Below are 972,738 nucleotides of genomic sequence, written 5' to 3'. Positions count from 1 at the left end.
AAGTCAGGAGTTAAACACTTTGTGCTAGTAGGAGTAGAAATTGTATCTGGGATGGTCCAGGCCAATGCTTTTAAAAGACCTACAGGTGATAATACTGTTAAAGCATTGCAGGGATGGTTTGGAATTTTCCCAAAACCACAGGAAATTCAATCTGATTATGGGTCCCACTTCACTGCTAGAATTGTACAGGATTAGGCAAAAAATGAAGGAATTAAATGGACTTTTCACACCCCTTACTACCCTCAGGCTAACGGGATCGTGGAAAGGACCAATGGTCTTTTGGAATGACTTTTGAAACCAGAGGAGGGAAATTGGGATGTTCAGTTATGGGAAGCTGTGAAAAGTGTGAATGACAGATGGGGGGGTAAATGGGTGTCCCAAAATCACTGCCTTTTGCCCCATAGCCCCAAGCATAATTGCCTCTCTAGGGAGACCAGATGATTTCAAGATTCCAGCATATTACCCTGGACAACCTGTTCTGATGGACCTCCCTACTGTAGGAGAAGTACCACTAATGCTAAAAACCCCTCTGAATAAACATGCATGGGTAGCCTCTGATGCTCTAGGGAGAGAGCATCGGATAAATACACACTGGATAATTCCATCATTCTAACTTTTTCTGTCCCTTAGTGGCAGGATTCTGTTGTGTTTACTTTTACAGAAGAACCCTGAGGGACATGAGGATCATCTGAACCATGATAACACTGGTGATACTTTTCTGCATCCTACCACAATTCCGTGGACAGAATCCTGCTGAGTGGTCGTGGTCTGAAGCTACCATCCATCACACTAATGTTCTAGGATCATATCCCAAGGGTCACCACCTGAACCTAGAGCCTATAGTGCTGCATGACTCTGAGATATATCGCCCAAGTGAGTGGGGATGGGATCAGAAGGACTGGACTAGAACCCTAACTGGAACAATTGGTGAGTCGATTGTGGTAGCGTGCAGAAAAGTGGAAGGATCTCTCTATGAGAAAGCCACCTCCATTGCAGGTGCTGGAAATTTTTTAGAACCAGATGGAAAAAACTATTTGCACATCCCTACAACAGAACTGTGTCCTACGACAAAGTGGGAGTGTACCAAACAAATTCCCCTCACTCTGTGCTGCTGGCAGGAGTATGTTGGTAACTACACTTTAGGCCCCAGAACCAACAATACAATCACAAAGGATTGTAGAAATTAATCAACTGATTGCTGGCATAATTTTACTTTAGCCAAACCAACTTATGTGACATGCCGTTGGCAAAATAACTTGACAAATCGGTTATGTTTAAAAGGCCTGGTTTACAAACTTAAGATAAATGCTATAACAAAGCCCACACTGAGTACAGTAGTCACACCCCAGTGGGTAGAAAGGACTGAGAGCACCCTTAGTCAACTTGATACTGAATGCCCTTGGTCCCAGGCTTTTGTTCATTTTTCCAGATCCATGGGAAACGTGAGGGATTTAAACCTATCACTGTCATTATGCATGAAAATCAGATATACACTAGGCAGGAATGGGAAAACCAAAAAACCTGGCAGCTTCAAGGGATAGTGGGGAAAAAAGTTAGTATAGGATCCGAATGATTAATGGAACTACCCATAGTAACGCAACCTCAATCGGTGTTTTGACAGATCAAACAAATAAGCATGAAAAGGTTTGTACGCACCCAAGCTTACAGGATTGTTGGCACAATTTTACATTGGCACAAACCATAGAAGTGGTTTGTCTTTGGTCCAAAAAATGTAGGCCTGTAGGGCCTACATTTTAAGTTTATAGTAAATGCTATAGCCCAACTGGTTACAATTTACACCACCACCACTCCAGCCCAACCACCGCTTATGCTTAGCCCAAGAATTTTTGAAAATGGACCAGATATAATTAGGAAAACAGGACAACAACAAATACTGTTCAATCCAGCATGGTTCTCTTAAACAAGTCAAATTGCTGATGCAAAGTAATGTCTCAGAAATTCAGCCGGCCTGTTCACCTTTTTTGCAAACTCCCTTTGAGGGTTGGATGACCTGGTTGCAAAAGCGGAACTCTTTTAAAAGACGGACGCTAAGAGACATAACCGGTGTTGTGGGAACAGGATTGGGAATTCTAAAGAGTATTGATTCAGAAGTATTAATGAATAAAATTGGCTGCAACAACTAGAGATTTGACCAAGTTACAACAACTACTGAAGTCGTCCTTATTGGCTTTAGGAACACACCAGTGGCTGCTATCAAACATTTTGACAAATTGGGAAAAGGTAAATGTAAATGACCACAAATTGGTAAATGATGCACTCGGTGCTACACAAAACAACATTTCTTTGGCTCTCAGCTGTATCCAGGCACAATTGTGGATGCAGTCAGTTGCTGCCTCAATGATAAGAGAAGGTGAAGAAAGCACTTTTCCTACTGAAATTTAGAAAATAATTTGGGACAGTGCCACTGATTTTGAAAGAGAATTCCAATCCTGGTGGAACCTGGTGAATTTAACTTACAATCCCATTACAAACATAGCCATGGCTTTTGTGTTAACCATACGTAATGCCTCAGTGCATTTGATATTTCCTATGATTGCATTAGGGCTGAATCATGATGGAGCTGTTCTCTATCCTTATGAGCATCAGGAATGGGCCTGTCAAATGGGTGAGAAATGGCAAAATGTTAATTTAGAATCTTGTATTGTCCGAGAACAACAAGGGTTCATCTGTGAAAGCAATGCAATCATAGCTCAAGACATTTGTTTAGACACAGAGCAAAATATCTGTCATTTTGAAATTCATCCTAATGAGACTTCTGAAACACTCCTTATATATATAGGCAATAGATGTGCATGCTTCAGACCTGCTTGTGATTTTGTATTTGTAGAGAATGTTGTAGTAGATACTAAAAATTATTCAAATGTTTGTGCTTGTAACTTTACCAAGATTACAGGATGGGATTTCTTTTATGAAGCTCCAGTTCACCTCTCACTACCTATTGCAATCCAACTACACACTGATTCACAAACTGATGCCTACTCCTATTGGGATGAATCTCACTTTGGTAAGACAACTGCTGCTCCATCGAGACTTAGTTGAAATCCTTGAGAAGATTGAGAAAAACGCACAGAAAGCCCTGGTGACTGTTCATCACAATGTGAGACAGATACCCCGTGTCATGGAAAGGGTGGAGAAAGATGCCCAGCACAGGGGATGGGATACTCTTTTAGGTGGTCTCCTACTGCCACGGGTGTCCTGAGCAGTCTGTGTCATCCCATTGTTATCCTTCTGATACCGAATCTGTTTGGTTTTATTTTATCAGCGGTCCCATTCGTTATGAATTGGAGCATGAAACAGCTGACAAGATTGATGTCTATAGTTAATGCAAACAACTTGGCTGATGTCCCATGCACTGTGAACATCCCCAAGACTTTGACACAAGGCAATTATGAATGAAGCATATGTGTTTTGGAATAATCCTAATTTCCATTTATGATTTTGTGGGAATTACTTTTGATTTTTAGTGAATTGGTTTAGAAAATCATTTTAAAGTTAGTGCTTATATTATGATTTGTTTATTGCTTTTGCTTTTGATATTTGTGATTTGTTTTGACCATTTGAGAATGGTTATAAAAATAATACTATTTTAATTAATTAACCATTTGAAAATAGTTATAAAATTGATACTGTTGTGATCAATATTAATTATGTTTGTTTATTGTCTCCCTTTTTTTTCCCCTCTTCTTCCTATCCTTTCTTTTCCTCCTTTCTCTCTCTCTCTCTCTGTCATGCTGTCCCTATTTTTCCCGGTTCTACTACCAACGTACAGCGAGTCATGAAGACCTATCAGCGACACTCCAGAGCCCTGCTGATGACGATCCCTTCAAGACAATTGTGAGTCACGGGGTCGTGCGAGAGTCTGTCTGAAATATCCCTCATCTGCCTCACGATCGTCACTGGGGACCACTGAAAATCTCGGGCTTTGTAGGAGAAAGTTACACAAGCCAAAGGCTTCGAGACCTGAGAGCACAATGTTAGGTTATTGTTTTCACAGGTGTTGTTTGCTGTATGCTACACTGAGCCCAATGAGAAGAAGAAGGAAGCACCGTGCCCTTTTTGCAACAACAGCCTTGGGAGCTGTCCCACCTCTCGGCCTGGCTGGATTCTCCTGAGTTCTGGGTGGTCCCCCCACAGAAGACCCTCACCTGTTTTACAACCACCGTGACAGACAGACTGAGATGTAAGGAGCCTCTCCATCAAGGAGTGAGACATGAAACCCCCATGTGAAAAGGCCCCTCTGCTCCTTCCAAGGACTGGCACTGAAAGCCCCAGCCCGGGGCAGGTGTGTGGGGAGGCAAGCTGACCAAAGCGAGATGTTTGCCTGCAGCTTGTGACCGCTGGACCAAGAAGACAATGGCTCTCGTTTACTGCTGAGAACATGGACTACCTGTTACATCTATTCCTTATTGTATCTGTTTCCCCCTCTCCGGCAATTTCCAATAGAGTTATCATTAAAAAAACCTCTGAGTTAGCGAGAGATTTCAAGATCTCCCCGACGTAACAGGCGGATCCTCGACTGGACTGGACCAAAGGACTTCGTCTCTACGTTTGGTAGCTCTATCCCCTCTCTCTTTCTCTCTCTCTCTCTTTTGTCTCTCTCTTCCTCTATCTTTTTCTCTCCCTTAATCCCTCTATCGTATTTTGCTGTGGTCATTCAATAAAGGTGCATTTGTTTTGATTATCATTGCAAACCCCCTTGTACCGTGTCGGTTCTTTTTGCACCCTGAGATCAAATCCATGAACCATCACGAAACCTGTCTGTTAGGACCGATCGTGACACCCCCCGAAGAACCCTCCCCAAATTCCCCCCCAAAGCCCCCTCAGCACCCCCAGACCCTGCTAAAACCCCCTCAAGTTCCCCCCAGACCCTCCCCAAATCCCCCCAAACGTCCTCAAGACCCCTCCCCAAATTCCCCTTACGACCCCTCCAGGACCCCTCACCTGTTCCTGCACCTCCTCAGCAGCTCCCGGAGCCCCCCGTCCTCTCCCACCGCCTCCCCTGCTCTCTCCAGCGCCTCCCGCAGGACCCGCCCCAGCCCGGGGTGGCTCCCGGGGGTCCCCGAGGGGGTCCCGGGGGGCGGAGGAGGTGGAAGGGGGGTGCCCGCTCCATGCCCGGCCCCGGGGTCAGGGGGCGCCGCTTCAGGCTCGGCTCTGATTGGCTGGAGCGGCGCGGGGAGGGCAGGAGTTTCAATGGAAAGACGCCCGGTGATTGGTTGTTTTCGTCGAGGGCGCGGTGATTGACAGGAGAGGGGCAGGAGAGGCGGGCTTTGCTGAGGGGAGGTGCGCGGTGATTGGTTAGTTCAGCTCGAGAGAGGCGGGCATTGCTGAGGGGATACCTGCGGTGATTGGTTGGTTCGGCACATCAGAGGCGGGCGTATCTGACGGGAGGTGTGCGGTGATTGGTTGGATTGGCGCACGGGGAGGCCGGTGTTCCTGAGGGGAGGTGATTGGATGGTTTGGGGCGGGGCGTCCGCTATTGGCTGGGAAAAGTCCGGGATTTTTAAGAGAACATTCCCGGTTTTCTGGGGAAAACCTCTCAGATTATTAAGGAAAAATTCCCGTTTTTGGAAGGAGAAACATTCCCTGATTTTTTGAAGCCACATGACCCCCAATAACCCAAATAACCCCGAAACACTCAAAATAAACCCCAAATAACCCTAAAAAAACCCAAACAATACCTAAGTCTGCCAAATAACCCTAAACAAATACAAATAACCCCAAAAAACAAAAAAGCCCCTCAAATTAAACATAAAAACTCCCAAATGATTTCAAGTACACCTAAAAAAAAAACATATACACCAACATAAACCCCAAGAACCCCAAATAATTCCAAATAAACCCAAATTAACCCAAGTAAGCCCAAATGATTCCAAAGAACCCCAAATAAATAGAAATAAACCAAGTAAAACCCAAGATAAGTCCCAAATAGTCCATAAATAACCATAAATAAACCCCAAACAAACCCTAAATAAACCCGAAGAAACCCCAAGTAAGCCCAGTTCCTCCCGTCCCCACGCCATAACAGATCCCGACCAATCAGAACGCGCAGCACTGATGACGATCCAGTTGCTGGGCAGAAACCCAGAGCACCGGCCGCGCTCAGCGATTTTCAGCCAATCCGCGCCCGGCCCGACTCTGACTCATCAGTTGCCAGGCACAGTCAAGGCCTCGCACTGCGTTCAATAATCAGAGACTGCGCGGGGTAATTTCCAGCCAATCAGAGCGTGTCTCGCTGATGACTCATCAGTTGCGAGGAGCAGAATTTGGGGAGCGGGGGAAGGTGACCCTGAGGATGGGCTGGGGGCCCCAAATTAATCCAAAACGGGGTCGGGACCCCAAAACGGAGCAGGAGGGGCCTGGAGCCCCCAAAACCAAACACAGGGGAGGGGACTGGGGGAACGATTGGAAAGGGGAAGGAGAGAGGGGAAAAGAGGGGGGTGGGACCCCCAAATTGAGCTGAGAGGGGGATGGGACACCCCAAATTGAGCTGGAAGGGGGGTAGGACCCCCAAACAGGATGAAGCCAATTTTGCTCCTGGAATATGTAAAGTAGTTTATGGATATGCAAAAAGTCTATGAATATGCAACAGGCTGATGTCATGGGAGACAAGGACCATCCAGCAAAGGTTGTTATGGCCACTGAGACCTCCGAGTTATTTCCGGGGATACCCCTTAATTAATCTGGTTTTAATTCCATCAGTCTGTTGCATATTCATAGACCCTCATGCATATCGACAAACTCATTTACATATTTCAGGAACTATTTTACATGTCCCGTCTTTGGGAGTGTCTCCCCATTTCAGGAGCCTCCACTGAAATGGAAAATGTAAACCTCCTCCCTTAGAAGACGAAGAAGAAGAAGTAGAAAAGAAGAAGAAGAAGGAGAAGAAGGAGAAGGAGAAGGAGAAGGAGAAGGAGAAGGAGAAGGAGAAGGAGAAGGAGAAGGAGAAGAAAAGCTGAAATTTTGGGAATCCAGTGGGAAAATGGCTGATCCTCTGGGAATCCATTTCTTACCCCCCAAAGACAGGGCAAAGGCAGGGCAGTGGGGTTTTTATAGGGTATCCCAAGGGTGGAGTTGGGGTTTGGGTCAGGGGAGGAGTTCTTAGCAACACAAGAAGGATGAGATCAAATTCCTGCCTCTTAGCAACAGCAGCATTCCACACAGAACGTGTCCCCAAATCCTAAATTTCCTCTAAAACAACTGAGAAATTATGGAATTGCAGATATATTTGATCAATTTCCTTCATTTAACCCAGTTTGGGGTGTTTTTAAAGGATGAAGGTGAAGCAGAGGAAAATTAAGGCCAAACCAAAAGGAGAAGCAGCCAGGTGTGTTCCCAACATGGATCAGAGGGAATGTGCGTGACCAGGGCTGTGCCCAAAGTGCCTCCTCCAGTGGGGGATGGAGCTGGAGCAGCGCACGAAGCTCTGCCCGCACTCGGGGCACTCGCAGGGCTTCCCTTACCGGTGCCTCCATTGGTGTTGGGTCAAGTTAGAGCTGCTGGAGAAGCTCTTCCCACACTGGGGACATTCTTAGGGCCTCTCCCCTGTGTGGATGCGCTGGTGGGTGATGAGGGTGGAGTTGTGCTTGAATCCCTTCCCACAGTCGGGGCACTGGAAGGGCCTCTCCTCTGTGTGAATCTGATAGTGCAGGAGGAGATGGGAGCTGGTCTGAATCTCTTCCCACTCTCCCCACACTCGTAGGGCTTCTCCCCAGTGTGGATCCTCTGGTGCACAATCAGGTCGCAGTTCCACCTGAAGCTCTTCCCACACTCCACGCACGTGTGAGGCTTCTCCCCATCATGGAGCTGCTCATGGAGCACCAGCTCCGAGCTCTGGCTCCATCTCCGGCCGCCTTCCCGGCCCAGGCTGGCTCTTTCCCCCTCACATCCCCGCCATCTGCGTTTGCAGCCCCTCCTCGTGCCGCATCTCCAGGGCTTTTCCTCCCCGTTGGCTTCCTGCGCCGTGGAGCCGCTCAAAACGGCCTCTGCCACCAGGTTCTGCCGCGGGCATTTGTCCTCCCTGCTCTCCATGCTCAGCTCCTGCTCTGGGGGAGGAAGGACAAGGACAGCATGGGATTTGCCTCCGTGCCACAGGCAAGGGCAAGGAGATCCCCCCAGGGCTGAGCTGCAGCCGGGGGCCCTGCTGGGCTGGGAGATGGAGCAGCACAGAGGGGAAAGGGGCACTGACTTCCTCCTCACCTACCTCAGTGTCCCGGGGCATCTCCCTCTTCCTCGCAGCTTCCCTGGGGTTGCAATAGGAAATCCTGGTTTGGGGAAAACAAGGGATGAGCGCGTTTGTAGGAGCGTCGGGGGGTAGGACGGTCGGGATGGACGGAGACGAGAGATCTCTGCAGCCAGGCCCTGGAACTTGCGGTTTATTGCAAAGGGCCCGGGTGCAGGGCCCTGCTTGGAGCTGCCAGGCACAGCTCGGAGCAGGCCCGAGAGAAGAGAGGGGTAGAGAGGATGAGAGGGTAAGAGAGTAAGAGGGGAAGAGCATAAGAGATTAAGGTTCCTGTTACAATACAATAAATCTTCTTCTGTGTTGAATATTCTATTTCTCACTAACCAATCTAGTACAAGATACAAATCCTAGAGCATTTACATACAGCCTGTAAGAATCACTACATCACCAGACTGTGTTACATTTTAAATGCTAAAAACTCCTCTTTGGACCCCTTCTGCTGAGCTAGTAGGGTCTGCTCTGACCCTTGGATCTGTCTGCAAGCAGAGGGAATTGTTCCATCAAAAGGGGATTACCTTCAGCCAGCCACACCATTGTTTTCCAGTTGTTCACTAACTGAGGTATCTCAAAGCTTGCTTTGATTTCAGTCTTGCTTATAGTTTCTATATTGTCAAAATCTTTTGCCAGACAATCATATTTATAAGGCTTTCCTTTTTCATCTTCCCCAACACAGGTTGAGTTTGAAGGTCCCTCTGCCCGACTCCATCTCTACAAGTCAGCGGCCATCTGGGCTCCAGAAACACCTCCCAAACACCAAGACTCAGCCCTGAAAAAGCCTCCCAGGAGTTCCCTGTCCCTGGTCCCTCCCCTCTGGTGTTCGGAGGTTCCCCCTTGTCCCAGCTGCTGGGGTCACGCTTGGATTGGGGGTCCCCCTTCTCCTCGGTGCCCGCCCTGCCCAGGCTGCTGGCAGTCCCAGCAATGCCAAAAGCTGCCCCCGCTTCGCTCTCCCCATTTCGGGATGCTGGGGCTGTTTGGGCTCCCAGGCTCCCTCCTCCCCTCATTCTCTCCTCTGGGCTGCAGCGGCTCCAAGGAGTCCCCCCTGCCCCTCTCCAGGCTCTTGAGGCTCCTGCCAATGGCGGCGCTCCCCCCTCTCTGGGCTCCCCACTTTGGGCTCCTGGGGCACACAGGGCTCTGCTCCTCCAGGCTGCCTCTGCCGGGAGCCGCCACCACCACCCCCCAATGTCCCCCCAAGGGGCCTTTTCCGCTCAGCCTTGGACTTCTTCATTCTCCAAACATCCCCCCAAAAACCCAACCCAGGGACCCCCCAGGATATCCAGACCGAGCTCCCCCTCCCCGTTCACCAGCGTGATGGGGGCGGTGATGATCCCACAGGAGGAGGAGGAGGAGGAGGGACAAAGGCGGATCAAGTCTCAGCTGAGGGAGCCAGGCAGGGATCGACGGCCTGGCTCCCTCAGCTCAGCCTTGATCCGCCTTTGTCCCTCCTCCTCCTCCTCCTCCTCCTCCTCCTCCTCCTCCCTAACCCCACCTCCTTTTCCTCCTTCCATTGCTGCTCTCTGTCCACCTTCATCCCTCCTCTTCCATCCCTCCCCGTCCTCCTCCCCCCTAGCCCCACCTCCTTTTCCCCCTTCATCCCTGCCCTTCCCTGCCTCCTCCTGCTCCCCCAGCAGCAGCCACACCCTCAGTGCCCCGTTCCCACAGCCCTCGCAGCCCGCGGCAGGAGCGGGGATGGAGCCGGGACAGGTCGGGATGGGCAGCGCGGGGCTCTCGGCTGCTCCCAGCCGCTGCGGGCGGGGGGAACCCGGCCCGGGCCAAAGGAGAGGCAAACTGGGCAAACTGGGGGCTGCACATCCAAACTGGGCCTTGCTGGGGACCCTGCCTGGCCACTGCCAGCCCTTGGGGCTCCTCCCGGCACATCCGCCAGGGGGAACGCACACAGGGCTGGGGGATCCCAGCAGTGGCAGCACTGCCAGGGACTGGGCTGCACTGGGACCGTACTGGGAGTGACTGGGGCTGTACTGGGCTTGTACTGACATCATACTGGGTTCATACTGGGAGTGACTGGGACTGTACTGGGCTTGTACTGACATCATACTGGGATCGTACTGGGATCATGATGGGTCTGTACTGGGTTTGTATTGACATTATTCTGGGATCATATTGCTATGCCAGGGCAGACTGTGATCATACTGATGGACCCTGGGATCATACTGGGATCATACTGGGATCATACTGGGAGTGATTTGGACTTTACTGGCTTTGTATTGACATCCTATTGGCATCATACTGGGATTGTACTGAGTTTGTACTGACTCCATCCTGCGATCATACTGGGATTATGCTGAGATCACACTGGGATCATGCTGAGATCACACTGGGAATGAGTAGGAGCCTGTGGGGGGCAATTGAGACCATGTCAGGGGTAAATGGGATATACTGGGATGAACTGGGATTTTGCTGAGGATGGCTAGGATCATACTGGCAGTGAATGCCACTACACTGAGGCTGACTGCGAGTGCTTGTGAGCAAATGGGATCATACTGGAAGGAACTGGAAAGATGCTGGAGGGAAGTGGCGTACCCTGGGAGATTTTGGAAGTGACTGGAAGGAAAGTGAGGGTGAAAGAGACCAACTGGAACCATGTGGAGCAAAACTGGTTTATTCTGTCAGTGACTGGGAGCACACTGGGGCCATATTTGGGTCATACTGGGAGTGACTGGACTAATACTGGGACTAACTGAGAGTGACTGGGAACGTACCCTGCACATCATCCCCCATACTGGGCAAGACTGGGAGCAACTGGGAGCACGCTGCGAGAAAATGGGCTCATACTGGGACTGACTGGGCTGATCTAGGAAGCAACTGGGGCCACACTGGAGGCAGCTGGGACCATACTGGGAGAGATTTGGAGCAACTGGGATTATACTGGGACCACGCTGGGCGGGCTGGCATGTGACTGGGATCAAACTGGAGCTTACTGGGATCATATTTGGAGTCAAAAGGAAGTGACTGGGATCACACTTTGGGCTACTGGGAGCAACTGAGGGAAACTGGAATCATGCTGCAAGCAAATTGGAGGAACTGGGAAGGACTGGATGTGTGCTGGAGGCAACTGGGATATACTGGGCATGACTGGGGGATGATACTGGCATAACTAACACCTTACTGGGGCTACTGGCAGTGTCTACATGACACTGCCAGAAATGACTACAGACATGCTGGGGGCAACTGGGATATACTGGGAGTGTCTGGAACCACACTGGGGGGACTGGAATCACACTGGGAACAACCGGGACCATGCTGGGGAGAACTGGGACCATGCTGGGGGCAACCGGGAGTGAGTGGGATCATACTGGGAGGGACTGGGATCATATGGGGAGTGATTGAGACTATAGCAGGGGCAACTGGGTTCAACTGGGACCATCCTGGGAGTGTCTGTAACCACAGTGGAGTGATGGAAGCACACTGGGAACAGCTGGGCCCATGCTGGGAGCAACTGGGATCACTCTGAGGGTGACTGGAATCATGCTGGGATTGACTGGGAGTAACTGGGATGGTGCTGAAATAAACTGAGAAGAGGTGGGAGTGACTGGGAACAAACTGGAAGCAACTGGGATAAACTGGGAGAGACGGGGAATCACTGGGATTATACTGGAGGGTACTGGGGTCATGCTGGCATTGACAGGGAGCAACTGGGATCACACTGGAGGCACTGGAGTTGTACTGGGAGTGTCTGGGAGCAACTGGGATTAGACTGCAAGTGACTGGGATCATACTGGGAGTGGCTACAATCATACTGGGATTAGAGTGGGTGTGATTGGACCCTGACTGGGGGTTACTGGGAGCTACCAGGCCCATGCTGGGAACCAACTGGGGACTTAATTAGAGGAACTGGGAGCAACTGAGAGACAACTGGCGGCACATGAACAACACTGAGGTGACTGGGAGTGCCTGGCAACAACTGCCAGAATGTTCAGTGCAACTGGGATATACTGGGAGGGTCTGAGACCACAAGGCTGTGGGACTGGGACCAGACTGGGAGCGACTGGAAATGTGCTGGGGGAACTGGGAACACGCTGGGGGCAAATGGGAGTGACTGGGGCCCTGCTGGGAGAGACTGGGATCATTCTGGGAGTGCCTAGGTGTATGCTAGGGACAACTGGGAGAACTGGTTCAGCCGTCCTGGTCCGGATGGTCCCAGTCCATATTTGATCCCACTCCCTATTTGATCCCAGTCCATATTTAATCCAAGTCCATATTTGATCCCAGTCTATATAATCTCTGTCCAGTTTATCTCAGTCTGTGGGATCCCAGTCCATATTTGATCAAAGTCCATATTTGATCCCAGTCCATTTGATCAAAGTCCATATTTGATCCCAATCCATATTTAATCCCTGTCTATATTTGATCTCAATTCATATTTCATCCCATTCCAAATTTAATCCCAGTCCATATTTGATCCTACTTCCATATTTGATCCCAGTCCAAATTATACCATCCATATTTATCCCAGTCCATATTTGATCCCAGTCCAGTTTATCCCAGTCTGTATGGTCCCAATCCATAGGATCCCAATCCATAGGATCCCAGTCCATATTTGATCCCAGTCTAAATAATCTCAGTCCAGTTTATCCCAGTCTGTACAATCCCAGTCAATATTTGATCCCAGTCCATGTTTGATCTGAGTTCCTATCTGATCCCAGTCCATATTTGATCAAGTCCCTATTTGATCCCAGTTCCTATTTGATCTCAGTCAATAGTTGACTCCGGTCTGTATTTGATCCCAGTCCATATTGGATTCCAGTCAGTATGATCCCAGTCCATATAATCTCAGTCCAGTTTATCCCAGTCAGGATGATCCCAGTCCCTATTGGATCCCTGTCCATATTTGGTACCAGTTCATATTTTATCCCAATCCATATTTGATCCCAGCCCATATTTGAACCCAGTCTATATAATCTCAGTCTATTTTATCCCAGTCTGTAGGAACCCAATCCATATTTGATCCCAGTCCATATTTGGTCCTAGTCCCTATTTGACCCCAGTCAATATTTGATCCCAGTCCGTATTTGATCCCAGTCCGTATTTGATCTGTCCCTATTTTATCCCACTCTGTAGGATCCCAGACCCTATTTGATCCCAGTCCGTATTTGATCCTAGTCCATATTTGATCCCAACCCCTATTTGATCCCAGTCCATATTTGGTCCCAGTTCATATTTTATCCCAATCCATATTTTATCCCAATCCATATTTAATCTCAGCCCACATTTGATCCCTGTTACCTCTGCTGAGGTGTGATGACCTGGTTCAGGAACGGCATGGCAGCAAACCTCCAGCTGCTTGGGCCATGTGCTCACAGACACCAATATGGTGGATGGCAAAATGGCATTTATTAACTGGTTACATGGGGTTATATAACCTCGGTTCTGCTTGTGTCATAAATGGGGCTTAGGTAACTTTAACAGCTGAGGGGAGGGGTTCTGTCTGCCCGTACAACGCGATATCTTCCGATCGCCTGTCCCTAACTTCCCACATTTCCCCCTTCCCTCATGATTAATTAAAGACACACGAAGTGTAAAGGTTATAAAAATGCAAAGGCTGTTAAACTGATTTATGGTAAAACCGACAAATGGTAAAAGGCAATGCAACATATCCGCAACAAGCGTGCCTCAAAGCAATTGTTGGCGGTCAACAAATAAAATGTTAACTTTTTATAAACAGTTTTTAACAAACAACACTAATTTGTTCAATATGCAAGGCCCAAAAATCAATGTCAAGAGTATCATAGTAAGAGGGCCTATTAAAGTGGAAACAAGGGTAGTCAGCCATGGGAACTGGTTGAACCATGACTCGAACCATCCTTGTTGAGCTTCTCTTTTGCTCTTTCTCTGGGCTAGCCTTTCCCTTAGTTCAGCCATCGAGTCTCGTATGACCCTGGTATGGTCTGCATAAAAACAACATTGTTCCTTCTAGGCGACACACAGGCCTCCTTGTTGCATGAACAAGAGGTCTAATCCTTGTTTGTTCTGCAGGACAACCTCTGAAAGCGAGGAGAGGGATTTCTCTAGAAAGGAGATGGATTTTTCAATTCTCTGTAAGTCCTCATCGATGGTCATCTGCAGTTGAGAAAGTTCTTGGTGTGGAGGTACATGGCCAAGACACCTGTGGCTGTGCCAGTAGCTCCTAGACCAAAGAGCATTGCAATGGTTATGCCCTTTATTACTTCCCTTCTGTGGAGCCGGTTGGATTCCTCTAAAAGTTGATATACTTCTTCTTCTCGGTGGTACAGGACTCTAGGAACAATTAGAACTTGGACACAAAAATCAACAGAGTTATTGAATTTATCAAGGAGCACACAGGGGTTTACTCCTGATTGCTGACAGACCCACATTCCTAAAGTAGTCGGAATCGCCCACTTATAGATCCTTCCATTAGGTTCGATAAATTCAGTGCAGATGTTGCCCATCTGCCTTGCTAAAATTGCATTGCCGAAGCACTTGCCTTGGCCTGTGACCTGACTCAGGGTAATTCCCCTCCGGGGGGTGTCCCACCTGCACTGATGTGGATTCTCTGCTATCAAATAGTTAAAGGGGACATTAAGGGAAACACCCTCATAAAAAGGGGGCTTTGCATCATAGCATAACCAGCATGATTTCGTAAGGTTTGGGTTAGATTGGCTCAGTGATAAAAAGGTGGCATTTAATACATCAAGAAACTAATTGTAAGGAGCTGGTTTATCTAAAAGGCTGTATGGGGACGAGGTAGGATTTAATGCTTGTACATTAAGGGTAAAATTGGCGCTAGTTGTGATCCCCCTCTTGGGCCCGTAAGAATTAGATTGGGTCCGATTGATTGGGATACTGACGGTAGGAGCCTGATAATTTGTATGTTCACCCAAATGTCGTGAAAGGTGCGGACAAACACTGACCACACCTTACCAGTGGTCCAACTCTCATGGGTCGGCTGCAAAATTGTCATTGTGTCATTGTGTAGCTCATACAATTGTGTTTTCTCCCGTCTTGGGGCGTGTATATTTGATTGTGTCTTCTAAATTTTGGTTCCAGACAACCATGGGGAGCATACCTGACTTGCAGGAACTTATCAGGTTGCTGTGGTTGCTACCTATTGCTTGTCATGATAGTTTCACACCCCCAATATCTGCAATATCCATACCCTGGCTAGTTACAGAAACTTTTGCCTGGGTTGGAAGCAGGGCACCAATAGGTCTGGTATAGTGATAAATCTCTAAAATTGGGGAATCCTAGCCGTGGGGGAAAAATGTCCCTTAGCTGAAACTCAAAAGATGGGCTGTCAGGTGTGATGGTTTCTTTGATAGCATAATCGCTTGAGACATGGCGTAAAACCCACCTGAATGGCTGGTGAGGGTAATGCCCTGCATCGGCCTGCCCTCTGCCAATTAACCCTAAAAGCAAGATCACACAGAGATACCATTGCCGCTTGGATCTCACTGGTGTGGGATTCTTGGGAGCTGTAAGGCTGCTTGGTGATTTGTCGCTTTCTTCAGGTACTGGGGTATATGGGTTGTGGGGATGTCCAAGGATCCAGTCCTGCAAATAAAACTTCACAATTCTCATTAGTTCGACTCTGAAGGTCTGGTTTGATAGACTTAAGTGGGCACCATTTGACTATACCGGCTTTTTTAACAGCTGCGTACCCTCGCCCCGTGAGCACTAGTCTCCAACCTCGCTCCCATTCCCCTAGTTCATTTCTAATTATAACCTGTGGGCCTTCCTCTAGCGCTCAGGTGGCCCATTGTCTCTGGGCGGGGCTGCTTGTTTCATCCCCCCTAGGGAATTGATTTAATGCTAACAGAGAGGTTGCCAGTATGCGCGCTTGGTCTCTCGGGGGAATAGAGTTAGTAAAACCCTCTGTTTTAGCCAATACCTCCTTGGCTCAGAGGTTTTAGCCAATACCTCAATTTGGCTTTCAGAGTTTGATTTGCTCGCTCAACGATGGCCTGCCCAGTGCTATTGTATGAGATGCCATGTACTGAAGTGATACCCCATTTTGAAACGAATGCTTGGATCAATTTTGAAACAAAATTCGGGCCATTGTCTGTCTTGATCTGTTTTGGAACACCAAGCCATGCCATGGCCATTAACCAATGTTGGATGGTTGCTTTGGAGTCAGTTTTTTGATGTTGTGTGGCCACGATCACCCCGCTATATGTATCCACAGTCACCGCGAGCCACGCTCGGGGTCTTAGCAGCTGACATAATGTAAAGTCTGTCTGCCATATTTCTGCAGCTTTGAGGCCTCTGGGGTTGATGCCGCTAGACCACAGTGGTGATTTTTGGCAGTGGGGACACGTGGCGACAATGTGCTTCGAATCAGCAGCCGAAATCCCGCATTTTTTCGCAAGTGCTTTAGCTCCGATATGAAGGGACTCATGTAGTTGACCGGCATCTCTCAGCGTTCACAGTCCTCTTGCAGCGGCGTCTGCCTTGTCGTTGCCGATTTGAAAGAATCCTTTAACCGGATTCTGGCTGTTAACGTGGATGATAGATATAGTGCCTTTTTGCGAAAAAAGTGCCTCTTCAAGCATAATCACCACTGTGGACACTGATATGCCAGGTCCAGACATGGCTAGGCAGAGTTTACTCACAAATATAGAGTCCGTTACAACATTGAGGTGCTCTTCTGGGAACAGTCCACATGCTAGTACTACTGTGGCTGCTTTGAGTTGCTGGACTGAAAGCGTAGGGTCAGTGGTTTTGATGCATTGCCACTGTACTCCTGACTGCCATCCCGCTGCTGCGGTGGAGGTTAGCGAAGATGCGTCCGTGAAGACCCTGGGTCCTGCTTGCGGCTGATCCATTATTTTTGATGGGACATCAATGTCGACGATCGCAAGCAGCTGAGTCCAAGCGGGTTTTGCTGCGTAGCGAATCTCTCCTCCAAATCCAGCAAGGGCTATGGCTAGATGCTCTGATATTGACGCTGACTGCGTGGAAAGCTATTTGCGGATGGGCAGATATATCTTGGCGGGTTCAATGCCCAAATGCCTTAGGGCGAGTTTCCTGCCTTTCATGATAAGGCTGCTAAAGCACTCAACTCCTGGGGAAAAAGTGCGTGATGGTTTTCCTAAGACTACCCATTGTATTGGTTGGGCTTTGTCAGGAGCCCTTGGGCTAGCGCTCCTACTCCCCCTTTCTTTGTAAAGTGGACATACAAGTCAATTGGTGCGCCTGGGTCCCATCTGGAGAGCGTGCTTACCGACATTTGATGTTCAATAAAATTGAGCGAGCTCATCGCTTCTAGTGTCAGAGTTTTCTGCTCCCATGGCTTTTTCCCTCTCAGGAGGTCGTTTAGGGGGTCCATGACCTCGGGAGGGATCAGGATGATATTGCGGAGCCATTGTAGGGATCCTACCAGCTGCTGCATGCCATGGAGTGCCTTGATGTCTCGTTGAATTTTTATTTGGGGAGGGGTTATATAGGAGTTCGAAATTCCCACCCCTAAAAAGGTTATGCACGATCCCTTTTTTATTTTTGCACTCACGATTTTGAACCCATTTATTTTCAAGGTCTCCAAGACTGTCGACACTAGCTGGTCTACTTGGCTCGCTGATGGCACAGCGATCAGAATGTTGTCGAACGATGGTCACAGTCGGATCGCTCTGCCAGACTGGCGCTAGTGCTCAGTCTACTGTGATTTGACAAATGGTTGGGGAGTTGACCGTTCCTTGGGGCAATACTCTCCACTGGAATCGCAGGTGGGCCGCTGGCTGTTCAGGAAGATGACAGAAAAGGCAAACCACTCTTTGTCTTCATCGTGCAGGGGAATGGAAAAGAAACAGTCTTTAATGTCAAGCACCGCACAGGGCTGTCCTCTTGGTATCATCAAATTCATCGGCAACAAAGTTTGTACAGGACCCATTGGTTGAATTCTTTTGTTCACCTCTCGCAGGTGAACAAGGAGGCGGAAGCCCTCATCAGATCATTTGGGTATCACAAAGATTGGGATGTTCCACGGGCTTGCGGAGGGTTCTATGTGGTTCCGCTGTAGCTCACGGCTAATTAGCTCAAGAAGGGCAATCATTCGAGGCTTTGACAAGGGTCACTGCTCGACCCACACTGGGTCCACTGATTTCCATGTTAGTTTGATAGGTAGCAGCGGGTATGCAGCAGTGGTCCTTAGACTAAATTTATCATCCTGACATCCAACAGGGCTAGGGCATCCCTCCCCAGCAAGGGTGGGCATTCTGACATGACATATGGGGAAAGGGTGATAGTTCTCCCCAGTCCTCTTTTGGTGCAGAGTGTTATCGCTACCGGTTGGGTGCTTTTTCAGGCTGAGGGTCAGCCCTCCAGCCCTGCCCACCATGGGGGCTTCTTCCAGTTTCCACTGTGAAGGCCAGTGTATGTTCGGGATGATGGTAACATCTGATCGCGTATCAACCCAAAAGGGGAGGCAGATAGCAGAATCATCAGGGTTGTTATAGAGACAGCAAACTGCCCTCACTATCAGCGGGTGCCTGCCCACCTTCACGGCAAAGGACACCCAGGGGTCCCGCTCCCATGCTTTCATGGCCAGGGCCACCCAGGGGCCTCGCCCCCAGGGAGCCGTTCTTGGCATTCCTGGGGTGTTGATGGGTTTGGCTGAGCCGTTGGTTGAATTGCGAAATTGGTCATTGGAGGGGGCAGTGGGTGCGGGAGCTGCGCGCCCCATTGAAAATTGGTGTAACTGGGCCGCTTCATGTCCCAGGTGGGAGGGAGCTGTGTGCGGCCCGGGTGCCCCCTCCCCCTCCCGCTTCCCTGATGTTTAGATCTGCACTCTTTGGCAAAATGCCACTTTTTCCCACATGCCCAGCATGGCCCCCTAGGTCATGGCATGGGGGAACAGCTGTTAGTGGATGCCCTGACTGGGGGCAATTCATTGCAACGTGACCTGCCTGGCCACACTTAAAGCATGCTATCACACTGGTTATTGCAGTGCAGACGGCTGCCTGGATTGCAGCTAGATGTTCTTCTTTTGTGACATGCCTAATCATGTCCGCGATGCTAGACCGGGGCCGTAATGACTGTAAAACGTCCTTAGTAGCTGAATTGCATTGTTGGCGCAAACACTCCGCTAACACAGGGCCCTTCTCTTCCGAGGGTAAAGCCGAGGAATTGAGTGCTGCCTGGAGGTGGTCCACAAACTGTGTAAAACTTTCACTATCGCTTTGCTTTATAGCAGACCATGGCAATGGTCTAGCAATGACCTTAGAAGCAGAGTGGATAGCCTCTCTAGAGGCGTGGGTAGTTGTCATAACCTCATGGGCCTGAAGGCCCTCGGCCTGTGCCTGGGGGGTGATCATGGTTGGGTCTGTGCCCATGAGTCGCTGTATACTGGAACTGTGCAGCGGGTGGTCTGCCCCAGTCACTAAGGCCAGCTGCTTTGCGCAATTGTCCTCCCATTCCTGTTTGAAGACGATCATCCCCACCCCGTCAAAAATTAATCTGCAGGTTTGTTTAATGTCAAATGGGAGCATGTTATCTCCTCCAAAAACACTATCGATAAGAGTGGAAACCACAGCTGAATTAATCCCTCTGTCTGCAATTGCTTTAACAATGGCTTGCACATCCTTGGGGTTTACCAGTGAGTAGGTCCTCTGGTTTCTGCCTTGCCCCCCCACTTGGACCGGGAACACTAGCGTGACTGATGGGGCTTAATTGGCGCATGCTATTTTTATTTTCCTCCAGTCTGTAAGCGGGGTTCATTTCTTTCCTAACTTCCCCTTGACCAAAGCAGGAGCATTGTGATTACTAATCTTGTATACTCTCACTCCTCTTTATCAGAGTTGGGAGTTGGCTACGGACCACTTGTCAAACCATTCGTCCCAGCTCGTCTGACTTGGGTCCGGAAGTCGACTGACTGGATACTTCCAGACTCCAGGACCTTTTTGTCAGGCTTCGACCCTGCCCCTTTTAACTAGCATTGGGCCGCTCCTTCCCTCTAGGATTGCCCCGCCTCCTGCTGGGTGAGGCTCGTGTCTTATAAGAATATGTTTTCAGACAAACACTCTGAGTGGGCCTAATTCCCCCTCCGCATCTCCCCTCTTTCCTGCTCGCACGTGTCTGCGTTATTTGGCAGACCTTCTCTGTCCCTGCCAACCGCATCCGCATCCCTGCCATCTCTCTGGGGTTCGGCACCACCCTGCGGCGCGTAAGGTGGAGGTCCCTCCCAGGCCCCCTCAGACTCAATGGCAGCGCTCCACGCCTCCTTTGCCAGCCCATCCCAAAAAGACCGTGCCTGCTCTTTTCCCTCAGCCGGTGGGCTTGGGCTCCAGAGCCGCGAAGAGCGTCCCCGTAGCTGCAAATCCCTGCGCTCAGCAGGACCGCAATCGCCCATAGTCTGCGTAGCCGCCTCCATCCCCAGCCAGGGCACGGCCAGAAAACAGTCCCGTGCGGCTTTCCAAGTTTCCTGCTCTTGCCGAGCCTTTTGGAGAGCCTGTATGACTCTTCCCCATGATTTAAGATTCTTCCCCGAACCTGAGGATATTGTTTCCTCGGCCAGAGCCTTAGTATACTTGTCCCATATTTCTGGGTGGATATGTCCACCGGCTAGTCAATGACCCCAATTTGCAACAGCCTCGACACAGCGAGGGTTAAGACTTTCGGTTTCCAATCAATACCCCATTGCCTATGAATCTGAAATACGACCTTTGCGAGAGCTTCCATCCTCCTTGCTGGTCCGGGAGTGTCCTCCCCGCTGAGCTGGCACAGCCGCTTCGGCCGCCGTTCACCTGTCCAGGCGATTCCTGTTTCCCAGGTAATTTCCTGGGTTTTGGCACCACTTTATTGCCTCTGCTGAGGTGTGATGCAGCAAACCTCCAGCTGCTCGGGCCATGTGCTCACAGACACCAATATGGTGGATGGCAAAATGGCGTTTATTAACTGGTTACATGGGGTTATATAACCTCGGTTCTGCTTGTGTCATAAATGGGGCTTAGGTAACTTTAACAGCTGAGGGGAGGGGTTCTGTCTGCCCGTACAACGCGATATCTTCCGATCGCCTGTCCCTAACTTCCCACAGATCCCAGTCTATATAATCTCAGTCTATTTTATCCCAGTCTGTAGGAACCCAGTCCATTTGAACCCAATCCATATTTGATCCCAGTCCATAGTTTATCCTAGTCCATATTTGATCCCAGTCCATATTTGATCCCAATCCATTTGATCCCAGTCCATATTCGATCCCAGTCCATATTTGGTCCTAGTCCCTATTTGACTCCAGTCAATATTTGATCCCAGTCCCTGTTTGATCCCAACCCCTATTTGATCCCAGCCCATATTTGATCCCAGTCTATATAATCTCAGTTTATTTTATCCCAGTCTGTAGGAACCCCGTCTATTGGAATATTATCCCAATGTTAGAGGATGGAACGTGTCTGGGCTCATCTGGCCTTGCTGCTTGACCAGAGGCAGCAACTGTGGTGTTTTTACCTCAGAGACACCCCTGGCTAGCTGCTTGTTGCAACTGGGCACTTGGAACAAGTCCAGGCAAGCAGGAACTCAGTTTTACCTCTGGTGGAAAGGCCTTAGGTGATGGCAAAGAGGAAAGGAGACGGATTCTGCCAGAGGGTTTAATCCAGAGTTTTATTCCAGGGTCACAGATCTCTGAATCTTGGTAACAGCTCCAACAGAATGTCGACCGCATGGTCTCAGTGTCCTTTTAAGCTCGAGGGGAGGGGGAGGGAAGGGGCAGGTATGGCACCAAGCAGGTGGGAGGGGGGGAGTCTCAGGGGACAAGTGACACTTGGCTAGGCCAATGACCCCAGGGCTGAGAAGCATCTTTTGAACTTTTGCCAATCACACAACGACGGCCTTGCTGGAATGTTAAGCTTGACAGACACCACTTAGCAGGAGGCAAGGGGAGGGGAAGGGAGAAGGTATTGCCACACCTGGGAAAGGACTGGGATAGCTAAAACAGGATATTGCTTCATACTGCAACACCAGTCCATTTGATCCCAGTCCATATTTGATCCCAGTCCATATGTGATCCCAGTCCACATTTGATCCCAGTCCACATTTGATCCCACTCTGTAGGATCCCAGTCCACATTTGATCCCAGTCCATATGTGATCCCAGTCCCTGTTTGATCCTAGTCCATATTTGACCCCAACTCCTATTTGATCCCAGTCCATATTTGGTCCCAGTTCATATTTGATCCCAATCCGTATTTGGTCCCAGTCCATGTTTGATTCCAGTCCATATTTGATCCCAGTCTATATAATCTCAGTCTATTTTATCCTAGTCTGTAGGAACCCAGTCCATTTGATCCCAATCCATATTTGATCCCAGTCCATTTGATCCCAGTCCATATCCGATCCCAGTCCATATTTGATCCCAGTCCCTATTTCATCCCATCCCCTATTTCATCCCACTCTGTAGGATCCCAGTCCCTGTTTGTTCCCAGTCCATATTTGCTCCCAGCCCCTGTTTGATCCTACTCCATATTTGATCCCAACCCCTATTTGATCCCCATCCCTATCTGATCTCAGTCCATATTTGATCCCAGTCCGTATTGCCCTGCACACATTCCAAAAGTCTGGAATTCCAGTTCCCAGCCAGGAAAAGATGTTCCTGCCCATGAAGGCAAATGGAGCAAAATCCTACAGAGACATTTCCCTGCCAGCCTTCAGGACTTCAGTTCCTGGGACTGCGAATTAAAATAATAATTGGGAAATAAAATAATAAATAATCAGGGGAGGGACTGTGGGGACAGAGGGGTCAATTAAATCAATGCAGGGTCAAGTAAATCAGGGAAGGGGGCAGTTAAATCAGGGGAGGGTCTTTGGTGGTCACTGGGGTAAAAAATCAAAGGAGGGTATTTGGTGGTCCCTGAGGCAATTAAATATAGGGAGGGTCTCTGGTGGTGCCTGGGTCAATTCAATCAGGGGAGGGTTTCTGGTGGTCCGTGGGTCAAGGGAGACACTGAGAGAGAAACAGAGCAGGCAAAGAGAGGCAGGAGAGAAAAGGGGACACAAAGACAATGAGCTGAGAAGGTGGCACTCTGCAAACAGAACTGCAATGGACTGAACATGAATGGGAAAGAAATCAGTAAGTCTGAGAGTTTTATTTGCTATCAAATACATCCCACACACCCAGCCCCACACAATCCCCATCCCACCAATCTAATTGAGTTCCCACAACTCTAATCACCTCCCAACCCCATCTCAGCCTGGTGGCTGTGGAATCGAGTGAGTTTGGTGTGGGGTTGAGTTTTTTGAGGTGGGTTTGAGCCCTTTTGGGGTAAGATTGAGCTGTTTTCACTGGGATTTGAGTGGTTTTGAGGTGACAGATCCATCCCCCTTGGCTTTTGGAGTGCAAAGAGATGGAGAATAGAAAAAAATTAAGGTGAAATTAGAAGTAGAAGCAGCCAGGTGTGTTCCCAACATGGATCACAGGGAATGTGGTTCACCTGGGCTGTGCCCAAAGTGCCTCCTCCAGTGGGGGATGGAGCTGGAGCAGCACACGAAGCTCTGCCCACACTCGGGGCACTCGCAGGGCTTCCCTTACCGGTGCCTCCGTTGGTGTTGGGTCAAGTTAGAGCTGCTGGAGAAGCTCTTCCCACACTGGGGACACTTGTAGGGCCTCTCCCCTGTGTGGATGCGCCGGTGGGTGACGAGGTTGGAGTTGTGCTTGAATCCCTTCCCACAGTCGGGGCATTGGAAGGGCCTCTCCTCTGTGTGAATCCGATAGTGCTGGAGGAGGTAGGAGCTGGTCAGAAACCTCTTCCTGCATTTATCACACTCGTAGGGCTTCTCCCCAGTGTGGATGCGCCGGTGGGTGATGAGGGTGGAGTTCTGCCTGAATCCCTTCCCACACTTAGGGCATTGGAAGGGCCTCTCCTCCATGTGAATCCGATAGTGCAGGAGGAGATGGGAGCTGATCCTAAACCCCTTCCCACACTTGGAACACTCATAGGGCCTCTCCCCAGTGTGGGTCCTCTGGTGCGTGATCAGGCTGGAGCTCTGGCTGAAGTGCATCCCACACTCAGAACACTTGTATGGCCTTTCTCCAGTGTGGGTCCTCTGGTGCTTGATCAGGCTGGAGCTCTGGCTGAAGCTCTTCCCACACTCCCCACACTCGTAGGGCTTCTCTCCAGTGTGGGTCCTCTGGTGCAGGATCAGGGCGGAGCTCTGGCTGAAACTCTTCCCACACTCCCCACATTCGTAGGGCTGTTCCCCAGTGTGGATCCTCTGGTGCTGGATCAGGTGAGAGCTCCGGCTGAAGCTCTTCCCACACTCCCCACACCCATAGGGCTTCTCTCCAGTGTGGGTCCTCTGGTGCCTGATCAGGTGGGAGCTACGGCTGAAGGTCTTCCCACAGTCCCCACACTCATGGGGCCTCTCCCCAGTGTGGATCCTCTGGTGCCTGATCAGGTGGGAGCTCAGGCTGAAGCTCTTCCCACACTCCCCACACTCGTAGGGCCTCTCCCCAGTGTGGATCCCCTGGTGCACAATCAGGTCGCAGTTCCACCTGAAGCTCTTCCCAATCTCCACGCACGTGTGGGGCTTCTCCCCATCATGAAGCTGCTCATGGAGCACCAGCTCCGAGCTCTGGCTCCATCTCCGGCCGCCTTCCCGGCCCAGGCTGGCTCTTTCCCCCTCACATCCCCGCCATCTGCGTTTGCAGCCCCTCCTCGTGCGGCAGCTCCGGGCCTTTTCCTCCCCGTTGGCTTCCTGCGCCGTGGAGCCGCTCAAAACGGCCTCTGCCACCAGGTTCTGCCGTGGGCATTTGTCCTCCCTGCTCTCCATGCTCAGCTCCTGCTCTGGGGGAGGAAGGACAAGGACAGCATGGGATTTGCCTCCGTGCCACAGGCAAGGGCAAGGAGATCCCCCCAGGGCTGAGCTGCAGCCAGGGGCCCTGCTGGGCTGGGAGATGGAGCAGCACAGAGGGGAAAGGGGCACTCATTGCAAGGTCGGGGCTGTGCACAAATCACAAACAGGACGGGACTGCTAGGAACGTGTCCTGAGCTGTTTTATTTCCCAGCATCTGTCTCATTACTTGGTTATGACAATGGTAAGTTGCCAGTAGCTCACATCACAGGTAGCAGACAAAGAACTTCATGTTAAAACTTACTTTAAAAGGTTTTTGACCAATCACGCAAAGCAAAGGCATACTGACAGTAGTTCTATCCAAGCACTATAAGCACATTGACGGTTAAAACAATGCTCCCTTATTTCAAATACAAAACCTGCTTGTAAGCCTTAAAACACAATGCACAGAGCTCCACTATTAAGCTTGGAACTTCCTAATATCTATCTAGATACACTTTTCCGCAGGTTAGGGAGTTATTCTAGATAAGTGTTAATGCACAGACCATTGTTCTATTTCTCCCTACTTTCTACTTCTTATATAACTTTTCTGCTGACCAATCTTATGGTTACTGCAAAGCTCTAATCAGTTCTACTGTCTCTGAGGCTTGTCTTTTGCAGCTTTCTCAAAACCCTCTGATTTTAAGCATTCGAGAGACACTGACTTCCTCCTCACCTCCCTCAGTGTCCCAGGGCATCTTCCTCTTCCTCACAGCCTCCCAAGTGTTGGCAATGGGAAATCCTGGTTTGGGGAAAACAAGGGATGAGCACGTTGAGTTTGAAGGTTCCTCTGCCCGACTCCATCTCTACAAGTCAGCAGCCATCTGGGCTCCAGAAAAACCTCCCAAACACCAAGATTCAGCCCTGAAAAAGCCACCCAGGAGTTCCCTGTCCCTGGTCCCTCCCCTCTGGTGTTCGGGGGTTCCCCCCTGTTCCAGCTGCTGGGGTCACGCTTGGATTGGGGGTCCCCCTTCTCCTCGGTGCCCGCCCTGCCCAGGCTGCTGGCAGTCCCAGCAATCCCAAAAGCTGCCCCCGCTTCGCTCTCCCCATTTCGGGATGCCGGGGCTGTTTGGGCTCCCGGGCTCCCTTCTCCCCTCATTCTCTGCTCTGGGCTGCAGCGGCTCCAAGGAGTCCCCCCTGCCCCTCTCCAGGCTCTTGAGGCTCCCGCCAATGGCGGCGCTCCCCCCTCTCTGGGCTCCCCACTTTGGGCTCCTGGGGCACACAGGGCTCTGCTCCTCCAGGCTGCCTCTGCTGGCAGCCGCCACCGCCACCCCCCGATGTCCCCCCAAGGGGCCTTTTCCGCTCAGCCTTGCACTGCTTCATTCTCCAAACATCCCCCCAAAAACCCCAACCCAGGGACCCTCTGGATATCTGGGCCGAGCTCCCCCTCCCCGCTCACCGGAGCCATGGGGGGGGCAATGATCCCACAGGTGGGGGCTGCGAATTCAGGCAGGGATCGAAGGCGTGGCTCCCTCAGTTCAGCCTTGATCCGCTTTTGTCCCTCCTCTTCCATCCCTCCTCCCCCTGCTCCTCCCCCCTAGCCCCACCTCCTTTTCCCCCTTCATCCCTGCCCTTCCCTGCCTCCTCCTCCTCCCCCAGCAGCAGCCACACCCTCGGTGCCCGTTCCCGCAGCCCTCGCAGCCCGCGGCAGGAGCGGGGATGGAGCTGGGACGGGTCGGGATGGGCAGCGCGGGGCTCTCGGCTGCTCCCAGCCGCTGCGGGCGGGGGGAACCCGGCCCGGGCCAAAGGAGAGGCAAACTGGGCAAACTGGGGGCTGCACATCCAAACTGGGCCTTGCTGGGGACCCTGCCTGGCCACTGCCAGCCCTTGGGGCTCCTCCCGGCACATCCGCCAGGGGGGAATGCACACAGGGCTGGGGGATCCCAGCAGTGGCAGCACTGCCAGGGACTGGGCTGCACTGGGACCGTACTGGGAGTGACTGGGGCTGTACTGGGCTTGTACTGACATCACACTGGGATCATACTGGGAGTGACTGGGACTGTACTGGGCTTGTACTGACATCATACTGGGATCATACTGCCATGCCAGGGCACACTGTGATTGCACTAATGGAGAGTGGGATCATACTGGGATCATACTGGGATTGTACTGGGAGTGAGCAGGAGCCTGCAGGGGGCAACTGAGACCATGTTAGGGGCAAATGGGATATACTGGGAGTGACTGGGAGTCACCGTGAGCAACTGGGAACATACTAGGACCAACTGAAAGGAACTGGGTGCATACTGGGGGTGATTGAAAACTGCTGGGCTTACACGGGGATGAACTGGGATCATGGCTGGAGGTGACTGGGATCATACTGGCAGTGAGTGCCACTACACTGAGGCTGACTGCGAGTGCTTGTGAGCAAATGGGATCATACTGGAAGGAACTGGAAAGATGCTGGAGATAACTGGGGTACACTGGGATATACTGGGAGCGACTGGAAGGAAAGTGAGGGTGAAAGAAAGCAACTGGAACCATGTAGAGCAAAACTGGTTTATTCTGGCAGAGACTGGGAGCACACTGGGCTCATATCTGGATCATACTGGGAGTGACTGGACTAATACTGGGAGTGACTGAGTGTCACAGTGAGCACACCCTGCACAGCATCCCCCATACTGGGCCTGACTGGGAGCAACTGGGAGCAAATGGCATCATACTGGGACTCACTGAGTTGATTGAGGAAGCAACTGGAACCATGCTGGCGGCAGCTGGGACCATGCTGGGAGAGACTGGAAGTAAGTGGGATTATAATTGTGAAAAGTGCATATTTTGTGATTGGGTTTTCGCAAATATGAAAATGAATATTATACATCTTGTGTTAGAAACTAATGCTGTATTAATTCTCTTAAGAAGTGGGTTAAATACAGTTTTAGGTTATAACATAATGTTAAAATAGAAACTATGCTTGGTAAGAGACTTTCTTTAAAGAAAGGACTTGCAGCGAGATAGCAGCCCCAGGACACCTAAATCATTCAGAGAAAAAGAATTTATTGCCCTCTTATCAGAAGAAATGAACTTCTTCCCGCCTCGAAGGCGCTGTTGGGATTCAGAGGAAGAAGGTGGCACTGACCAGAATCCCATGTTTGAATGGAATTTATGCATCATGTATGAAGTGTATGAATATGGAACAGGCTATTGTTTTTAAGGGTTAATCCTTTGTTAACAGGTGTCCTTTTTAGGGCTTGTGCTGCCCAGAAAAAGGTACCCGGACTCCATAACACTTTGTATTTGTTGTCTCATATTGTCCTAATTCAAATTGTCCAAATTTTTATTAGTCTAATAGTATTACTATTATGATAATTATTTTATTACTATTAAACTTTTAAAATTTTAAAAACAAGTGATTGGCGTTTTTCACAATTTGGTAGCAGAGGATGGTTACCAACACCTCACTGCCGGTGCTTTAGGAGAGTCAGAGTGGGGAAGGTGCCCCCTGCCCTCTTCGGCAGCCTCGCTCTGTTTGCCCTGGGGTGACCGACAGACGCAGGTTATGGTGGACAAAAGGAGACAATAAAACAAAGACAAGGGAAAAAGGCTCCCTACAACCATTGGCCGCCTAAGAGTAGTAATGTACACGAAGAACTCGGGAAGGAAAAGGGATTGGTAAGTATTTCTCAGGGGGGATGAATGTGAGTGAATGAGAGGCGGGCTGGTTGTGCCAGACCTGCCAAGTGAGTGCTGGAGTCTCCCATGCTGCGTTTCTGACTTTCCGCGCTAAGTGGCCAGTAAAGAGACAAAGTGAATGTTAAAAGGAGTGAGAGAATCCCCCGGGGTAACTGGGACTGGGTCTCAGAGAGGGGCTGGACCCCTCGGAGGAAGGGAGCAGAGGAGTTTCCTAGCCCAATCCACTAGGAAATGGGACAAGAGGGGCTCCTAAAAACCTGCTGGGTTGAGGGATAAGAGTGCCCAAGAGCATCCAGAATTAAAAACTGCTGGGTTGAGGGATTAATATTCCAAGAGCATTCAGGGTTAAGCAAAATTCTGCCGGATTGAGAATATGCTCAAGAGCATCTGGGATTGGACAACACAGGTGGATTGAGAAATAAAAAAATGCCCAAGTGTTGGGGAAGATGAAACAGGAAAGCCTTATAAATATGATTGTCTGGCAAAAGATTTTGACAATATAGAAACTATAAGCAAGATTGAAATCAAAGCAAGCTTTGAGATACCTCAGTTAGTGAACAACTGGAAAACAATGGTGTGGCCCAACTGAAGGTAATCCCCTTTTGATGAAACAATTCCCTCTGCTTGCAGACAGATCCAAGGGTCAGAGCAGATCCTGCCAGCTTGGCAGAAGGGGTCCAAAGAGGAGTTTTAGCATTTAAAATGTAACACAGTCTGGTGATGTAGTGATTCTTACAGGATGTATGTAAATGCTCTAGGATTTGTATCTTGTACTAGATTGGTTAGTGAGAAATAGAATATTCAACAAAGAAGAAGATTTATTGTATTGTAACAGGAACCTTAATCTCTTATGCTCTTACCCTCTTACTCTCTTACCCTCTCATCCTCTCTACCCCTCTCTTCTCTCGGGCCTGCTCCAGCTGTGCCTGGCAGCTCCAAGCAGGGCCCTGCACCCGGGCCCTTTGCAATAAACCGCAAGTTCCAGGGCCTGGCTGCAGAGATCTCTCGTCTCCGTCCGTCCCGACCGTCCTACCCCCCGACGCTCCTACACCCAAGAGCATCTGGGGTTGGCCAACACAGCTGGGTTGAGGAAAATCCAATAGCACCAGGACTGGCCAGAAATACCTAAAATTGTAATAGGTGATTTGAATGTAAAAGGTACCTTATTGTTGTTATGTGTGTGAGAGAGAGTCACACACAAAATCAGCCTCAGCTTCCCGGGCAGGTGGGAAGGGGGGGCTGTGGAAAGAGGTGTGTGTGACCCACAAATAAGCCATTGTCCCTTGGGTGGGTGGGGGCTGTGGCAGAGCATGTGTGTGACTGCAAACGGGCCATTGTCCCCCCGGGCCTGTGAGGGGGCCGTAGCTGAAGAGTGTGAGTGACACAAATCAGCCTCACAGGTGAACGGGCACCGGAGGCAGCAGAGTCAGGGCCCTCCCAGGAGGCCGGGAGATACTGAGACCCAGAGGCCAACGCCAAGGGGAGGGGGCCACAGGGAGCCGCGATTCTCTGTCAACAGGGATCCACTTTGTGTCCTCAGCGTGTGAAAGAATGTGTGGAAGTGAATGAGAAATAGAAGCGAGTGAATGTAGACAAATGAAAGTATATGTAATGTAGATTGTGTATTTTAAGCTTCACTATATCTCCTTGGAGGGAGGTGTATTGCACTGAAAGTAGTGTGAGAAAAAGGTTTTTTATTTTTAAGTGTGTAGTTGAAAGAAAAGTGGTATTTAGGTTGTTAGTGAAAGTGAAAAACAGTGGCAGATGATGAATAGATAAGATCTTGAAAAATGAGACAGAATACCAGTAAGTTGGATACAGGGAAAAAAAAAAAAGAAAAAAAAATGGCACTTTGGGAGTTATGTTAGGTAACAGAGATACAACTCCTTGCAAAAGGAGAAAGTACAGGGTATGTAGTAGTTGATGGGAACAACATGCAAACTATGGAAAAAGGGAAATTAACCTTAAACTAGTAAGCTCAAACTTGTGAATTATATACTTTAAAAAGAGCACTAGAATATTTAACACAAAATAAAGGAACCATATCTACTGATTGAAGGTATGCCTTTAGCGTAGTACATACCTTTAAAAATTTGGAAAGGAAAAAGATTAATTAATTCAAGAGGAAAAGGTTTAGTACATGAGGAACTTATTTCAGAGGTTTTAGAGGCATTAAAATTACCTAAAAGAGATAGCTATAGTACATATTGAGGAACCCCAAAAGGGAAAGACCCCAGAAATAAGAGGAAATAATTTGGCAGATCACAAAGCTAAGGATGCAGGAGAAAATGGAGCTGAAAGAGTTATGTTAATATTAACTCCAAACGAAGAAAAACTGGAAATTCCAAAGTTTAGGGAAGCCGAGAAAAAAGAATTAAACAAGACAGGAAGTGAACAAGATAAATCAGAGAAATGGAAACTTCTTGATGGAAGACAATTACTTAATAAAATGTGCTTACTAGGAAAATATTAGAAGACATGCATCAGAAAACCCACTGGGGTACTCAAGCTTTGTGTGATCATTTTTTAAGGAACTATGGGTGCACTGGGATTTTTGGAGTAGCAAAGCAAGTTACTGAAAGATGCTTAATTTGCCAAAGGATAAATAAAAAGGTGATGAGAAAAACAACATTAGGAGGTCATGACTTAGCTTGTCGACCATTTCAAAGTATCTAAGCAGAAGTTTAGATTTGTTAGGCTCTGGATTTATTTGTAAAAAAACCCATTTAATCTAGAAGAAAGAGAATATGCCATAGGTTAGACAGTAGATTTTAGGAGAATAAAAATCTTTAAAGTATCGGAAAGCCCCTAGACAAAACAAGAAACGAAAAAGAGGAAATGAAAGGGAGGGGAACAAGAGGAAAAGTCAGAAAGAGAGTGGGATCCTCTGCAGCTCTTGCCCCCTCCGTTCGCGGCCGAGGCGCCTGTCCCGGGTCCCGGCTCGCTGCCCGCCTCAGCTCCGCCTGCCCCGGTTTCCATCCCAGGTGCGGGCTCACTGCCCAGGGCAGCTCCACCTGCCCCGGCGCTGGCGGTGAATTTGTGTGCCCTGCTCCCACTGCCCGGCCCGCGGCCGCTCTGCCGGCCATGCTGGGGAAGATGGGGGTTGCTCTGTCCTGCCGCGTGGGCCGAGGTCACCGCGCCGACCGCACCGAGGCCGGGTCCCAGCCATCCCATCCCCGGCTGCCCTGCCCGTGCCAGCTGCGCTGGGCACCGCCGCTGCTGCTGCCGGGGTCTCCCACCTGCCTTTTCTCTGCCGGGAGCTGCCGGATCAGCCGCCATAAGCCATGTGGGGGCTGCCCACGCTCCGGCTCGGTCTCCACGGGAAGATCCCCCTCTGGCGATTCCGGCAGCAGACCCTGCCCACACTCCGACCGAGCCTCGGCGGGATATCCTCCCCTGACCCCGGCCTGCTCCGAGTTACATCCCCTTGGGTAACCACAGCTCCAGCTGTTCAGGAAAACTCTCTCTCTACAGGAAGCACCTTATCTAAACACTAGGAGCTCAGTTAAAAGGCAGCCCTCTCCAAATTCCTTCTCAAAACACAGGAGAAAGGCTATAGAAGGTAAAAAAGTGAAAGAGTTAGATGAAGGGATTGCTCTATTTCCGTTAAGAGAGGTTCCCATGGCAGGGATGCGCTGCCCTGCCCCGCGGGAGCCACCAGCGCCCCTGCCGGCCGTGCCCGGAACTGCACCCAACGGGAAAGCGCCGCAGCCGAAAGGCCGGGACTGGCTCCGGGCTCTGTTTGTTGGCACTGCCGGAGCTGTGGTTGTTTGTTTGCTTTATTTACACACTAGTAAAGAACTGGTATTCCTATTCCCATAGCTTTGCCTGAGAGACTCTATTTCACTAGCCTAAAAATTAAGAGGGAGGGGGTTTGCATTCTCCATTCCTAGAGAGGCTTTTTCTGCCTTCCCAAGCAGACACCTGTCTTGTAAAGCAAGACAAACACCCACAGGCACTGAGGGGGGCTGCAGGAGGGGCAGAAGAAGGCCCTGCAGCACTTGGGCACAAAGGCCCAGCAGATGAATGCAAGAAGGGAGCAGAAAAAGGCCAAGCTGAAGGCAAAGGCCAGGGCAGAGTTCCTACAGCCCCTGAGGGATCAACCCCAGGGCCCAAGGGGGCCCCAGCACCCAGGGCACGGGCTCGGCCACAAGCACCCGGCAGAGGCATTGCCCTCCTCGGCAGGGGACAGCCCACCCAAACAGCCCCTGGCAAGGAATCAGGGCTCCAGCTGCAGGGCACAAGGACACTGCAAGCACAGACAGCAGCACCCTCAGGACCAGCAAGTCCACCCCTCGATGGACATGGATTGGCAGGGCTGTCACAGCTCCCATCACACCAGGGACCCTCCACACTGGAGCCCTTGAGAACATTCAGGTGGGTCTGCATTGAGAGGAGGCATTTTCAGATGGACACAGGGGCCTCTCAATCCACTCTGAATCTTAGACCTAAGGGAGGGAGAAAGGCCAAAAATGTCTTTGATTATTCATGGCATAAGTGGGAAAGATGTATGGTTTTATTCAACCACTATTAGTAGATCTGGGAGATGGACTTGAAATGCATGAAGTTTGCTCCTAATTGCTATCATGATTTACTGGGAAGGGATTTGATCGCTAACCTCGGAACGCAAATTAATATTATAAAAGGTGATACAGAGGCCAGTTCTGTTGTACCTCTGTGTCAAATGTCTGGCCAGGCCTATGCTGAAGTGAACCCTGAAGTGTGGGCAGCCCCAGGGAAATAGTGAAGATCAGATCTGGAGCCTCTCCAAAGTACTCTGAAGCAACCAGGACAAGTGGTGTCTAAAAGCAACAGCCTGTTCCAGGGGAGGGAAGGAAGGGGAATCAGACAAAGCGCAGGTCACCGCCCCACGCTCAGCTCAACCCAAGGAGCTCTGGGTGCTTGTAAGAGCCTGGCACTGAAATGCCCTGGGCAGGAAGGCTTCAATATCTTCTGCTGACACCATGGCACCTAACAGGGGGGCAAAAGCAATTCTGACTGCTTCAGCAAGCACTGGATCAGAGATCAAGGTAGATTCTCCCCCAGGAAGCTGGGCTGGCACAGAGCCTGCCCTGGCACTTTGCTGTTGCCAACACCCAGCCAGGACATCGGCTCCTGCCTAAGGAGTGCAAAGCAGCACCACTGGTGGCCAAGGGGCCCATGCCAAGTGTCCCTGAGGCCAGAAACAGCCGCCAGCACAGCTGAACACGGGGGGACCCCTCAGCCTGGCCTCAGGGGCTCTGAAGCCCCGGAGATTTGCACTTCCCGCCTGCAGCAGGACCATGGGAGCCCCCACTGAGCCTGCCCTGAAGGCAACGCAGCAGCAGCCAGGGCTCCACAGCGGGCCAAGCCCCTGGGCCTGCCCACAGATCCTCTGCTCAAACCCTCGGAAATCCTGGCCACCCTCCTCTGGCACCTCCAGCCACTGCGGCCAAGCCTTGCTGCCACTGCTGCAGCTTCAGCGCTGGCTGGGCCTGCACTGCCACAGCTGCTGGGGAGCACCACGGCACAATTCCAATCTGGGCTGCCTGGGATTGCATTGCTGCAAAATGTACCCATTTTGTTTCTTTTAAATCTTCTTTCTCTGCTCAGAATGGTTTCTCTACTCAAGGGTCTGCCTTTGGGAAAGAAATTTTAAAGGCTTTATTTAATGGATGTTACACCACTCAATGGAGATGAGTTTAACATCTCCACAGACTGGGAATAGCCCAAAAGACACCCACAGAGATAACGACCAGCAACAAATCATCAACGCCCAGCAGCAAACAGCAACCAACAGCTACCCCAGACACTGCCCCCGGCACAGCTGGAGACACCTGGTCTGGAAAAGGCTGAGCAGGAAATCCAGGAGTGTGGACCGAATTCACAGCAGAGGGGAAGAAATCCGGATCCAATAGGAAACCAAATACTAAAAACTTACACAACTTGGAAGCAATGAACATTAAAGCACTGGATTTAGATTGGTTCAGACTACATAAAGTTTAGGAAAAATAGAGTAAAACTCACGTGTCATGGAATGATTTTCTCTGCACAGCCGGGCTATTTGTGAAAGAAATTATTTCTGTTGCACATCCTGGCCAGAAGCAAGCAATGCCTTGACTCTAACACTAAAGGATTCTTGGAGAGTTTTTGTTTTCCCTGCAGTTTCAGTGACAAAATTACAACATGGGAAAATTTTTTCGTAATTTTTTATACTGTCAGGTAGGTTTGGGACAGAAGTGTGAGAATCAATTTTTGCTCTGGGTTTTTCCATGTCCGCCTTTATGTTGCATTTTGCAAAATTGAACAGCTTTAACTGTAACACTTTTAACTCGTAAATAGTGAATACTTTTTTTAAAAAAAGCAGATTCTGGGGGGGCCACATGTGACTCACCAGATGGCTGCCCTGGAAGAGAAGCTTCATTCCAGGCAGCCTGCAGAGGAGCTTTAGAAATGCAAATGAACACTGCTGGGCAAAGCCTGGACAATGTACCTGGATCTCTTGCCTGGGGCAGGAATTGGGCTGATTCCCTCTGCCCCTCACCCCAAGCTCTGCCTGCTTGCACTGATGGAATTTGCACAGCTCAAGGCAGAGCCCAGGGTGAGGATATCTGACCCTGCAACAGAAACGGGTGAAGCTGCAAAGGGAAACAGCAAATGAAGAATGTTGGGAAAACTTCACTATAAATAAATGGGGGGGAATCATCCCTCTGCTCACTCCAACATGTGCTGTCACTGTCTGTGTTATATAGGGTGTATTAGAGCACTGAAATGTTCTTGCTACCACAAGTTCAGGGAAATCAGTTGGGAATCCAAGTATTTGATGATTTAATTAGAGAAAAGCATCAATTGATGCAGTCCTGGCTGGACAGAGCAGCCAAAAATGGGGAAAAGATGAACGGTGAGCAGAACAAATCCTACAACACCATGGACCAGCCCCTGGGAACCCAAACCAATTCATGTCAGGAGCCACAGAACCTATTTCTCATTTCAATGGCATCATTAGATTACAAGCTGCCCTGGGAATAACCAACCAGACAGCTCCAGCTCCTGACCTTCCTGCTGACCAATCCACTGAAATGAGGAACACAACACTTAACCATGGGATGGCATCAGATCATCTGTTAGCAAAAAAAGGAGGAGTTTGTAGAAAATAAAATGACTCAAACTGGTCTTGGCAAATAGATGACAAAGGAAAAGTGCTGAAAAAGATAACAAAAGAAACAAGAAAGCAGCTCATGTTCTGGCCCAAAAGTGCAAAGAATGGGAATGGGACATTTTTGTGGCTCCCTGGCAGACCATGGGTTAACGATGGTGATGTGATGTGCAGGATCCTCTGATGTGCTACAGCAACTCCGATCTTTTTACCGTGCTCCACACCTTGAGATTGCAGCTCATTCAGCAGCTGAGCGAGGGGATGCAGGTGGCAGCCAGGCCTCCTGATCCAGAAACGGCTACAGAAGGGCAGGGAATGAGGGCACTGAGAATAATCCCAAAACCAAAGAAGACTCAGTAAGAAAAAACCGAGTCAATGAGTGAGTCTGCCGGAGATAGGGCCAGGGACTCCTAGATAAGGAAGTAATGGGAGAAACCATCAGTTTTAGAAAATGTTAGAAATTGACACGGAAAGCTCCTCAAAGTCCCGCTAAATTCCTGAACTTCCAGAAGAACAAAGACTTAACAGAGCCGTGAATATCGGCTGTTGTACAAAAGTGGGGGTGCACATTAACGAGGACATGCAGTTGGCGGATGGGGAAGTCTGAACCTTCCAAGTACCTCAGCCAGTGGGCAAAGGGAAAGGGAGATGGGGCCGGGAAAATGAGGATAAAAAGGAGGCTGCGAACTACAACAATGGCAGCGAGCGCACGGCAAATGCCCCACGGCCTCTCCCTCTGCTCAGCAATAAAGTCACTTGTACAGGACTCCTCTGTCTCCTCTGGGCACAGAAACCTCCGGCCACGTCAATTTCCCCGCACAGCCCCGGGCACGGGGCAGCCGCCTCTGTCCCAGCCACAGGAACCGGGCCGAGCCAGCGCTGCTCCGGCAGCGGCTCCTGCCGAGGCAGCGGCCGCAAGGAGACCGCGGGCAGCCGCTCCCGCAGCGCCCTCACGCCAGCGGCAACACGCGCCGGACACGGCACAACGAACCCGCCTGAGCCCCCTGCCGCCCCCAAGGCCCGCAGCGAGCCCCGAGCCCCCGCACAACCCAGCGCGGCTCCCACCTGCGCTCCGGCCGCCTCCCAGCTCCGCCGCCGCCTCACCGCGCTCCGGCCGCTGCCGCCGCTCCCGGGCCCGCACAGACGCTCCGCCAATGGCGACGCTGCCGAGCCACGGCCGCCCTCAGGCCGCCACCGGGGCCCTGCTCCACCCCGATCCCACCAATCAGCGCGCCAGAACCACGACTGACGGCACCGTCGCCCAATCGCAGCCGGGGGCGGGCTCTGCACACGGCACAGCCTCGCCCCGCGCTCTCAGGGCCCCCGGGGGTGCGTGAGGGCAGAGCCGGAGATGAGGAACAGCCGTGGAACGGGCCCGGGCCCGAGGGGATTGAGCTGAAAACACAAACAAACTTCTCCGCACCTCCCGCCGCGGCTTTCCCGGCACTGCGGCTTCTGTGGCTCCGTCTCCGCGGAAAGCCCTGGAGCCACACTTCTCCTACCCCTAATTAGGAGCATCAGTGCATCGCTTTGATTTCTCCCAAAAAGGGAAAACTACCCCAAACCCCTGTGGATGAGTGGGGGAGGGGAGAGATTTCTGACAGAAAACTAAAAACTCAGAGGAGGAAAATGAGATGTAAGTGAAGAGCCTTAAATCCAGCCTTCCCCCACGCCTCCCTCCTTCCAGCTGCACCTCCTACCCCGGCAGTGCCGGAGACAGGGAATGGGGCCGTGCTCACTTCATGCCCCGGGGCTTCTCCCTCTGCTCAGGGACAGGAGTCGTTCCCCTGCTACACCCTGGGCTCTCTCCCACCGGAGACTTCTCCAGGAACTTCTCCAAGCTGAGTCCATCCCACGGGGCACAGCCCCCCTCCAAGTGCTGCAGCGTGGGTCACTGTGCCCCGGGGTCAGTCCTGCCAGGACAGGCTGCTCCAGCGGGGCCCCTCTGGCCACGGGGGCACAGCCTCCTCTCAGGCATCCCCGTGCTCCAGCGTGGCTGCTCCGGGGGCTGCAGGGGGATCTCTGCATCCCCATGGATCTGCAGGGGGATCTCTGCATCCCCATGGATCTCTGCATCTGGCACCGCCGTTTTTGGAGGCACCAGGAATAGGCTGAGCTCTGCCTGAAGCTCTTCTCACAATCCCCACACCCTTCCCAGCACAGGGAGGGTTTTACCTCCTCACAGCTCCCCAGGCTGGGTTTGCAGCCCCTCCTCGTGTGGGATCTCTGGGGCTTTTCCTCCCTATTGGATTCCTGCGCCGTGGAGCTGTTCCAAATGGCCTCTTCCACGAGGTTCTGTGGCAGGGATTTGTTCTCCCTGGTCTCTGTCCGCAGCTCAGTGCCTGGGGGAGGAAGGACAAGGAGAGGAAGAGACAGGGAGAAGGGAAAAGGAAAAGGCAGGAAGAGAGGAAGGAACGAGAAGGAACAAGGGAGGAAGGAGATGGGAAAGGAACGTGGATGGATGAAGGACAGAATGAGGAGAAGAAGGAGGGTGGACAAGGAGAAGATGGGATTTGCCTCCATGCCAGAGGGAAGGGGAAGGAGATCCCCCCAGTCCATCCCTGGCAGGATGGCGTTGGCAGTGAGGCTGTCCTGCAGCGATGCTGGGCTGGGAGATGGAGCAGCAGGGAGGGGAAAGGGGCGGTGATTCCTCCTGCCCTGCCTGGCTGTCCCAGTCTGGAGCGTCCTGGCGCTGCCGAGGCCCTTGGAGCGTCCGGCACTCAGGAGCCCGGAGCTCACGGCTGCTTTATAAAGCTGACAAAGTCGGCAGGATGGGTCTGGGTATGATCTCAGCAAACTGGGTTTATTGGTACAGGAACAGGGGACAGAGCTGAACAGGGTCCAGGCACAAAGACAGGGTGCAAGCTGAGGGCACAGGGGGGTTTTATATGGGGTAGTGAAGGTGGAGCTGAGGGTCAGGGTCCAATGGACATGGGGGAAAATGGAGCAAAGGAGGGGTTAAGGGTCGGGACAGCTAATAGGGAAACAGGGGCAGAGGAATGCAGTAAACTGGGGCCAATGGAGGGACAGAGAGGGAGAACATTCTAGGGACTAAGCAAAGATGGGTAACAGGGGTTGAACTAGGGTAATTAGGCCAACGGGCCAATGGGGTAACATAACTTTCCAAAAATCAGCATGTACCAGCAAAGATCTATAGGAGAAGCAAGCTTGTCACCATAACCTTGAAATCTATTCTTCTTATTAGGGACCAGTCCTACACGGGTGGGAGATTGAGACTCCCATGGGCCTCCACACCAGTGCATCTTCCTTTTCCTCGCAGCCTCCTTCTCCTCCATCCAGACAAAGTTTAGGGTTGACCAATCCTGGCTTTGGGGGAAGAACAAGGGGTGAGCACCTTGGGTTTTGCGAGAAATGAGCCTCACTCTTTAGAATTTTTGAAAGTTTAATAAGGAATAATAAGGGACAAATCAGTAACAGCGCTGGGTGTTGGCAATGGCCAGAGGCAAACCGGTTAACCACAGCAACTCTTCTTGTCTAGTTTCTCCATTGTATTGTTCAAATACATATTCATAATGATTATACATATTCAAACATTTCCTTGAACTCATTTACATGTTCCAGCAATTCTTTAGGTTGGTTTGACCCCCAACTCACCTTTTTAGAGCACGTGCAGGAATCGTGGATTGCTGTTTTGAGGGTTGTGTGTCACTGCCTCACAAGGGCCCCTGTTCTGTGGTTTCAGCAGGTGACAGTTATTGACAGTGGAAGGGTCAGTGGCAGGGGCCTCATCACATCCCTTCCTTAAATGTTATCTGACCATGCAGAGGCTTTTAGCTATTTCCACAAGTACTTTAAATGAACATTAGCTCTTTCACAAATATCTCTGAATTGTTATTGTCAGTTAGTTACAAAAAAAAAGCATTAGTTATTATTTCACAACTACAGCTACTTCTACAAAAGTTAACATTATAATGCACAACACATGGCATCTACTTTAATATTTTGCAAAAGCCAAAACTATAATGTATGTTTTTCACACTGTCCTCAAACTGAAATGTCATCCATAAATGATGTTCTGAGGATATGAGCTACACACGGGCCAGGGCATTGGCCACAAAAAGCTGACAAATTATACTATAGCAAAAGCAGTGAAAAGTGATTACAAACAGTACTCTATCAAAATTGTTGTGATTAAGAATATTTTGCAGAAGTCAATACATAATAGCAAAAGGCAACACTACCTAGTTATTTATAACAAACCCAGGGCAGGTTTTTCCCTTGCATGGAGCACCTGGGCCTTCCCCGGGCCCCTTCTGCCCTCCTGCAGAGCCGGTGGCATTTTCCAGCACACACAGTTTGTAGCCAAGAGCCGGGTGCAGCCGAGAAGGCTCCAAGCGCCTCCTTCCAGGCTGACTCTGCAGGTGCCGAGGCTGCTCTGGGCTCTGCCAGGGCTCTGCTGGGGCTCAGCTCTGGGCCAGGCTGGGCCCGCCCTCCCCTCACATTGCTCCGGGCAGCTGAGTCACAGCGGGAGAGGGAAGGGACACGTCGAGGGAGTTGAGGTTTAAGAGCGTTTTTATTCATAAAACTTTCATAACAATCAGGCTGCTCTAACTACCACAACTAACTAGCAATGCTAACTACCCTAACTAACTGCCAGTGCTAACTACCATGACTAACTAGTTGTCCTAACTACTGTAACAAGAAGCTGTTCTCAAGTGCTTCATCTGCTCTGCTGCTCCCTCAGGTTCTTTGCTGCAGTGATCAGAGGGGTCAGGCTGGAGAGAGGCTTGGCTGATGATAAAAATGGGTGCTGTCCAAAGGATAAAAAATAAAGAAATGAACTGTTACTTTCCAGAGTCAAGTTCCTCACAGGCTCTGTTGCAACAGGACAAAGGGAAATGGTTTGAAAATCGAGGGAAGCAGGCTCAGATTAGATCTAAGGAAGAATTTTTTAACCAGGAGAGTGGGGAAACACTGACAGGAGGTGCCCAGAGATGTGGGAGGTGCCTCCTGCCTGGAAACATCCAAGCTCAGGTGAGGCAGGGCTCTGAGGCCCCTGAGCTGCCTGAAGATGTCCCTGCTCGCTGTGGGGCACCAGGTCCAGATGAGCTCGAAAGGAGCCTGCCAGGCCACAGCAGGCGAGGATTCTGCTCGCTCTGCGCGTGGAACGCAGCGAGACTGGAGACTATCGGAGGGGGCCCCACAAGAAAACCCCTCCCTGGCGCTGCTGCTTCCCCTGCAGCCCTTGGCTCTCACCTGCAGCAGCTCCTGGGCAGCCCAGCGCCGCTCCTCGTCCGGCTCCAGGCTGCACTCGAGGAAGTCCCGCAGCAGAGCCGACAGGCGCCGGGGCTCCTGCAGCTGCGGGGTCCCGTTCTGCCGGATCAGAGCGCGAGCCTGCAGGGAAAGCAAACTCAGCGCTCTGCCAGCTCCCTTCACACCCACACGGGCTCACATCCAACCCCGGGGCCTCAGCCCCAGCTCCAGGGCCACTTTCCTCCCTGCCAGAGATGCTGCTCAGAGCTCATTTTGCTATGCCAAGCAAAAAACCCAAACCCTGGGGCTGCCACAGCCACTGCAACATCCAAATGATCTCGCCTTGAGAGCCAGTTTCATTGGCTGGCTTTGTTAGTAGGAACCTCCATCAGAAATAGCCCATTTTGCTTCTCCAAATATGGACACCAGCTTTACAGGCCATTTTCCACAGTCACTGTGGTCTGCCTGTGTTATTTCAGAGGATTCTTCCATCAAGTGCATCTCTGCAGTGCCACTGACACTCAAGTAAATGCATTCCTGATGCCCCATCCCAGAAACTGCCAGGCAAGAAACAGGAGGTTTGTGATGCTGAAAGCTCAGGCTTGGTGACACAGAAAAAGTAGCTTGGACTAGGAAAGAATTACATTAGACTATGGGGATATTAAACCATCATCTTCAGGTTTTCGACAAGTTTCCCATTGAGAAGAATCAGGGGAGATCATCTTGCAAAACCTCTTTTAGAAACTCCTGCAGAAAACTTGTTGGGTTTGGGGCTGGGATTTGGGGATGGTGTGGGGTTTTCTTGCAAGATAACATTAGAGCTGATGCACTTGCTTCATATTTCCAGGTCATCCTCTCAGCTAGAAGAGCTGCAACAACGAAAAGCCCAAAGCAAATTGTTGCTGGAGACTGCAGAACATTCGTCTGTGTGGAGGCACAAGTCCTCTGGGAATTCCCTTCCCATGTGCAGAAACCTCCAGCTGCTGCTCCCAGTGCAGGGTCCCCCTGTGCTCGCAGCCTCTGCAGCCACTGGAGAATTTGCCTCTTACCATGGCCGCCGTTTCCCTGAAGTAAGGAGGTTCTCCTTCCACCATCTCGATGGTCACAATGCCAAAGGACCAGATGTCCACCTTGGGGCCATAAGGAGATCTGGTCACAACTTCTGGGGCCATCCAGTGAGCAGTGCCCACCATGGAGCTGCGCTGGTCCTGCTCAGGGCTGAGCTGAGCGCAGAGGCCAAAATCAGCTGAGGACAGAAACAAACCCTGTCAAAGGCAGCTGCAATGAGGAAACCAAGCACAGAGATTCCCCACGATCAGTCTGAGAGTGTAGTAGTGAAGTCAGCTGGAAAAGCCCTCAGGGCTGTAGCCAAGGAAAGATGGAACTGGGCCCTTCAAGAAACCCTCAGCTTTCCTGCAGTGGCTTTTACTGATTCCCTTGGAGCTTTAGATTCCCACTGCTGCCCCTCTGGAAGGGCCATGGCCAGAGCAAAGGCACTGCTGGCCCCCTGCTCCTCTCCTGAGCTCTCTGCAGGGGCAGCCGCTCTCAGCTGGCAGCAGGGGCCGGGCAGTGCCCCCAGCAGCCCTTGTGGGGCTCTGGCCCTCCCTGGGAAGCAGCCCCAGCCCCGCAGCCCGGGAGCGCCGTGCCTGGCCAGGAACACCCACCCAGCCTGACAGAGCCGTCCATGCCCAGGAGGATGTTGGAGCTCTTCAGATCCCTGTGGATCACCCGGTTGGAATGGAGGAAATCCAGGCCCTGCAGACACTGAGAGAGAACAAGAAACACGAGGGCAAAAACCAATGGCTGGAATATATCACACCAGAAAGGACAGCTCAGAATTCTGCCAGCAGCAGCTTTGCTGTGACAGGCCAGGAGTGTAGTGCACACAAGCTCCAGACAAAGGGCTCAAGGCAAAGCTGAGAACAGCAAATCAAATCCAAAGCAGACAGAGAGTACCACAACAGCAGGAGAGAGAACAAGAACAGAGTAGAAGTGCAGTGATGCTGGCAGGCCGTTCACTGCAGAGGCTCTTTCTTCTCCAGCTCATGAAAACAACTCAGAAACAAAGCCCTGAGCATGGAGCCACTCCTGTTCTCACGCTCTGTTTGGAAGGACCATCGTGTCCCAGCCATGGGAGTGACAAGCAGGATCCCTCACCTCCCGACTGACAGCTGCCATCTCTCCTTCAGCCATGCGCGTCTGTCTGACAACGTCCTGCAAAGTTCCTCCATCCATGTATTCCATCACCAGCCAGAGATCTCCATCCACAAGGAAGCTGGAAGAGGAAAGCAATGGCATGGAGATGAAAGTGCAGAGCTCAATTCCCCCATGGAAAAGCCTGGAGGGGAGTTTTGTTTCCAGGTCACTTGTCAGTGAGGACAGAATCAGATGGAGAGACATTCCTGCCAGGCTGCACAGCCCTTGGAATCTGCACAGTCTAAAGGGGAAGGAGACACCTGTGAGAAAGGAGAGGCCTTAGATGGCAAGCAGGTGAAAAATGCAGTTTAGCAACAGCCCAGATCAATGTGGAACCACAACCCTTGGCCCCAGCTGGTTCAGCTTCTGAACTCATCAGTTCCACCATTCCCTCCAGAACAAGGCAACACAACTGCCAGGGTTATCCAGGGGAGGAGGCCGTGCAGCACTTGGGACAAAAGCAGTCAGAAAACCTTTCAGAAAGTCCCTTCAGAAACATGCAAGGCCAGTGAAAAATGGGCAAATGAGGCATTTCTGGAAACAAGAACCCGATCTTCCTGGCATCTGTAGCAATGGAAAAGGGCTGGGAAGAAGAAGCCAAGGTAAATAATTTCTGCTGTGGTTTATCAGCACTTGCTGGGAGACACAGCAAACGGGGTCAACTTGAAGGAAAAACCAAAGCAAAGCAACAAAAGCACGTGGAGGGAGTGAACTGCCAGGCTGTTGGTTTGGGAAGATGTGGCTGGGTCAGGCATTTTCAAAACAGGCTACAGACTCCTGATGCCAGGAAAGGTTAACGCAGGGCCCGGGCTCGGGATCAGAGCTGAAGCACTCACCTGTCCAAAGAGTTGACAATGTTGGGGTTCTTCTTGTCCTTCAGGAGCAGGATCTCATTCACAGCTCGTTCCCTGTTCTGCCCTCTGAGACTCATTTTCTTGATGGCCACCTGAAGGGACATTGCAGCCTTGAACTGGAGGAGTCTGTGGCAGGAGGCCACAGCAAACACGGAGCGAGTCTTTGTGGAGCGACGGAGCCGGGCTGTGCCAAACTGCCTTGGGATGGGACACCAGAGCTCAGCAAGGGCCATTCCCACAGCCCATTGCTCTGCCAGCTGGGGGCTGCTTACAGGACACATGGCCAGAGACATTTGGCCTTGCAAGCTCTGCAGAAATGGTCCCTCAGCTGTCAGCCTCAAAGCTCTAACAACATTCTCTGCACCTACAGTCTTCTCAAATGGCCTCAACACTCCTACTATTATTATTCAAACCCATTTTGCAAGCAGGAGGTAATTCTGGTTCTGTGAAAACAAAGCAGAACAGCCAGGAACCCCTTAGCAATTCTATGGGATTCGGTCATGATTTCAGATGCAACTGCTCTGTTTGGGATTGCACAACAAAGCAGACACGCACACCCATTGCTCAGGTGATCCCTGTCACAGGCTGTCACTGACACCAGACCCAAACACAACTGCAGGCTTTAGGAGAGAGCTTTGCTCTGGACATCCATCTCCTCATTTCTCTCCCTCTCTCTCTGTGAACAGCTGAAGTAGGACTAAAACCCTAAATTGAGCCCAAGCAGGATCTCTCCCTAATTAGGCCTTGAGGTATCCTTTGAAAATGAAAGGCAGGATGGACATAATAGTGTTATAGTTTAGCTAAGAATAGCTAAATAATGTTCCTGTCTAAGGTTGGGATGAAGATAAATTTGGCCTCAGTCTCCAGCAGCTGATGCATTCACACTTTTAGATATGAAGGCCAAGCCAGCGTGTCCTGCTCTGACAGACACCGCTGCCCTCCTTGCATTCCTTTGGCGCTTCAGAAGGACCAAGTCTGTCCCAGCTGTGCTCTGCAGGCTGACACTGCTCTGCCTTCAGAGGAGCAGCCTGGGCAGGAAAGCTCTGCTGGCCCCCAAAGCTGCAGCCACAGCTCCCAGCAGAGGGGAAAGCCCTGGAGAGCTGCCAGACGTGCTGGGCGTGTTGGCACTGACCTCTCCTCCAGTGGCCCTGTCGAGTCCTTTATAAACGGTTCCAAAAGCCCTGGAGACAAAACAGCAGAGAAGAAAGAAGCAGCGCTTTAGGCCCTGGCAGGGAAAGCCAGCCCAGACAGGAGATCTCTGCTGCCTGCAGCGTTCACAAACACCTGGGTGCATCGACCCTTCCAACAACAGCACAGCAGCCACCAGCCCTCTGCCATGCAAGGTGTGCAGGAGAAAACTGAGACCCAACATGAAGGAATTGGGCTGGAGCAAATCCCAAATGTCCACCCTGAATTGCTTTAGTTCAAAACCTGAGGTGAGAAATGGGTGTCTAAAGAACTGGAAAAGAATGCATTTCATCCTTTTCCATTTCCTGCCTAAGACCTGCAGGTTCCACAAGGGCCCTGCCATCAGGCAGGTGATGCATTTTCCCCCAGAGTGCATCAGCCCTGTGTCTGTTACTGAATGGATGGGGTGTGCTACCTGTGCTAGAATAGAGCACTTATTAGTTCATCTCTGGTTTCTGTTTCTAAACCATTAGGTTGATAATCCTGACCAGTGGATATTTTTTGAAGGAAAATATTTGAAAGAAATCTTCTTGAGAACTGTTTTCTGACAGTCACCACATGGTGAGTTGCTCTTTTAGGCAATCCAGTTCCAGGGACAGAAGATCTTCCAGGTCCTGCTCCTTGCTGCAGGCAGGACACTGCCAGCCTCAGGGGCCTTTGACGGCGCCTTCTGACCACAGTTATCAATTCTGATCAGGACTGAGAGACAGCAGGATGGTAGCCCAGTGTCTGAAGGTGCTTGGAGCTCTCCTGACTTCTCACTTGATCCTGCACCAGCACAACACCCGGCCCTGCTTGTGCAGCAGCAGCTGCCGTGCACTTACCCTTGGCCAATCTGCTCCACTTCCAGGTATTTCTCGGCAGGCTCCTCCTCGCTCACGGTGTTCCCTGAAAGAAACCACGTGGAAGACGCTCCCTCCCAGAGTGAGACCCCGCCTTGCAGCAGAGCCAGAAGCAGCCCCACTCCCTGGGGCCGTGAGCCCCTTGGTGTCAGCTGGGGAAGGACAATAAATGGCTCGGTGACATTCAGCTGCAGAGCAACACTGGGTGCAGCTGATGCCCAGACACACACACAGCACCTGCTCGAGCACCCAGGAACAGAGCAGACGTACTCAGCTGCATCAGGCACCACTCCCCTCTCCCCTCTGGCTGCCCAGCTGTGCTGCTGTCAGAATGTTCAGCCCAGGATCCCACAGCGGAGGGAGGTTCATTGTCCTCTTCCCAAGCAGAGGGAGCTTCTCCATCCTCTTCCCAAAATTCTGCAGCTTCTCCATCCTCTTCCCAAAATGCTGCAGCTTCTCCATCCTCTTCCCAAAATGCTGGAGGTTCGCCATCCTCTTTCCAAGCCAGGGGATGTTCGCTGTCCACTTCCCATGCTGGGAGATGTTCACTCTCCTCTTCCCAAGCCACAGGATGTCCTCCATCCTCATCCCACACTGGGAGATGTCCATTGTCCTCATCCCACTCCGTGGGAGCTTGGCCACTCTGGTCCCACACCAGGGGACATCCACCGTCCTCGTCCCAGGCCGGGAGATGTCCCCTGTCCTTGTCCCACCCCGCGGGAGCCTCGCCGTTGCATTCCCACCCCGCGGGATGTTCGCCCTCGTCTCCCAGAGCAGCGGGAAGTTCACTGTCATCTCCCGGCACTGAGGGAAGTTCACCATCGTCCCCCAGAGCAGCGGGAAGCTCACTGCTGTCTTCTTCCTCTTGGGCCTCCTCTTTGGAAGCAGAGGGAGTCCCAGGAGGTGCTGGTGCTGCTTCTGTGCCCTGTGGACAGACGGCAGTGTGAGGGACAGGAAGTTCTATCTCAGTTATCACCTTATTTATCCTCAGCTGCACATCCAGCTGCACTACGCAGAAATGGGGTTTGGAGCTGTTCCAACTAACAATGGGCTACAGTCAACATTGCCACTTATTGTTGGGAATTCCATATTCCACCATGGCTAAAGCCAGCAAGCAATCCTCTGCCTGCAAAACCAGACCTGCAGCTCTTCAAAAGCTCTTCAGCAGAAAAGGAGAAAACTGATGGGAATTCCTTTGCTGCTGCTGCTGCTGCTGCAAAGACACTGACAGGAACTTTCCTTCAGCCTCCCAGGCTGGCCCTCGACTGCCACATGCCAAGCTCACAACTTGCTGCACAATTCCAAACACCAAAGGTTCCTTTCCCACTCACCGAAGGAGGAGCTGCTCGGAATCCAGACATGAGGTGCCCTGCAGTGGGAGAGGGAACATGAACCAGATGCTGTTAGGAGAAAAACTGCCAGTGCTGGGAAATGCCACGGAGCAAGGCAACCCCAAGAGAGCATTTTGCTTTCACAGCATCCCTCCAGGAGCCACAGTCCCTTCCCACAGCAAGCAAGAGAACAGCACAAAATACTGGGCTGGGTCAGTTCTTGGCTGGAGCAGCAAACGGAGGCAGTTTTCCAGGCTCAGATGGAACTGGCACAGACTCCCTGCTTGAGGGAACAGAACCCCCCAGGGCTCATTGCAGGTGCTGTGCACGCCCCGCTGGCTGCAGACACCCCCTTTTTCAGCTGCAGCTGCTGGCAGGAGCTCTCCCAAAGCAATGGTGTCTTCATGGCCATTTGGTTCCAAAGCCAACTCAGCTCCAGAGGAAGAACAGAAAGCACACAGCAAGCCCAAAGCCACAGATGCTGCACCGAGGGAAAACCTCAACTTACGTGCCAAGTGGGTTAAAAAATACCCCGAATAAGCCACAGAGTACAGAGTGCAAACTGCAGCAGCCACATGCTGGATCATTTTGGCTGTGCTGCACACGCCTGCAGCCTGTAGCCCTGCAAGCACAGAAGGACAGGGCTGGGCTGGCTGCTGAGAATGCCTCGGGCAGGAGGATCCTCCGGCAGCGAGTCCAGAGCCACTCTGGGCACTGAGGCCTCCGTGTCCCACAGCAACGGGAACACCACGGGGACGTGGCGCTGTTCCTGTGACATCCCAGCAGCAGCTCACGCAGAAACCGCCTGGAAGGTTCTCCTGTGTCACAAAGGAGCACAAAGAACCCTCCCAGGGCACAGCCCATGGGCCAAAGGATGCAAGAGGAACTCGGAAAATGCAGCAAACAAGGACACCCCATAGCCCAGCCTGAACACTGAGGAGAACAAGGACAGGACCAAAGCAAAGGAAACGTGACCTTTAGTCACTGATAGTTCTGACTAAAAGCAGCAAGCCTTGTTCCATCTGGGATCTTTGTTCTAGTCCTAAAAACAAGCAAGGTTCTCCACTCTAAATACACCGAAGGCAGGAACTGGGGAGGAGGTGGGATTAGGAAGGAGGAGGAGGAGGAGGGAGAGAGGAAAAGGGGGAGCAGGAAGAGGAGGAGCAGGAGCAGGAACAGGAGGAACAGGAGGTTCCAGTGCCCCCTGTGGCCGCAGCACCGAAGGCAGGAACTGGGGAGGAGGTGGGATTAGGAAGGAGGAGGAGGAGGAGGGAGAGAGGAAAAGGGGGAGCAGGAAGAGGAGGAGCAGGAGCAGGAACAGGAGGAACAGGAGGTTCCAGTGCCCCCTGTGGCCGCAGCCACGGGACCATCGCCCCCACCTCGTCTTGCAGCTCAGTGGGGAGGGGGAGCTCGTCCCGAATCTATCCAGGAGTCCCTGAGAGGGTTTTTAATGGGGGTATTTGGAACTTGTAGATTGTGGAATTGACCCCAAATATCATCTGGTGTCTCTGGGAGTTTTTTTTTTTTCCTCTGTGTATATAAGTTTGGATCTTGCAGGAGCCCAAAGCTGAGCCCCTTGGGGGATCTTTGGGGGCCCACTTGGCCATTGCCCAGTATGGGCAGGGGAGGACATTGGTCCTGGGGACCCCCGGGAGAGCAGAGGAGGGGAACCCCTGGGACCCCCAGAGTGGGGAGAGCAGAGAGGGGCAATCCCAGAGCTGGGGGACCCCGGCAGACCGGAAAGGGGGGGAGCCTGGAGAGGAGGGACCCCTGGGATCCCTGGATCTCAGAGTAGAGCATCAGGGGAGAAGGGCCCCCATAGACCCCCAAAAGTCCCTGGATCATCCCTGAGCAGGACGGCGGAGAATGGAGAACCCCTGGAACCATTGGACCCCCATGATCCCAAGGAAAGGAAACGTCCGGAACCCCAAATGTGGAGAGATCAGCAATAGGGAACTGCTGGGAGAGTTTTTTTGGGGCTGAATCTTGACATTGTGGGGATTTTCATGGACACAAGACTCCTGCTGACTTCTAGAGATGGACCTGGCCAGGAGGAGCCTCTACTCCAAGGAACGCCCACCTTGGTTTCCCCCAAACCAGGGTCTGTCATTCCCAAGCTGTGGCCAGATGGAGGAGGGGGAAAAGCCCCGGACATTCCGCACGAGGAGGGGCTGCAAACCCAGCCCAGGGAGCTGCAGGGAGGAAAGAGCCCCCCTGAGCCAGGAAGGCAGCCTGAGATCCAGCCAGAGCTCAGAGCTGGTGGAGAAGCCTCATGGCAAGGAGAAGCCCCACAAATGCTTGGAATGTGGGAAGGGTTTCAGCTACAGCTCCACCCTGATGGAACACCTGAACATCCACACTGGGGAGAGGCCCTGGGAGTGTGGGGAATGTGGGAAGAGCTTCAGTGGGACCTCCGACCTGAGCAAGCACCACAAGATCCACACTGGGGAATGGCCTTAGGAGTGCTTGGAATGTCAGAGGAGCTTCAGGTGGGATTCAGAGATCGTCACTCACCAGCACTTGCACACCAGGGAGAGCCCTGCGAGTGTCCCGAGTGTGGGAAGAGCTTCGTGCGCTGCTCCAGCTCCATCCCCCATGGGAGGATCTGTGCTGGATGATCCCCAGTGACCCCCGTTGGGCAGAGCCCTGGTGACCCCTGTTCTGGGTGATCCCCGTTGGGTAGGGGGAAGGTGCTGGAGAGATTTCTTTCCCTTCTCCTTGTGCTGCTGTGATTTGGTTGGTAATAAATTCCCTCCCTGTGCCCAGGCCGGGTCTGTTGTACCCGTGCAGGATTTGCTGAGGGATCTCTCCCGGTCCTTGTCCCCAGCCAGGAACCCTCGGTTCCATTTTCATGTCCCTGTGCGGCTGCGGGGGCAGGGACAGAGCGGCTCTGGGGGTGCCTGGCATCGGGCCAGCGTCACCGCTCGCCACGGGCACCGCTGAGATCCCGCGCCCCTGGGCACGCATTGCTGGGCTCACCTGAGCTCCCACCTGCCCAGCGCCCCAAGGTTCCCCCTCCCCAAAAAACCCCCAGCCCGGGGCTGCAGCGGCCCGGAAAGGCCTCAGCCAATGGCAACGCAGGCAGGAGGCGTTGCAGCCAATGAGAGCTCGGGACGTTGGATTGCGTCATCGGTTGCTGGGCACAACGCGCGACCGATCGCTGCCCAAAAGTGGCGGCAGCCAATGAGAGCGCGCGGCGCTGCCGAGCCCGCCCTGCTCCGGACTGGTGCTGCCAGCGCAGCGCGGCTGCTTTGGGGCTGCTGCTCCCTGCCCGGCCCTGGCCATGGGGCGAGGGGCGGCAGCTGGGGCCCTACTGGTGGCACTGGTGGTGCTGGGAGCCCCCCCGGCTGCGGGCGCGGAGCTCTCGGGTGAGCGGGGGGCGGGAGGCGCCGGGACAGGGGGGGAGAAGGGGAAAAAGGGAGCGAAGGGGGGAGCCCGGAATGGAGGGGGAGGAGGAGGGGACCCCCCCAAAGGGAGAGCGGGAGGGGCTGAGGGGTGGGGGGAGGGGAGGGACGGGTGGGAGAGGGTGGGGAAGGGGGGAAAAGGGGAGGAGGAACCCCAAAACTGAGCCCGAGGGGTTGTGGATTGGGCGATTTGTGGGAAAATGCGGAAATGGGACCCCAAAAGTGATTTGGGAGCGGCCGGAGGTGGGAGGGGAGAGGACGTGAAAGGGGAAATGGAGGAAGGGCGGCAAAGAGGAAGCGGCAGCGCGGGCAGGAGGGTCCCATGGCGGCCGTGGGGCACAGGGGGTGCGGAGTGGGGATCCGGGGTGGCCCCCGGAGCTCTGGGGTGCTGCTGGGGGGAATGGGGAGGCAAGCCCTTAGCTGTGCCCTGAACTCACAGGGGTGTTCCAGCACATGCATAAGTACGAATGTCAGTTCATTAACGGCACCGAAAAGGTGAGGTTCGTTGCGAGATACATCTACAACCGGGATCAGTTCCTGATATTCGACAGCGACGTCGGGGTGTACGTGGGGTTCACCCACTATGGGGAGAGGTGGGCCAGGGACAGAAACAGCGACCCGGAATGGATGCAGAAAACACGGACTGCGGTGGACTGGCTCTGTCGGCACAACTACGATATTTATACCAAGTTCACCACCGTGGAGCAGCGAGGTGATCGCGGGGCAGCGCGTCCCCTGGCGCCCTGCCCTGCCAATGACCCTGGAGCCTCAGAAACCTCCCTGGGAATCGCCCCTGGATCCCTCAGCCCTCCTTGGGCCCATCCCATGTCCTCCTGTCCCGCCCAGTCCATCCCAGTCCCTTCCAGTGTCCCCACGCGCGTCCATTTCAGCGACGCGTAACGGTGACGCTTTTCAGCCAATCAGGTCGCGTCTCTCTGGTGACTCATGGGTTGCCAGGCAGACCCGCAGCGCCGAGTGCCCTGCGCTGACTCGGCCTCCCAGTGCCGCGCACTTCATTACCAGTTCCTCCCAGTGCCACCAAAATCCCTCCCATTACCTCTCAGCCTCTCCCGGTCTTTCACAGTCCCATCCAGCCCCTCCAAGTCAATTGCCAGTCCATTCCAAGTTCAGTCCCAGTTCACTCCCAGACCTCCATTCTCTCTCCCAGTGCCCGTCCATCCCCTCCCACCTATCTCAGTGCCACCCCTGTCCCTCCCAGTCCATCTCAGTCCATTCTCAGGCCGTTCCCAGTCCCTCCCAGTCCACCTCCAGTCCCTCCCAATCCATTCCCAGCCTATTCCCAGTCACTCCCAGTCCCTCTCCAGCCCACCCCAGCCCTCCCCTCTCTCTCTCCCAGTGCCCCCCAGCTGATCCCAGTGTCCCCTCTCTCTCTCTCTCTCTCTCTCTCTCTCTCGCTGCTCCGTGATGGATTTCTCCCCTGCTGCCATCCAGGTGAGGTGGTTCCAGGGCCAGCAGGAGCTCTCGGAGCACGTGGTGGCCACCGACGTGGTCCCCAACGGGGACTGGACCTACCAGCTGCTGGTGCTGCTGGAAACGCCGCCCCGGCGCGGGCTCACCTACAGCTGCCAGGTGGAGCACGTCAGCCTGGAGCAGCCCCTGAGCCGGCACTGGGGTACGGGGGAGCCCCTGGGGGCGCTGGCAGAGCCACTGGGCTGTGCTGGGAGCCACTGGGAGGGAGCTGGAGAGAGCCGGGCTAGAACTGGGAGAGGGACTAGGGGCTAGGCAAGGGCTGGGAAGGGGTTTGGGGGATGCTGGGGAGGGTGGGATGGGGTTGGGGGGTCCTGGTGGGCACTGGGAGGGAGTTTGGGAGTGCTGGGTGTGACTGGGAGGGAGTTTGGGGGCGCTGGGTGTGACTGGGAGGGAGTTTGGGGACGCTGGGTGTGACTGGGAGGGATCGCAGTGAGCCCGGAGGCGCTGGAAGGAGATCGGCCATGGCAAAGCGGGGCTCGCCATGAGCTCGGTTGTGCTGGGCACAGACTGGGAGGGCTCTGGCTGAGTCCTGCTGGGGCTGCCAAGGGACTGCGAGAGGCTTTGGGGCTCCTGGGGCGGTGAGGGCAACTGGGAGGGGGCTGTGGGATCCTCAGAGGGACGGGAGGGGCTTTGGTGGCTCCTGGCCAGGACAAAAAGGGATCGGGGGGAGGTTTCAGGGGGTCCTGGCTGGGCTGGGGGCCACAGGGAGGGCGCTGGGAGGGGCTGGGGGTGTCCCTGAGGGGTTTTGGGGGTGCTGAGCCCTGCGGACCCCCCAGAGATGCCGCCGGACGCCGCCCGCAGCAAGATGCTGACGGGCATCGGGGGCTTCGTCTTGGGCTTCGTCTTCCTGGCGCTGGGGCTCGGCTTCTACGTGCGCAAGAAGGTCAGGGCGGGTGCCGGGGGTGGCGTCCCGGCCGTGGCGGAGCGTGTGCGCTCCCGCCGGGGCCCCCAGCCCGGTGTCACCCCCTTTTCTCTGCCCACAGAGCTCCTGAGCCGGCGGCGGCCGCAGCCCCTCCCCGTGGGCTCGGGCCCGGCCGGGACCCCCCGCTCCGTCCCCGCTCCGCTGATTTTTGGGGGGGTCCCGTGTCCCCCCCAGCCCCGCTGGCGCTCTGCCCCCGCCCAGTGCCTGCTCCCAGTGCTCCCAATAAAGCTTCCCAGTTGGCCCCGGGGCCGTTTATTGGGGGGCGATGGGGAGGGATTTGGGGGTCGGCGATGGGACGGATTTGGGCAAAGGGAGGGGGACAAAGGGTGGGGGCTGGGCCCGGAGGGAGGAGGAGGAGGAGGAGGAGGAGGAGGAGGAGGAGGAGGAGGAGGAGGAGGAGGAGGAGGAGGAGGAGGAAGAGCAGCAGCACCAGAACCCCGTGGTTTCCCCGCCCCCCTGGAGCTGCAGCCCCCCCCCCGGCTCCGTCATCATCGCCCCCTCCCCACATCCCGCAGTGAGCGTCAAGGGGGAGCTCAGCCCTTGTTAAGAATCTCTAAATAATATTAAAAAACAATTCAGTATTATTTTAAAATTTATACAACTTATTAAAATATAATGCAATGTTTTTTAAATTTAAATTTATGTATTTTTAAAATTTTAATAGTAGTTAATAATTGTCTTGACCCCTTGTTAATAAAGTTGTGTTTCTGAAGGGGAGCGGGTGTCATGGTTTGATGCTGGCACAATGCCTGTGCCCCCATGAAAATACATTGTCCCCAGTGTCTGCTGTGAGATGTGACCAGAAATACAGCAAAGCAGGCTCCAGCTTAGGAATAAAAGAAAAAAAAATTATTAACCTACAATATATAAAAGATACACATAGAACGCAGAATGAAAACCTTCCAAAACATTTCTCCTCCCTGTCGTGGTTTGAGAGGAAGTGAGTTTTTTTGGGATGCAGTGGTCAAACCAATAGGTGCTCAGATTTGAATATTGGCACCTGGTATGGCCACTGAGGACATGGATATGCCTCTGAGAACACGGGGGTTAAAAGCAGAGAATGCCCAGGGGAAGCTCTCTTGGTTCCCGTTGGTGAAAGGTTCAGAGCTGCCCTGCCCTGCTGCGGACTCGGTGCGGGAGGGGAAGCCATGCGGCCGGGTGAGGTGAGCCAGGCCTTGGACAGAGAGGGGAGGTGAAGGCCCCTGCAGGATGGCAGGGTGGAGGAGCACCGAGAGGGATCGGGCAGCAGCCCCAGAGAGAGAGGGAGAGAGAGAGAGAGACGGTGTCTGTGCCTGTGCCTGTGTTTGTGCCACCTTGAAATTGGATAGCACGGCCGGCGAGAAGGAGAAGGAGGGGGTGTGGCGAGAAGGTGCCGGGCAGGGCCAGCGTGGGAGGTCTGGACAGGCAGAGCCTGAGATTTTTAACCGTTTTCTTGGATGATGGAAACCTTGCAAATGCTGATCCTCCTGGAGTTAAATGAGGAGAGATACAGATGAAATGGGAGGAAAGGGGCCACGAGAGAAGTTGAGAAGAATATTGGGTGGGCGGAGGTGATGGAGTGGCCTTTGGCTGGACTTTTCTTGTATTGCCATGGACAGAACCATTTTTCCTGTGACACAGAGACTGCATTTAGGGGGAGCAATGGCTCAGAGCCAAGAGAGTGCAGTGATGTTATGTGAAGGAGCAGCGTGAACAGAGGCAGGTGAGGAGGGTGGTGGTGCCCTCGATCTTCAGTGAAGAAGAAGATCTCTGTTCTCGAGACCCCTTGGCCCCAGGGGGTGAATTTGGAGGGGACAGGTGTCCCAAAAGTGAGAGACTGTGCTTTTTTGGAACTGGGCAAAGCATCCTTAAAAGGGGAACCCCAGAAGCAGCTTTGGTCCATGTACAGTGGTGAGAGCACTGGACATGGAAGGAAGATGTCATGATGGCAAATGTTCTCTGGGCGGTGCCACGTATGACATGGAAACACACGAGGTTTCAACTGTGTTTTCTGGGGAAGCCTATGGTACAAGACGGACTCCTCTCCTCTTGATAAACTGAGAATTGATTATCTGAGGGGTGGTGATGGACTGAGAGTTGGTGATCTGAGGGGTGGTTACTGAATTGAGAGTCCAAGGTTTTGCCTTACTGTGATGTATTGGGAACTTGGTTGGGGGGAGGAGGAATGTTTGGAAGGTTTTCATCCTGAGTTCTGTGTGTTTCTTTTTATATATTCTAAGTTTATAAAAATTTTTTTCCTTCTATTCCTAAGCTGGAGCCTGCTTTGCTCTATTCCTGGTCACATCTCACAGTAGACACCAGGGAGAAGGTATTTTCATGGGGGCACTGGGATTGTGCCAGCATCAAACCGTGACAAAAATCCATCCCCCTTCCCCCATCAAAAAAGAGTATAATTGGGGTCCAGATGAACTGTGACTCTGAGATCTCCCCGACGTAACAGGCGGATCCTCAACTGTACTGGACCAAAGGAATTCGTCTCTACGTTTGGTAGCTCTATCCCCCTCTTTCTCTCTCTTTCTCCATCTTTTTCTCTCTCTTAATCCCTCTATTGCATTTTGCTGTGGTCATTCAATAAAGGTATATTTGTTTTGATTATTACTGCAAATCCCCAGTGCTGTGTCAGTTTTTTGCACCCTGAGATCAAACCCATGAACCATCATGACACCCGTTTGTAAGGACGGATCATGACATCCGGGTGCTGCCTGTCTGGCTGTGGCCAGCAGCTCGTGTCCAAACACAAGCAGGTGCCTTCTGGGCAAGGGAATGGACTGGCACGAGCAGCCATTTTCCCTGGTGAACCTGGGAGGAACCTGGGCAAGTGCAGAAGATTGGGATGACCCTGGCATGAGAGAACCTGTGGTGTGTCTCTGATGATGCTGCCAGCACTGCGAAGGAAGAGCCAAGACAAGTGCTGGAAGCAGACACATCCTGCCGATTTCTGCTCTTCCATGGACACGGAACACACTTGCTCCCCCAGCTCCAGAAGACTTGATGCAGGAACAAAAGCATTCCTGCAGGAACAACCAAAGGCCAAGGGGCGTTTCGCCACTTTCCCTTCCACACCGCACGCTTGGGCAAATTGCACAGACCAAGCAGTCTTTTCCCCCTCTTCCCCATTGGCCTGAAGACACTCTGCACCAAGAGAAAGCTCCTGGACAGCCGGCTATCCAACAACAGCAATTTAATGTTCCTCTGGGGGTGAAGGGAAAGGAAGTGCTGGCAGAGGAGAGGTGTTCCCCGCAGGCTCAGGTGGCCCCAGCAGACGCAGCCTCCCGGAGCAGTTCTGCACAGCGCCGCAGCAGGACACTCAGCCGCGGCCACACAGCAAAGGCCGCGAGTGCCAGAGGCGGCGCAGTTGGTCTCGCATCTTCTGGAGTCGGGAGGAGGGAACGCTCTGTAGAGCTAAAAGGATGTACAGAGCTTGAAGCGCCAGGCATGAGATGGCAGGGCTGGTGTCATCCGTCATGTCCTGAAGGGCTGCAGAGAGAGAAACAGAGACCCAGTCAGAGGCTGGATCTGCGGGGAGCTGGCGAGAGCCTCCAGGCTCGTGCATAGCACGCAGCTCCTGGCACGGCCTGGAGGAAGCAGGAGGCAAGAAGGACGAGCTGGCAGCTGCTGGCCAGGAATGTCCCCCAGGCGCCTGCAAGGTGTCTGTGCTGTGGGCACCTTGGGGCGCGCAGGGAGCGGAGCCGTGGGCGGGCGGGCCAGGGAACGCAGGTGCCAGCGGCAGCCCCCGGCGAGAGCCCGCGGGCCGCACTCACCCCTGCAGATGATGCGGAAGTGCGGCTGCTGCCCTGTCAAGAAGCGCCCGGCCATCCCTGGGGAACACAGAACATGTCCTGCCTTCAGAGCCACAGCTGCCGCCCACGGGCGCTGCCAGCCCCGAGGCCACACGCCCTGCTGGCCCGGCAGGGCTCAGCCCGGGCCCCTGGCGCACGCTGCCGCCCCAGGCCACGGCTGCCAGAGGGCGGCAGCAGCAATGCCGAGCCCAGCCGGGGCTGCACATGCCCGCGCCCGGATCCTGCTGCCGGGGCAGCAGGCGGGGCTGGGGCCGAGCTGCGGCGGGCCGGGCCGGGGAGGGAGCCGGGCTTGGCGCTCACCCATGAACCTGACGGCCGCCTCTCGCAGGGGCTCCTGTGCGCTCCGCACGTAGGGCAGGGCCAGGCGCAGCTGCTCGGCCGCTCGGCTCCTGTCCTCTGCCAGCTGCAGAGAGCGGCGGGGCACGGAGGGAAAGGGTTGATGCGGGCCCTGCCCCTGGGCCGGGCGCTGCCTACGGCCGCCACTGCTCCCCCTGCCCACAGAGCCCTGAGGCCCGGCCAGCAGCCGCAGGCGCCGGGCTCGGCACGGGGCGGAGGGCCCGGCGAGCCGCGGTGCCGCCCCGCAGCAGAGCCCGGCTGGCTCGGGCCTCCATCGGCACCGGCCTTGGGGCCACAGGAGCCTGGAGAAGAGCCCGCACGGCCCAGGCAAGGGAGCGGCGTGTGGGGCGCAGGCTGGTGCCCCTGCCTGCGGCACTGGGCAGGGGCCACAGCTGCCAGCCCCACAGACCGGGCGCCGCGGGCAGGCGGCTTCTGCAGGGATTGGGCTGGGCATTCCAGGCTGTCCTTACCAAACACTCGGCAAATCTCCACATCTGATCCGTCTGCAGCAGCTGCTTGAGATCCTTCCTCTTCAGGAAGCTTACTGCAGAAAGCAGCGTTTCCCGAGAGGCCTGCAGAGCAGCAGAGACCCAGAGATGGCACTGCAGCCCAGGGCACCGGACCCGCATCTCTGTGCCAGGGCCGGGAGGAGGCTGGAGCCCGTCAGGTGCCAGGGGCTGGGGAGACAGCTGAGCTCCCTCCATGGGGACACCCAGGAGGCCTCACCTGTGCCACACGCCCGTTCTCATCGTGGCAGTGGAAGAAGAGTGGGAGCAGGCTCTGGCTCACGTGCTTCTTCAGGGCCTTTTCTCCCTTTGCCACTACCAAGGTGATCACGTCTTGGAAGAGGCGAATGGAGAGCAGCTGCACAAGGCTGTTGTCCTGTTGAAAAGGAAGCCAAAGCCCTCCACATCAGCTGCTCCAGGCCTCCCTGTGCCCAGGCCCAAGGCAGCACCCAAGTGCCCGTGGCTGGGGGCACAGAGCCTCACATTGTCAAAGAGGTGCCAGAGCGCCTCAGCCAGCTGCAGGGCAATGGGGCTGGCTATTGCCAGGTCTTTCTGCAGCAGCAGGAGGCTGAGCACAATGAGGGTCTTCTCCACGATGTCTTCATCCCTATCCCACAGTAGCTTCCCAAGGCTTTCAGTCAGGCTGTACATGCTTGGATCCTGTGTGCAAAACAAGGCTGGGCAACCCCACGCTACTGCTGCTCCTGCTGCTGCTGCAGGGCTCAGAGGCCCAAGGCCTGTCCCAAAGCACTCAGGCAGCTGAACAGCGACCCTGGAGAGCTGGGAGCAGCTGCCACAGCTGCCAAAGCCCAGCTAAGCCCAAGGGGCTGCTTGCCCCAGCCCCACGCTGCCAGCACAGCTTCAGCTGCTGCCTCCTTCTCACCATCGAGGTGAGCACCACGAGGCCTCGCAGCGCCACGCCACGCATCTGCCTGGACTCGCTCTGCAGGTGCCTTGTCAAGATCTCCAGGACTTTTTTACCGCATTCGCTCAAGTCCAGGCAATCCAGGACCTGAAAGGCACAGAGCAGGCACAGAGCAGGCACAGAGGTGCCCAGCTGGCAGGAGCTCAGAAGTGCACAGGGCTGAGCCAAGGCAGCAGCACAGGGCACGGGCAGCATCCCAGGCAGCTGCGGCTACGAGAGGGCAGAGGCCTGGGAGGCAGCTCAGCCAGGCAGCGCTGGCCATGGGGCTCACCTCCACCAGGAAGGCCAGGGCGGGCAGCTCCCAGTCTGAAATGCCTTGGCTGAGCAGGTCAAAGAGGCAGGATGCCATGCCGCAACACCAGATGATGGAGACACGGCGCATCTCCCTGGCAGGGAGAAAAAGGCACCATTGCTCCTGGGCTGGGCGGGCAAACCTCTCCCAGGGCTGACTGGCAGAGCTCTGGTCTGCTCCCGAGCATCCCGAGGGCGCTTTGGGAGGCGGCTGTTCCCGGGCAGCCTCCTGTGCCGGCCTTTTCCAGTCTGCTCATGCCTCCCTTGGTGACAAGGCCCGGCTGCCCATGAGCACGGGGACTGTGTGGGGCGTTGCAGGCACAAAGGAGAGGAGCGGTGGGGAGAACGAGGTCTCACCTGGCCAGCAGACGCACTGCACAGTGGTGGGTGTCGGCACAGAGCAGCGTGTCCCAGGCACGCTTGCGTTCCATGGACAGCACCACGTGCTCATAGCGCATTTGGCAGAGCAGGGCCTTCAGGGTCTGCAGCGCAAAGCTGTGTGCAGAGCAAAGCCCAGGTCACGCTGGGAGCCCTGGCTCCTACCCTGGGGGCGTGGGAGGGATGGGGAGACTGGGAGGACTGGCATGGAGCACCTGTTGGGGTTGGCGGCGAGGCCGTGTTGCTCCTGGCATCCCTGCCAGAAGGTCTCAACCTCTTCTGGCATATCCTGCATGCAGATGTAAGCTTGGAAGAGCAGACGCAGAAAGAGATTGGAGAAATACTCCAGCACGACAGGCGAGCGCCAGGCCAGATTAAAGATTCTCCACAGGGCCACGGTTGCCTGCAAGAAATAAAACAGCCAGAGACAAGGCTCAGTGCCAAGACATCCACATGGCAGGGCCTGAGCATGTGGGGGAGAGGCTGGGGGAGACACGGGGGGACCAGCGGGCCTGGTGCCCCTGAACCCCTCCCCTAAGCAGGATTCAGCCCAGTGCCTGAGGCAGGGGGATGCAGCTGGGGGGAGGACAGAGAGCTGGCTGCTGGAGAGGCGGCCTGGGGGCTGGCAAAGGCCGGCACCAGAAACTCACAGCCAGGGCAAAGACTCCTGCGTTGTCCCCATCGGAGGTGTACACGCTGTGCACTGGCCAGGCGCTCAGCACATCGAGGAGTAGCCACAGCGCCGGCTCCGCAGTCCTGCTCGAGGACATGATGGTTCCCCACATGGTGGCGGCAGCTCTGTGGGGTCAGAGCTCTGTGTCAGGGCGGGCTCGGCCACAGCACCGTGGCCTGGGCAGCTGCAGGGCCCCGCGCTGGCCCTCAGCCCTGCCTCTGCCCACTGCCCCTGGCCGGCAGCGGCCAGCCAGCCCACGTGGGTACAGGCCCCGAGGGGCAGGGAGGGAGCGTGGCACCAGGCTCAGGAGCTGACATGGCAGCCCTGGAAAACCGAGGAGCCAGAGGATCCTGGAACTGCCCGCCTGTCTGGCAGTCAGCAGGGACAGGCTCTACAGGGTGATGGGCCGGTGAACCCGAAGCCCTCAAGGCACGTGGGGCTGCCCCACCTGTCACACGATGGGGCCCAGCGCAAGAGGGTGATCAGCACGTCAGAGGGGTATTCCTCGGTCAGCTCCAGAAGGGCCTTGTCCAGCCTGTGCCCAGCAGACTCATTGGCCGTGAGCCACTGGTGGATGGACCTCACCATGGCGGGCACCTGCAGAGGGCACAGGGAGACTTGGAGAGCTGCCAGAGCAGCAACTCCCCCTGAGAAGTGCTTCCCTTCCAACCGCATTGGGCCGGGCCTCAAAGGCCCAGGGAGCCCAGCAGAGCCGGCTCGAGGCGCCGCACCACTGCTGGGGCCATTGAGCCCTTGCCCCAGGCTGCTTACTTGCACTGGATTGGAGACACCCTTCTCCACAAGCAAATCCAGCATGGCAGCATCGATCTCGGCATCGAGGAACGGAAGGTTGGCCAAGACGCCCATGCCCGCACCGGCGGTCTCTTCCTGCCAAAGGCACGTGATGAATTCACAGAGGGTCCGCAGGAGAAGGACAGCAAGAGAGGGAGAATCCATGGAGCGCTCCAAGCCTGGTCCTTGGCTGAGCAGTGCCAGCAGGCCCAGCCCAGGTGGGGATGGCCGCAGGTACCTGTGCTGTTCTGCCCAAGCGGCCACGGGCGGCTTCCTGTTCTTGTGTCCGGTCCTGGGCTGCATCTGGCAAAGAGCGAGCGCAGCCAGAGCTGAGGGGCTGCGGGAGAGGCCGGAGAACACAGCCCAGCCCTGCGCTGCCCAGGCAGGGAGAGCCTTGGGATGCCCCGGGGGATGGAGCGCGGCTGCCAGGTACTCCAGCCCAGCTTCTGTCCTATCCATGGATATGTCCACAGGGATGGGATGGGATGGGATGGGATGGGATGGGATGGGATGGGATGGGATGGGATGGGATGGGATGGGATGGGGCCAGGCTGGCTACAGGCACCAGCCCTGTGGCCCAGCTCTGACACTCACGCTCCTGCAGCAGCTGGAACAGTTCCTCAGGCTGCTGTGCTGAGGCAGCTCCAGCCTCTTCCTCCTCCACCCAGGCCAGCTTGGGCACGCTGGGGGGTCTCTGCTCCATGTCACTCTTTGCAGTTATGAGTGCTTGCTGAAGCAGAGAGGCCTCGGAAGAGCTGAAGATGAGCAAGTGCTGCAGCTGTGCCTTGAAGGCACCTGCAACAGAAGAGCCTCGGGAAGGCAACAGGACAGGAACTCCTGCAGTCTGTCCTCAAGGGCAGCAGCAAGAGAGAAGTCTCAAAAGGGAAATAGGAGTGCAAGTCCCGCAGTCTGTCCTCGAGGGCACCGGCCGCAGGGATGGCAGACGCTTGGGAAATGCTCCACGTCACCGAGTCCCGCAGCCTGGCCTCGAGGTCACCTGCACAGGGAACGCCTGGGAAAAGCTCCGGGTCAGCAAGGAACGAGTTGGCTGTGTGGGGGCTCCTCACAGCACTGCTCTGTCCTGTCCTGTCCCGTCGCGTGCACCCAGCACTGTGGCGTGGCCGTGGCACCACCAGCACCTTTGTCACGACGTGTCACAAAGGGTCACACTCTCACATTCTGTCCCTTTCCATCCCACGGTGACCACGGTGCACTGTGTCACAGAGAGCCCCAGGACACACCTCCACGTGCCCTGGGGACACCCCCACGCCACCCAAACTGCCCCAGCTTGCAGGCAAGACCTTGCCCCAAGTGTTGAAGACACAGCCCAGCAGGAACTTTAGCCACAGCCCAAACAAGAAGCAGCTGCTCCTCTGCTCTGCCTGCTCAGGGCAGCAGAATGAGCCCCCATGGCTGCCACTGCAGCTGAGCAGGAAGGGCACCGGGGCCTTCCACAGGCCCTGCCACGGCCTCTTTGGGACCAGTCCCGGTGCTGGGTGGCCGGCACAGTCGCAGGGGCGTGACACAGACACGGGACGTGTGGCTGTCTTGGTTTGGAAAGACAGGAGTCTGCTAAGGAAGGCAGGAGCCTCCCCTGAAATGGAGAATGTAAACCCTCCCCACCCTTCCTGACTGCTATAAACTTTAAATTTAGGGGCTCTCAGGCAAAAATATGGGAGCAGGAAATAACAGTTCTTTAATAGGGAAGGAAAAAAATAAAAGGATTAAATAAAGAATGCAGTACACTAGAACAACACGGACAGAGTCAGAACCCAACCTGACACCCTGTGGGTAAAGGTGTGGTAGCAGTGCAATTGGAAATGTGGCTGCAGCCCTCCTGCAGTGTCAGGGGTGATTCTGTTGGAGCAGGGGGGGTCCTGTAGAGAAGGATGTGTTCTTCCTCCGAGGATCCAGTGGAAGATGAGGCAGCTGCTGTTCCTCTGGGGAATCCAGTGGAGAAAGCCGCGCTGGTGTCTCAAAAACCTCTGGATTATATCTGGGTAGCAATGCTTGGCTCCTCCCTCTGGGCGGAGCATCTCCCAATGGGATGTTATAGTTCTTATCAGTCATGCAGTGACATTCAATAGTCTGTTATCAACAGATGTCCCCTCCCCAGGGAGGTGTGAATGTGGCACTCAAAGAGAGAGATAAGGCAAACTGCCCGCTTGACAAAGATAATCTGCCATACAGATGGTCATGGAAAACATCTTGCATTGCAATCTGGAACAGCATCTATAACAAACTCCCCTCTTATTCTTTATAAAACATTTAGCTTGAGCAATGTTTCTTATGCTTTGGACTACACTGATAATTAGCTGAATAAAACAAGGAATCAAACAAGGAAGAAATATCCAAACAGCTGTAACACATAAAAGGAAGAAGCCTAATTTCTTCCACCATTCTATACATGATCTCACCAGCTAGTTTTTTTAACATTGGTTCCCAATTTTGGATCAGTGTGTGGGTTTTTTTTCATTGTGGTCATCTATTTTAATATATCTACACCTGATATATTAAATTTTTCACAAACACTCCCTTCTTTGGCCAATAGATAGTCTAAAGCCAATCTATTCTGATATATTATGGGTTTTGTTTGGCTTTGTTGACTTGATATTAATTCTAATCCCCATCTGGTTATGTTTGTTATTATCTCTACAACTGTTTGGAGTCTTATAATATGATTCAGCTTATTAATTGGGGCTGATACAGAGTCAGATTGCTGTGCTGGTTTTACCTTTTTGTTTACTGATTCTTCTTTTACCAAATCTTGGAATCTACCCTTAAAGGCAAATGTGAAACAAATCCATCTCTCCCCTTTTGGACATTCACTTCCCAATATCTTCTCACGTTTTCCTAAGTTTCTAGCAATGCAATATTTTCCTGTTTTGCCTACAGGTACTTAATTTGGATGGGTCATAGCAGTGACTGCTGACATGGGTGTGTGTAATAAAAGAGGAACTTTGATTTCTTTCCCTGTAATGCTTTTGATAGCATTTGTGACACAATTTTGCTGGTATCCCTAAAGGGAAAAGACAGAAAATGAGTGACAGAAAAAGGAATAACAGAGGTCTGGTATGGCTTATACCCCCACCTGCCATGCCTATGGGGTTGCTGCCCATAGCAGGTGTATTTGATCTTCTCAGTGGCGAGTACAGCGGCCAATCCAGTCTTGCCCTCTTCTCTTTGTCACTCCCTTTTTGCTAATTTCCAGGCAAATCATTTTTGACACTCTGTAATTGTAGTTTCCCACTGTTCCTCAGGTATCTCCTGCTCAACAGGCACTAATAACTCCCATCCACAAAACAAAGTTATTATTTCAGTTGTTTTGAGTTCTATCTGGATAGGGGACAGATTTGGTGCTCGACACTTCCTGCAACATGAGCATCGATTGTGGAAACTGCAATACCAATTTTTCCCACAATTTAAACATTTACATTTAACCCAGCATTATAACCCAGCATATCTGATATTAGGATGAAGCAAACAGGGTATATGGTATGGCCCTGATGGAAGTTGTAATTCCTCCTCCTCTTTGTAGAAGTCACAGGCTAAGGCCAGAACATGAGAATTCTCTGACCGAAATAGTCCTGATGCTCCTGTTTGGAGTGGAAGTATTCCTCCCCAAATTGGATATCTGACATGTCTCGGAACTTGTCCAGATGGCACTTGAAACTACTGATATAAACCTGGCCTTGTTTCTCAATTAGCTGTGATTCTTTGTACATTCCTTGCATCATTTGGGTCGTTGCAGTTCATTACCACCCAGTCCCAATTTAGGAGCCAATTTGGTATCACCCGGTTTAAATGTGCTAGTCCACTCCTCAGGATCCTTCACAGCTCCTTTGATTCTGCTGGCCTGGATCCACTCTCTTTTCCCTTGGCTTGGATTGCTGCCTCATTTGTCAGCAGTACCTGAAAAGGACTTCTCAATAGCACAGGACAGTGACTGGAGGAAAGGCAACTCTACATCAGGATTTGCCATTAGCATTCTTCAAAACTTCCTGGGTTTAGCAACAAGTTGGTTTTTTTGGCCACAGCTGCTTGTTCTTCTTGTACCCAGCTGAGTCTTGAGCTGCGCTAGGTTGTTCAGCTCTTGGGATCACGTAAAGGACAGTTCTCCTAGAGAAAAAGGGACTTGCCATGCTTAGGATGCTTCCCTTTCTTTCTAAGGCAGGAAGCCTTAACAGCACTGAAGGGAAAACTCAGAGGCAAATTCCTCTTCTTGTGAGCCACAATTAGGTAAACAAAAAAACCACTCAAAACCAAAGAAAACCAAACCAAACCAAACAACCAAAAACATAAAAAAAAGAGAGCCAGGCCAGTCTTAACATCTATTGCCTTTTATCGTCTGAGCATTATTTGGCTGTTCAGCCTTCACAGATCCATTCTTCTAACACCTTCTCAGAACAAACCCCTCCGCCCCATCCTATCAGCAAAAAAAGAAGAAAGAATAAAAGAATCTTGCTTTAAGAGAACAAAAATAACTTGGTGAGCTTTTGAGAATTAGCGAGAGATCAAGGCTATCTCTGCTTTGGTCTTATCGCTTATTCTCATGCCACCCCCTCTTCTCTCTCTCTTCACTCACAGCAGGGCCCCTGTGGGGACCTTGGGGATGTGCCTCGCCCCCCTTTCGCCCCTTTTCTCTCTCTCTCTTCACCCACCTACTGGGGCTGAGGCTGCCGCCCTGCACTGGGACCCCAGCAGGCTGGGAGCCACCCCCGGGCAGCTCCGTCCCTGCGGCAGCCGCGCTCCTCAGCAGCAAACTGTGCAAGCCGTGCCCAGCGCCGCTGCCGGGCTGCTGAGCGTGTGCAGCAACCCCGCGCCCTCCGAGACCCCGGCACCACCAAGCAGCTGCCGAGCCCCAGCGGCGCCCACACAAACCCGCGCCCCGCGCCGCCTCCACCGGGGGGCAAACGCTGGAAGTTGTCACGCGGGGCCGCCCCCATGGATCAGCCCCTGCCGCAGCCCCGAGACTCTGCCGCCCGCACAAGAGCGGTCAAACACCCACAGCCTCAACAACCCTCACCCTGGCTGCCCAGGGATTCTTTTTCTCTAATAAGCATTTGGATGAACCATCAACATATATCTTTTCCCCCTCTAGGAGGGCTTGTTCTGCTACATCCTCCTGAACTTCAGTTTGGTATTGCACAATTTCTGAACAATCATGTGTTAAGGTACCTTTTTGTTTGCCAAAAAAATTGAGGTGGATTCAAACTTTTTTTTACTTCTAGTGTTAAATTATCATTATTTCACATTTTTACATCTTAGAGTCTACTAACCATTTTTCCCCCAGCTTTTTATTTTCCTTTTTGATTTTAACACATTTTGGACTGCATCAGGTGTACACACCACTACTTTATTTCTAAGACTTTGTCCACAGCCTTTTCTTCTTCTGGCATAACCTCTATTCCCAGCTGGATTTGTAAGTCTTTTCCCAAGAAGTTGACACCTGCTCCAGGAACTAAGAAGACATCTCCTATCCCCATTCTGGCTTCCCCTTTAATTACGACATTTTTAATGACAGAGATTTTAAACCTTTCTCATCTTCCCCCAGCCATTTCCACCGTGACACCATCTACATCACATCCTCCTGGAACATCTACTACATAAGTTCTCTCTGCATCAGTATGAACTATAAATTCTAATACTTCCTCTTGGGGGCCTACTTTTAAAGTTATCAAAGGCTCCTGACAGCACCCATCCCTCAGAAAACAGGGTCACATTCATATTTTCTGAAAAATCCCTTTACCCAGGATTTTTCTCCTAAGAAGCTGAGAAGCCTCAGAGAAAAAAAAAAAAGAAAACAATATTATCTCATTTGCTTCTCCTGTGTTTTGCTGCTTTGGAATGTGTTCGGAGATTGTTTATTCAAGAGGTGATTGTTTCATTAGTTTCTACTGTAAATTATTTTGTCTTATTAGCCAATCAGAGTCAAGCTGTGTTGGGGCTCTGCAAAAGTCACAAGTTTTTCATTATTATCTTGTTAATCTTCTGTAAGTATCCTTTCTGTATTCTTTAATATAATATAGTTCAGTATTCTTTAATATAATATAATACCTTAAAATAATAAATTAACCTTCTGAAAACATAAGGTCAAATACATCATTCCTTTCTTCCTTTGTCAGGCATCCCGCAAATACAATAAAACAGAGCCCAATGTTCCTCCCACTCCCTCACCGGGCACACCCCCTGAGCCATCCCCAGGCCTCCTCCTGAGTGAGGGTGGCCTCCCCCCTGCAGCAGAAACAGCACCCCCAGTCCTCTCCCGGACCCTGACCACGCCGGGCTCTGTCTCCTTCCTGAACCTCCCCCATGGATACAGAGGGAGCTGAAATCACCGAGGGAACAGAGACCAGGCTGAAAGTTGGCTGTAGAGCCAGATCCAAAAGGGGACAGAGGGAGGAGCAGAATTCAACAGTGTGGCTGGAATCAAGGAAGAAACAGGGGTAGGTGCAGGAGCAGTCAGCTGGGGAGGAGCCACAGCAGGGACGGGAGTGATCATGGCCGGTGTGGGTGAGGAGGGCTGGAGCTCTTGGCTCAGACAGAGAAGCTGGTATGGGTAGGGAGACTGGAGCTTCTGGCATGAGCAGAGAAACTGGAGACAGGGAGAGACAGTATTTCCAGAGGGTCCCTGCTCTCTTCTCTGGTTCCTTATCTCATTTCCCCAGGACCCCACCCACTCGTCCCTGCTGCAATCCATTCCCCTGACAGCTTGAACATTCCTCACAGCATGAAAAAACCCTTCCTTTCCAATACTGTCCCACACAATCCACCTTCCTGCAGAAAATAAAGGTAAGCAATCTATATTACATGTACTTTGATTCATCCATACTCACTCACTGTATTTATTTAAAACTTCTCACTCATTCCCACTCACAACAGGACAACACAAAAATACAAGGTACCTTTGTTCTCAAGTCCCTTGTTAATATCCACCCACGGGTTTTATAAAATCTCAAAATGTTCCTGGCCAACCCCGGATTTTCTTGGGTATCCCTCAATCCAGCTGTGTTGTTGAACCCTGGGTGCTCTTGGGCATCTTTATCCCTCAATCCAGCAAAATTTTAGGGGACCCCTCCACTTTTTATCCCACTTTCCCAGTGGATTGCACCAGGAAAACCCTCACCTTCCTCTCTCCAAGGGGTCCCACCCCTTCCCTGAGACCCAGTTCCAGTTACCCCCGGGGGATTCTCTCACTCCTTTTGTCTTTCGCTTTGTCTCTTTAGTGGCCGTTTTTCTTATGAAAGAATGGAATTGCAGCATGGGAGACTCATCACTCACTTTGCAGGTCTGGGATAACCAGCCCACCTCTCATTCATACACACATTCATCCCGCTGTACCTGCCCACCCCACACCCCCCAAAGAGTACTTACAATCCTCTTTTTCTTCTTTGAGTCTTCATGCACAACAATTTTGGGGCTACCATGGTTTTAGGGAAGAGCCTTTTCTCTTTGCTTTTTGTGTCTCCTTTTGTCCATGGGGTTTCAACCTGCAACCGCTGATCTCACCAGAAGAAGCAAGAGGGTCTGCATGTGTTTCCACAGATACTGGAGTACGATGGGTACCTGCGAGGTGTGTCCACCCTGATTTGTGACACCAAAACCAGCATGTGGCCAACAGGCAGCCTCCAAATGATGATCAAGATGACAACCATCGATCATACGGTCCCTCCATGAGTGGGGAATGAACATTCCATCTCTCTTTGCTTCTGGAAAAGGACTGTTGACAGGCTAAGACTGTCAGTTCTTTGAACAAATTAATGATAAGTTGTTATTATATTAGACTTAGTATTGAGAATGTATTAGAATAAGTAAATGATTTTAGGATTGATAGTGCATTTCTTGTAAGAGGGAATCACAAGATCTGATCTCTCTGACCATTTTAAATTGGCATCTGATTGAGGTTCTGACTGATTACTAGCAACTGCTAGAGGAACCTGTGGAGCTGTGTTTGTTCTCCTTCCTGCAAGGGGCCCCGCAGAGGATTGCAAACACCACCTCCTCCTTTAAACAAAAAGGGGGACCTGTGAATATGACAGCCTGGTCAGAGAGTGAGAAAACCAGGTAAGTTTTCTCAGGGCTGACTTGTGAGACTTTTAGGGAGTTGTAGAGAAACAATGACAGCTTGTTATTATAAAAAACCTGCAGGTCGTGTTTTCCTACTTACTGTTTTCCTGTTTTTCTCAAAGATTGTTTATAAGAGAGTTGTTTTTGTTAATTAGGTGAAATGTATTTGAACAGTCTATAAAAAGTGAGAATTTGTGTATTAAAGCTGCACTGTGCAAACCAGCCTTCCTGTGAATCTGTGCCATTTCTTACTCAAGAGCGACACAATTCATTCTATAAACAGCTAGAGAATGTTTCTGGATCATCAGCCCTTGTTCTTGTTGGCGATTTCAAGCTGCTGGACATTTTCTGGGAACTCAATACAGCTGAAAAAAGGCAGTCCAGGAAATCTTTAGTTTCTGGAGGACAACTTTTTGTCTCATTCCACCAGGGGAGGGACTATGTTAGCTCTGTTATTTGCAAATAGAGATGGGCTGGTGGGAGATGTGGTGGTTGGAGGCTGCTTGGGGCAGAGTGATCATGAAATTATGAAATTTTCAATATTTGGTGAAGTCAAGTGGAACATTAATAAGACTTTTACACTGGACATTCAGAGGGCAGACTTTGGCCTATTCAGGAGAGTTATTCAGAGGGTTCCTTCAAAAGTAGTCCTTAAAAACAAAGGAGTTCAGGAAGGGTGGGAGTGCTTGAAAATGGAGGTCTTGAGGGCACAGGAACAGACACAGACACAGTCCCTGTGTGCCGAAAGATGAGTCAATAGGCAAATGTCCAGCCTGGATGGGCAAGGAGGTTTTGGAGGAATTCAGGTTAAAAAAAAGGATGTATTCTCTTTGGAAGGAGGGTCAGGTCTCTCAGGAAGTGTTTAAGAGGGCTGCTAAATAAATTAGGGAGGCTAAAGCTCAGTTTGAACTTAAAATAGCGACTTTTGTAAAGGAAACGTCTTTATATATATATTAATGGTAAAAGGAAGAGTAAGACTAACCTTTGTTCTTTATTGGATGCCGAAGGGAACTTTGTAACAGCAGAGGAGGAGAAGGCAGAGGTGCCTAACGCCTTCTTTGTCTTGGTTTTTAGTGGGAAGACTTGCCTTCAGGATAACTGTGCTCTTGGGTTGCTGAGTGGTGTCAGGGAGCAGAATCTTTCCCCCATTTTCCAAGAGGAGGCAGTCAGAGAACTGCCGAGCCACTTGGATATTCATAAATCCATGGGACCAGATGGGATCCATCCTGGGGTGATGAGGGAGTTGGCAGATGAGCTTGTGAAGCCGCTCTCCATCATTTACCAGCAGTCCTGGCTCACTGGTGAGGTTCCAGATGACTGGAAGCTGGCCAATGTGATGCCCAATCATAAAAAGGGTGGGATGGAGGATCCTGGTAATTATAGGCCAGTCTGCCTGACCTCAGTAGCAGGTAAGGCTATGGAACAGTTCAAATGAATTTGGGCAAGTGATAAGATAAAAACTGTGAGATGAGATCAAAGAGGAATAAGAGCAAAGCATGTATTGGGTTAAGGTAGATTGATGGTAAAAATCCGGGGGTAGAGGTTTACTGTAAGTTATTGTTTTAAGTAGAAGAGTGTTCAGTGTAATTTTGATAATAATTTTGGAAATGTGTGTTCTCAGAGGTGAAGGGTGGAGTGCCCTGGGTTGATAAGGAAGTGAGTTTTTCAGGAATTTGTGCTCAAACCAAGCAGTGGTCAGATTTGAATATTGGCACCTGGTGTGGCCACTGAAGACATGGATACGCCTCTGAGAACACAGAGGGTTTGTAGGGGAATAGAATATAAGTAAATAAAGGTAGTATAGAAAGTAATCTTAACCCCTAAAGTCTTGCAGCTGGGTTAATTATTAAGGATTAGGAGCAGGCCTGATGTTAACAGGCCACAGCTGTAGCCAATAAGAAGAGTGTTATAGAAGAGTGGATTGGTTGGTTGAGGGGAACTGGAGTCAGTTGGCTGCTGCGAGGACAAGGAAGAGTCAGTGCCTAGAGGAGCTGCCTACAAGAAACATCAAGGAGGAATGAAACTCCAGCAATATGGAACCCTTGCAGTGTAATGACAATAGAACTTCAGCAATTTAATGACAACAGCCTGGGACCAACTGGGCCGATGCGAGAGCTGTGGCCAGTGCCTGATGAGAGTTGGTGGAGGTGTTCATGTGTGGGAACTCAGCACATCACTCTGGATGTCCAGAGGTACCGAGAGAACCCTTGGGGGGCTCAGAAATCCTGGAATGTTGCCAGGAGCGTCTGGTGGCTTGATTTTGATCCTTCTAGGGATGTGCCATCTGATTGAGGACATGAGAGTCACTTGGGAGTGAATGGTGCAAGAAAGATATCTTTACAGGGTGAAATACAGATTTTAGGGTTCTTGGTACAGGGGGGTTATGGAGACAAGATGGAGGGATCAGGGCGTGTCTCGTCCTTCTTCTTTCTTCTTCTTGTCTTCCATCTCCTGTGGTGATGTTGGCACTTGGGGATTGGTTCATGGTCAAGTTGTACTTGCTAATATGGGTGAAAGGTATTGGGGAATAAAGGTAAATATGATATACGTAGATTTTAGTATAAAAAGACATGACCGCCCCGTGGGTGGTCAGAGTGCCCTTGGCTGCCTTGCAGGTCAGACCTCTGCTGGACAGAAAGAAAATTTTGTAGATAAGAAATAATAAACAATCTGAAGACCGAAAACCTGAAGAGTCCAGACTCATCCTTTGAAGCGCGGGCCGCCCCAGAACCACCCTGTGTGTGTCTGGGCAGAGACAGACAGCCGACCGGACATTTGAACTTTCTGGGGGCGAGGGGGTTGCAGGTTTCAAAATCAAAGTTGCAGTTCACAGAGCCCGAAGTCAGGTACTTGGGACATTGGCTAACCAAGGGCAAAAAGAAACTGGACCCAGAAAGGGTAGCAGGGATTATTGCCTTACCATCCCCACAGACAAAAAGAGAGGTCTGGCAGCTGTTGAGGTTGTTGGGATACTGCCGACAGTGGATTGAAAGTTACAGCAAAAAGGTGAAATTTCTCTCTGAGAAACTCACCACAGATCGGATCAAATGGACACTAAAGGATGATGAAGAATTCAGAGAAATTAAGGGAGCTCTCACAGCAGCACCCGTGCTGAGCCTCCCTGATGTGAGAAAACCTTTTCAGTTGTTTGTAGATGCTAGCAATCACACAGCACACAGGGTGTTAACACAGGATTGGGCGAGGGTCAGGAAACCTGTGGGTTACTTGTCCTGGCTTTTGGACCTGGTCAGCAGGGGTTGGCCCACGTGCTTGCAAGCAGTTGTGGCTGTGGCTTTGCTGGTGGAGGAAGCGGAAAAGGTGACCTTCGGGGCACCTCTGGTAGTGTTTGCACCATACAATGTGCGGGGCATACTACAGCAGAAAGTGGACAAATGGCTCACTGATGCAAGGTTGCTGAAGTATGAGGCCATTTTGATTCACTCACAGGACTTGGAGTTGCGGACAACGACTGCACAGAATCCTGCGCAGTTCCTGTTTGAGGAGGCTGCAGAAAGGCTGGTTCATGACTGCATGGAGGTGGTCGAATTACAGACCAAAATTAGGGAGGATTTGGAGGAAGAGGAACTGGACAAGGGGGAGAAGTGGTTTGTGGATGGTCCAAGCAGAGTGATAGAAGGGAAAAGAAAATCAGGATACACAGTCGTGGATGGGAAAATGGGAAAGGTGATAGAAGCAGGTCCCCTGAATGCGAGCTGGTCTGCACAGGCATGCGAACTTTACACAGTTTTGAGGGCATTGAAGGGACTGAAAGGGAAAAAGGGAACGATTTTCACAGATTCAAGGTATGCCTTTGGAGTGGTTCACACGTTTGGGAAAATTTGGGAAGAAAGGGGGCTGATGAACACAAGAGGAAAGGGACTGACACATGGGGAATTAATCTGGCAAATCTTAGAAGCTCTAAGGGAGCCAGAGGGAATTTCAGTGGTTCATGTAAAGGGACATGGGATTCAGTTCCAAACCAGGGGAAACAACTTGGCAGATCAGGAGGCCAAAACCACGGCATTGATGGTGGTAAGTACCCCTGAAATTGAAGGGGTAGAGATCCCTTGTTGTAGTGCGTTCTTATATTTTGTAATACTTTGAAGTAGTTTGTTTTGTATTCCCATATTTTTCCCAAATGGTTTATCCCAGACTGTACCCCCCCCCCCCCCCCCCCCTTTTCCTTCTACTTGTGTTATCCCTTTTCTGGGATGAGATCTCCAAAACCCCCACCCTGGCTCTCTGTCAGTCACTTATCATTCCAGCCCCCTATCCAGAAGTTTCGGTCCAAGTTGTCGAGTGATTAGCCAGAGGCTAGGGGTCAGCCCCCCAAGTCCTGCCCCATACGCTGTTTTGTATGTCTATTCCCCCAGCACCCATCCCCCAGAGATACCTATTGGTCAGTAGGATTTTATCTATGTTGGTTTCCTCCCCCCTTTAAATGTGAACTCCGGACATCCCCCGGGGCTCTCGGCAGGAGGCCCCCTGAGGTACAGGAGCTCCCTCGGGACTCCTTAATAAAAACCTTGGAATATCCCCTGCTGGGAGACGGCCCCCTTTCTCTTCCACCGATGTCTCTGTCGTCTCTGCTGCAGCAAAGGCAACCAGCCTGAGTGCCCTCAGCACCCTCGGGGCACAGAGAGTGTCTCCCCGCAGTCGGCTGTGTTGGGGCTGCTCCCCCCAGTCTCTGCCGACCCGGGTAAGGCCCAGGGACATTGAGAGGACTTGCAGAGAGACTGAGACAGCTTGGCGCCCAGCCGTGGGGCTCTGAGACCACTCCCGGAGCCCACGGAAAGGGGCTCGGACTTTCTTCCAGTCTGTTCGATAAGCCTTTGGCCGACAAGCTACCTCAGAAGAACACACTCTGTTTTAGTGAGTTGCTCTCCTGTGGACGAAGCTGGGAGCTTCTGAAGTACCCTCAGAAGTCAGTTTCAGGTGGAACGCACCATCCCAGGATTTTCCGTTCCCCTCTCCTGCAGCTGGATTGGTAAGTTTTACCCTTCTCTTTTTTCTCCCCTCTTTGGGAGGGGGTGTTTCCCTGCCTTTTGTTCTCAGGCCCGCCGCGGAGGGCCGAAGTTTTTTTTTCTCTCTATTTTTGGCAGGCTGCCAGCCGCAGGCTTTTTTTCCTCCCCCCCCCCCCCCCCCCACCTGGGTTGGTGAAATTTGAGATACAAAATTTAAAATCATAGCCAAAAATGGGTGCTAGGCTTTCTGTATCTCACAAGGGTGTCTATTATTATCTTTTAAACATTCTTAAGAGTGAAAAAATCCGATTTTCAAAAACAGATGTTAAACAATTTGTTAGATGGCTTTTTCTTCATTTTCCCGATGTATCAACTGAAAATATTAGTGATTTGGCTTTTTGGGACAAAATTGGTAGTGAGTTATTGAAGGCAGGGAAATCAGGAGACACCTCTCCGACAAAATTTGCTTTTTTAGCCCTGCAGATAAGAAATGTTGTAAAATTTAATTTCAAGATGCATGAAAAGCCATCCGGCAACAGTTTCAACACCTCTGTTTCCCAAAAACCCGATCTACCCCCCTCCAAGTTCTGTTCTCCCTCTCTGAACCCCTTTTCCCCACCCCCAGCTCCGGCACAGGACATTCTGAAGAAAGCTACTCTCCCTAGCCCCCCCCAGAAGCTCCCTGTCTCCAACCTGGACACTTCTGGCCTGATTCCCCGGGACCCTACCCCTTCCCCTGCTTCCCCAAGTTGTAATACCGTGTCCCACAACCTTAGTGCCCGCCTTTGTACCCCCGAGCCAGTGCCCGCCTTTGTACCCCCGAGCCGCGTCAGGTAATTCCCTTTGACCATAATGGTGGACACCACGTGGCCATGTCGGTTCTTTCTCCTTCCCATAACCCTTTTCGCTCTCCCAACAACCCATTCTGCTCGGAGCACCCCGCCCCCGAAACCCGCCCTCCCTGCGCCCTTCCCCCGGCCCCTCCTCCGGTCCCTCCCGCCCCGGCCCCGGCCGCCCCTCCTGCTCCGGCCCTGGCCCCCCCCGCCCCCTCAGAGCTCTGCCCGCCCGCCGCAGGCTCCCTCCGCCCCTCCCACGGCCCGCCCTCCGGCGCTCAGAGATGTGTAACAAGAGACGCTGTCGCCGGGAGACAGAAGCCGGAAACAGTTCCTTTCTGCTGCCCCTGTGTCATATATCCCTGATTTAAATGGGGCGTTCCAGCCAAATTATAGCCCCCTTTCTGTTGATTCTGTTAAAGAACTGGCCAAAGCCCAAAAAGATTTTGGGAGATCAAGTGAATATTTTAGAGGACTCCTTAAAGCTACATTATTCGCTCATATTTTAACCCCTGCTGACATCAAACACCTTTTTTCCTGCCTGTTATCCTCTTCTGAATATCTCTTGTGGGATGCAGCATGGAAAAAAGGATTGAGAGCAATTTTACCAGCTCTGTGGGCTGATGAAGCTACTGCTTGTGATGTTTATGGTAACATGCTATCTCTCGACCATCTCTGTGGACAGACAGGTTGGGAGGATGGAGCGAGTCAGGCAGAGGGCATTCCCACAAGGGCTTTCAGAGAATGTGCTAGAGCAGCTGAGAAAGCTTTCTTTGGGCTCCGTCCTGGTATTCCAATTGAGAATTATTTGAAAATAACACAATCTCCATCTGAGTCCTTTTTGAGTTTTGTGGAAAGGTTGAGAAAAGCTGTTGAATTGCAAGTTCAGAATGAAGGAGCCAGGATGGAAATCCTCACCGAGATTGCTAAAGAAAATGCCAATGAGAAGTGCAAAGCTGCTATTCTCAGCCTGCCTCTTGACCCAACGCCTACGCTCCAGGCAATGCTTGAAGTGTGTGAGAAGAAAGTTACCATCACCCTCGCTGACCACGACGAGAGACCAAAACCACAGAGAAGGATTGCTGCAGTGGAAGCCCCTGAGCCACCATTTACCAGCCAGCTCCAGCACGCCACGATGCCACAAGAGAGAATCTCCAACTCTAATAGACCTTGCCACCTTTGTGGGAAGTTAGGGCATTGGATGCCTGACTGCCCTCTGAAAAAGCAGTTTTTAGATTTTAAATACAATAAGCTTAAAAACCAGAATTCCCCAAAGGACCACCTCTCAAAAAACTGAGTAAAGAGCGCTCCTTTCCCCAGCGCTATGACAAAAATAGGGTGGGCTCAATTCAAGTACAGGGGAGGGAAAAGAAATCTAGTGTAAAAGATGTATTTGTGCCAAGCGAGGCACTGGCTTTGAACAAAACAGAACATTCATTTCATTGGAACAATCCCAGACCAATTCTAACTACCGACTCTCCCCATAACCCTTACAGGTTGGCGTTGACAGAGGCTCTCCATCTCAAAGACACTAACTGGCATTTCATATCTGTTAACCCTGAACAGCCAGGTACTTGGACACAGCTTTGCCAGAAACGTCACAGTAAGTATGTCGTCCTTGGGGACACAAAACACACACCCCAAGAAATTAATATTCCTCCGGGTCTCATATCATCAGACCCGAAACAATTTGTCATATGGCTCCATTGTACTCACCCACCCGTGTACTTGCCCAAAGGCCAAATCATAGCCCAAGCCATCCCAGTGCCTGAGCCTCCATGGGACCAGGAGCAAGCAGACACCCTCAGAGATAAACTCCATCCCAATGTCTGCTGGACTCAGGTATTGGGAAAAGAAAAACCCAAGCTATCATGTGGGTTGCACCGTGGTGGTGAGTACAAATCTATACAAGGACTTTTAGATACCGGAGCAGATGTCACGATCATTCCATCTAAAGAGTGGCCATCACACTGGGAATTGCAAAACGTAGCACGACACGTGCAAGGTGTAGGGGGAATTCAATTGGCAAGACAGTCAAAAAACGTTGTTCAAATTGAAGGACCCAATGGCAAAATAGCTTCCATTCGCCCGTTTGTTTTAGATTACACAGAGCCCCTCTGGGGCAGAGATTTAATGGTTCAATGGGGAACCACAATTGACATCCCAGAAAACCCGCAGGTTTTTCGGGGAGCGGTCGCTGAAGTGCGCCATGCCCAAAAATTGATTTGGAAAACTGATACTCCAATAAGGGTAGTTCAGTGGCCGCTCAATAAAACCAAATTAAAGGCGCTTGAAGAGCTTGTACAAGAGCAGTTAGAAAAAGGTCACATTGTGGAGACCATGTCGCCGTGGAATTCCCCTGTCTTTGTCATTAAAAAACCCAACAAAGACAAGTGGCGGCTTCTCCATGATCTCCGTCAAATTAACAACGTTATTGAGGACATGGGCTCCCTACAACCAGGGATGCCCTCACCAAGCATGCTTCCACAAAATTGGTCTTTAGCTGTAATTGACATCAAAGATTGTTTTTTTCACATTCCCCTACATCCTGACGATGCTCCGCGTTTTGCCTTTTCGGTTCCCACCATTAACCTGGAGGCCCCAATGAAGAGATACCATTGGACAGTCCTCCCTCAGGGACTAAAAGTCAGCCCTGTGATTTGCCAGAGGTATGTTTCTTCCCTGTTGTCTCCAGTCCGTGAAGCTGCAGGAGATTCCATCATCCTGCACTACATGGATGACATCCTGGTGTGTGCCCCAAGTGATGACATGCTTACTCACACACTTGACCTGACAATCAATGCATTGGTTGCTGCAGGGTTCGAGCTCCAAGAAGAAAAGATTCAAAAGATGCCACCTTGGAAGTACCTGGGCCTTGAGATTGGAAGGCGGACCATTGTGCCGCAAAAATTGACTATCAAACATGATATCAAAACCTTAGCGGATCTCCATCAACTTTGTGGATCCTTAAATTGGGTGAGACCTTGGCTAGGCATTTCCACCGAAGACCTAGCCCCCCTTTTCAATTTGTTAAAAGGGGGAGATGACCTTAGTGCTCCTAGGACCCTCACCCAGGAAGCGAGAACCGCACTGGAGAAAGTTCAGGAAATCATGTCTACTAGACAGGCCCACAGGTGCCAGCAGGGTCTCCCCTTCAAATTTATCCTCTTAGGCAAGTTGCCACACCTCCATGGGATGATTTTTCAGTGGGAAACTGTCCAGGCAAGGAAAGGTGACCAGGTCAAGAAAGATCCCCTCTTAATTATAGAGTGGGTCTTTCTCAGTCACAACAGGTCAAAAAGGATGACAATGCCACAAGAGCTGATGGCAGAATTGATCCGGAAAGCAAGAATACGGATCAGAGAATTGGCAGGGTGTGACTTTGACTGCATTTACATTTCCTTAAACCTGAAATCAGGCCATCTGTCTCAAGCAATGCTAGAGCAATTTTATCAAGAGAATGAAGCCTTGCAATTAGCGCTAGATAGCTACACAGGCCAAATTTCGATTCACAGACCGGCCCACAAAATTTTCAATTCAGATGTTCAGTTTTCATTATCACTGACAAGTATTCAGAGCAGGACACCTCTAAAAGCACTGACAGTTTTTACTGACGCGTCTGGTGCATCTCACAAGTCAGTGGTAACTTGGAAAGATCCCCAAACTCAACAGTGGGAAGCAGATATTGCCAAGGTGGAAGGATCACCCCAAATTGCTGAGTTGGCCGCTGTAGTCAGAGCTTTTGAGAAGTTTCCCGAGCCTTTAAATGTAGTTACTGATTCAGCTTATGTTGCAGGTGTAGTGTCTAGGGCAGAGAATGCTGTGTTGCAAGAAGTTTCCAACATTCCTTTATATGAATTACTTTCTAAGTTAGTAAGAATTATTTCTGGCCGAGAACACCCATTTTATGTGATGCATGTTAGGTCACACACAGACCTGCCGGGGTTCATTGCAGAAGGAAACCGGAAAGCTGATGCCCTTGCGGCTACAGCCAAGATGGCCCCGCTCCCAGAGGTATTCCAACAAGCAAAGATCAGTCATCAATTTTTTCATCAGAATGCACCTGCCTTAGTTCGGCAATTCCACCTGAAGCACAAACAAGCCCAAGCCATCGTAGCCACATGCCCTTCTTGTCAAAATCAGTCACTACCTACCTTAAGTGCAGGAGCAAACCCTAGGGGCTTGCAGAGCTGCGAAGTGTGGCAGACAGATGTAACCCACATCCCATCATTTGGCAGATTTAAATATGTCCACGTCTCCGTGGATACCTTTTCTGGTGCCATCTATGCTTCTGCCCACACAAGGGAGAAAGCCAGTGAGGTAAAGAAGCATTTCATGCAAGCCTTTTCCACATTAGGAATCCCTAAGGTCATCAAAACAGACAATGGCCCAGCGTACAAATCCAAAGACCTTCGGAGCTTCCTGCAGCAATGGGGAATAGAACACAAAACAGGCATCCCCTATTCCCCGACAGGCCAAGCTGTGGTGGAGAGAGCCCATCAGAACCTAAAAAAGGTTCTACACCGACAACGTGAAGTGATGAAAACGGAGACCCCTCAAATCCAGCTGTCCAAAGCACTGTTGACACTGAATTTTTTGAACTGTACCTATGAAAACCTTAACCCACCTATTATAGGACATTTTAACGAGAACAGTCACCACAAACTAAAAGTCCGTCCACCAGTCCTCATAAAGGACCCTGAAACTTGGAAAATAGAGGGGCCCCATGAGCTCGTAGTCTGGGGTAGGGGATATGCGTGCGTATCCACTCCCTCAGGCTTGAGATGGATCCCCTCCAGGTGGGTGAGACCGTACATTCCTAAGGTGTCAAAGGACAAAGCTACAACACAGGTAGCCAGTGCCTGCTGGAGGAGGAAGCGCCGTCAGACTCTTTAAAGTTAGATTGTTGTTACCTGGACCTTATCCCTAACATTTTTTATTTTCAGTTTTAGTGTTTTCCTTTGATCTGAACTCAGCCCTGGTGTCATCAGAATGAGCCCCATCCTTCCGTTGCTTCTGTTGATAGCCGTCCATCCAGGTCAGATGTGGATCGTTCCACAGCCTCAGGCAAATGTGTGGACCACCCTCGCCAGAGTCCTCAACCAAGACCACGTTTGTTTGTCAGCCTCTTCTGTGTCTGACCCGATGTCCACTTGCCTTGTGGGGATCCCATCTAAATATGATGAATTTCCGCCAACATTAGCTGCTCCCCTTCCCCCAGTATATAATCCATTATCCCCTTGGTCAAAATTAATTGATAGACAAGCAGTAGCAGAAAAAGAACCCCAAGAATTTGAACTCCTTGGTTCTGCCAAGGCATTCTATTGTGTTCAGTTTACGTTTACACCAAAAGATCAAGTAGATTTGTACCATGAAGTCAAACAGTTTAAAGTGAATTATACAGCAAAAATTTGGTGTAAGAAAATTTCCCAAGTAGGAATACCTTCTACCCCTGATAATAAGCCCCGTGCCCTTCCTAAGGGGTTTTTCCTCATTTGTGGGGACAGGGCATGGGCAGGCATCCCCTCTTGTCTAATCGGAGGTCCATGCACCATTGGAAAGCTGAGCCTGTTTACACCCAACAAAACCCAAATCATGGATTGGCGAACCAAAACCAGCACCCGCAATTCGGCCCGCAAAAAGAGAGATTTAAGGAATCTGGACCCAAATTGCAATTCTGAAATTGTACATTGGTCCAAACCAAAAGGAGTTGCGATCACCGTGTTTTTGCCATGGGTGTCTGCAGCTAAAGCTCTAGGTGAATTATCACATCTAGAGTGTTGGGTTGCTAAACAGGCCAATATTACATCAGCTGCACTTTCAGACCTCCTGGCAGACGATGAAACAACAAGGCAAGCCACCCTACAAAATCGGGCTGCAATTGATTTTCTTCTCTTGCTACATAATCATCGTTGTGAGGAGTTTGAAGGTCTCTGTTGCCTGAATCTGTCATCCAAAGCTGAAAATGTCCACAAAATCATCGGAAAGATGCAACAAATGGTCCAAGACATCAAGCAAGAAACAGCGGACTGGATGGATTGTGGTAGGCCAGGGACAGGCGTTCGGAAGATTTCGGGCTGTAACGGAAAATTACAGGAATCCTTCTACCCCCCTCCCCATAGATAAGGATCACCCTTGGAATGTAGCCAGACGTGTAGCCCCCCTAACCTATGCATGCCAGTAACTTTCCACTCCACACTAACCCTAGAAAGTATAGCCAAACCCCTGTCTGACGTAGAGAGACCCCTTAGTCCATAAATACCCTTAAGACCCCTCAATAAAGGCCTTTAACCGTCCACCACATTGGTGTCAGCGTCCGTTATTGGCCACAAGGGATCCCACGAAGGAGATCGAAGTGCTGGACTCTGAAACCAGGTCATCGCGGCCTTCACAAGAAGGCAACATAGTGGTGCCGAAACCCGGGAAGCGACGAGTCCGGGCGACGGGAGTACTCCTGGCCAGGGGACAGCACTCAACGCTGGAACGGCCATAGCAAAGAAGGGGGACGCCCCAGGACCCGCGATTCGTATGGAAGCGATAGCGAAGGTCGTAAGTTTGGTACATATGCAATGGGGAATCAAATGTGAACTCAGGAATTTTAATCTCGCATTGACGAGACTCCTAGAGATTGGGGTCATTTCTCGACCCATAGATATATTACACTCTGAGGTGTGGCAGAAATGCACTGTCGCGCTAGCAGAGGACACAAAAGCCACAGGCAGCAGCAAAAGCCTGAAAGCGTGGGGGAAGGCAGAAGCTGCCCTACGCAAAGCATTAGAAGAACAGGAGACGTGGAATGCTGCACGCTCCTGTTTGTTAATCACGCCACAGCTGGGGGAGGGGGCGATTACGCGAAACCCCCCTGGTGGCGATTCGATTGAAAGCGGGGAGACGGGGGGGCCGGGCGCGTCCCATCCCTCCTCCAGCCCAAAGCCCCCGGAGCCCTCGGAGCCCCCGGGGGACCCCCTGACCCCTTCGGGGGACCCGCCGGGGCCCAGACCACCTCCGGAGCCCCCCGGGGTGCCCGCGGACCCCTCGCCCAACCCTTCCCCGCCGATAGCCGACTTAGCGCCAGAAGCGGAGGGACTCGCGCGGTCCTTTTGGGAGGGACTGGCGGCAGAAGCCCGAAATATCGAGAGGGCTGGCGCGCGGGCGAGCGGCGGAGGGGATCCGCCGCCCTACCCGTTTGAATATGGCGCGGGTGGCCGGGAAGAGGGGTGGAGCCCGCCGGCTCGCGGCGGGAAGAACCCAGAACCGCGGCCAGCTGCGAACACGCATGCGCGGGAAACCAGCGCTGAGCCCATGCCCGGCAGAGAGCCGCGGATCCCAGCAGACGCGCATGCGTGGGGGTGCGACAGAGGGCGGGCACTCACTCGGGAACCGCGCCCACTGATGCCACCATATATGGGAGAGATCCCTCCCTGCGGGAGGCAGGGCGAGCCCAGGGGGCGGCACCGGCAGCGGCATCAGCACCGCCCCCGAGGGGAGGAGCGGGACCGTAGCCGGACAAAACGGCAGCAGAGACCGGAAGTATATTGGCAGTCGACTTCCGACTCTGAAGGGAGCCACAGCTCCCCAGATCGCTCTGCGGAGCCCACCGAGTCCAGCAGCGACTCGGAAGCAGAGAAAACAGAATCAATGCGGTTTCGGACGAAACCAAATAAAACTTTTAACACAACCGGGAACCAGCCCCAATACGAACTCACCGACTGGGGTAAAATCAAAATCGAATGCGCGGAATGGGCACCCGCAGCATCGGTGCATGCCTTCCCGGTGAGAATTACGGGACCCCAGGGGAACCAGCAAAGAACGTATACTCCCGTTAATTCCAAAGACGTTCAGACAATAGTAAAAGCTATCTCAGAAAAAGGAATTAACTCAGGGGTGGTTTCCACTCTCGTGGATGGTCTTTTTAGCAATGATGATTTACTCCCTTTCGATATAGTGCAAATAAGCCGTATGCTTTTTGATGGGGCGGGTTTGATAATATTTAAACAGGAATGGACGGACCAATGTGCAACCATGCTCGCTCAGACGGCGGGGGAAGGGCAGCCACTCCACGGGTCGAGTTTATCTAGGTTGTTGGGGAAGCACGACGAAGTGGCCACACCCCAGCAACAAGCTGCGCAGCTTTGGATTGAGGAAGTCAGGGCGACTTCCCGGGCGGCCAGAGAAGCTATACGCGCCGCATCCAGGGTGGTGGCCAGACCGACACCATGGTCGACCATCAAACAGGGGGAGAGTGAAGGCTTTACACAATTTGTCGACCGCCTTCAGGCTGCGGTGGACTCTTCTAATTTACCCGCTGTTGCAAAAGGCCCGGTGGTAGCCGACTGCCTTCGGCAGCAATGTAACACCGTAACCAAAGATATATTGCGTTCCCTACCAGCCGGGGCCAGCCTGGCTGACATGATTAAGCATGTTGTGAGGGAAGAGCAGTTGGCCCCACTTCAGGCAACCGTACACACCCTAACCAGTGTGATGGCCTGCTTCAAATGTGGTCAGTCAGGTCATGTCGCGGCTAACTGCCCCCAGCCGGCACAGCGTCCCCAGGCAACACCCTCGCCCCAGCAGCGTCCCAGAGGGGCCTGCTGGAACTGTGGGAAGAGAGGTCACCTCGCTAGGGACTGTAGATCCCGGCCCCGGGGAAACGGGAGAGGGAGGGGGCGTGCGGGCCATATTCAGCCCCCTCCCGCTCTGGATGCGAGACGGTCCATCTATGCCAACCCACAGTGGGGCAGGGGATCCTCATACCCTATGCTCCCACAGGAGGCGGTCAGTATCGCACCCCCGCCAGTGATACAATGGCAGAGCTATGCAGCACCACCAACCGTACCCTCGCACCCCCCATCATCACAAGCCACGCAAGCGCTACAGGACCAGCAGGGGACGCCCCAGACCGGGACCCCTGGGTGGCCCTGGCCATGAAAATAGGGAAGGAACCCCTGAGGGTGAGGGGGACATGCCGCCTCTATGGCAGTCAGGACCCCCACATTGTAGGACTTCAGTTTTGGGTAGACACGGGATCAGACTGCACGATTCTCCCTCAGCTGCATTGGCCCAGACATTGGCGGTTTAAGGAAGTCCCCCCAGTGAACGGGGTGGGGGGACAAACCCGGGCGTGGAAAAGCACCCAGCTGGTGGCTATAACACTTCACACAAACAAGGGACCAGAACAGACAGTAGCAATTTACCCCTACATTTTGCAAAACTCTCCACCACTAATAGGAAGGGACATCCTCGCTATGCTAGGAGTCAAGATTACAAATTTATCATAGGGGCCACTGCTGTACACCCTCAGCTGCCGATCAAATTGACTTGGAAATCATCAGATCCTGTTTGGAGGGAGCAGTGGCCTTTGTCAGAGCCTCGAGTGGCAGCTTTGCTGGAACTGGTCAACCGTGAACTGCAAAAGGGTCACATAGAACCCTCCACCAGTCCATGGAACACCCCTGTGTTTGTAATCCCCATAAGGTCCGGAGAGGGTTATCGTCTCGTCCACGACCTGAGAGAAGTGAACAAGATGATTCGACCCATGGGTCCAGTCCAGACACTGCTACCCATGAATTCAGCTATCCCTGAAGGACAGCCATGTGCAGTGCTGGACATCAAAGACTGTTTCTTCTCGATACCCCTGCATCCAGACGACAGAGAACGCTTCGCCTTTTCCGTCGCGTTTCCAAACGGTAATCGGCCTAACCTCCGTTTCCAATGGAGGGTACTTCCACAGGGCCTAGTGGACAGTCCTGTTATCTGCCAGATCACCGTGGACAGAGCACTGATGCCAGTCCGACATTCCTACCCTGCCGCAACCATCATCCAATACATGGACGACATCCTGGTCGCTGCACCATCGACGAGCCAGGTGGACCACCTGGTGTCTGCGATCACAGAAACCCTCCGGGCCAACGGCTTCGAGATCGCAAGCGCAAAGGTCAAGAGAGGACCCTGCGTGACCTTCCTGGGAGTGGGAATCACAAGCTCCTACGTGACTCCTCCCAAGGTAAGGATCAACCAGGACATCAGGACACTTCACGATGTGCAATGCCTGGTGGGATCGCTGCAGTGGGTCCGCAATGTCGTCCTGATCCCCCCCGAGGTCATGGACCCCTTATATGACCTCCTGAAGGGACAACACCCCTGGGAACCCAAGGAACTGTCACCACAAGCGGCGAGCTCCCTCGATTTCATCGATCAGCAAATGTCCACTGGCACGCTAGCCCGGTGGAACCCGGCCATGCCCCTGGACTTATACATACACTTCACGCCAAAGGGCGGAGTGGGGGCACTGGCACAAGGGCCTTCTGAAAAGGCCCAGCCGATCCAATGGGTGGTCCTCGGGAGACCTGCTCGTGCATTCTCCCCAGGAGTCGAATGCGTCGCTAACCTCATCAGGAAAGGCAGGAAACTCGCCCTGAGACACCTAGGAACTGAGCCGACAAGAATACACCTTCCCTTTCGCAAGCAACCGTCTGCAGAGTCACCCGCAATTTCAGAGCACCTAGCCCTTGCTCTCACCGGCTTCGGAGGAGAAATCTCCTACTCAGCAAAACCGCCCTGGACTCGGCTGCTGACCATCGTCGACATAGACATACCGCCAAAGGTCAAGGACCGACCGCAACCAGGACCAACGGTCTTCACGGATGCTTCATCCATGACTTCTACGGCAACGGCAGTGTGGCAGGCAGGAGAGCAATGGCATTGCATCAAAGCATGTGACCCCACACTGTCAGTGCAGCAACTGGAAGCAGCAGCAGTGGTCTTGGCGTGCGGACTTTTCAAAGAAGAACACCTCAATATAGTAACAGACTCTATATTCGTGGCAAGGCTTTGCCTAGCCATGGCAGGACCGGGTGTGTCAACATCTACAGCAGCCCTAATGCTGGAAGAAGCGCTCTCTTCACGACAGGGCACCGTATCCATCATTCACGCCAACAGCCACGACCCAATCAAAGGTTACTTCCAGACAGGCAACGACAAGGCGGACGCCGCAGCAAAACGCGTATGGACATTGCAGGAAGCTTGTCAGCTGCATGAATCACTCCATATCGGGGCCAAGGCCCTGGCGAAGAGATGCGGGATTTCAACAGCGGACGCAAGACATGTGGTGGCTACTTGTCCTCACTGCCAGAAGTCACCCCTGTGGACCAGTGGGATCAACCCGAGAGGTCTCAAGCCTTCACAAATCTGGCAGTCGGACTTCACCTTGTGTCAACTGCTGAAGCCCCGAGCGTGGCTTGCCGTGACGGTGGACACTTTCAGGGGAATGATCGTGGCCACACAACACCCCAAAACTAACTCTAAAGCCACAATTCAGCACTGGCTGACAGTCATGGCGTGGCTTGGCATCCCCAAGCAGATAAAAACTGACAACGGTTCCAATTTCACCTCCAAACCAGTGCAAGAATTCGCCTCAAAATGGGGCATCACACTAGTACAGGGTATCCCGTATAACAGTACCGGGCAGGCCATAGTAGAGCGGGCGAATCAGACCCTGAAAACCAGGCTGGAGGTGTTGGCAAAAGCAGAGGGTTTTGCCAATTCTATTCCCCTGGGAGAACAGGCACGCATGCTAGCAACCGCTTTGCTAGCACTGAATCAGTTTCCCAGGGGGGATGAAACAAACAGCGCCGTCCAGAAACACTGGGACACCAGAGCCCTAGAGGAAGGCCCACAGGTTGCAATTAAAAATGAGCTAGGTGAATGGGAACAGGGCTGGAGGTTGATGCTCACAGGACGAGGGTACGCAGCTGTCAAAAAGGACGGCGAAATTAGGTGGTGTCCACTTAGGTCAATCAAACCCGACCTTCACAGAGGGCGGGACAAGACTGATGAGAACTGTGAGTTTCTATTTACAGGACATGCTTATTGGCCGTCCCCGGGATGCGTACGTTCCCCTCCCAGAGGAAAGTGACAGTCCACCGAGCCGCCGGACAGCACCTGAGAGACCCACACGGGCGAGACCCAAGCAAACACGGTGTTTCTGCGTGATTGTGCTATTGGGGCTTGTCGCCGGAGGACAAGCCAGCCCAGACTACTACCCTCATCAGCCCTTCAGTTCTGATCATCCCTAGGATCCTGTACCACTCAGACGAAGAGGCGTATCACCTTTCCGAAAATAACAACCGGCTCCACAAGAGAGAAATATTAACAGGTATAACTATCGCAATGTTGCTCGGCCTAGGAGCGGCTGGAACGGCAACAGGTGTCTCAGCCCTAGCAACTCAACACCAAGGACTGTCCCAGCTGCAGATGACCATCGATGAGGACCTGCAGAGGATCGAGAAATCCATTTCCTTTCTAGAAAAGTCAGTTTCTTCGCTCTCAGAAGTGGTCCTGCAGAACAGGAGAGGACTGGATCTCCTGTTCATGCAGCAAGGGGGCCTGTGTGCTGCCTTGAAAGAGGAATGCTGTTTCTACGCTGACCATACAGGAGTCGTTAGAGACTCCATGGCAGAACTCCAAAACAGACTGGCTCAGAGACAGAAAGACAGGGAAGCCCAACAGGGCTGGTTCGAATCCTGGTTCAATCAATCACCATGGCTAACTACCCTAATTTCTACCCTAATAGGTCCATTGGCAATGCTGCTTTTAGCCATTACCTTCGGGCCATGCCTGCTGAACAAGCTAGTCTCATTCGTTCAGGCCCGCCTAGAACGGGCTAGCATCCTGTTCGTGGGACAGCAACAATTCCTGTGAATTCAACAGGGAACGCTGCCAGTCACGAGAGACTTGCCTGGCAGAAATTTACTCAGGTTTCCCAAGACCCTTTTCCCTAGTCAGATCTCAACTTCCTACCTCATTTTGGTGCCTATGTATAAGACTACCTCGTTCATTTGTGAAAGAGGGGGGGGAAGTGTGGTAGGCCAGGGACAGGCGTTCGGAAGATTTCGGGCTGTAACGGAAAATTACAGGAATCCTTCTACCCCCCTCCCCATAGATAAGGATCACCCTTGGAATGTAGCCAGACGTGTAGCCCCCCTAACCTATGCATGCCAGTAACTTTCCACTCCACACTAACCCTAGAAAGTATAGCCAAACCCCTGTCTGACGTAGAGAGACCCCTTAGTCCATAAATACCCTTAAGACCCCTCAATAAAGGCCTTTTTAACCGTCCACCACATTGGTGTCAGCGTCCGTTATTGGCCACAAGGGATCCCACGAAGGAGATCGAAGTGCTGGACTCTGAAACCAGGTCATCGCGGCCTTCACAAGAAGGCAACAATGGGTGGACTTTTTCAAGGATGGGGGCTCTTGGGCTGGGTCAAATCCATTTTGAAATCTGTATTTTTAGTTTTGCTTGTTCTTCTTGTTATTTTGATCAGTTTTGGGATCATCAAGAGCATTGTGACCAAACTGATATCGAAAGCTATTTCCCCTTTAGAGGTCAATCAGGTGACTGTTCCCACCTCTTCTGAGGAAGAGACAGAAACCTCTGCAGAATTTACAAAACAGCCTTGGTTTGCTGATGCTTGATATCACTCCAAGCTGAAATTTAATGCTTAGGTGCCTCTTCCTTTTTTATTTAAACGAAAAGAGGGAGATGTTGTAGTGCGTTCTTATATTTTGCAATACTTTGAAGTAGTTTGTTTTGTATTCCCATATTTTTCCCAAATGGTTTATCCCAGACTGTACCCCCCCCCCCTTTTCCTTCTACTTGTGTTATCCCTTTCCTGAGATGAGATCTCCAAAACCCCCACCCTGGCTCTCTGTCAGTCACTTGGCATCCCAGCCCCCTATCCAGAAGTTTCGGTCCAAGTTGTCGAGTGATTAGCCAGAGGCTAGGGGTCAGCCCCCCAAGTCCTGCCCCATACGCTGTTTTGTATGTCTATTCCCCCAGCACCCATCCCCCAGAGATACCTATTGGTCAGTAGGATTTTATCTATGTTGGTTTCCTCCCCCCTTTAAATGTGAACTCCGGACATCCCCCGGGGCTCTCGGCAGGAGGCCCCCTGAGGTACAGGAGCTCCCTCGGGACTCCTTAATAAAAACTTTGGAATATCCCCTGCTGGGAGCCGGCCCCCTTTCTCTTCCACCGATGTCTCTGTCGTCTCTGCTGCAGCAAAGGCAACCAGCCTGAGTGCCCTCAGCACCCTCGGGGCATAGAGAGTGTCTCCCCGCAGTCGGCCGTGTTGGGGCTGCTCCCCCCAGTCTCTGCCGACCCGGGTAAGGCCCAGGGACATTGAGAGGCCTGCAGAGAGACTGAGACAATCCCTGATGATCCCCCTCAGCTTTCCCAAAAGGAGATCGAATGTTATGAAAAGATCGGAGCAAATTTCAAGGAAGGTAAGTGGAAATTACCTGATGGGAAGGAATTGGTTTTCAGAGGTTCTACCAGAAGGATTTTGCGGAAATTGCACCAGAAAACACACTAGGGGGTACAAGCCCTGGCAGAACAGCTTTTGAAATTTTTTGGGTGCAAGGGAATTTATGAATTGGTAAGACAAGAGGTACAAGGGTGTTTGATTTGTAAAAAGGTAAACAAATCGAGGGCCAGAAAGGCGGCTCTGGGGAGTCGCCCCATGTAGAGAGCTTTTTGGATAATTGGTTAGCTGAGAAAGGACATTCCGATGTGATACCGATGGATAAGGGTAAGAGAAACAAGCTGGGAACTGAGCAACCGGTGCCCAATTACTGACGAAGGTCACAGTGACCTTCTCTAAAACGGGAAGACGGGGGAGAAAATTGCTTGCCAGAAAATGTAGCTATCCCAAGGTAGAGAAATTAGAAGAATGTACACATAGAAGCAAAATAATTGTTAAGAGATAGAAGTAGGTGTGTTTGATCTAAGTGTGCTTTAACCAATAATGAGCTCGGCTTTTGCAATATGTATAAGCTTCATTAACACTAATATAAATATGTGTGGAGTTTCAATAAACTTCGGGATTTGCTATTCATCGCATATGGTGTGTCGCATCTCTCCCGCCGCTACGACAGCCCCATTGAGTACTAACAATTTGAAAGAATTCAGGTTGATTTCACAGAGTTGCCAAAAGTGGGAAGATTCAAATTTGTATTGGTAATTGTAGACAAATTGACCCATTGGGTAGAAGCCTTCCCCAGCTCATGGGCAACGGCCCAGACTGTGGCCAGGAAATTGTTAGAGGAAATTGTACCCCGATATGGGGTAATGAATTGCATCGATTCAGATCAAGGAACGCATTTCACATCAAAGGTTATTAAGCAAATGGCTGATGCACTGGGCATCCGATGGGAGTACCACACCCCGTGGCACCCCCAGAGCTCAGGACAAGTTGAAAGAATGAATCAAACTTTAAAGGCACAGTTATCTAAACTAATTTTAGAAACAAAAATGTCCTGGCTGAAGTGTCTGCCCTTGGCACTGCTTAATATCCGAACCATGCCTCACTTGGAGATGGGGCTCTCACCGTTCAAAATGTTATATGGAATGCCATATAAACATGGAATGCCGGTGGGACACCCCAGGTTTGAGGATGGTCAAATTCAACCATACTTGGTTGCAATCAACAGGAATTTACAGGAACTCTGAAAACAGGAAATAGTGACACAGAGCGTTCCTCTGGGGTTCGCTATTCACAAAATCCAACCAAGGGACAAGGTGTTTGTCAAAGTGTGGAGAGAGGTGCCACTCTCTCCTCACTGGGAAGGTCCTTTTCTTGTGCTCCTGACAACAGACACGGCCATTCGGATGGCGGAGAAGGGCTGGACGCATGCGTCTAGAGTGAAAAAAGTCAAATGGCACGAGGAAGAACCTGAGTGGAAGATCACTTCTTCCCCTGGTGACCTGAAGATCAAACTCCAGAGTCCTCATAAATGACCAACAGCAAGCGGTTAAGTTGTATACTGTCAGATTGTGTATGCTATCTGTTTGTACACTTTAAGTGTGAATATTGTCAAGGGGTGTTTGTCATTCATTGTAGATGGGGACAGAGGCCAAAAGGACTGTGTACTCAGTGTTTAGAGGAGGAGCTTGAATTGATTGACCATATCCTGACATTAGCCACCAATTTGGGAATCATTGAATTAGACTCTGAGGAGTGGTTTTGGATTTTTCAAAACGGGGTGTGTGGGAAGCTTAGATCTCAGGCAGAAATCTTGGATGTGGAGTGCCGGAAATCCATCAGGGTCCTGCGCAGTTCTGATGCAATCAGAGTGTCACGGTGGGGCGCCTTTAAGAGGAGGTATGCGGCTAGGTCCAAGGGTGTCTTTCCCGGAGAATTCTCCTGCTGCCGTGAAGATGGTCTTCCTTGCCGCTGGTGGCACCCCAGGGGGCAGAGGCAAAGGCAGAGGAGTACGCCTGGTGGGAATCCTGATTGGCCTGAGCCTAGTCGTGTGTGGGACGCACAGTCTGCACATTGAGGTCCCGAGGAGAGGCGGAAGCAACGGCTCCATGGACGAGTGCGAAAAATGCACTCAGGTAGTCCTGGTTGCAAGGGACAAGGGACAGTCAGCATACCAGGCCCCAAATGAATGCCTCAAGAGAACTGGCAGGTACTGTTGGAGAAATGGCACTCGGGTTAAATTGTGTGAATTGGAAATTGGGACGTGGTATATCGATCCCAAGGCAGGAATGGGGCACGGGCAGTCAAGTGATCTCAAGCACCAAATAAGAAAGCAAAATGTGGAACCAATGTCAACCCCATCTGTAATAAGTGTAATCGAACCATGTGGATTGGGGGAAAGACAGAATCTATCTTTATTGCATACCACCAGGTGAATCCATTGTGCTATGACAAAGTAAGGCTGGGAATATGCACGATGAATGGGAAAATGTACTGGATGGCAAGGAATGCGAAATTTGATAGCAAACTAACCCTCAATAAGGATCTACTCATATTGGACCTGCACCGGCTAATGATGACAGGGTGTGCCTCCAATATGATAGGGTTGTTTGCTTTGCAAAAAATAAAAACAATGAGGATCCTGAGGGAAGAATGAAGGAAATAACTCAGGAACTGAAACGGAGGGAGTCAGAATTGAGGAAACAGAGAGTCGAACGTGAACGATTGAAAACATTGGGTGAGCAGTATGAAATACTGGAGAGACAATACTCTGATGGGGAATTACCTTCCCCAGATAGGAACTTGTTCATTGATTTAATGCAAGAAATCGCAACGGAATTGGGTTTGTTGAATTGTTAGATTTGTGGAGGGCTGAAATCTGCAGAAAAATGGCCTTGGAAAGGGGAAGGCTTGGCTCCAGAACAGCTCCTAAAATGGGATAATCCGAGGGTCTCAAAACTGGCACAGAGACCTGAGGGATGGATTTTGGATCAAAGGGTAATCGGCACAATCTGTGCCAGTCGGGAGGGAAGAGAATACACTGAAATGGTGGGGTACACTCCGTGTGCAACCACCCTGACGCTGAATTCAGACGCAAAGAGCAGAGTCTGGCACCCAGCCCTTCCCTTGGGCTACTGGAGCCAGAAGAACGAAATAAACTGTGAATGGGACAAAAGAATAGGATTGTGCTGGGTCAAGAATCCAGGAGCTAACCCTTTCCAATCCTTGGAAGGTATGAGGGAATACTGGGGAGACCCAGGGAGAATAAATCTCAAATGGAAAGCCCCTGATGGAATCTACTGGATATGTGGGAAAAAGGCATACAGTGAGTTACCCTCCAGGTGGAAGGGATCATGCACTTTAGGTATGATCTGACCAGTTTTCTTTACTCTCCCAAGGACAAAAAGTAATCTGCTGGGGGGTCCATTATACGAGACCCTGAGGAGGGAGAGGAGGAGTCTGAAAAAGATCATACCAGTGATAAGCGGTAAACAAACCTGGGGGGAGGAAGAGTGGCCAGCGGCACGAATAATTGATTATTATGGGCTGGCCACGTGGGCTCAGGATGGAAGCTACGGATATAGGACTCCGATTTACCTACTGAACAGATTGATTAGGCTGCAAGCAGTGATGGAAATTGTTTCAAATCACACCTCTGAAGCGCTGGATTTACTAAGTCAGCAGCACACCCAGGCACGGGCCTTTGTGTACCAGAATCAAACAGCTCTAGATTATCTGCTGGCCGAGGAGGGGGGGGGTGTGTGGAAAATTCAATGAGTCAGAATGTTGTATCGACATCGATGATTATGGGGAAACCATAAGAGCTTTGGCGGCTGAGATCAAAAAGGTGACCTATATCCCAGTTCAAAAATGGAATTCAATTTTACAATTGTCATGGTGGGACAAATTATTTGATGGGGCATGGTGGAACAAAGTAATGTTTCTTGTGCTCTTGTTCAGTAGCTGAAATCCTACTTCTCCCTTGTCTGATCCCATACTTTATCAGACTGATCCATTCCATGGTCCAGGGAATACAAATTGGTATAGTCCCTGTGAATTCAGAAGGAGCTTCCAGAGTCAACGCATCTAAAATCATGCAATTAGGAGAAAGAAAGTATGCCAGCAGTGCTGCTGAGGCATTGGCAAAATTCGAGAATGTGATGTATCAGGGCATTCCACCAGCAGGGTACCGAATAGTGTAGAAAGTACTCTGTGGGAGTCCCTTAATGGTGATGGGTAGAAGTACGAAATTAGAATTTTGGTAGCATGAATTAAATTGGTGAAATAAATGGGGAGGGATTGTAGTATATGTGTGGGAACTCAGCACATCGCTCCCAATGTCCAGAGATGCCAGGAGAACCCTTGGGGGTCTCGGAAATCCTGGAATGTTGCCAAGAGTGCTTGGTGGCTTGATTTTGATCCATCCACAGAAGTGACAGCAGTTTGAGGACATGAGAATCACTTTAGAGTGAAGGGTGTAAAAGGGACACATTTATAGGGTGAAATATAAACTTTAAGGTTTTTGGTACAGGGGGGTTATGGAGACAAGATGGAGGGATCAGGGCGTGTCTCGTCCTTCTTCTTTCTTCTTCTTGTCTTCCATCTCCTGTGGTGATGTTGGCACTTGGGGATTGGTTTATGGTGAAAGTGTACTTGCCAACATGGGTGAAAAGTATTGGAAAATAAAAGTAAATATCATGTACGTAGATTTTAGTATAAAAAGACATGACCGCCCCGTGGGTGGTCAGAGTGCCCTTGGCTGCCTTGCAGGTCAGACCTCTGTTGGGCAGACAGAAAATTTTGTAGATAAGAAACAATAAACAATCTGAAGATCGAAAAGCTGAAGAGTCCAGATTCGTCCTTTGAAGCGCGGGCCACCCAAGAACCACCCTACCTGTGTCCGGGCAGAGACAGACAGCTGGACCCGACATTTGGCGTCCCTGGGTGGGCACCCGGTGGGTGATCCGGGGGGCTACCCGGCGGCGACCGGCGACCCAGCAGCATCCGGCGGGCACTCGCTGAGCCACGGTGAGCTCTGGTGTGCACCTCTCGCACAGGGGCAGCCTTGAAGTGCCGAGTGGGCAGCTCCCGAGCTGGACTCATTCCCAGGAGAGCACTGATAACTCCTCGGGAAAGCAGCCAGAAAGCAGCCAGGAGAGTCTGAAGACGCAGCAGCCACTGAGAACATTGCACTCCACTTCAGCCGAAGAAAGTTCGTAGCAGAACAGCCCGGATTGGAATCGGAAAGGCGCCTCCGAATCCATCTCCCTGTAATCTGCGGGCAGTGACCAGGAGCCTTCGGACTGCTCTGACGACAGGAATTCGGTGAGAAGGTCAAGAATTAAGAACATGGGGATACACTTTCCCAAGAACAAATAGAGATTCTGTCCGACCTACAGGGCGTGGCAGACACACACACTAAGGGGATCCCAAAGAAAAAACTTAGAGAGTTATTATTGTGGGTGCAGTGTAATTACCTGTACTCAGAGACACGTTTGTTATTTGAAGTAGGTTTTTGGCAAGAAGTTAATAGACACCTATATTTTTTAGCCACCAATGATGATAAGATCCCTTGAAATTGCGGTCTTCAGCAAGAATTATGTTAGAGGCGACCTCGACTCAATTTAGGGGGTCAGCCAGGAAACAACTTGTTGCGAGTCCCACAGGGGCAGAGGGAGGAGAGCAAGGTTTGAAACGGAGATTGGCTCTGATCCCGATTGGCCCGGGGGAAAAAGTGCCCGAGAAAGGGGGACAAGGAAAAATGTCATTGCCTTCAGTCCCACCATCCCGAAGACCCAAGGGAACCCCAAAGCGTCCTGAGACCCCAGAGAGTGCAGGGGCTTCAAGCTCCGACTGAGGCACAGATGATACCATTCCACTCCCTGATGAAATGAGGTTTTCTCCCAGCGATATCAAGGAGACATGTCGCTCTTTAGGAGCACACCGCCCCGATTTGCAGGAGTCAGAGGGAGAGGAGGTGGCAAAAGTGGCGGAGTCGGGGAGGGGGGTTCAAAGGGAACAAGAGGGAAGGGGGGATGCGCTCTCTCGCGGCAGGTGTGGCGGCGCGGCAGCGGCGGCTGGCGGGAGGGGCACGGAAGCGATGGGGGACACGGGTTCTGGTGTGGCTTTTGCGAGCGCAGCGTCGAGGGCGGCGGCAGTCTCGACTGGCGCGGTGCCAAAAGTGCGTGCGACGAGCAAGGCTCGCGGGAGAGCTGGGGAGGGCTATTAAACCGACGCGGCAGCGTCAGACACGGTAAAAAGGGCGGGGCGGCTGCAGGGCTCCAGCAGGCTACTGTGGGGGGATGCAGGGGACGTGTGGTGGTGACGTCAGACCCGGAAATCTGGACGCGGAGATCGGCTCGAAACGCGGCGCGAAAGGGGATACCGGCAGGGGGAGGGCCGCGCGCTTCGGCGGGGGGTGTGGCTACAGTGTCAGAGGAGGAGGAGAGAGGGACAGGAACAGACAATAGGGAGGAGACTTCGGAGGTGGAGCAGGACGGAGACAGTGACGTCAGTACAGGGGAGGCAGGGAGCGCTCCCGAAGGCGCGCGTGCGTGGGAGGTGCGTGCGGAGCGAGGACGAGGACGGGGGCAGGTCCGATCCCCTGTGACGTCTCGGGCAAAGAGGAGGGGCCACGCTCGGGGTTCGACATCCCGGGGCTCCACCCCCTCTCCGGTCCCAATGCCTTTAGCTTCAATCCCTATGGTTCAAACCTCTTCCATTCAAAAGAAACATTCAAGTATTCAACCCTCAATGCCAGCTCAGTCAACAGCCATGCAAACTCGGTCTCAAACATGATTGCAAGCGTTGCAGTCTGACAAGCAGGAACTGATCAAGTTCGTGTCGTCATCATGGTCGTCCAGGCAGGCGACAGCGCCACCTCGTGGAGGGATGACCACACTGCAGGACATGTCGGACCTGCTCGACAGCGCCACCACATCACCTGCTGGCCAAACTGCGACAATGCAACAATTTTTTCCAACGATATATAAAAGGAAAACCACATTAAAGAAAACAAAAACAACAACAGCAACACAACAAAAGGATAATTTTCCATCAACTTCAGGATCATATGAAGTTGAAGACAGCTCAGATGAAGCACAGCCTCAAGGAGAAGAAATGATACACATTACAGCAAGAGAGGGAATTCCAGCATGGATGCTTTCAGCAGCGGAAGCAGCAAGAAATCTTCTGCAGTCTTTTGATGCAGCAAAAAGAACGCGTTCAAGAGAACCTCAAGTTTCTTTTTCAGATTTAGGAGCAAGACCGAAAACCTCAAGTCAAAGAACATGGAGCGAAGGATCACCAAGAGCCTCCATGATTCCATTGTGCAGGCAATGACCAATGGAGTTTCCAGAGGAGGAAGAAGAACGACCGATAGAAGCAATAGACTGGAAGGAAATTAGAAATGAATTATCAAAAGAAAAGGGTCTGATCAGAGGATCAGGAGACATAATAATGCCAGTGACATATGATGCACAAGGTCAAAATCCAAGGTGGGAAAGGTTGGGTCATGAAGTGATCAAAGACTTATCAAAGGCCATTCAGAACAACGGTCTGAATTCACAATTCTTCAAACAGCTCCTGAAGGGGACATTCAATAGGTATGATTTTACACCATATGACATTCGATGTCTTGTGTCAATGATTCTTAAAGGGTCCTTTCAAACTAATCACTTGGGGCAAGGGTTTCGCTTGTGTTTCCACAGGGCGAGGTCTGAAGTGGGTGTCAGCGCGACACGTGAAGCCATTTCGGACAAGAGAGAAAGAGAGCACTGATCCCAGAAGCAGAGAAACGAGCACGCAGACGGAGGAAGAAACTCAAGTTGTGAGCAACGACTCAGAAGAGGGACAAAAAGAATAAAAACTTTGGGGGTTTTTCCTTTGTGGCTTTGAGTGAGAGCATAACAATGATTTTTCATAGGGATGAAGTCATGATGTTCATGATGCTCATGCTTTCATCTGTTGCTTTAAGCAATGGAGCAAATCTACCCATCAATCAACCAAAACAAAATGTTTGGGAAACTTTAGCCCAGGCAGCGAACTTAGAAAGTATCTGCCTGACACATTCGAAACCAGGGAAACCATTCACAGCATGCATGGTTGGGTTGCCAGTGGCCAAATGGCCAATTCCAGGACACTCTCCAATGGAGATTTCACAGGTCATCAAAGATCCTGTGAATGAATGGTGTGCTTGGACACATCTTTTACCTGTGGCTTCTACCAAACCGCAGGAATTGGAAATTTTTGGGTCCACAACAATGGAACAATGCATGAAATTCGAAATTTCGAATGTGTCAAGGACAAACAAAAGCGTTGATGTCACTCCAAATCGCAAGTTTTATAGAAACGTGTCAGCTTGGTGCAATCACACTGAGACGACAGCCAAAGGATCAATCCAGGTCCCAGTGCAATTGCCACGTGGGTTGTTTTTAATTTGTGGGGACAGAATTTGGCACGGCATTCCTTCAAATGCCAAGGGAGGTCCATGCAGCATTGGGAGGATTTCAATGTTATCACCAGATTTGAAAGTATTGAGAGAGCAAAAACATAAAGAGAAAAGGTCCTTGAAACATTACAGTGCAAACTGTGATGATGAAGTATACACCTAGGACAAAGCAAGGAGAATCGCGGCAGCAATTTTCTCACCTCAGACAGCGTCGGGGGTGGCCTTGACTCAACTGGACCACATGGGTTGTTGGTTGAGCAAGCATGCTCAATCAGTCTCTCTCGCTTTGAGTGATATGTTAAAAGACATAAGTAGTGTGAGAGAGGCAACTCTTCAAAATAGAGCAGCAATCGATTATCTATTGCTTGCTCATAGATATGGATGTGAAGAGTTTGAGGGAATGTGCTGCATGAATCTCTCGGATCATTCAAGATCAATTCATGAAAGTATTCAAAAAATGAAAGAGAGTATAAAGAAACTCAGCAAAATCACTGGGTCATGGATTGATGATGTGGCGGGATTTTTTGATCTTTCTCCCTTATGGAGAGGGTTTTTAAAAATGGGATTTTATATTCTAATAATACTCTTAGTCCTCATGCTCATCGTCGCATGCATCTTTTTATGTGTGCGACGTGTCATGAGTCAAGTTGCCAAAGAAGTCTTCTTGGTGCAAAGAGAAGGGGGAGATGTGGGAACTCAGCACATCGCTCCCGATGTCCAGAGATGCCAAGAGAACCCTTGGGGGTCTCGGAAATCCTGGAATGTTGCCAAGAGTGCTTGGTGGCTTGATTTTGATCCATCCACAGAAGTGACAGCAGTTTGAGGACATGAGAATCACTTTCGAGTGAAGGGTGTAAAAGGGACACATTTATAGGGTGAAATATAAACTTTAAGGTTTTTGGTACAGGGGGGTTATGGAGACAAGATGGAGGGATCAGGGCGTGTCTCGTCCTTCTTCTTTCTTCTTCTTGTCTTCCATCTCCTGTGGTGATGTTGGCACTTGGGGATTGGTTTATGGTGAAAGTGTACTTGCCAACATGGGTGAAAAGTATTGGAAAATAAAGGTAAATATCATGTACGTAGATTTTAGTATAAAAAGACATGACCGCCCCGTGGGTGGTCACGAGTGCCCTTGGCTGCCTTGCAGATCAGACCTCTGTTGGGCAGACAGAAAATTTTGTAGATAAGAAACAATAAACAATCTGAAGATCGAAAAGCTGAAGAGTCCAGACTCGTCCTTTGAAGTGCATGCCACCCAAGAACCGCCCTACCCGTGTCCGGGCAGAGACAGACAGCCAGACCTGTGGTAGGCCAGGGACAGGCGCTCGGAAGATTTCGGGCTGTAACGGAAAGTTACAGGAATCCTTCTACCCCCCTCCCCATAGATAAGGATCACCCTCGGAATGTAGCCAGACGTGTAGCCCCCCTAACCTATGCATGCCAGTAACTTTCCACTCCATACTAACCCTAGAAAGTATAGCCAAACCCCTGTCTGACGTAGAGAGACCCCTTAGTCCATAAATACCCTTAAGATCTCTCAATAAACGCCTTTAACCGTCCACCACATTGGTGTCAGCGTCCGTTATTGGCCACAAGGGATCCCACAAAGGAGATCGAAGTGCTGGGCCCCTGAAACCAGGTCATCGCGGCCTTCACAAGAAGGCAACATAGTGGTGCCGAAACCCGGGATCAGGACGGAGGGACGAGTCCGGGCGACGGGAGTACTCCTGGCCAGGGGACAGCACTCAACGCCGGAACGGCCATAACGAAGAAGGGGGACGCCCCAGAGACCCGCAATTCGTATGGAAGCGATAGCGAAGGTCGTAAGTTTGATACATATGCAATGGGGAATCAAATGTGAACTCAGGAATTTTAATCTCGCTTTGACGAGACTCCTAGAAGTTGGGGTCATTTCTCGACCCATAGATATATTACACCCTGGGGTGTGGCAGAAATGTACTGTCGCGCTAGCAGAGGACACAAAAGCCACAGGCAGCAGCAAAAGCCTGAAAGCGTGGGGGAAGGCAGAAGCCGCCCTACGCAAAGCATTAGAAGAACAGGAGACGTGGAACGTTGCGCGCTCCTGTTTGTTAATCGCGCCACAGCAGGGGGAGGGGGCGGGAACGCGAAACCCCCCTGGTGGCGACCCGATTGAGAGCGGGGAGACGGGGGGGCCGGGCGCGACCCATCCCTCCTCCAGCCCAAAGCCCCCGGAGCTCTCAGAGCCCCCGGGGGACCCCCTGACCCCTTCGGGGGACCCGCCGGGGCCCAGACCACCTCCGGAGCCCCCCGGGGTGCCCGCGGACCCCTCGCCCAACCCTTCCCCGCCGCTAGCCGACTTAGCGCAAGAAGCGGAGGGACTCGCACGGTCCTTTTGGGAGGGGTTGGCGACAGAAGCCCGAAATATCGAGAGGGCTGGCGCACGGGCGAGCGGCGGAGGGGAACCGCCGCCCTACCCGTTTGAATATGGCGCGGGTGGCCGGGGAGAGGGGTGGAGCCCGCCGCCTCACGGCGGGAAGAACCCAGAACCGCGGCCAGCCGCGAACACGCATGCGCGGGAAACCAGCGCTGAGCCCATGCCCGGCCGAGAGCCGTGGGTCCCAGCAGACGCGCATGCGTGGGGGTGCAACAGAGGGCAGGCACTCGCTCGGGAGCCGCGCCCACTGATGCCACCATATATGGGAGAGATCCCTCCCTGCGGGAGGCAGGGCGAGCCCAGGGGGCGGCACCGCCAGCAACATCAGCACCGCCGCCGAGGGGAGGAGCGGGGCCGTAGCCGGACAAAACGGCAGCAGAGACCGGAAGTATATTGGCAGTTGACTTCCGACTCTGAAGGGAGCCACAGCTCCCCGGATCGCTCTGCGGAGCCCACCGAGTCCAGCAGCGACTCGGAAGCAGAGAAAACAGAATCAATGCGGTTTCGGACGAAACCAATTAAAACTTTTAACACAACCGGGAACCAGCCCCAATACGAACTCACCGACTGGGGTAAAATCAAAATCGAATGCGCGGAATGGGCATCCGCAGCATCGGTGCATGCCTTTCCGGTGAGAATTACGGGACCCCAGGGGAACCAGCAAAGAACGTATACTCCCGTTAATTCCAAAGACGTTCAAACAATAGTAAAAGCCATTTCAGAAAAAGGAATTAACTCAGGGGTGGTTTCCACTCTCGTGGATGGTCTTTTCAGCAATGATGATTTACTCCCTTTCGATATAGTGCAAATAAGCCGTATGCTTTTTGATGGGGCGGGTTTGATAATATTTAAGCAGGAATGGACGGACCAATGTGCAACCATGCTCGCTCAGACGGCGGGGGAAGGGCAGCCACTCCACGGGTCGAGTTTATCTAGGTTGCTGGGGAAGCACGACGAAGTGGCCACACCCCAGCAACAAGCTGCCCAGCTCCGGATCGAGGAAGTCAGGGCGACTTCCCGGGCGGCCCGAGAAGCTATACGCGCCGCATCCAGGGTGGTGGCCAGACCGACACCATGGTCGACCATCAAACAGGGGGAGAGTGAAAGCTTTACACAATTTGTTGACCGCCTTCAGGCTGCCGTGGACTCTTCTAATTTACCCGCTGTCGCAAAAGGCCCGGTGGTAACTGACTGCCTTCGGCAACAATGTAACACCATAACCAAAGATATATTGCGTTCCCTACCAGCCGGGGCCAGCCTGGCTGACATGATTAAGCATGTTGTGAGGGAAGAGCAGCTGACCCCACTTCAGGCAACCGTGCACACCCTAACCAGTGTGATGGCCTGCTTCAAATGTGGTCAGTCAGGTCATGTTGCGGCTAACTGCCCCCAGCCGGCACAGCGTCCCCAGGCAACACCCTCGCCCCAACAGCGCCCCAGAGGGATCTGCTGGAGCTGTGGGAAGAGAGGTCACCTCGCTAGGGACTGTAGATCCCGGCCCCGGGGAAACGGGAGAGGGGGGGGGCGTGCGGGCCATATTCAGCCCCCTCCCGCTCTGGATGCGAGACGGCCCATCTATGTCAACCCACAATGGGGCAGGGGATCCTCATACCCTATGCTCCCACAGGAGACGGTCAGTATTGCACCCTCGCCAGCGATACAATGGCAGAGCTATGCAACCGCACCCTCGCACCCCCCATCATCACAAGCCACGCAAGCGCTACAGGGCCAGCAGGGGACGCCCCAAACCGGGACCCCTGGGTGGCCCTGGCCATGAGAATAGGGAAGGAACCCCCGAGGGTGTGGGGGACATGCCGCCTCTATGGCAGTCAGGACCCCCACACTGTAGGGCTTCAGTTTTGGGTAGACACGGGATCAGACTGCACGATTCTCCCTCAGCTGCATTGGCCCAGACATTGGCGGTTTAAGGAAGTCCCCCCAGTGAACGGGGTGGGGGGACAAACCCGGGTGTGGAAAAGCACCCAGCTGGTGGCTATCACACTCCACACAAACAAGGGACCAGAACAGACAGTAGCAATTTACCCCTACATATTGCAAAACTCTCCGCCACTAATAGGAAGGGATGTCCTTGCTATGCTAGGAGTCAAGATTACAAATTTATCATAGGGGCCACTGCTGTACACCCTCAGCTGCCGATCAAATTGACTTGGAAATCATCAGATCCTGTTTGGAGGGAGCAGTGGCCTTTGTCAGAGCCTCGAGTGGCAGCTTTGCTGGAACTGGTCAACCGTGAACTGCAAAAGGGTCACATAGAACCCTCCACCAGTCCATGGAACACCCCTGTGTTTGTAATCCCCAAAAGGTCCGGAGAGGGTTATCGTCTCGTCCACGACCTGAGAGAAGTGAACAAGACGATTCGACCCATGGGTCCGGTCCAGACACTGCTACCCATGAATTCAGCTATCCCTGAAGGACAGCCGTGCGCAGTGCTGGACATCAAAGACTGTTTCTTCTCGATACCCCTGCATCCAGATGACAGAGAACGTTTTGCCTTTTCCGTTGCGTTTCCAAACGGTAATCGGCCTAACCTCCGTTTCCAATGGAGGGTACTTCCCCAGGGCCTAGTGGACAGTCCGGTTATCTGCCAGATCACCGTGGACAGAGCACTGATGCCAGTCCGACATTCCTACCCTGCCGCAACCATCATCCAATACATGGACGACATCCTGGTCGCTGCACCATCGACGAGCCAGGTGGACCACCTGGTGTCTGCGATCACAGAAACCCTCCGGGCCAACGGCTTCGAGATCGCCAGCGCAAAGGTCAAGAGAGGACCCTGTGTGACCTTCCTGGGAGTGGGGATCACAAGCTCCTACGTGACTCCTCCCAAGGTAAGGATCAACCGGGACATCAGGACACTTCACGATGTGCAATGCCTGGTGGGATCGCTGCAGTGGGTCCGCAACGTCGTCCTGATCCCCCCCGAGGTCATGGACCCCTTATATGACCTCCTGAAGGGACAACACCCCTGGGAACCCAAGGAGCTGACACCACAAGCGGCGAGCTCCCTCGATTTCATTGATCAGCAGATGTCCACTGGCACACTAGCCAGGTGGAACCCGGCCATGCCCCTGGACTTATACATACACTTCACGCCAAAGGGCGGAGTGGGGGCACTGGCACAAGGGCCTTCGGAAAAGGCCCGGCCGATCCAATGGGTGGTCCTCGGGAGACCTGCCCGTGCATTCTCCCCAGGAGTCGAATGCGTCGCCAACCTCATCAGGAAAGGCAGGAAACTCGCCCTGAGACACCTAGGAACTGAGCCGACAAGAATACACCTTCCCTTTCGCAAGCAACCGTCTGCAGAGTCACCCGCAATTTCAGAGCACCTAGCCCTTGCTCTCACCGGCTTCGGAGGAGAAGTCTCCTACTCAGCAAAACCGCCCTGGACTCGGCTGCTGACCATCGTCGACATAGACATACCGCCAAAGGTCAAGGACCGACCGCAGCCAGGACCGACAGTCTTCACAGACGCTTCATCCATGACTTCTACGGCAACGGCAGTGTGGCAGGCAGGAGAGCAATGGCATTGCATCAAAGCATGTGACCCCACACTGTCAGTGCAGCAACTGGAAGCAACAGCAGTAGTCTTGGCGTGCGGACTTTTCAAAGATGAGCACCTCAATATAGTAACAGACTCTATATTCGTGGCAAGGCTTTGCCTAGCCATGGCAGGACCAGGTGTGTCAACATCTACAGCAGCCCTACTGCTGGAAGAAGCACTCTCTTCGCGACAGGGCACCGTATCCATCATTCACGCCAACAGCCACGACCCAATCAAAGGTTACTTCCAAACAGGCAACGACAAGGCGGACGCCGCAGCAAAAGGCGTATGGACGTTGCAGGAAGCTCGTCAGCTGCATGAATCACTCCATATCGGGGCCAAGGCCCTGGCGAAGAGATGCGGGATTTCAACAGCAGACGCAAGGCATGTGGTGGCTACCTGTCCTCACTGTCAGAAGTCACCCCTGTGGACCAGTGGGATCAACCCGAGAGGTCTCAAGCCTTCACAAATCTGGCAGTCGGACTTCACCTTGTGTCAACTGCTGAAGCCCCGGGCGTGGCTTGCCGTGACAGTGGACACTTTCAGCGGAATGATCGTGGCCACACAACACCCCAAAACTAACTCTAAAGCCACAATTCAGCACTGGCTGACAGTCATGGCGTGGCTTGGCATCCCCAAGCAGATAAAAACTGACAACGGTTCCAATTTCACCTCCAAACCAGTGCAAGAATTCGCCTCGAAATGGGGCATCACACTAGTACAGGGTATCCCCTATAACAGTACTGGGCAGGCCATAGTAGAGCGGGCGAATCAGACCCTGAAAACCAGGCTGGAGGTGTTGGCAAAAGCAGAGGGTTTTGCCAATTCTATTCCCCCGGGAGAACAGGCACGCATACTAGCAACCGCTTTGCTAGCACTGAATCAGTTTCCCAGGGGGGATGAAACAAACAGCCCCGTCCAAAAACACTGGGCCACCAGAGCGCTAGAGGAAGGCCCACAGGTTGCAATTAGAAATGAGCTAGGTGAATGGGAACAGGGCTGGAGGTTGATGCTCACGGGACGAGGGTACGCAGCTGTCAAAAAGGACGGCGAAATTAGGTGGTGTCCACTTAGGTCAATCAAGCCTGACCTTCACAGTGGGCGGGACAAGACTGATGAGAACTGTGAGTTTCTATTTACAGGACATGCTTACCGGCCGTCCCCGGGATGCGTACGTTCCCCTCCCAGAAGAAAGTGACAGCCCACCGAGCCACCGGACAGCACCTGAGAGACCCACACGGGCGAGACCCAAGCAAACGCGGTGTTTCTGCGTGATCATGCTATTGGGGCTTGTCACCGGAGGACAAGCCAGCCCAGACTACTACCCTCATCAGCCCTTCAGGTGGGTCATGCAACACGTCGCTGGTGACAAGGTGCTCAGAGTCATCACCACGCCGAACGCCCCGTCCTTCATGCTTCACATCACCGACCTGTTTCCGGGACAACCAAAGGTAGACCCCCATTCTTCACACGCCACGCACATGTACCTATCTTACTGGTGCCCAGCCTCAAACCCAGGAAAAAGTTATTGCAATCGCCCAGGGTGGGGATACTGTGGGCACTGGGGCTGCGAAACAATAGTTACAGACGCCAGGCCGTCAGGACCTGGGTGGGACCCACAAGAGCCCGACAAATTCCTACAGTTCACCTGGGCGCCCGCAGGTTGCAAAACACCCGTCTTCCTCCAGGGAAGTTTCTATCGAAACCAACATAAAGTCCCCAAATTCCGGAAATGCACTCACTATAACATGACAGTTCAGCAGCCGAATCACCCTAGCTGGGCCGTGGGCAAAGCATGGACAGTAGTCCTTCAAGGGTCAGAAAAGTGGGTGAATGTGCGAATTACCAGATTCCCACCGTCAGCACCCAGAGCAGTTGGGCCCAACAAAGTGATCAAAAGCACACAGAAAGGGAAAAATATGACCTACCCCAAACCCTTACCCACAAGGATCACCGACGTCCTGACTGGCGATGAGGAAGCCTTCCAGATAGGCCAATCAGCCAGCTCAGGCTCGAACCCAATTCTTCGCATGTTAGAAGCTACCTTTTTATCCCTAAACGAATCTAACCCGAACCTAACTGAGTCCTGCTGGCTTTGTTACGATGTTAAACCCCCCTTTTACGAAGGAGTCGCTTTAGATACCCCTTTCAGCTATTCCACAGCCGATGCCCCTCGCCAGTGCAGATGGGACACACCCCGCAAAGGAATTACCCTGAGTCAAGTCACAGGTCAGGGCAGATGCTTCGGCAATGCAACCCTAGCTAGGCGGAAAGGCGACATCTGCACCGAAGTAGTTGAGCCCGACAGGAAGAATAATAAGTGGGTAGTCCCATCCACATCTGGGATGTGGGTTTGCCAGAGATCTGGAGTAAGTCCCTGTGTGTCTCTTGCCAAATTCGATAACTCTAACGACTTTTGTGTTCAAGTTCTGATCATCCCTAGGATCCTGTACCACTCAGACGAAGAGGTGTATCACCTTTCCGAAAATAACAACCGGCTCCACAAGAGAGAAATATTAACAGGTATAACTATCGCAATGCTGCTCGGCCTAGGAGCAGCTGGAACGGCAACAGGTGTCTCAGCCCTAGCAACTCAACACCAAGGACTGTCCCAGCTGCAGATGACCATCGATGAGGACCTGCAGAGGATCGAGAAATCCATTTCCTTTCTAGAAAAGTCAGTTTCTTCGCTCTCAGAAATGGTCCTGCAGAACAGGCGAGGACTGGATCTCCTGTTCATGCAGCAAGGGGGCCTGTGTGCTGCCTTGAAAGAGGAATGCTGTTTCTATGCTGACCATACAGGAGTCGTTAGAGACTCCATGGCAGAACTCCGAAACAGACTGGCTCAGAGACAGAAAGACAGGGAAGCCCAACAGAACTGGTTCGAATCCTGGTTCAACCAATCACCATGGCTAACCACCCTGATTTCTACCCTAATAGGTCCATTGGCAATACTGCTTTTAGCTGTTACCTTCGGGCCATGTCTGCTGAACAAGCTAGTCTCATTCGTTCAGGCCCGCATAGAACGGGCTAACATCCTGTTCCTGGGACAGCCACAATTCCTGTGAATTCAACAGGAGACACTGCCAGTCACGAGAGACTTGCCTGGCAGAAATTTACTCAGGTTTCCCAAGACCCTTTTCCCTAATCAGATCTCAACTTCCTACCTCATTTCAGTGCCTATGTATAAGACTACCTCGTTCATTTGTGAAAGAGGGGGGGGAAGTGTGGTAGGCCAGGGACAGGCGCTCGGAAGATTTCGGGCTGTAACAGAAAGTTACAGGAATCCTTCTACCCCCCTCCCCATAGATAAGGATCACCCTCGGAATGTAGCCAGACGTGTAGCCCCCCTAACCTATGCATGCCAGTAACTTTCCACTCCATACTAACCCTAGAAAGTATAGCCAAACCCCTGTCTGACGTAGAGAGACCCCTTAGTCCATAAATACCCTTAAGATCTCTCAATAAACGCCTTTAACCGTCCACCACATTGGTGTCAGCGTCCGTTATTGGCCACAAGGGATCCCACAAAGGAGATCGAAGTGCTGGGCCCCTGAAACCAGGTCATCGCGGCCTTCACAAGAAGGCAACACGGACCCAACATATATGGTAGATATAATTCATGCTGTATATGTATATATGTGTATAAAATATTGTGAAGGTCCAAAGTTATGTCTTTGACCACTCTGGCTGGGAACAGAGTTCTATTTTCATTCAACCAGTTCCTGGACAGTGTTAATATCAGGTCTGTTACCGTATGAATGGGACAGTCCCGAGCCATCATCGATGATTTCCCTGGCATCTGCACCTGGGACATAGCATCTAGACCTTCCTGCACCATGATTAATGGAATGTCTCAGATACTCACAAGACCTGCGCCTGGAATGATTACATCTGCTGTGTTCAGGAACTGGTATCATCCTACTGCATACGAATGCAGCTTCTGCCTGGATGCTCAGACATTTGTCTGGATCTCCAGATTCGTCTTTGTCTGTTCCTGCACATGTATGGAGCCAGCTCTACATGTGAAGAGACACAAAGAAACGTGCGGTCATCCCTGCCTCAGGCAGAATAAACTGTATATAAGCTGGCTGCTGGAAGCACTCGGGGTGAACCACTGGGGAAACACTGTCACTCTGTCAGTCGGAACTTGGTTCACCCAGCGCCTGCACCTGGGGCTGACGCTGTCTTGGCTGTGGTGTTTGTTTTTTTTTTTTTTCCGCAATTCTATTTTTGTTATCGATCTAATAAATCTTTGTTAAATTTTTCTATAAATTTGGCTACCGATCATTTATAATAATATTAAAGATAAAAGAAAAAGAATTTTGATTACAATACACCATGCCACAGAGACTATACAGAAAGTATTTAAGGATTGGAAAAATCCCATCCCATCATTAGTGGGATTTGCTTTTTGAGTAGTCTCCAATGGCAACTGACTTGCTCAATACCTGAGTTCATCCAATTATTGTTTTACTTCTCTTAGTATAAGTTTGATTTTGTCTATCATAGTACTTATTTAGAATTAGAGACTGTTGCAGCAAGTAGCAGCTTTAACTTCAATATTGAGAACATATGGTACGGTTTTAAGAAACATCTACTACATAAATTGGCCAGATAAAGAAGAATCTCTATGTTAGTAAAAGAATTTACCAACCTTGAAAAAGGAGTAGGGATTGAATCATGATTTTAAAAATTTAAGATTTTAGCAGAGGGTTAGAACCAATTCATATTGAAGTCAGATACACCAACAATTGGTTAATCATTATTAGATGCTTAAGCTAAAGTTAATTGTTATATTATGAGCTCATTTGTAGAAAGAAGTGGAGCAAGTGAACCATTATAGGAACATATTGAACCCAGTAGAACAATGCCCAGCACCTGGACTCCATGTTAATCCATCCCAAAGCCTTGGATCGTGCCAGAGGGTCACAGAGACCTGACGAAGACCTTCCTGACTTCATCCCTGGGACCACTGACCCAATTCGAGACACCGACTGTCATGGTTTCGAATGGGAGGAAATTCAGGGGAGTGATGCAAAGCTTTTTGTGTAACTGACAGTCTGTTGAACGACTGAGAAGCTGGAGATGCCTCTGGGAAACACACATGTTAAAGACAAAAAACCCAGGAACTCTCTCCTTTCTAGTCGGTGGGAGGGAGGAAGAGATGCCTTGTTTTTGGAGCTGAAATCCTCTTGGAAGCTATGGAGAAAGGACTCTTTTTCCTTATAACACATGAAACTATGGGGAGATGAAAGTGTTCAAATTGATATTGAGCAAAAGCCTCCATGCTAGGATAAGCAGATGTTGAAATAGCCGCGATCCCATGAGAAGTTTGAACAGGGGAAGAGAGAAGAGCAGTCCTGTGCTTCCAGGAGAAGAAGAAGATCTCTGTTCCCAGGGATGAAGATGATTTTAGAAATAGATAATGAGAACTTTTGCCTTTGAACTTCTCATCATTAAAACAATACCCCACAAGTTGCCATGGCCCATCGAGGAGCAGTGGGAAGGCTTGTGGCAATGGGAAGGATTTCACAATAGCAGGGTTCCCCGGGCAGCTGCTACTCGTGATGAAATTGAGAACCACGAGAGAACTGTTCTTTTCCTCTTGTGGAGAAGCCTCCATAACCTTAACAAGAGGGACTTCTGTCCCTCAGTGAACTGAAGAAAGACTATTTTGGAAGTGGTGAACTGACTGGAAATCTTAGGCTTGGTTTCTTTACACTGTCAGTGGAAAAGAAAAGGTTGTGCGGGGAGGAGAAGTGCTCTAAACGGTTTGGTTTGATTCTTACTACCTTTTTTTCTTTTTAGTTACTTTTAATATAATTTTCCTTATACACTTTTAAAGTTTTGAGCCTGCTTTGCCTTTCTCCTAATCCCATCTCACAGCAGGAAGTGAGTGTATTGCTGATTGGCCAGCACTGAACCTGCCACATTCTTTGGTGTGTTGGCCGGGAAAATCTCAAAATTGGGAAACCTGAAATTGGCAAACCAAAACCACTACACCCACCCAATTCAAGAGAAGAATTGTGCACGCGTGAAGGACTAATAGCCTCATTTTAATACAAAGTGGGGACAGGAGGTAGTGGGGTTGTGCATATGTATTATTTTGGGAAACAAATAGAAGGCAAAAATCCTTGTGTGGTGCAGTCACACATTTCAGGGACAACTTCCCCCTGTGCTGCCCACTGGCGTAATAAACATACAACTTTCTAACTTTAACTAGTTAGAGAGTCTTTGTCCCTGATTTTCAGTTTTAATGATTCAGTAACAATGCCTATAGACCCAAAATTGACTACATTTGGGACTGCACAAAAGATTATGGTATTAAAGAAACAAAATATTAAGAAATACCCCTTGGAAGAAGCAAAAATGATTTATGAAATAAAAGGAAGCAAATAATGGAGGATAGAAAAAAAATACTGCTCAATCTAAATGATTTGTAAAAAGGGAAGAGGAGGGATTGTTATAAATGTATATTATACTGTTTGTTTTTTACAAATATTAAGATGAATGTTGTATGTACAATGTTAAAATAACTTTGCTTTTATTTCTGCTATTAACAAAACCTTAGACCTAGCAGTAGTGGTAGCTGATCTAGTTAGGAGTGAACTGTCTGTTTGGTCGGGATAACATCCAGTGAACATGTCATGGGCACCCTGCTATTGATATGCCAACTATCAGCATCTGCCGCCTGAAGAAAGTGTGGACCAAGGCCCAGAGTGGAAGTGATCAAGAGAGGGAACCAGAACCACAGCCCAGAAACACACATGCTCTAAAAAGGCAGACCCGAGGAGGAGCCATGCTAAACAGTTCCTGGAATATGTAAACTGGATGATGGATATGCATAAGGGTGTATGAATATGCAACAGGATGATGCAGTAGAAATGGTATAAAAAGGGCATTTCCCAAACTAGCAGGGTGCTCTTGGATTAGTGCCAAGATGCACCCAGCCCATAATCTTTGCTTTACTGTCTCTGTCTCCTATTGTCCTTTATTAAACTTTTAGATTTTAACAGGAAAGTGAACCATGTTTTTCACAAGGGAATATGGAACCTTTACATATATCGGCCCCTGGTTGCCAACTGCTGGTCGTAGTGGGGCTTGTAAAACCGTTTATTTTCTCTTTTTTTATCTAGTACATTTCACTATGGGGCTACACTCTTTGATGGCTTTTCTCACGATCTTACCCCTCCTTCGCTTGCTCAAGGCTGCAATGAGTTCATCAATTTCATCTCCCTCGGAGCTGCTTGAGCAGGAGCTCTCCGATTCGGCTGACCCTGTTGTCCCATATAATCTATTTTGCCTACCCCCGATCCCAGGAAGCCCCACGCAGGATTTGCTGCGTCTTTTAACCCGGGCTGCGCGTCCGCCTGCATCGGTGACGTCATCCCCCGAAGCCACGCCCCGGCGTTCAGGGTTGCCATGGAAACTGACAGGGCTGGGAGCGGAGAGACCCCTCCCCCATGGGCGGGTCCCTCTCCGCCCTCCCGGTACGAGGCTCCGCCCCCGGCTCCTCCTCCTCCTCTCGGGGCGGTGCCGTGGGCTGTGCCCGCCATCCATCCCCTCCCCTCTCCCGGTACGAGGCTCCGCCCCCGGCTCCTCCTCCTGGCCGGGGCCGGCGCCATCCCTGCCTGCCCGGGCTCGCCTTTCTCCTCCTTCCCTGCCCGGGGCCCCGGCTGAGCTGCGCCTCCCCCGCCCCCCGATCGTGCCGGCGGTGGCGGCGGGGGGGGGCGCGCCTTGGCCCGGACCCGACCGACCCCACCCTCGGGGCGGGAGCGACTCGATCTAAGCCTTCTTCCGCCTTCGTTTTACTTTTGTTTGCCAATATTGGCTCTTTTTCCCTTTTCTCCCCTTTTCCCTTTCAGGCTAAGGGATGCTCTTCCTTTTGCTTTGCTGCGGGGCTCCGCTGACACGCTGACACCAGAAAGAGCCTCGCATACTCCAGCTCACCTGAGCACCCCGAGTATTTATCCTCGCGTCTACGGGAAATCAAACTTGATATTAATCTCTTATCCCAACTACCAAACTCGGGCCTCGTCTGATTGTCCTCTAGCTCATACCGCGGCCAGATCTTTTCTGAGAGTCCAATAAGCTTGCATTTGAAAAAAACTCCCCCCCGCGAAGGTCTCCTCCATTTCTCAATCCCAGGGGACTGTTTCTCGGGATATTATCACTACAACACTCGCAGCAGAATATACACACGGAATTTTAACAGTTCTGAGTAGAAATTAAAAGACCCAACGAGCGAGAGAAAGAGCGAGATTCCAATCGCGGCGCTCCGGAGCGGCGCTGCGGGAACGATCCCCTGCGCCAGCACTGCCGGCCCCAGGCCAAGCCCAGCCCCGCAATCCAACCCCGCTGCTCACAGCGCCCGCCCTCCCTGAGCCCGGGGCGCAGCGAGCACCGCACCCGCTGCGCTCCCGAGCACAAAACGCCCCTTCCCACCGCCCCCACCCGATAAACGCAGCGCCCCTGCAGCCGCTCACGCCTCTCTCGCTCCTGCCGAGCTTCTCGGCCTCCCGCACCCTCGGCACCGCACCTGGGCCCCGCCAGTGCCGCGGGCTGGGGGCAGCAGCTGCACCTTCCTCTGCCTCTGCTCCAGCCTTGCCCGGGTGCCTCGGCTCCCTTCGTGCTCGCCACAAACTGATGCCTGCACAAGGCTGGCCTAGAACAGAGGCCAGACGCGGTTACACAGTAAAGCAGGCATTTGTTAAAAGGCCTCCATGGACACACCTTGGGCAGAACGAGAGCCCAGCCAGGGCTACGCCCAAGATGAACCAAAAAGGCCCCAAAATGGACGACCGGTCACGAGGTCTGGCACTTTTATAAGTTCTGCTCTATTTGCATATTGGGGTTAATTGTCCAATTACAGCTTTAGCTGATGAAGTCCCATCCTTCTTGTTTTTCTCTCTTCAGTCCACGATGTTTATGCTCTTGGGCCTGAGGTTTGGATTATTTGTCCTTGGGTTCCCAGCTAGAGCAGGGATTGTTTTGTCTCCCTGCTCTGTGAACAGAGCTCAGCATCCCTTAATATGAAGCCCAGACCCACAGAGTAAAGCAGCACAGAATCTGAAAAAGAGAAAAGCCAAAACCTGAGGCATCAATTCCATGGGACCACCCCCTCACTCACCACACCTCCTCCTCAGCACCCCTCAGGCCCCCCCCATTGATTGGAGACCCCCAGAATGCCGCCAGGCCCTCCCCCCTCAGTGCCCCCAAGCCCCTGGTCCACGTTCTCACCTGGAAGACCCCAAATCTTTGGGAATTATCAACTGGGATTACCCAATTCCCTGGAAATCTCACCTGGGACCCCCAAAACATCCCCTGGGACCTCCAAACCCCACCTGGGACCCCCCCCAAAACCCTTCCAGGATCCCCAACAATCTCCCTCAGGAGCCCCCAAACTCCACCTGGGATTCCCCAAAACCCCCAAAACACTGGTGACAGTGGGACAGAACTGGTGGCACTGGGTTGGTGACACAGGAATGGAACCAGGGACACCGGGTTGGTGGCACTGGAATGATGACACAGGGGTGGTGGCACTGGGACAGCCCTGGGGACACTGGGGTTGTGACAGTGGGATAGAACTGGTGGCACTGGTGGGGAATTGGTGACACTGGGGTGGTGACACTGGGGCATCTCCGGTGGCTCTGGGCTGATGGCACTGGGACAGGAACACTGGGCTGGAACTGGGGCAGTGGGAGGGAACTGATGGCACAGGGACAGGGACACTGGGACAGGGTGGGGGCACTGGGATGAGACTGGAGACACTGGGCTGAAACTGGTGGCACTGGGCTGGTGACATTGATATGGGGACAATGGGGTGGAGGCACTGGGAACACTGGGCTGCTGGCACTGGGTTTGAACTGGGGACACTGGGCTGGAACTGGGTTGGTGACACTGAGCGGTGGCACTTGGGTGGTGATAGTGGGACAGAACTGGTGGCACTGGAATTGAACTGGGTACACTGGGGTGGTGACTGTGGGGCAGCCCTGGGGACACTGGGCTGGTGGCACTGGGATGGAACTGGGGACACCTGGACAGGGCTGGTGGCAGTGGCACAGGGACACTGGCATTGAACTGGTGCCACTGGACAGGTGGCAGTGCCATGTCCCTGGTGGCACCTGTGCGGTGTCCCCATGACCCTGCAGTGTCCCTGGACTTGGCCTGCGCTGCCCTGGGGGTGGCTGAGGATGGTGTCAGTCTCTGTCCAAAGCTTCTCTCATCTGCCTCACCATCGTCGTGAAAAGGACAGAAACTGGGACCACCGAAAAAAGACCCTGGCTGGAATCCTGGTCTTGCTCTGGAGAGTTGTTCACCAGGATCCTGAGGCTGAGCAAAGCCCTTGGCTTGCCAAGCTGTTGTTTGCAGGTGTGTTTGTTTCCATGGAAGACTGAACCTAGTGAAAAGGAGAAGGGGGACACCTTGCCCTTTTCTTCCCTTGCACCCGCTTCACAACAATGGCCCTGGAATTTCCCCACCTCTCGGCCTGGCTGGACTTTTCTGGGGTTTCTTTGGTGGTCCCCACAGAAGACCCCACATCTGCTTTACAACCACCGTGACAGACAGACTGAGATGGGAGAAGCCTCTCCCTCAAGGACTGAGACATGAGACCCCCATGTGGAGAAGCTCCCCCTCCTCCCAAGGGCTGGGACTGAAACCCCCAGCCCGGGCAGGTGTGTGGGAGAGGCGAGCTGACCAAAGCCAGATGTTTGCCTGCAGGAGTGGCCATTGGACCAAGGAGACAATGGCTCTCACCCACTGCTGGGAACATGGACTGTTTGTACCCTTCTTCAATACCTTTTTTTGTCCCCCCAGAAATTACAATAGACTATTCTTTACTACTTTTGATTTGATTTCAAGACTCATCCCCTTTCCCCATCTAAAAAGACTATAATGGGAATTTGAATTGACCAGAATCTCTGAGATCTCCCCTGATGTGAGCAGGCAAACTCCATCGACTGAAGACTTTGAAGGATTTCATCTCTCTACGTTTGGTACCTCTATACCTTCCTTTCTCTTCCTCCCTCTTTTTTCTTATTCTTCCCCCTTTCTCCAATGCATTTTGCTGTGGTCATTCAATAAAGGTGCATTTGTTTTTTGATTATTACTGCAAAATCCCCTGTGCCGTGTTGGGATTTTTTGCACTCTGGGATCAATTCACGAACCATCCCAAACCCCGTTCGTAAGGACGGATCGTGACATTAAATTGGTGTCATGGACAGGATTGTGACAGACAGAGGGGTTTGCAGGGTTGTGTGCAGTCTCCCAGGTGAAAAGCAATCCCCGTACTCTGTTGAGGGCTCTGTCTCCAAAATTTCACCAAAGATCTGTCAGTGCAAAAGGGGGAACTGTTTCTGTTGTGTTTGTGTGCATCTGCACTGTCTGGGAAGGAAGGGGCAACTTGAAGACCTTAACCAAGGGTTTCCCAGGCATATCTGTCCCTTCACCTACCCAGGGAAGGGAGGGGAAACACAACAAGAGCTGTGTGGTTGTGTAACTTAAATCAGCATTTCCCTGTCGTAGTTTTTGGCCCCTTCACAAAAAAACTGGTTTTTTTTGAGTGTGTGTATGTATCGGGACTGTCTGGGAAGGAAGAGACAACTTGAAGAATCTAAGCAGGGCCTCCCAGGCAGATTTAGTCTCTTCCCCCAGCCAGGGAAGTGAAGGGGACACAGGAAAGGCTGTGAGCTTGTGTAACTTAAGTTTGCATCTCCCTGTCATGGTTTTGGTCCCTTCACAAAATGACTCAAAAACTCAGTGCAAAGATAAAGCTGAATTTTATGCTCTGCTTGCTAAATACAATGCCACACCTTCTCCAGGAGGAGAGGAATGGGTAAACTGCAATTGGTTTAACTTAGAAAATGTTATTTTTAGAATATGTTCTTTGCAACATGAAACAAAAGTCAAACTGGGCAAAAATAAAACCCTTCTCTGCTCAGTTTTGGGAGCCTGCCTCAGAGCAGCCATAGAAACTCGCTTTAAGCAAAGAAGTGAGGAAAATGCTACAATAGATTCCCTTCAAAACCCAGTTGAAGTTTTGCAAAAACAATTAGATGAAGAAAGAAATGAAAATAATTTATTACGGGCTGTCTTGAGAGAGGAGCATGTTAAAAATTCACAGAACGCTGATTCCTCAAAAGAGACAGAGGAGAAGGAAACTCCTCACATTAATCAAAATTACCCTCAAAGAGAATTAGCTCTGTAGTATATGATAGAGATAATTCATGCTATAGAAGTAGATATATATGTATATAAAATATTGAAAAGATCCAAAGTCATGTTTCTGACCACTCTGGCTGGGAACAGAGTTCTATTTTTATTTAACCAGTTCCTGGACAGCAGTAAGATAATATCAGGTCTGTTACGGTATGAATGGGTGTGGTGGTTTGACAGGAAATGTTTTTTTGGGATGCTGTGTTTTTGGCCAATGGATATTCAGGCTTTAATGGGATAGTCCCTGGCTGTTATGGGGAATTTCCTCTGGCTCCACATTTGGGAGATAGCATCTGGATTTTCCCGAATGGAATGTCTGGAAGGAGCTCACAAGACATACACCTGGACATTACTTCATTGCGGTATTCAGAAACTAGTACATGTGAATGTATCTTCTGCCTGGACACTCAGACATTTGTCTGCATCCCTGAGTTTGCCTTTGTCTGTTTCTACATCTGTATGGATTCAACTATACATAAGAAGGAACACAAAGGAATATGTGGTCATCCCTGCCCCAGGCAGAATAAACCGTATATAAGCTGGTCACTGGAAACTCTCCGTGTGTGCCTCGGGGGAAACGCTGTGTCTCTGTCAGCAGGAGCCCTAGGTCACCCAGCGCTGTTCCGGGAATGACACTGTCTTGGCTGTGGTAATTTTTCCTTTTTTGAATTTTCCATTTTTGTTATTGATCTAATAAATATTTGTTAAATTTTTCATAAATTTGGCTACCGATTTGATCATTTATAACAGCTCTGATGAAAAATTGTGGGGAACACTGTTGTTACAATAGCACGAAATCTCTAATGAAAACAGAATGCAGCTATATCAATAATGGGGATCTTGACCTGCACATAACCACTAAAGAAATCCCGTACACTGCTACTGAATTAACAAAACTTGCAAAGCAGTACGGGCTTCTCCCCCACAAATCTGAAACAGAACACATCTGCCAAGTGTCTCTCACCAGGGAGATCAGATTCTTTTGTCAGAACAAGAAGCCAGTGGGTGCTGGGGACATGGGGTGTTCTTAACAAGGGGAGACAGACGCACCCCATGGTCCCTGGCTCAGGGTGCAGCTCATTGGGCAGGGGGGCTTCACCCCTTGGAAAGGGGAGACCTTTTAACCAGAGCTGGTACCCCCGGCAGCCCCTGGAAAACATTGACAGAGCTGCTTGCTTGCAAATGATGCAGGAAAGAAAATCAACTACAAGCTATGAGTTACCAATGCAATCACCTGTAAAGCCTGAAACTGTGACCCCTTTAATTCAAGGGCTTTCAGAAACACTTAAACCTACAGCAATTATCCTTTAATAAACCATAGTAGCTGCTTCTCCTCTAGAAACACCTAATAGATTTCTTAGTAACCAGAATGACCCATTTGTTCCCCTTTATGACTTGCTGAGCAAAGGGGTGAAATGGGATTGGACTCCTTCTCAGGAGGAAGCATTGAAATTGCTGATTTTTGAAGCAACAGCTCACCAAGCACTGCACCCTGTCCATCCCACAGATCCCTTTCAGCTGGAATGGGGATTTGCCTCCTCAGGGCTGTCAGTACACATTTGGCAGCAGGGTCCTGAGGGTCCAACAAGGCCTGTTGGTTTCTATTCTCGTGATTTCAAAGATGCTGAGAAAAGATACACTACCTGGGAAAAAGGATTGTTTGTGGTTAGCTTATGTTATAAGTAAAACATCTGCCAAATTTTTTAAAAAAAAGGTTGCAGAGTGAACCAGTTAAACCAGTTGCTGCCAGGGTGGAGTTCTACCTGTTTGTTATTGTAATCATTGGTCGTTTTCGCTATTTGCTCCTTTTGTATCCTAAGGCCCTGCCTGGGGCTAAGTTGATGCCCCTTCTCCCCAGACAGTGAGAGGAGGGGACATGGTGGGGGGCATCAGAGGGCATGAAAAATAACCTCAGGACCAGCATGGCAATGGAAGGAACCCCACCAAACTTACCGAAAGGACCCCGAAAACAATGGGCAAACACAGAATTAAGAGATCAGAGTGATGTCTGGACGTGAGGAACAAAGTACCGAGCCTGCAGAGATGCTGAGAACCTTTGTTGCCCCTCGCCCTGAGCAAAGACCTCAGCTGGAACCAAGACACCAAGCCTGGAAAACTGGATAATTGAAACACTAGGTACAAACCCACTGCTCTCCAAAGGATGGGACCCCCAGCTCTGCTCTTTAGTGGACAAAGCTGCACTTTCCTCCTCCTCTGAGTCATCCCGAGGACGATGACGGAGAGGCAGTGGATCTGTCGAGCCTCCAGGACTTAAGCTGATCACTTTAATAAAGGCATTAAAGGAGAAAAAGTGTCCTGTCCTGTTTATTTCAAAATCATGTCCAATCAAACAACTCTGACCATCGATCTCTTAAACCAGCAGCAACAACAAACACAATCAGTCATTTACCAGATCTGATTTGCAGTGGACTACCTGCTCCCAGAGGAAGGAGGCATCTGTGGGAAATTTAATACTTCAGAATGCTTCCAAGAGATCAATGACCATAGTCATGTAATTAAAAACATTCCTCAAAATATAGAAAACTAACCTCTGTTGGAGCACAAAAATGGACCCCCTTGTTTGGAGACTCCGACTGGTGAGACAACTTGTTCACCTGGAATGGTAAATGGTGGAAGAAATTGGCCTTTGCAGTGTGTGCACCAGCAAGTGCAATATCACTGCCACGTGCAATTCCATGTCTAGGCCGGACAGTGACCAGCACTGTCCACAGCAGCATCATGCTGCAAGGGAACGTGGAAGGGAAAAACGGTGAAAAAGTCATGTTAATGAAAGAACAGAGTGATCAGAATGCCAGAGATGTGCCTGAACAGCATGAGAAACTGAGAAAAGTAGAAGTTGTACTTTAAAAGGTTGATGCAGGCTGGAAGCCTGATCAAATAGAGGGGAGAATTGTTAAAAAAATAGGTTAGAAAGTGTTGTAAAAGAGTTGATAGATCATTAAGCATGTACTGTTAGTTTGGTTATTATATTGTAAAAGGGGTTAAAAGAGTAGTTATAAGAAATACGGTGCTCAATGTACCACAACACACCTCAGTAAAGTTCACCGCCCCCCGAGCGAAACCAGCCAGCCTGGACAGAACTGTAACGGGCCAATCAAGCGCCTTAAACCTTCATGCAAATGAAGGATCCAAAAAGAATCCAAAGGGACAAAAAAACAGGATAGAAAGGGTCTTCCATCCCACTGAATCTGTGCTGCTCCGTCTGGAACATTCGGGACATCGCTGCTGAGCAGCCCCAGCGCCGGCGCTGCTCCATCCTCGACGGGAACGCTCCTGCTCGGCCCGGGGCCCCCTTGCTTTGGGCCTTGCTTTTATTATAATAAATGCTGAAATCACTTTAGCACCGGGAGCCTGCTCGAGTTTTTAACAACACAAAATTCAGGATTCCGGGGGCACAGGAAATTCAGGATCCCCGGGGCACAGGGAATTCAGGATTCCCAGAGCACACAAAATTCAGGATTCCCGGGGCACAGGGAATTCTGGATTCCCAGAGCACGGGAGCGGACCCTGATCGGTCCCTCAGGGCTGAGCTCCAGCCGTGCCAGGGAATTCTCTCTGCAGGCACAGCCCGGCCGCCCTCCTCCCATGCCCAAAGCCACAGAGAGACGCTGCCCCCAACCCCATCGTTTTCACCCGCCCCCATTCTCCCGGTACCTCTATCGTCCCCTCCCGGAGAAACTCCCAAAAACCAGAGGAGTTCCCCCTCCCCGCCTTCTCGAGCACTCGGCCATCAGAGCCTCTCAGCAACGCAATGGGAAAAACAATCCACAAGTAACAAGGAGAGAACAGAAAATCCCAATCCCCAAGAGGGCGGGGGTGGCTGCGGTTTTTGGGGGTTCCAGCGACACCCGGGGCGGGCTCAGTGCTCAGCAGCAGCGGGGGGGCCCCCAAACCACAGCCGGGTGTGAGAAACAAAGTTCACTCCTTGGAAATTGCAAAAGTTTAATAAGGGCTATAAAAGGATTTTAGCAGTTGGCCAAAGAACCCACCCTTAACCCATTGTTCTCTAGATCCGGTTCCACTGCAGGGCTGCAAACACATTCCCGAGTTTAGACATTATTCAAACATTCCCGGGAGGTTTGGATGTTCCAGGAACTCTTGTTTGGTTTGAACCTCTGGCTTGTCTGCAGGACATTCTGTAGATTAGGTCAATATATTTGATTTCTTCTCCTGGTTCCATCCTGTTGTTTCACAATCCCTGATAAATTCATAAATTCTTCTCACATTTGTGTCACTGTTATCACCTGGAGAGGCTGATCCACAGGTGTGAGAAACAATGGAATTGTTTTACTCCTGAGTCAGTTATGCAAAAGCATTTTAACATTGCATAGTCTCTATTTTAACACTTGTTATTTATCTATTTAATATTTGTCTATTTTGAATATTTTAAGGCCTATGCTATAATATCGAATAGCATTAAATAGGTTATACAGTGCACACATAAACTGATAGATTATGTTGCTCCAAAAATCAGCTACAAGGAATTATTAATAATCAATATCAATATCAAGTACCATAGCAAAATACTTGTGTTCAATAACATCATCCAGAAGACAATGCAGAATTGCAGAAGCCAATTATTAAATTGTCATTTATGACCCGGCTCTGCTGAAGGCACAGTGGAAAGCTGGAAGCTGCTGAGGGGACTCATTCACCCCTGTCCCCTATCCCTGAGTGTTCCCACAGTGTCCCAGAGTGTCCCCAAGTGACCCTGAGTGTCCCCAGAGGGTCCCTGAGTGTCCCCAGTGATATCACCCCAGGAATTCCCATCAGGATTTGGACAATTTCAATGAAAATTCCCAGAAAATTCCCCAAATTTTTCTCAAATCCCGTGTGGGGAGTGGAGAAGAGACAAGTGACAGTAGCAATGACCCCAATGATGTCATCACCCTGATGAGGTCACAGCAGTGACATCACTGTCTCTGCAGCAGCCTTGAGATGTCCTTGATGGTTTGTGGCACTGCTTGGCCACCACGGGGCTGCCGGGGCCACCGTGGCCACCATAGGGATTCAAGAGGATGTTGTCAATGACCTCAAGTATGGCCAGCAGGTGATCCTTACCCAGGCAGGCACTGGCATCCCACAGCTGCTCAAACTCGGCCACTTTGGCCACCAAGGCCACAGGGACATTGGGGGACGCCTGCTCTGTCCCCTCTGGATAAGGCTTGATGGCCCTGAGCTGCCGCTGCAGCTCCTGGAGGAACAAACTGACGCTGCAACACGATTCTATCAAGAGCTCCAGCTGCCCCAGGGCCACCTCTGCCCAATGTCCCCTCCTGATGGCCGCCCTTACCAAGCTGGCGGGCACCACGGCCTCTCCCATGGCCTCGTTGGTGGCTGCAACCCCCTGGGCCTCATGCACAGCCCCTGCCAAGGGCCCCTCATCCATGCCCAGGGCCACTGGCAGCAACCGGACTGTGGCCTCCAGGTCTTCCAAACCCGTGTCCCAGTCCTGGCAGGTGGCCTCGTACCGCGGGTCCATGGCCTGGGCGATGGGCATGGTGAAGACCGTGTGCATGCAGCTCATGGAGCTCAGTGGTCTCCTCAGCCAGCCAGCCTCAGCTCTCCCTGAGCGCGGCCACCAACTCCCGCCAGGCCTTGGCCGTGGCTCTCACATCGGCCCAGGTGGTCCCAGGGGTGGCCCCGAGGGCGGCCAGGGCCTGGGCCAGGGCCTGGCCCAGGGAGGGGACACCGCGGTGGCCCAGGGAGGTGACATCACCGTGGTCCAGGGTCTCACGGAGGCTCTGGGTGAATCTCCTCAGGGCGGCGTGCAGGAACTTTGGGGACACGCGCCGCCGCACATCCCTGTGTGACCCGGTCACTGCAGCCGCCACCTTGCCCAGGGTGGCCACCACGGCTACCAGCGCCTTCAGCAGCTGGGGAGGGGACAGGGGAGGTGTCAGGGACCTGGTGGCACTTGTGGCCTCCTGCGGTGGCCCCTGTGCCCTCCCGGGGTCCCCTTTGTCCCCTCCCTGGAGGGCTCTGCTGTTCCCTCTGTCTCTTTGTTGCCCCCTTGTCCCCTCTGCCACCCCCTGCCACCCCCCGCTGTCGCCTCTGCCAGCCCTCTGTCACCCTCAGTCCCCTCCACCCCTCTGTCACCTCCCCCCTTCCTGCCACGCCCTCCTGTCCCCTCTGTCACCCCTGTGTGCCCCCTGTCCCTTCCCCCCCCCCCCCCACTGGGATTGTCACACCTCTTGGGTCTCCATGGCCGCTGGGGATACTCTGGGGACACTCTGGGGACACTGCGGGGGGCAAACACACCAGGGTGACAGTTGGGGACACACGGGAATGTGGCACGACCGGATGGAGGAAGGAGGAAGAGGTGACAATGACGTCACTGTCCCCCCTGCCCTCCCTCCACCTGTGGGGCCAAGGCAGGGTCCCCAATGTCCCCAACGGGACCCCAAAGTCCCCTGAGTGTCCTCACATGGTGCCGGTGTTGCCCCGATGTCCCCCACAAGGCCCAAGTATCCCACAATGTCCAGCTAGGGACACCAGGGACACACTGGGGTCCTGTTGGGGACCTTGGGGACATCCCCATGTCCTTCCCTTGGGGACACCGGGGCCACCCTGATGTCCGCTGTTCCATTTTGGGTCACCACAATGTCCCCACAGTGTCCCAAACAGGACCCTGGTGTGTCCCCAGTGTCCCCAACAGGACATCATGGGGGGACTTGGGCCTTGTTGGGGACATCGGGCCATGTGGGGACCCTGAGGGGACATGGAGGTTCCACTGGGGACATTGAGGGGACATTGAGGGACCTTGCCCTGGGCCCATGGGTGGGGGGGATGGTGCTGTCACCTCTTCCTGCTTCCTCCATCCGTCTGCACCATGTTCCTGCGTGTCACCTGAGTGTGACCCGAGTGTCACTTGAGTGTCACCTGGGTGTGTTCACCTCCAGGGAGGTCCCCGCAGTGTCCCCAGAGTGTCCCCAGCAACCATGGAGCCCCGCAAGGTGTGACAGTGCCGGTGCTGTGGGTGGGAGGGGACAGGGGTGACAGAGGGGATGGGCGGTACAGGCAGGGTGGAGGGGACATGGAGGGTGGCAGGAGGGAACCGAGGGTGGCAGAGGGGACAGCAGGGGGTGGCAGGTGGTGGCAGAGGGGACAAGGGGGTGGCAAAGGAACAGAGGGGACAGTAGAGCCCTCCAGGGAGGGGACAAAGGAGACCCCAGGAGAGCACAGAGGCCACCGCAGGAGGCCACAAGTGCCACCAGGTCCCTGACACTTCCCCTGTCCCCTCCCCAGCTGCTGGAGGCTCTGGTGTCCATGGTGGCCACCCTGGTTGAGGTGACAGCCACTGTGACCGGGCCACACTGGGGCGTGCAGCGCTGTGTGCCCCCAAAGCTGCTGCACGCGGCCCTGAGGATCTTCACCCGGAGCCTCCGTAAGGCCCTGGACCACCCTGGTGTCAGCTCCCTGGGCCAGGCCCCGGTGTCCCCTCCCTGGGCCAGGCCCTGGCCACCCTCAGGGCCACCCCGGGGGCCACCTGGGCCGGTGTGAGAGCCGCGGGCAGCGCCTGGCGGGAGCTGGTGGCCGCGCTCAGGGAGAGATGGAAGCAGCTGCTCGAGGAGGTCACCAAGCTCCGCGATGCCTGCGAGGACGCGGCCCTCGCCTGGGCCAGGCACCAGCAGGACGAGGCCACCCAAAGGGGGACAGCCGGGGACAACCTGGCGGCCCCTGCCCAGCAGCTGATGGTGGCCCTGGACAGGGATGAGGAGGCCTCAGCAGGGGCTGCGCACGGTGCCCGGGTGGCGGCGGCCACCAACGAGGCCGTGGGAGAGGCTGTGGTGGCCACCAGGCCGGTGAGGGCGGCCATCAGGAGGGGACATTGGGCAGAGGTGGCCCTGGAGCCGCTGGAACACTTGGTGGCCACGTGTGACAAAGCCTCCATACTTATCAGTTACATGGAGTCCCAGCTCGAGGAGATCAAGTGAATCCTGGAGGAGACAAATGACTCATCCCCCGATGTCCCCAAGGCCTTAGTGGCCAAAGTAGCCAAGTTTGAGTGGCAGTGGGAGGCCAGTGCCTGCCTGGCCATGCATCACCTGCTGGGGACACTTGGGGACATTCACGACCTCCTCTTGAGTTCCTACGGTGGCCCAGGTGGCCCCAGCAGCTGCATGGTGGCCAAGCAGTGCCAAAAAGCCATTGAGGAGATCCCAAATCTGCTGCAGGGACAACAAGGTCACTGCTGTGACATCACCGGGGCAGTGACATCATTGGGGAAATCGTTGCTGTCACCTTTTCCCTCTCCCCTCCCCACACGGTATTTGAGACAAGTCTGGGGAATTTTCTGGGAATTTTCATTGAAATTGTCCCAAATCCTGATGGGAATTCCTGGGCTGATGTCACCAGAAACACTCAGGGACACACAGGGAAGACACTCAAGGACACTCAGGGACAGGGGTGACTGAGTCCCCTCAGCAGCTTCCAGCTCTCCACTGTGCCTCCACCACAGCCGGGTCATAAATGACAATTTAATAACTGGCTGCTGAAATTCTGCATTGGCTGCTGTAAGTCTGCATTGGCTTTTGAAAAAAAAAACCTTTCACAAGTATTCTGCTCTGGTACTTGATTATTGATTATTGGTAATCCATTGTGGCTGCTCGTTGGTACAATATAATCGATCAGTTTATCTGTGCAGCCAATTTAATGGCAGTGTGATGGTCCCTGGGGCTCGGTCCTGTCTCCCACTCCATTATCAGCCAGGATCCCCCCGTTATCACCAGGGCCCCTCCCCCCAATTTACCAGAGCACCCCCCCGCACTGGAATCCCCCCATTCACTGCCTCCCCCCCCCCCCTTTACCGACCCCCAAAGCGCTGGGACCCCCCCGGTCCATGACCCCCCCCCCAGTGTGCCAGGACCCCTCACTCACCGCCCCTACCCCACCCAGGGGACCCCCCTACCCCCGACTCCCCAATCCATGGGTTCCCCCACACTCACCAGGACCCCCCCCCCCGCAACCCCTGGGCCCGCCCCATTGATTGAACCCTCCCGAAACGCCCCCAATCCCTCCCCCCGCCCCGGGTCCCCCGAGCCCCCGGCCCGGGTTGGCTCCACCCCCCGGGGCCGCCGTTGAGCGGAGCCTGTCAATCAACGCCAATCGGTCTTGTAGTCACGCCCACAGTGGGGCGGGGCCGTGTGGTTCGGCCAATGGGGAGCGGCAGAGCAGGGGGAGGCGGGGATTGGGGAGGGTTAGGAAAGGGAGCGTGGGAAAAGGGGCGGAGCAACAGCCAATGAAGAGCGGAGGGGGCGTGGCCTAAGGGGCGGGAAGGGGCGGGCGATGAATGGGGAGTGGAGGGGCGGGGCCTGTAAGGAAACGAATCTGGGCGGGGCCTGTGCGGGCATGAATGGGGCGTGGGAAAGGGGCGGGGCCATCAATGGGAGGGTGCAAAGGGCAGTAAAAGGGACCCCTTGGGGACGTCGGAGGCGGGGGTTTGGGGCCCCAGGATTCTCAAATGATCCCAAATCCTGCTGGATCCCAAGGAATGATCCCAAATGATCTCAAATCCCAAATCCTGGATCCAAAAAAATCCCAGATCCTGAATGCTGCTGGATACACAAAACCAATCCCAAGCAATCACAAACCCTAGATACCAAATCCGGCTGGATCCCAAGGAATAAACCCCAATTATCTCAAATTCTGGATCCCAAGCAATTCCAAAATTACACCAAATCCAGGATCCCAAGCAGTGGTAAATTCCAGGTCCTAAATCCTGCTGGATCCCAAGGAATAGTCCCAAATGATCTCAAATCCTTGATCCCAAACAATCCCAAATCCCAGATCTCAAATCCTACTGCACACTCAAGACTAATTCTAAATGTTCTCAAATCCCAAACCCTGGATCCTAGAAAATCCCAGATCCCAAATGCCAGATACCCCAAATCCAATCCTAAAAGATCTCCAATCCTGGATCCCAAACAACCCCAAAGCACTCAAAGATCTCAAATCCTACTGGACACTCAAAACTAATTCTAAATGCTCTCAAATCCCAAATCCTGTATCCCAAAAAATCCCAGATCCCAAATGCCAGATATCCCAAATCCAAACCTAAAAGATCTCCAGTGCTGGGTCCCCAAAACAATCCCAATTCCAAGACCCCAAATCCTGCTGGATTTTCACAAACAATCCCCAAAACCAATTCCAAATCAGGGTCCTGGCAGGGGAAATCAGAGCCCTGGGTGGGGTAAATGGGCCCTGAGGGGGTCAATGGGGTCCTAGAAGGATAAATGGGGTCCTGAGGGAGAAATGGGTCCTGAAGGGATAAATGAAGGCCCTGAGGGGTAAGTGGGGTCCTGAATGGGTGAATGGGGGTAAAATAGGGTCCTGTCCAGGGAAATCAGGGCCCTGAGGGGTCAATGGGGTCCTGGCAGGGAAATGGAGCCCTGATGGATGGATCCAGGCCCCGAGGGGTTAAAGCCAGCCCCAAAAGGTTCCCTGAGGTCCTGGCAGGGCCAGTTCTGCCCCTCGGGGGAGGATCAAGGCGTGGGGCCCTCCCTCCTCTGAGCCTCGATGCCCTCTGCCCTCAGAACTTCGGCCGCAGCCTCCGGATGGGGACGGGGATGGAGCCCAAGGTGGGAACGCCAAAACCCCAGGGTCACCCCCAGTGGGCACCCGAGGATATTTGGGGGGATTTGGGGGGGGATTTGGGGGGATTTGGTGAAGTTTGGGGATCCCCAGGGCCATGGGTGCGGCTGGGAGGGAAAAGGGAAGTGGAAAGTTCCGGAGTCTGGGGAGTTCAGAGGGGCCGGGGACGGGGAAAAGGGGGGTGGGAGTCCCCAGATTTCTGTGGGGATTCAAGTGGAACCCCCCAAAATCTCAGCTGGGTACCTGTGAACCCCAAAACCTCCCTGAAGCTTTACCTGGGACACCTGGGAAACCCCAAATCCTTGGGAATTCTCACCTGGGACTCCCCAAACATCATCTGGGAGTCCCTTGGGAACTCACCTGGACACCTGGGACCCCCCCCAAATCCTCACCCGGGCAGCTGGGAAACCCCAAATCTTTGGGAATTCTCAACTGGGAAGCCCCAAATCCCTGGGGAACCTCACCTGGGAGCCCCCAAACCCCACTGGCGACCTCCCAAACTCCCCCCCAGAATCCCCCAAACCCCTCCCCTACCCCCCTAACCCCCCTTTCCTGTCCCCAGGTGTCCCCCCCTGCCCTCCCTCCCGAGGTGGCCCCAGCAGTGGCCGCACGGCACCGGGCCCTGGCGGCCCTGGTGGCCCTGGCCGAGGCCCTGGGGACACCGGACAGCGTCCCCACGGCACTGGCTGAGGCCGAGGCCGCGCTGAGCCAGGCCCAGGTGGCCCTGAGGGGGCTGGAGGGGGCCCGGGAGGCCATGGTGGCCCCAGCAGTGGCCCTGGGGACCCTGGGGGATGAGGACGAGCAGCGGCTGCGGCAGCTCGGGGCCGTGGCCGAGGCGGCGGCGGCGACACTGGAGGGCGAGGAGCGACGGGCACGGCGGTGCCAGCACTGGCTGCGGGCTGGGCACGGGCTGACCATGGGGCTGATGGTGCTGTGCGGGGCTGTGCGTGAGTAAAAAACCAGCATGGACCAGTATGGACCAGATTAAACCAGTATAGACCAGTATAAAGCAGTATGGACCAGTACAGACCAGTTTGGATGAATTGAGCTGCAGGCTGGGCATAGGCTGACCATGGGGCTGATGGTGCTGTGTGGGGCTGTGTGTGAGTAAAAACCAGCATGGACCAGTACAGACCAGTGTAGAGTAGTATGGACCAGTATGGAATGGTATGGACCAGTATGGGGCAGTATGGACCAGTACAGACCAGTACAGACCAGTTCAGACCAGTATAAACCAGTTCAGACCAGTATACATCTTGGTGGTAGGACTGTATGCTGTGTGTCTGTGCTGCCTCAGTGGGAGGCACTACAGACCAGTTCAGACCAGTATGAATATCTACAGACCAGTAGAGAATTCCCCCTGCCCTGACCAGTATAAACCAGTATAATCAGTATAAACCAGCATAGACCAGTATAAACCAGTATAGACCAGTACAGGCCAGTATAGACCAGTATAAGGCACTATGGAGCAGTAAGGATCAGTATGAACCAGTATAGAGCAATGGGGACCAGTTCAGACCAGTTTCGACCAGTATGAACTTCTACAGACCAGGAGGGACTTTCCCCTCCCCTGACCAGTATGGACCAGTACAGACCAGTACAGACCAGTACAGACCAGTACGAACCAGTACAAAGCAGAGGGGACCAGTTCAGACCAGTATGAATATCTACAGACCAACAGAGACTTTCCCCTGCCCTGACCAGTATAGACCAGTCCGGACCAGTATAAATCAGTATGGACCAGTATAGAGCAGCACGGGGCAGCAGGGGATGCAGGGAACCAGTACAGACCAGTTCAGACCAGTACAGACCAGTATGGAGCCCTACAAACCAGTAGAGACCTTTCCCTGCCCCGGGATGGGAGACTGGGATTGAACTGGTGACACTGGGGTGACTCACTGGGGTGGTGACACTGGCACAGTGACAATGGGGTGGGGACACTGGTATGGGGACAATGGAGTGGTGGCACTAGGACAGGACTGGGGACCCTGGGCTGGAACTGGGTTGGTGACACCAGGGTGGTGGCACACTCAGGTGGTGACAGTGGGACAGAACTGGTGGCACAGGGCTGGAGCTGGGGACAGTGGGAGGGGACTGGTGACACTGGGACGGAAATAGTGGGGCAGGACGGGGGGCAATGGGAGGGGACACTGGAATGGGGACATCAGGGAGGGACTGGGGACACTGGGACAGGGTGGGTAACACTGGGATTGAACTGGTGACACTGGACTGGTGCCATACGTGGTGCTGATGACACTGGCACGGTGACATAGGTTGAGGACAATGGGGCAGTGGCACTGGGCTGGCACTGGGAGCAGTGGGCTGGTGGCACTGGGACAGGACTGGGGACGCTTGGCTGGAACTGTGTTGGTGACATTGGGCTGGTGGCACTGCCGTGTCCCTGATGCCACCTGTGTGGTGTCCCTGCAGTGTCCCTGGACTCGGCCCGCGCCGCCCTGGGGGTGGCTGAGGACAGTCACCTGCTGCTGGCCCTGGCCGTGGTGGCCGTGTCCTGCGAGGTGGCCTGGCGGAACTTGGAGGCATCGCGGCGTCACCTGGTCACCGCTGTGCGCCACCAGCAGGACATGGCCCTGCGCCTGCGGGACCGCGCCCGGCGGGTGGCAGCCACCAGGGCCAGCGCCGAGGCCACCGCGGCCACCAACGAGGCCACCGCGGATGTGCTGGGGCGGCTGGAGGAGGTGACGCAGGCGCTGGGGACGTTGGTGGCCGCTGTCACCCGGGACAGGGAGGTGACGCCGTGGGGGACACGGGGACAGGGCTTCCCCAGCGCTGCCCGGGCGCTCGGGGACATCGTGGTGGCCTTGGGGACATCGGGGGAGGGGCACGAGGAGGTGACGCGGAGGCTGGAGGTGGCCCAGGGGGCGCTGGCGGGGCAGGGGTAGGGTGGGGACACGAGGGTGGCACTGTCACCACCGGGGCACGGGGACACCCCGAGGGACGCTGGGGACCTTGGTGCCACCCCTGTGTCCTTCCCTTGGGGACACCGGGGCCACCCTGACGTGCCCTGTCCCGTTTGGGGTCACCACGATGTCCCCAACAGGACCCGGTGTGTCCCCCAGTGTCCCCAATGGGACATCAAGGGACTATTGGGCTCCTGTTGGGGACATTGGGACCCCATTGGGACATGGGGGGGACATTGGGGACCCGCCCTGGCCCCGCGGGCGGGGGGGGGGGCGGAGGGGGTGGTGACGTCACCTCGCCCTGCCCCCATCCGGCCGTGCCCCGTTCCGCGTGTGCTCCGAGTGTCCCCCCCTCCCCGCCAGCGTCTCCTGAAGTGTCCCCGGAGTGTCCCCAAAGCGTCCCTGGAGTGTCCCCAGCGGTCATGGAGCCCCGCGAGGTGCGACAATCCCGGCGCGGGGCGGGGGAGGGGACGGTGGGGGAACGGAGGGGACACAGGGAGTGGCAGGAGGGGACAGGGGCGTGGCAGGAAGGGGGGAGGTGACAGAGGGCTGGAGGGGACCGAGGGTGGCAGAGGGGACGAGAGGGTGACACAGGGACAGAGGGGACAGCAGAGCCCTCCAGGGAGGGGACAGACAGGACCCTGGGAGAGCACAGGGGCCACCGCAGGAGGCCACAAGTGCCACCAGGTCCCTGCCACCTCCCCTGTCCCTTCCACAGCTGCTGGAGGCGCTGGTGGCCGTGGTGGCCACCCTGGGCGAGGTGGCGGCCGCTGTGGCCGGGCCGTATGGGGACGTGATGCTGGCCATGTCCCCAGAGTCCCTGCAGGCGGCCCTGGGGACCTTCATCGGTCACCTCCGGGACACCTTGGGCCACCAAGGTGTCACCTCCCTGGGCCAGGCCCTGGCTGCCTTTAGGGCCAACCTGGGGGCCACCTGGGCCCATGTGACGGCTGCAGCCAGCGCCTGGAGGGACTCGGTGGCCACGCTCGAGGACAGCTGGGCCCGGCTGGCCCGGGAGGCCACCAAGATCAAAGATGCCTGCAGGGACACGGCCACCAGGGAGGCCACCACTGCGGACACCGCCAACACCCGGGCCAGGGACCTGCAGGACAAGGCCACCCGCTGGGAGCCATCTCTGCACAACCTGGTGGCCGAGGCCTGGCACCTGACACTGGCCACGGACAAGGAGAAGATGGCCTCGGAGGAGGCTGCACATGAGGCGCGGGTGGAGACAGCCAAAAATGAGTTGGTGGCGGCCACCGAGGCCAGGATGGAGGCTGAGGTGGCCACCAGCGAGGGGGGGGCAGCCACCAGGAGGGGACAGCGGGCAGAGGCGGCCCTGGGGCCGCTGGAGCGCTTGGTGGCCGCGTGTGACGAAGCCACCGCGTTCCCCCGGGAGCTGCAGCGCTGGCTCGGGGACATCGAGGCCGCCCTGAAGGGGACAAATGAGGCGTCCCCCGATGTCCCCGAGGCCTTGGTGGCCAAGGTGGCCGTGGCCGAGCGGCTGTGGGAGGCCAGTGCCCGCCTGGCCACGCGTCACCTGCTGAGGACACTTGGGGACATCCGCAGGCTCCCTGGTGGCCCCGGTGCCCGTGCGGTGGCTGAGCAGTGCCAAAGAGCCATCGAGGACATCCCGAGGCTGCTGCAGGGACAGTGATGTCACCGCTGTGATGTCATCGGGGTGGTGACACCATCGGGGACATCGCTGGTGTCACCTGTCCCCTCCCACCGTCCCAGCACAGGATTTGAGATAAATCTGGGGAATTTTCGGGGAATTTTCATTAAAATTGTCCCAAATACTGATAGGAATTCCTGGGGTGATGTCACTGGGGATATTTGGGGACAGGACCAACCCAGCAAGTTCCGGTCACTCACAGGTGCTGTTTCCATAGTGATGGGGACAAATGGGTCCTGGAAGGAGAAACAGGGTTTTGAGGGGTGAATTGGGTCCTGGCAGGGGAATGAGGGTCCTGAGGGGGTAAATGGGGGTCCTGGCAGGTTAAATGAGGGTCCTGAATTCCGTCTGTAGGACCCCAATGAACGCTTCAGAACCCTCATTTCCCCTTCCAGGACCCCAATCACCTTCTGGGACCTCATTCCCCCGCCCCCGACCCCCCGTCATGGGCTGTTTCCCCTAGGCTCCACCCCAAGCTCTGATTGGTCCGATTGGAGAAAGGGGCGTGGCCAAGCCGGTGGCTAGGTCTGAGAATCGAAACTGAAATGGATGTGGAGTGGGGGGGGGGGGGGGAAGAGGGGAGGTATACTCCAAAAATGGGATGGACACCCCCCACCAAAATCCTGGGAATTCTATGGGAACCCCCAAAAAATGGGACCAGGACCCCAAAATCCTGGGAAATCCCTGGAAACCCCTAAAATACTGTGAATTCCATGGAAATCCCCCAAAACGGGACCCAAGACCCCCCCAGATATCCCAAACTGGGATAAAACGTTGATTTTCCAAGGAATTCTCAGATTTAATGCCCCAAATTGGCATTAAAAGCTTATTTTCCTGGAAATTCCTGTATTTTAATGCTTCAGATTCGGATAAAACATTGATTTTCCAGGAAGTTCCCAGTTTTCCAGCAAAAACCCAGGAACTTTCTGGAAAGTCAACTTTTAATTGCAATTTGAGTCATTACAGAAACGGCCTCAGAGAGGGCACATTAGGGGTCCTTAGGAGGATTTGAGGGGTTCTGGGGAGGATTTGAGGGGTCCCAAGAGGGTTTGGGGGTTCTGGCAATTCCTGGGGAGGATCTGGGAGGTCCTGGAGGGCCTTGAGGGGTCCTGGGTGGGGTTTGGGGGGTCTCGAGGGGTCCTGGAGGGTTCTAGGAGGGGTTTTGGAAAATCCCGGGGACGATTTGGGGGGTCCTGGAGGGTTCTCGCTGGGGTTTTCTGGTGGCCAGAGTGCTGCAGATGGGGCACCTGGTGGAGCCATGCTGAAAGATCCTGCAGGAGCTGGAGGGGATGGGGCCAGCCGGGTTCATGGTGGGGCATCGTCATCAACATTGTCACAGAATATTCATGGTCATGATGGGTCATCAGCATCGTCATCATCATCATCATCATCATCATCATCATCACAGAATGTTCATGGTCACAATGTGTCATTGGCATTGTCAAGGAACGTCCGTGGTCATGAAGAGTCATCATCATTGTGGAACATCTGTGACAGTCATGAGTCCATCCGTGGCCTTGATGGGTGTTCACTGTCATTGTCATCACAAAGGCTATCCATGACCATGACGGGTCCATCCCTGATCTTCAAGAGCCATCCATGGTCATGATGGGTCTTTGCCTTTGTCATCGTCATGGACCGTCTGTGGTTGTGAAGAGTCTTCATCATCATCATTAAGGACTATTCGTCTTCCTGAAGGGTCATTATCGTTGTGGAATATCCATGATGGAGATGAGTCCATCTGTAGTCTTGATGGGTCTTTGCCTTTATTGTCATCATCATCACGAGCCAATCATGGCCATGAAGGATCTCCATTGTCATCAAGGGCAGTCCATGGTAGTGAAGAGTCTCCACTGTCATTGTCACACACCACCCATGGTCCCAGTGGGTCATCGTGTGCCAACCATGGTGGAGAAAGATCTTCATCCTCCTCCTCCTCCTCCTCATGGACCCTCTAGAGGCCCTGTGACTCAACCACAGTGGAGAAAGACCCTTGTCATTGTCATTGTCACTATGGGGTTCCCACGGCAGTGAGGGGACAATCCATGGTGACATCAGGACCATCCAAGGTGACATTAGGACCATCTGTGGTGACATCAACACCATCCATGATGACATCAGGACCATCCATGGTGACATTAGGACCATCCATGGTGGGGACAGGACAATCCATGGTGACAATCCACAGTGACATTGTGACAATCCATGGTAACAATGACTGTTCTTTCTCTTCCTCCTTCTCCTCCTCCTCCTCCTGGGCCACCCGCATCACCACCGAGGAGCTCCTCCAGCTCCGCATGGCCACCACGACATCCCCATCTCTGCCATCCCAGGAGATCCTCAAGATCCACATGGAGGACAGTGACAATGACAACGATGATGATGACAGTGATGACAGTTATGACAATGACAACAACAAAGGCCCCACATGGATCGTGCCAGATGACACCAATATTCCTCCGGCCATGCCGCTAGACCTGCCCGCCATCTTCTACATCAAACCCATGCCAGCCACCATTGAGTGACCACACTGGACATCCCACTGCTGACCAACCCGCTGCTGCCCAGCTGGGCACTGGTGGACCCACATGGCCACGAGCTCCTGTGCCGCAGTGGCCACACGGCCCAGGCACCGGTGAGGCCGGGCACCACCGGGACCACAGGAGGCGCTCGGTGGCAACGGCCCAAGGGCGAGCGACGCATCCGGCTGAGCCCGGGCTGCGGCCATTCCCCTGCGGCCATTCCCACTGACCCTCAGTCTGCGGCCGTTCCCCTGTGGCCATTCTGGCTGACCATGGGCTGTGGCCATTCCCCTGTGGCCATTCCTGCTGACCCTTGGGCTGTGGTCATTCCCCTGTGGCTCAGACACCACTGGGAGAGCACAGGAGACCCACAGGGGGGCTGGAGTATGGCCAGTGACTGGGATGGACCAGTATGAACCAGTATAAACCAGTACAGACCAGGAGAAATGGGGACCAGTATGAACCAGTACAAACCAGAAGCAGTGCTGGGTCTGTGAGTGACCCCTGTGGCTCCCAGATCAGTCTGGGGTTCTGGTCTCCGTTCAGGCACTGGTCCCAGCTCATCCCAGTTCCCAGTTTAGCCCCTGTACTGGTTTGGGATCACTCCTAGTTCAGTCTGTACTGGTTCGGACCCAGTTCCCAGTTGATCCCAGTTCCCAGTTCAGTCTTTACTGGTTTGGGTCCAGTTCTGCATTTAGCCCCGCCCCCTCCAAACCCAGCCAATCAGCGCTCTCCGTCCCGAGCACAGCAGCCAATGGCAGCACAGGATGGGCGGGACTTCTGTTACCATGGGAACTTCTATTACCACGTCCACCTTTGGGGACACTTTGGGGGCTCTTGGGGACACTGGGAGGGGTTGGGGACATTCCTGGGACATGTGGGGACGCCTGGAGGGCATTGGGGGGGGTTGGGGACACCAAAGAACCTCCTTGGGACATCAGGGACTCTTTGGGGACCCTCTGGGATGGTCGTGGCGGCTTTGGGGACATTGGGGGCGGGCGGGGACAAAGTGACACCGAGCCAGGGCTGGGGCAGAGCCATGATGTCATCACCATCATAGTGACATCATCAACATCACCATAGCGACGTCACCACCTCCACAGTGATGTTATCTCTGTCCCTGCATTGCCACCGCTCCCTGATGATGTCACCTGTGTCCCCGATGATGTCACCGGTGTCCCCACGGGGGCGCTGGCACTGCGGGGTCTGTGATGTCCCCAAGGATGGCGGCACCAAGGGCCTGGAGCTGCATCACCAGCGGGGCAAGGGACACTGCAGGGACACGTTGGGGACACTGGAGTGACATTGGGGACACATCTGGGGACACACTGTGGGAACACTGAAGACATTGGGGATGTTGAAGGACATTTGGGGACACTCAGGGACACTTGGGGGACACTGAGGGACATTTGAGAACACTGACAGGACAGTGGGGACAGCTTGGGGACACTTGGGACACATTTGGGAACATTGAGAGGACACTGGGAAGGACATTTGGGGACATTCAGGGACTTTTTAGGGACATCTGGGGACATTGGGGATGCATTGAAGGGACATCAGGGGACATTTAGGGACACTGGGGACACACTTGGGGACACACAGATGGACATTTGGGGACACTCAGGGACACATTTGGGAACACACTGGGAGACATTTGGGGACGTTTGGTGACACTGAGGGGACACTGGGGACACCAGGGACACATTTGAGGACATTTGGGGACACATTGGGACACACCCACCTGTGCCCGGGCGTGGCTGGGTCCTGTCCCCACCCTTGGTGGTCTGGGGGGCGCGACACAGGGGTGACACCCTGGGGACAGAGCCACCCCTAGTGTCCCCTTGGTGCCACCCAATCACCTTCTCCGATGTCACCTCCGGGGCCACCGTGCTGAGGGGACAGAGAAGGGACAAAGCCACTGTGTCACCACTGGGCTCAGCGCTGTCCCAACGGCCACCCCCTGATGTCACCTGTGCCACCCCAGTGTTCCCAGGGCCACCCCAGTGTCACTCACCACTGTCCCCACTGTCCCCAGGGCCACCTCTGATGGCCCCGGTGTCACCACTGTCCCCAGTGCCAGCCCCTCAGTGTTCCCAGGGTCACCCCCCAATGTTCCCAGGGTCATCTCAATGTCCCCACTGTCCCCGGTGCCCCCCTGGTGTCCCTCACCTGCTGTGCCTACTGTCCCCAGGGCCACCCACAATGTCCCCAGGGTCACTCACCCACTGTCCCCAATGTCCCCATTGTCCCCAAGGTAACCTCTCAATGTCCCCAGTGTCACCCTGCTGTCCCCAGGGCCACCCCTAATGTCCCCAGGGCCATCTCAATGTCCCAAACATCCCCAGTGTCACCTTGATGTCCCAAATGTCCCTAGTGCCACCCCCAGTGTCCCCGGTGTCACTCACCTGCTGTCCCCTGCTGTCCCCTCTGGCTCCCGCTGCCACCGGAGCCTCCCCGAGGCCACCAGCACTGGGGACAGAGGGGACACTGGGACAGGGACAGTGGGCACAGCCACCACAGGGTCCCCACCATGTCCCCAGAGTGTCCCCAATGTCCCCACAGTGTCGCGAGTGTCCCCAAGGTGTCACCAATCCCTCCTAAGGTGTCCCAAATGTCCCCAAAGTGTCCCCAAGGTGTTCCAGGAGCATCCCTACCCCCCCAAAGTGTTCCCAATCCCTCAAACCATTCCCAATGGCCCAAGGTGTCCCCAACAGGCCCAAAGTGTCCCCAGTGTCCCCGCAATGTCCCCAAAATGTCTCAAACCCCCCTCAGGTGTTCCCAGGCGTCCCCAGTCATCCCCCAACACCTCCAAATTGTCCCCAAAGTGTCCTCACCGTCCCCAAAATCCCCCAAAGTGTCCCCAGTCCTCCCCCAATGCCTCCAAAGTGTCCCCAAGGTGTCCCCAACCCCCACGACTGTCCCCAAACTGTGCCTAGAGTGTCCCCAATCCTGAAAAAGTGTCCCCAGTCCTCCCACAAAGCCTCCAAAGTGTCCCTGCAGTGTCCCTGCAGTGTCCCCAGATATCCCTGCAGTGTCCCCAGGTGTTCCTGCAGTGTCCCCAGATGTCCCCAGTGTCACTGACCCTGCAGTCGGTGCTGGGCCCGTCCCAGGCGCTCACTGAGGGTCCCCAGGGCCACGATGGCTGTGGTGACATCGGCCAGGGCCACACCCAGTGTGCCCAACAGCCTGGGGACAGCAACGGGGACAGCCCAGTATAAACCAGTACAAACCAGTAACCCCCAGTGTCCCCAACAGCCTGGGGACAGTGATTGCGACAGCCCAGTCCCTCCCAGTTCCCCCAGTACCGGCTCAGGGCCTGGCCCAGTTTCCCCAGTTCCTCCTCAGCCGCCTCCGCCCGGAGCCGCTCCTGGGACAGGGCCTGGACACAGAACAGCCCCAGATTGTCCCCAAATTGTCCCCAGATGGCCCCAAGGTGTCCCCAGATTGCCCCAAGGTGTCCCCAACCCCCCGGCTGTCCCCAAGGTGTCCCCTCACCTGTCCCAGGTGTGTCCCCAGGTGTCCCTCACCTGTCCCAGGTGTGTCCCCAGGTGTGTCCCCAGGTGTCCCTCACCTGTCTCTCCTGCTGCCCCTGGCGCAGCTGCAGCTCCAACAGCGACACCTGGCGGGTCCCGGCAGCCACTGCAGCACCCAGGGAGCGCACCTGGGACAGGGGGGACACGGGGACACAAGTGACATCCCTGAGGGACACAGGTGACCTGCCCAGGTGGCCGCCAGACCCTCCCCAAGGGACACAGGTGTGCCCAGGTGTGTCCATGTGACCCTAAAGGGACAAAGGTGACCCCAGAGGGTCCCCCAGGTGTGGGGTCGGCCCCACCTGTGGGGTCTCACCTGCTCCAGGTGTGTCCCCTCACCTGTCACAGGCATGCAAGGCTCCCACCTGTCCCTGTGTCCCCCATGTCCCCTCACCTGTCCCCTGTCCCCCTACCTGTCCCAGGTGTGCTCTCCCCTGTCCCCTCACCTGTCCCTGCAGCCGCAGCTCCTGGCCCCGTTGCAGCCTCACCTGCAGCAGCAGCTGGAAAACCTTCTGGCGCCAGCGGCCCAGCAGCACCTGGGGAGAGAGAGCTCACCTGAGACCCCAAAAACTCACCTGAGACCCCAAATACACCTGAGAGACCCCAAACACACCTGGGGAACCCCAAAACTCACCTGTGGAACCCCAAATAAACCTGAGACATCCCAAACACTCACCTGGGACCCCCCAAAACTCACCTGAGACACCTCAAACTCACCTGGGGAACCCCGAAAATCCCACCTGAAACACCCCCAATGTACTTGAGACACTCCAAACACACCTGGGCCACCTCAGGGTGTGTCCCCAACATCCCCAAGTATGTCCCCAGTGTCCCCTAGGTGTGTCCCCAACATCCCCTAGGTGTGCTCAGATGTGCCAGATGCACCCAGGAGCCTCCAGGTGTCCCCAGTGTCCCCAGGTGTGCCCCCAATGTCCCCAGGCGCTTCCAGGTGTGTCCCAAGTCCCCTCAGGTGTGTTCAGGTGTGTCCCCAAGTGCCCCCAAATGTCACCAGGTGTGTCCCCAGTGTCCTCCCAGGTGTCCCCGATCCCTCCCAGGGTGGCTCTGGCACCGGGACAAATCCAGAACACCTGGGACAGGTGAGACTGGCAGCACTGGGAGTCACTGGGGGTTAGTGGGGGTTACTGGGAAGCACTGGGAGCACTGGGAGTTACTGGGAGCACCGAGGCCTCACCTGCTCTGGGCTTGGCCCCGCCCCCTCTGGGCCAAGGCCCCGCCCCCTCAGGGTCTCCAGCTCCATCTCCAGGATTTGGCTCCGCCCCTTTTCCGCATCCAGCTCCGCCTCCAATCGCTGGCCACGCCCCTTCAGGGCATCGAGTTCCACCCCCAGTGCTTGGCTCCGCCCCCTTTCTGACTTAAGTTCTGCCTCCAGGCATTGGCTCCGCCCCTTTTCTGCTTCAAGCTCTGCCTCCAGCTGCTGGCTCCGCCTCCTTTCTGCCTCAAGCTCCGCCCCCAGGTGCTGGCTCTGCCCCTTCAGTGCTTTCAGCTCCACCTCCAAGTCATGGACACGCCCCCTTTCTGCCTCAAGCTCCGCTTCCAGGGACCTGTGAGGGGGGACTGGGATTACTGGGAGCACTGGGAGGGGGAACTGGGATTACTGGGAGGTTACTCAGAGCACTGGGAGGTTCACTGGGGGTTTACTGGGAGTTGGTTACTGAGAGCACTGGGAGCCTCACCTGGGGCGCAGCACAAAGTGGGAGGGGGGGATGAGCCTCTCCAGACTGGGAGGGGGGAACTGGGAGTACTGGGAGCCACTGGGAGCACTAGGAGGGCCCGGGCGGGTCTCGGCCATCGGCGACCTGTGGGGGGACAGTTCCCAGTATGGACCAGTATGGACCAGTATAGCCTGTCCCCAATCCCAGTAACCTCCCAGTCCCTCCCAGTTCCCCCTCCCCACGCTCCCAGTCCCTCCCAGCCCCTCCCAGTCTCTCCCAGTTCCCCCCAGTACCTTCCAGTTCCCCTCCCAGTCTCTCCCAGTTCCCCCGCGCGGTGCACGCCGGGAAGGCGCCCCCGCTGCCGCTTTCCCGCGCTCCCCCCCTCAGCCAATCAGAGGCGGCGGCTTCCGGATCCCGCCTCCCCCTCCGACCAATAGGAGGGCGCGTCTGGGGATGTAGGCGGGGCTAGGGGATCGGGTCCTAGGAGGGGTAAATGGGGTCCTGAAAGGCTAAGTGCAGGCTTAGGGCGGGGTTAAAGCGGTCCGGGGGTCTCATGGAAGGGTAAGTGAGGGTCTGAAAGGGTAAATTTGGGTCCTGAGAAGGGACGGCGTCCTGGCAGAGTAAATCAATGTCCTGAGGAAGGAATGGAGTCCTGGCAGGGTAAATCAGGATCCTGAGGAGGCAATGGGGTCCTGGCAGGGTCAGTCAGGGTTGTCGAAGACCCCACGCCCATCCCGGAGGGGTCCCAGTGTCCCCAAGGGGTCCCGCTGTCCCCAGGGCCCCCCAGTCTCTCCCACCCCACACCAATCCCGGGTTTTATTCCCTTTTTTTACCTTTTCTCGCTTTTCCCGCCCCAGACCTGGCCGCCCCGTTGCCATGGCAACGCTGCTCCCGCCCCTACTGCATCGCTATTGGCTGTTTCACTCCGCCAGCGCTGATTGGCTGAGAGCGGCAGAGAGCGGGGCAAGAACCCGGAAGCGTCCTCGCTCGTTACCGTGGTGACCCGGCTCGGGTTTTCCATGGCGGCGAAAATCCCGCCCGTCCTGCGCTGCCATTGGCTGCAGTGCCATGGCACGAGAGCGCTGATTGGCTGAGGATTGAGGGGGCGGGGCTAAATGCAAAACGGTCCCCAAAAGGGTCCCCATTGTCCCCAACGGGACCTTTGATCCCCCGAACCCCCGCATGACCAACCCAGGGGGGTCCCCGATGTCCCCAGAGGGTCCCCAAAAGGGTCCTTGGTGTCCCCAAGGGGTCCCCCGATGTCCCCAAAATATTCCCAAGGGGGTCCCTGATGTCACCAAGGGGACTCTGATGCCCCCAGTGTGTCCCCACGGAAGTCCCTGATGTCCCCAAGGCCACCACGACCATCCTGGGGTGTCCCCAAAAGGGTCCTTGGTGTCCCCAAAGTGTCCCCGAGACAGTCCCCGGTGTCCCCAAGGGCTCTCTGATGTTCCCCAACGTCCTACATGTCCCCAACCCCTCCATGGCCACCCCAGGGCTGTCCCCAGGATGTCCCCAAACCCTCCCGGCTCCTCCCCCCCAAATTTGGGATTTTTGACCCCAAAAAGCCCAAATTCTGCTGCCCAAATTCACTTTATTGGGGCTCCCCGGCGGCTCCGGGTCCGGGGGGGGCTCGGGGGGGGCTCAGGGACCCCAGAATTGGAGGGGGAACCCTCTGGGGGACCCCGGGTTCGTTTTGGGGTGGAATTTGGGGCTTTTTGGGGCCGGTTTGGGGGTTTTGGGGGGTTCCCTGCATTTGGGGGGGGTCTGCGCCCGCTCCGGGTCCGGGGGGGCTCCATGGGGGGGTCCAGGGGAGGATCTGGGACCCCAGAATTGGAGTTGGGATCCCCAGGGGGACCCCGGGGCTGTTTTGGGTTTTTTTGGGGCGGGTTTGGGGATTTTGGGGTTGGATTTGAGGGTTTTTTGGATGTCCCTGAATTTGGGGGGTCCCGAGGGGGATTTAGGGGGGGTCCCTGGCGGCTCCGGGTCCTGGGGGGCTCCTGTGGGGGGTCTGAGACCCCAAAATCGGGGTCGGGACCCTCTGAGTGACCCCGGGGCCGTTTGGGGGTTTTTTGGGACGGATTTGGGGTTTTTTTGGGTGGATTTGGAGTTTTTTGGGGGGTCCCTGAACTTGGGGTTTTCGGGGGGGGATTTTGGGGGGGTCTCCGCCCACTACGAGTCCTGGGGGGGCTTGGGGGAGGAGTGGAGCCCCCAAAATGGGGCTGGGACTGGGTTTGGGGTGGGGGATTTTGGGTGGGATTTGGGCGTTTCTGGGGGGGATTTGGGGTTTTTGGGGGGCAATTTTTTTGTTTTTGGGGGGGATTTGGGGTTTTTTGGGGTGGGTTTGGAGCACTTTGGGTGGGACTTGGGTGTGTCTGGGTAGAATTCTTTTGGTTTTGAGGGCGATTTGGGGTTTTTGGGGTGGGATCTGGGGTTTTTTGGGGGAGGGTTGGGGTTTTTCGGGGGGGAATTTTCCGTTTCTGGGTGGGATTTGGGGCTTTTTGGGTGGGATTTGTTTGGTTTCGGGTGGGATTTGGGGTATTTTGGGTGGGATTTGGGGTATTTTGGGGGGGCTCGGGGGTGTTTTCGGGGGGCTGCCAGGGGCTCAGCAGGAACGGGGCCAGCTCCAGGCGCTGCCGCAGGACCCCCGAGAGCAGCAGCTCGGCCGAGAGCAGCGGGAGCCGCGCGGCCACGGCCGGGGGCCAGAGCCAGCGGTCCTGGGGACAGGAAATGACCAGGACACGGGGCTGGGGACCCAAAAACACAGTCAGGAACCCCAAAAACACAGAGAGAAACCCCAAATAACCCATCAGAAACCTGAAAAAACCTGTCAGGAACCCCAAATACACCATCAGGAACCCCACATAACCCATCAGAAACCTGAAAAAAACTGTCAGGAACTCCAAAAACACCGTCAGGAACCCCACATAACCCATCAGAAACCCCAAAAACCCAGTCAGAAACCACAAATACCCCACAAGGCCCAGTCCTGGGGGCACAAGATCAGTAGGACACGGGGCTGGGGAAAAACCCCAAAAATACACTGAGAAACCCCAAATAACGCAGAGAGAAACCCCAAATATCCCATCAGGAGCCCCAAATAACCCAGTCAGAAACCCCAAATAACCCACCCAGCCTCGTCCTGGGAACATGAGATCACCAGGACACTGGGCTGGGGGGAAAACCCCATCAGAAACCCCAAATAACCCAGAGAGAAACCCCAAATATCCCATCAGGAACCCCAAATAACCCAGTCAGAAACACCAAACGGCCCAGAGAGAAACCCCAAATAACCCACCCAGCCCTATCCTGGGGACACAAGATCACCAGAACAACTGGCTGAAGGGGAAACCCCAAAAACTCCATCAGAAACCCCAAAAACCCAGTGATAAACCCCAAAAACCCAGAGAGAAGCCCCAAATACCCCACCCAAGCCCAGTCCTGGGGACACGAGATCAGCAGGACAGGGGGCTGGGGAAAAACCCCAAAAACTCCATCAGAAACCCCAAAAACCCAGTCAGAAACCTGGAATACCCACAGGAACCCCAAATAATCCACCCAGTCGGTCCTGGGAACACGAGATCACCAGGACACCAGGCTAAGAGGGAAACCCCAAAAAGCCCATAAGTAACCCCAAATAACCCATCAAAAACCCCAAAAAACCTGTCAGGAACCCCAAATAACCCATCAAAAGCCTCAAAACCCCACTCAGAAACCCCAAATAACCCACCCAGCCCAGTCCTGGGGACATGAGATCACCAGGACATTGGGCTGAGGGGGAAACCCCAAAAACCCTGTCAGGAACCCCAAATAACCCACCCAGCCCGGTCCTGGGGACACGAGATCACCAGGACATGGGGCTGAGGAAACCCCAGAAACACAGGGAGGAACCCAAATAACCCAGAGTGAAACCCCAAATACCCTGTCAGGAACCCCAAAAACCCCATCAGAAACCCCAAATACCCCCAAAACCTCAGTGAGAAACCCCCAAAACCCTGCTAAAAACACCAAATTCCCCAAACAACCCAAGACTCCAGTCAGAAACGCCAAATACCCTAAAAGAACCCCAAATACCCCAAAAAGACCCCCAAAACCCCCAGTGAGAAATCCCCAAAAACCCAATAGGAACCCTCTAACCCCAATGAGATCCCCTAAAACCCCCAATGGGGTCTCCCCACAGAGCCCAATCTGGGATCCCCAAAAACCCCCAAATACCCCAAAACCCAGTGAGGAGCCCCCAAAAAACCTCAAAGACCCCCCAAAAAACCCCAACCCCCCAAAACCCAGTGAGAAATCCCCCAAATCCCAGTGAGAAGCCCCTAAAAACCCCAAAAACCCAGTGAGAAACCCCAAAACCTCCAAAAACTGAATGAGAAACCCCAAGTACCCCCAAAAAACCCTGAAATACCCCAGAAGAAACCCCAAAATCCCCCAATCCCTGAAATGTCCCCAGTCCCCCCAATGTCCCCAGTCATCCCCCATGTCCCCAATACCCCAAACCCCCCACTGTCCCCAGTGTCCCCGATGTCCCAATGTCCCCAATCCCCCGCTGTCCCCAATGTCTCTAACTCCCCAATACCCCCAATGTCCCCAGTGTCCCCAATACCCTTGATGTCCTTGAGTGTCCCCAGTGTCCCCAATCCCCCCACTCCCCCAATGTCCCAATGTCCCAAATCCCTCCAATGTCCCGCTGTCCCCAATGTCCCCAATCCCCCTCCATGTCCCCAAAGTCCCCTGTCCCCACTGTCCCCTCACCGCGTATTCCCGGGGCAGCTGTGGCAGGAAGGTGCCACCACAGCAGGTGACAATGTCCCGCATGTCCTCGGGGCACGGCTGGACACTGGGGGTGACGTGCACCTGGTAGCCCTGGGGACAGAGAGGACATCAGGGGGACATTGGGGACATTCAGGGGTTGGGGACATTGAGGGGTTCAGGAGATTGGGGGACATTGGGGGTTTGGGGTACTGGGGACATGGGGGATGACTGGTGGGACATTGGGGACACTAAGCAGGTTGGGGACATTAAGGGGTTCAGGAGATTGGGGGATTGGGGACATTGGAGAAGTTGGGGACATTTGGGAACATTAATGTCATCATCACCTGCAGGAGGGGGTGCCACCATGCCCAGGGCTGGCTCAGGGATAGGTTTAGGTGACATTTGGGGACAGTGTCACCTGCAGCAGGGACCATTCCTGGGCCCGGGGACATTTGGGACATTGAGGACACTGCTGTCACTGTCACCTGCAGCAGGGGCCATTGCTATGCCTGGGGCTGGGTCAGGGATGGGTTAGGTGACATCTGGGGACATTTGGGGACAGTGTCACCTGCAGCAGGACCTGTGCCCTGGCTCAGGGTTGGGTTTAGGTGACATTTGGGGACATCTGGGGACATTTGGGGACAGTGTCACCTGCAGCAGGACCTGTGCCCTGGCTCAGGGATGGGTTTAGGTCACATTTGGGGACATCTGGGCACATTTGGGGACAGTGTCACCTCCAGCAGGGGCCATTGCTATGCCTGGGGCTGGGTCAGGGATGGGTTTAGGTGACATTTGAGACATCTGGGGACATTTGGGGACAGTGTCACCTGCAGCAGGACCTGTGCCCTGGCTCAGGGATGGGTTTAGGTGACATCTGGGACATCTGGGGACATTTGGGGACAGTGTCACCTGCAGCAGGGGCCATTGCTATGCCTGGGGCTGGCTCAGGGATGGGTTTAGGTGACATCTGGGACATCTGGGCACATTTGGGGACAGTGTCACCTGCAGCAGGGGCCGCTCCCGGGCCCGGGCCAGCGCCGGGCGCAGGCGGAAGCCGAAGCGCCGCTCACAGGGGGGGTCCTGTGGCAGGAAGGGACCTGGGGACAGCGGGCGGCCACTGTGGGAACTCTGGGGACAATGGGGACACAGGGGTCACACACGGCCACCAGAGCCACCCCAGTGTCCCCAAGGCCACCCCCTTGTCCCCTTCGATCGTCCCCAAGTCCTTCCCCTTGACCCCAAGGTCACCCTCCCTTGTCACCCAAAGCCCCTCTGTCCCCAAGGTCACCCCTGGTCCCCAAGGTGCCCAAGGCCACCACTACTGTCACCAAGAGCCCTCCCCTTGTCCCCAAATCCCCTCCCATTGTCCCTGAGTTCCCCCTGTCACCCCGCTGTCCCCAAGGTCACCCCACCCATCCCTAGAGTCCCCAAGGCCAATCCCCCTCGTCACCATGTCCCCCGTGTCCCCATGTCCCCAAGGCCACTCCAGCTGTCCCCAATGTTCCCAAAATCCACACTGTCCCCAAGGCCACCCAATGTCCCCAAATCCCCCCTGAATACCCCAGTGCAAGCCCCTGTCCCCAATGTCCCCAAACCCTTCTCCTTGTCCCCAAACTCCCCTCATTGTCACCAAGTCCCCCAATTGTCCCCAATCCCCCGCTGTCCCTGATGTCACCTGCAGCATTGTCACCCCATTGGGGGTGACAATGGGGACACCCCTGGCAATGGCCCAGAGGAACTTCAGTGTCCCTGGTGTCCTCAATGTCCCAATGTCCCCCTGATGTCTCCACTGTCCCCAGTGTCACCAATCCCCCTGATTGTCCCCAATGTCCCCAACCCCCAATGTCCCCAGTGTCCCCAATCCCCCAATTTCCCCCCATTGTCTCCAATCCCCCCAACCCCCCTGATTGTCCCCAATGTCCCCGATGTCACCTCTAGCAGCCACTGGGGGGTGACAATGGGGACGCCCCTGCCCAGGGCACACAGGAACTTCAGTGTGCGGCGGATGCCATCGGTCACCAGGTGGCTGCAGTCGTGCACAGATGTGGCCTCGGTGCCACCCAGCGTCCCCAGGGCCACCCGCAGTGCTGGAGAGGCCACCAGGCCTGTGAACAGCACCTGGGGACAGTGGGGACATCAGTGGGGACATCAGTGGGGACATCAGTGGGGACATCCCTGGGTCCCTGGGGAGTGAGGACAGGTTGTGGACAGCCCTCGGTGGGTGGGGACATCTAGGGGACACTGGGACAGGTTGGGGACACATTCAGGACACACTGGTGACATCCCTGAGAGAGTCAGGGACACACTGGGGACATCCCTGAGGAGATGGGGACACTTTGGGGACATCCCCAGGGGGCTCAGGGGCCACTGGGGACACTTTGGTGACATGCCCAGGTGCCACCAGCCCCAGAACAGCAGCTGGGAGGGGCATGGGGGGGCACCGGTCTGTACTGGTCCCTAAACCTCCCATTGGTACTGGTCCATACTGGTCTGTACTGGTCCATACTGGGAGGTCACTGGGATGCCCCTGGGGGAGTCACTGCTCTATACTGGTCACTATAGTTCCACACTGGTCTGTACTGGTCCATACTGGGAGCACTGGGTGGGGTCACTGGTCTGTACTGGGATCACTTAGGAGTCACCAGGGGTACTGGTCAGTACAAGTCTGTACTGGTTCCTATTGGTTTGTACTGGTCTAGATTGGTCCATACTGGCCCATACCAGTCTGCACTGGTCTGTACTGGTTCCTACTGGTCTGTACTGGTCTAGATTGGTCCATACTGGCCCATACCGGTCTGCACTAGTCTGTACTGGTTCCTACTGGTCTGTGCTGGTCTGTACTGGTCCATACTGGTCCTTACCCGGATCTGGGTGGAGCCTGGCGCTGCCCGGGGGCGGAGCCTGCGCTTGGCACCCTCTGTTGGCTCCTCCTCCTCTGGGGGCAGGGCTGCCACTGAGCCCCGCCCATTTCCTTCTATGGGCACGGAGGGTGTGGCCTCTTCAAGCACTGCTGCTGATTGGTCCTGCCCCCTCTGGGGGCGTGGCTTGTGTGAGGGGCGTGGCTTGGAGCCTGGATCACGCCCATTCTGGGCAGGAGCAGGGCCACACGAGGCTCCGCCCCCTCCACTCACGGCCAATCGCCGACTGCGCCGCACCTGGGGGGGAGGGGCTGTGGTGGGGACCCCAAAGTCCAATGGGAACCCCCCAAATCCCCCAAGTTCACCCCAAATTACACCAGGAACCCCTGAAATCCCCTGAATTCCATCTGGGACTCCCTAAAAATCACCCAGGACCCCCAAAAATTCACCTGAGACCCCCCCAAACCACCCTGGGTCTCCCAAAATCCACTGGGAACCCCAAACCCCACTTGGGACCTCCCAAAACCCCACCTGGGACCCCCCACAGTTCACGGGGAACCCCAAAAAATCCACCTGGAACCCCCCCTCCCCCCTCGAATCCCTGGGGGGCTCCCAAAATCGACCAGAGACCCCCAAAATCACCCGGGGCCCCCCAAAATTCACCTGCGGGGTGGGCGGAGCTTCTGCTTCCTCCTGGGCGGGGCTTGGGGGACCCTCAACATCTGGATTTGGGGCCTCCTCCACATCTGGAACTTGGAGCTCATCCGGGGCCCTTTCGGGGCTTTCCGGGGGTTCCACATCTGGGGCAGGGGGCAGGAACAGCTGAGTGGCCACATCTGGATTCAGGCCAGGGCTCCTTGGCCCCTCCACATCTGGATTTGGGGTGGTCACCTCCACATCTGGAATTTCAGGGACTTCTGGGGCTGTTTGGGGTCTTTTTGAGGCTGCCACATCTGGATTTGGGCCCGCCTCATCCACATCTGGATCAGCGTCCCCCAGCAACGTCCTGTGGCCCCTCAGTGACTCTCCCACATCTGGATTTGGGCTCTCCATGTCCACATCTGGAATTTTGGGTGGGTTTAGGGGACTTTTGGGTGGTTTTGCGGACCCAGCATCTGGTTCTGAGGGGCCTTCACCCTCCACATCTGGATCAGGGGGCAGGAACAGCTGGGTGGCCACATCCAAGTCCTCCTCCCCCTCCACATCTGGATCTGGGGTCTCTGCCTTCACAATGGGAATTCTGGGGCCGCTTGAGGCCATTTCGGGTTGTTTTGTATCCAGAACATCTGGATTTAGGCTGTCCTCCACACCTGGATGGGGGGGCAGGAACAGTTGCGTGGCCACATCTGGATCCAGGGAGGGCAGCCCCTCTACATCTGGAATTTTGGGGTCCTTTGGGGTAGTTTTGGGGCCTTCTGGGCTCCCAGCATCTGGAGAAGGCAGGAACAGCTGGGTGGCCACATCTGGATCTGACTCTTGTTCTTCCTCATCTGGATCTGGGGTTTCCTCCTTCACATCTGGAATTTTATGAGGGTTCTGAGTTGTTTTGGGCCGTTTTGGGCTCCCAACATCTGGAGAGGGCAGGAACAGCTGGGTGGCCACATTTGCATCTGACTCCTCTTCCTCCTCCACATCTGGAATTTCCGGTGGCTTCTGGGTCATTTTGAGTCGTTCTGGGCTCACAACATCTGGATCCATCTCTGCCTCCCTCACATCTGGATTTGGGGGCAGGAACAGCTGGGTGGCCACATGTGGATCCCACCCGTCCTCCTCTCCCTCCACATCTGGTGTTTCAGCTACATTTTGAGTCCTTTGGAGCCTCCCAACATCTGGATTTGAGGGTTTCAGCCCAACATCTGGAGTTCCGGGCACACTTTGGGTAATCTTCTGTCTTTTTGAGGGCGGAACATCTGGATCAGCCTCGTCCTCCTCCACATCTGGGTCATTCTCCCCCACCAAGGCTCCACATTCAGAGCCTCCAACAGCTGGATTTGGGGTCGGTGTGGGCACATCTGGAGTTTCGGGCACATTTTGGGTCATTTTCTGTCTTTTTAAGGGCCGAACATCTGGACTTGTCTCATCCTCCTCCACATCTGTGTCGCTGTCCACCAGCAGCATCCCACACCCATTTTTTGTGCCTGAAACATCTGGATTTGGCATTTTCAGCCTCACATCTGGAGTTTCAGGCAGGTTTGGGGCTGGTTTCAGTCTTTTTAAGGATCCAACATCTGGATTTGCCTCCCCCTCCACATCTGTGTCGCTGTCATCCAGGAGTGCCCCGTGACTCCTCTGTGACCCTTTCGAAGGATGAACATCTGGATTCACCTCATCCTCCTCCACATCTGTATCACTGTCCACCAGCAGTGCCTGACACCCATTTTTGGGCACGCCAGCATCTGGACTTGGGGTCTGTGCCACCACATCTGGACTTTCAGGCACATTTTGGGTCATTTCAAGCTTTTTTAGGGTCTCAACATCTGGATTCACCTCCCCCTCCTCCTCCACATCTGTGTCACTGTCCACCAGGAATGCCTGGCACCTGATTTCAGGGCCTGAAACATCTGGATTTGGGGGCTTCGCAGCCACATCTGGAGTTTCAGGGACGTTTTGGGTCGCTCTGAGCATTTTCAGGGGCTGCACATCTGGATCCTCCTCCACATCTGTGTCGCTGTCCACCAGCAGCATCTGACTCCTGCTTGTGGGGCCTGAAACATCTGGATTTGCTGTCCCCCATCGCCCACCTGGAGTTTTGGGCAAATGCTGAGTCCTTCTGAGCCTTTTTGGGGGCTGCACATCTGGATCATCCTTCACATCTGTGTCGCTGTTCTCCACCAGTGTCTGATGGCCAATTTTGGGGCTTTCCACAGCTGGATCTGGGGTCGCCACCTCCACATCTGGAATTCTGCGCACGTTTGGGGTAACTTTGAGGCTTTTGGGGGGCTGCACATCTGGATTCACTTCATCTTCCACATCTGTATCACTGTCCACCAGCAGCATCTGAGAACAGAGTTTTGGGCCCGAAACATCTGGATTCAGGAGTTTTGCTGCCACATCTGGAGTTTCGGACACGTTTTGGGGCTGCACATCTGGATTCTCCTCCTCCCCCTCCACATCTGTGTCGCTGTCCATCAGGATTCTCCAGTGTCCAATTCTGGGCGCCGTCACAGCTGGACTTGGGGTTTCCACCTCCACATCTGGAATTCCAGGCATGTTTTGGGTCACTTTAAGCCTTTTCTGGGGCTGCACATCAGGATCCTCATCCACATCTGTGTCACTGTCCACAAGCTCCATCCTGTGTTGCATTTTTGGGCCTGAAACATCTGGATTTGGGGTCTTTCCTGCAACATCTGGAGTTTCTGGGACGTTTTGGGTAATTTTCAGCCGTTCTGGGGGCTCCACTTCTGGATCAGCCTCCTCCTGCTCCACATCTGTGTCACTCTCCACCAGCAGGGTGCCATGCCCACTTTTAAGCCATGGAACATCTGGATTTGGGGTTTGTAGCCTCACATCTGGAGTTTCTGGCACATTTTGGGTCATTTTAAGCCATTTTTGTGGCCCAACATCTGGATTTGGCCCCTCCTCCTCCACATCTGTGTCACTGTCCACCTGAAGTGTCCGGTGCCCATTTCTGGCCCATAGCACATCTGGATTTGGGGTTTCTGCTGCCACATCTGGAGCCTCTGAGGTGTTTCGGGCCACTTTGGGAGTTTTCAGGTCCCCAACATCTGGATCTGACCCCTCCCCAATCACATCTGGGGCATTTTGGGAGCAGGGAAGGTGTTTTTGGGGGCCCTCAACATCTGGGGGCACAGCGGGATCCTCCAGGGCACTGCAAAGGAGGGTGGGGGGGCTGAGGAGTTTGGGATCTCCAAAAGCCCCCAAAGATCCCAAAAATAACCCAAAGAGCCCCAAAACCCCTTTCAAAATTCCACAATCTGCCCCAAAACCCTACAAAAATTCCCCAAAGACCCCAAAAATACCCCCAAATTGCTCCAAGGATCCCCAACACCACCCCCCCCCCCCGCGAACCCCCAAAATGCCCCAAAACAACCCCAGGGACCTCCCCCAGAACTCCCATTCCCCCGAAAATCCCCCTAAACTGCCCCAAGTCCATCCTAAACACCCCCCATTTCTCCAAGGAACCCCCAAAAATCACCTGGAGACCCCCAAGCTGCCCCCAAAGGACCCAAACCACCCCAGAGGCCCCCAACCCCCTGCCTGGGACCTCCCAAACTGCCCCAAAAAGACTCAAAACTAACCCAGGGACCCCCAAAATGTCCCAGAGACCTCCCAAAATTCCCCAAGCCGCACCCAAATGACCCAAAATCCCACAAGGATCCCCCAAAACTGCACCCAAAAGACCCAAAATCTCCCCCAGAGACCTCCAAGCCTTCCTCAGGAAGCCCAGATTCCCTCACAGAACCCCCAAAACACCTCAGGGAGCCCAAATTCCCTCATCAAATGCCGAGCTCCCCTCATGGAACCCCCAACGCCCCTCAGGAACCCCAAATTCTCTCACAGAACCACCAACCCCTGTCACGGACCCCAAATTTCCCTCAGGAAACTCAAACGTCTCTCAGGAACCCCAAATTCCCGCACAGAACCACCAACCCCTGTCACGGACCCCAAATTTCCCTCAGGAAACTCAAACGTCTCTCAGGAACCCCAAATTCCCGCACAGAAACCCCAACTCACATCAGGGGCGCCCCAAAGTCCCCTCAGGACCCTTCAACCCCCTCAGAGAGTCCAAACTTCCCTCACGAAATCCGAGTTCCATCACGGACCCCGAGTTCCATCACAGACCCCAAACCTCCCTCAGACACATCCAACCTCCCTCAGGGACCCGCAAATTCCCTCATCAAGTCCTAGCTGCCCTCAGAAACCCCCAAATTTCTCTCCGGAACCCCAAATTGCCAAGCCAAGCCCACAAACTTCCCTCAGAGATCCCAAACTTTCCTCAGAAACCTCCATCCCCCGTCAGAGACCCCCTCAAATCTCCCTCAGGGACTCCCCAAAACTGCACCCGAGGCCCTCAGTCCTCACCAAGGACCGCTCCAATCCCCGCTGTCACCTCCAAATCCCTCCAGGATATTCCAGAATCCACCCGGACCCCAAATCCCCCCAAACTCCCCCAAAATTCCCTCAGGGACCCCAAAAGCGGCCCCGGCTTCCCTCCCCCCCGCTCACCCCTCCCGCGCCATCACCGCCGGGCCCCGCCCCCCGGGCTCCCATTGGCCGCTCTCTCCGGGCGCCAACGCCCATCCGCGCTTTCCATTGGCTGTCATGAATGTCGATCATCACCAGACCACAGAGATTGGGCGGGATGGTCCTCCGAGAGCACCGGAGCGCCCGTGGGAGGAGCTTAGGAGAGGTTTAGACCAATTGAAGCGCAGAAAGCTGGATTGACAACACGATTAACAAATAGAAGGATGGAAAGCGGGCGGTGCCGACCAATGGGAGCCCCGGCTTTGTCCTATATGAGCGCGCGCGGGGCCGTGGCTGCCGCCATTTTCACCGCCGTCGCGCTCGCGCCTTCACTCCGCTCTTAAAGGGGCCGCGCCGCCTCTTTACGTTTTTTTATTCCGTTTTCCGAGCGCCTCCGCGCCGTCCGGGTGGGCCCGAGCCCCCCCGCCAGACTCCGCCGCCGCCATGAGGGAGATCGTCCACATCCAGGCGGGCCAATGCGGCAACCAGATCGGCGCCAAGGTGAGCGCGGCGGGCCCCGCCTCCATCCCCCGCCGCGGCGGCGTTGCCCCTTTAAGAGCTCCCCCATCCCCCGCGCGCCAAGACAAAGGGTGACCCAAACCAGGGCGATTTTAGCCCAAAATCGGCGTTTTCCCCCCACAGAATCGCCTGTGAGGGAAGAGGGCCGTGCTGAATGGGGCGGGTTTTGGGTTAAAATCAGGAGATTCTGTCGCTAAATGAGGATTTTCGGTGGCTGAACGCGCCCCCCTCGCACGCGGCCGCAAAATGGCGGCTGAGGGCGGCGGCCCTGAACCGCGGCGAATTCGCCTCCAAAATCGCCTTTTTTGGGGGGTGTTTAAAGAAAATATTGCTATTTTATCTTAATTTAAATGACTGTTTCAAAGATTTGGCCGCGAATGGCACTTTTTGCCCGTTATCGAGGGGGTCTGGCTGAGGATGGGCGGGGAAGGCGCCAAAATGGCGGCGAGGAGCCCCGAAATTAAAGGATTTAACTTCCAAATTAGGTTTTTCATAACAATATATTCATAATTAAATATAAAACCTGATGTTTTTCGTTTTTAAAGCACCGTACTTTAAATGCTGCTTTTTCAGTCTGCAATCGGTTGTTTTCACCCCATAATTGGGTATTTTCGCCCCTAAAATCGGCTATTTTCACTGCAAAACCGTCCAATTTTACATCAAAAAAGCGGATTTTGTGCCCCAAAAAAAAGATTTTTGACCCCCAAACGGGGCGTGACGCCCGGAGGGGTCAGACCCGAAAATGGGAGGATTTAAGCCCCCCAAAAAAGCGGCTTAATATCCACAATAAAGATTTTTATTCCCTAAATAAGAGGTGTGTTCCTATATTTTGTTCCAAATTGGAGGGTTTTTTTCCGCAAAACAAGGATTTTTAAGGTTTTAGACTGCAGGATTTTATGACAAAAGCAGTCTGGTTTTTTTGGTTTTTTTTTTTTTTTTATTCCTTAAATGTGGATTTAAGGTCTTTAAATTGCAATATTAATCTGCAGAACTGATGGGTTTTTTAATTTGAATCAGCTTTTTTCACTGAAATGCCCTTCTTACGCCTAAATATGGATGACTTGATTTTCAAAAAAGTGCATTTTAGTTCTCAAAATGTTATTTTTTCTGATTTAAGGGATTTTTTTCATTGATGAAAGGTTTTTTTGCTGCTAAAATGCAGCTTTTTGGCCCAAAAACCTTTTTTCTTCCCAGCCCCAAAATGGAGCTTCGGAGCTCCAGCTCAGCATCTTTTGTTTTGCAAAACATCATTTCCGTCCAAAATCAAGATTCATATCCCCAAAATGTGGAGTTTTGAGCAGAAAAAGGACTGGATTCATTTTCCAGAAGTAGAATTTAGGGTTAAAATGGGGATTTTCTGCAGCACGGAGGGAGCTCCCAGCCCCAAAATGGAGGTTTCCAGCCCCAAAATGGAGGGTCAGGGGAAGAATCGCAGCTTTGTGCTTCCAAATCGCTTTTTTCTTGCCTCAAAATCACCGTTTTTTCTCCAAAACTAACATTTTCTATTTTTTTTTTTTTTTTTATACAAACTGGTGGGGTTTTGCCCAAAAAAGCATTATTTTAGGCCTCGGAATTTGCAGTTCTTCAGACTGGAATGTCATTTTTGCTGCTTCAAAAACCCGGGTTTTCCCCTGAATATCCACTTCACCCACAAAAGGGCCTTCTTTAAACCCATATTTAAATTTTTTTTTTCTTTTTTAAATGTTACTTTTTGTCTCAAAATCGCCCTTTTCAGCCCCAACCCCCTCTCTTTGTGTCTCTAGACCGCATTTCCTGCCCCCAAAATGAACATTTCCATTTCCTGCCCCACACCAAAATCTTTGTTCGCCAAAACGCTTTATTAGAGTTATTAACCCTAAAAAGTGGTTGTTGATATTTTTTTTTTTAGCTTTGGGAAAGAGGTTTTCAACCCAAATTGCGATTTTTGAGGCCCAAAAAACGGTTTTTACTGTACAGAAAATACTGGTATTTATCAGGTTAAATTTACCCTCAAAAATTGTGGTTTAGCCCCAAATCCGTTTTTTTAACCCCAAAATTCGCAATATTTACCTCTAGATATCGTTTTCCCCCCATAATCCATATTCCTGTCACTAAACTCAATTCTGCACCAAACTCACATTTTTTCTCAGAAAAGGTAATTTTTACCCATTGTTTCCCAAGGCTCCAAAATTCAGGGTTTTTTTTACTCTGAAATGCTGTTAATTAGAATTTGAACTTTCTAAACTCATTTTCTTTGCCCAAAATCTCCATTTTTAACCCAAATGAACTTTTTTGGAGGTATTTCTTTCCTACATTCCCTGAAAATGCCCTTTTTTAACCTATTTGTCCCATCAACCCCAAAATTCCAATTTTTTAACCCATTTTTGCTCACAACCCCCTAAAACACCGAGTTTTAACCAATTGCCTTCCTCATCTCCAAAATCAGCATTTTTAAGCCTGTGTTTCTTTTTTTTTACCTCACATTGCTGGGTTTTAATCCTCTTTTCTCTCTCACCTCCAAAAATTAATATTTTTAAACCCTTTTTTCTTCTATTACCCAAAATTGTTGGTTTTTAAATATATTTTTCGCTCATAATCTCCAAACCACCATTTTTATCTCAAATCACCATTTTATACCTCTTTTTTTTTTTGAAATAACAATCTCAAAATTAATGGCTTTTACCCCAAATCAATATTTGAATGCCATTCCTCTCTCCACAGTCCCAAAATCCACATTTTTTGCCGCATTTCTCATCTTTAACCCCAAAGTCACCTTTTTTCACCTCATTTTCCTCTCACGCTGCATTGCCCCCCCCCACCCGCCCTGCCCCGGCCCATTTGAACCCAATCCCCCGCATTTTTGGAATCTAAACTTCACATACAAAACTTAAAGCTCTCCGAGCCGAATTTGGGTGATGAAAAATCCCGATTTTGGGTTGATGAAAAAGCCAATTTGGGGTGCAAGGAGCCAATTTTGGAGGGATTGGTTTGAATTTTAACGAGTTGCCGCCATTTTCCCGCGTTCCCGCCCTTTTTGGGGAGCGGGACTGCGCCGCACTGGCCACGCCCCCTCCCTCACAGAGCCCCGCCCGCTTCCCTTCCCCACACCTCCAAACCACGAAAAAATCCTAAAAATCGCCTTTTTCCCCCAAGAAAGGGTCGTGGAGTGGCTGTGGATTGTAGCCACACCCTTTTAGGACCTGAGCACAACCTTAATTTATTTTAAATGCCCCCCAAAATCCCCATTTCTCAACCCAAAAAAAGGTCCTGGCTGTGGGGGAGGTCTTGTGGATCCTGCCTGTCAATTGAACACACCCCCAAATTCCTTTAAATCCCTAAATCCTTCATTTTACCCCCAAAAACATTGCCTAGGGGAGGTGGGTGGGGCTGAATTTACATTTCGTTCTTTCTATAAGATCTCACCATCCCCTTTTTTGTCCCCAAAATAAATCCCAGGGGTAGCAAAGTGGGCGTAGCTCCTCTCCTCCACAAGCTCTGCCGCTCTGTCCCAGACTACGCCATCAATTCCCCTCTAAATCCCAATTTTTTTTCCTTAAAATCTAGATTTTTTGATACTCCTCAACTGCTATTTCATACTTTTAAATCCCAAATTCTTATTTTAAAATTCCTGAATTTTTTTAGCCCCAAATCCTCATTTTGTCCCCCAAAACGGGGTCCCAGGTGTAGCAAAGTGGGTGTGGTCCAGCTGCCTTCACCCCTCCTTAAGCTCAACCCCTTTTAGCCCCCAACTCCCATTTCTCACCTTAAAATCCCCAATTTTTTTTGATCAAAATTCTAATTTTTTCCCCAGAATTGAGTCTGGGGTGGGCCTGGCCCACCTGACCACACCCCTCTTTATCTCCTGCTCCTTTTAACCCTCACCATGTCCCCAAGCCCCCATTTCTGACCTCAAAATCCTCATTTTTGCCGCTAAAATCACAATATTTTCTTCTCCAAATGCTCATTTTCCCCCCAACTCGGGTCCCATTTGTCACAAAGTGGGTGTGGCCCAGCTTATCTCACTCCTCCACAAGCTCCACCCCTTTTAACCCCCTGAGCACGCCCCCAACCCCCCCTCCTTTCCCTCCCTCAAATCCCTACTTTTCCTCTCAAAACCTTCAGTTTTTTTCCCCAAATTCCTGTTTTTTTGCCCCAAACCCGCTGCTGGGCTGTCCCTGAGCCGTCCCCAAGCTGTCCCCTTGTCCCCACAGTTCTGGGAGGTGATCAGTGACGAGCACGGCATCGACCCCACGGGCACCTACCATGGGGACAGCGACCTGCAGCTGGACCGCATCAGCGTCTACTACAACGAGGCCACAGGTGGGGACAGCAGGTGGCACCTGGGGACAGCTGCCACACCCCCTGGGGCTCCTCTGCCCTTCCCCCCGTCATGGTGTCACTCAGTGTGGGTGTCACTTGTCCCACTGTCACCCCCCATGTCGCTTTCCTTTGTCACCTTCCTCTGCTGTTACTTTATCACTTCCAGTGTCACTTCCTCACCCCCACATTGTCACTTCTTGCTTTGTCACCCTCCTGTGTCACCTCATCCCCCCTATTGTCATCCTGTCCCCAGTGTTACCCTCCCCAGTGTCACTGTCCTGTATGTTACCACTTTGTCATCCCTTTGTCACTGTGTCCCCGTGCTTCCCCCTTAGTGTCACCTTTGTCCTGCTGTCACGTCCCAGTGTCACTTTGTCCTTGTCCATGCCCTGTGTCACCTCATCTCCTGTATCCCTGAGTGCCACCCCCTCCTTTGTCACACCTATGGGGTCACCTTGTCCCGTCACCCACCAGTGTCACTTGTCCATTGCCACCTCGCAGTGTCACCTTGTCCCCTGTCACCTTCAATCCTGGGGGTCCCCTGGTGTCCATGGCCACCTGCTGTGTCACCCTGTGACCCCCCCTGGTGTCGCTGCATCCTGTCCCTTCCCAGTGTCACCATGTTCCTGTCACCCACATCTTGTCCCCAACGTATCTCCAGTGTCACTTGTCCTCTCTGACCCCCCTCCTGTCCCCCATGTCCCCACCCACGCCATGTCACCTGTCCATGGTCACCTTGTCCCTAATATTCCCCTGGTGTTTCCTGTCCTTTGTCACCCTGTGTGCCACCCTGTCTCCTGTGCCCTGTCCTTGGTGTCACCTGTCCATTGTCATTTGTCTCCTCCCTGTCCCCATGTCCCATTCTGGGTTGCTGTGGGGGAGTTTTTGGGGTGGCTTTGGGGAATTTTGGGGTGAATTTGACACTTCTGGGGTTATTTTGGCATTGGTTTGGGATGATATGGGGGTAATTTTGAGAGGCTTTGGAATTAATTTGGGGGTTTTGGGGTTGAATTTGGAAGATTTTGGGGCTGGTTTGGGGGTGATTTTGGGTGGTTTAGGTTATTAGGGCTGTTTTTGGGGTGAATTTGGGAGTTTTGGAAGTCCTTTAGGGTTGAGTTTTAGGGAGGTCTGGATTGCTCTTAGGTCATTTTGGGGTGTTCTGGGGCAATTCTGGGTAATTCAGAGTGATTTTGACTATTTTAGGGCTGGCCCAAAGTGGGTTTGAGGTGATTTTAGATGGGTTGGTAATTATTTTAAACATTTTGGAGTAATTTGGGGGGTTTTGGGGTTCATTTGGGTGGATTTGGAGCCATTTTTGGGGTATTTTTCCTGGGTTTTGGGTGAATTTGGGTGGTTTGGGGTTGATTCCAGGAGATTTGCGGTAAGTTTGGGATGATATGGGCGTGATTGTGGGTGTTTGGTGGTGAACTTAGGTGGATTTGTGGTGGTTTTGAGGTGATTCCACTTATTTATGGGGTAATTTTGGGTGATTTGGGCTTTTTTGGGGGTGGATTTTTGGTGTCATTTCAGGTGTTTTAGGGTGATTTCAGACTTTAGGGTGATTTTGGGTGTGTTGCTGTCACATGGGGTGGTTTGGGGCATTTTAGGAGTGATTTTGGTTTTTGCTGGAGCTATTTCTGGTATTTCTGGGTTAAGTCTGAGCATTTTGGGAGCAATTCTCTTGGTTTGGGGGATGATTCTAGGTTGTTTTGGGGTAATTCTGGTGGTTTTGGGGTAAATTTGTTGGTTTTGAGGTAATTCTGGGTGTTTTGGAGTGTGTTTGGGGTAATTCTGGGTTGGTTTGCTTTGTTTCTGGGTTGGTTTGTAGTGTTTCTTAGTGGGTTTAGGGTAATTCTGAGTATTTTGGGGTGATTTCAGGTGTTTATAGGTTGATATGGATGTGTTTAGGACGATTCTGGATGGTTTTGGGTTAATTTTGGCTGGTTTGGACGTAACTCTTCTGGTTTTGGGTTGAATTCTCTCAGTTTTGGTCACTCCCCAGGAGGTTAATCCGTGCCTAGGGCCATGCTGGTGGTTTTGGGGTGAATTCTCTGGGTTTTGGTGACGTTTTTGCTGTCCCCAGGGGGTAAATACGTGCCCAGGGCCATCCTGGTGGATCTGGAGCCCGGCACGATGGACTCTGTGCGCTCCGGCCCCTTCGGGCAGATCTTCCGGCCTGACAACTTTGTGTTTGGTGAGTGACACACCTGGGACACACCTGGGACATCTGGGACACCTTGGGCACGATTGGGGACATTTGAGCACTCCTGGGGACATTGGGACACACTTGGGGACATCTGGGGGCACACCTGGGACATCTGGGGGAACACTTGGGGACATTTGGGACATGCCTGGGGACATTGGGGTAGACCTGGTGGCATACTTGAGTACATGTGGTAGACACCTGAGCCATCTGGGGACACACTTGGGCCACCTGGGGATATCTGGGGACACACCTGGACCACCTGGAGGTTCCTGGGGACATTGAGGACACCTGTGGAACATCTGGAGATACCAGCGGACACACCCAGGGACATCTGGGACACCTGGGGGCTTCTCAGGGACACCTGGGGATGCTCAAGACATCTGGGGACTCTTGGCACATGGCAAGGAGAGCTGCAGCCACCTGGGACACACTTGGGGACATTTTGGGACATAGCTGGGAGTCTTGGGGACATCTGTAGACACTTGAGGGTATCTTGGGTACACCTGGGGGTTGCTGAGGGACATTAGGGATATCTGGGTATTTGGGGAACACCTGGGGACACTTGGGGACTCTCAAGGGGCAGCAGGTTCACTTCAGGACACGCAGCAATATTTGGGGCAGCTGGGGACATGTGGGAACACACCTGGGGACACACCTGGGCTGTATCTGGGACAGCAGGGGGTGGCCTGAAGGGATGGCAGGGCCCCAAAGGGGAGATAAAGGTTCCCAGGTGTCCCGAGGGTGGGGTTGGAGGTCCCAAGGGTGGCATGAAGGTCCCCAAGCATCCCAGCAAGGAGGGTTTGAAGGTCCTCGGGTGTCCCCAGGGGTGATGTGAAGGTCCCCAAAGTGAGGTGAAGGTCCCCAAGTGTCCCCCCCAAAGTGGGTTTGAAGGTCCCAAAGAAGGGGTTACGGATTCCAAGTATCCCCAAGGTGGAGTTAAAGGTCCCCACAGGTGGGATCGAGGTCCCTTAAAGAGTAATGTGAAGGTCCCCAATTGGGGACAGAAGTGCTTGAGGTCCCCAGAAGTGGGGGGAAGGTCCCATAGGTGGTAAAGAGTTGCCCAAGGTTCTCAGAAGAGCTTTGAAGGTCCCCAGAAATGGTTTGAGGGTCCCCGAAGTCTTCAGCATTAATCTGAAGGTCTCCAAAAGTGATTAAAAGATTCTTCAATGTTCCCAAAGGTGTTTTGAGGGTCTCCAAAGTCACCTCGAAGACCCCAACCCAATTCCTCCTTGTCTGCCCATGGCCAAGGGTCACCACAGGGAGGGGCTGAGCTGGGGGGGTCAGGGGTCCTCAAAGGTCCTCAGAGATGATTTGAAGGTCCCCAAAGTGGCTTGAGCATTCTCAAGGTGGAAATGGAGGTGCTCATCATCCCCAGAAGTGATTCAAGGGTCTTCAGGGTTGGGTTAAGGGTCCCTAAAGAGGGTTTGAAGCTTCCTAAGGTCCCCAGAGGTGCTCTGAGCATCTTCAGGTTTGTGGGTCCTGAAGATCCTCAAGGATGGTTCAAAGTTCTGAAAGGAGGAGACTTAGAGGCTCCCCAAGGTGGTTTTGAGGTTCTTGAAGTCCCTAAAGGTTGTTTAAAGGTCTCCAGAGGCGGTGTAAAGGTTCTCAAAAGTGGTTCTAAGGTCCCCAAAGGTGGTTTGAAGATCCCACCCCAAGCCTTCCTCCCCTTTTCCAGGCCAAAGCGGTGCCGGCAACAACTGGGCCAAGGGTCACTACACGGAGGGCGCCGAGCTGGTGGACTCTGTGCTGGACGTGGTGCGCAAGGAGGCCGAGAGCTGCGACTGCCTGCAGGGCTTCCAGCTGACCCATTCCCTGGGCGGCGGCACCGGCTCGGGCATGGGCACGCTGCTCATCTCCAAGATCCGCGAGGAGTACCCCGACCGCATCATGAACACCTTCAGCGTGGTGCCGTCGCCCAAGGTGTCGGACACGGTGGTGGAGCCCTACAACGCCACGCTGTCCGTGCACCAGCTGGTGGAGAACACGGACGAGACCTACTGCATCGACAACGAGGCGCTCTACGACATCTGCTTCCGCACCCTCAAGCTGACCACGCCCACCTACGGCGACCTCAACCACCTGGTGTCGGCCACCATGAGCGGCGTCACCACCTGCCTGCGCTTCCCCGGCCAGCTCAACGCCGACCTGCGCAAGCTGGCCGTCAACATGGTGCCCTTCCCGCGGCTGCACTTCTTCATGCCCGGCTTCGCGCCGCTGACCTCGCGGGGCAGCCAGCAGTACCGCGCCCTCACCGTGCCCGAGCTCACCCAGCAGGTCTTCGACGCCAAGAACATGATGGCCGCCTGCGACCCGCGGCACGGCCGCTACCTCACCGTGGCTGCCGTCTTCCGCGGGCGCATGTCCATGAAGGAGGTGGACGAGCAGATGCTGAACGTGCAGAACAAGAACAGCTCCTACTTCGTGGAGTGGATCCCCAACAACGTGAAGACGGCCGTGTGCGACATCCCGCCGCGCGGCCTCAAGATGGCCGTCACCTTCATCGGCAACAGCACGGCCATCCAGGAGCTCTTCAAGCGCATCTCGGAGCAGTTCACGGCCATGTTCCGGCGCAAGGCCTTCCTGCACTGGTACACGGGCGAGGGCATGGACGAGATGGAGTTCACCGAGGCCGAGAGCAACATGAACGACCTCGTGTCCGAGTACCAGCAGTACCAGGACGCCACGGCCGAGGAGGAGGAGGATTTCGGCGAGGAGGCCGAAGAGGAGGCCTGAGGGGTTTCTCCGGAGGTCCCAGTCCTTGGCAGTGTTGCTCCTCCCTTTCCTGGTGTGTTGTCCCAGAGAGGCGTCAACCGGCGGGCGGCGCCTTCGGTGTCATCGTCATTGTCCTTCATCATCGTCAGTGTTGGCCTTGGCCATCGGCGGCGGCGGCAGCAGCGGAGTCCCCACCCGACCTTCAGCGTTGTCCTCGTGGTCTTCAACCTTCATCATCGTCATCCTGAAAGAGTCCCCAGCCTTCAGCGTTGTCCTCGTGGTCCCCAAGTTTCACCATCTTTGGAGAATCCCCCAATCTTCATCACTGTCATCCATGAAGAGTCCCCAGCTTTCATCATCATCATCAATGAGTTCTTGGTCTTTGTCATCCTTGAAGAGCCTCCAATCCTGATCATGGTCAGAGCTCCCAACTTCTGTCGTCTTCATCCTTGAAGAGTTCCCAGTTTTCATCAGCACTGAAGAGTTCCCAACCTTCATCATCATCTTTGAAGAGTTCCCAGCCTTCAGTGTTGTCCTCACAGTCCCCAACCTTCATCATGGTCATTCTTGAAGAGTCTCCAATCCTGATCATGGTCAGAGCTTCCGATTTCCCTCATTAAAGGATCCCCAAGGTTCATCATTGTCAAGGAGTCCCCAACCTTCATCATGGTCTTCATCAAAGAATCATCAATGGCTCCCCAACCTTCATCATCCTCAAAGTGTCCCCAGAGTTCATCATCCTCCTCCTCACAGAGCCTCCAGGAGTTCCTGGCCTTCATCATGGTCCTTGCAGAGTCTTTGATCTTCATCATCCTCAGCCCTTGGTCTCCATCGGGGCTGGTCAGTTGGCCTCGACCTTCATCATAATCGCCTTCATCATGGAAGAGCCTCCAGGAGTTTTTGACCTTCACTCATTGTGGAAGAGCTACTGACCTTCATCATCCTCATGGAAGATTCCTTGACCTTCATCAGGGTGGGTCACTTGGCCTTGACCACCATCATCCTCATCATGGAAGAGCCTCCAAGAGCTCTTGACCTTCAGCCTCATCTTGAAAGAGTTGCTGACCTTCATCATCATCATCATCACCTCCGCCCCTCCCCCGCTGCCACCACGGCCTCCTGTCCCCTCCCCCGCCCCACTCTGGCTCCATTTTCCCAATATTTTTTGTAATTTTTCCTAAGTTTTGAATGTTTTTTTCCCAATTTTTTGTCATTTTCCATATTTTTTCTCATTTTTCCCCTTTTTTGGTTCATTTCCCTCTCATTTAAGTCTCCTCATTTTTGATCATTTTCAACCAATTTTCCTCGTTTTTGGTCAGTTTCCCCCATTTTTAGTCTTTTTTTCCACTTTTCCAATTTTTGCTCTTTTTTCCCCTGTTTTTGCTCACTCTCAGCCCAATTCCATTCCTTTTTCCCAACTTTGGGGTCCTTCCAATTTTTTGTTGATTTTTCCCGATTTTTGCTCAGTCATTTTTTGAACCATTTTTCTCTACTTTGGCTTCATATTCCTCAATTTTTGTTAATTTTTTCCCAAATTTTGTTCATTTTTCCCCATTATTTGTCAGTTTCTCCCCATTTTTATTTGTTTTTCCCCATTCTTGTCCATTTTTCCCATTTCCCCTCAGTTTCTCCCCGATTCCGTCGCCGTTCCCGGTGTCCGGTCGCTCTCTTCTCCCATTTTTGGATGTTTTTGTTTTTTTCCCGTTTCTTTTGTTTTTCATATTGAAAAGTCGCCCCCGGGTCCAGAATAAACTCGGGATGGAAAAGCCACCGCGAGTGTCACCTGTGTCACCTCCCGTGTCACTTCCTGTGTCACCTGCAGGGTCCTGGGGTCACTTGGGGGGTCCCAGTGTCCCCTCCTGAGGGTCCCCAGTGTCACCTGGGTGTCACTTCAGGGGTTCCAATGTCACCTGGAGGGTCTCTGGTGTCACTTCAGGGTCACCCTGGTGTCTCCTGGAAGGTCTCATTGTCACCTTGGGGGTCACTGGGAGGGGTCTTGGTGTCACCTCAGGGTCACCTGGGAGGTCCTGGGGTCACTTTAGAGTCACCTGGAGGGTCCCAGTGTCACCTGGAGGCGTCTCAGCATCACTTCAGGGTCACCTGGGGTGTCCCCATGTCCCCAGCTGAGGGGTCCCCATTGTCACCTTTGTCACCTGGAGGTCCCGATGTCACCTTGGGGTCACCTGGAGAGTCCAGGGTCACTTTAGGATTTCCTGGGGTCACTTTAGTGTCACCTTGGAGATCCCCATGTCCCCACCTGAAGGTCCCCAGTGTTACCTGGGTTCCTCTCCAGGGTCCCCATTGTCACCTGGGGTCACTCTGAGAGGTCCCTGTGTCACCTGTCCCCTCCCCTCCCCACAGCGTCTGCAGGGTGTCCCCTTGTCAGTGGCTCCGCTGGTGGCAGCATGGGAACATCACTGGTTGGGGACATTGGGGTGGCACGGGGGTGGTGGCACTTAGGGAACACCTTGGGGACAAGGGACAAGGTGGGCACTTGGAGGGAATGGGGACATGGGTGGTGGCAGCACTTTGGGGACATGGGGACATTCAAGGGTGACACTTTGGGGATATGCAAGGGATGGTGGCACTTTAGGGACACTTTGGGGACAAGGTGACATTGGGAGGTGGTGGCACCTTGGGGCACATTTGGGACATGATGAATGGGAGGATGGTGGTACCTGAGTGACGCTTTGGGGACACAGTGGCACTTTGGGGACACTGCAGGGGTGGTGTCACTTAAAGGACACAGGGACACTGCTGTGGTGGCACTTTGGGGACACTTCATTGACAAGGTGACACTGGGGGCAGTGGCACTTTGGGGACACTTTATTGACACAGCACTGCAGTGGGGGCACTTCAGAGACAAGGTGGCACCTTGGGGACATTTGGGACAGGGTGACACTGCAGTGGTGGCAGTCTGGGGACACAGGACATGGGGGCGGTGGTGGTGCCCTGGGGACACTGAGAATGTACTGACATTTGGGGGTGGCACCTTGGGGACATTTCAGAGACACGATGACATTTGGGTGTGGCACTTCAGGGACAAAGTGACACCAGAGGGTGGTGGCACTTCAGGGACACTTAAGAGACAAGGTGGCACCTTGGGACAGTGGCACCACAGGGACATTTAGGGGACACTTTGGGGACATGCTGACACTGCAGCAGTGGCACTTTGGGGACATGCAAGGCATGGTGGCATTCTGGGGACAAAGGGACTTGGGGGCTGGTGGCACCTTGGTGGCCTCAGGAACCACCAGTGGCACTTTGGGGATGCGGTGGCATCGGGGTGGTGGCACTTGGGTGGCACTTTGGGGACACAGCAGGGTCCCAGTGGCGCTGGGGGGTGGTGGCATTTGGGGACACTTTGGTGTCACTGGGGGGTGGCACTCAGGGACACTTTGGGGAATTTTGAGACGTTTCAGTGGCTCCGGTGCCACCCTCGGGCTCCGTCGGGGTCACCTGAGGGGACAAGGGGGGGACAGGGGGGACCTGGGGGTGTCACCTTCCCCCAGGGGTCCCCAAAATTCCTCCAAATTCACCCCAAATCTCACCTGGGGCCCCCAAACCCATCCAGGACTCCCCAAATTCACCCCAAAATCCAAACGGGACCCCCAAACCTCACCTGGGACCTCCAAAATCCATTGGGGACCCCCCAAAATGCCCCTGGGCTCCCCCAGATCCCCCAAATTCACCCTAAAATCCACCTGGGAACCCCAAAATTCACCCCAAATCTCACCTGGGACCCCCCCAAATCACCTCAGGGACTCCCCCAGACCCCATCTGGGACTCTCCAAACCCATCTGGGAACCCCCAAAATCCCCCAAATATCCACCTGGGACCCCCCGAAATCCCCTGAATTCCCCTAAAGCTCACCTGGGAGCCCAAAATCCTTCCTGGGACCCCCAAAATCCCCCAAATATCCATCTGGGACCCCGAATTCCCCCATCTCACCTGGGAGCCCCTGGCCAGCGCCCCCACGGCCCCCGGCAGCCGCGTGACCAAATCCAGGATTTCTGAGGGGATTTTGGCCACCCCGACGGCCCCGGAGCCACCCACGAGCGTCACCCGGCGCGTCCCCAGCAGCGGCTGCGCCACCGCCTCGGCCACCTGCCCCAAATGGGATCCCAAAATCAACCCCAAAATTGGCCCCAAATCGGGGATCCCAAAATCAGCCCTGAAATTGGCCCCAAATCAAGGATTCCAAAATCAGGGATCCCAAATCAGCCCCAAATCTAGGATCCTAAAACCAGCCCCAAATTGGGGATTCCCACATCAGCCCCAAATCCAGGATCCCAAAATCAGGGATCTCAAAATCAGCAACAATCCTGGGATCCCCAAATTCCTGTCCCCAATTCAGGTATCCCTAAAATCAACCCCAAAATCAGGGATCCCCAAGTGTCCCCAAAACATCCTGAAAATGTCCTCAAAGTGTTCCTGGGTGTCCCAAAAACATTCCCAAAATGTCCTCAAAGTGTCCCCAAGTGCTCCCAAAACATCCCCAGGTGTCCCCAAAACATGCCCGAAGTGTCCCCAGTGTCCCAAAGTGTCCCCAAGACACCCCCAGGTGTGCCCAAAACACCCCCAAAGTGTCCCCAAGTGTTCACAAAATGTCCCAAAGAGTCCTCAAAGTGCCCCCAAAATACCCCCCAACATGTCCCCAAAGTGTTCCCAAGTGCCCCCCAAACATCCCCAGGTGTACTCAAAACATCTCCGAAAGTGTTCCCAGATGTCCCCAAAACACCCCTAAAGTGTCCCTAATGTCCGTAAGTGTCCCCAGGTGTCCCCAGGTGTCGCCAAATGTCCCCAGAACATCCCCCAAAGTGTCCCCAGGTGTGCCCAAAATGTCCCCAAAATGTCTCCAAGTCCCCCCAAAACGTCCCCAAGTGCCCCCAAAACTTCCCCAGGCATCCCCAAAACATCCCTAAAGTGTCCCTAGTGTCCTCAGGTATCCCCAGAGTGTCACCCCCCAAGTGTCCCCGGTGTCCCCACCTGGGGCAGCCTCTGCAGCACCAGATCCACCACGGCCGCGTCCTGGAACTGCCCAAAGGCCTCGGCCTTGGCCGCAGCCGCCGCGGCCTCAGCGCGGGCACGAGAGGCCACGGCCGCGGCACGGGCAGCACCCGTCACCTGCAGGGACACCAAAATGGGACTGGGGACACCAAAATGGGATTGGGACATCGGAAACGGGATTAGAGACATGGGAAACGGGATTGGGATCCCAGGCATGGGCGAGAGGCCACGGCCACGGCACGGGCAGCACCCATCACCTGTGGGGATGTGAAACAGGGTTGGGGACACCAAAATGGGATTGGGAACATGGGAAATGGGATTGGAGACACCAAAATGGGATTGGGGACTTGGGAAATGGGATTGGGAACCCAGGCATGGGCATGAGAGGCCACAGCTGTGACATGGGCAGCACCCGTCACCTGCAGGGACACAATATGGGACTGGGGACACCAAGATGGGATTGGGGACATTGGAAATGGGATTGAGGACACTGACACGGGACTGGGGACGCGAAATGGGGACAGAACCCCCAAAAATGGGATCAGGGACATGACACAGGATTGGGAACCCAGGCACAGGCATGAGAGGCCATGATGGCCGCAGCGTGGGCAGTGCCCGTCACCTGCAGGGACACAAAATGGGACTGGGGACACTGGAAATATGATTGGGGACATGGACATGGGGTTGGGAACATCAGAAATGGGACTGGGAACCCAAAATTGGGTTTGGGGACTTAAAATGGCACTGGGGACATTGGAAATGGGACTGGAGTCATGAAACAGGATTGGCGACCTTGGAAATGGGATCGGGGATGTGAAACGGGATTGGGGACATTGACATGGGATCAGGAACCCAAAACCGGGGATAGAACCCCAGGAATGGGATTGGGAACCCCAAAATAGGATCAGGGACCCAAAATGGGATCGGGAACACAAAATGGGATGGGGGGACCCAAAACAGGACTGGGGACAGTGGAAATGGGATCGGGGACCCAGGAACAGGATAGGGGACCCAAAAGAGGATCAGGGACATGAAATGGGATTGGGGACCCAAAACAGGATCGGGGACATCAGAAATGGGACTGGGAACCCAAAATCGGGATCAGGGACTTGAAAGAGCACTGGGGACATGGGAAATGGGATTGAGAACCCCAAAACAGGATAGGGGTCCTGGAAAGGAGGGCAGGACCCCTGAAAATGGGATTGGGAACCCCAAAACAGGATCAGGACCCCCTGAAATTCTGTGAGAGCCAAAAATCCCCCAGGGAATCCAAAAATTCCCAGATTTGGGGCCACAAAATCCAACTGGGCACCCCAAAATCCTCTCAGAACCCCCCAGATCTCACCTAGGATCCCCAAACCTTACTTTGGGCCGCCCCAATCCACCTGGGACCCCCCAAACCCCCCCGGGCACCCCAGACTCACCTTGAGGGCCTCGGCCTCGGCCTCCGCCTGCAGCAGCACCTGCGTCCTGTAGGGGGCGCCAAGTCAGGGGGTGGGGCTGCGCTTAAAGGGGCAGTGCTGTTCTTAAAGGGGCAATTGGGCAATAGGAGTGGGTTCACCAGAGTGGGGGTGTGGTTTATTTTAAGAGGGCGTGGCTTCTCTTAAAAAGGGCAATGGGCCTTAAAGGGGCAATGACAGCAGCCAGCTGGGCAATGTGTCTATCAAAGGGGCCATGACTACGAAACAGAATGGTGGGGCCCACTAAGGTGTGGTGGTGGCTGACTGGGAGGAGGCGTGGCTTCTCAAGGGGCGTGGCTTTACCCAAGGTGGTGGGACACACCACAGTGAGAGTGTGGCTCACCTCAAGGGGTGGGGCTTCTCCTTAAAGGGGCAATTGCTTCACACAAACTCATGTGACCCATAACGGTGAGGGTGTGGCTTCTCCTTAAAGGGGCAACAGCTCTCTCCACACTGGTGGAACCCAACAAAATTCCACAACAGCTGACTGGGAAAGGGTGTGACTCCTTCTTAAAGGGGCAATGGCTTCACCTTGAGGAAGGGACCCACCAGGAAGAGGACTCACTGTAACAAGTAGGGCTTCTTCTAAAGGGACAATGGCTCCACCCAAACTGGTGGGACTCACCATGATGGGGGCGTGGCTTTTCCTTAAAAGGGTGACACTTCTCTTAAAGGAGCCATGGCTCTACCCAAACTGGTGGTATCCCTCAAAACAGGATCACAGCTGACTGGGAGAGGGCATGGCTTTGTCTTAACAGTGCAGCACTTCTCTTAAAGGGGCAACGGCTTCACTTTTACAAGTGGGACTCACCAGGGCTTCTCCTAAAGGGGGCGACACCTCTCTTAAAAGGGCAATGGCCCTACCAAACCAGGGAGACACACCAAGGTGAGGGTGAGGCTTCTCCTTGAAGGGGCAGTACTTCTCTTCAAAGGGCAATGGGTGCGACACCCTAAACTGCCACTCGGCCTAACTGGGTGAGGGTGTGGCTCCTTCTTAAAGGGGCAATGGCTTCACCTTTACCAGTGGGGCCAATCAGGAGTGTGACTCTCTTTAAGGGGCGGGGCTTCTCTTAAAGGGGCAATGACTCCACCCAAACTGGTGGGACCCACCACGGTGAGGGTGTTGCTTCTTAAAAGGGCAACACTTCTCTTAAAAGGGCAATGGGTGTGACCCCCAGAACACCACCACGCCCTAGCAGAGGAGGGCGTGGCTCGTCCCCAGAGAGGTGTGGCCACCCTTAAAGGGGCGGTGTCTCACCGCTGTGCCTCGGCCAGCCGCTCCAGCCGGTAGCGCTCGGCCTCGGCCGGTTTGCGCACGGTGGCCTCGAGCTCCTGGCGGCGCCGCCCGACCTCCTGCTCCTGCAGCTGCACCCGCTGCGCTCGCTCCACCAGCGCCACCTCCCCGCGCTGCGCTGCGATGGCCTGCTGGGAACGCGCCGCCTGCGGGGGACAGGACACAAATCCATCAGGGGAGGGACACGGGTGAGACAGAGTAGAAATTCTCCAGAGTAGAAATCCATTTTGATTTAGGTGAAATGTACATCTTTGAGTTGGTCTGTGGTTTGAAAACATAGCTGTTTAGCCTGACTGCAAAAGCCTGGGCTCAGAGGAACTGATTCAGTGAAGGACAGAGATAAGGGGGGGGAGACAGTGATAAAGAGAGACAGAGAAGGCTGTGAGAGCAGGTCAACTTGACCTAGGAATTCTTTCTGATAAAGAAGAACTAGCGGCAAATGTCATGTGAAATTCATAAAAATGAATATGTATGAACCTATTGTGAAATTGTATGCATATGTATTTGAGAAGGAGATAAAAAAGGACCTGAAGTCCCCAAAAGTATGCATGTCTTTTAAGGAGAGTAATCTCCGCATGCAATAAACATACCAGGATTACAACTTTCACAAAGTTGTGGAGTTTTGTTTATCTCCGCAAAACACGGGGACAGGGGGACATGTGACACAAGGGACACAGAGACAGGTCACTAACCCATCCAGGGAGGGACATGGGAACAGGTGACACAGGGACATAGGAACCGAGGACAGGACACAGATCCATTAGGGAAGGGACATGAGGACAGGGGACACAGGGACAGGGGACAGGTAACACAGGGACAGGTCACAAACCCATCAAGGGAGGGACATGCAGACAAGGGACATGGGGATGGGGGGCAGGTAACACAGGGGACACAGGGACAGGTCACAAACCCATCAAGGGAGGGACACGGGGATGGGGGACACCGGGACAGGTCACAAATACATCAGGGGAGGGAGAAGGGGGACAGGTGACACCAGGCAGGGGGGGCCAGGTATCTCTAGGGGGAGCTCAGGCAGCCTGGGGGCGTCCTCAGGTGACCCAAGAGACCCAAATTTGGGAGAAAACCCCAGCATCTGGAGGTTCCAGGTGTTCTGGAAGATTCCAGGTGCTCCAGGTGAGCTCCCAGGCCCCATTCCAGCCCCCCCAGGTGTGTTTGCTACCTATCCCCAGATGTGTGAGTTGCCTGTAACTGAAACACCAGATAGGCCATGGCCCTATGACACTCCCAAGTGTTACCTGTCCCAGGTGTGTTTGCTCCCTGTCCCAGCTGTGTTCCCTGTCCAGCTGTGGCCTCACCTGCAGCTGGAAGGCCAGCTCAGCCGTGGCCCTGCGGGCGCTGACGGCTCCATCACACTCAGCCTGGGCCACCTGGAAGTCGCGCTGGGCTCGTGCCGTGGCCTCCTCGCTCAGCAGCTGCGCCGACACCTGCTCCTGCCGCGCCCGCGCCTCCTGTGGGGACAGCGGCACTGGGAGGGACTGGGAGGGACTGGGGAATGGGGTACTGGGAGCACTGGGTGTACGGGGGGTGTTGGGGCACTTGGGGAATGGGGGTACTGGGGGGACTGGGAGAGACTGGGAGGAACTGGAACGGGACTAGAAAGGCACTGGGAGCACTTGGGAGGGACTGGGGTACTGAGGGTACTGGGAGGACCTGGAAAGGAACTGGGAGGTGCTGGAGTGGGATTAGTGGGGTAATGGGAGAGTACTGGGGGTACTGGGGCAGTTTGGGGAATGGGGTACTGGGGACACTGGGAGGGACTGGGACAGACTGGAATGGGAAATGAACGGCACTGGGAGGGCACTGGGATGAACTGGGACCCACAGGGAGAGCGCTGGAGGGCACTGGGAATAGTGGGGGGTGACTGACAGGAAGGTGACCCAGCTGCCCCCAGGTGTGTCTCCAGGGGTGTCCCCAACATCCCCATCCAGGTGTCCCCGGTGTCACTCACGCGGATCCCGGCGTCGCGTTTGGCCTCGGCCTCTCCCACGCGGGCGTCGCGCTGCACCTGCGCCGTGCGGCCCTTCCCGAGGGAGCGCAGGTAATCCTGCACGGGAACACACCTGTCACACCTGTGCCACCTCCCTGTCACCCATGCCACACCTGTGTCTCTTCCCTGTCACACCTGAGTCCCCATCTGTGTCACCCCTGCACCTGCGCTGTGCAGCCCTTCTCAAGGGAGTGCAGGTAACCCTGCACGGAGACACACCTGTCACACCTGTGTCACCTCCCTGTCACACCTGTGTCACACCTGTGACCCCCCTCTCTATCACCTAAGTCACACCCCTGTCACACCTGTGTCACCTCCCTATCACCTATGTCACCTCCCTGTCACACCTGTGTCACACCTGTGTCACACCTGTGTCACCTCATCCCCCCAGATGTATCCCAGGTGTGTAGTAGCCTCCCCCAGCTGTCCCGGCTGTACCCAGGTGTATCCCAGGTGTCCCCATCTTGTCCCTGGGCATCTCCAAGTGTGTCCCAGGTGTGTCCTGAGTGTCTCAGTTATGTCCCAGGTGTGTCCCAGGTGTGCCCAGGTATCTCCAGCTGTCCCCCCAGGTGTGTCCCAGGTGTGTCCCAGCTCTCCCCAGCTGCTCCCAGGTGTATCCAAGGTGTATCCTGGCTGTCCCCAGGTATGCCAGGTGTCCCCAGATGTGTCCCCAGCTGTCCCCAGCCATGCCCAGGTGCATCACCTGCTCGTCGTGCACGTCCTTGAGGGTGTAGCTGACCACGGAGATGCCCATGTTCACCAGGTCAGAGGAGGCCACGCGGAAAACCTGATCCGAGAACTTCTGCCGGTCCTTGTAGATCTCCTGGGCGGGGCCGGGGTGGGGCTTAGCAGGGCGGGGCTCAAATGGGGGTGGGGCTTGGCTGGGCAGGGCCCAAGAGTGGGGTTTAAGTTGGGCAGGGCTCAGTGGGGTGGGGCTAAAAGGGGCAAGGCTTAGTAGGGTGGGGCTCAAATTAGGCAGGGCTCAACAGAGCAGGGCTCAACAGAGCAGGGCTCAAAGGGGTGGAGCTTAGAGGGGTGGGGCTCAAGTAGGTGGGGCTTAGCAGGGTGGGGCTCAAATAGGGTGGGACATTGCAGGGCAGGGGTGAAGCTTAGTGGGCCAGGGCTTAGTGGGGGGAGGGGGGCCCAAGGGGGTGGAGTTTAAATTGGGCCAGGCTTATTGGGGTGGGGCTTAGCAGGGAAAAGGCACAGGGATAGTGGGCGTGGTTTATCCAGGAGGCGTGGCTTGAGACAATGGGTGGTGCCAGGTAGGAGAAGTGCTATCTGGGGGTGTGGCTTTGATCTCAGGGGCGTGGTTTGGTTCTGCGGGTGTGGCTTAAGCAGAAAGAGATCAGGTTTAAGGTGGGAGGTGGCTTGAGCAAAGTGGGTGTGACCTAAATTGAGGGGTGAGGACATGATTAAGGCAGGGACATGACTTGATGCAGGGGCATGGCTCGAGTCATGGGGTGGAGTCTGGTGGGTGTGGCTTTGAGACAGGGTGGGGCTTATACTGGGCAGGGTCAAGAAGGGAGGCGGGGCTTAGGGAGGCGTGAGGTAGGAGTGGGCATGGCTTTAGAGGGAAGGAGGATCTTGTGCTGCTGGGCAGGGCTTTAGCAAAAGGGTGACATATTGTGGGTGTGGCTTTACAGGGGGTGTGGCCTACTCCAGGGGTGGGGGCTTTCAAGGGGTGGAGCTTATGGGTCAAATAGGGGAGAAGTCTCTTAAAGAGCCACATCCCAGCCCACGGGGAGATGGCAACTTCCCCCTGAGGGGGTGAGTCAATCCAGGTTGGGACAATGGGGGCGTGGCTTCTGAGATCTGGGATTTCTTAAAGGGGCCATGGCCCATCCCAAATGGGTGTGTCTGTCCTGGGAGGGGCGTGGCTTCCCCGAAGAGGGCGTGGCTTCCCCCAGCCCCACCTCCACAGTCATGTGGGCCATGATGGCGCGCTGGTGGCCCTCCAGAGTCTCCAGGGCGATCTGGCCGATCTCGCTCTCCGACTTGCCCAGGAACATCTGGCAGGCAGCTGCCAGCATCTCCTTGTTCTGCCCCTGGATCTTCACCTGTGGGGGAGCTGGGATCACCTGGGGACCCCCCAGCCACCCCTGGGACCCCCCAAAATTGGCATGGCCCCTTTCAGGGGTAGGTGTGGCATTGCCTTTTGAAGTTTGATCGATAGGGTGGGGACCACCAGGGTAGCGCCCTTTATAGAGTATAATCCACTTGGAGAGGATTTAGGGGTCCACACCAATCCCAGCCCATTTCTGGGGAGGTTTTACCCCTCTTAAAGGGGGCCCCAACACCAAAAACTCCTTTTAAGGGAGGTCAAGACCCTCCAGTGGGATTTTGGTGTCCCCACCACCCAGAACCACTTTAAGGACTGGACCTTGACCCCTTTAAGAAGGGTTTAGGAAGGCTGCCCCATCACAAACCTTTTTTATTATTCACGGTTTTGATAAAGGCTTTAAAGGGAGTTTAAATGGTTTTTAAGGTTTTTTAAAGGATTTTTAAAGGGTTTTTCCTCCTCTTAAGGAATTTTTGGGTCCCCACCACTCCAAGCCTCTTTTAAGGAGGATTCCCCCTCTAATCCCAGGGGTTTGGGGATCCCCAAAACTTCGAGCTCCTTTCAAGGGAATCCTCACCCCTAAATGCCCTTTCTGGGAGCCTTTTTAACCCCTGCAAGTGTTTCCGGTGGGCCCCACCACTCCAAACCCCCTTTAAAGGGCTCCTTCCTCCCCCTGATTTGTTTTGCGCTTCCCGCTACCATCGCCGCTTTAAGAATACCCTTAGGTGGGCCCCACAACAACCTCACTTAAAAGGGCCATGACACCCCGGCTGGTTCGGACAGGGGAGCCCCGGGGGGTTTTGGGGGTCCCGGGGGGTAATTGGGGGTCCCGGAGGATTTTTGGGAGGTTCTAAGGAGATTTCGGGGTATCAGAGTGTCGGTTTGGGGGTCTCGAGGGGGTTTTGGGGGTACCCGCGTGGGATATTTGGGGGTTCTGGGGGATTTGGGGGGTCCCAGAGGAATTTTGGAGGTTCCAGAGGGGAATTTTGAGGGTTCCCAAAGAGATTTTGGGGGTTCTGAGTGGATTTTTGGGGGCTCTGAATGGGGTCGTTGGGGTCCCAGTGGGGTGTTGGGGTCTGGGGAGGGTTGCAGGTACCGAGGGGCATTTTGGGGATCCCGGGAAGGATTTTGGGGGATCATGAGTGTATTTCTGGGGATTCCGGGGGGGATTTTGGGGTGTCCAGGAGGGGATTTCTGGGGTTTTGATGGGAGATTTTTTAGGGGGTTGTTGGGGGTCAAGGAAGGGACTTTTGGGGGGATTTTTAGGGTATTTTTGGCAGTCCAGGAGGGGATTTTTGGGAGCACAAAAAGCAATTCTGGGGGGATTTCTGGGGTGTTTTCTGGGGGGGGGGGGGGTTGGGATTTTTGAGAGGGGGGGTTTGTGCTGTTTGGGGGGTCCAGGAGGGGATTTTGGGGGATTTTTGGGGATTTTTGGCCGTTCTGATGGGGGATTTTCTGGGGTCCATGAGGGTATTTTTGGGGTATTTTTGGGGTGTTTTGGGTCATTCCAGGGGTACCTGTGCGATGCCGGTGACGGAGATGGGCACCCCGTGGCGGGTGTAAACCTTCTCACTGCGCACGGGCAGTGTCAGCGTGTTCAGGGAGATCCTGGGGAGGCCGGGGAGATCACCCCAAATCTCTGGGGAACCCCCCCACCCCGAACCCCAAAAAACCCTCCCGGGCCCCTCCTCACCGCTGGATCTGCTGCAGGCATGGGATCACCAACACCCGGCCCCCGGCCACCATCACCGGGGGGCTGCGGCAGAAACCTGGGGGGCACCGAGAGCTGGGGGGGACCCTAAACCCCGGGGGGACCCCAAAACCTCGGGGGGAAACGGGGACACCCTCAGGAATCCCCGGAACGGGTTTCGGGGGGGTCCCAGGAGGGGCTTGGAGGGGGTTGGGGTGGTCAGGGGGCACCTCAGGGGTTTTGAAGGGGGGAATATGGAGGGAAAATCTGAGGGAAAATTTGGGGGGAGTCCCCAGGAGTCCCGGGGTGGGGCAGAATGGATGGGGGGGACCCTCGGGGAGGGGTTTGGGGAGTCCCAGGAGGGGTTTAGGGACTTAGGACGGGTCCGGTCCAATGAGCCCCAGGGTGAGTTTGGGGGTCCGGGGGGGGGTGGTTCCCAGGAGTTTTGGGGATAATTCTGGGCGTTTCTTGGAGGGTTTTGGGGGGATTTGGGGGTTCCCAGGAGATTTTGAGGGGAGAGATTCTGGGGGTTCCCAGGAGTTTTTGGGGAATTCCGGGGGTTCCCAGGAGATTGAAGGGCGCGGGCGAGGGTCCTGGAAGGGTTTTTGGGGGGAATTCTGGGGGTTCCCGGGAAATTCTGAGGGGATTTGGGGGTTCCCAGGAGTTCTGAGGGTCACCAGGAGCCCCCGGGGCCCCCGAACTCACCCGACACCACCATGGCCTCGTTGGGGCCGCAGGTGAAGAACATCGCGGCGGGGAAGGGCCGCGGATCGATGGGAGCCGATGGGGATCGATGGGGATCGATGGGGATCAGTCGGGATCGATCGGAGCCAATCGGGATCAATCGCGATCCGCGACCGCCGCCCCGATCCCGGCAGCCCCCGCGCTCGCCACTTCCGCATTAGCGCGGTGACGTCACCAAACACGCGGTTTCCCATTGGCTGCCGCGCCAAGGGCGCGTAGGGGAAATCTGTTCTGCCTGGCAACCTGTGACGTCCCTGATTTCCCGGCGCTCCATTGGCTGCGCCCTGCTCAGATTTCCGTATTTTCCATGGGCAATGAACAATTTAGGTGAAGGATGAACCTGGAGGTGAGGGCAGTGACGGGGTCTGGGGAGCTCCAGACCATGGCCGGGTCGTGGTCATCTCATGGTCAGCTCATGGTCAGCTCATGGCCATAATTGTATCATGGTCATCTCACGGCCGCAATTGTGTGTCATGGTCAGAATCATCTCATGGTCATGGTCATGGTGATGGTCATTTGATCACAATCATCTCATGCTCATGGTCATCTCATGGTCAGGATCATGTTATGGTCATGGTCATGTTGTGGTCATTTCTTGGTCACAATTCCCCACGGCCATGGTCATCTCAGAGTCATTGTTATGTCATGGTCATAGTCATGGACATTTCTTTGTCACCTTATGGCCATGGTTGTGTCATGGTCATAGTCATGGTCATCTCATGGTCATCTCTTGGTCTCAATATCTCATTCTCATGGTCATGTCACAGTTGTAGTCGTGTCACCATCACAGTCATGGTGTCACCATGATGGTCATGGTCAATTCTTGATCATCATCATCTCGTGCTCATAGTCAACTCACCATAATGCTCATATCATTCCTGATTACCATCATCTCATGGTCATGGTCACAGTCATGGTCATAGTTCTGTCAAATTAATATCATGGTTATGGTCATGGTCATCTCATGGTCATGGTCATCTCGTGTTCATAATCATCTTTTTATCACCATTATCTCATGGTTGTGGTCACCTGTGGCCACAATAATTTCATAGCCATGGTTTTATTGTGTTCATCTCCTAATCTCAAACATCTCATGCTCTTGGTCATCTCCTGATCACCGTCATCTCATGCTCACTGTCATCTCACTGTAATGGCCATCTCAAGGTCACCACATGGTCATCTTAAGGTCATGGTTGTGTCATGGTCATTGCATGGTCAAGGTCATCTCATGGTCTTGATCACCCCATGGCCATAATTTAGTCATGATCATCTCATGGTCATTTCATGGTCATCTCATGGTCACAATCACATCATCAAAGCAATGGCTGTGTCACAGTCATGGTTATTCCACGGTCATGGTCATCTCATTGTAATGATCAGCTCATGGTCATAATCCTGTCATGGTTGTGGTCATCTCACAATTGTCTCATGGCCTTGATCACCACATGGCCATGATGTGTTGTGGTCATTTCATGGTCTTTGGTCACAGTTATCACATGCTCACAGTCATGTCATGGTCATCTCATGGCCATGTCATGGTCATCTCATTGTTACCTCATGGTCAACTCATGGCCACAATCATATCATGGTCATCTTACATCTGTGGTTGTGTCATGGTCATGGTTATCTCTTGGTCAGCTCTTGAATCTTGTCACAATCTTGATCATTTCATGGTTGTGGTTGTATTATGGTCACAGTCATGGTGATCTCATGGCCTTGATCACCACATGGCCATGGTTGCATTGTGGTCATGTCTTGGTCACTATAACCTCATGGTCACGGTGATCTCATGGTCACAGTTGTATCTCACTGTAGTGGTCATCTTATGATCATGGTTGTGTCATGGTCACGGTCATCTCATGGCCATCTCATGGTGATGGTCATTTTCTGATGACCATCACCGTATTCTCATGGATATCTCACTGTAATGGTCATCTCACAGTCATGTCATGACCATGATCACACATGGCCATGGTGTGTTTTGATCTCATCTCATGGTCATCTCTTGGTCACAATCATTTCCTGCTCATGGTCATCTCATTGTAATGGTCATCCCATGGTCCTGGTTGTGTCATGGTCACGGTCATGGCCATTGCATTGTCATGGTCATTTTATGATCATCTCACATTCAACTCATTTGCCACAATCTTATCATGGCCATCTCTCATCTGTGGTTGGGCCATATGGTGGTGATCATCTCATGGTCACAGTCATCTCATGGCCTTCACATGGTCATGGTCATTTCCTGATCACGATCATCTCATGCTCAGGGTCATCTCACTGTAATGGTCATCTCATGATCATGTCATTGTCACTTCATGGTGTGGTGGTTTGACAGGAAATGTGTTTTTGGGGATGCTGTGTTTTTGGCCAATGGATATTCAGGCTTTAATATTGGCATTTAACCTGGCCATTGGGACATGGACATGCCTCTGAGAACACGGGGTTAAAAGCAGAGCTCTCCCCTGGGAGGGTCCTTTTGGATTTCCAGTGGGAAAGAGTTCGGGTCTCTCCCCCGGCCCAGCTGCTGGCTGGGCAGGGGGAGGGGAAAAGCCATGTGGCCAAGAGAGGTAGGCCTGAGCCCGGGGGTGGAAGGGTGGAAGAGAGAGAGAGAGACACCGGGAGGCATCGGGCAGCCCCCCCTGAGAGACACAGAGAGAGAGAGAGAGCCGGTGCCTGAGACTGTAACCTTGAAGCTTGATAAACATGGGCCTGTGCCGGCAGCACGGCTGGGAAGGAGAAGAAGGGGGGGTTCAGCCGGCCACTTGTAGGAGCTTTTAACCCCTTTTTGGAGAATTGGAAAACAACTTTACAGATCATTGACCTCTACTAGAAGATAGAATGGAAGATGAGGAAGGAAATGTGCAAGTGTGAGAGAGCTCTGGGCGAGTGAGAAATAGTGGAAGAATAGAGAAGAATCCTAGTGGGAAGAGATGATGGAGTGGCTTTTGCTGGACTCTTTTTGTACAGCCATGGACAGAACCATGTTCCTTGTGACACAGAGACTGCATCCAGGGGGAGGCAATGGCCACAGAACCAAGAGGGTTCAGTGTTGGTGCCCCTCGGCCCCAGGGGGTGAAAAAATATGGGGGGACAGGTGTCCCAAAGGAGAGACTGTGCCTTTTTTGGATCGGGACAGAGCATCCTTAAAAAGACAACCCCAGAAGCAGCTCTGGTCCATGTTCAGTGGTGAGAGAACTGGACATGAAAGGAAGAGGTCACGACGGCAGATGCACTCCGGGCGGTGCCACGAGTGACACGGAAACACACGAGGCTTCAGCTGTGTTTCCAGGGGAAGCCCATGGTACAAGAAGGACTCCTCTCCTCTTGATTAACTGAGGATTGATTGTCTGAAGGGTGGTGCTAGACCGAGAGTTGGTGATTTGGGGAATAGATGTATTGTGTTGGAAATTTGGTGGGGGGAGGAGGAAATGCATTTGTAAGGTTTTCATTTTCCCTGTGTGTGTGTTCCTTTTTATTTGTAGTTGTAGAGTAGTTAATAAAGTTCTGTTTTGTTTTCTTTCCTAAGTAGGAGCCTGCTTTGCTTATTCCTGGTCACATCTCACAGCAGCTACCAGGGAGAGGGCATCCTCATGGGGGCACTGGCATTGTGCCAGTGTCAAACCATGACACATGGTCACCTCAAGGCCACAGTTGTGCCATGGCCAACCCACGGTCATCTCTTGGTCCAAATCATCTCATGGTCAGGGTTGTGGTTGTGTCATGGTCACAGTCATGGTCATCCCATGGTCATCTCAGGGCTGTGTCACTCATGGTCATTCTCATGGCCATCTCGTGCTTGTGTCATGGCCATGGTCATGGCCAGGGAACCTCTCTGAGATCCCAAGCCCTGATTTTGGGACACTCAAGGACCACTGGGGACAATGAGGCCTGCCTGGCCCCTCCCCCCATCCCACTGCCCCTCCAGGAGCCCAACGCAGCCAAACCCTCCTGGGGACACCTTGGACATGGGACATGGAGTGGGAAATGAATCCTGGGGTATGGAGCATGGCTGGCAAGTCCCCATCCTGCTCCTTGTGTCCCCATCCTGCTCCTGGTGTCCCCATCGTGCTCCTGGTGTCCCCATCCTGCTCCTGGAATCCTCATCCCAGTCCTGGTGTCCCCATCCTGCTCTTGCTTCCCCTATCCCAGTTCCTCGTGTCCCCATCCCAGCTCCCATTGTCTCCATCTCTGTCCCAGTGATGCCATTCCCATTCCTGGCTCCCAGAGAGGAACTGCCAGACACTGGAGGAGGGAACCCAGATTTATTGCCCCAAGCAGGATTTATTGCCCAAAGCAGGATAATTTCACACCAGAAGTGAAGCATTATGAATATTTGTGGTTCTTGCCTTTAAAACATTGGAAAACGGGAAATGGATCCGTTAGCAAGAGCCATGGGGTGGGTGGGAGCAGTGGGATGAGCTCTGCTGGCAGCTCTCGGCTTTCCTGGGAAGCGGGAAGGGGCAGGATCCAGCTCCATGGATTGCTCAGGCAGTGATTCCTGCCAGGATGAGAGAGGGTCACGGTGTCACCCTGTCCCTGTCCCCATTCCACAGGATGGACCTGGCTGGAGCCCATGGAGAGCAGGAGCTTCTCTGGAATCCCACGTGATCCCACCCCAATCGGGCTGCAATCCTGCTCCATCCATCCCACCTGATCCCACTCCATCCATTCTGCCCCAGCCCTGCTCCATCCATCCATCCATCCATCCATCCATCCATCCATCCATCCATCCATCCATCCATCCATCCATCCATCCCACTCCATTCCGCCCCATCCATACTGCCCCAATCCTTCTCTGGAATCCCAACCGGATCCTGCTCCATTCCATCCCTCCTGATCCCACTCCACAATCCAGCCCAAATCCCACTCTACAATTCCACTTGATCCCACTCTGGACCCCTGCTCTAATCCAGAATCCCTCCCTGATCCCAGTCCATCCATCCTGCCCCAATCCTCCTCTGGAATCCCACCCTGATCCTACTCTGTACCTGTGCTCAAGCCATTGGTTCCCACATCTTTTCCTGCAGAAAGAGAAGATCAATGAGATTCCAGCACGGATCACACGCTGGGATTAACCCCAGGATCCATCCTGGGATCCACACAGAGGGGATCCAGAGCTGGATCCGCCATTGGAACTCACCGGCCGCCGGGTTGTATCCATTCCTGTCCCTCCTCCCTGTGGAAACAAAGTGAGATCAGCATCGGTGTCACAGGATTCCCAGAACGGTGCTGGGTGGATCCGTGTCCCGACCCCCCTCCCGTGTGTTACCGGATTGGAGCTTCCAGACGCCAAATCCGATGAAGATGAGGATGAGGATGGCAGCGATGACGGACGCAGCGACCACCACAGTGAGATTCCCGCCAGATGTCGGCTCTGGGAAACATGGGATAGTGAGGAGGGGGAGGGGAATCCCCATTTAGGAATTCCAAATTCCCAATCCCCACATTCCCAGCCTCACCCCAAGCGAAGATCCCGGGCTCTGGCATTCCGGGATGCTCCACCCTGCACCGGTACTGCTCCCGCTCCTCCGGCAGCGCCTCGATCCTGGCCCAGGTGTGGAAGGTGCCGTCGCTGTTGGGAACGATCCCGCCCCACTCCGTCTCCTGATCCAAGGTTTCACCCCCCTTCATCCAGCTGACTGCGATGGTGTTGGGGTAGAATCCGTACGCGTGGCAGGACAGGATCAGCATCCCGTGTTCCTCTCTTCCGGACACATGGACATCAGGGGACTCTGGAATGGATAACAGTGCTAGACATCCGTGGAATTCCATGGGAATGGGACTGGGGTGAGATCTGACCATGGAATTCCCACTGGAGTGGGATGGAGGGGAGATCTGACCACGGAATTCCATGGGAATGGGATGGGGGCAAGATCTGCCCATGAAATTCCATGGGAATGGGATGGGAGTGAAATCTGATCATGGAATTTCATAGGAATGGCATGGGGGTGAGATCTACCCATGGAATTCCCACAGGAACTACTGTGTTCCCAAGCCTTCCGTTCCCAAATCCCAAATCCCCACAGGAATTCTGCACCCACCTTTGCTCTCCAGCTCCTTCTGCCCGTACCCGACGTATTTCCGGAGCCATTCTGGGCATTCGTGCTTCAGGTAATTCATCAAACCCTCAGCCACGGTCCCTTCCTGTTCCCAGCGCCTCCTGGTGATCTCAGCAGCGCTGTCGGCCGCCACCAATCTCCCGGATCCCAGGTCAAAGGAGATGAAATCCCGTCCATCGTAGCTGTACCGCTCAGATCCATGAACACTCCCATCGGACAGGAGATCACAGCCAGAAACTCGCAAGTTTGTATGGAGACCTGGGGGGATTGCACCCACAGAGACCCATGGAATTGTGTCCCAGCCCCACAGAGCCCCATTCCAGCCCTGTGGAGCCCCAGAGTCTGATGGAGACCCACAGAGCCTCATCCCAGCCCCTTGGAGCCCCATGAATCCACATCCCAGCCCCATGGATCTCCACATCCCAGCTCCATGGATCCAATCCCAACCCCACAGATCCCATCCCAGCCCCACAGCTCCCCCCACTCACCCCTGCTCTGGTTGTATCGTTCCCGCAGTGTCTCCAGGCTCCTGGCAGAGATGTGCTGGTTCCTCACACCACTCTGCGTCTCCCTATCCCAATACTCCTGCTCAGCTCCATCCTTTATCCACTGTGTCAGCGGCTCTGCCCGGCCCCGCTCGCTGTCGTAGCGCACGAAGGGGATCCCATCCAGGTACCCAATGAACATGAACTGGGGGATCCCCGGGCTGGGCTCTGACACTGCCACATCCAGGTAATGCAGGGAGTGGAGAACTGGGGGGACACGGAGATTTGGGGGGGTTGAGGGGATCATGGAACAATGAAAGGGGAACTGGGAGAGCTGGGAAGGGGTTTGGGGATCCTGAGGCCAAGGAAAGGGTGTACAGGGTGGGAGAGGTGGGATGGACAGGAAAGGGCCTGCAGGGGGTCCTGGTGTCCAGGAATGGGGGCTCAGGGGGTTCCAGGGTTATGGAAAGGGGGATACAGGAACTGGGAGAGGCAGGATGGGGGCTCCAGGGAATCCTTGTGCCCAGGAAAGGGGTCACAAGGTGGGAGGAACTGGGAATAGAAATCTTGAGGGTCCTTGATGGAGCAGAAAGGGGAGGCTGGGGGCTGAGAAAAGCAGGAATGGGGGTCCAGGGGGTCTCAGGGACAAGGAAAAGAGGGGTCTGGCGATGAGGAAAGGCAGGACTGAGGAGAAAGGGGGTGCAGGGCGGGATTGGTGCTGGATAAGGGGGGTGCAGGGGGATCCCAGTACCCAGGACTGGAAATTCAGGGCAGTCTTAGAGCCCAGAATCCCCCCGGGAACCTCCACAACCACCCAGGGACCCTCCTGGACCCCCTGGGGATGTCCAGGGATCAGGAAGCAGAACCAGGAGAGCCAGGAAGGGTCCGAGGTTCAAGGAAGGGACTGTGAGACGTGGGATGGGGGATCCAGGGGGTCCCTGTGCACACCAAAGGGGATCCAGGGGTCCCCGGTGTTGAGGGCAGTGGGGTCTGGGAGCTGGGAAAGGCAGGAATGGGGCTCCAGGGGGTCCCTGGGTCACGGAAAGGGGGCTCTGGGGCTGGGAGAGGCGGGCGGATCCCGGAAAGCGAGACGGGGAAAAGGGGAATTCCAGGGAATTCATCTGGATCCCACTGGATCCTCGCTGAGACCCCCTGGGACTCCCGGGGGACCCTCGGGGAACCCCTGGAACCCCGTCCAGGAAGCGCCGGGAATGGAGAACTGGGGGGACGCAGAAATTTGGGAGATCGGGGGTGCAAAAGCCGAGGAAAAGAGCGGGTCTGGGATCTGGGAAGGGCGGGATGGCCGGGAATGGGGGTGCAGGGGGTCCCAGAGCACTGACGGGGGTGCGGGGGGATCGCAGTCCCGAATTAGGGGGAGCAGGGGGGTCCCGGTGCCCAAAAATTTGGGTTCGGAGGGTTCCTGTGCCGAGGAATGCGGGTTCATGGGGAGTTTGCTTCCCGGAATTCGGGGTTCAAGGGGTTCTGGTGCCCGAAAATTCGGGTCCCGCGGGCGTCCGTGACCAGAAATGGGGGTACAGGGGGTCATGGTGCCAGATGAGGGTGAAAAAGGGGGTCCGGTGCGGCCAAAGGGGGCTCAGGGGGGTCCCAGTGCCCGGAAATGGAGATTCAGGGGTGTCCCAGTGCCCAGGAATTGGGGTTCAGGGGATTCTCTACCCGGAATTCGGGGTTCAAGTGGGTCCCCAGTGTCACGAAATGGGCGCTCAAGGGGTCCCCGTGCTCAGGAATGGGGGCTCAGTGCATTCTCATGCCCGGGAATGGCGGTTCAGGGGGGTTTCCCTGCCCAGGAAGGGGCTTCTGGGGGGTCCCGGTGCCAGATAAGGGGGTACAGGGGGGTCCCGGTGCTGGGGAAGGGGATGGAGGGGGGTCACAGGACCCAAAATGGGGCTATGGGGGGTTCCCGTGCCCGGTAATAGAAGTTCAGGGGTGTCCCGGTACCCGGAAATGGAAGTGCAGGCGGTTCCCGGTTTCGGGGTTCCCACTCACCTTTGGTCGCGCCCGCCGGGTTCCCCAGGAGCCCCAGGAGCAGCCCCAGAGCCAGCGCTGGAGCCATGGCGCTGCTTCGCTGCGGCCCCGCCCACAGCCCTGGCCCCGCCTCAACACTGGCCCCGCCCCCAGAGCCGCCTCCGGCCCCGCCATTGGCGCCGCTATTTCCTGCCCGCCAATGGCAGCCCGAGTCTTCCGTGACGTCACCGGTCGCCGGGCAGATCCCGGTCTCGCAGGTTGGGACGCGGAAGCGAAAGGGACCGAGGAGGGCGGGGAGGGCGAGGGGACGGGGGAATTCCAGAGAATCCCTCAGGATCCCTCTGGATCCCCGCTGCCACCGCCCTGGAGCCCTCGGAGAACCACCTGGGACCCCTGGGACCCCCTTTAAGAAAGTGCCGGGAGTGGAGAACTGAGGGGATCGGGAAATTTGGGAGATCTGGGGTGCAAAGGTGAAGGAAAAGGGCGGGTCTGCGGTCTGGGAAGGGCGGCAGGGCCGGGGAGGGGTGCAGGGGGTCCCAGAACACGTGAGGGGGTCCAGGAGGGGGTCCCGGTCCCGGATCGGGGGTGCAGGGGGGTCTCCATGCCCAGGAACGGAGGTTCAGGGGGTCCCAGGTCAAGGAAAGGGGGCTGAGGGCAATGGAAGTTCCAAGGGGTCCCTGTGCCCAGGAAAGGGGGTGCACGGGCCCCCGGTGTTGAGGAAGGTGGTGGGTGGGGGCTGGGGAAGGCAGGAGTGGGGGTCCAGGGGGTGCCGCGGTCAAGGAAAAGCGGGGGCTGGGGTGTCTGAGAGGGGGAGGGCTGCGACAGGGGGTTTGGGGGGGGCATTGGGGCTGGATAAGGGGGTGCGGGGGGGTCCCTGTGCCTGAGAATGGAGGGTTTGGGAGGGTTCCAGTCCTGGATATGGGCGTGAACGGGCGTCCTGGTGCAGCGGAATGGGGGTTCAGGGAGTCCCAGTGCTGCATAAGGGGATGCAGTGGGGTCCCGGTGCCCCAGAATGGGGGTTCATGGAGAGTCCCTTCAGGGAATCGGGGTTCAGGGGTCCTGGTGCCAGGTAATGGCCTGGCTGGGATCTGGTGATGAGGAAGGGATTGCAGGAGTCCCTCTTCACAGGAATGGGGGGCTCGGGGGGTCCTGGTGCAGGGAATGGGGGTTCAGGGTCCCAGTGCCGGATAATGGGATGCAGCTTGGTCCTGGTGCCCAGGCAATGGGGTTCAGGGGGGTTTCCCTTCCCGGGTCACGGGGTTCAAGGGGTCCTGGTGCCCAGAAATGGGGGTTCAGGGCGGTTTCCGTGCCCGGGAATGGGGGTTCACGGGGTTCCAGTCTCGAGATAAAGGGGTGCAGGGATTATCGGGGCTGGGGAAGGGGGTACAGGGAGGCTCCCGGTGCCCCGAAATGAACGTTCAAGGCAGTCTCTGTGCCCAGGAAGGGGGGTTCGCCCGGAAATGGAAGTTCGGGGGTCCCCGTGCCCAGGAATTGCGGTTCAGGGGGGTCCCGGTGCCGGAGCAGTCCCCGGTCCCCGGGCGCGTCCCGGTGCCGCAGCTTGGGAGACGCGAAAGTGACCGGGGCAGCGCGGGGAGGGAGAGGGGACAGAGCAAACCCTGGGAATTCCCCTGAACCCCCCCGGGACCTGCCAGGACATCCCCACAGGACGTACAGGGGGTGGAGAACTGGGGGCACGCAGAGATTGGGCGGTCTGGGGGCGTCCAAGGGCTGGGAAGCAGAACCGGGAGAGCCGGGAAGGGTCCAAGGTTCAAGGAAGGGACTGGGAGAGGCGGGCTGGGGGATCCAGGGGGTCCCTGAACCCAGAAAAGGGGTCCAGGGGTCCCCGGTGTTGAGGGCAGTGGGGTCTGGGAGCTGGGAAAGGCGGGAATGGGGCTCCAGGGGGTCCCTGGGTCACGGAAAGGGGGCTCTGGGGCTGGGAGAGGCGGGCGGATCCCGGGGACGCAGCTTGGGAGACGCGAAAGCGAGACGGGGAAAAGGGGAATTCCAGGGAATTCATCTGGATCCCACTGGATCCTCGCTGAGACCCCCTGGGACCCCCGGGAGACCCTCTGGGACCCCCTGGAACCCCTTCCAGGAAGCGCCGGGAATGCAGAACTGGAGGGACGCAGAAATTTCAGAAATTTGGGAGATCTGAGGGTGCAAAAGCCGAGGAAAAGGGCGGGTCTGGGGTCTGGGATGGGCGGGATGGGCGGGAATGGGGGTGCAGGGGGTCCTAGAGCACTGATGGGGGTGAGGGGGGATCCCAGTCCAGAATTAGGGGGGGCAGGGGGATCCCGGTGCCCAAAAATTGGGGTTCAGAGAGCTTCCGTGCCAAGGAATGCGGGTTCAGGGGGAGTTTCCTTCCCGGGATTCGGGGTTCAAGGGGTTCCCGGTGCCCGAAAATGGGGGTTCCGGGGGTGCCGGTGAGGGCGAACAAGGGGGTCCCGGTGCTGCCAAAGGGGGCTCAGGGGGGTCTGGGTGGCCAGAAATGGGCGCTCAAGGGGGTCTGCGTGCTCAGGAACGGGGGTTCAGGGGGGTTTTCCTGCTCAGAAATGGGGGTACAGGGGGTCCTGGTTCCAGATAAAGGCGTACAGGGGGGTCCCGATGGTGGAGAAGGTGATTGAGGGGGGTCACAGGACCCAAAATGGGGGTTCACCGGGGTTCCCCTGCCCGGGAATGGAGGTTTAGAGGGTTCCCGGTGCCCGGGAATTGCGATTCAGGGGGTTCCCGGTTTCGGAGGGTCCCACTCACCTTTGGTCGCACACCCTGGGTTCCCCAGGAGCCCCAGGAGCCCCCAGAGCACCCCCAACCCCAGCGCTGGAGCCATCGCAGCCGACCCCGATCGCGGCTGTGGCGCAGCTGGAGAGACGCGAAAGCGAAAGTGCCCGAGGGAGCGCGGGGGGAGGGGAAAAGGGGGACGGGGAAAGGGCGAATTCCAGGGAATTCACCTGGATCCCCTCCTGGCACCCCTCTGGATCCCTCGGGGATCCGTCTGGGACCCTCCAGGGCCGCGCCCTGCGGGACCCCCGGGCCGGGCTGTGCTGAGCTCCCGGCCCTGCGCTCAAACTCTGCCCGGACCCCGCTGGGCTCGGCCCAAAGCCGGGCAAGCATCGGGAGCAGCGGAGCCAATTTTTCCTGCGGGTGCGGGTCCCACCCCCGGCGGAGCAGGGCTCAGCGCTGGGACCCGAGCCCTGATTCCCAATCTCCTTCTCTCCCTCCCTCTGCTGTTCTCTCCCTTTCTTCTGGGGGATCATAAATCCCAGAGCGGCCGCAGAGCCCCGTGCCCAGGCCGGGTTTCCCAGCAAAGGGAGGCTGGGGCTGAGGTGCCCGGGCTGGCCGGGAATGGGGGCCCGGGGGTCCCCGGGGTCCCGGAAACGGGGGATCCAGGGGCTGGGAGAGGAGGATACCCGGGAAAGGGGGTGCAGGGGGTGTTGGTGCTGGATAAGGGGGTGCAGGGGGGTCCCAATGCCTGGGAATGGGGTGGGGGGGGCAGAATCTGGGAAACGGCAGCAGCTGCTGGCGAAGGACTGGGACAGACTGGGAAAAGAACCCACTGGGAACAGACCTGGGGCACCAGGGATCATACTGGGATATACTGGGACCACACTGGGGGCTACTGGGAGCAACTGGGAGCATGCAGGGGACAATTGAGATATACTGGGAGAGACTGGGAGTGGTTTGAATCATCTTGGGACTGACTGGAATCGTACTGGGAGTGATCAGGTCTGTAGTAGGGGTGAAGAGGAGAAACTGGAATTATGCAGGGAGCAACTGGGATCATACTGGGAGCAGCTGGCCCATGCAGGGGTCATACTGGGATCATACTGGGACTGAGGGGGTCACACTTGGAGTGACTGGTATAGTACTGGGAGTGTCTGGGAGTAACTGGGATCGTACTGGAGGTGACTGGACTTATACTGGGAGCAAGTGGGACCACAGCAGGGGCAAATGGCATCGGGTAAGGTGTGACTGGGCTCATACTGAAGTGACCTGGGGCCCCACTGGGCTCTTACTGAGAGGGACTGAGAGTGAAAGGAACCATACAGGGCATGACTGGGACCACTGGGACCGTGTTGGGGGCAACTGCGATCCTACCGGGAGTGATTCTGAACATACTGGGAGCGACCGGGATCATCCAGGGGGTGACCGGGACCCACCGGTGAGGCGGCGGCGGCGGAGCTGGGAGGCGGCCACAGCGCAGGTGGGAGGCGCGCTGGGTTGTGCGGGGGCTCGGGGCTCGCTGCGGGCCTCGGGGGCCGCAGGGGGCTCAGGCGGGTTCGTTGTGCCGTGTCCGGCGCGTGTTGCCGCTGGCGTGAGGGCGCTGCGGGAGCGGCTGCCCGCGGTCTCCTTGCGGCCGCTGCCTCGGCAGGAGCCGCTGCCGGAGCAGCGCTGGCTCGGCCCGGTTCCTGTGGCTGGGACAGAGGCGGCTGCCCCGTCCCCGGAGGCTGCGCTGGGGCCGCCTCCGAGCTCCGCCGCCGCCGCCGCCTCACCAGGCTCCGGCCGCTGCCGCCCCTCCCGGCCCCGCACGGACGCTCCGATAATGGCGGCTCTGCCGAGCCAGGGGCGCCCTCAGGGCGGCACCGGGGGCCGTGCTTAGCCCGGCTCTGACCAATCAGCGGCCAGATTGCGGAGTGACGGCAGAATCAGCCAATCGCAGCGAGGGGCGGGCTCCGCACACGGCACGGCCTCGTCTCCCTTTCCCCGAGCTCCGGCATTTCCCGGCAGCCGCGGCTGAGGAGCGGCGCTGGCGCGGGGCCCGGCCCGGGTAGGAGGCCAAGGAGCCGCTGCTGCTGCCCCCAACCGCCGGGAGCTCGGCGTGACCGGGCCCTGAGGGCGCTGGGAGCTGGGGTGAGTGCGGGACGGAGGAGGGACCCACCTGCAGCCCCGGCAGGAGCCCAGGCCGGAGCCGGGGATGCTGGAGAGAGGCCAAAACCTCTCTGTCACTTCCCTCCTCCCCTTGGGCAGGGAACAGAGCACGTAAGGAAAGGCTCGAGGGTCTGGGTAAGGGTGGGGATAGTTCAATCACTGGTGACGGGGACAACACAATTGTCAGGAAAATTTATCCATAAACATCAGAGATTTATTTCCAAAAAGGAGACTGAGGAGTCCTTTTACTTTATTCGAATAGAGGGAGAGGCCATGGGGCATTCCCCTGGGGTCTCTCAAATTTTTGGAGGACGCAGCCTCCCTTTTTATCCCAGTTTCCCGGCCGCATTTCCCTTCTCTCTTTCCCCATTGGCTGAGGTACGTGAGAGGTTCAGGCTTTCCGATACGCCCAATACTGAAGATTGCCCTCTAATGTATCACCCTCCCTTTTTATTTTTAATTCTTATGGTATGTAGGGTTTTCCCTCATTGTTTCTTTCATCTTTCGAAGTTCAATTTCATTTATCAGCAAACCTAAAGTTTGTTTGTAAAAGCAAATATCTTTTCCCATTCATCAATCAGTGGAATCTTTCCCATTGTTTCTTTTATCTCTGAGTGCTGGTTTGATCTACCAGCAGACCCACAGCCTGTTTGTAAGGACAAAATCCATCATTCCTCTCACACTTGACTTGGGGAAATTAATTGAATTTATTATCAAACATAGCAGGGCAAGAGAATGAGAACTGAAATAATTCCTACGCAAATATCCTCCCCCCACTTCTCTCTCCTTCCCGGGCTTAACTCCATCCTGCATTCCCTCCCTTCTCCACATCCAGAGGCGCAGGGGATGGGGGTCAGAGCCCGGTCATGTCACAGCCTCCCCTCAGGGACAGGAATCCTCGTCCTGCTCCAGCCTGGGGTCCCTCCCACGGGACACGGTCCCTCGGGAACGGGCTGCTCCACGAGGATCCCCCCCGGGCTCACAGGTGCCGCCAGGAGCCGCTTCCATGGCTCTGCAGGGGCTTCCCAGGGGCTCGGGGCCTCTCTCGGGCATCCCCTGCCCGCGGTCTCCTTGCGGCCGCTGCCTCGGCAGGAGCCGCTGCCGGAGCAGCGCTGGCTCGGCCCGGTTCCTGTGGCTGGGACAGAGGCGGCTGCCCCGTGCCCGGGGCTGTGCGGGGAAATTCACATGGCCGGAGGTTTCTGTGCCCCGAGGAGACAGAGGAGTCCTGTACAAGTGACTTTATTGCTGAGCAGAGGGAGAGGCCGTGGGGCATTTGCCGTGCGCTCGCTGCCATTGTTGTAGTTCGCAGCCTCCTTTTTATCCTCATTTTCCCGGCCTCATCTCCCTCTCCCTTTGCCCACTGGCTGAGGTACTTGGAAGGTTCAGACTTCCCGATCGCCAACTGCATGTCCTCATTAATGTGCATTCCCACTTTTGTAGAACAGCCGATATTCACGGCTCTGTTAAGTCTTTGTTCTTCTGGAAGTTCAGGAATTTAGCGGGACTTTGTCTGAGCAGCAGTTCGTGTCGATTTCTAATATTTTCTGAAACTGAGGGTTTCTCCTGTTACTTCCTTCTCTACAAGTCCCTGGCCCTATCTCCAAGCAGCTTCACTCATTGACTCTGTTTTTTCTTCCTGGGTCCTCTTTGTTTTTGGGATTATTCTCAGTGTCCTCATTCCCTGTCCTTCTGCAGCCGTTTCTGGATCATGAGGCCTGGCTGCCACCTGCATCCCCTCGCTCAGCTGCTGAATGAGCTGCACTCTCGAGGTGTGGAGCATGGTAAAAAGATGAGAGTTGCTGTAGCACAACAGAGCAGAAACAGCATTCGTTTAACCCATGGTCTGCTAGGGAGCCACGAAACCGTGTCCCATTCCCTCCTTTCCACGTTTGGGGTGGAACATGAGCTGCTTTCTTGTTTCCTTGTTATCTGTTTCACCACTTTTCCTTTGTCATCTATTTGCTAACAGCAGTTTGAGTCATTGAATTTTCCACAAACTCCTCTTTTTTCGGCTAAAAGATAATCTGATCCCATCCCATGGTGAAATGTTGTGTTCCTCATTTCAGTGGATTGCTCAGCAGGAAGGTCAGGAGCTGGAGCTGTCTGGTTGGTTATTCCGAGGGCAGCTTGTAATCTAATGATGCCATTGAAATGAGAAATAGGTTCTGTGGCTCCTGATATGAATTGGTTTGGGTTCCCAGGGGCTGTTGCATGATGTTATAGGATTTGTTCTGGTGGGCGTTGATGTTTTTCCCATTGTTTGCACTGCCTCAGGAGCCAGGGCTGCATCAATTGGCCGATTTTTTTGTAATTTAAGCATAAAATACTTGGATTCTCAGCTGCTTTCCTGAACTTGTGGTAGCAACAGCCGCCGTGCTGTTATACGCCCTATATAACACAGACAGTGACAGCAGATGTTGGAGTGGGCAGAGGGATGATTCCCCCCCATTTATTTATAGTGAAGTTTTCCCAACATTCTCCATTTGCTGTTTCCCTTTGCAGCTTCGCCCGTTTCTGTTGCAGGGTCAGATATCCTCACCCTGGGCTCTGCCTTGAGCTGTGCAAATTCCATCAGTGCAAGCAGGCAGAGCTTGGGCTGAGGGGCAGAGGGAATGAGCCCAATTCCTGCCCCAGGCAAGAGACCCAGGTACATTGTCCAGGCTTTGCCCAGCAGTGTTCATTTGCATTTCTAAAGCTCCTCTGCAGGCTGCCTGGAATGAAGCTTCACTTCCAGGGCAGCCATCTGGTGAGTCACATGTGGCCCCCCCAGAATCTGCTTTTTAAAAAAAAAAAAAGTATTGACTATTTACGAGTTAAAAGTGTTAGGTTTGTGAGATGCAAAGCTGTGTTTCGTGTCAGGTACAAACAGGCGATGTGTGTACTTGCGAATGCGAAATGTGTGGACATCGACAATGCTGCAAATTCTGCAAATTCTAATAATAACTGAGGAAAATAAAGCATAGAAAAAGGCCTTTGAACCTATCTTTTGTTTGAAATTAACCCTGGTTGATTTAGGAGCATTGGAATTAAGGTGTTAAGGATGTTGCTTTTTGCTTGCTTTTAATCCATAAAATAGCTCTGCAATAATAACCTTTTGAAGTATAATTTTAGAATATTACTTGTGTCCTTGAAACTATAGCTTTGGAATATATATATAGGAAATATGCTTATCTCATGCCTTATGGAAGCAGAGAAAAACAGTTTGAGAAAGGAAGATGAACATCACCTCAAGGACTTATGGTTTCGACCAAAGGGAAGCTGGACATCACTGTTATGAGATTTATAGTCTCTGCAATTAAAAGGTGGACCCACATCTGGGGAGCTGGACTCCACCAGATGGGATTCGTCTTTCTTCTTTCGGAAACTGGACCATCACCATCTGGGATACTCCTTTGAAAATACATCCTGAGAAATTCAAATCACAATAGTGTATAGAATTGTGATGTAATAATTTGGAATAAAAATTGCTGATGAGTAAAAATTGGAAATAGAAACGGTTGAAAAAACTGATGAGTACCCCTATAAATACCTGTAAGCCTCAATTATCGGTGTGCAGTTGGAGGGAAAACTTCCCCCACTGTACCCAGCGCTGTATTGCTCATACTTTACCATATTAAATAATAAATTGATTGCTGCTTGAATATTGGCCTGGTCAAGCTTCTTATTCATAACAGATTTAAAGCTGTTCAATTTTGCAAAATGCAACATAAAGGCGGACCTGGAAAAACCCAGACCAAAAACTGATTCTCACACTTGTGTCCCAAACCTACCTGACAATATAAAGTGGGAGTTTTATGAAGAATTTTTCCCATGTTGTAATTTTGTCACTGAAACTGCAGGGAAAACAAAAACTCTCCAAGAATCTCTTTAGTATTAGAGAGTCAAGGCATTACTTGGTTCTGGCCAGGATGTGCAACAGAAATAATTTCTTTCACAAATAGCCCAGCTGTACAGAGAAAATCATTCCATGGCATGTGAGTTTTACTGGATTTTTCCTAAACTTTATGTAGTCTGAACCAATCTAAATCCCCTGCTTTAATGTTCATTGCTTCCAAGTTGTGTAAGTTTTTAGTATTTGGTTTCCTGTTGGACCCAGATTTCTTCCCCTCTGCTGTGAATTCGGTCCACACTCCTGGATTTCCTTCTCAGCCTTTTCCAGACCAGGTGTCTCCAGCTGTGCCGGGGGCAGTGTCTGGGGTAGCTGTTGGTTGCTGTTTGCTGCTGGGCGTTGATGTTTTGTTGCTGGTCGTTATCTCTGTGGGTGTCTTTTGGGCTATTCCCAGTCTGTGGAGATGTTGAACTCATCTCCGTTGAGTGGTGTAGCAGCCCTTAAATAAAACCTTTAAAATTCCTTTCCCCAAGGCAAAGGCAAACCAAGCCTGAGCAGAGAAAGAAGATTGAAAAGAACCAAAATGGGTACATTTTGCAGCAATGCAGTCGCAGTCAGCCCAGAGTGTGGGTGTGAGTGAGCCCCAGAGTGGAATTGTGCCGTGGTGCTCCCCAGCAGCTGTGGCAGTGCAGGCCCAGCCAGGGCTGAAGCTGCAGCAGTGGCAGCGAGGCTTGGCCGCAGTGGCTGGAGGTGCCAGGGGAGGGTGGCCAGGATTTCCGAGGGTTTGAGCAGAGGATCTGTGGGCAGGCCCAGGGGCTTGGCCCGCTGTGGAGCCCTGGCTGCTGCTGCGTTGCCTTCAGGGCAGGCTCAGTGGGGGCTGCCATGGTCCTGCTGCAGGCGGGAAGTGCAAATCTCCGGGGCTTCAGAGCCCCTGAGGCCAGGCTGAGGGGTCCCCCCGTGTTCAGCTGTGCTGGCGGCTGTTTCTGGCCTCAGGGACACTTGGCATGGGCCCCTTGGCCACCAGTGGTGCTGCTTTGCACTCCTTAGGCAGGAGCCGATGTCCTGGCTGGGTGTTGGCAACAGCAAAGTGCCAGGGCAGGCTCTGTGCCAGCCCAGCTTCCTGGGGGAGAATCTACCTTGATCTCTGATCCAGTGCTTGCTGAAGCAGTCAGAATTGCTTTTGCCCCCCTGTTAGGTGCCATGGTGTCAGCAGAAGATATTGAAGCCTTCCTGCCCAGGGCATTTCAGTGCCAGGCTCTTACAAGCACCCAGAGCTCCGCGGGTTGAGCTGAGCATGGGGCGGTGACCTGCGCTTTGTCTGATTCCCCTTCCTTAATAACAGCCTGTCTTGTAGCTCTTTTCCCTTCTGCTGCCCTTGCAGAGCCATCCACAAACACATTTTGTCCCTCAGGCCAGGGAATGTCCCATCAATCTCTCCCAGCCTGGGTCTGGAGCTCTGTCCCTTGAGTGCAGTCCTGGGTTCCTTGCCAGCCCCTCTCCAGGCTGTTCAAACAGGAGGCTGGGTTAAACCCTTGCCCTGTCCTCAGTTCTGAATCCTCCTGTGCCATTGAACAAGTTTCATACTGTAATAACCGAGCCCTGCTCATCCATTTAGAGGCTCTTTAGGTTGTCAAAGCTTTAACTTGCTGCCAGACTTGAACTCTAGGAGATCCTCCTGTTGTCATCAGTTTTCAGCCTCAGCTTCCTTCCTTCCTTCCTTCCTTCCTTCCTTCCTTCCTTCCTTCCTTCCTTCCTTCCTTCCTTCCTTCCTTCCTTCCTTCCTTCCTTCCTTCCTTCCTTCCTTCCTTCCTTCCTTCCTTCCTTCCTTCCTTCCTTCCTTCCTTCCTTCCTTCCTTCCTTCCTTCCTTCCTTCCTTCCTTCCTTCCTTCCTTCCTTCCTTCCTTCCTTCCTTCCTTCCTTCCTTCCTTCCTTCCTTCCTTCCTTCCTTCCTTCCTTCCTTCCTTCCTTCCTTCCTTCCTTCCTTCCTTCCTTCCTTCCTTCCTTCCTTCCTTCCTTCCTTCCTTCCTTCCTTCCTTCCTTCCTTCCTTCCTTCCTTCCTTCCTTCCTTCCTTCCTTCCTTCCTTCCTTCCTTCCTTCCTTCCTTCCTTCCTTCCTTCCTTCCTTCCTTCCTTCCTTCCTTCCTTCCTTCCTTCCTTCCTTCCTTCCTTCCTTCCTTCCTTCCTTCCTTCCTTCCTTCCTTCCTTCCTTCCTTCCTTCCTTCCTTCCTTCCTTCCTTCCTTCCTTCCTTCCTTCCTTCCTTCCTTCCTTCCTTCCTTCCTTCCTTCCTTCCTTCCTTCCTTCCTTCCTTCCTTCCTTCCTTCCTTCCTTCCTTCCTTCCTTCCTTCCTTCCTTCCTTCCTTCCCTCCCTCCCTCCCTCCCTCCCTCCCTCCCTCCCTCCCTCCCTCCCTCCCTCCCTCCCTCCCTCCCTCCTGCCACTTCCTTCCCTCCCTCCCTCCTGCCACTTCCTTCCCTCCGCCACTTCCTTCCTCCCTCTCTCCCTTCGAACAGGGGTAGATAAAGCAACAGGCTGTTGCTTTTAGACACCAGTTGTCCTGGTAGCTTCAGCGTACTTTGTAGAGGCTCCCTATCAAACTGTCTGTATTCTCCTGGGGCTGCCCACACTTCAGGGTTCACTTCAGCATGGGCCTGGCCAGACATTTGACACAGAGGTACAACAGAGCTGGCCTCTCTATCACCTTTTACAGCATTAAAATCCAGCTCTCAAATGCCTTCCTAGTTAATTGCAGTCACAGGAGGAAGAAAAAGAAATTCATTTATTTCAAACCTATCCCTCACAGCTTCTAATAGTGGTTGAACAAATCATACCTGCTCATCTTTCCCACTCATTCCCTTAAAAACTAAAATATTCCTTTACTATTTACCCTCTTAGGTCTAAGATTCAGAGTGCATTGAGAGGCTCCTGTGTCCATCAGGAGAGGCCTCCTCTCAATGCAGACCCACCTGAATGTTCTCAAGGGCTCCAGTGTGGAGGGTCCCTGGTGTGATGGGAGGTGTGACAGCCCTGCCAATCCATGTCCATCACGGGGTGGACTTGCTGGTCCTGCGGGTGCTGCTGTCTGTGCTTGCAGTGTCCTTGTGCCCTGCAGCTGGAGCCCTGATTCCTTGCCAGGGGCTGTTTGGGTGGGCTGTCCCCTGCCGAGGAGGGCAATGCCTCTGCCGGGTGCTTGTGGCCGAGCCCGTGCCCTGGGTGCTGGGGCCCCCTTGGGCCCTGGGGCTGATCCCTCAGGGGCTGTAGGAACTCTGCCCTGGCCTTTGCCTTCAGCTTGGCCTTTTGCTGCTCCCTTCTTGCATTCACCTGCTGGGCCTTTGTGCCCAAGTGCTGCAGGGCCTTCTTCTGCCCCTCCTGCAGCCCCCCTCAGTGCCTGTGGGTGCTCATCCTTTGACAGCTGCTGAGCTTTCTGTAAAATCATTTGTATCTCCAGTAACCCTAACAAAATCCTTAAAAGACAATCTCCATGCTAAAATGTATAATCCACATTTCCCGGGTGTTCCTTGCTCCTCGTCCCTGTGCTCAGGGTGCCCTCCCCAGGCCGTATCCCAGAGCCGGTCCCTGTCCTGCCGCAGTGTCCAAAGGCGCCCCCCCGGCGGGCAGGGCCGGCAGCTCCACGGGGCCGGGCAGCGGCCGGGGCGTCCCGCAGCCTCCTGGGGGCCGGGGGCCACTGCCGGCCCTGCCCGGGGCTGGTGGGGTCAGGCAGCGCCCGGCGCTGAGCCCCGGCTGCCCCACAGCCCCGGCCCGGCCCCGCAGCTCCCCCCAGGCCCCCAGCCCGTGCTCCCGGTCCCGCACCTCTGCGCCCGGTGCTGCCGCTGCCCCCCACAGAGAAACCCCCTGAAACCCTGACCTCCTTGTTTTCCTCTCCTGGAAACCGGGGATACAAATGATCAGCTGGCAAATGTTGAGGATAAGACTCTGCTGAAAAACATCCCAATCCTCAATATTTTTCTCTTCCTCCTCTTTTTCATCATCCTTTTCCTTCCCACAAAGATTCCTCCTGCAGCTTTTTGCCTTAAGCATATTGCTGCACACTCCCCCTCACCCAGTCTCTTCCCAGCACACCAATGCCATCCATCCCCTGTTGTCCTAATCCCTTCTCCACTTCTCTTATTGCCCCCCCTGGGTGTCCAAGTCCTTAATTGCCTCTGAGGGAGTGTGCAATCTACCTCACCCTTCTCCCAAGGGATCCTTCAGAGATATTTTGGGATCATCATCCCTTTGGCACAGGACCCCTTCCTGGCTTTCCCTTTTCTGTCTCCATGGGTGCCCTGCCGTGCTCACTCCCCAAAGATCCCAGTGCACTCACTGATGAGATTTTCAGTGCTCTCTCCCTGCTGACTCTTCACAGCCCCCCCTGATGTGCCACTTGTCTGTCTCCTGGTCACTCTCAGGTACCCAATCAGTCCCCGGTGCTGCCGCCCCCAAGGGGGCCGATCACCCAAACTGGGTGAGGCACCTTCAGCTGCACTCACTGCCCACTGCCCCAGACGGTGGATAGAATTCCGGACGAGTCCCAAGGTGTGTGGAAAAATTGACATCACCAGAGGATTCTGTCCACAAAGCAGACAGAGGAGTCCTGTAAAAGTAATTTCATTCCTAGAAAAATGGGAATGGCCATGAGACATTTCCCACGGGGTCTGTCCAGTTCTTGGAGGACACAGCTGCCTTTTCATCCTAATTTTCCTGGCCACATCTCCCTTTCCCTTTCTGCATTGGCTGTCGTGCTTGAGAAGTACAGACTTCCCAATCCACCTACCACATACCCCCTTAATATGCTCCCCACTTTTATATAGCGAACGATATTCATGACTCTGTGAAGTCTTTGTTCTTCTCGAAGTACATGAATTTGGCAGGACCTTGGCTGAGCAGCAGTCTGTGTCATCAGTTAATAACATTTTCTGAAGCTGATGGCTTCTCCTGTCACTTTCTTGTGTCCAAGGCCCTGGCCCTATCTTTAATCAGATTCACAGCATCTGTTTGTAAAGACACTTTCCTGTTCTTCCTTTTATGGGGGTCCCCCGTTTGTGGGACATCCCCCCTGGAGCTGTGTGTCCCCCCCTTGCTGCAGCCCCAGCCCTCAGGCAGCGCTCAGCCAATCAGAGCACGCGGCTCTGATGACTCAGCAGTTGCCAGGCAGACCCGCAGCTCCCAGCGTTCCCCACCTGCGCCCAGCGCCCCCCTCGGCCCCAGCGCCCCCCTCGAGCGGAATTTGGGGAGGTGGGAGTGGGGCAGCGCCAAGGCCGGGCCCCCCCGCGCTGTCCTGGCGGGAGCGGCTGCAGTGGGGACCGAGTGCGGGCGGGAGCGGCCGAGAGCCCAGCGCTGCCCCAGCCCGACCTGCCCCAGCTCCATCCCTGCCCCTGCCGTGGGATGCTGTGGGTTTGGGGGCAAGAGGGAGCCGGCAGTGGGTGCTGGGCCTGGGGCAGGAGGAGAAGGGAAGGAGAAGCAGGGTTGAGGAACAAAATGGTCAAATGAAGCACGTGGAAGGAGAAGGTGGGATTGTGCAGGAGAAGGAGGAATAGCAGGAGGAAGAGGAGGAATAGCAGGAGGAAGAGGAGTGTAAGGAAGAGTAGGGACACAGGAAGAGGAACAGGAAGAGGAAGCAGCACAAGGTTCCACCTCTCCCTGTGTCTGCAGCTTCTGACCCCAGCCCCAGGAGTGTTGCCCCCCCCCCCCCCCCCACATGCAGCAGGTGACAGGGGATTGGGATCCATGATTTTCCCAGGGGTGAATCTTGGTGTTTCTGAGCTTTCTTGGGCTAATTGTTGGTGCTTTGTTTTTTTGTGGGGGCTGAATCTTTATATTTGGAGGGGGCTTTTGCTGAATCTTGATGTTTGGGAAGTTTTTGATCTGTGTCTTGATGTTTGGAGGACTTTTGTGCTGAATTGTGGTGTTTTGGAGGTTCTTAGAGACACAAGATGCCCAATGACCTAATGAGATGAACTTGGACAAGGAGGAACTCCCAGTCCAAGGCACTCTCATCTTGTTTTTTTCCCCAAACCAGGATTTTTCATTCCTAGGGCGTGTCTGGATGGAGGAGGAGGAAAAGCCCTGGAGATTCCACAGGAGGAGGGGCTGCAAACCCAGCCCAGGGAGCTGCAGGGAGGAAAGAGCCCCCCCTGAGCCAGGAAGGCGGCCAGAGATCCAGCCAGAGCTCAGAGCTGGTGGAGAAGCCTCATGGCAGGGAGAAGCCCCACAAGTGCTTGGAATGTGGGAAGGGTTTTAGTCGGAGCTTAGACCTGATCCAGCACCAGGTGATCCACACAGGGGAGAGGCCCTTTGAGTGTGAGGAATGTGGGAAGAGCTTCAGCCACAACTCTGTCCTGATCCAACACCAGAGGATCCACACTGGGGAAAAGCCCTTTGAGTGTGAGGAGTGTGGGAAGAGCTTCAGCCAGAGCTCCATCCTGATCCAACACCAGAGGATCCACACTGGGGAAAAGCCCTTTGAGTGTGGGGAATGTGGGAAGAGCTTCAGCATCAAGTGCCAGCTGACGGAACACCAGAAGATCCACACTGGGGAAAAGCCCTTTGAGTGTGGGGAATGTGGGAGGAGCTTCAGAGGAAGCTCAGCATTGATTCGGCACCAGGTCATCCACACGGGGGAACGGCCCTACACCTGCTTGGAATGTGGGAAGAGCTATGGGTGGCACTTTGACCTGAGAAAACACCAGGGCACCCACACTGGGGAGAGGCCCTACAAGTGTCCCCAATGTGGGAAGAGGTTTCAGAGGAGCTCCGATCTTCTCAAACATCAGCAGAGTCACACCGAGGAGAGGCCCTTCCGCTGCCCCAACTGTGGGAAGGGCTTCAAGCAAAACTCCACCCTCACCCTGCACCGGCGCATCCACACCGGGGAGAGGCCCTACGAGTGTGGGGAGTGTGGGATGAGATTCTCATTGAGCTCAACTTTCACCCAACACCAACGGAGGCGCCACTAAGGGAAGCCCTGTGAGTGCCCCGAGTGTGGGAAGAGCTTTGTGCGCTGCTCCAGCTCCATCCCCCATGAGAGGATCCGCATCGGATGATCCCCAGTGACCCCCGTTGGGCAGAGCCCTGATGATCCGTGGTCCTGGTGATCCAAGTTGGAAGGCATCTGGCTGGGGGGCTCCACATCTTCCTGGTTCCCTGTGGGCACCTAGATAAACCCAGAGGCAGGAACCTCCATCAGGACGCAGACCTACAATGGGAATTCCTTAGGGAGAGCCGATTTGTTGACTTTCAACTCCATAAAATCTTTTGTATTTAATCCTTCTTCTGGTGACATCAGGGAGTACTGAATAGTCCCTGAGGTATATTCTGGGTTGACTATTTGGTGCTTGTATCCCCAGTCGTCTGTTCTGTTTATGCTGAATAATAAGTTTTATACCTTTAAGACTCGTCCTGAGAGTGAAGGGGGAGAGAAGAAATGCAGAGTTTATTTTCAGAAACTGCACTCACTCCTCCACATTTCTGCTCTGGGACTGTGTTGTCTGTGGATGGACAGACAGCGGGACAGAGCTCTCCTTTGCTTTTAGTTAGTTTTAGCTAGCTGAGGCAAAGAAGTTCCTGAACTGTGGTGTTTTTTTCCCTTTTCTTTGGACCTGTTTAAACCTGCTCTGGCCTGAACACCAGAAGAGCACGGGCAGCTCACACCTGTGGCCCACCGGGCCGGGCCTGGGCCGCGGCATTTCCAGCACCAGAAGGACTGATAAGGGACTGAGTGAGCTGAGCTACAGCCCACAGAGGGACTTGGTGAGTTTGTCTCTCTTTTAGAGCAGCAAGAGGCTTTACTGTTTTGTTATCTTTATTGAAAGATAAAAATATCCATTCCAGAATATGCAGTTGATCTTCCCAGTTATCACTTCATTGACACGGTATTCCACACGGTATTTAATGGTCCTTCAAAATAAACACTTGAACACCAACATAGGTATCTAATCTGTTAACAAATGTGTGTGCTAAGGCTAATTCAATTTCTTCTAGGGTCTTTGCTGCTGGGGTCAATTGCCTCTCATCAGTAGAGGAGGTGGTGCCTGACAGCAAATCATGCAATAGTTGCATCTGATGATTAGTTATGCCTAAATATGATCTAATCCAACCTATTAAACCAACCAATTTCTGTACATCAGTAGCAGTTTTAACATCAATGTCTCACTTCACAGGTTGAGGCATAACTTGAGTGTTAGTCACTAACATACCAGTATTTCCAAGGCATGTGTTCCTGCACTTTCTCTGGGACAATGATCAGACCAAAAGCTTTCAAATTTGTTACAGCACATTGTTTAAGAGCTGATAACTGTTGTTTGTTATCAGATGCCAACAAGATATCATCCATGTAATGATAACAGTAGCAGTTATTAAATTGCTCCTGCACTTTTGACAAGACCTGTGCCACAAACCATTAACAAATAGTTGGCGAATTTTTCATGTCTTGGGGAAGTACCCTCCATTGATATCTTTTATTGGGTTCAGGGTTCAGCATGATTATGGAAGGCAGAGTAAAAGCACATTTTTCTTTGTCTTGCTCAGCCAATGGAATAGTGAAGAAACAATCTTTCAGATCAATGACAACTATTTGCCATTCCTGTGGAATCATTGTAGGCGTAGGAAGGCCTGGTTGTAAAGCTCCCATTGTTGCCATTACAGCATTTATCTGCCGTAAATCATATAAAAGTCTCCATTTTCCCGATTTCTTTTTTATTACAAAAACAGGGGTATTCCAGGGGCTGAATGATTCTTCAATATTTCCTGCTTGAAATTGTTCTGTGACTAACTCTTGCAGGGCAGTAAGCTTTTCAGTAGTAAGGGGCCACTGGTCAACCCAGGCAGGTTTATCTGTCAACCATATCAAGGCTACAACTGGACGTTCATTGCCCTGCATCACAGTGGCCCCCATTAAAAATCTGTAGTAATTTTGACACCCCATTGAGATAAACAATGTCGTCCCCACAAACTTTGAGGAGCATTGGCAACATAGGGTCTGATGTTAGCTTGTTGGCCATCAGGATGTTTCACATTAATTACAATGGCTGACAGGCCACCTGTTGTAGCACCACCCAACCCCAGAAGTCCAAAACTTGCATGAGTGAGAGGCCACGATTGAGGCCAGCAAAGTCACGAGAGTATTGTGACATCTGCTCCAGTGTCAATCAAGCCTGTTACTGATATGGTTCCTGGATGACATCCACTGGTGGTGAGGATACATGTCTTTTCTGGATGGTTCTCCGTAACTTTCTCAGCCCAGAACACTTGAGGTACCCCTGTTGATCCAAAACTTCCTGTGCCACGACTTCGGCCCACTGTATTTGGAACAGAACTCACAATAGGTACAATTTGAGCAATGCAAGTTCCTTTCTGAATAGTGACAGGAGGGTCATCGATGGATACCATAGCATGAATCTGTCCTAAATAATCAGCATCAATAAGCCCTAGATGCACATGAATACCTCTAAGTGTGGTACTTGATCTTCCCATCAAAAACGCACTCAATCCCCATCCTATTGGACCATAGGCATCGAGGGGCACTTTGCACATTTCTTTTGTCAGAATGGTTACTGTGTCAGTGGTGGGTATATCAATCCCTGCAGACCCACTTGTTGCCCCTTAGTATTGTTCACAAATGTTTAGCTTTGCAGTGCTGGGGAGGCCCATATTTGCTGCTGTGGTTCTTGGGGTATTTGTTTTCCCACATGCCCCTTTGTGCTCCTCTTCCTGTTTCCCTGCAACAGCTGACCATTTGCACGATATTTACTCCTGCATTGTTTAGCATAGTGCCCAAATTTAGCACAACAATTGCACACAACATTGCTGTTTGCGCTTGGCTTAGATGTTATTTTCTGGGCGTTACACTGTGCCCTTACGTGCCCTTGCTGTCCACAATTATAGCATTTTGATGAAGGTCTTAGAACTGCAGCAAGAGCTGCTATTTTATGGTCTACTGAACCAACTTTCAAGCAAGCAGTAATCATTTCAGGCAATGTGGGTTCCTCAGGTAAAGTGTCAATAATCTTTCTGCAGCCTGAGTTTGCATTTTCTTTAGCCAAATGTATACAGAATTTGTGTCGCAAAGATTCATCATCTGCCTGTTTTTCAATAGCTGCAGCAAGCTCTTCCACAAATTGCAAAAATGGTTTTCTCATCCCTTGTTGTATAGTATCATATCTCTGTTTTGGAGCTGCCATTTCCATTGATTTAATTAAAGCACTCATGCCAATTTGCTGAGCTTGTGCCAAAATTGAAGGATCCCACCTTGCCTGTGAATCTGGGTTAGCAAAAGGCCCAGTGCCCAGTAGGGCATCAACACCCACAGCATGATGAGGGTCGTGTTGAGGCAACTGCATATTTGTTACAGCTGTGCGTTCAGCCGCTCGCCTCCAAGTGTCTTGAAATACACTGTATTGTACTGGCTGGAATGAAATAGTAGCAATATGCCTGATGTCATAAGGTGCAAGCATATCTGCATTAATTACACATATTAATTGCATTACGTCTGAGGAATTAATGCCATACTGAGCCACTTTCGATTGGAGATTTTGCACAACTTTCCAGGCAAAGACGTGATGACAGTCATCCTGCCCTGTTCCAGGAGCTGCTTTAAAAACTGGAAAAGCCATAGATAGGGTTATCACAGGCAACATTTGCATTAGCACTGTTCTCCTGAGGTACTCTTGGAACACCTAATCTTTCTATCATGTTCCAATTCTTTTCTTCAGCTGCTTTCTTCCTAACAAATTCCCAAAATTCCTGAGTCTGTCAAGGAAGCCCAGTTACTTGACATGGGGGCAAAGTCCATGGGGCAATAAGGCTGGAGCTATTAGAAGGTGAACTGTCAACAGTTCCCTGCCCCAACTCAGATGTTACTGCGGGCGACTCATCACTTGATTCGCTGTCGCTGTCACTGTCAGGTAATGGAGGATACGACCTTGGAGATTGTTCAGGCAGCTCAGAGGGGAGCGAAGGGGCAGATGGCTGGGCTAGAGCAGAGGGAAACAGGGGGGCAGACGGCTGGGTTTCTCTCTCTGCTAAAGACATTTCAGCTACCTGGTGCAGTGGTGTGGTGTATACAGGCACCATTGCGAGCTGCTGCGCAGCTGTGACTTAAATTGAGTCTGATAAGGAGATACTATGGCAGTTTTCCCAGAAGCTTTGGCAGCTGTCCCAGAAGCTTTGGCATCCAGCCCAGAAGCTCTGGCAGCTTTCCTGGAAGCTTTGGTAGCCTGCCTGGTAACTTGCATGGCACCTGCACCTTCTTCAAGGATAGATTCACCAAGTTCCCCATCAGAGGCCCCCTCTGCCTCATCCCCCTTATCAATTTCTGTTATCAACACTGATTCTTCATCTGCGTCCTGCTCTGTTTGTTCTCGCTCTGTTTTCCATTCCTTTAATGCCTCAAAAAGCGATCCCCAGGTAACAGCTAGATCAACAACAGTTTTATCTCCCACTCAGATGACTTCCCACAGTCTGTCCCCGACTTCTTTCCACACTTTAACACTAAATGCTGTGTCAGGATCAGTGCCAAAATCCTGTGATTTAGCCCACAGCAATATATTACGAAGGGCATAGTCTGAAGTATTAATTCCCTTATTTCTTAACAAAACTTTCCATGTAGCCAAAACAGTCTCTTCTTCATTAGATAAATTATTTCCCATTATTACTAGTTGGTGGCTCACCTACTTCCAGGTGTCTTGATAGGAGAAAATCAGGTCTGGACTTCCCTGTGGCTTCCACCCACCATTCTCAGCTGCACCAACGCTGCCTCCCCCACTACGTCCCAGTGAGTCATGGCTGCCAGTCTCTAGGAGCCCGTATGGGTCCAGATCAAGTATGTTCTTAAGGGTGTTGAATCACGTTGGGGTTACCAGATGTCGCTTTCAAGGCAGTCATGACACAAGGCAGAGACCACAAGCAGTCTCAGATGGCAACTCTTTATTATCGAACATGGCTGACCTTTTATACACTTTCTAATTGTTTATACTTCTTCTACCCTAACTATTTGCCACAATAAATCAACATAACATCATTGGTGATAAGTTACAGTGTCTTCAACTGACTTTCTAAAAATACTTCATCCAGCTGCAAAGTTCTCATCTTTCTTCAATTCCTCACTTCTCTTGGTCTCCTTAGTTACAGCCTTGGAGAGAATCCTTATCAACTTCTTGCTTCTTACCTTTCTTCTCACTCCTTTAGCTAACAGGCCCGCTGTTGGCCCCTTCCACACAAAGGCATTTGCTATACCAGCCCCCACAGTAAGGTTCATTAGTAACGGTTGCCCTATGCTGAAGGCACACAGGTGGTTACATGCCTCTATCATTTACAGCAGGGTGAGTTCCTCCTTAGACAAGCACTTCAGAAGTTTTTTACAATTCTCATTAGCATTTTCAGCAGCTAATTTTGAAAGCAACACCTCTCTGGCAATGTCATTCTCAATTTGTCTTTTAAGAGCTTGTTTCAAGCAGCCATTGAATTGCATATAAGGCTCCGCCAGTCCTTGCTTTACATAAGTAAATACTTTTTGGGGGGTCACAGCATCAGGAACCTTTAAAAATGTGCTATGCAGAGCTTCAGTAATACCCTCAAGGGCCTCACTAGGAATATGGGTTTGCCCAACAGGGTCTGAGTGGCTTCCTTCTCTGGCCAGGTGGTCAATCATGAGGGCTGCAATATTCTGGTTTGCATGTCCCACAAATTTCACAAGCAAAGCTTCTAACCCCTTTTTCTACTGAGCATCTGTGGAGACCGGTGGGCCTACAGAACAAAGGCCATTATAGGCCTTTGGACAGACAGACAGACCCCAAGTTGGAGAAATCTCCCCTGTTCAGGGCAATTGAGCAGACACTCTTCCAGGATGCTTTGTTGTATATGCAAATGTACCCAGTTCTACCTCCCTGGTTGGACTGTTGGCCTCTCCCTCCCTTTTTCCTTATATTTATGTGTCCTTGAATGTTCTCCCATCCCTGCTTATCCATTGGCCCCATATTGCCTCAGTGTCCCACCCTCTTTACCCTATTGGCTGCCACCCCTTGTCTCCCCTCTGTACTGCCCTGAGCCCTCAGCCCATTGGCCCTGATGCTCTGCTCCGCCCCTCTTTTCCCCTGTATTTAAACCCAGACTTTCCACTGTTCTTTTTGTCTTTGTCTCTGGACCACTTTGTGCGTGGCTGGAATAAACCTCCTTCTCTGGCGTCTATACAAAGACCCTTCCCATTTCTTTATCGTTGGTGATTCTACGAGAGAAGTGTGTGCTGCAGTGGTTGTGTGTGTGTGTGTGTGTGTGTGTGCCTGTGCCACCGAGCGGCTTCATTACTGGAGACACTTCTGGAAGGTCACGGCTCCGCTGCCTCTCTCTCCACCACCAACGGGCTTGCGGCTTGTGACAGCTGGCAGCCTGAACAGGGACCTCTTTGGAGCATTCCTGGAGGTGTCTTCAGTAGCTTTTTGGCTACTGAAATTGAGCCATGTTCAGAGCAGCCAATTCCCAGAGGAGACTCCTAAGTTTTATTGGGGGAATCACACAGGCGACCGGCAACGTTCTTGAGGCGAGAAGATCGGTTGAAGCTGACGGACAACCTGGAGAGGTTTTGTTGACCCACTGTCATGTGAGTACTATATTTGGGGGTCACCCTTTTTTGTCTTTCCTTTGCCTTCTTTTCCTCTTGGATGTTGGGAGGAAGTGTGGGGATGGGAGCCAAACTGACCCACCCACAGAGGGAAGTTTATACCCAAGTTAAAGGAATCCTTGTTGGGGAAAATTTTCATTTTTCAAAGGGAGATTTAAAATGTTTTATTCATTGGTTGTTCAAGCATTTTCCTGATGTTATGAGGGAATCCGTTCTAATGAGTTCTGGGACCATATAGGGAAAAAGTTTCTACATTCTTTGAGTTAAAGGGGATCTTTCAGTGGGGATATTTTATCCTTTGGCCTTATTGTTACGTCTGTAGAAAATGTTGGGAAACATTCGGGACCCCAGTTTAACACCCCTTCTCCCTGTTCCTCCCCTCGCATCCCTAAACCCTCTTCCCTGCCTCAGGGAGGATCGGGAGATGGATCCTGCAGCAGGCACAGGGTTGCTACCATCACCCTGACATCTCCCAGTGTCCTCTGTCCCCTCTCCAGGGCAGCACTGGCCATGCTGCCTTGGGCTCTCTCCTAACCCTCTTACCAATGCCCATGTACCCAGTTCTACCACCCCCAGTTGTTCTCCCAGATGGTACCAGGAATGTGGCCAGCCCCGCCATCTTGTCTTCTCCCTCTCCAAGTTTTCCTGCCCTTTCTCCACAAAATGGTGCTGACCCCACAAAGGCAATGGCCATTTTGTCACCTCCCTGTCCTGCCAAAAATGACACCTCTGACCCTCCTCCCACTTTCTCTATTCCTGTAATCGCGCCCTGCCCCTCCCTTCTGTGTCAGGAAGTGTGTCCATGTTGGGACTTCCCCTCTCTATCGGGAATCCCCTCCCCATTGTGCCCACCAACCCTACCCCTTCCTCTCTTGACTCCTCCTGATGGTCCCTCCCATTCCCATTCCCACAACACTGGAGCCAGAAGTGGTGATGACAGCGACCAGAAGGAGCCCATATTGGCTTCCACAGCTGCCCACAAACAGGCAGATTCTGGCTGCCCCAAGAGGCTCCATGCAGTCATCAAGTGCCCTCCATCCTCCTCGGAGGATGAGAGTAGGGATTCCCAGACTTGGATTCCAGTCCTGAGTCTGAGGATCACTGGGCCAAGCTGCAGAGGGAAGCCACTGGGAGGGCTCAGAGCTCACCAAAAAGATTGTGGGCTTGCCAATTATATGTAAACACAGCAGAAGAGTGACTGCAATCAATTCCTGGGAGCCGATCCCCTATGGGGAATTGAAGGAGCTCTGCAAAGTGGCTAAGGAATATGGTCGGGAATTGCATTTCTTAAAAAACTTGCTGGGAGCCACCTTCTCTTCTCCTGTCTTGGTCGTGCATGAAAATAAAAATATCATGAACTGCCTACTCTCCCCGTGTCACAATCCATCCTTACGAACGGGTTTTGTGATTGTTCGTGGATTTGATCTCAGGGTGCAAAAAACCGACACGGCACAGGGGGGTTTGCAGTGATAATCAAAACAAATGCACCTTTATTGAATAACCAAATGCATTGGGGAGGAATTGGGGGAAAAAGGGAAAAATAAGGAAAAGAGGGAGGAAGAGAAAGGAAGGTATATAGCTACCAAACATAGAACAGCCAAGTCCTTTATGTCCAGCCAATGGAGCTCACCAGGTCACGTCTTGGGAGATCTTGAAATCTCTCGCTAACTCAGAGGTTTTTATTATGATAACTCTATTGGAAATTGTGAGGGGGGTAAACAGATACAATAAAGAATAGATGTAACAGGTAGTCCATGTTCTCAGCAGTAAATGAGAGCCATTGTCTTCTTGGTCCAGCGGTCACAACCTGCAGGCAAACATCTCGCTTTGGTCAGCTTGCCTCCCCCACACACCTGCCCCGGGCTGGGGGTTTCAGTCCCAGTCCTTGGAAGGAGCAGAGGGGCCTTTTCACATGGGGGTTTCATGTCTCAGTCCTTGATGGAGAGGCTCCTTACATCTCAGTCTGTCTGTCACGGTGGTTGTAAAACAGGTGAGGGTCTTCTGTGGGGGGACCACCCAGAACTCAGGAGAATCCAGCCAGGCCGAGAGGTGGGACAGCTTCCAAGGCTATTGCTGCAAAAAGGCAAGATGCCCCCTTCTTCTTCTCATTGGGCTCAGTGTAGCATACAGCAAACAACACCTGTGAACAATAGTTTAGCACTGTGCTCAGGTCTCGGAGCCGTTGGCACGTAACTTTCTCCAACAGGGCCAGAAACTTCAGACAAGGGTCTTTTCTTCAGTGGTCCCCAATGACGATCATGAGGCAGATGGGAGAAACTTTGGACAGAGTCTCACACCCCGGTCGAGTACATGCTGTGGGAGAGGCAGTAAAAAAGGCATCTCAAATCACTGGAGGACACATATTCAAAAGATGCCAACAAACCAAATTTAACCCTTGAACAAATGGCAAGAGAAGGTGACTTCCAGAAGCCACAAGACCAAGCAAAGGATTTACAAGAAGCTGCACTCAGTGGCATCACCACTGCTGCAAAGACATCCCTGCTCCTCACTCTCGACGACACCCTACATACACAGAGCTTCACTAACATTAAACAAGGGCAAGTGAAATTTTCATGAAATTTGTAGACAGACTTAAAGTTGCACTTGAGTGACAAATAGAAGGCCCAGAGGCCAAGAAGGAAGTGCTAAATAAAATGGCCTTGGCAAAGGCAAACAATGAGTGCAAAACAATATTAAGACCCAGAACCTACAATCAACCAGATGGATGAGGCCTGCAACAAATTATCTTCCACTGAACACACCGTGGCAAGGGCAATCTCTAAGGGAGAGGGCCTTTTTAACATCCCAAGACGCTGCAAAATGTTTTAATTGTGGGGAACTGGGCCTTTTTTTGAAGGACTGTCCAGAATACAAAATGCCTAAAGACCAGCAGCCACCAAAGAGGTGACATTCATCACACTGTATGGATTGCAACAGACATTCTAACAACTGTTCTCAGTTTTGTTATCACCAGTAACCTCACCACCACCAGCACCATTATCAGCCAAAAAATTTCCAACAGACTGCAGGGTGGCCCCGTGTGAAGACAGCAAATGGAAAGCTGTTTCACTGTACCCTCCCCACTATTCTGGAGGTCCAATACGTGGGAAATTCCCATGGAGCTCTTCATACTCCCAACAACAGACCAGAGTGACCAAGGCTTTCCAGCAAGTTCAGGTCAGGACGTGACACCAACTGGTGAGTGCTTTGTCTATACAATTTGATGACTCTGCTTTCTATCGTATTCCCACCAGAAAATATGGACCCCTAGAGGGCCTGAGGGATGTGCTGGTAATAGGTAATGTATTCATGGACCAAATGAAATACATATTATAGTGGAAGTACAAACTGTTGGGCCAAGTGACGAAATCACAGTCACTTTCTGCTGCACAAAACCACCACACTTCCTGCACAGAGAGACTGTGATCGCCCAAGCCTTTTTATTGCCATTAAGCATAGACAATATCCCAGAGCACCCAATGGCATTCTGGGTTGAAATCATGGGCCAAGACAAGCCCCTTATAAAGTGCAGTCAGTTGAATAAAGGTAATGACATCCACCTGCAAGGGATGGTGGACACAGGGGCCAACGTTACTCTCATTACACAACCTCAATGGCCCCTGAACCAGGAGCTGACTCCTGTCACTGGAGTCACCTCAGTGATTGGAGGAGCTGCCATCTCCATGAGGAGCGAGCGTATTATCACAACAGAGGGACTGGAGGGCCAAACTGCCACCATCAGGCCATTTGTAGTCAGGGCACCCACCACCCTGTGGGCCAGGGACCTGTTGTCCCAGTGGGGAGCTTGACTTGATATTCCACCTCTGTCCCGGGATTTCTATTTGGGGCCACTGCAGAGTGCACCACCCCACAATCACCTGGAAGACTGACACCCCACCGTGGGTGGATCAGTGGCCACTCTCAACAGAGAAATTACATATCCTTGAGCTTCTTGTGGAGGAGCAGCTCTCCAAGGGCCACATTGTACCTTCCAACAGCCCTTGGAACTCCCCTGTCTTTGTTCTCAAAAAACCTGGCAAGGACAGGTGGACGCTCCTCCATGATCTTTGTAAAATTAACAAAGTCATTGCAGTCTGGCCTTCTCTCTCCCTTCATGCTTCCCCATGATTGGAGACTGGTCATGGATATCAAAGGCCACTTTTTAAACATCCCTCTCTATCCTCGAGATGCTCCCAGATTCGCTTTTTCCATCCCCTCCCTGAACAGGCACATCTGAAGCGGTACCACTGGCAAGTCCCCCCACAAAGTGAGAAAAACTCACCCTCTGTGCCAGTGGTACATGGCCAATGTCCTATCTCCCACCCAAAGGACCTTCCCAGATGCCATCATACTACATTATATGGATGACATTCTGTCTTGGTTTGAAAAGACAGGTGTCTGCTAAGGAAGGCAGGAGCTTCCTGTGAAATGGAAAATGTAAATTCCCTTCCTCTGAATTATTATAATTTTGAAATTAAAAGGCTCTCCAGCAAAGATATGGGAATAAGAATAACAGTTCTTTACTAGGAAAACTAAAAATACAAACGCAATAGTACAAACAAAAAACCCCACTGGCAGAGTCAGAATATGACCTGACACCCTGTGGGTCACAGTGCTGGTAGCAGTCCTATTAAATGGAGGCTGCAGTGCTCCTGCAGTGACAGGTGGGGTTCTGTTGAAGCAGTGATCCTGTAGAAGGGTGGAGTTTTCCTCTGAAGCTCCAGTGGTGGCGTAGATGGGCCTGGACTTCCTCTGGGAATGCAGTGGAAAAGAAAGCTGCTCCTCTGGGAATCCAGTGGGAAAAGGCTGTCTCTCTTCTTCCAAATGTCAAATTATATCCAGGTAGGAATGCTTGGCTCCTCCCTCTGGCCGGAGCATCTCACAATGGGATGATGAATTTTTCATCAGTCATGCAGTGACACTCAAGGACCCAATAACAGAAGATATCTCCCAGAGTGGGGATTGTTGAGGAAGAGATAAAGTAAACTGCTGTAAGAGATGGTCTGAAGTTTCCCTCATTTGCCTCACGACCATCACAAGGACAGAGAGGAAGACCCTGAGGACCCTGGCTGGAGTTCTGGCCTGGTTGGGGTGGATGCTCGCCAAGTGATTGTTTGCAGCTGTGCTTGCTGTGCCCCCACGTTACAACTGCTTTGAGCAGGGGCTGACAGGGAGCGGCTTGCTCTGTACACTTACACCTGCTTCACGATCCCTGCTCATCACAATGGCCCATGAATTTCCCCACCTCTTGGCCAGATGAACTTTCTGGGGTAACTCTGGTGATCCCCCCATAGAAGATCCCTCATCTGCCTCACAAGCGCTGTAAGGGAAGCCTCCTCCCAAGGACTGAGACTGAGACCATTAAAATTCTAACACAGGGGCGCGGGCCTGACTGAAGTGGGATGTTTGCCAAGTGTTGCCTGCAGGTGTGTTTGCTGCACCAAGACTGGTTTCTCATAGACACCAATCCTGAAAACAATGGGTCTTGCTCACCGCTGAGACTGATTTGTCCTGTTTTGGAACATGGACTGTCTTACTCATTTTCAATAGACTTATTCTCCATTGTCTTTTATCTGTTCTCCCCTTGGTGGATGACTATAAAAAACCCCTGAGTTATGCAAAGAATTTGAGATTCTCCCCCACGTGACAAGATGGATCTATTGGCTGGACCACGAGGATTTTGTCTCTCCATTGGTAGCTATTCCCACCCCTGTCTTCTTCTCTCTCCCTCTATCCTTTATCTCCTTTCTAATCCTTCTATTGCTTCTGCTCTGGGCACTCAATAAAAGGTGCATTTGTTTTGATTAATACTGAAATCCCCTCTCTGTTGTTTTTGCACTCTGAGATCAGTTAATGAACCATCACAACCCCACTTGTACGAGCGGATCGTGACATTAAATTGCCGTCATGGACAGGATTCTGACAGACAGAGGGGTTTGCAGGGTTGTGTGTAGTCTGTAACAGGGGAAGGATGTTTCACTCCAGCCGCACCGAGCCTGATACCCCGAAAGGGGTGAGCGGTTGTCTAAAAAGGAAAGGGAGTGACTCAAATTTCCCACAAACTGCACATGCCTAGGTGAAAAGCACCCCCATACTCAATTGAGGGCTCTGCCTTCAGAATGTCACAAAAGATCTCTTAGTGCAAAAAGGGAAACTGTTTTTGTGTATGTGTGAATCTGGACTGTCTGGGAAGTGAAGGGACTACTTGAAGTAACTGAGTAGAACCTCCCAGGCACATTTAGTCTCTTCACCCACCCAGGGAAGCAAGGGAAACACAGCAGAGGCTGTGTGGTTGTGTGCCTTAAGTCTACACCTCCCTGTCATGGTTTTGGTCCCTTCACAAAATGACGGAAAACCTCAGCTCAAAACTTAAAGCTGAATTTTATGCTCTACTAGCCAAACACAATGCCAAACTTTCTCTGGGAGGAGAAGAACGGGCACAAAGTAACTGATTTAATTTGGAAAATGTTATTGATAGAGTATGTTCTTTACAACATGAAACAAAATTTAAACTGGGCAAAAATAAAACTATTCTCTGCTCAGTTTTGGGAGCTTGTCTCACAGCAGCTATAAAAACTCTCTTAAAGTGAAGAAGTGAGGAAAAAGCTATAATGGACTCCCTTCAAAACCTAGTTGAAATTTGGAAAAAACAATTAAATGAAGAAAGGAATGAGATCCATCTGTTACAAGCTGCCCTTAGAGAGGAACATGTTAAGAATTCACTGAATGCTGATTCCTCAACACAGGCAGAGGAAAAGAAACTCCTCACATTAAACAGATTTATCCCCATAAGGAACTAGAGGCAGTAAAAAAACTGTGGAGAAAACTGCTGCCCTCATTTGAGACCCCTGGTTAAAACAGAATATAATTATATTAATGATGAAGATTTTGAACCACATATCACAACTAAACAAATACCATTCAGCACTACCAAATTGGCTGAGGTGAAGAAAGAATTTGGGCGCCTCCCACAAGAATCGGAGATAGAATATGTCTTCCAAGTGTCCCTCACTGGTGGAGATCAAATTAAATTAACTGAACAGGAGGCCAGTGGGTACTGGGGACATGGAGTTTTCCTAACAACAGGAGATAAGCGTGACACGTGGTCCCTGACACAATGTGTGCCTTTCTGGGCCGGGGGAATTAATCCTTTGGAAAGGGGAGACCCTTTAGCTATAGTCAGTGCCCCCGACCAGCTTTTGGAAGGCGCCCACAAAGCCACCTGCCTGCAAATGATTCATGAAAAAGGTTGATTCCTGGTTTTCAGTCACCAATGCAATTACCTGTAAAGCCTGAAATTATGACTCCTTTAATTTGAGGGCTTCCTAAACCTACAGCAATTACTTTACAGAAAACCATAATGGCCTTGGGTCCCATAAAGAGACTAGATAGATTCCTTGGTAACCCCACTGACCAAACTGGATCTACTGATCCTGGTTTCACTCCATACTCCATCCCCTCACAGCCCCCAGCTTCTCAATCTGATTCACCTGCCAGTAGCCATAAAGGTTGGGCATGGAGCGAGGTTGCAGTAGATTTGATTAATTACAGTAGATGATATGGACCTGTAAAAACCCTGGAGGAGAAATCAGAAAAAACAAACGGTGTTTGGTTTATCGGGGCTCCTCACGGTAAAAATTTAGGGAAGGTAAAACAGATCTCTAACCACCACCATTGGTGGTTGTTGGAAGTTAAAAGGGGGGTCCCCAGAGAGGTGATGGATGGTTTGCCCCTTGATAAATTACAGAAAATAATAAATAATTGGCACTATCAGAAACCGAATTTATCAGTTCAACCCAGTGCACCCCTCCCTTCTCAGAATCCAGCCAGTGAGCCAAAAGAAACCCTCTCCCAGCCTCTCCCTCAGAATTTAGGATGTGAGCCAAAGCAAACACAGAACCAGAGAAACTAGGCTCTCCATCCCTTATAGGTGAGCAAAGGGCTGGAGCATGGATGTATCTGAGAATGCTCACTAAACATAAATCAGGAGATATATTGATCACAGCTATCACAGGCCTCAAACAGGCACTTGTAACCTTTCTGATTGCCACTGGGGCAGAAATCTCTGCACTAACAAAAAGGATGCCCAGAAGTGTAGAATTGTTCCAACAAAGAAACAATGTTGTGCTTTAAATGCCCTAGGAACTACAGAATCTATGAATGTGGCCTTAGTAAAACTCACACTCCATGGAGAGCAGAATCAATTAGTTGTCAAAATTGGGGATATTCGAAACAATTTATTAGGGATGGATGTTATTGCTGGGAGGCAGTGGGAAGATTCTGAGGGATTCCTGTGGTCATTTGGCGTGCCACGTCTTAACATGAGACTGCTCCAAGCTGCATCCTCCTCACTGTCTAGCAAAATTACTCATGTAAAACAATACCCTCTACCTTCTGGTGCCAAAGAGGGCATCAACTGGTTATACAGGACTTGTGAGACCAAGGAGTGATAGTCAATACCCATTCTCTTTTCAACTTGCCAGTGTGGCCAGTTTGGAAACCCAATGAGAAGTGGAGGCTGACAGTAGACTTCTGCAGGCTTAATGCCAACACAGACCCTCTTACAGCAGCGGTCCCAAATTTGGCTGAATTAATGACATCAATTCAAGAAAAAGCTCACTCAATCATGGCAACTATAGATGTCAAAGACATGTTTTTTATGATACAGCCAGAAGATATGGACCGTTTTTCCTTCACATGGGAAGGACAGCAATACACTTTCACTAGGCTTCCCCAAGGCTACAAACACTCCCCCACTTTGGCCCACCCTACTTTAGCCTAGGAATTAGAAAAAACACCCAAACCTGATCCTGTAGCTGTTTATCAATACATTGATGACATTCTGGGCTGGGGGGGGGGGGTGTGTGTGAAATAGAGGTAGTAGGGAAACATCAGCAGAAAATAATCTCTCACTTAGAAAGTCTTGATTTGCAGATGCCCCCAGAGAAAATTCAGAAGTCTTCTCAGGAAGTGAAGTTTTTGGGAATTTGCTGGAAAGGAGGTATGACATGTATTCCACCTGATATCCTAACCTCTTTAGATCAGATCAAAATGCCTGAATCCAGGAAAGATCCCCTGCAAGCTCTAGGATTATTAGTGTTCTGGAGAAAACACATTCCAGATCTTTCAATAATTGCCAGGCCCCTTCATGACTTGCTGAGCAAAGGGGTGAAATGGGATTGGACTCCTTCTCAGGAGGAAGCATTGCAATTGCTGATTTTTGAAGCAACAGCTCACCAAGCACTGGACCCTGTCCATCCCACAGATCCCTTTCAGCTGGAATGGGGATTTGGCTCCTCAGGGCTGTCAGTACACATTTGGCAGCAGGGTCCTGAGGGTCCAACAAGGCCTGTTGGTTTCTATTCCTGTGGTTTCAAAGATGCTGAGAAAAGATACACTACCTGGGAAAAAGGATTGTTTGTGGTTAGCTTAGCTTTCATAGAAGTGGAAAAAATTGCACAACAACAACCAGTTGTCTTGAGAGGCCCTTTCAAAGTTATTAAGACAGTCACTACTGGGATCCCCCACCCCACCCCCGCCGACAGGGTGGCCCAAAGGGCCTCAGCTGCAAACTGGTATGCTCAGATTGAACATTACTGTAACATTTTCTCAATAACAGAAGGAGCTGTAAAAAATTTAGCGCTACAAGAAACTGAGAATTTGGGCAGCAGCCATGACAAACCTGCCTCTGTAATTAAAGTATCCCCTCCTTTCTCCCCCAAACGATCAGCAAATTCTTGGTTCCCTGATGCCTCTGCTAAACAGGAGGGGAAGGTGTGGAGATACAGGGCAGCAGCCCTCCACATTTCCTCTGGTGAACGAATCATTACCGAGGGAGAAGGCAGTGCTCAGGTTGGGGAGCTGAGAGCTGTTTGGAGTGCTTTCCAACATGAGGTACAGAATACCTCTCCTGTCTGCATCTACATGGACTCCTATGCTGTGTATAAAGGATGTACTGAGTGGCTTCCTTTTTGCAGCAAAATGATTGGGAAGTTAACAGAATTCCAGTATGGCAAAAGGAAAAATGGCAAGAAATTTTGAACATTGCAAGCCAAGGGAACTTTGTTGGGGTGGGCAGCCTTTCACCAGACAGATGGAAATCCAGCAGGAGAGTGGAACAATAAAGCTGATGATTTAGCAAGACTAAGTCCCCTGAAAAGGAACAAATTACAGAGGACTGGGATCAACTATTAGAATGGCTGCATGTAAAAAGACAGCACACAGGTGTGAAAGATTTGTACAAGGAAGCTCTTGCCCAGCATTGGCCTGTCACCAAGGAAAGGTGTAAAACATGCGTATCAACCTGTGAGCAATCGCAGACTGGAGACTGGAGAGACATCCTTTGGAAGATGACCCTCTGCATTTCAGAAAGGGTAAAGGCTTATGGGACGCGTGGCAGGTAGACTATATTGGACCCTTTAAGAAGTCAGGAGTTAAACACTTTGTGCTGGCAGGAGTAGAAATTGTATCTGGGATGGTCCAGGCCAATGCTTTTAAAAGAGCTACAGGAGATAATACTGTTAAAGCATTGCAGGGATGGTTTGGAATTTTCCCCAAACCACAGGAAATACAATCTGATAATGGGTCCCACTTCATTGCTAGAATTGTACAGGATTAGGCAAAAAATGAAGGAATTAAATGGACTTTTCACACTCCTTACTACCCTCAGGCTAACGGGATCGTGGAAAGGACCAATGGTCTTTTGGAATGACTTTTGAAACCAGAGGAGGGAAATTGGGATGTTCGGTTATGGGAAGCTGTGAAAAGTGTGAATGACAGATGGGGGGGTAAATGGGTGTCCCAAAATCACTGCCTTTTGCCCCATAGCTCCAAGCATAATTGCCTCTCTAGGGAGACCAGATGATTTCAAGATTCCAGCATATTACCCTGGACAACCTGTTCTGGTGGACCTCCCTACTGTAGGGGAACTACCACTAGTGCTAAAAACCCCTCTAAATAAACATGCATGGGTAGCCTCTGATGCTCTAGGGAGAGAGCATCGGATAAATACACACTGGATAATTCCATCATTCTAACTTTTTCTGTCCCTTAGTGGCAGGATTCTGTTGTGTTTACTTTTACAGAAGAACCCTGAGGGACATGAGGATCATCTGAACCATGATAACACTGGTGATACTTTTCTGCATCCTACCACAATTCCGTGGACAGAATCCTGCTGAGTGGTCGTGGTCTGAAGCTACCATCCATCACACTAATGTTCTAGGATCATATCCCAAGGGTCACCACCTGAACCTAGAGCCTATAGTGCTACATGACTCTGAGATATATCGCCCAAGTGAGTGGGGATGGGATCAGAAGGACTGGACTAGAGCCCTAACTGGAACAATTGGTGAGTCGATTGTGGTAGCGTGCAGAAAAGTGGAAGGATCTCTCTATGAGAAAGCCACCTCCATTGCAGGTGCTGGAAATTTTTTAGAACCAGATGGAAAAAACTATTTGCACATCCCTACAACAGAACTGTGTCCTACGACAAAGTGGGAGTGTACCAAACAAATTCCCCTCACTCTGTGCTGCCGGCAGGAGTACGTTGGTAACTACACTTTAGGCCCCAGAACCAACAATGCAATTACAAAGGATTGTAGAAATGAATCAACTGACTGCTGGCATAATTTTATTTTAGCCAAACCAACTTATGTGACACGCTGTTGGCCAAATAACTTGACAAATCGGTTATGTTTAAAAGGCCTGGTTTACAAACTTAAGATAAATGCTATAACAAAGCCCACACTGAGTACAGTAGTCACACCCCAGTGGGTAGAAAGGACTAAGAGCACCCTTAGTCAACTTGATACTGAATGGCCTTGGTCCCAGGCTTTTGTTCATTTTTCTGGATCCACAGGAAATGTGAAGGATTTAAAACTATCAACTGTTGTTACGCATGAAAATCAGATATACACTAGGCAGGGATGGGAAAACCAAAAAACCTGGCAGCTTCAAGGGATAGTGGGGAAAAAAATTAGTATGGGATGCTGAATGATTAACGGAACTACCCATAGAAACGCAACCTCAATCGGTGTTTTGACAGATCAAACAAATAAGCATGAAAAGGTTTGTACGCACCCAAGCTTACAGGATTGTTGGCACAATTTTACATTGGCACAAACCATAGAAGTGGTTTGTCTTTGGTCCAAAAAATTTTAAGTTTATAGTAAATGCTATAGCCCAACTGGTTACAATTTACACCACCACCACTCCAGCCCAACTACCGCTTATGCTTAGCCCAAGAATTTTTGAAAATGGACCAGATATAATTAGGAAAACAGGACAACAACAAATACTGTTCAATCCAGCATGGTTCTCTTAAACAAGTCAAATTGCTGATGCAAAGTAATGTCTCAGAAATTCAGCCGGCGTGTTCACCTTTTTTGCAAACTCCCTTTGAGGGTTGGATGACCTGGTTGCAAAAGCGGAACTCTTTTAAAAGACGGACGCTAAGAGACATAACCGGTGTTGTGGGAACAGGATTGGGAATTCTAAAGAGTATTGATTCAGAAGTATTAATGAATAAAATTGGCTACTACAACTAGAGATTTGACCAAATTACAACAACCACTGCAGTCATTGGCTTTAGGAACACACCAGTGGCTGCTATCAAACATTTTGCCAAATTGGGAAAAGGTAAATGTAAATGACCACAAATTGATAATTGATGCACTCGGTGCTACACAAAACAACATTTCTTTGGCTCTCAGCTGTATCCAGGCACAATTGTGGATGCAGTCAGTTGCTGCCTCAATGATAAGAGAAGGTGAAGAAGGCACTTTTCCTACTGAAATTTGGAAAATAATTTGAGACAGTGCCACTGATTTTGAAAGAGAATTCCAATCCTGGTGGAACCTGGTGAATTTTACTTACAATCCCATTACAAGCATAGCCATGGCTTTTGTGTTAACCATACGTAATGCCTCAGTGCGTTTGATATTTCCTATGATTGCATTAGGGCTGAATGATGATGGAGCTGTTCTCTATCCTTATGAGCATTGGGAATGGGCCCGTCAAATTGGTGAGAAATGGCAAAATGTTAATTTAGAATCTTGTCTTGTCTGAGAACAACAAGGGCTCATCTGTGAAAGCAATGCAGTCATAGCTCAAGACATTTGTTTAGACACAGAGCAAAATATCTGTCATTTTGAAATTCATCCTAATGAGACTTCTGAAACAGTCCTTATATACATAGGCAATAGATGTGCATGCTTCAGACTTGCTTGTGATTTTGTATTTGTAGAGAATGTTGTAGTAGATACCAAAAATCATTCAAATTTTTGTGCTTGTAACTTTACCAAGATTACAGGATGTGATTTCTCTTATGAAGCTCCAGTTACCTCTCACTACCTATTGCAATCCAGCTACACACTGATTCACAAACTGATGCCTACTCCTATTGGGATGGATCTCACTTTGGTAAGACAACTGCTGCTCCATCGAGACTTAGTTGAAATCCTTGAGAAGATTGAGAAAAACGCACAGAAAGCCCTGGTGACTGTTCATCACAATGTGAGACAGATACCCCGTGTCATGGAAAGAGTGGAGAAAGATGCCCAGCACAGGGGGTGGGATACTCTTTTAGGTGGTCTCCTACTGCCACGGGTGTCCTGAGCAGTCTGTGTCATCCCATTGTTATCCTTTTGATACCAATTCTGCTTGGTTTTATTTTATCAGCAGTCCCATTCGTTATGAATTGGAGCATGAAACAGCTGACAAGATTGATGTCTATAGTTAATGCACACAACTTGGCTGATGTCCCATGCACTGTGGACATCCCCAAGCCTTTGACACAAGGCAATTATGAATGAAGCATATGTGTTTTGGAATAATCCTAATTTCCATTTATGATTTTGTGGGAATTACTTTCCATTTTTAGTGAATTGTTTTAGAAAATCATTTTCTAAAGTTAATGCTTATATTATGATTTGTTTATTGCTTTTGCTTTTGATTATTTGTGACTTGTTTTAACCATTTGAAAATTGTTATAAAAGTAATATTGTTTAATTAATCAACCATTTGTGAAAATTGTTATGATTATCAATATTAATTATGTTTGTTTATGGTTTCCCTTTTTCCCCTCCTTTTCCTATCCTTTCTTTTCCTTCTCTCTCTCTTTTTCCTCTCTTTCTGTTGTCCCTATTTTTCCGGGTTATACTACCAACGTACGGCGAGTTCTGCAGACCCATCAGCGACACTCCAGAGTTCTGCTGATGAAGATCCCTCAAGACAACCGTGAGTCACGGGGTCATGTGAGAGTCTGTCCGAATTTCCCTCATCTGCCTCATGATCGTCATTGGGGACCACTGAAGAGAAGACCCCCCCTGTCTTAAATCTCTGGCTCCAAGGGAGAAAGTCATGTGCCTGAGACCTGAGAGCGTTGCCAAGCCATTGTTTGCACAGGTGTTGTTTGCTGTATGCTACACTGAGCCCAATGAGAAGAAGAAGGAAGCACCGTGCCCTTTGTGCAACAACAGCCTTGGGAGCTGTCCCACCTCTCGGCCTGGCTGGATTCTCCTGAGTTCTGGGTGGTCCCCCCACAGAAGACCCTCACCTGTTTTACAACCACCGTGACAGACAGACTGAGATGTAAGGAGCCTCTCCATCAAGGACTGAGACATGAAACCCCCATGTGAAAAGGCCCCTCTGCTCCTTCCAAGGGCTGGGACTGAAACCCCCAGCCCGGGGCAGCTGTGTGGGGGAGGCAAGCTGACCAAAGCGAGATGTTTGCCTGCAGGTTGTGACCGCTGGACCAAGAAGACAATGGCTCTCGTTTACTGCTGAGAACATGGACTACCTGTTACATCTATTCCTTATTGTATCTGTTTCCCCCTCCCCAGAAATTTCCAATAGAGTTATCATAATAAAAACCTCTGAGTTAGAGAGAGACTTCGAGATCTCCCCGACGTAACAGGCGGATCCTCGACTGGACTGGACCAAAGGACTTCGTCTCTATGTTTGGTAGCTCTATCCCCCTCTTTCTCTCTCTCTCTCTCTCTTTTGTCTCTCTCTCTTCCTCTATCTTTTTCTCTCCCTTAATCCTTCTATCGCATTTTGCTGTGGTCATTCAATAAAGGTGCATTTGTTTCGATTATCATTGCAAACCCCCTTGTACTGTGTCGGTTCTTTTTGCACCCTGAGATCAAATCCACGAACCATCACGAAACCCGTCCGTGAGGACGGATCGTGACACCCCCCGAGGACCCCTCCCCAAATTCCCCCCCAAAGCCCCCCCAGCACCCCCAGACCCCGTTAAAACCCCCTCAAGTTCCCCCCAGACCCTCCCCAAATCCCCCCAAACGTCCTCAAGACCCCTCCCCAAATTCCCCTTACGACCCCTCCAGGACCCCTCACCTGTTCCTGCGCCTCCTCAGCAGCTCCCGGAGCCCCCCGTCCTCTCCCAGCGCCTCCCCTGCTCTCTCCAGCGCCTCCTGCAGGACCCGCCCGAGCCCGGGGTGGCTCCCGGGGGTCCCTGAGGGGGTCCCGGGGGGCGGCGGGGGGGGAGGAGGTGCCCGCTCCATGCCCGGCCCCGGGGTCAGGGGGCGCCGCTTCGGGCTCGGCTCTGATTGGCTGGAGCGGCGCGGGGAGGGCGGAAGTGGGTGAGGGGAGACGCCCGGTAATTGGTTGGTTTCGTAGAGGGCACGGTGATTGACAGGAGAGGGGCGGGGAGGCGGGCTTTGCTGAGGGGAGGCGCGCGGTGATTGGTTGGTTCGGCTCCAGAGAGGCGGCAGTAGCTGAGGGGAGACCTGCGGTGATTGGTTGGATCGGCGCACGGGGAGGCCGCTCTTCCTGAGGGGAGACCCGCGGTGATTGGATGGTTTGGGGCGGGGCGCGCCACTATTGGCTGGGAAAAGTCCGGGATTATTAAGGGAACATTCCCAGTTTTTTGGAGAAAAACTCTCAGATTTTTAAGGAAAAATTCCCATATTTTTGCAGGAGAAACATTCCCGGAATTTTTGACTCCACATGACCCCAAATAACCCAAATAACCCCAAAACACTCGAAATAAACACCAAATAACCCCAAAAAAACCCAAACAATACCCAAAAGTCCCCCAGAAAACCCTGAATAAATTCAAATAACCCCAAAAAACAAAAAAAAACCCCTAAATTAAACCCATAAAACCCTAAATTATTTCAATTACACCTAAAAATGCCATATACACCAAGATAAACCCAAAGAACCTCAAATAATTCCAAATGAACCCAAATAAGCCCAAACTAACCCAAATACTTCCAAATAACCCCAAATAAACAGAAATAAACCAAGTAAAACCGAAGATAAGCCCCAAATAATCCATAAACAACCCGAAATAAACCCCAAACAATCACTAAATAATCCCAAAGAAACCCCAAGTAACACCAGTTCCTCCCGTCCCCACCCCAAAGCAGATCCCGACCAATCAGAACGCGCGGTACTGATGACAATCCACTGGCTGGGCAGAAACTCAGAGCACAGGCCCCGCTCAGCGATTTTCAGCCAATCAGCGCCCGGCCCGACTCTTACTCATCAGTTGCCAAGCACAGTCAAGGCCTCTCACTGCGGTAAACACTCACAGACCGCGCGGGGTAATTTCCAGCCAATCAGAGCGTGTCTCGCTGATGACTCATCAGTTGCCATCAGCGCAATTTGGGGACCGGGGGAAGGTGACCCTGGGGATGGGCTGGAGACCCCAAATTAATCCAAAACGGGGTCGGGACCCCAAAACGGAGCAGGAGGGGCCTGGAGCCCCCAAAACCAAACACGGGGGAGGGGACTGGGGGAAGGATCGGAAAGGGGAGGGAGAGTGGGGAAAAGAGGGGGGTGGGACCCCCAAATTGACCTGGGAGGGGAATGGGACCCCCAAATTAAGCTGGGAGGGGTAGGGGATCCCAAAACTGAGCTGGGAGGGGGGTGGGACCCCCAAACAGGATGATGCCAATTTTGTTCCTGGAATATGAAAAGTAGTTTATGGATATGCATGAGGATCTATGAATATGCAACAGGCTGATGTCATGGGAGACAAGGACCATCGAGCAAAGGTTGTTATGGCCACCAAGACCCCCCAATTATTTTCAGGGACACCCCTTATATTATTCTGGTTTTAATTCCATCAGCCTGTTGCATATTCATAGACCCTCATGCATATCCATAAACTCATTTACATATTTCAGGAACTATTTCACATGGCCCGTCCTTGGGGGTGTCTCCTCATTTCAGGAGCCTCCACTGAAATGGAAAATGTAATCTCCCTCCCTTTGAAAAAAATTATTATTATTATTATTATTATTATTATTATTATTATTATTATTATTATTATCAATAAGAATAAACAACTATAAAAATTATAATTAATTTTGAAATTAAGGGGCTCTCAGGCAAAAATAGGGGAGTAGAAATAACAGTTCTTTATTAGGAAAAATTAAAAATTCAAACGCATTAGTACAAACAAAAAAAAATGTGACAGAGTCAGAATCCTCTGGGAATCCAGTAGAGAATGAGGCTGATCCTTTGGAATCCAGGGAGAAAAGGGCTGATCCTTTGGGAATCCATTTCTTACCCCCCAAAGACAGGGCAAAGGCAGGGCCATGGAGTTTTTATAGGGTATCCCAAAGGGTGGAGTTGGGGTTTGGGTCAGGGGAGGAGTTCTTAGCAACACAAGAAGGGTGAGATCAAATTCCTGCCTCTTAGCAACAGCAGCACTCCACACAGAACGAGCCCCCAAATCCTAAATTTCCTCTAAAACAACTGAGAAATTGTGGAACTTCAGATATATTCAATCAATTTCCTTCATTTAACCCAGTTTGGGGTGTTTTTAAAGGATGAAGGTGAAGCAGAGGAAAATTAAGGCCAAACCAAAAGCAGAAGCAGCCAGGTGTGCTCCCAACATGGATCACAGGGAATGTGATGACACCAGGCAGGGGGGGCCAGGTATCTCTAGGGGGAGCTCAGGCAGCCTGGGGGCGTCCTCAGGTGACCCAAGAGACCCAAATTTGGGAGAAAACCCCAGCATTTGGAGGTTCCAGGTGTTCTGGAAGGTTCCAGGTGCTCCAGGTGAGCTTCCAGGCCCCATTCCAGCCCCCCCAGGTGTGTTTGCTACCTATCCCCAGATGTGTGAGTTGCCTGTAACTGAAACACCAGATAGGCCATGGTGCTGTGACACTCCCAAGTGTTACCTGTCCCAGGTGTGTTTGCTCCCTGTCCCAGCTGTGTTCCCTGTCCAGCTGTGGCCTCACCTGCAGCTGGAAGGCCAGCTCAGCCGTGGCCCTGCGGGCGCTGACGGCTCCATCACACTCAGCCTGGGCCACCTGGAAGTCGCGCTGGGCTCGCGCCGTGGCCTCCTCGCTCAGCAGCTGCGCCGACACCTGCTCCTGCCGCGCCCGCGCCTCCTGTGGGGACAGCGGCACTGGGAGGGACTGGGAGGGACTGGGAGGGACTGGGAAGGACTGGGGAATGGGGTACTGGGAGCACTGGGAGGGACTGGGACAGACTGGAATGGGAAATGAACGGCACTGGGAGGGCACTGGGGAACGGGGTACTGGGAGCACTGGGATGAACTGGGACCCACAGGGAGAGCACTGGAGGGCACTGGGAATAGTGGGGGGTGACTGACAGAAAGGTGACCCAGCTGCCCCCAGGTGTGTCTCCAGATGTGTCCCCAATGTCCCCAGGTGTCCCCGGTGTCACTCACGCGGATCCCGGCGTCGCGTTTGGCCTCGGCCTCTCCCACGCGGGCGTCGCGCTGCACCTGCGCCGTGCGGCCCTTCCCGAGGGAGCGCAGGTAATCCTGCACAGGGACACACCTGTCACACCTGTGCCACCTCCCTGTCACCCATGCCACACCTGTGTCTCTTCCCTGTCACTCCTGAGTCCCCATCTGTGTCACCCCTGCACCTGCGCTGTGCTGCCCTTCTCAAGGGAGTGCAGGTAACCCTGCATGGAGACACACCTGTCACACCTGTGCCACCTCCCTGTCACACCTGTGTCACACCTCTATCACCTCCCTGTCACACCTGTGTCACACCTGTGTCACCCCATCCCTCCAGATGTATCCCAGGTGTGTACTAGCCTCCCCCAGCTGTCCCAGCTGTGCCCAGGTGTATCCCAGGTGTCCCCATCTTGTCCTTGGGCATCTCCAAATATGTCCCAGGTGTGCCCAGGTATCTCCAGCTGCCCCCTTGGGTGTGTCCCAGCTTTCCCCAGCTGCTCCCAGGTGTATCCAAGGTGTCCCCACATGTGTCCCCAGCTGTCCCCAGCCATGCCCAGGTGCATCACCTGCTCGTCGTGCACGTCCTTGAGGGTGTAGCTGACCACGGAGATGCCCATGTTCACCAGGTCAGAGGAGGCCACGCGGAAAACCTGATCCGAGAACTTCTGCCAGTCCTTGTAGATCTCCTGGGCGGGGCCGGGGTGGGGCTTAGCAGGGCGGGGCTCAAATGGGGGTGGGGCTTGGCTGGGCAGGGCCCAAGAGTGGGGTTTAAGTTGGGCAGGGCTCAGTGCTAAAAGGGGCAAGGCTTAGTAGGGTGGGGCTCAAATTAGGCAGGGCGCAACAGAGCGGGGCTCAAAGGGGTGGAGCTTAGAGGGGAGGGGCTCAAGTAGGAGGGGCTCAAGTAGGGTGGGACATTGCAGGGCAGGGGTGAAGCTTAGTGGGCCAGGGCTTAGTGGGTGGGGGACCCAAGGGGGTGGAATTTAAATTGGGCCAGGCTTATTGGGGTGGGGCTTAGCAGAGAAAAGGCACAGGGATGGTGGGCGGGGCATGGTTTATGCAGGGGGTGTGGCTTGAGACAATGGGTGGTGCCAGGTAGGTGAGGTGCTATCCTGGCGGTGTGGCTTTGATCTCAGGGGCGTGGTTTGGTTCTGTGGGTGTGGCCTAAGCAGAAAGAGATCAGGTTTAAGGTGGGATATGGCTTCAGCAAAGTGGGCGTGACCTAAATTGAGGGGTGGGGACACGATTAAGGCAGGGACATGATTTGATGCAGGGGCATGGCTCGAGTCATGGGGTGGAGTCTGGTGGGTGTGGCTTTGAGACAGGGTGGGGCTTATACTGGGCAGGGTCAAGAAGGGAGGCGGGGCTTAGGGTGGGGGTGAGGCAGGAGTGGGCATGGCTTTAGAGGGAAGGAGGATCTTGTGCTGGTGGGCAGGGCTTTAGCAAAAGGGTGACATATTGTGGGTGTGGCTTTACAGGGGGTGTGGCCTCCTCCAGGGGTGGGGGATTTCAAGGGGTGGAGCTTATGGGTCAAATAGGGGAGAAGTCTCTTAAAGAGCCACATCCCAGCCCAAGGGGAGATGGCAACTTCCCCCTGAGGGGGTGAGTCAATCCAGGTTGGGACAATGGGGGCGTGGCTTCTGAGATCTGGGATTTCTTAAAGGGGCCATGGCCCATCCCAAATGGGGGGCATTGGTTGGATCCCAAATAGGTGTTTCTGTCCTGGGAGGGGCGTGGCTTCCCCGAAGAGGGCGTGGCTTCCTCCAGCCCCACCTCCACAGTCATGTGGGCCATGATGGCGCGCTGGTGGCCCTCCAGCGTCTCCAGGGCGATCTGGCCGACCTCGCTCTCCGACTTGCCCAGGAACATCTGGCAGGCAGCTGCCAGCATCTCCTTGTTCTGCCCCTGGATCTTCACCTGTAGGGGAGCTGGGATCACCTGGGACCCCCCAGCCACCCCTGGGACCCCCCAAAATTGGCATGGCCCCTTTCAGGGGTAGGTGTGGCCTTTTGAAGTTTGATTGATAGGGTGGGGACCACCAGGGTAGCGCCCTTTGTAGAGTATAATCCACTTTGAGAGGGCTTGGGGATCCACACCAATCCCAGCCCATTTCTGGGGAGGTCTTACCCCTCTTAAAGGGGTCCCCACCACCAAAAACTCCTTTTAAGGGAAGTCAAGACCCTCCAGTGGGATTTTGGTGTCCCCACCACCCAGAACCACTTTAAGGATTGGACTTTGACCCCTTTAAGAAGGGTTTAGGTTGCCCCATCACAAACCTTTTTTATTTTTTTACAATTTTGATAAAGGCTTTAAAGGGAGTTTAAATGTTTTTAAGGTTTTTTAAAGGATTTTTAAAGGGTTTTTCCTCCTCTTAAGGAATTTTTGGGTCCCCACCACTCCAAGCCTCTTTTAAGGAGGATTCCCCCTCTAATCCCAGGGGTTTGGGGATCCCCAAAACTTCGAGCTCCTTTCAAGGGATTCCTCACCCCTAAATGCCCTTTCTGGGAGCCTTTTTAACTCCTGCAAGTGTTTCCGGTGGGCCCCACCACTCCAAACCCCCTTTAAAGGGCTCCTTCCTCCCCCTGATTTGTTTTGCGCTTCCCGCTACCATCGCCGCTTTAAGAATGCCCTTAGGTGGGCCCCACAACAACCTCACTTAAAAGGGCCATGCCACCCCGGCTGGTTCGGGCAGGGGAGCCCCGGGGGGGTTTTGGGGGGTCCCGGGGGGTAATTGGGGGTCCCGGAGGATTTTTGCAAGGTTCTAAGGAGATTTCGGGGTTTCAGAGTGTCGGTTTGGGGGTCTCGAGGGGGTTTTGGGGGTACCCGCGTGGGATATTTGGGGGTTCTGGGGGATTTGGGGGGTCCCAGAGGAATTTTGGAGGTTCCAGAGGGGAATTTTGAGGGTTCCCAAAGAGATTTTGGGGGTTCTGAGTGGATTTTTGGGGGCTCTGAATGGGGTCGTTGGGGTCCCAGTGGGGTGTTGGGGTCTGGGGAGGGTTGCAGGTACCGAGGGGCATTTTGGGGATCCCGGGAAGGATTTTGGGGGATCATGAGTGTATTTTTGGGGATTCCGGGGGGGATTTTGGGGTGTCCAGGAGGGGATTTCTGGGGTTTTGATGGGAGATTTTTTAGGGGGTTGTTGGGGGTCAAGGAAGGGACTTTTGGGGGGATTTTTAGGGTATTTTTGGCAGTCCAGGAGGGGATTTTTGGGAGCACAAAAAGCAATTCTGGGGGGATTTCTGGGGTGTTTTCTGGGGGGGGGGGGGTTGGGATTTTTGAGAGGGGGGGTTTGTGCTGTTTGGGGGGTCCAGGAGGGGATTTTGGGGGATTTTTGGGGATTATTGGCCGTTCTGATGGGGGATTTTCTGGGGTCCATGAGGTTATTTTTGGGGTATTTTCGGGGTGGTTTTGGGTTGTTCCAGGGGTACCTGTGCGATGCTGGTGACGGAGATGGGCACCCCGTGGCGGGTGTAAACCTTCTCACTGCACACGGGCAGCGTCAGCGTGTTCAGGGAGATCCTGGGGAGGCCGGGGAGATCACCCCAAATCTCTGGGGAACCCCCCCCCACCCCGAACCCCAAAAAACCCCCCCGGGCCCCTCCTCACCGCTGGATCTGCTGCAGGCACGGGATCACCAACACCCGGCCCCCGGCCACCATCACCGGGGGGCTGCGGCAGAAACCTGGGGGGCACCGAGAGCTGGGGGGGACCCTAAACCCCGGGGGGACCCCAAAACCTCGGGGGGACACGGGGACACCCTCAGGAATCCCCGGAACGGGTTTCGGGGTGGTCCCAGGAGGGGCTTGGAGGGGGTTGGGGTGGTCAGGGGGGACCTCAGGGGTTTTGAAGGGGGGAAATTGGGGGGAAAATCTGGGGGAAAATTTGGGGGGGAGTCCCCAGGAGTCCCGGGGTGGGCCAGAATGGATGGGGGGGACCCTCGGGGAGGGGTCTGGGGGTCCCAGGAGGGGTTTGGGGGCTTAGGAGGGGTCCGGTCCAATGAGTCCCAGGGTGAGTTTGGGGGTCCGGGGGGGGGTTCCCAGGAGTTTTGGGGATAATTCTGGGGGTTCCTTGGAGGGTTTTGGGGGGATTTTGGGGGTTCCCAGGAGATTTTGAGGGGAGAGATTCTGGGGGTTCCTGGGAGTTTTTGGGGCATTCTGGGGGTTCCCGGGAAATTCTGAGGGGATTTGGGGGTTCCCAGGAATTCTGAGGGTCACCAGGAGCCCCCGGGCCCCCCGAACTCACCCGACACCACCATGGCCTCGTTGGGGCCGCAGGTGAAGAACATCGCGGCGGGGAAGGGCCGCGGATCGATGGGAGCCGATGGGGATCAGTCGGGATCGATCGGAGCCAATCGGGATCAATCGCGATCCGCGACCGCCGCCCCGATCCCGGCAGCCCCCGCGCTCGCCACTTCCGCATTAGCGCGGTGACGTCACCAAACACGCGGTTTCCCATTGGCTGCCGCGCCAAGGGCGCGTAGGGGAAATCTGTTCTGCCTGGCAACCTGTGACGTCCCTGATTTCCCGGCGCTCCATTGGCTGCGCCCTGCTCAGATTTCCGTCTTTTCCATGGGAAATGAACAATTTCAGTAAAGGATGAACCTGGAGGTGAGGGCAGTGACGGGGTCTGGGGAGCTCCAGACCATGGCCGGGTCGTGGTCATCTCATGGTCAGCTCATGGCCATAATTGTATCATGGTCATCTCACAGCCTCAATTGTGTCATGGTCAGAATCATCTCATGGTCATGGTCATGGTGATGGTCATTTGATCACAGTCATCTCATGGTTAGGATTATGTTATGGTCATGGTCATGTTGTGGTCATTTCTTGGTCACAATTCCCCACGGCCATGGTCATCTCACAGTCATTGTTATGTCATGGTCATACTCATGGACATTTCTTCGTCACCTTATGGCCATGGTTGTGTCATGGTCATAGTCATGGTCATCTCATGGTCATCCCTTGGTCTCAATATCTCATGCTCATGGTCATGTCACAGTTGTAGTCGTGTCACCATCACAGTCATGGTGTCACCATGATGGTTATGGTCAATTCCTGATCACCATCATCTCATGCTCATAGTCAATTCACCATAATGATCATATCATTCCTGATTACCATCATCTCATGGTCATGGTCACAGTCATGGTCATAGTTCTGTCAAATTAATATCACGGTTATGGTCATGGTCATCTCGTGGTCATAATCATCTCTTTATCACCATTATCTCATGGTTGTGGTCACCTGTGGCCACAATAATTTCATAGCCGTGGTTATATTGCGTTCATCTCCTAATCTCAAACATCTCATGCTCACGGTTGTGTCATGATCATTGCATGGTCATCTCATGGTCTTGGTCATCTCCTGATCACCATCATCTCATGCTCACTGTCATCTCACTCTAATGGTCATCTCATGGTCACTGCGTGGTCATCTCAAGGTCATGGTTGTGTCATGGTCATTGCGTGGTCAAGGTCATCTCATGGTCTTGATCACCCCATGGCCATAATTTAGTCATGATATTCACATGGTCATTTCATGGTCATCTCATGGTCACAATCACATCATCAAAGCAATGGTTGTGTCACAGTCATGGTTATTCCATGGTCATGGTCATCTCATTGTAATGATCATCTCATGGTCATAATCCTGTCATGGTTGTGGTCATCTCACAATTGTCTCATGGCCTTGATCACCACATGGCCATGATGTGTTGTGGTCATTTCATGGTCTTTGGTCACAGTTATCACATACTCACAGTCATGGTCATCTCATTGTTACTTCATGGTCAACTCATGGCCACAGTCACATCATGGTCATCTTACATCTGTGGTTGTATCATGGTCATGGTTATCTCTTGGTCAGCTCTTGAATCTTGTCATGATCTTGATCATTTCATGGTTGTGGTTGTATTATGGTCACAGTCATGGTGATCTGATGGCCTTGATCGCCACATGGCCATGGGTTGCATTGTGGTCATATCTTGGTAACTATAATCTCATGGTCACGGTGATCTCATGGTCACAGTTGTATCTCACTGTAGTGGTCATCTTATGATCATGGTTGTGTCATGGTCACGGTCATCTCATGGCCATCTCAGGGTGATGGTCATTTCCTGATGACCATCACCGTATTCTCATGGTTATCTCACTGTAATGGTCATCTCACAGTCATGTCATGACCATGATCACACATGGCCATGGTGTGTTCCGATCATCTCATGGTCATCTCTTGGTCACAATCATCTCATGCTCATGGTCATCTCATTGTAATGGTCATCCCATGGTCCTGGTTGTGTCATGGTCACGGTCATGGTCATTGCATTGTCATGGTCATTTTTTGATCATCTCACGTTCAACTCATTTGCCACAATCTTGTCATGGTCATCTCTCAGCTGTGGTTGGGCCATATGGTGGTGATCATCTCATGGTCACAGTCATCTCATGGCCTTCACATGGTCATGGTCATTTCCTGATCACCATCATCTCATGCTCAGGGTCATCTCACTGTAATGGTCATCTCATGATCATGTCATTGTCACTTCATGGTCACCTCATGGCCACAATCAGGTCAGGGTCACCTCAAGGCCACAGTTGTGCCATGGCCAACCCATGGTCATCTCTTGGTCCAAGTCATTTCATGGTCAGGGTTGTGGTTGTGTCATGGTCACAGTCATGGTCATCCCATGGTCATCTCAGGGTTGTGTCACTCATGGTCATTCTCATCTCATGGCCATCTCGTGCTTGTGTCATGGCTGTGATCATGGCCAGGGAACCTCTCTAAGATCCCGAGCCCTGATTTTGGGACACTCAAGGACCACTGGGGACAACGAGGCCTGGCCTGACCCCTCCCCCCATCCCACTGCCCCTCCAGGAGCCCAACGTGGCCAAACCCTCCTGGGGACACCTCGGACATGGGACACAGAGTGGGAAATGAATCACAGGGGATGGAGCTGGGTGTGGCTGACAAGTCCCCATCCTGCTCCTGGTGTCCCAATCCAGCTCCTGATGTCCCCATCCTGCTCCTGCTGCCCCTATCCTGCTCCTCGTGTCCCCATCCCTGCTCCCAGTGTCTCCATCTCTGTCCCAGTGACCCCATTCCCATTCCTGGCTCCCAGAGATTAACTGCCAGACACTGGAGGAGGGAACCCGGATTTATTGCCCCAAGCAGGATTTATTGCCCAAAGCAGGATAATTTCACACCAGAAGCAAAGCATTGTGAATATTTGTGGTTCTTGCCTTTAAAACATTGGAAAACAGGAAATGGATCTGTTAGCAAGAGCTGTGGGGTGGGTGGGAGCAGCGGGATGAGCTCTGCTGGCAGCTCTCATCTTTCCTGGGAAGAGGGAAGGCGCAGGATCCAGCTCCACGGATCGCTCAGGCAGTGATTCCTGCCAGGATGAGAGAGGGTCACGGTGTCACCCTGTTCCTGTCCCCATTCCACAGGATGGATGTGGCTGGAGTCCATGGAGAGCAGGAGCTGCTCTGGAATCCCACCTGACCCCACCCCAATCCTGCTGCAATCCTGCTCCATCCATCCCACCTGATCCCACTCCATCCATTCTGCCCCAGCCCTGCTCCATCCATCCCACCCTATTCCATCCAATCCATATTGCCCCAATCCTTCTCTGGAACCCCAACCGGATCCTGCTCCATTCCATCCCTCCTGATCCTGCTCCACAATCCAGCCCCAATTCCACTCTACAATTCCACTTGATCCCACTCTGGACCCCTGCTCTGATCCAGAATCCCTCCTTGATCCCAGTCCATCCATCCTGCCCTAATCCCCCTCTGGAATCCCACCCTGATCCTGCTCCGTACCTGTGCTCAAGCCATTGGTTCTCACGTCTTTTCCTGTAGAAAGAGAAGATCCATGAGATTCCAGCATGGATCACACACTAGGATTAACCCCAGGATCCATTCTGGGATCCACACAGAGGGGATCCAGAGCTGGATCCGCCATTGGAACTCACCGGCTGCCGGGTTGTATCCATTCCTGTCCCTCCTCCCTGTGGAAACAAAGTGGGATCAGCATCGGTGGCACAGGATTCCCAGAACAGTGCTGGGTGGATCCGTGTCCCTTCCCGACCCCCATCCCGTGTGTTACCAGGTTGGAGCTTCCAGACGCCGAATCCGATGAAGATGAGGATGAGGATGGCAGCGATGACAGACACAGCAACCACCATGAAGAGATTCCCGCCAGATGTCGGCTCTGGGAAACGTGGGATAGTGAGAAGGGGAAGGGGAATCCCCATTTAGGAATTCCAAATTCCCAATCCCCACATTCCCATCCTCACCCCAAGCGAAGATCCCAGGCTCTGGCATTCCGGGATGCTCCACCCTGCACCGGTACTGCTCCCGCTCCTCCGGCAGCGCCTCGATCCTGGCCCAGGTGTGGAAGGTGCCGTCGCTGTTGGGAACGATCCCGCCCCACTCCGTCTCCTGATCCAAGGTTTCACCCCCCTTCATCCAGCTGACTGCGATGGTGTTGGGGTAGAATCCGTACGCATGGCAGGACAGGATCAGCGTCCTGTGTTCCTCTCTTCCGGACACGTGGACATCAGGGGGCTCTGGAATGGGATAACGGTGATAGACATCCGTGGAATTCCATGGGAATGGGACTGGGGTGAGATCTGAGCATGGAATTCCCACTGGAGTGGGATGGAGGGGAGATCTGACCACGGAATTCCATGGGAATGGGATGGGGGCAAGATCTGCCCATGAAATTCCATGGGAATGGGATGGGAGTGAAATCTGATCATGGAATTTCATAGGAATGGCATGGGGGTGAGATCTACCCATGGAATTCCCACAGGAATTATTGTGTTCCCAAGCCCTCCGTTCCCAAATCCCAAATCCCCACAGGAATTCTGCTCCCACCTTTGCGCTCCAGCTCCTTCTGCCCGTACCCGACGTATTTCCGGAGCCATTCTGGGCAGATGTGGTTCAGGTAATTCGTCCGTGCCTCAGCCTCGGTCCCATCCTGTTCCCAGCGCCTCCTGGTGACCTCAGCAGCGCTGTCGGCCGGCACCCATCTCCCGGATCCCAGGTCAAAGGAGATGAAATCCCGTCCATCGTAGCTGTACCGGTGGGATCCACGGACACTCCCATCGGACATGAGGTCACAGTCATTAACTCTCAAGCATGTGTGGAGACCTGGGGGGATTGTACCCACAGAGACCCATGGAATTGTGTCCCAGCCCCACAGAGCCCCATTCCAGCCCTGTGGAGCCCCAGAGTCTGATGGAGACCCACAGAGCCTCATCCCAGCCCCTTGGAGCCCCATGGATCCACATCCCAGCCCCATGGATCCACATGCCAGCTCCATGGATCCAATCCCAACCCCACAGATCCCATCCCAGCCCCATGGATCTACAACTCAACCCCATGGATCCCAACCTGTCCCCACAGATCCCATCCCAGCCCCACAGCTCCCCCCACTCACCCCTGCTCTGGTTGTATCGTTCCCGCAGTGTCTCCAGGTTCCTGGCAGCCACCTGCTGGTTCCCCACATTGGTCTGGGTCTGCCTCTCCCAATATTCCGGCTCGACTCCATCCTTTATCCACTGCGTCAGTGGCTCCACCCGGCCCCGCTCGCTGTCGTAGCGAGTGAAGGGGATCCCATCCAGGTACCCAATGGCCATGAACTGGGGGATCCCCGGGCTGGGCTCTGACACCACCATGTGCAGGTAACGCAGGGAGTGGAGAACTGGGGGGACACGGAGATTTGGGGGGATTGAGGAGATCATGGATCAATGAAAGGGGAACTGGGAGAGCTGGGAAGGGGTTTGGGGATCCTGGGGCCAAGGAAAGGGTGTACAGGGTGGGAGAGGTGGGATGGAAAGGAAAGGGCCTGCAGGGGGTCCTGGTGTCCAGGAATGGAGGCTCAGGGGGTTCCAGGGTTATGGAAAGGGGGATACAGGGAGTGGGAGAGGCAGGATGGGGGCTCCAGAAGATCCCTGTGCCCAGGAAAGGGGTCACAAGGTGGGAGGACCTGGGAATAGGAATCTTGAGGGTCCTTGATGGAGAAGAAAGGGGAGGCTGGGGGTGGGGAAAAGCAGGAATGGGGCTCCAGGGGGTCTCAGGGACAAGGAAAAGAGGGGTCTGGGGACGAGGGAAGGCAGGACTGAGGAGAAAGGGGGTGCAGGGGGGGATTGGTGCTGGATGAGGGGGTGCAGAGGGATCCCAGTACCCAGGACTGGAAATTCAGGGCAGTCTTAGAGCCCAGAATCCCCCCTGGAACCTCCACAACCACCCAGGGACCCTCCTGAACCCCCTGGGGATGTCCAAGGATCAGGAAGCAGAACCAGGAGAGCCAGAAGGGCCCGAGGTTCAAGGAAGGGACTGGGAGAGGCGGGATCGGGGATCCAGGGGGTCCCTGTGCCCACCAAAGGGGATCCAGGGGTCCCCGGTGTTGAGGGCAGTGGGGTCTGGGAGCTGGGAAAGGCAGGAATGGGGCTCCAGGGGGTCCCTGGGTCACGGAAAGGGGGCTCTGGGGCTGGGAGAGGCGGGCGGATCCCGGGGACGCAGCTTGGGAGAAGGGAAATCGAGACGGGGAAAAGGGGAATTCCAGGGAATTCATCTGGATCCCACTGGATCCTCGCTGGGACCCTCTGGGACCCCGGGGGACCCTCGGGGAACCCCTGGAACCCCTTCGAGGAAGCACTGGGAATGGAGAACTGGAGGGACGCAGACATTTGGGAGAAATTTGGGAGATCTGGGGGTGCAAAAGCCGAGGAAAAGGGCGGGTCTGGGGTCTGGGAAGAGCGGGATGGCCGGGAATGGGGGTGCAGGGGGTCCCAGAGCACTGACGGGGGTGCGGGGGAGCTCAGTCCCGAATTAGGAGAGGCACGGGGATCCCGGTTCCCAAAAATTGGGGTTCGGAGGGTTTCCGTGCCAAGGAATGCGGGTTCAGGGGGAGTTTCCTTCCCGGAATTCGGGGTTCAAGGGGTTCCTGTTGCCCGAAAATGGGGTTCCGGGGCCGCCGGTGACCAGAAATGGGGGTTCAGGGGGTCCTGGTGCCAGATGAGGGCGAACAAGGGGGTCCCGGTGCGGCCAAAGGGGGTACAGGGGGGTCACGGTGCCCGGAAATGGAGATTCAGGAGCGTCCCAGTGCCCAGGAATGGGGCTTCAGGGGATTCTCTACCCGGAATTCGGGGTTCAAGTGGGTCCCCAGTGTCACGAAATGGGCGCTCAAGGGGTCCCCGTGCTCAGGAATGGGGGTTCAGTGGATTCTCATGCCCGGGAATGGCGGTTCAGGGGGGTTTCCCTGCCCAGGAAGGGGCTTCTGGGGAGTCCCAGTGCCAGATGAGGGGGTACAGGGGGGTCCCGGTGCTGGGGAAGGGGATGGAGGGGCGTCACAGGACCCAAAATGGGGCTATGGGGGGTTCCCGTGCCTGGTAATAGAAGTTCAGGGGGGTCCTGGTGCCCGGAAATGGAAGTTCAGGCGGTTCCCGGTTTCGGGGTTCCCACTCACCTTTGGTGGCGCCCCCCGGGTTCCCCAGGAGCCCCAAGAGCAGCCCCAGAGCCAGCGCTGGAGCCCTGGCGCTGCTCCGCTGCGGCCCCGCCTACCGCCCTGACCCCGCCTACCGCCCTGGCCCCGCCTCAACACTGGCCCCGCCCCCAGAGCCGCCTCCGGCCCCGCCATTGGCAGCACGATCTGTCAGTGACGTCACCGGTCGCCGGGCAGATCCCGGTCTCGCAGGTTGGGACGCGGAAGCGAAAGGGACCGAGGAGGGCGGGGAGGGGGAGGGGACGGGGGAATTCCAGAGAATCCCTCGGGATCCCCGCTGCGACCACCCTGGAGCCCTCTGAGAAGCACCTGGGACCCCCTGGGACCCCCTTAAAAAAGCGCCCAGAGTGGAGAACTGAGGGGATCGGGAAATTTGGGAGATCTGGGGTGCAAAGGTGAAGGAAAAGGGCGGGTCTGCGGTCTGGGAAGGGCGGGAGGGCCGGGGAGGGGTGCAGGAGGTCCCAGAACGCGTGAGGGGGGGTCCAGGAGGGGTCCCAGTCCCGGATCAGGGGTGCAGGGGGGTCTCCATGCCCAGGAACGGAGGTTCAGGGGGTCCCAGGTCAAGGAAAGGGGGCTGAGGGCAATGGAAGTTCCAAGGGGTCCCTGTGCCCAGGAAAGGGGGTGCACGGGCCCCCGGTGTTGAGGAAGGTGGTGGGTGGGGGCTGGGGAAGGCAGGAGTGGGGGTCCAGGGGGTGCCGCGGTCAAAGAAAAGCGGGGGCTTGGGTGTCTGAGAGGGGGAGGGCTGCGACAGGGGGTTTGGGGGGGGCATTGGGGCTGGATAAGGGGGTGCGGGGGGGTTCCTGTGCCTGAGAATGGAGGGTTTGGGAGGGTTCCAGTCCTGGATATGGGCGTGAACGGGCGTCCTGGTGAAGCGGAATGGGGGTTCAGGGAGTCCCAGTGCTGCATAAGGGGATGCAGTGGGGTCCCAGTGCCCAGAAATGGGGGTTCAGGGAGAGTCCCTTCAGGGAATCGGGGTTCAGGGGTCCTGGTGCCAGGTAATGGCCTGGCTGGGATCTGGTGATGAGGAAGGGGTTGCAGGGGGTTCCCGTTCACAGGAATGGGGGCTCGGGGGGTCCTGGTGCAGGGAATGGGGGTTCAGGGGTCCCAGTGCTGGATAATGGGATGCAGTTTGGTCCTGGAGCCCAGGCAATGGGGTTCAGGAGGGGTTTCCCTTCCCGGGTCACGGGGTTCAAGGGGTCCTGGTGCCCAGAAATGGGGGTTCAGGGGGGTTTCCATGCCCGGGATTTGGGGTTCAGGGGGTTCCAGGCTCCAGATAAGGGGGTGCAGGGATTATCGGGGCTGGGGAAGGGGGCACAAGGACGCCCCGAAATTAGCGTTCAAGGCGGTCTCTGTGCCCAGGAAGGGGGGTTCGCCCGGAAATGGAAGTTCGGGGGGTCCCCGTGCCCAGGAATTGCGGTTCAGGGGGGTCCCGGTGCCGGAGCAGTCCCCGGTCCCCGGGCGGGTCCCGGTGCCGCAGCTTGGGAGACGCGAAAGTGACCGGGGCAGCGCGGGGAGGGAGAGGGGACAGAGCAAACCCTGGGAATTCCCCTGAACCCCCCCGGGACCTGCCAGGACATCCCCGCAGGACGCACAGGGGGTGGAGAACTGGGGGCACGCAGAGATTGGGCGGTCTGGGGGCGTCCAAGGGCTGGGAAGCGGAACCGGGAGAGCCGGGAAGGGTCCATGGTTCCAGGAAGGGACTGTGAGAGGCGGGCTGGGGGATCCAGGGGGTCCCTGTGCCCACCAAAGGGGGTCCAGGGGTCCCCGGTGTTGAGGGCAGTGGGGTCTGGGAGCTGGGAAAGGCAGGAATGGGGCTCCAGGGGGTCCCTGGGTCACGGAAAGGGGGCTCTGGGGCTGGGAGAGGCGGGTGGATAAGGGGACGCAGCTTGGGAGACGGAAAAGTGAGACGGGGAAAAGGGGAATTCCAGGGAATTCATCTGGATCCCACTGGGTCCTCGCTGAGACCCCCTGGGACCCCCGGGGGACCCTCGGGGAACCCCTGGAACCCCTTCCAGGAAGCGCCAGGAATGGAGAACGGGGGAGATGAAGAAATTTGGGAGATGTGGGGGTGCAAAAGCCGAGGAAAAGGGCGGGTCTGGGGTCTGGGAAGGGCGGGATGGAGGGGAATGGGGGTGCAGGGGGTCCCAGAGCACTGACGGGAGTGCGGGGGGATCCCAGTCCCGAATTAGGGGGAGCAGGGGGGTCCCGGTGCCCAAAAATTGGGGTTCAGAGGGTTTCCGTGCCAAGGAATGCGGGTTCAGGGGGAGTTTCCTTCCCGGAATTCGGGGTTCAAGGGGTTCCTGGTGCCCGAAAATGGGGGTTCCGGGGGCGCCCCTGACCAGAAATGGGGGTTCAGGGGGGCCTGGTGCCAGATGAGGGTGAACAAGGGGGTCCCGGTGTGGCCAAAGGGGGCACAGGGGGGTCTGGGTGTCCAGAAATGGGCACTCAAGGGGGTCCGCGTGCTCAGGAACGGGCGTTCAGGGGGGTTTTCCTGCTCAGAAATGGGGGTACAGGGGGGTCCCGGTGCCAGATAAAGGCGTACAGGGGGGTCCCGATGGTGGAGAAGGTGATTGAGGGGGGTCACAGGACCCACAATGGGGGTTCACGGGGGTTCCCTGCCCGGGAATGGAGGTTCAGAGGGTTCCCGGTGCCCGGAAATGGAAGTTCAGAGGGTTACCGGCGCCCGGGAATTGCGGTTCAGGGGGTTCCCGGTTTCGGGGGGTCCCGCTCACCTTTGGTCGCACACCCTGGGTTCCCCAGGAGCCCCAGGAGCCCCCAGAGCACCCCCAACCCCAGCGCTGGAGCCATCGCAGCCGACCCCGATCGCGGCTGTGGCGCAGCTGGAGAGACGCGAAAGCGAAAGTGCCCGAGGGAGCGCGGGGGGAGGGGAAAAGGGGGAGGGGGAAAGGGCGAATTCCAGGGAATTCACCTGGATCCCCTCCTGGCACCCCTCTGGATCCCTCGGGGATCCGTCTGGGACCCTCCAGGGCCGCGCCCTGCGGGATCCCCGGGCCGGGCTGTGCTGAGCTCCCGGCCCTGCGCTCAAACTCTGCCCGGACCCCGCTGGGCTCGGCCCAAAGCCGGGCAAGCATCGGGAGCAGCGGAGCCAATTTTTCCTGCGGGTGCGGGTCCCACCCCCGGCGGAGCAGGGCTCAGCGCTGGGACCCGAGCCCTGATTCCCAATCTCCTTCTCTCCCTCCCTCTGCTGTTCTCTCCCTTTCTTCTGGGGGATCATAAATCCCAGAGCGGCCGCAGAGCCCCGTGCCCAGGCCGGGTTTCCCAGCAAAGGGAGGCTGGGGCTGAGGTGCCCGGGCTGGCCGGGAATGGGGGCCCGGGGGTCCCCGGGGTCCCGGAAACGGGGGATCCAGGGGCTGGGAGAGGAGGATACCCGGGAAAGGGGGTGCAGGGGGTGTTGGTGCAGGATAAGGGGGTGCAGGGGGGTCCCAATGCCTGGGAATGGGGTGGGGGGGGGCAGAATCTGGGAAACGGCAGCAGCTGCTGGCGAAGGACTGGGACAGACTGGGAAAAGAACCCACTGGGAACAGAACTGGGGCACCAGGGATCATACTGGGATATACTGGGACCACACTGGGGGCTACTGGGAGCAACTGGGAGCATGCAGGGGACAATTGAGATATACTGGGAGAGACTGGGAGTGGTTTGAATCATCCTGGGACTGACTGGAATCGTACTGGAGTGATCAGGTCTGTAGTAGGGGTGAAGAGGAGAAACTGGAATTATGCAGGGAGCAACTGGGATCATACTGGGAGCAGCTGGCCCATGCAGGGGTCATACTGGGATCATACTGGGACTGAGGGGGTCACACTTGGAGTGACTGGCATAGTACTGGGAGTGTCTGGGAGCAACTGGGATCGTACTGGAGGTGACTGGACTTATACTGGGAGCAAGTGGGACCACAGCAGGGGCAAATGGCATCGGGTAAGGTGTGACTGGGCTCATACTGAAGTGACCTGGGGCCCCACTGGGCTCTTACTGAGAGGGACTGAGAGTGAAAGGAACCATACAGGGCATGACTGGGACCACTGGGACCGTGTTGGGGGCAACTGCGATCCTACCGGGAGTGATTCTGAACATACTGGGAGCGACCGGGATCATCCAGGGGGTGACCGGGACCCACCGGTGAGGCGGCGGCGGAGCTGGGAGGCGGCCACAGCGCAGGTGGGAGGCGCGCTGGGTTGTGCGGGGGCTCGGGGCTCGCTGCGGGCCTCGGGGGCGGCAGGGGGCTCAGGCGGGTTCGTTGTGCCGTGTCCGGCGCGTGTTGCCGCTGGCGTGAGGGCGCTGCGGGAGCGGCTGCCCGCGGTCTCCTTGCGGCCGCTGCCTCGGCAGGAGCCGCTGCCGGAGCAGCGCTGGCTCGGCCCGGTTCCTGTGGCTGGGACAGAGGCGGCTGCCCCGTCCCCGGAGGCTGCGCTGGGGCCGCCTCCGAGCTCCGCCGCCGCCGCCGCCTCACCAGGCTCCGGCCGCTGCCGCCCCTCCCGGCCCCGCACGGACGCTCCGATAATGGCGGCTCTGCCGAGCCAGGGGCGCCCTCAGGGCGGCACCGGGGGCCGTGCTTAGCCCGGCTCTGACCAATCAGCGGCCAGATTGCGGAGTGACGGCAGAATCAGCCAATCGCAGCGAGGGGCGGGCTCTGCACACGACGCGGCCTCGTCTCCCTTTCCCCGAACTCCGGCATTTCCCGGCAGCCGCGGCTGAGGAGCGGCGCTGGCGCGGGGCCCGGCCCGGGTAGGAGGCCAAGGAGCCGCTGCTGCTGCCCCGAACCGCCGGGAGCTCGGCGTGACCGGGCCCTGAGGGCGCTGGGAGCTGGGGTGAGTGCGGGACGGAGGAGGGACCCATCTGCAGCCCCGGCAGGAGCCCAGGCCGGAGCAGGGGATGCTGGAGAGAGGCCAAAACCTTTCTGTCACTTCCCTCCTCCCCCTGGGCAGGGAACAGAGCACGTAAGGAAAGGCTCGAGGGTCTGGGTAAGGGTTGGAACAGTTCAATCACTGGTGACGGGCGCAACACACTTGTCAGGAAAATTAATCCATAAACATCAGAGGTTTATGTCCAAAAAGGAGACAGAGGAGTCCTTTTACTTTATTCGAATAGAGGGAGAGGCCATGGGGCATTCCCCTGGGGTCTCTCCAATTTTTGGAGGACTCAGCCAGTTTTATCCCAGTTTTTATCCCAGTTTCCCGGCCGCATTTCCCTTCTCTCTTTCCCCATTGGCTGAGGTACGTGAGAGGTTCAGGCTTCCCGGTACGCCCGATACTGAAGATTTCCCTCTAATGTATTGCCCTCCCTTTTGGTTTTTAATTCTTATGGTATTTAGGGTTTTCCTTCATTGTTTCTTTCATCTTTCGAAGTTCAATTTCATTTATCAGCAAACCTAAAGTTTGTTTGTAAAAGCAAATATCTTTTCCCGTTCATCAATCAGTGGAATCTTTCCCATTGTTTCTTTTATCTCTCAGTGCTGGTTTGATCTACCAGCAGACCCACAGCCTGTTTGTAAGGACAAAATCCATTATTCCTCTCAGACTTGACTTGGGGAAATTAATTGAATTTATTATCAAACGTACTAGGGCAAGAGAATGAGAACTGAAATAATTCCTACGCAAATATCCTCCCCCCACCTCTCTCTCCTTCCCGGGCTTAACTCCATCCTGCATTCTCTCCCTTCTCCACATCCAGAGGCGCAGGGGATGGGGGTCACAGCCCGGTCATGTCACAGCCTCCCCTCAGGGACAGGAATCCTCGTCCTGCTCCAGCCTGGGGTCCCTCCCACGGGACACGGTCCCTCGGGAACGGGCTGCTCCACGAGGATCCCCCCCGGGCTCACAGGTGCCGCCAGGAGCCGCTTCCATGGCTCTGCAGGGGCTTCCCAGGGGCTCGGGGCCTCTCTCGGGCATCCCCTGCCCGCGGTCTCCTTGCGGCCGCTGCCTCGGCAGGAGCCGCTGCCGGAGCAGCGCTGGCTCGGCCCGGTTGCTGTGGCTGGGACAGAGGCGGCTGCCCCGTGCCCGGGGCTGTGCGGGGAAATTCACATGGCCGGAGGTTTCTGTGCCCCGAGGAGACAGAGGAGTCCTGTACAAGTGACTTTATTGCTGAGCAGAGGGAGAGGCCGTGGGGCATTTGCCGTGCGCTCTCTGCCATTGTTGTAGTTCGCAGCCTCTTTTTTATCCTCATTTTCCCGGCCTCATCTCCCTCTCCCTTTGCCCACTGGCTGAGGTACTTGGAAGGTTCAGACTTCCCGATCCGCCAACTGCATGTCCTCGTTAATGTGCACCCCACTTTTGTAGAACAGCCGATATTCACGGCTTTGTTAAGTCTTTGTTCTTCTGGAAGTTCAGGAATTTAGTGGGACTTTGTCTGAGCAGCAGTCCGTGTCGATTTCTAATATTTTCTGAAACTGAGGGTTTCTCCTGTTACTTCCTTCTCTACAAGTCCCTGGCCCTATCTCCAAGCAGCTTCACTCATTGACTCTGTTTTTTCTTCCTGGGTCCTCTTTGTTTTTGGGATTATTCTCAGTGTCCTCATTCCCTGTCCTTCTGCAGCCGTTTCTGGATCATGAGGCCTGGCTGCCACCTGCATCCCCTCGCTCAGCTGCTGAATGAGCTGCACTCTCGAGGTGTGGAGCATGGTAAAAAGATGAGAGTTGCTGTAGCACAACAGAGCAGAAACAGCATTCGTTTAACCCATGGTCTGCTAGGGAGCCACGAAACCGTGTCCCATTCCCTCCTTTCCACGTTTGGGGTGGAACATGAGCTGCTTTCTTGTTTCCTTGTTATCTGTTTCACCACTTTTCCTTTGTCATCTATTTGCTAACAGCAGTTTGAGTCATTGAATTTTCCACAAACTCCTCTTTTTTCGGCTAAAAGATAATCTGATCCCATCCCATGGTGAAATGTTGTGTTCCTCATTTCAGTGGATTGCTCAGCAGGAAGGTCAGGAGCTGGAGCTGTCTGGTTGGTTATTCCGAGGGCAGCTTGTAATCTAATGATGCCATTGAAATGAGAAATAGGTTCTGTGGCTCCTGATATGAATTGGTTTGGGTTCCCAGGGGCTGTTGCATGATGTTATAGGATTTGTTCTGGTGGGCGTTGATGTTTTTCCCATTGTTTGCACTCCCTCAGGAGCCAGGGCTGCATCAATTGGCCGATTTTTTTGTAATTTAAGCATAAAATACTTGGATTCTCAGCTGCTTTCCTGAACTTGTGGTAGCAACAGCCGCCGTGCTGTTATACGCCCTATATAACACAAACAGTGACAGCAGATGTTGGAGTGGGCAGAGGGATGATTCCCCCTCATTTATTTATAGTGAAGTTTTCCCAACATTCTCCATTTGCTGTTTCCCTTTGCAGCTTCACCCGTTTCTGTTGCAGGGTCAGATATCCTCACCCTGGGCTCTGCCTTGAGCTGTGCAAATTCCATCGGTGCAAGCAGGCAGAGCTTGGGCTGAGGGGCAGAGGGAATGAGCCCAATTCCTGCCCCAGGCAAGAGACCCAGGTCCATTGTCCAGGCTTTGCCCAGCAGTGTTCATTTGCATTTCTAAAGCTCCTCTGCAGGCTGCCTGGAATGAAGCTTCACTTCCAGGACAGCCATCTGGTGAGTCACATGTGGCCCCCCCAGAATCTGCTTTTTTAAAAAAAAAAAAGTATTGACTATTTACGAGTTAAAAGTGTTAGGTTTGTGAGATGCAAAGCTGTGTTTCGTGTCAGGTACAAACAGGCGAAGTGTGTACTTGCGAATGCGAAATGTGTGGACATCGACAATGGGATAGCTGCAAATTCTAATAATAACTGAGGAAAATAAAGCATAGAAAAAGGCCTTTGAACCTATCTTTTGTTTGAAATTAACCCTGGTTGATTTAGGAGCATTGGAATTAAGGTGTTAAGGATGTTGCTTTTTGCTTGCTTTTAATCCATAAAAAAGCTCTGCAATAATAACCTTTTGAAGTATAATTTTAGAATATTACTTGTGTCCTTGAAACTATAGCTTTGGAATATATATATAGGAAATATGCTTATCTCACGCCTTATGGAAGCAGAGAAAAACAGTTTGAGAAAGGAAGATGAACATCACCTCAAGGATTTATGGTTTCGACCAAAGGGAAGCTGGACATCACTGTTATGAGATCTATAGTCTCTGCAATTAAAAGGTGGACCCACATCTGGGGAGCTGGACTCCACCAGATGGGATTCGTCTTTCTTCTTTCGGAAACTGGACCATCACCATCTGGGGATACTCCTTTGAAAATACATCCTGAGAAATTCAAATCACAATAGTGTATAGAATTGTGATGTAATAATTTGGAATAAAAATTGCTGATGAGTAAAAATTGGAAATAGAAACGGTTGAAAAAACTGATGAGTACCCCTATAAATACCTGTAAGCCTCAATTATCGGTGTGCAGTTGGAGGGAAAACTTCCCCCACTGTACCCAGCGCTGTATTGCTCATACTTTACCATATTAAATAATAAATTGATTGCTGCTTGAATATTGGCCTGGTCAAGCTTCTTATTCATAACAGGTTTAAAGCTGTTCAATTTTGCAAAATGAAACATAAAGGCGGACCTGGAAAAACCCAGACCAAAAACTGATTCTCACACTTGTGTCCCAAACCTACCTGACAATATAAAGTGGGAGTTTTATGAAAAATTTTTCCCATGTTGTAATTTTGTCACTGAAACTGCAGGGAAAACAAAAACTCTCCAAGAATCTCTTTAGTATTAGAGAGTCAAGGCATTACTTGGTTCTGGCCAGGATGTGCAACAGAAATAATTTCTTTCACAAATAGCCCGGCTGTGCAGAGAAAATCATTCCATGGCATGTGAGTTTTACTGGATTTTTCCTAAACTTTATGTAGTCTGAACCAATCTAAATCCCCTGCTTTAATGTTCATTGCTTCCAAGTTGTGTAAGTTTTTAGTATTTGGTTTCCTGTTGGACCCGGATTTCTTCCCCTCTGCTGTGAATTCGGTCCACACTCCTGGATTTCCTTCTCAGCCTTTTCCAGACCAGGTGTCTCCAGCTGTGCCGGGGGCAGTGTCTGGGGTAGCTGTTGGTTGCTGTTTGCTGCTGGGCGTTGATGTTTTGTTGCTGGTCGTTATCTCTGTGGGTGTCTTTTGGGCTATTCCCAGTCTGCTGAGATGTTGAACTCATCTCCGTTGAGTGGTGTAACAGCCCTTAAATAAAACCTTTAAAATTCCTTTCCCCAAGGCAAAGACAAACCAAGCCTGATTAGAGAAAGAAGATTGAAAAGAACCAAAATGGGTACATTTTGCAGCAATGCAGTCGCAGTCAGCCCAGAGTGTGGGTGTGAGTGAGCCCCAGAGTGGAATTGTGCCGTGGTGCTCCCCAGCAGCTGTGGCAGTGCAGGCCCAGCCAGCGCTGAAGCTGCAGCAGTGGCAGCGAGGCTTGGCCGCAGTGGCTGGAGGTGCCAGAGGAGGGTGGCCAGGATTCCCGAGGGTTTGAGCAGAGGATCTGTGGGCAGGCCCAGGGGCTTGGCCCGCTGTGGAGCCCTGGCTGCTGCTGCGTTGCCTTCAGGGCAGGCTCAGGGGCGGCTGCCATGGTCCTGCTGCAGGCGGGAAGTGCAAATCTCCGGGGCTTCAGAGCCCCTGAGGCCAGGCTGAAGGGTCCCCCCGTGTTCAGCTGTGCTGGTGGCTGTTTCTGGCCTCAGGGACACTTGGCATGGGCCCCTTGGCCACCAGTGGTGCTGCTTTGCACTCCTTAGGCAGGAGCCGATGTCCTGGCTGGGTGTTGGCAACAGCAAAGTGCCAGGGCAGGCTCTGTGCCAGCCCAGCTTCCTGTGGGAGAATCTACCTTGATCTCTGATCCAGTGGTGTCTGAAGCAGTCAGAATTGCTTTTGCCCCCCTGTTCTGTGCCATGGCGTCAGCAGAAGATATTGAAGCCTTCCTGCTCAGGGCATTTCAGTGCCAGGCTCTTAGAAGCACCCAGAGCTCCTTGGGTTGAGCTGAGCATGGGGCGGTGACCTGCGCTTTGTCTGATTCCCCTTCCTTAATAACAGCCTGTCTTGTAGCTCTTTTCCCTCCTGCTGCCCTTGCAGAGCCATCCACAAACACATTTTGTCCCTCAGGCCAGGGAATGTCCCATCAATCTCTCCCAGCCTGGGTCTGGAGCTCTGTCCCTTGAGTGCAGTCCTGGGTTCCTTGCCAGCCCCTCTCCAGGCTGTTCAAACAGGAGACTGGGTTAAACCCTTGCCCTGTCCTCAGTTCTGAATCCTCCTGTGCCACTGAACAAGTTTCATACTGTAATAACCGAGCCCTGCTCATCCATTTAGAGGCTCTTTTGGTTGTCAAAGCTTTAACTTGCTGCTGCCAGACTTGAACTCCAGGAGATCCTCCTGTTGTCATCAGTTTTCAGCCTCAGCTTCCTTCCTTCCTTCCTTCCTTCCTTCCTTCCTTCCTTCCTTCCTTCCTTCCTTCCTTCCTTCCTTCCTTCCTTCCTTCCTTCCTTCCTTCCTTCCTTCCTTCCTTCCTTCCTTCCTTCCTTCCTTCCTTCCTTCCTTCCTTCCTTCCTTCCTTCCTTCCTTCCTTCCTTCCTTCCTTCCTTCCTTCCTTCCTTCCTTCCTTCCTTCCTTCCTTCCTTCCTTCCTTCCTTCCTTCCTTCCTTCCTTCCTTCCTTCCTTCCTTCCTTCCTTCCTTCCTTCCTTCCTTCCTTCCTTCCTTCCTTCCTTCCTTCCTTCCTTCCTTCCTTCCTTCCTTCCTTCCTTCCTTCCTTCCTTCCTTCCTTCCTTCCTTCCTTCCTTCCTTCCTTCCTTCCTTCCTTCCTTCCTTCCTTCCTTCCTTCCTTCCTTCCTTCCTTCCTTCCTTCCTTCCTTCCTTCCTTCCTTCCTTCCTTCCTTCCTTCCTTCCTTCCTTCCTTCCTTCCTTCCTTCCTTCCTTCCTTCCTTCCTTCCTTCCTTCCTTCCTTCCTTCCTTCCTTCCTTCCTTCCTTCCTTCCTTCCTTCCTTCCTTCCTTCCTTCCTTCCTTCCTTCCTTCCTTCCTTCCTTCCTTCCTTCCTTCCTTCCTTCCTTCCTTCCTTCCTTCCTTCCTTCCTTCCTTCCTTCCTTCCTTCCTTCCTTCCTTCCTTCCTTCCTTCCTTCCTTCCTTCCTTCCTTCCTTCCTTCCTTCCTTCCTTCCTTCCTTCCTTCCTTCCTTCCTTCCTTCCTTCCTTCCCTCCCTCCCTCCCTCCCTCCCTCCCTCCCTCCCTCCCTCCCTCCCTCCCTCCCTCCCTTCCCTCCCTCCTGCCACTTCCTTCCCTCCGCCACTTCCTTCCTCCCTCTCTCCCTTCGAACAGGGGTAGATAAAGCAACAGGCTGTTGCTTTTAGACACCAGTTGTCCTGGTAGCTTCAGCGTACTTTGTAGAGGCTCCCTATCAAACTGTCTGTATTCTCCTGGGGCTGCCCACACTTCAGGGTTCACTTCAGCATGGGCCTGGCCAGACATTTGACACAGAGGTACAACAGAGCTGGCCTCTCTATCACCTTTTACAGCATTAAAATCCAGCTCTCAAATGCCTTCCTAGTTAATTGCAGTCACAGGAGGAAGAAAAAGAAATTCATTTATTTCAAACCTATCCCTCACAGCTTCTAATAGTGGTTGAACAAATCATACCTGCTCATCTTTCCCACTCATTCCCTTAAAAACTAAAATATTCCTTTACTATTTACCCTCTTAGGTCTAAGATTCAGAGTGCATTGAGAGGCTCCTGTGTCCATCAGGAGAGGCCTCCTCTCAATGCAGACCCACCTGAATGTTCTCAAGGGCTCCAGTGTGGAGGGTCCCTGGTGTGAGGGGAGCTGTGACAGCCCTGCCAATCCATGTCCATCAAGGGGTGGACTTGCTGGTCCTGCGGGTGCTGCTGTCTGTGCTTGCAGTGTCCTTGTGCCCTGCAGCTGGAGCCCTGATTCCTTGCCAGGGGCTGTTTGGGTGGGCTGTCCCCTGCCGAGGAGGGCAATGCCTCTGCCGGGTGCTTGTGGCCGAGCCCGTGCCCTGGGTGCTGGGGCCCCCTTGGGCCCTGGGGCTGATCCCTCAGGGGCTGTAGGAACTCTGCCCTGGCCTTTGCCTTCAGCTTGGCCTTTTGCTGCTCCCTTCTTGCATTCACCTGCTGGGCCTTTGTGCCCAAGTGCTGCAGGGCCTTCTTCTGCCCCTCCTGCAGCCCCCCTCAGTGCCTGTGGGTGCTCATCCTTTGACAGCTGCTGAGCTTTCTGTAAAATCATTTGTATCTCCAGTAACCCTAACAAAATCCTTAAAAGACAATCTCCATGCTAAAATGTATAATCCACATTTCCCGGGTGTTCCTTGCTCCTCGTCCCTGTGCTCAGGGTGCCCTCCCCAGCCCGTATCCCAGAGCCGGTCCCTGTCCTGCCGCAGTGTCCAAAGGCGCCCCCCGGCGGGCAGGGCCGGCAGCTCCACGGGGCCGGGCAGCGGCCGGGGCGTCCCGCAGCCTCCTGGGGGCCGGGGGCCACTGCCGGCCCTGCCCGGGGTTGGTGGGGTCAGGCAGCGCCCGGCGCTGAGCCCCGGCTGCCCCACAGCCCCGGCCCGGCCCCGCAGCTCCCCCCAGGCCCCCAGCCCGTGCTCCCGGTCCCGCACCTCTGCGCCCGGTGCTGCCGCTGCCCCCCACAGAGAAACCCCCTGAAACCCTGACCTCCTTGTTTTCCTCTCCTGGAAACCGGGGATACAAATGATCAGCCGGCAAATGTTGAGGATAAGACTCTGCTGAAAAACATCCCAATCCTCAATATTTTTCTCTTCCTCCTCTTTTTCATCATCCTTTTTTATACCACATAGATTCCTCCTGCTGCATCTTGTCTTAACCATATTGCTGCACACTCCCCTTCACCCAGTCTCTTCCCAGCACACCAATGCCATCCATCCCCTGTTGTCCAAATCCCTTCTCCACTTCTCTTATTGCCCCCCTGGGTGTCCAAGTCCTTAATTGCCTCTGAGGGAGTGTGCAATCTACCTCACCCTTCTCCCAAGGGACCCTTCAGAGATATTTTGGGATCATCATCCCTTTGGCACAGGACCCCTTCCTGGCTTTCCCTTTTCTGTCTCCATGGGTGCCCTGCCGTGCTCACTCCCCAAAGATCCCAGTGCACTCACTGATGAGATTTTCAGTGCTCTCTCCCTGCTGACTCTTCACAGCCCCCCCTGATGTGTCACTCGTCTGTCTCCTGGTCACTCTCAGGTACCCAATCAGTCCCCGGTGCTGCCGCCCCCAAGGGGGCCGATCACCCAAACTAGGTGAGGCACCTTCAGCTGCACTCACTGCCCGCTGCCCCAGACGGTGGAAGGAATTCCGGACGAGTCCCAAGGTGTGTGGAAAAATTGACATCACCAGAGGATTCTGTCCACAAAGCAGACAGAGTCCTGTAAAAGTAATTTCATTCCTAGAAAAATGGGAATGGCCATGAGACATTTCCCACGGGGTCTGTCCAGTTCTTGGAGGACACAGCTGCCTTTTCATCCTAATTTTCCTGGCCACATCTCCCTTTCCCTTTCTACATTGGCTGTAGTGCTTGAGAAGTACAGACTTCCCAATCCACCTGCCACATACCCCCTTGATATGCTCCCACTTTTAAATAGCGAACGATATTCATGACTCTGTGAAGTCTTTGTTCTTCTCGAAGTTCATGAATTTGGCAGGACCTTGGCTGAACAGCAGTCTGTGTCATCAATTAAGAACATTTTCTGAAGCTGATGGCTTCTCCTGTCACTTTCTTGTGTCCAAGGCCCTGGCCCTATCTTTAATCAGATTCACAGCATCTGATTGTAAAGACACTTTCCTCTTCTTCCTTTCATGGGGGTCCCCCGTTTGTGGGACATCCCCCCTGGAGCTGTGTGTCCCCCCTTGCTGCAGCCCCAGCCCTCAGGCAGGGCTCAGCCAATCAGAGCACACGGCTCTGATGACTCAGCAGTTGCCAGGCAGACCCGCAGCTCCCAGCCTTCCCCACCTGCGCCCAGCGCCTCCCTCGGCCCCAGCGCCCCCCGCGAGCGGAATTTGGGGAGGTGGGAGTGGGGCAGCGCCAAGGCCGAGCCCCCCCGCGCTGTCCTGGCGGGAGCGGCTGCAGTGGGGACCGAGTGCGGGCGGGAGCGGCCGAGAGCCCAGCGCTGCCCCAGCCCGACCTGCCCCAGCTCGATCCCTGCCCCTGCCGTGGGATGCTGTGGGTTTGGGGGCAAGAGGGAGCCGGCAGCGGGTGCTGGGCCTGGGGCAGGAGGAGAAGGGAAGGAGAAGCAGGGTTGAGGAACAAAAGGGTCAAACGATGCATGTGGGAGGAGAAGGTGGGATTGTGCAGGAGAAGGAGGAATAGCAGGAGGAAGAGGAGGAATAGCAGGAGGAAGAGGAGTGTAAGGAAGAGTAGGGACACAGGAAGAGGAAGCAGCACAAGGTTCCACCTCTCCCTGTATCTGCAGCCTCTGACCCCAGCCCCAGGAGCGTTGCCCCCCCCACATGCAGCAGGTGACAGGGGATTGGGATCCACGATTTTCCCAGGGGTGAATCTTGGTGTTTCTGAGCTTTCTTGGGCTAATTGTTGGTGCTTTGTTTTTTTGTGGGGGCTGAATCTTTATATTTGGAGGGGGCTTTTGCTGAATCTTGATGCTTGGGAAGTTTTTGATCTGTGTCTTGATGTTTGGAGGACTTTTGTGCTGAATCGTGGTGTTTTGGAGGTTCTTAGAGACACAAGATGCCCAATGACTTAATGAGATGAACTTGGGCAAGGAGGAACTCCCAGTCCAAGGCACTCTCATCTTGTTTTTTTCCTCAAACCAGGATTTTTCATTCCCAGGGCGTGTCTGGATGGAGGAGGAGGAAAAGCCCTGGAGATTCCACAGGAGGAGGGGCTGCAAACCCAGCCCAGGGAGCTGCAGGGAGGAACGAGCCCCCCCTGAGCCAGGAAGGCGGCCAGAGCTCCAGCCAGAGCTCAGAGCTGGTGGAGAAGCCTCATGGCAGGGAGAAGCCCCACAAGTGCTTGGAATGTGGGAAGGGTTTTAGTCGGAGCTTAGACCTGATCCAGCACCAGGTGATCCACACTGGGGAGCAGCCCTATGAGTGTGGGGAATGTGGGAGGAGCTTCAGAGGAAGCTCGGCATTGATTCGGCACCAGGTGATCCACACTGGGGAACGGCCCTACACCTGCTTGGAATGTGGGAAGAGCTATGGGTGGCACTCGGACCTGAGAAAACCCCAGGGCACCCACACTGGGAGAAGCCCTACAAGTGTCCCCAATGTGGGAAGAGGTTTCACAGGAGCTCTGATCTTCTCAAACATCAGCGGAGTCACACCGGGGAGAGGCCCTATGAGTGTGGGGAGTGTGGGATGAGATTCTCATTGAGCTCAACTTTCACCCAACACCAATGGAGGCGCCATTAAGGGAAGCCCTGTGAGTGCCCCGAGTGTGGGAAGAGCTTTGTGCGCTGCTCCAGCTCCATCCCCCATGAGAGGATCCACATGGGATTGTCCCCAGTGACCCCCGTTGGGCAGAGCCCTGATGATCCGTGGTCCTGGTGATCCAACTTGGAAGGCATCTGGCTGGGGGGCTCCACATCTTCCTGGTTCCCTGTGGGCACCTCGATAAACCCAGCAGCAGGAACATCCATCAGGACGCAGACCTACAATGGGAATTCCTTAGGGAGAGCCGATTTGTTGACTTTCAACTCCATAAAATCTTTTGCATTCAATCCTATCTTCTGGTGACATCAAGGAGTACTGAATAGTCCCTGAGGTATATTCTGGGTTGACTATTTGGTGCTTGTATCCCCAGTCGTCTGTTCTGTTTATGCTGAATAATAAGTTTTGTACCTTTAAGACTCGTCCTGAGAGTGAAGGGGGAGAGAAGAAATGCAGAGTTTATTTTCGGAAACTGCACTCACTCCTCCACATTCCTGCTCTGGGACTGTGTTGTCTGCGGATGGACAGACAGCGGGACAGAGCTCTCCTTTGCTTGTAGTTAGTTTTAGCTAGCTGAACCAAACAAGTTCCTGAACTGTGGTGTTTTTTTCCCTTTTCTTTGGACCTGTTTAAACCTGCTCTGGCCTGAACACCAGAAGAGCACAGGCAGCTCACACCTGTGGCCCACCAGGCCGGGCCTGGGCCGCGGCATTTCCAGCGCCAGAGGGACTGATAAGGGACTGAGTGAGCTGAGCTACAGCCCACAGAGGGACTTGGTGAGTTTGTCTCTCTTTTAGAGCAGCAAGAGGCTTTACTATTTTGTTATCTTTATTGAAAGATAAAAATACCCATTCCAGAATATGCAGTTGATCTTCCCAGTTATCACTTCATTGACACGGTATTCCACATGGTATTTCATGGTCCTTCAAAATAAACACTTGAACACCAACATAGGTATCTAATCTGTTAACAAATGTGTGTGCTAAGGCTAATTCAATTTCTTCTAGGGTCTTTGCTGCTGGGGTCAATTGCCTCTCATCAGTAGAGGAGGTGGTGCCTGACAGCAAATCATGCAATAGTTGCATCTGATGATTAGTTATGCCTAAATATGATCTAATCCAACCTATTAAACCAACCAATTTCTGTACATCAGTAGCAGTTTTAACATCAATGTCTAACTTCACAGGTTGAGGCATAACTTGAGTGTTAGTCACTAACATACCAGTATTTCCAAGGCATGTGTTCCTGCACTTTCTCTGGGGCAATGATCAGACCAAAAGCTTTCAAATTTGTCACAGCACATTGTTTAAGAGCTGATAACTGTTGCTTGTTATCAGATGCCAACAAGATATCATCCATGTAATGATAACAGTAGCAGTTATTAAATTGCTCCTGCACTTTTGACAAGGCCTGTGCCACAAACCATTAACAAATAGTTGGCGAATTTTTCATGTCTTGGGGAAGTACCCTCCATTGATATCTTTTATTGGGTTCAGGGTTCAGCATGATTATGGAAGGCACAGTAAAAGCACATTTTTCTTTGTCTTGCTCAGCCAATGGAATAGTGAAGAAACAATCTTTCAAACCAATGACAACTATTTGCCATTCCTGTGGAATCATTGTAGGTGTAGGAAGGCCTGGTTGTAAAGCTCCCATTGTTGCCATTACAGCATTTATCTGCTGTAAATCATGTAAAAGTCTCCATTTTCCCGATTTCTTTTTTATTACAAAACAGGGGTATTCCAGGGACTGAATGATTCTTCAATATTTCCTGCTTGAAATTGTTCTGTGACTAATTCTTGCAGGGCAGTAAGCTTTTCAGTAGTAAGGGGCCACTGGTCAACCCAGACAGGCTTATCTGTCAACCATCTCAAGGCTACAACTGGACGTTCATTGCCCTGCATCACAGTGGCCCCCATTAAAAATCCGTAGTAATTTTGACACCCCATTGAGATAAACAATGTCATCCCCACAAACTTTGAGGAGCATCGGCAACATAGGGTCTGATGTTAGCTTGTTGGCCATCAGGATGTTTCACATTAATTACAATGGCTGACAGGCCACCTGTTGTAGCACCACCCAACCCCAGAAGTCCAAAACTTGCATGAGTGAGAGGCCATGATTGAGGCCAGCAAAGTCATGAGAGTATTGTGACATCTGCTCCAGTGTCAATCAAGACTGTTACTGATATGGTTCCTGGATGGACATGCATCCACTGGTGGTGAGGATACATGTCTTTTCTGGGTGGTTCTCCGTAACTTTCTCAGCCCAGAACACTTGAGGTACCCCTGTTGATCCAAAACTTCCTGTGCCACGACTTCGGTCCACTGTATTCAGAACAGAACTCACAAAAGGTACAATTTGAGCAATGCAAGTTCCTTTCTGAATAGTGACAGGAGGGTCATCAATGGGTACCATAGCATGAATCTGTCCTAAATAATTAGCATCAATAAGTCCTAGATGCACATGAATACCTCTAAGTGTAGTACTTGATCTTCCCATCAAAAACGCACTCAATCCCCGTCCTATTGGACCATAGGCATCGAGGGGCACTTTGCACATTTCTTTTGTCAGAATGGTTACTGTGTCAGTGGTGGGTATATCAATCCCTGCAGACCCACTTGTTGCCCCTGAGTATTGTTCACAAATGTTTAGCTTTGCAGTGCTGGGGAGGCCCATATTTGCTGCTGTGGTTCTTGGGGTATTTGTTTTCCCACATGCCCATTTGCGCTCTTCTTCCTGTTTCCCTGCAACAGCTGACCATTTGCATGATATTTACTCCTGCATTGTTTAGCATAGTGCCCAAATTTAGCACAGCAATTGCACACAACATTGCTGTTTGCGCTTGGCTTAGATGTTATTTTCTGGGTATTACACTGTGCCCTAACATGCCCTTGCTGTCCACAATTATAGCATTTCGATGAAGGTCTTAGAACTGCAGCAAGAGCTGCTATTTTATGGTCTACTGAACCAACTTTTGAGCAAGCAGTAATCATTTGAGGCAATGTGGGTTCCCCAGGTAAAGTGTCAATAATCTTTCTGCAGCCTGAGTTTGCATTTTCTTTAGCCAAATGTATACAGAATTTGTGTCGCAAAGATTCATCATCTACCTGTTTTTCAATGGCTGCAGCAAGCTCTTCCACAAATTGCAAAAATGGTTCTCTCATCTCTTGTTGTATAGTATCATATCTCTGTTTTGGAGCTGCCATTTCCATTGATTTAATTAAAGCACTCGTGCCAATTTGCTGAGCTTGTGCCAAAATTGAAGGATCCCACCTTGCCTGTGAATCTGGGCTAGCAAAAGGCCCAGTGCCCAGTAGGGCATCAACACCCACAGCATGATGAGGGTCGTGTTGAGGCAACTGCATATTTGTTACAGCTGTCTGCTCAGCCACTCGCCTCCAAGTGTCTTGAAATACACCGTATTGTACTGGCTGGAATAGAATTGTAGCAAGATGCATGTCATAAGGTGCAAGCATATCTGCATTAATTACACATATTAATTGCATTACCTCTGAGGAATTAATGCCATACTGAGCCACTTTCGATTGGAGATTTTGCACAACTTTCCAGGCAAAGACGTGATGACAGTCATCCTGCCCTGTTCCAGGAGCTGCTTTAAAACCTGGAAAAGCCATAGGGTTATCACAGGCAACATTTGCATTAGCACTGCTCTCTTGAGGTAGTCTTGGAGCACCTAATCTTTCTATCATGTTCCAATTCTTTTCTTCAGCTGCTTTCTTCCTAACAAATTCCCAAAATTCCTGAGGCTGTTGAGGAAGCCCAGTTACTTGACGTGGGGGCAAAGTCCATGGGGCAGTAGGGCTACAGCTATTAGAAGGTGAACTGTCAACAGTTCCCTGCCCCAACTCAGGTGTAACTGCGGGCGACTCATCACTTGATTCGCTGTCGCTGTCACTGTCAGGTAACGGAGGATACGACCTTGGAGATTGTTCATGCAGCTCAGAGGGGAGCGAAGGGGCAGATGGCTGGGCTAGAGCAGAGGGAAGCAGGGGGGCAGAAGACTGGGTTTCTCTCTCTGCTAAAGACATTTCAGCTACCTGGTGCAGTGGTGTGGTGTATACAGGCACCATCAGGAGCTGCTGCGCAGCTGTGACATAAAGAGGTTTAGGAGTCTGAGAAGGAGATACTATGGCAGTTTTCCCAGAAGCTTTGGCAGCTTTCCCAGAAGATTTGGCATCCAGCCCAGAAGCTCTGGCAGCTTTCCTGGAAGCTTTGGTAGCCTGCCTGGTAACTTGCATGGCACCAGCACCTTCTTCAAGGATAGATTCACCAAGTTCCCCATCAGAGGCCCCCTCTGCCTCATCCCCCTTATCAATTTCTGTTATCAACACCGATTCTTCATCTGCGTCCTGCTCTGTTTGTTCTCGCTCTGTTTTCCATTCCTTTAATGCCTCAAAAAGCAATCCCCAGGTAACAGCTAGATTAACAAAAGTTTTATCTCCCACTCAGATGACTTCCCACAGTCTGTCCCCGACTTTTTCCCATGCTTTAACACTAAATGCTGTTTCAGGATCAGTGCCAAAATCCTGTGATTTAGCCCACAGCAATATACTACGAAGGGCATAATCTGAAGTATTAATTCCCTTATTTCTTAACAAAACTTTCCATGTAGCCAAAACAGTCTCTTCTTCATTAGATAAATTATTTCCCATTATTACTAGTTGGCGGCTCACCTACTTCCAGGTGTCTTGATAGGAAAAAATCAGGTCTGGACTTCCCTGTGGCTTCCACCCGCCACTCTCAGCTGCACCAACGCCGCCTCCCCCACTACGTCCCAGTGAGTCACATTTGCCAGTCTCTAGGAGCCCGTATGGGTCCAGATCAAGTATGTTCTTAAGGGTGTTGAATCACATCGGGGTCACCAGATGTCGCTTTCAAGGCAGTCATGACACAAGGCAGAGACCACAAGCAGTCTCAGATGGCAACTCTTTATTATCGAACATGGCTGACCTTTTATACCCTTTCTAATTGTTTATATTTCTTCTACCCTAACTATTGGCCACAATAAGTCAACATAATATCCTTGGGGATAAGTTACAGTGACTTCAACTAACTTTCTAAAAATACTTCATCCAGCTGCAAAGTTCTTATCTTTCTTCAATTCCTCACTTCTCTTGGTGTCCTTGGTTACAGCCTTGGAGAGAATCCTTATCAACTTCTTGCTTGTTTCCTTTCTTCTCACTCCTTTAGCTAACAGGCCCGCTGTTGGCCCCTTCCACACAAAGGCATTTGCTATACCAGCCCCCACAGTAAGGTTCATTAGTAACGGTTGCCCTATGCTGAAGGCACACAGGTGGTTACATGCCTCTATCATTTACAGCAGGGTGAGTTCCTCCTTAGACAAGGACTTCAGAAGTTTTTTACAATTCTCATTAGCATTTTCAACAGCTAATTTTGAAAGCAACACCTCTCTGGCAATGTCATTCTCAATTTGTCTTTTAAGAGCTTGTTTCAAGCAGCCATTGAATTGCATATAAGGCTCCACCAGTCCTTGCTTTACATAAGTAAATACTTTTTGGGGGGTCACACTTTAAAAATGTGCTATGCACAGCTTCAGTAATACCCTCAAGGGCCTCACGAGGAATGTGGGTTTGCCCAACAGGGTCTGAGTGGCTTCCTTCTCTGGCCAGGTGGTCAATCATGAAGGCTGCAATGTTCTGGTTTGCATGTCCCACAAATTTCACAAGCAAAGCTTCGAACCCCTTTTTCCACTGAGCATCTGTGGAGGCCGGTGGGCCTACAGAACAAAGGCCATTATAGACCTTTGGACAGACAGACAGACCCCAAGTTGGAGAAATCTCCCCTGTTTAGGGCAACTGAGCAGACCCTCTTCCAGGATGCATTGCTGTATATGCAAATGTACCCAGTTCTACCTCCCTGGTTGGACTGTTGGCCTCTCCCTCCCTTTTTCCTTATATTTATGTCCTTGAATGTTCTCCCTTCCCTGCTTATCCATTGGCCCCATATTGCCTCAGTGTCCCACCCTCTTTACCCTATTGGCTGCCACCCCTTGTCTCCCCTCTGTACTGCCCTGAGCCTTCAGCCCATTGGCCCTGATGCTCTGCTCCGCCCCCCCATGTCCCCTGTATTTAAACCCGCACCCTCCACTGTTCTTTTTGTCTTTGTCCCTGAACCCCTTTGTGCGTGGCTGGAATAAACCTCCTTCTCTGGCGTCCATAAAAAGACCCTTCCCCTTTCTTTGTCGTTGGTGATTCTACAATTGTGTGCTGCAGTGATTGTGTGTGTGTGTGTGTGTGTGTGTGTGTGTGTGTGTGTGTGTGCCTGTGCCACCGAGCGGCTTCATTACTGGAGACACTTCTGGAAGGTCACGGCTCCGCTGCCTCTCGCTCCACCACCAACGGGCTTGCGGCTTGTGACAGCTGGCAGCCTGAACAGGGACCTGTTCGGAGCATTCCTGGAGGTGTCTTCAGTAGCTTTTTGGCTACTGAAGTTAAGCCATGTTCAGAGCAGCCAATTCCCAGAGGAGACTCCTAAGTTTTATTGGGGGAATCGCACAGGCGACCGGCAACCTTCTTGAGGCGAGAAGATTGGTTGAAGCTGACAGACAACCTGGAGAGGTTTTGTTGACCCACTGTCATGTGAGTACTATATTTGGGGGTCACCCTTTTTTGTCTTTCCTTTGCCTTCTTTTCCTCTTGGATGTTGGGAAGAAGTGTGGGGATGGGAGCCAAACTGACCCACCCACACAGGGAAGTTTATACCCAAGTTAAAGGAATCCTTGTTGGGGAAAATTTTCATTTTTCAAAGGGAGATTTAAAATGTTTTCTTCATTGGTTGTTCAAGTATTTTCCTGATGTTATGAGGGAATCCGTTCTAACGAGTTCTGGGAGCATATATACAAAAAAGGTTCTACATTCTTCGAGTTAAAGGGGATCTTTCAGTGGGGAAATTTTATCCTTTGGCCTTATTGTTAAGTCTGTAGAAAATGTTGGGAAACATTCGGGACCCCAGTTTAACACCCCTTCTCCCCGTTCCTCCCCTCACATCCCTAAACCCTCTTCCCTGCCTCAGGGAGGATCGGGAGATGGATCCTGCCAGCAGGCAAAGGGTTGCTACCATCACCCTGACATCTCCCAGTGTCCTCTGTCCCCTCTCCAGGGCAGCACTGGCCATGCTGCCTTGGGCTCTCTCCTAACCCTCTTACCAATGCCCATGTACCCAGTTCTACCACCCCCAGTTGTTCTCCCAGATGGTACCAGGAATGTGGCCAGCCCCACCATCTTGTCTTCTCCCTCTCCAAGTTTTTCTGCCCTTTCTCCACAAAATGGTGCTGACCCCACAAAGGCAATGGCCATTTTGTCACCTCCCTGTCCTGCCAAAAATGATGCCTCTGACCCTCCTCCCACTTTCTCTATTCCTGTAATCACACCCTGCCCCGCCCTTCTGTGTCAGGAAGTGTGTCCATGTTGGGACTTCCCCTCTCTATCGGGAATCCCCTCCCCATTGTGCACACCAACCCTACCCCTTCCTCTCTTGACTCCTCCTGATGGTCCCTCCCATTCCCATTCCCACAACACTGGAGCCAGAAGTGGTGATGACAGCGACCAGAAGGAGCCCATATTGGCTTCCACAGCTGCCCACAAACAGGCAGATTCTGGCTGCCCCAAGAGGCTCCATGCAGTCATCAAGTGCCCTCCATCCTCCTCGGAGGATGAGAGTAGGGATTCTGCAGACCCGGATTCCAGTCCTGAGTCTGAGGATCACTGGGCCAAGATGCAGAGGGAAGCTACCTGGGAGGGCTCAGAGCTCGCCAAAAAGATTGTGGGCTTGCCAATTATATGTAAACACAGCAGAAGGGTGACTGCAATCAATTCCTGGGAGCCGATCCCCTATGGGGAATTGAAGGAGCTCTGCAAAGTGGCTAAGGAATATGGTTGGGGGTTGCATTTCTTAAAAAACGTGCTGGAAGCCACCTTCTCTTCCTGTGTCTTGGTTGTGCATGAAAATAAAAATATCATGAACTGCCTACTCTCCCTGTGTCACAATCCATCCTTACGAACGGGTTTCGTGATTGCTCGTGGATTTGATCTCAGGGTGCAAAAAACCGACACAGCACAGGGGGGTTTGCAGTGATAATCAAAAGAAATGCACTTTTATTGAATAACCAAATGCACTGGGGAGGAATTGGGGAAAAAAGGGAAAAATAAGGAAAAGAGGGAGGAAGAGAAAGGAAGGTATATAGCTACCAAACATAGAACAGCCAAGTCCTTTGATGTCCAGCCGATGGAGTTCACCAGGTCACGTCTGGGGAGATCTTGAAATCTCTCGCTAACTCAGAGGTTATTATTATGATAACTCTATTGAAAATTGTGAGGGGGGGAAACAGATACAATAAAGAATAGATGTAACAGGTAGTCCATGTTCTCAGCAGTAAACGAGAGCCATTGTCTTCTTGGTCCAGCGGTCACAACCTGCAGGCAAACATCTCGCTTTGGTCAGCTTGCCTCCCCCACACACCTGCCCCGGGATGGGGGTTTCAGTGCCAGTCCTTGGAAGGAGCAGAGGGGCCTTTTCACATGGGGGTTTCATGTCTCGGTCTTTGATGGAGAGGCTCCTTACATCTCAGTCTGTCTGTCACGGTGGTTGTAAAACAGGTGAGGGTCTTCTGTGGGGGGACCACCCAAGACTCAGGAGAAGTCCAGCCAGGCTGAGAGGTGGGACAGCTTCCAAGGCTATTGCTGCAAAAAGGCAAGATGCCCCCTTCTTCTTTCATTGGGCTCAGTGCAGCATAAAGCAAACAACACCTGTGAACAATAGCTTAGCACTGTGCTCAGGTCTCGGAGCCGTTGGCACGTAACTTTCTCCAACAGGGCCAGAAACTTCAGACAAGGGTCTTTTCTTCAGTGGTCCCCAATGACGATCGTGAGGCAGATGAGAGAAACTTTGGACAGAGTCTCACACCCCGGTCGAGTACATGCTGTGGGAGAGGCAGTAAAAAAGGCATCTCAAATCACTGGCGGACACATACTCAAAAGATGCCAACAAACCAAATTTAACCCTTGAACAAATGGCAAGAGAAGGTGACTTCCAGAAGCCACAAGACCAAGCAAAGGACTTACAAGAAGCTGCACTCGGTGACATCACCACTGCTGCAAAGACATCCCTGCTCCTCACTCTCGATGACACCCTACATACACAGAGCTTCACTAACATTAAACAAGGGCAAGTGAAATTTTCATGAAATTTGTAGAAAGACTTAAAGTTGCACTTGAGTGACAAATAGAAGGCCCAGAGGCCAAGAAGGAAGTGCTAAATAAAATGGCCTTGGCAAAGGCAAACAATGAGTGCAAAACAATATTAAGAGCTCTCCCCTTGGACCCAGAACCTACAATCAACCAGATGGACGAGGCCTGCACCAAATTATCTTCCACTGAACACACTGTGGCAAGGGCAATCTCTAAGGGAGAGGGCCTTTTTAACATCCCAAGACGCTGCAAAATGTTTTAATTGTGGGGAATTGGGCTTTTTTTTGAAGGACTGTCCAGAATACAAAATGCCTAAAGACCAGCAGCCACCAAAGAGGTGCCATTCATCACACTGTATGGATTGCAACAGACATTCTAACAACTGTTCTCAGTTTTGTTATCACCAGTAACCTCACCACCACCAGCAGCATTATCAGCCAAAAACCTTCCAACAGACTGCAGGGTGGCCCCGTGTGAAGACAGCAAATGGAAAGCTGTTTCACTGTACCCTCCCCACTATTCTGGAGGTCCAATACGTGGGAAATTCCTGCGGAGCTCTTCATACTCCGAACAACAGACCAGAGTGACCAAGGCTTTCCAGCAAGTTCAGGTCAGGACGTGACACCAACTGGTGAGTGCTTTGTCTATACAATTTGATGACTCTGCTTTCTATCGTATTCCCACCAGAAAATATGGACCCCTAGAGGGCCTGAGGGATGTGCTGGTAATAGGTAATGTATTCATGGACCAAATGAAATACATATTATAGTGGAAGTGCAAACTGTTGGGCCAAGTGACGAAATCACAGTCACTTTCTGCTGCACAAAACCACCACACTTCCTGCACAGAGAGACTGTGATTGCCCAAGCCTTTTTATTGCCATTAAGCATAGACAATATCCCAGAGCACCCAATGGCATTCTGGGTTGAAATCATGGGCCAAGACAAGCCCCTTATAAAGTGCAGTCAGTTGAATAAAGGTAATGACATCCACCTACAAGGGATGGTGGACACAGGGGCCAACGTTATTCTCATTACACAACCTCAATGGCCCCTGAACCTGGAGCTGACTCCTGTCACTGGAGTCACCTCAGTGATTGGAGGAGCTGCCATCTCCATGAGGAGCGAGCGTATTATCACAACAGAGGGACTGGAGGGCCAAACTGCCACCATCAGGCCATTTGTAGTCAGGGCACTCACCACCCTGTGGGCCAGGGACCTGTTGTCCCAGTGGGGAGCTTGACTTGATATTCCACCTCTGTCCCGGGATTTCTATTTGGGGCCACTGCAGAGTGCACCACCCCACAATCACCTGGAAGACTGACACCCCACCGTGGGTGCATCAGTGGCCCCTCTCAACAGAGAAATTACATATCCTTGAGCTTCTAGTGGAGGAGCAGCTCTCCAAGGGCCACATTGTACCTTCCAACAGCCCTTGGAACTCCCCTGTCTTTGTTCTCAAAACACCTGGCAAGGACTGGTGGACGCTCCTCCATGATCTTTGTAAAATTAACGAGGTCATTGAGGACATGGGTCCCTTGCAGCCTTCCTTCTCCGTCCTTGCTTCCTTGTGACTCGAGACTGGTGGTCGTTGATATCAAAGACTGCTTTTTCAACATCCCCCTCCATCCTCAAGATGCTCCCAGATTCACCTTTTCCATCCCCTCCCTGAACAGACAGGCACCTCTGAAGCGGTACCACCGGTGAGTCCTCCCCCAAAGTGAGAAAAACTCCCCTATATATGCCAGTGGTACATGGCCCTTGTCCTATCTCCCATCCAAAGGACTCTCCCAGATGCCATTATCCTACATTATATGGATGGCATTCTGTCTTGGTTTGAAGACAGGTGTCTGCTAAGGAAGGCAGGAGCTTCCTGTGAAATGGAAAATGTAAACCCTCTCCCTCTGAATTATTATAATTTTGAAATTAAAAAGCTCTCGAGCAAAGATATGGGAATAAGAATAACAGTTCTTTACTAGGAAAATTAAAAATACAAATGCAATAGTACAAACAAAAAAACCCCACTGGCAGAGTCAGAATATGACCTGACACCCTGTGGGTCACAGTGGTGGTAGCAGTCCTATTAAATGGAGGCTGCAGTGCTCCTGGAGTGACAGGTGGGGTTTTGTAGAAGCAGTGATCCTGTGGAGTTTTCCTCTGAAGCTCCAGTGGTGGCGTAGATGGGCCTGGACTTCCCCTGGGAATGCAGTGGAAAAGAAAGCTGCTCCTCTGGGAATCCAGTGGGAAAAGGCTGTCTCTCTTCTTCCAAATGTCAAATTATATCCAGGTAGGAATGCTTGGCTCCTCCCTCTGGCCGGAGCATCTCACAATGGGATGGTGAATTTTTCATCAGTCATGCAGTGACACTCAAGGGCCCAATAACAGAAGATATCTCCCAGAGGGGGGGATTGTTGAGGAAGAGATAAAGTAAACTGCTGTAAGAGATGGTCTGAAGTTTCCCTCATTTGCCTCACGACCGTCACAAGGACAGAGAGGAAGACCCTGAGGACCCTGGCTGGAGTTCTGGCCTGGTCGGGGTGGATGCTCGCCAAGTGATTGTTTGCAGCTGTGCTTGCTGTGCCCCCACGTTACAACTGCTTCGAGCAGGGGCTGACAGGGAGCGGCTTGCTCTGTACACTTACACCTGCTTCACGATCCATGCTCATCACAATGGCCCATGAATTTCCCCACCTCTTGGCCAGATGAACTTTCTGGGGTAACTCTGGTGATCCCCCCATAGAAGATCCCTCATATGCCTCACAAGCACTGTAAGTGAAGCCCCCTCCCAAGGACTGAGACTGAGACCCTTAAAATTCTAACACAGGGGCACTGGCCTGACTGAAGTGGGATGTTTGCCAAGTGTTGCCTGCAGGTGTGTTTGCTGCACCAAGACTGGTTTCTCATAGACACCAATCCTGAAACAATGGGTCTCGCTCACCGCTGAGATTGATTTGTCCTGTTTTGGAACATGGACTGTCTTACTCATTTTCAATAGACTTATTCTCCATTGTCTTTTATCTGTTCTCCCCTTGGTGGATGACTATAAAAGACCCCTGAGTTAACCAAAGAATTTGAGATTCTCCCCCACGTGACAAGATGGATCTATTGGCTGGACCACGAGGATTTTGTCTCTCCATTGGTAGCTATTCCCACCCCTGTCTTCTTCTCTCTCCCTCTATCCTTTATCTCCTTTCTAATCCTTCTATTGCTTCTGCTGTGGGCACTCAATAAAAGGTGCATTTGTTTTGATTAATACTGAAATCCCCTCTCTGTTGTTTTTGCACTCTGAGATCAGTTAATGAACCATCACAACCCCACTTGTATGAGTGGATCGTGACATTAAATTGCCGTCATGGACAGGATTCTGACAGACAGAGGGGTTTGCAGGGTTGTGTGTAGTCTGTAACAGGGGAAGGATGTTTCACTCCAGCCGCACCGAGCCCGATACCCTGAAAGGGGTGAGTGGTTGTCTAAAAAGGAAAGGGAGTGACTCAAATTTCCCACAAACTGCACATGCCTAGGTGAAAAGCACCCCCATACTCAATTGAGGGCTCTGCCTTCAGAATTTTACAAAAGATCTCTTAGTGCAAAAAGGGAAACTGTTTTTGTGTATGTGTGAATCTGGACTGTCTGGGAAGTGAAGGGACTACTTGAAGTAACTGAGTAGAACCTCCCAGGCACATTTAGTCTCTTCACCCACCCAGGGAAGCAAGGGAAACACAGCAGATGCTGTGTGATTGTGTACCTTAAGTCTACACCTCCCTGTCATGGTTTTGGTCCCTTCACAAAATGACGGAAAACCTCAGCACAAAAGTTAAAGCTGAATTTTATGCTCTGCTAGCCAAACGCAATGCCAAACCTTCTCCCGGAGGAGAAGAACGGGCACAAAGTAACTGATTTAATTTGGAAAATGTTATTGATAGAGTATGTTCCTTACAACATGAAACAAAAGTCAAACTGGGCAAAAATAAAACTATTCTCTGCTCAGTTTTGGGAGCTTGTCTCACAGCAGCTATAAAAACTCTCTTAAAGTGAAGAAGTGAGGAAAAAGCTATAATGGACTCCCTTCTGTCGGGTTCGGCTGTCTGTCTCTGCCCAGACACAGGTAGGGTGGTTCTTGGGTGGCACGCACTTCAAAGGACGAGTCTGGACTCTTCAGCTTTTCGGTCTTCAGATTGTTTATTGTTTCTTATCTACAGAATTTTCTGTCTGCCCAACAGAGGTCTGATCTGCAAGGCAGCCAAGGGCACTCTGACCACCCACGGGGTGGTCATGTCTTTTTATACTAAAATCTACATACATGATATTTACCTTTATTTTCCAATACTTTTCACCCATGTTGGCAAGTGCACTTTCACCATAAACCAATCCCCAAGTGCCAACATCACCACAGGAGATGGAGGACAAGAAGAAAGAAGGACGAGACACACCCTGATCCCTCCATCTTGTCTCCATAACCCCCCTGTACCAAAAACCTTAAAGTTTATATTTCACCCTCTAAATGTGTCTCTTTTACACCCTTCACTCTAAAGTGACTCTCATGTCCTCAAACTCTTGTCACTTCTGTGGATGGATCAAAATCAAGCCACCAAACACTCTTGGCAACATTCCAGGATTTCCGAGACCCCCAAGGGTTCTCCTGGCATCTCTGGACATCGGGAACGATGTGCTGAGTTCCCACACCCTTCAAAACCTAGTTGAAATTTGGCAAAAACAATTAAATGAAGAAAGAAATGAGATCCATCTGTTATGAGCTGCCCTTAGAGAGGAACATGTTAAGAATTCACTGAATGCTGATTCCTCAACACAGGCAGAGGAAAAGAAACTCCTCACATTAAACAGATTTATCCCCATAAGGAACTAGAAGCAGTAAAAAAACTGTGGAGAAAACTGCTGCCCTCATTTGAGACCCCTGGTTAAAACAGAATATAATTATATTAATTATGAAGATTTTGAACCACATATCACAACTAAACAAATACCATTCAGCACTACCAAATTGGCTAAGCTGAAGAAAGAATTTGGGCGCCTCCCACAAGAATCGGAGACAGAATATGTCTTCCAAGTGTCCCTCACTGGTGGAGATCAAATTAAATTAACTGAACAGGAGGCCAGTGGGTACTGGGGACATGGAGTTTTCTTAACAACAGGAGATAAGCGTGACACGTGGTCCCTGACACAATGTGTGCCTTTCTGGGCCAGGGGAATTAATCCTTTGGAAAGGGGAGACCCTTTAGCTATAGTCAGTGCCCCCGACCAGCTTTTGGAAGGCGCCCACAAAGCCACCTGCCTGCAAATGATTCATGAAAAAGGTTGATTCCTGGTTTTCAGTCACCAGTGCAATTACCTGTAAAGCCTGAAATTATGACTCCTTTAATTTGAGGGCTTCCTAAACCTACAGCAATTATTTTACAGAAAACCATAATGGCCTTGGGTCCCATAAAGAGACTAGATAGATTCCTTGGTAACCCCACTGACCAAACTGGATCTACTGATCCTGGTTTCACTCCATACTCCATCCCCTCACAGCCCCCAGCTTCTCAATCTGATTCACCTGCCAGTAGCCATAAAGTTTGGACATGGAGCGAGGTTGCAGTAGATTTGATTAATTACAGTAGATGAGATGGACCTGTAAAAACCCTGGAGGAGAAATCAGAAAAAACAAATGGTGTTTGGTTTGTCAGGGCTCCTCACGGTGAAAATTTAGGGAAGGGAAAACAGATCTCTAACTGCCAACGTTGGTGGTTGTTGGAAGTTAAAAGGGGGGTCCCCAGAGAGGTGATGGATGGTTTGCCCCTTGATAAATTACAGAAAATAATAACTAATTGGCACTATCAGAAACCGAATTTATCAGTTCAACCCAGTGCACCCCTCCCTTCTCAGAATCCAGCCAGTGAGCCAAAAGAAACCCTCTCCCAGCCTCTCCCTCAGAATTTAGGATGTGAGCCAAAGCAAACACAGAACCAGAGAAACTAGGCTCTCCATCCCTTATAGGTGAGCAAAGGGCTGGAGCATGGATGGATCTGAGAATGCTCACTAAACATAAATCAGGAGATATACTGATCACAGCTATCACAGGCCTCAAACAGGCACTTGTAACCTTTCTGATTGCCACTGGGGCACAAATCTCTGCACTAACAAAAAGGATGCCCAGAAGTGTAGAATTGTTCCAACAAAGAAACAATGATGTGCTTTAAATGCCCTAGGAACTACAGAATCTATGAATGTGGAGTTTTTAGTAAAACTCACGCTCCATGGAGAGGAGAATCAATTAGTTGTCAAAATTGGGGATATTCCAAACAATTTATTAGGGATGGATGTTATTGCTGGGAGGCAGTGGGAAGATTCTGAGGGATTCCTGTGGTCATTTGGCGTGCCACGTCTTAACATTAGACTGCTCCAAGCTGCATCCTCCTCACTGTCTAGCAAAATTACTCATGTAAAACAATACCCTCTACCTTCTGGTGCCAAAGAGGGCATCAACTGGTTATACAGGACTTGTGAGACAAAGGAGTAATAGTGAATACCCATTCTCTTTTCAACTTGCCAGTGTGGCCAGTTTGGAAACCCAATGAGAAGTGGAGGCTGACAGTAGACTTCTGCAGGCTTAATGCCAACACAGACCCTCTTACAGCAGCAGTCCCAAATTTGGCTGAATTAATGGCATCAATTCAAGAAAAAGCTCACTCAGTCATGGCAACTATAGATGTCAAAGACATGTTTTTTATGATACCCATACAGCCAGAAGATATGGACCGTTTTTCCTTCACATGGAAAGGACAGCAATACACTTTCACTAGGCTTCCCCAAGGCTACAAACACTCCCCCACTTTGGCCCACCCTACTTTAGCCCAGGAATTAGAAAAAACACCCAAACCTGATCCTGTAGCTGTTTATCAATACATTGATGACATTCTGGGGTGGGGGGGGGGGGGGGGGGGGGTGTGTGAAATAGAGGTAGTAGGGAAACATCAGCAGAAAATAATCTCTCACTTAGAAAGTCTTGATTTGCAGATGCCCCCAGAGAAAATTCAGAAGTCTTCTCAGGAAGTGAAGTTTTTGGGAATTTGCTGGAAAGGAGGTATGACATGTATTCCACCTGATATCCTAACCTCTTTAGATCAGATCAAAATGCCTGAATCCAGGAAAGATCCCCTGCAAGCTCTAGGATTATTAGTGTTCTGGAGAAAACACATTCCAGATCTTTCAATAATTGCCAGGCCCCTTTATGACTTGCGGAGCAAATGGGGTGAAATGGGATTGGACTCCTTCTCAGGAGGAAGCATTGCAATTGCTGATTTTTGAAGCAACAGCTCACCAAGCACTGGACCCTGTCCATCCCACAGATCCCTTTCAGCTGGAATGGGGATTTGCCTCCTCAGGGCTGTCAGTACAGCTACGGCAGCAGGGTCCTGAGGGTCCAACAAGTCCTGTTGGTTTCTATTCCTGTGGTTTCAAAGATGCTGAGAAAAGATACACTACCTGGGAAAAAGGATTGTTTGTGGTTAGCTTAGCTCTCATAGAAGTGGGAAAAATTGCACAACAACAACCAGTTGTCTTGAGAGGCCCTTTCAAAGTTATTAAGACAGTCACTACTGGGACCCCCCACCCCACCCCCGCCGACAGGGTGGCCCAAAGGGCCTCAGCTGCAAACTGGTATGCTCAGATTGAACATTACTGTAACATTTTCTCAATAACAGAAGGAGCTGTAAAAAATTTAGCGATCCAAGAAACTGAGAATTTGGGCAGCAGCCATGACAAACCTGCCTCTGTAATTAAAACATCCCCTCCTTTCTCCACCAAACGATCAGCAAATTCTTGGTTCCCTGATGCCTCTGCTAAACAGGAGGGGAAGGTGTGGAGATACAGGGCAGCAGCCCTCCACATTTCCTCTGGTGAACGAATCATTACCGAGGGAGAAGGCAGTGCTCAGGTTGGGGAGCTGAGAGCTGTTTGGAGAGCTTTCCAACATGAGGTACAGAATACCTCTCCTGTCTGCATCTACACGGACTCCTATGCTGTGTATAAAGGATGTACTGAGTGGCTTCCTTTTTGGCAGCAAAATGATTGGGAAGTTAACAGAATTCCAGTATGGCAAAAGGAAAAGTGGCAAGAAATTTTGAACATCACAAGCCAAGGGAACTTTGTTAGGGTGAGCAGCCTTTCATCAGACAGATGGAAATCCAGCAGGAGAGTGGAACAATAAAGCTGATGATTTAGCAAGACTAAGTCCCCTGAAAAGGAACAAATTACAGAGGACTGGGATCAACTATTAGAATGGCTGCATGTAAAAAGACAGCACACAGGTGTGAAAGATTTGTACAAGGAAGCTCTGGCCCAGCGTTGGCCTGTCACCAAGGAAAGGTGTAAAACATGCGTATCAACCTGTGAGCAATCGCAGACTGGAGACTGGAGAGACATCCTTTGGAAGATGACCCTCTGCATTTCAGAAAGGGTAAAGGCTTATGGGACGCGTGGCAGGTAGACTATATCAGCCCCTTTAAGAAGTCAGGAGTTAAACACTTTGTGCTGGTAGGAGGAGAAATTGTATCTGGGATGGTCCAGGCCAATGCTTTTAAAAGACCTACAGGAGATAATACTGTAAAAGCATTGCAGGGATGGTTTGGAATTTTCCCAAAACCACAGGAAATTCAATCTGATAATGGGTCCCACTTCACTGCTAGAATTGTACAGGATTAGGCAAAAAATGAAGGAATTAAATGGACTTTTCACACCCCTTACTACCTTCAAGCTAACGGGATCGTGGAAAAGACCAATGGTCTTTTGGAATGACTTTTGAAACCAGAGGAGGGAAATTGGGATGTTCGGTTATGGGAAGCTGTGAAAAGTGTGAATGACAGATGGGGGGGGTAAATGGGTGTCCCAAAATCACTGTTTTTTGCCCCATAGCTCCAAGCATAATTGCCTCTCTAGGGAGACCAGATGATTTCAAGATTCCAGCATATTACCCTGGACAACCTGTTCTGGTGGACTTCCCTACTGTAGGGGAACTACCACTAGTGCTAAAAACCCCTCTGAATAAACATGCATGGGTAGCCTCTGATGCTCTAGGGAGAGAGCATCGGATAAATACACACTGGATAATTCCATCATTCTAACTTTTTCTGTCCCTTAGGGGCAGGATTCTGTTGTGTTTACTTTTACAGAAGAACCCTGAGGGACATGAGGATCATCTGAACCATGATAACACTGGTGATACTTTTCTGCATCCTACCACAATTCCGTGGACAGAATCCTGCTGAGTGGTCGTGGTCTGAAGCTACCATCCATCACACTAATGTTCTAGGACCATATCCCAAGGGTCGCCACCTGAACCTAGAGCCTATAGTGCTGCATGACTCTGAGATATATCGCCCAGGTGAGTGGGGATGGGATCAGAAGGACTGGACTAGAGCCCTAACTGGAACAATTGGTGAGTCGATTGTGGTAGCGTGCAGAAAAGTGGAAGGATCTCTCTATGAGAAAGCCACCTCCATTGCAGGTGCTGGAAATTTTTTAGAACCAGATGGAAAAAACTATTTGCACATCCCTACAACAGAACTGTGTCCTACGATAAAGTGGGAGTGTACCAAACAAATTCCCCTCACTCTGTGCTGCCGGCAGGAGTACGTTGGTAACTACACTTTAGGCCCCAGAACCAACAATGCAATTACAAAGGATTGTAGAAATGAATCAACTGACTGCTGGCATAATTTTACTTTAGCCAAACCAACTTATGTGACACGCCGTTGGCAAAATAACTTGACAAATCCATTAATTTTAAAAGGCCTGGTTTACAAACTTAAGATAAATGCTATAACAAAGCCCACACTGAGTACAGTAGTCACACCCCAGTAGGTAGAAAGGACTGAGAGTACCCTTAGTCAACTTGATACTGAATGGCCTTGGTCCCAGGCTTTTGTTCATTTTTCCAGATCCACAGGAAATGTGAAGGATTTAAACCTATCAGCTGTCATTATGCATGAAAATCAGATATACACTAGGCAGGAATGGGAAAACCAAAAAACCTGGCAGCTTCAAGGGATAGTGGGGAAAAAAATTAGTATGGGATGCTGAATGATTAACAGAACTACCCATAGTAACGCAACCTCAATCGGTGTTTTGACAGATCAAACAAATAAGCATGAAAAGGTTTGTACGCACCCAAGCTTACAGGATTGTTGGCACAATTTTACATTGGCACAAACCATAGAAGTGGTTTGTCTTTGGTCCAAAAAATGTAGGCCTGTAGGGCCTACATTTTAAGTTTATAGTAAATGCTATAGCCCAACTGGTTACAATTTACACCACCACCACTCCAGCCCAACCACCGCTTATGCTTAGCCCAAGAATTTTTGAAAATGGACCAGATATAATTAGGAAAACAGGACAACAACAAATACTGTTCAATCCAGCATGGTTCTCTTAAACAAGTCAAATTGCTGATGCAAAGTAATGTCTCAGAAATTCAGCCGGCCTGTTCGCCTTTTTTGCAAACTCCCTTTGAGGGTTGGATGACCTGGTTGCAAAAGCGGAACTCTTTTAAAAGACGGACGCTAAGAGACATAACCGGTGTTGTGGGAACAGGATTGGGAATTCTAAAGAGTATTGATTCAGAAGTATTAATGAATAGAATTGGCTGCGACAACTAGAGATTTGACCAAATTACAGCAACCACTACAGTCATTGGTTTTAGGAACACACCAGTGGCTGCTATCAAACATTTTGCCAAATTGGGAAAAGGTAAATGTAAATGACCACAAATTGGTAATTGATGCACTTGGTGCTACACAAAACAACATTTCTTTGGCTCTCAGCTGTATCCAGGCATAATTGTGGATGCAGTCAGTTGCTGCCTCAATGATAAGAGAAGGTGAAGAAGGCACTTTTCCTACTGAAATTTGGAAAATAATTTGGGACAGTGCCACTGATTTTGAAAGAGAATTTCAATCCTGGTGGAACTTAGTGAATTTAACTTCCAATCCCATTACAAACATAGCCATGGCTTTTGTGTTAACTATACGTAATGCCTCAGTGCGTTTGATATTTCCTATGATTGCATTAGGGCTGAATCATGATGGAGCTGTTCTCTATCCTTATGAGCATTGGGAATGGGCCCGTCAAATTGGTGAGAAATGGCAAAATGTTCATTTAGAATCTTGTCTTGTCTGAGAACAACAAGGGCTCATCTGTGAAAGCAATGCAGTCATAGCTCAAGACATTTGTTTAGACACAGAGCAAAATATCTGTCATTTTGAAATTCAGCCTAATGAGACTTCTGAAACAGTCCTTATATATATAGGCAATGGATGTGCATGCTTCAGACCTGCTTGTCATTTTGTATTCGTAGAGAATGTTGTAGTAGATACCAAAAATCATTCAAATTTTTGTGCTTGTAACTTTACCAAGATTACAGGATGGGATTTCTCTTATGAAGCTCCAGTTACCTCTCACTACCCATTGCAATCCAACTACACACTGATTCACAAACTGATGCCTACTCCTATTGGGATGGATCTCACTTTGGTAAGACAACTGCTGCTCCATCGAGACTTAGTTGAAATCCTTGAGAAGATTGAGAAAAACGCACAGAAAGCCCTGGTGACTGTTCATCACAATGTGAGACAGATACCCCGTGTCATGGAAAGGGTGGAGAAAGATGCCGAGCACAGGGGGTGGGATACTCTTTTAGGTGGTCTCCTACTGCCACGGGTGTCCTGAGCAGTCTGTGTCATCCCATTGTTATCCTTTTGATACCAATTCTGCTGGGTTTTATTTTATCAGCAGTCCCATTTGTTATGAATTGGAGCATGAAACAGCTGACAAGATTGATGTCTATAGTTCATGCACACAACTTGGCTGATGTCCTGTGCACTGTGAACATCCCCAAGACAGTGACACAAGGCAATTATGAATAAGCATATGTGTTTTGGAATAATCCTAATTTCCATTTATGATTTTGTGGGAATTACTTTCCATTTTTAGTGAATTTTTTTAGAAAATCATTTTTTAAAGTTAATGCTTATATTATGATTTGTTTATTGCTTTTGCTTTTGATTATTTGTGACTTGTTTTAACCATTTGAAAATTGTTATAAAAGTAATATTGTTTAATTAATCAACCATTTGTGAAAATTGCTATGATTATCAATATTAATTATGTTTGTTTATGGTGTCCCTTTTTCCCCTCCTTTTCCTATCCTTTCTTTTCCTTCTCTCTCTCTCTTTTCCTCTCTTTCTGTTGTCCCTATTTTTCCGGGTTATACTACCAACATACGGTGAGTTCTGCAGACCCACCAGCGACACTCCAGAGTTCTGCTGATGAAGATCCCTTCAAGACAATCGTGAGTCACGGGGTCGTGTCAGAGTCTGTCCGAATTTCCCTCATCTGCCTCACGATCGTCACTGGGGGACCACTGAAGAGAAGACCCCCCCCTGTCTTAAATCTCTGGCTCCAAAGGAGAAAGTCATGTGCCTGAGACCTGAGAGCGTTGCCAAGCCATTGTTTTCACAGGTGTTGTTTGCTGTGTGCTACACTGAGCCCAATGAGAAGAAGAAGGAAGCACCGTGCCCTTTTTGCAACAACAGCCTTGGGAGCTGTCCCACCTCTCGGCCTGGCTGGACTTCTCCTGAGTTCTGGGTGGTCCCCCCACAGAAGACCCTCACCTCTTTTACAACCACCGTGACAGACAGACTGAGATGTAAGGAGCCTCTCCATCAAGGACTGAGACACGAAACCCCCATGTGAAAAGGCCCCTCTGCTCCTTCCAAGGACTGGGACTGAAACCCCCAGCCCGGGGCAGGCGTGTGGGGGAGGCAAGCTGACCAAAGCGAGATGTTTGCCTGCAGGTTGTGACCGCTGGACCAAGAACACAATGGCTCTCGTTTGCTGCTGAGAACATGGACTACCTGTTACATCTATTCCTTATTGTATCTGTTTCCCCCTCCCCAGCAATTTCCAATAGAGTTATCATAATAAAAACCTCTGAGTTAGCCAGAGACTTGGAGATCTCCCCGACGTAACAGGCGGATCCTCGACTGGACTGGACCAAAGGACTTCGTCTCTACGTTTGGTAGCTCTATCCCCCTCTTTCTCTCTCTCTCTTTTTGTGTCTCTCTTCCTCTGTCTTTTTCTCTCCCTTAATCCTTCTATCACATTTTGCTGTGGTCATTCAATAAAGGTGCATTTGTTTCGATTATCATTGCAAACCCCCTTGTACTGTGTCGGTTCTTTTTGCACCCTGAGATCAAATCCACGAACCATCACGAAACCCGTCTGTTAGGACGGATCGTGACACCCCCCGAGGACCCCTCCCCAAATTCCCCCCCAAAGCCCCCCCAGCACCCCCAGATCCCGTTAAAACCCCCTCAAGTTCCCCCCAGACCCTCCCCAAATCCCCCCCAAACATCCTCAAGACCCCTCCCCAAATTCCCCTCACGACCCCTCCAGGACCCCTTACCTGTTCCTGCGCCTCCTCAGCAGCTCCCGGAGCCCCCTGTCCTCTCCCAGCGCCTCCCCCGCTCTCTCCAGCGCCTCCCGCAGGACCCGCCCGAGCCCGGGGCGGCTCCCGGGCGTCCCTGAGGGGGTCCCGGGGGGCGGTGAAGGGGGAGGGGGCGCCCGCTCCATGCCCGGCCCCGGGGTCAGGGGGCGCCGCTTCGGGCTCGGCTCTGATTGGCTGGAGCGGCGCGGGGAGGGCGGAAGTGGGTGAGGGGAGACGCCCGGTAATTGGTTGGTTTCGTAGAGGGCACGGTGATTGACAGGAGAGGGGCGGGGAGGCGGGCTTTGCTGAGGGGAGGCGCGCGGTGATTGGTTGGTTCGGCTCCAGAGAGGCGGCAGTAGCTGAGGGGAGACCTGCGGTGATTGGTTGGATCGGCGCACGGGGAGGCCGCTCTTCCTGAGGGGAGACCCGCGGTGATTGGATGGTTTGGGGCGGGGCGCGCCACTGTTGGCTGGGAAAAGTCCGGGATTATTAAGGGAACGTTTCCAGTTTTTGGGAGAAAAACTCTCAGATTTTTAAGGAAAAATTCCCATATTTTTGCAGGAGAAACATTCCCGGAATTTTTGACTCCACATGACCCCAAATAACCCAAATAACCCCAAAACACTCGAAATAAACACCAAATAACCCCAAAAAAACCCAAACAATACCCAAAAGTCCCCCAGAAAACCCTGAATAAATCCAAATAACCACAAAAAACCAAAAAACCCCTAAATTAAACCCATAAAACCCTAAATTATTTCAATTACACCTAAAAAAATGCCATATACACCAAGATAAACCCAAAGAACCTCAAATAATTCCAAATAAACCCAAATAAGCCCAAACTAACCCAAATAACCCCAAATAAACAGAAATGAACGAAGTAAAACCGAAGATAAACCCCACATAATCCATAAACAACCCGAAATAAACCCCAAACAATCACTAAATAATCCCAAAGAAACCCCAAGTAACCCCAGTTCCTCCCGTCCCCACCCCAAAGCAGATCCCGACCAATCAGAACGCGCGGCACTGATGACAATCCACTTGCTGGGCAGAAACTCAGAGCACAGGCCCTGCTCAGCGATTTTCAGCCAATCAGCGCCCGGCGCGACTCTGACTCATCAGTTGCCAAGATCAGTCAAGGCCTCTCACTGCTGTACTCACAGACCGCACGGGGTAATTTCCAGCCAATCAGAGCGTGTCTCGCTGATGACTCATCAGTTGCCAGCAGCGCAATTTGGGGAGGGGGGGAAGGTGACCCTGGGGATGGGCTGGAGACCCCAAATTAATGCAAAACGGGGTCGGGACCCCAAAACGGAGCAGAAGGGGCCTGGAGCCCCCAAAAACAAACACGGGGGAGGGGACTGGGGGAAGGATCGGAAAGGGGAGGGAGAGTGGGGAAAAGAGGGGGTGGGACCCCAAAATTGAGCTGGGAGGGGAATGGGACATCCAAATTAAGCTGGGAGGGGTAGGGGATCCCAAAACTGAGCTGGGAGGGGGGTGAGACCCCCAAACAGGATGAAGCCAATTTTGTTCCTGGAATATGAAAAGTAGTTTATGGATATGCATGAGGGTCTATGAATATGCAACAGGCTGATGTCATGGGAGACAAGGACCATCGAGCAAAGGTTGTTATGGCCACCAAGACCCCCCAGTTATTTTCAGGGACACCCCTTATATTAATCTGGTTTTAATTCCATCAGCCTGTTGCATATTCATAGACCCTCATGCATATCCATAAACTCATTTACATATTTCAGGAACTATTTCACATGGCCCGTCCTTGGGGGTGTCTCCTCATTTCAGGAGCCTCCACTGAAATGGAAAATGTAATCTCCCTCCCTTTGAAAAAAATTATTATTATTATTATTATTATTATTATTATTATTATTATTATTATTATTATAGGCATGAGTGGGCATTATTATTATTATTATTATTATTATTATTATTATTATTATTATTATTATCAATAAGAATAAACAACTATAAAAATTATAATTAAGTTTGAAATTAAGGGGCTCTCAGGCAAAAATATGGGAGTAGAAATAACAGTTCTTTATTAGGAAAAATTAAAAATTCAAACGCATTAGTACAAACAAAAAAAAATGTGACAGAGTCAGAATCCTCTGGGAATCCAGTAGAGAATGAGGCTGATCCTTTGGAATCCAGTGAGAAAAGGGCTGATCCTTTGGAGAATCCATTTCTTACCCCCCAAAGACAGGGCAAAGGCAGGGCCATGGAGTTTTTATAGGGTATCCCAAAGGGTGGAGTTGGGGTTTGGGTCAGGGGAGGAGTTCTTAGCAACACAAGAAGGGTGAGATCAAATTCCTGCCTCTTAGCAACAGCAGCATTCCACACAGAACGACCCCCTAAATCCTAAATTCCCTCTAAAACAACTGAGAAATTGTGGAACTGCAGATATATTCAATCAATTTCCTTCATTTAACCCAGTTTGGGGTATTTTTAAAGGATGAAGGTGAAGCAGAGGAAAATTAAGGCCAAACCAAAAGGAGAAGCAGCCAGGAGTGTTCCCAACATGGATCACAGGGAATGTGATGACACCAGGCAGGGGGGGCCAGGTATCTCTAGGGGGAGCTCAGGCAGCCTGGGGGTGTCCTCAGGTGACCCAAGAGACCCAAATTTGGGAGAAAACCCCAGCATTTGGAGGTTCCAGGTGTTCTGGAAGGTTCCAGGTGCTCCAGGTGAGCTTCCAGGCCCCATTCCAGCCCCCCCAGGTGTGTTTGCTACCTATCCCCAGATGTGTGAGTTGCCTGTAACTGAAACACCAGATAGGCCATGGCCCTGTGACACTCCCAGGTGTTACCTGTCCCAGGTGTGTTTGCTCCCTGTCCCAGCTGTGTTCCCTGTCCAGCTGTGGCCTCACCTGCAGCTGGAAGGCCAGCTCAGCCGTGGCCCTGCGGGCGCTGACGGCTCCATCACACTCAGCCTGGGCCACCTGGAAGTCGCGCTGGGCTCGCGCCGTGGCCTCCTCGCTCAGCAGCTGCGCCGACACCTGCTCCTGCCGCGCCCGCGCCTCCTGTGGGGACAGCGGCACTGGGAGGGACTGGGAGGGACTGGGAGGGACTGGGAAGGACTGGGGAATGGGGTGCTGGGAGCACTGGGTGTACGGGGGGTGTTGGGGCACTTGGGGAATGGGGGTACTGGGGGGACTGGGAGAGACTGGGAGGAACTGGAACGGGACTAGAAAGGCACTGGGAGCACTTGGGAGGGACTGGGGTACTGAGGGTACTGGGAGGAGCTGGACAAGAACTGGGAGGTGCTGGAGTGGGATTAATGGGGTAATGGGAGAGTACTGGGGGTACTGGGGCAGTTTGGGGAATGGGGTACTGGGGACACTGGGAGGGACTGGGACAGACTGGAATGGGAAATGAACGGCACTGGGAGGGCACTGGGGAACGGGGTACTGGGACTGTCAGGGGTACTGGGAGCACTGGGATGAACTGGGACCCACAGGGAGAGCACTGGAGAGCACTGGGAATAGTGGGGGGTGACTGACAGGAAGGTGACCCAGCTGCCCCCAGGTGTTTCTCCAGATGTGTCCCCAATGTCCCCGGTGTCACTCACGCGGATCCCGGCGTCGCGTTTGGCCTCGGCCTCTCCCACGCGGGCGTCGCGCTGCACCTGCGCCGTGCGGCCCTTCCCGAGGGAGCGCAGGTAATCCTGCACGGGGACACACCTGTCACACCTGTGCCACCTCCCTGTCACCCATGCCACACCTGTGTCTCTTCCCTGTCACACCTGAGTCCCCATCTGTGTCACCCCTGCACCTGCGCTGTGCCGCCCTTCTCAAGGGAGTGCAGGTAACCCTGCACGGAGACACACCTGTCACACCTGTGCCACCTCCCTATCACCTATGTCACACCCCTGTCACCTCCCTGTCACACCTGTGTCACACCTGTGTCACCTCATCCCCCCAGATGTATCCCAGGTGTGTATTAGCCTCCCCCAGCTGTCCCAGCTGTGCCCAGGTGTATCCCAGGTGTCCCCATCTTGTCCCTGGGCATCTCCAAGTGTGTCCCAGGTGTGTCCTGAGTGTCTCAGTTATGTCCCAGGTGTGTCCCAGGTGTGCCCAGGTATCTCCAGCTGTCCCCCCAGGTGTGTCCCAGGTGTGTCCCAGCTTTCCCCAGCTGCTCCCAGGTGTATCCAAGGTGTATCCTGGCTGTCCCCAGGTATGCCAGGTGTCCCCACATGTGTCCCCAGCTGTCCCCAGCCATGCCCAGGTGCATCACCTGCTCGTCGTGCACGTCCTTGAGGGTGTAGCTGACCACGGAGATGCCCATGTTCACCAGGTCAGAGGAGGCCACGCGGAAAACCTGATCCGAGAATTTCTGCCGGTCCTTGTAGATCTCCTGGGCGGGGCCGGGGTGGGGCTTAGCAGGGCGGGGCTCAAATGGGGGTGGGGCTTGGCTGGGCAGGGCCCAAGAGTGGGGTTTAAGTTGGGCAGGGCTCAGTGGGGTGGGGCTAAAAGGGGCAAGGCTTAGTAGGGTGGGGCTCAAATTAGGCAGGGATCAACAGAGTGGGGCTCAAAGGGGTGGAGCTTAGAGGGGAGGGGATCAAGTAGGTGGGGCTTAGCAGGGTGGGGCTCAAGTAGGGTGGGACATTGCAGGGCAGGGGTGAAGCTTAGTGGGCCAGGGCTTAGTGGGGGGAGGGGGGCCCAAGGGGGTGGAGTTTAAATTGGGCCAGGCTTATTGGGGTGGGGCTTAGCAGGGAAAAGGCACAGGGATAGTGGGCGTGGTTTATCCAGGAGGCGTGGCTTGAGACAATGGGTGGTGCCAGGTAGGAGAAGTGCTATCTGGGGGTGTGGCTTTGATCTTAGGGGCGTGGTTTGGTTCTGCGGGTGTGGCTTAAGCAGAAAGAGATCAGGATTAAGGTGGGAGGTGGCTTGAGCAAAGTGAGTGTGACCTAAATTGAGGGGTGAGGACACGATTAAGGCAGGGACATGACTTGATGCAGGGGCATGGCTCGAGTCATGGGGTGGAGTCTGGTGGGTGTGGCTTTGAGAGAGGGTGGGGCTTATACTGGGGCAGGGTCAAGAAGGGAGGCGGGGCTTAGGGAGGCGTGAGGCAGGAGTGGGCATGGCTTTAGAGGGAAGGAGGATCTTGTGCTGCTGGGCAGGGCTTTAGCAAAAGGGTGACATATTGTGGGTGTGGCTTTACAGGGGGTGTGGCCTACTCCAGGGGTGGGGGCTTTCAAGGGGTGGAGCTTATGGGTCAGATGGGGGAGAAGTCTCTTAAAGAGCCACATCCCAGCCCAAGGGGAGATGGCAACTTCCCCCTGAGGGGGTGAGTCAATCCAGGTTGGGACAATGGGGGCGTGGCTTCTGAGATCTGGGATTTCTTAAAGGGGCCATGGCCCATCCCAAATGGGGGGCATTGGTTGGATCCCAAATAGGTGTTTCTGTCCTGGGAGGGGCGTGGCTTCCTCCAGCCCCACCTCCACAGTCATGTGGGCCATGATGGCGCGCTGGTGGCCCTCCAGCGTCTCCAGGGCGATCTGGCCAATCTCGCTCTCCGACTTGCCCAGGAACATCTGGCAGGCAGCTGCCAGCATCTCCTTGTTCTGCCCCTGGATCTTCACCTGTGGGGGAGCTGGGATCACCTGGGACCCCCCCAGCCACCCCTGGGACCCACCAAAATTGGCATGGCCCCTTTCAGGGGTAGGTGTGGCATTGCCTTTTGAAGTTTGATTGATAGGGTGGGGACCACCAGGGTAGCGCCCTTTGTGAGTATAATCCACTTGGAGGGGGCTTGGGGATCCACACCAATCCCAGCCCATTTCTGGGGAGGTGTTACCCCTCTTAAAGAGGGCCTCAACACCAAAAACTCCTTTTAAGGGAGGTCAAGACCCTCCAGTGGGATTTTGGTGTCCCCACCACCCAGAACCACTTTAAGGATTGGACTTTGACCCCTTTAAGAAGGGTTTAGGAAGGCTGCCCCATCACAAACCTTTTTTATTTTTAACAGTTTTGATAAAGGCTTTAAAGGGAGTTTAAATGCTTTTAAAGGATTTTTAAAGGGTTTTTCCTCCTCTTAAGGAATTTTTGGGTCCCCACCACTCCAAGCCTCTTTTAAGGAGGATTCCCCCTCTAATCCCAGGGGTTTGGGGATCCCCAAAACTTCGAGCTCCTTTCAAGGGATTCCTCACCCCTAAATGCCCTTTCTGGGAGCGTTTTTAACTCCTGCAAGTGTTTCCGGTGGGCCCCACCACGCCAAACCCCCTTTAAATCCTTCCTCCCCGATTTGTTTTGCGCTTCCCGCTACCATCGCCGCTTTAAGAATGCCCTTAGGTGGGCCCCACAACAACCTCACTTAAAAGGGCCATGCCACCCCGGCTGGTTCGGGCAGGGGAGCCCCGGGGGGGTTTTGGGGGGTCCTGGGGGATAATTGGGGGTCCCGGATGATTTTTGGGAGGTTCTAAGGAGATTTCGGGGTTTCAGAGTGTCGGTTTGGGGGTCTCGAGGGGGTTTTGGGGGTACCCGCGTGAGATATTTGGGGGTTTTGGGGGATTTGGGGGGTCCCAGAGGAATTTTGGGGGTTCCAGAGGGGAATTTTGAGGGTTCCCAAAGAGATTTTGGGGGTTCTGAGTGGATTTTTGGGGGCTCTGAATGGGGTTGTTGGGGTCCCAGTGGGGTGTTGGGGTCTGGGGAGGGCTGCAGGTACCGAGGGGCATTTTGGGGATCCCGGGAAGGATTTTGGGGGATCATGAGTGTATTTTTGGGGATTCCGAGGGGGGATTTTGGGGTGTCCAGGAGGGGATTTCTGGGGCTTTGATGGGAGATTTTTTAGGGGGTTTTGGGGGTCAAGGAAGGGACTTTTGGGGGATTCTGAGGGAGGATTTTCGGGAGCCAAAGAGGGGATTTTGGGGGGATTTTTAGGATATTTTTGGCAGTCCAGGAGGGGATTTTTGGGGGCACAGAAAGCAATTCTGGGGGGATTCCTGGGGGGATTCCTGGGGGGGTGTTTTCTGGGGGGGGGGATTTTTGAGGGGGGGGGTTGTGCTGTTTTGGGGGTCTAGGAGGGGATTTTGGGGGACTTTTGGGGATTTTTGGCAGTTCTGATGGGGGATTTTCTGGGGTCCATGAGGGCATTTTTGGGGTATTTTCGGGGTGTTTTCGGGTCGTTCCAGGGGTACCTGTGCGATGCCGGTGACGGAGATGGGCACCCCGTGGCGGGTGTAAACCTTCTCACTGCGCACGGGCAGCGTCAGCGTGTTCAGGGAGATCCTGGGGAGGCCGGGGAGATCACCCCAAATCTCTGGGGAACCCCCCCCACCCCGAACCCCAAAAAACCCCCCCGGGCCCCTCCTCACCGCTGGATCTGCTGCAGGCACGGGATCACCAACACCCGGCCCCCGGCCACCATCACCGGGGGGCTGCGGCAGAAACCTGGGGGGCACCGAGAGCTGGGGGGGACCCTAAACCCCGAGGGGACCCCAAAACCTCGGGGGAACACGGAGACACCCTCAGGAATCCCCGGAACGGGTTTTGGGGGGGGTCCCAGGAGGGGCTTGGAGGGGGTTGGGGTGGTCAGGGGGGACCTCAGGGGTTTTGGAGGGGGGAAATTGGGGGGAAAATCTGGGGGAAAATTTGGGGGGGTGTCCCCAGGAGTCCCGGGGTGGGGCAGAATGGATGGGGGGGACCCTCGGGGAGGGGTTTGAGGGGTCCCAGGAGGGGTTTGGGGGCTTAGGACGGGTCCGGTCCAATGAGTCCCAGGGTGAGTTTGGGGGTCCGGGGGGGGGGGGGGTTCCCACGAGTTTTGGGGATAATTCTGGGGGTTCCTTGGAGGGTTTTGGGAGGATTTTGGGGGTTCCCAGGAGATTTTGAGGGGAGAGATTCTGGGGGGTCCCAGGAGTTTTTGGGGAGTTCCGGGGATTCCCAGGAGATTGAAGGGCGCGGGCGGGGGTCCTGGAAGGGTTTTTGGGGGGAATTCTGGGGGTTCCCGGGAAATTCTGAGGGGATTTCGGGGTTCCCAGGAATTCTGAGGGTCACCAGGAGCCCCCGGGCCCCCCGAACTCACCCGACACCACCATGGCCTCGTTGGGGCCGCAGGTGAAGAACATCGCGGCGGGGAAGGGCCGCGGATCGATGGGAGCCGATGGGGATCGATGGGAATCGATGGGGATCAGTCGGGATCGATCGGAGCCAATCGGGATCAATCGCGATCCGCGACCGCCGCCCCGATCCCGGCAGCCCCCGCGCTCGCCACTTTTGCATTAGCGCGGTGACGTCACCAAACACGCAGTTTCCCATTGGCTGCCGCGCCAAGGGCGCGTAGGGGAAATCTGTTCTGCCTGGCAACCTGTGACGTCCCTGATTTCCCGGCGCTCCATTGGCTGCGCCCTGCTCAGATTTCCGTCTTTTCCATGGGAAATGAACAATTTCAGTAAAGGATGAACCTGGGGGTGAGGGCAGTGACGGGGTCTGGGGAGCTCCAGACCATGGCCGGGTCGTGGTCATCTCATGGTCAGCTCATGGTCAGCTCATGGCCATAATTGTATCATGGTCATCTCACGGCCGCGATTGTGTCGTGGTCAGAATCATCTCATGGTCATGGTCATCTCATGGTCAGGATCATGTTATGGTCATGGTCATGTTGTGGTCATTTCTTGGTCACAATTCCCCACGGCCATGGTCATCTCACAGTCATTGTTATGTCATGGTCATACTCATGGACATTTCTTTGTCACCTTATGGCCATGGTTGTGTCATGGTCATAGTCATGGTCATCTCATGGTCATCTCTTGGTCTCAATATCTCATGCTCATGGTCATGTCACAGTTGTAGTCGTGTCACCATCACAGTCATGGTGTCACCATGATGGTTATGGTCAATTCTTGATCATCATCATCTTGTGCTCATAGTCAACTCACCATAATGCTCATATCATTCCTGATTACCATCATCTCATGGTCATGGTCACAGTCATGGTCATAGTTCTGTCAAATTAATATCATGGTTATGGTCATGGTCATCTAATGGTCATGGTCATCTCGTGTTCATAATCATCTTTTTATCACCATTATCTCATGGTTGTGGTCACCTGTGGCCACAATAATTTCATAGCCATGGTTATATTGTGTTCATCTCCTAATCTCAAACATCTCATGCTCTTGGTCATCTCCTGATCACCATCATCTCGTGCTCACTGTCATCTCACTGTAATGGTCATCTCATGGTCACCACATGGTCATCTCAAGGTCATGGTTGTGTCATGGTCATTGCATGGTCAAGGTCATCTCATGGTCTTGATCACCCCATGGCCATAATTTAGTCATGATCATCTCATGGTCATTTCATGGTCATCTCATGGTCACAATCACATCATCAAAGCAATGGGTGTGTCACAGTCATGGGTATTCCATGGTCATGGTCATTGTAATGATCATCTCATGGTCATAATCCTGTCATGGTTGTGGTCATCTCACAATTGTCTCATGGCCTTGATCACCACATGGCCATGATGTGTTGTGGTCATTTCATGGTCTTTGGTCACAGTTATCACATGCTCACAGTCATGTCATGGTCATCTCACGGCCATGTCATGGTCATCTCATTGTTACCTCATGGTCAACTCATGGCCACAATCACATCATGATCATCTTACAACTGTGGTGGTATCATGGTCATGGTTATCTCTTGGTCAGCTCTTGAATCTTGTCATGAACTTGATCATTTCATGGTTGTGGTTGTATTATGGTCACAGTCAAGGTGATCTCATGGCCTTGATCGCCACATGGCCATGGTTGCATTGTGGTCATGTCTTGGTCACTATAATCTCATGGTCACGGTGATCTCATGGTCACAGTTGTATCTCACTGTAGTGGTCATCTTATGATCATGGTTGTGTCATGGTCACGGTCATCTCATGGCCATCTCATGGTGATGGTCATTTCCTGATGACCATTTCCTGATGACCATCACCGTATTCTCATGGATATCTCACTCACCGTATTCTCATGGATATCTCACTGTAATGGTCATCTCACAGTCATGTCATGACCATGATCACACATGGCCATGGTGTGTTTTGATCTCATCTCATGGTCATCTCTTGGTCACAATCATTTCCTGCTCATGGTCATCTCATTGTAATGGTCATCCCATGGTCCTGGTTGTGTCATGGTCACGGTCATGGTCATTGCATTGTCATGGTCATTTTATGATCATCTCACATTCAACTCATTTGCCACAATCTTATCATGGCCATCTCTCATCTGTGGTTGGGCCATATGTTGGTGATCATCTCATGGTCACAGTCATCTCATGGCCTTCACATGGTCATGGTCATTTCCTGATCACCATCATCTCATGCTCAGGGTCATCTCACTTTAATGGTCATCTCATGATCATGTCATTGTCACTTCATGGTGTGGTGGTTTGACAGGAAATGTGTTTTTAGGGATGCTGTGTTTTTGGCCAATGGATATTCAGGCTTTAATATTGGCATTTAACCTGGCCATTAGGACATGGATCCACCTCTGAGAACACGGGGTTAAAAGCAGGGCTCTCCGCTGGGAGGGTCCTTTTGGGTTTCCAGTGGGAAAGAGTTCGGGTCTCTCCCCCGGCCCAGCTGCTGGCTGGGCAGGGGGAGGGGAAAAGCCATGTGGCCGGGAGAGGTAGGCCTGAGCCCGGGGGTGGAAGGGTGGAAGAGAGAGAGAGAGAGAGAGAGAGAGAGAGAGAGAGAGAGAGAGAGACACCAGAAGCCATCGGGCAGCCCCCCCCCGAGAGACACCGAGAGAGAGAGAGAGAGAGAGAGAGAGAGAGAGAGAGAGAGAGCGCCGCTGCCTGGGACTGTAACCTTGAAACTGGATAAACATGGATAAACATGGGCCTGTGCCGGCAGCACGGCTGGGACGGAGAAGAAGGGGGGGGTTCAGCCGGCCGCTTGTAGGAGCTTTTAACCCTTTTCGGAGAATGAGAACTTTACAGATCATTGACCTCTCCTAGAAGACAGAGTGGAAGATGAGGAAGGAAATGTGCAAGTGTGAGAGAGGTCTGGGAGAGTGAGAGATGGTGGAAGAATAGAGAAGAATCCTAGTGGGAAGAGATGATGGAGTGGCTTTTGCTGGACTCTTTTTGTACAGCCATGGACAGAACCATGTTCCTTGTGACACAGAGACTGCATCTAGGGGGAGGCAATGCCTCAGGACCAAGAGGGTTCAGTGTTGGTGCCCCTCGGCCCCAGGGGGTGAAAAATATGGTGGGGACAGGTGTCCCAAGGGTGAGACTGTGGGGACAGGTGTCCCAAAGGAGAGACTGTGCCTCTTTTGGATCGGGACAGAGCATCCTTAAAAAGACAACCCCAGAAGCAGCTCTGGTCCGTGTTCAGTGGTGAGAGCACTGGACATGAAAGGAAGAGGTCACGACGGCAGATGCACTCCAGGCGGTGCCACGAGTGACACAGAAACACACGAGGCTTCAGCTGTGTTTCCAGGGGAAGCCCATGGTACAAGAAGGACTCCTCTCCTCTTGATGAACTGAGGATTGATTGTTTGAAGAGTGGTGCTGGACTAAGAGTTGGTGATTTGAGGAATAGATGCATTGTGTTGGAAATTTGGTGGGGGGAGGAGGAAATGCATTTGTAAGGTTTTCATTTTCCCTGTGTGTGTTCCTTTTATCTATAGTTGTAGAGTAGTTAATAAAGTTCTGTTTTGTTTTCTTCCCTAAGTAGGAGCCTGCTTTGCTTATTCCTGGTCACATCTCAGAGCAGCTACCAGGGAGAGGGCATCCTCATGGGGGCACTGGCATTGTGCCAGTGTCAAACCATGACACATGGTCACCTCAAGGCCACAGTTGTGCCATGGCCAACCCACGGTCATCTCTTGGTCCAAATCATCTCATGGTCAGGGTTGTGGTTGTGTCATGCTCACAGTCATGGTCATCCCATGGTCATCTCAGGGTTGTGTCACTCATGGTCATTCTCATCTCATGGCCATCTCGTGCTTGTGTCATGGCTGTGATCATGGCCAGGGAACCTCTCCGAGATCCCGAGCCCTGATTTTGGGACACTCAAGGACCACTGGGGACAATGAGGCCTGGCCTGACCCCTCCCCCCACTGCACTGCCCCTCCAGGAGCCCAACGCAGCCAAACCCTCCTGGGGACACCTTGGACATGGGACATGGAGTGGGAAATGAATCCCGGGGAATGGAGCATGGCTGGCAAGTCCCCATCCTGCTCCTGGTGTCCCCATCCTGTTCCGGGAGTCCCTGTCCTGCTCCTGGCATCCTCATCCCAGTCCTTGTGTCCCCATCCTGCTCTTGCTTCCCCTATCCCAGTTCCTCGTGTCCCCATCCCAGCTCCCAGTGTCTCCATCTCTGTCCCAGTGACCCCATTCCCATTCCTGGCTCCCAGAGATGAACTGCCAGACACTGGAGGAGGGAACCCGGATTTATTGCCCCAAGCAGGATTTATTGCCCAAAGCAGGATAATTTCACACCAGAAGTGAAGCATTGTGAATATTTGTGGTTCTTGCCTTTAAAACATTGGAAAATGGGAAATGGATCTGTTAGCAAGAGCTGTGGGGTGGGTGGGAGCAGTGGGATGAGCTCTGCTGGCAGCTCTCAGCTTTCCCAGGAAGAGGGAGGGGGCTGGATCCAGCTCCATGGATCGCTCAGGCAGTGATTCCTGCCAAGATGAGAGAGGGTCACAGTGTCACCCTGTCCCTGTCCCCATTCCACAGGATGGACCTGGCTGGAGTCCATGGAGAGCAGGAGCTGCTCCAGAATCCCACGTGATCCCACACCAATCCTGCTGCAATCCTGCTCCATCCATCCCACCTGATCCCACTCCATCCATTCTGCCCCAGCCCTGCTCCATCCATCCATCCATCCATCCATCCATCCATCCATCCATCCATCCATCCATCCATCCATCCATCCATCCATCCATCCATCCCACCCCATTCCGCCCCATCCATCCTGCCCCAGTCCTTCTCTGGAATCCCAACCTGATCCTGCTCCATTCCATCCCTCCTGATCCCTGCTCCACAATCCAGCCCAAATCCCACTCTACAATTCCACCTGATCCCACTCTAGACCCTGCTCTGATCCAGAATCCCTCCTTGATCCCAGTCCATTCATCCTGCCCTGATCCCTCTCTGGAATCCCACCCTGATCCTGCTCCGTACCTGTGCTCAAGCCATTGGTTCCCACATCTTTTCCTGCAGAAAGAGAAGATCCATGAGATTCAGCATGGATCACACACTGGGATTAACCCCAGGATCCATCCTGGGATCCGCACAGAGGGGATCCAGAGCTGGATCCACCATTGGAACTCACCGGCTGCCGGGTTGTATCCATTCCTGTCCCTCCTCCCTGTGGAAACAAAGTGGGATCAGCATCGGTGTCACAGGATTCCCAGAACGGTGCTGGGTGGATCCATGTCCCTTCCCGACCCCCATCCCATGTGTTACCGGATTGGAGCTTCCAGACGCCGAATCCGATGAAGATGAGGATGAGGATGGCAGCGATGACAGACACAGCGACCACCACGGTGAGATTCCTGCCAGATGTCGGCTCTGGGAAACACGGGATAGTGAGGAGGGGGAGGGGAATCCCCATTTAGGAATTCCAAATTCCCAATCCCCACATTCCCAGCCTCACCCCAAGCGAAGATCCCGGGCTCTGGCATTCCGGGATGCTCCACCCTGCACCGGTACTGCTCCCGCTCCTCCGGCAGCGCCTCGATCCTGGCCCAGGTGTGGAAGGTGCCGTCGCTGTTGGGAACGATCCCGCCCCACTCCGTCTCCTGATCCAAGGTTTCACCCCCCTTCATCCAGCTGACTGCGATGGTGTTGGGGTAGAATCCGTACGCATGGCAGGACAGGATCAGCGTCCCGTGTTCCTCTCTTCCAGACACATGGACATCAGGGGACTCTGGAATGGATAACGGTGATAGACATCCGTGGAATTCCATGGGAATGGGACTGGGGCGAGATCTGACCATGGAATTCCCACTGGAGTGGGATGGAGGGGAGATCTGACCACGGAATTCCATGGGAATGGGATGGGGGCAAGATCTGCCCATGAAATTCCATGGGAATGGGATGGGAGTGAAATCTGATCATGGAATTTCATAGGAATGGCATGGGGGTGAGATCTACCCATGGAATTCCCACAGGAATTATTGTGTTCCCAAGCCCCCCGTTCCCAAATCCCAAATCCCCACAAGAATTCTGCTCCCACCTTTGCGCTCCAGCTCCTTCTGCCCGTACCCGACGTATTTCCGGAGCCATTCTGGGCAGATGTGCTTCAGGTAATTCGTCCACCTCTCAGCCTCGGTCCCTTCCTGTTCCCAGCGCCTCCTGGTGATCTCAGCAGCGCTGTCGGCCGGCACCCATCTCCTGGATCCCAGGTCAAAGGAGATGAAATCCTGTCCGTCGTAGCTGTCCCGGTAGGATCCACGGACACTCCCATCGGACAGGAGGTCACAGCCATAAACTCTCAACCTTGTATGGAGACCTGGGGGGATTGTACCCACAGAGACCCATGGAATTGTGTCCCAGCCCCACAGAGCCCCATTCCAGCCCTGTGGAGCCCCAGAGTCTGATGGAGACCCACAGAGCCTCATTCCAGCCCCTTGGAGCCCCATGGATCCACATCCCAGCCCCATGGATCCACATCCCAGCTCCATGGATCCAATCCCAACCCCACAGATCCCATCCCAGCCCCATGGATCTACAACTCAACCCCATGGATCCCAACCTGTCCCCACAGATCCCATTCCAGCTCTACAGATCCCCCCACTCACCCCCACTCTGGTTGTATCGTTCCCGCAGTGTCTCCAGGTCCCTGGCATTGATGTGCTGGTTCCTCACATTGGTCTGGGTCTGGCCCTCCCAATATTCCGGCTCGACTCCATCCTTCATCCACTGTGTCAGCGGCTCCATCCTGCCCCGCTCGCTGTCGTAGCGCACGAAGGGGATCCCATCCACGAATCCAATATCCATGTACTGGGGGATCCCCGGGCTGGGCTCTGACACTGCCACATCCAGGTAATGCAGGGAGTGGAGAACTGGGGGGACACGGAGATTTGGGGGGATTGAGGAGATCATGGAACAATGAAAGGGGAACTGGGAGAGCTGGGAAGGGGTTTGGGGATCCTGAGGCCAAGGAAAGGGTGTACAGGGTGGGAGAGGTGGGATGGACAGGAAAGGGCCTGCAGGGGGTCCTGGTGTCCAGGAATGGGGGCTCAGGGGGTTCCAGGGTTATGGAAAGGGGGATACAGGAACTGGGAGAGGCAGGATGGGGGCTCCAGGGAATCCTTGTGCCCAGGAAAGGGGTCACAAGGTGGGAGGAACTGGGAATAGAAATCTTGAGGGTCCTTGATGGAGCAGAAAGGGGAAGCTGGGGGCTGAGAAAAGCAGGAATGGGGGTCCAGGGGGTCTCAGGGACAAGGAAAAGAGGGGTCTGGCGATGAGGGAAGGCAGGACTGAGGAGAAAGGGGGTGCAGGGCGGGATTGGTGCTGGATAAGGGGGGTGCAGGGGGATCCCAGTACCCAGGACTGGAAATTCAGGGCAGTCTTAGAGCCCAGAATCCCCACTGGAACCTCCACAACCACCCAGGGACCCTCCTGGACCCTCTGGGGATGTCCAGGGATCAGGAAGCGGAACCGGGAGAGCCGGGAAGGGTCCAAGGTTCAAGGAAGGGACTGTGAGAGGTGGGATGGGGGATCCAGGGGGTCCCTGTGCCCACCCAAGGGGGTCCAGGGGTCCCCGGTGTTGAGGGCAGTGGGGTCTGGGAGCTGGGAAAGGCAGGAATGGGGTTCCAGGGGGTCCCTGGGTCATGGAAAGGGGGCTCTGGGGCTGGGAGAGGCGGGCGGATCCTGGGGACGCAGCTTGGGAGACGCGAAAGCGAGACGGGGAAAGGGGAATTCCAGGGAATTCATCTGGATCCCACTGGATCCTCGCTGAGACCCCCTGGGACCCCCGGGGGACCCTCGGGGACCCCCTGGAACCCCTTCCAGGAAGCGCCGGGAATGCAGAACGGGGGGACGCAGAAATTTGGGCGATGTGGGGGTGCAAAAGCCGAGGAAAAGGGCGGGTCTGGGGTCTGGGAAGAGCGAGAGGGCCGGGAATGGGGGTGAAGGGGGTCCCAGAGCACTGACGGGGGTGCGGGGGGATCCCAGTGCCGAATTAGGGAGGGCAGGGGCGTCCCGGTGCACAAAAATGGGGTTTCCGGGGCCGCCGGTGACCAGAAATGGGGGTTCCGGGGGTCCTGGTGCCAGATGAGGGCGAACAAGGGGGTCCCGGTGCTGCCAAAGGGGGTACAGGGGGGTCCCGGTGCCCGGAAATGGAGATTCAGGGGTGTCCCAGTGCCTAGGAATGGGGCTTCAGGGGATTCTCTACCCGGAATTCGGGGTTCAAGTGGGTCCCCAGTGTCACGAAATGGGCGCTCAAGGGGTCCCCGTGCTCAGGAATGGGGGCTCAGTGGATTCTCATGCCCGGGAATGGCGGTTCAGGGGGGTTTCCCTGCCCAGGAATGGGCTTCTGGGGGGTCCCGGTACCAGATGAGGGGGAAAAGGGGGTCCCGGTGCTGGGGAAGGGCATGGAGGGGCGTCACAGGACCCAAAATGGGGCTATGGGGGGGTTCCCGTGCCCGGGAATAGAAGTTCAGGGGGGTCCCGGTTCCCGGAAATGGAAGTTCAGGCGGTTCCCGGTTTCGGGGTTCCCACTCACCTTTGGTCGCGGCCCCCGGGTTCCCCAGGAGCCCCAAGAGCAGCCCCAGAGCCAGCGCTGGAGCCATGGTGCTGCTCCGCTGCGGCCCCGCCCACAGCCCTGACCCCGCCTACCGCCCTGGCCCCGCCCCCAGAACCGCCTCCGGCCCCGCCATTGGCGCCGCTATTTCTTTTCTGCCAACGGCAGCCCGATTGCTCAGTGACGTCACCGGTCGCCGGGCAGATCCCGGTCTCGCAGGTTGGGACGCGGAAGCGAAAGGGACCGAGGAGGGCGGGGAGGGCGAGGGGACGGGGGAATTCCAGAGAATCCCTCAGGATCCCTCTGGATCCCCGCTGCGACCGCCCTGGAGCCCTCCGAGAACCACCTGGGACCCTCTGGGACCCCCTTAAAAAAGCGCCGGGAGTGGAGAACTGGGGGGACCCGGAAATTTGGGAGATCTGGGGTGCAAAGGTGAAGGAAAAGGGCGGGTCTGCGGTCTGGGAAGGGCGGGAGGGCCGGGGAGGGGTGCAGGGGGTCCCAGAACACGTGAGGGGTGGTCCAGGAGGGGTCCCAGTCCCGGATTAGGGAGTGCAGGGGGGTCTCCATGCCCAGGAACGGAGGTTCAGGGGGTCCCAGGTCAAGGAAAGGGGGCTGAGGGCAATGGGAGTTCCAGGGGGTCCCTGTGCCCAGGAAAGGGGGTGCACGGGCCCCCGGTGTTGAGGAAGGTGCTGGGTGGGGGCTGAGGAAGGCAGGAGTGGGGGTGCAGGGGGTGCCGCGGTCAAGGAAAAGCGGGGGCTGGGGTGTCTGAGAGGGGGAAGGCTGCGACAGGGGGTTTGGGGGGGGCATTGGGGCTGGGTAAGGGGCTGCAGGGATTATCGGGGCTGGGGAAGGGGGTACAGGGAGGCTCCCAGTGCCCCGAAATTAGCGTTCAAGGCGGTCTCTGTGCCCAGGAAGGGGGGTTCGCCTGGAAATGGAAGTTCGGGGGGTCCCCGTGCCCAGGAATTGCTGTTCAGGGGGGTCCCGGTGCCGGGGCAGTCCCCGGTCCCCGGGCGGGTCCCGGTGCCGCAACTTGGGAGACGCGAAAGTGACCGGGGCAGCGCGGGGAGGGAGAGGGGACAGAGCAAACCCTGGGAATTCCCCTGAACCACCCCCGGGACCTGCCAGGACATCCCCGCAGGACGCACAGGGGGTGGAGAACTGGGGGCACGCAGAGATTGGGCGGTCTGGGGGCGTCCAAGGGCTGGGAAGCGGAACCGGGAGAGCCGGGAAGGGTCCAAGGTTCCAGGAAGGGACTGGGAGAGCCGAGATGGGGGATCCAGGGGGTCCCTGCCCCCACCAAAGGGGGTCCAGGGGTCCCCGATGTTGAGGGCAGTGGGGTCTGGGAGCTGGGAAAGGCAGGAATGGGGCTCCAGGGGGTCCCTGGGTCACGGAAAGGGGGCTCTGGGGCTGGGAGAGGCGGGCGGATCCCGGGGACGCAGCTTGGGAGACGCGAAAGCGAGACGGGGAAAAGGGGAATTCCAGGGAATTCATCTGGATCCCACTGGATCCTCGCTGAGACCCCCTGGGACCCCCGGGGGACCCTCGGGGAACCCCTGGAACCCCTTCCAGGAAGCGCCGGGAATGGAGAACTGGGGGGACGCAGAAATTTGGGCGATGTGGGGGTGCAAAAGCCGAGGAAAAGGGCGGGTCTGGGGTCTGGGAAGAGCGAGATGGCCGGGAATGGGGGTGAAGGGGGTCCCAGAGCACTGACGGGGGTGCGGGGGGATCCCAGTGCCGAATTAGGGGGGGCACGGGGGTCCTGGTGCCCAAAAATTGGGGTTCAGAGGGTTTTCGTGCCGAGGAATGCGGGTTCAGGGGGAATTTCCTTCCCGGAATTCGGGGCACAGGGGGGTCCCGGTGCCCGTAAATGGGGGTTCCGGGGGCCCCGGTGACCAGAAATGGGGGTTCAGGGGGTCCTGGTGCCAGATGAGGGTGAACAAGGGGGTCCCGGTGCTGCCAAAGGGGGAACAGGGGGGGGTCTGGGTGTCCAGAAATGGGCGCTCAAGGGGGTCCGCGTGCTCAGGAACGGGGGTTCAGGGGGGTTTTCCTGCTCAGAAATGGGGGTACAGGGGGGTCCCGGTGCCAGATAAAGGCGTACAGGCGGGTCCCGGTGGTGGAGAAGGTGATTGAGGGGGGTCACAGGACCCAAAATGGGGGTTCACGGGGTTCCCCTGCCCGGGAATGGAGGTTTAGAGGGTGCTCGGTGCCCGGAAATGGAAGTTCAGAGAGTTACCGGCGCCCGGGAATTGCGGTTCGGGGGGGTCCCGGTTTCGGGGGGTCCCGCTCACCTTTGGTCGCACACCCTGGGTTCCCCAGGAGCCCCAGGAGCCCCCAGAGCACCCCCAGCCCCAGCGCTGGAGCCATCGCAGCCGACCCCGATCGCGGCTGTGGCGCAGCTGGAGAGACGCGAAAGCGAAAGTGCCCGAGGGAGCGCGTGGGGAGGGGAAAAGGGGGACGGGGAAAGGGCGAATTCCAGGGAATTCACCTGGATCCCCTCCTGGCACCCCTCTGGATCCCTCGGGGGTCCGTCTGGGACCCTCCAGGGCCGCGCCCTGCGGGACCCCCGGGCCGGGCTGTGCTGAGCTCCCGGCCCTGCGCTCAAACTCTGCCCGGACCCCGCTGGGCTCGGCCCAAAGCCGGGCAAGCAGCGGGAGCAGCGGAGCCAATTTTTCCTGCGGGTGCGGGTCCCACCCCCGGCGGAGCAGGGCTGGGCGCTGGGACCCGAGCCCTGATTCCCAATCTCCTTCTCTCCCTCCCTCTGCTGTTCTCTCCCTTTCTTCTGGGGGATCATAAATCCCAGAGCGGCCGCAGAGCCCCGTGCCCAGGCCGGGTTTCCCAGCAAAGGGAGGCTGGGGCTGAGGTGCCCCGGGCTGGCCGGGAATGGGGGCCCGGGGGTCCCCGGGGTCCCGGAAACGGGGGATCCAGGGGCTGGGAGAGGAGGATACCCGGGAAAGGGGGTGCAGGGGGTGTTGGTGCAGGATAAGGGGGTGCAGGGGGTGTTGGTGCAGGATAAGGGGGTGCAGGGCGATCCCAGTACCCAGGACTGGAAATTCAGGGCAGTCTTAGAGCCCGGAATCCCCCCTGGAAACTCCACAACCACCCAGGGAGCCTCCAGGACTGCCTGGGAATGTCCAAGGATCAGGAAGCAGAACCGGGAGAGCCAGGAAGGGTCCAAGGCTCAAGGAAGGGACTGGGAGAGGCGGGATGGGGGATCCAGGGGGTCCCTGCCCCCACCAAAGGGGGTCCAGGGGTCCCCGGTGTTGAGGGCAGTGGGGTCTGGGAGCTGGGAAAGGCAGGAATGGGGCTCCAGGGGGTCCCTGGGTCACGGAAAGGGGGCTCTGGGGCTGGGAGAGGCGGGCGGATCCCGGGGACGCAGCCTGGGAGACGCGAAAGCGAGACGGGGAAAAGGGGAATTCCAGGGAATTCATCTGGATCCCACTGGATCCTCGCTGAGACCCCCTGGGACCCCCGGGGGACCCTCGGGGAACCCCTGGAACCCCTTCCAGGAAGCGCCGGGAATGGAGAACGGGGGAGACGCAGAAATTTGGGAGATGTGGGGGTGCAAAAGCCGAGGAAAAGGGCGGGTCTGGGGTCTGGGAAGAGCGGGATGGACGGGAATGGGGGTGCAGGGGGTCCCAGAGCACTGACGGGGGTGCGGGGGGATCCCAGTCCCGAATTATGGGGGGCAGGGGCGTCCCGGTGCCCGAAAATGGGGGTTCCGGGGCCGCCGGTGACCAGAAATGGGGGTTCCGGGGGTCCTGGTGCCAGATGAGGGTGAACAAGGGGGTCCCGGTGCTGCCAAAGGGGGCACAGGGGGGTCCCGGTGCCAGGAAATGGAGATTCAGGGGTGTCCCAGTGCCCAGGAATGGGGCTTCAGGGGATTCTCTACCCGGAATTCGGGGTTCAAGTGGGTCCCCAGTGTCACGAAATGGGCGCTCAAGGGGTCCCCGTGCTCAGGAATGGGGGCTCAGTGGATTCTCATGCCCGGGAATGGCGGTTCAGGGGGGTTTCCCTGCCCAGGAATGGGCTTCTGGGGAGTCCCAGTGCCAGATGAGGGGGTACAGGGGGGTCCCGTTGCTGGGGAAGGGGATGGAGGGGCGTCACAGGACCCAAAATGGGGCTATGGGGGGTTCCCGTGCCTGGTAATAGAAGTTCAGGGGGGTCCTGGTGCCCGGAAATGGAAGTTCAGGCGGTTCCCGGTTTCGGGGTTCCCACTCACCTTTGGTCGCGCCCCCCGGGTTCCCCAGGAGCCCCAAGAGCAGCCCCAGAGCCAGCGCTGGAGCCATGGCGCTGCTCCGCTGCGGCCCCGCTCACCGCCCTGACCCCGCCTACCGCCCTGGCCCCGCCTCAACACTGGCACCGCCCCCAGAGCCGCCTCCGGCCCCGCCATTGGCGCCGCTATTTCTTTTCTGCCAACGGCAGCCCGATTGCTCAGTGACGTCACCGGTCGCCGGGCAGATCCCGGTCTCGCAGGTTGGGACGCGGAAGCGAAAGGGACCGAGGAGGGCGGGGAGGGGGAGGGGACGGGGGAATTCCAGAGAATCCCTCAGGATCCCTCTGGATCCCCGCTGCGACCGCCCTGGAGCTCTCCGAGAAGCACCTGGGACCCCTGGGACCCCCTTAAAAAAGCGCCGGGAGTGGAGAACTGAGGGGACCCGGAAATTTGGGAGATCTGGGGGTGCAAAGGTGAAGGAAAAGGGCGGGTCTGCGGTCTGGGAAGGGCGGGAGGGCCGGGGAGGGGTGCAGGGGGTCCCAGAACACGTGAGGGGGGGTCCAGGAGGGGTCCCAGTCCCGGATTAGGGAGTGCAGGGGGGTCTCCATGCCCAGGAACGGAGGTTCAGGGGGTCCCAGGTCAAGGAAAGGGGGCTGAGGGCAATGGAAGTTCCAGGGGTTCCCTGTGCCCAGGAAAGGGGGTGCACGTGCCCGCGGTGTTGAGGAAGGTGCTGGGTGGGGGCTGGGGAAGGCAGGAGTGGGGGTCCAGGGGGTGCCGGGGTCAAGGAAAAGCGGGGGCTGGTGTGTCTGAGAGGGGGAGGGCTGCGACAGGGGGTTTGGGGGGGGCATTGGGGCTGGATAAGGGGGTGCAGGGATTAACGGGGCTGGGGAAGGGGGCACAGGGAGGCTCCCAGTGCCCCGAAATTAGCGTTCAAGGCGGTCTCTGTGCCCAGGAAGGGGGGTTCGCCTGGAAATGGAAGTTCGGGGGGTCCCCGTGCCCAGGAATTGCGGTTCAGGGGGGTCCCGGTGCCGGGGCAGTCCCCGGTCCCCGGGCGCGTCCCGGTGCCGCAGCTTGGGAGACGCGAAAGTGACCGGGGCAGCGCAGGGAGGGAGAGGGGACAGAGCAAACCCTGGGAATTCCCCTGAACCCCCCCGGGACCTGCCAGGACATCCCCGCAGGACGCACAGGGGGTGGAGAACTGGGGGCACGCAGAGATTGGGCGGTCTGGGGGCGTCCAAGGGCTGGGAAGCGGAACCGGGAGAGCCGGGAAGGGTCCAAGGTTCCAGGAAGGGACTGGGAGAGGCGGGATGGGGGATCCAGGGGGTCCCTGTGCCCACCAAAGGGGGTCCAGGGGTCCCCGGTGTTGAGGGCAGTGGGGTCTGGGAGCTGGGAAAGGCAGGAATGGGGCTCCAGGGGGTCCCTGGGTCACGGAAAGGGGGCTCTGGGGCTGGGAGAGGCGGGCGGATCCCGGGGACGCAGCTTGGGAGAGGCGAAAGCGAGACGGGGAAAAGGGGAATTCCAGGGAATTCATCTGGATCCCACGGGATCCTCGCTGAGACCCCCTGGGACCCCGGGGGACCCTCGGGGAACCCCTGGAACCCCTTCCAGGAAGCGCTGGGAATGGAGAACTGGGGGGACGCAGAAATTTCAGAAATTTGGGAGATCTGGGTGTCCAAAAGCCAAGGAAAGGGGCGGGTCTGGGGTCTGGGATGGGCGGGATGGCCGGGAATGGGGGTGCAGGGGGTCCCAGAGCAGTGACGGGGGTGCGGGGGGATCCCAGTCCTGAATTAGGAGGGTCAGGGGCGTCCCGGTGTCCAAATATTGGGGTTCAGAGGGTTTCCGTGCCAAGGAATGCGGGTTCAGGGGGAGTTTCCTTCCCGGAATTCGGGGTTCAAGGGGTTCTGGTGCCCCAAAATGGGGGTTCCGGGGGCGCCGGTGACCAGAAATGGGGGTTCAGGGGGTCCTGGTGCCAGATGAGGGCGAACAAGGGGGTCCCGGTGCTGCCAAAGGGGGAACAGGGGTGTCTGGGTGGCCAGAAATGGGCGCTCAAGGGGGTCCGCGTGCTCAGGAACGGGAGTTCAGGGGGGTTTTCCTGCTCAGAAATGGGGGTACAGGGGGGTCCCGGTGCCAGATAAAGGCGTACAGGGGGGTCCCGGTGGTGGAGAAGGTGATTGAGGGGGTTCACAGGACCCAAAATGGGGGTTCACGGGGTTCCCCTGCCCGGGAATGGAGGTTTAGAGGGTTCCCGGTGCACGGAAATGGAAGTTCGGGGGGGTCCCGGTGCCCGGGAATTGCGGTTCAGGGGGTTCCCGGTTTCGGGGGGTCCCGCTCACCTTTGGTCGCACACCCTGGGTTCCCCAGGAGCCCCAGGAGCCCCCAGAGCACCCCCAGCCCCAGCGCTGGCGCCATCGCAGCCGACCCCGATCGCGGCTGTGGCGCAGCTGGAGAGACGCGAAAGCGAAAGTGCCTGAGGGAGCGCGGGGGGTGGGGGAAAGGGGGACGGGGAAAGGGCGAATTCCAGGGAATTCACCTGGATCCCCTCCTGGCACCCCTCTGGATCCCTCGGGGATCCGTCTGGGACCCTCCAGGGCCGCGCCCTGCGGGACCCCCGGGCCGGGCTGTGCTGAGCTCCCGGCCCTGCGCTCAAACTCTGCCCGGACCCCGCTGGGCTCGGCCCAAAGCCGGGCAAGCAGCGGGAGCAGCGGAGCCAATTTTTCCTGCGGGTGCGGGTCCCACCCCCGGCGGAGCAGGGCTGGGCGCTGGGACCCGAGCCCTGATTCCCAATCTCCTTCTCTCCCTCCCTCTGCTGTTCTCTCCCTTTCTTCTGGGGGATCATAAATCCCAGAGCAGCCGCAGAGCCCCGTGCCCAGGCCGGGTTTCCCAGCAAAGGGAGGCTGGGGCTGAGGTGCCCGGGCTGGCCAGGAATGGGGGCCCGGGGGTCCCCGGGGTCCCGGAAACGGGGGATCCAGGGGCTGGGAGAGGAGGATACCCGGGAAAGGGGGTGCAGGGGGTGTTGGTGCAGGATAAGGGGGTGCAGGGGGTGTTGGTGCAGGATAAGGGGGTGCAGGGCGATCCCAGTACCCAGGACTGGAAATTCAGGGCAGTCTTAGAGCCCAGAATCCCCCCTGGAACCTCCACAACCACCCAGGGACCCTCCTGAACCCCCTGGGGATGTCCAAGGATCAGCAAGCAGAACCAGGAGAGCCGGGAAGGGTCCAAGGTTCAAGGAAGGGACTGGGAGAGGCGGGATGGGGGATCCAGGGGGTCCCTGTGCCCACCAAAGGGGGTCCAGGAGTCTCCAGTGTTGAGGGCAGTGGGGTCTGGGAGCTGGGAAAGGCAGGAATGGGGCTCCAGGGGGTCCCTGGGTCACGGAAAGGGGGCTCTGGGGCTGGGAGAGGCAGGCGGATCCCGGGGACGAAGCTTGGGAGAAGGGAAATCGAGACGGGGAAAAGGGGAATTCCAGGGAATTCATCTGGATCCCACTGGATCCTCGCTGAGACCCCCTGGGACCCCCGGGGAACCTCGGGGAACCCCTGGAACCCCTTCCAGGAAGCGCCGGGAATGGAGAACGGGGGGGAAGCAGAAATTTGGGAGGTCTGGGGGTCCAAAAGCCGAGGAAAAGGGCGGGTCTGGGGTCTGGGAAGAGCGGGATGGGCGGGAATGGGGGTGCAGGGGGTCCCAGAGCACTGACGGGGGTGCGGGGGGATCCCAGTGCCGAATTAGGGAGGGCAGGGGCGTCCCGGTGCACAAAAATGGGGTTTCCGGGGCCGCCGGTGACCAGAAATGGGGGTTCCGGGGGTCCTGGTGCCAGATGAGGGCGAACAAGGGGGTCCCGGTGCTGCCAAAGGGGGCACAGGGGGGTCCCAGTGCCCGGAAATGGAGATTCAGGGGTGTCCCAGTGCCCAGGAATGGGGCTTCAGGGGATTCTCTACCCGGAATTCGGGGTTCAAGTGGGTCCCCAGTGTCACGAAATGGGCGCTCAAGGGGTCCCCGTGCTCAGGAATGGGGGCTCAGTGGATTCTCATGCCCGGGAATGGCGGTTCAGGGGGGTTTCCCTGCCCAGGAATGGGCTTCTGGGGGGTCCCGGTGCCAGATGAGGGGGGAAAAGGGGGTCCCGGTGCTGGGGAAGGGGATGGAGAGGCGTCACAGGACCCAAAATGGGGCTATGGGGGGTTCCCGTGGCCGGTAATAGAAGTTCAGGGGGGTCCTGGTGCCCGGAAATGGAAGTTCAGGGTATTCCCGGTTTCGGGGTTCCCACTCACCTTTGGTCGCGCCCCCCGGGTTCCCCAGGAGCCCCAAGAGCAGCCCCAGAGCCAGCGCTGGAGCCATGGCGCTGCTCCGCTGCGGCCCCGCCCACAGCCCTGGCCCCGCCTCAACACTGGCACCGCCCCCAGAGCCGCCTCCGGCCCCGCCATTGGCGCCGCTATTTCTTTTCTGCCAACGGCAGCCCGATTGCTCAGTGACGTCACCGGTCGCCGGGCAGATCCCGGTCTCGCAGGTTGGGACGCGGAAGCGAAAGGGACCGAGGAGGGCGGGGAGGGGGAGGGGACGGGGGAATTCCAGAGAATCCCTCAGGATCCCTCTGGATCCCCGCTGCGACCGCCCTGGAGCCCTCGGAGAAGCACCTGGGACCCCCTGGGACCCCCTTAAAAAAGCGCCGGGAGTGGAGAACTGAGGGGATCGGGAAATTTGGGAGATCTGGGGTGCAAAGGTGAAGGAAAGAAAAGGGCGGGTCTGGGGTCCGGGAAGGGCGGGAGGGCCGGGGAGGGGTGCAGGGGGTCCCAGAACACGTGAGGTGGGGTCCAGGAGGGGTCCCAGTCCCGCATTAGGGAGTGCAGGGGGGTCTCCATGCCCAGGAACGGAGGTTCAGGGGGTCCCAGGTCAAGGGAAGGAGGGTGAGGGCAATGGGAGTTCCAAGGGGTCCCTGTGCCCAGGAAAGGGGGGTGCACGGGCCCCCGGTGTTGAGGAAGGTGGTGGGTAGGGGCTGGGGAAGGCAGGGGGTGCCGCTGCCAAGGAAAAGCGGGGGCTGGGGTGTCTGAGAGGGGGAGGGCTGGGACAGGGGGTTTGGGGGGGCATTGGGGCTGGATAAGAGGGTACAGGAGTTATCGGGGCTGGCTGGGGAAGGGGGTACAGGGAGGCTCCCAGTGCCCCGAAAGCGTTCAAGGCGGTCTCTGTGCCCAGGAAGGGGGGTTCGCCCGGAAATGGAAGTTCGGGGGTCCCCGTGCCCAGGAATTGCGGTTCAGGGGGGTCCCGGTGCCGGGGCAGTCCCCGGTCCCCGGGCGGGTCGGTCCCGGTGCCGCAGCTTGGGAGACGCGAAAGTGACCGGGGCAGCGCGGGGAGGGAGAGGGGACAGAGCAAACCCTGGGAATTCCCCTGAACCCCCCCGGGACCTGCCAGGACATCCCCGCAGGACGCACAGGGGGTGGAGAACTGGGGGCACGCAGAGATTGGGCGGTCTGGGGGCGTCCAAGGGCTGGGAAGCGGAACCGGGAGAACCGGGAAGGGTCCGAGGTTCAAGGAAGGGACTGGGAGAGGCAGGATGGGGGATCCAGGGGGTCCAGGAGTCTCCAGTGTTGAGGGCAGTGGGGTCTGGGAGCTGGGAAAGGCAGGAATGGGGCTCCAGGGGGTCCCTGGGTCACGGAAAGGGGGCTCTGGGGCTGGGAGAGGCGGGCGGATCCCGGGGACGCAGCTTGGGAGACGGAAAAGTGAGACGGGGAAAAGGGGAATTCCAGGGAATTCATCTGGATCCCACTGGATCCTCGCTGAGACCCCCTGAGACCCCCGGGAGACCCTCGGGGAACCCCTGGAACCCCTTCCAGGAAGCGCCAGGAATGGAGAATGGGGAGACGCAGAAATTTGGGAGGTCTGGGGGTGCAAAAGCCGAGGAAAAGGGCGGGTCTGGGGTCTGGGAAGGGCGGGATGGCCGGGAATGGGGGTGCAGGGGGTCCCAGAGCAGTGACGGGGGTGCGGGGGGATCCCAGTCCCGAATTAGGGGGGACAGGGGCGTCCCGGTGCCCGAAAATGTGGGTTCCGGGGGCGTCCGTGACCAGAAATGGGGGTTATGGGGGGTCCTGGTGCTGCCTAAGGGGGTACAGGGGGGTCGGGGTGGCCGGAAATGGGCGCTCAAGGGGGTCGGTGTGCTCAGGAATGGGGGCTCGGGGGGGTGGCGGTGCCAGACGAGGGGCTACAGGGGGGTGTCGATGCTGGGGAAGGGGATTGAGGGGGGGGTCACAGGACCCAAAATAGGGGTTCAGAAGGGTTCCCCGGGAATGGAGGTTTAGAGGTTCCCAGTGCCCGAAAATTGCGGTTCCGGGGGTTCCGGTGCCCCAGAATGGGGGTTCAGGGGGAGTCCCTTCCCAGGACTCAGGGTTTACGGGGGCCCCGGTGCCAGATAATGGTCTGGCTGGGATCCGATGCTGGGGAAGGGGTGCAGAGGATTTCCATTCACAGGAATGGGGGACTCGTGGGGGTCCTGGTGCAGGAGAATGGGGGTTCAGGGGGTCCCAGTGCCAGATAAGGGGATGCAGTGGGGTCCCGGTGCCCAGAAATGGGGGTTCAGGGGGGTTTCCATGCCCGGGATTTGGGGTTCAGGGGGTTCCAGGCTCCAGATAAGGGGGTGCGGGGATTATCGGGGCTGGGGAAGGGGGTACAGGGAGGCTCCCAGTGCCCCGAAATTAGCGTTCAAGGCGGTCTCTGTGCCCAGGAAGGGGGGTTCGCCTGGAAATGGAAGTTCGGGGGGTCCCCGTGCCCAGGAATTGCTGTTCAGGGGGGTCCCGGTGCCGGGGCAGTCCCCGGTCCCCGGGCGGGTCCCGGTGCCGCAGCTTGGGAGACGCGAAAGTGACCGGGGCAGCGCGGGGAGGGAGAGGGGACAGAGCAAACCCTGGGAATTCCCCTGAACCCCCCCGGGACCTGCCAGGACCCCCCAGAGGACGCGCAGGGGGTGGAGAACTGGGGGCACGCAGAGATTGGGCGGTCTGGGGGCGTCCAAGGGCTGGGAAGCGGAACCGGGAGAACCGGGAAGGGTCCAAGGTTCCAGGAAGGGACTGGGAGAGGCGGGATGGGGGATCCAGGGGGTCCCTGTGCCCACCAAAGGGGATCCAGGGGTCCCCGGTGTTGAGGGCAGTGGGGTCTGGGAGCTGGGAAAGGCAGGAATGGGGCTCCAGGGGGTCCCTGGGTCACGGAAAGGGGGCTCTGGGGCTGGGAGAGGTGGGTGGATAAGGGGACGCAGCTTGGGAGAAGTGAAAGTAAGACGGGTAAAAGGGGAATTCCAGGGAATTCATCTGGATCCCACTGGATTCTCGCTGAGACCCCCTGGGACCCCGGGGGACCCTCGGGGAACCCCTGGAACCCCTTCCAGGAAGCGCTGGGAATGGAGAACGGGGGGGACTCAGAAATTTCAGAAATTTGGGAGATCTGGGGGTGCAAAAGCCGAGGAAAAGGGCGGGTCTGGGGTCTGGGAAGGCCGGGAATGGGGGTGCAGGGGGTCCCAGAGCAGTGACGGGGGTGCGGGGGGATCCCAGTCCTGAATTAGGGGGGGCAGGGGCGTCCCGGTGTCCAAATATTGGGGTTCAGAGGGTTTCCGTGCCAAGGAATGCGGGTTCAGGGGGAGTTTCCTTCCCGGAATTCGGGGTTCAAGGGGTTCCCGGTGCCCCAAAATGGGGGTTCCGGGGGTGCCGGTGACGAGAAATGAGGGTTCAGGGGGTCCTGGTGCCAGATGAGGGCGAACAAGGGGGTCCCGGTGCTGCCAAAGGGGGCTCAGGGGGGTCTGGGTGGCCAGAAATGGGCACTCAAGGGGGTCTGCGTGCTCAGGAACGGGCGTTCAGGGGGGTTTTCCTGCTCAGAAATGGGGGTACAGGGAGGTCCCGGTGCCAGATAAAGGCGTACAGGGGGGTCCCCATGGTGGAGAAGGTGATTGAGGGGGTTCACAGGACCCAAAATGGGGGTTCACGGGGTTCCCCTGCCCGGGAATGGAGGTTTAGAGGGTTCCCGGTGCCCGGAAATGGAAGTTCAGAGGGTTACCGGCGCCCGGGAATTGCGGTTCAGGGGGGTCCCGGTTTCGGGGGGTCCCACTCACCTTTGGTCGCACACCCTGGGTTCCCCAGGAGCCCCAGGAGCCCCCAGAATTCCAGGGAATTCACCTGGATCCCCTCCTGGCACCCCTCTGGATCCCTCGGGGGTCCGTCTGGGACCCTCCAGGGCCGCGCCCTGTGGGACCCCCGGGCCGGGCTGTGCTGAGCTCCCGGCCCTGCGCTCAAACTCTGCCCCGGACCCCGCTGGGCTCGGCCCAAAGCCGGGCAAGCATCGGGAGCAGCGGAGCCAATTTTTCCTGCGGGTGCGGGTCCCACCCCCGGCGGAGCAGGGCTGGGCGCTGGGACCCGAGCCCTGATTCCCAATCTCCTTCTCTCCCTCCCTCTGCTGTTCTCTCCCTTTCTTCTGGGGGATCATAAATCCCAGAGCGGCCGCAGAGCCCCGTGCCCGGGCCGGGTTTCCCAGCAAAGGGAGGCTGGGGCTGAGGTGCCCCGGGCTGGCCGGGAATGGGGGCCCGGGGGTCCCCAGGGTCCCGGAAACGGGGGATCCAGGGGCTGGGAGAGGAGGATACCCGGGAAAGGGGGTGCAGGGGGTGTTGGTGCAGGATAAGGGGGTGCAGGGGGTGTTGGTGCAGGATAAGGGGGTGCAGGGGGGTCCCAATGCCTGGGAATGGGGTGGGGGGGGGCAGAATCTGGGAAACAGCAGCAGCTGCTGGGGAAGGACTGGGACAGACTGGGACAGACTGGGAAAAGAACCCACTGGGAGCAGAACTGGGGCACCAGGGATCATTCTGGGATATACTGGGACCACACTGGGGGCCACTGAGAGCAACTCAGAGCATGCAGGGGACAATTGAGATATACTGGGATAGACTGAGAATGGTTTGGATCATCCTGGGACTGACTGGAATCATACTGGGAGTGATCAGATCTGTAGTAGGGGTGAATAGGAGAAAGTGGAATAATGCAGGGAGCAACTGGGATCATACTGGGAGCAGCTGGCCCATGCTGGGGTCATACTGGGATCATACTGGGACTGATGGGGTCACACTTGGAGTGACTGGCATATTACTGGGAGTGTCTGGGAGTAACTGGGATCGTACTGGAGGTGACTGGACTTATACTGGGAGCAAGTGGGACCACAGCAGGGGCAAATGGCATCGGGTAAGGTGTGACTGGGCTCATACTGAAGTGATCTGGGGCCCCACTGGGCTCTTACTGAGAGGGACTGAGAGTGAAAGGAACCACACAGGGCACGACTGGGACCACTGGGACCGTGTTGGGGGCAACTGCGATCCTACCGGGAGTGATTCTGAACATACTGGGAGTGACCGGGATCATCCAGGGGGTGACCGGGACCCACCGGTGAGGCGGCGGCGGAGCTGGGAGGCGGCCACAGCGCAGGTGGGAGGCGCGCTGGGTTGTGCGGGGGCTCGGGGCTCGCTGCGGGCCTCGGGGGCGGCAGGGGGCTCAGGCGGGTTCGTTGTGCCGTGTCCGGCGCGTGTTGCCGCTGGCGTGAGGGCGCTGCGGGAGCGGCTGCCCGCGGTCTCCTTGCCGCCGCTGCCTTGGCAGGAGCCGCTGCCGGAGCAGCGCTGGCTCGGCCCGGTTCCTGTGGCTGGGACAGAGGGGGCTGCCCCGTCCCCGGAGGCTGCGCTGGGGCCGCCTCCGAGCTCCGCCGCCGCCTCACCAGGCTCCGGCCGCAGCCGCCCCTCCCGGGCCCGCACGGACGCTCCGATAATGGCGGCTCTGCCGAGCCAGGGGCGCCCTCAGGGCGACATCGGGGGCCGTGCTTAGCCCGGGTCTGACCAATCAGCGGCCAGAACCAGAAGGGACGGCAGAATCAGCCAATCGCAGCGAGGGGCGGGCTCTGCACACGGCACGGCCTCGTCTCCCTTTCCCCGAACTCCGGCATTTCCCGGCAGCCGCGGCTGAGGCGCGGCGCTGGCGCTGGGCCCGGCCCGGGTAGGAGGCCAAGGAGCCGCTGCTGCTGCCCCGAACCGCCGGGAGCTCGGCGTGACCGGGCCCTGAGGGCGCTGGGAGCTGGGGTGAGTGCGGGACGGAGGAGGGACCCTCCTGCAGCCCCGGCAGGAGCCCAGGCCGGAGCAGGGGATGCTGGAGAGAGGCCAAAACCTTTCTGTCACTTCCCTCTTCCCCCTGGGCAGGGAACAGAGCACGTAAGGAAAGGCTCGAGGGTCTGGGTAAGGGTTGGAACAGTTCAATCACTGGTGACGGGCGCAACACACTTGTCAGGAAAATTAATCCACAAACATCAGAGGTTTATTTCCAAAAAAGAGACAGAGGAGTCCTTTTACTTTATTCGAATAGAGGGAGAGGCCATGGGGCATTCCCCTGGGGTCTCTCCAATTTTTGGAGGACGCAGCCTCCCTTTTTATTCCAGTTTCCCGGCCGCATTTCCCTTCTCTCTTTCCCCATTGGCTGAGGTATGTGAGAGGTTCAGGCTTTCCGATAGGCCTGATATTGAAGATTTCCCTCTAATGTATAACCCTCCCTATTTTTTTAATTCTTATGGTATTTAGGGTTTTCCCTCATTGTTTCTTTCATCTTTCAATGTTCAATTTCATTTATCAGCAAACCTAAAGTTTGTTTGTAAAAGCAAATCTCTTTTCCCATTCATCAATCAGTGGAATCTTTCCCATTGTTTCTTTTATCTCTGAGTGCTGGTTTGATCTACCAGCAGACCCACAGCCTGTGTGTAAGGACAAAATCCATCATTCCTCTCACACTTGACTTGGGGAAATTAATTGAATTTATTATCAAACATAGCAGGGCAAGAGAATGAGAACTGAAATAATTCCTACGCAAATATCCTCCCCCCACTTCTCTCTCCTTCCCGGGCTTAACTCCATCCTGCATTCTCTCCCTTCTCCCCATCCAGAGGCGCAGGGGACAGGGGTCAGAGCCCGGTCATGTCACAGCCTCCCCTCAGGGACAGGAATCCTCGTCCTGCTCCAGCCTGGGGTCCCTCCCACGGGACACGGTCCCTCGGGAACGGGCTGCTCCACGAGGATCCCCCCCGGGCTCACAGGTGCCGCCAGGAGCCGCTTCCATGGCTCTGCAGAGGCTTCCCAGGGGCTCGGGGCCTCTCTCGGGCATCCCCCTGCCCGCGGTCTCCTTGCGGCCGCTGCCTCGGCAGGAGCCGCTGCCGGAGCAGCGCTGGCTCGGCCCGGTTGCTGTGGCTGGGACAGAGGCGGCTGCCCCGTGCCCGGGGCTGTGCGGGGAAATTGACGTGGCCGGAGGTTTCTGTGCCCAGAGGAGACAGAGGAGTCCTGTACAAGTGACTTTATTGCTGAGCAGAGGGAGAGGCCGTGGGCATTTGCCGTGCGCTCTCTGCCATTGTTGTAGTTCGCAGCCTCCTTTTTATCCTCATTTTCCCGGCCGCTTCTCCCTCTCCCTTTGCCCACTGGCTGAGGTACTTGGAAGGTTCAGACCTCCCGATCCACCAACTGCATGTCCTCGTTAATGTGCAACCCCACTTTTGTAGAACAGCCGATATTCACGGCTTTGTTAAGTCTTTGTTCTGGAAGTTCAGGAATCTAGCGGGACTTTGTCTGAGCAGCAGTTCGTGTCGATTTCTAACATTTTCTGAAACTGAGGGTTTCTCCTGTTACTTCCTTCTCTACAAGTCCCTGGCCCTATCTCCAAGCAGATTGACTCATTGACTCTGTTTTTTCTTCCTGAGTCTTCTTTGGTTTTGGGATTATTCTCAGTGTCCTCATTCCCTGCCCTTCTGCAGCCGTTTCTGGATCAGGAGGCCTGGCTGCCACCTGCATCCCCTCGCTCAGCTGCTGAATGAGCTGCACTCTCAAGGTGTGGAGCACGGTAAAAAGATCGGAGTTGCTGTAGCACATCAGAGGAGAAACAGCATTCGTTTAACCCATGGTCTGCCAGGGAGCCATAAAACCGTGTCCCATTCCCATCTTTTTCATGTTTGGGGTGGAACATGAGCTGCTTTCTCGTTTCCTTTGTTATCTGTTTCAGCACTTTTCCTTTGTAATCTTTTTGCCAACAGCAGTTTGAGTCATTTAATTTTCCACAAAGTCCTCTTTTTTTCTGTTAACAGATGATCTGATCCCATCCCATGGTGAAATGTTGTGTTCCTCATTTCAGTGGATTGCTCAGCAGGAAGGTCAGGAGCTGGAGCTGTCTGGTTGGTTATTCTGAGGGCAGCTTGTAATCTAATGATGCCATTGAAATGAGAAACGGGTTCTGTGATGCTTTCCATAGTATTTGTGACACGATCTTGCTGGTATCCCAAAAGGGAAAAGACAACAAATGAGTGCCAGAAACAGGAATAACAGAGGCCCAGTATGGCTTATACTCCCACCTCCCAGGTCTGTGAGGTTGCAACCCACAGCAGGTGTATTTGATCTTCTCGGTGACAAATACAGAGGCCAATCTGGTCTTGCCCTCTATTTCCTTGTCACTTTCTCTTAGCTAATTTCCAGGCAAATTGTTTTTGACACGCCTTAACTGTGGTTTCCCACCGTTCCTCGGTTATCTCTCATTCAAAAGGCACTAACAATTCCCATCCACAAAGCTATTACTTTAACACTTTTTGCAATAAGAGCATAAATTTTGTGAACTACAATACTAATTATTCCCACAATTCAAGCATTTACCTATAACCCAGCTAGCATGTCCAGTATCAGAATGAATCAAATAAAGTTTACAGTATGGTACTAATGGAGATGGTAATTTCCCTTCTTCCCTGTACAATTCACAGGCTAAAGTCAGAATACAAGAACTCTTTGACTAAAACAGTCTTGATCCTTCTATCTGCAGTATTCCTCCCCAGGGAGATGTTTTATTCAGGCAGTGCTTAAGACCAGTAATGTAAAGTTTGCCTTATTTCTTAATTAGGTGTTATTCTTTGTACATTTCTTGGATCATTTGGGTTTTCCCAAACCATTACCACCCAGTCCCCGTTTGAAATTCAATTTGGTATCACCTGGTTTGGTATCAATGGTTAGTCCATTCCTCAAATTCCTTCACAAGTCCTTTGATTCTGCTGGCTTGAATTCATCCTCTTTCTGTGATTCAGATTGCTGCTTCAGTAGTACCTGGAAAGGAATTCTTAATAGCACAGTGATAAAAGAAAGACAATACTGCATTAACTTTTACCATTGGCTTTCTTCAAAACTTTCTGGGTTTAGCTAAAAGCTTCCTCCACAGCTGCCTCTTCTTCTTGTGTCCAGCTGTGCTAACAGCTGCAGAGGCAAATTCTTCTTTCTGTGAGGTACAGTTAGTTAAACAAGAAAGGCCAGGCCAATTTTAACACGAGATGAATCACATCTATTGCTTTTTACTTTTTGGGCAACATTTAACTGTTTTAGCCTTACAGACCCATTCCTCAGAAAAAAATCCTCCTCTTTCCCTTTTTTTCCCACCACATTTCTTTCTTTTTTCACCACATTTCTTTCAGTGCTGTTCCTCACCCTTCCCCCACTGCTGCCACTTTACTGCAGGGCCCCAGCCAGGGCAGATCCTGCCCCAGGGAGCCGGGCAGAACTGACAGACAGCCACAGGCATGGGGACCCTGGGGGCATGCCTTGGGTCCCTTTCACCCCCTCTCTCTCTCTTCTCTCTCTTTCTCTCTCTACCAACTTGCCTAGGCCAGTGCTGCCATCCTGGACTCAGGACCCCGCAGCTCGTACAGGAGTGGTCAGACACCTCCCAGCCTTGACAGCCCTAAACTTGGTGTCCTCAGGTGCTCCTGACATTCTTTTTTCCTTTTTTCCTTCTTATCCTCTTTTCCCTTCAAGGAGGGCCCGTTCTGATAAACCTTTTCCAGACCCCAGTTCGGCATTGAATAACCATATAACAGCCATGTGTTAAGACACTTCCCTGTCCTTTGTGCAGAAACCGCATTCACACTTCTGTTCTCCTCCAGCACCAAGACATCATCACTCTACATTCTAACATTCCAGAGTCTGCTAACTACCCCGCCCCCTGCTTCAACTTCTCTCTTTCTTCTCTTCTTACTTTCTTTTCTTTTCCCTATCTTTTTCTCTTTTCTTTGATTCAACACACCTTGGACTGTACGAGGTATACACACAACTAGTTTACTTCCAAAAGTAAGCTTACAACTTCCTTTTACTAGGATTGCAGTAGCTGTTATAGCTTAAATACATACTGGCCAGCTGTGGCTTACTGGGTCTAACATCTCTGATAAATAAGCTACTGGTCTCTTTACTCCTTCCCACTCCTGAATTAAAATTTTATGATCTACTCCATTTTCTACATTTATGTACAAATGAAAAGGGCTTTTCTAACAAGGGTAAGCTTAAAGCTGGTACTTAGGCTAGTTTTAACTTCAACTCTTCTAATTTAACATCATTTTCCTTTGTTAATTTTCTATATAAAAATGTTATTGCTTATGTGTACCCATCAATCCATAATCTGCAATATCCCAATAATCTGAGTAGTTCTCTGATTTCCCTCTTTGATACTCTTAATCTTTTTCTTTTCCCAAGAAAATGTAACAGTTATATAGTAACCTTTTTAACCTCAACTTCAGTTTCTCATGATAATAAAAGATAATTTCTATTTGGCTTCTTTACTGGGAGAATAGGGGTATTATGAGGAGACATACAAGGCACTTATGTCCCATTCTTTTTAAGTTCTTCTATTACTGGCTTTAAACCTTCCTGTCCTTCTAAAAATTTGGGGTACTGATGTACACATATGGGACAATCCTTTTTCAATTGTGACACTTATGGGGTCAATATCTAATCCTCTCCTATTTCCTTCCCAGCCCAAACTTCCTTTTAAATTCTTCTTTATTTTCTTGGCTAAGTTTTAAAACTCTAGTTGTCATTTTTCTTTCTTGTGATATAACCTCTATTCTTTTCCTGTAAGTCTTTTCTTAATAAGTTGTTATCTGCCCCAGGCACTAATAAGACATTCTCCATCTAAATTTTAGTTTCTTCTTCAATTACCACATCTTTTAATGACAGGAATTGTGAAACTCTTTCCTTTTGTTCCTGTTACTTTCACAGTGTCTTTGCTTACGCTATAACTTTTTGGAATATTTAACAGGTATGTTCTTTCTGTCCCTGTCTACTACAAATTCGAATTTTTCTTCTTGGGGACTCCAAAGTTATCACAGGGTCCAAATAGTATTTGTCAAAAAAACATAGGGCATATAACTTCTCTATTTCCCCTCTGTGCCCATTTCTTGGAAGATTTTTTTTTATATATAATTTGGGTTTTGACTGATCATTTATAACAATTCTGGTGACCCCAACGTGATTTGAATTTGGGGTTCGGGGACCCCTTTCCAGTCAGGAGGCGCCCCGCTGATTTCAGCAGTCTGATGGGATTGGGAGTTCACAAAACCAATCAAACACTGAACTGAAGGCAGAACCACAGCCAAAGAGGGATAAAAATGGGCCCAGCTCTCAGAAACCCAGAATGATCCGAAGAGGGATCTCTGAGGCCGTGGTGCTTTTATTCTTTTTCACCCAGAAAATCAGCGTGCACGAGGAATCCACGTGAGAAAGGAAATGTGAGTTCCACGTGGTTGAGAGGGGTGTGACCGAGCGCGTGTGTGAGATGTGATTCTATCATGAAGCGAGTGTGGCCCCACGATCACAGCTCCACTCTCCCACAAGGGACGTGGTCGGTCAAGGGGGAAGCGAGCGCTTTTTCTTATTACACGTGGGGCCTGGGACTCGTAGGGAGTTCAAGGAATCAATTACAGTTGGGTTGGGAAGGGGAAAAGATCTTCCCGAAATATTTCAGGAGCCGATCTGCCTTCTGATCTGCAGAATCAGGTAAGAGAGCTCGAGACCAGTCGAAAGACCCGCGGAACGTTTCTCTGCGTGGCTGAATAGACTGGCGGTGTTTGGCAAACTTAGGAAATCTACATCAGACGGAGACTCGGGACTCACGTTGAGCATCCCAGCTAAAGGAGACAAGGTGAGAAAATTAGCGAACGGTTTTATTGGGAAAATGGGCTTGGGAAAAAGTAAGTTCCAGAAAAAGCCCCAAGAAAAACCTCCCCAAGATGCCAGCAAGGTTCTGCCTGAAATCCTGAGGGAAAGCCCATTGGGATGGATGTTAGAACATTGGGACGACAGCCTCAGGAGAGTGGGAAAATCCAAGGAAAGGATGATACAGTTTTGCATGGAAAAGTGGGGGGGAAAGGAGATTGCGAAATATGTGGTTTGGCCAGTGTTCAGCACTTTCGAGATGTGGATGTGTGAATCCCTGTACAACCACGTAGTCAATCACCACCTGCAGGACTTTGAGGAAATTGAGTATGCCGAGATGTGGAAGTACGCTCGTTCGGGATTGTACCCGATCAGAGCTCTCAGACACTCGGCAAACCGGGGCAAGGAGTGGGAACCACTGGACAACCTTCCACCCCCCTACCTTGTCCCTCCGCCCCAGCCCACACCAGCCCAGGTACCTCCGGTGCCCAGGTTGCCTCCAGAGGCATTGCAGGGACAGGCTTTGGTGCAGCTGCTCCCACTGGCGCTGGCCACGGCGCCTTCTCTCCCATGTGGGCAGGCAACGGCGCCTCCGCTCCCATGCGAGCAGCCCCAGCCACCAACCCTCCCCAAGACCAGGGAGAAATGGGTATTTTTCCCCAAGAAAGCCACAGCTCTCCTCTGGCCCATTGAACGAGGCAGAGAACGAGGAGAGCAACCACTGGAGACGGTGATGACGAGGAGGAAAGCCCGGTCTCTTCCCTTTACGGGAGGTACCGACGGCTCCAGGAATTATTGGCTTTGTACATGTGCTGATCGACACCAGGGATGTGAGGGCTTTCAAGAAAGAAATGGGGAAACTGATGGATGATCCTTTGGGGGTGACTGAAACACTGGATGAATTTCTAGGAACCAGCACCTACACATACAAGGATCTCAATGCAATCCTGAGGTCACTGTTCAACAATGAGGAGAGAGAAGTGATCAGAGAAGCCACGATCAGGGACTGGGAGAACAAGAATCCCCAGGGGGAGCAGGGAGATCAGAGGTGGCCGAACCAAAAGCTGTCCTGGAGTGCCCAGACAGAGGAAGGGAGACAGAAAATTATAAATTTGAGAAATATGATAATACATGGAATCAGGGAGGTGGTGCCAAAGGGATAAAATAGGAGTAAAGTACTCAGGGAATGTCAGTGAAAGGACGAAACCCCCACAGAATGGCTGGAAAGCCTTCGAAAGAGCCTGAGAATGCATTCCGGGACGGACTCTGACTCTCCAATTGGAGTGGTTTTGCTGAAAACTCAGATCATGGCGAAATCATGGGAAGACATAAGAAAGCAATTAGAAAAGATAGATGGACGGCAAGATAGGGAACTGCAGGAATTGCTCCGGGAAGCCCAGAAGGTCTACATGAGAAGAGATGAAGAAAAGCAGAAGATTCCAGCGAAAGTGCTGGTGGCTGCAGTAAGGGAAGCACAGAAACAGGAACAGGTCAGAGACTTGGCGAAAACGGCGCCAGCAAAGAAGGAAAATCCTTCCCAACGAAAAGGTTCGAACAACCAGAAAAAGGACGTCAAGTGCTGCTACTGCAAGGAAAAAGGACACATTTGAAAGAATTGCCCCAACAAGGTCAAGGATGAAACGATGTTTCAGGAGGATTAGGGGTGTCAGAGGATTTTCAGTTTGGGGTCCGGAACACCTAGGGAGCCCTTGATAAAATTGAGAGTGGGACCCCACAGGCAGGAAATTTGGTTTTTAGTAGATTCTGGGGCTGAGCGGACCACGGTGCAGCAGTTACTGCTCTCTGAGCGATGATGCAATGATGGTAATTGGGGCAAAGGGGGAACCTTTTAAGGTTCCGATTATAAAGGATGTCGAAATAGAGACAGAAACTAAAAAGTGTATAGAAATATGTTATTAATAAAAGATGCAGACTTTATTTTGTTGGGATGAGACTTGATAGTGGCATTGGAAATCGGTTTAGCAGTGGAAGATTCCCAGCTCAAGGTGAGGTTGTATAAACTGTGCTGCAGTGTGATGCCATCTCAGGTTTGCCAACCTTTCCCCTGCCCCTTTGCCCTCCTGCTAAGAGCTGCCCATCAATCTTAACATTCCAGCAAGGGCGTCATGTAGTTGGCAGAAGTTCAAAAGATGCCCCTCAGGTCCGGGCTCATTGGCCTGTCCAAGCGCCTTTATCCCTTGAGCCTTCCCCTCCTCCCACCTGGTTGGCTCTTACCTGTCCCTTCCCCTCCCCCTGTCCCCGGGCTTAAAAGGAGACGGGACCATGCGGTCTGGATTCTGTTGGGAGCTGTTACAAGATTCAGAGGTCTGTCATCCTGGAATAAAACTCTGGATTAAAACTCTACGATAGAATCCTCTCCTTTCTCTTCACCGTCACCTGAACCTTTTCCACCAGAGGTAAACTGAGCTCCTACTATGCCTGGATTTGTTCCGAGTGCCCAGCTGCAGCATCCAGCCAGCCAAAGGTGTCTCTGAGGTGAAACATCACAGCTGCCGCCTTTGGCCCAGCAGCAAGGGTCAGACGGGGCTGGGCACGTCCCACCCAGAAATATTGGGATTTATATTCTATAGGAGGGGAGAGGATGTGGAAGGGGAAATGGGGGAATGGCGGCAAAGAGGAAGCGGCAGCGCGGGCAGGAGGGTCCCATGGCGGCCGTGGGGCACAGGGGGTGCGGGGTGGGGATCCGGGGTGGGCCCCGGAGCTCTGGTGAGACATAAACTTTAAAGAATTTAAGGATTTTAGAGGAACTGAGATTTTAGTTAGAGATAAGCTTTATTGGAGTTAATCAAAATAAATGGGTCGGCCTTGATGAAGTTAGGAGTTAGTAGTTAACTAATAATTGATTGCTTGTCAACACAATGTTTGCTTAGCTGGGTTTATAATGAAGAATATAGAAACTGATAATTAGCGTTCGGGAACATAAGACAATTGTGGCCTCCTCTGTTCTGAAACCAGTTGAAGACGGGGAATGGGAGTTCTACCAAGGGTTCATTTGTCATATTTGCATTGAAAATGTAGAAAGGCTAGAACGAGGAAGACTTCATTTACTTCCTCATTTTGGGACCCCTCTCCATGAAAGGGACCACCCATCCATTTCAAGGAACAATCTACGCATGGTTAATAGCTTTTGAACTAATTACCATAGGAAGCAGAGACTGGGATGTACCAGAGTTGTGAATATGCATTTCTTTTGGGTATTCACTGCTGGTATAGATAAAAGGACTCTGTAATCACCTGAAAATTGCAGTGTGTATTTGGGAGCTATCCCGTATCACAATAAATTACACTTTCTAACTTTAAACTGTTCGAGAGTTTTTGTCCATCACAGTTGGATATCAGTACTAGATCAATATCCATATTTTTAATAAATCAAGGGACCCCAAAATACCCCAAATCCCCCATAACTCTGGTCAGGGACCCCCAAAATCACCCCAAAATCAGCCCAGACCCCCCCAAAATTCAGTAACAAACCCCCAAATCCAGTCAAGGACCACCTAAAATCTCCCCAAAATCCCTCAGGACCCCTCAAATTCCCCCCCAAATCCCCTCACGACCCCAATTCTCCCTCAGGACCCCCCCAAATCCCTCTCAAGCTCCCCCCCCCCAATGCCGTCAGGATCCCCAAACCCCCTCAGGAGCCCCAATTCTCCCTCACAACCACCCAAAATCCACCCAAAGCCCCTCAAGACCCCTCCCAGATCCCCTCAGGACCCTCAATTCACCCTCCGACCCCTCAAAATCCACCTCAAACCTCTTCTGGACCCCCCAGTTCTCCCTCAGATCCCCCAAACCCCCTCACATCCCCTCAGCGCCCTCATATTCTCTCACATCCCCTCATGACCCCCAAATCCTCTCACAACCCCCGAAACTCCCTCAGAATCCCCCAAAATCACCCACAAATCCCCTCAAGACGCCCTCAGATCCACTCAGATACCCCCAATTCTCTCTCAGAACCCCCAGTTCTCCCTCACGAACCCCAAATCCCCTCAGAAACCCTGAGCGCCCCCAGTTCTCCTTCAGGAGCCCCCAGTCCCCTCAGATCCCCCTAAATCCCCTCAGAATCCCGCAAATCTCCTCAGGATCCCCTAAACCCTCTCACGCCCCCTCAGGACCCCCAAACCCCCTCAGCACCCTCCACGTCCCCTGATGTGAAAAGTGCCAATTTTATGGCTCTAGGCAGATATTTACTATATGTATTATGTTGTATTGATTAGTAGTGCTGTATTAACATTTTAGTAGTATTGTAAATGTAGTTTTGTAGTTAAAAGGTAACTTTTGTAGTTAAAATAGAAACTATGTATGTGGGATTTTTTTTTTTTAAGAAAGGAATGAGGTTCTCGCACCAGATAGCAGCCACAGGACACCTAAATCTTTCAGAGAAAGAGAATTTATTGCTCCATTATCAGAAGAAACCAACTTCTTCACACCTTGCTCAGCCCTGAAGTCGGGATTCAGAGGAAGAAGTTGACACTGACCAGACAGAATCCTGTGTTTGAATGGAATTGATGCATCATGGATGAGGTGAATGAATATGCAACAGGCTGTTGCTTTTAAGGGTTAATCCTCTGTTAACGTGGGTCCTTTTTCGGGCTTATTTTGCCCAGAAAGAGGTAACCGGACCGTCCGTAACTCTTGTTCAAATTTTTATTACTCTAATTATATTGCTATTTTTATAACCATTTCATTACTGTTCAACTTTTAAAATTTTAAAAATAAGTGGCGTTTTCACACCTCAGGACCCCCAAATCTCCTCAGGACCCCCCCCCTTCTCCCTCACACCCCCCCAAACCCCCCCAGCCCCTCCTCACCGCCCCCCCGCCCCCGCCGCTCCCGGTGCTGACCGCGGTCGCTGCCGCCCCTCCCGCGCCCCGCCCGGGGCCGTTCCCGTTCTCCGTTTCCCGTGGCGTCTCCTCCTCGCCCCTCTCCGGAGTTCTCCTGAGGCGGCTCCGCCGTTACCGCGCTCCGTTCCTGGGGCCACTTCTGGGCCGGGACCGGCTCGTTCGACCCCCGGAGCGTCCCCAGAGCCGGGTGCCCAGTGAGCGTGGAGCCCCAAGAGATGCGACAGGGGGGAGAGAGGGGGACAGAGGGGACCGGGGGCGAGGGGCCATGGGGGATGGAGGGGACAGGGGGGGTGGCAGGGGTGCAGAGGGGACAGCAGAGGGGCAGGGGTCAGGAGGGGCTACGAGGGGAGGGGCAGGGGGTGGCAGAGGAAACAAGAGGCTGACAAAGGGACAGAGGGGACAAAAGGGACCCCTTGGGGGCAGGGGGCCACCGCAGGAGGCCGTAAGTGCCACCAGGTCCCTGACACCTCCCCTGTCCCCTCCGGAGCTGTCCCCGGTCCCGCTGCAGCCACAGGTCACCGTGGTGGCCACCCTGGGCGAGCTGCTGGCCACCCTGCCCAGGCTGAACGAGATGATGCTGCTGCCCATGTCCACGGTGAGCCTGTACTGGGACCTGGAGGACTTCACCGAGGAGCTCCGGGCCACCCTGCATTGCACTGATGACACCTGGTGGCACTGCAATGTCACTTCCGATGATGGTGACCCTGTCACCTTCTTGAGCCAGGCCCTGGCTGCCTGTGAGAGGACCCCATGGACCACTTGGAACCGTGTGACAATGGCGGCCAGCAAGTGGTAGCGGTCGGTGTCTGTGCTTGTGAACAGCTGGGCTGACCTGGCCAGGGCAGCCACCAAGCTCCGCAACACCTGCAGGGAGGTGGCCACCGAGGCGGCCAACATGGTGGCCACTGCCACTGCCTGGGCAAGGAACCTGCAGGCCAAGGCTGCCCATGATGGGACAGCTCAGGAAAACATGGTGGAGCTGGGTCAGGCCCTGGGCAGGGAGGAGGGGGCCGAGGTGGTGGCCGGGCATGAAGCCCAGGAGAGCAGAGAGGCCGGGGTGGCTGCCAGCGAGGCCACAAGGGCCACCATGGAGAGACAGCGGCTGGAGGCGGCCCTGGGGCTGCTGGAGCGCTTGGTGGCCGCGTGTGACGGAGCCACCGCCTTCCCCCGGGAGCTGCAGCGCAGGGCTGGGGACACTGAGGCTGCCCTGGAGAGGACAAATGAGGAGTCCCCTGATATCCCTGAGGACTTGGTGGGACAAACAACTCAGGGACAAACCATTGTGAGGGGGGAACATGGGGGGAACCGAGGGTCAAACCATAATCTCAACTTATAAAAAATAACCAATTTTACAACAAAACCTGTATAAAACACACAATGCTACACTTGGTGGCCAAGGTGGCCGAGGCTGAGTGGCTGTGGGAGGCCAACACCCACCGGGCCGAGGATCACCTGAGGGGGACAGTTCAAGACGTCACAGGAGGCCCCAAGTGCCACCAGGTCCCTGACACTTCCCCTGTCCCCTCCCCAGCTGCTGGGGGCTCTGGTGTCCATGGTGGCCACCCTGGTTGAGGTGACAGCCACTGTGACCGGGCCATGCCGGGGTGTGCGGCGCTGTGTGCCCCCAAAGCTGCTGCACGCGGCCCTGAGGATCTTCACCCGGAGCCTCCGTAAGGCCCTGGACCACCCTGGTGTCACCTCCCTGGGTGACCCTGGTGTCCCCTCCCTGGGCCAGGCCCTGGCCACCCTCAGGGCCACCCCGGGGGCCACCTGGGCCGGTGTGAGAGCCGCGGGCAGCGCCTGGCGGGAGCTGGTGGCTGCGCACGAGGGGAGATGGAAGCAGCTGCTCGAGGAGGCCACCAAGCTCCGCGATGCCTGCGAGGACACGGCCCTTGCCTGGGCCAGGCACCAGCAGGACAAGGCCACCCGCAGGGGGACAGCTGGGGACAACCTGGCAGCCACTGCCCAGCAGCTGATGGTGGCCCTGGACAGGGATGAGGAGGCCTCAGCGGGGGCTGCGCACGGTGCCCAGGTGGCGGCGGCCACCAACGAGGCTGTGGGAGAGGCTGTGGTGGCCACCAGGCAGGCGAGGGCGGCCATCAGGAGGGGACATTGGGCAGAGGTGGCCCTGGAGCCGCTGCAGCTCTTGGTGGCCGCGGGTGACAAAGCCACTGAGTTTATCAGTTACACGGAGTCCCAGCTAAGGGACACCAAGGTTGCCCTGGAGGGGAAAAGGAGGTGTCCCCTGATGTCCCTGAGGCCTTGGTGGCCAAAGTGGCCAAGGCTGAGCAGCTGTGGGAGGCCAGTGCCCTCCTGTTCAAGCATCACCTGCTGGGGACACTTGGGGACATCCACGACCTCCTCTTGAGTCCCCGTGGTGGCCGCGGTGGCCCCGGTGGCCCCGGCAGCCGCGCGGTGGCCAAGAGGTGCCAAAAAGCCATCGAGGACATCCCAAGGCTGCTTCAGGACAGTGACATCACTGCTGCAGTGTCATTGTGGCAGTGACACCACTGGGGACATGGCTGCTGTCACCTGTCCCCTCTCCCCTCCCCACATGGGATTTGAGACAAATCTGGGGAATTTTCTGGGAATTTTCATTGAAATTGTACCAAAGCCTGATGGAAATTCCTGGGGTGACATCACTGGGGACACTCAGGGACACTCTGGGGGCACTCAGGGACATGCTAGGACAGTCTGGGGACACTCAGGGACATCCAGGGACACTCTGGGACACTCTGGGGACACTCAGGGACACTCTGGGGACACTCAGAGACAGGGGTGACTGAATCCCCTCAGCAGCTTCCAGCTTTCTACTGTACCTGCAGAAGAGCCAGGTCATAAATGACAATTTAATAATTGGTTTCTGCCATTCTGCATTGGCTTCTGCAGTTCTGCATGGGCTGCAGCCATTCTGTATTGGCTTCTGCAAAAAAGTACTTTCACAAGTACTTTGCTCTGGTACTTGATTATTGATTATTGATAATTCTGTGTAGCTGCTCACTGGTTCAATATAACTGATCAGTTTAAATGTGCATCATGTAACTGATTTAATGCTGGGGTAATAAATAGGTATTATATCACAAGCTTTAAAATATTAAAAATAGACAAATATTGAATAGATAAATATTAAATGTTAAAATAGCAAGTCTGCAATGTTAAAATGCTTTTGTGTAACTGACTCAGGTGTGAAACAATTCTCTTGTTTCTCAAATCTGCAGACCAACCTCTCCAGGTGATGATGACAGTGACACAAACGTGAGAGGAATTTATGAATTTATCAGGGAGTGTGAAACAACAGGATGGAACCAGGAGAAGAAATCAAATATATTGACCTAATCTACAGAATGTCCTGCAGACAAGTCAGAGGTTAAAACCAAACAAGAGTTCCTGGAACATCCAAACCTCCCGGGAATGTTTGAATAATGTCTAAACTCGGGAATGTGTTTGCAGCCCTGCCTTGGAACCGGATCTGGAGAACAACGGGTTAAGTTAAGGGTGCGTTCTTTGACCGAGCACCAAAATCCTTTTATAGCCCCTATTAAACGTTGGCAATTTCCGAGGAGTGAACTTTGTTTCTCACACCCGGCTGTGGTTTGGGGGCCCCCCCGCTGCTGCGGAGCACTGAGCCCGCCCCGGGTGTCGCTGGAACCCCCAAAAACCGCAGCCACCCCCGCCCTCTTGGGGATTGGGATTTTCTGTTCTCTCCTTGTTACTTGTGGATTGTTTTTCCCATTGCGTTGCTGAGAGGCTCTGATGGCCGAGTGCTCGAGAAGGCGGGGAGGGGGAACTCCTCTGGTTTTTGGGAGTTTCTCCGGGAGGGGACGATAGACGTACCGGGAGAATGGGGGCGGGTGAAAACGATGGGGTTGGGGGCAGCGTCTCTCTGTGGCTCTTGGGCATGGGAGGAGGGCGGCCGGGCTGTGCCTGCAGAGAGAATTCACTGGCACGGCCGGAGCTCAGCCCTGAGGGACCGATCAGGGTCCGCTCCTGTGCCTCGGGAATCCTGAACTTCGTGTGATCTGGGAATCCTTAATTTCGTGTACCCCAGGATTCCTGAATTCCGTGTGCCCCGGGAATCCTGAATTTCGTGTTGTTAATTACGAGAGCAGGCTCCCGGTGCTAAAGTGATTTCAGCATTTATTATAATAAAAGCAAGGCCCAAAGCAAGGGGGCCCCGGGCCGAGCAGGAGCGTTCCCGTCGAGGATGGAGCAGCGCCGGCGCTGGGGCTGCTCAGCAGCGATGTCCCGAATGTTCCAGACGGAGCAGCACAGATTCAGTCGGTCTGAATCCCCTTTTTTATTCTGCTTTTTGTCCCTTAGGCTTGGTTTCTTTTTGGATTTGGATCCTTCATTTGCATGAAGGTTTAAGGCGCTTGATTGGCCCGTTACAGTTCTGTCCAGGCTGGCTGGTTTCGCTCGGGGGGCGGTGAACTTTACTGAGGTGTGTTGTGGTACGTTGAGTACCGTATTTCTTATAACTACTCTTTTAAATATAAAAAGAGAAGTTATAAATATATATTTATACATATACTTAATATATTTAATATATATATTTAATAGATATAAATATATATTATATATATTTTATATATATAAAATAACATATATCATAATATATAATATATAAAATATCTAGAATATATTTTATATACTATAAAATAAATTTATATTTATATTTATAAATATATTTATAAATATATCTTTATATATAAAAACGAGTAGTTATAAGAAATATAACTTTTACAATATAATAATCAAACAAACAGTACATACCTAACCATCTATCAACTATTTACAACACTTTCTAACCTATTTTTAACAATTCCCCCTTCTAACTATTTGATCAGGCTTCCAGCCTGCATCAACCTTTTAAAGTACAATTTCTACTTTTCTCAGTTTCTCGTGCTGTTCAAGCACATCTCTGGCATTCTGATCACTCTGTTCTTTCATTAACATGACTTTTTCACCGTTTTTCCCTTCCACATTCCCTTGCAGCACGATGCTGCTGTGGACAGTGCTGGTCACTGTCCGGCCTAGACATGGAATTGCACATGGCAGTGATATTGCACTTGCTGGTGCACACACTGCAAAGGCCAATTCCTTCCACCATTTACCATTCCAGGTGAACAAGTTGTCCCACCAGTCGGAGTCTCCAAACAAGGGGGTCCATTGTTTTGCTCCAACATAGGTAATTTTTCAAATATTTTGAGGAATGTTTTTAATTACATGACTATGGTCATTGATCTCTTGGAAGCATTCTGAAGTATTAAATTTCCCACAGATCCCTCCTTCCTCTGGGAGCAGGTAGCCCACTGCAAATTGGATCTGGTAAATGACTGATGGCGTTTGCTGTTGCTGCTGGTTTGAGAGATTGATGGTCAGAGTTGTTTGATCGGACACGATTTCAAGCCCTGCTTGCAGACGGATGATTCGACTGAGCGTGAGCTCTGGGGTTCTGCAGCCCCAGGGTCCATCTTGGGCCCAGGGAGCCGGCCCAAAAGGATCTATAATCCTTTCTGGGGTCCAAACGTCACTGTTCCAATTTTGGGTTCCACCAATTAAACTCCTTTTCTCTCTGGCCAGATCCTCGTACGCCGGCACTCCCGAGTTTGATTTCGCATCCTTAGGCAGTAAGGAAAAGGATGGATTTACTGCTCCAGTTGTGCAACTCTCGCTCCACCCTTCTGGTAACTTCACATTGGCTGTGTTACCACAGATCCAAAATAAATTTTTAGGTGCATCCCTGTCATGGTTTGATGCTGGTGCAATGCTGGTGATTTATGAAAATATATTCTCTCTGGTGTCTACTGTGAGATGTGATTAGAAACAGAGCAAAGCAGGCTCTAGCTTAGGAATAAAGAAAAAAACTTTATTAACCTACAACTATATGAAAAGAGAAACACACACAGAACTCAGAATGAAAACTTTCTAAAATATTATTCCTCCCCCCACTAAATTTCTAACACATTACAGTAAGACAAAACTTTGGATTCTCAATTCAGTTACTACTCTTCAGATAACTAACTCTCAGTCTATCATCATTTTTCAGATAATCAATTTTCAGTTTATCAAGAGGAGAGGAGTCTGTCTTGTACCATAGGCTTCCCCAGGAAACACAGTTGAAACCTCTTGTGTTTCCATGTCACACATGGCACCGCCCAGAGAACATTTGCCATCGTGACATCTTCCTTCCATGCCCAGTGCTCTCACCACTGTACATGGACCAAAGCTGCTTCTGGGGTTCCCCTTTTAAGGATGCTTTGCCCAGTTCCAAAAAAGCACAGTCTCTCACTTTTGGGACACCTGTCCCCTCCAAATTCACCCCCTGGGGCCGAGGGGTCTCGAGAACAGAGATCTTCTTCTTCACTGAAGATCGAGGGCACCACCACCCTCCTCACCCGTTGCCTCTGTTCACGCTGCTCCTTCACATAACATCACTGCACTCTCTTGGCTCTGAGCCATTCCTCCCCCTAAATGCAGTCTCTGTGTCACAGGAAAATGGTTCTGTCCATGGCAATACAAGAAAAGTCCAGCCAAAGGCCACTCATCATCTCCTCCCACCTAGGATTCTTCTCAACTCTTCAGATATCTTTCGCTTGCCCACACATTCATCACACCAGCCTATTGCTTTTCATTTCATCTCTATCTCTCTTCTCATTCAGCTTCAGAATAATCTGCATTTGTAAAGTTTCTATCATTTAAGAAAAGAGTTCAAACCTCAGGCTCTGCCTGTCTAGAACTCGCTGCACCCTCGCTGTCCCACCCGCCCCTTCTCCTTCCCAGCCAGCCCTGCTGCCCGCGCACGATATCAAATTTCAAAGGAGCACGAACACAGGCACAAGCAGAGGCTCTTTGTCTCTCTCTCAGCCTTCCTCTGCCCTTCTATCTTGCCAAAGCCTTCGCTGCCCTTCTCTGTCCCCAGCCCTGCCCTCCCTCGCCCGGGGCTTCCCCTGCCCCGCTCAGCCCGCAGCTGGCAGAAGAGCTCTGGCTTCTCCCACAGACCACAACTAAAGAGCTTCCCCTGAGGGTTCTCTGCTTTTCACCCCCTGTGTGCTCAGAAGCGAATCCAGATCCTCAGCAGCCACACCAAATGCCGATATTCAAATCTCAACACTTATCCGTTTAACCACCAAACACTCAAAAAACTCACTTCCTTTTCAAACCAAAACAATCCCAGAAATTAGAATCTTGATTTGTTATATGTTTCAAATATTTGGATAGGATATAGGATTCGTATAATCTCCTAAGCACTTAAACCTTTTTTCTTTTTGACTGTATACACATCGACTTTCAGTTTTTTCTCTTGACCAATATGACTGGGGAGTTTCTGGGATCCACCTGGTGTGTGTGTATCATTTGCTGCCAGATATCTTTTTCATGGCGTTTCTCCTACTTCAATAGTATACATTTTCCCTTTTCTTGATCAACACTCTTCCCCTGTTATTGTTGATTTAAGCTTCCACTCTCCTTCCCTTCTTTTGGGTACTACCAGTTTTTTTCCTGATGTAATCCATTTTAAAATGTCTAGGGGACTTAAACTGATACCATCCCATGCCCAAATTTCACTTAAGTGCTTCCTCCCACACACCCAACAATCAATCAAATTAAATTATTTTGTAATCTTTTCCACCATATCAATTAAAATATTCTTTCCATATATTTGTCCCTCTCTATCCCTTTGTCTTTTCAGTTGCACATTTTTCTCTTTGAATATATACTCTAAGTTAGTTTCACTTTCTTGTTTAAAACACACCCATCTTTCTTTCATAGGACACTCTCCTGACATCTTCTGGATGGGGTTTGCAATATTTTTAGCCATCTGTGAGAAATGCATATTTTATGATTGGCTTTTTGCAAATATTAAAATGAATATTGTATGTGTTATGTTAGAAAGTGATGCTGTATTAATTTTTTTAAACTAGTATGTTAAATATAGTTCCAGGTCAAAACATAATGTTTAAATAGAAACTATGTATGTGGGATATTTTTTATAGAAAGGAATGAGGTACTCCCACCAGGATAGCAGCCACAGGACACCTAAATCTTTCAGAGAATTTATTGCTCCCTTATCAGAATAAATGAACTTCTTCCTGCCTTGCCTTGTGCAGCCCTGAAAATGTCATTAAGAGGAAGAAGTTGACACTGACCAGACAGAATCCTGTGTTTGAATGGAATTGATGCATCATGGATGAGGTGAATGAATATGCAACAGGCTACTGTTTTTAAAGGTTAATCCTCTGTTAACGAGTGTCCATTTTCGGGCTTATTTTGCCCAGAAAGAGGTACCTGGACTGTTTGTAACTCTTTGTTTTTATTGCCTCATATTGTCCTAAATCCCAATTGTTCAAATTTTTATTATTTGAATTATATTACTATTTTATAACTATTTTATTACTATTAAACTTTTAAAATTTTAAAAACAAGTGTTTGGCATTTTTCACACCAGCCAATATATTTTATTATCCTCTTTTCAGGCAGTTAACTGGGAGTGATGGATACATTTGGGATTCATGTTTGTGTGTACTCTGATTAATGCACTTTCTGTACCTCCTCTATCCAAGGACAGTCACGCTTCTCACAAGTGTTTCCTCCACTCCCTTTGCAGTGAGGGAGCAGCAGCGTTGCTGCCAGTGCGAGTCTGGTGCGGGCTGCCCTCCTCACCTCGCCATCCACAGGGGGTTTTTGTGCTAAGCGAATGCAAAGAGAGTTTTTCCTGGAGGGAGTTCCTAATCGAGTCTCGCCTCCCACCTCTGGTTTTCCCTTCTTCTGGAGACATTCTGCCATGACCCTTATTGCATCCACTCCCTTCCCTCAGTTTGGTCCCAATTAGGGTTGCAAGGAGAGAGCTCTATGGAGCAGTACTGGAAACTGAGATGTTATTTTGACTGTCAGTTCTTAGCTGAACAAAACTTGAACTTATACTATAACTATATTTTTAACAAACATTAACAAACTTTAAGGATATACGGATAACAATGTAGATGTTCCCCATGGGGGGGTTGTGTTCAGGGTTGCACTTCTTTCCGTGCTTTCCTCAGGACCAATTTCAAGTCTTTATCATTTCTGTTGGCTATAATCCATTTGCTTGCCTCAGCTGGGGGTTGTACTTGTGAAAAACGCCAATCACTTGCTTTTAAAATTTTAGAAGTTCAATAGTAATAACATGGTTATGAAAATAGTAATATAATTAGAGTAATAAAAATGTGGACAATTATGATTAGGACAATATGAGGCAATAAGAACAAAGAATTACGGATGCTCTGGATACCTCTTTCTGGGCAAAATAAGCCTGAAAAAGGACCCACGTTAACAGAGGATTAACCCTTAAAAGCAATAGCCTGTTGCATATTCATACATCTCATACATGATACATAAATTCCACTCAAACAAAGGATTCTGTCTGGTCAGGGTCAGCTTCTTCCTCTTAATTCTGATGGTGTCTTCAGGGCTGAGCAAGGCAGGGAAAAGTTAGTTAAGGGAGCAATAAATTCTCTTTCTCTGAAAGATTTCAGTGTCCTGTGGCTGCTACCCCAGTGTGAGTACCTCATTCCTCTCTTTAAAAAAAGTATCTGACATAGCATAGTTTCTATTTTAACATTATGTTTTAACTTAGAACTATATTTAACACACTACTTAAGAAAATTAATACAGCATCACTTTCTAACATAACACATATAATATTCATTTTGATATTTGCGAAAAGCCAACCATAAAATACTCATTTTTCACATTATACATAAGCATTTCGTTGCTTTGTTGCAATATCTCTTAGCTTTACCACAACTTGCTCTGTTTTATTCTAAGCCCCAGTCATCTTGCTACCTCATCTCTTTTACTGTATTATACTGCTTTTATTTTGATGCTTTATTTGGCTATTTGGTCAGAAAGCTTCAGAACCTTTCTTTGTGTCTGTTTTCGACACAGCAGATAGAAGCATTTGCTGATTCCATTGCCAATTGACACGAATCACAAAAACATTTGTCACATGGAGGGGGGGGGGGGGGGGGGTGTCCCCTGGGTGGGGGAGGGGCAGTGAGTGAGGGGTCCTGGTGCACTTGGGGGGGGGCTCATGGATCAGGGGGGTCCCAGTGCATTAGGGGGGCAGTGAAGGGGGGGAGGCAGTGAATGGGGGGGTCCCAGTCCATGGGAGGGGCCCGGTAAATTGGGAGAGGGGGTCCCTGGGGATAACGGGGATCCCGGCTGATAACGGAGGGGGAACAGGATCAAGCCCCAAGGGATCCTCCCCAGTGCTGGGGACCCTCTTGTGCCCCCCCAGCGCTTGGAGTCCCCCCGGTCCCCACACTGTGCCTGGGGGGTCCCACAGCTCTGAGGGGGCAAAAGGGAGGGGGCAGAACCCCCGTGATGGGGGGGGGGGGCACAGGGGGGGTCCCGGGCCTGGTGCTTGGCGGGGGGAAGTTGGCACACGAGGGGGGCTCAGTCCCAGTCCTGGGGCTCGGTGAGGGGGGGTGTCAATGCACAGGGGAGTCCCAGTGCCTGGTGGCACCTGAGTGTCCACAAGGCTCCCCAGTGACATCACTGTCCTGATGACATCACAGCAGTGACATCACTGTTCCTGCAGCACGCTCGGGATGTCCTCAATAGCTTTTTGGCACTGCTCAGCCATGTGGGCTACTGGGGCCACCGTGGCCACCACAGCCACCATAGTCACAGAAGAGGAGGTTGTGGATGTCCCCAAATGTCCCCAGCAGGTGACACGTGGCCAGACGGCGCTGGCCTCCAAGGCCTCAGGAGCATCTGGGGACGCCTCCTCTGTTCCCCCCAGGGCAGCCTCGATGTTCCTGAGCCGGCGCCGCAGCTCCCGGGGGAAGGCAGTGGCTTTGTCACATGCGGCCACCGAGTGCTCCAGTGGCCCCAGGACCACTTCCCCCTGCTGTCCCCTCCTGGTGGCCACTCTCAACCAGCTGGCGGCCACCATGGCCTCTCTCATGGCCTTGCTGGCCGCCTCCTCCTCACTGGTGACCGCCGCCAGCCAGGCCTCAAGTGTGGCCACCACCGAGGCCACCTCCTCCTTGTCCAGGCCCACCGACGGCCGCTGGGCCGTGGCCACCAGGTTGTGCAGAGATGTCCCCCAGCGGGCGGCCTTGTCCTGCTGGTTCCAGGCACGGGTAGTGGCGATGGTGGCGACGGCAGCTGCAGCAATGGCTGCAGCTGTGGCCGTGTCCCTGCAGGTGTCACGGGGCTCGGTGGCCTCCCTGGCCAGCCAGTCCCAGCTGTTCTCGAGCACCTCCACCAACTCTGCCAGGCGCTGCCCGCGGCTCTCACATCGGCCCAGGTGGTCCCAGGGGTGGCCCCAAGGGAGGCCAGGGCCTGGCCCAGGGAGGGGACGCTGGAGTGGTGCAGTGAGGTGACAGCGTGGTAGTTCAGGGTCTTGTGGAGGTACCAAGTGAATCTCCTCAGGGCCACGTCAGGGACTTTGGGGACACGCGCTGCCGCACGCCCCTGTGTGGCCTGGTCACAGCAGCTGCCACCTTGCCCAGGGTGGCCACCACGGCCACCACAGCCCCCAGCCACTGGGAAGGGAACAGGAGAGGTGTCAGGGACCTGGTGGCACTTGCGGCCTCCTGGGGTGGCCCCTTTGTTCCCTCCCTAGAGGGCTCTGCTGTCCCCTGTGTCCCTTTGTCAGCCCCGCTAATGCCATCTGCCACCCCCCGCCACCCCCCGCTTTGCCCCCGCCCCGCGGCCCTCGGTCCCCTCCACCCATCTGTCACCTCCCCCCTTCCCGCCGCGCCCTCCTGTCCCCTTTGCGATCCCCTGTCCCCTCTATCACCCCCCGTGTCTCCCCTGTCCCCTCCCCTGCCCCGCGCCGGGATTGCCGCACCTCGCGGGGCTCCATGGCCGCTGGGGACACTCTGAGGACGCCTTGGGGCGCTCCAGGGACACTCTGGGGACACTCCGGGGGGCGAACAAGTCCCTGTGACAAGCCCCTGTCCCAGCCGGGGACACCGTCCCGGTAGCAGCAAGCGCGGAAGGGACAGAGCGAGGTGACGTCACCGCCAGGCCCCGCCCCCTCCCTCCGCGGGGCCACCCGGCGGGACACGGCCCGGGCCAGCAGCAGGTGACCGCGCAGGGACACTGCGGGGGCACGGGGACACCGCACAGGTGCCACCAGGGACATGGCACTGCCACCTGTCCAGTGGCACCAGTTCAATGCCAGTGTCCCTGTGCCACTGCCACCAGCCCTGTCCAGGTGTCCCCAGTTCCATCCCACTGTCACCACCCCAGTGTCCCCAGTTCAATTCCAGTGCCACCAGTTCTGTCCCACTGTCACCATCCAAGTGCCAACAGCTCCATGTCACCAACCCAGTTCCAGCCCAGTGTTCCCAGTCCTGTCCCAGTGCCACCAGCCCAGTGCTCCCAGTGCCACCACCCCATTGTCCCCATATCAATGTCACCAGCCCAGTGCCACCAGTTTCAGCCCAGTGTCTCCAGTCTCATCCCAGTGCCCTCACCCTGTCCCAGTGTCCCTGTCCCAATGTCACCAGTTCCGTCCCAATGTCACCATTTCCACTCCAATGCCACCAGCCCAGTGTCCCCAGTCCCTTCCTAATGTCCCCCTCCCAGTGTCCCCAGTCCTGTCCCAGTGTCCCTGTCCCTGTGCCACCAGTTCCCTCCCACTGCCCCAGGTCCAGCCCAGTGTTCCTGTCCCAGTGCCATCAGCCCAGTACCACCGGGGATGCCCCAGTGTCACCACCCCAGTGTCACCAATTCCCCACCAGTGCCACCAGTTCTATCCCACTGTCACCACCCCAGTGTCCCCAGGGCTGTCCCAGTGCCACCACCCCTGTGTCATCATTCCAGTGCCACCAACCCGGTGTCCCTGGTTCCATTCCTGTGTCACCAACCCAGTGCCACCAGTTCTGTCCCACTGTCACCAGTGTTTTGGGGGTTTTGGGGAATCCCAGGTGGAGTTTGGGGGCTCCTGAGGGAGTTTGTGGGGGATCCTGGAAGGGTTTTGGGGGGGGTCCCAGGTGGGGTTTGGAGGTCCCAGGTGAGGTTTTGGGGGTCCCAGGTGAGATTTCCAGGGATTTGGGGCTACCTAGTTGAGAATTCCCAAAAATTTGGGGTTTCCCAGGTGAGAACACAGGCCAGGGGCTCAGGGGGGCCGAGGGGGGAGGGCCTGGGGATGTTTGGGGGGGGTTCAATCAATGGGGGGGGCCTGGGGAGTGCCGAGGGGGGGTCGTGGTGAGTGTGGGGGGGTCCCATGGATTTGATGCCTCAGGTTTTGGCTTTTCTCTTTTTCAGATTCTGTGCTGCTTTACTCTGTGGGTCTGGGCTTCATATTAAGGGATGCTGAGCTCTGTTCACAGAGCAGGGAGACAAAACAATTCCTGCCCTAGCTGGGAACCCAAGGACAAATAATCCAAACCTCAGGCCCAAGAGCATAAACATCGTGGACTGAAGAGAGAAAAACAAGAAGGATGGGACTTCATCAGCTAAAGCTATAATTGGACAATTAACTCCAATATGCAAATGGAGCAGAACTTATAAAAGTGACAGACCTCGTGACCGGTCGTCCATTTTGGGGCCATTTTGGTTCATCTTGGGCGTAGCCCTGGCTGGGCTCTCGTTCTGCCCAAGGTGTGTCCATGGAGGCCTTTTAACAAATGCCTGCTTTACTGTGTAACTGCGTCTGGCCTCTGTTCTAGGCCAGCCCTGTGCAGGCATCAGTTTGTGGCGAGCACGAAGGGAGCCGAGGCACCCGGGCAAGGCTGGAGCAGAGGCAGAGGAAGGTGCAGCTGCTGCCCCCAGCCCGCGGCACTGGCGGGGCCCAGGTGCGGTGCCGAGGGTGCGGGAGGCCGAGAAGCTCGGCAGGAGCGAGAGAGGCGTGAGCGGCTGCAGGGGCGCTGCGTTTATCGGGTGGGGGCGGCGGGAAGGGGCGTTTTGTGCTCGGGAGCGCAGCGGGTGCGGTGCTCGCTGCGCCCCGGGCTCAGGGAGGGCGGGCGCTGTGAGCAGCGGGGTTGGATTGCGGGGCTGGGCTTGGCCTGGGGCCGGCAGTGCTGGCGCAGGGGATCGTTCCCGCAGCGCCGCTCCGGAGCGCCGCGATTGGAATCTCGCTCTTTCTCTCGCTCGTTGGGTCTTTTAATTTCTACTCAGAACTGTTAAAATTCCGTGTGTATATTCTGCTGCGAGTGTTGTAGTGATAATATCCCGAGAAACAGTCCCCTGGGATTAGCACTGAGAAACTGGGGAGCCCTTACCGGGGGGAGCCTTGTTTTTCAAAGCCAAGCTTATTGGACGCTCAGAAAAGATCTGGCCGCGGTATGAGCTAGAGGACAATCAGACGAGCCCGAGTTTGGTATTTGGGATAAAAGATTAATATCAAGTTTGATTTCCCGTAGAGGCGAGGATAAATACTCGGGGTGCTCAGGTGAGCTGGAGTATGCGAGGCTCTTTCTGGTGTCAGCGTGTCAGCGGAGCCCCGCAGCAAAGCAAAAGGAAGAGCATCCCTTAGCCTGAAAGGGAAAAGGGGAGAAAAGGGAAAAAGAGCCAATATTGGCAAACAAAAGTAAAACGAAGGCGGAAGAAGGCTTAGATCGAGTCGCTCCCGCCCCGAGGGTGGGGTCGGTCGGGCCCGGGCCAAGGCGCGCCCCCCCCGCCGCCACCGCCGGCACGATCGGGGGGCGGGGGAGGCGCAGCTCAGCCGGGGCCCCGGGCAGGGAAGGAGGAGAAAGGCGAGCCCGGGCAGGCAGGGATGGCGCCGGCCCCGGCCAGGAGGAGGAGCCGGGGGCGGAGCCTCGTACCGGGAGAGGGGAGGGGATGGATGGCGGGCACAGCCCAGGGCACCGCCCCGAGAGGAGGAGGAGGAGCCGGGGGCGGAGCCTCGTACCGGGAGGGCGGAGAGGGCCCCGCCCATGGGGGAGGGGTCTCTCCGCTCCCGGCCCCGTCAGTTTCCATGGCAACCCTGAACGCCGGGGCGTGGCTTCGGGGGATGACGTCACTGATGCAGGCGGACGCGCAGCCCGGGTTAAAAGACGCAGCAAATCCTGCGTGGGGCTTCCTGGGATCGGGGGTAGGCAAAATAGATTATATGGTACAACAGGGTCAGCCGAATCGGAGAGCTCCTGCTCAAGCAGCTCCGAGGAAGATGAAATTGATGAACTCATTGCAGCCTTGAGCAAGCGAAGGAGGGGAAAGATCGTGAGAAAAGCCATCAAAGAGTGTAGGCCCATAGGGAAATGTACTAGATAAAAAAAGAGAAAAGAACCGGTTTTACAAGCCCCACTACGACCAGCAGTTGGCAACCAGGGGCCAATATATGTTAAGGTTCCATATTCCCTTGTGAAAAATACAGTTCATTTCCTGTTAAAATTTAAAAGTTTGAGAAAGGACAATAGGAGACAGTAAAACAAAGATTACAACTGGGTGCATCTTGGCACTCAGCCAAGAACACCCCTAATAGTTTGGGAAACGCCCTTTTTATACCATTTCTACTGCATCAGCCTGTTGCATATTCATAGATTTATGCATATCCATCATCTATGGAACTGTTTAGCATGGCTCCTCCTCGGGTCTGCCTTTTTAGAGCATGTGTGTTTCTGGGCTGTGGTTTTGGTTCCCTCTCTTGATCACTTCCACTCTGGGCCTTGGTCCACACTTTCTTCAGGCGGCAGATGCTGATAGTTGGCATATCAATAGCAGGGTGCTCATGACATGTTCACTGGATGTTATCCCGACCAAACAGACAGTTCACTCCTAACTAGATCAGCTACCACTACTGCTAGGTCTAAGTTTTTGTTAATAGCAGAAATAAAAGCAAAGTTATTTTAACATTGTACATACAACATTCATCTGGATATTTGCAAAAAACAAACAATATAATATGCATTTATAACAATCTCTCCTCTGTCTGGTTGGCTGTCTGTCTCTGCCCGGACACGCACAGGGTGGAACTGGGGCGCCCACGCTTCAAAGGACGAGTCTGGACTCCAGTTTTTCAGGCTTCAGATTGTTTATTATTTCTTATCTACAGAATTTTCTTTCTGCCCAACAGAGGTCTGACCTGCAAGGCAGCCAAGGGCACTCTGACCTCCCACGGGGCGGTCATGTCTTTTTATACTAAAATCTACGTACATCATATTTACCTTTATTTCCCAATACCTTTCACCCATATTAGCAAGTGCACCTTCACCATGAACCAATCTCCAAGTGCCAACATCACCACAGAAAATGGATGACAAGAAGAAGAAAGAAGAAGGACGAGACACGCCCTGATCCCTCCATCTTGTCTCCATAACCCCGCCCGTACCAAAACCCTAAAATCTGTATTTCACCTTGCAAATACATCATTCCTGCACCATTCACTCCCAAGTGACTCTTATGTCCTCAGACAGGTGGCACATCCCTAGAGGGATTGAAACCAAGCCACCAGACGCTCCTGGCAACATTCCAGGATTTCTGAGGCCCCCCCCCCCAAGGGTTCTCTCAGTAACTCTGGACATCCGGAGTGATGTGCTGAGTTCTCACACTCCTCTTTCCTTTTTACAAATAATTTGGCTTGAGCAGTATTTTTTTTCTATCCTTCATTATTTGCTTTTTTTTTTTCATAAATCATTTTTGCTTCTTCCAAGGGGTCTTTCTTATTATTTTGTTTCTTTAATACCAGAATCTTTTGTGCAGTCCCAAATGTAGTCAATTTTGGGTCTATAGGCATTGTTACTGAATCATTAAAACTGAAAATCATGGACAAAGACTCTCTAACTAGTTAAAGTTAGAAAGTTGTATGTTTATTATGCCGGTGGGTCTATTTATTACTCCGGGGTGGGGGAGGGTTTCCTGAAATGTGTGACTGCACCACACAAGGATTTTTGCCTTCTATTTATTTCCCAAAATAATACATATTCTCTAGTACTTCTCATCCCTGCTTTATTAAAATGAGGTTATTAGTCCTTCACATGTGCGCAGTTCTTCTCTTGGATTGGGTCTGTGGTCTCAAGCTGGGTCAGTGGTCCCAGGGATGAAGTCAGGAAGGTCTTCATCAGGTCTCTGTGACCCTCCGGCATGATCCAAGGCCCCCTGCTTCATGATGGATTAACACAGAGTCCAGGTGCTGGGCATTGTTCTACTGGTTTCAATGTGTTCCTATAATGGTTCACTTGCTCCACTTCTTTCTACAAATGAGCTCATAATATAACAATTAGCTTTAGCTTAAGCGTTTAATAATTCATAACTTATTATTTGTGTATCTGACTTCAATATGAATTGGTTCTAACACTCAGCTAAAATCTTAAATTTTTAAAATCATGATTCACGTATGGCTGCTTTCCAATTCTGGTTCATCCCTACGATGCAACATGAACCATCAGTGAGAAGAGCGTAGTGTGTTTCTTCTGCTGGCAGTTGGTTGTAGGGTGGAGCTTCTTCAGCCTGTGTCACTTGTTCTTCTTTGACAGTGAGACCAAAGTTTTCACCTTCTGGCCAGTTTGTAATTATTGCCAAAATTCCAGGGTGATTCAGGTTTCCAATATGGGCGTGCTGTGTAATGACGGCAATCCACTTGCTCCATGTGGTGTTGGTGGCGTGGTGGGAGGTGGGAACCTTTCCTTTGAACATCCACTCCAGCACCAGTAGTCAGTGTTCCAGGAGTTGTGCTTCTGTGCAAATTACCTCTGAGGCAGCTTGAACTTCTCCATAAGTGGCCAAGATTTCCTTCTCTTCGGGAGTGTAGTTGGCTTTGGACCCTCTGTAACTTCGGCCCCAGAATCCCTGTGGTCGGCCTCAAGTCTCCCCAGGCACCTTTTGCCACAGGTTCCAGGGGACACCATTGTTTCCAGCTGCAGAGTAGAGCAGGTTCTTCATCTCTGGTCCTGTCCTGACTGGGCCAAGGGCTACAGCATGAGTGGTCTTCTACTTGACCTGGGCAATAGCATGTTGCTGCTCAGGGCCCCAGTGGGAATTGTTCTTCTTGTGGGTACCCAGGTAGAAGGAGCTGAAAATCTGGCTGTAGTCAGGAATGGGCATTCTTCAAAAGCCTATGGGACCTAGGAAAGCTTGTGTTTCCTTCTTGCTGGTTGGTGGAGACAGCGCAGTGATCTTATTGATGACCTCAGTGGGAATCTGACACCATCCATCTTGCCACTTTACTCCCAGGACCTGGATCTCATGAGCAGGTCCTTTGACTTTGCTCTTCTTGATGATGAAGCCGGCTTCCAGCAGAATCTGGATGATTCTCCCTCCTTTCTCAAACACTTCCATTGCCGTGTTTCCCCACACAATGATGTCATCAATATACTGAGGGTGTTCTGGAGCCTCACCCTTTTCCAGTGCACTCTGGATCAGTCCATGGCAGATGATGGGGCTGTGCTTCCACCCCTGGGGCAGTCGGTTCCAGGTGTACTGCACGCCCCTCCAGGTGAAAGCAAACTGAGGCCTGCATTCTGCTGCCAGAGGAATGGAGAAGAGCACCTTAGCATTGTCAATGGTGGCGTACCCCTTTGCTGCCTTGGACTCCAGCTCGTACTGGAGTTCCAGCATGTCCAGCACAGCAGCACTCAGTGGTGGAGTCACTTCATTCAATGCACGATAGTCCACAGTCAATCTCCATTCTCTGTCAGACTTGCACACAGGCCAGATGGGACTGTTGAAGGGTGAGTGGGTTTTGCTGTACGCCCCTTGGCTCTCCAGCTCGCAGATCATTTTCTGCATGGGGATCACAGCATCCTGATTTGTCCAATACTGCCAGAGGTGCCCCATCAGGGTGGCAATTGACACTCATTGCTCTTCTGCTCTCAGGAGTCCTACTGCAGATGGGCTTTCTGATAGTCCAGGCAAGGTGTTCAACTGCTTCATGTTCTCTGCCTCTACAGCAGCTATTCCAAAAGCCCACCTGAGTTCCTCTGGGTCCTTGTAAAGCTGTTCTGGAGGTAGTCGATACCCAGAATACATGGGGCCTCTGGGCCAGTCACAATAGGATGTTTCTGCCACTCCTTCCCAGTCAGGCTCAACTCAGCTCCCAGCAGGGTCAATTGCTGTGATTCCCCTGTAACCCCAGCAATGGAAACAGGTTCTGCCCCTACATGTCCCGATGGTATCAGGGTACATTGCACACCAGTATCAACTAAGGCGTCGTATTTTTGTGATTCTTCTGTGCTAGGCCATTGGATCCACACCATCCAGAAGATCCGGTTTACCTGTGCCTCTTCCTGGCTACAGGCAGGGCCCATCTAACCCTGGTTATATTTTCTTTCCTGGGCATACATGCTAGAGGTACCTTCAAGGAGATCTGACAGATCATACCTGGCAGCTCGGTCATGGGAGGTTGAGGCTACCTTCACTTTAGTGGAATTCCCTCGGTTAACGTTTCCCTTCTTGAGCTGATGCACCCGTGCTGCCAGGACAGAAGTGGGTTTCCCATTCCACCCTCCCATGTCTTCCCCATTGTTATAAGTTGCGGTGAGGAACCAACCACCGACAAGTGAGTCCAAATGAAATGTAATTTATTAATTGATAGAGCAAGCGATAATAGGCAAATTACAGCACTGAGTGAAGCCAACAAAAGGCTTGCACCCACCCGGGAGCGCTGGGTGTAGCCGGGGAGTCACAGCTCCACCAACGGCCCACACCCCTTGGCAGTTCAGTCCTCCTTTTTATCTGTTGTTGTTGGGTGTCCTTCCAGTGTTCTCTGTGTCTGTGCCGATAGTTGCTAGGGGGTCTTATTCTGCCTTCTGGTGGTCGCCTGGACTCCCGTCCTCTTCCTCGAGGTCTTACAATAGCCTTTACCATATATAGGCACATAGCTACATACAGTTACATATTGCTTATTTAGCCTTTCAACATATTAGCTTCTGACATTTTGCGGTTTAAGCCTTATGACAGTTATTTTGCAATATATTAGCCTGTTATATTAATCTTGCAACATATTAGCTGGTTACATCTCTCCTTGCGGTTTTTTCTATTATTGGCTTTTCCCCCTCTTATAGTCTTTTTAGCAACTTGATGAACAAACTAAGACATTAACTCATTACACCCATGGTCATGCAGGGAGAACCACAAGTCAGCTCGTGGGGTGTCCCCTCTCTGTCTAGCTGGGGGACGTTGGGCTCTGACTTTGGGGCCTGTGATTTGCACTGCTGGGATGTGGGAATTGTTCCACCTCACCTCGTCCCTCATCTCCTCTTTGAGTTCCTTGACCATGGCAGAGACATGAGCCTGCATTGGGCCGTTGATCACACTCTCATCATTTCTGAGCTTGTTGGCGACAGAGCCCACTGTCTCTCGGTTGGTATCGGCATTAATCATTGCAATGAAGGTGATGTATTGAGATGGCCCTATATTGGAATTACCAATATTGTGGACAGGACGTGTCTTGGCTTGTCTGGCCCCTGTGGCTGAACCAAATAGCGGCAACTGTGGTGTTTCACCCCAGAGACACTTTTGGCTAGCTGGATGTTGCAGCTGGGCACGTGGAGACAAGTCCAGGCATGCTGGGACTCCGGTAGCAGTGGGATGGAGCTTCCTCTCGTAGAGGGTCCACTCCTCTGGTTTCCCTGTGCCAGAGAAGCTTTAAGGCGATAGTGAAGGAAGGGAGTCTGTTCTGATGGAGGGTTTTAATCCAGAGTTTTTATTCTGGCCCACAGGCCTCTGAATCCAGCAAATCCTCCAACAGAACTCCCTGAACTGCATAGTTGCTCACCCTTTTACCCAGGGGAGGGCAGGAGGGAAGGCATAGGGAGCCCACCAACCAGGTACAGGAGAGGAGGTGTCAATGGACAAAGGAGACCTGGATGGCCCAATGCCCCTCTGGGAGTAGAGGGCATCCTTTGAATCTGCCCAATCACTCGACACCCTTCTGGAATTCCAGGATTGACAGACAGTGCTCAGCAGGGGTCAGGGTGGGGAAAGGAAGGGTGATTGACACACCTGGGAGGGAATCTTCAGGGGAGAAACCTGGGGTTCTGGGGTAAACCATGAAATCACACTGCAACATCTCCCCCTTGTTTTGTTTAAAATGAAGGGGACTGGGTTTGGGGGGCAGAATGCTCGCCAAACCACAGTTGGTAAGTTGGTTCCTCTGTTGTCATCTTTTTGTGAAGCTCCCCTACCTTCTCAGTGATTTCTCATGGGCAGGTCCTCACAGCACTGACTCCTCCTTCTTCACAGCATAACCAACAAACTGCAGCTCTCTTCACAGCACAAGCAACAAACTCCAACTCTCCTCACCCAGCTCACTCACTCTTTTGTAGTACTCATCTTCTTATTGGACACAGCTGTGGCCTATTAAGGGCCGGCCTGTTCCTAATCTTTGGTGACTAGTACAGCTGCAATTCCTCAGCTGTGAGACTGCCTTCTGCACTATTTTCTTACATTTTATCCCTCCACAATTCCCCCTTTTCTTTTAATTACGAAGTTGCAGCATCTCTAGAAAGATATGTTTGAGTAAATTCAAATTCAGGCAACACGTCACAGCAAGAACATCAACCTAAGGCTTTTCAAAAACTAACATTGTGTCTACTATCTTTTGCAGGGCCCTTTGCAAAAGATAGCAAACTTAGTACAAACATCTTTTGTGTAATTTCTGTTTAACTTTGGAATGCGTCTGTGTGCTGACCTTGACTCATTACCCAAACTTACATTACATATTATCAGAAACTCTTATACTTACACTTCTAGAATATTGACAATATCAATAGCTGTGCAACTTTATAAGGCAACTCACAAGAATAAGCTAAAGGCTATATATTAGGCTAGTTACAAATAAACAGTTACATAATTTTATCAATAGCTGTACAACTTGAACAACACAGATCCAGTATCTGTCAAGTGTACATATGCTTATGGAGTATAAACTTTCACACTTATGCCTAATCAAAGATTAATAGTTGCAATTCACAAACAAAATGCACATGTTTCATCAGCAAATGAATACACCATACTGAATGATAGAGCTACTCTGTCCCCAGCTCCCACTGCTGGTTTAATCTCCAGCTGCACCTCTCCCTGCAGCCCATCCCAAATCACATCAGGTTACTGTGGAGATGGCCCCTATACTATTTTAGAGGACTTCTCTTACATGTTGTCTGCGCAGCTCTGACTCTGCCTCTCAGAGCTCTATGTTGCTTTTATTCCAGTGCTCACGTAGCAGCGACTTAGCAAACCTCCCCCTGTATTCCTCAGGGGCCCTGCTATGGCTGAGGCACTGGCTGCTGCTGTGGACATGCCATTTGCCACTTCTATCACACAGCTTGTGTCCCGCTGCACATACTGCCATGTTACTTCCCATTGTGTCCCCAGCGGCTCACCTGTACGCTAGGTGTCGAAATTTGTCAGGTCTGGACCAGGCAGCATCCCCTGCTGCTCTCAATATTACACTGGGCTCCATCTCCAGCTGCACCAACGCCGCCTCCCCCACTATGTCCCAGTGGGTCACGGTTCCCAGTTGCTAGGACCCCGTATGGGCCCCCACCGACTCTGTTCTTATCACATCAGCAATCACCAGATGTTGCCGTCGGGGCGGTCACGACACAAAGCAGAGACCACAAGCAGTCTCAGATGGCAACTCTTGATTATTGAACATGGCTGACCTTTTATACACTTTCCAATTGTTTATACTTCTTCTACACTAACTATTGGCCACAATAAGTCAACATAACACTATTGGTGAAAAGTTACAGTGACTTCAACTAACTTTCTAAAAATGCTTCGTCCAGCTGCAAAGTTCTCTTATCTTTCTTCTCTCGGTCTCCTTGGTTACAGCCTTGGAGAGAGCTCCTTATCAGCTTCTTCTTACTTCTCAGCTTCTTCTCACTCCTTTAGCTAACAGGCCTGCTGTTAGCCCCTTCCACATTCCTCTCCTTCAGGAGGGTCAGTATTTTGCACTGAGGCTTCCAGGTCATCCATTGGAGCACTAGGGGCTTCCAAATAGTAGACTTCAGGAGGGGAAGATGAGCTTGAAATTAGCTTGTAAACCATGTGCTTGATTAGCCCAAAAACAATGCTAACAACTAGAGTAACAATAACTAGAATAAACAGTACTAAACCCACAGTTTTCAGAATAGATCCCAACCAGCCTGAGAGTCCCCAGCCCTTGAACAGTCCACTCAGCCAGTCGTCTGTTTCTCTCTTGATGTTGTCCACCATGGTTTTCATTTTTTTGATCGTGGCATGGACGTTCTCTTCTTTCGATGACAAGTTGAGGCAGCAGAGACCTTCAAATTCTTCACAGCGATGGTTGTGCAGGAGGAGAAGAAACTCTGTGGCCGCCCTGTTTTGAATGGTGGCTTGCCTGGTAATTTCTTTGTCTGATAAGAGGTCACTCAGGGCAGTAGAAGTGAGGTTTGCCTGTTTTGCAACCCAACATTCCAATTAGCCTAATTCTCCCATGCTTTTTGCTGCCAAGATCCAGGGCAGGACTGTAATTGCGGTGGCCTTAAATCTGGACCAGTGAACAATTTCCAAATTACAGTCTGGGTCCAATTGCCTTAGGTCCCTTTTTTGGATAGCCAATTTATGTGCATTGTTTTTTATTTGCCAGTGCATTAGAGTTGTTTGATTTGGGGTAAGCAGGCTCAGCTTGCCAAAGGTGCATGGACCTCTGAGCAGATGAGGGGGGAGGCCTGCTCATGCTCTGTCTCCACATATTAAAAACACACCCTTTGGGAGCTCATGGGGCTTATAATCATCACTTGACGAGTGCATGGCTAGGACTGAATTTTTGCACCAGTTTTTGTCTCTGTAGTGTGGGTTGCTAGGGTCAGGATAGGTGTTCAGTTCAACTTCAACTTCATAATGTGGTAACTGGGGATTAAATTTAAAGTGAATGCAAAAGGTTGCATTCATGGAGCCCAAGAGATGGAATTCTTGTGGCTCCCTTTTTGGCACCGGTAACTGTCTTGCCCACTGCTGCCATACCAGTAAAGGATTGTCAGCAGGGTAGTGACCAGGAGAAGGTGCAAGTGAGTTAACTTCATATAAAGCATGCCACATTTTGTTTGGGAACTCTGCGGATTTAAAAGGAACTCCCACCAGGCAAGTTGACAGGGGATCAGAGGCTGTTGCTGTGGAGAGACAGATGTGATCCTGTCCAAGGGCTTTGGCAAGGTGGTCCATATGTTTGCTTTGGGCTGACGGACTATCCAGGAGATTGCTGGTGGAATGATTGTGAGTAGGACGAGGAGCAGGCTCGGTCTCATGGCGTCTCGAGACTGCACACGAACAGCAGGATCCAAACTGGTAAAAGGAAACTTAAGACAGAAATATATTACAAACTATTTCAGACAGGAGGCTTAAATGGAATTTCCACCAGTGAATGCATGCAGCGTCTCCTCCTGCAGGCAGCATTGGCAACCCGGGGCACTCTGTAGACTTCCCTGAGACCTTGGGGACATAGGGCCTTACCCATTTGGATGGAATCCTCTTTAAACCAGAGGGGGTGGACACGCAGGTGTATCCACATCCCCATGTAACCAATTTGTAAGGTCCCACTGTCTTCCAAGTCTCAGGGTCCTTTATTAAGACTGGAGGCTTTTCTTTCACTGACATCTGACTGCTCCCCCCAAAGTGGCATAGGATGGGCGGGTTCAGGCTGCCAAAGGAACAATTCAGAAAATTGATTGTGAACAGCACCCTGGACAACCGGATGTGGGGGGGTTCTACTTTCAGAACCTGTTGTTGCTGGTCCAGGACTCTTTTAATATTGCAGTGAGTCCTTTCTGCTATGGCTTGACCTGTAGGGGAGTAGGGGATGCCAGTTTTGTGCTCTACTCCCCATTGCTGCAGGGAGCTCCTCAATTCCTTGGATTTGTAGGCAGGCCCATTATCAGTTTTCAATTCCTTGGGGATGCCCATGAAAGAGAAAGCCTGTAAGAGATGTTTTATGGCTCTGGAAGATGATTCTCCTGTGTGGGCAGAAGCACAGACTGCTCCAGAAAAGTGAACGCATTTCTGCCGTCCAAATGACTGTATGTGGGTGACATCTGTTTGCCACAGTTCACAACTGTTCAACCCCCTAGGGTTTGCTCCCGTACTCACTGTAGGGAGTGCATGTTGTTGGCAATTTGGGCATGTGGCCACAATCGCTTTGGCCTGTTCTCGAGTGATGTGAAACTGACGAACCAGGCCAGGTGCATTTTGGTGGAAAAGCTGGTGGCTGATTTTTGCCTGTTCAAAAACATTTGGGAGAGTGGCCATCTCTGCAGGTGCAGCAAGGGCATCTGCCCTTCTGTTGCCTTCAGCGATAAACCCTGGCAAGTCGGTGTGTGACCTGACGTGCATCACATAACATGGTTGCTCCCGGTGAGTGACTAACTTTACAAGTTTTGAGAGCAATTCGAAAAGTGCCATGTTAGACACTTCTTGCAGTATTGCTTGATCTGCCCTGGACACTACTCCTGCCACATGTGCAGAATCTGTTATCAGATTGAATGGTTCTGAGAACCTTTCAAAAGCCCTAACAACAGCAGCCAATTCAGCAACCTGAGGTGAACCTTCCACCTCAGCAATGTCCATCTCCCACTGCTGGGTTTGAGGATCTTTCCAAGTCATAACAGACTTGTGGGACCTCCTGGACGCATCTGTAAAGACAGTCAGAGCCTTTTTTAAAGGTCTCCTACTTTGAGCACTTCTAAATTTCAGAGTAAATTGGACATCTTGTTCGAACATTTTGTGGGCAGGCCGGTGGACAGAAATTTGTCCTGAGTGGGAATCTAGAGCAAACTGCAACACTTCATTTTCTTGAAGCAATTGTTCCAATATTTGCGTAGAATTTTGGCCCAATTTTAACTCAATTGGAATGTGAATGCACTCAAAGTCACATCCTGCTAACTCCCTGATCCGGGTCCTTGCTTTCTGGATCAGTTCTGCTACCAGCTCCTGAGGCTTTGTCATTCTCTTGGACCTTTTGTGACTGAGGAAAACCCATTCTATGATCAAGAGCGGGTCCCTCTGGTCCTGGCCCTTTTTAGGTGTTTCCTTTGCCTTAGATGTTTGTTTTTCCTCCCACTGGAAAATGATTCCATGGAGGTGTGGCGACTTACCTAAGATGATAAATTTGAATGGCAGGTCAGGCCGGCATCAGTGGGCCTGTTTTGTGGACATTGCAATCTGAACCATTTCTAGAGCTTTCCGTGCCTCTGGGGTAATAGACCTAGGAGCACCGGGGTCCTCTCCCCCTTTCAATAAATTGAAAAGAGGGGCAAGGTCTTCTTTAGTCAGACTGAGCCATGGCCTTACCCAATTCAAAGACCCACACAACTTGTGGACATCCACTAGGGTCTTGATGTTTGTATTGATTTCTAATTTTTGAGGAACAATGGTCCTATTTCCAATTTCTAGGCCCAAATATTTCCAAGGTGGCATCTTTTGAATTTTCTTTTCCTGGAGCTCAAACCCTGCAACAATCAATGCATCGATTGTTAGGTCAAGCGCGTGAGTAAATCATCACTGGGGGCACACACAAGGATATCATCCATATAATGATAGATGATGGCCTTTTCTGCAGCTGCACGCACTGGGGAAAGCAGGGAAGAGACACACCACTGGCAGATCGCTGGGGAAACCTTCAGGCCCTGAGGGAGAACTGTCGAATGGTACCTTTTCATAGGGGCTTCCATGTTGATGGTGGGGACCGAGAATGCAAAACATGGTGCATCGTCAGGGTAGAGGGGAATATGGAAAAAACAATCTTTTATATCAATAACAGCTAATTTCCAATCCTGGGGAAGCATCGCTGGGGATGGCATATCAGGTTGGGGAGAGCCCATATCTTCAATGACATTATTAATTTGTCGGAGGTCGTGGAGGAGCCGCCATCTCTTTTTGTCAGCCTTCTGGATGACAAACACTGGAGAGATCCATGGGGACGTCGTCTCCACAATGTGACCCTTTTTCAATTGCTCTTCCACTATCCCCTCAAGTGCCTTTATTTTTTGTTTACTGAGCGGCCACTGTTTCACCTCAACTGGTTTGTCTGTCTTCCAATTCAGTTTTTGGATGAGGCACTGTTGTTCAATGACCACTGTACAAAAATCCTGTGGGGAGTCTGGAATATCAATTGTGACACCTCACTGGGCCATTAAATCTCTCCCTAACAAAGGTTCCGAATAATCTAACACAAATGGACGGATATTTGCCAATTGTCCGTTTGGTCCCTTGATTTGGATGATGCTTTTGGATTGTCTCGCCAATTGCAGGCACCCTACACCTTGAACGTGACCAGCAACGTTTTGCAAAGGCCAATGTGCAGGCCAGTCTTGTGCTGGGATCACTGTGCAGTCTGCACCTGTGTCTACAAGCATCTCAATGCGTTTTGACTCCCACCCCCACTGACGTTACACCATAATTTGGATTTGTCTTTCCCAATAACTTGGACCCTGGCGACTGTGGGCCCTTGTTTTTCTGCACTCTCGCAGACATCTTTTTGTGAAAATATTTTCTTTAGGATTTTCCTGTTGAAGCTGAGAAGTTTCAGCAACAAATGTAAACAATTATTGCCTGCTGCTGTGGAATGCAACAGGTCCACCTGTGATTGGCCCCTCTTGGATGTTTATAATTAATGTCCAATCAAGACGGAGCTGTCTCGGACAGAGTCCGAGAGAGCTGCCTTTGTTATCATTCTTTTCTATTCTGTTCTTAGTTTAGCTAGGTTCTGAGGAAACCTTTTCCTTTCTTTTCTTTTTAGTATAGTTATAATGTAATATATATATATATCATAAAATAATAATTTAAGCCTTCTGATCATGGAGTCAACATTCTCATCTCTCCTCTCATCCTGAAAACCCCTGTGACCATCGTCACATGGCGCCTTCAGGTAAACACGGCACAGGGACAGCTTGTGCAACAATTTGACCTTTGGGAAGAAACAGCGGTGGGTGGAAACAGTGCAGCCCGAGAACAAATTGCTCAGGATCTGATGTTTTCATTCCTGGAGCAATTTCAATCTCATGTGGTGTGTGTTTGGTGTCCCCAGTGATGATGTACTTACAGCGAATTCGGTGCCAGTACCCTTCTGTTCTGGGTTGACGGAGACAAAATGCCAGTCAGTGTCTTTCAGGTGGAGTGATTCTGTCAGCTGCAACCTGTAAGGCTCATTGACAGAAGTTGTGGTTAACATACGTTCACCTAAGTCATAGTAAAAGTTATTTTGTTTCACTTTCAACAGTGGACCAGCAGACGTAGTCTTTGAAGCATCTGCTTCACTTCCAGAAATATTAATATTACCACACGCTTGGTTTGTTTTGCTTCCCTTATTCCCTTGTCCTGCTCTTTTTATGTCTGCATGCCTGGCAGGCCGGCGCTCCCCTTTCAGTTTTTTTGTTGTTATTGACCCCCTGGGAGTGCTTGTAGTTCTCCTCCCGTGCCATTTCTAAATTCATCAAATTGCTTTTTCAGGGGGCACTGGTTACTCCAATGCCCAAGGTTATTGCAAAGCAGGCATGGCTTTGTGGGGCCAACCATTGCTGGTCTTTGCTGCTGCCCAGGGTGCTGCTGTGCTGAGGGAATGGGCGCAGGGCTGGCAATGGCGACACGCTGAGGTGGTCTTGGCAGCAGCCTTGGCCTGGTGTCTTCAGCCACACTCATCAGAGGCACTTTCCTGTTACAGACTAGAAGCATATCTTTTAGTGTAGGGGGGGGTTCTAGAGGAAGGCTCAAAATTGCCGCTCGACACTGTTCATTTGCATTTGTAAATGCCATTTCCTCTAAAACCTCTTCCCTTGCATTCTCTTTTTTAACTTGGATTTCAATGGCTCTAGTTAGCCTTTCTACAAATTTCAAAAATGGCTCTGATGGTAGCTGCTTGATCTTACGATAAGGCTCAAATGGGCCTTCAGGTTGGAGGGTAAAGAAGGCTTTTTCAGCTGCTTCTTTGACTCTCTCAAGTGCTCCTACAGGAATTACTGCAGCTTAGACTGGGGCTAAGGACCATTGGCCCTCACCGGAGAGATGCTCAATGGTAATTGGCATGCCATTGGTATCTATTGCTGTGTTTGGATCAGCATGCAAATCTGGGAGAGCTTCTTTTAGCAGTTGTTTCCATGCCAATTCCCATAATTTGAATTCTGTAGAAGTCATGAGGCATGAAAAAAGCTGTTTTAAATCATGTGGGACTACTACAGTCCTACCCAGTTCGGCATTTAAAAGGCCAGGGAAGTATGGGCTATGTGGGCCATACTCCTTGTGTGCTTTGCAGACCTCTTTCAATATTTGCTGTGAAAAAACTTTCTAATTAGCAGTTGGGGCTCCTCCCCCTTGCCCTGCATACTGATATGTAACAGGGGCAAATGACAAAATGGGACCCTGTATTCTCAGGTCGGTTGTTGATGGTCTCTGCCCCGAGATGTGTAGGATGGTTCTGCTGCAGCCCGCGCTTTTGAAGAATGAGTCTGGACTCTTCACTTTTCGGTCTTGAGGTTGTTTATTAATTCTTTTCTATAAAATTTTCTTTCTGCCCAGCTGAGATCTGCTCAGCAAGGCAGCCACAAGCACTCTGACTGCCCCCGAGGTGGTATCATCTTTTTATACTACAAACTACGTATATCCTATTTACTTTTAATTCCCAATACCTATCACCTATGTTAGACAGTGCATTTCTACTCTAAACCAATCCCAAAGTGCCAACATCACAGCAGAAAATGGAGAACAAGAAGAAAGAAGAAGGACTAGACACGCCCTGATTCCTCCATCTTGTCCCCATAATCCCCATACAAAAAATCCTAAAATCTATATTTTCACCCTGTGCATATCTTATTATTACACTATTCAAACCTGTGTGACTTTCACATCCTCATACAAAGCTGGCAATTCGCTGCAAGGATCAAAATCAAGCCACCAGCTGTTCCAGGCAGCATGCTGGGGTCTCTGAGCCCCCTGATGGGTTCTCAGCAACTCTGGACACCTGAAGGGATGTGCTGAGTTCCCACAGTGGCCACAATGGCTCGAGCCTGACTTTGTGTTAGCTGGAACTGATGGATCAGACCTGGAACATTTTGATGGTGTTGGTGGTGACTTAGCTTTGCCTGTTGGAAAATGTCTGGAAGGCGTGCCATTTCTGCTGGGGCGGCAAGGGAATCTGCTTTGCGATAATGTTCTGCAACCTTGCCTGTCAAATCGGTGTGTGACCTCACATGCATCACATAGAACAGATGCTTCCGCTGCAAAACGAAATAAATTAGTTTTGAGAGCAACCTGAAGAGATGCTCATGCTTGATGTCTTTGAGAACTGCCTGCTCTGCTCTGGACACTACTCCCGCCACATAGGCTGAATCGGTAACTGTCACTATAGGACACGAAAGAACACAAGCACACCACTGTTCTCAAGGTGAAGGAAAAAAGGGAAGTTTATTTTCTGACTCCAACATTTATAGTTTTCCAAAAGCGACAGTGGATTGGAGGGTGACAGTGACACCTCTCCAATGACACTGGTCAAACCAACAGTCCATCAACTCTCTCCTCCTCCATAAAGGAATGCAAAACAATGAGTTATTTACAGAAAGTGTGTGAGAAAGTTCACTACAAGAATGTCAACATCAGAAGGCTTAGAAAATCTTAAAAAACCAGGGTGATATCTCACCCTTTTTCCGTTTAAAAAAGAAAAAGAGAAAAGAAAATGAAAAATGTGAAAAAGAAAACATGAACAATGTTCAATGTCCATTTGGGGAGGAATCATTGGAGTGATCACTCTCATCATCTGCATCCAAGTCATCACTCAATGATTCACCCGCTTGATGCCTTTCAGGTTGGTCATGGTTTCCATCTTGCTCGTTGGCTGGATTCTGTCTCTGTGGTCGCAGGTCAGGGCAAACACATTTCGAAGGTACCCAGTGTACCCCAGTATCTGTGGATACACAAGCATACCCGCACCCCGAAGCGATAAGGTCGTAGGGACCCTCCCACTGTTTGGTGACTAAATTCCGCACCTGAACCTTTGCTCGAGGCTGATGTGCCTCATCCGCAGCCTGCAACGAGAGATGGTGATTCAAAATGACAGGGTTATTTGAGTTCTGTGGCACAGTGAGATGATTGTGCACAAAGCTTTTGCCAGCCGACTGTGCGGGGTTTCACCCTGCATTCCCCGTTTTTGTTTTTGAAGAACCCGCTTCAGAGTACCATGAGCGCGTTCTACAATAGCTTGACCAGTCAGAGAATGAGGGATACCAAACCTGTGTGAGACATCCCCCAACTGCAGGAGCTGCTGCACATTTTGCGACGCATAAGCAGCACCATTGTTTGTTTTCACAGCAGAAGGTATGCCCAGAACAGCAAAGGCCTGCCTCCAGTGGGCAAGGACATCATGGGCCTTTTCTCCAGTGTGAGCAGAAGCCCACATCGCAGAGGAGAACGTGTCCACCGTGACATGCACATATTTGAGCCAGCCAAACTCGGCAATCAGGGTGACATCGGTCTGCCAAAGCTCCAAGGCCCTAAGGCCTCTGGGGTTTACCCCTGCCGGCAAAGGCGGAGCAAGTGCATGGCAGTCATCGCATGACTCAACAATGTCACGAGCCTCAGTTGGCGTCAGCTGAAACTGCTTCTGCTGGATATGTGCATTTTGGTGGAAAAACCCATGCGATGCCTTGGCCTGCGCGAGTTTATCAGGCTGAGGCGCTGCCCACGCTGGGTTAGCCAGCTTGTCAGCCCTCACATTACCTTCCACTATAGAGCCCGGCAAATTGGTGTGACTCCTCACATGCAGAACACAGAATGGATGAACCCGGGCCTGAATGGCACACCACAAGGTCTTCAGTAAATGAAACAAGGCAGGATTACTGACCTCCTTCAAAACCGAATGACCCAACCGCTGTGCGATATCAGCCACATAGGCGGAATCCATGACCGAGTTGAAAGGTTCCTGGGAAAATTTCTCAAATGCCATGACAGCAGCCTTCAGCCAGTTGGGCTGACCCATCCTCATGACCTTCCAGAACCTGCCACTCAGATCCGTCCATCAAAGTAACAATGTCCTTTCCTGTTTTCCCTGAACCGTCAGTGAAGATGGTGGGTCCTTTCACGGGTTCCTGACTATTTTTGGGCCGCAGAGAGATTTGTGTGAATTTTGCCATATGCAGTAGCCTATGACTGGGGAGATGATAAATGACCTGCCCTGAAAAATTTTCCAGAGCACTCTGCAGGGACACACTGTTTGCAAAGCTCCAGTCAAAATCCTCCCATTGCATCGGGAGTATGATCTTTGCGGGATCTGCACCCATCAATTGCAAACACCGTTGTCGGCATTTGATTATCAAGTGAGCAATCAGCTCAAACAATGCAGTTGCCGTCTTCTGCGGCTGATGGGGCAGGAAAACCCATTCCAACAAGTGCAAGGAATCGGACCATTTGTCACTCCACTGGCCAATGATGCCTGTGGGATGCGAATCTGGAGTGGTGACGAACACAGTGACATCAACGGAGGGATCAATGCAATGAACCTGGCAAGCCAAGACAGCTTGCTGAACCACCTCCAGCACCTGACGTGCCTCCAGGGTCAATGTGCGAGGTGACTTTAGATCAGAGTCCCCTTTCAACAAATCATACAGAGGAGACAGTTGTGCGTCTGTCAGTCCCAAGTATGGACGTAACCAAGTATGGATGAAACCTACCAATTTCTGGGTATCATTCCGTGTCTTCACCAAATGCACAAATTGCTCCTCCTGGTGATGGATTGTCCATTCCAGAATTTTGACCTCCAAGTACTTCCAAGATGGTGGTTGTTGAACCTTTTCTGGAGCCACCTGCAGCCCATGAGCATGCAAAGCATTGAGCAACCGAGGCTGAATCCTCAGCAGCTCATCCTGGGTGGATGCAGCCACCAAAATGTCGTCCATATAATGGTAAAGATGGGCATCAGGAAACTGCTTGCGAAAACTCCAGACAAAGCACGGGCCACATACCATTGGCATATGGCGGGAGAATTGTGCATTCCTTGGGGCAAAGTCCTCCATTGATGTCTCTGTGCGGGCTCAGTTAATCGCTGGTGCTGAGAAGGCAAACTTTGGTCTGTCATGGGGATGCAAAGGAATTGTAAAGAAACAATCCTTCAGATCCACAATGAGGACCAGCCAATCTGCAGGAAGCATGGTAGGCAATGGCATGCCCGCTTGCAATGTTCCCATGCTTTCCATCACGGCATTGACCTTTTGGAGGTCTTGCAACAACCTCCATTTCCCAGATTTCTTTTTGATGCAGAAGACAGGAGTGTTCCAGGGACTGGTAGAAGGCTCCAGATAACCTTGGTCCAACTGCTCCTGCACCAGATTCCGAAGGGCATCCAATTTATCTTGAGGGAGGGGCCACTGCTTCTCCCAGACAGGTTTGTCCACCAGCCACAGTATAGGAGGCGTCGGACACTCTGTGCCCTTCATTGCAGTGGCCCCCATCAAAAATCCGTCCCGATGCGCACCCCCCAGACCGACAGAACATCCCTCCCCAGAGGTTGTCAGGAGTAGAAGTAACATGAGGCCTAACCCAGGCCGTCTGTCCCTCTGGGTTCACGACCAGCACGGGCCACTGGCTCACGTAGCATTGTGCCGTCCCTCCCAGGCCTGCGACAGGCATCCCCACTGGATCCAAGGGCCACTCCGGGGCCAGGCGGCAAGGGAGAGAACCATGACATCAGCACCGCTGTCGAGAAGCCTGCGGACGTGGACTTCTGGCGGTGTCGCACCAGGAACAGACAGGGTGCACAGCATCTCGGGACAGTCCTTGGTCAGGACAGCAGTCCAGTGAACTTGAGGTGGCCCAGTGGAGCCAAAACCGCCAGCCCCACGTGACCGGTCAGCTGTCCTGCAAACAGAGGACTTAAAAGGCACAAGCTGAGCAATCCTCATCCCTTCTGGGATAGTGACGGGGGGCTGGGTGTGGAGACAATGGCACAAATCTGTTCCGTGAAATCCGCATCAATGAGCCCCAGGTGCACAATGATGCCCTGAAGGGTGGCACTAGACCTCCCCATAAGGAGAGCACTCATGTCCCCACCCAAGGGACCAAAGGATACAGGGGAACCTTGCATATCTGAGAAGACTCTAACACAACTGTTGCTGCGGTGCAGACATCCACTCCTGCTGATCCGCGGGTGCTGGCTGCAAGCCGGCAAAGGAGACCTCCATCGGCACCGGGGTCTGGAGAGAAGCTTGTGTCCGCACGCGTCCCCCCTGCGCGCTCCGCTTGCCATTTCCCGAGCCTGGCAAAGCCTGGCCATTAACACAAACAGTTGCCTTGCAAACACTGGACATGTGATTCGGCCTACCACACCAACTGCACAAGAACATGGGGAATTTGACCTTCTGCGCTTTCTTCCCCCCCTTCTTGCCAGCCTGTGCAGTCCCCTGCTGTGGCTGCCCGCCCTGCAGTGCCACCCAAACTGGCTGCACAGCGGCAGCCACGGCAGCCAACTTCCAGCCTGGGGGAACAATGTCTGTACAGGCCTCCGCCATCTCGGAGACAGTAGGAAAACCAGGCAGAACCACTATGACCCTCCTACAAGCAGCATTGCAATTACACCTCACAAGGTTTGCAATCACAACCCTCCTTGCCACAGGATCAGGCACCTGCCTCTCCACAGATGCAGTCAGCCTTGCCACAAATGCCATGAAAGGCCCATCACTTCCCTGGACAATGGTTGCAAACAGCTGCTTCAGAACAGCCATTTCCAGGGTCTGAACAATCGCTGCCATGCGCAGTGCCTGGCACTGGTCAAGCACAAGGGGATTGAATCCAATCTGCCCCTGAACATTTTCATAAAACCCTGTTCCCAGCAGCATGTCAGCAACAACCCCACGCCTGGGGTCCTGCGGCACCAGCACAGCATTCTGCATCACTGCTTAGGCCGCCAAACGAGCCCACTTGGTCTCAAAAACATCAAACTGCACAGGGTCAAAAAGAGAGCACGCCACACAACAGAGATCGTGAGGTGTCAGCACGTCCGTAGCAACCCTCCGGAGAGTCTGCATAACCTCAGCAGACCCCAAACCATGCTGAGCAACTGCTTCACAGACTTCCCTCTCCAGCTTATACGAAAGGGGGTCATGGGTGTTATGAGCAATGCCCCTGAGCTCAGGGAAAGCCTGGGGACCTCCTGGCAAAACCCCTGCACTTGCTGTGTTCCGTTCCTTGGGCCCCACCGGGACAAGAGGAAATGATTGACTGGGAGCCAGGTCAACACCACTTGCCCCCGCGCCCCTGCAGCACCGGCAGAGCCAGAGGAGCCCACTCTGTGACCCTGCAGATGCTGCGAGGAGACAGGCTCAGTCATCTCGTCGGTCTTGGTTTTGGCCTCTTTCTAGAAACGCTTGGTATGCCTGGGACGCACGGTCACCTGGCACGAGGGAAGCATCCAATAATTTGACGAGGAAGCACCATGGCCCCGGGCACCCACCAGCCTCCCGCTGGCCATGTCAGCAGTTGTGCTAAAGGTAATAAACACCTCAGTGCCCTGTTGTGCCGCAGCCCTGGCAGGGGGCGCCTCGGCGGATGCAGGTGTTGGCACGGCCCACAAATCTGGCGCGGGCCAGGATGAGACCGGCGCGGAGCCCCCAGCCCCCAACACGGGGGAGGACAGGGATGCCGAGAGGGGCACGGCCCGTGGAGCCGCGTCACTGTGGGGCGGCACAAGGGAGCCCGGCACGCCCCCTATGAGAGCCCGTCCCAAGCCGCAAGACTCCACAGCGGGCACCGCCTCCACCGAGTGGAGAGGGGCGGGCTGCCCGCCCGCCGGAGCGGGGCCGGACAGAACACCGACCGACACCCTGCCCTGGCTGCGTCCACCGACTGCACATGCCCAGCAGGCTGTGCCGGCCCAGAGACGGGCAAAGTCGCCCCCCCCGCTGAGGAGCCCGACTCAGAGGCGGGCGAACCTGCCCCAGCTGCACTCATGGGGAACGTTGTGGAAACACTGCAGTTCGGACAAAAAGTCATCACCGAATCAGACTCAATCCGAGGCGGCTGCTGACCCTCAAAGGCTGGGAAGGCACAAAGAGAGGGCAGCACGTCCCCCGCCCCGCTGAATCTGCAGAGCCCCCAGAAGCCCACGGAGCTCCGCCCCCCGGACCCGGGACCAGCTGGCTGTGAGCCCAGTCCACCCCGGGGGAAAAATCGCCACCCCCCAGCACACCATCCCAGGGCAGGGAGGGGGACTCCACATCGCACAGAAACTCAAACTCCCTCTCGTCCACGTCCGCGACAGAAGGGCTCCCCTGGGAACTCCGAGGGGTACAAGAACCAGACCCCTGCCAAAGCTCCTCACACTTTTTCCACTGCACCAGCAGCGATGCAGTGATCCCACGTCTACGGTACAATCATCAAAGAGGGCCTCCATGAGGCGGACCCTCACAAGAGACCACGACTCCCTGGAGAACGCCTTCCCAGGGACCAAAAAGAGCCCTCGCTCTCGGGCCCACAGAATCAATCTCTCAAAATCATCCCAGGAAACAGAAACCTGTTTCCACTCTAGGACCCCCCTCCAGAGATCCATAAATGAGGGAATCATCCTTGAAAAGCACAGAGGTTGCCATTACCCCAAGAACAGCAGGCAAAGCACCAAAAAGAGGGGGGGGGAAGACCTCACTGCAGTCCGCTATCTCAGCCTAGGCTGCAATACACTCAGCGGTCACCAGATGTCACTATCGGACACGAAAAAACACAAGCACACTGCTGTTCTCAAGGTGAAGGAAAAAAGGGAAGTTTATTTTCTGACTCCAACATTTATAGTTTTCCAAAAGTGACAGTGGATTGGAGGGTGACAGTGGCACCTCTCCAATGACACTGGCCAAACCAACAGTCCATCAACTCTCTCCTCCTCCATAAAGGAATGCAAAACAATGAGTTATTTACAGAAAGTGTGTGAGAAAGTTCACTATAAGAATGTCAACATCAGATGGCTTAGAAAATCTTAAAAAACCAGGGTTACAGGTAATCAAATTAATTGGCTCCAAAACCTTCTCAAAGGCTCTCACGACTGCGGCCAGTTCAGTGATCTGGGGCAACCCCTCCACAAACTCAACATCAGCTTACCAGTGCTGGGTCTGGGGATTTCTCCAAGTCATCACCCACTTGTGGGATGCCCCGGACGCATCAGTGAACACTGTAAGCACCTTGAGTGGTCTATGACTCCTTTTCTCAGGAGCAATGAGGTGGAATTCCTCGTTGAACAGCTTGTGTGACAGGGCGTGGACTGATACCTGTCCACTGTAGCTGTCCAGGGATATCTGGAGACTGGTATTGCTCTGGAGAAGGTCCTTGAACATCTTTTTGGTCAACTTCTCAGGAGAGTTCCTTCCCTCCTTAGAAAGTTTGACTGGAAGGTGAATACACTGAAAGTCACAACCAGCCAGCTCACACAATCTTACCCTGACCTTCCAGATCAGCTGAGCTATCAGCTCCTCTGGCTGTGTGATGGTTTTGGACTGCTGATGGGAGAGGAAAACCCACTCTATGATTAGAAGTGAATCCTTCTGCCCTTTAAACCACTGGAATATCAACCCATGTATGTGTGGTAACTTCCCCAAAACAATGAATTCGAAAGGCAGCTCAGGCTGATAATGATGAGCCTGCCTCTAGGCCAAAGCCTTCTGCACTTTTTGGAGGGCAGTTTTTGCCTCTAGGGTCAGTTCCCTGGGAGAAGTTAGCTCTCTCTCTCCCTTCAGTAAATTGAGAAGGGGAGCTAGGTCCTTGTTGGTGAGGCCTAGCCAAGGCCTGACCCAGTTCAAAGACCCACACAAGGAATGGAGATCTGCTACGGTTTTGGGATCACTCCTAATTTCCAATTTCTGTGGAACAATGGTCCATGCAGTGATTTCCAAGCCCAGGCACTTCCAAGGTGGCATCCTCTGATCCTTGTCTTCCTGCAGTTGGAATCCAGCAGAGGTTAAAACTTTAACCACTAGGTCAAGTGTGTCTTGGGGTACTGTGTCATCAGGGGCACACACAAGCACATCATCCATGTAGTGTAGGATGATTGCCTCTTTTTTCTGGGCGCGCACTGGGGACAGCAATGAAGCCACGTACCCCTGGCAGATGGATGGACTGCATTTCATCCCCTGAGGCAATACTTTCCAGTGGTAGCGCTTCATTGGGGCTTCTCGATTGATGGTAGGAACCGAGAAGGCAAACCATGGTGCATCTTCCAGGTGTAGGGGAATATGGAAGAAACAGTCCTTGATGTCTACGACAGCCAATTGCCAATTTTGGGGGAGCATCGTTGGGGAGGGCATCCCTGGTTGGAGAGACCCCATGTCCACAATTCTCTTGTTCATTTCTCTTAAATCATGGAGGAGCCACCACTTATCCCTCCCTGGCTTTTTTATTATGAAGACTGAGGAATTCCAGGGGCTAGTTGTCCATTCAATGTGTCCTTTAGCCAATTGTTCTTCCACAAGCTCCTCGAGCGCCTCTATCTTTTCATTACTGAGTGGCGACTGTTGTACCCAGACTGGATCATTATCCAGCCATGTTAACTTGTGGGCAAGGCATTCCACAGTGGCCGCTTCTAAAAATCCTGGTGTGTCTTAGGGATGACCAGTTTGATCCCCCATTGCGACATGGTGTCTCTACCCCCGAAGGGAGCTTTGTAATTGGTGACAAATGGGTGGACACTGGCCAATTTTCCATCTGGTCCCTCAATTTGCACAATGCTTTTTGATACCTTTGCCAATGTAACTCCTCCTACACCTTGGATTTTACCAGCCACGGGCTGCAAATCCCAATGTGACGGCAACAACCTTTCAGGTATGATTGTCACATCTGCCCCTGTGTCAAGCAACCCTTCTACATGGAGATGTTCTGCTCCATGCATTAGGTTGCATCCCATAATGGGTTTGTCCTCGCCAACCACTTCTGCCCAGTATACACCTGGTGCCTTGTCATCTACTGAAATTTCTGCTGGAACAAGAATGGCCTGGGCAATGATTTGCTCCTTGGCCAAATAGAAGGGTGGCTGTGGACAGCATGCCAGGAGAATGAGGTTAGGTATGTTCCCTTTGATAGTCATGGGAGCCACCTCAATCTCCATGGGTGTGTGTGCAGTGTCCCCAATAACAAAGTACTCATTGTCCAATCTTGTGTGATCTTTTGTCAAGTTCTGCGAGTCCTCTGGTAGGTCCACTCCAATGGCCGTCCACTGGGTAGACGTGAAAACAAAAGCTTTGGTGGTCACAAGCTTGAAATGCTTGTGAGGCCGCCAGATTTTATTCTGTATACAGTTATTTTGCTTTCCTGCACCCCTCTTCCCTTCCTCCCCCTTTTCTGTTTTGAGGGAGGTTTTCCCCTTAGGGAAGCCCGCTGCATTTATGTCGTGGCATGGGGCGGGCATGCGCTTGTGTCCTAGTTTTTTGGTGTGAAGGGTGTCTTTTGTTGCTGGCTTTGAGGGCAGTCTTGGGCAAAGTGTCCTGATTTTTTGCTTCTGAAGCAAATGACATGTTTGTCATGAACGGCGGAAGAATTGCAGCACACAATATGCGTGAACAGCAAATCCCCAAGTTTATTGATAACTCACACATATTTATATTGGTGTTAATGAAGCTTATACATATTGCAAAAGCTGAGCTCATTATTGGTTAAAGCACACTTAGATCAACCACACCTACTTCTATGCTCTAATGATTATTTTGTTTCTATGTTTACATTCTTATAGCTACTCTACCTAGGCTATCTTCATTTTCTGGCAAACGATTTTCTCCCCCATCTTCCTGTTGCAGTGAAGGTCACCATGACCTCTGTCAGTGATTGGACACTTATTACTTAATCCCCAGCTTGTTTCCCCTATCCTTATCCAACGGTATCACATCAAAGTGGCCCTTCTCAGCTAGCCAATTATCCAAAAAGCTCTCCACATTTCCCCCGTTTTTCTGTTAAACAAGCATGGTTTGATTAAATGCGGTAGCTATAATCTTTTGCACCATATTCTGTAAGCATATACAAAAACACGGTAAAATTAATACTAACAACAAAGCTACAATAGCTACTACAATGCCAACCTTAACAATAGAGCGTAACCATGATCCTAAGCTTAAAGATTTGAGTCATCCATCAATACCAAGGCCTGATTCTACCTGTAAGTTCCCAGTTAACCTCCGCAACTCAGAGAGCTGTGAGTGAACAGACTGTGCATGATCAGAAAGATTCATGCAACACATGCCTTCAAATTCTTCACAACCATGGCCTTGTGCAAGCAAAAGAAAATCAATTGCAGCTCTATTTTGAAGTGTCGCATGGCAAATAGAATCAACATCAAGCAAAAGACTAGAAATCGCTAAAGAAGTTGCATTTGTTTGTTTAGCAAGCCAACATCCTAACCTATTTAAAATAGCATGAGCACGTGCTGCTGATACCCCTGGAGCTAAGAAAGATGCTGCAACTATGGCCGCTGGGGACCAAAACTTTACATCATCCCGGCAGTCTGCTGCAAATGCATGAGCCATTCGTTTGCTCCTACGATGGCGGTGGCTCATGTTCAGTATCATGGACATGTTAGGTGTAAGTAAAGAGAGCCGTCCAAGTGTACACGGCCCCCCGTGCAGCATTGATGGGATACCGGCCCAAGCACGGTCTCCACATATCAGGAAGTATCCTGCTGGCAATTGAATAGGGTCATTTGATGAGACTGACACTCTCTTTGTTGTATAATTGCACCAGGCCGATGCATTACGGTAGACAGCCATGCTAGAAGTTACAACATTAGAATGGTTCTTGACTGACAGCAGGCTTCCATGGTTAAAATGAATGCATGCATCTGCCATCACTGACCCTAACAACTCCAACTCTTGGGGTTCCTGTGGTGCCATAGGAAAGTGGGAAATCCACTGATCCCAATTATCCACACTCGTCCTAGCATTGCTGACCTTACAAGTTGGTACATGTGAAGGGCACGGCCAGGGATCTGCTGGTAATCCAACCAAACAGGTTGTGAATGGATTGCCAGGAGAAGATAATGACAGGCAAATAGCCTCCTGTTTAGTCAAGTTTGCCAGGGTGACCCATATGTTAGTCTTGGGCTGAGGTGGGGCCCATGCCTGATGGTCTACACTGTCCACAAAAGAAGCAAAAATTAATAAAGCAATAGCATAAAGTTTCCATCTCACCCTGATCTTTCCAGGCACTATTTTGAACCACCCAGCCATCATGTCTGTCACAATCTTTTAAGAATATCTCTTCTTTCTCAGATTTAGCTACTTTAGGTTCTTCAAACAATCCTTCCACACTTGGTTGGGATCCTGACCTTCTGAAATAGGACCTATCACCCTTGACTGTGACAGAGGAATATTTTTACCACACTTAGTCTGCAAAATACACGACTGAGATAGCCCCAAAACACGTTTGACTAAATGTTGTGTTTCCCATCTAAACCATGCAAGGATTTTCTGTTCTGGGGACTCATACAACTGTAACCCTTGGCGGCCAGGTAGTCCTGTGAACGATTTAAGATCCCTCTGCCAAGAGTTAAACTGCCAATAGAAACTACACTTTCCACACCACAATTCAGATAATCGAGATTGATGTACCCACTTAGTTTCCTGACAACCTCCACAAAAAAGCAGTATCCATGCAGCACAATGTCTATCTTGACACTTAATACAAGCTAAATCCCTAGGCATTTTAGATTCAAAATCAGAAAACATTAAATGCAAGCTTAATATGTTATCAATAGATTTGCACCAATCAACTGCTCGATCGATGGCAGCATCACACTGTCCTTTCAGTTTAAGAAGTATCGGTCGAAGGATGATCAACAGCCTCGTCTCCACTCGCTGACGATCCTCTTTGCTCAGTTGATCGAGGTGTTCCATCAAACACGGCTGCTCGGGTCCATTTAGCAGGTACCCACAGAGATCCTGTAGGGGTAGAAACACAAAGATACCCGCGGCCCCAGTATAACACCTCAGCAGGACCTTGCCATTGTCCTGTTTTAGGATCTCTGTATCTTACCCATACGTCTTTCTTTACACCATCTGTTTCTTGTACATAGTGACGAATCACAGCAGGAACCTTATTTTCCCCAAAAACACACAAGTGGTTCAAAACAAACAAACACTTTAACAATCTTTCTTGTGGCTCTCTGGTATCCATATATTTACTCAAATATCTTTTCAAGGTACCATTTGCTCTCCCTACAATCGCTTGCCCTGTAGGAGAATTAGGGATGCCTGTTACGTGTTCTATCCCCCCCATTTGCATGAATTGCTTTATTCTTTTGCTACAGTAAGCAAGCCCATTGTCTGTCTTGATGCGCTGTGGCACTCCCATTACTGCAAAACAACTGCTGAGATGTCTCTCCACCTGCCCTGCTTTCTCACCAGTCTGTGCTGTGGCCCATATAAAATGACTGTAAGTGTCTATGGTAAAATGCACGTACTTCAACCTCCCAAACTCAGCAACATGTGTGACATCCATTTGCCAGGTCTCATTTGTGCTCAGCCCTCTTGGGTTCACTCCCAGTCCTAAGCCACAGCCTCCATTATGATGACTGCATATAGGACAGGCTTTGACTATTGCCCGTGCTTCCTCCATAGATATCTGAAATTCTCTATGAAGGCCTTTTGCATTTTGGTGGAACATGGAGTGCGCCTCTCTGGCTATGGTTTGCTTGGGAATCGGAGTTGCTTGTGTGATTGAGACTAATTTATCTGCTCGCATGTTACCCTCTGCCAGACCAATATCCCATTTGTGACTTCTGATATGGATAACACAAAAAGAATGCTTTCTTAGCTTAATTGCTCTCTGCAGCTGCATAAACAGTTCATGCAACCTCCTGTTCTGAACCTCTTTTATAGAGGCATCCTCTATTCGCTCACACACTCCTGCAACATACAAAGAATCTGTTACAATGTTGAGAGGTCCAGAGAAATGCATCATGGCCCATACAACAGCCAATAGCTCCATCGTTTGCAAAGTGTCCAACTCGGTAGCTTGGAGTATATGATGATGCCATTGTCCTTCTTCTTGCCAGGTCACTGCAGCAGTTTTGGATTTTCTTCCTGGATCTGTATAAGCAGTTATAGCATCCAATAAGGGCTTTAGTGATCTTTTTGGGCATTGAATCCAACCCCACTGTCCTATCCAATTCAATGGTATATTGGGAATATCATCAGTGGCGGTCACACTACCGGCTCCCAATAGGGCCTCTTGTAATTCGATGCTGTTTGTTAGGTACCAGGCCAATGTATCTTGCTTCATTGGAATCTGTATCTGATCAGGTTCCTTTCCCGTAACCTGTAACGCCCGTTCACGACCCTTTTTGAGCAAATCAGCTAAAATTTCAATTTTTTGAAGAAGGGTTTTATGTTGTTGAAGTGGAGGAGATATCCATTCCAAGGCCCATATCTCCCCCGTTTTTCTGTTATGCTGAGTAAGTGCACCCAATAAAAATCTTGTTCCACACCAAACTGTCAGCTATATGGGAAGATCAAGATCACGTCTCCGAACACTGCCTTGTGTGACACAGTCCAATATCTGTTGCAGTGTCTCAACCTGTTCAGGGGTTATACGAACAGGCTGTGCCGGATCAGTTCCCTTTAGAAAAGGTCGAAGTTCATCTAACAGTTCATTAGGGATACTGACAATGGGGTGCAGCCACTGCAGGTCACCCAGCAATTTTTGAACATCATGCAATGTATGTAATTTAATGTTTAATTGCAATTTCTGAGGAGTAACAATTTGATCAGTAAGTGTCCACCCCAGATATTTCCAAGGTGCAGATAATTGAATTTTCTCAGAAGCTACAGTCAGTCCATAAAGCTTCAAAGCATCATATATTGCTTGAATTTGTTGACCTGTAAAAGGTTTTGGCTGCGCAAATAAGATATCATCCATGTAATGGTAAATGATTGTTTCAGGCCAGGCATGCCGTAAGGGTTGTAAAGCAGTGTCAACATACAGTTGACACAAGGTGGGGCTGTTGCGCATGCCCTGGGGAAGAGAAACCCATTCAAATCTTTTGTCCGGCTCTCTCCTGTTTAGAGCTGGCAGAGTGAATGCAAATCTCCGAGTGTCTCGAGGATGAAGAGCAATAGTAAAGAAGCAGTCCTTCAGATCAATAATCAAAAGTGGCCAGTCCCTTGGCAACATAGCCGGATTAGGTAATCCTGGTTGTAAGGCTCCCATAGGCTCCATTTGTTCATTTACAGCCCGCAGATCATGTATTAAGCGATACTTCCCTGACTTCTTTTTAATAACAAAGATGGGGGTATTCCATGGGCTTGTTGACAACTGTAAATGTCCTTGTTTATATTGCTCATGTACCAGTATGTGAACCTGTTCGAGACTCTCCCTTTTTAATGGCCACTGCTTAACCCATACTGGAACATCTGTGGTCCAGGTTAATGGGATTGGGAAAGTCCATGCAATGGCCTTTAGCCCAAAGGGTGCTCATTTGTCAGTACTACTCCCATCTGAGCCAAAATGTCCCGACAATAAGGCACTGCACAGTAGGAGGCAAAGGTACAACTGATAAAACACTCCGCACAGTTTTGCCATCAATAGTCACAGATAGCATGGGTGTGTTTCTTGCAAGTGTCAGGCCTCCAACTCCGGTTACTGGCATTGTGGATGACTGCAATGGCCAGTTGTGGGGCCAAAAATCCGGACTCACAATGCTGGAGTCTGCGCCAGTATCTAATAATCCTACCAAGGTTTGCTTTTCACCCCGATAATCCAATATTACAGTGCACTTTGGTCGTTCATTCAGGTTCATTGTTAAAAGAGTAAGCCCCCCAGTGGATCCAAATCCATGCTCTCTTCTCGACTGTGCTTGATGAGGGGGTATAGTTTTAGCCAACTGTTGCAAAGGAATCAATTGAGCTATTCTTTGTCCTTTTTCGATTTGCATAGGTGGAAAAAGAGTATGCACCATAATAGAAATCTCCCCTGTATAGTCAGCGTCTATTATTCCAGATAAAACAAATAATCCCATCATGGTAGCCGAGGAACGACCTAAAAGCAAAGCTCCCATAGGTAATCCATCAATAATGAGTGGTCCCTTTACCCCAGTTGGAACCTTTTCTGGGTGGGTGGTTATCAGGGTTGCGGCTGCCACATCCAATCCGAGGCTCCCGGTGGTGGCTGGTTGAAGGTCAGTTGAGCTGAGGTGTTGACAGCAGCTACTCGTGTCTGAGCGTGGCAGCTGGTGGACGCGCTGGCTCTCCCGTTTCCTGAGCGGCGTCTGCAGGCTCCGGTGTTGTGGGTATCCAAGCGACAATTGTTACACCAAACACTGATTGCGGGACAAGCCCGTCTCGTGTGCCCTATACCTCCACACCGGTAGCATTTGAATCGGCCAGTAGCTGGAGCTCGTGGAGCATTTATTGCTGCTGCTTGGAGCAGGGCGAGGGCCGCTAGCATCTGATTCTGTGAAGACTCTGCCTGTTTCTGTAACCCAACTCCTAGCTCTGTAATAGCATTTACTAGCTTGCTTGTGATCCTACTGGAACATTTGCTAACCATTCTAAAGCTTCCTCTATAGACCAATTAGCTCCCAGGGTATTTAACACATTCTTGGTAGGCTGATTGCTGTTTTGGAGTGCGCATTGCTTTAGCAAGGTCCCTTTCATGAATTCAGGGACTCCTGCCCGTTCAATAGCATTGGCTACCCTATCTATAAAAGCTCCAAATGACTCATCTCTATCTTGCTTTATTCCCATGTAAGAAGGAATTCTTCCCGGATCCTTAATCCTGTCAATAGCTAAACGTGCCAACCGCATAGCTTCCCTGCACTTTTCAGGACCAATTAATGCTTGTGCTTCCGTTCGAAGAAAAGGCCCAAACCCCATTAATTCCTCCAGGGTTACCCCATATAACGGGTCGCCTGGTTGCCGTACTATTGGACACATTGCTGACAGATCGTTTGCCAATGTGCATTGAACAAAAGCTGTTGATGCTGAGCAAAAATGAGCTTTACTAACGCCCTGCAATCTGCCGGCAGCAAAACCTGAGTGCCCCAGATGTAATCCAGCATTTGTTTTGTGGGCTCACTGGTTACTCCAAATTGACTAACCATGGATCGTAACTGTGATAACAATTTCCAATCCAAAGCAGTTATTGTAGCTTGAAACCCTCCCCCCGCCAGGGGAGAATAAACCACTGGACAGGCAAATTCCATAGCAGCTGATATCGCTTCATCATCCCCCGTGTCCATGATTTCTTTTGCTACCACTGCCCATGCCTCCCTTCGCTGCTGTGCAACGGCCTGTGCTAGGTCACTCACTGACCCGGGGATGGGCGCATTACTAGGTGGAGGAGGTGTAGGGTTTGACACCGGGGCAGGTGGTGTGGACGGCATTGTTGGAGTACACGCGGGGGGGAAGCTGCTGCCTGAAGCATGCGCTGATACTGGCGGGGAGCTGCTGTGTAAAGCAGGAACCGATGTCGGCAGGGAGCTGCTGTTTAAAGTAGGTGCCGATGTCGGCGTGGAAGTGTTGTTTAAAGCAGGCGCTGATGTCGGTGGAGAACTGCTGTTTAAAGCAGAAAGCGATGCCGGCGGCAGATTGACTGTGGGCGTAACAGGGGGTAACGGGGAACCAAACCAGTCCCCATAATTCCTGGTTTTTTCATGGGCTGCACTAGCCTGCTGAGCAGCTTTTTCCTCTGCCTGATATTTCAACAATTCATCATGCACGACTCGCCACAACTTTCCCAGCTTTTTTGCAGTTTTATCTTCATCTATGACTGCCTGCCACAACTTATCCCCAAATGTACGCCACTCTGATAACTCATGCACTGTGTGAGGATTTTGAAAAAGTCCCTGTGCATACCCATAAGCTAACAACCCATGAAGCTCTTTCTGCAAATCTATGTCCTTAACCTGACGCTTTTGTAAAAAGCTAGTAAATATATCATATGCTGCTTGCCTTTCTTTATCCATGTTAAAGATAACAGTGCGCTTCTTGCAGCCCTTCAGGGCGTCGGCAGCACGTATCGGCCGGGGTCTCCGTTGAGGTCACCCAGGGCGCGGCACTTTCCCTTTTTCAGCGGTGCTTTCGCCGTCCTGAGCTGCGGTAGGACCCGAACTCCTTACACCAATTGACCGTGGCTACCGGTGAACACGTCTCAGGGTCACCATTTGTCGTGAACGGCGGAAGAATTGCAGCACACAATATGCGTGAACAACAAATCCCCAAGTTTATTGATAACTCACACATATTTATATTGGTGTTAATGAAGCTTATACATATTGCAAAAGCTGAGCTCATTATTGGTTAAAGCACACTTAGATCAACCACACCTACTTCTATGCTCTAATGATTATTTTGTTTCTATGTTTACATTCTTATAGCTACTCTACCTAGGCTATCTTCATTTTCTGGCAAACGATTTTCTCCCCCATCTTCCTGTTGCAGCGAAGGTCACCATGACCTCTGTCAGTGATTGGACACTTATTACTTAATCCCCAGCTTGTTTCCCCTATCCTTATCCAACGGTATCACATCAAAGTGGCCCTTCTCAGCTAGCCAATTATCCACAAAGCTCTCCACACATGTTGAAGTTGCTCTGGTGACAACTGTTGCCTCCTCACTCCTGGAGATACAGCTGCCACAGTCTCTGGGTTTGTCAGCCTTGACCACGCCTCCCGTGCAGCAAACAGTTCTGCCTTCCTAGCACAGGCTTCGATCATCTCTGCCAGTGTAGGTGGGGGGTTGAGAGGCAGTCCCAGGAGCACCCTGCTGCAGACTTCATTGGCATTCCTCTGTGCTATCTCTTTCACTATCTCCATCTGTGTCTTGGGGTCCCGTACTTGTCTCTCAACCTATGCACGGAGCTGGTCAACAAACTGCAAGAAACTTTCTAAGGAGACTGTTTAATGTCAAGGAAACTACCACTAGCTTCAGCAGTTGGTAGCTGGTTAAAAGCCTTATCTGCAGCCTTTGAAATCTTATCTAGAATGAATTTTGATAACACCTAAACTTGGTCCTCAGGCTTAGCCCACTCCCCCTCACCACACAAATGTTCATAAGTGATGTTATTATTTTCTAAATCCTTGTCATCCTGAAGGGTTTAAGTTCCTCCAAGAGATCCCTGAGAGATCTCTTCCAGGAGCTTTCCCATAGATCAAATTCTGACTGGATAAGCAGGCACCGGAAAAGATCTAGGAGGTCAGTAGGAACAAATTCAAGGGATGTTAACGTGGCTCTCATCATACTTCTAAAAATTTTGCTATTTCTCCCGAATTCTAACTCACTTTTACATAACTCACACTTTGTCAGATAGGAGAAGGGCTGGTAGGTTCTAGGGCCGCCTCTACCACCTGCGTATTGAACAGAGGCTACCAAGGGAATTACTTCTTCCTTCTGGTTTTGAGCCCCAGGGTTTTCCCTTTTAGCCCCACCCCTGTGGGAGTCAGCAGGGGGACCACCCCCTCCTCCAGTCCCACATTCATGGGAACCAGACAAGGGAATAACCCCCACCCCAGCCCCACTCCCTTGGGAAGCAGGTGGGGGAACACCCCTCTGCCCACACCTGTTGGAACCCCCCAGCCCTTGGCCATGTCCTCGGCCATGCCCTCGGCCATACCCTCTTGGGACCCGGGCAAGGGGGTGTGGGAAACAGGAACAGGCAGGGGGGCAGGGCAACCATGGGAACCAGGGGCGGGGATGCAGGGTGACATCATGGAGGGTGGGGACATGATGGAGGGGGAGGAGGATCCAAGGGAAGGAAGGGGTTGTGAGACTGGAAGGGGTTGGGGGAGGGGACAGGTGGGCGAAAGGGATTGTGGGGAGAAGAGGGGTAAGTTGAAGGCTCAAACACCTGGATGCCACCATTTTGGGCTCTGACCATGCAGTCAGCATTATCCTGAATGCCAACCATGTGATCGTAGCCATTTTGGGGATTGGGGGGTTCAGAACGCGAAATCGGGGTAAGAGGAACTAGGTTAGAGGGGTACAGGGAAGGTGCTCCGTCACAGCTGCCAGAGCCAGGGTACTGAGAGGGAGGTGGGAGGCCGGGGAAACAGTGGCAGTGCCAGGTACCCTGTGACTGCCGGGGAGCCTTGCTCGTCTCTCTCAGTTCAGGGCAGAGGATTTGGGAGGAGGGGTAGGAGAAGCTGTGGGAGGGGAGATTTTCTCTGGCTGGCCTTTCAAATCCTTCTTTAGCACTTCTTTCCGAATCACAAGGAATACAGGAAAAAATTGAGACACTGTCCCATCTCCCTGTTCCACTTTCGCTGTTAACAAGGCTCCAATTTTGTCCCAGGCAGAGACAGAATTAACATTCTGCTGGGTAAACTGAGGGAAATTAAAATATACCCAGCGAACAAACCATTTCAAAACTGCTTTGGAAACCGTAATATTTCCACTACTTAGGTGTCCTGGTTTAGGGCAAATTTGGGAGAGAATCTCTAAAGGGGGGCCCCTCTAGAAAGCAAACCCACACAGCCCCTCCACCCAACCGGTTTGGGAAGAATTCCTCAGAGAGAAGTGGAAAGAACCTGTTTATTTAACAGGCACAGCACCCCCCAGCACACAAAATGAACAATACCAGATGACACCACTCTGAAAAAGATGACAAATTCAGAAAGTCTCTCTCGGGGGTGGTCACTCTGTTATCAGTCCCTCAGGTGCGTGGCAGCTGCTGCAGCCACAAGGTGCAAACTCTCGGTGTTCCCAGGTCCCAGTCCGGAGCAGGTTCAAGCTGGTTCAAAAAAGGAAAGGAGAGACAATTCAGGAAGAAATTTGGACTGTTTAGCTAAACTAGCTAATGAGCAGAAGCAAGAGCAAGCAGAAGCAAAGCAGAAGCAAGAGCAAGAGAGCAAAGTGAAAAGCAAAAGCAAAAAAGCAAAAGCAGCACTATGGTACTGCCCTGCCTCTGTGTCCCGCCAGGCTGATAAGAAAACCCAAACAAAACTTTCACTCTTCAGAGCCAGTCTTGAAGGCACAGAACATAATATCCAGCATAAACAGAACACATGAATGGGGATACAAGCATCATAACGTCACCCTAGGACATTCCACCCCTTATCCCCATATCATCAACATATTACCACACATCATGCATTTATTCACACAAAATTTCCATCTGTTCCCCCAAAAAGTACAAGCAATAGCCATCATGCCCTCATCACATCCCCACACTGGACCACTGAATCCAGGCCCCTGCAGAGCTGCAGGATTTCCCCCTTTCACTTTACTCACTCAAAGCTCCATCTTCCACTTGCTCAGACCTTCAACACTTACACATTTCCTTCTGTCTCATGTCTGTATGGTTTAATGTACAGACAATGGCAGTAACATCCAACGAACAGTGATATTTGCATATCATTCTCACCCCACAATCAGATCTCCCTGAGGTACACATTGTGTTGTTCCATCTCTTTGCATTATCCACCATGTGCAACCTGGTCCCTGAGCAAAGACAACCCCACGAATGGGTTTGTCTGTACTCAAGGCAGAATTGATCCACACAGTCTTCCCTAACAAACCTCTGACAGGCACCACTGGGACTTTATCTCCATCTGTTATAGTCAGGGACACAGACTGGGCAGGACCTGCTCGGTTAGTGGAACCTTGGGTGTTAACTGACCAGGTGGCCTATGCTAAATGCTGCTCCCAATTTTTGAAAGATCCCCCACCCAAAGCTTTCAGCTGGGTTTTTAGGAGTCCATTGTACCTCTCCACTTTGCCTGCAGCTGGTGCATGGTAGGGGATATGGTACACCCACTCAATGCCATGTTCGCTAGCCCAGGTGTTGATAAGGCTGTTCTTGAAATGAGTCCCATTGTCTGACTCAATCCTCTCAGGGGTGCCACGTCTCCAAAGGACCTGCTTTTCCAGGCCCAGGATGGTGTTCCAGACAGTGGCATGAGACACAGGGTAGGTTTCCAACCATCCAGTGGTGGCTTCCACCATGGTCAGCAGGTAGCGCTTGCCCTGGCGTGTCTGGGGCAGTGTGATGGAGTCAATCTGCCAGGCCTCCCCATACTTGTACTTGCACCCCTGCCCACCGTACCATAGGGGCTTCACTCGCTTGGCCTGCTTGATGGCAGCACACATCTCACAGTCATGAATAACCTGTGAAATACTGTCCATGGTTAGATCCACCCCTCGGTCTCGTGCCCACTTATAGGTGGCATCTCTGCCCTGATGGCCTGAGGCATCATGGGCCCATCTAGCTAGGGATATCTCTCCCTAGTGTTCCCAATCTAGGTCTATCTTGGGCACCTCTATCTTTGCAGCCTGGTCTACCTGCTCATTGTTTTGGTGCTCCTCATTACCTCTACTCTTGGGGACATGGGCATCTACATGGCAGACCTTCACAGGTAGCCTCCCTACCCTGGTAGCAATGTCTTTCCACTCATCAGCCCAAATTGGTTTTCCTCTACACTGCCAGCTAGACTCTTTCCACCTCTCCAGCCATCCCCACAGAGCATTAGCTCCCATCCATGAATCAGTGTAGAGGTAGCCACTTCTCTCTTTCTGCAATGTGCAGGGCCAGCTGAACAGCTTTGAGTTCAGCAAGTTGGCTTGATCCGTCTTCTCCTTCAGTGGCCTCTGTGACCTATCGTGTGGGGCTCCATACAGCTGCTTTCCACTTCTGGTTCATCCCTAAGATGTGACAGGAACCGTCAGTGAAAAGAGCATAGGTGTTTCCTCTGGGGGCAGTTGGTTATATGGAGGAGCCTCTTCAGCCCGTGTCACTGGTTCCTGTTCTTCATCTGTGACTCCAAAATTTCCACCTTTAGGCCAATTTGTAATTACCTACAGAATCCCAGGGCGATTCAGTTTACCTGTATGGGCGTGCTGTGTGATGAGAGCAATCCACTTGCTCCATGTGGCACTGGTGGCATGGTGAATGGAAGGAACCTTGCCTTTGAACATCCACCCCAGCACCGGTAGTGGGGGTGCCAGAAGGAGTTGTGCTTCTGTACCAATCACCTCTGAGGCAGCCTGGACTCCTTCATAGGCAGCCAAGATTTCTTTCTCTGTGGGAGTGTAGTTGGCTTCTCACCCTCTGTAGCTTCGACTCCAAAATCCCAGTGGTCAACCTTGAGTCTCCCCAGGCACCTTCTGCCAAAGGCTCCAGGACAAACCATCGCTCCCAGATGCAGAGTAGAGCATGTTCTTCACCTCTCGTCCTGTCTTGACTGGGCCAAGGGCAACCGCATGAGCGATCTCCTGCTTGATCTGGGCAAAGGCTTGTTGCTATTCAGGGCCCCAGTGGAAATTGTTCTTCTTGCGGATGACCAGGTAAAGAGGGCTCAGGAATTTGCATTCCCCAAAAAACTATGGTGCCTAGGAAAGCTTGTGTCTTCTTCTGGCTGGATGGTGGAGACATTGCTGTGATCTTGTTGATGACATCTGTAGGAATCTGCTGCTGCCCATCTTGCCACTTTACTCCTAGGAACTGAATCTCACTAGCAGGTCCCTTGATTTTGCTGTTCTTGATGGAGAAGCCTCAAGTCTTCTAGCAGAATCTGGATGATCCTCTCTCCTTTCTTAAATACTTCCATTGCTGTTTTCCCCCACACAATGATGTCATTTATGTACTGCAGGTGTTCTGCAGCTTTACCCTTTTCCAGTGCACTCTGGATCAGTCCATAGCAGATGGTGGGACTGTGCTTCCACCCCTAGGGCAGTCGGTTCCAGGTGTACTGCACACCCCTCCAGGTGAAAGCAAACTGAGGCCTGCATTCTGCTGCCAGAGGAATGGAGCAAAATGCTTTAGCAATGCCAATGGTGGCGTACCACTCTGCTGCCTTGGACTTCAACTCGTACTGGAGTTCCAGCATGTCTGGCACAGCAGCCCTCTGTTGTCATATTGCAAAAGTTCTATTGTCATTACATTGCAAGGGTTCCATACTGCTGGAGTTTCATACATCCTTGATGTTTCTGGCAGGCAACTCCTCTAGGCACTGACTCTTCCTTGTCCTCACAGTGGCCAACTGACTCCCATTCCCACCAATCCACTCTTTTATAACACTCTTCTTATTGGCTGCAGGTGTGGCCTGTTAACATCAGACCTGCTCCTAATCTTTAGTAATTGGTTCAGCTGCAACTCTTTAGGGGATAAGATTACATTCTACACCACCTTCATTTACCCATACTGTATCCCCCTACAGCGCTCAGTGGTGGAGTCCATTCATTCAAGGCACAGTCCCTGAATGCACAAGATAGTCCACAGTCAATCTCCATTCTCTGTCAGACTTGCACACAGGCCAGATGGGACTGTTGAAGGGTGAGTGGGTTTTGCTGTACACCCCTTGGCTCCCCAGCTCACGGATCATTTTGTGGATGGGGATCACAGCATCCCAATTGGTCCGAAACTGCCAGAGGTGCCCCATCAAGGTGGCAATTGGCACTCATTGCTCTTCTGCTCTCAGGAGTCCTACTGCAGATGGGCTTTCTGATTGTCCAGGCAAGGTGTTCAACTGCTTCATGTTCTCTGCCTCTACAGCAGCTATTCCAAAAGCCCACCTGAGTCCCTCTGGGTCCTTGTAAAGCTGTTCCGGAGGAAGTCGATACCCAGAATACACAGGGCCTCTGGGCCAGTCACAATAGGATGTTTCTGCCACTCCTTCCCAGTCAGGCTCAACTCAGCTCCCAGCAGGGTCAATTGCTGTGATTCCCCTGTAACCCCGGCAATGGAAACAGGTTCTGCCCCCACATGTCCCGATGGTATCAGGGTATACTGCACACCAGTATCAACTAAGGTGTCGTATTTTTGTGGTTCTTATGTGCCAGGCCATTGGATCCACATCAACCAGAAAATTCGGTTTTCCCATGCCTCTTCCTGGCTACAGGCAGGGCCCATCTAACCCTGGTTATTATTTCTTTCCTGGGCATACATGCTAGAGGTACCTTCACTTTAGTGGAACTCCCTCAATTAGAGTTTCTCTCCTGGAGTTGATGCACCCATGCTGCCAGGACAGAAGTTTGTTTCCCATTCCACCTTCCCATGCCTTCCCCATAGTCAGGCAGAAAGAACCATAGGTCAGTCCATGGGGTGTCCCCTCTCTGTCTAGCTGGGGGACATTGGGCTCTGACTTTGGGGCCTGTGACTTGCACTGGTGGGATGTGGGAATTGTTCCGCCTCACCTCCTCCCTCATCTCCTCTTTGAGTTCCTTGACCACAGCAGAGACATGAGCCTGCATTGGGACATTGATGACATGGGCCATTGATCATACTCTCATCATTTCTGAGCTTGTTGGCGACAGAGCCCACTGTCTCTTGGTTGGTATCTGCATTAATCATTGCAATGAAGGTGGTGTATTGAGATGGCCCCAGATTTGCCAAACTCCACAACATTTGCCCTGTGCACCTGACCTTGTCGGGGTAATTTTCATGCTGTCCATCCCTCCCAAAGAGTCCCTCCAATGCTGCTACTTCTCTCAGCTGTTGGATCCCTTCCTCAAGGGTCTTCCAGCACATTCTATGGTGGTGCTTCTACATTCTCTCCCTGTGGACAAACCTCTCTCTGACACTCATTAAAAGCTGCTCCCAGAGGGACAGGGACCCTGGCTCCCTTACAAAAATCACATTCACACCTGAGTCCTGGGTCAAGGGTCCCAAATTCCTTGCCTCACCACCATCCAGTTGCCCACATGTACCCATAAGGTCCCAGACCCAAAGTAGCCAGGTTGTATAAGTCTCACCTCCCCATCGTACAATGTATAAGTCTCACCTCCCCATCGTACAATGTCTTTGTGCAGCTTTCGGAGACTTTAGTTCATCAGGGACTCAGTGATGATTGCAACCTCTGGGTCTCCTGTGGGTTGTGAAGGCCCTCCCTTATCTGGGTGCTCTGATGTCATCTTAGATTTCCTTGTTTCTATAGGGGCAACTGCTGCTGGCTGTGACTGCCTTTGCAGTTCAGCTGGATCTGGGGCACTTGTAACACTTGTATGTTCCACTGCTGCAGTGTTAGACTCTCCCTCTTTGAGGCATGGGAGGGCTGCTCACCAGCTGGGGAAATGTGCTCCTTCAGCATTTGGCTCACCTCGTTTATCTCCTTCACCAGAACCCCCATCCAATCTGGGTAGTTTATAGCTGAGGTGGGCTGTGGGGCAGGGCCAGGCCCTGGGGCTGCATCCCCAGGCTCTGGGGTAGGTGTCAGGGTGGTTATCCAGGTTAATCTTATTTTACCTCTAAATGCTAAATAGAACAGGCCTATCAACAATACCAGCCACTATATGATGTCAGTAGTATTTAGAGTGGATCTGATCCCTTCAAAAACTGGTGGGGCAGATCCAAAGAGATGGTCAAAGGGTTGGGAGAAAATTTCCCCCAGTGTCATTTCTTTACCGTAAGTGCCATTATTAAAGTAACCCAGTAAAACATCCAGTTAGAGAGTGATAGCTCTGAATCCATGTACCTGCTTTCCAGAGGAAATTAAAGATCCATGAATTCCTCACCTTATTCACCCATACAACAAACTGAATTCTCATTTTTCCCCTCCAATTGTCATTTTTCCACCCTCAAATTCCCTGTATTTTCTCCCAAAATCCTGATTTTTTTCCCCCCTAAACTCCCATTTAAATCACCCTAAACACCCTAACCCCAAATCCTCTTTGTGTCCCCCTCAGACCATGGGAGAAGCCCTGGGGATGTCCCTGGCCCCACACCTGGGGCTGCTCCTGGTCCCAGCAGAGTCTGCTCCTGCTCAGTGTCTGTGGTCACCAGGGCCACCAGTGCCACCAGAGCCCCCAGGGCCACCAGAGGGACCAAAGAGGAGATGCTGGATCTCCTTAAGTCTCCCCAGCAGGTTACAAATGAACTTGTGGGTGCTCCGCTCCCACAGCTGCTCGGCCTCATCTACCACGGCCACCAAGGGCTCGGGGACATCGAGGGATGTGTCCGTTGTCTGCTCCAGGGTGGCCTCGATGGCCCTGAGCCAGCGCTGCAGCTCCTGCAGGAACACGGTGGCTTTGTTACACACAGTCACCAAGTCCCCCAGGGCCTCCTCCACCTGCCATTTCCTCTTGGTGGATGCCATCCCCTGGTTGGTGAACACCACGGCCTCTCTCATGGCCACGGTGGCCACCAGCACCTCGTTGCTGGCCACCACCACCCGGGCCTCGAGTGCAGCCATTGCCTCCATTTCCAGGGCCAGTGGCAGCTCTCATTCTGTGGCCTCCATGTTTTCCCGAGCTGTCTCCCAGGGCATGGCTGTGTCCTTCCAGTTCCTGGCCTGGGTGGTGGCGGTGGCCGCTGTGGTGGCCTCAGCAGTGGCCACCTCCCTGCAGGTGGCACGGAGCTCGGTGGCCTCCCTGGCCAGATGGGCCCAGCTGTCCATGAGCACCTCCGCTGACTCTCATCAGGCACTGGCCACAGCTCTTGCATCGGCCCAGGTGGTCCCAGGCTGTTGTCATTAAATTGCAAAAGTTCTATTGTCATTACACTGCAAGGGTTCCATATGGATAGAGTTTCATTCCTCCTTGATGTTTCTTGTAGGCATCTCCTCTCGGCACTGCTCTTCCTTGTCCTCGCAGCAGCCAACTGACTCCAGTTCCCCTCAACCAACCAATCTACTCTTTTATAACACTCTTCTTATTGGCTACAGCTGCGGCCTGTTAACATCAGGCCTGCTCCTAATCCTTAATAATTGGCTCAGCTGCAACTCTTTAGGGGATAAGATTACTTTCTATACTACCTTTATTTACTTATGTTCTATCCCCCTACAATTCCCCCTTTTTCTTTTAATTACGGAGTTGCAGCATTTCTAGAAAAACATGTTTAAATAAATTAACATTATGACACATTCATACATTTCCTTCAGAACTAATAGCTATACAAATGTTCAGACAACATATTATAGTATGAATATATATATTTCTGAGTATTGGTTCAATTTTGCAGCTTTTCTCAGTTTACAAAGTATTTATCTTCAAAATCTTCTATATTCATATTTAACAAACATTAATAGCTGCAATTGATATATTTTACCAATCACTAATCACATTGTACCAAATAATCAAACTATTTTTTTCCAGCTCTTACAGTTGCTTTAGCAAATTCTCTCCTTCCTCTTTCAGTTTTGTTGCTTTTCCTCTTTCAGTTCTCTACCCAGATCACCATGGGATCATGTTCCTTAATGTTTAAGTCTTCTTTTCTGCATCACCACAGGATCACGTTGGTCAATACTTAAGTTCTTTTTCCATTCCCGAATCCATGGGGTCATAGAGTTGAGTCCTGTATCCCGAATCCATGGGGTCATATAGTTTATTGTTTGAGTCTTTTTTCCCAAATCACGTCGGGATCGCCATTTGTTATCTTTATAGTGCAAGAGTTCTATTGTCATTATATTACAACGGTTCCATATTGCTAGAGTTTCATTCTTCCTTGATGTTTCTTGTAGGCAGCTCCTCTAGGCACTGACTCTTCCTTGTCCTCACAGTAGCCAACTGACTCCAGTTCCCCTCAACCAACCAATCCACTCTTCTATAACACTCTTCTTATTGGCTACAGCTGCGGCCTGTTAAAATCAGGCCTGCTCCTAATCTTTAATAATTAACCCAGCTGCAACACTTTAGGGGATAAGATTACTTTCTATACTACCTTTATTTACTTATATTCTATTCCCCTACAAACCCTCTGTGTTCTCAGAGGTGTATCCATGTCTTCAGTGGCCACACCAGGTGCCAATATTCAAATCTGACCACTGCTTGGTTTGAGCACAAATTCCTGAAAAACTCACTTCCTTATCAGCCCAGGGCACTCCACCCTTCACCTCTGAGAACACACATTTCCAAAATTATTATCAAAATTATGTTGAACACACTTCTACTTAAAACAATAACTTACAGTAAACCTCTATCCCTGGGTTTTCACCATCAATCTACCTTAACCTAATACATGCTTTGCTCTTATTCCTCTTTGATCTCATCTCACAGTTTTTATCTTATCACTTGCCCAAAATTCATTTGAACTGTTCCATAGCCTTACCTGCTACTGAGGTCAGGCAGACTGGCCTATAATTACTAGGATCCTCCATCCCACCCTTTTTATGATTGGGCATCACATTGGCCAGCTTCCAGTCATCTGGAACCTCACCAGTGAGCCAGGACTGCTGGTAAATGATGGAGAACGGCTTCACAAGCTCATCTGCCAACTCCCTCATCACCCCAGGATGGATCCCATCTGATCCCATGGATTTATGAATATCCAAGTGGCTCGGCAGTTCTCTGACTGCCTCCTCTTGGACAATGGGGGAAACATTCTGCTCCCTGACACCACTGAGCAACCCAGAGCACAGTTATCCTGAAGGCAAGTCTTCCCACTAAAAACTGAGACAAAGAAGGCGTTAGGCACCTCTGACTTCTCCTCATCTACAGTTACAAAGTTCCCTTCTGCATCTGATAAAGAACAAAGGTTAGTCTTACTCTTCGTTTTACCATTAATATATGTGTAAAAACATTTTTTGTTGTCGTCTTTTACAAAAGTTACCATTTTAAGTTCAAACTGAGCTTTAGCCTCCCTAATTTTTCTTAGCAGCCTCCTTAAATACTTCCTGAGAGACCTGACCTCCTTCCAAAGATAATACATTCCTTTTTTATTCCAGAATTTCTCCAAAACCTTTTTGCCCATCTAGGCTGGACGTTTGCCTCCTTGACTTGTCTTTTGGCGCACACAGACAGTCTGTTCCTGTGCCCTCAAGATCTCCATTTTGAAGCACGCCCACCCTTCCTGAACTCCTTTATTATTAAGGACTACTTCCCAAGGAACTCTCTTCTTGGGTTTTTGTGGTTGAGATGACTCCCGAGACATTAGAAAGTCTTTTTTTTTTCTCAGCTTTGTGACTGAAGAAGTGTTGCAGCCTGAATAGCTTCTAGTAAAGTCTAAGGTAAAGAAGGCTTTTGCCTAATATCTACAGGTGTTGAATTCAGCCATGCAGTGAGATGTTCAGGTCCCAGACACACACACTTGGAGGGTCAAGCTCTCTCTCTCCAGGGGCCTGACCCTGGTCTCGGGGCAGTACAAAGATAAGGGCCAATCAGGGAAATGGGAGGGAGTGGCTCAGGAACATAGGGACAGACATAGAAACGGGGAAGGAGCCAGTTGGGTGTAACTTAGGAGATGCCCCCCCAGGGCCTCCGCAAAGAAATTGAGATTCGTTGGTTCTACTTTTCAAGGTTGCTTATTTTTTCTTATCTATTACATTCTTTCTCTGACCTGCTGAGATCTGTCCAGCAGGTCTGGTTGTGGCACAGTCTTTGCTTTTGGGGTGGTGTTTACTTTTTATACTACAAACTACGTGTACCTTATTTACAACAATTTTCTAATACTTATCACTTATGTTAGACAGTTTGTCTCTACTCTAAACCAATCAAAAAGTGTCACCATCCCAGCTGAAGATGGAGGACAAGAAGGAGAAGAAGGACAGGACACGCTTAGATTCTTCTTTTGTGCCAAGGTCTTTGAGCTCTTTGCTAAGGTCTCAAATCACTTAGGGTGGCTAGAGGAATGTCTTGGGTCTCGACACTCTCTGAATAAGTCTCCTGAATAGGCCAAAATCTGCCCCCCGAAAGTCCAGTGTAAAACTCTTATTAATGTTCCTCTTGACTTCACCAAATATGGAGAATTTTAGCATTCCATGGTCACTATGTCCCAAGCGGCCTCCAACCACCACATTTCCCATCAGCCCATCTCTATTTGCAAATAACAGATCTAACATAGTCCCTCCCCTGCTGGGCTCACCCACCAGCTGTAACAAAAAGTTGTCCTCCACAAACTCTAAAGATTTCCTGGACTGCCTTTTTTCAGCTGTATTGAGTTCCCAGCAAATGTCTGGCAGCTTGAAATTGCCAACAAGAACGGGGCTGATAATCCAGAAACATTCTCGAGCTGTTTGTAGAATGAATTGTGTTGCTATTGAGTAAGAAACAGCACAGATTCACAGGAAGGCTGGTTTGCACAGTGCAACTTTAATATGAAAATTCTCTTTTTATAGACTGTTCAAATACATTTCACCTGATTGGCTAATTAACAAAAAGACCTTTCTTATAAACCATCTTTGAGAAAAAGAGGAAAACAGAGAGTAGGAAAACACCACCTGCAGGTTTTTTCATAATAACAAGCTGTCATTGTTTCTCTACAACTCCCTAAAAGTCTCACAAGTCAGCCGTGAGAAAACTTACCTGGCTTTCTCACTCTCTGACCAGGCTGTCATATTCACAGGTCCCCCTTTTTGTTTAAAGGAGGAGGTGGTGTTTGCAATCCTCTGCGGGGCCCCTTGCAGGAAGGAGAACAAACACAGCTCCACAGGTTCCTCTAGCAGTTGCTAGTTATCAGTCAGAACCTCAATCGGATGCCGATTTAAAATGGTCAGAGAGATCAGATCTTGTGATTCCCTCTTACAAGAAATGCACTATCAGTCCTAAAATCATTTACTTATTCTAATACATTCTCAATACTAAGTCTAATATAATAACTTACCATTAATTTGTTCAAAGAACTGACAGTCTTAGCCTGTCAACAGCCCTTTTTCAGAAGCCAAGAAAGGATGGAATGTTCACTCCCCACTTGTGATTGATGGTTGTCATCTTGATCATCATCTGAAGGCTGCCTGTTGGCCACATGCTGGTTTTGGTGTCACAATTCAGGGTGGACACACCTTGCAGGTACCCATTGTACTCCAGTATCTGTGGAAACACATGCAGACCCTCTTGCTTCTTCTGGTGAGATCAGCGGTTGCAGGTTGAAACCCCATGGACAAAAGGAGACACAAAAAGCAAAGAAAAGGGAAAAGGCTCTTCCCTAAAACCATGGTAGCCCCAAAATTGTTGTGCATGAAGACTTAAAGAAGAAAAAGAGGATTGTGAGTACTCTTTGGGGGGTGTGGGGTGGGCAGGTACAGCGGGATGAATGTGTGTATGAATGAGAGGTGGGCTGGTTATCCCAGACCTGCAAAGTGAGTGATGAGTCTCCCATGCTGCAATTCCATTCTTTCATAAGAAAAACGGCCACTAAAGAGACAAAGCGAAAGACAAAAGGAGTGAGAGAATCCCCCGGGGGTAACTGGAACTGGGTCTCAGGGAAGGGGTGGCACCCCTTGGAGAGAGGGAGCCAAGGGTTTTCCTGGTGCAATCCACTGGGAAAGTGGGATAAAAAGTGGAGGGGTCCCCTAAAATTTTGCTGGATTGAGGGATAAAGATGCCCAAGAGCATCCAGGGTTTAACAACACTGCTGGATTGAGAGATAAAGATGCCCAAGAGCATCCAGGGTTCAACAATGCTGGATTGAGGGATACCCAAGAAAATCCGGGGTTGGCCAGGAACATTTTGAGATTTTATAATACCTGTGGGTGGATATTAACAAGTGACTTGAGAACAAAAGTACCTTGTATTTTTGTGTTGTCCTGTTGTGAGTGGGAATGAGTGAGAAGTATTAAATAAATAAAAGTGAATGAGTATGGATGAATGAAAGTATATGTAATATAGATTGCTTACCTTTATTTTCTGCAGGAAGGTGGATTGTGTGGGACAATATTGGAAGGGAAGGGTTTTTTCATGCTATGAGGAATGTTCAAGCTGTCAGGGGACTGGATTGCAGCAGGGATGAGTGGGTGGGGTCCTGGGGAAATGAGATAAGGAACCAGAGAAGAGAGCAGGGACCCTCTGGAAATACTGTCTCTCCCTGTCTCCAGTTTCTCTGCTTGTCTCAGTCTCTCTGCAGGCCTCTCAAAGTCCCTGGGCCTTACCCGGGTCGGCAGAGACTGGGGGGTGCAGCCCCAACACGGCCGACTGCGGGGAGACACTCTCTGTGCCCCGAGGGTGCTGAGGGCACTCAGGCTGGTTGCCTTCGCTGCAGCAGAGACGGCAGAGACATCGGTGGAAGAGAAAGGGGCCGACTCCCAGCAGGGGATATTCCAAGGTTTTATTAAGGAGTCCCGAAGGAGCTCCTGCACCTCAGGGGGCTTCCTGCCGAGAGCCCCGGGGGATGTCCGGAGGTCACATTTAAAGGGAGGAGGAAACCAAAAGTAGATAACATCCTACTGACCAATAGGTATCTCTGGGGGATGGGTGCTGGGGGAATAGACATACAAAACAGCGTATGGGGCAGGACTTGGGGGGCTGACCCCTAGCCCCTGGCTAATCACTCGACAACTTGGACCGTAACTTCTGGATAGGGGGCTGGGATGCCAAGTGACTGACAGAGAGCCAGGGTGGGGGTTTTGGGGATGATCTCACCCCGGGAAAGGGATAACACAAGTAAAAGGAAGGGGGGGGGTACAGTCTGGGATAAACCATTTGGGAAAAATATGGGAATACAAAACAAACTACTTCAAAGTATTACAAAATATAAGAACGCACTACAACATCTGCTCATGCCAGAAGCTCCAGTCTCCCTACCCATACCAGCTTCTCTGTCTGAGCCAAGAGCTTCAGCCCTCCTCACCCACACCGGGCATGATCACTCCCGTCCCTGCTGTAGCTCCTCCCAGCTGACTGCTCCTGCACTTACCCCTGTTTCTTCCTTGATTCCAGCCACACTGTTGAATTCTGCTCCTCCTTCTGTCCCCTTTTGGATCTGGCTCTACAGCCAACTTTCAGCCTGGTCTCTGTTCCCTCGGTGATTCCAGCTCCCTCTGTATCCATGGGGGAGGTTCAGGAAGGAGACAGAGCCCGGCGTGGTCAGGGTCCGGGAGAGGACTGGGGATGCTGTTTCTGCTGCAGGGGGGAGGCCACCCTCACTCAGGAGGAGGCCTGGGGATGGCTCAGGGGGTGTGCCCGGTGAGAGAGTGGGAGGAACATTGGGCTCTGTTTTATTGTATTTGCGGGATGCCTGACAAAGGAAGAAAGGAATGATGTATTTGACCTTATGTTTTCAGAAGGTTAATTTATTATTTTAAGGTATTATATTATATTAAAGAATACTGAACTATATTATATTAAAGAATACAGAAAGGATACTTACAGAAGATTAACAAGATAATAATGAAAAACTTGTGACTCTTTTGCAGAGCCCTAACACAGCTTGACTCTGATTGGCTAATAAGACAAAATAATTTACAGTAGAAACTAATGAAACAATCACCTGTTGAATAAACAATCTCCGAAAATTCCAAAGCAGCAAAACACAAGAGAAGCAAAAGAGATAATATTGTTCTCTTTTTTCTCTGAGGTACTTCTCAGCTTCTTAGGAGAAAAATCCTGGGTAAAGGGATTTTTCAGAAAATATGAATGTGACCCTGTTTTCTGAGGAATGGGTGCTGTCAGGAGCCTTTGATAACTTTAAAAGTAGGCCCCCAAGAGGAAGTATTAGAATTTATAGTTCATACTGATGCAGAGAGAACTTCTGTAGTAGATGTTCCAGGAGGATGTGATAAAGGTGGTGACGCGGTAGAAATGGCAGGGGAAGGAGGAGAAGGGTTTAAGATCTCTGTCATTAAAAATGTAGCAATCAAAGGGGAAGCCAGAATGGGGGTAGGAGATGTCTTATTCCTGGAGTTCCTGGAGTAGGTGTCAACTTCTTGGGAAGAGGCTTACAAGTCCAACTAGGAATAGAGGTTATACCAGAAGAAGAAAGGGCTGTGGACAAACTCTTAGAAATAAACTAGTTGTGGGTACACCTCATGTGGCCCAAAATGTGTTAAAATCAAAAAGGGGGGGGGAAAAAAGGGAAAGAAAAAGCTGGAGAAAAAATGATTAGCAGACTCTAAGATGTCAACATGTGAAATAATGATAACAGTAAAAGTAAACACAAGTTTGAATCCACCTCAATTTTTTTTTGGCAAACAAAAAGGTACCTTAACACATGATTGTTCAGAAATTGTGCAATACCAAACCGAAGTTCAGGAGGATGTAGCAGAACAAGCCCTCCTAGAGGGGGAAAAGATATATGTTGATGGTTCATCCAAATGCTTATTAGAGAAAAAGAATCCCTGGGCAGCCAGGGTGAGGGTTGTTGAGGCTGTGGGTGTTTGACCGCTCTTGTGCGGACGGCAGAGTCTCGGGGCTGCGGCAGGGGCTGATCCATGGGGGCGGCCCCGCGTGACAACTTCCAGCGTTTGCCCCCCGGTGGAGGCGGCGCGGGGCGCGGGTTTGTGTGGGCGCCGCTGGGGCTCGGCAGCTGCTTGGTGGTGCCGGGGTCTCGGAGGGCGCGGGGTTGCTGCACACGCTCAGCAGCCCGGCAGCGGCGCTGGGCACGGCTTGCACAGTTTGCTGCTGAGGAGCGCGGCTGCCGCAGGGACGGAGCTGCCCGGGGGTGGCTCCCAGCCTGCTGGGGTCCCAGTGCAGGGCGGCAGCCTCAGCCCCAGTAGGTGGGTGAAGAGAGAGAGGGAAAAGGGGCGAAAGGGGGGCGAGGCACATCCCCAAGGTCCCCACAGGGGCCCTGCTGTGAGTGAAGAGAGAGAGAAGAGGGGGTGGCATGAGAATAAGCGATAAGACCAAAGCAGAGATAGCCTTGATCTCTCGCTAATTCTCAAAAGCTCACCAAGTTATTTTTGTTCTCTTAAAGCAAGATTCTTTTATTTTCTTTCTTTCTTTCTTTCTTTCTTTCTTTCTTTCTTTCTTTCTTTCTTTCTTTCTTTCTTTCTTTCTTTCTTTCTTTCTTTCTTTCTTTCTTTCTTTCTTTCTTTCTTTCTTTCTTTCTTTCTTTCTTTTTCTTTCTTTCTTTCTTTCTTTCTTTCTTTCTTTCTTTCTTTCTTTTTCTTTCTTTCTTTCTTTCTTTCTTTCTTTCTTTCTTTCTTTCTTTCTTTCTTTCTTTCTTTCTTTCTTTCTTTCTTTCTTTCTTTTTCTTTCTTTCTTTCTTTCTTTCTTGTCAGGATGGATGGGGATTTGTTCTGAGAAGTTGTTAGAAGAATGGATCTGTGAAGGCTAAACAGCTAAATAATGCTCAGACGGTAAAAGGCAATAGATGTTAAGACCAGCCTGGCTCTTTTTTCTGTTATTTTCTTGGGAGATTTTTTGGTTGCTTTTTTGTTTGGGGCTTCTTTTGTTTAACTAATTGTGACTCACAAGAAGAGGAATTTGCCTCTGAGTTTTCCCTTTATAGCTGTTAAGGCTTCCTGTCTTAGAAAGAAGGCAGCATGCTAAGCACAACAAGTCCTTTTTTCTCTAGGAGAACTGTCCTTTATGTGATCCCAAGAGCTGAACAGCCTAGCGCAGCTGAAGACCCAGCTGGGTACAAGAAGAACAAGCAGCTGTGGCCAAAAAAAAAAAAAAAACCACACCAAAAAGCCCAACTTGTTGCTAAAGCCAGAAAGTTTTGAAGAATTAATGGGAAATCCTGATGTAGAGTTGCCTTTCCTCCAGTCACTGTTCTGTGCTATTGAGAAGTCCTTTTCAGGTACTACTGATGACTGAGGCATCATTTGAGCCAAGGGAAAAGAGAGTGGATCCAGGCCAGCAGAATCAAAGGGATGTGAAGGAACCTGAGGAGTGGACTAGCACATTTAAACAGGGTGATACCAAATTGGCTCCTAAGTTGGGACTGGGTGGTAATGAACTGCAACGACCCAAATGATGCAAGGAATGTACAAAGAATCACAGCTAATTGAGAAACAAGGCCAAGTTTATATCAGTGGTTTCAAGTGCCATCTGGACAAGTTCCAAGACATGTCAGATATCCAATTTGGGGAGGAATACTTCCACTCCAAACAGGAGCATCAGGACTATTTCGGTCAGAGAATTCTCATGTTCTGGCCTTAGCCTGTGACGTCTACAAAGAGGAGGAGGAATTACAACTTCCATCAGGGCCATACCATATACCCTGTTTGCTTCATCCTAATATCAGATATGCTGGGTTATAATGCTGGGTTAAATGTAAATGTTTAAATTGTGGGAAAAATTGGTATTGTAGTTTACACAATCGATGCTCATGTTGCAGGAAGTGTCGAGCACCAAATCTATCCCCTATCCAGATAGAACTCAGAACAACTGAAATAATAACTTTGTTTTGTGGATGGGAGTTATTAGTGCCTGTTGAGTGGGAGATACCTGAGGAACAGTGTGAAACTACAATTACAGAGTGTCAAAAATGATTTGCCTGGAAATTAGCAAAAAGAGAGTGGCAAAGAGAAGAGGGCAAGACTGGATTGGCCGCTGTGCTCGCCACCGAGAAGATCAAATACACCTGCTATGGGCAGCAACCCCATAGGCATGGCAGGTGGGGGTATAAGCCATGCCAGACCTCTGTTATTCCTTTTTCTGTCACTCATCTTCTGTCTTTTCCCTTTAGGGATAGCAGCAAAATCATGTCACAAATGCTATCAAAAGCATTACAGGGAAAGAAATCAAAGTTCCTCTTTTATTACACACACCCATGTCAGCAGTCACTGCTATGACCCATCCAAATTAAGTACCTGTATGCAAAATGGGGAAAATATTGCATTGCTAGAAACTTAGGAAAAAGTGAGAAGATATTGGGAAGTGAATGTCCAAAAGGGGAGAGATGGATTTGTTTCACATTTGCCTTTAAGGGTAGAGTCCAAGATTTGGTAAAAGAAGAATCAGTAAACAAAAAGGTAAAACCAGCACAGCAATCTGACTCTGTATCAGCCCCAATTAATAAGCTGAATCATATTATAAGACTCCAAACAGTTGTAGAGATAATAACAAACATAACCAGATGGGCATTAGAATTAATAGCCAAATAAAAACCATTATGTATCAGAATAGATTGGCTTTAGACTCTCTATTGGCTAAAGACAAGAGTGTTTGTGGAAAATTTAATATATCAGGTTATTAAAAATAGATGACCACAATGAAAAATAGCCCACATACTGATCCAAAATTGGGAACCAATGTTAAAAAAACTAGCTGGTGAGATCATGTATGGAATGGTGGAAGAAATTAGGCTTCTTCCTTTTATGTGTTACAGCTGTTTGGATATTTCTTCCTTGTTTGATTCCTTGTTTTATTCAGCTAATTATCAGCGTAGTCCAAAGCATAAGAAACATTGCTCAAGCTAAATGTTTTATAAAGAATAAGAGGGGAGTTTGTTATGGATGCTGTTCCAGATTGCAATGCAAGATGTTTTCCATGACCATCTGTATGGCAGATTATCTTTGTCAAGCGGGCAGTTTGCCTTATCTCTCTCTTTGAGTCCTCGGGAGGGGACATCTGTTGATAACTGTTGATGACTATTGAATGTCACTGCATGACTGATAAGAACTGTAACATCCCATTGGGAGATGCTCCGCCCAGAGGGAGGAGCCAAGCATTGCTACCCAGATATAATCCAGAGGTTTTTGAGACACCAGCGCGGGTTTCTCCACTGGATTCCCCAGAGGAACAGCAGCTGCCTCATCTTCCACTGGATCATCGGAGGAAGAACACATCCTTCCCTACAGGACCCCCCCTGCTCCAACAGAATCACCCCTGACACTTCAGGAGGGCTGCAGCCACATTTCCAATTGCACTGCTACCACACCTTTACCCACAGGGTGTCAGGTTGGGTTCTGACTCTGTCAGTGTTGTTCTAGTGTACTGCATTCTTTATTTAATCCTTTTATTTTTTTCCTTCCCTATTAAAGAACTGTTATTTCCTGCTCCCATATTTTTGACTGAGAGCCCCTTAATTAAAAATTTATAGCAATCAGGAAGGGTGGGGAGGTTTACATTCTCCATTTCAGGGGGGACTCCTGCCTTCCTTAGCAGACTCCTGTCTTTCCAAACCAAGACACAATAATGAGGATCTTGACCTGCACATAATCACTAAGGAAATCCCGTACACTGCTACTGAATTAACAAAACTTGCAAAGCAGTACGGGCTTCTCCCCCACAAATCTGAAACAGAACACATCTGCCAAGTGTCTCTCACCAGGGAGATCAGACTCTTTTGTCAGAACAAGAAGCTGGTGGGTGCTGGGGACATGGGGTGTTCTTAACAAGGGGAGACAGACGCACCCCATGGTCCCTGGCTCAGGGTGCAGCTCATTGGGCAGGGGGGCTTCACCCCTTGGAAAGGGGAGACCTTTTAACCAGAGCTGGTACCCCCGGCCAGCCCCTGGAAAACATTCACAGAGCTGCTTGCTTGCAAATGATGCAGGAAAGAAAATCAACTACAAGCTATGAGTTACCAATGCAATCACCTGTAAAGCCTGAAATTATGATCCCTTTAATTCAAGGGCTTTCAGAAACACTTAAACCTACAGCAACTCTCCTTCAGAAAACCATAGTAGGTATATCTCCTGTAGAAACACCTAATAGATTTCTTAGTAACCAGAATGACCCATTTGTTCCCCTTTATGACTTGCTGAGCAAAGGGGTGAAATGGGATTGGACTCCTTCTCAGGAGGAAGCATTGCAATTGCTGATTTTTGAAGCAACAGCTCACCAAGCACTGCACCCTGTCCATCCCACAGATCCCTTTCAGCTGGAATGGGGATTTGGCTCCTCAGGGCTGTCAGTACACATTTGGCAGCAGGGTCCTGAGGGTCCAACAAGGCCTGTTGGTTTCTATTCCTGTGGTTTCAAAGATGCTGAGAAAAGATACACTACCTGGGAAAAAGGATTGTTTGTGGTTAGCTTAGCTCTCATAGAAGTGGAAAAAACCTTAGCAATACAAGAAACTTGTATTTCTTGGATAGCAGCCAAGACAAACTTGCCTCTGTGATTAAAGCAACCCCTCCTTTCTCCTCTGCTTCTGCTCACAGAGGGAGAAGGCAGTGCTCAGGAACTGTTAACTTTATGGAGTATTTTCCAGCGTGAGAGACAGAATTCTTTTCTTGTCTGTATTTACACGGAATCCTATGCTGTGTTTATATTTGGGTTGGTCCAGGCTGATGCTTTTAAAAGAGCTGCAGGAGATAATATTGTTAAAGCATTGCAGGGATGGTTTGGGATTTTCCTAAAACCACAGGAAATTCAATCTGATAATGTTTCTCACTTTACTGTCAAAAGTGTGCAGGATTGGGCAAAAGGTGAAGGGATTAAATGGACTTCTCACACCCCTTACTACAGATGGGGGGTAAATGAGTGTTCCAAATCACTGCTTTTTGCCCGACTGCTCCAAGCATAATTCCTTCACTACAGGGACCAGATGATTCCAAGAACCCAGCACATTACCCTGGACAATCTGTTTTGGTGGACCCCCCCCTGCTGTAGGGGAAGTACCACTGGTGTTCAAAACCTCTCTGACAATTCCACTGTTCTAACTTTTTCTGCCTCTTCGTGGCAGAGTCTGTTGTGTTTACTTTCACAGAAGAACTCCGAGGGACATGAAGACCTGATAAACCACGATAACACTAGAGATGGACAACAGAAATGATGTTTTCCCTTGCCTTTATGGTAACACCAGGTGATGATATTACATATGACATGTAAATTAATTGACCTTGAATAAATTGGCTGCCACATCCAGAGATTTGACCAAATTACAACAACCACAGCAGTCATCCTTATTGGCATTGAGAATCAGTGGCTGATATCAAACATATTACTAAATTGGGAGAAAGTAAATGTAAATGATCACAAATTGGTAATTGATGCACTCGGTGCTACACAAAACAATCTTTCTTTGGCTCTCAGCTGTATCCAGGCACAATTGTGGATGCAGTCAGTTGCTGCCTCAATTATAAAAGAAGGTGAAGAAGTCACTTCTCCCACTTACTACACATATTTCCCAAATTCGGAAAATAATTTGGGACAGTGAAAATAATTTTGGGACTTTGAAAGAGAATTCCAATCCTGGTGGAACCTGGTGAATTTTACCTATGAGCCCATTTCAAATACAGCCACAGCTTTTGTGTTAACCATACACAATGCCTCAGAGCATTTGATTTTCCCTGTTATAGCATTAGAACTGAATTACAGCGGAGCTGTTCTCTATCCCATAGAGAATGGGCCCGTCAAATTGGTGAGAAATGGCAAACTGTTAATTTAGAATCTTGTATTGTCCGAGAACAACAACGGCTCATCTGTGAAAGCAATGCAATCATAGCTCAAGACATTTGTTTAGACATATAGCAAAATATCTCTCATTTTGAAATTTGTCCTAACAAGACTTCTGAAACAGTCCTTACATACATAGGCAATAGATGTGCATGCTTCAGAACTGCTTGTGATTTTGTATTCGTAGACAATGTTGTAGTAGATACTAAAAATCTTTCAAATTTCTGTGCTTGTAACTTTACCAAGATTACAGGATGGGATTTCTCTTATGAAGCTCCAGTTACCTCTCACTACCTATTGCAATCCAACTACACACTGATTCACAAACTGATGCCTACTCCTATTGGGATGGATCTCACTTTGGTAAGACAACTGCTGCTCCATTGAGACTTAGTTGAAATCCTTGAGAAGATTGAGAAAAACGCACAGAAAGCCCTGGTGACTGTTCATCACAATGTGAGACAGATACCCCGTGTCATGGAAAGGGTGGAGAAAGATGCCCAGCACAGGGGGTGGGATACTCTTTTAGGTGGTCTCCTACTGCCACGGGTGTCCTGAGCAGTCTGTGTCATCCCATTGTTATCCTTTTGATACCAATTCTGCTTGGTTTTATTTTATCAGCAGTCCCATTCATTATGAATTGGAGCATGAAACAGCTGACAAGATTGATGTCTATAGTTAATGCACACAACTTGGCTGATGTCCCATGCACTGTGAACATCCCCAAGCCTTTGACACAAGGCAATTATGAATGAAGCATATGTGTTTTGGAATAATCCTTAATTTCCATTTATGATTTTGTGGGAATTTCTTTCGATTTTTAGTGAATTGTTTTAGAAAATCATTTTTTGAAGTTAATGCTTATATTATGATTTGTTTCTTGCTTTTGCTTTTGATTATTTGTGACCTGTTTTAACCATTTGAAAATTGTTATAAAAGTAATATTGTTTTAATTAATTACCCATTTGTGAAAATTGTTATGATAATCAATATTAATTATGTTTGTTCATTGTTTCCCTTTTCCCCTCCTTTTCCTATCCTTTCCTTCTCTCTCTCTCTTTTTCCTCTCTTTCTGTTGTCCCTATTTTTCCGGGTTATACTACCAACGTACGGCGAGTTCTGCAGACCCATCAGTGACACTCCAGAGTTCTGCTGATGAAGATCCCTCAAGACAATTGTGAGTCATGGGGTCGTGTGAGAGTCTGTCCGAATTTTCCCTCATCTGCCTCACGATTGTCATTGGGGGACCACTGAAGAGAAGACCCCCCCTGTCTTAAATCTCTGGCTCCAAAGGAGAAAGTCATGTGCCTGAGACCTGAGAGCGTTGCCAAGCCATTGTTTGCACAGGTGTTGTTTGCTGTGTGCTGCACTGAGCCCAATGAGAAGAAGAAGGAAGCACCGTGCCCTTTGTGCAACAACAGCCTTGGGAGCTGTCCCACCTCTCGGCCTGGCTGGATTCTCCTGAGTTCTGGGTGGTCCCCCCACAGAAGACCCTCACCTGTTTTACAACCACCGTGACAGACAGACTGAGATGTAAGGAGCCTCTCCATCAAGGACTGAGACATGAAACCCCCATGTGAAAAGGCCCCTCTGCTCCTTCCAAGGACTGGGACTGAAACCCCCAGCCCGGGGCAGGTGTGTGGGGGAGGCAAGCTGACCAAAGCGAGATGTTTGCCTGCAGGTTGTGACCGCTGAACCAAGAAGACAATGGCTCTCGCTTACTGCTGAGAACATGGACTACCTGTTACATCTATTCCTTATTGTATCTGTTTACCCCCCCTCCCCAGCAATTTCCAATAGAGTTATCATAATAAAAACCTCTGAGTTAGCCAGAGACTTCGAGATCTCCCCGACGTAACAGGCGGATCCTCGACTGGACTGGACCAAAGGACTTCGTCTCTACATTTGGTAGCTCTATCCCCTCTCTCTTTCTCTCTCTCTCTCTTTTTGTGTCTCTCTTCCTCGATCTTTTTCTCTCCCTTAATCCTTCTATCGCATTTTGCTGGGGACATTCAATAAAGGTGCATTTGTTTCGATTATCATTGCAAACCCCCTTGTACCGTGTCGGTTCTTTTTGCACCCTGAGATCAAATCCACGAACCATCACGAAACCCGTCCGTGAGGACGGATCGTGACACCCCCTGAGGACCCCTCCCCAAATTCCCCCCCAAAGCCCCCCCCCAGCACACCCAGACCCTGCTAAATCCCCCTCAAGTTCCCCCCAGACCCTCCCCAAATGGCCCCCAAACGTCCTCAAGACCCCTCCCCAAATTCCCCTTACGACCCCTCCAGGACCCCTCACCTGTTCCTGCGCCTCCTCAGCAGCTCCCGGAGCCCCCCGTCCTCTCCCAGCGCCTCCCCCGCTCTCTCCAGCGCCTCCTGCAGGACCCGCCCGAGCCCGGGGCGGCTCCCGGGGGTCCCTGAGGGTGTCCCGGGGGGCGGTGGGGGGGGAGGGGGCGCCCGCTCCATGCCCGGCCCCGGGGTCAGGGGGCGCCGCTTCGGGCTCGGCTCTGATTGGCTGGAGCGGTGCAGGGAGGGTGGGAGTATCTGAGGAGAGATGCCCGGTGATTGGTTGGTTTCATAGAGGGCGCGGTGATTGACAGGCGAGAGACAAGGGAGGCGGGCTTTGCTGAGGGGAGGCGCGCGGTGATTGGTTGATTCGACGCGTGAGAGGCGGGCGTGTCTGAGGGGAGGCGTGTGGTGATTGGTTGGATCGGCACACGGGGAGGCAGGTGCTCCTGAGCGGAGACCCGCAGTGATTGCTTGGTTTGGGGCGGGGCACGCCGCTATTGGCTGGGAAAAGTCTGGGATTTTTAAGGGAACATTCCTAGTTTTTTAGGGAAAAACTCTTAGATTTTTAAGGAAAAATTCCCGTTTTTTGCAGGAGAAACATTCCCAGATTTATTGACCCTACATGACCCCAAATAACCCAAATAACCTCAAAACACTCGAAATAAACCCCAAATAACACCCAAAAACCCCAAACAATACCTAAAAGTTCCCCAAATAACTCCAAACAAATCCAAATAACCTCCCAAAAAACAAAAAATCCTCACATTAAAACCAAAAAACCCCAATTGATTTGAAGTACATCTAAAAAAACCCCATATACACCAACATAAACCCCATGAACCCCAAATAATTCCAAATAAGCCTGAATAAACTCAAATAAGCCTAAACAAACCCAAATACTTTCAAATAAACCCAAATAATTCCAAATAACCCCAAATAAACAGAAATAAACCAAGTAAAATGCAAGATAAACCCCAAATAGTCCATAAATAACCCAAATCAATCCCAAACAAACCCTAAATAAACCCAAAGAAACCCCAAGTAACCCCAGTTCCTCCCGTTCCCACCCCGCAAGAGATCCCGACCAATCAGAACGCGCGGCACTGATGACGATCCACTCGCTGGGCAGAAACTCAGAGCACAGGCCCCGCTCAGCGATTTTCAGCCAATCAGCGCCCGGCCCGACTCTGACTCATCAGTTGCCAGGCTCAGACCAAGGCCTCTCACTGCGGTAAACACTCACAGACGGCGCGGGGTAATTTCCAGCCAATCAGAGCGTGTCTCGCTGATGACTCATCAGTTGCCAGCAGCGCAATTTGGGGACGGGGGGAAGGTGAACCTGGGGATGGGGTGGGGACCCCAAATTAATCCAAAACGGGGTCGCGACCCCAAAACGGAGCAGGCGGGGCCTGGAGCCCCCAAAACCAAACACGGGGGAGGGGATTGGGGAACGATTGGAAAGGGGAGGGAGAGCTGGGAAAAGAGGGGGGAGGGACCAAAAAATTGAGCTGGGAGGAGGATGGGCCCCACAATCTGAGGTGGGAGGGGTATGGGGACCCAAAACTGAACTGGGAGGGGGATGGTACATCCAAAATTGAGCTGGGATGGGGGTGGGACCCCCAAACAGGATGAAGCCAATTGTGTTCCTGGAATATGAAAAGTAGTTTATGGATATGCATGAGGGTCTATGAATATGCAACAGGCTGATGTCATGGGAGACAAGGACCATCGAGCAGAGGTTGTTATGGCCATCAAGACCCTCCAGTTATTTTCAGGGACACCCCTTATATAAATCTGGTTTTATTTACATCAGCCTGTTGCATATTCATAGACCCTCATGCATATCCATAAAATCATTTACATATTTCAGGAACTATTTTTCATGGCCCGTCCTTGGGGGTGTCTCCTCATTTCAGGAGCCTCCAGTGAAATGGAAAATGTAAACCCCCTTCCTTTGATGAATAATAATAATAATAATAATAATAATAATAATAATCTAAAAAAAATTTAATTAATTTTGAAACTAAGGGGCTCTCAGGAAAAGATATGGGAGTAGAAATAACAGTTCTTTGTTAGGAAAAATTAAAAATACAAATACAGTAGTACAAACAAAAAGAAAACAGTGACGGTCAGAATCTACCAGGAATCCAGTGAAAAAGGTTGATCCTCTTGGAATCCAGTGGGAAAAGGGCTGATCCTCTGGGAATCCAGTGGGAAAATGGCTGATCTTTTGGGAATCCATTTCTTACCCCCCAAAGACAGGGCAAAGGCAGGGCCATGGAGTTTTTATAGGGTATCCCAAGGGTGGAGTTGGGGTTTGGGTCAGGGGAGGAGTTCTTAGCAACACAAGAAGGGTGAGACCAAATTCCTGCCTCTTAGCAACAGCAGCACTCCACAAAGAACCTGTCCCCAAATCCTAAATTCCCTCTAAAACAACTGAGAAATTATGGAACTGCAGATATATTCAATCAATTTCCTTCATTTAACTCAGTTTGGCGAGTTTTTAAAGGATGAAGGTGAAGCAGAGGAAAATTAAGGCCAAACCAAAAGGAAAACCAGCCAGGAGTGTTCCCAACATGGATCACAGGGAATGTGAGTGACCAGGGCTGTGCCCAAAGTGCCTCCTCCAGTGGGGGATGGAGCTGGAGCAGCGCACGAAGCTCTGCCCGCACTCGGGGCACTCGCAGGGCTTCCCTTACTGGTGCCTCCGTTGGTGTTGGGTCAAGTGAGAGCTGCTGGAGAAGCTCTTCCCACACTGGGGACACTCGTAGGGCCTCTCCCCTGTGTGGGTGCGCCGGTGCTTGACGAGGGTGGAGTTGTGCTTGAATCCTTTCCTGCAGTCACGGGAGTGGAAGGGCCTCTCCTCTGTGTGAATCTGATAGTGCAGGAGGAGATGGGAGCTGGTCTGAAACCTCTTCCTGCATTTATCACACTCGTAGGGCCTCTCCCCAGTGTGGGTCCTCTGCTGCATGATCAGGCTGAACTTCCAGCGGAAGCGCATCCTACACTCAGAACACTTATACGGCCTTTTTCCGGTGTGGATCCTCTGGTGCAGGATCAGGCTGGAGCTCAGGCTCTTCCCACACTCTCCACACTCGTAGGGCCTCTCCCCAGTGTGGATCCTCTGGTGCACAATCAGGTCGCAGTTCCACCTGAAGCTCTTCCCATACTCCACGCACGTGTGAGGCTTCTCCCCATCATGGAGCTGCTCATGGAGCACCAGCTCCGAGCTCTGGCTCCATCTCCGGCCGCCTTCCCGGCCCAGGCTGCCTCTTTCCCCCTCACATCCCCGCCATCTGCGTTTGCAGCCCCTCCTCGTGCGGCAGCTCCGGGGCTTTTCCTCCCCGTTGGCTTCCTGCACCGTGGAGCCGCTCAAAACGGCCTCTGCCACCAGGTTCTGCCGCGGGCATTTGTCCTCCCTGCTCTCCATGCTCAGCTCCTGCTCTGGGGGAGGAAGGACAAGGACAGGATGGGATTTGCCTCCGTGCCACAGGCAAGGGCAAGGAGATCCCCCCAGGGCGTCCTCGGCAGGATGGTACTGCCACCCCCCAATGTCCCCCCAAGGGGCCTTTTCTGCTCAGCCTTGGACTTCTTCATTCTCCAAACATCCCCCCAAAAACCCCAACCCAGGGACCCCCGGGATATCCGGGCCGAGCTCCCCCTCCCCACTCACCGGAGCCATGGGGGGGGGGCGATGATCCCACAGGTGGGGGCTGCGAATTCAGGCAGGGATCGACGGCCTGGCTCCCTCAGCTCAGCCTCCATCCGCCTCTTCCTCTTCCTCTTGCTCCTCCTCTTCCATCCCCGCTCCCATTCCTTTGTGTTATCCCCACTTCCTTCTCCTCTTCCATCCCTCCCCTTCCATCCCTTCTCCTCATCCTCGCTAACCCCACCTCCTTCTCCTCCTTCCATTGCTGCTCTCTCTCTGCCTTCATCCCTCCTCTTCCATCTCCCCTCCCCCTGCTTCTCTCCCCTAACTGGCTGGAACCCTGAAGGAAAGGGGGCAAGGAAAGGGCGGGAATCGTGAGGGGAAAGGGGCGGGTTCAGGCCAAGGGCTGCAACTGTGAGGGGACCCTCTGGGAGGCTGCAACGGACTGAACATGAACGGGAGAGAAATCAGTAAGTCTGAGAGTTCTGTTTGCTATCGAATACATTCCACACACCCAGCCCCACACAATCCCCATCCCACCGCTCCAAAATGGGATCCCACTTTTCCCAATCTCCCCACTCCCCCATCTCAGCCTGGTGGCTGGGGAACTGAGCGAGTTTGGTGTGGGATTGAGTTTATTTGAGGTGGGTGTGCACACTTTCGGGGTAAGATTGAGCTGTTTTCACTGGGATTTGAGTGGTTTTGAGGTGATAGATCCATCCCTCTTGGCTATTGCAGTACAAAGAGATGCAAAAGAGAGAAACATTAAGGTCAAACCAAAAGGAAAACCAGCCAGGAGTGTTCCCAACATGGATCACAAGGAATGTGAGTGACCAGGGCTGTGCCCAAAGTGCCTCCTCCAGTGGGGGATGGAGCTGGAGCAGCGCACGAAGCTCTGCCCGCACTCGGGGCACTCGCAGGGCTTCCCTTACCGGTGCCTCCGTTGGTGTCGGGTCAAGTGAGAGCTCTGTGAGAAGCTCTTCCTACACTGGGGACACTCGTAGGGCCTCTCCCCTGTGTGGATGCACCGGTGTCTGATGAGGTGGGAGTTCTGCCTGAATCCCTTCCCGCAGTCAGGGCATTGGAAGGGCCTCTCCTCTGTGTGAATCCGATAGTGCTGGTGGAGATGGGAGCTGGTCTGAAACCTCTTCCCACACTTGGAACACTCATAGGGCCTCTCCCCAGTGTGGATGCGCCGGTGGGTAACAAGGGTGGAGTTCTCCCTGAACCCCTTCCCACACTCAGGGCATTGGAAGGGCCTGTCCTCCGTATGAATCCGATAGTGCTGGAGGAGACTGGAACTGGTTGGAAACCTCTTCCTGCATTTATCACACTCATAGGGCCTCTCCCCAGTGTGGATGCGCCGGTGATTGATAAGAGTGGAGTTGTGCTTGAATCCCTTCCCACAGTCGGGGCATTGGAAGGGCCTCTCCTCTGTGTGAGTCTGATAGTGCTGGACAAGACAGGAGCTGGTCTGAAACCTCTTCCTGCATTTATCACACTCGTAGGGCCGTTCCCCAGTGTGGATGCGCCGGTGCTTGATGAGGATGGAGTTCTCCTTGAATCCCTTCCCACACTCAGGGCATTGGAAGGGCCTCTCCTCTGCATGACTCTGATAGTGCCGGAGGAGATGGGAGCTGGTCTGAAACCTCTTCCCACACTTGGAACACTCATAGTGCCTCTCCCCAGTGTGGATCTTCTGGTGCATGATCAGGTTGGAGCTCTGGCTGAAACTCTTCCCACACTCCCCACACTCATAGGGCTTCTCACCAGTGTGGGTCCTCTGGTGGGTGTTTAGATGGGAGCTCTGGCTGAAGATCTTCCCACACTTCTCACACTCATAGGGACATTCCCCAGTGTGAGTCCTCTGATGCCTGCTCAGGTGGGAGCTCCACCTGAAGCTCTTCCCACACTCCACGCACGTGTGCGGCTTCTCCCCATCATGGAGCTGCTCATGGAGCACCAGCTCCGAGCTCTGGCTCCATCTCCGGCCACCTTCCCGGCCCAGGCTGCCTCTTTCCCCCTCACATCCCCGCCATCTGCGTTTGCAGCCCCTCCTCGTGCGGCAGCTCCGGGGCTTTTCCTCCCCGTTGGCTTCCTGCGCCGTGGAGCCGCTCAAAACGGCCTCTGCCACCAGGTTCTGCCGCGGGCATTTGTCCTCCCTGCTCTCCATGCTCAGCTCCTGCTCTGGGGGAGGAAGGACAAGGACAGGATGGGATTTGCCTCCGTGCCACAGGCAAGGGCAAGGAGATCCCCCCAGGGCTGAGCTGCAGCCGGGGGCCCTGCTGGGCTGGGAGATGGAGCAGCACAGAGGGGAAAGGGGCACTGACTTCCTCTCACCTGCCTCAGTGCCCTGGGGCATCTTCCTCTTCCTCGCAGCCTCCCTGGGGTTGACAATGGGAAATCCTGGTTTGGGGAAAACAAGGGATCAGCGCGTTTGTAGGAGCGTCGGGGGGTAGGACGGTCAGGACGGATGGAGACGAGAGATCTCTGCAGCCAGGCCCTGGAACTTGCGGTTTATTGCAAAGGGCCCGGGTGCAGGGCCCTGCTTGGAGCTGCCAGCCAAAGATCAGAGCAGGCCTGAGAGAAGAGAGGGGTAGAGAGGATGAGAGGGTAAGAGAGTAAGAGGGGAAGAGCGTAAGAGAGTAAGGTTCCCGTTACACTACAGTAAATCTTCTTCTGTGTTGAATATTCTATTTCTCACTAGCCAATCTAGTACAAGATACAAATCCTATAGCATTTACATACAGCCTGTAAGAATCATTACATCACCATACTGTGTTACATTTTAAACCCTAAAAACTCCTCTTTAAACCCCTTCTGCTGAGCTAGTGGGGTCTGCTCTGACCCTTGGATCCATCTGCAAGCAGAGGGAATTGTTTCATCAAAAGGGGATTACCTTCAGTTGGGCCACACCATTGTTTTCCAGTTGTTCAGTAACTGAGGGATCTCAAAGCTTGCTTTCATTTCAATCTTCCTTATACTTTCTATATTCTCAAAATCTTTTGCCAGACAATCATATTTATAAGGCTTTCCTGTTTCATCTTCCCCAACACACATTGAGTTTGAAGGTCCCTCTGCCTGAGTCCATCTCTACAAGTCACCGGCCATCTGGGCTCCAGAAAAACCTCCCAAACACCAAGACTCAGCCCTGAAAAAGCCTCCCAGGAGTTCCCCGGCCCTGGTCCCTCCCCTCTGGTGTTCGGGGGTTCCCCCCTGTCCCAGCTGCTGGGGGTCACACTTGGATTGGGGGTCTCCCTTCTCCTCAGTGCCCACCCTGCCCAGGCTGCTGGCAGTCCCAGCAATGCCAAAAGCTCCCCCCGCTTCGCTCTCCCCATTTCGGGATGCCGGGGCTCTTTGGGCTCCCGGGCTCCCTTCTCCTCTCATTCTCTGCTCTGGGCTGCAGCGGCTCCAAGGAGTCCCCCCTGCCCCTCTCCAGGCTCTTGAGGCTCCCGCCAATGGCGGCGCTCCCCCCTCTCTGGGCTCCCCACTTTGGGCTCCTGGGGCACACAGGGCTCTGCTCCTCCAGGCTGCCTCTGCCGGCAGCCGCCACCGCCACCCCCCAATGTCCCCCCAAGGGGCCTTTTCCGCTCAGCCTTGGACTTCTTCATTCTCCAAACATCCCCCAAAAACCCAACCCAGGGACCCCCCGGGATATCCGGGCCGAGCTCCCCCTCCCCGCTCACCGGAGCCATGGGGGGGGCGACGATCCCACAGGTGGGGGCTGCGAATTCAGGCAGGGATCGACGGCCTGGCTCCCTCAGCTCAGCCTCCATCCGCCTTTATCTCTCCTCTTCCTCTTCCTCTTGCTCCTCCTCTTCCATCCCCCCTCCCGCTCCTCTGTGTTATCTCCACCTCCTTCTCTGGTTTCATCCCTCCCCTTCCCTCCCTCCTCCTCTTCCTCCCCCCTAACCCCACCTCCTGCTCCTCCTTCCATCGCTGCTCTCTCTCTGCCTTCATCCCTCCTCTTCCATCCCTCCTCCCCCTGCTCCTCCTCCCTAACCCCACCTCCTTTTCCCCCTTCATCCCTGCCCTTCCCTGCCTCCTCCTCCTCCCCCAGCAGCAGCCACACCCTCGGTGCCCCGTTCCCGCAGCCCTCGCAGCCCGCGGCAGGAGCGGCGATGGAGCCGGGACAGGTCGGGATGGGCAGCGCGGGGCTCTCGGCTGCTCCCAGCCGCTGCGGGCGGGGGGAACCCGGCCCGGGCCAAAGGAGAGGCAAACTGGCCAAACTGGGGGCACATCACAAAGCTAAGGATGCAGCAGAAAATGGAGCTGAAAGAGTTATGTTAATATTAACTCCAAACAAGGAAAAACTGCAAATTCCAAAGGTTACGGAAGACGAGAAAAAATAATTAAACAAGATAGGAAGTGATCAAGATAAATCAAGGAAATTGAAACTTCTTGATGGAAGAAAATTACTTAATAAAATGTGCTTCTAGGAAATTATTAGAAGACATGCATCAGAAAACCCACTGGGGTACTCAAGCTGTGTGTGATCATTTTTTAAGGAACTATGGGTGCACTGGGATTTTTGGAGTAGCAAAGCAAGTTACTGAAAGATGCTTAATTTGCCAAAGGATAAATAAAAAGGTGATGAGAAAAACAACATTAGGAGGTTGTGAGTTAGCTCATTGACCATTTCAAAGTATCCAAGCAGAAGTTTAGATTTGTTAGGCTCTGGATTTGTTTGTAAAAACACCCGTTTAATCTAGAAGAAAGAGAATATGCCATAGGTTAGACAGGAGATTTTTAGGAGAATAAAAATCTTTAAAGTATCAGAAACACCTGAGACAAAACTGGAAAAGAAAAAGGGGAAATGAAAGGGAACAAGAGGAAAAGTCAGAAAGAGAGTGGGATCCTCTGCAGGCCTTGCCCCCTCCGTTCGCGGCCGAGGCGCCTGTCCCGGGTCCCGGCTCGCTGCCCGCCTCAGCTCCGCCTGCCCCGGTTTCCATCCCAGGTGCGGGCTCACTGCCCAGGGCAGCTCCACCTGCCCCGGCGCTGGCGGTGAATTTGTGTGCCCTGCTCCCACTGCCCGGCCCGCGGCCGCTCTGCCGGCCATGCTGGGGAAGATGGGGGTTGCTCTGTCCTGCCGCCTGGGCCGAGGTCACCGCGCCGACCGCACCGAGGGCGGGTCCCAGCCATCCCATCCCCGGCTGCCCTGCCCGTGCCAGCTGCGCTGGGCACCGCCGCTGCTGCTGCCGGGGTCTCCCACCTGCCTTTTCTCTGCCGGGAGCTGCCGGATCAGCCGCCATAAGCCATGTGGGGGCTGCCCACGCTCCGGCTCAGTCTCCACGGGAAGATCCCCCTCTGGCGATTCCGGCAGCAGACCCTGCCCACACTCCCACCGAGCCTCGGCGGGATATCCTCCCCTGACCCCACTCCTGCTCTGAGTTACATCCCCTTGGTAACCACAGCTCTGGCTGTTCAGGGAAACTCTCTCTCTCTCTATAGGAAGCACCTTATCTAAACACTAGGAGCTCAGTTAAAAGGCAGCCCTCTCCAAATTCTTTCCCAAAACACGGGAGAAAGGCTATAGAAGGTAAAAAAGTGAAAGAGTTAGATGAAGGGATTGCTCTATTTCCCTTAAGAGAGGTTCCCATGGCAGGGATGTGCTGCCCTGCCCCGCGGGAGCCACCAGCGCCCCTGCCGGCCGTGCCCGGAACTGCACCCGAGGGGAAAGCGCCGCAGCCGAAAGGCCGGGACTGGCTCCGGGCTCTGTTTGTTGGCACTGCCGGAGCTGGTGTTCTTTGTTTGCTTTATTATACACACTAGTAAAGAACTGGTATTCCTATTCCCATAGCTTTGCCTGAGAGACCCTTGATTTCACTAGTCTAAAAATTAAGAGGGAGGGGCTTTGCATTCTCCATTCCAAGAGAGGCTTTTTCTGCCTTCCCAAGCAGACACCTGTCTTGTAAAGCAAGACAAGCACCCACAGGCACTGAGGGGGGCTGCAGGAGGGGCAGAAGAAGGCCCTGCAGCACTTGGGCACAAAGGCCCAGCAGGTGAGTGCAAGAAGGGAGCAGCAAAAGGCCAAGCTGAAGGCAAAGGCCAGGGCAGAGTTCCTACAGCCCCTGAGGGATCAACCCCAGGGCCCAAGGGGGCCCCAGCACCCAGGGCACGGGCTCGGCCACAAGCACCCGGCAGAGGCATTGCCCTCCTCGGCAGGGGACAGCCCACCCAAACAGCCCCTGGCAAGGAATCAGGGCTCCAGCTGCAGGGCACAAGGACACTGCAAGCACAGACAGCAGCACCTTCAGGACCAGCAAGTCCACCCCTTGATGGACATGGATTGGCAGGGCTGTCACAGCTCCCATCACACCAGGGACCCTCCACCCTGGAGCCCTTGAGAACATTCAGGTGGGTCTGCATTGAGAGGAGGCCTCTCCTGATGGACACAGGGGCCTCTCAATTCACTCAGAATCTTCGACTTACGGGGGGAAAATGCTAAAAATTTGTTTGATTAGTGATGGGATAAGTGGGAAAGATGCATGGTTTTATTCAACCACTGTTAGCAGATTTGGGAGAGCGATTTGAAATGCATGAAGTTTTATTTTCTCCTAATTGTTATCATGACTTACTGGGAAGGGATTTGATCGCTAAACACAGAACGCAAATTAATATTATAAAGGTGATACAGAGGCCAGTTCTGTTGTACCTCTGTGTCAAATGTCTGGCAAGGCCCATGCTGAAGTGAACCCAGAAGTGTCGACAGCCCCAGGGAAAAGGGGAAAATTAGATATGGAGCCTCTCCAAAGTACTCTGAAGCAACCAGGACAAGTGGTGTCTAAAAGCAACAGCCTGTTCCAGGGGAGGGAAGGAAGGGGAATCAGACAAAGCGCAGGTCACCGCCCCATGCTCAGCTCAACCCAAGGAGCTCTGGGTGCTTCTAAGAGCCTGGCACTGAAATGCCCTCAGCAGGAAGGCTTCAATATCTTCTGCTGACACCATGGCACCTAACAGGGGGGCAAAAGCAATTCTGACTGCTTCAGCAAGCACTGGATCAGAGATCAAGGTATATTCTCCCACAGGAAGCTGGGCTGGCACAGAGCCTGCCCTGGCACTTTGCTGTTGCCAACACCCAGCCAGGACATCGGCTCCTGCCTAAGGAGTGCAAAGCAGCACCACTGGTGGCCAAGGGGCCCATGCCAAGTGTCCCTGAGGCCAGAAACAGCCGCCAGCACAGCTGAACACGGGGGGGACCCCTCAGCCTGGCCTCAGGGGCTCTGAAGCCCCGGAGATTTGCACTTCCCGCCTGCAGCAGGACCATGGCAGCCGCCCCTGAGCCTGCCCTGAAGGCAACGCAGCAGCAGCCAGGGCTCCACAGCGGGCCAAGCCCCTGGGCCTGCCCACAGATCCTCTGCTCAAACCCTCGGAAATCCTGGCCACCCTCCTCTGGCACCTCCAGCCACTGCGGCCAAGCCTCGCTGCCACTGCTGCAGCTTCAGCGCTGGCTGGGCCTGCACTGCCACAGCTGCTGGGGAGCACCACGGCACAATTCCACTCTGGGGCTCACTCACACCCACACTCTGGGCTGACTGCGACTGCATTGCTGCAAAATGTACCAAGTTCATTTCTTCTAAAACTTATTTCTCTGCTCAGAATGGCTTCTCTACTCAAAAGGTTTGCCTTTGGGAAAGAAATGGTAAAGGTTTTATTTAGGACATGTTACACCACTCAACAGAGATGAGCTAAACATCTCCACAGACTGGGAATAGCCCAAACGACACCCACAGAGATAACGACCAGCAACAAAACATCAACGCCCAGCAGCAAACAGCAACCAACAGCTACCCCAGACACTGCCCCCGGCACAGCTGGAGACACCTGGTCTGGAAAAGGCTGAGAAGGAAATCCAGGAGTGTGGACCGAATTCACAGCAGAGGGGAAGAAATCCGGGTCCAACAGGAAACCAAATACTAAAAACCTACACAACATGGAAGCAATGAACATTAAAGCACTGGATTTAGATTGGTTCAGACTACATAAAGTTTAGGAAAAATCTAGTAAAACTCACATGGCATGGAATGATTTTCTCTGCACAGCCAGGGTATTTGTGAAAGAAATTATTTCTGTTGCACATCCTGGCCAGAAGCAAGTAATGCCTTGACTCTCTAACACTAAAGAGATTCTTGGAGAGTTTTTGTTTTCCCTGCAGTTTCAGTGACAAAATTACAACATGAGAATAATTTTTTATAATAATCCTACTTTATATTGTCAGGTAGGTTTGGGACAGAAGTGTGAGAATCAGGTTTTGGTATGGGTTGTTCGATGTTCACCTATAGGCAGCATTCTGAAAAAATTACAAGAGCTTTAAAGGTGACCATTTAATTAATAACAGTTAATAGCTTGTTTAAAAATTGTGTAAAGAAACAAACAAACCCTGACAACAAAAAAAAAACCAAAAAACCCCAAACTAAAGAAAAGGAAAAAAACAAACAGAGAAGCAGATTCTGGGGGGGCCACAGGTGACTCACCAGATGGCTGCCCTGGAAGAGAAGCTTTGGTTTTAGTCAGCCTGCAGAGGAGCTTTAGAAATGCAAATGAACACTGCTGGGCAAAGCCTGGACAATGGACCTGGGTCTCTTGCCTGGGGCAGGAATTGGGCTGATTCCCTCTGCCCCTCACCCCAAGCTCTGCCTGCTTGCCCTGATGGAATTTGCACAGCTCAAGGCAGAGCCCAGGGTGAGGATATCTGACCCTGCAACAGAAACGGGCGAAGCTGCAAAGGGAAACAGCAAATGGAGAATGTTGGGAAAACTTCACTATAAATAAATGAGGGGGGGAAATCATCCCTCTGCCCACTCCAACATGTGCTGTCACTGTCAGTGTTATATAGGGTGTATTAGAGCACTGAAATGTTCTTGCTACCACAAGTTCTGGGAAATCAGTCGGGAATCCAAGTATTTGATGATTTAATTAAAGAAAAGCATCAATTGATGCAGCCCTGGCTGGAGAGAGCGGCCAAAAATGGGGAAAAGATGAACGGCCAGCAGAACAAATCCTACAACACCGTGCACCAGACCCTGGGAACCCAAACCAATTCATATCAGGAGCCACAGAACCCATTTCTCATTTCAATGGCATCATTAGATTACAAGCTGCCCTCGGAATAACCAACCAGACAGCTCCAGCTCCTGACCTTCCTGCTGAGCAATCCACTGAAATGAGGAACACAACATTTCACCATGGGATGGGATCAGATTACCTTCCAGCAGAAAAAAGAGGAGTTTGTGGAAAATTCAATGACTCAAACTGCTGTTGGCAAATGGATTACAAAGGAAAAGTGGTGAAACAGATAACAAAGGAAACAAGAAAGCAGCTCATGTTCCACCCCAAACGCGAAAAGGATGGGAATGGGACACGGTTTTGTGGCTCCCTGGCAGTCCATGGGTTAAACGAAGGCTGTTTCTCCTCTGATCTGCTACAGCAACTCTCATCTTTTTACCGTGCTCCACACCTTGAGAGTGCAGCTCATTCAGCAGCTGAGCGAGGGGCCAGGGACTTGTAGACAAGGAAGTAACGGGCGAAACCAACAGCTTCAATAAATGTTACTAATTAACATGAACTGCTGCTCACAGGAAGTCCCGCTAAATTCCTGAACTTCCAGCAGAACAAAGACTTAACAGAGCCGTGAATATCGGCTGTTCTACAAAAGTGGGGATGCACATTAACGAGGACATGCAGTTGGAGGATCGGGACGTCTGAACCTTCCAAGTACCTCAGCCAGTGGGCAAAGGGAAAGGGAGAAGCGGCCGGGAAAATGAGGATAAAAAGGAGGCTGCGAACTACAGCAATGGCAGCGAGCGCACGGCAAATGCCCCACGGCCTCTCCCTCTGCTCAGCAATAAAGTCACTTGTACAGGACTCCTCTGTCTCCTCTGGGCACAGAAACCTCCGGCCACGTCAATTTCCCCGCACAGCCCCGGGCACGGGGCAGCCGCCTCTGTCCCAGCCACAGCAACCGGGCCGAGCCAGCGCTGCTCCGGCAGCGGCTCCAGCCAAGGCAGCGGCCGCAAGGAGACCGCGGGCAGCCGCTCCCGCAGCGCCCTCACGCCAGCGGCAACACGCGCCGGACACGGCACAACGAACCCGCCTGAGCCCCCTGCCGCCCCCGAGGCCCGCAGCCAGCCCCGAGCCCCCGCACAACCCAGCGCGCCTCCCACCTGCGCTCCGGCCGCCTCCCAGCTCCGCCGCCGCCTCACCGCGCTCCGGCCGCTGCCGCCGCTCCCGGGCCCGCACACACGCTCCGCCAATGGCGCCGCTGCCGAGCCACGGCCGCCCTCAGGCCGCCACCAGGGCCTGCCCCGCCTCGCTCCCACCAATCAGCGCGCCAGAACCACGACTGACGGCACCGTCGGCCAATCGCAGCCAGGGGCGGGCTCTGCACACAGCACAGCCTCGCCCCGCGCTCTCAGGGCCCCCCGGGCTGCGTGAGGGCAGAGCCGGAGATGAGGAACAGCCCTGGAACGGGCCCGGGCCCGAGGGGATTGAGCTGAAAACACAAACAAACTTCTCCGCACCTCCCGCCACGGCTTTCCCGGCACTGCGGCTTCGGTGGCTCCGGTGGCTCCCGCTCAGCGGGAAGCCCTGGAGCCTCACTTCTCCTACCCCTAATTAGGAGCAGCAGTGCATCGCTTTGATTTCCCTCAAAAAGGGAAAACCGCCCCAAACCCCTGTGGATGAGTGGGGGAGGGGAGAGATTTCTGACAGAAAACTCCAAAATCTCAGAGCAGGATAATGAGGAGTAAGTGAAGAGCCTTAAATCCAGCCTTCCCCCACGCCTCCCTCCTTCCAGCTGCACCTCCTACCCCGGCAGTGCCGGAGACAGGGAATGGGGCCGTGCTCACTTCATGCCCCGGGGCTTCTCCCTCTGCTCAGGGACAGGAGTCGTTCCCCTGCTGCACCCTGGGCTCTCTCCCACCGGAGACTTCTCCAGGAACTTCTCCAAGCTGAGTCCATCCCACGGGGCACAGCCCCCCTCCAAGTGCTGCAGCGTGGGTCACTGTGCCCCGGGGTCAGTCCTGCCAGGACAGGCTGCTCCAGCGGGGCCCCTCTGGCCACGGGGGCACAACCTCCTCTCAGGCATCCCCGTGCTCCAGCGTGGCTGCTGCGGGGGCTGCAGGGGGATCTCTGCATCCCCATGGATCTGCAGGGGGATCTCTGCATCCCCATGGATCTGCAGGGGGATCTCTGCATCCCCACGGATCTCTGCATCTGGCACCGCCGTTTTTGGAGGCGCCAGGAATAGGCTGAGTTCTGCCTGAAGCTCTTCTCAGATTCCCCACACCCTTCCCGGCACAGGGAGGGTTTTACCTCCTCACAGCTCCCCGGGCTTGGTTTGCAGCCCCTCCTTGTGTGGGATCTCTGGAGCTTTTCCTCCCCGTTGGATTCCTGCCCTGTGGATCTGTTCCAAATGGCCTCTTCCACGAGGTTCTGTGGCAGGGATTTGTTCTCCTTGGTCTCTGTCTGCAGCTCAGTGCGTGAGGGAGGAAGGACAAGGACAGGAAGAGACTTGTCAGTGAGGACAGAATCAGATGGAGAGACATTCCTGCCAGGCTGCACAGCCCTTGGAATCTGCACAGTCTAAAGGGGAAGGAGACACCTGTGAGAAAGGAGAGGCCTTGGATGGCAAGCAGGGGAAAAATGCAGTTTAGCAACAGCCCAGATCAATATGGAATCACAACCGTTGGCCCCAGCTGGTTCAGCTTCTGAACTCATCAGTTCCACCATTCCCTCCAGAACAAGGCAACACAACTGCCAGGGTTATCCAGGGGAGGAGGCCGTGCAGCACTTGGGACAAAAGCAGTCAGAAAACCTTTCAGAAAGTCCCTTCAGAAACAGGCAAGGCCAGTGAAAAATGGGCAAATGAGGCATTTCTGGAAACAAGAACCCGATCTTCCTGGCATCTGTAGCAATGGAAAAGGGCTGGGAAGAAGAAGCCAAGGGAAATAATTTCTGCTGTGGTTTATCAGCACTTGCTGGGAGACACAGCAAACGGGGTCAACTTGAAGGAAAAACCAAAGCAAAGCAACAAAAGCACATGGAGGGAGTGAACTGCCAGGCTGTTGGTTTGGGAAGATGTGGCTGGGTCAGGCATTTTCAAAACAGGCTACAGACTCCGGATGCCAGGAAAGGTTAACGCAGGGCCCGGGCTCGGGATCAGAGCTGAATCACTCACCTGTCCAAAGAGTTGACAATGTTGGGGTTCTTCTTGTCCTTCAGGAGCAGGATCTCATTCACAGCTCGTTCCCTGTTCTGCCCTCTGAGACTCATTTTCTTGATGGCCACCTGAAGGGACATTGCAGCCTTGAACTGGAGGAGTCTGTGGCAGGAGGCCACAGCAAACACGGAGCGAGTCCTTGTGGAGCGACGGAGCCGGGCTGTGCCAAACTGCCTTGGGATGGGACACCAGAGCTCAGCAAGGGCCATTCCCACAGCCCATTGCTCTGCCAGCTGGGGGCTGCTTACAGGACACATGGCCAGAGACATTTGGCCCTGCAAGCTCTGCAAAAATGGGGGTGGGAGGCGCTGGGACGGGGGGGGAGAAGGGGGAAAAGGGGGCGAAGGGGGGAGCCCGGAATGGAGGGGGAGGAGATGGGGACCCCCCAAAGGGAGAGCGGGAGGGGTTGAGGGGTGGGGGGAGGGGAGGGAGGGGTGGGAGAGGGTGGGGAAGGGGGGAAAAGGGGAGGGGGGGACCCCAAAACTGAGCCCGAGGGGGCTGGGGATTGGGGGATTTGTGGGAAAATGGGGAAAATGGGACCCCAAAAGTGATTTGAGAGCGGCCGGAGGTGGGAGGGGAGAGGATGTGGAAAGGGAAATGGGGGAAGGGCGGCAAAGAGGAAGCGGCAGCGCGGGCAGGAGGGTCCCGTGGCGGCCGTGGGGCACAGGGGGTGCGGAGTGGGGATCCGGGGTGGGCCCCGGAGCTCTGGGGGTGCTGGGGGGGCAACCCCGGTCCTGAGTTCTGCGCTCACAGGGGTGCTCCAGTACATGTTAAAGTCCGAATGTCACTTCATTAACGGCACGGAGAAGGTGAGGTTCATGGAGAGGTCTGTCTACAACCGGGTGCAGTTCGCGATGTTGGACAACGACGTGCGGCGCTACGTGGGGCTCCCCCGCTATGGGGAGAAACAGGTCCTGTACAAGAATAGCAAACCGGAGTGGATGGAGTACATGCGGGCTTCGTTGGACGCGTACTGCCGGTAAAACTACGAGTATCCCACCCCGTTCCTCACGGAGCGCCGAGGTGAGCGCGGGGCAGAGCGTGTCCCCTGGGCCCTGCCCTGCCAATGACCCTGGAGCCTCTCAAAACCTCCCTGGGAATCGCCCCAGACCCCTCAGCCCTCCTTGGGCCCATCTACGGGGCCTCCTGTCCATCCCAGTGCCCCCCCCGCGCGTCCATTTCAGCGACGCGTAAAGCTGACGCTTTGTAGCCAATCAGAACGCGTTTCTCTGATGACTCATCTGTTGCCAGGCAGACCCGCAGCGCCGAGTGCACCGCCCCGGACTCGGCCTCCCAGTGCCGCGCACTTCATTCCCAGTTCCTCCCAGTGCCACCAAAATCCCTCCCATTACCTCTCAGCCTCTCCCGGTCTATTCCCAGTCCCTCACAGTCTTTCACAGTCCCATCCAGCTCCTCCAAGTCAATTGCCAGTCCATTCCAAATTCAGTCCCAGTTCACTCCCAGACCTCCATTCTCTCTCCCAGTGCCCGTCCATCCCCTCCCACCTATCTCAGTGCCACCCCTGTCCCTCCCAGTCCCTCCCAGTCCATTCTCAGTCCATTCCTAGTCCCTCCCAAGTCCCTCCCAGTCTATTCCCAGTCACTCCCAGTCCTTCCCCAGCCTATCCCAGCCCTCCCCTCTCTCTCCCAGTGCCCCCCAGCTGATCCCAGTGTGTCCCCGCTCTCTCTCTCTCCCCCAGTGCCCCCCAGCGTGTCCATCTTCCTGGTGCCCCCCTCGAGCTCCCAGCCCGGCCCCGGCCGCCTGCTCTGCTCCGTGATGGATTTCTACCCTGCTGCCATCCAGGTAAGGTGGTTCCAGGGCCAGCAGGAGCTCTCGGAGCACGTGGTGGCCACCGACGTGGTCCCCAACGGGGACTGGACCTACCAGCTGCTGGTGCTGCTGGAAACCCCGCCCCGGCGCGGGCTCACCTACAGCTGCCAGGTGGAGCACGTCAGCCTGGAGCAGCCCCTGAGCCGGCACTGGGGTACGGGGGAGCCCCTGGGGGCGCTGGCAGAGCCACTGGGCTGTGCTGGGAGCCACTGGGAGGGAGCTGGAGAGAGCCGGGCTGGGACTGGGAGAGGCCCTGGGGGCTGGGCAAGGGCTGGGAAGGGGTTTGGGGGATGCTGGGGAGGGTGGGATGGGGTTGGGGGGGGGTCCTGGTGGGCACTGGGAGGGAGTTTGGGGGTGCTGGGTGTGACTGGGAGGGAGATTGGGGGCGCTGGGTGTGACTGGGAGGGAGATTGGGGGTGCTGGGTGGTTTCATTTTAAACCCTAAAAACTCCTCTTTGGGCCCCTTCTGCCAAGCTGGCAGGATCTGCTCTGACCCTTGGACCTGTCAGCAAGCAGAGGGAATTGTTCCATCAAAAGGGGATTACCTTCAGCCAGCCACACCATTGTTTTCCAGTTGATCAGTAACTAAGGGATCTCAAAGCTTGCTTTCATTTCAATCTCGCTTATACTTTCTATATTGTCAAAATCTTTTGCCAGACAATCATATTCATAAAGCTTTCCTGTTTAATCTTCCCCAACACGGGCATTTTTTTATTTCTCAATCCACCTGTGTTGTCCAATCCCAGATGCTCTTGAGCATATTCTCAATCCGGCAGAATTTTGCTTAACCCTGAATGCTCTTGGAATATTAATCCCTCAACCCAGCAGTTTTTAATTCTGGATGCTCTTGGGCGCTCTTATCCCTCAATCCAGCAGAATTTTTAGGAGCCCCTTTTGTCCCATTTCCTAGTGGATTGGGCTAGGAAACTCCTCTGCTCCCTTCCTCCGAGGGGTCCAGCCCCTCTCTGAGACCCAGTCCCAGTTACCCCGGGGGATTCTCTCACTCCTTTTAACATTCATTTTGTCTCTTTACTGGCCACTTACCGCGGAAAGTCAGAAACGCAGCATGGGAGACTCCAGCACTCACTTGGCAGGTCTGGCACAACCAGCCCGCCTCTCATTCACTCACATTCATCCCCCCTGAGAAATACTTACCAATCCCTTTTCCTTCCCGAGTTCTTCGTGTACATTACTACTCTTAGGGGGCCAATTGCCATGGTTGTAGGGAGCCTTTTTCCCTTGTCTTTGTTTTATTGTCTCCTTTTGTCCACCATAACCTGCGTCTGTCGGTCACCCCAGGGCAAACAGAGCGAGGCTGCCGAAGAGGGCAGGGGGCACCTTCCCCACTCTGACTCTCCTGAAGCACCGGCAGTGAGGTGTTGGTAACCATCCTCTGCTACCAAATTGTGAAAAACGCCAATCACTTGTTTTTAAAATTTTAAAGTTTAATAGTAATAAAATAATTATCATAATAGTAATACAATTAGAGTAATAAAAATTTGGACAATTTGAATTAGGACAATATGAGACAACAAATACAAAGTGTTATGGAGTCCGGGTACCTTTTTCTGGGCAGCACGAGCCCTGAAAAGGACACCTGTTAACAAAGGATTAACCCTTAAAAACAATAGCCTGTTGCCTATTCATACACTTCATACATGATGCATAAATTCCATTCAAACAGAGGATTCTGGTCAGTGCCACCTTCTTCCTCTGAATCCCAACAGCGCCCTCGAGGTGGGAAGAAGTTAATTTCTTCTGATAAGAGAGCAATAAATTATTTTTCTCTGAAAGATTTAGGTGTCCTGTGGCTGCTATCTCACTGCAAGTCCTTTCCTTATTTAAAGTCTCTTACCAAGCACAGTTTCTATTTTAACATTTTTTAATAACCTAAAACTATATTTAACCCAGTACTTAAGAGAATTAATACAGCAGTACTTTCTAACACAAGACCTATATTATTAATTTTAATATTTGCGAAAAGCCAATCACAAAATATGCACTTTTCACAAGTATAATCCCACTTCCAATCTCTCCCAGCATGGTCCCAGCTGCTGCCAGCATGGTTCCAGTTGCTTCCTCAATCAACTCAGTGAGTCCCAGTATGATGCCATTTGCTCCCAGTTGCTCCCAGTCAGGCCCAGTATGGGGGATGCTGTGCAGGGTGTGCTCACTGTGACACTCAGTCACTCCCAGTATGATCCAAAGATGAACCCAGTGTGCTCCCAGTCTCTGCCAGAATAAACCAGTTTTGCTCTACATGGTTCCAGTTGCTCTCTTTCACCCTCACTTTCCTTCCAGTCACTCCCAGTATATCCCAGTGTACCCCAGTTATCTCCAGCATCTTTCCAGTTCCTTGCAGTATGATCCCATTTGCTCACAAGCACTCCCAGTCAGCCTCAGTGTAGTGGCACTCACTGCCAGTATGATCCTAGCCATCCTCAGCACCATCCCAGTTCATCCCAGTATATCCCATTTATCCTGTCTCCTCCTGCACTATCAGATTCACACAGAGGAGAGGCCCTTCCACTGCCGTGACTGCGGGAAGGGATTCAAGCACAACTCCACCCTTGTCAAGCACCGGCGCATCCACACAGGGGAGAGGCCCTACGAGTGTCCCCAGTGTGGGAAGAGCTTCTCCAGCAGCTCTAACTTGACCCAACACCAACGGAGGCACCGGTAAGGGAAGCCCTGCGAGTGCCCCGAGTGCGGGCAGAGCTTCGTGCGCTGCTCCAGCTCCATCCCCCACTGGAGGAGGCACGTTGGGCACAGCCCTGGTCACTCACATTCCCTGTGATCCATGTTGGGAACACACCTGGCTGCTTCTACTTTTCGTTTTGCATTAATTTTTTTATCCTCTCCCTCTCTCTGCAGTCCAAAAGCCAAGGGGGATGGATCTGTCACCTCAAATCCCAGTGAAAACAGCTCAATCTTACCCCAAGAGGGCTCAAACCCACCTCAAAAAACTCAATCCCATGCCAAACTCACTCGATTCCTCAGCCACCAGGCTGAGATGGGGTTGGGAGGAGATTTAGAGTTGTGGGATCTCAATTAGAGTCTTGGGATGGGGATTGTGTGGGGCTGGGTGTGTGGGATGTATTTGATAGCAAATAAAACTCTCAGACTTACTGATTTCTTTCCCATTCATGTTCAGTCCATTGCAGTTCTGTTTGCAGAGTGCCACCTTCTCAACTCATTGTCTTTGTGTCCCCTTTTCTCTCCTGCCTCTCTTTGCCTGCTCTGTTTCTCTCTCAGTGTCTCCCTTGACCCACGGACCACCAGAGACTCTCCCCTGATTGAATTGACCCAGGCACCACCAGAGACCCTCCCTATATTTAATTGCCTCAGGGACCACCAAATACCCTCCCCTGATTTAATTGACCCCATCCCTGATTTAATTGACCCCTCTGCCACCAAAGACCCTCCCCTGGTTTAATTGACCTTTCCCTGATTTAATTGACCCCTCTCCTGATTTAATTGACCCTTTCCCTCTTTTAATTGTTTGCTCCCCAAATTTAATTGACCTTGCCCTGATTTAATTGACCCCTCTGTCCCCACAGACCCTCCCCTGATTATTTATTATTTTATTTCCCAATTATTATTTTGATTCGCAGTCCCAGGAACTGAAGTCCTGAAGGCTGGCAGGGAAATGTCTCTGTAGGATTTTGCTCCATTTGCCTTCAAGGGCGGGAACATCTTTTCCTAGCTGGGAGCTGGAATTCCAGACTTTTGGAATGTGTGCAGGGCAATACGGACTGGGATCAAATATGGACTGGGATCAAATAGGGGTTGGGATCAAATATGGAGTAGGATCAAACAGGGACTGGGATCCTACAGAGTGGGATCAAACAGGGACAGGGATCAAATATTCACTGGGATCAAATATGGACTGGGATCAGATAGGAACTCAGATCAAACATGGACTGGGATCAAATATTGACTGGGATTGTACAGATTGGGATAAACGGGACTGAGATTATTTAGACTCGGATCAAATATGGACTGGGATAAAATGTGGACTGGGATTAAATAGGGGCTGGGATCAAATATGTACTGGGATCATCCTGACTGAGATAAACTGGACTGAGATTATATAGACCGTGGTCAAATAGGGACTGGGATCACATATGAATTGGGATAAAAAATGGACTGGGATCAAATATGGACTAAGATCAACTATGGACTAAGATCAACTATGGACTGAAATAAACTGGACTGGGATCAAATCAGGACTGGGATCAACTTTGGACTGGTGTAGTAAACCCCATGGACTTAGGAAAAGCTCCATGGAGAATCTGAACAATAGGAATGCTGAGACAGCAACAGAAGTCCCTGTCTCCCTGACCCCCGCCCCACAGCTTATCTCTGTAACCCTATAGGCTATGTCACTTAACCCTTACTATTGGTCAAATCTGGATTCCCCTCAACCCTATAAAAGGGGCCTACTTTAGCCCATTCAACAGGAGAAGAGCTGTCACTGGGACCCTTCACAGACTTCCCCAATAAAGCCATCTCTGTGGGACCGCCAGCGCCTCTCCTTCTCCTCTCTCCGCTGTCTGCTGCAGCCTCAGCCCGGGGGCACCCCTACCTGGCAAGCAAGAGCTGAAATCCTAAGAGCTTGCAATCACTATAGAGCTGATCACTACCGAGCTTGCTATGGGGGTTGGCCCGTGGCATCAGCCTGAGCTAGCTTAGCTTTTGGGCACCCAGTCTCTCTGGGGACTGAGCTCCCGAGCTATCTTGCACTGCTTGATGATAAGGCCAAAACAGAGGCTTTACTACACAGTTCTCACTTAAAATTAGGTCTCATTGTCGTACACAAGGGGTTTCCCCATCCTTCTGCATTACCCACCAAGTGTAACCAGGTCCTTGAGCAAAAACCTTTGTGCCTCACATTGGGCGCCAAAAATATGTTCTGGTTTGAAAGCAAAACCAGTGAGAGACTCCATGTCAGAAATACAATTTATTAGGAAAAGGGGGAAAAAACCCAAAATACATGCAATAGTATAATATAAAACCACTGACAGAGTCAGAACACAACCTGACATCCTGCTAGCTAGGGCAGTGGTAGCAGTCCAGATGAAATGGTTTCGTTGAAGTGATGGTCCTTTAGAAAAGATCTGGTAGCACTTTTTCTCTGGAAACCAGTGGGTAAGGGCTGCCTGTTCTGTGCCAAAGCCCAGATTATATTCAGGTGGGGGTACTTAGCTCCTCTCCCTGGGTGGGGCATCTCACAATGAGCTGATATGGTTCTGAGTCATGATTGCTCCTTGATTGCCCATTAAACAGAAGTGGCTCCTGGAGGGAGTCATCTCTGAGTCATGTGGCAAGGCATTGATGGGCCCATTAACAGGAGATAAGGAAAAAACAGTGCCCCTCCTGGTTTAAACAGCTCTTGAGGATGAGAATAGAATACATCTTTATGTTGTAACCTAGGACATAATCCACCCCTTATTCTATTGCCATCTGTACCCAAACCAATACTACCAATACCCTCTTACACATATATATGTTTAAAATACAGAATGAAACTTCACACACAGATCTCAGCTAAAATTAGGTCTCCTTGTGGTACACAACGGGTTTCCCCGTCCTTCTGCTTTACCCACCCAGTGTAACCAGGTCCTTGAGCAAAGACCTTGCTGTTCTACATTGGGCACCAAAATTATATTCTGATTTGAAAGCAAAACCAGTGAGAGACTCCAAGTCAGAAACACAATCTATTAGGAAAAGGGAAAAACCCAAAATACACGCAACAACACAAAATAAAACCACTGACAGAGTCAGAACACATCCTGACACCCTGCTAGTTAGGGTGGTGGTAGCAGTCCAGATGAAATGGTCTTGTTGAAGTGGTGATCCCATAGAAAGGATCCGGTAGCTCTTGTCCTCTGGAAACCAGTGGGTAAGGGCTGCCTGTTCTGTCTCAAAGCCCAGATTATATCCAGGTGGGGATGCTGAGCTCCTCCCCCCTGGGCAGAGCATCTCCCAATGGGCTGATATGGTTCTGAGCCATGATTGCTCCTTGATTGTCCATTAAACAAAAATGGCTCATGAAGGGAGTTATCTCTGAGGAATGATTTCAATTAATTAAGCCTCACTAAGACAGTGAGCTTCCTTTGCAGCTGTCTCTGAAAGATTAGTGAGTAAAAGAGCTGGATGATTTTAGTTTTATTTTGGAAAACATTGCTGCTGTTTTGATAATTATTCTTTTCCTTTCCTCCCTGCTTCACTTGCTCATCTGCTCTGATTTGCTCTGAAAATCAATATTGTGTTTACCTAGTAACAGTGCAGGATAAATTGTTCTCAGCTGTCAAACAGGAAACTACAATTTGTGTGTGACCTGGAAAGATTTCACAGTAATGTCTTTTTCGGTGTCAGATTGGAAGGTTGGGGAAGCTGGGAGCAATCTGTGAGGTTTTAAACGAGAGCTGCTGCTCAGTGCATGGAATTGATGGGTTCATGTAGGGGGATAGAATATAAGTAAATAAAGGTAATAGAGAAAGTAATCTTACCCCCAAAAGAGTTTCAGCTGAGCCAATTACTAAAGATTAGGAGCAGGCCTGATGTTTACAGGCTGCAGCTGTAGCCAATAAGAAGAGTGTTATAGAAGAGTGGATTGGTTGGTTGAGGGGAACTGGAGTCAGTTGGCTGCTGTGAGGACAAGGAAGAGTCAGTGCCTGGAGGAGCTGCCTACAAGAACCATCAAGGAGGAATGAAACTCCAGCAATATGGAACCCTTGCAGTGTAATGACAATAGAACTCTTGCACTATAATGACAGCAGGTTCATTAACAGGAGATCAGGAAAAACCATAAACCAATGCCCCTCCTGGTGTCAACAGCTCTTGGGGATGGGGATAGAATACATTTGATATTGGAACCTAGGACAGGGCCATTAATTAATAATTATCTGCTGCTAATGGGTTATTAATTATTGATTACCTGCTGTTCGTGGGCTATTAATATTAATTCTCTGCTGTTAATGGACCATTGGGCAGCACTGCATGGCTGACGGGATGATGTCATCCCATTGGGAGATGCTCCGCCCAGGGGGAGGAGCCAAACATTCCTACCTGCATAGACTCTGAGGTTGGAACACCACAGCAGCCTTTGCCACTGCACTCCCAGAAAAACAGCTTTCTTCTTACTTTATTTTTACTTTATTTTATTTTTATTTTTGTCTTTTTTTTATTATTGTTATTTTGATTATTGACTTTATTTTTATTATTTTTATTCTTCTTTATATATTATTATTATTTTGTTTTTATATTATTTCTATGCTTTTTAATTTTTATTATTTTATTTTTATTTTTAATTTTATTTTTATCTTATTTATATTTTTATTTCTATCTTTAGATTATGTATTATTTTAATTTTGGATTTTATTTAAATCTTATTTTTATTTCTCTCTTTTTAATCTTTGTTATTTTATTTTTAATATTCTATATTTTATTTACTTTTATTCTTAATTTTATTTTTATCTTATTATTATTTCTATTTTTAATTTTTGTTATTTTATTATTTATGATTTTATTTTTATTCTTATTGCTATTTTTATTCTTATTTTATTTCTATGTTTATTTTAATTTTAATTACTTTATTTTATTTCCCAAATAAAGAACTCTTATTCCTGCTCCCATATCTTTGCCTGAGAGCCTTTTAATTTCAAATTTAAAACAATTCAGAGGGAGGGGGTTCACATTTTCCATTTCGGGGGTCTCCTGCCTTCCTAAGCACACACCTGTCTGTTCAAACCAAGATACACCAAAATACCCTAAAATTACATCCAAATACCATGACAGATCCTGAAATTACCCCAGATCACCCCCAAAATTGCACCAAAATACCCTGAAATCCCATCAGGGACCCCAAAATACCATCAGAGACCCCTCCGAAATTACCCCAAATCACACCAAAATCCAATCAGGGACCCCGAAATTATCCCAAATCACACCAAAATCCAATCAGGGACCCCGAAATTACCCCAAATCACCCCAAAATCCAAACAGGGACCCTGAAATTACCCCAAAATTACCCCAAAATCCAGTCACAGACTCCCTGAAATCCTATCAGGGACCCTGAAATTGCACCCAAACCCCCCAAAATATGATAAAGAACCCCTGAAATCCCATCAGGGGCCCTGAAATTGCACTAAATCACCTCCAAATCCCATCAGGGACCCCCAAAATTCCATCAGGGACCCCGAAATTATCCCAAATACTCCAAAATTCCACCCCCAAATCCCATCAGTGACACACATAATCTGGTCAGGGACCCCAAAATTACACCAAAATACCCCAAAATCCACTCAGGGACCCCCGAAATCGTCAGGGACCATGAAATTACCCTGAATCTCCCAAAAACTCTGGTCAGAAACTACCCAAAAATACCCTGAAATTACCGCAAATCCCCACAGAATCCAGTCAGGGACCCAGAAGTTACCCCAAAATCCAGACAGGGACCCCAAAATGATCCCAAATCCCCCCAAAATCACCCCAAACCTGGTCGGGGACCCCCAAAATCAGCCCACACCCCCAAAAATTCAGTAACAAACCCCCAAATCCAGTCAAGAACCTTCCATAATCCCCCCAAATTCCCCCAGGACTCCGTCAAATTCCCCCCCAAATCCGCTCACGACCCCAATTCTCCCTCAGGACCCCCCCAAATCCCTCTCAAGCTCCCCCCCCCCCCCCCCCCCCCAATCCCGTCAGGATCCCCAAACCCCCTCAGGAGCCCCAATTCTCCCTCACAACCACCCAAAATCCACCCAAAGCCCCTCAAGACCCCTCCCAGATCCCCTCAGGACCCTCAATTCACCCTCCGAACCCCACAAAATCCACCTCAAACCCCTTCCGGACCCCCCAGTTCTCCCTCAGATCCCCCCAAACCCCCTCACATCCCCTCAGCGCCCTCATACTCTCTCACATCCCCTCATGACCCCCAAATCCTCTCACAACCCCCGAAACTCCCTCAGAATCCCCCAAAATCACCCACAAATCCCCTCAAGACGCCCTCAGATCCACTCAGATACCCCCAATTCTCTCTCAGAACCCCCAGTTCTCCCTCACGAACCCCAAATCCCCTCACAATCCCTGAGCGCCCCCAAATCCCCTCAGGATCCCCTAACCCTCTGACGTTCCCTCAGGATCCCCAACCCCCTCAGGATTCTCCACATCCCCTCAGAACCCCCTAGATCTCCTTAGGATCCCCCATTCTCCCTCAGGAGCCCCCAGAACCCATCAGGACCCTCAGTTCGCCTTCACGACCTCAAATTCTCCCTCAGGACCCCCTAGATCCCCTCAGGACCACCCATATTCCCTCAGGGTCCCCCCAAACCCCCTCCCAACCGCCCCCACCCCGCTTCTCGCCAGAGGTCTCGCGAGAGAAGCAGCGCCGCCATCTTGGTTGAGGGCAGTTCCGCCCGCTCCTCAGAGCGCTCCGCGTTCCCTCATAAATCCAGCCGGGAACGGCGGAATTAATCTGCCTGGAAATGGCGGGAGGGAGCCTAAATACACTGGGATTCAGCCTAAAAAGCTCCGAAATTAAATCTGGTGCTTCCCATTGATTAGGGCGGTACAGGTGGGGGGAGGGGCGGTGACGTCACTCGACCTGGCCCCGCCCCGCCTGGCGCTCCACTTGGCACCTTTTCGGCGCCTCCCGAGCCCGCTCGGGCATTTCCGCCAGCGCCTTTCCCTGGGCTGCTTCTGGGCCGGGACCGGCGCCTGTCCGGGGCTCCTTCGCCACCGGAGCGTCCCCGCCGGCTCCCCAATGAGCATGGAGAACCAAAAGGTGCGACGGGGGGCGGGGGGAAGGGAGGAGGGGAAAGAAGGACACGGTGGGGGGAGGGGGCGGTGGGGGATGGGGGCACACAGGGTGTGTCGGGGGGGGGGAAGAGGGGACGAGGGGGTGACAAAGGAGCATAGCGGACCCCGGGAGGGCACAGGGGCCACTGCAGGCAGCCACAAGTGCCTCGAGATCCCTGACACCTCCCCTGTCCCCTCCCCAGCTGCTGAAGGCGCTGGTAGCCGTGGTGGCCACCCTGGGCAAGGTGGCGGCTGCAGTGACCGGGTCACACAGGGATGTGCGGCGGCGCGTGTCCCCAAAGTTCCTGCACGCCGCCCTGAGGAGATTCACCCAGAGCCTCCGTGAGACCCTGGACCACGGCGATGTCACCTCCCTGGGCCACCGCGGTGTCCCCTCCCTGGGCCAGGCGCTGGCCCAGGCCCTGGCCGCCCTCGGGGCCACCCCTGGGACCACCTGGGCCGATGTGAGAGCCACGGCCAAGGCCTGGCGGGAGTTGGTGGCCGCGCTCAGGGAGAGATGGGACCAGCTGCACGAGGAGGCTGATGAGCTGTGCAAGACCTGCTGGGACGCGACCCCCTCCTGGGCCAAGCACATGTGGTTAAAGGCCACCTTCAGGGAGAGACCTGGGGACAACCTGGTGGCCACACCCTGGTGGCTGCCGGTGACCCTGGACAGGGTTGAGGAGGCCTCGGCAGGGGCCACGCATGATGCTCAGGTGGCAATGGCCACCAGTGAGGAAGAGGAACCCACCAGCGAGGCCATGGATGAGGCTGTGGTGGCCACCAGCCGAGTGAGGGCAGCCACCTGGAGGGGACATTGGGCAGTGGTGGCCCTGGGGCCACTGAAGCGTTTGATGGACGCGTGTGACAAAGCCATGGAGTTCACCTGGGACATGCAGTGCCAGCTCGAGGAGATTGAGGACACCCTGAAGTGGACAGAGATGTTCCCCAATGTCCTTGAGGCCTTGGTGGCCGATGTGGCTGAGTTTGAGCGGCTGTGGGAGGCCAGCACCCGCCTGGCCTCGCATCACCTGCTGCCGACACTGTGGGATATCCACAACCTCCTCTTGAGTCCCTATGCTGGCCCAGGTGGCCCCGGTGGCCTGGGTGGCCCTGTCAGCCGTGCAGTGGCCAAGCGGTGCCGAAAAGCCATCAAGGACATCCCAAGGCTGCTACAGGGACAGTGATGTCACCACTGTGATGTCATTGGTGCAGTGATGTCACTGGAGAGACTTATGGACAGTCGAGTGCCACCAGCTCCTTGAGTGCCACAGCGCTGCGTGTCACCAAGAGCCCCTCGAGGGCCACCAGTGCCTTGTGTCACCAAGAGCCCCTAAACTGCCACCAGTTCCTCAAGTGCCACCAGCTCCTCGTGTCACCAGGACCTCATGCAGGAGAACCTGGGGGGGTCTTTGTGCCACCAAGAGCCCCCCGAGTGTCACCAGGACTGGCCCAGCCCCCATACACAGGTCCCTGGTGTCACTGGGGTCTCTCTCTGTGTCACACGCCGCCCTTGGGCACCCACTGGGACCCCCCTGAGCACCGGGAACCCCAAAATTCACCGTTCTTGTGCACTGGGACCCCTCCCCCTCAGGACCCCCCCTCAGGCATCAGGACCCTCGAGTTTCCCCTCCCCCCTCCTTGTTCACTGAGACCACCAGAGACCCCCCCCCACCCATCAATCAGTGCCGTCACCGAGCACCGGGACCCCCCCCTCGAGCATTGACCCCCCCATCGTGCACCGGGACCACCAGAGACCCCCCCACTGTCGCAATCCGTCCTAGTGAATGGGTAACGCGGTGATTTTAAGGTGCAAAATACCCGACAAAGACACAGGGGATTTGCAGTAACAAAATCAACAAATGCAGTTTAATTGAAATAACCACAACAGAAATGCGTTGGTGAGGGGGAACCGGGGAAAGAAGGAGAAGATAAGGAAAAGAGGGAGGAGAACAGGGGAGATGGGTATAGCTACCGAAACAGGATGCTGCTTTTATCCTTCGAGGTTCAGCCGTCGAAAGCTCACCAGGCCACGTCTGGGGAGATCTCAAAAGGCACGGCTGACCAGGACCCCAGTTATACTATCTTTCATTGGGAGAAGGGGAATGGTTTCTCAGCTGAAACAAAGGTCTTCGGGGGGGAAAGAATAGGGGTGCACAAACCCAAGCCAGGCAACAGGCGAGAACCATTGTTTTCATGGCCCGGTGCTCGCACCTGCGCTTACTCTGGGCAGCTTTCCCGCCCCCCACTGCACACCTCCCCCGAGCTGGGGAGGGGTTCAGTCCCAGTCTCTGGAAGAAGGTGCGAGGGGGGTTTTCTTGGAAGAGGGGTTTCTTGGAAGAGGGTGATGAAGAGGCCTACATGTCTGCTTGTCTGTCACGATGGTTGAGGGCTGACGAGAGGGGTCTTCTCTTGGAAGAGGGACCACCCCAAAGCTCAAACCAGCCAGGCTAGGAGGTGGGGAGAAAGTCCAGGTCCATTGTTCAGAGAAAGGGCAGGGTGCCCCTTCAAGTTCAGCATGGCGTGTAGCAAACAACACCTCTGGAAACAGTGAGCTAAGAGGCACATGGCTCCCCCCCTTCACTGGCTCAACAGTTTTTAACTTTTCGGTGGTCTTTTCTTCACGACAATCGTGAGGCAAAAATGAAGGATATTTTGGAGAAACTCTCACACTCCGAATCATGCCTTTTACAAAAATGCATCAGCTTGGTGCAAATACACCAAGACAACAACCAAAGCATCGCTCCAGGTTCCAGCACAATTGCCATAGGGGATCTTTTTCATTTGTGGGGACAGAATTTGGCATGGCATCCCTGCAAATGTCAAAGGTGGTCCATGCAGCATTGGAAGAATGTCATTGTTGTCACCTGATTCGAAATCATTGAAAGAACAAAAGCGTAAAGGGAAAAGATCATTGGAACAGTATAGTCCAAATTGTGATGATGAGGTAAACACTTGGGACAAGGCTCAGAGAATTGCCGTTGCAATTTTCTCACCTCAGACAGCGTCGGGGGTGGCCTTGACTCAACTGGACCACATGGGCTGCTGGCTGAGCAAACATGCTCAAGCTGTTTCTCTTGCACTGAGTGACATGTTAAAAAACATTGACAGTGTGAGACGAGCAACTCTTCAAAATAGAGCAGCGATTGATTCTCTGCTGCTGGCACATGGACATGGATGTGAGGAATTTGAGGGAATGTGCTGCATGAACCTGTCAGATCATTCAAAGTCAATTCATGAGAACATCAAAAAGATAGAGGAAAGTATAAAAAATCTTGGGGAGATCACTGGATCTTGGATTGATGATGTGGTTGGATTTTTCAATCTTTCTCCATTGTGGAAAGAGCTTTTAGAAATAGAGTTTTATATTTTAGTAGGACTTTTGGTTCTCATGCTCATCGTGCCATGCGTCCTTTTGTGTGTGCGACGGGTCATGAATCGAGTTGCCAAAGAGGTGTTTTTGGTGCAAACAGAAGGGGGAGATGTCGGAACTCAGAACATCCCTCCAGGTGTCCAGAGTTGCCGAGGACGCTGCTGGGGGGCTCGGAGACCCTGGCACGCAGCCCAGAACACCTGGGGATTTGATTTTGACCCCTGGAGCAAGTTACCAGCTTTGTATGAGGACCTGAAAGTCACAGAGGTTTGAATAGTATAATAATAAAATTATCACAGGGTGAAAATGTAGATTTTAGGATTTTTGGTATGGGGGTTATGGGGACAAGATGGAGGAACTTGGGCGTGTCTAGCCTTTCTTCTTCTTCTTCTTGTTCTCCATGTTCTGCAGTGATGTTGGCACTTTGGGATTGGTTTAGAGTAGAAATGCACTGTCTAACAAAGGTGATAGGTATTGGGAATTAGGTGTAAATATGTTATACATAGTTTGTAGTATAAAAAGACAACACCACTTTGGGGGCGGTCAGAGTGCCTGTGGCTGCCCTGCTGAGCAGATCTCAGCTGGTCAGAAAGAAAATTTTATAGATAAGAGTTAATAAACAACCTCAAGACCGAAAACTGGAGTCCAGACTCGTTCTTCAGTTGTGCAGGCCAAAGCAGAGACATCCTACGCATCTTGGGGCAGCAATTATCAATCAGCTACCCGAGAATGAACGAGATTCCCACTGTCCCTGCCTACTATCCAGCGAAATCACAGCCAAGGGAATGGGCTTGGCAGAATCAGCAGTATTGGAAACCCGAATCACCCTAGAATTTTGTCAATAATTACAAACTGGCCAGATGGTGAAAACTTTGGTCTCGCTGACAAAGGAGAACAAGAACAAGTGACATGGGCTGGAGAAGCTCCACCCTACAAGCAACTGCCAGCAGAAGAAACACGCTATGTTCTTCTCACTGATGGTTCATGTTGCATCGTAGGGGTGAACAAGAACTGGAAAGCGTTCATACGTGAATCATGATTTTAAAAATTTAAGATTTTAGCTGAGGATTAGAACCAATTCACATTGAAGTCAGATACACCAAAAATAGGGTAATGATTATTAGATGCCTAAGCTAAAGCTAATTGTTATATTATGAGCTCATTTGTAGAAAGAAGTGGAGCAAGTGAACCATTATAGGAACACATTGAAACCAGTAGAACAATGCCCAGCACCTGGACTCTGTGTTAATCCATCACAAAGCAGGGGGCCTTGGATCGTGCCAGAGGGTCACAGAGACCTGATGAAGACCTTCCTGACTTCATCCCTGGGACCACTGACCCAATTTGAGACCACTGACCCAATTCAAGAGAAGAACTGCGCACACATGAAGGACTAATAACCTCATTTTAATACAAAGCGGGGTTGGGAGGTGCTGGGGTTATGCATATGTATTATTTTGGGAAATAAACAGAAGGCAAAAATCCTTATGCAGTGCTATCACGCATTTCGAGAATGACTCCCCCATGCTGCCCACCCACATTATAAACATACAACATTCTAACTTTAACTAGTTAAGAGTTTTTGTCCATGATCTTCAGTTTTAATGATTGAATTGGCGAGCCAGCCAGGAGGAGACTCTGCTGGGCTGTGAGACCAGCTCAGGTCATGGACCCCCTTGGGGCACCCCCGGGATATTCCTGGAAGAGTGGGCTCTGCTGCCCGGACTGTTCATCCAGCAGCAGACAAGAAGCCCTGACTACTAAAACTCCAGACAAAACGGTATGTTTAAAAATTAAAACAGTTTTAAACAGTGACCGGTAAGGCGTGGTCAGGAAAGGCCCTTTGGTAAGTCCTGGGAGATGTCCCACGTGCAATTTGTGCCTCTAGAGTGTGCTTGCAAGCTGAAGTTGCAGTTGAAATCTGGTTGCCAGCAGAAAGAGTTGTTGAACTGTTGTACCGAGCTCGGGCTTTTGATGCTGCCATTTGTTTCACTATAGAGAGCTCAGTTTGCTACCAACTGGGGCTAGCAGTTGTAAGGGCAAATCCTGGTCTAAGGTTGTTATAACTGAGTTTGTGTGTGTGGAAAGAAATACCCCTTTCACGGTGAGTTTGTGTGTGTGAACTTTGTAGTTGCGGGGAACAGCATTCGCTGTGACACCTGGTGCTGGAGTATAACCAGTCTTTCCTAAGGCTTTGTGTTCAGGTGTTAACCAATCCTTTGCCTGTGGGACCTGGGAGGCAAGGGTCGAACAAGGGTCGTAAGACATTGCCTTTGTGGTCCCTCTCCTTGTGGAGTTTGCAAAGTTGCAACTTTGGATTCATCTGGTGTAGTGTGAGATTTTGCTGACTATTGTGTAAAAGTTATAATTGTAACAAACTGGTAATTTTTGTTGTGTGTCATCTGAGTTGTTAAGCTGTGTACTAAGCTTGAGCCTGAGTCAAAAGGGTTAAGCCACCCTTCTAGAAGGGTTTTAACTTGAACCGGTGTTTGTGGGCTGTAAGAGCTGTAATAGAGACAGCTTGTTATAAGTTGATTCCCAAGACTTGAAGTACAGGGGAGTTGTGTGGTTTTTTCCCCTGCATTATGGTAATTTGATTCTTGGGACTGTATAGTTCTGTTTGTGAGATTTTAAGATTTTGTTTGCAACAAGTGCAGCATTTTATGTGGAAAAAAACTAGTGTGGTGATTTATGTGCATTAAAGCAAATTAAAAGAAATCCAGAAATTCCCCACCCTGTCCCCATTTGTGGTGTTTGTGGGCATATCAGATTCTTTGCTGTAAGGGACAACCTTTTTATTTATTGTAATTGTGGTTAGACAGATTAGAGGAATCCCTTTACTCTGGTAGTGTGAAAAGTGCATATTATATGTCTCTATGCAGATATAAAATACTATATGTATTTTGTTGTATTGCTTAGTAGTGCTGTATCAACATACTGGTGCAAGTACGGTAAATGTAGTTTTGTAGTTAAAATAGGAACTATGTATGTGGGATATTTTTTAAAGAAAGGAATGAGGTACTTGCACCAGATAAAAGCCACAGGACAACTAAATCTTTCAGAGAAAGAGAATTTATTGCTCTCTTATGAGAAGAAACCAAATTCTTCCCGCCTTGCTCAGCCATGAAGACGCTGTTTAGGATGAGGAGGAAGAAGTTGACACTGACCAGACAGAATCCTTTCTTTGAATGGAATTTATGTATCATGGATGAGGTGTATGAATATGCAACAGGCTATTGCTATTAAGGGTTAATCCTCTGTTAACGGGTGTCCTTTTTTGGGCTTATTTTGCCCAAAGGGAAGGTACCCGGTCCTCCGTAACTTTCTTCTTATTGTCTCGTACTGTCCTAATCTCAATTGTTCAAATTTTTATTACTCTAATTATATTGCTATTTTTATGACCATTTTATTACTGTTAAACTTTAATTTTTTTTTTTTTAACTGATGGGCGTTTTCCACGATGGAGGCATGGGGGAAAGGTGGATTTAAGGGTTTTCACTTGGAGTTTTCTGTCAGAAATCTCTCCCTTCCCCCACTCATCCACAGAGTTTTGGGCGGTTTTCCTTTATTGCGGTAAATCAAAGAGATGCACTGATGCTCCTAATTAGGGGTAGAAAAACTGACGGCTTCCCGCTGAGCCGGAGCCACCGGAGCCACCGAGGCCGCAGTGCCGGGAAAGCCGTGGCGGGAGGTGCGGAGAAGTTTGTTTGTGTTTTCAGCTCAATCCCCCTCGGGCCCGGGCCCGTTCCAGGGCTGTTCCTCATCTCCGGCTCTGCCCTCACGCAGCCCGGGGGGCCCTGAGAGCGCGGGGCGAGGCTGTGCCATGTGCAGAGCCCGCCCCTGGCTGCGATTGGGCGATGGTGCCGTCAGTCGTGGTTCTGGCGCGCTGATTGGTGGGATCGGGGCGGAGCAGGGCCCCGGTGGCGGCCTGAGGGCGGCCGTGGCTCGGCAGCGGCGCCATTGGCGGAGCGTGTGTGCGGGCCCGGGAGCGGCGGCAGCGGCCGGAGCGCGGTGAGGCGGCGGCGGCGGAGCTGGGAGGCGGCGGCAGCGCAGGTGGGAGGCGCGGTGGGTTGTGCGGGGGCTCGGGGCTCGCTGCGGGCCTCGGGGGCGGCAGGGGGCTCAGGCGGGTTCGTTGTGCCGTGTCCGGCGCGTGTTGCCGCTGGCGTGAGGGCGCTGCGGGAGCGGCTGCCCGCGGTCTCCTTGCGGCCGCTGCCTCGGCAGGAGCCGCTGCCGGAGCAGCGGTGGCTCGGCCCGGTTGCTGTGGCTGGGACAGAGGCGGCTGCCCCGTGCCCGGGGCTGTGCGGGGAAATTGACGTGGCCGGAGGTTTCTGTGCCCAGAGGAGACAGAGGAGTCCTGTACAAGTGACTTTATTGCTGAGCAGAGGGAGAGGCCGTGGGGCATTTGCCGTGCGCTCTCTGCCATTGTTGTAGTTCGCAGCCTCCTTTTTATCCTCATTTTCCCGGCCTCATCTCCCTTTCCCTTTGCCCACTGCCTGAGGTACTTGGAAGGTTCAGACTTCCGCCAACTGCATGTCCTCGATAATGTACACCCCCACTTTTGTAGAACAGCCGATATTCATGGCTGTGTTAAGTCTTTACTCTTCTGGAAGTTCAGGAAATTGAAGCTGTTGGTTTCGCCCGTTACTTCCTTGTCTACAAGTCCCTGGCCGCTCGCTCAGCTGCTGAATGAGCTGCACTCTCAAGGTGTGGAGCACGGTAAAAAGGTGAGAGTTGCTGTAGCACGTCTGAGGAGAAACAGCATTCGTTTAACCCATGGTCTGCCAGGGAGCCACGAAACCGTGTCCCATTCCCATCCTTTTCACGTTTGGACCAATACGTGAGCTGCTTTTTTGTTTCCTTTAGGTTTTTTTTTTCACCACTTTTCCTTTGTCATCTATTTGCCAACAGCAGTTTGAGTCATTGAATTTTCCACAAACTCCTCTTTTTTCTGCTGGAAAGTAATCTGATCCCATTCCATGGTTAAGCGTTGTGTTCCTCATTTCAGTGGATTGCTCAGCAGGAAGGTCAGGAGCTGGAGCTGTCTGGTTGGTTATTCCGAGGGCAGCTTGTAATCTAATGATGCCATTGAAATGAGGAATGGGTTCTGTGGCTCCTGATATGAATTGGTTTGGGTTCCCAGGGTCTGGTGCACGGTGTTGTAGGATTTGTTCTGCTGGCCGTTCATCTTTTCCCCATTTTTGTCCGCTCTCTCCAGCCAGGGCTGCATCAATTGGCTGCTTTTCTCTAATTAAATCCTCAAATACTTGGTTTCCCAACTGATTTCTCTGACTTTTTGGTAGCTAAAAAATCCCCAATGCTCTATTTTACCCTATATAACACAGACAGTGACAGCCGATGTTGGAGTGGGCAGAGGGATGATTCCCCCCCTCATTTATTTATAGTGAAGTTTTCCCAACATTCTCCATTTGCTGTTTCCCTTTGCAGCTTCGCCCGTTTCTGTTGCAGGGTCAGATATCCTCACCCTGGGCTCTGCCTTGAGCTGTGCAAATTCCATCAGTGCAAGCAGGCAGAGCTTGGGCTGAGGGGCAGAGGCAATCAGCCCAATTCCTGCCCCAGGCAAGAGACCCAGGTCCATTGTCCAGGCTTTGCCCAGCAGTGTTCATTTGCATTTCTAAAGCTCCTCTGCAGGCTGCCTGCAATGAAGCTTCTCTTCCAGGGCAGCCATCTGGTGAGTCACATGTGGGCCCCCCCAGAATCTGCTTTTTTCAAAAACAGTATTAACTATTTACGAGTTAAAACTATTACTAAGATTATTACGGTTAAAGCTCTTCAATTTTGCAAAATGCAACATAAAGGCGAACATGGAAAAACCCAGACCAAAAACTGATTCTCACACTTCTGTCCCAACCCTACCTGACAATATAAAGTGAGAATATTATGAAAAATTTTTCTCGTGTTGTAATTTTGTCACTGAAACTGCAGGGAAAATAAAAACTCTCCAAGAATCTCTTTAGTGCAAGAGCGTCAAGGCATTGCTTGTTTCTGGCCAGGATGTGCAACAGAAATAATTTCTTTCACAGATAGCCCGGCTGTGCTGAGAAAATCATTCCATGACACGTGAGTTTTACTGGATTTTTCCTAAACTTTATGTAGTCTGAACCAATCTAAATCCCCTGCTTTAATGTTCATTGCTTCCAAGTTGTGTAAGTTTTTAGTATTTGGTTTCCTGTTGGACCCGGATTTCTTCCCCTCTGCTGTGAATTCGGTCCACACTCGTGGATTTCCTTCTCAGCCTTTTCCAGACCAGGTGTCTCCAGCTGTGCCAGGGGCAGTGTCTGGGGTAGCTGTTGGTTGCTGTTTGCTGCTGGGCGTTGATGTTTTGTTGCTGGTCGTTATCTCTGTGGGTGTCTTTTGGGCTATTCCCAGTCTGTTGAGATGTTGAACTCATCTCTGTTGAGTGGTGTAACACCCCTTAAATAAAACCTTTAAAATTCCTTTCCCCAAGGCAAAGACAAACCAAGCCTGAGTTGAGAAAGAAGATTGAAAAGAACCAAAATGGGTACATTTTGCAGCAATGCAGTCGCAGTCAGCCCAGAGTGTGGGTGTGAGTGAGCCCCAGAGTGGAATTGTGCCGTGGTGCTCCCCAGCAGCTGTGGCAGTGCAGGCCCAGCCAGGGCTGAAGCTGCAGCAGTGGCAGCGAGGCTTGGCCGCAGTGGCTGGAGGTGCCAGGGGAGGGTGGCCAGGATTTCCGAGGGTTTGAGCAGAGGATCTGTGGGCAGGCCCAGGGGCTTGGCCCGCTGTGGAGCCCTGGCTGCTGCTGCGTTGCCTTCAGGGCAGGCTCAGGGGCGGCTGCCATGGTCCTGCTGCAGGCGGGAAGTGCAAATCTCCGGGGCTTCAGAGCCCCTGAGGCCAGGCTGAGGGGTCCCCCCGTGTTCAGCTGTGCTGGCGGCTGTTTCTGGCCTCAGGGACACTTGGCATGGGCCCCTTGGCCACCAGTGGTGCTGCTTTGCACTCCTTAGGCAGGAGCCGATGTCCTGGCTGGGTGTTGGCAACAGCAAAGTGCCAGGGCAGGCTCTGTGCCAGCCCAGCTTCCTGTGGGAGAATACACCTTGATCTCTGCTCCAGTGCTTGCTGAAGCAGTCAGAATTGCTTTTGCCCCCCTGTTAGGTGCCATGGTGTCAGCAGAAGATATTGAAGCCTTCCTGCTGAGGGCATTTCAGTGCCAGGCTCTTAGAAGCACCCAGAGCTCCTTGGGTTGAGCTGAGCATGGGGCGGTGACCTGCGCTTTGTCTGATTCCCCTTCCTTCCCTCCCCTGGAACAGGCTGTTGCTTTTAGACACCACTTGTCCTGGTTGCTTCAGAGTACATTGGAGAGGCTCCATATGTGATTTTCCCTATTTCCCTGGGGCTGCCCACACTTCTGGGTTCACTTCAGCATGGGCCTTGCCAGACATTTGACACAGAGGTACAACAGAACTGGCCTCTGTATCACCTTTTATAATATTAATTTGCGTTCTGTGTTTAGCGATCAAGTCTCTTCCCAGTAAGTCATGATAACAATTAGGAGCAAATAAAATTTCATTCATTTTAAATCCATCTCCCAAATCTGCTAACAGTGGTTGAATAAAACCATACATCTTTCCCACTTATCCCCTCACTGATCAAACATTTTTAGTATTTTTCCCCCTTAGGTCTAAGATTCAGAGTGCATTGAGAGGCCCCTGTGTCCATCAGGAGAGGCCTCCTCTCAATGCAGACCCACCTGAATGTTCTCAAGGGCTCCAGTGTGGAGGGTCCCTGGTGTGATGGGAGCTGTGACAGCCCTGCCAATCCATGTCCATCAAGGGGTGGACTTGCTGGTCCTGAGGGTGCTGCTGTCTGTGCTTGCAGTGTCCTTGTGCCCTGCAGCTGGAGCCCTGATTCCTTGCCAGGGGCTGTTTGGGTGGGCTGTCCCCTGCCGAGGAGGGCAATGCCTCTGCTGGGTGCTTGTGGCCGAGCCCGTGCCCTGGGTGCTGGGGCCCCCTTGGGCCCTGGGGTTGATCCCTCAGGGGCTGTAGGAACTCTGCCCTGGCCTTTGCCTTCAGCTTGGCCTTTTGCTGCTCCCTTCTTGCATTCACCTGCTGGGCCTTTGTGCCCAAGTGCTGCAGGGCCTTCTTCTGCCCCTCCTGCAGCCCCCCTCAGTGCCTGTGGGTGCTTGTCTTGCTTTACAAGACAGGTGTCTGCTTGGGAAGGCAGAAAAAGCCTCTCTTGGAATGGAGAATGCAAAGCCCCTCCCTCTTAATTTTTAGACTAGTGAAATCAAGGGTCTCTCAGGCAAAGCTATGGGAATAGGAATACCAGTTCTTTACTAGTGTGTAAATAAAGCAAAGAAACAACACCAGCTCCGGCAGTGCCAACAAACAGAGCCCGGACCCAGTCGCGGCCTTTCGGCTGCGGCGCTTTCCCCTTGGGTGCAGTTCCGGGCACGGCCGGCAGGGGCGCTGGTGGCTCCCGCGGGGCAGGGCAGCACATCCCTGCCATGGGAACCTCTCTTAAGGGAAATAGAGCAATCCCTTCATCTAACTCTTTCACTTTTTTACCTTCTATAGCCTTTCTCCCGTGTTTTGAGAAAGAATTTGGAGAGGGCTGCCTTTTAACTGAGCTCCTAGTGTTTTGATAAGGTGCTTCCTGTAGAGAGAGAGAGAGTTTTCCTGAACAGCTGGAGCTGTGGTTACCAAGGGGATGTAACTCGGAGCAGGAGTGGGGTCAGGGGAGGATATGCCGCCGAGGCTCGGTGGGAGTGTGGGCAGGGTCTGCTGCCGGAATCGGCAGAGGGGGATCTTCCCGTGGAGACCGAGCCGGAGCGTGGGCAGCCCCCACATGGCTTATGGCGGCTGATCCGGCAGCTCCCGGCAGAGAAAAGGCAGGTGGGAGACCCCGGCAGCAGCAGCGGCGGTGCCCAGCGCAGCTGGCACGGGCAGGGCAGCCGGGGATGGGATGGCTGGGACCCGGCCTCGGTGCGGTCGGCGCGGTGACCTCGGCCCAGGCGGCAGGACAGAGCAACCCCCATCTTCCCCAGCATGGCCGGCAGAGCGGCCGCGGGCCGGGCAGTGGGAGCAGGGCACACAAATTCACCGCCAGCGCCGGGGCAGGTGGAGCTGCCCTGGGCAGTGAGCCCGCACCTGGGATGGAAACCGGGGCAGGCGGAGCTGAGGCGGGCAGCGAGCCGGGACCCGGGACAGGCGCCTCGGCCGCGAACGGAGGGGGCAAGAGCTGCAGAGGATCCCACTCTCTTTCTGACTTTTCCTCTTGTTCCCCTCCCTTTCATTTCCCCTTTTTCTTTCCTTGTTTTGTCTCAGGTGTTTCTGATACTTTAAAGATTTTTATTCTCCTAAAATCTCCTGTCTAACCTATGGCATGTTCTCTTTTTTCTAGATTAAATGGGGTTTTTTTAACAAACAAATCCAGAGCCTAACAAATCTAAACTTCTGCTTGGATACTTTGAAATGGTCGACGAGCTAACTCATGACCTCCTAATGTTGTTTTTCTCATCACCTTTTTATTTATCCTTTGGCAATTTAAGCATCTTTCAGTAACTCGCTTTGCTACTCCAAAAATCCCAGTGCACCCATAGTTCCTTAAAAAATGATCACACAAAGCTTGAGTACCCCAGTGGGTTTTCTGATGCATGTCTTCTAATATTTTCCTAGAAGCACATTTTATTAAGTAATTGTCTTCCATCAAGAGGTTTCAATTTCCTTGATTTATCTTGTCCACTTCCTGTCTTGTTTAATTCTTTTTTCTCAGCTTCCATAAACTTTGGAATTTCCAGTTTTTCCTCGTTTGGAGTTAATATTAACATAACTCACTCAGCTCCACTTTCTTCTGCATCCTTGGCTTCGTCATCTGCCAAATTATTTCCTCCTATTTCTGGGGTATTTCCCTTTTGGATTTCCTTAATATGTACTATAGGTATCTCTTTTAGGTAATTGTAATGCCTCTAAAACCTCTAAACTAAGTTCCTCATGTACTAATCCTTTTCTTCTTGAATTAAGTAATCTTTTTCCTTTCCAACATTTTTAAAGGTATGTACTACTCTAAAGGCATACCTTCAATCAGTATATATGGTTCCTTTATTTTGTGTTAAATATTCTAGTGCTCTTTTTAAAGTATATAATTCACAAGTTTGAGCTTAGTAGTTTAAGGTTAATTTCCCTTTTTCCATAGTTTGCATGTTGTTCCCATCAACTACTACATACCCTGTACTTTCTCCTTTTGCAAGGAGTTGTATCTCTGTTACCTAACATAACTCCCAAAGGACTATTTTTTTTTTTCTTTATTTTCCCCTGTATTCAACTTACTGGTTTTCTGTCTCATTTTTCAAGATCTTATCTATTCATCTTCTCCCTCTGTTTTTCACTTTCACTAACAACATAAATACCACTTTTCTTTCAACTACACACATAAAAATAAAAAACTTTTTTCTCACACTACTTTCAGTGCAATCCACCTCCCTCCAAGGAGATATAGTGAAGTTTAAAATACACAATCCACATTACATATACTTTCATTTGTCTACATTCACTCGCTTCTATTTCTCATTCACTTCCACACATTCTTTCACACGCTCAGGACACAAAGTGGATCCCTGTTGACAGAGAATCGCGGCTCCCTGTGGCCCCCTCCCCTTGGCGTTGGCCTCTGGGTCTCAGTATCTCCCGGCCTCCTGGGAGGGCCCTGACTCTGCTGCCTCCGGTGCCCGTTCACCTGTGAGGCTGATTTGTGTCACTCACACTCTTCAGCTACGGCCCCCTCACAGGCCCGGGGGGACAATGGCCCGTTTGCAGTCACACACATGCTCTGCCACAGCCCCCACCCACCCAAGGGACAATGGCTTATTTGTGGGTCACACACACCTCTTTCCACAGCCCCCCCTTCCCACCTGCCCGGGAAGCTGAGGCTGATTTTGTGTGTGACTCTCTCTGACACACACAAGACAACAATAAGGTACCTTTTACACTCACATCACCTATTACAATTTTAGGTATTTCTGGCCAGTCCTGGTGCTATTGGATTTTCCTCAACCCAGCTGTGTTGGCCAACCCCAGGTGCTCTTGGGTGTAGGAGCGTTGGGGGGTAGGACGGTCGGGACGGACGGAGACGAGAGATCTCTGCAGCCAGGCCCTGGAACTTGCGGTTTATTGCAAAGGGCCCGGGTGCAGGGCCCTGCTTGGAGCTGCCAGGCACAGCTGGAGCAGGCCCGAGAGAAGAGAGGGGTAGAGAGGATGAGAGGGTGAGAGAGTAAAAGCGTAAGAGAGCAAGATTCCTGTTACAATACAATAAATCTTCTGTGTTGAATATTCTATTTCTCACTAGCCAATCTAGTACAAGATACAAATCCTAGAGCATTTACATACAGCCTCTAATAATCATTACATTACCATACTGTGTTTCATTTTAAACCCTAAAAACTCTTTGGACCCCTTCTGCCAAGCTGGTAGGGTCTGCTCTGACCCTTGGACCTGTCTGCAATCAGAGGGAATTGTTTCATCAAAAGGGGATTACCTTCAGTTGGGCCACACCATTGTTTTCCAGTTGTTCACTAACTGAGGGATCTCAAAGCTTGCTTTCATTTCAATCTTCCTTATAGTTTCTATATTGTCAAAATCTTTTGCCAGACAATCATATTTATAAGGCTTTCCTGTTTCATCTTCCCCAACACTTGGGCATTTTTTTATTTCTCAATCCACCTGTGTTGTCCAATCCCAGATGCTCTTGAGCATATCCTCAATCCGGCAGAATTTTGCTTAACCCTGAATGCTTTTGGAATATTAATCCCTCAACCCAGCAGTTTTTAATTCTGGATGGTCTTGGGCACTCTTATCCCTCAACCCAGCAGGTTTTTAGGAGCCCCTTTTGTCCCATTTCCTAGTGGATTGGGCTAGGAAACTCCTCTGCTCCCTTCCTCCGAGGGGTCCAGCCCCTCTCTGAGACCCAGTCCCAGTTACCCCGGGGGATTCTCTCACTCCTTTTAACATTCACTTTGTCTCTTTACTGGCCACTTACCGCGGAAAGTCAGAAACGCAGCATGGGAGACTCCAGCACTCACTTGGCAGGTCTGGCACAACCAGCCCGCCTCTCATTCACTCACATTCATCCCCCCTGAGAAATACTTACCAATCCCTTTTCCTTCCCGAGTTCTTCGTGCACATTACTACTCTTAGGGGGCCAATTGCTGTGGTTGTAGGGAGCCTTTTTCCGTTGTCTTTGTTTATAGTAGAGGATATGTATTTGAATTTCTGTATAGAGGCTTTGCCCCAGAGGTCCCGGTTGCCCTTGACGGGCTGCAGCTGTAACCAATGAAGATGACCGGGATAAAAGGGGGCTGGAAAGCCAGTCAGGGAGAGCCTTGGAGGAGTGTTGTTCTTCTATTATTTCTAGAGTCCCATATTGTTGTTATTAGATTTCTAAAGTCCATACCTCTTGGGTGTATTCTCATGGCTGCAGAGCTTCGCTGCACAGACTCTTTCTTCTGCACACTGTTCTCTTTCTGGTCAGGGCTCCTCCAAGGCTCTCCCTGACTGGCTTTCCCGCCCCCTTTTATCCCGGTCATCTCCATTGGTTACAGCTGCAGCCCAATTAAGGACATCACAGCTGCAGCCCATCAAGGGCAACCAGGACCTCCGGGGCAAAGCCTCTATACACATATTCAAATACATTTCCTCTACTATATTTGTTTTATTGTCTCCTTTTGTCCACCATAACCTGCGTCTGTCGGTCACCCCAGGGCAAACAGAGCGAGGCTGCCGAAGAGGGCAGGGGGCACCTTCCCCACTCTGACTCTCCTAAAGCACCGGCAGCGAGGTGTTGGTAACCATCCTCTGCTACCATAATTGTGAAAAACGCCAATCACTTGTTTTTAAAATTTTAAAAGTTTAATAGTAATAAAATAGTTATTAAAATAGTAATACAATTAGACTAATAAAAATTTGGACAATTTGAATTAGGATAAGATGAGACAACAAATACAAAGTGTTATGGAGTCCGGGTACCTTTTTCTGGGCAGCATGAGCCCTGAAAAGGACACCTGTTAACAAAGGATTAACCCTTAAAAACAATAGCCTGTTGCATATTCATACACTTCATACATGATGTATAAATTCCATTCAAACAGAGGATTCTGGTCAGTGCCACCTTCTTCCTCTGAATCCTAACAGCGCCTTCAAGGTGGGAAGAAGTTCATTTCTTCTGATAAGAGAGCAATAAATTATTTTTCTCTGAAAGATTTAGGTGTCCTGTGGCTGCTATCTCACTGCAAGTCCTTTCCTTATTTAAAGTGTCTTACCAAGCATAGTTTCTATTTTAACATTTTTTTAATAACCTAAAACTATATTTAACCCACTACTTAAGAGAATTAATACAGCATTACTTTCTAACACAAGACATATATTATTCATTTTAATATTTCCGAAAACCCTATCACAAAATATGCACTTTTCACAAGTATAATCTCAATTACTTCCAGTCTCTCCCAGTATGGTCCCAGCTGCTGCTAGCATGGTTCCAGTTGCTTCCTCAATCAACTCAGTGAGTCCCAGTATGATGCCATTTGCTCCCAGTTGCTCCCAGTCAGGCCCAGTATGGGGGATGCTGTGCAGGGTGTGCTCACTGTGACACACAGTCACTCCCAGTATTAGTCCAGTCACTCCCAGTATGATCCAAAGATGAGCCCAGTGTGCTCCCAGTCTCTGCCAGAATAAACCAGTTTTGCTCTACATGGTTCCAGTTGCTCTCTTTCACCCTCACTTTCCTTCCAGTCACTCCCAGTATATCCCAGTGTACCCCAGTTCCCTCCAGCATCTTTCCAGTTCCTTCCAGTATGATCCCATTTGCTCCCAAGCACTCCCAGTCAGCCTCAGTATAGTGGCACTCACTGCCAGTATGATCCTAGCCATCCTCAGCACCATCCCAGTTCATCCCAGTATATCCCATTTACCCCTGACATGGTCTCAATTGCCCCCCCAGGCTCCTACTCACTCCCAGTGTGATCTCAGCATGATCCCAGTATGATCGCAGTATGGAGTCAGTACAAACTCAGTACAATCCCAGTATGACACCAATAGGATGTCCATACAAAGCCAGTAAAGTCCCAGTCACTCCCAGTATGATCCCAGTATGATCCCAGTGTCCATCAGCACGATCACAGTCTGCTGTGGCATGGCAATATGATCCCAAAATAATGTCAATACAAACCCAGTACAGACCCATCATGATCCCAGTATGATCCCAGTATGATATCAATACAAACCCAGTACAGTCCCATCATGATCCCAGTATGATCCCAGTATGATGTCAGTACAAGCCCAGTACAGCCCCAGTCACTCCCAGTACGGTCCCAGTGCAGCCCAGTCCCTGGCAGTGCTGCCACTGCTGGGATCCCCCAGCCCTGTGTGCGTTCCCCCCTGGCGGATGTGCCGGGAGGAGCCCCAAGGGCTGGCAGTGGCCAGGCAGGGTCCCCAGCAAGGCCCAGTTTGGATGTGCAGCCCCCAGTTTGCCCAGTTTGCCTCTCCTTTGGCCCGGGCCGGGTTCCCCCCGCCCGCAGCGGCTGGGAGCAGCCGAGAGCCCCGCGCTGCCCATCCCGACGTGTCCCGGCTCCATCCCCGCTCCTGCCGCGGGCTGCGAGGGCTGCGGGAACGGGCACCGAGGGTGTGGCTGCTGCTGGGGGAGGAGGAGGAGGCAGGGAAGGGCAGGGATGAAGGGGGAGGAGGAGGTGGGGCTAGGGGGGAGGAGCAGGCGGAGGAGCAGGGGGAGGAGGGATGGAAGAGGAGGGATGGAAGAGGAGAAGGAGGTGGAGATAAGACAGAGGAGGAGCGGGAGAAGGGGGAATGGAAGGGGAGGAGCAGGAGGAAGAGGAAGAGGAAGAGGAGGGATAAAGGCGGATGGAGGCTGAGCTGAGGGAGCCAGGCCGTCCATCCCTGCCTGAATTCGCAGCCCCCACCTGTGGGATCATCGCCCCCCCCCCCCCATCGTGCCGGTGAACGGGGAGGGGGAGCTGGGCCCGGATATCCCGGGGGGTCCCTGGGTTGGGGTCCAAGTCTGAGCGGAAAAGGCCCCTTGGGGGGACATCGGGGGGTGGCGGTGGCGGCTGCCGGCAGAGGCAGCCTGGAGGAGCAGAGCCCTGTGTGCCCCAGGAGCCCAAAGTGGGGAGCCCAGAGAGGGGGGAGCACCGCCATTGGCGGGAGCCTCAAGAGCCTGGAGAGGGGCAGGGGGGACTCCTTGGAGCCGCTGCAGCCCAGAGCAGAGAATGAGGGGAGAAGGGAGCCTGGGAGCCCAAAAAGCCCCGGCATCCCGAAATGGGGAGAGCGAAGCGGGGGCAGCTTTTGGCATTGCTGGGACTGCCAGCAGCCTGGGCAGGGCAGGCACCGAGGAGAAGGGGGACCCCCAATCCAAGTGTGACCCCAGCAGCTGGGACAGGGGGGAACCCCCGAACACCAGAGGGGAGGGACCAGGGCCGGGGAAGTCCTGGGAGGCTTTTTCAGGGCTGAATCTTGGTGTTTGGGAGGTTTTTCTGGAGCCCAGATGGCTGCTGACTTGTAGAGATGGACTCGGGCAGAGGAACCTTCAAACTCAACGTGCTCATCCCTTGATTTCCCCAAACCAGGATTTCCCATATCCAACTCCTGGGAGGCTGCGAGGAAGAGGAGGATGCCCTGGGACACTTGAGGCAGGTGAGGAGGAAGTCAGTGTCTCTGGAATGCTTAAAATCAGAGGGTTTTGGGAAAGCTGCAAAAGACAAGCCTCAGAAACAGTAGAACTGATTTGAGCTTTGCAGTAACCATAAGATTGGTCAGTAGAAAAATTATATAAGAATTAGAAAGTAAGGAGAAATAGAACAATGGTCTGTGCATTAACACTTATCTAGAATAACTCCCTAACCTGCAGAAAAGTATATCTAGCAAGATATTAGGAAGTTCCAAGCTTAATAATGGAGCTCTGTGCGTTTTAAGGCTTACAAGCAGGTATTTGAAATAATCAAGCATTGTTTTAACCGTGAATGTGCTTATAGTGCTTGGATAGAACTACTGTCAGTATGCCTTTGCTTTGTGTGATTGGTCAAAAACCTTTTAAAGTAAGTTTTTTTCTGCTCCCTGCAATGTGAGCTACTGGCATCTTCCCATTGTCATAACCAAGTAATGAGGCTGATGCTGGGAAATAAAACAGCTCAGGACACGTTCCTAGCAGTCCAGTCCTGTTTGTGATTTGTGCACAGCCCCGAGCTGGCGATGAGTGCCCCTTTCCCCTCTGTGCTGCTCCATCTCCCAGCCCAGCAGGGCCCCCGGCTGCAGCTCAGCCCTGGGGGGATCTCCTTGCCCTTGCCTGTGGCACGGAGGCAAATCCCATCCTGTCCTTGTCCTTCCACCCCCAGAGCAGGAGCTGAGCATGGAGAGCCGGGAGGACAAATGCCCGCGGCAGAACCTGGTGGCAGAGGCCGTTTTGAGCGGCTCCACGGCGCAGGAAGCCAACGGGGAGGAAAAGGCCCGGAGCTGCCGCACGAGGAGGGGCTGCAAATGCAGATGGCGGGGATGTGAGGGGGAAAGAGCCAGCCTGGGCCGGGAAGGCGGCCGGAGATGGAGCCAGAGCTCGGAGCTGGTGCTCCATGAGCAGCTCCATGATGGGGAGAAGCCCCACAGGTGTGTGGAGTGTGGGAAGAGCTTCAGGTGGAACTGCGACCTGATTGTGCACCAGAGGATCCACACTGGAAAAAGGCCGTAGAAGTGTTCCGAGTGTAGGATGCGCTTCCGCTGGAAGTTCAGCCTGATCACGCACCAGAGGACCCACACTGGGGAGAGACCCTACGAGTGTGATAAATGCAGGAAGAGGTTTCAGACCGGCTCCTATCTCCTCCTGCACTATCAGATTCACACAGAGGAGAGGCCCTTCCAATGCCCCGACTGTGGGAAGGGATTCAAGCACAACTCCACCCTTGTCAATCACCGGTGCATCCACACAGGGGAGAGGCCCTACGAGTGTCCCCAGTGTGGGAAGAGCTTCTCCAGGAGCTCTCACTTGACCCAACACCAATGGAAGCACCGGTAAGGGAAGCCCTGCAAGTGCCCCGAGTGTGGGCAGATCTTCGTGTGCTGCTCCAGCTCCATCCCCCACTGGAGGAGGCACTTTGGGCACAGCCCAGGTGAGCCACATTCCCTGTGATCCATGTTGGGAGCACACCTGGCTTCTTCTCCTTTTGGTTTGGCCTTAATTTTCCTCTGCTTCACCTTCATCCTTTAAAAACACCCAAAACTGAGTTAAATGAAGGAAATTGATTGAATATATCTGAAGTTCCGTAATTTCTCAGTTGTTTTAGAGGGAATTTTGGATTTGGGGACCTGGGCGTGCTGGTTGACAGTTGGCTGAACATGAGCCAGCAGTGTGCCCAGGTGGCCAAGAAGGCCAATGGGATCCTGGCCACTATCAGGAGTGGTGTGGCCAGCAGGATCAGGGAGGTCATTCTTCCTCTGTACTTGGCACTGGTGAGGCCACACCTTGAGTATTGTGTCCAGTTCTGGGCCCCTCAGTTTAGGAGGGACGTTGAGATGCTTGAGCGTGTCCAAAGGAGAGCAGCGAGGCTGGTGAGGGGCTTGGAACACCAGCCGTATGAAGAACAACTGAGGGAGCTGGGGTTGTTCAGCCTGGAGAAAAGGAGACTCAGAGGTGACCTTATCACTCTCTTCAACTTCCTGAAGGGTGACTGTTCTGAGCTGGGGGTCGGTCTCTTTCTCCGGGCAACAACAGACAGAACAAGAGGACACAGTCTCAAGCTGCGCCAAGGGAGATACAGGCTGGAATTAAGGAGGAAGTTTTTCACAGAAAGAGTGGTTAAATACTGGAATCATCTACCCAGGGAGGTGGTGGAGTCACCATCCCTTGATGTGTTTAAAAAAAAGACCGGACGTGGCACTTGGTGCCATGATCTAGTTGAGGTGTTAGAACATGGGTTGGACTCGATGATCTTGAAGGGCGCTTCCAACCTAGAAATTCTGTGATTCTGTGACACCTTCTGTGTGGAGTGCTGCTGTTGCTAAGAGGCAGGAATTTGATCTCACCCTTCTTGTGTTGCTAAGAACTCCTCCCCTCACCCAAACCCCAACTCCACCCTTGGGATACCCTATAAAAACTCCACGGCCCTGCCTTTGCCCTGTCTTTGGGGGTTAAGAAATGAATTCCCAAAGGATCAGCCATTTTTACCCACTGGATTCTAAAGGATCAGCCTCATTCTGCACTGGATTCCCAGAGGATCAGCCCTTTTCCCACAGGATTCCCAAAATTTCAGCTTATCCCACTGGATTCCCAAGGGATCAACCTTTTCCCAATGGCTTCCCAGAGGATAAATCTTTTCCTACTGGATTCCAAGATGGTCAACATTTTTCACTGTATTCCCAGAGGATTCTGACTGTCACTGTTTTTTTTTTTTTTGTACTACTGCATTTGTATTTTTAATTTTTCCAAATAAAGAACTGTTATTTCTACTCCCATATCTTTGCCTGAGAGCCCCTTAATTTCAAAATTTATTATTATTATTAATCAAAGGGAGGGGGTTTGCATTTTCCATTTCAGTGGAGGCTTCTGAAATGGGGAGACACACCCAAGGATGGGCCATGTAAAATAGTTCCTGAAATATGTAAATTAGTTTATGGGTATGCATGAGGGTCTATCAATATGCAACAGGCTGATGGAATTAAAACCTGATGAATTAAGGGGTGTCCCTGAAAATAACTGGGGAGGTCTTGGTGGCCATAACAACCTTTGCTCGATGGTCCTTGTCTCCCATGACATCGGCCTGTTGCATATTCATAGACCCTCATGCATATCCATAAACTACTTTACATATTCCAGGAACAAAATTGGCTTCATCCTGTTTGGGGGTCCCACCCCCCTCCCAGCTTAATTTGGGGGTCCCATCCCCCTCCCAGCTCAATTTTGGGGTCCCACCCCCCTCTTTTCCCCATTCTACCTCCCCTTTCCAATCGTTCCCTCAATTCCCTTCCCCGTGTTTGGTTTTGGGGGCTCCAGGCCCCTCCTGCTCCGTTTTGGGGTCCCGACCCCGTTTTGCATTAATTTGGGGTCCCCACCTCATCCCCAGGGTCACCTTCCCCCCCTCCCCAAATTGCGCTCCTGGCAACTGATGAGTCATCAGCGAGACACGCTCTGATTGGCTGGAAATTACCCCGCGCGGTCTGTGAGTGTTTACCGCAGAGAGAGGCTTTGGTCTGTGCCCGGCAACTGATGAGTCAGTGTCGGGCCGGGCGCTGATTGGCTGAAAATCGCTGAGCGGGGCCAGTGCTCTGAGTTTCTGCCCAGCAAGTGGATCGTCATCAGTGCCGCGCGTTCTGATTGGTCAGGATCTGTTGTGGGGTGGGGACGGGAGGAACTGGGGTTACTTGGGGTTTCGTTTGGTTTATTTGGGGTTATTTATGGACTATTTGGGGTTTATCTTGGGTTTTACTTGGATTATTTCTGTTTATTTGGTGTTATTTAGAATTATTTGGGTTTATTTGGGCTTATTTGGGTTTATTTGGGTTTATTTGGAATTATTTCAGGTTCGTTGGGTTTATTTAGGTGTATATGGGCTTTTTAGATGTACTTGAAATCATTTGGGGTTTTTTGGGTATAATTTGGGTTTTTTTGGGGTTTTTCTTCAGTTATTCGGATTTGTTTGGGGTTATTTGGGGGACTTTTAGGTATTGTTTTGGATTTTTTGGGGTTATTTAGGGTTTATTTTGAGTGTTTTGGGGTTATTTGTGTTATTTGGGGTCATGTGGGGTCAAAAAATCTGGGAATGTCTCTCCTGCAAAAAACAGGAGTTTTTCCTTAAAAATCTGAGAGTTTTTCCCCAAAAAAACGGGAATATTCACTTAAAAATCCTGGACTTTTCCCAGCCAATAGCGACGTGCCCTGCCCCAAACCATCCAATCACCGCGCTTCATCTCCCAAATTAAGGAATCACAGCGCACCCCGCCCCAAACCAACCAATCACCGCAAGTCTCCCCTCAGGAACACCGGCCTCCCCGTGCACCGATCCAACCAATCACCACACGCTTCCTCTCAGACATGCCCACCTCTCACGCGCCAATCCAACCAATCACTGCGTGTCTCCCCTCAGCCACTCCTGCCTCTCTGGAGCTGAACCAACCAATCACCGCGTGTCTCCCCTCGTCAACGTCCGCCTCCCCTGCCCCTCTCCTGTCAATCACCGCACCCTCTACGAAACCAACCCCTGACCCCAGCGTCAAGCATGGAGCCGACGCCCCCTGACCCCCCCCCCCAGCCGCCCCCTTCCCCCCTTGCCGCCCCCCAGGACCCCCTCAGGGACCCCCGGGAGCCGCCCCGGGCTCGGGCGGGTCCTGCGGGAGGCGCTGGAGAGAGCGGGGGAGGCGCTGGGAGAGGACGGGGGGGCTCCGGGAGCTGCTGAGGAGGCGCAGGAACAGGTGAGGGGTCCTGGAGGGGTCGTAAGGGGAATTTGGGGAGGGGTCTTGAGGACGTTTTGGGGGGGGATTTGGGAAGGGTCTGGGGGCAACTTGAGGGGGATTTGGCGGGGTCTGGGGGTGCTGGGAGAGCTATGGGGGGGAATTTGAGGAGGAGTCCTCAGGGGGTGTCACGATCCATCCTCACAGACGGGTTTCGTGATGGTTCGTGGATTTGATCTCAGGGTGCAAAAAGAACCGACACGGTACAAGGGGGTTTGCAATGATAATCGAAACAAATGCACCTTTATTGAATGACCACTGCAAAATGTGAGAGAGGGATTAAGGGAGAGAAAAAGATAGAGGAAGAGAGAGAGAGAGAGAAAGAGTGGGATAGAGCTACCAAACGTAGAGATGAAGTCCTTTGGTCCAGTCCAGTCGAGGATCCGCCTGTTACGTCGGGGAGATCTCGAAGTCTCTGGCTAACTCAGAGGTTTTTATTATGATAACTCTATTGGAAATTGCTGGGGAGGGGGGGTAAACAGATACAATAAGGAATAGATGTAACAGGTAGTCCATGTTCTCAGCAGTAAACGAGAGCCATTGTCTTCTTGGTCCAGCGGTCACAACCTGCAGGCAAACATCTCGCTTTGGTCAGCTTGCCTCCCCACACACCTGCCCCGGGCTGGGGGTTTCAGTCCCAGTCCTTGGAAGGAGCAGAGGGGCCTTTTCACATGGGGGTTTCGTGTCTCAGTCCTTGATGGAGAGGCTCCTTACATCTCAGTCTGTCTGTCACGGTGGTTGTAAAACAGGTGAGGGTCTTCTGTGGGGGGACCACCCAGAACTCAGGAGAAGTCCAGCCAGGCCGAGAGGTGGGACAGCTCCCAAGGCTGTTGTTGCACAAAGGGCACGGTGCTTCCTTCTTCTTCTCATTGGGCTCAGTGTAGCACACAGCAAACAACACCTGTGCAAACAATGGCTTGGCAACACTCTCAGGTCTCAGGCACATGACTTTCTCCTTTGGAGCCAGAGATTTAAGACAGGGGGGGTCTTCTCTTCAGTGGTCCCCCAATGATGATCGTGAGGCAGATGAGGGAAAATTTGGACAGACTCTCACATGACCCTGTGACTCACGATTGTCTTGAGGGATCTTCATCAGCAGAACTCTGGAGTGTCGCTGATGGGTCTGCAGAACTCGCCGTACGTTGGTAGTATAACCCGGAAAAATAGGGACAACAGAAAGAGAGGAAAAAGAGAGAGAAGGAAAAGAAAGGATAGGAAAAGGAGGGGAAAAAGGGAAACAATAAACAAACATAATTAATATTGATTATCATATCAAATGTCACAAATTGTTTAATAATTAAAACAATATTACTTTTATAACAATTTTCAAATGGTTAAAACAAATCACAAATAATCAAAAGCAAACACAATTAACAAATCCTAATACAAGCATTAACTTTAAAAAATGATTTTCTAATACAATTTACTAAAAATGGAAAGTAATTCCCACAAAATCATAAATGGAAATTAAGGATTATTCCAAAACTCATATGCTTCATTCATAATTGCCTTGTGTCAAAGGCTTGGGGATGTTCACAGTGCATAGGACATCAGCCAAGTTGTTTGCATTAACTATAGACATCAATCTTGTCAGCTGTTTCATGCTCCAATTCATAACGAATGGGACTGCTGATAAAATAAAACCAAACAGAATTGGTATCAAAAGGATAACAATGGGATGACACAGACTGCTCAGGACACCCGTGGCAGTAGGAGACCACCTAAAAGAGTATCCCACCCCCTGTGCTGGGCATCTTTCTCCACCCTTTCCATGACACGGGGTATCTGTCTCACATTGTGATGAACAGTCACCAGGGCTTTCTGTGCGTTTTTCTCAATCTTCTCAAGGATTTCAACTAAGTCTCGATGGAGCAGCAGTTGTCTTACCAAAGTGAGATCCATCCCAATAGGAGTAGGCATCAGTTTGTGAATCAGTGTGTAGTTGGATTGCAATGGGTAGTGAGAGGTGAACTGGAGCTTCATAAGAGAAATCCCATCCTGTAATCTTGGTAAAGTTACAAGCACAGAAATTTGAATGATTTTTGGTATCTACTACAACATTGTCCACGAATACAAAATCACAAGCAGTTCTAAGAATGCACATATATTGCCTATGTATTTAAGGACGGTTTCAGAAGTCTCATTAGGATGAATTTCAAAATGAGAGATATTTTGCTCTGTGTCTAAACAAATGTCTTGAGCTATGACGGCATTGCTTTCACAGATGAGCCCTTGTTGTTCTCAGACAATACAAGATTCTAAATTAACATTTTACCGTTTCTCACCCATTTGACGGGCCCATTCCCAATGCTCATAAGGATAGAGAACAGCTCCATCATCATTCAGCCCTAATGCAATCATAGGAAATATCAAATGCACTGAGGCATTACGTATGGTTAACACAAAAGCCATGGCTGTGTTTGTAATGGGATTGTAAGTAAAATTCACTAAGTTCCACCAGGATTGCAATTCTCTTTCAAAATCAGTGGCACTGTCCCAAATTATTTTCCAAATTTCAGTAGGAAAAGTGCTTCTTCACCTTCTCTTATCATTGAGGCAGCAACTGACTGCATCCACAATTGTGCCTGGATACAGCTGAGAGCCAAAGAAATGTTGTTTTGTGTAACACCAAGTGCATCAATTATCAACTTATGGTCATTTACATTTACCTTTTCCCAATTTGGCAAAATGTTTGATAGCAGCCACTGGTGTGTTCCTAAAGCCAATGACTGTAGTGGTTGTTGTAACTTGGTCAAATCTCTAGTTGTAGTAGCCAATTTTATTCATTAATACTTCTGAATCAATACTCTTTAGAATTCCCAATCCTGTTCCCACAACACCGGTTATGTCTCTTAGCGTCCGTCTTTTAAAAGAGTTCCGCTTTTGCAACCAGGTCATCCAACCCTCAAAGGAAGTTTGCAAAAAAGGTGAACAGGCCGGCTGAATTTCTGAGACATTACTTTGCATCAGCAATTTGACTTGTTTAAGAGACCATGCCGGATTGAACAGTATTTGTTGTTTTCCTGGTTTCCTAATTATATCTGGTCCATTTTCAAAAATTCTTGGGCTAAGCATAACCAGTGGTTGGGCTGGAGTGGTGGTGGTGTAAATTGTAACAAGTTGGGCTATTGCATTTACTATAAATGTAAAAGAAAGTTCTACAGGCCTACACTTTTTGGACCAAAGACAAACCACTTCCATGGTTTGTGCCAATGTAAAATTGTGCCAACAATCCTGTAAGCTTGGGTGCGTACAAACCTTTTCATGCTTATTTGTTTGATCTGTCAAAACACCGATTGAGGTTGCGTTTCTATGGGTAGTTCCGTTAATCATTCGGATCCTGTACTAATTTTTTTCCCCACTATCCCTTGAAGCTGCCAGGTTTTTTGGTTTTCCCATTCCTGCCTAGTGTATATCTGATTTTCATGCATAATGACAGTGATAGGTTTAAATCCCTCACATTTCCCATGGATCCGGAAAAATGAACAAAAGCCTGGGACCAAGGGCATTCAGTATCAAGTTGACTAAGGGTGCTCTCAGTCCTTTCTACCCACTGGGGTGTGACTACTGTACTCAGTGTGGGCTTTGTTATAGCATTTATCTTAAGTTTGTAAACCAGGCCTTTTAAACTTTATGGATTTGTCAAGTTATTTTGCCAACAGCGTGTCACATAAGTTGGTTTGGCTAAAGTAAAATTATGCCAGCAATCAGTTGATTAATTTCTACAATCCTTTGTAATTGCATTGTTGGTTCTGGGGCCTAAAGTGTAGTTACCAATGTACTCCTGCCAGCAGCACAGAGTGAGGGGAATTTGTTTGGTACACTCCCACTTTGTCGTAGGACACAGTTCTGTTGTAGGGATGTGCAAATAGTTTTTTCCATCTGGTTCTAAAAAATTTCCAGCACCTGCAATGGAGGTGGCTTTCTCATAGAGAGATCCTTCCACTTTTCTGCACGCTACCACAATCGACTCACCAATTGTTCCACTTAGGGTTCTAGTCCAGTCCTTCTGATCCCATCCCCACTCACTTGGGCGATATATCTCAGAGTCATGCAGCACTATAGGCTCTAGGTTCAGGTGGTGACCCTTGGGATATGATCCTAGAACATTAGTGTGATGGATGGTAGCTTCAGACCACGACCACTCAGCAGGATTCTGTCCACGGAATTGTGGTAGGATGCAGAAAAGTATCACCAGTGTTATCATGATTCAGATGATTCTCATGTCCCTCAGGGTTCTTCTGTAAAAGTAAACACGACGGAATCCTGCCACTAAGGGACAGAAAAAGTTAGAATGATGGAATTATCCAGTGTGTATTTATCCGATGCTCTCTCCCTAGAGCATCAGAGGCTACCCATGCATGTTTATTCAGAGGGGTTTTTAGCACTAGTGGTAGTTCCCCTACAGTAGGGAGGTCCACCAGAACAGGTTGTCCAGGGTAATATGCTGGAATCTTGAAATCATCTGGTCTCCCTAGAGAGGCAATTATGCTTGGAGCTATGGGGCAAAAAACAGTGATTTTGGGACACCCATTTACCCCCCCCATCTGTCATTCACACTTTTCACAGCTTCCCATAACCGAACATCCCAATTTCCCTCCTCTGGTTTCAAAAGTCATTCCAAAAGACCATTGATCCTTTCCACGATCTTGTTAGCTTGAAGGTAGTAAGGGGTGTGAAAAGTCCATTTAATTCCTTCATTTTTTGCCAAATCCTGTACAATTCTAGCAGTGAAGTGGGACCCATTATCAGATTGTATTTCCTGTGGTTTTGGGAAAATTCCAAATGATCCCTGCAATGCTTTAACAGTATTATCACCTGTAGGTCTTTTAAAAGCATTGGCCTGGACCATCCCAGATACAATTTCTACTCCTACCAGCACAAAGTGTTTAACTCCTGACTTCTTAAAGGGTCCAATATAGTCTACCTGCCACGCGTCCCATAAGCCTTTACCCTTTCTGAAATGCAGAGGGTCATCTTCCAAAGGATGTCTCTCCAGTCTCCAGTCTGCGATTGCTCACAGGCTGATGCGCATGTTTTACACCTTTCCTTGGTGACAGGCCAACGCTGCGCCAGAGCTTCCTTGTACAAATCTTTCACACCTGTGTGCTGTCTTTTTACATGTGGCCATTCTAATAGTTGATCCCAGTCCTCTGTAATTTGTTCCTTTTCAGGGGACTTAGTCTTGCTAAACCATCAGCTTTATTGTTCCACTCTCCTGCTGGATTTCCATCTGTCTGATGAAAGGCTGCCCACCCTACCAAAATTCCCTTGGCTTGCGATGTTTAAAATTTCTTGCCACTTTTCCTTTTGCCATACTGGAATTCTGTTAACTTCCCAATCATTTTGCTGCCAAAAAGGAAGCCACTCAGTACATCCTTTATACACAGCATAGGAGTCCGTGTAGATGCAGACAGGAGAGGTATTCTGTACCTCATGTTGGAAAGCACTCCAAACAGCTCTCAGCTCCCCAACCTGAGCACTGCCTTCTCCTTCGGTAATGATTCGTTCACCAGAGGAAATGTGGAGGGCTGCTGCCCTGTATCTCCACACCTTCCCCTCCTGTTTAGCAGAGGCATCAGGGAACCAAGAATTTGCTGATCGTTTGGTGGAGAAAGGAGGGGATACTTTAATTACAGAGGCAGGTTTGTCATGGCTGCTGCCCAAATTCTCAGTTTCTTGGATCACTAAATTTTTTACAGCTCCTTCTGTTATTGAGAAAATGTTACAGTAATGTTCAATCTGAGCATACCAGTTTGCAGCTGAGGCCCTTTGGGCCACCCTGTCGGTGGGGGTGGGGTGGGGGGTCCCAGTAGTGACTGTCTTAATAACTTTGAAAGGGCCTCTCAAGACAACTGGTTGTTGTTGTGCAATTTTTTCCACTTCTATGAGAGCTAAGCTAACCACAAACAATCCTTTTTCCCAGGTAGTGTATCTTTTCTCAGCATCTTTGAAACCACAGGAATAGAAACCAACAGGCCTCCTCGGTGTTGCCACCACTTGGGGCGTGGCGTCCCGGGTCAAGGACGGCTCGGTGGCAGCACCTTTGCCACACAGACCAAGTACACGCACTCACCAATGTGGTGGATGGTGAAATGGTAACTATTTCTAACTGGTTTTTAATAAACAATGCTAACTTTGAAATATAAGGTCCAAGATCAATAATAGGGCCTAATAAGGTGGAACCAAGGGCAATCAGTCATGGGGGCTGACTGAACCATGACTTAGGATATCTTTGCAGGACTTCCTCAGTTTTTTGGCTGATAGTTGTTAACACAGTTGACGATTTGAAATCATACATTTACCACAGCACCGAACTATCCTCCCAGAGTCGGCGACAGCTGACCTTAAAAGAAGAGTGATGTTGAGAACTCATGTCTGGATTCACGTTTACTCATGTCCGGATTCACGTTTCTCCAAAACTCCCTTTGAACCTTTTGACGCAGAAAAACTCTGGGCTGATTGGCGATCATTCCATTCAAGTAGAGCCAGAACCTGGCCAGAGTTCGAACTCTACTTGATGGATACCACTTAAAACAAGACTTTCAAAAACAACATTTATGTGAACCATGACTGATAACATTTTTGTTGAGCTTTTTCCCCCAGTCCTTCTCTGCGCCGGCCTCTCCTTTAGTTTGGTCACTGAGTTTTTCACGACCCCGGTATGGTCTGCCATCAGGCTGCTTGATGATTCGTCACAGCCTTTAGGAAGCGGGGTATACGGGCCATGGGGGCGTCTGAGGATTCAGTCCTGCGAAACAAGCTTTACAAATTTCATTAGTTTTTGCCCTGAAGGTCCAGTTAATGGACTTAGGCGGGCACCATTTAATTTTACTATTTTTCTTGACGGCTGTGTACCCTCGCCCTGTGAGTACCAGCCTCCAACCCGTTTCCCATTCTCCTAACTAATTTTTAATCATGACTTGTGGGCCTTCCTCTAGTGCCCAGGTGGCCCAGTGCCTCTGGGCAGGACTTTTTGTTTCATCTCCCCTGGGGAACTGATTTAAAGCCAGCAGGGCGGTTGCTAGGATGCGCGCTTGATCTTTTGGCCGGATGGAATTGGTAAAACCCTCTGTCAGGCTTCGACCTCGCCCCTTTGTCTTAGCATTGGGCCGCTCCCTCCCTCTAGGCTTGCCCCGCCTCCTGCTGGGGGAGGCCAGTGCCTTGTAATGAGATTTCCACCCCATGCTTCAAGCGGCGTCAGCTCCCCCTCCGTGTCTTTTCCTTCCTTTTTGCCTGCGCGTGTCTGCGCTGTCCTGCAGACCTTCTCCGTCTCTGCCGATCACGCCCGTGTCCGCATCCCCCCCTTCTGGCGCCCACCACCCCGTGGCGCGTAAGGCGGAGGCCCCGCCCAGGCTCCCTCGGACTCTGAGTCAATGGCAGCACCCCGCGCCTCCGAGTTAATGGCGGTGCCCCGCACCTCCAAGTCAATGGCAGCACCCCATGTCTCTAAGTTAACAGCTGCACCTCGCGCTTCCTCTAGCAGCCCGTCCCAAATGACAACTTTTTCCCCTCAGCCAGCATGCCTGAGCTTGGGAGCTGCGAAGAGCATCCCCGCGGCTGTAAATCCCCACACTCGGCAGACTCACGATCACCCGCAGTCTGCGCGGCCGCCCCCACACCCTGCCGGGGCCCCGCCTGCACACAGTCCTGTGTGGTTTTCCACATTTCCTGCTCCTGCTGAACTTTTCGCAGAGCCTGAATGACTCTGCCCCATAATTTAAGATTTTGCCCCGAGCCTGAGGACAAAGCCTCCTCTGCTAGGGCCCCGGTACAACTATCCCACACTTCGAGGTGGAAAATATCCACCAGCTGCCCAATAACCCCAATCCGCAGAAGCGTCGACACTACGAGGATAAAATCTCCTGGCTCGCAGTCTACGCCCCACTGCCTATGAATTTTAAAAATGACCTTTGGGAGGTACTCCATTTTCTCCTTCGCCGGTCCTTGGCGCCAGACTTCCTCCTTTGCCGGTCCTAAGCGCGAGACTTTCCCCTCTCGCCGGTCCTCTGGGAGCGTCCTCCCTGCCGGGGACAATCCTGCTGCTCCGGCTGCCGTTCGCTCGCCCAGGCGGTTCCTGCTTCCCGGATTGTCCCGGGTTTCGGCACCACTTGTTGCCGACACTTGGGGCGTGGGGTCCCGGGTCAAGAACGGCTCGGTGGCAGCACCTTTGCCACACGGACCAAGTACACGCACACACCAATGTGGTGGACGGTAAAATGGCCTTGATTAACAGTTGAACCAGGTCATTTATAACAGGGGTTAACGGTAAAAGGTAACAGTAAAAGGGGAGGGGTTCTGCCTGACCGTAACATCGCAATATCTTAACCTCCCACACATCGGACCCTCAGGACCCTGCTGCCGTAGCTGTACTGACAGCCCTGAGGAGCCAAATCCCCATTCCACCTGAAAGGGATCTGTGGGATGGACAGGGTCCAGTGCTTGGTGAGCTGTTGCTTCAAAAAACAGCAATTGCAATGCTTCCTCCTGAGAAGGAGTCCAATCCCATTTCACCCTGTTTGCTCAGCAAGTCATAAAGGGGCCTGGCAATTATTGAAATATCTGGAATGTGTTTTCTCCAGAACACTAATAATCCTAGAGCTTGCTGGAGATCTTTCCTGGATTCAAGCATTTTGATCTGATCTAAAGAGGTTAGGATATCAGGTGGAATACATGTCATACCTCCTTTCCAGCAAATTCCCAAAAACTTCACTTCCTGAGAAGACTTCTGAATTTTCTCTGGGGGCATCTGCAAATCAAGACTTTTTAAATGGGAGATTATTTTCTGCTGATGTTTCCCTACTACCTCTATTTCACCCCCCCCCAGAATGTCATCAATGTATTGATAAACAGCTACAGGATCAGGTTTGGGTATTTGTTCTAATTCCTGGGCAAAAGTAGGGTGGGCCAAAGTGGGGGAGTGTTTGTAGCCTTGGGGAAGCCTAGTGAAAGTGTATTGCTGTCCTTCCCATGTGAAGGCAAAACAGTCCATATCTTCTGGCTGTGTAGGTATCATAAAAAACATGTCTTTGACATCTATAGTTGCCATGATTGAGTGAGCTTTTTCTTGAATTGATGTCATTAATTCAGCCAAATTTGGGACCGCTGCTGTAAGAGGGTCTGTGTTGGCATTAAGCCTGCAGAAGTCTACTGTCAGCCTCCACTTCTCATTGGGTTTCCAAACTGGCCACACTGGCAAGTTGAAAACAGAATGGGTATTGACTATTACTCCTTGGTCTCACAAGTCCTGTATAACCCATTGATGCCCTCTTTGGCACCAGAAGGTAGAGGGTATTGTTTTACATGAGTAATTTTGCTAGACAGTGAGGAGGATGCAGCTTGGAGCAGTCTAATGTTAAGATGTGGCACACCAAATGACCACAGGAATCCCTCAGAATCTTCCCACTGCCTCCCAGCAAGAACATCCATCCCTAATAAATTGTTTGGAATATCCCCAATTACCATTTTGAGAACTAATTCATTCTCCTCTGTCATTATAGAGCATGACACAGTACAATAATACACGACTCCATCAAAAGGTTGCAAGAGAGAAATTTATTAAACCAACATAGCTTTTATAGTTCTTCCAGATATTGCCACCCATCTAACACATATACAATGCCCATTGGCGATAAAAGAGAAAAAAAGTTCCCAGCAGGCGACCAGGGAGCCAGGACACTCTGGGAGCCAGCCAGAGTCCATATCTCCCAACTTTCTCTCCTTCCTCTGGTCTCCATGGTAACGACCTTGGTTTTCCTTCAGGAGAGATATGGGGCTTCTCCTTATCTTCAGGAGGCCCTGACAGCTCACAAGGACAGCACAGAATGTCTTTCCCACACTCCTCTCCATGGAGCATGAGTTTTACTAAGGCCACGTTCATAGATTCTGTAGTTCCTAGGGCGTTTAAAACACAACATTGTTTCTTTGTTGGAACAATTCTACACTTCTGGGCATCCTTTTTGTTAGTGCAGAGATTTGTGCCCCAGTGTCAATCAGAAAGGTTACAAGTGCCTGTTTGAGGCCTGTGATAGCTGTGATCAATATATCTCCTGATTTATGTTTAGTGAGCATTCTCAGATACATCCATGCTCCAGCCCTTCGCTCACCTATAAGGGATGGAGAGCCTAGTTTCTCTGGTTCTGTGTTTGCTTTGGCTCACATCCTAAATTCTGAGGGAGAGGCTGGGAGAGGGTTTCTTTTGGCTCACTGGCTGGATTCTGAGAAGGGAGGGGTGCACTGGGTTGAACTGATAAATTCGGTTTTCGATAGTGCCAATTAGTTATTATTTTCTGTAATTTATCAAGGGGCAAACCATCCATCACCTCTCTGGGGACCCCCCTTTTAACTTCCAACAACCACCAACGTTGGCAGTTAGAGATCTGTTTTCCCTTCCCTAAATTTTCACTGTGAGGAGCCGTGATAAACCAAACACCGTTTGTTTTTTCTGATTTCTTCTCCAGGGTTTTTACAGGTCCATATCATCTACTGTAATTAATCAAATCTACTGCAACCTCACTCCATGTCCAAACTTTATGGCTACTGGCAGGTGAATCAGATTGAGAAGCTGGGGGCTGTGAGGGGATGGAGTATGGAGTGAAACCAGGATCAGTAGATCCAGTTTGGTCAGTGGGGTTACCAAGGAATCTATCTAGTCTCTCTACGGGACCCAAGGCCATTATGGTTTTCTGTAAAGTAATTGCTGTAGGTTTAGGAAGCCCTCAAATTAAAGGAGTCATAATTTCAGGCTTTACAGGTAATTGCATTGGTGACTGAAAACCAGGAATCAACCTTTTTCATGAATCATTTGCAGGCAGGTGGCTTTGTGGGCACCTTCCAAAAGCTGGTCGGGGGCACTGACTATAGCTAAAGGGTCTCCCCTTTCCAAAGGATTAATTCCCCCGGCCCAGAAAGGCACACATTGTGTCAGGGACCACGTGTCACGCTTATCTCCTGTTGTTAGGAAAACTCCATGTCCCCAGTACCCACTGGCCTCCTGCTCAGTTAATTTAATTTGATCTCCACCAGTGAGGGACACTTGGAAGACATATTCTGTCTCCGATTCTTGTGGGAGGCACCCAAATTCTTTCTTCAGCTTAGCCAATTTGGTAGTGCTGAATGGTATTTGTTTAGTTGTGATATGTGGTTCAAAATCTTCATCATTAATATAGTTATATTCTGTTTTAACCAAGGGTCTCAAATGAGGGCAGCAGTTTTCTCCACATTTTTTTACTGCCTCTAGTTCCTTATGGGGATGAATCTGTTTAATGTTTTCCTCTGCCTGTGTTGAGGAATCAGCATTCAGTGAATTCTTAACATGTTCCTCTCTAAGGGCAGCTCGTAACAGATGGATCTCATTCCTTTCTTCATTTAATTGTTTTCCAAATTTCAACTAGGTTTTGAAGGGAGTCCATTATAGCTTTTTCCTCACTTCTTCACTTTAAGAGAGTTTTTATAGCTGCTGTGAGACAAGCTCCCAAAACTGAGCAGAGAATAGTTTTATTTTTGCCCAGTTTAAATTTTATTTCATGTTGTAAAGAACATACTCTATCAATAACATTTTCCAAATTAAATCAGTTACTTTGTGCCCGTTCTTCTCCTCCCAGAGAAAGTTTGGCATTGTGTTTGGCTAGTAGAGCATAAAATTCAGCTTTAAGTTTTGAGCTGAGGTTTTCAGTCATTTTGTGAAGGGACCAAAACCATGACAGGGAGGTGTAGACTTAAGGTACACAACCACACAGCCTCTGCTGTGTTTCCCTTGCTTCCCTGGGTGGGTGAAGAGACTAAAAGTGCCTGGGAGGTTCTACTCAGTTACTTCAAGTAGTCCCTTCACTTCCCAGACAGTCCAGATTCACACATACACAAAAACAGTTTCCCTTTTTGCACTAAGAGATCTTTTGTGAAATTCTGAAGGCAGAGCCCTCAATTGAGTATGGGGGTGCTTTTCACCTAGGCATGTGCAGTTTGTGGGAAATTTGAGTCACTCCCTTTCCTTTTTAGACAACCACTCACCCCTTTCAGGGTATCGGGCTCGGTGCGGCTGGAGTGAAACATCCTTCCCCTGTTACAGACTACACACAACCCTGCAAACCCCTCTGTCTGTCAGAATCCTGTCCATGATGGCAATTTAATGTCACGATCCACTCGTACAAGTGGGGTTGTGATGGTTCATTAACTGATCTCAGAGTGCAAAAACAACAGCGAGGGGATTTCAGTCTTGATCAAAACAAATGCACCTTTTATTGAGTGCCCACAGCAGAAGCAATAGAAGGATTAGAAAGGAGATAAAGGATAGAGGGAGAGAGAAGAAGACAGGGGTGGGAATAGCTACCAACAGAGAGACAAAATCCTCGTGGTCCAGCCAATAGATCCATCTTGTCACGTGGGGGAGAATCTCAAATTCTTTGCATAACTCAGGGGTCTTTTATAGTCATCCACCAAGGGGAGAACAGATAAAAGACAATGGAGAATAAGTCTATTGAAAATGAGTAAGACAGTCCATGTTCCTAAACAGGACAAATCAATCTCAGCGGTGAGCGAGACCCATTGTTTTCAGGATTGGTGTCTATGAGAAACCAGTCTTGGTGCAGCAAACACACCTGCAGGCAACACTTGGCAAACATCCCACTTCAGTCAGGCCCGCGCCCCTGTGTTAGAATTTTAAGGGTCTCAGTCTCAGTCCTTGGGAGGGGGCTTCCCTTACAGTGCTTGTGAGGCAGATGAGGGATCTTCTATGGGGGGATCACCAGAGTTACCCCAGAAAGTTCATCTGGCCAAGAGGTGGGGAAATTCATGGGCCATTGTGATGAGCAGGGATGGTGAAGCAGGTGTAAGTGTACAGAGCAAGCCGCTCCCTGTCAGCCCCTGCTCAAAGCAGTTGTAACGTGGGGGCACAGCAAGCACAGCTGCAAACAATCACTTGGCGAGCATCCACCCCAACCAGGCCAGAACTCCAGCCAGGGTCTTCAGGGTCTTCCTCTCTGTCCTTGTGACGGTCGTGAGGCAAATGAGGGAAACTTTGGACCGTCTCTTACAACAGTTTACTTTATCTCTTCCTCAACAATCCCCCCTCTGGGAGATATCTTCTGTTATTGGGCCCTTGAGTGTCACTGCATGACTGATGAAAAATTCATCATCTCATTGTGAGATGCTCCGGCCAGAGGGAGGAGCCAAGCATTCCTACCTGGATATAATTTGACATTTGGAAGAAGAGAGACAGCCTTTTCCCACTGGATTCCCAGAGGAGCAGCTTTCTTTTCCACTGCATTCCCAAGGGAAGTCCAGGCCCATCTACGCCACCACTGGACCTTCAGAGGAAAACTCCACCCTTCTACAGGATCACTGCTTCAACAGAACCCCACCTGTCACTGCAGGAGCACTGCAGCCTCCATTTAATAGGACTGCTACCACCACTGTGACCCACAGGGTGTCAGGTCATATTCTGACTCTGCCAGTGGGGTTTTTTTGTTTGTACTATTGCGTTTGTATTTTAATTTTCCTAGCAAAGAACTGGTATTCTTATTCCCATATCTTTGCTGGAGAGCCTTTTAATTTCAAAATTAAAATAATTCAGAGGAAGGGAATTTACATTTTCCATTTCACAGAAAGCTCCTGCCTTCCTTAGCAGACACCTGTCTTCAAACCAAGACAGAATGTCATCCATATAATGTAGGATAATGACATCTGGGAAGGTCCTTTGGATGGGAGATAGGACAAGGGCCATGTACCACTGGCACAGAGGGGGAGTTTTTCTCAGTTTGGGGAGGACTCACCGGTGGTACCGCTTCAGAGGTGCCTGTCTGTTCAGGGAGGGGATGGAAAAAGCGAATCTGGGAGCATCTCAAGGATAGAGAGCGATGTTTAAAAAGTGGCCTTTGATATCCATGACCACCAGTCTCCAATCATGGGGAAGCATGAAGGGAGAGAGAAGGCCAGACTGCAATGACTTCGTTAATTTTACAAAGATCATGGAGGAGCGTCCACCTGTCCTTGCCAGGTGTTTTGAGAACAAAGACAGGGGAGTTCCAAGGGCTGTTGGTAGGTACAATGTGGCCCCTGGAGAGCTGCTCCTCCACAAGAAGCTCGAGGGTATGTAATTTCTCTGTTGAGAGGGGCCACTGATGCACCCATGGTGGGGTGTCAGTCTTCCAGGTGATTGTGGGGTGGTGCACTCTGCAGTGGCCCCAAATAGAAATCCCGGGACAGAGGTGGAATATCAAATCAAGCTCCCCACTGGGACAACAGGTCCCTGGCCCACAGGGTGGTGAGTGCCCTGACTACAAATGGCCTGATGGTGGCAGTTTGGCCCTCCAGTCCCTCTGTTGTGATAATACGCTCGCTCCTCATGGAGATGGCAGCTCCTCCAATCACTGAGGTGACTCCAGTGACAGGAGTCAGCTCCTGGTTCAGGGGCCATTGAGGTTGTGTAATGATAGTAACGTTGGCCCCTGTGTCCACCATCCCTTGTAGGTGGATGTCATTACCTTTATTCAACTGACTGCACTTTATAAGGGGCTTGTCTTGGCCCATGATTTCAACCCAGAATGCCATTGGGTGCTCTGGGATATTGTCTATGCTTAATGGCAATAAAAAGGCTTGGGCGATCACAGTCTCTCTGTGCAGGAAGTGTGGTGGTTTTGTGCAGCAGAAAGTGACTGTGATTTCGTCACTTGGCCCAACAGTTTGCACTTCCACTATAATATGTATTTCATTTGGTCCATGAATACAATTACCTATTACCAGTACATCCCTCAGGCCCTCTAGGGGTCCATATTTTCTGGTGGGAATACGATAGAAAGCAGAGTCATCAAATTGTATAGACAAAGCACTCACCAGTTGGTGTCAGGTCCTGACCTGAACTTGCTGGAAAGCCTTGGTCACTCTGGTCTGTTGTTCGGAGTATGAAGAGCTCCACGGGAATTTCCCACGTATTGGACCTCCAGAATAGTGGGGAGGGTACAGTGAAACAGCTTTCCATTTGCTGTCTTCACGCAGGGCCACTCCGTGCTCTGTTGGAAGTTTTTTGGCTGATAATGGTGCTGGTGGTGGTGAGGTTACTGGTGATAACAAAACTGAGAACAGTTGTTAGAATGTCTGTTGCAATCCATACAGTGTGATGAATGGCACCTCTTTGGTGGCTGCTGGTCTTTAGGCATTTTGTATTCTGGACAGTCCTTCAAAAAATGGCCCAGTTCCCCACAATTAAAACATTTTGCAGTGTCTTGGGATGTTAAAAAGGCCCTCTCCCTTAGAGATTGCCCTTGCCACCGTGTGTTCAGTGGAAGATAATTTGTTGCAGGCCTCATCCATCTGGTTGATTGTAGGTTCTGGGTCCAAAGGGAGAGCTCTTAATATTGTTTTGCACTCATTGTTTGCCTTTGCCAAGGCCATTTTGTTTAGCACTTCCTTCCTGGCCTCTGGGCTTTCTATTTGTCTCTCAAGTGGAACTTTAAGTCTGTCAACAAATTTTATGAAAATTTCACTTGCCCTTTTTTGATGTTAGTGAAACTCTGTGTAGGTAGGGTGTCATCGAGAGTGAGGAGCAGGGATGTCTTTGCAGCAGTGGTGATGTCACCAAGTGCAGCTTCTTGTAAGTCCTTTGCTTGGTCTTGTGGCTTCTGGAAGTCACCTTCTCCTGCCATTTGTTCAAGGGTTAAATTTGGTTTGTTGGCATCTTTTGAATATGTGTCCGCCAGTGATTTGAGATGCCTTTTTTACTGCCTCTCCCACAGCATGTACTCGACCGGGGTGTGAGACTCTGTCCAAAGTTTCTCTCATCTGCCTCATGATCGCCATTGGGGACCACTGAAGAAAAGACCCTTGTCTGAAGTTTCTGGCCCTGTTGGAGAAAGTTACGTGCCAACGGCTCCGAGACCTGAGCACAGTGCTAAGCTATTGTTCACAGGTGTTGTTTGCTGTATGCTACACTGAGCCCAATGAGAAGAAGAAGGGGGCATCTTGCCTTTTTGCAGCAATAGACTTGGAAGCTGTCCCACCTCTCAGCCTGGCTGGACTTCTCCTGAGTTCTGGGTGGTCCCCCCACAGAAGACCCTCACCTGTTTTACAACCACCATGACAGACAGACTGAGATGTAAGGAGCCTCTCCATCAAAGACCGAGACATGAAACCCCCATGTGAAAAGGCCCCTCTGCTCCTTCCAAGGACTGGGACTGAAACCCCCAGCCCAGGGCAGGTGTGTGGGGGAGGCAAGCTGACCAAAGCGAGATGTTTGCCTGCAGGTTGTGACCACTGGACCAAGACAATGGCTCTCGTTTACTGCTGAGAACATGGACTACCTGTTACATCTATTCCTTATTGTATCTGTTTACCCCCCTCGCAATTTCCAATAGTGTTATCAGAATAAAAACCTCTGAGTTAGCTAGAGATTTCAAAATCTCCCCAGATGTGACCTGGTGAGCTCCATTGGCTGGACATCAAAGGACTTGGCTGTTCTATGTTTGGTAGCTATATACCTTCCTTTCTCTTCCTCCCTCTTTTCCTTCTTTTTCCTTTTTTTCCCCAATTCCTCCCCAACGCATTTGGTTATTCAATAAAGGTGCATTTGTTTTGATTATCACTGCAAACCCCCCTGTGCCGTGTCGGTTTTTTGCACCCTGAGATCAAATCCATGAACAATCATGAAACCCGTTCGTAAGGATGGATTGTGACACGGGGAGAGTAGGCAATTCATTATATTTTTATTTTCATGCACGACTAAGACACAGGAAGAGAAGGTGGCTTCCAGCAAGTTTTTTAAGAAATGCAATTCCCGACCATATTCCTTAGCCACTTTGCAGAGCTCCTTCAATTCCCCATAGGGGATCAGCTCCCAGGAATTGATTGCAGTCACCCTTCTGCTGTGTTTACATATAATTGGCAAGCCCACAATCTTTTTGGCGAGCTCTGAGCCCTCCCAGTGGCTTCCCTCTGCATCTTGGCCCAGTGATCCTCAGACTCAGGACCAGAATCCAAGTCTGGGAATACCTCCTCTCATCCTCCAAGGAGGATGGAGGGCACTTGATGACTGCATGGGGCCTCTTGGGGCAGCCAGAATCTGTTTGTCTGTCTGTTTGTGGGCAGCTGTGGAAGCCAATATGGGCTCCTTCTGGTCGCTGTCATCACCACTTCTGGCTCCAATGTTGTGGGAATGGGAATGGGAGGGACCATCAGGAGGAGTCAAGAGAGGAAGGGGTAGGGTTGGTGTGCACAATGGGGAGGTGATTCCCAATAGAGAGGGGAAGTCCCAACATGGACACACTTCCTGACACAGAAGAGAGGGGCAGGGCGCGATTACAGGAATAGAGAAAGTGGGAGGAGGGTCAGAGGTGTCGTTTTTGGCAGAACAGGGAGGTGACAAAATGGCCATCGCCTTTGTGGGGTCAGCACCATTTTGTGGAGAAAGGGCAGGAAAACTTGGAGAGGGAGAAGACAAAATGGCAGGGCTGGCCACATTCCTGGCACCATCTGGGAGAACAACTGGGGGTAGTAGAACTGGGTACATGGGCATTGGTAAGAGGGTTAGGAGAGAGCCCAAGGCAGCATGGCCAGTGCTGCCCTGGAGAGGGGACAGAGGACACTGGGAGATGTCAGGGTGACGGTAGCAACCCTGCGCCTGCTGGCAGGATCCATCTCCCAATCCTGCCTGAGGCAGGGAAGAGAGTTTAGGGATGCAAGGGGAGGAACGGGGAGAAGGGGTGTTAAACTGGGGTCCCAAATGTTTCCCAACGTTTTCTACAGACTTAGCAATAAGGCCAAAGGATAAAATTTCCCCACTGAAAGATCCCCTTTAACTCAAAGAATGTAGAACCTTTTCCCTATATGGTCCCAGAACTCATTAGAACGGATTCCCTCATAACATCAGGAAAATGCTTGAACAATCAATGAAGAAAACATTTTAAATCTCCCTTTGAAAAATGAAAATTTTCCCCAACAAGGATTCCTTTAACTTGGGTATAAACTTCCCTCTGTGGGTGGATCAGTTTGGCTCCCATCCCCACACTTCTTCCCAACATCCAAGAGCAAAAGAAGGCAAAGGAAAGACAAAAAAGGGTGACCCCCAAATATAGTACTCACATGACAGTGGGTCAACAAAACCTCTCCAGGTTGTCCGTCAGCTTCAACCAATCTTCTCGCCTCAAGAAGGTTGCCGGTCGCCTGTGCGATTCCCCAATAAAACTTAGGAGTCTCCTCTGGGAATTGGCTGCTCTGAACATGGCTCAATTTCAGTAGCAAAAAAGCTACTGAAGACACCTCCAGGAATGCTCCGAACAGGTCCCTGTTCAGGCTGCCAGCTGTCACAAGCCACAAGCCCGTTGGTGGTGGAGAGAGAGGCAGCGGAACTGTGACCTTCCAGAAGTGTCTCCAGTAATGAAGCCGCTCGGTGGCACAGGCACACACACACACAATCACTGCAGCACACACTTCTCTCATAGAATCACCAACGACAAAGAAATGGGAAGGGTCTTTGTATGGACACCAGGGAAGGAGGTTTATTCCAGCCACACCCAAAGGGGCCCAGAGACAAAGATAAAAAGAACAGTGGAAAACCGGATTTAAATACAGGGGAAAAGGGGGGCGGAGCAGAGCATCAGGGCCAATGGGCTGAGGGCTCAGGGCAGTACAGAGGGGAGACAAGGGGTGGCAGCCAATAGGGTAAAGAGGGTGGGACACTGAGGCAATATGGGGCCAATGGATAAGCAGGGAAGGGAGAACATTCAAGGACATATAAATATAAGGAAAAAGGGAAGGAGAGGCCAACAGTCCAACCAGGGAGGTAGAACTGGGTACATTTGCATATACAACAAAGCATCCTGGAAAAGGCTCTGCTCAGTTGCCCTGAACAGGGGAGATTTCTCCAACTTGGGGTCTGTCTGTCTGTCCAAAGGCCTATAATGGCCTTTGTTCTGCAGGCCCACTGGCCTCCACAGATGCTCAGTGGAAAAAGGGGTTTGAAGCTTTGTTTGTGAAATTTGTGGGACATGCAAACCAGAATATTGCAGCCCTCATGACTGACCACCTGGCCGGAGAAGGAAGCCACTCAGACCCTGTTGGGCAAACCCACATTCCTAGTGAGGCCCTTGAGGGTATTACTGAAGCTGTGCATAGCACATTTTTAAAGGTTCCCGATGCTGTGATCCCCCCAAAAGTATTTATTATGTAAAGCAAGGACTGGCGGAGCCTTATATGCAATTCAATGGCTGCTTGAAACAAGCTCTTAAAAGACAAATTGAGAATGACATTGCCAGACAGGTGTTGCTTTCAAAATTAGCTGCTGAAAATGCTAACGAGAATTGTAAAAACTTCTGAAGTCCTTGTCTAAGGAGGAACCCACCCTGCTGTAAATGATAGAGGCATGTAACTACCTGTGTGCCTTCAGCATAGGGCAACCATTACTAATGAACCTTACTGTGGGGGCTGGTATAGCAAATGACTTTGGGTGGAAGGGGCCAACAGCGGGCCTGTTAGCTAAAGGAGTTAGAAGAAAGGTAAGAAGCAAGAAGTTGATAAGGAGCTCTCTCCAAGGCTGTAACTAAGGAGAGCAAGAGAAGTGAGGAATTGAAGAAAGATATGAAGAGAACTTTGCAGCTGGACAAAGTATTTTTTAGAAAGTCAGTTGAAGACACTGTAACTTATCCCCAATGATGTTATGTTGATTTATTGTGGCCAATAGTTAGGGAAGAATTATGTTGATTTATTGTGGCCAATTGTTTATAGTTAGTATAAACAATTAGAAAGTGTATAAAAGGTCAGTCATGTTTGATAATAAAGAGTTGCCATCTGAGACTGCTTGTGGTCTCTGCCTTGTGTCATGACCACCTTGACAGCAACATCTGGTGATCCCGACGTGATTCAACACCCTTAAGAACATACTTGGTCCGGACCCATACAGGGTCCTAGCAACTGGCAGCCATGACTCACTGGGACGTAGTGGGGGAGGCAGTGTTGGTGCAGCTGAGAATGGTGGGTGGAAGCCACAGGGAAGTCCAGACCTGATTTTCTCCTATCAAGACACCTGGAAGTAGGTGAGCCGCCAACTAGTAATAATGGGAAATAATTTATCTAATGAAGAAGAGACTGTTTTGGCTACATGGAAAGTTTTGTTAAGAAATAAGGGAATTAATACTTCAGACTATGCCCTTCATAGTATATTGCTATGGGCTAAATCACAGGATTTTGGCACTGATCCTGACACAGCATTTAGTGTTAAAGCATGGGAAAAAGTCCGGGACGGACTGTCATCTGAGCGGGAGATAAAACTGTTGTTGATCTAGCTGTTACCTGGGGATCGCTTTTTGAGGCATTAAAGGAATGGAAAACAGAGTGAGAACAAGCAGAGCAGGATGCGGATGAAGAATCAGGATGGATAACAGAAACTGATGAGGGGGATGAGGCAGAGCGGGCCTCTGATGGGGAACTTGGTGAATCTATCCTTGAAGAAGGTGCAGGTGCCATGCAAGTTACCAGGCAGGCTACCAAAGCTTCCAGGAAACCTGCCAGAGCTTCTGGGCTGGATGCCAAATCTTCTGGGAAAGCTGCTAAGGCTTCTGGGGAAGCTGCCAAAACTTCTGGGCAAACTGCCACAGTATCTCCCTATCAGACTCCTAAACCTCTTTATGTCACACCTGGGCAGCAGCTCGCCATGTTGCCTGTATATACTACACTGCTGCACCAGGTAGCTGAAATGTCTTTAGCAGAGAGAGAAACCCAGCCGTCTGCCCCCCTGTTTCCCTCTGTTCTAGCCCAGCCATCTGCCCCCTCGCTCCCCTCTGAGCTGCATGAACAATCTCCAAGGTCATATCCTCCGTTACCTGACAGTGACAGTGACAGCGAATCAAGTGATGAGTCGCCCGCAGTAACATCGGAGTTGGGGCAGGGAACTGTTGACAGTTCACCTTCTAATAGCTCCAGCCTTATTGCCCCATGGACTTTGCCCCCATGTCAAGTAACTGGGCTTCCTCGACACCCTCAGGAGTTTTGGGAATTTGTTAGGAAGAAAGCAGCTGAAGAAAAGAATTGGGACATGATAGAAAGATTAGGTGCTCCAAGAGTACCTCAGGAGAACAGTGCTAATGCAAATGTTGCCTGTGATAACCCTATGGCTTCTCCAGTTTTTAAAGCAGCTCCTGGAACAGGGCAGGGTGACAGTCATCATGTCTTTGCCTGGAGGGTTGTGCAAGATCTCCAATCAAAAGTGGCTCAGTATGGTATTAATTCCTCAGAGGTAATGCAATTAATATGTGTAATTAATGCAGATATGCTTGCACCTTATGACATCATGCATATTGCTACTATTTCATTCCAGCCAGTACAATACAGTGTATTTCAAGACACTTGGAGGCGAGCGGCTGAACGCACAGCTCTAACAAATATGCAGTTGCCTCAACACGACCCTCATCATGCTGTGAGTGTTGATGCCCTACTGGGCACTGGGCCTTTTGCCAATCCAGATTTACAGGCAAGGTGGGATCCTTCGATTTTGGCACAAGCTCTGAAAATTGGCATGAGTGCTTTAATTAAATCAATGGAAATGGCAGCTCCAAAACAGAGATATGATACTATACAAGAAGGGATGAGAGAACCATTTTTGCAATTTGTGGAAGAGCTTGCTGCAGCTACTGAAAAACAGGTAGATGATGAATCTTTGCAACACAAATTCTGTATACATTTGGCTAAAGAAAATGCAAACTCAGACTGCAGAAAGATTATTGACACTTTACCTGGGGAACCCACATTGCCTGAAATGATTACTGCTTGCTCAAAAGTTGGTTCAGTAGACCATAAAATAGCAGCTCTTGCTGCAGTGCTAAGACCTTCATTGAAATGCTATAATTGTGGACAGCAAGGGCACGTAAGGGCACAGTGTAATACCCAGAAAAAACATCTAAGTCAAATGCAAACAGCAATGTTGTGTGCAATCATTGTGCTAAATTTGGGCACTATGCTAAACAATGCAGGAGTAAATATCATGCAAATGGTCAGCTGTTGCCAGGAAGCAAGAAGAAGAGCATTGTTTGATTTGCTCTCAGGCATCACTTCTTCTACTGATGAGAGGCAATTGACCCCAGCAGCAAAAAAGACCCTAGAAGAAATTGAATTAGCCTTAGCACACACATTTGTTAACAGGATAGATACCTCTGATGGTGTTCAGTTGTTTATTTTGAAGGACCATGAAATACCATGTGGAATGCTGTGTCAATGGAATGATAACTGGGAAGATCAACTGCATATTCTGGAATGGATATTATTATCTTTCAGATCTCAGAAAACAGCTCCAGGACTTTATGAGCTTTTTGCAGATATTATCATCAAGGGCCGCAGGTGTTGTCATGAGATTTTGGGACACGACCCTGTGACCATTGTAATACCTGTACAACAGTGGTATTTTGAATGGTGCTTTCAAAATATTAAAAGCTCATAATAATAATGAGCTTTTATGATTTTGATTATCATAAAAATGATAAATTATAATATATTATAAAATAAATGATAATTATAATAAATGATAATGATAATAATAAATAAATGATAATTTTGATTATATAAAATAATAATGAGTTACAATCTGCCTTATCTTGTTTTACAGGCCAAATAAAATGCCATTTGCCTTCTCATCCTGTTCTAAAACTGGCCAAAGAAATTCCTTTTGAAGGGAAACAAATTTGTTCTCCCGTTCCAGTGGAAGGTATAACAGTTTTTACAGATGGATCTGGGAAAATGGGAAAAGCAGCTGTGGCTTGGAGAAAGGATGATCACTGCTAATATGAGACAATTATTCAGCAAGGATCTCCTCAACTGGTTGAACTTTGTGCTGTTTTTTTGGCTTTTACTTTATTTCTTGATTCTGTAAATATAGTTACTGATTCCATTTATGTTGCCAATTTGGTTAAGCATTTAGATCAAGCAGTGTTGCATAATATTCAAGAGAAGCCATTGTTTATCATGTTAGTGAAGTCATGGACAGTTATTTATTGGTGCTCGAAAGCATCCTTACTTCATCATGTACATTCATGGCCATACATCATTACCGGGATTTTTTTTTTTAAGGCAATGCCTATGTAGATTCTCTAGTAGCTGCTGCTGCAATCAAAACTGTACCCAATGTGTTGCAGTAGACAATTTTATCTCATCAATTTTTTCACCAGAGTGCTCAAGCTTTACAGCAGCAATTCAAATTGTCTCCTGGTGAAACAAAATCAATTCTTTCTTCTTGTCCTGACTGTCACATGACTCATGTCACTCAATATTATGGTACCAACCCTAGGGGTCTCTCTGCTTTAGAGGAATGGCAAACTGATGTTACTGAAATGCCAGAATTTGGTCGCCCAAAGTATGTTCATGTCACAGCTGATACTTTTTCTCATGCAATGGTTGTTTCAGCATTCACAGGAGAAAAGACTTGTGATGCTATTTGTCATTTTTATCATGCTTTTTCTGTCCTAGGTGTTCCGTGTCACGTAAAAACAGATAACAGCCCAGCATATGCTTCGCAGAAAATGCAAGCATTCTTTCGTGCTTGGGGCATTGAGTATTCAACAGGCATTCCCCATGTCCCCACAGGCCAAGCAATCATTGAAAGGGCTCACGGTCTTCTTAAACGTCAGGTTCAAAAACAAAAAGGGGGAATGCAACAGGAGTCACCTCAAGTGAGATTAGAGAAAGCTGTTTATGTGTTAAACTTTTTGCGTCCCCTACCTGACTCACAGTTATCTCCAATCTTTTACCATTTTCCCTCTTTGAATTCTAAGCAACCAGATTTCTGTAGAAATGTCAAGGTATGGGTCAAGGATTTAATTACTGGTATGTGGTCTGGTCCAGTGGAACTGATAACCTGGGGGAGGGGTTATGCTTGTGTTTTGACAGATAATGGTACTTGATGGGTTCCTGCTTGCTGTGTTAAACCTTATCTGGAGTGTGGGAACTCAGCACATCGTTCCCGATGTCCAGAGATGCCAGGAGAACCCTTGGGGGTCTCGGAAATCCTGGAATGTTGCCAAGAGTGTTTGGTGGCTTGATTTTGATCCATCCACAGAAGTGACAGCAGTTTGAGGACATGAGAATCACTTTCGAGTGAAGGGTGTAAAAGGGACACATTTAGAGGGTGGAAATATAAACTTTAAGGTTTTTGGTACAGGGGAGTTATGGAGACAAGATGGAGGGATCAGGGCGTGTCTCGTCCTTCTTCTTTCTTCTTCTTGTCTTCCATCTCCTGTGGTGATGTTGGCACTTGGGGATTGGTTTATGGTGAAGGTGCACTTGCTAACATGGGTGAAAAGTATTGGAAAATAAAGGTAAATATCATGTACGTAGATTTTAGTATAAAAAGACAAGACTGCCCCGTGGGTGGTCAGAGTGCCCTTGGCTGCCTTGCAGATCAGACCTCTGTTGGGCAGACAGAAAATTTTGTAGATAAGAAACAATAAACAATCTGAAGACCGAAAAGCTGAAGAGTCCAGACTCGTCCTTTGCATCACGTGCCACCCAAGAACCACCCTACCCGTGTCCGGGCAGAGACAGACAGCCGAACCCGACAGTGGAGCTCACTGGAAGGGACAGGATGGATGGTTCTGCAGCTGAAGCAGAACGTGAAGATGACACTGGCTAAGGCCATATATCAGGACATATATTTCATCAGTTTTAATGTGCATTCATAGTAATTAAAGGGTGTGGTTTTGGTTTGCACTGATCAGGACAATGCAGGTTTTTGGAATCTTTGTTCTAGTATTCCTGCATCTCCTTTTGAGCACTTGGGGTGGTTATAGTTTAAGGTTTGAGTATTAGACATAAAACTTTATAGGATAAAGTAGTTAAGAAATTTAAAAGCACTTATAGATGAAGGACAGGGACGATTGTATTAAGAATGAGAATGTTAATTTTGTTGATGGTTGTGATTGTTGTTTTGTGCTTCCCGTCGGCTGGGATTTTTGCAAAGGGCCCTGAAAAAATCCATAGCAGCTGTATTTACAGTTCAAAAACACAAAGGAGGAATTGTGAAAGGGGCTAACAGAAGGCCTGTTAGCTAAAGGAGTGAGAAGAAAGCTGAGAAGCAAGAAGAAGCTGATGAGGAGCTGTCTTCAAGGCTGTAACTAAGGAGAGCAAGAGAAGTGAGGAATTAAAGAAAGATAAGAAGAGAACTTTGCAGCTGGACAAAGTATTTTTTAGAAAGTTAGCTGAAGTCACTGTAACTTTTCACCAATGATGTTATGTTGATTTATTCTGGCCAATAGTTAGGGTTGAAGTAGTATAAACTATTAGAAAGGGTATAAAAGGTCAGCCATGTTTGAAAATAAAGAGTTGCCATATGAGACTGCTTGTGGTCTTTGCTTTGTGTCGTGACCACCTTGACAGTGACACCTTTGCAGCTTTGAAGACTATGCCGGGAGACCCCTGAACGTGCTTTAGGGTCAGGAAATCTGGGCATTTGAAAAAGGAGTGCTTTGGAAAGAGGGAGGCCAGATCCAAAGCTCCTAGTATTTGCCCTCGGTGCCGTAATGGAAGGCATTATGCTAATCAACAATGTTCCAAGTCATGGATTTTGAAGAGTATTTGATATTGGGAAACAGGAGCTGAAGCGCGGAGCAGCACTGCACACAGACACAAATGCTCCAGCCGATGCCTCAGAGCAGACCACAGCAAGCCCCAGCCCAGCCGCCACAAGAAGCCTTTGCCTGACCATTGCCAATTTACAACCATCCACACACCAAGGAGTGCCACACAGGACCTGGCAACCTCCATCACATTAACATTACTTAAGTCATCAGTTCATTTGCTTCCCACAGGAGTTTTAGGACAATCCAGGCAGCGTATGCATGCATTGTTTTTAGGTTGGTCATCCACCTCTTTGATGGGACTTTTTGTTCTCCCTGGGGTTATAGACTCTGGCCCTGATAATGGGATTATGATCATGGCCTGGACACTCCAACTGCCTTTCACTGTTCCCCAAGGAACTTGAATAGCTCAATTGATTTTATTTCCCCAAACCATGAGCATACCTTTCACAGATGTAATGTGAAAAAGGGGGATTTGGGTCTACTGGAACACCCTAAGTATGCTGGGTAAAACCTATATTAGAACAATGCCCCACATGGTGTACCCTGACATTAAAAGGGCAAAAGATAACACTTGACAGCCTCATAGACACAGGGGTTGAAGTTACAGTTATCTCTCAAGCCAAATGGCCCTCACAATGGTCCCTTGCTAAAGTGCTCCAGGCACTTTCAGGCATTGGAGGAAGCAGCCGCAGCTGTCAAACCCACCACTGGATACAGATCAAAGGGCCCGAGGGACACCGTGCCTCAATCATACTGTTTGTATTACCAGTACCAATGGTACCGTGGTGGGGGATGATCTCTCCCAATGGGGCTTTAGGATTCAATCAGCTTTTTAAAGGGGGCCGTTGGAGAGCGACACTTTAACCTGGAAAACAGGGAAAATGGTTTGGGTGGATCAATGGCCCCTACCATTGCAAAAACTTTGTGTATTAACAGAGTCGGTGGAACAACAACTCCAGAAAGGGCATTTTGTCCCTTGGAATTCTCCTGTGTTATCAAAAAACAAACTGGCAAATGGCGTTTGCTCCATGACCTTTGAAAAATTAATGTAGCTACGGAGGACACAGAGGCCTTACAGCCTGGTGTCCCATCTCCTACCGTGATTCCCTGAAATTGGCACTTGACTGTCATTGATTTAATAGATTGGTTTTTTTAAACTCCTTTGCATCCTGATGATGCTCCTAAATTTTCCTTTTCTGTTCCAAGCACAAACATGCAGGTGCCCTTACAGCGATATCACTGGATAGTTTTACCTCAGGGCATGAAAAACAGCTGTACTATTTGCCAGTGGTGTATTGCTAGGTCCTCAATTCTGTTAATCAACCAATGTTCTTTTGTACCATTCTCTGGATGATATTGTTGTTGCAGCTGAACAACAGGAAGTCATGGAGAAAGCCTTAGTTAGCCCTTGTCACCAAAGCTGTAAATCAGGCAGGGCTTGGCATAGCTCCCAAAAGGTACAAAAACATCCTTTGTGGAGGTGTTTGGGGTGGTGCATTGGAGTCTCTTCAATTTATCCCCAAGCTCTGCAAATTCAGACAAATATTTGCACCTTACATGATGCACAAAAATGTTTGGGAACAATCAACTGGGTGCACTCCTTGTTAGGGATTTCAAATACAAAGCTAAAAGTCCTTTGTTTGAATGATTAAAAGGAGATTCAGACCTTTTATCACCTAGACAACTTACATTTCAAGTTCAGCAGGCGCTGCAATGCCCAACTGATGTCATAATAAACCAACAAGCTGCACACTGGGCACCTGAGCTGCTTTTCTTTTTAATAATCTTGCATCCAGCAAAACAGCCCCATGCCTTGATGTTTCAATGGGACCCCAATGCACCAGACTCTTTGTTTATCACTGAATGGATTTACTTACGCCCCAAATGACTAAAACCATCAGTACCCAACATGAAATGATGGCCCAACTGGTTGTTAAGGCCTGACAGAGACTCGTTTCTCTTGCAGGAGGGGAATTTTCCACTATTTTCCTACCTTTAACCACCTTTTATTTGAATTGGATATTTCAGGAATCAGAGGCTCTTCAGCTGGCCTTTGCTGAATTCAGTGGACAAATCTCAATACATCCTCCAAAACATGAGCTGTTTTAACAGCTTTTAAAAGCTTTTTTTAAGCTTTCATAATTTTTTTCAATTGACAGAGAAACCCAAGAGGAGTGAGGTTCCACTTCAAGCCTTAACAGTATTCACAGATGGTTCTGGTCACACTCAGAAATCCGTGGTAGTATGGAGAGACCCCTCTTCTAGTGCCTGGAGAGCAGATGTATCCACAGCTCAGGGGTCCCCCCAATTTGTTGAACTTGCTGCTGTTGTCAGAGCTTTTCAAAAATATTCTGTTCCTTTCAATCTGGTTACAGATTCAGCTTATATTGCAGGAATAGTGATGAGAGCCAAAGCATCAGTTTTGAAAGAGGTTGAAAATTCACAGCATTTTTAATGGTTGCAGCTCCTTGTTTTTTCCTTAGAAAATTGAACATTTCCTTACTTTGTTATGCATATTTGTTCACATACAGACCGTCCCAGATTTTTAGCTAATGGGGAACAGGCAAGCTGACCTTTTAACAATGCCTGTACAACAATCTGTTCTACCTAATAAGATAGAACAGGCTAAATTGATTCATTCGTTTTTTCACCAAAATGGTGTCACTTTGATTTGGCACTTTGGCATTAGTAAAGCCCAAGCTTCAAGAATTATTGCTGTTTGTCCTGGCTGCCAATGGTGCTGTTTTCTCTCTATTGCAGGAAGTATTAATCCCAGAGGGCTTCAGAGCCTTCAAGTCTGGCATCAGACGTTACCCATTTTTCTGAATATGGTCATTTAAAATACATTCATTCCTCTATTGATACCTTTTCTGCTGCTCTTTTTGAATCTGCCCATTCAGGGAAAACAGCTTACGATGTCTCTAGACACTTCACTGCTGCTTTTGCCATTCTTGGTATACATCTGAAGTAAAGACAATGGCCCAGTTTATATTTCCTGTCGAGTTGCTAAATCTTTTGCCTTATGGGGAATTATGTACAAAACAGGTATTTCCTCATTCCCCAACAGGCCAATCTGTCATGGGCTCATGGCTCCCTCAAACATCTCTTGGTACAACATAAGGGGGGGCCAGAGATGGCAACCCTGCCAAGAGACTGCAGAAAGCCCTTTATGTGATCAACTTTTTGAATTGTTCTTTGATGGACCCCAACCCACGAATTGTTCGACATTTTAATCGTAATTCACAATTGCAAAAGGAAAAACCCCCTGCCTTAGTGAAGGATCCAGAATCCAGTATGATATTGGGGCCTTATCCTTAGGCCACCTGGGGTAGAGGTTTTGCTTGTGTCTCCACAGAGAATGGTCCTGAGTGGATTCCAGCAAAGAATGTGAAGCTGTTTTTAAGAATCTTTGAGTGCATCACCTGAAGATTCACCTTGAACACCAACATTGGCGGAGAACCCTTGTGAACAGGACCTCACCATCACACCAGTGCCTGTTTAACCTCTAACAGACTTATGCCCTTGGGAAAATGGTTAAGATTACCCAGTGGTATCAGGGTTTACAGGGCTAGGAGAACTTCTGGAGGACTGGAAACTTGGTGGATAGATAAGAAATTTATTTAAATTAGGCTTCTATGTATTAGGCATTGTATTATGTATTGTTATGGTTATTCCTTGTATTTACACTGTGTGAAAAAATTAATAGACAAGTCACTCAAGAGAGTATTTTTGGTTGAACAGATAGGAGGAGGTATGGGGAATAAAAGACAGTACAGTGGAACTGATAAAGGGGCCATATCTGAGGCCTGATTGAGCGGAAACCATGGGAAAGACAGACACAGATCAAGGTTCCCTGGGCAAGAAGTGATCAAGAAACATGTTGCGAGACTTTGTGATGTTACCAGGTGACCTGATATCATGAAGAATGTGTAACTAATGGGAAATTGTTACCAAAAATGGAGCCCTATATAACTACCATACAAGTAAAACCCTATATAAACCCCTGGTATACTCAATAAAACTGGCTTCTGATCTAAAGTCAGATGTCCCTGTCATTAACCCCCTTAGGTGGGGGGAAGATGTTGGAGATTCCTTTCCTTTCTCTTTGTCCTGCTGTGATTTGGTTGGTAATAAATTCACTCCCTGTCTCAGGCTGGCTCTATTTTGCCAATGCTGGTGCTCAGGGTGGGATCTCTCCCATTCCTGCTCTCAACTCCCAGGGCTCTCCACAGCCAATCAGAGAATGTGATGAACAAGAGTCAGCCAATCAGAGAGAGCAGTTCTGATGAGTCACCAGTTGCTGGGCAGACCCACAGCACCCAATGTTCCCTGGACCCCACCCTCCCTGCTCAGTCACACCCCAATCCTCCCTGCGCAATCACAGGAGGTCCCAGTCAGGTGCAAGGCCACGGGAAGGGGCTGCAGCTGCCACTGGCTCAGGAGCTCTGAGGGCAGAAAAAAGGGGGTGACACCGGGATGGGGGACACTGGCAGGACTTCCCTTAATGGTGCCTCCATTTGTGTTGGACCAAGTGAGAGCTTCTGGAGAATCTCTTCCCACACACAGGACACTCATTGGGCCTCTCCCCAGTGTGGATGTGCCTGTGGGTGACGAGGGTGGAGTTGCGCCTGAAGCCCTTCCCGCAGTCGGGGCAGTGGAAGGGCCTCTCCTCAGTGTGAATCTGCTGATGTACTGAAGCACAGACAGACAACTCTTCAACTAATTAAAGTTGAAAAGAAGGGTATTTTATCGCAGCACTGGACACATGAGGAATCATTTCCAAATGCATGTGCGAGGAGTTGCAGACTCCCGCTCTCTATTTATACAGAAAAGGTTTTACATATCCAAGCAGTTTCTAAGGATGCATAATACATAATCATTACCTGCCCACTTTGTATTATAATCAGCTGAACATCTAATATGGCTGTGCAACTGTACTCCCTTAATCGGGTCAGTGGGATTTTGAAATAAGGGAATGGACATATGGGAGGAAGAAAGCTGTCTTCCTCATGGTAAACTCTTCACCCATGGCCAGTTTGCAGGATTTTTTGATCTGCTGGTCACAGTCCAAGCCTCTCCTAGCTGTTTGATTACTCTTAAGGCAAGATATTTCTATGGTCTCTGCTCCTTCACAATTGCTACAGCTATCCCTGTCACTCCTAGCTTTACTTTTCTAATATATTTGTTACTCTTTAACTAAGGTATGTGATTTTTGCTAGCTAACTTAACTTCTTAACTAATTTTAAAATCTTAACTAAAATAAGTAATCTTCTACTATCTCAATTATATTCTCAGCTGACCCCTGGACTCATCCACAGTTTTCAATTATCGTAAATACATTTCCAGCTGATCCCTTGAGTCATTACGATGAGATTGGAGCTGCTCAGAAACCACTTCCTACACTCGGGACACTCATAGGGCCTCTCCCCAGTGTGGATCTTGCAGTGATTGATGAGGTTGGAGCTCCACCCAAAGCCCTTCCCACACTCCCCACACTTGTAGGGCCGTTTCCCCATGTGGATCACCTGGAGCCAGATCACATCTGAGCTCCAGAGCTCCGGCTGAAGCCCTTCCCACATTCCAAGCACTTGTGGGGCTTCTCCCTGCCATGAGGCTTCTCCACCGCCTCTGAGTTCTGAATGAATCTCTGGCTGTCTTCTGGACACAGGGGGCATCTTTCCTCCTCACAGCTCCCAGGGCTGGGTTTGCAACCCCTCCTTGTGTGGGATCTCCAGGGCTTATCCTCCCCCTTGGATTTCCATGCCATGGGGCTGCTCAAAACGGCCTCTCCCATGAGGTTCTGCAGCAGGGATTTGCTCTCCCTGGTCTCCATCTGCAGCTCAGTGCCTGGGAAGGAAAGGAAAGAAAAGGAGAGGAAGGAATGAGGAAGGAAGAAGGACAGAATGAGAAGGGGAAGGAGCTGTGGACAAGGACAGGATGGGATTTGCCTCTGTGCCAGAGGGAAGGGGAAGGAGATCCCCCCAGTTCATCCTTGGCAGGACGGCATTGGTAGCGGGGTTGTCCTGCAGCCAGAGGAAATGTTGGGCTGAGACATGAAACAGAGGAGAGGGGGAAAGGGGCAGTGACTTCCTCCTTGCCTGCCTCAGTGTCCCAGGCCATCTTCCTTTTCCTCGCAGCCTCCTCCAGCTCCATCCAGACAAAGATTGGGATTGACAAATCCTGGCTTGGGGGTAAAACAACAGGTGAGGCCCTTGGTCCTGCTTCCCAAGCCCAGCTCAAGAAGTAACCGCCCTGTTCGCAGTTGGATGGGCCCAGACCCTGCTCATCTCCAGCCTCCCCCACCCCTCCAGGCTGCCAGGATCCCCCAGCTCCAGGATTGGCCTTTGCTGCTCTCCCCACTCTGATGCCAATGTCCCCCCCAAAACTGGTACCACCTCCCCAGCCAGTACAGACCATTTGCCACAGGAACTCTCCACAAGTCTCCAGAGGGGCATCTGCGTCTCACCTTTGGATTCCTGCAAGATCCTAACATCCCCTCCTCTGAAAAAAAGAAAAAAAAAAAACAATGGATCTAGGGCGAGCTCCCCCTCCCCGCTCACCTGTGGGATCTGGGGGATCAATGCTGCCAGGGCCAGGGGAGCTGCAGACTAGAGGGCGGGTGGGAAAATGGCCATGCTTCTGCTGGGGCTCCTCCTCTTCCTCCTCCTGTTCCTGCTCCTGCTCCTCCTTTTCCCCATCCTCCTCCTCCTCCTCTCCCTCCTCTTCCTATTGCTCTTCCTTCCCTGCCCACTCCAAATCCCACCTCTCCCTCATGGCTGCAGCACCACCAGCATTTGGGTGGAGGGAATGCCCCATGAGCCCCCCAGGGATGGGCAGGGGGCTTGGGGACCCACCCAGTGTGGATCCATTCCCCCCCAGAGCCCCAGGGAATCACTCCAGGAATCGAATGATGGGGACACAATGGCATCCCCACCTTTCCCTCCCCATACCCATCATTCCTCCAACCCAAAGACCCCTCCTAACTCAATTGGGGGTGCCAGCCCTCTCGTGCTCTGAATCCTCTTTTCCCCTGCTCTTCTGCCCCTATCCCATTGTCCCTCCAGCCCCCGCCCTCACCCCTGTGCTTGGTTTTGGGGGATGCAGGCCCCTCCTACTCAGTCTGGGGGGTCACATTCCCCCTTTCCCTCAAATTCCCCCTTTCCCTCAATTCTGGCAGCTCCTGGCTGCTTTTTCCTGGGAGGAATCTCTCAGTTTTGGGAATTTTGAAGTGCAGTTTTGGAGGGGGACAGCTCTCTCTGGCTTCCCCCTCCCTGTTGTGGCCTCTCAGCTGCCCCTGACACCCTGGGGGTGCTGGGATTTCCCTCCTGGGCACAAGGACGTTCCTCTCCTTCCAGGAGCCCAATGCCCGGCTGGGGCTCCAGTTCAGGGGGTCCTTGAGCAGCTGCCCCAGAACCTCCCCCAGGGTCTCCCAGCACAGCCAGAGCCACTCGGCCTGGGGTCCCCAAAGGCCTCAGCAAGCCCCAGGTCCCTCCCAGGAACCCTCAACCCCCTTAAACCCAGCATCCTCCACATCCCCTGCAAGTTCTCCCCATGGCACCAGCCACGGCCATGTCCCCACTTGTCACTGCCCATGTCCCACCATGTCCTCACCCATGGCTGTCTTCCCACCATGTTTCCATCCCTGTCATTCTCCCCCACATCTCCATCCATGCCCGTGTGCCCCCATGTCCCGATTCCCATCCATGACCATATGTCCCCATGTTGCTCTCCATGTCTGTATCCTACCATGACCACATGCATATCTTAATTCAATGTCTTTATTTTTACCCCAATATCAGATATTTTAAAGAGATGAAGAGAAATTAAAAGAAAATCAAGGCCAAAAGAAAAGGATTTCTGTGTCCATGCTGGCAGAGAACCTATGTGCTTGGTGGGAGGAAAGAATATTTTTTGGTGAAGTTTCCACCCCACTGTCTTCAAAATCTTAGACTTTTCCCCACTTTTTCACCATTTGGCTGCCAAAGACACCTTTGGCAATAGGAAATCAAAATCGTGGCATCCTTGAAATTGGAAAAGACCTCCAAGACCATTCAGTATTCCATGGAGCCACCAGAAGATAGGATTGAATGCAAAAGACTTTATAGGGTTGAAAGTCAATAAATCCACTCTCCCCAAGGAATTCCCATTGTTGGTCTGCGTCCCCATGGATGTTCCTGGCTGTATACATCCATGTGCCTGTATACATCCATGTGCCCACGGGGAGCCAGGAAGATGTGGAGCCACCCAGCCAGGTGTCTTCCCAACACAGATCACCAGGACCACAGATCACCATGGCTCTGCCCAACGAGGGTCACTGGGGACCACCCAACACAGATCCTCCCTTGGGGGATGGAGTTGGAGCAGCGCACAAACCTCTTCCCGCACTCAGGGCACTCACAGGGCTTCCCTTAGTGGCGCCTCCATTGGTGTTTGGTCAAGATTGACCTCTGTGAGAAGCTCTTCCCACACTCCCCACACTCGTAGGGCCTCTCCCCTGTGTGGATGCGCCGGTGGATGATGAGTTTGGAGTTTTGCTGGAATCCCTTCCCACAGTCAGGGCAGCGGAAGGGCCTCTCCTCGGTGTGACTCCGCTGATGTACGAGGAGACTGGAGCTGGTCTGAAACCTCTTTCCACACTCAGAACACTTGTAGGGCTTCTCCCCAGAGTGAACACGCTGCTGGTGTTTTCTCAGGTCCGAGTGCCACCCATAGCTCTTCCCACATTCCAAGCAGGTGTAGGGCCGTTCCCCAGTGTGGATCACCTGGTGCCGAATCAGGGCCGAGCTTTCTCTGAAGCTCCTCCCACATTCCCCACACTTGTAGGGCTTTTCCCCAGAGTGGATCTTCTGGTGTTCCGTCAGCTGGCACTTCATGCTGAAGCTCTTCCCACACTCCCCACACTCATAGGGTTTTTCCCCAGTGTGGATCCTCTCATGTTTCCTCAGGCCAGAGCTCTGGCTGAAGCACTTCCCACATTCCACACACTCATAGGGCTTTCCCCCAGTGTGGATCCTGTGGTGTTGCATCAGGTGGCTCTTCTGGCTGAAGCTCATCCCACATTCCCCACACTCGTAAGGCCGGTCTCCAGTGTGGATCATCTGGTGTTGCATCAGGCTCCCCCTCTGCCTGAAGCTCTTCCCACATTCCCCACACTCAAAGGGCTTTTCCCCAGTGTGGATCCTCTGGTGTTGGATCAGGATGGAGCTCTGGCTGAAGCTCTTCCCACACTCCTCACACTCATAGGGCCTCTCCCCAGTGTGGATCACCTGGTGCTGCCTCAAGCCGGAGCTCCAGCTGAAACGCTTCCCACATTCCTCACACTCATAGGGCTGTTCCCCAGTGTGGATCACCTGGTGCTGGGTCAGATGCAATCTCCGGCTGAACTTCTTCCCACATTCCAAGCACTTGTGGGGCTTCTCCCTGCCATGAGGCTTCTCCACCAGCTCTGAGCTCTGGCTGGATCTCCGGCCGCCTTCCTGGCTCAAGGGGGCTCTTTCCTCCCTGCAGCTCCCTGGGCTGGGTTTGCAGCCCCTCCTCGTGCGGAATCTCCAGGGCTTTTCCTCCTCCTCCATCCAGACACGCCCTGGGAATGAAAAATCCTGGTTTGGGGAAAAAAACAAGATGAGAGTCCCTTGGACTGGGAGTTCCTCCTTGCCCAAGTTCATCTCATTAAGTCATTGGGCATCTTGTGTCTCTAAGAACCTCCAAAACACCACGATTCAGCACAAAAGTCCTCCAAACATCAAGACACAGATCAAAAACTTGCCAAACATCAAGATCCAGCAAAATCCCCCTCCAAATATAAAGATTCAGCCCCCACAAAAAAACAAAGCACCAACAATTAGCCCAACAAAGCTCAGAAACACCAAGATTCACCCCCAGGAAATTGATGGATCCCCCTTCCCGGTCACCTGCTGCATGTGGGGGGGGGGGAACGCTCCTGGGGCTGGGGTCAGAGGCTGCAGATACAGGGAGAGGTGGAACCTTGTGCTGCTTCCTCTTCCTGTTCCTCCTCCGGTGTCCCCACTCTTCCTCACACTCCTCTTCCTCCTGCTATTCCTCCTTCTCCTGCACAATCCCACCTTCTCCTCCCACGTGCATCGTTTGACCCTTTTGTTCCTCAACCCTGCTTCTCCTTCCCTTCTCCTCCTGCCCCAGGCCCAGCACCCGCTGCCGGCTCCCTCTTGCCCCCAAACCCACAGCATCCCACGGCAGGGGCAGGGATGGAGCTGGGGCAGGTCGGGCTGGGGCAGCGCTGGGCTCCCGGCCGCTCCCGCCCGCACTCGGTCCCCACTGCAGCCGCTCCCGCCAGGACAGCGCGGGGGGGCCCGGCCTTGGCGCTGCCCCACTCCCACCTCCCCAAATTCCCCTCGCATTTGGAGAACAGGACATGGATGGTGTTGGTGTGCTGCAAAGGGATTGGGTGAAGGGGAGTGTGCAGCAATATGCTTAAGGCAAAAAGCTGCAGGATGAATCTTTGTGGGAAGGAAAAGGATGATGGAAAAGCAGAGGAAGAGAAAAATACTGAGGACTGGGATGTTTTTCAGCAGGGTCTTATCCTCAACATTTGCCGGCTGATCATTTGTATCCCCGGTTTCCAGGAGAGGAAAACAAGGAGGTCAGGGTTTCAGGGGGTTTCTCTGTGGGGGGCAGCGGCAGCACCGGGCGCAGAGGTGCGGGACCGGGAGCACGGGCTGGGGGCCTGGGGGGAGCTGCGGGGCCGGGCCGGGGCTGTGGGGCAGCCGGGGCTCAGCGCCGGGCGCTGCCTGACCCCACCAGCCCCGGGCAGGGCCGGCAGTGGCCCCCGGCCCCCAGGAGGCTGCGGGACGCCCCGGCCGCTGCCCGGCCCCGTGGAGCTGCCGGCCCTGCCCGCCGGGGGGGCGCCTTTGGACACTGCGGCAGGACAGGGACCGGCTCTGGGATACGGGCTGGGGAGGGCACCCTGAGCACAGGGAGGAGGAGCAAGGAACACCTGGGAAATGTGGATTATACATTTTAGCATGGAGATTGTCTTTTAAGGATTTTGTTAGGGTTACTGGAGATACAAATGATTTTACAGAAAGCTCAGCAGCTGTCAGAGGATGAGCACCCACAGACACTGAGGGGGGCTGCAGGAGGGGCAGAAGAAGGCCCTGCAGCACTTGGGCACAAAGGCCCAGCAGGTGAATGCAAGAAGGGAGCAGCAAAAGGCCAAGCTGAAGGCAAAGGCCAGGGCAGAGTTCCTACAGCCCCTGAGGGATCAGCCCCAGGGCCCAAGGGGGCCCCAGCACCCAGGGCACAGGCTCGGCCACAAGCACCCGGCAGAGGCATTGCCCTCCTCGGCAGGGGACAGCCCACCCAAACAGCCCCTGGCAAGGAATCAGGGCTCCAGCTGCAGGGCACAAGGACACTGCAAGCACAGACAGCAGCACCCTCAGGACCAGCAAGTCCACCCCTTGATGGACATGGATTGGCAGGGCTGTCACAGCTCCCATCACACCAGGGACCCTCCACACTGGAGCCCTTGAGAACATTCAGGTGGGTCTGCATTGAGAGAAGGCCTTTCCTGATGGACACAGGGGCCTCTCAATTCACTTGGAATCTTCGACTTAGGGGGGGAAAATGCTAAAAATAAGCTTGATTAGTGAGGGGTTAACTGGGAAAGATGTATGGTTTTATTCAACCACTGTTAGCAGATTTGGGAGATGGATTTGAAATACATGAAGTTTTATTTGCTCCTAATTGTTATTATGATTTACTGGGAGGGGATTTGATCTCTAAACTCGGAACGCCAATTAATATTATAAAAGGTGATACAGAGGCCAGTTCTGTTGTACCTCTGAGTCAAATGTCTGGCCAGGCCTAGGCTGAAGTGAACCCAGAAGTGTGGGCAGCCCCAGGGAAAAGGGGAAAATTAGATATGGAGCCTCTCCAAAGTACTCTGAAGCAACCAGGACAAGTGGTGTCTAAAAGCAACAGCCTGTTCCAGGGGAGGGAAGGAAGGGGAATCAGACAAAGCGCAGGTCACCGCCCCATGCTCAGCTCAACCCAAGGAGCTCTGGGTGCTTCTAAGAGCCTGGCACTGAAATGCCCTGGGCAGGAAGGCTTCAATATCTTCTGCTGACACCATGGCACCTAACAGGGGGGCAAAAGCAATTCTGACTGCTTCAGCAAGCACTGGATCAGAGATCAAGGTATATTCTCCCACAGGAAGCTGGGCTGGCACAGAGCCTGCCCTGGCACTTTGCTGTTGCCAACACCCAGCCAGGACATCGGCTCCTGCCTAAGGAGTGCAAAGCAGCACCACTGGTGGCCAAGGGGCCCATGCCAAGTGTCCCTGAGGCCAGAAACAGCCGCCAGCACAGCTGAACACGGGGGGACCCCTCAGCCTGGCCTCAGGGGCTCTGAAGCCCCGGAGATTTGCACTTCCCGCCTGCAGCAGGACCATGGCAGCCGCCCCTGAGCCTGCCCTGAAGGCAACGCAGCAGCAGCCAGGGCTCCACAGCGGGCCAAGCCCCTGGGCCTGCCCACAGATCCTCTGCTCAAACCCTCGGAAATCCTGGCCACCCTCCTCTGGCACCTCCAGCCACTGCGGCCAAGCCTTGCTGCCACTGCTGCAGCTTCAGCGCTGGCTGGGCCTGCACTGCCACAGCTGCTGGGGAGCACCACGGCACAATTCCACTCTGGGGCTCGCTCACACCCACACTCTGGGCTGACTGCGACTGCATTGCTGCAAAATGTACCAAGTTCATTTCTTCTAAATCTTCTTTCTCTGCTCAGAATAGTTTCTCTACTCAAAGGTTTGCCTTGGGAAAGAAATTTTAAAGGTTTTATTTAAGGGCTGTTACAGCACTCAACAGAGATGAGTTCAACATCTCAGCAGACTGGGAATAGCCCAAAAGACACCCACAGAGATAACGACCAGCAACAAAACATCAACGCCCAGCAGCAAACAGCAACCAACAGCTACCCCAGACACTGCCCCCGGCACAGCTGGAGACACCTGGTCTGGAAAAGGCTGAGAAGGAAATCCACGAGTGTGGACCGAATTCACAGCAGAGGGGAAGAAATCCGGGTCCAACAGGAAACCAAATACTAAAAACTTACACAACTTGGAAGCAATGAACAATAAACCAATGGATTTCTATGGGTTTTGGATGGTAAAAAGTTTAGGAAAAATCTAGTAAAACTCATGTGTCATTGAACGATTCTCCCTGCACACCCAGGCTATGTGTTGGTGAAATGATTTCTCTTGCACATTCTGGCCAGAATCAAGTAATGCCTTGACTCTCTAGAACTGGAAATGTTGGAGAGTTTTGGCTCTTCCCACCCTTTTGGTGACAAGATTACAACATTTGAATGTTTTTTTCTTAATAATCCTTCTGGTCAGTAAGGTTTGGGTCAGGGGTGTCAGAATCAATTTTTATTCTTAGGAGAAGTAGAGGCTTTTTGGGTATGTGTGTGTGTCTCTTAGTGAAGGCACAATTTTGGTCTGGGTTTCTCCATGCTCACCTTTAGGATGCATTTTGAAAAACTAGAAGAGGTTTAAATGCGACGCTTTAACTCATAAACAGTTAACAGAATACGGTTAAAAAAGGGAAAAAAAGAAAGGCATCAAAAAGAAGCAAGGGAGGGTGGGTGAGAAAGGAACAAGGGAGTCACCAGATGGCTGCCCTGGAAGAGAAGCTTTGGTTTTAGTCAGCCTGCAGAGGAGCTTTAGAAATGCAAATGAACACTGCTGGGCAAAGCCTGGACAATGGACCTGGGTCTCTTGCCTGGGGCAGGAATTGGGCTGATTCCCCCTGCCCTCACCCCAAGCTCTGCCTGCTTGCACCGATGGAATTTGCACAGCTCAAGGCAGAGCCCAGGGTGAGGATATCTGACCCTGCAACAGAAACGGGTGAAGCTGCAAAGGGAAACAGCAAATGGAGAATGTTGGGAAAACTTCACTATAAATAAATGGGGGGGAATCATCCCTCTGCCCACTCCAACATCTGCTGTCACTGTCCATGTTATATACACGGTATAATAGAGCACTGGGGATTTTTTGCTATCAAAAATTCAGGGCAATCAATTGGGAATCCAAGTATTTGATGATTTAATTAAAGAAAAGCAGTCAATTGATGCAGCCCTGGCTGGAGAGAGCGGCCAAAAATGGGGAAAAGATGAACGGCCAGCAGAGCAAATCCTATAACACCATGGACCAGCCCCTGGGAACCCAAACCAATTCATATCAGGAGCCACAGAACCCATTTCTCATTTCAATGGCATCATTAGATTACAAACTGCCCTCGGAATAACCAACCAGACAGCTCCAGCTCCTGACCTTCCTGCTGAGCAATCCACTGAAATGAGGAACACAACGCTTAACCATGGAATGGGATCAGATTGCCTTCCAGCAGAAAAAAGAGGAGTTTGTGGAAAATTCAATGACTCAAACTGCTGTTGGCAAATAGATGACAAAGGAAAAGTGGTGAAAAAAACACCAACAGAAACAAGAAAGCAGCTCATGTACCAGTCCAAACGTGAAAAGGATGGGAATGGGACACGGTTTTGTGGCTCTCTGGCAGACCATGGGTTAAACGAATGCTGTTTCTCCTCTCCTGTACTACAGCAACTCTCATTTTTTAACGTGCTCCACACCTTGAGAGTGCAGCTCATTCAGCAGCTGAGCGAGGGGATGCAGCTGGCAGCCAGGCCTCCTGATCCAGAAATGGCTACAGAAGGGCAGGGAATGAGGGCACTGAGAATAATCCCGAAAACAAAGACTCAGTAAGGAAAAAAGAGAAAAAAAAAAAGGAAAAGAAAAGAAAAAGAAAAAAAAAATTCACTGAGTGAATCTGCCTGGAGGTTGGGTCAGGGACTCGTAGATAAGGAAGTGAGAAACCCTCAGTTTCAGTAAATGTCACTAATTAACATGGACTGCTGCTCACAGAAAGTCCCGCTAATTTCCTGAACTTCCAGAAGAACAAAGACTTAACAGAGCCGTGAATATCGGCTGTTATACAAAAGTGGGAATGCACATTAACGAGGACATGCAGTTGGTGGATCGGGAAGTCTGAACCTTCCAAGTACCTCAGCCAGTGGGCAAAGGGAGAGGGAGATGAGGCCGGGAAAATGAGGATAAAAAGGAGGCTGCGAACTACAACAATGGCAGAGAGCGCACGGCAAATGCCCCACGGCCTCTCCCTCTGCTCAGCAATAAAGTCACTTGTACAGGACTCCTCTGTCTCCTCTGGGCACAGAAACCTCCGGCCACGTCAATTTCCCCGCACAGCCCCGGGCACGGGGCAGCCGCCTCTGTCCCAGCCACAGCAACTGGGCCGAGCCAGCGCTGCTCCGGCAGCGGCTCCTGCCGAGGCAGCGGCCGCAAGGAGACCGCGGGCAGCCGCTCCCGCAGCGCCCTCACGCCAGCGGCAACACGCGCCGGACACGGCACAACGAACCCGCCTGAGCCCCCTGCCGCCCCCGAGGCCCGCAGCGAGCCCCGAGCCCCCGCACAACCCAGCGCGGCTCCCACCTGCGCTGCCGCCGCCTCCCAGCTCCGCCGCCGCCTCACCGCGCTCCGGCCGCTGCCGCCGCTCCCGGGCCCGCACAGACGCTCCGCCAATGGTGCCGCTGCCGAGCCACGGCCGCCCTCAGGCCGCCACCGGGGCCCTGCTCCGCCCCGATCCCACCAATCAGCGCGCCAGAACCACGACTGACGGCACCGTCGGCCAATCGCAGCCAGGGGCGGGCTCTGCACGCGGCACAGCCTCGCCCCGCGCTCTCAGGGCCCCCCGGGCTGCGTGAGGGCAGAGCCGGAGATGGGGAACAGCCCTGGAACGGGCCCGGGCCCGAGGGGATTGAGCTGAAAACACAAACAAACTTCTCCGCACCTCCCGCCACGGCTTTCCCGGCACTGCGGCTCCGGTGGCTCTGGCTCAGCGGGAAGCCCTGGAGCCTTACTTCTCCTACCCCTAATTAGGAGCATCAGTGCATCGCTTTGATTTCCCCCAAAAACGGAAAACCGCCCCAAACCCCTGTGGATGAGTGGGGGAGGGGAGAGATTTCTGACAGAAAACCCCAAAAACTCGGAGCCGGATAATGAGAATGTGGTAAATAGGTGTGAAAAACGCCAATCATTTTTTTTTAAATTTTAAAAGTTTAATAGTAATAAAATGGTTATAAAAATAGTAATACAATTAGAGTAATAATAATTTGGGCAATTTGAATTAGGACAATATGAGACAATAGAGATAAAGAGTTACGGACGTCCGGGTACCTTTTTCTGGGCAGTAGGAGCGCTGAAAAGGACACCCGTTAACACAGGAGTAACCCTTAAACACCATAGCCTGTTGCATATTCATACACTTCATACATGATGCATAAATTCCATTCAAACACGGGATTCCGTGTGCTCAGTGCCACCTTCTTCCTCTGAATCCTACAGCGCCTTCAAGGCGAGAGAAGTTCATTTGTTCTGATAAGAGAGCAATAAATTCTTTTTCTCTGAAAGATTTAGGTGTCCTGTGGCTGCTATCTCGTTGCAAGTCCTTTCTTTAAAAAATTCTCTTACCAAGCACAGTTTCTATTTTAACATGTTTTTAATAACCTAAAACTATATTTAACCCACTACTTAAGAGAATTAATACAGCAGTACTTTCTAACACAAGACATACAATATTCATTTCAATATTTGCGAAAAGCCAATCACAAAATATGCATTTTTCACAAGTGTAATCCCACTTACTTCCAATCTCCCAGTATGGTCCCAGCTGCTGCCAGCATGGTTCCAGTTGCTTCCTCAATCAACTCAGTGAGTCCCAGTATGATGCCATTTGCTCCCAGTTGCTCCCAGTCAGGCCCAGTGTGGGGGATGCTGTGCAGGTGTGCTCACTGTGACACTCAGTCACTCCCAGTATTAGTCCAGTCACTCCCAGTATGATCCAGATATGAGCCCAGTGTGCTCCCAGTCACTGACAGAATAAACCAGTTTTGCTCCACATGGTTCCAGTTGCTCTCTTTCACCCTCACTTTCCTTCCAGTCACTCCCAGTATATCCCAGTGTACCCCAGTTCCCTCCAGCATCTTTCCAGTTCCTTCCAGTATGATCCCATTTGCTCCCAAGCACTCCCAGTCAGCCTCAGTGTAGTGGCACTCACTGCCAGTATGATCCTAGCCAACCTCAGCACCATCCCAGTTCATCCCAGTATATCCCATTTACCCCTGACATGGTCTCAATTGCCCCCCACAGGCTCCTACTCACTCCCAGTGTGATCTCAGCATGATCCCAGTATGATCACAGGATGGAGTCAGTACAAACTCAGTACAATCCCAGTATGATGCCAATAGGATGTCAATACAAAGCCAGTGAAGTCCCAGTCACTCCCAGTATGATCCCAGTATGATCCCAGTGTCCATCAGCGCGATCACAGTCTGCTCTGGCATAGCAATATGATCCCAGAATAATGTCAATACAAACCCAGTACAGACCCATCATGATCCCAGTATGATCCCAGTATGATGTCAGTACAAGACCAGTACAGTCCCAGTCACTCCCAGTACGGTCCCAGTGCAGCCCAGTCCCTGGCAGTGCTGCCACTGCTGGGATCCCCCAGCCCTGTGTGCGTTCCCCCCTGGCGGATGTGCCGGGAGGAGCCCCAAGGGCTGGCAGTGGCCAGGCAGGGTCCCCCAGCAAGGCCCAGTTTGGATGTGCAGCCCCCAGTTTGCCCAGTTTGCCTCGCCTTTGGCCCGGGCCGGGTTTCCCCCGCCCGCAGCGGCTGGGAGCAGCCGAGAGCCCCGCGCTGCCCATCCCGACGTGTCCCGGCTCCATCCCCGCTCCTGCCGTGGGCTGCGAGGGCTGCGGGAACGGGCACCGAGGGTGTGGCTGCTGCTGGGGGAGGAGGAGGAGGCAGGGAAGGGCAGGGATGAAGGGGGAGGAGGAGGTGGGGTTAGGGAGAAGGAGCAGGGGGAGGAGGGATGGAAGAGGAGTGATGAAGGCAGAGAGAGAGCAGCGATGGAAGGAGGAGCAGGAGGTGGGGTTAGCGAGGAGGAGGAGGAGAAGGGATGGAAGGGGAGGGATGGAAGAGGAGAAGGAGGTGGAGATAAGACAGAGGGGGAGGAGGAGAAGGGGGAATGAATGGAAGGGGAGGAGCGGGAGGAAGAGGAAGAGGAGGGACAAAGGCGGATGGAGGCTGAGCTGAGGGAGCCAGGCCGTCCATCCCTGCCTGAATTCGCAGCCCCCACCTGTGGGATCATCGCCCCCCCCATCGTGCCGGTGAGCGGGGAGGGGGAGCTGGGCCCGGATATCCCGGGGGGTCCCTGGGTTGGGTTTTTGGGGGGATGTTTGGAGAATGAAGAAGTCCAAGCCTGAGCGGAAAAGGCCCCTTGGGGGGACATCGGGGGTGGCGGTGGCGGCTGCCGGCAGAGGCAGCCTGGAGGAGCAGAGCCCTGTGTGCCCCAGGAGCCCAAAGTGGGGAGCCCAGAGAGGGGGGAGCGCCGCCATTGGCAGGAGCCTCAAGAGCCTGGAGAGGGGCAGGGGGGACTCCTTGGAGCCGCTGCAGCCCAGAGCAGAGAATGAGGGGAGAAGGGAGCCCGGGAGCCCAAAAAGCCCCGGCATCCCGAAATGGGGAGAGCGAAGCGGGGGCAGCTTTTGGCATTGCTGGGACTGCCAGCAGCCTGGGCAGGGCAGGCACCGAGGAGAAGGGGGACCCCCAATCCAAGTGTGACCCCAGCAGCTGGGACAGGGGGGAACCCCCGAACACCAGAGGGGAGGGACCAGGGCCGGGGAAGTCCTGGGAGGCTTTTTCAGGGCTGAATCTTGGTGTTTGGGAGGTTTTTCTGGAGCCCAGATGGCCGGTGACTTGTAGAGATGGAGTCGGGCAGAGGGACCTTCAAACTCTGTGTGTGTTGGGGAAGATGAAACAGGAAAGCCTTATAAATATGATTGTCTGGCAAAAGATTTTGAGAATATAGAAAGTATAAGGAAGATTGAAATGAAAGCAAGCTTTGAGATACCTCAGTTAGTGAACAACTGGAAAACAATGGTGTGGCCCAACTGAAGGTAATCCCCTTTTGATGAAACAACTCCCTCTGCTTGCAGACAGATCCAAGGGTCAGAGCAGACCCTACTAGCTCAGCAGAAGGGGTTTAAAGAGGAGTTTTTAGGGTTTAAAATGTAACACAGTATGGTGATGTAGTGATTCTTACAGGCTGTATGTAAATGCTCTAGGATTTGTATCTTGTACTAGATTGGCTAGTGAGAAATAGAATATTCAACACAGAAGAAGATTTATTGTATTGTAACAGGAACCTTACTCTCTTACGCTCTTCCCCTCTTACTCTCTTACCCTCTCATCCTCTCTACCCCTCTCTTCTCTTGGGCCTGCTCCGAGCTGTGCCTGGCAGCTCCAAGCAGGGCCCTGCACCCAGGCCCTTTGCAATAAACCGCAAGTTCCAGGGCCTGGCTGCAGAGATCTCTTGTCTCCGTCCATCCCGACCGTCCTACCCGCCGACGCTTCTACAAACGCGCTCATCCCTTGTTTTCCCCAAACCAGGATTTCCCATTGCCAACCCCAGGGAGGCTGCGAGGAAGAGGAAGATGCCCTGGGACACTGAGGCAGGTGAGGAGGAAGTCAGTGCCCCTTTCCCCTCTGTGCTGCTCCATCTCCCAGCCCAGCAGGGCCCCCGGCTGCAGCTCAGCCCTGGGGGGATCTCCTTGCCCTTGCCTGTGGCACGGAGGCAAATCCCATGCTGTCCTTGTCCTTCCTCCCCCAGAGCAGGAGCTGAGCATGGAGAGCAGGGAGGACAAATGCCCGCGGCAGAACCTGGTGGCAGAGGCCGTTTTGAGCGGCTCCACAGCGCAGGAAGCCAACGGGGAGGAAAAGCCCCGGAGATGCCGCACGAGGAGGGGCTGCAAACGCAGATGGCGGGGATGTGAGGGGGAAAGAGCCAGCCTGGGCCGGGAAGGCGGCCGGAGATGGAGCCAGAGCTCGGAGCTGGTGCTCCATGAGCAGCTCCATGATGGGGAGAAGCCCCACACGTGCGTGGAGATTGGGAAGAGCTTCAGGTGGAACTGCGACCTGATCACGCACCAGAGGATCCACACTGGGGAGAGGCCCTACGAGTGTGGGGAGTGTGGGAAGAGCTTCAGGTGGAGCTCCACCCTGATCAGGCACCAGAGGACCCACACTGGAGAAAGGCCGTACAAGTGTTCTGAGTGTGGGATACGCTTCAGCCGGAGGTTCAGCTTGAACAGGCACCAGGTGACCCACACTGGGAAGAGGCCCTACGAGTGTGGGGAGTGTGGGAAGAGCTTCAGCCAGAGCTCTAGCCTGATCACGCACCAGAGGACCCACACTGGGGAGAAGCCCTACGAGTGTGGGGCATGTGGGAAGAGCTTCAGAGAGCGCTCCACCCTGATCACACACCAGAGGATCCACACTGGAGAAAGGCCGTACAAGTGTTCTGAGTGTGGAATGTGCTTCAGCCGGAGGTTCAGCCTGATCACGCACCAGAGGACCCACACTGGGGAGAGGCCCTATGAGTGTTCCAAGTGTGGGAAGAGGTTTCAGACCAGCTCCAGTCTCCTCCACCACTATTGGATTCACACAGAGGAGAAGCCCTTCCAATGCCCCGACTGTGGGAAGGGATTCAAGTACAACTCCACCCTTGTCACCCACCGGCGCATCCACACTGGGGAGAGGCCCTACGAGTGTGATAAATGCAGGAAGAGGTTTCAGACCAGCTCCTATCTCCTCCTGCACTATCGGATTCACACAGAGGAGAGGCCCTTCCAATGCCCTGAGTGTGGGAAGGGATTCAAGCACAACTCCACCCTTGTCAAGCACCGGCACATCCACACAGGGGAGAGGCCCTACAAGTGTCCCCAGTGTGGGAAGAGCTTCTCCAGGAGCTCTCACTTAACCCGACACCAACGGAGGCACCGGTAAGGGAAGCCCTGCGAGTGCCCCGAGTGCGGGCAGAGCTTCGTGCGCTGCTCCAGCTCCATCCCCCACTGGAGGAGGCACTTTGGGCACAGCCCAGGTGAACCACATTCCCTGTGATCCATGTTGGGAACACACCTGGCTGCTTCTACTTTTTGTTTCACATTAATTTTTTTATCCTCTCCCTTTCTCTGCAGTCCAGAAGCCAATGGGGATGGATCTGTCACCTGAAATCGCACTGAAAACAGCTCAATCATACTCCAAAAGGGCTCAAACCCACCTCAAAAAACTCAATCCCATGCCAAACTCACTCAATTCCACAGCCACCAGGCTGAGATGGGGTTGGGATGTGATTTAGAGTCATGGGATCTCAATTAGAGTTGTGGGATAAGGATTGTGTGGGGCTGGGTGTGTGGGATGTATTTGATAGCAAATAAAACTCTCAGATTTACTGATTTCTCTCCCGTTCATGTTCAGTCCATTGCAGTTCTGTTTGCAGAGTGCTGCCTTCTCAACTCATTGTCTTTGTGTCCCCTTTTCTCTCCTGCCTCTCTTTGCCTGTTTTGTTTCTCTCTCAGTGTCTCCCTTGACCCATGGACCACCAAAGACTCTCCCCTGATTTAATTGACTTTTCCCTGATTTAATTGACCCCTCCCCTGATTTAATTGACCCTTTCCCTGTTTTAATTGCCCCCTCCCCTGATTTAATTGCCCCGTGCCCTGATTTAACTGCTCCCTTCCCTGATTTAATTGACCCTGCCTTGATTTAACTGACCCCTGCCCTGATTTACTTGACCCTGCATTGATTTAATTGACCCCTCTGTCCCCACAGACCCTCCCCTGATTATTTATTATTTTATTTCCCAATTATTATTTTAATTCCCAGTTCCAGGAGCTGAAGTCCTGAAGGCTGGCAGGGAAATGTCTCTGTAGGATTTTGCTCCATTTGCCTTCAAGGGTGGGAACATCTTTTCCTGGCTGGGAACTGGAATTCCAGACTTTTGGAATGTGTGTAGGGCAATATGGACTGGGATCAAATAGGGGTTGGGATCAAATATGGAGTAGGATCAAACAGGGACTGGGATCAGATAGGGACTGGAATCCTACAGAGTGGGATCAAATACAGACTGGGATCAACTATTCACTGGGATCAAATATGGACTGGGATCAGATAGGAACTCAGATCAAACATTGCCTGGGATCATCTATTGACTGGCATCAAATATGGACTGGGATCAACTATTGACTGGGATTGTACAGAGTGGGATAAACTGGACTGAGATTATTTAGACTAGGATCAAATATGGACTGGGATCAAATATGGACTGGGATCCTATGGATTGGGACCATACAGACTGGGATAAACTGGGCTGGGATCAAATATGGGCTGGGATCAAATAGGGACTAGGATCAAATATGGACTAGGATCAAATGGATTGGGATCAAATATGGACTGGAATCAAATGTGGACTGGGATGAAATATGGACTGGGATCAAATATGGACTAAATTCAACTATGGACTGGGTTAAACTGGACTGGGATCAAATCAGGACTGGGATCAACTTTGGACTGGGATCAAATATGGACTTGGATCAAATATGGACTAAGATCAACAATGGACTGGGATTAAATATGGACTGGGGGCAAATAGGGACTGGGATCAAATATGGACTGGGATCAAATATTGACTGGGATTGTACAGACTGGGATAAACTGGACTGAGATTATTTAGACTGGGATCAAATATGGACTGGGATCCTATGGATTGGGACCATACAGACTGGGATAAACTGGACTGGGATCAACTATGGACTGGGATCAAATATGGACTGGTATTACTTGGACTGGGATCAAATACGGAACTAGGATCAAATATAGACTGGGATTACCTATGGATTGGGATCAAATATGGAATGGGATTAAATATGGATTGGTATCAAATATAGACTGGGATCAAATGGACTGGAATCAAATGTGGACTGAGATAATCCTGACTGGGATAAAGTGGACAGAGATTATGTAGACCAGGATCAAATATGGACTGGGATCAAATAGGGACCTGGATCAAATATGGACTGGGATCAAATAGGGACCTGGATTAAATATGGACTGGGATCAAATAGGGAGTGGGATCAAATATGGACTGGGACCATCCGGACCAGGATGGCTGAACCAGTTCTCCCAGTTGTCCCTAGCATAGACCTAGGCACTCCCAGTATGATCCCAGTCTCTCCCAGCAGGGCCCCAGTCACTCCCACTTGCCCCCAGCGTGTTCCCAGTTCCCCCAGCACATTTCCAGTCGCTCCCAGTCTGGTCCCAGTCCCACAGCCTTGTGGTCTCAGACCCTCCCAGTATATCCCAGTTGCGCTGAACATTCTGGCAGTTGTTGCCAGGCACTCCCAGTCACCTCAGTGTTGTTCCTGTGCTGCCAGTTGTCTCTCAGTTGCTCCCAGTTCCTCTAATTAAGTCCCCAGTTGGCTCCCAGCATGGGCCTGGTAGCTCTCAGTAACCCCCAGTCAGTGTTCAATCACACCCACTCTAATCCCAGTATGATTGTAGCCACTCCCAGTATGATCCCAGTCACTTGCAGTCTAATCCCAGTTGCTCCCAGACGCTCCCAGTACAATTCCAGTGCCTCCAGTGTGATCCCAGTTGCTCCCTGTCAATGCCAGCATGACCCCAGTAGCCTCCAGTATGATCCCAGTGACTCCCTGTCTCTCCCAGTTTATCCCAGTTGCTTCCAGCTTCTTCCAGTTTCTTTCAGCACCACTCCAGTTACTCCCAGTCAATCCCAGCATGATTCCAGTCACCCTCAGAGTGATCTCAGTTGCTCCCAGAATGGGCCCAGCTGTTCCCAGTCTGCTTCCATCACTCCACTGTGGTTACAAACACTCCCAGTATGGTCCCAGTTTGAAGGGGTCCAGCTGGAGAAAGATTGTCCTTCTTGGACGTCCCGGCTGGCTATCCAGCACCACTAGCAGTAACAAGGCACTATCCCGATCTCCGTGTTTCGGGACAGCACCTAAGGCAAACACTCTGTGCTATGACAGCAGCGCTACCTTGTGGTAGGACGTGGCTTGGCTTATGGCTACAGTCAGCAGAACAAGAAGAGAGCGCTCTCCAACTGTGGTGAATGCAGATTCATTGGGTCCCAGAGGAAACCGACAACCAAAGACACAGAGGGAGGGGTTGCAACAGCTTATAAGGAGGGAGGGACAGAGGGGAGGAGTCATTCCTTGGACGAATAGGGTTTCAGAGGGGAGTGGGATACAAAAGATTGACTTAGGGAGAACACCAATGGGGATAGCTTAAGGGTGGGGCCCCGGCCCCTGAGCCAATCACTTGACGCTCTAGCTGGAAGTTTCTAGAGAGTTCCAGAGAGAAGGGTGGGAGCACTGAGTGACAGACAGGGCACCGGGGAGGGATTTGAGAAAGAAACATTAATCTCCAAGGCAACTGGGGAGGAGTTGGGATAACTGGCAGCGCAAGGGAGGGAGGGGAGAACCAGGGCAGAACCATTACATGATAGGGGGGAACAGAACAGTCCAACTTATACAGACACAACACAACACCTCATGACCTCTACAGAATTCAAATTATGGGAATTAGCATGGAAACAACTGCTAAAAGAAGCTCTCCCAGGCTTGCATGCTAATCCAAACACAGTAAAAGATACCAATGGCATGCCAATTACCATTGAGCATCTCTCCCGGTGAGGGCCAATGGTCCTTACCCTCAATCCAAAGTACCGTAATTCCTTTAGAAACACTTGAGAGAGTCAAAGAAGCAGCTGAAAAGGCATTCTTTTCCATTCAGCCTGAAGGGCCATTTGAGCCTTATTGTAAGATCAAGCAGCTACCATCAGACCCTTTTTTGAAATTTGTAGAAAGGCTAACTAGAGCCATTGAAATCCAAGTTAAAAAAGAGAATGCAAGGGAAGAGGTTTTAGAGGAAATGGCATTTACAAATGCAAATGAACAGTGTCGAGCAGCAATTTTATGCTTACCTCTAGACCCCCCCTACACTAAAAGATATGCTTCTAGTCTGTAACAGGAAAGTGCCTCTGATGAGTGTGGCTGAAGACACCAGACCAAGGCTGCTGCCAAGACCACCTCAGCGTGTCGCCATTGCCAGCCCTGTGCCCATTCCCTCAGCACAGCAGCACCCTGGGCAGCAACAAAGACCAGCAATGGTTGGCCCCACAAAGCCATGACTGCTTTGCAATAACCTTGGGCATTGGAGTAACCAGTGCCCCCTGAAAAGGCAATTTGATGAATTTAGAAATAGCAGGGGAGGAGGACTACAAGCACTCCCAGGGGGTCAATAACAACAAAAAAACTGAAAGGGGAGCGCCAGCCTGCCAGGCGTGCTGACACAAAAAGGGCAGGCCAAGAGAATAAGGGAAGCAAAAAAGACAAAGCGCGCAGTAATATTACTATTTCTGCAATTGAAGCAGATGCTTTAAAGACTACGTCTGCTGGTCCACTGTTGAAAGTGCAACAAAATAACCTTTGTTATGATTTAGGTGAGCCTATGTTAACCATGTCTTCTGTCAATGAGCCTTACAGGTTGCAGCTGACAGAATCACTCCACCTGAAAGACACTGACTGGCATTTTGTCTCCGTCAACCCAGAACAGAAGGGTACTTGGCACCGTATTCGCTGTAAGTACATCATCATTGGGGACACCAAACACACACGAGATTGAAATTGCTCCAGATGCTGAGCAATTCAATCTCGGGCTGCACTGTTTCCACCCACCCCTGTTTCTTCCCAAAGGTCAAATTGTTGCACAAGCTATCCCTGTGCCGTTTTTGCCTGAAGGTACCGAAAAACAAGGACCCACAGTCGCCCGGGTCCAAGTTATTGGAAGAGATAAACCCAAATTATGGTGTAATGTCAGTGGGGGTGGGGAGTCAAAATGCATTGAGATGCTTGTAGACACGGGTGCAGACTGCACAGTGATCCCAGCACAAAACTGGCCTGCACATTGGCCTTTGCAAAACGTTGCTGGTCATGTTCAAGGTGTAGGAGGCCTGCAATTGGCGAGACAATCCAAAAGCATCATCCAAATCAAGGGACCAAACGGACAATTGGCAAATATCCGTCCATTTGTGTTAGATTATTCGGAACCTTTGTTAGGGAGAGATTTAATGGCCCAGTGAGGTGTCACAATTGATATTCCAGACTCCCCACAGGATTTTTGTACAGTGGTCATTGAACAGTGCCGCACCCAGAAACAGAATTGGAAGACAGACAAACCAGTTGAGGTGAAACAGTGGCCGCTCAGTAAACAAAAAATAAAGGCACTTGAGGGGATAGTGGAAGAGCAACTGAAAAAGGGTCACATTGTGGAGACCACGTCCCTGTGGATCTCTCCAGTGTTTGTCATCCAGAAGGCTGACAAAAAGAGATGGCGGCTCCTCCACGACCTCCGACAAATTAATAATGTCATTGAAGATATGGGCTCTCCCCAACCTGATATGCCATCCCCAGCGATGCTTCCCCAGGATTGGAAATTAGCTGTTATTGATATAAAAGATTGTTTTTTTCATATTCCCCTCTACCCTGACGATGCACCGCGTTTTGCATTCTCAGTCCCCACCATCAACATGGAAGCCCCTATGAAAAGGTACCATTGGACAGTTCTCCCTCAGGGCCTGAAGGTTTCCCCAGCGATCTACCAGTGATATGTCTCTTCCCTGCTTTCCCCAGTGCATGCAACTGCAGAAAAGGCCATCATCTATCATTATATGGATGATATCCTTGTGTGTGCCCCCAGTGATGATTTACTCACCCACGCGCTTGACCTAACGATCGATGCATTGATTGTTGCAGGGTTTGAGCTCCAGGAAAAGAAAATTCAAAAGATGCCACCTTGGAAGTATTTGGGCTTAGAAAATGGAAATAGGACCATTGTTCCTCAAAAATTAGAAATCAATACAAACATCAAGACCCTAGTGGATGTCCACAAGTTGTGTGGGTCTTTGAATTGGGTAAGGCCATGGCTCAGTCTGACTAAAGAAGACCTTGCCCCTCTTTTCAATTTATTGAAAGGGGGAGAGGACCCCGGGTGCTCCTAGGTCTATTACCCCAGAGGCACGGAAAGCTCTAGAAAAGGTTCAGATTGCCATGTCCACAAGACAGGCCCACTGATGCCGGCCTGACCTGTCATTCAAATTTATCATCTTAGGTAAGTCGCCACACCTCCATGGAATCATTTTCCACTGGGAGGAAAAACAAACATCTAAGGGAAAGGAAACACCTAAAAAGGGCCAGGACCAGAGGGACCCGCTCTTGATCATAGAATGGGTTTTCCTCAGTCACAAAAGGTCCAAGAGGATGACAAAACCTCAGGAGCTGGTAGCAGAACTGATCCAGAAAGCAAGGACCCGGATCAGGGAGTTAGCAGGATGTGACTTTGAGTGCATTCACATTCAAATTGAGTTAAAATTGGGCCCAAATACTATGCAAATATTGGAACAATTGCTTCAAGAAAATGAAGTGTTGCAGTTTGCTCTAGATTCCCACTCAGGACAAATTTCTGTCCACCGGCCTGCCCACAAAATGTTCAAACAAGATGTCCAATTTACTCTGAAATTTAGAAGTGCTCAAAGTAGGAGACCTTTAAAAAAGGCTCTGACTGTCTTTACAGATGCGTCCGGGAGGTCCCACAAGTCTGTTATGACTTAGAAGGATCCTCAAACCCAGCAGTGGGAGATGGACATTGCTGAGGTGGAAGGTTCACCTCAGGTTGCTGAATTGGCTGCTGTTGTTAGGGCTTTTGAAAGGTTCTCAGAACCATTCAATCTGATAACAGATTCTGCATATGTGGCAGGAGTAGTGTCCAGGGCAGATCAAGCAATACTGCAAGAAGTGTCTAACATGGCACTTTTCGAATTGCTCTCAAAACTTGTAAAGTTAGTCACTCACCGGGAGCAACCATGTTATGTGATGCACGTCAGGTCACACACCGACTTGCCAGGGTTTATCGCTGAAGGCAACAGAAGGGCAGATGCCCTTGCTGCACCTGCAGAGATGGCCACTCTCCCAAATGTTTTTGAATAGGCAAAAATCAGCCACCAGCTTTTCCACCAAAATGCACCTGGCCTGGTTCGTCAGTTTCACATCACTCGAGAACAGGCCAAAGTGATTGTGGCCACATGCCCAAATTGCCAACAACATGCACTCCCTACAATGAGTGCAGGAGCAAACCCTAGGGGGTTGAACAAGTGTGAACTGTGGCAAACAGATGTCACACACATACAGTCATTTGGACGGCAGAAATACGTTCACGTTAGTGCAGATACCTTTTCTGGAGCGGTCTATGCCTCTGCCCACACAGGAGAGTCATCTAATGATGCCATTAAGCACCTCTTACAGGCTTTTTCTTTCATGGGCATCCCCAAGGAATTGAAAACTGATAATGGGCCTGCCTACAAATCCAAGGAATTTGGGAGCTTCCTGCAGCAATGGGGAGTAGAGCACAAAACTGGCATCCCCTACTCCCCTACAGGTCAAGCCATAGCAGAAAGGACTCACTGCAATATTAAAAGAGTTCTGGACCAGCAACAACAGGTTCTGAAGGTAGAACCCCCCCACATCCAGTTGTCCAGGGTGCTGTTCACAATCAATTTTCTGAATTGTTCCTTTGGCAGCCTGAACCCGCCCATCCTATGCTGTTGTGTCCTGTTTTTGGTTTGCCCCAGTTCCTCCCCGTTCATCTGTCAGTGGTCCTGCCCGGAATTCCCCTATCCCAGATCGTTGTCTGCCAATCTCCTAGTTCCTCCCCCGTTCCTATGGTTTCGAAAATGTATCCTTGCTTTCTCCGCCCCAGGCCCCCTTTCCATCACCCGGCTTCCCTTCCCCTTCTTCTAGATTCTTCTTCCTAGAACGTCGGATAATTGGTCAAGAGTCAAGGGCCCCTCCCCAGAGCTTGCTTCATTTGATGATTTTGCTTGCCATTCAGAAATGTATCTATTTCTTCTGTACTTCGATTGGTTTGCTGTAAGTCTCCACCTGTACCCACCCCCTGCATTTATAAGTAAGAGGCGTCCACCTTTTCTTGTCTCCGAGGCTCCCCTCCTCACCCGTTCGCACCCGTTCCTGTCCTGCCCGGTTGGGCTCAATAAACCTGACCTTGTTCCAACTGACCTCGGAGTCCTCCCTTCTTTTCTCCGTGCACTTCGCCGTTGTGCCCGTGGAGTGGCCAAGACCCACGAAGGCGCAGACCGGACTTCGAGCCCGGCAGGCGCCCCTCCACTGCGAGCTAGGCTGGTGAGCTAGTGAGCCAGGCACTCTTTCAACACCCAGAGACCAGCGCAGCCGCAGCTTGGCGCCCAACGTGAGGCAGCGATAGGACGCCGCCATCTCGACACAGCTTTGTGAAACTGCCCGGAGAATCCCTCTGGAGAGCTGTCGGTTGGGACCGGAACCTTGCCGCCCCTCGGACTTGGAATACAGTATTCCTCTTGGTCGCCAAATCGCCTCTCTGTGTAGCACACCTCTGTTTTAAGAGAGTGGTGCTCCGAGAGGATAGGGACAGCAACCCTTTCGGTGCCAAAAGGACTGTCCCTCGCACAGGAATCTCCCCGCTGTCGTGGCTTCAGTTCGTCCCACCAGCTCGGTGAGTCTCTTTGGGGCCGTTTGCGGCGGTCACCACCCTGCCTTCTCTTTGGTCTCATCCCGATTTTCTCTTTCTCTTCTCGGGGCAGGGGCTGGTTGGGGACCCCCTTTCTCTCTTTTGCTTTCGGTTTCTTTAACTCTTTTCCTACGACAGCGCGCGGTCGAGAGTGTAGCGGACTCGTCCCCTTTTATATCTCACCGGGATGAGCGCCAGATTGTCCGCTACACAGAAGGGATTTTATTACCAGGTTGTGGGTTCCCTAACGGGGAGTGGGATTCGTATTAAGAAAAATGAAGTTAAATCTTTAACTAGATGGCTTTTCGAACAATTCCCTGACGTCTCCCCAGACCGAGCCCTTGAGTCCACCTTTTGGAAGAAAGTGAGAGCGAGGTTACAAGGACAACTTAGTACGGGGAACGGTGCTTTAGAAAAATATCTTTATTGGGTTTCTCTTCTTGTTTCTCTCACAGAATCTAAAGGGAAAGTAACGAAACAGCCATCTAGTCCCCGGTTATGCCCCAGTTCCACCCTCTCCCCTGTTCCTACCTGATGTCCCCACACCCCTCGTTCCCGGACCAAGACCCTGAGGGGGGCAGCCCGCGCCAGCCCCGCGCCGGGTGTCCATCCTTCCCCGGGCCCCTCTCAGTCAGCTCGGTCCCCTTGCCCTAGGAGTCCTGGCCAGACTCCTAGGGAGCCTGTTCCTACTCCCTCTGCTCCTGTACCCTCTACCCGAGTTGATAAACCCAAAGTTAGCCCTTGTCACCGCCAGCAAAATGGCTCTTCAGAGCCACAAGATGGCGGAGACTGTACGGCAAAAGCGGGAAAATCCCCGTCTTCTTCCCGAAACCCACCTCGTCCCTGTCCCTCCCCTTCTCCTCCCCTTCCTCCTCCCCCGTCTCCGCCTTCCACTCCTCCTCCATCTCCTCCCCTTCCTCCTCCTCCACCTTTCCTCCTAGATCCTCCCACCTCCGCCCAGAAGGTGGCGCTGTCACCTGCCACGCCTCTCGCCCAGTTCCAAGGCTCCGCCTCCTCCTCTCTCACCTCCAGTTCCCACGCTCCCTCTTCCGCTTCCCACGGTTCGGCATCCGGGGGGGGGGAGTGGAGAGCCGGCAACTAGAGCCTGCTGCCATTCCGACAGAGGCTCCGGTTGTGTACCACCTGGTGGGAGAGAACAGGACACAAGCCCAGTGAGTCCCCTTCCCGCACACCCTCATGAAAGAGCTTTGCAAGGCTCAAAAAGAGTTTGGGCGGGAGTCTGAATACTTCCGGGGGATACTCCAGGCAACCTTGTCAGAAGCAGCAGTTACACCAGCTGACCTTCGGCGAGTTTTCTCCTGCCTCCTCAATCCCACAGAGCAAGTTCTCTTGGAAGGGGCATGGAGAAAAGAAATCCTGAGAATTCTCCCGTCCCTGTGGGACAGCCCGAACTCCAGTTTAGATGCTGATGGGGGTGTGCTCTCAGTAGATCATTTGTTAGGGACCGGGAACTGGGCAGATGGACCCTCCCAAGCGAGAGCCATCCCCCTAGAAGCGTTGCAGCAAACAGCCAAAGCAGCTGAAAAGGCGTTCCTAGGGCTGCGGGCAGCAGCTCCTCAAGCACCATATTCTAGAGTGTTGCAGGGCGCAGAAGAACCCTTCTTAGAATTCATCGAGAGGCTCCGGAAATCAATTAACTATCAAGTTGAAGGCGAGAGCGTGCGGGCCGAACTTCTAAAAGAAGTAGCGTTCCTAAATGCTAACCCAGCATGCCGTGATGCAATCAATAGCCTTCCCTTGGAGCCCCCGCCCACTCTCCGAGCAATGCTTGAAGTTTGCGGGAAAAAAGTTTTAGTACCGTCTCCTGCAGGAGCGCCGCAAGTCATCAACAGTCGTTCCAAGCAGCCGTTTAGTCCGTCCATCGATGCTGTCGAAGAGACACCGTCCCCTGACTGCTGTCCTGCCAGCCGCCCATCTCCGCAGCCAGCTCTTCCGACGTCCACCCAGCCTGCTGCACCGTGCCATCTGTGCGGCAAAATAGGTCACTGGATGCCTCAGTGCCCACTCCGGAAAGAGTTCCATGAATTTAAAAGGGGGCAGCAGGGGGCATCGGGGAAGCCAGTGCAAAAGAACTAGTTAGCCAGCGCAGCGCCCCCCTGCGCCGAGACATAAGTGAGGCGGGTCTTGGTGCCAAAACTTCTAGTAAAAAGGGGGGGAGTGATGGGAGTTTGCCTCCAACTGCCGGACTTGACACTCGTTCTAGTTTGACCGCAATCCAATCTCGACCAAATCTAACAACACCGTCTTGTGTTTCCTCCTTCAGACTGCAGCTCAAGGAGCACCTCTACATTCGCTCCACAGAATACTACCAAGCCTCAGTGTCTCCAGAGTGCCTTCCAGGTTGGGAACGGATGTGCTGCAGGTATGTTGTAGTTGGTGACACAAAGACGACCCCGCCAGAGGTGAACATTGTCCCGGGCCTGTTACCAGCAGACCTGGAACAATTCTCGCTTCTGTTGTACTGTGTCCATCCTCCTCTCTTCTTGCCCAAAGGGCAAGTCATCACCCAAGCCATCCAGGTGCCAGAGCCATCTACAACCCCAAGCTCACCAGCTAAAGCAGAAGAAGTAACGTACTCAGTAGCTTGGGCACAAGTACTCAGTAAAGAAAAACCAAAAATCACCTGTCGTATTGCGAGAGGAGGAGAACAGGTCGCAATGCATGGCCTGTTGGACACCGGGGCAGATGTCACGGTCATTCCCTCTCGGGAGTGGCCGTCACATTGGGATTTGCAAAGCGTCCCTGGGCAGATCCGTGGCGTAGGGGGTCTTCAATTGGCCTGTCAGTCAAAGAGCATTGTGCAAATTACGGGGCCAGACGGACAATTGGCTTCGGTCCGTCCGTTTGTTTTAGATTTCATAGAGCCCCTGTGGGGAAGAGACCTGCTGGCCCAGTGGGGATCCAAAATTGACTTACCGGCAGCCCCCCAGGTTTTTCAGGCAGCGGCCACTGATGAGCGCCCCACCTGGAAGCTGGATTGGCTTTCAGATACACCAGTACAGGTGGCTCAGTGGCTGCTCAATAAACAAAAATTAGCAGCGCTCAACGAGCTTGTGCAGGAGCAAGTGCTCAAGGGCCACCTGGTGGAGTCCATGTCACCAGGGAACTCCCCAGTGTTTGTTATAAAAAAGCCCAACAAAGACAAGTGGCGGCTCTTGCACGACCTCAGACAAATTAACGCTGTGATCAAAGACATGGGGTCTCTTCAACCAGGGATGCCCTCCCCAGCAATGCTCCCCTGAAATTGGCAATTGGCTATTGTTGACATAAAAGATTGCTTTTTTCAAATTCCCCTACACCCGGACGATGCACCGCGTTTTGCCTTCACGGTTCCCTCCATCAACTGTGAAGCCCCAGGCAAGCGCTACCACTGGCGAGTTCTTCCCCAAGGCATGAAGAACAGCCCGGTGATCTGCCAGTGGTACGTCGCTTCCCTGCTGTCCCCAATCCGTGCAACTGCGGGTGACGTCATCATCCACCATTACATGGATGATATTTTAATTTGTGCGCCGACCGACGACCTGTTAGCCCATGCGCTTGACTTGACAACCAATGCGTTGATTGCTGCAGGGTTCAAACTCGCACAAGACAAAATTCAAAGGATGCCGCCTTGGAAGTACCTAGGCCTGGAAATCACAAAGCGGACCATTGTTCCGCAAAAATTGGCGATCAAAACAAACATTAAGAGCTTAGCTGATGTCCATCAACTGTGTGGGTCTTTAAACTGGGTAAGACCTTGGCTAGGTATTTCTACCGAAGACCTAGCCCCCCTTTTCAATTTATTGAAGGGGGGAGAGGAGCTGTGTTCTCCTAGGACCCTTACCCCGGAGGCCCAGGCAGTGCTAGAAAAGATTCAAAGCTCAATTTCAGCCAGGCAGGCCCACCGCTACCAACCGGGTCTGCCCTTCCGATTCATCGTATTGGGGAAACTGCCACATCTTCATGGGTTGATTTTCCAGTGGGACAGCAACATCAAGAAGAACAAGGACCAGAGCTCGAGAGACCCCCTCTTGATCATAGAGTGGGTGTTCCTCAGCCACCATTGGTCCAAGAGGATGACACAGCCACTCGAGCTGGTGGCAGACTTGATCCGGAAAGCAAGATCACGGATCAGAGAGCTGGCAGGTGTTGATCTAAACTGCATTCACGTTCCCATAAAATTCGATTCGGGCCACCTTAAAATGAGAATGTTCGAAAGCGTCTTTGAAACGAATGAAATGTTACAATTTGCCCTGGACAGCTACACCGGCCAAATTTCAGTAAACTGGCCGGCCCATAAATTGTTTAATCAAGAATTTACAATAACTTTTAAGAAAATTCAGAGCAGAACCCCTCTAGAGGCCTTAACAGTTTTTACAGACGCGTCCGGAGCATCCCACAAGTCAGTAGTGACTTGGCGAGATCCTCAGACTCAGCGGTGGGAGACAGACATCACTGTGGTAGAAGGCTCGCCACAGGTAGCTGAGTTGGACGCAGTCGTTAGGGCATTCGAGAGGTTCCCTGGACCATTCAATTTAGTGACAGATTCAGCATATGTTGGAGGTGTAGTGTCCAGAGCAGAAAGTGCTATCCTCCAGGACGCTTCAAACATTCAGCTTTTCGAATTGCTCTCAAAGCTAGTCAATTTAGTCTCCCGCCGAGAGCAACCATTTTACGTAATGCATGTTAGATCGCACACCGATTTGCCGGGGCTCATTGTGGAAGGCAACCGGCGCGCTGACGCCCTTGCCTCTCCAGTTCAAGTGGCCCCGCTCCCTGATCTCTTCGGGCAGGCCAAGATCAGCCACCAGCGATTTCACCAGAACGCGCCTGGCCTGGTTCGCCAGTTCAATCTCACCCGTGAACAGGCCAGAGCAATTGTGGCGACATGTCCCCAGTGTCAGTCCCATCAAATGCCAACAATGAGCTTGGGGACGAACCCCCGAGGCTTGTCGAGCTGTGAAGTGTGGCAGACAGATGTCACCCACATCCCCACGTTTGGCCGGTTGAACTTTGTCCATGTTTCTATTGACACCTTTTCCGGCGCTGTCTATGCCTCTGCCCACACAGGAGAGAAAGCGGCGGACTGCGAGAAGCACCTGCTTCAAGCGTTCACTGTCTTGGGCATCCCTAAGCTCATCAAAACAGACAACAGGCCTGCGTATACCTCCAAGGAGTGGCGGAGTTTCCTGCAGCAATGGGGAATAGAGCACAGAACCGGCATCCCCTATTCCCTGACAGGCCAAGCCATGGTGGAGAGAGCTCACCAGAGCCTGAAAAAGGTTCTTGAACATCAAAAAACGGCAATGAAAGTAGAGCCTCCCCACATCCGTCTCGCGCGAGCAATGTTCACTCTAAATTTCCTCAATTGCTTGTTCGAGAATCTCAACCCGCCCATGATAAGGCACTTCAGTAGACATGACCAGCTGCACCAAAAGTCCAGGCCCCCGGTTCTTATCAAAACCCGGAGACCTGGAGAACAGAAGGACCATTTTATTTAATCACCTGGGGGAGAGGTTACGCCTGCGTCTCCACCCCCTCAGGCCCCAAATGGGTTCCTTCCAAATGGGTTCGGCCCTACTTGCCGAAAGGAGTGAAAGACAAAACGACGGTCAGTCAAGTCAAGGTAGCAAGTTGGAGGCGGAAGCGGAGACCCCCTGACCCTCCTTCACCGCTACTCGAGTTACACCACACATTTATTGCAGAACCATCTAGCCTTTGAACCTTTTCATATCTAACCGTAGTTGCTTTCAGTTTCATTTCAGGCATGGCCCAGACCCAAGTCTGCCTCGCCTTGTTCCTGGTCACCCTGTGGTCCGCGCCTCCTGCGATCAGCGCGTGGATTGTCCCCCAGCCGAAAGCGAATGTCTGGCGAACTCTTGCGGAAGCCCTGGGACAAGATCACATCTGTTTAGACACCGGTGCAGCAGAAGACCCCATGTCGTCATGCCTTGTGGGGATCCCTCTCCCTCCCAATGAGTTACCCCCTCCTTTCAATTATGTGTTTTCCCTATCCACCACCCGCGGCGCCATTGCCGCCTTTTGGAGTGCCTGGAGAGACAGAGTCCAGGGGCTCGCCCCCTTGGATTCCAAACCCCAAGAACTCCACCTGCTCGGCTCCGCCGTGGCCCCTGTTTGTATTTTGTTTCGGTTTACACCTCGTCCTGAGGAGAAAGGCTATACGGTGTTGAACCCCGCTGATTCTAGATATCAAGCCGCTCAGTGGTGCAAAAGGCCCATCAAGATACCACTCTCCTCCACCCCAGGCGGAAAGCCGTTAGCCCTCCCCCGGGGCATTTTCATGATTTGCGGAGACCGAGCCTGGTCAGGCATCCCCTCTCACCATATAGGAGGACCATGCGCATTTGGGCGGCTGTCGCTGCTAACACCCAACATTACCCAAATTTACGATTGGCGAAACAAGAGTTACAGTCTTGATTTGGCTTCCAATTGGACCCGCGCAAAAAGAGATCTAAAAGAATTAGACCCAGACTGTGACTCTGTAATTGAACTTTGGGCGAAACCAAAAATTGTAGCGCTCACCATCTTTCTGCCGTGGGTGTCCATTGCAAAGTCTCTAGGTGAATTGGCCCACCTCGAGTGTTGGGTTGAGAAGCAAGCGAATTTTACCTCAGCCGTGCTTTCAGACCTCCTATCTGATGAAGAAATAACAAGGAGGGCGACCTTGCAAAACCGAGCCGCAATAGACTTTCTGTTGCTGCTTCACAATCACTGGTGTGAAGAATTCGAAGGACTCTGCTGCATGAATTTGTCGTCCCGGGCTGAAGATGCAAGAATCGCCATTGACAAAATGCACAGCCTCATCTCTAACATAAAACAACAAACGTCCGATTGGCTGGGGAACCTGTTTACAAAGTGGGGACTTTCTGGCTGGGTCGGGTCGATTTTGAAGTCTGTTTTGTACCTTTGCTTCACCCTGCTTGTCATTTTAGTCGCTGGAGCTGTCCTCTGGAAACTGGTGAAGCAGCTGATTGACAGAGTCATTCAAGCCCCAACTGCCTTCCCGGTCGAAACCTCTTACCACCTTCCAGAAGAAAATACCCGGGAAGACGTCTCCTGCCAAGATGGAGAAGTAGAGTCCTGCTGCGACAGCCGAGAGTTGTATGCTCCAGAAAACGAACAATATCCAGAGACCACTTCATTTTAAAGACTGCTTAAATTTGGATACCTTTTGCCTTGTTAGTTATTCAATTTGTGAAAGAAAAATTAACAGTTCCCCTTCCCCTCCTTTTTAAACAAAAAAGGGGGAGATGTTGTGTCCTGTTTTTGGTTTGCCCCAGTTCCTCCCCGTTCATCTGTCAGTGGTCCTGCCCGGAATTCCCCTATCCCAGATCGTTGTCTGCCAATCTCCTAGTTCCTCCCCCGTTCCTATGGTTTCGAAAATGTATCCTTGCTTTCTCCGCCCCAGGCCCCCTTTCCATCACCCGGCTTCCCTTCCCCTTCTTCTAGATTCTTCTTCCTAGAACGTCGGATAATTGGTCAAGAGTCAAGGGCCCTTCCCCAGAGCTTGCTTCATTTGATGATTTTGCTTGCCATTCAGAAATGTATCTATTTCTTCTGTACTTCGATTGGTTTGCTGTAAGTCTCCACCTGTACCCACCCCCTGCATTTATAAGTAAGAGGCGTCCACCTTTTCTTGTCTCCGAGGCTCCCCTCCTCACCCGTTCGCACCCGTTCCTGTCCTGCCCGGTTGGGCTCAATAAACCTGACCTTGTTCCAACTGACCTCGGAGTCCTCCCTTCTTTTCTCCGTGCACTTCGCCGTTGTGCCCGTGGAGCGGCCAAGACCCACGAAGGCGCAGACCGGACTTCGAGCCTGGCAGGCGCCCCTCCACTGCGAGCTAGGCTGGTGAGCTTGCCAGGCACTCTTTCAACACCCAGAGACCAGCGCAGCCGCACTATGCCACTTTGGGGGGAGCAGTCAGATGTCAGTGAAAGAAAAGCCTCCAGTCTTAATAAAGGACCCGAGACTTGGAAGACAGTGGGACCTTACAAATTGGTTACATGGGGACGTGGATACACCTGCGTGTCCACCCCCTCTGGGTTAAAATGGGTTCCTTCCAAATGGGTAAGGCCCTATGCTCCCAAGGTCTCAGAGAAATCGACAGAAGCGCCCCAGCGCCAATGCTGCCTGGAGAAGGAAACGCCGCAGGCATTCTCTGGAGGAAATTCCATTTAAGCCTCCTATCTGGAATAGTTTGTAATATGTTTGTCTTAAGTTCCTTGTACCAGTTTAGATCCCAAGGTTTGTGTGTAGTCTTGAGGCACCATGAGACCAAGCCTGCTCCTCGTCCTACTCATGATCATCCCACCAGCGATCTCCTGGATAGTCCCTCAGCCCAAAGCACGTATGGACCACCTTGGAAAAGACGTCAGACATCAAGAGAGAAACTGACAACTGCCTGAGTGGACTGTTCAAAGGCTGGGGACTCTCGGGCTGGTTGGGATCTATTCTGAAAACTGTGTTTTTAGTACTGTTTATATTAGTTATCGTTGTTGTAGTTGTTAGCATTGTTTTTGGACTAGTCAAACTCATGGTTCTCAAGTTGATTTCAAGCTCATCTCCCCCTCCTGAAGTTTACCATTTGGAAGCCCTTAGAGCTCCAATGAATGACATGGAACCCTCAGTGGAAAGCACTGAACCTCCTGTAGAGGAGGAACGGATTTACCAACCATGGTTTGACAAGCACTCTGCACCACAAACCCAGTCCTCTTTTTAAACAAAACTAGGGGGAGATGTTGCAGTGTGATGCCATTTCCTGTTTCACCTATCCCAACCACCCAGGTGTGCCAACCTCTCCTTGCCCCTCCCCCTGTCCCTGGTCTTAAAAGGAGACGGGACCATGCGGTCTGCATTCTGTTGGGAGCTGTTACAAGATTCAGAGGTCTGTCATCCTGGAATAAAATTCTGGATTAAAATTCTACTACAGAATCCTCTCCTTTTTCTCTTCACCGTCACCTGAACCTTTTCCAGCAGAGGTAAACTGAGTTCCTACTATGCCTGGATTTGTTCCGAGTGCCCAGCTGCAGCATCCAGCCGGCCAAAGGTGTCTCTGAGGTGAAACACCACAGCTGCAGCCTTTGGCCCAGCAGCAAGGGTCAGATGAGCCCAGGCACGTTCCACCCGATAATACTGGGTTTAATATTCCATAATTTCCCTTGGCTTCTTCTTCCCAGCCCGTTTCCATTGCTGCAGTTGCCAGGAAGATCGGGTTCTTGTTTCCAGAAATGCCTCATTTGCCCATTTTTCACTGGCCTTGCCTGTTTCTGAAGAGATTTTCTGAAAGGTTTTCTGACTGCTTTTGTCCCAAGTGCTGCACGGCCTCCTCCCCTGGATAACCCTGGCAGTTGTGTTGCCTTGTTCTGGAGGGAATGGTGGAACTGATGAGCTCAGAAGCTGAACCAGCTGGGGCCAAGTGTTGTGGTTCCATATTGATCTGGGCTGTTGCTAAACTGCATTTTTCCCCTGCTTGCCATCCAAGGCCTCTCCTTTCTCACAGGTGTCTCCTTCCCCTTTAGACTGTGCAGATTCCAAGGGTTGTGCAGCCTGGCAGGAATGTCTCTCCATCTGATTCTGTCCTCACTGACAAGTGACCTGGAAACAAAGCTCCACTCCAGGCTTTTCCATGGGGGAATTGAGCTCTGCACTTTCATCTCCATGCCATTGTTTTCCTCTTCCAGCTTCCTTGTTGATGGAGATCTCTGGCTGGTGATGGAATACATGGATGGAGGAACTTTGCGGGACGTTGTCAGACAGATGCGCATGGCTGAAGGAGAGATGGCAGCTGTCAGTCGGGAGGTGAGGGATCCTGCTTGTCACTCCCATGGCTGGGACACGATGGTCCTTCCAAAGAGGGCGTGAGAACAGGAGTGGCTCCATGCTCAGGGCTTTGTTTCTGTGTTGTTTCCATGAGCTGGAGAAGAAAGAGCCTCTGCAGGGAACGGCCTGCCAGCATCACTGCACTTCTACTCTGCTCTTGTTCTCTCTCCTGCTGTTGTGGTACTCTCTGTCTGCTTTGGATTTGATTTGCTGTTCTCAGCTTTGCCTTGAGCTGTTTGTCTGGAGCTTGTGTGCACTGCACTCCTGGCCTGTCACAGCAAAGCTGCTGCTGGCAGAATTCTGAGCTGTCCTTTCTGGTGTGATATATTCCGGCCATTGGTTTTTGCCCTTGTGTTTCTTGTTCTCTCTCAGTGTCTGCAGGGCCCGGATTTCCTCCATTCCAACCGGGTGATCCACAGGGATCTGCAGAGCTCCAACATCCTCCTGGGCATGGACGGCTCTGTCAGGCTGGGTGGGGGTTCCTGGCCAGGCACGGCGCTCCCGGGCTGCGGGGCTGGGGCTGCTTCCCAGGGAGGGCCAGAGCCCCACAAGGGCTGCTGGGGGCACTGCCCGGCCCCTGCTGCCAGCTGAGAGCGGCTGCCCCTGCAGAGAGCTCAGGAGAGGAGCAGGGGGCCAGCAGTGCCTTTGCTCTGGCCATGGCCCCTCCAGAGGGGCAGCAGTGGGAATCTAAAGCTCCAAGGGAATCAGTAAAAGCCACTGCAGGAAAGCTGAGGGTTTCTTGAAGGGCCCAGTTCCATCTTTCCTTGGCTACAGCCCTGAGGACTTTTCCAGCTGACTTCACTACTGCACTCTCAGACTGAGCATGGGGAATCTCTGTGCTTGGTTTCCTCATTGCAGCTGCCTTTGACAGGGTTTGTTTCTGTCCTCAGCTGATTTTGGCCTCTGCGCTCAGCTCAGCCCTGAGCAGGACCAGCGCAGCTCCATGGTGGGCACTGCTCACTGGATGGCCCCAGAAGTTGTGACCAGATCTCCTTATGGCCCCAAGGTGGACATCTGGTCCTTCGGCATTGTGACCATCGAGATGGTGGAAGGAGAACCTCCTCACTTCAGGGAAACGGCGGCCATGGTAAGAGGCAAATTCTCCAGGGGCTGCAGAGGCTGCGAGCACAGGGGGACCCTGCACTGGGAGCAGCAGCTGGAGGTTTCTGCACATGGGAAGGGAATTCCCAGAGGACTCCAGCCTCTACACAGACGAATATTCCGCAATCTCCAGCAACAATTTGCTCTGAGATTTATGTTGTTGCAGCTCTTCTGGCTGTGAGGATTACCTGGAAATGTGAAGCAAGTGCATCAGGTCTAATGTTACCTTGCAAGAAAACCCCACATCAACTCCACATTCCGCCCCCAAACCCAACAAGTTTTCTGCAGGAGTTTCTAAAAGAGGTTTTGCAAGATGATCTCCCCCTGATTCTTCTCACTGGGAAACTTGTTGAAAACATGAAAATGATTGTTTAACATCCCCATAGTCCAACACATTTCTTTCCTAGTCCAAGCTACTTTCTCCATGTCACCAAGCCTGAGCTTTCAGCATCACAAACCTCCTGTTTCTTGCCTGGCAGTTTCTGGGATGGGGCATCAGGAATGCATTTACTTGAGTGTCAGTGGCACTGCAGAGATGCACTTGATGGAAGAATCCTCTGAAATAACACAGGCAGACCACAGTGACTCTGGAAAATGGCCTGTAAAGCTGGTGTCCATATTTGGAGAAGCAAAATGGGCTATTTCTGATGGAGGTTCCTACTAACAAAGCAGCCAATGAAGCTGGCTCTCAAGGCGAGATCATTTGGATGTTGCAGTGGCTGTGGCAGCCGCAGGGTTTGGGTTTTTTGGTTGGCATAGCAAAATGAGCTCTGAGCAGCATCTCTGGCAGGGAGGAAAGTGCCCCTGGCGCTGGGGCTGAGGCCCCGGGGTGGATGTGAGCCCGTGTGGGTGTGAAGGAAGCTGGCAGAGCGCTGAGTTTGCTTTCCCTGCAGGCTCGCGCTCTGATCCGGCAGAACGGGACCCCGCAGCTGCAGGAGCCCCGGCGCCTGTCGGCTCTGCTGCGGGACTGCCTCGAGTGCAGCCTGGAGCCGGACGAGGAGCGGCGCTGGGCTGCCCAGGAGCTGCTGCAGGTGAGAGCCAAGGGCTGCAGGGGAAGCAGCAGCGCCAGGGAGGGGTTTTCTTGTGGGGCCCCCTCCGATAGTCTCCAGTCTCGCTGCGTTCCACGCGCAGAGCGAGCAGAATCCTCGCCCGCTGTGGCCTGGCAGGCTCCTTTCGAGCTCATCTGGACCTGGTGCCCCACAGCGAGCAGGGACATCTTCAAGCAGCTCAGGGGCCTCAGAGCCCTGCCTGACCTGAGCTTGGATGTTTCCAGGCAGGAGGCACCTCCCACATCTCTGGGCACCTCCTGTCAGTGTTTCCCCACTCTCCTGGTTAAAAAATTCTTCCTTAGATCTAATCTGAGCCTGCTTCCCTCGATTTTCAAACCATTTCCCTTTGTCCTGTTGCAACAGAGCCTGTGAGGAACTTGACTCTGGAAAGTAACAGTTCATTTCTTTCCTTTTTATCCTTTGGGCAGCACCCATTTTTATCATCAGCCAAGCCTCTCTCCAGCCTGACCCCTCTGATCACTGCAGCAAAGCAACTGAGGGAGCAGTGGAGGAGATGAAGCACTTGAGGACAGCTTTCAGTTACAGTAGTTAGCACTGGTAGTTAGTTATGGTAGTTAGCACAGGTAGTTAGTTATGGTAGTTAGCACTGGCAGTTAGTTATGGTAGTTAGGACAGCCTGTTTGTTATGAAAGTTTTTTGAATAAAAACTCTCTCAAACCTCAACTCCCCTGACGTGCCCCTTCCCTCTCCCGCTGTGACTCAGCTGCCCGGAGCAATGTGAGGGGAGGGCGGGCCCAGCCTGGCCCAGAGCTGAGCCCCAGCAGAGCCCTGGCAGAGCCCAGAGCAGCCTCGGCACCTGCAGAGTCAGCCTGGAAGGAGGCGCTTGGAGCCTTCTCGGCTGCACCCGGCTCTTGGTTACAAACTGTGTGTGCTGGAAAATGCCACCGGCTCTGCAGGAGGGCAGAAGGGGCCCGGGGAAGGCCCAGGTGCTCCATGCAAGGGAAAAACCTGCCCTGGGTTTGTTATAAATAACTAGATAGTGTTGGCTTTTGCTATTATGTATTGACTTCTGCAAAATATTCTTAATCACAACGAGTTTGATAGAGTACAGTTTGTAATCACTTTTCACTGCTTTTGCTATAGTATAATTTGTCAGCTTTTTGTGGCCAATGCCCTGGCCCCTGTGTAGCTCATATCCTCAGAACATCATTTATGGATGATATTTGAGTTTGTGGACTGTGTGAAAAACATACATTATAGTTTTGGCGTTTGCAAAATATTCAAGTGGATGCCATGTGTTGTGCATTAGAATGTTAACTTTTGCAGAAGTAGCTGTAGTTGTGAAATAATAACTAATGCTTTTATTTTTTAACTAACTGACAATAACAACTCAGAGATATTTATGAAAGAGCTAATGTTCATTTAAAGTACTTGTGGAAATAGCTAAAAGCGTCTGCATGGTCAGATAACATTTAAGGAAGGGATGTGATGGGGCCCCTGCCACTGACTTTTCCACTGTCAATAACTGTCACCTGCTGAAACCACAGAACAGGGGCCCTTGTGAGGCAGTGACACACAACCCTCAGAACAGCAATCCACGATTCCTGCACGTGCTCTAAAATGGCGAGTTGGGGGTCAAACCAACCTAAAGAATTCCTGGAACATGTAAACGAGTTCAAAGAAATGTTTGAATCTGTACAATCATTATGAATATGTATTTGAACAATACAATGGAGAAACTAGACAAGAAGAGTTGCTGTGGTTAACCGGTTTGCCTCTGGCCATTGCCAACACCCAGCGCTGTTACTGATTTGTCCCTTATTATTCCTTATTAAACTTTCAGAAATTCTAAAGAGTGAGGCTCATTTCTCACAAAACCCAAGGTGCTCACCCCTTGTTCTTCCCCCAAAGCCAGGATTTGTCAATCCTAAACTTTGTCTGGACAGAGGAGAAGGAGGCTGCAAGGAAAAGGAAGATGCACTGGTGTGGAGGCCCATGGGAGTCTCAATCTCCCACCCGTGGAGGACTGGTCCCTAATAAGAAGAATAGATTTCAAGGTTATGGTGAGAAGCTTGCTTCTCCCACAGATCTTTGCAGGCACATGCTGATTTATGGAAAGTTATGTTATCCCATTGGCCTGTTGGCCTAATTACCCAAGTTCACCCCTTGTTACCCATCTCTGGTTAGTGCCTAGAATGTTCTCCCTCTCTGTCCCTCCATTGGCCCCAGTTTACTGCATTCCTCTGCCCCTGTTTCCCTATTAGCTGTCCTGACCCTTAACCCCACCTTTGCCCCATTTTCCCCCATATCCATTGGACCCTGACCCTCAGCTCCACCCTCCCTACCCCATATAAAAACCCCCTGTGCCCTCAGCTTGCTCCCTGTCTTTGTCCCTGGACCCTGTTCAGCTCTGTCCCCTGTTCCTGTACCAATAAACCCAGTTTGCTGAGATCATACCCAGACCCATCCTGCCGACTTTGTCAGCTTTATAAAGCAGCCGTGAGCTCCAGGCTCCTGAGTGCTGGACGCTCCAAGGGCCTCGGCAGCGCCAGGACGCTCCAGACTGGGACAGCCAGGCAGGGCAGGAGGAATCACTGCCCCTTTCCCCTCCCTGCTGCTCCATCTCCCAGCCCAGCATTGCTGCAGGACAGCCTCACTGCCAACGCCATCCTGCCAGGGATGGACTGGGGGGATCTCCTTCCCCTTCCCTCTGGCATGGAGGCAAATCCCATCTTCTCCTTGTCCACCCTCCTTCTTCTCCTACATCCATCCACGTTCCTTTCCCATCTCCTTCCTCACTTGTTCCTTCTTGTTCCTTCCTCTCCTCCTGCCTTTTCCTTTTCCCTTCTCCCTGTCTCTTCCTCTCCTTGTCCTTCCTCCCCCAGGCACTGAGCTGCAGACAGAGACCAGGGAGAACAAATCCCTGCCACAGAACCTCGTGGAAGAGGCCATTTGGAACGGCTCCACGGTGCAGGAATCCAACAGGGAGGAAAAGCCTCAAAGATCCCACACGAGGAGGGGCTGCAAACCCAGCCTGGAGAGCTGTGAGGAGGTAAAAGCCTCCCTGTGCCGGGAAGGGTGTGGGGAATGTGAGAAGAGCTTCAGGCAGAGCTCAGCCTATTCCTGGTTCCTCCAAAAACGGTGGTGCCGGATGCAGAGATCCATGGGGATGCAGAGATCCCCCTGCAGATCCATGGGGCTGCAGAGATCCCCATGCAGAGATCCATGGGGCTGCAGAGATTCCCCTGCAGATCCATGGGGATGCAGAGATCCCCCTGCAGCCCCCGGAGCAGCCACGCTGGAGCACGGGGATGCCTGAGAGGAGGCTGTGCCCCCGTGGCCAGAGGGGCCCCGCTGGAGCAGCCTGTCCTGGCAGGACTGACCCCGGGGCACAGTGACCCACGCTGCAGCACTTGGAGGGGGGCTGTGCCCCGTGGGATGGACTCAGCTTGGAGAAGTTCCTGGAGAAGTCTCCGGTGGGAGAGAGCCCAGGGTGCAGCAGGGGAACGACTCCTGTCCCTGAGCAGAGGGAGAAGCCCCGGGGCATGAAGTGAGCACGGCCCCATTCCCTGTCTCCGGCACTGCCGGGGTAGGAGGTGCAGCTGGAAGGAGGGAGGCGTGGGGGAAGGCTGGATTTAAGGCTCTTCACTTACTTCTCATTATCCTGCTCTGAGGTTTTGGGGTTTTCTGTCAGAAATCTCTCTCTTCCCCCACTCATCCACAGGGATTTGGGGCAGTTTTCCCTTTTTGGGGGAAATCAAAGCGATGCACTGCTGCTCCTAATTAGAGGTAGGAGAAGTGAGGCTCCAGGGCTTCCCGCTGAGCCAGAGCCACCGGAGCCGCAGTGACGGGAAAGCCGTGGCGGGAGGTGCGGAGAAGTTTGTTTGTGTTTTCAGCTCAATCCCTTCGGGCCCGGGCCCGTTCCAGGGCTGCTCCTCATCTCCGGCTCTGCCCTCACGCAGCCCGGGGGGCCCTGAGAGCGCGGGGCGAGGCTGTGCCGTGTGCAGAGCCCGCCCCTGGCTGCGATTGGCCGACGGTGCCGTCAGTCGTGGTTCTGGCGCGCTGATTGGTGGGAGCGGGGCGGAGCAGGGCCCCGGTGGCGGCCTGAGGGCGGCCGTGGCTCGGCAGCGGCGCCATTGGCGGAGCGTGTGTGCGGGTCCGGGAGCGGCGGCAGCGGCCGGAGCGCGGTGAGGCGGCGGCGGCGGAGCTGGGAGGCGGCGGCAGCGCAGGTGGGAGGCGCGGTGGGTTGTGCGGGGGCTCGGGGCTCGCTGCGGGCCTCGGGGGCGGCAGGGGGCTCAGGCGGGTTCGTTGTGCCGTGTCCGGCGCGTGTTGCCGCTGGCGTGAGGGCGCTGCGGGAGCGGCTGCCCGCGGTCTCCTTGCGGCCGCTGCCTCGGCAGGAGCCGCTGCCGGAGCAGCGCTGGCTCGGCCCGGTTGCTGTGGCTGGGACAGAGGCGGCTGCCCCGTGCCCGGGGCTGTGCGGGGAAATTGACGTGGCCGGAGGTTTCTGTGCCCAGAGGAGACAGAGGAGTCCTGTACAAGTGACTTTATTGCTGAGCAGAGGGAGAGGCCGTGGGGCATTTGCCGTGCGCTCTCTGCCATTGTTGTAGTTCGCAGCCTCCTTTTTATCCTCATTTTCCCGGCCGATTCTCTCTCTCTCCCTTTGCCCACTGGCTGAGGGACTTGGAAGGTTCAGACTTCCCGATCCACCAACTGCATGTCCTCGTTAATGTGCATTCCCACTTTTGTATAAGAGCCGATATTCACGGCTCTGTTAAGTCTTTGTTCTGCTGGAAGTTCAGGAATGTAGCGGGACTTTCTGTGAGCAGCAGTCCATGTTAATTAGTAACAATTATTGAAGCTGGTGCTTTCGCCCGTTACTTCCTTGTCTACAAGTCCCTGGTCCCTCGCTCAGCTGCTGAATGAGCTGCACTCTCAAGGTGTGGAGCATGGTAAAAAGGTGAGAGTTGCTGTAGCACAGGAGAGGAGAAACTGCATTCGTTTAACCCATGGTTTGCCAGGGAGCCACAAAACCGTGTCCCATTCCCATCCTTTTCACGTTTGGACCAATACATGAGCTGCTGTTTTGTTTCCTTTGTTTGTTTTTTCACCACTTTTCCTTTGTCATCTATTTGCCAACAGCAGTTTGAGTCATTGAATTTTCCACAAACTCCTCTTTTTTCTGCTGGAAAGTAATCTGATCCCATTCCATGGTTAAGCGTTGTGTTCCTCATTTCAGTGGATTGCTCAGCAGGAAGGTCAGGAGCTGGAGCTGTCTGGTTGGTTATTCCGAGGGCAGTTTGTAATCTAATGATGCCATTGAAATGAGGAATGGGTTCTGTGGCTCCTGATATGAATTGGTTTGGGTTCCCAGGGCCTGGTGCACGGTGTTGTAGGATTTGTTCTGGTGGCCGTTCATCTTTTCCCCATTTTGGGCGCTCCTTTCAGCCAAGACTACATCAGTTACTTTGATTCTGAACTGATTTCCCTGAACTTGTGATAGCACGAACATCTGTGCTCTAATACACCCTATATAACATAGACAGTGACAGCAGATGTTGGAGTGGGCAGAGGGATGATTCCCCCCCATTTATTTATAGTGAAGTTTTCCCAACATTCTCCATTTGCTGTTTCCCTGTGCAGCTTCACCCGTTTCTGTTGCAGGGTCAGATATCCTCACCCTGGGCTCTGCCTTGAGCTGTGCAAATTCCATCAGTGCAAGCAGGCAGAGCTTGGGGTGAGGGCAGAGGGAATCAGCCCAATTCCTGCCCCAGGCAAGAGACCCAGGTCCATTGTCCAGGCTTTGCCCAGCAGTGTTCATTTGCATTTCTAAAGCTCCTCTGCAGGCTGCCTGGAATGAAGCTTCTCTTCCAGGGCAGCCACCTGGTGAGTCACATTTGCCCCCCCCCCCCCCGGAATCTGCTTTTTTAAAAAAAAAGTATCAACTATTTACGAGTTAAAAGTATTACCGTTAAAGCTCTTCAATTTTGCAAAATGCAGTGTTAAAAACGCCAATCACTTGTTTTTAAAATTTTTTTTAAGTTTAATAGTAATAAAATCGTTATAAAAATAGTAATACAATTAGAGTGATATTAATTTGGACAAACTGAATTAGGACAATATGAGGCAATAAATACAAACTATACAAACTGTTACGGATGCCCGGTACCTTTTTCTGGGCAGCACGAGCCTGAAAAAGGACACCCGTTAACAAAGGATTAACCCTTAAAAACAATAGCCTGTTGCATATTCATACACTTCAAACATGATGCATAAATTCCATTCAAATACAGGATTCTCTCTGGTCATGGTCAACGTCTTCCTCCAAATCCTAATAGCACCTTCGAGGCTCCTTTCTTTTGATAAGAGGGCAATAAATTCTTCTCTGAAAGATTTAGGTGTCCTGTGGCTGCTATCTCGCTGCGAGTCCTTTCTTTTTAAAAAAGTATCCTGCATAGCATCGTTTCTATAACTTAAAACTATATTTAACACAGTACTTAAGAAAACTAATAGAGCATTACTTTCTAACACAACACATATAATATTCATTTTAATATTTGCGAAAAGCCAATCATAAAATACATGCATTTTTCACATGCAGCATAAAGGCGAACATGGAAAAACCCAGACCAAAAAGTGATTCTCACACTTCTGTGTCAAACCTACCTGTCAATATAAAGTGTGGGTTTTATGAAAAATTTTTCTCAAATTTCTTAAAAAAGGTTTTAATTTTGTCACTGAAACTGCAGGGAAAACAAAAACTCTCCAAGAATCTCTTTAGTGTTAGAGAGTCAAGGCATTGTTTGCTTCTGGCCAGGATGTGCAACAGAAATAATTTCTTTCACAAATAACCCGGCTGTGCAGAGAAAATCATTCCATGGCATGTGTGTTTTACTGGATTTTTCCTAAACTTTATGTAGTCTGAACCAATCTAAATCCCCTGCTTTAATGTTCATTGCTTCCAAGTTATGTAAGTTTTTAGTATTTGGTTTCCTGTTGGACCCGGATTTCTTCCCCTCTGCTGTGAATTCGGTCCACACTCCTGGATTTCCTTCTCAGCCTTTTCCAGACCAGGTGTCTCCAGCTGTGCCGGGGGCAGTGTCTGGGGTAGCTGTTGGTTGCTGTTTGCTGCTGGGCGTTGATGTTTTGTTGCTGGTCGTTATCTCTGTGGGTGTCTTTTGGGCTATTCCCAGTCTGTGGAGATGTTTAGCTCATCTCTGTTGAGTGGTGTAACACCCCTTAAATAAAACCTTTAAAATTCCTTTCCCCAAGGCAAAGACAAGCCAAGCCTGAGCAGAGAAAGAAGATTTAAAAGAACCAAAATGGGTACATTTTGCAGCAGTGCAGTCGCAGTCAGCCCAGAGTGTGGGTGTGAGTGAGCCCCAGAGTGGAATTGTGCCGTGGTGCTCCCCAGCAGCTGTGGCAGTGCAGGCCCAGCCAGCGCTGAAGCTGCAGCAGTGGCAGCGAGGCTTGGCCGCAGTGGCTGGAGGTGCCAGGGGAGGGTGGCCAGGATTTCCGAGGGTTTGAGCAGAGGATCTGTGGGCAGGCCCAGGGGCTTGGCCCGCTGTGGAGCCCTGGCTGCTGCTGCGTTGCCTTCAGGGCAGGCTCAGGGGCGGCTGCCATGGTCCTGCTGCAGGCGGGAAGTGCAAATCTCCGGGGCTTCAGAGCCCCTGAGGCCAGGCTGAGGGGTCCCCCCGTGTTCAGCTGTGCTGGCGGCTGTTTCTGGCCTCAGGGACACTTGGCATGGGCCCCTTGGCCACCAGTGGTGCTGCTTTGCACTCCTTAGGCAGGAGCCGATGTCCTGGCTGGGTGTTGGCAACAGCAAAGTGCCAGGGCAGGCTCTGTGCCAGCCCAGCTTCCTGTGGGAGAATCTACCTTGATCTCTGATCCAGTGCTTGCTGAAGCAGTCAGAATTGCTTTTGCCCCCCTGTTAGGTGCCATGGTGTCAGCAGAAGATATTGAAGCCTTCCTGCTGAGGGCATTTCAGTGCCAGGCTCTTAGAAGCACCCAGAGCTCCGTGGGTTGAGCTGAGCATGGGGCGGTGACCTGCGCTTTGTCTGATTCCCCTTCCTTCCCTCCCCTGGAACAGGCTGTTGCTTTTAGACACCACTTGTCCTGGTTGCTTCAGAGTACTTTGGAGAGGCTCCATATCTAATTTTCCCCTTTTCCCTGGGGCTGCCCACACTTCTGGGTTCACTTCAGCATAGGCCTGGCCAGACATTTGACACAGAGGTACAACAGAACTGGCCTCAGTATCACCTTTTATAATATTAATTTGCATTCCGAGTTTTGAGATCAAATCCCCTCCCAGTAAATCATAATAACAATTAGGAGCAAATAAAACTTCATGCATTTCAAATCCATCTCCCAAATCTGCTAACAGTGGTTGAATAAAACCATACATCTTTCCCAGTTAACCCCTCACTAATCAAACATATTTTTAGCATTTTTCCCCCTTAAGTCTAAGCTTCAGAGTGGATTGAGAGGCCCCTGTGTCCCTCAGGAGAGGCCTCCTCTCAATGCAGACCCACCTGAATGTTCTCAAGGGCTCCAGGGTGGAGGGTCCCTGGTGTGATGGGAGCTGTGACAGCCCTGCCAATCCATGTCCATCAAGGGGTGGACTTGCTGGTCCTGAGGGTGCTGCTGTCTGTGCTTGCAGTGTCCTTGTGCCCTGCAGCTGGAGCCCTGATTCCTTGCCAGGGGCTGTTTGGGTGGGCTGTCCCCTGCCGAGGAGGGCAATGCCTCTGCCGGGTGCTTGTGGCCGAGCCTGTGCCCTGGGTGCTGGGGCCCCCTTGGGCCCTGGGGTTGATCCCTCAGGGGCTGTAGGTACTCTGCCCTGGCCTTTGCCTTCAGCCTGGCCTTTTGCTGCTCCCTTCCTGCATTCACCTGCTGTGCCTTTGTGCCCAAGTGCTGCAGGGCCTTCTTCTGCCCCTCCTGCAGCCCCCCTCAGTGTCTGTGGGTGCTCATCCTCTGAATGCTGCTGAGCTTTCTGTAAAATCATTTGTATCTCCAGTAACCCTAACAAAATCCTTAAAAGACAATCTCCATGCTAAAATGTATAATCCACATTTCCCAGGTGTTCCTTGCTCCTCGTCCCTGTGCTCAGGGTGCCCTCCCCAGCCCGTATCCCAGAGCCGGTCCCTGTCCTGCCGCAGTGTCCAAAGGCGCCCCCCGGCGGGCAGGGCCGGCAGCTCCACGGGGCCGGGCAGCGGCCGGGGCGTCCCGCAGCCTCCTGGGGGCCGGGGGCCACTGCCGGCCCTGCCCGGGGCTGGTGGGGTCAGGCAGCGCCCGGCGCTGAGCCCCGGCTGCCCCACAGCCCCGGCCCGGCCCCGCAGCTCCCCCCAGGCCCCCAGCCCGTGCTCCCGGTCCCGCACCTCTGCGCCCGGTGCTGCCGCTGCCCCCCACAGAGAAACCCCCTGAAACCCTGACCTCCTTGTTTTCCTCTCCTGGAAACCGGGGATACAAATGATCAGCTGGCAAATGTTGAGGATAAGACCCTGCTGAAAAACATCCCAGTCCTCAGTATTTTTCTCTTCCTCTGCTTTTCCATCATCCTTTTCCTTCCCACAAAGATTCATCCTGCAGCTTTTTGCCTTAACCATATTGCTGCACACTCCCCTTCACCCAATCCCTTTGCAGCACACCAACACCATCCATGCCCTGTTCTCCAAATGCGAGGGGAATTTGGGGAGGTGGGAGTGGGGCAGCGCCAAGGCCGGGCCCCCCCGCGCTGTCCTGGCGGGAGCGGCTGCAGTGGGGACCGAGTGCGGGCGGGAGCGGCCGAGAGCCCAGCGCTGCCCCAGCCCGACCTGCCCCAGCTCCATCCCTGCCCCTGCCGTGGGATGCTGTGGGTCTGGGGGCAAGAGGGAGCCAGCAGCGGGTGCTGGGCCTGGGGCAGGAGGAGAAGCAGGGTTGAGGAACAAAAGGGTCAAACGATGCACGTAGGAGAAGGTGGGATTGTGCAAGAGAAGGAGGAATAGCAGGAGGAAGAGGAGTGGGAGAAAGAGCAAGGACACTGGATATGGAGGAGGAGCAGAAACAGGAGGCACCACAAGGTTCTACTTCTCCCTATATCTGAGGCTTCCCTCCCAGCCCCAGTAGCATCCCCAGAATCCACGATTTTCACGGTGCTGTATCCTTGTGTTTCTGAGTTTTATTGAGCTAAATGTTATTGCTTTGGGTTTTTTTTGGTGTGTGAATCTTTATATTTTGGGGGGAGGTTTTGCTGAATCATGATATTTTGGGAGTTTTTGATCTGTGTCTTGAAGTTGGCAGGATTTTTGTGCTGAATCTTGGTGTTTTGGAGATTCTTACATACAGAGGATTCCCAATGACTTCCTGAGATAAACTTGGGCAAGGAGGAGCTCCCAGTCCAAGACATTCTCATTTTGTTTTTTTCTCCAAACCAGGATTTTTCATGCCCAGGGAGTGTCTGGATGGAGGAGGAAGAAAAGCCCTGGAGATTCCGCACGAGGAGGGGCTGCAAACCCAGCCCAGGGAGCTGCAGGGAGGAAAGAGCCCCCCTGAGCCAGGAAGGTGGCCGGAGATCCAGCCAGAGCTCAGAGCTGGTGGAGAAGCCTCATGGCAGGGAGAAGCCCCACAAGTGCTTGGAATGTGGGAAGGATTTTAGTCGGAGATTGGACCTGACCCAGCACCAGGTGATCCACACTGGGGAACAGCCCTATGAGTGTGAGGAATGTGGGAAGCGTTTCAGCTGGAGCTCCAGCCTGAGGCGGCACCAGGTGATCCACACTGGGGAGAGGCCCTATGAGTGTGAGGAGTGTGGGAAGAGCTTCAGCCAGAGCTCCATCCTGATCCAACACCAGAGGATCCACACTGGGGAAAAGCCCTTTGAGTGTGGGGAATGTGGGAAGAGCTTCAGGCAGAGGGGGAGCCTGATGCAACACCAGATGATCCACACTGGAGACCGGCCTTACGAGTGTGGGGAATGTGGGATGAGCTTCAGCCAGAAGGGCCACCTGATGCAACACCAGAGGATCCACACTGGGGGAAAGCCCTATGAGTGTGTGGAATGTGGGAAGTGCTTCAGCCAGAGCTCTGGCCTGAGGAAACATGAGAGGATCCACACTGGGGAAAAACCCTATGAGTGTGGGGAGTGTGGGAAGAGCTTCAGCATCAAGTTCCAGCTGACAGAACACCAGAGGATCCACTCTGGGGAAAAGCCCTACAAGTGTGGGGAATGTGGGAGGAGCTTCAGAGAAAGCTGGGCCCTGATTCGGCACCAGGTGATCCACACGGGGGAACGGCCCTACACCTGCTTGGAATGTGGGAAGAGCTATGGGTGGCACTCGGACCTGAGAAAACACCAGCAGCGTGTTCACTCTGGGGAGAAGCCCTACAAGTGTTCAGAGTGTGGAAAGAGGTTTCACAGGAGCTCCGATCTCCTTGTACATGAGCGGAGTCACACCGAGGAGAGGCCCTTCCGCTGCCCCGACTGCGGGAAGGGCTTCAAGCTAAACTCCCACCTCACCATCCACCGGCGCATCCACACCGGGGAGAGGCCCTACAAGTGTGGGGAGTGTGGGAAGAGCTTCTCACAGAGGTCAATCTTGACCAAACACCAACAGAGGCGCCACTAAAGGAAGCCCTGTGAGTGCCCTGAGTGCGGGAAGAGCTTTGTGCGCTGCTCCAACTCCATCCCCCATGGGAGGATCCCTGTTCAGGGTGGTCCCCAGTGACCCCCGTTGGGCAGATCGCTGGTGATCCATGGTCCGGTGATCCAAACTGAAAGGCATCTGGCTGGGGGGGGCTCCACATCTTCCTGGTTCCCTGTAGGCACCTCGATAAACCCAGCGGCCAGAACATCCATCAGGACGCAGGCCTACAATGGGAATTCCTTGGGGAGAGCCGATTTACTGACGTTCAACTCCATAAAATCTGTTGTATTTAATCTTTCTTCTGGTGACATCAAGGAGTACTGAATGGTCCCTGAGGTATATTCTGGGTTGACTATTTGGTGCTTGTATCCCCAGTCGTCTGTTCTGTTTATGCTGAATAATAAGTTCTACACCTTCAAGACCTGTCCTGAGAGTGAAGGGGGAGAGAAGAAGTGCGGAGTTTGTTTTCAGAAACTGCACTCACTCCTCCACATTCCTGCTCCTGCACTGTGTTGTCTGCGGATGGACAGACAGCGGGACAGAGCTCTCCTTTGCTTGTAGTTAGTTTTAGCTAGCTGAACCAAACAAGTTCCTGAACTGTGGTGTTTTTTTCCGTTTTCTTTGGACCTGTTTAAACCTGCTCTGGCTTGAACACCAGAAGAGCAGGGGCAGCTCACACCTGTCGCCCACCAGGCCAGGCCTGGGCCGTGGCATTTCCAGCACTGGAGGGACTGATAAGGGACTGAGTGAGCTGAGCTACAGCCCACAGAGGGACTTTGTGAGTTTGTCTCTCTTTTAGAGCAGCAAGAGGTTTTATTGTTTAATATTGTTTAGGTTTTATTGTGTAATAAACCAGTTTTTCCACTTTTCTCCAAAAAGGTATTTTATTTTCCCTGAACCAGCTGGGGGAGGGGCCTCTGTTTTCTAGAGGAACTCCTCTGGGGGTTCACTCCCGAATTTGCCCTTAACCAGGACAAGGTCTTTTCCAACTTCAGGGATTCCATGATTTTGATTTCCTATTGCCCAAGAGTGTCTTCTGCAGCCAAATGGTGAAAAACTGGGGAAAAGACCAAGATTTTAGAGACAGTGGGGTAGAAACTCCACCAAAAAAGGTTCTTCCCTTCTACCTAAACAGTGGATCCTCAGCTGGTATGGACAAGGAAATCCTTTTATTTTGGCCTTGGTTTTGTTTTAATTTCTCTTTATCCCTTTAAAATATCCAATATTGAGGTAAAAATAGACATTGAACTAGGACTTGGGTGTGGTCATGGTAGGACACATGGACACATGGAGAGCGACTTGGGGGACACATGGACATCAACAGGGATGGGACCATTTGTGGGGACATGGGGGACACAGGCATGGATGGAGATGTGGGGAACAATGACAGGGATGGAGACATGGTGGGGAGACAGCCATGGGTGAGGACATGGTGGGACATGGGCAGTGACAAGTGGGGACATGGCCATGGCCTGGGTCATGGGGGGAACTTGCAGGGGATGTGGGGGATGCTGGGTTTAAGGGGGTTGAGGGTTCCTGGGAGGGACCTGGGGCTTGCTGAGGCCTTTGGGGACCCCAGGCCGAGTGGCTCTGGCTGTGCTGGGAGACCCTGGGGGAGGTTCTGGGGCAGCTGCTCAAGGACCCCCTAAACTGGAGCCCCAGCCGGGCATTGGGCTCCTGGAAGGAGAGGAACGTCCTTGTCCCCAGGAGGGAAATCCCAGCACCCCCAGGGAGTCAAGGGCAGCTGAGAGGCCACAACAGGAGGGGAAAGCCAGAGAGAGCTGTCACAATTTTAAGCTAAACCCCAAAAGTGCCAAAACTGAGAGATTCCTCCCAGGAAAAAGCAGCCAGGAGCTGCCAGAATTGAGGGGGAAGATGGGATGTGACCCCCCCAGACTGAGTAGGAGGGGCCTGCATCCCCCAAAACCAAGCACAGGGGCGAGGGCGGGGGCTGCAGGGACAATGGGATAGGGGCAGAAGAGCAGGGGAAAAGAGGATTCAGAGCGCGAGAGGGATGGCAACCCCAAATTGATTTGGGAGGGGTCTTTGGGTTGGAGGAATGATGGGTATGGGGAGGGAAAGGTGGGGATGGAACAGAAAAAGGGTGGTTCTAAGGGGATCCCATTGTGTCCCCATCATTCGATTCCTGGAGTGATTCTCTGGGGCTCTGGGGGGGAATGGATCCACACTGGGTGGGTCCCCAAGCCCCCTGCCCATCCCTGGGGGGCTCATGGGGCATTCCCTCCACCCAAATGCTGGTGGTGCTGCAGCCATGAGGGAGAGGTGGGATCTGGAGTGGGCAGGGTAGGAAGAGTAATAGGAAGAGGAGGGAGAGGAGGAGGAGGAGGAGGATGGGGAAAAGGAGGAGCAGGAGCAGGAACAGGAGGAGGAAGAGGAAGAGCCCCAGCAGAAGCATGGCCATTTTCCCACCTGCCCTCTAGTCTGCAGCTCCCCTGGCCCTGGCAGCATTGATCCCCCAGATCCCACAGGTGAGCGGGGAGGGGGAGCTCGTCCTAGATCCATTGTTTTTTTGGTTTTTTTTCAGAGGAGGGGATGTTAGGATCTTGCAGGAATCCAAAGGTGAGACGCAGATGCCCCTCTGGAGACTTGTGGAGAGTTCCTGTGGCAAATGGTCTGTACTGGCTGGGGAGGTGGTACCAGTTTTGGGGGGGACATTGGCATCAGAGTGGGGAGAGCAGCAAAGGCCAATCCTGGAGCTGGGGGATCCCAGCAGCCTGGAGGGGTGGGGGAGGCTGGAGATGAGCAGGGTCTGGGCCCATCCAACTGTGAGCAGGGCAGTTACTTTTAGAGCTGTACTTGGGAAGCAGGACCAAGGTGCTGACCCATTGTTTTTCCCCCAAGCCAGGATTTGTCAATCCCAATCTTTGTCTGGATGGAGCTGGAGGAGGCTGCAAGGAAAAGGAAGATGGCCTGGGATACTGAGGCAGGTGAGAATGAAGTCACTGCCCCTCTCCCCCTCTTCTCTGCTCCATGTCTCAGCCCAACATTGCCCCTGGCTGCAGGACAATCCCACTGCTGACACCATCCTGCCAGGGATGAATTGGTGGGATCCCTTTCCCTTCCCTCTAGCACAGAGGCAAATCCCATCCTCTCCTTGTCCACAGCTCCTTCCTCTTCTCTTTCTATACTTCCTTCCTCATTCCTTCCTTCCCCCAGGCACTGAGCTGCAGATGGAGACCAGGGAGAACAAATCCCTGTGGTATTCACATTTCTTTAATAGAGACATAATTCTCTCTCACAGGATTTTTCCTGGGAAGCTGTGGAAAGGCTGAGAAAGCTCAGAGAGGAAGAAAACAATTCTTATCTTGCTGCTCCTGTTGCTTGGCACATGTGGAAGGTGTTATGGAGATTGTTTACCAAGAGTGATTTGTTAATTGGACACTGGTGATGGTTGTTTGGACTGATTGACCAGTTAGGTCAAAGCTGGGTCGTGACTGTCTGTAAAGGGTCAGAGGTTTTTCTTTAGTATGTAATTTAGTATAGATTTAGTATAGCAATAGTCTAATGTAGTATAATATAGTATAGAATAACGCATCTGTTCAGCCTTTGAAATCATGGAGTCAGAGCACATCATTCCTTGGATGGGTGAGACAAAGTAGAAATTTAACAGGATAGAAATACATTTTTGGATTTAGGTGAAATGTGCCGTTCTGAGCCTGTAACTTGTTTATCTGTGCTTAAGACTCCCTGTTCTCACAAGAGAGGGAAAAAAAAACAAAGAAAAAAATCTTGTGCTCGCAGAATGGCCTCGACCAAGAGAAGGAATTCAAACTCCTGAGATAAGCAGAGGTGTCTTTGTCGGGGGCAAAGGCTGAGGCTGACCAGAGAGCTCTCTGCGCAAAGCGCAAGGACTGATAAAAACTAATTGCAACTTGCAATGTGAAATCAGTAAAATGAATATGAATGAGACTATATGCATGTGTATAAGCAAGGGGGAATTCTCAGGGGTGCGCATGTCCTTTAGGGAGAACAGCGATTTTCACATGCACCTAGCACTGTAATAAACATACTGGCTTAATGACTTTCTACAAAGTTGTGGAGTTTCTCTTTTTTTTCCACTAATCATTTTGGCGAGCCAGCCAGGAGATTGTCTGTCCTCTCAGGGGCGGAAGGGAGGACGGACTCCTGGGTGCACCCTGGAATTTTCCTGGAGGAGCTCTGCTCCATCTCGGCTTGCCTCCTGTGGATACAGACAACGATCTGCTGGTGTGTGGATACACGGTATGTCTGTCAAAGGGCCCGGGGGAGACAGGGCTGCTAAGTCACTCAGAGACGTCTGAGTGCACAGCCTCGTCCCTGTGCTTGCAGGCAGACATCGACCAGGAGCATGGTTGGCGGCAGAGGTTCCCGATTGATAGCGTGACTGGGAACAGGTTCATTGTTCAATAGAGCGGCCGCTAGCGACTCTGGGGTGAGCTGAGTGAACATGAACTTTGTGTGCTTGTGGTGTCTGGACATTGTATGGTTAATGCAGTGTGTGGTTAATGTTAGTGTGTTTGTAATCGTGTGAGTGCGTGGTGTATAAAAGAGACCGAGCGAGCGAGCGAGCGAGTGTACCCACAGCATGCAGGGGCAGTTCTACCCGTGTCTGAAGCAGCCAGGTGAGGCCCGGAGCACCGGCTGGGGCAGGCTGTGGGGGCAGGGAACACCCCACGGAGTAGTGGAACAAGTGGAGAAACGTGGGTGAGGACATTTATTCATTTATTGTGTTTAAAGGTGGTGATGTGTGATTTGTGTAGATTGTGCACATTTTAACTGTGGCTAGATGAACTCAGGGGATTCCTCTGCCGCAGTAGTTTGGACTTGGTCCCTGGAATTTTACTGTGTGCTGTTATTTTGATTGTGTCCAGAGTGTGTGAGGACCAGAAGAAGCTGATAAGCTGATGTGGGTAGATGCTGAAGTGTTGTATGTTGGGTTGTGTCAAGAAAAGTGGGCACTTCTAAGAGATACCCCTTTCCCAGTGAGTTTGTGTGGTTCTTCCCCCACATTGTGGTAATTTGATTCTCGGTATTGTAGGCTTGTGTTTGTGGAGATTTTAGGATTTTGTTTGCAAAAAGTGTAGCATTTTAAATGCTGTGGAAAAACTGCAGTATGGTGATTTATGTTTAACTGTGGTAAAACAAATTAAAGGAATTCCAGGAATTCCCCTCCCACAGCAATCTAAGCCCTGACTCTCATGAATTTGAGATGTGGGGGGTGTGTGTCTGTGTCTGTGTTTTTGGGCATATCAGAGTTTTTGCTGTAACAGGCACAGCGTTTTGCAAGCCAGCAAAGTGAGTGTCAGTAGAAACAATGCTTGAATTAGATTGTGCGGGAAGAGAACTGGAAAAGAATGAGATTTTGTAAAGCAGAGTTTGAGTGGAAGAAACCAAGACAGGCACTTTATAATTTATGTTATTCTAAGGAAACCAAGGCTACTCAGAGAGCTCTAAGGAATTTAGTAGCAACCGGTCACGAGAAGCAAAGAAGTAACAGGGTCTTTGAATTAGTAGAAAAGAGAATTTCAAGTAATTTAAGAAACCTAGCAGAAATAATTAAAGCTGAGTGCGTTCAGCCTATTTTATACCCCAAGACTTTGAATTAAGGCAAAGAGTTAGGATGGGGTAGAAAGATGGGAGCTAAGAAAATGGAATTTTTAGTAGACACGGGGGCAGCAAACTCAGTGTTAAATAAAGCCTTGATGCCTATAACAGATGATTATGTTATGGTAAGGGGGCAACTGGCCAATCTGAAAAATCATATTTTGCAAACCATCAAAATATTCTTAGTTTTTTGTATATGCCCACCTCTCCAAAGGCCCTGTTGAGTAGGGACTGGTTGGAGCAGCTGGAAGCAAAGATCACATTTAAAGATGGGGAGATTATTTTAGGGGTAAAGGATCAAGAAGATGTAGATACACTGAGCTTAATTTTAACAATTAGTGAAACTGAAATTGAAAATAAGGATGAAATTAACAAGAAAATAATGGATCCAATGTTTCCTGGGGTATGGGCCTCTAACATAGCAGGGAGGGCAGAGAATGCACCTTCTGTGCAAGTTAAGGAAAACAACCAGCTAGGGTCAGGCAGTACACCTTGTGGCAAACCCATACACCCTACTAACATGTTTGGCACCTGAGCTAACCTAGTTTGCTGTTTTAGATCTGAAAGATGCCTTCTTTAGCCTCCCTATCCATGAAGCCAACCAGAAAATTTTTGCATTCAAATGACAAAACCCTAAAAGCAGGCACAAAACCCAGCTCACATAGATTGTGTTGCCTCAAGGCCTTCAAGGCTTCAAAATTCCCTTACTCTGTTTGGAGAACAACTTACAAAAGACCTAGAGTCCTGGGAAGCTCCACAAGAAGAAGGAAGGCTATTGCAGTACGTGGATGATCTCCTGATAGCCACTCAGACGAGGGAAGCATGTGTGGCCTGGACAGTGAGCCTTTTGAATTTCCTGGGGCTCCAAGGGTACAGAGTATCAAAAAAAAAGGCACAGGTAGTGAAACAGAAAGTAATCTACCTGGGGTATGAGGTCAATGCTGGGCAAAGGACTCTGTAGTCACTAACCTTGTGAACCCAGCTTCTTTTCTCAGTGGGATCAAGGAGAAGCAGTACACCACGATTGATTGCCTGGAGACCATTGAAGCTACTTACTCCAGATGCCCAGACTTGAAGGACACTCCTTTGGATGGTGCAGAGACCTGGTTCACTGATGGGAGTAGCCACGTTGCCAGTGGAAAGCGACACGCTGGATATGCAGTCACTACCTGCAGAGAGGTAATAGAATCTGGACCCTTGCCAACAGGCACCTCTGCACAGAAGGCCAAAATAATTGCACTGATTCTCTTTCCTTCTGCCTTAGAAATGGCAAAAGGAAAGAAAATAAATGTCTGTATAGACTCGAGGTATGCATTTGGAGTCATGCATGCACATGGAGCCATCTGGGGAGAGAGGGGACTGCTGACCTCACAAGGAAAGAACATCAAACATGCACAAGAGATAATCCAGCTGCTGGAAACAGTTCAGCTGCCTGAAAAGGTAGCAATTATGCATATTAGGACACAGCAGAGAGTGAGCTCAGAATTGGAAGAAGGAAATGAGCTGGCAGATAGAGAGGCAAAGGAAGCAGTGAAAGGTGAGGTAACTATTAAAGGAGCTCTAATTCCAGGTGGACAAATTTCCCTTGAAGGTAAGCTAGAATACAATAAGAAAGATAGAAAACTAATCAAAGATCAAAAAGGGACATACAACCAAGAAGGGTGGGCTACCATTGAAGGGAGGCTGGTAATCCCTTCCCATTTGTTGTAGTCACTAGTAAGGGAGGAGCACCAGAAAACACACTGGGATGCCCTAAACACCTATTTGACTGAGAGAATCGTTGCCAGGAATTTATATGCCACCATTTCTCAAGTGACAGTGTGATCTTTGCCTCCAGACTAACCCCAAAAATACCCCCAGACCAAAACTTGATCAGATTGGGAGGGGCCATGGGCCTGGACAGCAGTGGCAAATTGACTTTTCAGAACTCCCAAGGAAAGGGGGGTACTGGTATTTATTGGTATTGACAGATGCATTTTCAAAGTAGCCAAAAGCATTCCCCACCAAAACTGTCAAAGCTCAAGAAGTGACCAGAATATTATTGCAAGAAATAATACCACACTTCGGAGTTCCAGCCACAATATCCTCGGACAGAGGATCACATTTCATTTCCAGAATAGTGCAACAGATTAGTAGCTACCTAAGCATAAATTAAGAACTTCACACTCCATACCACCCCCAGTCAAGCAGCCAAGTAGAGAAAATGAATCATTTGATTAAGCAGCAGATTGTAAAACTGAAGCAAGAAGCTAATCTACCCTGGCCCCAAGCTCTTCCACTGGCACTGTTGCAAATTCAAACTAAACCTCGAGCTAAAGAAAAGCTGAGTCCCTTTAAAATGCTTTATAAAAGACCATATAAAATACAAAAGACACTCACATTAGAGAAGTAACGTTAGCCACCTACATGGTGGCTTTAAGCAAGCAGCTCAGAGAAAATGAAAAGCACGTGGCTGGAACTCGGAGCAGGGAGTTAGATGGACCAATACATAACATACAGTCTGGAGATTAGGTATATGTTAAGTCTCTTACAGAGAAGACTTTGGAACCACAGTGGGAGGGACCATTCCAGGTGCTTCTCACCACCTTCACTGCAATCAAAATCAAAGAACAGAATGCCTGGATCCATCACTCGAGTGAAGAAGGCCCAGAAGCCCCTTGGAGAGGGACACCAGGAGACAGTGAACTGAGATTAAAACTTACTTTGACAAAATGAGTATATTGTGGTCAAGAGTAGTTCATACTTTAATTTACAGAATTGTTTTGTATGTAATTATAACTGAAGTTTTAGAACTAGAGAGTACCTCTATCCAAAGCAATGCTGAATGGCCTTGGTCCCAGGCTTTTTATCAGTATACTGGATCCAGGGGAGAACTTTCTGAGATAAAAGATTTAAACCTATCCAATGTAGTAATCCACAGGAATCGGGTATATGAGGAGCAAGAATGGCAAGAATGAGAACTGTGGACACTTCAAGAGATCAGAGGAGAAGAAATCAAAGTAGCATGCCCAGTGGTCAATGGGACAGCTCATGAGAGACCAGATGCAATTAGTGTCTCAACCTCTCCTGGTGTATACAGACACCAGGAAGTTTGTGATAGCCCAAGTGAATCAGACTGTTGGTGTAATTTCACCTTGATGCAGCCTGTGGAAGTGACTTGCCTTTGGGCTCGAGATGCTATCGGACTTTCATTTAAATTTAAAGTAGACACTTTTTACAACAGCAAGACCTTATACAACCCACACTAGGACTCAAATAGTTCAGACTCAACCCAAACTTGAACCTGAAGTGTATGAAATAGGCCCCTATGTGGGAGGAATGTGGGTGAACAACAACTGTTGTTCAATCCAGAATGGTCTCTCAAACGTGTTGAGTTGCTAATGCAAATTAACATCTCAGAAATCCAACCAGCCTGCTGCTCTTTCCTAAGAACATCCTTTGAGAGCTAGACAATGTTGTTACAAAGACAAGTATACCTCAAGAGCAGAATAAGAAAGGATCTAATTGGGATATTAGGGACAGGATTAGGAGTTTTAAATAGAATTGATTCAAAAATACTGATGAATAAACTGGCCACTGCAGCAGGTGGCCTAACAAAACTGAAGCAGCCTTTACAGTCATCTCTATTGGCATTAGGAACAAGCCAGTGGCAGATTTCAAAAGTACTGCCAAAGTGAGAAAAGGCCAGGGACCAAGACCACAAGTTAATAGTAGAAGCACTCAGTACAAGAGTTCAAGATAATGTGTCTTTAGCTTTCCGTTGTATACAAGCACAGTTATGGATGTAGGCAGCAGCAGCTCTGATCATATGGGAAGGGGGTGAAGGTGATTTTCCAGCTGAAATTCAGAAGATTGTCTGGGATAATGTGATTGATTTTGAAAGGAAGTTTCAGTCCTGGTGGACTATGGTAAATTTCACCTATGATCCTGCTTCTAATGTGGCCACTGCCTTTGTGCTTACCATACGTAATGCCACTGTTTACGTTATCCATCCCATCATTGCACTAGGATTAAACCATGAAAAAACAGTGCTCTACCCTTCAAAACATAGGGTGTGGGCACGAAAGATGAATGAAAAGTAGCAGACGGTAAATTTAGAATCCTGCATTACAAAGAGAACAGCTGGGATTCATTTGTGAAAGCAGTACTATTAATGCCCAGGATGTGTGTCTAGACACTGAACAGAGTATTTGCCTCTTCGAAGTTCATCCAGTCACTGACCAGAAAACTGTGCTTGTATATACTGGAAAAGGGTGTGTGTGCCTGAGAACTGCCTGTGCTGCTGTAAAAATTGATAGCAACAATGTTATTTTGTCTAGTAGAAATCATTCTAATTTCTGTATTTGTATTGTTAAGATTATCAGGTGTGATTTTTCGTACTTGGCCCCAGTGACATCCCACCAGTTGATTAAAACCAATTATACAATGTATCACAGACTATCACCTACTCCTATTGAGAAAGACCTTACATTAGTAAAACAATTAATTAAGCACCAAGACCTACTGGGGATCTTGAAAGAAATCCAAGAAAGCGGAAAGAAAACCTTAATTACTGTCCAACATGATACAAAAGAAATAACCAGAATTCTACAGAGAATAAAACAAAATGCAGATCATCACTGGTGAGGTGTGATCTTTGGGTGGTCACCAACTGCAAATGAAATTTTTAATAAGTTGTATCATCCCGTTGTAGATTTGTTGATATTAGTTAGAATAAGTTTAAGATTATTCATTATATTGCTAATTTAGAATTAGAGAATACTACAACGAGTAGCTGTGTTAACTTCTTTATCAAATGTACATGGTAAAGCCTTAAGAGACACCTATTATCACAGAGGTTTGCATTAAGTAAAAGAATTTACTTATTTTCTAGGAAAGGGAGGAATGAGACAGAGTAAAAATCCCCCAGAGTAGAAATCCATTTTGATTTAGGTGAAAGGTACATCTTAAGTCTGTAAGGCCTAGGCTAAAGAGAAAACTGTGCCCATGAAGGACAGAGATACAGAGGAGACAGATAAAGAGAGACAGAAACTGCTGTGGGAGCAGGTAAACTCGGCCTAGGAATTCTTTCTGATAAAGAACCAGCGGCAAATGTCACGCGAAATCCGTAAAAATGAATATGTATGAACCTATTGTGAAACTGTATGCATATGTATTTAAGAGGAGGATAAAAAGGGACCTGAAGTTCTCAGAGGTACACATGTCTTTTAAAGAGAGCAATTCCGCATGCGTCCAGCGCTGTAATAAAACACACCGGCTTTACAACTTTCACAAAGTTGTGGAATTCTTTTTCTCCGCAAAACACCGCTCACCCGAGAGCTCCGCGCCCGCAGCCGAGGGGGCTCCCAGCACCACCAGTGCCACCAGTAGGGCCCCAGCTGCCGCCCCTCGCCCCATGGCCGGGGCCGGGCAGGGAGCAGCAGCCCCAAAGCAGCCGCGCTGCGCTGGGAGCACCAGTCCGGAGCAGGGCGGGCTCGGCAGCGCCGCGCGCTCTCATTGGCTGCCGCCACTTTTGGGCAGCGATCGGCCACAAGCTCTGCCCGGCAACCGATGACGCAATCCAACGCCCAGAGCTCTCATTGGCTGCGCCGCCTCCTGCCTGCGCTGCCATTGGCTGAGGCCTTTCCGGGACGCTGCAGCCCCGGGCTGGGGGTTTTTTGGGAAGCGGGAACCTTGGGGCGCTGGGCCGGTGGGAGCTCAGGTGAGCCCAGCAATGCGTGCCCAGGGGCGCGGGATCTCAGCGGTGCCCGTGGCGAGCGGTGACGCTGGCCCGATGCCAGGCACCCCCAGAGCCGCTCTGTCCCTGCCCCCGCAGCCGCACAGGGCCAGAAAATGGAACCGAGGGTTCCTGGCTGGGGACAAGGACCGGGAGAGATCCCTCAGCAAATCCCGCACGGGCACAACAGACCCGGCCTGGGCACACGGAGGGAATTTATTACCAACCAAATCACAGCAGCACAAGGAGAAGGGAAAGAAATCTCTCCAACGCCTTCCCCCCACCCAACACGGATCAGCCAGAACAGGGGTCACCAGGGCTCTGCCCAATGGGGGTCACTGGGGATCATCCAGCGTGGATCCTCCCATGGGGGATGGAGCTGCAGCAGCGCACGAAGCTCTTCCCACACTCGGGACACTCGCAGGGCCTCTCCCTGGTGTGGAAGTGCTGGTGAGTGACGATCTCTGAATCCCACCTGAAGCTCTTCTGACATTCCAAGAACTCCTAGGGCCATTCCCCAGTGTGGATCTTGTGGTGCTTGCTCAGGTCGGAGGTCCCACTGAAGCTCTTCCCACATTCCCCACACTCCCAGGGCCTCTCCCCAGTGTGGATGTTCAGGTGTTCCATCAGGGTGGAGCTGTAGCTGAAACCCTTCCCACATTCCAAGCACTTGTGGGGCTTCTCCCTGCCATGAGGCTTCTCCACCAGCTCTGAGCTCTGCCTGGATCTCCGGCCGCCTTCCTGGCTCAGGGGGGCTCTTTCCGCCTCACACCTCCCTGGGCTGGGTTTGCAGCCCCTCCTCATGCGGGATCTCTGGGGCTTTTCCTCCTCCTCCATCCGGCCACAGCTTGGGAATGACAAACCCTGGTTTGGGGAAACCAAGGTGGGAACACCTTGGAGTAGAGGCTCCTCCTGGCCAGGTCCATCTCTAGAACTCAGCAGAAGTCTTGTGTCCATGAAAATCTCCACATATCAAGATTCAGCCAGAAAAAACTCTCCCAGGAGTTCTCTATTGCTGATCTCTCCACTTTTGGGGTTCCAGAGGTTTCCTTTCCTTAGGATCATGGGGGTCCGATGGTTCCAGGGGTTCTCCATTCTCCAGCGTCCTGCTCAGGGATGATCCAGGGCCTTTTGGGGGTCCATGGGGGCCCTTCTCCCCTGATGCTCTACTCTGAGATCCCAGGGGTCCCAGGGGTCCCTCCTCTCCAGGTTCCCCCCCTTTCCAGTCTGCCGGGGTCCCCCAGCTCTAGGATCGCCCCTCTCTGCTCTCCCCACTCTGGGGGTCCCAGGGGTTCCCCTCCTCTGCTCTCCCAGGGGTCCCCAGGACCAATGTCCTCCCCTGCCCATACTGGGCAATGGCCACGTGGGCCCCCAAAGATCCCCCAAGGGGCTCAGCTTTGGGCTCCTGCAAGATCCAAACCTACACACACAGAGAAAAAAAACCCTCCCAGAGACACCAGATGATATTTGGGGTCAATTCCACAATCTGCGAGCTCCAAACACACCCCAATAAAAAACTGTCATGGTTTGACACTGGCACAATGCCAGTGCCCCCATGAAGATACCCTCTCCCTGGTTTCTGCTGTGAGATGTGACCAGGAATAAGCAAAGCAGGCTCCTACTTAGGAAAAAAAAAAACAGAACTTTATTAACTACACTAAACTATAGATAAAAGGAACACACACAGGGAAAACGAAAACCTTACAAATACATTTCCTTCTCCCCCCACCAAATTTCCAATATAATACATCTATTCCTCAAATCACCAACTCTTAGTCCAGAACCACCCTTCAGGCAATCAATCCTCAGTTCATCAAGAGGAGAGGAGTCCTTCTTGTACCATGGGCTTCCCCTGGAAACACAGCTGAAGCCTCGTGCGTTTCCGCGTCACTCGTGGCACCGCCCGGAGTACATCTGCCATTGTGACCTCTTCCTTTCATGTCCAGTTCTCTCACCACTGAACACGGACCAGAGCTGCTTCTGGGGTTGTCTTTTTAAGGATGCTCTGTCCCGATCCAAAAAAGGCACAGTCTCTCCTTTGGGACACCTGTCCCCACAATCTCTCCTTTGGGACACCTGTCCCCCCCATATTTTTTCACCCCCTGGGGTCGAGGGGCACCAACACTGAACCCTCTTGGTTCTGTGGCCATTGCCTCCCCCTAGATGCAGTCTCTGGATCACAAGGAACTTGGGTCTGTCCATGGCTGTACAAAAAGAGTCCAGCAAAAGCCACTCCATCATCTCTTCCCACTAGGATTCTTCTCTATTCTTCCACTATTTCTCACTCGCCCAGAGCTCTCTCACACTTGCACATTTCCTTCCTCATCTCCCATTCTATCTTCTAGGAGAGGTCAATGATCTGTAAAGTTCTCATTCTCCGAAAAGGGGTTAAAAGCTCCTACAAGTGGCCGGCTGAACCCCCCCCTTCTCCTTCCCAGCCGTGCTGCCGGCACAGGCCCATGTTTATCCATGTTTATCCAGTCTCAAGGTTACAGTCCCAGGCAGCGGCTCTCTCTCTCTCTCTCTCTCTCTCTGTGTCTCTCAGGGGGGGCTGCCCGATGGCTCCCGGTGTCTCTCTCTCTCTCTTCCACCCTTCCACCCCCGGGCTCAGGCCTACCTCTCCCGGCCACATGGCTTTTCCCCTTCCCCTGCCCAGCAGCAGCAGCTGGGCCGGGGGAGAGACCCGAACTCTTTCCTCACCGGAACCCAAGAGAGCCTCCCAGGGGAGAGCCCTGCTTTTAACCCCGTGTTCTCAGAGGCGGATCCATATCCTAATGGCCATATTAGATGCCAATATTAAAATCTGAACATACATTGGCCCAACCACTGAATCACAAAAAACACATTTCCTGTCAAATCACCACACTACCAAACGTAGAGAGACAAAATCCTTCAAAGTCTTCAGTTGATGGAGTTCCCCTGGTCACATCAGGGGAGATCTCAGAGATTCTGGTCAATTCAAATTCCCATTATAGTCTTTTTAGATGGGGAAAGGGGATGAGTCTTGAAATCAAATCAAAAGTAGTAAAGAATAGTCTATTGTAACTTCTGGGGAAAAAAAAGAAAGGTATTGAAGAAGGGTACAAACAGTCCATGTTCCCAGCAGTGGATGAGAGCCATTGTCTCCTTGGTCCAATGGCCACACCTGCAGGCCAACATCTGGCTTTGGTCAGCTCGCCTCCCCCACACACCTGCCCGGGCTGGGGGTTTCAGTCCCAGCCCTTGGGAGGAGGGGGAGCTTCTCCACATGGGGGTCTCATGTCTCAGTCCTTGAGGGAGAGGCTTCTCCCATCTCAGTCCGTCCCTCATGGTGGTTGTAAAGCAGATGTGGGGTCTTCTGTGGGGACCACCAAAGTAACCCCAGGAAAGTCCAGCCAGGCTGAGAGGTGGGGAAATTCCAGGGCCATTGTTGTGAAGCGGGTGCTAGGGAAGAAAAGGGCAAGGTGTCCCCCTTCTCCTTTTCACTAGGTTCAGTCTTCCATGGAAACAAACACACCTGCAAACAACAGCTTGGCAAGCCAAGGGCTTTGCTCAGCCTCAGGATCCTGGTGAACAACTCTCCAGAGCAAGACCAGGATTCCAGCCAGGGTCTTTTTTCGGTGGTCCCAGTTTCTGTCCTTTTCACGACGATGGTGAGGCAGATGAGAGAAGCTTCGGACAGAGACTGACACCATCCTCAGCCACCCCCAGGGCAGCGCAGGCCAAGTCCAGGGACACTGCAGGGTCATGGGGACACCACACAGGTGCCACCAGGGACATGGCACTGCCACCTGTCCAGTGGCACCAGTTCAATGCCAGTGTCCCTGTGCCACTGCCACCAGCCCTGTCCAGGTGTCCCCAATTCCATCCCAGCGCCACCAGCCCAGTGCCACCAGCCCAGTGTCCCCAGTTCTGTCCCACTGTCACCACCCAAGTGCCACCACTTGATGTCACCAATGCAGTTTCAGCCCAGTGTCCCCAGTCCTGTCCCAGTGCTCCCAGTGCCACCACCCCATTGTCCCCGTATCAATGTCACCAGCCCAGTGCCACCAGTTTCAGCCCAGTGTCTCCAGTCTCATCCCAGTGCCCCCACCCTGTCCCAGTGTCCCTGTCCCAATGTCACCAGTTGTGTCCCAGTGTCCCCATTCCAGTGTCACCAGTTTTGTCCCAGAGTCACCAGTTCCAACCCAGTGCCACCAACCCAGTGTCCCCAGTCCCTTCCTAATGTCTGCACCCCAGTGTCCCCAGGGCTGTCCCAGTGCCACCACCCCTGTGTCATCATTCCAGTGCCACCACCCTGTGTCATCATTCCAGTGCCACCAACCCGGTGTCCCCGGTTCCATTCCAGTGTCACCAATCCAGTGCCACCAGTTCTGTCCCACTGTCACCAGTGTTTTGGGGGATCCCAGGTGGAGTTTGGAGGCTCCTGGGGGTTTTTGGGGGATCCTGGAAGGGTTTTGGGAGGTCCCAGGTGAGGTTTGGAGGTCCCAGGTGAGATATCCAGGGATTTGGGGCTACCTAGTTGAGAATTCCCAAAAATTTGGGGTTTCCCAGGTGAGAACACAGGCCAGGGGCACAGGGGGGCCGAGGGGGGAGGGCCTGGGGATGTTTTGGGGGGGGTTCAATCAATGGGGGGGCCTGGGGAGTGCTATGGGGGAGTCTGCTGAGTGTGGGGGGGTCCCATGGATTTGATGCCTCAGGTTTTGGCTTTTCTCTTTTTCAGATTCTGTGCTGCTTTACTCTGTGGGTCTGGGCTTCATATTAAGGGATGCTGAGCTCTGTTCACAGAGCAGGGAGACAAAACAATTCCTGCCCTAGCTGGGAACCCAAGGACAAATAATCCAAACCTCAGGCCCAAGAGCATAAACATCGTGGACTGAAGAGAGAAAAACAAGAAGGATGGGACTTCATCAGCTAAAGCTGTAATTGGACAATTAACCCCAATATGCAAATGTAGCAGAACTTATAAAAGTGCCAGACCTCGTGACCGGTCGTCCATTTTGGGGCCATTTTGGTTCATCTTGGGCGTAGCCCTGGCTGGGCTCTCGTTCTGCCCAAAGTGTGTCCATGGAGGCCTTTTAACAAATGCCTGCTTTACTGTGTAACCGCGTCTGGCCTCTGTTCTAGGCCAGCCTTGTGCAGGCATCAGTTTGTGGCGAGCACGAAGGGAGCCGAGGCACCCGGGCAAGGCTGGAGCAGAGGCAGAGGAAGGTGCAGCTGCTGCCCCCAGCCCGCGGCACTGGCGGGGCCCAGGTGCGGTGCCGAGGGTGCGGGAGGCCGAGAAGCTCGGCAGGAGCGAGAGAGGCGTGAGCGGCTGCAGGGGCGCTGCGTTTATCGGGTGGGGGCGGTGGGAAGGGGCGTTTTGTGCTCGGGAGCGCAGCGGGTGCGGTGCTCGCTGCGCCCCGGGCTCAGGGAGGGCGGGCGCTGTGAGCAGCGGGGTTGGATTGCGGGGCTGGGCTTGGCCTGGGGCCGGCAGTGCTGGCGCAGGGGATCGTTCCCGCAGCGCCGCTCCGGAGCGCCGCGATTGGAATCTCGCTCTTTCTCTCGCTCGTTGGGTCTTTTAATTTCTACTCAGAACTGTTAAAATTCCGTGTGTATATTCTGCTGCGAGTGTTGTAGTGATAATATCCCGAGAAACAGTCCCCTGGGATTAGCACTGAGAAACTGGGGAGCCCTTACCGGGGGGAGCCTTGTTTTTCAAAGCCAAGCTTATTGGACGCTCAGAAAAGATCTGGCCGCGGTATGAACTAGAGGACAATCAGACGAGGCCCGAGTTTGGTATTTGGGATAAAAGATTAATATCAAGTTTGATTTCCCGTAGAGGCGAGGATAAATACTCGGGGTGCTCAGGTGAGCTGGAGTATGCGAGGCTCTTTCTGGTGTCAGCGTGTCAGCGGAGCCCCGCAGCAAAGCAAAAGGAAGAGCATCCCTTAGCCTGAAAGGGAAAAGGGGAGAAAAGGGAAAAAGAGCCAATATTGGCAAACAAAAGTAAAACGAAGGCGGAAGAAGGCTTAGATCGAGTCGCTCCCGCCCCGAGGGTGGGGTCGGTCGGGTCCGGGCCAAGGCGCGCCCCCCCCGCCGCCACCGCCGGCACGATCGGGGGGCGGGGGAGGCGCAGCTCAGCCGGGGCCCCGGGCAGGGAAGGAGGAGAAAGGCGAGCCCGGGCAGGCAGGGATGGCGCCGGCCCCGGCCAGGAGGAGGAGCCGGGGGCGGAGCCTCGTACGGGAAGAGGGGAGGGGATGGATGGCGGGCACAGCCCACGGCACCGCCCCGAGAGGAGGAGGAGGAGCCGGGGGCGGAGCCTCGTACCGGGAGGGCGGAGAGGGCCCCGCCCATGGGGGAGGGGTCTCTCCGCTCCCAGCCCCGTCAGTTTCCATGGCAACCCTGAACGCCAGGGCGTGGCTTCTGGGATGACGTCACCGATGCAGGCGGACGCGCAGCCCGGATTAAAAGACGCAGCAAATCCTGCGTGGGGCTTCCTGGGATCGGGGGTAGGCAAAATAGATTATATGGGACAACAGGGTCAGCCGAATCGGAGAGCTCCTGCTCAAGCAGCTCCGAGGAAGATGAAATTGATGAACTCATTGCAGCCTTGAGCAAGCGAAGGAGGGGAAAGATCGTGAGAAAAGCCATCAAAGAGTGTAGGCCCATAGGGAAATGTACTAGATAAAAAAAGAGAAAATAACCGGTTTTACAAGCCCCACTACGACCAGCAGCTGGCAACCAGGGGCCAATATATGTAAAGGTTCCATATTCCCTTGTGAAAAACATGGTTCACTTTCCTGTTAAAATCTAAAAGTTTAATAAAGGACAATAAGAAACAGAGACAATAAAGCAAAGATTATGGGCCGGGTGCATCTTGGCACTAATCCAAGAGCACCCCTGCTAGTTTGGGAAATGCCCTTTTTATACTGTTTCTATTACATCAGCCTGTTGCATATTCATATCCATCATCCAGTTTACATATTCCAGGAACTGTTTAGCATGGCTCCTCCTCGGGTCTGCCTTTTTAGAGCATGTGTGTTTCTGGGCTGTGCTTCTGGTTCCCTCTCTTGATCACTTCCACTCTGGGCCTTGGTCCACACTTTCTTCAGGCGGCAGATGCTGATAGTTGGCATATCAATAGCAGGGTGCTCATGACATGTTCACTGGATGTTATCCTGACCAAACAGACAGTTCACTCCTAACTAGATCAGCTACCACTACTGCTAGGTCTAAGGTTTTGTTAATAGCAGAAATAAAAGCAAAGTTATTTTAACATTGTACATACAACATTCATCTTAATATTTGTAAAAAACAAACAGTATAATATGCATTTATAACAATCCCTCCTCTTCCCTTTTTACAAATCATTTGGCTTGAGCAGTATTTCTTTTTTTCTATCCTCCATTATTTGCTTCCTTTTTTTCATAAATCATTTTTGCTTCTTCCAAGGGGTATTTCTTAATATTTTGTTTCTTTAATACCATAATCTTTTGTGCAGTCCCAAATGTAATCAATTTTGGGTCTATAGGCATTGTTACTGAATCATTAAAACTGAAAATCAGGGACAAAGGCTCTCTAACTAGTTAAAGTTAGAAAGTTGTATGTTTATTACGCCAATGGGCAGCACAGGGGGAAGTTGTCCCTGAAATGTGTGACTGCACCACACAAGGATTTTTGCCTTCTATTTGTTTCCCAAAATAATACATATGCACAACCCCAGTACCTCCTGTCCCCACTTTGTATTAAAATGAGGCTATTAGTCCTTCACGCGTGCGCAATTCTTCTCTTGAATTGGGTGGGTGTAGTGGTTTTGGTTTGCCAATTTCAGGTTTCCCAATTTTGAGATTTTCCCGGCCAACACACCAAAGAATGTGGCAGGTTCAGTGCTGGCCAATCAGCAATACACTCACTTCCTGCTGTGAGATGGGATTAGGAGAAAGGCAAAGCAGGTTCAAAACTTTAAAAGTGTATAAAGAAAATGTTATTAAAAGTAACTAAAAAGAAAAAAAAGTAGTAAGAATCAAAACAAATCCCTCAGAACACTTCTCCTCCCCCCACAACCTTTTCTTTTCCACTGACAGTGTAAAGAAACCAAGCCTAAGATTTCCAGTCAGTTTACCACTTCCAAAATAGTCTTTCTTCAGTTCACTGAGGGACAGAAGTCTCTCTTGTTAAGGTTATGGAGGCTTCTCCACAAGAGGAAAAGAACAGTTCTCTCGTGGTTCTCAATTTCATCACGAGTAGCAGCTGCCTGGGGAACCCTGCTATTGTGAAATCCTTCCCATTGCCACAAGCCTTCCCACTGCTCCTCGATGGGCCATGGCAACTTGTGGGGTATTGTTTTAATGATGACAAGTTCAAAGGCAAAAGTTCTCATTATCTATTTCTAAAATCATCTTCATCCCTGGGAACAGAGATCTTCTTCTTCTCCTGGAAGCACAGGACTGCTCTTCTCTCTTCCCCTGTTCAAACTTCTCATGGGATTGCGGCTATTTCAACATCTGCTTATCCTAGCATGGAGGCTTTTGCTTGATATCAATTTGAACACTTTCATCTCCCCAAAGTTTCATGTGTTATAAGGAAAAAGAGTCCTTTCTCCATAGCTTCCAAGAGGATTTCAGCTCCAAAAACAAGGCATCTCTTCCTCCCTCCCACTGACTAGAAAGGAGAGAGTTCCTGGGTTTTTTTGTCTTTAACATGTGTGTTTCCCAGAGGCATCTCCAGCTTCTCAGTCGTTCACCAGACTGTCAGTTACACAAAAAGCTTTGCATCACTCCCCTGAATTTCCTCCCATTCGAAACCATGACAGTCGGTGTCTCGAATTGGGTCAGTGGTCCCAGGGATGAAGTCAGGAAGGTCTTCGTCAGGTGTCTGTGACCCTCTGGCACGATCCAAGGCTTTGGGATGGATTAACATGGAGTCCAGGTGCTGGGCATTGTTCTACTGGTTTCAATATGTTCCTATAATGGTTCACTTGCTCCACTTCTTTCTACAAATGAGCTCATAATATAACAATTAACTTTAGCTTAAGCATCTAATAATTATTAACCACTTGTTGGTGTATCTGACTTCAATATGACTTGGTTCAACCCTCAGCTAAAATCTCAAATTTTTAAAATCATGATTCATTTTCTACTCCTTCTTCAAGGTTGGCAAATTCTTTTACTAACATAGAGATTCTTCTTTATCTGGCCAACTTATGTGGTAGGTGTTTCTTAAAACCGTACCATATGTTCTCAATATTGAAGTTAAAGCTGCTACTTGCCACAACAGTCTCTAATTCTAAGTAAGTACTATAATAGACAAAATCAAACTTATACTAACTAAGAGAAGTAAAACAATAATTGGATGAACTAAGGTATTGAGCAAGTCAGTTGCCATTGGAGACTACTCAAAAAGCACATCCCACTGATGATGGGATGGGCCTTCTTCCAATCTTTTAAATACTTTCTGTATAGTCTCTCTGGGCATGGTGTATTGTAATCAAAGTTCTTTTTCTTTTATCTTTAACTTCTTTAAGAATTTTCTTTAATTCATAATGTTTTAACAATTGGCTAACCAAAGTTAAGTTCATCCCTATAGGCACAGGCAATATTTCTTGGACAGTGATCAAATTTGCCTTTATATGTTGGTATGATACGACAGGTGCCTGATAGGAAAAAGCACATCCTTTGATTTTGACAAAGTTACAAATGCACAAGTTAAACTGAGTTTCCTTCACAGTGATCTCATCTACTGTTATAGTGGGACATGCTGTTCTGAGGCAGATACAACCTTGTCTTGTATACACAAGCAAGATTGTCTGGTTAATGGGATGCATTTCAAAGTGATAAATACTTTGCTCTGTATCTAAGTCTAAACTCAGAGCAATTAAGCATTTGTCACAGTATTTAGGATTCTTGATGAGATTCATGAAATCTATCTTGGACAAACACAGATTTACATCCCCAAACATTTCTTCTTTCTTACACAGTTGCATTTGTAATTTTTAGCATTTGACCCAGAGACTTATGGGAGTTAAAATCATAGGCTTTCCCTTGGCACTTATATACTAGTCACACGATATGGAAGTGGTGCTGTATTAGCTGTGGTTATAGCAATAATCATAAATGCCACAACTCTTTAAGCTACACCTACTTGATTATCTATTAGAGCTACAAATCTTTCTGTTCTTTGGGGGATTATTACACTGTGCTTATAATTTTACTCACACTCTATTTATTTTCTCAAGAAACTTTTAATTTCAGTTTGTTGTTACCCAGTGTAACTTTCTAAAGTCCTTCAGGAGCCTTCTTCACTCGGGAATGATGGATCTAGGTGCTTTGTTCCTTAATCTTGATTGCAGTAAAGGTGGTGAGGAGCACTTGGAATGGTCCCTCCCACTGTGGTTCCAGAGTCTTCTCTGCAAAAGACTGATATACATAATTCCCAGGCTGTACATTATGTACTGGTTCATAACAATGCTTTGGTTACCTCCTGTGCTTTGGCAGTTCTAGTAGGGAAAGCTTCTGGCCACCCTGAAAAGGTATCTGTTAACACCAATAGGTATCGATACCCCCCTCTCCTGGGCAGTTCTGAAAAATCAATTTGCCATTGTTGCCCAGGTTCATATCCTCTCTTAATTTGTTCGAGCTTTGGTTTAGGAATATTTTTGAGATTAGTTTAGAGGCAAAGGCTACATTGGTGAGTCACCTGAATCACTGCACTTTGCAAGTTTCTGGCTAGGATTCTGTTTTCAAGTGATTATACAAGGCGTCTATTCCCCAATGTGTTTTCTCATGTTCATCTTTCACTATGACCACAGCATCTAAGAGGGGATCACAGGCCTTCCTTTCCCTTCATCTGCAACAGCCCACCCCTCTTGATTATAACTCCCATTTTCTTCCTCAATAAGCCTTTTTTCTTTTTTACTGTTCTTTGGCTTACTTTCCTTAGAAATTTGTCCATCTGGGATTGAGACTGCCTCAACTGTCTCAACAATTACCTCAGGTTTAGCTGCTTCTTTTGCCTCTCTGTCTGCCAGCTCATTCCTTTCCTCCAATCCAGAGCTCACTTTTTGGTGTGCCTTGATGTGCATGATGGTTACCTTTTCAGGTAGCTGGATTGTCTCCAACAGTTTTATTATCTCCTGTGCATGTTTAATGCTCTTTCCTTGTGAGTTCAGCAGTCCTCTTTCCTTCCAGATGGCTCCATGTGCATGGACTACCCCAAATGCATACCTTGAATCTGTGTAAATACTGATTTTATCTCCTTTTGCCAGCTCTAAAGCCCAGGTTAAGACAATTACTCCAACCTCCTGTGCCAAGGTGTTGGTTGGTAATGATCCAGACTCTATTACCTCTTGGCTTGTGGTAGCTGCATACCCAGCTTGCCTTTTTCCACTGATGACGCAGCTGCTTCCATCAGTGAACCAGGTCTCAGTGTCCTCGAGAGGGGTGTCCTTCAGATCCGGGTCTCTGGAGTAGGTAGCTTTGATAGTCCCCAGGCAGTCATGGATCACCATTTCTCCCAAACCACCACTGAGGAAAGAAGCTGGGTTCCCAATGTTAGTTACCACAATTTCTACATCATCTTGTTCCACCATTCTGTTTTGGTATTTCAAGAATCTCTGTGGGGAGAGCCAATGTCCCCCTTTACTTCCAGCACTGCAGACACTGTGTGGGACACCAGCACAGTCATCCTCTGGCCCAGGGTGAACTTGTGCTTCCTGGATGTTCACTGCCACTGCCACAACCGCTCTGAGGCATCCTGGCCATCCCTTAGCTGCTGCATCCAGCTGCTTAGAGAGGCAGGCTGTTGCAATACGACACGAAATGAACGACACTCACATGCTGAGATGTCCAAGGCAAAAAAGGCACCTTTATTTCTGGACCTCGATATTTATAGAATTCCAAAAGCAACCATGGATTGGAGGATGAAATTGCCACCTCTCCAGCCACACTGGTCAAACCAAGAGTCCATCAATTCTCTCCTCCTCCAGAAAGGAATGCAAAACAATCATTATTTACATGAAAAGTGCGTGAGAAACTCCATTACAAAAATGTAAACATCAGAAGGCTTTGAAGAACTTTAGAAGAACAGGGTGACCTCTCACCCTTTTTCCATTTAAAAAAGAAAAAGAAAAAAAAAAAAGCAAAATGAACAATGTTAAAAAGAAAAATGAACAATGTTCAGTGTCCACTCATGAAGGAATCATCAGAGTGATCACTTGCGCCGTCTGCATCTGAGTCATCACTCAATGATTCATCCACTTGATGACTTTCAGTTTGGCCACAGTTTCCATTTTGCCTATTGGCCAGATTCTGTCTCTGTGGTCGCAGGTCAGGACAAACACACTTTGAAGGTACCCAGTGTACCCCAGTATCTGTGAATACACAAGCATACCCAAAGCAATAAGGTCATAGAGACCTTTCCACTGTTTGGTGACTAAATTCCGCATCTGAACCTTCGCTTGAGGCTGATGTGTCTTGTCCAGAGCCTGCAACGAAAGGTGATGATTCAAACTGACAGGATTATTTGAATTCTGTGGCACAGTGAGATGATTGATGTTATACAAAGCTTTTGGCAACCGACTGTGCGGGGTTTTACCCTGCATTCCCCATTTTTGTTTTTGAAGAACTTCTTCAGAGTACCATGACCACGTTCTACAATAGCTTGACCAGTTGGAGAATAAGGGATACCAAACCTGTGTGACACACTCCACAACTGCAGGAGCTGCCACATCTTCTGTGATGTGCAAGCAGCACCATTGTCAGTTTTCACAGCAGAAGGTATGCCCAGAAGGGCAAAGGCCTGCCTCCAGTGGGCAAGGACATCATGGGCCTTCTCCCCAGTGTGAGCCGAAGCCCACGTCGCAGAGGAGAACGTGTCCACCGTGACATGCACATACTTGAGCCAGCCAAACTCGGCAATCTGGGTGACATCGGACTGCCAAAGCTCCAAGGCCCTAAGGCCTCTGGGGTTTACCCCTGCCAGCAAAGGCGGAGCAAGTGCATGGCAGTCATCACATGACTCAACAATGTCACGAGCCTCGGTTGGCGTCAGCTGAAACTGCTTCTGCAGGGTATGTGCATTTTGGTGGAAAAACCCATGCGATGCCTTGGCCTGCGTGAGTGTATCAGGCTGAGGCGCTGCCCACGCTGGGTTAGCCAGCTTGTCAGCCCTCGCGTTACCTTCCACTATAAAGCCCGGCAAATTGGTGTGACTCCTCACATAGAGAACATAGAATGGATGAACCCGGGCCTGAATGGCACACCACAAGGTCTTCAGTAAGTGAAACAAGGCAGGATTACTGACCTCCTTCAAAACCGAATGACCCAACCGCTGTGCGATATCAGCCACGTGGGCAGAATCCATGACCGAGTTGAAAGGTTCCTGGGAAAATTTCTCAAATGCCATGACAGCAGCTCTCAATTCAACCAATTGGGCTGACCCATCCTCATGACCTTCCAGAACCTGCCACTCAGATCCCTCCCTCAAAGTAACAATGTCCTTTCCTGTTTTCCCTGAACCGTCAGTGAAGACGGTGGGTCCTTGCACAGGTTCCTGACTATTTTTGGGCTGCAGAGAGATTTGTGTGAAATTTGCCATATGCAGTAGCCTATGACTGGGCAGATGATAAATGACCTGCCCTGAAATATTTTCCAGAGCACTCTGCAGGGACACATTGTTTGCAAAGCTCCAGTCAAAATCCTCCCGTTGCACCGGGAGTATGATCTTCGCGGGATCCGCACCCATCAATTGCAAACACCGTTGCCGGCATTTGATTATCAAGTGAGCAATCAGCTCAAACAATGCAGTTGCCGTCTTCTGCGGCTGATGGGGCAGGAAAACCCATTCCAACAAGTGCAAGGAATCGGACCATTTGTCACTCCACTGGCCAATGATGCCTGTGGGATGCGAATCTGGAGTGGCGATGAACACAGTGACATCAACGGAGGGATCAATGCAATGAACCTGGCAAGCCAAGACAGCTTGTTGAACCACCTCCAGCACCTGATGTGCCTCCAGGGTCAATGTGCGAGGTGACTTTAGATCAGAGTCCCCTTTCAACAAATCATACAGAGGAGACAGTTGTGCGTCTGTCAGTCCCAAGTATGGACATAACCAAGTACGGATGAAACCTACCAATTTCTGGGCATCATTCCGTGTCTTCACCAAATGCCCAAATTGCACCTCCTGGTGACGGATTGTCCATTCCAGAATTTTGACCCCCAAATACTTCCAACATGGTTGTTGTTGAACCTTTTCTGGAGCCACCTGCAGCCCATGATCATGCAAAGCATCGAGCAATCGAGGCTGAATCCTCAGCAGCTCATCCTGGGTGGATGCAGCCACCAAAATGTCGTCCATATAATGGTAAAGATGGGCATGAGGAAACTGCTTGCGAAAACTCCAGACAAAGTACGGGCCACATACCATTGGCATATGACGGGAGAATTTCACATTCCTTGGGACAAAACTTTCCATTAATATTGCTGTGCGGGCTCAGCATTGTTAATTGCAGGCACTGAGAAGACAAATTTTGGTCTGTCATTGGGATGCAAAGGAATTGTAAAAAAACAATCCTTCAAATCCACGATGAGGACAAGCCAATCTGCAGGAAGCATGGTAGGTAATGGCAAGCCTGCCTGCAATGTTCCCATGCTTTCCATCATGGCATTGACCTTTTGGAGGTCTTGTAACAACCTCCATTTCCCAGATTTTTTATGATGCAGAAGACAGGGGTGTTCCAGGGACTGGTAGAAGGCTCCAGCTGACCCTGGTCCAACTGCTCCTGCACCAGGTTTTGAAGGGCAACCAGTTTATCTTGAGGAAGGGGCCACTGGTTTTCCCAGACGAGTTTGTCCACCAGCCACCATAAAGGAGGTGTAGGACACTCTGTGCCCTTCATCGCCGTGGCCCCCATCAGAAATCCGTCCCGATGTGTCGGGTTCAGCTGTCTGTCTCTGCCCCGACACGGGTAGGGTGGTTCTTGGCTGGCACGCGTTTCAAAGGACGAGTCTGGACTCTTCAGCCTTTCGATCTTCAGATTGTTTATTGTTTCTTATCTACAAAATTTTCTGTCTGCCCAACAGAGGTCTGATCTGCAAGGCAGCCAAGGGCACTCGTGACCACCCACAGGGCGGTCATGTCTTTTTATACTAAAATCTATGTACATGATATTTACTTTTATTTTCCAATACTTTTCACCCATGTTGGCAAGTGCACTTTCACCATAAACCAATCCCCAAGTGCCAACATCACCACAGGAGATGGAAGACAAGAAGAAGAAAGAAGAAGGACGAGACACGCCCTGATCCCTCCATCTTGTCTCCATAACCTCCCTGTACCAAAAACCTTAAAGTTTATATTTCACCCTATAAATGTGTCCCTTTTACACCCTTCACTCGAAAGTGATTCTCATGTCCTCAAACTGCTGTCACTTCTGTGGATGGATCAAAATCAAGTCACCAAGCACTCTTGGCAACATTCCAGGATTTCTGAGACCCCCAAGGGTTCTCTTGGCATCTCTGGACATCGGGAGCGATGTGCTGAGATCCCACATCTCCCCCTTCTGTTTCTACTAAGAATACTTCTTTGGCAACTTGACTCATGACACGTCGCACACATAAAAAGATGCATGGGACGATGAGCATGAGGACTAAGAATATTATTAGAATATAAAATTCCATTTTAAAAAACTCTCTCTATAAGGGAGAAAGATCAAAAAATCCTGCCACATCATCAATCTATGACTCAGTGATTTCGCCGAGTTTCTTTATACTGTCTTTTATTTTTTGAATACTTTCATGAATTGATCTTGAATGATCTGAGAGGTTCATGCAGCACATTCCCTCAAACTCTTCACATCCATGTCTATGAGCAAGCAATAGATAATTGATTGCTGCTCTGTTTTGAAGAGTTGCCTCTCTCACACTACTTATGTCTTTTAACATATCACTCAACGCAAGAGAGACTGATTGAGCATGCTTGCTCAACCAACAACTCATGTGGTCCAGTTGAGTCAAGGCCACCCCCGACGCTGTCTGAGGTGAGAAAATTGCTGCCACAATTCTCCTTGCTTTGTCCCAGGTGTATACTTCATCATCACAGTTTGCACTGTAATGTTGCAAGGACCTTTTCTCTTTATGTTTTTGCTCTCTCAATACTTTCAAATCTGGTGATAACATTGAAATCCTCCCAATGCTGCATGGACTTCTCTTGGCATTTGCAGGAATGCCGTGCCAAATTCTGTCTCCACAAATTAAAAACAACCCATGTGGCAATTGCATTGGGACCTGGATTGATCCTTTGGCTGTCATCTCGGTGTGATTGCACCAAGCTGACGCGTTTCTATAAATCTTGTGATTTGGAGTGACATCAATGCTTTTGTTTGTCCTTGACACATTTGAAATTTCGAATTTCATGCATAGTTTCATTGTTGTGGACCCAAAAATTTCCAATTCCTGCGGTTTGGTAGAAGCCACAGGTAAAAGATGTGTCCAAGCACACCATTCATTCACAGGATCTTTGATGACCTGCGAAATCTCCATTGGAGAGTGTCCTGGAATTGGCCATTCGTCCACTGGCAACCCAACCATGCATGCTGTGAATGGTTTCCCTGGTTTCGAATGTGTCAGGCAGATACTTTCTAAGTTCGCTGCCTGGGCTAAAGTTTCCCAAACATCTTGTTTTGGTTGATTGATGGGTAAATTTGCTCCATTGCTTAAAGCAACAGATGAAAGCATGAGCATCATGAAGCTCATGACTTCATCCTTATGAAAAATCATTGTCATGCTCTCACTCAAAGCCACAAAGGAAAAACCCCCAAAGTTTTTATTCTTTTTGTCCCTCTTCTGAGTTGTTGCTGACAACTTGAGTTTCTTCCTCCGTCTGCGTGCTCGTTTCTCTGCTTCTGGGATCAGTGCTCTCTTGCTCTCTTGTCCGAAATGGCTTCACGTGTCGCGCTGACACCCACTTCAGCCCTCGCCCTGTGGAAACACAAGCGAAACCCTTGCCTCAAGTGATTAGTTTGAAAGGACCCTCTATTTGTCCTGTCTCTGGGTTTCTGATCAAAACCAAAGGATTCTCCCTTAGTTTTGCCTGAGAGCTGTTTGAAAAATGCCTCACGATTGGTGGATTGGGTTCAGAAGACGAACTGTTAAGAAAATTCAACACATACAATGCTTTGTTTAACTTCATGTGTGGTGTCGCCTCTGGCTCCCCCCTTTTCTGCCTGTCCAAAAGGGATTTCAGGGTGTGGTGTGTTCTTTCAGTGATTGCCTGACCTGTGGGTGAATGTGGAATGCCAAATGTGTGTCTGACACCCCATCTTTTCAGGAATCTGTCAAGCACCCTGCCTGTATATGTTGGACCATTATCTGTTTTTATTTCTTGAGGTACACCTAATGATGCAAATGCTTGCAGGAAATGTCGACAAGCATGTTCTGCTGTTTCCCCTGCATGTGCTGAAGCAAAGACTGCCCCTGAGAATGTATCTACTGAAACATGAACATTTTTGAGTCTCCCAAATGATGGATATTTTGTGACATCTCTTTGCCACAGCTGAAGACTTTGCAGTCCTTGTGGGTTGACTGCTCCTGTTGAAGCGGGTGGCTGCACAAGCTGACAGTCTGGACAAGCACTAATGATTTCCCTCGCCTGAGTTTTTGTGAGACGAAAGGATTCCATCAGCGCCTGCGCATTCTGATGAAAAAATGCATGACTCAGTCGTGCTTGCTCAAAAATGTCCGGAAGTGTTTGTGAAATGGGCATTGTCAATCTGTCTGCCTGAGCATTCCCTTCCGCTAGAAATCCTGGAAGTGTTGTGTGCGCTCTGATGTGAGTGATGAAATATTCTTCTTTCCTGCTTTCTAGCACTGTTTTCATGCTTGCCAGATAGGAATATAAAACTTCGCTGCTGACTTCTTTCAAGAGCGAACCTTCCAATCATTTGACCACACCTGCAACATATGCAGAGTCCGTGACCAAATTGAGAGGTTGTTGGAACAACTGAAATGCTCAGACAACAGCTGCCAATTCCACAATTTGTGGAGAGCCTTGAACCGTCTTCACGTCTGAGTCCCATTCCCCTGTCGTTGAGTTCATCCACGTGATCACTGACTTGTGTGTCTTCCCTGAGCCATCAGTGAACACTGTGATCCCGTCCAGAGGTTCTTCACTTATTTTTGGCTTTGCTCTGTAGCATATTTGCGACTGCAACATTTTGTGTTGCGGAAAATTGATGGTGCAAGCTCCTGGAAAAGCTAACAAGGCAATTAACAAATCTTTTGATTTCTGCATCGCCCAATCGAAATAATCTTTCTTCAAAGGCAGATAAATCTTTGAAAATTCTCGTCCCGCCATTGTCAGCAATCTTGTTCTCCCCTTTATGATGATCTGTGCTGCCATCTCCAAATCTGTCAGAATTGTCTTTGAAGGCCTATACGGTAAGAAAACCCACTCTATGATTATCAAAGGATCTCTCTGAGACGCATCCCATTGGAAGATCAAACCATGGAATTGCGTTTTCTTTCCCAGCACTGCCAACTGAAAAGGCAACGATTCAACGAATCGATGTGCTTGTCTCTTCTGAATAGCATCTGTAACTTTCTCCAACTCTTTCTTCACTTCCCATGTGAGTGTCCTGGGAGATCGAATGTCTGTGTCTCCTCTCAAGAGATCGAGCAACACTGGAATGTCGCTGTTCGTGATTCCCAAAATCGATCTCATCCAGTTGATCTCTCCTAGAAGTTGTTGTAAATCATGCAGATTGTTGACTTTTGTGCTGATCTCCATCTTTTTGAGGTCTTACAGTTTTCTCTGAGATCTTCCACCCTAGATATTTCCAAGGCGCGACCTCCTGAATCTTTGAAACACTGTTTTCCAGACCTGCCTTTTGCACTTCTGCAATCACACAGTCATGAGCCTTTTGCAGCTCTTGTTGTGTCGATGCCGCAATGAGCAAATCATCCATATAGTGAATGATTCTCACCTTCGGGAATTTCTTCCGCGCCGGTGACAAAGCTCGTGCCACGTACCATTGGTAGATTGTCGGCAAGTTTTTGAGGCCTTGAGGAAGGACCACCCAATGGTACCGCTGCAGAGGCGTTTCCTTGTTGATACTTGGAACTGAAAAGGCAAGCCTCGGAGCATCATCCAGATGAAGCGGAATGCTGAAGAAACAGTCCTTGAGGTCAATGACCACAAGTGGCCAATCTCTGGGAATCATCGAAATAGATGGAAGTCCCAGCTGAAGCGGTCCCATGTCTTCGAGAACTTCATTGATCTTCCTGAGATCGTGCAACAGTCTCCATTTGCCTGACAGCTTCTTTTTGATGACAAACACTGGAGAGTTCCAAGGGCTGTTTGTTGGCTTGATGTGTCCCTTCTGCAACTGTTCTTGGACCAGGGTTTTCAATGCACTCAACTTTTTCGCTCCAGGGGCCACTGATCCACCCAGACTGGATCATCCGTTTTCCAAGTCAACTTCAATGTGGCGAGTGCCGCAGTGACCCCGACTAAAAATCCACCTCGATCTTCGTGCCCCATTGTGCCAAGAGATCTCGTCCCCAAACTGTGATTGGCTTCTGCACAACGAAAGGATGAATGATCGCCGTCTTGTTTCCTGGTCCCATGACAATGATGGCATTCTCACTCTGCAGACACAGAGAAACTCCCCCTATGCCTGAGAGAGATCCCAAGGGCACAGTCAAGCTCCAGTTGCGAGGCCAAAAGATGTAAGATATTACTGTGACATCTGCCCCTGTGTTGAGCATGCCTCTGACCTCTATTGTTCTGTCTCCACAAGTTAATTGGCAAGTGAGCGTGGGGCGGTCTCGACCTATGTGCTTTATCCATGTAGTGTGTATTTCAACATGCTCCTTCAAAGGAAGCCCTTCTTCATCGAAAATTGACATGACTTCTTCAATGGCGTGTGGTGGCAGAGCAAAAGCTCTTGCGATCTGAGTGTTTTCCGCCACGGTCAATGGTGGATGAAGCACTTTTGCCAGAACTGTCAATTCCGTATTTTTTTCTGCGGAAACAACTGATGGATAAACAATAAGTCCAAGGATTCTGCTCCTGTCCTGTCCTATTATTAAGAAATCTTGTTTTTTGTATGAATCTCTGCGTATCCCTGTTGGAACCTCTGCATGACTTTCATCGAGAAAGCAAATTAATTTGGAAGTTGTCAGTGTGCACTGTGTTCCTGGTGGAAGGAGGTCTGGGTCGCTTGAGAATCGACTGAGGAGTTTGCTGAGGGCGTCTGCTTGACGTTCCCCGATGACTGTTCTGTTTGCTGTTGTGTCACCACCATCACTTGTGTTGACGCACACTGACAGTTTGCGGGCGCGCTCCTTCTCCGGTTTCCCAGATACGGTAAAGGATTCCCTTCCACGTCTGTCTGGGAATAACATTCTTTCACAGAGTGTCTTCCTCTTCCGCACCGCGCACAGAGTGGCTTTGCAGGTTTTTGTGTCTGCACCTGTGGGTGTGCATGTGGACAATTCTTCTTCAAGTGTCCAAACGCCCCACATTTGTAGCATTGTCCTCCCGATGGATTGTTCTTCTTCTGGATGGTTGCAAGAACTTTATTTATGTTTTCATTCTGTTGTTGGAGTACCTTTTCCAGCATCTTTTCAACTATCTTGTCCTTATCTTCTGACTGCCTCTCCGGGTTTCTTCTTATCTGCTCTCCCCATTCTCCTCTCAGCTCGTCCCTCACGATCGATGCGACGTGCTGAGGTGTTCCCACTCTGCTGCATGCCTCCACCATCTCTGCCAAGGATGGCCGTCCTGGCATTGCGCTGATGACCCGTTGACAATCCAGCTTGGCATTGCCGAAAGCTAGACTTTCCATGAGAGGTCGCTTCGCCTCGTCAATCGTCACCTGTCGATCCACAGCTTGCGAGAGTCGATCTATGAAAGATGAGAATGGTTCTGTGGAACCTTGCCTGACGCATGAGAATGGGACGTCCGGAACTCCCGCTGGAGCAATCTGCAAGATCTCTTTGCGTGCTGCTGCTTTGATGTCATTCAACACCTGTCGTGGAAGCCATGCTGCTTGCTCCACTGGACTGTCATCTGGAGGATCTCCTGCCAACTGTGATTCTGTGAGATTTGCATTTGGCCCACCTTGATAGCTGGCTCTCAACTCTGTGAGATATCTTCGCCATCTTCTGTCCCAGATGAGACTTTGTGTGTCAGTGAGAATCATTGACACAAGACATCGAATGTCAAATGGCATGAAGTCATACGTATTGAATGTCCCCTTCAGGAGCTGTTTGAAGAATTGTGAATTCAGACCATTGTTCTGAATGGCCTTTGATAAGTCTTTGATCACTTCATGACCCAACCTTTCCCACCTTGGATTTTGACCTTGTGCATCATATGTCACTGGCATTATTATGTCTCCTGATCCTCTGATCAGACCCTTTTCTTTTGATAATTCATTTCTAATTTCCTTCCAGTCTATTGGTTCTATTGGTCGTTCTTCTTCCTCCTCTGGAAACTCCATTGGTCATTGCCTGCACAATGGAATCGTGGAGGCTCTTGGTGATCCTTCGCTCCATGTTCTTTGACTTGAGGTTTTTGGTCTTGCTCCTAAATCTGAAAAAGAAACTTGAGATTCTCTTGAATGCGTTCTTTTTGCTGCATCAAAAGACTGCAGAAGATTTCTTGCTGCTTCCGCTGCTGAAAGCATCCATGCTGGAATTCCCTCTCTTGCTGTAATGTGTATCATTTCTTCTCCTTGAGGCTGTGCTTCATCTGAGCTGTCTTCAACTTCATATGATCCTGAAGTTGATGGAAAATTATCCTTTTGTTGTGTTGTTGTTGTTGTTTTTGTTTTCTTTAATGTGGTTTTCTTTTTATATATCGTTGGAAAAAATTGTTGCATTGTTGCAGTTTGGCCAGCAGGTGATGTGGTGGCGCTGTCGAGCAGGTCCGCCATGTCCTGCAGTGCGGTCATCCCTCCACGAGGTGGCGCTGTCGTCTGCCTGGACGACCGTGATGACGACACGAACTCGATCGGTTCCTGCTTGTCAGACTGCAACGCTTGCAATCGTGTTTGAGACCGAGTTTGCATGGCTGTTGACTGAGCTGGCATTGAGGGTTGAATACTTGAATGTTTCTTTTGAGTGGAAGAGGTTTGAACTATAGGGATTGAGGCTAAAGGCATCGGGACCGGAGAGGGGGTGGAGCCTCGGGATGTCGAACCCCGACCGTGGCCCCTCCTCTTTGCCCGAGATGTCACAGGGGATCGGACCCGCGCCCGTCTTCGCTCTGCACGCACTTCCCCCACACGCGCATGCGCGCCTTTGGGAACACCCCCTGCCTCCCCTGTACTGACGTCACTGTCTCCATCCCGCTCCACCTCTGAAGTCTCCTCCTTATTGTCCGTTCTTGTCTTTCTCTCCTCTTCTTCTGACGCTGTATCCACACCCCCACTGGAGCGCGCGGCCCTCCCCCTGGCGGTTTCCCTTTTCGTGCCGCGATTCGAGCCGATTTCCGTGTCCAGATTTCTGGGTCTGATGTCACAACTGCGCGTCCCCTGCATCCCCCTACGGTAGCTGGCTGGAGCCCTGCAGCCGCCCTGCCTTTGCTACCCGTGTCTGACGCTGCCGCGTCGGTTTGAGAGCCCTCCCCGGCTGTCCCGCGAGCCTTGCCCCTTGCGTGCACTTTTGGCACCGCGCCGGCCGAGGCTGCCGCCGCTTTCGGCGTTGCGCTCGCAAAAGCCACACCAGAACCCGTGTCTCCCATCGCTTCCGTGCTCCCCCCTCTAGCCGCCACCGCCTGCTGCGAGAGAGCACATCCCCCCCTTCCCTCTTGTTCCCTTTCAACTCCTCTCCCCGACTCCGCCACTTTTGCCACTTCCTCTCCCTCTGACTCCTGCGAATCAGGGCGTTATGCTCCTAAAGAGCGACCTGTCTCCTCGATATCGCTGGGAGAAAACCTCATTTCATCAGGGAGTGGAATGGTATCATCTGTGCCTCAGTCGGAGCCTGAAGCCCCTGCACTCTCTGGGGTCTCAGGACGCTTTGGGGTTCCCTTGGGTCTTCGGGATGGTGGGACTGAAGGCAATGACATTTTTCCTTGTCCCCCTTTTTCGGGCATCTTTTTCCCCGGGCCAATCGGGATCAGAGCCAATCTCCGTTTCGAACTTTGCTCTCCTCCCTCCGCCCCTGTGGGACTCGCAACAAGTTGTTGCCTGGCTGACCCCCTAAATTGAGTCGAGGTCGCCTCTAACATAATTCTTGCTGAAGACAGCAATTTCAAGGCTGTCTTATCATCATTGGTGGCTAAAAAATATAGGTGTCTATTAACTTCTTGCCAAAAACCTACTTCAAATAACAAACCCGTCTCTGAGTACGGGTAATTACACCGCACCCACAACAATAACTCTCTACGTTTTTTCTTTGGGATCCCCTTAGTGTGTGTGTCTGCCACGCCCTGTAGGTCGGACAGAACCTCTAATTGTTCCTGGGACAGTACACCCCCCCATGTTCTTAATTCTTGACCTTCTTACCGAATTTGTCGTCAGAGCAGTCTGAAGGCTCCTGGTCACTGCCCGCAGATCACAGGAGATGGATTCAGAGGCGCCTTTCTGATTCGGATCCAGGCTGTCCTACTATGAACTTTCTTTGGCCGAAGTGGAGTGCGATGTTCTCAGTGGCTGCTGCGTCTTCAGACTCTCCTGGCTGCTTTCTGGCTGCTTTCCCGAGGAGTTATCAGTGCTCTCCTGGGAATGAGTCCAACTTGGGAGCTGCCCACTCGGCACTTCAAGGCTGCCCCTGTGCAAGAGGTGCACACCAGAGCTCACCGTGGTTCAGCAAGTGCTCGCCGGATGCTGCTGGGTCGCCGGTCGCCGCCGGGTAGCCCCCCGGATCACCCACCGGGTGCCCACCCAGGGACGCCAAATGTCGGGTCCGGCTGTCTGTCTCTGCCCGGACACGGGTAGGGTGGTTCTTGGGTGGCCCACACTTCAAAGGATGAATCTGGACTCTTCAGCTTTTCGGTCTTCAGATTGTTTATTGTTTCTTATCTACAAAATTTTCTGTCTGCCCAACAGAGGTCTGATCTGCAAGGCAGCCAAGGGCACTCGTGACCACCCACAGGGCGGTCATGTCTTTTTATACTAAAATCTATGTACATGATATTTACTTTTATTTTCCAATACTTTTCACCCATGTTGGCAAGTGCACTTTCACCATGAACCAATCCCCAAGTGCCAACATCACCACAGGAGATGGAAGACAAGAAGAAGAAAGAAGAAGGACGAGACACGCCCTGATCCCTCCATCTTGTCTCCATAACCCCCCTGTACCAAAAACCTTAAAGTTTATATTTCACCCTATAAATGTGTCCCTTTTACACCCTTCACTCGAAAGTGATTCTCATGTCCTCAAACTGCTGTCACTTCTGTGGATGGATCAAAATCAAGCCACCAAGCACTCTTGGCAACATTCCAGGATTTCCGAGACCCCCCCAAGGGTTCTCTTGGCATCTCTGGACATCGGGAGTGATGTGCTGAGTTCCCACACCGATGTGCACCCTCCACATGGACAGAACATCCCTTCCCTAGAGGTTAGCAGGAATTGAAGTAACATGAGGCCAAATCAAGGCTGTTTGTCCCTCTGTGTTTGTGACCAGCACGGGCCACTGGCTCACGTAACATTGCAGCGTTTCTCCCAATCCCGAGACAGGCGTCTCCACTCGATCCAAGAGCCAATCTTGGGGCCAGGCGACAAAGGAGAGAACTGTGACGTCAGCACCGCTGTCAAGAAGCCTGCGGAGATGGATCTCTGGAGGTATCGCACCAGGGATGGACACGGTTCACAGCATCTCAGGACTTTTTTTGGTCAGGACAGCAGCCCAGTGAACTTGAGGCGGCCCAGTGGATCCAAAGCCGCCATCTCCACATGACCAGTCAGCTGTCCTGCGAACAGAAGACTTAACAGGCACAAGTTGAGCAATCCACATCCCTTCTGGGATAGTGATGGGGGGCTGGGTGTAAAGTCCATGGCACAAATCTGTCCCGTGAAATCTGCATCAAGGAGTCCCATGTGCACAATGATGCCCTGAAGGGTGGCACTAGATCTCCCCATCAGGAGAGCACTCATGCCCTCATGCAAGAGACCAAAGGCATCCAGGGGAACCTTGTGTATTTTGCAGGACTCTAAGACAACTGTTGCTGCTGTGTAGACAGCAACACCTGCTGAGCTGTGGGTGCTGGCTGCAAGCCGCCTAAGCAGAGCTCCATTGGCACAGGGGTCTGGAGAGAAGCTTGTGTCTGGGTGTGTCTCCCCTTTGCGCTCCACTTCTTATTTCCCGAGCCCAGCAAAGCCTGGCCATTAGCATAAACAGTCACCTTACGGACATTTGCAGCCTTCCACACCAACCACACAAAACCATGGGAGTTTTGACCTTCTGTGCCTTCTTTCCCTGTTTCTTGCTGGCCTGAGCATTGCCCCGCTGTCCCTGCCTGCCCTGCAGCACTGCCCAGACCGGCTGCACAGCAGTAGCCACAGCAGCCATCTTCTGACCTGAGGGGCCTATCCCTGCACAGGCCTGTGCCATCTGGGAGACAGAAGGATAACCAGGAAGAGCCTCCATGATTCTCCTACAATCGGCATTGCAGTTACATCTTGCAAGGTGTGTGATCACAAGCCTCCTTGCCTCAGGATCTGCCACATGCTTCTCCACAGAGGCAGTCAGCCTCCCTGCAAACTGTAGGGAAGACTCATCAGCCCCCTGGACAACAGTCACAAACGACTGCTTTGGAGCAGTCATTTCTATGGTCTGAACCAACGCTGTCATGCCCATTGTCTGGCACTGGTCAAGCACGAGGGGATTGAAGGCAGCTTGCCCCTGAGGATCAGCATAATTGCCTGTGCCCAACAGCACATCAGTGCCAATCACACGCCTGGGATCCTGCATACCCAGCGTAGCATTCCGCTCCACTGCCCTGGCTGCCAACTGAGACCATTTAGACTCAAAAATGTTGAATTCCGCAGGCAGAAAAAGAATATGTGCCATAGCATGGATGTCATGAGGTGTCAGCACATCAGCAGCAATCACTCAAAGCAGCTGCATGACTTCAGCAGACCCCAGACCATGTTGCACAACTGCACAATGGAGTTTCTTTGCAGTCTTAAATGATACAGGTTGATGAGTGTTATGAGTAGCACCCCTAAACACAAGGAAAGCCTGGGAACCCCCTGGTAAGGTTGCAGCACCTGCCGAGTCCCATCCCGTGGGCCCCAGAGAGACAGAGGCAGATGCCGGACTGGGAGGCAGCTCAACACCACTCGACACCCTGTCCCCTGCAGCATCAGCAGGGCCAGAGGATCCTCCTCCGCTGATGCTGCGCCAAGGCACAATCAACCCTTTCTTTGACCTTAGCTTTGACTCCTCACCAGAATCGCCTGTGTTCCTTCAGATGCACGGTCACCTGACATGGGGGGAGCGTCCACGAGGCCAAAGAGGAGTGTCCATGGCCCTGGGAAACCACCGGTCTCCTGCCGGCCGCGTCAGCATTCACGCTAAAAGTGAACACCTCAGCATCCTCATGTGCTGCAGCCTTGGCATCCGTGGGAGGCAGGGGCAGCGGGGCCGAACCAGCCCCAGCAGAGGCCGTGCCTGCCGTCAGCCCAGCAGTGCTGTCCGCGGCAGCATGGGCAGAGGGCACCGCGGCAGACGCAGGTGCTGGCACCACTCGCAAACCCGGTGCGGATCAGAACGAGATCTGTGCAGGGGAGGGGTGGGGCACAGAGAGAGACGCAACTCGCGGAGCTACATCACCATGGGGTGACACAAGGGCATCCGGAACTGCCCCATGAGAGTTCTGCCCAGGACACAAAACCCCACAGTGGGCACCGCCCCTGGCGAGTGGAGTGGGGCGACCTGCCCGGCCACCGTGGCAGGGCCTGTCAGAACACTGACCAACACCCTGCCTCCGGCAGCTTCCACCACCTGCACATGCCCAGCTGGCTGTGGAGACTCAGAAACGGGGGAAGCCACCCCCCTGCAAAGACGAGACTGGTGGCGAAGCGGATGAACTCGCTCCCACCAAAATACCGCCCGGGGTATTTTGTGGAAACTCCACAGTGCAAACAAAGTGTTGGTGCCGGGAAGGCACAAAGGGAGGGCACCTTCCCCCTGCCTCGCTGCCTCTGCAGGGTGGGGCAGGGCGGGGTCGGCTGAGCCAACTCCACAGGGCCCCCAGAAACCTGCGGGGCTCTGTCCACTCCCTGGCTGCTCAGAATCAGCTGGCTGGGAGCCCAATCCACCCTGGGGGAACAAACGTCGCCATCTGAGACGGAACCATCTCCCAGTTCACTGTCCCAGTGCGGGAGGGTAGGGTTCTGCCTCGCGCAGAAATTCAAACTCCCTCTTGTCCACGTCCGAGACAGAAGGGTCCCCCTGGGAACTCCAAGAGCTACAAAAGCCAAACCCCCACCAAACCGCATCAAACTGTTTTCACTGCACCAGCAGTGATCCTCCGTCCGTAGTACAATCATCAAAGAGGGCTTCCATGAGGCAGTCTCCCACGAGAGACCACGCCTCCCTGGAGAACACCTCCGCAGGGTCTGAAAAAACCCCTTGCTGTCTGGCCCACAGAAACAATCATTCAAAATCACTCCCGGAAACGGAAACCCGTTTCTGCTCCGTGAGACCCTTCCAGAGTCCAAAAGATCCTCCATGAAACCCACAGGGGTTGCTATTATCACAAGAGCTGCAGGCAAAGTGCCAAACGGCTCACAATCACCACGCTAAAACAGGGAGGGAGGATAAATGATACGACCTCGCCCACGGCAGTCACCAAACCCTGTGCCTCCAGCCTAGACTGCAGTACACTTCTGTGGTTACCAGATGTAGCTCTAGGACACTGGACTCTCCAAGGTAAAAAGAGGGAAATTTTAATTCTGACTCCAGCATTTATAGATTTCCAAAAGTGACAGTGGATTGGAGGATGACAGTGCCACCTCTCCAATGACACTGGACAAACCAACAGTCCATCAAATTTCTCCTACTCCAGAAAAGAAAGCAAAGCAATAAGTATTTACAGAAAAGCACACGAGAAAGTTCATTACAAGAATGTAAACATCAGAAGGCTTGGAAGAATTAAAAAAACCAGGGCAACACTTCACCTCTGGTCCTGTCCTGACTGGGCCAAGGGCTACTGCATGAGCGACCTTGATCTGGGCAAAGGCTTGTTGCTGCTCAGGGCCCCAGTGGAAATCGTTCTTGTTGCAGGTGCCCAGGTGAAGAGGGCTCACAATCTGATTTTATTCAGAAATATGCATTCTCCAAAAACCTATGGTGCCTAGGAAAGCTTGTGTCTCTTTCTTATTGCTTGGTGGAGACATTGTGCTGATCTTGTTGATTACATCCGTAGGAATCTGACGCTGTCCATCTTGCCACTTTATTCCTAAGAACTGAATCTCACAAGCTGGTCCCTTTACTTTGCTCTTTTATGATGGTGAAACCAGCTCCCAGGAGGATATGGATGATTTTCTCTCCTTTCTCAAACACTTCTGCAGCTGTGTTCCCCCACACAATGATGTCATCAATATACTGTAAGTGTTCTGGAGCCTCACCCTTTTCCAGTGCACTCTGGATCAGTCCATGGCAGATGGTGGGGCTGTGCTTCCACCCCTGGGGCAGTCGGTTCCAGGTGTACTGCACTCCCCTCCATGTGAAAGCAAACTGAGGCCTGCATTCTGCTGCCAGAGGAATGGAGAAAAATGCATTGGCTATATCGATAGTGGTGTACCACCTCGCTGCCTTGGACTCAAGCTCGTCCTGGAGCTCTAACATGTCTGGCACGGCAGCGCTCAGTGGTGGAGTCACCTCATTCAATGCACGGTAGTCCACAGTCAATCTCCATTCTCCTTCAGATTTTCGCACAGGCCAAATGGGGCTGTTGAAGGGTTAGTGGGTCTTGCTGACCACCCCTTGGCTCTCCAGCTCTTGGATCATCTTATGGATGGGGATCACAGCATCTCGAGTGGTTCTATACTGTCATCGATGCACTATGGAAGTGGCAATTGGCACTCGTTGCTCTTCTCCCTTCAGACATCCTACTGCAGATGGATTCTCAGACAGCCCAGGCAAGGTGTTCAATTGCTGGATGCCCTCTGTCTCTACAGCAGCTATCCCAAATGCCCACTTGAGTCCTTTTGGGTCTTTGAAATACCCACTTCGAAGGTAGTCTATGCCCAAAATACATGGGGCCTCTGGGCCAGTCACAATAGGATGTTTCTTCCACTCATTCCCAGTCAGGCTCACCTCAGCTTCCACCAAAGTGAAATCCTGGGATCCCTCTGTCACACCAGCAATAGAAACAGACTCTGTCCCCACATGTCTCGACGGAATTAATGTACATTGAGCACCAGTATCAACCAAAGCTTTATACTCTTGTGGCTCCGATGTGCCAGGCCAACGAATCCACACAGACCAGAAAACACGATTTTCCTTAGCCTCTACCTGGCTAGAGGCAGGGCCCCTCTAAGCCTGGTTATCCTTCTTTCCCTGGGCATATGTCTTGGATGTTCCTTCAAGGGGATCAGACATGGCATCATCAGCATCATACCTGGTGGTTTGGCTATGGGCAACTGGAGCTGCTTTCTTCCTGGTGGCTTCCTTCAATTCACGCACCCGTCGTGCCAGAACAGCAGTAGGTTTTCCATCCCACCTCCTCATGTTTTCTCCACAGTCACGCAGGTAGAACCACAGCTCTGTTCGTGGGGTGTACCTTCTCTCGCCATCTGGGGAACGTCTGCCTTGGATACCAGAACCTGATCTGTACTGCTGAGATTTGGAGAAGGTCTTCTTTAATCTCCTCTCTGAGCTTCTTATGATTCTCCTCTATCTCATCTTTTAAGATCTGCAGTCGTGTTTCTACCGCTGCAATTCTGGCATGTGTTGGGCCATGCACAGCATCTGCATATGCTCGGAGCTTCTTTGCCATATCCAGCACAGTCTCATCCCTCTCATCCCGCTTCATTATGGCTAAGGCAGAAGCATATTCATGTGGCCCAAGTCACACAAGTTTCCGCCACATCACAGACGTGCATGGCACCAAGTCTGGGTTCCTAGTTGTTACATCATCTGAGAAGATAATCTCTGCCACTGCCATTTCTCTCAGGCATTGGATCCCTTGCTCTATGGTCTTCCACTGAGTTTGCTGCATGTAAAGATCATCTGCACACAGGTATCTTTGTGCTACACTTTCCAAGACCCGTGCCCAGAGGCTGTGAGGGTTTGCCCCCCTCATCATTCCTTGGTTGATGACAGGATAATGTGACAGGGATTCCAAATGCCTCACTTCAGTGCCATCCAGAACTGTAGCCTCATCTGCAGCATCCCAGAGACGGACTAACCAACTAATTATGGATTCATCAGGTTGTCGGGTGTAATCCTTCCGTAGGCCACGAAGGTCCTTCAGGGAAAAGGACTGAATATTGGCTTCTGATCTTGCACCTGCTGCTTTGACTCCTGATTTTATGTCAGGAGGCATTGAGGGTCCTTCTCCTGTACCATCATCATCCACTGGTGGATTAGTCTTGTCCGTGCATTTCCCATTTCTAGTGCTGGTAGCAACAGCCATTGGTTTAGCTGCTGGCTCAGGCTCACTGTCTGGTTTGGCTGCTGGCTTCAGGCCTGGGGTGTTGGCTGCAGCCTGAGTGACTGGGACAGCTGCTGATTTATCTCCCTGCCCCCCTGCCTCTGTCTGCTGCCCTACAGTATCTAGCAGTGTGTGATAAGCATATGCCAGGGCCCAGCTCACTGCAATGATCTTTCTCTCCTTAGGCTCATCCTGGTATTTCTCTTTCAGGTATTTCCCTGCCTCAGCTGGCTTCTGAATTTGTTCATGGGGAAAGTCCCAGACTATAGGGTCAGAGAATTCCTTCAGGATTTGGCCCATATCCTCCTATTTCCCACCCCACTCAGGATGTTCCACGCCTGGGTCTACTCCTGAGTCAGGGGTCTCATCAGCCCGTCTAGAAATCTCAGCCCTCATTCCAGAGAAGCAGCAGACTGTATAGAGGAAGGTTACCAGACTGAATACCAGAAAGATGGTTTCTTTACCATTCAGGGGAAACTGAACATCCTTCACTACTGATGCAACTGATTCATAGGAGAAGAAGGAAAGCAAAGGCTGAAAAGCCTCATTCCCTGCTCCTCCTCTAACAAACTGGATGAATAACCATAGCCAGGAACCATTCATACCTGGAGCAGACCCCAACGTGTTTATAAACTTCTTACAAATCATTGCCATCAAGTCCAGCAGGAGAGCTATTCTGGTCACTGCCCCTCTACTGTAAAAACTACGTATTAGGGACAATATTAGAGCTGTTTCTGGATAAGAAAATAAACCTAGGGACCACAGAGGTATTAAGATCTCGAAAAACCCTAGGGACCAGAAGCACATGCAAGCCTTCACCCCAACACTCATCATGAATTCAAAAAGCATGGCTATTAACTGCTTCAAACAAACAGAGTAATGGCAACCAAAATACACTCAAAACAGGGTTTTTCCACTCTCTCTCTCTCTCTCTCTCACCCAGCATTGGGCGCCAAGATTTTGTCATGGTTTAGGGCAAATTTGAAGGAGAATTTCCAAATTAGGTCCCCTCCAGTAAGCAAACCCACACACCCCCTCCCCCCAACCGGTTTGGGAAGGATTCCTTGGAGAGGAGTGGAAAGAACCTGTTTATTTAACAGGAACAGCACCCCCAGCACACAGAATGAACAATACCAGATGACACCGCTCTGAAAAAGATGACAAATTCAGAAAGTCTCTCTTGGGGGTGGTCACTCTGTTCTCAGTCCCTCCGGCGCTGGGGCAGCTGCTGCAGGCCACAAGGTGCAGAATCTTGGTATTTTCCAGGTCCCAGTCCGGAGCAGGTTCGAGATGGTCAGGAAAAGGAAAGGAGAAACAGTCCAAGAAGAAATTGGACAGTTTAGCTAAACTAGCTAATGAGCAAAAGCAAGCAGAAGCGAAGCAAGCAAGAGCAAGAGAGAGCAAAGCGAAAAGCAAAAGCAGAAAAAGCAAAAGCTGCAGTCTCTGTGTCCCGCCAGGCTGATAAGAAAACCAAAACAAAACTTTCCCTCTTCAGAGCTGGTCTTAAAGGTACAGAACATAATAGCCAACATTAACAGAACACATGAATGGGGATACAAGCATCATAACGTCAACCTAGGACAAATGGTCATCTTACGATCATGTCATTGTCACTTCATGGTCATCGCATGGCCACGGTCATGTCAGGGTCACCTCAAGGCCATGGTTGTGCCATGGCCAACCCACGGTCATCTCTTGGTCCAAATAATCTCATGGTCAGGGTTGTGGCCATGTCATGGTCATGCTCACAGTCATGGTCATCCCATGGTCATCTCAGGGTTGTGTCGCTCATGGTTATTCTCATGTCATGGCCATCTCGTGCTTGTGTCATGGCTGTGATCATGGCCAAGGAACCTCTCGGAGATCCCGAGCCCTGATTTTGGGACACTCAAGGACCACTGGGGACAAGGAGGCCTGGCCTGACCCCTCCCCCCATCCCACTGCCCCTCCAGGAGCCCAACGCAGCCAACCCTCCTGGGGACACCTCAGACATGGGACACAGAGCAGGAAATGAATCCAGGGGGATGGAACTGGGTGTGGCTGACAAGTCCCCATCCTGCTCCTGGTGTCCCCATCCCAATCCTGATGTCCCCATCCCAGTTCCTGGTGTTCCCATCCTGCTTCTGCTGCCCCTATCCCAGTTCCTGCTCTCAGTGTCTCCATTTCTGTCCCCATGACCCCATTCCCATTCCTGGCTCCTGTCACAGTGCCGGATTTCTTCTGCCCGACCAGCTCCCAACACCGACAGCACAGGTGGGCCACCCCCAGAAAGCTGTCAAATCCGGGGTGCAGCTGCAGGGTACGGCAGCTCTACAGCTCAGGTGCACTGCAGACTGTGCTGAGGGTAGAGACAAGGATCAGGGAGAGGCCTTCTGCATGGTTTCCAAAGAAGCTTATTCCCAGAGGTTCAGTGACAGAAAGGCAAACTCAAAGGCATACATCAACTTATAAGGGGGAGAAGGTCCCAGGGGAAGATACAATCTTTGACCAACCAGGAGAAACTGGGGGTGGACCACTGTCGGGTCCGGCTGTCTGTCTCTGCCCGGACACGGGTAGGGTGGTTCTTGGGTGGCACGTGTTTCAAAGGACGAGTCTGGACTCTTCAGCTTTTCGGTCTTCAGATTGTTTATTGTTTCTTATCTACAAAATTTTCTGTCTGCCCAACAGAGGTCTGATCTGCAAGGCAGCCAAGGGCACTCGTGACCACCCACGGGGCAGTCATGTCTTTTTATACTAAAATCTACGTACATGATATTTACTTTTATTTTCCAATACTTTTCACCCATGTTGGCAAGTGCACTTTCACCATGAACCAATCCCCAAGTGCCAACATCACCACAGGAGATGGAAGACAAGAAGAAGAAAGAAGAAGGACGAGACACGCCCTGATCCCTCCATCTTGTCTCCATAACCCCCCTGTACCAAAAACCTTAAAGTTTATATTTCACTCTTTTACACCCTTCACTCGAAAGTGATTCTCATGTCCTCAAACTGCTGTCACTTCTGTGGATGGATCAAAATCAAGTCACCAAGCACTCTTGGCAACATTCCAGGATTTCCAAGACTCCCAAGGGTTCTCCTGGCATCTCTGGACATCGGGAGCGATGTGCTGAGTTCCCACATCTCCCCCTTCTGTTTGCACCAAGAATACTTCTTTGGCAACTTGACTCATGACACATCGCACACATAAAAAGATGCATGGGACGATGAGCATGAGGACTAAGAGTATTATTAGAATATAAAATCCCATTTTTAAAAACCCTCTCCATAAGGGAGAAAGATCAAAAAATCCCGCCACATCATCAATCTATGACTCAGTGATTTCGCTGAGTTTCTTTATACTGTCTTTTATTTTTTGAATACTTTCATGAATTGATCTTGAATGATCCGAGAGATTCATGCAGCACATTCCCTCAAACTCTTCACATCCATGTCTATGAGCAAGCAATAGATAATCGATTGCTGCTCTGTTTTGAAGAGTTGCCTCTCTCACACTACTTATGTCTTTTAACATATCACTCAAAGCGAGAGAGACTGATTGAGCATGCTTGCTCAACCAACAACCCATGTGGTCCAGTTGAGTCAAGGCCACCCCCGACGCTGTCTGAGGTGAGAAAGTTGCTGCCGCAATTCTCCTTGCCTTGTCCCAGGTGTATACTTCATCATCACAGTTTGCACTGTAATGTTTCAAGGACCTTTTCTCTTTATGTTTTTGCTCTCTCAATACTTTCAAATCTGGTGATAACATTGAAATCCTCCCAATGCTGCATGGACTTCTCTTGGCATTTGCAGGAATGCCGTGCCAAATTCTGTCCCCACAAATTAAAAACAACCCATGTGGCAATTGCACTGGGACCTGGATTGATCCTTTGGCTGTCGTCTTGGTGTGATTGCACCAAGCTGACGCGTTTCTATAAAACTTGTGATTTGGAGTGACATCAATGCTTTTGTTTGTCCTTGACACATTCGAAATTTCAAATTTCATGCATAGTTCCATTGTTGTGGACCCGAAAATTTCCAATTCCTGCGGTTCGGTAGAAGCCACAGGTAAAACATGTGTCCAAGCACATCATTCATTCATAGGATCTTTGATGACCTGCGAAATCTCCATTGGAGAGTGTCCTGGAATTGGCCATTCGTTCACTGGCAACCCAACCATGCATGCTGTGAATGGTTTCCCTGGTTTCGAATGTGTCAGGCAGATACTTTCTAAGTTCGCTGCCTGGGCTAACGTTTCCCAAACATTTTGTTTTGGTTGATTGATGGGTAGATTTGCTCCATTGCTTAAAGCAACAGATGAAAGCATGAGCATCATGAAGCTCATGACTTTATGAAAAATCATTGTCATGCTCTCACTCAAAGCTACAAAGGAAAAACCCCCAAAGTTTTTATTCTTTTTGTCCCTCTTCTGAGTCGTTGCTCACAACTTGAGTTTCTTCCTCCGTCTGCGTGTTCGTTTCTCTGCTTCTGGGATCAGTGCTCTCTTGCTCTCTTGTCTGAAATGGCTTCATGTGTCGTGCTGACACCCACTTCAGACCTCGCCCTGTGGAAACACAAGCGAAACCCTTGCCTCAAGTGATTAGTTTGAAAGGACCCTCTATTTGTCCTGTCTCTGGGTTTCTGATCAAAACCAAAGGATTCTCCCTTAGTTTTGCCTGAGAGCTGTTTGAAAAATGCCTCACGATTGGTGGATTGGGTTCAGAAGACGAACTGTTAAGAAAATTCAACACATACAATGCTTTGTTTAACTTCATGTGTGGTGTCGCCTCTGGCTCCCCCCTTTTCTGCCTGTCCAAAAGGGATTTCAGGGTGTGGTGTGTTCTTTCAATGATTGCCTGACCTGTGGGTGAATGTGGAATGCCAAATGTGTGTCTGACACCCCATCTTTTCAGGAATCTGTCAAGCACCCTGCCTGTATATGTTGGACCATTATCTGTTTTTATTTCTTGAGGTACACCTAATGATGCAAATGCTTGCAGGAAATGTCAACAAGCATGTTCTGCTGTTTCCCCTGCATGTGCTGAAGCAAATACTGCCCCTGAGAATGTATCTACTGAAACATGAACATTTTTGGGTCTCCCAAATGATGGATATTTTGTGACATCTCTTTGCCACAGCTGAAGACTTTGCAGTCCTCATGGATTGACTGCTCCTGTTGAAGTGGGTGGCTGCACAAGCTGACAGTCTGGACAAGCACTAATGATTTCCCTTGCCTGAGTTTTTGTGAGACGAAAGGATTCCATCAGCGCCTGCGCATTCTGATGAAAAAATGCATGACTCAGTCGTGCTTGCTCAAAAATGTCCGGAAGTGTTTGTGAAATGGGCATTGTCATTCTGTCTGCCTGAGCATTCCCTTCCACTAGAAATCCTGGAAGTGTTGTGTGCGCTCTGATGTGAGTGATGAAATATTCTTCTTTCCTGCTTTCTAGCACTGTTTTCATGCTTGCTAGATAGGAATATAAGACTTCATTGCTGACTTCTTTCAAGAGCGAACTTTCCAATCGTTTGACCACACCTGCAACATATGCAGAGTCCGTGATCAAATTGAGCAGTTGTTGGAACAACTGAAATGCTCGGACAACAGCTGCCAATTCCACAATTTGTGGAGAGCCTTGAACTGTCTTCACGTTTGATTCCCATTCCCCTGTCGTTGAGTTCATCCACGTGATCACTGACTTGTATTTCTTTCCTGATCCATCAGTGAACACTGTGATCCCGTCCAGAGGTTCTTCACTTATTTTTGGCTTTGCTCTGTAGCATATTTGCGACTGCAACATTCTATGTTGCAGAAAGTTGATGGTGCAAGCTCCTGGAAAAGCTAACAAGGCAATTAACAAATCTTTTGATTTCTGCATCGCCCAATCGAAATAATCTTTCTTCAAAGGCAGATAAATCTTTGAAAATTCTCGTCCCGCCATTGTCAGCAATCTTGTTCTCCCCTTTATGATGATCTGTGCTGCTATCTCCAAATCTGTCAGAATTGTCTTTGAAGGCCTATACGGTAAGAAAATCCACTCTGTGATTATCAAAGGATCTCTCTGAGACGCATTCCATTGCAAGATCAAACCATGGAATTGTGCTTTCTTTCCCAACACTGCTAATTGAAAAGGCAATGATTCAATGAATCGATGTGCCTGTCTCTTCTGAATGGCATCTGTAACTTTCTCCAACTCCTTCTTCGCTTCCTCTGTGAGCGCCCTGGGAGATCGAATGTCTGCCTCTCCTCTCAAGAGATCAAGCAACGCTGGAATGTCATTGTTTGTGATTCCCAAAATCGACCTCATCCAATTGATTTCCCCTAGAAGTTGTTGTAAATCATGCAGATTGTTGACTTTTGTGCTGATTTCCATCTTTTGAGGCCTTATTGTTTTCTCTGAGATCTTCCACCCTAGATATTTCCAAGGCGCGACCTCCTGAATCTTTGAAACACTGTTTTCCAGACCTGCCTTTTGCACTTCTGCAATCACACAGTCACGAGCCTTTTGCAGCTCTTGTTGTGTTGATGCCGCAATGAGCAAATCATCCATATAGTGAATGATTCTCACCTTCGGGAATTTCTTCCGCGCTGGTGACAAAGCTCGTGCCACGTACCATTGGCAGATTGTCGGCAAGTTTTTGAGGCCTTGAGGAAGGACCACCCAATGGTACCGCTGCAGAGGCGTTTCCTTGTTGATACTTGGAACTGAAAAGGCAAGCCTCGGAGCATCATCCAGATGAAGCGGAATGCTGAAGAAACAGTCCTTGAGGTCAATGACCACAAGCGGCCAATCTCTGGGAATCATCGAAACAGATGGAAGACCCAGCTGAAGCGGTCCCATGTCTTCGAGGACTTCATTGATCTTCCTGAGATCATGCAACAGTCTCCATTTGCCTGACAGTTTCTTTTTGATGATGAACACTGGAGAATTCCAAGGCTGTTTGTTGGCTTGATGTGTCCCTTCTGCAACTGTTCTTGGACCAGGGTTTTCAATGCACTCAACTTTTTTCGCTCCAGGGGCCACTGATCCACCCAGACTGGATCATCCATTTTCCAAGTCAACTTCAATGTGGTGAGTGCCGCAGTGACCCCGACTAAAAATCCACCTCGATCTTCGTGCCCCATTGTGCCAAGAGATCTCGTCCCCAAACTGTGATTGGCTTCTGCACAACGAAAGGACGAATGATCGCCGTCTTGTTTCCTGGTCCCATGACAATGATGGCATTCTCACTCTGCAGACACAGAGAAACTCCCCCTATGCCTGAGAGAGATCCCAAGGGCGCAATCAAGCTCCAGTTGCGAGGCCAAAAGATGTAGGATATTACTGTGACATCTGCCCCTGTATCAAGCATGCCTCTGACCTCTATTGTTCTGTCTCCACAAGTTAATTGGCATGTGAGCGTGGGGCGGTCTTGACCTATGTGCTTTATCCACGTAGTGTGTATTTCAACATGCTCCTTCAAAGGAAGCCCTTCCTCATCGAAAATTGACATGACTTCTTCAGTGGTGGGTGGTGGCCAGGCGAAAGCTCTCGCGACCTGAGTGTTTTCCGCCACGGTCACCGGTGGATGAAGCGCTTTTGCCAAAACTGTCAGTTCCGTATTCTTGTCCGCTGAAACAACTATTGGATAAACAATGAGTCCAAGGATGCTGCTTTTGTCTTGTCCTATTATTAAAAAATCTTGTCTCTTATATGAATCTCCGTGGATACCTGTTGGAATCTGTCGCTATAGGACACAAAAGAACACACGCTCACACTGTTCTCAAGGTGAAAGAGAAAAAAGGGCCGTTTATTTTCTGACTCCAACATTTATAGTTTTCCAAAAGTGACAGTGGATTGGAGGGTGACAGTGGCACCTCTCCAATGCCACTGGTTAAACCAACAGTCCATCAACTCTCTCCTCCTCCATAAAGGAATGCAAAACAATGAGTTATTTACAGAAAGTGAGTGAGAAAGTTCACTACAAGAATGTCAACATCAGAAGGCTTAGAAAATCTTAAAAAACCAGGGTGACATCTCACCCTTTTTCCATTTAAAAAGAAAAAGAAAAGAAAATGAACAATGTAAAAAGGAAAACATGAACAATGCTCAGTGTCCACTTGCGGACAAATCATCAGAGCGATCACTCCTGTCATCTGCATCTGAGTCATCACTCAATGATCTGCCCGCTTGATCCCTTTCAGGTTGGTCACAGTCTCCGTCTTGCTCGTTGGCTGGATTCTGCCTCTGCGGTCACAGGTCAGGGCGAACACATTTCCAAGGTACCCAGCGTACCCCAGTATCTGTGGATACACAAGCATACCCGCGCCCCGAAGCGATAAGGTCGTAGCCACCTTCCCACTGTTTGGTGACTAAATTCCGCACCCGAACCTTCGCTTGAGGCTGATGTGCCTTGTCCGCAGCCTGCAACGAGAGATGGTGATTCAAAATGACAGGGTTATTTGAGTTCTGTGGCACAGTGAGATGATTGATTGTGTACAAAGCTTTTGGCAACCGACTGTGCGGGGTTTCATCCTGCATTCCCCGTTTTTGTTTTTGAAGAACCTGCTTCAGAGTACCATGACCATGTTCTACAATAGCTTGACCAGTCGGAGAATGAGGGATCCCGAACTTGTGCGAAACACCCCACAACTGCAGGAACTGCCACACCTTTTGCGATGCGTAAGCAGGACCATTGTTGGTTTTCACAGGAGAAGGTATGCCCAGAACGGCAAAGGCCTGCCTCCAGTGGGCAAGGACATCATGGCCCTTTTCTCCAGTGTGAGCAGAAGCCCACATCGCAGAGGAGAACGTGTCCACCGTGACATGCACATACTTGAGCCAGCCAAACTCGGCAATCCGGGTGACCTCGGACTGCCAAAGCTCCAAGGCCCTAAGGCCTCTGGGGTTCACCCCTGCCGGCAAAGGCGGAGCAAGTGCATGGCAGTCATCACATGACTCAACAATGTCACGAGCCTCAGTTGGCGTCAGCTGAAACTGCTCCTGCTGGATATGTGCATTTTGGTGGAAAAACCCATGCGATGCCTTGGCCTGCGTGAGTGTATCAGGCTGAGGCGCTGCCCACACTGGGTTACCCAGCTTGTCAGCCCTCGCGTTACCTTCCACTATAAAGCCCGGCAAATTGTTGTGACTCCTCACATGCAGAACACAGAATGGATGAACCTGGGCCTGAATGGCACACCACAAGTTCTTCAGTAAATGAAACAAGGCAGGATTACTGACCTCCTTCAAGACCGAATGACCCAACCGCTGTGCGATATCAGCCACATAGGCGGAATCCATGACCCAGTTGAAAGGTTCCTGGGAAAATTTCTCAAATGCCATGACAGCAGCTCTCAATTCAACCAATTGGGCTGACCCATCCTCATGACCTTCCAGAACCTGCCACTCAGATCCCTCCCTCAAAGTAACAATGTCCTTTCCTGTTTTCCCTGAACCGTCAGTGAAGACGGTGGGTCCTTGCACAGGTTCCTGGCTATTTTTGGGCCACAGAGAGATTTGTGTGAATTTTGCCATATGCAGTAGCCTATGGCTGGGTAGATGATAAATGACCTGCCCTGAAATATTTTCCAGAGCACTCTGCAGGGACACACTGTTTGCAAAGCTCCAGTCAAAATCTTCCCGTTGCACCGGGAGTATGATCTTTGAGGGATCCGCACCCATCAATTGCAAACACCGCTGCCGGCATTTGATTATCAAGCAAGCAATCAATTCAAACAATGCAGTTGCCGTCTTCTGCGGCTGATGGGGCAGGAAAACCCATTCCAAAATGTGCAAGGAATCAGACCACTTGTCACTCCACTGGCCAATGATACCTGTGGGATATGAATCCGGAGTGGTGATGAACACAGTGACATCAACGGAGGGATCAATGCGATAAACTTGGCAAGCTGAAACAGCTCGCTGAACCACCTCCAACGCCTTATGCGCCTCAGGGGTCTGTGCGAGGTGACTTTAGATCAGCGTCTCCTTTCAGCAAATCATACAGAGGAGACAGCTGCGCATTGGTTACTCCCAAATACGGATGCAACCAGATGATGACACCTACCAATTTCTGGGCATCATTCAGTGTCCTCACAGGATGCACAAATTGCACCTCCTGGTGACGGATCGTCCGTTCCAGAATTTTGACCCCCAAATACTTCCAACATGGTTGCTGTTGGACCTTCTCCGGAGCCACCTGCAGTCCCTGAGCTTGCAAAGCATCAAGTAACAGATGCTGAATCCTCAGCAGCTCATCCAGGGTGGACGCTGCCACCAAAATGTCGTCCATATAATGATACAGACGCACATCAGGAAACTGCCTGCGAACTCCAGACAAGGCACGGGCCACATACCACTGGCATATGGCAGGAGAATTGCACATGCCCTGAGGCAATGTCCTCCATTGGTATCTCTGTGCAGGCTCAGCCTCGTTAATTGCTGGCACTAAGAAGGCAAATTTTGGTCTGTCATCGGGATGCAAAGGAATTGCAAAGAAACAATCCTTCAGATCCACAATGAGGACCGGCCAGTCTACAGGAACCATGGCAGGCGATGGCACGCCTGCCTGCAATGTTCCCATGCTTTCCATCACGGCATTGACCTTTTGGAGGTCTTGCAACAACCTCCATTTCCCAGATTTCTTTTTGACGCAGAAGACAGGAGTGTTCCAGGGACTGGTAGAAGGCTCCAGACGACCCTGGTCCAACTGCTCCTGCACCAGATTCCGAAGGGCATTCAATTTCTCTTGAGGGGGGGGCCACTGCTTTTCCCATACAGGTTTGTCAACCAGCCACCATAAAGGAGGCGGCGGACACTCTGCGCCCTTCACTGCAGTGGCCCCCATCAAAAATCCGTCCCAATGTGCACCCCCCAAACAGACAGAACATCCCTCCCCCAAAGGTTGGCAGGAGTAGAAGTAACATGAGGCCTAACCCAGGCCATCTGTCCCTCTGGGTTAGTGACCAGCACGGGCCGTTGGCTCATGTAACATTGCGCCGTCCCTCCCAGGCCAGGAACAGATGTCCCCACCGGATCCAAGGGCCACTCTGGGGGCCAGGTCACAAGGGAGAGTGCCGTGACGTCAGCACAGCTGTCAAGAAGCCCGTGGACGTGGACTTCCGGCGGTGTCGCACCAGGAACAGACAGGGTGCACAGCATCTCGGGACGGTCCTTGGTCAGGACAGCAGCCCAGTGAACTTGAGGCGGCCCAGTGGAGCCAAAACCGCCAGCTCCACGCGACTGGTCAGCTGACCTGCAAACAGAGGACTTGAAAGGCACAAGTAGAGCAAGTCGCGTCCCTTTCGGGATCGTCACGGGGGGGGTGGGTGTGGAGACCATGGCACAAATCTGCCCTGTGAAATCCGCATCAATGAGCCCCAGGTGCACAATGATGCCCTGAAGGGTGGCACTAGACCTCCCCAAAAGGAGAGCACTCATGTCCCCACCCAAGGGACCAAAGGATACAGGGGAACCTTGCATATCTGAGAAGACTCTAACACAACTGTTGCTGCGGTGCAGACATCCACTCCTGCTGATCCACAGGTGCTGGCTGCAAGCCGGCAAAGGAGACCTCCATCGGCACCGGGGTCTGGAGAGAAGCTTGTGTCCGCACACGTCCCCCCTGCGCGCTCCGCTTGCCATTTCCCGAGCCTGGCAAAACCTGGCCCTTAGCATGAACAGTCGCCTTGCACACATCGGACATATGATTCGGCCTACCACACTGACCACACAAGAACATGGGGAACTTCACCTTCTGCGCTTTCTTCCCCTGCTTCTTGCTAGCCTGCGCAATCCCCCGCCACGGCCGCTTGCCCTGCGGCGCCGCCCAAACCGGCTGCACAGCAGCAGCCACGGCAGCCAACTTCCGATCCAGGGGGACGATGTCCGCACAGGCCTCCGCCATCTCAGAAACAGTAGGATCACCAGGCAGAGCCACTATGACTTTCCTACAAGCAGCATTGCAATTGCACTTGACAAGGTTCGTAATCATAACACTCCTTGCCACAGGATCAGGCACCTGCCTCTCCATGGATGCAATCAGCCTTTCCGCGAACGTCATGAAAGGCTCGTCATCCCCCTGGACAATGGTCAAGAACGGCAGCCTCGGAGCAGCCATTTCCAGGGTCTGAACAATCGCAGCCATGCCCAGCGAGTGGCACTGTTCAAGCACAAGGGGATGAAATCCAACCTGCCCTTGAACATTCTCATAAAGCCCTGTTCCCAGCAGCATGTCAGCGACAACCCCACACCTGGGGTCCTGCGGACCCAGTGCAGCATTCCGCAACACCACATGGGCCGCCAAACGAGCCCACTTGGTCTCAAAAACACCATACTGCACAGGGTCAAAAAGACAACATGCCACACGACGGAGATCGTGAGGCGTCAGCATATCCGAATCAACCCTCCGGAGAGTCCGCATAACCTCAGCAGACCCCAAACCATGCTGAGCAACTGCCTCACGGAGCTCCTTCTCCAGCTTATATGAAAGGGGTTCATGCGTGTTATGAGCAGCACCCCTGAGCACAGGGAAAACCTGAGGATCCCCTGGCAAAGCCACCGCACCTGCCGCACCCTGGTCCTCAGGCCCAACAGGGACAAGAGACAAAGATCGCCTGGGAGCCAGGCCAACACCACTCGGCCCTGGGCCCCTGCAGCACCGGCAGAGCCAAAGGAGCCCACCCCGCGACCCTGCAGGTGCCGTGAGGAAACAGGCTCATTCATCTCGTCAGTCTTGGTTTTCGCCTCTCGCCAAAAACGCTCGGGGTGCCTGGGACACACGGTCACCTGACATGCGGGAAGCATCCCCAAATTCGACGAGGAAGTGCCGTGGCCCCAGGCACCCACCGGCCTCCTGCCGGCCGTGTCAACAGGTGCGCTAAAGGTAAACACCCCAGTGCCCTGTCGCATTACAGCTCCAGCAGGGGGCACCCCGGTGGACACAGGTATCCCGACACAGGGGAGGGACGGGACACCGAGAGAGACGCAGTCACTGCGGGACGGCACTAGGGAGCCCAGCAAGCCCCCTATGAGGGTCCGTCCCAAACCACAAGACTGCCCAGCGGGTACCGCCCCCACCGAGCAGAGAGGGGCGGGCTGCCCACCCACCGGAGCGGGGCCAGACAGAACGCCGACCAACGCCCTGCCCCCGGGTGCTTCCACCGACTGCGCATGCTCAGCGGGCTGCGCTGGCCCAGGGACAGATGACGCCCCGCCCCCGGGTGCTTCCACCGACTGCACATGCCCAGCAGGCTGCGCTGGCCCAGGGACGGGCGAAGTTGTCCCCCCCGCCGAGGAGCCCAGCTCGGAGGCGGGCGACCCTGCCCCCGCTGTGGCCAGGGGGAACTTCATGGAAACACCGCAATTCGGACACCAGGTTGTCACCGAACCAGACTCAAGCCGAGGCGGAGGCTGGCCCTCAAAAACCGGAAAGGCACAAAGAAAAGGCGACCTGTCCCCCACCCCACCGCCCACACAGGGCGAAGCAGGACAAGGACGGCCCGCCGAATCCACAGAGCCCCCAGAAACCCACGGGGCTCCGCCCCCCAGCACACTGTCCGGAGGCGGGAAGGGGGACTCCACATCGGACAAAAACTCAAACTCCCCCTCCTCCACGTCCGAGACAGAAGAGCTTCCCTGGGAACTCCGAGGGGTACAAGAACCAGACCCCTCCCAAAGTTCCACACATCTTTTCCACTGCACCAGCAGCTGGTCCCGCATCTAGAGTGCAATCGTCAAAAAGGGCCTCCATGAGGCGGGTCCCCACACGAGACCACTCCTCCCTGGAGAACACCTTCTCAGGACCCGAAAGAAACCCTCGCTCTCGGGCCCACAGACACAATCTCTCAAAATTATCCCAGGAAACAGAAATCTGTTTCCACTCCAGGACCCCCCTCCAAAGATCCAAAAGGAGGAGATCCTCCTCAAAACCCACAGCGCTTGCCATTACCCTAAGAACCGCAGGCAGAGCACCAAAGAGAGGGGGGGAAAACCTCACCACAATCTGCTGCAATACACATGTTGGGGTCACCAGATGTCGCTATAGGACACAAAAGAACACACGCTCACGCCGTTCTCAAGGTGAAAGAGAAAAAAGGGCCGTTTATTTTCTGACTCCAACATTTATAGTTTTCCAAAAGTGACAGTGGATTGGAGGGTGACTGTGGCACCTCTCCAATGCCACTGGTTAAACCAACAGTCCATCAACTCTCTCCTCCTCCATAAAGGAATGCAAAACAATGAGTTATTTACAGAAAGTGAGTGAGAAAGTTCACTACAAGAATGTCAACATCAGAAGGCTTAGAAAATCTTAAAAAACCAGGGTGACAGGAATCTCCGCATGACTTTCATCTAGAAAGCATACTAATTTTGAAGCTGCCAATGTGCACTGTGCTCCTGTTGGAAGGAGGTCTGGGTCGCTGGGGAATCAGCTGAAGACTTTGCTGAGGGCGTCTGCTTGACGTTCCCCGATGACTGTTCTGTTTGCTGTTGTGTCACCGCCATCACTTGTGTCAACGCGTGCTGACAGTTTGTGGGCGCGCTCCTTTTCCCATTTCCCGGATACGGTAAAGGATTCCCTTCCACGTCCGTCTGAGAATAACATTCTTTCACAGAGTGCCTTCCTCTTCCGCATCGTGCACAAAGTGGCTTTTCTGGTTTTTGCGTCTGCACTTGTGCGTGTGCTTGTGAACAATTCTTCTTCAAGTGCCCAAACGCTCCCAAACACTTGTAGCATTGTCCTCCCGACAGATTGTTCTTTTTCTGGATGGTTGCAAGAACTTTACCCTGTTGTTGAAGTACTTCTTCCAGCACTTTTTCCAACACTTTGTCTTCCAACTATTTTTCCGAGTGTCTTTTCATCTGTTCTTCCCATTCTCCTCTCAGCTCGTCCCTCACAATCCACGCGACATGCTGAGGTGTTCCCACCTTGCTGCATGACTCCACCAGCTCTGCCAAGGATGGTCAGCCTGGCATTGCGCTGATGACCCGTTGACAATCCGGGTTGGCATTGCCGAAGGCTAGACTTTCCATGAGAGGTCTTTTCACTGCCTCATCAGCCACCTGTCAATCCACAGCTTGGAGAGTCGATCTGTGAATGACGAGAATGGTTCCGTGGGACCTTGCCTGATGCGTGAGAATGGAACGTCCTGAACTCCCGCTGGAGCAATCTGCAGGATCGCTCTGCGTGCTGCTTCCTTGATGTCATTCAACACTCGTCATGGAAGTCGTGCTGCTTGCTCTGCTGGATTGTCATCTGGAGGATCCCCTGCCAACTGTGCCTCTGTGGGATTTGCGTTTGGCCCACCTTGATAACTGTTTCTCAACTCTTGAGATACCTTCGCCATCTTCTTTCCCAGATGAGACTCTGTGTGTCCGTGAGAATCATTGACACAAGGCTTTGGATATAATGTGGTGTGAGGTCGTACATATTGAATGTCCCCCTCAGGAGTTGTTGAAGGATTGTGAATTCAGCCCATTATTCTGAATGGCCTTTGCTAAGTCCTTGACTACTTCATGACTCAACCTTTCCCACCTCGGATTTTGACCTTGTGCATCGTATGTCACTGGCATTATTATATCTCCTGATCCTTTAATCAAACCCTTTTCTTTTGCCAGCATTTTTCTAATTTTTTTCCAGTCCGTTGGTTCCACTGGCTGTTCTTCTTCCTCCTCTGAAAACCCCATTGGCAGTTGCATGCACAGTGGAATCGTGGAGGTCCTTGGTGATTCTTTGTTCCACATTTTTTGCTTTGAGGTTTTTGGTCTCACTGCCAAATCTGAAAAAGAAACTTGAGGTTCTTGTAGTCGTGTTCTTTTTGCTGTATCAAAAGAATGCAGATAGGCCTTTTGTTGCTTCTGCTCCGAAAACATCCATGCCGGAATTCCTTCTGATGCTGTGATTTGTATCATGTCTTCTCCTTGTGATTGCGCTTCATCTGAGGTATCTTCAACTTCGTGAACTCCCGAAGTCAACGAGGGATTGTCCATGTGTTGTTTTGTTGTTGTTTTCTTCGATGTAGTTTTCTTTTTATACCTTGTTGGAAAAAATCGCTGCATTGTTGCAGTCTCGCCAGCAGGTGGCGATGTGGCACTGTCGAACAGGCCTGGCCTGTCCTGCACTGCGGTCATCCCCCCATGAGGTGGCGCTGTCGTCTGCCTGGCCGACCGTGATGACGGCACGAACTCGATCGGCTCCTGTTCAGCAGACTGCAACTCTTGCGATCGTGTTTGAGACCGAGTCTGCATGGCTGTTGACTGAGCTGACAGTGGAGGTTGAATACATGAATGTCTCCTTTGGATGGAAGAGGTTTGGACCACAGGGATTGAAACTGAAGGCATCGGGATCGGAGAGGGGGTGCAGCCCCGGGATGATGAACCCCGAGCACGGCCCCTCCTCCTGGCCCGAGACCTCATGGGGGATCGGACCCGCCTCCGACCGCGCTCTGCCCATACTTTCTGCGCACGCGCACCCTCGGGAACGCCTCCTGCCTCCCCTGAACTGACTTCACTGTCTCTGTCCCGCTCCACCTCCGAAGTCTCCTCCCGGTGTCCATTCCTGACCCTCTCTCCTCCTCCTCTAATGCTGTATCCACACCCCCCGCCGGAGCGTGCAGCCCTCCCCCTGGCGGTACCCCCTTTCATGCCGTGATCCGGGCCGATCTCCGCATCCCGACTTCCGGGTTTGACATCATCACCACGCGTTCCCTGTGTCTCCCTATGGTAGCCGGCTGGAGCCCTGCAGCTGCTCCACCCTCACTGCCCATGTCTGGCGCTGCCGCGTCGGCTTGAGAGCCCTCCCCAGATGTCCCGCGAGCTTTGCCCTTCACGCACACTTTTGGCACCGCGCCAGCCGAGATTGCCGCCGCCCTCGGCGCTGCGCCCGCAAAAGCCACACCAGAACCTGTGTCCCCCATTGCCTCCATGCCCCTCCCGCCAGCTAGCACTGCCGCCGTGCCTGCCGCGAGAAAGCGCATCCCCCCTTCCCTCTTGTCCCCCTTCAACCCCCCTTCCCGACTCCGCCGCTTGTCTCATCCCATCTCCCTCTGGCTCCTGCAAATCGGGAAGGTCCGCTCCTAAGGAGCGACCCGTTTCCTCAATCTCGCTGGGAGAAAACCTTAACTCGTCTGGGATTGGAATGGTGTCGTCTGTGCCTGAGTTGGAGCCTGAAGCCCCTGCACTCTCTGGGGTTTCAGGACGTTTGGGAGGTCCCTTGGGTTTTCGGGATGGTGGGGCTGAAGGCAATGACATTTCTCCCTGCTCCCCTTCCTCGGGAGCTGTTTCCCCCGGGCCGATTGGGATCAGAGCCAATCTCCATTTCGAGCCTTGCTCTCCTCCCTCCGCCCCTGTGGGATTTGTAACAAGTTGTTGCCTGGCCGACCCCCTAGACTGAGCTGAGGTCGCCTCTAACATAATTCTTGCAGAAGACAGCAATTTCAAGGCCATCTTATCATCCTTCGTAGCTGAGAGATAGAGGTGCCTATTAATTTCCTGCCAAAAACCCACTTCAAACAACAGACGCGTCTCTGAGTACAGGTAATTACACCGCATCCATACCAACAGATCTTTAAGCTTTTTCTTTGGGATCCCCTTAGTGCATGCGTCTGCCACGCCTTGTAGGTCAGACAGAACCTCTAATTGTTCCTGGGACAGTACACCCCCCATGTTCTTAATTTTTGACCTTCTCACTGAATTGGTGTCGTCAGAGCAGTCTGAAGGCTCCTGGTCACCGGCCCGCAGGTCACAGGAGATGGATTCAGAGGCGCCTTTCTGATTCCCATCTGGGCTGTTCTGCTACGAACCTTCTTTGGCAGAAGTGGAGTGCGATGTTCTCAGTGGCTGCTGCTTCTTCAGACACCTCTGGCTGCTTTCCCAAGGAGTTATCAGCGTTCTCCTGGGAACAAGTCCAGCTCTGGAGCTGCCCACTTGGCGCTTCGAGGTTGCCCCTGTGCGAGAGGTGCACACCAGAGCCCACCAGGGTCAGCGGGTGCCCGCCGGGCGCCCACCCAGGGACGCCAGGTGTCCGGTCGGCTGTCTGTCTCTGCCCGGACACGCACAGGGTGGAACTGGGGCACCCGCGCTTCAAAGGACGAGTCTGAACTCTTCAGTTTTTCAGTCTTCAGATTGTTTATTATTTCTTATCTACAGAATTTTCTTTCTGCCCAACAGAGGTCTGACCTGCAAGGCAGCCAAGGGCACTCTGACCACCCACAGGGAGGTTGTGTCTTTTTATACTAAAAGCTACGTATATCATATTGACCTTTATTTCCCAATAGCTTTCACCCATATTAGCAAGTGCACCTTCACCATGAACCAATCCCCATGTGCCAACATCATCACAGAAGATGGATGACAAGAAGAAGAAAGAAGAAGGGCAAGACACGCCCTGATCCCTCCATCTTGTCTCCATAACCTCCCTGTACCAAGAACCCTAAAAGCTGTATTTCACCCTGTAAATATATTTTTCTTGCACCATTCACTCCCAAGTGACTCTCATGTCCTCAAACAGGTGTCACCTCCTTAGAAGGATCAAAATCAAGCCACCAGACTCTCCTGGCAACATTCCAGGATTTCCGAGCCCCCCAAGGCTTCTCTCGATAACTCTGGACATCCAGAGTGATGTGCTGAGTTCCCACAGTCTTGTTTTAAGTGGCATCCATCAAGTAGAGTTCGAACTCTGGCCAGGTTCTGGCTCTACTTGAATGGAATGCCAATCAACCCGGAGTTTCTCCTGCATCAAAGATTCAAAGGGCATTTTGGAGAGAAGATGAGTCCGGACATGAACTCTCCAAATCTCTCTAGTTTTAAGGTCAAACAGGTTGCAGACTCTGGGAGGATAAGTCGGTGCTGTGGTGTCAACCAAAAAACTGAGGAGATCCTGCAAAGATATCCAAAGCCATGGTTCAGTCAGCCCCCATGACTGGTCGCCTTATATTTTAAACAAGTTAGTGTTGTTTTTTAGAAAAAACAGTTAAACAGTTAGAGATAGTTAGCTTTTCGTTTGTTAAACATTTACAGTTACAAGTTTGTTGCGGTTGTGTTACATAGTTCAAGTTTGGTGCATTTTGCCAGTTACACGTCTGCCACTTGTCAGTTTTAACCTTAGCATTTTCTGGTTTTAGCTGGTCATACAAGTGGGGGGAAATGTGGGAAGATATCGCGATGTTACGCTCAAGATATCGCGATGTTACGCTCAGGTGGAACCCCTCCCCTTTTACCGTTACCTGACCATTAACCCCTGCTATAAATGACCCCGTGAAACCGTTAATAAATGCCATTTCACCGTCCACCACATTGGTGTGTGCGTGTGCTTGGTCCGTGTGGCAAAGCTGCTGCCACCGAGCCGTCCTTGACCCGGGACGCCACGCCCCAAGCGGAGGCAACAGCACTGCTACAAGTGGAGAGAGAGAGAGAAGGGAGGGCGGCGTGAGAATAAGTGATAAGACCAAGGCAGAAATAGCCTTGATCTCTAACTCATTCTCAAAACCTCACTAAGGTTTTTTTGTTCTCTGAAAGCAAGATTAATTGTTTCTTTATTTTTCTTTCTTTCTTTCTTCTTTTTTCGTTGTTAGGATGGGGGTGGGTTTGTTCTGAGAAGGTGTTAGAAGAATGGATCTGTGAAGGCTGAACAGCTAAATAATGCTCAGAGCGTAAATGGCAATAGATGTTAAGACTGGCCTGGCTCTCTTTTTTTTTGTTTATGTTTTTGGTTGTTTGGTTTGGTTTGGTTTTCTTTGGTTTTCAGTGTTTTTTTTTTGTTTAACTAATTGTGGCTCACAAGAAGAGGAATTTGCCTCTGAGTTTTCCCTTCAGTGCTGTCAAGGCTTCCTGCCTTAGAAAGAAAGGGAAGCATCCTAAGCATGGCAAGTCCCTTTTTCTCTAGGAGAACTGTCCTTTACATGATCCCAAGAGCTGAACAACCTAGCGCAGCTCAAGACTCAGCTGGGTACAAGAAGAACAAGCAGCTGTGGCCAAAAAAACCCCAAAAAACCCAACTTGTTGCTAAACCCAGGAAGTTTTGAAGAATGCTAATGGCAAATCCTGATGTAGAGTTGCCTTTCCTCCAGTCACTGTCCTGTGCTATTGAGAAGTCCTTTTCAGGTACTACTGACAAATGAGGCAGCAATCCAAGCCAAGGGAAAAGAGAGTGGATCCAGGCCAGCAGAATCAAAGGAGCTGTGAAGGAACCTGAGGAGTGGACTAGCACATTTAAACCGGGTGATACCAAATTGGCTCCTAAGTTGGGACTGGGTGGTAACGAACTGCAAGGACCCAAATGATCCAATGAATGTACAAAGAATCACAGCTAATTGAGAAACAAGGCCAGGTTTATGTCAGTGGTTTCAAGTGCCATCTGGACAAGTCCTGAGACATGTCAGATATCCAATTTGGGGAGGAATACTTCCACTCCAAACAGGAGCATCAGGACTATTTCGGTCAGAGAATTCTCATGTTCTGGCCTTAGCCTGTGACTTCTACAAAGAGGAGGAGGAATTACAACTTCCATCAGGGCCATACCATATACCCTGTTTGCTTCATCCTAATATCAGATATCCTGGGTTAAAATGCTGGGTTAAATGTAAATGTTTAAATTGTGGGAAAAATTGGTATTGTAGTTTACACAATCGATGCTCATGTTGCAGGAAGTGTCGAGCACCAAATCTATCCCCTATCCAGACAGAACTCAGAACAACTGAAATAATAACTTTGTTTTGTGGATGGGAGATATTAGTGCCTGTTGAGTGGGAGATACCTGAGGAACAGTGGGAAACCACAATTACAGAGTGTCAAAAATGATTTGCCTGGAAATTAGCAAAAAGGGAGTGACAAAGAGAAGAGGGCAAGACTGGATTGGCGGCTGTGCTCGCCACCGAGAAGATCAAATACACCTGCTATGGGCAGCAACCCCATAGGCATGGCAGGTGGGGGTATAAGCCATGCCAGACCTCTGTTATTCCTTTTTCTGTCACTCATCTTCTGTCTTTTCCCTTTAGGGATACCAGCAAAATTGTGTCACAAATGCTATCAAAAGCATTACAGGGAAAGAAATCAAAGTTCCTCTTTTATTACACACACCCATGTCAGCAGTCACTGCTATGACCCATCCAAATTAAGTACCTGTAGGCAAAACAGGGGAAAATACTGCATTGCTAGAAACTTAGGAAAAAGTGAGAAGATATTGGGAAGTGAATGTCCAAAAGGGGAGAGATGGATTTGTTTCACATTTAGCTTTAAGGGTAGAGTCCAAGATTTGGTGAAAGAACAATCAGTAAACAAAAAGGGAAAACCAGCACAGCAATCTGACTCTGTATCAGCCCCAATTAATAAGCTGAATAATCTTATAAGACTCCAAACAGTTGTAGAGATAATAACAAACATAACCAAATGGGCATTGGAATTAATATCAAGTCAACAAAGCCAAACAAAACCCATAATATATCGGAATAGATTGGCTTTAGACTCTCTATTGGCCAAAGAAGGGAGTGTTTGTGGAAAATTTAATATATCGGGTGTAGATATATTAAAATAGATGACCACCATGAAATATAGCCCACATACTGATCCAAAATTGGGAACCAGTGTTAAAAAAACTAGCTGGTGAGATCATGTATAGAATGGTGGAAGAAATTAGGCTTCTTCCTTTTATGTGTTACAGCTGTTTGGATATTTCTTCCTTGTTTGATTCCTTGTTTTATTCAGCTAATTATCAGCGTAGTCCAAAGCATAAGAAACATTGCCCAAGCTAAATGTTTTATAAAGAATAAGAGGGGAGTTTGTTATAGATGCTGTTCCAGATTGTAATGCAAGATGTTTTCCATGACCATCTGTATGGCAGATTATCTTTGTCAAGCAGGCAGTTTGCCTTATCTCTCTCTTTGAGTCCTCGGGAGGGGACATCTGTTGATAACAGACTATTGAATGTCACTGCATGACTGATAAGAACTGTAACATCCCATTGGGAGATGCTCCACCCAGAGGGAAGAGCCAAGCATTGCTACCCAGATATAATCCAGAGGTTTTTGAGACACCAGCACGGCTTTCTCCACTGGATTCCCCAGAGGAACAGCAGCTGCCTCTTCTTCCACTGGATCATCGGAGGAAGAACACATCCTTCCCTACAGGACCCCCTCTGCTCCAACAGAATCACCCCTGACACTGCAGGAGGGCTGCAGCCACATTTCCAATTGCACTGCTACCACACCTTTACCCACAGGGTGTCAGGTTGGGTTCTGACTCTGCCCGTGTTGTTCTAGTGTGCTGCATGCTTTATTTTATCCTTTTATTTTTTTCCTTCCCTATTAAAGAATTGTTATTTCCTGCTCCCATATTTTTGCCTGAGAGCCCCTAAATTTAAAGTTTATAGCAATCAGGAAGGGTGGGGAGGGTTTACATTCTCCATTTCAGGGGAGGCTCCTGCCTTCCTTAGCAGACTCCTGTCTTTCCAAACCAAGAGAGCCACATGTCCCGTGTCTGTGTCACGCCCCTGCGACTGTGCCGGCCACCCAGCACCGGGACTGGTCCCAAAGAGGCCGTGGCAGGGCCTGTGGAAGGCCCCGGTGCCCTTCCTGCTCAGCTGCGGTGGCAGCCGTGGGGGCTCATTCTGCTGCCCTGAGCAGGCAGAGCAGAGGAGCAGCTGCTTCTTGTTTGGGCTGTTGCTAAAGTTCCTGCTGGGCTGTGTCTTCAACCCTTGGGGCAAGGTCTTGCCTGCAAGCTGGGGCAGTTTGGGTGGCGTGGGGGTGTCCCCAGGGCACGTGGAGGTGTGTCCTGGGGCTCTCTGTGACACAGTGCACCGTGGTCACCGTGGGATGGAAAGGGACAGAATGTGAGAGTGTGACCCTTTGTGACACGTCGTGACGTAGGTGCTGGTGGCGCCACGGCTACGCCACAGTGCTCGGTGCACACAACGGGACAGGACAGGACAGAGCAGTGCTGTGAGGAGCCCCCACACAGCCAACTCGTTCCTTGCTGGCCCGGAGCTTTTCCCAGGCGTTCCCTGTGCAGGTGACCTCGAGGCCAGGCTGCGGGACTCGGTGACGTGGAGCATTTCCCAAGCGTCTGCCATCCCTGCGGCCGGTGCCCTCAAGGACAGACTGCGGGACTTGCAGTCCTATTTCCCTTTTGAGACTTCTCTCTTGCTGCTGCCCTCGAGGACAGACTGCAGGAGTTCCTGTCCTGTAGCCTTCCCGAGGCTCCTCTGTTGCAGGTGCCTTCAAGGCACAACTGCAGCACTTGCTCATCTTCAGCTCTTCCAAGGCCTCTCTGCTTCAGCAAGCACTCATAACTGCAAAGAGTGACATGGAGCAGAGACCCCCCAGCGTGCCCAAGCTGGCCTGGGTGGAGGAGGAAGAGGCTGGAGCTACCTCAGCACAGCAGCCTGAAGAACTGGAGCAGTTCCAGCTGCTGCAGGAGCGTGAGTGTCAGAGCTGGGCCACAGGGCTGGTGCCTGCAGCCAGCCTGGCCCCATCCCATCCCATCCCATCCCATCCCACCCCACCCCATCCCATCCCATCCCATCCCATCCCATCCCTGTGGACATATCCATGGATAGGACAGAAGCTGGGCTGGAGCACCTGGCAGCCGCGCTCCATCCCCCGGGGCATCCCGAGGCTCTCCCTGCCTGGGCAGCGCAGGGCTGGGCTGTGTTCTCTGGCCTCTCCCGCAGCCCCTCAGCTCTGGCTGCGCTCGCTCTTTGCCAGATGCAGCCCAGGACCGGACACAAGAACAGGAAGACGCCCGTGGCCACTTGGACAGAACAGCACAGGTACCTGCAGCCATCCCCACCTGGGCTGGGCCTGCTGCACTGCTCAGCCAAGCACCTGGCTTGGAGCGCTCCATGGATTCTCCCTCTCTTGCTGCCCTTCTCCTGCCGACCCTCTGTGAATTCATCACGTGCCTTTGGCAGGAAGAGACCGCCGGTGCGGGCACGGGCGTCTTGGCCAACCTTCCGTTCCTTGATGCCGAGATCGATGCTGCCATGCTGGATTTGCTTGTGGAGAAGGGTGTCTCCAATCCAGTGCAAGTAAGCAGCCTGGGGCAAGGGCTCGATGGCCCCAGCAGGGGTGCGGCGCCTCGAGCCGGCTCTGCCGGGCTCCCTGGGCCTTTGAGGCCCGGCCCAATGCGGTTGGAAGGGAAGCACTTCTCAGGGGGAGTTGCTGCTCTGGCAGCTCTCCAAGTCTCCCCGTGCCCTCTGCAGGTGCCCGCCATGGTGAGGTCCATCCACCAGTGGCTCACGGCCAATGAGGCTGCTGGGCACAGGCTGGACAAGGCCCTTCTGGAGCTGACTGAGGAATACCCCTCGGACGTGCTGATCACCCTCTTGCGCTGGGCCCCATCGTGTGACAGGTGGGGCAGCCCCACGTGCCTTGAGGGCTTCGGGTTCACCGGCCCATCACCCTGTAGAGCCTGTCCCTGCTGACTGCCAGACAGGCGGGCAGTTCCAGGATCCTCTGGCTCCTCTGTTTTCCAGGGCTGCCATGTCAGCTCCTGAGCCTGGTGCCACGCTCCCTCCCTGCCCCTCGGGGCCTGTACCCACGTGGGCTGGCTGGCCGCTGCCGGCCAGGGGCAGTGGGCAGAGGCAGGGCTGAGGGCCAGCGCGGGGCCCTGCAGCTGCCCAGGCCACGGTGCTGTGGCCGAGCCCGCCCTGACACAGAGCTCTGACCCCACAGAGCTGCCGCCACCATGTGGGGAACCATCATGTCCTCGAGCAGGACTGCGGAGCCGGCGCTGCGGCTACTCCTCTATGTGCTGAGCGCCTGGCCAGTGCACAGCGCGTACACCTCCGATGGGGACAACGCAGGAGTCTTTGCCCTGGCTGTGAGTTTCTGGTGCCGGCCTTTGCCAGCCCCCAGGCCGCCTCTCCAGCACCCAGCTCTCTGTCCTCCCCCCAGCTGCATCCCCCTGCCTCAGGCACTGGGCTGAATCCTGCCTTAGGGGAGGGGTTCAGGGGCACCAGGCCGGCTGCTCCCCCCGTGTCTCCCCCGGCCTCTCCCTGGCATGCTCAGGCCCTGCCACGTGGATGTCTTGGCACTGAGCCTTGTCTCTGGCTGTTTTATTTCTTGCAGGCAACCGTGGCCCTGTGGAGAATCTTTAATCTGGCCTGGCGCTCACCTGTGGTGCTGGAGTATTTCTCCAATCTCTTTCTGCGTCTGCTCTTCCAAGCTTACATCAGCATGCAGGATATGCCAGAAGAGGTTGAGACCTTCTGGAAGGGATGCCAGGAGCAACACGGCCTCTCCGCCAACCCCAACAGGTGCTCCATGCCAGTCCTCCCAGTCTCCCCATCCCTCCCATGCCCCCAGGGCAGGAGCTGGGGCTCCCAGCGTGACCTGGGCTTTGCTCTGCACACAGCTTTGCGCTGCAGACCCTGAAGGCCCTGCTCTGCCAAATGCGCTATGAGCACGTGGTGCTGTCCATGGAACGCAAGCGTGCCTGGGACACGCTGCTCTGTGCCGACACCCACCACTGTGCAGTGCGTCTGCTGGCCAGGTGAGACCTCGTTCTCCCCACCGCCCCTCTCCTTTGTGCCTGCAACGCCCCACACAGTCCCCGTGCTCATGGGCAGCAGGGCCTTGTCACCAAGGGAGGCATGAGCAGACTGGAAAAGGCCGGCACAGGAGGCTGCCCGGGAACAGCCGCCTCCCAAAGCGCCCTCGGGATGCTCGGGAGCAGACCAGAGCTCTGCCAGTCAGCCCTGGGAGAGGTTTGCCCGCCCGGCCCAGGAGCAATGGTGCCTTTTTCTCCCTGCCAGGGAGATGCGCCGTGTCTCCATCATCTGGTGTTGTGGCATGGCATCCTGCCTCTTTGACCTGCTCAGCCAAGGCATTTCAGACTGGGAGCTGCCCGCCCTGGCCTTCCTGGTGGAGGTGAGCCCCATGGCCAGCGCTGCCTGGCTGAGCTGCCTCCCAGCCCTCTGCCCTCTCGTAGCCGCAGCTGCCTGGGGCGCTGCCCGTGCCCTGTGCTGCTGCCTTGGCTCGGCCCTGTGCACTTCTGAGCTCCTGCCAGCTGGGCACCTCTGTGCCTGCTCTTTGCCTGCTCTGTGCCTTTCAGGTCCTGGATTGCCTGGACTTGAGCGAATGCGGTAAAAAAGTCCTGGAGATCTTGACAAGGCACCTGCAGAGCGAGTCCAGGCAGATGCGTGGCGTGGCGCTGCGAGGCCTCGTGGTGCTCACCTCGATGGTGAGAAGGAGGCAGCAGCTGAAGCTGTGCTGGCAGCGTGGGGCTGGGGCAAGCAGCCCCTTGGGCTTAGCTGGGCTTTGGCAGCTGTGGCAGCTGCTCCCAGCTCTCCAGGGTCACTGTTCAGCTGCCTGAGTGCTTTGGGACAGGCCTTGGGCCTCTGAGCCCTGCAGCAGCAGCAGCAGCAGCAGCGTGGGGTTGCCCGGCCTTGTTTTGCACACAGGATCCAAGCATGTACAGCCTGACTGAAAGCCTTGGGAAGCTACTGTGGGATAGGGATGAAGACATCGTGGAGAAGACCCTCATTGTGCTCAGCCTCCTGCTGCTGCAGAAAGACTTGGCAATAGCCAGCCCCATGGCCCTGCAGCTGGCTGAGGCGCTCTGGCACCTCTTTGACAATGTGAGGCTCTGTGCCCCCAGCCACGAGTACTTGGGTGCTGCCTTGGGCCTGGGCACAGGGGGGCCTGGAGCAGCTGATGTGGAGGGCTTTGGCTTCCTTTTCAACAGGACAACAGCCTTGTGCAGCTGCTCTCCATTCGCCTCTTCCAAGACGTGATTGCCTTGGTAGTGGCAAAGGGAGAAAAGCCCCTGAAGAAGCACGTGAGCCAGAGCCTGCTCCCACTCTTCTTCCACTGCCATGATGAGAACGGGCGTGTGGCACAGGTGAGGCCTCCTGGGTGTCCCCATGGAAGGAGCTCAGCTGTCTCCCCAGCCCCTGGCACCTGACGGGCTCCAGCCTCCTCCCGGCCCTGGCACAGAGATGTGGGTCCGGTGCCCTGGGCTGCGGTGCCAACTCTGGGTCTCTGCTGCTCTGCAGGCCTCTCGGGAAACGCTGCTTTCTGCAGTAAGCTTCCTGAAGAGGAAGGATCTCAAGCAGCTGCTGCAGACGGATCAGATGTGGAGATTTGCCGAGTGCTTGGTAAGGACAGCCTGGAATGCCCAGCCCAATCCCTGGAGAAGCCGCCTGCCCCCGTCGCCCAGTCTGTGGGGCTGGCAGCTGTGGCCCCTTCCCAGTGCCGCAGGCAGGGGCACCAGCCTGCGCCCCACACGCCGCTCCCTTGCTGGGCCGTGCGGGCTCTTCTCCAGGCTCCTGTGGCCCCAAGGCCGGTGCCGATGGAGGCCCGAGCCAGCCGGGCTCTGCTGCGGGGCGGCACCGCGGCTCGCCGGGCCCTCCGCCCCGTGCCGAGCCCGGCGCCTGCGGCTGCTGGCCGGGCCTCAGGGCTCTGTGGGCAGGGGGAGCAGTGGCGGCCGTAGGCAGCGCCCGGCCCAGGGGCAGGGCCCGCATCAACCCTTTCCCTCCGTGCCCCGCCGCTCTCTGCAGCTGGCAGAGGACAGGAGCCGAGCGGCCGAGCAGCTGCGCCTGGCCCTGCCCTACGTGCGGAGCGCACAGGAGCCCCTGCGAGAGGCGGCCGTCAGGTTCATGGGTGAGCGCCAAGCCCGGCTCCCTCCCCGGCCCGGTCCGCCGCAGCTCGGCCCCAGCCCCGCCTGCTGGCCCGGCAGCAGGATCCGGGCGCGGGCATGTGCAGCCCCGGCCGGGCTCGGCATTGCTGCTGCCGCCCTCTGGCAGCCGTGGCCTGGGGCGGCAGCGTGCGCCAGGGGCCCGGGCTGAGCCCTGCCGGGCCAGCAGGGCGTGTGGCCTCGGGGCTGGCAGCGCCCCTGGGCGGCAGCTGTGGCTCTGAAGGCAGGACACGCTCTGTGTTCCCCAGGGATGGCCGGGCGCTTCCTGACAGGGCAGCAGCCGCACTTCCGCATCATCTGCAGGGGTGAGTGCGGCCCGCGGGCTCTCGCCGGGGGCTGCCGCTGGCACCTGCGTTCCCTGGCCCGCCCACCCACGGCTCCGCTCCCTGCGCGCCCCAAGGTGCCCACAGCACAGACACCTTGCAGGCGCCTGGGGGACATTCCTGGCCAGCAGCTACCAGCTCGTCCTTCTTGCCTCCTGCTTCCTCCAGGCCGTGCCAGGAGCTGCGTGCTATGCACGAGCCTGGAGGCTCTCCCCAGCTCCCCGCAGATCCAGCCTCTGACTGGGCCTCTGTTTCTCTCTCTGCAGCCCTTCAGGACATGACGGATGACACCAGCCCTGCCATCTCATGCCTGGCGCTTCAAGCTCTGTACATCCTTTTAGCTCTACAGAGCGTTCCCTGCTCCCGACTCCAGAAGATGCGAGACCAACTGCGCCGCCTCTGGCACTCGCGGCCTTTGCTGTGTGGCCGTGGCTGAGTGTCCTGCTGCGGCGCTGTGCAGAACTGCTCCGGGAGGCTGCGTCTGCTGGGGCCACCTGAGCCTGCGGGGAACACCTCTCCTCTGCCAGCACTTCCTTTCCCTTCACCCCCTGGAGGAACATTAAATTGCTGTTGTTGGATAGCCGGCTGTCCAGGAGCTTTCTCTTGGTGCAGAGTGTCTTCAGGCCAATGGGGAAGAGGGGGAAAAGGCTGCTTGGTCTGCACAATTTGCCCAAGCGTGCGGTGTGGAAGGGAAAGTGTGGAAGAATGGCTGGAGGAAAAGGGCCATGGATCCGTGGAAATGTTGTACAAGCAAGCCCCATGATAACTGAGCATACATGTTAACTTAGCAGCTTGGCATAAGTGGGCCGCACTTAGCATAACCAGGCCGCACGCCATGATAGGAAGATGCTGTGTCCTGCCTGCTGACAAGGTCAAACGGGCAAGGACAGCAACGAGAATAGAAACCATAAAGTATGCATAACCACAAAGTAGGAGGAATATGTAAATGTAATCTCTTGCTTTAAACCAAGAAACTCATGACATGTATGAGCAATTAAACCAATAAACTAACGACAAGTATGCATAATTACTGGAAAACAATAGAAAAGTACCAGTGTACTCAAGATAAACCGAAGCTTGCTTTACCAATCATATTGATTGATTGCTTGTCTTCCCTCGCCGCCATCAGGAGGGGGCTGTGGGATGCTGAGAGGGACGGGAGGGCTTTGGTGGCTCCTGGCCAGGACAAAAAGGGATCAATTGGAGGTTTCAGGGGCTCCCGGCTGGGCTGGGGGCCACAGGGAGGGCGCTGGGAGGGGCTGGGGGTGTCCCTGAGAGGTTTTGGGGGTGCTGAGCCCTGCGGACCCCCCAGAGATGCCGCCGGACGCCGCCCGCAGCAAGATGCTGACGGGCATCGGGGGCTTCGTCTTGGGCTTCGTCTTCCTGGCGCTGGGGCTCGGCTTCTACGTGCGCAAGAAGGTCAGGGCGGGTGCCGGGGGTGGCGTCCCGGCCGTGGCGGAGCGTGTGCGCTCCCGCCGGGGCCCCCAGCCCGGTGTCACCCCCTTTTCTCTGCCCACAGAGCTCCTGAGCCGGCGGCGGCCGCAGCCCCTCCCCGTGGGCTCGGGCCCGGCCGGGACCCCCCGCTCCGTCCCCGCTCCGCTGATTTTGGGGGGGTCCCGTGTCCCCCCCAGCCCCGCTGGCGCTCTGCCCCCGCCCAGTGCCTGCTCCCAGTGCTCCCAATAAAGCTTCCCAGTTGGCCCCGGGGCCGTTTATTGGGGGGCGATGGGGAGGGGTTGGGGGGGGCGGTGATGGGACAGATTTGGGCAAAGGGAGGGGGACAAAGGGTGGGGGCTGGGCCCGGGGGGGAGCGGGAGGAGGAGGAGGAGGAGGAGGAGGAGGAGGAGGAGGAGGAGGAGGAGGAGGAAGAGCAGCAGCACCAGATCCCCACGGTTTCCCTGCCCCGCCAGAGCTGCAGCCCCCCGGCCCTGTCAGCGTCGCCCCCTCCCCACATCCCGCAGTGAGCTGCGAGAGGGAGCTCAGCCCTGGTTAAGAATCTCTAATTACTTTAAAATAACTAATACTATTTCATTTTAATAACATTTTATTTTACTATATGAAAACATCTCTATAATTTACATTTATATAATTTAAAAATAATTTTAATACTACTTAATAATTCCCTTGACCCCTTGATAATAAAATTGTGTTTCTGTCACGATCCCTCCTCATGGACGGGTTTACTGATGGGGGATCTTGTTGGATCGGCAGAAGAAATGCAGCACACAATATGAGTGAACAGCAAGTCTCCAACTTTCTTGATAGTTCACACATATTTATATTGGTGTTAATGTGGCTTATACATATTGCAAAGCTGAGCTCATTATTGGTTAATTACTTATCAGTAAACCACACCTACTTCTATATTCTTATGGTTATTTTGTTACTACTTCTACATTCTTGTGGTTATTCTGCTGAAACTATCCTCATATTTTTGGCAAAAGATCCTCTCCTCTATCCTGTTGGTGCACCAAGGGCACAATCTCCTTGTCAGGGGTTGGACACTGACTGCTGAATCCTAGACTTGCCTCCTTCTAACTTAACCAACGCTATTATGTCGACGTGACCTTTCTCAGCTGGCCAGCTGTCCACAAAGCTCTCCACATTTCGCCTGTTTTTCTGTTGAACAAGCATGGTCTGATTAAATGCAGCAGATACCATCTTTTGCACCATGTTCTGTAGGCATATGCAAAACCACGGCAAAATTAATACTACTAACAAAGCTATAATGCTCACTATAATGCTGACCTTAACAATAGAGCGTAACCATGATCCCAGGCCTAAAGATTTGAGCCATCCATCAATACCAAAGCCTGATTCTACCTGTAGGTTTCCAGTTAACCGCTCCAGTGTGGAGAGCTTTGTGGACAGTTGGCCAGCTGAGAAAGGTCACGTCGACATAATAGCATTGGTTAAGTTAGAAGGAGGCAAGTCTAGGATTCAGCAGTCAGTGTCCAACCACTGACAGGGACATTGTGCCCTTGGTGCACCAACAGGATAGAGGAGAGGATCTCATGCCAAAAATATGAGGACATTTTCAGCAGAATAACCACGAGAATGTAGAAGTAGTAACAAAATAACCATAAGAATAAAGAAATAGGCGTGGTTGACTGAGAAGTAATTAACCAATAATGAGCTCAGCTTTCCAATATGTATAAGCTTCATTAACACCAATATAAATATGTGTGAACTATCAATAAAGTTGGAGACTTGCTGTTCACTCATATTGTGTGCCGCATTTCTTCCGCCGATCCAACAGGATCTGAGAGTGCAAAACCCGACATAGCCATGGGGGGTTTGCAGTGATAATCAAAACAAATGCACCTTTATTGAAACAACCACAGCGAAATGCGTTCAGGAGGAATTGGGGGTAAAAGGGAAAAATAAGGAGAAGAGGGAGGGAGAGAAAAGAAAGGTTTATAGGTACCAAACATCGAACAGCAAAGTCCTTCGATGTCCTGCCCATGGAGCTCACCAGGTCACGTCTGGGGAGATCTCAGGGGTGCAGCTCATCCCAACTCTAATTATCCTCTGTTCTGATGGGGGAAGGGGATGAATCTTGAAACCAAATCAAAGGCAGTCTATTGTATTTTCAGGGGGAAAAATGGTATTTGGGGAAGGGTGCACACAGTCCATGTTCAGCAGTGGGCGAGAGCCATTGTCTTCTGGTCTACTGCTCACACCTGCAACATCCATCTCACTTTGGCCAGCTTGCCTCCCCCACACCCCCCCGGGTTGGGGGTTTCAGTCCCAATCCCTGGAAAAAATGAGAGGGGTCTTTTCACATGGGGGTTTCATGTCTCAGTTATTGATGGAGGCTTCTCACATCTCTGTCTGTCACAGTGACTATAAACGAGTGAGGGTCCTCTCTGGGGGACCACCCAAAAATTCAGGAGAAGTCCAGCCAGGCCAAGAGGTGGGGAAAAATTCCAGAATTTTTCACAGTGCCCCCTTCTTCTTTTCATTTGGCTCACTGTAGCACACAGCAAACACACCAGGGAACAACAGCACAGCAACACTCTCAGGTCTCGGGGCCCTCGGCGTGGACCTTTCTCCTACAGGGTCAGAGATTGCGGACGGGGGGGGCTTTTCTTCAGTGGTCCCCAATGACGATCGTGAGGCAGATGAGGGAAACTTTGGGCAGAGCCTCACACCCACATCCCGCAGTGAGTGGGGAGGGGGAGCTCAGCCCATGTTAGGAGTCTTTAAATGATTTAAAATAACTACTAATTTTAAATTTTAATAAAACTTTAGTGAAATTAATTAAAACGTCCATATAATTAAAATTTATATAATTTTTAAATATAATTTAATAATGCTTAATAATTTCTTTGATCTCTTGTTAATAAAATTTTGTTTCTAAAGTGGAGTGGGACAAAGGGATCTGAACAGAAAATCCTGAACAAGCTCAGTCCCAGAAAATCGGGGTTAAATGTGAAATGAGCAGCTCTGATTGGCCGCCCCAGCACAGCCCGCCCTTCCAGTCCCTCCCAGTCCATTCCCAGTCCCTCTCCAGCCCAGCCCAGCCCTCCCCTCTCTCTCCCAGTGCCCCCCAGCTGATCCCAGTGTGTCCCCGCTCTCTCTCTCTCTCTCTCTCTCCCCCAGTGTCCCCCAGCGTGTCCATCTCGCTGGTGCCCCCCTCGAGCTCCCAGCCCAGCCCCGGCCGCCTGCTCTGCTCCGTGATGGATTTCTACCCTGCTGCCATCCAGGTGAGGTGGTTCCAGGGCCAGCAGGAGCTCTCGGAGCACGTGGTGGCCACCAACGTGGTCCCCAACGGGGACTGGACCTACCAGCTCCTGGTGCTTCTGGGAATCTCCAAAAATCCCGGGAAAATGGGTTTAGGACCATCCAGACACCTAAAGTCCTGGAAAAAGGAGAATTCGACAACAGCCAACGCCCCAAAATGATGAAAAAGGGGGGAAAAAATCCTGAAAAAAAACCCCAAAAAATCAAAAATATCCACAAAAATCCCCCCCCAAAAAATTGAGATGGATTCCCCCCTTAATTTTCCAAAATTAAAAAAATTCCAGCGAACCCCAAATCCGGGACCCCTCCCACAACCCCTTCTTGGACCCCAAGAATTGGAGGCAGGGTCAGGGCCAGCAGCGGCAGCAGCCGGGGGAGGCTCCGCGCTCCGTCCATGGCTCTCCGGGCACACCGGGAAGGGTCGGTGCTGCTGCCAGGAACGCGGATCCAAACTGAGGGGACTGGGAACCGGGGAGCAGCACCCCAAAAAGCGCTCAGCCAATGGGAGAGAAGAGTTTATTGCGCGTCATGTGTTGCTGGGTAGAGGGTTTAAATATTCAGCTCTTTAAGAAATCCCGGCCAATCAGAGCGAAGAACGTTTGTGACTCATTAGTTGCTGGGAAGAGGGTCTGGAAATCGGGCTCCCAAAGAAACCGGCCAATTAGAGAGCGCAAAAAACCAGCTCGGCCAATGAGAGCGAGCCCACAAACAAGCACAACAAATCAAAGCGCCGCCAAAAACCACGCCCGACCAATCAGGGAACGCGGCCCTCATGACCCCGCGCTGCTCCGGGCTGGCTCTCCCAGTTGAGCGCGGTTGGTTTGGGGTGGAGGTCGCTGACCATGGGGCGATGGGCGGCAGCTGGGGCCCTACTGGTGGCACTGGTGGTGCTGGGAGCCCCCGCGGCTGCGGGCGCGGAGCTCTCGGGTGAGCGGGGGGCGGGAGGCGCTGGGACAGGAGGGGGAGAAGGGGGAAAAGGGGGCGAAGGGGGGAGCCCGGAATGGAGGGGGAGGAGGAGGAGACCCCCCAAAGGGAGAGCGGGAGGGGCTGAGGGATGGGGGCAGGGGTGGGAGAGGGCGGGGAAGGGGGAAAAGGAGAGGGGGGGACCGCAAAACTGAGCGGGAGGGGGTCGGGGATTGGGGGATTCGTGGGAAAATGGGGAAATGGGACCCCAAAAGTGATTTGGGAGCTGTCGGAGGTGGGAGGGGAGAGGATGTGGAAGGGGAAATGGGGGAAGGGCGGCAAAGAGGAAGCGGCAGCGCGGGCAGGAGGGTCCCGTGTCGGCCGTGGGGCACAGGGGGTGCGGAGTGGGGATCCGCGGTGGGCCCCGGAGCTCTGCGGGGTGCTGGGTGGGGCACCCCCTGAGCTGTGTGCTGCACTCACAGGGGTGTTCCAGAACATGCATCAGTACGAGTGTCACTTCATTAACGGTACAGAGAAGGTGAGGTACGTGGCGAGGTACATCTACAACCGGGAGCAGTACCTGATGTTCGACAGCGACGTGGGGCACTATGTGGGGTTCACCCCCTATGGTGAGAAACATGCCCAGTACAGGAACAGCGACCCGGAATTCCTGGAGGACGCACGGACTGCAGTAGACACGTACTGCCGGCACAACTACCGGATTACCACCCCATTCAGCGTGGAGCGCCGAGGTGAGGGCGGGGCAGAGCGTGTCCCCTCGGGCCCTGCCCTGCCAGTGACCCTGGAGCCCCTCAAAGGTTCCCGGGGAATCGCCCCAGAGCCCTCAGCCCTCCTTGACCCACCCCACGTCCTCCTATCTCCTCCAGTTCCTCCCAGCCCCTCCTAGTGCCCCCCGCGCGTCCATTTCAGCGACGCGTAAAGCTGACGCTTCTCAGCCAATCAGATCGCGTCTCTCTCATGACTCGTCTGTTGTTAGGCAGATCCGCAGCGCCCAGTGCCCCGCGCTGGACTCGGCCTCCCAGTGTCGCGAACTTCATTCCCACTTCATCCCAGTGCCATCAAAATCCCTTCCAGTTGCACCCAGTCCCTCCAAGACCATCTCCAATTCCATCGCAGTCTATCCCAGTCCATTCCCGTCCCTCCCCAGCCCAGCCCAGCCCAGCCCTCTCCCATCTGTCCCAGTGCCCCCCAGCTGATCCCAGTGTGTCCCCGCTCTCTCTCTCTCTCTCTCTCTCTCTCTCCCCCAGTGCCCCCCAACGTGTCCATCTCGCTGGTGCCCTCCTCGAGCTCCCAGCCCGGCCCCGGCCGCCTGCTCTGCTCCGTGATGGATTTCTACCCTGCTGCCGTCCAGGTGAGGTGGTTCCAGGGCCAGCAGGAGCTCTCGGAGCACGTGGTGGCCACCGATGTGGTCCCCAACGGGGACTGGACCTACCAGCTGCTGGTGCTGCTGGAAACCCCGCCCCGGCGCGGGCTCACCTACAGCTGCCAGGTGGAGCACGTCAGCCTGGAGCAGCCCCTGAGCCGGCACTGGGGTACGGGGGAGCCCCTGGGGGCGCTGGCAGAGCCACTGGGCTGTGCTGGGAGCCACTGGGAGGGAGCTGGAGAGAGCCGGGCTGGGACTGGGAGAGGCCCTGGGGACTGGGCAAGGGCTGGGAAGGGGTTTGGGGGAGGCTGGGGAGGGTGGGATGGGGTTGGGGGCTCCTGGTGGGCACTGGGAGGGAGTTTGGGGGTACTGGGTGTGACTGGGAGGGAGTTTGGGGGCGCTGGGTGTGACTGGGAGGGATCGCAGTGAGTCCGGAGGGGCTGGAAGGAGATCGGCCATGGCCAAGCGGGGCTCGCCATGAGCTCGGTTGTGCTGGGCACAGACTGGGAGGGCTCTGGCTGAGTCCTGCTGGGGCTGCCCAGGGACTGCGAGAGGCTTTGGGGCTCCTGGGGCGCTGGGGGCAACTGGGAGGGGGCTGTGGGATCCTCAGAGGGACGGGAGGGGCTTTGGTGGCTCCTGGCCAGGACAAAAAGGGATTGGGGGGAGGTTTCAGGGGCTCCTGGCTGGGCTGGAGGCCACAGGGAGGGCACTGGGAGGGGCTGGGGGTGTCCGTGAGAGGTTTTGGGGGTGCTGAGCCCTGCGGACCCCCCAGAGATGCCGCCGGACGCCGCCCGCAGCAAGATGCTGACGGGCATCGGGGGCTTCGTCTTGGGCTTCGTCTTCCTGGCGCTGGGGCTCGGCTTCTACGTGCGCAAGAAGGTCAGGGCGGGTGCCGGGGGTGGCGTCCCGGCCGTGGCGGAGCGTGTGCGCTCCCGCCGGGGCCCCCAGCCCGGTGTCACCCCCTTTTCTCTGCCCACAGAGCTCCTGAGCCGGCGGCGGCCGCAGCCCCTCCCCGTGGGCTCGGGCCCGGCCGGGACCCCCCGCTCCGTCCCCGCTCCGCTGATTTTGGGGGGGGTCCCGTGTCCCCCCAGCCCCGCTGGCGCTCTGCCCCCACCCAGTGCCTGCTCCCAGTGCTCCCAATAAAGCTTCCCAGTTGGCCCCGGGGCCGTTTGTTGGGGGGCGATGGGGAGGGATTTGGGGGGGGCGGTGATGGGACGGATTTGGGCAAAGGGAGGGGGACAAAGGGTGGGGGCTGGGCCCGGGGGGAGCGGGAGGAGGGGGAGGTGGAAGGGGCGGGGGACGTGAGAGAGAAGAGGGGAAGGAGGCGGGATGAGGAACGAGGACGAGCTGGAGGAGCCATTGAACCGGGGGAGGAGAGGCGGGAGGAAGAGGAGGGGGAGATGAGGAGAGGAGCAGAAACCAGAGAAGCAGCGGAGATCCTCCGGCCTTTACCGAGGTGTCCACGGGGGGAGCCAGGAAGATGTGGAGCCCCCAGCCAGGTGTGTTCCCAACGCGGGGACTCTGACCCTGGGGGTCACCCGGGATTATCCAGCGTGGATCCTCCAACGGGGGCTGGACCTGGAGCGGGGCACGGAGCTCATCCCGCACCGGGGCACGGCGGGATCCACGGGCATCGACCCCTCCCTCATCAAAGGACAGCTTTCAGTTACAGTGGTTAGGACAACTAGTTAGTTATGGTAGTTAGCACAGGTAGTTAGTTATGGTAGTTAGCAGAGGTAGTTGGTTATGGTAGTTAGCACTGCCTGTTTGTTATGGCAGTTTTTGGAATACAAACTCTCTCAAACCTCAACTCCCCTGACGTGTCCCTTCCCTCTCCCGCTGTGACTCAGCTGCCCGGAGCAATGTGAGGGGAGAGCGGGCCCAGCCTGGCCCAGAGCTGAGCCCCAGCAGAGCCCTGGCAGAGCCCAGAGCAGCCTCGGCACCTGCAGAGTCAGCCTGGAAGGAGGCGCTTGGAGCCTTCTCGGCTGCACCCGGCTCTTGGTTACAAACTGTGTGTGCTGGAAAATGCCACCGGCTCTGCAGGAGGGCAGAAGGGGCCCGGGGAAGGCCCAGGTGCTCCATGCAAGGGAAAAACCTGCCCTGGGTTTGTTATAAATAACTAGGTAGTGCTGGCTTTTGCTATTATGTATTGACTTCTGCAAAATATTCTTAATCACAACAATTTTGATAGAGTACAGTTTGTAATCACTTTTCACTGCTTTTGCTATAGTATAATTTGTCAGCTTTTTGTGGCCAATGCCTGGCCCCTGTGTAGTTCATATCCTCAGAACATCATTTATGGATGATATTTGAGTTTGTGGACAGTGTGAAAAACATACATTATAGTTTTGGCTTTTGCAAAATATTAAAGTGGATGCCATGTGTTGTGCATTAGAATGTTAACTTTTGCAGAAGTAGCTGTAGTTGTGAAATAATAACTAATGCTTTTATTTTTGTAACTAACTGACAATAATAACTCAGAGATATTTCTGAAAGAGCTAATGTTCATTTAAAGTACTTGTGGAAATAGCTAAAAGCGTCTGCATGGTCAGATAACATTTAAGGAAGGGATGTGATGAGGCCCCTGCCACTGACCCTTCCACTGTCAATAACTGTCACCTGCTGAAACCACAGAACAGGGTCCCTTTTGAGGCAGTGACACACAAGCCTCAAAACAGCAATCCACGATTCCTGCACGTGCTCTAAAAAGGCGAGTTGGGGGTCAAACCAACCTAAAGAATTCCTGGAACATGTAAATGAGTTCAAAGAAATGTTTGAATATGTACAATCATTATGAATATGTATTTGAACAATACAATGGAGAAACTAGACAAGAAGAGTTGCTGTGGTTAACCGGTGTGCCTCTGGCCATTGCTAACACCCAGCGCTGTTACTGATTTGTCCCTTATTATTCCTTATTAAACTTTCAAAAATTCTAAAGAGTGAGGCTCATTTCTCACAAAACCCAAGGTGCTCACCCCTTGTTCTTCCCCCAAAGCCAGGATTTGTCAATCCTAAACTTTGTCTGGACGGAGGAGAAGGAGGCTGCGAGGAAAAGGAAGATGCGCTGGTGTGGAGGCCCATGGGAGTGTCAATCTCCCACCCATGGAGGACTGGTCCCTAATAAGAAGAATAGATTTCAAGGTTATGGTGACAAGCTTGCTTCTCCTATAGATCTTTGCAGGCACATGCTGATTTATGGAAAGTTATGTTACCCCATTGGCCCGTTGGCCTAATTACCCTAGTTCACCCCCTATTACCCATCTCTGGTTAGTCCCTAGAATGTTCTCCCTCTCTGTCCCTCCATTGGCCCCAGTTTACTGCATTCCTCTGCCGGTTTCCGTATTAGCTGTCCCGACCCTTAACCCCTCCTTTGCCCCATTTTCCCCCATATCCATTGGACCCTGACCCTCAGCTCCACCCTCACTACCCCATATAAAAACCCCCTGTGCCCTCAGCTTGCACCCTGTCTTTGTCCCTGGACCCTGTTCAGCTCTGTCCCCTGTTCCTGTACCAATCAACCCAGTTTGCTGAGATCATAGCCAGACCCATCCTGCCGACTTTGTCAGCTTTATAAAGCAGCCGTGAGCTCCGGGCTCCTGAGTGCCGGACGCTCCAGGGGCCTCGGCAGTGCCAGGACGCTCCAGACTGGGACAGCCAGGCAGGGCAGGAGGAATCACTGCCCCTTTCCCCTCCCTGCTGCTCCATCTCCCAGCCCAGTATCGCTGCAGGACAGCCTCACTGCCAACGCCATCCTGCCAGGGATGGACTGGGGGGATCTCCTTCCCCTTCCCTCTGGCATGGAGGCAAATCCCATCTTCTCCTTCTCTGCCCTCCTTCCTCTCCTCATTCTGTCCTACATCCATCTATGTTCCTTTCCCATCTCCTTCCTCCCTTGTTCCTTCTTGTTCCTTCCTCTCCTCCTGCCTTTTCCGTTTCCCTTCTCCCTGTCTCTTCCTCTCTTTGTCCTTCCTCCCCCAAGCACTGAGCTGCGGACAGAGACCAGGGAGAACAAATCCCTGCCACAGAACCTCGTGGAAGAGGCCATTTGGAACGGCTCCACGGCGCAGGAATCCAACGAGGAGGAAAAGCCCCAGAGATCCCACACGAGGAGGGGCTGCAAACCCAGCCCGGGGAGCTGTGAGGAGGTAAAAGCTTCCCTGTGCCGGGAAGGGTGTGGGGAATGTGAGAAGAGCTTCAGGCAGAGCTCAGCCTATTCCTGGTACGTCCAAAAACGGCGGTGCCAGATGCAGAGATCATCCTACAGATCCATGAGGATGTAGAGATCCCCCTGCAGATCCATGGGGATGCAGAGATCCCCCTGCAGATCCATGGGGATGCAGAGATCCCCCTGCAGATCCATGGGGATGCAGAGATCCCCCTGCAGCCCCCGGAGCAGCCACGCTGGAGCACGGGGATGCCTGAGAGGAGGCTGTGCCCCCGTGGCCAGAGGGGCCCCGCTGGAGCAGCCTGTCCTGGCAGGACTGACCCCGGGGCACAGTGACCCACGCTGCAGCACTTGGAGGGGGGCTGTGCCCCGTGGGATGGACTCAGCTTGGAGAAGTTCCTGGAGAAGTCTCCGGTGGGAGAGAGCCCAGGGTGCAGCAGGGGAACGACTCCTGTCCCTGAGCAGAGGGAGAAGCCCCGGGGCATGAAGTGAGCACGGCCCCATTCCCTGTCTCCGGCACTGCCGGGGTAGGAGGTGCAGCTGGAAGGAGGGAGGCGTGGGGGAAGGCTGGATTTAAGGCTCTTCACTTACTTCTCATTATCCTGCTCTGAGTTTTTAGTTTTCTGTCAGAAATCTCTCCTCTCCCCCACTCATCCACAGGGATTTGGGGCAGTTTTCCCTTTTTGGGAGAAATCAAAGCGATGCACTGCTGCTCCTAATTAGGGGTAGGAGAAGAGAGGCTCCAGGACTTCCCGCTGAGCCGGAGCCACCGGAGCCGCAGTGCCGGGAAAGCCGTGGCGGGAGGTGCGTAGAAGTTTGTTTGTGTTTTCAGCTCAATCCCCTCGGGCCCGGGCCCGTTCCAGGGCTGTTCCTCATCTCCGGCTCTGCCCTCACGCAGCCCGGAGGGCCCTGAAAGCGCGGGGCGAGGCTGTGCCTTGTGCAGATCCCGCCCCTGGCTGCGATTGGCCGACGGTGCCGTCAGTCGTGGTTCTGGCGCGCTGATTGGTGGAAGCGAGGCAGGCCCCGGTGGCGGCCTGAGGGCGGCCGTGGCTCGGCAGCGGCGCCATTGGCGGAGCGTGTGTGCGGGCCCGGGAGCGGCGGCAGCGGCCGGAGCGCGGTGAGGCGGCGGCGGCGGAGCTGGGAGGCGGCCGCAGCGCAGGTGGGAGGCGCGGTGGGTTGTGCGGGGGCTCGGGGCTCGCTGCGGGCCTCGGGGGCGGCAGGGGGCTCAGGCGGGTTCGTTGTGCCGTGTCCGGCGCGTGTTGCCGCTGGCGTGAGGGCGCTGCGGGAGCGGCTGCCCGCGGTCTCCTTGCGGCCGCTGCCTCGGCAGGAGCCGCTGCCGGAGCAGCGCTGGCTCGGCCCGGTTGCTGTGGCTGGGACAGAGGCGGCTGCCCCGTGCCCGGGGCTGTGCAGGGAAATTGACGTGGCCGGAGGTTTCTGTGCCCAGAGGAGACAGAGGAGTCCTGTACAAGTGACTTTATTGCTGAGCAGAGGGAGAGGCCGTGGGGCATTTGCCTTGCGCTCGCTGCCATTGCTGTAGTTCGCAGCCTCCTTTTTATCCTCATTTTCCCGGCCGCTTCTCCCTCTCCCTTTGCCCACTGGCTGAGGTACTTGGAAGGTTCAGACTTCCACATCTGCCAACTTCATGCCCTCGTTAATGTGCAACCCCACTTTTGTAGAACAGCCGATATTCACGGCTCTCTTAATTATTTGTTCTTCTGGAAGTTCAGGAATTTAGCGGGACTTTCTGTGAGCAGCAGTCCATGTTAATTAGTGACAATTATTGAAGCTGGTGGTTTCGCCCGTTACTTCCTTATCTACAAGTCCCTGGCCCCTCGCTCAGCTGCTGAATGAGCTGCACTCTCAAGGTGTGGAGCACGGTAAAAAGGTGAGAGTTGCTGTAGCACATCAGAGGAGAAACAGCATTCGTTTAACCCATGGTCTGCCAGGGAGCCACAAAACCGTGTCCCATTCCCATCCTTTTCACGTTTGGACTGGTACATGAGCTGCTTTCTTGTTTCCTTTGTTATCTGTTTCAGCACTTTTCCTTTGTCATGTATTTGCCAACAGCAGTTTGAGTCATTTAATTTTCCACAAACTCCTCTTTTTTCTGCTAAAAGGTAATCTGATCCCATCGCCTTTGTTCCTCATTTCAGTGGATTGCTCAGCAGGAAGGTCAGGAGCTGGAGCTGTCTGGTTGGTTATTCTGAGGACAGTTTGTAATCTAATGATGCCATTGAAATAAGGAATGGGTTCTGTGGCTCCTGATATAAATTGGTTCGGGTTCCCAGGTTCTGGTGCACGGTAGTGTATGATTTTTTCTGTTGGCCGTTCATCTTTTCCCCATTTTGGGCGCTCCTTTCAGCCAAGACTACATCAATTACTTTGATTCTGAACTGATTTCCCTGAACTTGTGATAGCACGAACATCTGTGCTCTAATATACCCTGTATAACGCAGAGAGGGACAGCAGATGTTGGAGTGGGCAGAGGGATGATTCCCCCCCCCATTTATTTATAGTGAAGTTTTCCCAACATTCTCCATTTGCTGTTTCCCTGTGCAGCTTCACCCGTTTCTGTTGCAGGGTCAGATATCCTCACCCTGGGCTCTGCCTTGAGCTGTGCAAATTCCATCAGTGCAAGCAGGCAGAGCTTGGGGTGAGGGGCAGAGGGAATCAGCCCAATTCCTGCCCCAGGCAAGAGACCCAGGTCCATTGTCCAGGCTTTGCCCAGCAGTGTTCATTTGCATTTCTAAAGCTCCTCTGCAGGCTGCCTGCAATGAAGCTTCTCTTCCAGGGCAGCCACCTCGTGAGTCACGTGTGGCCCCCCACAGAATCTGTTTTTTTTGCAAAAAGTATCAACTATTTACGAGTTAAAAGTATTATGGTAATGCTCTTCAATTTTGCAAAATGCAGTGTTAAAAACGCCAATCACTTGTTTTTAAATTTTTTTAAAATTTAATAGGAATAAAATGGTTATAAAAATAGTAATACAATTAGAGTAATAATAATTTGGACAAACTGAATTAGGACAATATGAGACAATAAATACAAAGTGTTACGGATGTCCCCGGTACCGCCCAGTACGAGCCTCAAAAGGACACCCGAGCCTCAAAAGGACACCCGTTAACAAAGGATTAACCCTTAAAAACAATAGCCTGTTGCATATTCATACACTTCATACCTGATGCATAAATTCCATTCAAATACAGGATTCTGTCTGGTCATCCTCAGTTTCTTCCTCCAAATCCTAACAGCGCCTTCGAGGTGGGAAGAAGTTGGTTTCTTCTGATAAGAGGGCCATAAATTCTTCTCTGAAAGATTTAGGTGTCCTGTGGCTGCTATCTCGCTGTGAGTCCTTTCTTTTTAAAAAAGTATCCTGCATAGCATCGTTTCTATTTAAACAATTTTTATAATCTAAAACTATATTTAACACAGTACTTAAGAAAACTAATACAGCATTACTTTCTAAAACAACACATATAATATTCATTTTAATATTTGCGAAAAGCCAATCATAAAATACATGCATTTTTCACATGCAGCATAAAGGCGAACATGGAAGAACCCAGACCAAAAACTGATTCTCACAATTCTGTCCCAAACCCACCTGAAAATATAAAGTGTGAGTTTTATGAAAAATTTTTCTCATGTTGTAATTGTGTCACTGAAGCTGCAGGGAAAGCAAAAACTCTCCAAGAATCTCTTTAGTGTTAGAGAGTCAAGGCATTGCTTGGTTCTGGCCTGGATGTGCAACAGAAATAATTTCTTTCACAAATAACCCTGGCTGTGCAGAGAAAATCATTCCATGGCATGTGAGTTTTACTGGATTGTTCCTAAACTTTATGTAGTCTGAACCAATCTAAATTCCCTGGTTTAATGTTCATTGCTTCCATGTTGTGTAGGTTTTTAGTATTTGGTTTCCTGTTGGACCCGGATTTCTTCCCCTCTGCTGTGAATTCGGTCCACACTCCTGGATTTCCTTCTCAGCCTTTTCCAGACCAGGTGTCTCCAGCTGTGCCGGGGGCAGTGTCTGGGGTAGCTGTTGGTTGCTGTTTGCTGCTGGGCGTTGATGTTTTGTTGCTGGTCGTTATCTCTGTGGGTGTCTTTTGGGCTATTCCCAGTCTGTGGAGATGTTGAACTCATCTCCATTGAGTGGTGTAACAGCCCTTAAATAAAACCTTTAAAATTCCTTTCCCCAAGGCAAAGGCAAACCAAGCCTGAGGAGAGAAAGAAGATTGAAAAGAACCAAAATGGGTACATTTTGCAGCAATGCAGTCGCAGTCAGCCCAGAGTGTGGGTGTGAGTGAGCCCCAGAGTGGAATTGTGCCGTGGTGCTCCCCAGCAGCTGTGGCAGTGCAGGCCCAGCCAGCGCTGAAGCTGCAGCAGTGGCAGCGAGGCTTGGCCGCAGTGGCTGGAGGTGCCAGAGGAGGGTGGCCAGGATTTCCGAGGGTTTGAGCAGAGGATCTGTGGGCAGGCCCAGGGGCTTGGCCCGCTGTGGAGCCCTGGCTGCTGCTGCGTTTCCTTCAGGGCAGGCTCAGGGGCGGCTGCCATGGTCCTGCTGCAGGCGGGAAGTGCAAATCTCCGGGGCTTCAGAGCCCTTGAGGCCAGGCTGAGGGGTCCCCCCGTGTTCAGCTGTGCTGGCGGCTGTTTCTGGCCTCAGGGACACTTGGCATGGGCCCCTTGGCCACCAGTGGTGCTGCTTTGCACTCCTTAGGCAGGAGCCGATGTCCTGGCTGGGTGTTGGCAACAGCAAAGTGCCAGGGCAGGCTCTGTGCCAGCCCAGCTTCCTGTGGGAGAATCTACCTTGATCTCTGATCCAGTGCTTGCTGAAGCAGTCAGAATTGCTTTTGCCCCCCTGTTAGGTGCCATGGTGTCAGCAGAAGATATTGAAGCCTTCCTGCTGAGGGCATTTCAGTGCCAGGCTCTTAGAAGCACCCAGAGCTCCTTGGGTTGAGCTGAGCATGGGGCGGTGACCTGCGCTTTGTCTGATTCCCCTTCCTTAATAACAGCCTGTCTTGTAGCTCTTTTCCCTTCTGCTGCCCTCTCAGAGCCATCCACAAACACATTTTGTCCCTCAGGCCTGGGAATGTCCCATCAATCTCTCCCAGCCTGGCTCTGGAGCTCTGTCCCTTGAGTGCAGTCCTGGGTTCTTTGCCAGCCCTTCTCCAGGCTGTTCAAACAGGAGGCTGGGTTAAACCCTTGCCCTGTCCTCAGTTCTGAATCCTCCTGTGCCTTTGAACAAGTTTCATACTGTAATAACCGAGCCCTGCCCATCCATTTAGAGGCTCTTTTGGTTGTCAAAGCTTTAACTTGCTGCCAGACTTGAACTCTAGGAGATCCTCCTGTTGTCATCAGTTTTCAGCCTGAGCTCCCACGGAAGCTGTGGCTGCAGAATTCTGCAGACAATGAGGCTGCTCTCTGGCCACTGGGTTAAACATTTTAGCACAAGAATTCCTTTGGCAAGACCCTGTTTAACATCCACCTATAATTCAGATTCTTTTACCCTGTCTGGAAGGGCCAGGGCAGCCGCCTCAGTTAATCTTCATTTTAACACTTGAAAATTCTGTGTTTCCTCCTCCTGTCCATACATCCAGTTTGTTGACTGGCAGGATAGGAGTGTTACAGGGAGACACCCCTGGCTCCAAAAGCCCTGCCTTCTACAGGGACTCAATACCAGGCTGTGAGCCCTTCCTTCCCTCCCCTGGAACAGGGTATTGCTTGTCCTGGTTGCTTTGAAGTAATTTGTAGAGGCTCCATATCTAATTTTCCCTCTTTCCCTGGGGCTGCCCACACTTCTGGGTTCAGTTCAGCATAGGCCTGGCCAGACATTTGACTCAGAGGTACAACAGAACTGGCCTCTGTATCACCTTTTATAATATTAATTTGTGTTCTGAGTTTAGAGATCCAATCCCTTCCCAGTAAATCATGATAACAATTAGGAGCAAATCAAAATTCATGCATTTCAAACCCATCTCCCACAAGTGCTAACAGTGGTTGAATAAAACCATACATCTTTCCCACTTATCTCATGAATAATCCAAGACTTTTTTGGGTCGAAGATTCAGAGTGCATTGAGAGGCTCCTGTGTCCATCAGAAAATGCCTCCTCTCAATGCAGACCGAGCTGAATGTTCTCAAGGGCTCCAGTGTGGAGGGTCCCTGGTGTGATGGGAGCTGTGACAGCCCTGCCAATCCATGTCCATCAAGGGGTGGACTTGCTGGTCCTGCGGGTGCTGCTGTCTGTGCTTGCAGTGTCCTTGTGCCCTGCAGCTGGAGCCCTGATTCCTTGCCAGGGGCTGTTTGGGTGGGCTGTCCCCTGCCGAGGAGGGCAATGCCTCTGCCGGGTGCTTGTGGCTGAGCCCGTGCCCTGGGTGCTGGGGCCCCCTTGGGCCCTGGGGCTGATCCCTCAGGGGCTGTAGGAACTCTGCCCTGGCCTTTGCCTTCAGCCTGGCCTTTTGCTGCTCCCTTCTTGCATTCACCTGCTGGGCCTTTGTGCCCAAGTGGTGCAGGGCCTTCTTCTGCCCCTCCTGCAGCCCCCCTCAGTGCCTGTGGGTGCTCATCCTCTGAAAGCTGCTGAGCTTTCTGTAAAATCATTTGTATCTCCAGTAACCCTAACAAAATCCTTAAAAGACAATCTCCATGCTAAAATGTATAATCCACGTTTCCCAGGTGTTCCTTGCTCCTCGTCCCTGTGCTCAGGGTGCCCTCCCCAGCCCGTATCCCAGAGCCGGTCCCTGTCCTGCCGCAGTGTCCAAAGGCGCCCCCCGGCGGGCAGGGCCGGCAGCTCCACGGGGCCGGGCAGCGGCCGGGGCGTCCCGCAGCCTCCTGGGGGCCGGGGGCCACTGCCGGCCCTGCCCGGGGCTGGTGGGGTCAGGCAGCGCCCGGCGCTGAGCCCCGGCTGCCCCACAGCCCCGGCCCGGCCCTGCAGCTCCCCCCAGGCCCCCAGCCCGTGCTCCCGGTCCCGCACCTCTGCGCCCGGTGCTGCCGCTGCCCCCCACAGAGAAACCCCCTGAAACCCTGACCTCCTTGTTTTCCTCTCCTGGAAACCGGGGATGCAAATGATCAGCTGGCAAATGTTGAGGATAAGACCCTGCTGAAAAACATCCCAGTCCTCAGTATTTTTCTCTTCCTTCTCTTTCCATCATCCTTTTCCTTCCCACAAAGATTCCTTCTGCAGCTTTTTGCCTTAAGCATATTGCTGCACACTCCCCCTCACCCAGTCCCTTTGCAGCACACCAACACCATCCATGCCCTGTTGTCTCAATCCTTTCTCCACTTCTCTTATTGCCCCCCTGGGTGTCCAAGTTCTTAATTACCTCTGGGTGAATGTGCAAACTCCCTCAACCTTCTCCCAAGGGACCCTTCAGAGATATTTTGGGATCATCATCCCTTTGGCACAGGACCCCTTCCTGGCTTTCCCTTTTCTAGCCTCCATGTGTGCCCTGCCATGTTCACTCCCCAAAGATCCCAGTGCACTCACTGATGAGATTTTCAGTGCTCTCTCCCTGCTGACTCTTCACAGCCCCCCCTGATGTGTCACTCGTCTGTCTCCTGGTCACTCTCAGGTACCCAATCAGTCCCCGGTGCTGCCGCCCCCAAGGGGGCCGATCACCCGAACTGGGTGAGGCACCTTCAGCTGCACTCACTGCCCGCTGCCCCAGACGGTGGATAGAATTCCAGACGAGTCCCAAGGTGTGTGGAAAAATTGACATCTTCAGAGATTCTGTCCACAAAGCAGACAGAGGAGTCCTGTAAAAGTAATTACATTCCTAAAAAAATGGGAATGGCCATGAGACATTTCCCACGGGGTCTGTCCAGTTCTTGGAGGACACAGCTGCCTTTTCATCCTAATTTTCCTGGCCACATCTCCCTTTCCCTTTCTGCATTGGCTGTAGTGCTTGAGAAGTACAGACTTCCCAATCCACCTACCACATACCCCCTTGATATGCTCCCACTTTTAAATAGCGAACGATATTCATGACTCTGTGAAGTCTTTGTTCTTCTCGAAGTTCATGAATTTGGCAGGACCTTGGCTGAGCAGCAGTCTGTGTCATCAATTAAGAACATTTTCTGAAACTGATGGCTTCTCCTGTCACTTTCTTGTGTCCAAGTCCCTGGCCCTATCTTTAATCAGATTCACAGCATCTGTTTGTAAAGACACTTTCCTCTTCCTTTCATGGGGGTTTCCCCGTTTGTGGGACATCCCCCCTGGAGCTGTGTGTCCCCCCCTTGCTGCAGCCCCAGCCCTCAGGCAGCGCTCAGCCAATCAGAGCACGCGGCTCCGATGACTCATCAGTTGCCAGGCAGACCCGCAGCTCCCAGCGTTCCCCACCTGCGCCCCCCCCCCCCCCCCGGCCCCAGCGCCCCCCTCGAGGGGAATTTGGGGAGGTGGGAGTGGGGCAGCGCCAAGGCCGGGCCCCCCCGCGCTGTCCTGGCGGGAGCGGCTGCAGTGGGGACCGAATGCGGGCGGGAGCGGCCGAGAGCCCAGCGCTGCCCCAGCCCGACCTGCCCCAGCTCCATCCCTGCCCCTGCCGTGGGATGCTGTGGGTTTGGGGGCAAGAGGGAGCCGGCAGCGGGTGCTGGGCCTGGGGCAGGAGGAGAAAGGAAGGAGAAGCAGGGTTGAGGAACAAAATGGTCAAATGAAGCACGTGGGAGGAGAAGGTGGGATTGTGCAAGAGAAAGAGGAATAGCAGGAGGAAGAGGAGTGTGAGGAAGAATAGGGACACAGGAGGAGGAACAGGAAGAGGAAGCAGCACAAGGTTCCACCTCTCCCTGTATCTGCAGCCTCCTACCCCAGCCCCAGGAGCGTTGCCCCCCCCCACATGCAGCAGGTGACTGGGGATTGGGATCCACGGTTTTCCCGGGGGTGAATCTTGGTGTTTCTGAGCTTTTTAGGGCTAATTGTTGGTGCTTTGTTTTTTTGTGGGGGCTGAATCTTTATATTTGGAGGGGGGTTTTGCTGAATGTTGATGTTTGGGAAGTTTTTGATCTGTGTCTTGATGTTTGGAGGACTTTTGTGCTGAATTGTGATGTATTGGAGGTTCTTAGAGACACAAGATGCCCAATGACTTAATGAGATGAACTTGGGCAAGGAGGAACTCCCAGTCCAAGGGACTCTCATCTTGTTTTTTTCTCCAAACCAGGATTTTTCATTCCCAGGGAGTGTCTGGATGGAGGAGGAGGAAAAGCCCTGGAGATTCCGCACGAGGAGGGGCTGCAAACCCAGCCCAGGGAGCTGCAGGGAGGAAAGAGCCCCCTTGAGCCAGGAAGGCGGCCGGAGATCCAGCCAGAGCTCAGAGCTGGTGGAGAAGCCTCATGGCAGGGAGAAGCCCCACAAGTGCTTGGAATGTGGGAAGGGTTTTAGTCGGAGCTTGGGCCTGATCCAGCACCAGGTGATCCACACTGGGGAACAGCCCTATGAGTGTGAGGAATGTGGGAAATGTTTCAGCTGGAGCTCCAGCCTGAGGCGGCACCAGGTCATCCACACTGGGGAGAGGCCCTATGAGTGTGAGGCGTGTGGGAAGAGCTTCAGCCAGAAGGGGAGCCTGATGCAACACCAGAGGATCCACACTGGGGAAAAGCCCTTTGAGTGTGGGGAATGTGGGAAGAGCTTCAGGCAGAGGGGCCAGCTGATGCAACACAAGATGATCCACACTGGAGACCGGCCTTACGAGTGTGGGGAATGTGGGATGAGCTTCTGCCAGAAGGGGAACCTGATGCAACACCAGAGGATCCACACAGGGGGAAAGCCCTATGAGTGTGTGGAATGTGGGAAGAGCTTTAGATGCAGCTCTGGCCTGAGGAAACATGAGAGGATCCACACTGGGGAAAAACCCTATGAGTGTGGGGAGTGTGGGAAGAGCTTCAGCATCAAGTGCCAGCTGACGGAACACCAGAAGATCCACACTGGGGAAAAGCCCTACAAGTGTGGGGAATGTGGGAGGAGCTTCAGAGGAAGCTCGGCCCTGATCCGCCACCAGGTCATCCACACTGGGGAACGGCCCTACACCTGCTTGGAATGTGGGAAGAGCTATGGGTGGCACTTTGACCTGAGAAAACACCACCAGCGTGTTCACTCTGGGGAGAAGCCCTACAAGTGTCCCCAATGTGGGAAGAGGTTTCACAGGAGCTCCGATCTTCTCAAACATGAGCGGAGTCACACCGAGGAGAGGCCCTTCCGCTGCCCCGACTGCGGGAAGGGCTTCAAGCTAAACTCCCACCTCACCATCCACCGGCGCATCCACACCGGGGAGAGGCCCTACGAGTGTGGGGAGTGTGGGATGAGATTCTCATCAAGCTCAGCTTTGACCCGACACCAACGGAGGCGCCACTAAGGGAATCCCTGTGAGTGCCCCGAGTGTGGGAAGAGCTTTGTGCGCTGCTCCAGCTCCATCCTCCATGAGAGGATCTGCATCGGATGATCCCCAGTGACCCCCGTTGGGGAGAGCCCTGGTGATCCGTGGTCCTGGTGATCCAAGTAGAAGGCATCTGGCTGGGGGGCTCCACTTCTTCCTGATTCCCTGTGGGCAGCTAGATAAACCCAGAGGCAGGAACATCCATCAGGACGCAGGCCTACAATGGGGATTCCTTGGGGAGAGCCGATTTGTCGACTTTCAACCCCATAAAATCTTTTGCATTCAATCCTATCTTCTGGTGACATCAAGGAGTACTGAATGGTCCCTGAGGTATATTCTGGGTTGACTATATGATGCTTGTATCCCCAGTTTGTTCTGTTTATGCTGAATAATAAGTTTTGTACCTGTAAGACTTGTCCTGAGAGTGAAGGGGGGAGAGAAGAAGTGCGGAGTTTGTTTTCAGAAACTGCACTCGCTCCTCCACATTCCTGCTCTGGGACTGTGTTGTCTGCAGATGGACAGACAGCGGGACAGAGCTCTCCTTTGCTTTTAGTTAGTTTTAGCTAGCTGAACCAGAGAAGTTCCCTGAACTGTGGGGTTTTTTCCCCTTTTCTTTGGACCTGTTTAAACCTGCTCTGGCCTGAACACCAGAAGAGCACGGGCAGCTCACACCTGTGGCCCACCGGGCCGGGCCTGGGCCACGGCATTTCCAGCACTGGAGGGACTGATAAGGGACTGAGTGAGCTGAGCTACAGCCCACAGAGAGACTTTGTGAGTTTGTCTCTTTTTAGAGCAGCAAGAGGTTTTATTGTTTTGTTATCTTTCAATAAAGATAAAAATATCCATTCCAGAATATGCAGTTGATCTTCCCAGTTATCACTCCACTAACACAGTATTCCACATGGTATTTCATGGTCCTTCAAAATAAACACTTGAACACCAACATAGGTATCTATTCTGTTAACAAATTTGTGTGCTAAGGCTAATTCAATTTCTTCTAGGGTCTTTGCTGCTGGGGTCAATTGCCTCTCATCAGTAGAGAAGGTGGTGCCTGAAAGCAAATCAAGCAATGGTTGCATCTGATGATTAGTTATGCCTAAATATGATTGAATCCAACCTATTGAACCAACCAATTTCTGTCCATCAGTAGCAGTTTTAACATCAATGTCTAACTTCACAGGTTGAGGCATAACTTGAGTGTTGGTCACCAACATACCTAGATAATTCCAAGGCATGTGTTCCTGCACTTTCTCTGGGGCCATGATCAGACCAAAAGCTTTCAAATTTGTCACAGCACATTGTTTAAGAGCTAATAACTGTTATCAGATGCCAACAAGATATCATCCATGTAATGATAACAGTAGCAGTTTTTAAATTGCTCCTGCACTTTTGACAAGGCCTGTGCCACAAACCATTGACAAATAGTTGGCAAATGTTTCCTGCCTTGGGGAAGTAACTTCCATTGATATCTTTTATTGGATTCAGCATGGTTTATGGAAGGCACAGTGAAAGCAAATTTTTCTTTGTCTTGCTCAGCCAATGGAATAGTGAAGAAACAATCTTTCAGATCAATGACAACTATTTGCCATTCCTGTGGAATCATTGTAGGTGTAGGAAGGCCTGGTAGTAAAGCTCCCATTGTTGCCATTACAGCATTTATCTGCCATAAATCATGTAAAAGTCTCCATTTTCCCAATTTCTTTTTTATTATAAAAACAGGGGTATTCCAGGGGCTGAATGATTCTTCAATATGTCCTGCTTGCAATTGTTCTGTGACTAATTCTTGCAGGGCAGTAAGCTTTTCAGTAGTAAGGGGCCAGTGGCAAACCCAGGCAGGTTTATCTGTCAACCATGTCAGGGCCACAACTGGACATTCATTGCCCTGCATCACAGTGGCCCCCGTTAAAAATCCGTAGTAATTTTGACACCCCATTGAGATAAACAATCTGGTCCCCACAGACTTTGAGGAGCATCGGCAACATAGGGTCTGATGTTAGCTTGTTGGCCATCAGGATGTTTCACATTAATTACAATGGCTGACAGGCCACCTGTTGTAGCACCACCCAACCCCAGGAGTCCAAAACTTGCATGAGTGAGAGGCCACGACTGAGGCTAGCAAAGTCACGAGAGCATTGTGACATCTGCTCCAGTGTCAATCAAGGCTGTTACTGATATGGTTCCTGGATGGACATGCATCCACTGGTGGTGAGGATGCATGTCTTTTCTGGATGGTTCTCTGTTACTTTCTCAGCCCAGAACACTTGGGGTACTCCTGTCGATCCAAAACTTCCTGTGCCGCGACTTCGGCCCACTGTATTTGGAACAAAACTCACAAAAGGTACAATTTGAGCAATGCAGGTTCCTTTCTGAATAGTGACAGGAGGGTAATCGATGGATACCATGGCATGAATCTGTCCCAAATAATCAGCATCAACAGGTCCTAGATGCACATGAATACCTCTAAGTGTAGTTCTTGATCTCCCTATCAAAAACGCACTCAATCCCCGTCCTATTGGACCATAGGCATCTAGGGGCACTTTACATATTTCTTTTGTCAGAATGGTTACTGTGTCAGCCGTGGGTATATCAATCCCTGCGGAGCCGCTTGTTGCCCCTGAGTATTGTTCACAAATGGGCAGCTTTGCAGTGCTGGGAAGGCCCGCATTTGCTGTTGTGGTTCTTGGGGTATTTGTTTCCCCACGCGCCCCTTCACGCTCCTCTTTGGGTTTCCCTGCAATAGCTGAACCACTTGCATGATATTTACTCCTGCACTGTTTAGCATAGTGCCCAAGTTTAACACAGCGATTGCACACAGCATCGCTGCTTGCACTTGGCTTAAATGTTGTTTTCCGGAGACAACATTTGACACTGTGGTACACTGTGACCTTACGTGCCCTTGTTGTCCACAATTATAACATTTTGCTGAAGGTCTTAGCACTGCAGCAAGAGCTGCCATTTTATGCTTGACTGAACCAACTTTCGAGCAAGCAGTAACCATTTCAGACAAGGTGGGTTCCCCAGGTAAAGTGTCAATAATCTTTCTGCAGTCTGGGTTTGCATTTTCTTTAGCCAATTGTATGCACAATTTGTCTTGCAAAGTTTCATCATCTACCTGTTTCTCAATAGCTGCAGCAAGTTTTTCTGCAAATTGCAAAAATGGTTCTCTCATCCCTTGCTGTATTTCTGTTTTGGAGCTGCCCTTTCCATTGTTTTAGTTAAGGCACTCATGCCAATTTGCTGAGCTTGCGCCAAAATTGAAGGATCCCACCTTGCCTGTGAATCTGGATTGGCAAAAGGCCCAGTGCCCAGTAGGGATCAACACCCACAGCATGACGAGGGTCGTGTTGAGGCAACTGCATATTTGTTAGAGCTGTGCGTTCAGCCGCTCGCCTCCAAGTGTCTTGAAATACACCATATTGTACTGGCTGGAATAGAATTGTAGCAAGATGCATGATGTCATAAGGTGCAAGCATATCTGCATTAATTACACATATTAATTGCATTACCTCTGAGGAATTAATACCATACTGAGCCACTTTTGATTGGAGATCTTGCACAACCCTCCAGGCAAAGACGTGATGACTGTCATCCTGCCCTGTTACAGGAGCTGCTCTAAAAACTGGAGAAGCCATAGGGTTATCACAGGCAACATTTGCATTGGCACTGTTCTCCTGAGGTACTCTTGAAGCACCTAACCTTTCTATCATGTCCCAATTCTTTTCTTCAACTGCTTTCCTCCTAATAAATTCCCAAAACTCCTGAGGCTGTCGAGGAAGCCCAGTTACTTGACATGGAGGCAAAGTCCATGGGGCAGCAAGGCTAGAGCTCTTGGGAGGTAAAGAGGCCAGAGCTCCTTGCCCCAACTCAGGTGTTACTGCGGGCGACTCATCACTTGCTTCGCTGTTGCCGTCACTGTGAGGGAGCAGAGGATACGACCTTGCAGGTTGTTCATGCAGCTCAGAGGGGAGCGGGGGCGGATGGCTGGACTAGAGCGGAGGGAAACGGGGGGGCAGACGGCTGGGTTTGTCTCTCTGCTAAAGACATTTCAGCTGACTGGCGTAGTGGTGTAGTGTATACAGGCACCATCGTGGGCTGCTGTGCAGGTGTGAGATAAAGAGGTTTAGGGGTCTGATAAGAGGATGCTATGGCAGGTTGCCCTGAAGCTCTGGCAGCTTTCCCAGAAGCCTTGGCAGCTTGCCAGGTAACTTGCATGGCACCTGGACTTTCTTCAAGTTCCCCATCAGAGGCCCCCTCTGCCTCATCCCCCCCCCCGTTGGGTTCTGTTATCTGCCCCAACTCTTCCTCCGCATCCTGCTCTGCTTGTTCTCGCTCTGTTTTCCATTCCTTTAATGCCTCAAAGAGCGGTTCCCAAGTAACTGCTAGATTGACAACCGTTTTATCTCCCGTTCAGATGACTTCCCACAGTCTGTCCCTGACTTTTTTCCATGCCTTAACACTAAAAGCTGTGTCGGGATCAGTGCCAAAATCCTGTGATTTAGCCCACAGCAATATATTTCGAAGGGCATAGTCTGACGTATTAGTTCCCTTATTTCTTAACAAAACTTTCCATGTAGCCAGAACATTTTCTTCCTCTTTAGATAAATTATGTCCCATTATTACTAGTTGGTGGCTCACCTACTTCCAGGTGTCTTGATAGGAGGAAATCAGGTCCGGACCTCCCTGTGTCTTCCACCTGCCCCTCTCAGCTGCACCAACGCCGCCTCCCCCACTACGTCCCAGTGGGTCACGGTTGCCAGTTGCTAGGACCCCGTGTGGGCCCCCACCGACTCTGTTCTTATCACGTCGGGGCAGAGGGGAAGTGTCGCTGTCGAGGTGGTCACGACATAAAGCAGAGACCACAAGCAGTCTCAGATGGCAACACTTTATTATTGAACATGGCTGACTTTTATACACTTTCCAATTGTTTATGCTTCTTCTATCTTTACTATTGGCCACAATAAGTCAACATAACACTATTGGTGAAAAGTTACAGTGACACAACTAACTTTCTAAAAATGCTTCGTCCAGCTGCAAGGTTCTCTTATCTTTCTTCTCTCCTTGGTTACAGCCTTGGAGAGAACTCCTTATCAGCTTCTCCTTACTTCTCAGTTTCTTTTCGCTCCTTTAGCTAACAGGCCGCTGTTAGTCCCTTTCACAATTCCCCCTTTTTGTTTTTGGACTGTAAATGCAGCTGCTATGGATTTTTGCAGGGCCCTTAGCAAAAATCCAAGCAGAGAGGAGACACACAAAACCACAATCACAACCATCAACAAAAGAGAAGGGTTTAATATCTCTGTCATTAAAAATGTAGTCATTAAAGGGGAAGCCAGAATGGGGGTAGGAGATGTCTTCTTAGTTCCTGGAGCAGGTGTCAACTTCTTTGGAAAAGACTTAAAAATCCAGCTGGGAATAGAGGTTATACCAGAAGAAGAAAAGGCTGTGGACAAACTCTTAGAAATAAAGTAGTGGTGTGTACACCTCATGCGGTCCAAAATATGTTGAAATCAAAAAGGGAAAAAAAAAGGAAAATAAAATGCTGGGGAAGAAATGGTTAGTAGACTCTAAGATGTAAAAATGTGAAATAATGATAACTTAACACTAGAAGTAAAAAAAAGTTTGAATCCAGCTCAATTTTTTTGGCAAACAAAAAGGTACCTTAACACATGATTGTTCAGAAATTGTGCAATACCAAACTGAAGTTCAGGAGGATGTAGCAGAACAAGCCCTCCTAGAGGGGGAAAAGATATATGTTGATGGTTCATCCGAATGCTTATTAGAGAAAAAGAATCCCTGGGCAGCCAGGGTGAGGGTTGTTGAGGCTGTGGGTGTTTGACCGCTCTTGTGCGGGCGGCAGAGTCTCGGGGCTGCGGCAGGGGCTGATCCATGGGGGCGGCCCCGCGTGACAACTTCCAGCGTTTGCCCCCCGGTGGAGGCGGCGCGGGGCGCGGGTTTGTGTGGGCGCCGCTGGGGCTCGGCAGTTGCTTGGTGGTGCCGGGGTCTCGGAGGGCGCGGGGTTGCTGCACACGCTCAGCAGCCCGGCAGCGGCGCTGGGCACGGCTTGCACAGTTTGCTGCTGAGGAGCGCGGCTGCCGCAGGGACGGAGCTGCCCGGGGGTGGCTCCCAGCCTGCTGGGGTCCCAGTGCAGGGCGGCAGCCTCAGCCCCAGTAGGTGGGTGAAGAGAGAGAGAGAAAAGGGGCGAAAGGGAGGCGAGGCACATCCCCAAGGTCCCCACAGGGGCCCTGCTATGAGTGAAGAGAGAGAGAAGAGGGGGTGGCATGAGAATAAGCGGTAAGACCAAAGCAGAGATGGCCTTGATCTCTCGCTAATTCTCAAAAGCTCACCAAGTTATTTTTGTTCTCTTAAAGCAAGATTAATTGTTTCTTTCTTCTTTTTTTGCTGATAGGATGGGGCAGGGGGGTTTGTTCTGAGAAGGTGTTAGAAGAATGGATCTGTGAAGGCTGAACAGCTAAATAATGCTCAGACGATAAAAGGCAATAGATGTTAAGACTGGCCTGGCTCTCTTTTTTTTTTTTTTTTTTTTTTTTTTTATGTTTTTGGTTGTTTGTTTCGTTTGGTTTGGTTTTCTTGGGTTTTGGGTGTTTTTTTTGTTTAACTAATTGTGGCTCACAAGAAGAGGAATTTGCCTCTGAGTTTTCCCTTCAGTGCTGTTAAGGCTTCCTGCCTTAGAAAGAAAGGGAAGCATCCTAAGCATGGCAAGTCCCTTTTTCTCTAGGAGAACTGTCCTTAATGTGATCCCAAGAGCTGAACAACCTAGCGCAGCTCAAGACTCAGCTGGGTACAAGAAGAACAAGCAGCTGTGCCCAAAAAAAATACCCCAAAAACCCCAATTTGTTGCTAAACCCAGGAAGTTTTGAAGAATGCTAATGGCAAATCCTGATGTAGAGTTGCCTTTCCTCCAGTCACTGTCCTGTGCTATTGAGAAGTCCTTTTCAGGTACTACTGACAAACGAGGCAGCAATCCAAGGCAAGGGAAAAGAGAGTGGATCCAGGCCAGCAGAATCAAAGAGATGTGAAGGATCCTGAGGAGTGGACTAGCACATTTAAACCGGGTGATACCAAATTGGCTCCTAAGTTGGGACTGGGTGGTAACGAACTGCGATGACCCAAATGATGCAAGGAATGTACAAAGAATCACAGCTAATTGAGAAACAAGGCCAAGTTTATATCAGTGGTTTCAAGTGCCATCTGGACAAGTTCCAAGACATGTCAGATATCCAATTTGGGGAGGAATACTTCCACTCCAAACAGGAGCATCAGGACTATTTTGGTCAGAGAATTCTCATGTTCTGGCCTTAGCCTGTGACTTCTACAAAGAGGAGGAGGAATTACAACTTCCATCAGGGCCATACCATATACCCTGTTTGCTTCATCCTAATATCAGATATGCTGGGTTATAATGCTGGCTTAAATGTAAATGTTTAAATTGTGGGAAAAAATGGTATTGTAGTTTACACAATCGATGCTCATGTTGCAGGAAGTGTCGAGCACCAAATCTATCCCCTATCCAGATAGAACTCAAAACAGCTGAAATAATAATTTGTTTTGTGGATGGGAGTTATTAGTGCCTGTTGAGTGGGAGATACCTGAGGAACAGTGGGAAACTACAATTACAGAGTGTCAAAAATGATTTGCCTGGAAATTAGCAAAAAGAGAGTGACAAAGAGAAGAGGGCAAGACTGGATTGGCCGCTGTGCTCGCCACCGAGAAGATCAAATACACCTGCTATGGGCAGCAACCCCATGGGCATGGCAGGTGGGGGTATAAGCCATACCAGACCTCTGTTATTCCTTTTTCTGTCACTCATCTTCTGTCTTTTCCCTTTAGGGATACCAGCAAAATCGTGTCACAAATGCTATCAAAAGCATTACAGGGAAAGAAATCAAAGTTCCTCTTTTATTACACACACCCATGTCAGCAGTCACTGCTATGACCCATCCAAATTAAGTACCTGTAGGCAAAACAGGGGAAAATACTGCATTGCTAGAAACTTAGGAAAAAGTGAGAATATATTGGGAAGTGAATGTCCAAAAGGGGAGAGATGGATTTGTTTCACATTTGCCTTTAAGGGTAGAGTCCAAGATTTGGTAAAAGAACAATCAGTAAACAAAAAGGTAAAACCAGCACAGCAATCTGACTCTGTATCAGTCCCAATTAATAAGCTGAATCATCTTATAAGACTCCAAACAGTTGTAGAGATAATAACAAACATAACCAAATGGGCATTGGAATTAATATCAAGTCAACAAAGCCAAACAAAACCCAAAATATATCAGAATAGATTGACTTTAGACTATCTATTGGCCAAAGAAGGGAGTGTTTGTGGAAAATTTAATATATCAGGTGTAGATATATTAAAATAGATGACCACAATGAAAAGTAGCCCACATACTGATCCAAAACTGGGAACCAATGTTAAAAAAACTAGCTGGTGAGATCATGTATGGAATGGTGGAAGAAATTAGGCTTCTTCCTTTTATGTGTTACAGCTGTTTGGATATTTCTTCCTTGTTTGATTCCTTGTTTTATTCAGCTAATTATCAGCGTAGTCCAAAGCATAAGAAACATTGCTCAAGCTAAATGTTTTATAAAGAATAAGAGGGGAGTTTGTTATAGATGCTGTTCCAGATTGCAATGCAAGATGTTTTCCATTACCATCTGTATGGCAGATTATCTTTGTCAAGCGGGCAGTTTGCCTTATCTCTCTCTTTGAGTGCCACATTCACACCTCCCTCAGGAGGGGACATCTGTTGATAACTGTTGATGACTATTGAATGTCACTGCATGACTGATAAGAACTATAACATCCCATTGGGAGATGCTCCGCCCAGAGGGAGGAGCCAAGCATTGCTACCCAGATATAATTCAGAGGTTTTTGAGACACCAGCGCGGGTTTCTCCACTGGATTCCCCAGAGGAACAGCAGCTGCCTCTTCTTCCACTGGATCATCAGAGGAAGAACACATCCTTCTCTACAGGACCCCCCCTGCTCCAACAGAATCACCCCTGACACTTCAGGAGGGCTGCAGCCACATTTCCAATTGCACTGCTACCACACCTTTACCCACAGGGTGTCAGGTTGGGTTCTGACTCTGCCCGTGTTGTTCTAGTGTACTGCATTCTTTACTTTATCCTTTTATTTTTTTCCTTCCCTATTAAAGAACTGTTATTTCCTGCTCCCATATTTTTGCCTGAGAGCCCCTAAATTTAAAGTTTATAGCAGTCAGGAAGGGTGGGGAGGGTTTACATTCTCCATTTCAGGAGAGGCTCCTGCCTTCCTTAGCAGACTCCTGTCTTTCCAAACCAAGACAGCCACACGTCCCGTGTCTGTGTCACGCCCCTGCGACTGTGCCGGCCACCCAGCACTGGGACTGGTCCCAAAGAGGCCGTGGCAGGGCCTGTGGAAGGCCCCGGTGCCCTTCCTGCTCAGCTGCGGTGGCAGCCGTGGGGGCTCATTCTGCTGCCCTGAGCAGGCAGAGCAGAGGAGCAGCTGCTTCTTGTTTGGGCTGTGGCTAAAGTTCCTGCTGGGCTGTGTCTTCAACACTTGGGGCAAGGTCTTGCCTGCAAGCTGGGGCAGTTTGGGTGGCGTGGGGGTGTCCCCAGGGCACGTGGAGGTGTGTCCTGGGGCTCTCTGTGACACAGTGCACCGTGGTCACCGTGGGATGGAAAGGGACAGAATGTGAGAGTGTGACCCTTTGTGACACGTCGTGACATAGGTGCTGGCGGCGCCACGGCCACGCCACAGTGCTCGGTGCATGCGACGGGACAGGACGGGACAGAGCAGTGCTGTGAGGAGCCCCCACACAGCCAACTCGTTCCTGGCTGACCCGGAGCTTTTCCCAGGCGTTCCCTGTGCAGGTGACCTCGAGGCCAGGCTGCGGGACTCGGTGACGTGGAGCATTTCCCAAGCGTCTGCCATCCCTGCGGCCGGTGCCCTCGAGGACAGACTGCGGGACTTGCAGTCCTATTTCCCTTTTGAGACTTCTCTCTTGCTGCTGCCCTCGAGGACAGACTGCAGGAGTTCCTGTCCTGTAGCCTTCCTGAGGCTCCTCTGTTGCAGGTGCCTTCAAGGCACGACTGCAGCACTTGCTCATCTTCAGCTCTTCCGAGGCCTCTCTGCTTCAGCAAGCGCTCATAACTGCAAAGAGTGACATGGAGCAGAGACCCCCCAGCGTGCCCAAGCTGGCCTGGGTGGAGGAGGAAGAGGCTGGAGCTACCTCAGCACAGCAGCCTGAAGAACTGGAGCAGTTCCAGCTGCTGCAGGAGCGTGAGTGTCCGAGCTGGGCCACAGGGCTGGTGCCTGCAGCCAGCCTGGCCCCATCCCATCCCATCCCATCCCATCCCATCCCATCCCATCCCATCCCATCCCATCCCATCCCATCCCTGTGGACATATCCATGGATAGGACAGAAGCTGGGCTGGAGCACCTGGCAGCCGCGCTCCATCCCCCGGGGCATCCCAAGGCTCTCCCTGCCTGGGCAGCGCAGGGCTGGGCTGTGTTCTCCGGCCTCTCCCGCAGCCCCTCAGCTCTGGCTGCGCTCGCTCTTTGCCAGATGCAGCCCAGGACCGGACACAAGAACAGGAAGCCGCCCGTGGCCGCTTGGGCAGAGCAGTGCAGGTACCTGCAGCCATCCCCACCTGGGCTGGGCCTGCTGGCACTGCTCAGCCAAGCACCAGGCTTGGAGCACTCCATGGATTCTCCCTCTCTTGCTGCCCTTCTGCTGCCGACCCTCTGTGAATTCATCACGTGCCTTTGGCAGGAAGAGACCGCCGGTGTGGGCACGGACGTCTTGGCCAACCTTCCGTTCCTTGATGCCGAGATCGATGCTGCCATGCTGGATTTGCTTGTGGAGAAGGGTGTCTCCAATCCAGTGCAAGTAAGCAGCCTGGGGCAAGGGCTCGATGGCCCCAGCAGTGGTGCAGCGCCTCGAGCCGGCTCTGCCGGGCTCCCTGGGCCTTTGAGGCCCGGCCCAATGCGGTTGGAAGGGAAGCACTTCTCAGGGGGAGTTGCTGCTCTGGCAGCTCTCCAAGTCTCCCCGTGCCCTCTGCAGGTGCCCGCCATGGTGAGGTCCATCCACCAGTGGCTCACAGCCAATGAGGCTGCTGGGCACAGGCTGGACAAGGCCCTTCTGGAGCTGACCGAGGAATACCCCAGTGACGTGCTGATCACCCTCTTGCGCTGGGCCCCATCGTGTGACAGGTAGGGCAGCCCCACGTGCCTTGAGGGCTTGGGCTTCACCGGCCCGTCACCCTGTAGAGCCTGTCCCTGCTGACTGCCAGACAGGCGGGCAGTTCCAGGATCCTCTGGCTCCTCTGTTTTCCAGGGCTGCCATGTCAGCTCCTGAGCCTGGTGCCACGCTCCCTCCCTGCCCCTCGGGGCCTGTACCCACGTGGGCTGGCTGGCCGCTGCCGGCCAGGGGCAGTGGGCAGAGGCAGGGCTGAGGGCCAGCGCGGGGCCCTGCAGCTGCCCAGGCCACGGTGCTGTGGCCGAGCCCGCCCTGACACAGAGCTCTGACCCCACAGAGCTGCCGCCATCATGTGGGGAACCATCATGTCCTCGAGCAGGACTGCGGAGCCGGCGCTGCGGCTACTCCTCGATGTGCTGAGTGCCTGGCCAGTGCACAGCGTGTACACCTCCGATGGGGACAACGCAGGAGTCTTTGCCCTGGCTGTGAGTTTCTGGTGCCGGCCTTTGCCAGCCCCCAGGCCGCCTCTCCAGCAGCCAGCTCTCTGTCCTCCCCCCAGTTGCATCCCCCTGCCTCAGGCACTGGGCCGAATCCTGCCTTAGGGGCAGGGTTCAGGGGCACCAGGCCCGCTGGTCCCCCCGTGTCTCCCCCGGTCTCTCCCTGGCATGCTTAGGCCCTGCCACGTGGATGTCTTGGCACTGAGCCTTGTCTCTGGCTGTTTTATTTCTTGCAGGCAACCGTGGCCCTGTGGAGAGTCTTCAATCTGGCCTGGCGCTCACCTGTGGTGCTGGAGTATTTCTCCAATCTCTTTCTGCGTCTGCTCTTCCAAGCTTACATCAGCATGCAGGATATGCCAGAAGAGGTTGAGACCTTCTGGAAGGGATGCCAGGAGCAACACGGCCTTGCCGCCAACCCCAACAGGTGCTCCGTGCCAGTCCTCCCAGTCTCCCCATCCCTCCCACGCCCCCAGGGCAGGAGCCGGGGCTCCCAGCGTGACCTGGGCTTTGCTCTGCACACAGCTTTGCGCTGCAGACCCTGAAGGCCCTGCTCTGCCAAATGCACTATGAGCACGTGGTGCTGTCCATAGAACGCAAGTGTGCCTGGGACACGCTGCTCTGTGCCGACACCCACCACTGTGCAGTGCATCTGCTGGCCAGGTGAGACCTCGTTCTCCCCACCGCCCCTCTCCTTTGTGCCTGCAACGCCCCACACAGTCCCCGTGCTCATGGGCAGCCGGGCCTTGTCACCAAGGGAGGCATGAGCAGACTGGAAAAGGCCGGCACAGGAGGCTGCCCGGGAACAGCCGCCTCCCAAAGCGCCCTCGGGATGCTCGGGAGCAGACCAGAGCTCTGCCAGTCAGCCCTGGGAGAGGTTTGCCTGCCCGGCCCAGGAGCAATGGTGCCTTTTTCTCCCTGCCAGGGAGATGCGCCGTGTCTCCATCATCTGGTGTTGTGGCATGGCATCCTGCCTCTTTGACCTGCTCAGCCAAGGCATTTCAGACTGGGAGCTGCCTGCCCTGGCCTTCCTGGTGGAGGTGAGCCCCATGGCCAGCGCTGCCTGGCTGAGCTGCCTCCCAGCCCTCTGCCCTCTCGTAGCCGCAGCTGCCTGGGACGCTGCGCGTGCCCTGTGCTGCTGCCTTGGCTCGGCCCTGTGCACTTCTGAGCTCCTGCCAGCTGGGCACCTCTGTGCCTGCTCTCTGCCTGCTCTGTGCCTTTCAGGTCCTGGATTGCCTGGACTTGAGCGAATGCGGTAAAAAAGTCCTGGAGATCTTGACAAGGCACCTGCAGAGCGAGTCCAGGCAGATGCGTGGCGTGGCGCTGCGAGGCCTCGTGGTGCTCACCTCGATGGTGAGAAGGAGGCAGCAGCTGAAGCTGTGCTGGCAGCGTGGGGCTGGGGCAAGCAGCCCCTTGGGCTTAGCTGGGCTTTGGCAGCTGTGGCAGCTGCTCCCAGCTCTCCAGGGTCGCTGTTCAGCTGCCTGAGTGCTTTGGGACAGGCCTTCGGCCTCTGAGCCCTGCAGCAGCAGCAGCAGCAGCAGCAGCGTGGGGTTGCCCAGCCTTGTTTTGCACACAGGATCCAAGCATGTACAGCCTGACTGAAAGCCTTGGGAAGCTACTGTGGGATAGGGATGAAGACATCGTGGAGAAGACCCTCATTGTGCTCAGCCTCCTGATGCTGCAGAAAGACCTGGCAATAGCCAGCCCCATCGCCCTGCAGCTGGCTGAGGCGCTCTGGCACCTCTTTGACAATGTGAGGCTCTGTGCCCCCAGCCACGGGCACTTGGGTGCTGCCTTGGGCCTGGGCACAGGGAGGCCCGGAGCAGCTGATGTGGAGGGCTTTGGCTTCCTTTTCAACAGGACAACAGCCTTGTGCAGCTGCTCTCCATTCACCTCTTCCAAGATGTAATCGCCTTGGTAGTGGCAAAGGGAGAAAAGCCTCTGAAGAAGCACGTGAGCCAGAGCCTGCTCCCACTCTTCTTCCACTGCCATGATGAGAATGGGTGTGTGGCACAGGTGAGGCCTCCTGGGTGTCCCCATGGAAAGAGCTCAGCTGTCTCCCCAGCCCCTGGCACCTGACAGGCTCCAGCCTCCTCCCGGCCCTGGCACAGAGATGCGGGTCCGGTGCCCTGGGCTGCGGTGCCATCTCTGGGTCTCTGCTGCTCTGCAGGCCTCTCGGGAAACGCTGCTTTCTGCAGTAAGCTTCCTGAAGAGGAAGGATCTCAAGCAGCTGCTGCAGACGCATCAGATGTGGAGATTTGCCGACTGCTTGGTAAGGACAGCCTGGAATGCCCAGCCCAATCCCTGGAGAAGCCGCCTGCCCACGGCGCCCGGTCTGTGGGGCTGGCAGCTGTGGCCCCTTCCCTGTGCCGCAGGCAGGGGCAGCAGCCTGCGCCCCACACGCCGCTCCCTTGCCTGGGCCGTGCCGGCTCTTCTCCAGGCTCCTCTGGCCCCAAGGCCGGTGCCGATGGAGGCCCGAGCCAGCCGGGCTCTGCTGCGGGGCGGCACCGCGGCTCGCCGGGCCCTCCGCCCCGTGCCGAGCCCGGCGCCTGCGGCTGCTGGCCGGGCCTCAGGGCTCTGTGGGCAGGGGGAGCAGTGGCGGCCGTAGGCAGCGCCCGGCCCAGGGGCAGGGCCCGCATCAACCCTTTCCCTCCGTGCCCCGCCGCTCTCTGCAGCTGGCAGAGGACAGGAGCCGAGCGGCCGAGCAGCTGCGCCTGGCCCTGCCCTACGTGCGGAGCGCACAGGAGCCCCTGCGAGAGGCGGCCGTCAGGTTCATGGGTGAGCGCCAAGCCCGGCTCCCTCCCCGGCCCGGCCCGCCGCAGCTCGGCCCCAGCCCCGCCTGCTGGCCCGGCAGCAGGATCCGGGCGCGGGCATGTGCAGCCCCGGCCGGGCTCGGCATTGCTGCTGCCGCCCTCTGGCAGCCGTGGCCTGGGGCGGCAGCGTGCGCCAGGGGCCCGGGCTGAGCCCTGCCGGGCCAGCAGGGCGTGTGGCCTCGGGGCTGGCAGCGCCCCTGGGCGGCTGCTGTGGCTCTGAAGGCAGGACACGCTCTGTGTTCCCCAGGCATGGCCGGGCGCTTCCTGACAGGGCAGCAGCCGCACTTCCGCATCATCTGCAGGGGTGAGTGAGGCCCGCGGGCTCTCGCCGGGGGCTGCCGCTGGCACCTGCGTTCCCTGGCCCGCCCGCCCACGGCTCCGCTCCCTGCGCGCCCCAAGGTGCCCACAGCACAGACACCTTGCAGCCGCCTGGGGGACATTCCTGGCCAGCAGCTGGGGGACATTCCTGGCCAGCTCGTCCTTCTTGCCTCCTGCTTCCTCCAGGCCGTGCCAGGAGCTGCGTGCTATGCACGAGCCTGGAGGCTCTCCCCAGCTCCCCGCAGATCCAGCCTCTGACTGGGCCTCTGTTTCTCTCTCTGCAGCCCTGCAGGACATGACGGATGACACCAGCCCTGCCATCTCATGCCTGGCACTTCAAGCTCTGTACATCCTTTTAGCTCTACAGAGCGTTCCCTGCTCCCGACTCCAGAAGATGCGAGACCAACTGCGCCGCCTCTGGCACTCGCGGCCTTTGCTGTGTGGCCGTGGCTGAGTGTCCTGCTGCGGCGCTGTGCAGAACTGCTCCGGGAGGCTGCGTCTGCTGGGGCCACCTGAGCCTGCGGGGAACACCTCTCCTCTGCCAGCACTTCCTTTCCCTTCACCCCCTAGAGGAACATTAAATTGCTGTTGTTGGATAGCCGGCTGTCCAGGAGCTTTCTCTTGGTGCAGAGTGTCTTCAGGCCAATGGGGAAGAGGGGGAAAAGGCTGCTTGGTCTGCACAATTTGCCCAAGCGTGCGGTGTGGAAGGGAAAGTGTGGAAGAATGGCTGGAGGAAAAGGGCCATGGATCCCTGGAAATGTTGTACAAGCAAGCCCCATGATAACTGAGCATACATGTTAACTTAGCAGCTTGGCATAAGTGGGCCGCACTTAGCATAACCAGGCCGCACGCCACGATAGGAAGATGCTGTGTCCTGCCTGCTGACAAGGTCGAACGGGCAAGGACAGCAACGAGAATAGAAACCATAAAGTATGCATAACCACAAAGTAGGAGGAATATGTAAATGTAATCTCTTGCTTTAAACCAAGAAACTCACAACAGGTATGAGCAATTAAACCAATAAACTAACGACAAGTATGCATAATTACTGGAAAACAATATAAAAGTACCGGTGTACTCAAGATAAACCGAAGCTTGCTTTACCAATCATATTGATTGATTGCTTGTCTTCCCTCGCCGCCATCAGAAGGGGGCTGTGGGATCCTCAGAGGGACGGGAGGGGCTTTGGTGGCTCCTGGCCAGGACAAAAAGGGATCAGGGGGAGGTTTCAGGGGCTCCTGGCTGGGCTGGGGGCCACAGGGAGGGCGCTGGGAGGGGCTGGGGGTGTCCCTGAGGGGTTTTGGGGGTGCTGAGCCCTGCGGACCCCCCAGAGATGCCGCCGGACGCTGCCCGCAGCAAGATGCTGACGGGCATCGGGGGCTTCGTCTTGGGCTTCGTCTTCCTGGCGCTGGGGCTCGGCTTCTACGTGCGCAAGAAGGTCAGGGCGGGTGCCGGGGGTGGCGTCCCGGCCGTGGCGGAGCGTGCGCGCTCCCGCCGGGGCCCCCAGCCCGGTGTCACCCCCTTTTCTCTGCCCACAGAGCTCCTGAGCCGGCGGCGGCCGCAGCCCCTCCACGTGGGCTCGGGCCCGGCCGGGACCCCCGGCTCCGTCCCCGCTCCGCTGATTTTGGGGGGGTCCCGTGTCCCCCAGCCCCGCTGGCGCTCTGCCCCCGCCCAGTGCCTGCTCCCAGTGCTCCCAATAAAGCTTCCCAGTTGGCCCCGGGCCGTTTATTGGGGGGCGATGGGGAGGGGTTGGGGGCGGCGGTGATGGGACGGATTTGGGCAAAGGGAGGGGGACAAAGGGTGGGGGCAGGGCCCGGGGGGAGCGGGAGGAGGAGGAGGAGGAGGAGGAGGAGGAGGTGGTGGTGGAAGGGGCGGGGGATGTGAGAGAGAAGAGGGGAAGGAGGCGGGATGAGGAACGAGGAGGAGCTGGAGGAGCCATTGAACCGGGGGAGGAGAGGCGGGAGGAAGAGGATGGGGAGATGAGGAGAGGAGCAGAAACCAGAGAAGCAGCGGAGATCCTCCGGCCTTCACCCAGGTGTCCACGCGGGGAGCCAGGAAGATGTGGAGCCCCCAGCCAGGTGTGTTCCCAACGCGGGGGCTCTGACCCTGGGGGTCACCCGGGATTATCCAGCGTGGATCCTCCAACGGGGGCTGGACCTGGAGCGGGGCACGGAGCTCATCCCGCACCGGGGCACGGCGGGATCCACGGGCATCGACCCCTCCCTCATCAAAGGACAGCTTTCAGTTACAGTGGTTAGGACAACTAGTTAGTTATGGTAGTTAGTACAGGTAGTTGGTTATGGTAGTTAGCACTGCCTGTTTGTTATGGCAGTTTTTGGAATACAAACTCTCTCAAACCTCAACTCCCCTGACGTGTCCCTTCCCTCTCCCGCTGTGACTCAGCTGCCCGGAGCAATGTGAGGGGAGGGCGGGCCCAGCCTGGCCCAGAGCTGAGCCCCAGCAGAGCCCTGGCAGAGCCCAGAGCAGCCTCGGCACCTGCAGAGTCAGCCTGGAAGGAGGCGCTTGGAGCCTTCTCGGCTGCACCCGGCTCTTGGTTACAAACTGTGTGTGCTGGAAAATGCCACCGGCTCTGCAGGAGGGCAGAAGGGGCCCGGGGAAGGCCCAGGTGCTCCATGCAAGGGAAAAACCTGCCCTGGGTTTGTTATAAATAACTAGGTAGTGTTGGCTTTTGCTATTATGTATTGACTTCTGCAAAATATTCTTAATCACAAGGAGTTTGAAATAGTACAGTTTGTAATCACTTTTCACTGCTTTTGCTATAGTATAATTTGTCAGCTTTTTGTGGCCAATGCCTGGCCCCTGTGTAGCTCATATCCTCAGAACATGATTTATGGATGATATTTGAGTTTGTGGACTGTGTGAAAAACATACATTACAGTTTTGGCTTTTGTAAAATATTAAAGTGGATGCCATGTGTTGTGCATTAGAATCTTAACTTTTGCAGAAGTAGCTGTAGTTGTGAAATAATAACTAATGCTTTTATTTTTGTAACTAACTGACAATAATAACTCAGAGATATTTCTGAAAGAGCTAATGTTCTTTTAAAGTACTTGTGGAAATAGCTAAAAGCGTCTGCATGGTCAGATAACATTTAAGGAAGGGATGTGATGGGGCCCCTGCCACTGACCCTTCCACTGTCAATAACTGTCACCTGCTGAAACCACAGAACAGGGGCCCTTGTGAGGCAGTGACACACAACCCTCAGAACAGCAATCCACGATTCCTGCACGTGCTCTAAAAAGGCGAGTTGGGGGTCAAACCAATCTAAAGAATTCCTGGAACACGTAAATGAGTTCAAAGAAATGTTTGAATATGTACAATCATTATGAATATGTATTTGAACAATACAATGGAGAAACTAGACAAGAAGAGTTGCTGTGGTTAACTGGTGTGCCTCTGGCCATTGCCAACACCCAGCGCTGTTACTGATTCGTCCCTTATTATTCCTTATTAAACTTTCAAAAATTCTAAAGAGTAAGGCTCATTTCTCACAAAACCCAAGGTGCTCACCCCTTGTTCTTCCCCCAAAGCCAGGATTTGTCAATCCCAAAATTTGCCTGGACGGAGGAGAAGGAGGCTGCGAGGAAAAGGAAGATGCGCTGGTGTGGAGGCCCATGGGAGTGTCAATCTCCCACCCATGGAGGACTGGTCCCCAATAAGAAGAATAGATTTCAAGGTTATGGTGACAAGCTTGCTTCTCCCACAGATCTTTGCAGGCACATGCTGATTTATGGAAAGTTCTGTTACCCCATTGGCCCGTTGGCCTAATTACACTAGTTCACCCCTATTACCCATCTCTGGTTAGTCCCTAGAATGTTCTCCCTCTCTGTCCCTCCATTGGCCCCAGTTTACTGCATTCCTCTGCCCCTGTTTCCCTATTAGCTGTCCCGACCCTTAACCCCTCCTTTGCCCCATTTTCCCCCATGTCCATTGGACCCTGACCCTCAGCTCCACCCTCACTACCCCATATAAAAACCCCCTGTGCCCTCAGCTTGCACCCTGTCTTTGTCCCTGGACCCTGTTCAGCTCTGTCCCCTGTTCCTGTACCAATAAACCCAGTTTGCTGAGATCATACCCAGACCCATCCTGCCGACTTTGTCAGCTTTATAAAGCAGCCGTGAGCTCCGGGCTCCTGAGTGCCGGACGCTCCAGGGGCCTCGGCAGCGCCAGGACGCTCCAGACTGGGACAGCCAGGCAGGGCAGGAGGAATCACTGCCCCTTTCCCCTCCCTGCTGCTCCATCTTCCAGCCCAGCATTGCTGCAGGACAGCCTCACTGCCAACGCCATCCTGCCAGGGATGGACTGGGGGGATCTCCTTCCCCTTCCCTCTGGCATGGAGGCAAATCCCATCTTCTCCTTGTCCACCTTCCTTCTTCTCCTCATTCTGTCCTTCATCCATCCACATTCCTTTCCCATCTCCTTCCTCCCTTGTTCCTTCTTGTTCCTTCCTCTCCTCCTGCCTTTTCCTTTTCCCTTCTCCCTGTCTCTTCCTCTCCTTGTCCTTCCTCCCCCAAGCACTGAGCTGTGGACAGAGACCAGGGAGAACAAATCCCTGCCACAGAACCTCGTGGAAGAGGCCATTTGGAACGGCTCCACGGCGCAGGAATCCAACGGGGAGGAAAAGCCCCAGAGATTCCACACGAGGAGGGGCTGCAAACCCAGCCTGGAGAGCTGTGAGGAGGTAAAAGCCTCCCTGTGCCGGGAAGGGTGTGAGGAATGTGAGAAGAGCTTCAGGCAGAGCTCAGCCTATTCCTGGCTCCTCCAAAAACGGTGGTGCCAGATGCAGAGATCTACGGGGATGCAGAGATCCCCCTGCAGATCCATGGGGCTGCAGAGATCCCCATGCAGAGATCCATGGGGATGCAGAGATCCCCCTGCAGCCCCCGGAGCAGCCACGCTGGAGCACGGGGATGCCTGAGAGGAGGCTGTGACCCCGTGGCCAGAGGGGCCCCGCTGGAGCAGCCTGTCCTGGCAGGACTGACCCCGGGGCACAGTGACCCACGCTGCAGCACTTGGAGGGGGGCTGTGCCCCGTGGGATGGACTCAGCTTGGAGAAGTTCCTGGAGAAGTCTCCGGTGGGAGAGAGCCCAGGGTGCAGCAGGGGAACGACTCTGTCCCTGAGCAGAGGGAGAAGCCCCGGGGCATGAAGTGAGCACGGCCCCATTCCCTGTCTCCGGCACTGCCGGGGTAGGAGGTGCAGCTGGAAGGAGGGAGGCGTGGGGGAAGGCTGGATTTAAGGCTCTTCACTTACTTCTCATTATCCTGCTCTGAGGTTTTGGAGTTTTCTGTCAGAAATCTCTCCCCTCCCCCACTCATCCACAGGCGTTTGCGGCAGTTTTCCCTTTTTGGGGGAAATCAAAGCGATGCACTGATGCTCCTAATTAGGGGTAGGAGAAGTGAGGCTCCAGGACTTCCCGCTGAGCCGGGGCCACCGAAGCCGCAGTGCCGGGAAAGCCGTGGCGGGAGGTGCGGAGAAGTTTGTTTGTGTTTTCAGCTCAATTCCCCTCGGGCCCGGGCCCGTTCCAGGGCTGTTCCTCATCTCCGGCTCTGCCCTCACGCAGCCCGGGGGACCCTGAGAGCGCGGGGCGAGGCTGTGCCGTGTGCAGAGCCCGCCCCTGGCTGCGATTGGCCGACGGTGCCGTCAGTCGTGGTTCTGGCGCGCTGATTGGTGGAAGCGAGGCGGGGCAGGGGCCCGGTGGCGGCCTGAGGGCGGCCGTGGCTCGGCAGCGGCGCCATTGGCGGAGCGTGTGTGCGGGCCCGGGAGCGGCGGCAGCGGCCGGAGCGCGGTGAGGCGGCGGCGGCGGAGCTGGGAGGCGGCCGCAGCGCAGGTGGGAGCCGCGCTGGGTTGTGCGGGGGCTCGGGGCTTGCTGCGGGCCTCGGGGGCGGCAGGGGGCTCAGGCGGGTTCGTTGTGCCGTGTCCGGCGCGTGTTGCCGCTGGCGTGAGGGCGCTGCGGGAGCGGCTGCCCGCGGTCTCCTTGCGGCCGCTGCCTCGGCAGGAGCCGCTGCCGGAGCAGCGCTGGCTCGGCCCGGTTGCTGTGGCTGGGACAGAGGCGGCTGCCCCGTGCCCGGGGCTGTGCAGGGAAATTGACGTGGCCGGAGGTTTCTGTGCCCAGAGGAGACAGAGGAGTCCTGTACAAGTGACTTTATTGCTGAGCAGAGGGAGAGGCCGTGGGGCATTTGCTGTGCGCTCTCTGCCATTGCTGTAGTTCGCAGCCTCCTTTTTATCCTCATTTTCCCGGCCGCTTCTCCCTCTCCTTTTGCCCACTGGCTGAGGTACTTGGAAGGTTCAGACTTCCACATCTGCCAACTGCATGTCCTCGTTAATGTGCACCCCACTTTTGTAGAACAGCCGATATTCACGGCTCTGTTAAGTCTTTGTTCTTCTGGAAGTTCAGGAATTTAGCGGGACTTTCTGTGAGCAGCAGTCCATGTTAATTAGTGACAATTATTGAAGCTGGTGGTTTCGCCCGTTACTTCCTTATCTACAAGCCCCTGGCCCCTCGCTCAGCTGCTGAATGAGCTGCACTCTCAAGGTGTGGAGCATGGTAAAAAGGTGAGAGTTGCTGTAGCACAGGAGAGGAGAAACAGCATTCGTTTAACCCATGGTCTGCCAGGGAGCCTCGAAACCGTGTCCCATTCCCATCCTTTTCACGTTTGGACCAATACATGAGCTGCTTTCTTGTTTCCTTTGTTATCTGTTTCAGCACTTTTCCTTTGTCATCTATTTGCCAACAGCAGTTTGAGTCATTTAATTTTCCACAAACTCTTTTTTCTGCTAAAAGGTAATCTGATCCCATCGCCTTTGTTCCTCATTTCAGTGGATTGCTCAGCAGGAAGGTCAGGAGCTGGAGCTGTCTGGTTGGTTATTCTGAGGACAGTTTGTAATCTAATGATGCCATTGAAATGAGGAATGGGTTCTGTGGCTCCTGATATGAATTGGTTCGGGTTCCCAGAGTCTGGTGCACGGTGTTGTAGGATTTGTTCTGGTGGCCGTTCATCTTTTCCCCATTTTGGGCCCTCCTTTCAGCCAAGACTACATCAATTACTTTGATTCTGAACTGATTTCCCTGAACTTGTGATAGCACGAACATCTGTGCTCTAATACACCCTATATAACACTGACAGTGACAGCACATGTTGGAGTGGGCAGAGGGTGATTCCCCCCCATTTATTTATAGTGAAATTTTCCCAACATTCTCCATTTGCCGTTTCCCTTTGCAGCTTCACCCGTTTCTGTTGCAGGGTCAGATATCCTCACCCTGGGCTCTGCCTTGAGCTGTGCAAATTCCATCAGTGCAAGCAGGCAGAGCTTGGGGTGAGGGGCAGAGGGAATCAGCCCAATTCGTGCCCCAGGCAAGAGACCCAGGTCCATTGTCCAGGCTTTGCCCAGCAGTGTTCATTTGCATTTCTAAAGCTCCTCTGCAGGCTGCCTGGAATAAAGCTTCTCTTCCAGGGCAGCCATCTGGTGAGTCACATGTGGCCCCCCCAGAATCTGCTTATTTTTTTGGATTTTTTTTTTCCTTTTCTTTTGTTTGGCTATTTGGTTTGGTTTTTTAAGTTTGTTTGTTTGTTTCTTTAAACAATGTTGAAACAAACTATTAACTGTTTATGGTTTAAATTTTCACCTTTAAAGCTCTTGTAACTTTTTTCAGAATGCAGCCTTAAGGTGAACATGGAAAAAGCCAGACCAAAACTTGATTCTCACCCTTCTGTCCCAAACCTTCCTGACAAAATGAAGTGAGAAAGAATATTATGAAAAGTTTTTCTTATGTTGTAATTTTGTCACTGAAACTGCAGGGAAAACAAAAACTCTCCAAGAATCTCTTTAGTGTTAGAGAGTCAAGGCATTGCTTGGTTCTGGCCAGGATGTGCAACAGAAATAATTTCTTTCACAAATAACCCGGCTGTGCAGAGAAAATCATTCCATGGCATGTGAGTTTTACTGGATTTTTCCTAAACTTTATGTAGTCTGAACCAATCTAAATCCCCTGGTTTAATGTTCATTGCTTCCATGTTGTGTAGGTTTTTAGTATTTGGTTTCCTGTTGGACCCGGATTTCTTCCCCTCTGCTGTGAATTCGGTCCACACTCCTGGATTTCCTTCTCAGCCTTTTCCAGACCAGGTGTCTCCAGCTGTGCCGGGGGCAGTGTCTGGGGTAGCTGTTGGTTGCTGTTTGCTGCTGGGCGTTGATGTTTTGTTGCTGGTCGTTATCTCTGGGTGTCTTTTGGGCTATTCCCAGTCTGTTGAGATGTTGAACTCATCTCCATTGAGTGGTGTAACAGCCCTTAAATAAAACCTTTAAAAATTCCTTTCCCCAAGGCAAAGGCAAACCAAGCCTGAGGAGAGAAAGAAGATTGAAAAGAACCAAAATGGGTACATTTTGCAGCAATGCAGTCGCAGTCAGCCCAGAGTGTGGGTGTGAGTGAGCCCCAGAGTGGAATTGTGCCGTGGTGCTCCCCAGCAGCTGTGGCAGTGCAGGCCCAGCCAGCGCTGAAGCTGCAGCAGTGGCAGCGAGGCTTGGCCGCAGTGGCTGGAGGTGCCAGGGGAGGGTGGCCAGGATTTCCGAGGGTTTGAGCAGAGGATCTGTGGGCAGGCCCAGGGGCTTGGCCCGCTGTGGAGCCCTGGCTGCTGCTGCGTTGCCTTCAGGGCAGGCTCGGGGGCGGCTGCCATGGTCCTGCTGCAGGCGGGAAGTGCAAATCTCCGGGGCTTCAGAGCCCCTGAGGCCAGGCTGAGGGGTCCCCCCGTGTTCAGCTGTGCTGGCGGCTGTTTCTGGCCTCAGGGACACTTGGCATGGGCCCCTTGGCCACCAGTGGTGCTGCTTTGCACTCCTTAGGCAGGAGCCGATGTCCTGGCTGGGTGTTGGCAACAGCAAAGTGCCAGGGCAGGCTCTGTGCCAGCCCAGCTTCCTGTGGGAGAATCTACCTTGATCTCTGATCCAGTGCTTGCTGAAGCATTCAGAATTGCTTTTGCCCCCCTGTTAGGTGCCATGGTGTCAGCAGAAGATATTGAAGCCTTCCTGCTCAGGGCATTTCAGTGCCAGGCTCTTACAAGCACCCAGAGCTCCTTGGGTTGAGCTGAGCATGGGGCGGTGACCTGCGCTTTGTCTGATTCCCCTTCCTTCCCTCCCCTGGAACAGGTTGTTGCTTTTAGACACCACTTGTCCTGGTTGCTTCAGAGTACTTTTGAGAGGCTCCTTATCTAATTTTCCCTCTTTCCCTGGGGCTGCCCACACTTCTGGGTTCACTTCAGCATAGGCCTGGCCAGACATTTGACACAGAGGTGCAACGGAACTGGCCTCTGTATCACCTTTTATAATATTAATTTGTGTTCCAAGTTTAGCGATCAAATCCCTTCCCAGTAAATCATGATAAGAATTAGGAGCAAATAAAAATTCATGCATTTCCAATCCATCTCCCAGATCTACTAATAGTGGTTGAATAAAACCATACATCTTTTCTACTTATCCCCTCACTAATCAAACAAATCTTTTGCATTTTTCCCCCTTAGGTCTAAGATTCAGAGTGCATTGAGAGGCCCCTGTGTCCCTCAGAAAATGCCTCCTCTCAATGCAGACCCACCTGAATGTTCTCAAGGGCTCCAGTGTGGAGGGTCCCTGGTGTGATGGGAGCTGTGACAGCCCTGCCAATCCATGTCCATCACGGGGTGGACTTGCTCGTCCTGCAGGTGCTGCTGTCTGTGCTTGCAGTGTCCTTGTGCCCTGCAGCTGGAGCCCTGATTCCTTGCCAGGGGCTGTTAGGGTGGGCTGTCCCCTGCCGAGGAGGGCAATGCCTCTGCCGGGTGCTTGTGGCCGAGCCCGTGCCCTGGGTGCTGGGGCCCCCTTGGGCCCTGGGGCTGATCCCTCAGGGGCTGTAGGAGCTCTGCCCTGGCCTTTGCCTTCAGCCTGGCCTTTTGCTGCTCCCTTCTTGCATTCACCTGCTGGGCCTTTGTGCCCAAGTGCTGCAGGGCCTTCTTCTGCCCCTCCTGCAGCCCCCCTCAGTGCCTGTGGGTGTTTGTCTTGCTTTACAAGACAGGTGTCTGCTTGGGAAGGCAGAAAAAGCCTCTCGGAATGGAGAATGCAAACCCTCTCCCTCTTAATTTTTAGACTAGTGAAATCAAGGGACTCTCAGGCAAAGCTATGGGAATAGGAATACCAGTTCTTTACTAGTGTGTAAATAAAGCAAACAAAGAACACCAGCTCCGGCAGTGCCAACAAACAGAGCCCGGAGCCAGTCCCGGCCTTTCGGCTGCGGCGCTTTCCCCTTGGGTGCAGTTCCGGGCACGGCCGGCAGGGGCGCCGGTGGCTCCCGCGGGGCAGGGCAGCGCATCCCTGCCATGGGAACCTCTCTTAACGGAAATAGAGCAATCCCTTCATCTAACTCTTTCACTTTTTTACCTTCTGTAGCCTTTCTCCCGTGTTTTGAGAAAGGATTTGGAGAGGGCTGTCTTTTAACTGAGCTCCTAGTGTTTCGATAAGGTGCTTCCTGGAGAGAGAAAGAGTTTCCCTGAACAGCCGGAGCTGTGGTTACTAAGGGGATGTAACTCAGAGCAGGCCGGGGTCAGGGGAGGATATCCCGCCGAGGCTCGGTGGGAGTGTGGGCAGGGTCTGCTGCCGGAATCGCCAGAGGGGGATCTTCCCGTGGAGGCCGAGCCGGAGCGTGGGCAGCCCCCACATGGCTTATGGCGGCTGATCCGGCAGCTCCCGGCAGAGAAAAGGCAGGTGGGAGACCCCGGCAGCAGCAGCGGCGGTGCCCAGCGCAGCTGGCACGGGCAGGGCAGCCGGGGATGGGATGGCTGGGACCCGCCCTCGGTGCGGTCGGCGCGGTGACCTCGGCCCAGGCGGCAGGACAGAGCAACCCCCATCTTCCCCAGCATGGCCGGCAGAGCGGCCGCGGGCCGGGCAGTGGGAGCAGGGCACACAAATTCACCGCCAGCGCCGGGGCAGGTGGAGCTGCCCTGGGCAGTGAGCCCGCACCTGGGATGGAAACCGGGGCAGGCGGAGCTGAGGCGGGCAACGAGCCGGGACCCGGGACAGGCGCCTCGGCCGCGAACGGAGGGGGCAAGAGCTGCAGAGGATCCCACTCTCTTTCTGATTTTTCCTCTTGTTCCCCTCCCTTTCATTTCCCCTTTTTCTTTTCTTGTTTTGTCTCGGGTGTTTCTGAAACTTTAAAGATTTTTATTCTCCTAAAATCTCCTGTCTAACCTATGGCATATTCTCTTTCTTCTAGATTAAACGGGTTTTTTTACAAATAAATCCAGAACCTAACAAATCTAAACTTCTGCTTGGATACTTTGAAATGGTCGACAAGCTACCTCACGACCTCCTGATGTTGTTTTTCTCATCACCTTTTTATTTATCCTTTGGCAATTTAAGCATCTTTCAGTAACTTGCTTTGCTCCTCCAAAAATCCCAGTGCACCCATAGTTCCTTAAAAAATGATCACACAAAGCTTGAGTACCAATGGGTTTTCTGATGCATGTCTTCTAATATTTTCCTAGTAAGCCCATTTTATTAAGTAATTGTCTTCCATCAAGAAGTTTCCATTTCCTTGATTTATCTTGTTCACTTCCTATCTTGTTTGATTCTTTTTTCTCGTCTTCCGTAAACTTTGGAATTTCCAGTTTTTCCTCGTTTGGAGTTAATATTAACATAACTCACTCAGCTCCATTTTCTGCTGCATCCTTAGCTTTGTGATGTGCCCCCAGTTTGGTCAGTTTGCCTCTCCCTTGGCCCTGGCCGGGTTCCCCCTGCCCGCAGCGGCTGGGAGCAGCCGAGAGCCCCGCGCTGCCCATGCCGACCTGTCCCGGCTCCATCGCCGCTGCTGCCGCGGGCTGCGAGGGCTGCGGGAACGGGGCACCGAGGGTGTGGCTGCTGCTGGGGGAGGAGGAGGAGGCAGGGAAGGGCAGGGATGGAAGAGGAGAAGGAGGGGGAGATAAGACAGAGCAGAAGGAGGAGGGAGGGGGAATGGAGGAGGAGGAGCAGGAGGAAGAGGAAGAGGAGGGACAAAGGCGGATGGAGGCTGAGCTGAGGGAGCCAGGCCGTCGATCCCTGCCTGAATTCGCAGCCCCCACCTGTGGGATCATCGCCCCCCCCATGGCTCCGGTGAGCGGGGAGGGGGAGCTCGGCCCGGATATCCCGGGGGGTCCCTGGGTTGGGTTTTTGGGGGGATGTTTGGGGAATGAAGAAGTCCAAGGCTGAGCGGAAAAGGCCCCTTGGGGGGACATCGGGGGGTGGTGGTGGCGGCTGCCGGCAGAGGCAGCCTGGAGGAGCAGAGCCCTGTGTGCCCCAGGAGGCCAAAGTGGGGAGCCCAGAGAGGGGGGAGCGCCGCCATTGGCGGGAGCCTCAAGAGCCTGGAGAGGGGCAGGGGGGACTCCTTGGAGCCGCTGCAGCCCAGAGCAGAGAATGAGGGGAGAAGGGAGCCCGGGAGCCCAAAGAGCCCCGGCATCCCAAAATGGGGAGAGCGAAGTGGGGGGAGCTTTTGGCATTGCTGGGACTGCCAGCAGCCTGGGCAGGGTGGGCACCGAGGAGAAGGGGGACCCCCAATCCAAGCGTGACCCCAGCAGCTGGGACAGGGGGGAACCCCCGAACTCGAGAGGGGAGGGACCAGGGACAGGGAACTCCTGGGAGGCTTTTTCAGGGCTGAATCCTGGTGTTTGGGAGGTTTTTCGGGAGCCCAGAAGGCCAGTGACTTGTAGAGATGGAGTCGGGCAGAGGGACCTTCAAACTCAATGTGTGTTGGGGAAGATGAAACAGGAAAGCCTTATAAATATGATTGTCTGGCAAAAGATTTTGACAATATAGAAACTATAAGGAAGATTGAAATGAAAGCAAGCTTTGAGATACCTCAGTTAGTGAACAACTGGAAAACAATGGTGTGGCCCAACTGAAGGTAATCCCCTTTTGATGAAACAACTCCCTCTGCTTGCAGACAGATCCAAGGGTCAGAGCAGACCCTACTAGCTCAGCAGAAGGGGTCCAAAGAGGAGTTTTTAGGGTTCAAAATGTAACACAGTATGGTGATGTAGTGATTCTTACAGGCTGTATATAAATGCTATAGGATTTGTGTCTTGTACTAGATTGGCTAGTGAGAAATAGAATATTCAACACAGAAGAAGATTTACTGTATTGTAACGGGAACCTTACTCTCTTACACTCTTCCCCTCTTACTCTCTTACCCTCTCATCCTCTCTACCCCTCTCTTCTCTCGGGCCTGCTCCGAGCTGTGCCTGGCAGCTCCAAGCGGGGCCCTGCACCCGGGCCCTTTGCAATAAACCGCAAGTTCCAGGGCCTGGCTGCAGAGATCTCTCGTCTCCGCCCGTCCCGACCGTCCTACCCCCCGACGCTCCTACAAACGCGCTCATCCCTTGTTTTCCACAAACCAGGATTTCCCATTGGCAACCCCAGGGAGGCTGCGAGGAAGAGGAAGATGCCCCGGGACACTGAGGCAGGTGAGGAGGAAGTCAGTGCCCCTTTCCCCTCTGTGCTGCTCCATCTCCCAGCCCAGCAGGGCCCCCGGCTGCAGCTCAGCCCTGGGGGGATCTCCTTGCCCTTGCCTGTGGCACGGAGGCAAATCCCATGCTGTCCTTGTCCTTCCTCCCCCAGAGCAGGAGCTGAGCATGGAGAGCAGGGAGGACAAATGCCCGCGGCAGAACCTGGTGGCAGAGGCCGTTTTGAGCGGCTCCACGGCGCAGGAAGCCAACGGGGAGGAAAAGCCGCGGAGCTGCCGCACGAGGAGGGGCTGCAAACGCAGATGGCGGGGATGGGAGGGGGAAAGAGCCAGCCTGGGCCGGGAAGGCGGCCGGAGATGGAGCCAGAGCTCGGAGCTGGTGCTCCATGAGCAGCTCCATGATGGGGAGAAGCCCCACAGGTGCGTGGAGTGTGGGAAGAGCTTCAGGTGGAACTGGGACCTGATCAAGCACCAGAGGATCCACACTGGAGAGCGGCCCTACGAGTGTGGGGAGTGTGGGAAGAGCTTCAGCGACAGCTCCACCCTGATCAGGCACCAGAGGACCCACACTGGGGAGAAGCCCTACGAGTGTGGGGAGTGTGGGAAGAGCTTCAGCGACAGCTCCAACCTGATGAAGCACCAGAGGACCCACACTGGGGAGAAGCCCTACGAGTGTGGGGACTGTGGGAAGAGCTTCACCATGAGCTCCCACCTGATAAGGCACCAGAGGACCCACACTGGGGAAATGCCCTTTGAGTGTGGGGACTGTGGGAAGAGCTTTAGGTGCAGCTCCATCCTGATCAGCCACCAGAGGATCCACACTGGAGAAAGGCCGTACAAGTGTTCCGAGTGTGGGATGTGCTTCAGCCAGAGCTCCAGCCTGATCAAGCACCAGAGGACCCACACTGGGGAAAGGCCCTATGAGTGTTCCAAGTGTGGGAAGAGGTTTCTGACCAACTCCCATCTCCTCCAGCACTATCAGAGTCACACAGAGGAGAGGCCCTTCCAATGCCCTGAGTGTGGGAAGGGATTCAAGTACAAGTCCACCCTCATCACCCACCGGCGCATCCACACTGGGGAACGGCCCTACGAGTGTGATAAATGCAGGAAGAGGTTTCAGACCAGGTCCTGTCTCCTCCGGCACTATTGGATTCACAGAGAGGAGAGGCCCTTCCAGTGCCCTGACTGTGGGAAGGGATTCAAGCGCAACTCCACCCTCATCACCCACCGGCGCATCCACACAGGGGAGAGGCCCTACGAGTGTCCCCAGTGTGGGAAGAGCTTCTCCTGCAGCTCTAACTTGACCCACCACCAACGGAGGCATCGGTAAGGGAAGCCCTGTGAGTGCCCCGAGTGCGGGCAGAGCTTCGTGCGCTGCTCCAGCTCCATCCCCCACTGGAGGAGGCACTTTGGGCACAGCCCTGGTCACTCATATTCCCTGTGATCTATGTTGGGAACACACCTGGCTGCTTCTCCTTTTGGTTTGACCTTAATGTTTCTCTCTTTTGCATCTCTTTGCACTGCAAAAGCCAAGAGGGATGGATCTGTCACCTCAAAACCACTCAAATCCCAGTGAAAACAGCTCAATCTTACCCCAAAAGTGCGCACACCCACCTGAAAAATCTCAATCCCACACCAAACTCACTCAATTCCACAGTCGCCAGGCTGAGACGGGTGAGGGGGGAGATTGGGAAAAGTGGGATGCCAATTTAGAGCGGTGGGATGGGGATTGTGTGGGGCTGGGTGTGTGGAATGTATTCGATAGGAAACAGAACTCTCACATATACTGATTTCTCTCCCGTTCATGTTCAGTCCGTTGCAGCCTCCCAGAGCGTCCCCTCACAGTTGCCGCCCTTGGCCTGAGCCCGCCCCTTTCCCCTCACGGTTCCCGCCCTTTCCCTGCCCCCTTTCCTTCAGGGTTCCAGCCGGTTAGGGGAGAGGAGCAGGGGGAGGGGAGATGGAAGAGGAGGGAGGAAGGCAGAGAGAGAGCAGCGATGGAAGGAGGAGAAGGAGGTGGGGATAACACAGAGGAATGGGAGGGGGGATGGAACAGGAGGAGCAGGAGGAAGAGGAAGAGGAGGGACAAAGGCGAATCGAGGCTGAGCTGAAGGAGTCGCGCTCGAGCCCTGCCTGAATTCGCAGCCCCCACCTGTGGGATCATCGCCCCCCCCATCGCACCAGTCAGCGGGGACGGGGAGCTCGGCCTGGATATCCCGGGGGGTCCCTGGGTTGGGGTTTTTGGGAGATGTTTGGAGAATGAAGAAGTCCAAGGCTGAGCGGAAAAGGCCCCATGGGGGGACATCGGGGGTGGCGGTGCCGTCCTGCCGGGGACGCCCTGAGGGGATCTCCTTGCCCTTGCCTGTGGCATGGAGGCAAATCCCATGCTGTTCTTGTCCTTCCTCCCCCAGAGCAGGAGCTGAGCGTGGAGAGCAGGGAGGACAAATGCCCGCGGCAGAACCTGGTGGCAGAGGCCGTTTTGAGCGGCTCCACGGCGCAGGAAGCCAACGGGGAGGAAAAGCCGCGGAGCTGCCGCACGAGGAGGGGCTGCAAACGCAGATGGCGGGGATGGGAGGGGGAAAGAGCCAGCCTGGGCCGGGAAGGCGGCCGGAGATGGAGCCAGAGCTCGGAGCTGGTGCTCCATGATCAGCTCCATGATGGGGAGAAGCCCCACAGGTGCGTGGAGTGTGGGAAGAGCTTCAGGTGGAACTGGGACCTGATCAAGCACCAGAGGATCCACACTGGGGAGAGGCCCTATGAGTGTGATAAATGCAGGAAGAGGTCTCAGACCAGCTCCTGTCTCCTCCAGCACTATTGGATTCACAGAGAGGAGAGGCCCTTTCAGTGCCCTGACTGTGGGATGGGATTCAAGCACAACTCCACCCTCATCACCCACCGGTGCATCCACACAGGGGAGAGGCCCTACGAGTGTCCCCAGTGTGGGAAGAGCTTCTCCAGGAGCTGTATCTTGACCCAACGGAGGCACCAGTAAGGGGAGCCCTGCGAGTGCCCCGAGTGCGGGCAGAGCTTCGTGCGCTGCTCCAGCTCCATCCCCCACTGGAGGAGGCACTTTGGGCACAGCCCTGGTCACTCACATTCCCTGTGATCATGTTGGGAACACCCCTGGCTGCTTCTCCTTTTGGTTTGGCCTTAATTTTCCTCTGCTTCACCTTCATCCTTTAAAAACACCCCAAGCTGTGTTAAATGAAGGAAATTGATTGAATATATCTGAAGTTCCATAATTTCTCAGTTGTTTTAGAGGGAATTTAGGATTTGGGGACAGGTTCTTTGTGGAGTGCTGCTGTTGCTAAGAGGCAGGAATTTGATCTCACCCTTCTTGTGTTGCTGAGAACTCCTCCCCTGACCCAAACCCCAACTCCACCCTTGGGATACCCTATAAAAACTCCATGGCCCTGCCTTTGCCCTGTCTTTGGGGGGTAAGAAATGAATTCCCAAAGGATCAGCCCTTTTCCCACTGGATTCCCAGAGGATCAGCTGTTTCCCCACTGGATTCCCAAAGGATCAGCCTTTTTCCCACTGGATTCCCAAAATTTCAGCTTTTTCCACTGGATTCCCAGAGGATAAATCTTTTCCCACGGGATTCCCAGGGGATCAGCCTCATTCTCCGCTGGATTCCTAGAGGATCAAGCTTTTCCCACTGGATTCCTAGATGATCAACGTTTTTCCACTGGATTCCCAGAGGATCAGCCTTTTCCCACTGGATTCCCAGAGGATCAGCCCTTTTCCCTGTTGCCTCCGTTTGAGGCGTGACGGCCTGGATCGGGAATGGCACGGCAGCAACCCTCCTGCCACTCGGACCAAGTACTCGCATGCACCAAGGTGGTGGACGGTGAATGGCGTTTATTGACGGTTCCACGGGGTTATAGATAACGGGGGTTAACGGCCAACAAAACGGGGGCTAAGTAACTTTAACGGCAAAGGGGAGGGGTTCTGTCTGCCCCAACATCGCGAGATCTTGCGGTCGGTCCCTAATCTCCCACATTTCCCACTGGATAAATCTTTTCCCATTGGATTCCCAGAGGATAAATCTTTTCCCACTGGATTCCAAGAGGATCAACCTTTTTCACTGGATTCCCAGAGGATTCTGACTCTGTCACTGTTTTTTTTTGTTTGTACTACTGCATTTGTATTTTTAATTTTTCCTAATAAAGAACTGTTATTTCTACTCCCATATCTTTGCCTGAGAGCTCCTTAATTCCAAAATAATTATTATTTTAATTTAGTAGTAGGAGTAGTAGTAGTAGCAGCAGTAGTAGCAGCAGCAGCAGTAGTAGTAGTAGTAGTAGTAGTAGTAGTAGTAGTAGTAGTAGTAGTAGTAATCAAAGGGAGAGGGTTTAAATTTTCCATTTCAGTGGAGGCTCCTGAAATGGGGAGACATCCCCAAGGACAAGCCATGTAAAATAGTTCCTGAAATATGTAAATTAGGTAATGGATATGCTTGAGGGTCTATGAATATGCAACAGGCTGATTTAATTAAAACCAGATTAATTAAGAGGTGTCCCCGAAATTACTGGGGGGTCTTGATGGCCATAACAACCTTTGCTCGATGGTCCTTGTCTCCCATGACATCACCCTGTTGCATATTTATAGACCCTCATGAATATCCATAAACTACTTTACACATTCCAGGAACAAACTTGGCTTCATCCTGTTTGGGGTTCCCACCCCCCTCCCAGCTCAATTTGGGGTGTTCCATCCCCCTCCCAGCTCAGTTTTGGGATCCCATTCCCCTCCCAGCTTACCTTAGGGGTCCCATACCCCTCCCACCTCGATTTGGGGGTCCCACCCCCCTCTTTTCCCCACTCTCCCTCCCCTTTGCGATCCTTCCCCCAGTCCCCTCCCCCGTGTTTGGTTTTGGGGGCTCCAGGCCCCTCCTGCTCCGTTTTGGGGTCCCGACCCCGTTTTGCATTAATTTGGGGTCCCCAGCCCATCCCCAAGGTCACCTTCTCCCCCTCCCCAAATTGCGCTGCTGGCAACTGATGAGTCATCAGCGAGACACGCTCTGATTGGCTGGAAATTACCCCGTGCGGTCTGTGAGTACCGCAGTAAGAGGCCTTGGTCTGTGCCTGGCAACTGATGAGTCAGAGTCGGGCCGGGCGCTGATTGGCTGAAAATCACTGAGCGGGGCCAGTGCTCTGAGTTTCTGCGCATCAACTGGATCGTCATCAGTGCTGCGCGTTCTGATTGGTCGGGATATGTTTTGGGGTGGGGACGGGAGGAACTGAGGTTACTTGGGGTTTCTTTGGGTTTATTTAGGGATTGTTTGGGGTTGATTTGGGGCTATTTATGGACTATTTGGGGTTTATCTTAGGTTTTACTTGGTTTATTTCTGTTTATTTGGGGTTATTTGGAGATATTTAGGTTTATTTGAAAGTATTTGGGTTTGTTTGGGCTTATTTGGGTTTATTTGGGCTGATTTGGAATTATTTGGGGTTCTTGGGGTTTATGTTGGTGTATATGGGGTTTTTTTTTTAGTTGTACTTGAAATCATTTGGGGTTGTTTGGGGGTTTAATTTGGGGTTTTCTTGTTTTGTTTTTTGGGGGTTATTGTATTTCTTTGGGCTTATTTGGGGGACTTTTAGGTATTGTTTGGGGTTATTTGGGGTTATTTGGGGATTATTGCAAGTGTTTTGGGGTCATGTAGGGTCAAAAATGTCGGGAATGTTTCTCCTGCAAAGAACGGGAATTTTTCCTTAAAAATTCAAGAGTTTTTCCCCCCAAAAAATGGGAATGTTCCCTTAATAATCCCGTACTTTTCCCAGCCAATAGCGGCGCGGCCCGCCCCAACGATCCAATCACCGTGGTTAATGTCCCAAATTAACGAATCACGGCGCACCCTGCCCCAAACGAGCCAATCACCATGGGTCTCCCCTCAAGAACACCGGCCTCCCCGTGCGCCGATCCAACCAATCACCGCACGCCTCCCTTCAGCTACTCCCGCCTCCTTCGAGCTGAACCAACCAATCACCGGGCGTCTCCCCTCAGAAACTCCCTCCTTTTTTGCCTCTATCTAAACAATCACTGCGCGCCTTCCCTTTGCCAAAGCCCGCCTCCCCCACCCCTCTGCTGTCAATCACCCCGCCCTCTACGAAAACAACCAATCACCGGGCGTCTCCTCGAAGCAACTCCCGCCCCCTCCGCCCCGCTCCAGCCAATCAGAGCCGATCCCGAAGCGGCGCCCCCTGACCCCGGGGCTGAGCATGGAGCGGGTGTCTCTTCCCCCCCCGCCGCCCGCCGGGACCCCCTCAGGGACCCCCGGGAGCCGCCCCGGGCTCGGGCGGGTCCTGCGGGAGGCGCTGGAGAGAGCGGGGGAGGCGCTGGGAGAGGACGGGGGGCTCCGGGAGCTGCTGAGGAGGCGCAGGAACAGGTGAGGGGTCCTGGAGGGGTCGTAAGGGGAATTTGGGGAGGGGTCTTGAGGACGTTTGGGGGGGATTTGGGGAGGATCTGGGGGGAACTTGAGGGGGATTTAGCGGGGTCTGGGGGTGCTGTGGGGGCTTTGGGGGGGAATTTGGGGAGGGGTCCTCGGGGGCTGTCACGATCCATCCTCACAGACGGGTTTCGTGATGGTTCGTGGATTTGATCTCAGGGTGCAAAAAGAACCGACACGGTACAAGGGGGTTTGCAATGATAATCAAAACAAATGCACCTTTATTGAATGACCCCACAAAATGCGAGAGAGGGATTAAGGGAGAGAAAAAGATAGAGGAAGAGAGAGAGACAAAAGAGAGAGAGAGAGAGAGAAAGAGGGGAATAGAGCTACCAAACGTAGAGACGAAGTCCTTTGGTCCAGTCCAGTCAAGGATCCGCCTGTTACATCGGGGAGATCTCGAAGTCTCTCGCTAACTCAGAGGTTTTTATTATGATAACTCTATTGGAAATTGCCGGGGAGGGGGGAAACAGATACAATAAGGAATAGATGTAACAGGTAGTCCATGTTCTCAGCAGTAAACGAGAGCCATTGTGTTCTTGGTCCAGCGGTCACAACCTGCAGGCAAACATCTCGCTTTGGTCAGCTTGCCTCCCCCACACACCTGCCCCGGGCTGGGGGTTTCAGTGCCAGTCCTTGGAAGGAGCAGAGGGGCCTTTTCACATGGGGGTTTCGTGTCTCAGTCCTTGATGGAGAGGCTCCTTACATCTCAGTCTGTCTGTCACGGTGGTTGTAAAACAGGTGAGGGTCTTCTGTGGGGGGACCACCCAGAACTCAGGAGAAGTCCAGCCAGGCCGAGAGGTGGGACAGCTCCCAAGGCTGTTGTTGCACAAAGGGCACGGTGCTTCCTTCTTCTTCTCATTGGGCTCAGTGTAGCACACAGCAAACAACACCTGTGCAAACAATGGCTTGGCAACGCTCTCAGGTCTCAGGCACATGACTTTCTCCTTTGGAGCCAGAGATTTAAGACAGGGGGGGTCTTCTCTTCACTGGTCCCCAATGACGATCGTGAGGGAGATGAGGGAAAATTCGGACAGACTCTGACACGACCCCGTGACTCACGATTGTCTTGAGGGATCTTCATCAGCAGAACTCTGGAGTGTCGCTGATGGGTCTTTATGACTTGCTGTACATTGGTAGTGTACTTGGAAATGTAGAGACAGTATGACAGAGAGAGAGAGAAAAGAGAGAGAGAGAGAGAAAGGAGGAAAAGAAAGGATAGGAAAAAGAGGGGAAAAAGGGAGACAATAAACAAACATAATTAATATTGATTATAACAGTATTATTTTCATAACAATTTACAAGTGGTTAATTAATTAAAATAGTATTATTTTTATAACAATTCTCAAATTGGCAAAACAAATCACAAATAATTAAAAGCAAAAAGCAATAAACAAATCATAATACAAGCATTAACTTTAAAAAATGATTTTCTAAAACAATTCACTAAAAATCGAAAGTAATTCCCACAAAATCATAAATGGAAATTAAGGATTATTCCAAAACACATATGCTTCATTCATAATTGCCTTGTGTCAAAGGCTTGGGGATGTTCACAGTGCACAGGACATCAGCCAAGTTGTGTGCATTAACTATAGACGTCAATCTTGTCAGCTGTTTCATGCTCCAATTCATAACGAATAGGACTGCTGATAAAATAAAACCAAGCAGAATTGGTATCAAAAGGATAACAATGGGATGACACAGACTGCTCAGGACACCCGTGGCAGTAGGAGACCACCTAAAAGAGTATCCCACCCCCTGTGCTCGGCATCTTTCTCCACTCTTTCCATGACACGGGGTATCTGTCTCACATTGTGATGAGCAGTCACCAGGGCTTTCTGTGCGTTTTTCTCAATCTTCTCAAGGATTTCAACTAAGTCTCGATGGAGCAGCAGTTGTCTTACCAAAGTGAGATCCATCCCAATAGGAGTAGGCATCAGTTTGTGAATCAGTGTGTAGTTGGATTGCAATGGGTAGTGAGAGGTGACTGGAGCTTCATAAGAGAAATCCCACCCTGCAATCTTGGTAAAGTTACAAGCACAGAAATTCGAAAGATTTTTAGTATCTCCTACCACGTTTTCTACAAATACAAAATGACAAGCAGTTCTAAGCATGCACATCTATTGCCTATGTATGTAAGGACTGTTTCAGAAGTCTCATTAGGACGAATTTCAAAATGACAGATATTTTGCTCTGTGTCTAAACGAATGTAATGAGCTATGATTGCATTGCTTTCACAGATGAGCCCTTGTTGTTCTCGGACAATACAAGATTCCAAATTAACAGTTTGCCATTTCTCACCAATTTGACGGGCCCATTCTCTATGGGATAGAGAACAGCTCCACTGTAATTCAGTTCTAATGCTGTAACAGGGAAAATCAAATGCTCTGAGGCATTGTGTATGGTTAACACAAAAGCTGTGGCTGTATTTGAAATGGGCTCATAGGTAAAATTCACCAGGTTCCACCAGGATTGGAATTCTCCTTCAAAGTCAGTGGCACTGTCCCAAATTATTTTCTGAATTTCAGTGGGAAAAATGCCTTCTTCACCTTCTCTTATAATTGAGGCAGCAACTGACTGCATCCACAATTGTGCCTGGATACAGCTGAGAGCCAAAGAAACGTTGTTTTGTGTAGCACCAAGTGCATCAATTATCAATTTGTGATCATTTACATTTACCTTTTCCCAAGCCAACCACAAACACCCCCCCCTTCCCAGGCAGTGTACCTTTTTTCAGTATCTCTGAAACCACGGGAATAAAAACCAACAGGCTTTGTTAGACCCTCAGGACCCCGCTGCCGTATATGAACGGAAAGCTGTGAGGAGGCAAATCCGTATTCCAGCTGAAAGGGATCTGTGGGATGGACAGGGTCCAGTGCTTGGTGTGCTGTCACTTCAAAAATCAGTAATTGCAATGTTTCCTCCTGAAAAGAAGTCCAATCCCATTTTATTCTTTTTCTCAGCAAGTCATAAAGGGGAACAAAAGGGTCATTCTGGTTATTGAGAGGTTTATCTGGTCTTTCTATAGGAGACATAGCTACTGTGGTTTTCTGAAGGAGAATTGCTGTAGGTTTAAGTGTTCCTGGAAGCCCTTGAATGAGAGCTCATATTTTCAGGCTTTACAGGTGATTGCATTGGTGACTCAAAACCAGGAATTTCTTGGATCTGCGGAAGAAATGCGGCACACAATATGCGTGATCAGCAAGTCTCCAACTTTATTGATAGTTCACACATATTTATATTGGTGTTAATTTGGCTTATACATATTGCAAAGCTGAGCTCATTATTGGTTAATTACTTCTCAGTCAAGCACACCTACTTCTATATTCTTCTGGTTATTTTGTTACTACTTCTACATTCTTGTGGTTATTCTGCTGAAACTATCCTCATATTGTTGGCATGAGATCCTCTCCTCTATCCAGTTGTTGCACCAAGGGCACAATGTCCTTGTCAGTGGTTGGACACTGAGTGCTGAATCCTAGACTTGCCTCCTTCTAACTTAACCAACGCTATTATGTCGACGTGACCTTTCTCAGCTGGCCAACTTCCACAAAGCTCTCCACACTGGAGCGGTTAACTGGAAACCTACAGGTAGAATCAGGCTTTGGTATTGATGGATGGCTCAAATCTTTAGGCCTGGGATCATGGTTACGCTCTATTGTTAAGGTCAGCATTATAGTGAGCATTATAGCTTTGTTGTTAGTATTAATTTTGCTGTGTTTTTGCATATGCCTACAGAACATGGTGCAAAAGATGGTATCTGCTGCATTTAATCAGACCATGCTTGTTCAACAGAAAAATGGGGGAAATGTGGAGAGCTTTGTGGACAGTTGGCCAGCTGAGAAAGGTCACGTCGCCCTCCCTGTGGCCCCCAGCACAGCCAGGACCCCCGGAAACCTCCCCCCGATCCCTTTTTGTCCTGGCCAGGAGCCACCAAAGCCCCTCCCATCCCTCTCAGCATCCCACAGCCCCCTCCTGATGGCGGCGAGGGAAGACAAGCAGTCAATCAATATGATTGGTAAAGCAAGCTTCAGTTTATCTTGAGTACACCGGTACTTTTATATTGTTTTCCAGTAATTATGCATACTTGTCGTTAGTTTATTGGTTCAATTGCTCATACATGTCATGAGTTTCTTGGTTTAAAGGAAGAGATTACATTTACATATTCCTCCTACTTTGCGGTTATGCATACTTTATGGTTTCTATTCTCATTGCTGTCCTTGCCCGTTCGACCTTGTCAGCAGGCAGGACACAGCATCTTCCTATCATGGCGTGCGGCCTGGTTATGCTAAGTGCGGCCCACTTATGCCAAGCTGCTAAGTTAACATGTATGCTCAGTTATCATGGGGCTTGCTTGTACAACATTTCCACGGATCCATGGCCCTTTTCCTCCAGCCATTCTTCCACACTTTCCCTTCCACACTGCACGCTTGGGCAAATTGCACAGACCAAGCAGCCTTTTCCCCCTCTTCCCCGTTGGCCTGAAGACACTCTGCACCAAGAGAAAGCTCCTGGACAGCCGGCTATCCAACAACAGCAATTTAATGTTCCTCTAGGGGGTGAAGGGAAAGGAAGTGCTGGCAGAGGAGAGGTGTTCCCCGCAGGCTCAGGTGGCCCCAGCAGACGCAGCCTCCCAGAGCAGTTCTGCACAGTGCCGCAGCAGGACACTCAGCCACGGCCACACAGCAAAGGCCGCGAGTGCCAGAGGCGGCGCAGTTGGTCTCGCATCTTCTGGAGTCGGGAGAAGGGAACGCTCTGTAGAGCTAAAAGGATGTACAGAGCTTGAAGCGCCAGGCATGAGATGGCAGGGCTGGTGTCATCCGTCATGTCCTGAAGGGCTGCAGAGAGAGAAACAGAGGCCCAGTCAGAGGCTGGATCTGCGGGGAGCTGGGGAGAGCCTCCAGGCTCGTGCATAGCACGCAGCTCCTGGCACGGCCTGGAGGAAGCAGGAGGCAAGAAGGACGAGCTGGCAGCTGCTGGCCAGGAATGTCCCCCAGGCGGCTGCAAGGTGTCTGTGCTGTGGGCACCTTGGGGCGCGCAGGGAGCGGAGCCGTGGGCGGGCGGGCCAGGGAACGCAGGTGCCAGCGGCAGCCCCCGGCGAGAGCCCGCGGGCCGCACTCACCCCTGCAGATGATGCGGATGTGCGGCTGCTGCCCTGTCAGGAAGCGCCCGGCCATCCCTGGGGAACACAGAGCGTGTCCTGCCTTCAGAGCCACAGCAGCCGCCCAGGGGCGCTGCCAGCCCCGAGGCCACACGCCCTGCTGGCCCGGCAGGGCTCAGCCCGGGCCCCTGGCGCACGCTGCCGCCCCAGGCCACGGCTGCCAGAGGGCGGCAGCAGCAATGCCGAGCCCGGCCGGGGCTGCACATGCCCGCGCCCGGATCCTGCTGCCGGGCCAGCAGGCGGGGCTGGGGCCGAGCTGCGGCGGGCCGGGCCGGGGAGGGAGCCGGGCTTGGCGCTCACCCATGAACCTGACGGCCGCCTCTCGCAGGGGCTCCTGTGCGCTCCGCACGTAGGGCAGGGCCAGGCGCAGCTGCTCGGCCGCTCGGCTCCTGTCCTCTGCCAGCTGCAGAGAGCGGCGGGGCACGGAGGGAAAGGGTTGATGCGGGCCCTGCCCCTGGGCCGGGCGCTGCCTACGGCCGCCACTGCTCCCCCTGCCCACAGAGCCCTGAGGCCCGGCCAGCAGCCGCAGGCGCCGGGCTCGGCACGGGGCGGAGGGCCCGGCGAGCCGCGGTGCCGCCCCGCAGCAGAGCCCGGCTGGCTCGGGCCTCCATCGGCACCGGCCTTGGGGCCAGAGGAGCCTGGAGAAGAGCCCGCACGGCCCAGGCAAGGGAGCGGCGTGTGGGGCGCAGGCTGGTGCCCCTGCCTGCGGCACAGGGAAGGGGCCACAGCTGCCAGCCCCACAGACCGGGCGCCGGGGGCAGGCGGCTTCTGCAGGGATTGGGCTGGGCATGCCAGGCTGTCCTTACCAAGCAGTCGGCAAATCTCCACATCTGATGCGTCTGCAGCAGCTGCTTGAGATCCTTCCTCTTCAGGAAGCTTACTGCAGAAAGCAGCGTTTCCTGAGAGGCCTGCAGAGCAGCAGAGACCCAGAGTTGGCACCGCAGCCCAGGGCACCGGACCCACCTCTCTGTGCCAGGGCTGGGAGGAGGCTGGAGCCCGTCAGGTGCCAGGGGCTGGGGAGGCAGCTGAGCTCCTTCCATGGGGACACCCAGGAGGCCTCACCTGTGCCACACGCCCGTTCTCATCGTGGCAGTGGAAGAAGAGTGGGAGCAGGCTCTGGCTCACGTGCTTCTTCAGGGCCTTTTCTCCCTTTGCCACTACCAAGGCGATCACGTCTTGGAAGAGGTGAATGGAGAGCAGCTGCACAAGGCTGTTGTCCTGTGGAAAAGGAAGGCAAAGCCCTCCACATCAGCTGCTCCGGGCCTCCCTGTGCCCAGGCCCAAGGCAGCACCCAAGTGCCCGTGGCTGGGAGCACAGAGCCTCACATTGTCAAAGAGGTGCCAGAGCGCCTCAGCCAGCTGCAGGGCGATGGGGCTGGCTATTGCCAGGTCTTTCTGCAGCAGCAGGAGGCTGAGCACAATGAGGGTCTTCTCCACGATGTCTTCATCCCTATCCCACAGTAGCTTCCCAAGGCTTTCAGTCAGGCTGTACGTGCTTGGATCCTGTGTGCAAAACAAGGCTGGGCAACCCCACGCTGCTGCTGCTGCTGCTGCAGGGCTCAGAGGCCCAAGGCCTGTCCCAAAGCACTCAGGCAGCTGAACAGCAACCCTGGAGAGCTGGGAGCAGCTGCCACAGCCCAGCTAAGGCCAAGGGGCTGCTTGCCCCAGCCCCACACTGCCAGCACAGCTTCAGCTGCTGCCTCCTTCTCACCATCGAGGTGAGCACCACGAGGCCTCGCAGCGCCACGCCACGCATCTGCCTGGACTCGCTCTGCAGGTGCCTTGTCAAGATCTCCAGGACTTTTTTACCGCATTCGCTCAAGTCCAGGCAATCCAGGACCTGAAAGGCACAGAGCAGGCACAGAGGTGCCCAGCTGGCAGGAGCTCAGAAGTGCACAGGGCCGAGCCAAGGCAGCAGCACAGGGCACGGGCAGCGTCCCAGGCAGCTGCGGCTACAAGAGGACAGAGGGCTGGGAGGCAGCTCAGCCAGGCAGCGCTGGCCATGGGGCTCACCTCCACCAGGAAGGCCAGGGCGGGCAGCTCCCAGTCTGAAATGCCTTGGCTGAGCAGGTCAAAGAGGCAGGATGCCATGCCGCAACACCAGATGATGGAGACACGGCGCATCTCCCTGGCAGGGAGAAAAAGGCACCATTGCTCCTGGGCCGGGCGGGCAAACGTCTCCCAGGGCTGACTGGCAGAGCTCTGGTCTGCTCCCGAGCATCCCGAGGGCGCTTTGGGAGGCGGCCATTCCCGGGCAGCCTCCTGTGCCGGCCTTTTCCAGTCTGCTCATGCCTCCCTTGGTGACAAGGCCTTGCTGCCCATGAGCACGGGGACTGTGTGGGGCGTTGCAGGCACAAAGGAGAGGGGCGGTGGGGAGAACGAGGTCTCACCTGGCCAGCAGATGCACTGCACAGTGGTGGGTGTCGGCACAGAGCAGCGTGTCCCAGGCACGCTTGCGCTCCATGGACAGCACCACGTGCTCATAGTGCATTTGGCAGAGCAGGGCCTTCAGGGTCTGCAGCGCAAAGCTGTGTGCAGAGCAAAGCCCAGGTCACGCTGGGAGCCCCGGCTCCTGCCCTGGGGGCGTGGGAGGGATGGGGAGACTGGGAGGACTGGCATGGAGCACCTGTTGGGGTTGGCGGAGAGGCCGTGTTGCTCCTGGCATCCCTGCCAGAAGGTCTCAACCTCTTCTGGCATATCCTGCATGCTGATGTAAGCTTGGAAGAGCAGACGCAGAAAGAGATAGGAGAAATACTCCAGCACCACAGGCGAGCGCCAGGCCAGATTGAAGACTCTCCACAGGGCCACGGTTGCCTGCAAGAAATAAAACAGCCAGAGACAAGGCTCAGTGCCAAGACATCCACGTGGCAGGGCCTGAGCATGCCAGGGAGAGGCCGGGGGAGACACGGGGGGAGCAGCCGGCCTGGTGCCCCTGAACCCTGCCCCTAAGGCAGGATTCGGCCCAGTGCCTGAGGCAGGGGGATGCAGCTGGGGGGAGGACAGAGAGCTGGCTGCTGGAGAGGCGGCCTGGGGGCTGGCAAAGGCCGGCACCAGAAACTCACAGCCAGGGCAAAGACTCCTGCGTTGTCCCCATCGGAGGTGTACACGCTGTGCACTGGCCAGGCACTCAGCACATCGAGGAGTAGCCGCAGCGCCGGCTCCGCAGTCCTGCTCGAGGACATGATGGTTCCCCACATGGTGGCGGCAGCTCTGTGGGGTCAGAGCTCTGTGTCAGGGCTGTCTCGGCCACAGCACCGTGGCCTGGGCAGCTGCAGGGCCCCGCGCTGGCCCTCAGCCCTGCCTCTGCCCACTGCCCCTGGCCGGCAGCGGCCAGCCAGCCCACGTGGGTACAGGCCCCGAGGGGCAGGGAGGGAGCGTGGCACCAGGCTCAGGAGCTGACATGGCAGCCCTGGAAAACCGAGGAGCCAGAGGATCCTGGAACTGCCCGCCTGTCTGGCAGTCAGCAGGGACAGGCTCTACAGGGTGATGGGCCGGTGAACCCGAAGCCCTCAAGGCATGTGGGGCTGCCCCACCTGTCACACGATGGGGCCCAGCGCAAGAGGGTGATCAGCACGTCACTGGGGTATTCCTCGGTCAGCTCCAGAAGGGTTTTGTCCAGCCTGTGCCCAGCAGCCTCATTGGCCGTGAGCCACTGGTGGATGGACCTCACCATGGCGGGCACCTGCAGAGGGCACGGGGAGACTTGGAGAGCTGCCAGAGCAGCAACTCCCCCTGAGAAATGCTTCCCTTCCAACCGCATTGGGCCGGGCCTCAAAGGCCCAGGGAGCCCGGCAGAGCCGGCTCGAGGCGCCGCACCACTGCTGGGGCCATCGAGCCCTTGCCCCAGGCTGCTTACTTGCATTGGATTGGAGACACCCTTCTCCACAAGCAAATCCAGCATGGCAGCATCGATCTCGGCCTCGAGGAACGGAAGGTTGGCCAAGACGCCCGTGCCCACACCGGCGGTCTCTTCCTGCCAAAGGCACGTGATGAATTCACAGAGGGTCGGCAGCAGAAGGGCAGCAAGAGAGGGAGAATCCATGGAGTGCTCCAAGCCTGGTGCTTGGCTGAGCAGTGCCAGCAGGCCCAGCCCAGGTGGGGATGGCTGCAGGTACCTGCACTGCTCTGCCCAAGCGGCCACGGGCGTCTTCCTGTTCTTGTGTCTGGTCCTGGGCTGCATCTGGCAAAGAGCGAGCACAGCCAGAGCTGAGGGGCTGTGGGAGAGGCCGGAGAACACAGCCCAGCCCTGCGCTCCCCAGGCAGGGAGAGCCTTGGGATGCCCCAGGGGATGGAGCGTGGCTGCCAGGTGCTCCAGCCCAGCTTCTGTCCTATCCATGGATATGTCCACAGGGATGGGATGGGATGGGATGGGATGGGATGGGATGGGATGGGATGGGATGGGATGGGATGGGATGGGATGGGATGGAGGCAGACTGGCTGCAGGCACCAGCCCTGTGGCCCAGCTCCGCCACTCACCGTACTGCAGCGGCTGCAACTGCTCCGGCTCTGCAGGCTGCTGTGCTGGGGCAGCTGCAGGGCCTTTGCTTTTCTTGCCCCGAAGCCCCTTGAACAGGCCGAGCAGTCTGCCTGCCATCCTGCTGCCTGACCTCGAGGGCACCTTGGACACAGATGCCCCGTCAAGGGTCCGAGTCAGCGAGTGCCACAGTCCTGCCTTGCAGTTACCTGTGACAGAGGAGCCTCAGGAAGATTACAGGACAGCAAGTCCTGCACTCTGTTCCCAAGGGCTCCTGCCACAATGACAGGAGAGTCCTCAGGAACGATGGAGGTCACCAAGCCCCACGGCCTGGCCACGAGGGCACCGGCCGCAGGGATGGGAGATGCCTCGGAAAAGCTCCGAGTCACTGAGTCCCGAGGTCTGGCCGTGAGGCCAGCCGCAGGAGGAACGCCTGGGAAAAGCTCCGGGTCAGCAAGGAATGAGGCGGCTGTGCGGGGGCTCCTCACAGCACCGCTCTGTCCCGTCCTGTCCCGTCGCGTGCACCAAGCACTGTGGCGTGGCCACGGCGCCGCCGACACCTATGTCAGCGCGTGTCACAAAGGGCTGCTCAGATGTCCCGTTCCACTCAGTGACCCTGCTGCACCGTGTCACAAAGGGCCCTTGGACACGCTGCCATGTGCCCCGGGGCCAGCCCCTCCCCACCCAAGGTGGCCCCGGTTGGACGGAATCCCTTGCCCCGAGTGTCTGAGGCAACCCCGGACACACCAAGCCCGGCCAAGTGCTTGGGGAAGGACTGTCCACGCTGCCCGGCCCGCACAGCCCAGCTCGGTGCCGGCCCTGGAGCAGAACAGCTTCCAGCCAGCAAGAGGCAAACGCATCTTGCCAAGAGTTAAAACACACCAGAGAGGGAAGATGGCATTAATGTGTGCATAAAGGCCTTGGAATTCACAGCTCTCTGAGAGAGATTTGGGGCTCTCGGCTGGACAGAGATGATCCTGCTCTGTGCTGGGCTCAAAGGCAGGGAACACGCCCTGCCGCTGCTGCTTGGCGGGGTCTCCGCAGGCCCAGGCAGATGCCAAAGCTGCTCTCACAGTCTTCTCCCTTGCCACGCCCCTCCGCCAAATGTGAGGGGCCTCAAGGACGGAAAGGAGCGCAGGGAGCCAAAGGGAGACGGCTCACTACCTCACTGGGGGCTCCTGGGGAAGCACTTTGCTTGAGAAGCAAGCCCCTCTCTTCCAAAGGCATTTCTCCAAATGCCTGCATTTCCCAGGGAACACCAACACACTCTTATGGTTGTGGAAAAGGTTTTGGAAAAATCCAAACTCTTTATTAAGGGAAAGCGAAGCAAAGGGGTGAGCTGGGAGACAAAAAAAGCGGATGGGCAGGCTCTGAGAGCTGGAGGGAGGGAGCTGCCAACAGGGAGAGAGATGGCAGGAGCTCCTGGAGCTTGCCACAGGCTCAGCTCTGAGCAGCTAGAGCTGTGCCTGGAGCTGCAGCTGGTGCATCCTGCTCTGCAGCTGCTCCCATCTGCAACGGGAGCTGGAGATGGCCGAGGGATGCCAGTACATCTGATCCAGCAGACGCAAGAAGTCCTGCAGATCTTCTTTGGAAGGTCAGCTGAATGAGTACGCTGATGCAGGATGGGCTGTCATCTTCTCTCAGGGCTTGAAGAGCTGGAAGAGAGAGGAAGAGAGCCACGGTCAGAGGCCAGATGGAGGGAATCCAAGGAAAGCCTCCTGCCAGGGCCATCCCAGCCGGCTCTTGCCAGGGCTTCGGCCGGAAGGTGTTGGTCACAGATCGCCCACGTTTCGCTGGCAGCTCTGCGGGCTGTGCCCCCGCCGCCCCTCGCCCGCACAGGGAGCAGAGCCCTCCGAAGCCCGGGCACGGATTGTAGCTGCGGGGCCGGCATGTGCAGCTGCCCCCGGCGATGCTCGCTGCCCCGCGGCTGCCCCGACTCACCCTCGCTGATGACCTGGAGCTCCTCCTTCTGCCCCGTGACGAGCACTCCGGCCAGCCCTGGCAAGACAGAGCCCGTGTCGGCCCCGGGCGGCACAGCTGCCCGGCACGGGCGCTGCCAGCCCTGCGGCCGCACGCCCTCCTGCCCGGGCAGGGCTCCTGCCGGCCCCTGCCGCGCGCTGCCGCCCGAGGGCTCGGCTGCGGGAGGGCGGCGGCAGCGCCGAGGGCGGGCGGGGCTGCAGCGGCCCGGGCGCGGCTGCCGCTGTAGCCAGGGCAGCAGCCGGGCCGGGGGCAGGGAGGGGCGCCGGGCTCGGGGCTCACCGATGATCCCGACGGCCGCCTGGCGCACGGGCCTCTGTGGGCTCCGCAGGCGCGGCAGGGCCCAGCGCAGGTGCTCGGCCGCTCGGCTCTCGTCCTGCAGCAGCTGCGGGGAGCACCGACAGGGAAGGCTCGGTGCGGCCTCTGCCCTCCGGCCGGGCGCTCCCTGCGCCCAGCAGCGGCCGAGCCGGCCCGCACGGCCCGGGGCAGGGAGCGGCGTGGGGGGCGCAGGCCGGCGGGCCCGGCTGGCGGCGCCGGGCAGGGGCACAGATGCCGGCCCCCCGCACCGAGCACCGGGGGCAGGGGGGCTTCTCCAGCCTGCGGCTGGGGCTCCCGGGCTGTCCTTACCAGGCGCTCGGCGAACTGCATCCGCTGCCCCTTCATCAGCAGCTGCTCGAGGTCACTCCTCAGGAAGCGTGCCGCACGAAGCAGGGCTTCGCCAGAGGCCTGGAGAGCAGCAGAGAGCCGCAGGTGGCACCCGAGCCCAGGGCACGGGACCCGTGACCCTGTGCCAAGGCCAGGTGAGGCTGGAGCCCGCCAGGCGCCAGGGCGGCCCAGCCCTCTGCCAGGGATGCGGCCGCATCACACAAAACCTCACCTTGGCCACGTGCAGGTTCTCATCGTGCCAGTGCAAGAAGAGAGGGAGCAGGCTCTGGCTCACGATTGTCATGGGAGGATTTTCCCCCTCTTCCTCTACCAGCTCCATCACCTTGCAGAAGAGCTGAATGGAGAGGAGCCGCACGTGGCTGTTGTCCTGGAAGGGTAGGAAAAGTCCTAAGCACCAGCTACTGCAGGCCCATTGGGCCAAAAGCCCAAATCTCTACACACAGAGCACAAAGGTTGCAGGCAGTGTCCGGTGCCCTTGGCTGGGGGCGCAGAGCCTTACGTTCTCAAAGTGTTGCAGGAGGGGCTCAGCCAGCTTCAGGGCGGTGACGCTGGGTGGCTTGAGGTCTTTGTCCTGGAGCATATCCCTGAGCGCACACAGGGTCATCCAGACCATCTCTGCATCTGGATCAGCCAGCTGCTGCAGCAGGTGTTGATACAGGCTGCGTATTCCTCCGGCCTGTGTGCAAGACGGGGCTGTGCTGTGAAGCCGTGCCTGGCCGCAGCACCAACAGCCGCTTGGGCCACTGGGGCAGCTGAAGGGGGAGGCAGGAGAGCTGGGAGCAGCTGCCTCTGCTGCCAAAGGCCAGCCAAGCCCAGAGGTCTGCATTGCCCAGCCACACGATGCTGCCAGCGCGGCTTCAGCCACCGCCCCCTTCTCACCAGCGAGGGCTCCTTGCTGAACACCACGAGGCCCCGGAGCGCAGGGGCGCAGCCCGTCCCTGCAGTGGCTGGGCAGATGCCTGGATACCAGCGCCAGGGCACTGGGACCGTGTTTGCTCAAGTCCAGGCACTCGAGGAGCTGAAAGGCACAGTGTCACTATAGGACACAAAAGAACACACGCTCACACCGTTCTCAAGGTGAAAGAGAAAAAAGGGCCGTTTATTTTCTGACTCCAACATTTATAGTTTTCCAAAAGTGACAGTGGATTAGAGGGTGACAGTGGCACCTCTCCAATGCCACTGGTTAAACCAACAGTCCATAAACTCTCTCGTCCTCCATAAAGGAATGCAAAACAATGAGTTATTTACAGAAAGTGTGTGAGAAAATTCACTACAAGAATGTCAACATCAGAAGGCTTAGAAAATCTTAAAAACCCAAGGTGACATCTCACTCTTTTTCCATTTAAAAAGAAAAAGAAAAGAAAATGAACATTGTAAAAAGGAAAACATGAACAATGCTCAGTGTCCACTTGCGGACAAATCATCAGAGCGATCACTCCCATCATCTGCATCTGAGTCATCACTCAATGATCTGCCTGCTTGATCCCTTTCAGGTTGGTCACGGTCTCTGTCTTGCTCGTTGGCTGGATTCTGCCTCTGCGGTCGCAGGTCAGAGCGAACACATTTCCAAGGTACCCAGCGTACCCCAGTATCTGTGGATACACAAGCATACCCGCACCCCGAAGCGATAAGGTTGTTGCGACCTTCCCACTGTTTGATGACTAAATTCCGCACCCGAACCTTCGCTCGAGGCTGATGTGCCTCGTCCGCAGCCTGCAACGAGAGATGGTGATTCAAAATGACAGGGTTATTTGAGTTCTGTGGCACAGTGAGATGATTGATTTTGTACAAAGCTTTTGCCAACCGACTGTGCGGGGTTTCACCCTGCATTCCCCGTTTTTGTTTTTGAAGAACCCGCTTCAGAGTACCATGAGCGCGTTCTACAATAGCTTGACCAGTTGGAGAATGAGGGATCCCGAACTTGTGCAAAACACCCCACAACTGCAGGAACTGCCGCACCTTTTGCGATGCGTAAGCAGGACCATTGTTGGTTTTCACAGCAGAAGGTGTGCCCAGAACGGCAAAGGCCTGCCTGCAGTGGGCAAGGACATCATGGGCCTTTTCTCCAGTGTGAGCAGAAGCACACATCGCAGAGGAGAACGTGTCCACCGTGACATGCACATACTTGAGCCAGCCAAACTCGGCAATCAGGGTGACATCGGTCTGCCAAAGCTCCAAGGCCCTGAGGCCTCTGGGGTTTACCCCTGCCGGCAAAGGCGGAGCAAGTGCATGGCAGTCATCACATGACTCAACAATGTCACGAGCCTCGGTTGGCGTCAGCTGAAACTGCTTCTGCAGGGTATGTGCATTTTGGTGGGGAAACCCATGCGATGCCTTGGCCTACGCAAGTGTATCAGGCTGAGGCGCTGCCCACGCTGGGTTAGCCAGCTTGTCAGCCCTCGCGTTACCTTCCACTATAGAGCCCGGCAAATTGGTGTGACTCCTCACTTGCAGAACATAGAATGGATGAACCCGGGCCTGAATGACACACCACAAGGTCTTCAGTAAATGAAACACGGCAGGATTACTGACCTCCTTCAAAACCGAAACACCCAACTGCTGTGCGATATCAGCCACATAGGCGGAATCCGTGACCAAGTTGAAAGGCTCCTGGGAGAATCTCTCAAATGCCATGACAGCAGCCCTCAGTTCAACCAATTGGGCTGACCCATCCTCATGACCTTCCAGAACCTGCCACTCAGATCCGTCCCTCCAGGTAACAATGTCCTTTCCTGTTTTCCCTGAACCGTCAGTGAAGACGGTGGGTCCTTGCACGGGCTCCTGGCTATTTTTGGGCCGCAAAGAGATTTTTGTGGATTTTGCCATATGCAGTAGCCTATGGTTGGGCAGATGATAAGTGATCTGCCCGGATAAATTTTCCAGAGCACTCTGCAGGGACACACTGTTTGCAAAGCTCCAGTCAAAATCCTCCCGTTGCACCGGGAGTATGATCTTTGCGGGATCCGCACCCATCAATTGCAAACACCGTTGCCGGCATTTGATTATCAAGCGAGCGATCAATTCAAACAACGCAGTTGCCGTCTTCTGCGGCTGATGGGGCAGGAAAACCCATTCCAACAAGTGCAAGGAGTCAGACCAATTATCACTCCACTGGCCAATGATGCCTGTGGGATACGAATCTGGAGTGGTGACGAACACAGTGACATCAATGGAGGGATCAATGCGATAAACTTGGCAAGCTGAAACAGCTCGCTGAACCACCTCCAATGCCTTATGCGCCTCAGGGCGAACACAGGGTGACATCTCACCCTTTTTCATCTCAGTGTGAGAGGTGACTTTAGATCAGCGTCTCCTTTCAGCAAATCATACAGAGGAGACAGCTGCGCATCAGTTACTCCCAAATACAGACGCAACCAAGTGATGACACCTACCAATTTCTGGGCATCATTCAGTGTCCTCACAGGATGCACAAATTGCACCTCCTGGTGACGGATTGTCTGTTCCAGAATTTTGACCCCCAAATACTTCCAAGGTGGTTGCTCTTGGACCTTCTCCGGAGCCACCTGCAGTCCCTGAGCATGCAAAGCATCAAGCAACCGAGGCTGAATCCTCAGCAGCTCATCTAGGGTGGACGCGGCCACCAAAATGTCATCCATATAATGGTACAGACGCGCATCAGGAAATTGCCTGCGAACTCCAGACAAAGCACGGGCCACATACCACTGGCATATGACGGGAGGATTGCACATGCCCTGAGGCAATGTCCTCCATTGGTATCTCTGTGCAGGCTCAGCCTCGTTAATTGCTGGCACTGAGAAGGCAAACTTTGGTCTGTCATCGGGATGCAAAGGAATTGTAAAGAAACAATCCTTCAAATTCACAATGAGGACCAGCCAATCTGCAGGAAGCATGGTAGGCAATGGCATGCCCGCCTGCAATGTTCCCATGCTTTCCATCATGACATTGACCTTTCGGAGGTCTTGCAACAACCTCCATTTCCCAGATTTCTTTTTGATGCAGAAGACAGGGGTGTTCCAGGGACACTCTGCGCCCTTCACTGCAGTGGCCCCCATCAAAAATCCGTCCCAATGCATACCCCCCAAACAGACAGAACATCCCTCCCCCAAAGGTTGGCAGGAGTAGAAGTAACATGAGGCCTAACCCAGGCCGTCTGTCCCTCTAGGTTGGTGACCAGCACGGGCCGTTGGCTCACATAACATTGCGCCATCCCTCCCAGGCCAGCGACAGATGTCCCCACCAGATCCAAGGGCCGCTCTGGGGGCCAGGTCACAAGGGAGAGAACTGTGATGTCAGCACCGCTGTCGAGAAGCCCGCGGACGTGGACTTCCGGCAGCGTTGCACCAGGAACAGACAGGGTGCACAGCATCTCGGGATGGTCCTTGGTCAGGACAGCAGCCCAGTGAACTTGAGGCGGCCCAGTGGAGCCAAAACCGCCAGCTTCACGCGACTGGTCAGCTGACCTGCGAACAGAGGACTTGAAAGGCACAAGTAGAGCAAGCCGCGTCCCTTTCGGGATCGTGACATGGGGGGTGGGTGTGGAGACCATGGCACAAATCTGCCCTGTGAAATCCCCATCAATGAGCCCCAGGTGCACAATGATGACCTGAAGGGTGGCACTAGACGTCCCCATAAGGAGAGCACTCATGCCCCCACCCAAGGGACCAAAGGCATCCAGGGGAACCTTGCGTATCTGAGAAGACTCTAACACAACTGTTGCTGCGGTGCAGACATCCACTCCTGCTGATCCACAGGTGCTGGCTGCAAGCCGGCAAAGGAGACCTCCATCGGCACCGGGGTCTGGAGAGAAGCTTGTGTCCGCACGCGTCCCCCCTGCGCGCTCCGCTTGCCGTTTCCCGAGCCTGGCAAAACCTGGCCCTTAGCATGAACAGTCGCCTTGCACACATCGGACATATGATTCGGCCTACCACACTGACCACACAAGAACATGGGGAACTTCACCTTCTGCGCTTTCTTCCCCTGCTTCTTGCTAGCCTGCGCAATCCCCCACCACGGCCGCTTGCCCTGCGGCACCGCCCAAACCGGCTGCACAGCAGCAGCCGCGGCAGCCAACTTCCGATCCAGGGGGACGATGTCCGCACAGGCCTCCGCCATCTCAGAAACAGTAGGATCATCAGGCAGAGCCACTATGACTTTCCTACAAGCAGCATTGCAATTGCACTTGACAAGGTTCGTAATCATAACACTCCTTGCCACAGGATCAGGCACCTGCCTCTCCATGGATGCAATCAGCCTTTCCGCGAACGTCATGAAAGGCTCGTCATCCCCCTGGACAATGGTCGAGAATGGTGGCTTCGTGTCCGGTTCGGCTGTCTGTTTCAGTGTCTGTGCCCGGACACGGGTAGGGTGGTTCTTGGGTGGCACGCGTTTCAAAAGACGAGTCTGGACTCTTCAGCTTTTCGATCTTCAGATTGTTTATTGTTTCTTATCTACAAAATTTTCTGTAATTTTCTGTCTGCCCAACAGAGGTCTGACCTGCAAGGCAGCCAAAGGCACTCGTGACCACCCACGGGGCGGTCATGTCTTTTTATACTAAAATCTACGTACATGATATTTACCTTTATTTTCCAATACTTTTCACCCATGTTGGCAAGTGCACTTTTACCATGAACCAATCCCCCAGTGCCGACATCACCACAGAAGATGGATGACAAGAAGAAGAAAGAAGAAGGACGAGACACGCCCTGATCCCTCCATCTTGTCTCCATAACCCCCCTGTACCAAAAACCTTGAAGTTTATATTTCACCCTATAAATGTGTCCTTTTTTATACCCTTCACTCCCAAGTGATTCTCAAGTCCTCAAACTGCTGTCACTTCTGTGGATGGATCAAAATCAAGTCACCAAACACTCCTGGCAACATTCCAGGATTTCTGAGACCCCCAAAGGTTCTCTTGGTAACTCTGGACATCAGGAGTGATGTGCTGAGTTCCCACAGCCTCGGAGCAGCCATTTCCAGGGTCTGAACAATCGCAGCCATGCCCAGCAAGTGGCACTGTTCAAGCAAAAGGGGATCAAATCCAACCTGCCCTTGAACATTCTCATAAAGCCCTGTTCCCAGCAGCATGTCAGCGACAACCCCACGCCTGGGGTCCTGCGGACCCAGCGCAGCATTCCGCAGAACCGCGTGGGCCGCCAAACGAGCCCACTTGGTCTCAAAAACACCATACTGCACAGGGTGAAAAAGAGAACGTGCCACACGACGGAGATCATGAGGCATCAGCATATCCGAATCAACCCTCCGGAGAGTCCGCATAACCTCAGCGGACCCCAAACCATGCTGAGCAACTGCCTCACGGAGCTCCTTCTCCAGCTTATATGAAAGGGGTTCATGGGTGTTATGAGCAACACCCCTGAGCACAGGGAAAACCTGAGGATCCCCTGGCAAAGCCACCGCACCTTCCGCGCCCCGGTCCTCAGGCCCAACAGGGACAAGAGACGAAGATCGCCTGGGAGCCAGGCCAACACCACTCGGCCCTGGGCCCCCGCAGCACCGGCAGAGCCAAAGGAGCCCGCCCCGCGACCCTGCAGGTGCCACGAGGAAACAGGCTCATTCATTTCGTCGGTCTTGGTTTTCGCCTCTCGCCAAAAACGCTCGGGGTGCCTGGGACGCACGGTCACCTGACATGCGGGAAGCGTCCCCAAATTCGACGAGGAAGTGCCGTGGCCCCAGGCACCCACCGGCCTCCTGCTGGCCGTGTCAACAGGTGCGCTAAAGGTAAACACCCCAGCGCTCTGTCGCATTACAGCTCCAGCAGGGGGCTCCCCGGCGGACACAGGTACCAGCACGGCCAGCAAATCTGGCGCGGACCGGGATGAGACCGGCGCGGGGCCCCCGGCCCCCGACACAGGGGAGGGACGGGACGCCAAGAGAGACGCAGTCACTGCGGGACGGCACCAGGGAGCCCGGCAAGCCCCCTATGAGGGTCCGTCCCAAACCATAAGACTGCCCAGCGGGTACCGCTCCAACCGAGCAGAGGGGCGGGCTGCCCGCCCACCAGAGCGGGCCAGATAGAACGCCGACCGACGCCCCGCCCCCGGGTGCTTCCACCGACTGCTCATGCCCAGCAGGCTGCACAGGCCCAGGGACGGGCGAAGTCGTCCCCCTCGCCGAGGAGCCCGGCTCGGAGGCAGGCGACCCTGCCCCCGCTGTGGCCAGGGGGAACTTCATGGAAACACCGCAATTCGGACACCAGGTTGTCACCGAACCAGACTCAAGCCGAGGCGGAGGCTGGCCCTCAAAAACCAGAAAGGCACAAAGAAAAGGTGACCTGTCCCCCACCCCACCGCCCACACAGGGCGAAGCAGGACAAGGACGGCCCGCCGAATCCACAGAGCCCCCAGAAACCCACGGGGCTCCGCCCCCCAGCACACTGTCCGGAGGCGGGGAGGGGGACTCCACATCGGACAAAAACTCAAACTCCCCCTCCTCCACATCCGAGACAGAAGAGCTTCCCTGGGAACTCCGAGGGGTACAAGAACCAGACCCCTCCCAAAGTTCCACACATCTTTTCCACTGCACCAGCAGCTGGTCCCGCATCTAGAGTGCAATCTTCAAAAAGGGCCTCCATGAGGCAGGTCCCCACACGAGACCACTCCTCCCTGGAGAACACCGTCTCAGGACCCGAAGGAACCCTCGCTCTCGGGCCCACAGACACAATCTCTCAAAATCATCCCAGGAACAGAAATCTGTTTCCACTCCAGGACCCCCCTCCAAAGATCCAAAAGGAGGAGATCCTCCTCAAAACCCACAGCGCTTGCCATTACCCTAAGAACCGCAGGCAGAGCACCAAAGAGAGGGGGGGAAAACCTCACCACAATCTGCTGCAATACACATGTTGGGGTCACCAGATGTCGCTATAGGACACAAAAGAACACACACACCGTTCTCAAGGTGAGAGAGAAAAAAGGGCCGTTTATTTTCTGACTCCAACATTTATAGTTTTCCAAAAGTGACAGTGGATTGGAGGGTGACAGTGGCACCTCTCCAATGCCACTGGTTAAACCAACAGTCCATCAACTCTCTCCTCCTCCATAAAGGAATGCAAAACAATGAGTTATTTACAGAAAGTGAGTGAGAAAGTTCACTACAAGAATGTCAACATCAGAAGGCTTAGAAAATCTTAAAAAACTAGGGTGACAGGATTCTCCACATGACTTTCATCTAGAAAGCATACTAATTTTGAAGCTGCCAATGTGCACTGTGCTCCTGTTGGAAGGAGGTCTGGGTCGCTGGGGAATCGGCTGAAGACTTTGCTGAGGGCGTCTTCTTGACGTTCCCCGATGACTGTTCTGTTTGCTGTTGTGTCACCGCCATCACTTGTGTCAATGCGCGCTGACGGTTTGTGGGTGCGCTCCTTTTCCTGTTTCCCAGATACGGTAAAGGATTCCCTTCCACGTCCGTCTGAGAATAACATTCTTTCACAGAGTGCCTTCCTCTTCCGCATCGTGCACAAAGTGGCTTTTCTGGTTTTTGCGTCTGCACTTGTGCGTGTGCTTGTGGACAATTCTTCTTCAAGTGCCCAAATGCTCCACACTTGTAGCATTGTCCTCCCGACAGATTGTTCTTTTTCTGGATGGTTGCAAGAACTTTACCCTGTTGTTGAAGTACTTCTTCCAGCACTTTTTCCAACATCTTGTCTTCCGACTGTTTTTCCGGGTGTCTTTTCATCTGTTCTTCCCATTCTCCTCTCAGCTCGTCCCTCACGATCGATGCGACATGCTGAGGTGTTCCCACCTTGCTGCATGGCTCCACCAGCTCTTCCAAGGATGGTCGTCCTGGCATTGCGCTGATGACCCGTTGACAATCCGGGTTGGCATTGCCGAAGGCTAGACTTTCCATGAGAGGTCTCTTCACTGCCTCATCAGTCACTTGTCGATCCACAGCTTGCGAGAGTCGATCTATGAATGACGAGAATGGTTCCGTGGGACCTTGCCTGATGCGTGAGAATGGAACGTCCTGAACTCCCGCTGGAGCAATCTGCAGGATCGCTCTGCGCGCTGCTTCCTTGATGTCATTCAACACTCGTCGTGGAAGTCGTGCTGCTTGCTCTGCTGGATTGTCATCTGGAGGATCCCCTGCCAACTGTGCCTCTGTGGGATTTGCGTTTGGCCCACCTTGATAACTGTTTCTCAACTCTGTGAGATACCTTCACCGTCTTCTTTCCCAGATGAGACTCTGTGTGTCCGTGAGAATCATTGACACAAGGCTTCGGATATCATATGGTGTGAGGTCGTACATATTGAATGTCCCCCTCAGGAGTTGTTTGAAGAATTGTGAATTCAGCTCATTATTCTGAATGGCCTTTGCTAAGTCCTTGACTACTTCATGACCCAACCTTTCCACCTCGGATTCTGACCTTGTGCATCGTATGTCTCTGGCATTATTATATCTTCTGATCCTTTAAACAAATCTTTTTCTTTTGCCAGCATTTTTCTAATTTTTTTCCAGTCCGTTGGTTCCACTGGCTGTTCTTCCTCCTCTGAAAACCCCATTGGCAGTTGCATACATACTGGAATCGTGGAGGTCCTTGATGATTCTTTGTTTCACATTCTTTGTTTTGAGGTTTTTGGTCTCGCTGCCAAATCCGAAAAAGAAACTTGAGGTTCTCATGATCGTGTTCTTCTTGCTGTATCAAAAGAATGCAGAAAGCTTTTTGCTGCTTCTGCTGCCAAAAACATCCATGCCGGAATTCTTCTGATGCTGTGATTCGTATCATGTCTTCTCCTTGTGATTGCACTTCATCTGAATTGTCCTCAACTTCAAGAGATCCTGAAGTTGATGAGGGATTGTCCATTTGTTGTGTTGTTCTTGTTTTCTTTGATGTAGTTTTCTTTTTATACCTTGTTGGAAAAAATCGCTGCATTATTTCAGTTTCGCCAGCAGGTGGCGCTGTGGCGCTGTCGAACAGGCCTGCCATGTCCTGCACTGTGGTCATCCCCCCTTGAGGTGGCGCTGTCGTCTGCCTGGCCGACCATGATGACAGCACGAACTCGATCAGCTCCTGTTCAGCAGACTGCAACTCTTGCGATCGTGTTTGAGACCGAGTCTGCATGGGTGTTGACTGAGCTGACAGTGGAGGTTGAATACGTGAATGTCTCCTTTGGATGGAAGAGGTTTGGACCACAGGGATTGAAACTGAAGGCATCGGGATCGGAGAGGGGGTGCAGCCCCGGGATGTCGAACCCCGATCACGGCCCCTCCTCCTGGCCCAAGACCTCACGGGGGATCGGACCCGCCTCCGACCGCGCTCTGCCCATACTTTCTGCGCACACGCGCCCTCGGGAACGCCTCCTGCCTCCCCTGAACTGACGTCACTGTCTCCGTCCCGCTCCACCTCCGAAGTCTCCTCCCGGTGTCCATTCCTGACCCTCTCTCCTCCTCCTCTAATGCTGTATCCACACCCCCCGCCGGAGTGTGCAGCCCTCCCCCTGGCGATACCCCCTTTCATGCCACGATCCGGGCCGATCTCCACATCACGACTTCCGGGTTTGACATCATCACCACGCGTTCCCTGTGTCTCCCTATGGTAGCCGGCTGGAGCCCTGCAGCTGCTCCACCCTCACTGCCCGTGTCTGGCGCTGCCGCGTCGGTTTGAGAGCCCTTCCCGGATGTCCCGCGAGCTTTGCCCTTCACGCACACTTTTGGCACCGCGCCAGCCGAGATTGCCGCCGCCCTCGGCGCTGCGCCCGCAAAAGCCACACCAGAACCTGTGTCCCCCATTGCCTCCATGCCCCTCCTGCCAGCTAGCACTGCCGCCGTGCCTGCCGCGAGAAAGCGCATACCCCCTTCCCTCTTGTCCCCCTTCGACCCCCCTTCCCGACTCCGCCACTTGTCTCATCCCGTCTCCCTCTGGCTCCTGCGAATCGGGAAGGTCCGCTCCTAAGGAGCGACCCGTTTCCTCAATCTCGCTGGGAGAAAACCTTAACTCGTCTGGGATTGGAATGGTGTCGTCTGTGCCTGAGTTGGAGCCTGAAACCCCTGCACTCTCTGGGGTTTCAGGACGTTTTGGAGGTCCCTTGGGTTTTCGGGAAGGTGGGACTGAAGGCAATGACATTTCTCCCTGCTCCCTTCCTCGGGAGCTGTTTCCCCCGGGCCAATTGGGATCAGAGCCAATCTCCATTTCGAGCCTTGCTCTCCTCCCTCCGCCCCTGTGGGATTTGTAACAAGTTGTTGCCTGGCCGACCCCCTAGACTGAGCTGAGGTCGCCTCTAACATAATTCTTGCAGAAGACAGCAATTTCAAGGCCATCTTATCATCCTTCGTAGCTGAGAGATAGAGGTGCCTATTAATTTCCTGCCAAAAACCCACTTCAAACAACAGACGCGTCTCTGAGTACGGGTAATTACACCGCACCCATACCAACAGATCTTTAAGCTTTTTCTTTGGGATCCCCTTAGTGTGTGCGTCTGCCACGCCTTGTAGGTCAGACAGAACCTCTAATTGTTCCTGGGACAGTACACCCCCCATGTTCTTAATTTTTGACCTTCTCACCGAATTGGTGTCGTCAGAGCAGTCTGAAGGCTCCTGGTCACCGGCCCGCAGGTCACAGGAGATGGATTCAGAGGCGCCTTTCTGATTCCAATCCGGGCTGTTCTGCTACGAACCTTCTTTGGCAGAAGTGGAGTGCAATGTTCTCAGTGGCTGCTGCTTCTTCAGACTCCTCTGGCTGCTTTCCCAAGGAGTTATCAGCGTTCTCCTGGGAACAAGTCCAGCTCTGGAGCTGCCCGCTCGGCGCTCTGAGGTTGCCCCTGTGCGAGAGGTGCACACCAGAGCCCACCAGGGTCAGCGGGTGCCCGCCGGGCGCCCACCCAGGGACGCCAGGTGTCCGGTCGGCTGTCTGTCTCTGCCCGGACACGCGTAGGGTGGAACTGGGGCGGCCGCGCTTCAAAGGACGAGTCTGAACTCTTCAGTTTTTCAGTCTTCAGATTGTTTATTCTTCTTTATCTACAGAATTTTCTCTCTGCCCCACAGAGGTCTGACCTGCAAGGCAGCCAAGGGCACTCTGACCTCCCACGGGGATGTCGTGTCTTTTTATACTAAAAACTACATATATCATATTCTCTAGGTAACTCTAGACATCTGGAGTGATGTGCTGAGTTCCCACACACGTGGACAAAACAGTCATTTCCTCATTTGATAAATTATTTCCCATTATTTTTCCCAATCGCTCACCTCAAATCAGACGTCTGATTTAGCTCCGGACCTCCGCAGCATCCCTGCTGCCTTCACTCATATTTTTTTTAGGGTACCCTTCAACTTTCTTTTCTTCTTTACAGTCCTGTTACAATCATGGTGGACGGCCACCAGATGTGGCTATAGAGCACGACACAGTACAATAATACATGACTCCATCAAAAGGGTGCAAGAGAGAAATTTATTAGACCAACGTTGCTTTCAAAGTTATTCCGGATATTTACACCCATCTAACACACATACAGTGCCCATTAGCCACAAAAGAGAAACGAAGTTCCCAGCAGGCGACCAGGGATCCACGTCACTCTGCGAGCCAGCCAGAGTCCATAGCTCTTAACTTTGTCTCCTTCCTCCGGTCTCCCTGGTAACGACCTTGGTGTTCCTTCAGGAGAGATATGGGGCTTCTCCTTATCTTCAGGAGGCCCTGCTAGCTCGCAGGGACAGCACAGAATGTATTTCCCACAAAATCATCATTCTCCAGATGTGGTTCCACTTCAGGGGCACAAAGGTATTCCTGAGTTTTGACATTATTCAGACATTCCTGAGTGGCTTTGATGTTCTGGGAACACTTGTTTTGTTTTAACATCTGACTTGTCTGCAGGACATACTGTAAATTGGGTCGATGTGTTTTATTTCTTCTCCTGGTTCCATCCTGTTTTCTCACACCCCCTGATCAATTCATAAATTCTTCTCACATTTGTGTCACTGTTACCACCTGGAGAGGCCAGTCTGCAGATATGAGACACAACAGAATTTTTTTACACCGTTCTCTGAGTCAATTACACCGAAGCATTTTACCATTGTATGGTCTCTATTTAATATTTCCCTAAGGCCTATGATATAATATCTACTTATTACTCTACTATTAACTAGGCTATATGGTGCACGTATAAATTGATAGATTATATCGTACCATAAAGCAGCTACAAGAAATTATAAATTGGACTATATGAAAATACTAGTGATCAAGAACAACATGAAAAAGCCAATACAGAAATGCAAAAGCCAATTATTATATTGTCATTTATAACCCAGCTCTGCTGCAGCCACGGTGGAAAGCTGCTTCTGCTGCAAGGTACCAAGGGTCTCATTCACCTTGGACCTGCTGCCCTGTCCCTGAGCATCACTGCGTGCCCCTGAGTGTCCCAAATGACATCACCCCAGAAATTCCCATGAAGGTTTGGGACAATTTCAATGAGAGTTCCCAGAAAATTCCCCAAATTTGTCTCAAATTTGGAGGAGGCAGGGGACAGGTGACACGAGTGATGTCCCTGATGATGTCACTGCCCCGATGACGTCACAGTGGTGACATCACTATTCCTGAAGTAGCCTTGGGATGTTCTTGATGGTTTTTTGGCACTGCTCGGCCACCAAACGGCACCAGGGCCACCAGGGTCAGAGTGGAAACTCCAAAAGAGGGCATGGATGTCCCCAAGTGTCCCCAGGAAGTGACGTGTGGTCAGGCTGGCGCTGGCATCCCACAGCTACTTGGCCTCGGCCTCCACAGCCACTGAGGCTGTGTGGAAATTGGGGACACCTCCCTGTCGCTGTCGAGGCAGTCACGACACAAAGCAGAGACCACAAGCAGTCTCAGATGGCAACTCTTTATTATTGAACATGGCTGACCTTTTATACACTTTCTAATCCTTTATGCTTCTTCTGCCCTAACTATTGGCCACAATAAGTCAACATAACACTATTGGTGAAAAGTTACAGTGACTTCAACTAACTTTCTAAAAATGCTTCGTCCAGCTGCAAAGTTCTCTTATCTTTCTTCAATTCCTCACTTCTCTCGGTCTCCTTGGTTACAGCCTTGGAGAGAGCTCCTTATCAGCTTCTTCTTGCTTCTCAGCTCCTTCTCACTCCTTTAGCTAACAGGCCCACTGTTAGCCTCTCCCACAATTCCCCCTTTTTGTTTTTGAATTGTAAATGCAGCTGCTATAGATTTTTGCAGGGCCCTTTGCAAAAATCCAAGCAGAGAGGGGAAACACAAGACAACAATCACAACCATCAACAAAATTAACATTCCCATTCTTAATACAATCATTCCTGTCCTTCATCCATCTTTAAGTACTGATATCTGGCCTTAGCCAGTGTCATCCGCACGTTCTGCTTCAGCTGCGGCACCATCCATCCTGTCCCTTCCTGCGTGCTGCAGGTAAGGTTTAACACAGCGAGCAGGAACCCATTGAGGACCATTATCTGTCAAAACACAAGCATAACCCCCCCCAGGTTATCAGTTCCACTGGACCAGACCACATACCAGTAATTAAATCCTTGACCCTTACCTTGACATTTCTATGGAAATCTGGTTGCCTAGAATTCAAAGAAGAAAAATAGTAAAAGATTGGAGATAACTGTGAGTCAGGTAGGGGATGCAAAAAGTTTAACACATAAACAGCTTTCTCTAATCTCACTTGAGGTGACTCCTGTTGCATTCCCCCTTTTTGTTTTTGAACCTGACGTTTAAGAAGACCGTGAGCCCTTTCAATGATTGCTTGGCCTGTGGGGACATGGGGAATGCCTGTTGAATGCTCAATGCCCCAAGCACGAAAGAATGCTTGCATTTTCTGCGAAGCATATGCTGGGCTGTTATCTGTTTTTACGTGACACAGAACACCTAGGACAGAAAAAGCATGATAAAAATGACAAATAGCATCATGAGTTTTTTCCCTGTGAATGCTGAAACAACCATTGCATGAGAAAAAGTATCAGCTGTGACATGAACATACTTTGGGCGACCAAATTCTGGCATTTCAGTAACATCAGTTTGCCATTCCTCTAAAGCAGAGAGACCCCTAGGGTTGGTACCATAATACTGAGTGACATGAGTCATGTGACAGTCAGGACAAGAAGAAAGAATTGATTTTGTTTCACCAGGAGACAATTTGAATTGCTGCTGTAAAGCTTGAGCACTCTGGTGAAAAAATTGATGAGATAAAATTGTCTGCTGCAACACATTGGGTACAGGTTTGATTGCAGCAGCAGCTACTAGAGAATCTACATAGGCATTGCCTTAAAAAAAAAATCCTGGTAATGATGTATGGCTATGAATGTGCATGATGAAGTAAGGATGCTTTCGAGCACCAATAAATAACTGTCCATGACTTCACTAACATGATAAACAATGGCTTCTCTTGAATATTATGCAACACTGCTTGATCTAAATGCTTAACCAAATTGGTAACATAAATGGAATCAGTAACTATATTTACAGAACCAGGAAATAAAGTAAAAGCCAAAAGAACAGCACAAAGTTCAACCAGTTGAGGAGATCCCTGCTGAATCATTGTTTCCTATTCCCAGTGATCATCCTTTCTCCAAGCCACAGCTGCTTTTCTGGTTTTCCTGGATCCATCTGTAAAAACTGTTATACCTTCCACTGGAACGGGAGAACAAATTTGTTTCCCTTCAAAAGGAATCTCTTTAGTCAGTGTTAGAACAGGATGAGAAGGCAAATGGTATTTTATTTGGCCTGTAAAACAAGATAAGGCAGATTGCAACTCATGATTATTTTGAAAGCACCATTCAAAATACCACTGTTGTACAGGTATCACAATGGTCACAGGGTTGTGTCCCAAAATCTTATGACAACGCCTGCGGCCCTTGCAGATGATAATATCTGCAAAAAGCTCATAAAGTCCTGGAGCTGTTTTCTGAGATCTGAAAGATCAAAATATCCATTCCAGAATATGCAGTTGATCTTCCCAGTTGTCACTCCATTGACACAGTATCCCACATGGTATTTCATGGTCTCTCAAAATAAACAATTGAACCCCAACAGAGATATCTATCCTGTTAACAAATGTGTGTGCTAAGGCTAATTCAATTTCTTCTAGGGTCATTTTTGCTGCTGGGGTCAATTGCCTCCTATCACTAAAAGAGGTGATGCCTGAGAGCAAATCAAACAATGGCCGCATCTGATGATTAGTTATGCCTAAATATGATTGAATCCAACCTATTGAACCAACCAATTTCTGTCCATCAGTAGCAGTTTTAACATCAATGTCTAACTTCACAGGTTGAGGCATAACTTGAGTTTTAGTCAGTAACATACCTAGATAATTCCAAGGCATGTGCTCCTGCACTTTCTCTGGAGCAATGATCAGACCAAAAGCTTTCAAATTTGTCACAGCACATTGTTTAAGAGCTGATAACTGTTGCTTGTTATCAGATGCCAACAAGATATCATCCATGTAGCGATAACAGTAGCAGTTTTTAAATTGCTCCTGCACTTTTGACAAGGCCTGTGCCACAAACCAGTGACAAATAGTTGGCGAATTTTTCATGTCTTGGGGAAGTACCTTCCATTGATATCTTTTATTGCGTTCAGGGTTCAGCATGATTTATGGAAGGCACAGTAAAAGCAAATTTTCTTTGTCCTGCTCAGCCAATGGAATAGTGAAGAAACAATCATTCAGATCAATGACAACTATTTGCTATTCCTGTGGAATCATTGTAGGTGTAGGAAAACCTGGTTGTAAAGCTCCCATTGTTGCCATTACAGCATTTATCTGCCGTAAATCATGTAAAAGTCTCCATTTTCCCAATTTCTTTTTTATTACAAAAACAGGGGTATTCCAGGGGCTGAATGATTCTTCAATATTTCCTGCTTGCAATTGTTCTGTGACTAACTCTTGCAGGGCAGTAAGCTTTTCAGTAGTAAGGGGCCAGTGGCCAACCCAGGCAGGTTTATCTGTCAACCATGTCAGGGCCACAACTGGACGTTCATTGCCCTGCATCACAGTGGCCCCCGTTAAAAATCCGTAGTAATTTTGACACCCCATTGAGATAAACAATCTGGTCCCCACAGACTTTGAGGAGCATCGGCAACATAGGGTCTGATGTTAGCTTGTTGGCCATCAGGATGTTTCACATTAATTACAATGGCTGACAAGCCACCTGTTGTAGCACCCCTAGACCCCAGGAGTCCAAAACTTGCATGAGTGAGAGGCCACGACTGAGGCCAGCAAAGTCACGAGAGCATTGTGACATCTGCTCCAGTGTCAATCAAACCTGTTACTGATATGGTTCCTGGATGGACATGCATCCACTGGTGGTGAGGATGCATGTCTTTTCTGGATGGTTCTCTGTTACTTTCTCAGCCCAGAACACTTGAAGTACTCCTGTTGATCCAAAACTTCCTGTGCTGCAACTTCGGCCCACTGTATTTGGAACAGAACTCACAAAAGGTACAATTTGAGCAATGCAGGTTCCTTTCTGAATAGTGACAGGAGGGTCATCGATGGATACCATAGCATGAATCTGTCCCAAATAATCAGCATCAATAAGCACTAGATGCACATGAATACCTCTAAGTATAGTACTTGATCTCCCTATCAAAAACGCACTCAATCCCCGTCCTATTGGACCATAGGCATCGGGGGGCACTTTACATATTTCTTTTGTCAGAATGGTTACTGTGTCAGCGGTGGGTATATCAATCCCTGCGGACCCGCTTGTTGCCCCTGAGTATTGTTCACAAATGGGCAGCTTTGCAGTGCTGGGAAGGCCCGCATTTTCTGTTGTGGTTGTTGGAGTATTTGTTTCCCCACGCACCCCTTCGTACTCCTCTTTGGGTTTCCCTGCAATAGCTGAACCATTTGCATGATATTTGCTCCTGCACTGTTTAGCATAGTGCCCAAGTTTAGCACAGCAATTGCACACAGCATCGCTGCTTGCACTTGGCTTAAATGTTGTTTTCCGGACAACATTTGACACTGTGGTACACTGTGACCTTACGTGCCCTTGTTGTCCACAATTATAACATTTTGCTGAAGGTCTTAGCACTGCAGCAAGAGCCGCCATTTTATGCTTGACTGAACCAACTTTCAAGCAAGAAGTAACCATTTCAGACAAGGTGGGTTCCCCAGGTAAAGTGTCAATAATCTTTCTGCAGTCTGGGTTTGCATTTTCTTTAGCCAATTGTATGCACAATTTGTCTCGCAAAGTTTCATCTTCTACCTGATTCTCAATAGCTGCAGCAAGTTTTTCTGCAAATTGCAAAAATGGTTCTCTCATCCCTTGCTGTATTTCTGTTTTGGAGCTGCCCTTTCCATTGTTTTAGTTAAGGCACTCATGCCAATTTGCTGAGCTTGCGCCAAAATTGAAGGATCCCACCTTGCCTGTGAATCTGGATTGGCAAAAGGCCCAGTGCCCAGTAGGGATCAACACCCACAGCATGATGAGGGTCGTGTTGAGGCAACTGCATATTTGTTAAAGCTGTGCGTTCAGCCGCTCGCCTCCAAGTGTCTTGAAATACACCATATTGTACTGGCTGGAATAGAATTGTAGCAAGATGCATGATGTCATAAGGTGCAAGCATATCTGCATTAATTACACATATTAATTGCATTACCTCTGAGGAATTAATACCATACTGAGCCACTTTTGATTGGAGATCTTGCACAACCCTCCAGGCAAAGACGTGATGACTGTCATCCTGCCCTGTTCCAGGAGCTGCTTTAAAAACTGGAGAAGCCATAGGGTTATCACAGGCAACATTTGCATTGGCACTGTTCTCCTGAGGTACTCTTGAAGCACCTAACCTTTCTATCATGTCCCAATTCTTTTCTTCAACTGCTTTCCTCCTAACAAATTCCCAAAACTCCTGAGGCTGTCGAGGAAGCACAGTTACTTGACATGGAGGCAAAGTCCATGGGGCAGCAAGGCTAGAGCTCTTGGGAGGTAAAGAGACCAGAGCTCCTTGCCCCAACTCAGGTGTTACTGCAGGCGACTCATCACTTGCTTCGCTGTTGCCGTCACTGTGAGGGAGCAGAGGATACGACCTTGCAGGTTGTTCATGCAGCTCAGAGGGGAGCGGGGGCGCATGGCTGGACTAGAGCGGAGGGAAACGGGGGGGCAGACGGCTGGGTTTGTCTCTCTGCTAAAGACATTTCAGCTGACTGGCGTAGTGGTGTAGTGTATACAGGCACCATCGTGGGCTGCTGTGCAGGTGTGAGATAAAGAGGTTTAGGGGTCTGATAAGAGGATGCTATGGCAGGTTGCCCAGAAGCTCTGGCAGCTTTCCCAGAAGCCTTGGCAGCTTGCCAGGTAACTTGCATGGCACCCGGACTTTCTTCAAGTTCCCCATCAGAGGCCCCCTCTGCCTCATCCCCCCCGTCAGGTTCTGTTATCAGCCCCAACTCTTCGTCTGCATCCCGCTCTGCTTGTTCTTGCTCTGTTTTCCATTCCTTTAATGCCTCAAAGAGCGGTTCCCAAGTAACTGCTAGATCGACAACCGTTTTATCTCCCGTTCGGATGACTTCCCACAGTCTGTCCCTGACTTTTTTCCATGCCTTAGCACTAAAAGCTGTGTCGGGATCAGTGCCAAAATCCTGTGATTTAGCCCACAGCAATATATTTCGAAGGGCATAGTCTGACGTATTAGTTCCCTTATTTCTTAACAAAACTTTCCATGTAGCCAGAACAGTCTCTTCCTCTTTAGACAAATTATGTCCCATTATTACTAGTTGGTGGCTCACCTACTTCCAGGTGTCTTGATAGGAGGAAATCAGGTCCGGACTTCCCTGTGGCTTCCACCTGCCCCTCTCAGCTGCACCAATGCCGCCTCCCCCACTACGTCCCAGTGGGTCACGGTTGCCAGTTGCTAGGACCCCGTGTGGGCCCCCACCGACTCTGTTCTAATCACGTCGGGGCAGAGGGGAAGTGTCGCTGTCGAGGCGGTCACGACATAAAGCAGAGACCACAAGCAGTCTCAGTTGGCAACTCTTTATTATTGAACATGGCTGACTTTTATACACTTTCCAATTGTTTATGCTTCTTCTATCTTTACTATTGGCCACAATAAGTCAACATAACACTATTGGTGAAAAGTTACAGTGACACAACTAACTTTCTAAAAATGCTTCGTCCAGCTGCAAAGTTCTCTTATCTTTCTTCAATTCCTCACTTCTCTCGGTCTCCTTGGTTACAGCCTTGGAGAGAGCTCCTTATCAGCTTCTTCTTGCTCCTCGGCTTCTTCTCGCTCCTTTAGCGAACAGGCCGCTGTTAGTCCCTTTCACAATTCCCCCTTTTTGTTTTTGGACTGTGAATGCAGCTGCTATGGATTTTTGCAGGGCCCTTTGCAAACATCCCAGCAGAGAGGGGACACACAAAACCACAATCACAACCATCAACAAAAGAGAAGGGTTTAATATCTCTGTCATTAAAAATGTAGTCATTAAAGGGGAAGCCAGAATGGGGGTAGGAGATGTCTTCTTAGTTCCTGGAGCAGGTGTCAACTTCTTTGGAAAGACTTACAAATCCAGCTGGGAATAGAGGTTATACCAGAAGAAGAAAAGGCTGTGGACAAACTCTTAGAAATAAAGTAGTGGTGTGTACACCTGATGTGGTCCAAAATGTGTTAAAATCAAAAAGGAAAAAAAAAGGAAAATAAAAAGCTGGGGAAAAAATAGTTAGTAGAGTCTAAGATGTAAAAATGTGAAATAATGATAAATTAACACTAGAAGTAAAAAAAAGTTTGAATCCAGCTCAATTTTTTTGGCAAACAAAAAGGTACCTTAACACATGATTGTTCAGAAATTGTGCAATACCAAGCTGAAGTTCAGGAAGATGTAGCAGAACAAGCCCTCCTAGAGGGGGAAAAGATATATGTTGATGGTTCATCCAAATGCTTATTAGAGAAAAAGAATCCCTGGGCAGCCAGGGTGAGGGGTGTTGAGGCTGTGGGGTGTTTGACCGCTCTTGTGCGGGCGGCAGAGTCTCGGGGCTGCGGCAGGGGCTGATCCATGGGGGCGGCCCCGCGTGACAACTTCCAGCGTTTGCCCCCCGGTGGAGGCGGCGCGGGGCGCGGGTTTGTGTGGGCGCCGCTGGGGCTCGGCAGCTGCTTGGTGGTGCCGGGGTCTCGGAGGGCACGGGGTTGCTGCACACGCTCAGCAGCCCGGCAGCGGCGCTGGGCACGGCTTGCACAGTTTGCTGCTGAGGAGCGCGGCTGCCGCAGGGACGGAGCTGCCCGGGGGTGGCTCCCAGCCTGCTGGGGTCCCAGTGCAGGGCGGCAGCCTCAGCCCCAGTAGGTGGGTGAAGAGAGAGAGAGAAAAGGGGCGAAAGGGAGGCGAGGCACATCCCCAAGGTCCCCACAGGGGCCCTGCTATGAGTGAAGAGAGAGAGAAGAGGGGGTGGCATGAGAATAAGCAATAAGACCAAAGCAGAGATAGCCTTGATCTCTCGCTAATTCTCAAAAGTTCACCAAGTTACTTTTGTTCTCTTAAAGCAAGATTCTTTTTTTCTTTCTTCTTTTTTTGCTGATAGGATGGGGTGGGGGGTTTGTTCTGAGAAGTTGTTAGAAGAATGGATCTGTGAAGGCTGAACAGCTAAATAATGCTCAGACGATAAAAGGCAATAGATGTTAAGACTGGCCTGGCTCTCTTTTTTTTTTTTTTTTAATGTTTTTGGTTGTTTGTTTCATTTGGTTTGGTTTTCTTGGGTTTTGGATGGTTTTTTTGTTTAACTAATTGTGGCTCACAAGAAGAGGAATTTGCCTCTGAATTTTCCCTTCAGTGCTGTTAAGGCTTCCTGCCTTAGAAAGAAAGGGAAGCATCCTAAGCATGGCAAGTCCCTTTTTCTCTAGGAGAACTGTCCTTAATGTGATCCCAAGAGCTGAACAACCTAGCGCAGCTCAAGACTCAGCTGGGTACAAGAAGAACAAGCAGCTGTGCCCAAAAAAAATACCCCAAAAACCCCAATTTGTTGCTAAACCCAGGAAGTTTTGAAGAATGCTAATGGCAAATCCTGATGTAGAGTTGCCTTTCCTCCAGTCACTGTCCTGTGCTATTGAGAAGTCCTTTTCAGGTACTGCTGACAAATGAGGCAGCAATCCAAGGCAAGGGAAAAGAGAATGGATCCAGGCCAGCAGAATCAAAGGAGCTGTGAAGGAACCTGAGGAGTGGACTAGCACATTTAAACCGGGTGATACCAAATTGGCTCCTAAGTTGGGACTGGGTGGTAACGAACTGCAACAACCCAAATGATGCAAGGAATGTACAAAGAATCACAGCTAATTGAGAAACAAGGCCAAGTTTATATCAGTGGTTTCAAGTGCCATCTGGACAAGTCCTGAGACATGTCAGATATCCAATTTGGGGAGGAATACTTCCACTCCAAACAGGAGCATCAGGACTATTTCGGTCAGAGAATTCTCATGTTCTGGCCTTAGCCTGTGACTTCTACCAAGAGGAGGAGGAATTACAACTTCCATCAGGGCCATACCATATACCCTGTTTGCTTCATCCTAATATCAGATATGCTGGGTTATAATGCTGGCTTAAATGTAAATGTTTAAATTGTGGGAAAAAATGGTATTGTAGTTTCCACAATCGATGCTCATGTTGCAGGAAGTGTCGAGCACCAAATCTATCCCCTATCCAGATAGAACTCAGAACAACTGAAATAATAATTTGTTTTGTGGATGGGAGTTATTAGTGCCTGTTGAGTGGGAGATACCTGAGGAACAGTGGGAAACCACAATTACAGAGTGTCAAAAATGATTTGCCTGGAAATTAGCAAAAAGGGAGTGACAAAGAGAAGAGGGCAAGACTGGATTGGCCGCTGTACTCGCCACCGAGAAGATCAAATACACCTGCTATGGGCAGCAACCCCATGGGCATGGCAGGTGGGGGTATAAGCCATGCCAGACCTCTGTTATTCCTTTTGCTGTCACTCATCTTCTGTCTTTTCCCTTTAGGGATACCAGCAAAATCGTGTCACAAATGCTATCAAAAGCATTACAGGGAAAGAAATCAAAGTTCCTCTTTTATTACACACACCCATGTCAGCAGTCACTGCTATGACCCATCCAAATTAAGTACCTGTAGGCAAAACAGGGGAAAATACTGCATTGCTAGAAACTTAGGAAAAAGTGAGAAGATATTGGGAAGTGAATGTCCAAAAGGGGAGAGATGGATTTGTTTCACATTTGCCTTTAAGGGTAGAGTCCAAGATTTGGTAAAAGAACAATCAGTAAACAAAAAGGTAAAACCAGCACAGCAATCTGACTCTGCATCAGCCCCAATTAATAAGCTGAATCATCTTATAAGACTCCAAACAGTTGTAGAGATAATAACAAACATAACCAGATGGGCATTAGAATTAATATCAAGTCAACAAAGCCAAACAAAACCCAAAATATATCAGAATAGATTGACTTTAGACTATCTATTGGCCAAAGAAGGGAGTGTTTGTGGAAAATTTAATATGTCAGGTGTAGATATATTAAAATAGATGACCACAATGAAAAGTAGCCCACATACTGATCCAAAACTGGGAACCAATGTTAAAAAAACTAGCTGGTGAGATCATGTATGGAATGGTGGAAGAAATTAGGCTTCTTCCTTTTATGTGTTACAGCTGTTTGGATATTTCTTCCTTGTTTGATTCCTTGTTTTATTCAGCTAATTATCAGCGTAGTCCAAAGCATAAGAAACATTGCTCAAGCTAAATGTTTTGTAAAGAATAAGAGGGGAGTTTGTTATAGATGCTGTTCCAGATTGCAATGCAAGATGTTTTCCATGACCATCTGTATGGCAGATTATCTTTGTCAAGCGGGCAGTTTGCCTTATCTCTCTCTTTGAGTGACCACATTCACACCTCCCTCAGGAGGGGACATCTGTTGATAACAGACTATTTAATGTCACTGCATGACTGATAAGAACTATAACATCCCATTGGGAGATGCTCCGCCCAGAGGGAGGAGCCAAGCATTGCTACCCAGATATAATCCAGAGGTTTTTGAGACAACCGGGGCGGGTGTCTCCACTGGATTCCCCAGAGGAACAGCAGCTGCCTCTTCTTCCACTGGATCATCAGAGGAAGAACACATCCTTCTCTACAGGACCCCCCCTGCTCCAACAGAATCACCCCTGACACTGCAGGAGGGCTGCAGCCACATTTCCAATTGCACTGCTACCACACCCTGACCCACAGGGTGTCAGGTTGGGTTCTGACTCTGTCAGTGTTGTTCTAGTGTACTGCTTTCTTTACTTTATCCTTTTATTTTTTTCCTTCCCTATTAAAGAACTGTTATTTCCTGCTCCCATATTTTTGCCTGAGAGCCCCTAAATTTAAAGTTTATAGCAATCAGGAAGGGTGGGGAGGGTTTACATTCTCCATTTCAGGGGAGGCTCCTGCCTTCCTTAGCAGACTCCTGTCTTTCCAAACCAAGACAGCCACACGTCCCGTGTCTGTGTCACGCCCCTGCGACTGTGCCGGCCACCCAGCACTGGGGCTGGTCCCAAAGAGGCCGTGGCAGGGCCTGTGGAAGGCCCCGGTGCCCTTCCTGCTCAGCTGCGGTGGCAGCCGTGGGGGCTCATTCTGCTGCCCTGAGCAGGCAGAGCAGAGGAGCAGCTGCTTCTTGTTTGGGCTGTTGCTAAAGTTCCTGCTGGGCTGTGTCTTCAACACTTGGGGCAAGGTCTTGCCTGCAAGCTGGGGCAGTTTGGGTGGCGTGGGGGTGTCCCCAGGGCACGTGGAGGTGTGTCCTGGGGCTCTCTGTGACACAGTGCACCGTGGTCACCGTGGGATGGAAAGGGACAGAATGTGAGAGTGTGACCCTTTGTGACACGTCGTGACAAAGGTGCTGGTGGTGCCACGGCCACGCCACAGTGCTGGGTGCATGCGACGGGACAGGACGGGACAGAGCAGTGCTGTGAGGAGCCCCCACACAGCCAACTCGTTCCTTGCTGACCCGGAGCTTTTCCCAGGCGTTCCCTGTGCAGGTGACCTCGAGGCCAGGCTGCGGGACTCGGTGACGTGGAGCATTTCCCAAGCGTCTGCCATCCCTGCGGCCGGTGCCCTCGAGGACAGACTGCGGGACTTGCAGTCCTATTTCCCTTTTCAGACTTCTCTCTTGCTGCTGCCCTCGAGGACAGACTGCAGGAGTTCCTGTCCTGTAGCCTTCCTGAGGCTCCTCTGTTGCAGGTGCCTTCAAGGCACGACTGCAGCACTTGCTCATCTTCAGCTCTTCCGAGGCCTCTCTGCTTCAGCAAGCGCTCATAACTGCAAAGAGTGACATGGAGCAGAGACCCCCCAGCGTGCCCAAGCTGGCCTGGGTGGAGGAGGAAGAGGCTGGAGCTACCTCAGCACAGCAGCCTGAAGAACTGGAGCAGTTCCAGCTGCTGCAGGAGCGTGAGTGTCAGAGCTGGGCCAGGGGGCTGGTGCCTGTAGCCAGCCTGGCCCCATCCCATCCCATCCCATCCCATCCCATCCCATCCCATCCCATCCCATCCCATCCCATCCCATCCCATCCCATCCCTGTGGACATATCCATGGATAGGACAGAAGCTGGGCTGGAGCACCTGGCAGCCGCGCTCCATCCCCCGGGGCATCCCGAGGCTCTCCCTGCCTGGGGAGCGCAGGGCTGGGCTGTGTTCTCCGGCCTCTCCCGCAGCCCCTCAGCTCTGGCTGCGCTCGCTCTTTGCCAGATGCAGCCCAGGACCGGACACAAGAACAGGAAGCCGCCCGTGGCCGCTTGGGCAGAACGGCGCAGGTACCTGCGGCCATCCCCACCTGGGCTGGGCCTGCTGGCACTGCTCAGCCAAGCACCAGGCTTGGAGCGCTCCATGGATTCTCCCTCTCTTGCTGCCCTTCTCCTGCCGACCCTCTGTGAATTCATCACGTGCCTTTGGCAGGAAGAGACCGCCGGTGCGGGCACGGGCGTCTTGGCCAACCTTCCGTTCCTTGATGCCGAGATCGATGCTGCCATGCTGGATTTGCTTGTGGAGAAGGGTGTCTCCAATGCAATGCAAGTAAGCAGCCTGGGGCAAGGGCTCGATGGCCCCAGCAGTGGTGCGGTGCCTCGAGCCGGCTCTGCCGGGCTCCCTGGGCCTTTGAGGCCCGGCCCAATGCGGTTGAAAGGGAAGCATTTCTCAGGGGGAGTTGCTGCTCTAGCAGCTCTCCAAGACTCCCCGTCCCCTCTGCAGGTGCCCGCCATGGTGAGGTCCATCCACCAGTGGCTCACGGCCAATGAGGCTGCTGGGCACAGGCTGGACAAGGCCCTTCTGGAGCTGACCGAGGAATACCCCTCTGACGTGCTGATCACCCTCTTGCGCTGGGCCCCATCGTGTGACAGGTAGGGCAGCCCCACGTGCCTTGAGGGCTTTGGGTTCACCGGCCCATCACCCTGTAGAGCCTGTCCCTGCTGACTGCCAGACAGGCGGGCAGTTCCAGGATCCTCTGGCTCCTCGGTTTTCCAGGGCTGCCATGTCAGCTCCTGAGCCTGGTGCCACGCTCCCTCCCTGCCCCTCGGGGCCTGTACCCACGTGGGCTGGCTGGCCGCTGCCGGCCAGGGGCAGTGGGCAGAGGCAGGGCTGAGGGCCAGCGCGGGGCCCTGCAGCTGCCCAGGCCACGGTGCTGTGGCTGAGCCCACCCTGACACAGAGCTCTGACCCCACAGAGCTGCCGCCACCATGTGGGGAACCATCATGTCCTCGAGCAGGACTGCGGAGCCGGCGCTGCGGCTACTCCTCGATGTGCTGAGTGCCTGGCCAGTGCACAGCGTGTACACCTCCGATGGGGACAACGCAGGAGTCTTTGCCCTGGCTGTGAGTTTCTGGTGCCGGCCTTTGCCAGCCCCCAGGCCGCCTCTCCAGCAGCCGGCTCTCTGTCCTCCCCCCAGCTGCATCCCCCTGCCTCAGGCACTGGGCTGAATCCTGCCTTAGGGGCAGGGTTCAGGGGCACCAGGCCGGCTGCTCCCCCGGTGTCTCCCCCGGCCTCTCCCTGGCATGCTCAGGCCCTGCCACGTGGATGTCTTGGCACTGAGCCTTGTCTCTGGCTGTTTTATTTCTTGCAGGCAACCGTGGCCCTGTGGAGAGTCTTCAATCTGGCCTGGCGCTCACCTGTGGTGCTGGAGTATTTCTCCAATCTCTTTCTGCGTCTGCTCTTCCAATCTTACATTAGCATGCAGGATATGCCAGAAGAGATTGAGACCTTCTGGAAGGGATGCCAGGAGCAACACGGCCTCGCCGCCAACCCCAACAGGTGCTCCATGCCAGTCCTCCCAGTCTCCCCATCCCTCCCACGCCCCCAGGGCAGGAGCCGGGGCTCCCAACGTGACCTGGGCTTTGCTCTGCACACAGCTTTGCGCTGCAGACCCTGAAGGCCCTGCTCTGCCAAATGCGCTATGAGCACGTGGTGCTGTCCATGGAACGCAAGCGTGCCTGGGACACGCTGCTCTGTGCCGACACCCACCACTGTGCAGTGCGTCTGCTGGCCAGGTGAGACCTCGTTCTCCCCACCGCCCCTCTCCTTTGTGCCTGCAACGCCCCACACAGTCCCCGTGCTCATGGGCAGCCGGGCCTTGTCACCAAGGGAGGCATGAGCAGACTGGAAAAGGCCGGCACAGGAGGCTGCCTGGGAACGGCCGCCTCCCAAAGCGCCCTCGGGATGCTCGGGAGCAGACCAGAGCTCTGCCAGTCAGCCCTGGGAGAGGTTTGCCCGCCCGGCCCAGGAGCAATGGTGCCTTTTTCTCCCTGCCAGGGAGATGCGCCGTGTCTCCATCATCTGGTGTTGCGGCATGGCATCCTGCCTCTTTGACCTGCTCAGCCAAGGCATTTCAGACTGGGAGCTGCCCGCCCTGGCCTTCCTGGTGGAGGTGAGCCCCATGGCCAGCGCTGCCTGGCTGAGCTGCCTCCCAGCCCTCTGCCCTCTCGTAGCCGCAGCTGCCTGGGACGCTGCCCGTGCCCTGTGCTGCTGCCTTGGCTCGGCCCTGTGCACTTCTGAGCTTCTGCCAGCTGGGCACCTCTGTGCCTGCTCTGTGCCTGCTCTGTGCCTTTCAGGTCCTGGATTGCCTGGACTTGAGCGAATGCGGTAAAAAAGTCCTGGAGATCTTGACAAGGCACCTGCAGAGCGAGTCCAGGCAGATGCGTGGCGTGGCGCTGCGAGGCCTCGTGGTGCTCACCTCGATGGTGAGAAGGAGGCAGCAGCTGAAGCTGTGCTGGCAGCGTGGGGCTGGGGCAAGCAGCCCCTTGGGCTTAGCTGGGCTTTGGCAGCTGTGGCAGCTGCTCCCAGCTCTCCAGGGTCGTTGTTCAGCTGCCTGAGTGCTTTGGGACAGGCCTTGGGCCTCTGAGCCCTGCAGCAGCAGCAGCAGCAGCGTGTGGTTGCCCAGCCTTGTTTTGCACACAGGATCCAAGCATGTACAGCCTGACTGAAAGCCTTGGGAAGCTACTGTGGGATAGGGATGAAGACATCGTGGAGAAGACCCTCATTGTGCTCAGCCTCCTGCTGCTGCAGAAAGACCTGGCAATAGCCAGCCCCATGGCCCTGCAGCTGGCTGAGGCGCTCTGGCACCTCTTTGACAATGTGAGGCTCCGTGCCCCCAGCCACGGGCACTTGGGTGCTGCCTTGGGCCTGGGCACAGGGAGGCCTGGAGCAGCTGATGTGGAGGGCTTTGGCTTCCTTTTCAACAGGACAACAGCCTTGTGCAGCTGCTCTCCATTCGCCTCTTCCAAGACGTGATCGCCTTGGTAGTGGCAAAGGGAGAAAAGCCCCTGAAGAAGCACGTGAGCCAGAGCCTGCTCCCACTCTTCTTCCACTGCCACGATGAGAACGGGCGTGTGGCACAGGTGAGGCCTCCTGGGTGTCCCCATGGAAGGAGCTCAGCTGTCTCCCCAGCCCCTGGCACCTGACGGGCTCCAGCCTCCTCCCGGCCCTGGCACAGAGATGCGGGTCCGGTGCCCTGGGCTGCGGTGCCATCTCTGGGTCTCTGCTGCTCTGCAGGCCTCTCGGGAAACGCTGCTTTCTGCAGTAAGCTTCCTGAAGAGGAAGGATGTCAAGCAGCTGCTGCAGACGGATCAGATGTGGAGATTTGCCGAGTGCTTGGTAAGGACAGCCTGGAATGCCCAGCCCAATCCCTGCAGAAGCCGCCTGCCCCTGGCGCCTGGTCTGTGGGGCTGGCAGCTGTGGCCCCTTCCCTGTGCCGCAGGCAGGGGCACCAGCCTGCGCCCCACACGCCGCTCCCTTGCTGGGCCGTGCGGGCTCTTCTCCAGGCTCCTGTGGCCCCAAGGCCGGTGCCGATGGAGGCCCGAGCCAGCCGGGCTCTGCTGCGGGGCGGCGCCGCGGCTCGCCGGGCCCTCCGCCCCGTGCCGAGCCCGGCGCCTGCGGCTGCTGGCCAGGCCTCAGGGCTCTGTGGGCAGGGGGAGCAGTGGCGGCCGTAGGCAGCGCCCGGCCCAGGGGCAGGGCCCGCATCAACCCTTTCCCTCCGTGCCCCGCCGCTCTCTGCAGCTGGCAGAGGACAGGAGCCGAGCGGCCGAGCAGCTGCGCCTGGCCCTGCCCTACATGCGGAGCGCACAGGAGCCCCTGCGAGAGGCGGCCGTCAGGTTCATGGGTGAGCGCCAAGCCCGGCTCCCTCCCCGGCCCGGCCCGCCGCAGCTCGGCCCCAGCCCCGCCTGCTTTCCCGGCAGCAGGATCCGGGCGCGGGCATGTGCAGCCCCGGCCGGGCTCGGCATTGCTGCTGCCGCCCTCTGGCAGCCGTGGCCTGGGGCGGCAGCGTGCGCCAGGGGCCCGGACTGAGCCCTGCCGGGCCAGCAGGGCGTGTGGCCTCGGGGCTGGCAGCGGCCGTGGGCGGCAGCTGTGGCTCTGAAGGCAGGACACGCTCTGTGTTCCCCAGGGATGGCCGGGCGCTTCCTGACAGGGCAGCAGCCGCACTTCCGCATCATCTGCAGGGGTGAGTGCGGCCCGCGGGCTCTCGCCGGGGGCTGCCGCTGGCACCTGCGTTCCCTGGCCCGCCCGCCCACGGCTCCGCTCCCTGCGCGCCCCAAGGTGCCCACGGCACAGACACCTTGCAGCCGCCTGGGGGACATTCCTGGCCAGCAGCTGCCAGCTCGTCCTTCTTGCCTCCTGCTTCCTCCAGGCCGTGCCAGGAGCTGCGTGCTATGCACGAGCCTGGAGGCTCTCCCCAGCTCCCCACAGATCCAGCCTCTGACTGGGCCTCTGTTTCTCTCTCTGCAGCCCTGCAGGACATGACGGATGACACCAGCCCTGCCATCTCATGCCTGGCGCTTCAAGCTCTGTACATCCTTTTAGCTCTACAGAGCGTTCCCTGCTCCCGACTCCAGAAGATGCGAGACCAACTGCGCCGCCTCTGGCACTCGCGGCCTTTGCTGTGTGGCCGTGGCTGAGTGTCCTGCTGCGGCGCTGTGCAGAACTGCTCCGGGAGGCTGCGTCTGCTGGGGCCACCTGAGCCTGCGGGGAACACCTCTCCTCTGCCAGCCCTTCCTTTCCCTTCACCCCCTAGAGGAACATTAAATTGCTGTTGTTGGATAGCCGGCTGTCCAGGAGCTTTCTCTTGGTGCAGAGTGTCTTCAGGCCAATGGGGAAGAGGGGGAAAAGGCTGCTTGGTCTGCGCAATTTGCCCAAGCGTGCGGTGTGGAAGGGAAAGTGTGGAAGAATGGCTGGAGGAAAAGGGCCATGGATCCCTGGAAATGTTGTACAAGCAAGCCCCATGATAACTGAGCATACATGTTAACTTAGCAGCTTGGCATAAGTGGGCCGCACTTAGCATAACCAGGCCGCACGCCATGATAGGAAGATGCTGTGTCCTGCCTGCTGACAAGGTCAAACGGGCAAGGACAGCAACGAGAATAGAAACCATAAAGTATGCATAACCACAAAGTAGGAGGAATATGTAAATGTAATCTCTTGCTTTAAACCAAGAAACTCACAACAGGTATGAGCAATTAAACCAATAAACTAACGACAAGTATGCATAATTACTGGAAAACAATATAAAAGTACCGGTGTACTCAAGATAAACCACAGCTTGCTTTACCAATCATATTGATTGACTGCTTGTCTTCCCTCGCCGCCATCAGGAGGGGGCTGTGGGATCCTCAGAGGGACGGGAGGGGCTTTGGTGGCTCCTGGCCAGGACAAAAAGGGATCCCGGGGAGGTTTCAGGGGGTCCTGGCTGGGCTGGGGGCCACAGGGAGGGCGCTGGGAGGGGCTGGGGGTGTCCGTGAGAGGTTTTGGGGGTGCTGAGCCCTGCGGACCCCCCAGAGATGCCGCCGGACGCCGCCCGCAGCAAGATGCTGACGGGCATCGGGGGCTTCGTCTTGGGCTTCGTCTTCCTGGCGCTGGGGCTCGGCTTCTACGTGCACAAGAAGGTCAGGGTGGGTGCCATGGGTGGCGTCCCGGCCGTGGCGGAGCGTGCGCGCTCCCGCCGGGGCCCCCAGCCCGGTGTCACCCCCTTTTCTCTGCCCACAGAGCTCCTGAGCCGGCGGCGGCCGCAGCCCCTCCCCGTGGGCTCGGGCCCGGCCGGGACCCCCCGCTCCGTCCCCGCTCCGCTGATTTTGGGGGGGGTCCCGTGTCCCCCCAGCCCTGCTGGCGCTCTGCCCCCGCCCAGTGCCTGCTCCCAGTGCTCCCAATAAAGCTTCCCAGTTGGCCCCGGGGCCGTTTATTGGGGGGCGATGGGGAGGGGTTGGGGGGGGGCGGTGATGGGACGGATTTGGGCAAAGGGAGGGGGACAAAGGGTGGGGGCTGGGCCTGAAGGAAGCGGGAGGAGGAAGAGGAGGAGGAGGAAGAGCAGCAGCACCAGATCCCCACGGTTTCCCCGCCCCGCCGGAGCTGCAGCCCCCCGGGCCCTGTCAGCATCGCCCCCTCCCCACATCCCGCAGTGAGCGGGGAGAGGGAGCTCAGCCCTGGTTAAGAATCTCTAATTACTTTAAAATAATTAATACTTTTTAATTTTATTAAAATTTTATTTTAATATATGAAAACATGTCTATATTTTAAATTTAGATAATTTTAAAATAATTTTAATAGTACTTAATAATTCCCTTGACCCCTTCATAATAAAATTATGTTACTGTCACGATCCCTCCTCATGGACGGGTTTCCTGATGGGGGATCTTGTTGGATCAGCGGAAGAAATGCAGCACACAATATGAGTGATCAGCAAGTCTCCAACTTTACTGATAGTTCACACATATTTTTATTGGTGTTAATGAAGCTTATACATATTGGAAAGCTGAGCTCATTATTGGTTAATTACTTATCGGTCAACCACGCCTACTTCTATATTCTTATGGTTATTTTGTTACTACTTCTACATTCTCGTGGTTATTCTGCTGAAACTATCCTCATATTTTTGGCAAAAGATCCTCTCCCCCATCCTCATGTTGCAGCAAGGTCGCATCAGTGGTTGGACACTGACTGCTGACTCCTAGACTTGCTTTCTTCTATCTTAATCAGCGGTATCATGTCTACATGCCCTTTCTCAGCTGGCCAGCTGTCCACAAAGCTCTCCACACTTCCCCCATTTTTCTGTTGAACAAGCATGGTCTGATTAAATGCAGCAGATACCATCTTTTGCACCATGTTCTGTAGCCATATGCAAAAACACGGCAAAATTAATACTACTAACAAAGCTATAATGCTCACTATAATGCTGACCTTAACAATAGAGCGTAACCATGATCCCAGGCCTAAAGATTTGAGCCATCCATCAATACCAAAGCCTGATTCTACCTGTAGGTTTCCAGTTAACCGCTCCAGTGTGGAGAGCTTTGTGGACAGCTGGCCAGCTGAGAAAGGTCACGTCGACATAATACCGTTGGTTAAGTTAGAAGGAGGCAAGTCTAGGATTCAGCAGTCAGTGTCCAACCACTGACAAGGACATTGTGTCCTTGGTGCAACAACAGGATAGAGGAGAGGGTCTTTTGCCAAAAATATGAGGATAGTTTCAGCAGAATAACCACAAGAATGTAGAAGAAGTAACAAAATAACCATAAGAATATAGAAGTAGGCGTGGTTGACTGAGAAGTAATTAACCAATAATGAGCTCAGCTTTGCAATATATATGAGGTTCATTAACACCAATATAAATATGTGTGAACTATCAAGAAAGTTGGAGACTTGCTGATCACGCATATTGAGTGCCGCATTTCTTCCGCCGATCCAACAAATTCCTGGTTTTGAGTCACCAATGCAATCACCTGTAAAGCCTGAAAATATGAGCTCTCATTCAAGGGCTTCCAGGAACACTTAAACCTACAGCAATTCTCCTTCAGAAAACCACAGTAGCTATGTCTCCTATAGAAAGACCAGATAAACCTCTCAGGAACCAGAATGACCCTTTTGTTCCCCTTTATGTCTTGCTGAGAAAAAGAATAAAATGGGATTGGACTTCTTTTCAGGAGGAAACATTGCAATTACTGATTTTTGAAGTGACAGCACACCAAGCACTGGACCCTGTCCATCCCACAGATCCCTTTCAGCTGGAATACGGATTTGCCTCCTCACAGCTTTCCGTTCATATATGGCAGCGGGGTCCTGAGGGTCTGACAAAGCCTGTTGGTTTTTATTCCTGTGGTTTCAGAGATACTGAAAAAAGGTGCACAGCCTGGGAAGGGGGGTTGTTTGTGGTTGGCTTGGGAAAAGGTAAATGTAAATGATCACAAATTGATAATTGATGCACTTGGTGCTACACAAAACAACGTTTCTTTGGCTCTCAGCTGTATCCAGGCACAATTGTGGATGCAGTCAGTTGCTGCCTCAATTATAAGAGAAGGTGAAGAAGGCATTTTTCCCACTGAAATTTGGAAAATAATTTGGGACAGTGCCACTGACTTTGAAAGAGAATTCCAATCCTGGTGGAACCTGGTGAATTTTACCTATGAGCCCATTGCAAATACAGCCACAGCTTTTGTGTTAACCATACACAGTGCCTCAGAGCATTTGATTTTCCCTGTTATAGCATTAGAACTGAATTACAGCAGAGCTGTTCTCTATCCCATAGAGAATGGGCCCGTCAAATTGGTGAGAAATGGCAAACTGTTAATTTGGAATCTTGTATTGTCCGAGAACAACAAGGGCTCATCTGTGAAAGCAATGCAATCATAGCTCAAGACATTTGTTCAGACACAGAGCAAAATATCTGTCATTTTGAAATTTGTCCTAACAAGACTTCTGAAACAGTCCTTACATACATAGGCAATAGATGTGCATGCTTAGAACTGCTTGTCAATTTGTATTTGTAGAAAACGTCGTAGTAGATACTAAAAATCTTTCAAATTTCTGTGCTTGTAACTTTACCAAAATTGCAGGATGGGATTTCTCTTATGAAGCTCCAGTTACCTCTCACTACCCATTGCAATCCAACTACACACTGATTCACAAACTGATGCCTACTCCTATTGGGATGGATCTCACTTTGGTAAGACAACTCCTGCTCCATCGAGACTTAGTTGAAATCCTTGAGAAGATTGAGAAAAACGCACAGAAAGCCCTGGTGACTGCTCATCACAATGTGAGACAGATACCCCGTGTCATGGAAAGAGTGGAGAAAGATGCCGAGCACAGGGGGTGGGATACTCTTTTAGGTGGTCTCCTACTGCCACGGGTGTCCTGAGCAGTCTGTGTCATCCCATTGTTATCCTTTTGATACCAATCCTGCTTGGTTTTATTTTATCAGCAGTCCCATTCGTTATGAATTGGAGCATGAAACAGCTGACAAGATTGACGTCTATAGTTAATGCACACAACTTGGCTGATGTCCCATGCACTGTGGACATCCCCAAGCCTTTGACACAAGGCAATTATGAATGAAGCAAATGTGTTTTGGAATAATCCTTAATTTCCATTTATGATTTTGTGAAAATTATTTTCCACTTTTAGTGAATTATTTTAGACAATAATTTTTAAGTTAATGCTTGTATTATGATTTGTTTATTGCTTTTTCCTTTTGATTATTTGTGATTTGTTTTGACCATTTGAGAATTGTTATAAAAATAATACTATTTTAATTAATTAACCACTTGTAAATTGTTATGAAAATAATATTGTTATAATCAATATTAATTATGTTTGTTTATTGTCTCCCTTTTTCCCCTCTTTTTCCTATCCTTTCTTTTCCTCCTTTCTCTCTCTCTCTCTCTTTTCTCTCTCTCTCTGTCATACTGTCTCTACATTTCCAAGTACACTACCAATGTACAGCAAGTCATAAAGACCTATCAGTGACACTCCAGAGTTCTGCTGATGAAGATCCCTCAAGACAATCGTGAGTCACGGGGTCGTGTCAGAGTCTGTCTGAATTTTCCCTCATCTCCCTCACGATCGTCATTGGGGACCAGTGAAGAGAAGACCCCCCTGTCTTAAATCTCTGGCTCCAAGGGAGAAAGTCATGTGCCTGAGACCTGAGAGCGTTGCCGAGCCATTGTTTGCACAGGTGTTGTTTGCTGTATGCTGCACTGAGCCCAATGAGAAGAAGAAGGGGCACCGTGCCCTTTGTGCAACAACAGCCTTGGAAGCTGTCCCACCTCTCGGCCTGGCTGGACTTCTCCTGAGTTCTGGGTGGGCCCCCCACAGAAGACCCTCACCTGTTTTACAACCACCGTGACAGACAGACTGAGATGTAAGGAGCCTCTCCATCAAGGACTGAGACATGAAAGCCCCATGTGAAAAGGCCCCTCTGCTCCTTCCAAGGACTGGCACTGAAACCCCCAGCCCGGGGCAGGTGTGTGGGGGAGGCAAGCTGACCAAAGCGAGATGTTTGCCTGCAGGTTGTGACCGCTGGACCAAGAACACAATGGCTCTCGTTTACTGCTGAGAACATGGACTACCTGTTACATCTATTCCTTATTGTATCTGTTTCCCCCCTCCCCGGCAATTTCCAATAGAGTTATCATAATAAAAACCTCTGAGTTAGCCAGAGACTTCGAGATCTCCCCGACGTAACAGGCGGATCCTCGACTGGACTGGACCAAAGGACTTCGTCTCTACGTTTGGTAGCTCTATCCCCTCTCTCTTTCTCTCTCTCTCTCTCTCTTTTGTCTCTCTCTTCCTCTATCTTTTTCTCTCCCTTAATCCCTCTATCGCATTTTGCTGTGGTCATTCAATAAAGGTGCATTTGTTTCCATTATCATTGCAAACCCCCTTGTCCCGTGTCGGTTCTTTTTGCACCCTGAGATCAAATTCACGAACCATCACGAAACCCGTCCATGAGGACGGATCGTGACACCCCCCGAGGATCCCTCCCCAAATTCCCCCCCAAAGCCCCCACAGCACCCCCAGACCCCGCGAAATCCCCCTCAAGTTCCCCCCAAGACCCTCCCCAAATCCCCCCCAAACGTCCTCAAGACCCCTCCCCAAATTCCCCTCACGACCCCTCCAGGACCCCTCACCTGTTCCTGCGCCTCCTCAGCAGCTCCCGGAGCCCCCCGTCCTCTCCCAGCGCCTCCCCCGCTCTCTCCAGCGCCTCCCGCAGGACCCGCCCGAGCCCAGGGCGGCTCCCGGGGGTCCCTGAGGGGGTCCCGGGGGGAGGTTGGAGGGGAGGGGGCGCCCGCTCCATGCTCAGCCCCGGGGTCAGGGGTCGCCGCTTCGGGCTCAGCTCTGATTGGCTGGACCGCTGCGGGGAGGGCGGGAGTTGCTGAGGGGAGACGCCCGGTGATTTGGTGGTTCAGCTCGAGAGAGGCGGGAGTAGCTGAGGGGAGACCTGCGTTGATTGGTTGATTCAGCATGTGAGAGGTGGGCGTGTCTGAGGGGAGACGTGCGGTGATTGGTTGGATCGGCGCACGGGGAGGCCGGTGTTCCTGAGGGGAGACCCACGGTGATTCGTTCGTTTTGGGCAGGTTGCGCCGTGATTCGTTAATTTGGGAGATGATTGGACTGTTTGGGGCGAGCCGTGCCGCTATTGGCTGGGAAATGTCCGGAATTATTAAGGGAACATTCCCATTTTTTTGGGCAAAAATCTCTCGGATTTTTAAGGAAAAATTCCCGTTCTTTGCAGGAGAAACATTCCTGGATTTTTTGACCCCACATGATCCCAAATAACCCCAAAACTCTTGAAATAAACCCCAAATAATCCCAAATAACACCAAACAATACCTAAAAGTCACCCAAATCAGCGGAAAGAATTACAAATAACCCCCAAAAAACAAAACAAGAAAACCCCAAATTCAACCCCCAAACAACCCCAAATGATTTCAAGTACAACTAAAAAAAGCCATATACACCAACATAAACCCCAAGAACCCCAAATAATTCCAAATCAACCCAAGTAAACCCAAATAAGCCAAAACAAACCCAAATACATTCAAATAAACCCAAATATCTCCAAATAAACCCAAATAAACAGAAATAAACCAAGTAAAACCCAAGATAAACCCCAAATAGTCCATAAATTGCCCCAAATCAACCCCAAACAAACCCTAATTAAACCCAAAGAAACCCCAAGTAACCCCAGTTCCTCCCGTCCCCACCCCAAAACAGATCCCGACCAATCAGAACGCGCAGCACTGATGACGATCCACTTGCTGGGCAGAAACTCAGAGCACTGGCTCTGCTCAGCGATTTTCAGCCAATCAGCGCCCGGCCCGACTCTGACTCATCAGTTGCCAGGCACAGACCAAGGCCTCTCACTGCGTTAAACACTCACAGACCGCGCGGGGTAATTTCCAGCCAATCAGAGCGTGTCTCGCTGATGACTCATCATTTGCGAGGTGAGGAATTTGGGGAGGGGGGGAAGGTGACCCTGGGGATGGGCTGGGGACCCCAAATTAATGCAACACGGGGTCGGGACCCCAAAACGGAGCAGGAGGGGCCTGGAGCCCCCAAAACCAAACACGGGGGAGGGGACTGGGGGAAGGATCGGAAAGGGGAGGGAGAGTGGGGAAAAGATGGGGGTGGGACACCAAAATTGAACTGGGAGGGGGATGGGACCCCCAAATTAAGCTCGGAGGGGTAGGGTATCCCAAAACTGAGCTGGGAGGGGGGTGGGACCCCCAAACAGGATGAAGCCAAGTTTGTTCCTAGAATGTGTAAAGCAGTTTATGGATATGCATGAGGGTCTATGAATATGCAACAGGCTGATGTCATGGGAGACAAGGACCATCGAGCAAAGGTTGTTATGGCCACCAAGACCCCCCAGTTATTTTTGGGGACACCTCTTAATTAATCTGGTTTTAATTACATCAGCCTGTTGCATATTCATAGACCCTCATGCATATCCATAAACTCATTTACATATTTCAGGAACTATTTTATATGGCTCATCCTTGGGGGTGTCTCCCCATTTCAGGAGCCTCCACTGAAATGGAAAATTTATACCCTCTCCCTTTGATTAATACTACTACTAGTATTACTACTACTACTACTACTACTACTACTAAATTAAAATAACAATTAATTTTGGAATTAAGGGGCTCTCAGGCAATGATATGGGAGTAGAAATAACAGTTCTTTATTAGGAAAAATTCAAAATACAAATGCAGTAATACAAACAAAAAAAACCAGTGACAGAGTCAGAATCCCCTGGGAATCCAGTGAAAAAGGTTGATCCTCTTGGAATCCAATGGGAAAAGATTTATCCAGTGGGAAATGTGGGAGATTAGGGACCGACCGCAAGATCTTGCGATGTTGGGGCAGACAGAACCCCTCCCCTTTGCCGTTAAAGTTACTTAGCCCCCGTTTTGTAGGCCGTTAACCCCCGTTATCTATAACCCCGTGGAACCGTCAATAAACGCCATTCACCGTCCACCACCTTGGTGCATGCGAGTACTTGGTCCGAGCGGCAGGAGGGTTGCCGCCGTGCCATTCCCGATCCAGGCCGTCACGCCTCAAGCAGAGGCAACAGGGAAAAGGGCTGATCCTCTGGGAATCCAGTGGGAAAAGGCTGATCCTCTGGGAATCCAGTGGGAAAACGTTGATCATCTGGAAATCCAGTGGAAAAACGTTGATCATCTAGGAATCCAGTGGAAAAAAGCTTGATCCTTGGGAATCCAGTGGGAAAAGTTTGATCCTCTAGGAATCCAGCGGAGAATGAGGCTGATCCTTTGGAATCAAGTGGGAGAAGGGCTGATCCCCTGGGAATCCAGTGGGAAAAGATTTATCCTCTGGGAATCCAGTGGAAAAAGCTGAAATTTTGGGAATCCAGTGGGAAAAAGGCTGATCCTTTGGGAATCCAGTGGGGAAACAGCTGATCCTCTGGGAATCCAGTGGGAAAAGGGCTGATCCTTTGGGAATTCATTTCTTACCCCCTAAAGACAGGGCAAAGGCAGGGCCATGGAGTTTTTATAGGGTATCCCAAAGGTGGAGTTGGGGTTTGGGTCAGGGGAGGAGCTCTCAGCTACACAAGAAGGGTGAGATCAAATTCCTGCCTCTTAGTAACAGCAGCACTCCACACAGAACCTGTCCCCAAATCCTGAATTCCCTCTAAAACAACTGAGAAACTATGGAACTTCAGATATATTCAATCAATTTCCTTCATTTAACACAGCTTGGGGTGTTTTTAAAGGATGAAGGTGAAGCAGAGGAAAATTAAGGCCAAACCAAAAGGAGAAGCAGCCAGGTGTGCTCCCAACATAGATCACAGGGAATGTGAGTGACCAGGGCTGTGCCCAAAGTGCCTCCTCCAGTGGGGGATGGAGCTGGAGCAGCGCACGAAGCTCTGCCCGCACTCGGGGCACTCGCAGGGCTTCCCTTACCGGTGCCTCCGTTGGTGTTGGGTCAAGTTAGAGCTGCTGGAGAAGCTCTTCCCACACTGGGGACACTGGTAGGGCCTCTCCCCTGTGTGGATGCGCCGGTGGGTGATGAGGGTGGAGTTGCGCTTGAATCCCTTCCCACAGTCAGGGCACTGGAAGGGCCTCTCCTCTCTGTGAATCCAATAGTGCCGGAGGAGACAGGACCTGGTCTGAAACCTCTTCCTGCATTTATCACACTCGTAGGGCCGTTCCCCAGTGTGGATGCGCCGGTGGGTGATGAGGGTGGACTTGTACTTGAATCCCTTCCCACACTCAGGGCATTGGAAGGGCCTCTCCTCTGTGTGACTCTGATAGTGCTGGAGGAGATGGGAGCTGGTCAGAAACCTCTTCCCACACTTGGAACACTCATAGGGCCTCTCCCCAGTGTGGGTCTTCTGGTGCTTGATCAGGCTGGAGCTCTGGCTGAAGCACATCCCACACTCTGAACACTTGTACGGCCTTTCTCCAGTGTGGATCCTCTGGTGGCTGATCAGGATGGAGCTGCACCTAAAGCTCTTCCCACAGTCCCCACACTCAAAGGGCATTTCCCCAGTGTGGGTCCTCTGGTGCCTTATCAGGTGGGAGCTCATGGTGAAGCTCTTCCCACAGTCCCCACACTCATAGGGCTTCTCCCCAGTGTGGGTCCTCTGGTGCCTGATCAGGGTGGAGCTGTCGCTGAAGCTCTTCCCACACTCCCCACACTCGTAGGGCCGCTCTCCAGTGTGGATCCTCTGGTGCTTGATCAGGTCCCAGTTCCACCTGAAGCTCTTCCCACACTCCACGCATGTGTGGGGCTTCTCCCCATCATGGAGCTGATCATGGAGCACCAGCTCCGAGCTCTGGCTCCATCTCCGGCCGCCTTCCCGGCCCAGGCTGGCTCTTTCCCCCTCCCATCCCCGCCATCTGCGTTTGCAGCCCCTCCTCGTGCGGCAGCTCCGGGGCTTTTCCTCCCCGTTGGCTTCCTGCGCCGTGGAGCCGCTCAAAACGGCCTCTGCCACCAGGTTCTGCCGCGGGCATTTGTCCTCCCGGCTCTCCATGCTCAGCTCCTGCTCTGGGGGAGGAAGGACAAGGACAGCATGGGATTTGCCTCCGTGCCACAGGCAAGGGCAAGGAGATCCCCCCAGGGCTGTGATGCAGCCAGGGGCCCTGCTGGGCTGGGAGATGGAGCAGCACAGAGGGGAAAGGGACACTGACTTCCTCCTCACCTGCCTCAGTGTCCCAGGGCATCTTCCTCTTCCTCGCAGCCTCCCTGGGGTTGACAATGGGAAATCCTGGTTTGGGGAAAACAAGAGATGAGCGCGTTTGTAGGAGCGTCGGAGGGTAGGACGGTCGGGACGGACGGAGACGAGAGATCTCTGCAGCCAGGCCCTGGAACTTGCGGTTTATTGCAAAGGGCCTGGGTGCAGGGCCCTGCTTGGAGCTGCCAGGCACAGCTCGGAGCAGGCCTGAGAGAAGAGAGGGGTAGAGAGGATGAGAGGGTAAGAGAGTAAGAGGGGAAGAGCGTAAGAGAGTAAGGTTCCCATTACACTACAATAAATCTTCTTCTGTGTTGAATATTCTATTTCTCACTAGCCAATCTAGTACAAGATACAAATCCTATAGCATTTATATACAGCCTGTAAGAATCACTACATCACCATACTGTGTTACATTTTGAACCCTAAAAACTCCTCTTTGGACCCCTTCTGCTGAGCTAGTAGGGTCTGCTCTGACCCTTGGATCTGTCTGCAAGCAGAGGGAGTTGTTTCATCAAAAGGGGATTACCTTCAGTTGGGCCACACCATTGTTTTCCAGTTGTTCACTAACTGAGGTATCTCAAAGCTTGCTTTCATTTCAATCTTCCTTATACTTTCTATATTCTCAAAATCTTTTGCCAGACAATCATATTTATAAGGCTTTCCTGTTTCATCTTCCCCAACACACATTGAGTTTGAAGGTCCCTCTGCCCGACTCCATCTCTACAAGTCAGCGGCCATCTGGGCTCCAGAAAAACCTCCCAAACACCAGGATTCAGCCCTGAAAAAGCCTCCCAGGAGTTCCCCGGCCCTGGTCCCTCCCCTCTCGAGTTCGGGGGTTCCCCCCTGTCCCAGCTGCTGGGGTCACGCTTGGATTGGGGGTCCCCCTTCTCCTCGGTGCCTGCCCTGCCCAGGCTGCTGGCAGTCCCAGCAATGCCAAAAGCTCCCCCCGCTTTGCTCTCCCCATTTCGGGATGCCGGGGCTGTTTGAGCTCCCGGGCTCCCTTCTCCCCTCATTCTCTGCTCTGGGCTGCAGCGGCTCCAAGGAGTCCCCCCTGCCCCTCTCCAGGCTCTTGAGGCTCCCGCCAATGGCGGCGCTCCCCCCTCTCTGGGCTCCCCACTTTGGCCTCCTGGGGCACACAGGGCTCTGCTCCTCCAGGCTGCCTCTGCCGGCAGCCGCCACCGCCACCCCCGATGTCCCCCCAAGGGGCCTTTTCCGCTCAGCCTTGGACTTCTTCATTCTCCAAACATCCCCCCAAAAACCCAACCCAGGGACCCCCCGGGATATCCGGGCTGAGCTCCCCCTCCCCGCTCACCGGAGCCATGGGGGGGGGGCGATGATCCCACAGGTGGGGGGTGCGAATTCAGGCAGGGATGGACGGCCTGGCTCCCTCAGCTCAGCCTCCATCCGCCTTTGTCCCTCCTCTTCCTCTTCCTCCTGCTCCTCCTCCTCCATTCCCCCTCCCTCCTCCTTCTGCTCTGTCTTATCTCCCCCTCATCCTCCCCCTTCATCCCTGCCCTTCCCTGCCTCCTCCTCCTCCCCCAGCAGCAGCCACACCCTCGGTGCCCGTTCCCGCAGCCCTCGCAGCCCGCGGCAGGAGCGGCGATGGAGCCGGGACAGGTCGGGATGGGCAGCGCGGGGCTCTCGGCTGCTCCCAGCCGCTGCGGGCGGGGGGAACCCGGCCCGGGCCAAAGGAGAGGCAAACTGTGCAAACTGGGGGCACATCACAAAGCTAAGGATGCAGCAGAAAATGGAGCTGAAAGAGTTATGTTAATATTAACTCCAAACCAGGAAAAACTGCAAATTCCAAAGGTTACGGAAGACGAGAAAAAAGAATCAAACAAGATAGGAAGTGAACAAGATAAATCAAGGAAATGGAAACTTCTTGATGGAAGACAATTACTTAATAAAATGGGCTTACTAGGAAAATATTAGAAGACATGCATCAGAAAACCCACTGGGGTAATCAAGCTTTGTGTGATCATTTTTTAAGGAACTATGGGTGCACTGGGATTTTTGGAGGAGCAAAGCAAGTTACTGAAAGATGCTTAAATTGCCAAAGGATAAATAAAAAGGTGATGAGAAAAACAACATTAGGAGGTCGTGAGTTAGCTTGTCGACCTTTTCAAAGTATCCAAGCAGAAGTTTAGATTTATTAGGTTCTGGATTTATTTGTAAAAAAACCCGTTTAATCTAGAAGAAAGAGAACATGCCATAGGTTAGACAGGAGATTTTAGGAGAATAAAAATCTTTAAAGTATCAGCAACACCCGAGACAAAACAAGAAAAGAAAAAGGGGAAATGAAAGGGAGGGGAACAAGAGGAAAAATCAGAAAGAGAGTGGGATCCATTGCAGCTCTTGCCCCCTCCGTTCGCGGCCGAGGCGCCTGTCCCGGGTCCCGGCTCGCTGCCCGCCTCAGCTCCGCCTGCCCCGGTTTCCATCCCAGGTGCGGGCTCACTGCCCAGGGCAGCTCCACCTGCCCCGGCGCTGGCGGTGAATTTGTGTGCCCTGCTCCCACTGCCCGGCCCGCGGCCGCTCTGCCGGCCATGCTGGGGAAGATGGGGGTTGCTCTGTCCTGCCGCCTGGGCCGAGGTCACCGCGCCGACCGCACCGAGGGCGGGTCCCAGCCATCCCATCCCCGGCTGCCCTGCCCGTGCCAGCTGCGCTGGGCACCGCCGCTGCTGCTGCCGGGGTCTCCCACCTGCCTTTTCTCTGCCGGGAGCTGCCGGATCAGCCGCCATAAGCCATGTGGGGGCTGCCCACACTCCGGCTCGGTCTCCACGGGAAGATCCCCCTCTGACGATTCCGGCAGCAGACCCTGCCCACACTCCCACCGAGCCTCGGCGGGATATCCTCTCCTGACCCCGGCCTGCTCTGAGTTACATCCCCTTGGTAACCACAGCTCCAGCTGTACAGGGAAACTCTCTCTCTCTACAGGAAGCACCTTATCTAAACACTAGGAGCTCACTTAAAAGGCAGCCCTCTCCAAATTCTTTCCCAAAACACGGGAGAAAGGCTACAGAAGGTAAAAAAGTGAAAGAGTTAGATGAAGGGATTGCTCTATTTCCCTTAGGAGAGGTTCCCATGGCAGGGATGCGCTGCCCTGCCCCGCGGGAGCCACCAGCGCCCCTGCCGGCCGTGCCCGGAATTGCACCCAAGGGGAAAGCGCCGCAGCTGAAAGGCCGGGACTGGCTCCGGGCTCTGTTTGTTGTCACTGCCGGAGCTGTTGTTCTTTGTTTGCTTTATTTACACACTAGTAAAGAACTCGTATTCCTATTCCCATAGCTTTGCCTGAGAGACCCTTGATTTCACTAGTCTAAAACTTAAGAGGAGGGGCTTTGCATTCTCCATTCCAAGAGAGGCTTTTTCTGCCTTCCCAAGCAGACACCTGTCTTGTAAAGCAAGACAAGCACCCACAGGCACTGAGGGGGGCTGCAGGAGGGGCAGAAGAAGGCCCTGCAGCACTTGGGCACAAAGGCCCAGCAGGTGAATGCAAGAAGGGAGCAGCAAAAGGCCAAGCTGAAGGCAAAGGCCAGGGCAGAGTTCCTACAGCCCCTGAGGGACCAGCCCCAGGGCCCAAGGGGGCCCCAGCACCCAGGGCACGGCTCGTGCCCTCCTCGGCAGGGGACAGCCCACCCAAACAGCCCCTGGCAAGGAATCAGGGCTCCAGCTGCAGGGCACAAGGACACTGCAAGCACAGACAGCAGCACCCTCAGGACCAGCAAGTCCACCCCTTGATGGACATGGATTGGCAGGGCTGTCACAGCTCCCATCACACCAGGGACCCTCCACACTGGAGCCCTTGAGAACATTCAGGTGGGTCTGCATTGAGAGGAAGCCTCTCCTGATGGACACAGGGGCCTCTCAATGCACTCTGAATCTTAGACCTAAGGGGGAAAAATGCTAAAAATATGTTTGATAAGTGAGGGGATAAGTGGGAAAGATGTATGGTTTTATTCAACCACTGTTAGCAGATTTCGGAGATGGATTTGAAATGAATGAATTTTATTTGCTCCAATTTGTTATCATGATTTACTGGGAAGGGATTTGATTGCTAAACTTGGAACACAAATTAATATTATAAAAGGTGATACAGAGGCCAGTTCTGTTGTACCTCCGTGTCAAATGTCTGGCCAGGCCTATGCTGAACTGAACCCCGAAGTGTGGGCAGCCCCAGGGAAAGAGGGAAAATTAGATATGGAGCCCCTCCAAAGTACTCTGAAGCAACCAGGACAAGTGGTGTCTAAAAGCAACAGCCTGTTCCAGGGGAGGGAAGGAAGGGGAATCAGACAAAGCGCAGGTCACCGCCCCATGCTCAGCTCAACCCAAGGAGCTCTGGGTGCTTCTAAGAGCCTGGCACTGAAATGCCCTGGGCAGGAAGGCTTCAATATCTTCTGCTGACACCATGGCACCTAACAGGGGGGCAAAAGCAATTCTGACTGCTTCAGCAAGCACTGGAGCAGAGATCAAGGTAGATTCTCCCACAGGAAGCTGGGCTGGCACAGAGCCTGCCCTGGCACTTTGCTGTTGCCAACACCCAGCCAGGACATCGGCTCCTGCCTAAGGAGTGCAAAGCAGCACCACTGGTGGCCAAGGGGCCCATGCCAAGTGTCCCTGAGGCCAGAAACAGCCGCCAGCACAGCTGAACACGGGGGGACCCCTCAGCCTGGCCTCAGGGGCTCTGAAGCCCCGGAGATTTGCACTTCCCGCCTGCAGCAGGACCATGGCAGCCGCCCCTGAGCCTGCCCTGAAGGCAACGCAGCAGCAGCCAGGGCTCCACAGCGGGCCAAGCCCCTGGGCCTGCCCACAGATCCTCTGCTCAAACCCTCGGAAATCCTGGCCACCCTCCCCTGGCACCTCCAGCCACTGCGGCCAAGCCTTGCTGCCACTGCTGCAGCTTCAGCCCTGGCTGGGCCTGCACTGCCACAGCTGCTGGGGAGCACCACGGCACAATTCCACTCTGGGGCTCACTCACACCCACACTCTGGGCTGACTGCGACTGCATTGCTGCAAAATGTACCCATTTTGGTTTTTTTAAATCTTCTTTCTCTGCTCAGGCTTGGTTTGTCTTTGCCTTGGGGAAAGGAATTTTAAAGGTTTTATTTAAGGGCTGTTACACCACTCAATGGAGATGAGTTCAACATCTCAACAGACTGGGAATAGCCCAAAAGACACCCACAGAGATAACGACCAGCAACAAAACATCAACGCCCAGCAGCAAACAGCAACCAACAGCTACCCCAGACACTGCCCCCCCCGGCACAGCTGGAGACACCTGGTCTGGAAAAGGCTGAGAAGGAAATCCACGAGTGTGGACCGAATTCACAGCAGAGGGGAAGAAATCCGGGTCCAACAGGAAACCAAATACTAAAAACTTACACAACTTGGAAGCAATGAACATTAAAGCAGGGGATTTAGATTGGTTCAGACTACATAAAGTTTAGGAACAATCCAGTAAAACTCACATGCCATGGAATGATTTTCTCTGCACAGCCAGGGTTATTTGTGAAAGAAATTATTTCTGTTGCACATCCTGGCCAGAACCAAGCAATGCCTTGACTCTCTCACACTCAAGAGATTCTTGGAGAGTTTTTGCTTTCCCTGCAGCTTCAGTGACACAATTACAACATGAGAAAAATTTTTCATAAAACTCACACTTTATATTTTCAGGTGGGTTTGGGACAGAATTGTGAGAATCAGTTTTTGGTCTGGGTTCTTCCATGTTCGCCTTTATGCTGCATGTGAAAAATGCATCTATTTTATGATTGGCTTTTCGCAAATATTAAAATGAATATTATATGTGTTGTTTTAGAAAGTAATGCTGTATTAGTTTTCTTAAGTACTGTGTTAAATATAGTTTTAGATGATAAAAATTGTTTAAATAGAAACGATGCTATGCAGGATACTTTTTTAAAAAGAAAGGACTCACAGCGAGATAGCAGCCACAGGACACCTACATCTTTCAGAGAAGAATTTATGGCCCTCTTATCAGAAGAAACCAACTTCTTCCCACCTCGAAGGCGCTGTTAGGATTTGGAGGAAGAAGCTGAGGATGACCAGACAGAATCCTGTATTTGAATGGAATTTATGCATCAGGTATGAAGTGTATGAATATGCAACAGGCTATGGTTTTTAAGGGTTGATCCTTTGTTAACGGGTGTCCTTTTTCGGGCTCCTGCTGCCCGGAAAAAGGTACCGGGACATCCGTAACACTTTGTATTTATTGTCTCATATTGTCCTAATTCAATTTCTCCAAATTATTATTACTCTAATTGTATTACTATTTTTATAACCATTTTATTGCTATTAAATTTTAAAAAAAATTAAAAACAAGTGATTGGCGTTTTTAACACTGCATTTTGCAAAATTGAAGAGCATTACCATAATACTTTTAACTCGTAAATAGTTGATACTTTTTGCAAAAAAACCAGATTCTGTGGGGGGCCACACGTGACTCACGAGGTGGCTGCCCTGGAAGAGAAGCTTCATTCCAGGCAGCCTGCAGAGGAGCTTTAGAAATGCAAATGAACACTGCTGGGCAAAGCCTGGACAATGGACCTGGGTCTCTTGCCTGGGGCAGGAATTGGGCTGATTCCCTCTGCCCCTCAGCCCAAGCTCTGCCTGCTTGCACTGATGGAATTTGCACAGCTCAAGGCAGAGCCCAGGGTGAGGATATCTGACCCTGCAACAGAAACGGGTGAAGCTGCAAAGGGAAACAGCAAAAGGAGAATGTTGGGAAAACTACACTATAAATAAATGGGGGGGAATCATCCCTCTGCCCACTCCAACATCTGCTGTCACTGTCTGTGTTATATACAGGGTATATTAGGGTACTGGGGACTTTTTGCTACCAAAAATTCAGGGAAATCAGTTGGGAATCCAAGTATTTGATGATTTAATTAGAGAAAAGCAGTCAATTGATGCAGCCCTAGCTGGAGAGAGCGGACAAAAATGGGGAAAGGCCACCAGAACAAATCCGACAACACCATGGACCGGCCCCTGGGAACCCAAACTAATTCATATCAGGAGCCACAGAACCCATTTCTCATTTCAATGGCATCATTAGATTACAAGCTGCCCTGGGAATAACCAACCAGACAGCTCCAGCTCCTGACCTTCCTGCTGAGCAATCCACTGAAATGAGGAAAACAACATTTCACCATGGGATGGGATCAGATCATCTGTTAGCAGAAAAAAGAGGAGTTTGTGGAAAACTAAATGAATCAAACTGCTGTTGGTAAATAGATGACAAAGGAAAAGTGGTGAAAAAAAAAACGGAAACAAAAAAAGCAGCTCATCTACCAGTCCAAACGTGAAAAGACTGGGAATGGGAAACGGTTTTGTGGCTCCCTGGCAGACCATGGGTTAAACGAAGGCTGTTTCCGCTCTGATGTGCTACAGCAACTCTCACCTTTTTACCGTGCTCCACACCTTGAGAGTGCAGCTCATTCAGCAGCTGAGCGAGGGGCCAGGGACTTGTAGATAAGGAAGTAACGGGCGAAACCACCAGCTTCAATAATTGTTACTAATTAACATGGACTGCTGCTCACAGAAAGTCCCGCTACATTCCTGAACTTCCAGAAGAACAAATAATTAAGAGAGACGTGAATATCGGCTGTTCTACAAAAGTGGGGTTGCACATTAACGAGGACATGCAGTTGGCAGATGTGGAAGTCTGAACCTTCCAAGTACCTCAGCCAGTGGGCAAAGGGAGAGGGAGAAGCGGCCGGGAAAATGAGGATAAAAAGGAGGCTGCGAACTACAGCAATGGCAGAGAGCGCACGGCAAATGCCCCACGGCCTCTCCCTCTGCTCAGCAATAAAGTCACTTGTTCAGGACTCCTCTGTCTCCTCTGGGCACAGAAACCTCCGGCCACGTCAATTTCCCCGCACAGCCCCGGGCACGGGGCAGCCGCCTCTGTCCCAGCCACAGCAACCGGGCCGAGCCAGCGCTGCTCCGGCAGCGGCTCCTGCCGAGGCAGCGGCCGCAAGGAGACCGCGGGCAGCCGCTCCCGCAGCGCCCTCACGCCAGCGGCAACACGCGCCGGACACGGCACAACGAACCTGCCCGAGCCCCCTGCCGCCCCCGAGGCCCGCAGCCAAACCCGAGCCCCCGCACAACCCAGCGCGGCTCCCACCTGCGCTGCGGCCGCCTCCCAGCTCCGCCGCCGCCGCCTCACCGCGCTCCGGCCGCTGCCGCCGCTCCCGGGCCCGCACAGACGCTCCGCCAATGGCGCCGCCGCCGAGCCACGGCCGCCCTCAGGCCGCCACCGGGCCCCTGCCCCGCCCCGATCCCACCAATCAGCGCGCCAGAACCACGACTAACGGCACCGTCACCCAATCGCAGCCAGGGGCGGGCTCTGCACACGGCACAGCCTCGCCCCGCGCTTTCAGGGCCCCCCGGGCTGCGTGAGGGCAGAGCCGGAGATGAGGAGCAGCCCTGGAACGGGCCCGGGCCCGAGGGGGATTGAGCTGAAAACACAAACAAACTTCTCCGCACCTCCCGCCACGGCTTTCCCGGCACTGCGGCTCCGGTGGCTCCGGCTCAGCGGGAAGCCCTGGAGCCTCTCTTCTCCTACCCCTAATTAGGAGCAGCAGTGCATCGCTTTGATTTCCCCCAAAAAGGGAAAACTGCCCCAAATCCCTGTGGATGAGTGGGCGAGGGGAGAGATTTCTGACAGAAAACTCCAAAACCTCAGAGCAGGATAATGAGAAGTAAGTGAAGAGCCTTAAATCCAGCCTTCCCCCACGCCTCCCTCCTTCCAGCTGCACCTCCTACCCCGGCAGTGCCGGAGACAGGGAATGGGGCCGTGCTCACTTCATGCCCCGGGGCTTCTCCCTCTGCTCAGGGACAGGAGTCGTTCCCCTGCTGCACCCTGGGCTCTCTCCCACCGGAGACTTCTCCAGGAACTTCTCCAAGCTGAGTCCATCCCACGGGGCACAGCCCCCCTCCAAGTGCTGCAGCGTGGGTCACTGTGCCCCGGGGTCAGTCCTGCCAGGACAGGCTGCTCCAGCGGGGCCCCTCTGGCCACGGGGGCACAGCCTCCTCTGAGGCATCCCCGTGCTCCAGCGTGGCTGCTCCGGGGGCTGCAGGGGGATCTCTGCATCCCCATGGATCTGCAGGGGGATCTCTGCATCCCCATGGATCTACGGGGGGATCTCTGCATCCCCATGGATCTGCAGGGGGATCTCTGCATCTGGCACCGCCGTTTTTGGAGGCACCAGGAATAGGCTGAGCTCTGCCTGAAGCTCTTCTCACATTCCCCACACCCTTCCCGGCACAGGGAGGCTTTTACCTCCTCACAGCTCTCCAGGCTGGGTTTGCAGCCCCTCCTCGTGTGGAATCTCTGGGGCTTTTCCTCCCCGTTGGATTCCTGCGCCGTTGAGCCGTTCCAAATGGCCTCTTCCACGAGGTTCTGTGGCAGGGATTTGTTCTCCCTGGTCTCTGTCCGCAGCTCAGTGCTTGGGGGAGGAAGGACAAGGAGAGGAAGAGACAGGGAGAAGGGAAAAGGAAAAGGCAGGAGGAGAGGGAGGAACAAGAAGGAACAAGGGAGGAAGGAGATGGGAAAGGAACGTGGATGGATGTAGGACAGAATGAGGAGAGGAAGGAGGGCAGAGAAGGAGAAGATGGGATTTGCCTCCATGCCAGAAGGAAGGGGAAGGAGATCCCCCCAGTCCATCCCTGGCAGGATGGCGTTGGCAGTGAGGCTGTCCTGCAGCGATGCTGGGCTGGGAGATGGAGCAGCAGGGAGGGGAAAGGGGCAGTGATTCCTCCTGCCCTGCCTGGCTGTCCCAGTCTGGAGCGTCCTGGCACTGCCGAGGCCCTTGGAGCGTCCGGCACTCAGGAGCCCGGAGCTCACGGCTGCTTTATAAAGCTGACAAAGTCGGCAGGATGGGTCTGGGTATGATCTCAGCAAACTGGGTTTATTGGTACAGGAACAGGGGACAGAGCTGAACAGGGTCCAGGGACAAAGACAGGGAGCAAGCTGAGGGCACGGGGGATTTTTAGATGGGGTAGTGAGGGTGGAGCTGAGGGTCAGGGTCCAATGGATATGGGGGAAAATGTGCAAAGGAGGGGGTAAGGGTCGGGACAGCTAATAGGGAAACAGGGGCAGAGGAATGCAGTAAACTGGGGCCAATGGAGGGACAGAGAGGGAGAACATTCTAGGGACTAACCAGAGATGGGTAATAGGGGGTGAACTAGGGTAATTAGGCCAACGGGCTAATGGGATAACATAACTTTCCATAAATCAGCATGTGCCTGCAAAGATCTGTGGGAGAAGCAAGCTTCTCACCATAACCTTGAAATCTATTCTTCTTATTGGGGACTAGTCCTCCATGGGTGGGAAATTGAGACTCCCATGGGCCTCCACACCAGTGCATCTTCCTTTTCCTCGCAGCCTCCTTCTCCTCCATCCAGAAAAATTTTAGGATTGACAAATCCTGGCTTTGGGGGAAGAACAAGGGGTGAGCACCTTGGGTTTTGTGAGAAATGAGCCTCACTCTTTAGAATTTTTGAAAGTTTAATAAGGAATAATAAGGGACAAATTAGTAACAGCGCTGGGTGTTGGCGATGGCCAGAGGCACACCGGTTACCCACAGCAACTCTTCTTGTCTAGTTTCTCCATTGTATTGTTCAAATACATATTCATAATGATTGTACATATTCAAACATTTCTTTGAACTCGTTTACATGTTCCAGGAATTCTTTAGGTTGGTTTGACCCCCAACTCGCCTTTTTAGAGCACGTGCAGGAATCGTGGATTGCTGTTTTGAGGGTTGTGTGTCACTGCCTCACAAGGGCCCCTGTTCTGTGGTTTCAGCAGGTGACAGTTATTGACAGTGGAAGGGTCAGTGGCAGGGGCCTCATCACATCCCTTCCTTAAATGTTACCTGACCATGCAGACGCTTTTAGCTATTTCCACAAGTACTTTAAAAGAACATTAGCTCTTACACAAATATCTCTGAGTTATTATTGTCAGTTAGTTACAAAAATAAAAGCATTAGTTCTTATTTCACAACTACAGCTACTTCTGCAAAAGTTAACATTCTAATGCACAACACATGGCATCCATTTGAATATTTTGCAAAAGCCAAAACTATAATGTATGTTTTTCACACTGTCCACAAACTCAAATATCATCCATAAATGATGTTCTGAGGATATGAGCTACACAGGGGCCAGGCATTGGCCACAAAAAGCTGACAAATTATACTGTAGCAAAAGCAGTGAAAAGTGATTACAAACTGTACTCTATCAAAATTGTTGTGATTAAGAATAATTTGCAGAAGTCAATACATAATAGCAAAAGCCAACACTACCTAGTTATTTATAACAAACCCAGGGCAGGTTTTTCCCTTGCATGGAGCACCTGGGCCTTCCCCGGGCCCCTTCTGCCCTCCTGCAGAGCCGGTGGCATTTTCCAGCACACACAGTTTGTAACCAAGAGCCGGGTGCAGCCGAGAAGGCTCCAAGCGCCTCCTTCCAGGCTGACTCTGCAGGTGCCGAGGCTGCTCTGGGCTCTGCCAGGGCTCTGCTGGGGCTCAGCTCTGGGCCAGGCTGGGCCCGCTCTCCCCTCACATTGCTCCGGGCAGCTGAGTCACAGCGGGAGAGGGAAGGGACACGTCAGGGGAGTTGAGGTTTAAGAGAGTTTGTATTCAAAAACTTTCATAACAAACAGGCTGTCCTAACTACCATAACTAACTAGCAGTGCTAACTACCATAACAAACTAGCAGTGCCAACTCTATAACTAACTAGTTGTCCTAACTACTGTAACTGAAAGCTGTCCTCAAGTGCTTCATCTCCTCTGCTGCTCCCTCAGTTGCTTTGCTGCAGTGATCAGAGGGGTCAGGCTGGAGAGAGGCTTGGCTGATGATAAAAATGGGTGCTGCCCAAAGGATAAAAAGGAAAGAAATGAACTGTTACCTTCCAGAGTCAAGTTCCTCACAGGCTCTGTTGCAACAGGACAAAGGGAAATGGTTTGAACATCGAGGGAAGCAGGCTCAGATTAGATCTAAGGAAGAATTTTTCACCAGGAGAGTGGGGAAACACTGACAGAAGGGGCCCAGAGATGTGGGAGGTGCCTCCTGCCTGGAAACATCCAAGCTCAGGTGAGGCAGGGCTCTGAGGCCCCTGAGCTGCTTGAAGATGTCCCTGCTCGCTGTGGGGCACCAGGTCCAGATGAGCTCGAAAGGAGCCTGCCAGGCCACAGCAGGCGAGGATTCTGCTCGCTCTGCGCGTGGAACGCAGCGAGACTGGAGACTATCGGAGGGGGCCCCACAAGAAAACCCCTCCCTGGCGCTGCTGCTTCCCCTGCAGCCCTTGGCTCTCACCTGCAGCAGCTCCTGGGCAGCCCAGCGCCGCTCCTCGTCCGGCTCCAGGCTGCACTCGAGGCAGTCCCGCAGCAGAGCCGACAGGCGCCGGGGCTCCTGCAGCTGCGGGGTCCCGTTCTGCCGGATCAGAGCGCGAGCCTGCAGGGAAAGCAAACTCAGCGCTCTGCCAGCTTCCTTCACACCCACACGGGCTCACATCCACCCCGGGGCCTCAGCCCCAGCTCCAGGGCCACTTTCCTCCCTGCCAGAGATGCTTCTCAGAGCTCATTTTGCTATGCCAAGCAAAAAACCCAAACCCTGCGGCTGCCACAGCCACTGCAACATCCAAATGATCTCGCCTTGAGAGCCAGCTTCATTGGCTGACTCTGTTAGTAGGAACCTCCATCAGAAATAGCCCATTTTGCTTCTCTAAATATGGACACCAGCTTTACAGGCCATTTTCCAGAGTCAGTGTGGTCTGCCTGTGTTATTTCAGAGGATTCTTCCATCAAGTGCATCTCTGCAGTGCCACTGACACTCAAGTAAATGCATTCCTGATGCCCCATCCCAGAAACTGCCAGGCAAGAAACAGGAGGTTTCTGATGCTGAAAGCTCAGGCTTGGTGACATGGAGAAAGTAGCTTGGACTAGGAAAGAAATGTGTTGGACTATGGGGATGTTAAACAATCATTTTCATGTTTTAACAAGTTTCCCAGTGAGAAGAATCAGGGGGGAAATAATCTTGCAAAACTTCTTTTAGGAACTCCTGCAGAAATCTTGTTGGGTTTGGGGGCGGGATGTGGGGATGGTGTGGGGTTTTCTTGCAAGATAACATTAGAGCTGATGCACTTGCTTCACATTTTCAGGTCATCCTCACAGCCAGAAGAGCTGCAACAACGTAAATCCCAAAGCAAATTGTTGCTGGAGATTGCGGAATATTCGTCTGTGTTGAGGCTGGAGCGCTCTGGGAATTCCCTTCCCATGTGCAGAAACCTCCAGCTGCTGCTCCCAGTGCAGGGTCCCCCTGTGCTCGCAGCCTCTGCAGCCCCTGGAGAATTTGCCTCTTACCATGGCCGCCGTTTCCCTGAAGTGAGGAGGTTCTCCTTCCACCATCTCGATGGTCACAATGCCGAAGGACCAGATGTCCACCTTGGGGCCATAAGGAGATCTGGTCACAACTTCTGGGGCCATCCAGTGAGCAGTGCCCACCATGGAGCTGTGCTGGTCCTGCTCAGGGCTGAGCTGAGCGCAGAGGCCAAAATCAGCTGAGGACAGAAACAAACCCTGTCAAAGGCAGCTGCAATGAGGAAACCAAGCACAAAGATTCCCCACGCTCAGTCTGAGAGTGCAGTAGTGAAGTCAGCTGGAAAAGTCCTCAGGGCTGTAGCCAAGGAAAGATGGAACTGGGCCCTTCAGGAAACCCTCAGCTTTCCTGCAGTGGCTTTTACTGATTCCCTTGGAGCTTTAGATTCCCACTGCTGCCCCTCTGGAAGGGCCATGGCCAGAGCAAAGGCACTGCTGGCCCCCTGCTCCTCTCCTGAGCTCTCTGCAGGGGCAGCCGCTCTCAGCTGGCAGCAGGGGCCGGGCAGTGCCCCCAGCAGCCCTTGTGGGGCTCTGGCCCTCCCTGGGAAGCAGCCCCAGCCCCGCAGCCCGGGAGCGCCGTGCCTGGCCAGGAACCCCCACCCAGCCTGACAGAGCCGTCCATGCCCAGGAGGATGTTGGAGCTCTGCAGATCCCTGTGGATCACCCGGTTGGAATGGAGGAAATCCAGGCCCTGCAGACACTGAGAGAGAACAAGAAACACGAGGGCAAAAACCAATGGCCGGAATATATCACACCAGAAAGGACAGCTCAGAATTCTGCCAGCAGCAGCTTTGCTGTGACAGGCCAGGAGTGCAGTGCACACAAGCTCCAGGCAAAGGGCTCAAGGCAAAGCTGAGAACAGCAAATCAAATCCAAAGCACACAGAGAGTACCACAACAGCAGGAGAGAGAACAAGAACAGAGTAGAAGTGCAGTGATGCTGGCAGGCCGTTCCCTGCAGAGGCTCTTTCTTCTCCAGCTCATGAAAACAACTCAGAAACAAAGCCCTGAGCATGGAGCCACTCCTGTTCTCACACCCTGTTTGGAAGGACCATCGGGTCCCAGCCATGGGAGTGACAAGCAGGATCCCTCACCTCCCGACTGACAGCTGCCATCTCTCCTTCAGCCATGCGTGTCTGTCTGACAACGTCCCGCAAAGTTCCTCCATCCATGTATTCCATCACCAGCCAGAGATCTCCATCAACAAGGAAGCTGGAAGAGGAAAGCAATGGCATGGAGATGAATGTGCAGAGCTCAATTCCCCCATGGAAAAGCCTGGAGTGGAGTTTTGTTTCCAGGTCACTTGTCAGTGAGGACAGAATCAGATGGAGAGACATTCCTGCCAGGCTGCACAGCCCTTGGAATCTGCACAGTCTAAAGGGGAAGGAGACACCTTCGAGAAAGGAGAGGCCTTGGATGGCAGGCAGGTGAAAAATGCAGTTTAGCAACAGCCCAAATCAATGTGGAACCACAACCCTTGGCCCCAGCTGGTTCAGCTTCTGAACTCATCAGTTCCACCATTCCCTCCAGAACAAGGCAACACAACTGCCAGGGTTAGCCAGGGGAGGAGGCTGTGCAGCACTTGGGACAAAAGCAGTCAGAAAACCTTTCAGAAAGTCCCTTCAGAAACAGGCAAGGCCAGTGAAAAATGGGCAAATGAGGCATTTCTGGGAACAAGAACCCGATCTTCCTGGCATCTGTAGCAATGGAAAAGGGCTGGGAAGAAGAAGCCAAGGGAAATAATTTCTGCTGTGGTTTATCAGCACTTGTTGGGAGACAAAGCCAATGGGGTCAACTTGAAGGAAAAACCAAAGCAAAGCAACCAAAGCACATGGTGGGATGAACTGCCAGGCTGTTGGTTTGGGAAGATGTGGCTGGGTCAGGCATTTTCAAAACAGGCTACAGACTCGGGATGCCAGGAAAGGTTAACGCAGGGCCCGGGCTCGGGATCAGAGCTGAAGCACTCACCTGTCCAAAGAGTCGACAATGTTGGGGCTCTTCTTGTCCTTCAGGAGCAGGATCTCATTCACAGCTCGTTCCCTGTCCTGCCCTCTGAGACTCATTTTCTTGATGGCCACCTGAAGGGACATTGCAGCCTTGAACTGGAGGAGTCTGTGGCAGGAGGCCACAGCAAACACGGAGCGAGTCTTTGTGGAGCGACGGAGCCGGGCTGTGCCAAACTGCCTTGGGATGGGACACCAGAGCTCAGCAAGGGCCATTCCCACAGCCCATTGCTCTGCCAGCTGGGGGCTGCTTACAGGACACATGGCCAGAGACATTTGGCCTTGCAAGCTCTGCAGAAATGGTCCCTCAGCTGTCAGCCTCAAAGCTCTAACAACATTCTCTGCACCTACAGTCTTCTCAAATGGCCTCAACACGCTCATTATTATTATTCAAACCCATTTTGCAAGCAGGAGGTAATTCTGGTTCTATCAAAACAGAGCAAAACAGCCAGGAACCCCTTAGCAATTCTATGGGATTCGGTCATGATTTCAGATCCAGCTGCTCTGTTTGGGATTGCAGAACAAAGCAGACACGCACACCCATTGCTCAGGTGATCCCTGTCACAGGCTGTCACTGACACCAGACCCAAACACAACTGCAGGATTAGGAGAGAGCTTTGCTCTGGACATCCATCTCCTCATTTCTCTCCCTCTCTCTCTGTGAACAGCTGAAGTGGGACTAAAACCCCAAACTGAGCCCAAGCAGGATCTCTCCCTAATTAGGCCTTGAGGTACCCTTTGAAAATGAAAGGCCGGATGGAAATAATAGTGTTATATTTTAGCTAATAAGAGCTAAATAATGTTCCTGTCTGAGGCTGGGATGAAGATCAACTGGGCCTCAGTCTCCAGCAGCTGATGCATTCACACTTTTAGATATGAAGGCCAAGCCAGCATGTCCTGCTCTGACAGACACCGCTGCCCTCCTTGCATTCCTTTGGCGCTTCAGAAGGACCAAGTCTGTCCCAGCTGTGCTCTGCAGACTGACACTGCTCTGCCTTCAGAGGAGCAGCCCAGGCAGGAAAGCTCTGCTGGCCCCCAAAGCTGCAGCCACAGCTCCCAGCAGAGGGGAAAGCCCTGGAGAGCTGCCAGGCGTGCTGGGCGTGTTGGCACTGACCTCTCCTCCAGTGGCCCTGTCGAGTCCTTTATAAACGGTTCCAAAAGCCCTGGAGACAAAACAGCAGAGAAGAAAGAAGCAGCGCTTTAGGCCCTGGCAGGGAAAGCCAGCCCAGACAGGAGATCTCTGCTGCCTGCAGCATTCACAAACACCTGGGTGCATCGACCCTTCCAACAACAGCACAGCAGCCACCAGCCCTCTGCCATGCAAGGTGTGCAGGAGAAAACTGAGACCCAACATGAAGGAATTGGGCTGGAGCAAATCCCAATGTCCACGCTGAATTGCTTTAGTTGAAAACCTGAGGTGAGAAATGGGTGTCAAAAGACCTGGCAAAGAATGCATTTCATCCTTTTCCATTTCCTGCCTAAGACCTGCAGGTTCCACAAGGGCCCTGCCATCAGGCAGGTGATGCATTTTCCCCCAGAGTGCATCAGCTCTGTGTCTGTTACTGAATGGATGGGGTGTGCTACCTGTGCTAGAATAGAGCACTTATTAGTTCATCTCTGGTTTCTGTTTCTAAACCATTAGGTTGATAATCCTGACCAGTGGATATTTTTTGAAGGAAAATATTTGAAAGAAATCTTGTTGAGAACTGTTTTCTGACAGTCACCAGATGGTGAGTTGCTCTTTTAGTCAATCCAGTTCCAGGGACAGAAGATCTTCCAGGTCCTGCTCCTTGCTGCAGGCAGGACACTGCCACTCTCAGGGGCCTTTGACGGCGCCTTCTGACCACAGTTATCAATTCTGATCAGGACTGAGAGACAGCAGGATGGTAGCCCAGTGTCTGAAGGTGCTTGGAGCTCTCCTGACTTCTCACTTGATCCTGCACCAGCACAACTCCCGGCCCTGCTTGTGCAGCAGCAGCTGCCGTGCACTTACCCTTGGCCAATCTGCTCCAGTTCCAGGTATTTCTCGGCAGGCTCCTCCTCGCTCACGGTGTTCCCTGAAAGAAACCAGGTGGAAGATGCTCCCTCCCAGAGTGAGACCCTGCCTTGCAGCAGAGCCAGAAGCAGCCCCACTCCCTGGGGCCGTGAGCCCCTTGGTGTCAGCTGGGGAAGGACAATAAATGGCTCGGTGACATTCAGCTGCAGAGCAACACTGGGTGCAGCTGATGCCCAGACACACACACAGCACCCAGGAACAGAGCAGACGTACTCAGCTGCATCAGGCACCACTCCCCTCTCCCCTCTGGCTGCAGGGCTGTGCTGCTGTCAGAATGTTCAGCCCAGGATCCCACAGCGGAGGGAGGTTCATTGTCCTCTTCCCAAGCAGAGGGAGCTTCTCCATCCTCTTCCCAAAATGCTGCAGCTTCTTCATCATCTCCCCAAAACGCTGCAGGTTGGGGGGAAGGAAGGGTGGGGGCAAGGTGTTGGAGAGCTTTCTTTCCCTTCTCTTTGTGCTGCTGTGATTTGGTTGGTAATAAATTCCCTCCGCGTGCCCAGGCCGGGTCTGTTGTGCCCGTGCGGGATTTGCTGAGGGATCTCTCCCGGTCCTTGTCCCCAGCCAGGAACCCTCGGTTCCATTTTCTGGCCCTGTGCGGCTGCGGGGGCAGGGACAGAGCTGCTCTGGGGGTGCCTGGCATCGGGCCAGCGTCACCGCTCGCCACGGGCACCGCTGAGATCCCGCGCCCCTGGGCACGCATTGCTGGGCTCACCTGAGCTCCCACCTGCCCAGAGCCCCAAGGTTCCCCCTCCCCAAAAAACCCCCAGCCCGGGGCTGCAGCGTCCCGGAAAGGCCTCAGCCAATGGCAGCGCAGGCAGGAGGCGTTGCAGCCAATGAGATCTCGGGACGTTGTATTGCGTCATCGGTTGCCGGGCAGAGCCCGTGGCCGATCGCTGCCCAAAAGTGGCGGCAGCCAATGAGAGCGCGCGGCGCTGCCGAGCCCGCCCTGCTCCGGACTGGTGCTGCCAGCGCAGCGCGGCTGCTTTGGGGCTGCTGCTCCCTGCCCGGCCCCGGCCATGGGGCGATGGGCGGCAGCTGGGGCCCTACTGGTGGCACTGGTGGTGCTGGGAGCCCCCCCGGCTGCGGGCGCGGAGCTCTCGGGTGAGCGGGGGTCGGGAGGCGCTGGGACAGGGTGGGAGAAGGGGGAAAAGGGGGCGAAGGGGGGAGCCCGGAATGGAGGGGGAGGAGGAGGGGAACCCCCAAAGGGAGAGCGGGAGGGGCTGAGGGGTGGGAGGAGGGGAGGGAGGGCTGGGGAAGGGGGAAAAGGAGAGGGAGAACCCCAAAACTGAGCGGGAGGGGGTCGGGGATTGGGGAATTTTGGGGGAAATGCGGAAATAGGACCCCAAAAGTGATTTGGGACTGGCCGGAGGTGGGAGGGGAGAGGGTGTGGAAGGGCAAATGGGCGAAGGGCGGCAAAGAGGAAGCGGCAGCGCGGGCAGGAGGGTCCCGTGGCGGCGGTGGGGCACAGGGGGTGCGGAGTGGGGATCCGGGGTGGGTCCCGGAGCTCTGGGGGTGCTGCTGGGGGGTGCTGAGGGGGCACCACTGAGCTGTGTCCTGCACTCACAGGGGTGTTCCAGTACATGCTACAGGGCGAGTGCCACTTCACTCCGAGTGCACGGAGAAGGTGAGGTACTTGGCGAGGGGAATCTACAACCGGGAATAGGTCGTGATGTTTGACAGCGACGTGGGGCACTTCGTGGGCTTCACCCTCCTTGGGGAGATGAATGCCAAGCGCTTGAACATCGACGCGGCTGAACTGGAGTACAGACGGGCTCAGGTGGACATGTACTGCCGGCAGAACTACGATCTTTATTCTCAGTTCACCACCGTGGAGCGCCGAGGTGAGCGCGGGGCAGAGCGTGTCCCCTCGGGCCCTGCCCTGCCAATGACCCTGGAGCCCCTCAAAACCTCCCTGGGAATCGCCCCAGAGTCCTCAGCCCTCCTTGGGCCCATCCCCGGGTCCTCCTGTCCCCCCCCCCCAGTCCCTCCCAGTCCATCCCAGTCCCTCCCAGTGCCCCCCCGCGCGTTCATTTCAGCGACGCGTAAAGCTGACGCTTCTTAGCCAATCAGATCGCGTGTCTCTGATGACTCATCTGTTGCCAGGCAGATCCGCAGCGCCGAGGGCTTTGCGCAGAACTCGGCCTCGCAGTGCCGCGCTCTTCATTCCCAGTTCCGGCCAATGCCACCAAAATCCCTCCCAGTGCCATCCCAGTCCCTCCAAGACCATCTCCAATTCCTCCCCAGTCTATCCCAGTCCATTTCCACTCTTTTCCCAGTTCACTCTCACACCTCCACCCTCTCTCTCACTTTGCCCCTTTCCGCCCCAACTCTCTCAGTGCCAACCCTATAAATCCCAGTCCCTCCCAGTCTATCCCAGTTCATTCCCAATCCTTCCCAGTCCCACCCAGACTCTCCAAGTCTATTCCCAGTTCAGTCTCAGACCTCTACCCTCTCTTCCAGTGCCCCCCATCCCTTCCCACCTCTCTCAGTGGCACCCAACTCCCTCCCAGTCTACACCCAGTGCCTCCCAGTATATTCCTCGCCCATCTCAGTCCATTTCCAGTTCCTCCCATTCCCTCACAATCCCTCTCCAGTCCCAACCAGTCTATTCCTAGTCCATTCCCAATCCAATCCCAGTCACTCCCCACTCGCTCCCATTTCATCCCAGTCCCTCCCATTCCCTCATAATCTCTCACGGTCCCACCAAGTCCCTCCCAATCCATTCTCAGTCCCTCCCAGTCCGTCCCAGTCGATTCGCAATCCCTCTCAGTCCTTTCCAGTCCCACCCAGCTCCTCCAATTCAATACCAGTCTATTTCCAGTTCATTTCCAGTTCACTCCTGGACCTCTACCCTCTCTCCCAGTACCCCCCAGCCCCTCCCATCTCGCTCAGGGCCACCCAACTCTCTCCCAGTCGATTCCCATTCCCTCCCAGTCCCTCTCCACCCCCTCTAACCCTAACCCAGCCCTCCCCTCTCTCTCCCAGTGCCCCCCAGCTAACCCAGTGTGTCCCCGCTCTCTCTCTCTCTCCCAGTGCCCCCTAACGTGTCCATCTCACTGGTGCCCCCCTCGAGCTCCCAGCCCGGCCCCGGCCGCCTGCTCTGCTCCGTGATGGATTTCTACCCTGCTGCCATCCAGGTGAGGTGGTTCCAGGGCCAGCAGGAGCTCTCGGAGCACGTGGTGGCCACCGACGTGGTCCCCAACGGGGACTGGACCTACCAGCTGCTGGTGCTGCTGGAAACGCCGCCCCGGCGCGGGCTCACCTACAGCTGCCAGGTGGAGCACGTCAGCCTGGAGCAGCCCCTGAGCCGGCACTGGGGTACGGGGGAGCCCCTGGGGGCGCTGGCAGAGCCACTGGGCTATGCTGGGAGCCACTGGGAGGGAGCTGGAGAGAGCCGGGCTGGGACTGGGAGAGGCCCTGGGGGCTGGGCAAGGGCTGGGAAGGGGTTTGGGGGATGCTGGGGAGGGTGGGATGGGGATGAGGGGGTTCCTGGTGGGCACTGGGAGGGAGTTTGGGGGTGCTGGGTGTGACTGGGAGGGATCGCAGTGAGCCCGGAGGCGCTGGAAGGAGATCGGCCATGGCAAAGCGGGGCTCGCCATGAGCTCGGTTGTGCTGGGCACAGACTGGGAGGGCTCTGGCTGAGTCCTGCTGGGGCTGCCAAGGGACTGCGAGAGGCTTTGGGGCTCCTGGGGCGCTGGGGGGCAACTGGGAGGGGGCTGTGGGATCCTCAGAGGGATGGGAGGGGCTTTGGTGGCTCCTGGCCAGGACAAAAAGGGATCAGGGGGAGGTTTCAGGGGCTCCTGGCTGGGCTGGGGGCCCCAGGAGGGCGCTGGGAGGGGCTGGGGGTGTCCGTGAGAGGTTTTGGGGGTGCTGAGCCCTGCGGACCCCCCAGAGATGCCGCCGGACGCCGCCCGCAGCAAGATGCTGACGGGCATCGGGGGCTTCGTCTTGGGCTTCGTCTTCCTGGCGCTGGGGCTCGGCTTCTACGTGCGCAAGAAGGTCAGGGCGGGTGCCGGGGGTGGCGTCCCGGCCGTGGCGGAGCGTGTGCGCTCCCGCCGGGGCCCCCAGCCCGGTGTCACCCCCTTTTCTCTGCCCACAGAGTTCCTGAGCCGGCGGCGGCCGCAGCCCCTCCCCGTGGGCTCGGGCCCGGCCGGGACCCCCCGCTCCGTCCCCGCTCCGCTGATTTTTGGGGGGTCCCGTGTCCCCCCCAGCCCTGCTGGCGCGCTCTGCCCGCGCCCAGTGCCTGCTCCCAGTGCTCCCAATAAAGCTTCCCAGTTGGCCCCGGGGCCGTTTATTGGGGGGCGATGGGGAGGGGTTTGGGGGGGGCGGTGATGGGACGGATTTGGGCAAAGGGAGGGGGACAAAGGGTGGGGGCTGGGCCCGGGGGGAGCGGGAGGAGGGGGAGGTGGAAGGGGCGGGGGACGTGAGAGAGAAGAGGGGAAGGAGGCGGGATGAGGAACGAGGAGGAGCTGGAGGAGCGATTGAACCGGGGGAGGAGAGGCGGGAGGAAGAAAAGGGGGAGATGAGGAGAGGAGCAGAAACCAGAGAAGCAGCGGAGATCCTCCGGCCTTCACCGAGGTGTCCACGGGGGGAGCCAGGAAGATGTGGAGCCCCCAGCCAGGTGTGTTCCCAACGCGGGGGCTCTGACCCTGGGGGTCACCCGGGATTATCCAGCGTGGATCCTCCAACGGGGGCTGGACCTGGAGCGGGGCACGGAGCTCATCCCGCACCGGGGCACGGCGGGATCCACGGGCATCGACCCCTCCCTCATCAAAGGACAGCTTTCAGTTAAAGTAGTTAGGACAACTAGTTAGTTATAGAGTTGGCACTGCTAGTTAGTTATGGTAGTTAGCACTGCTAGTTAGTTATGGTAGTTAGGACAGCCTGTTTGTTATGGCAGTTTTTGGAATACAAACTCTCTCAAACCTCAACTCCCCTGACGTGTCCCTTCCCTCTCCCGCCGTGACTCAGCTGCCCGGAGCAGTGTGAGGGGAGAGCGGGCCCAGCCTGGCCCAGAGCTGAGCCCCAGCAGAGCCCTGGCAGAGCCCAGAGCAGCCTCGGCACCTGCAGAGTCAGCCTGGAAGGAGGCGCTTGGAGCCTTCTCGGCTGCACCCGGCTCTTGGTTACAAACTGTGTGTGCTGGAAAATGCCACCGGCTCTGCAGGAGGGCAGAAGGGGCCCGGGGAAGGCCCAGGTGCTCCATGCAAGGGAAAAACCTGCCCTGGGTTTGTTATAAATAACTAGGTAGTGTTGGCTTTTGCTATTATGTATTGACTTCTACAAATTATTCTTAATCACAACAATTTTGATAGAGTACAGTTTGTAATCACTTTTCACTGCTTTTGCTACAGTATAATTTGTCACCTTTTTTGTGGCCAATGCCCTGGCCCCTGTGTAGCTCATATCCTCAGAACATCATTTATGGATGATATTTGAGTTTGACGACAGTGTGAAAAACATACATTATAGTTTTGGCTTTTGCAAAATATTCAAGTGGATGCCATGTGTTGTGCATTAAAATGTTAACTTTTGCAGAAGTAGCTGTAGTTGTGAAATAATAATGAATGATTTAGTTTTGTAACTAACTGACAATAATAACTCAGAGATATTTCTGAAAGAGCTAATGTTCATTTAAAGTACTTGTGGAAATAGGTAAAAGCATCTGCCTGGTCAGATAACATTTAAGGAAGGGATGTGATGAGGCCCCTGCCACTGACCCTTCCACTGTCAATAACTGTCACCTGCTGAAACCACAGAACAGGGGCCCTTGTGAGGCAGTGACACACAACCCTCAGAACAGCAATCCACGATTCCTGCACGTGCTCTAAAAAGGCGAGTTGGGGGTCAAACCAACCTAAAGAATTCCTGGAACATGTAAACGAGTTCAAAGAAATGTTTGAATCTGTACAATCATTATGAATATGTATGTGAACAATACAATGGAAAAACTAGACAAGAAGAGTTGCTGTGGTTAACCGGTGTGCCTCTGGCCATCGCCAACACCCAGCGCTGTTACTGATTTGTCCCTTATTATTCCTTACTAAACTTTCAGAAATTCTAAAGAGTGAGGCTCATTTCTCACAAAACCCAAGGTGCTCACCCCTTGTTCTTCCCCCAAAGCCAGGATTTGTCAATCCTAAACTTTGTCTGAATGGAGGAGAAGGAGGCTGCGAGGAAAAGGAAGATGCACTGGTGTGGAGGCCCATGGGAGTCTCAATCTCCCACCCATGGAGGACTGGTCCCCAGTAAGAAGAACAGATTTCAAGGTTATGGTGAGAAGCTTGCTTCTCCCACAGATCTTTGCAGGCACATGCTGATTTATGGAAAGTTCTGTTACCCCATTGGCCTGTTGCCCTAATTACCCTAGTTCACCCCTATTACCCATCTCTGGTTAGTCCCTAGAATGTTCTCCCTCTCTGTCCCTCCATTGGCCCCAGTTTACTGCATTCCTCTGCCCCTGTTTCCCTATTAGCTGACCCGACCCTTAACCCCTCCTTTGCCCCATTTCCCCCATATCCATTGGACCCTGACCCTCAGCTCCACCCTCACTACCCCATATAAAAACCCCCTGTGCCCTCAGCTTGCTCCCTGTCTTTGTCCCTGGACCCTGTTCAGCTCTGTCCCCTGTTCCTGTACCAATAAACCCAGTTTGCTGAGATCATACCCAGACCCATCCTGCCGACTTTGTCAGCTTTATAAAGCAGCCGTGAGCTCCGGGCTCCTGAGTGCCGGACGCTCCAAGGGCCTCGGCAGCGCCAGGACGCTCCAGACTGGGACAGCCAGGCAGGGCAGGAGGAATCACTGCCCCTTTCCCCTCCCTGCTGCTCCATCTCCCAGCCCAGCATCGCTGCAGGACAGCCTCACTGCCAACGCCATCCTGCCAGGGATGGACTGGGGGGATCTCCTTCCCCTTCCCTCTGGCATGGAGGCAAATCCCATCTTCTCCTTGTCCACCCTCCTTCTTCTCCTCATTCTGTCCTTCATCCATCCACGTTCCTTTCCCATCTCCTTCCTCACTTGTTCCTTCTTGTTCCTTCCTCTCCTCCTGCCTTTTCATTTTCCCTTCTCCCTGTCTCTTCCTCTCCTTGTCCTTCCTCCCCCAGGCACTGGGCTGCGGACAGAGACCAGGGAGAACAAATCCCTGCCACAGAACCTCGTGGAAGAAGCCATTTGGAACGGTTCCACGGCACAGGAATCCAATGGGGAGGAGAAGCCCCAGAGATCCCACACGAGGAGGGGCTGCAAACCCAGCCCGGGGAGCTGTGAGGAGGTAAAAGCCTCCCTGTGCCGGGAAGGGTGTGGGGAATGTGAGAAGAGCTTCAGGCAGAGCTCACCCTGTTCCTGGTGCCTCCAAAAACGGCGGTGCCAGATGCAGAGATCATCCTGCAGATCCATGGGAATGCAGAGATCCCCCTGCAGATCCATGGGGATGCAGAGATCCCCCTGCAGCCCCCGGAGCAGCCACGCTGGAGCACGGGGATGCCTGAGAGGAGGCTGTGCCCCCGTGGCCAGAGGGGCCCCGCTGGAGCAGCCTGTCCTGGCAGGACTGACCCCGGGGCACAGTGACCCACGCTGCAGCACTTGGAGGGGGGCTGTGCCCCGTGGGATGGACTCAGCTTGGAGAAGTTCCTGGAGAAGTCTCCGGAGGGAGAGAGCCCAGGGTGCAGCAGGGGAACGACTCCCGTCCCTGAGCAGAGGGAGAAGCCCCGGGGCATGAAGTGAGCACGGCCCCATTCCCTGTCTCCGGCACTGCCGGGGTAGGAGGTGCAGCTGGAAGGAGGGAGGCGTGGGGGAAGGCTGGATTTAAGGCTCTTCACTTACTTCTCATTATCCTGCTCTGAGGTTTTGGAGTTTTCTGTCAGAAATCTCTCCCCTCGCCCACTCATCCACAGGGATTTGGGGCAGTTTTCCCTTTTTGGGGGAAATCAAAGCGATGCACTGCTGCTCCTGATTAGGGGTAGGAGAAGTGAGGCTCCAGGGCTTCCCGCTGAGCCGGAGCCACCGGACCCGCAGTGCCGGGAAAGCCGTGGCGGGAGGTGCGGAGAAGTTTGTTTTGTGTTTTCAGTTCAATCCCCTCGGGCCCGGGCCCGTTCCAGGGCTGTTCCTCATCTCCGGCTCTGCCCTCACGCAGCCCGGGGGGCCTGAGAGCGCGGGGCGAGGCTGTGCCGTGTGCAGAGCCCGCCCCTGGCTGCGATTGGCCGACGGTGCCGTCAGTCGTGGTTCTGGCGCGCTGATTGGTGGGAGCGGGGCGGAGCAGGGCCCCGGTGGCGGCCTGAGGGCGGCCGTGGCTCGGCAGTGGCGCCATTGGCGGAGCGTGTGTGCGGGCCCGGGAGTGGCGGCAGCGGCCGGAGCGCGGTGAGGCGGCGGCGGCGGAGCTGGGAGGCGGCCGCAGCGCAGGTGGGAGGCGCGCTGGGTTGTGCGGGGGCTCGGGGCTCGCTGCGGGCCTCGGGGGCGGCAGGGGGCTCAGGCGGGTTCGTTGTGCCGTGTCCGGCGCGTGTTGCCGCTGGCGTGAGGGCGCTGCGGGAGCGGCTGCCCGCGGTCTCCTTGCGGCCGCTGCCTCGGCAGGAGCCGCTGCCGGAGCAGCGCTGGCTCGGCCCGGTTCCTGTGGCTGGGACAGAGGCGGCTGCCCCGTGCCCGGGGCTGTGCGGGGAAATTGACGTGGCCGGAGGTTTCTGTGCCCCGAGGAGACAGAGGAGTCCTGTACAAGTGACTTTATTGCTGAGCAGAGGGAGAGGCCGTGGGGCATTTGCCGTGCGCTCTCTGCCATTGCTGTAGTTCGCAGCCTCCTTTTTATCCTCATTTTCCCGGCCTCATCTCCCTCTCCTTTTGCCCACTGGCTGAAGTACTTGGAAGGTTCAGACTTCCACATCTGCCAACTGCATGTCCTCGTTAATGTGCACCCCCACTTTTGTAGAACAGCCGATATTCACGGCTCTCTTAAGTCTTTGTTCTTCTGGAAGTTCAGGAATTTAGCGGGACTTTGTCTAAGCAGCAGTCCGTGTTAATTAGTGACATTTACTGAAACTGATGGTTTCTCACTTCCTTATCTACGAGTCCCTGACCCAACCTCCAGGCAGATTCACTCAGTGAATTTTTTTTCTTTTCCTTTTCTCTTCCTTTTTTTTTTTTTTTTTTTCTTTCTGATTTTTCTTTGGTTTTGGGATTATTCTCAGTGCCCTCATTCCCTGTCCTTCTGTAGCCGTTTCTGGATCAGGAGGCCTGGCTGCCACCTGCATCCCCTCGCTCAGCTGCTGAATGAGCTGCACTCTCAAGGTGTGGAGCACGGTAAAAAGATGAGAGTTGCTGTAGCACATCAGAGGAGAAACAGCATTCGTTTAACCCATGGACTGCCAGGGAACCACAAAACCGTGTCCCATTCCCATCCTTTTCACGTTTGGATTGGTGCATGAGCTGTTTGTTTGTCTCCTTTGTTATCTGGTTCACCACTTTTCCTTTGCCATCTATTTGCCAAGACCAGTTGGAGTTGTTAAAAACGCCAATTACTTGTTTTCAAAATTTTAAAAGTTTAATAGAAATAAAATGGTTATAAAAATAGTAGTACAATTAGAGTAATAATAATTTGGACAAATTGAATTAGGACAATATGAGACAATAGAGACAAAGAGTTACGGATGTCCCGGTACCTTTTTCCGGGCAGCACGAGCCCGAAAAAGGACACCCGCTAACAAAGGATTAACCCTTAAAAACAATAGCCTGTTGCATATTCATACACTTCATACCTGATGCATAAATTCCATTCAAATACAGGATTCTGTCTGGTCATCCTCAGCTTCTTCCTCCAAATCCTAACAGTGCCTTCGAGGCGGGAAGAAGTTGGTTTCTTCTGATAAGAAGGCCATAAATTCTTCTTCTCTGAAAGATTTAGGTGTCCTGTGGCTGCTATCTCGCTGCGAGTCCTTTCTTTTTAAAAAAGTATCCTACATAGCATCGTTTCTATTTTAATAATTTTTATAACTTAAAACTATATTTAACACAGTACTTAAGAAAACTAATACAGCATTACTTTCTAACACAAAACATATAATATTCATTTCAATATTTGCGAAAAGCCAATCATAAAACACATGCATTTTTCACAGAGTCATTTGATTTTCCGCAAATTCCTCCTTTTTCTGCTAACAGATGATCTCATCCCATCCCATGGTGAAATGTTGTGTTCCTCATTTCAGTGGATTGCTCAGCAGGAAGGTCAGGAGCTGGAGCTGTCTGGTTGGTTATTTTGAGGACAGCTTGTAATCTAATGGTGCCATTGAAATGAGAAATGGGTTCTGTGGCTCCTGATATGAATTGGTTCGGGTTCCCAGGGTCCGGTCCATGGTGCTGTAGGATTTGTTCTGCTGGCCGTTCATCTTTTCCCCATTTTTGTCCGCTCTCTCCAGCCAGGGCTGCATCAATTGACTGCTTTTCTCTAATTAAATCATCAAATACTTGGATTCCCAACTGATTTCCCTGAATTTTTGGTAGCAAAAAATCCCCAGTGCTCTATTATACCCTGTATATAACATAGACGGGGACAGCACATGTGGGAGTGGGCAGAGGGATGATTCCCCCCCATTTATTTATAGTGAAGTTTTCCCAACATTCTCCATTTGCTGTTTCCCTTTGCAGCTTCACCCGTTTCTGTTGCAGGGTCAGATATCCTCACCCTGGGCTCTGCCTTGAGCTGTGCAAATTCCATCAGTGCAAGCAGGCAGAGCTTGGGGTGAGGGCAGAGGGAATCAGCCCAATTCCTGCCCCAGGCAAGAGACCCAGGTCCATTGTCCAGGCTTTGCCCAGCAGTGTTCATTTGCATTTCTAAAGCTCCTCTGCAGGCTGACTAAAACCAAAGCTTCTCTTCCAGGGCAGTAATCTGATGACTCCCCTGTTCCTTTCTCACCCACCCTCCCTTGCTTTTTTTTGATGCCTTTCTTTTTTTCCCTTTTTTAACCGTATTCTGTTAACTGTTTATGAGTTAAAGCGTCGCATTTAAACCTCTTCTAGTTTTTCAAAATGCATCCTAAATGTGAGCATGGAGAAACCCAGACCAAAATTGTGCCATCACTAAGAGACACGCACACACATACCCAAAAAGCCTCTACTTCTCCTAAGAATAAAAATTGATTCTGACACCCCTGACGCAAACCTTACTAACCAGAAGGATATTAAGAAAAAAACATTCAAATGTTGTAATCTTGTCACCAAAAGGGTGGGAAGAGCCAAAACTCTCCAACATTTCCAGTTTTAGAGAGTCAAGGCTTTACTTAATTCTGGCCAGGATGTGCAACAGAAATCCTTTCACACACACATAATCCGGGTGTGCAGGGAGAATTGTTCAGTGACACGTGAGTTTTACTAGATTTTTCCTAAACTTTTTACCATCCAAAACCCATAGAAATCTACTGGTTTATTGTTCATTGCTTCCAAGTTGTGTAAGTTTTTAGTATTTGGTTTCCTGTTGCACCCGGATTTCTTCCCCTCTGCTGTGAATTCGGTCCCCACTCCTGGATTTCCTTCTCAGCCTTTTCCAGACCAGGTGTCTCCAGCTGTGCCGGGGGCAGTGTCTGGGGTAGCTGTTGGTTGCTGTTTGCTGCTGGGCGTTGATGTTTTGTTGCTGGTCGTTATCTCTGTGGGTGTCTTTTGGGCTATTCCCAGTCTGTTGAGATGTTAAACTCATCTCCATTGAGTGGTGTAGCAGCCCTTAAATAAAACCTTTAAAGTTCCTTTCCCCAAGGCAAAGACAAACCAAGCCGGAGCAGAGAAAGAAGATTGAAAAGAACCAAAATGGGTACATTTTGCAGCACTGCAGTCGCAGTCAGCCCAGAGTGTGGGTGTGAGTGAGCCCCAGAGTGGAATTGTGCCGTGGTGCTCCCCAGCAGCTGTGGCAGTGCAGGCCCAGCCAGCGCTGAAGCTGCAGCAGTGGCAGCAAGGCTTGGCCGCAGTGGCTGGAGGTGCCAGAGGAGGGTGGCCAGGATTTCCGAGGGTTTGAGCAGAGGATCTGTGGGCAGGCCCAGGGGCTTGGCCCGCTGTGGAGCCCTGGCTGCTGCTGCGTTGCCTTCAGGGCAGGCTCAGGGGCGGCTGCCATGGTCCTGCTGCAGGCGGGAAGTGCAAATCTCCGGGGCTTCAGAGCCCTTGAGGCCAGGCTGAGGGGTCCCCCCGTGTTCAGCTGTGCTGGCGGCTGTTTCTGGCCTCAGGGACACTTGGCATGGGCCCCTTGGCCACCAGTGGTGCTGCTTTGCACTCCTTAGGCAGGAGCCGATGTCCTGGCTGGGTGTTGGCAACAGCAAAGTGCCAGGGCAGGCTCTGTGCCAGCCCAGCTTCCTGTGGGAGAATCTACCTTGATCTCTGATCCAGTGGTGTCTGAAGCAGTCAGAATTGCTTTTGCCCCCCTGTTAGGTGCCATGGTGTCAGCAGAAGATATTGAAGCCTTCCTGCCCAGGGCATTTCAGTGCCAGGCTCTTAGAAGCACCCAGAGCTCCTTGGGTTGAGCTGAGCATGGGGCGGTGACCTGCGCTTTGTCTGATTCCCCTTCCTTAATAACAGCCTGTCTTGTAGCTCTTTTCCCTTCTGCTGCCCTTGCAGAGCCATCCACAAACACATTTTGTCCCTCAGGCCAGGGAATGTCCCATCAATCTCTCCCAGCCTGGGTCGGGAGCTCTGTCCCTTGAGTGTAGTCCTGGGTTCCTTGCCAGCCCCTCTCCAGGCTGTTCAAACAGGAGGCTGGGTTAAACCCTTGCCCTGTCCTCAGTTCTAAATCCTCCTGTGCCATTGAACAAGTTTCATACTGTAATAACCGAGCCCTGCTCATCCATTTAGAGGCTCTTTTGGTTGTCAAAGCTTTAACTTGCTGCCAGACTTGAACTCTAGGAGATCCTCCTGTTGTCATCAGTTTTCAGCCTCAGCTCCCATGAAAGCTGTGGCTGCAGAATTCTGCAGACAATGAGGCTGCTCTCTGGCCACTGGGTTAAACATTTTAGCACAAGAATTCCTTTGGCAAGACCCTGTTTAACATCCACCTATAATTCAAATTCTTTTACCCTGTCTGGAAGGGCCAGGGCAGCGGCCTCACGTAATCTTCATTTTAACACTTGAAAATTCTGTGTTTCCTCCTCCTGTCCATGCATCCAGTTTGTTGACTGGCAGGATAGGAGTGTTACAGGGAGACACCCCTGGCTCCAAAAGCCCTGCCTTCTACAGGGACTCAATACCAGGCTGTGAGCCCTTCCTTCCCTCCCCTGGAACAGGATATTGCTTGTCCTGGTTGCTTTGAAGTAATTTGTAGAGGCTCCATATCTAATTTTCCCTCTTTCCCTGGGGCTGCCCACACTTCTGGGTTCAGTTCAGCATCAGCCTGGCCAGACATTTGACACAGAGGTAGAACAGAACTGGCCTCTGTATCACCTTTTATAATATTAATTTGTGTTCCAAGTTTAGCCCTCAAATTCCTTCCCAGTAAATCATAATAACAATTAGGAGCAAATAAAAATCCATGGATTTCCAATCCATCTCTCAGATCTACTAATAGTGGTTGAATAAAACCATGCATCTTTCCCACTTATCCCCTCACTAATCAAACAAATTTTTTGCATTTTTCCCCCTTAGGTCTAAGATTCAGAGTGCATTGAGAGGCCCCTGTGTCCATCAGGAGAGGCTTCCTCTCAATGCAGACCGAGCTGAATGTTCTCAAGGGCTCCAGTGTGGAGGGTCCCTGGTGTGATGGGAGCTGTGACAGCCCTGCCAATCCATGTCCATCAAGGGGTGGACTTGCTGGTCCTGAGGGTGCTGCTGTCTGTGCTTGCAGTGTCCTTGTGCCCTGCAGCTGGAGCCCTGATTCCTTGCCAGGGGCTGTTTGGGTGGGCTGTCCCCTGCCGAGGAGGGCAATGCCTCTGCCGGGTGCTTGTGGCCGAGGTGCCCTGGGTGCTGGGGCCCCCTTGGGCCCTGGGGCTGATCCCTCAGGGGCTGTAGGAACTCTGCCCTGGCCTTTGCCTTCAGCCTGGCCTTTTGCTGCTCCCTTCTTGCATTCACCTGCTGGGCCTTTGTGCCCAAGTGCTGCAGGGCCTTCTTCTGCCCCTCCTGCAGCCCCCCTCAGTGCCTGTGGGTGCTTGTCTTGCTTTACAAGACAGGTGTCTGCTTGGGAAGGCAGAAAAAGCCTCTCTTGGAATGGAGAATGCAAAGCCCCTCCCTCTTAAGTTTTAGACTAGTGAAATCAAGGGCTCTCAGGCAAAGATAAGGGAATAGGAATACCAGTTCTTTACTAGTGTGTATAATAAAGCAAACAAAGAACACCAGCTCCGGCAGTGCCAACAAACAGAGCCCGGAGCCAGTCCCGGCCTTTCGGCTGCGGCGCTTTCCCCTTGGGTGCAGTTCCGGGCACGGCCGGCAGGGGCGCTGGTGGCTCCCGCGGGGCAGGGCTGCGCATCCCTGCCATGGGAGCCTCTCTTAACGGAAATAGAGCAATCCCTTCATTTAACTCTTTCACTTTTTTACCTTCTGTAGCCTTTCTCCCACGTTTTGGGAAAGAATTTGGAGAGGGCTGCCTTTTAACTGAGCTCCTAGTGTTTCGATAAGGTGCTTCCTGTAGAGAGAAAGAGAGTTTCCCTGTACAGCCGGAGCTGTGGTTACCAAGGGGACGTAACTCAGAGCAGGCCGGGGTCAGGGGAGGATATCCCGCCGAGGCTCGGTCGGAGTGTGGGCAGGGTCTGCTGCCGGAATCGTCAGAGGGGGATCTTCCCGTGGAGGCCGAGCCGGAGCGTGGGCAGCCCCCACATGGCTTATGGCGGCTGATCCGGCAGCTCCCGGCAGAGAAAAGGCAGGTGGGAGACCCCGGCAGCAGCGGCGGCGGTGCCCAGCGCAGCTGGCACGGGCAGGGCAGCCAGGGATGGGATGGCTGGGACCCGCCCTCGGTGCGGTCGGCGCGGTGACCTCGGCCCAGGCGGCAGGACAGAGCAACCCCCATCTTCCCCAGCATGGCCGGCAGAGCGGCCGCGGGCCGGGCAGTGGGAGCAGGGCACACAAATTCACCGCCAGCGCCGGGGCAGGTGGAGCTGCCCTGGGCAGTGAGCCTGCACCTGGGATGGAAACCGGGGCAGGCGGAGCTGAGGCGGGCAGCGAGCCGGGACCCGGGACAGGCGCCTCGGCCGCGAACGGAGGGGGCAAGGCCTGGAAAGGATCCCACTCTCTTTCTGATTTTTCCTCTTGTTCCCCTCCCTTTCATTTCCCCTTTTTCTTTCCCTGTTTTTTTCTCGGGTGTTTCTGATACTTTAAAGATTTTTATTCTCCTAAAATCTCTTGTCTAACATATGGCATATTCTCTTTCTTCTTGATTAAATATTTTTTTTTACAAATAAATCCAGAGCCTAACAAATCTAAACTTCTGCTTGGATACTTTGAAATGGTCGACAAGCTAACTCACGACCTCCTAATGTTGTTTTTCTCCTCACCTTTTTATTTATCCTTTGGCAATTTAAGCATCTTTCAGTAACTTGCTTTGCTCCTCCAAAAATCCCAGTGCACCCATAGTTCCTTAAAAAATGATCACACAAAGCTTGATTACCCCAGTGGGTTTTCTGATGCATGTCTTCTAATATTTTCCTAGTAAGCCCATTTTATTAAGTAATTGTCTTCCATCAAGAAGTTTCAATTTCCTTGATTTATCTTGTTCACTTCCAGTCTTGTTTAATTCTTTTTTCTCATCTTCCGTAACCTTTGGAATTTCCAGTTTTTCCTCTTTTGGAGTTAATATTAACATAACTCTTTCAGCTCCATTTTCTGCTGCATCCTTAGCTTTGTGATGTGCCCCCAGTTTGGCCAGTTTGCCTCTCCTTTGGCCCGGGCCGGGTTCCCCCCGCCCGCAGCGGCTGGGAGCAGCCGAGAGCCCCGCGCTGCCCATGCCGACCTGTCCCGGCTCCATCGCCGCTCCTGCCGCGGGCTGCGAGGGCTGCGGGAACGGGGCACCGAGGGTGTGGCTGCTGCTGGGGGAGGAGGAGGAGGCAGGGAAGGGCAGGGATGAAGGGGGAGGAGGAGATGGGGTTAGGGAGGAGGAGGAGCAGGGGGAGGAGGGATGGAAGAGGAGGGATGAAGGCAGAGAGAGAGCAGCAATGGAAGGAGGAGAAGGAGGTGGGGTTAGCGAGGAGGAGGAGGAGGAGAAGGGATGGAAGGGGAGGGATGGAAGAGGAGAAGGAGGTGGAGATAAGAAAGAAGGCCAGGAGGAGGGAGGGGGAATGGAGGAGGAGGAGCAGGAGGAAGAGGAAGAGGAGGGACAAAGGCGGATGGAGGCTGAGCTGAGGGAGCCAGGCCGTCGATCCCTGCCTGAATTCGCAGCCCCCACCTGTGGGATCATCGCCCCCCCCATGGCTCCGGTGAGCGGGGAGGGGGAGCTCGGCCCGGATATCCCGGGGGGTCCCTGGGTTGGGTTTTTGGGGCGATGTTTGGAGAATGAAGAAGTCCAAGGCTGAGTGGAAAAGGCCCCTTGGGGGGACATCGGGGGGTGGCGGTGGCGGCTGCCGGCAGAGGCAGCCTGGAGGAGCAGAGCCCTGTGTGCCCCAGGAGCCCAAAGTGGGGAGCCCAGAGAGGGAGGAGCGCTGCCATTGGCGGGAGCCTCAAGGGCCTGGAGAGGGGCAGGGGGGACTCCTTGGAGCCGCTGCAGCCCAGAGCAGAGAATGAGGGGAGAAGGGAGCCCGGGAGCCCAAAGAGCCCCGGCATCCCGAAATGGGGAGAGCGAAGTGGGGGGAGCTTTTGGGATTGCTGGGACTGCCAGCAGCCTGGGCAGGGCAGGCACCGAGGAGAAGGGGGACCCCCAATCCAAGCGTGACCCCAGCAGCTGGGACAGGGGGGAACCCCCGAACACCAGAGGGGAGGGACCAGGGACGGGGAACTCCTGGGAGGCTTTTTCAGGGCTGAGTCTTGGTGTTTGGGAGGATTTTCGGGAGCCCAGATGGCCGGTGACTTGTAGAGATGGAGTCGGGCAGAGGGACCTTCAAATTCAATGTGCTCATCCCTTGTTTTCCCCACATTAGGATTTCCCATTGCCAACTCCTGGGAGGCTGCGAGGAAGAGGAAGATGCCCTGGGACACTGAGGCAGGTGAGGAGGAAGTCAGTGTCTCTGGAATGCTTAAAATCAGAGGGTTTTGGGAAAGCTGCAAAAGAGAAGCCTCAGAGACAGTAGAACTGATTAGAGCTTTGCTGCAGCCATAAGATTGGTTAGTAGAAAAATTATATAAGAATTAGAAAGTAGGGAGAAATAGAACAATGGTCTGTGCATTAACACTTATCTAGAATAACTCCCTAACCTGCAGAAAAGTATATCTAGCAGGATATTAGGAAGTTCCAAGCTTAATAATGGAGCTCTGTGCATTGTGTTTTAAGGCTTACAAGCAGGTATTGTATTTGAAATAAGGGAGCATTGTTTTAACCGTCAATGTGCTTATAGTGCTTGGATAGAACTACTGTCAGTATGCCTTTGCTTTGCGTGATTGGTCAAAAACCTTTTAAAGTAAGTTTGAACATGAAGTTCTTTGTCTGCTACCTGTGATGTGAGCTACTGGCATCTTCCCATTGTCATAACCAAGTAATGAGACAGATGCTGGGAAATAAAACAGCTCAGGACACGTTCCTAGCAGTCCCGTCCTGTTTGTGATTTGTGCACAGCCCCAAGCTGGCGATGAGTGCCCCTTTCCCCTCTGTGCTGCTCCATCTCCCAGCCCAGCAGGGCCCCCGGCTGCAGCTCAGCCCTGGGGGGATCTCCTTGCCCTTGCCTGTGGCACGGAGGCAAATCCCATCCTGTCCTTGTCCTTCCTCCCCCAGAGCAGGAGCTGAGCATGGAGAGCAGGGAGGACAAATGCCCGCAGCAGAACCTGGTGGCAGAGGCCGTTTTGAGCGGCTCCACGGCGCAGGAAGCCAACGGGGAGGAAAAGCCCCGGAGCTGCCGCACGAGGAGGGGCTGCAAACGCAGATGGCGGGGATGTGAGGGGGAAAGAGCCAGCCTGGGCTGGGAAGGCGGCCGGAGATGGAGCCAGAGCTCGGAGCTGGTGCTCCATGATCAGCTCCATGATGGGGAGAAGCCCCACACGTGCGTGGAGTGTGGGAAGAGCTTCAGGTGGAACTGCGACCTGATCAAGCACCAGAGGATCCACACTGGGGAACGGCCCTACGAGTGTGGGGAGTGTGGGAAGAGCTTCAGCCAGAGCTCCAGCCTGATCAAGCACCAGAGGACCCACACTGGGGAGAGGCCCTACGAGTGTGGGGAGTGTGGGAAGAGCTTCAGAGAGAGCTCCAGCCTGATCATGCACCAGAGGACCCACACTGGGGAGAGGCCCTACGAGTGTGGGGAGTGTGGGAAGAGCTTTAGGTGCAGCTCCGTCCTGATCAGCCACCACAGGATCCACACTGGAGAAAGGCCATACAAGTGTTCAGAGTGTGGGATGTGCTTCAGCCGGAGCTCCCACCTGATCATGCACCAGATGACCCACACTGGGGAGAGGCCCTATGAGTGTTCCAAGTGTGGGAAGAGGTTTAAGACCAGCTCCCATCTCCTTCAGCACTATCAGAGTCACACAGAGGAGAGGCCCTTCCAATGCCCCGACTGTGGGAAGGGATTCAAGTACAACTCCACCCTTGCCAGGCACCAGCGCATCCATACTGGTGAACGGCCCTACGAGTGTGATAAATGCAGGAAGAGGTTTCAGACCAGCTCCCATCTCCTCCTGCACTATTGGATTCACAGAGAGGAGAGGCCCTTCCAGTGCCCTGACTGCGGGAAGGGATTCAAGCACAACCCCACCCTCATCACCCACCGGCGCATCCACACAGGGGAGAGGCCCTACCAGTGTCCCCAGTGTGGGAAGAGCTTCTCCAGCAGCTCTAACTTGACCAAACACCAACGGAGGCACCGGTAAGGGAAGCCCTGCGAGTGCCCCGAGTGAGGGCAGAGCTTCGTGCGCTGCTCCAGCTCCATCCCCCACTGGAGGAGGCACTTTGGGCACAGCCCTGGTCACTCACATTCCCTGTGATCCATGTTGGGAGCACACCTGGCTGCTTCTCCTTTTGGTTTGGCCTTAATTTTCCTCTGCTTCACCTTCATCCTTTAAAAACACCCCCAAACTGGATTAAATTAAGGAAATTGATTGAATATATCTGAAGTTCTGTAATTTCTTAGTTGTTTTAGAGGGAATTTAGGATTTGGGGACAGTTCTGTGTGGAGTGCTGCTGTTGCTAAGAGGCAGGAATTTGATCTCACCCTTCTTGCGTTGCTGAGAACTCCTCCCCTGACCCAAACCTCAACTCCACCCTTGGGATACCCTGTAAAAACTCCATGGCCCTGCCTTTGCCCTGTCTTTGGGGGTAAGAAATGGATTCCCCAAAGGATCAGCCCTTGTCCCACGGGATTTCAAGAGGGTCAACCTTTTTCACTGGATTCCTCTCTGTGGATTCTGACTCTGTCACAGTTATCTTTTTGTTTATACTACTGCATTTGCATTTTTAATTTTTCGTAATAAAGAACTGTTATTTCTACTCCCATATATTTTCCTGAGAGCCCTTAATTTCAAAATAAATTATTATTTTTATAGTTTATTATTATTAACAATATTATTATTATTAGTAGTAGTAGTAGTAATAATGGTAATAATAGTAGTAATCAAAGGGAGGGGGTTTACATTTTCCATTTCAGTGGAGGCTCCTGAAATGGGGAGACATCCCCAAGAATGGACCATGTAAAATTGTTCCTGAAATATGTAAATTAGTTTTTGGATATGCATGAGGGTCTATGAATATGCCACAGGCTGATGGAATTAAAACCAGATTAATTAAGAGGTGTCCCCGAAAATAACTGGGGGGTCTTGGTGGCCATAACAACCTTTGCTCAATGGTCCTTGTCTCCCATGACATCAGCCTGTTGCATATTCATAGACTGTCATGCATATCCATAAACTCATTTACATACTCCAGGAAGAAAATTGGCTTTATCCTGTTTGGGGGTCCACCCCCTTCCCAGCTTAATTTGGGGTGTCCCATCCCCCTCCCAGCTCAGTTTTGGGATCCCATACACCTCCCAGGTTAATTTGGGGGTTCCATCCCCCTCTTTTCCCTGCTCTCCCCCCACTTTCCGATCGTTCCCCCAATCCCCTCCCCCGTGTTTGGTTTTGGGGGCTCTGTTTTGGGGTCCGCTCTCCATCCCCAGGGTCACTCACCTTCCCCCCCTCCCCAAATTCCTCTCCTCGAAACTGATGAGTCATCAGCGAGACACGCTCTGATTGGCTGGAAATTACCCCGCGCGGTTTTTGATTATTTAACGCATGAGAGGCCTTGGTCTGTGCCTGGCAACTGATGAGTCACAGTCGGGCCGGGCGCTGATTGGCTGTAAATCGCTGAGCAGGGCCAGTGCTCTGAGTTTCCGCCCAGCAAGTGGATCGTCATCAGTGCCGTGCTTTTTGATTGGTCGGGATCTGTTTTGGGGTGGAAACAGGAGGAACTGGGGTTACTTGGGGTTTCTTTGGGTTTATTTAGGGTTTGTTTGCGGTTGATTTGCGGCTATTTATGGACTATTTGGGGTTTATCTTGGGGTTTTTTTGGTTTATTTCTTTTTATTTGGGGTTATTTGGGTTTATTTGGAAGTATTTGGGTTTGTTCGGGTTTATTTGGGCTGATTTGGAATTATTTCGGGTTCTTGGGGTTTATGTTGGTGTATATGGGGATTTTTTAGTTTTACCTGAAATCATTTGGTGTTTTTTGGGTTGAATTTGGGCTTTTTTTTTTGTTTTTTTGGGTTGTTTGGTTTTGTTTGGGGTTATTTGTGGGACTTCTAGGTATTGTTTGGGGGTTTTGGGGTTTGTTTAGGGTTTATTTCGAGTGTTTTGGGGTTATTTGGGTAATTTGGGATCATGTGGGGTCAAAAAATCCGGGAATGTTTCTCCTGCAAAAAACGGGAATTTTTCCTTAAAAATCTGAGAATTTTTCCCCAAAAAGCCGGGAATGTTCCCCTAAAAATCCCGGACTTTTCCCAGCCAATAGCGGCGCTCCCGGCCCTAAACCAACCAATCACGGGGGGGGTCTCTCCTCATCAACGCCCGCCTTCTTTACCTCTATCCAACGAATTACTGCGCGCCTCCCCTCCCCAAAGCCCGCCTCCCCCACCCCTTTCCTGTCAATCACCGCACCTTCTAGGAAACCAACCAATCACCGGGTCTCTCTCCTCAGCAACTCCCGCCCTCCCCGCCCCGCTCCAGCCAATCAGAGCCGAGCCTGAAGCGCCGCCCCCTGACTCCGGGCCCGAGCATGGAGTGGGCGCCTCCTCCCCGCTGCCGCCCCCCGGGACCCCCTCAGGGACCCCCGGGAGCCGCCCCGGGCTCGGGCGGGTCCTGCGGGAGGCGCTGGAGAGAGCGGGGGAGGCGCTGGGAGAGGACAGGGGACTCCGGGAGCTGCTGAGGAGGCGCAGGAACAGGTGAGGGGTCCTGGAGGGGTCGTAAGGGGAATTTGGGGAGGGGTCTTGAGGACGTTTGGGGGGATTTGGGGAGGGTCTGGGGGGAACTTGAGGGGGATTTCGTGGGGTCTGGGGGTGCTGGGGGGGCTTTGGGGAGGAATTTGGGGAGGAGTCCTTGGGGGGTGTCATGATCCGTCCTCACGGACGGGTTTCGTGATGCTTCGTGGATTTGATCTCAGGGTGCAAAAAGAACCGACACGGTACAAGGGGGTTTGCAATGATCATCAAAACAAATATACCTTTATTGAATGACCCCACAAAATGCGAGAGAGGGATTAAGGGAGAGAAAAAGATAGAGGAAGAGAGAGACAAAAGAGAGAGAGAGAGAGAGAAAGAGGGGGATAGAGCTACCAAACGTAGAGACGAAGTCCTTTGGTCCAGTCCAGTCGAGGATCCGCCTGTTACGTCGGGGAGATCTCGAAGTCTCTGGCTAACTCAGAGGTTTTTATTATGATAACTCTATTGGAAATTGCTGGGGAGGGGGAGAAACAGATACAATAAGGAGTAGATGTAACAGGTAGTCCATGTTCTCAGCAGTAAACGAGAGCCATTGTGTTCTTGGTCCAGCGGTCACAACCTGCAGGCAAACATCTCGCTTTGGTCAGCTTGCCTCCCCCACACACCTGCCCCGGGCTGGGGGTTTCAGTGCCAGTCCTTGGAAGGAGCAGAGGGGCCTTTTCACATGGGGCTTTCATGTCTCAGTCCTTGATGGAGAGGCTCCTTACATCTCAGTCTGTCTGTCACGGTGGTTGTAAAACAGGTGAGGGTCTTCTGTGGGGGGCCCACCCAGAACTCAGGAGAAGTCCAGCCAGGCCGAGAGGTGGGACAGCTCCCAAGGCTGTTGTTGCAAAAAGGGCACGGTGCTTCCTTCTTCTTCTCATTGGGCTCAGTGCAGCACACAGCAAACAGCACCTGTGGAAACAATGGCTTGGCAACGCTCTCAGGTCTCTGGCACATGACTTTCTCCTTTGGAGCCAGAGATTTAAGACAGGGGGGGTCTTCTCTTCAGTGGTCCCCCAATGACGATCGTGAGGCAGATGAGGGAAAATTTGGACAGACTCTCACACGACCCCGTGACTCACGATTGTCTTGAAGGGATCCTCATCAGCAGAACTCTGGAGTGTCGCTGATGGGTCTGCAGAATTCGCCGTACGTTGGTAGTATAACCCGGAAAAATAGGGACTACAAAAAGAGAGGAAACAGAGAAAGAGAGAAGTGTAGAGAGCTTTTTGGATTATTGGTTAGCTGAGAAAGGACATTCCGATGTGATGCCGATGGATAAGGGTAAGAGAAACAAGCTGGGAACTGAGCAACAGGTGCCCAATTACTGACGAAGGTCACAGTGACCTTCTCTAAAACGGGAAGACGGGGGAGAAAATTGCTTGCCAGAAAATGTAGTTATCCCAAGGTAGAGAAATTAGAAGAATGTACACATAGAAGCAAAATAATTGTTAAGAGATAGAAGTAGGTGTGTTTGATCATAGTGTGCTTTAACCAATAATGAGCTCAGATTTTGCAATATGCATAAGCTTCATTAACACTAATATAAAAATGTGTAAGCTTTCAATAAACTTCGAGATTTGCTATTCATCGCATATGGTGTGTCGCATCTCTCCCGCCGTTACGACAAATGGTGACCCCGGACGTGTACCTTCGGGACTAGCCACGGTCGGAGGCGTAAAAGTCAAGTGCAGGTCCTTTCGCGGCTGGGGATGGCAAAAAACACCGCTGAAAAAGGAAGGTGTTCGGCCCCGGGTGACCTCAGAGGAGAGCCCGGCTGCTACGTGCTGCCGGACCTGAATAGAGCCGCAAGAAGCGCGCAATCGTCGTTGAAATGGATAAAGACAGGCAAGCAGCATATGATTTATTTACTGACTTTTTACGAGGGCGTCAGATTAGAGGGATAGATTTACAGAAAGAACTTCCTGGGTTGTTAGCTTATGGGTGTGCACAGGAGTTTTTTCGTAATCCCCATACAGTGCATGAATTGTCAGAGTGGCGTATATTCGGAGATAAGTTGTGGCGTGCAATCATAGATGAGGATAAGACCGCGAGAGAGTTGGGAAATTTATGGCGAGTCGTGCATGCTGAATTCTTGAAATACAAGGCAGAGGAAAGAGCTGCCCAGCAGGCTAGCGTGGCCCGTGAAAGAAACAGGAGTTGCAGAGACTGGTTTGGGTCCCCGCCGATACAAGCTCCTGCTCTAAACAGCAGCTCCCTGCAGCTATCGGCGTCTGCCGCGGGCAGCAGCCCCCCTGCGCGTATTCCAGCCGTGCCGTCCGCGCCGCCTGCCCCGGTGTTAAACCCTGCACCGCCTCCGCCTCCTCCCGCTCCGGACCCGCACCCTCTGCCGCTCTGCCGCAACGCACAGCCCGCAGCCGCCCCGCCGGAGAGGCTCGTGCCGGCCCCCGCCCTGGGCGACTCAGCAGCTGCAGCGCGGCCGCCTCCCGCTCCGCAGCCGCCAGCACCGCTCCGCAGCCGCCCCGCCCCCGAGCCGAGGGGGGGGCGGCAGGACGGGCCTTCCACCCCCCGTGGAGCAGCGGGCTCTGGTGAGTCCGCCCGCCCCGCGGCTGCCCGCAGCTATCACCACTTCGGCTAAACCTGCCTTCAGCCCGCAACCGCCGGGAGCCTCGGAGTAGACCTAGCAACAGCAGCAGACAGTGACTTTGGTAAATATTCACCCACAAAAGTCCCAACGGAAGTAAAGAGACCACTCATTATTGATGGATTATCTGTGAGAGTTTTGCTTTTAGGACATTTCTCGGCTACAGTGTTAAGATTGTTTGTTTTATCTAGAATAATGGACGCTGGCTATGTAGGGGAGAGTTCTATTATGCTGTATATTCTTTTTCCACCTATGCGAATCGAGCAATGAACTGTTAGATGCACTTTGACCTTTGTTAAAGGGAACTAATCCAGCACAGCCTGTTCGTATAACCCCTGAACGGGCTGAAACACTGCAGCAGATATTAGACTGTGTTACACAAGGCAGTGTTCAGAGACGTGATTTTGATCTCCCTGTACAGCTGACAGTTTGGTGTAGACAAAAATTTTTTACTGGGTGCACTTACTTAGCATAACAGAAAAACGGGGGAGATACAGGCCTTGGAATGGATATCTCCTCCACTTCAATAACATAAAACTCTTTTTCAGAAAATTGACATTTTAACTGATTTGCTCAAAAAAAGGTCGTGATAGGACAGTGGAGTTAGATTTAATGCCCAAAAAGATCACTAAAGCCCTTATCGGATGCTATAACTGCTTATACAGATGCAGGAAGAAAATCCAAACAACTGTTACTCATTGTATACATTTATATGTTTAGAAACTGGACTGGATGTCATGTAACATTTAGAATTATAATTTAACCTGAATGTTAGTTTGCACAAAAAAACAACTCCCTCCAAACAACAAAAACAACAAAACTTTCACTCAAAACAGATACTAAAATATATAATAGACTTCTAACCATAATATTAATATTATTATTATTATTATTATTGTGGACAATTTTGATAAATAATTACCAAAAAGAATATATTCATCCTTACTGTTTAAGCATCAATTGACTTTTAAAACATAAAGCATAAACACTGATGTTTGAGGCCTAGAAAACATTCATTCTATTGTTTGAATAATGATTTCAGTCTACAAGGAAACTGTTGCTTAACTTTTCCTGTAACATCGAACAAAGAGTATTTTGTACTTAGTTGTTATCCTTTTTCTTTGTCCAAGTGAGAACACAATATGTCATTTAAAATATTCTCTCATTTAATTTACATTTTAATCTGAAAGAGAATATGAGTTTAAAAAATCATACCACAGCATTAACGTCCCTTTGTACTTAGAAACATATTTCTTGTACCTGTTCAATTCAAAGCAAACCTGCAATACTCTAAGCACCTGACTCAACTTATAACTTCTCCATCACTTCTTATATTTTTTTCCCTCTGAAAATAACCAGTGTGAGCTGTAGCTTGTCTCACATGTGTTAAGTTCTTCACTGTGTTAAGTTCTTCACTGGCTTTGCATAAGGAGATTCACAAGTACATGAGTTATTCTACACTGCTTATTTGTCTTAAATATCCGATCTAAAACACATCATCTGATTTGTATTTCTTAATATTTTATAGGTGAGTTAGTTCTGAGTTATTTTTCTCTGTTTCCTGTGTTTAACCAAGATGCTGAAAGACTTTGTTGATACGTCAGACTTCACTGAAACAAAGGCTTCACACAGATCAGGCCTTGGTATTGATGGATGGCTCAAATCTTTAAACTTAGGATCGTGGTTACGTTCACTTATTAAGGTTAGCATTGTAGTAGCTATTGTAGTTTTGCTGTTAGTATTAGTTTTGCCTTGTTTTTGTATATGCTTACAGAATATGGTGAGAAAGATGATAACTACTGCATTTAATCAAACTATGCTTGTTCAACAGAAAAACAGGGGAGATGTAGAGAGCTTTTTGGATTATTGGTTAGCTGAGAAAGGACATTCCGATGTGATGCCGATGGATAAGGGTAAGAGAAACAAGCTGGGAACTGAGCAACAGGTGCCCAATTACTGACGAAGGTCACAGTGACCTTCTCTAAAACGGGAAGACGGGGGAGAAAATTGCTTGCCAGAAAATGTAGTTATCCCAAGGTAGAGAAATTAGAAGAATGTACACATAGAAGCAAAATAATTGTTAAGAGATAGAAGTAGGTGTGTTTGATCATAGTGTGCTTTAACCAATAATGAGCTCAGATTTTGCAATATGCATAAGCTTCATTAACACTAATATAAAAATGTGTAAGCTTTCAATAAACTTCGAGATTTGCTATTCATCGCATATGGTGTGTCGCATCTCTCCCGCCGTTACGACAGAGAAGGAAAAGAAAGGATAGGAAAAGGAGGGGGAAAAGGGAAACAATAAACAAACATAATTAATATTGATTATCTGCAGCAGTGCAACTCGATTGTCAGCGTCCGGCTAGCTACCAGCACTGCTAGCAGCACGAGGGGGCACTTCTCCCGAGAGCTGGCTTCGGGATAGTGCCTAAGGCAGTGCCCAGCTTGCAGCTGTAGGCACACCTTGTGCAGGATTGAGTCTAGTAAAGGCTGCAACCAGCGGAAAGAAGACTGCGGACTCCAACTGTGGCTTAATCCAGGCTTTAATGAATCCCAGAGGGACCGACAGGAGAAGACAGGGGGAAGGGATGACAGCAAGTTTTTAAGGGGTAGGGAGAACAAGGGAGGTGCCAGGCATTGGGCCAATGGGGGTGTAGTGGGGAGTGGGGTCCAAGGGATTGACACGTGGGCAACACCAACGGGAAACATTCTGGGGAGGGGCCCCGGTCCCTAAGCCAACCATCGAACTCCCCTGCTGGAACATTCTAGCAGTAAGGGTGGGAGTGAGAGTGATTGGCGGGGTACTGGGGAGGGATCAGAAGAAAAGATACAAGGGTTTCCAGGGAAACCAGGGCGGAGTTTAGGGGATACATTGTTGGCTGAGGTGGAGCCAGGAAGACAGACAGCTCCAAAGGCGGGAAGGGAGAACTGGGGCAGAACCATTTTCAGACAGAAGGGGATTGGAACAAACCAACCTAATAACTTAACAAAACACACTGCAACAATTATCATAACAATTTTCACAAATGGTTGAATAATTAGAACAATGTTACTTTTATAACAATTTTCAAATGGTTAAACCAAGTCACAAATAATCAAAAGCAAAAGCAATCAACAAATCATAATACAAGCATGAACTTTAAAAAATTATTTTCTAAAACAATTCACTAAAAATCGAAAGTAATTCCCAGAGAATCAAATGGAAATTAGGATTATTCCAAAACACATATGCTTCATTCATAATTGCCTTGTGTCAAAGGCTTGGGGATGTTCACAGTGCATGGGACATCAGCCAAGTTGTGTGCATTAACTATAGACGTCAATCTTGTCAGCTGTTTCATGCTCCAATTCATAACGAATGGGACTGCTGATAAAATAAAACCAAGCAGGATTGGTATCAAAAGGATAACAATGGGATGACACAGACTGCTCAGGACACCCGTGGCAGTAGGAGACCACCTAAAAGAGTATCCCACCCCCTGTGCTCGGCATCTTTCTCCACCCTTTCCATGACACGGGGTATCTGTCTCACATTGTGATGAACAGTCACCAGGGCTTTCTGTGCGTTTTTCTCAATCTTCTCAAGGATTTCAACTAAGTCTCGATGGAGCAGCAGTTGTCTTACCAAAGTGAGATCCATCCCAATAGGAGTAGGCATCAGTTTGTGAATCAGTGTGTAGCTGGATTGCAATGGGTAGTGAGAGGTGACTGGAGCTTCATAAGAGAAATCCCATCCTGCAATTTTGGTAAAGTTACAAGCACAGAAAGTTGAAAGATTTTTAGTATCTACTACCATGTTTTCTACAAATACAAAATCACAAGCAGTTCTAAGCATGCACATCTATTGCCTATGTATATAAGGACTGTTTCAGAAGTCTCATTAGGATGAATTTCAAAATGACAGATATTTTGCTCTGTGTCTGAACAAATGTCTTGAGCGATGATTGCATTGCTTTCACAGATGAGCCCTTGTTGTTCTCGGACAATACAAGATTCCAAATTAACAGTTTGCCATTTCTCACCAATTTGACGGGCCCGTTCTCTATGGGATAGAGAACAGCTCTGCTGTAATTCAGTTCTAATGCTGTAACAGGGAAAATCAAATGCTCTGAGGCACTGTGTATGGTGAACACAAAAGCTGTGGCTGTATTTGAAATGGGGTCATAGGTAAAATTCACCAGGTTCCACCAGGATTGGAATTCTCTTTCAAAGTCAGTGGCACTGTCCCAAATTATTTTCCGAATTTCAGTGGGAAAAGTGCCTTCTTCACCTTCTCTTATAACTGAGGCAGCAACTGACTGCATCCACAATTGTGCCTGGATACAGCTGAGAGCCAAAGAAACGTTGTTTTGTGTAGCACCGAGTGCATCAATTATCAATTTGTGATCATTTACATTTACTTTTTCCCTAGCTAACCACAAACAACCCCCCTTCCCAGGCAGTGTACCTTTTTTCAGTATCTCTGAAACCACGGGAATAAAAACCAACAGGCTTTGTCAGACCCTCAGGACCCCGCTGCCGTATATGAACGGAAAGCTGTGAGGAGGCAAATCCGTATTCCAGCTGAAAGGGATCTGTGGGATGGACAGGGTCCAGTGCTTGGTGTGCTGTCACTTCAAAAATCAGTAATTGCAATGTTTCCTCCTGAGAAGAAGTCCAATCCCATTTTATTCTTTTTCTCAGCAAGACATAAAGGGGAACAAAAGGGTCATTCTGGTTCCTGAGAGGTTTATCTGGTCTTTCTATAGGAGACATAGCTACTGTGGTTTTCTGAAGCAGAATTGCTGTAGGTTTAAGTGTTCCTGGAAGCCCTTGAATGAGAGCTCATATTTTCAGGCTTTACAGGTGATTGCATTGCTGACTCAAAACCAGGAATTTGTTGGATCAGCGGAAGAAATGCGGCACTCAATATGCGTGATCAGCAAGTCTCCAACTTTATTGATAGTTCACACATATTTATATTGGTGTTAATGAAGCTTGTACGTATTGCAAAGCTGAGCTCATTATTGTTTAATTACTTCTCAGTCAACCATGCCTACTTCTATATTCTTCTGGTTATTTTGTTACTACTTCTACATTCTTGTGGTTATTCTGCTGAAACTATCCTCATATTTTTGGCAAGAGTTCCTCTCCTCTATCCTGTTGTTGCACCAAGGGCACAATGTCCTTGTCAGTGGTTGGGCACTGACTGCTGAATCCTAGACTTGCCTCCTTCTAACTTAACCAACGCTATTATGTCGACGTGACCTTTCTCAGCTGGCCAGCTGTCCACAAAGCTCTCCACACTGGAGCGGTTAACTGGAAACCTACAGGTAGAATCAGGCTTTGGTATTGATGGATGGCTCAAATCCTTAGGCCTGGGATCATGGTTACGCTCTATTGTTAAAGTCAGCATTATAGTGGGCATTATAGCTTTGTTAGTAGTATTAATTTTGCCGTGTTTTTGCATATGCCTACAGAACATGGTGCAAAAGATGGTATCTGCTGCATTTAATCAGACCATGCTTGTTCAACAGATAAATGGGGGAAATGTGGAGAGCTTTGTGGAAGCCGAGCCCCAGCGCCAGGAAGACGAAGCCCAAGACGAAGCCCCCGATGCCCGTCAGCATCTTGCTGCGGGCGGCGTCCGGCGGCATCTCTGGGGGGTTCGCAGGGCTCAGCACCCCCAAAACCTCTCACGAACACCCCCAGCCCCTCCCAGCGCCCTCCCTGTGGCCCCCAGCCCAGCCAGGAGCCCCTGAAACCTCCCCCTGATCCCTTTTTGTCCTGGCCAGGAGCCACCAAAGCCCCTCCCGTCCCTCTCAGCATCCCACAGCCCCCTCCTGATGGCGGCGAGGGAAGACAAGCAATCAATCAATATGATTGGTAAAGCAAGCTTTGGTTTATCTTGAGTACACCGGTACTTTTATATTGTTTTCCAGTAATTATGCATACTTGTCGTTAGTTTCTTGGTTTAATTGCTCATACCTGTTGTGAGTTTCTTGGTTTAAAGCAAGAGATTACATTTACATATTCCTCCTACTTTGTGGTTATGCATACTTTATGGTTTCTATTCTCGTTGCTGTCCTTGCCCGTTCGACCTTGTCAGCAGGCAGGACACAGCATCTTCCTATCATGGCGTGCGGCCTGGTTATGCTAAGTGCGGCCCACTTATGCCAAGCTGCTAAGTTAACATGTATGCTCAGTTATCATGGGGCTTGCTTGTACAACATTTCCAGGGATCCATGGCCCTTTTCCTCCAGCCATTCTTCCACACTTTCCCTTCCACACTGCACACTTGTGCAAATTGCACAGACCAAGCAGCCTTTTCCCCCTCTTCCCCATTGGCCTGAAGACACTCTGCACCAAGAGAAAGCTCCTGGACAGCCGGCTATCCAACAACAGCAATTTAATGTTCCTCCAGGGGGTGAAGGGAAAGGAAGTGCTGGCAGAGGAGAGGTGTTCCCCGCAGGCTCAGGTGGCCCCAGCAGACGCAGCCTCCCGGAGCAGTTCTGCACAGCGCCGCAGCAGGACACTCAGCCACGGCCACACAGCAAAGGCCGCGAGTGCCAGAGGCGGCGCAGTTGGTCTCGCATCTTCTGGAGTCGGGAGCCGGGAACGCTCAGTAGAGCTAAAAGGATGTACAGAGCTTGAAGCGCCAGGCATGAGATGGCAGGGCTGGTGTCATCCGTCATGTCCTGAAGGGCTGCAGAGAGAGAAACAGAAGCACAGTCAGAGGCTGGATCTGCGGGCAGCTGGGGAGAGCCTCCAGGCTCGTGCATAGCACGCAGCTCCTGGCACGGCCTGGAGGAAGCAGGAGGCAAGAAGGACGAGCTGGCAGCTGCTGGCCAGGAATGTCCCCCAGGCGCCTGCAAGGTGTCTGTGCTGTGGGCACCTTGGGGCGCGCAGGGAGCGGAGCCGTGGGCGGGCGGGCCAGGGAACGCAGGTGCCAGCGGCAGCCCCCGGCGAGAGCCCGCGGGCCGCACTCACCCCTGCAGATGATGCGGAAGTGCGGCTGCTGCCCTGTCAGGAAGCGCCCGGCCATCCCTGGGGAACACAGAGCGTGTCCTGCCTTCAGAGCCACAGCTGCCGCCCACGGCCGCTGCCAGCCCCGAGGCCACACGCCCTGCTGGCCCGGCAGGGCTCAGCCCGGGCCCCTGGCGCACGCTGCCGCCCCAGGCCACGGCTGCCAGAGGGCGGCAGCAGCAATGCCGAGCCCAGCCGGGGCTGCACATGCCCGCGCCCGGATCCTGCTGCCGGGGCAGCAGGCGGGGCTGGGGCCGAGCTGCGGCGGGCCGGGCCGGGGAGGGAGCCGGGCTTGGCGCTCACCCATGAACCTGACGGCCGCCTCTCGCAGGGGCTCCTGTGCGCTCCGCATGTAGGGCAGGGCCAGGCGCAGCTGCTCGGCCGCTCGGCTCCTGTCCTCTGCCAGCTGCAGAGAGCGGCGGGGCACGGAGGGAAAGGGTTGATGCGGGCCCTGCCCCTGGGCCGGGCGCTGCCTACGGCCGCCACTGCTCCCCCTGCCCACAGAGCCCTGAGGCCCGGCCAGCAGCCGCAGGCGCCGGGCTCGGCACGGGGCGGAGGGCCCGGCGAGCCGCGGTGCCGCCCCGCAGCAGAGCCCGGCTGGCTCGGGCCTCCATCGGCACCGGCCTTGGGGCCAGAGGAGCCTGGAGAAGAGCCCGCACGGCCCAGGCAAGGGAGCGGCGTGTGGGGCGCAGGCTGGTGCCCCTGCCTGCGGCACTGGGCAGGGGCCACAGCTGCCAGCCCCACAGACTGGGCGCCGGGGGCAGGCGACTTCTCCAGGGATTGGGCTGGGCATTCCAGGCTGTCCTTACCAAGCACTCGGCAAATCTCCACATCTGATGCGTCTGCAGCAGCTGCTTGAGATCCTTCCTCTTCAGGAAGCTTACTGCAGAAAGCAGCGTTTCCCGAGAGGCCTGCAGAGCAGCAGAGACCCAGAGATGGCACCGCAGCCCAGGGCACCGGACCCGCATCTCTGTGCCAGGGCCGGGAGGAGGCTGGAGCCCGTCAGGTGCCAGGGGCTGGGGAGACAGCTGAGCTCCTTCCATGGGGACACCCAGGAGGCCTCACCTGTGCCACACGCCCGTTCTCATCGTGGCAGTGGAAGAAGAGTGGGAGCAGGCTCTGGCTCACGTGCTTCTTCAGGGCCTTTTCTCCCTTTGCCACTACCAAGGCGATCACGTCTTGGAAGAGGCGAATGGCGAGCAGCTGCACAAGGCTGTTGTCCTGTTGAAAAGGAAGCCAAAGCCCTCCACATCAGCTGCTCCGGGCCTCCCTGTGCCCAGGCCCAAGGCAGCACCCAAGTGCCCATGGCTGGGGGCACAGAGCCTCACATTGTCAAAGAGGTGCCAGAGCGCCTCAGCCAGCTGCAGGGCAATGGGGCTGGCTATTGCCAGGTCTTTCTGCAGCATCAGGAGGCTGAGCACAATGAGGGTCTTCTCCACGATGTCTTCATCCCTATCCCACAGTAGCTTCCCAAGGCTTTCAGTCAGGCTGTACATGCTTGGATCCTGTGTGCAAAACAAGGCTGGGCAACCCCACGCTGCTGCTGCTGCTGCTGCTGCAGGGCTCAGAGGCCGAAGGCCTGTCCCAAAGCACTCAGGCAGCTGAACAGCGACCCTGGAGAGCTGGGAGCAGCTGCCACAGCTGCCAAAGCCCAGCTAAGGCCAAGGGGCTGCTTGCCCCAGCCCCATGCTGCCAGCACAGCTTCAGCTGCTGCCTCCTTCTCACCATCGAGGTGAGCACCACGAGGCCTCGCAGCGCCATGCCACGCATCTGCCTGGACTCGCTCTGCAGGTGCCTTGTCAAGATCTCCAGGACTTTTTTACCGCATTCGCTCAAGTCCAGGCAATCCAGGACCTGAAAGGCACAGAGCAGGCAGAGAGCAGGCACAGAGGTGGCCAGCTGGCAGGAGCTCAGAAGTGCACAGGGCCGAGCCAAGGCAGCAGCACAGGGCACGGGCAGCGTCCCAGGCAGCTGCGGCTACGAGAGGGCAGAGGGCTGGGAGGCAGCTCAGCCAGGCAGCGCTGGCCGTGGGGCTCACCTCCACCAGGAAGGCCAGGGCGGGCAGCTCCCAGTCTGAAATGCCTTGGCTGAGCAGGTCAAAGAGGCAGGATGCCATGCCGCAACACCAGATGATGGAGACACGGCGCATCTCCCTGGCAGGGAGAAAAAGGCACCATTGCTCCTGGGCTGGGCGGGCAAACCTTTCCCAGGGCTGACTGGCAGAGCTCTGGTCTGCTCCCGAGCATCCCGAGGGCGCTTTGGGAGGCGGCTGTTCCCGGGCAGCCTCCTGTGCCGGCCTTTTCCAGTCTGCTCATGCCTCCCTTGGTGACAAGGCCCGGCTGCCCATGAGCACGGGGACTGTGTGGGGCGTTGCAGGCACAAAGGAGAGGGGCGGTGGGGAGAACGAGGTCTCACCTGGCCAGCAGACGCACTGCACAGTGGTGGGTGTCGGCACAGAGCAGCGTGTCCCAGGCACGCTTGCGTTCCATGGACAGCACCACGTGCTCATAGCGCATTTGGCAGAGCAGGGCCTTCAGGGTCTGCAGCGCAAAGCTGTGTGCAGAGCAAAGCCCAGGTCACGCTGGGAGCCCTGGCTCCTGCCCTGGGGGCGTGGGAGGGATGGGGAGACTGGGAGGACTGGCATGGAGCACCTGTTGGGGTTGGCGGAGAGGCCGTGTTGCTCCTGGCATCCCTTCCAGAAGGTCTCAACCTCTTCTGGCATATCCTGCATGCTGATGTAAGCTTGGAAGAGCAGACGCAGAAAGAGATTGGAGAAATATTCCAGCACCACAGGCGAGCGCCAGGCCAGATTGAAGACTCTCCACAGGGCCACGGTTGCCTGCAAGAAATAAAACAGCCAGAGACAAGGCTCAGTGCCAAGACATCCACGTGGCACGGCCTGAGCATGCCAGGGAGAGGCCGGGGGAGACACGGGGGGAGCAGCCGGCCTGGTGCCCCTGAACCCCACTACTAAGGCAGGATTCAGCCCAGTGCCTGAGGCAGGGGGATGCAGCTGGGGGGAGGACAGAGAGCTGGCTGCTGGAGAGGCGGCCTGGGGGCTGGCAAAGGCCGGCACCAGAAACTCACAGCCAGGGCAAAGACTCCTGCGTTGTCCCCATCGGAGGTGTACACGCTGTGCACTGGCCAGGCACTCAGCACATCGAGGAGTAGCCGCAGCGCCGGCTCCGCAGTCCTGCTCGAGGACATGATGGTTCCCCACATGGTGGCGGCAGCTCTGTGGGGTCAGAGCTCTGTGTCAGGGCGGGCTCGGCCACAGCACCGTGGCCTGGGCAGCTGCAGGGCCCCGCGCTGGCCCTCAGCCCTGCCTCTGCCCACTGCCCCTGGCCGGCAGCGGCCAGCCAGCCCACGTGGGTACAGGCCCCGAGGGGCAGGGAGGGAGCGTGGCACCAGGCTCAGGAGCTGACATGGCAGCCCTGGAAAACAGAGGAGCCAGAGGATCCTGGAACTGCCCGCCTGTCTGGCAGTCAGCAGGGACAGGCTCTACAGGGTGACAGGCTGGTGAAGCCCAAGCCCTCAAGGCATGTGGGGCTGCCCTACCTGTCACACGATGGGGCCCAGCGCAAGAGGGTGATCAGCACGTCAGAGGGGTATTCCTCGGTCAGCTCCAGAAGGGTCTTGTCCAGCCTGTGCCCAGCAGACTCCTTGGCTGTGAGCCATTGGTGGATGGACCTCACCATGGCAGGCACCTGCAGAGGGCATGGGGAGACTTGGAGAGCTGCCAGAGCAGCAACTCCCCCTGAGAAGTGCTTCCCTTCCAACCGCATTGGGCCGGGCCTCAAAGGCCGAGGGAGCCCGGCAGAGCTGGCTCGAGGCGCTGCACCACTGCTGGGGCCATCGAGCCCTTGCCCCAGGCTGCTTACTTGCATTGGATTGGAGACACCCTTCTCCACAAGCAAATCCAGCATGGCAGCATCGATCTCGGCATCAAGGAACGGAAGGTTGGCCAAGACGCCCGTGCCCACACCGGCGGTCTCTTCCTGCCAAAGGCACGTGATGAATTCACAGAGGGTCGGCAGGAGAAGGGCAGCAAGAGAGGGAGAATCCATGGAGCGCTCCAAGCCTGGTGCTTGGCTGAGCAGTGCCAGCAGGCCCAGCCCAGGTGGGGATGGCCGCAGGTACCTGCGCCGTTCTGCCCAAGCGGCCACGGGCGGCTTCCTGTTCTTGTGTCTGGTCCTGGGCTGCATCTGGCAAAGAGCGAGCGCAGCCAGAGCTGAGGGGCTGTGGGAGAGGCCGGAGAACACAGCCCAGCCCTGCGCTCCCCAGGCAGGGAGAGCCTCGGGATGCCCCGGGGGATGGAGCGTGGCTGCCAGGTGCTCCAGCCCAGCTTCTGTCCTATCCATGGATATGTCCACAGGGATGGGATGGGATGGGATGGGATGGGATGGGATGGGATGGGATGGGATGGGATGGGATGGGATGGGATGGGATGGGATGGGATGGGATGGAGGCAGACTGGCTGCAGGCACCAGCCCTGCGGCCCAGCTCCGCCACTCACCGTACTGCAGCGGCTGCAACTGCTCCGGCTCTGCAGGCTGCTGTGCTGGGGCAGCTGCAGGGCCTTTGCTTTTCTTGTCCCGAAGCCCCTTGAACAGGCCGAGCAGTCTGCCTGCCATCCTGCTGCCTGACCTCGAGGGCACCTTGGACACAGATGCCCCGTCAAGGGTGCGAGTCAGCGAGTGCCGCAGTCCTGCCTTGCAGGTACCTGCGACAGAGGAGCCTCAGGAAGATTACAGGACAGCAAGTCCTGCACTCTGTTCTCGAGGGCTCCTGCCACAATGACAGGAGAGTCCTCAGGAACGATGGAGGTCACCAAGCCCCACGGCCTGGCCACGAGGGCACCGGCCGCAGGGATGGGAGATGCCTCGGAAAAGCTCCGAGTCACTGAGTCCCGAGGTCTGGCCGTGAGGCCAGCCGCAGGAGGAACGCCTCGGAAAAGCTCCGGGTCAGCAAGGAATGAGCCGGCTGTGCGGGGGCTCCTCACAGCACCGCTCTGTCCCGTCCTGTCCCGTCGCGTGCACCGAGCACTGTGGCGTGGCCACGGCGCCGCCGGCACCTATGTCAGCGCGTGTCACAAAGGGCTGCTCGAATGCCCCGTTCCACTCAGTGACCCTGCTGCACCGTGTCACAAAGGGCCCTTGGACACGCTGCCATGTGCCCCGGGGCCAGCCCCTCCCCACCCAAAGTGGCCCCGGTTGGACGGAATCCCTTGCCCCGAGTGTCTGACGCAACCCCGGACACACCAAGCCCGGCCAAGTGCTTGGGGAAGGACTGTCCACGCTGCCCGGCCCGCACAGCCCAGCTCGGTGCCGGCCCCGGAGCAGAGCAGCTTCCAGCAAGCAAGAGGCAAACGCATCTTGCCAAGAGTTAAAACACACCAGAGAGGGAAGATGGCATTAATGTGTGCATAAAGGCCTTGGAATTCACAGCTCTCTGAGAGAGATTTGGGGCTCTCGGCTGGACAGAGATGATCCTGCTCTGTGCTGGGCTCAAAGGCAGGGAACACGCCCTGCCGCTGCTGCTTGGCGGGGTCTCCGCAGGCCCAGGCAGATGCCAAAGCTGCTCTCACAGTCTTCTCCCTTGCCACGCCCCTCCGCCAAGTGCCAGGGGCCTCAAGGACGGAAAGGAGCGCAGGGAGCCAAAGGGAGACCGCTCACTACCTCACTGGGGGCTCCTGGGGAAGCACTTTGCTTGAGAAGCAAGCCCCTCTCTTCCAAAGGCATTTCTCCAAATGCCTGCATTTCCCAGGGAACACCAACACACTCTTATGGTTTTGGAAAAGGTTTTGGAAAAATCCAAACTCTTTATTAAGGGAAAGCGAAGCAAAGGGGTGAGCTGGGAGACAAAAGAAGCGGATGGGCAGGCTCTGAGAGCTGGAGGGAGGGAGCTGCCAACAGGGAGAGAGATGGCAGGAGCTCCTGGAGCTTGCCACAGGCTCAGCTCTGAGCAGCTAGAGCTGTGCCTGGAGCTGCAGCTGGTGCATCCTGCTCTGCAGCTGCTCTCATCTGCAACGGGGGCTGGAGATGGCCGACGGATGCCGGTACATCTGATCCAGCAGACGCAAGAAGTCCTGCAGATCTTCTTTGGAAGGTCAGCTGAATGAGTATGCTGATGCAGGATGGGCTGTCATCTTCTCTCAGGGCTTGAAGAGCTGGAAGAGAGAGGAACAGAGCCACGGTCAGAGGCCAGATGGAGGGAATCCAAGGAAAGCCTCCTGCCAGGCCCATCCCAGCCGGCTCTTGCCAGGGCTTCGGCCGGAAGGTGTTGGTCACGGATCGCCCACGTTTCGCTGGCAGCTCTGCGGGCTGTGCCCCCGCCGCCCCTCGCCCGCACAGGGAGCAGAGCCCTCCGCAGCCCGGGCACGGATTGTAGCTCCGGGGCCGGGATGTGCAGCTGCCCCCGGCGATGCTCGCTGCCCCGCGGCTGCCCTGACTCACCCTCGCTGATGACCTGGAGCTCCTCCTTCTGCCCCGTGACGAGCACTCCGGCCAGCCCTGGCAAGACAGAGCCCGTGTCGGCCCCGGGCGGCACAGCTGCCCGGCACGGGCGCTGCCAGCCCTGCGGCCGCACGCCCTCCTGCCCGGGCAGGGCTCCCGATTGGAATTAATGATAACGTGAATTATGTGTATGTACACAAAGTTCAAGAACAGAATAATAAATATTGATTGTCAATCCATGTACTTTCAGAGGAAAAATAATACTATTTATACACATATGTACACTTAGAAATAGTTTTTACTTTTAAATGCCTGGATAACATCTTCCTGCTCCATTTGAAGGCCAAATAAGAGCTTTGATCGCAACAGTACCTTTGGTAAAAATATGCGAGCTTCTGTAGCAGCATGAATCCAAAAAACACCAAAAAGAATATACAAAATTCTTTCACCTGAAAATAAGTGATATCTAAATCCTACAAGCTGCAAGTTTCCTGCTCACTGTGAAATGACGGCAACAGTTCTGAGGGAGGAAAAACAGTCTTTGGCACAAACACACAAGTTTTCTAATAGCCCCAATCTATCTCAGAAGTCTTTGGAGAATTGGTTGGAAGCTCAAACAGTATTTTGCAAAAATTTCCCAGGACATTTAATCTGCTTCAAATCTTTTTTTCTTGAGGAGACATCAGCAGGATTTATTCTCAAAAAAGTGATTTGGATGCTAAAGACTTTTGCAAGCTGTCACATTTTTATTATTTGACTTGGAGATGAACTGAGCTGAAATCCACCATGACTAAGGAGAATACAAGTCTGTGCATCACCCCAGGAAAAGAGCAAGGAATGAATTGTTCAAGTGATCCCCTAATGCATCCAGTCTTGTAATACTGAATTTATTACCTGGTCTTGAAACAGACCTTCTCACCCTTGCATACCTCACCAGCTCCTGGGGCAGCAGGAAGACGTTACAGCTCTTGCTCTTTCTCTACTTTGTCTCAAGGGGAAGCCAATTCAAAGTGAATCATCTCCTTTATATCCAAAACAGTCAAAGCAGAAAGAATAACCCCTCTTAACCCATCACTCAGCCATCGATAGAATGACACAGCCCCTACCTTCATCTCTGCAACCCAAATAACTCAGAAGCAGAGGGTGAATTCTGCTATGAACAGGTGAGGGAGGAACTGTCAAATAAAATGTATCTGCATGGGAGGATGTATTGTATTTGAAAGTGCCCTTTTTAGAGAAGGAAAACAAAGACCTTTGGCCAAAACAAAAAATGTATTCACCCTGCTCATACAGCATTTTTCAATAATCAACATTGAATCTTGTACAATGGTTTCAATTGATATGAATACCTTAAAAATAAGGGAAATAGTGACAGGAGAGAATCCCTACTCACAGTTCCATAGAAGATCAGTAAGGTCATACTCGGCAGGATGGAAATGCAGAGAAATAATCTAGAAACCTTTGCTAACAACAGAAGTGGGGCTAGCCCACTTCAACCCTCTGTTCAGAAGAAAAAGAAGGAAAAAAAGAAGAAAAAAACCATCAAACCCCTACGTATTTTGGAAAAGAGAAGCAAGTGATTCCTGGCTTGGTTCCTCACACTGCTCTTTGCATCAGAGCACTTTGAGGAAGACATTTTTAGTTCATCTGCCAAACAAGGCAACGAAAACATATTGTCAGTGTTGGTCAAAAATTCTGGGAAGTGTAATATGTTTCTAAAACATGTAATTCTCAGGCTCTGGAAGAAATATACTGTTTTGAAATAAGAAGACAGTATTTTCCTTGAAAATCATCCTTTTCTTCTCAGCTTCCTTAATGTTTTTCTTTTTAAGCAGGAAATATGGCAAAGTGAGAGAAAAATATTTTGAAAATTTATTTTCACCCCAGCCAATATCGCCCCACTTTGAAAAACACGTCAGAGTATTTTACAAGGGGATAACATCATTAGTTTTCTTTAGTCAGTATTCTCCCACTTCATATGCCATTTTCTGCCTACACTGGCCAACTGTTACAGAAGCTGGAATTGATTTTGATTTGTGCAGTGAGTTTTCCAAGCTAGAATTAAAATGTTTTTTCAGTGGAGGAGATAAATCCCCGTGAAATAAAAAATACACAGTGGATTTTGAGAAACATAGGAATGACCTTTGGTAAAGGTTTCCAGATGTACACAAATTTGAGAATATTACACACACACACCCCCAAAATATACAAGTAACAACAGAAACTCAACTGAGCCAGTGACCGAACAAAAAGTTCTTTTCCCATTTAAATGTGACTGGAAATAATTGATGTAGGAAAATCCAGCATAGCTTAATTTGACAATTAAATGCTAGGAAAAAAAATTTCATTGCAAAGTCCCAGTTCAAGGAGACAATGTTCTCCTTTAGAGACACCCACTAGGAGAATAGATTCAAATACCTTCTCTTGACCTGTAGAAAATATCCAATCTGTCTATAACAATTAACTGCACCATTGCAGAAGACATAAACTTGTAGATGGTGGCAACTCCCATGATTATGTATCTGTTGGGGATCTAAACAGAAAATTTTGTATTAAGTTTTTTTTGTGGGCAGAGGGGAGCACAACTGAGATTGAAGAGGCTGTCATATAAGGCAAGAAAGAAAAGGCCATTTGTTATCAAGATAGTCCTCATAAAATGAGAACACTTAGTTGCTGTGAACTGGCAAAAAGAAACCCCAACCCAAAACACAACATTAATTTGCAAAAAGTTGTAATTGTAATCTTGAGTGTAAACTACCACCTGCTCAAATCTGAGAGCTTGAGGTGGCAAGAGAAGTCCCCACTAATGCGCAAGGGCAGGAATGCACCATTGCTCTCGAGTGTGTTTCAGCATCAGAAAATAATGAGAGTATCGGGGAAATTAGTTAAGTGCTGCAGCTTGCTCCATACAGGAAAATTTCAGAGACCTCCATGGCATGAAGTGTGAAGCCCTGGCAAAATGCAGGGAGCTCCTGACCACTCTGGGGCAGCCCCTTCAGCAGTAACACAAGCACTGGCTTTCCTTCCCACACCCCCTCAAGCTGCAGAGCCCGTGAGTGCCCCGGGTGTCTGACACAGGGAACCGAGTCACAGCCGCAGCCGTGTCACTTCACCTCACACACAGACACACCACCAAAGGCAGCTGCACTGACATCTCAAGCATGATCTGAAACATGCACTGTTAAGTAGGATAAAAATACTGCTGCAAAATAATGGACTCCTGCTGTTCCTTAAAGAGCGGAAGCCTTTATGTCCAAAGCAAAAAGCACCGATCCCATAAAAGAGCTTTTGTTCCTAGAACTTGATGGGGGTTCATGCTTAACAAACAGTGCAACAAGTTGCACATTTATACAGACTTTTCCAAACCACAGAATCATGGAATATCCTGAGTTGCAAGGATTGTCCAGTCCAGCTCGGGGCCCTGCTCAGCACCATCCCCAAGAACCATAACATGAGAGTTTTGTCCAAATGGCTTCTTGAATTCTGCCAGGCTTGGTGCTGCACCCACTTCTCTGTGCCTGTTCCAGTGCCCAGCCACCCTCTGGTCAAGAACCTTGTTCTAAGATCCAAGCCAAACTCCCCTGACACAACTTCAGGCCATTCCCTTGGTCCTGTCACTGATCACCTAACCTGGCTGAGGGAGTTCTTCTTTCAGATTTTAGGTACATGCAACCTTAGTGATTTTTAAAGAACTTCTTCATGTCTAGACTCTAAAATTTGTATGAAGAGTGACCTGGCATTTGTATGAAGTGTGATCATCTGGAAACCTTTCAGACTGAGGCAGAGCTTACTTTTACTTTTTACTTATTTTTTCTAAGAGGAGTGTCACTCATTTTCATTCCACATCCAATGGGAATATCCAAAATCTCTGTATTTTCCATGAAGCCAGTCTGTATTTTCAGTTCACTTCTAATCCAATTCTGAATTTCATTTACATCCAACATAACATAATAATTTCTTTTTTTCACCCTTATCAAACCAGACAAGTAAAAGTTATTTACATCAGTAGACAACATACTCATCTCTGTTCAGCTAAAATATGTAGCACTGTTGTCTTTCCACTAAATAGACATGGTCTATTTTGCTTTAACATTAAAGGAATATTCTTTCCACTGGAAGGAAACTGCTGAAAATTGGCCCAGTGTATTTCCTTGAGGTATCTGTTGAGCTAATTACTGCTTAAGCTTACAGTCCTGTATTTTTTCCCCCACTTTGAGGGATGCTGGGGAAAAAAGTGCTAAAGAAAAGTTCTTGTTTATTTGTTTTAACATAATGATGGTTGTGACAAGCTCTTTATTGTTTGATTATTTTCTGGCTGAACTAGCCACAGAATTAGGATTGCTAAATTTTAATTTCTCAACAGCTTATAGCTGAATGCAAATTTTAATTGGCTGCTTGGTGTTTTGGAGCAAAAGATTAATCTTTGTGAATCATCTTAACTGACCTGTTTTAGTGACCATGTAATTTACTTACATAATTTATTTCTTTGTATTTGAAGGAAAAGTCCATATAAATGTCTTTGTGTGAAAATTCCGTCAGCACAATAATTGCAGGCAAACTTCTGCCTTCAGAAATTGATCTTCTAGAAGATTTGGGATCGCAAGAGAATACTTTTAAAAAGTCTTTATTTCTTCCCTCTTCAATAAAATTGACTTTTACTTAAAGCACAGTGTTTAAAAGATTACAAGCTAACTATCAAACACAAGAAGAATCTAAAGACGCCTAAAGGCTGAGGCTGGGGTTCAGTCCTGCTCTCCCTTGTTTCTGTGCCCATTTTCCCAGGGACACTGTCTGTACAGGAGTCACCTCAGAGTCCACAGCACAGCCCCACAGCCTGGGCTGAGCCTGGCCCAAACACTGAGCTCAGACCAGCAAAGCTCTGCCAAGCCCTTAACCTGGGCTCCCGGGCGCACAATCAGTGCTGCAAGGAGGAGCAGCCCCAGGGAGAATCATCCTCTGCCTCTGAGCCCCTCACCAGCCCTCCCCATCTCAGGGGCCAGGAAAAGCTCGTGGTCTCAAATGTCAGGAATACTCAGCTGGGTATTTTATTGGCAATCTACTGCAATGACCTCTGCTCTCTCTCCATAGGTCTTTGGTGTAAGAGCTTTCAGAGCACATTGCTGAGCCCTTGGATAAAGAGGAGTCCCCATGGATGGCTTTTCTCCTGATGCAGGCAACTGAGAAGGAAACTGCATATGACAAATGCTGATCTGGCTGAGCATGAATCCTTTGTTGCATAAATCAACTTCATCTTGTTTATCCAGCCAGTATAAAAATTCACTTACAGATTTTATTTATTTAACTGCACATTTTATTCTGCTCAGTGAATAGCAATCTGCCTGACCTTATGTGTACTCTGCAAATGTGGGCAAGGAGATGGTCTTAGTAACAGGATAAGAGAGAACATATTTCTCCCTCCACTCCTGGAAAACATGGTCACTAAGAGCATCCCCACTGCTGGCAGGTTCATTATTGCCAAAGAGGATATATTAACTTCCTTTACATTTCTGCATCCCACCTGAGGAACCAGTTTTCCAGATGTTCTAATCACAGAATATTAAAATCTGAGAGAATCCAAACAAAGATTTCCAAAGCTGAAGAATTTAGTCAGAATCCCCATTAATTTAAATCACTAATCTATTTCAAATACTAAAATCTAAACCGTTTTAGCTGGCTACCAAGTCCTCGAGTCTATTTGTACAGTAAGCAACTAGTTTACATTATTTTCTCAGTAACGTTTATTACTAAGTTTTCTGCACTACTTTTAAGACTCAGCTATCATAGAGGTAAGTGAAAAACAGAGCCTGTGAAAAGCAAAACAACCCACAATCCTTGGCAGGTAGAGGTGAGTAAAGAAAAGTTCTCAGATTGTATCAGAGCAGATTTTCAAAGTGCCCAGCAAACATCAGCTTGCAGCATTTGCAAATGCCACATCTGGTCACCTCTTTCTAGGCCTAATTGGGAGTCACTTGGGATACTGAAATGTGGCTATTAAAATGTTTTTGAAGTTTGTTCTGTATTTCTGCTTAAAAACAGCTGCGTCTGCTTGCAAAGTCAGCATTTGCATATTGTTGAGTGTGTGGAAAGCCACTCGTTCCAGTTCATCTTGAAGGGTTCTAGAGACAAATCCTATGGGAATGTTGTGACTGCACATTCTGCCAGTGTTTAGGAGGCAGGAGGCTGTCACTTCACTTTTTACCACATCTAATCAATGCTCAGACAGGAATTAAAATGGTTATAATTTGCTATTAAAAAGACATGGGTGGATAGATAATTTTGATCTTAGAGTCTTAGTCCTGGCAAGGAATGCCATTAAAACCATCCTGCTTTGGAATTCCAAACTATATGTATATTTTTTTTGAAATGACAACAATCTCCCTCTTTTACTCCCTGCCCAATCAGACAAGAACCAGCCCTGTCACACTCCAGAGATAAAGTCCGGTTTCTTAAAAAAACCTTGCAGTTATGGAAGCAAAATTTGTGGGGTAGTTTCATTTAAACAAGTTCCAAACCACTCGTGAAATGCAAATGCACAGCACTGCAGTGGGCAATGCTAAAATATTGACTGATCCTTCTTCCCTAAAAATACCAGAAAGTAACTGTGGCATCCTTTCCTACAGGCAGATACGAGGGAATTGCTGGAGTGCAGACAGCCCATCAGAGCCCCTCTGGCTTCTTTAGTGCAATGGCTTCAGCCCACAGCAGCAGGGTCACTGCACCCAGTCCAGCTGGGGGATTTTGCAGCAGCCAAGCCAAGGTGAAGCACAGATAGCCCAAAGCAATTGTTTTCAGTCTCAGCTGCGTAGCACTCTTGAATGTTTTCAAGCCCATTCAACAAGAACTTCCTCTGATCATCTCCCTGTTCTTCAGTGAAATCTGCCTTTTGATTCAGCTGAGCTCAGTGGAGCACTGGAGATATGGGGTAGAGGGAGAGAAGGAAGGACCAGAGAGGGAACTAGTGAATAAATCGATGAGATAATTCCTTGTGAAATGCTCTATATTTGACTCTTCTCATCCCTCCTACTTCCTTCAGCTTCTACAACCAGAATTCAGTTAAGCCTTGTGGAAAAATTATTAACTTTTTAGATTTAAGATTTTCCAATGTCAAGCACAGGATATGAAAGTAATTGGTGCTCATAAAAGAACACCTAGACAAAAACTTGTATTGCTAGAATAAAACACACTTTCAAATTCTATCAGTTCTTTTTATGGAAATGTTACGCATGGAATTGTTGTATCAGACAATCTATTCTTTTTAATCTCCAACCTCTAAACTTGCAATTTCATTTTCATATTTAGAGACTCAAGGGACATTCTGTTTTACATGTAGTCCATAGATTGCTTGAGGCATGGGCAATTTCTTTTGGTCTTCTTGTACTGCAGTCAGCTGTACAAGGTTCAGAGCTACAGCTTTTACAAACACCATGACAAAATAACAGAGCAGTGACATCTTGCTTGAGAGTTAACAAATCCAGTCAGAAGTCAGACCAAGCAGGCAATTAGGAAAAGTTTCTAAGGGCACCCATCTCCCTGCCCTGGCAGTAACAGGGAACCCTGCATAAAAAGCAGCTTGCAAATCTACAAAGTATAAAGTAGCTGTGAATATTTCCTTTGACTAATCCTGTGATATGATGGCAGCATTTGCTCATTCGAGTATAACATGGCACTTCAGATCTGCACCCCTAAGCAGAGCAGGAGGTTGGCATGGCAGTCTCACCCAGCAAACATCTGAATAACTAAAGAGACACAGCTCATCACTGCACAGATCACTGCTTGGAAACAAAAATCTGACTTTTCTGTTCAGTCCATGCTATTTTCTAAACAACACTGATGAGTGAATTAAACATCAAAGTAATGAAATATCCACTGATAATGCTAAATCATGTCCAAATTCAGCAACATGCTCTAGCCAACTGCATCGAGTGTGCAGTTCCTGAAAGAAGTTTTAATAAATATTGTGGGCTTTCTCCAAAGAAGTTTTTCGATCATAGTGGTATGACCATGTTTCCAGAGCAATTTATGACCACAGTCTTTAGGTTATCACTTCCACTCATCCTGTAATTGCACCTCAGCCTCCAGTGCAGAATTGTACCTGTAAGCCTTCACAGGCTGTTCAATCCGTGTGACAAGGGCTGGGAGGCTGTCAAGAGCTGCCAAGGGTTTTACCCTTTCACACACGTGGCAGCAAGGGACAGGTTTCTCCTGAATCTGAGGAAAGCCTGAGCGGAAGAACCCGCAGCAGCATAAAAGAAGCTGAGACAGCTCCAGAGGCTCAGTCAAAGCAGGCAGCATGCTGCATGCAGCAACATTGAAAAGGCTTTTGAGAAATAGCTGCAGTTTCAGCTACCACATCAACTGAATAGCCCCCTACACAGCCCTAAAACACATGAAATAAAATACTTTTCTTACAGTGTGCCAGGAAAAGAACTAAAACAACTATCAGAATGAGGATTCGCCTTCCGTAGCAATTGATTTTGTAGCATCAATACTTTTCTGACACAAACCTCCTCCCCATCTACTTTTGAAGTGCTTTAGTTTGTGCTTTGCCTGACCCCAGCTGGATCTTCCTCAGGGAAACCCCCTTGGAAGCTGCACACCAGCAAACCCAACAGTCAGGCAAAGACTATGACTGCAGCATCCCCTGTCCTAGTTTGCACAATCAGACTTTGAAATAAGATTACCAGCCTAGCCCTAGGTGGCACAAATGATCCCTAGGGATGACAGGTCCTTGAACTGTACTGCTTTGCTCTACCACAGCTCTTGTGCTCATGGATTGATATTGCAGATAGACCCTTGGGATGCTACAGGAAAACACAACAATTATTTGATGCTGCAGAAATTTACTCCTGAGGGCTACTCTCAGACCTGTGTCTGCAGCACATCCTTCCAGTATTGTCCTGCTATTCTGATCTCCTGCACTGACATTTCTGTTAAGCCTTTTAATGTTGAACTTATGTTTCTGGGTCAAAGCTTTTGACTTTTTCTGTCAAGCTAGAGAGTAAAGATAAGCATACTAAGATTTTAAAAATACATCTTAACTGAAGATGTGAAAATCTACATTACAAACCCATCTTGTTCTTCCACCAAGTGGCCCCAGGATGTTCTACATTCTGGAACTGATATCCAGAGAAACAGATCTTAGAGACAAATGTCTAAATGCAAGAGCTTCTGGAGGAAGTAATGATTTTGCTTCAGATTAGGGCAGATGGAGTCATAAAATGCATCTCTTTAGTCAGTCTCTTTGATAACCTTGTTTTTTATCCTCAGAATAAAGTCTGATTCTTAAAATGTTTTAAATTTATTTTTTAATTTTTAATTTACTTTTATTTTTATTTTAAATTTTTAATTATTTTTGTTTTATTTTTATTTTTAAAATTTTTATTTTATTTTTATTTATTTATTTTAATTTTATTTGTATTTATTTTTATTTTATTTTTTTTTATTTTTAATTTTTATTCTTTTTATATTTTTTAATTCTTTTATTTTTTTTTTTATTCTTTTTTAAAAAAAATTTTTTAGGGGTTTTTTTTTAGGTATTTATGTACCTATGTTTCTGCAGCACCTGTGACTGATAATCAAAGACTAGACCCCTCCCTTGCACTATCTGATACAAACACCCAAAACCAGAGTGTGTTCTTGTCCCCAGGGGTCTGCAAACTAAATGTCAGACAGCAGGTGGGAAATACAGTGGAAAATACATGTGCACCACAGAAAGGCTTCCTTAAGGCACAGAAAACATGTCTGCTAATCATTTTCTGAGCAGCATGCAGCTTCTTGGGACAAAATTAGATTGCTCCTTCTTAAGACGCAAGGAGGTGGCTCTTTCCTGCAAAACCATTGTTCACCTTTCCTGAGGATAACCCCCTGGTGTGGAGAGCTTTGTGGATAACTGGCTAGCTGAGAAAGGCCACTTTGATATGATACCGTTGGATAAGGTTAAGGGAAACAAGCTGGGGATTAAGTAGTCAGTGTCCAATCACTGACAAGAGTCATGGTGACCTTGCTGCAACATGAAGATGGGGGAGAAAATCTTTTGCCAGAAAAATGAAGATAGCCTTGGTAGAATAGCCACAGGAATGTAAACACAGAAAGAAAATAATCATTAGAGCATAGAAGTAGGTGTGGTTGATTCATGTGTGTTTTAAGCAATAATGAGCTCAGCTTTGCAATATGTATAAGCTTGATTAACACCAATATAAATATGTGTGAGCTATCAATAAACTTTGGGATTTGCTGTTCACTCATATTGAGTGCGGTTCTTCCTCCGCCGACCTGACCAATGGTGACCCCGATGTGATAGCCGGTAGCCACGGTGGATCGGTGTAAGGAGTTCGGGTCCTGTCGCAGCTGAGGACGGCGAAAGCACCGCTGAAAAAGGGAAAGTGCCGCGCCCTGGGTGACCTCAACGGAGAGCCCGGCCGATACGTGCTGCCGAGACCTTGAAGGGCTGCAAGAAGCGCGCTGTTATTTTTAACATGGATAAAGAAAGGCAAGCAGCCTATGATTTATTTACTGGCTTTTTACAAAAGCGTCAGATTAAGGGCATAGATTTGCAGAAAGAGCTTCCTGGGTGGTTGGCTATTGGGTATGAACAGGGACTTTTTGAAAATCCTCACAGAGTACATGAGTTAACAGAGTGGCGTAAATTTGGGGATAAGTTGTGGCAGGCAGTCATAGATGATGATAAAACTGCAAAAAAGTTGGGAAAGTTGTGGCGAGTCGTGCATGATGAATTGTTGAAATATCAGGCAGAGGAAAAGGCTGCTCAGCAAGCTAGTGTGGCGCATGAAAAGAACAAGAGGTATGGGGACTGGTTTAGTTCCCCGTTACCCCTTGTCATGTCCACAGTCAATCTGCCACCAGCATCAGCTTCTGCTTTAAGCAGCAGCTCCCCGCCAGCATCGGCTCCTGCTTCAGGCAGCAGCTCCCCCCGCCGCGTGTTCCGCACCACCTGTGCCTGTGTCAAACCCTACATCTCCTCCTAGTAATGCGCCGATCCCTGGGTCAGAAAATGACCTAGCGGGGGCCATTGCACAGGAGCAAAAGAAGGCATGGGCTGCGGTAGCAAAAGATATCATGGATACGGGGGATGAGGAAGCTATAACAGCTGCCATGGATGTTGCCTGTCCAGTGATTTATTCTCCCCTGGCAGGGGGAGGGTTTCAAGCTACAATAACTGCTTTAGATTGGAAATTGTTATCACAGTTACGGTCCACAGTTAGTCAATTTGGGGTAACTGGTGAACCCACAAAACAAATGCTGGTTTATATCTGGGGGACTCAAGTTTTGCTGCCAGCCCATTGCAGAGGATTAGCGAAGCTTATCTTCACTCAGCATCAGCAGCTTTTGTTTAATGCACACTGGCAATCCCTCTGTCAGGAATGTGTGGCAGTAATGCGGCAACCAGGCGACCCGTTACACGGGGTAACCCCGGAGGAATTAATGGGGTTCGGGCCTTTTCTTCGGACGGAAGCACAAGCATTAATTGGTCCTGATAAGTGTCGGGAGGCTATGCGTTTGGTACGGTTGGCTATAGATAGGATAAAAGAGCCGCGGGGAATTCCTTCTTACATGGGAATAAAGCAAGATAGAGATGAGTCATTTGGAGCTTTTATAGATAAAGCAGCCAACGCTATTGAACGGGCAGGAGTCCCTGAGTTCATGAAAGAGACCTTGCTAAAGCAATGCGCTCTTCAGAACAGCAATCAATGTGTTAAATACCCTAGGAGCTAATTGGTCTATAGAAGAAGCTTTAGAACGATTGGCAAATGTACCCGTAGGGTCTCAAGCAATGTTAGTAGATGCTATTAAGGAGTTAGGAGCAGGGTTACAAAAACAGGCAGAAACATCACAAAGTCAGGTGTTAGCCGCACTCGCTCCGCTCCAGGCAGCAGCAATAAATACTCCATGAGCTCCAGCTGCTGGCCGATTCAAATGCTACCAGTGTGGAGGTATAGGGCACACGGGACGGGCTTGTCCTGCAATCAGTGTTTGGTGTCACAATTGTCGCTTGGATACCCACAACACCGGAGCCTGCAGGCGCCGTCCGGGAAACGGGAGAGCCAGCGCGCCCACCAGCTGCCACGCTCAGACACGAGTAGCTGCTGTCAACACCTCAGCTCAACTGACCTTCAACCAGCCACCACCGGGAGCCTCGGATTGGATGTGGCAGCCGCAACAACAATAACTTTGATGACCACCCACCCAGAAAAGGTTCCAACTGGAATAAAGGGACCACTCATTATTGATGGATTACCTATGGGAGCTTTGCTTTTAGGTCGTTCCTCGGCTACCATGATGGGATTATTTGTTTTATCTGGAGTAATAGACGCTGATTATACAGGAGAGATTTGTGTTATGGTGCATACTCTTTTTCCACCTATGCAAATCAAAAAAGGACAAAGAATAGCTCAATTGATTCCTTTAGAACAGTTGGCTAAAACTTTACCCCCTCGTCAAGCACAGTCGAGAAGAGAGCATGGGTTTGGTTCCACTGGAGGACTTACTCTTTTAACAATGAACCTGAATGAACAACCAAAGCGCACTGTAATACTGGATTATGGAGTGAAAGGCAAACCTTGGAAGGATTATTGGATACTGGCGCAGACTCCAGCATTGTGAGTCCGGATTTTTGGCCCCACAACTGGCCATTGCAGTCAACCACAGTGCCAGTAACCGGAGTTGGAAGCCTGACACTTGCAAGAAAAACACCCATGCTATCTGTGACTATTGATTGCAAAACTGTGTGGAGTGTTTTATCAGTTGTACCTTTGCCTCCTACTGTGCAGTGCCTTATTGGTCAGGACATTTTGGCTCAGATGGGAGTAGTACTGACAAATGAGCACCCTTTGGGCTAAAGGCCATTGCATGGACTTTCCCAATCCCATTAACCTGGACCACGGACGTTCCAGTATGGGTTAAGCAGTGGCCATTAAAAAGGGAGAGTCTCGAACAAGTTCACATACTGGTACATGAACAATATAAACAAGGACGTTTACAGTTGTCAACAAGCCCATGGAATACCCCTATCTTTGTTATAAAAAAGAAGTCAGGGAAGTATTGCTTAATACATGATTTGTGGGCTGTAAATGAACAAATGGAGCCTATGGGAGCCTTACAACCAGGATTACCTAACCCGGCCATGCTGCCAAGGGACTGGCCACTTTTGATTATTGATCTGAAGGACTGCTTTTTTACTATTGCTCTTCATCCTCGAGACACTCGGAGATTTGCATTCACTCTGCCGGCCCTAAACAGGAGAGAGCCGGACAAGAGATTTGAATGGGTTTCTCTTCCCCAGGGCATGCGCAACAGCCCCACCTTGTGTCAACTGTGTGTTGACACTGCTTTACAACCCTTACGGCATGCCTGGCCTGAAACAATCATCTATCATTATATGGATATTTTATTTGCGCAGCCACAACCTTTTACTGGTCAACATATTCAAGCAATATATGATGCTTTGAAGCTTTATGGACTGACTGTAGCTTCTGAGAAAATTCAATTATCTGTGCCTTGGAAATATTTAGGATGGATACTTACTGATCAAATTGTTACCCCTCAGAAATTGCAATTAAACATTAAATTACATCCATTGCATGATGCTCAAAAGTTACTTGGTGATCTACAATGGCTACGCCCTATTGTAGGCATCCCTAATGAACTATTAGATGAACTTCGACCTTTGCTGAAGGGAACTGATCCGGCACAGCCTGTTCATGTAACCTCTGAGCAGGTTAAGACACTGCAACAGATATTGGACTATGTGACCCAAGGCAGTGTTTGGAGACGTGATCTTAACCTCCCCATACAGCTGACAGTTTGGTGTGGAACTAAATTTTTACTGGGTGCACTTACTCAGCAAGACAGAAAAATAGGGGAGGTGTAGGCCTTAGAATGGATATCTCCTCCACTTCAACAGCATAAAACCCTTCTTCAAAAAATTGAAATTTTGGCTGATTTGCTCAAAAAGGGTCGTGAACGGGTGCTACAGATTACAGGAAAGGAACCTGATCAGATACGGATACCAATGAAGAAGGATACATTGACCTGGTATCTGGCAAACAGTATGGAGTTACAAGAGGCTCTATTGGGAGCCGGTAGTGTGATTGCCACTGATGATATTCTCAATATACCGTTGAATTGGATAGGGCAGTGGGGTTGGATTCAGTGTCCAAAGAAATCACTAAAGCCCTTATCGGATGCTATAACAGTTTATACGGATGCAGGAAGGAAATCCAAAACTGTTGCAGTAACCTGGCAGGAAGAGGGACAATGGCACCATCAAATACTCCAAGCTACCGAGATGGACACTTTGCAAACAATGGAGTTATTGGCTGTTGTATGGGCTATGATGCATTTCTTTGGGCCTCTCAACATTGTGACAGATTCTTTGTATGTTGCAGGAGTGTGTGAACAAATAGAGGATGCCTCTATAAAAAAGGTTCAAAACAGGAGGTTGCATGAGCTGTTTATACAGTTGCAGAGAGCAATTAAGCTAAGAAAGCATTCTTTTTGTGTTATCCATATCAGAAGTCACAAATGGGATATTGGTCTGGCAGAGGGTAACATGCAAGCAGATAAATTAGTCTCAATCACACAAGCAACTCCAATTCCCAAGCAAACCACAGCCAGAGAGGCACACTCCATGTTCCACCAAAATGCAAAAGGCCTCCATAGAGCATTTCAGATATCTATGGAGGAGGCACGGGCAATAGTCAAAGCCTGTCCTATATGTAGTCATCATAATGGAGGCTGTGGACTAGGTCTGGGAGTTAACCCAAGAGGGCTGAGCACAAATGAGACCTGGCAAATGGATGTCACAGATGTTGCTGAGTTTGGGAGGTTGAAGTACGTGCATGTTACCATAGACACTTATAATCATTTTATATGGGCCACAGCGCAGACTGGTGAGAAAGCAGGGCAGGTGGAGAGACATCTCAGTAGTTGTTTTGCAGTAATGGGAGTGCCACAGCACATCAAAACAGATAATGGGCCTGCTTACTGTAGCAAAAGAATAAAGCAATTCATGCAAATGTGGGGGATAGAACACGTGACAGGCATCCCTAATTCTCCTACAGGGCAAGCGATTGTAGAGAGAGCAAATAGTATCTTGAAAACATATCTGAGTAAATACACAGATATCAGAGAGCCACAAGAAAGATTGCTGAAATGTTTATTTGTTTTGAACCACTTGTGTGTTTTCAGGGAAAATAAAGTTCCTGCTGTGGTTCGTCATTATTACAGGAAAAGGATGGTGTGAAGCAAGATGTATGGGTAAGATACAGAGATCCTAAGACAGGACAATGGCAAGGTCCTGCTAAGGTGTTATACTGGGGCTATGGATATCTTTGTGTTTCTACCCCTACAGGATCTCTGTGGGTACCTGCTAAATGGACCCGAGCAGCCGTGTTTGATGGAACACCTCGATCAACTGAGCAAAGAGGATCGTCAGCGAGTGGAGACGAGGCTGTTGATCATCCTTCGACCGATACTTCTTAAACTGAAAGGACAGTGTAGTTTTGCCATCGATCGAGCAGTTGATCGGTGCAAATCTGTTGATAACATATTAAGCTTGCATTTAGTGCTTTCTGATTTTGAATTTGAAGGGCCTAAGAGTTTAGCTTGTATTAGCTGTCAAGATAGACATTGTGCTGCATGGATACTGCTGTTTTGCGGAGGTTGTCAGGAAACTAAGTGGGTACATCAATCCCAATTCCCTGAATTGTGGTGTAGGAGCTGTGGTTTCTATTGGCATTTAGACTCCTGGCAGAGAGAACTTAAATCATTTACAGGGCTACCTGGCCGCCAAGGGTTACAGTTGTACGAATCACCAGAACAGAAAATCCTTGCATGGTTTAGGTGGGAAATTCAGCATTTAATTAAACGTGCTTTAGGGCAATCTAAGTCACACGTTTTACAATCTAAGTGTGGTAGGGGTGTTCCCCTGTCACAGTCAAGTGTGATAGGTCCTATTTCAGAAGATCAGGATCCCAACCAAGTGTGGAGGGATTGTTTGAAGGACCTAAAGAAGCCAAATCTGGGAAAAAAGAGATATTCTTAAAGGTTTGTGACAAGCATGTTTGTTTCTGAAATATCTGGATGGTTCAAAGTAATGCCTGGAAGGATCAGGGTGATGTGGAGACCTTATGCTATTATTTTATTAATTTTTGCTCTTTTTGTGGACAGTGCAGACCATCAAGCATGGGCCCCACTTCAACCCAAGACTAACATATGGGTCACCCTGGCAAACTTAACTAAACAGGAGGCTATTTGCCTGTCATTCTCTTCTCCTGGCAATCCATTCACAACCTGTTTGGTTGGATTGCCAGCAGATCCCTGGCCATGCCCTTCACATGTACCAACTTGTAAGGTCAGCAATGCTAGGATGAGTGTGGATAATTGGGATCAATGGGTTTCTCACTTTCCTATAGCACCGCAGGAACCCCAAGAATTGGAGTTGTTAGGGTCAGTGATGGCAGATGCATGCATTCATTTTAACCATAGAAGCCTGCTGTCAGTCAAGAACCATTCTAATGTTGTAACTTCCATCATGGCTGTCTACCATAATGCATCGGCCTGGTGCAATTATACAACAAAGAGAGTGTCAGTCTCATCAAATGACCCTATTCAATTGCCAGCAGGATACTTCCTGATATGTGGGGACCATGCTTGGGCCGGTATCCCATCAATGCTGCACAGGGGACCATGTACACTTGGACGGCTGTCTCTACTTACACCCAACATGTCCATGATACTGAACATGAGCCGCTGCCATCGTAGGAGCAAACGAATGGCTCATGCATTTGCAGCCGACTGCCAGGATGATGTAAAGTTTTGGTCCCCAGCGGCCATAGTTGCAGCATCTTTCTTAACTCCAGGGGTATCAGCAGCAAGTGCTCATGCTATTTTAAACAAGTTAGGATGTTGGCTTGCTAAACAAACAAATGCAGCTTCTTTGGCAATTTCTAGTCTTTTGCTTGATGTTGATTCTATTCGCCATGCAACACTTCAAAATAGAGCTGCAATTGATTTTCTCTCACTTGCACAAGGCCATGGCTGTGATGAATTTGAGGGCATGTGTTGCATGAATCTTTCTGATCATGCACAGTCTGTTCACTCACAGCTCTCTGAGTTGCGGAGGTTAACTGGGAACTTACAGGTAGAATCAGGCCTTGGTATTGATGGATGGCTCAAATCTTTAAGCTTAGGATCATGGTTACGCTCTATTGTTAAAGCTGGCATTGTAGTAGTCATTGTAGCTTTGTTGTTAGTATTAATTTTACCATGTTTTTGTATATGCTTACAGAATATGGTGCAAAAGATGATAGCTACCACATTCAATCAAACCATGCTTGTTCAACAGAAAAACGGGGGAAATGTGCAGAGTTTTGTGGATAACTGGCCAGCTGAGAAAGGCCACTTTGATATGATACCGTTGGATAAGGTTCGGGGAAACAAGCTGGGGATTAAGTAGTCAGTGTCCAATCACTGACAAGGGTCATGGTGACCTTGCTGCAACATGAAGATGGGGGAGAAAATCTTTTGCCAGAAAAATGAAGATAGCCTAGATAGAATAGCCACAGGAATGTAAATGTAGAAACAAAATAATCATTAGAGCATAGAAGTAGGTGTGGTTGATTCATGTGTGTTTTAAGCAATAATGAGCTCAGCTTTGCAATATGTATAAGCTTGATTAACACCAATATAAATATGTGTGAGCTATCAATAAACTTTGAGATTTGTTGTTCAAGCATATTGTGTGCTGCAATTCTTCTGCCGACCCGACAGTGGAGTTTTTCCAGCAGGGTGCTGCTTCTCTGCAGCAGGTAAGCAGCCTGGGACCAGGGCTGAAGTCCTCCTAGGATCACATGGCCCCTCAAGCTCCGTCCGCTGGCTCCCCTCAGCCTTTGAGGCCATCACAGTGGGGTGGGAAGGCAAGCACTTCTTTGGGCAAGCTGGGGAAGTTGCTCCCTGGGACAGCACTCCAAATCTTCCCCATGCCACCTCCTCCAGGTGCTAGCCATGGTGAGGGGCATTCTTCAGAGCCTGGCGTCCTGTGTCACCGTGGACGCCGGGCTGCAAATGGAAATTCTGGCCCTGACTGAAGAACACCCTGATCTCGTGGTGATGAGCCTGCTGTACTGCACCCCAACGTGTGACAGGTACGGGGCACAAGTGCCTCGAGAGTCCAGTGCTCACCGGCCCATGGGGCCCCTGGCCCTGTACAGCCTGTCCGGCGGGCTCTGCCAGACAGGCGGAGAGCTGCGGGAGCCTCGGGCCCCTCTGTTTCCTGCGCCTCTGCCACGCTCCCTCCCTGCCCCTCAGGGCACCGGGGCTCTGTCACCCGGCGCCACGCAGCCGCACGGGGCGCGGTGCTGACGCACAGCTCTGCTCCCACAGAGCCGCCGCGCTGATGTGGAGAGCCATGGGCACGTCGGGAGTGGCCGCCCAGGAGGTGCTTCCAGCGCTGCTCTCTGCCATGGAGGAGCAGCCCCCTTTCAGCAGCGTCTTCTGCAGCGGGGACAACGAGGCCATCTTTGCCCTGGCTGTGAGTTTCTGGAGCTGGCCTTTGCTGGCCCTCCAGTTTGCCTCTCCAGCAGTTCTCCATGCTCTCCCCCAGCCTGCAGCTCCCTGCCTGGGCTGAAAGCTGGCCTAGGGGCAGCAGGCTGGCTGATCCCCCTGCGTCTCCCCTCGGGCCCTGCCTCAAGGACACCCTGACACGGAGTGCTGCCTCAGTGTGCTTTGTCTCTTGCAGGCAAGTCTGGTGCTGTGGAGGATCGCCCCCATGTCTGAGTGGCACTATGCCCTTCTCCTCCATTCGCCCCAACTCTTGGTGGCTCTGCTCCTGCAAATCGTCACCACCACAGAGCGCATGCCAGAGGACGATGAGGCGCGGAGCTTCTGGGGAGCGTGCCGGGAGGAACACGGCCTTCCCAGCGAGCCCAACAGGTGCCAGTTGCCCTGTCCTTCCCACGCCCTCGTGGCCAGGGCCAGCGCTCCCAGCGTGACCTGGCCTTTGCTCGGCATGCAGGTTTGCAGCGCAGACCATGAAGGCTCTGCTCTCCAGACTGGCCTTTGACAACAAGCTGGTGGCTCTGGAGCACAAGCAGCTCTGGGAGAAGCTGCTCTGTGCCGACACGCAGCACTATGCAGCAGGTCTGCTGGCAAGGTGAGATCCCCTACTCCCCACCACCACCGCCAGCATTTGTGCCCTGTGCCCGGAGTGCCCCACACAGTCCCTGGGGTTGGAAGCGAGAGGGCCTTGTCACCGAGGGAGGCTCCAGCACACTGGAAGAGGTTGGGAGAGGAGGATGCTCAGGAGCAGCCACCTCCCAAGGGGCCCATGTCCCCTTGCAGAGCGCTGGGGAAATACCAGACCTCTGGGAGTCACTCCTGGGAGAGGTTTGCCCACCAGCTCAGGGCCTAGGTGCCTTTTTCCCGTGCCAGGGAGATGCACCATGGCTTGACGCCCTTGTGTCCCTTCATGGCCTCGCACCTGCTCAGCCTGCTCATCGGGAAGCGGCCACGCTGGCATCTGCCTGCCCTGGCCTTCTTGGTGGAGGTGAGCCTGATGGCCAGCGCTGCCTGGCTCAGCTGCCTCCCAGCTCTCAGGCCTCTCGTAGCTGCAGCCGCCTGGGACGCCGCCCGCCCCCACTGCTGCTGCTGCCTGGGCCCGGCCCTGTCCGGCTCCGGGCTCCTGCCGGCCGGCTCCCCTGGCACTGCCCTCCTGTGCCTTTCAGCTCCTCGAGTGCCTGGACTTGAGCAAACACGGTCCCAGTGCCCTGGCGGTGGTATCCAGGCACCTGCCCAGCCAGTGCAGGGACGGGCTGCGCCTGGCGCTCCGAGGCCTCGTGGTGCTCAGCAAGGAGCCCTCGCTGGTGAGAAGGGGGCAGTGGCTGAAGCCGCGCTGGCAGCATCGTGTGGCTGGGCAATGCAGACCTCTGGGCTTGGCTGGCCTTTGGCAGCAGAGGCAGCTGCTCCCAGCTCTCCTGCCTCCCGCTTCAGCTGCCCCAGTGGCCCAAGCGGCTGTTGGTGCTGCGGCCAGGCACGGCTTCACAGCACAGCCCCGTCTTGCACACAGGCCGGAGGAATACGCGGCCTGTATCAACACCTGGTGCAGCAGCTGGCTGATCCAGATGCAGAGATGGTCTGGATGACCCTGTGTGCGCTCAGGGATATGCTCCAGGACAAAGACCTCAAGCCACCCAGCGTCACCGCCCTGAAGCTGGCTGAGCCCCTCCTGCAACACTTTGAGAACGTAAGGCTCGGTGCCCCCAGCCAAGGGCACTGGACGCTGCCTGCAACCTTTGTGCTCTGTGTGTAGAGATTTGGGCTTTTGGCCCAGTGGGCCTGCAGTAGTTGGTGCTTAGGACTTTTCCTACCCTTCCAGGACAACAGCCACGTGCAGCTGCTCTCCATTCAGCTCTTCTGCAAGGTGATGGAGCTGGTAGAGGAAGAGGGGGAAAATCCTCCCATGACAATCGTGAGCCAGAGGCTGCTCCCTCTCTTCTTGCACTGGCACGATGAGAACCTGCACGTGGCCAAGGTGAGGTTTTGTGTGATGCGGCCGCATCCCTGGCAGGGGGCTGGGCCGCCCTGGCGCCTGGCGGGCTCCAGCCTCACCTGGCCTTGGCACAGGGTCACGGGTCCCGTGCCCTGGGCTCGGGTGCCACCTGCGGCTCTCTGCTGCTCTCCAGGCCTCTGGCGAAGCCCTGCTTCGTGCGGCACGCTTCCTGAGGAGTGACCTCGAGCAGCTGCTGATGAAGGGGCAGCGGATGCAGTTCGCCGAGCGCCTGGTAAGGACAGCCCGGGAGCCCCAGCCGCAGGCTGGAGAAGCCCCCCTGCCCCCGGTGCTCGGTGCGGGGGGCCGGCAGCTGTGCCCCCGCCCGGCGCCGCAGCCGGGCCCGCCGGCCTGCGCCCCCCACGCCGCTCCCTGCCCCGGGCCGTGCGGGCCGGCTCGGCCGCTGCTGGGCACAGGGAGCGCCCGGCCGAGGGGCAGAGGCCGCACCGAGCCTTCCCTGTCGGTGCTCCTCGCAGCTGCTGCAGGACGAGAGCCGAGCGGCCGAGCACCTGCGCTGGGCCCTGCCGCGCCTGCGGAGCCCACAGAGGCCCGTGCGCCAGGCGGCCGTCGGGATCATCGGTGAGCCCCGAGCCCGGCGCCCCTCCCTGCCCCCGGCCCGGCTGCTGCCCCGGCTACAGCGGGAGCCGCGCCCGGGCCGCTGCAGCCCCGCCCGCCCTCGGCGCTGCCGCCGCCCTCCCGCAGCCAGCCGAGCCCTTGGGCGGCGGCGCGCGGCAGGGGCCGGCAGGAGCCCTGCCCGGGCAGGAGGGCGTGCGGCCGCAGGGCTGGCAGCGCCCGTGCCGGGCAGCTGTGCCGCCCGGGGCCGACACGGGCTCTGTCTTGCCAGGGCTGGCCGGAGTGCTCGTCACGGGGCAGAAGGAGGAGCTCCAGGTCATCAGCGAGGGTGAGTCAGGGCAGCCGCGGGGCAGCGAGCATCGCCGGGGGCAGCTGCACATGCCGGCCCCGCAGCTACAATCCGTGCCCGGGCTGCGGAGGGCTCTGCTCCCTGTGCGGGCGAGGGGCGGCGGGGGCACAGCCCGCAGAGCTGCCAGCGAAACGTGGGCGATCCGTGACCAACACCTTCCGGCCGAAGCCCTGGCAAGAGCCGGCTGGGATGGCCCTGGCAGGAGGCTTTCCTTGGATTCCCTCCATCTGGCCTCTGACCGTGGCTCTGTTCCTCTCTCTTCCAGCTCTTCAAGCCCTGAGAGAAGATGACAGCCCATCCTGCATCAGTGTACTCATTCAGCTGACCTTCCAAAGAAGATCTGCAGGACTTCTTGCGTCTGCTGGATCAGATGTACCGGCATCCGTCGGCCATCTCCAGCTCCCGTTGCAGATGGGAGCAGCTGCAGAGCAGGATGCACCAGCTGCAGCTCCAGGCACAGCTCTAGCTGCTCAGAGCTGAGCCTGTGGCAAGCTCCAGGAGCTCCTGCCATCTCTCTCCCTGTTGGCAGCTCCCTCCCTCCAGCTCTCAGAGCCTGCCCATCCACTTTTTTTGTCTCCCAGCTCAACCCTTTGCTTTGCTTTCCCTTAATAAAGAGTTTGAATTTTTCCAAAACCTTAAGAGTGTCTTGGTGTTCCCTGGGAAACGCAGGCATTTGGAGAAATGCCTTTGGAAGAGAGGGGCTTGCTTCTCAAGCAAAGTGCTTCCCCAGGAGCCCCCAGTGAGGTAGTGAGCCATCTCCCTTTGGCTCCCTGCGCTCCTTTCCGTCCTTGAGGCCCCTGGCACTTGGCAGAGGGGCCTGGCAAGGGAGAAGACTGTGAGAGCAGCTTTGGCATCTGCCTGGGCCTGCGGAGACCCCGCCAAGCAGCAGCGGCAGGGCGTGTTCCCTGCCTTTGAGCCCAGCACAGAGCAGGATCATCTCTGTCCAGCCGAGAGCTCCAAATCTCTCTCAGAGAGCTGTGAATTCCAAGGCCTTTATGCACACATTAATGCCATCTTCCCTCTCTGGTGTGTTTTAACTCTTGGCAAGATGCGTTTGCCTCTTGCTTGCTGGAAGCTGCTCTGCTCCGGGGCCGGCACCGAGCTGGGCTGTGCGGGCCGGGCAGTGTGGAGAGCTGTGACCGTGGTCACAAGGGTTTTCAGGATGAAGAAGAGATGAGAATGTTGACTCCATGATCAGAAGGCTTGATTTATTATTTTATGATATACGTTACATTAAGACTATACTAAAATGAAATAGAAATGAAGAGGTTTCTTCAGAAGCTAGCTAAGCTAAGAATAGAAAAGAATGAAGAACAAAGATCTGTGTCTCAGACAGAGAGCAAGAGCCAGCTCTGCCATGAGTGGTCAGGAGATCCAAACACCCACAGGAGACCAGTCACGGGTCTACCTGTTGCATTCCACAGCAGCAGATAACCATTGTTTACTTTTGGTTGCTGAAACTGCAGCTTCTAACAAGGAAAAATCCTAAGAGAGGATTTTTCATGAAAGATGTCTGTGGCACCTTTGGAACCCCAAAAGTGGAGAGATCAGCAATAGAGAACACCAGGTAGAGTTTTTTCTGGCTGAATGTTGATATGTGGAGATTTTCATGGACACAAGACTCCTGCTGAGTTCTAGAGATGGACCTGGCCAGGAGGAGCCTCTACTCCAAGGCACTCCCACCTTGGTGTCCCCAAACCAGGATCTGTCATTCCCAAGCGGTGGCCAGACGGAGGAGGAGGAAAAGGCCCAGAGATCCCTCACGAGGAGGGGCTGCAAACCCAGCCCAGGGAGGTGTGAGGAGGAAAGAGCCCCCCTGAGCCAGGAAGGCAGCCAGAGATCCAGCCAGAGCTCAGAGCTGGTGGAGAAGCCTCATGGCAGGGAGAAGCCCCACAAGTGCTTGGAATGTGGGCAGGGTTTCAGCTACAGCTCCACCCTGATGGAACACCTGAACATCCACACTGGGGAGAGGCCCTGGGAGTGTGGGGAATGTGGGAAAAGCTTCAGTGGGACCTCCGGCCTGAGCAAGTACCACAAGATCCACACTGGGGAATGGCCCTAGGAGTGCTTGGAATGTCAGACGAGCTTCAGGTGGTATTCAGAGATCGTCACTCACCAGCACTTCCACAGCAGGGAGAGGCCCTGCGAGTGTCCTGAGTGTGGGAAGAGCTTCGTGCGCTGCTGCAGCTCCATCGCCCATGGGAGGATCTGTGCTGGATGATCCCCAGTGACCCCCGTTGGGCAGAGCCCTGGTGACCCCTGTTCTGGCTGATCCGTGTTGGGTGGGGGGAAGGTGTTGGAGAGATTTCTTTCCCTTCTCCTTGTGCTGCTGTGATTTGGTTGGCAATAAATTCCCTCCGTGTGCCCAGGCGGGTCTGTTGTGCCCGTGCGGGATTTGCTGAGGGATCTCTCCCGGTCCTTGTCCCCAGCCAGGAACCCTCGGTTCCATTTTCTGTCCCTGTGCGGCTGCGGGGGCAGGGACAGAGCGGCTCTGGGGGTGCCTGGCATCGGGCCAGCGTCACCGCTCGCCACGGGCACCGCTGAGATCCCGCGCCCCTGGGCACGCATTGCTGGGCTCACCTGAGCTCCCACCTGCCCAGCGCCCCAAGGTTCCCCCTCCCCAAAAAACCCCCAGCCCGGGGCTGCAGCGTCCCGGAAAGGCCTCAGCCAATGGCAGCGCAGGCAGGAGGCGTTGCAGCCAATGAGATCTCGGGGCGTTGTATTGCGTCATCGGCTGCCGGGCAGAGCCCGTGGCCGATCGCTGCCCAAAAGTGGCGGCAGCCAATGAGAGCGCGCGGCGCTGCCGAGCCCGCCCTGCTCCGGACTGGTGCTGCCAGCGCAGCGCGGCTGCTTTGGGGCTGCTGCTCCCTGCCCGGCCCCGGCCATGGGGCGAGGGGCGGCAGCTGGGGCCCTACTGGTGGCACTGGTGGTGCTGGGAGCCCCCCCGGCTGCGGGCGCGGAGCTCTCGGGTGAGCGGGGGGCAGGAGGCGCTGGGATAGGGGGGGAGAAGGGGGAAAAGGGGGAAAAGGGGGGAGCCCAGAATGGAGGGGGAGGAGAAGGGGACCCCCCAAAGGGAGAGCGGGAGGGGCTGAGGGGTGGGGGGAGGGGAGGGACGGGTGGGAGCGGTTCGGGAAGGGGGAAAAGGAGAGGGGGAACCCCAAAACTGAGCCCGAGGGCGCCGGGGATTGGGGAATTTGTGGGAAAATGGGGAAATAGGACCCCAAAAATGATTTGGGAACGGCCGGAGGTGGGAGGGGAGAGGATATGAAAGGGGAAATGGAGGAAGGGCGGCAAAGAGGAAGCGGCAGCGCGGGCAGGAGGGTCCCGTGTCGGCCGTGGGGCACAGGGGGTGCGGAGTGGGGATCCGGGGTGGGCCCCGGAGCTCCGGGGGTGCTGAGGGAGGGTGGTGGGTGGGCAACCCCTGACCGGTGTCATGGACACTCAGGGGTGTTCCAGAGGATGACAAAGTCCGAGTGTTACTTCATTAACGGCACGGAGAAGGTGAGGTACGTCCAGAGGGCCATCTACAACCGGGAGCAGTTCATAATGTTCGACAGCGACGTGGGGCATTTTGTGGGGTTCACCCCCTATGGGGAGAAGTTGGCCAAGCGCTGGAACAGCAACGCGGTATTCATGGAGGACAGACGGACTGCGGTGGATTGGTTCTGCCGGTGCTGGTACAAGAATTTTACCCCGTTCTTCACAGAGCGCCGAGTTGAGCGCGGAGCAGAGCGTGCCCGCTCGAGCCCTGCCCTGCCAATGACCGGGAGCCCCTCAAAATATCCATGCGGAATCGCCCCAGAGCCCTCAGCCCTCCTTGTGCCCATCCCCGGGGCCTCTTGTCCCTCCCAGTCCATCCCAGTCCTTCCCAGTGCCCCCCCGCGCGTCCATTTCAGCGACGCGTTAAGCTGACGGAAATGCCCAATCAGATCACGTCTCCTTTATGACTCATCTGTTGCCAGGCAGGCCCGCAGTGCGGAGTGCCCTGCGCCGGACTCGGCCTCCCAGTGCCGCGCATTTCATTCCCAGTTCCTCCCAGTACCACCAAAATCCCTCCCAGTGCCATCCCAGTCCCTCCAAGGCCATCTCCAATTCCTCCCCAGTCCCTCCCAGTCCATTTCCACTCTTTTCCCAGTTCATTCCCAGTTCACTCTCTGACCTCCACCTCTCTCCCAGTTCCCCCCATTTCCTCCCATCTCTCTGTGCAAACCCCATAAATCCCAGTCCCTCCCAGTCCATTCCAGTTCCTGTCAGTCCCTCCCACTCCTTCCCAGTACCACCCAGCTTCTCCCAGTCAATTCCCAGTATGTTCCCAGTTCATTCCCAGTTCACTCTCAGATCTCCACCCTCTCTCCCAGTGCCCCACATCCCCTCACACCTCTCTCAGTTCCACCCAAGTCCCTCTCAGTCCATTCCCAGTCTATCCCACTCCCTCCCAGTTCATATAAAATCCCTCCCAGTCCATTCTCACTGCCTCCCAGTCCATCCCAATCCATTCCCAGTCCCTCTCAATCCATTTCCCAGTCCATTTCCAGTTACCCCGACTCCCTCCCAGGCCTTCCCAGTTCCACCCAGCCTCTCCAAGTCGATTACCAGTCTATTCCCACTTCAGTCTCAGTTCACTTCCAGACCACCACCCTCTCTCCCAGTGCCCCTCTATCCCTTCTAACCTCTCTCAGTGCCACTCAATTCCCTCCCAGTGTATTCCTAGTCCCTCCCAGTCCCTCCTAATCCATTCCCAGACCCTCCCCGTCCATTCCCAGTCCATTCCCATTCCCTCCCAGTCCCTCTCCAGCCCAGCCCAGCCCAGCCCTCCCCTCTCTCTCCCAGTGTCCCCCAGCTGATCCCAGTGTGTCCCTGCTCTCTCTCTCTCTCTCTCTCTCCCAGTGCCCCCCAACGTGTCCATCTCACTGGTGCCCCCCTCGAGCTCCCAGCCCAGCCCCGGCCGCCTGCTCTGCTCCGTGATGGATTTCTACCCTGCTGCCATCCAGGTGAGGTGGTTCCAGGGCCAGCAGGAGCTCTCGGAGCACGTGGTGGCCACCGACGTGGTCCCCAACGGGGACTGGACCTACCAGCTGCTGGTGCTGCTGGAAACGCCGCCCCGGCGCGGGCTCACCTACAGCTGCCAGGTGGAGCACGTCAGCCTGGAGCAGCCCCTGAGCCGGCACTGGGGTACGGGGGAGCCCCTGGGGGCGCTGGCAGAGCCACTGGGCTGTGCTGGGAGCCACTGGGAGGGAGCTGGAGAGAGCCGGGCTGGGACTGGGAGAGGCCCTGGGGACTGGGCAAGGGCTGGGAAGGGGTTTGGGGGATGCTGGGGAGGGTGGGATGGGGTTGGGGGGTCCTGGTGGGCACTGGGAGGGAGTCTGGGGGTTCTGGGTGTGACTGGGAGGGACTTTGGGGGTTCTGGGTGTGACTGGGAGGGAGTTTGGGGTTGCTGGGAGTGACTGGGAGGGAGTTTGGGGGCGCTGGGTGTGACTGGGAGGGATCGCAGTGAGCCCGGAGGCGCTGGAAGGAGATCGGCCATGGCAAAGCGGGGCTCGCCATGAGCTCGGTTGTACTGGGCACAGACTGGGAGGGCTCTGGCTGAGTCCTGCTGGGGCTGCCAAGGGACTGCGAGAGGCTTTGGGGCTCCTGGGGCGCTGGGGGGCAACTGGGAGGGGGCTGTGGGATCCTCAGAGGGATGGGAGGGGCTTTGGTGGCTCCTGGCCAGGACAAAAAGGGATCCCGGGGAGGTTTCAGGGGCTCCTGGCTGGGCTGGGGGCCACAGGGAGGGCACTGGGAGGGGCTGGGGGTGTCCCTGAGAGGTTTTGGGGGTGCTGAGCCCTGCGGACCCCCCAGAGATGCCGCCGGACGCCGCCCGCAGCAAGATGCTGACGGGCATCGGGGGCTTCGTCTTGGGCTTCGTCTTCCTGGCGCTGGGGCTCGGCTTCTACGTGCGCAAGAAGGTCAGGGCGGGTGCCGGGGGTGGCGTCCCGGCCGTGGCGGAGCGTGTGCGCTCCCGCCGGGGCCCCCAGCCCGGTGTCACCCCCTTTTCTCTGCCCACAGAGCTCCTGAGCCGGCGGCGGCCGCAGCCCCTCCCCGTGGGCTCGGGCCCGGCCGGGACCCCCCGCTCCGTCCCCGCTCCGCTGATTTTGGGGGGGTCCCGTGTCCCCCCAGCCCCGCTGGCGCTCTGCCCCCACCCAGTGCCTGCTCCCAGTGCTCCCAATAAAGCTTCCCAGTTGGCCCCGGGGCCGTTTATTGGGGGGCGATGGGGAGGGATTTGGGGGGGGCGGTGATGGGACGGATTTGGGCAAAGGGAGGGGGACAAAGGGTGGGGGCTGGGCCCGGGGGGAGCGGGAGGAGGAGGAGGTGGAAGGGGCGGGGGACGCGAGAGAGAAGAGGGGAAGGAGGCGGGATGAGGAACGAGGAGGAGCTGGAGGAGCGATTGAACCGGGGGAGGAGAGGCGGGAGGAAGAGGATGGGGAGATGAAGAGAGGAGCAGAAACCAGAGAAGCAGCAGAGATCCTCCGGCCTTCACCGAGGTGTCCACGCGGGGAGCCAGGAAGATGTGGAGCCCCCAGCCAGGTGTGTTCCCAACGCGGGGGCTCTGACCCTGGGGGTCACCCGGGATTATCCAGCGTGGATCCTCCAACGGGGGGTGGACCTGGAGCGGGGCACGGAGCTCTTCCCGCACCGGGGCACGGCGGGATCCACGGGCATCGACCCCTCCCTCATCAAAGGACAGCTTTCAGTTACAGTGGTTAGGACAACTAGTTAGTTATGGTAGTTAGCACTGGTATTTAGTTATGGTAGTTAGCACTGCTAGTTAGTTATGGTAGTTAGGACAGCCTGTTTGTTATGGCAGTTTTTGGAATACAAACTCTCTCAAACCTCAACTCCCCTGACGTGTCCCTTCCCTCTCCCGCTGTGACTCAGCTGCCCGGAGCAATGTGAGGGGAGAGCGGGCCCAGCCTGGCCCAGAGCTGAGCCCCAGCAGAGCCCTGGCAGAGCCCAGAGCAGCCTCGGCACCTGCAGAGTCAGCCTGGAAGGAGGCGCTTGGAGCCTTCTCGGCTGCACCCGGCTCTTGGTTACAAACTGTGTGTGCTGGAAAATGCCACCGGCTCTGCAGGAGGGCAGAAGGGGCCCGGGGAAGGCCCAGGTGCTCCATGCAAGGGAAAAACCTGCCCTGGGTTTGTTATAAATAACTAGGTAGTGTTGGCTTTTGCTATTATGTATTGACTTCTGCAAAATATTCTTAATCACAACAATTTTGATAGAGTACAGTTTGTAATCACTTTTCACTGCTTTTGCTACAGTATAATTTGTCAGCTTTTTGTGGCCAATGCCCTGGCCCTTGTGTAGCTCATATCCTCAGAACATCATTTATGGATGATATTTGAGTTTGTGGACTGTGTGAAAAACATACATTATAGTTTTGGCTTTTGCAAAATATTCAAGTGGATGCCATGTGTTGTGCATTAGAATGTTAACTTTTGCAGAAGTAGCTGTAGTTGTGAAATAATAACTAATGCTTTTATTTTTGTAACTAACTGACAATAATAACTCAGAGATATTTCTGAAAGAGCTAATGTTCTTTTAAAGTACTTGTGGAAATAGCTAAAAGCGTCTGCATGGTCAGATAACATTTAAGGAAGGGATGTGATGAGGCCCCTGCCACTGACCCTTCCACTGTCAATAACTGTCACCTGCTGAAACCACAGAACAGGGGCCCTTGTGAGGCAGTGACACACAACCCTCAGAACAGCAATCCACGATTCCTGCACGTGCTCTAAAAAGGCGAGTTGGGGGTCAAACCAACCTAAAGAATTCCTGGAACATGTAAACGAGTTCAAAGAAATGTTTGAATCTGTACAATCATTATGAATATGTATTTGAACAATACAATGGAGAAACTAGACAAGACGAGTTGCTGTGGTTAACCGGTGTGCCTCTGGCCATTGCCAACACCCAGCGCTGTTACTGATTTGTCCCTTCTTATTCCTTATTAAACTTTCAAAAGTTCTAAAGAGTGAGGCTCATTTCTCACAAAACCCAAGGTGCTCACCCCATGTTCTTCCCCCAAAGCCAGGATTTGTCAATCCCAAAATTTGCCTGGACGGAGGAGAAGGAGGCTGTGAGGAAAAGGAAGATGCACTGGTGTGGAGGCCCATGGGAGTGTCAATCTCCCACCCATGGAGGACTGGTCCCCAATAAGAAGAATAGATTTCAAGGTTATGGTGAGAAGCTTGCTTCTCCCACAGATCTTTGCAGGCACATGCTGATTTATGGAAAGTTCTGTTACCCCATTGGCTCGTTGGCCTAATTACCCTAGTTCACCCCCTGTTACCCATCTCTGGTTAGTCCCTAGAATGTTCTCCCTCTCTGTCCCTCCATTGGCCCCAGTTTACTGCATTCCTCTGCCCCTGTTTCCCTATTAGCTGTCCCGACCCTTAACCCCTCCTTTTCCCCATTTTCCCCCATATCCATTGGACCCTGACCCTCAGCTCCACCCTCACTACCCCATATAAAAACCTCCTGTGCCCTCAGCTTGCACTCTGTCTTTGTCCCTGGACCCTGTTCAGCTCTGTCCCCTGTTCCTGTACCAATAAACCCAGTTTGCTGCAGATCATACCCAGACCCATCCTGCCGACTTTGTCAGCTTTATAAAGCAGCCGTGAGCTCCGGGCTCCTGAGCGCCGGACGCTCCAAGGGCCTCGGCAGCGCCAGGACGCTCCAGACTGGGACAGCCAGGCAGGACAGGAGGAATCACTGCCCCTTTCCCCTCCCTGCTGCTCCATCTCCCAGCCCAGCACCGCTGCAGGACAGCCTCACTGCCAACGCCATCCTGCCAGGGATGGACTGGGGGGATCTCCTTCCCCTTCCCTCTGGCATGGAGGCAAATCCCATCTTCTCCTTGTCCTCCCTCCTTCTTCTCCTCATTCTGTCCTTCATGCATCCACGTTCCTTTCCCATCTCCTTCCTCACTTGTTCCTTCTTGTTCCTTCCTCTCCTCCTGCCTTTTCCGTTTCCCTTCTCCCTGTCTCTTCCTCTCCTTGTCCTTCCTCCCCCAAGCACTGAGCTGCGGACAGAGACCAGGGAGAACAAATCCCTGCCACAGAACCTCGTGGAAGAGGCCATTTGGAACGGCTCCACGGTGCAGGAATCCAACGGGGAGGAAAAGCCCCAGAGATCCCACACGAGGAGGGGCTGCAAACCCAGCCTGGGGAGCTGTGAGGAGGTAAAACCGTCTCTGTGCCGGGAAGGGTGTGGGGAATGTGAGAAGAGCTTCAGGCAGAGCTCAGCCTATTTCTGGTGCCTCCAAAAACGGCGGTGCCAGATGCAGAGATCCCCCTGCAGATCCATGGGGCTGCAGAGATCCCCCTGCAGATCCATGGGGATGCAGAGATCCCCCTGCAGCCCCCGGAGCAGCCACGCTGGAGCACGGGGATGCCTGAGAGGAGGCTGTGCCCCCGTGGCCAGAGGGGCCCCGCTGGAGCAGCCTGTCCTGGCAGGACTGACCCCGGGGCACAGTGACCCACGCTGCAGCACTTGGAGGGGGGCTGTGCCCCGTGGGATGGACTCAGCTTGGAGAAGTTCCTGGAGAAGTCTCCGGTGGGAGAGAGCCCAGGGTGCAGCAGGGGAACGACTCCTGTCCCCGAGCAGAGGGAGAAGCCCCGGGGCATGAAGTGAGCACGGCCCCATTCCCTGTCTCCGGCACTGCCGGGGTAGGAGGTGCAGCTGGAAGGAGGGAGGCGTGGGGGAAGGCTGGATTTAAGGCTCTTCACTTACTTCTCATTATCCTGCTCTGAGGTTTTGGGGTTTTCTGTCAGAAATCTCTCCCCTCCCCCACTCATCCACAGGGATTTGGGGCAGTTTTCCCTTTTTGGGGGAAATCAAAGCGATGCACTGCTGCTCCTAATTAGGGGTAGGAGAAGTGAGGCTCCAGGGCTTCCCGCTGAGCCCGGGCCACCGGAGCCGCAGTGCCGGGAAAGCCGTGGCGGGAGGTGCGGAGAAGTTTGTTTGTGTTTTCAGCTCAATCCCCTCGGGCCCGGGCCCGTTCCAGGGCTGTTCCTCACCTCCGGCTCTGCCCTCACGCAGCCCGGGGGGCCCTGAGAGCGCGGGGCGAGGCTGTGCCATGTGCAGAGCCCGCCCCTGGCTGCGATTGGGCGACGGTGCCGTCCGTCGCGGTTCTGGCGCGCTGATTGGTGGGATCGGGGCGGAGCAGGGCCCCGGTGGCGGCCTGAGGGCGGCCGTGGCTCGGCAGCGGCGCCATTGGCGGAGCGTGTGTGCGGGCCCGGGATCGGCGGCAGCGGCCGGAGCGCGGTGAGGCGGCGGCGGAGCTGGGAGGCGGCCGCAGCGCAGGTGGGAGCCGCGCTGGGTTGTGCGGGGGCTCGGGGCTCGCTGCGGGCCTCGGGGGCGGCAGGGGTCTCAGGCGGGTTCGTTGTGCCGTGTCCGGCGCGTGTTGCCGCTGGCGTGAGGGCGCCGCGGGAGCGGCTGCCCGCGGTCTCCTTGCGGCCGCTGCCTCGGCAGGAGCCGCTGCCGGAGCAGCGCTGGCTCGGCCCGGTTGCTGTGGCTGGGACAGAGGCGGCTGCCCCGTGCCCGGGGCTGTGCGGGGAAATTGACGTGGCCGGAGGTTTCTGTGCCCAGAGGAGACAGAGGAGTCCTGTACAAGTGACTTTATTGCTGAGCAGAGGGCGAGGCCGTGGGGCATTTGCCGTGCGCTCGCTGCCATTGTTGTAGTTCGCAGCCTCCTTTTTATCCTCATTTTCCCGGCCTCATCTCCCTCTCCCTTGGCCCACTGGCTGAGGTACTTGGAAGGTTCAGACTTCCACATCTGCCAACTGCATGTCCTTGTTAATGTGCATCTCCACTTTTGTAGAACAGCCGATATTCACGGCTCTGTTAAGTCTTTGCTCTTCTGGAAGTTCAGGAATGTAGCGGGACTTTCTGTGAGCAGCAGTCCATGTTAATTAGTGACAATTATTGAAGCTGGTGGTTTCGCCCGTTACTTCCTTATCTACAAGCCCCTGGCCCCTCGCTCAGCTGCTGAATGAGCTGCACTCTCAAGGTGTGGAGCACGGTAAAAAGGTGAGAGTTGCTGTAGCACATCAGAGCGGAAACAGCATTCGTTTAACCCATGGACTGCCAGGGAGCCACAAAACCGTGTCCCATTCCCATCCTTTTCACGTTTGGGCCAATACATGAGCTGCTCTTTTGTTTCCGTTGGTTTTTTTTTTCACCACTTTTCCTTTGTCATCTAAATGCCAACAGCAGTTTGAGTCATTTAGTTTTCCACAAACTCCTCTTTTTTCTGCTAACAGATGATCTGATCCCATCCCATGGTGAAATGTTGTTTTCCTCATTTCAGTGGATTGCTCAGCAGGAAGGTCAGGAGCTGGAGCTGTCTGGTTGGTTATTCCCAGGGCAGCTTGTAATCTAATGATGCCATTGAAATGAGAAATGGGTTCTGTGGCTCCTGATATGAATTGGTTCGGGTTCCCAGGGGCCGGTCCATGGTGTTGTCGGATTTGTTCTGGTGGCCTTTCCCCATTTTTGTCCGCTCTCTCCAGCTAGGGCTGCATCAATTGACTGCTTTTCTCTAATTAAATCATCAAATACTTGGATTCCCAACTGATTTCCCTGAATTTTTGGTAGCAAAAAGTCCCCAGTACCCTAATATACCCTGTATATAACACAGACAGGGACAGCACATGTGGGAGTGGGCAGAGGGATGATTCCCCCCCATTTATTTGTAGTGAAGTTTTCCCAACATTCTCCATTTGCTGTTTCCCTTTGCAGCTTCACCCGTTTCTGTTGCAGGGTCAGATATCCTCACCCTGGGCTCTGCCTTGAGCTGTGCAAATTCCATCAGTGCAAGCAGGCAGAGCTTGGGGTGAGGGCAGAGGGAATCAGCCCAATTCCTGCCCCAGGCAAGAGACCCAGGTCCATTGTCCAGGCTTTGCCCAGCAGTGTTCATTTGCATTTCTAAAGCTCCTCTGCAGGCTGCCTGCAATGAAGCTTCTCTTCCAGGGCAGCCACCTCGTGAGTCACATGTGGCCCCCCACAGAATCTGGTTTTTTTGCAAAAAGTATCAACTATTTACGAGTTAAAAGTATTATGGTAATGCTCTTCAATTTTGCAAAATGCAGTGTTAAAAACGCCAATCACTTGTTTTTAAATTTTTTTAAAATTTAATAGTAATAAAATGGTTATAAAAATAGTAATACAATTAGAGTAATAATAATTTGGACAAACTGAATTAGGACAATATGAGACAATAAATACAAAGTGTTACGGATGTCCCGGTACAGCCCAGCACGAGCCTCAAAAGGACACCCGTTAACAAAGGATTAACCCTTAAAAACAATAGCCTGTTGCATATTCATACACTTCATACCTGATGCATAAATTCCATTCAAATACAGGATTCTGTCTGGTCATCCTCAGTTTCTTCCTCCAAATCCTAACAGCGCCTTTGAGGTGGGAAGAAGTTGGTTTCTTCTGATAAGAGGGCCATAAACTCTTCTCTGAAAGATGTAGGTGTCCTGTGGCTGCTATCTCGCTGTGAGTCCTTTCTTTTTAAAAAAGTATCCTGCATAGCATCGTTTCTATTTAAACAATTTTTATAATCTGAAACTATATTTAACACAGTACTTAAGAAAACTAATACAGCATTACTTTCTAAAACAACACATATAATATTCATTTTAATATTTGCGAAAAGCCAATCATAAAATACATGCATTTTTCACATGCAGCATAAAGGCGAACATGGAAGAACCCAGACCAAAAACTGATTCTCACAATTCTGTCCCAAACCCACCTGAAAATATAAAGTGTGAGTTTTATGAAAAATTTTTCTCATGTTGTAATTGTGTCACTGAAGCTGCAGGGAAAACAAAAACTCTCCAAGAATCTCTTTAGTGTTAGAGAGTCAAGGCATTGCTTGGTTCTGGCCAGGATGTGCAACAGAAATAATTTCTTTCACAAATAACCCTGGCTGTGCAGAAAAAATCATTCCATGGCATGTGAGTTTTACTAGATTTTTCCTAAACTTTATGTAGTCTGAACCAATCTAAATCCCCTGGTTTAATGTTCATTGCTTCCATGTTGTGTAGGTTTTTAGTATTTGGTTTCCTGTTGGACCCGGATTTCTTCCCCTCTGCTGTGAATTCGGTCCACACTCCTGGATTTCCTTCTCAGCCTTTTCCAGACCAGGTGTCTCCAGCTGTGCCGGGGGCAGTGTCTGGGGTAGCTGTTGGTTGCTGTTTGCTGCTGGGCGTTGATGTTTTGTTGCTGGTCGTTATCTCTGTGGGTGTCTTTTGGGCTATTCCCAGTCTGTTGAGATGTTGAACTCATCTCCGTTGAGTGGTGTAACAGCCCTTAAATAAAACCTTTAAAATTCCTTTCCCCAAGGCAAAGGCAAACCAAGCCCGAGGAGAGAAAGATTTAAAAGAACCAGAATGGGTACATTTTGCAGCAATGCAGTCGCAGTCAGCCCAGAGTGTGGGTGTGAGTGAGCCCCAGAGTGGAATTGTGCCGTGGTGCTCCCCAGCAGCTGTGGCAGTGCAGGCCCAGCCAGGGCTGAAGCTGCAGCAGTGGCAGCAAGGCTTGGCCGCAGTGGCTGGAGGTGCCAGAGGAGGGTGGCCAGGATTTCCGAGGGTTTGAGCAGAGGATCTGTGGGCAGGCCCAGGGTCTTGGCCCGCTGTGGAGCCCTGGCTGCTGCTGCGTTGCCTTCAGGGCAGGCTCAGGGGCGGCTCCCATGGTCCTGCTGCAGGCGGGAAGTGCAAATCTCCGGGGCTTCAGAGCCCCTGAGGCCAGGCTGAGGGGTCCCCCCGTGTTCAGCTGTGCTGGCGGCTGTTTCTGGCCTCAGGGACACTTGGCATGGGCCCCTTGGCCACCAGTGGTGCTGCTTTGCACTCCTTAGGCAGGAGCCGATGTCCTGGCTGGGTGTTGGCACCAGCAAAGTGCCAGGGCAGGCTCTGTGCCAGCCCAGCTTCCTGTGGGAGAATCTACCTTGATCTCTGATCCAGTGCTTGCTGAAGCAGTGAGAATTGCTTTTGCCCCCCTGTTAGGTGCCATGGTGTCAGCAGAAGATATTGAAGCCTTCCTGCTGAGGGCATTTCAGTGCCAGGCTCTTAGAAGCACCCAGAGCTCCTTGGGTTGAGCTGAGCATGGGGCGGTGACCTGCGCTTTGTCTGATTCCCCTTCCTTAATAACAGCCTGTCTTGTAGCTCTTTTCCCTTCTGCTGCCCTCTCAGAGCCATCCACAAACACATTTTGTCCCTCAGGCCTGGGAATGTCCCATCAATCTCTCCCAGCCTGGGTCTGGAGCTCTGTCCCTTGAGTGCAGTCCTGGGTTCCTTGCCAGCCCCTCTCCAGGCTGTTCAAACAGGAGGCTGGGTTAAACCCTTGCCCTGTCCTCAGTTCTGAATCCTCCTGTTCCATTGAACAAGTTTCATACTGTAATAACCGAGCCCTGCTCATCCATTTAGAGGCTCTTTTGGTTGTCAAAGCTTTAACTTGATGCTAGACTTGAACTCTAGGAGATCCTCCTGTTGTCATCAGTTTTCAGCCTGAGCTCCCACGGAAGCTGTGGCTGCAGAATTCTGCAGACAATGAGGCTGCTCTCTGGCCACTGGGTTAAACATTTTAGCACAAGAATTCCTTTGGCAAGACCCTGTTTAACATCCACCTATAATTCAGATTCTTTTACCCTGTCTGGATGGGCAAGGGCAGCCGCCTCAGTTAATCTTCATTTTAACACTTGAAAATTCTGTGTTTCCTCCTCCTGTCCATACATCCAGTTTGTTGACTGTCAGGATAGGAGTGTTACAGGGAGACACCCCTGGCTCCAAAAGCCCTGCCTTCTACAGGGACTCAATACCAGGCTGTGAGCCCTTCCTTCCCTCCCCTGGAACAGGGTATTGCTTGTCCTGGTTGCTTTGAAGTAATTTGTAGAGGCTCCATATCTAATTTTCCCTCTTTCCCTGGGGCTGCCCACACTTCTGGGTTCAGTTCAGCATAGGCCTGGCCAGACATTTGACACAGAGGTACAACAGAACTGGTCTCTGTATCACCTTTTATAATATTAATTTGTGTTCTGAGTTTAGAGATCCAATCCCTTCCCAGTAAATCATGATAACAATTAGGAGCAAATCAAAATTCATGCATTTCAAACCCATCTCCCACAAGTGCTAACAGTGGTTGAATAAAACCATACATCTTTCCCACTTATCTCATGAATAATCCAAGACTTTTTTGGGTCGAAGATTCAGAGTGCATTGAGAGTCTCCTGTGTCCATCAGAAAATGCCTCCTCTCAATGCAGACCCACCTGAATGTTCTCAAGGGCTCCAGTGTGGAGGGTCCCTGGTGTGATGGGAGCTGTGACAGCCCTGCCAATCCATGTCCATCAAGGGGTGGACTTGCTGGTCCTGAGGGTGCTGCTGTCTGTGCTTGCAGTGTCCTTGTGCCCTGCAGCTGGAGCCCTGATTCCTTGCCAGGGGGGGGCAAGGCCGGGCAGGGCCGGCAGCTCCACGGGGCCGGGCAGCGGCCGGGGCGTCCCGCAGCCTCCTGGGGGCCGGGGGCCACTGCCGGCCCTGCCCGGGGCTGGTGGGGTCAGGCAGCGCCCGGCGCTGAGCCCCGGCTGCCCCACAGCCCCGGCCCGGCCCCGCAGCTCCCCCCAGGCCCCCAGCCCGTGCTCCCGGTCCCGCACCTCTGCGCCCGGTGCTGCCGCTGCCCCCCACAGAGAAACGCCCTGAAACCCTGACCTCCTTGTTTTCCTCTCCTGGAAACGGGGGATGCAAATGATCAGCTGGCAAATGTTGAGGATAAGACCCTACTGAAAAACATCCCAAGCCTCAGTATTTGTCTCTTCCTCCTCTTTTTCATCATCCTTTTTCATACCACATAGATTCCTCCTGCAGCTTTTTGCCTTAACCATATTGCTGCACACTCCCCTTCACCCAATCCCTTCCCAGCACACCAACACCATCCATGCCCTGTTGTCTCAATCCTTTCTCCACTTCTCTTATTGCCCCCCTGGGTGTCCAAGTTCTTAATTACCTCTGGGTGAATGTGCAAACTCCCTCAACCTTTTCCCAAGGGACCCTTCAGAGATATTTTGGGATCATCATCCCTTTGGCACAGGACCCCTTCCTGGCTTTCCCTTTTCTTGCCTCCATGTGTGCCCTGCCATGTTGACTCCCCAAAGATCCCAGTGCACTCACTGATGAGATTTTCAGTGCTCTCTCCCTGCTGACTCTTCAGAGCCCCCCCTGATGTGTCACTCGTCTGTCTCCTGGTCACTCTCAGGTACCCAATCAGTCCCCGGTGCTGCCGCCCCCAAGGGGGCCGATCACCCAAACTGGGTGAGGCACCTTCAGCTGCACTCACTGCCCGCTGCCCCGGATGGTGGAAGGAATTCCAGACGAGTCCCAAGGTGTGTGGAAAAATTGACATCTTCAGAGATTCTGTCCACAAAGCAGACAGAGGAGTCCTGTAAAAGTAATTACATTCCTAAAAAAATGGGAATGGCCATGAGACATTTCCCACGGGGTCTGTCCAGTTCTTGGAGGACACAGCTGCCTTTTCATCCTAATTTTCCTGGCCACATCTCCCTTTCCCTTTCTGCATTGGCTGTAGTGCTTGAGAAGTACAGACTTCCCAATCCACCTACCACATACCCCCTTGATATGCTCCCACTTTTAAATAGCGAACGATATTCATGACTCTGTGAAGTCTTTGTTCTTCTCGAAGTTCATGAATTTGGCAGGACCTTGGCTGAGCAGCAGTCTGTGTCATCAATTAAGAACATTTTCTGAAACTGATGGCTTCTCCTGTCACTTTCTTGTGTCCAAGTCCCTGGCCCTATCTTTAATCAGATTCACAGCATCTGTTTGTAAAGACACTTTCCTCTTCCTTTCATGGGGGTTTCCCCGTTTGTGGGACATCCCCCCTGGAGCTGTGTGTCCCCCCCTTGCTGCAGCCCCAGCCCTCAGGCAGCGCTCAGCCAATCAGAGCACGCGGCTCTGATGACTCAGCAGTTGCCAGGCAGACCCGCAGCTCCCAGCGTTCCCCACCTGCGCCCCGCCCCCCTCGGCCCCAGCGCCCCCCTCGAGGGGAATTTGGGGAGGTGGGAGTGGGGCAGCGCCAAGGCCGGGCCCCCCCGCGCTGTCCTGGCGGGAGCGGCTGCAGTGGGGACCGAGTGCGGGCGGGAGTGGCCGAGAGCCCAGCGCTGCCCCAGCCCGACCTGCCCCAGCTCCATCCCTGCCCCTGCCGTGGGATGCTGTGGGTTTGGGGGCAAGAGGGAGCCGGCAGTGGGTGCTGGGCCTGGGGCAGGAGGAGAAGGGAAGGAGAAGCAGGGTTGAGGAACAAAAGGGTCAAATGAAGCACGTGGGAGGAGAAGGTGGGATTGTGCAAGAGAAAGAGGAATAGCAGGAGGAAGAGGAGTGTGAGGAAGAGTAGGGACACCGGAGGAGGAACAGGAAGAGGAAGCAGCACAAGGTTACACCTCTCCCTGTATCTGCAGCCTCCTACCCCAGCCCCAGGAGCGTTGCCCCCCCCCACATGCAGCAGGTGACTGGGGATTGGGATCCATGAATTTCCTGGGGGTGAATCTTGGTGTTTCTGAGCTTTCTTGGGCTAATTGTTGGTGCTTTGTTTTTTTGTGGGGGCTGAATCTTTATATTTGGAGGGGGGTTTTGCTGAATGTTGATGTTTGGGAAGTTTTTGATCTGTGTCTTGATGTTTGGAGGACTTTTGTGCTGAATTGTGATGTATTGGAGGTTCTTAGAGACACAAGATGCCCAATGACTTAATGAGATGAACTTGGGCAAGGAGGAACTCCCAGTCCAAGGGACTCTCATCTTGTTTTTTTCTCCAAACCAGGATTTTTCATTCCCAGGGCGTGTCTGGATGGAGGAGGAGGAAAAGCCCTGGAGATTCCGCACGAGGAGGGGCTGCAAACCCAGCCCAGGGAGCTGCAGGGAGGAAAGAGCCCCCTTGAGCCAGGAAGGCGGCCAGAGATCCAGCCAGAGCTCAGAGCTGGTGGAGAAGCCTCATGGCAGGGAGAAGCCCCACAAGTGCTTGGAATGTGGGAAGGGTTTTAGTCAGAGATTGCACCTGATCCAGCACCAGGTGATCCACACTGGGGAACAGCCCTATGAGTGTGAGGAATGTGGGAAGCGTTTCAGCTGGAGCTCCAGCCTGAGGCGGCACCAGGTGATCCACACTGGGGAGAGGCCCTATGAGTGTGAGGAGTGTGGGAAGAGCTTCAGCCAGAGCTCCATCCTGATCCAACACCAGAGGATCCACACTGGGGAAAAGCCCTTTGAGTGTGGGGAATGTGGGAAGAGCTTCAGGCAGAGGGGGAGCCTGATGCAACACAAGATGATCCACACTGGAGACCGGCCTTATGAGTGTGGGGAATGTGGGATGAGCTTCTGCCAGAAGGGGAACCTGATGCAACACCAGAGGATCCACACTGGGGGAAAGCCCTATGAGTGTGTGGAATGTGGGAAGAGCTTTAGATGCAGCTCTGGCCTGAGGAAACATGAGAGGATCCACACTGGGGAAAAACCCTATGAGTGTGGGGAGTGTGGGAAGAGCTTCAGCATCAAGTGCCAGCTGACAGAACACCAGAGGATCCACTCTGGGGAAAAGCCCTACAAGTGTGGGGAATGTGGGAGGAGCTTCAGAGGAAGCTCGGCCCTGATCCGCCACCAGGTCATCCACACTGGGGAACGGCCCTACACCTGCTTGGAATGTGGGAAGAGCTATGGGTGGCACTTTGACCTGAGAAAACACCAGCGCACTCACACTGTGGAGAAGCCCTACAAGTGTCCCCAATGTGGGAAGAGGTTTCACAGGAGCTCCGATCTTCTCAAACATGAGCGGAGTCACACCGAGGAGAGGCCCTTCCGCTGCCCCGACTGCGGGAAGGGCTTCAAGCTAAACTCCCACCTCACCATCCACCAGCGCATCCACACCGGGGAGAGGCCCTACGAGTGTGGGGAGTGTGGGATGAGATTCTCATCAAGCTCAGCTTTGACCCGACACCAACGGAGGCGCCACTAAGGGAAGCCCTGTGAGTGCCCCGAGTGTGGGAAGAGCTTTGTGCACTGCTCCAGCTCCATCCTCCATGAGAGGATCTGCATCGGATGATCCCCAGTGACCCCCGTTGGGGAGAGCCCTGGTGATCCGTGGTCCTGGTGATCCAAGTAGAAGGCATCTGGCTGGGGGGCTCCACTTCTTCCTGATTCCCTGTGGGCACCTAGATAAACCCAGAGGCAGGAACATCCATCAGGACGCAGGCCTACAATGGGGATTCCTTGGGGAGAGCCGATTTGTCAACTTTCAACCCCATAAAATCTTTTGCATTCAATCCTATCTTCTGGTGACATCAAGGAGTACTGAATGGTCCCTGAGGTATGTTCTGGGTTGACTATATGATGCTTGTATCCCCAGTCTGTTCTGTTTATGCTGAATAATAAATTTTGTACCTGTAAGACTTGTCCTGAGAGTGAAGGGGGGAGAGAAGAAGTGCGGAGTTTGTTTTCAGAAACTGCACTCGCTCCTCCACATTCCTGCTCTGGGACTGTGTTGTCTGCAGATGGACAGACAGCGGGACAGAGCTCTCCTTTGCTTTTAGTTAGTTTTAGCTAGCTGAACCAGAGAAGTTCCCTGAACTGTGGGGTTTTTTCCCCTTTTCTTTGGACCTGTTTAAACCAGCTCTGGCTTGAACACCAGAAGAGCAGGGGCAGCTCACACCTGTGGCCCACCAGGCCGGGCCTGGGCCGCGGCATTTCCAGCACCAGAGGGACTGATAAGGGACTGAGTGAGCTGAGCTACAGCCCACAGAGGGACTTGGTGAGTTTGTCTCTCTTTTAGAGCAGCAAGAGGTTTTATTGTTTTGTTATCTTTCAATAAAGATAAAAATATCCATTCCAGAATATGCAGTTGATCTTCCCAGTTATCACTCCACTAACACAGTATTCCACATGGTATTTCATGGTCCTTCAAAATAAACACTTGAACACCAACATAGGTATCTATTCTGTTAACAAATTTGTGTGCTAAGGCTAATTCAATTTCTTCTAGGGTCTTTGCTGCTGGGGTCAATTGCCTCTCATCAGTAGAGAAGGTGGTGCCTGAAAGCAAATCAAACAATGGTTGCATCTGATGATTAGTTATGCCTAAATATGATTGAATCCAACCTATTAAACCAACCAATTTCTGTACATCAGTAGCAGTTTTAACATCAATGTCTAACTTCACAGGTTGAGGCATAACTTGAGTGTTGGTCACCAACATACCTAGATAATTCCAAGGCATGTGTTCCTGCACTTTCTCTGGGGCCATGATCAGACCAAAAGCTTTCAAATTTGTCACAGCACATTGTTTAAGAGCTGATAACTGTTGCTTGTTATCAGATGCCAACAAGATATCATCCATGTAATGATAACAGTAGCAGTTTTTAAATTGCTCCTGCACTTTTGACAAGGCCTGTGCCACAAACCATTGACAAATAGTTGGCGAATGTTTCCTGCCTTGGGGAAGTAACTTCCATTGATATCTTTTATTGGATTCAGCATGGTTTATGGAAGGCACAGTGAAAGCGAATTTTTCTTTGTCTTGCTCAGCCAATGGAATAGTGAAGAAACAATCTTTCAGATCAATGACAACTATTTGCCATTCCTGTGGAATCATTGTAGGTGTAGGAAGGCCTGGTAGTAAAGCTCCCATTGTTGCCATTACAGCATTTATCTGCCGTAAATCATGTAAAAGTCTCCATTTTCCCAATTTCTTTTTTATTACAAAAACAGGGGTATTCCAGGGGCTGAATGATTCCTCAGTATATCCTGCTTGCAATTGTTCTGTGACTAACTCTTGCAGGGCAGTAAGCTTTTCAGTAGTAAGGGGCCAGTGGCCAACCCAGGCAGGTTTATCTGTCAACCATGTCAGGGCCACAACTGGACATTCATTGCCCTGCATCACAGTGGCCCCCGTTAAAAATCCGTAGTAATTTTGACACCCCATTGAGATAAACAATCTGGTCCCCACAGACTTTGAGGAGCATCGGCAACATAGGGTCTGATGTTAGCTTGTTGGCCATCAGGATGTTTCACATTAATTACAATGGCTGACAGGCCACCTGTTGTAGCACCACCCAACCCCAGGAGTCCAAAACTGGCATGAGTGAGAGGCCACGACTGAGGCCAGCAAAGTCACGAGAGCATTGTGACATCTGCTCCAGTGTCAATCAAACCTGTTACTGATATGGTTCCTGGATGGACATGCATCCACTGGTGGTGAGGATACATGTCTTTTCTGGATGGTTCTCTGTTACTTTCTCAGCCCAGAACACTTGAGGTACTCCTGTCAATCCAAAACTTCCTGTGCCGCAACTTCGGCCCACTGTATTTGGAACAAAACTCACAAAAGGTACAATTTGAGCAATGCAGGTTCCTTTCTGAATAGTGACAGGAGGGTCATCGATGGATACCATGGCATGAATCTGTCCCAAATAATCAGCATCAATAAGCCCTAGATGCACATGAATACCTCTAAGTGTAGTTCTTGATCTCCCTATCAAAAACGCACTCAATCCCCGTCCTATTGGACCATAGGCATCGAGGGGCACTTTACATATTTCTTTTGTCAGAATGGTTACTGTGTCAGCGGTGGGTATATCAATCCCTGCGGACCCGCTTGTTGCCCCTGAGTATTGTTCACAAATGGGCAGCTTTGCAGTGCTGGGAAGGCCCGCATTTGCTGTTGTGGTTGTTGGGGTATTTGTTTCCCCACACGCCCCTTCATGCTCCTCTTTGGGTTTCCCTGCAATAGCTGAACCACTTGCATGATATTTACTCCTGCACTGTTTAGCATAGTGCCCAAGTTTAGCACAGCAATTGCACAGAGCATCGCTGCCTGCACTTGGCTTAAATGTTGTTTTCCGGAGACAACATTTGACACTGTGGTACACTGTGACCTTACGTGCCCTTGTTGTCCACAATTATAACATTTTGCTGAAGGTCTTAGCACTGCAGCAAGAGCCGCCATTTTATGCTTGACTGAACCAACTTTCGAGCAAGAAGTAACCATTTCAGGCAAGGTGGGTTCCCCAGGTAAAGTGTCAATAATCTTTCTGCAGTCTGGGTTTGCATTTTCTTTAGCCAATTGTATGCACAATTTGTCTTGCAAAGTTTCATCATCTACCTGTTTCTCAATAGCTGCAGCAAGTTTTTCTGCAAATTGCAAAAATGGTTCTCTCATCCCTTGCTGTATAGTGACATATTTCTGTTTTGGAGCTGCCATTTCCATTGTTTTAGTTAAGGCACTCATGCCAATTTGCTGAGCTTGCGCCGAAATCGAAGGATCCCACCTTGCCTGTAAATCTGGATTGGCAAAAGGCCCAGTGCCCAGCAGGGCATCAAAACCCACAGCATGACGAGGGTCGTGTTGAGGCAACTGCATATTTGTTAGAGCTGTGCGTTCAGCCACTCGCCTCCGAGTGTCTTGAAATACACCGTATTGTACTGGCTGGAATAGAATTGTAGCAAGATGCATGATGTCATAAGGTGCAAGCATATCTGCATTAATTACACATATTAATTGCATTACCTCTGAGGAATTAATACCATACTGAGCCACTTTTGATTGGAGATCTTGCACAACCCTCCAGGCAAAGACGTGATGACTGTCATCCTGCCCTGTTCCAGGAGCTGCTTTAAAACCTGGAGAAGCCATAGGGTTATCACAGGCAACATTTGCATTGGCACTGTTCTCCTGAGGTGCTCTTGGAGCACCTAACCTTTCTATCATGTCCCAATTCTTTTCTTCAACTGCTTTCCTCCTAATAAATTCCCAAAACTCCTGAGGCTGTCGAGGAAGCCCAGTTACTTGACATGGAGGCAAAGTCCATGGGGCAGCAAGGCTAGAGCTCTTGGGAGGTAAAGAGACCAGAGCTCCTTGCCCCAACTCAGGTGTTACTGCGGGCGACTCATCACTTGCTTCGCTGTTGCCGTCACTGTGAGGGAGCAGAGGATACGACCTTGCAGGTTGTTCATGCAGCTCAGAGGGGAGCGGGGGCGGATGGCTGGACTAGAGCGGAGGGAAACGGGGGGGCAGACGGCTGGGTTTGTCTCTCTGCTAAAGACATTTCAGCTGACTGGCGTAGTGGTGTAGTGTATACAGGCACCATCGTGGGCTGCTGTGCAGGTGTGAGATAAAGAGGTTTAGGGGTCTGATAAGAGGATGCTATGGCAGGTTGCCCTGAAGCTCTGGCAGCTTTCCCAGAAGCTTTGGCAGCTTGCCAGGTAACTTGCATGGCACCTGGACTTTCTTCAAGTTCCCCATCAGAGGCCCCCTCTGCCTCATCCCCCCCGTCAGGTTCTGTTATCAGCCCCAACTCTTCCTCCGCATCCTGCTCTGCTTGTTCTCGCTCTGTTTTCCATTCCTTTAATGCCTCAAAGAGCTGTTCCCAAGTAACTGCTAGATCGACAACCGTTTTATGTCCCACTCGGATGACTTCCCACAGTCTGTCCCCGACTTTTTTCCATGCCTTAACACTAAAAGCTGTGTCGGGATCAGTGCCAAAATCCTGTGATTTAGCCCACAGCAATATATTTCGAAGGGCATAGTCTGACGTATTAGTTCCCTTATTTCTTAACAAAACTTTCCATGTAGCCAGAACAGTCTCTTCCTCTTTAGACAAATTATGTCCCATTATTACTAGTTGGTGGCTCACCTACTTCCAGGTGTCTTGATAGGAGGAAATCAGGTCCGGACCTCCCTGTGGCTTCCACCTGCCCCTCTCAGCTGCACCAACGCCGCCTCCCCCACTACGTCCCAGTGGGTCACGGTTGCCAGTTGCTAGGACCCCGTGTGGGCCCCCACCGACTCTGTTCTTATCACGTCGGGGCAGAGGGGAAGTGTCGCTGTCGAGGTGGTCATGACATAAAGCAGAGACCACAAGCAGTCTCAGATGGCAACTCTTTATTATTGAACATGGCTGACTTTTATACACTTTCCAATTGTTTATGCTTCTTCTATCTTTACTATTGGCCACAATAAGTCAACATAATACTATCGGTGAGAAGTTATAGTGACTTAACTAACTTTCTAAAAATGCTTCGTCCAGCTACAAGGTTCTCTTATCTTTCTTCTCTCCTTGGTTACAGCCTTGGAGAGAGCTCCTTATCAGCTTCTTCTTGCTCCTTGGCTTCTTCTCGCTCCTTTAGCAAACAGGCCTGCTGTTAGCCCCTTTCACAATTCCCCCTTTTTGTTTTTGGACTGTGAATGCAGCTGCTATGGATTTTTGCAGGGCCCTTTGCAAACATCCCAGCAGAGAGGGGACACACAAAACCACAATCACAACCATCAACAAAAGAGAAGGGTTTAATATCTCTGTCATTAAAAATGTCGCAATTAAAGGGGAAGCCAGAATGGGGGTAGGAGATGTCTTCTTAGTTCCTGGAGCAGGTCAACTTCTTTGGAAAAGACTTACAAATCCAGCTGGGAATAGAGGTTGTACCAGAAGAAGAAAAGGCTGTGGACAAACTCTTAGAAATAAAGTAGTGGTGTGTACACCTCATGCGGTCCAAAATGTGTTAAAATCAAAAAGGAAAAAAAAAGGAAAATAAAAAGCTGGGGAAAAAATAGTTAGTAGACTCTAAGATGTAAAAATGTGAAATAATGATAACTTAACACTAGAAGTAAAAAAAAGTTTGAATCCAGCTCAATTTTTTTGGCAAACAAAAAGGTACCTTAACACATGATTGTTCAGAAATTGTGCAATACCAAGCTGAAGTTCAGGAGGATGTAGCAGAACAAGCCCTCCTAGAGGGGGAAAAGATATATGTTGATGGTTCATCCAAATGCTTATTAGAGAAAAAGAATCCCTGGGCAGCCAGGGTGAGGGGTGTTGAGGCTGTGGGTGTTTGACCGCTCTTGTGCGGGCGGCAGAGTCTCGGGGCTGCGGCAGGGGCTGATTCATGGGGGCGGCCCCGCGTGACAACTTCCAGCGTTTGCCCCCCGGTGGAGGCGGCGCGGGGCGCGGGTTTGTGTGGGCGCCGCTGGGGCTCGGCAGCTGCTTGGTGGTGCCGGGGTCTCGGAGGGCGCGGGGTTGCTGCACACGCTCAGCAGCCCGGCAGCGGCGCTGGGCACGGCTTGCACAGTTTGCTGCTGAGGAGCGCGGCTGCCACAGGGACGGAGCTGCCCGGGGGTGGCTCCCAGCCTGCTGGGGTCCCAGTGCAGGGCGGCAGCCTCAGCCCCAGTAGGTGGGTGAAGAGAGAGAGAGAAAAGGGGCGAAAGGGGGGCGAGGCACATCCCCAAGGTCCCCACAGGGGCCCTGCTGTGAGTGAAGAGAGAGAGAAGAGGGGGTGGCATGAGAATAAGCGATAAGACAAAAGCAGAGATGGCCTTGATCTCTCGCTAATTCTCAAAAGCTCACCAAGTTATTTTTGTTCTCTTAAAGCAAGATTCTTTTTTTCTTTCTTCTTTTTTTGCTGATAGGATGGGGCCGGGGGGTTTGTTCTGAGAAGTTGTTAGAAGAATGGATCTGTGAAGGCTGAATAGCTAAATAATGCTCAGAGCGTAAAAGGCAATAGATGTTAAGACTGGCCTGGCTCTCTTTTTTTTGTTTATTTTTTTGGTTGTTTGGTTTGGTTTGGTTTTCTTTGGTTTTGAGTGGTTTTTTTGTTTACCTAATTGTGGCTCACAAGAAGAGGAATTTGCCTCTGAGTTTTCCCTTCAGTGCTGTTAAGGTTTCCTGCCTTAGAAAGAAGGGGAAGCATCCTAAGCATGGCAAGTCCCTTTTTCTCTAGGAGAACTGTCCTTTACATGATCCCAAGAGCTGAACAACCTAGCGCAGCTCAAGACTCAGCTGGGTACAAGAAGAACAAGCAGCTGTGGCCAAAAAAACCCCAAAAAACCCAACTTGTTGCTAAACCCAGGAAGTTTTGAAGAATGCTAATGGCAAATCCTGATGTAGAGTTGCCTTTCCTCCAGTCACTGTCCTGTGCTATTGAGAAGTCCTTTTCAGGTACTACTGACAAACGAGGCAGCAATCCAAGGCAAGGGAAAAGAGAGTGGATCCAGGCCAGCAGAATCAAAGGAGCTGTGAAGGAACCTGAGGAGTGGACTAGCACATTTAAACCGGGTGATACCAAATTGGCTCCTAAGTTGGGACTGGGTGGTAACGAACTGCGACGACCCAAATGATCCAAGGAATGTACAAAGAATCACAGCTAATTGAGAAACAAGGCCAGGTTTATATCAGTGCTTTCAAGTGCCATCTGGACAAGTCCTGAGACATGTCAGATATCCAATTTGGGGAGGAATACTTCCACTCCAAACAGGAGCATCAGGACTATTTCGGTCAGAGAATTCTCATGTTCTGGCCTTAGCCTGTGACTTCTACAAAGAGGAGGAGGAATTACAACTTCCATCAGGGCCATACCATATACCCTGTTTGCTTCATCCTAATATCAGATATGCTGGGTTATAATGCTGGGTTAAATGTAAATGTTTAAATTGTGGGAAAAATTGGTATTGTAGTTTCCACAATCGATGCTCATGTTGCAGGAAGTGTCGAGCACCAAATCTATCCCCTATCCAGATAGAACTCAAAACAGCTGAAATAATAACTTTGTTTTGTGGATGGGAGTTATTAGTGCCTGTTGAGTAGGAGACACCTGAGGAACAGTGGGAAACCACAATTACAGAGTGTCAAAAATGATTTGCCTGGAAATTAGCAAAAAGGGAGTGACAAAGAGAAGAGGGCAAGACTGGATTGGCCGCTGTACTCGCCACCGAGAAGATCAAATACACCTGCTATGGGCAGCAACCCCATAGGCATGGCAGGTGAGGGTATAAGCCATACCAGACCTCGGTTATTCCTTTTTCTGTCACTCATCTTCTGTCTTTTCCCTTTAGGGATACCAGCAAAATCGTGTCGCAAATGCTATCAAAAGCATTACAGGGAAAGAAATCAAAGTTCCTCTTTTATTACACACACCCATGTCAGCAGTCACTGCTATGACCCATCCAAATTAAGTACCTGTAGGCAAAATGGGGGAAAATAGTGCATTGCGAGAAACTTAGGAAAAAGTGAAAATATATTGGGAAGCGAATGTCCAAAAGGGGAGAGATGGATTTGTTTCACATTTGCCTTTAAGGGTAGAGTCCAAGATTTGGTAAAAGAACAATCAGTAAACAAAAAGCTAAAACCAGCACAGAAATCTAACTCTGTATCAGCCCCAATTAATAAGCTGAATCATCTTATAAGACTCCAAACAGTTGTAGAGATAATAACGAACATAACCAGATGGGCACTAGAATTTATATCAATTCAACGAAGCCAAACAAAACCCATAATATATCAGAATAGATTGGCTTTAGACTATTGGCTAAAGAAGGGAGTGTTTGTGGAAAATTTAATATATCAGGTGTAGATATATTAAAATAGATGACCACAATGAAAAATAGCCCACATACTGATCCAAAATTGGGAACCAATGTTAAAAAAACTAGCTGGTGAGATCACGTATAGAATGGTGGAAGAAATTAGGCTTCTTCCTTTCATGTGTTACAGCTGTTTGGATATTTCTTCCTTGTTTGATTCCTTGTTTTATTCAGCTAATTATCAGCGTAGTCCAAAGCATAAGAAACATTGCCCAAGCTAAATGTTTTATAAAGAATAAGAGGGGAGTTTGTTATAGATGTTGTTCCAGATTGCAATGCAAGATGTTTTCCATGACCATCTGTATGGCAGATTATCTTTGTCAAGCGGGCAGTTTGCCTTATCTCTCTCTTTGAGTGCCACATTCACACCTCCCTGGGGAGGGGACATCTGTTGATAACAGACTATTGAATGTCACTGCATGACTGATAAGAACTATAACATCCCATTGGGAGATGCTCCGCCCAGAGGGAGGAGCCAAGCATTGCTACCCAGATATAATCCAGAGGTTTTTGAGACACCAGCGCGGCTTTCTCCACTGGATTCCCCAGAGGAACAGCAGCTGCCTCTTCTTCCACTAGATCTTCAGAGGAAGAACACATCCTTCTCTACAGGACCCCCCCTGCTCCAACAGAATCACCCCTGACACTTCAGGAGGGCTGCAGCCACATTTCCAATTGGACTGCTACCACACCTTTACCCACAGGGTGTCAGGTTGGGTTCTGACTCTGTCAGTGTTGTTCTAGTGTACTGCATGCTTTATTTTATCCTTTTATTTTTTTCCTTCCCTATTAAAGAACTGGTATTTCCTGCTCCCATATTTTTGCCTGAGAACCCCTAAATTTAAAGTTTATGGCAATCAGGAAGGGTGGGGAGGGTTTACGTTCTCCATTTCAGGGGAGGCTCCTGCCTTCCTTAGCAGACTCCTGTCTTTCCAAAACAAGACAGCCACACGTCCCGTGTCTGTGTCACGCCCCTGCGACTGTGCCGGCCACCCAGCACTGGGGCTGGTCCCAAAGAGGCCGTGGCAGGGCCTGTGGAAGGCCCCGGTGCCCTTCCTGCTCAGCAGCGGTGGCAGCCGTGGGGGCTCATTCTGCTGCCCTGAGCAGGCAGAGCAGAGGAGCAGCTGCTTCTTGTTTGGGCCGTGGCTAAAGTTCCTGCTGGGCTGTGTCTTCAACACTTGGGGCAAGGTCTTGCCTGCAAGCTGGGGCAGTTTGGGTGGTGTGGGGGTGTCCGCAGGGCACATGGAGGTGTGTCCTGGGGCTCTCTGTGACACAGTGCACCGTGGTCACCGTGGGATGGAAAGGGACAGAGTGTGCAAGGGTGACCCTTTGTGACACGTCGTGACATAGGTGCTGGTGGCGCCACGGCCACGCCACAGTGCTCGGTGCACATAACGGGACAGGACGGGACAGAGCAGTGCTGTGAGGAGCCCCCACACAGCCAACTCGTTCCTGGCTGACCCGGAGCTTTTCCCAGGCGTTCCCTGTGCAGGTGACCTCGAGGCCAGGCTGCGGGACTCGGTGACGTGGAGCATTTCCCAAGCGTCTGCCATCCCTGCGGCCGGTGCCCTCGAGGACAGACTGCGGGACTTGCAGTCCTATTTCCCTTTTGAGACTTCTCTCTTGCTGCTGCCCTCGAGGACAGGCTGCAGGAGTTCCTGTCCTGTAGCCTTCCCGAGGCTCTTCTGTTGCAGGTGCCTTCAAGGCACAACTGCAGCACTTGCTCACCTTCAGCTCTTCCGAGGCCTCTCTGCTTCAGCAAGCGCTCATAACTGCAAAGAGTGACATGGAGCAGAGACCCCCCAGCGTGCCCAAGCTGGCCTGGGTGGAGGAGGAAGAGGCTGGAGCTGCCTCAGCACAGCAGCCTGAAGAACTGGAGCAGTTCCAGCTGCTGCAGGGGCGTGAGTGTCAGAGCTGGGCCACAAGGCTGGTGCCTGCAGCCAGCCTGGCCCCATCCCATCCCATCCCATCCCATCCCATCCCATCCCATCCCATCCCATCCCATCCCATCCCTGTGGACATATCCATGGATAGGACAGAAGCTGGGCTGGAGCACCTGGCAGCCGCGCTCCATCCCCCGGGGCATCCCGAGGCTCTCCCTGCCTGGGGAGCGCAGGGCTGGGCTGTGTTCTCCGGCCTCTCCCGCAGCCCCTCAGCTCTGGCTGCGCTCGCTCTTTGCCAGATGCAGCCCAGGACCGGACACAAGAACAGGAAGCCGCCCGTGGCCGCTTGGGCAGAACGGCGCAGGTACCTGGGGCCATCCCCACCTGGGCTGGGCCTGCTGGCACTGCTCAGCCAAGCACCAGGCTTGGAGCGCTCCATGGATTCTCCCTCTCTTGCTGCCCTTCTCCTGCCGACCCTCTGTGAATTCATCACGTGCCTTTGGCAGGAAGAGACCGCCGGTTCGGGCACGGGCGTCTTGGCCAACCTTCTGTTCCTCAATGCCGAGATCGATGCTGCCATGCTGGATTTGCTTGTGGAGAAGGGTGTCTCCAATCCAGTGCAAGTAAGCAGCCTGGGGCAAGGGCTCGATGGCCCCAGCAGGGGTGCGGCGCCTCGAGCCGGCTCTGCCGGGCTCCCTGGGCCTTTGAGGCCCGGCCCAATGCGGTTGGAAGGGAAGCACTTCTCAGGGGGAGTTGCTGCTCTGGCAGCTCTCCAAGACTCCCCGTGCCCTCTGCAGGTGCCCGCCATGGTGAGGTCCATCCACCAGTGGCTCACAGCCAAGGAGTCTGCTGGGCACAGGCTGGACAAGACCCTTCTGGAGCTGACCGAGGAATACCCCTCTGATGTGCTGATCACCCTCTTGCGCTGGGCCCCATCATGTGACAGGTAGGGCAGCCCCACGTGCCTTGAGGGCTTCGGGTTCACCGGCCCATCACCCTGTAGAGCCTGTCCCTGCTGACTGCCAGACAGGCGGGCAGTTCCAGGATCCTCTGGCTCCTCTGTTTTCCAGGGCTGCCATGTCAGCTCCTGAGCCTGGTGCCACGCTCCCTCCCTGCCCCTCGGGGCCTGTACCCACGTGGGCTGGCTGGCCGCTGCCGGCCAGGGGCAGTGGGCAGAGGCAGGGCTGAGGGCCAGCGCGGGGCCCTGCAGCTGCCCAGGCCACGGTGCTGTGGCCGAGCCCGCCCTGACACAGAGCTCTGACCCCACAGAGCTGCCGCCACCATGTGGGGAACCATCATGTCCTCGAGCAGGACTGCGGAGCCGGCACTGCGGCTACTCCTCGATGTGCTGAGCGCCTGGCCAGTGCACAGCGCGTACACCTCCGATGGGGACAACGCAGGAGTCTTTGCCCTGGCTGTGAGTTTCTGCTGCCGGCCTTTGCCAGCCCCCAGGCCGCCTCTCCAGCAGCCGGCTCTCTGTCCTCCCCCCAGCTGCATCCCCCTGCCTCAGGCACTGGGCTGAATCCTGCCTTAGGGGCAGGGTTCAGGGGCACCAGGCCCGCTGGTCCCCCCGTGTCTCCCCCGGTCTCTCCCTGGCATGCTTAGGCCCTGCCACGTGGATGTCTTGGCACTGAGCCTTGTCTCTGGCTGTTTTATTTCTTGCAGGCAACCGTGGCCCTGTGGAGAGTCTTCAATCTGGCCTGGCGCTCGCCTGTGGTGCTGGAGTATTTCTCCTATCTCTTTCTGCGTCTGCTCTTCCAAGCTTACATCAGCATGCAGGATATGCCAGAAGAGGTTGAGACCTTCTGGCAGGGATGCCAGGAGCAACACGGCCTCACTGCAAACCCCAACAGGTGCTCCATGCCAGTCCTCCCAGTCTCGCCATCCCTCCCACGCCCCCAGGGCAGGAGCCGGGGCTCCCAGCGTGACCTGGGCTTTGCTCTGCACACAGCTTTGCGCTGCAGACCCTGAAGGCCCTGCTCTGCCAAATGCGCTATGAGCACGTGGTGCTGTCCATGGAACGCAAGCGTGCCTGGGACACGCTGCTCTGTGCCGACACCCACCACTGTGCAGTGCGTCTGCTGGCCAGGTGAGACCTCGTTCTCCCCACCGCCCCTCTCCTTTGTGCCTGCAACGCCCCACACAGTCCCCGTGCTCATGGGCAGCCGGGCCTTGTCACCAAGGGAGGCATGAGCAGACTGGAAAAGGCCGGCACAGGAGGCTGCCCGGGAACAGCCGCCTCCCAAAGCGCCCTCGGGATGCTCGGGAGCAGACCAGAGCTCTGCCAGTCAGCCCTGGGAGAGGTTTGCCTGCCCGGCCCAGGAGCAATGGTGCCTTTTTCTCCCTGCCAGGGAGATGCGCCGTGTCTCCATCATCTGGTGTTGCGGCATGGCATCCTGCCTCTTTGACCTGCTCAGCCAAGGCATTTCAGACTGGGAGCTGCCCGCCCTGGCCTTCCTGGTGGAGGTGAGCCCCATGGCCAGCGCTGCCTGGCTGAGCTGCCTCCCAGCCCTCTGCCCTCTCGTAGCCGCAGCTGCCTGGGACGCTGCCCATGCCCTGTGCTGCTCTGTGCACTTCTGAGCTCCTGCCAGCTGGGCACCTCTGTGCCTGCTCTGTGCCTGCTCTGTGCCTTTCAGGTCCTGGATTGCCTGGACTTGAGCGAATGCGGTAAAAAAGTCCTGGAGATCTTGACAAGGCACCTGCAGAGCGAGTCCAGGCCGATGCGTGGCGTGGCGCTGCGAGGCCTCGTGGTGCTCACCTCGATGGTGAGAAGGAGGCAGCAGCTGAAGCTGTGCTGGCAGCGTGGGGCTGGGGCAAGCAGCCCCTTGGGCTTAGCTGGGCTTTGGCAGCTGTGGCAGCTGCTCCCAGCTCTCCAGGGTCGCTGTTCAGCTGCCTGAGTGCTTTGGGACAGGCCTTGGGCCTCTGAGCCCTGCAGCAGCAGCAGCAGCAGCAGCAGCGTGGGGTTGCCCAGCCTTGTTTTGCACACAGGATCCAAGCATGTACAGCCTGACTGAAAGCCTTGGGAAGCTACTGTGGGATAGGGATGAAGACATCGTGGAGAAGACCCTCATTGTGCTCAGCCTCCTGATGCTGCAGAAAGACCTGGCAATAGCCAGCCCCATGGCCCTGCAGCTGGCTGAGGCGCTCTGGCACCTCTTTGACAATGTGAGGCTCTGTGCCCCCAGCCACGGGCACTTGGGTGCTGCCTTGGGCCTGGGCACAGGGAGGCCTGGAGCAGCTGATGTGGAGGGCTTTGGCTTCCTTTTCAACAGGACAACAGCCTTGTGCAGCTGCTCTCCATTCACCTCTTCCAAGACGTAATCGCCTTGGTAGTGGCAAAGGGAGAAAAGCCTCTGAAGAAGCACGTGAGCCAGAGCCTGCTCCCACTCTTCTTCCACTGCCATGATGAGAATGGGTGTGTGGCACAGGTGAGGCCTCCTGGGTGTCCCCATGGAAGGAGCTCAGCTGTCTCCCCAGCCCCTGGCACCTGACGGGCTCCAGCCTCCTCCCGGCCCTGGCACAGAGATGCGGGTCCGGTGCCCTGGGCTGCGGTGCCATCTCTGGGTCTCTGCTGCTCTGCAGGCCTCTCGGGAAACGCTGCTTTCTGCAGTAAGCTTCCTGAAGAGGAAGGATCTCAAGCAGCTGCTGCAGACGCATCAGATGTGGAGATTTGCCGAGTGCTTGGTAAGGACAGCCTGGCATGCCCAGCCCAATCCCTGGAGAAGCTGCCTGCCCCCGGCGCCCGGTCTGTGGGGCTGGCAGCTGTGGCCCCTGCCCAGTGCCGCAGGCAGGGGCACCAGCCTGCGCCCCACACGCCGCTCCCTTGCCTGGGCCGTGCGGGCTCTTCTCCAGGCTCCTGTGGCCCCAAGGCCGGTGCCGATGGAGGCCCGAGCCAGCCGGGCTCTGCTGCGGGGCGGCGCCGCGGCTCGCCGGGCCCTCCGCCCCGTGCCGAGCCCGGCGCCTGCGGCTGCTGGCCGGGCCTCAGGGCTCTATGGGCAGGGGGAGCAGTGGCGGCCGTAGGCAGCGCCCGGCCCAGGGGCACGGCCCGCATCAACCCTTTCCCTCCGTGCCCCGCCGCTCTCTGCAGCTGGCAGAGGACAGGAGCCGAGCGGCCGAGCAGCTGCGCCGGGCCCTGCCCTACGTGCGGAGCGCACAGGAGCCCCTGCGAGAGGCGGCCGTCAGGTTCATGGGTGAGCGCCAAGGCCGGCTCCCTCCCCGGCCCGGCCCGCCGCAGCTCGGCCCCAGCCCCGCCTGCTGGCCCGGCAGCAGGATCCGGGCGCGGGCATGTGCAGCCCCGGCTGGGCTCGGCATTGCTGCTGCCGCCCTCTGGCAGCCGTGGCCTGGGGCGGCAGCGTGCGCCAGGGGCCCGGGCTGAGCCCTGCCGGGCCAGCAGGGCGTGTGGCCTCGGGGCTGGCAGCGCCCCTGGGCGGCAGCTGTGGCTCTGAAGGCCGGACACGCTCTGTGTTCCCCAGGGATGGCCGGGCGCTTCCTGACAGGGCAGCAGCCGCACTTCCGCATCATCTGCAGGGGTGAGTGCGGCCCGCGGGCTCTCGCCGGGGGCTGCCGCTGGCACCTGCGTTCCCTGGCCCACCCGCCCACGGCTCCGCTCCCTGCGCGCCCCAAGGTGCCCACAGCACAGACACCTTGCAGGGACCTGGGGGACATTCCTGGCCAGCAGCTGCCAGCTCGTCCTTCTTGTCTCCTGCTTCCTCCAGGCCGTGCCAGGAGCTGCGTGCTATGCACGAGGCTGGAGGCTCTCCCCAGCTCCCCGCAGATCCAGCCTCTGACTGGGCCTCTGTTTCTCTCTCTGCAGCCCTTCAGGACATGACGGATGACACCAGCCCTGCCATCTCATGCCTGGCGCTTCAAGCTCTGTACATCCTTTTAGCTCTACAGAGCGTTCCCGGCTCCCGACTCCAGAAGATGCGAGACCAACTGCGCCGCCTCTGGCACTCGCGGCCTTTGCTGTGTGGCCGTGGCTGAGTGTCCTGCTGCGGCGCTGTGCAGAACTGCTCCGGGAGGCTGCGTCTGCTGGGGCCACCTGAGCCTGCGGGGAACACCTCTCCTCTGCCAGCACTTCCTTTCCCTTCACCCCCTGGAGGAACATTAAATTGCTGTTGTTGGATAGCCGGCTGTCCAGGAGCTTTCTCTTGGTGCAGAGTGTCTTCAGGCCAATGGGGAAGAGGGGGAAAAGGCTGCTTGGTCTGCACAATTTGCCCAAGCGTGCGGTGTGGAAGGGAAAGTGTGGAAGAATGGCTGGAGGAAAAGGGCCATGGATCCGTGGAAATGTTGTACAAGCAAGCCCCATGATAACTGAGCATACATGTTAACTTAGCAGCTTGGCATAAGTGGGCCGCACTTAGCATAACCAGGCCGCACGCCATGATAGGAAGATGCTGTGTCCTGCCTGCTGACAAGGTCAAACGGGCAAGGACAGCAACGAGAATAGAAACCATAAAGTATGCATAACCACAAAGTAGGAGGAATATGTAAATGTAATCTCTTGCTTTAAACCAAGAAACTCATGACATGTATGAGCAATTAAACCAAGAAACTAATGACAAGTATGCATAATTACTGGAAAACAATATAAAAGTACCAGTGTACTCAAGATAAACCGAAGCTTGCTTTACCAATCATATTGATTGATTGCTTGTCTTCCCTCGCCGCCATCAGGAGGGGGCTGTGGGATGCTGAGAGGGACGGGAGGGGCTTTGGTGGCTCCTGGCCAGGACCAAAAGGGATCGGGGGGAGGTTTCAGGGGCTCCTGGCTGGGCTGGGGGCCACAGGGAGGGCGCTGGGAGGGGCTGGGGGTGTCCCTGAGAGGTTTTGGGGGTGCTGAGCCCTGCGGACCCCCCAGAGATGCCGCCGGACGCCGCCCGCAGCAAGATGCTGACGGGCATCGGGGGCTTCGTCTTGGGCTTCGTCTTCCTGGCGCTGGGGCTCGGCTTCTACGTGCGCAAGAAGGTCAGGGCGGGTGCCGGGGGTGGCGTCCCGGCCGTGGCGGAGCGTGTGCGCTCCCGCCGGGGCCCCCAGCCCGGTGTCACCCCCTTTTCTCTGCCCACAGAGCTCCTGAGCCGGCGGCGGCGGCAGCCCCTCCCCGTGGGCTCGGGCCCGGCCGGGACCCCCCGCTCCGTCCCCGCTCCGCTGATTTTGGGGGGGTCCCGTGTCCCCCCCAGCCCCGCTGGCGCTCTGCCCCCGCCCAGTGCCTGCTCCCAGTGCTCCCAATAAAGCTTCCCAGTTGGCCCCGGGGCCGTTTATTGGGGGGCGATGGGGAGCGGTTTGGGGGGGGCGGTGATGGGACAGATTTGGGCAAAGGGAGTGGGACAAAGGGTGGGGGCTGGGCCCGGGGGGGAGCGGGAGGAGGAGGAGGAGGAGGAGGAGGAGGAGGAGGAGGAGGAGGAGGAGGAGGAAGAGCAGCAGCACCAGATCCCCACGGTTTCCCTGCCCCGCCAGAGCTGCAGCCCCCCCGGCCCTGTCAGCGTCGCCCCCTCCCCACATCCCGCAGTGAGCTGCGAGAGGGAGCTCAGCCCTGGTTAAGAATCTCTAATTACTTTAAAATAACTAATACTATTTCATTTTAATAACATTTTATTTTACTATATGAAAACATCTCTATAATTTACATTTATATAATTTAAAAATAATTTTAATACTACTTAATAATTCCCTTGACCCCTTGATAATAAAATTGTGTTTCTGTCACGATTCCCTCCTCATGGACGGGTTTACTGATGGGGGATCTTGTTGGATCGGCAGAAGAAATGCAGCACACAATATGAGTGAACAGCAAGTCTCCAACTTTATTGATAGTTCACACATATTTATATTGGTGTTAATGTGGCTTATACATATTGCAAAGCTGAGCTCATTATTGGTTAATTACTTATCAGTAAACCACACCTACTTCTATATTCTTATGGTTATTTTGTTACTACTTCTACATTCTTGTGGTTATTCTGCTGAAACTATCCTCATATTTTTGGCAAAAGATCCTCTCCTCTATCCTGTTGTTGCACCAAGGGCACAATCTCCTTGTCAGGGGTTGGACACTGACTGCTGAATCCTAGACTTGCCTCCTTCTAACTTAACCAACGCTATTATGTCGACGTGACCTTTCTCAGCTGGCCAGCTGTCCACAAAGCTCTCCACATTTCGCCTGTTTTTCTGTTGAACAAGCATGGTCTGATTAAATGCAGCAGATACCATCTTTTGCACCATGTTCTGTAGGCATATGCAAAAACACGGCAAAATTAATACTACTAACAAAGCTATAATGCTCACTATAATGCTGACCTTAACAATAGAGCGTAACCATGATCCCAGGCCTAAAGATTTGAGCCATCCATCAATACCAAAGCCTGATTCTACCTGTAGGTTTCCAGTTAACCGCTCCAGTGTGGAGAGCTTTGTGGACAGTTGGCCAGCTGAGAAAGGTCACGTCGACATAATAGCGTTGGTTAAGTTAGAAGGAGGCAAGTCTAGGATTCAGCAGTCAGTGTCCAACCACTGACAGGGACATTGTGCCCTTGGTGCACCAACAGGATAGAGGAGAGGATCTCATGCCAAAAATATGAGGACATTTTCAGCAGAATAACCACAAGAATGTAGAAGTAGTAACAAAATAACCATAAGAATAAAGAAATAGGCGTGGTTGACTGAGAAGTAATTAACCAATAATGAGCTCAGCTTTGCAATATGTATAAGCTTCATTAACACCAATATAAATATGTGTGAACTATCAATAAAGTTGGAGACTTGCTGTTCACTCATATTGTGTGCCGCATTTCTTCCGCCGATCCAACAGGATCTGAGAGTGCAAAACCCGACATAGCCATGGGGGGTTTGCAGTGATAATCAAAACAAATGCACCTTTATTGAAACAACCACAGCGAAATGCGTTCAGGAGGAATTGGGGGTAAAAGGGAAAAATAAGGAGAAGAGGGAGGGAGAGAAAAGAAAGGTTTATAGGTACCAAACATCGAACAGCAAAGTCCTTCGATGTCCTGCCCATGGAGCTCACCAGGTCACGTCTGGGGAGATCTCAGGGGTGCAGCTCATCCCAACTCTAATTATCCTCTGTTCTGATGGGGGAAGGGGATGAATCTTGAAACCAAATCAAAGGCAGTCTATTGTATTTTCAGGGGGAAAAATGGTATTTGGGGAAGGGTGCACACAGTCCATGTTCAGCAGTGGGCGAGAGCCATTGTCTTCTGGTCTACTGCTCACACCTGCAACATCCATCTCACTTTGGCCAGCTTGCCTCCCCCACACCCCCCCGGGTTGGGGGTTTCAGTCCCAATCCCTGGAAAAAATGAGAGGGGTCTTTTCACATGGGGGTTTCATGTCTCAGTTATTGATGGAGGCTTCTCACATCTCTGTCTGTCACAGTGACTATAAACGAGTGAGGGTCCTCTCTGGGGGACCACCCAAAAATTCAGGAGAAGTCCAGCCAGGCCAAGAGGTGGGGAAAAATTCCAGAATTTTTCACAGTGCCCCCTTCTTCTTTTCATTTGGCTCACTGTAGCACACAGCAAACACACCAGGGAACAACAGCACAGCAACACTCTCAGGTCTCGGGGCCCTCGGCGTGGACCTTTCTCCTACAGGGTCAGAGATTGCGGACGGGGGGGGCTTTTCTTCAGTGGTCCCCAATGACGATCGTGAGGCAGATGAGGGAAACTTTGGGCAGAGCCTCACACCCACATCCCGCAGTGAGTGGGGAGGGGGAGCTCAGCCCATGTTAGGAGTCTTTAAATGATTTAAAATAACTACTAATTTTAAATTTTAATAAAACTTTAGTGAAATTAATTAAAACGTCCATATAATTAAAATTTATATAATTTTTAAATATAATTTAATAATGCTTAATAATTTCTTTGATCTCTTGTTAATAAAATTTTGTTTCTAAAGTGGAGTGGGACAAAGGGATCTGAACAGAAAATCCTGAACAAGCTCAGTCCCAGAAAATCGGGGTTAAATGTGAAATGAGCAGCTCTGATTGGCCGCCCCAGCACAGCCCGCCCTTCCAGTCCCTCCCAGTCCATTCCCAGTCCCTCTCCAGCCCAGCCCAGCCCTCCCCTCTCTCTCCCAGTGCCCCCCAGCTGATCCCAGTGTGTCCCCGCTCTCTCTCTCTCTCTCTCTCTCCCCCAGTGTCCCCCAGCGTGTCCATCTCGCTGGTGCCCCCCTCGAGCTCCCAGCCCAGCCCCGGCCGCCTGCTCTGCTCCGTGATGGATTTCTACCCTGCTGCCATCCAGGTGAGGTGGTTCCAGGGCCAGCAGGAGCTCTCGGAGCACGTGGTGGCCACCAACGTGGTCCCCAACGGAGACTGGACCTACCAGCTCCTGGTGCTTCTGGGAATCTCCAAAAATCCCGGGAAAATGGGTTTAGGACCATCCAGACACCTAAAGTCCTGGAAAAAGGAGAATTCGACAACAGCCAACGCCCCAAAATGATGAAAAAGGGGGGAAAAAATCCTGAAAAAAAACCCCAAAAAATCAAAAATATCCACAAAAATCCCCCCCAAAAAAATTGAGATGGATTCCCCCCTTAATTTTCCAAAATTAAAAAAATTCCAGCGAACCCCAAATCCGGGACCCCTCCCACAACCCCTTCTTGGACCCCAAGAATTGGAGGCAGGGTCAGGGCCAGCAGCGGCAGCAGCCGCGGGAGGCTCCGCGCTCCGTCCATGGCTCTCCGGGCACACCGGGAAGGGTCGGTGCTGCTCCCAGGAACGCGGATCCAAACTGAGGGGACTGGGAACCGGGGAGCAGCACCCCAAAAAGCGCTCAGCCAATGGGAGAGAAGAGTTTATTGCGCGTCATGTGTTGCTGGGTAGAGGGTTTAAATATTCAGCTCTTTAAGAAATCCCGGCCAATCAGAGCGAAGAATGTTTGTGACTCATTAGTTGCTGGGAAGAGGGTCTGGAAATCGGGCTCCCAAAGAAACCGGCCAATTAGAGAGCGCAAAAAACCAGCTCGGCCAATGAGAGCGAGCCCACAAACAAGCACAACAAATCAAAGCGCCGCCAAAAACCACGCCCGACCAATCAGGGAACGCGGCCCTCATGACCCCGCGCTGCTCCGGGCTGGCTCTCCCAGTTGAGCGCGGTTGGTTTGGGGTGGAGGTCGCTGACCATGGGGCGATGGGCGGCAGCTGGGGCCCTACTGGTGGCACTGGTGGTGCTGGGAGCCCCCCCGGCTGCGGGCGCGGAGCTCTCGGGTGAGCGGGGGGCGGGAGGCGCTGGGACAGGAGGGGGAGAAGGGGGAAAAGGGGGCGAAGGGGGGAGCCCGGAATGGAGGGGGAGGAGGAGGAGACCCCCCAAAGGGAGAGAGGGAGGGGCTGAGGGATGGGGGCAGGGGTGGGAGAGGGCGGGGAAGGGGGAAAAGGAGAGGGGGGGACCGCAAAACTGAGCGGGAGGGGGTCGGGGATTGGGGGATTCGTGGGAAAATGGGGAAATGGGACCCCAAAAGTGATTTGGGAGCTGTCGGAGGTGGGAGGGGAGAGGATGTGGAAGGGGAAATGGGGGAAGGGCGGCAAAGAGGAAGCGGCAGCGCGGGCAGGAGGGTCCCGTGTCGGCCGTGGGGCACAGGGGGTGCGGAGTGGGGATCCGCGGTGGGCCCCGGAGCTCTGCGGGGTGCTGGGTGGGGCACCCCCTGAGCTGTGTGCTGCACTCACAGGGGTGTTCCAGAACATGCATCAGTACGAGTGTCACTTCATTAACGGTACAGAGAAGGTGAGGTACGTGGCGAGGTACATCTACAACCGGGAGCAGTACCTGATGTTCGACAGCGACGTGGGGCACTATGTGGGGTTCACCCCCTATGGTGAGAAACATGCCCAGTACAGGAACAGCGACCCGGAATTCCTGGAGGACGCACGGACTGCAGTAGACACGTACTGCCGGCACAACTACCGGATTACCACCCCATTCAGCGTGGAGCGCCGAGGTGAGGGCGGGGCAGAGCGTGTCCCCTCGGGCCCTGCCCTGCCAGTGACCCTGGAGCCCCTCAAAGGTTCCCGGGGAATCGCCCCAGAGCCCTCAGCCCTCCTTGACCCACCCCACGTCCTCCTATCTCCTCCAGTTCCTCCCAGCCCCTCCTAGTGCCCCCCGCGCGTCCATTTCAGCGACGCGTAAAGCTGACGCTTCTCAGCCAATCAGATCGCGTCTCTCTCATGACTCGTCTGTTGTTAGGCAGATCCGCAGCGCCCAGTGCCCCGCGCTGGACTCGGCCTCCCAGTGTCGCGAACTTCATTACCACTTCATCCCAGTGCCATCAAAATCCCTTCCAGTTGCACCCAGTCCCTCCAAGACCATCTCCAATTCCATCGCAGTCTATCCCAGTCCATTCCCGTCCCTCCCCAGCCCAGCCCAGCCCAGCCCTCTCCCATCTGTCCCAGTGCCCCCCAGCTGATCCCAGTGTGTCCCCGCTCTCTCTCTCTCTCTCTCTCTCTCTCTCCCCCAGTGCCCCCCAACGTGTCCATCTCGCTGGTGCCCTCCTCGAGCTCCCAGCCCGGCCCCGGCCGCCTGCTCTGCTCCGTGATGGATTTCTACCCTGCTGCCATCCAGGTGAGGTGGTTCCAGGGCCAGCAGGAGCTCTCGGAGCACGTGGTGGCCACCGACGTGGTCCCCAACGGGGACTGGACCTACCAGCTGCTGGTGCTGCTGGAAACGCCGCCCCGGCGCGGGCTCACCTACAGCTGCCAGGTGGAGCACGTCAGCCTGGAGCAGCCCCTGAGCCGGCACTGGGGTACGGGGGAGCCCCTGGGGGCGCTGGCAGAGCCACTGGGCTGTGCTGGGAGCCACTGGGAGGGAGCTGGAGAGAGCCGGGCTGGGACTGGGAGAGGCCCTGGGGACTGGGCAAGGGCTGGGAAGGGGTTTGGGGGAGGCTGGGGAGGGTGGGATGGGGTTGGGGGCTCCTGGTGGGCACTGGGAGGGAGTTTGGGGGTACTGGGTGTGACTGGGAGGGAGTTTGGGGGCGCTGGGTGTGACTGGGAGGGATCGCAGTGAGTCCGGAGGGGCTGGAAGGAGATCGGCCATGGCCAAGCGGGGCTCGCCATGAGCTCGGTTGTGCTGGGCACAGACTGGGAGGGCTCTGGCTGAGTCCTGCTGGGGCTGCCCAGGGACTGCGAGAGGCTTTGGGGCTCCTGGGGCGCTGGGGGCAACTGGGAGGGGGCTGTGGGATCCTCAGAGGGACGGGAGGGGCTTTGGTGGCTCCTGGCCAGGACAAAAAGGGATTGGGGGGAGGTTTCAGGGGCTCCTGGCTGGGCTGGAGGCCACAGGGAGGGCACTGGGAGGGGCTGGGGGTGTCCGTGAGAGGTTTTGGGGGTGCTGAGCCCTGCGGACCCCCCAGAGATGCCGCCGGACGCCGCCCGCAGCAAGATGCTGACGGGCATCGGGGGCTTCGTCTTGGGCTTCGTCTTCCTGGCGCTGGGGCTCGGCTTCTACGTGCGCAAGAAGGTCAGGGCGGGTGCCGGGGGTGGCGTCCCGGCCGTGGCGGAGCGTGTGCGCTCCCGCCGGGGCCCCCAGCCCGGTGTCACCCCCTTTTCTCTGCCCACAGAGCTCCTGAGCCGGCGGCGGCCGCAGCCCCTCCCCGTGGGCTCGGGCCCGGCCGGGACTCCCCGCTCCGTCCCCGCTCCGCTGATTTTGGGGGGGTCCCGTGTCCCCCCAGCCCCGCTGGCGCTCTGCCCCCGCCCAGTGCCTGCTCCCAGTGCTCCCAATAAGCTTCCCAGTTGGCCCCGGGGCCGTTTATTGGGGGGCGATGGGGAGGGATTTGGGGGGGGCGGTGATGGGACGGATTTGGGCAAAGGGAGGGGGACAAAGGGTGGGGGCAGGGCCCGGGGGGAGCGGGAGGAGGGGGAGGTGGAAGGGGCGGGGGACGTGAGAGAGAAGAGGGGAAGGAGGCGGGATGAGGAACGAGGACGAGCTGGAGGAGCCATTGAACCGGGGGAGGAGAGGCGGGAGGAAGAGGAGGGGGAGATGAGGAGAGGAGCAGAAACCAGAGAAGCAGCGGAGATCCTCCGGCCTTTACCGAGGTGTCCACGGGGGGAGCCAGGAAGATGTGGAGCCCCCAGCCAGGTGTGTTCCCAACGCGGGGGGCTCTGACCCTGGGGGTCACCCGGGATTATCCAGCGTGGATCCTCCAACGGGGGCTGGACCTGGAGCGGGGCACGGAGCTCATCCCGCACCGGGGCACGGCGGGATCCACGGGCATCGACCCCTCCCTCATCAAAGGACAGCTTTCAGTTACAGTGGTTAGGACAACTAGTTAGTTATGGTAGTTAGCACAGGTAGTTAGTTATGGTAGTTAGCACAGCCTGTTTGTTATGAAAGTTTTTGGAATACAAACTCTCTCAAACCTCAACTCCCCTGACGTGTCCCTTCCCTCTCCCGCTGTGACTCAGCTGCCCGGAGCAATGTGAGGGGAGGGCGGGCCCAGCCTGGCCCAGAGCTGAGCCCCAGCAGAGCCCTGGCAGAGCCCAGAGCAGCCTCGGCACCTGCAGAGTCAGCCTGGAAGGAGGCGCTTGGAGCCTTCTCGGCTGCACCCGGCTCTTGGTTACAAACTGTGTGTGCTGGAAAATGCCACCGGCTCTGCAGGAGGGCAGAAGGGGCCCGGGGAAGGCCCAGGTGCTCCATGCAAGGGAAAAACCTGCCCTGGGTTTGTTATAAATAACTAGGTAGTGCTGGCTTTTGCTATTATGTATTGACTTCTGCAAAATATTCTTAATCACAACAATTTTGATAGAGTACAGTTTGTAATCACTTTTCACTGCTTTTGCTATAGTATAATTTGTCAGCTTTTTGTGGCCAATGCCTGGCCCCTGTGTAGCTCAGATCCTCAGAACATCATTTATGGTTGATATTTGAGTTTATGGACAGTGTGAAAAAGATACATTATAGTTTTGGCTTTTGCAAAATATTAAAGTGGATGCCATGTGTTGTGCATTAGAATGTTAACTTTTGCAGAAGTAGCTGTAGTTGTGAAATAATAACTAATGCTTTTATTTTTGTAACTAACTGACAATAATAACTCAGAGATATTTCTGAAAGAGCTAATGTTCATTTAAAGTACTTGTGGAAATAGCTAAAAGCGTCTGCATGGTCAGATAACATTTAAGGAAGGGATGTGATGAGGCCCCTGCCACTGACCCTTCCACTGTCAATAACTGTCACCTGCTGAAACCACAGAACAGGGGCCCTTGTGAGGCAGTGACACACAAGCCTCAAAACAGCAATCCACGATTCCTGCACGTGCTCTAAAAAGGCGAGTTGGGGGTCAAACCAACCTAAAGAATTCCTGGAACATGTAAATGAGTTCAAAGAAATGTTTGAATATGTACAATCATTATGAATATGTATTTGAACAATACAATGGAGAAACTAGACAAGAAGAGTTGCTGTGGTTAACTGGTGTGCCTCTGGCCATTGCCAACACCCAGCGCTGCTACTGATTTGTCCCTTATTATTCCTTATTAAACTTTCAAAAATTCTAAAGAGTGAGGCTCATTTCTCACAAAACCCAAGGTGCTCACCCCTTGTTCTTCCCTCAAAGCCAGGATTTGTCAATCCTAAACTTTGTCTGGACGGAGGAGAAGGAGGCTGCGAGGAAAAGGAAGATGCACTGGTGTGGAGGTCCATGGGAGTCTCAATCTCCCACCCGTGGAGGACTGGTCCCCAATAAGAAGAATAGATTTCAAGGTTATGGTGACAAGCTTGCTTCTCCTATAGATCTTTGCAGGCACATGCTGATTTCTGGAAAGTTATGTTACCCCATTGGCCCGTTGGCCTAATTACCCTAGTTCACCCCCTATTACCCATCTCTGGTTAGTCCCTAGAATGTTCTCCCTCTCTGTCCCTCCATTGGCCCTAGTTTACTGCATTCCTCTGCTGGTTTCCGTATTAGCTGTCCCGACCCTTAACCCCTCCTTTGCCCCATTTTCCCCCATATCCATTGGACCCTGACCCTCAGCTCCACCCTCACTACCCCATATAAAAACCCCCTGTGCCCTCAGCTTGCACCCTGTCTTTGTCCCTGGACCCTGTTCAGCTCTGTCCCCTGTTCCTGTACCAATCAACCCAGTTTGCTGAGATCATACCCAGACCCATCCTGCCGACTTTGTCAGCTTTATAAAGCAGCCGTGAGCTCCGGGCTCCTGAGTGCCGGACGCTCCAAGGGCCTTGGCAGCGCCAGGACGCTCCAGACTGGGACAGCCAGGCAGGGCAGGAGGAATCACTGCCCCTTTCCCCTCCCTGCTGCTCCATCTCCCAGCCCAGCATCGCTGCAGGACAGCCTCACTGCCAACGCCATCCTGCCAGGGATGGACTGGGGGGATCTCCTTCCCCTTCCCTCTGGCATGGAGGCAAATCCCATCTTCTCCTTGTCCACCCTCCTTCTTCTCCTCATTCTGTCCTACATCCATCCATGTTCCTTTCCCATCTCCTTCCTCCCTTGTTCCTTCTTGTTCCTTCCTCTCCTCCTGCCTTTTCCTTTTCCCTTCTCCCTGTCTCTTCCTCTCCTTGTCCTTCCTCCCCCAAGCACTGAGCTGCGGACAGAGACCAGGGACAACAAATCCCTGCCACAGAACCTCGTGGAAGAGGCCATTTGGAACGGCTCCACGGCGCAGGAATCCAACGGGGAGGAAAAGCCCCAGAGATCCCACACGAGAAGGGGCTGCAAACCCAGCCCGGGGAACTGTGAGGAGGTAAAAGCTTCCCTGTGCCGGGAAAGGTGTGGGGAATGTGAGAAGAGCTTCAGGCAGAGCTCAGCCTATTCCTGGCTCCTCCAAAAACGGCGGTGCCAGATGCAGAGATCTACGGGGATGCAGAGATCCCCCCGTAGATCCATGGGGATGCAGAGATCCCCCCGCAGATCCATGGGGATGCAGAGATCCCCCTGCAGCCCCCGGAGCAGCCACGCTGGAGCACGGGGATGCCTGAGAGGAGGCTGTGCCCCCGTGGCCAGAGGGGCCCCGCTGGAGCAGCCTGTCCTGGCAGGACTGACCCCGGGGCACGGCGACCCACGCTGCAGCACTTGGAGGGGGGCTGTGCCCCGTGGGATGGACTCAGCTTGGAGAAGTTCCTGGAGAAGTCTCCGGTGGGAGAGAGCCCAGGGTGCAGCAGGGGAACGACTCCTGTCCCCGAGCAGAGGGAGAAGCCCCGGGGCATGAAGTGAGCACGGCCCCATTCCCTGTCTCCGGCACTGCCGGGGTAGGAGGTGCAGCTGGAAGGAGGGAGGCGTGGGGGAAGGCTGGATTTAAGGCTCTTCACTTACTTCTCATTATCCTGCTCTGAGGTTTTTGGGTTTTCTGTCAGAAATCTCTCCTCTCCCTCACTCATCCACAGGGATTTGGGGCAGTTTTCCCTTTTTGGGGGAAATCAAAGCGATGCACTGCTGCTCCTAATTAGGGGTAGGAGAAGTGAGGCTCCAGGGCTTCCCGCTGAGCCGGAGCCACCGGAGCCGCAGTGCCGGGATAGCCGTGGCGGGAGGTGCGGAGAAGTTTGTTTGTGTTTTCAGCTCAATCCCCTCGGGCCCGGGCCCGTTCCAGGGCTGTTCCTCATCTCCGGCTCTGCCCTCACGCAGCCCGGGGGGCCTGAGAGCGCGGGGCGAGGCTGTGCCGTGTGCAGAGCCCGCCCCTGGCTGCGATTGGGTGACGGTGCCGTCAGTCGTGGTTCTGGCGCGCTGATTGGTGGGAGCGGGGCGGGGCAGGCCCCGGTGGCGGCTTGAGGGCGGCCGTGGCTCGGCAGCGGCGCCATTGGCGGAGCGTCTGTGCGGGCCCGGGAGCGGTGGCAGCGGCCGGAGCGCGGTGAGGCGGCGGCGGAGCTGGGAGGCGGCCGGAGCGCAGGTGGGAGCCGCGCTGGGTTGTGCGCGGGCTCGGGGCTCGCTGCGGGCCGCGGGGGCGGCAGGGGGCTCAGGCGGGTTCGTTGTGCCGTGTCCGGCGCGTGTTGCCGCTGGCGTGAGGGCGCTGCGGGAGCGGCTGCCCGCGGTCTCCTTGCGGCCGCTGCCTCGGCAGGAGCCGCTGCCGGAGCAGCGCTGGCTCGGCCCGGTTGCTGTGGCTGGGACAGAGGCGGCTGCCCCGTGCCCGGGGCTGTGCGGGGAAATTGACGTGGCCGGAGGTTTCTGTGCCCAGAGGAGACAGAGGAGTCCTGTACAAGTGACTTTATTGCTGAGCAGAGGGAGAGGCCGTGGGGCATTTGCCGTGCGCTCTCTGCCATTGTTGTAGTTCGCAGCCTCCTTTTTATCCTCATTTTCCCGGCCGCTTCTCCCTCTCCCTTTGCCCACTGGCTGAGGTACTTGGAAGGTTCAGACTTCCACATCTGCCAACTGCATGTCCTCGTTAATGTGCAACCCCACTTTTGTAGAACAGCCGATATTCACGGCTCTCTTAAGTCTTGGTTGTTCTCGAAGTTCAGGAATTTAGCGGGACTTTCTGTGAGCAGCAGTCCATGTTAATTAGTAACATGTATTGAAGCTGGTGGTTTCGCCCGTTACTTCCTTATCTACAAGCCCCTGGCCCCTTGCTCAGCTGCTGAATGAGCTGCACTCTCAAGGTGTGGAGCACGGTAAAAAGGTGAGAGTTGCTGTAGCACATCAGAGGAGAAACAGCATTCGTTTAACCCATGGTCTGCCAGGGAGCCACAAAACCGTGTCCCATTCCCATTCTTTTCACGTTTGGACTGGTACATGAGCTGCTTTTTTTGTTTCCGTTGTTTTTTTTTTTCAGCACTTTTCCTTTGTCATCTAAATGCCAACAGCAGTTTGAGTCACTTAGTTTTCCACAAACTCCTCTTTTTTCTGCTAACAGACGATCTGATCCCATCCCATGGTGAAATGTTGTGTTCCTCATTTCCGTGGATTGCTCAGCAGGAAGGTCAGGAGCTGGAGCTGTCTGGTTGGTTATTCTGAGGACAGTTTGTAATCTAATGATGCCATTGAAATGAGAAATGGGTTCTGTGGCTCCTGATATGAATTAGTTTGGGTTCCCAGGGGCCGGTCCATGGTGTTGTCGGATTTGTTCTGGTGGCCTTTCCCCATTTTTGTCCGCTCTCTCCAGCCAGGGCTGCATCAATTGACTACTTTTCTCTAACTAAATCATCAAATACTTGGATTCCCAACTGATTTCCCTGAATTTTTGGTAGCAAAAAGTCCCCAGTACCCTAATATACCCTGTATATAACACTGACAGTGACAGCACATGTTGGCGTGGGCAGAGGGATGATTCCCCCCCCATTTATTTATAGTGAAGTTTTGCCAACATTCTCCATTTGCTGTTTCCCTGTGCAGCTTCACCCGTTTCTGTTGCAGGGTCAGATATCCTCACCCTGGGCTCTGCCTTGAGCTGTGCAAATTCCATCAGTGCAAGCAGGCAGAGCTTGGGGTGAGGGGCAGAGGGAATCAGCCCAATTCCTGCCCCAGGCAAGAGACCCAGGTCCATTGTCCAGGCTTTGCCCAGCAGTGTTCATTTGCATTTCTAAAGCTCCTCTGCAGGCTGCCTGCAATGAAGCTTCTCTTCCAGGGCAGCCACCTCAAGAGTCACGTGTGGCCCCCCACAGAATCTGGTTTTTTTGCAAAAAGTATCAACTATTTACGAGTTAAAAGTATTATGGTAATGCTCTTCAATTTTGCAAAATGCAGTGTTAAAAACGCCAATCACTTGTTTTTAATTTTTTTTAAAATTTAATAGTAATAAAATGGTTATAAAAATAGTAATACAATTAGAGTAATAACAATTTGGACAAACTGAATTAGGACAATATGAGACAATAAATACAAAGTGTTACGGATGTGGATGTCCCGGGGATGTCCCGGTACTGCCCAGCACGAGCCTCAAAAGGACACCCGTTAACAAAGGATTAACCCTTAAAAACAATAGCCTGTTGCATATTCATACACTTCATACCTGATGCATAAATTCCATTCAAATACAGGATTCTGTCTGGTCATCCTCCAAATCTTCATTTCTTCCTCCAAATCCTAACAGCGCCTTCGAGGTGGGAAGAAGTTGGTTTCTTCTGATAAGAGGGCAATAAATTCTTCTCTGAAAGATTTAGGTGTCCTGTGGCTGCTATCTCGCTGTGAGTCCTTTCTTTTTAAAAAAGTATCCTGCATAGCATCGTTTCTATTTAAACAATTTTTATAATCTAAAACTATATTTAACACAGTACTTAAGAAAACTAATACAGCATTACTTTCTAAAACAACACATATAATATTCATTTTAATATTTGCGAAAAGCCAATCATAAAATACATGCATTTTTCACATGCAGCATAAAGGCGAACATGGAAGAACCCAGACCAAAAACTGATTCTCACAATTCTGTCCCAAACCCACCTGAAAATATAAAGTGTGAGTTTTATGAAAAATTTTTCTCATGTTGTAATTGTGTCACTGAAGCTGCAGGGAAAGCAAAAACTCTCCAAGAATCTCTTGAGTGTTAGAGAGTCAAGGCATTGCTTGGTTCTGGCCAGGATGTGCAACAGAAATAATTTCTTTCACAAATACCCTGGCTGTGCAGAGAAAATCATTCCATGGCATGTGAGTTTTACTGGATTTTTCCTAAACTTTATGTAGTCTGAACCAATCTAAATCCCCTGGTTTAATGTTCATTGCTTCCATGTTGTGTAGGTTTTTAGTATTTGGTTTCCTGTTGGATCCGGATTTCTTCCCCTCTGCTGTGAATTCGGTCCACACTCCTGGATTTCCTTCTCAGCCTTTTCCAGACCAGGTGTCTCCAGCTGTGCCGGGGGCAGTGTCTGGGGTAGCTGTTGGTTGCTGTTTGCTGCTGGGCGTTGATGTTTTGTTGCTGGTCGTTATCTCTGTGGGTGTCTTTTGGGCTATTCCCAGTCTGTGGAGATGTTGAACTCATCTCCATTGAGTGCTGTAACAGCCCTTAAATAAAACCTTTAAAATTCCTTTCCCCAAGGCAAAGACAAACCAAGCCTGATTAGAGAAAGAAGATTTAAAAGAACCAAAATCGGTACATTTTGCAGCAATGCAGTCGCAGGCAGCCCAGAGTGTGGGTGTGAGTGAGCCCCAGGGTGGAATTGTGCCGTGGTGCTCCCCAGCAGCTGTGGCAGTGCAGGCCCAGCCAGCGCTGAAGCTGCAGCAGTGGCAGCGAGGCTTGGCCGCAGTGGCTGGAGGTGCCAGAGGAGGGTGGCCAGGATTTCCGAGGGTTTGAGCAGAGGATCTGTGGGCAGGCCCAGGGGCTTGGCCCGCTGTGGAGCCCTGGCTGCTGCTGCGTTGCCTTCAGGGCAGGCTCAGGGGCGGCTGCCATGGTCCTGCTGCAGGCGGGAAGTGCAAATCTCCGGGGCTTCAGAGCCCCTGAGGCCAGGCTGAGGGGTCCCCCCGTGTTCAGCTGTGCTGGCGGCTGTTTCTGGCCTCAGGGACACTTGGCATGGGCCCCTTGGCCACCAGTGGTGCTGCTTTGCACTCCTTAGGCAGGAGCCGATGTCCTGGCTGGGTGTTGGCACCAGCAAAGTGCCAGGGCAGGCTCTGTGCCAGCCCAGCTTCCTGTGGGAGAATCTACCTTGATCTCTGATCCAGTGGTGTCTGAAGCAGTCAGAATTGCTTTTGCCCCCCTGTTAGGTGCCATGGTGTCAGCAGAAGATATTGAAGCCTTCCTGCTGAGGGCATTTCAGTGCCAGGCTCTTAGAAGCACCCAGAGCTCCTTGGGTTGAGCTGAGCATGGGGCGGTGACCGGCGCTTTGTCTGATTCCCCTTCCTTAATAACAGCCTGTCTTGTAGCTCTTTTCCCTCCTGCTGCCCTTGCAGAGCCATCCACAAACACATTTTGTCCCTCAGGCCAGGGAATGTCCCATCAATCTCTCCCAGCCTGGGTCTGGAGCTCTGTCCCTTGAGTGCAGTCCTGGGTTCCTTGCCAGCCCCTCTCCAGGCTGTTCAAACAGGAGGCTGGGTTAAACCCTTGCCCTGTCCTCAGTTCTGAATCCTCCTGTGCCATTGAACAAGTTTCATACTGTAATAACCGAGCCCTGCTCATCCATTTAGAGGCTCTTTTGGTTGTCAAAGCTTTAACTTGCTGCCAGACTTGAACTCTAGGAGATCCTCCTGTTGTCATCAGTTTTCAGCCTCAGCTCCCATGAAAGCTGTGGCTGCAGAATTCTGCAGACAATGAGGCTGCTCTCTGGCCACTGGGTTAAACATTTTAGCACAAGAATTCCTTTGGCAAGTCCCTGTTTAACATCCACCTATAATTCAAATTCTTTTACCCTGTCTGGAAGGGCCAGGGCAGCGGCCTCACTTCATCTTCATTTTAACACTTGAAAATTCTGTGTTTCCTCCTCCTGTCCATACATCCAGTTTGTTGACTGGCAGGATAGGAGTGTTACAGGGAGACACCCCTGGCTCCAAAAGCCCTGCCTTCTACAGGGACTCAATACCAGGCTGTGAGCCTTTCCTTCCCTCCCCTGGAACAGGGTATTGCTTGTCCTGGTTGCTTTGAAGTAATTTGTAGAGGCTCCATATCTAATTTTCCCTCTTTCCCTGGGGCTGCCCACACTTCTGGGTTCACTTCAGCATAGGCCTGGCCAGACATTTGACACAGAGGTACAACAGAACTGGTCTCTGTATCACCTTTTATAATATTAATTTGTGTTCTGAGTTTAGAGATCCAATCCCTTCCCAGTAAATCATGATAACAATTAGGAGCAAATAAAAATTCATGCATTTCAAACCCATCTCCCACAAGTGCTAACAGTGGTTGAATAAAACCATACATCTTTCCCACTTATCTCATGAATAATCCAAGACTTTTTTGGGTCGAAGATTCAGAGTGCATTGAGAGGCTCCTGTGTCCATCAGAAAATGCCTCCTCTCAATGCAGACCGAGCTGAATGTTCTCAAGGGCTCCAGTGTGGAGGGTCCCTGGTGTGATGGGAGCTGTGACAGCCCTGCCAATCCATGTCCATCAAGGGGTGGACTTGCTGGTCCTGAGGGTGCTGCTGTCTGTGCTTGCAGTGTCCTTGTGCCCTGCAGCTGGAGCCCTGATTCCTTGCCAGGGGCTGTTTGGGTGGGCTGTCCCCTGCCGAGGAGGGCAATGCCTCTGCCGGGTGCTTGTGGCCGAGCCCGTGCCCTGGGTGCTGGGGCCCCCTTGGGCCCTGGGGCTGATCCCTCAGGGGCTGTAGGAACTCTGCCCTGGCCTTTGCCTTCAGCTTGGCCTTTTGCTGCTCCCTTCTTGCATTCACCTGCTGGGCCTTTGTGCCCAAGTGCTGCAGGGCCTTCTTCTGCCCCTCCTGCAGCCCCCCTCAGTGCCTGTGGGTGCTCATCCTCTGAAAGCTGCTGAGCTTACTGTAAAATCATTTGTATCTCCAGTAACCCTAACAAAATCCTTAAAAGACAATCTCCATGCTAAAATGTATAATCCACATTTCCCAGATGTTCCTTGCTCCTCGTCCCTGTGCTCAGGGTGCCCTCCCCAGCCCGTATCCCAGAGCCGGTCCCTGTCCTGCCGCAGTGTCCAAAGGCGCCCCCCGGCGGGCAGGGCCGGCAGCTCCACGGGGCCGGGCAGCGGCCGGGGCGTCCCGCAGCCTCCTGGGGGCCGGGGGCCACTGCCGGCCCTGCCCGGGGCTGGTGGGGTCAGGCAGCGCCCGGCGCTGAGCCCCGGCTGCCCCACAGCCCCGGCCCGGCCCCGCAGCTCCCCCCAGGCCCCCAGCCCGTGCTCCCGGTCCCGCACCTCTGCGCCCGGTGCTGCCGCTGCCCCCCACAGAGAAACCCCCTGAAACCCTGACCTCCTTGTTTTCCTCTCCTGGAAACCGGGGATACAAATGATCAGCTGGCAAATGTTGAGGATAAGACCCTGCTGAAAAACATCCCAGTCCTCAGTATTTTTCTCTTCCTTCTCTTTCCATCATCCTTTTCCTTCCCACAAAGATTCCTTCTGCAGCTTTTTGCCTTAAGCATATTGCTGCACACTCCCCCTCACCCAGTCCCTTTGCAGCACACCAACACCATCCATGCCCTGTTGTCTCAATCCTTTCTCCACTTCTCTTATTGCCCCCCTGGGTGTCCAAGTTCTTAATTACCTCTGGGTGAATGTGCAAACTCCCTCAACCTTCTCCCAAGGGACCCTTCAGAGATATTTTGGGATCATCATCCCTTTGGCACAGGACCCCTTCCTGGCTTTCCCTTTTCTAGCCTCCATGGGTGCCCTGCCGTGCTCACTCCCCAAAGATCCCAGTGCACTCACTGATGAGATTTTCAGTGCTCTCTCCCTGCTGACTCTTCACAGCCCCCCCTGATGTGTCACTCGTCTGTCTCCTGGTCACTCTCAGGTACCCAATCAGTCCCCGGTGCTGCCGCCCCCAAGGGGGCCGATCACCCGAACTGGGTGAGGCACCTTCAGCTGCACTCACTGCCCGCTGCCCCAGACGGTGGATAGAATTCCAGACGAGTCCCAAGGTGTGTGGAAAAATTGACATCTTCAGAGATTCTGTCCACAAAGCAGACAGAGGAGTCCTGTAAAAGTAATTACATTCCTAAAAAAATGGGAATGGCCATGAGACATTTCCCACGGGGTCTGTCCAGTTCTTGGAGGACACAGCTGCCTTTTCATCCTAATTTTCCTGGCCACATCTCCCTTTCCCTTTCTGCATTGGCTGTAGTGCTTGAGAAGTACAGACTTCCCAATCCACCTACCACATACCCCCTTGATATGCTCCCACTTTTAAATAGCGAACGATATTCATGACTCTGTGAAGTCTTTGTTCTTCTCGAAGTTCATGAATTTGGCAGGACCTTGGCTGAGCAGCAGTCTGTGTCATCAATTAAGAACATTTTCTGAAACTGATGGCTTCTCCTGTCACTTTCTTGTGTCCAAGTCCCTGGCCCTATCTTTAATCAGATTCACAGCATCTGTTTGTAAAGACACTTTCCTCTTCCTTTCATGGGGGTTTCCCCGTTTGTGGGACATCCCCCCTGGAGCTGTGTGTCCCCCCCTTGCTGCAGCCCCAGCCCTCAGGCAGCGCTCAGCCAATCAGAGCACGCGGCTCTGATGACTCAGCAGTTGCCAGGCAGACCCGCAGCTCCCAGCGTTCCCCACCTGCGCCCCGCCCCCCCTCGGCCCCAGCGCCCCCCTCGAGCGGAATTTGGGGAGGTGGGAGTGGGGCAGCGCCAAGGCCGGGCCCCCCCGCGCTGTCCTGGCGGGAGCGGCTGCAGTGGGGACCGAGTGCGGGCGGGAGCGGCCGAGAGCCCAGTGCTGCCCCAGCCCGACCTGCCCCAGCTCCATCCCTGCCCCTGCCGTGGGATGCTGTGGGTTTGGGGGCAAGAGGGAGCCGGCAGCGGGTGCTGGGCCTGGGGCAGGAGGAGAAAGGAAGGAGAAGCAGGGTTGAGGAACAAAATGGTCAAATGAAGCACGTGGGAGGAGAAGGTGGGATTGTGCAAGAGAAAGAGGAATAGCAGGAGGAAGAGGAGTGTGAGGAAGAATAGGGACACAGGAGGAGGAACAGGAAGAGGAAGCAGCACAAGGTTCCACCTCTCCCTGTATCTGCAGCCTCCTACCCCAGCCCCAGGAGCGTTGCCCCCCCCCACATGCAGCAGGTGACTGGGGATTGGGATCCACGGTTTTCCCGGGGGTGAATCTTGGTGTTTCTGAGCTTTATTGGGCTAATTGTTGGTGCTTTGTTTTTTTGTGGGGGCTGAATCTTTATATTTGGAGGGGGGTTTTGCTGGATCTTGATGTTTGGCAAGTTTTTGATCTGTGTCTTGATGTTTGGAGGACTTTTGTGCTGAATTGTGATGTATTGGAGGTTCTTAGAGACACAAGATGCCCAATGACTTAATGAGATGAACTTGGGCAAGGAGGAACTCCCAGTCCAAGGGACTCTCATCTTGTTTTTTTCTCCAAACCAGGATTTTTCATTCCCAGGGAGTGTCTGGATGGAGGAGGAGGAAAAGCCCTGGAGATTCCGCACGAGGAGGGGCTGCAAACCCAGCCCAGGGAGCTGCAGGGAGGAAAGAGCCCCCTTGAGCCAGGAAGGCGGCCGGAGATCCAGCCAGAGCTCAGAGCTGGTGGAGAAGCCTCATGGCAGGGAGAAGCCCCACAAGTGCTTGGAATGTGGGAAGGGTTTTAGTCGGAGCTTGGGCCTGACCCAGCACCAGGTGATCCACACTGGGGAGCAGCCCTATGAGTGTGAGGAATGTGGGAAGCGTTTCAGCTGGAGCTCCAGCCTGAGGCGGCACCAGGTCATCCACACTGGGGAGAGGCCCTATGAGTGTGAGGAGTGTGGGAAGAGCTTCAGCCAGAGCTCCAGCCTGATCCAACACCAGAGGATCCACACTGGGGAAAAGCCCTTTGAGTGTGGGGAATGTGGGAAGAGCTTCAGGCAGAGGGGCCAGCTGATGCAACACAAGATGATCCACACTGGAGACCGGCCTTATGAGTGTGGGGAATGTGGGATGAGCTTCTGCCAGAAGGGGAACCTGATGCAACACCAGAGGATCCACACTGGGGGAAAGCCCTATGAGTGTGTGGAATGTGGGAAGAGCTTTAGATGCAGCTCTGGCCTGAGGAAACATGAGAGGATCCACACTGGGGAAAAACCCTATGAGTGTGGGGAGTGTGGGAAGAGCTTCAGCATCAAGTGCCAGCTGACGGAACACCAGAAGATCCACACTGGGGAAAAGCCCTACAAGTGTGGGGAATGTGGGAGGAGCTTCAGAGGAAGCTCGGCCCTGATCCGCCACCAGGTCATCCACACTGGGGAACGGCCCTACACCTGCTTGGAATGTGGGAAGAGCTATGGGTGGCACTTTGACCTGAGAAAACACCACCAGCGTGTTCACTCTGGGGAGAAGCCCTACAAGTGTCCCCAATGTGGGAAGAGGTTTCACAGGAGCTCCGATCTTCTCAAACATGAGCGGAGTCACACCGAGGAGAGGCCCTTCCGCTGCCCCGACTGTGGGAAGGGCTTCAAGCAAAACTCCACCCTCACCCTGCACCGGCGCATCCACACCGGGGAGAGGCCCTACGAGTGTGGGGAGTGTGGGATGAGATTCTCATCAAGCTCAGCTTTGACCCGACACCAACGGAGGCGCCACTAAGGGAATCCCTGTGAGTGCCCCGAGTGTGGGAAGAGCTTTGTGCACTGCTCCAGCTCCATCCTCCATGAGAGGATCTGCATCGGATGATCCCCAGTGACCCCCGTTGGGGAGAGCCCTGGTGATCCGTGGTCCTGGTGATCCAAGTAGAAGGCATCTGGCTGGGGGGCTCCACTTCTTCCTGATTCCCTGTGGGCAGCTAGATAAACCCAGAGGCAGGAACATCCATCAGGACGCAGGCCTACAATGGGGATTCCTTGGGGAGAGCCGATTTGTCAACTTTCAACCCCATAAAATCTTTTGCATTCAATCCTATCTTCTGGTGACATCAAGGAGTACTGAATGGTCCCTGAGGTATATTCTGGGTTGACTATATGATGCTTGTATCCCCAGTTTGTTCTGTTTATGCTGAATAATAAGTTTTGTACCTGTAAGACTTGTCCTGAGAGTGAAGGGGGGAGAGAAGAAGTGCGGAGTTTGTTTTCAGAAACTGCACTCGCTCCTCCACATTCCTGCTCTGGGACTGTGTTGTCTGCAGATGGACAGACAGCGGGACAGAGCTCTCCTTTGCTTTTAGTTAGTTTTAGCTAGCTGAACCAGAGAAGTTCCCTGAACTGTGGGGTTTTTTCCCCTTTTCTTTGGACCTGTTTAAACCTGCTCTGGCCTGAACACCAGAAGAGCAGGGGCAGCTCACACCTGTGGCCCACCAGGCCGGGCCTGGGCCGCGGCATTTCCAGCACTGGAGGGACTGATAAGGGACTGAGTGAGCTGAGCTACAGCCCACAGAGAGACTTTGTGAGTTTGTCTCTCTTTTAGAGCAGCAAGAGGTTATATTTTTTTGTTATCTTTCAATAAAGATAAAAATATCCATTCCAGAATATGCAGTTGATCTTCCCAGTTATCACTCCACTAACACAGTATTCCACATGGTATTTCATGGTCCTTCAAAATAAACACTTGAACACCAACATAGGTATCTATTCTGTTAACAAATTTGTGTGCTAAGGCTAATTCAATTTCTTCTAGGGTCTTTGCTGCTGGGGTCAATTGCCTCTCATCAGTAGAGAAGGTGGTGCCTGAAAGCAAATCAAACAATGGTTGCATCTGATGATTAGTTATGCCTAAATATGATTGAATCCAACCTATTAAACCAACCAATTTCTGTACATCAGTAGCAGTTTTAACATCAATGTCTAACTTCACAGGTTGAGGCATAACTTGAGTGTTGGTCACCAACATACCTAGATAATTCCAAGGCATGTGTTCCTGCACTTTCTCTGGGGCCATGATCAGACCAAAAGCTTTCAAATTTGTCACAGCACATTGTTTAAGAGCTAATAACTGTTATCAGATGCCAACGAGATATCATCCATGTAATGATAACAGTAGCAGTTTTTAAATTGCTCCTGCACTTTTGACAAGGCCTGTGCCACAAACCATTGACAAATAGTTGGCGAATGTTTCCTGCCTTGGGGAAGTAACTTCCGTTGATATCTTTTATTGGATTCAGCATGGTTTATGGAAGGCACAGTGAAAGCAAATTTTTCTTTGTCTTGCTCAGCCAATGGAATAGTGAAGAAACAATCTTTCAGATCAATGACAACTATTTGCCATTCCTGTGGAATCATTGTAGGTGTAGGAAGGCCTGGTAGTAAAGCTCCCATTGTTGCCATTACAGCATTTATCTGCCATAAATAATGTAAAAGTCTCCATTTTCCTGATTTCTTTTTTATTATAAAAACAGGGGTATTCCAGGGGCTGAATGATTCCTCAGTATATCCTGCTTGCAATTGTTCTGTGACTAACTCTTGCAGGGCAGTAAGCTTTTCAGTAGTAAGGGGCCAGTGTCCAACCCAGGCAGGTTTATCTGTCAACCATGTCAGGGCCACAACTGGACATTCATTGCCCTGCATCACAGTGGCCCCCGTTAAAAATCCGTAGTAATTTTGACACCCCATTGAGATAAACAATGTCGTCCCCACAGACTTTGAGGAGCATCGGCAACATAGGGTCTGATGTTAGCTTGTTGGCCATCAGGATGTTTCACATTAATTACAATGGCTGACAGGCCACCTGTTGTAGCACCACCCAACCCCAGGAGTCCAAAACTGGCATGAGTGAGAGGCCACGACTGAGGCCAGCAAAGTCACGAGAGCATTGTGACATCTGCTCCAGTGTCAATCAAACCTGTTACTGATATGGTTCCTGGATGGACATGCATCCACTGGTGGTGAGGATGCATGTCTTTTCTGGATGGTTCTCTGATACTTTCTCAGCCCAGAACACTTGGGGTACTCCTGTTGATCCAAAACTTCCTGTGCCGCAACTTCGGCCCACTGTATTTGGAACAAAACTCACAAAAGGTACAATTTGAGCAATGCAGGTTCCTTTCTGAATAGTGACAGGAGGGTCATCGATGGATACCATGGCATGAATCTGTCCCAAATAATCAGCATCAATAAGCCCTAGATGCACATGAATACCTCTAAGTGTAGTTCTTGATCTCCCTATCAAAAACGCACTCAATCCCCGTCCTATTGGACCATAGGCATCGAGGGGCACTTTACATATTTCTTTTGTCAGAATGGTTACTGTGTCAGCCGTGGGTATATCAATCCCTGCGGACCCGCTTGTTGCCCCTGAGTATTGTTCACAAATGGGCAGCTTTGCAGTGCTGGGAAGGCCCGCATTTGCTGTTGTGGTTCTTGGGGTATTTGTTTCCCCATACGCCCCTTCATGCTCCTCTTTGGGTTTCCCTGCAATAGCTGAACCACTTGCATGATATTTACTCCTGCACTGTTTAGCATAGTGCCCAAGTTTAGCACAGCAATTGCACAGAGCATCGCTGCCTGCACTTGGCTTAAATGTTGTTTTCCGGAGACAACATTTGACACTGTGGTACACTGTGACCTTACGTGCCCTTGTTGTCCACAATTATAACATTTTGCTGAAGGTCTTAGCACTGCAGCAAGAGCCGCCATTTTATGCTTGACTGAACCAACTTTCGAGCAAGCAGTAACCATTTCAGACAAGGTGGGTTCCCCAGGTAAAGTGTCAATAATCTTTCTGCAGTCTGGGTTTGCATTTTCTTTAGCCAATTGTATGCACAATTTGTCTTGCAAAGTTTCATCATCTACCTGTTTCTCAATAGCTGCAGCAAGTTTTTCTGCAAATTGCAAAAATGGTTCTCTCATCCCTTGCTGTATAGTGACATATTTCACTTTTGGAGCTGCCCTTTCCATTGTTTTAGTTAAGGCACTCATGCCAATTTGCTGAGCTTGCGCCGAAATCGAAGGATCCCACCTTGCCTGTAAATCTGGATTGGCAAAAGGCCCAGTGCCCAGCAGGGCATCAAAACCCACAGCATGACGAGGGTCGTGTTGAGGCAACTGCATATTTGTTAGAGCTGTGCGTTCAGCCACTCGCCTCCGAGTGTCTTGAAATACACCGTATTGTACTGGCTGGAATAGAATTGTAGCAAGATGCATGATGTCATAAGGTGCAAGCATATCTGCATTAATTACACATATTAATTGCATTACCTCTGAGGAATTAATACCATACTGAGCCACTTTTGATTGGAGATCTTGCACAACCCTCCAGGCAAAGACATGATGACTGTCATCCTGCCCTGTTCCAGGAGCTGCTTTAAAACCTGGAGAAGCCATAGGGTTATCACAGGCAACATTTGCATTGGCACTGTTCTCCTGAGGTGCTCTTGGAGCACCTAACCTTTCTATCATGTCCCAATTCTTTTCTTCAACTGCTTTCCTCCTAATAAATTCCCAAAACTCCTGAGGCTGTCGAGGAAGCCCAGTTACTTGACATGGAGGCAAAGTCCATGGGGCAGCAAGGCTAGAGCTCTTGGGAGGTAAAGAGACCAGAGCTCCTTGCCCCAACTCAGGTGTTACTGCGGGCGACTCATCACTTGCTTCGCTGTTGCCGTCACTGTGAGGGAGCAGAGGATACGACCTTGCAGGTTGTTCATGCAGCTCAGAGGGGAGCGAGGGGGCGGATGGCTGGACTAGAGCGGAGGGAAACGGGGGGGCAGACGGCTGGGTTTGTCTCTCTGCTAAAGACATTTCAGCTGACTGGCGTAGTGGTGTAGTGTATACAGGCACCATCGTGGGCTGCTGTGCAGGTGTGAGATAAAGAGGTTTAGGGGTCTGATAAGAGGATGCTATGGCAGGTTGCCCTGAAGCTCTGGCAGCTTTCCCAGAAGCTCTGGCAGCTTGCCAGGTAACTTGCATGGCACCCGGACTTTCTTCAAGTTCCCCATCAGAGGCCCCCTCTGCCTCATCCCCCCCGTCAGGTTCTGTTATCTGCCCCAACTCTTCCTCCGCATCCTGCTCTGCTTGTTCTCGCTCTGTTTTCCATTCCTTTAATGCCTCAAAGAGCTGTTCCCAAGTAACTGCTAGATTGACAACCGTTTTATCTCCCACTCGGATGACTTCCCACAGTCTGTCCCCGACTTTTTTCAATGCCTTAACACTAAAAGCTGTGTCGGGATCAGTGCCAAAATCCTGTGATTTAGCCCACAGCAATATATTTCGAAGGGCATAGTCTGACGTATTAGTTCCCTTATTTCTTAACAAAACTTTCCATGTAGCCAGAACAGTCTCTTCCTCTTTAGACAAATTATGTCCCATTATTACTAGTTGGTGGCTCACCTACTTCCAGGTGTCTTGATAGGAGGAAATCAGGTCCGGACCTCCCTGTGGCTTCCACCTGCCCCTCTCAGCTGCACCAACGCCGCCTCCCCCACTACGTCCCAGTGGGTCACAGTTGCCAGTTGCTAGGACCCCGTGTGGGCCCCCACCGACTCTGTTCTTATCACGTCGGGGCAGAGGGGAAGTGTCGCTGTCGAGGTGGTCATGACATAAAGCAGAGACCACAAGCAGTCTCAGATGGCAACTCTTTATTATTGAACATGGCTGACTTTTATACACTTTCCAATTGTTTATGCTTCTTCTATCTTTACTATTGGCCACAATAAGTCAACATAATACTATCGGTGAGAAGTTATAGTGACTTAACTAACTTTCTAAAAATGCTTCGTCCAGCTACAAGGTTCTCTTATCTTTCTTCTCTCCTTGGTTACAGCCTTGGAGAGAGCTCCTTATCAGCTTCTTCTTGCTCCTCGGCTTCTTCTCGCTCCTTTAGCAAACAGGCCTGCTGTTAGCCCCTTTCACAATTCCCCCTTTTTGTTTTTGGACTGTGAATGCAGCTGCTATGGATTTTTGCAGGGCCCTTTGCAAACATCCCAGCAGAGAGGGGACACACAAAACCACAATCACAACCATCAACAAAAGAGAAGGGTTTAATATCTCTGTCATTAAAAATGTCGCAATTAAAGGGGAAGCCAGAATGGGGGTAGGAGATGTCTTCTTAGTTCCTGGAGCAGGTCAACTTCTTTGGAAAAGACTTACAAATCCAGCTGGGAATAGAGGTTGTACCAGAAGAAGAAAAGGCTGTGGACAAACTCTTAGAAATAAAGTAGTGGTGTGTACACCTCATGCGGTCCAAAATGTGTTAAAATCAAAAAGGAAAAAAAAAGGAAAATAAAAAGCTGGGGAAAAAATAGTTAGTAGACTCTAAGATGTAAAAATGTGAAATAATGATAACTTAACACTAGAAGTAAAAAAAAGTTTGAATCCAGCTCAATTTTTTTGGCAAACAAAAAGGTACCTTAACACATGATTGTTCAGAAATTGTGCAATACCAAGCTGAAGTTCAGGAGGATGTAGCAGAACAAGCCCTCCTAGAGGGGGAAAAGATATATGTTGATGGTTCATCCAAATGCTTATTAGAGAAAAAGAATCCCTGGGCAGCCAGGGTGAGGGTTGTTGAGGCTGTGGGTGTTTGACCGCTCTTGTGCGGGCGGCAGAGTCTCGGGGCTGCGGCATGGGCTGATCCATGGGGGCGGCCCCGCGTGACAACTTCCAGCGTTTGCCCCCCGGTGGAGGCGGCGCGGGGCGCGGGTTTGTGTGGGCGCCGCTGGGGCTCGGCAGCTGCTTGGTGGTGCCGGGGTCTCGGAGGGCGCGGGGTTGCTGCACACGCTCAGCAGCCCGGCAGCGGCGCTGGGCACGGCTTGCACAGTTTGCTGCTGAGGAGCGCGGCTGCCGCAGGGACGGAGCTGCCCGGGGGTGGCTCCCAGCCTGCCGGGGTCCCAGTGCAGGGCGGCAGCCTCAGCCCCAGTAGGTGGGTGAAGAGAGAGAGAGAAAAGGGGCGAAAGGGGGGCGAGGCACATCCCCAAGGTCCCCACAGGGGCCCTGCTGTGAGTGAAGAGAGAGAGAAGAGGGGGTGGCATGAGAATAAGCGATAAGACAAAAGCAGAGATGGCCTTGATCTCTCGCTAATTCTCAAAAGCTCACCAAGTTATTTTTGTTCTCTTAAAGCAAGATTCTTTTTTTCTTTCTTCTTTTTTTGCTGATAGGATGGGGCCGGGGGGTTTGTTCTGAGAAGTTGTTAGAAGAATGGATCTGTGAAGGCTGAATAGCTAAATAATGCTCAGAGCGTAAAAGGCAATAGATGTTAAGACTGGCCTGGCTCTCTTTTTTTTGTTTATTTTTTTGGTTGTTTGGTTTGGTTTGGTTTTCTTTGGTTTTGAGTGGTTTTTTTGTTTACCTAATTGTGGCTCACAAGAAGAGGAATTTGCCTCTGAGTTTTCCCTTCAGTGCTGTTAAGGTTTCCTGCCTTAGAAAGAAGGGGAAGCATCCTAAGCATGGCAAGTCCCTTTTTCTCTAGGAGAACTGTCCTTTACATGATCCCAAGAGCTGAACAACCTAGCGCAGCTCAAGACTCAGCTGGGTACAAGAAGAACAAGCAGCTGTGGCCAAAAAAACCCCAAAAAACCCAACTTGTTGCTAAACCCAGGAAGTTTTGAAGAATGCTAATGGCAAATCCTGATGTAGAGTTGCCTTTCCTCCAGTCACTGTTCTGTGCTATTGAGAAGTCCTTTTCAGGTACTACTGACAAACGAGGCAGCAATCCAAGGCAAGGGAAAAGAGAGTGGATCCAGGCCAGCAGAATCAAAGGAGCTGTGAAGGAACCTGAGGAGTGGACTAGCACATTTAAACCGGGTGATACCAAATTGGCTCCTAAGTTGGGACTGGGTGGTAACGAACTGCGACGACCCAAATGATCCAAGGAATGTACAAAGAATCACAGCTAATTGAGAAACAAGGCCAGGTTTATATCAGTGCTTTCAAGTGCCATCTGGACAAGTCCTGAGACATGTCAGATATCCGATTTGGGGAGGAATACTTCCACTCCAAACAGGAGCATCAGGACTATTTCGGTCAGAGAATTCTCATGTTCTGGCCTTAGCCTGTGACTTCTACAAAGAGGAGGAGGAATTACAACTTCCATCAGGGCCATACCATATACCCTGTTTGCTTCATCCTAATATCAGATATGCTGGGTTATAATGCTGGGTTAAATGTAAATGTTTAAATTGTGGGAAAAATTGGTATTGTAGTTTACACAATTGATGCTCATGTTGCAGGAAGTGTCGAGCACCAAATCTATCCCCTATCCAGATAGAACTCAAAACAGCTGAAATAATAACTTTGTTTTGTGGATGGGAGTTATTAGTGCCTGTTGAGTAGGAGACACCTGAGGAACAGTGGGAAACCACAATTACAGAGTGTCAAAAATGATTTGCCTGGAAATTAGCAAAAAGGGAGTGACAAAGAGAAGAGGGCAAGACTGGATTGGCCGCTGTGCTCGCCACCGAGAAGATCAAATACACCTGCTATGGGCAGCAACCCCATAGGCATGGCAGGTGGGGGTATAAGCCATACCAGACCTCTGTTATTCCTTTTTCTGTCACTCATCTTCTGTCTTTTCCCTTTAGGGATACCAGCAAAATCGTGTCGCAAATGCTATCAAAAGCATTACAGGGAAAGAAATCAAAGTTCCTCTTTTATTACACACACCCATGTCAGCAGTCACTGCTATGACTCATCCAAATTAAGTACCTGTATGCAAAATGGGGGAAAATAGTGCATTGCGAGAAACTTAGGAAAAAGTGAGAATATATTGGGAAGCGAATGTCCAAAAGGGGAGAGATGGATTTGTTTCACATTTGCCTTTAAGGGTAGAGTCCAAGATTTGGTAAAAGAAAAATCAGTAAACAAAAAGGGAAAACCAGCACAGAAATCTAACTCTGTATCAGCCCCAATTAATAAGCTGAATCATCTTATAAGACTCCAAACAGTTGTAGAGATAATAACGAACATAACCAGATGGGCACTAGAATTTATATCAATTCAACGAAGCCAAACAAAACCCATAATATATCAGAATAGATTGGCTTTAGACTATTGGCTAAAGAAGGGAGTGTTTGTGGAAAATTTAATATATCAGGTGTAGATATATTAAAATAGATGACCACAATGAAAAATAGCCCACATACTGATCCAAAATTGGGAACCAATGTTAAAAAAACTAGCTGGTGAGATCACGTATAGAATGGTGGAAGAAATTAGGCTTCTTCCTTTCATGTGTTACAGCTGTTTGGATATTTCTTCCTTGTTTGATTCCTTGTTTTATTCAGCTAATTATCAGCGTAGTCCAAAGCATAAGAAACATTGCCCAAGCTAAATGTTTTATAAAGAATAAGAGGGGAGTTTGTTATAGATGTTGTTCCAGATTGCAATGCAAGATGTTTTCCATGACCATCTGTATGGCAGATTATCTTTGTCAAGCGGGCAGTTTGCCTTATCTCTAAGAGAGAGATAAGTGACCACATTCACACCTCCCTCAGGAGGGGACATCTGTTGATAACAGACTATTGAATGTCACTGCATGACTGATAAGAACTGTAACATCCCATTGGGAGATGCTCTGCCCAGAGGGAGGAGCCAAGCATTGCTACCCAGATATAATCCAGAGGTTTTTGAGACACCAGCGCGGCTTTCTCCACTGGATTCCCCAGAGGAACAGCAGCTGCCTCTTCTTCCACTAGATCTTCAGAGGAAGAACACATCCTTCTCTACAGGACCCCCCCTGCTCCAACAGAATCACCCCTGACACTTCAGGAGGGCTGCAGCCACATTTCCAATTGCACTGCTACCACACCTTTACCCACAGGGTGTCAGGTTGGGTTCTGACTCTGTCAGTGTTGTTCTAGTGTACTGCATGCTTTATTTTATCCTTTTATTTTTTTCCTTCCCTATTAAAGAACAGGTATTTCCTGCTCCCATATTTTTGCCTGAGAGCCCCTAAATTTAAAGTTTATAGCAGTCAGGAAGGGTGGGGAGGGTTTACGTTCTCCATTTCAGGGGAGGCTCCTGCCTTCCTTAGCAGACTCCTGTCTTTCCAAAACAAAAAAGCCACACGTCCCGTGTCTGTGTCACGCTCCTGCGACTGTGCCGGCCACCCAGAACCGGGACTGGTCCCAAAGAGGCCGTGGCAGGGCCTGTGGAAGGCCCCGGTGCCCTTCCTGCTCAGCTGCGGTGGCAGCCGTGGGGGCTCATTCTGCTGCCCTGAGCAGGCAGAGCAGAGGAGCAGCTGCTTCTTATTTGGGCCGTGGCTAAAGTTCCTGCTGGGCTGTGTCTTCAACACTTGGGGCAAGGTCTTGCCTGCAAGCTGGGGCAGTTTGGGTGGCGTGGGGGTGTCCGCAGGGCACATGGAGGTGTGTCCTGGGGCTCTCTGTGACACAGTGCACCATGGTCACCGTGGGATGGAAAGGGACAGAGTGTGCAAGGGTGACCCTTTGTGACACGTCGTGACATAGGTGCTGGTGGTGCCACGGCCACGCCACAGTGCTGGGTGCACACGACGGGACAGGACGGGACAGAGCAGTGCTGTGAGGAGCCCCCACACAGCCAACTCGTTCCTTGCTGACCCGGAGCTTTTCCCAGGCGTTCCCTGTGCAGGTGACCTCGAGGCCAGGCTGCGGGACTCGGTGACGTGGAGCATTTCCCAAGCGTCTGCCATCCCTGCGGCCGGTGCCCTCGAGGACAGACTGCGGGACTTGCAGTCCTATTTCCCTTTTGAGACTTCTCTCTTGCTGCTGCCCTCGAGGACAGGCTGCAGGAGTTCCTGTCCTGTAGCCTTCCCGAGGCTCTTCTGTTGCAGGTGCCTTCAAGGCACAACTGCAGCACTTGCTCACCTTCAGCTCTTCCGAGGCCTCTCTGCTTCAGCAAGCGCTCATAACTGCAAAGAGTGACATGGAGCAGAGACCCCCCAGCGTGCCCAAGCTGGCCTGGCTGGAGGAGGAAGAGGCTGGAGCTGCCTCAGCACAGCAGCCTGAAGAACTGGAGCAGTTCCAGCTGCTGCAGGAGCGTGAGTGTCAGAGCTGGGCCACAGGGCTGGTGCCTGCAGCCAGCCTGGCCCCATCCCATCCCATCCCATCCCATCCCATCCCTTCCCATCCCATCCCATCCCATCCCATCCCATCCCATCCCTGTGGACATATCCATGGATAGGACAGAAGCTGGGCTGGAGCACCTGGCAGCTGCGCTCCATCCCCCGGGGCATCCCGAGGCTCTCCCTGCCTGGGGAGCGCAGGGCTGGGCTGTGTTCTCCGGCCTCTCCCGCAGCCCCTCAGCTCTGGCTGCGCTCGCTCTTTGCCAGATGCAGCCCAGGACCGGACACAAGAACAGGAAGCCGCCCGTGGCCGCTTGGGCAGAACGGCGCAGGTACCTGCGGCCATCCCCACCTGGGCTGGGCCTGCTGGCACTGCTCAGCCAAGCACCAGGCTTGGAGCGCTCCATGGATTCTCCCTCTCTTGCTGCCCTTCTCCTGCCGACCCTCTGTGAATTCATCACGTGCCTTTGGCAGGAAGAGACCGCCGGTGCGGGCACGGGCATCTTGGCCAACCTTCCGTTCCTTGATGCCGAGATCGATGCTGCCATGCTGGATTTGCTTGTGGAGAAGGGTGTCTCCAATCCAGTGCAAGTAAGCAGCCTGGGGCAAGGGCTCGATGGCCCCAGCAGTGGTGCGGCGCCTCGAGCCGGCTCTGCCGGGCTCCCTCGGCCTTTGAGGCCCGGCCCAATGCGGTTGGAAGGGAAGCACTTCTCAGGGGGAGTTGCTGCTCTGGCAGCTCTCCAAGACTCCCCGTGCCCTCTGCAGGTGCCCGCCATGGTGAGGTCCATCCACCAGTGGCTCACGGCCAATGAGGCTGCTGGGCACAGGCTGGACAAGGCCCTTCTGGAGCTGACCGAGGAATACCCCTCGGACGTGCTGATCACCCTCTTGCGCTGGGCCCCATCGTGTGACAGGTAGGGCAGCCCCACGTGCCTTGAGGGCTTCGGGTTCACCGGCCCATCACCCTGTAGAGCCTGTCCCTGCTGACTGCCAGACAGGCGGGCAGTTCCAGGATCCTCTGGCTCCTCTGTTTTCCAGGGCTGCCATGTCAGCTCCTGAGCCTGGTGCCACGCTCCCTCCCTGCCCCTCGGGGCCTGTACCCACGTGGGCTGGCTGGCCGCTGCCGGCCAGGGGCAGTGGGCAGAGGCAGGGCTGAGGGCCAGCGCGGGGCCCTGCAGCTGCCCAGGCCACGGTGCTGTGGCCGAGCCCGCCCTGACACAGAGCTCTGACCCCACAGAGCTGCCGCCACCATGTGGGGAACCATCATGTCCTCGAGCAGGACTGCGGAGCCGGCACTGCGGCTACTCCTCGATGTGCTGAGCGCCTGGCCAGTGCACAGCGTGTACACCTCCGATGGGGACAACGCAGGAGTCTTTGCCCTGGCTGTGAGTTTCTGCTGCCGGCCTTTGCCAGCCCCCAGGCCGCCTCTCCAGCACCCAGCTCTCTGTCCTCCCCCCAGCTGCATCCCCCTGCCTCAGGCACTGGGCTGAATCCTGCCTTAGGGGCAGGGTTCAGGGGCACCAGGCCCGCTGGTCCCCCCGTGTCTCCCCCGGTCTCTCCCGGGCATGCTTAGGCCCTGCCACGTGGATGTCTTGGCACTGAGCCTTGTCTCTGGCTGTTTTATTTCTTGCAGGCAACCGTGGCCCTGTGGAGAGTCTTCAATCTGGCCTGGCGCTCGCCTGTGGTGCTGGAGTATTTCTCCTATCTCTTTCTGCGTCTGCTCTTCCAAGCTTACATCAGCATGCAGGATATGCCAGAAGAGGTTGAGACCTTCTGGCAGGGATGCCAGGAGCAACACGGCCTCACTGCAAACCCCAACAGGTGCTCCATGCCAGTCCTCCCAGTCTCCCCATCCCTCCCACGCCCCCAGGGCAGGAGCCGGGGCTCCCAGCGTGACCTGGGCTTTGCTCTGCACACAGCTTTGCGCTGCAGACCCTGAAGGCCCTGCTCTGCCAAATGCGCTATGAGCACGTGGTGCTGTCCATGGAACGCAAGCGTGCCTGGGACACGCTGCTCTGTGCCGACACCCACCACTGTGCAGTGCGTCTGCTGGCCAGGTGAGACCTCGTTCTCCCCACCGCCCCTCTCCTTTGTGCCTGCAACGCCCCACACAGTCCCCGTGCTCATGGGCAGCCGGGCCTTGTCACCAAGGGAGGCATGAGCAGACTGGAAAAGGCCGGCACAGGAGGCTGCCCGGGAACGGCCGCCTCCCAAAGCGCCCTCGGGATGCTCGGGAGCAGACCAGAGCTCTGCCAGTCAGCCCTGGGAGAGGTTTGCCTGCCCGGCCCAGGAGCAATGGTGCCTTTTTCTCCCTGCCAGGGAGATGCGCCGTGTCTCCATCATCTGGTGTTGCAGCATGGCATCCTGCCTCTTTGACCTGCTCAGCCAAGGCATTTCAGACTGGGAGCTGCCCGCCCTGGCCTTCCTGGTGGAGGTGAGCCCCATGGCCAGCGCTGCCTGGCTGAGCTGCCTCCCAGCCCTCTGCCCTCTCGTAGCCGCAGCTGCCTGGGACGCTGCCCATGCCCTGTGCTGCTGCCTTGGCTCGGCCCTGTACACTTCTGAGCTCCTGCCAGCTGGCCACCTCTGTGCCTGCTCTCTGCCTGCTCTGTGCCTTTCAGGTCCTGGATTGCCTGGACTTGAGCGAATGCGGTAAAAAAGTCCTGGAGATCTTGACAAGGCACCTGCAGAGCGAGTCCAGGCCGATGCATGGCGTGGCGCTGCGAGGCCTCGTGGTGCTCACCTCGATGGTGAGAAGGAGGCAGCAGCTGAAGCTGTGCTGGCAGCGTGGGGCTGGGGCAAGCAGCCCCTTGGGCTTAGCTGGGCTTTGGCAGCTGTGGCAGCTGCTCCCAGCTCTCCAGGGTCGCTGTTCAGCTGCCTGAGTGCTTTGGGACAGGCCTTGGGCCTCTGAGCCCTGCAGCAGCAGCAGCAGCAGCAGCGTGGGGTTGCCCAGCCTTGTTTTGCACACAGGATCCAAGCATGTACAGCCTGACTGAAAGCCTTGGGAAGCTACTGTGGGATAGGGATGAAGACATCGTGGAGAAGACCCTCATTGTGCTCAGCCTCCTGATGCTGCAGAAAGACCTGGCAATAGCCAGCCCCATCGCCCTGCAGCTGGCTGAGGCGCTCTGGCACCTCTTTGACAATGTGAGGCTCTGTGCCCCCAGCCACGGGCACATGGGTGCTGCCTTGGGCCTGGGCACAGGGAGGCCTGGAGCAGCTGATGTGGAGGGCTTTGGCTTCCTTTTCAACAGGACAACAGCCTTGTGCAGCTGCTCTCCATTCACCTCTTCCAAGACGTAATCGCCTTGGTAGTGGCAAAGGGAGAAAAGCCTCTGAAGAAGCACGTGAGCCAGAGCCTGCTCCCACTCTTCTTCCACTGCCATGATGAGAATGGGTGTGTGGCACAGGTGAGGCCTCCTGGGTGTCCCCATGGAAGGAGCTCAGCTGTCTCCCCAGCCCCTGGCACCTGACGGGCTCCAGCCTCCTCCTGGCCCTGGCACAGAGATGCGGGTCCGGTGCCCTGGGCTGCGGTGCCATCTCTGGGTCTCTGCTGCTCTGCAGGCCTCTCGGGAAACGCTGCTTTCTGCAGTAAGCTTCCTGAAGAGGAAGGATCTCAAGCAGCTGCTGCAGACGCATCAGATGTGGAGATTTGCCGAGTGCTTGGTAAGGACAGCCTGGCATGCCCAGCCCAATCCCTGGAGAAGCCGCCTGCCCCCGGCGCCCGGTCTGTGGGGCTGGCAGCTGTGGCCCCTGCCCAGTGCCGCAGGCAGGGGCAGCAGCCTGCGCCCCACACGCCGCTCCCTTGCCTGGGCCGTGCGGGCTCTTCTCCAGGCTCCTGTGGCCCCAAGGCCGGTGCCGATGGAGGCCCGAGGCAGCCGGGCTCTGCTGCGGGGCGGCACCGCGGCTCGCCGGGCCCTCCGCCCCGTGCCGAGCCCGGCGCCTGCGGCTGCTGGCCGGGCCTCAGGGCTCTGTGGGCAGGGGGAGCAGTGGCGGCCGTAGGCAGCGCCCGGCCCAGGGGCAGGGCCCGCATCAACCCTTTCCCTCCGTGCCCCGCCGCTCTCTGCAGCTGGCAGAGGACAGGAGCCGAGCGGCCGAGCAGCTGCGCCGGGCCCTGCCCTACGTGCGGAGCGCACAGGAGCCCCTGCGAGAGGCGGCCGTCAGGTTCATGGGTGAGCGCCAAGCCCGGCTCCCTCCCCGGCCCGACCCGCCGCAGCTCGGCCCTAGCCCCGCCTGCTGTCCCGGCAGCAGGATCCGGGCGCGGGCATGTGCAGCCCCGGCTGGGCTCGGCATTGCTGCTGCCGCCCTCTGGCAGCCGTGGCCTGGGGCGGCAGCGTGCGCCAGGGGCCCGGGCTGAGCCCTGCCGGGCCAGCAGGGCGTGTGGCCTCGGGGCTGGCAGCGCCCGTGGGCGGCAGCTGTGGCTCTGAAGGCCGGACACGCTCTGTGTTCCCCAGGGATGGCCGGGCGCTTCCTGACAGGGCAGCAGCCGCACTTCCGCATCATCTGCAGGGGTGAGTGCGGCCCGCGGGCTCTCGCCGGGGGCTGCCGCTGGCACCTGCGTTCCCTGGCCCGCCCGCCCACGGCTCCGCTCCCTGCGCGCCCCAAGGTGCCCACAGCACAGACACCTTGCAGGGACCTGGGGGACATTCCTGGCCAGCAGCTGCCAGCTCGTCCTTCTTGTCTCCTGCTTCCTCCAGGCCGTGCCAGGAGCTGCGTGCTAGGCACGAGCCTGGAGGCTCTCGCCAGCTCCCCGCAGATCCAGCCTCTGACTGGGCCTCTGTTTCTCTCTCTGCAGCCCTTCAGGACATGACGGATGACACCAGCCCTGCCATCTCATGCCTGGCGCTTCAAGCTCTGTACATCCTTTTAGCTCTACAGAGCGTTCCCTGCTCCCGACTCCAGAAGATGCGAGACCAACTGCGCCGCCTCTGGCACTCGCGGCCTTTGCTGTGTGGCCGTGGCTGAGTGTCCTGCTGCGGCGCTGTGCAGAACTGCTCCGGGAGGCTGCGTCTGCTGGGGCCACCTGAGCCTGCGGGGAACACCTCTCCTCTGCCAGCACTTCCTTCCCCTTCACCCCCTAGAGGAACATTAAATTGCTGTTGTTGGATAGCCGGCTGTCCAGGAGCTTTCTCTTGGTGCAGAGTGTCTTCAGGCCAATGGGGAAGAGGGGGAAAAGGCTGCTTGGTCTGCGCAATTTGCCCAAGCGTGCGGTGTGGAAGGGAAAGTGTGGAAGAATGGCTGGAGGAAAAGGGCCATGGATCCGTGGAAATGTTGTACAAGCAAGCCCCATGATAACTGAGCATACATGTTAACTTAGCAGCTTGGCATAAGTGGGCCGCCCTTAGCATAACCAGGCCGCATGCCATGATAGGAAGATGCTGTGTCCTGCCTGCTGACAAGGTCGAACGGGCAAGGACAGCAACGAGAATAGAAACCATAAAGTATGCATAACCACAAAGTAGGAGGAATATGTAAATGTAATCTCTTGCTTTAAACCAAGAAACTCACGACAGGTGTGAGCAATTAAACCAATAAACTAACGACAAGTATGCATAATTACTGGAAAACAATATAAAAGTACCGGTGTACTCAAGATAAACCAAAGCTTGCTTTACCAATCATATTGATTGATTGCTTGTCTTCCCTCACCGCCATCAGAAGGGGGCTGTGGGATGCTGAGAGGGACGGGAGGGGCTTTGGTGGCTCCTGGCCAGGACAAAAAGGGATCGGGGGGAGGTTTCAGGGGGTCGTGGCTGGGCTGGGGGCCACAGGGAGGGCGCTGGGAGGGGCTGGGGGTGTCCCTGAGAGGTTTTGGGGGTGCTGAGCCCTGCGGACCCCCCAGAGATGCCGCCGGACGCCACCCGCAGCAAGATGCTGACGGGCATCGGGGGCTTCGTCTTGGGCTTCGTCTTCCTGGCGCTGGGGCTCGGCTTCTACGTGCGCAAGAAGGTCAGGGCGGGTGCCGGGGGTGGCGTCCCGGCCGTGGCGGAGCGTGCGCGCTCCCGCCGGGGCCCCCAGCCCGGTGTCACCCCCTTTTCTCTGCCCACAGAGCTCCTGAGCCGGCGGCGGCCGCAGCCCCTCCCCGTGGGCTCGGGCCCGGCCGGGACCCCCCGCTCCGTCCCCGCTCCGCTGATTTTGGGGGGGTCCCGTATCCCCCCAGCCCCGCTGGTGCTCTGCCCCCGCCCAGTGCCTGCTTCCAGTGCTCCCAATAAAGCTTCCCAGTTGGCCCCGGGGCCGTTTATTGGGGGGCGATGGGGAGGGGTTGGGGGCGGCGGTGATGGGACGGATTTGGGCAAAGGGAGGGGGACAAAGGGTGGGGGCAGGGCCCGGAGGGAGCGGGAGGAGGGGGAGGAGGAGGAGGAGGAGGAGGAAGAGCAGCAGCACCAGATCCCCACGGTTTCCCCGCCCCGCCAGAGCTGCAGCCCCCCCTGGCCCTGTCAGCATCGCCCCCTCCCCACATCCCGCAGTGAGCGGGGAGAGGGAGCTCAGCCCTGGTTAAGAATCTCTAATTACTTTAAAATAATTAATACTTTTTAATTTTATTAAAATTTTATTTTAATATATGAAAACATGTCTATATTTTAAATTTATATAATTTAAAAATAATTTTAATACTACTTAATAATTCCCTTGACCCCTTGATAATAAAATTATGTTACTGTCACGATCCCTCCTCATGGACGGGTTTCCTGATGGGGGATCTTGTTGGATCAGCGGAAGAAATGCAGCACACAATATGAGTGATCAGCAAGTCTCCAACTTTACTGATAGTTCACACATATTTTTATTGGTGTTAATGAAGCTTATACATATTGGAAAGCTGAGCTCATTATTGCTTAATTACTTCTCGGTCAACCATGCCTACTTCTATATTCTTATGGTTATTTTGTTACTACTTCTACATTCTCGTGGTTATTCTGCTGAAACTATCCTCATATTTTTGGCAAAAGATCCTCTCCCCCATCCTCATGTTGCAGCAAGGTCGCATCAGTGGTTGGACACTGACTGCTGACTCCTAGACTTGCTTTCTTCTATCTTAATCAGCGGTATCATGTCTACATGCCCTTTCTCAGCTGGCCAGCTGTCCACAAAGCTCTCCACACTTCCCCCATTTTTCTGTTGAACAAGCATGGTCTGATTAAATGCAGCAGATACCATCTTTTGCACCATGTTCTGTAGCCATATGCAAAAACACGGCAAAATTAATACTAACAACAAAGCTATAATGCCCACTATAATGCTGACCTTAACAATAGAGCGTAACCATGATCCCAGGCCTGAAGATTTGAGCCATCCATCAATACCAAAGCCTGATTCTACCTGTAGGTTTCCAGTTAACGGCTCCAATGTGGAGAGCTTTGTGGACAGCTGGCCAGCTGAGAAAGGTCACGTCAACATAATAGCGTTGGTTAAGTTAGAAGGAGGCAAGTCTAGGATTCAGCAGTCAGTGTCCAACCACTGACAGGGACATTGTGCCCTTGGTGCACCAACAGGATAGAGGAGAGGATCTCATGCCAAAAATATGAGGATAGTTTCAGCAGAATAACCACAAGAATGTAGAAGTAGTAACAAAATAACCATAAGAATATAGAAGTAGGCATGGTTGACCGAGAAGTAATTAACCAATAATGAGCTCAGCTTTGCAATATGTATAAGCCACATTAACACCAATATAAATATGTGTGAACTATCAAGAAAGTTGGAGACTTGCTGATCACGCAGATTGAGTGCCGCATTTCTTCCACGGATCCAACAAATTCCTGGTTTTGAGTCACCAATGCAATCACCTGTAAAGCCTGAAAATATGAGCTCTCATTCAAGGGCTTCCAGGAACACTTAAACCTACAGCAATTCTCCTTCAAAAAACCACAGTAGCTATGTCTCCTATAGAAAGACCAGATAAACCTCTCAGGAACCAGAATGACCCTTTTGTTCCCCTTTATGACTTGCTGAGAAAAAGAATAACATGGGATTGGACTTCTTTTCAGGAGGAAACATTGCAATTACTTTTTTGTAATTGCAATTTTGATTTTTGAAGTGACAGCTCACCAGGCACTGGACCCTGTCCATCCCACAGATCCCTTTCAGCTGGAATATGGATTTGCCTCCTCACAGCTTTCCGTTCATATACGGCAGCGGGGTCCTGAGGGTCTGACAAAGCCTGTTGGTTTTTATTCCCGTGGTTTCAGAGATACTGAAAAAAGGTACACAGCCTGGGAAGGGGGGTTGTTTGTGGTTGGCTTGGGAAAAAGTAAATGTAAATGATCACAAATTGATAATTGATGCACTTGGTGCTACACAAAACAACGTTTCTTTGGCTCTCAGCTGTATCCAGGCACAATTGTGGATGCAGTCAGTTGCTGCCTCAATTATAAGAGAAGGTGAAGAAGGCACTTTTCCCACTGAAATTCGGAAAATAATTTGGGACAATGCCACTGACTTTGAAAGAGAATTCCAGTCCTGGTGGAACCTGGTGAATTTTACCTATGAGCCCATTGCAAACACAGCCACAGCTTTTGTGTTAACCATACACAATGCCTCAGAGCATTTGATTTTCCCTGTTATAGCATTAGAACTGAATTACAGCGGAGCTGTTCTCTATCCCATAGAGAATGGGCCCGTCAAATTGGTGAGAAATGGCAAACTGTTAATTTGGAATCTTGTATTGTCCGAGAACAACAAGGGCTCATCTGTGAAAGCAATGCAATCATAGCTCAAGACATTTGTCTAGACACAGAGTGAAATATCTGTCATTTTGAAATTTGTCCTAACAAGACTTCTGAAACAGTCCTTATATACATAGGCAATAGATGTGCATGCTTAGAACTGCTTGTTATTTTGTATTTGTAGAAAATGTGGCAGTAGATACTAAAAATCTTTCAAATTTCTGTGCTTGTAACTTTACCAAAATTGCAGGGTGGGATTTCTCTTATGAAGCTCCAGTTACCTCTCACTACCCATTGCAATCCAACTACACACTGATTCACAAACTGATGCCTACTCCTATTGGGATGGATCTCACTTTGGTAAGACAACTGCTGCTCCATCGAGACTTAGTTGAAATCCTTGAGAAGATTGAGAAAAACGCACAGAAAGCCCTGGTGACTGTTCATCACAATGTGAGACAGATACCCCGTGTCATGGAAAGAGTGGAGAAAGATGCTGAGCACAGGGGGTGGGATACTCTTTTAGGTGGTCTCCTACTGCCACGGGTGTCCTGAGCAGTCTGTGTCATCCCATTGTTATCCTTTTGATACCAATTCTGCTTGGTTTTATTTTATCAGCAGTCCCATTCGTTATGAATTGGAGCATGAAACAGCTGACAAGATTGACGTCTATAGTTAATGCACACAACTTGGCTGATGTCCTCTACACTGTGAACATCCCCAAGACTTTAACACTAGGCAATTATGAATTAGGCATATGAGTTTTAGAGTGATCCTGGATTTTCATTTATGATTTTGTGAAAATTATTTTCCACTTTAAGTGAATTATTTTAGAAAATAATTTTTATGTTAATGCTTGTATTATGATTAGTTTATTGCTTTTTCCTTTTGATTATTTGTGATTTGTTTTGCCAATTTGAGAATTGTTATAAAAATAATACTATTTTAATTAATTAACCACTTGTAAATTGTTATGAAAATAATACTGTTAGATTCAATATTAAGTATGTTTGTTTATTGTCTCCCTTTTTCCCCTCTTTTTCCGATCCTTTCTTTTCCTCCTTTCTCTCTCTCTCTCTCTTTTCTCTCTCTCTCTGTCATACTGTCTCTACATTTCCAAGTACACTACCAATGTATAGCAAGTCATAAAGACCCATCAGCGACACTCCAGAGTTCTGCGGATGAGGATCCCTTCAAGACAATCGTGAGTCACGGGGTCGTGTCAGAGTCTGTCCAAATTTCCCTCATCTGCCTCACGATCGTCACTGAGGGACCACTGAAGAGAAGACCCCCCCCTGTCTTAAATCTCTGGCTCCAAAGGAGAAAGTCATGTGCCTGAGACCTGAGAGCGTTGCCAAGCCATTGTTTGCACAGGTGTTGTTTGCTGTGTGCTACACTGAGCCCAATGAGAAGAAGAAGGAAGCACCGTGCCCTTTGTGCAACAACAGCCTTGGGAGCTGTCCCACCTCTCGGCCTGGCTGGATTCTCCTGAGTTCTGGGTGGGCCCCCCACAGAAGACCCTCACCTGTTTTACAACCACCGTGACAGACAGACTGAGATGTAAGGAGCCTCTCCATCAAGGACTGAGACATGAAACCCCCATGTGAAAAGGCCCCTCTGCTCCTTCCAAGGACTGGCACTGAAACCCCCAGCCCGGGGCAGGTGTGTGGGGAGGCAAGCTGACCAAAGCGAGATGTTTGCCTGCAGGTTGTGACCGCTGGACCAAGAACACAATGGCTCTCGTTTACTGCTGAGAACATGGACTACCTGTTACATCTATTCCTTATTGTATCTGTTTCCCCCCTCCCCGGCAATTTCCAATAGAGCTATCATAATAAAAACCTCTGAGTTAGCCAGAGACTTGGAGATCTCCCCGACGTAACAGGCGGATCCTCGACTGGACTGGACCAAAGGACTTCCTCTCTACGTTTGGTAGCTCTATCCCCCTCTTTCTCTCTCTCTCTCTCTTTTGTCTGTCTCTTCCTCTATCTTTTTCTCTCCCTTCATCCCTCTATCGCATTTTGCGGTGGTCATTCAATAAAGGTGCATTTGTTTCGATTATCATTGCAAACCCCCTTGTACCGTGTTGGTTCTTTTTGCACCCTGAGATCAAGTCCACGATCCATCACGAAACCCGTCCGTCAGGACGGATCGTGACAGCCCCCGAGGACCCCTCCTCAAATTCATCCCCAAAGCCCCCCCAGCACCCGCAGACCCTGCTAAAACCCCCTCAAATTCCCCCCCAGATCCTCCCCAAATGCTCCCTAAACCTCCTCAAGACCCCTCCCCAAATTCCCCTCACGACCCCTCCAGGACCCCTCACCTGTTCCTGCGCTTCCTCAGCAGCTCCCGGAGCCCCCCGTCCTCTCCCAGCGCCTCCCCCGCTCTCTCCAGCGCCTCCCGCAAGACCCGCCCGAGCCCGGGGCGGCTCCCGGGGGTCCCTGAGGGGGTCCGGGGGGGCGGCGGGGGGGAGGGGGCGCCCGCTCCATGCCCGGCCCCGGGGTCAGGGGGCGCCGCTTCGGGCTCGGCTCTGATTGGCTGGAGCGGGCGCGGGGGGGGCGGGAGTTGCTGAGAGGAGACGTCCGGTGATTGGTTGTTTTCGTAGAGGGCGAGGTGATTGACAGGAGAGGGGCGGGGGAGGCGGGCTTTGGCGAGGGGAGACGCACGGTGATTGGTTGGTTGAGCTCGAAAGAGGCGGGAGTAGCTGAGGGGAGACCTGCGGTGATTGGTTGGTTCGGCATGTGAGAGGCGGGTGTGTCTGAGGGGAGGCGTGCAGTGATTGGTTGGATCGGCGCACGGGGAGACCGGTGTTCCTGAGGGGAGACTCGCGGTGATTGGTTGGTTTGGGGCGTGGTGAGCCGTGATTCGTTACTTTTGGAGATGAAGCGCGGTGATTGGATGGTTGGGGCCGGGGCGCGCCGCTATTGGTTGGGAAAAGTCCAGGATTTTTAAGGGAACATTCCCAGTTTTTTGGAGAAAAACTCTCAGATTTTTATGGAAAAATTCCCATATTTTTGCAGGAGAAACATTCCCGGATTTTTTGACCCCACATGACCCCAAATAACCCAAAAAACCCCAAAGCACTCGAAATAAACCCCAAATAACCCCTAAAAAACGAAAACAATACCAAAAAGTCCCCTAAATAAGCCCGAACAAATCCAAATAACCCCCAAAAAGAAAACAACCACCCAAATAAACCCATAAAACCCCAAATGATTTCAATTACACCTAAAAAATGCCATATACAGCAAGATAAAACCAAAGAACCTCAAATAATTCCAAATAAATCCAAAAAAAACCCAAATAAGCCCAAACAAACCCAAATACTTCAAAACAACCCCAAATAAACAGAAATGACCCAAGTGAAACCCAAGATAAACCCCAAATAGTCCATAAATAACCCCAAATAAACCCCAAAAAAACCCTAAATAAACCCAAATAAACCCCAAGTAACCCAGTCCCTCCTGTCCCCACTCCAAAACAGATCCCTACCAATCAGAACACGCGGCACTGATGACGATCCACTCACTGGGCAGAAACTCAGAGCACTGGCCCCGCTCAGCGATTTTAAGCCAATCAACGCCCGGCTCGACTCTGACTCATCAGTTGCCAGGCACAGACCAAGGCCTCTTACTGCGGTAAACACTCACAGACCGCACGGGGTAATTTCCAGCCAATCAGAGCGTGTCTCGCTGATGACTCATCAGTTGCCAGCAGCGCAATTTGGGGAGGGGGGAAGGTGACCCTGGGGATGGGCTGGGGACCCCAAATTAATGCAAAACGGGGTCGGGACCCCAAAACGGAGCAGGAGGGGCCTGGAGATCCCAAAACCAAACACGGGGGAGGGGACTGGGGGAACGATCGGAAACGGGGAGGGGGGAGGGTGGAGAAAAGACAGGGGTTGGACCCCAGAATTGAGCTGGGAGGAGGATGGGACCCCCAAATCGCGGTGGGAGCGGGGTGGGACCCCTAAAGTAAGCTGGGAGGGGTATGGGATCCCAAAACTGAGCTGGGAGGTGGATGGGACACCCCAAATTCAGCTGGGAGAAGGGTGGGACCTCCAAAAGTGATGAAGGCAATTTTGTTCCTGGAATATGTAAATGAGTTTATAGATATGTATGAGGGTCTATGAATATGCAACAGGCTGATGTCATGGGAGACCAGGAACATCGAGCAAAGGTTGTTATGGCCACCAAGATGACCCAGTTATTTTCGGGGACACCTCCTAATTAATCTGGTTTTAATTCCATCAGCCTGTTGCATATTCTTAGAGCCTTATGCATATCCATTACCTAATTTACATATTTCAGGAACTATTTTACATGGCCCGTCCTTGGGGGTGTCTCCACATTTCAGGAGCCTCCACTGAAATGGAAAATGTAAATCCGCTCCCTTTAAAAAAAAATTATTACTATTATTATTATTAATATTATTATTACTATTATTCTTATCAATAAGAATAAACAACTATAAAAATTAGAATTAATTTTGAAATTAAGGGGTTCTCAGGCAAAGATATGGGAGTAGAAATACAGTTCTTTATTAGGAAAAATTGAAAATACAAATGCAGTAGTACAAACAAAAAAAGCCAGTGACAGAGTCAGAATCCTCTGGGAATCCAGTGGACAATGAGGCTGATCCTTTGGGAATCCAGAGGGAAAAGGGCAGATCCTCTGGGAATCCAGTGGGAAAAGGGCTGATCCTTTGGGAATCCATTTCTTGTCCCCCAAAGACAGGACAAAAGCAGAGCCATGGAATTTTTATAGAGTATCCCAAGGGCGGAGTTGGGGTTTGGGACAGGGGAGGAGCTCTTAGCTCCACAAGAAGGGTGAGATCAAATTCCTGCCTCTTAGCAACAGCAGCACTCCACACAGAACCTGTCCCCAAATCCTAAATTCCCTCTAAAACAACTGAGAAATTATGGAACTTCAGATATATTCAATCAATTTCCTTCATTTAACCTAGTCTGGGGTGTTTTTAAAGAATGAAGGTGAAGCAGAGAAAAATTAAGGCCAAATCAAAAGGAGAAGCAGCCAGGTGTGTTCCCAACATGGATCACAGGGAATGTGAGTGACCAGGGCTGTGCCCAAAGTGCCTCCTCCAGTGGGGGATGGAGCTGGAGCAGCGCACGAAGCTCTGCCTGCACTCGGGGCACTCACAGGGCTCCCCTTACCGGTGCCTCCGTTGGTGTTGGGTCAAGTTAGAGCTGCTGGAGAAGCTCTTCCCACACTGGGGACACTCGTAGGGCCTCTCCCCTGTGTGGATGCGCCGGTGGGTGATGAGGGTGGAGTTGTGCTTGAATCCCTTCCCACAGTCAGGGCACTGGAAGGGCCTCTCCTCTCTGTGAATCCAATAGTGCTGGAGGAGACAGGACCTGGTCTGAAACCTCTTCCTGCATTTATCACACTCGTAGGGCCGTTCCCCAGTGTGGACGCGCCGGTGGGTGATGAGGGTGGAGTTGTACTTGAATCCCTTCCCACACTCAGGGCATTGGAAGGGCCTCTCCTCTGTGTGAGTCTGATAGTGCCGGAGGAGATGGGAGCTGGTCAGAAACCTCTTCCCACACTTGGAACACTCATAGGGCCTTTCCCCAGTGTGGGTCCTCTGGTGCGTGATCAGGGTGGAGCTCTCTCCAAAGCTCTTCCCACACTCCCCACACTCATAGGGCCGTTCCCCAGTGTGGATCCTCTGGTGCACAATCAGGTCGTAGTTCCACCTGAAGCTCTTCCCACACTCCATGCATGTGTGGGGCTTCTCCCCATCATGGAACTGCTCATGGAGCACCAGCTCCGAGCTCTGGCTCCATCTCCGGCCGCCTTCCCGGCCCAGGCTGGCTCTTTCCCCCTCACATCCCCGCCATCTGCGTTTGCAGCCCCTCCTCATGCGGCAGCTCCGGGGCTTTTCCTCCCCGTTGGCTTCCTGCGCCGTGGAGCCGCTCAAAACGGCCTCTGCCACCAGGTTCTGCTGCGGGCATTTGTCCTCCCTGCTCTCCATGCTCAGCTCCTGCTCTGGGGGAGGAAGGACAAGGACAGCATGGGATTTGCCTCCGTGCCACAGGCAAGGGCAACGAGATACCCTCAGGGCGTCCCCAGCAGCCGCCACTGGCACCCCCCGATGTCCCCCCAAGGGGCCTTTTCCACTCAGCCTTGGACTTCTTCATTCTCCAAACATCCCCCCAAAAAACCCCAACCCAGGGACCCCCCGGGATATCCGGGCCGAGCTCCCCCTCCCCGCTCACCGGAGCCTTGGGGGGGGCGATGATCGCACAGGTGGGGGCTGTGAATTCAGGCAGGGATGGACGGCCTGGCTCCCTCAGCTCACCCTCCATCCGCCTTTGTCCCTCCTTTTCCTCCCACTCCTTCCCTTCCATTCCCCCTCCCTCCTCCTCCTGCTCTGTCTTATCTCCCCCTCCTTCTCCTCTTCCATCCCTCCCCTTCCCTCCTCCTCCTCCTCCCTAACCCCACCTCCTTCTCCTCCTTCCATCACTGCTCCCTCTCCACCTTCATCCCTCCTCTTCCATCCCTCCTCCCCCTGCTCCTCCTCCTCCCTAACCCCACCTCCTCCTCCCCCTTCATCCCTGCCCTTCCCTGCCTCCTCCTCCTCCCCCAGCAGCAGCCACACCCTCGGTGCCCGTTCCCGCAGCCCTCGCAGCCCGCGGCAGGAGCGGCGATGGAGCCGGGACAGGTCGGGATGGGCAGCGTGGGGCTCTCGGGCTGCTCCCAGCCGCTGCGGGCGGGGGGAACCCGGCCCGGGCCAAAGGAGAGGCAAACTGGGCAAACTGGGGCCACATCACAAAGCTAAGGATGCAGCAGAAAATGGAGCTGAAAGAGTTATGTTAATATTAATTCCAAACAAGGAAAAACTGGAAATTCCAAAGGTTACGGAAGACGAGAAAAAAGAATCAAACAAGATAGGAAGTGAACAAGATAAATCAAGGAAATTGAAACTTCTTGATGGAAGACAATTACTTAATAAAATGGGCTTACTAGGAAAATATTAGAAGACAAGCATCAGAAAACCCACTGGGGTAATCAAGCTTTGTGTGATCATTTTTTAAGGAACTATGGCTGCACTGGGATTTTTGGAGGAGCAAAGCAAGTTACTGAAAGATGCTTAAATTGCCAAAGGATAAATAAAAAGGTGAGGAGAAAAACAACATTAGGAGGTCGTGAGTTAGCTTGTCGACCATTTCAAAGTATCCAAGCAGAAGTTAAGATTTGTTAGGCTCTGGATTTATTTGTAAAAAAAAAATATTTAATCAAGAAGAAAGAGAATATGCCATAGGTTAGACAGGAGATTTTAGGAGAATAAAAATCTTTAAAGTATCAGAAACACCCGAGAAAAAAACAGGAAAAGAAAAAGGGGAAATGAAAGGGAGGGGAACAAGAGGAAAAATCAGAAAGAGAGTGGGATCCTTTGCAGCTCTTGCCCCCTCCGTTCGCGGCCGAGGCGCCTGTCCCGGGTCCCGGCTCGCTGCCCGCCTCAGCTCCGCCTGCCCCGGTTTCCATCCCAGGTGCGGGCTCACTGCCCAGGGCAGCTCCACCTGCCCCGGCGCTGGCGGTGAATTTGTGTGCCCTGCTCCCACTGCCCGGCCCGCGGCCGCTCTGCCGGCCATGCTGGGGAAGATGGGGGTTGCTCTGTCCTGCCGCCTGGGCCGAGGTCACCGCGCCGACCGCACCGAGGCCGGGTCCCAGCCATCCCATCCCCGGCTGCCCTGCCCGTGCCAGCTGCGCTGGGCACCGCCGCCGCTGCTGCCGGGGTCTCCCACCTGCCTTTTCTCTGCCGGGAGCTGCCGGATCAGCCGCCATAAGCCATGTGGGGGCTGCCCACGCTCCGGCTCGGTCTCCACGGGAAGATCCCCCTCTGCCGATTCCGGCAGCAGACCCTGCCCACACTCCGACCGAGCCTCGGTGGGATATCCTCCCCTGACCACATCCTGCTCTGAGTTACATCCCCTTGGTAACCACAGCTCCGGCTGTTCAGGGAAACTCTCTCTCTCTACAGGAAGCACCTTATTGAAAAACTAGGAGCTCAGTTAAAAGGCAGCACTCTCCAAATTCTTTCCCAAAACACGGGAGAAAGGCTAGAGAAGGTAAAAAACTGAAAGAGTTAGATGAAGGGATTGCTCTATTTCCGTTAAGAGAGGTTCCCATGGCAGGGATGCGCTGCCCTGCCCCGCGGGAGCCACCAGCGCCCCTGCCGGCCGTGCCCGGAACTGCACCCAAGGGGAAAGCGCCGCAGCCGAAAGGCCGGGACTGGCTCCGGGCTCTGTTTGTTGGCACTGCCGGAGCTGTTGTTCTTTGTTTGCTTTATTTACACACTAGTAAAGAACTGGTATTCCTATTCCCATAGCTTTGCCTGAGAGACCCTTGATTTCACTAGTCTAAAAATTAAGAGGGAGGGGCTTTGCATTCTCCATTCCAAGAGAGGCTTTTTCTGCCTTCCCAAGCAGACACCTGTCTTGTAAAGCAAGGCAAGCACCCACAGGCACCGAGGGGGGCTGCAGGAGGGGCAGAAGAAGGCCCTGCAGCACTTGGGCACAAAGGCCCAGCAGGTGAATGCAAGAAGGGAGCAGCAAAAGGCCAAGCTGAAGGCAAAGGCCAGGGCAGAGTTCCTACAGCCCCTGAGGGATCAGCCCCAGGGCCCAAGGGGGCCCCAGCACCCAGGGCACGGCTCGGCCACAAGCACCCGGCAGAGGCATTGCCCTCCTCGGCAGGGGACAGCCCACCCAAACAGCCCCTGGCAAGGAATCAGGGCTCCAGCTGCAGGGCACAAGGACACTGCAAGCAGAGACAGCAGCACCCTCAGGACCAGCAAGTCCACCCCTTGATGGACATGGATTGGCAGGGCTGTCACAGCTCCCATCACACCAGGGACCCTCCACACTGGAGCCCTTGAGAACATTCAGCTCGGTCTGCATTGAGAGGAGGCCTCTCCTGATGGACACAGGGGCCTCTCAATCCACTCTGAATCTTAGACCTAAGGGGGAAAAATGCAAAAAATTTGTTTGATTAGTGAGGGGATAAGTAGAAAAGATGTATGGTTTTATTCAACCACTGTTAGCACTTGTGGGAGATGGGTTTGAAATGCATGAATTTTTATTTGCTCCTAATTGTTATCATGATTTACTGGGAAGGGATTGGATCTCTAAACTCAGAACACAAATTAATATTATAAAAGGTGATACAGAGACCAGTTCTGTTGTACCTCTGTGTCAAATGTCTGGCCAGGCCTATGCTGAAGTGAACCCAGAAGTGTGGGCAGCCCCAGGGAAAGAGGGAAAATTAGATATGGAGCCTCTACAAATTACTTCAAAGCAACCAGGACAAGCAATACCCTGTTCCAGGGGAGGGAAGGAAGGGCTCACAGCCTGGTATTGAGTCCCTGTAGAAGGCAGGGCTTTTGGAGCCAGGGGTGTCTCCCTGTAACACTCCTATCCTGCCAGTCAACAAACTGGATGCATGGACAGGAGGAGGAAACACAGAATTTTCAAGTGTTAAAATGAAGATTTACTGAGGCGGCTGCCCTGGCCCTTCCAGACAGGGTAAAAGAATTTGAATTATAGGTGGATGTTAAACAGGGTCTTGCCAAAGGAATTTTTGAGCTAAAATGTTTAACCCAGTGGCCAGAGAGCAGCCTCATTGTCTGCAGAATTCTGCAGCCACAGCTTCCGTGGGAGCTCAGGCTGAAAACTGATGACAACAGGAGGATCTCCTAGAGTTCAAGTCTGGCAGCAAGTTAAAGCTTTGACAACCAAAAGAGCCTCTAAATGGATGAGCAGGGCTCGGTTATTACAGTATGAAACTTGTTCAATGGCACAGGAGGATTTAGAACTGAGGACAGGGCAAGGGTTTAACCCAGCCTCCTGTTTGAACAGCCTGGAGAGGGGCTGGCAAGGAACCCAGGACTGCACTCAAGGGACAGAGCTCCCGACCCAGGCTGGGGGAGATTGATGGGACATTCCCTGGCCTGAGGGACAAAATGTGTTTGTGGATGGCTCTGAGAGGGCAGCAGAAGGGAAAAGAGCTACAAGACAGGCTGTTATTAAGGAAGGGGAATCAGACAAAGCGCAGGTCACCGCCCCATGCTCAGCTCAACCCAAGGAGCTCTGGGTGCTTCTAAGAGCCTGGCACTGAAATGCCCTCAGCAGGAAGGCTTCAATATCTTCTGCTGACACCATGGCACCTAACAGGGGGGCAAAAGCAATTCTGACTGCTTCAGACACCACTGGATCAGAGATCAAGGTAGATTCTCCCACAGGAAGCTGGGCTGGCACAGAGCCTGCCCTGGCACTTTGCTGTTGCCAACACCCAGCCAGGACATCGGCTCCTGCCTAAGGAGTGCAAAGCAGCACCACTGGTGGCCAAGGGGCCCATGCCAAGTGTCCCTGAGGCCAGAAACAGCCGCCAGCACAGCTGAACACGGGGGGACCCCTCAGCCTGGCCTCAGGGGCTCTGAAGCCCCGGAGATTTGCACTTCCCGCCTGCAGCAGGACCATGGCAGCCGCCCCTGAGCCTGCCCTGAAGGCAACGCAGCAGCAGCCAGGGCTCCACAGCGGGCCAAGCCCCTGGGCCTGCCCACAGATCCTCTGCTCAAACCCTCGGAAATCCTGGCCACCCTCCTCTGGCACCTCCAGCCACTGCGGCCAAGCCTCGCTGCCACTGCTGCAGCTTCAGCGCTGGCTGGGCCTGCACTGCCACAGCTGCTGGGGAGCACCACGGCACAATTCCACTCTGGGGCTCACTCACACCCACACTCTGGGCTGACTGCGACTGCATTGCTGCAAAATGTACCCATTCTGGTTCTTTTCAATCTTCTTTCTCTCCTCAGGCTAGGTTTGCCTTTGCCTTGGGGAAAGGAATTTTAAAGGTTTTATTTAAGGGCTGTTACACCACTCAATGGAGATGAGTTCAACATCTCAACAGACTGGGAATAGCCCAAAAGACACCCACAGAGATAACGACCAGCAACAAAACATCAATGCCCAGCAGCAAACAGCAACCAACAGCTACCCCAGACACTGCCCCCGGCACAGCTGGAGACACCTGGTCTGGAAAAGGCTGAGAAGGAAATCCACGAGTGTGGACCGAATTCACAGCAGAGGGGAAGAAATCCGGGTCCAACAGGAAACCAAATACTAAAAACCTACACAACTTGCAAGCAATGAACATTAAAGCAGGGGATTTAGATTGGTTCAGACTACATAAAGTTTAGGAAAAATCCAGTAAAACTCACATGCCATGGAATGATTTTCTCTGCACAGCCGGGTTATTTGTGAAAGAAATTATTTCTGTTGCACATCCTGGCCAGAACCAAGCAATGCCTTGACTCTCTAACACTCAAGAGATTCTTGGAGAGTTTTTGTTTTCCCTGCAGTTTCAGTGACAAAATTACAACATAAGAAAAACTTTTTATAATATTCTTTCTCACTTTATTTTGTCAGGTAGGTTTGGGACAGAAGGGTGAGAATCAAGTTTTGGTCTGGGCTTTTCCATGTTCACCTTAAGGCTGCATTCTGAAAAAAGTTACAAGAGCCTTAAAGGTGACCATTTATTTCATAAACAGTTAATAGTTTGTTTCAACATTTTTAAAAGAAACAAACAAACAAACTAAAAAAACCAAAACAAAAACCCAAACAAAGAAAAGGAAAAAAACAACCAAAAAAATAAGCAGATTTTGAGGGGGCCCACATGTGACTCACCAGATGGCTGCCCTGGAAGACAAGCTTCATTCCAGGCAGCCTGCAGAGGAGCTTTAGAAATGCAAATGAACACTGCTGGGCAAAGCCTGGACAATGGACCTGGGTCTCTTGCCTGGGGCAGGAATTGGGCTGATTCCCTCTGCCCTCACCCCAAGCTCTGCCTGCTTGCACTGATGGAATTTGCACAGCTCAAGGCAGAGCCCAGGGTGAGGATATCTGACCCTGCAGCAGAAACGGGTGAAGCTGCACAGGGAAACAGCAAATGGAGAATGTTGGGAAAACTTCACTATAAATAAATGGGGGGGAATCATCCCTCTGCCCACTCCAACATCTGCTGTCACTGTCTGCGTTGTATAGGGCATATTAGAGCACAGATATTCGTGCTATCACAAGTTCAGGGAAATCAGTTCAGAATCAAAGTAATTGATGTAGTCTTGGCTGAAAGGAGCGCCCAAAATGGGGAAAAGATGAACGGCCAGCAGAAAAAATCATACACCACCGTGCCCCAGACCCTGGGAACCCGAACCAATTCATATCAGGAGCCACAGAACCCATTTCTCATTTCAATGGCACCATTAGATTACAAGCTGCCCTCGGAATAACCAACCAGAGAGCTCCAGCTCCTGACCTTCCTGCTGACCAATCCACTAAAATGAGGAACAAATGGGATGGGATCAGATTACGTTTTAGCAGAAAAAAGATGTGTTTGTGGAAAATTAAATGACTCAAACTGCTGTTGGCAAATAGATGACAAAGGAAAAGTGGTAAAACAGATAACAAAGGAAACAAAAAAGCAGCTCATGTATTGGTCCAAACGTGAAAAGGATGGGAATGGGACACGGTTTTGTGGCTCCCTGGCAGTCCATGGGTTAAACGAAGGCTGTTTCTCCTCTCAGGTGCTACAGCAACTCTCACCTTTTTACCGTGCTCCACACCTTGAGAGTGCAGCTCATTCAGCAGCTGAGCGAGGGGCCAGGGACTCGTAGACAAGGAAGTAATGGGCGAAACCACCAGCTTCAATAATTGTTACTAATTAACATGGACTGCTGCTCACAGAAAGTCCCGCTAAATTCCTGAACGTCGAGAACAAAAAAGACTTAAGAGAGCCGTGAATATCGGCTGTTATACAAAAGTGGGGTTGCACATTAACGGGGACATGCAGCTGGCGGATCGGGAGGTCTGAACCTTCCAAGTACCTCAGCCAGTGGGCAAAAGGAGAGGGAGATGAGGCCGGGAAAATGAGGATAAAAAGGAGGCTGCGAACTACAGCAATGGCAGCGAGCTCACGGCAAATGCCCCACGGCCTCTCCCTCTGCTCAGCAATAAAGTCACTTGTACAGGACTCCTCTGTCTCCTCGGGGCACAGAAACCTCCGGCCACGTCAATTTCCCCGCACAGCCCCGGGCACGGGGCAGCCGCCTCTGTCCCAGCCACAGGAACCGGGCCGAGCCAGCGCTGCTCCGGCAGCGGCTCCTGCCGAGGCAGCGGCCGCAAGGAGACCGCGGGCAGCCGCTCCCGCAGCGCCCTCACGCCAGCGGCAACACGCGCCGGACACGGCACAACGAACCCGCCTGAGCCCCCTGCCGCCCCCGAGGCCCGCAGCCAGCCCCGAGCCCCCGCACAACCCAGCGCGGCTCCCACCTGCGCTGCGGCCGCCTCCCAGCTCCGCCGCCGCCTCACCGCGCTCCGGCCGCTGCCGCCGCTCCCGGGCCCGCACACACGCTCCGCCAATGGCGCCGCTGCCGAGCCACGGCCGCCCTCAAGCCGCCACCGGGGCCTGCCCCGCCCCGCTCCCACCAATCAGCGCGCCAGAACCACGACTGACGGCACCGTCGCCCAATCGCAGCCGGGGGCGGGCTCTGCACACGGCACAGGCTCGCCCCGCGCTCTCAGGGCCCCCTGGGCTGCGTGAGGGCAGAGCCGGAGATGAGTAACAGCCCTGGAACGGGCCCGGGCCCGGGCCCGAGGGGATTGAGCTGAAAACACAAACAAACTTCTCCGCACCTGCCGCCAGGGCTTTCCCGGCACTGCGGCTTCGGTGGCCCCGGCTACAGCGGGAGCCCTGGAGCCTCACTTCTCCTACGCCTAATTAGGAGCAGCAGTGCATCGCTTTGATTTCCCCCAAAAAGGGAAAACTGCCGCAAACGCCTGTGGATGAGTGGGGGAGGGGAGAGATTTCTGACAGAAAACTCCAAAACCTCAGAGCAGGATAATGAGAAGTAAGTGAAGAGCCTTAAATCCAGCCTTCCCCCACGCCTCCCTCCTTCCAGCTGCACCTCCTACCCCGGCAGTGCCGGAGACAGGGAATGGAGCCGTGCTCACTTCATGCCCCGGGGCTTCTCCCTCTGCTCAGGGACAGAGTCGTTCCCCTGCTGCACCCTGGGCTCTCTCCCACCGGAGACTTCTCCAGGAACTTCTCCAAGCTGAGTCCATCTCAAGGGGCACAGCCCCCCTCCAAGTGCTGCAGCGTGGGTCACCGTGCCCCGGGGTCAGTCCTGCCAGGACAGGCTGCTCCAGCGGGGCCCCTCTGGCCACGGGGGCACAGCCTCCTCTCAGGCATCCCCGTGCTCCAGCGTGGCTGCTCCGGGGGCTGCAGGGGGATCTCTGCATCCCCATGGATCTGCAGGGGGATCTCTGCATCCCCATGGATCTGCAGGGGGATCTCTGCATCTGGCACTGCCGTTTTTGGAGGAGCCAGGAATAGGCTGAGCTCTGCCTGAAGCTCTTCTCACATTCCCCACACCCTTCCCAGCACAGGGAGACTTTTGCCTCCTCTCAGCTCTCCAGGCTGGGTTTGCAGCCCCTCCTCGTGTGGGATCTCTGGGGCTTTTCCTCCCCGTTGGATTCCTGCGCCGTGGAGCCGTTCCAAATGGCCTCTTCCACGAGGTTCTGTGGCAGGGATTTGTTCTCCCTGGTCTCTGTCTGCAGCTCAATGCCTGGGGGAGGAAGGACAAGGAGAGGAAGAGACAGGGAGAAGGGAAAAGGAAAAGGCAGGAGGAGAGGAAGGAACAAGAAGGAACAAGTGAGGAAGGAGATGGGAAAGGAACGTGGATGGATGAAGGACAGAATGAGGAGAAGAAGGAGGGAGGACAAGGAGAAGATGGGATTTGCCTCCATGCCAGAGGGAAGGGGAAGGAGATCCCCCCAGTCCATCCCTGGCAGGATGGCGTTGGCAGTGAGGCTGTCCTGCAGCGATGCTGGGCTGGGAGATGGAGCAGCAGGGAGGGGAAAGGGGCAGTGATTCCTCCTGCCCTGCCTGGCTGTCCCAGTCTGGAGCGTCCTGGCGCTGCCGAGGCCCTTGGAGCGTCCGGCACTCAGGAGCCTGGAGCTCACGGCTGCTTTATAAAGCTGACAAAGTCGGCAGGATGGGTCTGGGTATGATCTCAGCAAACTGGGTTTATTGGTACAGGAGCAGGGGACAGAGCTGAACAGGGTCCAGGGACAAAGACAGGGTGCAAGCCGAGGGCACAGGGGGGTTTTTATATGGGGTAGTGAGGGTGGAGCTGAGGGTCAGGGTCCAATGGATATGGGGGAAAATGTGCAAAGGAGGGGTTAAGGGTCGGGTCAGCTAATAGGGAAACAGGGGCAGAGGAATGCAGTAAACTGGGGCCAATGGAGGGACAGAGAGGGAGAACATTCTAGGGACTAACCAGAGATGGGTAATAGGGGGTGAACTAGGGTAATTAGGCCAACGAGCCAATGGGGTAACAGAACTTTCCATAAATCAGCATGTGCCTGCAAAGATCTGTGGGAGAAGCAAGCTTCTCACCATAACCTTGAAATCTATTCTTCTTATTGGGGACCAGTCCTCCACAGGTGGGAGATTGACACTCCCATGGGCCTCCACACCAGTGCATCTTCCTTTTCCTCGCAGCCTCCTTCTCCTCCGTCCAGACAAAGTTTAGGATTGACCAATCCTGGCTTTGGGGGAAGAACAAGGGGTGAGCACCTTGGGTTTTGTGAGAAATGAGCCCCACTCTTTAGAATTTTTGAAAGTTTAATAAGGAATAATAAAGGACAAATCAGTAACAGTGCTGGGTGTTGGCAATGGCCAGAGGCACACTGATTAACCACAGCAACTCTTCTTGTCTAGTTTCTCCATTGTATTGTTCAAATACATATTCATAATGATTGTACATATTCAAACATTTCTTTGAACTCATTTACATGTTCCAGGAATTCTTGAAGATGTCCCTGCTCGCTGTGGGGCACCAGGTCCAGATGAGCTCGAAAGGAGCCTGCCAGGCCACAGCAGGCGAGGATTCTGCTCGCTCTGCGCGTGGAACGCAGCGAGGCTGGAGACTATCGGAGGGGGCCCCACAAGAAAACCCCTCCCTGGCGCTGCTGCTTCCCCTGCAGCCCTTGGCTCTCACCTGCAGCAGCTCCTGGGCAGCCCAGCGCCGCTCCTCGTCTGGCTCCAGGCTGCACTCGAGGAAGTCCCGCAGCAGAGCCGACAGGCGCCGGGGCTCCTGCAGCTGCGGGGTCCCGTTCTGCCGGATCAGAGCGCGAGCCTGCAGGGAAAGCAAACTCAGCGCTCTGCCAGCTTCCTTCACACCCACACGGGCTCACATCCACCCCGGGGCCTCAGCCCCAGCTCCAGGGCCACTTTCCTCCCTGCCAGAGATGCTGCTCAGAGCTCATTTTGCTATGCCAAGCAAAAAACCCAAACCCTGGGGCTGCCACAGCCACTGCAACATCCAAATGATCTCGCCTTGAGAGCCAGCTTCATTGGCTGACTCTGTTAGTAGGAACCTCCATCAGAAATAGCCCATTTTGCTTCTCCAAATATGGACACCAGCTTTACAGGCCATTTTCCAGAGTCAGTGTGGTCTGCCTGCGTTATTTCAGAGGATTCTTCCATCAAGTGCATCTCTGCAGTGCCACCGACACTCAAGTAAATGCATTCCTGATGCCCCATCCCAGAAACTGCCAGGCAAGAAACAGGAGGTTTGTGATGCTGAAAGCTCAGGCTTGGTGACATGGAGAAAGTAGCTTGGACTAGGAAAGAAATGTGTTGGACTATGGGGATGTTAAACAATCATCTTCATGTTTTCAACAAGTTTCCCAGTGAGAAGAATCAGGGGGAGATCATCTCACAAAACCTCTTTTAGAAACTCCTGCAGAAAACTTGTTGGGTTTGGGGGAGGAATGTGGGGTTGGTGTGGGGTTTTCTTGCAAGGTAACATCAGACCTGATGCACTTGCTTCACATTTTCAGGTCATCCTCACAGCCAGAAGAGCTGCAACAACGTAAATCCCAAAGCAAATTGTTGCTGGAGATTGCGGAATATTCGTCTGTGTTGAGGCTGGAGCGCTCTGGGAATTCCCTTCCCATGTGCAGAAACCTCCAGCTGCTGCTCCCAGTGCAGGGTCCCCCTGTGCTCGCAGCCTCTGCAGCCACTGGAGAATTTGCCTCTTACCATGGCCGCCGTTTCCCTGAAGTGAGGAGGTTCTCCTTCCACCATCTCGATGGTCACAATGCCGAAGGACCAGATGTCCACCTTGGGGCCATAAGGAGATCTGGTCACAACTTCTGGGGCCATCCAGTGAGCAGTGCCCACCATGGAGCTGCGCTGGTCCTGCTCAGGGCTGAGCTGAGCGCAGAGGCCAAAATCAGCTGAGGACAGAAACAAACCCTGTCAAAGGCAGCTGCAATGAGGAAACCAAGCACAGAGATTCCCCACGCTCAGTCTGAGAGTGCAGTAGTGAAGTCAGCTGGAAAAGTCCTCAGGGCTGTAGCCAAGGAAAGATGGAACTGGGCCCTTCAAGAAACCCTCAGCTTTCCTGCAGTGGCTTTTACTGATTCCCTTGGAGCTTTAGATTCCCACTGCTGGCCCTCTGGAAGGGCCATGGCCAGAGCAAAGGCACTGCTGGCCCCCTGCTCCTCTCCTGAGCTCTCTGCAGGGGCAGCCGCTCTCAGCTGGCAGCAGGGGCCGGGCAGTGCCCCCAGCAGCCCTTGTGGGGCTCTGGCCCTCCCTGGGAAGCAGCCCCAGCCCCGCAGCCCGGGAGCGCCGTGCCTGGCCAGGAACACCCACCCAGCCTGACAGAGCCGTCCATGCCCAGGAGGATGTTGGAGCTCTGCAGATCCCTGTGGATCACCCGGTTGGAATGGAGGAAATCCAGGCCCTGCAGACACTGAGAGAGAACAAGAAACACGAGGGCAAAAACCAATGGCTGGAATATATCACACCAGAAAGGACAGCTCAGAATTCTGCCAGCAGCAGCTTTGCTGTGACAGGCCAGGAGTGCAGTGCACACAAGCTCCAGGCAAAGGGCTCAAGGCAAAGCTGAGAACAGCAAATCAAATCCAAAGCACACAGAGAGTACCACAACAGCGGGAGAGAGAACAAGAACAGAGTAGAAGTGCAGTGATGCTGGCAGGCCGTTCCCTGCAGAGGCTCTTTCTTCTCCAGCTCATGAAAACAACACAGAAACAAAGCCCTGAGCATGGAGCCACTCCTGTTCTCACACCCTGTTTGGAAGGACCATCGTGTCCAGGCCATGGGAGTGACAAGCAGGATCCCTCACCTCCCGACTGACAGCTGCCATCTCTCCTTCAGCCATGCGCGTCTGTCTGACAACGTCCCGCAAAGTTCCCCCATCCATGTATTCCATCACCAGCCAGAGATCTCCATCAACAAGGAAGCTGGAAGAGGAAAACAATGGCATGGAGATGAATGTGCAGAGCTCAATTCCCCCATGGAAAAGCCTGGAGTGGAGTTTTGTTTCCAGGTCACTTGTCAGTGAGGACAGAATCAGATGGAGAGACATTCCTGCCAGGCTGCACAGTCCTTGGAATCTGCACAGTCTAAAGGGGAAGGAGACACCTGTGAGAAAGGAGAGGCCTTGGATGGCAAGCAGGGGAAAAATGCAGTTTAGCAACAGCCCAGATCAATGTGGAACCACAACCCTTGGCCCCAGCTGGTTCAGCTTCTGAACTCATCAGTTCCACCATTCCCTCCAGAACAAGGCAACACAACTGCCAGGGTTATCCAGGGGAGGAGGCCGTGCAGCACTTGGGACAAAAGCAGTCAGAAAACCTTTCAGAAAGTCCCTTCAGAAACAGGCAAGGCCAGTGAAAAATGGGCAAATGAGGCATTTCTGGGAACAAGAACCCGATCTTCCTGGCATCTGTAGCAATGGAAAAGGGCTGGGAAGAAGAAGCCAAGGGAAATAATTTCTGCTGTGGTTTATCAGCACTTGTTGGGAGACACAGCAAACGGGGTCAACTTGAAGGAAAAACCAAAGCAAAGCAACAAAAGCACATGGAGGGAGTGAACTGCCAGGCTGTTGTTTTGGGAAGATGTGGCTGGGTCAGGCATTTTCAAAACAGGCTGCAGACTCCGGATGCCAGGAAAGGTTAACGCAGGGCCCGGGCTCGGGATCAGAGCTGAAGCACTCACCTGTCCAAAGAGTTGACAATGTTGGGGCTCTTCTTGTCCTTCAGGAGCAGGATCTCATTCACAGCTCGTTCCCTGTCCTGCCCTCTGAGACTCATTTTCTTGATGGCCACCTGAAGGGACATTGCAGCCTTGAACTGGAGGAGTCTGTGGCCGGAGGCCACAGCAAACACGGAGCGAGTCTTTGTGGAGCAACGGAGCCGGGCTGTGCCAAACTGCCTTGGGATGGGACACCAGAGCTCAGCAAGGGCCATTCCCACAGCCCATTGCTCTGCCAGCTGGGGGCTGCTTACAGGACACATGGCCAGAGACATTTGGCCCTGCAAGCTCTGCAGAAATGGTCCCTCAGCTGTCAGCCTCAAAGCTCTAACATTCTCTGCACCTACAGTCTTCTCAAATGGCCTCAACACGCTCATTATTATTATTCAAACCCATTTTGCAAGCAGGAGGTAATTCTGGTTCTGTGAAAACAGAGCAAAACAGCCAGGAACCCTTTAGCAATTCTATGGGATTTGGTCATGATTTCAGATCCAGCTGCTCTGTTTGGGATTGCACAACAAAGCAAACACGCACACCCATTGCTCAGGTGATCCCTGTCACAGGCTGTCACTGACACCAGACCCAAACACAACTGCAGGATTAGGAGAGAGCTTTGCTCTGGACATCCATCTCCTCATTTCTCTCCCTCTCTCTCTGTGAACAGCTGAAGTGGGACTAAAACCCCAAACTGAGCCCAAGCAGGATCTCTCCCTAATTAGGCCTTGAGGTACCCTTTGAAAATGAAAGGCAGGATGGACATAATAGTGCTATATTTTAGCTAATAAGAGCTAAATAATGTTCCTGTCTGAGGCCGGGATGAAGATCAACTGGGCCTCAGTCTCCAGCAGCTGATGCATTCACACTTTTAGATATGAAGGCCAAGCCAGCGTGTCCTGCTCTGACAGACACCGCTGCCCTCCTTGCATTCCTTTGGCGCTTCAGAAGGACCAAGTCTGTCCCAGCTGTGCTCTGCAGACTGACACTGCTCTGCCTTCAGAGGAGCAGCCTGGGCAGGAAAGCTCTGCTGGCCCCCAAAGCTGCAGCCACAGCTCCCAGCAGAGGGGAAAGCCCTGGAGAGCTGCCAGACGTGCTGGGCGTGTTGGCACTGACCTCTCCTCCAGTGGCCCTGTCGAGTCCTTTATAAATGGTTCCAAAAGCCCTGGAGACAAAACAGCAGAGAAGAAAGAAGCAGCACTTTAGGCCCTGGCAGGGAAAGCCAGCCCAGACAGGAGATCTCTGCTGCCTGCAGCGTTCACAAACACCTGGGTGCATCGACCCTTCCAACAACAGCACAGCAGCCACCAGCCCTCTGCCATGCAAGGTGTGCAGGAGAAAACTGAGACCCAACACCAAGGAATTGGGCTGGAGCAGATCCCAATGTCCATGCTGAATTGCTTTAGTTGAAAACCTGAGGTGAGAGATGGCTGTCTAAAGACCTGGCAAAGAATGCATTTCATCCTTTTCCATTTCCTGCCTAAGACCTGCAGGTTCCACAAGGGCCCTGCCATCAGGCAGGTGATGCATTTTCCCCCAGAGTGCATCAGCTCTGTGTCTGTTACTGAATGGATGGGGTCTGCTACCTGTGCTAGAGTAGAGCACTTATTAGTTCATCTCTGGTTTCTGTTTCTAAACCATTAGGTTGATAATCCTGACTGGTGGATATTTTTTGAAGGAAAATATTTGAAAGAAATCTTCTTGAGAACTGTTTTCTGACAGTCACCACATGGTGAGTTGCTCTTTTAGTCAATCCAGTTCCAGGGACAGAAGATTTTCCAGGTCCTGCTCCTTGCTGCAGGCAGGACACTGCCAGCCTCAGGGGCCTTTGACGGCGCCTTCTGGCCACAGTTATCAATTCTGATCAGGACTGAGAGACAGCAGGATGGTAGCCCAGAGTCTGAAGGTGTTTGGAGCTCTCCTGACTTCTCACTTGATCCTGCACCAGCACAACACCCGGCCCTGCTTGTGCAGCAGCAGCTGCTGTGCACTTACCCTTGGCCAATCTGCTCCAGTTCCAGGTATTTCTCGGCAGGCTCCGCCTCGCTCATGGTGTTCCCTGAAAGAAACCAGGTGGAAGACGCTCCCTCCCAGAGTGAGACCCCGCCTTGCAGCAGAGCCAGAAGCAGCCCCACTCCCTGGGGCCGTGAGCCCCTTGGTGTCAGCCGGGGAAGGACAATAAATGGCTCGGTGACATTCAGCTGCAGAGCAACACTGGGTGCAGCTGATGCTGAGACACACACACAGCACCTGCTCGGGCACCCAGGAACAGAGCAGACGTACTCAGCTGCATCAGGCACCACTCCCCTCTCCCCTCTGGCTGCAGGGCTGTGCTGCTGTCAGAATGTTCAGCCCAGGATGCCACAGCGGAGGGAGGTTCATTGTCCTCTTCCCAAGCAGAGGGAGCTTCTCCATCCTCTTCCCAAAGTGCTGCAGCTTCTCCATCCTCTTCCCAAAACGCTGCAGGTTCGCCATCATCTTTCCAAGCCAGGGGATGTTCGCTGTCCACTTCCCACACTGGGGGATGTTCACTCTCCTCTTCCCAAGCCACAGGATGTGCTCCATCCTCATCCCACACCAGGAGATGTCCTCCATCCTCATCCCACTCTGTGGGGGCTTGGCCATTCTGGTCCCACACCAGGGGACATCCACCGTCCTCGTCCCAGGCCGGGAGATGTCCCCTGTCCTTGTCCCACCCCGCGGGAGCCTCGCCGTTGCATTCCCACCCCGCGGGATGTTCGCCCTCGTCTCCCAGAGCAGCGGGAAGTTCACTGTCATCTCCCGGCACTGAGGGAAGTTCACCATCGTCCCCCAGAGCAGTGGGAAGCTCACTGCTGTCTTCCTCCTCTTGGGCCTCCTCTTTGGAAGCAGAGGAAGCCCCAGGAGGTGCTGGTGCTGCTTTTGTGCCCTGTGGACAGACGGCAGCGTGAGGGACGGGAAGTTCTATCTCAGTTATCACCTTATTTATCCTCAGCTGCACATCCAGCTGCACTAAGCAGAAATGGGTTTTTGGGCTGTTCCAACTAACAATGGGCTAAAGTCAACATTGCCACTTATTGTTGGGAATTCCATATTCCACCATGGCTCAAGCCAGCAAGCAATCCTCTGCCTGCAAAACCAGACCTGCAGCTCTTCAAAATCTCTTCAGCAGAAAAGGAGAAAACTGCCGGGGATCCCTTTGCTGCTGCTGCTGCTGCAAAGACACTGACAGGAACTTTCCTTCAGCCTCCCAGGCTGGCACTTGGCTGCCAGATGCCGAGCTCACAACTTGCTGCACAATTCCAAACACCAAAGGTGCCTTTCCCACTCACCGAAGGAGGAGCTGCTCAGAATCCAGACATGAGGTGCCCTGCAATGGGAGAGGGAACATGAACCAGATGCTGTTAGGAGAAAAACTGCCAGTGCTGGGAAATGCCATGGAGCAAGGCAACCCCGAGAGGGCATTTTGCTCTCACAGCATCCCTCCAGGAGCCACAGTCCCTTCCCACAGCAAGCAAGAGAACAGCACAAAATACTGGGCTGGGTCAGTTCTTGGCTGGAGCAGCAAAGGGAGGGAGTTCCAGGCTCTGCTGGCACAGACTCCCTGCTTGAGGGAACAGAACCCCCCAGGGCTCATTGCAGATGCTGTGCACGCCCCGCTGGCTGCAGACACCCCCTTTTTCAGCTGCAGCTGCTGGCAGGAGCTCTCCCAAAGCAATGGTGTCTCCATGGCCATTTGGTTCCAAAGCCAACTCAGCTCCAGAGGAAGAACAGAAAGCACACAGCAAGCCCAAAGCCACAGATGCTGCACCGAGGGAAAACCTCGATTTACGTGCCAAATGGGTTAAAAAATACCCCGAATAAGCCACAGAGTACAGAGTGCAAACTGCAGCAGCCACGTGCTGGATCATTTTGGCTGCGCTGCACACGCCTGCAGCCTGTAGCTCTGAAAGCACAGAAGGACAGGGCTGGGCTGGCTGCTGAGAATGCCTCGGGCAGGAGGATCCTCCGGCAGTGAGCCCAGAGCCACTCTGGGCACTGAGGCCTCCGTGTCCCACAGCAACGGGAACACCACAGGGACGTGGCGCTGTTCCTGTGACATCCCAGCAGCAACTCACGCAGAAACCGCCTGGAAGGTTCTCATGTGTCACAAAGGAGCACAAAGAACCCTCCCAGGGCACAGCCATGGCCCAAAGGATGCAAGAGGAACTGGGAAAATGCAGCAAACAAGGACACCCCATAGCCCAGCCTGAACACTGAGGAGGAACAAGGATGGCACCAAAGCAAAGGAAACGTGACCTTTAGTCACTGATAGATCTGACTAAAAGCAGCAAGCCTTGTTCCATCTGGGATCTTTGTTCTGATTCTAAAAACAAGCAAGGGTCTCCACTCTAAATACACAGAAGGCAGGAACTGGGGAGGAGGTGGAATTAGGAAGGAGGAGGAGGAGGAGGGAGAGAGGAAAAGGGGGAGCGGGAAGAGGAGGAGCAGGAGCAGGAACAGGAGGAACAGGAGGTTCCAGTGCCCCCTGTGGCCGCAGGCACGGGACCATCGCCCCCACCTCGTCCTGCAGGTGAGCGGGGAGGGGGAGCTCATCCCAAATCTATTGGGGGTCCCAAGAGGGTTTTTTATTGGGGTGTGTGTGGAGCTCGCAGATTGTGGAATTGACCTCAAATATCATCTGGTGTCTCTGGGAGGTTTTGTTTTCTCTGTGTGTGTAGGTTTGGATTTTGCAGGAGCCCAAAGCTGAGCCCCTTGGGGGATCTTTGGGGGCCCACGTGGCCATTGCCCAGTATGGGCAGGGGAGGACATTGGTCCTGGGGACCGCCGGGAGAGCAGAGGAGGGGAACCCCTGGGACCCCCAGAGTGGGGAGAGCAGAGAGGGGCGATCCCAGAGCTGGGGGACCCCGGCAGACTGGAAAGGGGGGGAACCTGGAGAGGAGGGACCCCTGGGATCCCTGGGATCTCAGAGTAGAGCATCAGGGGAGAAGGGCCCCCATGGACCCCCAAAAGCCCCTGGATCATCCCTAAACAGGATTCTGGAGAATGGAGAACCCCTGGAACCATTGGACCCCCATGATCCCACGGAAAGAAAACCTCTGGAACCCCCAAAGTGGACAGATCAGTGATAGGGAACTCCTGGGAGAGTTTTTTCTGGCTGAATGTTGATATGTGGAGATTTTCATGGACACAAGAGTCCTGCTGACTTTTAGAGATGGACCTGGCCAGGAGGAGCCTCTACTCCAAGGCATTCCCACCTTGGTTTCCCCCAAACCAGGGTTTGTCATTCCCAAGCTGTGGCCGGATGGAGGAGGAGGAAAAGCCCCAGGGATCCCTCACGAGGAGGGGCTGCAAACCCAGCCCAGGGAGGTGTGAGGCGGAAAGAGCCCCCCTGAGCCAGGAAGGCGGCCAGAGATCCAGCCAGAGCTCAGAGCTGGTGGAGAAGCCTCATGGCAGGGAGAAGCCCCACAAGTGCTTGGAATGTGGGAAGGGTTTCAGCTACAGCTCCACCCTGGTGGAACACCTGAACATCCACACTGGGGAGAGGCCCTGGGAGTGGGGGGAATGTGGGAAGAGCTTCAGTGGGACCTCCGACCTGAGCAAGCACCACAAGATCCACACTGGGGAATGGCCCTAGGAGTGCTTGGAATGTCAGAGGAGCTTCAGGTGGCATTCAGAGATCGTCACTCACCAGCACTTCCACACCAGGGAGAGGCCCTGCGAGTGTCCCGAGTGTGGGAAGAGCTTCGTGCGCTGCTGCAGCTCCATCCCCCATGGGAGGATCTGTGCTGGATGATCCCCAGTGACCCCCGTTGGGCAGAGCCCTGGTGACCCCTGTTCTGGCTGATCCGTGTTGGGTGGGGGGAAGGTGTTGGAGAGATTTCTTTCCCTTCTCCTTGTGCTGCTGTGATTTGGTTGGTAATAAATTCCCTCCGTGTGCCCAGGCCGGGTCTGTTGTGCCCGTGCGGGATTTGCTGAGGGATCTCTCCCGGTCCTTGTCCCCAGCCAGGAACCCTCGGTTCCATTTTCTGTCCCTGTGCGGCTGCGGGGGCAGGGACAGAGCGGCTCTGGGGGTGCCTGGCATCGGGCCAGCGTCACCGCTCGCCACGGGCACCGCTGAGATCCCGCGCCCCTGGGCACGCATTGCTGGGCTCACCTGAGCTCCCACCGGCCCAGCGCCCCAAGGTTCCCGCTTCCCAAAAAACCCCCAGCCCGGGGCTGCAGCGTCCCGGAAAGGCCTCAGCCAATGGCAGCGCAGGCAGGAGGCGGCGCAGCCAATGAGATCTCGGGACGTTGTATTGCGTCATCGGCTGCCGGGCAGAGCCCGTGGCCGATCGCTGCCCAAAAGTGGCGGCAGCCAATGAGAGCGCGCGGCGCTGCCGAGCCCGCCCTGCTCCGGACTGGTGCTCCCAGCGCAGCGCGGCTGCTTTGGGGCTGCTGCTCCCTGCCCGGCCCCGGCCATGGGGCGAGGGGCGGCAGCTGGGGCCCTACTGGTGGCACTGGTGGTGCTGGGAGCCCCCCCGGCTGCGGGCGCGGAGCTCTCGGGTGAGCGGGGGGCGGGAGGCGCTGGGACAGGGGGGGAGAAGGGGGAAAAGGGGGCGAAGCGGGGAGCCCGGAATGGAGGGGGAGGAGATGGGGACCCCCCAAAGGGAGAGCGGGAGGGGCTAAGGGGTGGGGAGAGGGGAGGGAGGGGTGGTAGAGGGTGGGGAAGGGGGAAAAGGAGAGGGGGGGACCCCAAAACCGAGCCCGAAGGGGCCGGGGATTGGGGAATTTGTGGGAAAATCGGGGAAAAGGGACCCCAAAAGTGATTTGGGAACGGCCGGAGTTTGGAGGGGAGAGGATATGAAAGGGGAAATGGGAGAAGGGCGGCAAAGAGGAAGCGGCAGCGCGGTCAGGAGGGTCCCGTGGCGGCCGTGGGGCACAGGGGGTGCGGAGTGGGGATCCGGGGTGGGCCCCGGAGCTCTGGGGGTGCTGCTGGGGGGTGCTGGGGTGGCACCCCCTGACCTGTGTCATGGACACTCAGGGATGTTTCAGGCGATGGCAAAGCAGGAGTGTTACTTCATTAACGGCACGGAGAAGGTGAGGTATGTGCTGAGGTACATCTACAACAGGGAGCCATACGCGACGTTCGACAGCGACGTGGGGCACTACGTAGGGTTCACCCCCTTTGGGGAGAGGTATGCCGAGCGCTGGAACAGTGACCCGGACACACTGGAGTACAGACGGGCTCAGGTGGACACGTACTGCCGGCAAAACTTCGAGGGCATGTCTCCGTTCATCACGGAGCGCCGAGGTGAGCGCGGGTCAGAGCGTGTCCCCTCGGGCCCTGCCCTGCCAATGACCCTGAAGCCGCTCAAAACCTCCCTGGCCATCGGCCCAGAGCCCTCAGCCCTCCTTGTACCGACCCTCGGGATCTCCAGATCCTCCCAGTCCCTCCCAGTGCCCCCCGCTCCACGCGTCCATTTCAGCGACCGTTAAAGCTGACGCTTCGCAACCAATGAGAGCGCATGATTTTGATGACTCCCCTGTTGCTAGGCAGAGCCGCAGAGCTGAGTGCCCTGCGCTGGACTCGGCCTCCCAGAGCCGCGCACTTAATTCCCAGTTCATCCCAGTGCCATCCCAGTCCCTCCAAGACCATCTCTAATTCCTCTCCAGTCCCTGCCAGTGCATTTCCAGTCTTTTCCCAGTTCATACCCAGTTCACTCTCGGACCTCCACCCTCTCTCCCAGTTCCCCGCCCCACCACGTTCCCTCCCATCTCTCTCAGTGCCAACCCAATAAATCCCAGTCCCTCCCAGTAAACCCCAGTTCATTCCCAGTCCCTCCCAGTCCTTCCCAGTCCCACCCAGACCCTCCAAGTCTATTCCCAGTCTATTCCCAGTTCACTCCCAGACCTCCACCCTCTCTCCCACTGCCCTCCCATCCCTTCCCATCTCTCTCAGTGCCACCCAACTCCCTCCCAGTCTACACCCAGTGCCTCACAGTATATTCCTAGTCCATCGCAGTCCATTTCCAATCCAGTCCCATTCCCTCACAAACCGTCCCAGTCCCTCCCAGTCCATTCCCATTCCCTTCCAGTCCATTCCCAGCCCAGCCCAGCCCTCCCCTCTCTCTCCCAGTGCCCCCCAGCTGATCCCAGTGTGTCCCCGCTCTCTCTCTCTCTCTCCCAGTGCCCCCCAGCGTGTCCATCTCGCTGGTGCGCCCCTCGAGCTCCCAGCCCGGCCCCGGCCGCCTGCTCTGCTCCGTGATGGATTTCTACCCTGCTGCCATCCAGGTGAGGTGGTTCCAGGGCCAGCAGGAGCTCTCGGAGCACGTGGTCCCCACCGACGTGGTCCCCAACGGGGACTGGACCTACCAGCTGCTGGTGCTGCTGGAAACGCCGCCCCGGCGCGGGCTCACCTACAGCTGCCAGGTGGAGCACGTCAGCCTGGAGCAGCCCCTGAGCCGGCACTGGGGTACGGGGGAGCCCCTGGGGGCGCTGGCAGAGCCACTGGGCTATGCTGGGAGCCACTGGGAGGGAGCTGGAGAGAGCCGGGCTGGGACTGGGAGAGGGGCTGGGGGCTGGGCAAGGGCTGGGAAGGGGTTTGGGGGATGCTGGGGAGGGTGGGATGGGGTTGGGAGGGTCCTGGTGGGCACTGGGAGGGAGTTTGGGGGCGCTGGGAGTGACTGGGAGGGATCGCAGTGAGCCCGGAGGGGCTGGAAGGAGATCGGCCATGGCCAAGCGGGGCTCGCCATGAGCTCGGTTGTGCTGGGCACAGACTGGGAGGGCTCTGGTTGAGTCCTGCTGGGGCTGCCAAGGGACTGCGAGAGGCTTTGGGGCTCCTGGGGCGCCGGGGGCAACTGGGAGGGGGCTGAGGGGTGCTGAGAGGGACGGGAGGGGCTTTGGTGGCTCCTGGCCAGGAAAAAAGGGATCAGGGGGAGGTTTCAGGGGCTCCTGGCTGGGCTGGAGGCCACAGGGAGGGCGCTGGGAGGGGCTCGGGGTGTCCCTGAGGGGTTTTGGGGGTGCTGAGCCCTGCGGACCCCCCAGAGATGCCGCCGGACGCCGCCCGCAGCAAGATGCTGACGGGCATCGGGGGCTTCGTCTTGGGCTTCGTCTTCCTGGCGCTGGGGCTCGGCTTCTACGTGCGCAAGAAGGTCAGGGCGGGTGCCGGGGGTGGCGTCCCGGCCGTGGCGGAGCGTGCGCGCTCCCGCCGGGGCCCCCAGCCCGGTGTCACCCCCTTTTCTCTGCCCACAGAGCTCCTGAGCCGGCGGCGGCCGCAGCCCCTCCCCGTGGGCTCGGGCCCGGCCGGGACCCCCCGCTCCGTCCCCGCTCCGCTGATTTTGGGGGGGGTCCCGTGTCCCCCCCAGCCCCGCTGGCGCTCTGCCCCCGCCCAGTGCCTGCTCCCAGTGCTCCCAATAAAGCTTCCCAGTTGGCCCCGGGCCGTTTATTGGGGGCGATGGGGAGGGGTTGGGGGGGGGCGATGGGACGGATTTGGGCAAAGGGAGGGGGAGAAAGGGTGGGGGCTGGGCCCGGGGGGAGCGGGAGGAGGGGGAGGTGGAAGGGGCGGGAGACGTGAGAGAGAAGAGGGGAAGGAGGCGGGATGAGGAACGAGGAGGAGCTGGAGGAGCGATTGAACCGGGGGAGGAGAGGCGGGAGGAAGAGGAGGGGGAGATGAGGAGAGGAGCAGAAACCAGAGAAGCAGCGGAGATCCTCCGGCCTTCACCGAGGTGTCCACGCGGGGAGCCAGGAAGATGTGGAGCCCCCAGCCAGGTGTGTTCCCAACGCGGGGGCTCTGACCCTGGGGGTCACCCGGGATTATCCAGCGTGGATCCTCCAACGGGGGCTGGACCTGGAGCGGGGCACGGAGCTCTTCCCGCACCGGGGCACGGCGGGATCCACGGGCATCGACCCCTCCCTCATCAAAGGACAGCTTTCAGTTACAGTGGTTAGGACAACTAGTTAGTTATGGTAGTTAGTACAGGTAGTTAGTTATGGTAGTTAGGACAGCCTGTTTGTTATGGCAGTTTTTCGAATACAAACTCTCTCAAACCCCAACTCCCCTGACGTGTCCCTTCCCTCTCCCGCTGTGACTCAGCTGCCCGGAGCAATGTGAGGGGAGGGCGGGCCCAGCCTGGCCCAGAGCTGAGCCCCAGCAGAGCCCTGGCAGAGCCCAGAGCAGCCTCGGCACCTGCAGAGTCAGCCTGGAAGGAGGCGCTTGGAGCCTTCTCGGCTGCACCCGGCTCTTGGTTACAAACTGTGTGTGCTGGAAAATGCCACCGGCTCTGCAGGAGGGCAGAAGGGGCCCGGGCAAGGCCCAGGTGCTCCATGCAAGGGAAAAACCTGCCCTGGGTTTGTTATAAATAACTAGGTAGTGTTGGCTTTTGCTATTATGTATTGACTTCTGCAAAATATTCTTAATCACACTAATTTTGATACAGTACAGTTTGTAGTCACTTTTCACTGCTGTTGCTATAGTATAATTTGTCAGCTTTTTGTGGCCATTGCCTGGCCCCTGTGTAGCTCATATCCTGAGAACATCATTTATGGATGATATTTGAGTTTGACGACAGTGTGAAAAATATACATTATAGTTTTGGCTTTTGCAAAATATTCAAGTGGATGCCATGTGTTGTGCATTAGAATGTTAACTTTTGCAGAAGTAGCTGTAGTTGTGAAATAAGAACTAATGCTTTTATTTTTGTAACTAACTGACAATAATAACTCAGAGATATTTCTGAAAGAGCTAATGTTCATTTAAAGTACTTGTGGAAATAGCTAAAAGCGTCTGCATGGTCAGGTAACATTTAAGGAAGGGATGTGATGAGGCCCCTGCCACTGACCCTTCCACTGTCAATAACTGTCACCTGCTGAAACCACAGAACAGGGGCCCTTGTGAGGCAGTGACACACAACCCTCAAAACAGCAATCCACGATTCCTGCACGTGCTCTAAAAAGGCGAGTTGGGGGTCAAACCAACCTAAAGAATTCCTGGAACATGTAAACGAGTTCAAAGAAATGTTTGAATCTGTACAATCATTATGAATATGTATTTGAACAATACAATGGAGAAACTAGACAAGAAGAGTTGCTGTGGGTAACCGGTGTGCCTCTGGCCATTGCCAACACCCAGCACTGTTACTGATTTGTCCCTGATTATTCCTTATTAAACTTTCAGAAATTCTAAAGAGTGAGGCTCATTTCTCACAAAACCCAAGGTGCTCACCCCTTGTTCTTCCCCCAAAGCCAGGATTTGTCAATCCTAAACTTTGTCTGGACGGAGGAGAAGGAGACTGCGAGGAAAAGGAAGATGCACTGGTGTGGAGGCCCATGGGAGTCTCAATCTCCCACCCATGGAGGACTGGTCCCCAATGAGAAGAATAGATTTCAAGGTTATGGTGAGAAGCTTGCTTCTCCCACAGATCTTTGCAGGCACATGCTGATTTATGGAAAGTTATGTTACCCCATTGGCTCGTTGGCCTAATTACCCTAGTTCACCCCCTATTACCCATCTCTGGTTAGTCCCTAGAATGTTCTCCCTCTCTGTCCCTCCATTGGCCCCAGTTTACTGCATTCCTCTGCCCCTGTTTCCCTATTAGCTGACCCGACCCTTAACCCCTCCTTTGCCCCATTTTCCCCCATATCCATTGGACCCTGACCCTCAGCTCCACCTTCACTACCCCATATAAAAACCCCCTGTGCCCTCAGCTTGCACCCTGTCTTTGTCCCTGGACCCTGTTCAGCTCTGTCCCCTGTTCCTGTACCAATAAACCCAGTTTGCTGAGATCATACCCAGACCCATCCTGCCGACTTTGTCAGCTTTATAAAGCAGCCGTGAGCTCCGGGCTCCTGAGTGCCGGACGCTCCAGGGGCCTTGGCAGCACCAGGACGCTCCAGACTGGGACAGCCAGGCAGGGCAGGAGGAATCACTGCCCCTTTCCCCTCCCTGCTGCTCCATCTCCCAGCCCAGCATCGCTGCAGGACAGCCTCACTGCCAACGCCATCCTGCCAGGGATGGACTGGGGGGATCTCCTTCCCCTTCCCTCTGGCATGGAGGCAAATCCCATCTTCTCCTTGTCCTCCCTCCTTCTTCTCCTCATTCTGTCCTTCATCCATCCACGTTCCTTTCCCATCTCCTTCCTCCCTTGTTCCTTCTTGTTCCTTCCTCTCCTCCTGCCTTTTCCTTTTCCCTTCTCCCTGTCTCTTCCTCTCCTTGTCCTTCCTCCCCCAGACACTGAGCTGCAGACAGAGACCAGGGAGAACAAATCCCTGCCACAGAACCTCGTGGAAGAGGCCATTTGGAACGGCTCCACGGCGCAGGAATCCAATGGGGAGGAAAAGCCCCAGAAATCCCACACGAGGAGGGGCTGCAAACCCAGCCTGGAGAGCTGAGAGGAGGTAAAAGCCTCCCTGTGCCGGGAAGGGTGTGGGGAATGTGAGAAGAGCTTCAGGCAGAGCTCAGCTTATTCCTGGTGCCTCCAAAAACGGCAGTGCCAGATGCAGAGATCCCCCCGTAGATCCATGGGAATGCAGAGATCCCCCTGCAGATCCATGGGGATGCAGAGATCCCCCTGCAGCCCCCGGAGCAGCCACGCTGGAGCACGGGGATGCCTCAGAGGAGGCTGTGCCCCCGTGGCCAGAGGGGCCCCGCTGGAGCAGCCTGTCCTGGCAGGACTGACCCCGGGGCACAGTGACCCACGCTGCAGCACTTGGAGGGGGGCTGTGCCCCGTGGGATGGACTCAGCTTGGAGAAGTTCCTGGAGAAGTCTCCGGTGGGAGAGAGCCCAGGGTGCAGCAGGGGAACGACTCCTGTCCCTGAGCAGAGGGAGAAGCCCCGGGGCATGAAGTGAGCACGGCCCCATTCCCTGTCTCCGGCACTGCCGGGGTAGGAGGTGCAGCTGGAAGGAGGGAGGCGTGGGGGAAGGCTGGATTTAAGGATCTTCACTTACTTCTCATTATCCTGCTCTGAGGTTTTGGAGTTTTCTGTCAGAAATCTCTCCTCTCCCCCACTCATCCACAGGGGTTTGGGGCAGTTTTCCCTTTTTGGGGGAAATCAAAGCGATGCACTGCTGCTCCTAATTAGGGGTAGGAGAAGAGAGGCTCCAGGGCTTCCCGCTGAGCCAGAGCCACCGGAGCCGCAGTGACGGGAAAGCCATGGCGGGAGGTGCGGAGAAGTTTGTTTGTGTTTTCATCTCAATCCCCTCGGGCCCGAGCCCGTTCCAGGGCTGTTCCTCATCTCCGGCTCTGCCCTCACGCAGCCCGGGGGGCCCTGAGAGCGCGGGGCGAGGCTGTGCCGTGTGCAGAGCCCGCCCCTGGCGGCGATTGGGCGACGGTGCCGTCAGTCGTGGTTCTGGCGCGCTGATTGGTGGGATCGGGGCGGAGCAGGGCCCCGGTGGCGGCCTGAGGGCGGCCGTGGCTCGGCAGCGGCGCCATTGGCGGAGCGTGTGTGCGGGCCCGGGAGCGGCGGCAGCGGCCGGAGCGCGGTGAGGCGGCGGCGGAGCTGGGAGGTGGCCGCAGCGCAGGTGGGAGCCGCGCTGGGTTGTGCGGGGGCTCGGGGCTCGCCGCGGGCCTCGGGGGCGGCAGGGGGCTCAGGCGGGTTCGTTGTGCCGTGTCCGGCGCGTGTTGCCGCTGGCGTGAGGGCGCTGCGGGAGCGGCTGCCCGCGGTCTCCTTGCGGCCGCTGCCTCGGCAGGAGCCGCTGCCGGAGCAGCGCTGGCTCGGCCCGGTTCCTGTGGCTGGGACAGAGGCGGCTGCCCCGTGCCCGGGGCTGTGCGGGGAAATTGACGTGGCCGGAGGTTTCTGTGCCCAGAGGAGACAGAGGAGTCCTGTACAAGTGACTTTATTGCTGAGCAGAGGGAGAGGCCGTGGGGCATTTGCCGTGCGCTCTCTGCCATTGTTGTAGTTCGCAGCCTCCTTTTTATCCTCATTTTCCCGGCCGCTTCTCCCTCTCCCTTTGCCCGCTGGCTGAGGTACTTGGAAGGTTCAGACTTCCACATCTGCCCACTGCATGTCCTCGTTAATGTGCAACCCCACTTTTGTAGAACAGCCGATATTCACGGCTCTGTTAAGTCTTTGTTCTTCTGGAAGTTCAGGAATGTAGCGGGACTTTCTGTGAGCAGCAGTTCATGTTAATTAGTAACAATTATTGAAGCTGGTGGTTTCGCCCGTTACTTCCTTATCTACAAGTCCCTGGCCCCTCGCTCAGCTGCTGAATGAGCTGCACTCTCAAGGTGTGGAGCACGGTAAAAAGGTGAGAGTTGCTGTAGCACATCAGAGCGGAAACAGCATTCGTTTAACCCATGGTCTGCCAGGGTGCCACAAAACCGTGTCCCATTCCCATTCTTTTCACGTTTGGACTGGTAGATGAGCTGCTTTTTTGTTTCCGTTGGTTTTTTTTTTCACCACTTTTCCTTTGTCATCTATTTGCCAACAGCAGTTGGATTCATTTAGTTTTCCACAAACTCCTCTTTTTTCTGCTAACAGATGATCTGATCCCATCCCATGGTGAAATGTTGTGTTCCTCATTTCAGTGGATTGCTCAGCAGGAAGGTCAGGAGCTGGAGCTGTCTGGTTGGTTGTTCCGAGGGCAGCTTGTAATCTAATGATGCCATTGAAATGAGAAATGGGTTCTGTGGCTCCTGATATGAATTAGTTTGGGTTCCCAGGGGCCGGTCCATGGTGTTGTCGGATTTGTTCTGGTGGCCTTTCCCCATTTTTGTCCGCTCTCTCCGGCTAGGGCTGCATCAATTGACTGCTTTTCTCTAACTAAATCATCAAATACTTGGATTCCCAACTGATTTCCCTGAATTTTTGGTAGCAAAAAGTCCCCAGTACCCTAATATACCCTGTATATAACACAGAGAGTGACAGCAGATGTTGGAGTGGGCAGAGGGATGATTCCCCCCCATTTATGTATAGTGAAGTTTTCCCAACCTTCTCCATTTGCTGTTTCCCTTTGCAGCTTCACCCGTTTCTGCTGCAGGGTCAGATATCCTCACCCTGGGCTCTGCCTTGAGCTGTGCAAATTCCATCAGTGCAAGCAGGCAGAGCTTGGGCTGAGGGCAGAGGGAATCAGCCCAATTCCTGCCCCAGGCAAGAGACCCAGGTCCATTGTCCAGGCTTTGCCCAGCAGTGTTCATTTGCATTTCTAAAGCTCCTCTGCAGGCTGCCTGCAATGAAGCTTCTCTTCCAGGGCAGCCACCTCGTGAGTCACGTGTGGCCCCCCACAGAATCTGGTTTTTTTGCAAAAAGTATCAACTATTTACGAGTTAAAAGTATTATGGTAATGCTCTTCAATTTTGCAAAATGCAGTGTTAAAAACGCCAATCACTTGTTTTTAAAATTTTTTAAAATTTAATAGTAATAAAATGGTTATAAAAATAGTAATACAATTAGAGTAATAATAATTTGGACAAACTGAATTAGGACAATATGAGACAATAAATACAAAGTGTTACGGATGTCCCGGTACCTTTTGCTGGGCAGCACGAGCCTCAAAAGGACACCCGTTAACAAAGGATTAACCCTTAAAAACCATAGCCTGTTGCATATTCATACACTTCATACCTGAGGCATAAATTCCATTCAAATACAGGATTCTGTCTGGTCATCCTCAGCTTCTTCCTCCAAATCCTAACAGCGCCTTTGAGGCGGGAAGAAGTTGGTTTCTTCTGATAGGAGAGCAATAAATTCTTCTTCTCTGAAAGATTTAGGTGTCCTGTGGCTGCTATCTCGCTGTGAGTCCTTTCTTTTTAAAAAAGTATCCTGCATAGCATCGTTTCTATTTTAACAATTCTTATAATCTAAAACTATATTTAACACAGTACTTAAGAAAACTAATACAGCATTACTTTCTAAAACAACACATATAATATTCATTTCAATATTTGCGAAAAGCCAATCATAAAATAGATGCATTTTTCACATGCAGCATAAAGGCGAACATGGAAGAACCCAGACCAAAAACTGATTCTCACAATTCTGTCCCAAACCCACCTGAAAATATAAAGTGTGAGTTTTATGAAAAATTTTTCTCATGTTGTAATTTTGTCACTGAAGCTGCAGGGAAAACAAAAACTCTCCAAGAATCTCTTTAGTGTTAGAGAGTCAAGGCATTGCTTGGTTCTGGCCAGGATTTGCAACAGAAATAATTTCTTTCACAAATAACCCGGCTCTGCGGAGAAAATCATTCCATGGCATGTGAGTTTTACTGGATTTTTCCTAAACTTTATGTAGTCTGAACCAATCTAAATCTCCTGGTTTAATGTTCATTGCTTCCAAGTTGTGTAAGTTTTTAGTATTTGGTTTCCTGTTGGACCCGGATTTCTTCCCCTCTGCTGTGAATTCGGTCCACACTCGTGGATTTCCTTCTCAGCCTTTTCCAGACCAGGTGTCTCCAGCTGTGCCGGGGGCAGTGTCTGGGGTAGCTGTTGGTTGCTGTTTGCTGCTGGGCATTGATGTTTTGTTGCTGGTCGTTATCTCTGTGGGTGTCTTTTGGGCTATTCCCAGTCTGTGGAGATGTTGAACTCATCTCCGTTGAGTGGTGTAACAGCCCTTAAATAAAACCTTTAAAATTCCTTTCCCCAAGGCAAAGACAAACCAAGCCGGAGCAGAGAAAGAAGATTTAAAAGAACCAGAATGGGTACATTTTGCAGCACTGCAGTCGCAGTCAGCCCAGAGTGTGGGTGTGAGTGAGCCCCAGAGTGGAATTGTGCCGTGGTGCTCCCCAGCAGCTGTGGCAGTGCAGGCCCAGCCAGCGCTGAAGCTGCAGCAGTGGCAGCAAGGCTTGGCCGCAGTGGCTGGAGGTGCCAGGGGAGGGTGGCCAGGATTTCCGAGGGTTTGAGCAGAGGATCTGTGGGCAGGCCCAGGGGCTTGGCCCGCTGTGGAGCCCTGGCTGCTGCTGCGTTGCCTTCAGGGCAGGCTCAGGGGCGGCTGCCATGGTCCTGCTGCAGGCGGGAAGTGCAAATCTCCGGGGCTTCAGAGCCCCTGAGGCCAGGCTGAGGGGTCCCCCCGTGTTCAGCTGTGCTGGCGGCTGTTTCTGGCCTCAGGGACACTTGGCATGGGCCCCTTGGCCACCAGTGGTGCTGCTTTGCACTCCTTAGGCAGGAGCTGATGTCCTGGCTGGGTGTTGGCAACAGCAAAGTGCCAGGGCAGGCTCTGTGCCAGCCCAGCTTCCTGTGGGAGAATCTACCTTGATCTCTGATCCAGTGCTTGCTGAAGCAGTCAGAATTGCTTTTGCCCCCCTGTTAGGTGCCATGGTGTCAGCAGAAGATATTGAAGCCTTCCTGCTCAGGGCATTTCAGTGCCAGGCTCTTAGAAGCACCCAGAGCTCCTTGGGTTGAGTTGAGCATGGGGCGGTGACCTGCGCTTTGTCTGATTCCCCTTCCTTAATAACAGCCTGTCTTGTAGCTCTTTTCCCTCCTGCTGCCCTTGCAGAGCCATCCACAAACACATTTTGTCCCTCAGGCCAGGGAATGTCCCATCAATCTCTCCCAGCCTGGGTCTGGAGCTCTGTCCCTTGAGTGCAGTCCTGGGTTCCTTGCCAGCCCCTCTCCAGGCTGTTCAAACAGGAGGCTGGGTTAAACCCTTGCCCTGTCCCCAGTTCTGAATCCTCCTGTGCCATTGAACAAGTTTCATACTGTAATAACCGAGCCCTGCTCATTCATTTAGAGGCTCTTTTGGTTGTCAAAGCTTTAACTTGCTGCCAGACTTGAACTCTAGGAGATCCTCCTGTTGTCATCAGATTTCAGGCCTCAGCTCCCATGAAAGCTGTGGCTGCAGAATTCTGCAGACAATGAGGCTGCTCTCTGGCCACTGGGTTAAACATTTTAGCACAAGAATTCCTTTGGCAAGACCCTGTTTAACATCCACCTATAATTCAAATTCTTTTACCCTGTCTGGAAGGGCCAGGGCAGCCGCCTCACTTCATCTTCATTTTAACACTTGAAAATTCTGTGTTTCCTCCTCCTGTCCATGCATCCAGTTTGTTGACTGGCAGGATAGGAGTGTTACAGGGAGACACCCCTGGCTCCAAAAGCCCTGCCTTCTACAGGGACTCAATACCAGGCTGTGAGCCCTTCCTTCCCTCCCCTGGAACAGGGTATTGCTTGTCCTGGTTGCTTTGAAGTAATTTGTAGAGGCTCCATATCTAATTTTCCCTCTTTCCCTGGGGCTGCCCACACTTCTGGGTTCACTTCAGCATAGGTCTGGCCAGACATTTGACACAGAGGTAGAACAGAACTGGCCTCTGTATCACCTTTTATAATATTAATTTGCATTCCATGTTTAGCAATCAAATCCCTTCCCAGTAAATCATGATAACAATTAGGAGCAAATAAAAATTCATGGATTTCAAATCCATCTCCCAGATCTACTAATAGTGGTTGAATAAAACCATGCATATTTCCTACTTATCCCCTCACTAATCAAACAAATCTTTTGCATTTTTCCCCCTTAGGTCTAAGATTCAGATTGCATTGAGAGGCTCCTGTGTCCATCAGGAGAGGCCTCCTCTCAATGCAGACCCACCTGAATGTTCTCAAGGGCTCCAGTGTGGAGGGTCCCTGGTGTGATGGGAGCTGTGACAGCGCTGCCAATCCATGTCCATCAAGGGGTGGACTTGCTGGTCCTGAGGGTGCTGCTGTCTGTGCTTGCAGTGTCCTTGTGCCCTGCAGCTGGAGCCCTGATTCCTTGCCAGGGGCTGTTTGGGTGGGCTGTCCCCTGCCGAGGAGGGCAATGCCTCTGCCGGGTGCTTGTGGCCGAGCCCGTGCCCTGGGTGCTGGGGCCCCCTTGGGCCCTGGGGCTGATCCCTCAGGGGCTGTAGGAACTCTGCCCTGGCCTTTGCCTTCAGCTTGGCCTTTTGCTGCTCCCTTCTTGCACTCACCTGCTGTGCCTTTGTGCCCAAGTGCTGCAGGGCCTTCTTCTGCCCCTCCTGCAGCCCCCCTCAGTGCCTGTGGGTGTTTGTCTTGCTTTACATGACAGGTGTCTGCTTGGGAAGGCAGAAAAAGCCTCTCTTGAAATGGAGAATGCAAAGCCCCTCCCTCTTAATTTTTAGACTAGTGAAATCAAGGGGCTCTCAGGCAAAGCTATGGGAATAGGAATATCAGTTCTTTACTAGTGTGTAAATAAAGCAAACAAAGAACAACAGCTCCGGCAGTGCCAACAAACAGAGCCCGGAGCCAGTCCCGGCCTTTCGGCTGCGGCGCTTTCCCGTTGGGTGCAGTTCCGGGCACGGCCGGCAGGGGCGCTGGTGGCTCCCGCGGGGCAGGGCAGCGCATCCCTCCCAAAGAGCCCCGGCATCCCGAAATGGGGAGAGCGAAGCGGGGGGAGCTTTTGGCATTGCTGGGACTGGCAGCAGCCTGGGCAGGGTGGGCACCGAGGAGAAGGGGGACCCCCAATCCAAGCGTGACCCCAGCAGCTGGGACAGGGGGGAGCCCCCGAACACCAAAGGGATGGGTCCAGGGACAGGGAACTCCTGGGAGGCTTTTTCAGGGCTGAATCTTGCTGTTTGGGAGGTTTTTCTTGAGCCCAGATGGCCAATGACTTGTAGAGATGGACTTAGGCAGAGAGACCTTCAAACTCAGTGTGTGTTGGGGAAGATGAAACAGGAAAGCCTTATAAATATGATTGTCTGGCAAAAGATTTTGAGAATATAGAAAATATAAGGAAGATTGAAATGAAAGAAAGCTTTGAGATACCTCAGTTAGTGAACAACTGGAAACCAATGGTGTGGCCCAACTGAAGGTAATCCCCTTCTGATGAAACAACTCCCTCTGCTTGCAGATCGATCCAAGGGTCAGAGCAGACCCCACTAGCTCAGCAGAAGGGGTTTAAAGAGGAGTTTTTAGGGTTTAAAATGTAACACAGTATGGTGATGTAGTGATTCTTACAGGCTGTATGTAAATGCTATAGGATTTGTATCTTGTACTAGATTGGCTAGTGAGAAATAGAATATTCAACACAGAAGATTTATTGTATTGTAACAGGAACCTTACTCTCTTACGCTCTTCCCCTCTTACTCTCTCACACTCTCATCCTCTCTACCCCTCTCTTCTCTCGGGCCTGCTCCGAGCTGTGCCTGGCAGCTCCAAGCAGGGCCCTGCACCCAGGCCCTTTGCAATCAACCGCAAGTTCCAGGGCCTGGCTGCAGAGATCTCTCGTCTCCGTCCATCCCGACCGTCCAACCCCCGACGCTCCTACAAACGCGCTCATCCCTTGTTTTCCCCAAACCAGGATTTCCCATTGCCAACCCCTGGGAGGCTGCGAGGAAGAGGAAGATGCCCCGGGACACTGAGGCAGGTGAGGAGGAAGTCAGTGTCCCTTTCCCCTCTGTGCTGCTCCATCTCCCAGCCCAGCAGGGCCCCCGGCTGCATCACAGCCCTGGGGGGATCTCCTTGCCCTTGTGTGTGGCACGGAGGCAAATCCCATGCTGTCCTTGTCCTTCCTCCCCCAGAGCAGGAGCTGAGCATGGAGAGCAGGGAGGACAAATGCCCGCGGCAGAACCTGGTGGCAGAGGCCGTTTTGAGCGGCTCCACGGCGCAGGAAGCCAACGGGGAGGAAAAGCCCCGGAGCTGCCGCACGAGGAGGGGCTGCAAACGCAGATGGCGGGGATGTGAGGGGGAAAGAGCCAGCCTGGGCCGGGAAGGCGGCCAGAGATGGAGCCAGAGCTCGGAGCTGGTGCTCCATGAGCAGCTCCATGATGGGGAGAAGCCCCACACGTGTGTGGAGTGTGGGAAGAGCTTCAGGTGGAACTGCCACCTGATCAGGCACCAGAGAACCCACACTGGGGAGAGGCCCTACGAGTGTGGGGAGTGTGGGAAGAGCTTCAGCCGCAGCTCCAACCTGATCAGCCACCAGAGGATCCACACTGGGGAGAGGCCTTATGAGTGTTCCAAGTGTGGGAAGAAGTTTCAGACCAGCTCCCATCTCCTCCAGCACTATCAGACTCACACAGAGGAGAGGCCCTTCCAATGCCCTGAGTGTGGGAAGGGATTCAAATTCAACTCTACCCTCATCACCCACCGGCGCATCCACACTGGGGAGAGGCCCTACGAGTGTGATAAATGCAGGAAGAGGTTTCAGACCAGCTCCTATCTCCTCCTGCACTATTGGATTCACACAGAGGAGAGGCCCTTCCAATGCCCTGACTGTGGGAAGGGATTCAAGCACAACTCCACCCTCGCCAGGCACCGGCGCATCCACACAGGGGAGAGGCCCTACGAGTGTCCCCAGTGTGGGAAGAGCTTCTCCAGGAGCTCTATCTTGACCCAACACCAACGGAGGCACCGGTAAGGGAAGCCCTGCGAGTGCCCCGAGTGCGGGCAGAGCTTCGTGCGCTGCTCCAGCTCCATCCCCCACTGGAGGAGGCACTTTGGGCACAGCCCTGGTCACTCACATTCCCTGTGATCCATGTCAGGACCACACCTGGCTGCTTCTCCTTTTGGGTTGGAATTAGTTTTCCTCTGCTTCACTTTCATCCTTTAAAAACACCCCAAACTGGGTTAAATGAAGGAAATTGATTGAATATATCTGAAGCTCTCCACACTTCCCCCGTTTTTCTGTTGAACAAGCATGGTCTGATTAAATGCAGCAGATACCATCTTTTGCACCATGTTCTGTAGGCATATGCAAAAACATGGCAAAATTAATACTAGTAACAAAGCTATAATGCTCACTATAATGCTGACCTTAACAATAGAGCGTAACCATGATCCCAGGCCTAAAGATTTGAGCTATCCATCAATACCAAAGCCTGATTCTACCTGTAGGTTTCCAGTTAACCGCTCCAGTGTGGAGAGCTTTGTGGACAGCTGGCCAGCTGAGAAAGGTCACGTCGACATAATAGCGTTGGTTAAGTTAGAAGGAGGCAAGTCTAGGATTCAGCAGTCAGTGTCCAACCACTGACAAGGACATTGTGCCCTTGGTGCAACAACTGGATAGAGGAGAAGGTCTCATGCCAAAAATATGAGGACATTTTCAGCAGAATAACCTCAAGAATGTAGAAGTAGTAACAAAATAACCATAAGAATATAGAAGTAGGCGTGGTTGACCGAGAAGTAATTAACCAATAATGAGCTCAGCTTTGAAATATGTATAAGCTTCATTAACACCAATATAAATATGTGTGAGCTATCAATAAAGTTGGAGACTTGCTGATCACGCATATTGAGTGCCGCATTTCTTCCGCTCATCCAAAAAGATCCCCCATCAGGAAACCCGTCCATGAGGAGGGATCATGACAGAAACACAATTTTATTATCAAGAGGTCAAGGGGATTATTAAGTACAATTAATTTTTTTAAATTATATAAATGTAAATTATAGAGATGTTTTCATATATTAAAATAAAATGTTATTAAAATTAAAAAGTATTAGTTATTTTAAAGTAATTAGAGATTTTTAACCAGGGCTGAGCTCCTTCTTCCCGCTCACTGCGGGATGTGGGGAGGGGGCGATGCTGACAGGGCTGGGGGGGCTGCAGCTCCGGCGGGGCGGGGAAACCGTGGGGATCTGGTGCTGCTGCTCTTCCTCCTCCTCCCGCTTCCTTCAGGCCCTGCCCCCACCCTTTGTCCCCCTCCTATTGCCCAAATCCGTCCCATCACTGCCCCCCCCCAAATCCCTCCCCATCGCCCCCCAATAAACGGCCCGGGGCCAACTGGGAAGCTTTATTGGGAGCACTGGGAGCAGGCACTGGGCGGGGGCAGAGCGCCAGCGGGGCTGGGGGGACACGGGACCCCCCCCAAAATCAGCGGAGCGGGGACGGAGCGGGGGGTCCCGGCCGGGCCCGAGCCCACGGGGAGGGGCTGCGGCCGCCGCCGGCTCAGGAGCTCTGTGGGCAGAGAAAAGGGGGTGACACCGGGCTGGGGGCCCCGGCGGGAGCGCACACGCTCCGCCACGGCCGGGACGCCACCCCCGGCACCCGCCCTGACCTTCTTGCGCACGTAGAAGCCGAGCCCCAGCGCCAGGAAGACGAAGCCCAAGACGAAGCCCCCGATGCCCGTCAGCATCTTGCTGCGGGCGGCGTCCGGCGGCATCTCTGGGGGGTCCGCAGGGCTCAGCACCCCCAAAACCTCTCACGGACACCCCCAGCCCCTCCCAGCGCCCTCCCTGTGGCCCCCAGCCCAGCCAGGACCCCCTGAAACCTCCCCCCGATCCCTTTTTGTCCTGGCCAGGAGCCACCAAAGCCCCTCCCGTCCCTCTCAGCATCCCACAGCCCCCTCCTGATGGCGGCGAGGGAAGACAAGCAATCAATCAATATGATTGGCAAAGCAAGCTTCGGTTTATCTTGAGTACACCGGTACTTTTATATTGTTTTCCAGTAATTATGCATACTTGTCGTTAGTTTCTTGGTTTAATTGCTCATACCTGTCGTGAGTTTCTTGGTTTAAAGCAAGAGATTACATTTACATATTCCTCCTACTTTGTGGTTATGCATACTTTATGGTTTCTATTCTCGTTGCTGTCCTTGCCCGTTCGACCTTGTCAGCAGGCAGGACACAGCATCTTCCTATCGTGGCGTGCGGCCTGGTTATGCTAAGTGCGGCCCACTTATGCCAAGCTGCTAAGTTATCATGTATGCTCAGTTATCATGGGGCTTGCTTGTACAACATTTCCACGGATCCATGGCCCTTTTCCTCCAGCCATTCTTCCACACTTTCCCTTCCACACCGCACGCTTGGGCAAATTGCGCAGACCAAGCAGCCTTTTCCCCCCCTTCCCCATTGGCCTGAAGACACTCTGCACCAAGAGAAAGCTCCTGGACAGCCGGCTATCCAACAACAGCAATTTAATGTTCCTCCAGGGGGTGAAGGGAAAGGAAGTGCTGGCACAGGAGAGGTGTTCCCCGCAGGCTCAGGTGGCCCCAGCAGACGCAGCCTCCCGGAGCAGTTCTGCACAGCGCCGCAGCAGGACACTCAGCCACGGCCACACAGCAAAGGCCGCGAGTGCCAGAGGCGGCGCAGTTGGTCTCGCATCTTCTGGAGTCGGGAGCAGGGAACGCTCTGTAGAGCTAAAAGGATGTACAGAGCTTGAAGCGCCAGGCATGAGATGGCAGGGCTGGTGTCATCCGTCATGTCCTGAAGGGCTGCAGAGAGAGAAACAGAGGCCCAGTCAGAGGCTGGATCTGCGGGGAGCTGGGGAGAGCCTCCAGGCTCGTGCATAGCACGCAGCTCCTGGCACGGCCTGGAGGAAGCAGGAGGCAAGAAGGACGAGCTGGCAGCTGCTGGCCAGGAATGTCCCCCAGGCGGCTGCAAGGTGTCTGTGCTGTGGGCACCTTGGGGCGCGCAGGGAGCGGAGCCGTGGGCGGGCGGGCCAGGGAACGCAGGTGCCAGCGGCAGCCCCCGGCGAGAGCCCGCGGGCCGCACTCACCCCTGCAGATGATGCGGAAGTGCGGCTGCTGCCCTGTCAGGAAGCGCCCGGCCATCCCTGGGGAACACAGAGCGTGTCCTGCCTTCAGAGCCACAGCTGCCGCCCACGGGCGCTGCCAGCCCCGAGGCCACACGCCCTGCTGGCCCGGCAGGGCTCAGCCCGGGCCCCTGGCGCACGCTGCCGCCCCAGGCCACGGCTGCCAGAGGGCGGCAGCAGCAACGCCGAGCCCAGCCGGGGCTGCACATGCCCGCGCCCGGATCCTGCTGCCGGGACAGCAGGCGGGGCTGGGGCCGAGCTGCGGCGGGCCGGGCCGGGGAGGGAGCCGGCCTTGGCGCTCACCCATGAACCTGACGGCCGCCTCTCGCAGGGGCTCCTGTGCGCTCCGCACGTAGGGCAGGGCCAGGCGCAGTTGCTCGGCCGCTCGGCTCCTGTCCTCTGCCAGCTGCAGAGAGCGGCGGGGCACGGAGGGAAAGGGTTGATGCGGGCCCTGCCCCTGGGCCGGGCGCTGCCTACGGCCGCCACTGCTCCCCGTGCCCACAGAGCCCTGAGGCCCGGCCAGCAGCCGCAGGCGCCGGGCTCGGCACGGGGCGGAGGGCCCGGCGAGCTGCGGTGCCGCCCCGCAGCAGAGCCCGGCTGGCTCGGGGCTCCATCGGCACCGGCCTTGGCGCCACAGGAGCCTGGAGAAGAGCCCGCACGGCCCAGGCAAGGGAGCGGCGTGTGGGGCGCAGGCTGGTGCCCCTGCCTGCGGCACTGGGCAGGGGCCACAGCTGCCAGCCCCACAGACTGGGCGCCGGGGGCAGGCGACTTCTCCAGGGATTGGGCCGGGCATTCCAGGCTGTCCTTACCAAGCACTCGGCAAATCTCCACATCTGATGCGTCTGCAGCAGCTGCTTGAGATCCTTCCTCTTCAGGAAGCTTACTGCAGAAAGCAGCGTTTCCCGAGAGGCCTGCAGAGCAGCAGAGACCCAGAGATGGCACCGCAGCCCAGGGCACCGGACCCGCATCTCTGTGCCAGGCCCGGGAGGAGGCTGGAGCCCGTCAGGTGCCAGGGGCTGGGGAGACAGCTGAGCTCCCTTCCATGGGGACACCCAGGAGGCCTCACCTGTGCCACACGCCCGTTCTCATCGTGGCAGTGGAAGAAGAGTGGGAGCAGGCTCTGGCTCACATGCTTCTTCAGAGGCTTTTCTCCCTTTGCCACTACCAAGGTGATCACGTCTTGGAAGAGGCGAATGGAGAGCAGCTGCACAAGGCTGTTGTCCTGTTGAAAAGGAAGCCAAAGCCCTTCACATCAGCTGCTCTGGGCCTCCCTGTGCCCAGGCCCAAGGCAGCACCCAAGTGCCGGTGGCTGGGGGCACGGAGCCTCACATTGTCAAAGAGGTGCCAGAGCGCCTCAGCCAGCTGCAGGGCCATGGGGCTGGCTATTGCCAGGTCTTTCTGCAGCAGCAGGAGGCTGAGCACAATGAGGGTCTTCTCCACGATGTCTTCATCCCTATCCCACAGTAGCTTCCCAAGGCTTTCAGTCAGGCTGTACATGCTTGGATCCTGTGTGCAAAACAAGGCTGGGCAACCCCACGCTGCTGCTGCTGCTGCTGCAGGGCTCAGAGGCCCAAGGCCTGTCCCAAAGCACTCAGGCAGCTGAACAGCGACCCTGGAGAGCTGGGAGCAGCTGCCACAGCTGCCAAAGTCCAGCTAAGCCCAAGGGGCTGCTTGCCCCAGCCCCACGCTGCCAGCACAGCTTCAGCTGCTGCCTCCTTCTCACCATCGAGGTGAGCACCACGAGGCCTCGCAGCACCACGCCACGCATCTGCCTGGACTCGCTCTGCAGGTGCCTTGTCAAGATCTCCAGGACTTTTTTACCGCATTCGCTCAAGTCCAGGCAATCCAGGACCTGAAAGGCACAGAGCAGGCACAGAGCAGGCACAGAGGTGCCCAGCTGGCAGGAGCTCAGAAGTGCACAGGGCCGAGCCAAGGCAGCAGCACAGGGCACGGGCAGCGTCCCAGGCAGCTGCGGCTACGAGAGGACAGAGGGTGGGAGGCAGCTGAGCCAGGCAGCGCTGGCCATGGGGCTCACCTCCACCAGGAAGGCCAGGGCGGGCAGCTCCCAGTCTGAAATGCCTTGGCTGAGCAGGTCAAAGAGGCAGGATGCCATGCCGCAACACCAGATGATGGAGACACGGCGCATCTCCCTGGCAGGGAGAAAAAGGCACCATTGCTCCTGGGCTGGGCGGGCAAACGTCTCCCAGGGCTGACTGGCAGAGCTCTGGTCTGCTCCCGAGCATCCCGAGGGCGCTTTGGGAGGCGGCTGTTCCCGGGCAGCCTCCTGTGCCGGCCTTTTCCAGTCTGCTCATGCCTCCCTTGGTGACAAGGCCCGGCTGCCCATGAGCACGGGGACTGTGTGGGGCGTTGCAGGCACAAAGGAGAGGAGCGGTGGGGAGAACGAGGTCTCACCTGGCCAGCAGACGCACTGCACAGTGGTGGGTGTCGGCACAGAGCAGCGTGTCCCAGGCACGCTTGCGTTCCATGGACAGCACCACGTGCTCATAGCGCATTTGGCAGAGCAGGGCCTTCAGGGTCTGCAGCGCAAAGCTGTGTGCAGAGCAAAGCCCAGGTCACGCTGGGAGCCCCGGCTCCTGCCCTGGGGGCGTGGGAGGGATGGGGAGACTGGGAGGACTGGCATGGAGCACCTGTTGGGGTTTGCAGTGAGGCCGTGTTGCTCCTGGCATCCCTGCCAGAAGGTCTCAACCTCTTCTGGCATATCCTGCATGCTGATGTAAGCTTGGAAGAGCAGACGCAGAAAGAGATTGGAGAAATACTCCAGCACCACAGGCGAGCGCCAGGCCAGATTGAAGACTCTCCACAGGGCTATGGTTGCCTGCAAGAAATAAAACAGCCAGAGACAAGGCTCAGTGCCAAGACATCCACGTGGCACGGCCTGAGCATGCCAAGGAGAGGCCGGGGGAGACACGTGGGAGCAGCCGGCCTGGTGCCCCTGAACCCTGCCCCTAAGGCAGGATTCAGCCCAGTGCCTGAGACAGGGGGATGCAGCTGGGGGGAGGACAGAGGGCTGGCTGCTGGAGAGGCGGCCTGGGGACTGGCAAAGGCCGGCAGCAGAAACTCACAGCCAGGGCAAAGACTCCTGCGTTGTCCCCATCGGAGGTGTACACGCTGTGCACTGGCCAGGCGCTCAGCACATCGAGGAGTAGCCGCAGCGCCGGCTCCGCAGTCCTGCTCGAGGACATGATGGTTCCCCACATGGTGGCGGCAGCTCTGTGGGGTCAGAGCTCTGTGTCAGGGCTGTCTCGGCCACAGCACCGTGGCCTGGGCAGCTGCAGGGCCCCGCGCTGGCCCTCAGCCCTGCCTCTGCCCACTGCCCCTGGCCGGCAGCGGCCAGCCAGCCCACGTGGGTACAGGCCCCGAGGGGCAGGGAGGGAGCGTGGCACCAGGCTCAGGAGCTGACATGGCAGCCCTGGAAAACAGAGGAGCCAGAGGATCCTGGAACTGCCCGCCTGTCTGGCAGTCAGCAGGGACAGGCTCTACAGGGTGATGGGCCGGTGAACCCGAAGCCCTCAAGGCACGTGGGGCTGCCCTACCTGTCACACGATGGGGCCCAGCGCAAGAGGGTGATCAGCACGTCAGAGGGGTATTCCTCGGTCAGCTCCAGAAGGGCCTTGTCCAGCCTGTGCCCAGCAGACTCATTGGCCATGAGCCATTGGTGGATGGACCTCACCATGGCGGGCACCTGCAGAGGGCACGGGGAGACTTGGAGAGCTGCCAGAGCAGCAACTCCCCCTGAGAAGTGCTTCCCTTCCAACCGCATTGGGCCGGGCCTCAAAGGCCGAGGGAGCCCGGCAGAGCCGGCTCGAGGCGCCGCACCACTGCTGGGGCCATCGAGCCCTTGCCCCAGGCTGCTTACTTGCATTGGATTGGAGACACCCTTCTCCACAAGCAAATCCAGCATGGCAGCATCGATCTCGGCATCAAGGAACGGAAGGTTGGCCAAGACGCCCGTGCCCGCACCGGCGGTCTCTTCCTGGAAAAGGCACGTGATGAATTCACAGAGGGTCGGCAGGAGAAGGGCAGCAAGAGAGGGAGAATCCATGGAGCGCTCCAAGCCTGGTGCTTGGCTGAGCAGTGCCAGCAGGCCCTGCCCAGGTGGGCATGGCCGCAGGTACCTGCGCTGTTCTGCCCAAGCGGCCACGGGCGGCTTCCTGTTCTTGTGTCCGGTCCTGGGCTGCATCTGGCAAAGAGCGAGCGCAGCCAGAGCTGAGGGGCTGCGGGAGAGGCCAGAAAACACAGCCCAGCCCTGCGCTGCCCAGGCAGGGAGAGCCTCGGGATGCCCCGGGGGATGGAGCGTGGCTGCCAGGTGCTCCAGCCCAGCTTCTGTCCTATCCATGGATATGTCCACAGGGATGGGATGGGATGGGATGGGATGGGATGGGATGGGATGGGATGGGATGGGATGGGATGGGATGGGATGGGATGGGATGGGATGGAGCCAGACTGGCTGCAGGCACCAGCCCTGCGGCCCAGCTCTGCCACTCACCGTACTGCAGCGGCTGCAACTGCTCCGGCTCTGCAGGCTGCTGTGCTGGGGCAGCTGCAGGGCCTTTGCTTTTCTTGCCCCGAAGCCCCTTGAACAGGCCGAGCAGTTTGCCTGCCATCCCGCTGCCTGACCTCGAGGGCACCTTGGACACAGATGCCCTGTCAAGGGTCCGAGTCAGCGAGTGCCACAGTCCTGCCTTGCAGGTACCTGCGACAGAGGAGCCTCAGGAAGATTACAGGACAGCAAGTCCTGCACTCTGTTCCCAAGGGCTCCTGCCACAATGACAGGAGAGTCCTCAGGAACGATGGAGGTCACCAAGCCCCACGGCCTGGCCACGAGGGCACCGGCCGCAGGGATGGGAGATGCCTCGGAAAAGCTCCGAGTCACTGAGTCCCGAGGTCTGGCCGTGAGGCCAGCCGCAGGAGGAACGCCTGGGAAAAGCTCCGGGTCAGCAAGGAACGAGCCGGCTGTGCGGGGGCTCCTCACAGCACCGCTCTGTCCCGTCCTGTCCCGTCGCGTGCACCGAGCACTGTGGCGTGGCCACGGCGCCGCCGGCACCTATGTCAGCGCGTGTCACAAAGGGCTGCTCGGACGCCCCGTTCCACTCAGTGACCCTGCTGCACCGTGTCACAAAGGGCCCTTGGACACGCTGCCATGTGCCCCGGGGCCAGCCCCACCCCACCCAAAGTGGCCCCGGTTGGATGGAATCCCTTGCCCCGAGTGTCTGACGCAAGCCCGGACACACCAAGCCCAGCCAAGTGCTTGGGGAAGGACTCTCCACGCTGCCCGGCCCGCACAGCCCAGCTCGGTGCCGGCCCTGGAGCAGAGCAGCTTCCAGCAAGCAAGAGGCAAACGCATCTTGCCAAGAGTTAAAACACACCAGAGAGGGAAGATGGCATTAATGTGTGCATAAAGGCCTTTGAATTCACAGCTCTCTGAGAGAGATTTGGGGCTCTCGGCTGGACAGAGATGATCCTGCTCTGTGCTGGGCTCAAAGGCAGGGAACACGCCCTGCCGCTGCTGCTTGGCGGGGTCTCCGCAGGCCCAGGCAGATGCCAAAGCTGCTCTCACAGTCTTCTCCCTTGCCACGCCCCTCCGCCAAGTGCCAGGGGCCTCAAGGACGGAAAGGAGCGCAGGGAGCCAAAGGGAGACGGCTCACTACCTCACTGGGGGCTCCTGGGGAAGCACTTTGCTTGAGAAGCAAGCCCCTCTCTTCCAAAGGCATTTCTCCAAATGCCTGCATTTCCCAGGGAACACCAACACACTCTTATGGTTTTGGAAAAGGTTTTGGAAAAATCCAAACTCTTTATTAAGGGAAAGCGAAGCAAAGGGGTGAGCTGGGAGACAAAAGAAGCAGATGGGCAGGCTCTGAGAGCTGGAGGGAGGGAGCTGCCAACAGGGAGAGAGATGGCAGGAGCTCCTGGAGCTTGCCACAGGCTCAGCTCTGAGCAGCTAGAGCTGTGCCTGGAGCTGCAGCTGGTGCATCCTGCTCTGCAGCTGCTCCCATCTGCAACGGGAGCTGGAGATGGCCGAGGGATGCCGGTACATCTGATCCAGCAGACGCAAGAAGTCCTGCAGATCTTCTTTGGAAGGTCAGCTGAATGAGTACGCTGATGCAGGATGGGCTGTCATCTTCTCTCAGGGCTTGAAGAGCTGGAAGAGAGAGGAACAGAGCCACGGTCAGAGGCCAGATGGAGGGAATCCAAGGAAAGCCTCCTGCCAGGGCCATCCCAGCCGGCTCTTGCCAGGGCTTCGGCCGGAAGGTGTTGGTCACGGATCGCCCACGTTTCGCTGGCAGCTCTGCGGGCTGTGCCCCCGCCGCCCCTCGCCCGCACAGGGAGCAGAGCCCTCCGAAGCCCGGGCACGGATTGTAGCTGTGGGGCCGGCATGTGCAGCTGCCCCCGGCGATGCTCGCTGCCCCGCGGCTGCCCTGACTCACCCTCGCTGATGACCTGGAGCTCCTCCTTCTGCCCCGTGACGAGCACTCCGGCCAGCCCTGGCAAGACAGAGCCCGTGTCGGCCCCGGGCGGCACAGCTGCCCGGCACGGGCGCTGCCAGCCCTGCGGCCGCACGCCCTCCTGCCCGGGCAGGGCTCCCGATTGGAATTAATGATAACGTGAATTATGTGTATGTACACAAAGTTCAAGAACAGAATAATAAATATTGATTGTCAATCCATGTACTTTCAGAGGAAAAATAATACTATTTATACACATATGTACACTTAGAAATAGTTTTTACTTTTAAATGCCTGGATAACATCTTCCTGCTCCATTTGAAGGCCAAATAAGAGCTTTGATCGCAACAGTACCTTTGGTAAAAATATGCGAGCTTCTGTAGCAGCATGAATCCAAAAAACACCAAAAAGAATATACAAAATTCTTTCACCTGAAAATAAGTGATATCTAAATCCTACAAGCTGCAAGTTTCCTGCTCACTGTGAAATGACGGCAACAGTTCTGAGGGAGGAAAAACAGTCTTTGGCACAAACACACAAGTTTTCTAATAGCCCCAATCTATCTCAGAAGTCTTTGGAGAATTGGTTGGAAGCTCAAACAGTATTTTGCAAAAATTTCCCAGGACATTTAATCTGCTTCAAATCTTTTTTTCTTGAGGAGACATCAACAGGATTTATTCTCAAAAAAGTGATTTGGATGCTAAAGACTTTTGCAAGCTGTCACATTTTTATTATTTGACTTGGAGATGAACTGAGCTGAAATCCACCATGACTAAGGAGAATACAAGTCTGTGCATCACCCCAGGAAAAGAGCAAGGAATGAATTGTTCAAGTGATCCCCTAATGCATCCAGTCTTGTAATACTGAATTTATTACCTGGTCTTGAAACAGACCTTCTCACTCTTGCATACCTCACCAGCTCCTGGGGCAGCAGGAAGGCGTTACAGCTCTTGCTCTTTCTCTACTTTGTCTCAAGGGGAAGCCAATTCAAAGTGAATCATCTCCTTTATATCCAAAACAGTCAAAGCAGAAAGAATAACCCCTCTTAATCCATCACTCAGCCATCGATAGAATGACACAGCCCCTACCTTCATCTCTGCAACCCAAATAAGTCAGAAGCAGAGGGTGAATTCTGCTATGAACAGGTGAGGGAGGAACTGTCAAATAAAATGTATCTGCATGGGAGGATGCATTGTATTTGAAAGTGCCCTTTTTAGAGAAGGAAAACAAAGACCTTTGGCCAAAACAAAAACTGTATTCGCCCTGCTCATACAGCATTTTTCCATAATCAACATTGAATCCTGTACAATGGTTTCAATTGATATGAATACCTTAAAAATAAGGGAAATAGTGACAGGAGAGAATCCCTACTCACAGTTCCATAGAAGATCAGTAAGGTCATACTCGGCAGGATGGAAATGCAGAGAAATAATCTAGAAACCTTTGCTAACAACAGAAGTGGGGCTAGCCCACTTCAACCCTCTGTTCAGAAGAAAAAGAAGGAAAAAAAGAAGAAAAAAACCATCAAACCCCTACGTATTTTGGAAAAGAGAAGCAAGTGACTCCTGGCTTGGTTCCTCACGCTGCTCTTTGCATCAGAGCACTTTGAGGAAGACATTTTTAGTTCATCTGCCAAACAAGGCAACGAAAACATATTGTCAGTGTTGGTCAAAAATTCTGGGAAGTGTAATATGTTTCTAAAACATGTAATTCTCAGGCTCTGGAAGAAATATACTGTTTTGAAATAAGAAGACAGTATTTTCCTTGAAAATCATCCTTTTCTTCTCAGCTTCCTTAATGTTTTTCTTTTTAAGCAGGAAATAAGGAAAAGTGAGAGAAAAAATATTTTGAAAATTTATTTTCACCCCAGCCAATATCGCCCCACTTTGAAAAACACATCAGAGTATTTTACAAGGGGATAACATCATTAGTTTTCTTTAGTCAGTATTCTCCCACTTCATATGCCATTTTCTGCCTACACTGGCCAACTGTTACAGAAGCTGGAATTGATTTTGATTTGTGCAGTGAGTTTTCCAAGCTAGAATTAAAATGTTTTTTCAGTGGAGGAGATAAATCCCCGTGAAATAAAAAATACACAGTGGATTTTGAGAAACATAGGAATGACCTTTGGTAAAGGTTTCCAGATGTACACAAATTTGAGAATATTACACACACACCCCCAAAATATACAAGTAACAACAGAAACTCAACTGAGCCAGTGACCGAACAAAAAGTTCTTTTCCCATTTAAATGTAACTGGAAATAATTGATGTAGGAAAATCCAGCATAGCTTCATTTGACAATTAAATGCTAGGAAAAAAAATTTCATTGCAAAGTCTCAGTTCAAGGAGACAATGTTCTCCTTTAGAGACACCCACTAGGAGAATAGATTCAAATACCTTCTCCTGACCTGCAGAAAATATCCAATCTGTCTATAACAATTAACTGCACCATTGCAGAAGACATAAACTTGTAGATGGTGGCAACTCCCATGATTATGTATCTGTTGGGGATCTAAACAGAAAATTTTGCATTAAGTTTTTTTGTGGGCAGAGGGGAGCACAACTGAGATTGAAGAGGCTGTCATATAAGGCAAGAAAGAAAAGGCCATTTGTTATAAAGATAGTCCTCATAAAATGAGAACACTTAGTTGCTGTGAACTGGCAAAAAGAAACCCCAACCCAAACCACAACATTAATTTGCAAAAAGTTGTAATTGTAATCTTGAGTGTAAACTACCACCTGCTCAAATCTGAGAGCTTGAGGTGGCAAGAGAAGTCCCCACTAATGCCCAAGGGCAGGAATGCACCATTGCTCTCGAGTGTGTTTCAGCATCAGAAAATAATGAGAGTATCGGGGAAATTAGTTAAATGCTGCAGCTTGCTCCATACAGGAAAATTTCAGAGACCTCCATGGCATGAAGTGTGAAGCCCTGGCAAAATGCAGGGAGCTCCTGACCACTCTGGGGCAGCCCCTTCAGCAGTAACACAAGCACTGGCTTTCCTTCCCACACCCCCTCAAGCTGCAGAGCCCGTGAGTGCCCCGGGTGTCTGACACAGGGAACCGAGTCACAGCCGCAGCCGTGTCACTTCACCTCACACACAGACACACCACCAAAGGCAGCTGCACTGACATCTCAAGCATGATCTGAAACATGCACTGTTAAGTAGGATAAAAATACTGCTGCAAAATAATGGACTCCTGCTGTTCCTTAAAGAGCGGAAGCCTTTATGTCCAAAGCAAAAAGCACCGATCCCATAAAAGAGCTTTTGTTCCTAGAACTTGATGGGGGTTCATGCTTAACAAACAGTGCAGCAAGTTGCACATTTATACAGACTTTTCCAAACCACAGAATCATGGAATATCCTGAGTTGCAAGGATTGTCCAGTCCAGCTCGGGGCCCTGCTCAGCACCATCCCCAAGAACCATAACATGAGAGTTTTGTCCAAATGGCTTCTTGAATTCTGCCAGGCTTGGTGCTGCACCCACTTCTCTGGGCCTGTTCCAGTGCCCAGCCACCCTCTGGTCAAGAACCTTTTTCTAAGATCCAAGCCAAACTCCCCTGACACAACTTCAGGCCATTCCCTTGGTCCTATCACTGATCACCTAACCTGGCTGAGGGAGTTCTTCTTTCAGATTTTAGGTACATGCAACCTTAGTGATTTTAAAAGAACTTCTTCATGTCTAGACTCTAAAATTTGTATGAAGAGTGACCTGGCATTTGTATGAAGTGTGATCATCTGGAAACCTTTCAGACTGAGGCAGAGCTTACTTTTTACTTATTTTTTCTAAGAGGAGTGTCACTCATTTTCATTCCACATCCAATGGGAATATCCAAAATCTCTGTATTTTCCATGAAGCCAGTCTGTATTTTCAGTTCACTTCTAATCCAATTCTGAATTTCATTCACATCCAACATAACATAATAATTTCTTTTTTTCACCCTTATCAAACCAGACAAGTAAAAGTTATTTACATCAGTAGACAACATACTCATCTCTGTTCAGCTAAAATATGTAGCACTGTTGTCTTTCCACTAAATAGACATGGTCCATTTTGCTTTAACATTAAAGGAATATTCTTTCCACTGGAAGGAAACTGCTGAAAATTGGCCCAGTGTATTTCCTTGAGGTATCTGTTGAGCTAATTACTGCTCAAGCTTACAGTCCTGTATTTTTTCCCCCACTTTGAGGGATGCTGGGGAAAAAAGTGCTAAAGAAAAGTTCTTGTTTATTTGTTTTAACATAATGATGGTTGTGACAAGCTCTTTATTGTTTGATTATTTTCTGGCTGAACTAGCCACAGAATTCGGATTGCTAAATTTTAATTTCTCAACAGCTTATAGCTGAATGCAAATTTTAATTGGCTGCTTGGTGTTTTGGAGCAATAGATTAATCTTTGTGAATCATCTTAACTGACATGTTTTAGCGATCCAAGTAATTTACTTACATAATTTATTTCTTTGTATTTGAAGGAAAAGTCCATATAAATGTCTTTGTGTGAAAATTCTGTGCAGCACAATAATTGCAGGCAAACTTCTGCCTTCAGAAATTGATCTTCTAGAAGATTTGGGATCACAAGCGAATACTTTTAAAAAGTCTTTATTTCTTCCCTCTTCAATAAAATTGACTTTTACTTAAAGCACAGTGTTTAAAAGATTACAAGCTAACTATCAAACACAAGAAGACTCTAAAGACGCCTAAAGGCTGAGGCTGGGGTTCAGTCCTGCTCTCCCTTGTTTCTGTGCCCATTTTCCCAGGGACACTGTCTGTACAGGAGTCACTTCAGAGTCCACAGCACAGCCCCACAGCCTGGGCTGAGCCTGGCCCAAACACTGAGCTCAGACCAGCAAAGCTCTGCCAAGCCCTTAACCTGGGCTCCCGGGCGCACAATCAGTGCTGCAAGGAGGAGCAGCCCCAGGGAGAATCATCCTCTGCCTCTGAGCCCCTCACCAGCCCTCCCCATCTCAGGGGCCAGGAAAAGCTCGTGGTCTCAAATGTCAGGAATACTCAGCTGGGTATTTTATTGGCAATCTACTGCAATGACCTCTGCTCTCTCTCCATAGGTCTTTGGTGTAAGAGCTTTCAGAGCACATTGCTGAACCCTTGGATAAAGAGGAGTCCCCATGGATGGCTTTTCTCCTGATGCAGGCAACTGAGAAGGAAACTGCATATGACAAATGCTGATCTGGCTGAGCATGAATCCTTTGTTGCATAAATCAACTTCATCTTGTTTATCCAGCCAGTATAAAAATTCACTTACAGATTTTATTTATTTAACTGCACATTTTATTCTGCTCAGTGAATAGCAATCTGCCTGACCTTATGTGTACTCTGCAAATGTGGGCAAGGAAATGGTCTTAGTAACAGGATAAGAGAGAACATATTTCTCCCTCCACTCCTGGAAAACATGGTCACTAAGAGCATCCCCACTGCTGGCAGGTTCATTATTGCCAAAGAGGATATATTATCTTCATTTACATTTCTGCATCCCACCTGAGGAACCAGTTTTCCAGATGTTCTAATCACAGAATATTAAAATCTGAGAGAATCCAAACAAAGATTTCCAAAGCTGAAGAATTTAGTCAGAATCCCCATTAATTTAAATTGCTAATCTATTTCAAATACTAAAATCTAAACCTTTTTAGCTGGCTCCCAGTCCTCGAGTCTATTTGTACAGTAAGCAACTAGTTTCCATTATTTTCTCAGTAACGTTTATTACTAAGTTTTCTGCACTACTTTTAAGACTCAACTATCATAGAGGTAAGTGAAAAACAGAGCCTGTGAAAAGCAAAACAACCCACAATCCGTGGCAGGTAGAGGTGAGTAAAGAAAAGTTCTCAGATTGTATCAGAGCAGATTTTCAAAGTGCCCAGCAAACATCAGCTTGCAGCATTTGCAAATGCCACATCTGGTCACCTCTTTCTAGGCCTAATTGGGAGTCACTTGGGATACTGAAATGTGGCTATTAAAATGTTTTTGAAGTTTGTTCTGTATTTCTGCTTATAAACAGCTGCGTCTGCTTGCAAAGTCAGCATTTGCATATTGTTGAGTGTGTGGAAAGCCACTCGTTCCAGTTCATCTTGAAGGGTTCTAGAGACAAATCCTATGGGAATGTTGTGACTGCACATTCTGCCAGTGTTTAGGAGGCAGGAGGCTGTCACTTCACTTTATACCACATCTAATCAATGCTCAGACAGGAATTAAAATGGTTATAATTTGCTATTAAAAAGACATGGGTGGATAGATAATTTTGATCTTAGAGTCTTAGTCCTGGCAAGGAATGCCATTAAAACCATCCTGCTTTGGAATTCCAAACTATATGTATATTTTTTTTGAAATGACAACAATCTCCCTCTTTTACTCCCTGCCCAATCAGACAAGAACCAGCCCTGTCACACTCCAGAGATAAAGTCTGGTTTCTTAAAAAAACCTTGCAGCTATGGAAGCAAAATTTGTGGGGTAGTTTCATTTAAACAAGTTCCAAACCACTCGTGAAATGCAAATGCACAGCACTACAGTGGGCAATGCTAAAATATTGACTGATCCTTCTTCCCTAAAAATACCAGAAAGTAACTGCAGCATCCTTTCCTACAGGCAGATACGAGGGAATTGCTGGAGTGCAGACAGCCCATCAGAGCCCCTCTGGCTTCTTTAGTGCAATGGCTTCAGCCCACAGCAGCAGGGTCACTGCACCCAGTCCAGCTGGGGGATTTTGCAGCAGCCAAGCCAAGGTGAAGCACAGATAGCCCAAAGCAATTGTTTTCAGTCTCAGCTGCGTAGCACTCTTGAATGTTTTCAAGCCCATTCAACAAGAACTTCCTCTGATCATCTCCCTGTTCTTCAGTGAAATCTGCCTTTTGATCCAGCTGAGCTCAGTGGAGCACTGGAGATATGGGGTAGAGGGAGAGAAGGAAGGACCAGAGAGGGAACTAGTGAATAAATCCATGAGATAATTCCTTGTGAAATGCTCTATATTTGACTCTTCGCATCCCTCCTACTTCCTTCAGCTTCTACAACCAGAATTCAGTTAAGCCTTGTGGAAAAATTATTAACTTTTTAGATTTAAGATTTTCCAATGTCAAGCACAGGATATGAAAGTAATTGGTGCTCATAAAAGAACCCCTAGACAAAAACTTGTATTGCTAGAATAAAACACACTTTCAAATTCTATCAGTTCTTTTTATGGAAATGTTACGCATGGAATTGTTGTATCAGACAATCTATTCTTTTTAATCTCCAACCTCTAAACTTGCAATTTCATTTTCATATTTAGAGACTCAAGGGACATTCTATTTTACATGTAGTCCATAGATTGCTTGAGGCATGGGCAATTTCTTTTGGTCTTCTTGTACTGCAGTCAGCTGTACAAGGTTCAGAGCTACAGCTTTTACAAACACCATGACAAAATAACAGAGCAGTGAACATCTTGCTTGAGAGTTAACAAATCCAGTCAGAAGTCAGACCAAGCAGGCAATTAGGAAAAGTTTCTAAGGGCACCCATCTCCCTGCCCTGGCAGTAACAGGGAACCCTGCATAAAAAGCAGCTTGCAAATCTACAAAGTATAAAGTAGCTGTGAATATTTCCTTTGACTAATCCTGTGATATGATGGCAGCATTTGCTCATTTGAGTATAACATGGCACTTCAGATCTGCACCCCTAAGCAGAGCAGGAGGTTGGCATGGCAGTCTCACCCAGCAAACATCTGAATAACTAAAGAGACACAGCTCATCACTGCACAGATCACGGTTTGGAAACAAAAATCTGACTTTTCTGCTCAGTCCATGCTATTTTCTAAACAACACTGATGAGTGAATTAAACATCAAAGAAATGAAATATCCACTGATAATGCTAAATAATGTCCAAATTCAGCAACATGCTCTAGCCAACTGCATCGAGTGTGCAGTTCCTGAAAGAAGTTTTAATAAATATTGTGGGCTTTCTCCAAAGAAGTTTTTTCGATCATAGTGGTGTGACCATGTTTCCAGAGCAATTTATGACCACAGTCTTTAGGTTATCACTTCCATTCATCCTGTAATTGCACCTCAGCCTCCAGTGCAGAATTGTACCTGTAAGCCTTCACAGGCTGTTCAATCCGTGTGACAAGGGCTGGGAGGCTGTCAAGAGCTGCCAAGGGTTTTACCCTTTCACACACGTGGCAGCAAGGGACAGGTTTCTCCTGAATCTGAGGAAAGCCTGAGCGGAAGAACCCGCAGCAGCATAAAAGAAGCTGAGACAGCTCCAGAGGCTCAGTCAAAGCAGGCAGCATGCTGCATGCAGCAACATTGAAAAGGCTTTTGAGAAATAGCTGCAGTTTCAGCTACCATATCAACTGAATAGCCCCCTACACAGCCCTAAAACACATGAAATAAAATACTTTTCTTACAGTGTGCCAGGAAAAGAACTAAAACACCTATCAGAATGAGGGTTCGCCTTCCGTAGCAAGTTATTTTGTAGCATCAATACTTTTCTGACACAAACCTCCTCCCCGTCTACTTTTGAAGTGCTTTAGTTTGTGCTTTGCCTGACCCCAGCTGGATCTTCCTCAGGGAACCCCCCATGGAAGCTGCACACCAGCAAACCCAACAGTCAGGCAAAGACTATGACTGCAGCATCCTCTGTCCTAGTTTGCACAATCAGACTTTGAAATAAGATTACCAGCCTAGCCCTAGGTGGCACAAATGATCACTAGGGATGACAGGTCCTTGAACTGTACTGCTTTGCTCTACCACAGCTCTTGTGCTCATGGATTGATATTGCAGATAGACCCTTGGGATGCTACAGGAAAACACAACAATTATTTGATGCTGCAGAAATTTACTCCTGAGGGCTACTCTCAGACCTGTGTCTGCAGCACATCCTTCCAGTGTTGTCCTGCTATTCTCATCTCCTGCACTGACATTTCTGTTAAGCCTTTTAATGTTGAACTTATGTTTCTGGGTCAAAGCTTTTGACTTTTTCTGTCAAGCTAGAGAGTAAAGATAAGCATACTAAGATTTTAAAAATACATCTTAACTGAAGATGTGAAAATCTACATTACAAACCCATCTTGTTCTTCCACCAAGTGGCCCCAGGACGTTCTGCATTCTGGAAATGATATCCAGAGAAACAGATCTTAGAGACAAATGTCTAAATGCAAGAGCTTCTGGAGGAAGTAATGATTTTGCTTCAGATTAGGGCAGATGGAGTCATAAAATGCATCTCTTTAGTCAGTCCCTTTGATAACCTTGTTTTTTATCCTCAGAATAAAGTCTGATTCTTAAAATGTTTTAAATTTATTTTTTAATTTTTAATTTACTTTTATTTTTATTTTAAATTTTAATTATTTTTATTTTTATTTTTAAAATTTTTATTTTAAATTTTTAATTATTTTTATTTTTAAAATTTTTATTTTATATTTTTATTTATTTATTTTTAGGTTGGTTTTTTTTTAGGTATTTATGTACCTATGTTTCTGCAGCACCTGTGACTGATAATCAAAGACTAGACCCCTCCCTTGCACTATCTGATGCAAACACCCAAAACCAGAGTGTGTTCTTGTCCCCCTGAAACTAAATGTCAGACAGCAGGTGGGAAATACAGTGGAAAATACATGTGCACCACAGAAAGGCTTCCTTAAGGCACAGAAAACATGTCTGCTAATCATTTTCTGAGCAGCATGCAGCTTCTTGGGACAAAATTAGATTGCTTCTTCTTAAGACGCAAGGAGGTGGCTCTTTCCTGCAAAACCATTGTTCACCTTTCCTGAGGATAACCCCCTGGTGTGGAGAGCTTTGTGGATAACTGGCTAGCTGAGAAAGGCCACTTTGATATGATACCGTTACATAAGGTTCGGGGAAACAAGCTGGGGATTAAGTAGTCAGTGTCCAATCACTGACAAGAGTCATGGTGACCTTGCTGCAACATGAAGATGGGGGAGAAAATCTTTTGCCAGAAAAATGAAGATAGCCTAGGTAGAACAGCCACAGGAATGTAAATGTAGAAACAAAATAATCATTAGAGCATAGAAGTAGGTGTGGTTGATTCATGTGTGTTTTAAGCAATAATGAGCTCAGCTTTGCAATATGTATAAGCTTGATTAACACCAATATAAATATGTGTGAGCTATCAATAAACGTTGAGATTTGTTGTTCAAGCATGTTGTGTGCTGCAATTCTTCCGCTGACCTGACGAATGGTGACCCCGACGTGATAGCCGGTAGCCACGGTCGATCGGTGTAAGGAGTTTGGGTCCTGTCCCAGCCAAGGACGGTGAAAGCACCGCTGAAAAAGGGAAAGTACCACACCCTGGGTGACCTCAACGGAGAGCCCGGCCGATACGTGCTGCCGAGATCTTGAAGGGCTGCAAGAAGCGCGCTGTTATTTTTAACATGAATAAAGAAAGGCAAGCAGCATATGATTTATTTACTGGCTTTTTACAAAAGCGTCAGGTTAAGGGTATAGATTTGCAGAAAGAGCTTCCTGGGTTGTTGGCTATTGGGTATGAACAGGGACTTTTTGAAAATCCTCACACAGTACATGAGTTAACAGAGTGGCATAAATTTGGGGATAAGTTGTGGCAGGCAGTCATAGATGATGATAAAACTGCAAAAAAGTTGGGAAAGTTGTGGCGAGTCGTGCATGATGAATTGTTGAAATATCAGGCAGAGGAAAAGGCTGCTCAGCAAGCTAGTGTGACACATGAAAAGAACAAGAGTTATGGGGACTGGTTTAGTTCCCTGTTACCCCCTGTCATGTCCACAGTCAATCTGCCACCAGCATCAGCTTCTGCTTTAAGCAGCAGCTCCCCGCCAGCATCGGCTCCTGCTTCAGGCAGCAGCTGCCCCCGCCGCGTGTTCCGCACCGCCTGTGCCTGTGTCAAACCCTACATCTCCTCCTAGTAATGCGCCGATTCCTGGGTCAGAAAATGACCTAGCGGGGGCCATTGCACAGGAGCAAAAGAAGGCATGGGCTGCGGTAGCAAAAGATATCATGGATACGGGGGATGAGGAAGCTATAACAGCTGCCATGGATGTTGCCTGTCCAGTGATTTATTCTCCCCTGGCAGGGGGAGGGTTTCAAGCTACAATAACTGCTTTAGATTGGAAATTGTTATCACAGTAACGGTCCACAGTTAGTCAATTTGGGGTAACTGGTGAACCCACAAAACAAATGCTGGATTATATCTGAAGGACTCAGGTTTTGCTGCCGGCTGATTGCAGAGGATTAGCGAAGCTTATCTTCACTCAGCATCAGCAGCTTTTGTTTAATGCACACTGGCAATCCCTCTGTCAAGAATGTGTGGCAGTAATGCAGCAACCAGGCGACCCGTTACATGGGGTAGCCCTGGAGGAATTAATGGGGTTCGGGCCTTTTCTTCGGACGGAAGCACAAGTATTAATTGGTCCTGATAAGTGTCGGGAGGCTATGCGTTTGGTACGGTTGGCTATAGATAGGATAAAAGAGCCGGGGGGAATTCCTTCTTACATGGGAATAAAGCAAGATAGAGATGAGTCATTTGGAGCTTTTATAGATAAAGCAGCCAACGCTATTGAATGGGCAGGAGTCCCTGAGTTCATGAAAGAGACCTTGCTAAAGCAATGTGCTCTTCAGAACAGCAATCAGCCTACTAAGAATGTGTTAAATACCCTAGGAGCTAATTGGTCTATAGAAGAAGCTTTAGAACGATTGGCAAATGTACCCGTAGGGTCTCAAGCAATGTTAGTAGATGCTATTAAGGAGTTAGGAGCAGGATTACAAAAACAGGCAGAAACATCACAAAGTCAGGTGTTAGTCGCGCTCGCTCCGCTCCAGGCAGCAGCAATAAATACTCCATGAGCTCCAGCTGCTGGCCGATTCAAATGCTACCAGTGTGGAGGTATAGGGCACACGGGACGGGCTTGTCCCGCAATCAGTGTTTGGTGTCACAATTGTCGCTTGGATACCCACAACACCGGAGCCTGCAGGCGCCGTCCGGGAAACGGGAGAGCCAGTGCGCCCACCAGCTGCCACGCTCAGACACAAGTAGCTGCTGTCAACACCTCAGCTCAACTGACCTTCAAATAGCCACCACTGGGAGCCTCGGATTGGATGTGGCAGCCGCAACAACAATAACTTTGATGACCACCCACCCAGAAAAGGTTCCAACTGGAATAAAGGGACCACTCATTATTGATGGATTACCTATGGGAGCTTTGCTTTTAGGTCGTTCCTCAGCTACCATGATGGGATTATTTGTTTTATCTGGAGTAATAGACGCTGATTATACAGGAGAGATTTGTGTTATGGTGCATACTCTTTTTCCACCTATGCAAATCAAAAAAGGACAAAGAATAGCTCAATTGATTCCTTTAGAACAGTTGGCTAAAACTTTACCCCCTCGTCAAGCACAGTCGAGAAGAGAGCATGGGTTTGGTTCCACTGGAGGACTTACTCATTTAACAATGAACCTGAATGAACGACCAAAGCGCACTGTAATACTGGATTATGGAGTGAAAGGATAACCTTGGAAGGATTATTGGATACTGGCGCAGACTCCAGCATTGTGAGTCTGGATTTTTGGCCCCACAACTGGCCATTGCAGTCAACCACAGTGCCAGTAACCGGAGTTGGAAGCCTGACACTTGCAAGAAAAACACCCATGCTATCTGTGACTATTGATTGCAAAACTGTGTGGAGTGTTTTATCAGTTGTACCTTTGCCTCCTACTGTGCAGTGCCTTATTGGTCGGGACATTTTGGCTCAGATGGGAGTAGTACTGACAAATGAGCACCCTTTGGGCTAAAGGCCATTGCATGGACTTTCCCAATCCCATTAACCTGGACCACGGACGTTCCAGTATGGGTTAAGCAGTGGCCATTAAAAAGGGAGAGTCTCGAACAAGTTCACATACTGGTACATGAACAATATAAACAAGGACGTTTACAGTTGTCAACAAGCCCATGGAATACCCCCATCTTTGTTATAAAAAAGAAGTCAGGGAAGTATCGTTTAATACATGATTTGTGGGCTGTAAATGAACAAATGGAGCCTATGGGAGCCTTACAACCAGGATTACCTAATCCGGCTATGCTGCCAAGGGACTGGCCACTTTTGATTATTGATCTGAAGGACTGCTTCTTTACTATTGCTCTTCATCCTCGAGACACTCGGAGATTTGCATTCACTCTGCCGGCCCTAAACAGGAGAGAGCCGAACAAAAGATTTGAATGGGTTTCTCTTCCCCAGGGCATGCGCAACAGCCCCACCTTGTGTCAACTGTGTGTTGACACTGCTTTACAACCCTTACGGCATGCCTGGCCTGAAACAATCATCTATCATTATATGGATATTTTATTTGCGCAGCCACAACCTTTTACTGGTCAACATATTCAAGCAATATATGATGCTTTGAAGCTTTATGGACTGACTGTAGCTTCTGAGAAAATTCAATTATCTGCGCCTTGGAAATATTTAGGATGGATACTTACTGATCAAATTGTTACCCCTCAGAAATTGCAATTAAACATTAAATTACATCCATTGCATGATGCTCAAAAGTTACTTGGTGATCTACAATGGCTACGCCCTATTGTAGGCATCCCTAATGAACTATTAGATGAACTTCGACCTTTGCTGAAGGGAACTGATCCGGCACAGCCTGTTCATGTAACCTCTGAGCAGGTTAAGACACTGCAACAGATATTGGACTATGTGACACAAGGCAGTGTTTGGAGACGTGATCTTAACTTCCCCATACAGCTGACAGTTTGGTGTGGAACTAAATTTTTACTGGGTGCACTTACTCAGCAAGACAGAAAAATGGGGGAGGTGTGGGCCTTAGAATGGATATCTCCTCCACTTCAACAGCATAAAACCCTTCTTCAAAAAATTGAAATTTTGGCTGATTTGCTCAAAAAGGGTCGTGAACGGGTGCTACAGATTACAGGAAAGGAACCTGATCAGATACGGATACCAATGAAGAAGGATACATTGACCTGGTATCTGGCAAACAGTATGGAGTTACAAGAGGCTCTATTGGGAGCCGGTAGTGTGACTGCCACTGATGATATTCTCAATATACTGTTGAATTGGATAGGGCAGTGGGGTTGGATTCAATGCCCAAAAAGATCACAGAAGCCCCTGTTGGATGCTATAACAGTTTATACGGATGCAGGAAGGAAATCCAAAACTGTTGCAGTAACCTGGCAGGAAGAGGGACAATGGCACCATCAAATACTCCAAGCTACCGAGATGGATACTTTACAAACAATGGAGTTATTGGCTGTTGTATGGGCTATGATGCATTTCTTTGGGCCTCTCAACATTGTGACAGATTCTTTGTATGTTGCAGGAGTGTGTGTGAACAAATAGAGGATGCCTCTATAAAAAAGGTTCAAAACAGGAGGTTGCATGAGCTGCTTATACAGTTGCAGAGAGCAATTAAGCTAAGAAAGCATTCTTTTTGTGTTATCCATATCAGAAGTCACAAATGGGATATTGGTCTGGCAGAGGGTAACATGCGAGCAGATAAATTAGTCTCAATCACACAAGCAACTCTGATTCCCAAGCAAACCATAGCCAGAGAGGCACACTCCATGTTCCACCAAAATGCAAAAGGCCTCCATAGAGAATTTCAGATATCTATGGAGGAAGCACGGGCAATAGTCAAAGCCTGTCCTATATGTAGTCATCATAATGGAGGCTGTGGACTAGGTCTGGGAGTTAACCCAAGAGGGCTGAGCACAAATGAGACCTGGCAAATGGATGTCACAGATGTTGCTGAGTTTGGGAGGTTGAAGTACGTGCATGTTACCATAGACACTTATAATCATTTTATATGGGCCACAGCGCAGACTGGTGAGAAAGCAGGGCAGGTGGAGAGACATCTCAGTAGTTGTTTTGCAGTAATGGGAGTGCCACAGCACATCAAAACAGATAATGGGCCTGCTTACTGTAGCAAAAGAATAAAGCAATTCATGCAAATGTGGGGGATAGAACACGTGGCAGGCATCCCTAATTCTCCTACAGGGCAAGCGATTGTAGAGAGAGCAAATAGTATCTTGAAAACATATCTGAGTAAATACACAGATATCAGAGAGCCACAAGAAAGATTGCTGAAATGTTTATTTGTTTTGAACCACTTGTGTGTTTTCGGGGAAAATAAAGTTCCTGCTGTGGTTCGTCATTATGTACAGGAAAAGGATGGTGTGAAGCAAGATGTATGGGTAAGATACAGAGATCCTAAGACAGGACAATGGCAAGGTCCTGCTAAGGTGTTATACTGGGGCTATGGATATCTTTGTGTTTCTACCCCTACAGGATCTCTGTGGGTACCTGCTAAATGGACCCGAGCAGCCGTGTTTGATGGAACACCTCGATCGACTGAGCGAAGAGGATCGTCAGCGAGTGGAGACGAGGCTGTTGATCATCCTTCGACCGATACTTCTTAAACTGAAAGGACAGTGTAGTTTTGCCATCGATCGAGCAGTTGATCGGTGCAAATCTGTTGATAACATATTAAGCTTGCATTTAGTGCTTTCTGATTTTGAATTTGAAGGGCCTAAGAATTTAGCTTGTATTAGCTGTCAAGATAGACATTGTGCTGCATGGATACTGCTGTTTTGCGGAGGTTGTCAGGAAACTAAGTGGGTACATCAATCCCAATTACCTGAATTGTGGTGTAGGAGCTGTGGTTTCTATTGGCATTTAGACTCCTGGCAGAGAGAACTTAAATCATTTACAGGGCTACCTGGCCGCCAAGGGTTACAGTTGTACGAATCACCAGAACAGAAAATCCTTGCATGGTTTAGGTGGGAAATTCAGCATTTAATTAAATGTGCTTTAGAGCAATCTAAGTCACACATTTTACAATCTAAGTGTGGTAGGGTTGTTCCCCTGTCACAGTCAAGTGTGATAGGTCCTATTTCAGAAGATCAGGATCCCAACCAAGTGTGGAGGGATTGTTTGAAGGACCTAAAGAAGCCAAATCTGGGAAAAAAGAGATATTCTTAAAGGTTTGTGACAAGCATGTTTGTTTCTGAAATATCTGGATGGTTCAAAGTAATGCCTGGAAAGATCAGGGTGATGTGGAGACCTTATGCTATTATTTTATTAATTTTTGCTCTTTTTGTGGACAGTGCAGACCATCAAGCATGGGCCCCACTTCAACCCAAGACTAACATATGGGTCACCCTGGCAAACCTAACTAAACAGGAGGCTATTTGCCTGTCATTATCTTCTCCTGGCAATCCATTCACAACCTGTTTGGTTGGATTGCCGGCAGATCCCTGGCCGTGCCCTTCACAGGTACCAACTTGTAAGGTCAGCAATGCTAGGACGAGTGTGGATAATTGGGATCAATGGGTTTCTCACTTTCCTATAGCACCACAGGAACCCCAAGAATTGGAGTTGTTAGGGTCAGTGATGGCAGATGCATGCATTCATTTTAACCATAGAAGCCTGTTGTCAGTCAAGAACCATTCTAATGTTGTAACTTCCAGCATGGCTGTCTACCATAATGCATTGGCCTGGTGCAATTATACAACAAAGAGAGTGTCAGTCTCATCAAATGACCCTATTCAATTGCCAGCAGGATACTTCCTGATATGTGGGGACCGTGCTTGGGCTGGTATCCCATCAATGCTGCACAGGGGGCCGTGTACAATTGGACGGCTGTCTCTACTTACACCCAACATGTCCATGATACTGAACATGAGCCGCCGCCATCGTAGGAGCAAACGAATGGCTCATGCATTTGCAGCCGACTGCCGGGATGATGTAAAGTTTTGGTCCCCAGCGGCCATAATCGCAGCATCATTCTTAGCCCCAGGGGTATCAGCAGCACGTGCTCATGCTATTTTAAACAAGTTAGGATGTTGGCTTGCTAAACAAACAAATGCAACTTCTTTGGCAATTTCTAGGGTTTTGCTTGATGTAGATTCTATTCGCCATGCGACACTTCAAAATAGAGCTGCAATTGATTTTCTCTCACTTGCACAAGGCCATGGCTGTGATGAATTTGAGGGCATGTGTTGCATGAATCTTTCTGATCATGCACAGTCTGTTCACTCACAGCTCTCTGAGTTGCGGAGGTTAACTGGGAACTTACAGGTAGAATCAGGCCTTGGTATTGATGGATGGCTCAAATATTTAAGCTTAGGATCATGGTTACGCTCTATTGTTAAAGCTGGCATTGTAGTAGTCATTGTAGCTTTGTTGTTAGTATTAATTTTACCGTGTTTTTGTATATGCTTACAGAATATGGTGCAAAAGATGATATCTACCACATTCAATCAAACCATGCTTGTTCAACAGAAAAACGGGGGAAATGTGCAGAGCTTTGTGGATAGCTGGCTAGCTGAGAAAGGCCACTTTCATATGATACCATTGGATAAGGTTCGGGGAAACAAGCTGGGGATTAAGTAGTCAGTGTCCAATCACTGACAAGAGTCATGGTGACCTTGCTGCAACATGAAGATGGGGGAGAAAATCTTTTGCCAGAAAAATGAAGATAGCCTAGGTAGAACAGCCACAGGAATGTAAACATAGAAAGAAAATAATCATTAGAGCATAGAAGTAGGTGTGGTCGATTCATGTGTGTTTTAAGCAATAATGAGCTCAGCTTTGCAATATGTATAAGCTTGATTAACACCAATATAAATACGTGTGAGCTATCAATAAACGTTGAGATTTGTTGTTCAAGCATATTGTGTGCTGCAATTCTTCCGCCGACCCGACAGGGGAGTTTTTCCAGCAGGGTGCTGCTTCTCTGCAGCAGGTAAGCAGCCTGGGACCAGGGCTGAAGTCCTCCTAGGATCACATGGCCCCTCAAGCTCCGTCCGCTGGCTCCCCTCAGCCTTTGAGGCCATCACAGTGGGGTGGGAAGGCAAGCACTTCTTTGGGCAAGCTGGGGAAGTTGCTCCCTTGGACAGCGCTCCAAGTCTTCCCCATGCCGCCTCCTCCAGGTGCTAGCCATGGTGAGGGGCATTCTTCAGAGCCTGGCGTCCTGTGTCACCGTGGACGCTGGGCTGCAAATGCAAATTCTGGCCCTGACTGAAGAACACCCTGATCTCGTGGTGATGAGCCTGCTGTACTGCACCCCAACGTGTGACAGGTACAGGGCACAAGTGCCTTGAGAGTCCAGTGCTCACCGGCCCGTGGGGCCCCTGGCCCTGTACAGCCTGTCCGGCGGGCTCTGTCCAGACAGGCGGAGAGCTGCGGGAGCCTCGGGCCCCTCTGTTTCCTGCGCCTCTGCCACGCTCCCTCCCTGCCCCTCAGGGCACCGGGGCTCTGTCACCCGGCGCCACGCAGCCGCACAGACTGGACTTGAGCAAATACGGTCCCAGTGCCCTGGCGGTGGTATCCAGGCACCTGCCCAGCCAGTGCAGGGACGGGCTGCGCCCCTGCGCTCCGGGGCCTCGTGGTGTTCAGCAAGGAGCCCTCGCTGGTGAGAAGGGGGCGGTGGCTGAAGCCGCGCTGGCAGCATCGTGTGGCTGGGCAATGCAGACCTCTGGGCTTGGCTGGCCTTTGGCAGCAGAGGCAGCTGCTCCCAGCTCTCCTGCCTCCCGCTTCAGCTGCCCCAGTGGCCCAAGCGGCTGTTGGTGCTGCGGCCAGGCACGGCTTCACAGCACAGCCCCGTCTTGCACACAGGCCGGAGGAATACGCGGCCTGTATCAACACCTGCTGCAGCAGCTGGCTGATCCAGATGCAGAGATGGTCTGGATGACCCTGTGTGCGCTCAGGGATATGCTCCAGGACAAAGACCTCAAGCCACCCAGCGTCACCGCCCTGAAGCTGGCTGAGCCCCTCCTGCAACACTTTGAGAACGTAAGGCTCGGTGCCCCCAGCCAAGGGCACTGGACGCTGCCTGCAACCTTTGTGCTCTGTGTGTAGAGATTTGGGCTTTTGGCCCAATGGGCCTGCAGTAGTTGGTGCTTGGGACTTTTCCTACCCTTCCAGGACAACAGCCACGTGCGGCTGCTCTCCATTCAGCTCTTCTGCAAGGTGATGGAGCTGGTAGAGGAAGAGGGGGAAAATCCTCCCATGACAATCGTGAGCCAGAGCCTGCTCCCTCTCTTCTTGCACTGGCACGATGAGAACCTGCACGTGGCCAAGGTGAGGTTTTGTGTGATGCGGCCGCATCCCTGGCAGGGGGCTGGGCCGCCCTGGCACCTGGCGGGCTCCAGCCTCACCTGGCCTTGGCACAGGGTCACGGGTCCCGTGCCCTGGGCTCGGGTGCCACCTGCGGCTCTCTGCTGCTCTCCAGGCCTCTGGCGAAGCCCTGCTTCGTGCGGCACGCTTCCTGAGGAGTGACCTCGAGCAGCTGCTGATGAAGGGGCAGCGGATGCAGTTCGCCGAGCGCCTGGTAAGGACAGCCCGGGAGCCCCAGCCGCAGGCTGGAGAAGCCCCCCTGCACCCGGTGCTCGGTGCGGGGGGCCGGCAGCTGTGCCCCTGCCCGGCGCAGCAGCCGGGCCCGCCGGCCTGCGCCCCCCACGCCGCTCCCTGCCCCGGGCCGTGCGGGCCGGCTCGGCCGCTGCTGGGCGCAGGGAGCGCCCGGCCGAGGGGCAGAGGCCGCAGCGAGCCTTCCCTGTCGGTGCTCCCCGCAGCTGCTGCAGGACGAGAGCCGAGCGGCCGAGCACCTGCGCTGGGCCCTGCCGCGCCTGCGGAGCCCACAGAGGCCCGTGCGCCAGGCGGCCGTCGGGATCATCGGTGAGCCCCGAGCCCGGCGCCCCTCCCTGCCCCCTGCCCGGCTGCTGCCCCGGCTACAGCGGGAGCCGCGCCCGGGCCGCTGCAGCCCCGCCCGCCCTCGGCGCTGCCGCCGCCCTCCCGCAGCCAGCCGAGCCCTCGGGCGGCAGCGCGCGGCAGGGGCCGGCAGGAGCCCTGCCCGGGCAGGAGGGCGTGCGGCCGCAGGGCTGGCAGCGCCCGTGCCGGGCAGCTGTGCCGCCCGGGGCCGACACGGGCTCTGTCTTGCCAGGGCTGGCCGGAGTGCTCGTCACGGGGCAGAAGGAGGAGCTCCAGGTCATCAGCGAGGGTGAGTCAGGGCAGCCGCGGGGCAGCGAGCATCGCCGGGGGCAGCTGCACATGCCGGCCCCGCAGCTACAATCCGTGCCCGGGCTGCGGAGGGCTCTGCTCCCTGTGCGGGCGAGGGGCGGCGGGGGCACAGCCCGCAGAGCTGCCAGCGAAACGTGGGCGATCCGTGACCAACACCTTCCGGCCGAAGCCCTGGCAAGAGCCGGCTGTGATGGGCCTGGCAGGAGGCTTTCCTTGGATTCCCTCCATCTGGCCTCTGACCGTGGCTCTGTTCCTCTCTCTTCCAGCTCTTCAAGCCCTGAGAGAAGATGACAGCCCATCCTGCATCAGCGTACTCATTCAGCTGACCTTCCAAAGAAGATCTGCAGGACTTCTTGCGTCTGCTGGATCAGATGTACCGGCATCCCTCGGCCATCTCCAGCCCCCGTTGCAGATGGGAGCAGCTGCAGAGCAGGATGCACCAGCTGCAGCTCCAGGCACAGCTCTAGCTGCTCAGAGCTGAGCCTGTGGCAAGCTCCAGGAGCTCCTGCCATCTCTCTCCCTGTTGGCAGCTCCCTCCCTCCAGCTCTCAGACCCTGCCCATCCGCTTCTTTTGTCTCCCAGCTCACCCCTTTGCTTCGCTTTCCCTTAATAAAGAGTTTGGATTTTTCCAAAACCTTTTCCAAAACCTTAAGAGTGTGTTGGTGTTCCCTGGGAAATGCAGGCATTTGGAGAAATGCCTTTGGAAGAGAGGGGCTTGCTTCTCAAGCAAAGTGCTTCCCCAGGAGCCCCCAGTGAGGTAGTGAGCCATCTCCCTTTGGCTCCCTGCGCTCCTTTCCGTCCTTGAGGCCCCTGGCACTTGGCGGAGGGGCCTGGCAAGGGAGAAGACTGTGAGAGCAGCTTTGGCATCTGCCTGGGACTGCGGAGACCCCGCCAAGCAGCAGCGGCAGGGCGTGTTCCCTGCCTTTGAGCCCAGCACAGAGCAGGATCATCTCTGTCCAGCCGAGAGCCCCAAATCTCTCTCAGAGAACTGTGAATTCCAAGGCCTTTATGCACACATTAATGCCATCTTCCCTCTCTGGTGTGTTTTAACTCTTGGCAAGATGCGTTTGCCTCTTGCTGGCTGGAAGCTGCTCTGCTCCAGGGCCGGCACCGAGCTGGGCTGTGCGGGCCGGGCAGTGTGGAGAGCTGTGACCATGGTCAGAAGGGTTTTCAGGATGAAGAAGAGATGAGAATGTTGACTCCATGATCAGAAGGCTTGATTTATTTTTTTATGACATATGTTACATTAAGACTATACGAAAAAGAAATAGAAAGGAAAAGGTTTCTTCAGAAGCTAGCTAAGCTAAGAATAGAAAAGAATGAATAACAAAGATCTGTGTCTCAGACAGAGAGCAAGCGCCAGCTCTGCCATGAATGGTCAGGAAATCCAAACACCCACAGGAGACCAATCACGGGTCTACCTGTTGCATTCCACAGCAGCAGATAACCATTGTTTACTTTTGGTTGCTGAAACTGCAGCTTCTCACAAGGAAAAATCCTAAGAAAGGATTTTTCATGAAAGATGTCTGCGACATGTCACCTTTTTTTATTTAGTTAATTTAAAAGGAAAAAGTGTTTGTAATTTTCTCTGCTCAACTCATGCCGAGGAAAAGACAAACACTTGACAGGTTATCTGGTGCCAATCAAACTTCACTCAAGTGCTCCTGTGGAATGAGCTAGGAATTTCTTCACCTGTAGAACATAAAATTCTATCATATCACTAAAATAATTTTACAATATAAGAAAATGCAAAAACAATGCAAAGAAAATTCACGTCCAAGCAGCTGAGTTTCAGGAAAGTCCATGGTCTGAAGATGTTCCTCTTTGTCATATCTGAAAGTTTCTTTTGGTCCTGAAACAGGCTTGCTACAGAAAAGTCCATCAATAGTTATCAGAAGTCCATTGACAGTCTTCAAAGAATTTTGAGAAAATTTCTGAAATGTCTTGCCACAGCCCTTTATTGAACAACTTGGGCTGAAGCCAATCCCTGGCTCCTCAATGCCTCTGAGCTGCTGCCCTGCCAGGTCTTTCACCCTTTGTTATTTAAATTGTTTTTCTTTTTTTTTTTTTTTCTTTTTTGTCAAAAAGAGCAGCAGCAGCAGAGGAGCCAGAGAGAGGCCCTTGGGGGCCCTGGCCCATGTGGAAGGATCAGGAACCCCAGACCTGGCCCACAGAAAGGTGGCCCAGGACCAGAAGGGGGAAGCAAAGCCCCCAAACCCAACAGGAGGCCGGGAGGTGGCCCTGGCCCAAGCAACCAAGGCAGACAGCCCAGGCCCAGCCCCCGAGGCAGGCTCTGCATTGGCACAGACCCGCACCCTGCCGCCAGTACAACGGCAGAAGGGGTGACCAAACGCTTCCTTTCCCCAAAATCACCGAGGCATGCCAGCAATGGGAAGACAGAAGCTGTCCCGAGAAACTTCGTCTCAGGTCTGGGGATGTCCTTTCCCCACAGCAGACAAGCGATGCTCGCTTCCTGCTGTGCCCTCTGCCTCTGCAATGCAAATGCACCCGGTGTTCCTCCCATCTGCCTCACAGCCCCACCGCCACCCCCTCTGGGCTGGGGACCAGGGGCAGAACTTTCGGGACCCAGCTCCCCCTCGCTGCTGGGGCGCGCGAGGGGCGGCAGAGAGATCCGCATCCCCCAGGGGGAAACCCCGGACCAAACACCCCCCAACCCGCCAAAAATGCTGATCTTGAAAACAGGCAGCCGGGCTGCGCCCACAGCCAGCTGTCGGGCCATGCCTCCTCCACGGAAGGACAGGCTGACGCCCTCTTCCCCTGTCCCAGCTCCCCCCGTAGGGGCAGCCCCGGGACAACCCGAAAAACTCGGGGAGGAAGTCACGCTGGATGCAGGAGGCGCCGCTGCAGCTGCCGCCGGCTCCAGGGCAGCCTCTGACGCAGACACGGAGGACGGAGTCCCCGCAGGCGGCAGAACTGCCGGGGCGGGCAGCGGGGCCGCCTGGGGAGGCGGCGGGGGCGGCGGGGGCGGCACGGGGTCGGCGGAAGCTTCTGCGCCGGGCTCTGACATCGGCCGCGGAAGCGCAGTCGCAGAAGGCGGCGGAGTCCGCACGGAAGGCAGCAGGACGGCTGGGGGGAGCGGTGGATCGCTGTTGCCCAGCACCATCGGCGCAGCCGCGGGAAGCGGCGTTTCTGAGGCCTCAGATGCAGGCGGGGAAGCGGCGGAACCGCGGCCGGAGCGCCCACAGGCTCTGCCGGAGGGACAGCGGCGGGAGGGGCCGCGCGGGAAAGCGCCCGCACGCGCGGGGCGGGCTGGGGCGGCGCTCGCGGCGCTGGGCGGGGCGGCACCGCCCACTCCCATCCCCCCGAGAGCAACGGGAGAGGGGAAAAAACGGCTCCGTCTGAGCGTGCTCCGAAGACGCGGTAAAAAAAACTTCGGCTGCGGGCGAAACTTCACCCCCCGCTGTGGTTCAGGGGGGCTGGAAAGCAGCAGAGCGTCCCCCTCCAAAGGGTCTTGCCCCGGAATTGGGGGGAACGGGGCTTTCCCCTTGCAGTTAGCAATCCAGGGAGAAACAGCTGCTCTCCGTTTCAAGACTAGAAAGAGCTTCAAAAAGGTTGGATAAATCGAGGGGCATCCGAACCCACGGTATAAAAAGAATTGGAAAATGGAGCCCATACACTCCCAGATGAACATATCAAGGGCATATAGCACATTTGTAAAAAACCCCAAGAGCTTTGCCCATCAAAAAAACTCATAGAAATCTGTCTCCAACAGGAGAATTCCGTCCTCTTCACCCCATTTTTGCCAGAAGGCAATAAGTTTCTCCTCTGAAGGGGACAATGGAACCTCATCCTCTAGGGGAGAAGTCCTCCAGATGAGCAGCCACAAACTGCGAATGGCCTCATTTTCAGGAGGGGAAAAACCAACAGTACCTTGTGACAGTGTCCAGGACTCTCTGGCTATCTGCACGGTGCTGCTGAGCTTTCTGAACATCTTCCTGAAGGCTTTTCAGAAGGTTCTCTTTGTGGTCAGCCTTGCTGTGAACTCTGTCCAAATTCGGATCTTCAGTTCTTCAGCTCCTGGCTAGAATCCACTTCTGTGGTCACTTGTGAAGCAACCATCAATGCCACACATTCAGGGCTTACCCAGTGCAGCAATGCTCCTCTGGTGGTCTCACCAAGTGATGATTGTCCTCCTCAGTCGGGGGGTCACCAATTGTGACCGTGGTCACAAGGGTTTTCAGGATGAAGAAGAGACAAGAATGTTGACTCCATGATCAGAAGGCTTGATTTATTATTTTATAATATATGTTACATGAAGACTATACTAGAAAGAAATAGAAATGAAAAGGTTTCTTCAGAAGCTAGCTAAGCGAAGAATAGGAAAGAATGAATAACAAAGATCTGTGTCTCAGACAGAGAGAAAGAGCCAGCTCTGCCATGATTTACTCTGCATTGCCAGTAAATCCAAACATCCACAGGAGACCAATCACGGGTCTACTTGTTGCATTTCACAGCAGCAGATAACCATTGTTTACTTTTGGTTGCTGAAACTGCAGCTTCTTATAAGGAAAAATCCTAAGAAAGGATTTTTCATGAAAGATGTCTGTGACACCTTTGGAACCCCAAAAGTGGAGAGATCAGCAATAGAGAACTCCTGGGAGAGTTTTTTCTGGCTGAATGTTGATATGTGGAGATTTTCATGGACACAAGACTCCTGCTGAGTTCTAGAGATGGACCTGGCCAGGAGGGGCCTCTACTCCAAGGCACTCCCACCTTGGTGTCCCCAAACCAGGGTTTGTCATTCCCAAGCTGTGGCCAGATGGAGGAGGAGGAAAAGGCCCACAGATCCCTCACGAGGAGGGGCTGCAAACCCAGCCCAGGGAGGTGTGAGGAGGAAAGAGCCCCCCTGAGCCAGGAAGGCGGCCGGAGATCCAGCCAGAGCTCAGAGCTGGTGGAGAAGCCTCATGGCAGGGAGAAGCCCCACAAGTGCTTGGAATGTGGGAAGGGTTTCAGCTACAGCTCCACCCTGATGGAACACCTGAACATCCACACTGGGGAGAGGCCCTGGGAGTGTGGGGAATGTGGGAAGAGCTTCAGTGGGACCTCCGACCTCACCAAGCACCACAAGATCCACACTGGGGAATGGCCCTAGGAGTGCTTGGAATGTCCGTCACTCACCAGCACTTCCACACCAGGGAGAGGCCCTGCGAGTGTCCCGAGTGTGGGAAGAGCTTCGTGCGCTGTTCCAGCTCCATCCCCCGTGGGAGGATCTGTGCTGGATGGTCCCCAGTGACCCCCGTTGGGCAGAGCCCCGGTGACCCCTGTTCTGGCTGATCCGTGTTGGGTGGGGGGAAGGCGTTGGAGAGATTTCTTTCCCTTCTCCTTGTGCTGCTGTGATTTGGTTGGCAATAAATTCCCTCCGCGTGCCCAGGCCGGGTCTGTTGTGCCCGTGCCGGATTTGCTGAGGGATCTCTCCCGGTCCTTGTCCCCAGCCAAGAACCCTCGGTTCCATTTTCTGTCCCTGTGCGGCTGCGGGGGCAGGGACAGAGCGGCTCTGGGGGTGCCTGGCATCGGGCCAGCGTCACCGCTCGCCACAGGCACCGCTGAGATCCCGCGCCCCTGGGCACGCATTGCTGGGCTCACCTGAGCTCCCACCGGCCCAGCGCCCCAAGGATCCCCCTCCCCAAAAATCCCCAGCCCGGGGCTGCAGCGTCCCGGAAAGGCCTCAGCCAATGGCAGCGCAGGCAGGAGGCGTTGCAGCCAATGAGATCTCGGGGCGTTGTATTGCGTCATCGGTTGCCGGGCAGAGCCCGTGGCCGATCGCTGCCCAAAAGTGGCGGCAGCCAATGAGAGCGCGCGGCGCTGCCGAGCCCGCCCTGCTCCGGACTGGTGCTGCCAGCGCAGCGCGGCTGCTTTGGGGCTGCTGCTCCCTGCCCGGCCCCGGCCATGGGGCGAGGGGCGGCAGCTGGGGCCCTACTGGTGGCACTGGTGGTGCTGGGAGCCCCCTCGGCTGCGGGCGCGGAGCTCTCGGGTGAGCGGGAGGCGGGAGGCGCTGGGACAGGGTGGGAGAAGGGGGAAAAGGGGGCGAAGCGGGGAGCCCGGAATGGAGGGGGAGGAGATGGGGACCCCCAAAGGGAGAGCGGGAGGGGCTGAGGGTTGGGGGGAGGGGAGGGGAGGGAGGGGTGGTAGAGGGTGGGGAAGGGGGAAAAGGGGAGGGGACCCCAAAACTGAGCGGGAGGGGGCTGGGGATTGGGGGATTTGTGGGAAAATGGGGAAATGGGACCCCAAAAGTGATTTGGGAACGGCCGGAGGTGGGAGGGGAGAGGATGTGGAAGGGGAAAGGGGGGAAGGGCAGCAAAGATGAAGCGGCAGCGCGGGCAGGAGGGTCCCGTGGCGGCCGTGGGGCATAGGGGGTGCGGAGTGGGGATCCGGGGTGGGCCCCGGAGCTCTGGAGGTGTTGCTGGGACGCTGGGGGGACATCCCTGAGCTGTGTGCTGCACTCACAGGGGTGTTCCAGTGGATGCATAAGGCCGATGGTCTCTTCATTAACGGCACGGAGAAGGTGAGGTTGGTGGTGAGGTTCATCTACAACCGGGAGCAGTTCCTGATGTTCGACAGCGACGTGGGGCACTTTGTGGGGTTCACCCCCTTAGGGGAGAAGAATGCCAAGATGTGGAACAGCGACCCAGCTATAATGGAGTTCGTGCGGGCTCACGTGGACAGGTGCCGGCACAACTACGAGATTGTTGCCTCGATCACCGTGGAGCGCCGAGGTGAGCGCGGGGCAGAGCGTGTCCCCTTCGGGCCCTGCCCTGCCAATGACCCTGGAGCCCCTCAAAACCTCCCTGGGAATCGCCTCAGAGCCCTCAGCCCTCTTTGTGCCCATCACCGGGTCCTCCTGTCCTTTCCCAGTCCCTCCCAGTGCCCCCCGCGCGTCCATGTCAGCGACGCGAAAGCTGACGCTTTTCAGCCAATCAGATCGCGTCTCTCTAATGACTCATCCGTTGCCAGGCAGACCCGCAGCGCTGAGTGCCCTGCGCTGGGCTCGGACTCGCAGTGCCGCGCTCTTCATTCCCAGTTCCTCCCAGTGCCACCAAAATCCCTCTCAGTGCCATCCCAGTCCCTCCCAGACCATTCCCAGTCGCTCCCATTGTGTTCGCAGTCCCTCCCAGTCCTTCTCAGTCCCACCCACCTCCTCCAAGTCGATTCCCAGTCTGTTCCCAGTTCACTCTCAGAACTCTACCCTCTCTCCCAGTGCCCCCCCATTCCCTCCCATCTCTCTCAGAGTCACCCAAGTCCTTCCCAGTCCGTTCTCCGTCCCTCCCCAGCCCAGCCCAGCCCTCCCCTCTCTCTCCCAGTGCCCCCCAGCTGATCCCAGTGCGTCCCCGCTCTCTCTCTCTCTCTCCCAGTGCCCCCCAGCGTGTCCATCTCGCTGGTGCCCCCCTCGAGCTCCCAGCCCGGCCCCGGCCGCCTGCTCTGCTCCGTGATGGATTTCTACCCTGCTGCCATCCAGGTGAGCTGGTTCCAGGGCCAGCAGGAGCTCTCGGAGCACGTGGTGGCCACCGACGTGGTCCCCAACGGGGACTGGACCTACCAGCTGCTGGTGCTGCTGGAAACCCCGCCCCGGCGCGGGCTCACCTACAGCTGCCAGGTGGAGCACGTCAGCCTGGAGCAGCCCCTGAGCCGGCACTGGGGTACGGGGGAGCCCCTGGGGGCGCTGGCAGAGCCACTGGGCTGTGCTGGGAGCCACTGGGAGGGAGCTGGAGAGAGCCGGGCTGAGACTGGGAGAGGGGCTGGGGACTGGGCGTGGGCTGGGAAGGGGTTGGGGGCATGCTGGGGAGGGTGGGATGGGGTTGGGGGGGTCCTGGTGGGCACTGGGAGAGAGTTTGGGGGTGCTGGATGTGACTGGGAGGGATCGCAGTGAGCCCGGAGGGGCTGGAAGGAGATCGGCCATGGCCAAGCGGGGCTCGCCATGAGCTCGGTTGTGCTGGGCACAGACTGGGAGGGCTCTGGCTGAGTCCTGCTGGGGCTGCCAAGGGACTGCGAGAGGCTTTGGGGCTCCTGGGGCGCTGGGGGGCAACTGGGAGGGGGCTGTGGGATCCTCAGAGGGGCGGGAGGGGTTTTGGTGGCTCCTGGCCAGGACAAAAAGGGATCCCGGGGAGGTTTCAGGGGGTCGTGGCTGGGCTGGGGGCCACAGGGAGGGCGCTGGGAGGGGCTGGGGGTGTCCGTGAGAGGTTTTGGGGGTGCTGAGCCCTGCGGACCCCCCAGAGATGCCGCCGGACGCCGCCCGCAGCAAGATGCTGACGGGCATCGGGGGCTTCGTCTTGGGCTTCGTCTTCCTGGCGCTGGGGCTCGGCTTCTACGTGCGCAAGAAGGTCAGGGCGGGTGCCGGGGGTGGCGTCCCGGCCGTGGCGGAGCGTGCGCGCTCCCGCCGGGGCCCCCAGCCCGGTGTCACCCCCTTTTCTCTGCCCACAGAGCTCCTGAGCCGGCGGCGGCCGCAGCCCCTCCCCGTGGGCTCGGGCCCGGCCGGAACCCCCTGTTCTGTCCCCGCTCCGCTGATTTTGAGGGGGGTCCCGTGTTCCCCCCAGCCCCTGAGGAGAGGAGCAGAAACCAGAGAAGCAGCGGAGATCCTCCGGCCTTCACCCAGGTGTCCACGCGGGGAGCCAGGAAGATGTGGAGCCCCCAGCCAGGTGTGTTCCCAACGCGGGGGCTCTGACCCTGGGGGTCACCCGGGATTATCCAGCCTGGATCCTCCAACGGGGGCTGGACCTGGAGCGGGGCACGGAGCTCATCCCGCACCGGGGCACGGCGGGATCCACGGGCATCGACCCCTCCCTCATCAAAGGACAGCTTTCAATTACAGTGGTTAGGACAACTAGTTAGTTATGGGAGTTAGCACTGGTAGTTGGTTATGGTAGTTAGCACTGCTAGTTAGTTATGGTAGTTAGCACTGCCTGTTTGTTATGGCAGTTTTTTGAATACAAACTCTCTCAAACCTCAACTCCCCTGACGTGTCCCTTCCCTCTCCCGCCGTGACTCAGCTGCCCGGAGCAATGTGAGGGGAGAGCGGGCCCAGCCTGGCCCAGAGCTGAGCCCCAGCAGAGCCCTGGCAGAGCCCAGAGCAGCCTCGGCACCTGCAGAGTCAGCCTGGAAGGAGGCGCTTGGAGCCTTCTCGGCTGCACCCGGCTCTTGGTTACAAACTGGGTGTGCTGGAAAATGCCACCGGCTCTGCAGGAGGGCAGAAGGGGCCCGGGCAAGGCCCAGGTGCTCCATGCAAGGGAAAAACCTGCCCTGGGTTTGTTATAAATAACTAGGTAGTGTTGGCTTTTGCTATTATGTATTGACTTCTGCAAAATATTCTTAATCACAACAATTTTGATAGAGTACAGTTTGTAATCACTTTTCACTGCTTTTGCTATAGTATAATTTGTCAGCTTTTTGTGGCCAATGCCCTGGCCCCTGTGTAGCTCATATCCTCAGAACATCATTTATGGATGATATTTGAGTTTGTGGACTGTGTGAAAAACATACATTATAGTTTTGGCTTTTGCAAAATATTCAAGTGGATGCCATGTGTTGTGCATTAGAATGTTAACTTTTGCAGAAGTAGCTGTAGTTGTGAAATAATAACTAATGCTTTTATTTTTGTAACTAACTGACAATAATAACACAGAGATATTTGTGAAAGAGCTAATGTTCATTTAAAGTACTTGTGGAAATAGCTAAAATGGTCAGATAACATTTAAGGAAGGGATGTGATGAGGCCCCTGCCACTGACCCTTCCACTGTCAATAACTGTCACCTGCTGAAACCACAGAACAGGGGCCCTTGTGAGGCAGTGACACACAACCCTCAAAACAGCAATCCACGATTCCTGCACGTGCTCTAAAAAGGCGAGTTGGGGGTCAAACCAACCTAAAGAATTCCTGGAACATGTAAACGAGTTCAAAGAAATGTTTGAATCTGTACAATCATTATGAATATGTATTTGAACAATACAATGGAGAAACTAGACAAGACGAGTTGCTGTGGTTAACCGGTGTGCCTCTGGCCATTGCCAACACCCAGCGCTGTTACTGATTTGTCCCTTCTTATTCCTTATTAAACTTTCAAAAATTCTAAAGAGTGAGGCTCATTTCTCACAAAACCCAAGGTGCTCACCCCATGTTCTTCCCCCAAAGCCAGGATTTGTCAATCCCAAAATTTGCCTGGATGGAGGAGAAGGAGGCTGCGAGGAAAAGGAAGATGCACTGGTGTGGAGGCCCATGGGAGTCTCAATCTCCCACCCATGGAGGACTGGTCCCCAATGAGAAGAATAGATTTCAAGGTTATGGTGAGAAGCTTGCTTCTCCCACAGATCTTTGCAGGCACATGCTGATTTATGGAAAGTTCTGTTACCCCATTGGCCCGTTGGCCTAATTACCCTAGTTCACCCCCTGTTACCCATCTCTGGTTAGTCCCTAGAATGTTCTCCCTCTCTGTCCCTCCATTGGCCCCAGTTTACTGCATTCCTCTGCCCCTGTTTCCCTATTAGCTGTCCCGACCCTTAACCCCTCCTTTGCCCCATTTTCCCCCATATCCATTGGACCCTGACCCTCAGCTCCACCCTCACTACCCCATATCAAAACCCCCTGTGCCCTCAGCTTGCTCCCTGTCTTTGTCCCTGGACCCTGTTCAGCTCTGTCCCCTGTTCCTGTACCAATCAACCCAGTTTGCTGAGATCATACCCAGACCCATCCTGCCGACTTTGTCAGCTTTATAAAGCAGCCGTGAGCTCCGGGCTCCTGAGCGCCGGACGCTCCAAGGGCCTCGGCAGCGCCAGGACGCTCCAGACTGGGACAGCCAGGCAGGGCAGGAGGAATCACTGCCCCTTTCCCCTCCCTGCTGCTCCATCTCCCAGCCCAGCATCGCTGCAGGACAGCCTCACTGCCAACGCCATCCTGCCAGGGATGGACTGGGGGGATCTCCTTCCCCTTCCCTCTGGCATGGAGGCAAATCCCATCTTCTCCTTGTCCTCCCTCCTTCTTCTCCTCATTCTGTCCTTCATCCATCCACGTTCCTTTCCCATCTCCTTCCTCACTTGTTCCTTCTTGTTCCTTCCTCTCCTCCTGCCTTTTCCTTTTCCCTTCTCCCTGTCTCTTCCTCTCCTTGTCCTTACTCCCCCAGGCACTGAGCTGCAGACAGAGACCAGGGAGAACAAATCCCTGCCACAGAACCTCGTGGAAGAGGCCATTTGGAACGGCTCCACGGCGCAGGAATCCAACGGGGAGGAAAAGCCCCAGAGATCCCACACGAGGAGGGGCTGCAAACCCAGCCCGGGGAGCTATGAGGAGGTAAAACCCTCCCTGTGCCGGGAAGGGTGTGGGGAATGTGAGAAGAGCTTCAGGCAGAGCTCAGCCTATTTCTGGTGCCTCCAAAAACGGCGGTGCCAGATGCAGAGATCCCCCTGCAGATCCATGGGGATGCAGAGATCCCCCTGCAGATCCATGGGGATGCAGAGATCCCCCTGCAGATCCATGGGGATGCAGAGATCCCCCTGCAGCCCCCGGAGCAGCCACGCTGGAGCACGGGGATGCCTGAGAGGAGGCTGTGCCCCCGTGGCCAGAGGGGCCCCGCTGGAGCAGCCTGTCCTGGCAGGACTGACCCCGGGGCACAGTGACCCACGCTGCAGCACTTGGAGGGGGGCTGTGCCCCGTGGGATGGACTCAGCTTGGAGAAGTTCCTGGAGAAGTCTCCGGTGGGAGAGAGCCCAGGGTGCAGCAGGGGAACGACTCCTGTCCCTGAGCAGAGGGAGAAGCCCCGGGGCATGAAGTGAGCACGGCCCCATTCCCTGTCTCCGGCACTGCCGGGGTAGGAGGTGCAGCTGGAAGGAGGGAGGCGTGGGGGAAGGCTGGATTTAAGGCTCTTCACTTACTTCTCATTATCCTGCTCTGAGGTTTTGGGGTTTTCTGTCAGAAATATCTCCCCTCCCCCACTCATCCACAGGGATTTGGGGCAGTTTTCCCTTTTTGGGGGAAATCAAAGCGATGCACTGCTGCTCCTAATTAGGGGTAGGAGAAGTGAGGCTCCAGGGCTTCCCGCTGAGCCCGGGCCACCGGAGCCGCAGTGCCGGGAAAGCCGTGGCGGGAGGTGCGGAGCAGTTTGTTTGTGTTTTCAGCTCAATCCCCTCGGGCCCGGGCCCGTTCCAGGGCTGTTCCTCACCTCCGGCTCTGCCCTCACGCAGCCCGGGGGTCCCTGAGAGCGCGGGGCGAGGCTGTGCCGTGTGCAGAGCCCGCCCCCGGCTGCGATTGGGCGACGGTGCCGTCCGTCGAGGTTCTGGCGCGCTGATTGGTGGAAGCGGGGCGGAGCAGGGCCCCGGTGGCGGCCTGAGGGCGGCCGTGGCTCGGCGGCGGCGCCATTGGCGGAGCGTGTGTGCGGGCCCGGGAGCGGCGGCAGCGGCCGGAGCGCGGTGAGGCGGCGGCGGACCTGGGAGGCGGCCGCAGCGCAGGTGGGAGCCGCGCTGGGTTGTGCGGGGGCTCGGGGCTCGCTGCGGGCCTCGGGGGCGGCAGGGGGCTCAGGCGGGTTCGTTGTGCCGTGTCCGGCGCGTGTTGCCGCTGGCGTGAGGGCGCTGCGGGAGCGGCTGCCCGCGGTCTCCTTGCGGCCGCTGCCTCGGCAGGAGCCGCTGCCGGAGCAGCGCTGGCTCGGCCCGGTTGCTGTGGCTGGGACAGAGGCGGCTGCCCCGTGCCCGGGGCTGTGCGGGGAAATTGACGTGGCCGGAGGTTTCTGTGCCCAGAGGAGACAGAGGAGTCCTGTACAAGTGACTTTATTGCTGAGCAGAGGGAGAGGCCGTGGGGCATTTGCCGTGCGCTCGCTGCCATTGCTGTAGTTCGCAGCCTCCTTTTTATCCTCATTTTCCCGGCCCCATCTCCCTCTCCCTTTGCCCACTGGCTGAGGTACTTGGAAGGTTCAGACTTCCACATCTGCCAACTGCATGTCCTTGTTAATGTGCATCTCCACTTTTGTAGAACAGCCGATATTCACGGCTCTCTTAAGTCTTTGTTCTTCTGGAAGTTCAGGAATTTAGCGGGACTTTCTGTGAGCGGCAGTCCATGTTAATTGGTAACATGTATTGAAGCTGGTGGTTTCGCCCGTTACTTCCTTATCTACGAGTCCCTGGCCCCTCGCTCAGCTGCTGAATGAGCTGCACTCTCAAGGTGTGGAGCATGGTAAAAAGATGAGAGTTGCTGTAGCACATGAGAGGAGAAACAGCATTCGTTTAACCCATGGACTGCCAGGGAGCCACAAAACCGTGTCCCATTCCCATCCTTTTCACGTTTGGGCCAATACATGAGCTGCTCTTTTGTTTCCGTTGTTTTTTTTTTTCACCACTTTTCCTTTGTCATCTAAATGCCAACAGCAGTTTGAGTCATTTAGTTTTCCACAAACTCCTCTTTTTTCTGCTAACAGATGATCTGATCCCATCCCATGGTGAAATGTTGTTTTCCTCATTTCAGTGGATTGCTCAGCAGGAAGGTCAGGAGCTGGAGCTGTCTGGTTGGTTATTCCCAGGGCAGCTTGTAATCTAATGATGCCATTGAAATGAGAAATGGGTTCTGTGGCTCCTGATATGAATTAGTTTGGGTTCCCAGGGGCCGGTCCATGGTGTTGTCGGATTTGTTCTGGTGGCCTTTCCCCATTTTTGTCCGCTCTCTCCAGCTAGGGCTGCATCAATTGACTGCTTTTCTCTAATTAAATCATCAAATACTTGGATTCCCAACTGATTTCCCTGAATTTTTGGTAGCAAAAAGTCCCCAGTACCCTAATATACCCTGTATATAACAGAGACAGTGACAGCACATGTTGGCGTGGGCAGAGGGATGATTCCCCCCCCATTTATTTATAGTGAAGTTTTCCCAACATTCTCCTTTTGCTGTTTCCCTTTGCAGCTTCACCCGTTTCTGTTGCAGGGTCAGATATCCTCACCCTGGGCTCTGCCTTGAGCTGTGCAAATTCCATCAGTGCAAGCAGGCAGAGCTTGGGGTGAGGGCAGAGGGAATAAGCCCAATTCCTGCCCCAGGCAAGAGACCCAGGTCCATTGTCCAGGCTTTGCCCAGCAGTGTTCATTTGCATTTCTAAAGCTCCTCTGCAGGCTGCCTGCAATGAAGCTTCTCTTCCAGGGCAGCCACCTCGTGAGTCACGTGTGGCCCCCCACAGAATCTGGTTTTTTTGCAAAAAGTATCAACTATTTACGAGTTAAAAGTATTATGGTAATGCTCTTCAATTTTGCAAAATGCAGTGTTAAAAACGCCAATCACTTGTTTTTAAATTTTTTAAAAATTTAATAGTAATAAAATGGTTATAAAAATAGTAATACAATTAGAGTAATAATAATTTGGACAAACTGAATTAGGACAATATGAGACAATAAATACAAAGTGTTACGGATGTCCCGGTACCGCCCAGCACGAGCCTCAAAAGGACACCCGTTAACAAAGGATTAACCCTTAAAAACAATAGCCTGTTGCATATTCATACACTTCATACCTGATGCATAAATTCCATTCAAATACAGGATTCTGTCTGGTCATCCTCAGTTTCTTCCTCCAAATCCTAACAGCGCCTTCGAGGTGGGAAGAAGTTGGTTTCTTCTGATAAGAGGGCCATAAATTCTTCTCTGAAAGATTTAGGTGTCCTGTGGCTGCTATCTCGCTGTGAGTCCTTTCTTTTTAAAAAAGTATCCTGCATAGCATCGTTTCTATTTAAACAATTTTTATAATCTAAAACTATATTTAACACAGTACTTAAGAAAACTAATACAGCATTACTTTCTAAAACAACACATATAATATTCATTTTAATATTTGCGAAAAGCCAATCATAAAATACATGCATTTTTCACATGCAGCATAAAGGCGAACATGGAAGAACCCAGACCAAAAACTGATTCTCACAATTCTGTCCCAAACCCACCTGAAAATATAAAGTGTGAGTTTTATGAAAAATTTTTCTCATGTTGTAATTGTGTCACTGAAGCTGCAGGGAAAACAAAAACTCTCCAAGAATCTCTTTAGTGTTAGAGAGTCAAGGCATTGCTTGGTTCTGGCCAGGATGTGCAACAGAAATAATTTCTTTCACAAATAACCCTGGCTGTGCAGAAAAAATCATTCCATGGCATGTGAGTTTTACTGGATTGTTCCTAAACTTTATGTAGTCTGAACCAATCTAAATCCCCTGGTTTAATGTTCATTGCTTCCATGTTGTGTAGGTTTTTAGTATTTGGTTTCCTGTTGGACCCGGATTTCTTCCCCTCTGCTGTGAATTCGGTCCACACTCGTGGATTTCCTTCTCAGCCTTTTCCAGACCAGGTGTCTCCAGCTGTGCCGGGGGCAGTGTCTGGGGTAGCTGTTGGTTGCTGTTTGCTGCTGGGCGTTGATGTTTTGTTGCTGGTCGTTATCTCTGTGGGTGTCTTTTGGGCTATTCCCAGTCTGTGGAGATGTTAAACTCATCTCCGTTGAGTGGTGTAACAGCCCTTAAATAAAACCTTTAAAATTCCTTTCCCCAAGGCAAAGACAAACCAAGCCTGATTAGAGAAAGAAGATTTAAAAGAACCAAAATGGGTGCATTTTGCAGCAATGCAGTCGCAGTCAGCCCAGAGTGTGGGTGTGAGTGAGCCCCAGAGTGGAATTGTGCCGTGGTGCTCCCCAGCAGCTGTGGCAGTGCAGGCCCAGCCAGCGCTGAAGCTGCAGCAGTGGCAGCGAGGCTTGGCCGCAGTGGCTGGAGGTGCCAGAGGAGGGTGGCCAGGATTTCCGAGGGTTTGAGCAGAGGATCTGTGGGCAGGCCCAGGGGCTTGGCCCGCTGTGGAGCCCTGGCTGCTGCTGCGTTGCCTTCAGGGCAGGCTCAGGGGCGGCTGCCATGGTCCTGCTGCAGGCGGGAAGTGCAAATCTCCGGGGCTTCAGAGCCCCTGAGGCCAGGCTGAGGGGTCCCCCCGTGTTCAGCTGTGCTGGCGGCTGTTTCTGGCCTCAGGGACACTTGGCATGGGCCCCTTGGCCACCAGTGGTGCTGCTTTGCACTCCTTAGGCAGGAGCCGATGTCCTGGCTGGGTGTTGGCAACAGCAAAGTGCCAGGGCAGGCTCTGTGCCAGCCCAGCTTCCTGTGGGAGAATCTACCTTGATCTCTGCTCCAGTGGTGTCTGAAGCAGTCAGAATTGCTTTTGCCCCCCTGTTAGGTGCCATGGTGTCAGCAGAAGATATTGAAGCCTTCCTGCTGAGGCCATTTCAGTGCCAGGCTCTTACAAGCACCCAGAGCTCCTTGGGTTGAGCTGAGCATGGGGCGGTGACCTGCGCTTTGTCTGATTCCCCTTCCTTAATAACAGCCTGTCTTGTAGCTCTTTTCCCTTCTGCTGCCCTTGCAGAGCCATCCACAAACACATTTTGTCCCTCAGGCCTGGGAATGTCCCATCAATCTCTCCCAGCCTGGGTCTGGAGCTCTGTCCCTTGAGTGCAGTCCTGGGTTCCTTGCCAGCCCCTCTCCAGGCTGTTCAAACAGGAGGCTGGGTTAAACCCTTGCCCTGTCCTCAGTTCTGAATCCTCCTGTGCCATTGAACAAGTTTCGTACTGTAATAACCGAGCCCTGCTCATCCATTTAGAGGCTCTTTTGGTTGTCAAAGCTTTAACTTGATGCTAGACTTGAACTCTAGGAGATCCTCCTGTTGTCATCAGTTTTCAGCCTGAGCTCCCACGGAAGCTGTGGCTGCAGAATTCTGCAGACAATGAGGCTGCTCTCTGGCCACTGGGTTAAACATTTTAGCACAAGAATTCCTTTGGCAAGACCCTGTTTAACATCCACCTATAATTCAGATTCTTTTACCCTGTCTGGATGGGCAAGGGCAGCCGCCTCAGTTAATCTTCATTTTAACACTTGAAAATTCTGTGTTTCCTCCTCCTGTCCATACATCCAGTTTGTTGACTGTCAGGATAGGAGTTTTACAGGAAGACACCCCTGGCTCCAAAAGCCCTGCCTTCTACAGGGACTCAATACCAGGCTGTGAGCCCTTCCTTCCCTCCCCTGGAACAGGGTATTGCTTGTCCTGGTTGCTTTGAAGTAATTTGTGGAGGCTCCATATCTAATTTTCCCTCTTTCCCTGGGGCTGCCCACACTTCTGGGTTCAGTTCAGCATAGGCCTGGCCAGACATTTGACACAGAGGTACAACAGAACTGGTCTCTGTATCACCTTTTATAATATTAATTTGTGTTCTGAGTTTAGAGATCCAATCCCTTCCCAGTAAATCATGATAACAATTAGGAGCAAATAAAAATTCATGCATTTCAAACCCATCTCCCACAAGTGCTAACAGTGGTTGAATAAAACCATACATCTTTCCCACTTATCTCATGAATAATCCAAGACTTTTTTGGTTCGAAGATTCAGAGTGCATTGAGAGGCTCCTGTGTCCATCAGAAAATGCCTCCTCTCAATGCAGACCGAGCTGAATGTTCTCAAGGGCTCCAGTGTGGAGGGTCCCTGGTGTGATGGGAGCTGTGACAGCGCTGCCAATCCATGTCCATCAAGGGGTGGACTTGCTGGTCCTGCGGGTGCTGCTGTCTGTGCTTGCAGTGTCCTTGTGCCCTGCAGCTGGAGCCCTGATTCCTTGCCAGGGGCTGTTTGGGTGGGCTGTCCCCTGCCGAGGAGGGCAATGCCTCTGCCGGGTGCTTGTGGCCGAGCCCGTGCCCTGGGTGCTGGGGCCCCCTTGGGCCCTGGGGCTGATCCCTCAGGGGCTGTAGGAACTCTGCCCTGGCCTTTGCCTTCAGCCTGGCCTTTTGCTGCTCCCTTCTTGCATTCACCTGCTGGGCCTTTGTGCCCAAGTGGTGCAGGGCCTTCTTCTGCCCCTCCTGCAGCCCCCCTCAGTGCCTGTGGGTGCTCATCCTCTGAAAGCTGCTGAGCTTTCTGTAAAATCATTTGTATCTCCAGTAACCCTAACAAAATCCTTAAAAGACAATCTCCATGCTAAAATGTATAATCCACATTTCCCAGGTGTTCCTTGCTCCTCGTCCCTGTGCTCAGGGTGCCCTCCCCAGCCCGTATCCCAGAGCCGGTCCCTGTCCTGCCGCAGTGTCCAAAGGCGCCCCCCCGGCGGGCAGGGCCGGCAGCTCCACGGGGCCGGGCAGCGGCCGGGGCGTCCCGCAGCCTCCTGGGGGCCGGGGGCCACTGCCGGCCCTGCCCGGGGCTGGTGGGGTCAGGCAGCGCCCGGCGCTGAGCCCCGGCTGCCCCACAGCCCCGGCCCGGCCCCGCAGCTCCCCCCAGGGCCCCAGCCCGTGCTCCCGGTCCCGCACCTCTGCGCCCGGTGCTGCCGCTGCCCCCCACAGAGAAACCCCCTGAAACCCTGACCTCCTTGTTTTCCTCTCCTGGAAACCGGGGATGCAAATGATCAGCTGGCAAATGTTGAGGATAAGACCCTGCTGAAAAACATCCCAGTCCTCAGTATTTTTCTCTTCCTTCTCTTTCCATCATCCTTTTCCTTCCCACAAAGATTCCTTCTGCAGCTTTTTGCCTTAAGCATATTGCTGCACACTCCCCCTCACCCAGTCCCTTTGCAGCACACCAACACCATCCATGCCCTGTTGTCTCAATCCTTTCTCCACTTCTCTTATTGCCCCCCTGGGTGTCCAAGTTCTTAATTACCTCTGGGTGAATGTGCAAACTCCCTCAACCTTCTCCCAAGGGACCCTTCAGAGATATTTTGGGATCATCATCCCTTTGGCACAGGACCCCTTCCTGGCTTTCCCTTTTCTAGCCTCCATGTGTGCCCTGCCATGTTCACTCCCCAAAGATCCCAGTGCACTCACTGATGAGATTTTCAGTGCTCTCTCCCTGCTGACTCTTCACAGCCCCCCCTGATGTGTCACTCGTCTGTCTCCTGGTCACTCTCAGGTACCCAATCAGTCCCCGGTGCTGCCGCCCCCAAGGGGGCCGATCACCCGAACTGGGTGAGGCACCTTCAGCTGCACTCACTGCCCGCTGCCCCGGACGGTGGAAGGAATTCCAGACGAGTCCCAAGGTGTGTGGAAAAATTGACATCTTCAGAGATTCTGTCCACAAAGCAGACAGAGGAGTCCTGTAAAAGTAATTACATTCCTAAAAAAATGGGAATGGCCATGAGACATTTCCCACGGGGTCTGTCCAGTTCTTGGAGGACACAGCTGCCTTTTCATCCTAATTTTCCTGGCCACATCTCCCTTTCCCTTTCTGCATTGGCTGTAGTGCTTGAGAAGTACAGACTTCCCAATCCACCTACCACATACCCCCTTGATATGCTCCCACTTTTAAATAGCGAACGATATTCATGACTCTGTGAAGTCTTTGTTCTTCTCGAAGTTCATGAATTTGGCAGGACCTTGGCTGAACAGCAGTCTGTGTCATCAATTAAGAACATTTTCTGAAACTGATGGCTTCTCCTGTCACTTTCTTGTGTCCAAGTCCCTGGCCCTATCTTTAATCAGATTCACAGCATCTGTTTGTAAAGACACTTTCCTCTTCCTTTCATGGGGGTTTCCCCGTTTGTGGGACATCCCCCCTGGAGCTGTGTGTCCCCCCCTTGCTGCAGCCCCAGCCCTCAGGCAGCGCTCAGCCAATCAGAGCACGCGGCTCTGATGACTCAGCAGTTGCCAGGCAGACCCGCAGCTCCCAGCGTTCCCCACCTGCGCCCCCCCCCCCCTCGGCCCCAGCGCCCCCCGCGAGGGGAATTTGGGGAGGTGGGAGTGGGGCAGCGCCAAGGCCGGGCCCCCCCGCGCTGTCCTGGCGGGAGCGGCTGCAGTGGGGACCGAGTGCGGGCGGGAGTGGCCGAGAGCCCAGCGCTGCCCCAGCCCGACCTGCCCCAGCTCCATCCCTGCCCCTGCCGTGGGATGCTGTGGGTTTGGGGGCAAGAGGGAGCCGGCAGCGGGTGCTGGGCCTGGGGCAGGAGGAGAAAGGAAGGAGAAGCAGGGTTGAGGAACAAAATGGTCAAATGAAGCACGTGGAAGGAGAAGGTGGGATTGTGCAAGAGAAAGAGGAATAGCAGGAGGAAGAGGAGTGTGAGGAAGAGTAGGGACACAGGAGGAGGAACAGGAAGAGGAAGCAGCACAAGGTTCCACCTCTCCCTGTATCTGCAGCCTCCTACCCCAGCCCCAGGAGCGTTGCCCCCCCCACATGCAGCAGGTGACTGGGGATTGGGATCCACGGTTTTCCCGGGGGTGAATCTTGGTGTTTCTGAGCTTTCTTGGGCTAATTGTTGGTGCTTTGTTTTTTTGTGGGGGCTGAATCTTTATATTTGGAGGGGGGTTTTGCTGAATGTTGATGTTTGGGAAGTTTTTGATCTGTGTCTTGATGTTTGGAGGACTTTTGTGCTGAATTGTGATGTATTGGAGGTTCTTAGAGACACAAGATGCCCAATGACTTAATGAGATGAACTTGGGCAAGGAGGAACTCCCAGTCCAAGGGACTCTCATCTTGTTTTTTTCTCCAAACCAGGATTTTTCATTCCCAGGGCGTGTCTGGATGGAGGAGGAGGAAAAGCCCTGGAGATTCCGCACGAGGAGGGGCTGCAAACCCAGCCCAGGGAGCTGCAGGGAGGAAAGAGCCCCCTTGAGCCAGGAAGGCGGCCAGAGATCCAGCCAGAGCTCAGAGCTGGTAGAGAAGCCTCATGGCAGGGAGAAGCCCCACAAGTGCTTGGAATGTGGGAAGGGTTTTAGTCGGAGCTTGGGCCTGATCCAGCACCAGGTGATCCACACTGGGGAACAGCCCTATGAGTGTGAGGAATGTGGGAAATGTTTCAGCTGGAGCTCCAGCCTGAGGCAGCACCAGGTCATCCACACTGGGGAGAGGCCCTATGAGTGTGAGGAATGTGGGAAGAGCTTCAGCCAGAAGGGGAGCCTGATGCAACACCAGAGGATCCACACTGGGGAAAAGCCCTTTGAGTGTGGGGAATGTGGGAAGAGCTTCAGGCAGAGGGGCCAGCTGATGCAACACAAGATGATCCACACTGGAGACCGGCCTTATGAGTGTGGGGAATGTGGGATGAGCTTCAGCCAGAAGGGGAGCCTGATGCAACACCAGAGGATCCACACTGGGGGAAAGCCCTATGAGTGTGTGGAATGTGGGAAGAGCTTTAGATGCAGCTCTGGCCTGAGGAAACATGAGAGGATCCACACTGGGGAAAAACCCTATGAGTGTGGGGAGTGTGGGAAGAGCTTCAGCATCAAGTGCCAGCTGACGGAACACCAGAAGATCCACACTGGGGAAAAGCCCTACAAGTGTGGGGAATGTGGGAGGAGCTTCAGAGGAAGCTCGGCCCTGATCCGCCACCAGGTCATCCACACTGGGGAACGGCCCTACACCTGCTTGGAATGTGGGAAGAGCTATGGGTGGCACTCGGACCTGAGAAAACACCAGCGCACCCACACTGTGGAGAAGCCTTACAAGTGTCCCCAATGTGGGAAGAGGTTTCACAGGAGCTCCGATCTCCTTGTACATGAGCGGAGTCACACCGAGGAGAGGCCCTTCCGCTGCCCCGACTGCGGGAAGGGCTTCAAGCAAAACTCCAAACTCATCATCCACCAGCGCATCCACACCGGGGAGAGGCCCTACGAGTGTGGGGAGTGTGGGATGAGATTCTCATCGAGCTCAGCTTTGACCCGACACCAACGGAGGCGCCACTAAGGGAAGCCCTGTGAGTGCCCCGAGTGTGGGAAGAGCTTTGTGCGCTGCTCCAGCTCCATCCTCCATGAGAGGATCTGCATCGGATGATCCCCAGTGACCCCCGTTGGGGAGAGCCCTGGTGATCCGTGGTCCTGGTGATCCAAGTAGAAGGCATCTGGCTGGGGGGCTCCACTTCCTCCTGATTCCCTGTGGGCAGCTAGATAAACCCAGAGGCAGGAACATCCATCAGGATGCAGGCCTACAATGGGGATTCCTTGGGGAGAGCCGATTTGTCGACTTTCAACCCCATAAAATCTTTTGCATTCAATCCTATCTTCTGGTGACATCAAGGAGTACTGAATGGTCCCTGAGGTATATTCTGGGTTGACTATATGATGCTTGTATCCCCAGTCTGTTCTGTTTATGCTGAATAATAAGTTTTGTACCTGTAAGACTTGTCCTGAGAGTGAAGGGGGGAGAGAAGAAGTGCGGAGTTTGTTTTCAGAAACTGCACTCGCTCCTCCACATTCCTGCTCTGGGACTGTGTTGTCTGCAGATGGACAGACAGCGGGACAGAGCTCTCCTTTGCTTTTAGTTAGTTTTAGCTAGCTGAACCAGAGAAGTTCCCTGAACTGTGGGGTTTTTTTCCCTTTTCTTTGGACCTGTTTAAACCTGCTCTGGCTTGAACACCAGAAGAGCAGGGGCAGCTCACACCTGTGGCCCACCAGGCCGGGCCTGGGCCGCGGCATTTCCAGCGCCAGAGGGACTGATAAGGGACTGAGTGAGCTGAGCTACAGCCCACAGAGGGACTTTGTGAGTTTGTCTCTCTTTTAGAGCAGCAAGAGGTTTTATTGTTTTGTTATCTTTATTGAAAGATAAAAATATCCATTCCAGAATATGCAGTTGATCTTCCCAGTTATCACTCCACTAACACAGTATTCCACATGGTATTTCATGGTCCTTCAAAATAAACACTTGAACACCAACATAGGTATCTATTCTGTTAACAGATTTGTGTGCTAAGGCTAATTCAATTTCTTCTAGGGTCTTTGCTGCTGGGGTCAATTGCCTCTCATCAGTAGAGAAGGTGGTGCCTGAAAGCAAATCAAACAATGGTTGCATCTGATGATTAGTTATGCCTAAATATGATTGAATCCAACCTATTAAACCAACCAATTTCTGTCCATCAGTAGCAGTTTTAACATCAATGTCTAACGTCACAGTTTGAGGCATAACTTGAGTGTTGGTCACCAACATACCTAGATAATTCCAAGGCATGTGTTCCTGCACTTTCTCTGGGGCCATGATCAGACCAAAAGCTTTCAAATTTGTCACAGCACATTGTTTAAGAGCTAATAACTGTTATCAGATGCCAACAAGATATCATCCATGTAATGATAACAGTAGCAGTTTTTAAATTGCTCCTGCACTTTTGACAAGGCCTGTGCCACAAACCATTGACAAATAGTTGGCGAATGTTTCCTGCCTTGGGGAAGTAACTTCCATTGATATCTTTTATTGGATTCAGCATGGTTTATGGAAGGCACAGTGAAAGCAAATTTTTCTTTGTCTTGCTCAGCCAATGGAATAGTGAAGAAACAATCTTTCAGATCAATGACAACTATTTGCCATTCCTGTGGAATCATTGTAGGTGTAGGAAGGCCTGGTAGTAAAGCTCCCATTGTTGCCATTGCAGCATTTATCTGCCATAAATCATGTAAAAGTCTCCATTTTCCCAATTTCTTTTTTATTATAAAAACAGGGGTATTCCAGGGGCTGAATGATTCCTCAATATGTCCTGCTTGCAATTGTTCTGTGACTAATTCTTGCAGGACAGTAAGCTTTTCAGTAGTAAGGGGCCAGTGGCCAACCCAGGCAGGTTTATCTGTCAACCATGTCAGGGCCACAACTGGACGTTCATTGTCCTGCATCACAGTGGCCCCCGTTAAAAATCCGTAGTAATTTTGACACCCCATTGAGATAAACAATCTCGTCTCCACAAACTTTGAGGAGCATCAGCAACATAGGGTCTGATGTTAGCTTGTTGGCCATCAGGATGTTTCACATTAATTACAATGGCTGACAGGCCACCTGTTGTAGCACCCCCAGACCCCAGGAGTCCAAAACTTGCACGAGTGAGAGGCCACGACTGAGGCCAGCAAAGTCACGAGAGCATTGTGACATCTGCTCCAGTGTCAATCAAACCTGTTACTGATATGGTTCCTGGATGGACATGCATCCACTGGTGGTGAGGATGCATGTCTTTTCTGGATGGTTCTCTGTTACTTTCTCAGCCCAGAACACTTGGGGTACTCCTGTTGATCAAAAACTTCCTGTGCCGCGACTTCGGCCCACTGTATTTGGAACAAAACTCACAAAAGGTACAATTTGAGCAATGCAGGTTCCTTTCTGAATAGTGACAGGAGGGTAATCGATGGATACCATGGCATGAATCTGTCCTAAATAATCAGCATCAATAGGTCCTAGATGCACATGAATACCTCTAAGTGTAGTTCTTGATCTCCCTATCAAAAACGCACTCAATCCCCGTCCTATAGGACCATAGGCATCTAGGGGCACTTTACATATTTCTTTTGTCAGAATGGTTACTGTGTCAGCCGTGGGTATATCAATCCCTGCGGACCCGCTTGTTGCCCCTGAGTATTGTTCACAAATGGGCAGCTTTGCAGTGCTGGGAAGGCCAGCATTTGCTGTTGTGGTTGTTGGGGTATTTGTTTCCCCACGCACCCCTTCGCACTCCTCTTTGGGTTTCCCTGCAATAGCTGAACCATTTGCATGATATTTACTCCTGCACTGTTTAGCATAGTGCCCAAGTTTAGCACAGGGATTGCACACAGCATCGCTGCTTGCACTTGGCTTAAATGTTGTTTTCCGGACAACATTTGACACTGGTACACTGTGACCTTACGTGCCCTTGTTGTCCACAATTATAACATTTTGCTGAAGGTCTTAGCACTGCAGCAAGAGCTGCCATTTTATGCTTGACTGAACCAACTTTCAAGCAAGAAGTAACCATTTCAGACAGGGTGGGTTCCCCAGGTAAAGTGTCAATAATCTTTCTGCAGTCTGGGTTTGCATTTTCTTTAGCCAATTGTATGCACAATTTGTCTTGCAAAGTTTCATCATCTACCTGATTCTCAATAGCTGCAGCAAGTTTTTCTGCAAATTGCAAAAATGGTTCTCTCATCCCTTGCTGTATTTCTGTTTTGGAGCTGCCATTTCCATTGTTTTAGTTAAGGCACTCATGCCAATTTGCTGAGCTTGCGCCGAAATCGAAGGATCCCACCTTGCCTGTGAATCTGGATTGGCAAAAGGCCCAGTGCCCAGTAGGGATCAACACCCACAGCATGATGAGGGTCGTGTTGAGGCAACTGCATATTTGTTAAAGCTGTGCGTTCAGCCGCTCGCCTCCAAGTGTCTTGAAATACACCATATTGTACTGGCTGGAATAGAATTGTAGCAAGATGCATGATGTCATAAGGTGCAAGCATATCTGCATTAATTACACATATTAATTGCATTACCTGTGAGGAATTAATACCATACTGAGCCACTTTTGATTGGCGATCTTGCACAACCCTCCAGGCAAAGACATGATGGCTGTCATCCTGCCCTGTTCCAGGAGCTGCTTTAAAACCTGGAGAAGCCATAGGGTTATCACAGGCAACATTTGCATTGGCACTGTTCTCCTGAGGTACTCTTGAAGCACCTAACCTTTCTATCATGTCCCAATTCTTTTCTTCAACTGCTTTCCTCCTAATAAATTCCCAAAACTCCTGAGGCTGTCGAGGAAGCCCAGTTACTTGACATGGGGGCAAAGTCCATGAGGCAGCAAGGCTAGAGCTCTTGGGAGGTAAAGAGACCAGAGCTCCTTGCCCCAACTCAGGTGTTACTGCGGGCGACTCATCACTTGCTTCGCTGTTGCCGTCACTGTGAGGGAGCAGAGGATACGACCTTGCAGGTTGTTCATGCAGCTCAGAGGGGAGCGGGGGCGGATGGCTGGACTAGAGCGGAGGGAAACGGGGGGGCAGACGGCTGGGTTTGTCTCTCTGCTAAAGACATTTCAGCTGACTGGCGTAGTGGTGTAGTGTATACAGGCACCATCATGGGCTGCTGTGCAGGTGTGAGATAAAGAGGTTTAGGGGTCTGATAAGAGGATGCTATGGCAGGTTGCCCAGAAGCTCTGGCAGCTCTGGCAGCTTTCCCAGAAGCCTTGGCAGCTTGCCAGGTAACTTGCATGGCACCTGGACTTCCTTCAAGTTCCCCATCAGAGGCCCCCTCTGCCTCATCCCCCCCGTCAGGTTCTGTTATCAGCCCCAACTCTTCGTCCGCATCCCGCTCTGCTTGTTCTCTCTCTGTTTTCCATTCCTTTAATGCCTCAAAGAGCTGTTCCCAAGTAACTGCTAGATTGACAACAATTTATCTCCTACTTGGATGACTGTCCCAAACTTTTTTCCATGCTTTAACACTAAATGCTGTATCGGGATCAGTGCCAAAATCCTGTGATTTAGCCCACAGCAATATACTACAAAGGGCATAGTCTGAAGTATTAATTCCCTTATTCCTTAGCAAAACTTTTCATATAGCCAAAACAGTCTCTTCCTCTTTAGATAAATTATGTCCCATTATTACTAGTTGGTGGCTCACCTACTTCCAGGTGTCTTGATAGGAGGAAATCAGGTCCAGACCTCCCTGTGGCTTCCACCTGCCCCTCTCAGCTGCACCAACGCCGCCTCCCCCACTACGTCCCAGTGGGTCACGGTTGCCAGTTGCTAGGACCCCGTGTGGGCCCCCACCGACTCTGTTCTTATCACGTTGGTGATCACCAGATGTTGCCGTTGAGGCGGTCATGACACAAAGCAGAGACCACAAGCAGTCTCAGATGGCAACTCTTTATTATTGAACGCGGTTGACCTTTTATACACTTTCTAATCCTTGTCCCTATGTAACCAATTTGTAAGGTCCCACTATCTTCCAAGTCTCAGGGTCCTTTACTAAGAGTGGAGGCTTTTCTTTCACTGACATCCGACTGCTCCCCCCAAAGTGGTGTACAATGGGCGGACTCAGGCTGTCAAAAGAACAGTTCAGAAAATTGATTGTGAACAGTACTCTGGACAACCGGATGTGGGGAGCTTCCACTTTCAGGACCTGATGTTGCTGGTCTAGGACTCTTTTGATATCATGGTGAGTCCTTTCTACTACGGCTTGACCTGTAGGGGAGTAGGGGATGCCAGTTTTGTGCTCTGCTCCCCATTGCTGCAGGAAACTCGTGAATTCCTTGGATTTGTAAGTGGGCCCATTATCAGTTTTCAACTCCTTGGGAATGCCCATGAAAGAGAAAGCCTGGAGGAGGTGCTTTATGGCATCAGAGGATGATTCTCCTGTGTGGACAGAGGCATAGATTGCTCCAGAAAAGGTATCTACCCTGACACGAACATAGTTCTGCCGTTCGAATGATTCTATGTGTGTGTCGGAATTTCTGCTGGTCAGAGTGACCCCGAGATGCATGCAAGTCTCTTTTCCCACCCCGGCAGTCGAAGAAGGAGTCAGGATTCCTCGGCTGTAGTTTTCAAGGTTCGTTATTGTTTCTTATCTATAACATTCTTTCTCTGGCCTACCAAGGTCCATTCAGCAGGTCAGACAGAGGCGCACTGACCGCCCTGAGAGGCGGTCTTGTCTTTTACACTAAAAACTATGTGTACATTATTTGCAATAACTTCCCAATACCTATCACCTATATTAGACAGTGAGTTCCTACTTTAAACCAATCCAAAAATGCCAGCATCACCCAGAAGATGGAGGTTAGGAAGAAGAAAGAAGAAGGACAGGGCATGCCCAAATCCCTCCATCTTGGGACCCCTAGCCCCTATTTTAAAACCCCTAATCTAAAGTAGATTTTTAGAATCTAAAAGTAGATTCTAAAAATCTACTTTTCACCCCATGACAGACTAACTTTTATTCTACTTAAACTCTCTTGACTTGTAATTCTTCATATAAAGGTGGTAATTTTCTCCATGGATCAAAATCAAAGTCACAGGTGTCTTGGGCTCTGTGCCAAGGTCTCTGAGCCCCCTGGCAGGGGCTCGAGCCATCCAGGACAGCCAGAGGAATGTCCTGGGTTCCAACATCTCCCCCTTGTGTTTGAACCAAAACCACCTCTTTTGCAGCTTTGTTCATGGCCCACCGCATGCACTGAAAAATGCATGGCAGAATGAGCAGAAGAATTACAAGCCCTATTAAAATATAACAAACTATTTTCAGAAGTTCCTTCCATGATGGTGAAAGACTAAAGAAATCAACCACACCAGCCAACCAGGATCCAGTAACTTCTCCAAGCTTATTTATACTTTCTTGTAATTGTTTTAAGTTCTTATGAATTGATTTTGAATGATCTGACAAGTTCACGCAGCACATCCCTTCAAACTCTTCACACCCGTGCCCATGTGCCAACAACAGATAGTCAATTGCTGCTTCTCAGGATCTTTCGCTGGTCGCTGTGACCCCAAGAAATGTTCAAAGTCTCTTTTCCCAGTCCAAGTGCTTGAAGAATGAGTCGGAGCTCTTCAGTTCTCGGTCTCAAGGTTGTTTATTGCGTCTGATCTATAAAAAATTTTCTCCTGCCCTGCCAAGGTCCATCCAGCAGGACATCCAAGCACTCTGCCTGCCCCCGGGGCAGTGTTATGTCTTTATACTAAAAACTACCTATACGATGTTTACAGTTACTTTCCAATACCTATCACCTATGTTAGACAGTGAGCTTCTACTCTAAACCAATCTGTAAGTGCCAACATCACAGCAGAAGATGGAGGCCAAGAAGAAGAAGGAGAAAGGCTGGACATGCCCAGATCCCTCCATCTTGGCTCCTGAACCCCCATTCCAGAAACCCCAAAATCTACTTTTTCACCCCAAGATAACTTCACTAATATTCTACCTAAACCGTTGTGGCTTGCTGATCTTCATATAAGGTTGGTAATTGGCTCCACAGGTTATAATCAAAACCACAGGTGTTTTGGGCTTTGTGCCAGGGCTTCTGAGCACCCTGGCAGGGATCTTGGCCGTTCTGGACAGCCAGAGGGATGTCCTGGGTTCCCACATCTCCCCCTTCTGTTTGCACCAAAACACCTCTTTGGCAACTTGGTTCATGGCCCATCGCATGCACATAAAGATGCATGGCAAGATGAGCAGAAGAACCACAAGCCCTGCTAAAATATAAAAACCTATCTTTAAAAGTTCCTTCCACAATGGTGAAGGGTTAAAAAATCCAACCACATCATTCATCCAGGATCCAGTGACCTCTCCAAGCTTATCAATACTTTCTTGTAATTTTTTGATGTTCTCATGAATCTCCTTTGAAAGATCTGACAGATTCATGCAGCACATTCCCTCAAATTCCTCACATCCATGTCCATGTGCCAGCAGCAGAGAATCAATTGCTGCTCTGTTTTGAAGAGTTGCTCGTCTCACACTGTCAATGTCTATTAACAGGTCACTCAGTGCAAGAGAAACAGCTCGAGCATGTTTGCTCAGCCAGCAGCCCATGTGGTCCAGTTGAGTCAAGGCCACCCCCGACGCTGTCTGAGGTGAGAAAATTGCAATGGCAATTCTCTGAGCCTTGTCCCAAGTGTTTACCTCATCATCACAATTTGGACTATACTGTTCCAATGATCTTTTCCCTTTACGCTTTGTTTCTTTCAATGATTTCGAATCAGGTGACAGCAATGGAATTCTTCCAATGCTGCATGGACCACCTTTGACATTTGCAGGGATGCCATGCCAAATTCTGTCCCCACAAATGAAAAGGATCCCCCGTGGCAATTGTGCTGCAACCTGGAGCGATGCTTTTGTTTTTTGTCTTGGTGTATTTGCACTGAGCTGATGCATTTTTGTAAAATTCATGATTCGGAGTGACATCAATGGTCTTATTTCTTGTTTTTGTCACATCCAAAATTTTGAATTTCATGCGAAGTTCCATTGTCATGGACCCAAAAATTTCCAATTCCTGAGGTTCAGAGGAAGCCGCAAGAAGGAGCTGTGTCCAAGAACGCCACTCATTCACAGGATCCATAATGACCTGCGAGACTTTTACAGGAGTGTGTTTTGGAACCGGCCATTCGTCCACTGGTAAACCCACCATGCATGTTTAAAATGGTTTCCCTGGCCTTGAGTGTGTCAAACAAATGCTGACTAGATTTGCTGCCTGAGCCAAATCTTTCCAAACATTCTGTTTTGGTTAAACAATGGGCAAATCCGCCCCATTGCCTAAGGCAATAGGTGGAAGAATGAGGCACAAGAGCATTACCAAGCTCATGGCTTCACCTTTGGTAGAAGCTTTGCCATGGTTTTGACACCCAAACCCTAAAAGAAACCCCCAAGTCCTTGAACTTTTATGTCTTTTCTGAGTCGATGTCTGCAGTCTGGTTCTCTTCTGTCTGCGTGCTCGCTTCTCTGTTTCCAGGATCAGTATCCTCTTGCTCTTGAGTCTGATACGGCTTCACGTGTCGCGCTGACACGCACTTCAGACCTCGCCCTGTGGAAACACAAGCGAAACCCTTGCCCCACGTAATTAGTTTGAAGGGACCTTCTATTTGTCCTGTCTCTGGGTTTCTGATCAAGACTAAAGGATTCTCCCTTAGTTTTGCCTGAGTGCTGTTTGAAAAATGTCTTAGAATCGGTGGATTGAGCTCTGAAAAGGAGCAGTTGAGAAAATTCAACACATACAATGCCTTGTTCTAACTCAAGGTGAGTGAGACATTGCCTCTGGCTCCCCCCTTTTTTGTCTATCCAAAAGGGATTTCAGGGTATGATGTGTTCTTTCAATGATTGCTTGACCCGTGGGGGAATATGGAATACCAAATGTGTGTCTGGGGCTGATGGGATCACCATTGAACAAGAATTTGATGGTGTCTGGAACTGTCCCCCCCAGGTGATCCTTGGCCAGGCGGGCGTTGGCCTTCCACAGCCACTCGTCCATGGCCACCTTGGCCCACCAAGTCCTCAGGGATATCAGGGGACTCCTCATCTGTCCCTTCCAGGGCGGCCTCGATGTCCCCAACCCTGCGCTGCAGCTCCCGGGGGAAGGCAGTGGCTTCGTCACACGCGGCCACCAAGCGCTCCAGCAGCCCCAGGGCCGCCGTCTCTCCATGGTGGGTGCCCTCTCCTTGTGGCCTCACTGACAGCCACCCTGGCCTATCTCCTCACCTGGGCTTCATGCCCGGCCACCACCTCGGCCCCCTCCTCCCTGCCCAGTGCCTGACCCAGCTCCACCATGTTTTCCTGAGCTGTCCCATCATGGGCAGCCTTGGCCTGCAGCTCCCTGTCCTGGGCCAACATGTAGGGTGCCTCTGTGACCACCTCCTTGCAGGTGTTGTGGAGCTTCGTGGCCTTCCTGGCCAGCTCATCCCAGCAGTTCCAAAGTGCATCCACCAACCCCTTCCACTTGCAGGCTGCCAATGTCACATGGAACCAGGTGGTCCATCTGGTGCTCTTGTAGGCGGCCAGCGCCTGGCTCAGGGAGGTGACAAGGTCATCATCATCGCAGATGACATTGCGGCGCCACCCGGTGTCATCAATGCAGTACAGGGTGGCCCAGAGCCCCCTGGAGAAGTCCACCAGTCACTGTACAGGCACATTGTGGATATGACCAGTGTCTCACCAAGATTGCCAGGGTGTCCAGCAGCTCGCCCAGGATGGCCACCACGGTGACCTGTGGCTGCAGCAGGGCCAGGGACAGCTGGGGAGGGGATAGGGGAGGTGTCAGGGACCTGGTGGCACTTACGGCCTCCTGGGGTGGCCCCATGCCCCCGAGGGATCCCCTTTGTCCCCTCAGTCCCTTTGTCAGCCTCTTGTTCCCTCTGCCATCCCCTGCCCCTCTGTAGCCCCTCCCACCCCCTGCCCTCTCTGCTGTCCCATCTGCCCCCCGCTGCCAGCCCCCATGTCCCCTCCCCCCCATGTCTCCCCCTCCCCCACTACCCCCTCACCCCCATTTCCCCTCCACCCTTCTGTCACCTCCCCCCTTCCTGCCACTCTCTCCTGTCCTCTTTGCAAACCCTTGTCCCCTCCCGCCACTGCCCGTGTCCCCCCCATGCCCCATTGCCCCCTCCCCACCCCCATGCCCCCTCCCCCCAGGGTCCCCTCCGTCTCCATCTCTCTCCCCCCTCCCCATCCCACCTCTTGGAGCTCCGTGCTCACTGGGGACATCTTGGGGACACCCTGGGGTCACTCCGGGGGTCGAACGAGCCTTGGGATGCCCTCGATGGCTCTTAGGCACTGCTCAGCCACCTCACCGGAACTGGGGCCAGCAGGATCACCATTGAAACAGAACTTGATAATGTCATCAAGTGTCCCCCCCAGGTGATCCTTGGCCAGGCGGGCGTTGGCCTTCCACAGCCGCTTGGCCACGGCCACCTTGGCTACCAAGTCCTCAGGGACATTGGGGGATGCCTCATTTCTCCCCTTCAGGGCGGCATCAATGTCCCCAGCCCTGCGCTGCAGCTCCCGGGGGAAGGCAGTGGCTCCGTCACACGCAGCCACCAAGCGCTCCAGCAGCCCCAGGGCCGCCGTCTCTCCATGGTGGGTGCCCTCTCCTTGTGGCCTCGCTGGCAGCCACCCTGGCCTCTCTCCTCACCTGGGCTTCATGCCCGGCCACCACCTCAGCCCCCTCCTCTCTGCCCAGGGCTGGACCCAGCTCCCCCATGTGTTCCTGAGCTGTCCCATCATGGGCAGCCTCGTCCTGCAGCTCCCTGGCCCGGGCGGTGGCAGTGGCTGCCTTGGTGTCCGCCTCAGGGGCCGCCCTCCTGCAGGTGTTGCAGAACTTGGTGGCTGCCCTGGCCAGCTGGGCCCAGCTGTTCACAAGCACAGCCACCAACCCCTGCCAATCACAGGCCACCCTTGTCACATGATTCCGAGTGGTCCCTGGGGTGCTCTCCCAGGCAGCCAGGGCCGGGCTCAAGAAAGTGACAGGGCCATCATCATGGGAGATAACATTGCAGTGCCACCAGGCATCATCCATGCAGTACAGGGTGACCCGGAGGTTCTCAGTGAAGGTCACCAGGTCCCAGTACAGGCTCACCGTGGACACGGGCAGCAGCATCATCTCGTCCCACCTGGGCAGGGTGGCCAGCAGCTCGCCCAGAGTGGCCACCACAGTGACTGAGGCTGCAGCGGGGCCGGGGACAGGTCAGGAGGGGACAGGGGAGATGTCAGGGACCTGGTGGCACTTACGGTCTCCTGGGGTGGCCCCTGCCCCCAAGGGGTCCCCTTTGTCCCCTCCGTCCCTTTGTCAGCCTCTTGTTTCCTCTGCCACCCCCTGCCCCTCCCCTCGTAGCCCCTCCTGCCCCCTGCCCCACTGCTGTCCCCTCTCCCACCCCTGCCAGCCCCCATGTCCCTCCCCTCCCCCCATGTCCCCCTCATCCTCCACTGACGCCTTCCTCCCCGTGTCCCCTCCCCCCCGTGTCACTCCCTCCTGTCCCCTTTGTGACCCCCTGTCCCATTCGCCATCCCCTGTGTCCCCTCCACTTCCCATTGCCCCCACCTCCCCAGTATCCTCTCTGTCCCCCTCGCCACACCCCCCCCACCCTCACACCTCTTGGAGCTCCATGCTCACTGGGGACACCTTGGGGATGCTCTGGGGACGCTTGGGGGAGCCTTTGGATGTCCTCGATGGCTCTTTGCCACCGCTGGCCACCTCACAGACACTGGGGCTGGCAGGACCACCACTGAAATACTCCTTGATGCCTTGAACTGTCCCCAGCAGGTGATCCTTGGCCAGGTGGGCGTTGGCCTCCCATAGCCGCTCAGCCACGGCCACCTTGGCCACCAAGCCCTCAGGGACATCAGGGCACACCACATTTGTCCCCTCCAGGGCAGCTTCAATGTCCCTGAGCAAGCGCTGCAGCTCCCGGGGGAACGGGGTGGCTTTGTCACACACGGCCACCAAGCGCTCCAGCAGCCCCAGGGCCGCCTTCACCTCCTATCTCCTCCAGGTGGCCGCCATGGCCTGGCTCTGGGTCACCACAGCCTCTCCCGTGGCCACCACCATCCGGGCCTTGAGCGCAGCCATTGCTGAGACCCCCTCCTCCCTGTCAAGGGCCAGTAGCAGCTCCTGTTCCGTGGCCACCATGTTTTCCTGAGCTGTCCCCAAGCAGGCAGCCCTATCCTGCCAGTTCCTGGCCTGGGTGGTGGCAGTGGCCTGGGCAGTGGCCTCAGCAGTGGCCGCCTCCCTGCAGGTGGCACGGAGCTCGGTGGCCTCCCTGGCCAGCCGGGCCCAGCTGTCCACGAGCGCCTCCCCTGACTCTCATCAGGCGCTGGCCACAGCTCTCGCATTGGCCCAGGTGGTCCCAGGCTGTTGTCATTAAATTGCTAAAGTTCTATTGTCATTACACTGCAAGGGTTCCATATTGCTGGAGTTTCATTCCTCCTTGATGTTTCTTGTAGGCAGCTCCTCCAGGCACTGACTCTTCCTTGTCCTCGCAGCAGCCAACTGACTCCAGGTCCCCTCAACCAACCAATCCACTCTTCTATAACACTCTTCTTATTGGCTACAGCTGCGGCCTGTTAACATCAGGCCTGCTCCTAATCCTTAATAATTGGCTCAGCTGCAACTCTTTAGGGGGTAAGATTACTTTCTATACTACCTTTATTTGCTTATATTCTATTCCCCTACAAACCCTCTGTGTTCTCAGAGGCGTATCCATGTCTTCAGTGGCCACACCAGGTGCCAATATTCAAATCTGACTACTGCTGGTTTGACCACAAATTCCTGAAAAACTCACTTCCTTATCAACCCAGGGCACTCCACCCTTCACCTCTGAGAACACACATTTCCAAAATTATTATCAAAATTACACTGAACACACTTCTACTTAAAACAATAACTTACAGTAAACCTCTATCCCTGGGTTTTCACCATCAATCTACCTTAACCTAATACATGCTTTGCTCTTATTCCTCTTTGATCTCATCTCACAGTTTTTATCTTATCACTTGCCCAAAATTCCTTTGAACTGTTCCATAGCCTTACCTGCTACTGAGGTCAGGCAGACTGGCCTATAATTACCAGGATCCTCCATCCCACCCTTTTTATGATTGGGCATCACATTGGCCAGCTTCCAGTCATCTGGAACCTCACCAGTGAGCCAGGACTGCTGGTAAATGATGGCGAGCGGCTTCACAAGCTCATCTGCCAACTCCCTCATCACCCCAGGATGGATCCCATCTGATCCCATGGATTTATGAATATCCAAGTGGCTCGGCAGTTCTCTGACTGCCTCCTCTTGGAAAATGGGGGAAAGATTCTGCTCCCTGATACCACTGAGCAACCCAAGAGCACAGTTATCCTGAAGGCAAGCCTTCCCACTAAAAACGGAGACAAAGAAGGCATTAGGCACCTCTGCCTTCTCCTCATCTACAGTTACAAATTTCCCTTCTGCATCTGAAAAAGAACAAAGGTTAGTCTTACTCTTCCTTTTACCATTAATATATATATAAAGACATGTTTTGTTATCCTTTACAAAAGTTACCATTTTAAGTTCAAACTGAGCTTTAGCCTCCCTAATTTTTTTAGCAGCCCTCTTAAACACTTCCTGAGAGACCTGATCCTCCTTCCAAAGATAATACATCCTTTTTTTATTCCTGAATTTCTCCAAAACCTCCTTGCCCATCCAGGCTGGACGTTTGCCTGTTGACTCATCTTTCGGCACACAGGGACAGTCTGTTCCTGTGCCCTCAAGATCTCCATTTTCAAGCACTCCCACCCTTCCTGAACTCTTTTATTTTTAAGGACTATTTTTGAAGGAACCCTCTGAATAACTCTCCTGAATAGGCCAAAGTCTGCCCTCTGAATGTCCACTGTAAAAGTCTTATTAATGTTCCACTTGACTTCACCAAATATTGAGAATTTTATAATTTCATGATCACTATGCCCCAAGCAGCCTCCAACCACCACATTTCCCACCAGCCCATCTCTATTTGCAAATAACAGAGCTAACATAGTCCCTCCCCTGCTGGGCTCACCCACCAGCTGCGACAAAAAGTTGTCCTCCACAAACTCTAAAGATTTCCTGGACTGCCTTTTTTCAGCTGTATTGAGTTCCCAGAAAATGTCCAGCAGCTTGAAATCGCCAACAAGAACAAGGGCTGATGATCCAGAAACATTCTCTAGCTGTTTATAGAATGAATTGTGTCGCTCTTGAGTAAGAAATGGCACAGATTCACAGGAAGGCTGGTTTGCACAGTGCAACTTTAATACACAAATTCTCTATTTTTATAGACTGTTCCAATACATTTCACCTAATTAACAAAAACACCTCTCTTATAAACAATCTTTGAGAAAAACAGGAAAACACCACCTGCAGGTTTTTCATAATAACAAGCTATCATTGTTTCTCTACAACTCCCTAAAAGTCTCACAAGTCGGCTGTGAGAAAACTTACCTGGCTTTCTCACTCTCTGACCAGGCTGTCATATTCACAGGCCCCCCTTTTTGTTTAAAGGACAAGGTGGTGTTTGCAATCCTCTGCAGGGCCCCTTGCAGGAAGGAGAACAAACACAGCTCCACAGGTTCCTCTAGCAGTTGCTAGTTATCAGTCAGAACCTCAATCGGATGCTGATTTAAAATGGCCAGAGAGATTGGATCTTGTGATTCCCTCTTACAAGAAATGCACTATCAATCCTAAAATCATTTACTTATTCTAATACAATCTCAATACTATGTCTAATATAATAACAACTTATCATTAATTTGTTCAAAGAACTGACAGTCTTAGCCTGTCAACAGTCCTTTTTCAGAAGCCAAGAAAGGATGGAATGTTCACTCCCCACTTGTGATCGATGGTTGTCATCTTGATCATCATTTGGAGGTTGCCTGTTGGCCACATGCTGGTTTTGGTGTCACAAATCAGGGTGGACACACCTCACAGGTACCCATCGTACTCCAGTGTCTGTGGAAACACATGCAGACCCTCTTGCTTCTTCTGGTGAGATCAGCGGTTGCAGGTTGAAACTCCATGGACAAAAGGAGACACAAAAAGCAAAGAAAAGGGAAAAGGCTCTTCCCTAAAACCATGGTAGCCCCAAAATTGTTGTGCATGAAGACTCAAAGAAGAAAAAGAGGATTGCAAGTACTCTTTGGGGGATGTGGGGTGGGCAGGTACAGGGGGATGAACGTGTGTATGAATGAGAGGTGGGCTGGTTATCCCAGACCTGCAAAGTGAGTGACGAGACTCCCACGCTGTGGTTCCCTTCTTTCGCGACAAAAACGGCCAGTAAAGAGACAAAGCGAAAGATAAAAGGAGAGAGAGAATCCCCCAAGGGGTAACTGAGTGTGAGGGAAGGGGTGGGACCCCTTGAAGAGAAGGAGCCATGGGTTTTCCTGGCACAATCCACTGGGAAAGCAGGAAAAAAAGTGGAGGGGGCCCCTAAAATTTTGCTGGATTGATGGGTAAAGATTCCCAAGAGCATCCAGGGTTGAACAACACAGCTGGATTGAGGGATACCCAAGAAAATCCGAGGTTGGCCAGGAACATTTTGAGATTTTATAATACCCATGGGTGGATGTTAACAAGTGACTTGAGAACTAAGGTACCTTATTTTTGTGTTGTCCTATTGTGAGTGGGAATGAGTGAGACATATTAAATAAATAACAGTGAGTGAGTATGGATGAATGAAAGTATATGCAATATAGATTGCTTAACTTTATTTTCTGGAGGAAGGTGGATTGTGTGGGATAATACTGGAAAGGAAGGGTTTTTTCATGCTGTGAGGAATGTTCAAGCTGTCAGGGGGATGAGTGGGTGGGGTCCTGGGGAAATGAGATAAGGAACCAGAGAAGAGAGCAGGGACCCTCTGGAAATACTGTGATGTCGCTACAGAGCACAACATGGCGCAAGCACCAAGACTCAGATCAGAAGGCTGTATAGGGCTCTTTATTAAAGCAACATGTTGCCTTTATGGTTTTACAGGATATTTGCATTTGCTTAACAAACACATACACTGCCCATGGGTCATGACAAGGAAACAGAACTCTCAATAGGTGAAAAGGAGCCATGTCACTCTGTGAGCCAACCACAGTCGGTATCTTTTGACTTTCTCTCTTTCTTCATATTGTCATGGTGATAGCCTTGGTACCTTCTTTGAGAGAGATACGAGGCTTTCCTTATCTTCAGGAAGCCTTCGCTGGCTCACAAGAACAGCATGAAAATGTCTTTCCTACAGTGTCTCTCCCTGTCTCCAGTTTCTCTGCTCATGCCAGAAGCTCCAGTCTCCCTACCCATACCAGCTTCTCTGTCTGAGCCAAGAGCTCCAGCCCTCCTCACCCACACCGGCCATGATCACTCCCGTCCCTGCTGTGGCTCCTCCCAGCTGACTGCTCCTGCACCTACCCCTGTTTCTTCCTTGATTCCAGCCACACTGTTGAATTCTGCTCCTCCCTCTGTCCCCTTTTGGATCTGGCTCTACAGCCAACTTTCAGCCTGGTCTCTGTTCCCTCGGTGATTCCAGCTCCCTCTGTATCCATGGGGGAGGTTCAGGAAGGAGACAGAGCCCGGCGTGGTCAGGGTCCGGGAGAGGACTGGGGGTGCTGTTTCTGCTGCAGGGGGGAGGCCACCCTCACTCAGGAGGAGGCCTGGGGATGGCTCAGGGGGTGTGCCCGGTGAGGGAGTGGGAGGAACATTGGGCTCTGTTTTCTGGGGGATGAATGCCACCTGGAGCCTTTGATAAATGTAAAAGTAGGCCCCCAAGAGGAACTATGAAAATTTTATAGTTCATACTGATGCAGAGAGAACTTCTGTAGTAGATGTTCCAGGAGGATGTGATGTAGGTGGTGACACAGCAGACATGGCAGGGGGAAGAGGAGAAGGGTTTAAAATCCCTGTCATTAAAAATGTAGCAATTAAAGGGGAAGCCAGAATGGGGGTAGGAGATGTCTTCTTAGTTCCTGGAGCAGGTGTCAACTTCTTGGGAAAAGACTTACAAATCCAGCTGGGAATAGAGGTTATACCAGAAGAAGAAAGGGCTGTGGACAAACTCTTAGAAATAAACTAGTTGTGTGTACACTTCATGTGGTCCAAAATGTGTTAAAATCAAAAAGGAAAAAAAAAAAAAAGAAAATGCTGGGGGAGAATGGTTAACAGACTCTAAGATATAAAAATGTGAAATAATGATAATTGAACACTAGAAGTAAAAAAAAGTTTGAATCCAGATCAATTTTTTTGGCAAACAAAAAGATACTTCAACACATGATTGTTCAGAAATTGTGCAATACCAAACTGAAGTTGAGAAGGATCTAGCAGAACAAGCCCTCCTAGAGGGGGAAAAGATATATGTTGATGGTTCATCCAAATGCTTATTAGAGAAAAAGAATCCCAAATGATCCAAGGAATGTACAAAGAATCACAGCTAATTGAGAAACAAGGCCAGGTTTATATCAGTGGTTTCAAGTGCCATCTGGACAAGTCTTGAGACATGTCAGATATCCAATTTGGGGAGGAATACTTCCACTCCAAACAGGAGCATCAGGACTATTTCGGTCAGAGAATTCTCATGTTCTGGCCTTAGCCTGTGACTTCTACCAAGAGGAGGAGGAATTACAACTTCCATCAGGGCCATACCATATACCCTGTTTGCTTCATCCTAATATCAGATATGCTGGGTTATAATGCTGGGTAAATGTAAATGTTTAAATTGTGGGAAAAATTGGTATTGTAGTTTACACAATCGATGCTCATGTTGCAGGAAGTGTCGAGCACCAAATCTATCCCCTATCCAGATAGAACTCAAAACAGCTGAAATAATAACTTTGTTTTGTGGATGGGAGTTATTAGTGCCTGTTGAGTAGGAGACACCTGAGGAACAGTGGGAAACTACAATTACAGAGTGTCAAAAATGATTTGCCTGGAAATTAGCAAAAAGGGAGTGGCAAAGAGAAGAGGCCAAGACTGGATTGGCCGCTGTGCTCGCCACCGAGAAGATCAAATACACCTGCTATGGGCAGCAACCCCATAGGCATGGCAGGTGGGGGTATAAGCCATGCCAGACCTCTGTTATTCCTTTTTCTGTCACTCATCTTCTGTCTTTTCCCTTTAGGGATACCAGCAAAATCGTGTCACAAATGCTATCAAAAGCATTACAGGGAAAGAAATCAAAGTTCCTCTTTTATTACACACACCCATGTCAGCAGTCACTGCTATGACCCATCCAAATTAAGTACCTGTAGGCAAAACAGGGGAAAATACTGCATTGCTAGAAACTTAGGAAAAAGTGAGAATATATTGGGAAGTGAATGTCCAAAAGGGGAGAGATGGATTTATTTCACATTTGCCTTTAAGGGTAGAGTCCAAGATTTGGTAAAAGAACAATCAGTAAACAAAAAGCTAAAACCAGCACAGCAATCTAACTCTGTATCAGCCCCAATTAATAAGCTGAATCATCTTATAAGACTCCAAACAGTTGTAGAGATAATAACAAACATAACCAGATGGGCACTAGAATTAATATCAAGTCAACAAAGCCAAACAAACCCATAATAGATCAGAATAGATTGGCTTTAGACTATTGGCTAAAGAAGGGAGTGTTTGTGGAAAATTTAATATATCAGGTGTAGATATATTAAAATAGATGACCACAATGAAAAATAGCCCACATACTGATCCAAAATTGGGAACCAATGTTAAAAAAACTAGCTGGTGAGATCATGTATGGAATGGTGGAAGAAATTAGGCTTCTTCCTTTTATGTGTTACAGCTGTTTGGATATTTCTTCCTTGTTTGATTCCTTGTTTTATTCAGCTAATTATCAGCGTAGTCCAAAGCATAAGAAACATTGCTCAAGCTAAATGTTTTATAAAGAATAAGAGGGGAGTTTGTTATAGATGCTGTTCCAGATTGTAATGCAAGATGTTTTCCATGACCATCTGTATGGCAGATTATCTTTGTCAAGCGGGCAGTTTGCCTTATCTCTCTCTTTGAGTGACCACATTCACACCTCCCTGGGGAGGGGACATCTGTTGATAACAGACTATTGAATGTCACTGCATGACTGATAAGAACTGTAACATCCCATTGGGAGATGCTCCGCCCAGAGGGAGGAGCCAAGCATTACTACCCAGATATAATCCAGAGGTTTTTGAGACACCAGCACGGCTTTCTCCACTGGATTCCCCAGAGGAACAGCAGCTGCCTCTTCTTCCACTGGATCATCGGAGGAAGAACACATCCTTCTCTACAGGACCCCCCCTGCTCCAACAGAATCACCCCTGACACTTCAGGAGGGCTGCAGCCACATTTCCAATTGGACTGCTACCACACCCTGACCCACAGGGTGTCAGGTTGGGTTCTGACTCTGTCAGTGTTGTTCTAGTGTACTGCATGCTTTATTTTATCCTTTTATTTTTTTCCTTCCCTATTAAAGAACTGGTATTTCCTGCTCCCATATTTTTGCCTGAGAGCCCCTAAATTTAAAGTTTATAGCAATCAGGAAGGGTGGGGAGGGTTTACGTTCTCCATTTCAGGGGAGGCTCCTGCCTTCCTTAGCAGACTCCTGTCTTTCCAAACCAAGACAGCCACACGTCCCGTGTCTGTGTCACGCCCCTGCGACTGTGCCGGCCACCCAGCACCGGGACTGGTCCCAAAGAGGCCGTGGCAGGGCCTGTGGAAGGCCCCGGTGCCCTTCCTGCTCAGCTGCGGTGGCAGCCGTGGGGGCTCATTCTGCTGCCCTGAGCAGGCAGAGCAGAGGAGCAGCTGCTTCTTGTTTGGGCCGTTGCTAAAGTTTCTGCTGGGCTGTGTCTTCAACACTTGGGGCAAGGTCTTGCCTGCAAGCTGGGGCAGTTTGGGTGGCGTGGGGGTGTCCCCAGGGCACGTGGAGGTGTGTCCTGGGGCTCTCTGTGACACAGTGCACCGTGGTCACCGTGGGATGGAAAAGGACAGAATGTGAGAGTGTGACCCTTTGTGACACGTCATGACATAGGTGCTGGTGGTGCCACGGCCACGCCACAGTGCTGGGTGCATGCAACAGGACAGGACAGGACAGAGCAGTGCTGTGAGGAGCCCCCACACAGCCAACTCGTTCCTTGCTGACCCGGAGCTTTTCCCAGGCGTTCCCTGTGCAGGTGACCTCGAGGCCAGGCTGCGGGACTCGGTGACGTGGAGCATTTCCCAAGCGTCTGCCATCCCTGCGGCCGGTGCCCTCGAGGACAGACTGCGGGACTTGCACTCCTATTTCCCTTTTGAGACTTCTCTCTTGCTGCTGCCCTCGAGGACAGACTGCAGGAGTCGCTGTCCTGTAGCCTTCCTGAGGCTCCTCTGTTGCAGGTGCCTTCAAGGCACAACTGCAGCACTTGCTCATCTTCAGCTCTTCCGAGGCCTCTCTGCTTCAGCAAGCACTCATAACTGCAAAGAGTGACATGGAGCAGAGACCCCCCAGCGTGCCCAGGCTGGCCTGGGTGGAGGAGGAAGAGGCTGGAGCTGCCTCAGCACAGCAGCCTGAAGAACTGGAGCAGTTCCAGCTGCTGCAGGAGCGTGAGTGTCAGAGCTGGGCCAGGGGGCTGGTGCCTGCAGCCAGCCTGGCCCCATCCCATCCCATCCCATCCCATCCCACCCCATCCCATCCCATCCCATCCCTGTGGACATATCCATGGATAGGACAGAAGCTGGGCTGGAGCACCTGGCAGCCACGCTCCATCCCCCAGGGCATCCCAAGGCTCTCCCTGCCTGGGGAGTGCAGGGCTGGGCTGTGTTCTCCGGCCTCTCCCGCAGCCCCTCAGCTCTGGCTGCGCTCGCTCTTTGCCAGATGCAGCCCAGGACCGGACACAAGAACAGGAAGCCGCCCGTGGCCGCTTGGGCAGAACGGCGCAGGTACCTGCGGCCGTCCCCACCTGGACTGGGCCTGCTGGCACTGCTCAGCCAAGCACCAGGCTTGGAGCACTCCATGGATTCTCCCTCTCTTGCTGCCCTTCTCCTGCCGACCCTCTGTGAATTCATCACGTGCCTTTGGCAGGAAGAGACCGCCGGTGCGGGCACGGGCGTCTTGGCCAACCTTCCGTTCCTCGATGCCGAGATCGATGCTGCCATGCTGGATTTGCTTGTGAAGAAGGGTGTCTCCAATCCAGTGCAAGTAAGCAGCCTGGGGCAAGGGCTCGATGGCCCCAGCAGGGGTGCGGCGCCTCGAGCCGGCTCTGCCGGGCTCCCTCGGCCTTTGAGGCCCGGCCCAATGCGGTTGGAAGGGAAGCACTTCTCAGGGGGAGTTGCTGCTCTGGCAGCTCTCCAAGTCTCCCCGTGCCCTCTGCAGGTGCCCGCCATGGTGAGGTCCATCCACCAGTGGCTCACGGCCAATGAGGCTGCTGGGCACAGGCTGGACAAGGCCCTTCTGGAGCTGACCGAGGAATACCCCTCTGACGTGCTGATCACCCTCTTGCGCTGGGCCCCATCGTGTGACAGGTAGGGCAGCCCCACGTGCCTTGAGGGCTTCAGGTTCACCGGCCCATCACCCTGTAGAGCCTGTCCCTGCTGACTGCCAGACAGGCGGGCAGTTCCAGGATCCTCTGGCTCCTCGGTTTTCCAGGGCTGCCATGTCAGCTCCTGAGCCTGGTGCCACGCTCCCTCCCTGCCCCTCGGGGCCTGTACCCACGTGGGCTGGCTGGCCGCTGCCGGCCAGGGGCAGTGGGCAGAGGCAGGGCTGAGGGCCAGCGCGGGGCCCTGCAGCTGCCCAGGCCACGGTGCTGTGGCCGAGCCCACCCTGACACAGAGCTCTGACCCCACAGAGCTGCCGCCACCATGTGGGGAACCATCATGTCCTCGAGCAGGACTGCGGAGCCGGCGCTGCGGCTACTCCTCAATGTGCTGAGCACCTGGCCAGTGCACAGCGTGTACACCTCCGATGGGGACAACGCAGGAGTCTTTGCCCTGGCTGTGAGTTTCTGGTGCCGGCCTTTGCCAGCCCCCAGGCCGCCTCTCCAGCAGCCAGCTCTCTGTCCTCCCCCCAGCTGCATCCCCCTGCCTCAGGCACTGGGCTGAATCCTGCCTTAGGAGAGGGGTTCAGGGGCACCAGGCCGGCTGCTCCCCCCGTGTCTCCCCCGGCCTCTTCCTGGCATGCTCAGGCCCTGCCACATGGATGTCTTGGCACTGAGCCTTGTCTCTGGCTGTTTTATTTCTTGCAGGCAACCATGGCCCTGTGGAGAATCTTTAATCTGGCCTGGCGCTCACCTGTGGTGCTGGAGTATTTCTCCAATCTCTTTCTGCGTCTGCTCTTCCAAGCTTACATCAGCATGCAGGATATGCCAGAAGAGGTTGAGACCTTCTGGAAGGGATGCCAGGAGCAACACGGCCTCTCCGCCAACCCCAACAGGTGCTCCATGCCAGTCCTCCCAGTCTCCCCATCCCTCCCACGCCCCCAGGGCAGGAGCCAGGGCTCCCAGCGTGACCTGGGCTTTGCTCTGCACACAGCTTTGCGCTGCAGACCCTGAAGGCCCTGCTCTGCCAAATGCGCTATGAGCACGTGGTGCTGTCCATGGAACGCAAGCGTGCCTGGGACACGCTGCTCTGTGCCGACACCCACCACTGTGCAGTGCGTCTGCTGGCCAGGTGAGACCTCGTTCTCCCTACCGCCCCTCTCCTTTGTGCCTGCAACGCCCCACACAGTCCCCGTGCTCATGGGCAGCCGGGCCTTGTCACCAAGGGAGGCATGAGCAGACTGGAAAAGGCCGGCACAGGAGGCTGCCCGGGAACAGCCGCCTCCCAAAGCGCCCTCGGGATGCTCGGGAGCAGACCAGAGCTCTGCCAGTCAGCCCTGGGAGAGGTTTGCCCACCCGGCCCAGGAGCAATGGTGCCTTTTTCTCCCTGCCAGGGAGATGCGCCGTGTCTCCATCATCTGGTGTTGTGGCATGGCATCCTGCCTCTTTGACCTGCTCAGCCAAGGCATTTCAGACTGGGAGCTGCCCGCCCTGGCCTTCCTGGTGGAGGTGAGCCCCATGGCCAGCGCTGCCTGGCTGAGCTGCCTCCCAGCCCTCTGCCCTCTCGTAGCCGCAGCTGCCTGGGAGGCTGCCCGTGCCCTGTGCTGCTGCCTTGGCTCGGCCCTGTGCACTTCTGAGCTCCTGCCAGCTGGGCACCTCTGTGCCTGCTCTGTGCCTTTCAGGTCCTGGATTGCCTGGACTTGAGCGAATGTGGTAAAAAAGTCCTGGAGATCTTGACAAGGCACCTGCAGAGCGAGTCCAGGCAGATGCGTGGCGTGGCGCTGCGAGGCCTCGTGGTGCTCACCTCGATGGTGAGAAGGAGGCAGCAGCTGAAGCTGTGCTGGCAGCGTGGGGCTGGGGCAAGCAGCCCCTTGGCCTTAGCTGGGCTTTGGCAGCTGTGGCAGCTGCTCCCAGCTCTCCAGGGTCACTGTTCAGCTGCCTGAGTGCTTTGGGACAGGCCTTCGGCCTCTGAGCCCTGCAGCAGCAGCAGCAGCAGCGTGGGGTTGCCCAGCCTTGTTTTGCACACAGGATCCAAGCATGTACAGCCTGACTGAAAGCCTTGGGAAGCTACTGTGGGATAGGGATGAAGACATCGTGGAGAAGACCCTCATTGTGCTCAGCCTCCTGCTGCTGCAGAAAGACCTGGCAATAGCCAGCCCCATCGCCCTGCAGCTGGCTGAGGCGCTCTGGCACCTCTTTGACAATGTGAGGCTCTGTGCCCCCAGCCACGGGCACTTGGGTGCTGCCTTGGGCCTGGGCACAGGGAGGCCTGGAGCAGCTGATGTGGAGGGCTTTGGCTTCCTTTTCAACAGGACAACAGCCTTGTGCAGCTGCTCTCCATTCGCCTCTTCCAAGACGTGATTGCCTTGGTAGTGGCAAAGGGAGAAAAGCCCCTGAAGAAGCACGTGAGCCAGAGCCTGCTCCCACTCTTCTTCCACTGCCATGATGAGAACGGGCGTGTGGCACAGGTGAGGCCTCCTGGGTGTCCCCATGGAAGGAGCTCAGCTGTCTCCCCAGCCCCTGGCACCTGACGGGCTCCAGCCTCCTCCCGGCCCTGGCACAGAGATGCGGGTCCGGTGCCCTGGGCTGCGGTGCCATCTCTGGGTCTCTGCTGCTCTGCAGGCCTCTCGGGAAACGCTGCTTTCTGCAGTAAGCTTCCTGAAGAGGAAGGATCTCAAGCAGCTGCTGCAGACGGATCAGATGTGGAGATTTGCCGAGTGCTTGGTAAGGACAGCCTGGAATGCCCAGCCCAATCCCTGGAGAAGTCGCCTGCCCCCGGCGCCCAGTCTGTGGGGCTGGCAGCTGTGGCCCCTGCCCAGTGCCGCAGGCAGGGGCACCAGCCTGCGCCCCACACGCCGCTCCCTTGCCTGGGCCGTGCGGGCTCTTCTCCAGGCTCCTGTGGCCCCAAGGCCGGTGCCGATGGAGGCCCGAGCCAGCCGGGCTCTGCTGCGGGGCGGCACCGCGGCTCGCCGGGCCCTCCGCCCCGTGCCGAGCCCGGCGCCTGCGGCTGCTGGCCGGGCCTCAGGGCTCTGTGGGCACGGGGAGCAGTGGCGGCCGTAGGCAGCGCCCGGCCCAGGGGCAGGGCCCGCATCAACCCTTTCCCTCCGTGCCCCGCCGCTCTCTGCAGCTGGCAGAGGACAGGAGCCGAGCGGCCGAGCAGCTGCGCCTGGCCCTGCCCTACGTGCGGAGCGCACAGGAGCCCCTGCGAGAGGCGGCCGTCAGGTTCATGGGTGAGCGCCAAGCCCGGCTCCCTCCCCGGCCCGGCCCGCCGCAGCTCGGCCCCAGCCCCGCCTGCTGCCCCGGCAGCAGGATCCGGGCGCGGGCATGTGCAGCCCCGGCTGGGCTCGGCATTGCTGCTGCCGCCCTCTGGCAGCCGTGGCCTGGGGCGGCAGCGTTCGCCAGGGGCCCGGGCTGAGCCCTGCCGGGCCAGCAGGGCGTGTGGCCTCGGGGCTGGCAGCGGCCGTGGGCGGCAGCTGTGGCTCTGAAGGCAGGACACGCTCTGTGTTCCCCAGGCATGGCCGGGCGCTTCCTGACAGGGCAGCAGCCGCACTTCCGCATCATCTGCAGGGGTGAGTGAGGCCCGCGGGCTCTCGCCGGGGGCTGCCGCTGGCACCTGCGTTCCCTGGCCCGCCCGCCCACGGCTCCGCTCCCTGCGCGCCCCAAGGTGCCCACAGCACAGACACCTTGCAGGGACCTGGGGGACATTCCTGGCCAGCAGCTGCCAGCTCGTCCTTCTTGCCTCCTGCTTCCTCCAGGCCGTGCCAGGAGCTGCGTGCTATGCACGAGCCTGGAGGCTCTCCCCAGCTCCCCGCAGATCCAGCCTCTGACTGGGCCTCTGTTTCTCTCTCTGCAGCCCTGCAGGACATGACGGATGACACCAGCCCTGCCATCTCATGCCTGGCGCTTCAAGCTCTGTACATCCTTTTAGCTCTACAGAGCGTTCCCTGCTCCCGACTCCAGAAGATGCGAGACCAACTGCGCCGCCTCTGGCACTCGCGGCCTTTGCTGTGTGGCCGTGGCTGAGTGTCCTGCTGCGGCGCTGTGCAGAACTGCTCCGGGAGGCTGCGTCTGCTGGGGCCACCTGAGCCTGCGGGGAACACCTCTCCTCTGCCAGCACTTCCTTTCCCTTCACCCCCTGGAGGAACATTAAATTGCTGTTGTTGGATAGCCGCCTGTCCAGGAGCTTTGTCTTGGTGCAGAGTGTCTTCAGGCCAATGGGGAAGAGGGGGAAAAGGCTGCTTGGTCTGTGCAATTTGCCCAAGCGTGCGGTGTGGAAGGGAAAGTGTGGAAGAATGGCTGGAGGAAAAGGGCCATGGATCCGTGGAAATGTTGTACAAGCAAGCCCCATGATAACTGAGCATACATGTTAACTTAGCAGCTTGGCATAAGTGGGCCGCACTTAGCATAACCAGGCCGCACGCCATGATAGGAAGATGCTGTGTCCTGCCTGCTGACAAGGTCGAACGGGCAAGGACAGCAACGAGAATAGAAACCATAAAGCATGCATAACCAGAAAGTAGGAGGAATATGTAAATGTAATCTCTTCCTTTAAACCAAGAAACTCACGACATGTATGAGCAATTAAACCAATAAACTAAAGACAAGTATGCATAATTACTGGAAAACAATATAAAAGTACCGGTGTGCTCAAGATAAACCGAAGCTTGCTTTACCAATCATATTGATTGACTGCTTGTCTTCCCTCGCCACCATCAGGAGGGGGCTGTGGGATGCTGAGAGGGATGGGAGGGGCTTTGGTTGCTCCTGGCCAGGACAAAAAGGGATCAGGGGGAGGTTTCAGGGGGTCCTGGCTGGGCTGGGGGCCACAGGGAGGGCGACGTGACCTTTCTCAGCTGGCCAACTGTCCACAAAGCTCTCCACATTTCCCCCATTTTTATGTTGAACAAGCATGGTCTGATTAAATGCAGCAGATACCATCTTTTGCACCATGTTCTGTAGGCATATGCAAAAACACAGCAAAATTAATACTAACAACAAAGCTATAATGCTCACTATAATGCTGACCTTAACAATAGAGCGTAACCATGATCCCAGGCCTAAAGATTTGAGACATCCATCAATACCAAAGCCTGATTCTACCTGTAGGTTTCCAGTTAACCGCTCCAGTGTGGAGAGCTTTGTGGACAGCTGGCCAGCTGAGAAAGGTCACGCCGACATAATAGCGTTGGTTAAGTTAGAAGGAGGCAAGTCTAGGATTCAGCAGTCAGTGTCCAACCACTGACAGGGACATTGTGCCCTTGGTGCAACAACTGGATAGAGGAGAGGGTCTCTTGCCAACAATATGAGGATAGTTTCAGCAGAATAACCGCGAGAATGTAGAAGTAGTAACAAAATAACCATAATAATATAGAAGTAGGTGTGGTTGACCAGAAGTAATTAACCAATAATGAGCTCAGCTTTGCAATATGTATAAGCCACATTAACACCAATATAAATATGTGTGAACTATCAATAAAGTTGGAGACTTGCTGATCACGCATATTGTGTGCCGCATTTCTTCCGCAGATCCAAGAAATTCCTGGTTTTGAGTCACCAATGCAATCATCTGTAAAGCCTGAAAATATGAGCTCTCATTCAAGGGCTTCCAGGAACACTTAAACCTACAGCAATTCTGCTTCAGAAAACCACAGTAGCTATGTCTCCTATAGAAAGACCAGATAAACCTCTCAGGAACCAGAATGACCCTTTTGTTCCCCTTTATGACTTGCTGAGAAAAAGAATAAAATGGGATTGGACTTCGTTTCAGGAGGAAACATTGCAATTACTGATTTTTGAAGTGACAGCACACCAAGCACTGGACCCTGTCCATCCCACAGATCCCTTTCAGCTGGAATACGGATTTGCCTCCTCACAGCTTTCCGTTCATATACGGCAGCGGGGTCCTGAGGGTCTGACAAAGCCTGTTGGTTTTTATTCCCGTGGTTTCAGAGATACTGAAAAAAGGTGCACAGCCTGGGAAGGGGGGTTGTTTGTGGTTGGCTTGGGAAAAGGTAAATGTTAATGATCACAAATTGATAATTGATGCACTTGGTGCTACACAAAACAACGTTTCTTTGGCTCTCAGCTGTATCCAGGCACAATTGTGGATGCAGTCAGTCACTGCCTCAATTATAAGAGAAGGTGAAGAAGGCACTTTTCCCACTGAAATTTGGAAAATAATTTGGGACAGTGCCACTGACTTTGAAAGAGAATTCCAATCCTGGTGGAACCTGGTGAATTTTACCTATGAGCCCATTTCAAATACAGCCACAGCTTTTGTGTTAACCATACACAATGCCTCAGAGCATTTGATTTTCCCTGTTATAGCATTAGAACTGAATTACAGCGGAGCTGTTCTCTATCCCATAGAGAATGGGCCCGTCAAATTGGTGAGAAATGGCAAACTGTTAATTTGGAATCTTGTATTGTCCGAGAACAACAAGGGCTCATCTGTGAAAGCAATGCAATCATAGCTCAAGACATTTGTCTAGACACAGAGTGAAATATCTGTCATTTTGGAATTTGTCCTAACAAGACTTCTGAAACAGTCCTTACATACATAGGCAATAGATGTGCATGCTTAGAACTGCTTGTCAATTTGTATTTGTAGAAAATGTGGCAGTAGATACTAAAAATCTTTCAAATTTCTGTGCTTGTAACTTTACCAAAATTGCAGGGTGGGATTTCTCTTATGAAGCTCCAGTTACCTCTCACTACCCATTGCAATCCAACTACACACTGATTCACAAACTGATGCCTACTCCTATTGGGATGGATCTCACTTTGGTAAGACAACTGCTGCTCCATCGAGACTTAGTTGAAATCCTTGAGAAGATTGAGAAAAACGCACAGAAAGCCCTGGTGACTGTTCATCACAATGTGAGACAGATACCCCGTGTCATGGAAAGAGTGGAGAAAGATGCCGAGCACAGGGGGTGGGATACTCTTTTAGGTGGTCTCCTACTGCCACGGGTGTCCTGAGCAGTCTGTGTCATCCCATTGTTATCCTTTTGATACCAATCCTGCTTGGTTTTATTTTATCAGCAGTCCCATTCGTTATGAATTGGAGCATGAAACAGCTGACAAGATTGACGTCTATAGTTAATGCACACAATTTGGCTGATGTCCCATGCACTGTGGACATCCCCAAGCCTTTGACACAAGGCAATTATGAATTAGGCATATGAATTTTAGAGTGATCCTGGATTTTCATTTATGATTTTGTGAAAATTATTTTCCACTTTAAGTGAATTATTTTAAAAAATAATTTTTATGTTAATGCTTGTATTATGATTCGTTTATTGCTTTTTCCTTTTGATTATTTGTGATTTGTTTTGTCAATTTGAGAATTGTTATAAAAAAAATACTATTTTAATTAATTAACCACTTGTAAATTGTTATGAAAATAATACTGTTAGATTCAATATTAAGTATGTTTGTTTATTGTCTCCCTTTTTCCCCTCTTTTTCCGATCCTTTCTTTTCCTCCTTTCTCTCTCTCTCTCTTTTCTCTCTCTCTCTCTCATACTGTCTCTACATTTCCAAGTACACTACCAATGTATAGCAAGTCATAAAGGCCCATCAGCGACACTCCAGAGTTCTGCTGATGAAGATCCCTTCAAGACAATTGTGAGTCACGGGGTCGTGTCAGAGTCTGTCCAAATTTCCCTCATCTGCCTCACGATCGTCACTGGGGGACCACTGAAGAGAAGACCCCCCCTGTCTTAAATCTCTGGCTCCAAAGGAGAAAGTCATGTGCCTGAGACCTGAGAGCGTTGCCGAGCCATTGTTTGCACAGGTGTTGTTTGCTGTGTGCTGCACTGAGCCCAATGAGAAGAAGAAGGAAGCACCATGCCCTTTGTGCAACAACAGCCTTGGGAGCTGTCCCACCTCTCAGCCTGGCTGGATTCTCCTGAGTTCTGGGTGGTCCCCCCACAGAAGACCCTCACCTGTTTTACAACCACCGTGACAGACAGACTGAGATGTAAGGAGCCTCTCCATCAAGGACTGAGACATGAAACCCCCATGTGAAAAGGCCCCTCCGCTCCTTCCAAGGACTGGGACTGAAACCCCCAGCCTGGGGCAGGTGTGTGGGGGAGGCAAGCTGACCAAAGCGAGATGTTTGCCTGCAGGTTGTGACCGCTGGACCAAGAAGACAATGGCTCTCGTTTACTGCTGAGAACATGGACTACCTGTTACATCTATTCCTTATTGTATCTGTTTCCCCCCTCCCCGGCAATTTCCAATAGAGTTATCATAATAAAAACCTCTGAGTTAGCCAGAGACTTTGAGATCTCCCCGACGTAACAGGCGGATCCTCGACTGGACTGGACTAAAGGACTTCCTCTCTACGTTTGGTAGCTCTATCCCCCTCTTTCTCTCTCTCTCTCTCTTTTGTCTCTCTCTTCCTCTATCTTTTTCTCTCCCTTAATCCCTCTCTCGCATTTTGCTGTGGTCATTAAATAAAGGTGCATTTGTTTCGATTATCATTGCAAACCCCCTTGTACCGTGTCGGTTCTTTTTGCACCCTGAGATCAAGTCCACGATCCATCACGAAACCCGTCCGTCAGGACGGATCGTGACAGCCCCCGAGGACCCCTCCCCAAATTCCCTCCCAAAGCCCCCCCAGCACCCCCAGACGCCGCTAAAACCCCCTCAAGTTCCCCCCCAGATCCTCCCCAAATTCTCCCTAAACCTCCTCAAGACCCCTCCCCAAATTCCCCTCACGACCCCTCCAGGACCCCTCACCTGTTCCTGCGCCTCCTCAGCATTTCCCGGAGCCCCCCGTCCTCTCCCAGCGCCTCCCCCGCTCTCTCCAGCGCCTCCCGCCGGACCCGCCCGAGCCCGGGGCGGCTCCCGGGGGTCCCTGAGGGGGTCCGGGGGGGCCGCGCGGGGGAGGGGGCGCCCGCTCCATGCCCGGGCCCGGGGTCAGGGGGCGCCGCTTCGGGCTCGGCTCTGATTGGCTGGAGCGGGCGCGGGGAGGGCGGGAGTTGCTGAGAGGAGACGCCCGGTGATTGGTTGGTTTCGTAGAGGGCGGGGTGATTGACAAGAGAGGGGCGGGGGGGCGGGCTTTGGCGAGGGGAGACGCACGGTGATTGGTTGGTTCAGCTCGAAAGTGGCGGGAGTAGCTGAGGGGAGACCTGCGGTGATTGGTTGGTTCGGCATGTGAGAGGCGGGTGTGTCTGAGGGGAGGCGTGCAGTGATTGGTTGGATCGGCGCACGGGGAGACCGGTGTTCCTGAGGGGAGACTCGCGGTGATTGGTTGGTTTGGAGCGTGGTGAGCCGTGATTCGTTACTTTGGGAGATGAAGCGCGGTGATTGGATGGTTGGGGCCGGGGCGCGCCGCTATTGGTTGAGAAAAGTCCAGGATTTTTAAGGGAACATTCCCAGTTTTTTGGAGAAAAACTCTCAGATTTTTATGGAAAAATTCCCATATTTTTGCAGGAGAAACATTCCCGGATTTTTTGACCCCACATGACCCCAAATAACCCAAAGAACCCCAAAGCACTCGAAATAAACCCCAAATAACCCCTAAAAAACCCAAACAATACCAAAAAGTCCCCTAAATAAGCCCGAAAAAATCCAAATAACCCCCAAAAAACAAAACAACCACCCAAATAAACCCATAAAACCCCAAATGATTTCAATTACACTTAAAAAATGCCATATACACCAAGATAAAACCAAAGAACCTCAAATAATTCCAAATAAATTCCAAAAAAACCCAAATAAGCCCAAACAAACCTAAATACTTCAAAACAACCCCAAATAAACAGAAATGACCCAAGTAAAACCCAAGATAAACCCCAAATAGTCCATAAATAACCCCAAATAAACCCCAAAAAAACCCTAAATAAACCCAAATAAACCCCAAGTAACCCCAGTCCCTCCTGTCCCCACTCCAAAACAGATCCCTACCAATCAGAACACGCGGCACTGATGACGATCCACTCACTGGGCAGAAACTCAGAGCACTGGCCCTGCTCAGCGATTTTCAGCCAATCAACGCCCTGCCCGACTCTGACTCATCAGTTGCCAGGCACAGACCAAGGCCTCTCACTGCGGTAAACACAGACCGCGCGGGGTAATTTCCAGCCAATCAGAGCGTGTCTCGCTGATGACTCATCACTTGCCAGGAGCGCAATTTAAGGAGGGGGGAAGGTGACCCTGGGGTTGGGCTGGGGACCCCAAATTAATGCAAAACGGGGTCGGGACCCCAAAACGGAGCAGGAGGGGCCTGGAGATCCCAAAACCAAACACGGGGGAGGGGACTGGGGGAACGATCGGAAACGGGGAGGGGGGAGGGTGGAGAAAAGACAGGGGTGGGACCCCAGAATTGAGCTGGGAGGAGGATGGGACCCCCAAATCGCGGTGGGAGCGGGGTGGGACTCCTAAAGTAAGCTGGGAGGGGTATGGGATCCAAAAACTGAGCTGGGAGGGGGATGGGACACCCCAAATTCAGCTGGGAGGGGGGTGGGACCTCCAAAAGTGATGAAGGCAATTTTGTTCCTGGAATATGTAAATGAGTTTATGGATATGCATGAGGGTCTATGAATATGCAACAGGCTGATGTCATGGGAGACCAGGAACATCGAGCAAAGGTTGTTATGGCCACCAAGATGCCCCAGTTATTTTCGGGGACACCTCCTAATTAATCTGGTTTTAATTCCATCAGCCTGTTGCATATTCTTAGAGCCTTATGCATATCCATTACCTAATTTACATATTTCAGGAACTATTTTACATGGCCCGTCCTTGGGGGTGCCTCCCCATTTCAGGAGCCTCCAGTGAAATGGAAAATGTAAACCCGCTCCCTTTAAAAAAAAAATTATTACTATTATTATTATTATTATTATTACTATTATTCTTATCAATAAGAATAAACAACTATAAAAATTCGAATTAATTTTGAAATTAAGGGGCTCTCAGGCAAAGATATGGGAGTAGAAATACAGTTCTTTATTAGGAAAAATTGAAAATACAAATGCAGTAGTACAAACAAAAAAAACCAGTGACAGAGTCAGAATCCTCTGGGAATCCAGTGGACAATGAGGCTGATCCTTTGGGAATCCAGAGGGAAAAGGGCAGATCCTCTGGGAATCCAGTGGGAAAAGGGATGATCCTTTGGGAATCCATTTCTTACCCCCTAAAGACAGGACAAAAGCAGGGCCATGGAGTTTTTATAGAGTATCCCAAGGGCGGAGTTGGGGTTTGGGACAGGGGAGGAGC

At 52.4% G+C, this 972,738-nt stretch overlaps 44 protein-coding genes, 9 long non-coding RNA genes and 4 pseudogenes across 101 annotated transcripts in view; 38 read left to right on the top strand and 19 right to left on the bottom strand.

The window, feature by feature from the left end:
* Positions 1-13,797: 13,797 nt before the first annotated feature.
* Positions 13,798-37,013, bottom strand: LOC143695920 (uncharacterized). 2 transcript variants are annotated; one of them, XM_077191151.1, is made up of 4 exons: positions 36,878-37,013; positions 25,727-25,792; positions 16,157-25,004; positions 13,798-15,790 (listed from the first exon to the last, which is right to left on the bottom strand). In XM_077191151.1, the coding sequence occupies exons 2-3, from the start codon at positions 25,746-25,748 to the stop codon at positions 23,746-23,748; spliced, it is 1,281 nt and encodes a 426-aa protein (XP_077047266.1). In that variant the 5' UTR covers positions 25,749-25,792; positions 36,878-37,013; the 3' UTR covers positions 13,798-15,790; positions 16,157-23,745. The 2 variants fall into 2 exon arrangements, 1 of the variants encoding a protein (XP_077047266.1); XR_013185369.1 differs by lacking the exon at positions 16,157-25,004.
* Positions 37,014-40,493: 3,480 nt separating this feature from the next.
* LOC143691873 (serine/threonine-protein kinase PAK 3-like) lies at positions 40,494-46,928 on the bottom strand. The gene is made up of 9 exons (XM_077191082.1): positions 46,850-46,928; positions 46,089-46,152; positions 45,209-45,257; positions 44,059-44,168; positions 43,184-43,301; positions 42,691-42,790; positions 42,076-42,272; positions 41,030-41,167; positions 40,494-40,583 (listed from the first exon to the last, which is right to left on the bottom strand). The coding sequence occupies exons 1-9, from the start codon at positions 46,926-46,928 to the stop codon at positions 40,494-40,496; spliced, it is 945 nt and encodes a 314-aa protein (XP_077047197.1).
* Positions 46,929-50,731: 3,803 nt separating this feature from the next.
* Positions 50,732-53,403, top strand: LOC129132038 (class II histocompatibility antigen, B-L beta chain-like). Its single transcript, XM_077191081.1, has 5 exons — positions 50,732-50,805; positions 51,281-51,564; positions 52,294-52,474; positions 53,109-53,215; positions 53,316-53,403. The coding sequence occupies exons 2-5, from the start codon at positions 51,295-51,297 to the stop codon at positions 53,322-53,324; spliced, it is 567 nt and encodes a 188-aa protein (XP_077047196.1). The 5' UTR covers positions 50,732-50,805; positions 51,281-51,294; the 3' UTR covers positions 53,325-53,403.
* A 4,899-nt stretch (positions 53,404-58,302) lies between these two features.
* On the bottom strand, positions 58,303-59,776 carry LOC143695869 (maestro heat-like repeat-containing protein family member 7). The gene is made up of 6 exons (XM_077191080.1): positions 59,706-59,776; positions 59,470-59,607; positions 59,093-59,207; positions 58,780-58,908; positions 58,375-58,556; positions 58,303-58,321 (listed from the first exon to the last, which is right to left on the bottom strand). The coding sequence occupies exons 1-6, from the start codon at positions 59,774-59,776 to the stop codon at positions 58,303-58,305; spliced, it is 654 nt and encodes a 217-aa protein (XP_077047195.1).
* A 66,466-nt stretch (positions 59,777-126,242) lies between these two features.
* Positions 126,243-129,249, top strand: LOC143695945 (uncharacterized). Its single transcript, XM_077191185.1, has 3 exons — positions 126,243-126,333; positions 126,909-127,293; positions 128,777-129,249. The coding sequence occupies exons 1-3, from the start codon at positions 126,310-126,312 to the stop codon at positions 129,247-129,249; spliced, it is 882 nt and encodes a 293-aa protein (XP_077047300.1). The 5' UTR covers positions 126,243-126,309.
* A 185-nt stretch (positions 129,250-129,434) lies between these two features.
* LOC129132031 (uncharacterized) lies at positions 129,435-131,072 on the top strand. The gene is made up of 2 exons (XM_054651026.2): positions 129,435-129,704; positions 129,986-131,072. Exons 1-2 carry the CDS (start codon positions 129,435-129,437, stop codon positions 130,922-130,924), a joined length of 1,209 nt encoding a protein of 402 aa, XP_054507001.2. The 3' UTR covers positions 130,925-131,072.
* A 3,357-nt stretch (positions 131,073-134,429) lies between these two features.
* Positions 134,430-139,043, bottom strand: LOC143695931 (uncharacterized). The gene is made up of 10 exons (XM_077191163.1): positions 138,964-139,043; positions 138,692-138,814; positions 138,190-138,559; positions 137,444-137,533; positions 137,036-137,125; positions 136,770-136,843; positions 136,547-136,650; positions 135,870-135,933; positions 135,206-135,354; positions 134,430-134,736 (listed from the first exon to the last, which is right to left on the bottom strand). Exons 2-10 carry the CDS (start codon positions 138,805-138,807, stop codon positions 134,633-134,635), a joined length of 1,161 nt encoding a protein of 386 aa, XP_077047278.1. The 5' UTR covers positions 138,808-138,814; positions 138,964-139,043; the 3' UTR covers positions 134,430-134,632.
* Positions 139,044-140,244: 1,201 nt separating this feature from the next.
* On the bottom strand, positions 140,245-151,500 carry LOC143695914 (uncharacterized). Its single transcript, XM_077191111.1, has 7 exons — positions 151,471-151,500; positions 146,947-150,112; positions 146,287-146,580; positions 145,358-145,543; positions 144,428-144,553; positions 143,426-143,536; positions 140,245-141,417 (listed from the first exon to the last, which is right to left on the bottom strand). Exons 1-7 carry the CDS (start codon positions 151,482-151,484, stop codon positions 140,260-140,262), a joined length of 5,055 nt encoding a protein of 1,684 aa, XP_077047226.1. The 5' UTR covers positions 151,485-151,500; the 3' UTR covers positions 140,245-140,259.
* Positions 151,501-151,776: 276 nt separating this feature from the next.
* Positions 151,777-162,994, top strand: LOC129132033 (tubulin beta chain). Its single transcript, XM_054651028.2, has 4 exons — positions 151,777-151,989; positions 156,198-156,306; positions 158,390-158,500; positions 160,188-162,994. The coding sequence occupies exons 1-4, from the start codon at positions 151,933-151,935 to the stop codon at positions 161,243-161,245; spliced, it is 1,335 nt and encodes a 444-aa protein (XP_054507003.1). The 5' UTR covers positions 151,777-151,932; the 3' UTR covers positions 161,246-162,994.
* A 1,033-nt stretch (positions 162,995-164,027) lies between these two features.
* FLOT1 (flotillin 1) lies at positions 164,028-175,589 on the bottom strand. Of its 2 annotated transcripts, XM_077191149.1 has the most exons (12): positions 175,454-175,582; positions 174,752-174,827; positions 174,576-174,666; positions 172,913-173,056; positions 171,700-171,819; positions 170,958-171,053; positions 170,305-170,457; positions 168,953-169,134; positions 167,659-167,704; positions 166,214-166,351; positions 165,176-165,331; positions 164,028-164,683 (listed from the first exon to the last, which is right to left on the bottom strand). In XM_077191149.1, exons 1-12 carry the CDS (start codon positions 175,494-175,496, stop codon positions 164,612-164,614), a joined length of 1,317 nt encoding a protein of 438 aa, XP_077047264.1. In that variant the 5' UTR covers positions 175,497-175,582; the 3' UTR covers positions 164,028-164,611. The 2 variants fall into 2 exon arrangements, with proteins under 2 accessions (XP_077047264.1, XP_077047265.1); XM_077191150.1 differs by lacking the exon at positions 172,913-173,056 and having other exon boundaries at positions 175,454-175,589.
* Positions 175,590-179,738: 4,149 nt separating this feature from the next.
* On the bottom strand, positions 179,739-236,503 carry LOC143691863 (class I histocompatibility antigen, F10 alpha chain-like). 3 transcript variants are annotated; one of them, XM_077191152.1, is made up of 9 exons: positions 186,971-187,148; positions 186,774-186,881; positions 182,043-182,306; positions 181,537-181,812; positions 180,955-181,227; positions 180,765-180,869; positions 180,636-180,671; positions 180,484-180,516; positions 179,739-179,993 (listed from the first exon to the last, which is right to left on the bottom strand). In XM_077191152.1, the coding sequence occupies exons 1-9, from the start codon at positions 187,131-187,133 to the stop codon at positions 179,980-179,982; spliced, it is 1,272 nt and encodes a 423-aa protein (XP_077047267.1). In that variant the 5' UTR covers positions 187,134-187,148; the 3' UTR covers positions 179,739-179,979. The 3 variants fall into 3 exon arrangements, with proteins under 3 accessions (XP_077047267.1, XP_077047268.1, XP_054506991.2); XM_077191153.1 differs by lacking the exons at positions 186,774-186,881; positions 186,971-187,148 and adding an exon at positions 236,487-236,503; XM_054651016.2 differs by lacking the exons at positions 186,774-186,881; positions 186,971-187,148 and adding an exon at positions 184,044-184,143.
* On the top strand, positions 198,411-199,755 carry LOC143695868 (uncharacterized; annotated as a pseudogene).
* LOC143695867 (uncharacterized) lies at positions 209,894-214,157 on the top strand (annotated as a pseudogene).
* LOC129132051 (flotillin-1-like) lies at positions 223,692-229,716 on the bottom strand. Its single transcript, XM_054651042.2, has 7 exons — positions 229,255-229,716; positions 228,619-228,694; positions 228,441-228,531; positions 226,786-226,929; positions 225,582-225,701; positions 224,998-225,093; positions 223,692-224,695 (listed from the first exon to the last, which is right to left on the bottom strand). The coding sequence occupies exons 1-7, from the start codon at positions 229,295-229,297 to the stop codon at positions 224,276-224,278; spliced, it is 990 nt and encodes a 329-aa protein (XP_054507017.2). The 5' UTR covers positions 229,298-229,716; the 3' UTR covers positions 223,692-224,275.
* On the bottom strand, positions 232,147-239,345 carry LOC143695925 (class I histocompatibility antigen, F10 alpha chain-like). Of its 2 annotated transcripts, XM_077191158.1 has the most exons (8): positions 239,255-239,345; positions 234,456-234,719; positions 233,891-234,166; positions 233,308-233,580; positions 233,118-233,222; positions 232,984-233,019; positions 232,832-232,864; positions 232,147-232,401 (listed from the first exon to the last, which is right to left on the bottom strand). In XM_077191158.1, exons 1-8 carry the CDS (start codon positions 239,328-239,330, stop codon positions 232,388-232,390), a joined length of 1,077 nt encoding a protein of 358 aa, XP_077047273.1. In that variant the 5' UTR covers positions 239,331-239,345; the 3' UTR covers positions 232,147-232,387. The 2 variants fall into 2 exon arrangements, with proteins under 2 accessions (XP_077047273.1, XP_077047272.1); XM_077191157.1 differs by lacking the exons at positions 232,147-232,401; positions 232,832-232,864 and having other exon boundaries at positions 232,900-233,222.
* A 25,646-nt stretch (positions 239,346-264,991) lies between these two features.
* LOC143695816 (uncharacterized) lies at positions 264,992-269,264 on the top strand (annotated as a pseudogene).
* Positions 269,265-276,661: 7,397 nt separating this feature from the next.
* LOC143695941 (flotillin-1-like) lies at positions 276,662-282,846 on the bottom strand. Of its 2 annotated transcripts, XM_077191180.1 has the most exons (7): positions 282,664-282,846; positions 281,957-282,032; positions 281,780-281,870; positions 280,082-280,225; positions 278,878-278,997; positions 278,213-278,308; positions 276,662-277,664 (listed from the first exon to the last, which is right to left on the bottom strand). In XM_077191180.1, exons 1-7 carry the CDS (start codon positions 282,704-282,706, stop codon positions 277,245-277,247), a joined length of 990 nt encoding a protein of 329 aa, XP_077047295.1. In that variant the 5' UTR covers positions 282,707-282,846; the 3' UTR covers positions 276,662-277,244. The 2 variants fall into 2 exon arrangements, with proteins under 2 accessions (XP_077047295.1, XP_077047296.1); XM_077191181.1 differs by lacking the exon at positions 280,082-280,225.
* A 4,171-nt stretch (positions 282,847-287,017) lies between these two features.
* Positions 287,018-299,901, bottom strand: LOC129132024 (class I histocompatibility antigen, F10 alpha chain-like). 6 transcript variants are annotated; one of them, XM_077191144.1, is made up of 10 exons: positions 299,818-299,899; positions 297,889-297,996; positions 293,631-293,738; positions 289,397-289,660; positions 288,832-289,107; positions 288,250-288,522; positions 288,060-288,164; positions 287,926-287,961; positions 287,775-287,807; positions 287,018-287,272 (listed from the first exon to the last, which is right to left on the bottom strand). In XM_077191144.1, exons 1-10 carry the CDS (start codon positions 299,882-299,884, stop codon positions 287,259-287,261), a joined length of 1,284 nt encoding a protein of 427 aa, XP_077047259.1. In that variant the 5' UTR covers positions 299,885-299,899; the 3' UTR covers positions 287,018-287,258. The 6 variants fall into 6 exon arrangements, with proteins under 6 accessions (XP_077047259.1, XP_077047261.1, XP_077047257.1 ...); XM_077191146.1 differs by lacking the exons at positions 293,631-293,738; positions 297,889-297,996; positions 299,818-299,899 and adding an exon at positions 295,562-295,679; XM_077191142.1 differs by lacking the exons at positions 287,018-287,272; positions 287,775-287,807 and having other exon boundaries at positions 287,857-288,164; positions 299,818-299,901.
* Positions 299,902-299,903: 2 nt separating this feature from the next.
* On the top strand, positions 299,904-330,291 carry LOC143695985 (uncharacterized). The gene is made up of 3 exons (XR_013185455.1): positions 299,904-300,266; positions 319,618-319,894; positions 329,663-330,291. It is a non-coding gene; the product is annotated as an uncharacterized LOC143695985 (long non-coding RNA).
* On the top strand, positions 305,434-316,242 carry LOC143695971 (uncharacterized). 4 transcript variants are annotated; one of them, XR_013185438.1, is made up of 5 exons: positions 305,766-305,780; positions 310,887-311,110; positions 311,373-311,523; positions 313,810-314,022; positions 315,881-316,242. It is a non-coding gene; the product is annotated as an uncharacterized LOC143695971 (long non-coding RNA). The 4 variants fall into 4 exon arrangements; XR_013185437.1 differs by lacking the exons at positions 305,766-305,780; positions 315,881-316,242 and adding an exon at positions 305,434-305,627 and having other exon boundaries at positions 313,810-314,859; XR_013185439.1 differs by lacking the exons at positions 305,766-305,780; positions 315,881-316,242 and adding an exon at positions 305,449-305,627 and having other exon boundaries at positions 311,071-311,110; positions 313,810-314,859.
* A 35,445-nt stretch (positions 330,292-365,736) lies between the features above and the next one.
* LOC143695987 (uncharacterized) lies at positions 365,737-376,831 on the bottom strand. Its single transcript, XR_013185457.1, has 2 exons — positions 376,691-376,831; positions 365,737-365,953 (listed from the first exon to the last, which is right to left on the bottom strand). It is a non-coding gene; the product is annotated as an uncharacterized LOC143695987 (long non-coding RNA).
* Positions 376,832-376,937: 106 nt separating this feature from the next.
* On the top strand, positions 376,938-383,755 carry LOC143695999 (uncharacterized). The gene is made up of 2 exons (XR_013185470.1): positions 376,938-377,072; positions 381,317-383,755. It is a non-coding gene; the product is annotated as an uncharacterized LOC143695999 (long non-coding RNA).
* A 6,675-nt stretch (positions 383,756-390,430) lies between these two features.
* Positions 390,431-395,881, bottom strand: LOC129132013 (uncharacterized). Its single transcript, XM_077191212.1, is given in 4 exon segments — positions 390,431-391,635; positions 393,020-394,214; positions 394,373-394,438; positions 395,719-395,881. Coding segments are annotated over 4 exon segments (2,022 nt in total). The 5' UTR covers positions 395,809-395,881; the 3' UTR covers positions 390,431-390,964.
* A 232-nt stretch (positions 395,882-396,113) lies between these two features.
* Positions 396,114-526,105, top strand: LOC143695926 (uncharacterized). Of its 6 annotated transcripts, none has more exons than XR_013185396.1 (5): positions 396,114-396,168; positions 520,926-521,012; positions 521,243-521,328; positions 521,643-522,622; positions 522,710-526,105. XR_013185396.1 is itself a non-coding variant. In XM_077191159.1 (4 exons), the coding sequence occupies exon 2, from the start codon at positions 517,199-517,201 to the stop codon at positions 518,360-518,362; it is 1,164 nt and encodes a 387-aa protein (XP_077047274.1). In that variant the 5' UTR covers positions 510,850-510,994; positions 517,172-517,198; the 3' UTR covers positions 518,363-519,158; positions 520,926-521,328; positions 521,643-522,433. The 6 variants fall into 6 exon arrangements, 1 of the variants encoding a protein (XP_077047274.1); XR_013185398.1 differs by having other exon boundaries at positions 396,123-396,168; positions 520,926-520,960; XR_013185395.1 differs by having other exon boundaries at positions 520,926-521,328.
* On the bottom strand, positions 411,031-413,433 carry LOC143695996 (uncharacterized). Its single transcript, XR_013185467.1, has 2 exons — positions 412,598-413,433; positions 411,031-412,338 (listed from the first exon to the last, which is right to left on the bottom strand). It is a non-coding gene; the product is annotated as an uncharacterized LOC143695996 (long non-coding RNA).
* Positions 415,487-465,022, top strand: LOC143695939 (uncharacterized). Of its 3 annotated transcripts, XM_077191175.1 has the most exons (4): positions 415,487-415,872; positions 416,090-421,039; positions 434,861-434,927; positions 462,304-465,022. In XM_077191175.1, the coding sequence occupies exons 1-2, from the start codon at positions 415,852-415,854 to the stop codon at positions 417,071-417,073; spliced, it is 1,005 nt and encodes a 334-aa protein (XP_077047290.1). In that variant the 5' UTR covers positions 415,487-415,851; the 3' UTR covers positions 417,074-421,039; positions 434,861-434,927; positions 462,304-465,022. The 3 variants fall into 3 exon arrangements, 1 of the variants encoding a protein (XP_077047290.1); XR_013185416.1 differs by lacking the exons at positions 415,487-415,872; positions 416,090-421,039; positions 462,304-465,022 and adding exons at positions 423,161-423,312; positions 435,626-437,732; XR_013185417.1 differs by lacking the exons at positions 415,487-415,872; positions 416,090-421,039; positions 462,304-465,022 and adding exons at positions 423,334-423,983; positions 435,626-437,732.
* Positions 469,992-731,030, bottom strand: LOC129132025 (uncharacterized). Of its 23 annotated transcripts, none has more exons than XR_013185385.1 (5): positions 480,768-480,905; positions 474,619-474,867; positions 471,683-471,769; positions 471,367-471,448; positions 470,644-471,115 (listed from the first exon to the last, which is right to left on the bottom strand). XR_013185385.1 is itself a non-coding variant. In XM_077191154.1 (2 exons), the coding sequence occupies exons 1-2, from the start codon at positions 474,931-474,933 to the stop codon at positions 470,590-470,592; spliced, it is 1,446 nt and encodes a 481-aa protein (XP_077047269.1). In that variant the 5' UTR covers positions 474,934-475,115; the 3' UTR covers positions 469,992-470,589. The 23 variants fall into 23 exon arrangements, 1 of the variants encoding a protein (XP_077047269.1); XR_013185384.1 differs by having other exon boundaries at positions 471,367-471,452; positions 471,735-471,769; XR_013185390.1 differs by lacking the exons at positions 474,619-474,867; positions 480,768-480,905 and adding an exon at positions 730,990-731,030.
* Positions 483,340-486,625, top strand: LOC129132023 (uncharacterized). Its single transcript, XM_077191147.1, has 4 exons — positions 483,340-483,506; positions 484,786-484,851; positions 485,011-486,176; positions 486,372-486,625. Exons 1-4 carry the CDS (start codon positions 483,369-483,371, stop codon positions 486,403-486,405), a joined length of 1,404 nt encoding a protein of 467 aa, XP_077047262.1. The 5' UTR covers positions 483,340-483,368; the 3' UTR covers positions 486,406-486,625.
* Positions 575,392-584,884, top strand: LOC143695960 (uncharacterized). The gene is made up of 4 exons (XM_077191207.1): positions 575,392-583,644; positions 583,931-583,995; positions 584,137-584,253; positions 584,428-584,884. Exons 1-4 carry the CDS (start codon positions 583,530-583,532, stop codon positions 584,647-584,649), a joined length of 519 nt encoding a protein of 172 aa, XP_077047322.1. The 5' UTR covers positions 575,392-583,529; the 3' UTR covers positions 584,650-584,884.
* LOC129132065 (uncharacterized) lies at positions 586,639-588,767 on the top strand. The gene is made up of 6 exons (XM_077191079.1): positions 586,639-586,713; positions 586,914-587,069; positions 587,224-587,325; positions 587,728-587,830; positions 588,113-588,169; positions 588,454-588,767. Exons 1-6 carry the CDS (start codon positions 586,639-586,641, stop codon positions 588,621-588,623), a joined length of 663 nt encoding a protein of 220 aa, XP_077047194.1. The 3' UTR covers positions 588,624-588,767.
* On the top strand, positions 589,467-589,885 carry LOC143695976 (uncharacterized). The gene is made up of 2 exons (XR_013185444.1): positions 589,467-589,606; positions 589,707-589,885. It is a non-coding gene; the product is annotated as an uncharacterized LOC143695976 (long non-coding RNA).
* On the top strand, positions 593,742-596,286 carry LOC129132036 (class II histocompatibility antigen, B-L beta chain-like). The gene is made up of 5 exons (XM_077191197.1): positions 593,742-593,857; positions 594,316-594,585; positions 595,102-595,386; positions 595,990-596,096; positions 596,197-596,286. The coding sequence occupies exons 1-5, from the start codon at positions 593,773-593,775 to the stop codon at positions 596,203-596,205; spliced, it is 756 nt and encodes a 251-aa protein (XP_077047312.1). The 5' UTR covers positions 593,742-593,772; the 3' UTR covers positions 596,206-596,286.
* On the top strand, positions 608,528-611,104 carry LOC143695930 (uncharacterized). Its single transcript, XM_077191162.1, has one exon. It carries the CDS (start codon positions 608,552-608,554, stop codon positions 609,713-609,715), a length of 1,164 nt encoding a protein of 387 aa, XP_077047277.1. The 5' UTR covers positions 608,528-608,551; the 3' UTR covers positions 609,716-611,104.
* Positions 626,495-628,659, top strand: LOC129132058 (uncharacterized). Its single transcript, XR_008535761.2, has 2 exons — positions 626,495-626,642; positions 628,116-628,659. It is a non-coding gene; the product is annotated as an uncharacterized LOC129132058 (long non-coding RNA).
* Positions 630,270-642,219, top strand: LOC143695918 (uncharacterized). 4 transcript variants are annotated; one of them, XM_077191138.1, is made up of 4 exons: positions 630,270-630,413; positions 637,966-638,031; positions 638,186-639,356; positions 640,439-642,219. In XM_077191138.1, the coding sequence occupies exons 2-4, from the start codon at positions 638,010-638,012 to the stop codon at positions 640,671-640,673; spliced, it is 1,428 nt and encodes a 475-aa protein (XP_077047253.1). In that variant the 5' UTR covers positions 630,270-630,413; positions 637,966-638,009; the 3' UTR covers positions 640,674-642,219. The 4 variants fall into 4 exon arrangements, with proteins under 4 accessions (XP_077047253.1, XP_077047254.1, XP_077047251.1 ...); XM_077191139.1 differs by lacking the exon at positions 630,270-630,413 and adding an exon at positions 632,178-632,517; XM_077191136.1 differs by lacking the exon at positions 630,270-630,413 and adding an exon at positions 636,521-636,685 and having other exon boundaries at positions 638,191-639,356.
* LOC143695866 (uncharacterized) lies at positions 681,815-684,055 on the top strand. Its single transcript, XM_077191078.1, has 6 exons — positions 681,815-682,087; positions 682,384-682,448; positions 682,591-682,707; positions 682,882-683,030; positions 683,354-683,501; positions 683,750-684,055. The coding sequence occupies exons 1-6, from the start codon at positions 681,973-681,975 to the stop codon at positions 684,053-684,055; spliced, it is 900 nt and encodes a 299-aa protein (XP_077047193.1). The 5' UTR covers positions 681,815-681,972.
* On the top strand, positions 684,038-685,515 carry LOC143695957 (uncharacterized). Its single transcript, XM_077191203.1, has 4 exons — positions 684,038-684,173; positions 684,436-684,550; positions 684,735-684,863; positions 685,081-685,515. Exons 1-4 carry the CDS (start codon positions 684,073-684,075, stop codon positions 685,411-685,413), a joined length of 678 nt encoding a protein of 225 aa, XP_077047318.1. The 5' UTR covers positions 684,038-684,072; the 3' UTR covers positions 685,414-685,515.
* On the top strand, positions 716,079-719,911 carry LOC129132042 (class II histocompatibility antigen, B-L beta chain). Its single transcript, XM_077191077.1, is given in 6 exon segments — positions 716,079-716,198; positions 716,664-716,710; positions 716,713-716,938; positions 718,131-718,415; positions 718,990-719,231; positions 719,696-719,911. Coding segments are annotated over 6 exon segments (1,101 nt in total). The 5' UTR covers positions 716,079-716,113.
* Positions 731,031-731,272: 242 nt separating the features above from the next.
* LOC129132056 (uncharacterized) lies at positions 731,273-888,326 on the top strand. 2 transcript variants are annotated; one of them, XR_013185366.1, is made up of 5 exons: positions 731,273-731,452; positions 732,110-732,175; positions 732,903-733,984; positions 736,288-736,531; positions 738,234-741,793. XR_013185366.1 is itself a non-coding variant. In XM_077191140.1 (4 exons), exons 1-4 carry the CDS (start codon positions 731,315-731,317, stop codon positions 888,182-888,184), a joined length of 1,449 nt encoding a protein of 482 aa, XP_077047255.1. In that variant the 5' UTR covers positions 731,273-731,314; the 3' UTR covers positions 888,185-888,326. The 2 variants fall into 2 exon arrangements, 1 of the variants encoding a protein (XP_077047255.1); XM_077191140.1 differs by lacking the exons at positions 736,288-736,531; positions 738,234-741,793 and adding an exon at positions 888,022-888,326.
* On the bottom strand, positions 745,550-746,550 carry LOC129132067 (uncharacterized). Its single transcript, XR_008535770.2, has 3 exons — positions 746,487-746,550; positions 746,148-746,204; positions 745,550-745,863 (listed from the first exon to the last, which is right to left on the bottom strand). It is a non-coding gene; the product is annotated as an uncharacterized LOC129132067 (long non-coding RNA).
* LOC143695967 (class II histocompatibility antigen, B-L beta chain-like) lies at positions 776,948-780,293 on the top strand. Its single transcript, XM_077191213.1, has 5 exons — positions 776,948-777,092; positions 777,569-777,856; positions 779,011-779,295; positions 779,962-780,068; positions 780,169-780,293. The coding sequence occupies exons 1-5, from the start codon at positions 777,008-777,010 to the stop codon at positions 780,175-780,177; spliced, it is 774 nt and encodes a 257-aa protein (XP_077047328.1). The 5' UTR covers positions 776,948-777,007; the 3' UTR covers positions 780,178-780,293.
* On the top strand, positions 784,328-794,453 carry LOC143695924 (uncharacterized; annotated as a pseudogene). The gene is made up of 2 exons (XR_013185393.1): positions 784,328-784,464; positions 791,994-794,453. The product of XR_013185393.1 is annotated as an uncharacterized LOC143695924 (transcript).
* LOC143695815 (uncharacterized) lies at positions 802,983-804,402 on the top strand. Its single transcript, XM_077191036.1, has 4 exons — positions 802,983-803,470; positions 803,752-803,816; positions 803,959-804,075; positions 804,250-804,402. Exons 1-4 carry the CDS (start codon positions 803,356-803,358, stop codon positions 804,400-804,402), a joined length of 450 nt encoding a protein of 149 aa, XP_077047151.1. The 5' UTR covers positions 802,983-803,355.
* LOC143695814 (maestro heat-like repeat-containing protein family member 7) lies at positions 804,681-806,110 on the top strand. Its single transcript, XM_077191035.1, has 5 exons — positions 804,681-804,869; positions 805,118-805,305; positions 805,404-805,541; positions 805,804-805,944; positions 806,089-806,110. The coding sequence occupies exons 1-5, from the start codon at positions 804,735-804,737 to the stop codon at positions 806,108-806,110; spliced, it is 624 nt and encodes a 207-aa protein (XP_077047150.1). The 5' UTR covers positions 804,681-804,734.
* Positions 806,630-809,091, top strand: LOC129132062 (uncharacterized). The gene is made up of 5 exons (XM_077191208.1): positions 806,630-806,880; positions 807,035-807,136; positions 807,540-807,642; positions 807,925-807,981; positions 808,266-809,091. Exons 2-5 carry the CDS (start codon positions 807,113-807,115, stop codon positions 808,433-808,435), a joined length of 354 nt encoding a protein of 117 aa, XP_077047323.1. The 5' UTR covers positions 806,630-806,880; positions 807,035-807,112; the 3' UTR covers positions 808,436-809,091.
* On the top strand, positions 813,566-816,097 carry LOC143691868 (class II histocompatibility antigen, B-L beta chain-like). The gene is made up of 5 exons (XM_077191196.1): positions 813,566-813,673; positions 814,132-814,401; positions 814,918-815,202; positions 815,806-815,912; positions 816,013-816,097. The coding sequence occupies exons 1-5, from the start codon at positions 813,589-813,591 to the stop codon at positions 816,019-816,021; spliced, it is 756 nt and encodes a 251-aa protein (XP_077047311.1). The 5' UTR covers positions 813,566-813,588; the 3' UTR covers positions 816,022-816,097.
* Positions 820,183-830,848, top strand: LOC143695929 (uncharacterized). Its single transcript, XM_077191161.1, has 2 exons — positions 820,183-820,294; positions 828,316-830,848. The coding sequence occupies exon 2, from the start codon at positions 828,343-828,345 to the stop codon at positions 829,504-829,506; it is 1,164 nt and encodes a 387-aa protein (XP_077047276.1). The 5' UTR covers positions 820,183-820,294; positions 828,316-828,342; the 3' UTR covers positions 829,507-830,848.
* LOC143696009 (maestro heat-like repeat-containing protein family member 7) lies at positions 841,017-842,460 on the top strand. Its single transcript, XM_077191216.1, has 5 exons — positions 841,017-841,205; positions 841,454-841,641; positions 841,740-841,877; positions 842,140-842,280; positions 842,439-842,460. Exons 1-5 carry the CDS (start codon positions 841,071-841,073, stop codon positions 842,458-842,460), a joined length of 624 nt encoding a protein of 207 aa, XP_077047331.1. The 5' UTR covers positions 841,017-841,070.
* LOC129132066 (uncharacterized) lies at positions 842,590-845,422 on the top strand. The gene is made up of 6 exons (XM_077191198.1): positions 842,590-842,964; positions 843,072-843,227; positions 843,382-843,483; positions 843,887-843,989; positions 844,272-844,328; positions 844,613-845,422. Exons 1-6 carry the CDS (start codon positions 842,797-842,799, stop codon positions 844,780-844,782), a joined length of 756 nt encoding a protein of 251 aa, XP_077047313.1. The 5' UTR covers positions 842,590-842,796; the 3' UTR covers positions 844,783-845,422.
* On the bottom strand, positions 853,000-861,930 carry LOC143695948 (uncharacterized). The gene is made up of 2 exons (XM_077191188.1): positions 861,826-861,930; positions 853,000-854,491 (listed from the first exon to the last, which is right to left on the bottom strand). Exon 2 carries the CDS (start codon positions 854,475-854,477, stop codon positions 853,653-853,655), a length of 825 nt encoding a protein of 274 aa, XP_077047303.1. The 5' UTR covers positions 854,478-854,491; positions 861,826-861,930; the 3' UTR covers positions 853,000-853,652.
* On the top strand, positions 873,990-877,009 carry LOC143695962 (class II histocompatibility antigen, B-L beta chain-like). The gene is made up of 5 exons (XM_077191209.1): positions 873,990-874,141; positions 874,620-874,889; positions 875,766-876,050; positions 876,623-876,729; positions 876,830-877,009. The coding sequence occupies exons 1-5, from the start codon at positions 874,057-874,059 to the stop codon at positions 876,836-876,838; spliced, it is 756 nt and encodes a 251-aa protein (XP_077047324.1). The 5' UTR covers positions 873,990-874,056; the 3' UTR covers positions 876,839-877,009.
* A 1,891-nt stretch (positions 888,327-890,217) lies between the features above and the next one.
* LOC143695975 (uncharacterized) lies at positions 890,218-890,796 on the bottom strand. The gene is made up of 2 exons (XR_013185443.1): positions 890,497-890,796; positions 890,218-890,396 (listed from the first exon to the last, which is right to left on the bottom strand). It is a non-coding gene; the product is annotated as an uncharacterized LOC143695975 (long non-coding RNA).
* Positions 890,797-917,433: 26,637 nt separating this feature from the next.
* Positions 917,434-919,089, top strand: LOC143695959 (uncharacterized). The gene is made up of 5 exons (XM_077191206.1): positions 917,434-917,507; positions 917,659-917,757; positions 917,999-918,101; positions 918,367-918,423; positions 918,710-919,089. The coding sequence occupies exons 1-5, from the start codon at positions 917,436-917,438 to the stop codon at positions 918,922-918,924; spliced, it is 546 nt and encodes a 181-aa protein (XP_077047321.1). The 5' UTR covers positions 917,434-917,435; the 3' UTR covers positions 918,925-919,089.
* A 5,826-nt stretch (positions 919,090-924,915) lies between these two features.
* Positions 924,916-927,418, top strand: LOC129132045 (class II histocompatibility antigen, B-L beta chain). The gene is made up of 4 exons (XM_077191204.1): positions 924,916-925,177; positions 925,814-926,098; positions 926,673-926,779; positions 926,880-927,418. The coding sequence occupies exons 1-4, from the start codon at positions 924,925-924,927 to the stop codon at positions 926,886-926,888; spliced, it is 654 nt and encodes a 217-aa protein (XP_077047319.1). The 5' UTR covers positions 924,916-924,924; the 3' UTR covers positions 926,889-927,418.
* Positions 927,419-938,777: 11,359 nt separating this feature from the next.
* On the top strand, positions 938,778-941,211 carry LOC143695923 (uncharacterized). The gene has a single exon (XM_077191156.1). It carries the CDS (start codon positions 938,821-938,823, stop codon positions 940,072-940,074), a length of 1,254 nt encoding a protein of 417 aa, XP_077047271.1. The 5' UTR covers positions 938,778-938,820; the 3' UTR covers positions 940,075-941,211.
* A 21,531-nt stretch (positions 941,212-962,742) lies between these two features.
* Positions 962,743-966,189, top strand: LOC129132064 (uncharacterized). The gene is made up of 8 exons (XM_077191076.1): positions 962,743-962,760; positions 963,193-963,321; positions 963,539-963,715; positions 963,823-963,978; positions 964,133-964,234; positions 964,638-964,740; positions 965,023-965,079; positions 965,364-966,189. Exons 1-8 carry the CDS (start codon positions 962,743-962,745, stop codon positions 965,531-965,533), a joined length of 912 nt encoding a protein of 303 aa, XP_077047191.1. The 3' UTR covers positions 965,534-966,189.
* A 6,258-nt stretch (positions 966,190-972,447) lies between these two features.
* LOC143695949 (uncharacterized) overlaps positions 972,448-972,738 on the bottom strand; it is an 8,871-nt gene continuing 8,580 nt past the window's right edge. The window contains exon 2 of the mRNA XM_077191189.1: positions 972,448-972,738. This exon is cut by the window's right edge and continues 1,198 nt beyond it. The gene's annotated coding sequence lies outside the window, so the exon portion shown is untranslated.

This window comes from Agelaius phoeniceus, chromosome 27, assembly GCF_051311805.1.
Source record: "Agelaius phoeniceus isolate bAgePho1 chromosome 27, bAgePho1.hap1, whole genome shotgun sequence".
NCBI lineage: Eukaryota > Metazoa > Chordata > Aves > Passeriformes > Icteridae > Agelaius > Agelaius phoeniceus.
Note: the sequence above shows the minus strand (reverse complement) of the source record. Positions and strands in the feature narration are given on the sequence as shown.

Coding starts and splice junctions, on each gene's coding strand:
- LOC143695920 (XM_077191151.1), bottom strand. CDS start 25,748: ATGCCCTGGGACACTGAGGGAG. Junction 25,005..25,726: donor GCCCTGGGACACTGAGGGAG/GTGAGGAGGAAG, acceptor TTCCTCCCCCAG/AGCAGGAGCTGAGCATGGAG.
- LOC143691873 (XM_077191082.1), bottom strand. CDS start 46,928: ATGGTGAACTTCCCTCAGTGCCGGGAGATGACAGTGAACTTCCCGCTG. Junction 41,168..42,075: donor TCAGGGAAACGGCGGCCATG/GTAAGAGGCAAA, acceptor CTTTCCCTGCAG/GCTCGCGCTCTGATCCGGCA. Junction 40,584..41,029: donor CTGCCCAGGAGCTGCTGCAG/GTGAGAGCCAAG, acceptor TCCTTTGGACAG/CACCCATTTTTATCATCAGC.
- LOC129132038 (XM_077191081.1), top strand. CDS start 51,295: ATGCATAAGTACGAATGTCAGTTCATTAACGGCACCGAAAAGGTGAGG. Junction 51,565..52,293: donor AGCAGCGAGGTGATCGCGGG/GCAGCGCGTCCC, acceptor GCTGCCATCCAG/GTGAGGTGGTTCCAGGGCCA. Junction 52,475..53,108: donor GCCCCTGAGCCGGCACTGGG/GTACGGGGGAGC, acceptor CGGACCCCCCAG/AGATGCCGCCGGACGCCGCC.
- LOC143695869 (XM_077191080.1), bottom strand. CDS start 59,776: ATGCCAGAAGAGGTTGAGACCTTCTGGCAGGGATGCCAGGAGCAACAC. Junction 59,608..59,705: donor CTCGCCGCCAACCCCAACAG/GTGCTCCATGCC, acceptor CTCTGCACACAG/CTTTGCGCTGCAGACCCTGA. Junction 58,909..59,092: donor CCCTGGCCTTCCTGGTGGAG/GTGAGCCCCATG, acceptor TGTGCCTTTCAG/GTCCTGGATTGCCTGGACTT.
- LOC143695945 (XM_077191185.1), top strand. CDS start 126,310: ATGGGGACGGGGATGGAGCCCAAG. Junction 126,334..126,908: donor GGACGGGGATGGAGCCCAAG/GTGGGAACGCCA, acceptor TCCTGTCCCCAG/GTGTCCCCCCCTGCCCTCCC. Junction 127,294..128,776: donor GGTGCTGTGCGGGGCTGTGC/GTGAGTAAAAAA, acceptor GTGTCCCTGCAG/TGTCCCTGGACTCGGCCCGC.
- LOC129132031 (XM_054651026.2), top strand. CDS start 129,435: ATGGGACATCAAGGGACTATTGGGCTCCTGTTGGGGACATTGGGACCC. Junction 129,705..129,985: donor CGGTCATGGAGCCCCGCGAG/GTGCGACAATCC, acceptor TCCCTTCCACAG/CTGCTGGAGGCGCTGGTGGC.
- LOC143695931 (XM_077191163.1), bottom strand. CDS start 138,807: ATGGCCGAGACCCGCCCGGGCCCTCCTAGTGCTCCCAGTGGCTCCCAG. Junction 137,534..138,189: donor CGGGGCCAAGCCCAGAGCAG/GTGAGGCCTCGG, acceptor CTCTCTCCCCAG/GTGCTGCTGGGCCGCTGGCG. Junction 135,355..135,869: donor GGGACAGCAGGGGACAGCAG/GTGAGTGACACC, acceptor CTGTCCCCTCAG/CACGGTGGCCCCGGAGGTGA.
- LOC143695914 (XM_077191111.1), bottom strand. Junction 146,581..146,946: donor AAGCTCCGCCCACCCCGCAG/GTGAATTTTGGG, acceptor CCTCCCCCCCAG/GTGCGGCGCAGTCGGCGATT. Junction 145,544..146,286: donor CAGGCTCCACCCAGATCCGG/GTAAGGACCAGT, acceptor CACTGTCCCCAG/GTGCTGTTCACAGGCCTGGT.
- LOC129132033 (XM_054651028.2), top strand. CDS start 151,933: ATGAGGGAGATCGTCCACATCCAGGCGGGCCAATGCGGCAACCAGATC. Junction 151,990..156,197: donor GCAACCAGATCGGCGCCAAG/GTGAGCGCGGCG, acceptor TTGTCCCCACAG/TTCTGGGAGGTGATCAGTGA. Junction 158,501..160,187: donor GCCTGACAACTTTGTGTTTG/GTGAGTGACACA, acceptor CCCCTTTTCCAG/GCCAAAGCGGTGCCGGCAAC.
- FLOT1 (XM_077191149.1), bottom strand. CDS start 175,496: ATGTTCTTCACCTGCGGCCCCAACGAGGCCATGGTGGTGTCGG. Junction 171,054..171,699: donor AGGACGTGCACGACGAGCAG/GTGATGCACCTG, acceptor GTTCCCGTGCAG/GATTACCTGCGCTCCCTCGG. Junction 170,458..170,957: donor AACGCGACGCCGGGATCCGC/GTGAGTGACACC, acceptor CTGTCCCCACAG/GAGGCGCGGGCGCGGCAGGA.
- LOC143691863 (XM_077191152.1), bottom strand. CDS start 187,133: ATGCTTGCCCGGCTTTGGGCCGAGCCCAGCGGGGTCCGGGCAGAGTTT. Junction 186,882..186,970: donor GGTGCCAGGAGGGGATCCAG/GTGAATTCCCTG, acceptor GCGTCTCTCCAG/CTGCGCCACAGCCGCGATCG. Junction 180,672..180,764: donor CGTCTGGAAGCTCCAATCCG/GTAACACACGGG, acceptor TTGTTTCCACAG/GGAGGAGGGACAGGAATGGA.
- LOC129132051 (XM_054651042.2), bottom strand. CDS start 229,297: ATGTTCTTCACCTGCGGCCCCAACGAGGCCATGGTGGTGTCGG. Junction 228,532..228,618: donor TGCCTGCAGCAGATCCAGCG/GTGAGGAGGGGC, acceptor CGGCCTCCCCAG/GATCTCCCTGAACACGCTGA. Junction 224,696..224,997: donor AACGCGACGCCGGGATCCGC/GTGAGTGACACC, acceptor CTGTCCCCACAG/GAGGCGCGGGCGCGGCAGGA.
- LOC143695925 (XM_077191157.1), bottom strand. CDS start 239,330: ATGGCTCCAGCGCTGGGGTTGGGGGTGCTCTGGGGGCTCCTGGGGCTC. Junction 234,720..239,254: donor CCCAGGGTGTGCGACCAAAG/GTGAGCGGGACC, acceptor GTGTCCCCCCAG/TTCTCCACTCCCTGCGTTAC. Junction 234,167..234,455: donor ACGATACAACCAGAGCAGGG/GTGAGTGGGGGG, acceptor CAATCCCCCCAG/GTCTCCACACATGCTTGAGA.
- LOC143695941 (XM_077191180.1), bottom strand. CDS start 282,706: ATGTTCTTCACCTGCGGCCCCAACGAGGCCATGGTGGTGTCGG. Junction 280,226..281,779: donor CCGTCACCGGCATCGCACAG/GTACCCCTGGAA, acceptor GCTCCCCCACAG/GTGAAGATCCAGGGGCAGAA. Junction 278,309..278,877: donor AGGACGTGCACGACGAGCAG/GTGATGCACCTG, acceptor GTCCCCGTGCAG/GATTACCTGCGCTCCCTCGG.
- LOC129132024 (XM_077191142.1), bottom strand. CDS start 299,884: ATGGCTCCAGCGCTGGCTCTGGGGCTGCTCTTGGGGCTCCTGGGGAAC. Junction 289,108..289,396: donor ACGATACAACCAGAGTGGGG/GTGAGTGGGGGG, acceptor CAATCCCCCCAG/GTCTCCATACAAGGTTGAGA. Junction 288,523..288,831: donor GAAGGAGCTGGAGCGCAAAG/GTGGGAGCAGAA, acceptor TATCCATTCCAG/AGTCCCCTGATGTCCATGTG.
- LOC143695939 (XM_077191175.1), top strand. CDS start 415,852: ATGAGCATGGAGAACCAAAAG. Junction 415,873..416,089: donor TGAGCATGGAGAACCAAAAG/GTGCGACGGGGG, acceptor TCCCCTCCCCAG/CTGCTGAAGGCGCTGGTAGC.
- LOC129132025 (XM_077191154.1), bottom strand. CDS start 474,933: ATGAACTTGGGCAAGGAGGAACTCCCAGTCCAAGGGACTCTCATCTTG. Junction 470,798..473,695: donor AGGTCAATCTTGACCAAACA/CCAATGGAGGCG, acceptor TGTGATCTGGCT/CCAGGTGATCCACATGGGGA.
- LOC129132023 (XM_077191147.1), top strand. CDS start 483,369: ATGGAAGGGGAGGAGCGGGAGGAAGAGGAAGAGGAGGGACAAAGGCGG. Junction 484,852..485,010: donor GCCCTGGGACACTGAGGCAG/GTGAGGAGGAAG, acceptor CCCCCAGAGCAG/GAGCTGAGCATGGAGAGCAG. Junction 486,177..486,371: donor CGACACCAACGGAGGCACCG/GTAAGGGAAGCC, acceptor CTTTCTCTGCAG/TCCAGAAGCCAATGGGGATG.
- LOC143695926 (XM_077191159.1), top strand. CDS start 517,199: ATGGAGGAGGAAGAAAAGCCCTGGAGATTCCGCACGAGGAGGGGCTGC.
- LOC143695960 (XM_077191207.1), top strand. CDS start 583,530: ATGGAGCAGAGACCCCCCAGCGTGCCCAAGCTGGCCTGGGTGGAGGAG. Junction 583,645..583,930: donor GTTCCAGCTGCTGCAGGAGC/GTGAGTGTCAGA, acceptor GCTCTTTGCCAG/ATGCAGCCCAGGACCGGACA. Junction 584,254..584,427: donor GTGTCTCCAATCCAGTGCAA/GTAAGCAGCCTG, acceptor TGCCCTCTGCAG/GTGCCCGCCATGGTGAGGTC.
- LOC129132065 (XM_077191079.1), top strand. CDS start 586,639: ATGTACAGCCTGACTGAAAGCCTTGGGAAGCTACTGTGGGATAGGGAT. Junction 586,714..586,913: donor TCGTGGAGAAGACCCTCATT/GTGCTCAGCCTC, acceptor CCTTTTCAACAG/GACAACAGCCTTGTGCAGCT. Junction 587,326..587,727: donor GGAGATTTGCCGAGTGCTTG/GTAAGGACAGCC, acceptor CGCTCTCTGCAG/CTGGCAGAGGACAGGAGCCG.
- LOC129132036 (XM_077191197.1), top strand. CDS start 593,773: ATGGGGCGATGGGCGGCAGCTGGGGCCCTACTGGTGGCACTGGTGGTG. Junction 594,586..595,101: donor ATTCAGCGTGGAGCGCCGAG/GTGAGGGCGGGG, acceptor TCTCTCCCCCAG/TGCCCCCCAACGTGTCCATC. Junction 595,387..595,989: donor GCCCCTGAGCCGGCACTGGG/GTACGGGGGAGC, acceptor CGGACCCCCCAG/AGATGCCGCCGGACGCCGCC.
- LOC143695930 (XM_077191162.1), top strand. CDS start 608,552: ATGGAGGAGGAGGAAAAGCCCTGGAGATTCCGCACGAGGAGGGGCTGC.
- LOC143695918 (XM_077191136.1), top strand. CDS start 636,548: ATGGAGGAGGAGGAGCAGGAGGAAGAGGAAGAGGAGGGACAAAGGCGG. Junction 636,686..637,965: donor TCGCCCCCCCCATGGCTCCG/GTGAGCGGGGAG, acceptor TCCACAAACCAG/GATTTCCCATTGGCAACCCC. Junction 638,032..638,190: donor GCCCCGGGACACTGAGGCAG/GTGAGGAGGAAG, acceptor CCCCCAGAGCAG/GAGCTGAGCATGGAGAGCAG.
- LOC143695866 (XM_077191078.1), top strand. CDS start 681,973: ATGGAGCAGAGACCCCCCAGCGTGCCCAAGCTGGCCTGGGTGGAGGAG. Junction 683,031..683,353: donor TGGGCCCCATCGTGTGACAG/GTAGGGCAGCCC, acceptor CTGACCCCACAG/AGCTGCCGCCACCATGTGGG. Junction 683,502..683,749: donor CAGGAGTCTTTGCCCTGGCT/GTGAGTTTCTGG, acceptor TATTTCTTGCAG/GCAACCGTGGCCCTGTGGAG.
- LOC143695957 (XM_077191203.1), top strand. CDS start 684,073: ATGCGCTATGAGCACGTGGTGCTGTCCATGGAACGCAAGCGTGCCTGG. Junction 684,174..684,435: donor GCAGTGCGTCTGCTGGCCAG/GTGAGACCTCGT, acceptor TCTCCCTGCCAG/GGAGATGCGCCGTGTCTCCA. Junction 684,864..685,080: donor TCGTGGTGCTCACCTCGATG/GTGAGAAGGAGG, acceptor TTTTGCACACAG/GATCCAAGCATGTACAGCCT.
- LOC129132056 (XM_077191140.1), top strand. CDS start 731,315: ATGGAGGAGGAGGAGCAGGAGGAAGAGGAAGAGGAGGGACAAAGGCGG. Junction 731,453..732,109: donor TCGCCCCCCCCATGGCTCCG/GTGAGCGGGGAG, acceptor TCCCCACATTAG/GATTTCCCATTGCCAACTCC. Junction 732,176..732,902: donor GCCCTGGGACACTGAGGCAG/GTGAGGAGGAAG, acceptor CCCCCAGAGCAG/GAGCTGAGCATGGAGAGCAG.
- LOC143695967 (XM_077191213.1), top strand. CDS start 777,008: ATGGGGCGAGGGGCGGCAGCTGGGGCCCTACTGGTGGCACTGGTGGTG. Junction 777,857..779,010: donor AGTTGAGCGCGGAGCAGAGC/GTGCCCGCTCGA, acceptor TCTCTCTCCCAG/TGCCCCCCAACGTGTCCATC. Junction 779,296..779,961: donor GCCCCTGAGCCGGCACTGGG/GTACGGGGGAGC, acceptor CGGACCCCCCAG/AGATGCCGCCGGACGCCGCC.
- LOC143695815 (XM_077191036.1), top strand. CDS start 803,356: ATGGAGCAGAGACCCCCCAGCGTGCCCAAGCTGGCCTGGGTGGAGGAG. Junction 803,817..803,958: donor GCTTGGGCAGAACGGCGCAG/GTACCTGGGGCC, acceptor TGCCTTTGGCAG/GAAGAGACCGCCGGTTCGGG. Junction 804,076..804,249: donor GTGTCTCCAATCCAGTGCAA/GTAAGCAGCCTG, acceptor TGCCCTCTGCAG/GTGCCCGCCATGGTGAGGTC.
- LOC143695814 (XM_077191035.1), top strand. CDS start 804,735: ATGTGGGGAACCATCATGTCCTCGAGCAGGACTGCGGAGCCGGCACTG. Junction 804,870..805,117: donor CAGGAGTCTTTGCCCTGGCT/GTGAGTTTCTGC, acceptor TATTTCTTGCAG/GCAACCGTGGCCCTGTGGAG. Junction 805,945..806,088: donor CCCATGGCCAGCGCTGCCTG/GCTGAGCTGCCT, acceptor TGTGCCTTTCAG/GTCCTGGATTGCCTGGACTT.
- LOC129132062 (XM_077191208.1), top strand. CDS start 807,113: ATGTGGAGATTTGCCGAGTGCTTG. Junction 807,643..807,924: donor GGCGGCCGTCAGGTTCATGG/GTGAGCGCCAAG, acceptor TGTGTTCCCCAG/GGATGGCCGGGCGCTTCCTG. Junction 807,982..808,265: donor CTTCCGCATCATCTGCAGGG/GTGAGTGCGGCC, acceptor CTCTCTCTGCAG/CCCTTCAGGACATGACGGAT.
- LOC143691868 (XM_077191196.1), top strand. CDS start 813,589: ATGGGGCGATGGGCGGCAGCTGGGGCCCTACTGGTGGCACTGGTGGTG. Junction 813,674..814,131: donor TGCGGGCGCGGAGCTCTCGG/GTGAGCGGGGGG, acceptor CTGCACTCACAG/GGGTGTTCCAGAACATGCAT. Junction 815,203..815,805: donor GCCCCTGAGCCGGCACTGGG/GTACGGGGGAGC, acceptor CGGACCCCCCAG/AGATGCCGCCGGACGCCGCC.
- LOC143695929 (XM_077191161.1), top strand. CDS start 828,343: ATGGAGGAGGAGGAAAAGCCCTGGAGATTCCGCACGAGGAGGGGCTGC.
- LOC143696009 (XM_077191216.1), top strand. CDS start 841,071: ATGTGGGGAACCATCATGTCCTCGAGCAGGACTGCGGAGCCGGCACTG. Junction 841,642..841,739: donor CTCACTGCAAACCCCAACAG/GTGCTCCATGCC, acceptor CTCTGCACACAG/CTTTGCGCTGCAGACCCTGA. Junction 842,281..842,438: donor CCCATGGCCAGCGCTGCCTG/GCTGAGCTGCCT, acceptor TGTGCCTTTCAG/GTCCTGGATTGCCTGGACTT.
- LOC129132066 (XM_077191198.1), top strand. CDS start 842,797: ATGTACAGCCTGACTGAAAGCCTTGGGAAGCTACTGTGGGATAGGGAT. Junction 842,965..843,071: donor TCTGGCACCTCTTTGACAAT/GTGAGGCTCTGT, acceptor CCTTTTCAACAG/GACAACAGCCTTGTGCAGCT. Junction 843,484..843,886: donor GGAGATTTGCCGAGTGCTTG/GTAAGGACAGCC, acceptor CGCTCTCTGCAG/CTGGCAGAGGACAGGAGCCG.
- LOC143695948 (XM_077191188.1), bottom strand. CDS start 854,477: ATGGAGAGCAGGGAGGACAAATGCCCGCAGCAGAACCTGGTGGCAGAG.
- LOC143695962 (XM_077191209.1), top strand. CDS start 874,057: ATGGGGCGAGGGGCGGCAGCTGGGGCCCTACTGGTGGCACTGGTGGTG. Junction 874,142..874,619: donor TGCGGGCGCGGAGCTCTCGG/GTGAGCGGGGGG, acceptor ATGGACACTCAG/GGATGTTTCAGGCGATGGCA. Junction 876,051..876,622: donor GCCCCTGAGCCGGCACTGGG/GTACGGGGGAGC, acceptor CGGACCCCCCAG/AGATGCCGCCGGACGCCGCC.
- LOC143695959 (XM_077191206.1), top strand. CDS start 917,436: ATGACAATCGTGAGCCAGAGCCTGCTCCCTCTCTTCTTGCACTGGCAC. Junction 917,508..917,658: donor AGAACCTGCACGTGGCCAAG/GTGAGGTTTTGT, acceptor GCTGCTCTCCAG/GCCTCTGGCGAAGCCCTGCT. Junction 917,758..917,998: donor TGCAGTTCGCCGAGCGCCTG/GTAAGGACAGCC, acceptor TGCTCCCCGCAG/CTGCTGCAGGACGAGAGCCG.
- LOC129132045 (XM_077191204.1), top strand. CDS start 924,925: ATGCATAAGGCCGATGGTCTCTTCATTAACGGCACGGAGAAGGTGAGG. Junction 925,178..925,813: donor GATCACCGTGGAGCGCCGAG/GTGAGCGCGGGG, acceptor TCTCTCTCCCAG/TGCCCCCCAGCGTGTCCATC. Junction 926,099..926,672: donor GCCCCTGAGCCGGCACTGGG/GTACGGGGGAGC, acceptor CGGACCCCCCAG/AGATGCCGCCGGACGCCGCC.
- LOC143695923 (XM_077191156.1), top strand. CDS start 938,821: ATGAACTTGGGCAAGGAGGAACTCCCAGTCCAAGGGACTCTCATCTTG.
- LOC129132064 (XM_077191076.1), top strand. Junction 963,716..963,822: donor TCTGGCACCTCTTTGACAAT/GTGAGGCTCTGT, acceptor CCTTTTCAACAG/GACAACAGCCTTGTGCAGCT. Junction 963,979..964,132: donor AGAACGGGCGTGTGGCACAG/GTGAGGCCTCCT, acceptor GCTGCTCTGCAG/GCCTCTCGGGAAACGCTGCT.